This window comes from Ochotona curzoniae, unplaced genomic scaffold, assembly GCF_017591425.1.
Source record: "Ochotona curzoniae isolate NIBS_2020 unplaced genomic scaffold, NIBS_Ocur_1.0 scaffold_3208, whole genome shotgun sequence".
Taxonomy (NCBI): domain Eukaryota; kingdom Metazoa; phylum Chordata; class Mammalia; order Lagomorpha; family Ochotonidae; genus Ochotona; species Ochotona curzoniae.
Window position 1 is genome coordinate 50,881,488 of NW_024467106.1, and position 1,153,433 is coordinate 52,034,920.

Consider the following 1,153,433-nt stretch of genomic DNA (forward strand, 5'->3'; position numbering starts at 1 on the left):
AGTAAAACATATGAGTGTCTGCCCAAATTGCTGGTACAGACAATGTCAGACAGTCCAGCATCCCATTGTCCAGATATGTCCAACAGTTTCATTGGGACTCCATCTTTCATTTGGAAATAAGGATGCCTGTTGTATTGTATCTTCACATCTGAATATGATAGTCTCTATTACGCCATCACTATGCCCTTAAATGGACTCATGGCTCCTTATGTAGGATTATACTATTGTAATAATATGGGAAAAATCAGTCTGGAGATGAGAATTTTTTTTGGGGGGGAGGAATTCCAGACCCTATGAAATTATACCATAAAATTCAAAATTTAAAAAAATAAAACAGCATATAAAAATTCTTTTAAAAATCTCCTTATAATATACTAAAGAATAAAAATACTATAAAAATAATCTGGAATAAAAAATATCTCAGCTAAAACAGAAGTAACAAGTGAAAAAACATATTTTGGATAATATGGGACAAAGTAAAAATATCCAACATACATAATAATGGAGACACAAAGACAGAATTTAAGAACTTGGAAGAAGTAAAAATATAATAAATATAAAATACTTTCCAAGCTGTCAGAAGTTATCAATTAAAATTTCACTAAGATTTCCAAGCAATACAAATAAAAAGGAAACTAAAACCAGAGAAATGTTCTAATCAGAGAAAAAAGTCACATTACATTCAAATTATTAGCAACTGCAAGTGACAGTAGACTTTTCAAGGAAGCAACAGAAAGTGAAAGTAATGACGTTTTTGGTTGCTAAAACAAAATCTGCAATTTAGAATTCCATAACCAGTGAAAGTTTTTGTTTGTTTGTTTGTTTTATGTTTGTTCATTTGTTTGTTTTTGGAGATTGCTGTGTATTGCTTCACAAAAGTGAGATATTTTGAGAAATGTGTCCTGAGGTAATTTTGTCATTGTGCAAATAACTACAGTGTGATCACACAAGCTAAGATGTTTATACCTGACCAGCTGATATGCTCTTAGGAGGCCACAGTCATATCTACTAGCTGTTGTGGACAGAAAGGCCATTATGCAACACAACTACAAAAACAAGAGGTGACTTTAAAATGTTTCCAGACAAACATTCTAAGGTCATTTCTGACCAGTAAATATCTACTAAACAAAGATTATAATATAAATAAAGTATCTACTAAACAAAGTGTTAATATACATTAATACTAAACAAATGAAGATTATTAATAACAGAAAAATGGCAAGCTAAAGGGCTGAAATGTACAATGGGCCTTTATACAGAGAATTGTAAATGAGAATATAATACCTGCAATATCCTATAAGGGACAAATTGTGGCCATGTAATGCCTGCTCTGTGTCGGCAATGTGATGTCATGTGGTCTGGCCTTGGGATTCCCTACACTGATGCAGGAATTAATGAGTTTGTTAGAATGACACCAAAAAACCTAGTTACTCTAAAGGCAAAGCCATCTCCAAATTTTCTAAACCTTCAGGCAAAGTTTGCCCTTACAAGAATAGCTTAGACATCCTGTATGAATGAAAGCTCTGATTACTGACCCCAGCTGGATGCAGATGTAAATAGTGTGGAAAGAATTCCCCAACTCTGAGAATATTTTTGAGAGAGAGACCTTCCCAGGCATGGACCATTGATCATCTGGCCCACGCTACTGATCTACTCCTGCTGTATGTTTTGTGAGGACATTTCCGGGGTAAACTCATTGAATATCAGACAGCGAGTGCCCAAGACTCATCTTCAGGGCAAATCAATCTAAGAGGGAAGATCAGCCCATGGGGAACTTGGCTAACAAAGTTCACCCAAAACACCCAGCAACAGCGGACTCAATAGGATATCTTGTGAAATTTACATTATATTTAGGGTTAAACATACATGAAAACAAGGGCAGAAAAAGCCACAAGGGACAAAAGTTGCTAAATGATCCCAAGATGTTGCATAGTCTCTCTTTTTTTCTTTCACTATGACTTTACCTTTCAAATAAATACATAAGTAAATATCTGAGTCTGAAAATCACACATACACACAAATCACAGCCAGTAATAAAATTCATATGATCTCTTGCCTCAGCGCCTCGCGTCCCTCCTGTCCATACATGCAGTCATGAAGAGCCTCCCGGCTCCCAGCTTCTCCCCCGCGAGGAAAGGAGAGACCTGGACCGTACAGCCAATGATCTGACTTATTAGAAGAGCTGCTAGAGATTGCTCTCCATCTGATCTGAATCTGAGTGGTAACAGAAAGATCCCAATTGGAAGCAACTTTGAGTAAGGAATCATTATTCACACGCAATTGTATCCTTAGGCATCCTTAGGCCTCTTCCTTTCTTCATCTCACTGTAGAATGAGCAAGCAAAAGCCACTGGGGAAATCCCAACTGCTCCTTGGGGAGAGAATGAGTTGAAGCACATATCCAATGTTCCACATTTCAGGAGATGTCAGAGAGACTGGCTTGTCACTTTCATGGAACACTGATGGGACCTGGCATTCCTCATTGAGTACAAAGGTAAAGGCATTCACTCCCAGAGCTCCTCCTCCCATTCTGGTGCAAGGAGATAAGGAGAACTTGCAGCTTCCAGGTCCATCTTGAGGAAGGAAAGGAAATATTGCAGCATTTATCCAAAGTTCAGAAATTTTCGCGGGATGAGGGGGTGGCTGCCTGCAGAGCGCTTGTTATCTCACCAGTCTCAGCACTGCCAGGAGTGGCATGATGGAATAATGGGAGCAAGCCGAGACCAAGCAAAAGGAGCTGAGGGTGTGCTCTAAAGGACATGCAGTACAGCAGAAAGACAGCAGAGGGAGCAAGAGGTTATGAACTCCTGGGGGAAAAAAAAAAGTAAATACCTCTAATTCGGAATGTATGTTTTTGAGCTCAGAGAATACATACCCACAGCAAGACACGAGAGACCCCAGAATCTCTGGTTATGGTGACTAACAAATGTCTTCCTCTATCCAAGTCAATGCATAAAAGTTTAGGAGAGGTGAAAAATATCAAAAGTGCACAAACAGCGAATTAAAGTGCCTCTCAACGGTGGCAAAAGGAATCTCCAGAAGACAACCTTAAAGGAATAGAGGCATATGAATTCGGATTTGAGGCACATTAACAAATTTTCAAACGCTCCTTCATTGCACTGTGTTTTTCTTTCCAAATGTGGAACTGGATGGTGTTGTACTCAATCTGTTTCAGTGTGTATTTGTGAACTCTGCCTTCTTCAGTATGCATTTCTTCAGAACCCTATATTCAGAAAAAAAAAAGTTTTCATTTAATAAAGTATTATAGTGTCCACACTAACCCAGCAGCTCCGTACAAGAATGGTCATCTGAAACCGTCTAGTTAAGAGTTTTCTGAACAGACGAACTCACATATCTTTCAGCAGCGCAATGAGCCATGTATTTGGTGTGGGACAGTTGTTGAATGTAACAGTCTTTTTATCCTTTGATGTTACACGCCAAGTCCATCAATGTCAGACAGAAATAGCCTGACCTTGAAACGCACGATCTAAGTGCTATGGATGAACTGAGTCAGATCAATCAAAGCGCTGATTGGATTGTTAGGTGACAGTCCTCAGGTGGGCTGGAGAAAGGCAGCATGGAACAGTGAGTTCTCTGATTACAGAAAATGTAGCTATAGATCCCCGTTTTTAAAAAATCCTGAGGATCTAATTGCAATTTATCAAAAAGACTATGCTGTGTTAAAGTTTTGGAGCAATGCACATGATATCAATATTTTTAATTGTGCTACACTTTGGATCTTTACAATGGATACAAAACAGTATTAGCTACCGCAGATAGGACTAACCTCGTGAAAGCACAGACACCGAGACATCTTGTGCCTTCAGTGTTTTTATAGTTATGTAAGTTACTTCTGTGAAATATACCATATAGCGACTTGTGTGACATGTTATATTATTAGCACAAAATGTAACCAATTCAGGCACTTAGCTGATTTTTTTTGTTTCTGTAAAATTGCTTCTCATTTGTATGTTTTATAACTATACCACAGTCAATATAAGTAATTACTCTGGGATTGGGAAAAGCTTTTATTGAATTAATGTGGTAGCATACACAGACTATTCTCTTTGAATTATTGCAAAATTTAATCATACTTATGTCATGTACTTCTCTAATGGCAAAATTAATTTAGGCTGCAAAGAGTTACATATACTTTCTGTTGGTCAAATTCCAGCAAAACAGCCTTCTTTTAACGTATCTGGGGAAAAAGCAAAGTCTTTCACATTCTGCTGTTTATTAAACATCTTACTCTAAAATGGATCTAGTTTTATCTTACACTTGGTTAAATACATTTACATGCATCAGTTTTTTTCTGTCTGCTAAGCATTTGAGCCCTTACTGCAAGTATATGCTGAAGTGTCTTCTAGGCACCAGGGACTTAACAGCAGCAGCATAGCCTACATTGTGCTTGGAAAGGAAAAATAATTGAATAACAAAAATAAATATAATTATGGATTATGCTGATTTGAAAAAAGTAACTAAGAATATATTCTAGAGTAATTTGAGTCAGCATGGATAGAAGAAATGCAGGATTTCCTAATGCTCTGAGTCACCTATGAGGATTTACTCTGTTGGATAAAAGTAAGCATTTTATAGAATAGGAAACATTAACTACTAAATTCCTCTTCAAAATATTTATTGATTTGAAAGGCAGAGTGATGAATAGAGGAAGAGGGAGATGGAGATGCAGAAGGAGAGAGATGACAGAAATTCCACCTGCTACTTCACTTCCCAAATGCCTCTATCAGCCAGATCCAGACCGGGCCAGAGCCAGGAGTCAGGAACTCCATTCCAGCCCAGTGTCAGGGACCAAAATACAACAGTTTTAATGCCTTCCCAGGTTCATTAGCCAGAAAGTGAACCAGAAGAGAAGCAGGTAGACACTCCAGGATGGAATGCCAGTGTCACAGGTTGCTGCTTAATGTGCTGTGCCCGAAGACCAGCTTCTGTATTACTTCCAAAACCAACTTCTTACCTTTTGGTTTACGAAGGACTATACTGAGTCATCAAGTCACAGAAAGCTAAAGCTGGCATGACCTTCAATTCATCTAGTATCTAACTCTACATCATTAAAATGTGTGGTATCTAATATCCAGATAAGTGAGCAGTATTACAAAAATGTCTTAATGATATTTGGAAGTAGAACCATGACAAGCAATGAAGTCTCTTGGCTCTGAGCTAATGCTCATCCTAATGTCACCCTTTCTCTCACAGACCACAGCTAAAGGGATGGCATTCACTGACACAAAAGGCATCCTGTGAAATGCACAACCATTCTTATTTCACCTTTTTCCCTCTTTCGCTGTGGTCCCTTTCTCGAAAGAACCCAAAACGGTTTCTGTCAAGCGATTACATGTACACTTAAAACTCCCCAGTGAGATACACAACATTGCTTTATTTCTGTAGATTAAGTGCTTGCTGGGATGCGGAAATAAGCCACATGATGCCTATTGAAATCAAATAGAAAATTAATTATGGATAAAAGGTAGAAATCAAATAATGGGTATAAAAGCCTACATGATATTTATGCAGCAGCATGACATTTTAAATTGCTTGTGTGGTTTTCACTATTGGCAACATTCACCAACTGAAACATACATTCAGTTCTTCCTGCTGTATCAAATGGTAGACCTCCTTTTCTCAAGCATTATTAAATAGGCAGAGAGAGATGGGTGGGAGATGAATGGGTAATGCCTGCCAATTTTCTTCTGGGAACGAAGTCCAAAGTAATATAAGCAATAATTGTGACAACTGACAAGCACTGAAGAAACAATTTTGAAAAAAAAAATAGTTTCTTCTAAAGTCAGAAGATATGTAGATAAATTATTACCTGTATCACTTGTGTATCATTAACTATTTACTGATCAGTGCCCATGCAGTCTGTATCTTAGTTCTTTAATATTTTTGCATCTCTCTAAATTATGAAATGGGGGCCATAGTGTTTTTTCACATTCAAGTGCTATTTGCTATGTCTTATGGTTTGGGTTAGGAACTCTTATTTAAGTCTATGGAAAAGGGTATAAATAAATCTTTATGCTACTAAGTAAACATGGACATCAACTATTATGATATGAAATGCAGTAGATGGGCAAGGTCTGCAATGCAAGGGATTAGTGCTTGATTTTGTGTGGAAAGGGCATATTGAATAGGGGAATAAATACATTTTGTAATGCTTGGCTTATTTATATTTAAGTTGAGAGGCATCTTTTGGTTTCCTTTCCTGCACTTGATTCTTGGTGTCCATTATCCTCTAGAGCCAAGGGTTTGATGTGTTTGGTTTAAGCTTACCAGGGATTCTATTTGGAAGGGATTATCCAAGTTTGACTACTGGGAACTACCCTCCCTCTCTGCTGGAGGAGAGAGGAACTGTCTATTTGACCAGCTGAGAGGAATGTACACAGAGGCAGACTGGCTGGTGTCACTGGGTCCCCAGGCCCTGTGCAGGATGTAGAATGGCAGCTGTTTGCTGCAGTGTATAAACCAGAGGATTTTTGATTCAATAAATTGGTACTCCTCTTTTATTAAAGGTCTTAATTGAGCCTTGCTTGATCATGTCCTGCTCTGACCCGACCCACATACATTTTAGAAGTAGTAAAATTGACCAATAATCTAACCAAGTAGCCAACAGTCCTGGGCTGTGTTAGAGATATGAGCAGACCCAGGTCGCTCATGAGCCAAAAAGGAAAAGGGTGAGACACCTGGTGTTAACTGTTCTAAAGCCTCAAGGTTCTAATTAAGTTTTCTCTTTCCAGAGTTTTCATTGTCATATTTGTTGTGGCTATTAAATAAGATTCTAAAGTCTAAAATGAACTATCCCAAAATGGTTATTTATTGCAATAGGAAAAAAGAGGATAGTGCTTCAAAAGTTTGTCATGTTATTGTTGAGGGATCAGCACTCTGGCACAGCTGGCAAAACTTACTCTGCAACTCTTAATATTCCGAATGGGTGCCTGTGCAAGTCCCAGATGCTCCATGTCCAATCCAGTTCCCTAGTGATGCCAGGGCAAGCAGCAGATAATAGCTGAAGTACTCAATCGGCTTTCACCCATGTGGCAGACCTGGATAGAATCCTTTGCCTGTCCATCTCAGGCTGTTGGGGCCACTCAGGGGATGAACCCAGTGGATGGCATAGGTATCTCTGCCTCTTCTCCTTTCTTTCTCTCTCTAATTCTGCCTTTCACATAAATAAACTCTTCTTGGGCCCAGCGCGATGGCACAGTTAAGGTCCTCGCCTTGCACGCCCAGGATCCCATATGGGCGCCGGTTCTAATCCCGGCAGCCCTGCTTCCCATCCAGCTCCCTGCTTGTGGCCCGGGAAAGCAGTCAAGGACGGCCCAAAGCTTTGGGACCCTGCACCCATGTGGGAGACCCGGAAGAGGCTCCTGGCTTCGAACCGGCATAGCATGGGCCGTTGTGCTCACTTGGGGAGTGACTCATGGAACGGAAGATCTTCCTCTCTGTCTCTCCTCTCTGTATATCCGCCTTTCCAATAAAAATAAAACAAATCTTAAAAAAAAAAAAACTCCTCTTTTTAAAAAAGAAATTCATCATGTTGTGATCAGAAATTACAGTATCAGAAATTCCATTCACACATGTGGTTGATTTGTTTCTGAATTTTTTTTTTGCTATAGCATAACTTAAATACAGAGAAATACACAAAATGAATTTACAGCTAAAGGATATTCATAAGAGGCATAGCCTATCTTGTCACCATCCTAGTCACAAATAGAACAGAACAAGTAAGCAAATGGCCTTTCCATCTCCACTGTTCTATTGCATGGGTTCTCATAAGTCAAAAATCTGTAATTCAGAAATTTCTTACTAGCTTCTTTTATGTTTCACTGGTCAGATTTTCTTTTTTATTCATAAACCAATGCCAGTTTTAGCTAATGTAGCTTGACAGTAAGCTTTGAATCACAGGTTTTTGGTCTGATGCTTAAGGCGTCAGTTAAGATATCTGCATGTCACACTATCTGATTATTGAATCTGATTTTCAATCTAGCTTCTCGCTAATCTAACCCTAGGAGACAACAGGTGATGGCTTAACCAACAGACTTGTGCCACGAGGTGGGAGAGCTGTGTGGAGCTCCTTTCTAGCAGCTCAGTCCCGGCTACATCTGTGCTTACTGTAATTATTTGGTGACCATAGGAGCTCATTCCTTTGCTCTCTCTTTCTTTCTCTCCACTCCAGATATGACCAACAAATAAATAAATATCAACAATAATAAGTATCAGTCTTAAAAATAACAATTATATAACCCTCTTTTAATTTTCACCCCTCAAATACATTTAAGGATAAAAGTTTTCTTGCAAGAATGAGGTTTTATGTTCAATTTTATTTTCATTCTGTCTCTCGTTGTGGTCATTGAGAAATCTTTGCTCATGCAATATTTTCTGTTCCTTTACCTATTTGTTGTTGATTTCTAACTTAATGCACTGTGACTAAAGTTTCCCCTCTGTATCTGTATCCTCAGCATGAAATGGCCCCTGCCCTGAGGGTTCCCATTGCTTTCAATGTCTCTGAGACATTTTCTGGAGTCATTTATTCCTTATCTGCTTTGAGCTATACATATTATGGATTATTTTAATGCTACTCACATTAACAATGTGCTGTTGACTGCCTGCCTTCCCTGAGCTCTCTATAAAGCAAGCTTTCTTTTCTTTCTCACTTGGCCTAGTGGGAAATACACTGACCACATGACCACATCCATGAATTCCAAATTCAGCTGTGTCCACAGAACTACCCAGCATCCTTTCTCAACTCTCATTATAGTTCCTCCACATTGCATGATCCCAAGTCACTTTTCAAAACTGTTTTAATTCTGAGGGCTCCAGGTGTTCCTTCCTTCTTCCTGAGCCTCTGGCTTATCCTCTGTGACTGTGAAGATTACAGTTCTCTGACTGAGTCCCTTCTGATCCCCTCTGCTGTAGCTGACATGTTCTGGACACCCACCATTATTTCCACTCAAAATGTCTTCCTCATTCTTCCTCATTCTGTCTTTGATCCTTTTTAAAGGAAGCACATGGTATCTAATTTCTTTCTCTCTTTCTCTCTCTCTTTAAGAAAACCAACCTAGTGCCATCCCTGACTTGATGGCTTGATACTCATCCAATTCTGAGATGCTCTTTGCCCTTGCTTAAAGGAGCACTCCCTTATAATATTTCTATAGCCAACTCAATTCAATTCATACTCAATTCAAATTCACACCAATCTGAGTCTAAATGAAACGTTAGACTTTACACTTCTCTTGACACTATAACATTGTATAGGACACAGCTTCATTTCAACTTTGTTCTCTGAGTTGATAGGTAAATTTCTGACCCTTCCATAAACCACACTTCCAAAATGTTAGCAATAGATATAAGCTCCAGTTTTCTTTGTGCATTTCATTCTCAGTACTTGTCAGTATTTTACAACCATCACATTTCTCTTTCCAAGATAAAATAAATAATATATAGTTAAGGAGTCCCTTTAGTCTGTTCTTATTGCCACCTCATTTAAAAGTTAGCGTTATAAACATTATGGCTTTGAATTCATTCACAAAATATACAGAAATCCTATAGTAAAAGAGCATATGAATAATAGGAGGTATTTTTGCCTCAAGAATGTGCTATATGAATGTTTGTTTAAAAAATATTTAGACTCCTATTATGTCCGACTTAGGCCAGTATTAAATTCATTTCCCATTCCTGGAACACACCTTGACTAATTATGTAGAAGAGCAACTCAGAAGCATGACTGGTGGCAGTGCGAAAACATTGGAATGAAGCAATCACATCAGACACAGAAAACCCCTGGATAACAAAGGGTTAGAATGTGATTGTCTTTACATTCTCTGCAGCAGCGCTTGCCCTCACACCTTTCCAACAATATCTGATACTGATGAACCATTCTTTTATTGTGGATATGCTTTACTACAAGTTACTCTGTAGCATATCAAATATTCCCAACAATTTTTTTCTTTGCTTTTTCATTCTTCACATACCAAAAACCCCTTAGGAAATCTGAGTCTTATAATTTCAGGCTTCATTTGTGTCCTAGTAGGATCTAAGTCAATTTTAACATACAGATTTCAAAGTTAAGATTTTATGTTATGTTCACATTAAGTTTTACATTATAATAAGATGAGGGAGGGATTGAGGGCATTGAATTGGGTGTTCTCCAAGGTCCCTTTCAGCTTAAATACTTTGAGCCTGGGAGACGTGAAAAAAAAAATGCCAACAATGACATTCTCTGTAAAGAACACAGTATTTTAAGTCTGTGGCAGGGTAATCTTCGGAATGCATTTTAACTTGTTCATTGATTTACTGAGGGGAAAAATCTTTATGGTGTATGGAATCCTCTCCTTCCCATAATACATTATTATCCACAATGCAACTCTATGTGTGTAGTTTTTCAGTATTATGAAGGGATTTTCATGAGCATTTAATCATCACAAACATCCTAGGAAATAAAAAAAAATTAAAATACAGTTGCAGAAGTACAAGGGATCTAGCCAAGATCACAGAGTTTATATAATGAAGGAATCAGTGCACAAAAACTCTGAAAATGGTTATTACTGCAATCTCAATGGAAACATCACTGTGCTACATATTCTTTTAATTTCCAACACACAAGAAATCTGTTTAAAGCTCAAAATATTTTGATATAAACCTGATTTAATATGCATGTTTGTTATCAAACATTAACAGAAATAGCATTCACAACATGTATAGGTTCACACCACACATGGAAGTCTTGATAGTGGCAATAAGGAAGAATGTGTGCTATTCCATGGCTTATGATGTCATTCAGTTTAAATTATCAAAAGTACTACTGCCAAATAGAAAAGCATAATCCTTGGAAACTTTGAGCCACTTTACAATTTTTAAACAGATTCATTTATGTATTTGAAAGGCAGAGCAGCAGAGAGGGACAGAAGAAGAGAAGGGAGGAGAAAGAGAGAAGGGAGAGAGAGAAGTGGGGGAGAGAAAAAGAGAGAAATGTGTTCTATCTATTGGGCCACTCCCCCAAATCACTGCAATAATTATATCTGGGTCATCCAAGTGCTTCACCCAGGTCTCCCGTGTGGTCAATAGGGGTTTAATTTCTTGGGCTTTCCTCTTGCCTTCCCAGTTGCATTAGCAGGGAGCAAAATCTGTAGTAGTGTAGTTGTGACATGGATTGACATTGTGTTATGGGATGCCATTGTCATAAGCAGTGACTTAACCTGCTTGCTAAAATGTAACCACTTTATTCTTAAAAGGTATTTCATAGTCATGGCTTTCCCATAAAGGATAACTAGGTCCTAGGGCCCTGAGTCCATGAACCCCAGGGGTTATGGGTTCAAAGGAGTCTGGGTCGCATGACCTGGGACCATGGGCCCCCTGCACAGTAGGGCCCCCTGCACAGTAGGTACTATGTGCAAAAACCCCAGGGGTGGGAAGCCCAGTGTTACTTGGGTCACTTAGCCCAGCTTCTTGGACCCACCTGCAGGGGGAGGGGAGTGCTGTGTCTGTGAGGTTAGAGGTTGGAGGTCCACCTTAGTCCAAGTCACCTGGCCCTGATCCATGAATCCACCTATGAGAACTGGGCTTACCCAGGGTAGAGGATGAACTACTAGACAACAGACCATGGTGCACATAGAGGACATGATAGCCAATTGGGGCTTGCAGAGGACATCTAGAACCATAGCAGATAATGAAGAACAAAACATATGGACAACTACCTCAGTTGAACGATGACAGCAAATATCAGGGCAAATAGAGACTCTAGGGTCAACTGTGTAAGCCAATGGACATTGGCAAGATTCCTCACCCAAAGATCAGCAAGATTGACAGCATTTCAGAACTATTGCATCCACCTGGCAGAACCCTTGGAGCATGTACCACATTGTGACCATGGGTTGATATCAGATGGCCTTTCCCCATCCTCGGGTACTGGGATGGTTGGGAGGCTGGGTATGGCCTATCTGCATAACTCTCCCCTCCCCCCAGAAGCAAGAAGAAGAAATAGAAATTTTGGAAATAATGATCACACCCACTTCTCTCTAACCCTAGATCCTTCCCACTCTTATCAACTACATAAACATCATCTAAAATAATCATTTTTAAAGGAGTTTTAAAAGGATAACTTATCTGTGTAAAGCTGCAAGTGGAAAATAAGCATTGAGAATGATTGTGCTAAAAATGCATTTCTTTGAGCACAAGAGGAATTTGAAGTTCCAAGGTAATAATCAGCATTTAATGTCACCCTGCTAGTGTATCTGCGATGTAACTGAAGGAACTGAACTTGTAATCCAACTATCTCAGGATGTGTACAGCTCCTTTGTTTCATTCAAGGATGTGGTTTAAGATGCTTCAATATTTCACATGCTGTTGGGATGGATCACTCATAAGTTTAGTAGCCAACTTTCACCTTCTTACATATCATTACTTCTTGATCATTTTGCTGTGGTTCAGGTTAGCTCTGTGCAGCTAAAGCTGATGATTATATCATCTCTGTAGATTACTCCTATTTGGATTACTGAGGTCCATACATGCAGAGAACAATTATATCCATTTGGTCCTCTCAACAATTAATCTTTCTTTGTGATGAGCCTGGCACTACCCTGATACATTTTGCCAGGCACTGTGAAGCAAAATTGTTCACCAGAACACAAAACAAATGATACAGAGAGGCCCAGTAAAATAGACAATTGGAAGAGTATTTTTGGAATGCGGTGATGAGTACTCATTGAATGAGAAAGCATGATTTACCATACTAATTCCTTTGACATTATACATATTATGCAAACATATGCATATAAAAAAGTTTATACTATAAATATATTTATATGCAATGCATTAAACACAACTGTAGTTGAATATTAAATAAATATGCTTTAATGTACTTAAAATGTTCATTTCATATATTTTAAAATAGAATTTAAGTAGACATACAAAATATATATTTGTACTAACATAAATTTCTGGGTTTTTTAAGACTCTATTAAATCATTCCAAATTTTTAGAAGCTTTGCAATCAGCTTTTAGCATGCCTTTTAACCTTGAATTAGGAACCAAAATCATTGTAATAATTTTTCATAAACTAGTTTCCTTTCCCTACTCTTGTGATAGTGCATTTCATGTATCAAATTGGCAGGACCACACTGCCCAGATTTTTTCTGAATGTTTTTGTGAAGGAATTTGTGGAAAAGATTAACTTCTAAGTTTTGTTTATATGTATATATTTTACACTGATAGAACCAATAGAATGTTTGTATAGTATAATGACTTCTGATTTTTGACTTGATAATGCTGTGAAAGCATTAGATTTTTATTGTCAGAGTGGTTGTGAATATATTACATAAGTCATTCAACGCTTCTTTACACATAGGATTTTAAGTGTTCTCGGCACGTTCAAGGGTAGACTAGTCTATGTGGTGCCATTCCATAGGTAGGTGTGTTCAACATGTTATTATTTATGTTTTCAAATCGTTATGAGTTAATGAGGTCATAACCTTATCTTAATTGAGGAGTTTCTAAGACATACAGATTTATCATAAGGCCCTAGCTCATGTGATCACAGAAACTAGCAAGTGCAAAATTTGTAGGATTGGTCATCAGGCAGGAGAATCGGGGAAGAACTTATGCTTCAGCTCAAGTCTTAAGGTCATCTCTTGGCAGAATTCTTTCTTTCTCAGTGGAGGTCAGCCTTTTTTGTGAACTCAGGATTTCAGTTGATGGATAAACACACACTTCCATTAGGTAAGCTAATCGGCTTTACTCAAGTCCACCAATCTGAATCTCTCTTTTCATTGAGGGACACAGATTGATGCTATCTCTTGGCAGTTGTGAATAGTAATCTTTCAATAAGATCACTCATTTTGATAACTACCCAGTAACAGGATTCTGGGATCATACAGTGGTTTTATTTTCTCTTTCTTTGAAAGATTTGGCTATATTACTTGAAAGACAGAGAAACAGAGAGAGGGAGAGAGAGACACACAGAGAGAAAGAGATCTTCCATCTATTGGTTCACTCCCCAAAAGACCGAAATGGCAGAAACCAGGACCCAGGAGTTTCTTCTGCGTCTCCCATGTGAATGCAGGGACCCAAGTGCCGAGGCTGTCTTCCAGTGCTTTTCCCAGGTGCATTATCAGGGAGCTGACTCCAAAGTGGTTCTCTTTCTATGGAAGACTCTGATGCCACTCTTTAACCCTCAACTAGCCATTTATGTGATCAACTAGATATGTGAATCTACTTGCCATATTTTTCATAAACATCCCACCTAGAACTCCCCAAGATATGAAATCCAGGGCCCTTACTAACGTGTTAAAATTTCCCCCCTTAATCCGTTTTTACCCACCTTCTCACTGCTACAATGAATTATGTGTCCTCTAACACCACCAGCCTATATCACACCCCGTGTGTTTCCTAAGCACTTGGCTATCATCCCCTGATCTATTTCAATTCTTTTTCTTAATACTTCAAGCATTCTGTCTTTGGTTAACCCTATTTTTATTTTTAGTTTTTTTCATTTTGAGATACATTCTAAATATACAACAAAGGATTTTTAACTATTATACATTTATTAGTTTTCATTTTTTTAATGTTTTAATAAAGGAAATAAATAACATAAATAATATTGAAGTCTCTTGTGAATCCTAAGTTACATGATATTGCCCTTCTCCTCTCACATACCAAGCAACAATTAACATAAACATGTTTTTATATATTTTAATATTTTATATAGTATAGTGTGCAATTTTTATATATACATTCATATACATATGTAATACATCTGTACTAGTATACAATATTTATGTTTCAATTTCCTGTAAATATTCTAATACAATATCTGGATTCTGTAAACTTTTTGTCAGTGATTGTTTTTGTTATTTGTGTGTGGTAATAGTTATAGATTTCTTTACTACGGCACTCTAAATATGAGTATTGTATTCCATAGCATGGATACAAAACATTTTATTCATCCAGCTAAGGATGAATACTAATATTTTATTTAACATCAGGTTCTTTTAAATAGTGATGTGATGCATACCCTTATGCATCCATTTTTGGATATTCAGGTAAAATGTCTCTAGGTAAGCATTTAGAAAAAATTATTTTATACTTAAATTAGCACTTTTATCAGATGTTGCCGAAGTATATTAATTTCCGCTGTTACTAGCCAGATCTTATTTGTTTGAAAGGCAGAGTTATGGGAGGAGTTGGGCCTGAAGAGCAGGTGACACCCTATGCACTAGTTCATTTCCCAACAGTCAGGATTAGTCAGAGCCAGGAATTCTAGCCCAGATCTTGGACAAGGTATAGGAGGAACTGAAATGCTTCATTCATCATATGCTGCCTCCCGGATGCATTAGCAGAAAGTTTGTAGAGAAGCAGAGATGTATTAATCCCATGCCCTCTGATATGGGATACAGACATCCCATGCAAATGCTAACCCTCTACATCAGAATGCCTACCTTTGAAATAGTATTTTGAAATTATCTACTTTTCTTTACCATTGAGTTACCAAAACACACAGCAATGACAAATGTATGGATATTTCACTAACCAGTTTTTGTTGAAACATAATAGTGACTATCTTCAAACTCAGAATGGATTTGAAGTATACTCTGTGATTTTCTGAATGACAGGGTATAAGAGAACATCAAGATAGGCCATCAGATTCTTGACCTTGTTTGGTCTAGGCAACGAAACACACTTGGTGCCAAAAATAAGATATTTGACCTAGTAAGTCATAAAGGCCCAATTGTAAAAAGGAACGATGAGATCACTGGCAACAAAGTTTTGGTAATTTTACATCTGCTAGTTCAAATTTTAACTTATTCAGAAGATAATAATGCTCAAATGTTATCGTATAATTGTAAGATTGCTGAAGACAACCAATATATTTTGAAACACACTTTGGCTAAACACTTCAAAGCTGAGCAGTACTCCAGTGCCCGAGTGTGTCGGATTCCTCGCTGATTAGCTTAATGACAATGAGAAGATGATTTAACTTCTCAGGACTTTAGTACTTCACTATGTAAATTTGAGCTGATGACAGAACTGCCTGTATGGGTTTTTTTTTTGTGAGAATCAAGTGAGAAAATGCCTTGAAATATTTCACATCATGACTGGGACATTTAGAATCTGAACCAGATACCCAATTAGGATATCATTGCTTTAATTATTTTCCATTTTATTGCCATTCGAGCTGGATTTTAACAGTGAAAAGAAAACATAAATATGGCTTCTTGTTCATTTTACCAAACTGATTCTTAGTTTATGAGAAATCATTTAATAAGAAAATCAAAGAAGACATTTTCTGATCTCATAGTCTTTATAAAAGCTTTTCTAGCTATCCAGTTAGAGGTTGGCTTTGATCTGCAAGATGAGATTATATCATAAATACATTAGAATTATTTCCTAAACCTAATCTACCAGTGGGTATAACCTGCTAATTAACATTTTCAATAGTCTCCAATTTGCAATCACAACATAAATCAGGCTATATTTTTATTCAGTAATGTATATTTAAGAACTGTAGTCATTCTGTATAACTGGTGTTAAAAATAATTGGTGCCTTAAGTAGATAGATACTGAATAACTCATAGTTTTGGAGATAAAAGTCCAAAATGATGTGTCTACAGGCTGTGCTTCCTGTAACTTCTAGATAAGAATCTTCCCAAGTTAATTTTCTTTTTCAATCTCATGTTTTTATAATTAAGGTTAGGCCAGGCATTTGGTACAGTGATTAGACACCTACACCTCACATTGGAATGTCTGGTCCAAGTCTCACCTACTGGGCTTCCAAACAAGTTTCCTGTTAATACATACACTGGGAGGCAGCTGATGATATCTCCAAAACCAAGACTGAGTTCTGGGTGTCTGGATTCAACTGGACTCAGCCTTGATGTACAGACATTTAGGAAGTTAGGCAACAGATAGAAGATCTCTCTCTCTCTCTCTCTCTCTCTCTCTACTTTAAAATAACAAAAACAGAAATAAATACAATTTTGAAAGCGATGTCCATATTTAGGATATTTGAACAAAACCAATTCTCTGAACATATTGACTTAACCAGAATGAGGCAATTGTATAAACACTATTGACATCACTTTCAGCAACATCTGCCATTCCTAGCATTTCTTTGGCACCTAATGTTTGACCAACATAAGTATTTCAATTTTATATGATTATGTCTCTGTAGCCCTGTTAACATCAGGAGAAATCCCAAAAGCATTAGAATTAGACATTGAGCTCTCTACAACCCAATTCTGTGATTCAAACCTCCATTGTATTATTATGACAAACATTATGAAATATTGACACTCAAATATTTTATGAAATGTTTAGCCTAATACATATTTTTCAGGAACTAAATACCAGAGTTTTTCAAAAGTTCCTGGAAATCTGTTTGCAGTTCAAAACTGTTTTGTACCAAAATAAACTTACCTTTTAATTCCATTTTTCTTTTGTGTTCCATTTTTTTTTTTTTAAGAAACACTTAAAAAGCACAGAAAGAGAGATCTTCCACCTGTTGATTAACTCCCCAATGACTGGAGCCAAGGCAGGAGCCTGGCATTACATCCACGTTTCCCACATGAATAACAGTGGCCAGGAATTTTTTTTTAAATCTTCCATTGACTTCCCAGCCACATTTAGCAGGGAGCAGTATCAGAAGTGGAGCAACTGGGACTTGAACTGGTATGCCAACATCACAAGTAGAAGCTTTACTAACTGTGCTGTGACCTTAGCACATGACACCATAGTTACATTTTTCTACAAACTCTTTAAAGTATTCTTGTAAATTTATATTGTCTATACAGGCCTAAAATATAAAACTCATTGTTCTATAGGAAATATTTGATACCGTATTTTTTCCAGTTTGAAAATTTCATTTACTATCCAAAATTACTTCAAAGGACCTTCAGCTCATCATAAAGAATAAGTTAGCCAGATATTTCCTGTAGGTAAAATTATGTGCTATACACAGTAGAGAGATGGCAGGCATATCCAGCCAGCTGGCTGGGACAGCCCTATTCCTTTTCCATATGACTTCATTCTGCCTAATAACATTTTATACTGTGTTTCCATTGAAAAAAAATATGACTTAAGTGGAATAAGATTTATAGTGCAGTTCAAAAGGAAGTGTAAAGATACCTGTTGGGAATCATTGACCCCTTTCAGATCTGGGCGTATGTGTATGGTACAGTCCAATGAATTGGGACATCATGAATTGTTTTTGATTGCTTAGAGATTATGTAATAGACAAGAAAGAAGAAAATGCCATGGTTTGAACTTAGCCCTTATTATTTTAAGTGTGTGACTCAACATTTCTGGACTTGACTGCCTTCATTTTCCATCATTGCACTGTCATACCTGTCAGTGTTACGTTCTTATGGATTCGCAGACATATTAAACAATATTCTACATCATAGGGCTACCAAAAGGAAGAAAATTGACACACAAAGGCATGAGTTCTGATTTTATGTTCCACCTAAAATCATGGTCTGAGGCAACTCACTGAAACTCACAGGCTTGCTTTCTACATTCCTAGTCATAATATGATGTTGCAGGTTAAATTTAAGTGTTCCCCTCAGACTCATTTTGAATCCTGATGCCTAAAATGATGACATTGAGAGGCAGGAGTCTTTGAAAAGTGATTTCATCATGAGGACACAGCTCTCATGGAAAGGATTCAAACACACAGAAGTGACCCTGGAGAGCTCACTTACCCCTTTGGCCATAGCAAGGTGTCCTCTGACCCAGGAGTTTGGTCTTCATCAGACACCAAATTGCTCCTGCTTCTTAGATTCCCATATTTCTAAACTTCATTAGAATAAAAATTTTTTGTTTAGCCCATCTACTCTATGGTATTTTGTTATCACAAGGGGACTAATACAAACATATAGTTGTGTTTAATTCACAAGACAGGACAACAGAGATGATGCACTTATTTTTGATTTGTTACAATGTTTTGCAACAATGGAGGGATGAAATTGTGAATTTAGACTTTTGACCACATAGGGATGAAAGGAAGAAAAGCTGTTCTTTCTTACATTGCACACAATTTTTCCTGCAAGAATTTGACTTAAGTCAATTTAGTAGGAAGAAACTTGATCTGATGAAACAAAAACCCTTTGTCATTTCAAATTCCCATGATTGTGGTTTCTAGACGCTCTTAAACTTTCTTAATGCCCAGGCCATAACTTAAATATAAGCTTAATTTTTAGTCTTGCAGTAAGTTTTCTAAATGGTTTGAGCATATGAATTTCAAATGCTCTTCCTCTGTTTTTGCATGATTTTTAGTAAAATTACCATTGATTTCTGGATTTCTATCGTAAGAAATGAAAAAACGAATACTTCTAAATTTTGATGGCAGAAAGTTGCACCAGATAAACTAAGGTTGGAGTTTACATTTGACTTGCATTTGCATTTAGATCAATGCATTTAGAATTATGAACTATCTGCATACTTTTACTTAAACAAACATGTTGTACTGCATAATAAAACATTTCAGGCAATGAATACTGACCAGTCTGAAAGCATTTCAGTTAATAAAATGGGCAGTACATTAGATAATCTTCTTTACACTTAAAAAAAAACAACAAAAATCTCTGCTAACTGATTAGGCTGCATACTAATATTGTTTCATAACACAATTGTACCTTTAAAATTGCCATACTACACACAGCATCATTTTTTAAGATAGACCATTTATTTATTTTTTTAATGTATTTTTATTTCTATTTATGGCCCCTATGTATTTGTTAAATGCAGAATATGTCAGAGTTGCCAGTTGTGGGCTTTTATAGAGTGATTCAGCAAGTGGAAAAGACCTCTCTTCTTTTTCTATTTCAGAGTCTCTGACTTTTTACCAAAAAATACAGAAATAAATAAAAATTTAAAAATTAGATGATAGATGCATACATACATATACTCATAGATAACTAGAAGACTATGGAGTAGCATAGCACAGAAAAAATTCATACTTAGGAATCAGGATTGTATCATAAAATCAAACCTTCTTTGTTGGAAGAAAAGTAGATGTCATGTCCGCAAAGGGTAGGCATTTGATCCTGTTTAGGGAATAAAGGTTCTCATTGCTTTTGGTTGTTGTAGGGAAATGGAAAAGTGTTGGCACCATCACTTCTCTGTTACTGTGTGACTTAACATTTCTGAATTTCACTACCTTCATCTCCCTTCCTTGCATAAACCTATCTGACAGCAATGGGACCCGCTGGTGTCGTTGATACACTGAACAATACTTTAACTTCAAAGCAGTCACATAGAAGAAGGCAACACTCATATGTGGTTTACCATTTGTGTTCCCATGCATTGGCAGGGCATTTTTTTAAGTTTTTGGGAAAAAAAATTTTGGAGTGAGACAGTCAATTGGACACATACACACTGATGCTCAGTTATACAGCTAGGGCTTGAGCCACGTCTTCTGCTCCCACTTTAGTGTGACTACCTTTCCATCACAAAGCCCACATCACACACCTTGATGTTTCCTAAAATAAAAGTGGGGAGTGACTCAGGAACCACTGAGCTGTGGAAGTTTTAAAAGGTTATTTCCAATCTGCAAGTGTTGGGGACTAAATTGTTACCCAGCTCAAAGATGGAGTCTCTTCATTCTTACATGGGTTAAGGCAAAGAGAACGATTGGCAAGCATGATCTCTAACGTTAGCATCATTGGCCTAAATTAGTGTAAAGTAGAACATGGATCATCATGGATCATCATCATCATCATCATAGGTGCATTTAAAATAGGAAGGAACTGTACACTAGAGGGTTCTCGTCCCCTGTTACTCAGGGGTTAGGACCTGCAGGAAGGTGTGTGAGGCAGAGCTGTAACTCTTCACATCCTCTACATGCCCCTCACCTCCACATCACCGTGAAACCACCTACTCATCAGTTACCATACTCAAAACTCCCAGAAAATCCACACTGGGACCTTTAAATGTGCCTATCTATCTGGCAATTCCCCACATCCCTTAAGTTCCATTTAGGGGTTGTGTTTCTTACATTAATATTTCTGTTAAAATTCAGTGAGATGCAAATCTGTGAACCAGAAGTAAAAGATGTGTTTATAGTCATTTTACTCTATTTTCAAGTAGAGCGTTTGATTTTTCTAAGAGCTACTACAAATCAACATTGTGGGTTTTTCCTGCTTCGCTTTCAATAAAATACCCATTCTTTCTTGTCTTAACTAGCATGCTGTTTCATGAGAAAGTGAAACTGTAGAGTAAATGTGTTAGGTAACTCTTTGGTCAGTTCTTCTGAGGACAGTCCGGAGCTATTAGCATTTCAATGGGCAGGTAATCAGATCCCTATTCCTTAATAGTCTAGTAATAGGTTTCTGCAAAATAGTTGCTAGACCTTCATTTTGAAAGAAAAGCAGCCAAGCTATCTTGATGATAGTAACAATGACTTGTGTTGCTCTCTGGATCATCAGATCCTTGGTGTAGAGCAGCAGATGGCAAACTACAGCCTGTGGGACACCAGTCCTTGTAAGTTCTCTGAAACACTCTCTCCTGAGTGTTATCTACTGCCTTGGGCCATTTTCCCAACCGCAACAAGGAAGTCACTTGTATAGCTGCAGCAAAGAGCTCAAGTCTAGATAAATCTAACATACTTATTGTCTGTTCTTTTAGGAGAGGTTCTCTTGACTTTTATTATAAAGTAATACTAGCTATTCTGTTGATTTTCATTCCTCCCTAAAAGCTTGTCGGTAAATGAAAAGTGATAGAATTAGGTACAGGATGTTCATGATAGGTAAGAGTTAGGTTTCCAAACACATCTTCAGTTAAGTCACAAATGAAAACAGTAAATAGCCTATCTTCAGTAACAGCCATCAATTTATTTAGAAAATTTCATTAGTGATTGAACAACCTTCCCATTATCATCACATTTTCAAAGTTGACCTATTGTTAAAATCACATATTGTTTGTTATCTTCCCTTGAAGAATGGCAAGTGACTGGCATTTTAGTCCAGTAATTAGCTATCACTTATACAAATGACGTCCTTATATAACTTTTAATTATAACAACCAGCTTTCCTGTGTACTTGAGGCATGAAGTGTGCATTCAAGCAATTAGGCAGACATTATCAAGTGACTTCCATTTTCCTTTTGAAGCTGAAAGATACAGAAAATATACTTTGTGGCACTTTTTACATTAAATAAAGCGGGAGTGTTATGTGAAGATAATTATATCTTTGTTCATAATTTTAAACTTGGTGTTTATCCTTCCTCTCACACATAACAAATAACACTAGATTCATTTACCAACTGTGCAGAACCCAGACAGCTGAAAAGTATGTGGATGAAGTCATCTTCAATGAATGTTTGCTGGAGTAATGATTGATAGAAGCCTAATTATTCTTATTATTCAGGTCAAATATTTAGTACTCTAAAAAGCCTGTATATCTTAAGTATTTTTGCAGTTTTTACAGCTCTCTGATTATCTACTTTTTTTTTTTTGTATTTAACATAAAATGTTTCCAGGACTCAACAGCTGGTACTTGCTGGCTGAAGGAATGAACAGGAAGACAATGTGTTCACAGGATTATGGAACAGGCTGAGAGCAGAATTTATGCAGAGTTTTATAAGCTTAGTCAGGCAGAAAATAGATTGGGGTGCAGAGAGGAAATAATGTGTCATTCAAGTCTCAGCTTACAGACACGGCTTCCGTAACATAGAAGGGGCCATGGACTAGGTTTGCTCCTGAGCTTTTAACTATTACCTTGAGGATCGAGTGAGGCAGCAGGAAGTAGACAGTGCTGTGATCTAGCTTCTGTAATTCGCCTGTCAAAAGCAATCAAATTGGAACTTCTCGCCTCCATCTTGTCCCCCCACATCCGCTTCTCCCAACCACACACACACACACACACACACACTTACTGGTTCACAACTTAGACATGTAGAAATTAGGAAAAATACTCAAACACCATAAAAACTGCACAATGCTAAAGAGAAATGGATCATCTTTAAGAATAAAGAGCACCCTCTAATCAGTATGACTGACCTCTGAAGTCTATTTAAAAAAAAAAAAAAGCACTGATTTCCAGCAAGCTCCCTGGCCACAGATCTCCACCTTCCTTTAATGAGCTCCCATATGTCACTTGTGATTCAGCTAAGTGCTCTAATATCCCCTAGATTGTACAGTGTACTTTATGCTCCTAAGTTGGACTACAACATAGTATATTTAGTTAGTTGGTTGGAGACAACAGTCATGTTTCTTTTACATCATTTTTTAATGCTTTAGCGGAGGTTCTGTCATCAACAGTCTTCACTCATTTGTTTCTTGTTCATGTTGATTCTGTTCTCTAACCAAAATTGTTGTCCTAGCCAAATCACTGTCTTAGCCAATGGTCTGATTGACACTATTTTGGGTCATGCTTACTGACAAGCTACTGTGACAACCTATTCAAAGGGACTCTCTCACTGATATTCTCAAGGCTCAGACACACCCGTCATTCCTTTAAGGCTGATTGACTCCCAAAAATCTAACAGAGTAACACAATGAAAGAGAAAAAAACTGACAGAAAAAATTTGAAAAGTAATTATATGTGCATTCTCCCTAAGAAGGAAATGATTTTAAATTTCTAGCATTGCCAATTTGTAATGACTTGATAGGTCCTGATATATCCCAAAGTGTGTAATCTCCCTTCTCCAACATGCAGAATTTATTTAATAGTATCACTACTATTTAGTTAGACAGCTACTCTTTCTACACTTGGCTCGGCCTCAGAAAAATAGGAATGCTGAAACTAGTTAGTGCTGACAAAATGAGTGAACAACCAACATACCTACTGTAGGAGGCAGTGAGGAATCAAGTGTCACCAGCTTGCTGCATTGAAATGTCTCTTCTGCAGTACTGGGCCAAGCAGCACGCTTAGGCATGTGTGGAAGATTAACATGGGCCACTCACAGGGGTCACTGGCATTTGTCCTTAGCAACCCTGTGTATATGTATTGTTTGCCAAATAAACACAGTCTAGAAAGGAGACACATTGTAGTGAAGTTGTTGATGATCTGCTGAATAATTTCAAATGCAATCTAGTTTGAAAAGGATTTTTTCCTATTGTCCCTAATCAACTGTGCACTCAAAATTACTTTCTACCTAACTCTTCAAAACAGAATAGCTCATTTCTTCACATTAATGATCACTTTTTAATTTTCATTATTCTTTGTGAGAATTTAAGCTATACAGTTAGGTCGTTAGTTTATCAGACTTCCTAAGGGAAATACCAGTTTTTATATGAATAAAATACCAACACTGCATTAAAAGTTTGAAATTGATGTGTCAGTTTTTTCTATTTGTTCATTTTTTTCTGTTAGCCTCAGAAGCATCTGCAGTCAAATCGCCTTTCTTTTGAAGGTGGTATGACCAATTCTACCTGAGAGTTTAGTTGAACATGAACTACTTAATGGCATCATTAGTACCAGAACTGAAAGAGAAAAAGAAAAAAAAGACTGTCATAACCTTGAGGTCTCCCTGATCATGAAGTCCTAGTGAAGTAGTGAACTCACTATTGTTTAATAATGGTGATATCTGTCCACAAGTAGGATAGGCAAACTGCATACATTGGAATTTTTCTAGTGAATATTGATATAAAATCAAGGACTAAAAATAGCCTACAGGGCATATAAGGCAAGTTACTTTTCAGAATTCCTCAACAAGACGTTTAGCTCCCCAGCAACACAGGATGATGTCTGTACGATACTACATTATGTATTATGCTGTTACTGTTCCTGACTGGATACAAGAGCCATGGCTGCCTGTAAACACAAGCTTGTTATCAGTAACATCTGAGTTAGAGTCCGGGGACCAAGGAAATCCAGGTCATGTACTTGCGACCTCATTTTGGAGGACTGGAAAGCAAATTGTTTCCAGCCTCTCTAAAACGTTTTGAGAAGAAAATGGGTTATGTCTCAACAAAGCTCACAAGAGACACAATTCTATGAAGGGAGGAAGGTGGTCCAGATGTTAGGCAAGCTGAAAGAAAATGGCTAAGTGGCAAGGGTATTCCCTAGGGGCAAATCAAGGCTTCAGTGATGAACTTCTCATCTAGCACCTGCTGTTTTCTCTGTCCCACGTGTTACCACATTGTCTCTGGTGACATCATTCAGTATATTTGGGGAGGTGCATCTCTCATATCTCAAATGTAACGCAGAGGTGAGCTTCCTGTTTCGTTACTCTGCTGCCTGGTAGGACATGCCTCTGGTCAGAATTGTCCTGCTGTCGATCTCTCAAGACACAGTGGTCAAACCAGCATTCACTTGATCCAACTAGAACCCAACCACAATTTTCAATTGGTGTTCCTCAATAAAACTGAGAGAGAAAAACCATCATCCTGCTGTAGATTTCAGACATTAAAGCCCACGAACACAACCAGAACTAAGCTAACTTATACAGAACTGCAAAGATGAGAGATGTGGAAAGACTGCAGCGGTGTTTGGGTCTGAAAGCCTATTCAACCACTGCCAGAACCATGCGTAGTTTGCTCACATGAGTCAATAAACTCCCTTTCATACTCTAGGCAGAACAAATTGGATTTCTTTCATCTCAGCAGCCTTCTGAAATGTATTATCCCTTTTCTGCCAAAACTGAAGAGATCCAAACTATCTTCTTGCATTTGAGAGGCTTCTTGTTTGAAAAAAAAAAAAAAAAACTCCTAAGGAGATGTAAATTTTTATTTTTCCAAGAGAGTGTGTGGGATTGAGTTGGAGATTTACTGGGCTTCTGGAATTCATGCTTCAGCAGGGCATGATCCTGATTCCTTATTTAAGAAAACAAGTGACAGAACTGGAAAAGGAATTCATTGTGCAATAGAGCTTTTTATTGTTAATACAAAAAGAACAGATTCCATGCATTTTATACATAGAATTTTTTTTTAAAGATTTGTTTTATTTTTATTGGAAAGGCGGATATACAGACAGGAGAGACAGAGAGGAAGATCTTCCGTCCGATGATTCACTCCCCAAGTGAGCGCAATGGCCGATGCTATGCCCATCCGAAGCCAGGAGCCTCTTCCAGGTCTCCCACGTGGGTGCAGGGTCCCAAAGCCTTGGGCCATCCTCGACTGCTTTCCCAGGGCACAAGCAGGGAGCTGGAAGGGAAGCGGGGCTGCCGGGATTAGAACTGGCGCCCATATGGGATCCCGGGCGTGAAAGGCGAGGACCTTAACCACTGCGCAACCACGCCGGGCCCCATAGAATTTTTTAAAGATTTATTTATTTTTATTGGAAAGGCAGATATACAGAGAGGAAAAGACACAGAGAGGAAGATCTTGCATCCATTGATTCACTGCATAAGTGGCTGCAACAGTCGGAGTGGAGCCAAGCCTATCCGAAGCCAGGAGCCAGGAGAGTCCTCTGGGTCTACCACAAAGGGGCAGGGTCGCAAGACTTTGGGCTGTCCTCGACTGCTTTCACAGGCCACAAGCAGGGAGCTGAATGGGAAGTGGAGCAGCCAGGACACAAACTGGCACCCATATGGGAGCTGGCTCATGCAAGACTTTAGGCACTAGGTTACCATCCCGGCGCTCACAGATAGAATTCTAAGACCATAACAATGCTGCCTCCCTCCCTTCTTTCCCTCTCCTTTTTTTTCCCCTTAATTCTTGCAATAACATACATTGTTTACTTTTTAATTGCAGGCTTAATACACCACTAATCGTAATGTTTAACAATTTAAAAATAGACTAGCTAAATATTTGCCTTTATAATTAACATACTGAGTTCCCTATCTTTTAGCAGTCATTTGACCTAACATTGAAGGTGTCATTTATGACACGTACATGACATATCAAAGTACCTGGGTTTCCTTCTCAGCTCTAGCTAATATATACCCTTCCTACTAAAGAGATGATAACTCAAAAATTGAGTCTCTGCCACCCAAGTGTGAGCCTTGATTTGAATTCCTGCCTCCTGGTTCCAACCTGATCATGTCCTAGATTCATCTCAACCCCTTCAGCCAGGCTGGAGCCAGGAGCCTAAAACCCCATCTAGGTCTCATGTCCCAAGGACTTGGACTATCTTCCACCACCTTCTCAAATGTATTAACATGGAGTTGGATCAGAAGTAATGCAACAGACATTTGAACTAGTGCTCATAGTGGATGCTAGTATCACAGATGGTGGCTTAACACGCTGTGCCACAATGCCAAACTGTCTTTCTTTCTGTCTCTTTTCCTTTTTTTCACCCCTCGTCTCTCTCTCTCTCTCTTTCCTGTCTCTCTTTCTACCTCCTTCTTTTCTTCCTCTTTCTCTACCTCATTCTTCCTCTGTGTCAAATATATATATATATACACACTTCTTAACATTTCCATCTTATAGCAGTAGGATGCTAACATCTTCATAGCAGTAAAGTAAGTGTCAAGGAGGTACGTGTTGCCATCATAGAGTTTTCAATCTGGATAAGAAGATAACAAGTACACTTGGATAAAGATATTTATAAATCAAAAACCAGGGCAATGCCTAAGCTATTATGTGAATGTGAGACCAGCACTACTCCAAGAGACTGGGAAATTTCTTCTGTAGTACTGAAAGAAGTAATATAAACATTTTCAGAGGTTCTGAACTCCTGAAGAATGAGTCTCAGGAAGCAACATTAACTGCAAGTTTACAGTCTATTCTATTTTGGAATTTCTGAGTTTGGCTTAAAGGGAACATTTAATTCTTTTCAGTGTCTTATTTTAAACAGATATTATGACTGTGATTATGTTCATGTTATAGATAACCTATTCTGTTCAGCTTTTAGATATTCTTAAATATGGGCTCACTGAAATGAATTCAAAGTACAACATTTAAAATAAGTACAAAACCAGTTTTTTTAAAAGCTTTTTTCAGGAACTGGTATTTATGAACATCAGGCCCTCGTGGCACCAATTTCTTTATGCAAGTGTGGTTGGATATACAAAGTAGCTGGCTAAGATTCTATACTCCAGTTTAAGTGTCGGAATTTGTTTGAAAAGCTTGCCTCTTTAAAATCTCTAGGAGTTTCTAACTTAATCTGAGTTTAATGAAGAACAACGGTACACCTTAGTGGGAGGAAAAGACCAGGGCATATGGTGTTGCTTTCTTCAGCCTAGCACCAGAAGACTCTGCCAGGCTGTATATATCATGTGAAAATACCATGCTGCACAAGTATTAAGTTGGACACCTGCTTTGAAATTCTAGCTTTGTAATAAATCACTGTGACCTTACACTTTTTAAGTCTCCAATCCACATCAGCAAAAACATAAACCTAAGTTTTTCATCCCTTGCTTGCCAAGATTATCCACATTATTTATTCTATAAATGCAACACAGAGTGAATGCTCTTTACTATTCATTTTCTTTCATCCCATTCCTGAATTTTAGCTTCTGCACCTTTTAAGTAGGAAGTGAAGAAAATTTTTCAGGAAGCAAAGATACATTAGGAGTTCCCATGTCAGTGAAATAGGACAAGCTGACATCCCATGCAGAACCAAAGGACAGCCTTGTCCGGGTGGGAACCACAGACGTGGGCAAGCCCACCAGCTTTTGATCACAGGTATTTATACAACGTTAGTCTGTGCGAAGAATCCATCACAGCTCTCAAAAGTTGGAACTTTAATTAGACTGCTGTATTCCTATTCTACAAGTTTGTGCTCTCTCATACAAAGGAAGAAAGAAATACTGAACAAAACAGCAAATTGATGAGCATGAAATCAAGGCAAGTTGTGCAAATTACTTGTGGTCCACAAGCATTTTCTGCAAAGGTTGAGAAAGTAAATGTTTTCAGCGTTGCATATGATACCATTTCCTTCTTTCTTTAAAGATAGTTATGTATTTATTTATATTTATTTATTTAAAGTCAGAATTGAAAAGAAAGGACTGGATGGAGATATTACCATCTGCCAGTGCACTGCCCAAATGACCACAATGGTTAGGGCTGTGCCAAATTGAAGCCAAAGCCAGGAACTTTTTCCAGGTCTTCCATGAGGGTGCATAGACCCAAGGTCATGATCCATCTTCTGTTGCTGTTTCAGGGCTATTAACAGGGAATTGGATGGATAGAGGAGAAGAGGAACTCTAAATTGGTGCTCAAAAGCCAGTGCTGCGGGTGATGCCTTATCCCTATAGGCCACAGCACCAGCCAAGATCATCCCATTTCTGTCACAGCTCTGCCTACTCCAGTGTTCCAACACAAAATAGACATGGACAGTAGATAATGAAATGAAATGGCAGTGACTGTCTTCCATAAAATCTTTTGCATGCAATGCAAGATGGTAGCCTTCATTTGATCCCCCAGGATGAGGTGGTGAGATTCATCAAGCTGAGCATGCTGCGTATATGTGCCTTCATTGCAGAGACCTTCACGTAGGGTTGATGTCTGGCTCCCGAGTTAATGAACCTGTCATATAACTTCACTACTCATGTTTGTTTCCCAACATCCTGTTTCCATTGCTAGCTAGCATTTCTGGTTGATATATGCTCACCATGTATACACATAACTTCAATTATATTCCAGTTTAGGCCTTAGCCTGAGTGAAGACCATTCTGCATGTTTGAAATATAGCTTTTGAACAGCTATCATTTAAATATTTATTTCATTGAATATAATTTATATGGCTATTCTTGGATTGTTTGTATTATAATTCATCTTTTGAAAAATGGTCTTTTTTTATTTCCTATGGCCACTCAAGCTTCCTTTAGATCTCTTACTCACCTTACATTGTACCACTATTTAGAAATATATGTATTGGAAGATTTCGTATTCAGACATGAAAACAGAAGTGAGGATGTAGAAAGAAAAAGAGAATAAATGTGAATTCAGTATTAGCTATGGGCTTTCGAATTTGTATGTTTCTTATTAATGTCAATCCTCTACCAAACCTGTGATGTTACTCAAATTGGGAGGATGCTAAAACTACAGCAAAGTTAACTGATTTTTCTAAAGTTACATGGCTAAAACAGTTGTGATGCCAGATATGCCTTGCTCTGAAATCATTGCTCACACTTTGATTCAATGCTGGCTTTCACCGTGGTCACAGGGTCCCTGACATGAGACCTTTTAGGGATTTCATCAGGGTGAAAAGCTGATTTATCCCACCATTGCAGCTTATTTGAATGGCAACTCCTCTGATGATCTTCGGATTTCCATGTAGCCATTTTAAGTAGTTCATTCTCCTTCTATTAAATCTTTCAGAGGAAAAAAAAAAAAAAAAGAGAGAGAGAAGGGATTCAGCCCAAGTACATTTTTCAGTGTAAGCCTTTAATAATATAATAATATTGAAGTCTCTTAATAAAGACGTTTAGAATTCAGTTAGTAGTTACGACAGTAGTTTTTGGAGCCTGGAACATTCCTAAGAGTTCTGACATTATACCATGTAAACACGCTATATCCCCGGGAAGGCTGGCATTGCCTTTTGTTATATTTGTATTGCTCAGTGACTCTGAAAAGTTAACTTTGGAGAAAATAATTTTATAGTTTGATTACTAAAGTTGCTTACTAAATGTACTACACTTGCAAAACTTACTAAAACAAACCATTGCCTATGTTTAGTTTTGAATTTTATTTTAATCCATCCTTATATTCTTTATAAAATGAAGTGACAGATAAGTTAAGAAACTTCAGGTAGATCTGAAAAGTGGAGAAGACTAAGACCTGCTTCGACACTCTGCTGCTTGAACATGCGCTTTCATTCCATATACAAGGCCCAGGGCAGTTTCCTTCCTGCGATCAGCAGATTGATGAAGGCAGTATATCATTTTGTAGATGAGATTTTATTCTTTCCCTTGTGCAAAATTTATAGATTGCTCTGTGGATCAGCCTTTATGTATTAGTGTTCAGATCAATTGAGGCTTTCATTTTTAAGAAAAATTGCAAGCATCTCAGTTTTTTTGTTTTTTGTTTTTTGATATGAAAAAATGTCAAAGGTCTAAAGTTTTGGGATAGGCTTTTGTTTCATTGTTGTCAAATTTTGGACAAGTTCAACGAAGAGGAATGGTCGGATCTTATCAACAGAGTTGAGTACATATGCACAATGGAAAAGGGACAGGAAATAAGGACTCACAGGAATGAAATACAGTACTTAAACATAGCTTTGTTTTCAGTACAAAGTGAATGGACATGTGACAGCCCTCTGAATATATAGACAAACAATAAATGTTCAGATTTTATACCTAGATTCTTTCTCCAAGCTACTTATTCTCTCTTCCTGCCATATAACTTCCACATATCTCCCCAGCTTCTTCTACTATTAACATCTATCAATCCACCTAACAATTCCCTGTTAATACATTAGTATTAACTGAAGTCCACTCGGATCCCCTTAGTTTTCACTTACTGTCCTTTTTCTGTCCCAGAATCCCATTCAATATTCCATATCAGACTGACTAGCATGTGTGCTTAGGTATCTCTTAGTTCTAACAGTTAGATTCTTCAAAACAAAATAATCATTATCTCCATTTTGTCTCCCTACCTTCATTTGCTTCTTTTAGTTGAATTGCATCAGCTGTTTTACATTCTATTTAGAAGAGCATTACTTATTTATTCCATTGTTTAGAAAGTATCTTTGAAATCTTATTTTCCATACAAATATCCAAGAATTTTTCAATTTTCAGAAAACACAAGCAACGAGGGCAGTCCTAGCCAGAGGCCAATGATAATTTATGATTAATTTATTGGGACTTTGGCAGAAGGGAAATATATTTTTAGTAAGTCAACTAGAACTTTTAAATCTTACTCAACAGAAAAATAATCTAGTTAAGTTTAAAGAGAGATAGTCACATTGGGCGATTGTCTGTGGTTACATGGAAAAAAAAAACTTAAGAATGTTAACATTTAAACCGGCACCATTAATCTTCAAACACCCAACCTCCTTTAGTAGGGTAAGAACAAATTCACATATCCTCAGTGCTTCTTGCTTAAGCTGTTCAACAGATTTATTATTAAAATAGGTATGAAATTAGTTTTAAAAGGACCAAGAATCCCAGCATCGTCTATGTCTAATTTAATAAAACCCTGACAGATTTTGAATGAAGAATCCTAGAAAAGTGGAGCTGCTGGCTACTGCAAGCATGGGTTTGTAAGAATCCCTGCTAGCCATTGTCTCCCCAGAGCCATCCAACATCATTCAGAGTGGGAAACCAGTGCTCTGCTGTGCTTAGCAAATGTTGGGTAAATACACACACATTTTTCTCTCAACTCAGAGATCCTCTGCATAAAAGTTGTAAGGAAACATCTTTATTGTTGCATAAATATAAGGCCAAAAGGTGTTGTATATCACAGGAAATTGCTAAAGTTTGTAAACATAGAAAGAAATAGGTGTTTCCAACACAGATAGTAACCAGGCCCAAAAAGTAGATTTGACAACACTATTGGTCACATGTAGACAGGTTTCTCCAAAAAAACACATGAGAAATGAAATACAAATATGTTAGTTTTGGTGGAAGAAATCATTAGATACATGAAAGATCATACTAATTTTATCAGTTTTGAGAGACATCCATTTATGGTTTATTGTTTTTTATTTGTTTATATAAAGAGAACAGACTTCATGTACTTCATTTATAGAGATCTAAGCACTAGGAATATGGGATCCCCTGAAGTTAGTACCCTCCCATTCAAACTGAGGAGAAGTATGCTTTCTGCTTTGATATTTATATTTCAAAGAGAGGGTTCTTGGGTCTTTGAGAAAGAAATTTCTAGATAACAACATTTATAAAAGTTAATTTCATTTCTAAAAAGATGTATTTTAAAAAGAGAAAGATTTCTGAATTACATATTCAGACAAAAGGGGAGAGAAATTGCATTAAGCCTTCTGTTTTTCACTACAAATATCCTTGTGCAAGCCAAATATTTCCCTTCTTAACACACAATCACATTCACTGAGGGCCTAAACACATGCCAGACTCTGTGCTAGGCACTATGACTGTAAATATCCAATGATAATCCCAAAAGCTCCTATCCCCCACTCGAGGTCCTGTTGCCTGCATCGCCACATCAAGCCTCTCACAGGTCCTTAGAGGTTCCTCATGTAAAATATTCTGCGACTATTTCTGCTGGCTGCAGTTATCTTCTGCTAATGATAATTGTTAGCATGGATTCCATGATTTTGCTATTTCATGTCCTGCATTGCTGACTCTCACAGTAACCCTGTCATGTGGGTAGTATTTCTGTCCTGATCTTACAGATAATTCTGGAAAATTGAATAGATTTCTCTAAGACACAAAAACCAGTGGATAGTGGAGGGCAGGGCTGTGATATGAACTCAGTTTGATTTGCCTGCAGGGTCTGATCCCTGCAGCCACTGCGTATGAGTTAAGTCAGGAGAAGGCCAACTTAGGCACTGACTCAGCTCTTATAGATCCTTCTTGAGAAAGAAAAACAAACTACCTTGGATAATACCCCACATTTGTAATACACTTAAACAATCAAGTAACTTTAGTGCTTGGTTTCATTTGATCCTCACAACAACCTTGGAACACCAGTAGGACAAGTATTTAAAACCCAAATTAAATATTAGAAACCCAAGATTATAAGGGTTAACCAATGTGATCTCAGCTAGTGAGTGGAAAGGCTGGGAGTCCATTCCAAGGTTCCTAACAATTAGTTCTTTTCAACTGCAATTAAAAATGCAGATTTCTAACAGCTGTAAAAGATTCAGGATTCATTCATGGTCCATTCCTGTGTCCCAAAGGACAAGCTGCAATAAGTCAGTTCTGTCAATTCTGAGACTATATAATACATACTTAAGCATGCTGTTGTTTTCTTTCATGTGACTTGTAACTAAAATTCCGTTTGCTCAATATTCCCCGTGGCTAAAGAGTAATGTTGAAGATTTTTTCAAGCTTATTTCTATTGTGCTTTCTGGACAATTTTGTACACTACTTACTCCAAATTGGGCCCTATTTTGTAGATTTTATTCGGATAAAACTAATGGAGCATTCCCCAAAGTGAATGTAATCAATCCCATTGTTTGATTCAATGGGTTATTACAGGTTGGAGAATTGTTATAGTAGAGGCACTTTAGAAAATCAGATAGGACTGACTCTAGTCAATTTGCATACCACACACTCCAGCAAATAGTCACGGAGTTTCATGCAGAGATAGAGCAGTCGTTGAAAGAGACCACCTGGACAGCTATCCTAACCTAAGAGAGAACAGGCAGGGGAGGGGAGGGAGAAGAGATGCTTAAACAAGACTGTCTTCAGAAATAAAAGAAGGGAAAATAACCTTCTGACTATCTTTACTCTTTCAAAAGTTATTCACAATCAGAACCGTGTCATGATACATCTGTTGTATACATCTCTTGTGGTTGGCCTTGTATGTGGCGTTTGGCTTTACTATGAGTGTAAGTTCTTCCGGCAAAGCTGAATGCCTCTTTGTAGGAAGTTTGGGAATGATTCGAAAACTCTCTGAGCTGAGCAGCAGAAATTGTGATTGTAATCTGAATCCACCATTCCTTTTCCTCATATCTTGGGCAAATCAGCCAGTTCTGCATCCTCTGCATCCTTGGCTGTACAAGTTTGGGTGAGATATTGTCTATACACTGGCACATCCTTGGAAAGGGGACAATTTGTGTAAAACAATTTGTGGACTTGATTACTGCCAGATTGGGTGTAATGGCCATGGATGGACCATACCAATTGAGCCAAATGAGAGCTGAATGTCAAGAGAGAAAGAGTAAAGCTGCCCATCTCAGCATGCAGATTCATCTCCATTATTAAAGGATAAGTATGTTCGTGAATGCTGCAGATGGTGGATGATTATTGCCATCTTTTCAAGGAAAACTGCTGTGGCCCACATTCCAGTAATACCAAGTAGACCTGCTGGCCTGAAGTCTCTTCCAGCGATGTTTGCCTACTGTACATACAAAAGGGTAAGAAAAGGAGGCTGCAAAAGAAGATGGTAAACTTTGTTAACAAACCAACTAAGCTTATAGACATGATTCAGGATCTTCAGGATAACCCTTAGAAGTCATTAATATAAGCTATATTTGCAGGAATTTGAACTTGGAGTGATTCAAAAGCTTAGCATGGTAGAACTCAAAAGCTAGAACACACAAAAATAATAGCACACACATAATACTCTAGGTAACTTCCCCCTACCAGCCAAATTCGTACACGTGTAGCCAATTGTATATGCAGAAAATGTCACAGCCTTTCAATCGTAACTTATTTTTTCCTACTAGGCACTTCTCACGAAGATCCCTCCCCTTTTTTAGAGTATCACGTAGAGGTACAGAACATTACCTATGACCCTGAGGCCCAGGGACAAAGGACAGTCATTATATGCCCACTTCCTTTGTCACTGTTTTTGCTTTAAAATTTCTCTTTTCATCTACGGCAGTGCATTAAAACCTCTCTGATTTTGTATAATATTCCTCATGTTGTTGGGAAATATTCTTAGTGGGTCAAAGGCAAGCTTGTGCCACTGCTGGGAGCTGTGTCAGCAGCGAGACAGCCATGCAACCCCATGAAAAGTAACTGCCGCTTTGAGAAACTATTGCTATTTGCAAGGCTCGTTTCAAAAAGATCACTTTCAGAGTGTCGTTTTTGGTAGAAATGGATGCAGTCATCATTTTTAGGGGCTTTGCTGGACTCTGGCAGCTGGAGCTCTTTTTTTCTCATCGCCTACAACCCACAGACCCTCACGCAAAGCCGGAGGCAAAAATGTCACAGTCCCTAAAATAAAACTGGACTGAGTGGCTATATATTGTAAGGCACTTTTATGGAGGGAAGAAGCTCTTTGTAAAGGAAAAATAAGATTATAGGAGTTCAAATAAAAACTAACCAGACGTGAAGATATGGCTGTTTTTCCTTAAGGAAGGAATAAGAATTAAAACCATTTGTACAGGACCAATAAGTATGCATTCCCTTTGTAAATTGCCCTATTTAATCCTCCAGTTCTATTCTTCAGGTCTTGCTCAAAACCAGCTCTCCTTAGAGCCTTCTCCCATTTTCATCTGAGTGCTTCTTTGTCGGGAGCCTCTTTCCTTTTGTCTTCTCCACTGAGTCAATAAAATCCTTCAAGAAGGAATTCACACTTTTATTAATTTGTATGTTTATTAAACAAGGATGTGTTAACAGTCCCTTAGGAACAAAGAACCATCTAAGTATTAAGAATATAAGTATTGCTAAGGGAAGTAATTGCACATCCATTGCTGAAGTATCTTACAGTTAAATATAGAAATTAGGGCAGGCAAGTATTTATAAAAATATCAAACATAGCCATAGGTTGTATATTGGATTCACTTTTATACCCTTCTAGATAATTTGACTCTTTTTCAAATGAGAAAATATTAATTCTACTATTAAACAATAGTGAGGGCCTTGGGAAAACAGTGATTAAAATCTGGTGATTTTTTTAAATTTTTTTAAATCAGTAAATCGTTTTAATTTTTAAATCAGTGAAGAAGTATGACTTGCTAGGAGAGCTGTGACTCTCACTAGCCCAGGTCAGTTACACCTGTCAGCCTTAGCCCTGAATAAATTTTATTGGTTCTCTTTCCTCTTTTGCATGGTGCAACTTAAGCATTAAGGGCAATTCTAGAGAGACAGCCAGATGGAGTATAAAATGAATAACTTTCAAATCAGAAAATTTGATATATATAAAAATATAGTAATGTTAGTCTCTGGTAAGTGCTGCTTGAGGATACAGGTATTAAATGCTTCGGGAAACAGCAGATCTGACACTCTGCAGCATAAAGTGTGTGGAGTAGATGTACTTACGAGAGAATGAGACTAGGACAAACACACCTGACTAGCACAGCCAAAGCGATCCAAAGCAGTAAGACAGAGCATGGACCGTCTGGTGCTCCTTAGATTTCAGAGAGAGTTGTGTGCCTGCCAGGTAACATCTTGATAATAAATAATAAAATGCCATCTGCATTCTCTGGTGTGTGTCTTTAGACATTTACTCTGGCTAGTTCTTTCTCCTTCGAGTGCTTTTCTTCCAAAGGCTGCATAATTCCGCAATGTCTGTGTTCTCTTCCCATTTCCATGACTTAGTAATTTGTCATCTAGAACATCCTGACCCAGTCCTGAATGTCAGTATTCCTAAGGGTGCAATTCTTGGCTCTGCATCTAAACAACAACAAAAAAAAAATCACCACCTGAAATTGTACTGTCACCCTTGACCTCTACATTCAGTCCTATCAACATGATTATCAAATCTCCATCATCAGTTTGGCCATATCTCTCCCAGCCCTCCAAATTCCACTGCCATTTTACTGAATCTTTAAACACTCTGCAACTGGATATTTCAGCATTACATTAAACCCATCCATCTGCTTTTCCCTCACATTACTCACTCCACTGAGAGATTCAGCAGCAGCAGTCTGCCACTACAAGAGATTCCAAGGCTTATGACCCTCCTTCCACCAGGTGAGGTCCCTCACCAAATTCCATTCTCATTCTTGCTGTCTTCTAAATGTATCATATCAAACATCTTTGCTTCTTCCTTATTGCTATATCTGTACCTAGTTACTAGAGTTCTTTTATAATGCCTCTGGCAGTATGAACAATCTACAGTATATTTTATTGAGTCAAAGTAGCCAGGCACTAAAAGGGTGTATGAACACTGTCACTGCATTGCCTGTCTGCCTCATTCAGCCTTTGACATTTCAGGAGCTGTCGTTTGAATAGGTTAGTTATCCTTGGTACTAGTTCTACCATCCTCTCCTAACCAGTCAATACTTTTTAATGTGACTGTGTTGCTTTGAAATACATATTTAATAACCCTAACCCACTTACAGTTATTCGATAACATGAGGTTGTTCAATAAAAGCATAATGGAAGTGACAAATGTGAATTTACATGTAATTTAAGATTTTTTGTTCGCAACATACAGAATATAAAAAGAAATACTGAAATTAATCTTCATAGAAATATTACAGTTTTAACCAGAGTGTTCCACATGTGACCATTCTGATGTGAGTGATTAATAATTAAATTTTATAATAAAATGGTTTATATGTTGCTTTTGAAATTACTGGACTCAATTCAAAACTAGCCATATGTAGCCAGTGCTGGCTAAATTCAACAAGAAAATCTTAACTGTGTCTTGTGCTTCTCATTTCCATTTTCTATTACTGCTTTTGCCTTTATCTCTCTATTTTTCAATGTAATTAAACTTAAATATTGATTTTCCTAAGAAACATTCCCTGGTTACCACAGGGCCATGATCTCATCTCAGCAGGTACCAAGTACTATCACAATTAATACATGAGACAAACACTCAAACCAGGTTGCTAGTGTAGACAGAGTAGACACAGTAAATAGTTGTTGCTGAAGTAATGATAAAATGGTTTTATTATATTGTAGATGAATAAAAATGTTTTAAGCAACCATAATTTACCAGTTGCCTACAATAGCATATATACTTTTCTAACCTCATTGTGAGTTTAACTTTACAGAATTTTGAAAAGATTTATTTTCTAAATGTAACACTTCTTGTTTTAGAAGGAGAAACATCAGAAGAAAAGGTAGCTCACATTAAATGGAAAGACAAGTGAAAATTGTGTAATTTTTACTTTGTAATTTATCTGTATATGCAGTGATGAGAATATTGATATCTGAAATAGAGTGAGTCTAATAGTATTAAGGAAAATAAAATTTAGTGAGCTCCAACAAATATTGTCTGATTACATTATCAGTATGGAGGAATTCTCAGAAACATATTTAGAAGATTTGATTTAAAAAAAGCATATTGGAAAAAGCAATTTGATAAGTGGTCGGCAGCACGAATTTGTGGTAAGGAGGTTTTGCACAATTACTCTGTGGATGCGTTTAAAGACTGAGTAAGGACTTTGTTAGAGAATGGCAGATGCAATGCTAGGTTATATGTTTGCATACACAAGAAACCCTAGATGTAATTCCACACAAAGAATTACAGATTAAAGTAATGAGTCCTGGTGTAGGGGGAAACAGCTGAATGAAGCTAATAATTTCCTATATCACGGGGGACTGGTGTAAAAGTTACTACTACTTGATTTTAGATGGAAACAGTTAACAAGCCACATGGTGGTTAGTTTCAAGGAAGATTCCCAATACCATATTACAAAAATGTAGGTGAAGTGTAACACATCAGATATTATTAAATTGGAAAATAAGTGTCATCTGTAATCTGGTACCCCCAAATTATAAACTTCACCATCACCAAGCATATTATAGGACTATGCATTTAGTCCTACAACCTTTACCATCTCCATGATATGTCATAGTACTTTCAAGATGTATTCTAATTTTATTAACACCTCTTGAAACTTGAAAATTTCATGGTACGAATGCATAGTCGAGTAGCTGGCATTAGCAAAAACTGGTTGAAAGCCCCATATCAAACTTATATCGCATTCTTCCTGTAAGACTAACACTGGGCAAGCATCACAGCATGGACAGTTAAGCTGCTGCTTGGAAAATCCACATCTTTTATTTGCCTGCTTGGAACTGATTCCTGCCTTGCTTCTGACGCACCTGGGAGGCACACATGCTCGCCCAAATACCTGAGTTCCCACCATCTACATGGGAGTCCTGGATGGATATCCAGGCTCCCAGCCTCAGCCTAACTCAACCCTGGCCACCTCTGCCTCTCTCTCTCTTCTTCTCTCTCTCTGTATGTGTGTGTATGTCTCTTTCTCTTTCCCCCTCTTCCTTTCCACCTAGCTTTCCCCTCCTCTCCTTTCTTCCACCTCTTTCTCTGTTACTCGGCCTTATTTTAAAATAACAGACTGACACTAAAGTCCAGAATATGCAATACTTACAAGACTCATCATTAAAAAATTACTACTGTGATCAGTAGTCTTAATATGTTTGAATGATTACAAACAAAATTAAGCATCATAATGAGTATATATGCATTTTAAAGATTTGTTCCTCACATAAGAGCTACTGTCAAATGGGTAAAAACTTAACCTGAAAATATATGGGTTGAATATCTATTCATGCTACTGATAAATAAAGGTACTGTTAGTTTAAACGTAAACGAAGAACGCCATGTAGGGAAACAAATTCTTTATTGACTGAAAGTTACACTTTGGTAAATCCAACTGGAAAAGTGAAAGAGACAGGTAGTAAATGGGTTGGACAAAACTCAGGATAAGCACTAATGTTGTGCAGATAAGCTAAGGTACAGTGAAGTAATAATGCGAAGAGTTTTACAAGTGCCAGAGCCAAGGGTAGAGCCTGGAATATCCAGTCAAGGGGAAAAGCTATAAATGAGACAAAGACATAGTCGTTCAAGCCGTTTAGGCTCAAGAAGGCAAACAGAAGCTCAGGAGTCAAAATTCTGGAGGGGTAGATTCCCCCCAAGAAAGTCAATTGAAGCTTGATTTGGGAGAGCAGAGTGGGGGCTTGCTAAGACTGGATTACATGAGTAGAGGAAGCCGGCCTAAATAAAGGAATTTTGAGGCAGAGGGCAGGCTAAGACAAAAGAAAAAAAAATCTATTAAAAACATATGTTAGTTATACCTTTTGTTAAAATAAGGCAGTTTGTTCTTCACAAATTCTGTTCCCAAAGAAAGCTACTGAACCTGTAAATGTTTTTTTCAGTACTGAAATCAAAGCAGGAGACTGGAAAATGCTCAAAGATAAGCAGAAACCAAAATTATTTCTTTTTTGTTTTAGGCTGATTCTTAGCACAAATTCTTGGGAAATGTTAAAGTCATCATTAGCCTACTTAATCAAATCTTTGCATTAACAGTTTAAAACACTAAATACACATAACGTTATTACATGTAGCTCTAGAAATAATTGCTAAAGTAGATAACTAGGCAAATATCAGATATGAAAAGGATCAAGGAAAATGCCTGTTGTAAAAATAAAATTCATAAGCAAATTTCAAACATGTTTGTACTAAAACCAACTGATGCTTAAGTTGTAACATATTTGAGCAAAACCCAGTTTGAGGCACTAACAAAGATGAGATATCACTTTGGGGAAAAAAAAAAAAAAACGAAAAAGAAAAACTCATCCGTGGCCCAGTGCAGCAGCCTAGTGGCTAAAGTCCTCTCTGCATGCGCCAGAATCCCATTTGAGTGCCAATTCATATCCTGACACTCCACTTCCCTTCCAGCTCCTTGCCTGTGGCCTGGGAAAGCAATACAGGTTGGCCCAAAGCCTTGGGACCCTGCACCCATGTGTGAGACCCAGAAGAGGCTTTTGACTCCTGGCTTTGGATTGGCTCAGCTCTAGCCATTGTGGCCACTTGGAGAGTGAACCAGCAGATGCAAGAACGTTTTCTCTGTCTCTCCTTTCTTTAATTCTGCCTTTCCAATTTAAAAAAATCTGGATTAAGGCCCTGACTCCACTCTGCCACTATCATCATGTGGCAGGAAGAGTCTGGGCAGTGTTCAGCCATGGGGTTGGTGCAAAAGAAGCCTCCTGAAGTGTGGTGGCTGTCGGGGGGTGCTCCAGCCAGGCCGGACCCAATGCTGGGGATTCAGGCCAAAGTCACTGCTATGAGGCAGTGACCAAGTCTTAGGCTTTTGGCGGCCAGCGCACCAAGTGCTGCCAGGCTGTGCCTGCTGGCTGCCTGTTGGCAGGCTCTGGGGTTTTTAGGATAGGTCATTGCTGCCTAGGGACATCCATGGAGAAGGCTAGTGTGAGTGTAGGTAAGGGATGGATTCTTGGTGATTTCCAGCAATGGGGTCATGGAATTTTCTGGTAAGCATGGGGACTGAGACATGGTGGTTTGGATGGGAGAGTCCATAAGATCTATTTGGGCCAGACTGATTCACCAGCCCAATTAGGAATGCTGAGATGGGCTGTTAGCATAGAACATCACTGACTGCCACACCCAGTCCACAAGAAAGCTATGGTTGGGGCCTGTCTGGCAGGACTAGGTACCAGCACCAGAATGAGTGATGGAATGGAGGATGGGTCACACTTGGTAAGGTCAAGACACTAACCAGCATGCGAGAGAACCAGGTCTCAGGGTAGATTCTGAGGGGGAAGTGTGGGTCCAACCCTGTGAGCTGCAATGGTAATGGGCTGAGCTAGGTGTCACTTATGGATAAAGGAACTTACAACAGTCTGGACAGGTCAAGGCAGCAGCATCTGAATGTGCATCCTTAAACAGGATGTGGGAAGGGCCAAGCTGCAACTGGAACGCGGCAGACTGGGCAGGGCTGAGCAAACCTCAACTCACAAGTAAGAACAGAAATCAGAATGGAGCACATGCCAAACTAAGCTCTTACACCAACTGGTTTGCATGAGCCAGGGATACTAGGCCACAGCATCAAAGGCAAACGCTGAGACAGGTGAGGGGCTAAGCCAACTGAGTCAGAGCAACCACTGGCATGTGCCTAATCTAGGGCTGGGAATAGACTCAGTTGGAGAGCTGTGAGAGTACACCCTTGCTGGGTTGGGGTTCCCATGGGAGAGTGCAAGGGCCAGAGTGGGGGCTGTGATCTTGTCTGCATATAGCTGCAATCTCCCTTGGCACAATTGTGAACTGGGGCTGGGTACACCAAACTGGGCTAGACACCAGCACCATCTGGTGCTCTGGAGAACCTGGACAGACTAGACAGGGTCTCTGCCCCTACAGAGCCATGTGTGAGCAGTGTTTTGGTATGGACAAGCCTTGGATGGGCTGAAACATCCAACAGATAGAACTGGATTTGATTGAAGGCCGGCAAGGAGGGGCCACTGTTCCTGCCAAGACAAGAGGTGTACTAAATATGGCTGGTCCATGTACCAACCAGTATGCACAGGATCTGACCTAGGGAGAGGTTCTGATGAAGGATCTTAGGAGGCTCATCTGTCAGGACACAGCCCCTGCAGGTGAATGTAGAAACCACAGTGGGGAGCAACCCAGACAAGGCTAGAGAAAGATACCCACTGACATACATTTGGCATAGGTCAGGGGCAGACCAGGCTGAACCAGTTCACATTACCTGCTGGCGAATCCAAGCACCAGAATAGAGTGTGGGTGGGTCCAAGTTCAGTCCCAACATAATCGAGTGCACATTACAGAATGCCAAGGTGAAGTTATCCATACAAGATGTAGCTTCATTGCCCAAACAGTACATGTGCAAACCAAGGAGGGAGAGGGCAAACCCAGTAGGGGGAATGTGGGCTCCCCTGCTGGATAGTCACTCCTACTGGAGAGCGTGAGTTGGGATGGGGCAGACCAGACCAGGCAGGGCTACAACACCTGTGGACCTCATGTGAGCTAGATCAGGGAAAAGCCAAGTTGGGCTATCTGGTGCAAGCAAAAATTAGAGTGGCAGGTGGTTGGTTGGGCTTTGCCATAGCATCAGCTGGCAAAGGCTGGCACTAGGGGCTAAATCTGTCTGTCAAGTCAAACTCCAGAACCTCCTGCAGAGTGCATAACCAGAGAGTGGGGGTGGCCTAGAAGGAAAATAGTGGGCACCTCCCTCTTGAGTTACCTCTACCCTTGGATAGCATGAAAACAAGGATAGGGGCAAGGGTGGCTAGATAGAAAGGTACCCGCCAGAATGTGTGTGTGCTGGACAGTAGGGTTGGTTGGGTTGAACTAGGCTTCAATGCCCATTGACATTTATGAGAGGTAAATGGGATGTGGGACAGACTGAACAAGTCTGCGATGCATAGTGGCAAGCATGGGAACCAAGGTAGGGGGCAGGCCTGGTGGGGTTTGTTTGTTTTTTCTAAAGATTTTTATTTTATTTTTATTGGTAAGGCAGATATACAGAGAGGAGAGACAGAGAGGAAGGTCTTCCTTCCGATGATTCACTCCCCAAGTGAGCGCAACTGCCGATGCTATGCTGATCCGAAGCCAGGAGCCTCTTCCAGGTCTCCCACGCGGGTGCAGGGTCCCAAAGCTCTGGGCAGTCCTCGACTGCTTTCCTGAGCCACAGGCAGGAAGCTGGATGGGAAGCAGCGCTGCCGGGATTAGAACCGGTGCTCATATGGAAACCCCGGGCGTGCAAGGTGAGGGCCTTAGCCACTGCACCATCGCGCCGGGCCCTGGTGGGGATTTTGGGGAGTTGCCCCAACTAAGCTGCAGCTTCCACTGGTTTGTGTGAAGGCTGTGTATGAAGTGGGCAGGATCAGGCTGGACTGCAACACCCATAGACAGGGCTGGAAAGAGAACTGATCCAGTAATTGCAATGACCAGCATGTGCATGAGCCAATTGGGGCGACAGACGGTGCCTGACCCCATACCTGGCAAGCACACACAAGAATCAGGTCTGGGATCACCTCAGACGAAGTTTCTTTGGAGATCCCTCCAATTAAACTGCTGTTCTAGGAACCTCAACCATGAAGAGACTATGTCAGCCAGTGGATTCTGAAGAGATTTCATCATGCTTGGAACGGTGAGATTGGCAGCAATTCAGAACTGTTGAACTATCAAAACTGCTTGAGCAGGACCCTTGGAGCATGCCCCACATTAGGGACCTGGGATGAGTGGGAGGCTGGGTGGGGCTTTTCCCTCTGTTTCTCCCCTTACTCCAGACACAGGTGAAAAAAAAAATGATATTAGTGTGGAAACAATGGTCTTATCCACTTTTTTGTAGCCCTCGACACTTTGTACCCTAATCAACTATATAAGATTATAAAAAATAAAAATATTAAGGAGAAGAAAGAAAGAGACAAAGAGACAAAGAAACAAAGACAAATTAACAAAAACAACAAAAAAACCCTTGACCTTGCCAGCATGTTACATAATTACATAGTGGGTTAAGTAGGTGTGTCCAATGCGAGCATTCCATATGGACGTTGATTTGAGTATTAGCTGCTCCTCCTCAGACCAGCTCTCTGTAACCTAGAAAGCAACAAAGAAGGACCAAGTGCTTTGGCCCCTTTACCTCTGTGGGAGACCTGGAGAAAGCTATTGGCTCCTGATTTTGGTCTGGTCTGTCCCGAATCATTGCAACTATCTGTTAAGTGAACCAGCGGACAGAAGATCTTTATTTCTGTGTCTCTCCCTCGCTCTCTGGAACTCTGACTTTCAAGTAAATAAATCAACCTAATTTATAATGACAAAAGAAAAGAAGCATAAAAAAAGCCTGTAACAGGGAAATAAATTATGTTAACATTGAAGAAAGAGCAAAGGTAAAATTTATAATGAAGTTTGGATGAAACAATAGTGATATAGCTAATATCTTAAGAAAATTTGGGAAGGGACTGTTCTTCCTAAAAATTCACGTTTTACAGATGGATAACTCATTGTAAGTTACAAGATGATGTTAAATTTGAATCTCTCCATCACAGGCCATCCACATCACTGTGAGGAAAATATTGCTGAAGAGGACAGAGTATTAGCAACAAAACATGATATCCAATCCTATAGACAGCTGAATTGGTTCAGCTTACACAGTTCTGAATGAAAAATTAAAGTGGAGCAACCTTTCCTGCTCAGTGGATATAAAAACGATTGCAGCCATATCAGAAAAGGAGCAATTGAGATATTAATTAAAACAAATTTAAAAAACACTTTTCAACATATCTGATAACCTAAGAAATATATATTCAAACAATTTAAGGCATATACTTTAAAACGTCATCTATTTTCATTTTATTTGAAAGTCAAAGAGACCAAGAGTGATGTCCCATTCCCTAGTTTACTTCCCACATGCCCAGAATAGTTGAGACTGTGCCAGGCGGAAGCTGAGATCCTGGAACTCAATCCAGACTTGCACCATCACCTCTGCCTCCTGGGTGCACACCGGGAGGAAAGCCGAGGCAAAGTGAAGCAGCAAGATCTCAAAGCACATATCCTCATATACGGAATGTGGGCATCTGGACTGGCAACTTCACTTCTATGCCAAACACCTGCCTCACATGTAGAATTGTATTTGCCACATTGGCAACAAATCAAAAACGATAATATGTTCTGGTAGCTGCAAGGCGGGAAGTGGGGCCTCACACTTCCTTGGTAAGAGTGTTAAATGTGATAACCTTTGTGGAGTACAATTGGTCAACAGGAATTATAAATTTTGTAATTTCATACACTGGCATGCAGGTGTCTTGCGGTTCATCCTGGGGAATTAATCATTATTCACTCAAATCTATACCACCAAGAGGTTTGTTACAGAGTGACCTATACAAATGAAAAGAACCAACAGTAGCTTTCTTTGATGAATCTAACAAATTATGTTCCTTTCGTAGAATTAACATTTAAGATAACTGCGCAGCACCTAACAGTGCTGTAGGAAAATAACAAAATATTCAAACAAATTGAAAATGGGAACATTTCACCATCAACAAACTATAAAAATTATGTAAATGCATATACACATGTAGTGAGTATATACAGTGATACTATATAAGGAAAAGTCATTATAAATATCTGATAGTATCATAAGTGGCTTTCATTTCATTTTTTTCTTCAATGTGTTTTATAATTGTTCAATAGTAAATATTAGCTTACACAAATGAAATACATATTCTTTTAATTTATTTTGATGATATTTACATAATTAATCAGGGTGAGGAGTATGAAGGTTTAGGGGAAAGTGGGTGATACCACCGTGGCCAAATTTTCTTTTTCTTCTTCCTGTTTCTGGAGGAAAGGGGAGATAAAGGGGAAAAGTCACACCCAGCTTCCCAATTGCCCCAGTACCCAGGGATGGGAAATGGCCACCTGATACCAACCCAGGGTCCTCAATGTGCAAAACATGTTCTAAGGGTGCTGCTAAAGTGGTTTCAATAGTTCTGAAATGCTGTCAATCTTGCCAATTCAAGGGTGAGGAAATACTTCTAATGTCCATTGGCTGACATAGTCGACCTTAGTGTCTCCATTTGCCCAGAAACTTACCATCATTGGTTGGTTTGGGTAGTTGTTCAATCTGTTCTGCCCTCCTCCCTCTGTCCTCCTGTCCTCCGCAAGCCCCAGTGGACTGCCAGATCCTTCATGTGCACCTGGAGCAGCTATCCACTGCTCCAACTTTTCCACTAAGGAGGACCAGTTGTGATACATGTACTCTGCCATCAGACCACCAATCCTTGACATGAGCCCTCAAGTCCCCACACACCACCACCTGTGCCATTCCTCAGATACATGTAACCCAACATACCAAGCCCCAACAAGTGCACCACCACATAGCCAGTGTGCCTCCCCCAGTGCCTTCGGTGTCCCAGGCCACCCAACCAGGGCCCCACAAAACGCCAGGGGCTCATGGACCCAGCACCCACTGCACAGGCAAGCCTAAGGACGCAGGGCCAACTGGACACCTTGTCCCTAGGGTTCACCAACTCAACACCCCCTCAACAAATCTTTAGAAAAAATAATAAAATGGGCTAGGAGACTATGCTGGCATGTTATTATGGTTAACACAGATTTAACATTAACCAGGCTTAGACTGCCTGCTGGTTAGTAGTTCCTTATCTCCTAGCAGTGTAACACTTGCCTAGGTATAATGCAACTTAGGCCATTGCTCACAGCTGGCAGAAATATATATTATTTTATGAAAAGAAAAATAAAATCCATGATAAAATTGTTTTAATGGTTTAATGATAATCTAATGTGAGATCATTTAAGTGAGCAATAACAAAGACTACAAACAGTGAATTACTAGATTTAAAAAGAAACTAAGCGTGAAAGAGGAACAGGACTGATAGCTGAGACATACTTCAAAATTACTTTCCCATCCAGATAATATACTGCAGGAAAATCCCATGTTTACTCTTGTGTGTGCCAAAAAATCATATTAACGAAATAGTACAAAGTAAAAAAAAAAAGGCTTTAGAAAGGGTACATTTTATTTACTTTGTTGAACAATATATGACATGTTGATAGTATTTGTTTATATGCCTTAATGACTTGAAAAATCTCAATGAAATGAAATTCAGTACAGAAATTCACTTCAGTTAATATTCTGAGTAATAGCATGTGCTATGTTTAGCTATTATTACTGGTATTGCATGGTGTTATTTACACATTCTAAAGTACTATGTGTAGTACTGTTGTACAAGGGATTTAGTACAAGTTAATCTCACTTATTCCCACTCAAATCCTAGGAAGCTATTTCTACAACTTCTTCTTTAAAATGAAAAAACAATTTAGTTCAAACAGTTATAGTAGTCAAAATCAAAGGAAAAAAGTCAATATCCACCACTGAATTGTTCCCAAGCTGAGCACTGCCTGAAAGAACCCCGTATATCCTGATAATAAAATTACATTTTTTTCCAAATTTGATCAACAACACTCAGATTCTGCAAATAATGATTACTTTTGTGAATATGTTTTTGAAAGTGCTATACTACCTGTGTTGTTTGATGTAAAAAGGAGATATGTATTAACAAAATATGTGTATATATATATATATATAACAAAATATATATTAAATTTATTTAAGAGATGTCCTTTAGGTGGCATGGTTAATGTACTTTAAATGGGTTAAACATCTGAAGGTTTTTGAGACTGGCTTAAAAACATGATGGTCACCAGGTGGGACCACAATGTTGCAAATGGTGTCATTTCATTATTTTTAATGGCTGAGTGGTATTACACATTGTACATGTGCCACAGTTTCTTTATCCAGTTTGCTTTCGATGGGCATCTAGGTTGTTTCCATGTCTTTGCTGTTGTGGATTTAGCTGCTATAAATATAAGAATGCAGTTTGATTTCTCATATGTACGCATCACTTCTTTTAGATATAATCCTAGCATTGGGATTGTTGTGTCATATGGTTTATGAATTTTAAGTTGTCTGAACCAATCCCCAAAAGACAAATATCATATTTTCTCTGTGGCATAAGAAAATTTTCATCCAAAGTATGAAGCTATATATATGTATGTATAAGAACAAGTGTACACTCATTATCTTATAAATAGATGGTGTAATGAAGACAAGGGTGCTTGGAAAGACATAACTGCAGTAAGCATCTCTACTCCCTAATAAAAGAGATAGTCTAGACTCTGAACCATTGCTTATAACTACAACATCATGACAAATGTAAAGAGCAGAAAGCTTGAGTCAAGACTATAGCTGAAAGAGTCTATCATTGTAAAACACAGGAAACAATGGAGAGGGAGCAGGGGAGAAGGAAAAGGGAGGGAAGGGAGAAGCCACATACATAATAAATGTATAATGAGAAATAAGAATAAAACAATAAAATTATCATAAAAACAAAGGTTTTTGAAAATCATTTAAATCTTAAGCAGTAGTAAAATTAAGTGAATTGCCAAAATACCATATTTCTACTTCTAACCTACATGTTATATTGTTACACATACACGGGGTAAGTCTCTGAGGCCAGCATTGTGGGGTAGCAGGCTAAGCCCCCACCCCCTGTCATGCTGGCATCCTTTATGTGCACTGTTTCATAATCCAGCTGTTCCATTTCCAATCCGTCTCTCTGCTAATAGCCTCAGAAAAGCAATAGAAATGACCCAAGTGCTTGACCCCCTGTCATCCACATGGGAGATCCAGAAGAAGCTCCTGGTTATAGTCTGGCCTCATTCTGGCCATTGAAGCCATCTGGGAAAAAGAACTAGTGGTTAGAAGGTCTGTGTCTCTCTCTCTCTTTCAAACTCACTAGAGATATTTTTTAAGTAGTCTCTAAATAGAATGGAATCATTATAATTATTCTTCAGTTTATAAAATCCTTTTTTATTTCTGTTTTGTAATTGAGGGAATCAATAAGATATAAACATCCAAATAGATAAATCTTGTAAAGATCATATCTCAGGATTATTTTATTTCCACTCAATGACTTTTGACTCCATTTCATGTCAGCTATTTGTTCTCATGCATATGCTGACAATTTTCAAATTTATTTATGAGAACAAAACTTAAATGAATGTTACATAATCTTTATCTATCGACACTTCCAAACTTGTCTCACAGGCATGTCTCAATTCGCAACACTTCTGCCACCCTCAAACCTTGTCTTCATTCTAAACTTCACCAACACAGAGAATCAGAAGCACCACACATCCAATTAGTTGTACAAGCCAGAAACATGGCAATTCTATATTTCTTATTCTGCCTCAACTTTATATCCATCTCCTTGGCCAGCCTTTTCTTTCTAGTTACTCACCATGTCATAAATCATTTCAGCATCCTCCATTTCATCTTCACCTCTAATCACACTGTCCTTACCCTAGTCATTTTATCACAACCAGAAAATCTATTTCTTTAAGATATATTAATTTGTATTGGGAAGGCAGAAATACAGAAAGAAGGAGAGACAAAGAGAAAGCTCATCTGCTGGTTCATTCCCCAAGTGACCTCAATGGCCAGATCTGAGCCCAACCAAAGCCGGGGGCCTGGAGCCTCTTCTAGGTTTCCACATAGGTGCAGGTTCCAAAGGCTTTGCGCCATCTTCTATTGCTTTCCCAAGCCATAAGCAGGGAGCTGGAAGGAAGTGAAGCAGATAGGACCATGAACCAGAGCTGATATAGGGTCCTGGCACTTGGAAGGCAAGCATTTAGCCACTGAGCCATCACCCCAAGCCCAGCCAGATAATATTTTAAAACAAAAAGTTGCAATGATTCCAGTCTCCACTAATATTCTTACATTTCATGTGCTTCATAGAACATTCATTTCATTCTCTTTCACTTCTTTTACAGGGCTTCATTCATGTAAAACTGACATTTACAGCACATGTTAAATTAGACAATTTTCTGAATTTGGGTACATCTTTACACCTGTAAAGTCATTATCACAATCAAAAGAACAAATATGTCCATTGAACTCCAAAGTGTGTTTTGTGACCCACTTAATGCTTGCCTATGACTTCCCTCTTCCATGTCTGCAGAGGCATTCTTTATATCACTCAAGATCAATTGTCATTTTCTAGACATTTATAAGAATAGATTAATACCTCCACCTATATAAAATGTTCACAGAGTCTGAATTTCACTCTTCCCACTTCTCCAAAAAGGAGGGGAAAATGGCAAAGTGAGCACATTTAGTAAATATCATTTGGAAATTGCTTGCATGTTTTTAAAGTTTTTTGAATGTTGTAAATTGGGAAACTCTAGACATGCACTGACTTACATTTTTATCAACCTTAATAAAAACTATGATAATAAAATTTAAGGTTCTTAATTAATATCTTAACAAATCTCCCTTTCAATCAGTTAATTTCAAACTTAGCTTTGTTCTTTTTCTTTAAACTAATCGCCACACATAGGGATTCTGTGTATCTTGAATCTGTGATGTTAAATCAGTAGATTTTCAATGTGTCTACCAAGAACTAAAACCTGACAAAATTGTGCAATGCAAGTACTATTTCCCATTGTAAGAATGTTTTGTAAGCTTTTTCAATACTCATTTGTTTTTATTTGATGTTTGATGATCATTATATTAATATCTGTCATAATATGTATGATTTCAATTATGAAGGAGAATGAATATTTTTAAAACTACTATTCTTCTAGAAAAATCATAGCATGTTTTTGCCTCTTGCTTTAAAAAGAATTTTGAATTGTTCTTTACAACAGGAGGAAAGAAAATGTCAAAATATAACTAATTTTACTTCTTGTTGAAAATTGACATTTTCCACCAGCTAAATAGTATAAGCGTTCTTCTTCTAAATGAGCAGTATTTTAATAGCATCATTTCCACATTTTAATTGTTGTCACATTTTTTTCTTTTTTTAGAGAGACGTCTGTTGTGCACCGTGGGATCTAAGAACAAGTAAGATTTAAAATGTGCTGTGGATTGGATTTTTCTTGACTTTCACATAGTCTTTGTTTTATTACTTGGTAGTATTTCTTTACTACTATATACTGTAGCTTCTTTGCGAAAGTATTTGCACTTTTATTATGGAATAGGAGGCATGAAAGGGAACTTAGTATTTCCAGATGTTTTGTAGTATAAAAGACCTGCATGAAATATGTATGTGACAGGAAGGTGTAAAAGACATGTTAGATGGAATGATTTTCCAATACTCAAGTAATAGGTATATTTTTATATTCAAGAGTAAATGTGAAATAATTTTCACATGGTAAATTTTTACAACATATTAATTGCTCTCGTAATTTTCTGATCTCTTAGTCAATCAATAATTGATTTGCTTTTCCAACTCTACCATGTGCAGAAACATGACTTTATTAACCCAAGAGATACGGGACAACATGTCAGCCACCCAAGTTTGGAATCAGACCTATGGGATGTTGAGAGGAGTGCCTTCTTGGTTAACGGAGTAGGAAAAACAGTGGGTAAATGGTCTAGGAGAAAGTAATGGGAAAATTGAAATTAATAAAAAGTAATAAAGAAGTCTGGCTTTTATAACGAAGAGAATAAATAACTTGAATTAGCAACTAGACTACAGATAGTTCATTGAAAATTAGGTAGAACAAATTAAAAGGAAAAAGTGAAGATTGGAAACTAATAAGGTAGACACAAAATACACAATAAGCAGGACTCAAGAAAAAGGGAGAAAGAAAAGAGTAATTATGTATGCTAAGAGGAGAAATTTCCATTTCTATTTTTACCCATTTAGTTTGACAATTTAGTTAATTAAAATTAGAATGTGAATGGTTCAAACATATCTCACTGAGTCTTTTGTTTATTTCATTGAACAAGAAAAATTCTAGTTATCATGCAAGTAGTTGATGTTTCTGAGAGTCTTACTTTATGCCCAATTTAAGTCATGTTTAAATGAAGCAAATGATTCTTGATTTATTTTAAATCTTACTGATATTCACAAGTTCCTGTACTCATGAAATCACTTGACTTTCAAAACAGGGACAATCATGCCTTTAGGGAAGTGAAATAAGTCTTAAAAATGTATTTCTAATCCACAGAAAGCATATGTTAAACAATTCAAATTTACAGTCAGAACAGTTCAAATTACTCTCACATTCAGTAACACAAAGCTCCAGAATTACCCTGCAGTTAGCCAGTAATTGCTATGTGCTGGCAAAGGAAAGGTTAACAGCGACATTGATCTCAATCACAAGGCACAGATACACCACAAAAACTACAGACGAGACTTTTCTGTGTCAAAGCAGAAACCACGAAACTTCCATAAGACAACCTCCGTTTTATTGGCATAAAGATGCAAATAAGCAAAACTTTCTATAAGGCAGTACTTCTATATGGGGAAGTTGCCATTATCCATTGGTTTTAGTTGGTTAATACTAGCTGATACTTTATTGTCACAGCAAAAGAACTCTTACTGTTGAAGTGCCTTGAGGTAAAAACTGAAAAAGTTTTGTTACTTCTGATCCATTATGTATAAAGCTATCACTAGTACTAGTCCATCATCTATTATTTTCACAACAATAGAGCAAAGTTCAATGGCAGCAGAATAGACGGCACCTATTAACTCTTTCCAAAACACCAGTGAAATCCGTGCAACAACAATAGGAGTCACTTAATATCCCTGGGCTTCAACATTTTCATTTTTTAAATGAACAAAATGCTCACAGGATTGCTATGGCATTTGAAGTAGTTATCAAATGGGGAGGTTTGGGTTACACTTCCCAGCAAATTCCTGTCCAGTTGTCTGAGCAACACAAATGACTACAAAGTACTCTAAATGGTTGCATCTGTGGTTCAGATTCATCATTTTTTAAAAGTTTTGGAATTAGTATGTAGAGATGATCTGAGTGTCTCCATTTATCAAATGACTCTCAGGGAAAAAACTCCATGAAATGACCTTGGTGACACATGAAAAAGCAAAGAAGCTGAGAATGGATCCCAGAATTCTTTCCACAATTCATGTATTACCTTTGGTAGTAGAATGCGATATTTTCCTTTTAATTTCCTTATTTATATTTTTCAAAGGCAGAGTGAAGTGTGTGTGTGTGTGTGTGTGTGTGTGTGTGTGTGTGTGTGTGTGTGTGAGATAAGAAGGGAGGAAAAGAGAGAGACTGAAAAAATCCAACTTCCATCCACTGATTCACTCTGCAAAAGTGCAGAGTAGCTGGGGCTGAGCAAGACTGAAGCCAAGGCCTGAAACTCCATTTGAGTCCCCCACATGGGTGACAGGAGCACATGTACTTGGGCCAGTACCTGTGGCTTCCCAGGATATGCATTAGCATGAAGCTGCATCAGAAGTAGAATCAAGAATCTCAGGCACTTGCTTGTAGGATGCAGATGTCTCAAGCAGTAGCTTAACCCATCGCACCACAACAACTACCCTAATGTAATATTTTCAGTGCACATGTCTGGGCAGGAATTATCACAAGGATTTTCTCCACACTATTGTGAGAAAATATTTAATGAAAGACAAATGTTGAGGCTGTTCACACCTCTGTAACTACGGTGAGGACTGATAAACTAAGGCATTCTCAGGATTGTGTTTGGACAGTCCTGTGGGAGACACGAAGCACCCTTTGCCTCCTCGGACACTGAAAAGCTTCTTCAAGGTCTGCTCTATATGCAAGGAGAACCCAATTCTTCTGCATCGCTGTGCTACTTTGGGAAAGAGAATCCCAGCTACTGCACTTCTGTCTATTGTCATTCCTTTCCTCTGCAGCAAGCAACTGAAAATCACAGAGATTTTGTTGTTGTTCTTGCTTGTCTGTTGTTTCTCCCCCTGCCTCGCCAAGGATGGGTCATCTGAATTAATCTAAGTATACTTGCTGTTGTCAGGGTAGAAGGTAATGTTATGTCCAAATGCACATTAAGCAGTTTCTTTGAGACGGTGTCTTCAACTTCTTTTAGAAAGAAATAAGCAGCTGATAGAAAAATAATTAAAGTATGTTCTTGCATGATTTGTTGATTAATTTTGGTTCATTCTTTTTTGTTAGCATCATTAAAATAAACCCTTTTTATTCTTTCTTGACAAATTATCCCTAAATAATAACATTGTTAAACAAAAGTCAATAAATAATCCTCTTTGTATTGCTTCATAACACTTCTACTTACTCATACATACACACATTTATATATATGTATATTTAGAATCTTAAATGAGATTTTCAATGAAATAATCTGTTTTACTTTTTAGAATAAATAATACTAAAAAGTAGAAATAATTTAGCTTCAAATGACTTAAGACATGTTTACAACTTACATAATCTATGGCTATCCAGACAGGGCATTTTAGGTCATCATCTTGCTTAAGAAACAGGAGGTGAAATATGTTTAGAAATATGTTTCCATTGTGCTACCATCATAATATAGATTCCTGCTTCCTCGGATTGTCTACAATGTAAACATACCACTTGATAAAGATGACAATCAAGTTAACTAGGTTGCCACACAGCTGTTTTGTTGTTACCACAGATAAACACACTTATTTCCTCTTTGGATTATTCCAAAGAATATCTGGACAAGCAGTAATATCTTTTGGACTGATTGTGATCTTATTCATTCTAAGTAATCACATATGTATCCTTTATACTTTTATAAAACTGGACTTACTGTGTAGAAATAGTTAGAAGGGGAAGGTGGGATATTAGATGACATTTTTTAGGGCATGGCTTAAAGCAGGGATGTTTATTATTGAGACCATTTGGATTTGTAAACAAGAGAAGGAATCTGAATTGCACAACATAGGCACATTTCCAGCCTAGATTGTGAGAACCAAGCATTATCTTGGAATTATGGAGGAGTCTTATTTAAAAATATCAGTTTGATTCATGGAAGTCAAACAATAAATACTTCCAGAGAGAAATGAAGTAATAGCAATGGACCAAACAGTTGTTTGTTTTGCATTACTACTCGTTTATTTCCAAAGAGAGTTATTGTTCCTCTGGGGCTTCTACAAAGAGCTTACAATTTCTTTGCTATTGAAAAATGTTCATTATCGGTAACAGCTACTGACAAAAGTACAGCAGCCTAGAGTCCAGGAATAGAGAAGCATTCAGAATGAGTTGGATCTCAACAGCAAGAAGCACCTGGCAAAGGAATCATTCTGCCTAGAAACCCCGCTTACACATTGACAAGTTTAGGCCTTAGAGACCCTATTGTGAAGGGAATAAATGACTTCATTGCTAAGCTGCTTATGATAGAAGCACTGTTGACAAGGAGCCTTCTCCATGAGTTCCATTTAAATATACCCTGGAGAGGTGCTCCAGTGTACAATGCCTATGTTTTTGGTAATCATGCAATAATACTAAAACCTGGCAAATATATGTATATGTAATTCACCTTAAACGTCAAGCAACTATGTGATAGAAATAAATTTGACAGGAATTTTTGAGATTGCAGGCTAATCAATAGTGAATACCAAGAAATTGTAGATTTTCTTTCAGCAGTGCAGGGGTTTACAAAGTGTTGGGGACAATTATATATGACATTACAGGATGTCTCACAAGTATCTATACCCTCACATGGCAAAGAATGGTGTCGATTCCAGATTCTGGATGGAAGAATGGCAAAAATACATAATAGGGTACCAAACTTTGATAGATATTGATTTTTTTAAAAACATCTGTACCATTCTGTAAAATTTTTGGTAGAGTCTGTTTCAATTACATACTGCCTAAAGTTGACAAGTCATTAGACATTGTCTATTGCTTTGTGAAACTTCAGTGTCTTACCCATTTGACTATTGAACCACTTTTATTAGTAATTACCCACTGAAGCTTCCTTGAGTTCATGGACTTATCTCTTTTGTAGTCTTCTCCAGTAGCATAAATTGTAATTCAATCATAGTGCATAATCCATGATTATTAGCCAAGTATGTGTTGAAGAAGTGTGTTAGTTTTCTATGCTATATGAAAAATTGCTACAAATGTAACAGTTCAACACACACATTGATTGTCTTCCAATTTATGGATGGATATTGGAATGGATTTTAGTTGCATTTTCCAAATGCAAATAATGTGTACATATACATTAGAAATTAATTCTCAACTGAAGGTTTGGCTGGAAGTTGAGTTCATTTGCTTCTAGTTGTAAGACAAAAAGCTCCATCTTTTTGTTGACTCTTGGCTAGGCTGTTTTACTAATGGCATTTTGCTTTTTCCTAGTCAACAAGTGAGATGCAGAACCTCTGTCCTCAGTCTGATGGCATTATGGAGTCTTACATAAAGATGCTAATCAACAAAGAAAAATCCAATCATTGCCAAATGCTATTAGGAGCAGGTGACAGATCCTGCCCATTCTCAATGGACACAATTTTACTATGTGAAAAGTTAAGAGGAAGAAACACAGGAACCAACATAAAGTTTCTGCTAGAAAAGGTAGCATCAAGAGAACCAGTGCCAGTGGCAGACCAGGAATCCCAACTTTAAGGTAGTATTTAAAGTCAAATAAGAGGGGAAATGCATTAGGTTTGTCTTACCAAAGAAAATGTAAAATAACAGTTAAAATAGCTGTAGGGTGTAGAATTGTCACTGTAGTAGATTTATGAAAGTGCAGCATCCGCTGCATTTCCTATTGTAAAAGGCTGAATCTTCAGGGAATTAGAACACATTCTTAGCTTCTAGCAGTGAATAGCATGTGAAACACTCATTTCTAAGTGTGTCGGGGTCTTAGAACTTTGAATAGCACAGTTCATTCTAAATGCACACCTACTTGTCTGCTATTGTTTGGCCTGTAACAACCACAGAGGTGATTATGTACTACATAATTATGTGCTGTAGTTAATATGCATTTTACCATCTATTGATCCATAGGTATGTTTTCTCAAATAGCCACTTAATTCTACGATGTTTAGTCAAAAACTCCAGGCTTACTTTCTTTCCATAATGTGAGAATAATAGATGAATTATAACCCATTCACCATGAAGCTTTGTATTGGAATATGTGGACCTGTGTAGCAGAGGAGAAACCAGATGTGATGAGCGCCACCAAATCTTCAACTTTTTATATTCTTGGGATCGTACTAATACAGATATACTCCTGACTGTTCCTGAAGACCATAATTGCCAAGTGTTACTTAGCTGCTGCTATGGAAGCCATGGTGCACACCACACAGGCATTCATAAATTAGGACCGTATCACTATGAGCATATTACATGTGAAGCCTAAGGCAAAAAGATTTTTGCCATACCAAAATGATCACTATAAACTAGGACAGTTTTTAATTGTATCTATGTGTGCTGGTCCTTATTGGGGAAATACTTTATTTGTATCCATTTTTCCACAAACTTTATTAACCCTCTAACACATAACATCATTTCTTTTTCTAGTTTTCACCTTGTGTATTATTTGCCTATTCCTGTATAATTATTTCTTTAAGTAACTTTTCAAAGAATAGATACTATAGGATGTTTTTGTGGAGTGATTTCTCTTCCTTGGTGGAAATGAAACCACCATGGCTTTTAGGTTCACTTTCATGCTCACTAATTCTAAATTTGAATCCTGATATCATATGGCCAGTAACACTACACCATCTTTATTGAAACTGATCTTACATAATATGTGGTGCAAAAAACGTTTCTGCTTGGGTGGTACTCTAGCATTAGAAGTCAATTATAGTAATATATGTTTTATTAATATAAGTCTCACCAGCAGCATATATTTCAAGGTAGTTTATAGTCTTAAGCAAAACATTGGTAAGTGGGACTCAGAGTATATATATGCTATCTTTTAAAAAGACTGCTCAGAAATTACAAAAAAAAAAAAAGGAAAAAGTCATTTATAGATATAACACACTCCCTCCCCTGCCCAGTCTTTTGATCCATAATGAGGGATGGAATTAAAATTTTCTGATTTGGAGAAATTTGCTGATCCTTAGAAAAATAACCACAAAGGACAATATATAAGAGTTGATATTCCAAAGTTCATCTATCATTCCTCAATCAGTACAAACCAAAGTTTCTGAAACAAGCAGCACCTCCTCCATCACACACATCCTGACATCAGATTTTTCATGGCAATTTCTTGATCAGATGTATAAATACACTACAGTGTAACCGAACAAAATGAAAAAATTTAAATTAGTGAATAGCATTTTGAAATATTGTATTCATGAGATTAAAAACTGTGATTAAAGAAATGGGATATTAAGAGAAAAAAATTAAATACTAAATTTTATATTTTAAAATATTCCAGCACATGAGCAAAAAGTGATAGCCAGTAAGATTTTAAAAGGAAACGATTGTTTAATAAGAAAATGAATCCAAGATAACCAACATCTGAGTAAAATGACTTACATAAAAAAGTCATCATAGGGGCCCAGCACAATAGCGTAGTGGTTAAGGTCCTTGCCTTGCACACTCTGAGATCCCATATGGTTGCCGGTTCTAATCCCGGCAGCCCCACTTCCCATCCAGCTCCTTGCTTGTGGCCTGGGAAAGCAGTCAAGGATGGCCCAAAGCTTTGGGACCCTGCACCCACATGGGAGACCCAGAAGAGCTCCTGGCTCCTGGCTTCAGCTCCAGCCATTGCGGTCACTTGGGGAATGAATCATCAGACAGAAGATCTTCCTCTCTGTCTCACCTCCTCTCTGTATATCCGCATTTTCAATAAAAATAGATAAATCTTTAAAAAAAAAAAAGTCATCATAGGAAAAAATCTAAAAACAAAGATACTAAAGATATAAGAAAAGAAAATGTTCTGGAAATGAAAGCTCTGATTCCCCAAAGATAAAATATTTGCAGACTGTTTAATATAAGTATTTTTGAAATACCTGCTATGAGGCACATGATGGAGATATTAAAGAATACCCGGTACAAAGCTAATGATTTGAATACCAAGAGGTGGGCATCAAGAGGACAATGGTAACCATAGGCCATATACTAAAATGGCACTAAGAGTAACACTCTAGTTATCAGAATAGCACTGAGCACAAAACCTTTGAGCTTTTGGAGAAAAGGGATTTTCAACTCAAATCTGATATCCATCCTAAGTGCCAATAAGGCATGAAAACATAACAAAGGCAACTTCAGCGATGCAAAGGCCTTTGTTAAAAGTCCTTTCCCGTCATGAGAAAATACTGGAAGACATTTGTAAAGTGTGTTTGGAATTAAACCACATGAAATAACTAACAATGCCAAAACAGGCAACCGAACACAGCGGAGAGGTGGAGTGGATTTTCCTGGAGATATCTAAAGAGCAGGTACAGAAGGAGGCCAGAGACTGAAGACTAGAAGATCTCTGATAATAAATGGATGGATTGTGTCCCAATATTTTGAAAGAAACTAACATGAGCTTATGTTAAGATTTAGTGGAGTATCTTGGGAAATAAGATGACCAAATAGTAAAAGGCTAAGTGAATTTTTTTTAGTCAGTGAGCAACTTGTACTGAAATTATGTTTATGTAATATACCTGATTTTACTTTACATTTCATTATTTTTAGAGGCTTTTGAGGGTTATGACTAGCATATTCCTCTGTTCCTACATATCTCTTTTTCTAGAACGTTTTGTTAGTTAATATGGAATATTGTAGTATGGAAAATGAAATCAAGTGCTTTAGGGTAGAAAGTTCTACCGGAATTAAATGTTTATATTTTCCTGAAGCAATTATACAATTCTCCATATATACCTACGCTTCCTCCTCACCCACAGTTTGAGATAAAAATTAACTTTTTCCCCTGTTTTGCTCTCCTTAATGCATTTAGAGGAGTCCACACATGGTTTTTCCATCTTGCACTTTGAAATATCTGTAGTCAGGAGAGATTAATTTCAGCTGAACTTAGTTTTTTTCCTTGTTATGAAGAGGTAAATAATGTAAGGCTGCAAATAATTTCCTCTACCTTCCGTTTGGTACAGTCTTATATGGAGGAAGAAAGCCATTGGATTTCCTTCTAGATTTTCATCTTGCTGTTGTACATGCAAATTCCACCCACCAACCTTTCCAAAAAATCATGTATCTCCTTCCTCTTCTAGGTAAATACTGCTTCACTAAATACTTCCCCATTCACATACACTATTAAACTTATATGTTAAAAAGTCTAAATTTCTCTGAAATCCAATGAACTATATCCTTAATTCCATGTTATATGTAAGTGTGGATGTTTTTAAATATCAGGGAAATAAGTTTTTAAAGTCAATAATGCTCCCTAAAATTAACGATTAGACCATCAGACTCTTACATAATATCTTGTCCCAATTTCAGAGTAAAAATAACAGATTATATAAATAAATATGGTAATTGCAGTTCAATGGGAATTGCAAATTTAGAGTTCAATCTCCATTTTAACTAGAAGTCACTTATAGAGATAGAACTTTGTGGATTAATGACTCTTCAGAATAATTTCACCCCTTAAAATTAAATTCATAAATACAAAGGAAATGAATGATTGTTCCATGGTGTGTTCTCCAACAAAAGAGAGTTTTTAGAAATGCATGTATAGCTCATTCTTGAGAAGAAATACCACAGAAAAAAATACAAACAGGAGAATACAAATTAATACATTGATCAATACATTTGCTTTCATAGCATTTCTAATATAAGAGAATCTAGAATGATAGATCCTAGAATTGAAAATTATATTACATTGTCAGTTGCATACACCTCCAATCTTGCTTTTGACAGCTAAATTCATATGCTTCTGACACAAAAATGAAAGAAGTCTTCATCGAATCAGTTACACCTTTGCTTCATTCTAAATGAAGTGGCAGCTCTCTGCTAGTTCATTGATGCATTTCATTATTGGAAGATTAAGGTATCTAATATATCATGAAAGGAAAAAAAAATAAATGACCATGCTCTTGAAAAAGAGAAGCTCTAGCAGCTCATGTAAGGCAATCCAGAGCTCCACAATCCCTCAATAATCATTGCATATATGTATTTATTTTTATGGCAAGTTTACAGCTTAGTGAAGCTGGCCAACTCCTTTAGAAAAGTAAGCCAGCCACAGGACAGAGAAAGCTATGTATTTGCCTTCTAGAAATACCCCATTATGATAAGGAATCTTGACTAGCTCTTCTGAAAAGAAAAAGGATCTCTCGTTTAAGAAAGTCATGCTTATAGTCAGTGAAGTTTGCTCAAATGTATCAGGGAGTAATACAGTGAACTTTATTAAAAAGCAACCTGGAGAGCATGCCTCTAAAGCTTAGAGCAGCAGAAATCGTCACCTGATCATTTTAGTCTTCTTACATGTAACTTATTATAGAATGCCTTTCACCAAAAGGATTGGGGAAGTATAATTACAGTCACTTTTGCAAATGACCTGTGAATATTGCGGCTAATGTTTGGCGGGGCAAGGGAGGGAGCATGGGGACACAGTGTTCAGAGATGAATTTTACACTTTCTTGTTTTCTCATCTATTACTTCATGCTAATATTCCTCTCTCACCTATGAGAACCTTAAAACACCATCAATAGTAGTCATTATTCACTAAATATCTATTATGCACCATTCCCCATGCTCCATTCACGTGCACAGACTGTTTGTTCTCGTAACAGCCTGGCCAAGAGGCTTCCATTTCATCATCATTGTGTAGGGACGGATATTGTGACTCAAATCAAATCTGCTATTTCTTTTGTAGCATCTAAAATGTCTAGTAACAAACCCAGCAGATAGGAAGTGATCAAAACCTGTTGTATGTGCCTTATTATTTAAGGCCCTTTGGTTAATTAAACTTTCTGCCGTTCAAACCAATGGAAACAGAGTATAGCCACAACAAAGCTGTGTGATCATTGCCTCCTGAAGATCCACTCAAAATACATGCAATGGGGCTTAAAAAGCCTGTGGCTCATGAAGGAGTGGATTATTCCAGCAAATGATGCAATAGTCTGTAATGAGTTTAACACCTGGCAGATAATGCAAATGGCACTAAAAATTAGCTCACTTTTGGCTTCCTTGAGCCCTATGCAATGGAATAAAACTTGCATTTAAAATAAGCCCAGTGTGAGGGTTTTTGCTTTGTTTTGTTTCTTCATGCACATGTGTTTTGAATCTGAGCTGTGATTCAATGCTGTGTACTTCCTAGTTCCTCTCTTCTTGCCACACCAAAAGAGATGCGTTTTATGGGTTCCAGGGGAGGTTTGATTTTCAGTCTATCTCTTATACACACGCAGTTTTGTCCTTTGTCTTTTCATTTGCAGTGTGGTTATATGATTCAAACATAAATTTGTTTTATCCCTGACACTTTTTCACCTTTTAAAATGAGAATGATCCATATGGCTAAAGAATGTCAGGAAGGGAAACATTTGGGAAGAATTATATGGGATGCAGTCATTCCGGATCTTGATCATCTTAGCCAACAAGAGCCAAATAAGAGAACAGTCATAGAATGTTCTGTGCCAAAGGTTTAGAATTCCAGAATGTTTACAGCGGATAGGTGATTTGGAATTTCTATGTTTGTATAGTGTTAACAACACTTGTGATGAGATGACTGAAATAGAGGAAGGGATGTGAGTAAGAAGTTTTTACATCATTTGATCACTTCTTTACACTATTTCATGCATAGCTTAGAGATATTGCAAAGCTTTTCTAGCATATTCTCAGACTTTACATGGATTGGGATAAAGGGAAAGCTTCCTAAATTATAGATTACACTAATTTCATGGTATCAAGTGTTATATAACCATTTGGAGTATATTGGTTGACAAAACTGTTTCTCTTATATGCTTGTGAAGAACATTGTTGTGTAAGGAACTCAAAACAATTTATTTAAAAGAATATTATAGATACATGTATACTCTGTTGATCTTTGCAATGCAACAAATCAATTTTGGCAAATGAAACCTAGTCTGGAAGTTAGGTCTACTTAGGGAAGCAAAGACCCTGAAATCAGTGTATGGATGACTTGTTTAAAAGGCAGTAAAATCAACAGGTAGTTGACGCATTTCACAACCCTGTGCATAATAATGTGATGAGACATTCACAAACTGTGATTTTTCTGATTTTATTAACAGAGATAAATTTTTCTCAATCTTAATTAGAGGAGAAGAGTCTTTACCAGCCAGTTCAAAAACGGATTGGTCATTGCAGATATTTAGTTCAAAGCAGCAAGTCATCAAGCAACTGTCATGCTAATGGGGATATCAAAGCCCTGTCACGTACAGTTAGTTATTATCCATCATTAAATATACCCCATGCTGGAGCTGAATGAACTTAACTGTCATTAAACTAAGCTACGCCAAGTAAACACATCCAGCTGACAATTGCCATTATAAAACGGCTCATGTCTTAGCTAACTTCCTTTGAAGTGTTTCTTTCCAGTCCCATGAACAAAATGTATGTAGATGAAGGACAGTAAATATTTTTAATCTTACACCATGTCTTGGCACTTAGATGCAAAAAAAAAAAAATACACCACATCTTTGGCTGTAATACAAAAAAAGAAAATATTTTAAGTGTTGATGCCAAAAGAGGTAAGCCAACAGAGGCAAGCTGCAGGTTACCTAAGGACTAGCTCACATGTAAGACACAACACTTAGAACATTCATGGGGTTAGAGATCTAGATTTAATCATTCATGGGGCCAGAACAATGACAACCATCTAACCCTCCACCTCACTTCCCAGTGCCAGCATCTCATATGATTCCTGGCTGCTCCACTTCCAATCCGGTGCCCTGCTTGTGGCCTGGGAAAGCAGCAGAAGATAGCACAAAGCCTTGGAACCCTGCATTGGAGATACAGAAGAAGCTCCTGGCTCCAGGCTTCAGGTCTGCTCAGCTCTGGTTATTGAGCCATTTATAGAGTGAACTAACAGAGGGAATATATTCCTGTCTCTCCAGTCTACAAATCTGCTTTTCCAATAAAAACAAATAAATCTTTAAAAAAAGGAGGAGGGGTCCACTGGCACGGCAGCCTAGTGGCTTAAGTCTTGCCTTGCATGCACCACCGGGATCCCATATGGACACTGGCTTGTGTCCTGGCTACTGCACTTTCATTCCAGCTCCCTGCTTGTGGCCTGAGAAAGCAGTAGAGGACAGCCCAAAGCTTTGGGACCCTGCACCAGTATTGGACACCTGGAAAAAGTTCTTGACTCCTGGTTTCAGATTGGCTCAACTTTGGCCATTGCTACCACTTGGGGAGTGTACCAGCAGATGAAGGATCATTCTTTCTATGTGTCTTTCGGTATAAATTTGACACTTTTCAATGATAATTTTAAAAAAAAAAAAGCAAATCCAAAATCTCAAGAGTCACTGTAAAAGCCCTGTTGAGAGAGAAAACTAGAGAACTTAGCTACTCAGGTCTTAATTGTTCATAGAATGGTAGAGTAATAGCTAAAGGATCAATATCCAGAGTCAGATCTATTTTGTCTTGATGAATGTAACATTCAGGTAGAAGCCAGCAGCCAGCATTAGCTGGCTCAGGTTCTCTGAGACAAAGTTCACTAAAATACAATAAATATGTGATTGATTGCATATGGTTTGGGATGCATAGTTACCTAATAATTCTGAAAGGCGTGGTGATCCAGTAGTTTGTTGATAAATCAGTCCTTCACGGGTACAGAGCATTTCATGATTTCTTTGGTTTAAAAAAAATCCACTGTGACTAGTTTCCAGCCACATATTCACTCACAAACGTCTTGAGAATTTAACAATAGTGTCTTGCAAATCAGTAGCATCTGGGTGCAACATACAACTAAAACTAACATTAAAAATTTGAAGAGGAGAGTTGTAAAACAAATCTTGTGGATGCCGTATAAATAATGCTCTTTCCTTGATAGAGTGCAGGATACCAAGCAGGATCTACTACCACAAGTCTTAAAGTAAGAAACAAATTTCCAAAGTATAGTTTTAGATACAAAACTCGTATCTAGTTAGCTAGTCAAAAGTTCAGTAACCAGACTAAAAGCAAAAAGAAAGCTATTGAGGTTGGAAAAAAAAGTCCAGTTAAATAAGATATCAAATAACACAAATTAGACATACTGAGGAACCTTGTGGTTGCTGTGGAAAATTCCATTTGAAAAGGTGTACCTCTGAACTACAGATTTTCTGCCTCTGTCACATATAATTAATTACAGAAGGCCATGCTAGCTTCCAAAGATGGAAAAACGTGTAATACAGTAATTAGTTTTTCTTGTTCACTGTTATTGATGCAGGCTTTCTTTATATTTTGATTCCGAAAATGAGTCTTTAGTATGAGCTAATTAATGACTCAATCATTTCTTGGTTTTCATTTAATTATTTTCAATATGATAATTTGAACATATCAACTTTTAATATGCTTTAGTGCCTCATTAATATTGAAGTCCAACAATGCTACTTTTCGGGAAAAATTATTTAGTTAATAATTCTTTATACTTAATATTTTGTTTCTTTACTTTATTTTCCCAGGCCAGTTAGCGGTCATACATTCTATTTTCCATACAATAAGGTGTATGATCGATTATGACTTCATATTTTCTTTTTCATTTTATTTTTTTTATTGGAAAGGCAGATATACAGAGAGGAGGAGAGACAGAGAGGAAGATCTTCCATCCGATGATTCACTCCCCAAGTGAGCGCAATGGCCCGATGCTATGCCGATCCAAAGCCAGGAGCCTCTTCCGGGTCTTCCATGTGGGTGCAGGGTCCCAAAGCTTTGGGCCATCCTCGACTGCTTTCCCGGGCCACAGGCTGGGAGCTGGAAGGGAAGCGGGGCTGCCGGGATAGAACAGGCACCCATATGGGATCCCATGCGTGCAAGGCGAGGACCTTAACCACTGCACCGCCGAGCTGGGCCCATGACTCCATATTTTCTAATACTTCGTGTAAAAGAAGGAAAAACTTGAGATATGTGATTAATTTGTTTAGAGTTCCAGTTGGTTATGTTATAGGAGCTTAAGTTCTTCCCCTAACACACACACACACAGCATAGAATACTTGTGATAGCTGTCAACTGTCACAACTGAATAGAAACTAAACAGTGACTAGTTAGAGAAGATCAACTCCAAAAGCCATAGAAAGAATAGTGGAAGGAAAAGTCATGCTTGTTTTCCTTTTCATCCAGGGTGGTTTGAGGTAGAAACTGGCATGGATCAGTGGATTTTATAAGCCAGAGTTTTAGAATTTTTTTAAAGTTGATTGACCTTCACAACTTGATTTGTAAATCAGTCACTTAAAAATCTGGGCTTTTTCACAAATAGGAGTATAATCCAAAAGGATGGTCTAAAATTCCTGCCCAAGTCCCAAGAGAGCTGAAATTGAACTGATGGAAGACCTAAGACTTATATTTCTGTAACTTGTCTGAAATTTCTGGTTTTTGAACACTAATGAAGAAATTTACATACTGATCTTGAAGGAACTTTTATCACCTGCGTTGCTCCTGGCTTCAATCCCAGACCAAAAAAAAAAAAAAAAAACTTTATAAATAACCAAAGGCATTGATAATGGATTATCTCACCTTTTCCTCACTTTTCTTAACAAAGGGTGTGTTCTCTTATAACAGAAGGCAGGATAACCCTAGGTTTTTGGCAGATGGGTGATTTGTTAGCTAAGCATTCCTTACCATGCTGCATGTATATAAGTTGTAACTTACCTGCAATGCTGACATCTTGTGACCTTTTGGTTGTTAGTATGTTCTGCACAAGAATCCAACTTATTTCCTGTGATTTGGGTTTTTTGAATGCACCACTCTCATTGTTTTAGTGAGTAACTCTAGGTTAAACAAATAAAACATTTTCATATGTGCAAAGTACTGATGCTGCTTAGCAAGGGTTTAATTTGACGAAATGAAGGCTGAGTTGTATGTTTAGCAGTCAGACGTGCAGAACAGCCATCTAAGGTAAAATTCATCAATTATGCCGAGTTTGTTTTTAAAATGTCAGGTGTCCAGATGGTATCATGGCAATGGGTGGGGAGGTCATCAAAGATGCTTCGACACACACAGAGTCTTCATAAAGAAATATTCTCACTGGAGCACCAAGTCCTTGGCAGAGACAGGCTAAAAAAGAAGGGAGTTAGCAGGTTAAAATTTTGTAAAGTGAAGGCAAGTCAATCACCTTCAGATGAACCACATAATGATTCTAGATATACTTACTAGTTTTTTTTTCTCTTCTTATGTTTCATCCCCCCAGTCCTACCTGCCCGTCTTCAGGCAGCGTTTTCTTCTACTGCATATTAAACAGCCCTGCACGGCAGAGTTTTATTGTAATCAAGGGAAGTTGTTGGTGTTGCTGCTATTTAGGCATTACCTAAATAAAGACCTTTAAGGGGACATGGATTGTAGTTGGACTGCTGTTTCAAAACGTTGTACATAGGGACTGATTCAGAGCGCAGCTCCACATGCAGAGCCAGTCATGGAATTGGAGACATATATTTTCAATCGTGTTTGATATATTTCTTTGACAAAGCTATTTCTTGCAGACTCTGCAGTTACACACTGGAACCCCCAATTGCACTCCCATAAAAGCACCCTTTCTGCCACAATACACAATAACCATCAGTACTATGGATTATGAGAACTAATATTTCGGAGGAAGAAATAAAGCCCACTGAGATATTTACTCTGCTCCTGGATATTTCAATCCTAAGCTAGAGAAATTTCTAAAATATTGTTGGGAGGATTTGCTTTCCAAGTGTCAATACTTCACCACTTATTTTTTCAGCAAGAATTTTGAGAATTTTCTCAACATGAATTTCCATCATGAAAACTCTGCACGCTTATGAAACTTAAGACTATTATGTTGAGGATACGTAGTTCTGTCTTAACAGACTCCAGTAGGGCTTGATCATAAAGTAAAAATATCAATCACAAAGGACTATCAAAATATTCCCAGACATGCTACTACGTCTATGAAAGAAATAATGTTACAGATTATTTGTTTTTATATTCAACATTTATCTTTAAAAATGAAACGTGAAAGGAGAACTTAAATAGAACTGTTAGGCTAGTGGCCATTTTGATAGAATAGTATGCAGCCATAAAATGTCTTCATAAATAGATAAACAAGGAAAGAAAAAAGAATCAAGTGAATGAAAGTGAAATTTTTTTTAAGAGTATGCTCTTATTTTGATTGGGTTCATTGAAGTTTCTTTATTTAAACCTAATCTTCCCCTCCCAGCTGACTCTAATAAAAGATGGAGCTGTTTTGCTTTAGTACAGAGGCTTAGGAGAGCTCATCTGCCCCTTGCATCTGAGAGGATACAACTAGAGATGCCATCCATGATTAGTAGGTACTCACCAGATACCAAGTACTCTAGTATCTTGACTGTGTAATTCCCATCCTTACATTTCACTTGCCTGTGAACCACCCCATCTAAGGTATCTTATAGAGCAGCCCAGGTGGGTTCCCCCCAAACTTCCTCATTATCTCAGTACTCAGGGTCTCCCTCCGCCTCTACCTTTTTTCCGTGATGGAAGCTGCTCTATGCATGGTTTGTCTTTCCCAGAAAGCCATGACAATGTAATCCCACATTATAGAAATAATGATTCAGGCTTTTTTCACTTGACATCATTCACCTGAGATTCAGCTGTGCTGTCACGTGTATTATTAGTTTCTGTTCTTATATTTTTACAGTGAGTTGTATTCCTTGTGTGGATGTACCACAGTTCATTTATTCAACCACCAAGTGAAAGACACTCATTGTTTTTTGTTTGGTGAAATGATGAATTAAGGCTGCTATCATTATTTCAACACAAGGTTTTTCTTCTGTTTTTTTGAGAACATAGGCTTCATTTCTCTTGGTTCAACATCCTTTCCAGAAGTGTTGCAACAGCTTAAGCAACTTGGGGGTTAATTGCATGTTTAACTTTGCAAGAAATTGCCGAAATGTTTTCTAAAGTAGATGCGTATTTTGAATTCCCATGAGCCAGTTTTAATGTTATTAATACATTGCCATAGTTTGCTCTTAACTCCAATTTGAGCAGTGATTAAAGTATGATCCTTTTAAAACATATTTCAGTCATGTTAAAAATTCATCAGTAACAGATTTGGATTTTTTTAATTTAGTATAATGACAGTGTTGCAGCTAACAAAATAACGATCATTTAATGTTATCTAATTCCCCATTCAAGTCTAAATGTCTAAAATGTTACATTGAATTGTTATATCTCTTATGTTACTTAACTTTCTGATCCTTTTCTACATAATATAACCATAGCTTAATTGGCAGTGAGACATAAACAGACAAATCAATAGTATTTCAGTTGTGTGAAACATGAGATTCAAGTTCTTGAGCATGGCAGCAAAGTTCAGCACAGACCAGTACGCCCTTTCCAAATCTGTCTCTCAGGATTTCCCAACGTGAATCCATCACAGTTGCTTACCCATGCTTTTTGTCTTCCCTCCCTCCTTTGACTCTGTCATTTACATAAATAAATAATAAATTAACACATAATAAATCTTCTTCATCTTCAGTATCTTTCTACCACCACATCCTTCCCATCATTGGCAAAACCCCTTTTTGGCTCCTGGAGTAAACAATCTACTATTGCCACCCTCTACTTGCTTCATATCTAAAGAGCTCTAGTCACTTAAACACTCCGTCTTTTTAAACTCCTTCTATCCCTCCTTTGTTTGAGTAATTGTCCTATTGATCTCCATGATTTGTTGGATTAAAAAAATCATTCAATTAAATAAACCAAATAAACCTGCTTTCATTGACAGCTACTGCCTGCCAAGTGCTGGGATAGGCATTGTTGAAGGAACTATCTGCAAACAGACGTGGCAATTTCCCTAAAAGAACCGAAGAAATAGCTTCAGAGTGTAATAAGCTGACTATATTAACCCTTACAAGTGCTGCCCCACCTGGTGGAGCTTCAGGGAACTTGCAAGGTGAAATTGGATGCTGAAAGCCATAGGCGGGTTAGTTAAGAATGAAACACTGGAAGAGGGAGCTGCTCCTGTCACATAGATGCAGAAGTTCAGTAATCTCACTCCCCATCTGGCTCTACTCTGTAACCCTCTGAACACTGTGTGGTCTTCAGAGAGTTATTCAAATCATCCTTGTGAGTAGTGCATTCCATAGCCTATCAACAAATACCAACGCAGTGCTTGTTGACAAAATTATTAGAATGTAACAAAGGTAACGATGAACCTGTCTTCCAAAGGTCTAACTAACACTTACTACATGTTACACTTATTATCATTTGAATTTTTATTGTCATTTTTCTTCATATTCACTTTGTGTCTCTTCTGCTACCTTTTGGAAATAAGCTATTGTGTACCTCTTTAAGTCACCTAGTCCATTACAGATATAGTGACTTCTACTATTAAATAAAAATCAGAAGTCATTTTTTGAATGACTTCTTCCACTACATGCCACCACGCTAAACAATTAAGTGGAGTCACTGTTGCTAAAATTTCATATCACCAATCTAAAACAAAGTTCTTCAGGGAGAAATTGGGATTAGAGAGAAGACAAATAAGTTTCCAAAGGCCAATTTTAACCGACATAGTAATGAAGTTTCTTATTGCCTTTGACCTTGTTTTAAAAAGGTAACCCAAAGTAATCTGGTATCAACCAATTAGATGTTTTCCTATTTTGTCTGTCTCTACCTTACAAGGAAAATGAGTTTAAAATAATCAGATCACTTGCTACTTTTTCTGCTCCCTTTAAATTTTCTTTGCCTGTAAACTGAACCTGTTCTGCTTGTTTCATGGGAACATTCTATTTCATTTTATGGAATGAAGTGTCACCATATTCCAGAATCAAAAATAAAGCAAATGAAGACAATTAAAATAAATTCATGTACTTTCATCATTTGGCAGCACTTCACGAATATCCAGTGAATCAAGCAAATATCTGAAAGGCCTAAGAATCTTCCTTTGTCAAAAATTGTATGGAATAAAACAAAGCAGTAAACATAGCAGCATGTATTGAATGGAACTGAATTCAAATATTCTAGGCAACAGGAGATTTCCTGTTATTAATCAAGAAAAATGAAACAATCTTGGTTGATTTTTTTTCCCTTGAGACTTTTGATTCAAATAAATCATTGCATTCGGCTAATCATTTGATTATATCCTCAGTATAACTCAGATTTATGCACACATTATAGACAGTTTAAGAAATAAAAACTACTACATTTTCAATGGGATAGTTAATGGGAAAATCCTGAATAAAGCAGGGAAAGCACGAGACTGCTTTTGTTCGGTGATGAGAATAGCTAGAAGAGCTGCATACTTTATTCATTTGCATTACTAATCATTTATATTTCCAGAATGACAACATGAGGTAGATTATTGGTACTATATTATTTGTCTTTTACCTGAGGACAGTGGAACAAAATATGAAACGACCGGCCATTGCCCAGCATTACAGCACAGAGAGTCACTTGGGCAACGATTTTGACACTCGGAGCCATTTCCAAAACTAAGTGCATTGACCCCTGCTCTACCCTGTGAGATTTTGGGTAAGTCCCTTTCTGTGCTTTCCTGTAAAGGACAAAACAAAAATAAAATTGTTCCTTTTCTGATTAATGAATGAGGTAAGATTATATAAACTGTTTGATTGATGGTCATTTTTGGCAGCTAGTCTATCTGTAGCTTTCATTTTCAGAGAGACAACTCCATATTCAGCTCCCATACTATCATGGAATTTGGTAGAGTGAAACCAAGCAACATTAGCAACAAAGACTCACGGGAATGCCGGACACAATCATGTCACATCAAGCCTGTTGAAACTCCCAATGTCTGTCCTTTATGCTCTCGGATAGCAACTTGCATGTAAAGTCCATTTTGAGTATGTCATAAGTTAGCTAAATTTCTAGAATGAGAAACCATAAAATTCTCTAAACAATTAAATTCTCTAAACAATTAAACAAAGGATTAATGCAGTGTACTAAGCCCAGGGCAGTGTTCTGCAAGGCTTAGGACCTTGGATTGCTTAGATTACTAACTCTGTCCAAGTTTCAGAGTGGCCCTATTTTGTTTACAGCAAGCCCCATTATCTTAAATCTCACCCATATTATTAGCACCAAAAAGTCATGTCTAATGACCATTGTGTAAAATAGTCAAATTTCTGGTGTAAATCAAAGATACCAATAGAATGGCTTGAAAGCTTCTCTAAAATTAAGGGTTTCACACCTACCATTTTGTTAGGATATTTCCAATTAGGGGACTTCATATGGTAACAGCCATCCTGGGCCTCCAGCATCCAGACAACAGCATACAAATGAACGCTTCATAAATATTTGTCTCACTGTTTATCTCAGTATGATAATGTAAATTATAGATAACAAGTTAAGCCATAAAGAAGCTAGTGAGCAAAATTTTTTTTGCTAGAAAATTTACTTTGTCGATTTTACCTGTCATTATTATAGGCTTGGTATGTTGACATTTGACATTTTAGAATATTTCTATCTATGATCATTCTGGGTTTAAAGAGTTATTTCTACCAGCAGATTTCTTAAGCCCTGACTGTATAAATAGACATCAGATTCCCCACATGGAGAACCCAACAGAAGACTGTTCATTTGATGAAGGCAATGTGTAGCACAAGTGGACTCACAGTAACACCCCCGTCACCTTGTAACCCTTTCCAGACACTCATTTGGGCTCCATCCTACCATTTTGACTATCGTAACTCTAGATTGCTTTCAGAAATTTATTTTACAAGAGTAACCTTAAGATTTAGTATTAAGTCCAAGCTAATGATTATTTCTAGGCATTGAGTAATATATGTAATTAAGCATTTCTCTAGATTGAGATACATAGGCAGATTTTCAAAATCTGGTGAACATATAATTAGCTTTTTAAAAATACTTTTGATCGTATGGATAGGGCAAAATTATGCTCTAATTAAAATGATCATAAAGGCATATTGCACAGAACTAATGAGTTATTTCGTCTTGCAATTAGAACAAAAACAAAATCGCTTGTAAGATCAATTTTGTGGGTTAACCTAAGCTTCTTTTCACCTGTGCTTTTATCCTATGAACACATGAACTACAAGTGCTTAGGCACATCAGTGCTTCCCAGGAACCTGGAGGCATTTGTTACAAAGCAAGATGGTTTGCGTAACAGTTCAATAACCATTAGCAGATCAAAATAAAGAGAAGTTTAAATTGTTCAGATATTTACTGAGTGCCTATTATGTGCCAGGCGTTTTAATAGGCACTGTTGATAAACTCAAGGGTTCTGCTCTCACAGAGTGAAATTTTAGGGATAAATTAGCACATATCCTATAAACCCATGATGTTTCCTCTCAAACACACAGTACCTCAGCAGATCCAGTATGACTTCTGCTGAATGCTTTAACATTAGCTACTTCTGAGCTGCCATCTTGCTGCAGTGTTGCTTTGTTACACTTCCTCCCTTGACAGATTTTTTTTATAGATTTATTTATTTTTATTGCAAAGTCAGATAAACAGAGAGGAGGACAGACAGAGAGGAAGATATTTCATCCACTAATTCATTCCCCTAAGTGGCCGCAGCACCCAGAGCTGAGCCAATCCTAAGCCAAGAGCCAGGAGCCTCTTCCAGGTTTCCCACACAGGTCCAGGGACCCAAGGTTTTGGGCCATACGGAATTGTTTTCCCAGGCCACAAGCTGGGAGCTGGATGGAAAGCAGGGTGACCAGGATTAGAACCGGCGTCCATTTTGCATCCTGGCACATGCAAGGTGAGGGTGTTAGCTGCTAGGCTACTGAGCTGCACCCATTCATATAACTTTAAACACATTTTAGAAGAAAGTGTCTGTGTAAATATTACAATTTAAAATGTGGAACTCAAATCACATTCTTAACAGAATTTCACATTAAATTTAATAGTTCTTGGGCTTAGGGCAGTAGAAGATGGCCCAAAGTCTTGATACACTTCACCTGCATGGGTGACCCGGAAGAGGTTCCAAGTTTCTGGCTTCAGATTGGCTCAGCTCCATCTGTTGTAGCTGCTTGGGGAGTGAACCATCTGAAGGAAGATCCTCCTCTCTGTTTCTCCTCCTCTCTGTATATCTGACTTATCCCCCCCCCCCAAAAAAAAAGTAAAATTCTTTTTAAAAAAATTTTTATAGTTCTTTTTGACAGGATGGTTAAGGTTTCTTTTTTTTTTACTGAGCTCCATACTTTTTGATACTGAACCTCTCAGTTCCCCATAGTACTTTATCTTTGGAGAATAAAACATCAGAGATATATTATAAGTTAGAGTCACTTATTATTGTTGTTGTTATTGTTATTTTTACAAAAGAAAGTGAGTGCACATGCTCTCTTCAACCCAAGAATCACGGTATGTGATTTAGTCAAATGAAGAACCCAATATGAACAATTGACATCCAGTGTCAGCTTCATCACATGACCAACATCAATTATAAAATTCATCATACTTCCGTCAGGTCATGCTAAGTTTCTCCTGAACCCCTGCCCCTAAGGAAGAGCTCACTGCTTTGGAACAATTCGGTGTAGAAGGAAAGGTTGGTGTCTTCGTGTCTTCCACAGAAAGGCACATTACATTCCCAATTACAACACAAAAACAAACAAATGACAAGAACTCAATGCGACCAAAAAGGCACAAGCAACAAAGCTTAATTCTCTCATAAAACAATGTGTTGGAGGAGAGACTAACAGGCAATTTTTGTAATGTTAATGAAAGTGGAAGGGATTACAGTGTTAAACCATTTCTATGTAAATTAATAGGAGACCTTTCTTTTGGGAAACAAAACTCATCATGAGAGGAACTGTGAAAATTTGGTTTTATTTCAAGCAGCATAAAATTCAGGTCACAGCAACAAATAGAGTTATTAAATCAAGCATTTTATTAGCTGACCTTAAATAATGAACACTAATCAAAGATACCACCCATTGCTGTGATTTTCCAAGTCAGAATTTCTCATGGATTATATAAAGAAAAATAGCTCTAACAGATGTCACTGCATCCACCAAGAGGAGTTAAAAAGCACACTAATTGGGTTCCATGTTTCTTTATTTTAACATCTTCAATGCAACTACACAGGGCCACTGGTAGGTTAACCACTTTATTAGTCTGAATTCCTCTGCCTAGCACCAACAGCCAACTTTTCCTCGGTGCAGGAAGATCTGTGGGCAGGCTTCTATTTTTACACTATTGCTTGTGACTACTTCCTTGAAATGCTTCCTAGCATTGACATCATACATGGGCTCTGTTCTTGAGAAGTATTTACACTTCTGTTCTGTTTAATATGTCCCTTCCTCTGACCCATCCCCGCTCTCATATTGCCCCGTTAGTGGCTCAGTCTTCAGCTGCCCATCTTTCTCTGCAATATTCATTGAGTCTTGTAGTTTAACTATTGTTTTCAAACTGAAGATTCCCAAATATTGCCTCCAGTTTACATTCACATGAACTACTCAGTTCTATTAGAAGTTTTCTTGGAAGGATTCACCAGAACCATGTAAATTTAGTCTTCCTATATAAAAAACACTTTTTTCCACTTTTTTTCTTCAAGGAACCCTAAATCTTTATTTTTTTAAAATTCTTTCTTTTCATGATACAATCTTTAGCTCAGGGATTGTCCCCTTCCATCCTCAATGCCTCTCCCTCAGCGCTGTGTTCCTCTGTATTGTAGCAATAGTTTAGGCCCCCAACAACTGTCACAAGTCCACCATTCTACTATTTCATTATATCCTGACATTGTGGGTATGGAGAAATGATATTAAGGCCAGAATTCTAATATCAAGATATATTTACGGTTTCTTTGGGAGTCCGGCTTTTTTTTTTTAAAGATTTATTTTTATTATTTCTTTATTGGAAAGGTGGATATACAGACAGGAGAGACAGAGAGAAAGATCTTCTGTCCCATGATTCACTCCCCAAGTGAGCGCAATGGCCGATACTATGCTGATCCGAAGCCAGAAGCCTCTTCCAGGTCTCCCACGCGGGTGCAGGGTCCCAAAGCTTTGGGCCGTCCTCGACTGCTTTCCCGGGCCACAGGCAGGGAGCTGGAAGGGAAGCTGGGCTGCCGGGAAAGAACAGGCGCCCATATGGGATCCTGGGCGTGCAAGGTGAGGACCTTAACCACTTGCGCCACGTGCCGGGCCCGGGAGTCCGGCTTTAATTCAGAAGTAGAGATGCATACTACAAAGTATCTCCATTTCATGGTGTAATTACCTCCATTATACAAATCCTCTAGATAAATATATGTATACATACACTTACTTATATATCTGGATCTTGTATTTTGCATGAAAGTTGCCTTATATCAGAGAACATATGATATTTATCCTTTTCAGATTGACTTGTTTCACTGAGCACAACAACTCTAGTTGGGACCATTTTGTTGCAAATGATAGAATTTTATTCTTCTGAGTGGCTGAGTAGTGTTCCATGGAGTAGACATACAACAGTTTCTTTATCCACTATTCTTTCAACAGGCATCTTGGTTGTTTCCATGTCTTTGCTGTTGCAGATTGTACTGTTTTAAATATAGGATTGCAGATCCCTTTCTTGTGTGTAGATTTCATTTTCTTCAGATATATTCTCAGAAATGGGGTAACTGTGCCGTGTAGTAGATCAATTTTCAGTTCTTTTTTCACTCTCTATACCTACTTTCATAGTGGTTGTACTAGGCTACTCTTCCACCAACAATGAAATAAGATATCTTTCTCCCAACATCCATGTCAGCAGCTGTTGTTAGTAGAGCTCTGAATGTAGACAAATCTCACTGGATTTAGGTGGAATCAATGTGGTTTTTATTTTTTTGAAGTCAATGATTATTTTGAAATATCCATTTTCTTTAATATTAGTTTTTCCTCAAAATCTTGTCATTTATTCCTTTAAAATGTCTTCTTTAAAGAAAAATATTTATTTATTTGTTTTAATTGGGAAGGCAGAGTCACAAAGATGGAGAGTCAGAGAGGAAGATTTTCCATCCACTGGTTCACTCCCCAAATGGCCACAATAGCCAGAGCTAAGGTAATCAATCTGAAGCCAGGAGCCAAGAGCTTCTTCTACATCTCCCATGCAAGTGCAGGCTCCTAAGGCTTTAAGCCATCCTCTGTTGATTTCCCATGCCATGAACAGGGAGCTGGATGGGAAGTGGAAAAGCCAGGACACAAACTCAACTCCATGTGAAATCCCAGTATTTGCAGGGGGAGGATCAGACAATTGAGTCGTCAAAATCACTAGACCACAAAAAAACAAATGTATACACAAATATCTAACACACTTATGCTTTAACATTTATTATTGAATCTGGTTTGTAATATGTCATAAGATGCATAATGGCTTAACATACATGTGATGAAACAACTTTTTTCTTTTTCTGTAATGATTCTCAGCACTTAACATCTGCCTTCATGCTTCTTTCTCCCTTTGTGAAAAGGAGTGAGGGAACTCAAGATACAATTGCACCAAAGCCATAACCATTGTGTTATGGAAGTGTGCCGTTCAGCTGAGAGTCTTCAGTTAGAAGGCGTGTTAACAAAGTCGAAGTCCAGGACAACTTATATGGAACACATTTCCAGTCCTCCCTCTCGCACTCCCACAATATCAAATAGACTTGCCCACACCATCAGTCAGGGCAGAACACCTCGGGTCCGGTGAGCTGTATCAAAGAAACCTAATACTGCAATGACAAAAAAAATTCATAAAAATATATTTTCAGAATTCATCCAAGTAGAGAGTATACTTTCAGTAGATTTCTATGGGTAGATGAATTCGAATGAAACTTTATCTTTCTAGTCATAGTTACCCAAGAATTTATTAAAGTATCAGAATTTCAAAGTAAGTTATGATTTTACTGTAGAATATAAGATAAAATCCTATATTGAATAAAACATCCAATCATCCAGTTCTGCCACAAAGTAGTATTTATCAGCAAAAATTTACATATGCATGTATATGCAAAGTATATTCTTGGTATGTAGGGTAGCTACTATCCTCATAACTTCTAAATGCATATAAATGCATTCCAAACCTAACCTTTTCAAAATCAATATCCCCCTGTTTATCATTTACATTTCTGATTGCACAAGATAAAATATCTGCTATTGAGAGTTCACTGTTTGTATTTTTTAAGGAATTAAACTATAATCCAAAAACCTGAGCCCACAGGAAAGATTAAATTTTAAATGGGACAAAAGTAAATCTTATTCAACTCAATTCATTGATTTCCAAATCCCAGATTAATTGAGTCCTAAACAAATAATGTCGAAAACACAAAACCATGAAATGCGTGAATTAGTGTATGTCACAAGAGAAAAAGAATCCATGCCAAAAGAATTCAAGAATATTTATATAATAGATGGTCTCTACATCCTACCTTTTGTGAAATGAATGATTTTCAGGGGCACATTCCTATCACAGATAAATTCTCCAGATGACAGCATAAATACAGGGCCACTAGAGACCAAGGAGAAAGAGTGCAGTTAAACTTGACTCTGTCGAGGACTTTCATGACAAGAGGGAGAGGTTCACTTCCTAACTGCATTTATTTTTGGAATTAGCCTAATGTGTGTGGAAAGTCAGAAGGAAGATAGATTTTACCACTGTTACTTGTGCTTCTAAAAGTCTTCTCATCTCCCAGAATTTATTATATATTACTGAACAGCTCATAATTTAGGTTTCAATTTCTATCAGTCTGGCGCTTTATCATTTTATTTTAAACTTTAAGTAAGTTAAGTAGTTATGGGACTACAGATATATTTGCGGAGGAAGTCTTCTTTATGTTCCCTCCTGGGACACATTTTATTACTTAAATCTATATCTACACATTTTTAATTTTATATTGATCAATTTGTACTTATATCTTTGCTTTGTTTTAATGCTATTATTACAAGCCTTACTGCAAAATGGATTATTTAAAAACACAATATAAATTTTAGCAGATCTCCTATTAAGTAGAATACACATGTGCTAAATATGTGCTATAGTATAAACAACATTATTATTTCAAAGTATATTTGGACTGAAAAAGGTTCATTTTAAAACTTCAAAAATGTTGGACTTTAGATCACTGTGATAGCAAAATATACTACTCCCTAGTAATACAAGTTAATTGCATTAAAATTCTCCTTTTCATGTCCAAAGAAGCAATGATAATACTTGTTATGCAAGTGTGGTAAAATGAGATGAATAAAGCATTATAAACTAAATAACTCATTTCCTAAACACAAGGAGTCACCAAAAGAGATGGATGTGCCAAACATTATCAACATCAGTTGAGACACTTGATCTTAATAAAAAAACAAACTTCTTTGACAGTTGGGAATAGATGATAAACCAAAGAAACTTGCTGTTGGCCTTAGATAATATTTTTCCTAAATATATGAAATTATTACTAGTTACAGTTTCTATTGAAACATTTTTTGATGTCTTTCTTAAACCAAGAATAATTCAAGGCAAATTTCAGGTTGAAATAGAGTTGATTCCTTTCAGAACCCATTAAATCAATGTTGGACCCTCTAATAATTACAACATTACAAGTGTGAAAATAAACCACGAAAGTATAGAAAAATTTTATCACACTAAATACTTTTTGTTCACAGTACATTACATGGACTCACTCTAGGCGAGACACATCGCTACTCAGGGCTATCGCACTCTCTTCCGGAAACTACACAGTGAGCCAAACTTAGGATTTGCTCTTGGTGATTGGCATGTGAATTATCAAAAAGCAGCTTCTGACCATAAATAGTTCTGAATGTTGTGAAAATAATTGAGGAGAATGAAAAAGAATTTGGGGCTAAATTTGCAGGCCAAAAACATTGCAATTATCAAGCCTGAATTGGCAATCTAGAAAAAGAACATGATACCTGTAAGAATGAACTAGATTAATGAGACAAACGATATTGTAGAAACATTGTATCCCAATAAATATAAAAACAAAATTAAGGATAATGACTTTGGAGTTTTCATTGAGCTTTTTCCTCCCCATTCTTTCTCTTTAAATGATAGGTTTCTAAATGTGTGTTTCAGATATCATACCTGGAATGCAATGTATAAATTTGGGAGAACTCATTCGATTGTTAAAATGCTGATTTCAGGGTTGAATAATTTGCTTAAGATGAACAGTCATAAGCATTTGCTTAAAATGAAAAGCTATTTTGTCATGAGAACAGAAAGGAGGAGTTAATTTATAAGACTGATAGAGGGATATAAATGAAGACTGAAAATTTGTATCATTTGTGGCTTAACTCTGCATAATGCATGGCATTTGAAGCAAACTCAGTTTGCAACAGAAGGAAAATTCATTTAATGTCTATACTGAGCAGGTGTGTATTTAAACTAAACAGCATTTAATACTAGCCAATAATTACTAGTCAAATTTAATGTGTAATTTGATAAATATATAATAATATTTCTTCTTATCCTTTCGTTCCTTTCACCTTGTGAAATAAATAAAGCCACTCTAATAAAATCATCATGAAATATCTCCATTTTTCACTGTCATTCACTTACTGGTGCTTTTCTATTTTCTTAAAAGTCTCAATTTACAAGCTACCCTATTTATAAATTTATTTATATTGCAGCGTTTTGACAGCAATATACCCTGTATTCAGCTATGATTAAATGATCCTGGAGAGTCAATGAGAAATAAGTGGGCTGGGAGGGATTAATTCCAAGGGATTTTTGTGCGAATTATCAATTTAGTTTATTCTTTCTAGCAACAATATTCCATTCTTCAAAATTTGTGTAAAATCATAAAGCCAAATAAGAAACACATCATATTTTTTGAAATATTTTGTTTATTCTTATTGGAAAATCAGATGCACAGAGAGAAGGAGAGAAGGAGAGGAAAATCTTCCATCTGCTGATTCACTCCCCAAGTGGCCACAACAGCCAGAGCTGACTCAATCCTAAACCAGGAGCCAGGAGCCTCCTCTGGGTCTCCCATGCAGAAATAGGGTCCCAAGGCTTTTGACCATCCTCGACTGCTTTCCCAGGACACAAGCAGGGAGCTGGATGGGAAGTAGAGCAGCCGGGATTAGAACCCATGCCCATAGGGAATCCCGGCATGTGCAAGGGGAGGAATTTAGTCACTAGGCTATGGTTCCAGGCCTGTCACATTCTCTTGTTATATATTATTTTATTAATATAGTAGATAAAGTAAATGCTTTATCCCATTTAGTATTTTTTAATCCTGAAAGGAAATAAAAGAAACAATTAAAATGAGAAATACAATTATATTTGCCTAAAATTTTCTTCTGTTTTGATCATACAGTTTCCACCATAATTGACTATTATTTTATTAAAAGAGAAAATAAATGTTGAGTTGCCAACAATAGTTATCCCATTTTGCTACTCCAAAAAGTTACACAAGCACAGATATGCTTTATAAGCACTTCTGCAAATATTTTGAAATTACTGAAACCAAAATGCAACCCCCCTTAAAAGTTAACTATTAATGTTAACAGATGATTCCTGCTTGAAATTTTTTAACTGAAGAACCAAATCATTTAACAGCATATGCTTTAAGGCAATCCTTAACACACTAAGATAGCTTTATTTAGTATTTTGTGTGTTCCTCTAAATTAACTTCTCTTAAGAAATTATAATCTAAGTAGGGGACCTCAGTCACAATAACTTCTTAAAAACAAAAACAAAAACAAAAAAACAAACAAAAACAACCCTCCAATGCTGAGGTGTTTATTATCTAGCAAAAACTAATGTACTTCCTGAGGAACAAAATGTATTATACAAACTAATTTGGGTGACAAATAAGTGTAAAATTAGATCATCATCCTAAAATCACTAGGCTTTTGGAAATAAAAGAAGGATAGGAAATTTCATTTAGCAGGTTGCTGGGGATGAATAATGTGACACATAGAGTTCAAAGATAAGGAGGGGCTTTCCACCTTGCTCTTGGGGGACTCAGAATCACAGTGCTGAGGTGGTTATTGATATCAGTTTTATAATATCTCTGTAAAATCTAAACAGTGGAATGTTGGCCTGCAAAAAGACATGTGTTATCAGTTCACGGTCTCTTTTATTCCTGTTTGGAACCACTCTTTGCCCTGCTTAAATCATAAATCTGCACCATGAATCCCAAGAGACCAGCTTAGCGAATTAGCTGAGCACAGAATTCTTCTTTGAAAGGTTTAGCCTCTGTTACTTAGAATAGGAATTTGGGGCTACATAGGTTTAAGATCATGCTTTTCAGACTCCTTTTATGGAATATTGGAGTCAGTTTCTCTAATGGAAAGTTAATTTTTGTATTAGAATGTAAATTTCAATTTTGCATGGGGATTTAGTGAGGAATGCTTAGTGTTCTCAAGAATATTGATAAAACTTCTATACATTTAATATTACCTTTCAATAGGTGTTTATATTGTCATATTATTATGTGATCAGTTTATTCTCCTACCCTTTAGGAATGCTTAAGAGAATAGCTTCATTAGAATGGCTTCATTAGATACAAAGACTTTCAAAAATCATCTGCAGCTATTGTAGAAAATTAAAAGTTTGAAGAGGTTTAGCTTCATCTTTTATGTGCCTGGACATGGGCACCTGAACAACTTTTACCCTTTAAAAAGTACTGCACAGCACCGGAGCCTGATGTGGCAGTAGTGCTGAGTGCGCTCCTGTCCCTTTCGCTCCCCACTTTACCCAGATGCAGAAAGAAAACAGGAGATTCCTTGAGCCTCACCACCCTAATTGGTGGTCTACATTGGCATGCATCCCTCTCAACTGTGTAAACATCATCAAAAATAAAATGGATTTGTTAGGTTAAAAAAGTAGTGAATAAAAATGAATGATAACACCAGGTTCTTGCTGAAGTTTAGATTTTCAGCTTTGCAAGACTAATTTAAATTACTAACAATTCAGTGACAACATAAGAAAAGGAGAAAACATGGTTGCCTATGTGAACTCAAATCATTCCAAATCAGTTTTAAATAGCTATGTTCAAGAGCCCCTTGTGAAGTGTTGAGTATTATATGGAACATTTAGCAAAGCTGGATGCAGAAGACATCAGTAGATGTGCTTCTATAAAATCAGATCCTTCTCATTTACTGAGCAGCGTTAAGAAGATTTCCATTGGTCAATCTCTTTCTCCTTCATTTCTCCCTGCATCTTGTCACTCCCAAGGATGACATTATTCTTTTAATGTGATTCTTTTGCTTCAAAGATTGGCTTCTTTTACTGGTAAATCAGATACAAAGAAAGGGGAATGAGAGAGGTTCCATCCACTGGTTCACTCCCCAAATAGATGTGACAGCCAGGGATGGACTGATCCAAAGTTCTCATCTAGGAGCTTCTTCCAGGTCACCCTAGTGTGTGCAGGGGCCAAGGCCTTGCAGCATCCTCCATTGCTTCCCCAGGGAAGCAGGGAGCTGGTTAAGAAGTGAAGCAGCTAGAATTCAAAAACTAGTACCCATATGGGATGCCAGCCCCACACTGTCCACTTCCTCCCACTTTTCTTTTCTTTTCTTTTCTTTTCTTTTCTTTTCTTTTCTTTTCTTTTCTTTTCTTTTCTTTTCTTTTCTTTTCTTTTCTTTTCTTTTCTTTTCTCTTCTTTTCTCTTCTCTTCTCTTCTTTCCTTTCCTTTCCTTTCCTTTCCTTTTTTTAAAGATGTATTTATTTTTACTGGAAAGGCAGATTTACGGAGTGAGAGACAGAGAGACAGAACTTCCACCCACTGGTTACTCCCCAAGTAGCTGCTACAACTGGAGATAAGCCCATCTGAAGCTGAAAGCCAGGAGTTTCTTCTGGGTTTACTACATGAATGCAGGGTCCCAAAGACTTGGATCATCCTCTAACACTTTCTAAGGCCACAGTAGGGAGGTGGACGGAAAGTAGAGCATCCAGCACCAGAACCAATGCCCATATGGGTTCCTGATGAACGCAAGATGAGAATTCAGCCTCCTCCAAGCCAGCTCCTTTTAATGTGATTCTAAAGTTGGTTATATGTGGCATAAAGTATGCAATTTTTTAAAACATCAGTGTATTTATTTGAAAGTCAGGGTTAGAGAGAAAGAGGTCTTCCATCTGCTGGTTCTCTCCCAAGATGGCCTCAATGGCCAGGTCTAGGGCTCGTAAAAGTTTCATCCAGGTCTGCCGTTGGGTTACTTTCTGCTGCTTTCTGACATGCACTAACGGGGAGCTGTATACGAACTTGATCTGCCAGAGCAGTACCAGTGCACATGTGGGATGTGATCTTATCAAGCTATAGGTTAACATGCTAAACCATAATGCAGCCACCCTGCAAATGTATTTTGTTCATTAGTTTGTTCCTTGCTTATTAGTTCATTGTAACCCTTTTCTGACAATAGTAGCATTATCTGGACAATCCAGGTAATCCAAGGAACGGAAACAACTGTTTCACAACTGATGGCAACAGGTGCCATCCTGACAAATACCCCCGTTTGAATCTTGGGAAAATAGCATTTGAAAGGAGTATGTACATCCAGGAATTCACATGATAACAACAGTGGCTCCTTATTTACATATAAACAGGCAATTTCTTTGAGTCTTATTGAACTTACCCCTCAACAATAACTCTCTCCTACATAAAGTACTTTCTTCTCTCTAGGTATGGTTAAGGAAGTGTGGCATGTCTACCAATGAAAGCAAAACATAAAGTTCTACCTACTATTCTATTAAAGATCTCTAAAACATTGATCCACTCCAAAGCAAGTTAACTAGAATAGCAATGTGCTTCCTAATTGAATATTGTCACCTTTCAATTTAATGGACATATTTATTTCTTAGGACAGCATTGAACATTTAATGTTTATTTTTAATGCATTTTTATTTATTCAATGCTCTTGAGAAAAATGTATCAAATAAAATAGAAGTCTACTTGATTATGCATAATTAAGCAGTTAATTAAGCAGTTCCAACATGTCTTGGATTCAGTTTCCTTATCATACAAAGAAAATCGGATTTTTTGTAATGAATAACTGAGATAGTACATATTAACACAAGGCTACTGACTAGCAGTTAATGCCCAATCAGTGCTAGTTCACATGTCTTCCTGTGCTTTTTTTTCAGTTATTCTCTCTGTATCTCCCTCCTTTCTTGCTTGCTTCTTTCTTCCTTCATTGCTTTCCTCCAGATAATTCTTCCCAATTGTGACCATGTTTTAAGATAATTAGTACTTATGGTTTCACTGAAATTTGTTCATCCCATTACTATTTGCAGGGAAAAAGTCAGTAAGTGTTAACTACTTCAGTTATGATCTCCTCATTATCTTGTAATTATTTACTCTAATGTAGTTACTGCCTAATTTCTTTAGGAATTGTTACCAGCAGTCCTCAGATAAAATTGTAACACCCATTCAACACTCACTTATTGATCATAAAGCATGTATCAGTCTACTGAGAAAAAGAAACTGGTCAAGAGTGCCTATTATATTACAGCAAATGCTGTCATGGAAATGCACTTGAGATTAATTAGATTTTGAGTAAGGTGATGCCGCCACAACTCTCTTCTGGATTATGTTCAGCATAGGTCGTTCTAATACCTGTTGTCCTCACTCTAGCCTAAACTGTATTTACAATTCTACACTATCTTATTTCAGTTAAATAAAAGTTGTAGAAGGAAAATTGGTCTGCAATGAGATATTGTTTCACTCAAATCTTGTGTAAGATAAAATGAAGAATTAGTTTTAAAGAACTAATACTGAGCTAGGAAGCGACGATATTTAAATTTCAGCTCGACCACTTACAAACTATAGGAATTTTGGAAGTAAATTATTTCTCTGAACTTATATTTATCCATAAAATAACAGTAGCATCCAGGCTACTGCTGTCTTTTCATAATCAGTCCAGATTTATTATGATAAATGAAGCATTATATATGCATAAAATTCTTATGACATATTACATACTCCATAAAGATCTATGTCTGTCATCAAATTAGTGTTATTAGCTGGTATGATTACCGCATGCAAATTGGGCAGAGGAGAAAATTTTGTTGTCCTCTGTAACTAGAGCCCAAGATTGCTGTCACAGATCACGTTTAGGGAACCCTCACCGTGCGCCAGATCCTGTCCTGAACGCTTAGCCACATCAGCAGTGACTCTGCAATAGGCACTGTTGCTCCTTCTATCTCACCCCAGAGTAGATTAGTTACAAGGAAATCAGGAGCAATAGTGGGAACACCCATGTGCCCAATGCTAAAGACACAGAGTGTGTTCATCTCAGTATCATACTGAGTTTCATCAAGTAAAGAAAGATATTCCATTTTTAGTCAATTTCACATTTTTCTTTGTTCTAGAGTACATATCTTTCTTTATACCTTGGCCCGCAAAAGTACATCTTTGACTAATGGCTTCCAATAAAGACATACTTTTTGAGCCAACTTATATGCAATAAAATTTTCCTTTATTTTTTATGTATAAAAGCAACTTGGCTCAATATAAAATAGTTGGGTTAAAATGTTGAAAGTCATGTATTTGAAAGTGATACTATAAAAATGAAAAATGATCTGCTTTTTTATTATAAAGCAATGGTAGCAGAATATTTGTTTCTTTCTTGATAACCTGAATCTCTGCAAAGATATTTAGACTTTTTAAACTCTAGTAACTTAAAATTTTTCTAAGAGTATACCTGTGGTGGATTCTTTTTTGTTCATTTTGTTCATTATATGTGTGTGCAGATGTAATGCATACACATGTCCTTTTTATTCAGAAATATATTTCCTTCTCTTTCTATTGATTTCACTTAGCTCTACTTTCTCCAAAAAACAATTAAAATAATAAATACACTAATATGTTGAGAAAGGCATTACAGAGGTATAACATCTACTCATATTAGAATACAAGTATAGAATTCTTAATTAGTAATCCTTACCTCTTTCTTCCTTTGTTTCTAAAAATATCTATTTATTTTTTGAATGTCAGGAAATGAGAGCGATCATCCATCCACTGGTACACTCCCCAAATGGGTTAATAGTTCATTTTGAGCAAGGCTGCCTCCAGCAGATCCATTCTGGTAACCCTTGAAAACCAATGCTTCAAAGAAGCAATTAGGAAGGAAATTTTAAGCAATCATAAAGTGAATAAAAATGAGAGCAGAGTGTATGAAAACCAGAGGGTAGGAGTCAACATTGTGGAATAGTTAGCTCTCATATAAATGAATCATTAAGAAAGAATAGAAAATATTTGTGATATGACAAAATTAACAGCGAGAGGAAAGTTTAGAGCAATAAAGGCTTGCAACAACAGAAGAGGAATAGCTCAAATGAACAACAGAGAAAAGATCAGGAAACACACAGCTGGTTTTTTGAAAAGACAAAAAAAATTTTTAACAAAGCTAGATGAGATGGAAGTAGGGAGAAAGATTGAGAGCTACCACCTGCTGGTTCACATTCAAACTTCCCAAAACAATAAGAGTTGGGCTTGGGTCTGGGCCAGAACCAGGGACTACAATATCATCCACAATTCCCATGTGAGTGGCAGGAACCCAATTACTTGAGGTATCAAGCACAGTGGAATACTATTCAGCCATAAAAATGGATAAAATCTTGACACTTTGACCAACATGGATGGAATTGGAGGCCATATCAAGTGAAACGGGCCAAGCACAGAAAGACAAGTATTGCATCAAATATTTAACCTAAAAGTGCTGATCCTGTTTAGAAATTAAGAGTACAAAGGGGCTTGCCACAAACCAGGGAGGGTTGGGGAAGAACGGAGGTGGAAAAGTTGATTAATACATATTAAGTTACAATTAGATACAGTTAATAAGAACTGGTGTTCTTTTACACACTATGATAAATTTAGATGATAATACTTTACTGTATAATTCTCTTTAAATCCCAGAAGAAATGATATAAAGAAATGTTAAAATCTTGAGGAGGGCCCAGCACTGTAGTCCAGTGGGGAAAATCCTCACCTTACAAGCACTGGGATCCCATATGGGCGCTGGTTCTAATCCCGGCAGCTCCACTTCCCATCCAGCTGCCTGCTTCTGGCCTGGGAAAGCAGTCGAGGACAGCCCAAAGTCTTGGGACACTGCAGTAATGTGAGAGACCTAGAAGAAGCTCCTGGCTCCTGGTTTCAGATTGGGATAGCTCTGGCCATTGCAGCTGTTTGGGGAGTGAATTATCGGGAGGAAAATCTTCTCTGTCTCTCCTCCTCTCTGTGTATCTGACTTTCCAATAAAAATTAAATAAATAAATTTTTTTAAAAATTCTTGAATTAGATGAGCTTACCTTTATTGAATATTACATAGATTATACATATGTAAAAGCACCACGGGATATACTATAATTATATATAATTATATACAATATTTCAAAGTTAAGGATAAAAAGTTAAAAATGAAAAATAAAATATTTTCAAAATTTAGAACACAAAATTTTTGTTTGAACCTAGATATTCTGTGTGTAAGAATCAATTTGAAACAGTTACTTTTTTCTTTCCTTTTCTGCTTGCACTTGATGATGTTCATTTAATAAATTCCAAAATAATTTTTGTTTCCTTGTTGTATCTTTTTTAAGTGATTTCTTTTTAAGTCTCCATTGTGTGTGTGTTTGTGTGTATGTGTTAGACTTTGCCTTCTTGTTATACCATGAATTTTTGTATTTGGTAATGATTTTTAAAAGTAATTTTTTCCCAAATCCTTAAATAAATAAATAATTTTAAAGGGTTGATCTTTTATGGCTTCATGGATGTTGGACTTATTCTCTGGTTTTGCAATATTTTGTAAGCTTAATTCTACTTATTCTAGCTATTTATCTTTAAGCACAGAGAGATTGTCCAGAAACCATTGTTATGAAAATCTGCTATTTTCAGCTCCAGTCTTAGGGCTGTCATCGTGTTGCTGCAGATATATGAGGATACTTGAAAAAACTTGCAGACAAAAGGGATTAATGAGTAAGTTTATTTTGGTGTGAATCTTTTTAGTTCCATGCATATTTTTTATATGAACTTTTTGATGTCCCCTGTGTAGATGATTTCAGGGTTTTTTTTTTAATTCCAAAAACATCAATTTAATTTCATCATTAAATTTCCAAATAGTCTGACACAGATGTTAAGACTCACACTGCTTCATTTAATGTGAAAATCATGCTATTAAATCCATAGTACCAGCTTAAAGAATCCATGAGAATAAGCATGGTTGAATTAATTAATCATGCATACTGATTCTTTGGACGTTTATAATAGATGAGTCTATAACTTCTGGGTGAGGAGTGTGTCAATTCCATACTCTCCTTAGCTTTTTAAATGGAGGCAGGATTGACTACTTCTTTTTAATCTAATTTCTTATGTCTCATAATCTGTTATCCAGCATCTTCTTACTGATATATACTAATTTTCTATTAGGCCTTATCATACTCGTACTATATCATACTTTCATGTATTATAGAAATTACCAAAATCATAATTTCAAAAGCACTGTTGTAATTAGGAGCTGTCTCCTGATTTAGACTGTAAACTCTTCTGTATGCTAACCACTTTGGGACTTGCTTTCTTAGTGCTTTTCTCAGCTTTTCACGACCTCAAAAGCAAAGGTATGGTTTGCTTTATTTCGGTCCAGTGACACACTGACAACAATTGGTTGTTATGCATGTTATTCATTCTTTTATTTTCTCTTATATCTGGTTTCCATTACGATTACTCTCCCTCCAAGCACAGTCCTGCTAAAGATTCATTTTCGTGCCTTCTTGCAAATTATACAAGAATTTATTCTGTCCCCTACTATTTTGTTCAGTTTTGTCTTCAGAATTTCATTTCTGGTGCTTCACACGCACTGCCTGTGTCTTCTCTATAACGTGTCATATTCAGTGATGTGAAAGCATTGCGTTCAGCTAGGTGCATGACCTACCAATGAAAGTCTTTTATGTTTGAGAAAAAGTTACTCCAAAATGGATACTGAGGAGTTGCAATGGTGGTCACAGTCTGGGCACTCTCTATTTTGCCCTAGTATTATCAGACTGTTCATCAGGACAGGCATGGAGGTCTGTAATATCTACGTTAAGTTAAGAACTTAATTTCCTGTACCACTGCCAAGACCTGGCAGAAATTCAGCCTTTTGGTTTTTGTCAATAAAATGACCAAAAAATGATGTCAGCATTTTAATGTCCATTTCTGTATATGAATTTGGGCATAATTTTGCTGATGGAAACTGGGTTTTTTGAGGGGGAGAGGAGTGGTGTTCCATTCCATTTGTTGAATGTCTTGCATCTTAATTTTCAACCGAGATGCTATCTTTTTCTTGTGCATTAACAGAAATTTTTTGACAATCTATAAAACTTGTGAATGTTTATAAGATTAAATTTTGTTTTCCATTCAGGCTTAAGTAAATACAAGTCTTTAATCCTTACTTCACGAAAATTTATCATTTTTTTGCCTTAATAATTATGTTTTTGGGGTTTTCTTTTAAAATCATGCCCTGTATTCAGATCATAATAGGTTATTCCTAGCTTTATAGTTTTTCTTCTATAGTATAGCAACTGAAACCGAGGATGCTAAAACCATATTATTTGGAGATAGTGTTGGCTCTTTTACTCCTGAACTTGATAAAGTTAGACAATTTAACATCTTTTCACCAGTTACATTTTCTATAAAATAGAGATGATGGTACTAATTATTTGAATAAGATTGTAGAGAGAATTGAATGAATTAAAAAAAACACTTAGAAAAATACCTACTGTACTTACAGAATATTATAGATGAAATATCTGTGATAAATATGCTTAAATATAGGTATGCATATATATTAGCAAAGGTAAGTGTTCTTTCTCTGTATATTGTGGATTACTTTTCAAAAAAAATCATACACTAAATAACACATTATTTTTCTGTTGATCTTTGACACTGGTTTTCGAATAAATGCTTCCAAGATCAATTTGTAAGCTTTATAATTGGTTTCATTATTTGGATTTTCCTGCAGCAAATCACACTGATTTAATTAATGTGGCTTTTACTTTATTACTTGAGTAAGAGAATATGTATCCTGTTCTTATTTTCAAAGAAGAATCAGCTATTTGCTTCACTTTATTCTTTCATATAAAATTTTAAAATGATTGCAGTGTGTTAAAACTCATTGAGGTATTGTTTTTTTGAATACATTAGATTAATGTATCAATTTTCAAGTAACTGAACTTTAACAATTGTGTCATCCCAAACAAGAGCACAAAACGGTTGTTTTCTGTTCAGAACTTTTTTACTATTAATATTTTTATTTTTTATTGGAAAGTTGGTTAGAGAGGAGAGACAGAGAGGAAGACCTTCCATTAATTGATTCACTTCCCAAGTGACTGCAACAGTTGGTGCTGTGCTTTTCTGAAGCCAGGAGCCAGGAGCCAAGAGTCTCTTCCAGGTCTCCCACACGGGTACAGGGTCCCAAAGCTTTGGGCTGTCCTTGACTGCTTTCCCAGGCCACAAACAGGGAGCTGGATGGGAAGCGGGACCGTAAGGATTAGAACCTGTACCCATATGGGATCCTGGCTCATGCAAGGGGAGGACTTTAGCTGCTATGTTACTGTACTGGGACCTCTTTTTAGAACTTTTATGACCTGTATTAGGATTAGGAATTTCTCCCCATTGAAGTCTTGCATATTGATTGCTATGTCAAAATGCATATATATATACTTCATTTTTTACTATTAAAATTATAGCTGCATTTCAACTAATGTTGTAAAATGGTAATAATGTAAAAACTGCAGGTGATTTTCATAGCTTGATCATATGTCTAGCAAGTAAACAATACCCTGAACTTGATTGTGTTATCTTTTCTAGCTATAGATTAATTTAATCTGTTACCAATGACTGCTGTTATCTCCTCTTTTCCATTTCTTTTTGTCTTGTATTCTTTTACTTTCTGCATAAAGTTACATGAAACTTCCACTTTTCTTAAGCAGGTGTGATAATGTGTGTCATTTTCTTGGTGCTGCTCAGAAAAGGAAAGGATCAAGTCTCCCCAATCAGAATAAAATTTATTCCAATTTTTAAAAACATACATATATGAAATTTTCTATTTTACTGGGGGTTTTATGAATCATCATATGTAGCAGCAAAAATTAACAGAATTTTACATACCTATTGAATTAATATAATTTTTCTCTGTAATCAATTTTTGTGCTAAATTACCATGACAGATTTTCGAAATTGAGTTGTTCCTCGATTCTGAACTAAATCTATGTACATTTTATTTAATTTTGGTTCATGTATTTTTAACTGTAAAAATATAGCACAAATAGCGAATATACAGAGAGGAGAGAGAGAAGAAGAGCTTCTGTCCAATGATTCACTCCCCAAGTGACCGCAACAGCCGGTGCTGCGCCAATCCAAAGCCAGGTGCCAAGAGTCTCTTCCAGGTCTCCCATGTGGGTGCAGGGTCCCAAGGCTTTGGGGAGTCATTGAATGCTTTTCCAGGCCACAAGCAGGGAGCTGGATGGGAAGCCGGGTTGCTGGGATTAGAACTGGCACCCATATGGGTTCCTGGCACATTCAAGGCTAGGACTTTAACTGCTAGGCAATCATGCTGGACCCTGTTTTCATTTTCATTTCTTCAAAACATTTTTTCTCAAATTCTTCACTGACTCATAGGTCATACTGTAACATCATTTTCTTCAAGAAGGTTCTTGATTTTCTTTTTCATTTCTTCAGTGACATGTTAGTCATTCAATAGCAGGTTATTTAACTTCGTGGTATTATAAATTTCTATTTCTATTTTTCTTCCTGTTGTTGATTTTGTTTTATGGCTTTTCATTTAAGGGGATGTATTGCAACTGTGCAATGGAGAGTATCATATTCAGATGTGAGGATACAATGCTATTTGCATCTCTACTTCCACATCAAAATGGATTCCCAGTGAAAGTCTTGACAATAGAATGCTGCACTTTCTGCCATTGTCCATGCCTGCAATGATGGACATATGACTGAGTATGAAGAACTATACAATTGTAATAATGTAGGGGAAATCATGTGAGGGGAGGGGACTACGGGAGGGATGAAGGGAAACCCAAGAGCATATGGAGCTGTTATCATAAAATAATCATAATAAAAAAATGGGAAAGCATGGAGGCAACAGGGACATTTGATATAAAGTTCAAATGAAGTCATAGCATCTTTCTCTCTCTTTCCTGTTACAATCTGACTTTTATTATTCCCATTTCTCCTGTCTGCTCATTGTGATAATAAAGGGGATTTCCAAAATGACATCAATATTCCCAACTAGGAGCCCTTGTGGATATAGACACTTTCCTGCATTTCCAATATAATATATCTGGCTGAGTATTTCAATATGTTCATGGAGGAGTAGGCACAATGGCACGCCAGGCTAAGCTACAAGTTCGTATGTTCATATTTGCTGGTTGGAGTCTCAACATCTCTGCCTCTGAACCAGCTTTCTACTAATGCATTCTGGGAAGTCCTGGATGATGGCTCAAATCCTTGGATTCCTGCCACCCACATCAGAGGCCTAATTTAAGTTCCTGGCTCCTGACATCAATTGGCCTATCCTGGTTGTCATGGGGATTTAGATAAAAACCAGCAGATGAAGGAGTCTTTCTTCAATTGGTGTCTTTCAAGTAGATGAAAATAAATACAAAGATTTTAAAAAGAAGATACAGAAATCAAACTGTATCTGTGCTTATAAAGCTCATGAAAATTGTCCATTGTATTTTAATTCCTTTTTGCCATGAAGACTTGTTTTTAATCAATTTATTGAAAGATAATATTATATAGAGAAATGTTGCATCTTTTGGCTAACTCCCCAAGTGACTGAAAATGACCAGATAGCTAGATTGGTGTAAAGCCAGGAGCTAGGAATATCTCCCAGGTCTCCTATGTGGTTGACAAGGACCAAGCATTTGGTTCAACTTCCACTGCTCTCTCCGGTGCATTAGCAAGGAACTGGATTAAAAGCAGAGCAGCCAGAACTCCAAGCACCTCCCACCTGTAAGGCAACTGCAATTGAAGTTCTTAGCAGTCCATCTGTATCAGCCTCCTTGAGTTGTGCACTTTCTTGAATTGTGAGCATGGCTTAGAGAGAAACACCCAGACTGGACGCCTCATGAAGACAACATTGAGTGCTTCTGAACAGAAATTGACACCTTTGCATATTTAAAATACATCCTCACAGATAATCTTTTATTCATCTGCATTCTCCCTCCCTTAAAGGAATCTTTGATCTCTCCATGTGTGACGGTCGAGCAGTATGGTTAGCACATAGCAGTCGCTCAGTAAAAGTTTGTTAAGTGAATGAGAGACTGGAAATCTCTCCTGTTACACTTTTTCAATGGAAAAGATACCTAAAAAGAGCCCACTTTGGAAAAGGAGAGATGGTTTAAACTTGCATGAAATAGCATTACATTAACTAGACTTTTCCACATGTATATCATATATATATATATATACCCTATACTGTAATTTCTGCAAAATATATTTCTTATACTTTAGAAGCAGAATTTTGGGGCTGTCATGGTGAGTGAATGTGTCCCAAAGTGTTACATGGTGTACTTGGGGAAATTAGAATTGCAGCCATGGATTCTGCATGTTTCAAACAGTGCCAGATGCCATGAAGTCATAGGCAGATGTCTTACATCAACAAAATTATAGTAACAGTTGGGCTTCTTCATATGAATATTTCTGCTTAGAAGGGATAAGTAGCCTAGCAGGCAATGGAAACTAAAACCTTCTGTTGAGCTATGAGGCAGAAATGCTGCCGTCAGCCACAGTGGTTGCTCAGTTAACATCCTCAACTTGATGCATTAGGGCAGCCTTAATGCATGCAGAGGTTACGCTTGGTGGAAGTCAGTAGAGTGTGTGCTCACTGTTGACTCCTGAAGGCAGTGATATTTGCAGGTGCAAGGCCAACTCTGACCTAGTTGAAAAAATTACAGAACCAGACCAAACAGGAAGAATGTTCCAAGACCAAGGTCAGTCATTTCCCATCATATTCTGCAATCAAAATAGTTTTGATGACACTAGAAAAGAATGTATGACATCACGTGGCCTTGCCTTGGTTTAGTTGCAACTTTTTTTAAGTTAATTCACAAAGATACTGTTGTGCTTTGGATATATTTTGCCCTTTGTCCCTGAAACATTCTTTCCTCCCCTGTCCACCTGGAAAACTCCCAGACTTCTATCAAATGAAGGCTCATGTTTTATCTCCTCTGTGAAGTATTTCCTAATTTCCCTAGACAGACTTAGATGTTCCTTCTGCACGGAGTCGTACTGAACATTACACATGTCTTATGAAAGCTGGCATCTAATTATATATTAGTTATTATATATTAATTATAATTGATATTCAACTCCTTACTAGCTAGTGAATGCCTTATGATAATAGGACTTTATTTTTTCATCTGTGTTACAATCCCAGGAACAGGATAAAGATTTAATGAATATTGCTGACTGCATTTATTCATTATTTGACATAGTGCTTTGAAACATTTCAAGTGCTTTCTTATTCATTACCTAATTTAATTACTCCAATAGTGCTTTGTGGGAGACAAAGATACAATTATTCCCACTTTACCAATTGAAAAAACAAAATAATCAAAATTATATATAATTTGCTCAAAATCAATACCATATGGGTGCCAGGATTATACCAAAAAACAGGTATTCTGACTTTAGACAGTGTCCATGGTGATTGTTTGTACCACAGAATAAGATCTTTCAATTTTAACTAGGTTGCTAGAATTCCTCTATCTTATGACTGCTCTTTGCACTGTGGGTTTCAGATCTAGGTATGCATGGCAGAGTTTGCTTGGTTTCCTTTTATGGGTCTTGCTGCCTACGCAAAGGCCCATGTGCTAACATGTGTCCCTATTATTGGCACCACTTCTTTTTCTAAATTAACCTAAGATTCCCTGGTACAGCAGCCCAGGGACCCTTCCATATCATGGTTGACCCAAATGAATTAATATTTATACTTATATTATAAGTTAAAGATAATGACTGTTAAAACTACTATTATTGCCTCTGGGCTCTTGATACAGTTCAAGTATGACATAAGTATTAACTCACTTGATCATGAGAATAAACTCATAACGCAGAACCAATAATAATGCCTCCATTTTATAAAAAAGAATATTGAGCTTAGAGAAGCACTGTGGTATACCAGTTGACACAGCTGATATAATGCAATGGGAGTTTTATTTAAAAAGTGTCTACTGCTTAAAGGATTGCCTTTAACCTTGTAGCATTTGCCAGTTTATATAAAAGCAACTATTATACAGAGTTATCAAACAAGTATGTGTAGAACATGACAAGGGGGAAAGGTGGTATTATACACTTACCACTTGATGTATGAGGTACTCAGTAAAAATTGTGAATACAATGATTTTATGCTGAGACTCTGGTTGAGTTAACTTTATAAAGCTGGGAATGCTTATGTGTCTACATTACATAACCTGAAGGGAAGTATTTGTACTGAGTATTTCAAAGCACTCTGGATTTTTCAAGATCATGAAAATGTTTTCCAGCTGGGTTAGCGAAGGATTTGATAGGAAATATGGTTGCCTTCCCATGGATATACCTAATTAATTTTTATTAGCATTAATTAGGAAATTCTTGTATATAAATGCAAGCTTTAAATAATAACTATAAAATGCAAATGAACAGAAAAATGCGACTCTTTTTTTTATATGTGATATGTGTATCACATGTGACACTTTGATACTTATGTCAAGATTTTGCATGAAGCCCAAAATTCCAAACATGACTTTCAAGGCTTTTGACCTCTAAGTTGCTCTCCTTTCTTATCCTCTCTGTTTGACCTCGCATTCTCACAAATGCCACTTACCCACTTTTGTTCAGGATCTTGTATTTGTTGTTCATTCTGCCCGTAACTTTCCCATTGTCCCCCTCTATTGACACATCATATTCTGAGGTTTAAAAAATTCCAGGAATCTCTCCCCTGATTCCTTATTGCAATTTTGTTTCTTCATTTCTTGTTTCCATTGCTACCCTGCTCTCCTTCCCACTACTCACAGCCCCCCAAAAGAACAATGTTCATTTTCTGATATTTTTTAGTTTCATGTCTCATAGGTCACATAGTAGCATCATTTGCTTCAAGAAGGCTTTTGCTTTTCTTTTACATTCCTTCAGTGGCACATTGACCATTCAGTAACACGTTATTTAACTTCATGTTATTCTAAGTTTTCTATTATTTTCCTGATGTTGATTTTGTTTTGTTGCTTTATTTAACAGGATATATAGTAACTGTGTAATAGAGACGTTCATATCAAGATGTAAAGATACAATGCAGTATGCAGCTTTACTTCCAGATCAAAGATAGACTCCCAATGCAACTGTTAAATATATCTTGACAAAACTATGCTGGACTCTCTACCATTGTTCATACCTACAATGTCAGAATATACTTAAATAGCAGAAGGATGCACTTATGACTGATTATGAAGGATTAAACTGTTATAAAAATATAGGGGAATTCAGTGGGGGAAGGAGGAGATTTAGGGAGGGGATAAGAGAAATTCTAGAAGCTATGAAACTGTATCAAAAATAATGAAATAATTAAATTTTTTTAAGCATTCTGAGACCCTAATTTTAAAATGCAGGGAAATGATGCTTAGGATCATCTGAGCCTTCAGCCACTCAGAGACTTTATTGATGAAGTTCTTGGTTTAATGGCTGCTGAGTGTTCAGGGTGGTGGTTCCTGAAGAGTGGGACAGCTGTGACAAATCTTAAAATAAGGGGTTTGCCACAGTGATTGACTTCTGCTTTTCTAAAGGATCCTTTGTAACATGCAACGCTATTTGGGAGTGTTTTACTCACAGCAGGACTTCCTTCAGAATTAGAGTCAGTCATCTCAAATCCTGCTGTTGCTTTACCAAGTAAGCTTTGTGTGAAACCATAAATACTCTGTTGTCATTTCATTGATATCCCCCACACCTTCACCAGGAGGACCTTCCTCCTTGCTAGACCACTTTACTACTGTACCCGTTAATATTACTTTGAGACTGCAGCAATTCAGGTACATATATTCAGGCCCTGTTTTTAGTTCTCTTGCTGTTTCCACCACATCTGAACTCACTTGTTCTGCAAATATATTGAACCTCTTAACGTCAGCCATGAGGCTTGGAATCAGCCTCTTCCAAACCCTAGTTTGTTTGTTTTTTTTTATATTTTGATCGCTCATGCCTCATGAACTTCCTCACTGATATCCAGAATAGTGGATCCTTTCTGGAAGAGATCCATCAATCTACTGCAGCTGTACCCTCATAACATATTTTGCTTAAATAAGACTTGAAAGTTGAAATCACTTCTTGACACTGTGTTCACAGGCATAAATGCTGCATTCATCTCGTTGTACACTGGCACCAGAGCTCTTGGGTGGCCAGGTGCCTTTCAGTAAGTTTTAATGCTTTGAAAGGAATCTCTTGAGCAGTAGGCTCAACCATGGGCTGAAACCATGATTCAGTAAACCATGTTGTAAACAGATGTTCTGTCATCCCAGCTTTGTTCTTCCATTTATAATGCACAGGGTTCATCTAGCATCATTCAGAAAAAGACTTTTGCAATGTACATGAGCAACAGCTTCTGCTTATAGTCACTTGTTGTCTAGCTCTCGACTAAACAATCAATCTGATCTTTTAGACTTGGAGGACAGACATCGGCTTCTCTCCAGCTGTGAGAGGCCCACATGGCATCTTATTTTCAAACATGAAAGGCAGTTTTGTAAAAATTTAAAGTCTACTGTTTTATGAAGTCACCTTCATCACTTTTCTTAGCTAAATCTAGAAGACATGCTGTGGCTTTTACAGCATCACTTGCGGATTCACCTTACCTTTTATGTTATGAAAAATGACTCTTCCCTTAGCCCTCAGGATCCAACCTCTGTTCACTCAAACTATCTTGAGCAGGCACCTCTCTTAGCCTTCATAAAATTGGGAAGAGTTAGGGTCTGTCTTAAGATTAGCTGTTAGCTTCGGTGAATGCTGTGGCTAGTTTGTTCTTCCCTGAGACTACCAAAACTTTAACCATGGCAGCAATAAAGTTGTTTTGATTCCTTAAGGTATATGTGTTCATTAAAGTAGTACTTTTAATTTCCTTTGCATTTGCATTTGTAACTGTAGTTTTTTGTTTCCATGACCTATAATTTGGTCACTTGGTTCTCCACATACATTTCTCCGTAAGCTTAAGCATGTCTAGATACTAATTTAAAGCAAGAGCCACTAGATTCTTCCCCTTACTTTAACACTTAGAAGCCATTGTAGAATTATTAATTGGCCTCATTGCAATTTAGTTGTGTCTCAGAGAATAGGAAGGCTGGAGAAAAGAGTAACAGGGCAATTCTTGGTCAATGTAGAGAAAGAACACAGAAACAGTATTTATTTCTGTCAGCTTCTGTGGCAATGCATCATGGTACTCCAAAACAACCGCTATGGTAACATCAAATGAAAAGGACCACATGTAACTATAATTGATATCATAATATGAAAAGTTAGGAAATATGAAAATTACAAAAATGTGCCACAGGGATATAAAATGAACACATTTTGAAAAAATTGGACCTAAAATGCTGATTCAACATAGCATACCCAAAAGTCTTAATTTATAAAAGCATAGTATCTTTGAAGAACAACAAATCAAAGAGTAATAAACCGAAATGAGCATGTAAATGCTTCTGTAGTCGTGTCTAGAAGACGAGAGTAAGAGAGACTTTTTTCTTCAGTGAATATACTACTAAAACAAACAATTTTTGGTGGGTCCAATGCAATGGCCTACTTTCTAAATCCTCACCTTGCATTTACACGGGATCCATATAGGCACCAGTTTATGTCCCAGATGCCCTGCTTCCCATCCAGCTTCCTGCTGTGGTCTGGGAAAACGGTAGAGGACAGCCCAAAGCATTGGGACCCTGCACCTACATGAGCAACCCAGAGGAAGCTCCTGGCTCTGCCTTGGATTGGCTCAGCTCTGGCCATTGGGGCCACTTGGGGAGTGAACCAGCAGGTGGAAGATCTTTTGCTTTTTCTCTCCTTCTCTCTATAAGTCTGCCATTCCAATAAAAGTAAATAAATCAATTTAAAAATTTCCTAGAAATAAACTAGGCTTCCTATCATGCATCTTTCTCTTATTGTCTATCTCTTGGAAAAAACCATAATCCCTGAGTATTAAATCAATCACTGATGTTGAAAATGAACGGACTATGAATCATTTTCTGGGCCTGTTCCTGGAGTATCATGTTCCTAATTCAAAAGGGCCATTTACAAAAAAACAGAAGATCTGTAACTGTCATTTACTCAAAATTACATCAACATTGTTTCATACAGCTTGAATCTTTTTTTAATGAGTCACTTTTTAATCGGATGATCTTCTGGAAGGAAAGTAGGCATTATCCTTATGAGTAGGAAGTACAGGAGCACCCATGACTCCATGCCTTTTTATTTATTCTCAATCAAGTGAGAAACAGGACCTAGGAAAAAGAATGATATAGAGATTCACACACATGCACTTCCTCTTCTTGGGTTTACAAATTCTGGCACCACTGTTCTTTTATAAGAACACATTTAACACCAGAATAGAGGGACTGTGACTGGTCACATGGGGTGCTTGAATTTAAACAACGATTAAAGTTTCATTTGAGCTGAAATTGACCAGTGGTACATTTTATGGGACTTAAAAACTAACGGCGTTTGCTTGCTCTAGTTTTATTTTTAATCACTTCTTGGTGATCTTCTGGATATCTCAGTATACACTTAGATTCAAATGCCTTCCTTTTCTTAGAATGCTTTTACCCCCGCCCCCTTTTGGACTGTAGCATTCCTTTCTGTTTTGTCCTCCATATGTCCTCATAAATATAATTCTGGTTCTGGAATTCAGTCAGCACTTCCCAGCACTTGCATACTCAGCATTAAGCCACTCAGATATGAGATCATGTGAGCTCTGTGCCATTTAATCACTTTATTTTTCTTTAACAAAACAGTATTGAGTACCTACTACGTGTGAGCCTCTGCCAGGTGCTTAGCTATAGTTGAGATATTAGAGTACTTCAAAAAGACCCCTTGCAAACATCTTGTCTTTGAGGAGTTTATTATAGCATCATGAGTAGAACTGACTATAGATAAAGGAATAATGTGATAAATGCAAATTGTATGGTGCCAAAAAAATAAGTGCTAAAGACAGTGAATTAATCAGTAGTTGCTTGCATGGTGGAGAAAAACCTCAAGAAGAAATACTTGTGCTAAGACTGAGGGTGGACAGGGCTTGATTTTAGCTGAGCAGAGATAGTCAGCATTTTAAAAACAGAACAGAAAGAAAAAATTAGAGAAGGTGTTTAGGAAATACTGAATATAGACAGGGCTAGAAGGAGGTGAAGATCCCTGCTACAGAATGATACATTCCCAACTTGGAAACCAGATTATAAAAGGATGCTCCATTTTTTAAAAAATGAATGTTTTTCTGAAGAAATAAGGAACTACAGTAAATTTGGACTGTATTTAGGTAATAAAATGATAAATATTATGTCTAAGATCCTTGTGTATGTTAAGACCCAGCCAGGAAAGAGAATCAAGGCTAGAGGTTCCTGATCCAGTGTAGTTGTATCAATGAAAACAAATAGTTAAAACAAACAGTGGTAAAGGTAGAGACAAATCAGGGAGAACCATGATGGAAAGGACAGGCAGGACTTAAACTGGCTGTTGATACTACTGGATTAACTTCATTGCCATTAACAAGGTACAGATACATAGGAAGGTGCCAAAGTAGTTCCCAAACTTGGGATCCATGTTCGAATTATCTATAAAGTTTTCTAAAGACTAAAAATTGTTTCACCCTTAACAAAGTGAAGAGACAATGTAGAGAATAGGAAACAATACACGCAGATTGTACATCTGTCAAAAGGTTAATAACTAGAATATAGAAGGAGCTCTAACAAGTCAGTGGCAAAACACTGAATAACTCAACTTAAACATAGGCATCAGATCTAAACATATTCCTCACTGAAGACATGCAAGTGGTCAATAGACACATAAAAGAATACTCAACATGGCTAACCATCACAAAAATGTGACTCAAAACTCCTGTGAAGTACCACCACACTCCAGTTAGGTTGACTATTGTCATAAACTCAAAAGATAACAATAGCAAGGAGAATGTGGAACAATGAGAATTCCTGCACATGCTTTGCAGGAACGTAAATTAGTGCAGCCCTCGGAAATACAGGATGCAAGTGCTTCAGAAAAACTAAAAGCAGAGCTGGTGCACGACCCAGCAATCCCATTCCTAGGTAGACATCCAAGAGAAATGACATCAGATCTTTGAAAACACACCCATACTCTCAGGTTTAAGGTTTTTAAAATATCACCATTTGGGCTCCATCCAAATAACTGGGCTTGTGTAGGGGGCCTGGGCATTGGTAACTCGCAAAAGCAAACTATATCAATTTTTAAGAACCATTGAGGTAGATGACAGACGGTGGATTCAGTTTTTGTGAAAAGCATTCTCTTAGTGGAGGATATATTTTGTCAGAATTTTTTTAGAGGGACAGAATGAAAGAAATGTTCTGCTTCTGTCATGGTTGGTGGAGTTCAGGAACTTGATAGCTGCTCCCCTATTGTGAACCATGTTACACGGCACCAATCCTTGATCCTGATTTACAAAAAACAATGCAACTCAAGCAGTGTGATGTTATATTTCAAAGAAACTTGCTCACTAGTCACGTCCATCTTCTAAAATTGTAAAATACTTTATCACTTTGAAGATGGCTCATTTGCTGCTGCTTTTGAAAACAAAAGATATTTTCATTTGTTTCAAGGGAAAAAAAGTACAAAATTGTAGTCATCAGAAGCATTAAACATTTATAACTTTGAGTATCTTTCCAAAATGTAAGGATTTTCTTTTTTCTTTGTTTTTTCTCTTCAAGAAACATCATCTCCTGCTTTATTTGGGTAAATGTCAGGAGGTTATAGACTTTATTCATAGCTGTTGCGCTGCATAAATGCTTTATTCTTCAAGAACAACATTTCTAATCAAGAGCTTTATCCACATCTCTCACACTCCCCTCCTCCACTCTTTGTTCACACTAGGAGGTCAACACCTCATGTTTCTCACATTGTAATTTATTGCTGTTGGAAAGATTGAGTATTTGTATAGGATTTCCACCATAATTCAGCTTTGTCGCAAAGTCTTACCAAGTATAACTTCCTAAGACTGCTTTCTCAAGAATACTTGATGGATTTCAAAAATGGTCAGATATATTTGGACTCAGCAAATGGATATAAGTATAAATAGTATAGAGACAGATTTAATGTAAAATAAGGTGTGTGTGTGTATGCATAAAAATGCAAGTGGATGCTATATGTAGGTCTGAGGCATGAGTTTCTTTCTTTTTTTTTTTTTTTTGGTAAAGGCCAGCTACAATTGACATAATTTAATGAGTTAGCACTATATATGTTACAGAAGTTAGAAGTGTGTGAAAGACATCTTATGAAAAGGCGCATATTTCTAATTTCACGTGTTTAGAATGTCAAAGACTTTCTTGTTGCTTTGCTGGTGTTTTGAAAATAATAAAAAGCAGAAAGCCTCTCAGAGGAAGCCTGACACAGTGAAAGACTCAAGGGAAGTTTATAATCAAGAGCACACCACACAGGGACTCTGGAAAGGGCATTCCATCTCCTTGTGAGCTGAGCATTGATTCTGCTGATTGTCTTCCAAATGAGCACTCTCCCTGTCCTTTGCCAACTATCTATGGCAGCAATACTTGCATAATTGAGTCTGAGAGCTTGCACCTCCAAGCGCAAAGGGGTCCCTCTGAGTAGCACTTTATCTGCGCATCCAGGCTGGTAGATCTCAAGATCTCCAGTTAAGAAATCTTCTATCTCCTGTCTCCAAGGATCCGTGCTAACCTGTCCTTTCAAAACTGGCCCACAATGGGTTTAAATAAACCCATCCTACTTATTCTGATCTCAGTGGAGCTAAAGTGCAACTGGCCTACATTTTCCTAATAATAGCTCATCTTCGCATTTCTAAAGAGTTACTATGTCTTCCTTCAGCTGTCTCTTTGCCACCTTTATCCAGGTTCATCTCCAATAATGTATGGCTTTTTGCTTAAAAGCTGCCTAATTGGGTCCAGTGCAATAGGCTAGGTGGTTAAATCCTGGCTTTGCACGGGTTGGATTCCATATGGGCACCAGTTCATATTGTGGCTGCTGGTCCACTTCCCATCCAACTCTCTGCCTGTAGCCTGGGAAAGCAGCAGATGATGGACCAAAGCCTTGGCACCCTACAATGATGTGGAAGAACCGGAAGAAGCTCCTGGCTCCTGGCTTCACATAGGCTCAGTTCCAGCCATTTTGCCCTCTTGAGGAGTGAACCAGCAGAGAGAAATATTTTTCTGTGTTTCTCATTCTCTCTGTAAGTTTGCTTTTCCAATCAAATTAAATAAATCTTTAAAAAAATAAAAAAATAAAATAAAAACTGGGTTCAGTGTGATAGTGTAGCGGTTAAAGTCCTAGCCTTGAACATGCCCAGGATCCCATATGGGTGCTGGTTCTAATCCCGGCTGCTCCACTTCCCATCCAGCTCCCTGCTTGTGGCCCAGGAAAGCAGTCGAGGACGGCCCAAAGCTTTGAGACCCTGCACCCATGTGGGAGATCTGGAAGAAGTTCCTGGCTCCTGGCTTTAGCTCAGTGCAGCACCAGCCGTTGAGGCCACTTGGAGAGTAAATCATCGGACGGAAGATCTTCCTCTCTGTCTCTCCTTTTCTCTGTATATCTGACATTGCAATAAAAAATTAAAAATAAATCTTAAAAAAACTGCCTTGTTTTGCCATAGCCTTTAAAAACATAACACAGAGTGAACATAAGCTTTTCACCAGAATCCAGAACATGTATCTGAATTATATTGTGTACCTTTAGAGCGATCCCTTAAGATTTTCCCATAGATTACCATGTTACTTTCTATTGCTTATATATTTGTTTAATGTGATCTTTAATGCAGCTCCTTGAGTCTGTTGTTTATCTGCATTGTATAGCTAAAAACAAAGCAAAGCAAAAAACATGAACAGTTAAGCAAATGTTGAAGAAAACAAAAAGCCTCGAAAGCCTCGAAAGCGATGCTTGAAACAAGAACTTTTTTTCCACACTAGTTTATATGTTGGTTTTCAAACTCTGTTACCTCCGATTGGACCAGGTCTTCACAGCTCAGGTTTACCATGCATGCTCTTCATCTAAGCAGTTTTCACTTCTCAGTTTCCATAGCCCTTCCTCTGGCGCAGACCTTTCTGAAACGCTCACATCTGGCTCACACATTTGCACACAAGTGCCATGGGAGATGACTTAGTCACTGCTATCATCAATTCCCATAGTATTCTGCACTTCTACTCTGCTAACCAAAAGCAAACATTTTATCTTAAAAAAAAATTAAAAAGCTATCCTAAAATACCACTCATTGTGTATATTATAAAATACACTAAATGAAAGGGACCAAATACGTATTTCTGAGTTTGCAAATACTGTGCTACACAAGGTATTCATAAATGCGTGTATGTTGGAATGGAAGCCGATAAAGTTCAGTTGATTAGTTTTTGTTTTCATGTTTATTATTTATATAAATCTTGGGATTTCAGGTCATACCAGTTTGAGGACAGTTAAAATTAATGCTTTCTTCAATCCTTTCAGCTTTGCTTTCTCCAAATCTTTCTGTTCTTTTTTTTTTCTGTCATGTGATTGTTTCTACATATAATTTTCTGCAAAAATCTTAATTTTTCAACCTCTTTGATCCCCAAATGAGGAACAATGTACTACCGTTTTCTAAACATACTTTATGCCTTCAAATGGCATGGTTGCTTCCCTGCAACTGATGCATCATTCACTTGCATCTTCCTGGATCACAGAATCTCCACTGTCACCAACTACTTACTGAAACTAGGTAGGATCACATAGCACCATAACTCCATGCCCACAGGTTTGAGACAGTGCATTAATGCGTATGCTAAATATGTTAAATATGCAAAATAAGAACATATTAATACATATACATTAAATATCAACCCCAAATTTATATTTATTTTTAGTTGGTAGCTTGAAAATTAAAGATAAGAGGTCTGGTATGATAGCCTAGTGACTAGAGTCCTTACCTTGCACGCACCAGGATCCCATATGGGAGCCAGTTTGTGTCCCAGCAGCCCTATTTCCCATCCAGCTCCCTGCTTGTGGCCTGGGAAAGCAGTCGAGGATGGACCAAAGCCATGAGACCCTGCACCCACATGGGAGACTCAGAAGAAGCTCCTGGTTCCTGGCTTCAGATTGGCTCAGTTTTGGCTGTTGGAGTCATTTGGGGAGTGAATCATCAGACAGAAGATCTTCCTCTCTGTTTCTCCTTCTCTCTATATACATCTCACATTGCAATAAAAATAAATAAATAAATCTTTAAATTTTTTTAAAATATAGTTACTTAAGCACTAAAATATTTTGCTGTGTGCTCAAAATCCAAGATGTCAGAAGTATGAGAAAAACACATTATCAATTTATTTGTTCCACATGAATCTATTAGAGGTCGGTACTTAGTGTATAGTACAGTTCTTCAGGATCTGAAGGTCACCTTTTAGTAGGAGAAGCAGGAAAATTTGAAAAAGAGCATATAGATTTTGTATTTATATTTGAAAAGTTTCATATATATATATCACTTTAACATTCAATATATATTGTATGTGACATATACATAAAGTTTTTTAAATTACCTGCCCATTAAAATATGAGCTTTCTGTTTTTAGGAACTTTATTTTGTATAGATATAAAAATATACATACACATATATTTTATATGGTAACATTAAGTAAAAACAAGGTTAACACAGCTGAGCAAGTGAAGAGTACCTTTTAATGTACATGTTTTATAAATATACCTATGCTTATTTATGCAAATGTAAATACATTTATGTAGTCATGATGAGAAGGCCTTTCCTAACTCATTTGAGCAGAGACCAGAAAATGAAGTATGGAATGTGAAAGCGAGATAAAGTGCATCGTGATAGATCCTCATGATGTATTTCTAGTGGGATGAAAATTCATTTGAGAATTTGAGCAAGTATAGAGCACAAAGTGTAGGTGGCAAGTGTAGGGCAGATGAACCAAGGACTCTTGCCATTGTCCGCACAGTAGATGAGGATGACTTGAATTGTGGGTGTTGTGATGAAAGCACCTGGAAAACTATAGAACTGGGAACATTATGAAAGTAGAACAGATGGCATTCTCTCAATCACCTGAATAATGAATAAGGAAAATTAGGGTCAAGAATGATTTCATGATTTCTTGCCTTAGCAATTAGATGGTTTTATTTATTGTATTAAAGAAGCTAGAGTTAGAAAATGGTAAGTAGGAGATCAAGAATTTGATTGAAGATAGGCTGGATTTGCAACTGCTACTAAGGAACAAAGTAAGTATATATCAAATACATGGTCAGCTACATGAATCTAGGTCATAGTGAAAACTGCAGTGCTTAAAGTTAACATTGGCTCTCAAGGAGCTAACCTAAGCTAAGGAGAGGAGAAAAGGGAATAAAGGTTGAGTTCAGACACAATCCTCATTTATAGAAGAAGATCCAAGAGCAATAATGAAGAAAGAGTGGCACATATAGTGAGAAAAAACGGGGGAGTGTGGTAAACCATAAAGACCATGGAAAAGAGTTTAAAGTGGTTGTTCAACAACACTTTTCTTTCAGTAACTCTTTTCTGCTCTCTTGTTTACTTCTCTTCTCTCATACACACAAAACATATGCATGCACACAGCACACCGTTTTCCTAAACAAGGGTTTAACATAACAATAAAAATCTTTAGCCTTAAAGAATGGCTTTATCCACCTTATAGAAGACTCTTCATTTACTCACAGATCTCTAAAATACTTTCTTTAAATAATAAATTCTTCTTTCCAAAGGATTCAATTATCAACATTTTCTGAAGTAATTCTCCATGGAAAAGAAAATTGGCACTGTGAAAATGTCTTGTAGAGTATATTTGTAGTGGTCAGAAAAAGACAATAAAATCTGAGCAAGTAGAGTAAGTAGTTTTGGGTTGTAGCCTTGACTCTGACACTAACTTCAACAACTCAACTAACCTTTCTGGCCTTGCTTTTCTCATTTCTGAAAGGTTCAGCATGGGAAAAGAATAGCTCTTACATTTATTCCAGTACTAAAAAGACATCATTCTTTGGTAGCTTCAAAGGAATGCATAGGACTCTGAAAAGTTCTACCTGTGGAAAAAGCCCACTTTAGTATACATAGTGTCCCACATATATTGTGTAATATTGTAGTATATGATATCGTGACATCTGAAAATATGTTTTCATTACAAAAAGTGTTCTGTTGTGTGGGAAAGCCTAGTTGGCCCAGTGTAATGCAAACTTGTTTGATAAACTACATTGTACATTTTTTTTTCTCCAGAAGGTGACTGAATTGGTGCACATAAACAGATGGTCTTGCCCCACAGCTTTCTTCTCAACTGGACTCACACACCCTTCCCCATATGTTCCTAAATTAACATGTTGGCTGTCAATTGTAAGGAATAAGTTAGAGAATTTTAACTTTGTATTTAGAATTTTGCCCTTGCATTTTTTCCCTACTATCTTCTAACCAAGTATAATGCCTACATTAATCCAGATTTGAGAAAACAGCAGGCAATAGGTAGAGATACTTAGTAAGGCCCTTCTCCTACCCATCTAGTGAGAAGAACATGGACAATATTAGAAACTAGCACATTTAGATTTGCATCGCATTAGCAAGTTCACATAAGCCAAGTCTTTTAATTCCTGTGATCCTCCATTTTCTCACTGTAAAATGGATATTCCGACACCCAAGTTTTAGAATAGTTAGAAAGATTGACAGGTTAACATAGGCAAAGCACCTGACATAGTGTTTTCAAATGTGCTGGATAATAAATACTTGTTCCTATACTCTGTTCCATATTACCTTCTGTTCTAGAAGTCACTGAAAGCCAAACAAAAGGGAGGTGGACATAGAGAAATTCTATCTTCTGGATAACCATTTTTATTTAGTTCATGGCTCTACTCAAAAATAAGATTTAAATTGCACCAATTGTATGCTACAGTTCAAAATATCAAAACATAGTTGACAACCATCCTACAATGTTTATACTTTGTTGTGCTAAATATTTAGATAGACATAGTATTTTCAGAAGCAGTTGAATTCTTAAAGAATATTAAAGAAAAATTAAACATTTTCTGTAGGCACAATAATGTTATAATGAGTACCATGCCTCTTGCATTTGTGACCTAGTAAGTTTAAATTTGTAACCTCAACTTCATATTAGCAGGGTATTTTGCATTTGAAATCTGGTGCATGATTTTAAAACTTAGCAAGTTCCTATGGACCTTTGCAAGGGCGTTATGTAAATGAAAGTGATTATTATTTATGACTAATCCAGCAGCATTTTTGCTGTTTCTCTTACTCAGGCTTTTCATGCAGATTAAGCTGAACCAAGCAGTAGAGCTGACAGGGTCTCCATATAATTAAAAGAAAGTGATTTTTTAGGTGAAATGTTATTTTAAAAATAATAGTCTAACATTCAAGATCATAAATTTCTTTCACCAATCTTTTGTACTAATTAGATTTATTTCGTGCTTGAACTAAGTTTTAACATACCATTTTAACAACAGCGTTCAAGTTGGAATAAAAAAAAACTGGACACACTTTTCCAGGCAAATGTTATGTGGCTGGAATTGCTTTATCATATCAACTGTTTTGACCCTGATATCCCAGAATTATTTTCCCATCCTATGTTTTGTTGTTATTCCTGAATGACTCTAACAGGAATTGTAGGATTGTTAAAATTGACTCCTCAGATCCTACAAATAAGATATGCCATGTTATGTAATTTAATTTTTGTGATACTTGAGTGGTGCTGTAAAATATAAATTAAAATATATCCCAAAATTAAAATTAAGAAAACATGTATTATTTCATTCTGTAATGAAAGTGAGACACCCAATGAAAGTAAGACAACTGAAGACAAAGACTCCAGTTTTATGATTTGGGTTTAATGTCCTAGTACATAATACTGAATCACATAACATACCTAGCCAAATGGTAGTAGAAATATCAACAATTCATAACATGTCAGTGAGGATTAAATGAGTTAATGCAAGCTGAATACTCAAAATGATGTCCAGCACAGTGCTATCATTTCATAAATATGAGCAATCATTACTATTGATACTATTTTGCCAAAGATGTGTTTGTTATTGCCTGTCATAGTCCTCACCTCTTGAGATTTGTGGAAGGAATAGGGAACACTTACATCAAGCAAACTCAGACTTAATTATTTACTGAAATAATAAAACAACAAAAACACAGAACTCCAGGAGTTCCATCTGGCTCCTCAGAAGAATCTCTTTCTTATGCAAAGGCACTGTGAATGCCCTTGTACCAAAGCAAGATGAACGTCCTTGTAGATTACTTTTTCTGAAGCTAAACCCAAGATGTAGAACTTTCCATAGTGATTTCAAAAATAAAATTATGCCAGATGTAAACTAGGGATCAGCAGAAGAGAAAGCCAGAAATAGTGTAAGAGAGAACATTTAGAGAGAGACAAAGAAATGTACAGGAGTCACTAAAAGGATAGGAGAGGGAGAAAGAGAGACAAAAGAAGAGACAGAAAGTAAGGCAGAGATAGAGAGGAATAGAAACAGAGTCTTTTTTTTTTTTTAAAGATTTATTTTTATTATTTTTTCATTGGAAAGGCGGATATACAGAGAGGAGAGACAGAGAGGAAGATCTTCCATCCGATGATTCACTCCCCAAGTGAGCGCAACGGGCCGATACTATGCCAATCCGAAGCCAGGAGCCTCTTGCGGGTCTCCCACGCGGGCGCAGGTTCCCAAAGCCGTCCTCGACTGCCTTCCCAGGCCACAAGCAGGGAGCTGGAAGGGAAGCGGGGCTGCCGGGATTAGAACCGGCGCCCATATGGGATCCCGGGCGTGCAAGGCGAGGACCTTTAACCACTTGCGCCACCGCGCCGGGCCCGAAACAGAGTCTTAAAAAAAAAAAGAGAGAGATGGAGAGGCAAGGTGGAGACAAAGAAAGAGATGGGCCTTAGAAGGACCCACGTGATACAACCTTTCTCCTGGCTCCTAGAAGGAAACCGACTGGAAATCTGTTTAACATTTGACTCCCAAGAAAGACAAAAGAAAAACAAAATCACCAGTCTTGGTGGTGGGCATGTAAACCAGGCCTTGTAAATCTTGCATTGGCAATGCTCCACAAGGGAGCATGGTAAAGAGACCTTTGCACTACTGAAAGCTGTCAGCTAGAGTTAAACATAGTCTGTGTGAAATGGTAAGGGGTTTCTATGTGTTACCAGATGGACCATCCCCATAGTATCCTTATCAATAAGCTAAGGCTCATAGATGAAAAGTAGCTTTACCAAGGACACAGGACACAAAGAGGAGTCAGTCCTTCAGCGAGCGCCCTTCATCCTCTGCAAGATTGTTGTTTGCTGAAAAACATCTACTTACTGTCTTTTTTTTGATTATTTTATCTCAAAACTTGATAACGGCTATCAGTTTTCTCACAATCAACCAAAATGAAACCACAATTAAAGAAGCCATCAAAAATTGATGCAGATTTAGGAGTAGCTATTTGATAGTTTCAGCTTAGCAGCTGGGTACCTTTTTCTTAAGTATAAATATTATTGTTAATTTGTTTTGTATCAAACATGTATAAGGGTACTTCAAAAGGTTTATGGAGATGTGTATTATGAAAGAGCTATGCATTGTTTCTCCCCTGATCCCAGATACAGGGAAAAAATTATATTAGTGTGGAAACAATGGCATTACCCACTTTCCTGTAGCCCTTGACCCTTCATACGCTAATCAACTAAGTAAGATTATTTAAAAATAAATAAATTTTAAAAAGAGAGAAAAAGCTATGCATGAATTTCAAAAGAATCTGTACTGAAAGAACCATTTTTTTTGTTCATTCCTTTTTTTAAAATTAATATGTACCTGTTTACATTCTTGTTAGCAAGGGAATTCTTAGCTTTGTATGAATGAACTATTGTTTATTCTGCAAAAATTAGCACGGCTTCAAAGGAAACTCAGAAGTGCCCTAATTGAGAAGAATGTTTTACGGGAATTTGGAACCTTAATGTGAGCCTTATCAGTCTACAATAATTTATTATCATATTTGACAAAGGGATCCTGAAAAGGCTAGGTTTTTACCTGAATTTGGAGGAAGAAAGGAAGGTGTGTTCCAGCTGGCTAGAGCAGTATGCACAGAAATGGTGTGTTCTTTGTGGGGATGCCTTGCAAGTGGGATAGGGAAATCTCTCCTCCAGGTCATCAGTGCCAGCACTGGAAAGGTGGAGAGAAGTAAGCTGCTGGAAGTCTTGAATATCACAGTATCGATCATGGATCTGAAACTATCACCAATGAGGAACTGATTGTGTCTTTGTGCAAGGGAGCATCATAATGAAAACCATACCTTTGTTGGGTTGCACCGAGCAGAATGGAGTATTGTGCATGGGCAGGTGTGAAGTAATGAAGTGTTGACAGCAGTGGAAATGAAGAGGAGGGAAAGAATTTGAAATGCCTCAAGGTGAAAATGAAAGAGAAGGAAAAGTGAAAGGGGAAGCACTGGGTTTGGACACTGATTTGAGACATGCAGGGAGTCCGGGAAGGAAAGGCTTTCTTTTTTTAAACTGTCTTTGAGGAAATATTTATAATAAAAGTGAGGCCCAGCATCCGAATATACAAGCTGACTAAGGACAAGGAAAGGAAGGAAATCGGAGTAACCCAAAGTTGCTTTTACATTTTTTAATTAAAAAAAATTTTCTGTAACTTTCATATATTGTGATCCTGTTTAATCAAATTGGAGGGCCTTTAGTAACAGTGCTGGAATTTTTTGCCCTGCCTTGCTTTCTTTTGGTGTTAATCCATAACTGCTGCTTTTTTGATTTCTCTTTGAACAGAAGTTGTTTCTTGCCATGTTCAGTAAAGTGTTTGATCTCAGCACTGACAACATTCCTGGGTTGCTGATGGAGATTGTTTAATTTTTATCTCTCCTGTGTCCCGATCAAATTTTAATGGCTCTGTCACCAACCAAGTAAAACAGGAACACCTCAGCACAAAAATAGGAAGCTGAGGGAGGGGCAAGAAGGGGAAGATATGATAACATGTTCCTTCTATGCTGGATTAATGAAGCAGTTTACAACTAATCAGTGCAGAATGAAATATACTGTTAGAATAGTTAGGTAAAGTGGACAACAGACTCTCGTTATAGCAAATGATCAAAACGATGCCAGCAACTTAAGATTTTAAAAAACATTTTAAAAAGTTCTTATTTTGCTGCATGCTTGCCCAATCTGTTTCATCTAGTTTTGCCAAACATTATATTATTTTTCAAACTATACTGTTTTCAGTTTACAAGCAGGTGTGTAAACTTGCTCTTCACAGTAATGCTTTAAGGAATTATTTCCCCCATTTATCAAAAGTGATAACTTAGATAGTAAGTTATTTACACAAGGTCTCCTAGACAGAATTAGTAGCACCAAGACTTGGGTAACGCTCTTTCTCTAAGAAATATTTTTCAATAGTATATATGTATATGTGAGGCTTCAGAAAGCTCATAAAATGGAATTAAAAACAAAATCATTTTGATATATGCATTTTTTTCAAATTTGTCTATAATGTTTTCTTATCTGCATTTTGCACAATTTTTTTACAAAATGTCATGTCCATGACTCTCAGTTCTTTCCATCAAAATAAACTTGCCTTAAAACTCCATTATCTCCAAACTTTCACAAATCCATATATATGTATGTACATATATGTAAACACATACACACATAGGTATGTACATACATACACACATTATGTATAACAATGTTTATATCCTAAATCCAACTGCACATCTACTCCCATTGCACATTCAAACTTTTAAGACATTTTACTCATTTACTTGAAATACTGAAGGAAATAAATTTAACCAGTACATCATTTCACATTTCAAAGTTTACTGAAATTGCAATAATAGAGATGTGAATGAACAAAGATAAACATCTTACTTTTAATTTTTTATAAGAACATTGCGCCACTTTTTGCTTTCAACAATGAAGCAAATGAATGGCAGTCAGTTAACACGGTCAATGAGGTCACCTTCTCAAATACCTGCATCTGTTTTGAAGTGACTGGGCCTGACGCTAGCCTCTGACCATCATTTCCTCCTCGCGATGTTCATTCTAGGAAATAGTACGTGATGGCTCAAGTACTTGTATCCCTGCCGCCTCCAAGGGCAACCAGGATTGAGTATGGGGCTCTTGATTTTGGCCTTGCCCATACATAACTTTTGCAATCGCTTGGGGATGGGAATAATACATGAAATATTTTTCTTCTCTTTCTGTATGTTGAAGTGCCCAAATAAAATTTTAAATTTTTTATTGAGCATACCCTAAGTAAATTTTAGTATCAGCATTATTATCTTTGTCATACTGATCTTTGTTTTGTTTTATTTTTATTTTGTTTCTGAATAACCTGTTCAAATAATTGAGCATTTTAGAATGAGTTAAGTGCTTTAGAGTGAATGATGAAAATACTTTTAACACTATCCAAATATCTTTTGCAATAGAAATAGTTAGAAATAATCTTTTCCAGCTAACCTTTTAATTAGATTTGGAAAGATTTGTACTTTTGGGAATAAGTTGACAAGTATGCAAATGTGCTTACACAGATGTACATACATGGATTCACAGATGAAGAGAGAATGTGAAAATCTTTATTTACTCTATAAACTCTGTTTTAATAGTTCTTTGACCTACCAAGTAGTAGGCTCATGGTTAATGTTACAGAATGTCCGATCTTTCAAAATGAAGATAAATCTATATACCTCTGCTTGCTTAACTATCTATCTACTTGATACACTTATTCCCCATTTAAATTAAAAAAGACTTTGAAGTGGTCCCAGAGCTTTTAAAAGTATTCTAGGCACTTTCTTCCAAGGAAGCAATTCAGAAGCAGAAAGTTAAGTAGACTGTCCAAATAAATAACAGTAGCAGTAATTGAAAGTATCTTCATTCTATGGGAAAGGGAAAGTGTTTGAGTGGAAATGAACAACAGCCTTAAATCATTAGCATGAAGAATAGCAACATTATCATTCTCATTAAAAATTTTTGAAAGACTGCAATATTCTACATCTTTAATCACATAATATACATTCAAAATTCAATTATGTAGTCTGAAAAATAAATAAAATATGTGATGACCAGGAATCCTTAATATGCTGTAATTTTAACTGTAATTTTTACTGTAATCCTTAATATACTGTAATCCTTAATATAATGTAATTTTAGGACAGAACTATCAGCAACCTCTGATGGACAGCTTCTTCATAATGGAATTGTGTAGACAAATGTTGGGAATATAATTATTCCATAGTAATGAAGGGAAGAGAGCTTTTGAACGTAATTAATATGCTAACTAAGCTAATGATTTTGCTAAAAGCTTAAGCAAGCTTAGCTTGAATTCTCTTTGCAGAGAATTTGTCTAAAAAGATAATGTGTTGGTAGAGGCTAAGTTCTTCAGTAATAATACTGATACGTATATTTTAAGACTCAGGTAGAAGCTTTTTCTGAGAAAACTTGACCCAAAGAAGATTCATCTGTACCCTTCATTTCTGTATTTCCGTTTTTATTATTATACTTTAAGATGACATTTTAAGAGAGAGAAAGAGACAGAGAAAAACATACTCTATCTGCTGGTTCACACCCCAAATGATTTCGATGGTCAGGGCTAGGTCAAGGTGAAGTCAGGAGTCAGGAACTCCATCTGGGTCTTCCACATGAGTGACAGTGTCTCAGATAATTGGATTATCTTATTCTCCTTTCCTAGGCACATTAATAGGGAATTAGATCCAAACAGAGCAACCAGAACTTGAACCAGCATTCCAATATGAGCTGATAACACTGCATGAAGTAGTACAATGTGCTGTGCAACAAGACCTCCCCTCATTTCTGTGCATCTATTAAATGCTGTCAGATTCAAGAGCGACACTATACTAACCTGCAGTCATGAAGCTGTGTGTACTTAAGTGCTGTTTGTGCTGTGGTAGGTATTATGATATGTTTCATCTCAAGCCATAAACAAAGACAGATATTCGGACAAGAACAAGGATGCATATGAGCCAACACGGGAGTTTCTTTGACATTGAAATTGATTGGCTAGATTTGGACTGTATGATGACTAAATTTATTATATGGCTCTAATATGTATTTCACCTCCCCCTCTAGTACATATATTAGTGATATTTTCACTCAGCTGAGCAATACCAACTATATTTTAAATTCTCTTACTTTCCACCTTGTTTCTTTCTCATTCCTCTCTTCTCTTTCCCCCTCTTTCTCACCTCTGATCAGTTAGCAACTTCTGCAGAACATGAATTAAGGATTTCTCTCTTGAACTCCAAAGCACCTTACCATTTGTCTGGCCTTTCCCTCTGCACTGTTCTTGAGAACCATATTAACTCGATCTATTGTAGTGAAACTAAACTGTATTGTTTCATTGTGTCAATCATAGACATCGGCACAGGAAGAACTTGAGATATAAATAAATCAAAATAGATTGTGTGCCAATCTAATTTTCACTGAAAATATGGATTTAATCTGTGGTTGCTATTTGAATAGGGAATGGGTTAATATAGTGTGACCAGAAGATTCTTGGTCCTGTGAACTCTTCTCTGAGTTTTTCTAAGGCATGTATGAACATAAAGCCAAAAGCCAGAACAAAACATAAGAGGTGACTAGAAGGTTTTGAGAGGAGTAGGAAGAACTTCACACAATTATGTTTGCACTTTGTGTCTTGAATAATGAACAAGGGTGAAAGAGTCAGGGTTAGACTTGTAATTTTAAGGTGCAATGCAGAGTTGTAGAATTGGACTGGAACAGGTCCTCTTTGAGGGACTGAATGCTAAGAACACTACAACATGAGGAATAGGTAGGAGAGGATGGGCAGCCATGGTGAACACATTGAAACTGATCAGTGATAATGCATTGTTTCTGATGAGGTTATGAATGTAGATTATAGGTAACTTGAAACTCTCATTTAGGCTTATTTCCACCATATTCAACAGCGATTCTGCAAATATGCACTTACAGCAGAGGGAATCAGATGTGAACTGACATCAAATTAATCATTTATCTATAAGTGAATATTTGTAAACTCCACAAACATTCTGAGAATCTTGACTTTTTTATCTTTTTTTGCATGCCTCTTGCAATGCTGACAAGTAGGAACAGTATTATGGTAGTGGTCTTTTTGAGGACTTTTTGAGACAGTTTTGCAAAATAATATAAACCATCAACATTTTCTTCAGGTTATCCATAACTTGTGAATGACTTGAAAGATCGCTAATTATTTTCCCTAATATTAGCAGGAATATATCACATCAGTCATTCAAATAATTTGTTTCTCTTTTATTAACCAACAACAAATAACCAGAAAGAATACCCATCATAGTAGATTGTTGAAAAGCAATGAATCAGTGAGTAAGATCCAAACTCTTCATTAATTATTTATTTTCCATTCCATTAATCATATCAATTAAATTGAGAATCTAAAAGCACAATCTGTATAAAAATCCATTTTCAAAATGTTTAGCATTTAACCTATTATTTTTTGAGTATCTAAATTGATCATAGTTAATAACTAATAAAAACACTGAATCAGTCATTGAAAAAACAGACTTAGAAATTAAGCCAGTGTGCTGGGGAGTGTAAATATGTTACTAAAGGCACACTAAGTAAAACACATCCATTTGTATCCACTTGGTGACTGTTTCTGTTTTACATGGAGTCAGCTGGATTTTTTAAATTTCTCAAAGCAAGGTTATCTTAGGTATGAACTACTGGAACCTAACAATATGAAAATTTTCACATATACCAAGCACTAAATTGCTTCCCTTCTAAAATAATGCCTGGGTCACTCAGACATTATATGAAGTTCTCCTTAAACTTCTAACAACTGATTTGAAGAAACCCTCTAACATAATGTGTCAAAAGCAAAGGGAATAGCAAACATAACCTTAGGAATAAGTGGAGCAAAAATCTGGCCATGTAGGCAAGAAGGGTCCAACCCCCATTGACTCTGTCCAAAAATTAGAAAGAAGTTTGATATCTACATTGTATCTCATGGCTTCCACCCAGTCTTTGCAGGCATAGTGCTTATCACTATTCAAGTTGGTGACACAACCCCAAAGATCTATCACATACGCACATTTGTAAAGAGAGAAAAGTGTTTAAAAGAGTAATATGTTACTAAGAATAGGAATCGTTGTCCATTTTTTTGGAACACTTATTGAAAAGCAAGGATTTTTTAAAAAGTTTCTTTTAAGGATTTATTTGCTTTTATTTGGAAGGCAGATTTTACAGAGAAAAAAAGAGATATAGAAGTTTTGCCATCAACTGCTTAACTCCCCAAATGGACTCAACAGGCAGAACTAAGCTGATCTAAAGCTGGGAGCCAGGAGCTTCTTCCAAGTCTTCCATCTGGGTTCAGGGCCTGCGTTCCCAAGCCACAGAGAACTAGACTTTTGGTGGAGCAGCCAGGACATGAACCAGCACCAATATGGGATGCTGGTGCCACTGGATGAACCATTAGCCTCCTGTGCCACTGTACCAGCCCCCTAGTTTCTTATTTCATTTAGCATTAAGCCTCATGTTATTTCCTATTGCTAGAATTTTACCAGGTGAAGCAAACAGTAGAATTTGCTTCTGTAAAATTAGCATTCATCCATTAGGCTTCCTCAGGATCTACTCAGAATGATGTCAAAGGCATGAAAAAGAATAATAGAAACACTTTCTCTTTGAAAGATATTCTAAAAATTTGCTGTTTATGGATATTTAAGTGTCCAAAGTATATTACTTTAAAAGCAGGCACCAGTGGGGACAGAATAGTGTGACTTGACAGGCTTGATCTTCCAACCTGCTAGCACCAGCTTCCTACTTGGGTGCCAGTTCCTGTCCCATCTACTGTTCCTGTCCCAGCTGCTGTTGTACTTCTAATCTAACTCTCTGCATATGTTCTGGGAAAGCAGCCTGTGGATGGCCTTGGAACCCTGCAAGCACGTGGGAGACCCAGAGGAGGCTCCAGACTTCTAGCTTTGGATCAGCTAAGCTGTTGTCTTTGCGGCCATTTAGGGAGTGAAGCAGTGGGTGGAAGACCTTCTTTCTGTCACTTCTCATTTTGCAAAATCCACCCTTCAAACCTAAATAAATAAATAAATCATTGTAACTGTCCCCACTACAATAAAAAAGATAAGTACATGAAGTGATGGTGTATTAATTTGTCTGACTGTAGTAATCATTTCACAGGGTATACCAAAATATTACGCTGTGTATTTTAAATACATATAATATTTATTTGTCAATTACTTCTAGTCAGACTTCAGGGAGATGATTAATAGCAGCTACGGTTAGAGTCTATGATGGAATTGAATTCAGTGATTGAACCTTATTGTTTGCTATTTTAAAATAAATGCTGTAAGTACCAAATAATTTTATGTCTTTTCCTTATTATTTCTAGATTATCCAACATTCTTAATCAACCAATTTTTACATGTGGACATTTGCCTTCTATCTTTGGAGATGAAAGAAGGCTACAGTGTGCCTGATATAGAATCACTGATCAATAAGGTTGAGTCCAATCCTGCTTTTCTCCTCCCAGTCCTAAAGTGAGCTAGGCAGGTATAAATCTGAACATATATGTAGATAACTTGCTGTAAAGAATCCCATTTGGTGATTTATTATTTGAAATTCTTTGAAATATTTGACCATTAATGGGGGGGTAGATGAAGATGTAAGTTGGTATCAGTTTTTGATTGCCAATATATCTAGCCCTGAAATAGACTTGACTGAAAGATCTAGAAGCAATGCATCAAGTAAAGGCTCTGAGCCAAATATTCCTTCAGTGAGATGGATTAAAATATTTTTATTCTCTTTTAAATACACATTAAATTAAAATAACCATACCAGGTATCCATTAACTCACTGGGAATCATTTGGATTAAAGGAGCAATTCAATTCATCATTTTGACGTGAACTTGAAAAGCATGTTATTGGCATCCATGATAAAATACACTAGTATAAGCTACAGCTAACCTGAAATAATTGAGGACAAAAACTTCATTGTGGTATAACAAAAGGATAAATAATCATGTGTATGTTGCTGTAGAGTCCTTCTAACAAGATGTGTGAATGACAGATTGTTTCTTAGAAAAGAAAAGGTTTGGAGGAGAAACTTTGCTTTTACCTTAAAAAAAAAATAAGAGGATTTCTTTTATTCATTTGAATGGGAGAGTGACACAGGGAGACAGACAAAGAGATCTGTCAACTGGCCACTCCCTGAGTGGCTGTAAAATTTAGGGCTGGATCAAGACAAAAACCAGCATCCAGGAATGCCATCCATGTCTGGTTGCGGGTTTCAGGAGCCCTAAAACTTGGGCCATCCTCTGCCGATTTTGCATTGCATTAAGAGGGAGCTGGATTGGAAGCAGAGAACAGGGACTCAATTCCATGCTCTGCTAAAGAATGCAGAGTCCTAGCAGCAACCTAGCTTACTATGCCACCATGAGGGCTCCTAGCTTAATCATTAAGTCACAAGTTTGCCTTTTATCTAAGTGCTTAAACTTGACTGCTAACATGGTCTGTCATCTTGAGCAATTCATTCAGCTGTGGGTTTCAGTGTCCTCCTCCTCTGTTAAAAGAGATTGACTGGACAACATGATTCTGGAGCACCCGTTGAGCTAAAGAAATTCCACACTCAAATTTAAGTGGAATCATTATTCCCTATATCCAAATGATATTCCTTCTTTGGCTGTGTTAGTAGTTCAATTTTAAATAGCAGGTAGAGGAGATTTTAGTAGTTCTTAAAAATTGAATTCCAGGGCCCAGTGCAATGGCCTAGTAGTTAAATCTCACTTTGTATATCTGGGATCTGATAGGGACACCAGTTCTAACCCCTGCTGCTTCATTTCTCACCCAGCTCCTTGATTATGGCCTGGGAAAGTAGTAGAGGATGGCCCAACTCCTTGGGAGCCTGCACCTGTGTGGAAGACCCATAAGAATCTCGTTGTTCCTGGCTTTGAATCAGCTTAGCTCTGTCCATTGCAGCATCTTGCAGAGTGAACCAGCAAATGGAAGATCTTTCTTTCTCTCCTCTCTGAACATCTGCCTTTTCAATAAAAATGGATAAATCTTTAAAAAAAAATTGAATTCCAAGGGTTTTTGAAAGCTCCTGAGAGATCTTTTCATAAAAGATGACCAAGAGAGACAATTACTACATAGATTCTGTGCAAGACAGCTAAGTTATATACATGAATTAGCATGAGCTATGAACAAATATAAATCAAGAGAGGGTAGTGTGATACAGAAGTGACTGTTTCCCATGAAAAGAATAGGGAATTCACCATTTAGAACAGAGTCATGGTTCTTCCAACCATGATATCATTCAAGGAACATGGCACTGAGTTAGACTCTAAGAATAAAGAAACAGTTAAGACACCCAACTTTTGTTTTGAATTTGAGGTCTCATAGGAGAAACCACTAAGTTGAGAAATATTTATGAGAAAACATTAAAAACTTTGAGGCAAACTTTATAAAAATTACTGTCACTATTTGGGACTTAATATTTACCAAATAAATATTAGATTTTACTGTTCTTATATTTTTAAGATTTAGTTATTTATTTCAAAGGCAGACTTAAGGAAAAAGGAGGAGAGGAGGGGAGAGAAGGGAGAGGAAGAGAGAAGAGGAGAGGAGAGGGGAGGGGAGGGGAGGGGAGAGGAGAGGAGCTGGGAGCTGAATTCTAAGTGAAACAACAGCCAAGACTTGAATTAGCATTTGTAAGGGATGCTTCCATCTCCAACAGTTGCTTAGCTTGCTGTACCACAACACAAGCCCCTGTTCTTCATATTTTTACTGAGAAACAAATAAGATGCTATAATAAATTATGAGTATTGAAATTAAATTGGGTTTATTTAGGATGGCTTCACTCAGGAGGCAACAGCTTGAAAACAGCTTTAAATGATACATGCAAGGCAATTTGGTGATACTGAGTAGCAAGAGAGGCATTCCACTGAAAGAACGCAATTCTGCAATGGCAATGTGGCAAAAGAGGCAAGTTGTGTTACAGGACCTGTCATAAGCTTCATAGTGACTAGAAATTATGAGATAAGACAGGTCAAGAAGTGACAGTGATGTCAATGCAAGGGTTGGTCCTAAAGCACCTCAAAGGCCATTGTAAGTACTTTGGGTTTTGGCTTAAGAAGGAGAGAATTATTAAAAGCTTTTTAGCAGGAGAATTATTATTACTATAATGACAGTGTAGAAAAAGGCTTCAATAGAGACAAACATATACACAAATATTTAGAAAAGTGTTGCAACTGTCTTGTTGACAAACTGAGGAGAGCTCGGACTATATGCAGTTGATTGCTAATAGATTACGATGGCAGAGGACATGTCAAAGATTGTTAGAGATGAAAAGAACAAATTTTGGAGCCTAGGAGAGTGGAGTAACAAAAAGTTAATGGTGACTTTCAAACTACTATCTTAAACACTACGTTATCTCGAGTTAGAGGTTCAAACAGGATAACAGAAAAGGATGAGAAATATCTAGCGAGCATACATTATCTAAGCGTGGTAGTGGTAGGTAATCTTCGATTTTTTCTCTCGTTAAACTGAACTGTTTTTAAACTCTATCAGGAGTACTACAATTATGTCTTCCATTTCAGAAACTATGCCAGTAAATGTATGCAGTTTCTTCACTTTTGTCTTTCTGGTTGTTCTCTTTGTTTTGTTTTATATTGTGTTTTGTGTTTTGTTTTTTCAATCTGGGAATTATTCTGGAGAACAGAGTGTTCCTTCCCTAACCCAGTTCCTATGCTTGGAACCATCCTGTAACAACACTGCCTATGAGAACACCTTTTCATACAGGGAGATAGCCAGTGAGTGGTGTGGCTGTGCTCTCAAGCAGAATTCTTAGTCTGAAGTTGAAGACTTTGACTATATTTTCTCATAGAAAGCAATTAGAGCTAGAGAATAGATTACATTATGTGGATGAAGTGAAGTGTAAGAAGAAAATCAGACAAGACAGAAACCTGAGAAAATATCAAAACTTTTCTAGATTTTTTTAAAAAAAGACAAAGCAAAAAGGAATAATTACCTGAGATTTATTGCCTGGACTCTCAAGAATTCTTAAGATATGCAGGGAATATAGAACATGGGACCTAGCAAGACATCTTATTCATGTCCACCGTAATTAACACAGTTTTGTTTTGTTCGTTTAGTTTCGTGGATGCTGATCACTGTTACTTTTCAAAAACAATCAAAGCAGCAGTTTTAGCAGATAGATGATGTTCTATCACATCTCGGTCCCTGACTCAGACTAAGCCAGGGATTGAAGAGGGTAGCGATGCTGAGGCAGAGCAGTGAAAAGGTTTAAACAAATTCCTTCCACAGACTAGCTTAGTTCTGCAAGTAGAAGTGAGGAGCTGGTGAATTCGTTAATGATGGAGAGCTCTCAAAGGATCCATCTATGTGGGGAGGTGAGGCGACTAGAAACTAAGAGAAAGGAATTGACAAGTTCCGTGGGATTCACGAACAACATCAATTCCCTAGCTGTTATAAGTGTATCTGCCTCCCTAAATAAATCCTAACCTCCACAGATTCATGCCACTTACCAGTGACTTTGACACAACACAAGTACTCAAAAGATGGTTCCACTTCGCATTAAAGAAATGGGTTTTGTGCTTCTTTTCCTTACCTCACATTGCACAAGGAAGAGAGCTAAGCAACTACTAAAAGTTCAATGAATACTTGATTGAAGAAGTACTTAGGAGAAAGACAGTTACAGGAGTAATTTTTGAGTTGGTATTTTGGAAGGGTTGATGGATTCACAGTAGTGTAGACTTACTAAGGGAACTTCCTTCCTTACAGGCACTACATCAGAAGAGTGATATGAGAGTGCCAGATTTAATAGTAGTATAGTCTCCTGGGACTGTGCCTTATGAAGACAAATAGTAGACAGAAAACAAAATTTAAATATTTCTAATGCTTCAATTTTAGAAAATTGCTGTCTTCTTTTAAATGATAATGGCTTTAAAAAGTCATTTTTAGCATTGTAAATAGTATAAGAAGCCTTTTTAAAAATTAAAACAATTAGAAGATGCAAATGTAAACATCTCCTCCTTTTTACAATGGTTTACTCAAAATTTACACATGGTTCACTAGATTGTTTTGGTAATTGTATCACAGGTGTGTTAGCTCCATCTGGCTTACAGAGCCCTGGGTACTGGCATCCATCACTGCTCAGTAGGTACCATGTGTTTATGGACAATCAAGAAAATGATATTTTATAGAAGTTCCCTATATTACATTATTTTAAAGAGATTTAAAGACATTTAGCTATAATACTATACAACATTACTAAAAGCAACCTCTGTAACTAACATGATCCCGAAGTTGGAGAGCTAAACAGAATTGGTTCTTCTCAAGCAACCTTTGATCTTTACTAGGAGACCCCTGAGCAGGTAGGAGGCAAAGACACTAAATGAAAGCTGTCTTAACCTTGAAGGCTATTTTGCTATTGATACAAAGCAGCAATAACTTCCTGGATGACTTTACTGTTCTCATCTTCATGGAAAAATAAGTAATATGATCAAAGAATAATGGTTTGTTTCACAATATGTATATGTTTATCTGTACAAAATAGAAGCACACAGAAAAAGGAATTTTTCAATTTTAGATGATCGTGTCAGAAATAGCTGTTGATCTGCCTCTTAAAGTTTTGGCATTGATAAAAATTATCCATGGAGTAGAACCGTCCCAGAAATACTTTTATAACAATATGAATTAACACTGGATTTATAGACAAACAGATAAAACAAGATCATTATTTGAGATAGGCAAATAATATATTTGCCTTTTGAATAAAATTTAATGTGAAGAATGAAAGGAATAAACCAAATAGGAAGTTTCTACCAGTTGAGAGAATGAACCTAATGTTTGCTACTAATTCCTTCTCACTAGACTAGCAGCTTCCTGTGGTCATGAAAGGCCTGGCTTGCATCTGTAATGGTTCTTGGCCAACTTTCTCTCTTGCTTTCTGGTCCTGCCTCATCTTCTTTGCTGAGTTTTGCATCCACATCTCATTCTTGTCCTTTCCAATTCACTTTCAATTAGTTATTGAAATTAATGAAAACTAACACATTATTTTCACAAAATATTGACCCTCACTATTACATTGGATATATATCATCAGAATTCCGATACATAACTTAAAAAAACTCAATTCCTGATGCTGAGACTCAATAGATCTAGAGAGAGGTACCATAACCAACAGTTTAAATTTACTTCTCAAATTAGTCTAATAGGCTTCCCAAAATGTTCCTTGCCAATTATTCTGCTTGTTTTCAAAGATTTTATTAGTATAGGTACTTCCTGTTGTATTTCTAAAATGATGATAAATGATGAGTTTTGAAGGTTTAAAAAGGAATTCTGATCCAAGACCTTTCTTTATTATTGCATAGGCTTTGCTTAAACTATTTCAACAGTTTCTTTTTCTCAAGTTGAAAAAAAAATTCATAGTCATACATTTTTAAGGAGCTAATATATTTTGAGAACTTTATTTGAAGAATATATTTTCAAAAAGAAAACATCATGATGGTTACATGTCACTTTTAGACTGATTCCATTCTGAATCATCATTGTGCATGTGTGTGTGAGTGTGTGTGAGAGAGACAGAGGGAGAGAGAGTGGAGTATTAACAGAGCATCACTGCCTAAATTAAAATCAAGTCTCTATATTTCTGGTACAATTAGTAGCTCTGTCCTACTTGGAATCACACAACCTTCATAGAACGTGCTAATCTATGGCCTCAGATATTCCAGTGGCAGGTGGCTTATACCTTCTTGTTTTGAAAGAATAGTTTCAAGATTCAGTATTTTCTGGAAAACCCCCTTCTTTTGCTCCATGGGCAGGTGGAAGCCCCATCACATGCACATACAGGCATGTGCATATTGCACTCATTAGAACTAGGCTGTTCTACCACAGCAGCAAGAGGTTTGTAGTTAGTCTTATCTGTGGCATGAAATGATTTCTCATGCTGAAAAACATAAACTAATAGTGAATAGCAGAGTAAATTTTAGCCACAGAGCAATGGCTATTGTCGGTAATCTACGAGTGGAATAATTATGTGTGCAAAGAGCAAGCAGATAACTGGATTGCATTTTCAGATATCTCACATATCTTGGGGCATAGATTATTTGGCTCTGGTATCAAACATGCTTAATTAGATTTAGCAAAGAAAAAAGCTATTATTCTTAAAAACTTTCAAAAATGTCTCATTACAGAAAAGTGCAGCAAAGCTCTGATTTTCAATAAATAAATAAATATTTTTAAAATGCACAATTAAGCTAGGTATGCTGGGAACTTCCATTTATTTAAATAATTTGTTAATACCTGAATATTTTAGTGCAACACATGATTATAAGTACTGTACAAGTGATCACTTTAAATATTTTTATAAACATAAATAAGATTTCCTCTATTTCCCAAATACAAATCTAAGAGCCTAATCCCTCCTTTCTCCTCCTTCACTTTTTTTTTTATTTTGGCAATAACACTTTCAATTTACTTTATTACCACAGAATTAGTATCCCACTGAATGTAGTATTCAACAAGTAAAAATAAACCATGATTCTATGGGAGTATAGGCAAGAGGTGGAGGTAACATGAAAATCTGAAAATGTCAATTTTACTCATATACCCATGTATTTTCCCTGACTTGTCAGTATTAATCACTACAAGTCAAAGAAAACATGTGATGCTTGTCTTTTGGAACCTGGGTTATCCCATTTAGCATCTTGGTCTCTAGTTGCATCCATTTTGTTGCAAAAAGGCAGATTTCGTTCTGCTATGACTGAGTAGCACTCTGTACATAGATCATACCTTTTATCTAGTCACCAGTTGATTGTCATCTGGGTTGACTGCATAACCTAGCTAGTGTGAGTTCAGCTGTAATAAACATGCTTATAGAGATGATTTCTTCATATGCTGGTTTCATTTTCTTTGGTTATATTACCAGGGGTATTTTCAGATGTCTGCGGAATCTCCATGTTATGTTCCTAGTTTACATCCCCACCGACAATGATTTTGGGCACCTTTTTCTCTACATCCTTGCAGGCATTTATGATTTTGGAGGGGGCATGATATTCTGTCTGGGATGAGGTGAAAACTTATCATAGTTTCTGTTTGCATTTGCCTGATTACTAGTGCCTGTTCACGTCCTTTACCCATTTCTTCGCTGGCTTGTTTTGTTGTTGAATATTTTGAACTTTTTATATGTTCTGGATATTAATCTTTATCAAATTTGTCATCTGTAAGTATTTTCTCCCATTTTGCAAGTAGTGCATATGAGATTATACCTGAATATCTATAGATTGGAAAACTGGGGAAAGTAAGATGTGTTAAGTGGCACAGAGGGATTCTCAGTGCGCATAATGTGCTGGTTAATAAGAAGGTTTTATTAAACCGGTTTCCCAGAGGAATACCAGAATGCAGCAAGTCTATGTCTAATAGGCAAAATAAATCCAGGAACTGAGCACTTATTAGATTGAATTTGACCCAAATAATTTAGATAAATAGGCTGGTGTTTGTTCTGAAGCTGTGGTACCTAGGTAACCATTCTCATTCTTTCTTGATTTTATAGTATAAGAAAGACAATAAGGTTATAGAACTATCTTCATGTAACTACATGTATCTTCCTGTATTTAGAAGTCCTTAGAAGTAAACTTCATGTTTCTTAGAATGCATTATCTTCTCTTGATCGTGCTTCTTAGGTGTAAAATGAAATTAAAAAATTTTTTAAATGTGATTTCAACTAGCAGTATGATAATACAATTTGGCAAGTTAGGTGAAGTCTGCATTGTCAAATAATCCTTGCTTGATACCATGAAAATATCTGAAATACATGTATTATCTCCCAATGGCACCAAATTAAGTAAAATTCTGTTTTGTGGAATGAAGCTTTATATATTCAGGGAAAAGGAAGGTATAGAGCCTTTTTTTCATATAGGCCTCAAGTACTCATCCAAACAAAAAAAAAAAATGTACACACACACACAATCATCATTACTCAATATCACCCTCCATAGGTCAGGCTATTCATTGTTCTAATTTTGGTTTGTTTTTATTTATTTGAAAAATAGACATAGAGAGAGTCCCCATCTTCTAGTTTACTCCCCAAATGACCATATAACCAAGGATGGGCCTAGGCTGAAACAAGGAGCCAGGAACCCAATCCAAGGTTTCCGTGTGCATCCGACCATTTGGGTGATCACTGCCGTCTCCCATGGAATGCGTTAACAGGAAGCTGGAATCAGGATCTGTTGTTGGGAACTGAACCCAGACACTCAGATATGGCATGAGGCTAACAGCTAAGTTTATACCCCACCATAACTCTGACCCCCCTCCCCACCAGATTCAGCTAAAATCCTATTTTTCTGGAAGTGAGAAGACTGAACTCATGTTTTTAGAGGAAAAGATCCTTAAAACCCACAGTTGAAAGAACAGCAGAATCTGTGAATAAAATGTCCTGAAATTAATGCTGATTTCCTGACAATTCGTGTTGTACTTCACTCCCGGGTCTCTCTTCTTTGCTTGCTCTTGTCTCCCTTTCTAAATGAAGGGAGGATCTGCTTTCCGTCTATTTTAGGAGTTTGATTTCAGTACATTTTGTTAGAACGAGTAGGTCAGCAGGTGCACGCTAACACATTACCCAGGTGGCCACTTAATGCAGTGTGATTGAGCAGGGAGGAAATAAGCAACCTTTCACAGCACATAGTGCTGTCTGTCTGCTTGGGCAGGTGAATGTGATTACCAACTGACTTTGGATGGAGATTCCCCTGTATTCCCAACAGATGTCTGCTTAATTGAAAGCTTGTTGTGATACTGCTGATTGTGAGAGGTCCCTAATTCCCTTTAATGTCTCCTGCTTGTTTAAAATACATCATTCCCCACCCCCATCCTCAGAAAGAGAAGCTTACTTAAACTGTTACACGTAGTGGGAGAGTGTACCTGCACAAAGACAACATACAAAGCCAACATTTCACATAGAACTATAAATCTTGTCCTGCCTTTCCAAATATGACATTTAGCAATGAATCTTGAAGTCTGCATCATGCCATCTTACCACATGTTTCACTTACAGATACTCTGGAATAAAGCTGTGACACATTTATAAGTATACCTTTCTAAATTATATGGAGTAGTAAGATGGCTTATTATTTAAACTTTCTTACATTAAGAAAAATAGGTCATAGTCTGAAAGTACGTGGAACACAACACAGTGGTTTTTTTTTTTCATATTGACTAGAAAAATCAGGTGATGAAGAAATAAATGTGAGAAAAGCAGGGGGAAAAAAGGCAAGATGTGTGAGGTTGTAGACAATGTCATATTCTTGGGTACCTGCTTCTGGCTGTTAGAACTGGATCACAACTTAGTAATGTGCTTCTTTATCTCAAAAAAAAAAAAAAGAGGGAGACAGAATCAGTTTCATGATCCCCACTGCCTTGTAATAAAACAGAATCTATGCCCTGAACCAAGAAAGGGGGCATTTATCTCATAAGGTCTCATGAGAACACAGTTATATGTAGAATTTGCCAGAAGCCAGGGGTTTATAGGTACCATTTGCTTTGTACATCTGACAACATAGGTGACTTTACAAGCATAGTTCAACCAAGTGGTACATACAATGATATATATATATATATATATATATAGAGAGAGAGAGAGAGAGATACATATTTATACGTATAACTCGTCAACATATAATAGACTGCATTTTATAACCCATTATTTCCAAGTTCAAAAGAATAAAAAGACATGAGTGTGAAGGGTCTTTCAGAGCAAACAGTATCAGGCATTCAGAGGTGGATTTATTCAATCTATTTACTGAACACCCTATGAAGTATTTAGTCACTTTCTGATTTTGTTAGGAGGTTTATTGCCCTGGATTCAGTAAGAAGGATAATTTTATAACTTTTCACTGAGATTCAGTCATTGGCAGCTGTATTTTTCTGCATTCATCCATAGTCAGTCTTTCCTCATATATCTTTTGACACACTGTCTCCAGTTAGTCATTGTTCGTCGACTCTGGCACCCACTGCATATTCCAAGGGACAGTGCACCTCATCTGAGTGCGCACCAGTGAATGCCACCATCACCATAGACCCTGCTACACAATGCTCTCCCTGATTTGCCCACTGATTCTCACCACGATTCACAGGGGTTTTTTGCAACGTCATTTTTTAGATACAGCCATTCAGTGTTATAATTTTCCAAGGATTGAATCGGGCACTGCTGTCTTTGTGCTGAGCAGGTTTCTTCTTTCTTCTCTACCTGTGTAGATGGCTTCCGTTAACATACCTCATTGATGAGTTCCCCGTTATCTCCTCTGAGTGCCAAGCAATATGCACCCAGATGAAACTGACTTCAAACGCAGCATGAAGAAAAAATTTTCTGATATTTGATTTAAAACTCGGTGCTCTTCTAGAGTTCCTTAACCTGAGTGAATGCAACCATCAGCCATCAAACTGGTCAAACTAGAAACAGGAGATTTTTCTTAGGACTCTCTTCTCTCTTATGATTCTGTACAAAACAATGATTAAATTCATACATCAGCTTTACTGGGTCACAGGATGCCTGTATATTTGGTTAAATAATACTTGGAGTGTGCTGTGAATGTGTGTTTGGATAACACTAACATTTGAATTTTCAGAAAGAACAAAGCACATTGCCTTTCTTGATGACAGTGGGTTTTGTTCAGTCATTAGAGGATATGAACAGAGCAACAATGTTAAGCCTTCTTTCAACTAAGAGAATTTACTCCTAGCTAGTTGTCTTGAGCTAAAACAACAGTTTGTGTATGTGTTTGTTGCGTGCCTGCCAGTATTTAGAATTGTGTCAGATCTTTGGATACTTTGACTCTCCAGCTTCTCAAATACAGATCATGTGACCTGATGACCACCAAAATCCCATGAGATAATTCCTTACAATAAATTATACACACAAACATACACACACACAAACACACACATACTATTGGTTTTGTTTACATAGAGCATCTCAGCTAATACATTGAATGCATTACTAATCCCTGTTGATCTTAGTTTTTGTAAATGCCTGATATCATGGATCACTTTGCTTCTGATCAATTGTTACCACCAGAGACTTAGTCTGTTTTTACTTAAACATGTGTTGCAGAATCTTTGACTATCATGACATTGGTGTCAGTCCAATCTATTGTTTTTGGCTGCCTATATTGGATTGTTCAAAGTGTTGATATGATTATGATACTTCCTCATTATGCATAATAGAACCTTCAAAAGCTTCTATTGTAATTAAAGTAATGATTAAAATCCTTCATTTGATGGTTTCTGCGTAGTTTTGTGCACATATTTCTCTGGTCTGCTCTCTTATTTCTTCCTTGATATTCTAGCAGTGACTACACTGGATACTTTCCAGTTCCTCCATCGTGTTCTGTGACAGTGCTCTGGCACGGGCTCCGTGATGCAGTGTCTTTTGAATTTACATGTTTTCACAGTCTCTTTGGTGTACACAGGGCAGAAGGGCAGTAGTCTGCATGGGTGCCAGCAGTTAAGGTGTGCACTATTTGTGGAACACTTAGAAACGTTAGGAAACCCATGGTGTGCTATTGTGCTCTTCATTAGTACTTAGTATTACCCATTGTGAGCAATATCTTTTCCACATAATTTTTTGTTCATCTAAATTATAAACTTATAAACAACTGGCTTAATTACTCTGGAGTTCCAATGTTTATGTACACTTCATATTAATATTTTCTTACTATACCTTTTTATGCAATATATTCTACTTAGGAATTAATTTGGAGAACTCTGAGCCATATTGCTAGCCTTTGACAAGAACTTCGCTACGTATGTTGGTTCACAGATTAAGTTTAAGAGTTCACAACTGTTATAGCTGCTTCAAGGGCAGGGATCCTATTCACACGACAGATGTCTAAGTTTAAAAGGTAAATTCTAGGGCCCGGCGCGGTGGCGCAAGTGGTTAAAGGTCCTCGCCTTGCACGCCCGGGATCCCATATGGGCGCCGGTTCTAATCCCGGCAGCCCCGCTTCCCTTCCAGCTCCCTGCTTGTGGCCTGGGAAAGCAATCGAGGACGGCCCAAGGCTTTGGGAACCTGCACCCGCGTGGGAGACCCGGAAGAGGCTCCTGGCTTCGGATCGGCATAGTATCGGCCCGTTGCGCTCACTTGGGGAGTGAATCATCGGACGGAAGATCTTCCTCTCTGTCTCTCCTCTCTGTATATCCGCCTTTCCAATGAAAAAATAATAAAAATAAATCTTTAAAAGGTAAATTCTAGGTAAACACAGTACCTAGCACATTAATGCCAAGTAAAAGAAGCAATTTGAGTTAATTTGAGTTGTATCGGTTCTACAATGCTTCATGACCACTGGGAGTATTTGTTTTTGTTTGAAAGTCCAAATGGCAAAACAAAGTACAAACAGCAGCCTAGTATTTTTATTTGATAATGTTAACTATCAGTATACAAACTTTATACAAAAATATAGCCAAATTTGAGTTTTCTCTTCAAAAATAAATTGTGTTGATTCTTGTTTATTTTAAAATTAAAGATTAATGGGGGAGGCGGGGTGGACAGGGAGGGCTGTGGCTTTGCTGGCAAAGCTGCTGCCTGTAATGCCAGCAGTTTGAACCCCAGTTGCTCCACTTCTGATCTGGCTTCCTGTTAATGGCCTGGGAAAGGAAGTGCAAGATGGTCCAAGTGCTTTGAACCCTGCCACCATGTGGGAGACCTGTATGAAGCTCTGGCCATGATAGTCATTTGTGGAATGAAATCCGCAGACCAAAGATCTTTCTTTCTCTCTATAACTCTGACTTTAAAAATAATTAAGCTTTTGAAAAATAAAAATTAAAGAATAAATAAATTGCCAGTATTTACTAGTTATTACATATATGCCATTTTTTAAAATGCTTGTTATATGGACAATATTGGGGTTAAATAATAATGCACTCCAGATATTAGATCTCTAGGTATGGTTCTACGTGAATTATACCCCTTAAGTTATAGTTCATATTCACTAGTCTGATTAAAGAACTAATATCTGAATCTCTGATTTAACTGGCTCCTCTCTGAGAACACTAACACCGCTTGACTTTTGATTTGCCATGGCTTTTGCAGAACTAAGCATGAAACAGCATGAAGTATGTACTTCATACATGTCTGTTGAGTGAGTGAATTAAATAGCAGATAACGTTTGAAAGGGACAAGATTCAACCCAAATCTCCCAAGCTCCAAAGACAGTCATAACCACTACACCCCCCAGAATTCCTGCCTTCCCTCTTCATTGTCTATCAGTAAGTATATATCTGTCTGCAGAACACTGGTAACTTGTGCTTCTGCACCATTTCAAATCACTCTCCATTTGAATAACAAGGGAGAGAATGTGGAATGGGACAGAGAATGCATGCCTTACTGAGATTCTCATTCTTGCTAAACACATTCTTTAATTTGGGACAGAAGCTTCCCGGCATAGATCAAATCAATGGAAGGTATTCATTATAACATTTATTCATTTAAATTAAGGGAAAACATGAGCTATACCAGATGTATGCAGACTCAGAACCTCTCATGTGTAAATAATACTCTGTTTGACTTTGCGGTTCACTACAAAGAAACTGATGTTACAATGTGCCTTATTATTATTTTAATTTAGCATTTTAACTTTGATGTATTTGTGAACATCTACCAGGGAATGCCTTTGTCTGTCATATAAGGGTGGATTCTGAGCATTGCAAAGACTCAAAAGACAAAGAATACTTAAACCTTAATACATACATATATAGATGTAGCATAGATATAGATATAGGTATAGAGACAGAGACAGATATAGATATAGAGATAGAGATATATACGTATACACACACAGCATTTTCTCTTTTACCCCTTCACCAATTACCCGTAATCACATACTGGACACATGGCAAGGTGTAAGGCCACAAGAGTCTTGGGCTTAAGAACAGAACAGACTATTAAAAATGAATTGTTGGGCTAGGTGGAGAATCAAGATGGTTGAGTAGAGTAAGGACAAGTTTAAACAGAGAATCATTAGCCATATGAAGCAAAAAAGCACATTCCAGGAAATAGGAGTGGGCAGGTTAATGGCAGAGGGGTACCTGGCAACTAATGGACATGGGAAAGCAGTGGAGACAATGGTGTGATGTTGCAGTGACCTATACACCAGTGGCAGTCAGCAAGTGGCTTTCTGCACTCCGCCAGCAGCCCAGTAGGAGGGGAAGTTCACCAGGAGCTCAGGGGGTGAAGCCATGCAAAGAACTGCTTGTCCTGCTGATTTTTTGGTCCAACCAAGAGCAGAGACAAAGCAATAGATTTCAAGTAGGTAGTGCAGGAACAGGGTAGATTTAATGGCCCAGACCCCCACCAGGCTATATTAGGAACCATTTTGTGTAAGGAGGCAAAGGCTGTGGGACTGGAAGGACAACAGCAAGCTATGCATCCTCTGAGCCTAGAGCAAACTCACTTGCAGCTCAGTGCATTGCACAGGTGCCACAGGGAAAACAGACCTGACATGACATCCTAAAGACTGCATCCAAAAGGATTGTATAGCCCCCAGTCCTGTCAGGGGATCCAGAACTCTTATCAGTTCCACACCAGGCACCATTTTGTACAAAGTATCAAAGGCCATAGGACTGGAGGGACCTGTGCATGCACTAAGCTGGAAATGAACTCACTTCCAGTTCAGTATATTGCATTGGTTCCACGGGGAAAATAGTACCAACTTTGGCATCCTATGGATCTCACCCAAAATAGATTCAGGTAACCCTAAGATCTAATGGTCATCAGGTTCCAGCAAGATCCACACCAACACAGTTATTTAGGACGCCTAGTGTCTCCCTAATCCTGGAAACTGCTTGAACTAGAAGTAGGAGAAAGGTTGTACAGACAATAGTACAGTCATAGCATGAGATCACAGGAGGTAGAGAGTGGCAAATCAGGAACTGGGGCTATAGAGACTATGGGAGAAGTCTAACATAAGAGCCCAGAACAGAACTCACTGGAGGGAGTGGCACAAATGACAAACCAAAAACCATGTACCAACCACAATAAACAAAATCAAACTGTAGACCTGTGGGTGACACAGCTTAGAAACCTGACTTAAAGAGAAGAATCTGTTAACCGGAAGTACAACGACCAAGAGCAAAAGAAGAGACATAGGTACAGTGAATATTACTGAAGACTCCCCTGCAAAGGAGCTGAAGTGTTTGTCAACCTTAGAGTTAACTGAGGAAGACATTGAGGAAACAGGGGATAAAGAACTTTAAAAACTTGGTACAAAGCTTCTTATAAACAACAAGCACATACAGGAACTTAAGGAATATGTCACACAAGAAATAGCAACACTGAAACAAAATAAATCAGAATTATTAGAGATGAAAGAAAAAATGGAGCAAATTTTAAATTCCATGGAAAGTCTCCATAATAGAATGAATAAGGCAGAAGAAAGAACCACAGAATTAGAAGAAATTTTCTGCCACAATGGGAAAACAAAAAAAGCTGGAAGCAGAGCTGAGTCAAGCAAAAAAAAAAAAAAAAGAGTAGTCAAGAACTGAAAGACACTATTAAAAGACCAACTCTAAGAGTTATCAGAGTCTCAGAAGGCACAGAAAGAGATTGGGTTTAAACATGAATTGGAAATAATAAAACAAAACTTCTCTAATCTGGAGAAAGAATCGGGAAACAACATACAGGAGGGACACGGAACTCCCAATAGGGTTGACCAAAAGTGATCTTCACCAAGACACATGATTATCAAGCTCTCTTCAGTTGAACATAAGGAAAAGATCTTTAAATGTGCATGTGAAAAAAAATTGACATAGAGAGGAACCCTAGACTCACTGCTGATATCTCAGAGTGTATTTATTCTGTTTTGTTCCAGTAATTTTAAAATTTCCTTTTACTTTTCTTCTTTGTCACATGGGTTATTCAAAAGTGTTTCTTTTTTACTTTCTACATATTTGGTTCTCTCAACTCTGTTTTTATTTCTAATTTAATTTCATTATGGTAAAAGAATATTCTTTGAATGGATTCAATTTTATGGTATTTACAAATTTTAACTTTCTTGTAGGTTTCAGTGAATTCCCCTAGTATTTTTATAATGTAAATGTACCAGCAATAAGTAACAGTTTATCTTAGAACATCTTTATTTCACATTTTCAGTTAGTTAGTTACTCACTTAAATTTGATATAGCAGAAGAAAAAGCGAAGAAATAGATCACCCCAGCTAAGGCAGCAAGACAACCATCTTAGCTTCTCCTACTAGTGGTTATTTTAATTTGTTGGATCAACTGATGGCAGTTCATCAAGGTCATTCTATCTTCTAAATTTTTTTTTCTGCTCTTTTGACTCTTCATTGGACTTGCATTACACGTAGTATAGACTTTTCTCCCATGGTGCCCTAAAGTTATGGTTTGTTACTATTCAATTATTTTATTCTCTGTTCTTCAGATTGAACATTTTCTATTGATCTGCCTTTAGGATAACTGATTCTTCTTTCATTTCTCATTTTGTATTAAGTCTGTCTATTATATAATTTCAACGCAAACCTTTTCCGTTATATTATCTACATCCCCCCCTGCTGATTCAATTAGGATGTTCCCATTAATTCCCTAAATATGGCATTGTGGCTTTCATATATTTATGATGGCTGCTTTGACACCCTTCTCCACTGAATCCAATATGCAGTCCCACTAAGAGGGAATCTCTAGTGACTGTTCTTTTCACTGAATATGTCACCTACTTCTTTGGTAAATTTCTGCCGACAACTTGACATTTTAGAAAATATATTGTACAAACCCCGGACTCTGATTTTTGTTTGGTTTCTTTATAGGTGATTTTTCTGGAGTTAACCCTTGTGGATCTACCTATTGTGATGTATTATCTCCTGGCCTCTCTGCTCTGTTTTATTTTTTATTTCCTTATTCTCTGTTTAGTTTTATGAAGGCTATCTCTGTGTATGCTTGGTTTAGTAATTATTCAATGAAGTGCTTAAGTTTTTGTTGAGGTACAGCAAATCAGTGAAGCTACTGCTGGAGGAGCTCGTTCAAGTTTTCCGCAGCTTTCAGTTCTGTTCTAACCTGAGCTTTCTTGAGAGCGCTTCCAGCTCTTCCACACATTCACACAGCCTCTCAGACACCCAGGGCTTTTTGGAGACCTGGACTCTGGCGTCTCCTGCCAGGGTGGACAACTTTGATTGGTGGAGTTTAGCAAGCCCATTTATGTTTCTTATTTTTCAGGATCTCCCTGTTAAATATCTGGTTGTCAGAGAGTCTGCCACTAGGCTAGAAGCACAGGTCTCCCCCTCCTCCATTCACTTACTTCATGTTTGTTTGTTACGCACACTAACAATGATGTTAGGCTTGGATTTCGCAAGCCAAGTGAAACTGCTGATCTTTAGCCACAACCTCATTATATTATATTGACAAGCTGGTGAAGAGAAGAGAAGGAGACAGGACAAATGAGAAAAACCTGAGGTACAAATACCACAGAGTTGCACTGTTTTAACCTGAAACTCAACACTATGCATAAAAAGTTGCTTTGTAAGTGGTTTGTTTTCTTAACTTCTGTTTTTTCTGGGTTCATGGTTGCAGCTTGGGAAGATTTGTTGCTGTTTTACATTTCTGTGCTTAGATATCGCCCTGTAATTTAGATAAGGTAGTTCTTATTACCTAATCAAGATGAAGACTTGATTATTTCTTAAGTGTTTCTTACAATGCAGTAGGTTTAGTGGTGGAAAAGCATAATAATGATAAAATAATTATCATAATAAATGTTATTGCTTATTGATCACTTATTTGCTATTAACATTTCATATCATTTCCTATCAACATTTTATTTACTTCTTTGATCACGTTTTCAGGTAGATAACTTAGGAACTTTACAAAGAAAATTCTTTCCCAATATTGTCAAGCTAGAATATAATACAGTAAGAAATTGCAGTGCAGATTTTTCCTGATTTACTCGAACTATTTGTAAAAGAATAGTGGGACAATGTGGAATTGAGTTACTTTTATCTGCCAAGTGCTGAGAGCGAGTGAGAAAGCTAGTTAGTTTAGTTCTTATCATTCAAACTTCAAAACTTCCACAAGCCATGATTGTAAGTAAAAAATAGAAGATGTTTGTTTTCATGACATTTTAAAGTATGAAAATCATCATCTGTCAGGAAAATTCCCAACTCAGCTTTAGAAATAATTTATTCATCATGTTTATGTTATATTCAATGCTTTCAAGAAATGTTAGCCAGGTGTCTCTTTGAGCTTCGGACATACAGATTTAGCTACACACATGTAAACAAAATATGAATCTAAGGTATGTTCTCTTAAGATTGAAGTTAGAAAGCGTAGACTTTCACATTCCAAGTTATATTAGGCTTAAGCACTACTTATTTTTGCATTTGGTAATCTGTAGTATAGGTTAGCAACATAGCTTTGATTTTCTTTCTTGGGATCATTGTGTAAATATATCCATTAGGTTATGTAATATCCTTTGTCAAAACAGATTACCCTAGGATATCCCTGGGAGGGACAAGGATGGGATTAATCCTCTGAGTTGTGCTGACAGTCTCCCACCTTTTTTCACCTTCAAAGGAAGTGTGGTGAATTTGATGTACACAGAAAGAACAGCACTCCCGAGGGCAAGCAGAGAGCCAATGGGAAGAAGGCCAAGGGGAAAGCTAAGTTCATATAGATCCATGCACACAGCAACAGAAATGCAAATCATGGCCAAATTAAAATCACTCGGAATTCTTGACTTTGGGATACTTTGATTGTTTCAATCATAAACATTGGAATGGTTTGCATGTTGCATGAAGTTCTTAAACCTCATCTTGACTTTGGGCCATCCAATCAAAGACATGATTGCTAAGGATGATCTTAAAGGCAGGCTATGTTCTGCTTCATTTTTGCCCGTTTATAATTCTAATCATTTATGTCATTTCAGTCTTGAAGTGTTTTTCTTCTAACTCTGGCCTTATTTTCTTACCACGTTTCCAAGTTTCAAAACTGGTGTCTTAAGTCAATTTTGGTGTGTATGCACACCAAAAATGACCAAACATGCTCATTTCAGTGGAAAATGTGTTTAAAGACTTGAAATAATTCTGTTGATTTCATTTTTACTTCAGTTTAACAAAAGCATGTATTGTGAGTGTTCAATCAAACATGGAAATATCCCAACAAGTATATTTATGCTTTTAGGAAACTGCCAAATGATTATAATATCACATGGTTATATTTTTCCAAGTAATATTTAACATAATCAAACACATGTGATACATGGCCTTTGATTGAATCATTGAAAACTAAACATCTATAAAAGTCCCTTGTTAAAATTTGAATATGGATTATGTATAACATAATAGCATCTTCTCAAATAAATTGGATTTTATTACTTTACTCTCGTGAAAATTGTCCAGTTTGGGGATTCAGAGTATGCCATTGTAAGTTGAGCTGCTGATTATGATTGTGGGCATCCATATTGGAATGCCAGTTGAGGCCCCAGACTCTCTGCTTGTGGTCCAAGCTCCCTGTTTAGGCACCTGGAAAGATAGTGGAAGATGACCCAAGTCCTTAAGCCCTGGCCGTGCCAGTAGGAGATTTGAATGGAACTCCTGGCTCTTGACTTCAGCCTGCTCAGACCTGATTGTTGCAATCATTTTGGAAATGAACCACTGTTTGGAAGATCTCCGTCTTTTTCTCTTTCTACCTTTCAAATAATCATTTAAAAAAATCCTGCTCTTATGAAATACTGAATTATTAAGGGTAAAGTGTAATGATGATTACAAGAAATTTATAAGTTATTTTTGAAAAAACAAAAGTGGACATGGTACTAAAACATATGTTGCAAAATATGACCAGTGATGGGAATGTGAGTATCCATTGCAGTATTCTTGAAAGTTTTTTACATATAGCTGAAGTTTTCCAAAATAAAAATATGGAAGAAAAAGAAAACATTTGAAGCACAAATAAATGAACAAATATAGGCTTGTGTTTAAAAATGTATTGCTATAAACTACCTTGAATCATTTTTTATAGCAGGAGGGATATAAGTATATAAACAACTGGAACATAAAGCAAGATTGAGATCAAGCATAATTCCCATGAACTTGACCTGATTCACTTGGGGCATACTGCTGCATGAAGTAATCTTGTAAACAGTGACTGACTTTCCAAGAATTTTTCAAAGGTGCACAAATCATCAACGTTTTAACTTTATTGATAATAAAACAACTAAAGCCCAAAGACAATAATTACTTCCTAGAATTCATTAATATGTAATATTTGCCATCTCTTTTTTATTTGGTTTTAAAGAGTTTTCCAACACATTCTAGAATATTCATGGACATTTAATGTCAGAATGGTTATTGATTTTCATGAATAATTAATGTTGTCAGGAATTTTTTTCTTTTTTTAAGATTTATTTATTTTTATTAAAAAGGAGGGTTTACTGAAGGGAAGAGACTCAGAGAGGAAAATCTTCCATCCATTGATTCACTCCACAAGTGACCACAATGGCCAAAGCTGAACCTATTCGAAGCTAGAAGCCAGGAACTTCTTCTGGGTCTCCCACATGGGTGCAGGAACCAAAGGCTTTGGGCCGTCCTTGACTGATTTCTCAGGTCTCAAACAGGGACCTGGATAGGAAGTGGGGCTGCTGGGATTAGAACCGGTGCCCATATGGGATCCTCGTGCATTCAAGTGGAGGACTTTGCCACTAGGCCACTGCGCAGTTCCCCAGAAATTTTTTTTTTTAAACCTACTGCTTTGATGCCTTTGAAAAGAGATCAAACCTCAAGGAGAATGATCAAATCTCAAGAAAAAGAAACATCAACGTGATCTACAAAGAAAGGATAATAATGCTAACAGATGATGCAAAGCTGCCTGCACACTTTTCTTCTTACCATATTGGACCCTTTTCCTGGGACATATTCTTAATGTTATATTTGTCTACAAACCAGCTGCCCAGGACATAGACTTCGTTTGGTAATCAGATAGTCATAAATCACTTATTGATTCTGATTCTAGGCAAGCTTGTAAAAGATCTGTGTTCATTTATTTTTTTTCAAGAATCACTATTTTAGGGCCTAAAGTAATGGTTCAATGGCCCAGTCCTCACCTTGAAAGCAGCCAGATGCCATGTGGGTGCTGCTTCATGTGCTGGCTGCTCCATTTTCCACTCAGCTCCCTGTTTCTGGCCTGGGAGAGCAGTGAAGAATGGCCCAAATCCTTAGGACCCTGCATACACATGGAACATTCCTGGCTCCTGGTTTTGGATTGGCTCAACTAGGGCCATTGTGGCCTTTTTGGAGAGTAAACCAGAGGATGGAAGATCTGTCTCTCTCTCTGTAAATCTGCCTTTCCAATAAAAATAGTTTTTTTTTTTTTTTTTATAAAATGTCCACTTACTTATCAGAAAGACAGATACATATCTGCCATTTCCTGATTCACTCTCCAAATGATCACAATGGCCTGCTGGGACAAGTCAAAAAGTAAAAACCAGGAGCCTGAACTCCGTGTAGTTCTTACACATGGGTGGCAGGAGCCAAGATACTTAAAGCATCTTCTGTTGCTTCTCAGGTGCAGTAACAGGGCCTGGATCAGAAATGGATCAATCAGGCTTTGAAGCAGCCCTCACAGGGAATTTGAGTGTTGCAGGAAGCAATTTAATGTATTGTGTCACAATTCCAGCCTCTTCATTTTCATTCTAAATTCATCTTTCTCTTACTTGCTAAAGCATTTAAGAAGCCTTCACTTCTTCAAAACAACACACACACACACAAATGCAAACAATAAAATATCTAATCACTTCACTACTGTTACCTTTAAAAAAAACCTTAATAGAAATGGAAATTATGTTTACCTAAATGCTAATTTTAAAGATTCAAATTGTGAAGACATGCAATAGTGTTTTTTTCAAGGCTAAATGTATTTCTAAACCACCATATGCTGTGTGTTATATAATGCATTCACTAAACCTTGTTTCTCCTGCTTCCTACAAGCTGATGCTGTATGCTCACATTTCTCTGACTTTAAAGTATATGCAAATTCCTGGACACCTTGTTAAGAATGCAGATATTAAGGCATGCATTATTAGGCAACTGGTTAAGCTGCTGCTTGCCATGCCTGTATCCCAAATTCTCATTTTAGTTTTGTCTGTCTCTGCTTTCAATCCAGCTTCCTGTTAATGTACATGGGAGGCGATCACATAATAGCTCAAATGCTTTGATGCTGCCACTCATGTAGGAAGTCAAAATGGGGTTTCTGGATCCTGGCTTCAGTCTGGCATGGTCTAAGCTATTGTGGGGGTTTGAGGAATGAGTCAGGAGAGTTCAGATCTCTCGATTTCTCAATCTCTTTCTCTCTGTTTCATTCTGCATTGAAAATAACATTGAGATAAATCTTTAATCAAATCACAAAGATTTATTTAACTGGTCTGGGTTGAGTGATGGCATGCTGCATTTCCAAAACTGTTCTTGGACAGCCAGGATTTCCAGTGCATGACAGTTACTGATATCCACCAAACTAGAAAATCAGATAGAAGGCTGAATGAGATGAACATGAATAGTGATCAATAACTGAATGTATAGGCTTTAACGTAATAACAAACAGGTAAATGAAAAGAGTATGGGTGTATGCAGCGTGTGTGTGTGTCTAGAAAAAAATGACAAGGAACAAGAGATCTGAATCTCTTGTTTTTCATAGAAGATGTAAGTGAGCTTGAAAGAATTCCATGGATTTTCCCAGATTGTTTAGATGAAGCCATAGAGCCAGCTCTTGTGCCATGCCTCGGCAGTTTTAGAGAAGGATTTCTCAATGTGTTTCACTAAGTGAAAATGATCAGTATGACCATTTTCTTTAGAGAACAAAGAGGAGCTACAAATTCAGACCACATGGAGCAGCAAAATCTAGGAAAGTACGCTGATCTGAAATCCCGAATATTTGGACACATTAACAAAGTCATTCCAAATAGTTCATTTTCTAAGACAGGAAAGGATTAGGTGTCACAAGTCAAGACACCCAAGTTCCAGCTTCAAGTGTGCCACTGTTTTGCTGCTATAAGTTAGGAAAAGTAACTTACACTTCAGAGAGCAATTTGTGTTTTTCATCTGTAAAACGGAGATAAGAAGTGTTGCTCTACTTAACATGCTGCTGTTGTGAAGTAATAGATGTAAAACAAATGTGCAAAATTAACAGGGTTCTACAAATGTGTCACAGTTTTTACATGAACATTAATATTTATGAATAGAGTCCTTGCCACTGTCATTACTGAGGAAATGAAATTTTGCCTATAAGCTCATTTCTGTCTCTTCTGAAACTTTTTCCAGTCAGTGAGGTGCTTATCTGAGTTCAAGTTCTTACCCATCAAAGGTTAAGAAAATATGTATGCGTTGATTTTGTGTCATGTTCTATGCTGTGAGGAATGTATACAGCTATTGACATCAAGTTCATTGAAAACTTTGGTTTCTTTGGCTCTCCTACCCATCTTTCACTCTCTTATCTGTATTTACTCTAATTCCATTTGATTAGCTTCCTAATGTCCTTTTCTCTTTATCTTTTTCTTTTCTTTTGGAAAAACCCTGATGAGATTTAACACTGTTAAATCTGACTTACCTAAACCTAATGTCAGCAAAACCCCTACTGGCTTTGAAAAATAAAAATCAGTGTGGAGAACTTTTTAAAAATTATATTGATTTGGCAGAAAGAGGAAGAAAGTGGACACTCCTGTTCATTGGTCCATTCTCCCATTGCCCCTTAACAGTTGAGGTTGTTTTGAGGCCAAAAGTAGAGAGCTGGAAACTGAGAACAGGTTTAACACCTGATTGTTAGGAACGAACTCACTTAGGTCTTCACTGCTGTCTACCAGGGTCTGGATTGACGGGAAACTGGAGCAAAGCATGGAAACCTGGTGTTGAACGCAGCCATTCCTACGTGGAGCTGCCGGCATGGCATATAAACACTTAACCCAAGGAAGGAATCTTATAAAGCTGCTAGTTTCAGCTTTAATTGTAAAAAGTGGACACTAAAAAGCATCACTGCTGAAATCTTTGACTACATCAAGTGTTTCAGCTGCAACTCTACTTAATAATGATTTCCTTGAGAATATTTTCTCCATTATTTAGTATGCATTGCTAATTTGCTTTTATTACCTAAAACCAGGACTGCCTTGTCTTAGCACACTGAAGATTCCATGGAATTTACATTCTGCTATTGCTTCCACATCATTATTATCACCCCCAATCCACTTACTTATATGAATAGAGTCACAAGTGGATATTATAAAAGTACCACCTTATGGCTCAAGCTAGCCAAATTCCTGACCCAAGGTCTGGTTATACTAAAAGTAATAGTTGTAATAACTCTAAAAATTAAATAGTTCAGGCCACTTTCTTGGATTATAATGTAAAATTTGAGGTATTTTCTTTTTAACTGAAATCAACTTTTCAGAGCATATTTATTTCAGACAAGCAAATTCTCAGCAAAACTCAAAATGTTCTTTTGCTTTTCTGTTCTTTAAATGTCAGTATTTTTATTTCTATTCTTGGGTACAAACATGCTGTTTCGGAAGTTGATTCTGTTTGTCTTAAATATTTTTGTTGTTATTATTATTCATGATGAAGTTTTGTAGCTATACGGATTCTCCCCTTCCCCTACCTTCTTCCTTGCTCATTTTCCCTTCCAACTATTTCCCCCTTATGATTGCATCAATACAGTTACAAGTTTAGCATTCTGCTGTTTAAGTGTTCCCTGGCATTGTAGGTACAAGCATTTGGTAGAAAATCTAGGATCAAGATTTCAGGGTAAACTTAACAGCTTCATTAAAAGTCCTCCTTTCATTCTGTACTAGAGGTGCATACAGCAACATAGCCTCACTTCCTGCTATGTTAGTCTCCATTATACAGTCATCAATTAGAATGTATGTATATATTTGCTGCCTATTATCAATTTATTTTGCACTTTGCATGAATGTTGCCTTCTATATGATATTTATCCTTTCTGGGGTAATTTTGTTGCAAATGACAGAATTTCTCTCTGTTTATTGGTTGAGCAGTATTCCATGACAAGGAAGCATCGTAGTTTCTTTATCTACTTCTCTTTCTATGGGCATGAGTGCTGTTTCATGCCTTTGCTATTGTGGATTGTACTGCTATAAATACAAGCATGAGAGTCATTTTCTCCTATGCAGATTTCATTTCATTTGGATATATTCCCCGGAATGGGATAGCTGGGTGAAATGGTAGGTCAATTTTCAGTTGTCTGAGCACTCTCCATACTGACTTTCATAGGGAATACATTAGCCTTCACTTCCACCAATATCCATATTTTTTTTCATTTCCATACCAGAGGTATAGTTCTGAATATAAGCCATTCTCACTGAAGTTATGTGCTAAGGGGCCTGAGCATTTTTTTCATGTATTTGTTAGTCATTTGAGTCTGTTCTTTTGAAACATGCCTGTTCATTTCCTTTGCCCATTTCTTCACAGGGTTGTTTATTTTGCTGTCAGTGAGTTTCTGAAGATCTGGAATTTAGAAGTCCCAGATATAAGCCCCCATGTGTTGAGTAGTGTTCAATGATTTTTCTCCCATTCTATTGGTTGCTTATTTGCATTGTTGATAATTTCCTTTGCTATTCGTCTGATATACTCTCATTTGTTTATTTTGACTTAGATTGCCTGTGCTTTGGGTGACTTTTTTTTTCAGATTTATTTATTTTTTGTTACAAAGTCAGATATACAGAGAGAAGAGACAGAGAGGAAGATTCTCTGTCCAATGGTTCACTTCCCAAGTGACCACAACGGCTGGTGCTGCACCGATGCGAAGTCAGGAGACAGGAACTTCTTTCCGAGTCTCCCACACAGGTACAGGGTCTCAAAGTCTTGCGCCGTCCTTGACTGCTTTCCCAGGCCACAAGCAGGGAGCTGGATGGAAAGCGGGGCCACCAGGATTAGAACTGGCACCCATATGGGATCCCAGTGCATTCAAGGTGAGGACCTTAACCGCTAGGCTATCACGCCGGGCCCTTGGGTGACTTATCTAAAAAGTCAATTCCATTGCCTTTTTCATGTAGGGTGCTTCCTATGTTTTCCTCTAACAGTTTCATGGTTTTTGAGTGCAGATTAAGGTCCTGGATCCATTTAGAGCTGTTTTTCTATTTGGTGGAAGGTAAAGTCTTGCTTCTTCTGCAAGCTGATATCCAAGTGTACCAACAGCATTTGTTGAAGAGACCGACCTTTCTCACTTCAGTTATTCTTAGTTCTCTTGCTGAAGTTTGGTTAGCTGTACATGTGTGGGAACACGTCTGGAGTTTCCATTCTGTTCCATTGATCTTCTCTATTTCTGCACCAGTACCAGACGGTTTTGATGACTGCTGCCCTGTAGTATATCTTGAAATCTGGAATTGTGATTCCTACAGCTTTGTTACTCAGCTTTGGCTATTCATGATCTCTTGTGTTTCCAGATGAATTTTCCTATCATCTTTTCTATTTCTGAGAAGAATATTGTTGAGATTTATTGAGATCACTTTGAATCTATATATTACTTTTGGTAATATGGATATTTTCATGGATTCTGCCAATCCAGAAACACGATAAGTTTCTTCATCATTTAATGTCTTCTTCTTCTATTTCTTTTTTTAATGTTTTATAATTTTCATCATAGAGGTCTTTTACATCTTTTGTTAGGTATATTCTAAGGTATTTAAGGTTCTTCTTCGCTATTTTGAAAGGGATTGTTCTAACAAAAGCCTTCTCTGTATACATGCAGTTGCTTGTATATACTAGGGCCATCCTTTGATCTTTGCTGATTTTGTACCCTGTTACCTTGACAAACCCTCTTATGTGTTCCAGTAGACTCTGCATTCAATTTTATTTTTCTCCTAATTATTGAATCATGTCATCGCCTAACAGAGATAATTTGACTTCCTCCATTTCAATTTGAATTTCCTTAACATTTTTCTTGCCTAATAGCTCTAACAAGGACTTCCAATACTGTGTTGGATAGTAGTAGTGTAAATAGACATCCTTGACTAGTTTCAGATCTGGGAAGCTTCCAGTGTTTCCCCCACTCAGAATGATGCTACGGTAGGATAACTTGTTGCCATCTTTACAAATATAATTTGCATGTATTGAAAGTGATATTTCTCTGTTTGCTTCTAATAATGTTTTACCTTCCATAATAATACCTTGAACCCAAATAGTTTCCTAAAATAGCATTCTTAATAAATCATTCATGTAAGTCCACACTCGATTGAGTGGTAAAATCCAGTTACCATTAAAAAGAATAGTCCACCACTCAGCTTAAAAATATTGTTTTGATACACATCAATATTCACCAAATATATTAGTAAGCCATTTCACAGAAAAAAATTAAAATGTGTTCCAAAATAGAAATACATTTAAGCAAGTTTGAAATAACTTAATTTGTTTTTTAAGGAAGGTACATATTTCGAACTCTCTTCTTTGCTTCTGTTAAAAACAGGTTTAACAGATCATTGTTGCTCTTAAATGTATAGATTTTAACATGATGAGCTTCTTCCATTTCATTATCTAAAGCACCAAACCGACTGCCAAGTACTCACCCACAAGGACACCTAAAACTTGCACACATGAGCATCTGGGTGAAATTTAGCAATCTCCATTGTGACACATCGCAAATGCAAGCGAAAGGAGAAATGTTCACTTTTGTGGGTTCCAGGCATCAATTCCAGTCTAAACACAGGCTGTTTCCCTTAAAACCACCCTCAACAACCTTCCCACAACTGCTTCTTGCCATGGAACAGCCGCCAATCCCCAATCGCGGGATGAAGAAACCAAAATGGAAACAATCTGTTTAGCAAGCAGTTTTCCAGAGAATTTCTGCTTGGGGAATGTAATGCACCATCCCAGTGTAACAACTGCAGTTGCTGTCAATTCACACTTAAAGGTGCGGCATGTGCTGAACATTATAGGAATAATCATAATAAAAATGCGCAAACTGGATTCTGCTGCTTTGTACAACTGATTGAATGTCTAATAACACAGTCCATTTTTAAAAAAACAATAGAAACGGAGTTTATTTGCTTAGCTCATTCTCATCGAAGAGCACAGGTTACTTTCAGTTTTGAAGAATTGTAAGTTAAAGGAAGGATGCCACTCAAGCACCCCAGATTTAGAACAACAATTATAAAGGCCTTGAAACGGAGCTCATGGAGTCATGAGCCAGGTGACTCTACAAGGCACAGATAAGCGATCTTACCCAGTTTTCTGTTAGCTCTTTGGCCCCTCCTAATGAGTAGGGGCGGAGCGGGGGGAGGAGAAGAAAGAAAACGTCTTGATACAGAGATTTGTGTAGGGAGACACTTAATAGGTAGATCACTGAAGCAGAGAATGCAAAGCAATGAATGATCACAGAGTCATTTTTATTAAGGTGCTGTTTGTATTTATTCCTTATTTGCCTTGCTAGTTATATTTTGCCCGCTTCAGTGAATTGATTGGAGCATGAAAGCAGTTGTCTTGTACATAACTGGATCTAAATAAGTTTGTGGAAACTGGAATTTAAAAGTAATTCAAGAGCAGGCATTTAGCCAAGCCTACACTTCGATGCCTGTATTCCAACTCAGACCATCTGGGTTTCACATCCAGTTACTGACTAGGAATTCTGGGAGTGTGGACTCAAGGGAGAGGGATAACCCGGTGGTTGTATCCCAGTTACACACATGGGTACCTCGGATTGAAGCCCTCTTTCCCAGCTTCAGCTCTGATGCAGCGCATTGCTTTGAGCATCGGGGGAGGCAATCCTGTACGCTGTCTGTACCGGTGTTCAAAGCACACGCCAAGGAACACAGCAGTTTCCCTGAGAGTTCTCCTTGCTGCTTCAAACCTCAGCAGTGCTTTCTGATACGGTCAGCCAGCACATTTGTCTTCTTATCTAAATCCCAGTCCAGTTCAGGTTATACTTTCCTGAACATCCTAGCAAAAATTGATTGTTCATTTGTAAACCTGTCTCATCACTCGTTTACTTGTGAGTTGGTCTGCGTGTGCCGTGAGATAAGTGTCCACATCTTAAGGCTTGTTTCATATGCCCTTCAGCAAAGAACCTGTGGGCAACTAATGAGCATTCCTTGATAGGTGGACTTCTGCCTATGTTTCTGCCTCAAAATTAAACACTAGTGTGATACTATGAGAGTTAGATACTAAGAATGGTCATCCGCAACTTGATTTAAACTCAAGTATTTGACAAGATTGTATTTATATTAAAGGATTTCCTGTTAAAAATTTGTAATTCAACTTTCACCTTTAAAGTGCCGTTGCTTCATTCACTTCAGTTAACTGCATTAAATTGGAGCTAACTTAAAATTCTGTTTTTTGATCTCAAAATAGATCTCTCTCAAAACAGTTTGCTTGGGATTATCAATTTTCAAAAACATTTCTGAGAAAAAGTAATCTGAATCTATAATATAGACTGTAAAAAAAAACTAAAGGAGATGTTTTATGTGCCTGAGGGAGGCTTTTAGCCCTGTACAAATTAATTGCACCATTGTCTAATCTTTCTGGGAGTTATATATTCGCAGGCCAATTGAATCATGAAATTAAAGCTATTCAAGTCACACAGTCTATGGGATGTTATTATCTTTCGATCACCTACTCTTCATTTATCTATCGCTAAAGTAAACAGCTTTATTACCTTCTGCCCTGCATTTGTTCATGGTGATAACCAGTTCGAAAATTTTTACTAAAGTTGGATATTAGATTGTAATTCTTTTTAATGAAATTTCATTCATCACTGAGCCAGTGTTAAGTTTCTAGCATTCCATTGCTATGTTAAGCTATTTTAAGCTTGGGTAGAATTTCTACCATCTATATTAGCTTCAGCAAATGAACAAACCATGAGTCCATACTCTTCTACTATATTATTTTACGCTTAATGTTATTAGAAGCTATTGTGCTTGGAGACAATGGCAATCATGTTCCACAGCCAATTCTGAAGGCAATAGGAAATTGAGAAAGTAGTTTAATATACAAATACTTTCCTTGCCGTTTTAGAGAAAATCATATTTATTTGAGCAGCCTTTCTCTATACAACACAATCTGCATGCTTAAAAGCCAATCATTTTCCCCCAGTTTATTCACTTCGGTGAAATCACTACTGCTCAAGAGTGTTTCTCTGCCTTGCTCTGTGTCAACACTCTGATGTATGGAGCTGGACTGAGCACAGATAAGGTCTGAAATTCCACAAGTGCTTGGGGTTTAGAGGAGCAGCTGGAGCTTTAAATAGCTCTCTCGATTTTTAAAATGTTTGCAAGAGCAAACTACAGGGGGCAGCAAATAGTAAGAAGCTCTTAGAACCTGGAATTAAGCCCTGGACGGCTCAACTTCTTTCTGATGAGAAATTCCCAATTCTAGGGGGAAACTTAGTCTGTTCTCATGGCTTTAGTTTGAATATGTGTACATGACAGTTAAGTAGCAAAGGTTTTTCCCCATTATCTTTACACAAAGAGCTAAAATACAGAAAAGTCTCTTGGTCTGAAGCAGCATTAAATGCCATCTCCAAATTCTGCAATCATGTATGATGTATTGAAAAGACATGAATTAAACATCTGGTATCATCAGAACATTAACAGTGAGTGTACCAGCACAGAGGCTGCACACATATAGGATATAAGGAGTGTTATGAAGGGTGTTTGGTTCTTGCTGTAGTTTAATTCACCCAAAGCAAGTAGATTATTGTTGTTGGACTTTTCCTGAAAATTCTTTTTGGACCTTTGTGTTATCTGGGAGTACTGAATACATGGCATCCTTAAAATCAAACTCATTTATTACTAAATCTCCAAGTACAGCAGCCTCTTCCCAAAATGACAAGGATGGTGGGAATACACTACCCATTAATAGTGTTGAACTTGACTTATGTTTATTTGGACGAGTCAAAAATCAAGGAACGTGCCAGACCAATTTTATGAGCTTTCATATCATCTAAATGTGTGCTTAGTATCTTGTAGAGGCTTGCTGCAAGAAAATATCTTGTGTTGGTTAATGTATTTTTAAAAATAGGTTTATTTGGCTTGTGTTTCCAGTGGCTGTAAGGTTCAAACAATATGATGCCAGCGTCATGGAAAAAGGCATGCCAGAAGTATGCACAACATGGCAAAGAGAGAAATGGTTATATATATGTAAGGGACCAAATGTGTGTGTGGTGGTTGAGGGAGGTGGGTTACCTCCCTTTGTAACAACCTACATTTACAAGAACTAATCCAGTCGCATGAAATCTAACCCACTCCTGAGAGCATCAAACCACTGCCATGACCTAATTTTGTTCCATTAAACCACCACATCACTTAAAACTCCCACAGCCAAGGCCCAGCACTGTAGCCTAGAGGCTAAAATCCTCACCTTGCACATGCTGGGATCCCATATGGGTGCCAGTTCTAATCCCGGCAGCCCTGCTTCCCACCCAGCTCCCTGCTTGTGGCCTGGGAAAGCAGTGGAGGATGGTTCAAAGCCTTGGAACATTGCATCCGCATGGGAGACTTGGAGGAGGCTCTTGGCTCTTGGCTTCAGATTGGCTCATCAGAAGTCTTTGTGGCCACTTGAAGAGTGAATCAACAGATGGAAGATATTCCTCTCTGTCTCTCCTCCTCTGTATATCTGACTTTCCAATAAAAATGAATAAATCTTTAAAAAACTAAGTCCCAGCGAGTCAGTATCAGCACACTGGGACCCAAGCTTCTAGATCACAGATCTTTGAGAGACAGATCAACTCCAAACCCAAACACATGCTTGCCCTTTTTGGGAAATGCCTGAAAAATTAGAAAAAGAAACATTATAATTCTTTTACCTACCTCAATTCTCTGTTTCAAAATGTCAACAGATGCTAGGAGGGTTGGAAATTTCCTTAATTGGTGATTAGTATAGTTTCTAACACATAGTTTGGGGACAAGACTGAAAGGCAGAAGTTGAATCAGTCCAAAACAAGAAGTGGGAATATGAGGTTATAACAATACATCCGTCAGGAAACAGCAGAGTAAGAGCTGAGAAAACTGGATTTCTATTTTGATGCTTATCGCAGAGAACTCGTGTGCTCTCTTGGCCTCAGATTCCCCGTTCTCTATCTCCGTTGATTGGCACCATGACTTATTTATATTTCCTTATTGACGCAGGTTCCCGTGTAGCTTTTTGTATAATGAAAAATGTCTAATTACAAGATGTGGGAAACCAATCAAGTGTGAGCAAATAAATGTTAATATGCGAGTTTACCTAGATTTTTTTTTTCCTTTTTCAAAGAGGATTTTATTAAAATAGAACATACCTTCAGAGAAGTAAGCTTTCAGAAAGGATGGTGCTTTTAAACTAAAAACAACTGTGCAAACAGAAATGAAATCAAGAAACAAGACATCCTAACCAGCACCGCAGATAGATTCATCAGAATCCACTTGCAATCACTACTCACCCATGTGCCCATACCTTGACCCTGTCAGGATACAGCGGCTTTTGTTTTTATGTGAATCACTCAATAAACATGTCTGTTTGGTGTTTGATTTAATTTATTCAAACTCATGTTTTTGAGGTTCATTCATACTCTGAATGTAATTATAGATTGTTTTCTTCTCAGAACTTATCTAATAAAATGCCAGATATAAAAGGTACGGTAAATTTGAGAGACATACATCTTTTACCTTAATTTTGACTTTTTCTTCACTTGCTGGTGTATCTTTAAATGACAGAGTTTTGAGTGTTTTGAATTTCACAAAAATATGAGTATCTGACCTCCACATGGTTGCATATGTGTTTCCACTTTGTACATGTACATCTAATCCATTTTGACTTCTTGATAACAGTCCTCAGATACACCTCATTTCAAATTCCATGTCTTATTGGTGAGGGCTCGAGTTATATTCCTTGTGCATATGTATAAGAGGTCTCCCTGTGCATACGTAGAAGTGTAATTGCTAATGAGAGGGTGTTCACTTTCATCTTTACCACATGTGCCTTATTCCTGTCAAAGCAGAAAGCTCCACACTTGCCAATATAAAAATGGCAGGTGCCTGTGTGTTTGCTTACTGCATTTTGGAGTTTGCAAAATTTTTTGAGAGTTAATGACATACTGCCCATTACTGCAATGTTGAACATCATGCTCATTTCACCTTCCGTCCGTCTACAAGCCTTTTGCCTTTTCACACTCATCTCCCATCTCTATTTTCACTACAGGTTTTGCAGGTGGCAAGCCAGGTTTTTACCCACTGCTCTGTCCTGTTCATAATACAGGAGCCATAGAAAAAGTGAGGCTCATCCATCTAGTATTGATTTGACTACAGATTCTCTTTATGGTGTCTGAAAACAGTTTTGCTTGCTGCATTTGCTTTTTACTCTATTGTACCTTCTCCTCTGCTATCTCTTGCCCATTTTCAAAACAAGCAAACAATATCAAAAAAATACGAGTCTCTTTGGTCATAGGTATTTTCCTAATTGCTTTTCTAAGCTATCCTTTCCTTAGTCATAAAATTTCATAAAAAATGTAGTCTTTGTTCTCATGGCCTCATGCCTCACTACAATTACCTGTTAATGCTTACTGAAATGGATTATTGGCAACATATTAATTTCCACAACCTCTTTATTGTCCTCATCTTATTTCACTCTGCAGACGTCATTTCTGTTCTACCACCCTTCCTTCATTTGTTTTCTTTCTCTTGATCTTTGCATGTCTACTACCTGGAAATATTTCTGTTTCCTCCCAAACTGAGAACTAGTGTTTTTTGTAACTTCCATAGTAACTTGTCTGTTTATATATAATTTTCAACCTTGAATAATTATCCATGATAAAAAGGATTTCATAGGATTTGCATTTCTGCATTCCCAGTACTTAACACAAATTCTTGGCAAATCTTTGTGTAATGAATCAACAAATTTGGCAAGCATTTCTCTGGGGTACCTTCCCATTGGAATGCCATTGTAAAAATTAAGAGAAATAAGAAAGGAAGGATCAGGGAAGGTGGGAATAAAGGAAGGAGGAAAGGTGGGGTTGCAAGTATCTTCCCACTCCTGTTCTACCTCCTATGATCCACTTCCACATACAGCATCCCTGTTGGGGAAGCCATGTATTACAATCGAAGGGATGCTACTTTGATCCAAAAAAATTCCTATCACCGTCTGAGAAATGGCAGCTTGGGTTTCTGACCGTGCCCTTAAGAACCTCTCAGTGTTTGTAGGAAAGGGGTCAGTGAAAAAACAGATGAAGCCTGGAGTGGAATTTCATTTTGCCCTTCCACTTCCAAAACACATACACACACACACAAAAAAAAAAAAAGGAAAATGGGAAGTGGAAGAGGAAAGGAAAAGGTAAGTGAATTCATGAGATGAAGAAAGCAAGATCACTCAAAGAGCATTGAAGAAGGTGAGGACAATAGCAAGGGCTGTCACTCCACTCAAAAAAAGTAGGGATAAAATTCAATCTTTTGCAAGACACTCGGACTTTGATTTAAATCATCCCAATTGGCACAACTTCGAGACTGCTGGATCCCAGGGTGGGCTTCAGCTGTCAAACAAAAACTTCATCCTGCTCCAAGCAAACCCAAACTCTGGGACCATTACTAATAAATTATTTCAGAACTTCACTCATGGAAAAAAATGTTAGCACATTGCTTAGCCCAAGCTTGCCATGTAAAGTATATGAGTAGATCTTGTCTCCAATAATATGTATATATAGCTTTTGGACAGACTCAGAGTATTGTGAGATTAATAAAGTAACAAAGAGAAATTTTGAGTTCCTAGGATATTCAGTTGTTAAATTTGTGTTGAATTGTGTACTATAAACTAGTGTGTATAACAAATTGGTCTTCTATGTGCTACTGCTGTTTCTTTTTAAAGATTATTTTTACCACATGTGTTCAAGAATGCTTACCTTTAAAAAGAAATTTTGGATTGACTCAAAGCACAGAAGTACTGAGACAGGTGTATAGTATCCCATCTGTTCAAATACAAAGGCTGATTGATTTTCCCCGAAGACCTTGACTGTTATTCAAAATAATGCAATTCACTTCAATGAACCCATGACTCATTTACAATTTAAAATGATAAAGTTCATCTCACCGGTAATCTTGAAAGGCTATTGAACCTGGTCTATCACTGAAGAGGCCTCTTTGACCAGTTGCCTCATTGAGACAGGTGGCTATCAACTATGGTCCCCTCACTACTACATACGTGCTTTCACAATAAAATAGTAGATGAAAATGGACAATTATAACACCCAATGTTCCTAAAATGGTTGTAGTTTTATTGATATTGCAGATGATTCACTATCTGTTTATAATGATATAAAAGACAAGACTCTCTAAAGGAAAAGTAAGGAAAGTGGAAAGGGAGATTACTCTAGGAATAAAAATATATTAGCATTATGAAAATAGCTCCCTCATAATTTACACTAGGATAAAGATCTTTATGTGTACAGGTCCAAGATCTCTTTTAACATATACTTTATTTTTTTTAAGATATATTTATTTTTATTTGAATGGCAGATTTTGAGAGAAAGAAAGTGAGACAGAGCTCTTTCACCCTTGAGTTCATTGCCAAAATGTCTCAGTGACCGGGGCTGGGCCTATCCAAAGCCAGGACCCAGGAGTGTCTTACAGATCTTCCACCTGGGTGCAGGGTCCCAAGGTTTGGAATATCTTCCACTCCATTCCCAGGTTACAAGCAGGGAAAGTGGATAGGAAATGGAGCAGTTGCGACCTGAACCAGCACCCATATAAGATCCCAATGCTTACAAGATGAGAATATAGCAAATTGAGTCATAATGCCAAGCCCAACATCTGCTTTTCTAACCGTCCCACTGTGAAGACTTGGCCCTGATCCATGAGAAGAATTCTAGCTCCTGATCGGTTTTTCGTTACTCATGAGTCCTCAGGTACAGGCAAATGGAAATACTAACAACTTAAAAGAGTTGACAAGATCTCTATCAGAGGCAAATAACTTCTTACAACTGTGGTCATTCAAATAAAATGTGAAATACAATAAAGTAAAGCCTCCTGTTTCCCAGCATAGTAAGCCTGGAAAAAGCAGCACTGTCCTGAGCTATCTATGCAATACTTCTGCTCTGTACTTTTCCTTCTCAATCCATCTCATTTGAAAAGGTGCACAAGTCATTTGTTGTAGCCCTTTATACAGTTTAAAATTTTGAACTTATCTATAAGTATATATTTCTGATAAGAATATACTCTGAGGCATGTTTATTTGGATCATGCCTCTAATTCAAATATTGGCTGAACTGGGCTTAGCGTCTCCAGAGTAGGATTTGCTCAAGAATTTATTTATTTATTTAGATTTATTTATGTGTATTGGAAAGGCAGATCAGGTTTAGAGAGGAGAGACAAAGAGAAAAGTCTTATAGCCACTGATTCACTCCTCAAGTGATCTCAATGGCCAGAGCTGAGCTGCTCTGAAGCTGGGAGCCAGAAGCAATCTCTGGGTTTGCTATGTGGTTGCAGTGACCTAAGGATCTAGACCATTGTTCAGTGCTTTCCTAGGTCATTGTCAGGGAGTTCAAGGGAAGTGGAGCAGCCAGGACATGAACCAGCACCTCTATAGGATCATGGCATTTGCAAGGTGAGGATGTAGCCATTGAGACATTGCACAGGGCCTTCATAAATTCATTTCCTAATTGAACAAATATCTACCATGTGCCAGGCCCCTTGTTATGAGCTGAGGCTTCAAGGATGAAAAAGACAAAAGAATTATACAGTATGACCCTCGTGTCTGTCACTCATTCTATTTTCCACTCTGGCTAATGTTTCTTTTGTTTCTGGCTTTGTGAAATATCATCACCATTCTACAGATGTTCAAGTCTGTCCGGGAGCTATCCTACATCTTGCTAAAGCTTTTCTGTTTACTCCCTGGTTCACAACCCCTTGGGATTCTGCCTGGAAAAGTGCTAAGAGCAGTGAACAACAATGTGCAATGAATTTATCAATTATTTAATATCTTGAGCCCCCAATTAAATGTTTACATTCAGCATGCAGTTCATCTTCAAAGTAACCTTTTGAGGAAAAGATATTATTGCCTCTATTATAGAGATAAGAAAACAAGAGCTTATGGCGCTTATACAAGCTTCCCACAATGTTTGAATGAAGAAGTGTATCTTGGTTAGAATTTAAGAAACTTTGATGTCCATGTCTGCATTGTCTTCATTGTGCCACAAGCTTGGCATTCACCGTGGTATTCCCTAATGTGTGCCTGCTTATGGAGGTTCTCAGCAAAGACCCCTTTGCCATACATCATTGCCTTATCCCTTTGAGTTGATATTTTATGTCTAAGGTGAAGCACCATAGAAGCAACTATAAAAAAATTCAAAGTGAAGCACTTAATCTTAAAAGAAAGAGTTGTTAGGTTGTAATCAGGTACCATGGAGCATTTCTTCGACAAAAGCCCATCTTGTGAAGTTTGATTTACCAGGGGTGAGCTGTTGCTTGTGCCGTCTTGTCTTCATCTGAGGTATCTCTGTAACTATAGCCAAATTATTATATGTTGACTTTTTAATTGACACAATGGCCTCAGAATATATCTTCCTTGAATTTTCTGGTACGAAAACAGAACTGTTGCTGAGGTATAAGTTTAAAGTGTCCGAATTGTATCAGACAACTATATCATGGATATAAAAGCATTTTGAGGACCATGTATATGGCCTCATAACTGAAAGGTCAGCATACACAGTATTCCACATGGCATTTGGTGGGTGTCCTTTTAAAGGAAGCATAGGCAATCTCAGGGTGCTACTTGATTACTCTACTAAATACTGGAAAGCATCATTCCTCTTTTCAAATTTTCACAATGAAAAATGGAAGTATTTGGTGTAAAATCTCCAATTTGGTATGTAAACCGAATTCCTCAGTATGTTTCATATTAAATGCAGCAGATTCTGTTGCTTTCCAAGCATTAAAATAGTTCTTTTTAGGGCCTGGCACCATGGTTCAGTGGCTAAGTCCTCACCTTGCATATGCTGGGATCCTATATGGGTGCTGGTTAAGGTCCTGCTTGCTCCATTTCCCATCCACTTTTCCCACTTGTGGCCTGGGAAAACAGTTAAGCATGGCCCAAACCTTGGGACACTGCACCCATGTGGAAGACCCAGAAGAAACTCCTGGGTCCTGGTTTTCCAATTAGCTCAATGAAAGATCTTTCTTTCTGTCTCCCCTTTCTGTAAATCAGTCTTTCCAATAAAAATAAACAAATATTAACCAAAAAAATTCTTTTTAGAAAGATTCAGTAAGGAAGGATTTGAGATCAAAGGGTTGTTGTGTTTGCATATGTTGTTAAATTTATAGGTAGGATGACTAGAAGGTGGAGACCATTGGGCACTGTGAATTGCAAATGGCAATTGCAAAAGTGATTGAGATCAACCACTGAAAGAACTTAAAGAGGTAGTTTTGTGTTCGGCAACTGTAGATTTCATAACTACTTCCTTTGAAGTAAAAATACCCCTTTGTAACTAGAATAGGTTTTAAAGAAAGAAAGGTTCAAGAGCTTCAGATGGGTAATAAAACACACTCTAATCTCCTACAGGAGAAATGTGATTTATAAGGCAACGTATTTTTTATGACACATTGATGTTTGCAACCAACCAGACCAGTAAGTAAGAAGTTCAGATTTAAAAAGAAAGAGCAGGGACATAATTTTCCTTTACAGGTATCATTTGGCTTAAAACAACCTTTGCTGGCTCAACACCTGAATCATTTTGGATGTGTGCAAGTGAGTTTGTGTTCTGTGTGTGCTTCTGTCCACCTTGTTGTTAGCAAGATTTTCAGTGAAATGGAAATAAAATGACTTGTGTATGTATATATTTGACAGTGGTCCCAAAGTAGTCTTAGGGCCTTAGCAAAGCCACACGTCTGCCATAAGATACTTGAAGAGGAGGCAGGAGATATAACAGTGAATATCATGGGATATGGAATCACACAAATCTGCATTCAAGAACCATTTCTACCATGTGCTTGATTTATATGACCTTGCAAAAAAAAAACTTCCTTAACATTTTGCACCTAACTCATGTGTGAAATGGGGGACAAGAAAGCCACTTCAGGGGTTTGTTTTTGCATCAAGAAATAATACACGTATTAAATTATTACCTGAAGGACCAGTGCCGAGTAAAGAATCAGTGAATACTAAGTAATCAATGAAGATGTAATATTAATTTTCAGTCCTTTGAAGACATTTAGAGTATAATATGATGACCTGGATTAAAAACAAATATACTTTGCGTGTGTGTATCTTCAAGTAATGAAGTACACCCCAATGCCGCCTCTGCATTATATGAAAATGTATAATTAGAGTTTTTAAGCAGTTTCTAACCACTAGCACATTAGCAAACAACAAACAATATCGCACGGTACAGAGTTTGTTTACTTGGCAAAATGCAGATAATGCAGCTGCTTCACACAACAGTCAAACAGGGGAGGGGGTTGCTAATTGCAGAGTAAACTGAGCCCTGGGACTATATTTAGTTAAAATGTGACATCATTTTAAAACTTGAATTATCTGAATCATGCGTTTCAAACAACTTTTGTTTTTTTTAATTTAAGAAAGGCTGGAGGTGGAGCCAATGCCCAGCACTCTTCTAGACTGCATTTTACCAATCAGAACCTCAAAGCAGGGGGAGGCTTGGTAGAGCTGCTGCCTGTCCTGCTGGCATCCCAAATGAGTGCCAGTTTGAGTCCCAGCTGTCCACTCTAATGCAACTCCTTGCTAATGTCCCTGGGAAAATAGTAGAGAATGACCCAACTGCTTGGGTCCCTGCATCCATGTGGGAGACAAAGAAGCTCCGGGACCCTAGCTTCAGCCTAGCTCAGCCCTTGCGGTTGTGGCTATCTGGGGGAGTAAACAAGCTCTCTCTCTTCCATCTTTCAAATAAAATAAAGTAAATCTTAAAACAAAACTTAAAAAAAATCTATAAAATAACCGATTTCAAGATTCATAATATCTACATGAAGACATGACTATCTGTGTCAAACTATATGCTTAGGGACATAGTAACCATATGCTATGAAACACAATTAATAAACAACATAGACCAGTAAAGTGAGTCTTCATTCTGTACACAGACATTATTAGCATTATGAGAGGGTTCCCTATGGCCATTACATATTAGTGGGATATTGTTATGTATGTTTTTCCATGTAGAGTTATGGCTGAGTCTGTAAGACAATGAAGCTCTGCATGAAAATCAAAAACGTTCAACTCTGCAGATGTCCCCAAATAGCAGCAGCTTTGGCTAATGGATAAAACAGCTTGACTTGAAGTTTTTCATTTCATTTTCTTCCAGATGTTAGTCTTTGTAGACACAGTTCATTCTGAGTGCTTTCCCATTAGTCACCATATCTTTTTCTCCTGTGTTAAAGGATTCTGTATATCAAAGATCTGCTAGATCAACCATAGTCAGTTGTCAATCAGAGGCAATGGAATACTGATCAAGACAGAAAGCATGGAGGTCATTTGAGTCAATAAATAAAATCTTCATGTCTGCATTAATATAAAGTGTGTTAAGTTTCTGTTTGCTTGAAGATTGTGGTATAGTAAAAATATTTTTATATTGACATCAGGAAACCTTATGCTAAGCTCAAATTCTGCACTTTGCTTTGGTATCATGATCCTTGGTTTCTTCTGAGGTCACCAACCACTATGCTTTCCATCAGATTCTCCTAGTTTTGGTGTTAACAAAATTATATGTTCTGGGGGATCCCTGGGTCCCAGGCAAATGGATTATCAGTCACCCCAATACTCATTCATGATGTGGGGCAATAATAGCCTCCACACAGAGTTTTGCTGCAGAGTGGTAAGTAAGCATCCACCAAAGTCAAGAGCAGGGTTCCCAAATGGGAACTATTATCATCATTATAAATCTCACCCACATTTCCTGTTCTGCTTCCTCTCAGAGCACAGATTCGTCTGTTTTTCATTTTGTTCAATACAATCAGCACTTCACTTGCACCATGATAGTCTGTCTAATTGATTCCATCTCAGTCTCAAAAACACTTAGGTTCCTATTCTGTATTCTCCACCACTGACTCAGTGGTCACAAGATCTGCATTGTCTTCCTTGGAATCCAAGGATAACATCTTGATTTCCACCACACAAACCTGATCAGCCACCATTGTTCAGACATACAGCATGGAACTGCTGTCCCCATAACAAGTCTGGCTGGGCCCTCAGCAAATAGCTGTGGAATGCAAATGTGGCTCATAGCAGGGCATACACCGTATACTATACAAAACCAACAGAGTGAGGTCCTTGTCTTCTGCAAATGCATCTTTTCCATCATGGATTACACTTTACTAATTTCAGAAGTACTCTTTACCATCCTTTCAGAAATCAACCAGGTATATTTCTTTTTCAAAAGAAAACTTCCAGTGTACCTAACTCTGGTCTCTTTCCTCCCACATCCCAGACCCTAGGTCATTCTTTGGATCTCCAGTTTCTGGTTTCTTTTCTGTTGTGTGGAAGCATCCAATGGCTGTGCTGGACCTCATCAATCGATTAAGCTTCAAACTCAAGAAACAGCCTTTTGTTTCTTTCCAACTCCTTTATTTACCTCCTGTTACCTCTGAGTTGCTAGTTTTCCTGTGCTTGCCACTTCCACCAAGTGATATGTCTATTTCCAGTTTTCCCCAGGCTTAAAGTCTCAGAGGACAGGCATAGACAGCAGCTGGCAACCAAATCATATCCTTCCCTTGTTCTGTCTAAAATTCTGGCCTCATCTTCTCTAGGAAATTTTTCTTCATGGATCCCACCCAATATCTACCCTCCCAGGATAGTCTCATTATAGCCATTCTATCGGAACACCGGCTGCCAGAAGCAGCAATGGGAAATGAATAACTACTCTACCAAATAGCACGATATGACATTAAATGAATGTTTTCCCTTTTCTGAGCCTTACTTCCTCCCTTGATAAAGTGGGGAGAACTGTTCTTGTGACAAAATGGAGATGATAATGAGCATGGTAATTTTAATTAAATGAAATAACATATATAAAACACATGCATGACATTTCACTCACCCCCACTCATAATTTCTTAAGATTCCTCAGTCCTTTTCCTTAAAATTCCACAGCAGAATATTATTGTGGGAATTTTTGAACTAAAAGTATTTGGCTTTGGATTTGATGGGCTTTTAATATCCATTACTGGGTCAATCCTAGAAGCTACAGAACTCCACTGTGTTTGAAGACATGGACCAGAGCTGGGGTTGAAACCAAAGCATGTAGGTGGCACAAATTATGTTAAAAGCAAGAACGTGAGACCTACATAAAAGAAAGGCCCCAATAGCGCTTTTCCAGAACCACAGCAGAGAAAGAGGAAAGCTTACACTTCTGACCTCTCACCTTGGCATTTTTCTTCCTTCCACTTTCAAGCAGTAGAATAATCAACATGTCAGGGTTCATCTAGATCTAAATCCAATTAAGTCTGACCTTAGGGATGGTTACTCATAGCGCCCAGCAGGTGTGTGCTTGGAAGAAATCGTCATCTGTGACCTTTGTTCAGTCTTTAAATTATCCCGAGTTTATGGTCTTGACTGATTAAGTTTAGTAGCACCGCCCATTGAATGTCTTAGCAGAACAGCTGCTGGTTCAAGTGTCTAGGCATTTGTTCTGGCAAGGATTTTAAGAAAGAAACCACCTCTCTTTAACGCACGTGGAACAAATCTGAGAGGCGAATATTTCCTAAAGCTGTCTAAATACATGCTGCGGGGTAACATTACCCAGGCCTTTTGGGGTTCTCATCTGTGCAATGTCCTGTAAAATTGTTGTGAGAATTACAGTTGATAGTTGTAAACCAGGTGGTATATTACCTGACACATATTAAGTATTTAATTACTGGTACCCATTATTAATATAATTGATATATTAAAGCATTTACCAGTTACTTAAGTACTTCAAACATCAGGTTTATATTCATTGGGGAGTAGACTCTATGTGTGTGTGTGATGTGTGTGTATCACAGAACCTAGGTGTGCATGTTCTTAGCCAGGTCTCACATGAATCTTCCAATGGTAGCATGTTATTTCATATTGACTTCCAAAGTCAGGTTCTACTGTTTGACTCACAGTCTTTCACAGTGGTTACTCTTGGTAAAGGAGGAGAAGGTACTGCAAAGGTGAACACCTGTTAAGACTCTGGTACTGTAGCAAATATCTTCAGGTCATCTCTCATCTATCTGTTATGACTTTCCTATAAACTATTACCATTTCCTTTATGCAGAGGAATCAGACAAAGTCAGTATAATTAAGAGCATGTAAAATATCAGGTCTCAAAAACTCAGAAATTGAGGGTGATCAGAAGATTTGACTTCCAACCGTATTTTTCATCCTCAAAAATTAAGATTTTAAATAAATAACCTCACTATTCTGCCCTATAATCCTCTGGAAAAAAATTTTTAAAAAAATTTAATTGGAGCATTTCTTAAAATCCTGTCCAGAACAATAAGCTTTAAGATGAGATATTATAAAATAGGCCCAAAATAAATATAATCAAAGTGAAATAAAATGGAAGAGCCACCTTCTGTTTTTAGTCCACGAGTCAATAATATTTCTTGGAGTGTTCATCCTTCTTGATACTATAAAGGGAAGAAGGAAAAAATAGAAGACGCTGTTGGTTCTTGCCCTAACAAGAGCTCTTTTTCGAGACTGCTTTCGTTTGCACTCTGTTTGACCTATGAGGTATAATCCTCAGCCGGGGAGAATCCTTCTATCCCAGTCTGCACAACGCTAGTCAGCTCAATCCTCTCCAGCAGCATGTAATTTTGTTCTCAGTGAGGAAGGAAGATGGTGCCTGCCGTCTCCTTTTCTTTTCCTCTGAGTAAGAAATCAGGAAGAAGCCTGTGGAAAGCCCAGAGGAGACACCAGGGAGGATGCCTGCTATGTTGCACAAGAGGGCCTGATTGACTCCCAACTCTGGCTCCTGATGTCAGATTCCTACTTTCGCGCAACCTGGGAGAGAGTGGTGATGGCTGAAATGGGTGGGGCCTGCTACCACAAAGAAATCTGTTTGGGTTCCCAGGTTTACACTGCTCTAGGCCAAACTACTGCAGCCATCTGGAGCATGACCCTGGAGCATCACCTCCTCTCTCATCTCTCTCTCTCTCTCTCTCTTTCCCTCTTTCCCTCTTTCCCTCTCTCTCTCTCTCTCTCTCTTTCTTTCTCTCTCTCCCTCTCTCTCTCATTCTTTCTCTCTCCCTCTCTTCCAAATAAATAAGCTATTTGGGGAAAAAGAGCCCAAATGGATGTCTAAAAAAGAAACTGAGTTTTCTGTCCTGATAAGAATGAACAAACCACTTTTAAGAAAATTCTAGCTGTGTGAGTCTTTAACTCTGTAAATTTCCTTACTTTCCCTTTTCTTTCATTCTCCAGGCAAATTTATTTGTCCCTAGAACCTAGAAACTTATCTAAAATGAGGTCCCTAATGTCCCACTCTTTAACTATGTTATACTCCCCGATTTTTAGGAAACTATATACACTATAGTTAGTCATCTGTGTATCTATCCTTTACTTAAATCTACACCACTCAACAGAGCTGTGCAATACAACACAGAGTGAAAGCTCCTCCATTTGCTAGTATGGAGATAAGTGTACATCTATATCATTTACAGAAACCTTGTAGAACAAAGTCATAATGTGTTTGACAGGAATAATGTGCTTGCCTTAAATAATGTATTTGACTTAATATATGTGGCCTCACCCAATAAATACATTAGGAATCATTTCTTTTCAAAAGAAGGTATAAAGAACTTCTTTTAAGATCAAAATCTTGCCATCGAGTTCGTAATATGAATTCATAGGGCTTAATTACTATACAACTATTCAGGAATAATCTCATTAAACTTCTACTTGCATGAAAGAAAAGCATGCATTTGGTTTCTTTTCTAGTGCATCTGCATTGGCTGGCATACAGTAAGTGCTTGACAAGTATTATTGGAGGAAAGGGAAATTGGGATGAGGACTGAAGAATTGTGACTTTTCTTGAAATGAGAGAGCACAGGATGTTTCCACATCCCTGATACGTATGAGAAATTACCTTTGAAAGATGCTAACAAAAAATTAACAGGTCATTGAAGCAAAATACATCAAATATTTTCATTCTGAGTGTGGATCCATGTGGTGTTAAATGAATGATTACTTTTTGTTTGTACTCTTAGATGAGTGGCAGCAGGCAGAAGAGGGAAGAGGAGAAAAGTGCAGGATAGCTGGACTGTTTGCTTGTTTGCTTGGCTTGACCGTTAATAGCATTACTCCTGATATGAAGCCTCAGCTTCAACAGTAATAGTTAGATCTGAGCAGTCAGAATGCTGCTCAATAAAAATAATGGCATTAAATCAGCAAGCTGGGTTTGACTGTATGCTTTGCTACAGGAAAGGGGAAAGGAGAAGCAGGAGATGTGATTTCCACAGATAACACTGAACAGGGAGCAGCCAAACCCAGAATAGAAGGCTTGCTCAGAAAAAAACAACGTGAGAGAGTGTCCCAAGACCCTCCTTATCTTTCAGTTACCATTAATATGCTGTCTATTCGGTGACTATACACGTAGTTACTATCCTAGCTTATATCAAGTAGCACTGGTAATTTACTTGCAGAATATTCTATGGGGGGTTTTCAGGGCTCTAACTAGAAAAATACATGACTTAGTTTCCCCACAGTTTGAATGCTTTTCAGCCAGGAATCCACTCTCTTGCCCCCATCATTATTTGGAAGACTGCATCTCTGACCCACTGCAAACACGCAGTGGTCTTTCTCTGTAAAGTGTCATAAGCCAGAGTGTTGAAAACATTTACATTGGAAATCTGACTTAAGACTCACTCTGTCCAAAATTTGCCAATCCCTTTTCATTTGGAAGGTTCACTCCTCTTTCAGTACACTTTTTATTGTATCTAGAAAAACAAGCTAGGGGAGGGAGGTGGAGCAGTGCTTGGAGTAGTCTGAGAAAATGGATGACCAGAGACTTGATTTCCGGACTTGGTTCAGCTTCTCTCTGCTTTTGTGAATAAAGCTGAAGCGAAGTTTAATGAATTTTGATGCTGGAAGGTTGTCATGCTAAGTTAAAAGCAGTTAACAGGAACTTCCAGATCCAGGATTCTGTTTCAAATCATTAAAACTGAATAATATTCCCCCTGAAAAAAAATTTAAAATATTTTTGTAAGAATATAATTCACATCTGGGGTCAGAGGTGACTATTAATAATAAAGGGACATTCACAATTAAAATAATCACCAGGTCTGACTGTCTCTGTCTACTGAACACCATGCTGATGGCCCAGTGACCCATCTGTGGCTGTTTTTCTCTCATCAATGTGTTCCTAGTGTTTTGCAGAGTTCATGGTGCACTGAGTAGATACTTGAACAAATGAGAGAAAGGAGTGAAGAGAGGGATGAAGGGAGGCAGGGAATGAGGGAGGGGAAAAGAGGGCAGGAAGAAAGGGACAAAGGCAGGAAAGCAAGCAGAACTAAATCTACTGGGCTCCCTCACACTGTGTGTTCCCCTACTCATTACACTACCCCTCCCCCTGTACCCAGCCCTTTGTTTTCTCTGAAGCTGCGATAAAAGGAATGTCAAGAACAGCTCTGAAGGCAATGCCCCTACAGTGCCAGGCACCCTTTTCACAGCTAACTGATTTGGTGTACCAGAGCTCATAATGGATCTAAGAAGGGACAACACATGACACTTGAGACTTTCTCTGGAATACAAAAAGGTGCATTGTATTAAGGAAGTATGTAACATGTGTAACTTAAACCCCCTGTTTATCCCTGACCAGTGTAAAGTAAGTGTTCTCCATAGTGACAGAGTAAAAGTTCACAGCACTAGACTAGTAGAGCCTGGTGAACACAGAAATACAACCAGCAGTAGCTTGGACTGGTTAGAGGATTGGCATCCACCCAGAGTCACCATGGGTACAACTGTGGCCATTCTCTCTTATGCCATGCACCCCAAAGGGGATAATGAAGTGCAGAGAATTGAATTAGTAGAGCACTTTTCCTTTTTCACATATACAACCCCCTCCTTGTTTTCTTTCCTTCTTCCATCTTTGTTGTCCCCCAGCTCCCACCCTAATTCTACACACCAGCCCCGTTTCTTCCAATTTGGAGGGTAGTAGAGACAGCTGAGAACACAAAAGGTACAGTAGTCATCTTACTTCCCTCCAAGTATTGTCTGTGTGCTTGGAATGAAGAATTGCACAGAAGGACATGATGTGGACCAATTTCACTGTTTTCCAATCTCCTATAAATGAGCCAGCTTTTGGGAACACTAAGACACAGTGTTTCACAAAGTTCCTTCAGATGACTTCCTGAGAAATAACTAATATCTGGCAATGAAAGCTTACCATTATCTTCTGGAATGATTAATACATACCACTTCCAATTCTGGATTATATAAGAGTAAGGGGTATGTGTTAATAGAATTTGGATAGGAAAGGGCCAAAGGACAAAATGATGACCTCTGAAAACTTTTGTCTATTGACCTATCTCATTTGTGAATGTAAAATGTCACCCAGGGTTATCATTCTCAGAAAATGTTTTTGAAAGAGATGTCAAATTTAACTGAGATCTGAAAATTCTCTTGCATTTTTTAAACTTCTATCAGGTTGTAAAGGGGTGCAGTGAATTTTTATTGCTTGACCTGTTGTCAGGATAAAAGAATCCATCAAAAGAAAAATAACAAAAGACAATATACTCATTAAAATATGTAAATCTATTTAATTTAATAAGCTAATTTATTTTTGCACTGAAATCCCTTACAAGAGAGGAAACAAACAATTAGCTTAAAAGTCCCCTGTGGGTCGGTGTCTCATAAAATTCTAAAAACAGCTTAAAAAGAGATGTTTACCCATTCAGGTAGATTAAGTGATGTTTAATGAATCATTAATTTGACCTAGAAGTTACTCTGGGTTATTCTATTTGACTGTTTGGAATAAGGCCCAGATTATGCTTATTCTTCTAATTTGGCCAATGCAAATGATTTGAAATATGAAATGGGTGACAAAGGAAAGAGACAAGAAGGATACATGCAAAAGGATTTGTTAAAAATAATGTGCTTTGGCCTCACACATCGTGCTGTGACCTTGAACTTTGTATCTTTAAAGATGTTTGCAAACATGGCTTGGATGTTTCATTCAAATAGTGAAAGGAAGTTCATATTTGCTAAGAGTACCAGGTCACTTGATAAAGTTTCACTGAGATCCCAAAGAACCTAAAATGTGTTGAGCTGTTTTTAAAAATGACTTTCCCAGAGTTAAATGGTTAAGGTTAATTCATTTAGAATTTTCAAACAAAGAAATCCTTCTAACGAGGTTTCTAGCAGGAGAAAATAATGAAACTAACCAGAAAATAACAAAAGTTCAGATTCTTCTGAGGCTATTATACTAATGTGATTATCCTGCAATTCAAAGACTTAGAGATGTAAAGAGTTTCAGGACCTAAAATATTTTCCCATAAGAAAATTCTGAATTATTTCCAATACTTAAAGGAAAAGGCAAACCTAATGTTCCAGAGATTTGGGGCTTTTCATTGGCTCATTTGGCTCATCTACTATCCTCCAATATAAAAGTGTAATATGAATAAATCTAGTTTGGCTGTATTTTTTTCAGCTATGTCTTGTGACTCATTTAATTAACAACATGTACATGTGTGCCTCTGTGCACTCCCAGAAATCCATGTCCAGAGATGCTTTTTAGCATTAGGTTGGCATAATATTCAATATTACAGCAAAAGTAGTTGAAAACACAACATTGGGCTAGTTCTAGCCTCTTTTATGTTAATTATATAACATTCACTTTTCTAACATTTGCTTCCCTAACCACTCTAAAATCACAAAATACCTTTTAAATATTAAGCACTATCCAAAGAAGTGAAGTAATACTTATTATTAATCATAATGATTTATATGAACATCCTTATTATTAGGTTTGCTTATTTCAAAACTCTCAACTCCCTGTCCCTGCTACAAACTTTGGTAAACACACTTTGAGATGCTCACTTTATGCCTGAAGTTGAGATGTCAATGATCATGACATCTTGAAGATATTGTGACCCATTATATGAAGAAACTAGGTAAAGAATTAATAGAATCATTATTCCACTCTTGAGTTAAGTCTCTCGTGTGACTCACTATTAGAAAGAGCCAGAAAAACAATTATGCTACTTATCATGATTAATTCTAATACATTATTGATTGGCTGCCTACTGTTTCATTTAGTTATCCTCAAAACCTAAAGAGAGATCAGTTTTATCTCCATTTCCCCAATGTGTAGTCACACACTTGGTATGTCTATGGAGGACTGTGAAGGCTAAGGACTGCAGAAATGTAAATCATGGCCCTAACTCATCCACTGCCCCAACTAGCATGACATTTGTGCTCCAGCTGAGAGATTCCTTTCAATAACCCCTAGGAAAACATTCTTTATTTTTTTTTTTCCTATTCTAAAAATTGCATTAAAATCATCAACTTAGCTCAGAACAAATATCTAGACATTGCCTCCCAGGCATTCATCAAATATCTTGTGGAAACCACAGCTCTGCATGGCGGTTTCATGCCCTTATTTTCATGTAGTCTGCACAATTACCCTGTGAAATATCATTATGTTTGGCTTTTTTCTTTTTAGGTTTTATTTATTTTTATTGGAAAGACAGATCAGATTTCCTTAGAGAAAGAGAAGCAGATAGAAAGATGTTCTATTCAAAGTCGCACTTCCCTAGTGGCTGCAAAGGCCGGAGCAGAACCAATCCAAAGACAGGAGCCTGGAGCTTCTCCTGGGTCTCACATGCTGGTATAGGCTCTGAAGACTTTGGGCCATCATTCACTGTTTTCCCAGGCCACAAGCAGGGAGCTGGATGGGAGGTGGAACAGCTGGGACATGAACCAGTGCCCATATGGAATCCTGACACCTGCAAGGTGAGGACTGAGCCATCTTGCTGGGCATGTGACCTTTTTTTTTTTTTAACAGATAAATAAATGAGGAGTCTAGAGATTTTGAGTTACCTCCATGCACACAAGAGTCAGTGATTATGTTCTCTCACCTCCAGAGCAATTTCCACCATGATCAATTTGCAGAGAGAGAGAAGTTATTAGGAGAACAAGGTAACAAGGATTTACTGGCCAGAGAGCACTGAAGGGAACCGAACTCACAGTGGAGTATGTGATCCTTAGGGAAACATAAATTGTAGAGAAGTGGTATGAATAGCATGACCAATGGCAGCCCTTCCCCAGTCACTCTCCTCACCCACACCCCCAGAATCTGATGCTAGCCAGACCACTTTCCTAGTGTAGCCCTGGTTCATTTGGTGCAATCCATGTTGGGAAATAACAAAACCACGTCTGAGCAACTATCATTACACCTTATGAACTTGTATAAGGACACTGAATTCTCTGTTTTATCTTGGTTTGAAAATGAAGGAATAATATCTGATGTTACAGTCAAAGCTTTTCTATTTTGCAGGATTTGAGTAAATCATGAGTGACTTACTGAACCAGAGGCCACTGTCCTATCAACCAATAAATGTCAACGACAAAATGAAACATTCTTAATGGATTGTGAATTCTTGTTCATTCACATATGAGAACCATGTAGGAATGCCCAAGAAAACCAAGTTATTATGTTAGATTATTAAAATTTTATCTTAAGTTCAATAGTTAGGGAATCTAGATAAAATGCAAGGCTTTACCATTCTGAACCTGAAAGGAAGTGAAGGCTCTACCCTGCATGATAAGGGCTGGTTTTCTGTTTTAGTGATTGGGAGAAGTGAATATGAATATAAGTGAAATATGAATATAATTGAAATATGAAAATGATCACAGAGTGTGGCAGGTGGCAGTGGTTGCTCAGAAGGAAATGTAAACAGGGCCAGAGCATCGCATTGGAAGTGGTGGTGGTATCTTGTGCCTGGGGTCAGGGAGTTAGCTATATAATTAAAAATTCCTTCTTTCAAGAGTTGTTGACTGCTTTTGACTAACTGTGTACTGTGACAGAAGATGGACAGGATGTGGGTTCCTGCCCCCTAGGAGCCAACAGCTTAGTAGAGAGTCTCAACACCCGATCCACAAGGCAGAGAGATTAGAAGTCTCTGGCATATTGCTGCAGTAGCATTGTACACAGTGACCAAACTGAGCAGATTGTAAGTATTCCAAAACTCACAGTGGTTTCCATAAAATAATTCTCACTTCAAGTAAACATTTTCAGTTGGTGAGTAACTCTATTTTCCACTGACAGCACTCATATTTGAGGGCTTCCTTAATGCAATGATGACTTGTTTTTCTTATTGGTTGCCAAGGATTGTTTGAGTCCTTATTGAAATGTACTTGCTTAACTCCTCCAAAGCAACTTGGCTGGTTTCTTGTTGTACTGGCAACTGCTGCCTCCTGTACTGAAAAATTTGTTCTCTCTAAAAAATTTGGACAGTCCCTAGACGGTTTTCATTAACATTAAAGATAAAAAAGAAGGAATTGTATTTTCAAAAAGAAAGTAATCAGACCAGAACTTTTTATTGATAAGAATTAAATAAATATAGGTCAAATCCTGGAAGAAATATTCCTGTCTCTATAGTGTTTGGTGTGGATACCTGGCTCAACATTTTCCAATTCATCAAGAAAAATAAAATTATGGTCAAAACTTTGGCTTGTATAAACAAGCCATTTCATTGTATTTTTAATACAAACTCCATATCCTCAGTGCTATAAATGTAATAACATAGCATTGTTAACAAGAAAAGTCAACAAGCAAGAGAACAACACTGAGCAGAGAAGTCTTTGTTTTTCTGAAGACAGAGCCTTTTTGATGGGGCACAACAGATCATATCACACACAGTTGTTCCAGAATAAGGCAGGCCAACTTGCTGATCTTTCTGCTAGCACAGCCAAGGAGAATCCACTCACTCTGCCAGCTCCATGTTGGATCCTTTTTCTTTTTTCCTTTGCCACAGTCAAGAGACCCAGGAGAGGAAATTATTTTGACTAGGCGAAGACATAAGCGCAGGTGGTATCATTTGTCACAAACCTTGCAGCTTGTGATGGAGCTGACTTTCCAGTGGTCTTTGAGCAGTTTGTTCTGTTGGAGAAAGGGATGCAAGAGCTGCTGGTGCTTACTGTTGAGTGACTGTGTCACCATTGATTTCCTCGGGCTGTCGTCTTGCAGAGGACATGTTTCTTCTCAGTGGTGCCTCAAGACTGTGCTGCCAACCTGCCTCAAAGACTGGCTACTGCCAGGAGCTGCTTAATCTTTTATTGCTTCAAACAGTAGCTTTGGGTGGCTCTTTCTACTCTGGATGGGAGCAAATCTTGCATTTGGTTGAGCTGTCACTTTGCTGTGCCAAGGTAAAATCAGTATGTTGCAAAATCTGTTTTGTTCATAAATACTGGAATCCCAAGTTTTGGTGAAGTTTTCACTCTTTTCATGGCCTTTTATACAGCAGCTATGATCATGGCAGCTTTAAAGCTAAAGGACAGATGCAACTATTGTTATCAAAGTAAGTTCCAAAGGCCAAGAAAAGTCTATCACTGGATGAGATGAAGAGCGAAGTTCTAAATGTGAACTCTGTCATCACTTGAAAATATTAAATTCTATCCAGGCCTAACTCTTCCCTAAAATATCTCACAGAAACTCTGCCCCTTCCTCACTATTCTATTTTTGAAGGACATATTCAAGGTGAATAATTCACCGAGTCTCTATGGAGTCTAATTTGATAGGTGGCTTAAGTGTATGTCCTATATTTCTTTGGTGATAGATAAGACAGACACTAATGCAAAAATTTCCATTTTTTAGCTCTGTGGACTTTGAATCAGACAATGTACTGCAATTAAGTAGCTTTTGAGGGTGGCCTTCCAAAATAGGAAGGATGTTCCAGTTGTTGGTGGGTTTGGCTTAGGTTACACAGTTTATTTGTTTGGGTTGTGTGTTTTGAACATGTGCCCAGGGCTTTTAAAAAGAGTGATGTGAATGTTTGTACAAATGAAATTGAAAGCAAGAGAGCAGGCATTGCCAATGCTTTAATTATGAACCTAGCAACATGTGTACTTATTTGGAGTTTAAAGGGCATAAGATAAAATAGAGGGAAAGGATCGGGCACCCAGTGGTCTCTAAACAGAATGGCTGTTTTTTCTTTTTAGTAGGCACGAAATAAAAGGCATACAGTCTCCCATCCTTTGAATGTCCTAAGATATGGCAAACTGCCTTGTGTCCTTTTTCCACTGTGTGTTTCCATTTGGAATACGATCAGGACAGAGGGTGAAGTTCTAAGGCAGCAGGGTGGTCATTTACATCAGGTGATCCATGGACCCACTCTTCTTCCTTGTAATGCTTCCTTCAAGGCCAAAAGGCCCAGCACATCAAGGTGTTTTCCTCCCAGGAGAGTATTCCTACTGGTACCTTAGAATCCCTGCTGTTTTGTTGCCCCAGAGAAAATGCCAAACTCGTTGGAACCTCTGTTCTGACGAACAAATTTCCCAGAAACTGTAACCAGAATAGCTGGTGGGTTATTGCATATGAAGGCATTGCTAAAGTTTGGGTGGTGAACCAAAAGAATTTGGAAAAGTTTAAGAATTGGGAAGATTGGGATGGTTAACACAGATTTTCTTTTCCTTTCATTTTTGAGGGTTGTTTTTACCCTTGCAACTTTGATTCCAGTCAAGTGTATTTCATTCCAGACATAAAACCCAAATCCTCTTCTCTCAAGTCTCTGCCTGGATTAGAAGTAATTATAAGGTAAAAATAACATTGTCTCCTCCCTTGAAATGTGTAGTTGTAGTCTAAAAGTGGTTTGGAGGGGTCTGTTTGACGGAGGTGTCTGTGTGCTTCTTGTTATGCATGAAATGGTATTTCCAAGGTAGCTATTATGATGTTTGAATATAATTTGGGAAAGCTAAGGGGGCAGTGGGATTAGCTAGCTAAGGGATTATCTTTTACCTCTAAGATTTTTTTAAAATGAATGGACAAAGACACACACCAACAAAATGGTTCATAACTGACTCTCTCCCTGAGTATAGCAGCTAGCATTGGTTGCTTCGCAAAGCTGAAACCCACTGAAATGTCTCAGCAGGTCATTGGGGGCTGACACCACCATGTTTGATAAACTTTATGTAATTACAGCTGCCTCTTGTAGGAGGCCTGTGATCTCTGCAGGCTATTAGGACCTTAGTAATGGCCAGAGGGCTATAGGGCAGGATTCAAGCCCTCCCCATAGTGACAGCACCTAGAAACTTACTTCAGAGCAGGGACAACTGAGAGAATAAGCCAGCTGTGCAGAGCAGTCTTAAAAAGATTATAGATCTAGGTAAAATAATGCCACCTGTGATTTTTTTTTCTTTTAAAAAATGTGAGGCATAGAAGAAAGAGAAAGGTAAATCTCCAAAAAAGGCTAGTCTCTTAGGAAATGCCAGAATTTGCTCAGCTGTATTGGGTATTTTCCTAGGAACAATAAAATAAATCAATGAATTTGAATTATCACAGTGGTTTTCAGAATTACCTGAACGATTGCCCAAGATTCAAACTCCCAGAAACTAGCCCAGGGAGGTCCTGCCTCAGAAATTAATGAATGATTCTGGGTCGTCTGTTAAGTAGGTGTTTTGCAACTTACAAACTTATTAAGAATACTAAAAGGATGAGTCTCTTAACATAATTTGTGAATTCTTGTAGTACCACCTAAATGTTAATGTTTAACCTATATAGTCTTTCTCTTATTTGTTAGCACGGGGTAAAGATTCATGGAGGTCTACATCTGTATTCATTGTGTATTGACAGTTTTCTATTATTAGAGCTCACCAAGCATGCTCCCTTCACAAGAAAATGAGTTCCTTAAGGCAAAGGTTGAGAGCAAAATCTCAGAAACAGTAATTTTGTCGTTCCATATTTAACTTGGAAAACAATACACAGGCATCAAGGCTACTTTGAATTTGCTTCTAAGGAAGATTGTCCATATTTCTTTTTCTGGTTTTAAACACAGATTTGTTTGGGGGAAAATCTGCATGGAAGGTGGGCTAGTTTAATGGCACGGCTTCCTCTTTGAATTGGACTGCACAGAATGAAAATCGTTAGGGGATGTTTGTATTGTATTTGGAGAAAAGGGTTTCCTTAATATGCGTGCCTTGCGCACAGCACACATTCTTCAAATGACTAGATACTGCATATTTTACATACCGCACACATAGTGGAGATGAATGAATGAATGAATGAGCCGTGTGATGAATGGGTACATGGGAAAAGTCATAAGAAACACTAAAAACACAACAGCATATAATATTTGGGCTGCATTTCATTTGCAGTTACTACTTAAAAGAGAAATCCAGTCTGTCATTTACTTTTCTCCCATATAAGGGCCTATTATGAATTGCCAGCACATGAAATTCTGCAGATATACACAGGAACCAAATTAGACTTAGATTTTCTCAAACCAATTTTACAGACTTGCAATCTGGAAACATATCTGGGCAGAGGGACTAGCCTATGGGGGACTCACAGAAGCAAGAAAAATGAGTACAAATGCATCTTTAATACTTTTATTAAAGTATGTGTATAATTAAAGCATGTGTATTTATTAAAGCAGGTGTATAATTAAAGCATGTGTATTTATTAAAGCAGGTGTATAATCAATGACAGAGGCAGAACCCAACTCCTAGACTACAATAGTTTTCATATTTTTAAATTTCTACCTTGCATATATCTGATAAAACTGAATTTTGATCCATAGTTTTAGAAAAAAGCCTATTTTGTTAGGGATTCATAGGATTATGCAGGAATAAAAATAAAGTTAATATAGCTGTCCTATTCCTTCTTCCTTACATTGGGTATACAGTGTTTTGAAACTCACTAGACATTAGGTCTATCTGATGAAGGAAAAATCAGGCAGAGAGCATGCTTGACTTGTGTTCTCCTCAGCACTGCTTTTAAATGTCTGGCCCCTGGTATATCTGCCATGGGGAAGGCTAGGAGAACAGAAACCTGACTTGATTTGCTTTTGTATTTCTCCAGGCCAGAGATTGTTAATAGTCCCTAGTTCATGCAGAGCAAAACTGAGTGAGAAAAAAGAATGGAATTGTTCAGTTTCTAGCATCTGTTGCTATTCATACTGTTCTTCACTTAGAATCTTTGGTATTTCTTTGTTCTCTTTCCAGTCATCTGGCACAAGAACTTTCAAGGTGTAATTAAACAAGGAGGCCATTTCAAGATGTTATTAGACATAATTTTCATATGTTTCCACTATCTAGTACATGCCTCCAACCTTTTTGCCATATACATTAATGGGCCTTTATCCATATAGCAAATAGTAAAATATATTTTGATGGTTTATGCTTTCTATGATGTTTTAACACATTTAAGTAGAATGCTTATTTAGCATGGGAGAGATTCAAAGAATAAGATGTTTTAAAGATTGGAATATCCATATTAGAGTGAAGTAATCAGGAAAAAGATAATTGTCAATATGATCCTTAAGAGATGGGAAGATGTTCAAGTTTGAGCTAATCATAGGAAAACTTTCTGATAGTAGAAAAACTGAAATTTCACTCAGTGCTAAATATAAGGATGTAAGTTATAAAGATATATAAGTTGAGAATGGAAAATTGGGCTTAGGCAGTATTACATTTGTGGTGAGTCTTGAATGCTGATACAAATTTAAATATATTTATATTTATATGCATATCATTTACCTGAAAGTCTCGGGAGAACAAGAGAGGACAAAAAAGATCTCTCTGCTGGTTCATTCCCAAAATATTCGATCCTCAAACACTCCTTAATAGCCGGGATAGGCCAGGCAGAATTCCAAAACTCCAGGAGTCCAGAAATCCAGCTAGGATTCCCGAGTGAGTGACAGGGACCCATCATTTAGCTCATAGGATGCATTGGGAGGAATCTAGATCAGAAGTGGAGCAACTCAGACTGCCACTCTGATGTGGGATGCTGCCATTCCAAATGGTGGCTTTAGCCAGCTGCGCCACAATGGTCTCCATGATAGAAAATTTGTATTTGATTATGTATTTGATTATTTGATTTGATTATTTGTATTTGAAGTACATATGTCATCATGAATAATCAATATTTTTGAGCCTTACAGTTACATAATCAAAACCTGTGGAGTTGGGACTGAGTCCAATCAGGAAAAGATTAGGAATACAGGAATACATGAAAACTATTACCACGTGTAGGCTAGTACTACCAGTATGGAGAGTACTAAGAGAACTGAAAGTTGGTTTTCCATATGACCCAACTATCTCACTTCTGCAAATATATCCAAAAGAAATGAAATATGCAATATAGGATCTGTTCTATATTTATAGCAGCACAATCTACAATAACAAAGACAAGGAAATGACACTGATATCCCTTGAAAGAGGAGTGGATAAAGAAACTCTGGTACATCTACCCCATGGAATAGCACTCAACCATTACGAAGAAATGAAATTCTTCCATTTTCAACAAAATGGTCTCAACTAGAGGCCATTACACTCAATTAAATAAGTCAATACCAAATGGACAAATATCAAGTTCTCCTGACATAAGGCAACCCTCATGCAAAATATAAGATCAACAGTCTTTTTAATACATCTTTTCTTGCTACATCTCATGGGGTTTGATATTTTTGTTTTTATTTTCATTTCTTCAAAAAATGTTTTTTTCTTATTAATTTTTTCAGTGATTCCTAGGTCATAGAGTAGTGTCGTTTGCTTCAAGAAGGCTTTTGATTTTCTATTTCATTTCTTCAGCAACACATTGGTTGTTCAGTAGCATGTTATTTAACTTCATGTTGTAAATTTTCCATCATTCTTCATATTGTTGATTTTATTTCATGGTTTTTAATTTAACAGGCTATGTAGTAACTGTGTCATAGAGACTTTCAAATCCAGGTGTGGAAGATAAAATGCAGGTTGCTTCTCTACTTCCAAATCAAAGATGGACTCCCAATGAAACTGTTAAATACATGTTGACAATAGCATGATGAACTCTTTACCATTGTCCAAACCTGCTATGTCAGGATAAACTTAAAGAGCAGAATGATGGACTTAAGACTGTTTATGAAGCCCTATACTACTGTGAAAATATAGAGGAAATCACTGGGTGAGTGGTGTTTGGGGAGGGGGTAAGGGAAAGCCCCAAACCTTTGGAACTATATCGTAAAATACTAAAAATCTATTAAAAATCAGCTAGTGATTTTTATCATTAATAAAATCTTTTGAATCACTTATACAACAAAATAACTATTATCATAGTAGTCTGGAAAACAGTTGAGACAGTCATATTGGGAAGATAAGTCTCTGATGGTAAGAAAAGGGGACAAGGCATTTCTTTAAAGGACTGAACACAAATAAGTAAGAATGGTACTTCTACATTTATAAAACTGTTATTGACTTAGACTACTCATACATATAGGTAGAAACTTCTCCGTGTTTTGTTTTAAATAACCCAAGTTTAGTTTAGTATTTCTAGTAATTTGGAAAATGTGCATAATGGATTTTGAACATCATCAGGTTGACTTGTAGTAATCTATGATCATTTAGGAAATACCATTTATTCTTAAATGTATGATGTAAGTACCCAATAGCATGTGCATAGTGAAAGTGAAAATTTTAGTAGCCGTATGTTTCCTCCATCGAATGGAGCAATTATTTTAACATTTTGTAGAATAACATAAACTTTTGTAATTACTGTCATCAAGAATTCTTTGGGACTATGAATGTATCCCCTTCCAATCACATTCTATTATTCTTGGTGATTTTATGATGAGTGTTGTTATTGATGAGACTTATCTCTAATCAAATTTCAGGTAGCTGTGTTTTTTTAGTACAGGCCTGAAGAGAGGCAATAGTAAGTGACAACTATTCAGCCACAGTGTATCAAGGCATCTGTTGTCACGTGTTGCTTCATTCAAGTAACATTTTTTGAGACCTGCTTATAGTTGTGGTTCTTTGCTTGCTGTTTGGGGTATGAAGAGTGTGATTATCTCAGAATTTAATAAGGTGCAAATATATACAATGACATACAAAGTTATCAAGCAAATAAGAAAGAACAATGAAGGCTGAGATGCAGAATAAGTTGATTCTGGATCGAGGACAATAAAAAGCTTTATAAGCTATTGGATATTTCACATGTTGTGTTTAATTAACAACTATATCCTTTATTCTTTTGCTCATATGATCTCCATCCTTCCCTTCCTTTATTTCTTCAGGTATTGATGAAGTATGCCAGTGTTTAAAGCACTAGGACAACTGTGTTTGGTTTTAATCAGACAGGAGTCCTGCCCTCAGTCAAGAGAACCCTACACTAAATGTACATATCAAGTAGAAATTAAATGGCGCAACTTAAGTGTAACACAACTATAGCTGTATAAGATAAAGCATTCAAAGTACCTGGAAAATAGAGTCTTGATGTCTTTGCTGTATTCTTTGTTTTAAACGCTGCCCAAAGCATGGGAAAACATCCCTAGCGATGCTGAGGGTCACAGCTGCATGTACGAAGGGAGGTGAGATCTTACCCAGGATACAAGGACCAGTTTGCCACTGATTACTTCCAGTCTGGGAACAGATATACTTCCTGTTAAATGGAAATGAACCTGTAGTATTTCATTTCTAAAATAATTTTCTGAAACTCTATTAGAAAGAGCCATTACAAATAATTTCCTGGCTCTGTACTGGTGCTTCCCTGCTAACCATGTGAAACCTGAACTTGGTGGACATTAACTTTGAAAAACAGCTGTGTTTTTCTCGTGTGTGTGTGTTTCACACCTCCCTAACTATTGGATCTGAAAGCACATTCTTTCATTAAGGAGATTCAGCACTTACCATGGTAATTGATTGCAAGTCATTTACAGCTTGCAGTATGTCCATCTCTTGAAAGATAAGTCAGGCTTTGTCCCAGTGAAATTTTAAAGAAATGCCTTACTTTTCTGTCATTCTCTTAAATGTACAACTTTAGTTGGCCATGGCTCCAATAACTGAACTGTAGCTTAAAATTTAACTGTACTTTCAGATTATGTTCCAGGTATGTCCTGTGACTTGGACATTCTACAAATGTGCAAACAGCTTGCTTCTTTCAAAGAATCTTGCTGCCCTCCTCTCTGCACTCTCTGTGATTCTTGTCTGTTGTGTCTACCATTCTTACAGCACTCAGTGAGTTCCTCGGCGTTTTGGTTTCTGTAGATTCTCTCCCAATTAAGTGTTAATTTTCTATTTTCTAGTGATTTCTTGATTTTTTAAATTAATTCTTCCTTTAAAAATTGTCTAACAGAAGACATGAACACTAAATGGCACATATGAACCTGCAGGTACCTTCCTCTCCACTCAGCTTTCATATTTCTGCTGAAGACATCACTTAAAAATGAATTAAAATCATGAAAGTTTCAATCCTAAAAATAAACACTGAGCAATTGGCTTCCTCGGTTAGGACTTTAGCATTTAAAGGTTAAAGCAATAATAACATACTTATTGTTAACAATGCACTCATTTATGTTATCAATGTTTGTATTTTAAAGAGAAGCTGCAAATATATAGACAGGTGGTCTCTGAATATTTAAAATGAATAGTTTTGAAAAACAAAACCAAGACAATTTTATTGTTAGGAAACAGTGAAATCCATTGCTTCAAGCATGCATTAATAGAGCTTCTTGACAAATCACCTGTTAAATTTTAGCTGACAGCTTGTCATATATTAATTATAAATAATTGTAATATACGGCCATCATAATGCATGCAACTAAGAAAAACAGGAAAGGTAATTGGAGTATATCCTTTGTTTTCTCCCTTCACTTCTTACTCATAAGAAAAAAATGACCCAGTGTTTCACTTGGGTTGGGATGGTGCCAGTGTTTAATGGAATGCCCCACTCCACTAAAGAATTTAATGGGAATATCCATTTGTCACAGTCGCATGCTGTAATCTCCAGTAGCTGAGCCAATGGAAAATAGCATTGTACCATAACGTCCTCTACACACTGCAGGTGAGGTTGAAGTGCAGCAGTCAATGTGAGCAGTCAGGGGAAAGGGCCAGTTATTTCTTTAGAGAAGAATACGGATTTCTTTTCTTAAAGAGAACGGTGCTGCCTGATAGCAAAAAGAAAGGCTGCCCTGGGGAAAAGCACTGTGCTTCTCTCATCTAGAGACAAGTGAGAATGAGTGTGTAGCACATAACAAAATTTCTAACCATGCCTTGTGGATTTGAAGTCCACCTACTTGTGAAGAGCCCGTTGCTAGTAGAATCCAAAACACCAGGGTCAGAGTCCCAGTTCAATCATCTTCCAGTCCTAAGTTGGAATCTTCAAATCTGAAGAATGGGAATAACAATACTTAAATGTCCAAAATTACTGCAGAATCCATGGGACAGTAAGAATCAAAGCATTCTGGCATAGCACCTAGTTGTCAACGTTTGTTCACAGTTAGATGGAATTCTATTGTCTCATTACCATTTAAGTCAAAATAGGTATATAGGTCTCTGGACCCTCTTATATTACTGCATGAGTCAAATTTGAAAAATGTTCTCAAATATTTTAACCTGTATACAGGTGGATATGTGTGCTATTTGAAGATTAAAACCATTTAATTATTATTTCATTCCTACATTTAGTTGCAAATTAAAGAAGCATGCTAGACATACTGTAGCACCTGTAGGAATAGATCTCAGAGAGTAATGTCAGTGTCTTGTGAATCTGCTCATTATGTTCAGAACATGTTGCTTGGATCTGTTCTGGTTCTCTGTTCTAGCTCGATTTAATAAAACCACTACAGTCATCACCAAGAAAATATGAGCAGAGACAATTTATTCCATATCTCAGTTAATAATTTGTCATCAGTATAGGAAGAAAAACATAGGTTTTTTTCCTAGATAATTATTTTTACTTTTAATGATGTTTACATAATTGATTAGGGTACAAAGGGTCAAGGGCTACAGGAAGGTGAGTGACACCACAATTTCCACATTCTTTTCTTTTTTTCCTTCTTGTATCCGGGGGAAGAGGGAAGAGAAGGGGAGAAGCCACACCAGCCTCCCAACCACCTCTGTACCCTGAGATGGAGTACAGCCACCCAACGCCATCCCTGGGTTCCTGCTGTGGGGCATGCTCTCATGATCCTGCTCAAGAGGTTTTGATAGTTCAAAAGTTCTGAATTACTGCTGATTTCGCCACTCCAAGCACAATGAAATGTCTCCAGAAAGCACTGGTTGACATAGTTTGCCTTTGAGTGTCTGTTTGCCTAGATAGTCACTGCTAGCACTGGGCTGTTGTAAAAACATAGGATTTGAAGTCAAGTAGTGGAGGCTCAGAATTCTAGCTTGGCTACTAGCTGACTAAATCAGCTTGGACAAATTCTGTTTTCTTAGTCTGTTTCCTCACTTATACAAAGAGACAAATCATACCGAACTAACATGGCAATTGTTCGAATTGAAGTCAAGCCAGTGCCTTTGCAACATTTATTATAATCACTAGCCACAGGTTCAAAACATAAGCATTACAAAACAATATTAGTACGTATAATGTACTCTCCTTACCTTTCTTTCATCCAGAAAATTGTTTACAATCCACTAGAGTCAAGACCCACCAAAGGTTGGATGAGCCTTTTAAAATGTAGTCTGTTATAACACGCTTAGCAGGATACTTAGTACATGGTGCACGTGTAACAACGGATTACTATTACCGTCGTCATGATTATTTTTAGTCTTCTCTAAGGATGCTTCATGATAAATAAGAATAAAATCTTTCGAGTGCTTCTAGGAACTAACTCCCTTGGATGAGCTCCAACACAGACTCATACTCATCGTATGCTGAATTACGCACTAGAGGGGGTTGTGCTATACGCAGCTCCTGTGTGCTGTTCATCCCAGAATGTGAGAGTTGGAAGAGAACTAAGAAAATGTCTCGTCCTGTTGCTACATTTTCCTTCCTGTATATTGATGATTTTAAAACAGTCTCCACTGCTCACTGATGAGATCAAAAGTGGCTTCTTTGGCTCAGAGGTTGAAGGAAATACGGATTCGTTGCTCCAGACCATGGTGTCTGGATTTTTATGCTGTTTTCATCGTACAGTAGTCGAGGCCCTCATATTCTCACGCATTAAGATTCTAAGCCTGCAAAAGTGAGATGACTTTCAACAGATGATTCTTTGACTTAAATTGTCCAAATGACAAACAAGCTCTGAAGTCCTGTTAGATACTGCAGTATTAGCATTCTGCCCTGTTAGCCGCTTACTCCCTTTACTACCTGGGTGATCAGGGGGAGGTTAACTCCTCTGCTGTGTCTACCTTAACAGCATTACCCCCGTAATCCTCATTCTGTTTGCATAACAATAGCTCAGACTCTCTGGTCTCCACCTCCACCCAGCCTCTCCCTACTACTGCTCTAAGGCAGAAAGGTTGCAGTAGGGCCAAGAACAGCTAGGACCTTCTAATGTCCATGAGGCTCTGGTCCTTGGCCTTTATTTTCCTCTGTCTCCAGATTTCTGGGTCGCTTTTTTCTTTCTGCTTGCTCACCTTGATAACAATCATCACTGAGTTCTCCAGCTAGTCTAACTTGCTACCACCGGGGTAAGATGATCTCTCTTCAACTGTGCTCCCACAGAGCAGACAGGCTTGCCAGCTGGGTTCTTCTTAAAGGTCAGATCTGCAGGAAGACGGATGTGTTTCTCCTCTCTCTACTGAAGATAACAGCACAGGAATATTAGGATCTTAAGCTCTTTTATTATTTTTTTTCTCCTTCCAACATTCAGTTCTGGCTGATGAAAAGTGGGATCACCAATTTACAAGAGAGCATACGACAATGAGAAAGCCATGTTGGAATTTTCTTCTTGGGTGAGAAATCTATGGGGAGGATCAAATTTCTGGACTCATTCTTAGGGCACAGGGAGCAGGTGTCCATCACAGTTGCTCAGGCTTTTTCAGCCCCCTGTGGCATTAGCTTCTGGTTGGGAGCTTGAGCAGGAAGAGATTTCTTCCCGATTATGAAGCGAACAACAACAAAAGCCACGCCAGGTTGCTCCTCCCCAAACCCCGCTCCACACCAACTTGTTGGAGAACTAAACTTCACTTGGCAAGACTCCTTTCAAAAATAATGTGATTTCTCTTGGAAGTACACAGGGGACTGAAGGATTATTGACCAATCCTTTAGTACTTTTCAGGAGCACAGCGTGCAGAAGGTAGAAACAAACGGGCAGCCGGAGACAACAGTCAAAACGCTGGATAATTAGGCTGAATCTGAAGGGGTCAGCTTACCTCTGCCCTTTCAAAGACAGCCTGGAGTTTACAGACCTAAGTCTTGTGTACCTGGGCGTGCCTGAACAGAGGGTCAGTCATGGAGGGACTGGGAGTCCTGGCTTAACTTTATTCAGCCTTTCTGACCAAGTTTTTAATAAATTGTGCTGGGTCAATTGCCAGCAGAGGCTTCCCACAAGCCGTATGAAGATGCTCCAAGCAGTGAACAATGTTAAAATCTCTCTGCTAAGCATCCCTACAGGCCACCTTAGCCACCCTTGCCTTGTGTGGTTGAAGCATGCATAACCTGACAACTAGGTGTCCTTCTAAGCAGGCGGTTTGATGGTACCCTTCAGAGAGGCTGGAGAGCTTTGGTAATTTCCAACATCACAGAAACAACTAGCATGAAAGCAAAACATCAGTCATTACACTAAGATTCAGTCCTTCCCTGTGTTTTCCCTCTCTGCCGCCAACGTGGATCCCCCACAAACCTCCCTGAGTGAGGCTGCCAAGGTGAACTGGGACGCACACCAAACTGTCTCATCCAGGAGCACCACCACTTTGAAAGGGGCGCGACCAGCATTCCTTCCTCCAAGCTCCAAGACGCAGAGCAGGAAGAGCCCTGGCATGCATCCCTCAGGAGCCGAGTGCATCTGTTCGAGAGGGTCTTTTCTGGCCTGGTGGATGGATGATGGGGAGTGACGTCACCTCGCCCCCTCCTCTTCAAGTGTGAGTGTGCGTGTGAGTGTGTAAGTGTGGGCGCGCGGTGCGCCTCGGTGGCCCAGCTCTCCCGTCTGCCCCTCCTTCGTCCAGCTCTCGGCCCTCTCAGTGGGTCAGCGGTTCAGATGCAGAGACTCGCCCGCGGGCGCCCCGGGTCTCAAGCTGCCCGCGCCCGGGCGCACCCACAGTCACACTCACGCGCAGGCAGGGAGCACTCACAGCCCCCCAGGGCCGGGGCGCAGCGATTCCGTGGGATCCCCACCACGTTGAGGATTTTAGAGATCACCCAGACAAGGAAACAAAGACAGGAGCCTTTCCAATTACTTTCCTGAGCTTTTCTTTTTTTCTTTAATACCCCCAGCAAGCCACCTCGCCTGCCACTGTAACCAGGTTCACGCCAGGTCCAAGGACGGGGCCGGGCTGGCCACCCCACTTCCTGGCCCTGGACGTCGCCGCGCCCCCTCTGCCTCGGCGGGCCTTAGTTTCTTATTACCTCGCGCGCGCTTCACTTTTGGGGGGAAAAGAAGAGAGAAGGGGAGGGAGGCGCCGAGGAGGGCAGTCGAGTTGCTATTTGTGACCAAAGAATCCGCTTTAAAAGAAGCAGCAGCAGGAAGGAGGAAACAGGAGGGAGGAGAGGAGACGCAGCCCCGGACCCCTCAGCCGCGAGCGGCGGAGCCTCGAGGAGCGGGAGGAGGAGGAAGAGGAGGAGGAAGAGGAGGAGGAGGGAGAGCAGACATACAGCGGCGGCGGCGGCGGCCCGAGGCGCGGGCGCGGGGCGAGCGGGCGCAGGAGGAGGAGAAAAAGCCGCGGAAGCCGCGGGTTCTGAAGGGCCAGGAGGACGGCCCGAGAAGAGGAGGCGGAGGAGGAGGAGGAGAAGAGGGGGAGAAGGGGGTAGGGGTGGAGGGAGGGCGGGGGGACGCGCTCCCGTGGATGCTGGATTTCGGGGTTTTGGACTCACTCGCTGACTCTCCTCCACTTCCTCGCTCTGGACTGGGCTGGCCGCACGAGGGCTGGGCGGCGGCGGCGATTGGGGGGGCTCCCGTGGCGTCGGCCGCTGCTCCGCGGGATTAAATTGGCCGCCCGGAGGCGGCGCGGGCTAGGCGCAGGCTGCGCGGCCGTGGCGGGGCGCGAAGGAGCTGGAGGAAAGTGCTGGTGGCGGCGCGGGGAGGCGGTGGCGGTGGCTGCCCGGAGCCAACATGACCAGGTGAGTGCCCCCGCGGGCTGACCCGGTCCGCCCCTCGGGGTCCTTCCCTCTCGCGGCGCGGGGACAGCCCGGCGCTGGGCTCCGGCTGCGGGCGCCCTCCCGGCCCGAGCGACGCGCTCCCGCGTCCCAGAGCCCCCGCGACCCGGCGCCGGAGTGCAGTTTTCTCTTCGGAACCTCACCTTCGACAGAGGTTCTCTCCTGCTTCATTCACTTCCCGCCTGAACCCCAAATCGTGGAGAGGCGATTCTAGAGGATGGAGGTGCCTGGGTATGTGTGTGTGTGTGTGTGTGTGTGCGCGCGCGAGCGAGCGAGCGAGCGACCCCCGCGCTCTCTTCCAGGGCGGGCGTAGTATTGGGGGCATTGGTGGAGCGGTGGGGCAGTCGACCTTACCCAGGGCTTCTGCCTCAGCGTACGCGTTTTGGAAGCTGGGATTTCTGTTGTGAGGAGGGCTGACTATGGTGAGGGGGCTATTTCTTTTTCTTTCTTTCCTCTGAACTAGTGGGGAGAAGGGGAAATAGCAGGAATCAAAGTCTAGGCGGCTGCCGTAGAGGAGGGGGATTGTTCGGGAGACCTCTCTTCGGCAGAAACCCTGCTCGAGTTCCGCCGAGGGGACCCGGTGTGCTTGCACACACCCTCATTCAGTGCGGGGCGGGGAGGAGGGGGGGCAAGGCAACGCGTGATTCCCGGCCAGGAGCCAAAGTTGTGGAAAACAATTGGAAAAGAAAGCCACGAGCGAACCAAAGCTTTGGGCTTTCCCATAGATTGACCGTAGCTTTTCTATGGGCGTATAGGAAACTTGCAGAGCTTCCCTGAGCCTTTGGTTTTTACATTTTTGTTTGTTTGTTTAAAAGCACCAATTGCGAAGGCAGTGTTTTGTTTTTTGTTTTTAGAATGGGGGGGAGGAGTAGAATCTTGAACACTAAGTATGAAATTGGCTTTCATTAATTGGGTGTTCCAGGATTCCAAATATAGTAGTCCCATTCTCCAAATCGGGGACTGTTACCACCCACTTGTATTGTTTTCAGTTGACCTTCCAGTTAACTACTTGCCCAATGTCGCCTCTATTTTCTAAAATTGTTTAAGTGATCCCCAGCCTGATCCACAGTACACCCTGGGTACCTAAGATTGCCAGGGATTACACTTCCTATATTTTCTCTTGATGGTTTTTGTGTTTTTTTTTTTTTTTTCTTCTCTTACACGCCTAAACACAGCACCAGGATTTCAGAGAGTTGTACCCATTTTGAGCTTATCAGAAGCTGGTACCGGCTTGTGGCTGGAGACAGGCCTTGAATTGAATTTCTAGAGCTACAGAGGTGGACTTAACCCTGGGTATATATCTGTGCTGCCCATCCTCTGGTACACCTCCGGGCAGCTGGCTCAACAGTAGATTCTGAAGACCCTCTGGGCTGTTGTTTGCAAGTGTACACAGCAGCCGCTCAACTTGTGTGAAGCCAGGGTGATGTACTAAGACATGTTCTGTTTTCATGGGCTCTTCAGATGTTGCCAACATCCAGATTACACTGTGGAGGGCATGTCAGGATATCTAGGAAAATACTTGGTAGATATTGCACTCTGTCTCCAGTATAGGCTTGTATTGGAGCCCATTTTCAGTGTTCTGTATTGGATTTCTTGAAACGGGCACCCTAAATGGACAATAACATTTTCCCTACCTCCCCCCCCCCCCAATTATGTACTGTACTTTGCTTTCCAATGGAGCTAGCAGTTCTGTGACAGCTTTCTTCAATTCACCCTCATGCTATCAGCTATTATTGTACTTTCAAAGTGTGAAATTGACAAGCTGGTCAGTTTCATGAATTCAGCTGTCAGATTGTGTCCAGTTAAAAATTGCTAAAAGCTGTAAATGTGCCTGCCTAGAATTTTCTTTTGTGACTGAGAGATATCAAGAGGATGGGGGCTTTGGGGTTGTTATTCATTATAAATCTTTAGAAATATGTGCATTCCAGCGTGAGCTTTATCACTAGCTGTCGTTGGGAAATACATTTAGATTTCTACCAGTGTGAAAGTGGCATTCACTTTTTATCTAGATCTCATTTCAGTAGTGAGCACTTTATATCCAAACCATCTGTCTTGAATGCCATGGCTAGAAATACGGTGAAATAGGAATGAGACCCAAAGAGGAAACTCTCCCTCTCACATGCATTTTAACGGAGTGTACTGATATATTACTTTTGTAATGACATGCAGAAAGAGGAATGAATTAACCATTTTATTGAGGAGGTTATGTAACAGAAATTCTTCTTGGGCCAGTGCAGTTGTATAGGCCCTGGGTTAGTGAAAGACGGTCATCTGTTTTAATACATACGTATTGCAGTAAATAACTATAGAGATAACACTGCTTACGGTGTTAAATCCATGGATTTGATTTGCCTTTTAAGATTGACACTTATTTAAAACCGGAATGTCTCCCAAGTCCAGAACTAAGAATTGGAAATCCCTTCATCTGCTGCTATTTGCTGAGCCACTAGGGGCCTGTCTAACTTCTTCTATACAGGAGATACCCTGGAATGGCGAACGCAACCCTTCCTAGAGAGACGTTTAGAAAATTCTACTTGGCAGTCCCTCAAGTTTTGCACTTTTCTTTCTTTCTTTTCTTCTTCTCCTCCTCCTTCTTTTTCAAGGCATTAAGTTATACTGTGATGTGAGTTTCAGACGTTGATTGAAAAATTATTGAGATGTCATTTAGCCTTTCTCTGACACCTATGGCAGCATGAGGCTGCCTTTCCATATACAGTGTGAAATAGAACAGAGAGCAGTGTTTGTGTAAATGTGTGTGTGATCCCAGTGTATGGCAGAGATAAGCAAGAAGGGACATTTATAACTTTTCTTTATTGGACTGATAAGGATGTTATTTGCATAATGAAGGGTTAAGAGATAAATGAAGTGGAATTAGGTTAAGGGAAGGATGGTCATAGATTGATGGTGTGCTTAAGCTAGCTTTGCAAGTTGTCTGAAAGCAGGATCTGAGGTTCTGACTTGGCTTTAGCCAGCACTTGAGGGCCCTGGCCTGAAGATCCGCCATAGGTTTTGAAGTGTCAGTTTCACAAATTTGAAATTGGCCAGCTGTGGTGATCTTGATAGACATTAGGCAATAAGGTCAAGTATACTTACACTGTTCTTTTGTTGATTTTCAGTTTTTCAAACTGACATGGGCAACTATTTGTAAAAGAGCACACTATGAGTATTTGCGTATTGGATTTCCATCAGCCTGATGTGATTTATCAAGCCCTTTGAACAGCTCTGTTTTGAAAGGGGTTCTATGCACAGATGGGAATTCATTAGCACCATAGTATGTGAAGGGTGGCGTTTCAAAAAATGGATTCTTCGAGGCGATTTCTGTTTAAACATGACTGTTGTTTATAGTTTCAGTGTTTATTGTGGATGGTCTGAGAGTTGAAGGGAGTGTGCTCCAACGTGTAATGCTGCAAGCGTCAGACTTTTTGGGTCATATCTTTACCAAATCCATATGTGTGTATATATATGCATATATGTGTGTGCATTTGTGTATATATATATACAAGTATATGCCTTTATCGTGATACCTTTTTAATTCTTCAAGTTTCTGGGAATCTCATGAATGAACTAAATTCACCCTTTGATGCAGTTTACTCAAATTAGGAAATCATGAAATATACTTCAAGAATTTGTGTTAGAAACTCAGAAATATGAAGTGCCAAATATAAGAATCCAATTACACGTTTTTCTTAATGTTCCAAAGATGCTGTTTTTTTTTTCCCTTAAAGGTACAGTAGTTGAGAAGATGAGTGTGAATAAATGAGTTCTAGTTTAATCAGGCTTATTCAGACTCTCTTGTTGCCTTATAGCGTTATTTATCTTTTTGTTGTTGTTTCATCTTTATACTGTTGAGTTTCTTTTAGAAAGCTACTTACTTATGATGACACAAAGGCAACTTGCAGTCTCAAGCAAAAGGAGTGTTTAAAAACATCCTCGTTTATTTCACCAGTGATTTGCCAGGAAAAGCAAAGAGGCGAGTAGTTAGTTCTGTCTGTGGTTTACAAGGTTAAGAATTCTTGTGTAACACATCAACAGGAGAACTCTGATGGTGTGGGAGAAGATTGATTAAAGCAGATTTGTCAGTAAATTTCCGTCCAACAAGCATTGCTTGGTTAAGCTTCTGTACTCTCCTAGCACAGTCTCGTTTCTGCCAAAGGATGGATTTGTTTGGGGATATGTTTTCTATTTGGATAATCTTATTTGCTTCTAATTAGTAGTTGGTAACACTTATTAAGATGGCATGCTTGATTTCCACTTGTCTCAACGAAGGGTCCAGATTCTCCCTCCCTTAAAAAAAGTAAGTTTCAACACTACAATTAAACCCTTAAGAAAGCTAACTGAAAGAATGTGTCCTGTGCTTACTGATGGTTCATTATATGAAATTATAGCTTCAGTTGTAACAGTTCAGCATTTTCGTTGCGTCGTTAAGTCTTGGGAAGATCAAAGACAAAATGCTTGTATGTGATAGCAGTCTGTGACCTAATGTAGTTTAAATAATGATGTCTTGATAATGGTCCTAGACTGCAGCCTGAGCAGTACAGAATTCCTGACCAGACGTCATTTCACAAAATCGCACCTAAGGCCTATGGTATTCATTTCCATAAAAAAAATACCCACTGACTTTTGTGTAATCAAAAACTTGTGATTTCTCCCCTTAATGTGTTGTTTTGAAAATATGTTCTAAACATTAATTTGAGTATTATGTCCATTTCTGCTGCCATAGTCTTCAAAGTAACTCATAAAGGGAACAAATTTGAACAAAAACTATGTCTTCTATGCTTTCCCTTCCAAGCAGTTATCTCTGTGTTCGTGATTTTGTGTTTGATGCTGATATGTTTAGGACTGTATACATGCTAGTCAGTCATAGCTTTTCAAAAATCACAGAAAGCAGAAAGAGAAGGAACCAGTGCTGAGCTCCTAGGCTTTTTTCTTTTTTCTTTTCTTCTTCTTTTTTTATTTTTAATTTTTCTGTCCTCCAAACCAAGTGCTTGTATGTCATGAATCCGTACATGAAAGGAGAGAGAAGTTGAGGCAATGGATTCTTTCTATGTTTGTGGAAAAGCATGCAGATGGAAAAAAAAAAGTGTTTGGATTACAGATTTTTGGGGGGTAAGTTTATCTTTTCATTGCATTTTTCCTAAACTTTTTGAAGGACCCTCTTAGGCTGCAAGCATCCAGGATTGGCACACCAGAAGGAAGCCGGTCTTGCTGTTCTTCACCACTGCCTGGTGTCAGGTGGCAGGCTCTCCTTGGGCTGTTGGAGTGGCTTCCCGAAGGCCTGAGAACCAAAGCGGCTGTGTGGGCCCAGGCTGGCTCTCCATGCTATGGCTCCCCTCATCGGCAAGGCCACTTGACGTTGGCTCTTCTGTGACATTCAGAGAACCGTGTCACGAGCGTGGTGACCTTTACCGCACGGCTCTATACTGGACGTAGCCGTTGTAATTCTGTCAGCTTCATGAGATTAATTGAATTTATAAATTCCTAATTGTTGTTTTTCTTAAACAACAGCCCTGAGCTGTGCTCTTTAGTGTAGCAGCAGCTAACTAAATTGAGATCTGTGAATTGTACTTAGAAAATAGCAGTTCTCAGTACCATTTTGGGATTTGGAAAAATTGTTCTTTTTATATGCACACCCATGATCGTCTCTGCTCACTGGGTCAGAAGAAACTTCATGTTTAAGCTACAGTACATAGACTTTTTTTCTTAAAGAAAAGATTTGTATGAAGTATTGATTTTATAAATGATAGTAAATAAATGGATGTTTAGTCATATCTAATCCCGTGTTTCCTGTGTAAAGGCAATGCTAACGATTTGTGTACTCATAATGTTTTCTGGCTTTTGACAATACTGTAATAAAGAGCACAGTTACAGTAGGAGAAGGAGAATTTGGGCCTTATCCAACCCTTGTTGTGTGTGAGATCTTGAGGAAGAGATGTGACATTTCAGACTCTCACCATCTATAAAATGGGAAGAAGAACCAGCCATGTGAAGATACAATCAGAGGATGACAATATGTGCTGTTTGGTCATTTTACGTTTAAAAATTCTGAATTGTACGGATTAGTTAATGAACATACTTGACTTAGTCACGCCGCTTTCTACCATAAGACTGTGCCGTCTTCAGCTCTTGGTCCTCATTATGGCCACCCATCTTCAAAGTTTAGCTCCCTCGAGTCTGGGGGTTTTGTGTGCGTTTACCCAGGTGGCACTGTTTTGTGCACTTGCTGTAATTGCTACAGGGGCTGGGACTGTCTTTTCCTCTTCAGCAGTTGCATCATTTATTGAAGTGTATGTGTGTTAGCATGTCCTACCAAATGGCCTGTCTCAGGAAACTATTCAAAGAAGACTTAGAAGTGATTTTTTTTATAAAGAAAATTTTTCTTGAAAGTAAAAAACAAACAAACAAAAAAAACTAACAGCATCGTCAGGTCACTCGAGGTGGAGCAACAAGTTAGAGAGGTGGCTGATGAAGAGCCTGGCGGAGCAGCACTGCCTTTCTTCAGTGGCATTGCGTCTTAGAAAGCGGCCCAGCCCTTTGCCCAGTGCAGCTGTCTCTCCCTGAAAGATCAGGTTTCAGGAGTCCTGATGGATGGTGAGTGCCTGTAGCCAGTTGTAGGGTTTGCTCAGAGGTCAAATGTATTGATGGAGGATAGGAATTTACTGCCTTCTGTGTCTCCCTAAGATCTTCCAGTACAGTTTAACAGGAAGAAATTAGACCAGACACGTCAAATGCTGATCCAATGTTCTATTCTAGGTCAAAAAGCATTTCAATGTTTAAAATAATTGTTTCCTACTTCCTTCTTGTTAATACTCCATCTCAACTAAAGTACACACTCATGCTTTTTTTACTGCACAAGTAGTCTTTGTTATTTCTATAAAACCATGTCTCAGGGACTTGCTGGGATATCATCAAATTGAAATAGTTCATTTGAACTTCATTGGTTTAATTGAAATATTATTAAATTATTTAAAGAGAGAGAGAGAAAAAAAAACACACCTGCGAATTGACAGTTCTCTACTAAAAAGTTACATGTGATTCTTTAGATACATGGTTTTATGTTTTTTATATTTTTATTGGACAGGTAGATATACAGAGAGAAGGAAGGATAGAAGGAAAGATCTTCTATCTACTTGTTTACTCCCCCAAGTGGCCACAACGGCTGGAGCTGAGCTGATCTGAAGCCAGGAGCCAAGAGCTTCTTCTTGGTCTCCCACTCGGGTGCAGGGTCCCAAGGCTTTGGGCAGTCCTTGACTGCTTTCCGAGGCCACAGGGAGCTGGAAAGGAAGTGGAGCAGCTGGGATATGAACCAGCACCCATATGGGATCCTGGTGCGTGCAAGGCGAGCACTTTAGCCACTAGGCTAAAGCACTGGGCCTGGGCCCTTTATATCTTAAGGAATGAATGCATCAACCTTATTTGGATGACTGAGAATAATGAAAATGTATTAGAAATATCTAAATTACTCTGTACTTACTAGGCATGAAAGCTTTCTTTTACTTATTTCCTTTGGGGTTGGGGGAGGAAGTTATTGTTGCATTGTACTAGGGGAATAAAATATAAGTAGCTTCTTCCATTGGAAATAGTCCATGAATGAAAGTTATTATTTCTTTTTTTCTTTCTTTGATTCTCACTTTGTTCATCTACTTTGAGGTCCCTTCCCATTTGATGTGTGGACTCTATGTCTCCATTCTAAACTCTTCTATTGTTGTTTTACCTAAAGAGTGTTTCCTATGATGTTACTAGTTCTAGAGCTGAATTTCTGCCTGCCTGTTAGATGATTGAGAAGAAGACTGTTCTATGTCCCAAAGTTTGTGTTTTGTAAACCCCAAAATACCACATTCCATCCACAGAAATATTTCCTTTTCTGCATACGCCGTTATCTGACTCATCCATTGATTAGCCATGTTGGTGTTATCTGTCTCCATTCCTGCTTTCCTCAGTTTTGCTGAGCCTGCTCCTGTAATCTTTTTTGAAGTATCCTTGCTTGCTTTCCATTCCTGCCTTCTCCCTGCGTTGAGCAGCTCAGCACTCCTCCATGCATTGCTTCCTAAGTGGTTTTTGCGGCTTTTCTCACTCAGTTGTTTTTCAAACCCACACGGTCAGGTGTTGAATGGTCAGCACTGCACTTGGAGCCTTTGCCATCCAGCCCTAACTTGTATGTCCAGCCTCCTCCCACCTAGCCACCGGTGTTCCACCTTCCTCCAGCATCAGATGGGCTGCCTTCACGAGGCATCTGACTCTGGAAATCTTCTTTGTTTATACCAGCCCTGTTCTTGCAATCCTCTATTTTTTTTTTAACCTTATCAGCTGTTCTCACTACTACATTGCTATCTGCCTAATTGGTCTTTCATTTTCTAATGCTGAGCTCCAGTGCTATGTCCTTTTCTTTAAACTGTGACAAAATAGACAGGAATTCCAGTTAATTGAAATCCTGAATGTGAAGGCTAATTATTAGGAATGTTTGATAATGGACAGGAACCTGAGAAAGGTGAAAACCAAAATCCCTTCATGGGGACAACTTTTATTTCATTATTTTCGATATAGGCGTAGTGGTAGTTTTACATGGGTGATAGTGAAGGGGGGCAGTTGGCAAGGAACTACATTCCTGAGCATTTTCTTTTGCCACATATTCTATTCAGTACTGTATCTTCAGCATTGTGTTTCACCACTAAAATAACACCCAGTGTCAGGTCCATGCTTTGGTTGTCACTGTATTGCAAAAGAGGAAAGGAGAGTGGTGGTGAGCTTATGTAATAAATATGGGACTTAGAGACAGGACATTTTAAAGGACTTACTTTATTTATTTGAAAGACAGAATTACGTGAGATAGAAAGGGAGATGGTGGAATTGGTGGTTGAGTGTGTGTGTGTGTGTGTGTGTGTGTGTGTGTGTGTGTGTGTGTATGGGGGGGGTTGTCGTCCTTTGGCTCACTCCCGATGATGGCTGGGGTTGGTGAAGGTGAGGGCTAAGAGCCTGGGACTGTAACTGGGTCTGGACTGTAATGTGCGTGGCAGGGGTTCAAGCACTTGGGCCATCCTTGGCTGTTTCCCCTGGCACACTAACTGGGAGCTGGATCTGAACTGGGAATGGAACTGGCACTGTGATGCGGGATGCTGATGTTATGGGCAGCAACATAACCCACTGAGGTGTCGCTTTGCCAGTACCTAGAGGAAAGATTTTCAATCAAGGAATATTCACATCCTTTAGCCACCACCACTTTTGTGTATTACATGATTTTAAAGATTGTTTAATCATATATATCAGCTAAATAAACCCAGAATTGAATGATGCTTTTTCGACACAACTTAGGGAAATTCCTAAGCGCATGTAGAGGGTCCTGTTAACATTTCTGAAAAGTTTGTTCTGCTTCTGCTTCTTTCTCTGCTTGGTACTGGAGGCATTGGGAATTTTTTTTTTATACCAAAGGTGATGGGACTAGAAACGTTTATTGTGTGTTTCCTGTTATAAGATGTCATGCTAAAGTTCTGGAACAGAAGATCTTATGTGAAGTGTCTCTTTTAAGAATAGTTTTTAAAATCACAAGGGTTGATACTTTTGTATCTGCCCAACAGGTAAGAAGTCAAAAACATTTTTTATAATGAGAACTGTGGATCCAGCAGGGTCCACAGCCACTCACCAAAGAAATGAGAATGTGCCACATGACAGATAGATGTGTGCTCTATTGACTAGCAATGTACCCTGCGCAATTTTACCTGGGAAACTTGTCCAGTATAATGCCTTCCATAATACTTTTTTGTCACTGTTCACCTACTGTTTTCATTAGCAATAATGAGTGATTTCATTGAGGTTTTTTTTCCTTCCCATTTACCTTGTTTTTAAGTTTTGTTCCTCTCTCTCCCTCTCTCCCTCTCCCTCTTTCACTGTCACGCGCGCTCTCTCTCGGTAAGGCCCCAGAGGACTATTTTGATTAATTACAGTTTTATAAATAATAAGATACAGGATGTTACATTTGTTTGATGATTTGGAAAATTATTTTTTCTCTGACACGAAGGCACCCTGAAGTTTTGAATCAGACATGGTACATAAAATAAAGTCACATGGAGATGCTTTGGTCTTTTACATGGCTCCTGGGGTATCTTCAGAGTAAAGTCATCTTGTGTTTATGAATGCATCTCAAATACATGTACTGGCCGAAGTAGCCCTATGTGTTCTACAAGTCGACCTGCAGACTTAACCTAGAAGCAAGGAGCAGCAGGTACTGCCATTTTTGGGAGCTGTATAATGAGGGTTATCTCACAATTAGGTTGTTAATAAATAAATGCCCTTTAATAATGATACTTCAGATTAAGACTTACATGTTAGTAAATCCTGTTAAGCATAGCCAATGATTGTTTTAATAAATAATTGTCTGGTTTTATGTGTATTGTATTTATGCATGTGTGCTTTTTTAGTACAGTCCAAACTCAACCTGAGTTTGATTTGTTTTGACCAAAACGAAGGATTTTAGGAATTATTTAATTTAAATTTAAATTTTCAAATACAGCACTTATACCTATTTTCTCTTAAATCAACTATACTTCATTCAAATCAAATCACATACTTTGTTTTCATAGCTGGCATCTTTTAGCAAAGCCCTAAGAATGTTTTGCTGGGTTGTGACTCCCCTATGCGTAGTTTTGTTCTCACTATGCTTTGCTTCTGTGCTTTGCAGCTAGTACGAAGTTTAAAATTTTCAGTCTGATTAAGCCATTTTCCTTTGTATCATGCTCCAATGGCTTCCCATTGCTCTCTATATAATGTTTGAAATATTCCTTAGCTCAAAGCACTTGCTTTTCATTTTCTTCCTCCTGTCCTGTCTCCCACCACCTTGCCATTCTTATCCTCCCCATGCTTAACAGACATATATTAGAGCCGTGCTAACATCCTAAGTGTCTTCAAGACGTTTACAAAAATGGCTCTGAGAAAGCTGGGCATGCATTTCAAAATGTTTTGCACTCAAAGCAGCTTACCTTTTAATTCCATTTTCCACAAGCTTTCTGAGATGCTAGGGCCTTTTCTGTTTCCAAGATATAGTACCATAACTTTTTATGGTTTAATTTAGAGCATCGGCATTTTCTCCTTTTATGTGATAGACCCACTTGCCTTCTGTTTTTTTTCTGACTTTCTTCATATCTTAGATCATTGATAACTCCTCCCAAAATCTTCCCTTCTTCTAAGGCTGGGCATTTTTTTTTTCCTGTGTGGAAAGAATACTGAATAATGTTTACATATGGTCCCTCTCATAATACAATGCAGTTGCTTTTTCATGATCTCTTCTCATGAAGATAAGATGTATGTCTTGCTTCTAGGGAATCTGCAGCACCTAGTGCAGTGAGTGACTGCAGTAGTAATATTAGAATATTCTTGTTGATGATTCTGCAAATTAATCAGCTTGGTCAGAATAATCTGAGGTGAATTAATTTATGACTCACATCCTACAACCCATAGATTTAGGCTCCCCAATTCGTGATGCTATTGTGCTCATTATTATTTTCCATGTAGGTAAATGGATTGCCTGTAGGTATACGGATTGCCTCTTTTTCCTTCTCTGCCTTCCTCCTTCCCCATTTCCCCATATTATTACAGTAGCATATACAGTTATAAGTTTATTACAGTAATATAACAGATACAGGTTTAACATTCTGCCATTTAAGTGATTCATGGCATTGTAGGTATAGGCATTGCTAGTGTCAAATTGTTGAGGCATATTTAACAGTTTCATTGGGAGTACTTTTATTTGGGAGTAGAATGTACTGTAATTTCATTTCCCGGTATGCTAATCTCCATGTTAGTTCTTTCCAACAAATAATTTTATCTTATTTGAGCCAAGTTGCACTTACCTAGTTCCTTACCAAATCAAGACAAAGGCAGCTCAGAGTAGACTGTGTGCATCTATTCATATGTCACTAGACAAGACAAATCTGCCTTTACATCTGGCTGTGGTAGGAATTCCCAGATGCACTTAATTCTGACACATGGTCATTATTGAACCAAAAGCCATTGCCTGGCATGATTATAGCTCTTATTTGTTTTCGTTTTAAGGGGCCTCCTCCAGGCTGCCAAATGTACAACAGGTGCCTGAGTTTTATACTTGCCAATCTGTTTTGATTTAAATGACCGCCCTAACAGAGACTAATGGTATCTAATAAAATCGATCTGGGTTTTGGCAAGCCAGGCTCACAAGAGAAGGGACAGTAGGAACTGCACTGTGAAAATATGTTGGTGGTAAATGTGCCTGGCGAAGCTCACATTGTTTTGGAAGGTGACATATGTCTCACACATAGGCCACCTTGTTTATGTTGAGCCATGAACAATTCCTAAAACCCAGTATCCCTTGAACACTAGGAATTGTAGCATCTAATCCTATTTTAGATGGACTTGCTGGGTGGCATTGGGACAACACTACTGTGCCAGCTTATCAATGAATGGCTGTGGCCATGCCTGTAAGGCATAGCCAGGCAGTCTGTTCATGCCAAACAGCTGGCATGGAAGATGGCTTGTATTTCCTGTTGTCAGAAATTTGCCTCACTGATTTTTGCAATGCCATGCAAAGATTGAATATTACTAGAGATAGTCAGAAGAGGAATGGGTCAGTTTGCAAATGGGAGCTTATGTGTGGATACTGAATTTAAGTGGTGCCTTCAATTTTGAAGCCTTTTTCATGCCTTATTGGAGGCTGATCTAAGATATGTTTTGCTGCCAAAAGAAATAATGTCTTGAAAACTAGCCATGTAAACTTCAAAAGGATAAGTGATGGTACATTTGGAACCAAGTCTCATCTGATCATAAAATAGATTTTTTTTCTGCATGGATTTTTAGAGACTTAATTTTACTTACTCAACTGGTTTCTTGTTTATGCAATGGTGCTTTAAAGCTGTATATATTGAACAGTGCAATACTGTGAGGACGAGCCAAGCAATTCCAGGTGCAACCCTAGCTGATGATTTTTAGAGATCTTGATTCTTAAATTTTCAAAAATTTGTGCTAACATAATGTCCATTTCCAGTTGGATAGCTTTGTGTTGTCATGTAGAAAAATCTACTCAATTTCCACCATGATAGTAGAGCTTGCAGGTTTTCTCTGAATAATATTAATAATGCTAATCATTCTAAGAATACGAGAGGTTAGAGAGAGCCTAGGCTGCATGCACAGCCACACTTCACTCTGTTCCCCAGCTAATTGAGCTCATGTAATTTCCTGTGACCTGGCATAGAGAAGAGTTCTTAGGTTAGGCTTGGGTATTATTAGGCCATCTTTTTTGTATTATTTATATCCATCCTACTTGCAAAAGGATTTGCAGTAGCTATTAAATCATATGCTTCATTATCTTTAATAAATCACCTTGGTAGAGCAGACAATGCATTATTGTACAGATGGTTAGTTTCTATGAGAAATTTTTAAAAATATACATCATCTTGGCCTCAGTTTGAATGATATTTTATTTCAAGGCGTTTTACAAATGATAGAACCCTTAAGGAGTATACAGAACCACTCACTCAATGTCTGTTGTTATAGATATGCATAAAGTTAAAATAATTTAAACTTGATGACCAGTTTTTAATGAATACATTAAAAGGCCTGTTACTTTTATGATTATATAAATCTTTCAAAGTCAGCTTTGTTATCTAGTAAAAAAAGATGCATAGTAATGTGGTAAGACCTTATAGTAGTTTTTTGCTGTTAGCACTGACAAAAGTAATGAAGCAAACAGATCATAGCTTGCTTCTATAAACCTGTATGACTTTGGTGTTACTTGGAATATAGGCAGGATCATGTTGTTTCTGGAGGTATGTTAAGGTCCAAATGTTTCGAGGGGCTTCCTTTCCCCAGATGACTCCTCCATCTCGGCCTTTGGGACAGTGCCATTCCTATCTGTGCTTGACACTGCCCCTGTTACCTTGCCAGGGATCAAGTTCTGCTCAACACTTCCCTGATTCTGAGGAGGAGGAATACCTGACTGGAGTGGGAATCTGCTTCCTTTTCTCCTCAGAACACCAGGGGAAGAACAACAAATTATTTTTGCCCTAATTTTCTTTCAAAATCCTTTCTTTTCTTCTTTTCTTCCCCTCCCTCCCTCCCTCCCTCCCTCCCTCCTTTCCTTCCTTCCTTCTTTCCCTAAAATTTCTGTTTTTGAAAGGCAAAGAGAATGCCTGGAAAAATGAGGGGGTGCCTAGACCTTGAAACTCCATCTATGTCTCCCGTGTGGATGACAAGGTCCCAAGACCCAAACACTTGGGCCGTCTTCCACTGCTTTCCCATACACCTTAGAGGACCTAGAACAGAAACAGCAGCCAGGATTCTGAGACTCTGATATGGGCTGCTGGCATTGTAGATCGTGGCTTAACCTTCTATGCCACAATGCCAGCCCCTACCCCAATTTTGGAGCTTAAGAAACTTCGTCTACACTTAATAAAATGAAATCAGTTGTTCCTTTTTCCTTTTCAAGTGGTTGATAACCTCATGTAGCTAGTGGCCATCATGTAGAACAGTGCTGACCTGGAACATCTTGTCGTTGAACGAAGTTGTTTTGGATGGCACCTGTCTAATGTGATTTCATTGAAACATCATTTAGTCTTCTCAAGATTAAAAATGTAACTCAATAATGGCCCACCATTAGTATGCTTATAATGCCTATAGATATTGGTAAGGAAGAATGTAACTAGAAGATGCTGTGTTTCAGAAATACACACTCAAAGAAAGTGGATTAACTGTGTATAAGTTGCTTTTTGTCTAGAGACAAATTATATTTTCTGATTTTTCTACTGGCCCAATGTGGAGAAATACACTTCCATGGAAATCAAATAAGTAAACGGATTGATCACTCTAAGTCCCATCACATCTTCCCTCCAGATTCCTTAGGGAATCTTCCCTGTTGCTTTCTCCAGCCATTTGCATTTGTAGCTCCTTGGAAGGGATGGCGGGATGATGATGTAGTTGAAAATGGAGGCTCAGTGTACTGATTCTATAATTTTATGTCCATGTAGGACTTTGTGAGTAGGGATGCTCTAAATGGAACAACTGTAGACTGGGTTGTCCTAAAAAAAAGCCTATCTGGACAGGTTTATTGGCTAAAGCATCATGTGCAGAGCAAAGCAGAGCAGATGTCTTTGAACAAGGGTGGGTGCGTGGGCACGGGTTTATGGAGGATGTCCTGAGCATATGGAGGCCCCACTGAGCTTCTCAGGGGCATTTCCCCTGCTGCCTTTTTGCTTTATTTCAATGCTCTTGAATTGTATCTGAGATCAAGTCAATCCCTTGTCATATGTAATTAATGGTGACAAGCACACATCGGAACAACCTGCTAGAAGTCATTGGAAGCAATCTGGGGGCACATAAGTGACTTTCAGATTCCACTCCTGACAATCTGGTGGGAATGAGGGCAGAGTAGTAAAGACAGATCTGAGGCCAAGACCGTAAACCCTGCCTCCTACACAAAGGCAAATGGCTCAGTTTAAGATTTCATAGACCTAGGAAAGAGAATGTCACCCAAATGACTGTTACAACCTGGAAATACGAGTGCAGCCTCTCAGCCTCGTACCTAGTGACTTTGATCATGGAAACCGAGATAACTATTCCCAAACACATTACTCTTTGCTCTTGCATCCTAGGCCTTGGTCACCTCCCACAGGGAGGTTTTTTGTTGTTGTTGTTGTTGTTATTAGAGGTTATAGTGTGCAGGTAGCATTTTGCTTTGGGGGGAGGGAGAATTATCGTTGTGATTCCAAATGTTGTTTGTTTTAAATATGAGTTAGACTGTGTGGCAATAGTTTGGTAGTTGGGTGTGTTTTTGTTTTTAACGTAAAGATTCTATATAGGTATGCATCTTCAATTTTATGAGAATTAGCATGGTCTGAAGTAGAGTCTAAAGTCTAAGACTTTTAGAGGTGGTTGATTCAGAGTACAGTCAGTTTATTTATCAAATAATGCTTGTTGATTTTAAAGAAGATACAACGGTCTGTGTTGGGGTAGAGGATGGCATTTATGCCTTACGGGGGGCACTTTCATGCCTAAGAATCTTGTGTTTGGTCAGAACTATTGACTTCATATTCTCCCCCAACATTTCTTGATTAAAAAAAAAATAGTGTTTTTGTTTCTTTTAAAACAGAGTTTTAAATTGTCTTGCCAAAGAGGAGTCATGATAAGGATGGAAGTGTTTATGCTTGGTGACATTTACAGTACCTGTAACAAAGTGGAGAAGTAGAAGGATATATAGATGGAGCTTCCCTATGCTGCTTCATTCCTCATTTGTTGATGCCTGGCCCAGGCAGAAGCAGGTGTCCATGTGGGTGGTAGGGACCCAGTTGTTGATCCAACAGGGAATCAGCAACTAGAGCTATAGATGAAACTGAGACTCTCCAATGCGGGGACAGAGACATCATAATTTCTGCTTATATGTTGCCTCACCCCAAGCCCCCAACCTAGGAAAGTATTCTTAGAATCAGTTAACCCACAAGAGCCTGGGAGAACTTGTCTTTTGCAAAATTTGAAGTCTGGATCGTTTATTGTTGTTCCTTCTTATAATTACAGATCTAAATCTTGATGGTTACAGCAGTGTTACAATAAGGCAGAAGCTCAATAAAACAGCCATGCATTTTCAATCCAGATTACTAGCCCATTTCCTTACACCACGACTTATGACATGCCCTTTTTTACAGTGCAGAACTAGAAATTGTCATCCTTGGAAGGATACTGGGAGCTCTTAGTTCAGGAGATACAGTGATTTGTCTGTGACAGATCTATGCTGATAGAAGTCCCTCATACATATTGTTATCTTAGGAAATGCGCAATCAGATCGAGTATAGCACTGTAGCTAACTGATGGAATCAGTGCCGAAAGGGTTGCTTAATTCATTAAAAGAATGGTCATTTTCAGGTTTTTTTATGTAAAGATGAATGGTTATGATTAGTTTTCAGAAAAATGTGACATATGAGTGTGTGTGTGTATGTGTGTGTAGTATTCTTAATTTTATGTGGATAGGCCCATTGAATTACCTACTCGCATCAGTGACAGTTCACACTCTTGGTAGGAACCATAAAGGCCCAGGAATATGGAACATGTACTTGGGTTTAACAATTGACAGAGCATAAAAAGGTTGTTTGAATTAGAATGGGAGTGATTTGAAAGAAAGCATAACCTAAGAATCACTTTTCTAATATATTGCTCAAATACAGCAGCTCTTAGCTTTCTATATCTGAACTTTATTCATCTGTTTTCAAGTCATAAAAGTAGAATATCTTCTTAGAAAGTTTATAATCAGAAATAAAAAAATCATGTTACTTTTTTGTTTTGGTTTTGAATTTTTATTTTTCATGATACAGTTCTGCATATGGATTGAGGGTCTAACTTCTCTTCCCTTTGGTTACTTCGAAAATTGTCATCCTAGTATTGTTTATTTGATGGGCAAAACATAGCTCATGAATTTTCCAAAATTTTTTTAATGCGTTTTAGAGGCAGAAGGAGAAGAAAAGAGCAGCCTAGACCCAGGCAGGAAGTGAGCTCCCATCTGCTGGTTCACTCAGCACTTCCAAGCAGCTGATTGTTCAAGGGAGCGAAACGTGTGAAAATAAATCTGACCTTGACGTCATCTGCGATCAAATAGTGTGGTTAAAAAAGAGATACTAAATAGATGTTTTTAACCCCATGATTACCAGTTTCTGTGCCCGATTCTGAATAATTCAGTGAACAGCCCTTTCCTGCAGTTATTTGCAGTGCTACTTACATTTTTAGAATTTGAAATCATTGTAAGCTTTCAGATCTGATTTTGCTTCTCTTGCTCCGTGTTATTCTTCTGCAAGTCTGTGATTGAGTCTGCACTCATACCTTACAAATCAGTTATTCTAATACAATAGCAGGATGGGCTGATTTTCCTAGAGACTTTATTCTTTCTTTTAGAAATTTTACCAGTTTATACTTTGAAATGAAGTTTAGTTGGCCTTTACTGTATTTCATGTTCTCATACAGTATCATGGGACTTATTCACATGTTGAGAAGTGATCATATTATTTATAATTGGAGGGAAGATTCTTAATTACAATGGAAGATCTCTCTTCTGTTTGCAGCTTCAAGCTAAATTAGGCAGGCAAACAAAAATGTTTTTGTCGTAAATGTCATGTTTCATCATGGTTTAAGTGAAACACTAAATAATAATTTTCTAGCAAGAGGATGCCTGTTTTGACTTAAAATTCAATTTTCATGATTTTATAATCTTGTCTCATTTTCTAGTTGGAAGAAAAACACAGAATCCTCAAAAATCCTCAGTTTTCTATACCTTTTGTTTCAATCTCCCTAATTTAAAAACATATTTTTATTGGTGTTCTGAACCTAGGAATTGTATATTGAATATGAGAGATCTAAATGTGCTTCCATATTGCATGTGAGGTTCAATTTTGATTATATGCTTGATACATAATCAGTCATTCAGTAGATGTCTTAATATTAAAAAGCTCTTATTTTTAGCTAGGAATAAACAGTCCAAGAAGTGTGTTCGTTTTCACTGATTAACCAGTAACTCCAGTCTTTTAGAGATGTGCCAGAGGCTCCCGTTCTTTGTGAAATAGAGCGTATCTTGGAGTTTGCTTTGTCAGTATTCTATTCAACTATCAAAACATTCAAGCTCTGCATTTTTTGAGCAGTATTTACGCCTGGATTAATTCACAAGTTTCAAGGTCACTAAGTATGATTATATTATGTTATTATTTCCCCATCTAGCTGTCTCTTAATTTGTATAATAGAGCATGTAATAGCACATAAAACTCAAAATGTGAAGAAATGAAACATAATATTTGGGCAGAGTATTTTTGAAATTTATTCATATATTGGTCAAACAAGTTTTTATCAGGTTCGTACTGTCTCCCCAATATGGATCTGGGCAGAGGGGATACGAAGCAGGCAGCAGCAGTTGCAGTTTTTTTTTTTTACAGTTTTTACCTTCAAGGGAGGAGATCATTGATACATAGAACTATGACACCGTGTACAATAAAGAGATAGTGAAAAGTACGGTGGAAAGCTGTCATGGCAGGACATGGGGCCAGAGTGCCAGGTGTGGAACCACTGCTGCTTTAAATGCATGGTCAGCGTGGGCTCGGAGACTGTGACTGCGGAAAATGCACTCAACAGAGACCAGTGCATGCAATCCCCTGAGACAGAGTGTGGGGGTCAGATGCAGCCACTCTTTGGGAAGCTAGTTTTCTTAGCATCATTGCTGGAGTATTCCCTTCTAGACTTATCCCCTTCTCTGTGCGCACATGCCTCAACTACATGATCAAACCCGTGTGTGTGCTCTGAGCTTAGCTTGATTCTAGCTGATGTCCATGAGCCCGGTTGATGCCTCCTTGGCTGTAACGTTTACTGAGTTGAGCCTTGTTTCTGCTTTATAATCTCTTGGAGTCTGATGGTTTGAGCCCCACCTGGATGCTTAGATCCCTCTGTTTTCTCTGAGCTGAGTTTACTTGGGTCCCTAACAGGGGCCTTAAGGGGGCTTGTGAGGGGAGTGGTTACTCAACAGCGCAGCGTCACCCCCCTTCAGGTTCCAGGATGATAGGGGTGCGTCACAGGTGGGCAGAAAGGACCACATGGGTGCGGAAGGTGTGGCTTTATAGCTCACGACCCTGAACTAGCTGCCTCAGATCACAACAGTGTCCTCACCAAACCCAAAGAGGGAAGGAGGACCGCTTGGGATGTTAGAATTCATTGTCTTTGTCAGTCTGGTTCACTGCGTTGGTCTGTGGCTAGACTCTTGATTGTCCTCTGTAACCTCTGTGGACCTTAGGAGAGAGGAGCACCTGTGTGGTTGATAGTACTGCGACTGTTGTGGGCAGGTTTTTTTTCTTTCCTTTTTATGTATTTTACAGCCAGAACATTACTTGTGTGACTGATTGTTGAAATTCTCATGAACTGGATGCTGCAGCAGCTGCCTGCTTGGGTGCAGGTGTTCTTTTTTTCCCCCGGGATCCATGCCTGAATCTGTGGTTTATGGTTTTTAGCTGTCTCAGTGCTGTTTTGTCTGTCAGCCTTGGCACTCCAGTTACACTTGCTCTTGCACTTGGCAGAGTAGCTGCATGCGCCACAGGTTGACTTTTGAAGGTGGTAAGCCTTGTAGCCACGGAGGCAGCACGTTGTCAGCATCTTGTTGCTGAACTTTCCCAACAAAGACATCTGCCATGCCATTTCTGCTTGTGGCCTAGACCGCAGCACGGTTGTGGTGGTTTAAGGAGGTAGATGTTTAAAAGACAGTGTACTGACAGAGTAAATGAAACAATTTGTGTTCCTATTGATACTGCTACTATGATTGCCTTTGTTGTAACTCATTTTTTGGGGGGCGAGAGATTAGTAAACTGAATTATTGAACAACATGGTTACCAATAATGTTTACGTGGTTAATAAAAGCAAGCAAATTATAAAAGGATGCAGGCTTAGCAAACATATTCTGCATAATTTTAAAGACTTTTGTTCATAAATAATAGCTATTAGGTGAATCCCTGCATTGTATAATATATATTTAGATTTCCAAAATGCAACCAGTTCATACCTAATATCTAGGATTTTAACATCTAAATAAAAAGTAATGAGGGCCATGCCTCTATCATGGAGTGCCCGTTTCAAGTCCTGCTCCTCCGCTTCTGAGACAGCGTCCTGCCAGTGCACATCTGGGAAGGGGGCAGATGATGGTTCGGAGTGTTCAGATGCTTGCCACCCATATAGGAATTTATAAAAATGAAAGATTCTACAAAATGTCAGCTGGTTCGATGAATTTTTAAAAATATAAGATAAGGTCAGAAAAATGTCTTAGTCTTGAATATATTTTCCCATATACTGGTAAATTTTAATTGATGACGTAGAGTCTAGCCAGCATTTTTCTTTAGGGAGCAATGGAAAGTAAATCAACATCCCTGAAGCGGAGTTGCCATTCACAGACTGAGTTTAAACACATTTGTTAAGCCCATATATGTATTTATCTTCCATTAGTTTCCATTCAACATCATAGCATTATGAATGTTATTAAGAAAGCATCATTCATTGGGCACAGCTTAATTTTTTTTTTCAAAATGAAAAATGGGAATGGTGTTACCTCCTGATAATTTGTTTTGAAATTCAAAGAATAATGAGGATTTTTAAGTAACACCCGCTAAAATGATAAATGAACGCACTGACATAATTAAATGTTTGCCATTTATAATACATATCTCAAGTTACTGAACTCAGCCCTCTCTCCAACTTTCTGCCTCCCCTTTTTTGTATCTGAGGCTTTAAGATGCTCAAATCAATGTTACTCACCTCTTGGGAACCAAAGTGTGGCATGAGCCTGTCTAAAAGGTTACTTGCTTAGCCAGGTCTTCCTGCACAGTTAGTCGAAGAGAAAAGCTGTGAACTTCCATCTCAACCTCCAAACTCCATGTTTTTCTTTCTTGCTTTCAGCTGTGTTGTTCTGCTCTCTAAATGAATTAAGTTTGCTGGGGCTCGTGGACACATAGTAAGCCGATTGTGTTATTTCTTGTGTGCAAAATAGGAATAAGAAAAAAAAAGCCTTTTGTGTTATGCAGGTCTCTTGGATAATGAAAAGTGGATATTAAATTTCTGAGAGTTCCAACATGAAGTGAAAGATTACATTTCTTTTTAGTGAAGATGATTTTTTTGTGTTCTTTGGGAGAGCGCACAAATAAATAGCCGAAGGACAAGGAATCTGTGCAATCTGATGAAAAGAAGAGAGAGAGAGAGAGAGAGAGAGAGAGAGAGAAAGATAAGAGGAAAGGGAGGGGGCTGCGTGCAAGAGAGATTCCAATTTAGAGAAGTATTGAATATCCAGCCTCCTTCAGAAGTGATTAGTTTCACAGTCGACAGATTTCATATTTAAAATAATCCTCTTTGTGAAGTCTTGTGATCCTGCAGTGTGACCATAAACTTAATCAGAATTACTTTGTTAACAAAACATACATAGTGGGTGCAAACACTGGTTAATTCTCTCTCTCTCTCTGATACTGTGAAGTATATTGTGGCTTGTTCATTCGGGCATTTTTGAAATGTTGTGTGGCTGCTTTGGTAATCGCCATAATTGGCTTTCTCTGTTCTTTATAATTCATTGCCCATTTGCTCCATAATTTTCCCATTGTGGAGTGTCACTTGACAGAAAACACTGTGGTTTTAATAGCTATTGGTTTCACATATGACATCTTTTTGTTATTCAGCTTTCATGACTACGAAGTACACTGTTACTACTATTGGATTTCATTGTTTCATGTTTTTTCCAAAACAATTTTCTGTTCAATTAAATTCATAGTAGAGGTGCTTTGAGGATTACAGAATCAAAGCCCATCATTTTATCTCACATTGTGGTTTCAGGATCTTTACATTATTTAGGCACTGCCCGAGAGTGGTCATGAGATGTACATATATATGATGTATCATTCGTCTGTTTAAATCACAAACTACTATTTACACTCAGTGAACATTATAGCCCTTACAAGGTTGTAAACACTTAACCTTATTGCCTTTTATCTGTTGTTGCAATGCTTTCACTGGACACTGCTAAAATAGGAAATGGATACAAGTAAATTACAGATTGTACCCATTGCAACTGTCAGAAAAGCACTAACGAAAAAATGGAATATGCCTTTCTCACACTTTGTGATTTGGAAAGCAATTCTTGCCAAATTAGTGTATGTAAATGGTCTTCTGCTAGCAGAAACTTTCTCTGAGGTTTTGCAGTGTTTACAATGCACTTCACTTACAAAAGCAATGCAGTGCCGAAATGAATAGTCAAGCTTTTTCAGAATGATAAATATTATTCTAATGGTGGCCTGTAGGAGCTGTATCTGGCTCCAGTTCTGTTCTTTTTTCCCCTGTTTTAGAGATGGTGTGTTCAATCCTGACAACCTTTGCATTTTAAGGAATTTTGTGTTTGGAAGAGAATTTAGCAAGCTTTAATTTTTCTCATCTTATCACTTTTCTTCTGAATTGACTAGCTTTAATGAATTAGGTTGGTTCTTTATCTTAAATAATTTATTATTATTATTATTAATATTTTGATCAGTTCAACCTTTGCACATGTTTTCCTGAGATACACCAAATGCAGCTCCACAGCAGTGTGACAAATACAAGCAAGCCGATTTGATAAATTTTGCTATAGAGTAGGCAAGATGGTTTTATTTTTGAAGCAAGTCCGTGTGTAACATTGGTGTTCTGCTGGGGTCCAGTAGGTAGCCTCACACGGAGAATGTTCAGAACAGAGAATATTTGAAACAAAAGCAGGAAATCATTCTTAGAGGGAACTCTGAGAAGAGCCACTTCTGTATCTCCTATCTTATACTCCTAAGAACCAAGCAAACGGAAAACCATTTTCTTTTGAGACTGATTGATGGCGTGAGACCTCTGAGCTTATCTGACTTGTGGCGATTGCATGTTGACTGATACGCTGGGTTTTTCTACTGCTTTCCCTTCCTTCTTTCTCTGGTCCCCTGCCTCTTCCCTTGTGCTGCTCCCTGTGGTCTTTCTTACTTTATGAAAACTAGTCTGGTATTCCGTGGATACCTGTGATGGTTAGGGTGCCAGCGAGAGCTGTGGTTGGCAAGGATGAAGGCCAGCAATGAAAGAAGCTAACAGATTGGGTTGAGCCAAGGACACCAGTCCATGTGACGAAGCGGTTGAACTCTGGGATTCTCTGAGAAGCAGCTCTCTTCAGAGGAGCCAGTGTGGGTCAAGCCAGTGTGGGTATTTTGATTGTAAGGCTGTTCCGTTCTTCTTTTCTTTTTTCTTTCTTTTTTTTTTTTTTTGGTGCGGGGGAGGGAACACACAGTGTGTTGTGGATCAGCACGAAGGGCTGGTTAATACAATTGGGGATGCTGTTGACTGTAACGGAACTGTTTTCCTTTCAACCATGTAGCAAGCAGTGCATTACTCAACACAAAAGCATTTCTAAAATATGATTGTGAACTGGTAACGGATGTACCCGTTGTACACAAAACAGGTCAAATGCTTATAAAAATGTATTTCCCTCTGAAACTTAATTTAGAAGGGTGAGAAAGCTTATTTTGAACCGGTTGGCACCTTGTTGTGGGAAGTGCGTAGAGGTCTTATGGAGTATGTGATTAGATTGAAATTGATTAGGTGGGGTGTCTTTCAGTATTTTGGTTGCTATAAAAAAATCTACTTTCTTCCACAGTCTAACCTGTTGTGTACGCCTGTGGAGGCTAATCAATACGAACTTCCTTAGTGAATGAGAGTCTCTAGTGAAATGATTATCAGTGTGAGCATGGAATGATCATTGGAACATCATTGAATCTCTTTGAAATAATGGAAATGAAGAAGTCAACCACATGCAACATAGATTCAGTATCAAAGAATTGAATAATTATTTAGTATAAGTTAGTCAAATCCAGTCTAACTTTGACCCATCTGTGCCTTTGGTTGTTGCGAGATTTAACTAAGACAGCACATCCAAATTGTTTAGTCCAATGATTGGCACACTGTAGAGCATTCAGCGAATGTTATTTTTATTATTTTTATTGTCATGCACAGATGTAGGGGCTGATGTCACAATCAACAAATTATAGCGGTGGATTTTGTTGATAACAAATTTTACCTCTGAAGTATACATCAGCCTTCTACAAAAATTTTTCAAATTAAAAAAGATTAATTAAAAATGTTTAATTTTAAAATTAATTTTAAGGTATGTTTTCTGTTAAAGTCCCTGCCTTGAGTGCACCAGGATCCCATATGGGCACCAGTTTGTATCCTGGCTGCCCCGCTTCCTATCCAGCTCCCTGCCTGTGGCCTGGGAAAGCAGTCAAGGATGACTCAATGCCTTGGCCCCCTGCACCCATGTGGGAGGCCTGGAAGAGGCTCTGGGCCTTTGAATCGGCACAGCTCTGGCCATTGCATCCTCTTGGGGAGTGAGTCAGCTGATGCAAGATCTTCCTTGCTGTCTCTCTTCCTCTCTTATATCTGACTTTCCAATTAAAAAAAATAATTGCAAATCTGCCATGGCTTGAGTTATTTGAGGATAGAATGTCATAACTTTTATACAACTTATTTGATTTTATTCTGTTGCAAAGGTTAAAGCTTTTCAGTGAATCCAGATCGAACGTGGCTCATACTTTTTTTTTTTAATGTGTTTTTGAGCTGTAATGACAATAAAGAACTTGGGTACCTTCTCACCTTTTGACAACTAGGTTTACAGTTACCATATAACCAGATGTCAATTTTAGAGTGACTCTGCTTATTCTGTACTAATTTAGATGTCTGTCTGTCTGCTTTAGAGTACTACAGACAAGCATACCATCTTAGCCTGCTAGGGCCACTGTAACACAACAGTACACATGAGATGGCTTAAACAGCAGTTTCTCACTGTTCTGGGGGCTAGTCATTCATTCAAGATCAAGATGCTTAGTCACTTGGTTCTTGTGAGGGCTCCTCTTTCTGGCTTACCTTTAGAGTTTTTCCTAGGATATTCTCCCACAGCAGACAGAGCAGTTGTATGTCTTGTAGCTCTTCTTATATTATTACCATTTGTGAGGACTGCATGCCCATGACCTGATTGCTTCCCTAAGGCCCCCTCGAAATACCACCACCCTGGGGATTAGGGTTTCAGTATGTTAAGGAGGACACAAGCATTCAGTCGATGTAGCACATACCTGAGTTTGTTCAAAAGTCTTTGAGTGTCACTGGGCTCAGAGCAGTCACAGCAAAGCCCTGGAAGATAGAAATGGTTCATTGTCCTCCAGGTTTGGGTGCTAGACAGTTAGATCCTCAGCCTCTTGATCTGTGGACAGTGTTGCCAGAAGAACTTCCTGGGTCTAACTTCTGTTTCTCAGGATGGATATGCTAGCAAAATAGATCAAACGGTGCCTTTATTGAATATATTATTATCTGATTATTTTGAGAATGGTGATAAGTGTTAATTAAATGTGCTTGAGGATATTGTACTAATAATTATGGAGATTGAGATATTTGAAAGAAGATGCTCTTCTATATAATATCAGGCCTGCTATTTTAAATGGATTATATTGGAGTTCCTTTGGCTATAGCTTAATTGGATTCGATCCATGTATAGTTAAATTCAGAAATTTTAATAACCCTTGGCAAATAGGAAAGAATCATTGAGTGATGGGGTATGATAAATTGTATAGGTTAAATGCAGTCTTTGCTTTGAAATATGAATAGTGAAGTGATTTACATTGTAGAGTCTGGGGAAAAATAGGAAGTTTTTATGCCAGAAAATTAGAATTTCTTAAATAGCAATAGACTGATGGATTGAGCCATTAATTGATTCGTCATAGATTTGTTTCCCCTGTGTAAGGGATTGAAATTTAAATTGAAAAATATCCTTACTCGCAATCAACTTACTCTGCTGGTAGAGATAGAAAGAACAGATTTTCACAGAAATGTAGTGTGAGAACGTTGTAATAAAAGTGCAGTGAGCGTGCAGAAAAAGTAATAACTTTTCTTGTGTTTGTGTATGTGTGTATGTTAGGAGCAGAGGCAGAAGTTACCATCTATCTGTGATATTGTTTATATGCCATGCACTCTTCTAGGCACAGGCCATTTATTGTGATCTAAATGCCCTTAGCATGGTGGAGGTTGCCATCCAACAGGAGAGTGAAATGACAGATACATGTGCAATTGCAAACTGATTAAAAACTGTCATAGGAAATCAAATGTGATGTCTACCCACTTACAATCCTGACCTTGTCAGTCTCTGTGGAGCCAACATTTGAATACGTACCTGAAATGTGAAAAGTAATGAATGGCTGGCAATGAATGGCGGATATAGCATGTATGAAGGACAGAGATAGAAAATAGCTTTTTGATAACTGAAATAAGATCAGAAGGGTTGGAGGGTGGTGGAGTAGAAAAGTCGAAAGTGGTTAAAGCTGGACAAAGCTGGTCAGGAGGTCTGATGGCTCAGGGCCTTGTGGACCATAGTAATGAGATTGGATTTAAATCAGAATGAGAGATCGTGGGAGGAGTTGTAGGCAGAGGAGTGAGACATTGAATTTTGTTTTTAAAAGATTGCTATGACTGTGGTGTAGAGAAGAGATTGGGAGGTAACAAGAGTGAAATTAGAAAGTCCATTTTGGAAACTTTTGTAGGTAGTACTAATGAGAAGTGGTGCCAGAAATAGAGACAGGATTTCTGAATGATTGGATTTGGGCAGGTGAAAGAGAATCAAGATCAGGAAATACAGATGCTTTTGTCTTAAAAAAAGGTGCTATTTACTGAAAGTGGAAAGGATGGCAGATATGCTGAGCGAAATCATTTTGGTAATCTTTGATTTTAAGACGCCAGTAGGATATCCAGAAAGACACGAATCCTTACTGAATAATTCTGAAGCTCAAAGACATGGTTGTCATTATTATTATTATTATAATTTGAGTGTGTGAGCATTTGACCTAGCTCTTAAGGCACCCGTTCCAACGCCCATATTCCACAGTGAAATACCCAGGTTTAATATGCATATCTGGCCTCTGATTGCAGTTTCCTGACAAGCAGACCCTGGAGGATGTGGTGGTACCTCCAGCAACTGGATACTTTCCACCCACCCGAGATGCCTAGTTTTTATTCCTGTCTTCTGTCCTTTGTCCCTATGCAGTACAACCATTGTGGGCATTGAAGAGTGAACCTGTGGAAGGGGAAACCTCTCTCTAATAAATTTCATTTCTTTATAGAGAGTTTGAGTCACTAGATCATGCATGGCAGAGATGGAATAATGTGAAGAGATTGTGAAGGGAGAGTCCATGGGAAATGGAGCCATGAGACAGAGGAGGTGAGATATCCAAGGAGTCTGAGAGAAAAAGCTCCCAGCGGCAACTGCAGAGCCAGGAAAGTATGGTAGCGTTGAAGACCATGAAGCAAAGGACTTCGAGAAGGGACCTGGGAGGTAGGGAGTATGGAAAATGAAAGCTCAAAGCACTGGCTCTTAGTTCAACTGTGGAGGGGGGAGCATGAGATGACTTCATGCGCAAGACTGGCTTGACCGCAAGCATGTTTCAGAAGGAACCCAAGGCAGACCATGTGAATATTGGGATGAGTTTGAGGAGCAGAGATCTGTCAGTCTTTTCTGTTTCCTAATCTCTAACTTGCTTTAGCTTACAATAATCACTAAAATGTGTGTATGAATTTTGGGGGAAAAGGGGCTGTGGTGTTTAATAGAACTAAATTCAAGTTCTATTTCATTGTCAGCTGCAGGACCTCAGGGAAATTGCTTGACCTCGTCAGCTTTGCTCTCCTTATGTGTAATTTGGGGATAAAAACAGCCCCTACAGAGAGTTGAGAAGATTAATGCAAAGCATACATAAGTCCTTAGTAATATTAGGTGTTATTGATACTGTATTTGCAAGCATTTACAAGTGCCATTCCAAAGGATTTTGTCTCAGTAAGGCATTGCACTTGCCTTTTCCCTTGTGGCAGTATTTTAACATTAGCCTTCAAGAACCATGTTTTTAACCTTCCAACCAAGGTATAAATGCAACAATTCTACTCTCCCTGGGAGAATTTCCAAATTGTAGTGAGCGCCAGGCTGTGCACAATTTAAAGTGCACTTTCTCTGGCAGAACACATGTTTATATTGGTTTGCACTTTAGCATTTTATTCCCAGTTCTTATAGCCATTTATTTCTCTGGCTACGTAGGCTTTGATAACAGCTTAGGTACCGTAGCCCTTGCTGAGACAGACGTTACAAGGGCGTGGATAAATGTTTCAGGGGCAACAGTCAAGGTGAATCAATGGGGACCTGTGGGGGACTCAATGGTGTCTCAACTGGGTACTGGATAGGAGGCAGGAGAGAAGTGGAACCCTTGTGCCTAATAGTGTGATGGAGGCTGGAAAATGCTGAGTTAAGAGGCTCAAAACCTGAAACAACCACAAGTGAGGTATAAATTTGTCTAGTGACTTTCTGGTTTGCTAGAATGGTAGCAGTGTAATGTGCTTCTGTCTTTGATCATGCGATATTTGAAGATTTTGCTTTGTCTCCATGTTAGCATGCCTAGCGAAAGAGAGAACACAACACGGGAGAGAAGAGGTGGCCTCGTTAGGATTAGCTTCCACGCCCAGAGTTCCCTGGAGAAAAGCATTTGTAAATGCCTGTGTTCTCCCAGTTGGAATAAAAGCCCAGGCTCTCTTGGGCCCTACAAAGAGGATTTCTAAGAAAAAGGAGACTTCAAAAGAAGCTGGTCTGGATCCTTAGGGGCTGTAGAGGGAGTAAATGAGATGATGAGACAGGTGCAGTGCAGGAAGTGAGTGTAGCAGGAATTGAGTATCCATTTAGGACAGGGTATCTTAGCACTTGACACATGCAAATATGTACACACACACACACACACACACACACACACACACACACACACACACACACACAAAGAACAAGGGTTACATCCAGAGAACATGTAATCAGCTAGCAACTGCAGCCGCCCATCACTTCTAGGACTTCTCGTACTCGTTGGGTTTTGTTCTTTTAAATACTTCTGCCTCATTGTTCAGGTGTGGAAGAAGCTATCAGTTGGAAAAGTAGAGAGATAGGAGGAGCTAAAAGACCAGGAAGTCACAGGGCTAGCTACATCCTTGTTCACTTCTTATTGGCTGTAGCCAGTCCTGGTTTGGAGAGTTATCTGCTGCTTGGATGTTTCCATGTGATGTATGTTGTAGCCGACACTCTAATTTCTGAATTGGCACTGTGTTTGCTGACGAAAATGTAAAGCATCGTGTTATCTCAGACTTTGAAAGGTTCCTGACCTACTGGAGTCCCTAACAGGGTAGAAAAGGGCCTTCTCCGCTGAGTTGATTTGTAAGGGACAAGGGGAAATAATGTGTCATGTATTCCAAAATGTATACATACATACGTGGATAGGGTTGGTTTATTTCAATTTCAAGGAAGCATTTCACTGCGAAATCTGTTTCTTTGTTTAAATCCTGATTAATTTTATAACATTTGGGGATTAACCAATGCAGTTGTTTATACTTCGTTATCATTACCATTATTCATTTTGTCCTTTGGTCTTCAAATGAAAAGCTGGATCGCGATCAAGGATGCTGTATTCCTCATCTTGAATACTGAGGTGTCATAGATAGGACATAGTACTAGAATGTCCATGGTAGAATCTTAGCTCTGCTGCTCATTAGCTGAGTAACCTTTGGTTAAGTTAATTTATTTGTGCCTCACATATGTATAGTGGCATAATAATAATTTGAACTGCATTTGTGTAAAATATTCCAATATAAATATATATTTAATATTTTTGTTTTTAACAAATCAGAGAAAATTGTATCTAATTATCATTTCCAACGTAATGTATGGTGTGTGTGTGAGTGTGTGTGTATACACACAGACCTCCTAGAGTAGTTAGATATGTTTTGAAAATTTAAATATATATATAAATTATTAGTAAATACTGCCGGTCTCTTATATTATTAAATATTGATGTGGATCTTTTTCTCTGTCCTTCACAAAAAGAAAATGAAGTTTCAAAATGTCTAAGAAGGGCCTGGCGCAGTAGCCTAGTGGCCAAAGTCCATGCCTTGCACCAGCTCCGGGATCCCATATGGGTGCCGGTTCTCCCCCCCACCCCCCGGCTGCTCCACTTCCCATCCAGGTCCCTGCTTGTGGCTTGGGGAAACAGTAAAGGATGACCCAATGCCTTGGGACCCTATGCCCGCATGGGAAACCCAATGGAGGCTCCTGGCTTTGAATCAGCTCAGCTCTGGCCGATGCAGCCACTTGGGGAGTGATCCAGTAGACAGAAGATCTTTCTCTCTGTATCTCCTTCTCTCTGTATATCTGCCTTTCCAATGCCTTAAAAATGTTGTCTGCTGTGCAGTGGCTACTTTATGCACTTTGAGGCAGGGGCGCTCAATGCAGCTGTTATGGAAGTTCTGCTTTGGTAATAAGCTCGCTTCTAGAGTGCTTCATTTGGTGTGTGGACAAGGAGAACAGGCACAGAAAAGACCGAATGTGATCTTTCAGTTTGTTTTATGCTGATTATATGTCAGTTGAAAGAATTATCTGGTAATTCTAATGATCAAGAGCTTCGCATTGCCATATCATAAAGGAATCTGCTTTTTTTTTTAAAATCTTTTTATTGAAAGCCATGTGTCCAGAGGAGACAGAGAAAAAGTTCCTCCATCTGATGATTCACTCTCCAAATGGCAGCAACGACTGGAGCCGGGCCAATCCAAAGCCAGGAGCCAACAGCTTCCTCCAGGTCTCCCACGTGGGTGCAGGGTCCCAAACCTTTGGGCATCCCTCAACTGCTTTCCTAGGCCACAAGCAGGGAGCTGGATGGGAAGCGGGACTGCCGGGATCAGAACCGGTGCCCATATGGGAACCAGGGAACGTTCAAGGTGAGGACTTTAGCCATTAGGCTACCATGCTTGGCCCAAAGGAATCTGCTTTTAACTAAATATTTCCCAGGTTGTTGTATTGGTAGCGATTGAACTTACAATTAGCTGGTTAGTATGTGCCTCAAGTTTGCTCAAAACTTTTTACTGCCTAGATTATTACTATTAAATATATTAAATACGTTAATGGAACAGTCAAGACTTGGAAAGAAATGGCTTGTTTTATTCATTATTAATGCCAATGATTTCCTTTAATCCTAATAAGGTTGAGGATGAAGTCCTCACTTTGAAAGTTCAGGTCTTGTTTAAAGATTTATTTTTTATTATTTTTTTATTGGAAAGGCGGATATACAGAGAGGAGAGACAGAGAGGAAGATCTTCCGTCCGATGATTCACTCCCCAAGCCGATGCTATGCCGATCCGAAGCCAGGAGCCTCTTCCGGGTCTCCCACACAGGTGCAGGGTCCCAAAGCCTTGGGCTGTCCTCGACTGCCTTCCCGGGCCACCAGCAGGGAGCTGGAAGGGAAGCAGGGCTGCCGGGATTAGAACCGTTGCCCATATGGGACCCCGGGCGTGCTAGGAGAGGACCTTAACCACTTGCGCCACTGCGCCGGGCCCGAAAGTTCAGGTCTTGTTAAAACATCACTTTCCAGCAAAGCCCTGTTTTGGTGTGTTAATATTTTCGGACTCAGTAAACACCTCAACTAGTCCACTGTGTCCTAGTTCTAGTAGTTACAGAAAACTCTGTTCTCCCTAATGATTACAGGGAAGCCCTTCAAAAGAAACTGCTTAAATCTTATGTGAGATAAAAAAAAAAAAAATGAATGTAGAATGGCTGTAATGATCAACTGTGTCAACGAAAGGCAAATATCATAATTACCAAAATAGATTTAACATTTGTTTGTATTAATTTCATAAATGACATGTTAGGAAAAATTGAATAGGATATATACTTATATGAAAACAATATTAATCATTCAGAAAATCCTTACGGCTGGCAAATGTAATGGCAATTAGTTGATCTGATGTTGAATTCTACCAACTTGTTTTCTGGAGTACATGGCTTTTGGCAGATTGCTTAACTTCTCTGAGCCTCAGGTTTTTAAAAAAAAATTTATTATTTAATTTAAAACATATATGTATCTATATATATATAGAGAGAGAGATATAGAGAGAGAGAATGAAAGAGTTTGAGAGCGCTTTACCATAGGCTCATACCCCAAATGCTGGAAAAACCTGAGGCTAGGTCAGGGCAAAGCTGGGTACCAGGAGTACAATCTAGATTTCTTCCACATGTTCGGGAGCAAAATATTTGAGCCATCAGTGCTACCTACTCGGATATGCTTTAGCAGTAATCCGAAGTTGGCAGCCAGAGCCAGCTTTGAAACTCAGGAACCCTAATAAGGGACCTGAGTTTACTGATCAGCATCTAAACCATGAGGCTTAAACACCTGCTTCTGAGTCTCATATTTGCAATTATATCCAGTAAGAACTGAACTATATATATAATATATACACACACACACATAAATGATAGTACATTGATTTTCTATGTATGATAATAATTAATAATGAAAATTACTCAAGATAAATCATAGAACTGTTGCTTTCTAAATGGTTAACTTTGTAGTTGTTGTTATAAAAGGCAGCATTATAAATAGGTTAACAAATTTAATTTAGCTTCATTTCTTTGTCCTGTCATCTCCCTATTTGCTAAAATTGCAGATTGAATTCAAATAAGGTGAGGCAGATAATACACATTATGAGTTTTCCAGTGGCTGCACAAATATAAAATTCCATCATTATTTAGGATTAAGAGTAGAGTTTTATGCTTACAGGTAATACCAATTAAAGCAATATTTTCTAAGCTTTTAAATTGGCCTTGAGTACACTAATATCAAATACCTGGAAATTAAAAGGGATGATGTTGACTTATACAGTGCATCATATTTCCTTAATGGACATTGAAAGTTACAATTTTATTCATGTGAAATGTCCTGAAAATAGTCTAACATTTGAGTACTATCTTTCATATCCACGCAGTAGTTTGATTATGCCTAACAAAGTTTATTCTTAAAGGTGGTGATGATATTTTGCCTTTCAGAAACCTCCAAGCAACTAATTTTAGTTTTATTTGATCCAAAATTATTATAGCGGTTATTTTCAGTCTAGTCACAGTGTTTTGGAACAAAGTCTGGTTATCAGGGACCTTGAAGTTTTATCCTGTCTGGAAAGGAGACTGTAGTTATTTAAAATTTAAGATGTGTGTTACAGCCGGGTGTGCATACTTCGTCCATGCTGCTGGCTTGCTTCTCTGGTATCTATGAAATCCATCACTGTTGGTAAATCCTTGGACAATGGAATTAGTGTGAACTTACTTTGGTGCAAAGTCTTTAAAAAATTTACATACACTTTCGCATAATATCATTTTTGATGAGCTTTTTGGAGATTTGGAGTGCATTTTGTGCAAAACTTTTAAGGATCGTTAGACCACAGACCTTAGTGTTTCTTGATAAAACTAAATATGGAATATGAAACATGTTCAATACAAAGCAATGTCTTTTTAAGGTAAAATCCATGACCTCTGTCACATCACTAAAGCTCAGTAAAATAGTTTCTCAGGTTTTGTTTTGCGTGTCAGACATGGACTAACTAACAAGACAAATAGATTAGAGAACTATTATTCTTGTGTGAATTCATGTCTCTTGCAATGGTGTCTTCAGACTGAAGTCTGTAGCTGGTATTACACCTTCACCAGGCCTTGCCAAAGCTAGTTAACAAAGTAAATCCGTGATGTTTTTCCGCCTATTCTTGCCTCTGCACTTCTAGGTAGTGAATGCGATTTTTTCCCCTTGTAAGTTACACCTATACCACAAATACATTTGAAGCAAAGGTTTGCAAAGAAATGACAACAAAAGATCCAGCAAGGAGAAAGACTTTTCTTGTGTTCTTACAAGGTGTGGAGGAGAGGAGAGATTCCATTTTTGGAAAGGGCCTGTGCTGCCTGGTAATTTCCTTTTCTTCAGTCATTACTGAAGAGAAGGCTGAAAGAGGCTTTTGTTTATGTAATAAGAATCAACTTGACTCTTAAGGAAGGAATACGTGTTGCTCTAATTTTTAGAAGAATTTGTGCCTGTAGCCTATCTCTACCGGGGTAACAAACGTAGTATTAATTTAGTTGAGTTATACTTTCTATATGAGTTTGCTAACAGGACTTGATAAAAAAGCTTTTGTGAGGAAACCTGATTGGTTTGGTTTCCATAGCAACAGGGTTGAATGGAAAAATGATTTCCGTTAGGAACCTCTCCTAAACACTGTTTTATACCCTATAACAGTATCGCCAGCTTGCCAGCCCTTGTGGAGAGGTGAGAGAAGATCACTTTGAGGGTCAGCTTTGTGTCCTGTGTTTATAGATCATCTCAGCAATCAGGACTGCTTGGCTCATTATTTTGACAGCAGAAGTTCTGTTCTTCAGTGCACTGTGATAATAGGAGACTTAGTGGAGATCTTTGCGGCTTGAAATACACAAAGGGAAAAGTGGATCTAGACTCATGATCATATTCTGCGAGGGCCATCTCTGAAAGCTCGTGTCTTTCATGGATTTTTAATGTTTCGCTTATCCTTCTTTGAATTTCTACAGCTTATCAATAATTTGTCCTGGGAGGAGATGAAAATATTTAAGTAGCAAATAGATCAGCAGGGGCTTCATTTAAAGCCCTTAGTGGTGGTTTGGTATTCCCGGAATTACTGTAAACCCTAAGGCTTGCACTTGAGATTTCCTTTGTTATGAGGTAAATGTCTGCTCCATTAGCACAGCAATTGTGTACGAAAATGCATCGAATCAGTCAAGTACCACCATAGGGTGTTTTCTAGTGGATAAAATGGGCTAATGGTTATTTCACTTGTTCATTCAATAATAACAGCAGTAAGGCCTATTATAACTATTTTTTTAATCAGCCTCATGTTTGCAGTTTTTCATTTTCACGCCCCTGGTTTAAGTCCCTGGAATCAGTTGCTGCAAAATTGACTTAATGACTTTAGCTAAAGAAACATGTCAAGACTTTGGATCCCAGTAGTACAGTGACTTAAAATAATTCAGATGTTGCTTTCAGACGAAAGATAGATTCCCAATGAACCTGTTGGACATGTGTAGACAATGGGGTGCTGGAATGCCTGACATTGTCTGTATCAACAGTGTCGGGGTACACTTAAAGAGACTAATAGAATTATGATTCCTTATGAAGGACTACACTATTGTAATAAAGTGGGGAAAATCTGTCGGTGGTGGGAGTTTGGGGGAGACTCCCAGCCTATACAAAATTGTACCACATAATTCAGAATTCAAAATAAAATATATAATAAAAAATAATTACAGGTGTAACTTTGTGCAGGGGGAGGAAAAAAAAAAAACCTCAGATTGATAACAATTATTTGATGACTCTGACACATACCTTGTAACTCTTTGATCCATAATGATAACAAAGTTCATGTGCAAAACATGAGATTAGAGTTACTGAGTTTTGCTGGGTTTAGATTGTTGTGATAACTTGTGAAAGTTCATTTTTGATTTCTAAGCTAGTCCTTTTGTTTGAGTTGTTGAGATAATCCTGCCATTTAAACAAACTCTTGAGGAACATTTGTTCACATTTGAATTTGGTTCAGTTCAAATATTTATTATTGTGTATTTTGAATTTTGTGGAAAATACGTTTGAGTAATATGTCATTCCCTGCGATCAAAGGTAGCCCAGTTGACAGTTGGAGAAGCAGAGGCAAGATTTGAAGGTAGATAATCAGAGGTGTAGTTCATAACCAGTGGTCCCACACTATCTCTGCTTTCCATATTGTTCCCTTCCTGTCTGCTCCCCAATAAAGCAGAAAGGAAAATAGAAGCACAAAATTCTGCAAAGTGATGTCATGTTTGAATGTGAGATCTGACAATTACCATTCATCATCAGAATTGAAGTCCTCAAGAAAACTGATGTTTGTTATATCTATTTAATACTGTGAGGTACCCAGACAAAATACTTGTGTTCATTTTAAATTCTCACCCACTGAATAAATAATTTACTCTAAAATTATGTAGATGTAGAGTAGACAGAACTTAAGGGGCCTAGCATGATGGCTCAATGTCTAGATTCTGACCTTGCAAGTGCCAGGATCCCACAGGAGTACTGCCGTTTCATGGTCCTGGTTGCTTCATTAGAGGATGGCCCTAAGCCTTGGAACCTAAAAAAATAAAGAACTTCACGTTTAATCATAAAAATTCCTCTTCTTAGTAAAGAGCTTTCTTCTTTTTATGATTTTTTTATAGTTACAAAATATCTCTAGTTTTATATGTGTAATCTATACTTAAGATAGATTATATGTATTTATAATTAGATAATTATTTAAAGAGGGTAGGGATATCTCTAAACTCTTAGTTTACTCCCCAAATGTCCACAAGTCCAGCTAGACCAGACACAAAGGCCCAGAACTCAACCTGGGTCTGCAGTGTGGATGTCAGGGATCCAAGTGCTTGAACCATCTTCTCCTGCACACTGACAAGGGACTGAAGTTAGGAATGCGCAGGGCTGGAACCCAGACACTGTGCTCTAGAATGTTGGAGCCTCAAGTAGCATCTTAACTGTCATGCCAAATGCCCAACCCCAGCTCTATAGTTCATGTTATACGGAAGAGTACAGTGTGTCTGAATGGAAGCTCCTCTTCCAGTGAACCCTTCTTTGCTTAATCATCTTTCAAATTTACACTTATGTGCACCATTGAATGAATAGCATCACAGTTGGTTGTAAGCTGTCCAAAGCTACGGCCTTTTCTTATTTCTGTGCTTGGATGACTGCTGTGTTCACCCAGCGCCTCCACACATTTTGATGTACTTGTGTCTTTAGGAATTTCTTTGTTGCCTCTGGCCCGATGATTTTGCCCTTTCTGGGTCATCCTCTTTGCCTCAGTTTCCAGTGTTCAGTCTCCTCTGGTTTTTTTTTTTTTTGCTTTCCTGATCATTCTTTCTCTGCATCTCTGCTCTGCTCACTCTTGCTGTTTTTCTACATCGAGTGCAATTTTGCCTAAAGATGTTCTTACTTCATCTTGGCCTTTAGCTTTCCCTGTTCCATCAAGTGTGTGTATAATTACCACATGCCATAGAGTGCCCTGCTCTGTCTTTTTAACTGTTGATTTTCATTTTATTGGAAAAGTTGAGAGAGATATTCTCTTCAGTAGTTCACTTTTGAAATTACTGAAACAACTAGTGTTGGGCAAGGTCAAAGCCGGGAGCTTGGCAGTCAGTGTAGGTTTCCCACATCACGTTTAGTGGCCCAGCTATGTGAGTCACTATCTGATGCCCGCAAGAGGATGCATTTTCAGGGTTCTGGAAACAAAAGCAGACCTTAAATTCTATGCTGGTACTTCAGTATGTGTGTGTGTATGCAATCCAGTGTCTTCATAGCTGTGCACAATACCACCACAGCTCTACTTTTTTAACCTTGACTATTGGGTTTCAATGCAGCACCCTTAGGCATTGTTTGATGGTTACCGAAAGCCCATTTTGCACTTGTGGAACTTGGTTTCAATTCTAAACCAGTGCTCTGAGGGTAGGATAACCCATACTGTGTGCCCTTTTGGATTAGCAGTTTGGCATGAAGACAAACAAATTACACTTACTGTGCTCCAAAATTTTGTGACAAAGGAAGGCTAGAATAAAAGCCTTTAGAGAAGGAAGTCAGGTCAAGAGAGAGGTTGAAGCAGGAGCCAGGGTCAAGGAATGCTTCCAAGACTGTTGCCATTTCCTTCTAAATTTTTTTCTTCTAAGTACTGAGTATGTCATGGCGTAAGGAACCAAAATTATGTGGGAAACATAATAATGTCATAGCAACTCTTAGAATGAAACTCAGCACAGCACCTGTTAGATTGACCTACTGAAGTGAAGTGGTTCTCGCCTTATGATCCAAGGGACAAGGCACACAGTGAAACGCTATCCTCCATTGCATCCCTCTCTCTCATGCCTTGCTTGTAGAATCTTGTTTTTGAAACTTTCAAGGACATTTTGTATTCCGATACTGTATTCCTTAATGACTGGTGACTCCCTCTCGCCTCCTCCCCTCCCTTCCCGCGACCCTTCCTCATAGTCTGGTTTCTGGTGCAGACTTAATGATGGTGCTAATTATTCTACACTCCAGGTCATTAATGAAAAATGTGCACGGAGCACTGCCCAGAATTGACCTCAGTGGAGCCCATTTGTTATGCTCCCTCGGCGGCTGACACGTTTCCATCGATAGTTCCTCACAGGCGTGACCTTCCTGTCTTTTGATAGCTTTGCAGCGAGGATCCTATTTTCTCAGTATATTGATGATTATGTCATGAGGAACAGAATCAAAAGCTTTGTGAAGATCCAAATATAAATTGTCTCTTGCTTCTTTCTCTTGATCTAATGGGTTAGTCACTTCATCAGAGGAGATTGAATTGTTTTGACAGCACTGGGTCTGCACCAAGCTATGTTAATTACTACTCAATACTCTTTTCCTTTAGAGGTGGACAACTAGGTTTTGTATTTTTTTAAAGACTTATTTTTATGTGAAAGGCACAGGTACAGAGAGAAGGAGACAGGGAAAGGCCTTCCACTGGCTTACTCCCCAAATGGTAATTATGCCCAGAGCAAGTGAAAATTAGCAGCCAGGAACCTCTCCTAGGTCTCCTGTGTGGGTGCCAGGGCACCAGCACTTAGGAAGTTCTCCCCTACATTCTCAGACCATTAGCAGGCAGAGGCTCAGCTGGCTGTATACCCGTGGCGTTGGCCATGACAACTCTTTTTTTTTTGCTTTAACAATATTTCAGCGGTTGTTATAATTGTTGTTCTTTAAAAATGTTTTTGCGTTTTATTAGCTTTCAAACCCCAATCAAATCATCTGAAGAGACTTTCAGATCTGTGACCTCCCTGTGTTTTTGGGTAGTTTCTGGAATACAATGGGTTGAAGTCAACATGGACTAAAGATTAGAAGAGTGCAGTCAACTCATTTTATCGACTCATACACATTTTCTCCTCTCTCTACCTCTCTTGGTTTGTCTTTCTTAAATAGTTACGGAAACTATTAGTTGGAACTATTAGTTGGAAACTATTAGGAAGTTTTATCATAAGCAGAAATTGTTAATTTCTGCCAAAATAATAAAACAAGTGATAACTGATGGACACATGACTGCCAATGCAGGAGGTTCTTAATTTTTCAAAGCAGTTACATGGACGTTTTATCCAATCATTCCTAGGTATATTCATGATATTTTTGCCCCAAAATGACTGACCCATTTGCTTTCTGTAAGAACCCATTCACACAGATTCTCTTTCAGTAGTCTCACCTATAACTCACAGTTTCGCATTCTAAGATGTCAGTTACCAAGTCATGGTGTCACCATGTTCCACAGCCAGTGGTACAAGATCTAAGTGGCATGCTTACATCTTGTGCCATCTGTTTTATCCTCACTGGAACAGGAATTGTATGCTTGCTCAGCTTGCCTCCACTGTGTCTGCTGGTTGCCCATGTATTGTACATTATCCATTGCAGTTACTGGGCTGTCAGAGTACTGCACTGTTTGTGTGGAGTTGGGTCCTCTTTGGTTTCGGCTGTCCACTGGAGGATTTGGAACATGTCTTCTATGAACTATTGTATTTTCATGAATGTGTGTGCATTTCCATATAATCTATTATTGCCCCCTAAAATGTATCAGTTCTGTCACACAGGGTGCCTTTCTTCATTTCCTTAAAGAGTGGCGATCTGTTGGGCCTTATCTTGTGAATACTGGGTTTTTCTGTTTTGCTTGGACAGAGTGTAGGAGCAGAATCTGTAGAGTGTGCTGCATTTTATGCTCAGATACCCACTCTGTTGATAGAAGAGGAGCTTTGATCTTTATGGTTTTGGAGCAGTCCACGATGATCAAAGCTTCAGCTCCCCCACCTATGTTGATCTTCCACAGCTTCGCCATGCAGACATGTCACTCAAAGCTCCTGAGGCTTTGCTTGGTCCCAATCAGAGCAGAGGTCTTTCACATGGGAGATGCAGTGAGAAGTTTAGAAACTGGGACACATATCAAGACAGAGTTTGCAACGGAAAGCAGTTTCCGTTGTATGAGGAAAATTCAGTTTCAGTGGCAAGTACATGAGGAAATTGAATTACAGCTATTTCTGGGGACAAAGATAATTATCTAAATGTTGCTTAATATGAAAAAGCGTGTGTGTTGAAAAGAAATTTTTAGTAGTTGAGGCAATATAGCTTTCGAAAAACAAAGTTCATCTTTGTCAATGATTGGTATCTTTGAATCATAAGAGTTTCTAGGGCAAGAAATAAGAAGTGATTTTTATTCTTCGTGAACTCAAGACTCTTTCTCATGGCTGGGTTTGTATTATACTCACAGCCAGCAGAGCTCTATTAAAAGTTATATTCACGTATCCCATTCTGTAACAACGCTGGGCCTTTTCTCTGAAGTAATTTGTTAGTGAGCACTGATCCTGAACCAGGGAATATGGGATAATTAAGAGAAAAGAGAGTTCAGGGCCATGAATCTAAACTGGGTGCCGTGCATTGGAAGTGCTGACACTGTGATGGTGGAGGTGGTGTGGAGGCCTTCGTGATAAGGGAGTGATGGCAGGAAGCAGTCAGCAAAGCCCTGCGGAGGAGTACTGGATGGAGTCCACAGGCCTAATCAGGCCACTGCTCGTTGGCTGATTGACTTGTACCGTGGTTACCACTTCAGTAGTTGCTGCAGAGGTTGCTTGTTGTGCCTCAGGTCACTTCCCTTTAGCCAGCTTTGCTTTTTATCATAACTGTGACGCCTTGCATGCTGACTGTATCCTGTCCAAGGCACAGTAACTGCTTGTTGCTGCTCTTGTTGTTTAGGGCTTTTTGTCCAACTGTGACAGGCAGATCTTTGCCAGGTAATGGGGAGGAGGCCCTAGAAATACAGATAATGATATGCCAAAAGCTGAAGAGATGAGTATATTCCTTATATGTTGGCAGATTTGCGTATGTGCATCTGTCTGCTTTTTTTTTTTTAAAGATTTATTTTTATTATTATTATTTTTTATTGGAAAGGTGCACATACAGAGAGGAGAGACAGGAAGATCTTCCGTCCTATGATTCACTCCCTAAGTGAGCGCAACGGCCAATGCTATGCCAATCCGAAGCCAGGAGCCAAGCTTTGGGCCGTCCTCGACTGCTTTCCCGGGCCACAGGCAGGGAGCTGGAAGGGAAGCGGGGCTGCTGGGATAGAACCGGCGCCCATATGGGATCCTGGGCGTGCAAGGCAAGGACCTTAACCACTGTGCACCGCGCTGGGCCCTGTCTGCTTTTTTGATTCAAATTATTAACCTATGGTAAAAGATAAGAGTCATTCAATAGAGTTATGCAGTATTAGCTTTCTGTCACTAACAAAAAGCATGACCATCAACACTGATTACTTGGATCACTATACAAACAACCCTAGAGTAATAAATGCCCATTGTATAACAGTGAGGCGTATGTTTGTCACATCCATTAGGGGAGCACTTGGGGCTCCAGGGACTGATGGATCAGCCCACATTGTCTTAGTCCGCAGCTGTCATAGCAGCTCTGATAGCAGGTGATAGTTCTGCAAGAGCATGTCAAATTGGTGCTTATCTCTTATGACATCTGTTGATGGAAGCTCCCTTTTAGATCTAATCCAGACAATGACCTTGATATTCCTGGAGAAGAATAAAGGCTCACAATGATTGTTTTAAGAAGGAGAGACTTGTAGCTTGGGCCTCACACCCGCCATATCGCATTATCAGGATGAAATTGACAATACAGTGAACACTGGCTTTGCACAGCTCTGCTGTATCTACTGGATTTGTACACAGAGGAAACCTTCTGCCAGTTCTCTTAAGAAATCCATGGAGACGCTGTGTAGTCCACGCCAGGAGTTTCAGGAATGTGCACTGGGAATCCAGTCTCAGAGAGTAACAACTGTTTTAGAGCAAGATCGTTGAGGACTAATTGTTTAAGGAGGGGAAATAATTCAGCGGTTGATATGAGAATTTATATGATTTTCATAGAAGTGTAAATGGAAGGATAACTGAGATGTTTATTTATTAATATATAATATAGTATATATATAGCTGTTATATATATAATATATATATAGCTGTTTATTTGAAAGGCGTAGTGACAAGCAGAGGGAGAGATAGAGATAAAGAGATCTTTTATTCCCTGTTTTACTCCTGAAATGGCTGCAATGCCTGGGTCTGAGCCGGGTCAAAGTTAGGAGTCTGAAACTCCCACAGCTCTCTCTTTAGGCTGGCAGGGGTAAGCACATGAGTTGTGTCTGCTGTCTTTGCGGCTGCCTCACTAGGGACCCAGATCAGAAGCTGAGCAGTCAGAACTAGAACCAGTGTTCTGATAAAAGGATCCTGGTGTGCGCTCAGCAGCCCGAAGGGCTCTGCCACAGCGTCGGACCCAGGAACGCTGAGCTCTAAGAGAGATGATCAGTGTTCAGGTAATAAGACCTTCAAAGAACTATATATACATATGAATGGTACTCTTAGAAATTTGACTACCCAGATATTCTAGAAAGTTAAAACACTAAGTTTGGGGGCCTCAAGCAGTGGCCTAGTGGCTAAAGTCCTTGCCTTGAACACACTGGGATCCCATACGGGCACCGGTTCTAATCCCGGCAGCTCCACTTCCCTTCCAGCTCCCTGCTTGTGGCCTGGAAAAGCAGTCAAGGACGGCCCAAAGCCTTGGGACCCTGCACCTGTGTGGGAGACCCAGAAGAGGCTCCAGGCTCCTGGCTTCAGATTGGCTCAGTACCGGCCGTTGCAGTTACTTGGGGAGTGAATCAACAGGTGGAGGGTCTTCCTCTCTGTCTCTCCTCCTCTCTGTATGTCTGACTTTGTAATAAAAATAAATAAATCTTTTAAAAATATTAAGTTTGATAAGTAGTGTTTTCACACACTTATTTTGTAGTGACAGGTGGCATCTAGGACTATGGAATGGGCACCTGTGAGAGCCAGGTGATCTGGTTTCAAGTCTCAGGCCACTTGCTTACTGTCCTTGGACTTGTGACTTCTGGTCATCCTTGCACTGTGATCTCTGACTTCCTTCCCATTCCTTTGTGCTGTGGTGAAGGGTTATTTTCACATTGTATGGGCACATTGGTACCATGTTATGATGCTGCTTCAGTTCTTTGTGATCAGAAAGTGCAAATGCATTACTTACGCCTAAGTCAATCATGCTTGATTGCAAAGAACACACGTCAGAGGTATATGAAATTGCACGTCCCAAGGCTCCACATCCAGAGAATCTGATCCAGTCTGGGCCCCTTGAATCTCACTTATGTATCAGCACCTATTGAGCCTGATGCATGTGGTCATTGGAACAACACTGGTATAAATCATGCATGCATTTTATGTTTTACTTTTTTAATGCTTTAGGAAGTCAAGGACGTATTATTTTGTTTGTTATTTTGCATTTATTCTGCGGGTATTCTTCCTTTACAACAATACAGTGGGCCACCCAATTAGCGAGTATTATTAAGTGTCTCTGAGGCTTATTTAGTGTCCTTTGGGCTTGTAGATGTAGTTCTATCCTTCATGGCTTTCTGCATGAATGCAAAAAAAAAAAAAAGATAAAAAGTAGCATATGCTTTTAAAGTTCTCTGGCTCATAAATTTTGTATTTGTTGGTTCATTATAACCATTCTAGAGTGAGCAGATGTGAAACTGGTTTAGTATTTTCTCTTCCATGAGAAAAAGACTTGGTAGTTCATCATCTGCACAGAGCAGGCTGATGGTAAATGGAGCAGGTGAGTAGGGCTGTGGTTGCTTTTGTTTGGTTTCTTTTTAATTAGAGAAACACTTTTTTTTATTTGCATGGTGGTATTCTTTACCCTTTTTTTTGGTAAATTTTTATGAGAAAAGGAGACAAAGGCAGATGATGTAGTTGGGTTTTAGTGTATCTGAGATGACTGGCATCTTTCACCACCATATGCACAGTCTTTATAATTTTCAATCTGCAGAGCAAATTCAACCCCAGCTAGTGTTTAAGGTTGCTTTCTAATTTCAGTATGACTTTGTAGACAAGAATGAATTCATTAAAGTCAATTAATTTCTTTGGTAGACTCCAGATTCTGTTGAGATCCCTATATCCAGGTCTCCCCACACCACTGCTGTCACCTTCATCACATTCTTTATCTAGGGAGGTGCTCCTTGAAGATGAAGTGGAAGGACTATCTATACAAGGCAGCATTCAACAAAGGAGCAAACAAAACTTGCTGAGGTTATTTAATAAGGTCAAGTTCTTAAGGACCGTGCTTTATTTTGTATTTTTTTAAAGGGGGTTAATGAAGATATCAGGTGGGCTCAGAATAAATCTTTATTAAAAAAGCAAAATCCTTTTTGTTTTTTTTTAAAAAAACAAGCTAATCTAAGTTCATTAACCATTCACAAATAAAATTACCCATTCAGAAACCTTGCAAAACTTTCTAAATGATACTCAATTCTCTTCTAATGTGTAGTTGCTTTGTTTGTTTAATTATAGTGATTATAGTGTTCATTAGTACTGACTGGTTAGGTGCAGTGGTTCTGTCTTCAAATAAACTACAATCTGTGAAAGCGCCCAGCTTCTATTTGCATTAAAAAAAAATGTCTTTCCCACTTCTTTCAGTGTCAGCAGCTATTCCCTTAGCATAAATATTTTTGTCACTCTAATGGTGATGGAACAAAGAAAATTCGTGGATGCACCCGTATTGTAGTTGTCCCACTTACTCTTGTGACAGAATTAGGCTTTTATTTCATAGACTAAGTTGTATCAGTGCGAATCTTTCTGACTCTCCTTTTGGTAGATCTCAGTACAGCGAGTCAAATGGAGGTGTGTTTGAGTACTCAATTGGGATGAGTACTTTTTAAAATATGTTATTAATAATAATCCAAATATCGCCTCTATCAAAGACCTTTCAATCAAATGGAATCTCAGTTTGTTAGTGACAGTAGAGTAGCCATGCTGTCACTTGAGCTCGCGATTGCCTTAAACACTTGCTTGATATTGACAAGTGATCTTAGAGCCTGTACTTTTTTTATATATTTTTTTAAAGATTTATTTTATTTTTATTGGAAAGGCGGATATACAGAGAGCAGAGACAGAGAGGAAGATCTTCCGTCCGATGATTCACTCCCCAAGTGAGCCCAACGGCCGATGCTGTGTGGATCCAAAGCCAGGAGCCTCTTCTGGGTCTCCCGCGCAGGTGCAGGGTCCCAAAGCTTTGTCCCGGGCCACAGGAAGGGAGATGGATGGGAAGTGGGGCCACTGGGATTAGAACCGGCATCCATATGGGATCCCTGGCGTGCAAGGCGAGGACCTTAACCACTGTGCCACCATGCCGGGCCTGAGCCTGTACTTTTTAAACTGCATGACTTGAAATTTGACATAAACGGGAAAAGTGGTTTTGTTTGCGTGTGGCAGGTACTATTTAAATCTGTAGAAATGCTCTAAGGCCAGGAGTTGTGGATCTGTTCTTCACACATAACTATGAGTTTTGTTTTAAAAGGACATATGATTGTAGTTGGGATGTTGAAACCAATTTGCTGGTGATGTTAGCCTTTTATAAGTCCTTGAAAATGAAAATGTGGTATCAATGTGCATATAGATAGGGACCAAAGAGCTACTAAAACATCACAAAAAGTGTATGTTGGGGCCCTGTGTGGCACCCTGGTGGCTTCATCCTCGCTTTGGGTACACAGGATCCCATGTAAGTGCCAGTTCTAATCTTGGTGGCCCCGCTTTTCATCTAACTCCCTGCGTGTGGCCTAGGAAAGCAGTCAAGGATGGCCCAAAAGCCTTGAGACCCTGCACCTATGTGGGAGACCTGGAAGAAGCACCTGTCTCTTGGCTTTGGATCAGCTTAGTTCCAGCTCTTTACCGCTGCTTGGGGAGTGAGTCAGTGGAAGGAAGATCTTCCTATCTCTCCTCTGTTTATCTGACATAAATAAATAAATAAATAAATAAATAAATAAATAAATCTTTAAAAAAAGGAATATACACTGTCAAACATAGCAGTAACATTGAAAAGGTGTTTAGTTTCTGTCTCTATTTTTCAATTCTCTAGTTTTGCATTTGGGGCTTATAGTCATTTTCCAGAACACATGTACCATTGAACCTTCCTCGTTTCCTTCCTTGCTTCCTTCCTCTGTGTGTGTGTGTGTGTGTGTGTGTGTGTGTAAAAGAGAAAAGAGAGAGAGAGAGAAAACGAACATCTTTCATCCACTGGTTCACTCCCCAAATGTCTGCCATAGTCAGGACTGCCTAGGTTTTAGTTAGAAGCCAGGAATTCATTCTAAGTCTCCTATGTGGGTGGTCCCACGTACTTATGTCATTGTCTAGTGCTGTAAGCTGTATCAGATGCTGAGCAGCAGGGACTCAAACTTGAAGCAGGTTATAGGATGCAGATCTATCTGCTACATCACAATGACCAGTGGTGGGCTGAGGTTGTGGTAGTGACTTGCACAAGATTTTCATGTCTGATATTAGGCTCGGATGGCTCTGGTATTTACACAGCCTGAAGGATATGAAGTTTTTAGAGAGATCCAGCCTAACCTGAACTTTCAAGTGGGAAAAATAGGAATTCTAATTTAGCTCTAAATTTATTTTTGGACTTGAAGCACTCAATGCAGTCTTCTAGTTTCATTACTAAAGTTTGCAACATATCCACCTTATACAATTGTTAAGAAGCTAAATAGAAACAGGACTCAAAGGAGAGGGATCTTGATTTTTTCCTTATTCTTTTCAGAGGTTTCTGTAAGGCAGGGCTGTGATCTCATGACTTTGATTTGATGAATGGAGGTCTCATGAAACAAAAGTTTGGTGACCCTTTCTATCAGCTGGGTATAACTCCCTCTGAGCTTTAGGTATAACCCTTTCTAACCTTCCTTTCCATCTCTTTGGTCCCTGTCTACATGCACGTTGATACCACATTTTCATTTTCAAGGACTTATAAAAGTCTAACATCACCAGCAAATTGGTTTCAACATCCCAACTACAATCATATGTCCTTTTAAAACAAAACTCATAGTTATGTGTGAAAGGAAGTTCTTGTTCTGGTTCTGATAGAACCCAAATAACAAATTCTAAGTCATCACAATTGCATTTCATTTTTAGAAATACAGTGTATTACAAGATCTGAAAGGTGTCCTAAAAGCATCACATTACTCAACACAGACCATTTCTAATGATTTTACCCAAATCTTCTCTGCTAGACTTTGGATGTCTTGTGGCCGTGAATCTATCTGTTTCAGTCACTCCCGTTTCCCCAGCACACTAAAAGTAGAACCTCTCCAAGGTTAATGGAATTGAAAGGAAGTTAGTTTTTTTTAGAATATTTTGCTAAGAGGAAGATCATGGTACACATTTCTCCAGTTAGCATAGCTGGCACTCAAATGATTGTAGCTTATTATTGTTAATACCAGTGATGGAATTCAAACATAAGAAAAAAAGTCCAGTGAATACTAAACATTAGTTTTGGCATGTGTTTTAATATGATTTTTTTAAATTAAAAAGTGAATGTTTTTGACATCGCTCTTGGAAATTAGATTTTTTGTCCCTCCTGTTTTTAAGTCCTAAATGTTGCTATCTTGAATCAGGCTACCAAACACTATTTCATGGTTTTTATATTATGAATATGAATGTAGAAACTTCAGAACATTGTATTAGGCATCGTGATGTTTTCAGATATAATCTCTTAACAATCTGAACAGAAAAACCTATTGAGAGCTAACAGTTGATTTTGGTTTTGTTATTGGCTAAAGTATGTTGATTTTAGAATTTATTATAAGTGGTTTGTTCCGCTAGTTAATGAAATTATAAGGTAAGCCTAATAGTACTTACTATGGTTCATGTTAGGTAAAATGGGCGTATATTCAAGTCAAAGAAAAGAAGGAATTTTTTTCACACACGTTTTTAGGTGTGTGTACTCATTCATTATAAAGTAGTAGCTGACATTGGTCAAAAGTTCACTATGTGTCAGTTGCTTTGCATGTTTTTCCTTTTTTCACCTTTAGCTTATTTGGGAAGTAAATATAGACACAATTTTCATTTTTAGGATGAGAAAACTGAGGCTGAAAGAAGATAAATAATTTCCCTAGGGACACATAGCTGCTGTTACCTTACGCTGTGTTTCTGGAGTGGCTAGACCTTTACTGCATAGAAACAGATGGCCCTATATACTCCACATTTGTTTGGGAAGAAGGAAGTAATATGAAGTAATTTTGAAACTGGAAATAATTGCCTCTTTTGGGAACATCTGCAGGTAGATGTGGGGAGGTTTTTAGGCCCATCCATATTCCCCTGAGGCTCTCAAACTCCTTATAATTAATTAATCGTGTATCTCCCACTTTCTTTAGTGTTTTAGTTTTTATCTATGTTTTTTTTATTTGCCAGTGGGTCAGGGAGTGACCTTTAGGAAAATGCTTTGAGGGTATTTATGTTTGAGGACATTTAGGTTTGTGTGGATAGTTCATGGAGTCTGTTTTTGATGGGGTTTGGGTCTCTCAGGATCCGTTGAGCACACTGCTCTGATCAGTGTGGGGGTCACAAGACCTCTGCTTGAAGATCACTTCCATGAACTCAGCCATTACAGAATGTGGAGGGTTATTGGGTAAGGTTTTTGTGAACCTGGGAAGATGAGTAGCTCAAAGGGATAGATCCTTGAAAGAACCCAAATTTATAAGAAGAAAGATATCTATTGATACATTTAGGTCTAGTTATGGAATGGATTGTAAGTTTCAGAGGGGCAACAATAGATGATATTTTAGGACTTGTATAACACTCTTCTTTATCTTACTTCAGGGATGAGGTAAGCAAGAATGATCTCATTTCAAATCTCCCTATCTTCTGCATGTCTTTTGCCTCCTCTTCCTCTTCCTTTTCCTCTGCCTGTCCTCCTCCCTTCTCCATCTGCTGCTGCTTCACGTGCTTTTCACTGCATCTAAAGTACAAAGAACTTTACTGTTCCATTAAGTTATTCCACTTCCTCCCTCTTCTTTGCTATTACTTCATCACTCTCCTCTCCTTTCTTCATCTTCCTCTTCTTTTTCACTGTCTATTGTGCACAATGAACTTTGGAACTATTAATGTTGGAACAGATTCTTAGAAGTTGAGCCAACATGGTGAACAGTGAATATACAACTCTAGGAACTGTAGATAGAATTGGTGACTCATCATCAAAATGAATAATATAAATTCAGAATGGCTCACATACTTTTGAAAACATCGTGAAATAAATTTCCAAACATCGTTTTTAATTCTTGCTAGAGAATGTCCAAATGATCAATGTGAAGCAAAGGGGAGTTTATTACCTGGAGTGCGATTGGAGAACTAGTATTTACTGTGTGAGGTGGAAATAGATTTTAGTGTATTTTTTCCCTTGTGTTTACACTTTGATTTATGACTCTTTGGAAGTTTAGTGTAGAAAACTACCATCATCACCATCTGAGAACGCAGTGAGAGATTGGTAAGGGAGAGATATTAGTTTGACAGGAGAGGTTATTGTGTTTTAGATTCATCACACTTATTCTGTGCAAAACTAAGCCTAGTTGTTGTTACCTTGTTTTATGAGATCACCAAATTGTAGACAGGCAGACTTTTCTTTTATGGCTTTGCAAAGATGAGATTGAAATCCAGAACTGCGTTACCAGAATTTCTACCTCAATTATTGAAGGCATCTTTTATGCCATCTTCACTAGTAATTTCGAACAAATATTTGTGATCATTTCCAGCAATTGAATGACATGTAAGTTGTGTGGCAAGAATTGATTATAAAATGCGTGCATTCATATATTTTTAAAAATGAACTAAGAAAAAAATAGAATCAATAAAACTCTTGATATTGAGCAGTCATTAGGAATCTCCGAATCAGGGACGGTTGTGTGTGCTTGTGTGTGTGTGTGAGTGTGTGTGTGCACATGTGTGCGTTGGGAGAAACAAAGATTAAAAGAGTAATTAGGAGAAGAGGTGGATGTCTGTGTGGTTAGTCATTGTGAAGTGCATCCCAATATAAAAGAATAAAGGTTAAATGTTAATTGAAACTGGCTGATCTGCCCTGCGGTTGTATTGAGGAGGGCAGAAGTTGGGAGGACAGCTGTAAGTTTTCACTTGGTTACTGTCCTTGAACATGATGAACCTTTGAGTTTTATTCTTGAGAGAGGTGTAAGCAGGTTTTGATTTTGTGAACATTAAAGATACTTTAATATCTTTAGCTAACACAATAAAAAGGTCCCTCTCCCCTACTGCCAAATGTCTTCTTTTGCTTTCTTTTTATTGGGTTGACATCATTAATGCTCGTGTCTTCTAGTCTGGACAGTTCTGGCTTTCTCCAGCTGGGACACTTTGAGATACCTCAAGGGTCATCCTGAGGCAGTTTGAAAAAAAAAGAATTCTTAGATAGCTTTGGAGATGTTTTTCTTATGCCAACAACAACAGAACTGAGACGCATTCCAGCATACCTTACTATTGGTGAGGAAAAGACCTTAAAGAAGAACAAAAGTGTGAAGTGGTAGTTACCAGATTACTGGTGCTAATAATGTGCGCAAAGAAATAAATGCATGCCTTTTAAAACAAACAGAAAAATTGGAGGGCACACAGATAAATGTCAAATGTACTTTGACATTTAGATAATTATAATATTTCATTAGAATACATTAGTGCTGTAATTAACACTAAATAAAGCAATGCTTTTAAAATTATTATATCGTGAGTGCTATATTTTAGTACATTATCAATTTATTGGCTTTTTAAATTATATTTATAATGCTCCAGGAAGGTAAGCAGGATTGGGCTTGTTCATGTAGCTTTACATATGAAACTGAGGCTTTGAGTAAAATTGCCTGACTTCCCACAGGCACTCAAACTGTAGAAATGTGACTAGAGCTTAGACTCTCTGACTCATAGCTCATTGTAAATTTATATTGATGAGAGGTTTGTGACCAAAATAACTGTATTTATATGTGATTACTGAAACACTAGTAGGAGTCCTATTGCAAATTAAATATATTTAACTCCCTGTAAACTTCACGAACGCACAGCTTCTTAGAGTAACTGTTATGTTCAGCCCCCATGAGTCACACTTAACATAGAGTAGGTCCTTAATAAATATTTGCTAAAAAAATGAATGAGTTAAAAAGTCACAGCCTGTGGATGATTTGTTATGCTAGCTTTAGAACACACAAGGCAACTACTCTTTATTAAATATGAATCACAATGATTCAGTAGATTTAAACATGTTCTATTTAGAATGTCTTTCCTGGTAGTAAATATGAGAACTTCACCGGTGACTTACTGTGCTTAGGCCAGCAAATTCAGAATTGTTTGGTTTGGCATTTGCTAAATAATGCCTGTTTCAAAGCAGTGTTATCTGCATTCTTGGCACAAGGAATGGAGAATGGCAGTTTAGAATGCTTTGAATTTTAAAAAATGTTAGAAGTCATTATTATCTTGCATTTTCTTAAGAATTTATGGAGAACTGGATTTACTACCAGGGGGAAAAAAGAGGGAAATTCCACACACAGATATATAGTCACATGTTATAGTGTTTTATTTAATAATGCAGTGAAAAATGGTAAAGTTCTCCTCTGTAGAGTAGAAAAATAGAATTCCATGTAAATCCAGCATACTCCCACATTGGTTTCAGAGCTCTGGGCCCAAGTTTCTCTCCCCTTCAAAGATTCTGTTGAATTTATTTTCTGAGTGTCTGTACTGTTGTAGACAGCAAAGTGAATTAATGCATTTCCATATGAGAAGACACATGCTCCGTTTTCAAGGCACTCACAGCGTAGACAGGGAGTCAAAGACAAATACACCAGTATCTCTGGCACAAAACAGAGAACAAATGGTTCAGCTGCTCCTGGTGAGCTCAGCAGATGAGCTAGAACTTGAATTCTGCTTCCTGGAGACAGCAGTACCCGATGGCAAGGGCTCCCAGGGGCAAGATGCCTTTCAAAATGTGTGATGATACAGAAAGGACTTTTCCAGCTGGATTGTGCATAGCTTAAGTATCTGTTTTGCATATCTTCAAAACTCCTTTTTGACTGTCTCATTACTTAAGAGAATACTTTGGCACAAAATAAACAACCCAGAATTAAACAATCTGTTTGATAGCTTTGGAAAAATGAGTCGATAAAGAGAGTTTGAATTCACACCTAAATGAGGTTTTCACATTATTGCATATTATAGCTACAACTTGCAGAGCTGAGAATGTCTCTCTTGGCCATAACACAATCATATTAGAATTCACCTTCATTCGTAATTTGAATTTATTGTATAATATGATGAAATCTTGTGTGCTTCAACTCTCTTAAATATACAGTTATTAAGGATATCAGATTATGGCAATTTTCCTTTTTCCCAAATGATTGGTGAATGGAGCATTACAGTAAATCTAGCATTATTGTTGGTGGGAGATTACAGACATGTTTTACTTTAGTTATTCAATTCCATAAACTAGAATAAAATGAAATTTTTACATGTAAAGTGTTCTGCTCATGATATGAATTGAATTTAAGCTGCTATTATTCAAAAAGCTCTGTGAGGCTTGGCAATAAGCTCCATGTTAGTTTATCAATAGGTGTGTCTGCTACTCTTTATACTCTAGGATATAAATTTACGGCCATTTGACATTTCTGATTATTTCAGTTCTGGGTGAATTAATACTTGACTTTCTGAACCATATGAACAGAACTTGTGTTTGTAATCTTCTGAATAAATCTATGTTTGACTAAAGTAGGCATTGATCTTTTGTAAAACTGAATTATCAGCACATGAGAATTTGATAGAATTAAATTATGGATTTTTGAATTAGATCTAATCTAAAGGTTACTGCAAGAATTTTTTTGTAGATGAAATATTGCAACTGCAGAGATAGGTTAATTCCATATTTCTACCTTCCAATTGCAAGTAATCTGGTGACTAATAATTTTTCCAGGCTGTGCAATACTTGAGGCATAGATAATTTATGAATATTGTAATTTGGTAGTGCTACCTTCATATCTGCGTGTCACCATACTGAAGAACATAGTGTATTAATGTTAACAGCCGGGGTTTCACTGGCCTTCATTAGTCATATACTGTTGAGTTCATATACTCAGTTATTCCCCGAAGAAAATGTAAGTGATGACAGGCTAATAGTGTCAAGATTTTCTCATATCTTGGTAGTTGAAGCAATTTGCCCCTTTTGACCTACTCTAAGTATTTTCATAGGTCTGCCTGACAAGTCTGCACAGTGTTCTGTGGGGCTACCCATGGTCACTAATCTTTTTGTTTAAAGGTATGTTTTATTTATTTGAAAGAGTTATGGCCCAAGGTTTTGGGGCGGGGTGGGTTGTGGGGAGATATTCCATTCACTTGTTCACTTCCCGCAAAGGGCACAAAACCAGACGACAGGAGCTTTCTCCAGGTCCCCCTCATTGGTCATAGGGACCCTAGTGCCAGGGAAATGAATCAGCAATGGGGCAGCCAGGGCTAAAATCAACACCTAAATGGGATACTGGCATTTCAGATGGTTCTGAACCTACTGTGCCACTACACTGACCCTCAGTGCCCTCCAAGTGTATCTTTAAAAGGCCTGACTTGAATGCTGTTAGTGGGTATTAGAATATCGATCGTTTGGCACATTGCTTTTTCAGATAATTTTTTAAAATTACCTTAATGTTATCTTTCATTGTAAGTATAGGGGTTAAACAATGCCTTTTCCTTTTTTAAATCCACATGTAACCCAGTGAATGTTTCTACATGTTCTGTTTGTACTTATTTTACAAGCTATAGCCCTGTTTTTAGATCTTGCGTATGCCATAATGAGCAGTAGGATTGCTGTGGGTCAATTTGACATTGGGATTTCATGCATTTCTCCTTTAAGAAATACATTTTGTTACAGTTTTCTCACCCTAAACACTTTGGACTGTCCTAAAAGCATGTAACAGTTGGCTCTTACATGTGAATTTTCATACAAATAGATATAGTGACAAATAGTATATAATTAGGTATTCAAAATTTTGTCAGCCAAGTTTTTTTATTCCCCAGTGCAGTGACCCAGTGGTGTTATCAAGTGTGTTTCAAATATCCACTAAGGATATTTTATCAAATAAAGATAATATATATGTGGATGATATTGTTTTCCCAATCTGATGGTGCTCAAGAAATTCCAATGAAGTCTTTGAAGTCGCTTCTGAAAATATTGAGAGCTTCCATTCCTAGGGGCGAGAGAACACAAGTCCATACTGAGAAAAAAAGTCTGTTTCTGAGTTGGTACCAGTGTAACTCATCTGCAGTAAATACAGTTGACTTTTGTCCCCTTATATGTCAGTAATTACCCATTTATTCAAAGGCATTGGAACTATTTTTCAAGAGAGTTGTTTTATTTATATGAAAGGCAGGGTGACAGGGAAAGAGATGTTCCATGAGCCAGCTCACCCCCACGTAGTGGCAACGTCTTGATTGGTCCAGGCTGAGGTCAGGATCGAGGCGCTCCATTGGATCTAGCGCATGGAGGGAGGGGTCCAGGCATCCGGGACTTCATCCACTGCTTTAGCAGCACATTAGTTGGAAGATGGAATTGGCAGTGAAGCAGCTAGGACTCAAAACTGGCACAGTAGTATAGGGTACTGTCGTATTGAGCAGTTTAGCCTACTGGGCCATAATGTTGATTTGGCGTTTAGTGTATTTGATTATTTTTTGTGTGTAATTTCACAAGTCATTTTCCCCAGATTTTGAGCCAGTGCACTGTTCCTGGATGTTCTCTTATTTATAGAAACATATATGAAAACTTTTTTTTTATGTCCCTGTCAGGAATTACCCATGAAGTTAAAAATCTCTTTGAAACTAAGAGATAACAATATTTTTTAAAGTAAGGGAAAGTTATGTTTCCTGGTCCCAAGTTCGGCTTATGCCATATAATCTGTAAACTGTAAATGCCGTTATAGAGTTTACTGTAAGCATTTGGAATTCTTTCAGTGTAGTATGGCACAGATAAAAGACCATTTTCCACCTATCTTAGCAAACAGAATGTACCCTAATGGGCAGCGGTATGTGAAATGGGCTTAAGCATTATTTTATTTCCGTACTCCCTGGTTCCTCAATTGTGTCCCCTTTCCCCCTTGAGTTAAACATATTGCACCTCCATCTGCTGTATACTATAGATGATTCACATTTATTTTGCAGGACTATTTCTCAAATGAATTTAGGGAGCAGATGTTTTTACATTCGTACTTGCCTTCCTTTTCTGCCTGTGTCTCACCACAAATACAGGGGAAAAAAATGCATGACTGCTGTCCTTGGTGAATTTTGCGTATCTTTTTGATTCAGGCTGCTGCACTGTAATGCATGATAATGTGACAATGGCAATGAAGCAAGATGTTTTCTTAGTTTCCTAGTGCTCAATATCAGTATCACAGCTGTGCTGCAGGGAACTTGAAGAACTTCTGCTCTTGCTAATTCCCCCTAGGTTCCTTGGGTAAGAAAAACAAAAACAAAAACAAAAAACAAAAAAACCAACAACCAAAAACCCTACCCAGCCAGACCTCTCCTTTTGATTGTTCTTGTTTCAAGGCTGAGTTTAGATAAGGTGTAGGTTTACAAATGAGCTTGGAAATGCAGACCTAGACATCCACATAGTGTGTTTTAGAGCATATTGTGAATGTATGTTTTCTGTTCCCTGGTCCAGGTAAAAACACTTGCTCTATTTTAAGTTATATGCACAAATGTTGATTGCAATTTGTCTGTCTTCCTAAAACATGATGCCTAACAGAATACTGTGACTCTATGGCAACGCTTTGCTAACAGCACTGTGTTCTGAGTCCAGGTGTAGCTGGGTTGAGGAGGAGGAGCACTGAACTCAGAATGATGAGGCTTAGCTATTCACAGGTTATCTGTTGCCTCTGTAACACATTGCCTCTGGACTTTGCTTAAAGCAACACATGTTTATTACAGTTTCTGAGAGTCAGGGGACCAGTGGCAGCTCAGCTGTTGGTTCTGGCTTGGAGTTCCCCTTGAAGCTACAGTCAAGATGTTAGGTGATGTGGCTGTCATGTGAAGCTTTAACTGAGGTTGGAGGTTCTGAGTTTAACTGGATGAGTCATGTTTGTTGGCCTAGGAGTTTCTAATTCTTGTTTAAAAAAACTTTGGCTTCTCTGTAAGACTAATATGGAGGCTGGCTTCTAATGTGAGTGAACAGTCGTAAACTTTTAGCCTAGGGGTTAAGATGCCTGTGACCCATATTGAAGTGCTTGGGTTTGATTCCCAGCTGTGGCTTCAGATTCCAGCATCCCAGCAGGGCAGACTCTGGGAGGCAATAGTGATGGCTGCTGTAATTGGGTACCTGTCACCCATGTGAAAGATCTAGGTTGAATGCCCCACTCCTGGCCCTAGCTGGCCCCAGTGCTGGCCGATGCCATGCTTGTGGTAGACGTTTGCGGAGTAAAGCTGTAGATGGGAGTGCCCTGTCTCTGAAGTAAATGAAAAGCAGTGAGTGATCAGAGAGAGAGAGAGAGAAAAAGAGAAGGCAGCTAAGATAGAAGATTCAACATTTTTATAACCTAGTTGTGGATGTGGCATAGTATAGTTAAAATACGTTCTGGACAGCCTAAAACATGTGCATTCCAGGCACTGGAAATAACATGTCCAGGTTGGAGGCTGGCAGTCCACACTGTGAATAATCTCTTTGCCCTAAATGGGTGTTTGAACTCACGTGAGTCCCCAGATTCTTGAACTTCGGTTTCCTCATTGTAGCAGGGACATCGGGCTGTTGACAATCACTGAAAGAATAGAGATCTGATTGAAATGATGGGTATGAAGGTATCTTGTAAATAGGAATTTAATTTGTAATGAAGCTCAAGGAGGGACTATATTAATTTCCAGAAATAATGAAAGAAGAAAAGCAAGAGTGAGAGATGCATGGAGAAAAGGAAGGAAACAACAGGTGGAAAACATGTAAACATCTCTCTTAGCTTGAAATGGGAGATTGGGCTTGTTCTTCCCTTTTCATCAGTATATCACAAACTTTATACCTAGGTCTTCAAAAGATACTGAATTCCCTTTGTTAGGATTAAATAATCTATTATAAAACCTGTTTTCAGCCAGGGTAGAGTTGATTAAAATCATTTGAATTTTAAGCAATATCCAGAAATGGTAGCTATAAATAGTCAATACCAAGGGGTGAGCAGTTAGCCTAGAGGTTCCACATATTTTATTCAATTTTTGGGTAGTAGCCCTGGCACCACCCCCAGATCCATCTTCCTGCTAATGCAGGCACTGGGAACAGACCCTGGTAATGACTTATGTGGCTGAGTTCTTGCCAACCACGTAGCAAATCTAGGTTAAATTCTTAGCTCCCACTTCAGCGTGGTCTCATCCTGGAGATTGCAGAAACTTGGGGATTTCCCCCGTGGGTGACATTGTTTTATTCTGTGGCATCCAATCTGTGGCAACATTTTCCTACTTAGAGAATCAAGGTAACCAGCTCCTTCCATTGGCATTTGGTAGCTGGAGACCATTTACTTTGTGAAATGCTATGTAATTGAGTATCATGGATCTGAATGCACAGTGAATGAGGAGGCATCAAAAAACTTATGGAAAAATTTGCTCTAAGTTCCACATTTGCATGCACTGGAGGATGTTCTTCCATGTTATTTACCCAGATTGCCTCTTAGAAACATACATGTTACATTGATACAGTTCTCTGAAGATGCCATTTTGGTCCAACTAAGTATGAATTAATCTGATCTACTCCCCACCTCCCCTGCAATATGTGACTATTATCAGACAGCTACACACATTCAGACATAATTTTTTATGATTTATGATTTATTTAATTTTTACTGGAACTTCAGCTTTACAGAGAAGGAGCAACAGAGAGAAAGATCTTTTATCTGCTGGTTCACTCCCCAGGTGGCTGCAACAACCAGAACTCAAGCTAGGAGCTTCATTCTGAAGCTCCTTCTGGATTTCCCACATCGGTGTAGGGTCTCAAGGCTTTAGGCTTCCTTGACTGCTTTCCCAGGTAGCAGGCAGGGAGTTGGGTGCAAAGTGCAGCAACGAGAACAAGAACTGGTACCATATGGGATTCTGGTGTATGCAGGGTGGGGACCTTGGCCATTAGGCTACTGTGCTGGGTCCAGATTCTGAGAAAATTGTCACATGTTTCTTGCTTCATTACCTACTTAGTCTCTGACTCTATCTGAAATTCATGTCAAGAAAGATTTGAAGATCTTGACATTTGTTACAACAGTCTCTGACGTGAAGGCTTATTTTTTAAAAAGGGTATTTATTTATTTAAAAGACAGAATTATACACACACACACACAGAGAATTTTTCAGACAAGTGATTGTCTCTTCAAATGTACACAAATGGCTGGGGCTGGGCCAGTGTAAAGCTAGGAGTTGAGTTCTCCAGCGGGTGCAAGTTCCCAAGCACTTAGGCTGTCTTGTTTTCTCAGGCTAATTGGCTAATTTCTCAGGCTGCTGCAATGGAGGTGGAGTAGGGACTCAAACCAGTGACCATCTAGGATGCTGGCACCAAAGTCTTACCCACTATGCCATCCAATGAACCCCAAAGCTCTTTTTTTTTTTTGTAAAATTCTGACTTGATCCACTTGAATTTTCAAAACATTAGGTTTAGAATATCCAGCCTCCAGCCGTTCCAAATTGCTCCTCCTCACAGGTCATCTAAAGAGTTAGTAGACATTTCATTATTTCTTCCTTCATACTCAAGGAATCAAATCCAGTTCTGGCAATTCCTGATGATTCTGTCTCCGCAGTTCCTTTCACTCTGAGTCCTTCTCTGTATCCTACTGGTTTGTCCTTCTCTTTTGCCTGTGCATCAGTTTGGTTTCCTGAAGCATTCTGTTTTTTTTCTCTATCTTGAACCATCTTCTGTCACTTTTCTGTAGCATCCAGGATTTGAACTAGTGCTCATGTTGGAGGCTGGCGTCAGAGGCAGCACTTTAACTTGCTATGCCACAGTCTTGGCCCTACTGGCTGTTTTTTATTGTTTACACCAAAGCAGTGTTTCCTGCAAGAACTTTCTTTGATAACGGTCTTGTTGTATAAGGTGCTGTCCAACAGGAGCTGCTGATGGCATGTGACTGTTGAGCGCTTGGAATCTCCCTGGTGAAACAGAGAAGCTTACTTTTCACTTTTAAGTTACATTGAAACAGCTGCATGTGGCCAACAGCTACCATATTGGACAATGTAAAGTACAGCCTTCCCGTTTGACAGTACCCCATTCTTTCCCCCACACATTGGCCATATGTAAAGATCTAATATTCTGATGTAATAGTTTGAAAGTTATCCAACATGAACATAAAAGTACTTGTTCTTTTTTTAAAATTTTTATTTTTCATGATATGGTTCCATAAGCATAGTGATTCTCTCTCATAGTCTTCTCCGTTCCCCGCCCAACCCACACACATTCACACATTATCTCTCCTTAGATTGTTATAATAGTATAGTCCTTCAGGACCAGTCTCAGGTCAGTAATTCTGCTATGTAAGCGAAATACATGTTCTTGTATGATGAACACACGTTCAGATAGTCATATATATGCAGCAACTGCTATGTGTAAAGCATCATGAATGCATTTATAAACAAAAGAGACTATTATAGCTATATTTCTGGGACTTTCTATTGGTTAAGAAAGACAGCATACAATGAATAGTGAACATGGTGAAAGTCAATTGTGTGGCATAAAGGTGATAGAAAAAGGACAAGACGGAGCAGTAGAGGAATCTGGAGTGCTGGTGAGTGTGAGGAGAATATTTAGGCATCCGGCAGAGTAGGTCAGGGCAGGTCTCATGACAAAAGAGTTAAGATTTGGAGAAGATGTGGGAGGAGGCAGGAGGAAAGGCCCCCATGAGCATCGTACTTGGTCAGGAGAAAGCAAGGGATTGTGGAGGGCAGCATGTTGAGAAGGCCGCTGAAGGAGGGGAGAGCAGTGAGAAGGGTAGCGAGGGAGCTAGTGTGTAGCGGCTTCCGCAAGAATTCTAAACGTTTTTGGCTTTTAGGTTGACTGAAGAGGGAGGCTGGTGTCGGGTTTCAAGTTGAATAGAAACCTGGCTGCCTGATTACATTTTTAAAGAGCACTGTACTGTATGATAGTATTGCCCCTAGACAGAGAGTGGTGAGAGGCAAGGCCTGTTAGGAGATTGCCTCTTGGGCAGTTAATGATTGTGTCTCAGACTTGAGTAGTAGTAGCGGAAAGAGTGAGTCCATTTTTTTTGCAGTGTTGGAACACTTGTGGACCTACAACTACATGCATTTCAGAACTTCCTGTGCCAGTCTTCCTCATCATACTCCATCATGTCATAGTTTTCCAAGATGGGCTTGAAAATCTGTGTGAAAAATCCCTGCTTCTCTACATGAAACTTTGCCAGTCCCCTGGGCTGCCAAACATTTGCATTTTTTTTTTGATCAGTTTGGCTATTGTGTAATATTTCCTAAAGGCTTTACTTTACATCTCTCCCACTGGTAATGGAATTAAGTACCTTTCTCATGGTTTTTGTTTATTTGATCACTTTAGACACAAAGTCTTTTTTTTGCACTTTTCTATTTGGTATCACTGTTTTCCCATTGAGTTGTAGGAGTTTGTTATTTTATGCACAAACTTACCTTTGTCAGCTATGTGCATTTTGTATATGTTTTCAGCATAAGCAATTTAACTCTCCATACTGCAGTGCTGGCCCCATCTATTTCATTTTTATAAAGTAGTCTTTTGGGGGGGATAATATATTTTAAATTTTATGTAATAAAATTTATTAGTCTTCCACTTTACGATTAGTTCTCTGTGTTAGTTTTTACATTTAGATCCTCAATCCCCTGGAAATCGGTATTTATGGACAATATGAGAGGGGGGTTGAATTTCCTTTATTTTTTGTTGTTTTCATATGGAGTGCCAATTCTGTGCTGATCTATGTATACAAAAAGATTTCTGATTCTATCTCATTGAGTTGCTTTTTGCTCCATGAGTAAGCTATGTGTTCCAGAAAAGCCTCTTAAAATTGTCCAGTGGAATCATTTGCAAAATCAGAACTTACAGCAATTGAAAACAGACAAATAATAAAAAAAAGGCAGGAGTGCTTAATTTGGTTTATAGAAATGAAAGGCAGGGATGTAGCTTTAAGAACAGATTGGAATTCTCCTGCTGTCAGGACATTGATTTATCTGTATTTCTCCACCGGGTAGGTTAATGGGAATTAGGGTTGCTAACTATTCACGGGCTTTACTTCTCACGGACCAACTACTGGGGCATCTATTTCCATTTATATCCTAAATTTTTATTGACATTTTTTGGGTCAAGTGCCAGTCACCTATGGCAGCTCTGTGCCAATCTACTATATCAGCTTCTGCGGAAACATTTAGCCAGTGAGGGGAAGAAGTGACTTTACATCAAATGCTGGCTATACTGGTGCTAAGGAGAAGTGCCAGGAGTGTCCGTGCCTCTGTACCCCTTTATCCATGTACTCTCTGATGGGGATTTCTGCCCTAGAATGGAATTGTTGCTGAAGCCTACTCAGTTATTCTTCAGAAGGCTGTCATTGATGTTTCCCCTGTTAGGGGCCTAGGAAATGTGTCTTGTAGATTGTGCTGCTTAGAGACATTAAATTATGAAATTCTGTGTTTGTTTCAGTTGTACACTGTGAAACACTCATTCTTATAAAAATAGCACGGCATTGATAAGGCCAAATAAGCTTTAAATTGATAGAATATCATAATGTGTGATACATCTAATCAGCTCTGGGTTAGAATTCCCATAAACTTAAAAAAATATTCATTCTTACTGTAAAGACAGATTTACAGAGAGAAGGAGAGATAAATATTTTTCAGCCACTGTTTCATTCCCCAAATGGTCTCAACAGGTAGAGCTGAGCTGGTGTGAAGAAAGGAACCAGGAGCTTCTTCCGGGTCTGCCATGCGGGTGCAGGGTCCCACGGCTTTGGGCCATATTAGGTTGCTTTCCCAGGCACAAACAGGAGGCTGGAGGGGAAGTGGAGCAGCTGGGACATGAACCTGTGCTCATATTGGATGCTGGCACTTGGAGGTGGAGGATTAGTAATTGAACCTTCACATCGGCCCCTGATTCTCATAAACTTTTAAAGTTGTATTGCACTTTGCATCAATTCCTGGAAAATAATTGGTCGCTATATAAATTTTGTTCTGTTATTATGTATTTCAAACAATAAGATTGACTTATGTATTTCAAACAATAGATCTCTTATTTAAAATTTCTTTTTGAGTTGAGAATGCTTCTAGGTGATTTCAAAGAGAAATGTTCTTAGTGAAGATGGTTGCTCTGACTTTTCTTTCTCACAATGCTTCGCTTTTTGATCCTGTATAAATATAGTCAGGTTTAAGAAAACATATTTGAGGGTTTTTTCCCATCATAGTCATGACTACTCATAACCCTTTTGTTTTTCTAATTTGATTGTATAAATCAATTTTGAATGCAGAGTAACATGTTATGAAGCATGGAATGTTTTAATATGTTTCATTATTTAGAAAAAAAACCCCTGCCTTATTTTGACAAAATGAAGCCTTTTTACAACAAACTGGATTAATTTAGAAAATAAGAAAAAAACAGCTTATAAAGAGAAATGGCATTTTCAGATAGGGTTAATAAAGAATTAAGTATAGCAAACGTATAGCTAGGCTGTTAGGTGCTTCATTTCTAGAGGTTGGATTTACTGCTGAGATTTTACGCCATTTGGTTAACCGATCATTGAAGATTCACTCAGCATGTTTTGAGTGGCTCAGTATAACGTCATAAAGGAGTGAATTGAGCTGGCATCAGGCACTGCTGTTAGAATGCCCTTAGGGATGAGTCCTGTCTCTGCTTCTGATCCCAGTTTGCTGCTGCTGTGTAGCCTTGGAGAATCTCTAGGCCCCAGCTCAGGAACCTGGGTCCCTGCCTCACAGGTAAGAGACCTGCACCCTGAGTTCCCAGGTTCTGGCTTTGCTCAAATCCAGCGCTGGCAGTTGTGAGCATGTGATGAAACCAGTCAGTTGTGACATTTCTATCTGCTTCTCTTTCTATCAGATAAGTCAGTCCATGTTAGGGTCAATAGAGATGTTTTCAGAGTTTGTGGAAGACATGTTTGTTTCCTGTGAGTTACCTCTGTCTTCCTGTCCTGTTTCCCCTTCCCCCTCTCCCATCATCTCCACATTATTCCCCCCTTTGCCACCTCATTGTACTGCAATCTTATTTTTCTTCCTTCTTATTTTAAGTACTTAGGTATTTATACCCTTTTGTGAAGATTGGGGAATCTCCTATTAGATCTAGGCTTTACTCATCTTTTTTGTTATTAAGCATACGTTGCTGCGTATACTGTGTACACTGCTCTTCTAGACACGAATAGACCAGAAAAAAGCACATGTCAGCTGGGAAACAATGAGAAGGTGAGACTGTTATTTAAAAATAGCTCTGTTAGCTGATTTCTCAGATTTATTGGTTTATTTGAAGGACACAATTACAGAGAGAAAGGGGGATGCAAAGATGTTCCATTCACTCCCTGAATGGACTGCAAAGACCAGGGCTGGGCCAGGCTGAACAAGAGCCTGGAATTCCATCCAGGCCTCCAACAGCAGGGACCCACGCTTGTGGGCTGTCTTTCTACCCTGCTATGTGCATCAGCAGGCATCCAGATTGGAAGTGGAGCAGTCAAGACTTGAACTGGTGCCCATATAGGATGTTGATGTTTCAGGCTGTGCTTTAAAACCTACTGAGCCATAGTTCTGGTCCTGGTAAGACTTTTTAAGATGAAAGGGAAGTGTATTTTATTGATTAAGGAAATGCAGGATGTTGGGGGATTCACACCATCTCCTATTATTGTGGAAATAATTTTAATCAAAGCAGCTTTGGTATCGTAGTGCTGTTGCTTAAGTGAAGAAAACTAGAAGCTGAGGAAAGCTAGAAGCTGTGTGTGGAGTTGTTAGAACAACACTGACTGAGCAACGTGAGTGTGCAGCTTCCCACGGTAACTATGGCAGAGGGCACGGTGGCCAGAAGAATGTGTAAGTTTTGTGCTGTTTAGGACAGTTTTCTCATCATGCTTTACATCTGCTTAGTAGAATCCTTGGCATCACAGTAGTAATAAACACTTTGTTAGGTGAATATATCTTAGAGAGATAATGGGTTCAGACACTGGGAATCGTTTTCTGGTTGTTAATGCAAATACTACCATTTTTCTTTTTCTGCAGGACAGTCAGATATAAACTGTAAACTTTTTTTTTGTTGGGGGGAAAATACAAAGTAGATTCTATTTGTTACTTGTGGAAATAGTAAGGGTCATAGTATTGAACAAACATTGATAATTCTGAATAGTTTATAGGATTTAAAATATTTCTCTAATATTGACTGTGTATTCAAAGTAAGCTCTTACTTCACACAGGAGCTTGTACAATTGTTTCTGAGTCTGTAATTTATGGTCGTGCCCTGATCTTTGCTATAGTAATGGTAAAGTCTCTTCCCTCTTCGCCTTCTGGGCTAGTATCTGTGTGGGCACTGGTGGTGAACAGTACAAATGAGGCATACACCCTCTACAAATTAAGAGTCTTCTCAGGTTGTGTTTGAAAAAAGCAATTAGAAATAATTCAGTTGTACACTTGAAAGTGAATGTGATTTTGGTGATAAGAATTTAATGTTTTGTTTTATTAGTAGTAGCTATAGAAACATTGTCTTTATTATTTTTAGCTTTATCAAAGAAGAGTGTTCTACTCCTACATTTTTGCTAGTTTCTATCTGTGTTCTTATATTGGCTGTATCTTTTGTTTATACAGTTTGATGTTTTGCCATATTTAGCGAAATTAAAGGCTTTCCAGGTTTACTCAAACTTAGCATTATCTACCCTTGCCCTCCAAAACCTTATATGATTTCTGCGTGGTTTTGTTTTGTGCTTGTTGTTTAGCAAGCTCATTGACAATAGTGCTGCAATCTGGATTGGAATGGAGATGTTGCTTGTAGCAGAAGCCCAGTTGGCCAGTCTTCAGTGGCAGCATAGGGGTTCCAGGGAGCAGTGGTGGGGTGACCTGCATTCATTCCTTTTACTTTAAATGTGTATGCAAACTATTGCTTATCAGAAGGCTATGCACTGCTCTTTCTGTGATTTGGAATAATGCATTTCTAAATGAAAAGGTTTGGTTCTCTTTTATTTGTACTTAACAGTGTATAATATAACTCCGCAGCCTTATCTAGATGAAAAACAAAAGTGTGTGACTCTTTTTGAAGGGAACAAACTTGGGATACAGTTATCCCTGAAACTCTTACGTATTTTATGGCAATGTCAGGTTTCAGAGTGACAGGATTTCGTATTCATTGATTAACACTTTTTTTCTTGGTTATTTATCATCTGCATTAAATATGCTTTCTCTCTTACCAGTTTTCTTGTGCCTTTATGTGTCTGTGCAGAAAGCCCTGGTTTCTGGTGGGCTGTGGGAGGCCCAGTTGTCTGTCTTGAACAGCTTCATAAGGAGCCCAGCTGTTAGCTGTCAAGGGTTTTCTTTTTGATTAGTCTCAGAAGGCAGGACTGGCAGTGTGCAGCATGTTGGTACAAGATCCCAGCTGTTGGATTGGTGCTCCTGGAGTCCCTGATCATTGAAAGTTGAAGAAAAATTTGACCTTATTATGGCAGTTGTTTCTGTTCATTTGTTTGTTTTGTTTGTTTTGAGGGGCTTGCAGTGCGCGATAAAGAGATGCAGAAGTAAGTTAAATATGCAGCCTTAGTGGAGAGCAAAGTTCTTTTTTAATTTCCAAACTTTTTAACAGCGGACAGATTTTAATATGCAGAGTTCAAAATGTTGTGTTTGACGCAAATGTTAACTTGTGTGGATGTAGATAAATTTTGTTGGCATACTTTTTGGTAAACAGGGTTCGGAATTTTGGCAACATTTACCCATGACTTAGAAAACATTGAGATAAGAAAGCTATTTCTCAGAGGCATACACTGAGAAGTTTTGCAAAATTGAAAGGTTTTGAGGCTGTTTAATTACAAGGAAAACTGCAATAGAAGTAGATTCTACCTAAAAAGGGACTTTGCTTCTTTATGCCTCTTGTCATTCAAGTTCTCTAGGTGACTCCTCTCTGCCAGGATCCTTGAATAGTTTGATAAACTGATCAAATGATGGACTAATAAAATCAAATACTTTAAGGAGTGAAAACATCTCCTTGTACTTCCTTGTGGGAGATTTGCAGACTAGAACTCACGTACTTGCATACATTTATATTTAAGAAATGTAGCTTATTTAAAACAGGAGCGGGATGCTTGGTTGGGACTGAGTCATTACCCAGTTAAAAATAACCTTTCCAGGTCATGTCGTTTTGTTTGCCGCAGTGAAATAAGTTTATTTCAGCAGAATGAAGCCATTATTAGCTTGGCAGAGTCCACTTGTCAGAACTTTATGGAGCAGAACACCGTTTGGCTGGGAAATTCAATAAATACTGTAATGTGAGAGGAGTTTAACTCCAAGGGCTGAAGGGGTAAAGAGTGGGGGATTTGTTGCTAATTCATTGTTTTACAGCTCCAATAAGAAAGCATTAGGATATATGATGAATTATCGTTAGAGGTCAGGCGCACAAACCTTCTGTGAATTGCGAAGGCCACTGGACGTGTGAGTGAAATAAAAACTTTAAGGTGTATTAGGATGTATGGTGCTGATGGGGTAATATAAATATTGAAGTGTCTGGACTCTCAAGTCTTTTCTTTTTCTTTTCTTTCTTTTTTTTTTTTTTGGAGGGCAGTATGTCTTCTTTACCCTTTCTTATGCACTATCTGGGAATGTCTAGGGGGATAAAATACAGTTGAAAATTCTACAACAATATAATCCACTCATCAGGCCAGTCCTGCAATATTAAAATGGAATGGAGCCGTTTGTCATCTTAACAGTGGAAGGAACCAAACCAGTGGCCACTGTCAGGGGACGAGCCTTCACCTTGAGGCAGTGTGCTAGAATGACTCTGGCGTGTTGAGAATACATTCCAACTTTTATTTCCGTTCCACCTTAGCAAGCCTCAGTTTCCTTATCTGTTATACAATGCAGAGGTCTAGTACTTATGCCATATATTCACGTGGGGACAAATGAAGAGCAAACATAAAGCTTTAGCACAGCATCCAGCACATAAAAAATAAACAGTAACAAGTTATGCAATTGAGTTTTAGTCAAAAACACTGGCAAACTTTAAATATCTAGAAAAAGACTAACACTGGGAGGATTCCTTAACTTTGTGGGAAATAAATAATAATATAAAATAACCCACCTTAGTAAATACTCTGTACCATTTATGCTGTTACACATTCACTTCCAAAGATTTGTGTATTTGAAAGACAGATGTCCATTGGCTGCTCCGCTCCTCAGATGGCCGCAGAAGCCAGATATGGCACAGGCTGAAGACAAGAGGCAGCGCTTCTTCCAGGTTTCCCCCATGGTTGGTAGGCTCAAGTACTTGGGCCATCTTCCACTGCCTTCCAGGTGTGTTAGCAGGAAGCTGGAGCGAAAGCAGAATAGGCAGGATTTGAATGGATACTTCAGTATATGATCCTGGCTTCTCAAATAGTGGCTTAACATGCTTTGCCATAATGCTGGCCCTTTACCCCTTGTCACTTATGAATGATAGTTAACAAATTCACTTTATTCTTTGATATTGTGTTCTGATTTTAAGATGGACTTTTTAGGAACATCTTTTGTTAAAATTATGTACTTTATTTTCTTTAAAATTTTATGTATGTATGTATGCATATATGTTGGTATTTAAAAGGCAGGGAGAGAGCAAAAGGTTATCAGAGACAGACGTATCTTTCACCTTCTGCCTCACTCCAGAAATAACTCCATCTGGGTTTCTGCTGTGAGTGGCAGGGACTCAAGTGCCTGAACCAATGAGAGCCATACATTGGCAGGAAGGTTGAATCAAAAGTGCCACCAAATTTCAAACTCATGTTTTCTGATTTGGGCTGAATGTGTCTCACCTGGCATCTTAACTGCTCTACCAAACTTTTGCCCTCACATCTGTTATTTTTGTGGGTTGTTTAATGTGCTGGTACTGTTGGTCTGCTGTAACTTGCTTGATCCTGTGGTTGTTTGTTGGTCTTAAGACTGGAATTAGATTTTGGAGATGAATACATTTAATTAGAAGTGTGAAGGTGTACAAGGCTTGAAGAACCAACTTAGTAGGAGGTAAACTTTTACTGGTCACCTGTTTGGAATTTGTGTTTTGACTCCTCCGACTACTGAATTTTGTTAAAGAGGAAATGTAGAACACCTCTTTTCATGGGCCATTGTCTCAACACTGAGGTAGGCTGAAGATGCTCTTCATATTTATCCTTGAAAAGGGTTTATTGGATCAGTTAATAATTCAGGTTTGAGGATAGTGTCCGTTAGACAGGAGGAATACATTTAGGACATCTATTGTACAACATATGGTTATAGTAACTAACAATAGATCCTTTAAATGAAAATTACTGAAAGAGAATATTTATATGTTCTCACCATAAAAAGTCTGAGTCAGTAGATATGTTATTTTCCTTGATTTAGCAATTTAACATATATACATGTATCAAATCATACTATAAAACAATTCTTTCAGTTAAAAAGAAAAAAATTGAGGATGTTCACTGCAAATAGTATGTTTTTTAACCAACTTAGTGGAATGTCTCATGACCTGACTGATGATTGGATCCACTTTTTTGGATCTGATAGGCACAGGGTGAAGGTATAACAACTTTTGTCCTTGTCAGAAGTTGTTAGAGCACGGCACACACTAACCCTCTTTCGGACTTGGGTGCACGGCCCAGTGTGTTAGCTTGCGCCGTTTGCTCAACAGCCTGACCTTCCCACATCCCCTGCACAGTCTGATTAAGATTCGGAGAGCTTTGGAATTCATTTAATTAAGTCACTGCCCTGGAGTCCATTATTGCAAAATATTAGCATAGTGCTCTATATGACCTTTAAAAGTTTAGAAAATGATAGCAAAAATACAGAGTTTGACTATTTCTTAATTTTACTGCTTTGTATAATACCTCTTTTTTCTCTCCTGCTGTTTTCCAATGCTAATTAGTTGTACTCTGAGTTTAAAAACCTGCCTTCTGCTGATGGTAAATATTTTGACATATCTCTTCCTCAGCCAGGATGCAGAACTCCTGACCACGTCTCTCTTCTATCGCTTAATACCTTTATCTCCTACGGGTATTTTCTTTGGAGCTGATAATTTCTAAATCATATGGATTAAAAGAGACACCTCACAGCAGGCTTCAGAGACAGCCTTTAAGCTTGCTGGAGAAATCGCCAAAGTCAATTAAAGAGCAGCCCCCTTCACCCCTAAAAGTCTTTAAACAAACAGTGCATCTTGACAGCTGATTGCCAGCTGCTGGCAATAACTTGTATTTCCTGCACTGTTCTTCTATCGGAAGGTGTACTAACTCAAAGCGTCTTGCTCTGCCTTACACTCAGGGATTGCATGTGGAAATCAGAGCTCACCGACCCTCCACCCCAGCCCGATCCACAATTGAATTTTACTTGTAATTACAGGTGAACTGAAGAGAAGATTTCTTGAGACTCCAGCGGCTCCCATGGGCATTTTCTCTTTTTACAGGAGCTTCTTAATTTATACTAACAGTATCTGACAGCTGCTGATCAATAGCCCGTCTGTGATGTGCAGAAGCAAGTACTGAAGATATTGTAAAGCACACAGAGCTCAGCAAGCATCCTCCTCCCAGCTAGCTGTGGGAGCATCTGTAAACTTAGGTTACGGAGGGGAGGGTCTACTGGAGATTATTTTCTTTATCTCAGGCTCTTTGGGAATTTAGTGTTTGTTGGCCTTATGCGTCATGCACATAGGGTAGTTTGTGTTTCCTTAAGCAGACCTTGCCCAGAGAGTTCCAGTATTTCATTCTGAGGATGGAACCCATTTCAAAACCTAAGGTGCCCACCTGGTTTTGGGATTACTTTCCATACATCACGAAGAAAATGAAAGCACCTTAGAATTTCTCCAGAATTCTCCCAGTGTTGCAAAAATCAATTCTTTAAGTCCAAGCAGTGTGTTAGCTCATCTGAAACCACATCAGAAGCTACTGAATAGATTACAAATGCACATCTTGCAACACATGTTCAAATTCTTTGCTATCTTTTCTGAGTGCCTGGCATAGTACTGAGCGCAGGATTTGTATTCAGGGTGTTCATAAAGGTTGTGGAAGATGTATATTATGAGAAACTTATGCGTGGATTTCAGCTTTGCACCAAAATAGACATTTATTCAATTTTGTTTTTCTGTGCATATTTTGAAGTTGCCTTGTGCTTCAGGAATATTTTTGTATGTTTGCACCTTTCTCTTAAGGGAAGAGGAATGGCTTTGTAGCTGTCTGTAAAGTTACCAAATGAGATGCTCTTGAATAGATGGTTTAATCTTGTGTGGGAGAATAATTCTCTAGAATGTTTCCTGAATACTAGGTATTATACATTATAATTTTATATTGACAATTATGCTCTATCTGGTGAATTCAGAGCAGTTTCATTTCCATTTATTTGGATGGTGCTATTCTTAGTTTTTCCCCAGAAGGGAGATATTCTACAGATATGCACAGAACTGGAAGCTAAGGGCTTTGGAAGGCTTAACACTTTGACTTCCTCCTGTTAGGCTTTTGGTGTTCTATCGTGAAGCAGAATTTAAAGAATGTTATGGCTAATTATTATTAATATTCAGTTCAACTGATGACTACAGCTAATTGAAATCCGACAAATTTAGATAAATGGCAGCTCTTGTTGATCAAACTTGCTGTCCAAGAAGTATCCTTAAGACAAAAAAATCATCAACATAATGTGTGAGCGAGTATGCCTTCTTGGGCACTGCTGACTGTGGCAGCCACAAAACCCCATGATTCGACTGAGTCTGTGGAACGCCAGCCTGAGGCACAGGAGCTTGTTTACTGTACTGATTAAAGGGAAAGCTTGGAAAGACTGAGGAGAGAGTGGCATGTCTGGCTGTGTGTGTGTGTGTGTGTGTGTGTGTGTGTGTGTGTGTGTGTGTGAGAGAGAGAGAGAACACTCACCTGTGTTGTTGTAGATTTAATACATTTGGATTGTGAATGATAGCTTTGTATTATTCCATGCCATCTTGGGGATAAAATGGAGAAGCAAGCTGCCCTGGGTCCCTCCCTGACGCGCTCAGTTCTTTCACTCACTGCTTGTCATCATTTTATCTTTCCTGGAGACTGTGAGGTTGGACCAGCTGAGAAGTGTCTGACAGGTGTGTTAATACCCAAAGGAAGTGTTGAGAAAGACCTGCAGTTGTTTTGTTTAATAATGGGAGAAAAAAAAAGGAAGAATGAATCAAATAATCTCGTTATTTATTTTGATTAAACCTTTAAGTAGATTGTCGTGACTTAAACTATCTGTGTCTGATCTGTCTTCTATTTTTTCGTGAAATTGGGGCACTTTGCCTTTCCACCAGAGTGGAAGGGTCTGGCTCTCCTATTATCCCAAGATTTCACTAATATTCTTCTTGGCTTTTACTGTTTCAAGTGTGTGAGTTTAGAAAGAAGGTACAAGAAAGAGCCGTGCTGTTGGTTTTTAACTTACTACAGAGAAGTGGTGTTCTTGGTGGTGGTAGTAACAAAATAGGTTTTAACATGTGCCATACAGATTAGTAAGTTCCTTACATATGTTACCTGAGTTGTCAACTGAGCTAACCTGTGAATGTGTTGTCTCCTCGGTATGTGATAAACCTAAGGTTGAAGAGGATGAATGTTGTACCCCAGGACTGAGAGTGTTGGAAACCCAGGCTAGCTCAGTCTGTGTCCCATGGCCTCCCAGATGTGATATCACCAGTCTTTTTAAGAATACGCTGTCCTTCTGTTTTTAGTGGAAAGGACTCCAAAAAAAAAAAAAAAAACCCTCAAATAAACAATGGGACAAGGTGGTTTGAGGTACTAACCGAGATTTTCAGTGACAAAGCAGAGTTTGCTCTGTGGAATGGGAAATCAGGGCACAGGGATATAGTGCAATTGTGAGAGCAAGCAGTGATTACAGATATTGCAGCATGGAACTAGCTTCACTGTTGTGCAGACTTGGCTGGTGCTCCATTGTCCAAAGTGAGAACTTCTCAGAAGTCAGAAGAGACTGAACTTTCTGAAATCCAAGATAGTCATCAGGTCAGACATGGGACTTGAAGGCTAAGATCATGGAAGAAGAGAGGAATTTTGGCGTCTTATAAATATACTAAAAAGGTGAATCATCTCAAACATTAAGAAGGAAAAAGCTTTTATTAATTTTAGCATGTTATCTCTAAGATGTTGCAAATTGTACCTTAACTTGTGTTGTCTAACTACCAGCTGTCAAGCTGGCTAAACATTAAAGCATTTGCATGCATATCCATTTGTCCATATAAATGCATATCCATTTGTCCATATAAATGTATATTTGTGTATATGTATATATGTATGTATATGATGAATATAAACACACACGTATGGATATATATGTACGCACACATATATCTCTCTATATAGTAAATGTAAACAAAAGTGTCTGAACAACAGAAGGCAGCACAAACCATTCAGGGAAAAGTTCAGTGTGTTGCCATTACCACAGGGAAAGAATAGTTTTGAATGTAAGCACCCCTATCTTCATTGAGTTCCAAGGAGGCAAATAACCAAATCTGAACATTGTCTTTTACTTTGAAAGCATTGCTTGGAAAATATCTTAGGATGGGCCCCAAAATGTTGTTCTTTGATTGTACTGGAGATGTATTTTTCATGAAGATTTTTTTTTTCTCATTTTAATTGAATGGGAGAGAAGGAATGATAATCCATCTTCTGCTTTATTTCAAAAATGACTTTTAAGAGCAAGTGCTGGGCCTGGTTGAAGCCAGGGGCCCAGAATTCCACCCAGGGCCTCCCATAGATGGTGGGGACCCTTTGATCCATCGTTTAGGACTCTGGCAGGAAGATGGTTTGGAAACCAAAGGGTGAGGGTGCAGCCTAGAACTCTGCCATGGGTTCTTGGCATCCCAAGAGTGACTTTAGTGCCTTGTATGCCAAATGCCTATCCCAAGGATACGTTCCCCGGTTTATTATGGGAGCTGTTTTAATGACATAAGTTATATACCATACTTGAATCCAGTAATTAAACTTTGTTCACAAATGGGCCTGCTTTGTTGTATGGCAGGTAAAATCACCACCTGCTATGCTGAAATCCCATATGGTGTGCTCCATTGTTAATGGCCCCAATACTTGGGACCCTGCATTCATATGGGAGAGTGAAGACACTCATGGCTTTGCTCTGGCTAAGCACTGGCTGGCCATGGTATCCATCTGGGGAATGAACCAGTGAATGGAAGATTTCTCTTTCTCTTGTTCTCACTTCTCTCTCTCTCTCTCTCTCTCTCTCTCTTTCTCTCTCTGTATGTATGTGTCTGTTTCTCCCTCTCTGCTACTCTTTCAAATGAATGAATAGGTAAATAAATCTTTTTAAAAAAACTTATCTCCCAAAGGATCTTACCATCTGTAAAATAGATATGAGATGCCTAAGCCAACAATTGTAGTGAAATGTAATGTGTGACTATTTGTCTTTTATCTTCTGTCTTTACAGCACTGCTATTTATAGGTGTATCAATTAATTAAGATTGCAAAGTGTTGTGTTGACATCAATAAATTAATATGCAGCTTTTTAAACAGGGAAATGCATTTTATTCAGAACAGTTTAAGGTGTATTAAAATTACGGTTTCTGGACTCCTTCCTGAATTATGGCATTTCTTGCATCAGAAACAAAATCAAGAAAACTATTTTTCTTCACACATTTGAGGGAGGAAACATGTCAAGTATTTGCAAGGTTATGTAAACTATCTCGCTGTTAATTACTACTCATCTGCACTGAAGTCATTTCCGCTTTAATTATTGTTTCCTTCCCAGAAGAAGCTATGAAGGAGGACAAATGTGTTAATTTGTTAGCCAGCAGGGCAAATACCTCTTTTTAAATCTTGTTATTAAATATACTAATTTAACAAGCAAGTTTGCATAATAATTTACAGGATGGGATTTATTTTCTAAATATCATGCGAACAATTTAGACACATTTCTAAGTGCAAGCATTTCCTTTTATCTTTCTGCATTAAGGATCATGTATATTGTTGCTAGAATAATTTCATAGAGTAGCTTGGTTCGTCATTGCCATTGATACTTTTTTGCTAAATGCCATTTTTTTCTGTTGTATTTCCCTTGATTTTGGCACTGTCCTATTTTAGACATAGCATACTAAACTTCAATATCATATGATGTTGCATGGTTCAGTCTCACTGTTTTATTATCTTAGAGTCAACATTTGGTACTTCCTGTGTTCCATCCTGAGTCCTGCAATTCTGCTATTGAATAAAGAAAATTCTATGATGTTCTTCATGAGCATGTGCTGTAGTCTGTTTTTAAAAAACTAAAACCAAACAAAAATATCCCAACATCAGATCTTCACTTATTTTGGCTTTATGTTGTATTTTTTTTTAACATATTCAACATTTTCTAATTCATACTGCGTGCTATTTAACCTTCTCCTGGGATGTGGAAATTACCCAGCCTATAGGAAAGCCTTAATTTTTTTTTTTTAGTTTTTTTTTCACTAGTATAATCCTTAACTTCTAGAAATCACTGAATCTTAGAAATTAGTGATGTATAATTGAGATAATAAGGCATGCCCTTTTGAATGTTCCACTCTTAATGCAAAGCATTTCTGTATTTCACTCCTTTTACGTGTGGCATCCTACCTCATAGTCCTTTCCAAAGATGTGGTTCCCGGTATGTTTTGTGTAGGGGTTTTAAAATTGTTTGTGCTTCTTACTTTCACAGTCCGCAGGTGAGGACTATCTCTGTGTCCCCACTCCTACTGCCTCAGGAAGCCTGAGAGCTAAGAAAGAATTTTAATTAAACATTGCCCAAGGCCTTTATTCTTGCTGAGACTGTAAACAAACATAAACACCATAAAAAAGACTTCCCTTAAGTGTTGCTTTTAGAATTGTGCCTAAGCTTCGGCTGTTGATTTAACCAGTATTAAACACCTCTGCCCAGCTGTGTACTTAAAATACTAAGAAAATCGGTTCTTTCTCAGGGAATGTTCTATTTTCTGCTTTACTTGGGGGTCTCACAACTCCTAGCAACAAATGGAGACTTTTGGATTATCGTTTGACTATGGCTCACTATCAAAGATTGCTGTTCTCCCCACTCCTAATTCCCTCTTTTGATTCTCTGTATTTCCAATGAATAATATGCCACTGTATCATGAAATCTCTTTGCAGTCAATAGCCAGGTTATTCACCTTAAATGCGCCTTCTGTCTCTAAAACAGCTTTGCATATGCATTTGAGTGCACAAGCATTGTGTTGCATTTCTTTTAATTTATAGAAGGAACTACGTGTAGTTTCTAAGGCTTTCTGCAGTTTCTTCTGCTTTATCGTGCTGACTCTTTCCTGTTTTGTCTCGTTTTCTCGCAGTGTGAAGGCATAGTTGTTCCTTGGTTTAGCTTTTTCTATGCAGTTCTTTCATCATATGTTTGTCAGATTTTCAATAGTGGACCCGGTTGATAAAGGTATGTGCCCTAAAAAAAGCAAGCTGCAATTAGTTAAAATATATTTATTTCATATACCTCAATTTTTGACATTTTGTTATTCCCGTATTGAAAGTGATGAAACTTGTGTGTCTGGAGAGCTCATCTAAATTGTAGAAATGAATGTCTAAATAGTCCTGGTAGTCAGTAATGGACCCCTGATGGGATTGATTAATTATGCTTTGTATAGGTTTGGAGAGGCTGGAGGAGGCAGGCAGAAGCAAATATAGGAAAGCGTCACACTTTACATTGAATTTGATTGTTCACAGGTGCCTCGGACTTTCTCACCTTCCAAGACAGAGGTGTGAGGGGTATAGGTAAAGCAAACAGCATGTGCAAGAGTTATCAAAAAAAAAAAAAAAACAAAACACTGTATTTGAAATTGGGATTATTTTATTTTGAATTCTGGTTGCTGTGAGTGACAATGTCATGGGTTGGTTGGGACTGGATGTCATCAAATAATTACGTCCAGCTTCTTGTCTGGCACAGCGAAGAATTTAACGATGAGATGTAGATAAAGGCAAAGCAGAGGAACAAGATTTGTTTACCTGCAAAGGGAAAGCGCTCAGACCAGATACAGTGCATCTGGAAGGAGAGGGAGAGCTACATTCATAGGTTTGGGGGTCATTCACTAGCGTCAGCTAAAGGCTTAGGTGCTGGTGTCTAGGCTGGAGGGCAGAGTTCAGGGTGGGATTTGAGTGTCACCCATTTCCGTACCACCACCCCCCCTTTTTTTTTTTGAAATCTGGAATGCATCATGGCATCAGCTGCAAGATGAGAGTAGAGATGTCAGCTAAAGCTTATTAAAGGGATGCAGGTAGTAGCCGTGTTGGTTATTTTTTCCTCATGTCAGTTTGGAGTGGAACCATGTGGTTTTCCTGGGCCGCGAAAGGGCTGTTGGTTGGGGCAAGTGAGCCTGCTGGAGGGCACTGATGACCTCACATCCTCCTTGCTGGCCGTCTCCCTGTCTATATCAAGAGATAATTAGTGGGAGAAGTGGACAAAGTTTAAATTATGAAATCAGCTTCTAAAGTGAAAGAAAAGAGCTTGAAAATTTTAATGCTGAAAATCCAGTGATGTTTAAGCTGCGGATGGGCATGATCAGATTAAAATTGTGCAAAGATAATTCTGAATTCAACTTTGGGCCATTGAAATAAGGGGCGGATTTATCTTTCTGCCTGAAGAACAGGTTGTGTGAAACAAGCAAAATCCATGACAGAATGGTCCTTAAGACGGTGGTCGTCAAGTAATCTCAAGTGCCCTCAGAGTGGTGAAGGATCAGCGCTTTGAGTCCTTTGATTGATTTACCTGGTGAGAAAGTTTCCTTTAAGTCCTTTGATTGATCTACCCGTGAGTAAGTTTCTTAGGTGTAATGTAGTGAAAGAAAACCCAGTGGATCCTGGAAGGTGCTCTGATTTAGGAAGATGGGGCTTACATCTGGGGAGTGTAAGGAAGGAAGATTTTCCAGGACTTAGTTCCAACAATGAAGCAGTTATGGACAGACAGTGGAGGTTAACAGAAGCTCACCATCAGCCATCCATGGGGCGCATGTGCATGTGAAGACATGACCCAAGGCTGAGGGAAGAACCAATCAGAGCACTGAAGGAAACTGAACCCTGGAGAGGGCTCAGGGCTGCCGATAGTGCTGTGTCCACTACTCACAGAGGATCCAGCAGTTGCCCAGTAGTAAAAAGAGAGATTCAGCCTGAACACTGAAGCTGCCTCTATGAACAGATCTAAGGGATGAAAATGTGTTCAGGAATCTTAACCCTGACCCAGAATAAAAACCAAGAATATTTTTAATTACATTTTTAATTTGTGTCATAGTCAAAGGCTTAATGCTCCACTAAGTAAAGAGTTTAACAAGCAGAAAGACCAAGAGTATTCATAGGAATACAAAAATATCTAGTAACCTTCAATTAAAATGAACTATCTATGTCCAATAAAAAGTTGCCAAGCATAAAGAAAAGCAGAAAAGTAATGCCCTTAATGATCAGACAGAAGTCAGTCAATTGAAGCAGACTCAGAATTGGAAATGACACAATTAGTTGATAAGGGTATTAAAAGAAATATTAACCTTTCTTTTATGTTCAGGACAAAGTAAGTGGTGGCAAATTTCAAAAGAAAAAAGAAATGATTCTAGGTTGGCCCTCTTGGGATGACAACTGTAACATCTAAGATGAAACACTGGATGAAAGTAAAAGTTGACAAGAGATTACCAAAAAAAAAAAAAAAAAAGAACTGAAAACTATAAACTGAAAAGAAATTGTAGGGAAAAAGGAGTGAGAGAATTCTGTCCACAAATCTTGTATGCTATTTGTCCTAGGAAGGAATAAAAAGTAATATAAACACAGTCTGATACTTGCTTATTTTGGTAGACTGAGATCTTAATGTTCTGAATGAGGTTCTGTGGGTTAGACTGCTGTATGAGGTGGCGTTGGGAAGTGGCTGTGCCTGAACTGGCGTGTCCTAGCCATGTACAGACCCCAACGTGGCTGCTAGGTTTATCATCTAAATCAAAAGTTGACTATCTGTTACTGAAGGTGCATGCATGTGCTTACACCATTTGAGGACACTGTTCCCTTCTGGTTAGGCCCTAGGTATTCTTTTCTTCCTTTTGGATTTGGAAACTCTGTGTCACTTTCTTTCATTCATAAAGCAAACACTTCACCTGTTTCCCCAATTCACACATCTCCAGTGACAGATCAGGGATAAGATTTACAATGAAAATTTATGAAGTCTTTAGCTCTTACTGAATATGTAAAGTCTGTGCATTACTGACTTGTCATCTTTTACGTGTGGGAAAAAGATAAATTGCATGTTTCATTAAGGCAGTGAAGGCACTCCTGGTAGCTATATTACAGAATAAAATGCTGTACTTGATTCTAAATTCTAAAAAGTGTAAAAACAGAGTGATGTTAAATATAGACTTTAATATTGTATTTGTAGATTTGCATTTGTTTTTGTTCTATAGTAAGAATACAACTGTGCATATAACTAAGAAAATGTTTATGAAAGATTCTAAAAAATCAAGGTTTTAGTCAAAACAGAAGTAATTTTAAAGACTATAGAAAATTATCAAAGTATATAATGAAAATGTTAAGGTGTTCAGAATTCTATTGTGCTTCGCCTTTCAATTGAGTTTATATACACACACATACATAATAGATACATTTCCTATTAAAGATTTATTTATGTTACTTGAAAGAGTTACAGAGACAGAAGGAGAGGGAGAAACAGAATGATCTTCCATCTGTTGATTCACTACCCAAATGACTGACACACCCCATGGTGGACCAGTCCAAAGCAGGGAACCAGGAGCATTTTCCTGGTCTCCCCTGTGGGTCCAGGGGCCCAAGGAGTTCGGCCATCCTCCACTGCTTCCCAGGCCATTGGCAGGGAGCTGGATCAGGTTGGACAAGCTGGAACATGAAGCTGTAACCATATGGGACCCTGGTGTTTCAGGTAGAGAAGTAGCCTGTAATTTCATAGCCTGCTGTGTGGTGGCCCTGAGTTTACATATTTTAAGAATTTATATATTTTAAGCTTTTAATTTTCCCCACTGGATTATGAACAATCTTAAGGGAAAACTACATCAGAATAACTAGTGGAACTCTTATTATTTAAAAGGTATAATAAGAAGTGTTAGCCAGCTATCAAATTGATCTATTTTATGAATATCCTGAGTTTGGTCCAAACTGTGAAGTTTCCACTTAGGAAAGGATTGAATATACTACTGCGTAACAATAACTAAGGTTTTTATATTCTATATTTTAGAGAGATCATACCTTACTATAGGGAAATGCAGTGCTCATTCTTTTAAACATTTTCTCATATTCTTTTAATTATTTTTCTGTGGGTTGAAATACACAATTGATGTTCTTTCTCTTGGTACATTATCCTGCCAGATTGAGAGGTGTTTGGAAATACATTGATTTTATTCATATGTAGTTTAGGACATTATTATTCTGCAAGTTCTTTTTTTTTTTAATTTCAGTGTTTATTTCATAGCTCTTTGAATATTCACCAGCTTGCCATTCATGAGTCTTTGACTAGAGGTGGAAGATAGGAGTCAGATTTCTACATATTGTTTCTCACAATGAAAATGTACACATATATACACATAGATATGTATATATTGGTTTGAATAATTTGAAAGAGGAAAGCTCCCATTTTACATCAAGAAAAAGAAAACAGCGACTTTTGTAATAGGTAGGAAGTTGTTGAAGAAAATGATTCCTTCTTGTGTCAACATTCACTTTCACACCAAGTGCAACTTTGCAGAAGACAGCCTGGCTCATTACAGTGAGTGTACAGATGAGTAATGGGAGGGGGTTGAAAGACATCTTTTTTTTAACCTCACACATTAGGTATTTGGCAGTTTTCCACCACTTTTGAAAAGAAGGGAAATCCACCTACACCACTACAAGTGCCTTTATTGTTGACTGCCAAGGCCAGAGAGTGTACCCTGAGGATGTTCAATAAATATTGATTGATGATGCTCTTTATCCAAAACACTCTCAGGTTAAAACTCAAGAGTGAGTGCTTAACATTCTCATCCAGCTGTAATTACGCTTTTGCGATTTCCATTAAATTCTCAGTACTACTGTGTACAACACTGCACCATTGTGAGGAATCTTAATAAAGATATATAAATAGTGCATGAGTAAATACAGTAATTGTGAATGAGGCCAAATAAATATCACACACAGATGTTTCCCAGTACAACGGCTAGTAAACATTATAATGTAATCCATTTGTCATATTAATTTTCTTGAAGCATAAACATGTTTTGGTTGTTACATTGTGTCTTTGATTCAGAAATTATTCATGAAAATTGGTGTTAAGCTAATATCAATAATTAGACCAACCTCTCTCCTGTGCCGAGTGCTGTGTGCCCAGACACCCTTGATACAGCATTGTCCATGTTGGTAATGGCTTAAGACCCTGGTCAGTGCCTTGCACAGCCTCTCTCAGCTCATCTGTTCTGAGCATCAGTTTACTGATGATGCGAAAGAAGGACTAGATTACTTCATCTGTGGTATCCCTTCCAGAGTGTAAAGTCTATGCATATTTCAACTAGTTTTCTTTCAGTGAGTGGTTTTAGACTATATCTTCATGTCATCCTGAGCAGGGGACAATTTATTAAGAAAGCATCCGTGACACAGTTGTCTAATGTAATGTTGACTAAATAAAAAGTGCAGTTAATTATTTTTTAAACTTTTTTGACGGATTATCATCTGGTAGCTGAAGTTTCCTTTTTAGATGATTTATTTCTGTATGAGACAAAAGATGGAGTGGAGAGAGAGAGGGAGAAAGAGAATGGAAGAGAGAGAGAACAACTCTGATTTACTTGCTCACGACCCAAGTCATGGGCTAAGGCAAGCTAAAGCTGTGAACCACAGACTCAGTTTCTCACGTTGGCAGTTAAATGTGATCCATTACCTTCTGCCTCCCAGGATGAGCATTTGCAGGAAGGTGGAATCAGAACTTGAGTCAGGTATTGAGCCTGGAAAATTTGATGGTGGGATGTGGGCATTCTAACTGATGATGTCTTAACTGCTACCACAGTACATGCCTACTTCAATGTAACAAGTTTTAATGACTTTTAAATATGCAAACATTAGTAGCTATCTTTGTTTCCTCCAGTCACTAAAGCTATTTGAGAAATATGTGAAATATATTTTCTGAGTTTTAATTTGTAGTGGTAATATTAATTTATTGTAAAAATCCGTTTTAAATTATTGAGGCGTGGGCCTGGTGTGGTGGCATAGCTGCTAAAGTCTTTGCCTTGAACACGCTGGGATCCCATATGGGCACCGTTTCTAATGTCGGTGGCCCCGCTTCCCATCCAGCTCCCTGCTTGTGGCCTGGGAAAGCAGTCAAGGACGGCCCAAAGCCTTGGGAACCTGCACCCGCGTGAGAGACCTGGATAGAGGAAGTTGATGGCTTCTGGCTTCGGATTGACACAGCACCAGCCTTTGTGGTCACTTGGGGAGTGAATCATCGGACGGAAGATCTTCCTCTGTCTCTCCTCCTCTCTGTATTTTTGATTTTGCAATATAAATAAAATAAAAAAAAAATTAGAGGGAGTGAGGAGAGAGACACCATCGTTAGCTGAATGCTTATATTCCTGAAGCAGCCATGGCTAAGGAAGAAACCAGGAGTGTAGACCGAAGTACTCGAGAATTGCTTGCTACCTGCCAGGGTTTTGATTAGGAGGAGGCTGGAGTCAGGGGCAGATGGGGTAGAGAAGAGTCAGGGGAGGAATGGTGAGAGAAACCCGGAAGTCATGATTTTTATATAATTTTATTTTGGACATGTCGTTCTATCACCTCACATGTGTTTGCCAGAACAATCATTGAGTCTGGCTCACTGTCAAGGGGGTAGAAACCAGGCTCCACTGCTTTTGATTGGAGGAATAGCTTCAAAAACACCACGTGGGTGTTTAAACCCTATTTATCACTTAATATGTCAAAACTGATCATTCTAACTATGCACCCATTTTATTTTACTTACTAATCCTCTCAAGAAGCCACATATAATTTAACATAAAAACACATCTAACATGAGTTTCTAAAATGTATTTGGAAGCATAAAAACACCTGAGAGGCTGCCTGTTTTAAATAAAGCAGATGATATTTGCAGTTAAAATTTAAGCCTCCGGAACCTCATGCCCAGGTATGAGATGCGTTAAGTGGTTATGTATGGATCAGTTCATCATGTGAGCTCCATGAAAAGCTCGTTACTTGTAGGGTGCCACGATAGTCTGTATACTTAGTGTGAGACCCCTGATCCCTAAAAATCTTAATGCCTAAATCCAGATGTTTTCAATCTCTAAACTGCCAGGGTGTTACTGGGAACATAAGGTAAATGCCTTGGAGCACAACAGTAATGCGTTTTTAATGAAGAGGACTTTCTGTGTTGCTGAGATCAGAATCAAGCGTTTTGCTCTCTTGCAATCGCCTTTTCATACCACCATTTGTAATGAAGCATATGGCCCACATCACAGTGAAATATGCAGAGTAGGAAAAAGAAAGAACACACTCCCCATGTGTCATGTCAAATGCAGGGCCATGTGTATGGCAACCAACAGGACCAAGACTCAGTTAGAGCACAGGGTGTCCTTAATTTATTTTAAATAGTGCAAATGATCTCATACTCTCTTCATTTTTGTTACTTGTATTTAATTAATATGAAGCTTTCCCCCCAGTAATTTCTAATGAACCCTTGGAACTGATATTCAGAAATCATTAGCTTTCTGGAAGCAAGTCATCAGCACACAGTATTCTAGATTTGAATCGACCGCAGTCAGTGCAGAGAAGGTCTGTAGAGAGGAAAATGTGTGTTGTGGCTTTTTATGAATTGCCTTTTTGGCCGTGATCTCATTGCTCAGTGGGACATTTGATATGAGGATGGTAACTTATGAACATCTCCCTCTGGGGAAAAATGTGTGCCTGCAAGCGGTAAAATCTGAAAACAAATTGTGAACCATTTTAGGGGGAACATTTCTCTAGTTCTGCCATCCTTTCCCTGTTTCTCCTAGCAAAAGTAGCATTTATAATAATGCATTATTATGTTGTACAAGCATTGTCTTTATATATTTAATATTGATACGTAATTATTGTGTTTATTGTATATGACTGAGTTCCTACCATGTGATTACTGTACAGTCAGTTCTACGCTTTGGAACATAGCAAGGGACAATGGAAAAAGGCATTCATCTGAGCTGAAGTCTGTCTAGGGAGCCTGACGGTGGCTCCTGGAGGATGTTGGATTTATACCTGGGCCTGCACCTCTGGTCATTAGGCATGATGACCCCTCGGGTAACTTTCAGATCTGTCTGGGTTTACCTGTGTCATGCTGGAAGACACCTCAAGTGCTAGAAGGTGGGTGAGTGAGACAGAGTCTAGTAGCCTTTGCTCCCAGCGTTTTTGGTGATTTTTCTCATTCCTGGGAGGTAAGCTTTCTCCTGGGGAGGTGTGTATTGGGTCACTTATCTATATAATTGTAACTTGGGATATCATAAAAATCTTTCCCTGTCATGAAGACAGACATTTTTCCTATGGGTTAACTGGAGGAGGAGAGGATTGGAGAAAGTGCTTTTAATTTCAAGGGTCAGAAGTTAGGAGAAAAGCCATAAATATTTCCTTTCCTGAGCACTCACCATGCTGCAGCGGCCATTAATTCTGAACGAGGTGTCTGTCGAAGGAGTCTGTTCATCTGATGATAGGATCTGTTAGGCTGTGGCGTATTCTCCCTCTGTGCTGGAGCGATCCTGCAGAGCTTCAGTGTACTGACTTAGTTGTATGTTTTAGAGAAATGCTGATGATTGCATCAAATTAGAAAAATCATAAAATAGTTAGACTTAGAAGCCCCAACATAGCATCAACAACAATTTACAACATTATGGCATTAATTGACTGGGATTTGCTGGCTTTACCTTCAGACCAGAGATGATCTCACCAAGAAATCATTGAACTCACTAGGATAATAAGATGCTGGACTTTATGCTTGGCAAATACTTCCAATGAAAGAACCTCAACTGAATTTGAACTGTGGTAATGCAACAAGGTGGAGAAATCCACCTTGGGGAGAGGGTTCGGGGAGGGGTGGCGGGGAATCCCAGTGCCTATAACACTGTGTCGCATAATGCAATGCAATTAATAAAAAAAAGCCGATAAAAATGTTCTATTGTCATAGTCGACTTCGCTGCAGGTGTGACCATTTCCATGAAGGTGATACTCAGAGTCTTGACAATAATGGCACTTATTTTATGTCCTCAGCAGAAAAAAATGTCGAAAAGTCTATGTCGTTTCAGTGTTCAAGTTTGCATCTCTTCTGCTTCGGAGTAACTTAGGATATAGTTCTACTGAGTTAAAAAAATGATTGTTGAAGATTATACTTATTAGTTTAGTAGCGAAATACTTGCCTATAAACATTGTGTATGTACATACAGTTGAGTATGCATACACACATATAACCCTACATGTATGTTTACATGCTTATGTGTGTGCCATCATGTACGGGTCCCACTAAGCTTCTGTAGTCTGCTCTTGAACACATGTAGTGTTCTGTCTTATTCTCCCTCCTCACCGCATCATACTTCTCCCCACCCCCCAGTGTTTTAAATGTAGCTAGATGGGACATTTGAGTTTCTTTGGCCATCTGTGTTTTCATGTGTTAGTGGTGCCTCAAGGACTTGGCTTATTCATTTTAAGAATAAGTTTGATGAAATAGTTTGTTTGAGAAAGATAGAGTGAGAGGAGAGGAGTGAAAGCAAGAAAATCCTGTCTGATTGATTGACTACACGAATGTATACAATGACTGTGCCTGATCCGAGCCATGGCTGGGAGTAGCGAGATCGGACTAAGGCGTGGGAGCACGTGTCCAAAAACTCCAACTTTCACCTGCCATCCCCAGGATCTCACGTGTGGGAAGCTGAATTGATACGGGCATTTTGAGCTGGTGTGTTGACAATTATGTTGAACAGCCACTCCAGGACCTGGATGCACAAGTGATGGTAGGATACTTACAAATATATGCAAAACTGAAGCTTTCATCTCATCTCTATTCTGTTCTACTAGAGTGATGGAACATACTGACCTTTAAAATAAGTTTTTTCCCCCATTGGTTTCATTCCTCTTCCATTTACTTTTTGCACTCACACAAACCAGTGGGAGCTGCAGCCTAATTTGAGTGACCGGCAGTAACCCTCACCAGTCCTGATACCTGTGCTTGCCAGTATATACAGCAGACTGGTCCTGTCTGTCTCACATCCCATTCAGCCCTCACACTTGTCAAAAGGCATTGAAGCCTAGGTCAGTCCAACCAGCCCCATTATCCAGCCCATACATGTGTCGGTTGGTGCCATACTCTGTCTAGCCATGCCTACCCCAGTCCTGGTTCTAACGCTCACCAGTCAGAGTGGCAACCCAAGAAGGAGGTGCCCACTATTTCCCTATTGGACCCACTGCCACTCCCGGGTCTTGCACTTTCCAAGTGGTTTTGCAGTTTAACTTGACAGAATTATCCCCCAGTACCAGCCTCTGCCAGCTGATGCTGCGGCAAAGCCCAACCAACCCTTTGACTTAACGCTTGTGCCAGTAGAAATAGTCAACCCAGCCTCACTTTTCCCTGGTCCAGCTCACATAAGGCCAACAGGTATTGTAGCCTTGCCTGGTCTTTGCCCCCTTCCAACTCACGCTCTCCACTGGTGGGTCCATGGGCCAGCCATACTTAGTCCACCTCCTCTCCTAGCAGAAACAGTGCCCTTTCCTAACCAGCCTTCAGCCATTCTGGTTATTATTGTTGGGTGTTACGGCCCAGCCAAGACTGGCCCACACCCAGACACAGCCCATACCTAGCTTAGCAAGGGCATAAACCTAGCATAGCCTGTCCTGCAACTACCCTGGTTCTTATGAGCACCAGTGGGTGCTGGATTCTAGCCCAGTCCAGCACACTCAGTCCCTGTCCACACTTGTGCCGAGGGACAATGCAGCCATCTTAACTGGTGTGCTAACTGCTAGGCAGAATGCCTGTTTCTGGTCTCTTGTTAGAGTTACCAGGTTAGAAAGTATTTCCTGTATTTGCTTGTTGATGATCTTATCAGGATGCTGCTGCAAAACTATCTCCCTCCATGTGCAGAGAAGTGCTAGTTTATCCTTTAAATCACTTGCATTTTAGGCAAAGAAATGAAATCAGCTTCTGTCTGTTTTCATTTTCCTATCATCTTCATTCCACACTCAGCTGCACATACAAGGGAGATTTAAGAAAATTTGATGCCTTTGTTTCCTAAAATCACACACCTTTGGAGGAAAAAGAACTGAACATTAAATGAGCTATTCACAACAGTACACATAACAAAATGTGCCTAGTATGTGGAAGGACTGGAGGTCACAGCAGCTCTAGTCACAACTGCAGAATTTAAAATTCTCAGATTCTGTTTTCAAGAAAGACAAATGTAATTTCTTCCCTCTATTTACCTTCTATTTTAGCCATACCAAATGAAATCTTTTTTTTCCCTTTAAAGTAGAAAGGCAGGCCACCAAGTCATAAAAGGTCAGCATGTCTTACACTCCACAGACATCAAAGGAAGATACACATTTCCATTAAAAATCAAAGCGATGGTTCTGCTTGCCAACCCAGGCAGTTCCCTGAAACCTTCATTGGAGAGAGTGTGCATTTACTGAGCTGCGCTCAATTTCAGCACATTCGAACAGGAACATTCTAATGAAACATTTGAGGAAATAGAAAATGATTAAATAGGTTGGGATACCAGGGATTAGGAGTGAAATAGCTACTTGTGCTTTGTAAGTAGAATTCATAGTATAGAACTCAAGCAAAGAGAGTGGCAACAAAAATTAGTAAAACTAAAAATAAGCAGGCCTAGCTCTGCCTTCAGACCAGAGCCCAAGAAACCGTTGAATTTATCTGGACAATAAGATGCTGGACTCTATGCATGGTACATGCTTGCAATGAAAGAATCTTGACTGGATTTGAACTGTGATACTGCCACAAGGTGGAGGAATCCACCAAAGGGGGAGGAGGGTACAGAGAAGGGTTGGGGATATCCCAGAGCCTGTGAAACTGTGTCAAAAATGAAATGTCATTAATTAAAAAAAAAAAAGAATGTCAGAAAAAAACAAACAAAAAAATAAGCGGGCCAGCACTGTGGCATCTCATAGGCACCAGTTCAGGCTGCTCCACTTCTGATCAAACTCCCTGCCACTGTGCCTGGGAGAACAGTGGAAGGCATTCCATGTGGTAGATCAGATGAAGCTCCTGGCTTTTGCCCTGTCCTAGTTTTTACCATTGCCATCATTTGAAAAGTGAACCAGTGGGTGGCAGTTCTGTCTCTTGTCTCTGCCTCTTCTGTGTAGCTCTGCCTTTCCAGTGAATAACTAAATAAGTCTTTAAAAAAGGAACCAAAAGGGATGTGAGGGTGATTTGGCTGCAACATCTGCCACCCCACTGATCGCCAGGGTTGATGCGGCTGATCTGGCTGGCTAGGCGGGTGTCCTCTTCCTCCCTCACCACTCCATGTGCGTCCCTCCCAAAGCTGTGCGCTCGATCGAAGAGGACGACCATCCCCACTAAAGGAGGACTGGCCTTTGGTCAAGGGTATACAAGTAGCTGCGCTCCCCTGCTAGAACCTCCAAACAAGCTCTCAAAAGGAACCAAAAGAAACCCCAAACATAAACAAAATTCTCCTTACTTTCATTTTTATTTATATATGCATAACAAGATTAATGAGAAGAAATGCTAATGTGAATTAAGTGAAATTATAGATATAATGATAGTGGGCATAACATATTCTTACCAAATATTTCCTTTTTAAAATGTGTTAAGGTGGCAACTCTTGACATGGTCTGTTGCCTTTTACCATGAACATGGCCATGACCTGAATAACATGAGAGAAATACATGGATAGACAACTTTAATAGTTGAAAATATCTCTTTCAACACAACATCTGCTGAATATTCAGAGGTTAGGAAGGAAATTGGTCCCTACAAATATAGGGAACCATTCGGTTGCAGCCTGATCAGTGTCCTTTGGCAGAAAGATTCTGAGTTGGTGGAATCTGCTTAAGTAGTTGAATTTTCTACTGCCCTAGGATTTGAGACTTATTGTGTGGGGCCCTTCTATGTTTTCAGTTAGTAGTGCATCTTGGCTCCTCTAGTATTTCCTGTCTTTGCTACTTGTTTCACAAATCACACAAAAATACCTTAGGTGGGTTCTCCCAGCCATCTCCCGTGAGGCCATATCTGAGGTGTGTATTCCACTAGCATTCGTTGGGGATGGCGCACAGAGGGGTACATAGAGATGAATGTTGGCATAGGATGTTTTACAAATGTGGCATCTAGATAGGGCTTTCTGAGTTAGAGATAGTAGCTGAAAACAAGTAAGCAAACTGGTAGAGGACATTGTTTTGTGTTTACCAAATAGTTTGTAAATTGAAAAATAAACTATGTTGAATATGAATGTCAAAAAAAGAGAGAGAGATTTTGTATTCACTGGTTCACTCCCCAGATATCTCCAACAGTTGAGACTGGTTCTGACAAAGCCAGGAGCCAGAAACTGCATCTGGTCCTCCCATCTGGATGGCAGAGACGCAAGTGCTTGAGCCGTCTGCCAAGGTGTACATAAGCTGGAGGCTGAGTCAGCACTTGAATCCAGACAATCCATCTGGAATGTGGGTCTCCCAAGCAGCTCCTTGAGCACTGTACCACAATGTATGCTTCTGGTTTTTGAATTTTGAACAGTACAGTGTTATTTTCATTTTCATGCATATTTTCCTATTTACTGGTAATGATTCAACTGCGGCACCAAGTACTATCACTGATTGGCTTAAGTAACAGAAATTTATTGTGTCACAGTTGTGGGGGCAGGTCAGAGGTGCCCATGGGTTCCTTCTTATGGCCAGGAAGGAAGAATCTATGTCATTCTACATCATACTCATGGCTATGCTTTCCCTGAGCATTATTTCTCTCTTTAGGCACAGTGTCGGTAAGTAGATTTCCTCTTCTCAAGGCAGTACCAGTCCTGTTAGATAATTTCTCACCCTTATGGGTCATTTTAGTTTGATTGTCATGTGAAGACCTCATCCTTATCTAAAATCCCATTCTGAGATCCTGGTAGTAACTTTATGTATGTAATTGGGAGTTGGGGTGGGGAAACACCGTTCAAGCTACCAAAGCCATCTTAGTTTGTGTTACTTTTTTCCCAATCTTACTTTGGAAGTTTTGTAGGATTTGCAATCAGAGGGACCATGTCTGAAAATTGCTAGGTTTAAGCTCTCAGGCCAGTCATTGGCTACTCCTCTGAGCCTGTTTTCTCATTTGCTCATGAAGATAAATCCTACTTTGAGAAGCTTTTGTGAGATTAGATAGCTACAAGGCAGGCAGCTTCTGCTGTAATTAAACTGACTTGGAACTTAAGTTCTGCTTCACACAAGCTTAGATGTTAGGGAGGTTATTTTTCTTGGATCTCTGTCTCATTTCTAAAACAAGTTCATGTTTACCTTGTAGAGGCTCATTGCATAGAATTTTAAATGTGCTCCATAAATAGTATCTATGAAGTCGGAACGTCTTTTGCAAAAATGTTTTGTGAACTGTAAAGCATGACAATGCTCACTGTTTGCTTCTTTGTTGCTTCTCCCTGACATCCTTGAAATTTATGGGCCATTCATTCTGGCATCACTCTGTGCTTTTTTTTTTTTTGACTCTAATTTGTATATAAATTATAATATAAGCTCTTTCTGTCTTGAATTCACAAGGAGGTTGAGCTACCCGAGGCTACCTCATCTGTGGTATGTCGTGAATGGACTTCTATCTTCTGCTGGTAGTGGTGCTGTGGGCCTCTTCCCAATCCATTTGAGTGTGGAGAACAGTCACTCATATTATTTCCCATACAGCATAATTTTCTCAGGAGACCCCTTGTGAGAAAGTCTGACTAAATCTTATTTTGTATCTAGTGCAAATGAAAATAAAATATTTCTTCAAATTGTTTTCCCATATCTTATTTTAGTTTTTTTTCTCTGAGTTTGACAAAGTTGTGAACCCAATGTTTTTTCACGCTGTTTGTGTGGGTCAAGATATCATACTTATAAAACATGATATATATTTCATATATCTGTTGATCTCAAGGAAATCATATGTCTAAAACCATATTGGATAAAAATGGGATCAAGGGTTCATTTGGTGTGATAATGCCAGTTGATTAAGTTTTCCTGGATTGCAGTATTGTGATTTTTCATCTTGTTGACTAAAAGCTAAAAGAGAAACACTTACTGTCGGCAAATTCTTACTTGTGAGAACTGCATTCCAATTTGGTGTCCTTATGATAAACTCTGTCTGCGTGAATGCCTACCACAAGTTGGCTTTACTCATACATTAGTTCTTTGTTATATTTCAAACTATGGTATATGTACAATAATGAGCTTGCTGATGGCTGTAAATGTTTTTAACATACCGGACTTTAAATATTATGCTTATGACTGAACTTTTATTTTTCTCAATTTGAGGTCTTCAGTAATCATGTGGATTTTCATTAAATACCATAAGTTTTTCCGAATCTTAACAGTCTCCTGAGATAGTATTATTCCCCACATGTTTATATGGGTATTTGTTATTCAGACCACTTATTTTATCTGTAGCACATACAAGTGATGTCATGCTTTGTTTATCCTTCGTATTCGTTTATTTCCAAACAAGAAAATTCATTAGAGGTCTCACCCTTGTCTAATGTTATTTGTGTCTGTCATGTTTAAGTGTGGTATGGCATGTAGACTAGGCATTGAATATGGATATTAGGAAACATATATTAAACTATTGGCTTTATCATCTAATGGTTTTCTTTTTGATAGTAATATGAAAAGAAAACATACTGGGCAATAGAGATAGTAATTGGAGATTTTTATGTATACGACTTTTCATTTCTTAAGCATGAACCGAGTTTGAAGAGTTGGCAGTAATATTTTTCTATGGCTACAAATCTCAAACTCTGTGCAGCCTGTGTTCAAGTACAATATTGTACCTAGTGGGATAAACAGTGCTATTGTCTGCTAGACACAGCACTGTGGACAGTGTCACCACCGTCTCATTAGTCTTTGAACTGAAAAGATGAATTTACAGTAGGATTTGTTTAATTTATCTTGCAAAATAAGATTATTCTATGTGCTCCCAGCAACAATATGTGAGTATTCATTTGTTTCGCAACCTTGCCAATGTGTGGTGTTTCCAGTTTCTGATATTCATAATGCTGTGTGTAGTGGTTTCTCATTATGATATTGATTTGCAATTCCCCAGTGACTTAACATTGTTGAGCGCCTTTTCATGTAGTCAGTGGCCATGAAGATAATCTCTTTTGTGAATTGCCTAGTCAAGGCTTTTATTTCCACTTAGTCTCCCCAAAGAAACATACACAGTACATTAAAAATGAATAATGTCGAATCTCTGGTGGATGTATGTTTTGCAAATATCTGTCTTTTCTGTGGAATGGTCTGTTTGAATTGTTTCCTTAGATTAGCAGACACTTTTGATTTTAATCAATTTGCAGTTTACAAGTCTTTGCTGTGATTTTTTCTACTTTCAGAACTCTTTGCTTGTTCCAAGAACAGCTATTCTTATGTGTTGCTTTTCACAATATTTATTATTTATCTTTCACATTTAGGCTGCAATCCACCGAGCTGGTGTACAGTAAAAAGTAGGGAGTCGATGTATGCTTTGATTTGTGTCGATATTCATTTGGCTTAGCACCACTGATTTAGAACGATTATTCTACTGTGTATGGATGAGCTGCCTGAATACATGCAGATCTGTTTTCAGACTTTTCTGTAACGCTGTTCTGTTGCGCCAACAACACTTCATTGTTTTAATCCCTATGTTCCATTGTACTGTGTATGGGATACCTATGAAGAACAGGGGGTAATACATACACCAGTTATGGCAATGTTGAAATAAATATTAGGTCATTGAAGTATTTACAGAATTGAAAGCTTGGGACATAATGGGCTTTTGTATCTCTGTAAGTCTTGTTCACTCTCAGTGTAAATTCTCCATTTCTCTCTTCTGTAAAATTGACTCAGTTATTCTTGTATATTTACATTTCCTTCCAACCTCTAAAATCTTACTTTCTGTTTTACAAAGAAAGTGTGTTGCAATTGATACTAATTTTGTACTCATAGATCAATAGTCTTTCAAATCACAAACATATACAGTCATTAGTTATCTTTAATTTATTGTTACTGCTCTGGTACCATGTAGAAATTCTGCCAAAGAATGGTGCATGCATTTCCTTGATTGTTTACACTGTTTTCTGCTGCTTTAACAAATGTATTATAAGGTGTTTTCTGGGGGCAGGTGTTTCGTACAGTAGCTAACTTGCCTCCTAGAATGCCCATATTCCATGTTGCAGTGGCTGAGTTCTCGTTCCACCTCTGGTTTCCAGGTCTAGCTTCCTGCCAGTCTGAATGCTGGGAGGCAACAGTGACTGAGGATCCTGGCTTTGTGTACTCACATGGAGGATTTGGATTGAACTATGGGCTCCTGGTTTCAGCCTGGCCCAGCCCTGGCTAATGAAGGCATTTGGGGAGTGAATCAGTGGATGCAAGATCGCCTTCTTTCTCCCTTCACCCCTCTCTCCTTGTCCTTCTCCTTCTCCCACTCGATTCTCTCCTTCTCGCACCCCCTCCAAACACATAAACCATTTTAAATAAAAATAAATGCGCACCATGTAAACACTATAAAAATGTCTGTTTTCCAATTAATTTGGGTATATTTTATAGCTGAGTTTTCATATATACCCTGTAATCAGCAACCTTGTTAAAGTAATTTATTAATTCAATATTTGTGTATCTGTGCTTTTTCACATATTACAGTAACCACCCAAGTTCACCCATCCTTGTCTTGGGTTAGACACATCTAACAGGCTTTTCAAAACTGACCTGAGAAGCATATATTCACTGTTCAAAATCCCATCTCTAATAAAGGTGATTGAAAATTTCCCTTCCTGAGCAGAAACTGCTTAAGGAATCCAGCATCTAAAATGATGTTAACTATTAGTCAGTGCACTGGTAAGATCAACTGTGATCTCAGATACAAACATTATTTCAGTTATATATCGCTAGGAAGGCTTGTAATGCTGTAAGTTTTAGTCAATGATTAAAGATGTTTTAGAACAATTTTTTCTGTCTGAGCTATGTAGCAGGGATATTTATATCTGCGAAGCATAAATAACAAAGTTCCAATTTACTAGTTTTTCTAAGTTCCAGAGCAAGGTATTCCCCTTTCAAAAACGAAGGTCTGCCTATTTTTGAAATAACTAAAGGGAGAGACAGAACAAGAGGGTGAGTTTCCATCCATTGGCCACTCCCAGTAGATGCATCTACTACTAGATGTTTGCTCCATCTTTCCCTGCTTTTCCCAGGCCATTAGCAGATAGCTGGATTGGCAGTGGTGCAGCTGTGAGATAAGCTAGTACATGTATTAGAAGCTGCAGTGACTTTGCCTGCTACCCCACACACAGCACGAGTCATGGAGGACACTCTGTGTTAAAGGTCTGAAAGCTGATGTGGTTCTACTGCCTGATTGCTATTAAAAGAGGGTTGCTTTAACTTAGACGTTGCCGTAGGAAGCCAGATTGAGGATTTAAAATGGAGTAAACTTGCTGAAGAAAATATACACTTACTTATCTTTGCTTATCACTGTGTGAAGTAAATATTTCACATCTTGTGGTCATTAGACTTTATTGTGTCCCATCCCATCCCTAAACACAGTTGCTTAATCCAACATCCATTTATTCATCTCACAATTCTCTGAATTGGATTGGTAGTTTGAGGTGAACTCAGCTAAATGGCTCTGCTTGTTTTGACTATGTTCGACTGATGTATCCTGGTCTTGGAGCTGTGGTTAGCTGCCAAGTTTCCAGGGCATTGCCTGTGCAGGGTGGCTTAGCTGGCAGCTCTTTGCTATTCTACATGACCTATAACTCCATCATGGTAGGCAGGGCTTGTTTATGTGGTCAACAAGGAGAAGCTACAAGGGAAATATTTCTGAAGCTTCTTGGGCTTGTTGAGGTTTAGGATCAGGACACAAGGTTGCTTCTGTGTCATTGTTTTAACTAAGGCACCTGACAAGGCCAGCTAAGAGGTGAATCCTCCCTTCTTCCAACTGGGATAGAGTAAGATAGACTTTTAGGGAATTGGGAGGTGAGGACAAGAGCTTACTTTCTCCGCTTTATTTTTATTTTTTAATTTATATGTATATATATTTTAATTGGTAAGGCGGATATACAGAGAGGAGAGACAGAGAGGAAGATCTTCCACCTGATGATTCACTCCCCAAGTGAGCGCAATGGCCTATGCTGTGCTGATCCAAAGCCAGGAGCCTCTTCCAGGTCTCCCAAGCAGGTGCAGGGTCCCAAAGCTTTGGGCCATCCTCAACTGCTTTCCCGGGCCACAGGCAGGGAGCTGGATGGGAAGCTGGGCTGCCGGGATTAGAACCAGCGCCCATATGGGATCCTGGGCGTGCAAGGCGAGGAGCTTAACCACTTGCACCATCGTGCTGGGCCCTCTGCGCTTTATTTTTAACAATCTCAAGTCTCTAATGTATTATGTTTTAGAAAGACATTAGAAATTTGTCATCTCAAGTCAATATAGGTAAGTAGTAGGAAAAACTAAGGAAGTTCATGACTTCCTTTGGGAGTTTTAAAAGCCTTGCTTCAGTAATGGAGGAAATCCTGGAGTGATGAATAAGGGGTGTAGTGTAGAAGATAACTGAGGCTGGAAAGCTAATTTGAGAAGTTAGCCAGCAATTGACTCACAGCAGGGCTTGCTGCTAAATCCTGCAAGAAAGAGCTTTTTTTTTTTTTCATTATTGGAAAGGCCTTGTTTTTTAATAGGCCTCAATTCCAGTGTGCTTTTGGACATTGGTATCATTGCTAAAATTAGAAGGTGTAAAAAATTCAGAAAAATGAAAAAAAGGGTAGTCTTTGATCTCTGAAACTTAAGTGGAAGTAAAATTTTAAGTGAGTGTAGGAAGTGTTTTTGGAATCACACTTTTCAAAGTCTAACAGCTACAGAAGGCAGGAATGCACACTGTTTCTTTGTACATGAAAGCAAACTTTTTTTTTCCATTTGCGTTTTAAATGAGAACTAACATCAGGTACTCAACTTTTGAAATAAAAATGTTAAAGTGGCAAACTTATCTAGGGAAGAGCATTGTCAAAAAAAAAAAAACCTCAGTTTAGCATATTGCTGTGTAGAACAGAGGATAGGAGCTAAAAAGCTTAAAAGACAAAGTACTGTTTCTGATTGTCTTAAACAAAATTGGCAAGAGGAGACTGCCATGAGATCAATGAATAATAAAACTGGAAAGGCATTCATAAGGGGTCAAAAGATTTCACAAAGAGTTCAATGGCTGTGTCCAAATAAATGAATCGGAAGTCTTTACCCGGACTTGGGGTGGGTTTCCCCAATTGTGATGACACTTTTAAAAGCACTGGTACCCAGCCAGCGAGAAAGTCATCTAAATATAAATTAGATCAGGCCATTCCATGTATAAAGCCATTCAGTGTGTTCCGGATGCATTTCGAATGTAATCCGTTGTCTGCACAGTGGCCTGCAGGCTTCATGCAGTCCTGCTTACCAAAATACCTTCTGTCTCTACCTTTCCTGTATCTGCTGCAGACACACCAGGCTGATTCCTGCCGCCAACCCTCTGTCCTGCATAGCCTGACCCTTAGCCTGTAAGGTTCTACGCTCTCTCTTGTTATTCATTTTGGGTTATATGCGCCACTTACTGGAGTCCTTGCATTTCACACTGTCTTATGGCTTGCCTGTCCACTCTCAGAGACCACTTATTCTTCATCTCATGACTTAATTTTCTTTTTAACACCAGATAGCTATCTTAGGAAGTATTTGTGTTTTTCTGCTGTTCACGTCAGATCATATCATCATAAGGGACCTTATTTTCTACATTGTTATATGCATTTTGTCACTCTGACTGGCACGACGAAAGAATGCTCATATAACGAGATGAATGCAGGGATTCATTTTTAAAACAAAACATAGCTTATGTGCAGAAATTGTTCTAGCTTAGTGCATGATTTACAATTATAAGGACATTGTTTGAAAGTCTCAAACAGCAACAATCCCTTTTCTGTTCTGTGTGTTACATCATGTTGACATCAACTGTTGAATATAGCCTTTAAAATTTGATTATTGCTGTTAAGTGTTTCAATCCATGAAGGAGTTGTTAGATAAATCACAGCTGTGATTTTTTTCATCTGTGCTCACCTATAACATGTGTGAAAAAAGATTCGAACCACGTGGTTTTTTAGGGCAATGAGTCCCCCAATAATTTGTCTAGTCAAGAATGATTGAACTTCTCTGTTTTAGACAATTTTAAGTTTAAATGTTTCATAACAAATTTAGTTTAGCAATAGGAAAGTGTCTATATCGTGAATATATATTTGCACATGTGTTTTTCTTTCAGGGTATGAGGGAGTTTTTAAAAAATGTGTTGAAAAATGGCATTTAAAGGTAGATTTGTGGTGCCAGCATGGTGGCGTATCAGGCTAAGTCTCTATCTTCAGTGTTGGCTTCCCATTTGGATACCAGTTCAAATACCGGCAGTAGAGATACTTCCAATGCAGCTCCTTGCTTACGGACTGGGAAAGCAGTGGAGGATGGCTAAGTTCTTGGGTCTCTGCATCCATTCGGGACACCCAGGTGGAGCACCTGCCTCTTGGCTCCAGACTAACTCAACTCCTTCCGTTGCGGCTATTTCAGGAGTTAACCAACAGAGGGAAGATTTCTTTCTTTGACTCTCTTTCTCTTTCATCACCCTCCTTTCCCAATAAAAAAATAAGTCTTTAAAAAATAAAGCTACGTTTATTTTACTGTAAAATAGTTTAGAATCCATGATGGTTTTTGATGCTGTAAATTTTTGTGAACTTTTTCAAGAACCACTCCTAACTCTGCATGTTTACGTATCATTTTGCATGAGATGTGTGTACCAGTCTAGAGTGGCAAGTTTAAAAATGGTGAAGATTTAGGTGCTGTCTAGTTTTGACTCTAGTGACTCTGTGGGAAAAAGTGATTATAAGTTCAGTGTACGACATAAGATATATGATAATACACTGATAAAAACTATGGTTAAAAAATAAAGCTCTAAAGGAAAAGTGAGTCTGTTCTGTTTCTGAAGGAAACATCATGGAGTAGGCCACAGAAGGTAGAGGAAGTTCTAAAATGTGGCACTTGACCTTGGTCTTGATCCACCACTAAGTAGTGGTTAGTTTGTTTTAGTAGGTTTTTGAGGACTTGAAGTTCCTTTTTGATATCTGTACTGTGTATTTTGAGTATTTAATAAAAGTATAATAAAAGTGATAGTGTTATACAAAATCTATTTCCAGAGGTCTTGAATATGTTTTCTGAAAGAATGAATATGGGAAAAATACTTTTATCGTTGCTAGTCTGACACATCTCTGTATGGGAAAATGTACAGTGCTTTCATTGCTGCGGGAAATTTTCATCCTTTGTGATGAAATCACTGTATAATGCCAAGTGCTTTTCAAAAATAACCATTGTGTGCCTTGGTTTCTTCTTTCAATATTGCCATATTGCCCTCAGCAGTTTTATAATAAAGTGCCTGGGGCTGGCTTCTTTCCACCTGGACAAGTATCCTGGGTCATTCTGTGAATTCGTCATATAACACATTCCTGTCTCTTCTCAGTTAATGTGTGTCTTTAGTAAAATTTAAATAAAAAAATAATTCACAAAAGGAACAAAATATGTCTGTCTGAAGGTGATATGAACATATGACTGCTTGTTACTCTTTTAATTACTAACATGTGAGAATTTCTAAACAAGCCTGTTTCTGGTTAATCATTTCTCCTTCCCAAGCACATCTATAAACTCTCTGACCCTATGCCATGTGAGTGCATACTCATGGGTTACCAAGTTAAAGATTTGCCCTTTTGAATGTTTTTGACTCTGGGGTAAACTTTGATATTTGAGTTACTTAATGGGGTAGGACTGTGATTCTCAAATACTTGTGTCTCTATCCCATGAAATCTTTTCCTCATTTCTTCCTATTCTCCACTCGAAATGTTGTCTCCCTGCTTGTCTCCCTTACATTGTCTAGTTAAAGAAGAGAACTTTTCTTTGTCTTGTTTATTTTCAAATTAATCATGGCCTCACCTGATCTCTCTTTCTGTTTTAATAATTTGGAGATGACCAAAGCCATGGCAGTATTTTATTAGAAATTGGTTGTAAGCCTCCACAGGATTAGTCACATGTAAAAATATGTTGATTTTATTGTAGTTTTCCCCTCTGTTGTGAATTGAGAGGGTTGCTTAAGATGATCTGTAATTTTTCTTCTGATTTTTATCAATCTCTGGTTTCACTGAAAAAGTCAGGTGAGTGGGAAGAGGCTACTGACAGTGAAATTGAGTGGTATGTGATAGAAAAAAATCATTTTTCGCAGTGAGAGGAAGAGTGTGTATTTTGATTAATATCTGCCGTTTCTGCCATTATTTGTGTTTATTTTTGGTTTAACATTCATTTGACTAGTTTCTCCCAACAGAAAGTAACTCCTCTGCTACCCATGTTGTTTTTATGGGACTTAAGAGATAAAACGTTAGTCATGAGATAACTCTGAGAAAATAAACAAAGCACTCATATTCTCCAGACATTCCTGACTGCCACTCACAGCTCGGCCTTCAGTGTCTGTTGCTGGCAGTAATTTTATTAAAAGAACCCCCATTAGAGCAGGATATTTTTTTCCTGACATTCTGCCCTTGGATGCCCATTATGGAGGATGGGAATGGTGTCTATTCATTGTCAGGTTTTGGTAATGTCTGCTGCACTTAACAGGGTCGTTTTTTTGATTGGTGACAGTATTTGTGTTTCTTCCCACAAGACAGCTAGCTTTGCTTCTAGCTTAGGACAAAAAAGGGATTTGCCCAACCTGGAGACTCCCGAATTCTCATGCAGGAGTATCAGTACAGGCGGGCACCAAGGGTTATATCCCAACTGCCACGGAGATCACGGGGAATTGGACTGCCCTTGTAGGCCAAGAACTCTGAGGTCATCCACTCCTTTTTGGATCTCCCACATGGGATGGAAGATGCCCAGATCCTTCCTCAGAGGATCTAATGTCATCAGAACCATAGCCAGGAGCCCTAAGCAGACCTCAGAAACAGAAGAACAGTAAACTTCCTTTGGAACTTGGGAGGTGAGCTTTCTCTGGTCCTCACTTGGTTCCAACTTTGGGTCCCCACCCTCTCTGGCAATGACCATCAGGGTCGTCCCGGAAGCCCCCCCCCCAAAAAAAATTAAAATTAGATTAGATAGACAGAGACCAATAAAGAAAGCTTAGAACCAGGCAGGAACGATCAGCGGGGACTCACATATAGCTTACTAGGTAGGACACAAAGATTAGTTACTCCTCACTAAGGTAGTGAAGACTTCTCTGCACACCCCTCTTAAAACTGTTCTGCGCTTCAGTTGTTTTCATATGCCTTGTTAGAGTTATAAGCCAGTTTGGACTATCATAAATTTTGCCAAGTTCAGTAAAAATTATGCTTCAAAACTGTAAACTGCTAAATATAAAAATGAAAATAGACACGAGACAGCAGAATAGTACCCTATAGCCATTTTAAGGTGTATAGCAGCCGGTTGTATATAAACTAAAATTGAAATGTCAATGAAGCAGTCACAGGATGTGGTTAAGAATTTGCATTTTCCAATATATCAGTCACTCAATACCATGTCAGTTAACTCCATAATGTTGCAAATTGTTGTTGATGTTATGTTGTGGCTTTTCATTGGAGGGGATGATATTCTGCCAGCTCTACTTTCAGACCAGGGATGATCTCCCAAGGAAACGGTTGAATTTATCTGGACAATGAGAGGCTGGACTCTATGCATGGTCCATGCTTGCAATGAAGGTATCATGACTGGATATGAACTGTACTAATGCAACAATGTGGAGCAATCCAACATTGGGGGAGGGTATGGGGAGGTAATGGGGGAATCCCAGAGCCTATGAAACTGTCATAAAACAAAATAAAAAACAAACAAACAAACAGGGGATTTGGGACATCATCCATCATTTTATGCCCAGAAATTCAAATCTGTGTTGGGTTTATGAATGCACCCTATAAACACTTCAGATTGGTGCGTTTAGTATACATTGTTGTAGAAATTGATCTTGAAAGTTTCCACGTTAAAAAAAAATTGGATTTTTCTGTATTGTTCTTATACAGTGTTTCCTGACAGCGCTATTGGCATTTTGGGCTAAATGTTTTCTTTTGTAGAGCTGTCCCATGTTCATTTGCAGTATGCTAGGCTTCATTCCCTAAGATAATGGTAGTGCCTACCTTTTCTTATATTATGGCAGCAAAAAATATTTCAGAACAGATGTGTTCCCAGTGAAAGAGGTGAAAACATTGTCTCTTGAGAACCACTGATCTCGAGTTGTTACGCTCGGAGTGACAAGGTTTAGCTATTCCAACTTTGAGTGGGTTAAATTAATTGTTTTGTTTGAATTCAGGTTATCAAGTTTCTAAAACCTTTTAAAGGACCTTCAACACTGTTGAAAAAAAAAAGATCAGTGCTAGATTACTCCCTCTAGAAAATAGTAAATACTCCCCAAAATGATTTTTTATAAGATTTATTTTTTTTATTACAAAGTCAAATATATAGAGAGGAGGAGAGACAGAGAGGAAGATCTTCTGTCCGATGATTCACTCCCCAAGTGACCGCAACAGCCCGTGCTGAGCCAGTCTGAAGCTGGAAACCAGGAACCTCTTCTAGGTCTCCCACGCGGGTGCAGGGTCCCAAAGCTTTAGGCTGTCCTTGACTGCTTTCCCAGTTCACAGGCAGGGAGCTGGAGGGGAAGTGGAGCTGCTGGGATTAGAACCGGTGCCCACATGGGATCCTGGTACGTTCAAGGCGTGGACCCCAGATGCTAGGCCACTGCACCCATCCCCCAAAATGAATTTTTAAAGTTGCTTTTCATAGTAAGGAAAGAAAACATAGTGTCACATTTCTTTTCTCCTAAGCTTGGTGAAGCAGAAATCATAAGAACACTTCCAACTAAGATTAAAACATTATTGACCATTATATCTTTTAAAAGATGATTATGCTATTTTTTTTTGGAATTTAAAAAAATTATTTGAGAGGCAGAGATGTAGAGACAGACAGAGGATGCATGGGAGAGCAAGGCCCTCATCCGCTGATTCAGCTCTCAGAATCCTGAGCCTGCAGCTGCTTGGCCTTGGGCTGATTCACTGATTCACTCTGCCAGGTGTCATCAGTGACCAAAGATGGACCAGGCCGAAGCTAGCAGCTTGAAACTCCATCTTAGTCCCCCTTTTGGATGACAGGGTTCCATTTCTTTGGCCATCTTCTGCTGCTTTACCAGGTGCATTACAAGGGAGCTATTTGGAAAGTGGAACTACCAGGACTCAGCCTGGCATTCCCATAGAGGATGCTGCCCTGGCAGTCAGCAGCTTTAACATACACTGCCATGGCGCTGGCCCCTACAAGAGGCTAGAATTAAGAGCCAGAGTGAGGAATTTAATGTAGGCATTCCAGTACATGATACGGGCGATAGGGGTGTCTTAACCACTTGACTTAATGCTCACTCCAAGAAGTATACTTAAAAAGTTTTGGAATTTATTAAAAAAAAGATAACTTTTTCATTATTAAAGTAAAGAGAATCAGTTTAATCAGTGTGACATGATGGATTTCTTATTTATTTTAAAGTGACAAAATATTAAAATACTGGACTCTGTATTGGATTGTTTGGGTGGTAAGGGACTGGGATACATATGTTCTGTATTTTGAGAGAAATATCAATTTATTGGATTTTTTTTTTTTTTGCTCCTTTGGGAGAGGGGACAAATGGCAGAGTCACAACAGCATGTGAAATAGACTAGCATTTAAGGTCTCCACTGCTAGCTACCATAAGCATCACATAAAACTAGATCGATGATATTGCACACAATAATCACTTCATGAAATTAGGTTCTTTTTGTAAAGTTGTCTGTCTTATCAAATCAGAATTATAGTTCCATTTGTAAGGAAAAAAATACATGTACTGGGAAATGGGATTTTTTTTTTCTATTTTTTCCCTTTCTCATAGCCTATCTCACTGTGACCTCCCAAAAGAGAAACAATCTAAGTTAATAATGCCATTTTGCCATTTTTGAAAGTAACTAATATTTATGTGTGCCTATAAATGTAAAATTATTTGACCTCTTATGGAGATACATCGATAGTAATTTGGAAAGTGAATCATTGCATACACTTAGGCTGGCAGTTATTGGCTTTACTCTCTGTGCGGTGGGATTGGACGTCAAGAAGCTTCTGTGCCGTTGATGGCTTCAAGGATTCGTTGTGTGTTTACACTTTCCTGATGTCTTCATATTGTTACAGTCTATGGGAAAGGTGAGAGGATTTATTAATGCTTTATATTTACATGTGATAGCTCATAAACTCATCATTTTTTTTCCTAGTTCAATGTGGTGTAAACGTGTTTAGGGCAAAATTGAGAAAAGTATGGAATTTTGATTTGGTGTGCTCTTGTATGAAATAGTATACTTTTAGGGCATTTTAAATTTCTCTCCTAAAAATAAGTTCTTAGCTTTTTTTTTTTTAAAGGCTTAGATCTTTTATTTAGAGGTGTATCTGGTATTGTTCATTGCTCTATCTCTGGCCATATTGTAAGCAGTGTTCTTTACTTGGACATTTGTAAGTTATTCTCTTAAAAACTTCTGTGTATTTAAAGGACTGAGTAACAGCGATAGGGAGAGACAGAGAGAGAAAAGGAACGTCTTGCATCAGCTGCTTCACTCTTCAAATATCCTGAGCAAATGCCTTGAGGGATAGGGCTAGGAACCTGGCACTGAAACTCCAGTCCTGGAATCTCATGTGGATGACAGAGTCACAAATACTTGGGCCATCTATGATTGCTTTCCCAAGCATAGCAGCAGAGAACTGAATCAGAAGTGGTGCAGCCAGGTCTCCAACTGGTGCTTTGAAATGGAATTCAGATTGGTGTGCAGTGACTGAATATGCTGTGCCACAACACTGGCGCCACAGTTAGATACTTAATCAGTTTTGATCACTCTTTTGACATTATTGGCTTCAAGCAGGTTTTTTTTTTTAATTTCTTTTATAACCCTTTGTTCATTTAAGAGCATGTTGTTTAGTCCCCAAGTATTTGCATAACTTCTGGGGTATTCTTTTTTAAAGACTTATTTGTTTATTTTTTATTACTAAGTCAGATATACAGAGAGCAGGAGAGACAGAAAGGAAGATCTTCCATCTGATGATTCACTCCCCAAGAGACCACAACGGCTGGTGCTGTGCTGATCCGAAGCCTGGAACCAGGAACCTCTTCCGGGTCTCCCACGTGGGTGCGGCGTCCCAGGGCTTTGGGCCGTCCTTGACTGCTTTCACTTCTGGGGTATTTTGACTTACTGATCTCCAGTTAAACTCCAAAATGGTCTGAAATGATGCACGGTATAATTTTGATTTCTTAAAGTTTGCTGAGGCTTGTTTTGTAGCCCATAATATGATCAGTCCTGGAGAAAGTTCCATATACTGATGAAAAAAAGTGTGTTTTCTGTCTGTAGGTTGAAAGGTTCTGTAGATAGCAGTCATGTCCATTTGCTCTATTGTTTGGATGAGCTTCTTGTTTCCTTGCTGAGTTTCTGTTTTGTCGTTCTGTTCATTGAGGTTAGTGGGGTGTTATGGTCCCCCACCATTGTTGTGTTGGAGTCTGTTTCTTCTTCCAAAGCCATTAGTGTTGGTTTCACATAACTAGATGCTCTAGCAGTGATGCATATACATCTGTTATGGTGATTTCTTCTTGCTGAATGGATCCTTTGATTATTCATCATCTCTTTTAATGCTTTACATGTTGAAGTCTATAGTTTCTGATATTGGAATGGCTACACCAGGTCATTTTCCCTTTGCATTAGCTGGGAAATATCCTTTTCCATCCATTTTACTTTTGCTTTTCACATGTCTTTGTTGGTGAGATGTGTCTCCAATGGGTAACAGATAGATGGATTCTGTTTTTTGATCCAGTTCACTAATCTGTGTTGTTTGATGGACAAGTTTAAGCCATTTACATTGAGGGTTGATATTGATGGTGATGATTTGTTTCTGTCATTTTAGCACTGAGTTTCTCATTTTTCATTTAGGGTTGTTTTTGTGGTTTTATTCAGATGTTCTCCAGATTTGCCTTTGCATTTAGTAGGTGCTATTGTTTTTCTCTGTCTAGTGTACATCATTAAGCCATGTTTGCAGGGCAGGTCTGCTAGTAGCAAAATCAGCTTTAGTTTGTTTTAGAAATATTTTATTTCATTTTCAGATACAAAGAAAAGTTTTTCTGGGTATTTTATTCTGGACTGACAAATTTTCTTCTTTTATGATCTGGAATATATTACTCCATTCTCTTCTGGCCTTTAGGGTTTCCTCTGAGAGGTCAGCTGTGAGTCTGATTGGGGTTCCTCTAAAAGCTAACCATATTTTATCACATATTTTAGAATCTTTTGCTTTTATTCAACAGAAAAGAAGTTGATTATTTTGTGTCATGGCAAGGACCACTTTTGGTCAGCTTTATTCGGAAGTGTGCATTTTCTGTATTTTGTTTCCCAATTCTTTCTATATGTGTCAGGGATGGTTCAACATGTGCAAATCAATAAATGTGATACACAACATGAATAAATTTAAGGATAAAAACTCTGATCATCTCAATAGATACAGAGAAAACGTTTGAAAAAGTCCAACAACACTTCATGCTAGAAATTCTCTAAGTAAGATGGGCATAGAAGGAACATTCTACAGCACAATCAAAGGAATACACAAAAAACCCAATGTCAGCATCATACTAAATGGAGAAAGTCTGAAAGCTTTTCCACTAAGGCCTGGAACTAGACAAGGATGTCTACTTTCACCGCTGCTATTCAATTTGGTATTGGAAGTCTTCTCTAGAGCTATTAGATGAGAGAAACTAAATGAATTCAAATTGGAAATGAGGAATTAAAATTATCTCTGTTCACAGATGACACGACTCTTTAAATAGAGCCAAGAGACTGAGTTAAGAGACTGTTGGAACTCATCAGAGAGTTTGGCAGGGTAGTAGGGTAAAAAAATAATCACTGAGCATAAATCAGTGGCCATAGTATATACACAAATAATTCCATGGCAGAGGTAGAACTTGTAAGTAAGTACAGTCTTATTTAAAAGCAGGGAAGAATGTAAAATACCTTGGAATAAGCCTATGAAAGATGTAGAAGCCCTCTATGATGGGGATTACAGAACATTTTAAAGAATAATTTAAAAATGGAATATTTTCTTCTTGGGAAGAGATACAGATAGGCAAGTGGATGGTATAATGGCTTTGCTGTATGACACAATGATATTTACAAAGCCAAGGTTAGAAAGACTTAGAATCTTTACCTCACTGATGAGTCTGCAATGCCAAGAACTCTGATCTTGTTTTTAGCTGTGCAGTTTGGGGTGTTGACACATGCAGCTATGGTCACTGAGTTAATGTACACTGTCTAGTAGGGTAGTAGCTGTTAGCCTCCTTTGGCTATTCAAGTTTAAATTATACTTAAACCACACAAAGTATAGGGATAGGTCTTTGTCACAGTTGTTAAGATGGGGAGCCTACTTCCAACATTGGAGTCCCTGGGTTTGATTCTTAGATCTGCTTCTGATTTTACCTTCCTGATAGAATGCACTGTGGGGAGTGGCAGAGGATGGCTCAATTGCCTTGGGTCCCTGCCTTGCAGTTTCGAGACCCGGATTGAGATCTTGGTACTCACAAGGCTGGCTGTGGCAGGCATGTGGAGAGTGAAGCAGCAGCAGCAGCTGGGTGTGCTCTGCTTCTATCTCTGCCTTTCAAAGAAAGTGTTTTTAAAAAAGTTATTTTAAAACATTTACTCTCTCAGTTACATCAGCTGTGAAGGTACTTTTAAAAAGGTCATTGGAATTGTATGTTATAAAAAGCTATGCATACATGTATTTTTTTCGCGGGGGGGGCACCAAAATAAACTTATTTTTCCATTCCTATCTACCACAAATGCTTTTCAATCCCCTTGTTTACAGATAGAGAATATTTCTATGCTGGCAAAAGGTATATTAAATAGCGATGAAGATTCTTGATTCATGATAAAATATTTAAGGGAACTATCTGCTTTCAGGAAAGCAAATGAATAGGTAAAATGTTGAAAGTTTGTGTCTGGCTTTTTTCTTTTCTTTTTATGCCCTTATGTTGTAATCGTGGAGGGCAAAGGGATTCACAGGGCACCCTCAGAGGCCCTTGCCAGGCTTGCAATAGGGTACAGGAACCTCCTTCCTTCTAGTTTCAGCCAGAGTGTCTCTTCTTTTTTTTTTTTTATTGAAACATTTTTGTAAAAATTTGTTTTTGTTTTACTTGGAAAATCAGAGTTTACAGAGACAGAGGGATCTTTGATTGTCTGGTTTATTTCCCAAATGGTTACAATGACCAGAGCCGGGTTTGCCCAAAGTTGAGAGCCAGAAGCTTTTTCCAGGTCCCCTGCATGGGTGTAGGACCCAAGGATGTGGACCCCCCTCTTCTGCTCTCACAGACCACAGGACTGGAGCTGGGTCAGAAGGTGGAGCAGCTGAGACACAACCTGGTTCCCCCAACCCCCGAACAATTATTTATTTGAAAGACTGAATGACAAACACAGAGAGAATGACAGAGGTCTTCTCTCCATTGATTGGCTCCTCAAATGGTGCTAACAACCTGACCAGGTGGAAACCATGGAGTAGGAATTCCCTGCTGGTCTCCCACTAGGAGGCAGGGGCCCAAGTATTTGGGCCAACATTCACTACTTTCGCAGTCACATTAGCAGGGAAATGGATTGGACTCGAACCAACACTCTAAGATGGGGTGCTGGGCTTGCAAGTGTTGGCTTAATTCATGTCCCACAGCACTTGCCACAGAACAGGTTATCTTTTTGTCTCTTACAAATTGGGTCTTCCTGGAAGCCATTCTTTTGTTCAAATAGCTTCTTCTGACTAACTGGAAACCGTTTCTGGTCAATGGTCTTGTCTGGAAGGCTGATTGAAATCACCATCAGCAACGCCATATTTGGGGACACCTTCCTACCTCGTACTATTCCCCCACCCCCTTAATAATATTTGTATGGGAATATGCTTAGTTGAAATATCATTATGGTATGTGAGATGTCATGATTTGGGTTCACGGGTTCATTTAAGCGCAGAGGGAAGCAAAATTATTTTTACAAAGAGTGGCTAGTGGATGGTAGTATTGATATTTTAATTTTTGAGTTATTCCTTTTATTTTATTTGCTATTTAGCTGTGGAATCTTCATCATCTTCGATTTTTTTTTTTTTTTTTGATACAGTCAAATAGTTTTTGAAAGCTTTCTTGCTTTCTGGTGTGAAAAGATATTTTCCACCTAGTTGAAACCTGTGATCAGCCATTTCTCTTAAGGACTCGTAATATTTATAAACAAGAAACTTCGTGTTTCTCCCTTGTTTGTGTGTTAACACAGTCTGCTAAAATATATATCAATTATACAGAAAACTGGAAAAGATCCTACAAATTCTTCAGATTTCGTATTAGTTTGAATATGGATGCTTTTAGAACGCAATAGCGTTGCTGAGTTAAACTGAAGAAAAAGCCTTGATGGGTGTCAGCTTATGTGAACATCTGAATCTCTGATATGTTAAGGGTTTTAGACAAGTCTGCTCTTTATTGCTCTGTTTAAAATTATAGTACACTGTATGGCTCCTGAATTGTCTGCAACTGTGCAGGTCTGTACACACAAAAGTAAATGTTAAACTAGTCGTCATTCAACAAAATTATTGTTTCATAAGGTCTTTTCATGATGGAAGAATAAGAAGTTTGAGAGATAATTTTTAAAACTTTATGGTAAATTCATATAGATGAAGCAGTTTTATATCCAAGTCCCTATTGATGAGACACAAGACAAAGCATGTAGCAGTGAAGGCGTTGGCCTTTGCTGAAAGCTATCGGACAAAAGTAGAATTATTAGCAATATAAGCTGTAACACTTTACTTTCAGTCAGTACCAACTCCCTTAAAAGTTTTATTTATTTTATTGGAACGGCAGATTTACAGAGAGAAGCAGAGACAGATAAATCTTACATCCACCAAGGTCAGAGCCAAGATGATCTGAAGGCAGGAGCCTTCAATCAGGAACCCTCATAGGGTCTCTCATGTGGGTGCAGGGTCCTAAGGCTTTAGGCAGTCCTTCATTGCCCTCCCAGGCTACAAGCAGGGAGCTAGATGGGAAGCAGACTAGCTGGCACACGAGCTGGTGCCCTCATGGGATTCCAGTGCATGCAAGGCAAGGGTTTAGCCACTGAGCTATTGCGCTGGGCCCACAAACTCCCTTTTCTTTGTAGGTTCCTGAGCCACTCTTAAGGAATAGTAATAGAAATCACTTGCTTTATTCATCCGTGCTACTTTTTATTTAAATATTCTCTGAAAAAAAATTTTCTACTTTTTTGTCTAAGATTTAAATTCCATCTTCTCTCTAGCTAGCTTTCTCTTTTAGGCAGTGTCTATAGTCAACAAGGTAAGGTGTGTAAGTTGACTGGAGTGAGCACCCAGAGCAGGTTCTGCCTTCGTACCACTGGTTTCTGTTTTGCCATACCTTGGCCAGTAGCCTATTTAGTATAAATATGTGTGCTGGTATCTGTGCTTGAGTGTGTCAGTGCTAGAGCTTATCACTGTTCCTGTTCCAAAGCTAACTCTGGAAAGTTCATTCAAAACAAGTCGGTGTTCTCAGGCACTCTGTTGGATAGGAAGAAAAGCCACAGCGTCTCCCTCAATGAATATAGATCTTCATCACTGTGGTTTCCGAGTCATTATGTAGCAGTTGGCTCTGATACGCTTGCACAGACACAAATTGAGTCCAACAGGACTGATGTCTCCTGGACTTCGCTGTCCTTGGAAATGTTGGCGTGAGGATGGCAGCGGAGGAGCGGGGAGGAAGGGATGGGCAGAGATGCTTCCTTTAGTGCTTCTCTGATCGAGTTTGGAGATTTTTAACATTTGATAGATACTCGATTGCTTGATAAGTTGTTTTCCAGATGAAATTGATAACAACAGCTGATTAGGAACATCTGGGTGGCTTTTGGATTCAAGAAAGTGTGTTTCAGTGTATAGCATTCTTCATGTCACCCACAAACATGTTAAAAAGAGAAAAGAATGTAAGAACCTGTCTTGTAGAATGGTAATTAGAATGATTCCCCACTTTCTTTTTGCTTTGTCTTTCCTGCAAACTGCTCATGCATAGAAATGAAAAAAAGATACTGTCTTTTGAAAGCCATTTTTTGTTGTTGAGACTCAAGTTCAGTTTCAGACAAGACAAGCTGTAGTATCTACACTACAGTTCTTTTTAAAGTACAAGTTATTTTGGTAGATTAGGCTATTTCTGAGCATCTTGAATGTTTCCTGTCAAGAATTTTGTATGTGTTAAAATATTATCTAATGCACAAAAATTAAGGCTATGCTGTTTGACTTGGAGGATGTATGTTTCAAAACAATCATTCTCAAGCTTTTCTCATGAGAGTGGAGGCGATAGGATTTGATATTTCTTTCCATTTAGCCTTTGCTAAGAGGTTAGGCTAGATTTATTGTCGGTGCTATGGGAACAATTATTTATCACTAAAGAGTCGTACTTCAAATTCTTGCTTGGAGCCAGTCAGGCATCACTTCCCTGCTCTTCCATTCCCACCAGGATCACCGTCACACGTAAGTCCTGTGTTTCTTCTCACCTGGGACTCTTGCTGTGGCCTAATAGCATTCTCTAAATCAGCCCTGATTCAGCTGTCAGTTAATCTTTCCAAAGCTTAGTTCCTTGTTGTCCCTTTGCTCCAAAGCATTAAATAGCTCTTTCTATAGTTTGCTGAATAAAGACTGAGTTAGACTGGCATTCTAGTCTGTCTGTGACCTATTTTGTTTATAAGTCTGGACCCTTATGCTGTCATGTCTTCTGATTGCCTGATAGATCCATCACTCCAACCTAGTTGTTCTCAGAGAGCAAACCCTGGACCAGCGCCATCAGCACCATCCAAGCCACTTGATAGAAAATTCTTGCATTCCACTATACACTGTGGAGGTGGCGCTTACGTGTCCAGAAACCTTCTTGGTGGTCAGATGCATGCTGACATTTGGCAAGCTCTGCTCTAACCAAACCCAACTGTTTAAAAGTTTCTTTCCTGCTCTGGTCTGCCTTTGCAGAGACTTCCTGAAATGCTTTTCTCTTCTCTTGTGGAAATTCTGCACAGTGCTCCAAGGCATGGTATGAAGTGCTTCTTTTCCCATGCTACCATTCCTGATCCATTTGTGAATGATATTTATGGTTTTCTTCCATAACAGCAATTACCAGGTAACTTATGGTAGTCACCTGGTACACCTTTCTTATTTTTGAGTTCCGGAAACTCAAAAAGGGTATAATTGACTTACCTTCATATCTTGATACAGCTTGTGTTGAGTGGTTGCCTTTGATATCTTATGCACAATAAGCTATTGAAGCATGGTTTTTCTGTGTATTGGTTTTATGGGGAAGACACAGAAAATTGCACCCTTGTCCAGGAGGCCTATGAAATTCCTGCTAAATCAAAGCATCACATACTAATGAGTGTTTTAACTTACTGAAGTCAAACTTGACTTGAGCGTTGATGGGTCTTCAGGAGAGAAACCAAACGAGTCAGTGTAAAAACTTCTGTTAGTATTCAGTAGGAGAAGCTGAAATAGCTGGTAACCAATAGCCAAGAAAACAGCTCCCACTCTTCTGTCAATTATAGACTTTTATCCTGCATGGAGGGACTTCTCTTCAGTCTTTCTTATTGCCCTGTTTTGAATTTTTTTCCACTGTTGTGTTCATGTCATGTTTCATCAGAAGTGACAGTTTCTTTTCACAGTGCCCAAAAGATAGCTTGAGTGGGGAGTGAGATTCAAAGTAATGGCTTTCAGGAATGTCTGAAAGTGGGAATTCTAGGGCGCCCACATTTCATAAAAAAAAAAAAAAGCCGTTTTCTTCCTAGACAAAGGCATAGTGGTGACACTTTGCGTGTTTATAGTTAATTGTCTTTCATATTGATTGTGATGGAGCAGAGGAAAGAACGACACATCTGAACACTGCTGTGTTTCCTTGCCCTTCTCCCACAGGCTCTGAAAGCGTGCCGGCTGAAATTCCAGAGCGCACAGACTTGCTGCTGCTTCTGAGGCAGTGATCCCAAGCTGCCAGCGCATGCTGCCGCCGAGCTGCAGGATGGTGCACGTGGCCAGGCCGCTGCTGCTGCTCCTCACCTTCCTCCTCCTCGCCAATGCAGAGAGTAAGCCATGCTACCTTCTCGGGGAGGGCCATGACCAGAATGAGCAGTTGTGTTTGCACTTGGCACCAGGCGCAGGGCCTCTGAGTGCATTTTCTTTGGAAGTGAATCTTGAGACACTGTGGGATGCTCGCTGGCTATCAGCCAGCTTTTCAAAGAAATCGTTGACGTGACTTCCTTAGCATTCCGCCTCCTATGAATTGCCCGTTCGTGTGCTCATACTTGTTGTTATTTACTACATCTTACTAGATTGGTGTGAAAGATACTATATGACCAAGTTATGATTCAAACTGAGGATAGCCAGTTGGTGGAGCCAATAAGTAAATATTGTTCAGACCCGTTAGAGATGTCCTTAGTTTTACGGATGTTTCTATGTTTAGAAAAATGCACAGTGTCACATCGAGCCCAATTAAACTTCCCAACCCCTTGTGGCTGTCACAGCAGCTGTTGGAACGTACCATTTCCGACAGCTGTCACAGAGAGTAGTATTCAAACAAATCAAGCAGAACTGACAACTTCGAGGCTGAATGGAGGGTCTGCAAGTGCCAGGAGAGTTTTTGTGGATATAGACACCAAAGTTTGAATTCTGGACTCAATTTATGAAACTGCAATTGTGGTCCATTCGTTTGCCAGTTAATGAGAAGATCATATCTTCTGTGTAATTCCGAAGGCATTAGGCCCGCCTTGTTTACAAGTGTTTCTGCTTCCACCGGTCTTATGGCATTCTGGAAGATAGTACTGGAAAAAGGCTTGTCGGGGACCACGGTAGCGCTTCAGAGCTTGGAGGAGGATTGCCACTTCTCCTTGGGAGTCCTCTGACAGGATTAACATGTCTGACATCTGCAGTTGTTAACTTTTACTTCAACTGACTAGTCCAGTGAGATTCAGTTTGACTAATGTTAAGAATGTCTTGAAGACAGATTCTGTGTCATCTTGACCCTTCGTGTTTATTGCGCTTGGGCAAACATCCGCTGGAGAGCGTGTATTCCCTTCACTTTTCTAAAAGGGTCTTTCGAGGAATTGAAGAAACAGGGTTAAAAATAGACTACATATGGTACATGTTTGATTGAACCACAACATTCTCTGACTAATAATGTATATTGCTTCCCAATTAACACTTGGGAGTGTTGCTTTATGGTGAAGCCAAGGAATTTCTAGTATAATGCCAGAAAAAATCAACTTGGGAGAGACCAAAATCTAAGATTCCTTTGTCATTTTACTGACATCAATGTCAACACTTATTTGAAAGTTTAAATTTGAATTTTGTTATTAATGAGAAATTAGGCGTATGGCTTTATCTATGTGTTTGGGCTATAGCGGAAAATTGAATGAGTTCTTCATTGTTAATTTTTTGCAGAGTGTATTAAGATCTTGGGAACCCAGTCGAATGTCTGAACACAGTTATCTATTTTCCTAAGAGTAACCAGGCTAGATATACATATTACATGTCTTTGAAGTTAATGTTTCAGATAAGTAAAAACATACTCTACTGAGCAGCTATGCTTTCATTTAATTCTCTGATGGAAAATGGCAGGCAGATTTCAAGATGTTAGGAGCAAGTACTCTTACTTTTTTTTTTTTAATTCCTGGGTCCAGCGCAATAGCCTAATGGCTGAGGTCCTCACCTTACACGTGCCAGGATCCCATATGGGTACCGGTTCTTATCCCAGCTGCTCCACTTCCCTTCCTGCTCCCTGCTTGTGGGCTGGGAAAGCATTGGAGGATGGCTTGGTTCCTTGGAACACTACACCTGCGTGGGAGATCCAGGGGAGTTTCCTGGCTCCTGGCTTCATATTAGCTCAGCTTTAGCCATTGCAGTTGCTTGTGGGGGTGAGCCATCAGAGGGAGGATCTTTCTGTCTCTTCTCTCTGTGCATCTGGCTTTCCAATGGAAATGAATAAATCTTTAATCATTGCTGTTATTATTATTATTATTGCTTAGTTACTCAAAGGAGAGGGAGGGAGTGAGAGGGGAGAGGGAGAGAGCTAGAGCTCTCACATAGTCCCTTATTTCCCAAACGATCATAATACAGTGTAGGATGATGGCCATCTAACCACTTGAGGCATCACTGAATTAGCAGGAAACGAACCAGGAGCCAGAAATAGGAATCCAACCTGGCTGTTTTAGTAGTTGATATGATCATCTTAACACCTGCACCAAGCACACACAGTCCTAAGAACAAGGACTTTTAAAACCTTGCTTTAGAGAAAAGCAATTTCTATTGCAAATGGTCATCTCTGCTCTTTCTGCTCCCGCTCTCCTCCTTCTTCTTTATCTCTCTCTCTCTCTCTCTTTCACAGTGCAGCTCCACAAAAGGAATTACAGGCTCTTCTTAGCAATTTGTAATTAGATTATTTACTGTATTTACGTTTATGTGACGTCAGGTATCCAACTTCAAGATGTCACTGTCTTCACTCTCACCTTTCACATCGCAGGTCAAAAAAGAAAAAATCCAGGTTTCCAGTTTGTGCAGTTCATTTTTATTATCCACTCAGCCTTGATCGACTCTATTTTTCCTGTAACAGGCTCTTTTGGCACTATTGAATAGCATGCGTAACCTGAAAGTTTCTGGTAAAGGTAGAAAATTTAGCAATGTTTTCTTTCTTAGATATAGAAGAGAGGAAATCCATTACGCTTGAGAGTAGCTGTAGTACCTGAAAACCCGGGAGGATGGAAGTACAATTTTACACCGCAAAATTGATTAAAGAATGACGAACGAAACAGAATGCAAGCTTCAACCCATTACGTTGTGTCATTACCTTTTCTCCAAATGCTGAGGGAAGAAACCCTAAAGATATAAGCACCAAGGCAAGAGTTCTTGACCATCATAGAAATATTCTCAGATTTTCGTGACTGGCCCGCTGACCTTTCCCTGAAGTCTTCGTTAGCTCTTCTAGCCATATTTGTTGTTTATTTTTACCAAACTGTGTATTGTATTGATCCAATGTAAAAATGTAATGGCAGCTTGTCAGAGCCATTTCTAAAGTCTGAAATATTTTTACAGAATGTTTTCCTTCTTTGGGAAAAAAGGACTATGCGAAAGTGAGGACTAGAGAGAAGCGCCCCTTTTCCCTGTCATAATTTAATGTGTTAAACTCACGTCCTTCTTTAATGGTTAACTCAGAAGAGTCTGGGAGTCCCGGATTATCATCTGCCATGGTGAAGCTGGGGCAAAGTGTTGGGCGTGACTCTGCATTAAGTAGCAGAGCTCTTAGGGGCCTTGGTTCAATGCTAGGTTGAAACATTGTGATAATATCCCTTTAGAAGAAAATTACAGTCTTTGCCATTTTCAATTTAAAATGTTCTACAGATCCCTACTATTATTTTAAAAGGTTAGACGTGTGGGAATCTTATGTCTTTCCAGTCCTGTGTCTTGAATGCACCAGAAGACGTTGGCTGTTATTTTTAAAACTGTGTGTTTTTGATGTAGCCAGTGTCTCAGGGAAGAGCTAGGGCGAGGTCTGGGTGAGCGCCTTGAATAGTTTGAGTTGTGATTTGATTCAGGTCAATTCAACAGTAAAACTGCATGCCAAGTAAAGATGCATTTATATTGTATTGGTGAAGCAAGCCCTGGGGCAAATCTTTTTTCTTTTGACTGGGTTTTTCTCAACACTTCTGGTGGTTTTATTTAATATATAGCTTTAATTTTTTACGTACTTTTTTTTTTTTTTTGCCAAATAGATTCAGGCCAAGAATGCGCTCTTGGTATATTTTGTCCACTCTCTTCAACACTAGTGCAAGATCTTACTGTTAATATTCTAAACCTGAGTTTACACTTGGCTCAATAGGACTGAGCCTGTGTGTTTATGAGGTCTTTGTTAGAAACACAACTCATATTTCTTCTCCTGCCTCTCCTCCCCACTTCTAGAAATAGAACTCTTAACCTGCTCCAAGTCCTAGGTGTTCCACTTCAGATCCAGCTTCCTGCAAATATGACTGATAAAAGCAGCAAGAAATGGCTTAAGTACTTGGGCCCCTATTACCCACCTGTGAGACCAGGCGGAGCCCCGGACTCCTGGCTTCAGCCTGACCCAGCTGGGCTGTTGTACCATCTGGGCAGTGAACCAGGGGATGGAGGATCTCTCTTTGCCTCTTCCTCGCTTTGTCACTCTTCCACACTCCGTCACTCTGCCTTTCCATTAAATCTTTTAAATAAATAAATGTTAAACCTGCTCCTCTTTAATTTTCAAAGTCTCTCAGCATACACCTTTATTGAGCACACATGTGGAGCACTGAGCTTAATTCTTTATTTGACTTAAAGATGATCAGTAGTTGGTTAGTTGATAAGTCAGGTTTATTTGGAGCCTGTTAATTCCTAGCTGGCTTTTTAGTAAGTTCTGTCCGTGGGAGGTTCTTATAAACACTGGTTTTCGGCAGTGAAACTGAGATCATATGAAGCTTACGAGTAAGCTCTTCTGCTGTCATTAGCAATTTAAAATTAATTTGGCTGGGGTAGAATGAATAATGGAACATGTTTCATTTGTTTTTTCAGTTGATTTTTTTATACATATTTGCCTTAATTTAAAAAAAAAAAACTTATTTGAGAAGTAGAGAAAAAAGGGAGAGAAAGTGTCAGAGAGAGAGGGAGGGAAGGAGGGAGGGAGAGGCAGGCTCCCATGCACTGATTTACTCCTCAGTTGCCTGTGTCAGCCAGTGGCTGGGTGGCAGCCACATCAGGAGCTGGGAACTCACTCCAGGCCTCCCATGTGGGTAACCAAGAGCCCAGTGACTTTGCTCAGGGCTGCTGCATCAGCAGGAAGCTGGAATCATCAGTAGCAGAGCCAGGTAGGGTAAGTGAAGCAAGTGTCCTAAGCAGAATCTTAACCACTTTCAGGCCAAGTGCCTGCAGGTGTTGCTTCTGATAGTGTGTTTCCTCCAGCTACTCTAAGGGAGGAGTTAGAGATATTTGTTGCAGATAAATATGGTAATACACACCAGTGAATCAGAAGATGGTGAGGGTGGAGGTAAGCTTGGCCAGGAGGAGTAGCCACTGATAGTGCCAGGGTATGAAGTTTCCAGAATATAGTTAAGAATGAAAACTACCTTTTTGATTGGCTTTAAAGCACACCCTCCCACAGGGCCAGCACACCAGGGACATTAGACTCTGAATATTCTCTCTCTGTGCTTTGTCATTCAGAAAATTTATTTAACCTGTACAAAGTAAATTGTTTGGGATAATGGAAATACTCTAAAACTAGGTTGAGGTCATGTACTACTTGAGTGTAAACACACTAAGTACCTTTGGGTTGCACATTTTAATGGGTGAAATATATGTGAATTATATCTCAATAAAGCTATTATTTATACAAGGTAAGTTGCTGTTTCTGTATTTCTTTGATTAGAATTCTATTAATATCTGCAAGCTGAAAGTAAATGTGTTGGTTTCTTTTGGTCAGTTACAATAGAATGCATTCATTCGGGAGGACAGGGGAAAAGCTGTTTTGTTCTACCGTGTTTATCAAACGTCCTTTTTGCTTTGCTGCTCTCGGAATTGACAGAGATGTGGAGTAAGAAAAATGTTACTCCCCTCTCTTGACTCCCTTCATTTCAAAGTAGCTAAATTAGCAAAATCCAGCTGTCTGCAGCCAGGGAAAACTCCAGCTATTACAGTGATCCTTGCGTCCCAATGCTGGGTTTCTGTAGCTTTCTGCATTAATTGCTCCCAGTGGTGCTGCAGTTACCTTGTAAGGCTAAGAATATGTGACACAATCAACCCATGGGTACCCTTCAAAGTATTTTATTGAGTGTAATGGGAATTCTCCTTTTAAAAAATTCAAAATAGGGTATATTTGGCGTCTCTGATCTCTGTTTGTGAAGGCCTTAGCTTGAAGTATGGGATGATATTTGAAACAGTGGGGGTTAGTTATTATGTATAATAGCCTACTGGTATTTGATTCTGCTGTTGTATGATTTCCTCGTTTCTTTCCGTTCACACTTTTAGATTCTTTACTTTTCCTCACTCGGATACTATTGACCTGACACATTTGAAGTAATTTTGATTTGTTTGGGAGCTGCCTCTCCTCTTGCCTCTGTCCTTTTGTTTCATTTAATTCAGAAACTCCAGTGTCAATGCTGAAATGAAGGATCACAGAAAAATCCCAGGGACTAAGTTGAAAAGTTACTTTTAGAAACCATTCTCTGAAGCATAATTTTATATTTTCTCTTTGCCTCAGTTTACGTTGGCTTTGTTTTTTCCTTCACCAGATTCCTGTGTGTGTGCACATGTGTGTGCCTGCTGTGTAGGAAGCTCTGTGCAACACATTGGGAATATAAGCATTTTGAGATGTGGTCCTGCATCAGCTTGCAGGGCATCTTCAGAATCTGTACTTCATGTTTAGGATGCTCTTGGGCAGTATTCTGTAGTTCTGGAAAGGGTGCATCATACCAGAGGAATATGAACTCTGCGGTTGCAGTCCTTATGCTCAGATCCTGCCCTAAATGTGGGCCCGTTACACGTTTCCAGGGGCACTTCACCTGTAAAACTAGATTAACATTAGCACACACTTGAGGTCCTGCTCATAACAAATAAATGAAGAACTGTTTATAAAGCATTTTGAATAATAATAAATATTCACTAATTGTTAGTTACTGCAATGATTTCTGTTGTCATTAACTTGCATCATTTCAAAAATATGTTTGGTTCTCTGATGGCATTTATTATCCCATTAACTTCATAATTGGAGTAGAATCTTTTACAGATGTAAATATGTATATTGACACACATTTGTAATTCCAAAGGACAAAAGAGTGATGGGTTCATTTATGCATTTTATTGCTCCTTTAATAAATGTGTATTGGCTACAGTTCCTGTGCCAAGAATTGAGTGAATTTCCAGGGTTATAATAGTGAGAAAAAGAGGTTTATTCCCTGGCTCTAAAAAGCATAACTCTGGTAGAATAGAGAAATATTTAACATTAATCTTAAAATTTTGTTATTTTTTTTAAAGTTGTGACGGGTGTTATGGAAAGAAAATAGGCAGCTATTGACTTTAACTCTTCTGAGGGGTAATAAAAAACTTTGCTGAGTGACCCATTTTTAACTTTTAAAATAACTTAAACTTAGGGAAGAAAAGTGATTTAAAAATGTACTAGAATTCCCATGGAGCATTCCTTCCAGGTTTCCCAATAATATTTAATCCATTTGCAGTGTATTTCCAAAACCAAGAAGCCCAAATTGGCACAATGTTTTAAACAACAGAAGTGGGGTTTTTTTATGATTTATTTATCTTTATTGGGAAGTGAGATATACAGAGAGGAGGGGAGATTCACTCCCCAAGTGGCTACAGTGGCTGGAGCTGAGCCGATCCAAAGCCAGGAGCCAGGAGCTTCTTTGTGGGTCTCCTGCGCGGGTGCAGGGTCCCAAGGCTTTGGGCTGGCCTTGACTGCTTTCCCAGGCCACAAGCAGGGAGCTGGATGGGAAGCAGGGCTATCAGGATTAGAAACACCAGTGCCCATATGGGATTGCAGTGTGTGCAAGACAAGGACTTAAACACTAGGCTACCATGCCGGGCCCTATCACTTGGTTTTATTACAATTTACAGTGCACCCACTTTCTTTGAAGGTGTTAATTTCATTTCGTTTGATCACATGCAAGAAGTTTTGAGCTTTTATGTGATGGATGAGTAGCTAAACCATGTATGATTGAGAGGAACTGTTATATGAAAGGGAGAGCATGTTCGTATGTCACCCCCTCCCCAAATAATCTGTTATATCATCAGACACTGAAAATATGGAGGTGTATGGATTCCAAATAGGAAGGATTCCAAATAAGTGGGTTTAGAAAGGCTAATGCAAGACTTGCTAGATTTTGTTCAAGGTATTGAGTTTTATCTTAAGAATCATATAAGTCATATACATATTTTCAAGTTATAACCAGAAGAGATGTACAATTTAAAAAAATCATTGAAGCTGAAGAGCTAAAATATGCTTTGGAGGGAGGCCAGTGAAAGTGGCCTTCAGATCTAAGAAGCAAATCGGAAGTGATGCAGAAATGAAAGGCATGGGACAGGGGTGGTGCAGGTTATTAAGCAGAACATGCTGTAAAACTGATTGGAGGAATTGCTATAGAACCCCCAAAACTGGGTCTACTTCTGATGCACAGAAAGCCAATCCCCAATGATATCGAGGTGGTGCAAGAAAGGAGATATTTGGTAAGTAACACATAAGTCCTGGGCTCTCTGAGGGCTAGGGGTTAATTTTCTTTTTTATTTTTTCTGTTTTTTTTTTTTTAAGATTTATTTTTATTATTTTTTCATTGGAAAGGCGGATATACAGAGAGGAGAGACAGAGAGGAAGATCTTCCGTCCGATGATTCACTCCCCAAGTGAGCCGCAACGGGCCGATACTATGCCGATCCGAAGCCAGGAGCCTCTTCTGGGTCTCCCACGCGGGTGCAGGGTCCCAAAGCTTTGGGCCGTCCTCGACTGCTTTCCCAGGCCACAGACAGGGAGCTGGAAGGGAAGCGGGGCTGCCGGGATTAGAACCGGCTCCCATATGGGATCCCAGGCGTGCATAGGCGAGGACGTTTAACCACTTGCGCCACCGCGCCGGGCCCTAGGGGTTAATTTTCTTAACGATTGAACTTGGCATTGAGAGGAGCATGTTCAGGTCATATCCAAGCTCCTGATTTATCTTATGGTGATTGTGGTCTTCTGTGACTGGTTAGTGATACAGTGTTCCTTATGATGGAATATTGGACTTCAGTCTGTCTGGGAGCTTCATGCTGGTGGTGGTTACTTCCTGCCTTGGGTCTAGAATTCCCCTGTCCCAAAGATATCTCTTGAGTCAGTACTGACCATCATAAATGGTCTATTGGAGAAACAAATAACCTCATAAGTCAAGTGATAGCTGCACCAGTCAATTCAGAGTTAATTCTGGCAAGAAGTTGACTGGCGATCAAAAATGGCAAGGACACTGTAGTAAGGAAGGGAGTGTAGAGGCTGGAAGCTGGTGGGAAGTGAAATCTGCATTCAAGATTCCACAGAGAGACAGGCTTAGGGAGTCTGCTTTATTTGGTTTTTATGAAGATGCTCTCTCTTAAAACCAGAGCCACCATTATAATTTACATATGTAAATATATAGTACCACCAATATAATTGTTATAATTCAGAATGAAAAATCAAACCAAATTAATAAGGGATGCAGGCTATCTTCAGAAACTTGCAAGTAATCTTTTGTTTTGAACATGTTTTATTCTCCTCAAATATCTTTCAATTACTATAATCTTAGGTTTTCTTTGTCAAGTTCATATTGTTTTATTTATACTTATCAGTGTTAATATACATTAACAATGTGGAAATCAAAATGTATTAAGAATTGTGAATAAAGTTCAGTGTCTTACAACAGAAGGTATTTTTATTTAGCTTTGTTCTGTCAAGAAAAGTTTAAATTCACTTTATAATTTGCACAGGGTTTTACAAAACTCACAGTATGTTAGAGTGGCAGTCATTTAAAGTAACTAGTTATTTGACATTAAATGGTGCTGTGTACTTATTTCTTCAATTAAACAAAAGTACACAGTATATTGCTTTGAGCTAAAAGTATACGAAGTTACAATAAGATAAATATAATCCATTGGGTTTTCTTTTATGTTTCAACACTTTAAAAGAAGTAAGAGAAAAATAAAATGCTGCTGTTTATCAGCAACACATTTCAAGTTCATTCAATGAAAGTTCCTCACATTTGTATAATTGTTTAAAGATTTATTTTATTTTTATTGGAAAGTCAGATATACAGAGAGGAGAAGAGACAGAGAAGAAGATCTTCTGATGATTTACTCTGTAATTGGAGGCTATGGCCAACATGAAATTTCAAGGAAGAATGTAACTTCAGTAGGTCCGTTCTGTTATGTTTCCATTTGATCAAAATTATAGCAGTAGCATTCCTAAGTGCTTCCTGTGTTGTCTTTTCTATATAGAAGAAAGCTTTTAAATAAAACCTTTGCTGGTAACCACTTCTGTTTGGGAGGGAGGGGGAAGAAACAAACAAACAAAAAAAACCAACAAAAAAACCCCCACCCTCTATTGCTTATGTGATTTAATGCATTTGGATTACATTTTAATCCCAATGGGAATATAAGGTAATCCATAAGATGATCATTAAGCCATGATGTAAGTGTTTTTGCTAAAATAGATCATGGTATTATCAGGCAGATTTAGCTTGAAGTCTGAATCCTTTGCCTAGCTGGGGCAATTTTTTTCGATTCTGACTTTGCAGGATGCCCACTGGTTGCACAGGTGTCTGTAAAGTGTAAATGCACTCCTGAATGTGGCCTGTAAGTGCTGCACAGATGTTCAGCAAAGGCCTGTTTGCATCCCAGTCGTGTCTGTAACGTAATGCCTGGCATATGTAGAAATGTGGTGTCTAACATTTTCCCCCATTGAGTTTATTTTGTTTAAGGAATTAAACAATATTTCTTAAAGCAGCAACAAAGTAAAGAAAACCAGTCGTATCATAGATTTCCAGTTGTGACTCAGGTCCTGAACTGGCGATATCTTTCCATGTTGGGCCTAGGTCAGCAGGGCAACTAGGGTGTCTCACATTTCACCCCCTTGACACTTGGGGTTGGGACATTTTTTTTTTTTGAATGGGCTCTCTAGAGTATTGTGAGGTGTATATCACATTGTCTCCTGATTGTGGCAACCGAATTATTTCCACATGTTGCTTAATGTCATCTTGGGTGCTGAATTATCCTCATGGGAAAATGTGGATTGTGAGTGTTGGTACAGAAGTTAGCAGAGGGAGACACAGTATGGTGTTTCTAACTTCCATAGGGTTTGGAAGGAAAAAAAAAAATTTCAGAAATATGATGAACTTCTCATGAGTTTCTGAAATCATCTGTGTAAACTGGGAAAGATAAATATAGTTATATTTAATATCTGTGGAATTAGAGGCACGAAAGTACTTACGTGTTCATGTTTCAGTTTTTGTTGTCTAGAAGATTGGATGGTAATTATAGAGCGGCTGTGAGGATTAAGTTAACCGGTGTGAAATTCATAAGACTGTGCTTTCCCACAGAGTAAGTAGACTTGTATTAGCCAATATTTTTATTATTTTTAAAGATTTATTTATTTGTTTGTCTATATTGGGAAGGCAAATGCATAGAGCGAAGGCGAGACAAAGATCTCCCATCTGCTGGTTCACTCCCCAAGTGGTCACATTGGCAGGAGCTGAGCTAATCCGAAGCCTGGAGCCAGGAGCTTCTTCTGGGTCTCCCACAGGGGAACAGGTTCCCAATGCTTTGGGCCATCCTCAGCTGCTTTCCCAGGCCGCAAACAGTGATTTGGATGGGAAGCAGACAGCCAGGGTACGAATCGGTGCCCATATGGGATGCTGGGCACGAAAGGCAAGAATTTAGCCATTGAGCCATCATGCTAGGCACCATTGTTGGTATAAAACTGAGTGCTTTACAGTGTTTAATGGATTTTTAATATTTTAGTTTAGCAGTAAAACTAGTATTGTCTCATAAGTATGGTCATGGTTAATACCATCATCCCCTTGGATACTTAATTAAACCCCTTTATAGCTTTAATCTCATTTCTTTGACTCTCCTACTTTTCAAACAATAAAAACAAATGATCACAGCAGATGACCTGCCTAGAGCAAAAGGGAGAATAGTTTATTGGGATGGATGTAGATTGTGAGAATTGTTGGTTTCTAGAAAAGAGCAAAAATGAAACTTTCTTTGACGATGTATTTATTTATCTGAAAGTCTCTTGAAAAGAGAGAGAGAGAGAGAAAATGAGAATGAATAAGTCTTCCATCTGCTGGTTTATTCCACAAATGGATGCAATGGCTAGAGCGAGGCTGAGCTAAAGCCATGGCCTGGAACTCCATCTGTTTCTCTTTCCTGCACAGGAGCAATCCAGGCCCTTGCGACATGTTCACTGACTTCCAAGGAGCATTATTAGCAGGGGGCTTGATCCCACGATGGCTAGCTGGGACTCAGGGTGGCACTTACATGGGATCCTGCCTGTGACAGTTGGTCACAACATTGGCTCCCAAAACAAAGTGTTTGAGAAGGACAGACACAGGGACTCAGAATTCACAGTTGTCAGATCCATGTCCAGAGTGGCCAGCAGTGCTGCCCTAGTGTGAGGACAATTCCTCCAGAACCTTCATTGACAGTCACGGTAGAGGTTCAGCATCCTGGAAGGAAGCTCATTTCACAGGCGCAGTTTATTCACGCTGTGTGAATTAGAGGGCTGAATGACTTTGAGAGTGATTTCTGTCCAGCTTCAAATTTTAAAAAGAATCAGAATCTTTGAATTCTGTACAACCAGAATTTTATTATAACACTAAGCTCATTATTCAGATAGCTTTCTTGTCATTCTTTCTGTCAATTTGATGTTAAATTGTAGGCAAAAAATATATGCTTCCATAATTTCATGATCAAATCGGGATGTCACTTTTGCTGTCAGGGTATGATAGGCTGGAAATAAGGACCAAAATATTTTATCTTTCCTCATATTAAGATGGACTCTATTTCTCCTCCCTTGAATACACATTGGTACCTGGACCCTTTTATTAGTGATAGAATGGTGCTGATTGGAATGATCTTGGCCCTAGTTCTGGGACGAACACTTACGGCATATAGGAGATGCTGGTTTCAGCGTCTGCCATCTCAGTCACCTTCTTGAGATTCCCAGTTATCCTGCCAAAGCAAGCCCATAGAGAGAGGGCAGCACCCAGCCAGCATCCCGTCCCTGTGTCAACTGTCCCTGGGGATGAGCCAGGTATGTGAATGAAACTGTCTTGATTTTCCATCCTGAGTCTGTTCTCTTCTTAATGTAGGCAAGTGAATGACCTCAAGTGAGATGAAGATGAGAGCCCCTTAACTGAAACCTAGAATCAAATGTCAAGGCTGTTAACAAGCTTTGAGTTGGTTTGCAGCACAGCTCTAAAACATCAGAGCACCAGATAGTTATTGTCATTAAATTGAAGCACATTGCAGGTTGAGAAGCTTAGACCTGCAGTTGTTTTATCCTAACATTCCCTCTAAAATGACAACATAAAAGAAGTTCTCAACAAGCCTTTGAATGCAATGGAGCAAATGAACATGTTGATAACTTAAAAACTTAATGCCAGCATTTGAAAGCTTTATACTATTTACCTGCCTTTTTTTTTTAAAGATTTATTTTTATTATATTTTTTATTGGAAAGGCGGATATACAGAGAGGAGAGACAGAGAGGAAGATCCTCCGTCCGATGATTCACTCCCCAAGTGAGCGCAACGGGCCGATACTATGCTGATCCAAAGCCAGGAGCCTCTTCTGGGCCTCCTACGCGGGTGCAGGGTCCCAAAGCTTTGGGCCATCCTCTGCTGCCTTCCCAGGCCACAGGCAGGGAGCTGGAATTTACCTGCCTTTTATACAGAGACTAACCAGCGTTGTTTGAAAAGGCTATCATGATAAATATTTTTGGCTTTTTATGTCATATGCTCTCTGTAAGAACTGTTGTACTTTGCTGTTGTAGCATAAAGACAGGCCACAACATATAAATAAATACCTGGGCTGTGTTCTATGTTCTAGTAAAGCCTTCAAACAATAAAATGATTATGCATTTTTTGAAAGGTGGAGTTGGAAAGGTAGTAAGGAGGAATATAGAAGGGTGATGGGGAGGGCCCAGCATGGTGGCCAAGCGGCTGAAGTCCTCACCTTGTATGCACCAGGATCCTATATGAGTTCTGGTTCTAATCCCGGCAGCCCCGCTTTCCATCCAGCTCCTTGTTTGTGGCCTGGGAAAGCAGTCAAGGATGGCCCGAAGCCTTGGGATCCTGCACCCACGTGGGAGACCTGAAAGAGGGTCCTGGCTTTGGACAGGCACAGCTCTGGCCATTGCAGTCATTTGGGGAGTGAATCATCAGACGGAAGATCTTCCTCTCTGTCTCTCCTCCTGTCTGAATATCTAACTTTCAAAAAATAAATAAATCTTAAAAAAAAAAAGAGGGGGTGGGGATGGAGAGGAAGAGAAAAGCTTGCATTGGCTGAGATGTCCCCAGTAGCAGCCAGGGCAGGATGAGGAGGAAGTCAGCTAGCTCGGTGCTTCATCCAGGTCTCCTTGGTGAGTACAGGGACTCCAACACTTGGACCATCTTTGATTCTTTTCCCAGGGTATTAACAGGGTGCTGGATTGAAAGTGAGGCAACTAGGAGTTGAACCCAATACCCATATGAGATGCCAGCACCAGAAGCTATGACAGAAAACCTGCCACCCTGGTAAAGCTCTTTTAAAAAATATGTGCAGTGGGGAAAAGTTGCCTAGGGGCCATAATTTGATGAAACCCGCTTGTGATCCGACTCACCCACATCTTCTTGCCACACGGGAGCAGTAGGAGGTGTCAATCAAAAGGTTTGATTAACCAGGTGAGATCAGTCAAGGGAAAGGAGCAAGTTTGATTTCAATTCTTTCAGTACTTTGCTTTATAAATAATGTGTATTGGGAGCAGATTGATTAGAAGTAATTTCAAGGAGCACATCCCTTGATCAAGGTGTTTAATGGTGTTTAACTTTAGTATGTATGTAGGAAAGACTGCGTGTTGCTGAACTTTATGTCTTTGGGGGTATCTCAGAAATTCAACTGTTAATGCTATTTCACATTGCAAACTATTGAAAAATGAATAATATGTCAGCTGTGGGATAGTTTTTGTTGTACCATGCACCTGACATTTGAAGCTATGAACATCTGATATACAGAGGGAGAAAAATGCTAGAAAGGTTTGCATTTGCTGGGAATATTACAGAGGGCCTGTAAAGAAACAGTTTGTAATCGTGGGTATCGAAGCCTGATATTAGTTCCATAAAGGAAGGCAAAAACAGAAAAAAAAATCATCATGGTAAATTTGATCATATCATGGGCACTTCTGTGTCGATATACTCTGTACCGTTTCAGTGCTTACAAATCAAAACAAACTAAAACTAGCGAGAAAGCACCATTGATCTAGTAGCAAGTGCTCAAAAATGTCCATCATGTCAGCAAATTGAAAAGCTTTCGTGCGGGGTGGGCAGTGAAGTAGCATGCTCTCTGATGTAGTTGGAATCTTTCACTCAATTGAGGGGGCAAAAAAAAAGAAGAAAAAGAAAATGCAACAACTGCTGTCAGTCTGTCCTGGCAAGCTAGCAGAAGACACATGTTCCTGCAGATGTATGAAGGGCATAAGTGTATTTTCCTTAGAACTGCGGTTGTATGGAATTGTATGCAGATGGAAGACTAATTCAACAAAAACCTTGGCGTCTCAGGAAGGAAAATGACAAATGGTTAAGTCTATTCAGCTGTGGAGTTAAATCTCCAGGGAAGGAGGGAGGGCCCCCGCAGTGCAAATTGTTTGAAGCCAGCAGCAGAAATCATTGTGGAGGACTACTGTTTCTGCGATAATCAAACCTACATCAGCGAAGGGATAGCAAATAATCATTTAGCCATTGTAAAGCACATAATTCTTTTTTTTTTCCATTTTAATTGTTCTGATTTGGAAGGAGAGTTGGAAACAGGAGGAGTATTATGATAATTATAATGAAACAATTACTTGTATCCTGGCTTCTGTTTTCTCTAGAGAGTCTGCAGTTGAACAAATGGATCTGACACCACCATTGGACAGGGAGTAAATTGGCTCACTTCCCTTTGGTGTATTTACTCAGGATCCTTGTTCCCTCTTTGTGCCTAAAAGAAGCTTTCACAGATTACTCTTAATCACCAACTTTTTTTTTTAAGTTGAAAAAGCGTTGTTTGGTTTTCCAGCTTTGCAGACTTTCTCACTTTGCGTTCTCACTTCACAGCAGTGCTTTCCAGATTATTTTTTTCTGCTATCGCCTTCTGTGCTTGCTCAGTGTTCACTCTGTGCAAAGCCACTAAAGAGGCCACGCAGAGAAAATTTTAGTGCAGCGGGTCAAGTGTAATAATAGATATATGCACATGGTACGGCCAAGTACAGGTCCTTATTGTAATGTTAGGAAGCGTAGTAGAGACAAGGGAATTCTGGAAGGCATCAGGCAAGGCTGAGGAACTTGGGGATTTAACTGGTAGATGGATCAGTGATTCCCAACCTGATAACACATTGCTATTATTTGGAGGTAAAATATGAATACTTGAATTCTATACATTATGTGAAGATGCGGATCAAGCATAGGCAATTTTCAAAGAGCACTTTGACTCATGCTTCAGGCAGCCACATTATTAACCGCAATGGGAAGTCAGTGACAATATTTAAGCTAGGAATTGAAGAGACCCAACTTGCAATTCTAGTTGGTCACTGACAGTGTGAAGAGGATGCATTTGAAGGTAGGAGACCACTTAAGAGGCTGGCTGTTCTAAAACTAGAATAGATAAGGGTCCTAAGTGTTTTCTACATGATTACGGCATGAAGAAAGGCCACATACAGAACTGAACATCAGAAGGTGGAATATACAAGATATATGACGTATGGAAATGGATGACTCGTGGAAGGATAGTCAGAGAAGATGAGAAGTAGCTACTGAGGGAGAGATTTTTATCTTTTCTTCTGTCCTGGCCCATCCCAACACTTTAACAAATTATTATGGTTTCTGTGTCTCTCTTGGCTCTTTTCATGTGTTATTCTTGGAATTGTCTAATAGTTCTTATTGCTCATGTTCAGGGCAAGTGTGTTTACTCATCTCAGATTCTACCCCGATGCTTGGGCCTTGCATAAAGCCAGGGATGGTAAATTCAGGTGCCTACGATGACTGGACAGGTAAGATTCACTACTGAATTAGGGTGGTTCAATTCTTCACAAAAAGTTTCTGTGGAATATCATAAGAGAAGCAGCCACCAAGCCTGTTCTTCGCATTTGATAATGCAAACTCAAGCTCTTCCTATTCTTCTGGAGAAACTGGAAACCCAGACTTGCATGTGAATCAGCTCTCGTTTCTACATATTGGTTTGAAATGAAAGTCAGTAGGTTTTAATTATGTAGAGGTCAATAGAAGTGTGTCTTTGTGTGCATCTCATCTGAGACAACACATTTTCAGTCTCTCTCTCTGTAGGGCCTCTTTAGAAATTCTTGAAATTGAAATCAATAGAATTTCCCAATTCTAGCAGTTTCCAGACCTTTCTGTGGCTCGTAATAGCAGAAAATTTAACAATGCACCAGCAGCAAACATTTGGGCTGAATCTGTTTGTGGAAAATGAATTAGATAATGGATTCCATTACCTGGTATCTCAGACTTAAATATAAAGCAGAAGGACAAATTTAAAGTACTTTAACTGCAATTATATAGGTACTGCAGTTGAATATGAATTTGGGGTGATGAATTATTCATTTAAAGTCTTGTGTTCCCTCTGTAGGTTGTAACAATGTCAGGTAGAGAGCCCTTGGCCCTGAGAGCTCTAGCTGGGATAGAGGTTCCATTTCCTGGCTTCAAGTCACCTGGTGCCTGGAGGTCCTTTTTCTCTTGGGGAATGCTCTGGCTACCCAAAGGGAAGCCTCCTCCTTGTAATGAGTCCACCTAAAGGACAGCTGTTCTGGGAGAGCACTTCAAAGACCAGTGCTCAGGAGGGCACTGCCCAAATGAGGCACTGTGTGGAAGCTCCCCCATGACTGTGGTAATGTCTGGATAGTAATAAGGTTTACCTACGAACATGATACACTAGTTAACGCAAGAGTCAAGATTTGGTATGAAAGCCTTTAGCTTTGTTCATTTTGGTGAAATTCTCGCTGGAATGTTGCTTATGCTACCTCCATATCAAATAAATCAAATGGAGTGGGTTGGTTGTTTGATCATCAGAGTAACACGAAGAATATCAGATTGTGTTTCCTGTTGTTATTTTGAGATGTCCTAAGGAATTATGTGCTTGACTCCATGGCTGCGTTTGTGTAGGTTCATGCCTGTTTCATGATTTTAATTAGGAGGAATATGGGGTGGTTGAAAGAACATCAGCTTTCAATAAAAGGGTCTGAATTCAAATTGTGTGTCTGACAATTTAGCAGATGAGGAGATCTGGGAAGTCTGATAGCTGTCTCTGAACATTGTTTTAAAATGCACCTGATATTTTTTTCTCCACCCACTAACTCCTCTCATGTTGCTGAGTGTTGGGGACAGCCAGAGTTTATGTTCTCCTACCTTCCAGGCTTGTGTTACACTGCTTGTCTGTAAGATGAGTGCACGAACCTTGTCTTGTAGTTGTTTCATGAGAATTAACCATGGTAATTTGTGGCAAGGTAAATGGTGTCCGGCTAAAGCCTTCGAGATGCAGTGCTCTCTGAAATAAAAGCTTATTGAGATGCTGCAAATGCTGACCAGAAAGGGATCAGGTCCTGGGAGTGTTTGTGGCTACCAGCAGCAAGGCTAGATTGTCATACACTTGCACTGAGCGCAAAAAGCATTTTTAGAATGAAAATTTGGGGAAAGAAAGGGTAAATCATTGAAATTACATTGACTATAGGTAACAGGGGCTGGATAAGATAAAACAGGGAAACTTTGGAAATGGGACAGCCCATAAAGACAAGTACCTGTTGCTTCTGAATTGTTTGGAGTTAGCCTATAGCTGTTAAGTAATCAACTTTCCTTTTCTATTCCCACATCCACTCTCTGGCCCTTTGTGTCAATTTACAATATCTTTTGCGTCCCCTTTATCACTCTTTTAAATAAGCAAATATTTAAAAAAGAATTTGTGTTTAAACATGGCAGTGATTATGGGTTTGTGATAACTGAAGGACTTCTTTCTTGCACTGGGTTCAAGTGCCTATGTTTTCTAGAAGGTTACCTTAAGTTTGCACAGTGAAATTCTCTTCCAGAGATATTTTTGGCACTCTCATCCTAATTCACAGATGTTGTGCAGCTCTGGGAAATCTGAGCTCGCTCCCTGTCTGCTTTCCAAATAGGTTACATTCTTAGTCCGTAAGTGATTAAGAGATCTTCTCCATTCCAAGTTTGTGTGATATACATCAGTGGCCACGGCAGATACCCCACCCTCCTGATTTCTACACCATGAAGATCATGCTCTAAGGGTCTTCAAATTACGAAATTCAGTGATAACCATAACAAATAAGGTAATTCATAAGGAAGAAAGCATAGTTTGTGTTCCAAGGGGATGCCTGTTAATGGTGAGGGAAAGAGCAGAGCAGAGGAAATCAGCATCATATGTGTGAGAGGGGACTCAGATGTTATTTGACGTTGGACAATCGGGTCAGGGACTGCATCACTGAGGAGATGATGTTTCAGTTATGTTTTGAAAGAGGTAGAGAACTTGCCCATGGGAGGAGAGTAGTTCATCGACTTGAAGACCCTGTGGCAGTATGCTGCCTGACATGACCTAAGAATAGCAAGCGAGAGTGAATGAAGAGCAAAGTTAAGTGTTACAGGAAAGGGATGTGATACAGGGAGCCCGTGGTAGGCAGAATTGGCCTTATTAGGAGGTCAGTCAGGCTTCTTGGAGGCAATGTGAGTTGGGAATTCTGTGTTTGAAAGTGATGTGGGAATTTAGAAGTCTACAGGCAAAAATAGAGCTTTTGTCAAGGTTGTGAAAAGAGTCTGATTGTTGTGTAGAAAGGACTGGATAATGAGAACAAAGGACAGCAAACTGGTAAATACTTAAAGAAGTAAGGTGGAAAGGATTATATTTGTGTTATAAGATGACTGGTTAGATTATGGAAAAATCTGTCATTGCTGTAATAGCAATGGTAATGGAGACATAACTCTCCCAGGTGATGGGTTTGCACAAGTACCAAGCAAGGTGAAGGACAGTCAGTGAATTTTGTAGAACACCTCTTCAGTTTTGTGTGGCCCACTTGTTCTCTGATCCTTTGGTTGCCAACACAAGACCCAGCATTGGTCATAGCAAATTCCCCATTAGGATATGTTGGTTTCTAGCATCCTGACAGCATTAACAGATGCAAACAACTGAGTCACTGTGTTCCAGACAGTTCCCATCTCACGTTACACCATGATCCTCAAGGTTTTGTGGCAGTGTATAATGACTTAGATGGAGAATACGGGACTCAGTTCAAGAAGAATCCTCACACCAAAAATGCAATCAAAGGTTTTCGCTGCAGAAGTAATTTATGTGGAGGTGCTATCATGTCTTGTTTTGGGTATGTCTTGCTCTTAAGCCCTCTCAGATTCTTTTTAGAAATACATCCATCCATACGTACATACATAAAGCCTATACATGCATAAAGCCTATGTATGTGTATGCACACTCCCCTAGGTTTTGCAGATTCATTTGAGATTTCGGATATACTGAAAATTCGATGTTCAACTTCTATTAACATGAACATACTCAGTGTAGTAAAATATGGTATATATTATCTGGAAGAACTGTTAGTTTCTAAGTTGGTTATTTTCTGTAGGGGGTACATCTAAAATGACCAGATTTTCAATTTGTTGTTTCTCTGGCCTGTAAATGATCATTGTGGATCTATGCAGCAATTTCTAGCAACTTTTCATATTCCTAGAAGACTTTATACACCGTTACTGCCTAGATTCTCTTCAAAACAAGCAGGCAAGCAAGCAAGCCAACAAACAGGTCAAAAACACACCATGAAAGGTTTGTACAAAATGTTTCAGATAGTAACATTTTGTTCCTTATCCATTATAATCATGATACAAAACATGCATTATAAAAATGACGAACTAATCTTTTTTTGATAGTAGCATTTTTTTTTTAATTCGGAGCAAGGAAATAGGATTATTATAGCTGTCTTTGGCCTAACAGTAACCAAACACATACTGTCAACCAAAGACACAGAACAGCTCCTTTTCCATCTCCTGCAGGACAGTTATCTGAGACATTTGTAAAGCAGAGGATTGATTTGTCACAGTCTGCATTCCATCTCTCTCCTTCCCCCATTTTCTGTTAATTTCTTAAAACACACACACACACACACACCCCTTGTTAAATCCTTTTTTTGTGGGGTGGACACTTCAATGGGCCCTGACAGGTTCCCCGAGTTATTTGTGTGCCACTGCAGTGACTTGTAGCAATACTGTCACCAGAAGAAACACCCTCGTGCTGCCACAGGATCCTGCTGCCTGTGGGCCTGCCTGCTTTTGCTCTCTTCTTCTATCCTGTGCGATTGTGGCAGTGGGGCACCTGGTTCTGGCAACATGTCATGGGGCTGAAGCTTGCACGTTTTCCTGCACGTTGGGCCAAAGTAGGGCCATTGTCCTTTTCAAGGTATTTGTTTTTTTGGACCTCTCCTCTCAGAAATTTCAGCTTACAGGGGGTAAGTTATCCTGGCTCTGGTTTTGTGTATGTACATATGTGTGTGTGTGTGTGTGTGTGTGTGTATCTACATTTTTTCTGGCAACTACAATAATGCTGCAGTAAACTTTTATGGATTGTGAAGAACACATTTTGTCATTCTCTGTGGTAGTGGTTCTTCTGGGGGAAAAAGTGGAAGAAGAAATCATGATTGCCATTCAGAGCCTGCTCCCAACAAATTGTGGCAGAATCTCTACAGATGGGGTCTAATGATTTCTCTAAGAATCTCTCGTGATTTTTTTTGCAAGAGAAGCTGAGATTTATTCCATGAAAAATATGTGATCTTTGTGTTTTGGGCAAGTCAGTTCTCTGGGGTTTATTTTATTTTATTTTTTTTAACTTGGCAAGGTATAGTAATTATACTTAAGTAATGTAAGATTATGCTTCAAATTACTTGTTTCCCTTAAGGATTTAATTTCATTTCGAGAAGAGAGTAGCTCTATGCTAATTAAACTAAGGCCCTCTTAAAGCTACATTTATTGAGATTTAAGTACTTGTGATAGAAATATATTTATAATATGCCAATTATATTCCTCAAGAATATTTTAATAATTATATACTTGATTAAAAGGAGTACTTGTTAGTTATATAGTATGATTATATGTTTGAATAAACTATCACTAGAGCCAAATGAGGTTTCTTAATTACCAAGACAATTACTTTATATTGCTGATGAAATATATTTTATGTATATATATTCATAGTTGGTTCTTACAGTGTTTGTTTAAGATTGTATTTTTAAATCAATTACATTGAGTTACATGGTGAAACGTTAATGTCATGAATTGTGCATTTAAAATATTTGACATTAAAACGAAATAAGGATAGTTTCATATCAAACATAAATTATGTAAGACTGCATAGAGTGTTAAAATTTTTGTGAGCCAATTAGCAATATTAGTAGGAAGCTATATGCTTTGATGATCAAAATGCCCATTGTGATGAATTTTTACATTTTTATGTTAGCTGAGAGCCTACTTTTGTTTACTTGACAGAGATGCTGAGTATAATTCTGTCATTCCCAAGTGTCTCAATGTCCTTCACAAGTCAAGTCCTGGGAAATAAAGTTTATGTCAATAAGATTCTTCCTTGATAGTTAAATAACATTTGCTTAAATAGTCCTCATTTAAAAACACTTTGGTCATAAAAGTGTGAAGTTGTCATTGTCTATATTATCTTGATTTACCTTATACCTGTTGACTGCTACTGAGCATTAGCTTCTTATGTATTTGCCTTAAGACTTTATGGAAAACCAACATGTCTGGTTATTTATTTTCCTTATAAAATTATGACTCATTGATAGGCACACATAATGTACAACATTACCAGGAAAATCTCTTATGAGTTCTAGGAAGAATTAGCATCCATGGAACAGTTACTGAGCATGCACACTGTGCAGATGGCTGCATGTCGTCAGCCCCAGTCCTGTGTGTTAGAATCCCGTGCTTTAGAGGGGTGGAGGGACTTGTCTGTGGTTACTGTCGCTCAGTATAAGTGACCAAGCTGTGAACATACCTGTGTTGTTTGTCTTAGCAGAGGGCACTTATCTTTAATTCCTGTGAACTCAGCATCATTTCCCCATTGTGCAGAATTTAAAAGTGTCCCACCTTGTGCTTCCTTAGTGCGCTAAGCTTATCTTAACACTCTGGTTTCTTTCCTCCTTCGTCTTTTTCAATTTGGCTAAACGTGCACAGTTTCCTGAGAGGGCTGAGTTGACTTCTTTTTATTGTTAATACATTTTCTCTTTACAGTCATGCTACTGTATATATTTACTATATATGACATGATATCTTGAAGTATATATGTACTGTGACATGACTCCATCTGGTTAACATGTACTATCTCTCATAGTTATTTTTTGGTGAGACTACTTTACATTAGCTCTCATTATTCTTCAAGCACAGAATATATCATTGATTAAAATAATCATGTTGTTCCATTGACATCTTGAACTTATTACTCTATTATATCCTTTGGCCACCTTCCTTAAACATATTCTCCCCGACACTGCAATTCCTGATAATACTATTGTACCCTCCATTTCCAGGAGATTAACTTTTGAGGTTCCACATGATGAGTGCAATCTGTGGTATTTGTTTTTCTCTGTTTCCCTGGCTTTACCTGTATTGTTGCAAATGATGGGCTTTCAATTTTGTAGCTACATAATATTCCATTATGTAGGCATACTGTATTTATTATTCTTTTTTTTAAAAAAGATTTATTTATTTTTGTTGCAAATTCAGATATACAGAGAGGAGGAGAGACAGAGAGGAAGATCTTTCATCTGATGATTCACTCCCCAAGAGACCAAAATGGCCAGTGCTGTGCCGATCCGAAGCCAGGAGACAGGAACTTCCTCCAGGTCTTTCACGTGGGTTCAGGATCCCAAGGCTTTGGGCCGTCCTTGACTGCTTTCCCAGGTGACACGCAGGGAGCTGGATGGGAAGCGGGGCTGCCGGAATTAGAACCGGCGCCCATATGGGATCCTTAGCGTGTTCAAGGCGAGGACTTTAGCTGCTAGGCCACCGCACTGGGCCCGTGTATTTCTTTTTCTTTTTTGACTCACTCCTTGATGGACAAAAAGTCACTTGGAGGATTCCATGTTTTGGTATCATCGTGAATAAAGCTGCTATAAACAAGGAACCTCTGTACTAACTGTTTTTTAAAGGTTTATATATTTTTTATTTGAGAGACAGATTTACAAAGAGAAAGAAAGACAAAAAATCTTCCTTCCATTGCTTCACTCCCCTAATGGTCACAATGGCTGGAGCTGAGCTAATCCGAAGCCTGGAGCCAGGAGCTTCTTCTGGGTGTCCCACGTGGGTGCAGGATCCCAAGGCTTTGGGCTGTCCTCAACTGCTTTCCCGGGCCACAGGCAGGGAGCTGGATGGGAAGCTGGGCTGCCGGGATTAGAACTGGCGCCCATATGGGATCCTGGACATGCAAGGTGAGGACCTTAACCACTGCGCCACCGCACCGGGCCCAATTACATCAGTTTTTAATTTATATCCCCATCAGCTGTGTGAAGAAGGATCATGCTTATCTGTGTCCTTGCCAGCAGTAACCCTAACCCCTGTTTTTGTGATGTTTGTCATTCCAAATAATGTGACATTTACTGCATGAATTCTTGTATATTTTAGATGTATTTGCCCATTGCCTGACACACTGATCCAGTGATTACAGAACAGTTTTAAATATGAGAAGTGGTACCCGTCTTGTTAGATTTCGATTCGCTGTATGCTTCCACAGTCCCTCAGAAGTCTCCTGGGAACTGAATCAGTTCCTTTGCACGCTGCAGAGCTGGTTTCCTCTCTGAGGTCTGAGATGTGAGCAACTTTCACTCAGGCTTGATTTTGAACATTCATAGTAAGCATAATTCAATCTGGCTAGCATGGCACAAAGAAACTTGCGCTCTGAGAGAGAAGAACACCAAAAACAGTATAGGTAAACTACAGAAGAGACAGATGGGAGACGAGACATTTGAACACCATGTACTATGTGGTATTTTCCTGGGGGGGTGCTAAATGCATTTATGATTAGCAATAATAAGTCATAGTATAGTATAGCTCACACTTACGCACAACAATGTGAAGGGCATCCAGGAAATAGAGGACAGCAGACCATGAGACCTTGAATTGCAAAGTAGATGTAGGTGGGGTTTGAGACGACTCTCTAGGATTTTTTTTTAAAGAATTATTAATTTTTATTGGAAAGGCGGATATACAGAGAGGAGTGAGTGCAACGCTGGAGCTGAGCCAATCCAAAGCCAGGAGCCAGGAGCCGGGAGCTCTTCCAGGTTTCCCACGTGGGTGCAGGGTCCCAAGGGTTTGGGCTGTCCTCAACTGCTCTCCCAGGCCACATTCAGGGAGCTAGGTGGAAAGTGGGGCCGCTGGGATTAGAACTGGTGACCATATGGGGTCCCGGTACATGCAAGGCGAGGACTTTAACCACTAGGCTATCATGCTGGGCCCGACTCTGTAGGGTTTTGACTGCTTCCCTCCTGAGAACTGCTATCCACCTGCTCCCCTTCTAGCTTCTTGTCAATACTTCTATCTTATGAAATTTGAATTTCCTGCTCTAGGCCAAATAATTTCAGGAAAGTTTTGCTCCAAGAATCATGTGATCAAGAGGCACTGCTACATTCGAGTGCATTTTCAAAGGAACTTAATTCCCACACGCCAGCTAACCAAAGGGCCACATTTCTCTCTGTGGTGCTTTCGTTACATTAGAAAGACTTAATTCTTTTTAAAGTCTGCATTTCTGTTGGAATGTGAGCTCTTCATTACCTCTCCAGGTAACATGCTACAGCCCCATCACCGAAGAAACATTCGGGTGACCCTGTCTGTCTGATTGCGGCACAGAGTAGAATCATACATGTATTTTTTTTCTGTAAGATGCTCATGTACTCTATTGCAGCTACTAAGAGGAAAATGTAATCCTTAAAGCCTTATCTGCAAAATAGAAAGTTTGGATAAAGTTAATTGATTGTTGGCTTGCTGTTGTTCATTATCTTAATTAGCCTAGGTAATTAAATCATTAATTGATTGGAGCTGATCCCTTGCTAACAGCGGAACTCAGTGCTTTCCTGCTCGGTCCCCTAAGAACTGCCATTTCAGTTCTTCCTGCACCTCTTTGTGGCATTTTGCGATGTAGAAAGTTTGCCTTTCTTATGGGACAGTGGCGACAAAAGACTCAGCACTGACCTGTGGCCAGGGCTGCGGCCTTGGAGGCGTGCTTCAGGGCAACCTGGCTGTGGTTAATTAACGCTGGATGCTCAACTGTGCAATAGCAATCCATCACGAAGGCAATCCTGATGCTGGCAGTTCGCTCTCATTGTTTGCTGTGCTTTTTTCTAAGACTGGGAATTTCCATCAAAGGACCCCGCCCCCATTCCTGCCTGGCATATGCCCATGCTTTTCTACTTCTGAGGCCAGCAGTTTTTCTTCTTCCTCAACTTCGAGCCTTGGGATAATCTCTGTGTTTCCTAAATAGATGAAATTCTTTTGAACAGTTCTAAGCTGTTTGAAGGGCAGAGAGCAGGGAGGGACAGTGCAGAAGCAGATGGCTTCCAGTGACTTGGCTCCGAGAACACTTGTCTTCAGGTGCTGAAATCTGAGCTGGTTTCACAGGGCTATTTTGAAATGAGAAAGTTGCTTTTAAAGTGAATCACGAATCCAATAATTACAGTAACACTTGATTCAGCTAAACAAAAGCAAAGCGGTGGGAAGTTGTTTTACCTTGGAGCACCTATCAAACCTCCCCGAAATCCTATCATATCTGATTTCAGAAGAAAAGTTTGATCAGAATCTGTTGGATATGAAAAAGGTTTTGTTGTTGTTGTTGTTGTTAAATTCAGTGTTCTTTATTACTCTGTTTCTCTTGAAGAGAATTGTGGAAGTAATGAAATTCATAATTGGCTTTTCTCCTTGACTTGGACTGAGTCTGGCAGTTCCTTGGATGAGTTTGAGTCCTGGCTGGTTCTGGGAGAAGAGATAACAGAAGTAAGGCAGTGGATGAGGTTAAAATGAATGCTTGGCTTGGAAAATGAATGCATTGCATATGTGGAGAGAATGCTGCCTGGATGCTCCTCGTCACAGTTAGTTGTATTATTACTATTGACACAGCTTTAAACAACTCTCCTCATAAAAACAACACACAATATTAATCCAAGGTGTAGTTACTCCAAGAGATTCTTTTTTTTAAGATTTTTACTTAATTTTTATTGGAAAGTCAGATATGCAGAGAGGAGAAGAGATAGAATGGAGGATCTTCTATCCATTGATTCACTCCCTAAGCAGCCACAATGGCAGGAGCTGATCTTATCTGAAGCCAGGAGCCAGGAACCTCTTCTGGGTCTCCCACATGGGTGCAGGGTCCCAAGGCTTTGGGCCATCCTCGACTGCTCTGCTAGGCCACAAGCAGGGAGCTGGATGGGAATCAGGTTTGCTGGGATTAGAACCGGCACACATATGGGATCCCATTACATGCAAGGTGAGGACTTTAGCTGCTAGGCTACTGCATCAGGACAATTCCGAGAACTTCTAAGAGAATTGTATCATCTGCTGTGGAATATGGCTATATTTTTTCCAGTAAAATAAACATGTGCTATATAGTTATGAAGGTATTTTCCATGTAGACCTGTGAAGGTTTGCTTTAAAACCATATCTGAATATGAGCCACTCTTCTGTATTCTCAGTGTAATATACATTTAACTGCTAATTTGGGAAGCAGATAGATCTTGCATATCCTCTTTCGTGTTGCTTCTTATTTAATAAAGAGACAAGAAAAAGCTAGTTCAGAAATGGGAAATGATGGTCCCTGAGGATTCAAAATGTTATTTCAAATTCAAGTCTGAAAAAGCTTCCAAAATGATGCCATGACCAGTTACCCAGTAGAAAGAGTGGACTGCCTCTCTCAATGTAGTCCCATGTTCCTGAGTAACACTGGGGCTGCTGAGCAGTTACAAGCTCTGTAAGAACCACGTTTGGTTCTGGTATCATGAGCAATCGTGTGCATTTCTGAGGCACATCGCCAATTTTGTTTTAAAAAGATTTATTTATTTATTTGAAATGCAAATAAAGAGAGAGAGAGAGAGAGGACTGGGACCTCCTATGTGGGTGCAGGGGTCCAAGCATCTGAGCTGAGAGAGAGAGAGAGAGAGAGAGAGAGAGAGAGAGAGAGAAAGAGAGAAAGAGAGAAAGGAAGTGAGGACTGGGACCTCCTATGTGGGTGCAGGGGTCCAAGCATCTGAGCTGCCTTCTGCTTATTTCCCAGACACATTGGCAGGGACTGGATTGGAGGTGATGCAGCCTGAACTCAAGCCATTGCCCATATGGGATGCTGGCTGCACAGGCAGCAGTTGAACCCTTGTATGCTATAACACCAGCCCTAAAGCAACAATTCTTTTTTAGTGTTTGCAGCTAAACTGAGTTTACTTTTAAAGAAAGGTAAATTCAAAGAGAATGACCAGCTGCTGGCATGCAGACTGAGGGAACATAGCAACAGCCTCAACCTACTGCAGGCCAGGACTTTGATAGCGTAAGGATCTTGGGGAGTACAGACTTGGTGAATTTGGAGAGATAGGGGAGTAGGTGGAGCTCAGTGATTCTGCTGGCTGCAGAGTTCCTAACACAGGTGAAGGCATAGGTGGAGAAAATGTTTGCACCTCAAGTTGATCATCTGAGCTTTGTCAGTGGGAAAGATCAGAGAGAGTGCTGTGACTGTGGAGAAGCTAGATAAAGTGCAGTGGGGTAGAAGAGGCGGTGGCAGAAGTGGGCTGTGCTGGCTCTGATGGTTCACACTGGCTCAGCCGAAAATCCTTCTTTGCTGGCCTGGGGATAGGTGCAGTGATGATGCTCAATCATTTGTGCAGTTTAAAGTGACTGGATTGAGGGCCAGTGGGAGACTGAGGCGTCTCAGCTGGTAGATTGTATTACATTTAAGATGACTTCTCTTGGGTTGGATGCAAAATGCAACACAAAAAATACAGTAATTCTAGGATTGCCCTTTTGAATGTTGAACTTGAACTGCAAGTGGAGAAAGACAGTGTTGAAATTGGAGACCACAGAGTTTAGGAGTATTTTGCGATTGTTGATGCCAATTTCAATGTTAGAGAGGACACAGCATTCTGCAGCCAAAGTCCTGTTTAGACTCCCCATGGCAGCTGTGCCCACTCAAGACTTTGCCAAGAACATCCTTTCCTGTCAAAGCAGGAGAGGATGTGAAGGCCTGCACAGACCCCACCCAGGCTAGCCTGAGTGCTCTATCAGCAGATGTGCCGGGAGGCTCCGGATGCTTGTGACATACAGTTTTGGATGCTAGATGATTACTCAAGGCCAAGACTTTCAGCTTCCTCCTCCCTGGTAGCACTGGTTTCTTTATAAAGGAAACAGAGTCATCCCTGCAGAATGCCATCGTCAGAGTAAGGGAAGTAGAAACAGTTCCGTGATGGCTGGTTGTGGGGCCATTGATTGAGGCAAAGTTCTCTGAGTACCTGTGGGATTACTCAAGAACTATTCCAGGAAAATGGCAGCTGCTGATGCAGGCATATCCCAAGGCCTTGGGGATTATCCCATGCCAGCTGTGTGTCACACTTGGCTTAACTGCCATGAACATCCTCAGGAGACTGCAGGCCTGGCTTGCCCAGCGGGGCATCTGGTATGGGTGGATGGTAATTGAGCAAGCACATTGCTTACAAGATTGAAACCGCTGAGTGGAAATGGCATTAGTGCACAACAGCTTTGGAACCTACTGTATATCTTACCCATTGATGCTACCTCAGAGACCCTCTCATCCACGGTGGATATTCCTCCAGCAACAGGCTGCAACAAGGTCATGGCTATCTCCATCCATCGAAAAGTACATCATGCCCATGTGACTGGTTACAAGTTGTGCCTGTGGTCCCTGGCTTGGATAGCTAGTGACATGACAAAGTAAGAGAAGTTGGGTCTCTCTCTGCTCTCTCTAGGGACCATTTAAATAAAATGTTTGTAAAAAAAAAGATTTTTAAAAATTCAAAATGGTAACTGCTTGATACATAAGTTATGGCAAGTTATTTCTTTCAAGGCACCTTTGATTTGTGTTTATTTTAAAGTTGTAAAATTCTGAAACTGGTGTTGTGGCATGGTGCACTATGCCGCTGCCTGCAATGCCAGCATCCCATATGAATTCCCATTCAAGACCTGTCAGCTCAACTTGCAGTCCATGTCCCTACCATTGTGTCATGTAATGTAGCAGAAGATAGCCCAGTTACTTGGGTGCCTGCCTCAAGTGGGAGACCCAGTCGGAGTTCTGGGCTGCTTGCTTCCATTTGGTCCAGCCCCTACTACTGTGACCATTTGGGAAGTGAACCAAAGGATATGAGATCTCTGCCAATCTGTCTCTGTCTTATCTGTCTGTCTCTCTCTCCTCTTGTAACTGTCTTTCAAATAAATAGTTTCTGGAATTATTTGGCTGCAAAATCAGGAAAATGATTACATGTATGAGAATATATTTATTTGCAGAGAGGATGCAGATTCCATAATTTTATCATGGAGAAGAATTCAGAGACTGAATCCTTTTTCAGTTTCTTGTTGAAAATCAGCAGTGTAATGAGAGGCACCGATGGTGTTGTACCATGATGTACTTTTCCTGGATCTGATGAATTTTGTACAGTTCAAGCTTGTCAAGAGAAGAGGTCAAAGACAAGACTCTGAGCTTCCCTCTGAACACACATTTCTTTACTCTCTAAATCGCATTGTCGGCATGATAGGTTCCTGGGGTACTGTACTCGTGTCAAACTTCCATACTCTGTTTGCATAATGCTTCACAAAGCACAGATTACTCTCACACCCTACCTCACTCAGCCCTTATTACAGCACCTGTACCAGAGGCATTGTGTCCATTTTAGAATTCACGAGGTTCTGAGGAATGATCTAGAATTCCGAGTCAGAGGCTCTGATACACAAGGCAGATGTTTTGATTACCTTAAGCCACTTGCATGTGATCTTCACTCTCTTCTTTCCTCCTCTCTCCCCCTCTTTACTACTTCCCTATGTATTTTTTTTACTTGCCTCCCTGAACCATTCATTCAGAAGTGTTTGCTAAGACTCTTTGTCTGCAAGAAGCACAGTTTTGCTCAAATTGAAGGAGTGTGTCTAGGGAGAAGCAGAAGAAGGGTTAGGGTGGTGGCAGGTGGGCAGCTGACCCTGGATGGCATAGTTGCCCTTGGAGTGGAGTGTTGATTTTGGCTCTTTCCTCAAGGAGGGTGCAGTTAGGCAAATGGTGGGAGATAATAGCTTTTAATGTGAAACTGGAGAGTGTTGGATAGATTCTAGAAGTCTTTCCAGAGATTCAGATTATTTGTACAGGGAGAGAGGAAAGGATGGGCCACACGTGGTTACCAGGTCTCTATTTCTTACTCCTGGCTGGATGGTGATAGCATTTATTGAGATAGGAAACAGTTGTGGGACAGTGGGGTTGTTTGGTTTGAATGGTAAATCATGAGGTCGCTTATGGGACATTACTGTATTTGACTGGTTAATTAGCCTGTGGGCAATGCCAAATAAGAAGCTGAATGTGGACCCAGACTTCGTATGTGGGCTGGAAATAATCTCTGAAGAGCCACCGGCATATAAGAGATAACAGAGCTAAATAGACAAAACTCAACTAAGGGGAAAATAGACAGAGATTGCTGATTCGAGTCTCAGTCCTTGCACATCCTAAATGTATGGAGAATGACTATCAGAGAAGTCCTGGGTGGGAGCAGGATGGGGGCCAGTGAGAAAAATTACAGAGTAGCTGGGGAATCCAGGAGGGTTATATATAGTCTCGAGACCAAATGCATGGATGTTTTAGGGGAATAATGGATCTTACATACTGCTGAGTGGTTTAAACAATATCTGTTGCATTTGCTAGTACAGGGATGCCAATGACCTTAGAATGAGCACTTCGAGGGGTGGGCTTGAAGGAGAGATTGGAATTATCCAATATTTATTAAATAAATGAGTGTATTTCAATTGGACTATTTATGCAAATGAGAGATAAAAATGTTAGGAGAAATAAAAACTCTAAAAAAATGGAGAACACTGCCCAACTAGGAAAAACAACATTTTATTAAAATAAAGGCCCTGGGGCCCGGCGCGAGAGTCTAGCAGCTGAAGTCCTATCTTTGAACGCACCAGGATGCCATATTGGCACCGGTTCTAATCCTGGTGGCTCCACTTTCCATCCAGCTCTCTGCTTTTGGCCTGGGAAAGCAGTCAAGTATGGCACAAAGCATTGGGCCCCTGCACCCACGTGGGACACCCAAAAGAGGCTCTTGGCTCCTGGCTTCAGATGAGCTCAGCTCAACCCTGGCTGTTGGAGTAACTTGGGGAGTGAATCCTCAGACGGAAGATCTTTCTCTCTGTCTCTTCTCTCTCTCTAAAAATCTGATTTTCCAATAAAAATAAATAAATCTTAAGAAAAATAAAGGGCGTATTCCTCACTCAGAGTCTATTTTTAAAAATTTTATATACAGCACTAAACTATCTAGCATCCACATTGTCATATATAAACATAAACACCTAACTCATTTATGAATACACTAAAAAAAATTAAGTGCTTGGCAGGGAAACCAAAAGCTGTAAAAATATAGGTAAGAACAAAAGCTACACAAAATTGGCAGAGTTAACTAGGGCGATACAAAATGAATGAGAGAATTCATATATATTTTATATATATAAAACTTTATAAAATTTAAAGTGCGCCACTATATATTTCCTTTAGATCTAAAGCCACATGTATAAATGAATTTGCTAAAACACAGTAGAAATCTATTCTGATTTATCAAGGGATGACTTGACCGTGTTTTGTTGTTTTCCAAAAACAGCAAAGTCATTTAAATACATTGGGAAGGATTAATTAATTAAAATTGAGTGTCAATTCTATTGAAAAGATACTCCTTTTCTAATTGTAACGATGGTAGTGATTGAGACTGTATCTTGATAAACAGCATTTTAGTAGAGTGAAATGATGTGTGGGGAATGTGTAGCATGAGTGTTAGGCATTTCTGCATGGGAAAGGAAGAGAAGCTTGTTGGGCCAGGCTCAGTGGCTCACCTAGCTAATCCTCCCCTTGCAAAGAGCCAGGATCCCACATGGGCACTGCTATGTGTGCAGGCCAATCCACTTCCCATCCAGCCCCCTGCTTGTGGCCTGGGAAAGCAGTCAAAGATGGCCAAAAGTTATGGGACCCTGCCCCCGAGTGGAAGACCAGGAAAAGCTCCTGGCTCCTGGCATTGGATTGGCTCAGCTCTGGCTGCTGAGGTCATTTGAAGAGTGAACCAGCAGATGGAAGATCTTTCTTTCTGTCTCTCCTTTGCAATAAAAATAAATAGATCTTAAAGAAAAATAAAAGGAAGAGCAGCATGTGGCAAACAGTGGATAATCTTTGGGAAATCATCATGCCTTCATAGAGATGAGTTTATTTCTACCATGATAATAATGAAGTAGAATTAGTTTTACATTTGCATATTCTGATAATTTTTAATCCCAGGACAGTTGAGAAGATGATCAATTTTGTTTTTGTCCCTCCTGTCCCTATTTAAATTAAGGAATAAAATAAAAACTGGGTTTTCCTCATAAATTCCCAAACTTACACGTTTCTACTTTATAACTTGTTCCATGAGCAGAAGCAATGGTGTTTAGGAGACAGATATGCCTCGAAGACTTGCTAAACATCATTAGTATTTTAGCAGCTCAAACAGTGGCTAAGTTGAGAGCATACTATGTCAGAGTTGGTAGAGTTTCTGACTTTATTTTTACATGAAAATATTGTTTTTCTTTGCTGTTGCTTATCTGATTTTGCAAATTAATGAAAACACCATGACTGACATTCTTTAATAAGATGTACTGTTTTTCTCCTTAGAAATAATAAAAGCATATGATTATGCATTTGTGCTATTAACTGCTGACCTCTAGTGTGCTGGGGAACCTTGCAATTGAATAGCACTCTTTGTACAGGGAGATATTCAACAGTAGGAATGAAGTTAAATACATCATAGGAATAAAGCGGTTGTTTGACAATTGTGGAAGTTCAGAAATGGAAATGCTACCTATGATTTCTCACGGCTGATTATTTTTCTTCTTTAAGTGAAATTTGAGTGTTTTCCACAATACAGTAAATAATAATTTAGATGCACTTTTCCTGTTGGCAGCAGTTTCCTAAATGAAAGTAATGTAATAAGAAGAAAAATTATAGTTTTTCTTAATTTACATTCCAACAGATTGCTGCATTGAGTGATTTTCAAAGTTTAATGAAATATGGAAAATATAAACTATTTGTAATGTACATGAGATAATCCTGGCGTTTTAAAAAACCCATAAAATTAGTGGAAATTACATTGGTGTCTGTAAATTACTAACCTGTTATTGCATGACACGTAGCTTACTGTAGTCGTCCTAAACGTTGGAATTGGTTTTTTAGCATTTCTTACATTTGCGGAAAGTGTGCTGAGACAGGAGGAACACAGGCCTTCGCTGACAGACTTGCTAGGTCAGTCATGTCTGTGTTTATCCTCCAAACAGGGAAGCCTTGCTGTGCTCTCTGTAGAGATCAATGCAAATGTACTCCATGATCATGCACAACAAGACCACAGAGTGTGGATGTCTTGTTACTATTACATTAGCCTTTGCTCTCAGTAAGGATTATAGTGGACTGATGGAATGGTAACTGTTTCAGAAAGTTAATGTCTTGAAATTCTGTTACATAGCATATTAAAGAAGCATAAAAGAATGTGGGAGTGTGTTCATGAAATCCATTGGCTTAACCAAGTGTAGTCTCAGAAACCTTTGTTTGGTTGTTGTTTGAAAAAAGATGTTTTTATTCATTTGTTTGAGAGGCAGCATTACAGAAAAGAGAGAAGGAGAGAAAGAGAGAGAATTTCCATTCTGTGGTTCACTTCCATTCTCTGGTTCTCTTCCACACCCCTAAAGGGCTGCAGTGGCCAGAGCTGGACTGGTCTGAGGTCAGAAGTCAGGAGGTTCTTCCAGATTTCCCATGTGGAGACAAGAGCCCAGGCACTTTGGCCATCCTCTTTTATTTTCCCATCTGCATTAGCAGGGAGCTGGATGGAAGTGGAGCAGGTGGGATGAGAGCCAGCACCCATTTGTGCTACCTACACTGTAGGCTGTGGCTATACCTGCTTCACCATAGTGCCAGGTTCATTTCATTTAATTTCAGTTAGTTTACTTGAACTTGTTTTCCAAATCGCATAGCAGAATCAGTGTAGTTTTCCTTTTATGTTAAGTAAATGTGTTCTCATATGTACACACTGTAGTGAGATTTAATTCTGGTTGTTCAGGTTTATGGGGAAAAATGTTCCCAGAGGCTTATAGTGAAAACTTCATTAATTGAGAGGAACTCTGATCATCTATTTAGATTATTTCAAGAATTAATCATTTTTATTTGTAATTATATCTGGCATATTGATAGTTTTCTTGTCTCATCTTTCTGTTGGGGATATGTTGAAAGGCCCTGTAAAAAAACCAGAACTTGATTTAATAATGTGCCAGAACAACTGTTTAGCATCTGTACTGCAAGCAGAGTTGAACTGATAGGTTTCATGAAGAAAATGAAGAATCATTATACAGTTCATCTGAATCTCATTACTTGTTAGAAAACACTCAAAGGATTGTAAGTTCTGTATTTTTTCATTATTCAAAGGATTTAAGAAGGGTGTGTATTTTGTAATAGCAAAAATTCTGATAGGGTATTAGAAATTCATCTTTTAATCAAAGAAATAAAAAAGCAATTCACCACTTCAAATGGATATTACTTCCTGCTGAAGGAGCAGCCCAGTGGTGGGAAGTGGGCCTAATGTTACAGTGACAGATGTTAGTTTAGGAATGATGCTTATCAGCACTGCAGTGTTTTTGTTCTACTATCTGCTTTTAAAAGATCACTTGTGCATTAAGGAGGGCATTACCATCATACCTCAGTGCTTCTCCATCAAACGCAGGTTTTAGGCAATGTTGCCTTAAAGAAAAAAAAAACCACTTATGTTTATGGCTGCATAACTTTCACTATATCAAATAAGAAATATGATGATATCATGAAGCCCTATGACTATTAAGTTGGATTGTAGACCCTCCAATGGACTGTAAGGCTTGGTAGCTTTGGAGGAATAAAAGTCAGATCTTGGGATGATTCTTCTGCTACGTGTGTCATCACAGACGGCTTCAGTTGAGAGCTGAGTTCCATGAGCCTAATGTTCTGCAGTGTGTGTGTGTGTGTGTGTGTGTAGTGTCAACCAACCACTAAATCTCAATGCTGTGCAATCATAAATTCATTTGCATCTGGCAGTTGTGAGTTGGCTGTTGTGCTTCCATTTGTCTTCGTATTTTCAGACTCAGCCTGAAGGAACCACCCTAATCGGATGCATGCCACTTGTATGGTAATGAGGAAGAAAGAGCAAGGGGCTCTGCCAGACCACTCACTGGTGCTTTAAATTTCTCCTTTGTCCGTGCCTGTATCATGTCTGCTGAACTTCATCGGCTCAAGGAAGTCACATGGTCAAGGGCAAATCAGGCATGTGTGCTATGGCCATGGAAAGACAGCATGCATCATGTGGCTGTGAGTCGCAGGGCACACTCCTTCTATAAGAGAAGCAGAGATTTGGAAAGGGTTTTCCATATGTGGCCCCTGATCACGACGGCAGCCTTTACATTGTACATTCAGTAACTGGTTAGCAGCTTCTCTTTTTCCATCCTAATCCTTCTGGCATGCACAGTACTGTCTTCTCTAGTTTGCCTGAAGAGTGGATTTTAATTTACAACATTTAGGGATTTTGATGAATTTGCTGTGGTTATTGGGCAATGGATAATTGTTTGGCACATTTAGAATAGTAAAAAATCTATGAGAACGAAAGGTAGGACTGGATATGCACTCTTCCAAACCAGAGAGTCTAGTACCAGGACACCCACTTGGCTGCACAAAGGGCACTTCCTCATGACTCCTGAATATCTCGGCATGCCTTCCCTCGGAGATGCTTCTGGGCACTTTCCCTCTGAGGCTGCAGATGTGGAGTACTCCTGGAGTACAGCTGAACCTAAACGGTGGGTTTCCTTTTGTGGTTTTCTAGGAACCGGAATAAGCGTTGATAAAGCACAAGCATGGTTAGCAGGTTGCATTTTGGAGATGATGGCACAGCTATTTGTTAATGAATGCACACCCTGTGTGCAGCAGTGCCACAACTTATGGGATGTGTTTACTGTATTGAAATAGTTGCCAGGATCCTCTGTCAAGAAGTTAAGGTGCCCCAACAACTACCATCACTCACTCACTCTGCTTTTTTTTTTTATTCCCCTTTCTTCTTGTGGCTCTCACCTCTTAACATTTTCAGAAAGGAGCACATTCTTTGGATTTAGAGCGATTGCTCAGATTATAGCGGGAAAGCACAACCTGCACACAGTAGGTGTTATTATATTGTGGCAAATATATGGTTACTGTAGTTTTTACCACTAATTAATCAGCTTTAAGACCCATTTCTTCTGTGTCAGTTTTATTTGAAGCCTTTTGGCTTAGTGGAAAACTGTGTAGACATGTTTGTAGACAATTTTAGATAATAAACTTCCACAAATTCATGCTAAGTGCTTCCTGTGGACATGGCGATAATTTACTCACAGCAGAAACTAGCTTCGAATATGAACACTATTTTCCATGAGCTCAGAAGCTTACAGCCACCCATGGTCATTTATAATTAATTGAATATTTCATGCACTTTATGATAATGGATGGAAAATTAAATGATATGTGTTTAAGTGGTAATTTGTTTTACCAAAAGCTCTGGTGGAAAGTCTAGATGGATCGTTTCAGTTATTTATTCTTTTCTCCACTAATGCTGCTGGCAAAATTGTGTGTCTGCCACCCCATCCCAAAACAGTAATGTTTCAGAAATCCAAAAACAACAAAAATTTTATATTCTAAAAATCCTACCAGTAAATGATTCTGGTTTTTCTAGTACTTCTTCTTCTTCTTCTTCTTTTTTAAGATTTTAAAATTTTTTACTTGAAAGTTGGAATCACACGCAAAGAGAGGGAAAGACAGAGAGATCTTTCAGCCACTAGTTCCCAAATGGCTGCCATGGCCACACTGAATTAGGGATCCAGGAGCCCTTTTCAGGTCTCCCATGTGGGCATAGTGGCTGAAGGACTTGGACCATCCTCTGTTGCTTTCTCAAGCCAAAAGCAGGGAGCTGAATTGGAAGTGGAGTAGCTGGGAAGAGAGCTGATGCCAGGTGGAGGATTAGCTTGCTATGCCATTCTGCTGCCGCTTAGAATTCTTTAATTATATTGACAATTCCTCCTGCTCCATCTCATTGGACCTCCGCATGCCTTTGCTTCCTAAGGTGATGGAGGAAATACCATTCTTTCTCTTCCCTGAGCAGTGTTAGTCAGCAGAAATAATGCATCCATTTCTTTTGAACTATTTAATTTTGATGATAATCTAATGGTTATAATTTCCTTGAGAAACTTTTTATTTTTTTTTCAAAAGACCAAAGGAATATTAGAAAATAGGCCCCTATTTATTGGGTGACAATAAACTATACTCCTACTATCCTAGAAAATGTTACTTTCTCATGTTTCCAGGAATATTTTACAACAAATTGATAAGAAAGAAGAAACAAGTCATAATGAAAAAGCAGTTCTTGGAAAGTCCAAAGAAATATCTCTTTCTCCTGTATAAGCTCTGATGGTGGTAGCGATAGGTGAAAAGTGAAATAGCATTTTTACAATTATTAGAACCATTTAGCAGCATGCACACGTTATCTGAATTCACAGAAACATTAAAAGCTATGCATCGAACTTGCAATAAAATAGAAACCTTCTTACCTTGCCTATGCAGGACCTTGGAGGTCTGGCGCTTGCTTCCTATCTGGCTTTCTTCATCATACTGCACATTGTCCTTTCCTCGCTGCATTTTAATTGTGCCTTGACACTATTCATGGCCTTCCTTGTTCTTGTTATTCTCCCTCTCTTTTTCTCTCTCAAAAGTATTTATTTAGTTTTATTTGAAAGGCCTGCATGCATGTGAATACACACACACATACGCACACAGATGGGGGAAGGGAGAATAACAGAGTAAATGTAAGAGAGAGAAAGAGAGAGAGAGAACCACACATAGACTGAGTAATCTGTGGGTTCACTCCCCAGATGCCCGCAATGCTTGGAACTGTGTCAGACTGCAGTAGAAGGCAGGAACTCCACCTGAGTCTTCCATGTGGGTTGCAGGGATCCAAGCATTTGAGTTCTCACTGCTATTTGTCACTTAATGAGAAGACAGAATGAGAGTGGAGCTGTGACTCCAGCCTCAACTCATTGATTGGTGATGTGGGAATCCCAAAGGTATCTTACACATGATAATGAATGTCTGCCTGAGAATTCTCTGTGTAACAGAAATCCTTCTTAACCACATGTGTCTTCTCTGATGTGTTCCTTGACCATTCTAAAGAGATCTGTCTACCATCTTCTGTCTCAGCATCCTGTTCATTTTGATTATTTGGTTATAACTTATCTCTTGAGTTGAAAGGACTCTTGCTCTTTTGTTCCGCACCCCTAGAATTTCATGCAGTGATCGGCGCAAGTATATGCTAATAAAATAGTGGTTCATTATATGAATGAGTCAATGAATTAAAGAGAAGGAGTCACATTTCATTGTAGATATTTTCCTTCCTCATTTGTAAGATGAGGGAAAAGTGGCTTTTAAAAGAATACCCTGCTCCGGCTCAGTGTTAGGGCAACACTCTGAAACACTGAATTGGAGATTGGGTTTTGGTGTATAGCTCAGCTGAGATCTGCTCCATCTGAAAATGCCTCTTCCAGTCTGTTTCTTGGAGTGCCTCTTGCGTTGGACTTTTGCTGTTGCCTTTTGTCAAACACTGTGCTAGAACTTTTATGGGATCAAGTAGAAAACCCATATCTAGTAAGAAACCAATGACATTTGTTTTGGTCATGATTTTGTATAAATAAAAAGCATACATAATTTTATTTATCTGAGATCAGTTTATTAGTTATCATCGATCTTCCTTCTATTTTTCTGACGCTGTTAGATTCAACTGTAGTAGTTTCATTTGTGGATGAGGAGATGTAATTAAATGTTTATCACTTAGCAAAAGCTATAACTAATCATTACGAAAAGGTACCACCAATGAGAATGACTCGAGTGGAAATTGATGTGCTGTGGGGCAGTGGTGTGGAAGCAGACTATCAGACAGATATTGTTGGTTACTCAGTTTGATAGATCCTTCCATCCTACTTATTAATACCATGACCTCATCTTAATTGTCTTTATGTGCCAGAGCAGGTTATGTGTTAAATTGTGAGTATTACTGGTCCTAGAAAATATGTTAGTCCTGCTGTTCCTGCTAGCTGATGGATGGTTTAGGCATGTGGCTCAGTGGTAGAGAATGAAAATGGAGAGAAAGTCCACTACAGAGACTTTGAAAGGGTGTATTCACTCACATGCAAAGGCTCAAGGCAGGACACTCCCTTTTCTGAGTGGTTCTGCTGTATGTGGTGTTTGGAACTGGCACTGACATCTGTGGCCACGAGGTGGACCACGCTAAGAGAATAAGATAAGAAGCCAGTACAATGAGGAAGGCAGAGGGGACAGATGGAAGCAGGACTTGGAGCAATCACTACTGTCATTGAGTCCCCAGAAACCCTCAGTTTTTCTGTGAAAGAGTGATGCCGTGTTATTTAAACTTCCTTTTGGTGGTGTGGGGCATCCTGTTCCCTGTAGCATTATGTTCAACAGACAGAAGTTGTTGGGTCCACTGGTGAAGATATAGCAGAACTTGCAGTTCCAATCTGCTAGAAGGAGAAGCAAAAAGAAAAGGCTGCATATTTTAAGACTAAGCAGCTAGGCCGACTAATCATAGAACATATTAGATCCACAGCAGACTGCCAGCATCAGTGAATAATAGATATTTATTAGCTGCAGCTCCAAGAGAAATCAAGATTTGAATTTGCAAACCTGACTTCATCTTCTAAATTTGTGTAAACCGTTGAAGCAAAAGCTGCTCTCCTTGGCAGAGACAGACAATAAGTAGTTTTTAGTCCTGAAGAAAATGTATTACTCTTTGTCTTTGTTATCTTTTGCTAGTGGGCATGTTTAGGTCCACCTAAAGATATTTTTCTTCTAAATTCAACCTTTCTAGAAAAAGTACCAATTCCCTGAGCATTTTTATTTTCATGCAACTGACTATAAATCAGGTTTCCTGTTTGCTGTTCACTGTGGAAGCTGCTGCTGTCTGAACATTTTCAGTATGGATTTGCTCTGGGTTAGGGATTTCTCCAAATTGGGTATCTCACTGGGTTTTGCTTCCTTTTGATGAACTTTTCCATGTCTTTCCCATGGATGCTTTCCATTTAGATAATTTTTTTTTTGTCAAATTAGGTACTCTATGTCTGTGTCAGAAGAGTATTTAACTTGATCTTGAAAAAGATACCAGCTGTGTGTTCTAAGTGTATCTTCTTTCTGTGAGTCCATGCCCTCACTGTCGCCTCCTCATGCTTTCACACCTAGTGCTGGGATCCAGAGATTCAGCTGGTCACTGAAAATAGAACTTCAGTACAGCAGCACAAGAATTTTTTTCCCCTTTTTTTTGGTGCTTTAAAAATTTGTATGAATTTTTTTTTGATAATTTTTAGATATTTGATTAGGGTGTGATGGGTCAAGGGCTACCGGAAAGTGGGTGAGACCATTGTCTCAATATTCTCTTTTTTTTCCTTCCTGTATCTGAGGGGAGGAGAGATATGGGGAGAAGCCACACCCAGTCTCCCAACCATCCCAGGTCCCCGATGTAGGGCATGCTCTGAGGATCTTGCTCAAGTGGTTTTGATAGTTAAGCAGTTCTGTGTTGCTGCCAGTCTTGCCCCTCCAATCACAATGAAATCTTCCCAGACCCACTGGCTGACATAGTCCACCTTAGAGTCTCCATTTGCTTAGGTGTTCACTGCCAGCTCTTTGCTGAGGTAGTAGTTCTGTCCTCCATCCTCTTATAGTACCAGGTGTCCTGCATGCTCCAGGGTACTGCCATTTCTTTCATGTGCATTTTGGATATGCTGTCCACTGCTCCGTCTGAGCGACTGAGGAGGTCCCATGTGTCAGAAAAAGAATATTGTTGACACAGACTTTGTTTTTAGAATAGCATTCTGAGCGTTGTGCCTAGAAAGGCCAACTTCAACCTCTTTCTTTAAAACGCATGTACATCTTTGTTGATCCTGCTTCATGTCCTGTGTGCCTAGAGGAGAGTTTTTTTTTCTTCTTCTTCTTTAAGCTGTGGCATTCAGGAAAGTATAGATTATTAATAGGCCTATGGGGGAGGGGGGAAACACCACATTCATGCACAAATATATGTTGAATAAACACATATTGTTTTGTTGCGTGTGGCAGTATTGTTTGGTTTGGTTTTGCCTTTCCACAGGCACTTCTGTGTAAGGAGCATTGTGAGTGTGCGCGATGATCTACCTCCCCTATGTAGAAACAACTCACTCAACTGTACTAACATTCTCCATTTCCTCATGACCAGAAGCTGTTTCTCTGACTTCTGTCTTGCTCTTCATCTGGAATACAGAATTGTTCAATGGGTGCCTCTTGTAGAATGTGTGCTTCTCTGGGAAGTTTGCCCACTTCTGTTCCCTCAGTATTGGCAGTGTGCCTGTGTGGAGGAGGAATCCCAGGGAATGAAATGGCATCAGCACCTGCTTATCGTTTAAGTACCAGTGGCTGGACTGACCCTGGGTACAGGTTCTTCCTTTGTTCTCCTTGATGTCCTAGTCTCTTCTCATAGAAAAAAAGACCGATGCAGAAGAAAGGATACATTTGTCATGTGGCATTTAGTGGAGACAGCTGAGGGAAGTGACTTCTCCTGAGAGAAGCCGGTGGGTCTCTCTGAAAGATTTCTCCCAGGTTTACTTGTGAGAAGGTGGTGAGATACCCCTGCTCAGCTGAAGCAAGTTTGAGCAAATATGTAGACAGGGCTTGCAGAGACGCAGAGATAACCAACAGCAATCTTCAGTTTACTGGTTGATTCATTCCTCCCAATCCCCACATCAACCGGCAGGCAGACACTGGAAGGCTGGAATTCAGTTCCAGGTCTCCCGGCTGGCCAGCTGAAACCCAGTCACTTGAGCATCACTGCCACCTACAAGGATCCCAGCCAGCCAGAATGTAGAGTCAAGCAGGATGCAAGCATGGAACGTAGACCCTGCAGTGTGGGCTATAGGCATCCTAGCCAGCATTTTAACCTCTGGTTGCTAATATCTGTGAATATACTCTCGTTTTTGTGCTCAGACCTTTAAGCCAAATTCCCAGCTTCCCTAATAGGTAGATGTGACCGCGGGTAATAGAATGTGATTGAACATGATGTGGGAGTGAGTTGCATTACCCCAACGTTAAGGAGTTTTAAGAATGGAGGTGACTTGTACATGTTCCCTCTGTCTGTGACGGTAAGCCAAGGATGCAGTGCAAGATTCCAAGGAGTAGAGGGTGGTGGATCCATGAAGTGAAAACGAATGAATCATTCTACCGTCTACATGGAGCACAGTTCTCCTACAACTCGTTAGTGTGGGACATGAATGAAAGTGTGTGTGTGTGTAGCCAGCCACTGAGGTGTGGCTTCGCTAAGCTATCTTCTGATTCCTTGATCTCACATACTCCTACGTTCATCGCTTCATATTTACTCATCTTTGAGTGAGCGAAAACGTTTCACTCACTTGTTAGTGTGAAGAAGCGTAAGGTGATCAGACAGAGGAAGGAATGAGTCCCTCAAAACCACTCAGGCAGAGTCTTGAGTTTTCCAAAGGAAGACCAAAACTACACTGGAGAAAGCCCATGCCCCCAGCAGAACTAGAGGGCATGAATACAAAGGAGTTTTGAATGGTAAAACAGTATGATTGTGTGTTGCATGGCAGCATTTCAGGGCTTCAGTTGTTACAACACAAGCCAGTGTATTCTTGGCACTAAACAAGAAGGAGTAAAGTTACTGTTGGCATAAAGTTAGTGTTAGATTACGGGAGTATTTGATCACACCACAATGAAAATGCGAAAGAGATCATGCCAAGTTATTTTTTTCTTTTTTCATACGAAGTTATTTTAAGTGAGCTGCCAAGTACTGAGGGGAAAAATTGTTGGGCCTCATGGAATTTGGATATTATTTTACAGCCTCAAAAGATAACTCAGAAGGCTGTACCAAGAGTATATGTAGGCAGAGCACCTTCATGTACAATAATAGCTCTTATCTAGTGAAATTATCAAAAGACTTTCAAAATTTGAGTAGTTATGGAGGCTTGTTCACATTTATTTATTTTTTTAAGAGAGAGAGAGGAGACCAAGGAAAAGGGTAGTTGGGGACAGATGAATGAGGTCTGCCATTTCCTGATTCACCCCCCAGATGGCCACAACCACCAGGGCTATGGCAGGCTGGAGCCAAGAGCCAGGAACTTCGTCCCAGTCTTCCACATGGGTGCAAGTGTATCATACCTGCTTTCCTAGGCCGTTGGCAAGGAGCTAGTTTCAAAGCAGAGCAACTGTGAATTAAACGGGTGCCCATCTGGGATGCAGGTGTCATAGGAGGCAGCTTTATAACACAGTGCTGCTCTATGGCCACTTAATTCTTAAATGTGCTTATGAGATGGAAGTGTTTATATAAAAGGAAAGCTTTTACCTAAAACAGGAAGCCTGGGTACTGGACTATTCAAAGTAGTTATATGTATATTTTGGATATTGAAATGAAGTAGTGGTGTGTATATTTAAAAAATTGTTAAGAGTAGATTAAAAATATTATCACAAAATAGTGAAAAGTATGGGAGATAATGATTTTGTTAATTAGCATGAATTAATCAAAACATCATAGTGTAACCCAGAAATAGAAAAATTAACATTGGTCAGTGAAAATTAAAATTAAGAGAACTTAAGCCGTGATTCTCAATGTCTAAATTGTGTGAAAGGAAGCTTATATCAAAGTATCACTACTTAATTGCTCATACTTCTTCTGACTTTTAAAGTCTGAAAGGTCTAAGATATTTTTGCAATTTTACTGTGAATTAATATTTTTCTTCCTTTCCTATCTTTTGCATTTTCTTTATTTTTAAGATGCCTTTATTTTTTCTTGAAAGTCAGAATTAGAGAGAGATGGAACGAGGTCTTCTGTTCTCTGGTTCACTCCCCAGATGGCTGTCACAGCCAGAGTGGAACTCATCTTAAGCCGGGAGCCAGGAGATTTTTCCCGATCTCCCACATGGGTTGGATCCCAAGGACCTGGGCCATCTTCTGCTGCTTTTTAAAGCCACTAGTGAGATGCTGAATCAGAAGTAGTGGAGCAGCTGGGACGCAAACCTGCACCCATGTAGGATGCCAGCACCACAGGCAGAGGATTAGCAGGCTCTGCCACTGTGCCAATGCCTTCTTCTACTTTTCTCACTCAGTGTGTAGAGAGGTGTTAATATTCTAAAGGAAAGGTGACTGAATGAAATATTACATCTGTTTACACAGATTAGAAAGAATCAAGAAATGAACTACTTAGGGCAGAGGGAGAAAATTCCCTTCTCTATAGTCACTGATACTTTTTACTTTTTAATTTAATTTTTGTTTCTGCTTTGTGTTTAGATTTGCTGTGGTTGTTATGGGAGCGCCAATAATATCTAGAATCTCATTGTTGTTTCAAAAGGGAAATTCTCAGTCACTTGGGAGATTGCATGGCTTTGTTGTTGAACATCTCCATTGTTCAGGAGGAGTGAGATAAAAAGCATTGATGAATTTATCATGCTTCTAAATTGTAGTTTTGAAATCTCTTTTTTTAAAAAATTCATGTCTTCATATCTCGTACCTTGATATAAAATTTGAAGTATCCTTCAACTGTGTTTATGTGTGTGTTGACAGTGTTAATATATGAATATGGGCATATATGTTTATAGTAATAAAATCATGGGCCTACAAAGAACGAGAGCGATGATTTGGACAAACTCATTTATTTCTTGTGTGAGAAAAGTGAAACTGAATGTGACTCACTGCACTTTTTTGTACATCCTTCATAATCTTATTGAAATGTGGATGGATTGCTTGATATTCGGTAGGATGACGCTATCAATTGCAGAGGACATCATGGCCTAAGATATGATGTCAATTAGAAACTGAAAATATGTGGCAGTCTCTCAGCGATAAAAATGTTATCATCACCAGCAGCGTGTATATTTTGCCAAAAGCTAGTGTGTGCTGGGCTGTGCTATTGACCCATACTTAATTGAAATCCTATAATGAACCTATGAGTTATGGTTTAGTATGAGTTGTTGCTCACACTGTGTAGTACACTAGAGCTAGGGCCTAGAGAATACAGGCCACGCCGGAATGTGCTGCCTGGAGTCCAGAGGCTGTGCTGCCTGTCTTCTTCTGCTCCTCCTGAGGGCTGTTCATGACCGCAGAGCTCTGACTACGCGGTGCCCTCAGCTCCATCTGACCGGCTCTCTCCGGTTTGTGTATGCTGATTGGTTAGACACTGAGCAGGTGCCTTTGCAAGGAGCGCTTCCTGCTCATTTAACAAGAAAACAAAAGCACTCTGGATAGCTCTGTTTACTGAGTATTTGACTGTTTTCACTGTTTCAGCTTGTGTGCTGGTGTGGTGGGTTAAGCCTCTGTTCGCACCACAGACATTGCCTATCAGAGTGCTGGGTTGAGATTTGGTTGCTCCACTTCTGATCTAGCTTTTTGCTAATGTGTACCTGGCCTAAGTCTTTGAACCCCTGCCACCCACATGGGAGATCAAAATGGGCTTTCCCCCCCACCTATATACATGCCTCTCCTCTCTCTCTGCTTTCAAATGAATATTTTTGAAAACTGTTTTCATAAATTATTGCAATCCTCTTCCTTCTTTTTTTTTTCTTCTTCTTCCATCTTCATCCATTCAGAGGGCAAGAGGAATGGAGCGTAGGAAAGGAGAGTGAAATAATGGGATAGAGGGAGACAGAGGAACTGACTTACTGCTCAAATTCCTACAGTGCACAGTGGTCATGCTGCCACACGGAATGTCAGGCCCCTGAAGCAGCCATCACTGCTGTCCTCTAGGGTCCACAATGACAAAAAGTTGGAATCAGGCTAGAGCCAGGAATCAAATCCTCAGACTCTGATAGTGGACACAGGGATCCAATATTTCTTAACATGGGTCCCTATTCCTTAACTCCTAGGCCAGAAACCCCACCCATTCTTCCCATTTAAAAAATATATTTAAATGAACAAAGGCATCTGTCATTTTGTTCTGCCCATTTACTGAGAGAATAAAGGATTATAGGAATTAGAAAGATAAAAGCCTCATAAATACCCTTTGTATATGAAAACTTGACATATGTAGCATTGAGATGTGTTGGTCAAGACAAAGTTAAGTGCATTTGGATAATTACTTATTAAAATGATACATTTTGGAAAACCAAAAATGTATAATGTTGCACAATGAATTTTTTCTTAAAATAATCATTTCATCAGTATCTCGAATTTCAGGAAGCCATCAAAGTGATGTGGCCTGATTATCTCTGTGTTTTTGTTCTTTTGAACAGTTGCACACATGGTCATGGATCAAAGTTTCAAATGCAGGAGACTCCATTTTTGATCCTCTTTGAAATACAGATACTGCTGGCTTTAGGGGACATCTCTACAACATTCAAAACTTATTTGGAGAAAGGGATAGAGAGGAAAAAGTTACATTCTGTTACTCTGTTTTCTTCAGCATTTCAGATTTTCTTTTCTCCAGCTTATCTACTGGCTTTGGACAGCAGTATTGCAACACAGAATGTCAGTTTCCTTGCTTCACTTTTTTTCCAGTTTTTAATTATCATCATAATTTCCCTTACTGCCTCCCCAAATTCCCTCCCCACCGCCACTGAGTTCCCCCATATTATTACAATAGTATTTTTCTTCATAAGCAGTTCTAAGTCCATTATAGCAGGTATGGAAAGTGGCAGAGAGTCCAGCATCCTATTGTTAAGATATATTTAATAATTACATTGGGAATCCATCTCTGATTTGTAAGTAGAGATGCACACTGCCTTGTATCCTCACATCTGGAAAGGATTAGACTGGGGCTTGCAGATGCCTCCTTCCATCTGAATGTGGTGTAGTGCAAATGTTGTTGCTGGTAGATGTTGGCACCTCTGGAGAAACAAATCAAGTGCAAGGTGCCCCTGTACATGTGTTTCACATCACCTGCCTGGAACACGCAGCACTGTGTTGTCTTTGATGAACCCTCTTTAAAGAACATTCATCTTGGTTTTCATTTAAAAGTGCCATATTTATATTTCTGGATCTACTTGGAGTTTTTTTTTCCAGCCCTCATAAATTTTGGGCAAGATTTTGAAATAAGCCATGATAAATCTTAATATAAGAAATGGGGAAAACTTGAAAAAAGCTCATAAACCCATGTGCAGGTTAAGATTGGGGCTTCTGTTTTCTGTCTGGTTTTCCAGATAGTCTCTTAAACCTATGAAGGCCAAGAGATGTTTGTTCAGCCAGCAATATGAGTGGATTTTTTTTCTTAGTAGACTGTAGAATTTGTCCATAACTTTGCTGGTTCTTTGGGATACAGTGGGAATTTTTGTTCCAGACTGCAATTGACTTTTCTTTCGGTCTAGTTGAGTGAGGAAATAACATACAGAGTTTTTTTTTCCTAGAGAGGAATGGTGTCCTTTATGCAGTTTATGGAGAAGTTACAGAGTTTGTACAGTTGTCTCTGATTGATCGCTTTTTGTTTTGTTATCAGCTTTAATAGGATCTATAGTTATTCTTGACAGTTTCCATTCATATTAAAGCCATATCTTAGACAGCTATCTTTAAATGTATTATAACTTAGGTTGGTTTCCTTTTTTTATAATGTGATTTCAGCAAATCTCAGATAGCATTTTATCCTTTTCTCACGTGGGTATTAGTTGGTACTATGAAGATAGCCACTTGGTTAAGCTGAATTCCTGGATCTCTTAGCCAAAGTATCTCTGTTCTAACCATTTAGCTTTTAAGTTTTGGCTATAAGAACATGGGCTCATTTTTTTTTTTTGCTTCTTATATATTTTTTTTAAACGTATACCCATATTCAGGCTGTTACTTTGTGAAATGGTTGAAAACATCAAAACAGATAATATATATCATTATGTCTGACATATAACAGATTTTCATTAAACTGTGTGGATCCCTTCTAGTGAAAATTATGATGTAAGTTAATTCTTCATATGGTAGTTTTTTGTTGTGGATAGCAATTTGGAGAACTATTAGCCTGTGCCTACGTAGATGGATCTGATGTGTAGACTTGCATATATACATGAAACAGAAGCTCAGATTTCATGTTAGCTGTAATCAGTCATGAATTGTCTGCCTAATCTTAATGGTTGTAATAGCACAGTGCTCTCTGAACAGTAACTCGTAGATGAATACTTCAGTTATTGGTGTTGCAGCAGCTTGATGCCTTAAAGATGTTAGTGTTGCTGACTTCTTTTTTCTTTTACTATTAAGAATGAAATTGGGTCATATTGTACAGTGTACACTGAACTTGATTAAGAAGTTCAAGGACTGCAAATGTTTTGATAGAATTTGCTTGCTTTCAAAGCACTACTGATTCCCTAAGGGGTGTCCCTTAGCATTCAAATGAGGACATTTGTTTTTAAACATATCCCCAAGAGCCAGACTGGACAGATGTTTCTCCAAATGAGCTGCTGAAAACAACTGAAACTAGAGCTTAAAAGAAAAAAAAATTCTTGATTAATGCATGAAAGGGGGATGCCCAGGGTTTCTTGGGCATTTTTTCTTTCAAGGAAAAGTACTGTATGTTAAGATAGTGGATGGGGAGCAGACTTGAACCTTAAAGTGAAGATGTGATAGATTTGCTTGTTTATATTGAACTAAACTTTGTGTGCCCATGTTACTACTTGTAATTTTTTGATCAACCTCTATTTTCTTTTCTATATTGACAGCCAGCTGCAATATTTACACGTCTCCCCTTTAGTCAGTTTAAAAATAGATTACAAATAATAAATCTCAACCCAACTAATTGATTGATATTATTTGAAATCCAAATATTGGCCAACTTCTGGCTGTTCCTGATGTGTTGGCTGCTTGATATAGACATGTCACACTCACTTGGTTATAAGTGTAATGCTTGCTTAAAGTTTTTCTGGAACATCAGTAGGATGGTGACATTATAGTTATGTACATTCTAAGCTGCTAGTGGTCAGTTTTGTTCATGGAACTTTCCAAGACAATTTTCCCCCCAATTTTAACAATTTTAGTTAAAAAAAAAAAAAGACTGTTGGTCCATTGGGCCTTCCTTCATCTCTACCCTCACTCTAAACATAATGTGTGTTTTTTTCTGCTTTCTGCATTTGTGCATGTCTTTGTAGATGCCTTTTTGTTTCCTTTTAAAGATTGTTCCTTTCATCTTTGGCTTTGTTTCATTCACTGCCAAAGAAAAGCTTTCTGTTGATGGTCCCCGCATATAAGGATGATCTTTTATAAGCATAATCCATTGGAATGACAATGGAATGCTTTGCCCTTGAAAATAGCAGAACAGAAGGACATCTTGACATACAGCTCTTAATGCAAACACAGCCCAGTCCCAGAAGAGCATCTTCAGGGATACGGAAATTTACTCAAAACAACCTGGGACTGGGAAAAGCTGATCACCCCCTCTCCGTCTCTCTAGGATTGTGTAGTTTGTGAATATTGTCTGAGGATATGCATATTAATCATATGCCTACAGAGAGCAGTGAAATTTTTTGAATGAAAACGTTCATTGTGAAATAAATGAATGTAATTATAATTCATAGGAGCACTTTTATCAAAGTACAGTTTGTAACTCCTAAAATCAAAACACAGCAGGCACACTTAATATTGTTCCAAGTGTCTTCCTAGTTTCTTGTTAGTCAACTTTAATATAACACCTTTATTTTTACTTTATTTCAACGTATCTAGAAATAACCATCATTCGGAATTAGTCTGTAAATGATGTAATTTGGTGCCTTTGATTAAGGTTAGTTGAGATGTGAGAGATTAATATAGATTGCTTTGCTGAGCTCAGTGCTGTGGTTGGTCTTTGGGTGTTATGATTCCTTTTTCTGTAGAGCCTTGCAGGATCAGGTAGTAAAAGAAAGAGGAGGATTATGATCTTCAGTCAGGAAGCAGAGAGTCTCAATCTTAGTTTACTTACCAGTGCTCTGCAAACAACACGTTATTTATTTCTTCTAGCCCTGTATCCTCATCTCTAAGTAGAAATTGTTTGAAAAATGCCTGTGAATGGAGGTGATTAAGGAGAGTACTTCAATTGAAATGAAAAGATACGATTAAGCACTGCAAAAAAGTTAAAATCCATGCATATGAGAAATATTTAAATAATTCATGAACATGCATATTTTGGAAAAAGTACATGGGTTTTACACTATTATTACATCAACATAACCTTGTATTTTAATTGTTTTCATAAACTTTTAGAAGAGTCTTCTTATAGGCATGATTACAGTTCTTAGTAACAATTTCTTCTAATTTTACAAAAAATTTCGTTTACTGATGATGAATGTAACAAACAAGGAGGACTCCAGTTGCAAACAAACCAACCCTCCAAAACTTGAGGGCTCAACAGAAGACTTCTGTGAAGTTTGTGGTTTCTGTGAGATCAGTGTTAGTAATTTAAAACAGTTAAAGTTCTAGTTTTTACGTTATTATTACACGCAGCTAATTCCCACAATCAGGTTCTTTACCATGAGCTGAAAACACCAGACGCAATAAAGTATCTTAGGAGTTTTATTCCAGCGGGGCAGGAATGGGATGGAGGTGGTGGGAGATCAGCGGTGAGGGGAGAGGAGGGAAGGGGAGGAAGAGGTAGAGGAGGAAGAGTTGGGTGGGGAGGAGCCGGAAGGAGAAGAGAGAGACCAAGGTGCACCTGTGGGCCTTTTTGTCACTCAGGTGAGTCTGCAAGATGTTGGGGCGGGTTTTGGGAGGATTGAGGGCAGACCACAGGGGATTGGTGCCTGAGACTGTCGCAGGTGCCTAAGCTTGATTGGTGCCTAAGCTTGATTGATTAGTAAGCAGGCAGAGTTGGGGAAGGGGCTGGGAGAATGGGGGTGGGATTCTCAGGTGAAATGGCTGATTGGTGGACGGCTGAACTTGCGCCAATTTCATGAGCTGTGAAGAAGAGAAAATGGAACCAGGTCCAGGGTGAGATATTCGAATGATTCCTTACAATCAGTAAATCAGATATAGAACAGGTAAAGGGACTTTCTGTGCTTTAGTGTTTCAGGCTAGAACTGGATGATCCTCAGGGGTAGAACCATGAGTCACCATTTTCTTATATGTCCAGTGGTTAGTGTTGAAATTCTCAAGTAAATCTAGGAATTGGCACAATTAGGTTTCCTAGGCAATCTCTGTGTGCTGTATGTATTCCCTCTCCTTGAATTCTCACTGTCATTGCTGCTTCATTTAGAATTCTTAGATTTTGACTCAGAACTTCTAGAGATTGTCTTATGGCGGGGACTGGGGGGGAGAAGAGAGGTTGAAGACTACCAGAAGAGTGACCAGTAGTAGCAGGTTTGTGTAGTAGGATTGGAAGGTATATAGCTTCTGGTTAAGCACATTCTCTCTGACCATTGCTGCCTCACCCTCTCATTCAGAATGAAGTGAAGGTTACAGGCCTCACCCATACCCCCAGTGGTGGGAGGAGGGCTAGTGAGTTTGGTTATTTGCAATTTTGGAAAAATGGAATCACCCACAAGGTAATTGCCTGAGACCAATAGCATTTTTATTGGTTATATTATTATTTTTAAAGTACATATTTGTTATTTTAATGTAGGAGGAGTGAGAGAGGGAGAGAGATCTATCTTGCATCCATAGACTCACTCCCTAGATGCCCCCAGTAGTGGGGGCTGGACCCTTCTGAAGCTAATAGCAGGGAACTCAGTGTTTTCTCCTGTAGGTGGCAAGAACCACAGTGCTTGAGATGTGCCCACTGCTTTTCAGGATGTCTGTTAGAAGGCTGGAACTGGGGAACAGAGCAAGGACTCAATATGATACACACCAGTGTGGAATGTGGGCATCCACGTGGTGGGTTAGCCCATCGTGCCAAATGCTGTTTCTTATTTGGAATTCAGTTAAATCAGTTCTTCTTCTTCCTGTTTTTATTGTTCTTGCACCTTTTCCATCTACTCAGTCCTCCTTTTCCTTCTCCTTCACTTTTATCTTCTTTCTCCTTTTTATTTTTCATGATATATGAAGATCTGGAGACTTATTAATGCAGAAAAAGAGCTGTTTTGTGGGTATTGGGAGCCTCCAGATTTTTCTTCTTTCTCTCTCCTTCTCCCTGCTCCTCCTTCACTCTCTCCCTATCTACCTCTGTCCTTCCCTCCCTCCTTTTCCTTCTGTGCCTCACCCCCTCTTCCCCTCTCCCTCCTTCTCTGTGTCCCTCCCTCTTTCTCCCTTCCTCTCTGTGTGTACTGATAAATCCCACCCACTTTGAGAAGGAGTGACTCCATGAAAGGCATAGTTATTCATGTTACAAAGCACCATTTCTCAAGGCAGCTCACCATGGAGTGTCTCATATTCTCTCTGTTTCTGTTAATTCAGCTTTCAAACCTGCCTGTCAAATCATGAATGAAAAGTCGAATTTGAATAGAACTGAAGAGCATTCCATTAGAGAGACATCATAACATAGGCAGAAAACATAGCTTTGTGTTTGCACCCAAGAATAATGTGCCCCTTTGAATCACTTCCACCTATTCTTCCAGGCTTGCCACTCTGTCTTTATGTTCCTCTCATAAAAATTACAGCGTGGAAAGTCATATAGACTTATGAAAGCGATGACTCAAAATGCTACTATTAGAATTATGGTGAGAATTCATCTCTCCAGAATTCAGGTTTAAGAGCCACTGTTGGAAGCCTGTAAGTTATGGTCTTTAACACTTATAATACTCCAAAATGCTAAAAACTCGTTATTTAGAAAAAAACAGCTTACTCTCTCCCAATAACAAAACAAAAAACACCAGTAACAAAAACACATGATAGCCATAAAAGACAAAAGATTAAATAAATTGTGTCTGTTGTTGGCATTTGCACGCTGGAAAGGAACTGTTTCCTTAGTATTAGGAAATCTTTGACTTGTAATGAGAACATACTCAGCTAGATCTATCCCATTTTTGAACTCCTCATGTTCTGTGTAATGTTTTTAATAAGTAAGAGCTTTCTATATCAAGGGCTACTAACTGTTGACAAAGAAATCTCCACAGGTGTAAGGTAAGAGGAAAGAAATGTGCTAATTGCTGAAAACCCAGTTCAAGCTTCTTCTGAGCTCCTGGGGATGGTTTTTGCATGTCCTGCTGAGTGTGTGTGTCCTGGCAGGAGTTGGTCTGTTACTGAAGAGGCTTAATAAATACATTTACATCCTGTCCTATACCTCCACAAACAGTCTGTGTTGTTTACTTAATGCACAATGTTCTTTAAAAGATTGTTTAATTTCAGAGCAGGGAAAGGTGTGAGACTCAGAGGATGACAGACTAAAAGATCTCCTATCTGCTGATTCAGCTCCAATTCATAACAGGGTTGGGAGCTGTGTATGCAATTGAGATGTCTCATGTTGGTGTTAGAAACTCAGTCAACCAAACGTAATAGGACTGTGTCCCACTGTCTGCATTAACAGAGGGGTAGAATGGCAGTCAGGGCTGGAGATTAAACCCAGGTATGTCCACGCACAATGTGGTCATCTTACCACTAGGGTAACCACTCATTCTACATATTACATTTTTGGAGCATTTTGGTTAGTCGTATAAATTTTGCACACTTTTGTGCCCAGTTTTTGCTGAATGACAACTGTGCTCTTATTGCTAATTTGGTGATATTCTGAAGTGGTGGTACTTTTTTCTTTACAATTTTTTAAATAGTTCTGCATGTTTTAGGAGAAATATTCTCAGAGATCTTTGGAAGTCACTGTCTCATTGGCCAGTTGTTTACTGCCTTTTTGAACGCACTAGAGAGTGTTCAGGGAATATTATAGATAGATGCATATTAAGTATTTTTAATGAGGAAAGTTGATCATTGAATCACTAGTATTGCTTTTGATATTTCTATTCAACATTTTGCTGAAGACACTAATGATTAGAGAAATGAGAGTATGTATAATGGTGAGGATTTTCCAATCATATTTATAATAGGATGTCTTTCAAAAAAAAAGAAGAAACAACCTTAACGATGACCCATGCACACCCTTAAGGCTGGCAGCCTTGTACCATAATTTAACCTACTATTTGTTGAGAAGAGCTACTGTTGTATGACCCAAGCAGTCTGTATAACTGTGTGTGTACCTGGGAAGGGTACGGATTGAGGCACAAAGCCTCTCTCTCTCTCTCTTTAAAGATTTATTTATTTTTATTGGGAAGTCAGATATACAGAGAAGAGGAGAGATAACAAGGAAGAGCTTCCGTCCGATGATTCACTCCCAAGTGGCTGCAACGGCCGGAATTGAGCTGATCTGAACTCAGGAACCAGGAGCCTCCTCCCAGTCTCCCACACGGGTGCAGGGTCTGAAAGGCCTTGGGCTGTCCTCCACTGCTTTTCCAGGCCACAAGCATGGAGCTGGATGGGAAGCAGGGATGCCAGGATTAGTACCGGCTTCCCCTATGGGATCTTGGCTCGTGCAAGGCAAGGACCTTACCACTAGGCTACCTACCGCACAGGGCCCTGCACAAAGCTTCTAAAGGTACAATGTGGAAAAGATGAAACTGGTTATAACAAAATCATCTCAAGTTGATAGCTTATTGATCAGCCTGTCAAAAGTATTGGAGTTTCAAAATATGTATGACCTCACTCATGCACTCTCTTGTTTTTGTATTGCTTGCTAGCTGCAATTCTTTTACTTTGTTTTATATTGGCATTAGTAAACATAACCATTAAGAAATACTGTGTAATGGGTTTGATGTGAATATAGACCAGTTGGCTGTTACTGAAAATTATTTTCAAATATTTATGAGAGTTCATCTGCACAGAAAATGTCGTTTTGGATGATGACGGGTCGGTGCAGCTGGGCAAATGTTGGCATCAGGATTAATTGGGAATTAAGTAAGGCTGATAGAGATCAACAGGCTGGAAGTGGGAGGAACTTACAGGCATGAGCAAAGTCTGAGGGTTGGTGAAGGAAGGAAGGCGACAAATACACAAAAAATCCCTATTTCAAGGTTTTGAGTCTCAAAAATGAAGGAGAATGTACTGTTTTTCATTCTCTGAGATGTTACTCTTTTTTGCAATAGTGATTGCTTGTCTGGGGCACTGAAACCCATTTTAGTCTGATATGCCCAATAATTAAATTCCATGATAGGTTTGTAAGTTTGTAATGTGTTAGCCTGGAAACATGTGACATTGTATAAAAGTTTAATTTCTGAATAACAAAAAATACAGCGTTTGCGAACAGAATCACTTTTTTTTCAACAATCAGAAAGCTAGAGGTATGAAAGTATATATATGCATTAATGTATATTTCTGTGAAAACAAATATACTCATCTATAATGATAGATGTAGATATAGCTGTGGTTATATAATCCATATTGAATGTGTAGATGTGTGCCTTATTTATGTGCATAATCAGTATAAAGAATAGAGGTTTACCTGTAATTTTCATTTGGGTTTGGAAGTTGTGGAATTATATAGGTTTTGAATCTCATGAATACACAAGTGTAAAAAGGAGACAACTCGTGGTGTCAGGAAAGAATAAAGTCACAGGAGAAGTTACATCGGCTGCCGAGTGAGGATGGTTATCCTAGGAGTTATGAGAGTTTCTGCTTTGGGGACTAAAGGAAGGGAAGAGATGTAATTAAGGTTGTAGATGATTGTGTTTCCTAAGGTGTATTTTAATTAGCTTTTGAGGAGAAACAGGTGGTATAATTGAGAACCCTGGATTCTTTTCAACATTGGTTTACCAGCGTTAACTCTTTATCTTTCTTATAGCTTCTGAAGAAGTTTTTTTCTTTTTTAACTATAAAATTTTACATAAAAAGTAGAATTACAGAGAGGGAGGGGAAAAAGTGAGAACAGAGAGAGTAATGACTCACACTGCAGTGGTTCTCAGTGCATAGGACTGGGTCAGGCGGAGTCTGGGACTTCATCCAGTGGGTGCAGGGGCCCGAGATTTCTTGAGCTGCTGGCCCCTGAGCCCCCAAGCACCTCATCAAGGAGATGCATAGGAAAGGGAGCAGCTAGGACTGGCACCCACATACGTGGTAATGAACTATTTTGAAATCGCAGATGGGTGCTAGTTGTAGAACTCAAAATTTATTGCTTTTAGATTGCCAGAAATTTTCCAGGGAGCTTCTATGTTCTCTGCCTGGTATGACAGAATCTTCTTTACAGGCTCTCAAGGCGAGTACGTGCTGCTGCTTCTGTGCTGCCATCTGCCATTGTTGTATGTATCAATTTCCACCCCACATCTTATGTGCCTCCACTGAGGTCACAGTTTAACAGACATCTCAGAGGATGGTTTTCTGATGTGTGGTCACATGAGCTGCTCTGTACCTTAGGGGTATGTGTTGGTAGTACAGAGCTGCATTATTTGTATCCAAGTTATTTCATGTGCTAAAATTATCTTTGCTACTAGTAGACCTCAGTTTCATACAGGGTTTAGAGATCTGTTTCAGGGCTGGCACCATGGCAGGTTGAGCTACCCTCTGCAGTGCCAGCATGCCTTATCTGCGCTTGCTCAAGTCCCAGATACTCCACTGCCAATTCTGCTCTCTGCTAGTGGCCTGGGAAAGCAAAGGAAGAATGTCCAAGTGCTTGGTCCCCTGTATCCATTTGGGAGACTTGGAAAAACCTCCTGGCCTTGGTTTGGTTTACCTCTGGTCATTGTGGCCATTTGGGGAGTAAACCGGATGAAAGATCTCTCTCTTTTCCTGTTTCTCTTTCTGTCTCTCTAATTCTGCTTTTCAAATATAAATAAATGAATCCTTAAAAAATAAGATGGGTTACAACCCACGGTAGCATTTTGTTATTAGAGTGGACATAACACATAACAGAAACTATCTATCTATCTATCTATCTATCTATCTATCTATCTATCTATCGTTATGCATACAGGAATCTGTTCTATCAAACCACTGGAAAATATTCTGTGCTTTCCAGAATCTTTTGCACTTAGTGTTTTGTGGTTGATAATTACATCCCTTCTCACTTCCGGGTTCTTATTCATTTGAAAGTCAACCTGGATCAAAATACTGTATCAGTTCTATGACTGAAAAGCATTGATTAGCAACCTTAGCAGGACTTTGTTTCACCTTCCTTGACTTGGGACTGAAGAATTCTCCACTGAAGGAGGGAGGGAGAGCGAGAGAGAGAGAGACAGAGACATTTGGAAACCAATCCACTGAACTGAATTTTTTTCTTTTTTTTTTTTTAAGATTTATTTATTTATTGGAAGGTCAGATATACAGAGAGGAGGAAAGACAGAGAGGAAGATCTTCCATCTATTAATCCACTCCCCAAGTGAGCCCAATGGCCGATGCTATGCCGATCCGAAGCCAGGATCCAGGAACTTCTTCCAGGCATCCCACACGGGTGCAGGGTCCCAAAGCTTTGGGCCGTCCCCGACTGCTTTCCCAGGCCACAAGCAGGGAGCTGGATGGGAAGTGGAGCTGCCCGGATTAGAACCAGTGCCCATATGGGATCCCAGCACATTCAAGGCGAGGACTTAACCACTAGGCCACCGTGCCGGGCCTCTGAATTGAATTTTAAAGAAGCAAAAAAGTATATCTTCTCCCGTGTTCCCAGTTTTTCCACTATTTAAAGTGTGTTTTTTAAGAAATTCCTATTGAAAGAATGTTTACTTTTTTAACATTTGTTAAAAGCAAACCATATAACAAAAGATGCTTAAGTTTGATGAAATGGGTATTAACTTTTGGTATTCTCTGGCTATGCCAAGTTCGAAGTGTTGACGTGAACTTGAGTTAGGCAGTTAACAGGACTCCCAGGCTTCTTAGATACTATCAGGGCGCTATGAAAAGATCACTGAATTTGATTTGTCCTTGTTTACTCCTGCTTCCCTGTCTGGCAGCTCTACTAAAGAAGCAGGTTTCTGAATGTTTAATACATTCACGAATTTCAAAAATATAACTCCCAATTTAAATTGCTGCTTAAATCTTTGCCTGTGTTTTATTTTCACGTTTCATGCATGGTTGAGATTCCAAGCTGTCATGCAGGGAAGCTGGGCCTGCAGGCCTGTACCCAAAAACATTGTGGAGACAGGTGGAGGCTTGGAAACAAAAGGCACAGAGACTCCCAGCCGATCAAAGTAACTGTCTTTCCTTGACCTCCCTATGAATCATAGACTAAGTGGATGTGATGGTCACTTTCCCAATGCTGTCATCATGGTCTCTCGTGCTGGGATCTGTTAATAACTTAAGGAGTGTTATGGTACATCAAGGGAAATCAGACATTTTGGAGTCTAAGTTGTATCTAACATCCTGCTTTCTGCTTTACAGCTTTCTGAGAACGAAGTAGCTACCACAATTTGATTATTGGGTTTTCCATTTAGAAATATGATATTAAATCTTTGAAATAGTTCTGTGTTATGAATCTTTACTTGGTTCATTAAAAGGCAATATCATTTGGGGTGGCTCTATGTATGTATGTATGTGAGGTGTTTAAAAATAATTCGTTTTAAAACTTCAGTATGGAACCATTACATTTTCCCAATATTAATTTCATTCATATAAATATTTCTGTGTGGATGTATATTGGATAAGTATTCAGTGCTAAGAACACAATAGTTTTTGATCAGAAAAGCATAAATATGTTAAAATTTTGCAATGCCTTTAGCTGAGTAATGGGAAGAAGTTCAACTATAATAATGAAAAGATAGATTCAGTGAGTTGTGGGAAGTTAAGAAGATGGAATATCTTTCAAACCCATGGAGTTCTGAAATTGCTTTAGCCATGTGGTAATCCCTAAGGAGATCCTGAAAGTGAGCTAGACCACCAGATACATGGAGATTTATGTGCCAGACCACAGTCCATTTAATACACACAGACTTACTAGGAAGAACGTCACTTCTTCAGGAACATAGAGATACTGTACGATGGCTGATGCCAAATGGGATGTGACTGTTGTTTTTAGTCCTTGTTTATATTCCTATGGAACTGTGGTCATCCTGCTTTTTACTTGTTGAATATTTTGACTCGTGGCGAGTTAGAGAGGAAGGCAGATGGGAAACTGTTGGGGAGCAGGAGAGAGGAAACTGCAGTTGTCTTCATGTAACTGTACCTATGGAATGCATAAAATGTAGTCTCTTTGTATCAAAAAAAAAAAACTAAAAGAGAAAAAAAGACTAAATTGTAAGGTATTCACAGTGCTGCCTGTGTTAGTACTTCAAACAAAGAAGACTGACATTGACACATGCTTACAGACTGTAGAAAGGAAAACCTAAAAGGACAAAAAAGAAAAAAGGGCAATTCCTCGGTTATTTTGATTGAAGTTTACTGGGCCTTTAAAATGCACTGGAGATTAAATGCTGCTTGACAGTATCCAGATTTATCATCATGCTCAGAAGTAGGGGGACCTTGGCTGCTTGAGTGAAGGAAGCAGAGAAATCTTGGAAAATGGTGAAGTATAGTTCATTTTGAAATGGACTGTGACCTTGTGAAATGAGAAGTGTTTTTTTCATCTTTGAATGTACCTTCATCATAATGTAGCCCAAGGGAGCCAAACATTTTATATGTTTTAACAAGCTAAGTGATTTTATAAAAGTGCTGTTAGAAGGATTTATTTTAATTGGATGTTAAGACATACTGGTATTAAATCATGGCTAGTGCTTCACTTAGAGTCCTGTTCCAGGTTAGCCTTCATAAGTGAAGCCACAGAATTTTTTTTTTCTCCAGCAAATAATCCTCAGTATTGTAGTTTTACTAATTTTTCTTTGCATTACCCTCAGACTTCTTAAATGCCTGAGTTACATATTCAAAATAGTTTTAGGACGTGTGTGTGGGAGGGTACACACATGTGATATGAACGTTTCTCCCGTTGTACATGTATCAAATTTGTACTCTGCGTTAGCTCCACCTGTGTGACATACTGTAAGGCGTGATTTGTCTACATCACAGTGGATAGCCTCCAGGAGGGGGAGATTTGCCAACTCAGAAGCATTTGTGGCTGTCACAGTGAGCACTTGATTGCTAGTGGGATCCAAAGGAGAGAGTCCAGAAATGTCACTGAACATTCTCCCATGGACACAGCAGCCTAACACTTAAAAAAATATTTTCTATATACAGTTTGGTCAGTGTAGGGATTTCCTTCCTTCCCCGTTCCCCTATTTACCCCATCTCCCAACTAATTTCCCTTCATATTATTACTGAAAATTGATATACCATTTAACCCTGCTATCCCACTCCTGGCTGTATCCAAAGGAAATGAAATCTACACGTGAGAAAGTGACTTGTAATCCTGTATTTATAGCAGAATAGTCCACAGCAGTGATAACATGGGAAGAACTCAAACAATGCCCATGGAACTATGACACATCTATTCTTTGGGATTCTACTCAGAGCTTAAAAAGGATAAAATTGTATTATTTGCAACAAAATGGTTCCAACTAGAAACCATTATGCTCAGTGATATGAGCCAAATCCAAACAGTACAGATGTCACACATTCTTTCTGATATAAGGTAACATTCATGCAAAACACAAACGTGGTAAATATATAGGTAAACATATATATATACATATATTCTCATAGGTGGACTCTATAATGGAGCTTAGCACGCCAGAAAGTGAGAATCACATTGCAGTAGGGATCTCTGCTCCAGAATAGAAGGAGGCCTTCTAATTAAATTCTTCAATATACCTTGACAATATGATACCAACATCATTTTCATTATACGGTTAAATTGCAAAATGTTGGACTTGTGGCTATTGCTAAAGGCCTATACTCTTACATTGTTGTAGTAGCCCTAAATGACAGTATGCTAAGGTTGGGAACCTCTAAAGGATACTGCGTATGGTCCAGAGTGAGGTAATAGAAAGATGAGGCAAAGTTAATAGGAGAGTAAATTAGAATGTTAGAAAGGAAAAAAAATAAATACATAAAATATATGGAGTAAGTACAAATTGAAAAAGAAGGATTTAGCAAAGTGAGCTTACTAACATGTCTTAAGGTGAAGAAGAGAGAAGGGAAATTGAAGAAGTGACAGTCAGGGGACCTCATTTTCTCTTGTGTTAAGGAAAGCATATATTATTGCTGCTGTTATTATTAATAATTTATAGAGCATGAAAAATGTGTTAAGTGCAGTCCAGAATGTAAAGTCTGCCTCCACCCCGGGGGCTTTGAGTCCATCATTAGTCAGCGGGAGGACTTCAGCTTGGGATGCAGAAAGTAGGTGACAAGAAAAGGAGGTCACAGCCGATTTGTCTGATTTTGACTTCCATTCCAGTTAACCTTCAGCATGAAAAATACAACATACTTGCATTTTCTAACATTTATATTTGGGTACTGTGTGTGTGTGTGTGTGTGTGTGTGTGTGTGTGTGTGTGTGTGTGTTTGACTGCAAGCAACCACTGTAAATCATAGAGAGAAAGACATTGATAAATGAGTTGATACTATCAAAGACGAACTGCCAAAGATACAAGCTACTGTGAAGTGGTTTGAAATATTCAATAAAGGATGTATAAGGAAATGTTAAAAAGAAGTAAGAAATGAGTGTTTTATAGAATAACTGCATTTTGGATGTTAGATAAATTCATTTTTAGATGGGAAATAAATGGGAGATTTCTGTTTGTTTTCCATGGGAATTTTCAGTTACATGTATTTCTTGTATCATATTTAGTTGGCAAAATTGAGAAAGACTAAGAGGATTTGAGGTTTGTGAAAACACACACACACACACACACACATAATGACACACTACCTAAATAAAAATGTTGGAAAATGCAAGTGTGTTGTGTTTTTCATGCTGACTAGGGACACGTTTTCATGAAAGGGAATGCTGTGCCAAGGAGGAGTCTGACTTCTTGAGTTCAGAAGTAGCACTTTTCCGAGAATATTTCATAATGGAAATTTAGTTTGTTAGAAATTAATTACTCAGTTTCTGAATCTGCATATTTTAAAACATTTTAAGAAGCTTAATAACAAATTTGTGAGTAATTATATGAAGACAGAGTTAAGTTTGTATTGCTGGGCATCCACATCTGTACTTATCGTATGTGTAGGATCTTACTGAATCCTAAAAAAAAAAAAACCATGAAGGTTTTATAATAGACAAAGTTGAAGAGCTGAAGTGAAAATTTTAAGTTTGTGTGCTTTTGTAAATATGTGCAAAATAATGTTATTTAGAGGCATTAATATCTAACTCGGCTGACATTTTTATATTTGGTTTCAAATGATGGAAATCTATTTGCATAAATAACTTGACTCTAATTCTGCTTAATTAGAGAACTTGTACAGGAATAAAAATATTTTCAAATCTCAGTAGCAAAATGGATGTCAATGGAAAAGACATAATAGTAACTTGAACAAAGTAAAAAACAAAAACAAAACCACCACCAAAGATTTCATTAGTGTTATAGTGATTATACATTGTTCCAACTATGAAAGCAAAGCAGTCAGTAAGCTGATACAACATACACAGGTTATTTAACACAACTGTGAGGATATAATAACTTTAAGTGGTGATTTAATTTGGGTGAGCATTTGTGACGTTTTTGTCTCCATGAGTGTTTATGTACTTCTGAGATGGTTTGTCTCATGTTGATCAGTTAGTTCTATTTGTGTGGTGCCTATCTGCTGGTGTTTATTTAGTTCAGTGTGGCTGAGATTGTCCAAGAGAGTTCCTAATGGATTTTAGACAATTAGTGTTTGGTATAAAATTGAGCGTTTCAAATGAAACTACAAAAGCAATTTGTGTTGCGTCTTCAAAAATAGCAAGCTGCTACCTATTGTGGGCAGCCGTCTCTTCTCGCAATTTGTGTGTAAAAAAATAATTCCTCATGCATGGCTGGTATGATGGCACAGCAGGCAGTTCCTCTTGCTGTGGTGTTGGCATCCCATTTGGGCACTGGCTCTTGTTCCAGCTGCTCAGCTTCTAATCCAGCTCCTGGTTTGTGTCCTGGAAAGCAGTTGAGGATGACCCAAAGCCTTGGGGCCTGCATCCGCATGGGAGACCCGGAAGAAATTCCTGGTTCCTGCCTTTTGATCTGCTCAATTCTGGCTAGTGTGGCCACTTGCAGGGTGAGCCAGCAGTCGAAAGATCTTTGTTCTCTCTTTCATTCTGTAAAATCTGCCTTTCAAATGATAATATGTAAATCTTTTTTTTTTGCCTTTTAAAAAAATTAATTACATTGTATTATGTGACACAGTTTTATAGGTACTGGGATTCCCCCCGCCCCTCCCAAAGCCCTCCCCCCAATGGTGGGTTCCTTCACCTTGTTGCATTACCACAGTTCAAATTCGCATGAGATTCTTTCATTGCAAGCATATACCAAGTTAGAGTTCAGCATCTTATTGTCCAGATAATTTCAACGGCTTATTGGGGAGACTGTCTCTGGTCTGAAAGTAGAGCCGGCAAAGTATCATCCCGATCAATTAAAAGCCCCAACATAACAATTTATAGTGTTATGGAATTAATTGATATAGTATTGAGTAACCAGCATGTTAAAAAAAAATGCAAGTTCTTTACCACATCCTGTGACTCCTTCATTGACATTTCAATTTTAGTTTATATACAACCGGGTTCTATACACCTTAAAATGGCTATAGATTGCTATTCAGCTGTTTCGTGTCTATTTTCATGATAGTATTTAGCATTTTATAGTGTTGAAGCATAATTTTGCTGAACTTGGCTTTTTTTCGGGTAGTCCAGACTGGCTTATAACTCTAACAAGACGTATGTCAACAGTTTAGGTGCAGAAAAATTTTGAAGGTTACTTTGGTGTTGTATTTATATTTTGTAATTATTATTATTATTCATGATACAGTTCCATATGCAAGGGCACCCTCCCCCCACTTAAGTTAAATAGATCTTCCGACTGCTGGTTCACTACTCTGCAAGTGGCCACACTAGCCAGAGCTGAGCAGATCAAAAGGCAGGAGCCAGGAATTTCTTTAAGGTGATCAAAACTGAGTGCATTTCTATATGTTACCTAGGTATTTTCTAATTCCTACAGAAAAATGTTTAGCTGGATATAGTTTTAGCAAGGGGACTTGGAAACTTATTATTATAACTTTGTTAAACAGGTTGCCCAAACAGTTATGTTGTTTACTACATTCTCTGTCTTGTGGAAAATTGTATTCTCCTTGTTTATTGTTTATTTTAAAGTATATATATATACATGTCTTTATTATATATAATTTATTATTAACTTAAATATTAATAAATTATTCTATGTAATAAATTTAATTTATTATATATATTCTCCTTGCTTATTTTAAACTACATATATTTATTATATATAATAAATTTGATTTATTTTATATATATACTTACTGCCCCCTTTTCACCTTTTTGAAGACGTTTTTGCATAATTTGCTCATTTATATTTCTTTCTTCTCTTGTTCCTCTTTTTGCTATAGTGTTATAATTTGTTTTGTTTTACATTTTATTTGAGAGACAGAGGAGCGTGTACCCTTTTGCTGGATTGCTCCTCCTATGGTCTTGATAATGAGAAACTCAATACCGATCTCCTACTTGGTGGCAAAAACCTGATTATTTGACTATCATCACTGCTTTTGATGGTCTGGATATGTAAGAGCTGGGTGTCAGGAGCTGGAACTGGATGCTAAGTCCTTGTACTCTGATACGGGATATGAATGTTGTAACTGCTATCCTACCCCTAGACTAGATGGCTGAATTTTTAAATCACTCAGTGAACATTACTTCACTGATGCTCCCTCTATATGTATTTTAAAAGTTAGAAATATAACTACTTCGAAATATCATTGGAAAAAAAATTTTAAAGATGAGTTTCAGAAAGAGCATTGCAGTACAGTAGATTAAGCTGCTGTCTGCAATACCTACCACTCAGATGGGCACTGCTTCATGTCCTGGATGTTCCACTTCCAATCCAGTTCCCTGCAAATGCACATGGCAAAGCAGCAAAGGATGACCCTCTTTTTGGCCTCTGCACATATGTGAGAGATCTAGATGAAGCTCCATTTTCCTTGCTCTGATCTGGCCCAGCCTCAGCCATTGCATCCAAGGGAGTGAACCAGCAGATGGCTGCCTTCTCTTCTCTCTCTTTTTTCCTCCTCCCTTCTTCCTTCCTTGCCCATCCTTATTTAGTTTTATTCTTTATATATATATATTTATATGTACACATTTAGTTGTTTCTGTGTTTAGTTTTTCCTAATGTATATGTAGAAGGGGCATATTTAAGAGTGTCGCAGTATTAAGGAGACACCTCCCTGTACCAATATCTGCACATGTGCATGTGTGGGCTCTCTCTCTCTGTTTATCCTCACACTTCCAAGAAATTTTTGCTTAGTTCCTTACTGCCTACTTCCCTTCAATCTGTCTTCCTGCAGAGAAAGTTAGCTGAAGTTACACTCAGATTCAGCAGTGATCCTCTGAGTCCTATGACAGTGGCCTTTTCCCAGACCCTATTCTCTGTCATCCTACCTCTGCAGCATTTTGCACTGCTGTCAGTTCTTCTACCACTAATCTTAGCTTCTGCTTGCCTTGGCAGCTAGCCCCTTGCCTTCCTACGCATCAGGGCACCAAATCTGTGACCTGCTCTGATACCTTGTCCTGCTGCTCGAATTGAAGTTAGAGAAGATTGTGGATTCAGAGTGACCATTCCTTTGTTAGCCAGTTGAGTGGATTTAGAGGATTCATTTGCGCCTTTTCCTTGATAAACTGGAAACACCCACTATTGTAACCCCTCTTCTTCACATTCTAGGCTTACGTGGTACAGGTGAGAAGAGGAGAGGGAAAGGAAAATGTCATTCCGGAGGAACTTGGCAAAACTCACATGTGGTACCTGACTGCCTTGCTCTTTCTGCCCTTCTAGAACTGCTAGCTAGTACTGAACGCAGCTCTGCCTACAGCCTTCGAGCCTTTAGGCTTTAGCTGGTTTTGACTCCAGTCTACTTTGTTTCTGGCTTACCACCTGTTTATTTTATTTTTTTTTAATTTGTTGTTATATATTTGAAAGGTAAAAAGAGAGAGCGAGAGAGAGAAGGAGGGAGAGAGAATTAATCTTTCATCTGCTGCTTGACTTCACAAATGTCCCTGATAGATGGAACTGGGCCAAGTCAAACCTAGGAGCCCAGAACTCGATTGTACTAGTCTCCATCATGGTAACATCAACTGCTGCTTCCCAAGGACATCAGCAGGAAGTTAGAGTGGAAGCAAAGCAGTGTGAACTAGAACTAGCACTCCAATATAGGATATGGGCAAGCCACCTGCAGCACAGTGTCTGTCCCCCTTGCTTATCTTTCACAAAGTGTCCACTCTGCCTGTACGCTTCCAGTTTGCTGTAACCTAAAATATTCTTGTCTGCCTTTGGACCTTCCTGATTGACCGGTTTCCTGAATCGAGTTTTCCAGTTCTTGTACTGAAAGCAACACACGTTTCCACAAGCCTGTGTCTTTCTTCATTCAGGAAGTTGAAAATACCAGGAGAATTTTTCACACTGTCTGCATTCTTGCATCTATTCCCCAGGCATGCTTGTGACAGTTTATATTACTGGCGAAGAAGGCTAGCCCAGCAGGTTTCGTACCCTCTCAAGTCTCTACAGTGGAAATGAACAGCAGGTCTCCATGGTGTGGTCTGTTCTGGGGTTTGGATGTACGTTAAAAGATGTGTCTGGCTGGTAATGGAGAGAGAATAAAACGATCAAGGTATCCTATTCTTGGAGTGCCTGGAAGCTGTCCCTGAAATGTAACGCATGTTCCTCAGATAAGAGCACCGGACTGAGTCAGAGGCCAGCCCATCTACCTGCAGGCACTGCTCAGCTCTGTGTGCACTGACTTGGGAATCTTATCCCTGTGAGGGGCAAGCCCCACCCTGTGCTTTATCATGCCCACGAGCTGACCAATACTCTGTGTCTGGTGGGGGATAAGAAGGGGTAGACAGGATGAGGCGAGTGCTGATAACAGCACCTGCTCTGGTGTATTTTAATCTGAATGTGAGGTATGTTGTCTGAGTATGCTGCTGGCTTGCTCACTGCAAGATGTCTCTAACATCCGAGCCACTGCAGTTTTCAACTTTTCAATGTTGGCCACACATTTAAGACTAAATGCCACTTGCAATTCTAATATGGTGAAGTTGTGAGATCAAATGGGATGATTGTCCCCATTACCCATTTTATTCAGTTGCATCCACATTACCGATGACCATGTATTTTTCCAATTATTGTTACATTATTATTTGCTATCTGTGCTTTTCAGATGATTAAAATTTTGTAATAATCATTTTATTTTCTCTGGAACGTTTTTTAAACAAGAGAAGCCCAGAAAGCGTATTTTAGTGCAGTCACTCATTTGTTTTTAGATAAGATTGAAAATGAGAAATAACAGTATTCTATGTAAAATGATACCTTCTGGACTGTTTTACAAAACAGTTTGGCTTAATTCTGCAGTTGTCTAAAAAAGGATGTAAAAAACCGTGGCGGCCATATGTATCTCTGTGTGTTTATCTGCGTGCAACCAGAATGAAACCTGTCTACTTTGGCCAGAATTCCAAATTATATATTTTCCTAATTCTATCCACTTTTAAGTATCCAGAAAAGGCCCCTTTAATTTAGATCATAACGAAAAGCCTTCCCCATGAAAATAAGCTGTCGGTGGCTCTCAACAGACCTATTTCTTTTTCTTTTTTTTTTTCAGTTTTGCTTTTTTCTCAACTTAATTTTTTTCAGATGATATATTTTAATTTACATTATAGTCAAAGACCTACTGGGTCTCTTACGTAAAGAATTGAACAAAACAAAAAAGACGATATTAATTAGTGGACTCTGTTTTGATGTTTCTCTTGGCTGAAAATGTAGGTGCTAAAATGGCCAGTTAGCATGATATTTCTTTGTAGGATGGTGTGTTACATGTATGCATTGGTGACACAGTAGCCAATGACAATTGATGCATTTTCTTAAGCAGGAAAATAAAGTTCCCAACTTAAAACTTGTAGATTGTTTCCTAATTAGTGACTATTGTTTTTTCTTAATTTATATATTGAAATCATGCAACTGGCTGTACAATCTTACGATGCTTCGGAGTATAGTATAATGGATCATATTGAAGGAACAGCAGGGAAAAAATGATTTTTTTTGTTTTTGTTGAAAACCAGCCCTCAATGTCCCTTTTGCCTTTGTGTATAATAATATTAAATAATAACATTGTAGATCGTTTTTGTACACAAGGCACAGTGCTTGTGGTTTAAGGATCGGAAAGCTCAGTTTGGGAGTGCTGTGATCATAGATGGCAGGGAAATGAGCTGCGTGGAATCCAGGAGTGTGCCTCAGAGGAAGGATGCAGTGTATGCTGGTATCTGCTAGGTATCTCCAGAAAGCAATGCCCAGGAGTCTCCTCAGAGTGAAAACTCCTGAGAGTAGAAATGATTGAGTGTTGCACAAATATGTCTCCTTTCTTTGAAAATGAGGTGCCTGGAAATTGACAGATCTGTTGGCCATCAGAGCATCTGTGTTTTCTTTCCACCTGTCTTAGAACACACATTTATACGTATTGTGAAGTAGGCTGTTTCAGTGAAAGGAGGAGAGATTAGGAGCATTTTATGAGACGGTGACAGCTGTATGGACTTTGTGATAGGAAGCGAGCAGCGTTAACTCCATTAAGACTATGGCCTTTCTTCTGGAAATTCTTTTTGTTTCCTCTTCTCAACTAAATGTGTATGGTTTATTCAAGAGAAACAAGAAGTAAAAAGACAATAAGGAAATCTCTTGCTCATCCTTTTGAACAGATCATTTAATTTCATCATGCACTGAGTGTTGATCTAACACTTAAGAAATATTTGAAGTGAATCATAATTAGGATTTGAGTCGTAGATGCTTGTTCTAGCATGTTTAACTTGTTTGTTCAGGTGTTGACACTTTTCTGTGGCAGGGATATAAGAAACCTCACTCTAAAACACTGATATTTTAGCCAAGGTCTTTAAAAGGAAAATATAGGCAACACAGCATTTTTCTGTTACCATTTAAGAAAAGCTATAAATACTGATAATCATAGATGTAAAATGAAACTCATTCAGGAAAAAAGAAAACAGTTATAAAATGCCCAAATGATTGTGCAATAATAATTAGAAGAAAATAATTTTTCAGTTCTTCTGTTAACACACATTATTTTAATGGAACACTCTGCATTAATAAATATACTCTACTTTTTTTTCATGACAGTAATAACCACCGTGTATCGTATCAGATAATTAACTTTCACAAACATAATAGCAGGTCCAAGGGATAGCAATGACACCATTACAATGAAGCATTTCCTTGGATGCTGATGTCCTGGAAGAGGAACAACTGCTTCAATTCAAGCAGCTTGCTGTTTGTGAAGGGTCTGCTGGTGTTGGCTCTGGATGTGTAACATAGGCAGACATTTCTGTGAAGAGAAATGAAAGAAGCAGAATAGAAATACAGAGGACTCAATGGAAAAAAGCATGTTTAAAGACAGGCAGGAGCGCATAGAGCTGCCAGGAAAGGTGACACAGGACTCCCATTAGATGGGTAGTGTGATTGGCTGGCGGTTCCCTGCCCAACTTTTCACAGTTGAACTTTTGTCTTGAACCCTTAATCTTCTCAGTAGCTCTTCAAAGGTAATTGCATGGGAGAAGGGGGAAAGCAGGTGTTTTTTTCTTTCCTCTATTTTGAAGTCGTTTTCTAGAAAGCAAGCTCTAGATGATGTGGTTCTATGTGGGTATCATCAAGCCAACCATGAAATGCAGCCATATCCCTAGAGAGGAAGGGGAAACAGAGTGGTTGCTGAAACCCTGGGATGGGTCAGAGCCTGTGACGCCTTTTGGTGGAACCACAGTAGGTAGCTTAGGATGTGTTCCTATTCTGGAGAGTAGTGAGAGTATTTCAAACCAGTAAGTAATGGTCTTAGATTGGCATTAAAGCTCCTTGGAAAATAATTGACTTATGCAACAACGTCAAACAGCCCAGTTAGTTCTTAGAGATATGTCAACTGTTTTTCTTCAATTTTGCTTTCACTGCTAAAGATTGACAAAATTAAAGTATATTCCATGATAGATTTTAGTGTTCTGTTAAGAAAGCATGTATTTTGCTTCAACAATTTTATGTAATTGTTCAATTTTGTATAGTTTATGAACATTTCCAAAATTCTGCCTATTGAATTGCCTTCAGTGTTCCATTGTTAGAAACCATGCAGTTAACTTTCCTCTTTTTCGGCTGAAACATACTGCTTAATGATGTAACTATGGAATACAAGATAATTTGGTTTGAAAATTGGTGAGACATTGTGAAAAGTGTAAATATTTATGTTTGTATGTAAATATGACTGGGGAAATATTTCAGATCAGCTGTGGTTGTACTCGGAGACGGTGTAGTGTGGGTTGCATACCATGTGAGTCATGCATATGTCACTGCAAACATGCCGTTAGAGTTTATATACCAGAGCTATCCTGCAGAATATGGCATGTGGTCTCTGCCCCCTGGGGATACATGGATTGATCGGCAGCTTCAGCTTGTATATTGTCTGGGTGATTCGACAGATTTGTAGGCAATTACTGCATAAAAGTTTACTTCCTCATACTTGTTAGTGAGCAATTGCTCCATCACGTTTATATCAACAGTCCTTAGCGTAATAATGTGCCTAAACTGAAATCGGATCAAGTGCGTTGGCCAACTCTTTTTGAAGGAAAATGGCTGCATTCTGCAAGACCACTTTGAACTTTGATCATGGTGGTCACATAATTCTGAAGACTTGACGGATGTCCAGCAAACATGGGAACAATGTGGCACTTGGTCATTTTTCCAATGATTACTGAGAAAAACTTCAGATGTGGGTATGAATGTTGCTGGGGTTTATGTCTACAAACTTTCACATCTCTTAAAGATTTTGCAGAATTTGCAATGGCAGAACCGCAGCCCTGCTGATGGGGAGAAGGAAAAGGAAATGTTATTCTTGTGAAAGGTACTGGTGGGGAAGGAGGAAAGAAGACAAATAATGAGAACTTTTGATTTCTTTCAAGTTTGGACTGAGCCCTTTAAGGAGTCTGCGACTGGAGACCTTCTAAAGTCTGTGGTTGTGTGGCATCCCCTTCTTGCCACCCAGATTGTGCCAGGAGCACACTGACAGCCCGAATTAGGAAGTACTGGACTGTTAGCCACGGGGTGGTTTCAGTAAGAATAAGACCATGTCCAGTACAGTTGTGAGCTTAGTCCCAGCCACCAGGTGCTAGCAATCACATGGGTGTTGTTGAAGGACTATGTTGTTGTTATGATATAGGGGAAAACAGTGGGATAGGGGCCGGGCGATGGGAGGGTAAAAGGGAAAATCCCTGAGCCTAAGAGACTGTACCATGAATAATAATTTTTTTAAAGAGAATCACTTGGAGCCTGCCAGAAGGCTGCACATGTGTTATTTCCTTGCAGTTTATTTTCTTCTGCACTGCAGCTGTAGCTGGTCAGCCATACAGTTTAACTACAGGGTTTTTGAGTCCATGTTAATGTTCCTCCTTCAGCTTTTCCACGTTCCCCTTTCATGATTTCTGATTCTCTTTTAAACCCGCAGAACCCTTTTCTATCAGCAACGTGAGAGATTTTTCCTTTTGATTTGAGCATTTTTAACATTTTTGGTCCTACTTGATATACTGTAAACTTTGCATAATTAAATGCTCTTTTGAGAATTGTCTCTCACCTGCTTTGAAAGCATAAAATAGTTGTAAATTTGTATTCTACAACTAAAGATTTCACTTTTGTTTAATTGAAAGACAAAGTGAGAGAGAAAGAGAATGAGAGAGAGAGAGAAAGAGAGAGAGAGAGAAATAGATACCTTTCATTTCCTGATTCACTTCTGAGATGGCTACAATGGCCAGAGTTGTGCCAAGCTGGAGCTAGTAGCTAGAGACTTCATCCGGGTCTCCCAGGCACCTGGCCCTCATGTATGGCTTTCACAGGCTCATTAGCAGGAAACTGGATCAGAGCAGAGTAGTGCATTGTAGGCACTGGGTTTAACCTGCTGCACTATCAGGGGGCCGCTTTGGCTCTTTAAATGGATCTGTGTTGTAAACTAGATGAATAAATAGTAGTTATCAGTTCAAATAGTGGAAAATATACATTGCTATGAAATTTAGCCAGGAGATTTTTTCATTTTTACTTTACTATAACTAAATGGATCATAAGCCCTCAATAAGTGGTATGCTCAGAGAAGCATAACATAAACACTGAAGCGACTACATTTTTTTAAAAATCTCATTTTCATTATATCATAGGCAGTTTATTTAAAAATTTACTGAAGATAACAAGTGAGATAAGATTATAGCATTTACTCATGCTTTTGTGAAACTGTTTTTTAAGAATTATTGATTTTTATTGGAATTGAAGATACACAGAAAAGAGAGACAGAGAGGAGGATCTTCTCTCTGCTGGTTCACTCCCCCAAGTGGCCACAATGGCCAGAGTTTAGCCGATTTGAAGCCAGGAGCCAGTAGCCCGGATCCAGGAGCTTCATCCAGGTCTCCCATGTGGGTGCAGGGTCCCAAGGCTTTGGGCTGTCCTCAGCCGCTTTCTTAGGCCACAAGCAGGGAGCTGGATAGGAAGTGGGGCTCCCAAGACACGAACTGGTGCCTCTATAGGATCCTGGCACATGCAAGTTGAGTACTTTAGCCACTAAGTCCACTCTGTTAAACTTTTTAAAGTGATCCTTTTAGAGCTCTCTAGACATTTTACTTGTAACACCTAAACATTAAGGTTTCCTTTAAGAAAGAGAAGTTTTTTTTTTTTTTTTTCAGTAGGTCAGGAGGCCTGGAACACTATAGCATTTAGGCTAGATGTTTAAAAGCTTCTATTAAAAACAAAATTTTGTAATAATGAACTATAAACAATGAGACAGGCTGGTTTCAAATGAATTGACAATACAATATGGAAGAGTAGCTCAAAATCCTAGGCTGTACTGCCGATTGTCCACGAGAAGAGTGGTTTCCTCCACTGGCGTTTTTCAAAGGGTTGTGTTTGAGGTGTGATTTTCCTCCTTTTCCTCAAGTGCTTTGTGTGACTAGGCAGGTCTTTCTGTCCAGCGCATCTTTGTCTCCTGCTTGTAGAGGTCTTGTCTAACCTAAGGGACAGGAGAATCTGAACTGGACATTGTTTTATAATCACAAAACTAGGTGACATTGAAAGCAATAGCTTTATATTGTTCTGCAAAAGGGGATTAATGTTATGTCTTTGATTGCCAGCCTAAGTGCAAGAGTTTGTATGTATCAGTTGATAAATGAGATTCTTTAAACTCAAAGATACAACATGATAATTATTTTTAAGGAGCCCCTCTTGCTCACAGCTATGCTCACACAGTACAGCTATTGGTCATGGGAAGGTCCTTTAAAATGATGCAGTGGATTAGATTTCAGAAAGTAAATAAGGTAAATGTTAGGAGATCTGGTATGTAACATTCCTTTCTAGTTTTATTTTGGCACTGCATTGCCTAAAACATCAGAGGACCTAGTAGGACCAGATTCAGAGTGCATGAGGTCATTGCTAAGAAGCAACAAGTCTAAATCAGTGTATAGTCAGCAGTGTGGAATTATGGCAGTTTGCCAAGGTCAAAACCAGAAGTTGACTGCGAGGCTGGCAGCCAACTGGGGGAGGGTGCTGGAGCCATGGCTGAAAATGGGAGCCAAGGATCAGTAACCAAGAGAGCAGACTTGGTAACAGGAGACAGGAATGTGTGAAAATTTTTTAAGGAGTCCAACTAATTTGGATGGGTGTTACCTTTTTAAATGCATCTGACCCAGGCATCTGCCAGCAGTGAGCTTAACTCTCAAGAACATTGCTATTAATTGAACCACAAAGAACTCAAAGCAAAGAGATCAAATCATACATGCGAATCCTGTCACCTTTTAAATATTTTCACTAGTGAAAATAAATCCCCATTTACTTCTATGGTTTTTCTCACTTAGGTTGTTGATTCTTGTTTAGCATACACATTCTCATTTGCCTGGCTCCCCCTTGTGTAATAGAGTTGAGAGTCCACAATTCAAATGTCAAGGAAGAAAGGGATGTTGTGGTCCTAAAACATAACAGAAGTAATAGGCTGTCATTAAGATGTGACAGAAAGCTGAAAAGTAGAAACAGAAATATGCTATTTATGCCATAAACGTTCATAATTATGATCTTAAATGATAAAATATTATTTATTTCCTTTTAGTTTCTTCTTAGAGAATTATGTGTATATAACATTTTAGAAATACTTCAATCAAATGTTGTTTGGGGCAAACAGATGACTGTGTCTGCTGTTTTTGGAAGATCATTTCTGAAAAACACATCTCAATTCATAAGGAAATGATAGCAACTATGTTAGACATTTGCCTGTCTAAGGAGCTCGGGATGTCCACTAGTTTAGATGAAGTGATTTTGCACGTTTACTTATTTACACTAAGCTAAGGAATTATTACATGAGCCTGTTGCTGCTCTCTTCCCATGTCCATTTTCCACTGGTGACTATTTTCCCTCAAATTATCATAAGGGTATGCTTGCCAAAACTCGAGTGTAATCATTAAAGAGAACTGCTTCAGCATTTCCAGAGAAGATCTATATTAATTATAGATACAGAAGTTGGGTAGAAAAAAGTTACCCAAATTTGACATTCTCCTTCATTCTCAAATTCCCTTAATGAAATGGCTCTATTTCGGCCCCAAAACCTTAAGTTGCTTCAAGTTATTCTCTTCCATTAAAACAAAGAAACAAATAAACAAACAAAAAACCTTGTTTACTTACTTGAGAGTTTTTTGAGAGAGAAGGAGTGAGCAAGAGTGAGCAAGTGGGAGAGAACGGCTGGAATGGTGTTCGGGTCTCCCATGTGGGAGACTGGAACCCAGTTAAGCCATCATCCTTTGATCCCAGGGACAGTATTAACTGGATGCTGAGAACTGGAATTGAAACCAGAAATTGGTCTGGGATACAGTTGTCTCAGCACAGAGCTGAACACCTATCTCGGTGTCCCTACCCTTCTTGTTTGCCGCAACCGTTTACTTCTGTTTCTTATTCTTAGTTCATGATTCCACAGATGGGAAGTCAGTCTCCTGATGTGTAGAATTTAGCGAAGTGGCCTCTTCAGGACATTGTGTATAAACAAATAGAAGGTGACATACATCTAAGGATGAAGGATATTACAAAACTTTTCACTGTGACTAGTTCTTATTGAACAGTATTATTTTTAAATGCTGAATGTCATGGTGATGGAAAAATAGTGTACTTTGGAGTTCTCTTTTAGGGACATCTTAACATTTTGGCTCAAACTTATATGTCAATATTTTCCTATCTTAAATCACTTTGGAGCTGGAATATCTCATGAATGCTCTGTCATGGCAACCACCATCTGTCCCACATAAACTTGTAAAATTCTTGTAGCCAGAGTGTCTCAGCAACTCTTAAAGAAATTCATATTTTAATTTCCCCCAAACTACAAGGAATTGTGGCTCGTAACAATGAAGTAAGTTCATAGGCTCAGCACGAAGGCACAGTGGCTAAATCCTCCCCCTGCAAGTTCTGAGATCCCATTAGGCACCGGTTCCTGTGCTACCCTGCCCATCCCTGATTACCATTTGGGAGAGTTGTCAAGGATGGCCCTAAGCCTTGGGACTCTGCACCCATGTGGGAGGCCTGGAAGAAGCTCCTGGCTCCTAGCTTCGGATTGGCTGAGCTTTGGCCATTGTAGCTACTTGGGGAGTGGACCAGCGGACAGAAGATCTTCCTGTCTTGAAAAACATGTGAGCCATCAATTTGAGTAGATTTTGTTCCAAAAAGCCAGCATAGCCATTCACCTCCAAACAACATCTTGAGCAACAATAGGCCATGTATGTGACAATCAGTATTGTCTAGTAATGTCTTAGCCATCTTCGTCTGTTCACATATACTTTACACTATTTCAAATAATATAATCACCTAAAGACAGAATTCTGAAATGTTGTCTCCGTTGATAAATGTGACACATGTTGAGATTTGGAAATGACTGGCTCATGTAGTACCTGTTTAAGTTCTTTGCAGACTTTGTAGAAAGATGAACAATGAGAACATTAATCTCACCCTTTCTCCTTAGGCTGTCACCAATCACTACTCCACACACATATCTTTATCTCATGCTGCAACTATTCGTATTTATTTGCTATCATCCTTGAGAAACAGACCCTGATTTTTTCCATCATTGCTGTGACTGAAAGGTGCCTTCCAATATTCCTTCTTTACTTCATTCTATCTAAATTTAGTTTTACATATAAATGACACCTCATATAAGAATTTAGATGCCAATGAGTTCAGAAGAATGGTAAAGCAAATATCACCGAGGGATAATAAGAATAAAAGCATAGAGCCTTGAAATTGCATGCATGTTTTTCTTTTGAACTTTACCAGATATTATTGATTTTTAATTTGAGAATTTTAAAAACCTCTCACAATGAATTAGTTCTAAAGTATAGAGCCTACAGTATTTTTTCTTACTCAAAAGGGTCTAGTTTAAATCAATGCTATTTTATTTCAAGAAAATTATCTTAATGCTTTGCATTATTTCTTCAGAAAAAACAGATCCCTGGTAACTTTGTTTATGTCAAAACTTCTTAAGTATTGATTTTTGTGACAGTGGAGATTAGTGAAAGGAAATCTCAGAATATTTGTATTCATAAAACAGCCATTATGGAAGCAAAATAGTTTTAACTTAATCTCTATAAAGAGCTACCTCTGCTGTTACAGTCGATGCTCAGTTGTCTCTGCAGGTGTGAGAATTTCCCATGATTTGCATTGCCCCTATTCTCATGTACCTGGGAGTGTTAATATTTATCAAAGAGCCAACATTTTTTCTAATGTATTTAGTTATGTGTTTTTTTTTTTCATTGGCAGTAAGAGAAAATGTATCTGTCAGTCAGTTCCATCCTGCAGGCTCACTCTCCAAATTTCTGTAATATCATGTACTGAGCAGACTGAAGTCCGTAGCCAGGAACTTAGTCTAGGTCTTGCATGTAGGTGGCAGTGATGCAATCCTTTGGGCCATCACTTGCTGCCTCTTAGGATTTGCATGAGCAGCGGAAAAAACAAGAGTGGAGCCGGGATCCATGTCCACTCTTATGTGGGCTGTAGCATTCCAAGCAGTGATGTAGCCACTACGGTAAGTGCTTACTCCAAGACCATTGATTTCTCCAGGCTGCTCCTTGAGTGTATTTTTTTTTAATCCAAACCGTCTTGTTTCACTGGATTAAATAAATTAAGCCAGTGTAACTTCTGTGTGTGAATGGTGAAAAAGGGGCAGTCAGGCAGACTGCTGAACAGTCCATGTAGTATTTTGTATGTAGGTGAAAAACTCCACCTTTGTGTAAGGTGTTTAATCTAGTAATCGAGTCTGTGAAATTACCTGTTTGAAGGCTCTTTACTAAGGATTAGGAAAATTTGACTTTCTATTTTACGATTTTGTTGAGGACTACCACTATAAGCTGTTAGTTTTGAATAAAAACTAATTGCAGTAATAACTAGCGGGAATTAATCAAGAATGAATCTGGTGGAGAATTTGTTTTTTGTCTCAGAGTCTTTATTTTCATAGTGCTGTAGTAAGAACTGAATGAAGTTCACATCTGACACAGTGGCCTCTTAATAATGCTGTACTTCATTCCTTTCTGTGTGTATGATGCTATTCTAAGAAGTTAACATAAATATTTCCATAATATTTCTGATAGATCTTTTGTAGAGGCCTTTTCTTAATTACAATCCCAAGGACATTCTCAAAATATCTTCAAAATGAAAAAAAAAAAAAAATCACGGTTAAAGTAGCGAAACTTAAAAGCACAGAAATAGTCTGGAAGAAGGAAACCCTGAGTTGATCAACTGATTTAACATTATTGCAACATTGAGAATTACAGTTTAGAAAGAATTAAACATAACAAGCAACATAATCTGGAGTATGCCTAAGGAAAAAAAGATATTATTAAAAAAATCTAGTACTAAGTAAATCACAAGAGGGCTACAAATAAGCTAAGCAACATGATGAAACCATTATAAAATAGTTAATTTACACAAAGGTAAGTTACATTTCAATCTGCTTGTGATTAAACTGTATCTGAAGGTTTGTAAGCAAGTCTGAGAAGGCAGTCTCCTGGGCCTGAGCACATCTGGCCAGTCCATGTCCTTTCCCATGAACTCTGGTAACACTGAGGTTTGCTGTGTAACATGTTCATAGAATCCTTGTATTGGCTCATGCCTGATGGTGGGCTAAGAATTGAGCAATGAAGCATGAGGCGCAGGGATCCGGCCCATGGTGTTTGGGCAGCCACCAAAGTTGGACAAAGGGTGCAGCCATGAAGGCTGTTCTTATCCAACAACCATTAGTAACAAGCTGAAATTTCCCCAAGCCATGTTAGCTTTAAAGTTGACCAGCTTTCTGAATCAAGCTTTTATAAAAGATGACAAATGAGAATTATTCTTATCATTTTTTTAAAAATTTGTTGCCTCTTTAGAAAATGTTTTAAATGAGAATAAGTCAAGGCTTTCCCAGGATAAAAACATCCAAACACGCACAGCATAAATAATCAATTATGAATAAAAGAGCAGACACTATGTGAACTTTGGAAATAAAACTAAATTTGAGAGTATAATTAGCCTTTTAGGTCATTGTCTGGGGACGCTTTGCTATTTTATTTATTTGCTTTGGTCATTTGGGTGTTGAGCACTTTGGTGCCAAGGAAGTACTTCAGACCTCCTTGCAGGCAATAGTCTTTAGGCATGGTGATATATACCATGTCCACCTTGGGAATTGAGACAGCGTTTGCATTTAGATACAAACAAGAAGAATTTCGGACTTATCAACAACTAGGCCTTTATCCAAACACTGAAGAAATTGCAAAAGTAATGACAAGGCCAAATTCACATCATTGCACAAATCTCTGATGGTGCGTGTGAGCAAATCTAGTCCACACTAAGAAAATACTACAACCAAATTTCAGAAACAGACTTACAGTGCCTGTTGATACTAATAGAGAAATGTTTCTTGATAGCTAACTTATTCAGAACTATCAACGTTCCTAGAAGTTTTTCTCGGGAAATTATCTCAATAAGAAAGGGTAAAACAGTTTAGCAGGACCAAGGTTACTTCTTCTTGTTTTACTGTTATTTTTAATTTTGAGAAATGGAGAGAGTTTGGAGGAGAGAGGGAGGAAAGGAGAGTGGGAGAGAGAGAGAAACAGATGGATAGATCACGTGCATATGATTTATTCTGCTCCAAATCAGAATGGACAATGATGGGCCAGGTTGAAGGCAGGATCCAGGAACTTAACCCAGGTTTTCTACATGATGACAGCAGCTAAACTACTGAAGCCATTGCTTGCACTAACCAAGGGTCCCTACTTGCAGGGAGCCGAAACCCTAATGCAGATCAGGGTTTTGAACTCAGGCAATCAGACAAAGCATAGTGGGGAAAAAACAAAACTGGTATCTCAGTCATGAGGCCAAAAGGAAAGGTATCACCCTTGCTTTATATTCTTAATATAAAAATTTAGGGGAAAGAGAAAAGAATGCATCATATTCCTCATCCACAACTAAAAAGACAAAAAAAAAGTTATTTGGCCAAAAGGAAATAAATTTATTAAATTTAGAAAGAGGCTGTGATACTTAATTTGCAAAGTCTTAAGAGGATATCAGTCGGTATTATAAGAAATTACCTGCAATGGAATGGTTACATTGATAGGATCATGAAAACTAGCAGTAATGCTTTAATGGAAGCCTGCTGCGTGCCTTGTTTTTAAAAATTTCATGTACTGAATTTGGCAAGGATGTAAAACTTGATTTTAAAAAGTGTTGCTTCCCTTATGCATTATGTAATTTTGACGGAGAAATGAGAGGTGAATACATAGCAAGATTATACAGAACAGTTTAAGGACCAAGATCAAAGGCAGATCAAGAATTTGGAGGATATTACTTAGCTTGGTGAGTGCTGGTTAAAAATGGGTCTAAAGGGGCCCGGCGCGGTGGCGCAAGTGGTTAAATGTCCTCGCCTTGCACGCCCGGGATCCCATATGGGCGCCGGTTCTAATCCCGGCAGCCCCGCTTCCCTTCCAGCTCCCTGCCTGTGGCCTGGGAAAGCAGTCGAGGACGGCCCAAAGCCTTGGGAACCTGCACCCGCGTGAGAGACCTGGATAGAGGAAGTTGATGGCTTCTGGCTTCGGATTGACACAGCACCAGCCTTTGTGGTCACTTGGGGAGTGAATCATCGGACGGAAGATCTTCCTCTCTGTCTCTCCTCTCTGTATATCCGCCTTTCCAATGAAAAAATAATAAAAATAAATCTTAAAAAAAAATGGGTCTAAAATTAATAACAAGTAGTGCGGTACAACAATGAATAGTCATTTAGGAAAAAAAATAAAACTTTGAGAAAGTGCATTGATCTGTAAAACAACAAAATGGATCTTTTTTTAAGAAAACTCTACAACACACCCTTAGAATTTCTCTCCTTTTACTTTCTTCAGTGCTTCTTCACAGAACAGTTTTGTAATACTGTCTGTCACATGGAGAACAGAAGTTTAGTCTTCCCCCTAGCAATGTTGGTGGAAATTTGTGTTGTTTTAAATTGATAATTCAGAAACTTCTACTCAGCTTTATAGCTTCCAATTGGTAGTGTCATCAATTCTGTGGGACATCGCTGTGTGATTTCAGGGCATTGTCATTTTCTTCTGCAGCGATAAGCTCTGATAAACTTGAATTTATGACAAGTACTAACTAGTGTCTCTAGTATCTTCGTACAAGGAACTGGATGAGTGGATAGTAGAGTGACGAGTAGGAGAGATTTTAGCAGCCACTCCTGGTCCTGATGGACAGCAGCCATTTAACTGTGAGCCACATTAGTAGAGAACACTAAAACAAAAATAAGTGTATCTCATTTCAGCTTCCCTAGCATGACACCTGCAAAATTTCACTGGCCTCTGAAACGACATTGTGCTTGAAAGAAGGTGTGAGTGGTGTTCAAGTGGTAGAAGGTAGAATATCTTTTTTAAAAAAAGATTTGATTATTTTTATTGGAAAGTCAGATTTACAGAGAAAATAAGAGACACAGAAAAGGACAGAGAGAAAGGTTTTCCATCTGCTGGTTCACTCCCCAAGTGGCTGCAACAGCCGGAGGTGAGCTGATCCTGAACCAGGAGCCAGGGACTTCTTCTGGGTCTCCCACATGGGTGCAGGATCCTAAGGCTTTGGGTTGGCATAGACTGTTTTCCCAGGCCACAAGCAGGGAGCTGGATTGGAAGTGTAGCAGCCGGGATATGAGCTGGCGCCCATATGGGATCCTGGCGCACGGAAGGCAAGGACTTTAGCCATTGGTCCATTATGCCAGACCCAAGAGTGAAATATTTTACTGTTGAAAATCTTACAAGATAGTTCATGTAAGCACACTGAATTGGGCTCAGGATACATCACCTGGTACTGGGTATTTGAGACAGGATGCCTAAACTTTCAAGAAGCAGGTACTTTTGAAAATATTTCAGAAGGACCAAATAGCCTTGACCTACACAGAGAGGTTCTGCCGTTTTCATTTGCCCTAGTGCCTCCTGGGGGAATCATTAATGACACTGATTCTCATGCGTTCTCTGGTATTCTCACACAGGATCAGGACTCTTGAGTATCAATCATTAATTGATTCTACTGCACATGCCTGTGGTGTTTTGGAATAAATATTTTATGAAATTAGTCTTCCAGAAATGACTACGATTCTTACTTATTTATGAGTACTGAGACTTGAGCTTTTATTAGGAAAGAGCCGAAAGTATATGGGCTTCTCTGGTGGATTTCATTTATTTTTTTTTTTTTGTTTAAGATTTATTTATTTTTATGAGAGAGAGAGAGAAAGAAAGTTTATTTTGTTTCACTACCCAGATAGCTGCATCAGCCAGATAGATGGAGATTGCCAAGAGACGATCTCCATCTGAGTGTCCCACCTGGGCGGCAAGGACCTGAGTATGCTGTCCATCTTCTGCTGCTTTTCCAGGCACACTAGCAGGGAACTAGATCAGAAGTGGAGAAACCGAGACACCTACCAGCTCCCAGGGGATTCTTGTATTGTTGGTGACCGATTAATCTACTATGCCACAACTCTGATCCCAGAGTGAATTCTCACAAAAAGCTTGCTGTTCTGTACTAAAAAGACGGTGGTGGAGAGCCATTGAAGATGCTTGAGTGGGCCATGTGCAATTGCAACTGCACTTTGATTGGATAACTCTGTTAAATGGATTGGATGAGTTGAGGAAGATAGAAATGAAGACTCCATCATCCACAGATAGGCAAGCCCTGCCAAAATATGGTAATATGAAATAGGAACAGGTACTTTAAAACTATCAAATATGTAGGGATGGTTAAGTATATTATGTTTCAGGGAATATATGCAAAGATTGTTGAAAAGTCCAAGTATGCTGTGTTTCCTGACAAAATTACATTGACCACTAACTTTTTCAAGATGTTTTAATCTAGACTGTATTACTATATGTGCATCTTCCTATTTGTAGAATTGCTGCTTAAATTAGAGCTTGATGTTCAATATCTAAAGTAAGAAAAAAGCAAGGCACATTATCTGTGGATATGTAAACTTTGGGGATTGAAGGACCATCATAAACATACAGTGATGTCATTGCACCTTTGTTATTTGTTTTTGCATTATATATAATTTCTGGCCAAGAAGAAGCCATGCCAGTTTTTATTACTAAAGTAGGTATTTTTTTTTAAGATTTGTTATTTGAAAGGCAAAGTTAGGGAGGAAGAGACAAAAAGAGAATGAAATCTTCCATGTATTGGTTCTATTCCTGAAATGGCTGTGACAGCCAGTTCTGCAGTAGGCTGAAAGCTGGAGGCAGGAGCTCCAACCATGGCTTTGGTGTGCATGTAGGGTCGCAAAACTGGGGCATTCCTTCTCTGATTTCCTAGATGCATCAGCAGTGAGCTGGACTGAATGTGCAGCAGCTGGAACACAGCCTACCAATCATAGAGGATGCTGGTGTGGTGGGCAGTGGTTGGACTTGCTGTGCTGCAATGAAAGCCCTCTGGTATCCATTCTGCTTGTGCTTATAAAAAAGGTTTCTGACAGAGGCAGGAGGGGAAAGCTTAAGTTGCATTGGTCAATCATTTAGGTTCTTAGGGAAACTTTGCATGTGAGGCCTCCTCTCATGTGAAACCATCCTTCTATTTTTCGATAACCAGAGCATTGAGTAGTTTATCATCAGGCCAGATTTTGTGGGAAATGTCTTCTCATTATTACTTACTTTTTAAATTCAAACTACTAGATTTCATCATTTTCTTATTCGTATCATTTATTCATACTCATTTAGTTTCCTTGTTATTTCCATATTTTGTAATATTGGATAAATTTGAATTTTCCTCTGTGTTAATTTGTAAATTTATTTTGCTTTTTTTTTGAACGGTTGATTAAAATCCCAGGAAAGAAATGTAACAGGCAAAAAAGAACTGGTAATTGCATAGGTTAGTAGCAGCTTGAGAAACTAGTGTAGTACTGGCAAAGTTAATAGTCTTGAATACTATACTTTCCTAATGAGGAAAATTGAAAAGATGGGCTAAAAGTTTGTAGGAAAAAACCATTAACCATAAATATGTTACATGTATTTTTTCTTTTTACCAAAAATGAGGTACTGGTTCTTTATTATTGTTCTTGGTGCTCTTAATGATTTGAAAATTAATTTACATTTCTAGGACCCTTAATTCACTGTAGGAAACATAATCTTTACGTATATATGTCTTTTTTGCACTTACCGCTGCTTATGTAGTATGATTAAATAAAATCTCAGTAAAAGCGTAAGTACATTCATTATTCAGAGATATTTCTTTTGTCTGCATTTTGGACGTACAATATTTAAAGATATGTGCTTGAATTTTATGGAATGGTGGCATTTCAGTTAATTTTTGTCAGGGAAAGTCCTTAGCTAAGGTGATTACAGTGATAGGGTGTCCATTATATGGCTCACATTTTAGCAGGCAAGAGAGAACATAAGCAAACAATTTTGGACAAGGGCAAATGTGCAGCCAGGCTGTAGTTTCAGGGAACAGAATAGGAATTAACTGATTCTAATTCAAGGAGTTTTGGACTCAGCTGACTCTTGATCCCAGGATTTCTCAGGTTTTAGTCATTGTGTGTGTGTGTGTGTGTGTGTGTGTGTGTGTGTGTGTGTGTGTGTGTGTGTGTGTTTATCTATGTTAACAAGATTCTCCCAGTGGATTTTGGTAAGATTTGGTTGATGATGCCAGCCTTCCTACAGGTATACAAGACAGTTCCTACCAAAGTGAATCTTTTTAGTGGAAATGTTAGTAGTGTGCGAATCTAAGGGTTATTACGAATGGAGAGAATAAAGATGCTGTGAAGGCTGGAGCAACAGATGCATTAAACTTCCCAGGGGATTGTGAGGCAATTGAACCAGGAACACAAGTGAAACAAGTGGAGTTAAGCAGGATAACCAAAGGAAAGGAGTGGTTTCTAAGTTAGATGCCTTTTTACGGTGAATAGGATGTGGCTGCCATCAAGTTCATGTTTGATGGAATTATTTTGTCTGTTGAAGTAGTAGGCAAGAGCATCAATCTCTTGGAGGTGGGAGGTCAGTGCAGGGCATACTGCTGCGGAGTGATGAAGGGTGGGAGGTTGATTGATGGGGGACATGGGGTTTCAGCTGCTGTAGACCATGAATTCATAACGGCATTAGCCTTTCAGTGTTAGGATATTTTTCAGGCAGGATTCAAACATTCAGAATAAGAAGGAGAGAGCCATACTGTTGAAGGATTCTGGGTCTTTCAGGCAAATTGCCTGTGTGGGAGAGAGTTTAGGCACCATTGGGAGCAGTTTGATTGTTAGAAAACTTGTCTGGGTGCGATAGAAGGGTAGAGCTGATTTCTTGACTCTTTTAAAAGGATTCCACGTATTTCCAGGTGTTTTGTATTTAGCCCAAGTTTGTAACTGTTTGCAGATTCTAAATACTTATCTTCTGCTATGCAATAGACTTACTGCCCTCCTCCACCCCCGAGACAAACTTGCACATTTTTGGAGACATGAATTTGTGAATAATACCAAGCCTCCCAATAGCCTTCCCTCAGTTTCTGTGGAGGATAGGTCCCAGAAACTGTCTTCCTACTTCACCCCTGAATACTGAAGTTCAAGGATGCCCACGTCTCTTATTTAGAATCATGTATTGTTTGCACATTACTCAGGCACATCTCATATACCTTGAATCACCCCTGTGTTACTGCTAGTGCTGAACACAGGGTAGATATTATGAAAATTCTGTTAATCCTGTGGAAGAGTCATCTGTGCCTGTTTAGTACAGATGCATTTTTAAAATTTTTTGATGTGTTTTGGGTTGAATCTGTAGATATTAGAGCACTCACGGTACATGGTATGCTTCTCCCTTTACATTTGCATTTCTAATAAAGTTTAATTCATAAATCAAGCAACATTAAGAGATTGACAACCATAATTTACTTAGAAGCATTAAAATAGTATAGTCTCTCCCTATAGTTTCCTCTGAATTCACATTGTGGTGATGTTACATGTCTCTATGTGAGGTTAATGACATAGGCTTGTGCTGCAGCATTAGCTGCTCCCTGAGTGTGTGTGGCTCCCTGAGTGTGTGTGGCCTGAGTCCACAAAAGGGTAATTTGATTGCTGGGAAAGAGAGTGAAATAGTTCTAGATTTTGTCATGCTTCTCAGAATGGGGTTTAATTGTAAACCAATGAATTTGTTGTTTCTGGGATTCTCTGTTTAGTCTTTTTTGCAGCATGGTTTACCATAGGAAATTGAAGTGGAAGAAAGCTAGCCAGGGGTGTCTGTGGCTATTTTAGTTTACGTTGAGATAGGTACCTTGACTAGTTCACAGGCCATTTATTTAGTAAATTGAAGGAAATGGTGTTAATAAATTTATTAATTATAGCCTATCCCTTTCGATTCCTTTTGCTAGGATTTAGTTTTTATTTAAAAGGCAGAATTGCGGGGAGAGAGAAAGACACAGAGCTCCGTTATATGTTGGTTTGTTCCCCAAATGGTTGCAATGGTCATGAACTTCTATGTAGATGGCAGGGATCCAGTCAGTTAGGCCCTCTTCTGTTGCCTTCCGAGGCACATTAGCAGGGAGCTGGGTCAGAAACAGAGCAGCCCAGGTCAGGAATGAACCAGCTCTGATGTGAGATGCCGACACCAGCGGTAGTGTCTTAACTTACTTTACCACAGTGCTGGTCCCTAGATTACACTTTCCTGTTTCCCCCTCAAAATCAGTCTTTGAAAAGAGAAGTACTTCCCTGAAATTCACCTTGAAAAGCAACTTTTTCTCAATTTAGGTTTCCAGAAACTTTAGATGTTTAAATTTAACAGAGGTACTGTAGAGAACTTTGAAGCCACATTTTCTTTAATGGTTCTGTGATTGGGTCATCTTAAAATGTAGCAGAAGCAGAGACATACACATCACTTGACTTTGCAGTTCTGTAGGGTTTAACTTTGTATTTGTTGTTACATAAACACTCATCATGGGGTACCCTGCAGACCAGTTTTCTGGTTCTGGAAGATTAAGTTAATCTAGAATGCATGTAGGTTCCCTGGCATATTTACAAGGGTACTGTTACTCAAAGCAAGAAAATATTTTCCTCCCGGTACAGTGATCTGTGGACATTATAAATTATCCTAGTAAAAAACATTTGGTGTCTTGTGTATAAAACTTCACAAGCTTCGGGTTGCACATTGACGTTTCAGAGTAGAGCAAGCGAGTCACTGCATTGTACAACTGGAATTCTCAATGTTTAAAGCCGTATTTTTAGCATCTCATGCTCAGGCCAGCCTGGCAGGACGTCCTGAATGTGGTCAGTGGAGCTCTGTTGGACAAAAAGGGTTGCTACAGCATGCTTTGGTCTAACAAGAAGCTGTGCGTATCTGCAAATGTGTTCTAAGGATAGCAGGGGGCTGGGTCCATCAGCTGTCAGTCCCAGCTTGTTTATTCTGTGAACAATAGCCATGTGCCAGGGCAGTAATTATTGGTTGATTTTCCTTCTAAAATAAGTGTCCTAATAATTTGTCACAAAACCAACTTAAATTGCTGTAATGTTGCCTGCAACAGTTAAATGAGGAATAAAAAAGAAGGAAAGCCACAGCAAGAACTGTTTCAGTTTATTTTCATGTTCATTCTGTACTGGTAAATAGTGTAATTAAAATGTCATTTACAGGTTTTTCAAAAATGTTGTTTCTTTGTGAGAAAACCCTTTGTTTTCTGACTTAATACCCTGAGCTATAAATTAGAGACTAGGGTGGGGGAAGTTGCTTGGCAAATAGAAGTCCTCCCTGTCTGTGCCTCTTTGGACTGCCTCCCATATTCCTGGGGCTCACACAATGTGTTGCTCCAGAAAAGCATGCATAATGTGCTTTGAAATGAGCTAGGACCAGGGCCTGCACTGCCCAAGGATACAAATTAAAGACTTGATATTTGAACATTAAAGCTAGTGAAAATGGTTTCTAGTATATTCTAGCAATGTTATCCTACATCTGTAGTTTGTAAATGTTACCCATAGTCTCCTACCAAGAGATTTACAATGCATATTTACATGCATATATCTGAAGGTGTGCAAAAATACAGGAACAAAAGGACTGGTCAAAGCAAAATGGATTTCAAACAAGAAGAAATGAAATGGCCCTTTCTTCTTCTCTTGTTCTTTCTCTACGTTTGAAGTATGTGTATGTCTCAGATCACAGGGAGCGAGAATGAAACATTTTCCTCCTCAGACTTAACCTGCTGTCATGGAAATGCTGATATGGTTATTTTACCAAGATGGAGTTTTAAACTAAAGTAGAAGGAATACATTATTGCATTATGTGCTATTCCATCTAGACCTCATTTTATTAAAGCCCTTTAAAGGTTTATTTTCATGTACAGACTAGAGAATTGTACCCTAGTCTCTCTCTCTGTGCCAGGCACCAATTAATGTCAACTTGAGTTTTCTGTGTGGACAAGGCTAGTTCATGGCTCTCAATGATCATCTATTATTATCGTTGCCTGCTTGTACATGATTTCACAGTCCCAGCATAGAACCAGTTGTCAGGTTTTCCAGCCTTATGTATCCTTCAAATAGCTCTCTGGGTAGAATTTTCAAATGGTTAGGACCACTGCTTGAAAATGCCAAGATCCGTCATGGTTTGCAAGATTGATCCAAAGAGACTTTCCTTATATCAGACTTACATGGAGAAGTGCATTGCTCATTTAGTGATAATATTAACCATATACTTGTGCATAGAATGTATTTTTATGAAACTCTATTTTGTAATTATTATAGCCTTGGTAATTAAAATTAAGGCATATCATTTCCATAATACACCGAATATTTTTTGTAATGTCAGTGTGTATTGTGGAAGATGCTACTCTGTCTATATGCAAATGTTTCTGAAATATTTTCCAAATTTCTTTGTTAAATCCCTTTGAATAAAATTTTTAATATGCTTTGTGACTCACTGTAACTTACCCCTAGCCATGCACATATACACTCCTTCTTTGTTGGGGATATTTTAGCTACTTTCACTTTCCAAATTATTTACCAGCACAATCAGTGTGAAGCTGATAGATGAAAAATTATGATCATTTTATTCCTGGAAGATGATTCTATATTACGATTTTGAAATGTACTTCTTCTGCTTGTGTGGAAGGCAGAACTTAAAACAATTTATATTGGCTTGAAGGCTTTCACCTCAGTAACCCCAATCATTATTCTCTTTTGAGGGGCTGGTCTGCACTGATGCTATAGTGAAGCCAGAGGGGCACATTATTGTTCTTCCTCTTGAAACATAGTTAAATGAAATTCACAAAGTTGATACAATTGAGAATTTTAATAAGGAGTTGGATTGGTAATTTGGAATTTGCTAACAGAAAACTGGAGATAATGGCACGGTTTAGTTTTTTTTTTTTCTTTTTCTTTTTTTGCTTCTTCAGTTATATCTGTACTCATGTTCTCTGGGAAGGGTGGGGGCAATAAATTAACTTTATGTGATCTAATTTCCACGTACACGGTAAGCAGCAGGTTAAAATGAAAAATAAATGACTGCTTTTCATGATTATCAGCACATCGGATGTAATAAATTATGATTAATGAATAAATTAGCATTGACAGGTAAAACGAATGTGCTTTTAAAGTTCACCCTCCACAAAGATGGCAAAGGGTCAGTTGAGCTTCTTTGCTGTCAGATACAATGTCTATGTTAAGAAGCCTTGTGAGTACATTACCATTTAGAGGAAATAGGAAGAAGCCAGTAAATATTGTGTCGTTTGCCAGTATCTCTACTGAAAGAGCCTGAGCGATTGCATGTAACGCGTGACTTTTCATCTATTTTGGTGTAACAGCCACTATCAGTCTATTGAATAAAAGCGGATGCACGGTCTGTGTATTTTGAATGTATAAATAGATAGTAAGCAAACTTGGAAGCTTAAAGTGGAACATATTGAGTGAGTGCCCAAATGGTGCAGATGATAACATGTTTTCATTAAGAATGCATGACTCTGGCTTAAGGAATGGCAAGAATGCCTTCACAGACTGTGTCTGAGGGTGATTCTAGACCCCTAGCATGCCTTTCTTAAATTTAAGTCTCAAACCTAATGGTTACTTGAGTGTCTTAACACAAAAAGAGGCACGAGTCTTAATACGCATGCCAGGGCTTCAAGGAAGTTTTACTGTCCAGGACATGAAATATAGATGTTATTGTTTGTGCCATAACATTTCATGACTGCATGTTAAATGAAAAGTTACCGTGATGAGACCATAGTATGTTTGCTGTTGTAATACAGGAGTTTATGACCCAGTTACTTATATACCTTTAAATAAAACAAGTTGGCACAAAGCATTGAAATTCATTGCTATTTTTTTTTTCTTCCTGACCCAGGCTGTTGCCTCCACAGCACTCAAATAGTCCTCTTGTGATTACACGTGCCTGCAATGTAAATAGCAGAGTCTGTGATCCTAGGCTGTTGGCCGTTCTTATCAAGATTGGCAAATGATTCCAGGAGAGATTCAGAGAAGCAAAAGCCAGCTGCCAGGAAAGTCCCATGAGGGTGGTTGTGACTGAAGGATAGGCACCGAGATGGGATTGAGAAGTTGGTCAGCAGGTTCTGGTGGGGCATATCAATGTTTAGTGGTTGCGAAGTACATGCAGCATTACTCTTGATATCTGAAGTCCATCTCAGGCCGTAGCCACAGGCATAGAAGATAGGTACTATTAGCTTGACTTTATTTTGGGAGGATTGAGATAGAAATATTACAGATTCTGTCAACTCTTGTGCCTGTAAATACCACCCATAAGGATTTCTTTACACGTAGCACATTCTGGATTACTGTATGTTGCATTTTGCTTTAATTTGTTAATGTTTGTTAAGAATCCTAAGCTATTTCTATTGCCAATAGAATAGAAAAGTGATCTAATCCTTAAAGTTTGTTTTGCATTGGAAGGTCTATCTTTTCTCTTAGAAAGAAAATTTTTTTAAAAGGGGGTTAAAAAATGTTAATTCAAATGTTTATTTCCCAAGCTCACAGGAACCTCCTATAAAATAATAACTGAATGAAACTGAATTTCTAATGAATATTTTCAGTCTCCAGTCAGTTTAGAAAAAAACAGTAAATTCAATTTATTAAGAATAAAATTAAGTTTTATAAATTTTATTATTCTTATTTACATAATATTTCTACTGTACAGATTTATTATATAGATATTTTAAACTACAGACAAATATGATACATTTGCTGATTTTGTGTATGAGAAGAAATATCTCACACAGTCTGAGGAAACTATATAAACAGATTATTCTGCTATTCAAATAAAAAATATATTAGCTATTCCTGACAGGATGGTGTAGTGGCTAAAATCCTCAGCTTGCGTGCACCAGGATCCCATGTGGGTTCCATTTCATGTCCTGGCTGCTCTGCCTCCCATCCACCTCCCTGCTTGTGACTTAAAAAGCAGTCTAGGAGCAGCCCAAATCCTTGGTTCCATGTACCCACATGGGGGACCCAGAAGTAACTGCTGGCTCTTGGCTTTGGATCAGCTCAGTTCTGGCCATTGTGGTCACTTGAGTGAACCAACAAATGAAGGATCTTTGTCTCTCCTTGTCTCTGTAAATCTGACTTTCCAATAAAATAAATTGATCTCTTTTAAATTAAAAAGGTGTATTATCTAGTGTAAACTGAGTAATTTGTGTGAAGATTCATTTCTGTCAAAGTTTTGAAAAGCACTTGGAAATTTTAAAATAGACATGAATGCCTTAACTTTTTAAATTGAAAACCATTTCCATAGTAACTAAGTAATATTTTCAAAAGTTTTATTTTACAAACTTTTTCATCATCACTGTCTTCAAATTTCTGTTTTGTTCTTTGTCATTCAACAAGAAGTATCACCTCCCTTTGTCTCAGGGGGAATTGAAAAATGCAGAACTAATAGAATTTCTAGTTTAGTTTCCATTACAGGGTTGGTCAATTTTTTCCTCACAGTTTGTCACCTTCCATCTCTCTTTTCTGGCTAATTCTTCTAAAGTGCAGATGGACAGTGATAAAATCACAACTTCTGGGTTGAGAAATGTTCCTGGTAATTTAACTCGAATATATAACTCTTGTGAATATATGCATTCATTTAAAGAATGTAACTTGTTAAAATCTCTCAAAAGATCTAAAAAGTATGCTTTTTGATTCATTGATTTTACAGATAAGAATTCATTTTAGAATTTGGGATTTACAGGAAGGAGTGACTTCTGTGTACAGAATTACATGTTGAAGGATATAATAGCAAAAGAACTCTGAAGTCTTTAATAGTCTGTATCTAGACGATAACAAAAATTGCTGGATTCAAATATTTTTGACAGAATATATTTAAAATTGAATGCTGGTGATTAAATATTAGTATAAATTCTTTTAAAATATTGTATTAGAAATCATAGAAAATTATTCTAAAATGTGTATTATGTGGAAATGTGACAGAAAGAGTAAGAGACAGGGAGGGACCAACAAGACAAACAGGTAGTTAGTTATACAGAGAAAGAGAGATTGCCTCCAGTGGTTGACTTCGCAGATGACTACAGCAGCGGGGCCAGGCAGGAAGCGGGAAGCAGGGACTCCATCCAGACCTCATGCATGAGTTACCCGAGCGCATTTACTTGGGTCTTCCTTTTCGAACTCATGGGCTCATTAGCAGGAAGTTGGGTCAGAAGCAGAGTAGCTGAGACTCACCTGGAACTCAGATACGGGATGCTGGTGATGCAGCTAGCAGCTAAGTGTATTGTACCATAGCACTAGTCCCAGAAAATGCTTACACGTTTTTTTCTTCACAAGAAGGCAGACATCAGGTTTTGTAGATATTCATCTATCATATTTTCTAATTTATTTGTAATGAATTTATTTGTAATGTATAACCAAAGTAACATAGGCAATTTATTTAAACAATAAAAGCAGAAATTGGCAGAGAGAGTGAGGTTGTATAATTTCAATGGAATGGAGAAAGTGGGATCCACTCCATTATGTCATCCTTAGCCTCAACGCAAGTCCCATGACAGAATGCATGGATTTGTTATTTAGTTATCTTATAGCTTACTAGATTAGGACTGGGATTGAATCAATTAGTCTGTCACTATGTCAGCTGATGTTTTCTGATGGCAATATGTGCTACTACATAGAACTTATATTTCACCATGAATTTATAAAGCTACAAGCAAATGTAACTCAAAAAGGCACAAAATCACATTTATGATGTTGAGTATTCATCCTAAATCTAGAAACCTGCACAGCCAAGGGTGAGGTCAATCACCTTGAAGAGCCTTTTCTCAAGTGTGCTTATACATTGGGCGTATACATTGATAAAAGATACAGAAAATGTGATAAGGGAGTAAAAACGATGGTGGATTTCAACCAGATGGATGATCAAAGAAAGCTTTAAGAGATGTAAATGTGAATTCTGTAAATCAAAAGTAGGAGAGAAGACACTTTGTAGAAAGGAACAGCACATGGCATGGCGTGGAGATGGTAGTTTTAGTTTCTCAATGGGCAGTAGGGGAGCCATAGCATTTGGGATATGAATTTGGCAGCAACTCTGAAAAATCTTAAAGTCCAAACAAAATTTCTGGTTTTATTTTGCAGAAGTATGCTGTTAAAGCTTGTCTGTTATTATTGGGAGAGAAAAGAGCTGTAATAGAAAATTCTTTTTCAAAAAGTAACCTCAAAGACTGGAATAGGAACATGATCCCAGTAATATGGGTTGTGGAAATAAAATTCAAAAGTGAGGGTGAATAGAAAAGAGGCTACAGCTAATCGTGATGTCATTCCTGAATTCTCAATCCTAGCTGAACATTAGACTCTTTAACATATTCATTAAGTAGTCAAACGCACTGACTTGCTTTGTAAACACATACACTTTCTTTGAAAACGGATTCCAGGTGTTTGTGCAGCTTGGATATGAATTAACTCCACCATTATTAGGCATTAGGAAGGGGAGGTCAGAAATATGTGAGGTCATTTTTTTTAGGATTTAATAACTGATTGATAATGTGGACAAAGAAAAAGTCAGATATAGGAGGCTATGGCTGCAAAGGCAGGCCTTGGGGAGAAGGACCACGCCCCACAAAAATTAGCAGTTAGTAAGACAGCAAGAATGGGAAGGCACATAGCGTGGCATGTTTTCAACATTCTAGTTCTGAAATACTGTAAGACAGTCTTTAAGCACTTAGAACTAAGCAGCAGAAATTTCAAAAAAGAGATATCTTTACACTAATGCTAATCTCTTCATTCTGTATTCCTTTCCCTTTTCATTCTCTTTTTTCTCTTCCTCTCAGTGTACATTATCAGTCTTTTGTCAACTCAGATATTTGGTAGTTATCTGTCTGTCCAATGGGAGAATACCTCATTGGTCATTCTCAAAGAATCGAGGAGATGGGACTCAAATAAAATCAATCATGTAAATACACATAGAGGCATGCCACTCAAGTACCTTCAAAAGCAAGAGGGTAAATCAATGTCAGGAACCTTACTGGCATGTTTGTCTTTATCCAACAAGAGCAAATCAAACAGTTAAGTAGGATAATACTAATCTACTGAAGTTGGAACTTTGATGATTTGTGTATGAATTTTGTGGCACTGATTTATTTTTCTGTTTTCAAAGCACTAAATCAGTGAATTTATCCCCAGTTCACTTGACTCCTGGATTGCTTTGTGCTTTGTAAGTTCTGTAGGCAGCATATTCCAGGTGAGCATTCTCACTTAACTAATGAAAAATAGCTGTTGTAGGAATAGCACAAAATATTGGCCGAAGTCTCGAGAGATGCATCGGTATATATTTTACAGCTACGTAAACATATTTTCAGGCAAAAAAAAAAAAAGAGATACACTATGTTGTCCACACAGCATCTTGCAACATTTCATCTTCTAATTTGATGCAAGGAAGCTTTCAGGGTATCACAACTGGACTTTAAATGAGATTTTGAAAATCCATGGCTCAGTCTTAGCTTCAGTGAGCCAGCCGTGCTTCACTTTTACCCTTTCCCTCTTTACTTCCCTCCCTCCTTCTCTGTTCCTTCTTTCTGTTCGCTATTGTTATGCTTTCCACAAATCTATGAGACAGTATTAGAAAACATCTTTCAGAACTACTGGAAAGCATTAGATAAGAGATACAGAAATCATTTAATCTGCTGCATGAAACTCCCTGAGGAACGCTCATTTTTTATTTTATTCTGGGGTGTAATGTTCCTTAAATTAGAAATTCAGGCTGAAAGTTGTTGTGGGGGTGGTATTAAAAAGAGGAAATTTCTTAAGTAATTAAAAGATGTGTTCTTGAATTTGAAGATCCGCTTGTCCTGGGCACTGATGTCAAACTATGTCTCCTGTCAAATCAGATGTAGTGAGTTGGGTGTCCCCATAAAGCCCTGGCTTATAGAGTGCATTTGCTGTGGAAGCCATCCAGACTGCAGCTGTGCCATGACTTCCACCTCCTTAACAGTCATGTACGAACTGTGGGACGTCTCTTCTATCATGTGCACGTGCAGTTGCACTGCTCGATCACGTACGTTGCCCACAATATTACCTCGTGACAGTCAAGTTGACTATAGATATAATCCATCAACCACAAGTATTTAGGGCTGTTATTGTGACTGGGAGAGGATATAAAATCCCGAGACAGTTTTGCTGCCAGTCCTTAAGATCTGGCATCTGTTTCATGTGCTCTGTATTTCCCACTTGCTAGCAGAAGGCTCCTGGGTCTTCGTTTAGAGCCCTCATCCTGACACAGAGAAACAGAGGCCAGAGATGGTCCCCAGGCATTGCCATAAACTTTAGAGATCCTTGCTGAGGAAGGAAACAGATACTTAAACACAGGGCCGTATGCATGTTCTCATTGTCCTCGCTCTCGTTCTCCGCCTGCTGGCATTATTAACCTTCACCTTTCAAGATTTCGAGCATATTGTTATGACTAATATATTTTTAAAAACCCAGAGCTCTATTTAAGGAAATGTTAATCAGCTCAAAGACACGAAACAATTAGTAACATGCTGTTAGGTTCGTTCGCGATGCAACGTGTTTTCTTGATGTCCACAGAAGCAGCTTATTAATTAGAATTAGACAAATGACACCCTCACTTCTTACCTTAACTTTTGTATCATGTGATTCTTCTCATGGATCTATTTTAAGTGATCCACAGTTGGCCAATCAAGTTATCTCATTCTGAGTTGTCTTGTTAACCTTTAAGAATTTCTCATAAATTGTTCTACCATAGATGTTACTGGCAGACATCAGTGGTTCTGCTGCATTAATGTGCAGCTCTATTTAATGGAGTGTACTAAAGGGATGATTCTGTCCTCAGCAGAGCAGTAAGTGAAGGACAGGCAAAGGTACTTTACTGTTATTAGTTGGTTCTCTCCCCTAAATGTAATAGCCGTAAGTGCACCTTGGGCTCGTCACCTTGTCATCAGAGAACCTAACAACTTGAAACATCATTTGGCATAAAAAATATTACCACCATTACTTGCAGACGTACTGGATATTGGTTATAATCTAAGAAACGGTCTCATTTTGTAATAAGTAGAAATCAGTCTATAGCCTGTGGCTTTCTCCTTTGGAGCTGTGTAGAAAATGTCATCTCCTAAATTCCCAGGCTATTGTTTGCACCAGAATGCATCCTGAGAATACACACATCTTTGAAAACACCAAGTGAGCATGGCAGACGCATTCTAGAATATCAGCCATGCTTCTCTTCTGACTCATATGCATGTTTTAGCCTTTACTTTCCATTTTAGAAAATAGACTCCCAGAGTTGAACAGTAACTTGACCTCTGTAGGGCCTGACAGTAGTTTAATAAAAGATCATACTCTGCACTTGTCCAAATCAGCTTGGGCAGAAATGCATTTCGCAAAGTGCAGTGTTGGCAGCTTCAGGTGGCTGGAAATGGCAGTTTGCTATAAAAACAGAACAACACCTCTTTAACAACGGGTGATTGGAAATTACTAAAACCTCTCTCTTACTCTTTTCTTTTTCTTACAGCTAGTATATAGCACTCATAGTTGTATCTCCAGGAATAAAAATGAGGACTTTTATTATTCAGATTTGTGGCTGTCCTAGTTTCTGATGTTTCAGGAGATGTCTTGATTCCATGGTTTCCTTGGATTCTCTTCCCTTTTTTCTCGACTTCAGAGGATGCCTTATATTTGGGCAGTGCCCATATCCAAAAGGAGGCAATGGATTCATCTAGTGTCTTTTATTAAGCTGAGATACAGAGAAAGGCAAGTAGGTTGCTGTGTATTGTGTATTCTTGTGAGAATACAGATTTTTACTTGCTCTGAGCATTTGCTGGAGTTATTACATTTAGTTTTCTTTCTATCTCCTATCTTTCCTTTGGCTTGCTGCCCTGAGCTGACAGTATCAGCCTGAGAATTTGTCCGCCAAGATGATGATTTATGCAGCACACGTATTTAGGAAAGGGTTTTACTGTATTAACCAGAATCTTACTTTGTATCACAGAATGACACTTATCCTTTCTGTGGATTGGATTTTGTGGGCAAATGTAGAAAATTTAATGTCAGATTCCCCTAAGAAATATATATTTAAAAAATTGTTCTTGTTTGTGAAGGCCAATGTCTTTCATTCAAAAAAGGGAGAAGAAAAAAACTCTGCATATAAAAGCATCTGAAATGTCTCTTGAAATGTATAGAATGATCAATTTAATTTTTGTTTTGTTTTGCTTTCTTTCTTAAGAATACTTTGGAGGACTCCTTTCAGATTTTATTTTTTTGAGGAATACCGATTCACTACAGTGGTAGTTGGTAGAAGTTAGAAACAAAGTAGTAGGTCTTGAGACAAATTTTGCGTATTTCACTCAAATTTTCAGAGTTTAGCAGGTCAATTCCTTTACTTAGCTTGGGCTTCAAAGTAAAATCCTTCCAGTGGCATCTGGAAGTCACCTCATCGGCTGCTTATCACTCTTGTTGGCACTTCGCATGAAAACTTCAGTGCAGGTGGATCAGAAACACAATTGGGCAACATTGCCAAAAGACTCACGTTTATTTCTTCAACTTTATGAGAATTTGCCTTTGCTATTTTCCATGGAGAGCTGAAATTTTCTCTTTTATTATTTTAGTGTTGTTATCCACTGTTCATCACAAATGAGCTTTTGAAAGTAAGGTTGTTACATGGCAATAGTATGTAGGTAGCACTTGCCTCATTAGCCAGTGCCTTATGGGGGACGGTCAGATTCTCTAGTTTTCATTCATTGTTTGAGATGAGAAATTAGAGGCTGTTCCTTAATCACACACTCTAGTATGGGAAAAATAGCATCCTCTCTCTAGGTTTGTTGAATTTCATTTTAGCCATTTAATGTACTATTTCATCACCCTACGCATGCATTGAAGTAACTGTTTTAAGACAATTTAAAATAAGTTTTGTACAGGTTTGACAATTTATGAAATATGGGCAAGAAAATAAGGCACCTAAAAATGACGGCATCATAACATTTAGTACAGCAGTATAAAGCGCTTTGTTTTCTAAGGGAATTTCCTTAGGAATTTAATTACATAATTATACTTTGTTTTATTAGATGCTGACATGTGAGTTATTATTATCAATTTGCATTGTTTCCCAAACAGAAAGAGAACTTCATAAAAACTTGTAATGTGTTTTCTGTTTGTTTATACATGAATGACGTTGGTGTACCATGTTTTTTATTCCTCTTACTCTGCATCACTTTCAAAGCATTTGGAATACTTCTCAGTTTCTGGTCATCGCCTGGGTTGTCCTGCCACTCAGTGATGCCACAGGATGGGGTGTCTCAAGGCACAGGTTTTTACAGCCTATTTGATTTGCCCATATTTCTGAACATGAAAAGGTTGAGGGTTCCCATTAGTTCCATTGTAATCAACAAGTTGAATTTGTTGAGGCGGAGATGGTAAAAACTCTTTCTCCAGGACCAATATGGCAAAAACAGCCTCTCTCCTCTGTTCTAAATTTCTCTCTTTCTGGAAGTTAAAAACAGTACATTAAAGTTGGGCTGGATGTCTGCAAAAATAATTTACTTCATACATTGTTGTAGTTAGGAAACAGAAAAGCTAGGTGTTTTTCTTTTCTTTCTTTCTTTCTTTCTTTCTTTTTTTTTTTTTTCCTCCCAAGATAATCATAAAGGAGCTTGGAAAGGATCTCTACTTTCTTGACTGCAGGGGAACCAAACCAGGAGTTAGAGCTTACCATCAAGCCAGGCCGTTCAGTCAGGTGGGAGGCTGGAGCCAAGGCAGAGGAAGCTGCAGTTAGCAGCAGGCAGAGGTGGAATCTACTGTGGTTTTTCTCCTTTCTTAAAATCCTAAGATTGTTTACAAAAGAAGCGTTTACCATCAACTCTTAAAACAACTCCTCAGTTACATACTCCTGTAACCATCGACGCAGAAAAGAAAATCAGCATCAAGGATCAGAGAACTGAAAAGAAAGGAAAAAGTAAAGTATTGGGACTTTAAAAAAAATATTTAGGGCCCAGCGCGGTGGCGCAAGTGGTTAAGGTCCTCGCCTTCCACGCCCAGGATCCCATATGGGTGCCAGTTCTATTCCCGGCAGCCCTGCTTCCCTTCCAGCTCCCTGCCTGTGGCCCGGGAAAGCAGTCCAGGACAGCCCAAAGCTTTGGGACCCTGCACCCGCATGGATGACCTGGAAGAGGCACCTGGCTTCGGATCGGCATAGTATCGGCCCGTTGCGCTCACTTGGGGAGTGAGTCATCGGATGGAAGATCTTCCTCTCTGTCTCTCCTCTCTGTATATCCGCCTTTCCAATAAAAAAAACCATAATAAAAATAAATCTTTAAAAAATATATTTATTTGTTTCTGTTGGAAAGACAGATTTATGGAATGTAGGAGAGACGGAGAGAAAGATCTTCCATCCTCTAGTTCACTCCTTAAATAGCTGTAATGCCTAGAACTGAGCCGATCCAAAAGCCAGGAGCCAGGAGCTTCTTCTGGGTCTCCCAGCAGGTGCAAGTACCTAAAGCATTGGGCCATCCTGTGCTACTTTCTTAGGCACAGTCAGTGAGCTGGATGGGAATTAGAGGAACTGGGATATGAACCAGTGCCCACATGGAATTCTGGTGCATGCAAGGCAAGGACTTTAGCCATTAGGGTTAGGGTTCAGGCTTAGACAAACATATTTTAACATGTCTAATTATAACTCAAAATCTCAAGAAGTAGAAAAAAATTACAATACTATCTCAAACAATTTTAGGATACTCTACCCAGTCATGTGTGTTTCTACCTTCATTATTAGTTGATGATCTCATATAAAACTCCATGCTAGGGGCCCAATGCGGTGGCCTAGTGCCTAATTATTTGCCTTGAATGCTCTAGGAATCCCATATGGGCACCTGTTCTAATTCTAGCAGTCCTGCTTCCCATCTAGCTCCTTGCTTTTGGCCTTGGAAAGCAGTCAAGGATGGCCCAATGCCTTGGGATCCTGTACTCACGTGGGAGACTTGGATGAAATTCCTGGCTCCTGGCTTCAGAGCAGCACAGCTCCTGTCATTCTAGTTACTTGGAGAGTGCATCATTGATCGGAAGATCTTCTCCTCTGTCTCTCCTCCTCTCCATATATCTGCCTTTCAAATAAAAATAAATAAATCTTTTAAGAATTCCGTGTTATATTTCATAGCCCGTGTTATATTTCAATTCCGTGTTATATTTCATGACATATAGTCAAAATTTTTGAAATGCAACATTTACTGCTCGAATAAGGCTGTACTATCAACTACTGTGTTCACCAGTAGTTGCTGAATTATTTAATATTTAGGTCTCTTTAATTTCTTGCTAAACAATCAAGATGTTGATTGTGCATTAATTTTCATAATGTGTTTTATAATGTTGTGTTATGGACTTGTAGATTTTGAAATCTAAGCTGGGAAATAAATGTTTAAGGAGAAGGAAGGAATTTCAAGTGAATGAGGAGTATTTAAATGCTTCCAACTTCTAGCCCTTTAACCTTAGTGAACTTTAAGTCTTTGTCTTTCTTGAAATAAGTTTTTTCTATGGCTTTAGAGGCTTCTATGTTCATTTCATTTCTTTTCTTTTTTTTTCAAATTGTGGAATTAAGTTTCCAGTAAAGCAACCCACAATATTGGGGTTAGAAAGTCACTTTATCATTTTTCACTATTTCTATTTCTTGCCAAACCTTTAATTCAAGGCTGTATTTCTTGTCTCTTTTGAATTTCCTAGAATTTCTCTTAAATGTCACTAATTTGAATAGCTCAGCAGTGGCAGTGCTGCTTTCTGGCATGGTCCTGATAGTGGCATCAAAGCAAAGAGCTAAAATTTTACTCACTTTGATTGATGCATTCATTTTGTTACAGAGGACAAATTGGATTTTTTTTTAACGCTGGTAATAAAAATTAATGTGTGATGTTGCTTTCCGGAAGTTATTGGATCATTGCCTTAATACAGATTTCAGCAATAAAAGCTCTGGCAGATAACTTGACCAGAAAGTTACCTCCTTCTTTAAAACTTATCCTCAAAAGTGTCAGGTGCTTTTCTAATTTTGCAATTCCAGGATATTCCTTGTATGTCTAGTTGAAAATGGAGTTGAAGGCTGAGGGGCAGTGTTAAAGGAAGTGTCTATGTTTCTATTTCCAGTGTAACTGTGATGTTTATTTCTTTCTTTCTTTCTTTTTAATTTCAGCACCTCCCAGGTTTACACGAACTCCCGTTGATCAGACAGGGGTATCTGGCGGAGTTGCATCTTTCATTTGCCAAGCTACTGGAGACCCAAGACCTAAAATTGTCTGGAACAAAAAAGGAAAGAAAGTCAGCAACCAGAGATTTGAGGTATTAGGTCCATTGTTCTGTTTCTCTGGGGGAAGAACGCATCTGCTCTGTTGTGGTTTGTATGTTATTTCTTAGGTAGTCTCTCACAGGAGATGCTTTGCACTGCAGTATAGCATTTCTTATACTTCATGTGATGACATACTTTACTTGGCTATTTCAACAAGGGAATTTGTAGGTCTGAGTGGCTAACGTTTTTAGTTCCTGGTCTGAGCTGAATGCTCCCAGTATCCATCTTTCAGATTCATCCTCAGCCTATTTCCCTTTCAAGTTACAATACAGAGTCTTACAACTCCATCCAACCATGTCTGGGCGATGTGTGAAAACTTGATGCTCGTGGCAGTTTACTCTCCCAGCAGCTCCCACTGAGTTATATGTGTATACCTGGAGCAGTCTGTTGGGCAGGTAGATGGTACAGGCTTATTCATGTAAGCCTGTGAATGCCTATTTTGTGTGAGTATGTGTGCGCATCACGAATGCACTGTTTCATCCAATCCCATTGCTTAAAATGATGGTGCAATAGTTTCCCTGAAGGGATTCAGATTCTTGTTAGCATGAAGGGCATGGGCAATGAGCTGCAAAGCATGTTGACTGTTATGCCTTGCACTTGTGCATTACCAAGTTGTATGAGCTGGAATGAGAAATTCACTCCAGTTTTAATTTAAAATAGTGTCGTGAAAGAAGCGTGGCCAGGGTTGATAGTGTAGATAAACTTACTGGCATAATTGATTTTCTTTATTCAGGAAGCGTCATTGCAGTGAAGGTAATGAATGCAGAGACTGTACTTTGAGAGATTTGGAGGAATCTGAAAGCTCAGAAATTTACTTATTGTGGTCAGAAAAAATAGATGATAAGCCATACATACAGAGGATGTGAAGGCCGACTCACTCTCTAAATTAAGACACATAGGGGCCAGCTTGATTTTTAGGAGATCCTCTGTAAGACTCCTCGATTGTCAATAATTGTAAAACTTACTGCCTTTCCCCTGAGTTTCCAATCTATCTCATGGCCTCATTCACACTTTATTCAAGGCAATTTCTAGTTAAAAGCAGTAGAACAGAATCCAGAGCAATTTAAGTAATTTCATTTCATAAGGTACCACAGAGACATACGTGGTTCAGATGCATAAAAAGATAATTATTACAGTGAAATTTGAAATGTGAAGTGTTGTTTGCATGTGATAAGCTACAAATTATGTCTGTTTAAAGATCAAACGCTTAACAGTGATGTAAAATTAGCCTTTAGGAAATATTTCCTACACCATGTAGAAAACAATACACTGTGTATCTCTGCCCCCCTTTTTTTTAACTTTAAAATAAGTTGATTTTTTTTTCGAAGAAAATTTGATATCATGCTTGCTAGTGACAATGACTTCTAAACAAATACTGTATGAAAGATTAAATTTTACTACTAGTCATTCCAAAGTGTACGTTTTTAATTCCCCACAGGAGTTATATAAACACATCTAACAAAAAAATAATTATTTTTACACAATGCACCTACTTGCAACAGTATTGGCTCTTGGGGGAGACATCTTCGAAATCTAGCAGGACCTCTATTTTGTGCTTTCCCTCATCTGGGAGGCCCAGGAGAGCAGTAAATGAGACAGGCTTGTCTCTCTATCATAAATGCTGAATGTGGTGTCTGGTCTGTGGTCAGCACTAGAAAATATTTAGACTGGAAATTACAACAGTAGCATTTATTGTGTGGTATATTGGTTTTTGTAAGTGGATAGGCCCAAATATTGAAAAAATAGTTTTTGAAAGTAAACACATATTTTTGCCTAGCATTAAACTAATCAAAGGTAAATTGCTATAAAAGGTGTTTAAGCATTACTTTGCATTACATCTTAAGCTGCTCATAGATTTATTTCTATATTATGGAGCAATTAACTGAGATTCCAATAACTATGAAAATTTTCTCTCCTAAGATCCATAATAGGCTAATTCTTAAATATGTGAGTAGTAGAGTAAAAATATGGCACACTGGAGAGTAAAACATTTTAAAAGTTTAGTTTATAAAAAAATGAAATGTATAAAGAACTTGAGGTGGGCATATTTTAAAATACTCCTGTGTTTCCTTCTGTGTTAGCATATATACTCAGTCAAACAAAAATTCTGGGATTAAGCAATACACAGTTGTATGAATAACCAATTATAAATCTAGTCACAATTTAGGTACATGGAAGTGGTTTTCATAGGGGCATGCAAAGTGATAATAATAATAGAAAATTACAGGATTTAAGAAATAACTGAAAGAATCATGGTTGGAATAGACAAGAAGGATAAAAAAACTCTAAAGTTTACCATACGTACTTATTAATATCATTCTCTTCATCCTCAGCTTTATTTTTATAGCAGTTCTTGAAATTATTGCCAAGTACCTGAGATTGCTTATGTTGCTTGAAAGTAGAGTTCATAATGATGGTGAATTCAAGGCTTAGTATTTGGGACATTAATTTTCTGCCTGGTGAAGCAAGCCTCCATTTTACAGCAAGAATGCCCTAAAAATGCAGAAAAGGCTAAGCTAGAACAAATACTGGAATGATTTATGGCAAAATTAATGCATGCCATTAGGCTTTTGGATTGTGAAAGCATCTTGTTGGCTGCTTAAGTGCTAGATTTATGCCGTTTTTCTTCATGGTTCACTCATTTATACTCCTCAGGATGAGACACTTTAAACCAGAACTGTTGGTGGTGGTATGGATTTAAGTCTTCACTCCAACAGTCCAATTACTGAATGGATCCACATGTGCTCCCATGCTATAAAAAAAAAAAAAAAAAAAAACTAAAACAAAACAATTTAAATTCATCCGTCATGGCTGTACATCTCACATAATTAATACGATGAGTTTGCTCTAAATACACATAACAGGATATCTTCAGCTGTCAGTTGAGGCTAATGGTCTACCTATTCATACAAGTAGATTCAGGATTTGCTCAGGCTAAGGTTCATTAACGTGGGCCAAATATTCTGTCTCATCACTGAGTCACAATTCAGTTTTTGGATGATGCCTTGGTTGCTGCGAGCCTCATGGCTGCTTCCTCCCTGGGTGGAGAGGTTTAGCTGAGAGGCAGACGACTGTAACAACACCTGTGACAGCTCTTGTTTCCTCTAATAGGTAATAGAGTTTGACGATGGATCTGGATCAGTTCTCAGAATACAGCCCTTACGGACGCCACGGGATGAGGCCATTTATGAATGTGTGGCCTCAAATAACGTGGGAGAGATAAGTGTATCCACAAGACTCACAGTTTTGCGTGGTAAGTGCTCAAGTGCAAGACTGTTGCTTGAATCCTGTTGGAATTCAGTTTCTCAGGTGTTCTTTGGCAGGATTGTGGAAAAGACGAGCATGGCTGTGATGCTTGAATGGAAACTGCTTTAAGTAAGATGTTTTTAAGGGTTGAACCTGAATTGAACAGCGTGGGAAAGGCAGTTTCTCATTATCGGTGTTAATATATTAATCAGAAAAAGAAAAAAAGCAAAAGCAGTGATGTTTTGAAGGGGCAGATACTGTTTTGGTTGTTGGGATAAAATCTGTGAAGAAACAAGGTGTGTTACTCTTCTGTAGGTAAGAGTTATTTCCTCATGGATTATTCATAGCTTGTTTAGCAACTACATTGTGCAAACAGCTAAGGCTGAGCTGAAGTTTTGCAACAGTAAAAGAACAGCCTTTGTCTAAAGCTGTGTTCTTTTTCATTGGTGATCAGAATGTGAAAGAGACACCACTTCCTTTATATCAGAAAATTTATCTCTATTCTAATCTTTTATCAGTCTTGTTCTAAAACCTGTTGCATGGCAGAACCAACACAGGGAATCGCTTCTTTGACTGAATATGTTGATTAGATAGTTTGAACAAAGAATTAGGTTATTTGCCAAATCTTCAATATAGGTTGCTTATTTTCTTACCTCCTTCACAATGAGAGTGCTAGAGGATTGAGCCAAAGATTGACTGTGTGTTGTATCTCTCAGTCCTTTGTGCAGAGGTGAGAACTTCGCTTGAGAAACACTCAACCATTGACATTTGCCCATTAACCCTTGCATGCCTTTATTCCCTTCACACCTTCACACATTTTATTTATTTCCCATGCTTTGTGATCCATTTTACTTCTAGAATTTAAGGGAGTAGATTTTCTTAAAGAAATTGGACATGAAAGAGAAATTGGATGTAAATCATAGAGCAATTTGTATGGATTAAGCATATTTGTTCTCAGTTCCACAGTTTTGATCACATTGAGGAACGTATGTGTGTTGTACCTCTTGAAAAACATTTTGCTTCTGCTCTACATTGCAAATATCCTGGTTCTTCTGAAGAAAATGCTCTTTAGTGATTGTTAGAAACCTACTTATTTGAGATAGGCAGGATTTAGTAATGAAACTCAAAACTTGTCTGATGGATTTCAGATTTAAAAATAATTCACAAAAGAGAAGGCAAATTAATTAGTTGATCTATGTAGATGATGAGATTGTTTGCACATACATTTTGATGTTTTAACTAATGTAAACCTTTAGGTATTGTAGAAAAATGCTGATTAGGCATCTATCTCTTAACACATCTAATAGAATGCTGCTTAAAAACAGACAAGCCATATTTGAGCTTCATCTTTGAACATTTATCATAAGCTAAGTTGAAGCAGAAATTTGCCTATTTTCTGATAAGCATATGCAGAAATGGATAAAATATCTTAAAATATAAAGTACAATTACAAACAAGAAGAGACATTTCTTTGGCTAAAACAGGGAGGGAATTCCCAGAACATAAGGCCATTATAATCTCATAATGCAAGATAATAATCCAAAGAGCTATATGCCTTAGGGCTGAAATTTAGCTCTCCAGCTGGTACAAACATAACCTAAAGGAAGATGGCAGGGAAAGGAGGTAGCCCATCTTTGAGACTTCTTGCACTAGTCCTGCTTTGTAATCCTCGGAACCTAGCACCTTGGTGCCCCACCTGCTTGGTAACTGAATCCTGTGGAATATGGAACAGGTTGCCCTGAAAACATTCACCCCATAGAGACACTTCCACAGTCCAGGGCATTTGACCCAGAGCTCATTCATACCCAGGGAGGCCTGTGGGAACCAATCCTCAAGCATGCGAACAAGTTCCATCTCAAGAGGGAATTAGTTTTAAAATATATGAGTTTACAGTATTTGGAAAGGTAAAGGAAAGAATTAACATATACCAGGAAAGAAGATGGGGACAAATGAATAGATTATAAAAAATTCTGATTATAGAAATGCAAGGCTTCTTAGTGATTTTACATGCTCTTTGTAGTATGCAAAGAGTCCGTTTAGGTGTGCTCTGCCTATTTTTGTTCACATTAATTTAGGAAGTGTAAAACTTGAGTTTCACGTTTAGATGTTTTATAATGTAGCCAAGTAAGAATCATTTATTGAATTTCTTTCATAATTTTACTCTCAAATTCTCCACCTAGTTTAGAATTAGTGCTGTCTTGTAAAAACTTTATTACAAAGACACAATGAAATTTAGGAGATTTTTTTGTTTTGTTTTGTTTTCATTACTTTTCAAATCCCTTTAATTCCTCCAGAGGAACTATTGGCAGTAATTTGCTCTGCTTAATCTTTATTCACTTGATGGAGGCATTAACAAAATGTTACAGAAAAATATCATTTCATTTATAATTCACATGGATTTACATTTTCCTGCCACCCAGCTGGCTGGAGTTCTCCCTGGCTGTTTTATGTGCCTACTTCTCATATAGTGCAAATGCATTTGGAAATTTTAATAACACCTTGACTTTCTGTGTGAATGTTTTTTATATACAAGCACATTTGTATGATTTATTTTTATTTCAGTGAAGTACTTAAGCCTTCATATTATTAAAACGACCAGATTTGGTAATTTGGGGAAAGAATAATTGAAATAAGCCAGATGTATTTTGAGTGATGAAAAAATTGTGAGTTTGTGTGGTAAGCTGATAGTCATTGATTTGGAATAATGGAAAGGTTGAATTATTGACTTCTGAGAGGTTCATATCACAGTTGATGAGCTTCATGTCCATAGTTAATCTTCTTGTCTATTGCAGATTATATCAGCAGGCACTCGGGCACTTTGTTCTTTAGTAGCTGGAGAACATTTCACAGGATCCATCCCCTCTCCCTGATCAGAGAGGCCCATTGTGTCCACATGGGTCATTGACTTTCTCCCCACCACTTTGCTGACAAATGCCACCAATGTGCCAGCTGTCATGATTAGTTTTGTCTAAGTGGACTGTATGGAGATCACTCATTTGTTTCACACAGGCTACTGGATTGCCTAATTAATTGGAGGTTCAAGCATGTGATCTGTGCCGCTAATGCAAGAAGACATGGAGATAATACTCTAGCCTGTCACGGGCACTAAAGAGAGCATTTCAAGGAAAACTTCCCCTCAATAGCCTGTTTGAAATTATCCTAGCTCTCAAAAATAAGGGAGGATTTTCATAAAGAAGGGTTAGTTGAAGTTCAGGGTGAATAGGCCTTAGAATGAAATAGTTACACTTTAGAGTTAGGTTCATATAAGAACAAAGAGGAGTTGAATAAAGTTCCTATGTCCTCCAGGTAAATTGAATTTTTTTCATTGTCCTGGCTTTTTTGAAAGATTTTACTTTTATTGGAAAGTCAGTTATACAGAGAGGAAGAGAAAAAGAGTAAAAGATCTTCCATCTGTTGATTCACTCCGCAAGTGGCCATAATGGCTAGAGCCGTGCTGAATGAAAACTACTGGGCCGGAAGCCTCTTCTGGGTCTCTCCCATTGATGTAGGATCCCAAGGCTTTGGGTCTTCCTGGACTTCTCTCCCAGGCCACAAGCAGGGAGCTGGATGGGAAGCAGGGTTGCCGGGACACAAACTGACATCCATATGCGACTCTAGCACATGCAAGGTGTGGACTTTAGCTACAATAAGACAGTCTAGTTCTCAGAACTGATCAACGGGTTACTAGGAACTCTGCCTCATCTCATTTTGAGGCACTGTTAGCTCAGCAAATTCTTTGCCAAGCATCCAGGAAGGGCAAGGTGGAATCTGAATGCCTTAAGAAGTCCATTTGTCATTGCTATGAAATGAATTTTATATAAATTTTTACTGGCTGTAATTTATTCCTGACTGAATGTATCAGCAGGAAAATAGTTAATACAAATTTATGTATTGAATCATATATTTATAAAACAGCTGTGAAAAATGTTCTCTTTGACATGCATCTCCCTGACTCTGCTGATAGATTTTTTTTTTCGTAAAAATAGAGGACGACCTGAATGTTTTGAGCAAAGAAACACATCAGAAATTCTTTCTTCCTATTCATATAGCTCTGATCTATGCAACAGTTCTAGAAAAATGGTTATCTCAGCATCTCAGTGTCATGTATCTTAGGGAAATTGTTTTTAGGATAATAACTAGAAAAATGCATTTGTTATCCACGAGAGTATATAGTACATCTTCTTCTTATTATTATTTTATGACACAGTTTAGTAGGCGCTGGGGTCATCTTACTTCTCCCCAATTTCTTTCCCTCTCTTCCTCGCTGTTCTCCTCTCCAGTCTTACAATGAATGTCTTTTGTGAATTTTCAAAGTCTGTTATGCGGCCAGTGAGGAGTCTCCCAACAATGTAGGAGATGATCAGTCATTGAGTTATGAATCCACCCTTGTATAATGAGCGTGTAACAAAGATATCGGTGTGGTGGCACGGTGGTGAGTGTCCAGCATCTTCACATAGGAATAATTGCCAGCCTGTGTCCCGTGTGGCACTAAGGAAAATACAGTAAGGACTAGATCATTGTTGCTTGTGGGCAGTAGCGGTAGCAGTGATAAAAAGGACATTCACAATCTCAGGTGATTGCAGTCAGTCTCTTATGGATGCTTGATTAACGGATCACATCCTGTCCGTTTCCAAATAGCTTTACTCTCACACCGCGACCACCACCGTCAGAATAAAACAAGGAATGATGTATAGCGTTCCTCTTTTCCTTTTACAGGAAACGTATTTGTTCATAAACAAAGTACAGTGTATAATTGTTCCAAAATATTCATTGATCAAATAGGCACTGTTTAAAGCTTAGTGAGCTTAATATTTGTTATGTATCATTCATAGATCATTTGACAATAATGAGAGCAAAAACTTTATACAAACCACCGAAGTCTAAGTCTCAAGCAATTTGATATTGAACTCTGTCACAAAATAGCTGTTGCATTGTGACCGAATCTGCGACCTTCCTTGTTTTATTTGCAATTTAGTTTTTTTTTTCTTTTCCAATGGATGGGAGAGGGCTTGGATTGGTGATCCCATTGCTGAGATCATTCGATCTATGATTGAGTCATTTGCTAGTTCAGCAAGTCAGTTCTTGCAAGACAGAAAAAAATATGTTCCCTGAAGGTGACTGTTACTGAGATAGTAAGACACGCAGTGAGCAGTTAGGTAAGACAGAGAAGCATTGCATTGGGAAATAGAGAGAAATGTTTGCATAATATGTCTTTTTCAAAAAATGTAAGCTATTATAGCAGTTGTTAAAAGAAAAACACAACTTTTACAATGTTTCAGAGAGAAGGCAGTCAGCTATCTCTGTCTTTGTGTAGTACCCTGTGATCAGAATTAGCATGTTCATTACAGTCTCATTTTATTAATGCTTTTTTTTTTGAAGATGAACACAGTTGTCCCTGCTGTGAAAATGGTGCTGTGCCATTTATGTTATAAAGTGGTCTCGGCTGGGGATCCAGGCTAGGAACATTAAAGAACAAAGCACAGCTGCTTGACTGTCACACAAAAGGAATTTTTATGAAAAGCTGAAATAAAAGAAAGGGTGGCCAACACAGTACAAACTTGCTAGCAATTATGGTACTGAGGAATGATTCCTTGAAGAGTTGTATAAAATAGTTGAGTTCTTGGAATAAATTGAAGCAGGTGATAAGACCTGCTTGAATATTGCATCATCATGTTGAAAAGTTATGGACAACATCACCTTAACTAGACTTCTGACTTTCAGTCGGGACATACTTAGAGCTAAAATATGGCTTGAGGACCAGGTATTTGTCCTAGCTGTTTAAGATGCTCGTTAAAACACCAGGTTCCCGAAACCCAGCTCAAAGTCCTGACTGCAGCTTCCTGGCAAATACAGACGCTGGGAGGAAACCAAGAGAGCTCAACTATATGGTTTCCTATTCCCGTGTTGGGATCTCGCTACTGAAACCTCATTTCTTGGCTTTGGCCTGGAAGAGCCCTCGTCTTTGGGGGCATTTGAGGAGTATACCAGTGAGTGGGAGATTACTTTTCTCTACCTCAAAAATAAGTAAATACTCTTTTTTAAGAATCGTTGCTCATATGGACAAGAGGTCATGTGGACAGCTGAAATAAAACCTTCATCAGGTGAGACATCAAAAGTGATTGAGTGTGGGAGTGTGCATGTGTGAAAGCAGAGGGTATTTACTTATTTATTATGTATTTACTTGCTTATTTATATACTTACTTTATGGTAGAGTTCTATAGGCTCTGTGATTTCTCTCCTCCTCCTTTCCTAATTCCCTCCACCCACTGATTTCCCCTGTGTTATTCTCCTATGTTATTACAATACTATAGTCCTTCTAAAACATCATTCTGCTATTTAAGTGTATCATAACATTGTATGTATGGACAATGACAGAGTTCAGCATCCTATTGTCAAGATATATGTAACAGTTTCATTTGGAATCCATCTTTGATTTGGGATTAGAGATGCGTACTGTATTATATCTTTGTATCTTGTATCTATTTTGCAGTTTCTGTTGATGATTATGTGCCCATGCATGTTTACCTGTATATCTGTTGATCTTTTATTTTGTATGAAAATTGTCTTATATCCGAGAGAAATATGGTATTTGTCTTTTTGGGATTGGCTTATTTCACTGAGCATAATGGTCTCTAGTTGGAAGCATTTTGTTGCAAATGGTAGAATTTCATTCTTTTTAATGACTTGAGTGGTATTCCCTAAAGTAGACATACCAGTTTCTTTATCCATTCCTTTTTGGACGGGCATTTGGGTTGGTTTCATGCCTTTGCTGTTGTAGATTGTGCTGCTATGAATGTAGGACTATGGATCCCTTTTTTATATGCAGATTTACAGGAAGTAGACTAGCTGGGTCATACAGCATATCAGATTTCAGTTCTCTTAAAACTATTCATACCGATTTCTATTGTGCTTGAACTAGCCTCTATGCCACCAGCAATGAAGGAAGATATGTTTTGACCTACCTGCGTGCCAGCAGGTGTTAGTAGTGAGTTCTGATTGTAGGCCAGTCTAACTAGAGTTAAGTGGAATCTCAATGTAGTTTTTATTTGTTTTTCCCTGATGGCTAGGGAGCCTGGCATTTTTTTATATGTTTGTTAGCCATTTGAATTTATTCTTTTGAAAAATATCTGTTAAATTTTTCCACCCATTGTTTTCACATGGTTGTTTTGCTGCCCTTGAGTTTTTGAAGTTTTTTGTAAATCCTGGATATTAGTCCTCTGTTGGTTATGTAGAATGCAAAGATTTTTCTCCCACTCTGTTGGTTGCTTCTTCTCTTTGTTGCTCGTTTCCTTTGCCCCTTAGTTTGATATAGTCTCCTTTGTTTATTTTGGCTTTGGTTGTCTGTGCTTTTAGTGACTTTTCTAAGAAGTCTTTTCCAATTCCTGTATCTTGCAGAGTGTTTCCTATGTTTTTTTATGATAGTTTGATGGTTTCTAGGTGCAGATTTAGGTCTTTGATCCATTTAGAGTTGATTTTTGTATATGGTGACAAATGCGGCTCTTGCCAATTACCTCTGCAGTCCTGACAGCATTTGTTGAGGAGATCAGGCTTTTCCCCTAGGTTATTTTCAATTATTTTGTTGAAGATCAGTTGGCTGTTACATGCATGGGCTTTCTTCTGGGGTTTCTATTCTGTTCCATTGATCTGTTTCTGTGCAAACACCAGATTGTTTTGATGACCACTGCCCTGTAGTATGTCTTGAGGTCTGGAATTGTGACTCCTCCAGCTTAGTTTTTATTCTTCGGGATAGTGTTAACTATTCATGCTCTCTTCATGTTGCTTGTGATGTGTCTTCTGAGGATTGTTACGCTGGCGGGGGTGGGAGGTGCACCTTGCTTAGAACCATGACTACTTGCTTATCTATTCTAAGATAATGCTTAAAGAGTCTCAGGAGGAGTAAGTGCTCTTGTAAATCATTGTATTTTAATCAGCATTTTATTTTTTGGACCTCTTAGTAAGAAAATGTTTTTAGAGACCAGGATTGGTGCTCCAGTGGCTAAGCAAACCCATGTCCTCGTCCTGGCCATGGTGGCCATTTGGAGAATGGACTGTGGTTAGAGGGTCTCTTCTCTGTGTGTGTCTCTTATAACTTTGCCTTTTAAATGAAAAGCTAAATCTGTCCAACAAGAATCATTTTTAAATTTAATATTTAGTTTTTATTTTTAATTTTGAATGTTATGATATAATTTTGTAGAGTCTGGGATTCCCACCCCGAATGCCAACCCCCAGCTGATTTTCCCCATAGTGTTACAATAATATAGACCTTCATAAGGAGTTATATTTCCATCAATCTGTTATTTAAGTATGCCCCGATATTGTTGGTACAGTGTCAGACAATCATCGCATTGTCTAGATATATCCAAAAGTTTCATTGGGAGTCTATCCTTGATTTGGAATTAGGGATACATGTTGCATTGTGTCTTCATATCCGGATATGATAATCTTTATTACTCCATCACTATACTTCCCAATTTGCATTATGATTTCCTTATATTAGAGAGAGCATATGGTATTTGTCTTCTTGGAATAGACTTATTTCACTGAGCATGATAGTCTCTAGTTGAGACCATCTAGTAACAAGGATCATTTTTAATCACTTTGAAATGAATACAAAATTTTGTCAATGTTTGCTGCGAAGTTGCTAATGGATTTATTTTGGTGGTGTTTTTGTCAATATTCTCCAAAAGCCAGGAACTGAAAGGATATATGCTTAAATAGAGAGGTGGTTAAAGGATGTTTGTTGAAATGATTGATGAGACTGACAAATCCCAAGATGTATTAAGTGAGCAGTGAGTGGGCAGCCAAAGAGCTGATGGTGTCATCCAAGTCCAACAACCTGCTTGCTCAAGACCTAGGAAGAGTTGATGTGTCGGATTGGGCCAAAGGAAAGAAAAAGACAATACTGGAGTTCAAAACATGGTCAGGCACCAGGAATTCTCATTTACACAGGGTAGGCCAGCCTTTTTCTTCTGTCCAGAGTTTTTATTGATTGGATGACAGTACCATCACATTAGGGTTGGCAGGTTTGTTTTTACTCAGTGAACTGAAGTGAATATTTATGCCAACCAAAAATACCTTCACAATATCACCTGAAATAATATTCAATCAAATACCTGGGCACCACAGGCCTCAGGTTGACATAAAAAACTATGAATGAGTCTAAACAGTAACATTTCCGTATAAAGTAGAAGTAAAAACAAAAACAACAACAATACAAAGAACAGTTGTAGTAGAAAATGAAAAAAATATACCTCATGGAACAAGGAGATTAAAGTGCAGAAGTAAGAAGTCATGGCATTGAGTTAGCATTGATCTCAGTGTGAATTGAAATGTACAGCAGAGTTTACTGAGACAATTTTCTTAAGGCAATTTACTTAAACTGATATATTAAATAATTCATCATGTCTGATATGTAATTGAAATTTTATTCTTTAAAACTTAGCTTTCATTGATAAAATTTGAATGATTCTAAAAAAATGTAATATCCGAGCTTCCAAAATTGGTTTTATTTTAAGCTACTAATTAAGATGTAATTTTAAAAGTTGCACATGCATAATTTATTGGAATTTGGGGTGCCTCATCTTGGGTTTAATTATCAACATCCTAATTACATATCTCCTTAGAAGAGCAAGTAACTTATTTTACCTGATTAAAAAAAACAATGACTTGTGAATTAATGCCACATTAACCAAAATTGTGATGACATAACTCCAATTATTATCAGTGTATTTTATAGCAAGGATATTTTCAGACTAGCTTGTCTATGATTTTTCACAATGAGCTCATGTGCTTCTTTTTGTATCTTTAAATTTTAGCCTTTATTTTCAATTTTTTCACACATTCAATAGAAGCTATTTTAACCTTTAGTTTTTGGCTTTTTAAAAAAAAATTTAAGTATGTAACTTTCTGTGACATAAGGATTTTTCTCACATACCTAATGATGTCTATATCAGACTTTTTCCCAAAATGTTAATCTTACTTTATTTGAAAGGCAGAGGTACAGAGAGAGAGTGAGCCAGAAACAGAGCTATCTTCCACCTGCTGGTTCACTCCCACGTGGCCTCAATGGCAGGAGGTAAGCTGATTCAAAGTCAGCAGCCAGGTGCTTCCTCCACATCTCCCATGTGGAATACATGTGCTACAGGCAGAAATTTAGCTGACTGTAGTATGGTGACAGCCCACAAATTGCTGCAGTGGCCAGAGCTGAGCCAATCTGAAACCAGGAGCCAGGAACTTCTTCCAGGTCTGCTACATGAGTGCTGGGTCCCAAGGGCCATCCTTCAGTGCATTCCAAGGCTGTAAACATGGAAATGAATTCTAAGTGGAGCAGCTAAGATCATGAACTAGTACTTAACGATGAAGGATTAGGCAACTGAACCACAATGCTGGCCCCAGATTTTTTTTAACCGTTCTCACTATTGGCACACAATGTTTTCTTGTTTATTTATTTAATTCAATGAGTAGCTATTAGAAAGTTAAATATGAAAAGTATAACCTCATAAATACTTGATAGTTGTTAATAAAATTAAGCTTTATTTGCCAATATTATTGCATTGTATAGTTCAACAGAAAAACCAAAGATATATGATATCTATCTATCTGTAGTATGTCTGATCAGTTCAGTTTGCTTTATATAGCACTTTCCATTATTTTTATTTATACTGTGTTTTTAAAAAACATTTATTCTCTAGCCTCCCCTTACACCTTGGTGCTTAAGCTTTATTGAGTTTGCCAACTACAAATGTTAAGTCACAAATGTCAGTTGTGGATCTATAAATATTACTAGCACTAACATATACCCAATAAATAATTGACACATATAAGCATGGAGATAGATAGGTAAGTGGGTTTACTGCCCACACCAAAATGGTAACCTGATTTCTGTTCTATGTCTTGTTACATGTGTCAGAGCCCAAAACATATAAAAACTTATCACTGTGTTTCAATATGCATGTAAATGTGGCATTATCAGATTTATTTTTCTAGAAGAAGTAGAGATAATCCCATGCATTATTTCAACAGTCGTTTGATAACAGCAAAGTTTATTTTGTTCTGTGTTTTCAGACTTTTGCTCTTATCAAACTCAGCATAGGAAGTAATCCAAGGTAGTTCCTGAGCTTGAAGCCTGATTCCTGTCTACTCTTGCTTTGTATGTCAAGTGTAGACAGTAAGAAAACTTCTTATTTATTGTAAAGATACACTTTCAATATATAGGAAATTATTTGTATTTAACATTAATATATCTATTTGAAAATATGACTCTCGTTAGTACAGGGAGTATGTTAAGTATGGGAGCGAAAAGAAAATGCAAGAAAAGGCATGATCCCTTCATGCATTCAAGGAAGCTACAGTCCCTGATGGGAAATGGTCATTTGCATTAAAATGATAAGGCAGTCATACACACACACAGAGGCTGGAGAGAATAAAGTCTGATTTTTTTTTTTACATTTATTTATAAGAAAGAAGAAATCTCCCAATTACCCAATACCAGAGATTTGCCAGGCCAAAACTGGCAGGCAAAAAAAAACAAAAACAAACAAACAAACAAACAAACAAACAAAAAAAAACCACTCTGGCTGTCCCAGTTGGTTGGAAACCCTCCTACGCTGCCTCACAGAACCTGAACTTGCATGAAGCTGGGATCAGGAGGAGCTCCGCAACTCAAACCCACACCCTCAGATGTGGGATACAGGCATGCCACGTGTTCTCTGTACAGGCTGCATCTTTGTTTTTATTTTATTTTTTCTTTTCAATGAATTTATTTTCAAAGGCAGGCAGATAGAGACTGAGGGAGAAAGAGAGAGAGAAAGAGAGAGGGAGATTCCAGTTCCCACATCAAATGAATGCCTGCAACTACCAGAGAATTAGAGATATGCCCGAGGAAGGCAAGGTCTTGCATGTGGGTTGCAGGAACCCAGCCATCATTTGCTGCTGCTTTGGCTGTTCATTGACGGGAAGGTCGAGTCCTGAACAGTGCTCACACTCAAATCCAAGCACTTTTACATGGAATTTGGACGCCCTAAGCATCGTCTTAACCACTAGGCCAAATGCCCCACGCTTGAAAGTCTATTTTAGAAAAAAAAATGCTCTCACAAAGAATCATCTGATACCTTTTCAAGCTAGTATTTGCAGTGAGAATTAAGATCCCCTTGCGGATCATCGGAGTGATGGTAGTATTTGTTGAAATGAAAGATGTGTTTGTCGTAAGAAACCTCAGTGACAGAAAGATTAGTCACCATTTTTTGATTATGAGCAAAAAATATTCTGAGAGAAAATATCTTTTACTCATAGGAAGCGTTCGTATATACTACTGTAAGCTTTGAGAAAATATGATGTGATTTAAAAAATTGAATAATTACCTTCAAAGTAATCTGGCATTTTTCTCTCTTCACTGGTAATAGTAAAATGAGCTTTTATTACTGCAGTTAACTTTTTTATGAATATTCTATGCTCTAGTTAGAGATGACAAAGTGTACCTAAATATGAAATGATTTTAATGTGCACTGGTAAAACACCTTACAGCATCTTCTGTAGAAGGTTTTATTAAGCACAATTGATTTACATAATAAAATATGAATTTATTTAACAATAAGTGTTTAGGAATTTAACTCCTACGGAAAAGCTGTTGATACGCATTCTAAAACAGAAGTAGTCTAGACATGTTAGGTTAGAGACCTGTACCTTGAGTGTTCCTGTATACTCAGTGGCTTTTTTTTGTATGTCATTTAGGTCTTATGATGATAGATCTGAAAGTCTAGGTATTGCCAAGTTTCTTGTAAACTGACATGGAGTGCTGCAGCTGACTTAATTTGTGTCCCATTAATCTTTGTTGCAAAGATGCATTAATCAAGTTATTACTCACTGGCTCATTAGCAAACAGAATTCCCTCATCTCAGTTTATAAACAGATAAATCATTATCTGGGAAGAAGAGTTCACTCTGAAATTATTATTCTCAATGATTTCCCATAAACCCACTTCAAGAAGTACAGTAAAGGCTGCCCAAGAAAAGTTGGGTTTTGTCTAGTAGGAATAGAGTTTGGGCCAGTAATTTGTTATTGCTTTTATCAATATGGTTAAAATATGAATCTGATAAATTCGAAATAAACATATTTTAAAATAAAAATATATTATGCTGTTATGATGAAAGTATTTATATGCTATTTTAAAAGCCTTACTACATCCTAACAATATTGAATAGGCCAGGTGCTACACTTCTTAAGAGTTCTCAGTGACAATTCTTTGGTCAGAAGACCTTGGACGAACTTTTGCCTTAGTGTAGTGCCAGAAAATCCCCTTGAGGATGATGGAGAGGGAGTCGTTGGGTATGGATTTGAGGTAGGGACAGATTTGCCCTGAGCCTAAGGGAACCTTGCAGTGGAGTTCTCACTTGGCCTGTGACTTTCACTTACCCATAAGCACCTCACAGCATGTCCAACTGATAACATGCTGTTCCAGAATTTGCGAAAGTAAAATTTAATGTTTTTTTTTTTTCTATGAAGTAGGCCTGTAAATTTCTGTAAGCATTAGACTTTTTAAAATTTGGCTTTACCCTGGGGTAGGACTAAGGAACAGAAGATCTGCATTTTGTTTTACATGTTAGAAAAGATAGTGAGGGCTGTGATGCATGGATGTGACTGTCTTAGAAGGCAATGCCTTTTCTTACTCTCCATCCCTGGATTAGCACAGATTTCAAAAGGCTTTCTAGTTCATTGTGCCTAAATTGTAGGGGGACACTGTGGCCACATTTGTTTTGGGGTTTTTTAAGCATAACATAAAACACTACAAAGGCATTAAATGTGGTTGTGTTCTCAGGGGACAGTATGCTTTTACATATAGCACAAGGATCACTCATTAACTGAGCTTTACCTGGTGGCTTGAAAATTTCTCCACTCCAAAAAGACATGTTTTAATTGTTGCTTGTACATTAACAGCACCACTAATGCTGATGCATATTAATGTTTTCATCAAGATGCTGTGGACTCATGATTTTCATATAATATAGCTATAAAGATGCACTTACTAAAGCACACCTGATGGATTTCTGAGCTAATTTTCTTTCAGTGACATGTCTTGTTTGTCAAAGGACAAGCTACAGGTGGAAGGATATGAGTAGTTTGGGCTTGTCCTTTAAAAGTTTCATCATCAAATGCCACGAATTGAATACACAGCTGATTTTTCACTTTTTCCATTTAAAAGAAAAATTTTACAAATTTCTTTTTTATTTATCTGAAAGGCAAGAAAGAAAAGAAAGATCTTGCATCTATTGATTCACTTCCCAAATGCCCACAGGCTCATGGCTGATCATGTATAAGGTAGGAACTAAATCCAGGCCTCCTACTTGGGTGGCAAGAATTCAACTATTTCAGCAATTACCTGCTACCCTCCATGTTGCACTTCGTCAGCTAAAATGAAATAGACTTTAGGGCCAGCACTTGAAGCCAGCAATTCTAATATCGCATGCAGGCATTCCAAATTATATCGTAATTGGTAGACCGAAACACATATTCTGAAAACTTCTTTCTTTTCCCTTTATAAAAAAAGATGTATTTATTTTTATTGAAAAGGCAGATTCACAGAGAAAAAGATCTTCAGTCTGCTGGTTCATTCTCAAGGGGCCACATCGGCCAGAGCTAAGCCAGTCCAAAGCCAGCAACCAGAAACTTGTTGGACTTCCATGTGGTGTAGGGATCAAGGCTTTGGGCTGTCCTGGAATGCTTTCCCAGGTCACAAGCTGGGAGCTGGATGGGAAGTGGAGCAGCCAGGACGTGAACCAGCACCCATTTGGGATTCCAGTGTATGCAAGGCGAAGACTTACTAGGTCATCGCACTGGGCCCCCCAAACTCCTTTCTTAATGAGTAAACATTGTACAAATTGTTTGCTTGTACAGCTTTTTTAGAATTTTGTAAAAGCAAAAATAAAAACTAAACCAAAAATTCAAGAGAACTAAAAATCACCTGGCATGCTGTGTAATGTTAGTATATAAATATTCTTTCCTGAGATTCGAAGACCCTTCATTCTAAAGAAGTGGTCTCCTGCGTACTTTCCTGATTGCTTAAAAGAAGCCCTGTCTTCATGGTACCAATTCAGAGCAGCCAAAATTCAGAGGGGAATTGACCAAACAATTTAAATATATGTTCTTGCTACAGATTCTGTCATCTTTTTATTTTTCCACATGGCCCTCTGATGCTTTGCTGCACACACACACAAAAAAGTATAATGTGACACAGAAGAATGTAAGGATCCGATTGTGGAGAGAGTTGCCTACAAGAAGGATAAGGTCATGTGTCAGCTATCCTAGCTGCAGCAACGGGGCCCCTGAGTTGGCACTGTGAGGGGCATTTTTGCCATTACCTTGAAAATGTAACTAAGGAAAGTGGAAAAACACTATGAGAGCGTGAACTTGTGCAGGGGAGAATGAAGGTATAAATGTGTAGTTATGAGAAAGAAAATGAACTGAGCATGTCTACTCTAAATAATTAAATATCATGAAGTACTGAGTACAGGGGTGCTTTTTAAGGGCATTTGGTTGTTATGTTTCCTGTTGTGTTGCTTGGAATAACCAGGCACAGAAAGAAAACCACTACATGATGGCATTTGTAGGAAAGCGTTCAAGAAATTAACAGAAAAACTCATGTTATTGAAAAAAAAACTACAAGATTTTAAAAAATTTTTGCATAAAAAACAATTTTCAAAATTTTGTTTGCATGATTTCTTTGCATTGCCCTTTTATGTGGAATTTCAAAGTTTCAGGACTCATAGAATTACACAGAAGTAGGGCAGGTGACAGGAACTGGGGGACTGGGCAAGAGGAAATTGAAAGTGTTGAAAAGGTATACAAGTTTGGTTCAGAATAAGTGCATGCTTCTTGGACATAGTGTGGTGACCATAATTGATAGCATATTGTGTTTTTGAAACATGAGCGTGGATGTGAAAGTGTTCTTACCACAAAAACACATACCTCTAAACATGTTAACACTAGTCACTTGAATTGTTCGCCCGTTTCATCACCCATGACTTCTCTGAGAAACCTGTAGTTGAGGGAAATGACCGTTGTACCCAACCATCAGTCTGATAAACCAACAATAATTAGTTCTCTTTCATTCAGAAAATTGCCCAGATAATCTTGGATCACCATTTTTGGCTTTCTGAATAGTATATTTTAATGAAAATAAACAGTTCAGAGTTTGTTGTGCTTGTTCTTTTTGCAAATGAACACTTGTTTGGCTTGCTGAGCTAATTGAAAGGTGTCAAGCCCGTATGTATTTGCTCTTTGTTTAATCATTAGCAGTGGCCCAACAGTCTCGTGTGCCGCCCTGAATACCTTGCTATAGGGAAATATTTGAGTATGTCCCCACCAGCTGTTTTATGAAGCAAGCTTTCTTTCAGTGTAGTGGTGAACAGTGGTTGGTGGAAACTCCACAGACCTGATACTTAAAGAGGTGACATGAAGTTCTTATTTTAGACAGAAGCCTCTGCAAGATAAGGCTGTGGAAAGCAGGAGTGAGAAGATCTTTGCAGTTCCACTCAGTTGGACAATTCTTCACTACACTGACGGTTTAATTGGGTGTAAAGAGAAATGGCAATTTAAAATCAAGGTCTTTGAGGGGGACAGCCCACCAGTTTCAAAGTTAGTATTTTAAAAAGAAGTTAGCATGCCTCAACGCAGGTATGTCATTAGTTTCTCTGTAGCTATTTTCTACAGTCTGTGTTCTCTGCTTAAATTGCCGTGTGAGATATTCCTGTAATACCAACTCTTGGAAATCTGAAGATGAAAATACCAAACTTTTCTTTTGTGTGTCTATATTGATACACTTATAGAAATGCCTATTTGAGTTAATAGTTCATTCATTTAATTTTATTGTTTTAGTAATTCAAAGTCCCCAATGTTTTATTTCAAGTGTTCATACTTTCGTAATTAAAAGTGCGAGATTAAAAAGAACGTAGTTCTGTTGGTCCACAGAAGTAGCTGTGGAATACTACTCAGAGGGTAGGTCTGTGTGGAGACAGCTATTAAATACATGCCAATAATTTAAGTTGATATCGTCTAAGTGATACATCTGAGGCTAACAGTATTTATTAATTAAAAATCTAAATAAATGACCTCTATAGATCAGGTTTTACAATTTGCTTGATGAGCATTTATCAAATATTTCTCCCCAAATTATATAGCATTTTCTAGCTACTAAAAAGTATAAAAATTCTGGCTACCTCCTTAGCCATCGTATGGATTCTGCGTAGGCCAGCCTGCATTGGAGGCACTGCCTAGAAATCCTTCTCCTCTTTTTTCTTCCTCTCCATTCTTTCCACAAATATTTTAGGTAACTGCTATTAATTGGCATCAGATCCCTTTTTATCCCAAGACGCTTAAATTTCATGAACTTTAAGTATTCATTGGCTTATTACAAACGGAAATATATTTATGTCTTTTAGAAGGCCACAGAATGGGCATTTGCCCTCTAGTGTAATAGTCCTATGTCCCACATCGGAATACAGGGGTTTGATCTCTTGCACCAGTTTTGACTTCAGCTTCTTGATGGTTCAGAACCTGGAGGGCAGTACTTCACTTCCTATCAGCCTCATGGGTGACCAGGATTCAACGGCCTTTCCAGGTTTGGCCCGAGTTTGCTTACATCTTGGTGGCCATGATGGGAGGAAATGGCTGGATGGGAGCTCAACCTCTCTCTCTTTGTCTTTGAACTAAATAAGATTTAAAAAAATAATTGAACAGGGCCTGGGGCAATGCCTAGTGGCTAAAGTCCTCACCTTGCATGCAGGATCCCATAAGGGTGCTGGTTCTAATCTCGGTGGCCCTGATTCCCAGCCAGCTCACTGCTTGTGGTGTGGGAAAGCATGCAAGGACAGCCTAAAGCCTTGAGAGCCTGCATTCATGTGGGAGACCCAAAAAAGGTTCCTGGCTCCTGGCTTCAGATTGGCACAGCTCTGGCTGTTGTGGCTGCTTGGAGAGTAAATCATTGGATGGAAGATCTTTCTCTCTGTCTCTCTTCCTCTCTATATATCTGGGTTTCCAATAAAAATAAATAAATCTTTAAAAAAAAATAAGTGTATAGGGACCTAGTAGAAAACAAAAACACAACATTTTCAAATAAATATTTTGAGACCAAAGTTATCAGAGGCGGAATATGGCTGTAATTGTGTGAGTATATAAGTAAATGCTGCTTTATACATTGAAAATCCTTAGTTTGACCATTACCAAGCAAACTTCAAAATAAGAAAATGGCTGTGCCCTGTGCTGTCGATGACTTGGATGTGTTGTTGAATAGCTTGTGAAGCTAATCTCAACAACGTAGATGGTATCATGGCCCCAGCAAGATTGATAGCACAGTGAAATTGTTAGCATTTTTAACCAGAGTAATTCACAGCCCAAACAGGTAAGATTAAAATTGCCAAGACAGTCTTTCTATTAAAGCATCAATAACTGTTATATCCACTTGAAACCTGATTTATATATCTGAGTTATGTTATGAAAGTAAGGTATCTATTTGGCTTTATGAATAATATTGTGGATGTGATAAAAAAATCGCTATCTTTGGGGGATAAGAAATAGTGAGTTTCTTCTCACATTTGTCATCATCAATAATTCTTTTAACTGCAGACCTGGCTTATTATCTCATCTGTGGTTATCATTCTTTGTGCTGCCATAGAAACTGAAGTAAGGGATCACTCTGTTCAATTTTGAAAATCCCATTTTTGAAATTTAAAAACCCATAGAGATGGTGACTATCAACCTTGTCAGATGAGGTGGTAAATATTAAATGTGAAATGTGTCCTGAAGATTCCTAGAGTAGGTAAAATATATATTTTAAGTTCAATCTGTAAAAATTTGTTTTTCAAAATAGACTTAAATTCACACAACAAATGTTGTGAGGTTGTAATACAGTGTTCCCATGTACCCCTCATTCCAGTTCCCCTCTTAGCATCTCATTTTACTATAATTATCACCATTAATGATTCAAATCCAGCCTCCCCTTTTTTTAGTCCAGACATTTTTATTCCTCTAATCCCTCTCAGCTTCCGGTAATCCTTATGCCATGCCAAGATAACATTGGTTTGAGTTTAATTTTGACTTCCATGCATTAGGAATAACATGAATTAGTAGTCTCCCTTTGTGTTTCACTCACAATGATGTCATGTAGTTCTGTCCATTTTGTTACAAATGACAAGTTTGTGTTTTTTATAGCGGAATAACATTGCAGTTTGAATACTTGTATACATGTGTATGTGAGATTTAAACCCTGGTTGAGTGCATGTTGTTAGCAGTGCTGGAACAAGCCTAGTGGAACAGGTATCTCTTATACAGTGGTAAATCCTGGGTAATAGGGCTGTTCCATTTTTGACTTGCTGAAGAAATCACTGTGTTATGTTCACAGCGTCTAATATAATTTACACTTCCACCAATGGCATATGGGGGTTTCTCTTTTTTTCACATCCGCTTCAACATTTTTAATTCTTGGTCGTTTGATCATAGCCATCTGACAGGTGTTAGGTAATACTTCATCTTGGTGTTGATTTGTATTTCCCTGATATCTGGTGGTATTGATCATTTTTCATGTTTTTGTTGCACTTGTATTTCTTCTTCTTCTTCTTCCTCCTCCTCCTCTTTCTCCTCCTCCTCCTCATCTTTCTTCTTTTTCTTCCTTTTCTAATTTTTTTTTTAATGCGCAAGACAAGTATTATTTAAGCAAGTGAAAGAGAGGTCTCCTAGCGACAGGAGGCTGCTGCAAAGAAGGAATGACCAGAAGAAATGGTGGAAATGGTGTCTTATATGATCCATCTCAGGAAGGGGCTCCAAGTGAGTCACTCAAAGGGCAGAAAGAAAAAAAGACTCATTTGCAGTGGGCAGAAATGTCTGTCACTTTGTCCAGACAAAAGGACATCAGAAGGGTGTGACTGGTGGCTTCCTCCTCCCATCCTGATGGGTGGCTAAGAACTCAGTCACCCTCTCTTTGACAGTGACCCAGAAATGGCGTTAGTATGCACCCTGCCTCCTTGCTTTTGTTAAGAAAAAATAGTGAAGGCTTCACAAATTTACATGTCATCATTGCACAGGAGCCATGCTCATCTTCTCTGTATTCCAAAGTTAGTGTATATGCTACCAAAGCAAGTGCTATGTTTTTTCTGCTAAGAAATTTCTATCAAGTCCTTTGCTAATATCTTTACTGAGATAATTATTTTTGTTGTTGAATTATTTTGAGTTGCTAATGTAGTCTGGGTAGTATTCTTAGTTAGATAATTAGCTTGCAAAGATTTTCTTCCGCTCTTGTCAATTGTCTTTTCACTCTGCTCATTATATTGTTTGACTTGCAGAGGCTTGTGGATTTCATGGAGTACCATTTGTCTAGTTCTGATTTTGTTGCCTGCAGTGTATGGGACCTATCCAGAAATAAACAAAATAAACATAGTTTGCAGTGATGTCTTGAAGCACTGCTACCTTTTCTTGTAGCAAGTTTATAGTTTGAGGCTTCACGTTTAGATTTTTGATCCATCTTGAGTTGATTCTTGTACATAATGAGAATTAGGGATCTGATTTTCTTCTTTTGCTCTCTGTATATATCTGGTGCTGCCAGTGTCATGTATTGAAGAGACATCTTTTCTCTAATATATATTCTTAGTATCTTCTTTAAAAGTCATTTTTATATGTCTGTGGGTTAATGTTAGGACTCTGTAATTTCATTAATCTGTCTTCAAGGTGTCTTGCCTGTACTGAGCTGTTTTAAGTACTAAAGCTTTGTGATATGCTTGGAAATCTGGCAGTACAATGCTTTGAGTTGCTTTGACTATTCTCAAGCTTTTATGATTCCCTGTGCATTTTAGGAATGTTTTTTCTAATTTTGTAAAGAATGTCTGGAGAAACAAGGATGGAGGGCACTCCCATTAGCTGGTTTACTCCCCAAATGCCTGCAAAGGTCTTGGTTGGACTAAAGCCTGGAGCCCAAGAACTCAATTATCGTCAGCCATACATGGCAGGAATTCATACTTGAGCCATTAGCAGAAAGCTGGAATTGTGAGTAGACTCAGGTGTTAAACACAGCATGTGAAATGTGAACTTGTTTATTGAGATTAACTGCAAGGCTAAATGCTAAACAACAGTGAAACTTGAAAAGAATTTTTGCTCATCTCTTGCCGTTGGTAATTTGAAGTCTGTTACCTCAGCGTATTCACAAGCATGGTGGCATTGGTGTCTCTCTTACATGTTCATTGGCAGGTTGTATTCAATGAAGTTCAAAGAAATTGGATTGCTCTGTACTTATTGTCTGGTAACTAAGATCATCCTAATTTCTCATGCAATCAGAAACACAGACTCATGCTCCATGGTAAAGAGGATTATAATATTTGCCAATTTTAGAAGCATAATTGATTTTAATGCCTTTACAATTGCTTAAGTAAAATCCTCTATAAAACATCTTATTGTCATTTATGACTTTAAAGAGAGAGAGCATATGTAAACAAGGAACTATTCAAAACGGCGTTGAATCAGACAAGCCCATTTAATCCATGGAGGTAGGGCCAAGAGGTAGGGCTATAACTCAGACTAGGTGATATGCTCTGATATTTTTCTGAAGCTGCACTTTGCATTGATTCATTGAGTAAGGTAGATTTCTGCATTCCTAGATTTAGCCTGGACCAGTCCTGACCTTCGTGTCCATTCACAAGGTTGACCACAAAGTGGAGGATGTCTGATTCTGTGTGTCTATGTGTCCATGACTCTTTGTAACCCCCTTTGAAATAAGTAACATTTTCAAAACAAGTTGAAAGAACAAAACCATAGTCATAATCTGTTTAAAATGAAGCAAAGGAGTGGAAGTCATTACTTCCCTATAAACACAAATTAATTTTGAAGGAACAATTTCCCTTAAGGCAGGTATTTGTGCAATACTAAAGCATTGCCGCTTTAACTTTAAATTGAAGAAAAGCTATTGAATGGAAGACAGGTAAACCTATTGAATAAGCAGATGCCATGCAGGTCTTTGTAGGAAATTCACTTGGAAAGGCTTTGGTCTATTTAGATATTTTTCAGTGAGATTAGTGTATTCAGTGATGTGGATTAATGCTATGGAAACATATAACTCAATGTTTAAAACAGAGGAGTGACTTATTTTTCAGATACCGTTGAATGATGTTGCCTAGATCTAAGAGGATAAATGGAATTCAATTAGGCCAAATTTAGACAGCCCTTTCTTCATGTTTAAATAGAGCCAATAGCAAGTGTTTTCCCAAACTGAGCATACTTGATTTTGCATGAGTACTTGGTGTACTTATTTTGCCCTCCTTGAAAAATGTGGGCCATAAGGTTTAATTGCATGCTCATCAAGCAAACAGACTTGGAGGTATATTCTCTGAGCCATGGGCTCCCACAGCTCCCATTAATGCTAATGGGAGTTACACATGTGTATTGAGGAGAGAATAATATAGCCTTTGAAGTTGGAGTTGCTAATTGAGTGCTTTCTTCAGCTGTGATCAGCTTCAGTAGTTAAGCTGAGCTAGAGTGGCCTGAAATGTCATACTTGGTAAAGCCCTTAGAACATTATCAAAGCAGGCTGGCAGCGAAAGAGGCAGCTTAAAGTAGTCGTTCTTTCCTCCCAAAAGGAGAAAGAATTAGCAGTCCAAACAAAAGAAAGTGCAAATAAGTCTTAAGGATGGACACTCCTTCCCTCTATAGTGGCTTGAGCTGATTTAGTTAACAAAGTGGGAAAACATAAGGCCCTGTCATTTGGGGGCATTGCTTGCCCTTTGTTGATGTTTTTGTTAAGTATTAGGAATAATGACCTAGGGATAATTATGGGATGGACAAAGTCTTGGACTTTGTTCAACCGACAGGCTGACGAAATGCTTGACCTGGTAGGAAAATACTAGCTACATCTTACGTGTCCATGATCCCAGCTTTCCAGTTTCCTTATGTGCCTTCCTTTGTCTTGTATGAACTTTTTCTGTATCATCAGTATTTGCTAACATATGGGACATCATGGAAATTCCACACTGTAGCGTTCTGTATGAAAGGACAATAAAATTGACTGAGTCCCAAGAAAAGAATTATTATTCTCTTAATAACCAACTCTTATCCTTCACATGGATTCCGTATTTGTGAATTAACCTACTTGTTACAATGAATTTTCAACCCTCAAATCAGTATTTATGGTGATTTCACATTTGTTTCATAGAGTGACAAATTATTTTAATTATCCACTACACACATTCTCAGATTCGGCACCAAAATAGCAAGTCCATATTTTAGTACAAATAATACTTACAAACTCTGAGATGTTATCATCTTTTAAGCAGGTATACATCTTCTCAGAAAAAGAGATTTCATTGTCTCTATTCAATCTGATAAGTCACCACATAGATTAATGGAGGGTACTATTAGAAAGGCCAAAACAAAATGTGTTGGCAATCCTGTATGATGGAAGCACCTATTCATATTTGAAGAACAATTTATTAGAGATAAAGCAGTATCAGATAATAAGAATCAATTAAGACAGACTCATGTGATCTTCACTGCTCTCCAGATGTACTGAGCTAGTCACTGCTTTGATTTTACTATGTTTTAGATGGTGAAATAAAAGAATAACTGTATGCTGCTTGCAGGAGGAACTGTCTCATAGAAGCCCGTTTACTCATTTATGAAAGTTTTTACGGAAATGATTATTGTGCTGAAAATGTAGAAACATCAGTTTTTCCTTCTTTACTAACACAAATACTTATGCCAGTTATTAATCTCATAGATGCCTCTGTAGACTGCCATGTAGAGGATGATTTAGACTCATTTTTTTGTTCATTCAGACTGCCAAGTGAAAATCATAGAATGGCAGATTGTTTTCTAATTTAATTTTTAAAGTATTATTGTAAGAGTAAGAGGGTGGAGAGCTACCTATATGGTTGGAGAGGTACAGGCGTAGTGGTGGTGTGAAAGAAATATTTCCATCTTTTCTCCTGTGTCCACGGGGGTGCAGGTAACACACAGTGGATGCTTCCTTCCTGGAAATGTGGCAGATTTTTGGATATGTTCAAGGAACTAATTTCTTTATAATTTCATTCATCAGATGTAACTCCTGTTGGCATTCAATCTTTTTTGAGATCCTTCTTAGTATACTTTAGTTAGCCACCTGTGTAACAGTCATAAAAATAGGGGTTTATATAATGATTGTTTTGCTTTCAACTTTAGGTTTGTTTCCTTTTTTTTTTTTTTTTAATTGGAAAGGCAGATTTAAAGAAAGGAGAGACAGTAAGATACTCCATCCGATGATTCACTCCCCAAATAGCTCTGTGGCTGAAGCTGAGCTCATCCAAAATCAGAAGCCAGAAACTTTTTCCCATCTCCCACATGGGTACAGGAACCCAAGAGTTTGGGCCATTTTGTGCTGCTTTCCCAGGCCACATGCAGGGAGCTGGATGGGAAGTGGAGCGGCAAGAGAAGAACCAGCATTTATACAGGATGTGTTGGCACTTGCAAGGGGAGGATTAGCCAGTTAACCACTGGGCCGGGCCCTGGATTTATATCTTATGGATGGTTCAACTGTTTGACTTTATTTGTACATAGCAATAGCTTACATGTGTTTACATGTTAGATCATCTAAATTCACTACCACAAAATTATGTGGTGATCAATTAAATGGTGTACCATGATTTATTTCAGTATCCATGACTATTCCATGTATTGCTATACACAGACTGCTATAAGCAGCCTTAATAGATGTTGTTTGAATGCATATGGTCACATTGTTGTGTGATAGTAACCTAGAAGTAGATCTAGTTTTGAGTAATACAAATGAAGCTATAGTTTAATTATGTGTGTATATAATGTATGGACTGCTGTTCAAGGATTAATACTACCAAAATAATCTGAAATATAATATCTTGAAACACTGGTCACAGGAAACATTGCAAATCTATAAATTTATATATTTAAAACATTTAAGTGAATATTCAAGCCCAGTGCAACAGCCCTATATACTAATCCTCCCACTTCAACACTAGTATCCCATATGGGTGATAGTTCTTGTCCTGGCTGCTCCACTTCCCATCCAACTCCCTCCTTGTGTTGTGGAAGGACAGCTGAACATAGCCACTCCGTGGGAACCCTGCACCTACATAGGGAGACCCAAAAGAAGCTCCTGGCTCCTGGCTTCAGATCGGCTGAGCTCTTGCCATTGTGGCCACCTGGGGAGTGAATTGACAGAAGATCTTCCCTGTATCTTCTTCTCTGAGTATATCCGCCTTTCCAATAAAAATAAATACAGCTTTGAAAAAAAATTGAAGTCAATATTTTTTCATATTTACTCAAGGTTTGCCTTGGACTCTTGCCTCATGTAATTTAAAATCACAGCTTACTTTTTATTGGAGTTTCAAATCATTTAGAGTAATTTTTATGGTAGTTGTTTTTATAGACATGATGTAAATACCTGTCTGAAGCCTCAGACATAACTAGTGAAAGAAGGAAAAGACCTAACACAGAAAATTATAATCAACTACTTTAAGAATTTCTAAAGCAACAGAGGCATTGTGGATGAAGAAAACATTTTGAGTCATTACTAAATACTATATTCTAATCACCAAAGCCCAGTTGTAGAGAACTGGTTTTTTTTAACCTCTACAAAAATGCCACTGTGTAATGGGCATGGAGACTTACCCAGCTACTTAGGAAATTAAGAGATATTGAATTAGCAAATGCCAAACTTTTAAAAACTCAGTAACTTGGAGTTTAAATGCCATAGTGATATACAGTGTCAAGGCTGAAGGGTTTGGTTTAGCCAGTAGACTTAAATATATGGGGATATCTATCCTATCCATTATAACCTCCAACACTAGCCCACTGCAAAGAAGCTTTCAGGAAAGAATGCCAGCTTTCTCTCAACATAAATGCAAAGAAATACTTTCCCTCTGCAGACTTATTTGTATCCCAAGCATGGTCTTTGAAAAGGACCTGAGGTTAATACAGGTCAGCTTTACAGAACCCAGCAATTTACGCATTATTCCATGTCAGCCACACATGGAAGAACTACAGTGTTGGCTCTTGCACTGGGTGCTGTGCCAAAGAGGAGGAGCTGTAACGCTCACCAGACTTCTGTGCTTCTTACTTGAGCAGACTGGTTTTACATTGTCTGTGGTCACCTGCCCTAGGCTGATTGAAGGGTATTGCTGTGGATGCAGAAGGCGTCTTGTCATTGAAAAGTAAACTCCCTTGCTGAAGACTTGGGAGTGTGGAGCTGCATTTTATCATCATGCTAAGCTCATTTTCAGTCAGTTGCCTACATATGAGTCTTTCTGTGTTCTGCCACGTGCTGGAAAGTATGCTTTGTTTTCTGTTGCTAAACAAAGTGCCATTTTTGCATGGATGGTTCCATCATATTCAGTGTTCTGCAAGAAGTTTCTGTTCTGTCCTCACCTCAGGGAGCTGCCTTGCAAGACTACCTTCTAGTCAGTGGGCACTTGTCGCTTCATTAGAAGCTCCAGAATCTTCGTGGACTTACTCACTGCTATGCCTCTTCTGACAAACACATTCCCACATCGAAACAGACACTAGTTTTTCTGCTACGTGTCTTTTCCCGAGTCTTCCTATTTTAGCTCCAACACTTAACGGAGCCATTTATGTTCTGCATGGAATATCCTCTCAAATGCTCTGTCCACCGTTGCTCCTGAACCCCTGCACTTCATCCTGGTACAATGTGCAGGGGCGTCTTATGGTTATTGATTCAAGCCCTACAGTTAAGCATGGTTTTTAAAGAAATCTACATTTTTTTTTCAGTATTTGAAAGTCAGTGACAAGATAACAACTTGCTGAATAATGGAATATGTCTGTAAATGCATTTACTGGTTGTGTTACATACAAGGATTATTATATTTTCTTTTTAAACATTATTGTTATTTTTTTGCTTTGATTTTGTAGGTATAGTGATTCCTCCCTCCTTCAATCCTTCCTCATTCCTCATTTTCTCTCCCACCATTTTCCCCCATATTATACAAGTAGTAAGGTCTTTTTGTAAGTTACAAGTTTAGCATTCTGCTATGTAAGTGTTTGATGGCATTGTAGGTATAGGCAAAGATATAAAATCTAGTACTATCAAGTTATGTGTAACTGTTTCATTGGGAATCCTGCTTTTATTTGGGAGTGGAGAAGTGTAGTACAACATATATTCACTTCCTGGTATATTAGTCTTCACTAACAGTTCAGCTATGTATATGCTTGTTTATTCACAGATCTTTTTATTTTGTATATTGCATGCAGGTTATTTTATATCAGAAAGAATGTTTCGTATTAATGTTTCAATAAGATATTTAGATAGAAAAAGGAGTAGTCAACATGATTAAAAGCTCATCTTCCTGAAGGTTATGACATAATGCAGTCTCTGCACCATTTTTTTCCAGCTTTTATTGTCTTTTGTGTTTGGAAGTCTCCTTTAGCTGCGTTTCTGTAAAGTCCTGTTAATGCATGTGATCATTGAAAGTGGTGAGTTAGATAGTCAGGCCACTTTAACTTTGGACTGCTTGATTTTCAACTCAACAACCAGTGTTCTGCCTTCCAGCCTCATGCTGTGGGGATTATATTATCGTAGACTAAAGTTTTTCAGTTGTGAAAGTTAAGGATTTAAACATAATTCAGTTGGTAAAAAAATTATAGCCTTTAAGTAAGTCATTAGTTTCATCAGATATTTCAGTTTTCCAGTATTTAAAAATGAATAAATTATGGATTTTCATAGAAAGGCTCATAAAAGTTCAGATTTTAAAATATAAAACCATCATAAATGTTGATGTGAAAAAATCTTAATGTCATTACTGAGGTTCAGGGGAAAAAAAGCTTTCAGATGCTTATTTTTCTGGGATTAAAAAATTGTTTTTTCCCTCTCACTTAAACCACATCCTTCCCTGTTGAACAGTTAAATGTGAGATGGTTTTATCATTTTTAAAAATAAAACAACTGTAATTCTGACTGGACAACCCCTGAACATTATTTCTTTTATTGTCTTATGATACAGTTTGATAGGCACTGGGGTCTCACTCCTCCCCCAGTTCCTTCCCCTCCCTCTTGTTCCCCACTCCAGTCTCACACGTCCCTCATGCTGCCATTGAGGTGTCTCCCAATAATGTCGGAGATTATCAGCCATGTTGCTGTAGCCCATCCTTGTTCCGCATACATGGGGACGTACTTCTTTCTGTTTCCACCTATGAACATATTAATTTCCGCTACACTCCATTATGTATCCCCTTTTTATCACATTTTTTTAAAGTCAGGAAATTGAAGCTCTTATAAAAATGAAATAGAATCACATAGAAAAATGAGGCCTAATGAAATAATATCCTTGCAGTAAAATAATGAATGAAGCCACAGTGAGTGGTTCCCAAACAGTGACTTGGCATATGGCTAATAAACTGTATAATTATGAGCAAATACTTTCCTTGTGAGTCTATATGCTTACGTGTCAGGGCCTGGACTTTTCCATTTTAGATAAGAATGAAGTAGATCCTAGGAGCCATTTATTTGCTGATGACTGTCAGACATTTCATTAAGTGCTTTACAAATACTCCTCTAACTTTTACACAACAATTCTCGGAAGTTTTACCCTAATTTAATAAAGGGGTACACTGAAATACACACAACGAACAACAGTAGTCACCATTTACAAAACTGGGTAATGGGTCAAAATGCTTAAAGTGTAAAGTATTTTTAAGAGCCACATTAGTTTCTGTGTTAGCACACTTAAATCACAATTGCTAGTTTTTAGACAAAGAGTTATTTCTTCCATTTTACTAAACAATAACCCATGGCCCGGTGAATCTTAGTGCACGACGTAATTATCAGTAGTTAATATAAATCTAATATAAATCTAAGCTTTTTTTTTCATTCAGCATTTATGTGGATATCTTCTGTGTAGGAAATAGTCTACATTTCCACTTTTATACTGTAACTCTAAGGAAGGAATAGATACAGTTAAAAAGACAGAAAGTGGCAAGTGATTAAGAGAACATTTTACCAAATTCCAGGATTCCGTTTATTCCTACCCATTATTAATAAATGATTTATTTGCTAATTTGTTGGATGTTAAATTCAGTATGCAAAATTTTTTAAAAACATTATGAAATAATTAAATAGTGATGTTCTAAGTTGGATTTTGGTCTGAAATTCATTATACAGTGTTGTGTATCACGTGTTGGCTTAGTTTATTTCCTTGATACATGTACAGTGTTCCCACCATCTTTAGAAATGATCTCGTGATCTAAGCCTGACTCTTGAAGAAACCCTGAACTCGATGCCCGTGTCTGCCTCTTGCACTATAAGGTTGATCTTGCTGAACTGAAATCAGAGTTGTCCAGTCCAGACTTTCCATTTGAACATGTGCAGTGCTGGGACTTAGAAAAAGATAATTTGATAATGAGAATGGCTCATCTTAGGATATCAGCCTTGCCCAGAAATAGAGGGAGAAACAAATTATAGTTTAATAGTAAAATGAAATTGGTTTGCTGAGGAGATGTATATGGAATTCTCCCTGATTTTAAAGATGGAACAAAGCTCAGAGATGCTTTGGTGTTAATGATGGTCCCTTGCAGCTCTGCCCACTGGGGCCTCACTGTGGTGGTCCATGGGAAACATGGAGCAGCCAGGTTTTCATCTGGTTCCTTTATTGCGAATTCACGCTGGAGTCTCAGCAGTATATGAAAGTCTCAGCTTTGCGCATTTGCATTGATTCTCTCTTAAGGTCTCTTATCCTTTCCCAGTTGTGGAGATAAAGGACCTATTGTCCAAATCATGAAGAATTCTAAAGAAAAAAAACATTATCTGTAAAAGCCTCCAGCAATAAGAAAATTAAAGGAGTATTACTACTCTTTCTTTATTTTATTCTTTGGGCACATTTTCAAAATCCTATTTACATCGTCCATTTGCCACCACTAATCTAATAGGGATTGCTCGTCATTTCCTAAACCCTGTGCAGACTTTCCAGTATTGTGGCTAATTTGATAAATGTGGGAAGCTAATTCCGATTCCCAGATGCCATGCAGCAGGAGAGGGACCAAGCTGAGAGGTGATAGAGGAGAAATTCTGAGATTCTAACAATGATTCGAAGCAGCTCTCTAGGAAGATTCCAGGTGCTTAAGATGGGCAGGATGCTCTGTGTGACAGAAGAGCCCTACACGGCACTGAAGTGATGCTTTGCTCACTCCAGTTCCAGAATTCAGAAGCGTATCCTTTGCTGCATCAGCCGTTCGCTCACTTGGGGAGTGACTCATCGGACGAAAGACTTTCCTCTCTGTCTCTCCTCTTATCTGTATATATGACTTTGTAATAAAAATAATAAATCTTTAAAAAAAAAAAAAAGCAAAGCCAGGAGCCAGCAACCTCTTCCAGGTCTCCCACGTGGGTGCAGGGTCGCAAGGCTGTCTTTGACTGCTTTCCCAGGCCACAGGCAGGGAGCTGGATGGGAAGTGGGGCTGCCGGGATTAGAATCAGTGCCCATATGGGATTCTGATGCATTTAAACAAGGACTTTAGCCACCGCACTGGGCCTACTTTCCTTATTGTTAATGTCATATGTCATTCCTCTTTTGTTATGGGCAAAACAACTTGGTAATCTTTTATATTATTCAATTTCCATTTCTGGATAACAGCAGCTTAAGCAATAGAGCAGCACATTTCCCTTCAGACTTGATGTATTTAACTATTGCTATTTTCTAGGTTAATTGAGTAATAGCAAATTGTCCGTATACTTTGCAGTCACTATGCCCTACAGGAAAGTCTAGGAACACCCCCTTCAAAAAAAAAAAAAAACACTAAAACAATCCTGTGTTCTGCATGTGGAATTGAATAACATGAAAGTATATTGATAATGTGAATTGTGTTAAACGCTGACATTCTGTCATCACAGATACTTGAAGCCTGAAGGTGGCAGGAATTACACATGCAATGCTTGATGCATAAACATGTACTATATAAACAATAGTTTGTTCTTACAAAAGCCACAAAACATGAAAATGCCTCTTGATGTTGTTGTGAGTACTGTCTTAAAATCTAGTTCTTAGATACATCTCACTGTAATCAAATGAATATTCCTTTTTTCAACTTGTGAAACGGCTCTTCTGTTCTTGTCTCAGTATTCTGGCAACGTAAGTAAACGCTGCTAAATGCTGACTTTCTCCTTTGCAAAGGGTGTCAGAATCACTTTTCTCTACTTTCTGATAATCTCACCATGTTTTTATTAATCACACTGCTTCAGCTCTTGTGGGGTCTTCAGTTGAAGCAGAGCAGTTGGATAAGGGTTTGCCATTCTGCGGCTGGATTCTGCACTGAACTAAGACAGAAGTTCAACATGCCGAGGAAAATGAAGAATGGACAATGTGGGAGCTTACTTTTATAGCAGGACATTATTAACGTGAATTCAATCATAGTGTACTGATTTCATTTCCTTTGAGTAAATTCCAAGGAGTGAGATGCTGGCTCATATAATAGGTCTATTTTCAGATCTCTCTACTCAGTGATAGGTTAGATAATCAACTCTTGTCCATCCAGAGTGGATTAGACACCTTTTGAGCAGACTTTCTGAGGCTTACTTGTGGTAAATAAAAAGTTAGGGGCCCAGTGTGGTAGCCTAGTGGCTAAAGTCCTTGCCTTGCGTGTGCCATGATTCCATATTGGCACCAGTTTGAATCCTGGCAGCTCGGCTTCCCATCCAGCTCCCTTTTTGTGGCCTGGGTAAGCAGTCGAGGACGACCCAAGGCCCTGGGACCAAGCACCCGCATGGGAGACCTGAAAGAGGCTCCTGGCTCCTGGCTTTTGATCAGTGCAGCTCTGTCCATTGCAGCCATGTGGGAAGTGAATCAGTGAGTTGAAGATCTTCTTCTTTGTCTTTCTTCCTCTGTATATCTGACTTACCAATAAAAACAAAATAAATTTTAAAAAGAAGTTAGGTAGGAAAGATTATTATGTAGACACCAAAATGGTCTTTCTAGAACATGAATATGAAGTGAATGTAATAACAAAGTAAAATAAATAAAAAGAGAAATAATATTTAGTGTGGATTCCTGGAGCAGGAGCCATGGAAACTGATCTGTATGAAAAGAGTAAGGGGAAGTGGTTTTCAGAACCTTGGACTTCATGTAGCAGAGTAATAATGCTTGCCATATGAAATGGCATCTTAGTTTGCTTTTCTCCTGTGGTTACTTATTTAATCCCTGGAAATAAATGAGAAAATCATTGTACTGTCTTTTACATTTTTATGCTATGGATTCTTAATGCCTTGACATAAGGAACATATGCGTTTACATATGCTTCATATGTCTTCACTGGTTCAATTGCTTCTCAGGTAAATGATTTCCCATCTCTTAGGTTCTTTTCTCTTTGCTTTAAAATGAGGCGACTGGCTCGCAGGTCTGTACTGGCAATAACATCGTCTGATTTCAGAAACTTAATGATTTTCTGGCCTGCATTTTTCTCCAGCTGTGTAGGTGCAGCTATGTTTGTGTGATGTGTGTCTGTGAACACTCCTGCCCAGTCATTTGCCCAACTCTTCTTTTCCTGGCTTTTAAGGGCACCTTGCTCCCAATCATCCCTGCATCCCATACGCCTTCATGTAGATTTTTGCCCACATTTATGAAACTATTCATCATTTTTATAGAACACGGTTTTAAAGAAAGATCCTTACAATGTAGATGCTGAATGTGTTAAACTTGCCCCACACCCAAAAAAGGACACTGCCATGTTGTGGCTGTGCTGTATTTCTTAAGTGCTACAATTTCTCAGAAAGAAAAACCTAACAGAAGACAGCCTGTAGTCAGTGAAATATATATATGTTGCCAGGACTTGAAAATATGTAAAAGTCTCTCAAACGAGGGTAGGTCTGTTGAAACAGAAAGATATCAGAAAGGTATGACATCAGACAAAACCTGTCAGTGTACGCTAACTTCTTTTCATTTACACCCAGGCTGCTGGTCCAGGTGGAGTCTCTGTTAGTCCTTAGAAGAACCTGTGATGGTTGACATCATCACAGGGATGTGATGGATCACATCACAGGGATGTGAGGGAACCGCAGCTTCTAGAGATTTAGTAACTTGCCCATACTTTCCGAACAACATCTCCAGTAACCAGACATCTGCAACTGTTTGGCCCAAGTTTTCTGAGTCCAAACCACTGTGCCATTTTATGAAATAAATAAGACCACATTCTTGACTCATGTATTTCAGGTCAACTTTTTTTTTTTTTTTTTGCAGTGAAGCAGAAGGTGGCTCTAGTGAGCTCACGAATAGACAGAACTATGCTAATAAAGTTAACTTCACAAACCATTAAACCTAGGCCAGTAGTAAGCCCAATTATGCTTAGCACTTGCAAGTCACATAAATATTAAATTGTAAGATTTCATAAACTTCAAAATCTGCTCACCCCACAGTCTCGTAACTACATTGTCATTAGGCCTGCTGAGACCTGTTAATTTGGTAAAATATTTGCTTGCTAAAGAGGTTCATTTGTGATACTTGAGTTGTGACCAGGAATAACTATATTTAGAGAAGCCTGTGGTCAACTACAGCAATTCAAATAATCTGGGAAACAAGAAATTAAATTGCTTCTTGGAGGATCAGTTCCCAGGGTCTGTTGTGCTCTTAAAATATGTATATGTTTTTGACAAAGTTACAGGGTTGGGGGACAAAAAGATATGTTCCATCTACTGGTTCTGTCCCCAAGTGACTGCAATAGTTTCTCCGGTCTAGGGCAAAGCTAGGAGCCAGCAACCCCATCTCCATCTCTCATATGATCGGCAAGCCATCATCCACTGCTTTCTGTGACACATAGCAGATGCTGCCCCAGGGCTGTGGTTTTTTCTCCCCATTTCATGTGTGAAATCTTTTTCTCTCCTTTTTTTCTCCCTCCTCTGTGGAAAGTATAATACCTAAATGTATCACAGTAATCTTAACTCTAACATGTTAGGAATTGACTTCATTTTCTCTAGTGTTTTCTGTATTTTTCCTTCTCCTTCAGTGGTACCATATTCACAGTGAGGTAAGCTTGGAAAACTCCTTCCTCTTTCTCTTGTAGCCCTTATTTCACGAAACTAAGAAGGGTACAACTTCTATGTATCTTCATTTGGATCTGTCCTGACTTAGATTAGCTATCCAGTATTACTTCTGGCACTTTTGCAAAAGATCGAGTTTGGCCTCAGTGACATTAGATCCTTGGCATCTGTTCCTCTACTATCTGTTTTTATATCATTTTGCATTGATTGAAAGGCAAAATCCAAACTCCTTAGTATGCCCAGGCCCTTCACTGGCTTCACGTTGGAATATCCTTTTCTCACGGAATGGACTCTGTCCTGTTGTTTGAACTACTTTCCACTCTCATAAAACATCACACTGTTGTTTCATTTTCCTCTCTCTCAATACATGCTTTTTTCTTCCCCACCTTATCTGTGATTCATTCGGTGGTTATAAGAAAATCTTCTGTTCCTGAGAAGATGATCCAGCTCATGAGTTATACCCTTGGCTATTTCTCAGATCTGATGGCCCCCTCTTGTTCCTCAGTTTCAACCTTGAGCATGGAGTCTTGCTTCTTCCTGCATGTGCTTCTGGTCTCTTGGGAATCCCGATTCTGAGGCCAGAGACTGTTTCTTAAGACTGTGGCTCTTGGCACAAAACAGATTGTCAGTTAATTTTGTTAATTGATATGCCAGCCGCCAATCATGTCAGAAAGAAATTTAAATTTTGATATACTAAAGGTAAAAATAGCTACTTTATGTTTCCAGAATTTGTCATTGACTCTCTCAAAATGGAACTAATGAAACCATATTAGTGGAAAGTAATTGTTGATGAGAAATTGTTTCTAGTGTCTGATAATTCAGGGCATATGTAATTCATATAATTCTTTGAATCTGTAAAAAGTTTTTTTTTTATTGAGTCTTTTCAATGTTATTTCAATATAAATTGAGAGCTATTTATCTTTGGAAAAATCTCTCATATTTTTGTTTGCCTTAAAATTCCCAGGATGTTTCCTATCACTCTTTATTTGTTGATCACATCAATGCCTGGGAGAGTTGGGAGTTGTGTTTCTGTGTGACATATATATTTTATTTATAGTTTATATCTTTGCATGCCTATAGTATATAATATAATATGCATAGTATATATTATAATTTCCATTATAAGTAGTGGCTAATTGGATTTTTATTCAATATGAATTACTCATCCTGTTGTTTGCTGAACTTTGGAGATTATGATTGAGAACCTTTCTTCCTCAAACAAATGAATGGTTTAATTTGGGAACCATTATAAGGTTCCTTTATTAAGATCATGGAATAAAGTTATCATACATGAAAAAAAAAACATAATAAAGGGGAGGCAGCTACAGACTGAGAAATCCTGGAGCTGATGACTAGAGAACGCTGTTAATAAGGCAGTGAACTGAGGATTTCCACCCACACCAAGAGCTTAACATGTGCCCTACGTACAGTATAATATTTAAGCAGAAGCACATTTTTCTCTTTTATTTTTATTACAGTTATAATAAAAGCAACCTTTAAATCCAGTTTAATTTAATAATTATTGCTGTAGTTCTCCTGCTGGTGTTTATAATGAGTAATGAGTGATTTCACTAAGACTGAATTAGGCAATGTATAACTTGGTGCAACCTCTGAAGTCAGTACAATTTCATTAAAATTATTATTAGTTTCTGGTGTGGATTACGATACACTTTCTGTGAATACAAATCAGATTGTAGGTAGTAGAATACTATTAATATGAAAGTCCTTTGTAAAAGCTAAAAATTGACAAAGGTAGGTTCATTTGCTTGGCTTATTGCAATGATATTGACATCTCTTCATTTACCAATGGACTAAAGATTTCATCGATGTGCTTCACTAAAGTGGACTATTCTGAAGAAATATATATGGACACACAGAGTTTTAAAACTAGTTACAGATTTAAAGATGCTGCACTTCTTTACATTTTGCCTAAATAAATCCATCATGCATCTATATTTATTCATTGATTTATATAATTACATGTTTTCCGATTTTGGAAATTGTGGTAAATCAATTTATTACTACAGGTAAGTTCATCAGATTGACAATCTTTTCTGCTTAAAGTTCTCTGTAGTGTCTAGACACATGGGAGCGTTACTCTGGAAAGTTGACGGAAGCGCTGTGTTTTCAAGGTAAAATAGGCTGATGCACATGGTGCCTCTAAAAACAGATACATATTTGTATGTTATCTCCTCCAACAAGTCTAAGAACGCATCATCTCACAGAGGAAGCATCTTCTAGCATCTTTGTTCCGGTGAACTCCATGAGATGTCTGTGTCATACGGCAGCATGGATAAGCAGAAAACATTAACCAAAAAGGAGCTTGGAGTCACCTGTGTTATGTTTACTACAATTAACAATTCTTAGTCTGTTCTGTCCTCATCCGCTGATCCTCTCTGCAGAGAGATGCAGCACCACAGGCTTGTGCAGTCATGGCTTGTGTAAAGACTCGTATGTCCTGAACAATAAGAACAGTGGATGTCAGTGCTGTCTCATGAGCTTTACAGATCACTGTAATTCAGAACTCAGGGATTGCGGAAATGTGTCATTTTAGAACCTGTGAATTAGTGGAAAAATAAATGCTGAGGTCATTTTTAGAACACACTTGGACTTGCAACTTTCGTTTCATTAGCTCATTGAATATTGTGTCCCTAAATATGTGCAGATGGAATTGGGGTCACTTGCATTTTTTCCTTGTTCTGCATCTTTTGTAACGGATTGTCAGTTTACTAAATTTAGAGATGGAGGTCTGATGCTGTCCCCTTCTCTGTCCTTGCATGCAATACATTGAATCATTGTTACTGACACCTGTACTTATTCTCTCTTTGTATTGAGATCCATTGAATGTACTGATTGTTTCTAGACTTCCAGACCTAGAACAATTTGGACACAAATCATTTCTCTTTAGTGACTAAGTCAATAAGTTATGATTTTCCTAGTTTTATTTCCCAGCCTTGATAATACACAGTTTTGATTATTTAAATTCTTTGTCAATTGCATAATAATTTATTCTCTAATGACATCATCAGTCAGTAGGAATAACTATACTCATAGAGTAAAACCAATCTAATTCTTTAGGTCTAGCTTTTATAGATGAAAAGGGTAACTCCTACAGAAAATTGCATGGAGTCAGGATGAACATGTTTTATTGATCTTTTTCTTACTCATGTAAAGTGAACAAATTTTGAGTACCTTGGAGTACAGATTTAGGAGCATGCTTCATATCCTACCTTATCCTCTTGCCCTGTCCACCCTTCTCCTTCCTTTTTCCTTTTTGATTTTTTACACTGGCATATTTTTCATTTCACTTTGCAATCACAAGGTGAACATTTCATCAGGCAAAGATATCAACACAGAACAAGTAGAAATAAAACAAAGCATCGAGCATTCCTCAGAGGTATAGACACAGTAAGCAATAATCAATTAGCAGAATATTAGTCTCACTCTTGTAGAGTATCTTTTTTTCCCTCCTTGTTAGTTAGCACAAGGAAAAGTTATGATACTTACCATTTTTGAACTGATTTTCCTAAGCATAATGGCTTTCAGTCGACTCAGTTTAGTTACAAAAGACAGGATTTCATTCTATTTTTTTTTTATCTGAGTAGTGTTCTATAGTTATATATAACACATTTTCTTAATCCAATTGTCAGTTGATGGGCAGGTGAACTGATTCCTTGTCTTAACTAATGTGAATTGAAATTCCACAAATATGTAAGGTACAGATAACTTACATGCTGACTTCATTTCCTATGGATAAATACCCAGTGATGGGGTGACTGGATCACATGGTATTTTCAGATCTCTGAGGAGTCGCAATACTGTTTTTCATAATGAGCCTGTTGAATTGGAGTGATAATTGAATATATATGCTCAGGAAAATATAAATAAAACTCTTTTTTCACACATCTCAACTTTTTGTATTTTGACAATATTAAACTCAATACATATAATCTGATCTGTTTTTAGATAATCTTACTTGGTATGTTCAGTTTAACATCATAGTAGTTTATTCAAATACTACTTACAAATTCACTGAATAAATTAAACTGTTACAACTTTTGATGGTGTTTGAAAATTGAGAGAAAAATGTAAGTAATCCACTCTGCTGTGCTTTGTGAATTTTGTCCTTTGTGAATTGAACACGAAAGCCTCAGTTTTGCTGTCTTATATTTGCATCAGTTTCATACTTATCTTTAAATGCATTTTGTTCTTCTCAATTGCTTTAGTATTCTTTGTTTTTTTCAAGGAAAATGATACCTATGTCTTTTATCACTAAATGAGCAAAACCATAAAAATAGCTAGGTTTGCTGTCTGCCTGCAGGCTTTGAACAGCCTGGAGTTGGGATTTATGAGTCCAACTATGGCATAGACTGATAACCCGGCCATTTTTAACTCTTTGTAAGGTAGCTTTCCTCACAGAAATTCACGCAGTTGGCACAGTGGCTCTTTCGGTGAAACTCATTTCTTTCTTCTCTGCAGAAAGTGCTTTAAGCGCACTCTGAAGAATGAGTTGCACTGTGTATTTGTTTCTTTTCAACATCAACTGCATGCATTAAAAATGCTGGTCCAGGCTTTTGTCTATGCATTTTATGTATTTGAAGCAGTCTTTAACTACTTGGGAAATGAAAAGGCCTGTCTCAGTCTTTAGTCCCTGTGAGAGCTGCCAAAAATATGTCATTAAAATTAGTTAATACATTTGTGGTTTTTGTCCATAATGATGGATCCTTTGTGTCATTAAGCAAGTCAGCCTAAGAAACACAGGTACGGTTGTCCTTTAAATAATAAGAAATATCTAGGATAATGGATTTTCCTTGTCACAAGAACCTAATGATGAGTGAAAGGAGTTATCTCAGTGCTTCTACAGGCTCATACAGACTCATAAATGTGCCAAGCTGCAGAACTCTTTGGGAATAAAGGGCTGGGGTTGGGTTCACAGTGTCCAGAGACATATTGGCTAAAGACAGAGTTGCTTGGGAACATCAGTGAGCATGAAATTGATATTGATTTAATGCCCAACAAAAATGTTCAGAAATCTGAAATGTAGTTCTGAAATGTAAACACGCAGACTTTTCTGGGTATTTATGTGTGATTTGATTTCAGTGTCTCAATTTTTTTTGGGGGGGAGGTTGCTTTTTCAGTCTTTAAAACTTTTTAAATGATTTTTTGCAATAAGGCACAGAATACCGAAAATGAGAGAAAAGCTATTAAAAGAATAGAATAGGTACAAGTTTTTGACTTCTTAGTCCTGCTGGTGCCTTGCTTCTTTGTCTTCTCTCTGCTTCTCTCCCCATTTTTTTAGCCTCCTTCCTTTCTTCCTTCCTCCCTCCCTCTCCTTCCTTCCTTCCCTCCTTTCTTCCCCTTTTCCTTCCTCTTTTTCATTCTTAGTTCAAACTAAGCTCTCCAGAAGCCATCTAAAATATGGACTCAAAGACAATTTTCAAGTTTCAGTCTACAAAAAGCAGCTCCTTTGCCCCTACAGTTTGGAAAAAAAAAATGAAAAGAAAGAATTGATAATGACAGTCCTTTGTAATATATGATTGTAATTAAAAAATATACTTGCTTGTCACTTTTACAATTGATTTCTTTGAGGAACTCTTCTATATTGCTAGTGTAATTAATAGAAGCCATAAATCTTTGCAAGCTGTTTTGTTAAGGGCACAATAATAAAGGACATGAGGTTTTAGGATGACATTATGTTATTTAGCTAAAAACTGCTTGTACCATTTAATACATGTGTCAAATGGAGCCCAACCACAGCACACTAAAATCTAAAGCTATTACAAGTTTGCTTGGCTCTCTGTAACTAAATGTAGTTAAACTAATTTTCTAGTAGAGTTATAATTGTTTGATTTGCACTACCTACCTTAAGAAATTAAAATGTTATAGCATTGTTCAGATTTTTCAATTTAGATTTAGTAAAAGTAGTTACTTATATAAATATCTTTATGTTGTTCTATACATTGTAGGTATTTCCTTTTAAGTAATTTTAATATCTTGATTAAGACCTAGTTATTTTCTTAAGATAGATAACCAACGTTTCTGAATCAACCTCATTCTTACAAATACCTAAATTTTCTCACCATTCACTTTGTTTCTACGGTTCTAGGGAATTATGTCACGTTTTCTTTTTTATGTAGTTTTTTTATGTTGATTCTAAATTAGTAACTAGAACCAAGAATTCTATTGTGATATTTCCATGTGAAATTTTTATACTCCTTCACCTACACATTTCATTTCAGTTATTTTTATAAATAGTATTACAAGATGGGACTTAATTCTGCAAAATCAACAACCAGGGCCAAAATTTGTTTCTCCTCTGCCTAGAAGTTTGTGGTACTTATAAAAAATCCATACGTGAAGGAAGAAAGTTGAACTTTTCTTTTTTTCTGCCCCACAAGTACTTTAGACTGAAAATTTGCAGTGGGCAGTATGTATAGTGAATCTAAAAAGTACAAATATAAAGCTTGATTTAGAGTAATGACCTAGGCTTAAGCTGAAATGCTGTGATATATAACACAAATCACGTTTTTATTTATACTAATGCAGTTTGTTCCCAAGGTTCGCTCATGAAAAAAAAAAGTTTTCAGTTTTCCTTATTCTTAGACTTGTTTTAATTTTTGAAGATTGTTTCTTTATTTGAAAGGCAGGGATATATAGAGAGAGGTTGGGGGGAGAGAGAGAGAGAGAAAGAAAGAGAAAGGAAGAGAGAGAGATCTCTCATGATGTGTCTCAATCCTGAACTGGCCACGGTGGCTCTTATTGATCCAGTCCAAAGCCAGGAACTATGAGCCATTTCCTTCCCATGGGTACAGTGCCCTGCTGCTTTCCCATGCGTAGTAGCAGGGCGCTGAATTGGAAGTGGAGAATCCAGTGCCCATAGGGGATGCTGATGTTTCAGACATTGGTTGTACTTACTGCACCACAGCACTGGCCCCTAGACTTGGTGCTTTAGCCAGCAAGATTTATCCTCATGGATTTGATCTTCAGAAGTTCTTTAAATACTCTTCAGTTAAATCGCCTGGAAAAATTCCACTCCCTCTCCACATTCTCCTTTAGCTTCCATTCTCCATAAATTATTCTGTTTGATTTTGATTGCAATCAAGCAGTTATTTAAAAAAAAAATTTAATCAGACCTGCCAATAAAGAACCACCTTGAATCTGCAAATGTAAGACATTGGAATAAAAATGAACTAAAGGAGCTCTCAACTGAAAGGTGGCAGATGTCTCTTCCTTTGAAATAGGATTCAGCCATCTACAGAGAGGCAGCAAAGTATGTTACATGAAATAGACTAGATGCTACCACTAACTAAACTTCTCCCTAAATGATAACTGAGGTGTAATGCTTGGAACATGTGAACGTGTTACCGTGAAAAATCAAGGAGAATTAATGTTACAGAGGAATTACTTTTTCTACTCAGTTAACCATGCAGATAGGGAAATTATTCTCGGTAATCCCAATGAGCCCAGCATAAGCAAAAGGGAGGCAGAAGAGCCAATATCAAAAATCATACATGAAGGGGAGACTTCAGTGGCTTTTGCTGGAAGTGAAGATGGAAGGGATCAGGCCCGGCGTGATAGCATAATGGTTAAGGTGTCCTCGCCTTGAATGCGCCAGGATCCCATATAGTGACCGGTTCTGCTTCCAGCAGCTCCACTTCCCATCCAGCTCCCTGCTTGTGGCCTGGGAAAGCAGTCAAGGACAGCCCAAAGCCTTGGGACCCTGCACCCAGTGGGAGACCTGGAAGAGGATGCTGGCTCCTGGCTTTGGATCAGCTCAGCTCCGGCCATTGTGGCAAATTGGGGAGTGAATCAACGAATGGAAGATCTTTTCTGTCTCTCCTCCTCTTTGTACATCTGCCTCCCCAATAAAATAAACAAATCTTTAAAAAAATAAAGATGAAAGGGATCACAACCTAAGAAATACAGGTGACTTTTAGAATCTGGAGAATTCAAGAAAATACATTTTCCCTGGGAGTCTTTCATATGATGGTGGCCCTCCCTTTATTTAATCCAGTCAGCCTCAGGCAAAATTTCAGACCGCCAGAAATGTAAAATAAATTATTTTGTTTTGTTTTATTTTAAGGCACTGAGTTTGTGGCAGCTAATTATAGCAGCAATAGGGAGCTAATTGCTACTTTAATTTTACTTGCAATGATCTTATTTAGTGTGCATCTTATTAAGCTCCAATGCAAATCTGTGGGAGAATTTCTTTACGTATCATTCACATATCTTTGTGTCCTACTCTTACACTACAGAATTATTTTGAGTACCTTTGAGTCTTCAAATTTCTTTTGAAAAAAAAAATCCATTTATTAAAGAAAAAAAATATGTATCCATTGAATTTGCATCTACTTCCACTCAGTGATAATAATGCCTTTAATTGCTTTTGAATTCTTTGGCAGAAAAAAACAGCTATAGGACTCAGTCATTAAAAGAAATTTTTGAGGAAAGAAAGGATAAAATTTGGTAAACTTGTCAGATATCAACAGAACACACTGAGGCCTGTGGAACTTGACTGGCCACAGCTTGCTTCCCACCCTCTTTTAAATTGGCTGCGTACTTATATTTTAGGGTGCATTTACAAAAATGGGAATACACTCAAGTTAAAATGCCTTGGAGGGGACAATCAACTGAACCCAGAATAAGTCACCATTATTCTTAGAATTCCACACTTACATCACCCCTGTATGTCATTAATGTCATAATAAGAACTCTATTCCTTTTTTCTTAGCTGTTTTCCAGCCTAGTTTAAGGGAGGCTATATCTGTTTCAGACACTCTAAGCATCTGGATTCTATTATCAGCCTTAATAAAATCAATTCTAGCTCACCATCACAACCTGTTATCTATATATACTTAAATATGGCCATATTCACTTTTCAAAAATCAGTGCCCATAACCTCACTTATCTTTAATTGCTCACAGCCAGTCATTATTTGTTGGCCAGATGAAGGTGATCTCTGTAACGTCTGGTGTTATTCTCTTTCAGGAAACAGATGCATTTACATTTCGCAAATTTGTAATTGTGTATTTTAAAGCTGTAGCTTCCATGAAATGTCAGTGACATTCCTTGCAAACTAGAAAATGTTGTAACAGGTTTGTGTGAGCACAGCTCAAGAATCGGAGGAACTTGTCAATGTCAAGTTTCTCGCTCAGAAGGAAGCATGGCTTTGTTGATATCTGAGGTGGCAGACATGACAAGGCATCCACGTTCCAGGATGCCATCCGAGGCAGGCTTCTGGGGAGGAAACAAGGCTGGCGGGGAGCTTCTGTCATCTACAGAAACCGGGTTGTGTTCTGAACTTCTTGTTCTAGTTTCTAAGGAAAAATAGCTTATGCTGACAAGCAGATCCTCACTCTAAGTACCGTCTTACTCTCAACAATGTTCATTCAGATGATTCTATTTATATAGGTGGCTTTCATGTTTGTCTTCTATTTTTTTCTTGAGCTTTTATCCTGGAGGAAGGGGAATATGTTCCTAATCCAGAAACACTGAGAAAGTATTTGTAACTATACATATTTGTTTACTTAATCTCAGGATTCATGAGTCTAATCTAGAGCAATTTGGTGGTTTACATGGTAATTTTTTTATGAGGTGTGACTTTTATTGTTTGGCAGTGTAAATTCAGCCTCTTGAAATCTTGCATAGTTGGTGGGTTGGTATATTCATCTGGTGCAGCTGTTCCATATACTGTAAAGGTTAATATAAATAAATAGTTTTAAAAAATTTTTCTCAATGCTATTTTTATTACAAATTTTCATTCTGAATAATGTTGATGTCATGGACTCATGTGCCTTTCAGATTTTTCTATATGGCTTTCATATCTATATTTTAGTTTAAAGTAGTATACTAAGAATCTGTGGGGCTTTTCACAATCTTTATGTCTTACTTTATACCAATCTAGTAGGAGTAACTTGTAAAAAAAATACCAGTTCCTGGGCTCCTCAATGCAAATTCGTATTCGCTCAGTCTAAAATGTAGCCTTACAGTTTCTGTCTTAAAACTACCTAGATGATTCTTCTGAACAGGTAAACTTCCTCAAGATCACACTTTATAAGGGTTATAGTTGTTTCTGTTGTTTGATGAAAATTGTAGGCAGAAGTAAGTAACTTTCTGTATAATTTTATAAATTACTTTTAAATATCCTTTTATCTCACGGAAAACATGAGACTCAGTTTTAAATGTTAGTAGTGTACAACTGTTTAGTCACATATATACATTTGTGTACACACACACAATTTTCAAGATTACAGGCAAAAAAGAATCTGCTGTTCTAGCCTTGGCTAATGTAACTTGATGTATGTGTATTTTAGGATAAAAGTGAAAATTTCTTTTTTCCTGTATATTTGCTGAATTCTGGCTTTTTTGCTGTCGTGAACTATAAATGACCATAGCATTTGCTGAGTATGGATTGTTTAATAACTACTATTTCCTGAAGTTTATTATTTTTGTTATCAAATCAGACATAATTCTATGAACAATTTGTGTTTTTTTAAGCGAATGAATCAGTTCATATGTTTTCCTCTGGTTTTATATTGTAAGTAATGACTTCCAAAACACATGTTAGCTTTTCCAGTTGCCATGAGCTTAATATGACTGTGACACAAAGAAGTGTCAGCTGGTGAGCTTTTCTTCAAGTTATGAAGACCACAGCTGGCTTCTTATTTTTGTCCATTCTAAAGATACTGTGGCTAGCCTAATTTGTATGGGCCCACTGGATCGTGTCTAATTGAGTTAATGAAGCTCTTCTGTAACAAGAACCCTCCAAAGGAAAATAAAAACACAGAATGAAATTTTAGAATGCAAATTATCCTAGCTTTGCTGGCTTTTCCTCTCATGGGTGGAAGTCACAAAATAAAAGAAAATGCTTGAATTAAAGTCAATTACACCACATAGTCAAAGATTAGGTTTACCTAAAATTGTCACTGGGGAGCCACATGTATGTTGGAGGAAAGTATTCCAATTGCTGTTAGGTGGTTGATGGCTCTTGACCCTGCTTGGAATGCAAAGAGGTTGTATTTATTGCTTGATTCTAGTGACCAGGTTTTTCAACTATCTGTCGACATCTTTGAGAATTTATGGTTTTCATCTCTTCAGTGGAAGCATACTGAAAAATTATTGTTTACCACAGTGGAGATTTGCATTTACAAATCATTATTTAACTGTCCCATTGTGCTAAGTAATCTGGTCCTTTCTTGCAGCACATATTTCATGTTTCCTGGGTAAGGCCACATGAAGCTTCCCAGTGCTGTTGCACTCAAGCTATTTCAGAGCTAAGTGTATCTTTATTTTCCTTTTGGGATATTAGAGAAACCACAATCTACTAAACCTAGTTTTATTTTCCCCCTCTCTTAGTTCCCCCATAAATTTGTATATGGTCAGGAAATTTTAAGAAAGTTTATATTAGAATGGCGATATTTTACACTTTACTCAATTTATTTTTTAATTGTGTATTTTTAATTATACCATATGTTTAAGCACAACAGCAACAAAATGCAGTGTAAGTTTATTCGTTTTAAACATTGTTTTAAATTTTGATTTTTATGGTTCAATTCCATAGGGTCTGAGGTTTACCTACCCCTTCCCCAAATTTCCACTCCCTGACTGATTTTCTCCATTTTACTACAGTAGTATATCCTTCATAAGCAGTCATATGTCCATCATCTGTTATTTAAGTATATCCTTACATTTCTGGGACAGACAATGGCACATGGTACTGCATCCTATTGTCAACATATATCCATCAATTTCACTGGGAGTCCATCTTTGACTTGGAAATAGCGATGTATACTGCATTATGTCTTCACATCTGGATATGATAGTCTCTATTACATGGTTATTATGCATCCCCTTAAGTGAGAAGCCACGAAACAAAGTCAACAAAAGGCATGAAGTTGGTCCTAGGAAAGGCTACTGAAATTACAAAAAGCCTCACATTACTACAGAGTCTACTGATGTGTATATTATGTAAAGATAAACAGTATTAATAAAGACTAGAACAGAAATATAACTGTTCAAAGAAGATTTCATAATATGCAGCTGACCCTGTGTAGAATTTAAAAAAAAAAATTTATAGGTTGTCAAATAACCCAAAGTAAAAAAAGAAAAGGTTATGGTCATTTTTTTTTTTTTATTTTCCATGGGCTGCTATTTTGCCAGATAAATGGGGAGCTCATACTATTGACCTCTTTGACTTTGATGTCTGTGACTTTCTATTTTAAAATATTGTATTAACAAAAACTGTTGAATTATGTATTGGGTCCAGCAATAGCATCAGCAAAGGTATATGAAGCAATTTAAGCCAAGGTAAAGACTGGCTAGGTGAGGGAGGTAGCTGTTTGCCAGGAATAGAAGTAGAGATAGGGATTTGTTCCTTGTTTAGTTGCCTAGGCAGACAGAAAGCAAGCAATTTTATGTCTTGGGAATCCCCAGTGTTTGAGTGCTTGAGTCAAGAGTTCATCAAAACAGCTTGCTAAAATTTCTGGTAATTTCTTTTGATTATTTTGGTCTCAGTCTAGAGAAAGTGAGATAAACAAAACAACAGAGACTGCCAATTCAGGACTCGACTAGGAAATGTGTAGTTCACATTGGGGTCTGAAAGTGAAGAAAGGAGTAATCAGAGTCTTAGGGAGACTGTGTGAAGAACCATCAATGCTGTCTCCATAATCTATTTCCTCATAACTTGTAGAATATTGCAAATGGCTGTTTTTAATCATAAAGATGTAATTTCTTTACAAATTCAGTCGTTTAAGATGAAGTGAAAATTCTGTTTTCCCGATGAGAAACCCACTGCAGAGGGTGAGGTGTGGAGTTAGGAGAGAGCTACCTCTATCACCGGTTTTTGTTATTGAAGATGGGGTGCAGTCCATGGGTATGTTGAAGATGATGATAACGTATACAGAGTACTCAGAAGAGACTGGCATATTGCAAGCATATTTTTCAGTGCAATTCAATTTTTAAATACTAAAATTTTGTTTAATGCCAAAAAGTTCTGTGGCCAAAGGTTTTAAAACTTTACCCAAGCAACTAAAGACCATTGTGAATTGCCCTATCCACATATGCAGTGGGGGTCATGTTTCAGGATATCAGATACATGCCTATTATTATGACTCAAAGAAAATGAATTTGGCAGATAGCTTTTCTTCATACTTAGGTGTTAATATCTGAGACATTCTACAGAGAAAATCTCTACGTGGCTTAAAAGAAGAAAATATTGTGACCACATTTAGTGTAGATCAATGATTACACCTAGCTAGATGCACTTGAGCAAGGAACTGACTCAAAACACCAAGGCTTGTTTCCCGGGAATTCTCAGAATTCATTGTTCTTTTCATAAAGGTACATGGAAAAATCCTCATTACTTTTATCATCTCCTTGTTTTTGCTTTTGTCTCCTTTTGTAAATCACCAGTTATTAAAAAAAAAAAACTCAGTGTATTTTAGAAATACGTCAGGCTCATGTGTTGTGATTGCTTTTGAAAATGTGGTAATAGAATTATGTTTGAGTTCCCAAATAACTGATTGCTCCATGCTATAAAAAATAGTATGATGTTAAGTTTGCAGACAGCTTTTTAGCAAACTCTAGTAAAGGATTTGGCTCTTTCTGTGCAATAATTGGAATGGGGGAGAAGCAATGTAGATAAGATCTCTGAAGATTCACCTTGGCCAGTGGGAGAAGAACCATTTAGCCAGCTCTTGGCTGCTGGAGCTGCACCACACAGTCTCCCCTCCATGAACACTGTTTACCCAGTAGTGCCAGACATCCCACGTTTCTCCCTGTATGTATTCCACATCATGTATCTGCTACATAATTTCTGGTTTCCCTTTTCCCCACTTGCTAAATCTTTCTCACCCAGCATAATCTAACTCTGCGAGGGTTTTCTCTGTTTTCTTAGCACAAATCTGAGAAATAACTCCTCTTTGATCCAATAACACCTCTGCTTTACAGTACAGTGCTTTGATTCTCAAACTCTGTATATGATTTTTGTTTCTCTAGAATGCAAGTTATTTTATGGAAGGGACTATGTCTGTCTTGTTCTTTTATTGCTCACGGCTTATTAAAGTGCTTGACATGTGCAGGTGATCAATAAATGCCCGTTTGAATGAATGAACGTGATGTGGATATCTACCTTGTGCTGCTAAGCACGGTGCCTGAGCCTAAAGCTCCAAAACTAATAAGGAAACATGTTTACCAGAAATCCACTTTTGAAATTCCATTTATGTTCCTTTTGTTGTGTCTTTTCTAAAAAAGCATTTTTACTGAGTTTCTGTTGTATAGAAAGCAAAGTGTAGGCATAAGATCTAAGTTGAATAAAAGCTTGCATATAGTAGAGAATAAGCAAAGGAAAAGAGCAAATGGACTATTAGTGAATAACTTAAGTTAGGCAGAGCTTTCACATACAAAAGAAAATTGAAAAAAATCTATTTTTATAAGTTTTACAAAGTACTCTTAAAACATTATTATAATTATCCTTGTTTTATAATTATTAATTTAGTCCAGTTTTGAAGTTATTTCTCTCACAAATCTGGAAAGTGTAAACTCTAGATTGTGTACATCCAAACTGATCTCTTTTGAATGAAAATTCAAATCTTATGAAAACATTCTCATATCCTGTATCGTGCCAGTACGTCATATTGTATTACGGCCTAGATTTTGGTTAACTTTCCCTCTTTTGAATCCATAAAAACTCTATTTCAACATCTAGGCTCTTTACATCTTGTATACAATGTTTTGACCTTAGGCATACGTGTTCGTATTTTTCATTATATAACTATGATAAAACTGTTATACCTTCTTCAAATCTCTGAAAATATAGAAGAAACCACAGCTCCAAATTTGTGTTGTCTTGAACAGTATAACCTCTTGAAGAGCTTTTGAGAAAGAGGTGAAATTCCCACTTTAAAAATGAATCAGTTCTTCATTTTCACAAGTGAAATCACGTATGATCTGAATCCTCTCAAGTAACCAAAATTTTCAAAGAAGAAAATATAATTATGCTCTTCATTGTTTTGAATAGTTTAACCCATTTTGCAGCATCACCTTCATCATTTGAATTTCCCAACCAAAATTGGTAGAATGGTTCATTCTAATTCAGTGGAAGCTCTTAATAGCAGTCTTCCTTCTTCTTTCTTCCAAAAGCTTATATTGTTCAACTTCTGAATACTGTATCAGTGCTGAATATACAGATGTGGAAAAAGAATGTCATTGGTGCCATAAAACAACTCTGAAGTTTTTCTGTGTCAAATTTAAGAAATCTGCAAGTTGAGTCTGTGATGGAAGTATGACTTACTAGTAAGGAAGAAGGTGATGCTTGAAATGAATGGATTTTTAAAGTGCATTTCAATGACTAACTTAATGTACTTTGAAAGTCTAACTTTCATACTTTGGAATGAAATGTTAGTAACGATGAATTACGTGGAAATGCTTTTATTCACCAAGTAAGCTCTGAAATCCGTGAATAGATCTTCAAAATTACATACAAAATAACATACAGGGATTTTTAAAAAATATGTATTTGAAAGAGTTACAAACAAGGAGAGGGGTAGAGACAGGAAGAGAGAGCAAGAGTTCTTCCATCCCCTGGTTTACTCTAGGCAGGGTCTCCATCCATTGCTGAGCCAGGCTGAATCCATAAGATTCATCTAGCTCTGGAACATGGATTGCAGTGGCCCAAACATTTGGACTTCCCTTGCAGCTTTTTCTTTTAATTTTTTAAAGATTTATTTATTGATTTATTTTTATTACAAAGTCAGATATACAGGGAGGAGGAGAGACAGAGAGGAAGATCTTCCATCCAATGGCTCGCTCCCCAAGTGACCAAAACCACCAGTGCTGTGCCAGTCCGAAGCCAGGAGCCAGGAACTTTTTCCAGGTCTCCCACATGGGTGCAGGGTCCCAAGGCTTTGGGCTGTCCTCGACTGCTTTCCCAGGCCACAAACAGGGAGCTGGATGGGAAGTGGAGCTGCCAGGATTAGAAGCAGTGCCCATATGGGATCCTGGTACGTTCAAGGTGAGGACTTTAGCTGCTAAACCACGCTGCCGGGCCCCCTTGCAGCTTTTTTTTTTAGGCCACAAACAGGGAGCTGGATTAGAAGTGAAGTAGCCAGGAAATAAACAGGTGCTCGTATGTGATGTTGGCATTGCAGGCCATGGCTTTAATTTCTATGCCACAATGCTGGCTCCAAAATTAGACCATTTCATGCTAACATAAATTTATTCTTTTATTCCATATGCAATAAACTTTTGTGAAATACTCTTGTTACTAATGCTTCCAGAGTAAATACAGGATGTGGCCAGACTCCGAGATGCTAGGGGAGGCTTTTAATGAAGATAACCCTAAAGCATTGAAGAATTTTGGAATTTTTCAGGAAGGAATAAGTTAAAGCATTGTAAGTAGGAGGAATGGCACATCCACCAGAAATCTCTAGCTGAAACAAAGCAATGGATAGCTTGTACGCTGAAGTTGAATTCCTACATACCAAAGAATACAAGAAATGAGGATGGAAAGTTTAGTTAGCCTTTGAACAGGAGATCCTGGGTAAAAACTTGAAGTCTTGAAACATGGCTGCGGTGTGGAAATAGAGTGTATTGGAGAGGATCTGTTTTGAAGTAAAAATATTTAGCAAACGATAAAGATTTAGAATGCTCTCTTGATAATAGATATGAGAGACAGATTGGAAAGTTAATATCAGCATCAACTGAATGTTACCACCACAGAGCAAAGTACCAGCAGCCTTGCTATTGGTTGGTGTGCTGATTTAGTGCAGGTAGTATATTTGGAAATTGGGCCTGCAGAATATTGAGTCTGTTTGTGGAGCTTTTGGTGATGGAGAACAACTGATTTGGGTTATATTACATTTTGCTGTGTTTGTAGAACGAGTAATTTAAGATGCTCAAGAAAGAGATATGAGTATACAAACATGGTTATCATGTTGTCATGTTAGCCTCGCTATGTAACACAAAATTATGTACTTGTGTGTATGTTTGTATATGTGTCTGTAACTTAGATCACCTTATTAACTTATAATAACCTTAAGCAACAGAAATTTTGTTTGTCTGATTTTACAGTATTGCCATTTTCTAACAGTTTAGGACACATTGGGAGAAACACGAAGTTTAATACATTGGCTGTATGATGTAAATCATGATATGATATAAAACAATGATCATTTCTACCTGCAGGTATCAGTGAAACTCTGATTTTGTCTTGAAATTTTTCCTTGAATGGAGGCTTATATCAGTAATTTAGAAAAAGCAAAATAACAGAACTATCATATGTTTATATTTTTATAGTTATCAGAGGTATTGACAAAATTTTTAGTAAGTGTTATAGAATCAAAAATTGCCACAGATATTATATCACAAAAAATGTTCAGAAAAGTATTCACATCAATGTTTAAGAGAAAGGGAAAGCCCTCAATAATATTCCAACACTTCAGGGTTTGGTGTTATAAGGCTAGATTAAACAGTTTGTGCAAACATTTTTTTCAAGCTACATACATACTAAATACCATCTGCTACAACATGTAGGAATTTAAATGCTCTTTGTGATATCTCATTTGTAAATGTAAACTGACCCATCATTTCTCTGTTTGAGCAGAGCTGACTCTAGAGCTCAGCCCTAAAAGGCACTGTGCCTTGCTAGTCTTTGCATCTTTAATGTCCTGAATAGTGTTTGGTGACACATGATAGATATTTAAGAAAGCTAGTTAATACATTTTCAACTTAGAATCTGTACAACTATTTAAAACTTAAACTTACTTTGAAAAAGAAAGATTAAAAACCTGAGCAGTTTTCTAAATCATTCTTGAGGCAAAAGTGAATGTACTAGTTTTTCAGACCTTTTGTTGGAAAGAATTGTTGATTAAAGCATGCCAGTTTTTGCAGAATAAACTTGTGTGTCTCTTCTGCAGTTGTCGTTTGACAGAGATATCCGTGCAGACTGACATTATCTTCTGGTAAAAGCTGATAGAGGGAGGGAAGAGGACCTTGTAGCAAGGCTTTGCTTATTAGCCTGTAATTTAGTTAGAAGGCTTGAGAAAGAATGCAGCAGACAAAAAGACTCCATGTTGACAGTGCTGCAAGGAATGAATTTACTATATACATGGCATTAAATCACTGATTCTTCTCTGAAAATTTATGATAAGGTAATAGAAAATGAGAAATTGCAAGTATTTCAAAAACTTAAATATGTTGGTTCAGAGAACTGACTTCATTGTAGGTCCTGCCTTAATTGTATAAAATGATATCGTTTTCATCTTCTCCCCCATAAGCCCATGTAATTAGTTATTACCAGGAAAACCTAAAATTTTCTTGGTAAGAAGACATCTACTATAAGCACATCTTTAAAAACCTCATCCATTAAGTTCAAAGTCAGAAACCGTCTACTTGTTTACAGTATGAATTACTGAAGAGGCGGTCTCAGGGTGCAGTGACAGTTCTATAACCCTCATGATGTGATCCGATCTGTCTGCTTCACTTTAATTAGATGAATGACCAGAATAGCTCCATGGTTTTTGTCACAAAATTGGATTAACTTCTTTTTAATTCTCTATATAGTTTACTAGTTAATATAAACTTCATCTCCAATTCACATAATTCTTTCTGAAATTTCTTTTCAAATGTATGCCTACACATGAATCTCGGCATATCCATTCATTTGATATGTTTTCTTGGAGTTCAACAGTGAGTCATTTGAATGAGATTGACAATTAATTGAGCAATTAATTGGGTTTTAATAGCTCTGAGAAAGGAATAAAAGTCTGGCTGAAGATTGATATTGTGTTTCACCAAATGGAGAAAAATGGAGAGAACTCACAGGAAATTGAGCCTGGAGCTCTCTAAGTAATAACAACATGCACAAAAAGTTCAAGAAAACTATTTCTGTGGTGAGATATTATCCTACATTTTGCTGTATAAAACACCGAATAAACACAATGTTCCCTGTGTTTTTAAGCTAAAGAGATTATAATGGCTTAATGAGCATTTTAATACTTAATGGATTTTGCTGTTGAGTTCCGCATTCCTTTATTTAATACTGCTGTTATAATTTATAGGGCCTTCCAAATGTTGCCCTTATAAGTTTCAAAGTTTAGATATTTCCATTGGAGCACAATCTTGGCAACAGCTGTTACAATGGGTAATGTCAAAATGGAATAAACATTTAAATGATCCTTCTTGGAATGTGATGGTCTTCTTCCTGACAATGCCTTCTAGTATTCATTGCAGCTTATAATCAATTCTTATCAGAGATAGTGATAATACTTATTAAGGTTTAGTGATAATCATGATTTTGGTGATTTTAAGAAAGAGCTACTGTATTTTTCTGGCATTTTTAGGAGAATTGGGATCGACTATAATAATACTAATAAAAAATAAGTAAATGGTATATCATATTATGTGGGATATCAAAAAATATTAATGCTTCCATCAATTGTATGACAGAATCTGAAGCATGCGCAGACTGTGACATAGGGGTTTTGTATTGAGGAATGGGGAACATCGCGGAAGCTGCCGTTATTGCCAAGGGTCTGATAAGTTAGCGTGGACAATTACTATTATCACATTCAACCCTAAATGAAAGTTAAAATAGTCATCATAGAAACTTCTAATTCTTGCCGATTTCTCACACACACAGATGTTGTAAAGTTATTCTAGATTTTAAAATAAAAGATAATGCTCTTAACTATAGTTCAGCCAGACTATTGAACAGGAGCCAACATTTTCTGCAGAAATTGAAAATGCATAATTAGTAACAGTGGTCAGCAAATTTTCCCACTAATGGTTTTTACTCAAGTGGTGAAATTGTGTCACATATTTTAAGAAACAAAAAGGCCTTTAATTTTTTTTTTTTACCGTTTTTTCATACTATAGATAGAGGAAGGGGAGAAGGTATATTTATGAAAATTAGAGATACGGGTAATAGTAAATTATTAACTCCATTTTGGCTTTATTTTAAACCAAAATATATTTTGGCTTTAATCCAGTTCTAATATTAGTAAGATAGATCTGGCTGATTGTGGAACCAAGGTGAACTAACTGTGACGAGGGCCGGAGATGACTTAGGGTCTCCCTCATCCTGCAGCTGCCCAGACACTGAGCTTTCTTCCATTGAAATAGTTTGGTGTTACTGGGTTATTTCTAGGTTTGGGGGGGCATATTAAATAATAGAAACTATGCATATGTTAAATACACTTTCTTATTCATTTATAGTGTATAGTTCTATAGGCTCAAGTTTTTAAAAATTTTTTATTTCTTAAGATTAATTAAGTTAAATGAAGAAAAAATCAAAAGGAGCTCAAAATGATTAGTACATAGTTAATGATTCAATGTAAATTGGCCCGTGATTAAAAATCCTGCATTGGTAAAGGGAAAAAAAGCAAAAGGTGAAGAAAATATTAAACAGGGGCCAGTACTGTGGTGCAGTAGGTTACAGCTTCACCTGTGGAGTTAGCATCCCATATGGGCTGTGGTTGGTGTCCCGGCTTCCCCACTTCCGCTATAGCACTGTGCTTCTGAACAGGAAAAGCAGTGCAGAATGGCTCAAATCCACTGGCTCCTGCATCCATATGAGAGGTCTGGAAGAAGCTCCTGGCGTTGAATGTTCAGCTCCATCCATGATGGCCATTTTAAGAGCTCGAGCTCTCTCTCAATCTCTAACTTTGCCTTTCAAATGAAAGTAATAAAAGTAAAACTTTAAACAAATAATCTAGAATATTTTATAAGAAAATATTGTAAGTAGTATAAGACAAGGCAGTCTTGCGGCACAGGGTGGAAGCATCAGTGAGAAACCGGTATTCCAGGCAGTTTATGTGGAGCTGTTAAACTTCACAGTCTCCTTACACATGCCTGGGAAAAGCAGCAGAAGGTACCAAAATGTCTGGCTTCCTTTTACCCATGTAATAGACCTGAGTGAAGCCCCTGGCTCCTGGATTCTTTTTTAAAGATTCATTTTATTTATTTGCAAGTCAGTTACAGACACGGAGAGAGAGATTTTTCCACCCACTGAATCATTACTCAAATGGCCAGAAAGCCAGACCAAAGCCAGGGAGCCAGAGCTTCCTGGTCTCCCATACAGGTGCAAGGGCCAAGAATTTGGGCCTTAATACATTGCATCCCAGTGACGTTACTAGGGATTTGAAGTAGAGAAGTAGAGAAGCAGAACTCCAACAGGTGCCCATATGGATGGTGGCGTTGCAGGCTGTAGCTTTATCTGGGTCACCTCTGCTGGCCCCTGTCTCTGCTTTACATTGCCATGCTAAAAAAAAAAAAAATGTGGTCCTCACAAAGTTCTGAACTGCCCTGTGAGCTTAGGTTGAAAAGTCTGCCTCACTAAATTGCCAAGAGCTACATCCCTGTATCATAAATCTGAGAGCTTAGGTTGAGAGAGTATCATAGAAGGCATTGGGAGGGTTTGATGTTGCTTTTTCTTAGGTGACATAGCCATGCAGACTGTCTTCTGACTTTGCATTTTACAAAGAACCTAAAGCAGAAACGTCGAAGTTTTGATCATATTCACGCTGATTCAAGTGGCAAACTTGAGTTTCTTAGTTTCATCTGCAGCAGTTGCCTTTTTTTATTATTTATTTTTATTGCAAAATCAGATATATAGAGAGAGACAGAGAGAAATATCTTCCATCCAATGATTCACTCTCCAAGTGACCACAACAACCAGTGTTGCGCTGATCCGAAGCCAGGAGCCAAGAGCTCTTCTGGGTATCCAATGTGGGTGCAGGGTCCCAAGAGTTTGGGCCATCCTTGACTGCTTTCCCAGGCCACAAGCAAGGAGCTGCATGGGAAGCGGGGCTACTGGAATTGAAACCAGTGCCCATATGAGATCCTGGCGCATTCAAGGAGAGGACGTTGGCCACATGGCCAATGGCGCTGGGCCCCAGCAGTTACCTTTTATACTTAGTGAACAAGTCCCTTCTATTTGTATGAGTTTAAACTGATGTGAATAACATTTCTTGCATCACAGTGTGGAACTTCAGATTTGCTAAATTTTAACTTGAATCTCTATATTGTCACTGTATACTTTTACAGTTTCCATCAAAATTGATTCTTTCAGTTTTATTTCTTCCTCTCACATATAATCAGCTTGAAAGACACCATGACCAAAATTATGATGAGAAACTTTCTTCTTTTGATGTTGTGGATGAGTTTTAGTTAAACACTGGTAGACTTTTGCCGGAGTATGCTCTTGGAGATAATGGACAATTTCCACACCTTCTAGAAACAGTTTATTCCTACAGTTTCACAGAGGTGAAGGTTCTCCTCAAGGAAGGAGCTCCATTTGTTGCTATGAATTCTTATGGCAGTATGAACCAAAAAACAAAGTAACAGTTATTCACTAAATAGTTTTTTTTTCTAAATCAGGGGAAAAGATATTTTTAGGAAAAATTCCAGATTAACTTGGGTTGATTTTTCTCCTGAAATAATACTATTTCTCCTCTTAGCAATGTTTGTGAGGTGAACTATTGATCTGCAAATTGCTTAACTCTGCAAAATGTTTGTCTCCATTTCTTCATTCACAGATATTTTAGGTCTTCTTGGATTATTTTCTTGATGTGGCAATGTCAGTGTTTAGAATTATGAGTTGTCTTTTTGTGGATTTTGCGGGGGGGTTGTTTTCTGATTTTTTTTTTTAGGTCACCATTGAAATGCCTGAGAGTTAATGTTAGCAGAATGTAATTGTTAACTGTAAAGCTTTGTCTTTTATTGAACTCTGTTAGCTCTGCCTCTTGGGAGACACCTGGATGGAGTTTGAGTGAATGGTAGACAATGTGAGAGTCAGAAAGCCTGAAAAGAGAATTTTACTAGTGATGAGAAACAATAACTTGTTCAACCCTATAGTGATAAATGCTGAATGAGTAAACATCGATCGATGGTGTGTGCCATGGAGACGTGTGAGCTGGAGCACTTTGCCCATACCCGTGGGCACGCTGTGCAGCCGTGGGAGAGTTCAGTGCTTTTATGTGTTTGCCTGTGGAAATCATTTCACTTCTGAAATGCTTCAGGAGTGTTTAAGTGTAATGGACTTCATACTGCCTGCCTCGTCTGTACCCTGTAGAGCACGCTCAGCCCATTCAGCGTTAGCTCCATTTTATCTAGCTCTTTATCCATTAATTTTCTCCTGACCTTGGGCATAAAATATATGTGCTTTTTATGCCATGGCGCTCCGTGCAGACAAAGAGGAATAGCATTAGCAATCCATCACCATTATGAATGATACAGCTTAAAACAAACACAGGTCAGAGACAGATATTTTCAGAGCAGATTTGTATTGATTCCATCATAACATTGAGCTAAAAGGAAAAGAACTCTGAGACTATAAATGATGAAGCGAGTTTTGACAAATAGCCACAGCCATGCAAGTTGACTTAAGAGTGTGCCTCACGGGCAGGCATTGGTCAGAAAAGAAAATTTGTTGTTACTATTAAAATCTACCTCCCTGAATTGCATTTATTACCATACTTGACACAGCACCTTTCAGCACAGAAATCTTGTTTCCTCTCGTTCTCTGATTGACTCTTAAAAAGATTTTTACGTTAAAAGAAACAAGAACGTTTATCAGATTCTTAAGCCAATATTCATTTGTTGCAATTTTAAGCTGCCATGTAATGGTAGACAGTGGCTGCTTTGCTTTTAATTTCGTTGTGAGTACATGTTTCTAGGGTTTTTTTTTAGACGTGTGTTTTGTAAAACAGCTTCTTATGGAAGCATAATACATCATGGCTAGTATAGCTGATATCACCATGATTGTTAACAATCTCAAGTCACATACAAAGAGTCTTGCTATGCGATGTGATAGAGTCGCATTGTCAGATTATATGGTCTAAATCCATGCTGCAATCATTGTGATTCTAATGGCCTGCGTCTCAGCTACAGGATCAGTCACCTCCTTGCAAGAAGCTGTGCGAAGCCAAGGGTCCCTTCAGTCTCAGCTACAGCTTCATTAGGCAAATAGTGGTTTCTTCTCTTTAACAGTTCACTTCATTATATATCAAGATTTTTGTCATATCTGAATTAGCAGCACATAGCTAAAGAACAGATGCAGAAAGAAAATGTAGAAGGTATCACGTGCATTTTTGATAATCCTGAAAGGACAAATGCAGAAAACTTTTTTTTTCTAAAAGAAAAGTTGGAAGATAAAGTTCCTTTAACTGACAGTAAACGTGTGCCTTTTAAAATATTGTGTAGATAAATAAATTGTTATTGTGTAATGACTCATAATTTGATTTTTGCAAGTTTCTACTATCTACCACCGTCAGGATTAAGATGGGGAGAATATGTATTTTGTTGCCTACGCATGCATACTGGGAATTAATGTATACAGTGACAATGTCATCCAGGATCTGTTTTTTCAGTGCAGTCCTCAATATGAGTCACTTTGTTGGTAATTATGCTCTGGATTTGGTAATTAGGCTTTCATGATTTCACATATGACAGAATTGCAAGATTTGAGTCATCAACTTACCTTTTAGGGTTGTCTAGCTTTAATGTTGTTGGAAATAAGCTCCGTAATGAAAGCTAGAAGAGCCCTTTACTAGCACATTGAGGACTTGTTTCCGGTACGGATTCCACAATCAAGTGCAAAGGAGGCATTCTCTTTGCTACAAACTTTAGCATGTCACCAGATCATTTCCTCCTCTCCTCTCTCTATTCCTTTCTTCTCTCGTTCTCCCATGTCTCTCGGTATACAGTGTGAGGTGAACATGATAAACACTACACTACAGAAACCCCGTTTGCCTCTCGGTATATAGTGACTCATACCCAAGCTTGTGATGGAAGTAAGTACATAAAAGCATGGATTGGAGGGCGGCACTTGTGGCTGACTGCACTGGCGCAGGTGTGCAGTGGGACTGCAAAGAGGTAGATTGGGTTTGACTCCAGCCCCCGCAGGTACTCGTGAGGCCCAATTTGGGTGTAGGACTGGCCAGACTAGGTCTTAACTCATGCTGAACTACGTGAAAGCTATATCTGGGTATGGACGTGTATCCCTGGGCTGCAACAAACAATAGCAAGAACCAGAATGGGTGTGGCCAGTTCAAGAAGGCTGCTGTTCTTGTCAGTACAGGAGATGGACAAAGTCAGCCTGGGCCAATTGCCCACTGGTATGCATGAAAACTGCCACTGGGAAGAGACTCGATGGAGGAGCTTGGGAGACTCCTCTATTGGGATGCAGTTCCTGTAGGTAAGCGCAAGTAGCAAGGCAAGGAACAACCCAGACCATGCCAGGTTACAGTATCCTCTAGCATACATGTGGGTCAGGTCAGGGGACAGACCAGTCTGGGCCAGTTCACATAACAACCATTGACAGAACAGAGAAACAGGGCAGAGGGCAGGAAGAGCCATATCAGGCCGCAACACCAGCGAGTTCACATTAGTACCAGAACAGCAATCAGGCTGGGCTGGGATATGCTGTAGCATCCACAAACAGCAGCTAGAACAGGGGATAGACTAGACTTGGCCAGGCTGTGCAATAAGATTGTGGACACTCAGGTGCGGTGAGTCATGCCAGCCTGGGCCGAGCAGGAGCTGGGTATGGGAGTCCCAGGGACGGGGTATCTGACAGGGCTCAGGTAGCTTGGCTCGGGTCCTGTGACTGATCTGAGCAGTAGGGTTGGGTTCCTAAGCACTAGGTACAGAGCAACTGGTAGGGTTTGGGTCCTTTGGCCCAGAGCCTGGAGCCTGCCTTCTAGGTGGGTGTTGGTTTCAGTGGCAGAGAGCCCAGCATCCTATTGTCAGTTGCATTGGGAGTCCACCTTTGCTTTGGAAGTACTGGTGCATGCTACATTATGTCTTCACCTTAGTCTTTATTTTTTTTTAAAGATTTATTTTCAGAGAGGAAGATCTTCCGTCCGATGATTCACTCCCCAAGTGAGCGCAACGGCCGATACTATGCCTATCCAAAGCCAGGAGCCTCTTCCGGGTCTTCCACACGGGTGCAGGGTTCCAAAGCCTTGGGCCGTCCTTGACTGCTTTCCCAGGCCACAGGCAGGGAGCTGGAAGGGAAGCAGGGGCTGCCGGGATAGAACCAGCGCCCATATGGGATCCCAGGCGTGCAAGGCGAGGACCTTAACCACTTGCGCCACCGTGCTGGGCCCCACCTTAGTCTTTATTACACAGTTGTGGAATATTGTGACTGCTCAAATTAGGTTGATAAAAAAGAATGAAAAAAAAAGCACATGGGAAACTGTTTTTCTTGTAAATTTTTATTTTTTTGAAAATAAATGACTACCTGATGAAGGAAACCAGGAAGGGCATGAGAGGTTATATAATTGAAGGGCTTATAAATTTTTTGAATTTTCTGAGATCTTCTTAAAGAGAAAGCTGTTTTGAGAAAAAGGTAGGTAAAAATCATGCCCCGTGTGCCTGTACATAACAGGAGGTCGACAGGTCTTTTCATTTTACAGTTGCTCTCTCCAGACCCCATAATTTAAACTAGATTGGAGGGTAGCTACCTGCTTAGCTTGATTTGCTTTCCCAGGTGTTATTCCTGCTACTTGCAATTGCAATTGTCTGTCCTTTTCTTATAAGTTTTAGTGCTTGCTTAGATAGCAGTCCTTGGGATAGGAAGAAGTATCCGATGCCAGCTTGCCAGTACAGGATACTTAAAGTGTTTCACCTAATTGAGTTAAAATTTACTTTCCACTGTTGAAGAAACATGTTTTGGTCTGCAAGGTGAGGACTCTGGTATAAAAAAGGAAGGTTCTAGTTGAAGTGGTAAAATACTACCAACAAACCTAACGATTGTGGTTAGGAGCATGTATTATTATTTAGCGTAAACTTGAGAAGCATATTTCCATGATAGAAATGGTGCCAGTGTTTATACTGCTGCTTTTCAAGTTTTAGATTTGTGCTAATGACTACACAAAAGCTCAAGGAAATAGCTGAGTATTATCATATGAGTATTAGCAACAACTATAATTCAAATGATCATTTCTGAAATCTATTGAAAATAAAGCCCCTTAATGCTTCCAAAAGAAAGTATTTGGGGCTGGTGCCATCAGGCTAATCCTCAGCATGCAACGCTGGCATCCTGTATGAGTGCTGGTTCGTGTTGCAGCTGCTCCACATCCAGTCCAGCTGCCTGCTTATGAACCGCAAGGCAACAGAGGATGGCTCAGATCCTTGGGCCCCATGTGCCTCTCTGAAACACCTGAAGGCACCTGGCTGCGGATGAGCTCAGCTCCAGTCATTGTGGCCATTTGGGAAATGAATCAGTGAATGTAATATCAGTGAATATAAGAGAATGTTTGAAGAGAATTCAGGTTGATTTGGTGGATTGTTTTCAGTTCACTTTTGCTTCAAAATTTAGTGAAGTTAATATAAGATGTGATAGTGACACAGGAAATCGAATCTAGGACACCAAAGAACTCTCCTTTCACTCAGGCTGAGATTCTGTCTGTTCCCTTAGGTGCAGTCTACAAAAGGATAGTAACCTGCTCTTCAAAACCCTGTGGTTAAGAATCTGTAACATCGGGCCCGGCGCGGTGGCGCAAGTGGTTAAAGGTCCTCGCCTTGCACGCCCGGGATCCCATATGGGCGCCGGTTCTAATCCCGACAGCCCCGCTTCCCTTCCAGCTCCCTGCTTGTGGCCCGGGAGAGCAGTCGAGGACAGCCCAAGGCTTTGGGAACCTGCACCCGCGTGGGAGACCCGGAAGAGGCTCCTGGCTTCGGATCGGCATAGTATCGGCCCGTTGCGCTCACTTGGGGAGTGAATCATCGGACGGAAGATCTTCCTCTCTGTCTCTCCTCTCTGTACATCCGCCTTTCCAATGAAAAAATAATAAAAATAAATCTTTAAAAAAAAAAAAAGAATCTGTAACATCGGTGAGTTACAGGAATTCAGGGTTCCAGAGAAGTGAAGGACAAGTCCTTGCTGGTGCTAAGTACTGTGCAAGGTGCTACAGTCTTGCTTTGAAGTCCCTGTTACAGAGAGGGGTGAAGGAAGCAATTCCCCACAGGAATTCCTCTTCACACGCTCACATTTTTGAGATGTGCACACCAAAATACTCTCCAGGGTGCTGATAAAAGGTTTCACTCCTAATTTAGTGTCTCCACAATACATGGAAGTCTTGCAGATATAGGATTTTACTGACTTAGTATAAAGCCTCTTTAAAATTATTCTTTTTAAATTGCTTCAAATTATTAATACATTGTATTAGTTTGGATATAACAGATTACCTGTGACTGTTAAGGTTCTTGTTAGCAGAATCCATTTTAAAATGTGTTCCACAGTACGTTTTGTTAAATTTCTGTAAACAATGCAGATCTCATTTCTAAATGTTGAATATTCATCAAAAGGGATGTTGTTTATATATTAATTCTCACATGGGATTAATTCCCTCAGTTCTTTATTCACTAATGTCACATTATACAAAAATAAGTGGAGTGCTTATAATGTGAAGACTCATGATGGACCCCGAATCTATGAATAAGTATATAGAAATGAACTGTAATATCATTTATAGGAGACAAAATTGAATTAAGAATAGCTATGATTACTTCTGGCCAGCAAGTGCTAAGATTCAATCATTCAACAGTCAGGCACTGTGGCACAGTGGGATTAAACCACTGCTTAGGACATGTTCATCGCAAAGCAAAATGCCAGTTCAAGTCCTGGATTCTCTGCTTCTGATCCAGCTCCCTGCTAAGGTGCCTTGGAAATAGTGCATGCATAATGACCAAAATACTTGGTTCCTGCCAGGCATGCAGGCAGCCCTGATGGAGTTTTTTGCTCCTGGATTCAGGCTGGCCCAGCCTTGGCTATTACAGCTGTTTGGAGAGTGATTCAGGGGCTAGAAGATTCTTCCTTCCTTCCTTCCTTCCTTCCTTCCTTCCTTCCTTCCTTCCTTCCTTCCTTCCTTCCTTCCTTCCTTCCTTCCTTCTTTTCTTTCTCTCTCTCTCTCTCTCTCTCTCTCTCTCTCTCTCTCTCTCTTTTTCTTTCTCTCTTTGAAAACAGTACCAATTGCTAAGTTATTTTTAAGGTACTCAGTCTTAAAAGGCATAATGTAAAAACAACATGTGCTAAACATACTGAGTTAGAATTCTGATAGAAAACTAATTCATTTGTTTGTAAGTTGTTAAGTAAATGCTGGAGCACTAATGCCTAGCAAAGTGTTGAAGCCAATGTGATGACCTGTGGGAGCTAATGTGATGTAGTCCTGTTGCCAAGGAATGTGAGTAACAGGGAGATAGGCTTTTTCCCCCAAGTTTACTGAAGATCAGATAGATATGAGATGAACTCACGGCATTATGGAACTACATAAGCCCTATACCACTAACTCAGCTGGAAAAATATAGAAGAAAGCTGCTTCTCAGCTCTGCCTAAAAGAACATATGTGCATAGGGCAGGGTAGGATTGTAGACTAATGATGGATAATAGCTGAGGCAAAAAGCATAGAATGAATGGAAATTAAGAACAACCTTAAGCCCTGGATGGCAGTGTGTATCGTTAATTCACCATAAAATCCTTGTGCATTGTCTTGTGATTTTGCTTGTTCTGGCAGATTTTGTTACACTAATGTAAAACATTCTTTACAAACAGATAATAAAATAGTATTCAGTTTAGAAAAGAGAGAAAAATATGCCTAAGGTAAGAAAGACACATTGAAGAAGGTAGAAGGTAGTATTTGAGAAGTGTGTGGATATGGAGTTCATGTACTTGAGATGTGAAACACAGAGCTTGAATGACATGCCAAAGACCTTAAGGTAGGAGTGGTTGCTAAAGCAGGAATGGCAACCAGTGCCCGAATCACCACACTGCACCCAGGCAAATGTGGAGTGTGAAGATTTTCTGTGAACTGCAACATTAATATTTGCAGCTCGTATATATGTCTTGGAATTTCCCAAAAGTTAAAGTGGGTTTATTTCAGAATTCCTTTATCCAAAAATCTACACTCTATAAGGGACTGTTTCTTGAGTTTTTCTTCATTTGATAATCTTCCTGAATACCTGTTATGCTTCATGCTCTGAGTTCAGTGCTGAGAATCCAAAGGGCAACGTGCTCAAAGGAGCCTGGCTGGTGACAGTTACGAGTGATCTACTCAGATACTTCCTTCAAACTGATGTTAAAGGAAGAGGGGCTATCAGGAACTCTCCATTAGGGCTAACCCTGTCCCTGACAAGCTGTTTTGCAGTGAGGGTATTGTTAAAATTGTGGGATTTGATTGTCAGATTTTGGTATATTAGTCTTCAAGTTCAAATAATACAGTTTGGAACATGAGTACAAATAGACCAGTCGTTCTACTTGGAAGCATGGGCAAAAAGGGAAAAAAAAAGAAAAAGAAAAGAAAAAATAAAGAAAGAAAGGCTGTTAGCCTTACAGTGATTCTTTGTGATTCTTTAGCTGGAGAAATACACCAAGAGTTTAGGGCAAGAGTTAGCCACATATAGCCTTCCTCCCAGGTCTGTAACAGTAGTTTAAAAAACTGCCTTGCCAAGGACAGAGCATTGGTCCATAAATGTGGCTTGCTATCCACGTTTTACATTCAGTGTATTTCTTCTCAGAGGAAGTGTTTTCAATTCCTTTCCACTAGTGATTTCATTCTGTATTCGTTTTCCTGGAAGTCCTTGTTCATAACTTTCACATATTTGATCTATAATCTTTCAAAACTAGTTCCAAGGTACCTGAAGGCTCATAAAATTTCTTTTTTTTTTCCTTTTCTATATACAAACAGAGCTTGAATGGATACTTTCAACTTCAATAATATACCATGGTTTCAAGAGGTGTACTTTTGCTGTAAATTTTATTAATGAAACAGCTTTGAGTGACCCTCACGCCAGCCCTTTATGATATATATTTCATAAACCATGCCAAACAAGAAACCAGAAAGGCTAAATAATTCAGGATGTATTTAGCAGGTAAATTCATAATTAATCAGTGAAACTAAAATTTCTGTTTTCATTTGAATCTTTTTTTCTCTTTTCTTTTAGTGCTCAGAACTTTAATATACTCTTGTTTAAAGTTTTTGTGTGTGTATGTGAAACATGGAATGAATGATTTTTTAAATGTTGTATTTATTTGCATATATGTAGTTTATGTATATAGATGCATATGTATGTATATGTAAAATGTTACAGTGAAAAATAGGGAAGTATAATATTTCCTGGAACACTGCTCCTGCTTAGGAATTATGTTTCATATTTAACTCTAATGCAATGTGCTGCATTTAATATTTGATAAGAAAAGGATCCTCATTTGTTTTATGGGTAGTGATTAAGTAGCTTAGTACTTAAGCAACTGATATGGTTCTTGCATAAAAACATTCGTATATGAAATTACTATTCCAGGAAAAAGTCACATTTAAAATAGTCCTGATGATCACAAAATGGATCTTGAGGATAAATGTGTATGATGCAGAGTTGTCCTGTCTGTCAGTGTACTCTGCTCCATTTTCCCCGGATTTCTCCATGTTCAAATCACTGCGCTGTCTGGCGCTCCTTGGCAGTGTGCAGCTCAAAGCTCTAGAAGGGACAGCAGATTTCAGCACCACTTTCTGCTCTTTCTCCCTTTTGGAATTCTAGTTTCTAATGTTGCAGCAAACTTCATAATTACTTTAATCGCTTCACTGAAAAGACTGTAACCGTGTTGCAGACACATTTGGTCCAGGATGTGTATTTAGTCTGTTTCTAAATTTGGCCAACTACAAAATTTTTTTCTGAGCCTTAAGGCTTACATTGTGAATAGCGTAGAAGGAAAATTGATTTGTTAAATTCAATAATAGATATTTTATTCCACTTAGAATATTTTAATCATTTTAAAAATTCCTCAGGATCATCCTGTAATAAACAAATGCATACTGAGCAGACATGCCTCTAGTCATCTGTATAAAGAAATTTTTTTTAAAGATTTATTTTTATTATTTTTTCATTGGAAAGGTGGATATACAGAGAGGAGAGACAGAGAGGAAGATCTTCCGTCCGATGATTCACTCCCCAAGTGAGCGCAACGGGCCGATACTATGCCGATCCGAAGCCAGGAGCCTCTTCTGGGTCTCCCACGCGGGTGCAGTTCCCAAGGCTTTGGGCTGTCCTGGACTGCTTTCCCAGGCTACAGGCAGGGAGCTGGAAGGGAAGCGGGGCTGTCGGGATAGAACCTGGAGCTGGAAGGGAAGCGGGGCTGCCGGGATAGAACCGGTGCCCATATGGGATCCTGGGTGTGCAAGGCGAGGACCTTTAACCCCTTGCGCCACCGCGCTGGGCCCATAAAGAAATTTTTAAGGAGAACCTTGCCTGGTCAAGAACGCTGGGACCTGGCTGGATTGTGACAGTTAACTTTCCGTGAAGAAAGAGTCTGTTGAAACTTTCAGGCTTTTTAGTTTCGTGTGTGTGTGTGTGTGTGTGTACACGTGCGTGCGCACATATATCTCAAAATAGAATTGATGTAGAAAAACTATATATACTTAGAATCTTTAGATTTATAGGCACACATTTATATTTAAAATATAAAATGTTAAGTCAGAAAAATAAGAGAGTACAGTGTTTCTTGTAATACTACCTCTGCTTAGTAATTATATTTTAAATTATCTGTAATACAATATATTGCATTTAATATTTGATAAGAACATGAGCCCCATTCATTCTGTGGGTAGTACATAAATTGCTTATTAAGATTAGAAGATGCCTTTGGGAATGCCCACACCCCATCCTGTGGTATCTCAGGTTCAAATAGCCGTTCTCTCTGAGTGCAGCCTCCTGCTGACATGTGCCCAGGACGACAGCAGCCTGTGATCAGAGTATCTGAGTCCTTTCCCTGCGGATGAGAGCATTGGCTTGACTGAGCCTCAGCTGTTGAAGACGTTTAGAGAATGAACTCTATGTGGAAGAACTCTCTGTGTTTGTCTTTCTGCCTTTCAAATAAATACAAACCAAAGCCATTATTTTGTCAGTTCAACTATAGATATTCCCATGTACACATGCTCACATGCTCAAGCACACACACACGTGTTTAAACATGCATCCTGCTTGAATCCCTCCATTTTGCCCCCTCTGCCACAAGTTGAACTCTTCATAGAAAATATTAACCTAAGGGATTACATTTTGTGTTCTAGATTTTTTTATGGATGAAATCATATAATTCCTATACTTTCATAGTTTATCCTTAGTGTAATTATTCTTATATTCATGCGTATAGGTTTATGTATCAATAGATCATGACTTTCTGTTGTTCAGTAATATTCCATAGCTTGGATACAGCAGTTTGTTGATTAAATCCCTTGTGTACTGAACAAGCTGCACTACCAAAGATGGGTATCCATATTCAGAAATGTGGTTCCTACTTTGTATTCCAAAGAATAAAAAAATCCGCTTTGCTTTGGATTAGAAAGTATATTTTGCCTACCACCCTAAACCAGCACTTCTACAAGAAAGCATTGATAACCTGATTTCATTAAATACTTCTTTTTTTTTAAGATTCATTTTTATTGCAAAGTCAGATATACAGAGAGGAGGAGAGACAGAGAGGATGATCTTCCGTCTGGTGATTCACTCCCCAAGCGGCTGCAACGGCTGGAGCTGAGCCAATCCGAAGCCAGGAGCCTCTTCTGGGTCTCCCATGCAGGTGCAGGGTCCCAAGGCTTTGGGCTGTCCTCGACTGCTTTCCCGGGCCACAGGCAGGGAGCTGGATGGGAAGTGGAGCTGCTGGAATTAGAACAGGCGCCCATATGGGGTTCTGGACAAGTTCAAGCCGAGGACCTTAACCACTAGGCCACAGTGCCGGGCCCCATTAAATACTTCTGTTGAACAAAATATTAAAACAATAATGAAGTATCAAGCCATTCACTACAAGGAAAGTGTCAGAAACACCAGATTTTTAAAATAGGAAAATGTACACAGAAAATTTAATAATATTATGTAACTTTTCAGGGAATTGATCTAACTAAAAGTTTTGCTAAGGGAAATTAAAGAATGTGAGTTGTCAAGTAATGAGTTCTGAGTACTTTTCACTGTGAAACTATTTTTATGAAACCTATTTAATTGATTCTACAGAACACTCTTTCATTAGTCAACAGATCAGCATCTCTCAGTCATGGTTATTAGTTTGAATAGATGAGCCCACATCCATACTGAGCCTATGCTTACTTCAATTATATAAATTACCTTTGTTACCTTTACTAACATTTCCTCTTATTGAAGGTAAGTCACTATCTTGAGGCCAAACGCAGGGCTCTTTAGAAACCATTAACTTTCAGTTACTTGTTGATTTTCCAACTTTTAAATTGATTTCTTATACGGATGCAGAGAGAATGTACTCCTTCCTGACTCACTACCGAAGTGCCGAAGGCAGGTAATCCATGGACCAGGGCCAAGAACATCAAAATATGTCCCATGTGAGTGGAGGGCACCCAGTTACTTGAGCCATCACCAGCCCCTCCTAGGGCCCACATTAGCTCGAAGCTAGAATCAGGAGTAAGATGCACTACTCCATGCTGGGGCATGGACTTCCAAATGGAGATCTTAACTACAAGAATAAAGGCTGCCCTTTTAGCATTTACACTGTAGTGTGTGTATCAGCAGCATCTTGTCATTAGACGTGTATGGTGTGTGTGTGTGTGTGTGTGTGTGTGTGTGTTTCCATTACCTTTCCATTTGCAACAGTGCCAGCACTGCTACTGTGTTAGAAGAGACCAGACAGCCCTTCATCAGTTTCACAAAAGGAATAACTACTTGAAATTTGAACCCATGTGTTATTATGTCTATAATATATTAAAGGAAGGAATATTTTAACATCTTTATTTCAGCTTGGACTAAGGATTTTCAAAGAATTTGTGTATCATCTGAATTCAGCTTCATTAGCAACTGAACAGGCAGATCGATTTACAGTGCAGATTTTCTTCCAAAGCGTCAGATAACCCTCTTTTGAAGAACATTTCCTGTTTGTGCAGGCACAGCATGATAAGTGCATTCCTTCACTTGATCTTAGCCAAAAGGCCAAGAAGGGATGGATATGTGCATACCTTTGAGAAGTCAGTGCTTATCTTCACGTCTTTGAAGGGTATTGTTTAGTGGCAGGAAGGAGGACAACCACCACGAAAGTACATCTGTTGCATTGCTGTGTCTTCTGAATGCATTTGACTAAACAAATTTACTTAATTGTTTACATGATTATATACACATTCATCTGTACATATGTGTTACTTATCCACCTCAATTGTAGATTGAGTATTCTGCTATCGAAAAGAGCCACCATAGCTTTAAATGGAATATATATGTTTTAAAAATGTTATTGACAGTCTTCTGTTTGACTTGATCCAGCATGAATTATCTAGAATACACCCTTTTGCATTTGACTTTATTCTCAATGAAATGTTGTATCTTGTTTTTCAGAAGTTCATAATTTTATTCCCTAATGTTTTGTTTGGGCTATTTGTGTCTATTCGTTATAATTTATTGAAATATTTTTAAAATGTTCAAGCTATAACAAATACACAAAAAGCAAATTAATGACTATGTATTTTTATGATTATACAGTTATTGATGGAGTTGAAACAGTTCTTCCCTCACTGAAAAAAAGAGGGACAATCCGTTCTGGATTTATATCTCATTTGACTTTGCACTATCTTGTTTCCTGCACATAGAATTCCTCTCAGAAATGCCTGTTAATGGTACAGTGGAGGAAAATAGAAATGGAATCAATATACTATTACTTTGTTGGAAATACGGAAAATTTTCAATAAAGACTACACTGCAAATTAATGTTGATTGCTACAGGTAGATGTGACACTGTAGTATGCTATACATTTACATTGGGAATGTATTTTGAGAGTGGAAATAGTGTTCTTTGGAGCTGACGTTTCACAAGGCTTGTCAATACAACTGAGGTTTAGAGTGTGACGGACGCTAGCATTCAAGCACTGGTGTCAGTTTGCAATGTGATGAGGAATTTCCTGCAGACCCACTTGGTAGCACATTTCTAAAAGCTGTGACTGAAGCATAACGCCTGGAACTATTGACAGCATGGTTTTTGTGCAGAAACTGGGAGAGAATATGTTGCACTTTTTTGTCTTTGAGAATTGGAATCTGTTTTCCTATCTTCCTTTTTGGAACATCCACAAAGGATGCCATGCCTATGATTTTCACCAGTTTTTGTAATAAAAGCATTGTGAGCTCTCTCTGACGTACTCCAAGAAGTATTGGAAGTAAAAATAAATGATACACATTTTTTTATTAGGAAAAAGTTTTGCATAATACCCCACACCTGCTGATTTTGTAGATTCCAGGCATCCCAGGCTTGTCCTCAACTATTTACTAGTGCCCTTTAGAGACAACAAAATCTGATACAGTTTAAAAGCCTGTTTCTGGACTCTCCATTGTTTCAGGCATGATTGATGTTCAGGATGTTCTGGAAGGTGCTGGAGGGGAGTCTGGGGTTAGAGCATGGTGTGACTCTGAGATCTCACATGTGGGCATCACACGCTGAATGAGAATGTAAGAGGAAGAGGATAGGACTGCTGATTGCAAAGAGTCACTGGCAGGGAAATAGCAGTGCTGGGTTCACTTATGTTTATTCTCTGTTGCAAAGCTAATGGGAAAAAAAGGTAAAACGTGCAATAAGGGAATGTAAAAAGACGTCTGAGTTTTCTTCATTTGTGCAAGGAAATAACTGCATATTGGTTATGGAGGAAATGCTGAGTAGCCAACATTTAAAGTTGAAAGCAGTCAAAATTGTGCGGACATGAGTGGCCTACCTTCTGTTTTCCTTCCATCTCATTTTTAACATTGTCTTAAACACATTACAGTTCTTTTTAAGGTTAAAGAAAGGACAGTAGTTCTTTTCAAAGACAGGTTATTGTAGCTGAAATAGATTAATTAAATGACCAATGTTTTCTATTCAGAATCCACACTTAGCAAACTAGAAAGTGTTTTCAAAAAAAATTATTTTTATTGGAAAGGAATATTTTAAAGAGAGAAGGAGAGCCAGAAGGAGAGAAAGATCTTCACCGCTGGTTCATTCCCCAGTGGCTGCAGTGGCTGGAGCTGAGCTGATCCAAAGCCAGGAACCAGGTCTCCCATGTGGGTGCAGGGTCCCAAGACTCTGGCCCATGCTCTACTGCTTTCTCAGGCCATAAACAGGCAGCTGGATGGGAAGTGGAGCAGCTGGAACGTGAACTGGTGCTTTTATGGGATCCCAGCGGATTGCAAGGCAAGGATTTAGCCACTAGGTTATTGCACTGGGCCCAATTAAGTTATTTTTCTGGATTTCAGGGCTGGCACAAAAAAAATAACAAAATAGTAAGCATAAGTAAAGAGCTAATGATGTTTAATTTTAAATCTTTACTGCCGTATGCATATACACAGTAGATTTATAGATATGTGCCTATAGATTTTAAACTACAAAGTTAGGTTATGTAGAAGAGAATATAAAGATTTTTTGAGGGATATTTTTAAAATAAAACGTATTATCAGAGATGTCATTTTTATTCTAATGCTAAGCCATGCCACAAGATATTGCTGTATGTGGACCCTGAGAGTTTGATTGGAGTACACTGTTGAGCCAGGAAGTTCTCATTAGCAGTGAACATCCAAGACTAATGAGTAACTTTCAGTAAAATCAAGACACCTGAAATGCCTGGGTCATCATTACCTAGGTTCCCATGTACCCTGGTAACACAGCCAGTCCAGCTAACACTGGGAAACTGCGTTATTCTGTGTACTTTCCTCCCGGTGCTGCCCCCTCTTTGTAGCTGAGTGGCCCTTCCTTTTGCTGGCCTTTCATTCCTATGCGACAAATGACCTTCTAGTGGTCTTCAACCTCTTCCATGAGTTTTGCTGGTAAAGAACAATCAATATCAGAACATTTTCTTTCATAGGCATCTTTAACAATGTGTATGCATATTAATACAGCCGAGTTCAGCTTGGGACCTTCTGTTGATCTGTCTTCGTAATTCTGTGGTCAACTCGGTTTGTCAGTGACAGAACAATTGGGTTTGCTTCTGTCACCTGTACTGTTTATGTCAGCCTCCTTGCCAATCCAAATGCTTTAACTTCATGCTTCTGAAGTTTGCGCCATTATACATTCTGCTTAAAAGATTGATAAATGTGTACACTGTAAGCCAGAATAAGCATGTCACTAAGTGAATAGTGTGGGAGGCCAACATCATGGTGCAGTGAGTTTAGCCGCCAGCTGCAATTCTGCATCCCATATGAGTACTACTTTGAGTCCTGGTTGTTGAGCCTCAGATTCCTGCTACTGTACATAGGAAGACAGCAAACTATGGCCCATGTGCCTTGGCCTCTGCCGTCTATATGGAAGACCTTGCTGGAGTTCCAGCCTCATATCTGTATGCTGGTACAAATTTTGCAGCCATTGAATTGAACTTGTGGATGAAAGATGTCTGTCTGTCCTTCCTGTTACTCTCTCAGATCAATAAATCAGTATTGTTCTTTGGGAAGGGAAATAATGTTTAATTATTTTGATATGCATGTACATATTTATGCCAAGAAATATAAAGAATTGAAATATAAAGAATTATGAAACCACAGAGGCAAGTATGTGGCAGACGTAATAGCATTTTCTAGTCATATGCTCATAGCACAGTATGTTTTGCTGACATTGAAATATCACCAAAGGATCATCTCAAAGGATTACACAGCTCTTGACAGGTCATAGATTTTTCTTGTTAGTATACATCAGACTTTTATCCATAGACTGTTAGAAAAACACTCATGGTTAAATTATTTTGAGTGTTCTATAACCGAATTTCAACTTTGACTCATAGCCAGAGGAGGTCTACATTGCTTTGATGTATGTTCTCAACAGAGTAAAGTTGAATGAAGCCTAAAAAACTGAATATATATGGGAAAAATTCCTTTATCTGAATTGTTTTATAGGGATTTTTAAAGTACAATTTTGGCTTCCTTGGTAATAGAGTAGTGTAAGACTGACAGAAGTCGTAAGCAGGGTGAGAGCTTAAAATTCTCTACTTTTTGCTACAGACAATGTAACATCCCAGATGTTTTCCCAAAGGGTAGCCTGCTCTTTCCAGATCAGCCAAAACACATTTTTTTTTCTTTACATGCATCTGTTCTTGTTTCACATCAGAGAAGCAAAGACGTCTTTTTAGATCTGCATCTACTGTGGCCTATGCTGTATTTCCTGAGAGTAACAATAAGTGCCCAGGATGAATCCTGATCTGTGTCCAAGTGGAGTGATTTTCAGTGTTCCTATTCATTGACCAGTTGTAGTGCATCTACATTCTATGTTTAAGTGCTTTCTAAGAATGCATGATGCATGCAGGGATTCTGTCTACAGCATGCAAACAGGGCATCCTCCCCCTTAATTCAAATTTAATTGGCCTCTTACTCTCCATACCCAAGTGTAAGAAGCCATGTTCTAGGTCTAGTATAGTGACCTAGCAGCTGAGGTTCTCTCCTTACATGCACCCAGATCCCATATGGGCACTGGTTCTATTCCCGGCATTCCCGCTTCCCATCCAGCTCCCTGCTTCTGGCCTGGGAGAGCAGTCAAGAATGGCCCAGGGCCTTAGGACTCTGCACCTGCATAATAGAGCTGGAAGAAGGCTCCTGGCTCCTGGCTTCGGATTGGCTCAGCTCCAGCCATTGTGGCAACTTGTGGAGTGGATTAATGGACGGAAGATCTTCCTCTCTGTCTCTCCTTCTTTATTTATATCTGACTTTGCAATAAAAATAAATCTTACAAAAAAGGCATATTCTGATTGCATCTAGAATAAAAATGAAATCCCCTTTTGGGGTGACATCCAAAAGAAGATGGTGTAAAATCAGCTGGCAGAAATTTTTATGATATTCCTTCCAAGGGAAGCACGCATGCATTAGCATGAAAATCCCACTAAAGATGAAAGTATTAACACCTTTTGCATGGTTCCTCTTGCCAAACCTTAAGTGTGGATGACCACCATATATAGTGGTTTCATTTTCCCTCTTAAATTTGAGTGGACATGTTTCTTTATTCTGGAAATTTAATAAATTGTAAGAGGTGAAAGTATTATTTGGATATAGTAAGATGTAATTAAGCTAACGGCTAGTATTCAGAGGGATAATTTCATACCCACACATTCGTAGTTTTGTAAATGAAAGTCATAGACACACATGTAAAAAGGACTTCAATCTCAAGGTGTGGATTTGATACTTGATCAACTTTTTTCTTAACAGAAGCCTGTGAATGGGATCGAAATTCTCTTAAGTAGTCAACAATTCAGTATGTTATGAAGTTTGTTTCATCTGTTTCTTGGGTGGCTCCACAGTGCTTTCCCGTACATCAATAGGTTGCAATAAACAAAACACTTGTTGGACTGAAAATCTTTTATCCCAGGATTAGCTTTAGTATTTTTGCAGAGTTCTATCAAATTGCATGAATATTTTAGTAAATTGCTAGTAAGCATCTCAATACATCGTAATAGTAGACTAGTCTGGTGCTCTCAGCCCGTTGTTTACACTGGTAAGGATTAGATGTCGCTCAAGTCTTTTGGGATGCTTCTTCATAACTCTATTCAAGCTGAACCTATTTCTCTAGATTTGTCATGGCCCCCTCAAGCTACTTGACCCCAAAGTTACTTTTGGCTGCATTTAGAACATAACAAGGGAGTTTTCCCTACTCTCTCTCTTCCTCTAATTATTTGAAAATTGAATTATTTGAATTGATTAATAAGAAAATACATGACAATGATCTTTTTTCAGTTCCTGAAATTTTAGATGCATTCCTGTTACTCTAGTTTGTAACTCTGATTCATTCTTTGTTAATAAAGGTATTTAGTTCCTAGCCCTCCACCTTCAATGTTATAATCTGTGCTTTTTCTGCTTCCTTCTTCCTTGAACTGCAGTGTTCACGCTGTTCTTCTCACGGGGTAGACAGTACGGTCCTGTGTTATTAACATAAGCTCATTTAGGAGTGTGTGTCTGGCACAGTAGTTAGCAGAGTTGTTTAGCCACCCACGTCTCACACCAGTGTGGCTGATTTGAGTTCAAGCTCTGCTTTTGTTTCTAGTTTCCCAGAAATGCTTACCCGGGGGGCAGTGGGTGATGATCTAAGTAGTTACATCCTTACCACTCATGCTGGAGACCCAGATCAAGTTCCTAATTTGTGGCTCTGGTCTGACACAGCAGCAACTGTGTCAGGAGACAAGGAATCTCTCAATCTACCTGTCTCTGCCTTAATAAAACAAAAAGAGTCACATGCCTTTATTGAGAAAGTGGATGATCTTCTCTCTGCTGGCTTACTCACAAGATGCTAGTTACAACCGGATATGCCAAAGTCAAGACTTAGAAACTCAATGCATGTCTCTTATTGGAGGAGCAGGAACTACTCAAGTGATGGGTGGTAAATTTGCTGCCTCTCAAGTATGCATTATCTGAACACTAGAATAAAAAATAGAGGCAAGTTTGAACTAGATACTCCCAAATGGTGCCTAACCAACTAAACAAAATGCTCACACCTGCTTCTTCACAAGTATATTCTGTGATTCTCTGCTTAGTTCACCACATGATCTTCTTTTTATTAGAAAAGGATATCCAGACCGTTTTCTGTTTTCTACTATTCTAGGAGTTGATTCTGTTGGCTTGTATGTCAGTGAAATCAGTTTATATTTCTCCAGGCAAAAAGACAGCACCTTATTGCTTTGAGTGGCACCCAACACTGGCTTATTGCAGATCTTTATTATATTTGGAAACGTGAGTTATATTGGAAGTTTTTTTTAACAGTTCTCAGAGAAAGTCATTGAGCTTCCTTTTTTAGTGAAGTCATTGAAAATTACTACGTCATAATATCCTGCACAGGTTGGAATTTGAACTCAGTTGTAGTACCTAGTTCTTCAGGAGCCGAATAACAGCAAGGATTCTATGCTTCTTAATGTTTTAAAGTTAACAGCCATTGGCTTTGGTTTAATAAAAGGAAATAGATAAAAAAATACCTACCGTATTGTTTCTTGGTTACAATAATGAAGATTTTTACTTGTTAGAAACATCAAACAGATAAGGTATAGAGCAAAGCTGCAGGAAATTAGGATGCATAGTGACTGTCATTAGTGGAAAACACCCACATATAGCAGAAAAATTGTTGCTAGTATCTCTAGTCAAAATACTTTTAAAGTTACAAAAGGTGACATTGACGTTTAGCATTGCAGATAAGACTCCAGCAATATGGGTGGAACCTGCATTGAAGGACTGGGGTCAGTTACTGTAACTCCTGCTTCTCATTAGTGATGATCCACAGCAGGAACCCGGGGCATTCAAGGGGTTGCCTGCCACCCATGTAGGCGACTTGCTGGGATTCCAGGCTTCCAGCTTTAGTGTAGGCCAGTTCCATCCAAGAGTAAAACAGCAGATTGGAAATCTCTCTCTTCTCTCTTTTCTCTCATCTCTCTCTCTCTCCCCCTCCCCATCTCTCTCTCTCACTCCCTCTCTCTCTTTCTCTTTGTCTCTGTCTCTCTCTGGGTGTGTATTGTGCCTGCTTGTTATAAGATTTTTAGAAATTTTAAAATCATAAAAATGCTTTGTGAATTTTAGTACCCAAAGACCAGAAAAATTAAGATAAAGCAGTACTCACCAGTTATTAGAAATTAAATCTTTCAAAATAATTTAAAAATTAACATACCAGAAAATGTCCAGAAGGAATATAAAAAAAAGTATCTCTAGAGCCAAATTTACCACAAGATCATGACCATAGGGTCATGTTTCATTTAATATAAAAAATTTTTCTATCAGTATATCAAGGGAATGTTAAGACTATAATTTATTCAGCTACATTTTAATGGCATTATTATTTCCTGTTTGTGGCAATGAATACTTGTTACAACTATCATAGAATAAGCTTAATATCAAAGGTAGCCCTATGCTTTGCTGTCATTTTCTTATTTTTCTAAACAACTTGCGTCAAGACTTAAGTTGGTAGAATGATCAAGTACTAGATTTTTTTCAGGAATTCTTAACCAGGGCTCTGTAGATGACAGTACTCAAGGTGATACTTGAGGGAGTTTTAGTGTTTGGGTTTCATTCAATTATTTATGTATAACCTAGTTTTTGCTTGCTCAGTTAAGGATTTAGCTATAACAAAGTAATCTAAAAATATGATACTATTAAAAATATCTTATTCCTTTTACAAACTATGTTGGAAAATATTTTGCACAATATGTTTTTAAATTAATTTTGTTATTGAGTTTAATGGTACAATCCCATAGGGTCTGAGATTCCTCCCACCAAAATTATTTCTCCCAAATGATTTTTGCCATATTATTACAATAGACAATTGTGTAGTCCTTCATAAGGAATCATGATTCCATCAGGCTGTTATTTAACAGTCTCCTGACATTACTGGTACAGACAATGTCAGACAGTCCAGCATCTGTTGTCTAGATATGTCCCACAGCTTCATTGAGAGTCCATCTTTGATTTGGAAGCAGGGATACATATTGCATTGTGTCTTCACATCTGGATATGTTAGTCTCTACTATACCGTCACTCTGCATTTGCTTACATGAGAAGTCATGAAACAAAGTCAACAACAGGTATGAAGTTAAAACCACAACGACAACAGCAACAATAAAAATTACCACACCGTGGTGTTGAAAAACCATGCCATGATTAACTAACTCGTGGGTGACGAAAAGAAAACAGGAGACATCTTGGGTACAATGATGCCACCCTGCAATCCATGAATTTGTGATGAATTTGACAAGAAAAAGAAACCATTTGGAAGAAATGAAAATGAAATCAAAACATCAAAACACATGGGATGCAGCAAAAACAGTATGGAAAGGATTATTCAAGTTACAATTTGCATGATGGTTTCTTTGTGTTAGAGAGAACCTATGGTATTTGTCCTTTAGGATTGACTTATTTCACTGAGCATAACGGTCTCTAGTTGGGATCATCTAGTTGCAAATGGCATAATTTCGTTCTTTTTAATGGCTGAGTAATATTCCATGACGTACATGTACCACAATTTCTTTAAACATTCCACTTTGGATGGGCATCTGGATTTTAAATTTGATCTTCACCGAATACAGTGTACTAGTAATAATGACAGTAGTAATGATAATAAACTTATTAAGTATTTGTCATGTGACAAATGCAGTTTTGATCACCACATATGCATTTAGCTATTTAGTATTTATAGTCTTTCAAATACACAGTCTGCTGTGTATAAATTCTTACACAAACCTTGGGGACTTGAAGATCTGTACACTGAATCTTAGGCCTATTATTTTAGATGTTAGAGAGTGTGCAGGCCCCTATAGTCTGAAACACTTATTTTTGTTCATAGAAAAAATATTAACAATACAAATCTGGCTTTTAATATTTTAAATTCATAGAAATAGAGCAAAAGAGTGAATGGACCCTTTGCTCCTTTCAGCCCTGAATTAGTGTCTTTTATGTTTTTTACTTGGGACTTGGCTCAGACCAAGTTAATCAGTGATGTTTGTGTTAGTATTGTGCTCCTGCATGAACTTTGGTCTCCTTTCCGATGTTTCACACCAGGCTATCATGTGAGTGTAGATCTGAATATAAATACTCTAAATGAAAGTTCTAGAAATGGCACCTTTTTTGTGATTGCATGGCTTGAAGCAAGAATTAAGAATAGGATCCTCCCTGCCCCCCTTTTTAGCTTGATTAGACAAAAATAGTCAATATCCTAAGTGAATGTTTTGGATAATTTGTTTTTTTTCTTGGATAATTTGCTATCTGTATTATTTTAAATCATCGATTTAAATGATTTTCTCATACAGTATATTTCTTATATTCATTTTGTTTTGCTAAATCTGCGCTCTTGGAGTTTTATCATTTTCTCATCACTCCTTATACAAAAAATATTCACACATTTTATCTAAGTTTAAAACTTAAAACTTAAAAATATAATTTCTTTTCTCATCTTTTGTAATGAAGTAGTAAACTATCAAACAGGTTCAACAAAATGTCTTGATTTACAGGGTATGAAAATACATGTGCCGACCTCCTTTGTTTCTCGCTTCAGTAAATCTTTCCATGCTGTCCTTCTAACTGTGTCTTTTCTAAAGAGCACAGCCATGCAGCCAGCACAGTCATACTTCTTCCTCAATGTCTCTCTCATCTATTTCATATTTTCTGTTTTTTAAATCATACCTATTTGTATGGCTTGAAAGTCATTTACTATATTCTATCAAAATATATTCATACTCTTGGGCCTGACTTCTGTGAGCTGCAGCAAAATTCATTACCCTTCTGTGCTCCTTAAGTAGAGGATCAGTTCACACTTTTCCTTCTACTCCATGGGATAAGATAAAAGGGTATTATACTTGTGTAGAGCAAATTTGTGGTAAGGCAAGTTGGTGTTAGAATGCAATTTGCATGAACATACCTGAGGCTTGGACTCTCATGCATTGGAGAATTGGGACCACAATTTTATTATTTATTTTGTTTTGTTTTATTTGTTTTATTGTTTGGTCTTGTGTGCTTTAAGTTATCTTTATTGGAAAGGCAATTTTACAGTTTGGTTCAATCCCCAAAAGGCTGAAGTGGCTGGAGTCGAGCTAATCCAAAGCCAAAAGTCTTCTTCCAGATCTCCAACATGCTTGCAGGGTCCCAGGGTCTTGGGTCATCCTCCATTACTTTTCCAGGCTTTAAGTAAGGAGCTGGGTCAGGTCTGAAGCAGCTGGAACTGAGGATTAGCCAGTTGAGCCAATGTGCTGGCCCCAGACCACAATTTTAGATTTAAGTCTTGAAAAGAAGAAAGGAGTCTGTGGCACATATGCGTCAAAACTGTTCCTCGGACTGAAGCCTCACAGCGTTCTTCTACCAGAGAACATGCTCCATGTCATTGGTGAGACTCTCTCTGCTGCTTCACAGAGCCGTTGCTTATGAAAGTCTCTCAGATAAGCTCCTAGAATCACATTAAAACACAATTCAGTACATCCTGTCTTCCAAAAGACAAGAGGGAATATTCATGATTGCTCCATCCCTTGGCCAATCAATGGACCATTTTTATATAGGATGTGTGTGTGTGTGTGTGTGTGTGTGTGTGTGTGTGTGTGTGTGTGTGTTGGAATGGGTAGAATTGTATTGCTTTAAATTACTCTGCATAATTACTACTTCTCTGGCCAAATTGTTTTGATGATCCATTCGAATTTTCAATTCCTGAGAAGAGCATTGACCAAGAACTGACCAATAGCCCGAGCCAGAGTCGTAGTACAGCCATTTGTATCTGCCTGTTCTTCCACCGAGCTAGCTCCCTGCTGATGTGCCTGGGAAAGCAGCTAAATTTGTGTGAGGTACTTGGGTCATTCCTGACTACGTGGAGACCAGAACGAATCGGCTACTCCTTGCCTCATTCCCTCTATCTCTCTTTCTTTTAACAAACAAACAGACAGACAAACAAACATGTAAAGAAAAATAAATATAAATTCCTCTTTAAAAATATAGGTAACCAAAAGGCTGGTTAAGTAAATGCCTATCTAACATTACCAAAGAAGCAGAATTGTCTAGATTCCAAAAGCCCTGGTTATGATCTGTTAGATTCTCAGCAAATGGAAGTCTGTTAGTTTTTGAGCCCATATTCACCATTGTGGGTGTACTATTGGAGGAAAAAAAAAAAAGCAAAAAAAACCCTAAGTTGAAAATGTCTATTTCTAACTGAGTAGAGACTTTTGATTAGATTTTATATTCTTCTGAGTGATTTCCTGAAAAGTGATAAGAGTTGTCCATTTGATTACCATTTGCCTATGACACCTGTCATATGTAATTTACACAGCTGTGTTGTATACTATTTTATCTTTATAGCACTAACTCTTAGGGAGCACTGGTTATTTTAGAGATCAGTGCATGCTCTTAGTTCTTTTTGTGAATTTGCACTCATTATTTACTCAGCAGCCTCGTAGCCATTGTCACTGAGCAACAGAAAGTGCATTAATCTTGCAGTAAACATAAAAACGTAAACATAAAAACTATCCACTTGTGCTAGCAGGAGAGCGATGGGATGTGTCAGCTCTCTATGTCAATGAGGAAAAGACTGAGATAACTTTTTTGCTTGTCAAGTGACTGTCACCTTCGTAAGAATTAGAGATTGCATGCTTCCTGAATTTATAACACTATGTCAGTCTATTATAACTAAATGAAAATGAGCAACTCTGGCTGTTCGCAATAAGTAAGAGAAAAGGTTTATTGCATTGCTTCTGAATGCCTTATCATTGGCAACTTGAATCTACTAAATTGGCATGCCATGTATTATGACACCCATGAATTATCTTTAGGTAGATTCTCACTTCTGTGTCTTTTGTAGAACTAAAAGTCGAATTCTTCCTTTTATTCAAGCGTCCAACAACTGTCCTGTGCTGTTTTATTTCGTGCATTTTTGTCTGGCTGTAGGCAGCTGTACCAATATGCTCTATAGAAGGCAGAAACTGAGCTGTTCTTGGAGAACACTGCTGAAAATCCGTGGGTATCTCCAAGCCATTCTGCTTGGTGCTCAGGGAACCCCTGGTGTCTCCCGAGTGAAGCAGACCTTTCTCATTTTCTCCTGAATGAAACCACACAGTGAGTGCATGTTGAAATGCACCTGCTTCTTCTGCCCCACGCTGAAAGGAAAGGTGGCTTAGTGCTCTCCTGGCCATACTTGCCTAGTGCTTACTGTGGTGTTCCGCTGTGGTGCTGTTGCCCTAGTGACAATTCAGTCTTACGTTAGCAGAGTCTACTTTGTAAGTGCCTCAAATGTATGGCATTGTTGCCAATAGGGAGGAACTTCTGAAAATAATTTTACATAGCCAGCATATGATTTTGAAGCATAGTTCTTAAAAAAAAAAGACTGACTTTATTTTTATTGGAAACTCAATTATACAGAGAGGAGGAGAGACAGATATTCCATCCGCTGATTTACTCCCCAGACAGCCACAATGGCCGGAACTGTGCTGATCTGAAGCCAGGAGTCAGGAGCCTCTTCTGGGTCTGCCACGTGTGTGCAGGGTCCCAAGGCTTTGGGCCATCCTCACCTGTTTTCCCCGGTCACAGGCAGGAAATGGAAGGGAAGAGGGGCCACTGGGATTAGAACCGGTGCTCATGTGGGTTCCTGGCATGTGTTAGACGAGGACTTTAGCCACTATGCTACTGCACTGGGCTCAGAGCACAGTTCTTGATAATCCACCTTTTGTGCCTCATGTTCAGAGCCCTGTGGTGTTCACGTTACTCTCATCTCTTTGCAGGTAACCTCAGTCCCTTCCCTAGCTTTCCTGTTGTAACTTTAGCTTGGCACTGGGCTATCCCAATGGTGAGAATAAAAGTTATTTACACCGCTTTTTTTTTTTTAAAGAAAAGAATTAAAGTTGTTCTTTTTCCATCTTCATGAACTATATTCTGAAAAGAAATCGGTTGCTGTCTATAGGCTGATTCCATAGTACATGGTCCATAGTCAGTGACATAGTTCATAGTTCCATAGTCCATAGACAATGACTTGAAAATGCATTGCTGTTTAACAAAGTAGCAGAGGCTATAGTAGCGAACCCTCTGCCTTCCAGCCTGAAACAATGTTCTCTGTCCTGGACAGATCATGTAAACCCCATACCATAGAAGAAGTCTGAGAGGCGTCAGATCGGAAGATGGAAATGTTACTGCTGCTCATGTCTGGTTTTCTGGTCTGTTCAGTGTCTCTGGATATCTGTTGATGGCAGAAGTCCTGATGTTTTAAGACCCTTCTACATAGTTAGAAATTACAGCGGCATTAAGGAGAGAATCCTGAATTTGAGCACCATCTATTTAAACTTGTATTCATTCTTCATTCATTCATTCATTCATTCATTCATTCATTAGTACAAATGGCAGGAACCAATTCTGAATGGTGGGGAAGCCAATTGATAAGTATCAAATTGAGCTTTTTATTACAGGCTTTGAAACATTAATATCTACTCCTCTACACTTAAAAAATAAATAAAAGATGTTCAGATGTTAACAATTTTTGTTGGACCTTCCATCTTGAACTGACTCCAACAAAAAGTTGCGTAATTACCCATGATGAATATTTGAAGATAAGCAATTGACCTAAAGGAAATGGTCTGAATATATACCTAAAGGAATCTCTTTAATTTTGAACATAGATATGACCTGGAATGAGTGACTTGATTTTACGGACTCTTCATCTTACAGATTTGGAAAATGACTGTGACCCCTTTAGCAAGCATCAAAGCTCAGACTTTTGCAGAATAGAGATACTGAGCATCACAGTACACTGTAGCATTTAAAATGTTACGTTTTTCTAACATGACAAAATTCCTTTCTATCATGCCTGTGAAAGTGTTGAAAGATTGCTCTGCTTCCAGAGCCAATTAATAGACCTACGACAACTAGGATACAATGTTTCTTCACTTATAGCATTTTCCTAAAGCAGTTGTTTTCTGGGTGTGAAGAAGGATCTGGATAAAGGAAACGAAAGTCTGAGTTCTAAGCTTTTTCTTTTTCTAGTTGTTTATTTCCATAGATTTGAAATGTTATCATGTTTACCAATATGTTACATTTCACTTAGTATGTAGCCACTCTGCAGATGTACATTTGTAGAATGTTTTCTTGAAAACAGATATTATCATCACAAAATGAAGGGTTCATAACATCAGTCAAAATGGGAAAGAATATTGTCATGCAAACAGTATGATTCAAAGAAGTAATATTTATTACTATATACCAAACAATACATCACAGTTTCTTATTTTATATATTAACTTCCACAAATAAGAGAAAATGTGTGGCATTTTTGTTTTTCTCTCTGGTTTATTTCACTTAGAGTAAGGATCATTTGCACTAAGAGGGATGGAGCTGGAGATTAAGGTTTCATCTTTTTAAATTTTAGAAAATACTTACTTACATGAAAGCCATAGTTACACGAAGAGAAATTGAGAGGTATCTTCCATCACTTGTTCTCACTTCAGATAGCTGCAACAGCTGGGCTTGTTCCAGGCTGAAGCCAGGAGCCAGGGGTTTCTTCCAGATCTCCCATGGACCGTTGTGTGCTGCTTTGCCCAAGCCATCAGCAGGGACCTGAGTAGAAAATGGAGCAGCCGGGGTTTAAATTGCTGCCCCTACTTATTTACTATTTTACAACACTGTTCTTTCAAAAATCTTTTGAAAAAGCTGTATAGTTTAACAAAGAACTGTTTAGGATTCTTATCATGATCTACTCCCTTCAAAGAATCCTCATTTTTTTTCCCATGATGACTGTGTGTGTGTGTATAAAACAGTTTGGCTTACTGTTTATTTTAGAAGCAATTTAATTAATTTATTTATTTTTAGTTTATTTGAAAGGTAGAGTGACTCTGAAAGAGAGAGAGAAAACCCATCTGCTGGTTCACTCTCGAAAAGACCGCATTGGCCAAGGCTGGACCAGCTCAAAACCAGGAACCAGGAATTCCTTCTAGGTTTTCCATGTGGGTAGTATCGGTCCAACAACCTGGAATATGTTCCACCACCTTCCCAGGTACATTAACAGGGAGCTGAACTGATAACAGAGCATCAAAGATTCAAACCAGCATTCCAAATCAGGATCAGGCATCATGGGCAACAGTTGAACCTGCTGAGCCTCAATGTTGGCCCTAGTTCCAGTGTTTTAAGTCACTTATAAAAAGGCATTGCCATCCCAAGCACTTCTGTCTTTTGAAAGAAAAGGCAATTATTGGGAACTTATCATCTCACAGTGTGAATTGCCTGTATATTGTTGATTAACCAAGATGTTGTCAAGGATCCCAAAAACATGCTGAAAAGGAGAAAGGACGACATTTTCAGGCTTTGAAGAGATTACTGCCCTTTATATCCACTCACATGTCTGGACAATCCCTGCCTCTGCAGTTTTTTTTAATGCAATTATTGTTATGTATAGTCATAGAAGTACTGTACGTCTAGTCTATTTAGACATGTCACTGGAACTTGACATAGATTTGACTACACGTGTTGGAATTGTGCAAGTGCTAGAAACAGACAAATTTAATGCACTAACTCCTTCAGTCAGCCTGTCTTTCAACTGGATACTACTCTCATTCCCCCAAAATCTCATTATCCCACAGATAAAATTAAATCACAGTAGTGTGAGGACTTTGTAGATTAATTTATTCCCAGTGCTTGTCCCAGTCTGGCACACAGGAGGTCTTCAGTCAGTATTTGTAGAATGAATGATGCCATCTGTTGTAGACGATCCCATAGGTTTTTACAATTGCTTTTATACTCCTTTTCTTTACTACGTAATACATTGTATATGTAATTCCTCACTTCAATTTGGACTTTTTCTTACATGAAAAGCCCACACCCTTTATATTGTGCAGAATAGAATTATTTTTCTAACAGGAAACTTTCCTTCCCTCTCTCCTCCCACCTGTTCCTCTATATTTAAGAATATATTCAGCATATTGTGACTCTAACATTTTCCATATTTCTTATGCTAATGGAAACTTCCCAGATGCTTTAAAGAAGGGAATTTTTTTATCTGAGTACAATTCTGTCATAAATTCCTGAAGCCTTAGGATTTCCACTAAAAATTCTTTGTGTATATCAATAGAATAGCCAAGTGTATATCTCAACATACACATGTATTTTTTGTCATTGATTTGAACAACTTGAATCCTGTTACTCTATAGATAGGATAAAGGTAGACTGTAGCTACATATTCTAAGACATTCTTTTAAGTTTATTGTGTTCAAATGTGGTTTCTGTCCTTGTAAAAACTTGCAAGTACAGATGAGGGAAGGCCTCCAGAGAAGTGAGGAATGCAAGAACTAAACTGCAGTTGCTCTCATGGCAGATTAAATCAGTAAAAGAAGGATCAAAGTGCATATACCTCAACCAGTGGAAATCTTTTACTTGTCACATAAAACTAAAAGATGTAAGGCATCCTCACCATGTCGCAGTATGATTTTTTATTGGACATTGGGAAGATTACCAAGGGAACATACAAAGCTCCTGCTCTCCATGAGCTTAGGGGGTTTGCACTTCCACATGGTAACACCAGTGGGGACTTCTACAGAAGAGCCACTAAGGATTGCTTTGCATTGAGGAAAAAAAAAATTAATTCCAAAGTACGATTCTTCAAGTTTTCAATCTGCTTTTCTCTTCCCCTAGAGTCTCATTTCATTTAACTGTGCTGGCCTTGTTGCTGAAAATTTTATATTGTTGCTGGTGCAAAATGCCCAGGTGTAGTTGCCAGATCTTTTTAATATCGCATTTGGAGGAGCAAGGCATTGATTATTGAAAACATTTTTCTTCATAAACATATTTATGATAAAATTGGATGTTTGCATTTCTTATGTGGTATATGGTAAACAGTCCTACATTGTCATCTTTACAGGACTAGGATTTGACGTACTGATTAAGATACCCATATTCCTTGTCAGGGTGCCTCAGATCCTGACTCGGGCTTCCCACCAACATGAAGCCTGGAAGGCAATGACCATGGCCTTCGTGATTGAGTTACTGCTGCTTCGGTTGGAAACTTGGGTTGTGTTCTTGGATCCTGGTTGCAGCACCAGCCCAGTGCCAGCACCTTGTGGCATCTGGGGAATGAGCCAGTAGATGGGAGAGTTCTCTGCCTCTCCAACCTTCCCTGACAGCTCACCAGAAAAAAGATTTTTTTAAAGATTTATTTTATTTTTATTGGAAAGGCAGATATACAGAGAGGCAGAGACAGAGAGGAAAATCTTCCGTCCGATGATTCACTCCCCAAGTGAGCGCAATGGCTGATGCTATCAGGAACCTCTTCCAGGTCTCCCACACGGGTGCAGGGTCCCAAAGCTTTGGGCCGTCCTCGACTGCTTTCCCAGGCCACAGGCAGGGAGCTGGATGGGAAGTGTAGCTACTGGGATTAGAACCAGCACCCATATGGGATCCTGGGCGTGCAAGGCGAGGAGCTTAACCACTGCGCCACTGCGCTGTGCCCAGAAAAAAGATATTTTTTTTAAAAAGTAGTGAAAGGGCCCGGCGCGGTGGCGCAAGTGGTTAAAGGTCCTCGCCTTGCACACCCGGGATCCCATATGGGCGCCGGTTCTAATCCCGGCAGCCCTGCTTCCCTTCCAGCTCCCTGCCTGTAGCCTGGGAAAGCAGTCAAGGACTGCCCAAAGCTTTGGGAACCTGCACCCGCGTGGGAGACCCAGAAGAGGCTCCTGGCTTCGGATCGGCATAGTATCGGCCCGTTGCGCTCACTTGGGGAGTGAATCATCGGACGGAAGATCTTCCTCTCTGTCTCTCCTCTCTGTATATCCGCCTTTCCAATGAAAAAATAATAAAAATAAATCTTTAAAAAAAATTTAAAAAGTAGTGAAAGCCTCTTTCATTTGGAATCAGAGTCAGTCCAGTTAGGTTGCATTCGTTCTGCGAGAAGCTCATAAAGATTAAGAACTGCTTGAGGATACCTTATTTATATAGATACCTATATATACCTATACACGCACACACATATACATATATACGTATATATACCTATAGCTGCCGATTCAGAGTTTTGTGTTTTTCTTGCAAATATGAGAGGTTCAGTGTTTGTGGAATTGGAGTGACAATAAAACGTCATTAAAACCATTTATGGATGATCAATGAAACCCTTTTAACTGAGCAGATTATGCAAAAGTTACTGGTTGATCATTCCCAGACAGCTAAGATATGACTACAGAAATGTAGATCCCGTTCATATCCTGCATAGGTCAGCAGTTGTGAGCAAATTCTATAGCTGTGGGAAATTAACTCTGGAAAATGCTGACATTCATTTTTCTCTTTCATTAATGGAAATGGAAGTCTCATATCAGCATATTTCATTAAGACACAAACAGATCCAAAGAAAGTACTATTTTTCCAGTTCTGTTTTAACTGCCATTCCAAACAAAATACATATGACTGTACAATTCGCTAAGCACAAGGAAGTAGTTTTGTGCTCTTTAATGGCCTCTCAAAATGACAGGGCAAATGGCTTTGTGAAGGTCAAGTCTGATTTAAATGGCTGATGAATTAGTAGCTAATTCTGCATGATTGAATATTAATATAGTGCGGTGATAAGTAAGGCATTTGAAAGCTTAATGAGCACACTAATGAATAGGACAAAATGTTTTTTCTTTTCTTCCCATGTGAAAGTAAGCTCAAAGCTTCATATTGATGATTTGTTAATTTTTGATAGCTGTTTTTTGCCTGTGAAAGTTTGTTTATGTGGTTAAGGTATTAAGAATGTTGATGTGATTCCCAAGTTCCTGGTGACATATAGTTGATGAACTGTAGCAACTGACATTATCAATAGCCAAGATAGTTTCCTGTAAATCACCAATAAATGTAGATAGTGAAAAAAAAGCAATTAACATCTCCTAAACTACACCCGCTGAGATAAGCATTCCAATTAGAAATTTCATTATTTCTACAGTTCATTTTATGTTGAATACTGAGTTTTATTGCCAAATACCTGACAGTCAAATTGGAAACAAGCCACAACTGTCAACCTGTAACAGCTCTGGCTCTTTCAGTCTCTTACATTGCGATGTTTCTCATGAAATTTTAATGAAGAAAATGCATTCAAAAGAATTCTGAGCTAAGGGAGGAAGGATAGAATTTAATTACCCTTATTAAAAAAAAGAAGGGAATGCTTCTTATACTCTATTCGATTAATATGCAAGAAAGATTATCATTGTTGTGCACTTGTATATATGAAAAGGAGTCTCTGGGGTGTTTTTTATGAGCCAAAAAGGAAAAGAAAGGTCACACAAATATGGCAGGCTATTTTGGGTAGGGCACAAGTCACTTTTATCAGCTAGCCCCCAGATGAGGGGTTTATTATTTTTTTCCAAATGATTATTAAATCCAGATTCCTTTAATAGGGACCTTTACTAAGTGACTTAACAATCTTAAGCCACTGAGCAGGACTGAATATTGGCTTGGTACTTCAGAGAGATGAATGTGTGGGTGTAGTGTCATGATTAACAAGGCAATATTTGTGCATGAAAATACACCTAGTAGCAAAACACAATGCAAGCAGAATGGTGCCCTGGGAAGGACATAAACCACTCACAACTCCCAAGGTGAATGTTTTCTTCATCTATGTCACTGTTATTTTTCTTAAGAGATTAATTTTTATTAGAAAATCAGAGCTGGGACCCGGCGGCATGGCCTAGCAGCTAAAGTCCTCGCCTTGAACGTGCCGGGATCCCATATGGGTGCCGGTTCTAACCCCAGCAGCTCCACTTCCCATCCAGTTCCCTGCTCGTGGCCTGGGAAAGCAGTCAAGGACAGCCCAAAGCTTTGGGACCCTGCACCTGCGTGGGAGACCTGGAGGAGGTTCCTGGCTCCTGGCTTCGGATCGGCACAGCACCCAACGTTGCGCTCACTTGGGGAGTGAATCATCAGAGGGAAGATCTTCCTCTCTGTCTCTCCTCCTCTCTGTATATCTGACATGGCAATAAAAAAAAGAAAGAAAGAAAAAGAAAATCAGAGCTGTAGAAAGGGAGAAATACATACAAAAAAAGAGGTCTTCCATCGGCGGATTCATTCCCCCACATGAGTGGACTAGGCCAGGATGATGCCAAGAGCATGGAACTCCATCTGGGTCTCCCTCAAGGGAACTTAGGTCATTCACGATGGACTCTCCAGGAGCACTAATAAGGAGCTGTATTGGAAGTGGAACAGCATGGGCATGGATTGTCATTCTGATATGAGAGGCTGGCTTCACAGGTGACATCCTAATATGCTCTGCCACATGCTGGCCTCAAAAAGCTAGTTTCTTTTAAAACTGGAATAGAACAATAATGACATGCACCATAAAGCTTTCTCAGAAACTCAGTTTTGAAGAGAAAATTCTATAGAATTGGTTTTGGAGTATTTGAGGCAAATTATTTTCATCTTTTGCAGCATTTTTTTTGGGGGGGGGCCAATAACTGCTGAATGAAATGTTTGACAAAATGTGTGGACCAGTAGCTGTTAATGTTTGTGTTCTCCTTTTTTTTGTGATAGCAGGAACATGCCAAATATGTGAATATTATTGACAAAACTTAAAAAATGTAAACCACCCCCTGATGAAATTAAAATTGGGCTAGTATAATTTACAAGGTAGTCCTCATCCCATTTTTAAAAATTAACTTTTCTTGAAGTCTTATGGTCATGTTGAAATTCTGTTCTTAACCCTGTTCCTGATGTTTTGCCACTCTAGTTTTCTCCTTGGTTGATGATGCATTAATGTTCACATGAACAAAACAGAGTATTACTTCTTTGGAAAAAACACATCTTTCAACTTACGTTAACATTATCCTGTCCAACTCAGTAGGCTAGTGGCTAAAGTCCTTGCCTCTCACATGCCAGGATCCCATATGGGAGCTGTTTCGTGTCCAGCAGCTCTACTTCCCATCCAGCTACCTGGTTATGGCCTGGGAAAGCAGTCGAGGGAAGCCCAAAGCCTTAGGACCCTGTGTCCATGTGGGAGACCCAGAAGAGAATCCTGACGTCTGGTTTTGGATCAGCTCAGCTCCTGCCCTTATGGCCACTTGGAGAATGAGTCATTGGGTGGAAGATCTACCTCTCTGTCTCTCCTCCTCTCTGTATATCTGACTTTCTAATAAAAATAAAATAAATCTTTAAGTTAACTGTTTCTTTTTTAAATTTTTATTGCTATTTTAGTTCCTGGCCTTGTTGCCCAGGGTGAAAAGAAATTTCCTCTAACGACTCCAGGTGTCACACCCGAGTTTCCTAAACATCGGTTGGTGCTTCACATATATACATATGTATTTAGGTGTCTGGATATCTTTGGGCAATTTTTCCAAGAACTCCTCCATTCCCTGTGTATCCCCAAATTTGCAGATGCTCAAATTGCTTGTATAAAATAGTGGAGCATTTGTATATAAACTGTGCATATTCTTCTGTAGTCTTTTAAAATCTCTAACTTATTTATGGTACCTAATGCAATGTAAGTGATAGGTAAATATGAGTTATGTTAAACAAGTTCATGGAAATGTACATTACAGAAAAATAGACATTTTATTTTTCATGAAGCAGTTCCTTAGGCTCAGGGATTTCCCCTTCTAACACTACCCTTCTCCCATATCAATGTTTTCCCCTGTATTGTAACAATAGTATTCAAAAGTCCATCATTCTGCTGTTGAAGTTTATCATGTCATTGTAGGGTTAGACAATGGTAGAAAGTACAGCATCCTGTTGTCTAGATTTATGTAGCAGTTGCATTGGAAGTCCATCTTGTATTCAGAAAATACAGATACATACTGCAATGCATCTTCACTTTATGGTATACTTGCCTCGATTATACAATTCCTGTATACAACTCTATGTATGTACGTATTTACTTACACAGATTAAAAAAAAAAGTTACACTAGGGCTCGGCAAGATGGCTCGGTGGCTAAATCCTCACCTTGTAACCACCAGGATCCCGTATGGATGACAGTTCTTGTCCTTGCTGCTCCATTTCCCATCCAACTCGCTGTTTGTGAACTGGGAAAGCCACAGAGGATGGCATAAAACCTTGGGAACCTGCACCCATGTGGGAGACCTGGGAAAAACTGGCTTTGGATCAGCTCAGCTCTGGTCATTGCAGCCACTTAAGGAGTGACCCAAACACAGTAGATTTTTGTCTCCCTCTCTTCTTCTCTCTGTTAATCTGTCTTTCCAATAAAAACAATAAATGTCTTTTTTTTTTAATTGAACTAAGCATATCTTACTCCAATTTCTCCATGAACTCTGACACATACTTGTGGTTGTTCTCTGACATTGTTCCACGGGTCATGACTGTAAACAATCTGCACATGTGTACTACACATGCATTCTTTTCATGTATTTTCAGTTCACAATTGTAGTACTTTCCATCCATCAATGCAGAACCCATGGACAAGTAGAGCAGATTGCATGTGATTGCTTAAGATACGTAAGACAAATATACTAGCTCTGTATGTCAATTGTTTAGCCTGGTTTCCAGCTCCGCTGCTTGTTCACTTTCTGTGCAGTCAAGCACTACTGGGACCCCGTGCTTGTCTCACATTGGAAATGTTCTTGTGTCCATCCCAAAACTAGTAATTTCACTACATTTCTAACCTCCTTTTGTTCCTTTGCACAACTTGGTGGGCTCAGTTCAAACCTATAAGCCTACCTGAAGCCAGAGCTTCCTCCTGATGCTCAGTGGTTGTTTCTCCTTCTGTAGCATGCCAGCTAATCTGTGCAGTGGACTGTGGCCTCCTACACAGACTGCCCAGTCCTGCGATTAGCAACAACCTTGCAATTCTGTCTTATATTCCAGGGTGGGTGGTGCTTGAATTCGATTTTTAAGGAAGGCCGAATTTCTGTTGAGTCTGACCTGTTGATGTGATGTTGGTATCCCCTTTTGTCTTGCAGAGGATCAGATTCCCAGGGGCTTCCCTACCATTGACATGGGGCCACAGTTGAAGGTGGTAGAGCGTACACGCACTGCCACCATGCTTTGTGCTGCTAGTGGCAATCCGGATCCAGAAATCACCTGGTTTAAAGATTTCTTACCGGTCGACACAAGCAACAACAACGGTCGTATTAAGCAGCTACGATCAGGTAGGGTCTTGTTTCGTTTCCACTGACTTTTAGAGAATTTTATTTAATCTTTCTCTCTACTTTTTTTTTTACTTAATATTTTATTTATTTATTTATTTTAGGTATTGATTTTTCTCCCTCTTTTCTCTCTCTGTTATTTAATGTGTTGTCCCTGTCTGTGATGTCATAGTCTGTTTCCTTCCCCTCTTTGTGCGTTGCAGCTTCTGTTTAATCCACATCGCTCACTGCTGTGACTGTATTTTCAAAGAGATTTTAATTTACTGCTTTTCTGCAGTATTTGATGGATCCATTTTCTCCTCTTTCTTTCTCTTTCTCTGTTTTCTTTTGAGACAAATTTATCTCAACATTGGACTTCATTCAAAACTTGCAAGGAGTTCCAATGGTTATATCCATTTGAAAAAAAAAAACCAAAATGTTCATATTAAACACTAAAATGATTCCATTTTGTTAAAGTGTATTTTCTGCTATCTTTTCTACATTTGCGCTCATCAGAGTATGAAAGTTTAGTAAGTTTGGGCACATCTGCTTTCTTTTCACTAAAACATAAAGCACAGAAGTGTGAGTTGTGTTTTTCAAGAAGTCCTTCACAAAGTTACCAGTGAAAGGAGGGGGGTGCTTATTAACACTCTTACAATACCATGGTGAGTGAACATTTTCCACACATTAGCCACAGTAGTGTGCGCCCACACTGAAGGTTTTGAACCCTCTGATGACTGGATCCACAGAAGTCTGCTTTGGGTGTAGACTCCAGCTTTTGCTCTTCTCTTTTCCTCTGCCCTTCTCTCCCTTTCCCCCTGCCCCTTCCCAAGTTTATTCCTTTGCTCTTTTTAGATTAAAAGTAGAGATAATTCGAGATATCGTAAGTTGTAGAGTCTGTCCCTAGGTAATTTCATAGGGACATGTACTAATAAGCTGTTTGTTTTGACTTTGGTCGTAATATTGCTATAGAATTCTAAGTCGTTGAACTGCCTGTCTTCCCAGAATTCTCAGCCTTTGACCTGTCCTGTGATGTTAAAGCGTCTTGTTAACTGCCTTTTTGCTTGTTGTCAGCAGAACTGTGTAGATGAGCATTCTGTTTCTGTAAATAAAGAATTAATTATTCACATGTAACATAATTTAGTATATAAAGCTTTAACTCTGAAAAATTTGTACCAAATTATAAGGAATATAATAATATTTTTATGCTGTCTTTCTTCTCTCCGTATTTAAATCTCCAGAATCTATTGGTAAGTGCTTAGTTCTGAAGCGCACTTCACCCCCACTAATTTCCATATTCAGAATATGATTATTATTATTACTATGATTATTAATAAAATGCATGGCATGCATTTTACTAACTGTCAGTGTAGACACCAGATTTCCGTAGTGGCGCACACGTACACCTCCACAGAATGTTACCATAAGAACACTGTAATAGAAAAGTAAAATAGTACACAAATTCTAGCACACAAATGTAGCATAGAAAGTCAACAGTGTTTATTTCTAGTTATTACTTAATATTTCCTTTAACAGTATATATATATGCGTATCTATATATATACTTAAATAGATTAGCCAGTATTTTCCTAAACGATGTCTTTACAACGTACTGTATAGTTCTTATTCATGAAAGGGTGTGAGGCTTATGCTATCATGCTAACCTTATGTGACCCCAGACCTCAGAACTCAGTTGCTTCTCTGAGAAAGGCAATGCTGCCTATTGTGGTCCTTGCCCTCTGTGCTATAATGCGACTTGCTTTTATGATCTGATAATACGATCTAATATATTCCTGTTTTGCCAGTATAGTAATTCAAGTTTCTTTTAAGACCTTATTGAATTCTGTAAATCTAATTTAATTCTTCTCCCCAGCCCTAGCCTCCTTCTTCTCGTACTAATGCTTCTTCTTTCTAATCTTATTTGCATTCATATTATCCACCCAGGTGGTACACCAATAAGAGGTAAGAGTGCTGAACTAACGTTCACAGAATGATCTTACTCATTCTTTCTGTCCTTTCATCCCTCTCATCTTTGTCCCGTTTTCAAAACCATTCCAATGATGTCCATCGACTTGACTTTTTTTTTTTCCTTTGTACTGTTTGGTTATGATCAGTGACTCTCATATTGTGGACTTTCCTTTCCTTTTCCTTTTCCTCTTTGTTTTGTTCATTTCTTTCTTTACAAAAATAATTATTTCAGTTGTGATATGCTTCAAAGAAAGCATATCCAGGTCTTTGGACCCAGACCAGTCACAGCGTACCATCTGTCCCTCTTTTTTTTTTTTCTTTTCTTCTTCTTCCTTTTTCCTTTTTCTCTTTTTGTTTTTTCTTCTTTTTCCTTTTTTTTTGTCCGACCGGAGAAAAAAAAAGATCATTTTTTTTCTTCCTTAGCTGTTCTTGTTCCGGACCAAAGCCGAGGTGGTCCGGAGAACAGTGGCAGACATGCTCGGGACAGCCTGGACCAGCTGCTTTTTTTGTCTTTATCTTTCAAAAGGTTTTTGCTTTTATTCTTCAGTGCTTTTTTTCTCTTACTTGTCTTAAAAGTCAAAGAATGACTCCCCTTTCCACCTGATCCCCCTCGCCTGCGGTCTGACAGCAATGCTTTTTTCCCCACTTCTTTTTTTCTTGGATTACTCGTCTCGGGATTTGGGGATCTTCTGTCCTCCGGCTATCGAAACGAAAGGTGCTCACTATTCTTGGTGGTATGTGGTATTGCTGGTTTTTCGTCCTTTGACTCGATGTTCGTTGCTTTTGTAAATCTTCTTTTGTATTTTTCTTGGGGTTTTGTGACACCGCACTGCTAATCCCACTGGTGGATTTGGTTGGGTGTCTTAGGGGATCCGACCTGAGGTCCTCAGGCAATGGTTGCTTGACTCTTCCTGGCTGACATAGGCCATGCTTTTGAACTTTTTTTAAAGCTTCTAATTCAACTGCTCTTTGTTTTTCAGCAAACGTACCAAATGATTGTAAGTCGTGGCGAACTGTCTTTCTTTTCTTAAAAGTCTGCATGTCTTAAGGGAATTTTGCTTCTTACCGTAATATTTTGATAATTGATAATGACTAATTTTCATTTTTCCACTTTGTGCAGCCTTTTTGTACTCGCTGCGTATTTTTGGCTTTCTTCCAGAGAAGACTTTCTTGAAAACCCAGCATGGCTTTTTTTTGAATGTGATCTATCTTTTGCGCCACTTTTGATATCAAAATGGAACAAAACAAAATGAAAAAAAATTAATCTTTTGTTTTATTTAAAAGCCATACTTCCTTGAAGCAGTCTCACCCATCTTCATTTTATTAGTCTAGGAGATAAGAGTGTTAATTATGACTAAAAATATTGCTTGGGAAAAGATATTGTTTTCTTATGCTAGCATTGCTGATGTAAAAATAAATAATCTCTATATGTTTTTCTCATCGCATCATTTTCTGTCTGTGCACCTTAGCAAGAGGTTGAATCGACGTTGAGCGGACCTTCGCTTTACAGGGCTTTTCATATTGTTAAGAGGCTTTGCTTTCTGAACTGTAAAAGCCTTCTCTGACCATCTCTCTGGCAATATATTTTATATCCATACAGGAGCCCTTCAGATCGAACAGAGTGAAGAATCCGACCAAGGAAAATATGAGTGTGTTGCCACCAACAGCGCGGGCACTCGTTATTCTGCCCCTGCCAATTTATATGTCAGAGGTAGGAATGCTATAGCCCTGCCATCACTTCCTCATTCAGGCTCAGGGGGAGTTGAGATACCGCAGGCTCTATGTTATGTCAGTAATTTAAAAATAATGATTTCATGAGAGCTATGGTAGCTGAACTAGTGAATAAGAATAAAATTTACATATTTAAATACACTGTTTTAAACGAAAGAAAACACTTGACACTATAATCTAACCAGAGGCTGAAGTTTGTAAGTATATTTGCATTTTCACATTTTGGTTTCTCTTTTATTGCATTGTTTGAACTGTGTTTGCATTTGTTGGAAATTTGCCTCTTTCTTCCTTACTCTGCTGTTCTCTTCTGTTCTCTTACCAAACCCTGAAATAAGTGCTCGGTGTGCTACTAATCAATTTTCTGTACAACTCCAGGCATTGATGTGTCCGCGTCTTTATGACCACTGCTACCGAGCTGTTAGGATAAAGTCACTGTTTAAAAACAGGAGGCTAAATGCAGTTAGCACAGATGTATTTTCTCGCATCTTTTGATATTTTCTTCGTTTCATAATATACTATCATATATACGTATGTAAACACATATGCATATAGTTGTATAATTTAAATATGCATGCACATATTTGCATACATTGAAGTTATTAAATTACTGAAATGATCTTTAGATTGCCTTAGAACACAGATTGTATTTATAAAAATAATAGTAGTTGTCCTTGGATCAATGAACTATGAGGATGCATTTATGTTTTCTCTTAAAATAACAGAATTGAATACATTCTGAGTCTATGAATGGCAGCACCTTTCATTTCTACCAAAGAGAAGTGCTTCCTCCTGCTTGAAGTTTTCAAAGCCAGATGCTGTAGTGTTTTGTCCACTGGAAACAGGATAATTCCTGCTTTCCTTGTCTGTGAATAACCATAAAAGATGGAGCTCGGGGGGGGGAAAGATAAAATAACATGAGGGCTTTACGTGACAGTAGGATGGGCTTCCCTTAAGAAAATATCTAGCTTGATTTTGAAATTTTTGTTAGAAGTAACTGTTTCCCTGGGGATGATTTTTTTCCTATCCTGTCTTTTTCGATGGAGTCTGGGTGGGTGTGGGGAGACTGACCAATGTCGTTTCTTCCTTAAATTCTTTGCGAGCCCGTGGATCCCATTTCTCACAATGGTGACCTCCTCGGCTGCATGAGGCATGTGGACGTTCCTCCATGGAAAATTTCAAAATGATGCTAGCTATTGTTTCTAATACCGTTTTAGTCTCTGAGGTATTGCTAACGTTACAAGTGAGATAGGAAGATAAATGAGAGCAAATGCAATGTTCAAGTAGCAGTTGAAAGCCTTGATATGGCCTTTTTACTCTCTCTGTGTTTCCCTTGTTTTTCTCCTTTCCTCATTTCATTGTGTTCTGCATCAAACCCCCTACATCCCTCAGAGCTGCGAGAAGGTTGGTGTGTTTTTTACTTTTTACCCACCTTACAAAACTATTAATTAAACCAATAACAAAGAATACAAATGAAATGAATGTAGCTGCGTTGTGGTCTTCTTTTGGTTAATGGTATGTTTTAGCAGAGAATGCTCTGGCCGTGGCTTCCGGTGCTTGCTGGTGATGTCTAGTCGTGGTGCATGATGGGAGAGAATGTAGCCCGGTGCATGGTTAACTGGTAATACTTAACTCTCTAAGGCCCAGTGAACTTGATCAGTGTTCCTGCTTTCCTCTTGCTCTACTCTTCCCGTCTCCCACTCTACCCCTCCCCACTCCCTTAATTCCTGTCTTATAAAAGATGCCTGCTGCCCATAGAATGACTTTTTATAATTGTTCCCCTAATCCCAAGCATGAAGACTAAACTCTCCTCCATTTTTCTCAACATGTTCTTTGACACCTCAGAGTCTACACTGGCTCCTGCTTGCTTTGTGTAACCTCTGTGAATTGGCTGCAGGAGGCATGCTTAGCTCTCTCTCTCTCCTTCTCCTATAACTGTCATTCTCCCATGAGGCCATTGCAGCAAGCCCTCTCAATTCAACGGAGGTTTATCTGAATCTTCAGTGCAGCCCAAATGTTTGCAGATAGAATTAATTACTTTTCTTTTTAAGGTTATGAAGCTGTGTGACTTTAGTTTATTTATGATTTTTAAATCAGTTGATCATCTATATTGAAGGTTTGCGTCTAAAAGATGACCCAGTTGATCTGAAATTCTCATGGTTTAATGCTTTCACAATAAAAGCCAAGATGAATTCCATTGATTTTTCACCCTTTCCTTGTACCATAACCAAGACATGTGTATGTAAACACACATAAGCCTGCAGTTTTTCTGAAGCAGGAACACTGAACTGTAATCGCTTGGTAATTTCTTCTGTGTTAGTTTGTCTTAATATGATCTCTTCTCTGAATGTCATATCTACTGTGTGTTTCCGAATGGATGGCCTTCAGTTTGAATGTGGTCGTAAAGAGTCTCATATTAGATTGTTGTCGTTTATGTTGTTTTACTCTAGATGTGAACCTAATGGAATCCTGAGTGTGCAGTACCCAGCCCCCTTCCAAAATTTGCATTTTTTTCTTTCGTTAAGCTACTCCACTTAATCTAAAATCTCCCAGCTTCCAACCCTGCAATCCCCTAAACTTGTCTCAAGCACTGAACTTTACCTCCTGCCTTTGTGCTTAGTTCTATGCCCTCGTTATCCCTTTGCAGGCTGTTGTGTTAGATTCCAGCCGTGGTCCCATAATCCTTAGCACGGGCCTTGAGATTCCATCTTGCGCATGCTTCGCATGACCCAATCCAGTTTCTCTGTTGGTGTTTGGCTTGTTTCTTCCTCAATGACTGTAAATTGGTACATGTGTATGTTTCTGTATTTGTCTCACTGTTAGTGTGAGCTCATGAGGCTGCATCCACTCTGAACCTGAAAGTGAATAAATTGCACTTTCAGTACATTCTGGTCGATGCTTCTAAGGACTGGGATGCAATCAAGTGGTTATCACACATACGTTCACATCAACTGGAAGTGCACAGCACTGAAGTTGGTTTTGATACTTGACTTAAACAGGCTGATAACTTTCCATGCATATACACGCATGCATGGAATCATTGCTATAAGGATACATGTATATGTTTTTGTGTTTATCTTCTGCATGATGTTTGTGTATTGTTGGTTCGTAGATGGATTTTTTGTGTGTGGGGCCCTTGTAGGTCTGATCAACTCTTGTATGAATGTGTCTAAGATGCCAGTGACTAAACTAAACAATTTCTTCTGTGTATACACACACCATACTTGTATGGTCTGTATTATCCACAGTTTTTCTTCATGTTTTGTTTTTGGAAATTCCGCAGTATGTTTCAGTTGTTTAACTGTGTCTGTACAGTGCATGTCATGTGTTTCATAAGCTCAGTTTTCTTGGCTTGTATATATTATTATCTTTTTTGTGTTTTGTTCCAGTTCGCCGTGTTCCGCCAAGATTTTCTATCCCACCCACTAATCATGAAATCATGCCAGGTGGAAGTGTTAATATCACCTGCGTGGCTGTGGGGTCACCAATGCCTTATGTGAAGTGGATGTTGGGGGCAGAAGATCTGACACCTGAAGATGATATGCCAATAGGACGAAATGTCTTAGAACTGAATGATGTAAGACAGTCAGCAAATTACACCTGTGTTGCTATGTCGACCCTGGGTGTCATTGAAGCAATAGCACAGATCACTGTCAAAGGTATGCTCTACGGGGCTGGCTGTATTCATGCCACTTGATTAATGACCTAGCATGTTTATCCTCAGAATTCTAAAATAAATAAGTTTATCATTTAGTGTTTTAAATGAACATAGCTTAATCATATCTATGGTATTATTTTTTCTCTATCTTTTTGTTTTAACTAAGTTACAAAACAAGTAGTACATGAAGCATCTGTTTAACACAATCACTTATACGCAACAATTGTCAATATCTACTCACCCTTGGTTCATGTATCTCCATTTTGTGTCTGGGGTTCTTGAAAATCTTAAGACAAGTTTGCACTTCTGTAGGCTGCTATGAATATCTAAGAACAAAGTCATCCCAGAGAATGGGGGAGGAGTGGAGCAGATTCCCCAGGAGCAAGGCACGGTTAAGGGGGAGGTTAAGGAGAATGGGATCCTCAAGTGAGAAGGGAGGGACGGAGTGGAACACAGAAGGGGAGGATGTGATCACGAGACGACCAGGAGGGCTGTGGGGGTGGAATCATCAGGAGTGGTACAGAGGGAGGGGGAGATGGAGGGGACGCTAAAAGGGAAGGAGGAATGAAGTGGGGACAAAATGGAAAACAAAAACAATAAGGGCACCTTCTGAGTCAGAACATCATCACATCTAATAAACTAACGTTCCGGGCATCATATAACAAAGACCTGCTCACATTTTGCTTGCTGAATCACAAGTATCTTTCCCAGTTTTTCAAATCTGAGGGAGAGAAACAAAAACACGCAAACAACACATTCCTTTCCTCAAAAATAGGCAGATTTTATTTGGAAGAGAAAAAAAATAGAAATGACATCAGTGTAGATCAGTATCTCAGTATCAGGAAGATGAGGAAAAAGGCTAACGTTAAAGTTGTTTTTTTTTTTAAGTTAGAATAGATGTAAAAGCTAACTTTAGCATACACACACTCTCTATTTGTAAATAATTCCGTCTCCCTTACTTTCTTGCTGTTATCTGCACTTTGAAAACCTAAGGGTCAAATCTGTGTGGTTAAGTTTGTGAAGTGTCACAAAGTTTAAGCAGATAATCCCCTTTCTTATAGTCCAAGAGAGAAGTGCCACCTCGCTGCTCTTGTTTATAGGGAAAGCATTATATGGGCAGACCATTAACTATTAAATGCATGTCTAGGCACTGGTCTTTCCTTAAAAGCACTGGCATTCTAAGCAGGAATATTTATCAAAATATTTGACAAGAAACCAGGACTGGGCTGTAGCCAAACAGGATCAGAAATCCTTGACATGACTAATTGCTATGGAAGGACTAATGATAACTAGATTCTTTTAGTTCAAAATCTTCAGAGTAACAGGAAAAAAAATTAAATGTTTCTTTTTTAAATACATGAAATCCCTGGAAATAAAGTAAAACAAAATAAAATAGAGTTGAAAACAATTGGCTAGTAATAAAGGCCCAAAATGCAAGTATCATTCTATTCAATAGAGTTATCTTACAGTTTGCTTAGCTGAATACCTGACATGCACTGTGCTTGATAAAAATGTACTACATAACAAAATATTAAATATATTAAATGAATATTTTAAAATAAATAACCATACCAAGATGTAGGATTAACAGTATTTGTAAATATCTAGAAAACTTTGTGAATTTAATCATCCTGAAGGCATTGTAAAATTTCCTAGAAGTATTGAAAAATAAACACAAATTATCCTCTTTAATGCAGGAGGTGTGATCTTAAGAACATGCAGCACATAATATAAAACCGATAATGAGGGCTGGCACTGTGGAATAGAGAGTCAAGCTGACACCTGTAGTGCTGACCACTGCTCTCCTTTAGATCCAGCTCCTTGCTAGTGTGCCTGGGAAAACAAGAGAGGATGGCTCAACTGCTAGGGCCCCTGTACCCACATGGGAAACCTGGAAGAACTGCCTGGTTTCTGGTTTCAGCCTGGCCAGACTGGAGGCTTTGCATATCATTAGGGGTATGAATCAGCATATTCAAGACCTCTTTCTTTGTCTCCCACTAACTCTGTCTTCCAAAAAATAAAATGAAATAAAATAAAATAAAATAAATCTATTAAAGGAAAATAATGTCACCGAAGAATAAAAATACATGTTGTCCGTACTTAATTTAAAACAATGTCATATTGTATGTCCTTAAAATAATAAGCGTATTTTTATACATATACTACAGAACAAAACCTACACAGTGTTGTAATTGTGATTTATCCAAACTAACAATGTCAGCTAAATATCAGTAAACACAACTTTAATTAGCAGAATTTATATTTGCCTTGACATGCAGGGTAAATCTGGATCACCCATTGCCTTGAAAAATGTCAGGCTAGAATATTTGAACAAATGCCTTTTAATTATTTTCAGTAAATTCCCTTGGCCAAATATTATCATTGTATAGTTCTTAGAGAAATATGCAAATATTGAAATTTTTTTCATAATAACCATTTCAGTTTTAAATATTTGAAGGTTAGCTGAAGGCCCTCAAGAATTCAAAAGCAGGGATCCTGTTCACCTCCTTAGCTTTGTTTTCCTGGGGTGTGCTATTTCCTTACCCTTCCCACCTTAAAAACCAATAAAATGTAAGGATGCAGCTTAAAGGCAATAAATAAATAAAAAGAAAAAGAACAGACTGAGGAGAGTGAGGAGATTGGAGAAAGGATTCTAACTCTTTGATTTAAGTAAGAACTACACTTCTTGCTGTTGAAAAGCTGTCTTTCTGTGTTTGTAATGAGATGGAAATAGGGATAACCAAGGGGCCCACTGAGTGAGTGCTACCTACTGGATATTCTCCCTAAAGTCAGCCAGTATGCTATGATCCCTGCCTTTTGGAACTTGTCCAAAGAAGGCACTAAAACAGGAAGGTGTGAATGTAGATGGCATGTATTGTTTATTAGTAGCATTTCGAATTGTTTTCTTTGGATGTAAGGAAATCATTGATATTCTTAAACAGATCAGCTGATTGTACATGTGTGTCAGGGACTTAGAAACAGCTATTTCTGACATTGAGTGTAGGATTTTTCATATGGTTACAATAAAATACTTTATAAGTGACATATGCATGTGGTAAAATTTATGGCTAGATTATTAAACATTTTTAGCAACATTACCTTTACCACGGGAGAAGAACATAACTATTGTAGTAATTTAATTGTACCTCAGTGAGTTCCTGATTATGTTCTTATCAATGTCTATTGGTTTTTGGTTAAGTGAGTTATTTTTTGAAAGAAGCAGCTAATCTGCCAATTTTTCTGTCATAATGTTATTAGCCGCAACTAATGTTTTGGTTTTCTTGAGGATGCCCACTTATATTCTAAAAGCATGGTTAGATTAACTCATGAATCATTACAACAAACCACAATGAAATACTGTTACCCAACTATGTGATGCAACCTGAGAAAGGCCATTTTTCTGATTTTTCACCTGAGAAAATTTATAAACTGAGGTTAAGGAATCCATTGAGGTCCATTCAGTAAGTGGCAGATTTGAATATAACACTTGAAGTATATTATCAGAACTTTCTAGTGCAATGAAATTTATGTCTCCAATGTATGTTTTACTGTTGTATTTGACAACTGTCTTTGATACAGTTTCATTTAATTTAATCTCCAGTAGCAGATTATCAGTTGTAACATCAGAGGTGATGTGTGAATCTCATACTTTTTTTCTGCCGCAGCCTTACCCAAACCTCCAGGAACGCCTGTAGTGACCGAGAGCACAGCTACAAGCATCACACTGACATGGGACTCTGGGAACCCCGAGCCAGTCTCTTATTACATCATTCAGCATAAACCTAAAAATTCTGAGGAACCTTACAAGGAAATTGATGGGGTGGCCACCACACGTTACAGTGTGGCTGGGTTGAGTCCCTACTCAGATTATGAATTCAGGGTTGTTGCTGTGAATAACATTGGGCGCGGACCTCCCAGTGAGCCTGTATTAACACAAACCTCAGAGCAAGCACCGTCCAGTGCCCCGAGGGATGTCCAGGCACGCATGTTGAGTTCGACCACCATTTTGGTACAATGGAAAGAACCTGAGGAGCCAAATGGACAGATCCAAGGATACAGAGTCTATTACACCATGGATCCCACTCAACATGTCAACAACTGGATGAAACACAATGTAGCTGACAGCCAAATCACCACTATTGGCAACCTGGTGCCCCAGAAAACGTATTCTGTCAAAGTCCTGGCTTTTACCTCAATTGGAGATGGTCCTCTCTCAAGTGACATACAGGTCATCACTCAGACAGGAGGTAAGTTAGCTTCAGCATGGGAGTGTTGAACTGGAATGATGAGTTTTATTATTCAGCAGTGAAATGAGCAGATAAAAAGGATAAAGATAGTGTGGGTTTTCATTTTGAGCTGTAAGTTTTTAGAATGCAGCATTGTGTAAGATATCTATCAGAGAGGTAGCATGCAAGAACACAATGAAATGTTAACCAGTTTTCAACAGGGGAATGCATTTTTTAGACTTTTTAGTAATCTGTGCAAATGACTTCAAGACTTCATTGCTTGGGGTGGGTGTATTCCTACTTCTCACCATTTTGAGAAAAGAGAAACCATGGTTTTTGTGTGTGTGTGTGCTTATGTCTTAGCTAATCTGCTAATATTTAATTTTTATAGGATTTCACGATTTAAGAGTAAAGTTAGAAGTAACGCTCTGCCAGTCTTAAATATTTGAATGGATTTTACTTCCAAGAAAATTACTTGCTCAAAATAAATATAAATACATTGTGAATCTCTTTGATTTGTATTTCCCTTTGGTAGCCTCAGTGGACAACAAGACCATTGTTTCTGACTCATCTGTTTTCCTAGGTACTAGAGCAGAAACCAAACAGCTTTATGAAGAAAAGCTTAATCTTCTAGTGGTTTTATTTTCACAATTGTGTGTCAAACTCCTTTTGTCTTTGATCCAAAGGCATCAGTTTCACCTTAGCTGGGAATAGGAAGTAGAATTCTGTAGTTATTCTTGAGCCTCTCAACATTATTTGTTTGACTATTTGTAGTAGAAGTTCTTCAACTTGAATCAGAGTGTCAGAGCATCATATCACTGGCTTATCTTGACTCTACCTTAAACCTGTAGTATTGGCATCAGTATCTATATCCATAGATGTAACTCATGGCTAATCCCAGCAATAAATTAATGAATTTCTTTTAGTGTCAGAACTAGATGCTATATCCATTTACATTTCTATGCACCTGTTTTTCATTGCACCACTGACTGTGTGTGTGTGTGTGTGTGTGTGTGTGTGTGTGTATTATGGCTCTATGAATGCTCTCATTCTATACATTGACCTATTTGTCTTCATCGCTTGGAAAGCTCAGGGAATATTTACAGTTCACCTGGCTTTATTTCATGTTCATACTATTATTTGGTTCTCCCTGGACTGTTTGTGGATTTACTAATTCTGGTGCCGTACTCTATGAATGTTAACTATAAAAATATATATTTCAACACAGTCATACTACAAACCACACATATGTCTTTCCTATTTGGCATCTCCAGTTCTCATTACTTATTTGATTTGTTAATGTAAATAAAAAGGCTTTCAAATACTTTTGCCATGTAACTATCTCATTGGAAAATGCAGAAATCTGTAAAACATGTTCCGTTTTTTCTTGACTAAAAGCATTTTCAAATGTTAGGAGACTTTTTTGAATGATAATATCCTAGCTGCACCTCAATCATTGAAGGATGATCTGAAAGTTTGAGTTTCTTAATTTTTCACTGGTAATGCCTTTTAAAGCCTTCATCTTAGAAAAGCATGATCAGCGTCTGAATTCCAAGCTACTATTGTAACCTTAGGTTACATCTTCCCAAAACTCCATATCTCTCATCCTTAATACTAACCAAATAGCCATGTTACAGAGTTAGTTGGTCATTTTTTCCCTAGTAACAAAGTCTTGCATAAATAGTTGTTTAAATAATAGTTTATAAGTTCCAAAGGATAGAAACACATGTTACCGCTTAACAAATCTGATAAAATCACAATAGGAACTAACAAGTGTCAGATACTATACTATGAACTGTTATTAATTCTCACAATTTAAGTGGCTAAGCTGGGCCTTATTCCAGTTGCTATTTGTACATTTAGATTCAAACAGAAAAGTGGGAAGATTTAAGAATTTGTCTTGGAACGTGAAGTTAGTAAATGGAAAATCAAAATTTAAATGCAAGGGCACTGAATACTTGCAACCACTATTACCTTTCGGATTAGTTTGATATGACAGTTTAATGCTTTTGGAAAGAGAGAAAACACAAAGTGTCATTTGTTTATACATTTATTTAATGATTATTATAATTTTCTTCTGAAGTATTTAGGCTAGCTTTGGTAGTGTCCCAATATAAAACTGCATTTAAATACTTAGATATAAAAACAAATTCATCTGAAAAGTTAAAAAAAATAAATTTTTCATAATGTATTGTTATACTACACAATTTAGGGGCAGAGAATGAATAAGGGCAATGTTACTGTCTTCGTGCAATTACACCCATAGATTACATAAAATAAGTTCTTTATGTTAATAAGAATTCAAAGAAAACTCTAATCTCTCAACCTAAATATAAAAATATATGTTTTGTCTGTTTTCTGCTGATGAGAAATTTTAGCTAAGGAAATATTACCCAAATCTAAATTCAGTTAGCACATGTAAATCCCTGAAAATCAGGAGAATTTTGGGTTTTAACATACTTGTACATAAAATGCAGAATAGAATAGCCTTGAAGGGAAGGACTGTGGCCACTTGGATCTGCATTTCTAGATCTGAGCACAGCAGTTATGCAGTTGATGCTTGAGAAATATTAATGAGGAATACAAAGAAGTGGCCAAAGCAGCGCCCAGCAGCGGCAGTAGAGTACACTTGGGGGAGTAGGTTTGTATCATGACTGTAACACTTTCTGACTACAGACTTTGGTCTGGCCATAATTATGATTTGGTTCATAATTTTATCAAATATTCAGTGTTCCTTTCTGTTGTGTGTTTGTGGTATTTTAAAATGCAGGCTTTTGTAACATGTCCTCTTACTCTTGTGATAACAATAGCCAGGCACTTTGTGGATTATAAAATATTTTGTAAACAACTTATCAAACCAAATAAAATGTCCTGATTCATTTTATGGCAAAATTCTCATGCAGGTTTCAAGTATTTATGAGATTTTTGGGAATAAGGTATATTGGGAATAAGATAGATGTATGTATATAAATATTCAAATGTATGTATGCATATTTCGTTAACATGAATAATAATGTGTGAATATTAAAATATTAATGGTAGACACCAATGCCTTCAGTCACAATTTACTGAAAAATATAGAGGTAGTACTTAAATAAATAGAGCCTATTGTGACTTTCTGTACTACCAGTTGACATAATGTAACCCTGAACCTTAACTCTGGTGGTCAGGTGAATTAATATGATTCGGGACTTATGATCTACTTTAACTACAGAATGTCGGAAAGCTAGATAAATGTATCCTGAATGTATTAACATAGTTATTCTCAATTTCTGATTCTTTTTGCCTGAAGATATATCCAAGAATCTTTCATAATAGTTGCAATTTTCATGCCCATTGATTGGAAGATATGTAATGACATGATGCCTCATGCCTACCAACATCAATAGGCTAAGAAAACCCCAGAGGGATTGGGTGTATTCTATAAGCTTAATCCACAAAAGTCATTTGATTTTGGTGGACACCTGCCAAATACAATGAAGTTAGTTCTGATATAATTAATACTGGGCTGTACCTTTTTACTTATTGCTGATTCATTGCTAGTCAGAGCCTTAAGCCATTGTGAAATATTCTGTAAAGAGTTTATACGGAATTTAAGATTGTGAATTTACTGCAGTTTGACCCCCATATGTATTTAAATATCTTTCAGGTATATATACAGAGAAAGGTATATTCTTTGAGTTTGAAATGCTGATTTCATTTTGTTATCTTTAACTTCCATGACACATTCATCTTTTTGTTTAAAATAATAGTGTTTGATAATACCATGAATTCAAGAGAGAAACCATCACCTTAGTTAATATCTAAGATGATTGTCACACAGAGTGATAGTAGTAGTACTTTTATGTAAATTTATATTTCTCATGATACAGAAAGTTAAAATGTAATCTGTTCTACAGTTAATCAAAAGAGTGTTTTTCATTGACTGTGAAAGTTGGTGCCACTTCTTGTATTAAGTAAACTGTCAATAGTTTTAAATAGACAAAGAATGGTTAAGATGACCATTTCTAGAAACGTAGGTTTATTTTTCAAATTTTGCCATAACCCTTGCAAATTCTGTTATAATCACTTGCGAATAGTTTAAGTTGAAGATGGAGATATATTTGAAATGACACCTTTTAATTCTATTGTCAATGACTTTTAAAAGTACCCTCATATTTATATTGTGTTACGGATACTCCGTTGTTGGAAAACATATTTAGAAAGCAAAAAGACATATTATCATAAGTGTATTTAATTATAATAAAATATAAATTAGCTATATTTTTAAATGTGTAATTGAAACTCTGATGAAGAGATTTAACACAATATATCTGTAACATGATACAGCACAATAAATATTGCTTGACATTCATGTTAGCTAGAGTCATTCTGAAACTTAAATTCTAATTTTGTTTCTGATATTACTTTAAAAGTCTTTTGGAAGTTGCTTTAGAATGTATTTCTGTCTTCTAAATTAATGCCCTGTAATTTAGTGGATTGTTGAATAAAGTGTAATGATTTATATGAATATGCTTTTCACCATATAGGACTTTGAAAGATGAAGAATTATATGCATTTTTCAAATATATATATATGTGTGTGTGTGTAACAGAATGCTCTATGTATTACATGAAAAACTTACCATCCCATTGTCTAGTCAGCACCTATTTTGGAAATGAATAACAAATCAGGGTACCCTGAGACTTTGACTTGCTTGTTTAAATCAATAATAGGAGGAAGAAATTCTTAAAAAACCTAAGAATCATTAGAAAATCAAACAAAGCTTGTGCTGCTAAAGAAAAATGAGGCTCTGGTTTGAATGTTGCCTAGTTGTTTGCCATAGCTAAAACTAGGTCGTGCTAAAACGGGAAGCCTGGAACTTCCTGCTGGTTCCCCATGTGGGTAGCAGGGAGGCAAGCACTTGAGCTGTATCCCAATATGTTTGTTACCAGGAGTGAGAAGCAGAGCAGGACTCCTACTCAGAATTCGTAGTAACTATAATGTGGTTTGAAGTCATCCTATGTGTGTGCTGGTTCGGTTCATTTCCCTGCTGTACAATTTCCTATCCAGCTTCATGCTTACAGTCTGGGAAAGCAGCCAGCGATGGTGGCCCAAAACCTTAGGTTCCTGTACCCATGTGGGAGACTCAGAAGAGGTTTCTGGGTTCAGATCAGCTCTGGCAGTTTTGGCCACTCGGGGAGTGCAATAGTGGATGGAAGATCTCTTTGTATCTCATTCTCTGTCTGAATCTACCTTTCCAATAAAAATAGATCTTTTTAAAATAAATTCATCCTAAGTGATACCATAACTTCTATGCCAATTGTCTGGCCTAATGCTTCTACCTTTTGAACAAATTGTATAGAATTTGGATTTGACTAGATTCATCAGAAGTTAACGCAGATGTTCTTTCCCAGACTCATGTGAATTGAGAGGATGAAATGAACTATACTAGAGAAGAATAAATGACTGTGCATGGATGTGTGTGTATGTGTGTGTTTGTGTGTTATTTTTAGGCTAACAAACCCTTTCATCATGTTAATAATAGAACCCAATCTTAATTTTCCTATCTGATCATTCTCAAGTTCTACTGTAATGCCTACCAATGCTTATTTCCTTTTTCAAAAGTAATGTGTTTTTCATTTGCTTTGTGTTGTTTGTGTTCTATTTCTCTTTCTTTTGCTCCTTGATCTTTCGTATTCTTTGGTCTTTGCCTCTCCACCTAAATGAATATGCTAGTCACTCCACATGATAGGAATTGAAGGGGAAAGAGAATACATTGTTAGGAAAAAACCCTGGAGGCAACACATAAAATTTCAAGGTCTGTTATGAGAGAGAGAGGGAGAGAAGCAAGAATATATGAAGGCAAATAGAATGTGAGGCATTGATTACTTGTGGATTTAAGCATCAGTCCAGAGATGCATACTGTCATTTTATTGTCCACTCTTAACCCCCCGCCACCGAGGCCAACACACAAAGTTGACAAACCAGGCAAAAAGATGAAGTGACCAATAGGGTTATTAAAATTCATTTTAGGAAAGAGGCTTTATTTTAGTCACACTGCAGATAGATGTCTATAAAAAAAACATACTTTTTAACTCTCCAACATCCTCTTTTCCTGTGACATTGATGCTGCCACAATTACTTAAGTCAACTGAAAATTACATTTTTAGTATGTCTTTCAGATTTCTTATCACAAATTTCTAAAAAAAAAAAACGCTTTCATATGTTCTGCTCCTTGGTATAATCATTACTACTATTTTAACTTGATAAATATGACACACAATAGGGACATGCTATGCTGTCAAGGGCAGTGTTCAAATATTTAGCACCAGCAAGGCATGGACACCTGCCAATCAGATTAGACACTGGCCTGGAACAGATCAGACTAGACACTTTGAATACATCAGTCTCGTGTGAATGGATAGATGACAGCTGGTGGAGCTAGTTGTGAGTCAGTTTGGGTTATTAAAACTGATCTGCGAAACAGCATTGAGAGTAAAGTGTTTTAAAAGGGACTTTCCAGTCTTTACATTTGATAGACAACTCTTTCCTGTTTCATGGTTTATATGACTAACATGACATATTCATGTTAAGTTATTCCGTTTCTGATAATAAGAAGATTCTGTAAGCTTGTTAATTTGCATAGTGTTTTCACTCCATGCCACTAGGGACAATATTATATTTACATCAGGTCTACTGCTTTATATAATTTAAGGTAATGTAGATATTACAAGTAATTATTTGTAAATTATAGCGGCTTTCTTCCATTTGTTTCTCTTGACAAAATGAAAGCTGTTACAAAAGGAAAGATAAGTGATTTAGTTTTTGTTAATTCTAGAAGAGATTTTTATAATTTTGCATATTACATCTAGTGATAGAAGGTTCTTATTCAGTTACAAATAACACCAGTTTTTATTTATTTTGTACTTGTTACAGTTCAAACAATATTAGGAGTGTCTTACATAATTCATCACATTTACTATGAATAACAGTATTATTTATGAAATAAATAATGTTCTATCCTTAAAATTGAACCCAGAGACTAGTAAATTTTGTACTTATTTTCCAGTATATGTCATATAGATGTTTAACTACTCAAGGACAAGGGTGATGTTTAAGACATGGTTCTTGCCTCCTTGCATATGGGAAAATGGGCTGTGTGCAGAACTTAACTTGAACAAAATATAGGACTTTGTTTTTGTCTGATTTGCGTTTTCATTAAGCTGGTACACATGAGCTCATATTCACGATTGTTCCTGCTGCTGATTGGTTCATTTGTTTCCCTCTTGTTTTTAGTACCAGGGCAGCCATTAAACTTCAAGGCGGAACCTGAGTCTGAAACAAGTATTTTGCTGTCTTGGACAGCTCCACGTTCAGATACCATTGCCAGCTATGAACTTGTGTACAAAGATGGGGAGCTTGGAGAGGAGGTAAGACGACTTCTCAGTTTCAAAATCATCCTTTGCTTTACGCGGCCACTTTACTTCTACATACTTACACATTTCTGTAGAACACCTTGATAGGGAAGATCAACTCATAAAAAGGGACTTTGAACCATAAAGCTCCAAATTTCTCCTGATCTGGAAACTGGAGAAAACCAATTTTATGTCCTATTTGAATATCAGAAGCATCTTTTTTAATGTTCCCTGTTGCTTCTAGGATCAGCTTTCTAGGCTTTATAGTATTGGATATTAGAAGAATATTAGAAGAATAGATATCCCAGGAGGCTCCTTTATTTTTCTTCATTGAAATACTTAAGTTACTGGGGAAGAACAAGCTAAATCAGCTATATCTGCTGATTAAGATCCTTGGTTAGATGAGTTTGTTTAGATTTCTTTCGGAGAAAGATGTCCTGTGACAAATGTTTGGTTCTTTTTACATGCGAAAAATTATTTGATATGATTATGACTAAATATAAAGTTGAGTGTCCTTTGAAAGTGAACTACCAGTAGACTTAGAAAGCATTAAAATTACTGAGAGTACTAAAGCAAACATTAATATAACGAACACTTACGAAAGGTGTTGAAGGGAATACACATACATTTATCCTTGTCTGAGATGAGTTAGCCTCTCTTTCAAATTTACTTTACATATAAATGGGAGCACACACCAAAAAAAAAAGGCTAAATAGTTTGCCCAAGGCTTCATAATATTTATTTTGAGATCTGTGGTTTGAATTTTGGTTGGCAGATTCCAGAACCTGTATTTTTAACTGTTAGTTTCTGCTGCCTCTTGTGTGCCTTGTGAAAATGCTGTAGGAATTGATAGTAAGTAGTATCGATCATTTCAAAATGGAAATATCTCTTCGTAGTGAACATGTTTTCTTTAGAATTATAGAATCTGATTGAGAACATTAGGACCAAAGAGTTAGTGAAACTGTATTTCAAAAGTCTGTCTAAAAGTCATTTTATTGAATTTCTTTGTATCCTTGACCAAAATATTATCTCCAGAATGCACAACAGTTCCTAAGTTCTAATAGGACACGTCTTGTTCAAGAATTTTCACATGAAATGAACAATTATCAGTTACCAATATTATGTGGTTTTGACTGCTATATTAAATTAGCATGTTCTTGTAAAGTAGTGTTTTATTAGATCTGTTTGAATTGAGCAGAATTTCTGAAGATCCAAATTTCACTAGAATGCTTTTAGACAGAAGGAATGCAACCTGCATATACTAAGTATACACAAACCACATAATTGAAAAAAAGCCGTGCCATTGCGGTTCTCATGTAATAACTTGAGCTATTGCTGCTTTTCCTTAAGCATAAATCTACATTAAATTATTTTAAGTCTTCATAACAAACTATACTAAAAATGTAGAGTGGAAAGAGATGGCAGTCTATTGGGAGCGCTATGGACATGAGCAGGGTGGCCCACCCATTGGGCTTTATCGTTGCTTTCTTCGGAGACACTGTTTTTTTGATTGGTGTGTCCACAGTTTCTGAAAGTTTTTGTGTGCAAGCCAAAACACCCTACAGATGCTTACTCTAATTTTATATTGAATTTCCCTTGACTGATTTGTGGAAGTATCAAGTACTGTTTGTATTAAAATTCTTAAGTTTATGCCATTATTAAATTACATGTTTCTCTATATTTTAATATTTACTACAGATTGGTTTTCAATAGAAAGCTATATTTTGCTTAAAGTGAAAAGTCAAAAAGTGAGCACTAGAGCATTCACTTAAAGAAATTTTATTTTAGAATGCCTTTGCCTTGTTAAATGTTATAGAAAATTCATGATTTTTTAGTTGTGCATTCTGTCTTCACAAAGAAGCACTGAGAAAGATTTACAATAATTGTAAATCAGTCTTTTGTAATGATACTGTTTTGTTCATATTATCCTCCCTTCATCAGTGACTTACATTTGAGTTTTGTTCCATCTGGAATTAGCTGGCATAGCAACATCCCACATACTCTATAACTTCAGTTGTTGTTGCTACTGCTGGTAATAATTTGTCCTATGTTCTGTATGATTTCAAATAGCCATGGTAGATGAGCTACAAGTATAACCAATCAATTAGGGAAATTTGAGCATATTCCGCTACCAAGGACAGGAGTCAGTTTCTGCTGTGACCCATGTCATGGCAAAAACACATGTGTTTAAGCCTCTGTGTCTCCATGTTAGCTGAAGCTTTTGAGTAACTATATCAAAATAGAAAAGCCCCCCAGCTTGACTTACTCAGGTTATCATATCTCTTGTAGAAAATTGCCTTTCAAACTATTGTAATTTCATTATATAAATCCCTTAGTAGAGTCCTTGAAACACTCCGTAGATTCTTTTGATGACATTATACTCCTGATAACAGAAATCTAATGGTTCAGACACTGTGGTTTTAAAAAATGCTTGTATGAATCCTAACGAAGATGACCACCTTCTCTCATTACTCATAGCAACGAATTACCATTGAGCCAGGAACATCTTATAGGCTGCAAGGTCTGAAACCAAACAACTTGTACTACTTCCGTCTGTCTGCTCGTTCCCCTCAAGGCCTGGGTGCTTCTACAGCTGAAATATCAGCTAGGACCATGCAGTCAAGTAGGTGTCTCTCTTTGCTTGCTGACTTTCTGCCTCCCCCAACCTCCAACCTTCAATTACTAGGAAATGTTGCTGGCTTCTATCCCCACCAACAAACACAACTGCTCATATAATAAACAGACCTTTTTATGGTTCTTAGTATCTAAACTGGGGAATTAGAGGGCAACCATGATCTATGGTGTTTTCAAACTTAGTTCAAACAATAGACCCTAAATGGAGTCTAAGTTGAAAGGTTTCTAGAGAACTTAGTAAACATTCACAAGTGAAAAATAAGTGAAGAGGGTTAGATTGCACCCCATTTGAATGATAAGAATGCAAAGCAAAATTCGAGTTAAGCACTACAAATTACAAGCTAAAGAGGTAGGAAAAATAAAACACTGAGCTTTTTAAAAATATATGTTTTAATTTCGCTAACACCATTATTTCACCAGTTCTCCCCCAAAGAGGAGCTCTGCTGTTCTGACTGCTTTCTCACTAACCCTGCAGATAGTACCTGTGGTAATTTGGATCCTTCATCGAAAAACTTACCTGAATAATTTAGGATTAGTGGAATAGTTACCAGCACATATGCAATCATAAATATTTTTCTGTTGTCTCAGGTACAGTCTTTGCTTTTGAACTGCTACCCTTAATCAAAGTTTTATTCACCAAAGTGTGCTTCTGTTATGCCCAGGGCACCTTTTTTGGCGTAAGCTATTCTATAGAGATTTCTTGTTAGAAGTTTATGACCAGTGATTCTGCCAATTGTTCTTTATTAGCTAGTGTTTACACTTAGCCTGTAAACAAATTTAGATTGAAGAGTTTTCTACAGATTTTTAGAGGTTTTTTTTTGTGTGCGATATATTACCTCAGCTTGTTGACATAATATACAGAATAAAAATGTATAATATAAACTCAGTGTTTTTTGTTAGGAGGCTGTTATGTTAACCCCACAATTAGAGCTACCAGCAAACATAAAATTTACATTTAAAAAGTATGAATTGTCTTCCACATAAGCACTTCTTTCGTAATTTCACTTCATATAAAAATTGAAATTCTATCGTTTTTGCTGACGAAATTTATACTCTAGCATCATAATGAAAAACAGATTCTTCATATGAAAAATGTTAGTATTCTGTTATTCCATTTGTGATTATAGCTTATGCCCTAAAACTCCCTTTTCTTTAAAATGAAATTATGAAAATGAAGGCAGGCTTTATGTCTGCTTTGAATTCCAGGTAGGCTAATACATACCGTTATAGAAATTAATTTCTTAAAAGTCAGCATTTAATTAATATTATATTTCAAAGGCCTACAAATTTCAGTTTTTATTGCATTTAGACATAGATGGGAAATAGACTTTTTATGACCACATCAAAAGCTTTTCTGTACTTCAGTTCCAAAAAGTGGAAGTTTCAACTAGTGTTGCACGTGTTCTCAGAGAATAGGAGATGAAAAGGTAGCAGTTGACTGAACATGAAATCAGCATGGTAAAAAGAATTCCAAACAAGTCCTTGCTGCTACATAAACAATTCAATTTGTTATGAATAACAGTAATGCGTATAAAATCATTTTATAATTTGGGATGTAAGAACCTCTAGTCAAAATCAATAAAAATAATACTGTAGTGATTTTGCAAATCTTATTCTGAATTTACAAGGCTTCTGTAAAAGGGTTTCTTTTTTTGTCAGCTTTTCATTTTGACTTCCTTTAATGGTGAGCCCAAGGAATGTAAACTGAAAAAGATCAATATGTTCTAAACAAATGGGTACAGCTGGAAATCTATAAAATTAAAGCAAATTTTAGTGAAACCCCAAACTGCAGATTGAAATACAAAAATGAACATGGCTTTCATTCCTTTCATCCTATATAATATCTTAATTGTGCATTTGTGTATTTATGTGTTTATATTTGTTTCTTATCTCAATTGTTCTTTTTCTAGGGACATAGAATATCTTTATAAACAATATATAGCAATAACTGTGTTGGTCTCATTTATCTTTCAAATAATCATGTATTTTGTTTGATGGGGAGTAATTGCTTAGAAAGTGACCAGTTTACTTTAGAATGGGCAGTGAGAAAGTTTGCCAGTTAATGTTTATATAAAGCCTACTTTGTATGTACAGAATGAATGAAATTTTGCACATAAGTAATATCTTTTCCGAATGGGACTTGGGTTTTCTTTTAAACAGTTCTTTTTAATGGCTGTGTTATTGACATTCTGTAAGAGATAGATGATCATTATTAATTTTACCAAAATTTGCTGGTGGGATTTAATTCTTCACTAGCAATGGTGTCTCAAGAAGAGTTATAATAGAAAGCTGAAAGCTGACGTAGGGTAAGTACAAGTTACAGTCAGAATCAACAAGCCTGACATTCCCCTCGGGTAGGTAAATCTTGGACTGTGCATCTTCATCCTTTAATGATTCTGCATGCTCACCGTGCTTGGGCTGGGATCAATGTTAGCGGAACACTTTTCTTTAAAACTGGTCAGGCAGACTCATTGTTTTCTTCGTATAGACTGAACCCCTTTATGTTTGTTGGATTTTTCTTGTTTTTATTTTGATCTGGTATAAAGGCATCTAGCAAATGAGTCCTGTGGGTGAGTGGTGCTCATTGTAGAATGTAGAAGTGAAGGCTTGGAATGACATTGGTGAAGAGTCATCAGACTACCAAGTTTCAAAAAAAATAATAACTATTTGCAGCTTTTTTTTTTTTTTGAAACTACACAGTTTAGATGTAATGGGAAATACAGAGGTGTTGGTTTAGGAGAAGAATTTAAATTTGCAGGTAGGTGATTTTATTTTGAGGCTCTATTTTCTCAAGGTTTCATGTTCTGATGTTCCCCCCACCCATTATTTAACATTATGTTGGTCATTTATTCATTTTTTGTTCATTCATATTACTAAGCCAAGGTACATAAAATTGTGTCCTTAAAAATTTAAGTTTCATAGCCTTATTTTCATTTTGTTGCCCTTATTGTTCGTTTATTTATTTTTTGCCTTTTCTTTTATCATTTTTGTTTCCAACCACTCCTGTCCTTTCACTCAAATCCTCCTTAAACTCACTACCAAAATAAGAGCCGTCAGCTCCTCCGCAAGACATTAGTTGCACCAGCCCAAGTTCCACTAGTATTTTGGTAAGTTGGAAACCTCCGCCAGTGGAAAAACAGAATGGCATTATCACCGAATACACCATCAAGTACACTGCCGTGGACGGGGAAGATGACAAGCCTCATGAGATTTTGGGAATTCCTTCAGACACTACCAGATACCTTTTGGAACAGCTGGAAAAATGGACTGAGTACCGGATCACTGTGACGGCCCACACAGATGTCGGCCCTGGCCCTGAGAGCATGTCCGTGTTGGTTCGAACCGATGAAGATGGTATGTTGCCTCCGCTACGTCAGTTTGCACCCTCTGACACAACCTTGGTCTGCTGTCTTTTGATAGGCTAACAGTAATCAATTTTTCTCTGCTCATATATATTTTTTTTTTACCCAGCATTGCTCTTACTTCAGTTTTTTTTTTTTTTTTTTTTTACCAAAGACCTGTCTTTACTGCAGCGTGGACATTTTAAATTTATTTATTTATTCTCGGTGCAATAATTTGCCTGATTTAACAGAACAGTTTGCTTCTATGATCTTGCAATCCAGTCCTCCTTTGTATTCGCACCTAAAGACTTCTGTGCTTTTCTTGGATTTTTTGTACTCACTTCTTTTACATTTTTGAAGTCAATCTTATCAAACTGTCTTCTTATCTTCTTGTTGCCTTTTTTGTCTTGCATATTTCAGAGACACTGATGCTCCACGTTCAATTTTAAGCATCTGTTATATGGAATGCCTTTACTTCTGAGGGGGAAAAAAGAAGATAATCTATATAATCAAGAACCTTTTTATTCTGCTATTAAAAAGAAATCTTTAAAAAACACCCAGCGATCAACAATCCGTTTTTGTTATTATTTCAGTGTTTTACCTCTTTGTGCTTTAATGCTTTGATCCTCAAAGCATCTTCCTTGGCTTTTGTACATTTTTTACATGTTTTTCTATTTCTCTGATACTCTTTTTTTCTTCCATTTTTTTCTTTTTGCATCGATCATGTTTTTTGATCTTTTCTTAAATGGTAGAACAATTGGTTGCGCATTTTCATTGGTTGAAAATGTTTGTATTCTTCAAAGGAAACATAGAGTGGGTCTACCCATTTTTTTCAAAAAAGAAAAAAGAATGAGTAAAGAAAATGCTCTGACTGGGTGGGACAAGTGCCTATAATTTTCTTTTATCCGATGATGTTGTTCCAGTTCCTAGTGGTCCTCCTCGCAAAGTCGAGGTAGAGGCTGTCAACTCAACATCTGTTAAAGTCACATGGCGCTCACCTGTGCCCAACAAACAGCATGGCCAGATCAGAGGATACCAGGTGCATTACGTGAGGATGGAAAACGGTGAGCCCAGAGGCCAGCCCATGCTGAAGGACGTGATGCTGGCTGACGCACAGGTAAGATTCTGAAGTTCTATCTCATTGTCTCTGTATTGCCGAGCTGAAGTCTGATGCTTAAAATGAGCCCTATTTTTACTATTTTTGTAATTTTTTTTTAAAAAAAAGCATGCACAGTTCTTCAAAACACATTGATTTGTATTTTCCTTTGTAGTCAGAGTTGACATAAAGTACTGAAATGAATTGTAGCACAAGAAAAGCTGATCAAAACCAGGTTACTCTTTTCTTAAGATACAGATATCCAGCTCCCTGCAACTATATTGAATTTTCCTCCACATTTTCAAAAGATTGATTGCTTTCATCAAACCAAAGGAGGAAAACGTTTCATCAGCCGTTGGGTTTATGGGCTGTTCTGTTGGACAAAGTATCTGAAACTAAGTTGATCTAATTTCTAAATATATAACTCATTCCATTGAAATATAGACATTTTAAATCTGGTAAATATACTTGGCATGTATTTTACTCAGTATTTCTTCATCTGATTTTTCATATGAGAAATTGCCTAAAAGTTCATGAGTCTATACAACAAAATAATTACGTTTTGATTCCACTTTTCATGGAATTTTTGATGGCCCCTTGCATTGGATGAAAATAGCTGTTTTATAGCCCAGAAAATTACGATAGTGAACCTGATAATGAAAGTTGTCCAGAGAATCATTTTTATCCCTTATGTTGAGTCAAAGTTTAAAAAAAATTACTACTTTTGAGAACCTGAATATGTGAGAAATTATACTGTTTTTTTCTTTTTTTTTCTCTTGAAAGGTAATGTTAGAGAAAGAGAGACAGATGGTCCAATGACCAAGGGTAGGCCAGGTGAAGAAAAGCGTATCTTCCTGGTCTCCTTCATGCTGACAAGGGACCGGTCACCTGTACTGTCTTCCGCTTCTTTCCCTGTTGTATGAACAGGGAGCTGCATCAGAAGTGAAGCAGCTGGAACTGCAACCTGCAGCCACAGGGAATGTTGGCCTTGCAGGCCGTGGCTTAAACAGACTACTCCACAACACCAGCCCACATTATATTGATCTATTTTGCCGAGATGCAAAAATCTGATATCACAGCGAGGTCTTGTCATCTCTTGTTTAAAACAAAACATTGAAACATTCAAATTTTTTATTCAAGTTAGAGAAGACTTAAAGAGAGCTCCGTCATAAATTTATATTCTTATCCCCCTAAAATATGAAGGCATTACAGATTCCTGCAATTCTGAGTGAAGTTTTACCGTCAAAGCGTTCGTGCTGAAGTTAACTCAAAAATTGCTTATCTTTGCTGTGGTCCAGGAATTTTCTAGTTAAAGAGATGTGGATACATGGGTCTGTACCAAACCCAAATCTATTTGCACAGTTTTGATTTGAAGGCCATTTCTGAACATGTGAGAGGAGATCAGAATATTCCTTTAACAGTAAAAAATGGCCACTTACATTTACTTTGCATTGCATATAAAATAGAAAACTCTCAGTGCATAATTAATAAAGCTGTCTGGTATATCTTATTTTGAAGATCTGCTATTATGAAAAAGAAAACAGTGTGACAACCATGCCTTAAATTCTTCTTTGCTCCTTATCTATTTTATATTATAGAAATGTAGTTGTGTCTGTATTTGCTTTGTGAAATGTGCTAGTCTATGGCGTTCTAAAATACAAAAAAAAAGTAAATATCAGCTCTGTCTTTTGTTGTCATTTTCCTATTTGTACTTTCGGTTTTATTTATTAATAGCTGATTTTCATTTTTTTTCTTACTCAATTCATTTTTCCCCTGGACTATTTGTTGAAATTTCATTACATGTCATGGGACTTTATGGAGGCTACAAGATTTCAATTTAATGAGCGATATTTGTCTAAATTGTAGACTTGAATTAATTATGGACAGAAGTCCATAATTGGACAGAAGTCCATAATTATGGACAGAAGTCCATGGTTAGAACTATTTAGCTTTTAGCAAGGTATTATTGATTACTCTGGTTTTAGTGGAAACAGCAATAAAGCATAGTTAACTTCACCCTCCAATGCGGAGGAAAGTGGTAGCATAACATGTTTTTGGTCTTTGCAATTGTGTTGTACATACTACTGCAATTGTTTTTGTTTTCCCGTATTTTAATCTAAAGAGGGCTGCACTGGCTTAATAGGCTACAGATTTCTCCTGATTTCTTTTTTATTTTGCCCCCCACCTCCATCTCATTAACTTCATTCAGTGGGAATTTGATGATGCTACTGAACATGTGAGTAATTTATGACTGCTTTGTCAGAAAAAAGATTACATATGCTTGCTTTTTTCTTTTGATATCCTGCTTTCATTTATTTGTGGCTGGTTATCACAGTTTGCTTGGATGCATGAACTAACAGATTATCTTTGCCATGTGTTGTACTTTTTATTTTCGGTTGCTGTATGAAATCAGCATGCTACCATTGTTTACGTAAGAAATGTTATGCTATTTTGTTGTGATGGCTGCAACTAACTCTGCGTTGTGACACAGTCAGAGGAGTCATGCTGTAAATGGAGATGTCACAGTTTGGAGGATTATTTGATATAAACTACCATAAGATCTTTCTCTACAGCTGTGTATTTAACATGTAATGAAACATAAACTCACATTGGTTACTTAAAAGTAAGTACTCTCTGATGTGCCCCTACAAATGTGAGTGAGCGGAATTGGCTGAATCATTCCAAGATGTAAAATATATCTTACCAAAGAAGTTATGCCTTCAATAGGTTTAACTGAGGAATTTATATTACTTAATAATACTCACATTCCAGGTGTTTATTCAGTCCACATATCAAGGAACAATGCAAAATTCTGAAAAATTCCATGAAATGCAGAAAGTAAATAGGTTAAAACAACATTTAATGCATTAGTAAAAGAATTGCAGTGTCGTTAAGTGCCATGGAATTCATAAGCTGTAGCACAAGATAGTAAAGAGGTCCTGAATGTAATGTAGGAGGCTAAGGGGCCAGCCACAGTGGCTCAGTGTCTAAATCCTCACCTTGCAAGCTCTGGGATCCAATATGGGTGCCAGTTCATGTGCAGCCATACCACTTCTCATCCAGCTCCATGTTTATGTTCTGGAAAAACAGCAGAGGATAGCCTAAAATCCTGGGATCACGCACCTGTTTGGGAACCTGAAAGAAGTTTCAGGCTCCTGGTTTCGGATCGGTGTAGCCACAGCTGTTTTGGCCACTTGGCGAGTAAACCTGCAGACAGAAGTTCTTTGTCTCTCCTTCTCTCCATAAATCTGATCTACCTTTCCAATAAAAATAAATAACTCATTTTTAAGGAATTTACAAATAGCTATGCATTGAATAAATGAAAAAGTATTTGTGTGTATAATTATAAAATTATAAAGAGAGTTGGGGCTTTTAATTGATCAGGATGATACTCTGCCAGCTCTGCCTTCGGACCAGAGACAGTTTCCCCAAGAAACCGTTGAATTTATCTGGACAATAAGATGGTGGACTCTATGCTTGGTATATGCTTGCAATGAAAGAATCTATAATGAACTATAATGCTGCAACAAGGTGGAGGAATCCACCATGGGGGGAGGGTTTGTGGAGGGGTGGACGGAATCCCAGAGCCTCTGAAACTGTGTCACATAATGCAATGTAATTAATAATAAAAAAAAAGTTTAAAAAATTATAAAGAGAGAGAGAGGTTCGGCTGTTTCACTTCCCAGATGGGCACTATATACTCTTGCTGTGGCCAAAGCCAGAAATGAAACACTCCTGTGAGTGGCAGGATCACAACCACTTGAACTGTCCCCTACTTCATCCCAGGGTCTGGTTTTAATAAGCAAGAATTGGGAAAAAGGTATTGAATTCTGGCCCTCTGATGTGTGGCACAGTTATCCTAGCTGGCACTTTGACTCCTAGACACCAAAGGAATAGATATGTATACATATTTCTTTTTTTTTTAAGATTTATTTATTTTTATTGGAAGGGCAGATATACAGAGAGGAGGAGAGACAGAGAGGAAGATCTTCCATCCGATGGTTCACTCCCCAAGTGGCAGCAGTGGCTGAAACTCAGATGATCTGAAGCCAGGAGCTCTTCCGGGCCTCCCACGTGGGCGCAGTGTCCCAAGGCTTTGGGCCGTCCTCGACTGCTTTCCCAGGCCACAGGCAGGGAACTGGATGGGAAGTGGGGCTGTTGGAATTAGAACCGGCGCCCATATGGTATCCTGGTGTGTTCAAGGCGAGGACTTTAACCACTACACTATCGAGCTGGGCCCATACATATTTCTTAAAATTAAATTCAACATTGTGTGATAGTGAGTTAGTTAAACATAATGGAAGTTCTCATGATTTTAAAGTAGTAATAAATGCAGCTGATAAGGAAATTACAGTATGATGACGGGAAAATCCACAGTGTCAGCCTGATTAGCTTTGAACTCTTCATACGGGTACAAGATAAAACAATATCAAAAAGTGAGTTAAGGCAGAGTTTACAAGGGAGATGTTCTTTCATTTGGTAAGTAACTACAGCCAGAGCACAGGGCTTTTTGTTAGGAATCTAATGAGGAATGTATAGGGAACCGGTTCTCATGGGACTGACACTAAGAATGGTTGACACATAGTAAAAACTACACTGGACGTCATGATCCCGGGCACACATTTTGCCTTCAAGTCTATGCTGTTTTTTGTTTGTTTATTTTGCTTAAATGCTCGTCATCGCTAGGTTGATTTGCTAACCTATCAAACAGAACAACGGCTGTAGGTCAATAACAAGTGACTTAGTGGATAGATCCAAGTGTGTAAATAGCTTATAAGAAACAAGTAAAAAAATAAGCATTTTACTAACTTAATCATGAAATGATAATTCAACAAAGTTGACGCAGGGCAAATAAAAATGGGGCATTAGAGATAAATGTTTTCAAAAGAGATTTGGCAAAAATTGTCTAAAAACTTGAATAAGAGACATAAGGTGGAGAAGTCTCTTAGCTGTTGAATACATCTGTGTTAAATCATAGAAGGAAGAGTGGAGAATCTACCTGTGGAACTGACTGCAGTTTTAGCACATTAAACTTAGATTTAGCACATTAAACTTAGATTTAGCACGTTAAACTTAGATTCCTTAGGCAGGCCTGAGGAAATGTCCAGCAGATACTTATATGAGACCTGTTATGAAGCCAGGATCGGGAGCTAATTGATAATCATTTAAGGTTTACAAATGCAGAGTTTTTCAGGAATAGGAAGAGATCCAGTGACTATGGTAAAACCTCAGGCCTGACAGCTTTTTTTTTTTTTAATTTATTCTATTTGATTTGAAATAAAATATCTGAGACTTTCCAACCCTGAGGGGAAAGAAAGAGAAAGATCTTCATTGCACAGGTTCATGCTCCAAATGGACACTAGCTGGGGGGGATCTCCCAGGCCAAAGCAGGAACCTGGTATTTCCTGCATGTCTCCCACTTAGGTTCAAGACCCCAAACACTTCTGCCATCCCCTACCACTTTCCCAGGGCGTTGGCACAGAGCTAGATGGTAGTGTAGCAGTTAGGACTTGAGCAAATGCCCATTTGCAGGTAGCAGCTTTACTTGTATGCCATTGCACTTGCACTGTCCTGTCAGCTTTCAGTAAATAGGGCATGAGGTGGATTGGGGATTGGAAGGAGAATTGAAAGAAAATGAAGATTACTACCATAATAAAAACATATTCCAAATGTTTTATGAAAAACGACATTAAAAGATCAGTTTGGTGAAAAATAATTTTAAAATACATGCATTTGAGTGATCTTTAAAGTCCCTGAAAAATAAGTATTACGAAAAGACTGCATACTTTCGAAAAAATTTTATTGCAAAACAAGCTTATCTTTTGATTCCACTTTCCTCAACCAAGGAAGTGAACCCAGAGATTTAAAAGAGAAAAAAGGCAACCCAAATATTGATACAGTCATGGTAAATAGAACCACAGTCTGCTGAGATTATGTAACTGCAGATGGCTTTAACCAGTTTTCCAGGGTAATACCAACCTGAGCAAGGGGAAAGAAGCAGTAAACCAGCATTTTATACATGAGAAATTCATAGAAGACTCAAAGCGCATTCCTTTCTTGCCATACAATTTGGTGTTACACTAGAACCGTGCTTCTTTTTTCCTCTTAGCCTTGCTTGCATTTTAACAGCAATCCAGTGACATTTGACACCTTGGAAATAGTACTGTTGGAATTTACCCATCATAGGCTTTGAAGTAGTCTTTTTTGTCATTTGAAATACTACTTTTGGGTAGTTTCCTTGGTTTTGGTGTCTTTTGTAATGTTAGAGACATGATTCCAAGCTTTGAAAAAATAAAATGTCTCTTGCTCTAGCTTAAGAGTTCCCAACATCTTTTTAAAATTAAATCTAAAATTATTAAATTTCCACCATGATAATATTCTTGCTTTTTTGCAAAAGCACGTTGTCAAAAGCTATCATATTTGTGGTCAGCTTCAACAACTGACTTCTGTTACCTCTTCTAGACATAAATAATACAAATTAAAGAAAACAATAATAATGATTTAAGCAACGCATGTTCTGCACAACATTCCCATCCATGCACTTAACACTCACAATAGGCAGAAAACCTCCCAGCAGAGGTACAAAGGAAATCCAAAGCAAACCATAGAAATATTTTTGGAAGAATGTCAGGACCAACTCATTGCTTACCAATAATAACCTTGAATGTAAATGCACACTGGCTGAATCAGCTGAAAAACAAGACACATCTAGCTGCCTACCAGAAACACACCTCACCAACAAAGATACAGACTGAAAATGAAGGGATGAAATGGGATACTCCATGCTAACAAACAGAAAAAAAAAAAGCAGCAGCAAATACTCTGCTATCAGGCAAAATAGATTTTAATACAAAAAGTGTTAAAGGAAACCAAGAAAGATACTGTGTAATAACTAAAGAATCAGTTCAACAAGAAGATGCATATGTGCCCAATGTCAGGGCATCTATGTAAAACAAATGTTAATGGATTACAAGGGAGACAAAATATTTCAACACAATAATAATGAGGGGCTTCCACACTCCACTTTCATCAGTGGACAGGTCAACCAATCGACCTAAGAAAATCAACAAAGAAACAGCAGTTAATCTACACTAATTGAATCTACAGAACATTTCATCCTTCAGCTACAAAATATACGTCCTACCCACTAGTGCTTGGAACTTTCTCTAGGAAAGATTCAAAAGATGGTATCATAGTTGTGCCTAAAATCTGGAAGGAATTGAGTATTTCTGCGGGAGAGTTGCTTTAAAAATGTTAGTTAGTAGGTTAGTGGTAGGCACTCTATGAAGAATAGCAACAGAATAGTCTCAAGATCAGCTGGTTCTATGACCATAACAACTTCAGAAGTTGTTTGTGATTTTTCACATTCTCATTAGAATGAAGTGAACACATACTAGTGATGTGGTAGAGCTCAGTACGTTCGCAGTTTTGGGGTTTACATCCAGCTGCCTAATTTGCCAGCAAGTTCTCATAGCCTGTACTAACCAATGAAAAGGGTCTGAACTAAGTAAAATGTTTGTCAGCATGTCTAAGTGAGATCAACTAGTTGACAAAATGGTAACATGGTGATTAAAAAAAAAAAAAGGGAGAGTGCCTTGCTGTCAGCCCTGTCACTAGTCAATAGGCCAGGCTGTACATGGGTTCAAATAGAGAGCTGCTGGCTAAGAAGTATGACTGATTTATGATATTATTATGAGCCAGGCTGCAATTTCTGTAACTTGTATAACTCTCATCATTCTCCACCAAGGCTGCAAGTTTCTACTGCAATTAAAATTTTAAAATAGGAGTTGTGTGAAGAAGAGTAAAACAAGTTGCCTTGGATTACCAAGCTGTCAGTAAGGACAGGTGGATTTACCTGCCAGAATGAAAGAGACCTGACTCCAGATTTTTAACTGTTCCCTCTTGGGATGCCTGAAGCTCCTGCTTTAGTGTCAGCATGAAGCACATCTCCATGGCATGGGCTGCAGGCATGAGAACATCCAGTGCTTAGCATGGCTGCTGGGATCTTTTAAGCATGTACAGAGAATACACATGAGCTTGTTCCTTTTAGGGCATTCGCAGTGTGTTCTAAACAAGGGTTACTCTTTTGTGTCATTTCAGGACATGATCATTTCTGGGCTACAACCTGAAACTTCCTACTCCCTCACGGTCACAGCCTACACCACGAAAGGAGATGGGGCACGAAGCAAACCAAAGCTGGTTTCTACCACAGGAGCAGGTAATCCTGTCTGTGCTTACATATGCCTTAAATGATAACATGAACTTTCCAAAAGGTATGGATGACTTCCATTATTATCTCATTATGATGAAATCAGAAGAAATGAGAGGACTTCAAATGAACGTATTCTTTTTTACATCAGGGAAAAATTCTAAGTTTAATCAAACTATTCAATTTGTCATTGAGCACACACTGCTGTGCACCAACTCTGTGTCACGTTTTTCCCAGTACTGACAATGTATCAGTCATCAAAGCGGAAGCGTACTTTGTCATTTTGAAATTCATTTCTGACCAAGGCTGGATTACTAGCAAGTGAATGGAGGGTTGTATAATAAGAAATCAGGAAATGATAAGATAAAAAGTAAAGGTTTTAGATCTTAAGGATCAGAAAGTTCCTTGGAACTACAAAGATTTCCTAGATGGAGGATATTGACAGGGATATTGGAGTGATGTGGGGCACCAGGCACACGGCCATGTGGAGGGAAAGCCTGTATGCAGGGAAGCCACACACAGCTTCAACCAATCCCGAATCACAACCATTTTGATGAGCTATCATTTTGAATAAATATAAGTTATTGAACTTTCTTCCTTGAATCTTCTATAAGTATTGTAAGGAAGGGATATTGTAAAACTGGGAAACAGAAGAGAGAACAAAGGAAGGTAGTCAGCCTTGACATTGTGAAATTGCTGACTGCTGAAGAAGAGAGCTTCTTCCATCCTCCTCGGATTGAATTTGCTCCAACATGTTAGGGAAGGCTGACATCAAAGAAGACCCCATCAATGAAGTGAAAATGACATAAGGATTGTCCTCCAAGCCCACTCTTTTAGCAGCATCCGTGGAACATCAGAACGGTGCTTTGATTTACCCCCTCCAAATCACCTTTCTTTAAAAGTTATAAAGCAAAGGACAGCTGTGGTGCTGAGCCACGCTCCTGGGTGCCGTGCTCACTGCCAAATTTGTCGAAATGTCAGAAGATTTGCCTCGCTCACATCCTGCCACCTGGAACTGCCTCAAGCAGCAGGAATGCAGATGGCAAAACTCCTTCAAGGCAGAATCTTTGGGAGTTGTTTTCTTTAAAAAATAAAATATCATCGCATCAAGCTATTTCAGTGCCCTGAATGGGAGGTACAGTCAGTGAGGGACCTGATGCCATGGCGGGTATCGGGTAGTGGAACTAGGCACTATTGCCACATAGCCAGGGTAAACCTTCGAGAATGAATCCCAAATGGAAGAAAATGCAGATTCTTTGCCCATGTGCTATTTTCTTTCACCTTAATTTGCATACTTTTGTTTCAACAACAGAGACAGAGATCTTCCATCTACTGGTTTGAGCCAGGGCCCAGGGTACCATTCACTCTCCCATACAGAAATCAGAGTCCTACTACTTTGGCCATCCTATACTGTTTTCCAGAATGCATGAAGGGAAAGTTTATTTGGAATCTGACTACCAGAAATTGATATTCTATTGGGTATGGACATCCCCAGAGGCAACATAAGCTACTACACATCTGCTCACTTTGCACTGCCCTTTATAATGAGATCTTTAAAAAGCAGATTTTTTTTGTTTAGATTTCTTTTATTTATTTGACTGGCAGCATAACCAAGAGTGAGAGACAGAGAGGAAGAGATCTTCCATCAGTTAGTTTACTCTGCAAGTGTCTATGTTCATTGTGAATGTGCCAGATTGAAGCCAAGAACCAGGACCATTCATGTCCCCGATGCAGGCGTAGGGTTCCATGTGCTTGGGCCGTGTTCCACCACTTTCCAAGGCGTTTTAGCAGGGGGGCTGGATCAGAAGTGGAGCAGCCATGGCTCAAATTGCACTCAAATATGTACTATTATCTTTGTAGGCAACAGCTTAATGTCTGTTGCAAAGCCAGCCTCTACAAGGAAATTTGATAAACCTAAAGTATCCTACACAGAGTACTTGAAACTCTCGTTTTTAAGAAAAGGATCTTGTAATAAGGAATACAAAGTTGAGCATTTGCACCAAGAGTTATCAAAACTACAGAAAGGTGTACATTTGTCCGTTTTGATGTAATTAACTCCAGCTCATTATTCAATTATCATACAGGGTTTTTGGTTTTTAGAATCATGAGTTTTATTCTTCTAAAGAATTCTTGGGCATTTTCATTCAGTTTTCTGTGTTTTTAGTAGAGTTTTGAGTACTGACAAGCAAAGTGGCTGTAACTTAGATGCCTGAACATTTACTTTCTTGAGCCCATCAACAATAAGCTTAGAATAAAAGTGGGAGAATCCGGTTATAATTCTTTTAAGAAAAAAAAATTAGTTTTTCTCTGTTGTTAATTTACCAGACAAAACAGTTTCTTAGTCATGGTTTATACCTATGCAATTTGGGTACTATTCTTTTGTCTACCATCAACAACAAACTCTTACCTATTTATTTGACTGTGAAGAATTACTGGGGTTATCTCATAGATGTGAACTCTTAATAACCATACTTATAAGGATATTTGATTATATTGCCCATGGTGAATTCAGGAATTCCCATGAACTTTTATATCAGCAATTAGAGTCCCAATTATGGGGTATGTTTTCTCATGGAATATTGTTTCTAGAACCTGTATACAATCTTATCATTGAAATGCATACTTGTCATAATTTAACATAACCTATGTGGTAAGCATGTAACCTAAGGAATGATTTTTCAATAATATGTTAGCTTTTGTGTTTTAATGACTTTGCCTTAGTGTGGTTTCTTTTTTTTTTTTTTTCTGTACCACAATCATTGATCTGCTGCCTGAGATCTTGAAGTTTAAAGCAACTAAAAAATTCACTGACATGACGTTTTCTATTTCTTTTTCCATGAGTTTCAGTACTATATTGCTATGTTTAAGAGTGATCAAAAGATGTCTATGGCTTAGAGAATTTGAAAGTAGAAGAGCTTAATCGGTAAATTAGGGTTATTATTGTTTGGGTACTAGGTTGAATTAAAGAGAAATCTAGGGCCATTGGGAACAAGCGCCTTGGACAGTCTTCCATGAATTCTAGTGGTAAGTAAGGCCAGCTGCACACATGGGTCGTTTCGGAAGTTCTGTGTGATACCTAAGAGGGGAGATCATAATAAGGAGATAAGAATTGAATATTCAGAGGGGGAGTCATGTCTCTGTGTGATATAAATCAGACTTGGCTTCTTCAATTTGCACCTGGAACCTCTTGTTTCTTCCAGTGTGTGAACTAAAATATAGTTAAAATACTTCCCACTCCTTCGATCACTTATCTAGGACTTTCATCTTGCTAATCCTGAAACTCCAGTGCTAGAATACATGTAAACATCAACCTATTCTGGTACAACCCTGCAAAGTAAATCACATAATAACCATATAAATACACACTCAATGCCACATAGACACGTTGCATGTGTAGCAAGCACCCTGTGCTGCAACACTTCATTTGTCCAACTAGAATGCTCATGTATTGGAGGATGGGGGCTCTTCCATTTCCATCTTTAGTTTTCCACTTAAATCATGTTCCAGTGAACAAGTATTGCACAAACTAAATCACTCTTAGGTGTTTGATAGAATCTCTGGAAACCAGAAATCAAAAATCTTACTATTGAAATGTAGAATTTTAGAGAAGTCTTTTGAATGATATGAACAATGATGCAAAATGTCCCTCAATCCTTTTCATTTTTAATTCTAAACATTGTACCTTGGAAGAAATATCACAATCTCCCGATTCCATATCCTAGTTTATTTGATGTGCATCTGTTACTCCAGTGCTCACACATTTATGGAGATTTTAGGTATTATTTCATGTTGCCAGCCTTTCCTGACACCGTATGGGGAGTTCTTTCTCTAGCTGACAGCATTCGTTTCTTTACTGAATCTTTCATTGGTGCCTTTTGGCATTACCAGGCTGGCGGTCTACCAGTTTGTGGGCTTCACTAATCTGCTGCCCACAGAAGGAAAGACGGGTGGGTTAACTGAGAAACTCCTGGCACAGCAGAACAAGTCGACAGATCAGAGCTGACATTCTTATTTCTAGGGTGTTATTTGATACCATGCTTCTAAGCCCTCAAAGCCCACAAGCCTTCAGTTCTCAAATTAAAAAAGGGTAAATCAGCATCAGAAACAGAAGTAATTGTTCAAAAGTAAGCTTTTACTCTCATGGAAGAAAAGATATATATTTTCATATACTCAGTGCGGTTCTTACTTCAGAATTTGTCAGTACATTAGGTTTCTACAAATTTTCACCATAATAGTATTATAAAGTATAACACCAGATAGAAAAAAAAAATCTTAGAACAAGCAACCATTATTAATATGCAATCTGCATTTATGATTTAAGCCAAGACTTTTCTTTAAAAGTGTTTTTATTTATCTTAATTTTCCATGCATCTTATAAAACTAGATGCTCATAGCCCTGTATACACGCTTGATGATAGAATGCTGGACTCTCTCCTGTTGTTCATACCTGCAATGTCAGGACACACTTAAATAGCAGAGTGATGAACTCCATGACTTTTTCTAAAGGATTGTAGTATTGTAATGATGTAGGCGAAATCAGTGGAAGGGAGGGGGTTTGGGAAGGGTGTCAGAGAAAATCCAGAGCCTATGGAACTGTTATCATTAAAAAATGAGGAAAATTTGTTTGAAATACCACTGAGAGGCAAATATTATTGAGAATTATTATTTTTTTTCAAAAGGAAGCAAGATGTTCAGGGTACATGCTATTCTACAGGTCCTTTGATTGAAAACTTAGGTTAATTTAGTGCCCATATTTAATAAGATGCATTGTTCCTGGACAGAGTAAGATTTTGTAGTTGTATTTCCAGCCAGTAGTTTCAGCTGACTTGCATTTACTTGCAAATATATTCTTTACTGAAAGGCCTATTAATCCTTGGCACTACCTCTTTCCTTTTAATGGACTCGCCATATAAATGCTACACATACATAAAGGGGTAATATGTGTCTGCCAATGTCTACCTTCAAGTGCTGTTTTAAAATTAAAGTAATTGTAAATATCATGGTAAAATAAATAATTCAAGCACTCTCCTAGTTATTAATGGCTTGCTTCCTGAGAGTCTGTTAGTTGGCTGTTAAGATTTTGATGCATTTTTTCTGAGAAACAATCAGTTGAAAATGGTTTGGTTCTTGGCCAACCTTCAATACACACACATAGTATTGCCCTATGAACTGGAGGAACTCTTTTTTTTCATACACTCTAGATGAACTAAGTTATATAAACTTATTATGGATTTATTCAACATGTGAAATAAAAGCATCATCCAATTGGTTAAGTAAAGAACCATCTTAATGGCTGTTTCTCAGGGAGGACACATCTGTATATGCATCTCACATTTCTGAAACAGAAAATGAAGGAATTGATGGCATGTATTCTGAGGTTCATATTCTGTATGTTACCTCATTGTATTTCTAGGCAATCTTCTGCCTTTAGCTGTGTTCTCGTAACGTAGCTTGTTAGGTTCATGGTCTATCTCCGATTACTGTAAGCATCCCTTCCATGCTATGATCATTCGCGTAGTTTCTGTTAACTTGGTTTAGTTCTGATCCTAATGATACTCTTCCTGTCCTTGAGTCAGTGCCACAGGATGCCCTGACTTTGTGTTTTCATCATCACCTTTCTCTGTTGATTCCAGGCATAATTCCTGTCCATTAAAAAAAAAATACAGCAACAGTAATGCAATGAGTGAGTAAATTATAAATACACTGCATACTCATGGGAATTTACCTCACCCACAAAAAGATGACTCTGATTACTAATAATTACTAAATATTAATGAACTATAAGACCTCTTTAGAGACTTTTACATGCATTTCCACGATATTTGCAATTTGAAATAGAGCTTAATGTAATACCCACTTTTATACATGAACATGATAAAAATGGTTGATGTAGATAATAAAGTCCGGAAAATAGTGTAAATTACATCCATGCTAACTTAAAGCAAGTTTACTTTGTGATTCTAAAACATTAATTTTTACTTAACAAAAGAACATACCTAAATATTTGAGCAATAGAATCAGACAGAGCTGACTGTCTGGCGATTGTCTCACTTGCTGTTCACCGAACCTTGAATAGTTGCATACCCTTATAAACTTAATTTGTTTATTATAGAATGTTGAGATATTAATAACTAATAAGAGCATACATTGAGGAATGAGCAATATAAGTTCAATAAGAAACTACAATACTCTTCATCCCACACTTGGTAAATTGCATGTGACAAGTAAATGATCATTATTATTGTTATTGCCTATAGCTAACTGGCTAATCTTTATTTATATTAATTTCTCTATGGCATCAGCCTTTGAATGCGTAAGTTTAAAATGAAGAGACTTTAATTTGTTTTCTATAAAATCATATTTTCTGTTATCAAGTTTTAGTGTCTGTTTATAGGAGATGGAGGATATTTCCATGAAGCATGTGGGTCAAGCATTGTTTTTTGTTTGCTTTTTCAAAAAGTCTTCATTTGAAAAATTACAGTTATGTAGAGTATGAGGAAAGACAGAGAGGGAAAGTGAGATCTTTTGTCTACTATTTCATTCCCTAGGCTGCCTCAGTAATTAGGGCTGGGCCAGGCCATTGCCAGGAGCTTCATCCTGATCTCCGACGGAGGCAGGGGCCAGTAGCAGGGATCTAGATTGGAAGTGCAACAGCTGAGGCACATATCCACTACCTGCTGGTGTCGTACGGAGTTTTTACCTACTACCCTATCACATCAACTTCTAATGTTTATTTTGAGGTAGTACCAGTGCACTGGTGCCTCACACTGAGAGGTAGCAGAAAGGCTAATGTGCATCAGTTGAGCTTATCAGTCCATTTTATGTGCTCCAGTTCCAGGGAAACCCCGACTCGTGATTAACCACACTCAGATGAATACCGCTCTCATTCAGTGGCACCCTCCGGTGGACACATTTGGACCCCTTCAAGGCTACCGTCTCAAATTTGGCCGCAAGGATATGGAGCCACTCACGACCCTTGAGTTCTCGGAAAAAGAAGACCACTTCACAGCTACAGACATCCACAAAGGAGCATCTTATGTCTTTAGGCTCTCGGCCAGGAACAAAGTGGGCTTTGGGGAGGAGATGGTGAAGGAAATCTCTGTTCCAGAAGAAGTACCAACTGGATTCCCTCAGAACCTCCACTCAGAAGGCACCACTTCCACCTCTGTGCAGTTGTCCTGGCAGCCACCTGTCCTGGCAGAGAGAAATGGCATCATCACCAAGTATACCCTTCTGTATAGGGATATCAACATCCCCCTTCTTCCAATGGAGCAGCTCATTGTTCCAGCTGATACCACTATGACACTCACTGGCTTAAAACCAGATACCACATACGATGTAAAAGTACGTGCTCACACGAGCAAAGGGCCCGGGCCATATAGTCCCAGTGTCCAGTTCAGGACACTGCCTGTGGATCAAGGTAGGATTTGTCTGCTTACGGCCTTCCTCCTGTAGAGGAATGTCGATCTTTTGGAATTGAGTATTTTGAAGCTGTAAATAACTGCTCGGCCCATTCATATTAATAGGTTCAGCAAAAACCCAAAGGTAAAGTATTGTAAAACTTCCATATATTTTGGATGCCTTAAATTTCAGTTATAAAATGCCAAGCAAGTCTGATTGACAGCACCCCAGTTTCCTCAGGTAAGGAGAGCACAGTAGAGTGGACTGAATGGGAGAGAAAAGAAAGATCTTAATGAGAGTGGGATATTAAATTGAGTGCTCTGAACAGGTAGGCAAATCACACTTCTCTTTTTTGATCAAAGTAGGCAGCAGCTAGTGTAAGCTCTGTGGTCCATCCTGGAAAATTATGGGTCATGTCTTTAGGAATCGTTTAAATACACTGTTTTTCCTTTTCCAGCAGTGTTTGCAAAAAATTTTCATGTCAAAGCAGTAATGAAGACTTCAGTGTTGCTGTCTTGGGAGATCCCAGAGAATTATAATTCTGCCATGCCTTTCAAAGTAAGTTTTGTTGTGTTTGTTGGTTTGTTTTTTAATGTGTAGCCTATCCCGTGGAAAACTGAAAGGGCCTTTTCATCTTGGTTGGCTAGAAATTGCGCAGACTCCTTTGACTGAGCAATACGCATTTGCTGTTTTCACTTGTGACTTCCATTTTAGGAGATTTTGCTTGTTGCATGGTGGCATGACCATCCTACTAAAGAGGACAAACAGTTAAAACCACACAGCTAGCGTTTCTTTTAGAATATCTACTAATTTGAACGTGAACTTTTTACCTCTAAGCTAGGGCTTTTGTTTTCCCACTACAAAATGGAATTTACATGGTAATTTTAATTTGTTTATTGGTCTGAATTCTTGGCATTTCTAAATTCTGCCTTGCCATTGGAGACATAGCTTGCTATACTAAGAGGAAGAATGTTTTGAAATAAGGAGTAAGGGAACCGTTTCTGAAGCTAGAAACCCATTTGAGAATGGAAGTTTAAATCTTTAGCAAGGAACTAATGTGGATAATAGATTGTGAAACCAGAGAATTTCATGTACAAATTCCATTAAGATTACAGAAAGCTGCAAGTCAAGTATTAAAATGTTACGGTAAATTTCTCTGTTATTTTTTTTTTGTTAGAAACATTGTATCATTACATTGCCTAAGAACTATTAGGAAAACTGATGCAATTACAACGTCTAGATTTATGGATACTTCTCGGCTCAAAAATCATACAAAACTACAGCTAACCTTATTTGCCATTGGCAAGTGCATATTGCTTTTGAAGGCATATTTTTTTGACTCTATCAAACTTTGGTCATATCATATTTCTTAGATTCTTTATGATGATGGCAAAATGGTAGAAGAAGTGGATGGCCGAGCCACACAGAAGTTAATTGTCAACCTGAAGCCTGAGAAGTCCTATTCATTTGTGCTAACGAATCGTGGAAACAGTGCTGGCGGCCTACAGCATCGGGTAACAGCAAAGACAGCACCGGATGTCCTTCGTACCAAGCCTGCCTTCATTGGAAAGACCAATCTGGATGGCATGATTACTGTGCAACTGCCTGAAGTACCTGCAAATGAAAATATAAAGTAAGTGATTTGTTGGGATAGGGCTGGAGCAAAAAAAAATGCAAGTCAACAAAAAGTTGTATCTCAGTATATATAATGGCTTTAAAAATACAGTGGTTTAAATATTGTGTAATATGAAGTAATGGTATTATACAGTAACAACAGTACATAAATTCATAATTCTCCTGTCCAAGTTCATGGTAAAATAGCTCATTAATTTGACACTGCATTTTTCTCTGTTCCAGAAACTGTTACTTAGAGAGATAGACAAAATAGTCTGTTGCATGGTTCATCGAATAGTTGACTCTTAACACTTATGCAAACTATTATAGCTAGGTGGAACTCATACAGTACTAGCTATAAGGTTGGAAAAGAACTTGGAAAATTAGATTAATAGGACAGTGTATTATTCCAGTGTCATTTATGTGTGCTGAATAATAGGAATGTTTTCAACATGTTAGAGTTCAAAATAACATCCAAAAACTCACAAACATTGGAAAATACATGTCTTTGAGGTTAGATAGAACACAATGTAGAAGCCAGTGGACCTGAAAAGAAAAAAAATAAATTCAATCAGCTAAGTAGTTGCTCAAGTACACAGAGTGGCTTAGCTGAATAATCAAAAGGAATAACTTGATTTGTTTGTGTTTTCACTACTAAGACCTGTTACATTGTAAGTTACAAGTTGTGTAGTACACCTGAAGGAGTATAAAAAACCAAATGGTCTCCCATTAGTAGCACAAAGTCAGGATCTTGGAGAAAATGAAATCTAAACTGAGGCTTAAGAAATGACAGTCAGTAAGCCAGCCCATGGGAATTAACTGTTTAGGCAGAGAACATTATAAGGCGCTCATGGAAAAAATGAAATTACAGCTATCTTTACATTTTTGGTACCACAGTATACTTAGCTTTTAATTCTATTTTCCAAGAATTCTTTGAAGTATATTGGAATGTGTGTGTGTTGGTACAGCAGCCAGAGAAAGACTCAGAGCAGTCACGTGTCCACCTCCCGTCTGTTAAGACTCTGTATCCCACAGTTGCGCAGTCTGTCAGTGCTAGGTGTGGGAGCGGAAAGACGACTGAGATAAAGTCCTACCTGACAGTAAAGGAATAGATATGGGACATAGACTCTCAGTATAAATCCATGAGTACCGCTTGGTGCTGCAGAAATACAAAAATTTAGTTTTAACCCAACTTGTCTCTTAGGAGAGGCATCCTGAGAGACCTAACATCAAACCTGAGTCCTGGAACCTGAAATAAGATCAAAGAAAGGTGAAAAAGTTTCAAATAATGAAAGAACAAGGAAAGGATCTCTATAATAAGCTCAAAAAGTTTTAAAGAATGCATGCCTATTCGGGCTCACAGTAGTACAAAAAGGAAAATAATGCAGTCTGCGGCATTTATTATTAAATCACTTTTCAAGACTTTATGTAAAAATGGTCTTAGGTGTTCAAATTGTGTGAGTAAATTGTATAATCTCTTATTGGAAACTGACATTTTTGTTCTATTAATGACAAACTTTACTTTTATATTCTAACTTTCACATAACTTGAGAATAATGTCAAGTGTGTTCTGTACGTTAGAGATGTGCCTCTTTAGTTTTTCTCTTTTACATACTCATTACCTTCTCCTACAGTTGAAGTGGGTTTGGCAGAAAAGGAATAAAACTTTTTTTTCAGCAAATGAAAGAAGCATTCTGAACCAGAAATCGTGGGGGGGAAATACGTTTTATAGCAGTGAATGGTTCCCAGAAATATATTCTAGCCACTCTAGTGGGAAAGGGAGCAACAGTCTAAAGTAGGAATTTGCTGGAGTGGGAATGGTATCAGAATCACAAGAAATGGAAAGCCAACCTGTTAGGAAAAGAGTGTCTATTTCTTACGTACTGGACTTCTTAAAGGAATTATAGTTTACAGTTATCCTTTCTGCTTCCTAGCTTGGTCTGATCAAGTATTAACAAGAACCTCTAGAAAATGATGCACCATTTTCCATAATACCAAGCCTAGAAATTTGAAAACGTGGGAGCTTTTTGTTCGAATGTATGTGGGGGAAATGAGAAAAGGAAGTAAATCATTCTAAAATTGTGGGCAGATTACTACCTCTTTATAGATGGAAGCTGTCTGGAAAACAAAACAAAACCCTTCTGATTTTCCAGTAAAATGAAATTTTGGTGAGTGACGACTCTTTGTTTACCACCCCCAAAATAGGTGTTTACTCATTCTCGGTTAAACTATTGCCTAACTCCTTGCTGCCATAAGAAGAGTCTTGTAAGGGAGAAATAGCTCCTTTGTCTGTGTATGCTTTTGCTGTTGGTTATTGTATTTCTGTGTGCAAAATCCAGGGAGCTCTCTATGGGAAAGGATATATTTCTGCTGACCCAGCCAATGATAGCACCACAGTTTCTGGCAACCAAGAATTGTGTGATGCTCCATTGTTCTATTTGAATAGTTTTAGGGATTTTTAGGGAGCCGAGTGCCAATCGGAAAGTGTGGCAATGCCATCATACCTCTGAAGCAAGCACTGACAGAGGCAACTTTGTGACTTTATGGAACAAAATTTTACTTTCAGTAGTTTAAGAAAGGAAAAAAAGGAAGAAAGAAATGTACAAACAGATTGCACTAAAGCAATAAGCTACCAGAAGGTATTCAATGTAAATGAATTCTACAATAACCATTTTAAGTTTATAAAAAATGGAAATGAGGAATCAGAGTGTCTTATGAAACGTAAAACTTTGTTCGTCTTAACAAATTGGCTGTCGGGTTGTGTACTTTTTCTTCTTTTTTTACAAAGAAAATTTTTGTGCAAGTATGAAATTTAGTGCACAACTACTAGCTATTTAGTAAGGAAGAGTGCATCCTATGTTTGTCAATTGATATAGTGAGGTCTTCTGTCTGTGTAATGTTTTCCTTTAGCATTCACTTAGTTTATTTGAAAGGCAGAGTTACAGAAGAATACAGAGGACAGATCTTCCATCCACTGATTCAATCCCCAAAAGGTCATAGGGCCAGGGCTGGGTCAGATCAAAGTCCAGAGCCATTTGGGCCACTTCCACTGCTTTCCTAAGCTTATTATCAGAGAGCAGACCTGGAAATGGAGCAGCTGGGACTCTTCAGTGGAATCCATATGGGAAGCTGCTGGCTTCACATGCAACATCTTCACCTGCTATGCAATTTGGTCCGGGCAATTTGTCATCAGAACACTTCTTTTGAACCATTTTCAGCCCCCTGTGATCATGCATTATTGGACAAACCAGGATTTAATTTTCTAGAACAATTAGCCGATTGAGAACTCCCTGGAAAGTAAGCATGGACAGAACTACCCCAGATAACCTGAAAAGCAATATTGATCAGGCCCACGGTATAGCCAGACAATAGATACGTGTGTCAAGTGTCATATAGCAATAAACAGGTCATCATGAGAACTTAGAGGACAGGTGAATGAGGATACTTTCCATCAATCAGCATAGCCATCATGCTTTTTCACAAATGACGAAATTGAGACTTAAGACAATTAAGTAACTTGCCTGTGAACAGACAGCTCAAATGAGTCAAAACCTTAATTCAAGCATACTGACTGGAAAGATCAATCTGGTGTGGTGTTCCTATGATAAATTTATTTGAATGAAACAATATATTCAGAGACTACCATACCAAAAAGAATTTTTAAAAAAACATGCAAGGAATGACATTCAGAATTAAACTATGGGATAGATTTTGACTTCCCACTCAAATGGCAAGTTTAAGAGTACTGACACAGCCTTCTAATAAATAAAAATAAAACCTAAAGAGAAAAAAAAAATCACCCTGGCTGATTTGGAAACAGGACTGCTGAAATGACCAAAGTTTGCTTTCTCATACCATTATATGGAGCTGGGCCTCTTGATAATAACATGTTAAATGAAATTAGTAAAACTTTACTTAATGTAATTAAGAATTTGAAGGTTAGGTTTAACTTATGTAATTAAATCAAATAGACTGGGAAAACATGCTTGCTTTATGAAGAGACGTGGGCTTTCCAGATGTATTGATTCTGAAATTGCTTATTTTCCTATTAATAGCTAATCTCTTTGTTTAAAAAGATGGTGTTAGCCTAAACTTTGGGCTTGCCTCAGAGTATCAAAATAGAGTGTAGAGCTGAATTTTATCCACACATAGATTTTACATAGCTTCAAAAGTCACTTAGTTTTTGTTTTCATTCCAAGCAAGTTATTTCATATGATTTCATGGATGCAGGTGTGTAGGACACATCTTTAGCTATCCATCTCACTCCTCTGCTCTGGATACTCTTCCTTAATGTCCCAAGTGTGAGATTCAATCAAGGTCATGTATAGCCGGTAGAGAGAAGGATGTTTTCACTAAGGAGTTCTCTTTCTGATAAGTTATTGGTGAGTACCACTGCTCACTTGGAAGAAGGAGAAAAAGCTTGATGAGACTGAAAGTTGGAAACTCTGGTGGTGGAGGAAAAAGAGGCCCTTGAATATAGCTGACTCCCTTAATTTAGGGGAGAGGAAGTCGATAAGCCCTGAGTTCCACCTACTTCTCTCTTAATTGGGAAAAATATTTATTAATGAAGTAACAAAGTTACTAAAAAAAATGGACAACATGGTACCGGAAGCTTAGTGATATTTATATATATATGCATGTCTTTTTTTTTTTTTTAAAGATTTATTTTTATTATTTTTTCATTGGAAAGGCGGATATACAGAGAGGAGAGACAGAGAGGAAGATCTTCCGTCCGATGATTCACTCCCCAAGTGAGCGCAACGGGCCGATACTATGCCGATCCGAAGCCAGGAGCCTCTTCCGGGTCTCCCACACGGGTGCAGGTTCCCAAAGCTTTGGGCCGTCCTCGACTGCTTTCCCAGGCCACAAGCAGGGAGCTGGAAGGGAAGCGGGGCTGCCGGGATTAGAACCGGCGCCCATGTGGGATCCCGGGGGTGCAAGGCGAGGACCTTTAACCACTTGCGCCACCGCGCCGGGCCCTATATGCATGTCTTAAATGATATAAGAAAATTAAAAATCAAAAAATGATCCTTTGAGGTCGTATAATAGAGGTAATCGACCTAATCCTGTCAGAGAAGGTTTCACATAGGAAATAATAAATGAGAAAAGAAAAGTATTAACTTGGTGGGAGTTACCCAAAGTTGTAGGCAGGTAGAATAGAATGATCAAATGTTGAAGACACAGTGAATTTTGGTACATTTGTTACAGTGAAAACATAACAAGTTCTCAAGTTATGGAGAGATGGACTCTTAAGACTCTGCTAGGTTTTGTAAAAATCTTTTGATATTTATCATAATATAAATAATAAACCCTCAAAGTATTTTTTTAAAGTAGGAATGGTATAAGCAGCTTTACACAATAAAAGAAACTACAGTGTCAAACTTGGACTAAAAGAGAATAAGCAGATGTAGAAAGTTAGGAGGCTAAGGTGGCACTCTAGGCATAAGAAAGTTAAGTAGGGATAGTGTTTAGAAACAGTAGGATTTATTCTTACGTTGGGAGTGAGGGTCAGGGAGAATGTAAAAGCAGATTGTTGATGATAACACCTAAATTTCCAGCAGATACAGTAAAATGAGCATGCTGCAATAATGAAGGAGCATTTATTTTGAAAGGCTTATTTGTTCCTAGTTTCATGACACTCAAGTTGATGTACTTTCATGGCACAGAAATGATGCCATAAAAATTGGAATTATATCAACCTATGGAATTCAAGGAATAGCTCTGGCAAAAGATATGAATCTGCGGATCATCGATGCATGGACAATATCTGATGCGAAAGCTGGAATGAATTCTAAGGTAAAAATAGGATGCAAATGGAAGTGCTTGGCCAGAGCATTGAGGAACCATACAACCTAATACCCAAGTAATAAATACTACATTCTACTAAGAAAATAGTATTAGGTCAACATTGTGGCTAAGACACAGCTGTGACATCAGTGTCCCGTGTGGGCCATGTGGGCACAGGGTTATGTCCTGACTGATCCACTTCCATTCCAGTTCCTTTCTTATGGCCTGGGAAAGCAGGCGACAATGGCTTAAATCCTTGACCCATGAATCTGCCCGGAAGAAGCTCCTTGCTTGGCTCCTGATCCCCTTACTCCGGCCATTGGTGAACTGAACAAGTGGATAAAAGCTGTTTCCTCTTTCTCTCCTCTGTGTAACTGTGTCCTACAAATAAATAACTCTTTTAAAAAGAAGAATAATCTTTTAAAAAGAGTTGATTCCATGTCTTAGCTGTTGGGAATTGAGCTGCCTCAAGAATTGTATAGAAATAACGCTCTTGTGTACTGAATTCCATTCGTTCGGGTAAATCCTCAGGAATGGGATGGCTGGGTCCACTGGAAGATTCCTCGAATCTCTGAGGAAACTGTACTGTCCTCTCTAATGATTGTACTGGTATGCATCCCTACCTACAGTAAACGAGGGTTGATTTTTCCCCACATTGTCGCCAGCATTTAATGTTTTCTTATTTCTGTGTGATAACCATTCTAAGTGAGATAAAGTGGAATATCAGTGTGGGTTTTATTTGTATTTACTTGATGGCCAGTGATGCTGAATATTTTTCTGGTGTCTGATGGCCATTTGAGTTTTTGCCTTTGAAAGCAGCCTGTTTGTGTCTTATGTCCATTTCTGAAGTGGATTGTTGTTAAATTACTTGAGTTCTTTTAGTACCCTGATTTTTAACCCTGTATCCATTGTGTAATTTGCAAATATTTTCTCCCATTCTGTTGCTTGCCTCTTCCCTTTAGATGGTTTGCTTCGCAATACAAACACTTCATAGCTTGACATTTTCTCATTTGTTTATTTTGGTTTAGGTGACCCTGCTTCTGGGGTCTTTTGAAGAAGTCTTTGCCTATGCTTTCATCTTGCGGAGTTTCAGCAATGTTTTCCTCTAGTAACTTGTGGCATCAGGTTATAGATTGAGATCTTTAATCCATTTAGAGTTGACTTTTCTATAAGGTGGAAGGTAGAGGTCATTTTTCTGCATATGTAGATTGAATTTTCCCAGCTCCATTTGTTGAAGAGACTGTCCTTTCTCCCCATATTGATTTCAGTTTGTTTGTCAAGAATTAATTGGCTACAGATATCTGTTTGAATTTATGGGATTTCTATTCTGTTCCATTGATCTGCGTATCTACTTTTGTGCCAATACCAGGCTGCCCTGTAATAAGTCTTAAAGTCTGATATTGTGTTGCCCCCAGGTTTCTTTTTGTTGTTTAATATTCATTAGCTATTTACATCTCTTGAATTTGAGAGGATCTCACTCTCTTTCAAATGTTTTGAAGAGTTTAAGAAGAATTGAAATTTTCTTCTTAAAAAGTCTCGTGGAATTCAGCAGTGAAACCATATGTTCCAGGAATTTTCGTTGTTGAGAGTGTTTTTATCACTAGTTCAATCTCTACCTTCAGTGTTGGTGAGTGTAGGTTTTCTGTGTCTTCATGATGCAAATTAAGTACTTTTTATGTGTCCAGAAATCTATGGATTTCTTCTTGATTTTTCCAATTTGCTGGCAGATAGTTTTTTATACTAATTTGTGACAACTTTTTGTATTTTGTTGAAGATTTATAATAGCTTCCTTTTCATGTCTGATTTTGTTGAGTTTCTCTTTTCTTTCTCTTTGGTTTGGTTTGTTAGTCCAATGGTCTATCAATTTTGATTATTTTTTAAAAAGCTCTTTAACTCACTAATCCTACGTATTATATTTTGTTTCTTTTTAGTTTATTTCTTTTCTAATATTAATTCTTCCTTATTAACTTATGGTTTGGTTTGTTACTGTTTTTCTTGCTGCTTCAGATACATTGATAATCTATTTGATGCCTCTCTAATTTCTAGATGTAGGCATTAATTGCTATGAATTTCCCTTTCTCTGTAGCATTGCTTTTGCTGCGTCCCATAAGTATTTTTTTTTGAGTTGTATTTTAGAGAATGTTTCATGGAGTATATTACCCACTGTGGGAAAAAAGATAGGAATCAAAAGGTCTCCTTTAGGTAACAGCATTGAAGTTGCCAGAGGAACCCGGCAATTTTAGTGAGCTGGAGGAATGAGGCAGGAGCTAGAGCATTGTCAGCTAGGAAGCATGAGTGAAAGAGAGAGAGAGGAAGAGCAGCAAGAACACAGAGCATTTTACAGAATTCCTATCTCAAGGAAGAAGAGGGAAACAGCAATGACTGGAACAGAATGTGGATTGTTTAGTTTTTCTATTTTTCTTAATTTGTTTGGAGAGAGAGACTTGGAAATATCCTGTTTGCGCATTTACCTCCCAAATGCCAATAGCAACCATCAGTGGGCCATGCTGAAGTCAGGAGCTGAGAAGTCAAACTGTGTCTCCGATGTGGATAACAGGAGCTCCAATAATTGAGCCGTCACTTTCTGCTGCATCCCAGCTTGGCATATAAAGAAGCTGGAATGCGGAGCCAAGCCAGATTCAAACCCCCTCACTCTGATATGGGACATAGGCTTTTTAACTGATGTCTTAACCGGAAGACCAAATGACTACCCTTGTGATATATTTTTTAATGGAATATGCTAATGGTATGTGGCCCAGAGGGTGGTAACCTAAGATTTCAGAAAAAAGTAAAGGAAGCAAGGGAATCTTTAAGAAGGAATGATTGAAGAACCTGAAAATCTTGAGTGACGCGTGGGTCACCCCTAAAAAGGTTGATGACACACATTGTGATGGCTGTCTAGGAAAACGGGAAGACTTGAATGCAGAATACGTCTTCCGTAAGAGGAGGGAAATTCTTGAAACGTTAGTAGGTGGAAGAAATCATCCAGGATCATATAATCACTGACTTTAATGAACTTCTAAATGGGAGGGTGTTCTTTTTTTGTTTTTGAGTGTTGTGTGGGGTTTTTTTGTTTGTTTGCTTTGGTTTCTTGGGTTTTTGTTTGTTTGTTTGTTTGTTTGTTTTAACAAAGTATTGAGGAAAGATGTTTGTAGGAAGCAAGTGAAGAAACCCAAACCTTGAGTGTGACATTCTGGCCAGGGAAGAAGGGTTGAGTAAACAACCATATGAGAAGCCTACAAGGTAAATGATCTTCTGCGCCGAAAGCTAAGTTGAAAGTAACACAAGAACCTGTGTATTTAGAAAGCCATAGTTTCAGAGAGCACAGATATAATGTAAGGGTGTAGAGATAGTAAAACTTTCTAGAATATGGCATTCCAAATTGCCAGTACCCCATGTCTCTGACTGTACCAGAGCTTCTTTGAAGCAAGATATACCTGATGAATACTTTAGGAACCAGTCGTGAGAAAAGATTATGGATATTTGGCCACAATGTTAGTTAATTGCTATGGGGAGTCTGTTCCATTCTTGCAGCCATGAATAAATTTTGTCATTGGGGAGTGCTGCAGAAAAAGGAAAGCATTCTTTATGTCCATGTACAAAAATAGCAACCCAAAGCATGAAAGTAGAAAAAAAAATCAGTTTAGTATTGATTTACAAGATTCTGAAACGTGACATTGGTAGTTATCTGATAATGTGGAATACCATTACTTTTGTGAAGAGAAGCTCTCTTGAGCTTGTGCATTGAGTAGTGAAAAGCGAGGCATTCTCTGACAAGTGTGTTTATCAAGTACATCTGCAGTGTGATTTTGCACGCTCAGTTGCAGTCTGTCGTTTTTCTCCATGCTCATTTAACGTGATGGACTTGTTTGGGAAATCTTTCAGGTGGTGGGAGGACAAGAAGAGGAGGAAGCTTACTCAGGATCATCAAATAAGATATTGGCCTTTCACACACACTCCAACTCTTCCTTTTCCTCACCCTCCTCAATCACCATGATTATGTGCAGTAAACATAAGTGGCTGGTGTTGAAATCATATGCACCTGTTGATCAGTTGCTCAGAGCACTGTGGACAAAGAATTCTGCAGTAATTGTCTAACTGCACTTGGATTCAACATTAGGGGGAGAAAAGGTAGAGCAAGTTACTTAGCTTGTATCTCATGGAAATTCATTGGCTCCTTCTAAGTAAGAGAGTTTAGATGCATATCTTGCCATGATGGTCTGAAACAACCAAGCCGTTGGTGTCTGTTTAGTATTACCTGACACAAACTGTGTGCTAATCATGTTGTGAATTGCTTGGTTAATTTCTTCTAAAGTAACAGTCTGATACTGATTTCTTTCATTTTTTCAGAGTAAGTGACTGAGACAGACATAGTGTATGAGCAGCGTAGTATCGCACAATGCGTTAGTGGTACAGCACCTATTCTAGTCCAAGCATAACTGCAGGTGCCGCTTCACCAGAACGCACTGTCTAACGTCATCAGAGCCAGATGTAAAATTTTGTACTTCCAAATAGCTACAGTAAATGCAAATGGGAAATTATTTTTAATGATATATTTTATTTAACCCAGTATGTACCCAATATTATTTTAACATGTGATCACCATTGAAAAAAACTCTGCCGACATATTTCATGCTTCTTTCATGACTGTCATATTGACAGTGCATCTCAGTTCAAGCTGGTCATATTTTGAGTTTTCACTAGTCATAACTTGCTAGTAGCTACTGTACTCAGCTCAGCTATAGGCTCTGCTCATGGTAACTGAACTGTGGATCGCTGGGGATTTGCTGAGACTCTTAATGCTGTACCTGTGAATAAAAAGTCCTTCAAGGGAGGACTCCTGTGTGATGAGGTTTGATCCAGGATGGGTGGTAACCTTCTTTTCTAAAGTCTTGTGATTGTGCTTGGGTGTGTATATATATTTTTATTTTCACAATAAATCGTAAAATATATGGATTTGTTAGAAATCAGATCCATACAGTAATGTATACACAGGGAGGGAGGGATGGAGACTCTTGTTACCAAGATTTGACTTCTATCTGTTGTAACTTGGGCAATTATTTTCTCTAGATCTGTCTTTTTATCTGTATCTAGACTGTTTTTAAAAGATTGATTTACAGGAGGGCAAAAGTATAATACCTAAACATAGTAAGTAATTGATGCATTAGTCATTATTATATGCTTTATTTGCATAAGTAGTCCCCATGATGGATATGAGCAGAGCATGAATGCAAGAGTAATATATACTCTCTACTGAAGTGGCAAAATATCTTTATGAATAGGCTAGACTTTTCTGGGAAGGTCACTTTACATATAACGTTTAATTGCACTCACTGTGAGGACTCAGTTGCTTTTGTCATTTCCTGTTTGTAAGTATATTGTGAGGTATTTTGAAAGCCGTGCAAAGATATCTTTTCTAGGTTTCAGTACCGCTTACCTCAAGGTTAGTATTTTGATGAGTAGAAAGAGAGGGGAACTTTGGTTTCTTTATATAATTATTGTGAAATTATGAGTTATTTTATGCTTTTTAAAACCAATTACATAATATTTTAGGTTAGCAAAAATCATGCAATAAGATCTTTATGTGTGCTAAGAACTTTTTTTTATTATATATCATATCCCATTTCAAAAAATCTTCCTGGGTCAGGCATTTGGCATGTCAGTTAAGAATCCAGCTCTGGATCTACTTCCGATCCACATTCCTGCCAGCGTGTGTCTTGGGTGGTAGCTGGTCAAGGCTCAAGTAGTTGACTTCCGGCCATTCGTGTTGGAAACTCAGATTGAACTCGGGGGTGCCTAGACTTGGCCTCACTTTTCCCTGACTGTTGAAGGTGTTAGGTCAGAAGTGACTTTCACATAAATAGGTAGAAAAATAACATTTTCTTCTCTTGGAAAGTAATGTCTTAGAAAATATTGGTTCAGCTGCTTATGGCACCAGATTTCAATATACCAGCCTTGTATGTGTCCCACACCAGGGGCCTAACAAACTGTGTCTGCTGTGTTTATGCTGTCTAATAAAAAGCAGTCAACCACAGAGATATTACCATACAAAATTATTGAAGTCACACATTAAAGTCTGCCCATGTTGTTTTTAAAATTGAACAAACAGGTGGTTATTTGTCACTAACATAAAAAAATGGACAAGTCACTCCATATCTATAATTTACCTTCAGTCTCAGTCACTGCTCTGTGCAAGATTTAATGGTATACTTATTTTCTTCCCTCTCTGAACTAACGTTATCCCTGTTTATCCATCCCCCTGCAGAGGTTATTACATAATAATTGTGCCTTTGAAGAAATCTCGTGGGAAATTTATCAAGCCATGGGAGAGTCCAGATGAAATGGAGTTAGATGAGGTAACTATGTCTTTGTTGTCTACGTCTTTCATTAACTATTAGTGTATTAATTATCTCCTAGTTCCTACGGAAACCTTTCGGCATCTTGCCCTGCTGTCAACTTCTGCACAGCTAGCTGGATGGCTCAATGCTTTGGTGTAGTGACAGTAACCTATAGGGATCCTGACAAAGCTGCAGTTGCTTTAGTTAAAAGGCATCGAGTGCAGCAAAGCTTCCATCCTCTGTGAGCCTCCTCAGCCTTAATGTGTTGCCCCTTAGCACTTGTAAAGATGTTGCTGACAGGTGGAAGGTGAAATGAATTTCAGCTGTTGATAGAATTTTTGGGGTCCTTGATTAGTTTTAGTTTAATAATCGGTAAGACTTTTAGGAATGCTGCGTTGTGCATCGCACGTGAATTAATTTGATCTACTATGTGATCTTACCCGTTTACTCAAGGAATTTTGCTTAATAGGAAATATTTGACTTATTGTATATTCTTTCACTTTCCGAATAAAAAATACATTTAACTACAGAGGAAAACCAAACAAATCACATACTGTGAACACAGCAAGAAATATGGGGGAAAAGTCAGGGAACACTATATACCATGATGTTCATTTCCAAAATCTTGTAACTGTAGGTGCATTTTAATTAATACTTCTTGTAAAAAGAGTATTTGTGTTTTATTTTCAAAGTTAAAACATGATATGAAAATGAGAATGATTGCCTGTTCTCGTTGGCTGATGTTAAGCGGAATGCCTTAAAGGACACAGAGAATTAATGGCTGAGATTCACATGTGACAATACAAGAAAGACCTTATTGTTTTTAAGTGGTGCTGTTTGAAGCATTCGTAAGGCAAATAACCGGGCACCCATTCAGGAATCTCTGAGGTTTTAATTTGTTGGTTTTGTTCCTTATATAGGAAACATCTCACAACATAACATATTATTTTTTTGGTATTTCTTCCCTATCAAAATGGTATGAACAGAACAAGAAATACCTTCTCTAACTGCATTAAAGGAAGGTGATATTTATTTCTTAGATGACTGCACACAGGAAATTCAAATCTGATACCCCCTAAAAAAAAAAAACTGTTAGCTTTCTTTGACAGACATTGGTCATCTTAAGTGGGACTCTTCATCACCCGCTTTATTTATCTGAAATAAATTTGATCACATTCAGACGGGGAGATGAGTTCAAGGGTAGAATTATCCTTTTGTAACCATAAGATGACTATTGGTGAGGTTAAAAAAAAATGAGGCATCATTTCAATAATGTTGTCAAGTAATTTAGGTATGTTATCATTTTCAGGGGTTTTTTTTTTCTGTTTTTAGTAAAATAACCAAAGCATTATTCTGTAATGTAGGAAAAATAGTAATCCTTAATTTGAAGGCGTAAAATGATGAGCTGATCTCTTGTAAGCATTTTGAAGCAAGATGTAATTTTACTTGTAACTGACTAATCAGTTAATCCTATGATGCCCTTTTCTATTTTAATTCATTCTCAGCTGACTTACAAAATTGTCACCAACCCATTTTAGTTTAAATTGGATTTAAAATGCAAAGGCAACTTTCAGAAATATGAATCTACCTATTACATTTTTTTTCACAGCATTGAGATTCAAGCCAGAATGATATCAAATACTTTTAAAGAAGGAGCTTTCCTTAGAAATAAAGCCATTCAGAAGAAAGTAATAGGAAATGATTCTCTTTTACAGCCATATTTTAACCTCCAAAATGCACAGTAATGCTAATGGATTAAAGTATAGGGCTATGTGACATTGAACTTCTTTGCAATTAAATTCTACAGGTCTGTGCTACTGATTCACGTAACAAAGGGTCATTTTAATCATCCCACAAGTTGTGGTGCATTAATCTGTATAATAGTTTGATAAAGAATGTTTTATTAATTCAGAAATTTTGGGTCAGGATGGGTTGTTTCCCACTTTTCTTACTGATACAATTGAGACCGCATTGTAGAATTAATGGTGGAAGAAATAAGATATGCATTGACTGGAAAATGAAAATTATTTCTGATAAAGAAATAAAGTCCTTGATATATCTTCTAGAATTACCTCCGGCATATCTTGCAACTGTTGTGGAGGGGAACAAAAGAAAGTAGGCTATGGCCTCACATTATGGTTGGTGACCCAGCTTCTGATCCCTACAGACAAGTTCTTTCCTTAATTTTTCCTACCCTTGATAATGAAAGTATTGTATTATCTATCACTCAGTAGCTAGAATCGACAAAGAAATGTTCTTCTTCTAAGTATATTTGACCAAGTAAATTTTCAGAAAAGCCTATAATTCAAATTGTTGAAACTCTATCATCAAATAGACTGTTGGCCTAAGGGGATTTCCACATGTATGCCTCACATATAGGCCCATAAAAAATTGATAGAGGCTTTCTAAATAGAGTTACTCTCAAAATTATCCTCTGAGCTCATTTATCCTTTGTCTGGGCTAGTCTACACATGATAAATTCACAGACTGATGCACCTGTTCTCAAGGTCAAAGTGGACAGAGTGGACATGGATAGTACAAATGAATTTTGGCCACAATGACTTCAAAATTGTTAGTTATATTTAATTCAGGATGGTCTTGCCATCTATCATATGCTTTCCATTGCATTGTACCTCAACTGCTTGTGAAATCATGTAGCCATGTATGATTGTAACTTTACGATGCTGACTAAATTTGCCATCAACTAGGCTCACCTAAGCCATGTAAAGCAAGGCTAAGGAAGTGTCCTGATGGGGAGCAGCCTAACAGGGAGGCTAGTATTCCGGGTTTGACCTGAATGAGTGACTGCATCTGATACCTGAAGCACCCCAAAGAACTCAGTTATTTTACTTGGAATAGCTTCTTCTCAATTTTTCTGAAGAAATTCTAGTGAAAGGTACTCATGGGAATGACAGTGATATGGATAAATTATGACAGTTGCCTACATCTGAAATATGAATAGAATCAAGGTAGGGTTTGATCAGTGAAGCAGAAGAGGAGACATAGTCACATAAACAGCTGATGGTGAATGTTTTTGATTACTCAACTTCAAAATGTTGCTCAGTTCATCTGCAGGGCACTTCTTCAAGTAATGGACAACCAGTGTGTACTGAACATCAACAATATCTTAAATAACTTTTCATTTATGATATTGTATAAATATTAGCATGTTAAGAAATCCAGGAAATGAGATAACATATTCATCTGCGCTAATGAAGGCAAATGCACAAAAAATATATGACTATTTGCTGAGTTAAAAATAATTTAGATTATGAGAGGTTAAGCATAGCATTTATGATTTGTGGATATTGTGCAAACTCTGAGAAGATAAGAACATGCTTGGAAATCTTTTTCATGGGATTTCATTTTATACAATAGTTACATCTACTCATGTACTGTGATTTTCTGTTGTGTCTCAGTTCCACATTTATAAAACAAAGACAACATTGGCTTACCTTCTTGATATATGTTTATTATGAAGAATAAAAGAACTAATTCATATTGGTGAAACACTACTCATTGTTTGGCAACTAGTCGGTTTAGCAGCCTTGTCAGTGGTAACCTGTTATGATTATTGTTTGACAGGAAATATCAACATAGCGATAGAATTGTAAAACACTGTTGATATTCTAGCCTATTTTTTTAAATGGACCAATCCATGCATGGTTGATCAGCCTGCTGGAATTTATCTATAATTTGCCCAAATTTTATAAGCAAACAATGTCCAAGCTTTTGTAGTTTCTATAAAATGGTTTATATTGCATTTTGTTTCAATTGCATTTAAAGATGTAAATGCCACAGAAAGGTTTGAAACATTACAAATTAAGCCATATTCAAGAATAATTCATGCAGATTATATACTCAAAGTATGATTTCTTTACATTTTTAGAGCACCATTTTAAATCAGCTGAGTGTCTTTGTGGCTTCTAGTGGAGGAGAGACTGTAATAGAGCATCCATAAAAGAAGGATTCAATGTTTGTCACATATGGAGAAGGTAGCCATTATCACCACAGAAGCTAACTCAATCATGGCAGGACCACTCTTTACCGAATAGGTATCACCATTGAGATTTTTCTGTATGAGGACCGTTCAAATGGTTCGTGCAAGAATGGAACTAGAAATTAAGTGTATCTGGGTACAAAACAAACTTGGAAACCACGTCTATTTTTTTATAATATGCATTTCATGAACTTTTTGAAGATTCCTTGTTTCCATTTATAAAAATAAGTGTAGTTAATGTTTCCGTAGCACCAGCCACATATAAAAATAGCTTTTTCATGTTTCCACTTTTCCCTCACACATATAGTCTTTTCTACACAGTTTTTTTTTTTAATGTTGATGTCTTTTTGTCTACTTGAAAGACGCAATGATACACACAGAGAATGAAATCTTCCATTATAGCTTTAATTTGCTAGATGCCCACAACAGCCAGAAGTAGACCAGGTCAATGTTAGGAGCCCTAAATTTCCCACCCAATGAATGCACCCTCATCTGCAGCCTCGCAGAATGTGTGAGCACGAAACTGAGTCAGAAATGGATCAGGCACACTGGAATCTCCACTTAAATGTGCAGCGTGTGTGTCCCTAGTGCTAGTTAGATCTACTAGACTCATCATGCTTCCCAATACATATGTTAGAACCAGTAACATTTTACAAATTTGTTTAGAAACCATTAAAACAATGTTGCTTACTGTAAAAGACATCCCATGGGCCTGACATAATAGTCTAGTGGCTGAATCCTTGCCTTGCTTGCACAAGGATCTTGTGTGGAACTGAGTTGTTTCCCAGCTGCTCCTCTTCCCATCCAGCTCCCTGCTTGTGTCCTGGGAGAAGAGTGGATGATGGTGTATGGCATTGGGACCCTCACCCACATGGAAGACCTGGAGGAGGCTCCTGGCTCCTGGCTTCTGACTTTGATCAGCTTGGCTCCCTATGTGGGGGATGAACTAGCAGATGAAGGATCTTTTTCTCTGTCTCTTTTCTCTCTAAATCTGAATTTCCAATTTAAAATAAATAAATCTTTAAATACAATGGCATCCCATACTGTATTAACTAGTAAACATATAAATTAGTAAACATACTAACATTTAGTGGGAGAAGGTCAGAGTAACTTTGACATCATTTTAAAGTCAATGATCATAACACATCATCAATATAATTTTTCTACTAATATTAAATCAATTAATGCCAATAGATAATAAATTCTACCTTTAGGAAAAAAAACACAGCAAAGGGCCTGGTGCTGTTGTATAGTGTGTAGGGCCATCACCTGCAACACGGAACTCTCATATGGGCACCTGAGCAAATCTCAGCTGCTCCACTTTTTTTCAAGGATTTATTTTTTAAAGATTTTTTTTAAGATTTATTTTATTTTTATTGCAAAGTCAGATATACGGAAGAGAGACAGAGAGGAAGATCTTCTGTGCAATGATTCACTCCCCAAGTGACTGCAACAGCTGGTGCTATGCCAATCCGAAGCCAGGAGCCAGGAGCTTCTTCCAGGTCTCTCATGCTGGTGCAGGAACCCAAGGCTTTGAACCATCCTCAGCTGCTTTCCCAGGCAACAAGCAGGGAGTAGGATGGGAAGTGGAGCTGCCGGGAATAGAACCAACATCCATATGGGATCGTGATGCGTCCAAGGCGAGGACTTTAGTTGCTAGGCCATGCGCTGGGCCCAGCTGCTCTAATTTTCATCTGTATTCCTGTGCAGAGCCTTGGAAGAACAAAGGAGATGGTCCAGATGTTTGGTTCTACCTGCCAACCAAGTAGGAGACTGAGGTGAAGCTCCTCCTGGCTTTGGTTTCCTCAGTCCTGGCTGTGGCAACCATCAGGGATGTGAGCCAGTTGATGAAAGAGTCCTTTGTCTGTGGTTATCCCTCTATCTCTGCCACTCTTAGTTTTTACATAAATAAATTTTAGAAAAAAAAGAAGTACAAGAAAGATCTGTGAATACTGTTTGTGTAGTTCATGGTGTATATTAAAATTAGTTTCTAAAATACTTTTAGCCAATATCAATCACTTGCAGTATACTTAGACACAACAGGGAAGTAAAAAGTTGACTCCTTGACAGAATGTGAGCAATCAAAGCCCATTTGCCTGATGAAGGAGACAAGTCAGTCGAGAAATTTTTGAATGAAAGACAACATTTATTTAAGATGCATAAATTATAAGTTATTCATAGGACTGCTTGTGCTGATTTTAGGGAATTCACATTGTTAGATGATCTAATTACTGAAAACAATCTCAGTGATACTGACATCTCTTAAAATTCAGTTACATTTGAAGGTTTGGATGGCTTTATCTGAGATTAGTATTGGTTTCATAAATCTCTGGCAAGGCAAGACTTTTATGAATCGGCTGACTGTTTTTCCCAGACCATTATGATGTACAGTTGGCCTTTGAGAGAATTTCATTAGTTTGAACTAATTTCATTAGTATGAACTAAAAGTCCAGTGTTTTTAGCCTGAGCCTATCTTGGTTGCTTTAGTCCATGTCATGCCTTAGCAGGAAGGCAAACATTTCAAAGATAGAGACCGGAGATTTAGTGATGCTGATGCACTTCCTAAAATTTGGGCAAAATCAATGAATACTTTCCAGTACTAAGTGATTGCTTGCCGTTAAACCACCCGTAAGTTAGATTGTTGTTTACAGTTCTTTTTGTTTCCCACTCTTCCTTTAAGCTGCTTAAGGAGATATCTAGGAAACGCAGGAGCATCCGCTATGGGAGAGAAGTTGAATTAAAGCCATACATTGCAGCTCACTTTGATGTCCTGCCCACTGAGTTCACTCTGGGGGATGACAAGCATTATGGTGGATTTACCAACAAGCAACTGCAGAGTGGTCAAGAATATGTCTTCTTTGTGTTAGCAGTGATGGAACATGCAGAATCTGTAAGTGAATTTTGGTGGTATTTGTTTCCTGTGACATAAATTTTCTCCAATACATTGTGTGGTTATTTATGGATATATAGTTATGTCCGTTATAATTATTTCTTGTGAGCTGCCATTAACGGAAGTGTAATAACAGGCTGTCCATTCATCAAATATTGCTGAACATACTGCTTGATGCTGCATTTTAAATAAGACCAGGTCTGTGATAATAGGAAATGTCAGTGAGCTTCTAGTGTATGAAATGCCAGATTGACAAGACATGGATCTTGAGACCTTTCAATAGAGCACTTGTAGTATGACCTTATAATCATCCATTTAAAATTATATTCTGAAAACATTAGGAGAGATTTGTCATCTTGAACATTATCTGAAAGATCTTAGTCCAATGATTGCAATGGAAACTAACAGGTTCTGTAATTGAGCAGACAGTTCTGCAGCTTTTGAAAATACTGACTTTGGTGGTGATTGCACCTGTCTTCCTGTATGGGTTAACGCGAGCCTGTACCTTGATGCAAGGAAAGAATCTGTCAAGGAAGGGGCAAGTACAGCCAGTTTCCTTAATTAGAGCGATTTGTCTGTGACTTTATCAGTGAAAAGCCAAGAAAGTTAGAAAATAATTCAATAAAAGGAATTCCTAAGGTACTCTAAATAATGAATTGTCATCTTTCATGTAATTCATCTTGTTCTTATGTCATTTTATGCTTCAGTTGCTTTGAATGTTTTCAGAGAGAGAGAGAGAGAAATCATAGATAGGAAGGCTAGTGGGTTTTGAAGTCAGTTCACATTAATGTATAAATATGTATCTTACATTACATTTTTTCCAGTCTGGCTAAACCTGACAAGGGTGGCAACTCAACTGAGCCAGTCACCTCCTATTTATAGGAAATCCACAGTGCATTCAAGTTCCTCCAATTAGATGTTAAGTATGTACAATGGGGCATCCTCTAAAGAATTGAAGGACTTCCCCATGTGGAAAATCAAAACAGAAAGGTCTCTAAACCGTGTTTACCTTTGTGTGCAGAATGTCATTTAAAAACAAAGTGGTGGCATTCCTGGAATTTTAATGCACAGACATGCTTTCTCTTTGTAGCTAAAGGTTTTAAGCAGAACATCAAGGATTTGGGATGTAGGAAACCACTAAAAATGACTTTGATGTTTGAAAGAAATTTTCTTCAAATAGTGCTAGCAACATTTTCAAAAAACTGAGATCACTGAAGTGGATGAGAAGATTCAGAAGAATAAAGAAATAAGTCTCTTCTGATTACGTGCAGTAATTATACCATTCTCACACTCTGGCTTCTGACTTCAGTAAAGCTGAAAGGTGTGATGAAAAGTGTACCCTTTCCCATAGAATGCCATCTCATTGTTGCATTAAGTTTAAAATCAGAAATTTTTATCAAGTTATATGAATTCTTCTCATTGATAATCTTTCTCAAATTGCTTTTTAAAGCAATTCCCTTATGATCCATACATATTACAGTGTGTATAGCTATGTATATTTAGGCAACATTAAGTTCGTAGACGAGAGTTATATCCGGAAGTATAATGTCTGCAATGAGTTAATCCTGTATTAAGCCTCAAATTTCCATGAACTCTTGTTAGTACTGTGTGTAACCACTACCAGGGTTGACTGGCAATTTTCAAAGAGACAGTGTTAATCTGCTTAATCCCAAACCTCAGAAGAAAGAAAGTTTCTACAAATCCATGGCCTCATATTAAGACTTTCAGAGGATTGATTCAGAATGATCTAAAGCCCAATCTCTTCAATTTCCCCATATAGCAAGCACTACTTCTCATGAGGCTAATATAACTTTATGGTTTTGTTTTCATTTTTACATAGCCTTGCTTCCTGATATGAGTTGGGATTCTGTATGCTTTGGCAGTAAAATTGCTTAAATTTCTATCTGCATTTGCTCACATTAGTAAAAATTATAAAATCAGAGAATTTTCCTTACTGTTGTTCAACATGGTGGTAGGAAAATGTAAATCAATAACATTACACTTATATGGAAAAAATATAAAAGAATCTTTTTTTAAATGTAGAATCCTTTACCAAGTCTTTTGCCTAAAATCTTAAACCAGATATAATTACTTATTCGTTAGCTGCATCCAAGAATGTGGGAACTATGCTGAGTTTTCATGTTCTTATGATGGATGCATTAGAAAACCTGAAGGTCAATTCATTTCCTTGGCTCTGTGCAGTAAATGGGGAGAATGAGAAGCAAAAAGCATTCAATGCAACATGTGCTCTTCTGTGTGATGGTCACCCCAGAGTTCAATTCAGAATAGATGCCCAAAACTAAGTTTTTAAAGATCGAAGTTAAAAATTAACTCTATTTGCTGCTCATTAGAGATATGTACATAAACTTAGATCTTGATGATCTCAGTTGGTTGAAGAAATGAGTATTTTCTTTTATTCAGCAAAGATTTGTAGGGATATGACTAAATATGAAGTTCTGTGGTGGCTGTGTTAAGCAACTAAAACAGTTTATATGCCCCCACATTTTGCAACTTCATAGTTTCGTTAAGAGAAATGGAGCATATATTCATTTTTTTAAAATAGAGTTTGATTGGTGCTATTAAAAATGGCTAAATTACATTTGATAATTTATTACTTTTATCTTTTTCTTGAATGACAAATTATTTCCCATTAAAAAGAGGTGTCTCCAAGAGAGGAAGAGTTTAAATAGCCCTGTGAGAGTAGTTGGATCTTAGGAACTAAATATTGTGAAACTTGTGAGGTAATTACAGAGAGAGAAGAGCGCATTGGTGGAGTAACACTGCCTGTAATCGAATGTGTGGTATGTAGTAAAGACTTGTAGGATTAATTCAGAGACGCCTTTGAGATCCATTTTATGATATGTAGGTTTATTTGGGAATTGCCAGTGAACCTCTGGAAGTTTTGACAGTTACAGTTTAGGACAATCACTAAAGCAGGAGGAAGGAGGAGAAGACTTAGCATGGCCAGCAGGGCCTGAATGAGACCAGACAGATAAGTGCTACCACGAGACTTAAAAGAATGAATGCACTTGAGGGTCACTACCATGGGAAAATCAGTAGTTCCACTCCTCGACGCTGAAAGGATGAAAGCAATTACAAAAAACAGAGATGAGTGTTTCTGGGAATGAGGTGAAAAATATATAGTTCTATACTTTATGGTACATGCGTATAAGAATATCTAGAAGCAATTGGGAATAAAAATGCTGCACTAAGTAGAGTTTCTGAGTTGAAGGAACTATGTGTATTGAAACTGATATGCCTTATAGTGATCTTAACAGAGAAGCTAGTGGACTCAGGGCTCAAAGTGTTGGCCTATGGGACGGAGTTGGATTCAACGAACTTAGCAGGGCATGAGCAGTTTGGAAGTTTAGGAAAGAACCAGTGAAGCAAAAATTGGGAGAATTAGAAGGAGGAGCTTTAATGAAGTTCTTTCCCATAGCAAGTCTAGAAAAGATTTCTGGAAAGGTAAACACGGAATAGAGATAGTTGCAAACAAGAGCTTTAAAACCAGTTCAGGTAGTCTAGTGAGTGGTGGGAGAAGTTGAGGCAGTCAATGGGAATGGATTAGTCTCTATTCAAGTTGGGAAGTAAAAGAGAAACACCTCAAGAGGCAGAGCCAAGAGCATGCTTTCCTTCGGCTAAAGTAGGATAGAACAAGAGAATGCAGTGTAAAGTTGACAGATACTCATTCTGTTTCTTTACCAAGTAACTGTATTTTCTTTTTAAAAAGGATTTATTCTATTTTGAAATGCAGAGTAACAGAAAGGGAGAGCCAGAGAGAGAGAGAGGCCTTTGATCCACTGGTTCCATTTGTGGAAAATGGCAACTGCACTCAAGACTGGGCCAGGCCAAATACCAAAGCAAAGAGCTTCATCTGTGTCTCCACAAGGGTGCCCAGGACCCAAACACTTACCCCATCTTCCATTGCTCTTCTCAGACCATTATCTGGGAGATGAATTAGAAAGAGTGCAGCTCTGACTCAAAGCAGTGCCCATATGGGAGGCCAGGATTACAAGTAGTGATGTTACCTGCTATATCACAATATAGCTCCAATTAACTGAATTAATAAAAAAGTTATCAGTTATCCGTTGGAAACAACCATAGCAATCTCTCAACAGTAACTGTAGTAATGTTAAATATGAGGTGCTAAATCAGTGTTGAGTTCTAAAAGTTCTGTTTTACAAAGCTATGGCAACAATACCATTTGTGTGGCATGTGAAGTGGACAATGTAATTCTCCTTTAGCATCACGGGCTGTTTCTGTTGTTTGCCCTTTGATTCCAGCTACTATGCTGAACTAAACAGTTTTGGTGTAGTGCAACATTTTGTTAGATACCAAATTACTTATTTGACTCTCTAAGTGCTTGCTTTTTATACTCTTTGTCTGGCTGTCCTGTTACTTGAATGCTAGAGACCACCAGATATGTTTCAGAGATTCCAGACCTTTTTGTTTTAATACCTACACAGATTTTACTGATAGAGTCTGAACATTCAGAACCCAGAATACCCAAAATCTATTCGAAAGCTCTCAGACTAGTGAGAATTTTAGCTTTCAGGTATTCAGATCAGGAATGTCTGACCGCAAATGGATTGAGACTGGAACTCATAATCTTGATTTTTTTTCTCACAGATCTTAACACATTGGCACAATGTTTATATTCGTGTAATAGTTTATATTGGCTGCTTACTAAAGTATCCGACTTCATACAGTTAATTTACTATACTATAGATAGGGTATAGGTAACAATGACAGCATGTGTGAAGAAATGTATGCCACCAAAAATGACGTTTTAAAATATAACACTGCGTAAGCAAATGTCTACTGGAAAATTTCTTCCTCTTGTCATTTCTATTTCTCCTTAGTCATATATTTTAGTAACACGACTTCAAATACTTATCTAATGCACTCTATCCTGGATGTTTTCTTTTCTAATACTAGAGAAACATTCTGGCTTTTTAAAAAAGATTTATTTATTTTTATTGGAAAGACAGATATACAGAGAGGAGGAGAGACAGAGAGAAAGATCTTCCATCCAATGATTCACTCCCTAAGTGACCGCAAAGGCCAGTACTGTGCCGATCCAAAGCCGGGAGGCAGGAGCTCTTCCAGGTCTCCCACGCTGGTTGCAGGGTCACAAGGCTTTGGGCCATCCTCGACTGCCCTCCCAAGCCACAAGCAGAGAGCTGAATAGGAAGCAGGGCCACTGGGATTAGAATTGGCACCACCGGGATTAGAACCGGTGTCCATATGGGATCCTGGCATGTGCAAGGCAAGGAATTTAACCACAACACTATCGCACCAGGCCCTAGAGAAACATTCTAGAAAGCAACGCTTCTGTAACTAACGCAGACTCTGCTTTTCCTCAGAAGATGTATGCCACCAGTCCCTACTCTGACCCCGTTGTGTCAATGGATCTGGATCCACAGCCCATCACAGACGAAGAAGAAGGCCTGATCTGGGTTGTAGGTCCTGTCCTTGCAGTGGTCTTTATCATCTGCATTGTCATTGCTATTCTTCTTTATAAAAGGTAAGTTTGTCCGCTGTTTTTATTGCAGTTTTTAATGCTACTGTGTTGTTGAAATATTGATCGCTGTCTTTGATTTCAGCACAGATGTTTCAATGCAGCACCTCTAATTGCTGGAAAACATTTCCCTTTGCATAGAATCTTATTCAGTGCATGGTTCAGACTTTTGTAGTCCAGCAAATATCTATCCTCTTCTCTGTTTCCTTGACTACTTCATACAGGATGACCATTTTTCATGGCAGAGAAGCGTTGGCTTGTTCACAAGTAAATAATCCCATACCAACCTAAAGTTGATTGCTTTCGATGAGAAATTGCTGCATTTAATGGTTTTGAAATGCTGTTTCAACTTCACATATTTTATATATTTCACAAGTCTGATTTGCACATATGCTAAAATACTTCCTGAGACATTAAAAAAAAAAAACTTTGGCAAATCTGCCTAGAACTTTAAGATTAGAGAGAAAAAACAAAGAGAGATGCAAATGAATTTTCTCTCACTTTTCTTTAACCATTACATCATATATCCAGTAGTATACATCCCACAAGAAAATATAAGTAAAATCATTGTCCTTTTAAAAAATGCATATAACATAACCATTTATGCTGCTACCAATCTTTTCCTCTTTATGACACATTTGCTGCCTCTGTTAAATTTAAGCAAGAATCAAAATATTCTTGCTAAATATAAAATCAAATGAAGGACCAGCAACGTATTTTTTCTAGAATTTCTAGAATAATATTTCTTTTGAATTTGAATATTACTCATTTTTATCCTAAATATTTCTGTTTCGGAACTATCATTATGAATGTATAGCCTTAGACACTCAAGTTTACTATATTCAACATTTGCAACTGGCGAATTTTAAATTTTCTTCTTTAAGTTTTTCATTCTCTTGAAACTTTTATTTTCATAGTCTGTGTTCCGATTTTCCTTTGTGGTGCATGATGTTTTGAAAGGGATACTATGAGGATGATAGCTTCCCTCTAGTATAAAATCATGCTCTCCTGCTCCTCCTTTCCTCACTCATATACTACCTTGGCCTTCAGACAAATCAGAGTGTCTCACCTTTTATGCTTGCCGGCATGCTTGTTCCAATTATCTTGTTTTCATTGATTATTTCTTCTACCTGTGTAGCTGCCTTTCGAGCTTCGAGGGATTTATTATAAATATTTCTAACTGAATCCCTTCTTGTTTGTTCCTGGAATTTGTCCTCCTCTCTGGTAACCTCTTATCTTGATCTTCTCTCTTGAAAAAAAAAATCCTTCAGAATACTTCTCCTTTGAAAAGCTTCTCTTTATGTCCCTATTCTATTTTATTCCAATGTGAAAAGAAGGCTGAAAAAAATAAAGGACAAATGAAAGAAGTTCCTAACCATAAGCCATTGTATTCTTCAGCCTATTTTAGAGTTAAAAGAATGAAAGAAATATTCATGGTTACAGTTCCCTGATCACAGCAGTCATTCAATTACGTGGGCATGGAAAAAGATGAAAAGGCCTCACAGGTTCTGGCTCATTCTCCCCATCCAACTCCATACCTAATCAGTGCCTGTCTCAAGCCCCTTGTGCTATGTCTCCATAGTAAGTGATTAGGTAGCCAGAAGTTGGAGGAGCCCTTTTCAGCAGAAGCAGAATCTGGTGCCCTTTGCTGTCTGTGCAATCATTCAAAAGCAGAGGCAGAATTTTCGTTGTTTTCTGCAAACATTTATTCTGATAGTCACACTGCACTCTGGGGGTTAGAATAGGAAACAAGTCCTGATTGACATGTAAAGTTTTAGACTGTAACACATGACATTTTGTGATCATTCTAGATGGGCAAAATCCATGCCTCTCTTTTTAAAATTGTGGCTCTTTCAGGTGTCTCTGCAGTTATTATGCTGTTCCACTTAGCAGACTATATTTGATCTGTGTGGATAATTTATATAAATGAAAATAGGAAACCAGAACCCTGATGATTTCTTAAAAATTGATAATTATGTTTTATTTCTTCATCTGCATGTGCATGGGAGAGAATCAATTCAGTTGTTTTCTTCCTAATACTGCAAAAAGAAAATAGGTTTAATAACGCTAAAAAGAGAGTTGCATTTTAGCTTGTGCGTATATAAGCATCGTCTAATGCAATTGTTGGAAAATGCATACATCCTAGAATGCTAAGTATATTTAGCTAACCATCTGAAGGCCCATGAAACATTTCTGAAATAGAAGTGCTTGCTTCAGCAGTAAAGAACATTCCTGACTTGAAATTCAAGTAGACCCAACAATGTCCTTCTTGATTATGAGTGGTAGTTCAAGAGGAAATCTTCTGTACCAAATGAATAGTGTCTTTTATAGCTTAGAAACCGAGCAGAGTTGATTATGGACACTCCTTCTTTTTAGGGGCTTTCATTTCACACACAGATTATTAGTAATAACCATTCTTATTACTAGTATTATTAATGTGGAACTCCATCAACTCCTATATACAAACAGTGTTTGAGAAAAGAATACTACAGAATATTCATACCCATCATCTTGATGTATCCTTTATCACATACCCTTGCTTGTAGACACTCATGTTAGAAATAGGTCTGAAGTGATGAATGATTTGTCCATGTATCAAGTATATTTTATGTGGCTGTGTGAGAAAATATTGAAACTTACTTCTGCTAATTAATGTGGAAATAACCTACTCTTTTATCTGCCATCCTGCTCATGTAATTAGTAATTCACAAAGCAAAAAATACATTGATAATTAATGGCAAAAATGTGCAGAGGTTTTGTAAAATCCTGAAATGCCTTCTGAATGATCTAAATATTAAAATATTTGGTACCATGTTAGTGTTACAGATATTATACTGTGACTTTTTGTTAAATTTTTGCTCTAAATCACGTTTGTGCAATGACTGAAAATGTCATTTCAGAAATAGGATTAATAGGTTGAGAGACTCAAGACTTAAAAAAATATTGGATTGGAATTCAAGAAATTTGAGTTCAAGCTCAGTTCCCTGATGAGCTGGTTATATGGATGGGAGGTCATGGAACAGTCTAGACCTAGATTTCCTCGTTTATAAAGAAAGTTGGTGGACTAGGTAATTTAAATTGTCAAATAGTGAGTTTCCATAATCTGAAATCATTAAAATCTAGTCATATAATTAGTACTTTAATATATGGTATTTCCACCTCTTATGTGTATGTATTGTGTAATATAAATCCAGGCACCCTTCACACAACTACTCTGCAAGCAAAACAAAAACAAATCCGTAAGGCAATTGGAATTTGTCAGATAGTCACCCCCCCCCTTTGCATCTGTTACATATAGATGTTCCCATCAGTGATTTTGAGAGTTGTGTATGACCTGTTATATTAAAAAAATTCTTTAAACTCTTAATCTGATTCTATGAAGAAGACATTTGAAGATAGATTTTTTTAAAAAAAAAATAAAAGGAAAATGTGGATTGGGAGATTAGAGTAGCCTTAGAAATACATTAGACAAAGTTAACATATTTGAATGTTCATAGCCTAGCATAAATGGTCATGGTCAAGTGATGAATAATTTCCATCCCTATTGTAAGACGTAAAAGCCATAAGGTAGATGTGCCTAAAATGTAAAGATCAGCTTTTTTTAGGATTTCCCAGCTCTAACACCTGTTGCCTGTGGTCTCTGCCTCTTTTGTCTTCTATTTGTTATCAACCCCACATACATCTCCAATCTCATCAAAGAAAGACAGTTCAAAAAGAATGCTTGAAGGAAAACTATATTGTTTGGGATACCTGCATCCCACATTAGTGTGTCTGGTTTCCAGTCTTGGTCTCACTTACGATTTTAGCTTCCTGATTATGCACAACCAGGGAGGTGAAGGCTAATGCCCCGAAGTACTGGAATTCATGCTACTCATATGAAAATAGAAGATGAGTTCCAAACTCGTGGACAAGGCCTGGGCCACTGGGGTCATTTACGATGTAAAACATTCATGAAAGAGCTGTCTGTATCGCTCACTATTTCTATCTTTCAAATAAAACAAAAATAAATTATAAGGAAAGAAACTGGCTGCCACTCCCAGCCAGGATTGACCAGGATGACCAATTGTATCTTCTGTTCTTTGAGTTCGCTACATCCTAAACTGAAAGGCTTTCTTCTAGCTCCCTTGGAACTCCTTTGAACTGGAAACCTCCAGCTCATCCTTTGAAAGTAAGCTAGGATAGTCGCTGTGCCGTCAGATCCTTTCTGGGTGCATCTCTTAGCTCTGCTAGCTCAAGCTTCCTTGGGGTCTCCTTTTCTTTAGAGAAAGAAAATCTCTCCTCTTCATCTAATTATCCTTTGCTTGATGCTCTGCCCTCACTAAATGTAAGACGAGGGTTCTATTTTAGTTATCTTTGTATTCCACATGCCTAGTGAAATATTCGCAGACTTAATATTGAATAATTTATTATATAAGTCCAATAGTATTAAATAAAGTTCTCTACACTTGATTACCACAACATTTGCTGTCACATTCAACTTAACAGAGAACTATAGTAAAACCTTTGGCTTGCAATTTGAATTCATCAATTCTGGCAGGCTGTGCATTTATTTGCACCAGATATGAACCCGTATATATGATAAAGGTGGTTATGAAGAAGCAGAAGTGAATTCCACAGCAGCTCTATACTTGTTCATCTGTTCAACTTTTTAATATATTAAAATGCTAGGTCACATAGTGAGTTCTTAATAGTAGAAAATATTTTGCTGTTGATAAAAGTTAAACAAATTAGGAACACAACCTAATTTTTTAAAACTGTTTTAAATCTTTTAATCTCATACACCAGGTAAATCACTTCATAATTAAGCGTAAAGTGAATTAGCAAGTGTGTTCGATATCATTGTCAGCATTCACTCTCTATATGTGTGTTTGTACAATTTAAATGTGGCCTTTTTTTTTAAGAAAAAATAGGTTTCCTTGCAACACCAGATCCTCCAACAAGATGGTTGCATATTTAATTTGATTTGGAAATATGTAGCACCTTAGTTTTGCAACTGGGGATTCACTAAATACTCTGTGATAGTCATAAAAATGAAGATTGGGTTAATTCTTTTCAAGGAAAGATTGTAGTCTGCAAAAATAATGTGACCATTTACAACACGTTATTAGAGGTGAGCAGGAGCTAGATATGTTCGTGGATAGCAGCACTTCTTTGATGGAAAAAATATCTGTCATGTCAATGGCTGATAATAAAATGGTTTTCTGGATTAGCCCAGCTATATAGATCAGTCACGCTCCGCAGACTTATAATGACGAGTATTATATTTTCCTAAACTGAAATGTCCCTAATCCTTTATTGGAAAAAAAGATTTATGATCACCTTTCCTGTCAAGAAGTGAAGAAATCATGTGTGCCACTTTTATAACTTTGTGGTTTATCATTTAATTGTGCAAATTGTGTGTTTGAATGATGTTTATGTGTTAGATTATTAAAGAAATAGGTATTTTTTAACTGAACACTTTATTTTTAAAGAATGGCTTTCCTGGAATGACTTTGTATTTTCATTAAGTATATCAGTAGCTTTCTCATGGAATGTTTTGTAAATATCAGATTATTATATCTGTATCACCAAACTCCTCCTGGGATACAATTAATTGTTACAGGATTTTGCAAGCAGATGAATGAAAGTGAATGTGACATATTCACACACGCACACACGCGCACACACACACACACACACACACACGCACATACTTCCTTATTCAATGATGTAACCTCTTGTCCTCCATTTGCTTCATGATTGGGGGCTGTTTGTATTTTGATACATTGTCATTTTTTAATGTATGTCAGTTATGTGTCCTTGCTTGTAAGCAGTATTCCATAAATTTTGGTTGTCATGGTTACACTTGTTACCATTGGCCAACTAACATGTAGCCTTTCTTTTTTCTTTTTTTGCTGCATTAAAATGGAGCAGTAAACCTGACAGGTGAGGACTAGAGGACAAAAAAAAAAACCTATTATGCTCAGTAAGAAGAAAATAAACTGCTAAACTTTGGAGGTGTTGAAGAGTGAGGGTGGGGGCTGGATATTAAAGGTAAAATTAGCAAGTGGAAGATGGACATCTGCATAATTATTTTGATGCTGAAGTGATTCTGGGGAGTGTATGTTAAGTCTCTGTGTATGAGGACAGCAGATTATTTGTATGTGCGTAGAAGGCAGTCAGACCAGTCGCTGCATTGTGTTTGTGGTTAAGGTGAAATGCATATTTGTACGTGTCGATGCGTCTTTGCAAAACAGAAGTGTCTATAAACCTCTTTGTTTCATTTTGTTTGTTTTAAGAATAATCAGTTTGAGCACAGGAGTGCTACCATTTTTACACCCGACAAATGCTGATGGCAGTGCTTCAGGAAAACCTCCTTCCTAATGCAAAAGTATCTATGTTTCCCAACTTTCAAAAGTAGCAATAGTAACAATAAATGCTGACACATATGGTGAGATTATTCAATGACTAATCAAAACTAATCTTCTAGCTTTCTATCTGAAATATGCACATGTCTGTGTAATTCTGGTTGCAATGAAAGTAAGATTGAATCTCAGGGTTTTATGTCTTGCCCCCAGGCCCAACCTCCGGTTGTTCTCACTGAGCATCCCATGCCCAACCACAGCAGAAATAGCCTAATGTGAGACCCTAACTCTGACCTGAATCACCCACTCCGGGCCTTAGCCCAGCAGACTGTATTTTAACAAATGCTCCAAGTGTTTGTGGTACACACTAAGATTTGAGCAACACCATTGCACTATTTTCCCTGAAATAAAGCCACACACTCAATGATAGGTATCATAAACCTCTTCGTATATGTGTCTTGATCTTAGTAGTTGCAAATCAAATAGAAAAACACATACAAAATATTTTTTTTTCTTTTAGCCTCAACTAAAGACAATACTGTGAATCTGACTTAAAATGTTCAGATATCTAACTTCACTCTGACACTGCTCACATAGTGTAACATAACCTTTGCCTTTCTGTGCTGCTAATGTGACACAATTGGACTATCATTTAAACTTCATTTGAATCCTCTTGCATTTTACAAGTGAACAAATTAGAAAAAGCAGCTTTGTAATTTACAAACCAACATTGCTAGCATTAAAACTACATCATTTAATTGTTTTGCAGTGTGAAAGGTTTGAACTGATTTCCTCAGTATTAATAGTAGAGAATTCATCTAACTTTCCTTCAATAGCCTGTGCCCATTTGTCTGTGTTTCTTTGTTCAGGATCTTAAATATAATCATCCACAGAAACTCTCTTTGTTCTTGGTTCTCTCCTTTTTTGACAGACAGGAAAAAGTAGAAGCAAAAACACTTATTTTATCAGAGTAGCATTTTGTTGTACATAACCCATATTGTAAACAACCATACTTTTTACATTACAAATAATTTCTAGCAAATCTGAAATGTCATATGACCTTCCATTTTCTTTTCATTCCCTTTGAAATGCAGAAAAAATAAGCTTGCACTTGAGTTTTATTGTCCTCATAGAAATATAAATTGCTAAAATTTGGAATCTGCTTCTACTAGTTGTGTTTTATGTTATTATAATTGGAAGGCAGAAGTAAAAAGACTTCAGAAAATATATCTGGAAAATTTTATTCATGTTGGATGTGATTTGGACCATTTCATAACTCCTAATATTTCATAAGATTCATTCAGTTTTTAAAACTCTTCATCATTATAACTAATAATGACCAAATATTTTATCTTCCAATTCTATTAGAAAATTTCCTTTCTGTTTCTGAAAAGATTCATTCCAAGCAGGTGTGTGTTTAAAAATATGTAATAAGAAAATTAGAACAAGAGTTAATAATATTGTGATTATGTAAAAAAAAAAAAGTAGAACAAATATAAATAGCTGATTTTCCTAACTGCCTAAGATTTTGAGAGTAAGGCTTGGAGATTGTTTCATGTAAACAGATATACTGGGGGAAGAGTCAGTCTTTAAATTTAAGGATGTCGAATGCATTTCATTAAAATGCAAATCATGGGACAACATGATGTCTTAGCAAGCTAATTCTCCGCCTGTAGCACCAGCATCCATATGGTCACCACTTTGTGTTCTGGATGCTCCAGTTTTGCTCCAGCTCTCTAATGATTGCCTGAGAAATCAGAGGAAGGTGGCTCAAGTCATTGAGCCCCTGCACCCGCATGACAGACCAAGATATGGCACCAGGCTCCTGCCTTCAGATCAGCTCAGCTCCAGCCGTTGTGGCCAATTCAGAAGTGAACCTGTTGATGGAAGATCTTTCTGTCTCTCCTTCTCTCTGTGTAACTTTGCCTTTGAAATGAAAATAAACCTTTAAAAACATTAAGTTTAATTTAAAATATAAATTATTTATAATTTTAATACCATGCTCTAGGTTTTCTGAGACTCATATCTTGACAAAAAAAAAAAAAGATGTGTTTTCCTACTTCTCTGGTACCTGGCACTGGCCAGTTTTTAGGATGTTCTTCCCTATACCTCCAGTTCAGTGTCACTTAGTCTGACTCCTGGAGGACAGAAGAGGTGATTGTTGCACGAGACCCATGAAAGTATTCTCTTGTACAGATATTTCTGCTTCTCATTTCCACAGTCTTGCAAGAATGACAGTAGAACCTCTTAGAGAAAGAAGAAAAATTCAGGATTTAGTCATCGGTTTGGAAACATCCATAAACAAATGCAGCCATGCCAACTTAGATGAGAAGAGCAAAATCTGAGAAGGATTGCAAGTATCTAGAAGGTCAACCATACACTTTCTGTAGGTTTGGCTGACCAGCAATACACAAAGATGTTTCCTTACCACATTCCATTTCTTTGTCTTTAGGGCTGTCCAGATTCTTCAGCGTCAGATTTAGAGCATAAATAAATGCTTTGACATGTTCTGCAACAAAATTTATCATTACTCTCTTCTTTCACATGTTCTTCTGAGTCCACCTTTCTCTTAGATTTTTCTCACCAATCTGCCATATCTTCCTTTCATTTTCATTTTTCCACTCCATATACCTGGCTCTTCCACTCCTGTTCTCAAGTCTCAAAATCACTGTTCACCTACAGTTGGTGAAATTGGTATGGCTTTGGCAGTATGTTCTGTCCTATAGCTGTACTGACACCTCCAGATAGAAAAAGAAAATTCTGAGTTGAGTTAATGTCAGGGGGACTAAATGGGACTTGGCCATGTAAAAACATTTCATGGAGGCCTGTTTCCCTGAAGGCATTGAACTTAAGCAAATCAAGTGCACTTTCTCTTTGCATCAGTCTTGCTTTCATCTCTTGGTTAGTTTTATTTTAGACAGATGAACAGAGATAGAAAGAAAGGCTGTTTAACAAGAACCCTCTGGCTAAGCATAGAAGGACCAAGCTGGCCATGAGTGAGAGCCCGTTACCGCAGCAGCACTAATGAGCTGTTGCACAGTCCTGTGGAAAAGAGAAAGGACTGTTTCAAAACTCCACAGCACTTCTTTCCCAAAATAAGAATACTTTTGCTCTGAGCATGGGGGAGATGCTATGATTAAGGCCCCAGATTGAAGATTGCTAGAATAAGTATTGGACATATAGCTAAAAAAAAAAAAAAAACTGCTGCTTGTGAAATGGACTTTCAATCAAATTCATCAAACAAGATAATTAATGATTCTGCAGTTGTATAGGTTTGAGGAAAATAGATAAAGAAATCTTATAACAAATATCTCATTGTTTTGCATAGGAATTTATTGAAGTTGCATTATGTCAGCTTAGACAATGGTATTTGTATTTAATAAAGCTAGTGTATGGTTTTTAAAACTAATATGAAATGAATAGTGGGAGGAATCAGTTTTATGCAAGACACCGTTAATGTCACCTTGAGTGATAATTCACTGAATTCAAATATTGAGTAAATTTTCCTTTTTTTTTCTTTCCATGTTTGCCTATAACTAACGGAATTTTAATCACAGTTTAGCATCACCATAAACGTAAACTTACAGTTTTTTTTTCCTTTCATTTTGAAAGAAAATGCCATGTTGAATTTATGTGACTGAGATTTTCAGTATTAGTATAACTTAACATCTTAGAAGTATCTTTATTCCCCTGTCTTATGGGAAAGTTCAATACATAATTAATTTGTAGCTACCAGTTATTAATTCTTAAGCCAGGGAGGAGGAGGGCAAATTTTACTATTCTGCTGGAGTCCAGGAGCTTCGTGGTGGTAGCAATATTGGCTATACCCTCTTCCATACAAACGGAGCTAATAGATATAAAGAATTGCTGTACAAGGCTCAAAACGTATCTTACACAAATACCTGCCTCAAGCCTGCAGGCAGAATTGCTAGATTATTTGACTCTAGAACTAAAGAACTTTCACTCAAACAAAAATTGTAGACCTGATTAAACATTATAGAGCCAAAAAAAGAAGCAACCGAACAGGTCCCCAGAGCTCGCTGGTTAACAAGTGTTATGAATGCAAACATGAGGGGAAAAGTACAATTCTCTACTCTCATCTCTTTGAATTTTTCAATTCTTTTATATTTAAGTTTCTATTTTATTCTTATAGGAAGAGAGCAGAGTCTGACTCCCGAAAGAGCAGCATCCCCAACAGTAAGGAGGTCCCTTCACACCACCCAACTGATCCTGTAGAACTGAGGCGCCTTAATTTTCAAACACCAGGTAAGAGGAACGAGCCGTGGAGTCCCAATGACAGCCCCTGTTTAAAGCTCTCCATAGCTAAGTGGATTGTCTCTAGAGGTGAATTTATCACTTCTTTAGAACCATTAATTCATCCCGCTCTTATATTTTGATGTTGTTATTCATCCAAGCTTAAGTTTGAAATGAAATTTAAGTTCTTCATACAAATCTGAAGTGGGATGGGGAAGAGAAATTAAACATGTAATTCTACTTCAAAATTTTGGAAGCATTATCATGTTTAAGAATAGTTACCACTTTTATTAATAGTGTTTATTATTCTAATGGCAATGACCTAGAAATAATTAAATTTCTCACCTTACAAATGGAATATGTGAGTAGCAAGTGATTATAGATATCAGTTGTCCCATTGGGAAAGCATAGATTTGTTCTGTATTTTCCTGGTGGTTTGTGTTTGGAGAACTCTGAAGCAGAGTGGAAGGAGGGATAGAACATGAGGCAGAATGTTTTATCTTTTTAGGTGTCACTATACAAAATCTCATTGACTAATTCTGATTCCATACTGGGAAAACCTATGAAAACACAGGTTTCACTGTAAGAACATCAAGTGCTTCAACAGAGAAACTATCCCAAGAAACACTTTTATAATATTGTTCAATTGAGCCCACATATGTTTTGCTTTCTTTCATTTTAAGCTTACTTAAACCAAATGAATGAAACTAAAATGTATTGTAGAGGAAGCTAAAATGAGAATTGAGTGACACGTTCTTAAAACCTGACAATACTAAGCCAAGTAAAGAGGTGATCTAAGTTAGAGTAATTGCTGTTGGTAATATTTTGTGTTTCCGTCAAAAGGATATTCTAACTTTGAGTATGATACACTATAACTTTTTTGGTCTACACAGTCATATGGGAATTGTATAAATTGAAAACACATGGTTTATTTCATTTAGCATACTTTTCAAGTAGATGTATAGTATTAACAACTAGTTTCTTAATTGAAAGCAATATTGAGCATTTTAATCAACTTGTTAGCTTTTTTCCATTTGTTTTACAACCAGACAATACTTCATTCCATAAAACAGATTATCGTTCCATATAACAGATGAAGGAAGGAATTTTTAATATTTACAATTCAGGAAGCTAAGTCATAACTTTACCAGTATAAAAAAATTTTTAGAAAACATTTATAAGCTGGGAAATCTAGTTGATATATATTTTTATAAATATAAATGAAGACTATGAATAATGTCATCTGCCAGTATTATGCTGTCCCTTGGATGCCCCATGTTGAGTTGTCCTCACTGTGCTTCATTAAGCAGCTTGATTCAAATTAAGTAATTTTTGATAATTTTCCTTAGTTCATTGCTTTTTTTGAAATAGGAGTATATGACTGTCGCACACTACAGACAAGTTCTTAATCACGGGTCCTAGAATATTGGACCTTATCATATTGGCTTACCCAATGTATGAAGTGTCTTACAGCCACAGAAATTTCTAGCTGTATGATTCTTTGTAATGAGTTTTTCATCACCCTTTGCCAGAGGAACAATAGCAACAGATAAAATGATGGTGTTTCTCAGGACCTTGCTGTCCTACACTGCCGCACCTCCTCTGGCTGGTATGTCAGGTGCGATTTATGCTGGAACCAACCACAGTCAGCAGAGACAGAAATGCAAGGTTGAGTTGAAAATCTGATGTAGCCCCAAAGAAGAGAGCCCATGGGAGGGCTGCCTTTGCCCCTCTAGCACCAGCAAAAGAATCCTGCATAAAGGCAAAACATGAGAGGAAACTGTGTAGAAAAGATTATTAGCAGAATGCCAGTGACGGTAAGCAAAGCAGAAATGCCTTTAAGCGAGAAAGCTGTCAATAAGTAATTCACGTTTTTTTTCAGTGATTCTGCAAATATTGCCAAACCCAACAATTCTAGTAAGAATTTAATTGTTCCAATGTATATTATAATATTGGTTCCACTTAAAAAGAGAACAAGTCAAATTTTAGAAAGTTATCGCATAACTATTTCAGTTAAAGTGATAATGTATATGTCATTAATGACATTACATAATTGAAATGGCATAGGAGTATATATGAATGTATCATTTATAACCTCAAGAGATAATAGGATAAAGTTTTTAAAAAATTGATAAAGAAGAGGAGAGAAGATAAAGTAGAGAAAGAGAATAGAAAGAGGGAAAAAAAGTCCTAAGATCTAGTACAGAATCTTCAGGAAGCATTATGTTGTGCACCTTAGCTTAAATAAAAAGTTCACTTCAGCCTGATTTACTGAAATGTTCTGTTTTGCCTCTCAAGCTATGATGTGATCTGATGTCCTAAAAATTTGGCCATTTGCAAAGGAAATAGGCTCAGTTGTTAATACTAAATGCTCAGAAATGTGACCATTTGATTCAGCCAGTATGGATTCCAGCCAATCTCTGTGAATTGCTTTAATCACTTGTCAATAGAATGACAGCAGAAGGTGGCACTGTTAATCAGAACCTTTTTGTGTTTTTTCTTCTCATCTTATTCAGAGAGTCAAGGGTTTTCCTGACTGATAGAATAAAATGATCCTTCAATTATGGTTGTTGCATGACATGTATTAAAATTCTGTTTAATTTGGGTACTTAAAAATCATTATATTTCCCTGTCTGAAATATGCATTTATATATGTGGAATCTATGTTTATATAGTTACTTATCTCCAAGGATTATAATATTTGAGGCTATTTATTAGTGCTATGCATAAATAGGGAATGGGTTCACTAAAAAAAAAAAATAAAGCTTTCAATGATGTAAAGAACCTAGCACAGAGCTCATTCATGAGAGCAAAGCAATTTCCACTTCCAAAATCTCTGTTGTGAATGATTAAAACCAAAATGCACAAACATTTTTATTTGAAATTCAGTTGTACTTTCAGAAGCTGATGGGAATCACCGTGCTTAGCTTACTGATTTCATAAATTCTACTTTCCTAAAGTGTATGTGTATGATTTGGTAAATAAAAGATCTGTTTCAATTTTATATTTTAAATTTGTTTTAAACTTATATTTTAAATTGTTTATTCCTATTGAAATTTTTAGATATAAGGAGTCGATGTAATTCTTACTTCTTCCTAATATTCTAAATTAAATAATAGTACAATATTTGCCCAATTGTTAGTGTATCAAAAGAATATACCTTTAGCTTCAGTGTCACAAAAATACTTTGTTCAGGAAAAAGTCAGATTTTGAGCCAGTTATTGCTCCACTAAGTCCCAACAAAAACACAAACTTGTCATTTTTGCTGTTATTTGTGAAATCAGGTGTATGGCAAAACTATTACTTTACATACTTTGATATTTTTATAAATAGAAATCAACTCACAGTGTTAGTGAAACACTTTATCCAAACAGAAGTAGGTCAGGGAGGTTCTGGCTTTCACTCATGAAAGTAGACACCTTTTTGGAAGATATTTTTCATGTATCTGTAGATCTTTTTGTATTTCGTTTTGGCTGTTTGTAGTGAGTTGCTTTATCATTACTGGTTTACTGGTACATGCACCAGGCAGAGCCAGTATGCAACAGGCAACTGAAGTGGCACTGGTTATGTCAACTGTAACTTTATGAAGTTAGAAGGAAGAGTATGATATATACAAATATATTATTTAGTTCAAGTTAGACTTACCACAACAAATAATGGAACAAGTGAGAAAAATGAGTAAAAGCATAAATTAGAGACATTTGCTAGAATCATCAAATGCCGATTTGGCTTTTCAACTCTTTAGAAGAGGAAAGTGCAAATCCATTTATTGAAGCTTCTTCTAAAGAATTCTATATGAACGTAAATAACCGTGTATATTTTCAGATGGCTTGTTAGATGTATGACAGAATATGCTCCCTGAAAGGCCTTCAAACAAAAGTGAAACTGTAGTGTTTGTACTTGCATCTTTGAGAAATGGAGATTTCAACATGGATGATCAGATGTTGTAACAGAGGCCTCATTATCATTCTCTTGACATTAATATGTTTTGATGTAAAGCATACATGGAGGGTAGGTGACTGATGGGCTGTGGAAAACAAAAACAAACTCATAAAAAGTTAACGTATCAGAAAGAGGGACAGCATCAGCAGAAATGTCGGCACAGCCGCTGAACAGGCTGTGAGAGCTCGGGAGGCACCTCTTCTGATCCATCATTTCTGTTGATTGGAAAAATGTTAGCAAAGCACATTTTTATGCATAATTTCTTCTTATCTTCCTCTCGTGTTTTACACCATGAGACAGTGCTGTATGACATCAATTAAGAATACTGGACTGTGCCATTGTCCATACCTATAGTGTCAGGATACACGTATATAGCAGAATGATGGACTTAGGACTGTTTTTCAAGCTACACTCTTGTTATAGGGGAAATCAGTGGAAGGAGGGGAATCCCAGAGACTAGGAAACTGTATCATAAAATTAATTAATTAATTAGTTAATTAAGTTTTGTAAAAAGAAAAAATTCCAGATATGTTCCCATGAGTATAAATTGTAAATTTCTGATAGAAAGGATCAGGATTTATTCAAAATCTGCATTTTGAGAAATCATACACTTAAAAATGAATTTTAATTATTCTATCCAACACTTGGTTGAAACTTTGGAGAATCTTTCACTCAGTAGTCATCCTCATCACAGAAGCTGAATTATCAGTATCATTTTCCTAAGAAGCAATTATATGTTAAAATCAATGTTCTCGGGCCATGGTACAGTGGTTAAGGTCCTCGCCTTGCACGTCCAGGATCCCATATGGGTGCCGGTTCTATCCTGGCAGCCCCGCTTCCCATCCAGCTCCCTGCCTGTGGCCCGGGAAAGCAGTCGAGGACGGCCCAAAGCTTTGGGACCCTGCACCCGCTTGGGAGACCCAGAAGAGGCTCCTGGCTTTGGGCCAGCATAGTATATAGGCCGTTGTGCTCACTTGGGGAGTGAATCATGGGACGGAAGATCTTCCTCTCTGTCTCTCCTCTCTGTATATCTGCCTTTCCAATAAAATAATAATAATAATAAAAATCAATGTTCTCTTCATTTTTAATTGGCCCTTACTTCCTGAGATAATTTATAAAAAGAGTAAAGCATATTCATTCCACTCAGGATATTCTGAGTATTCCAAAAATTACATTGAAATATGACAAATAGTTGATGACTTTCTCACTTTGACTGTTAATTCGGTTAAATCCATTTTAGAAAAGTCTGCTACCACTGATTTGAAAAGCAGTTAATCTTATCCCTCATCCATGTTCACAGACTGTTTTCCAACCTTTGTTGAAAGTTGTTGGAGAATCATGGAGAGAGTATCACTGAGTCATTCCAAGCACACTTGTAGAGTGACTAAATAGCATCTGAATGATGGGCCACTTAGATAAGCATTTGGCCTAAAAGTTAAGGCACCTACATCCCATATCAGCCTCTTGATTCCTATACCAGGCTCAGGCTTCTGACTCCAGGTTCCTGCTAACCCAGAGCCAAGGAGTTAATGGTCAAAGTTCAGATAGGTTCTTACCACTCATCTGAGCTTTGAGTTCCCAACTTTGGCCAAATCACAGACATTATGCTCATTTGGGGAGAAAACCAGGAAACGGAAGCTTGTTTGTCTCCTTAACACACACACACTCTCTCTCTTTCACTTATCTCACTCTCAGATAAGTTCTAAAAAAAAAAAATTGACATGCAAAATGTACTACCATTATGACTAACCTCAAAAAAGTTCTACCTAGCAAAATATGTGTTATAAAATATCTACTGGAATTCAATGGTAGGTTTCAATTGTGTAGAAAGAAAATATTTGGTGAACATTTTTCTATGGCTAATAAAGTCCTTTCAAACATAATCTGGCTCAGTAAAATACTCACATTGTAAAGGATTTGAATAAAGAGCACCTTTTTTAAAAAAAGTTAGCCCTTTTTCTAAATCTCCTGTCCAATACCAGCATACCTTACATATACCATTTTGGTCCATTTTTTCTTAGAAACTTATAGTGCTTTGGCAAAAAGTGACTAGGAAGGTCAGATGTTAATATGGTATGCCTCTTACTGACCATCAAAACAGACTATAAATGAAATATTACATTCTTATCTTTTCCCAAACTTAGCACAATTTGTATGTGTGGCTTAATTTCTAGAAAGCTGAAAGCAATAAGGATTGGCTTTATGCACATTTTGCTACTCTTCGTGATAAGAGATCAAATTCCTCATGGAGCCGATTTTGGTCAAATAACTTTGGTAAAATTGTCTAATTTTCATTTTCCTAACTGGTAAAAATAATGGTGAGTTGAACTAGGGGGAAAGAATAAAGAAGACTTCACATAGATTGAACCATGCAAGAACAAAGTTCTTGTAAAAGTTTAAGAAAAACCTAATTGAAACATAAAATTTTGGGTGCCAAAAATAATTGAAATCCATGCACACTCATATATATCTTTATACCCTCATGACGAAGTTCAGTATCCATTCTGTTGCCTTGTGGATATAAGCATGCAATGTGCCACACCATTTTTTAAAATTTTAATCAACATTCACAGAAAATAAAAGTTTTGTTCTAAATGGCCAAATGTATTTTTGCCTACTCAGTAGGTTTCTGTAGACTCACAAATCAACATTTTAAACATGAAAAAAAATGTCATAATAATCTGGATTTTTTAGTTGCTATCAAAAGCCTGTAAGATGTGATACTACTGGTCCTGTATTTCCACTTAGCCGAGCCATTACTGAGCTGAATAGTGTCACCCTTCTCAGAAATCCACACATCTATACAACCTTGACTCTTAACATGGAGATGAGCATTTGCTGCTGTACTAGCAGATCTTTTTTGTTGTTGTTGTTGTTACTATAGTGACTTATTTGAGACAAGCTAACCATATATAGAGGAAAGAATAATTGCCTTATGGTTTTGGAGATTCACAGCCTCAAGTCAGACAGGCCTACTGGTTCAGCCTGGGATGATGGCCTTGTTGCTGGCAGAGTCCTGTGGCAACAAAGAGTATCACATAGCAAGAGACAGAGAATACATATACACCTGTCTCCATGTCCGTGTTGTTATAAAACCACCAGGATTTCATGCTGGTGTTTCCACCCTAAGGAGCCAGTACAATACATTCACCGCTCCAATTGCCAGAATTAGATGAAATCTGCATGAAACTTGGTCCCATGAACATAAGACCTTGTAGATGAAACCTTTAACACATGAGCCTTTGAATTTCCAAACTGTGTAAACTGTCATTTATTTCATGCTTGTTGTTACTTTCCTTATAGCAAAAAAAAAAAAAAAAAAAGAAAAAAAAATGCTTCTTTACACTGAGCCTTTGTCAAAAGCAGGGATTCTGATTTTTAAAAAGAGGTGGAATGGGTATATCCTTTGCAATTCTTCTTATAATGCAACTCTTAGCCATCCTCAGTCATTTCCTTGCCTATCAACAACCTCATCCCTGCTTTGTAAGATCATAACTGCCACTAGGAGAATAATACAGTAAAAACTGTCCAAATTGCATGGTGAAATTTTATTGCTGAAAATCTGAGCTAACAGACAAAAGCAATTTAACTTTTCTGGATTTGGGGGTAGTTTTTACCTAAAATGAAAATGCAGCACTAAGTCATTCTAAGCTACTTTTCAGCTGAAAATGCCATGATTTTGAAGCTTTGTGTTGTATAAAAAGCAACCATATTATTATCACAACTGTGTATCCTATTAAAAGTAGTGATTTTGTTTTTTCTGAAACCTAAGGCAGACTTCCATGACCGCATCTGTCATTTTTCATGTTGACAGTGTATATTGTGGAGATCATACCTTCAAAATGAATGCTCTGCTGAATTTCAACGTGTGCCTCCAAGTGCATTTATGTTGTACATCTGTAGCTTTGAACTGGTGATGTCGTGACACTGCCAAAATCTTATCGGTTGTTAGCTGTACTTTAAGTTCCTTGCTGCTAATTATAGCTAAACAACTGTAGTTGGTTAAGAGGCAGTTAGAGAAGACTCAAAGAAACCACCAGGACCAAGCTCATCTTGTTCTCATAAATCCTGAATAGATTTTTGAATGAAAATAAATTATTAAATGGAATTAGAGCTCCCCACATCCTCTTTCTTCACGAATTCCCATAACCCATAGTTAGGCTGGAGGGGCAGTGGGTAGGAGGCTAAAGATATAAATGTCTGCTCCACACCTAATATTCTGAATTAGTGTTTGTACAACCTGCGAAGAGGAATTATGAAGTACCTCACATAATTCAAAAGTGAAAACATTAGTCTTTTAGCACCATTGACCTGCTTGTCAGATAAAGAATAAAGAGATACCATGGTGAGATCAACTTAGTTTTGTTAATGTTTAATGTTTTATCCTGAATCGAACGTTCTATCCTGTAGAATCCTTCCAGTAGTGAACAGTGGAGAAATCTCTGGGATAATTCTGGAGAATTGTGGGATAGTATTTTGGAATAGAGTTGAGTGTTTTGTTTTCTGATGTGAACTAGAATTTCAGAATAAAGAAGTTTCATCTCAGGTTTATTTAGCATTATTTTTATGTTGGCATTAGTGTTTTTAGAACATCATATATGCACATATATAATATTTGACTTACTGAAGAAAATGTTTTTAAATATAGCTTGTTCCCAATACAGATACTTCTGTGTAATTTTCTGTTCTGAAAAAGAAATAAAAGCTGCCCTATTCGCAAAGAAAAGATACAGTTACTTTTGGAACTTTGTATTTGTAGCAATTCCAAGTGACTCTTCTGTATTCAGAAATGCCATTTGTAGGAGTTAGAAATGAGAATTATGAAGATGGAAGTAGTCACTACAAAATGTATCTAATTACGCCTTTTTGTCTTGTATATAAAGAAATTAAAGCAAATGAGAGTGAGTGATTTGTCTTATCAGTAGAGGGAAAAACTGAAGGTAGAGCTGATATTTCACTTTCTGTGCTTTGTGGTAAAGAATAAACCTACATTCTAGATCAGAATTGTTTTCTCCTGTATCATTGGATTCCTACAAACTCATCTTCCTTCTGTGTGAAACGCACTTCTCCATTTTTGCTTGTGCTACAAAGTTGATACAACATTGTACATGCAAATCTTTTTGAAAAGTCTTCCTTAATGCTATAGTAACTTTGCATGTGATATGTATTTTGATTTAGAATGAGTCAGTATAGGTTTATGTGGAATCAGCTGTAATTAGCTTCCAAAGTAATCTGACCAACCATATGATAGTGCATGCTGAGAAGTAATTATGCTGATCACATTTTTTCAGTTGATTGTTATGGTCTTCTACTGCTGTTATACTAATACTTTTCCCATCTCCAACTGGCTTTACTTTTTGCAGCTTTGAGCAGTAATTCAGTCCCCTACGCCTCCCTGATTGGCTCTGTGTCCTCCCTCTCTAGCCAAACCACCACTCAGTCCATATATGATAATAACTCTCTCCCACGATTCGCTCGAAAAGGTCTAAACATCTTTGTCTCTATTGTTTTCTCTGTTAAAGTACTGTAATGTTGTCCATTTTCATTTCCATGGAACCCCAAAGTCTCCTCTGCCCTGGCATTTCCATTCTTTCCCTTAGGGAGTGCCTCATCTGGATAAGATCACTTTAATTATCAAATAACTGTCACCCGCTCCCTGCTTCTATAGAATGCAAATTAGCCCAGGTCTACCATGTATGCAGAAAAGTTGCAGAAAGAGCTTCACAATTTTAACCCAAGTACATAAAAAAACCAAGTGCAAAAACAATACCCTCCAAGAGTTTCTATTTCCGTGCAATTTGTTTTTATTGGATCTCTGCTAAAATTTTGGCCAGCTGGAAACAGCCCTTCATTAATCATGAATTCTAGAATCCTATGATGTATAGTTCAGGGTTAAAGTCTTAAAGAAGCAAAGTTGTTTTTGACGTAGCATTCAAGAACTCTTGATCATTTGGCATTTTAGATAATGCAATATACTGGGTGACTTTCAATTAATGGCATGATTTCCAGGATGGCTGTGAATGAATCACGTGCCATGTTGACATGGTGGTCATCATCCCACAGCCTCACACCATCCAGAGATTCTCAGTGGCAACATGGCTTCCAGTTTGAGCTCCTCCCTTGGTTTCTGCTCTTCAGAGCTTCTATGGGGTATGTTAGTTCAGACTTGTCCAGCCAGCTGGGTTTCTGTCCATAAGATGTGAGCCAGTGATTCTTATCTCATGACACACTTACAAAACTCAAAAATATGCTCTCGTCTCTGGACTAAGGCCACAGCAAAAACAAAAACAAAAAAAAACACTCAAAATTCAATGTGAAATAAGATAAATATCATAGGAAAACTGGTAAAAATTCAGGAGAGATACAGAAACTTAACCATAGATTCTTTTTAGCAAAATCTATGAAGTTCAATAATCTTCAGCTGGCAGACTGAACTAACATGTATCAGCCCCAGTTCCTGCTTTCTTTATTTTTCCCTACCTTTTCCCTTCCTTGTATTTTCACCATTTTTCACTTTTCTGAATTCATTTTCCATTAGTGGACAAAGATGTTTACGCCTGAAGTAGATTGTAGCTTTGCTGGGGGTGGAACAACAGCAACCTGGGGCAAAACAGAACAGTGTGACCATGGAGAAATGTCGAAAAGCAGACTAGAACCCCCATTCTCTACAATCTACTACTAGTGGAAACATTTTTGAAGCTTACTGTGGTGTTGGTCTTGTCGGTGATTATTGTGAATGAAGAGTAGTGCATGTTGTTCTTTGTGTCCATGTTTGCATGTGACTGTCAGTCACCTACAGGTTTGTGAAATAGTCAAGCAATCATAATCTAGTTACAGTGTATGCTGTGCAGTGAGTCCTGCAAAAATGTGTAGCGATTTTGCTAGTTCTTTTTAAGATTATACAAGGCTATCCATTTCATTTTTTTAAAGCAAATTGGTTCTATTTTATTTTATTCACACCATCATTTCCTTTGCAGGTTCAGATGATTCCGGTTACCCCGGTAACCTTCATTCTTCAAGTTAGTTTTCCTTGAGTATGCATAAGTCACTTTGTGTTTCCTATTGAGCTACTACTCTTTCCCTTTTAGGCTGCTCTCAGTGTATGTTTTCTTAGTTCACCTTACACCATTTAATTCCACACAATTTCCATTTCACACAGTGCAGGAGAAGGAGTTTGAAATGACATAACTGTCATTACTCAAAGCAGAAGTTGACATCAAGTCTGTCAGTTTTCTCCACTAGCTAACCTCATTGATTCATGGCACAATAACGCTTTCTTTTACACTAGGAGTGTTAGTTTGGGAATTATGCTTGGTGACTTTTCTATTTGGCCACAAAATCCACCTTTCCAGAGCATGTCCTGCTTTGAGTAACCAAACTATCTGCCTGCTTCCTCACCTAAAACATCTTTACTACTCACATATTTTCAGGCCATTTCTAACTATATATATTCTTTATATTTTGGAATAGTTTACATCATTTTCATTTGATTTCAAATGTGTTTTTCTTTTCTTATTCATAGGTATGGCTAGCCATCCTCCAATACCTATTTTGGAACTTGCAGATCACATTGAAAGGTTGAAAGCAAATGACAACTTGAAGTTTTCCCAGGAGTATGAGGTAAGTCATTGTTTACACCCCACAGCCATTGCCAAGATTTGCCCCTCAACTTATTTTTGACCACATTCTTGGAAATTAACTTTGTCAGTGCCTTCTTTTTTAAATGTGACTCATTATCTGACAACGATAGGCAGCTTAAAAGGACTGCATAATCAATACCATAGTTACATGTTTTAAAGATGTTGATAGCTTTACATTTATTCAGCATTACTTGTTGGGATTAATTTATCTTCCAGGCTTAAGATAAGTTATTCTGAGTTGGTATATTTTCCAGTAAACCATAGAGGTTCTGAATATACTGACTCCTCACGAAAAACAGTGTTACAAACAATGAGTAGATTTCTCAGTGAGCTTTGGTTTATATTGTCTGAACACTTTGTAACTTTGAATACATATACATAGTTGTACCTTCAATCTAAAATAATACTGAAGCTGATATTAATATAGTAATATGTTCCCAGAAAGTTTCTGTTATGGAGGAATGATTCACTGAATGCTGTGTTAAGAATACTGGGATCCTTAAAGGTTTCCTTGTGAGTATTTTATAAGGCAGGAGAGAAAGCCAGAGACAGAGAGGAAGGGAGAGAAAGAGCTGAGACATTTAACAAGAAGGTGGTTCTAAAACTGGATATTCCAAATATTTCCAAAAAGCAGAGACTTAGAATAAAACCAGGTCATTAAATATTTATAGTCTGATTCTTTTAGGTCATGCCTTTACTCAGCACAAGACTACAATTTACAACTAAAATTTTGTACTTGACTAGGCAACCAAAAGATGTGGGGTACTCAATCAGCCAAATTGTACTGTAGAACAGTTCCTGCTGATTCACATGATGGCAGTCTTAACAATCTTTGCTATTTTCTCTTTCACTGTTTCCTGTATTAGTCGCATACAGGGTACTTGCAATGTCTCAGTTCCAACCAGCTTTAACATTCTCTCCAGACACATTTGGTGGGGTCTTCCAAAGAGAAGGCCAAACTCAAGTGGCTGGAATATGCTACTACTATAAGCTCCTTATGATTCAATGTGGAGTAGCGGGACCTGTGGCATTGCAGATATCCCCAGAACCTTCCTAAAAACTTTGGGTCTTCAATTTCTGCTTGAAATTGCTGTGGTGGATAAGCAGACATTTTCTGTGTTTCCCTCCACCTCTACCATCATGAGCTCAATAGGCCATTTTTGTATTTGCTCTAATGCCATTATCAAATATTTGATTTTTTAAAAGGAGATTTCATTTGCTTTTTTGCTTATTAGTTCAGTTATATTTTCCTTTATTCTGAAATAAACACTCATAAGAACATTTATAATTTGGAGAAATTTGTATTGTGGATTGTGCTGTGTTTTTAGATGCTATGCTTCTTATTTCTGTCTGACTCCTTTTCTTAATTATGTTGGCCCTTTTTAAATTATGAGATGTATTTTGAAGTGGTTTTTATAGTTTCTTAAATATTTAGTTATAGATGAGAAAACAAGGTAAATAATTAAATTTACATGAAGCAACAAAAAAAATTCATTGTTAGGCACCAGTTTTTAACATTCAGTCATCTTTCACCACTCCAACCTGTTTTTTATTGTGATGATTCTTTTTATTATTGTGCTGTATCATACTTTTTCCTTGGTCCCACTTTAATTCTTTATATATGATTATGAATAATGTAATGGATCACCGAAAGTCAAAATTGAAACTCAACTTGTTAGTAAATCAATAATCCCTCCATTAACCCTAAACCCTTGATGATATTTGCATCAAGTAAGATATCTTAAATGTATCCATTGAATCAAATAACTGCCTGTTTTAAATGCAGATTTTCTCAAGTAATGTTACATTTAAAGAGTCTTTAATGATCCTCATTTAGCCATTAAAGCCAATGTGAAAACAGCTAAGAATTTCATGCTGGTAGTGCTTTCATTAACAACTCCCCTACTTCCCCTGACTCCCACCCCCAGTTGCCTTAGCCATTTATGTGATAGTCCACCCTGAGTCTTAACCATTTATCATATGAATGATCTGTGATTAAAGCTCTGTGTGTATGAATTGATTCTACTGTGCCTTAAAAGCCATGAAGGAGACATTTAAGTGTTTTAGTCATCTGTGATAATAGGATTAAGGTCTCTACATAGCATTCTAGACCACCAAGAAGCACTTGGTGGTGGAGGAAGAAAGATTGAGATTTCTGCTTGTGTTTTTGTTTTGTTTTGTTGTTGCTGCTGCTTTTAATTAGTTATTACTTGTTATTGTTATATATAAAGGAAGAGGGGCATTGTTCTCTATGGCTTCTAGGAGCTGTTTTCTCTTGGCAGTGGTTGCAGCCTGGTGGAATAGGAAATGGAGGAATGCTTCTAGTCCTGCAAAAGAAACTGGTTAATGGTCTGATTAGAAAAATTTTTACATTTCAGTGGATGGGAATGGAGCGAAGGGTTATTAAGAATCCTTTTGAAAAGCTGGCTTGAGTTCATTTTCTCTTAGCCAGGCCTTCTTGTACTGGATTCTTCATTACTCCTGAACGGTCAATGCAGACAGGGGAGCTTCACCAGGAACCAGAGGCCCCGACTGCCTATCATCCTATCTAACTCCTCACATTTCCAAACAGAGGAGTGAACAGGGATAACGGGATGACGACCGCTCTAGCTTCTTCGAGCTGAAAGGGGGCGTTGAGCAACTGTAGCAGTAGGGGGTTCTAGAGGTTCCTGGTAGAAGGTAGAATTCATCAGATGTCTGAAGTACTGCCTGGCACTTGAAGGCTTCTCTTTCTTGGTCTAGATAACAAAACATATTAGAATTATAATCTTTCCCAGCAGGTTGTGAGTTCAGTTAGAAACCCAGTTGGAATACTTGGGCTTTCAAGCTTAGATATAAAAGAACTATCAGGTTTCAACCTTTGTTAGAGGAAACATTACATTAGATTAAAATGATGGACTAGATTTTTATCAGTTAAACTTAACTATTTCACATCCCAAATTTTGAAACATACCCAATGAATGCAATGGAACACATGAAACCTTTTCGGTTGTATAAAATTGTTATATGAAACAATGAAAAGATTAGTATGTGGCATCAGAATATAACTCCTCACAGTTTTGCATCTAGCTAGGGAACAGGCAAGTGTTCAATTTTTCTAAACAATTATACTTTACCAATCGTTGTAAGCCCTAAGAGTCTCAGGAAGACATCTGGCCTAGAACATAAAGCACAGCTCTTAAAACATTCTGATATAAGACCTACTGGTCACATTGTAGATGGCACAAGATTTAAACTAGTTCGTTTGCAATAACCCAGCAGTTTATAGTATTCCAACAAGATTTTACAGAACTTTATACACTTTAAGGCAGAGGCAAGCAATCTACTAACTTACAGGCTGACAAACCATGTACTGGCAATTGAAGAGCACAAGAATCTTAAGTAGATGAGCTGAGAAATCCAAAGTAACTTGGCAAATAAGGAGGACATGAAGTCTACCTTATGACAGTTCAGGGGTCCTACCTCAGTGAAGTCTAGTAAAGCTGAAGAGTGAGATGGCAAACATGTCTGTCAGGAGCCTGGTCATTGATGCAGGCTGAACAGTTACAGGTTAACTAACTTTTCCCTAGAAATGGCTTCATTTCTGAGCTTCTAGATTACTCTGTCACCTAAGCTAATTTGGGGCTCCTGAGAGACCCTGATGGTCACCGTAAGAGAGGGAAGAAGCCAAAGCGAGCTAGGACAGAGAAGGCAGTGTCCAAAGCACACACCTCTCTCATCCTGCATTGCCATGGGATCCCCTCCTGGTCTTTCAGGTAAAAGACCATAGTGACCCCTTTAAGAGGATATCAGGGTACTTTCAGGTCCCATTTGTAAGTTTCTAAAGTTCTGTCCTAACGTCCAGGGTAGTTAAGAATCTAGCATCTATTCTGCACCTATTCTTTTCTATATAGGATCTAATGGAATATACTCAGTCATTCCTCAAGCATTCTAAGAAGTTGGAGGATTTCTCTGTGGCCCTAATCTCAAGGAATTATTTAAATCAAAATTAAGAGATTTAACTTAGCAATTTTCATCTATAAGTCAATTAGAACAGGCTACATAGCTTGCCACGTAAACATGTTCCTGTATATCACTATGACCAAACAAACATATAAGCAATCGGCAAGCACTTCAAAACAGAGACATAATCATGCATAATGTAAAACTCTCAAACCCTTCGTAATTTCCCACACCATCTTCGACATACTTAACCTGGAAATGTTTTGTAAAACAAGCACATGGGTTCATCTTATGCTTTGGAGTAATTTAACAGGGTTAGTTAGAACAATTTTATACCAGAGTATTTTATATAACTGTTTCTATTACATTAAGTTACAGAACAAGTTGCATTTTTCTTTTCCTCTCTTTTTTTTTTTAAGAAAGTCTAAATCGCTTATCTCTTACTCCACCCCTCTCTGCTAAGGGGTGGGAGGGAAAGCTACAGAAATGTAGGCCCCTTAGGGTGTTTGGATGTGGTCAAGACAAAAGAAACTGGGAGAGCAAGTTAGGCTAAGGGCTAAAACAGAAAAAAGTTTTAAACAGGAAATCTTTGCTACCCCGTGGGAGCAAATGGAGACCTTCAGACAGAGGGGGATGCAGGAAGAGAAAAGGCAAGATGGCGGACAGAGGGAAAGGGTAGGGGTTGACTGCAGATGGAGGATAAGACAGAGGTTGCACGTGGTGCCAGGGCCCTGGAAGAGGGCACTGGGGTTTCCTACTTCATGGCTAGAAAACTATGGAAAAGACAGACAGAAAGCTGAGAGTGAAGAGGGAATGAGACTTCCCCCGATTTTTCCGAATGCATGCAGCAATGAGCTAGGTTCCGAAAGATGTCCGGATCCAAAATGCCATTAACTGGCCACTTGGAGGAGTTAGCTAGGGAATACTGGGGAATCCACATGATAGAGGCGTAAAGTTTTACGTAACAAGCCAATCCAAGGATGTCTAAATTTGCTAGAAGTCAGCCAAAGGAGGTGTAGGGAGGAGCTGGCGATGAAGATATAGCTCCAATGATCGACTCAGGACTGACTACCACAGTGGACCCAGTGGTCCATGGTGACCCAGTGGTCAGAAAAATCGGCTCTCATAGAAGGTTGTCACCCCCTATGTAAGGGACGAGCCAGGTCCCAAAACACCGCCTATATCTGAAGTCGTTAACAGCCCAGCAGCCCGACTCAGAGGTACGGGGTGTCCCCACAGTGACCCAGTAGTCGGGGGACTTCACCCAGTGGCTAAGAGACATGGCACCCGGCTGGGGTTTACAGAACCGGTCTCCCAAAAGCTCCCAAAAGTGGAAAATCAGGCCTATTCAGAGGAGCGCAAATGTGCCAAGCCGCACCCAACACTCCAAGGGCTGAGAAAGGGAACCCTACCTACAACAGTGTATGCATGCAACAACTTAGCTTTCCGGAAGATGGGGAATACCTCATGTGCTCCACCTGGAGGTGGAGTACCAGGAGCATGCATCTGGGCTATGTTGTTGCTGGATGGAGGCAGATGCTAGCACAGTCGAGTTAGATGAACCCAGGAACGGCCACGTGGAGGTAGAGAATTCTGGAACTGGCAGGCAAAATCAGGAACAGGCGAAAGAAGGGAAAATCAGGAACAGGCCATTGGAGATGAATTCACGAACCAGCGGGCAGATGGAGACAGATTCTAACGGCTGCTGACGAGTCTCGGTGGCGCAGATGAAGACAGTTAACACAGATCACAGTTCTCACGGTTCGGGTCCCGGTAGTGGCCAAAGGCCCGAAGGCCACACGGTCAAGTGCCTGGGGAAACCCACCGGTCACGGCACCAAATGTTAGTTATTTAAAACAGTTTCGGCACCAAATGTTAGTTATTTAAAAAGAGTGGAAGAGTTCTAGTTCTTGGTCATAGGATATTATGATACTTTATGTGCAGCTAATTCCCGCAACCTGGTTCTTTACCGTGAGCTGAAAACACCAGACGCAACGACATATCTTGGGAAATTTATCCCAGCGGGGCAGGAACAGGGGAAGGGAAAGGGGAAGGGTAGAGGGGGAAGGGAGGCCAGAAGGAGGAGAGAGGGGAAGAGCAAGGAAGAGGAGGCCAAAAAGAAGAAGAGAGAGAGAGAACCGCACCTGGGGGCCTTTTTTGTCTGCCAGGTGTTGGGGGCGGGGATTCGGAGGGATTGAGGTCAAGGCCCCAGGGGATTGGTGCCTGCAGGTGAATGCCTGGGGATGATTGGTGAGTGGGCGGGTTTGGGGAAGGGGCTGGGAGATTGGGGGTGGGATTCTCAGGTAGAATGTCAGGTTACATCTGATTGGTGGATGGCTGGACTGGCGCGAATTTCGTGAGCTGTGAGGAAAAAGAAATGGCGCAGGATCCAGGGTGGGATATTGGAATAAGTCCTTACAGTTATCACCCATGAAAATTTGAATAGCTTTCTACTAGTTTTCAGTGGAGGAAATGGAGGAAAGAAAATTTACATGACTTTCAAACACCAAATTATTTTGGTATAATCACTATGAATTAATTTCTGCTGAGACCCCTTAAGATGCATGAAGCTAAATTTGTAACTGTGATTCTAAGATGAAAACAGAGGTTAAAAGCATGAAAGCTGTATGTACTGACCTTGAGGTCAGAATAGGACAAAACAGGTTGAATTGTACTAGTGTTATTATCTCCTATGAGAAACCTCCTTTGCTGTGAAGGCAATTGGATTCTGGGACAGCAAAACAAAGGAAACTGGGACCCTCTCTCCGGGTTTTCATAAGCATTAAAGGTTTTAACTTTCTGACATGAGGCTGAAAAGACCTATTAGAATTTAAGTAGGTACAATTTGAGGATGACATTCAGAATTAAGGAAATAACCCTCTTATCAAAGTTTCCCTGGCTGTCAAAGCGAAAACCTTAGGCTAATGAAACTTCAGTTATCTCACCAAGTGAAACCTTACACTAGTAACTGTCACCTGGAAATCTGCCTAAAACTTACATTTTCCATCCCAAACCCAAAAATTCTGGCTCAGTCAATCCAGCATGATCTCCAGTAATTTACATTCTGAAAGAGCACATCTACTGTCTCTGCTCGCATACTCTGACCTCTCCAGACCTCTTGCCTGCCTCTCTGTCCTTTGTGCCTCTCTAGGTGGGCTTCATCCTTCCACCTCTGCAGTCTGGCTTCTCCTGTTCTCCCACCCACACAGAGAAAGCAGTCATTAATGGTATTGTCTCTTTAAAGAAAAACAGTTCTCAATACTGCCAGCCAAATTCTGAATGCTAGAGAACAAATTCTGGACTCTAATTACCTTAGATGTTGTAGTGGTACAGACTTACACAACTGAGGCCAACTCTAAATTCATGTAGATCTGGTTTCTCCTTTGGTTTGGCGAAAACATCTTTCTAAGGATGGGGGTTTCTGATCTTGGAAGACGAATCAATAATTTTCTCGGTGTGGCACTACTATAGGAAATTGCTATATCAGGTGCTGGGAGGCATAAGGAACTCAGTAAAAATGCTCTACCTCTGGGATGTCCAATTAGCAAAGAGAAACATAATGTGTTTTCATAAAGTCTGGGAAAATGCATACCATGAAAAAATCATATGCCTGAATTTCAGAAAGTTTTGCACCAAAATAGACATCTTTAATTCCTTTCTCGAAGAACTCTTTGACAATCTGTTGTATACATTGAAAAATAATAAGGAAACCAAGGAACCACTCGTGTGAGAATGCTATTCGTATTTAGTAGGGGTCAAAATGAGATGAAGAATTGGGAGGCATATCAATGAAAAGGTGGCACTAGATGCAACTAGAAGAAGTTGAGTAAGAATGTTTTGTCAAAGAAAGGATATAAGTTGCATAAAAACAGATACTCTAGTCTTTTGCTGTGCAAAGTATAGATGGCAGACATTATTTAATATTGGCATCATCTGAGAACTTGGTGTGATTGCAGAATTTCAAGCTGTATTTCAAAACCACTAAATTAGAAACTGAAGTTTGCCACGATAATCCTGATGATGTCTTTACATAGTACTAGCTGGATTGATGACAGTGGAACAAATTGTATATGATGGAAAGTTGGGTATGATAAAGTTAAGCAGGGAAGGAGGATTAAGACCTGGAACAAGCTTCCATGGCCAGGCTCACTAGTGTCACCAGTAAGGGGATTTAATGGTGGAAAGGGCAAAGCACTTAGACCAGGTTTACATTTTGACTTGAACAATTATGTTCATAGTCTTGCAAAATCATATAAATCTGTAAGCATCTCACCTTTAAAATGTTTTACTATGAGAATTAGATAATAAGTATACATATATGTATAGATTTCAGTATTCACATTGTATAAATATATGTGTGTGTGTTTACATATGTATCTGTATGCGTATGTATCAGATAAAGGGATCAAGAACTGGTAGATAAATGGCTTGACTCTTTTTATATGGGGAACAGATGAGAAGTTTTTCTAAAGAAATGAAATCATTTATTTTAAAAGTGTGAAATATTTATAATATGATACTACTTAGTTTTATTAAACACCTACCATGCCAGCCCCCAAGTAAATCACTCTCTAATGGAAGAGACATGGCCATGAAAAAAAATGAGATTTAATCAAATAAGAAGACATTTTCAGGGTACTTTGAGAATACTTGCAAGTTGATTTCTTGGAAAACTTAACAATTGATGTGTGTGTGTGAAGGAAAAATGAAACACATCCTGGGTATAAGCAGAACCATCAGGGGATTATAAAGCAGTTCTCAGGAATATTTTCAGATGACATAAGCATAAAAAAGCACTGATGCCCTGACTTCGGTGTGTCAATATAAATGTCCTTTGCAATAATGTGAGATGTGAATGACATGCACACACCTTTTCTCTTGTATTGGCAAGTTCTATCTTTTCTAGAAATAGATTGATTAAACTTTTGACTAGATAAATTTATTCTATCCCCACTGATGCATCCCAGTTGTCACCATCAGGAAAAGCTACAAGAGAAGATGTGAAACTGGCTCCCAGTTTGCTTCTTAAGATGTGGTATCCTAAATTTAGAAACAGTGTCCTAGATCACATATTCGACTACTGAGACAGTCTAGATGTTATATATTTAGTGTTCGAAGTTAGATAAACCCTGCCTCTAAACTATAGTTTCGACTGAATTTCTACCAAGTTCCCAGCAACTCTTTTAACATGGACTTCACTCCATCCTATTCTGGTGGTTACACAGGTATAATAGTTATCAAAGATGTGGTTTCAGAGCAGTCAGTGACAGTCCTCTAGATAGCATTATCATAAGACCATCTATTAAACATGCCTTGAATGCTTTTTCTTGTAAAAGGAGAAGGACAAGAAGTGCAACTCACAGAGTTCTGATTTAAGAATGTCTATCTGATTTGCTTCCTTCACAAAGTTAGTTCTGCCATGCTTGCTTCCTCTGTGGATGTAGATTATCTCAATTCTCAGTGATCAGATGTCTTCCACCATTTTAGCATACAAATGGGTAAAGAATTTCTTCTAGAACTCATTGCCGTATTCTCCCATGTCCTAACTATGCTGCCGGTAATAAACCTCTTATAGGAACCGTGCCGGACATCAGGGCCCTCTTGTTTTTGTAACAACATTTATGTTGTAAGTTTGTTGAAAGTTTAGATCTTCATAAAACCCTAGTGAAACAGCTAAGGGAAGAGTATATGTTGTGTCTTTGATCAATAATGAAATGCATCAAAGCAGATCTGACATTAAAATACAAAACTATAGAAACTGTGAAAATAGCATTGATAGTTCATATCATTGAATGCTAGGTAAACATCAGGGATAATTTAACTTGAATCTTTCATCTTTTATGTAAGCAGTATAATATCGGGAAAAGGATGACTTACTCAAGATGGCCCCACATCTGCCAATTGGCCTGTTCATGTTCTATTCTTTTTCACTACAACTCTGCTTACCTGCTCCGGAGACCTAGGTTTTTGCTGTCTGTTTCTTACTTTTCCCTGATTGTAATGTTTAGAAATGTAAGTCCCCACCTAGATCAAAATATTTATATGGAAATTTCTGTGCAAATGCCATATTCTCTAATTTGCATTTCATGATTATCTCTAAGAAACCTTTGTAGTTTCCCTATGATGTGCTAAGGTTACATTTCCTTCCTCCATAGACAGTCTGCCCATTCCCAATTGTAAGCATTGCACTTCTTTTTAGAGGAGACAAAAATTGTCTTTCACAAAAACAGTGTCCACGAAAGAAGATATTTATGTTTCCTATAGAAGAAGACTCTTGGAACAGTCTGTGTGTGTGTCAGAGTCCATTTACAGGCTCAAAGCCATCATTAGTAACGTTTCTAACTTTCGTGCATTCATAATGCAAAACCACTTGCCATGTCTGCTTTCAGTGAGTTTGTAATTCATGTGTGAATTCATGACCTTGGGCATGTATTAGTGCATTATACAGGCACTAATAAGAAACCATACACACAGAGAGAGAATTGTTTCATTGGAAGTTTTTTTGTTTGTTTGTGTCTATTTATTTGTTTGTTTTATTTTTGCCAGCTTTGTCTTAGCTGCACTATGCTGGAAAATAACTGCCCCACTTTTGGAAATCAGGATATACTAGCAAACAGATCTATTTTCATCTTTTGTGCAAATTTGAAGAAAGGTAGAAAGACTAGGGAAAATGATGTTAAGGGGTTTTGGCAAGTGTAGTTTTTTGTTTGTTTTTTAATTTGAGGACAAATTATTGTGGTTTATGTAATGGAATGAGAAAAAATGAATGGCTATATGAAATAAACCAGTAACAATTTTTGTGCCCATGGCCCAACTAAGCCAAGTAGAGGGAGCTGAATGGTTGAATTTACCGTTCTAAATCAAACTTAAGACTAAATCTAACCTAAATCTTAATACTGTAAGTTTGGAACTGGGAGTGGAAGAGCCTGTCATTACTGACTTTCTTAAGAACAGAGCTGATTTCCTGCTATTAGGACTAGTTTCAGACTACCCTGCCACCCAGGGTCTTGTGCTCATTGAGCCAAAAGCAGGAATAGTGCAAGAGAATAGCTAAGGAACCAAGGCCTGGACCAAGGCTGGTTGACATTGTCTTCTGTCTCACGCTGTGTGATATTAGGCAAGCAACTGAACCTGTCTGTATTTCAGTGTCTTCATCTCTACATGAGGCCTTTAAAATAATATGGTACACATAAAATGCTCATTACGGTCCCTAGTACAATTTCTCCATATGGTTTGTAACTGTACCTTATTCTATCAAATCTAGCTACTGAAGATTTTAAGTTGCCTTATCACTCTATGAACCAACAAGAAGGAAAAGACATTACCAATCAATTTTTAAAAAAGATTTATTTTATTTTATTTTTATCGGAAAGGCGGATACACAGAGAGGAGAACAGAGAGGAAGATCTTCCGTCCCATGATTCACTCCCTAAGTGAGTGCAACCGCTGATGCTATGCTGGTCCAAAGCCAGGAGCTTCTTCCGGGTCTCCCACATGGGTGCATGGTCCCAAAGCTTTCGGCCATCCTGGACTGCTTTCCCGGGCCACAGGCAGGGAGATGGATGGGAAGCGGGGCCGCCGGGATTAGAACCTGTGCCCATATGGGATTTTGGGCGTGCAAGGCGAGGACCTTAACCACAGCGCCACTGCACCAGGCCCGCCAATCAATTTTTAAGATGCATATTGATCTAGAGATGTTAGAATGTAGGAAAAAATGTGTGTTTCAGAATCAATGAAACTTTTTTCCATCACTGTTGAACACTGCAAAAGGGGGGGGAAAAAAAAAGGGAAACCGTCTCATTTAAGCCCATGCAGTTAGCACTTACTGTGTTGTCTACTCATCCATTCTAGCCCTATGGTGTGTTCATGCTATTTGTGGTCAGGAGTTATTGCTCCTCTCTGTGCTATTGGCCACGTACAACGAGCTCTCCACAGAGCACACAGCAGATGATTAACCCAAGTGTGTGTCCGGATCAATTTCTAACTAAATTTGCAGTTCACAGAAACCCTTTGTTGTGATCAAAATTGCCAGTACCCACAACAGGAGCAAACAGAACAAAAAGTGTCTTTCTGTCAAAAGAGCTGCTTTACCTGGCTGCGGTCCCTGCCTGATCTATCTGCAGTGAGGCCTTCTGTACAGCCCCTTTTCTCTCGGAGAATAGACTGTTATTATCTTCCAGCAGTACAGAAGTGAATACATTGTAATGCAGACCCATCAGCTTAAACTCAAAAGTACCTACTGATTAAATCCCCAGTGCAGCTTTTTTAGTAGAAACCAATCTGCCAGTTAGCAGTGTGAGAAGATGGAGAAGAAGACGCTCTGTTTGTTCTGTAGTTAAGAATCAACCTGAGCAAGTCAGAAACGTGCAGAGAAGCCTTGCCCAGCTGCCTGCCTTTCTGCACGTTGTAAACAAATCCCCTAGGACACAGACACAGCAACTCACCTTAGAGGAATAGTTGCATCCAAAATCAGACTGTCTTGTGCTTATAGTGTTGTGTGCCTTCTGAACTTCTGATATTGTTAGGATCCACGGTATAGCTAGTTTTTCAAGTTTCAAAGCTTACTTTTGGTTGGAGTTTTAAAAACATATTTGTTCTTTCCCTTACTTAAAAAAAAAATCTCAGATTTTCCCCCATGGTTAAACTCTTTGTTTTTGACTTGATCTTAGCCCAAAGGCTGAGAAGCAATGAACTGCGTGTCTTTTGTATTTGAGCCTTTTAGTTAGTTTGCTTGTGGGAGTTCTGATTATCCTGGAGGAAACTCACATAACTCCAGTTTTGGTTTCTGAAGCCTCTGCTCATACAAGCCCACCGTAACTAACTGTCCCTAGACCACTTTTGGATGCTGTCCAGAACGTCTTTCTACCTGCTCCCATGTGGATCTTAAAACTCTCAGGAAACAGCTAATCCTACTGTCTTTCTAGTTATAAAGCAGGCTTTCAACTTCAAAAGCAACTATGGCAAGAACTAGAAAGACACTACTTCAGGGGATTTCATTTCAAGATGAAGCTGGGATTTTAGGGACAAAGTGATAATGTACGCCTAGGTAGACAAAACTGGAGATTCTGGTGAAGGCTTTAGAGTCTACTAAATAAGATTCATGTTTGGACTCTGCCACTTACTAGTGTGTTGTTTGACCTTGAGCCACTTCCTTCCCCTCTCATAGCCTTGATTGATTCTCTTTTATGGAATATGAGAATATTAGTATCTACTTGGGAGGCTATGATGGAGATGGATACATGTGAGGCCCCTGGCCCCTTGTCCTCTACACGCAAGAGGAAGAAGGCCCCCTTGTCTTTGTGCTTTTCAGGACACGTGACCCAACTGTTAGTCATGTAATAACATGGCTTTTTAACAAATCATTTCATGTTTTTTAAAACATTCATCTCTCATTCTTTCATAAAGGCATTCTACGAAAGTAATTAAATGAATGTATTGTGTGTGCGTGTGTGTGTGTGATGTTTCCGAGAGCACCTTTGAGGGAGGATTTCATCAATGCTGCCACAAATGGATAGTCTTTGCACCATCCCTAGTCCTAGAAAAGTCATCACCTGCTTATGTATGTGTTTTTACAGTAAAATAGTAGTAACATTGCTATCTGTCATTTTTTCTACTATAGCTAAACAGTTCATCCTTTGTTTTTTAAAACAATGGTTGGTCATACTACCACACTAAGACATCCCACAAATTTACAGATTTGGGTATGCCCTAAAAACATGTCTTGAAATCATCAGATGCAGCAACAGGTATATTTAGCCTGAACTGGAAAGCTCATGCATGATGCATAATCGAACTGCATTATTTCTCACTTGCTGAGTTTCCTTCATAGCAGGTATCCATCAGTCCTCCAACTCCAGCGCTTACTCATAGATATTCAATGCAATTCGTTCTTTTTCTCTCTCTTGCTCCTGCTTTTCTCTTTCCTTTCTCTTCTCCATCTCACCCTTCCTCCCCACTTTCTTCACTTAGCCATTTCTTTCTTTTCCTGGCACTTTAAAAACTGCTGTTTTCATTATTTTCTTCTTTAATGTTAAAATCTGTATCAAGTTCATTAACTTGAAAATAGTACTTAGTCTTTTTTAAAGGTTTTTAAAACTGATCTGAAAGAGTCACAAAAAATAAGGACACACACACACACACAGAGACAAATAATGAGATTTTCTTCTGCTGATTCACAACCCAAATGGTCAGGGCTGAGTCAGGCTTCATTGAGGTCTCCAGCACAGGAGGCAGACAGGCCCCACTACTTGGACCATCTTTCATCTTCTGCTGTTTTTCTCAATCAGCAGAAAACTGCATTGAAACTGGAGCAGCCAGGACATGAACTGGCACCCATCTGAGAGGCCAGTATTGCAAGTGCTGGAGTTACCCACAAAGCCATAATGCCACTCCCAGTGCCTAGCCTTTCTATAAGGTTTCATTGTCCTGATAGTGCCTTGCAAGTATAAAACTGACTGCAGATAGTAAAAACACATGTGCCAGGCACATTTGAAGCACATGCATCCATGTTATCTGGCCTAGTCCTTCAAAGTGGACACTATTTGTGTCTCCAAGTTAGACAGAAGATGGTACTGAACTACTGGAATTTTATATATATAGGTATCTGACAAAAGAACCTAGAAATCATCGAATCACGAGTGATTGTCCCTGACTTCTAATGTGGGCTTTATTTTTGTCAACAGTCACATGTGATTGAAGGCACTGAAAGACATAAAGATCCAGTGTTAGCTCTAATAGAGCACAGTGGAGATTGACTTGTCTCCTGTCTTGCCTTTTTAAACTGTAGGCCAGAGTCTGCCTACCTCATAAAAGTTAAGAGAATAGGCAGGGTGCCTTCTTCCTTGTATATCACAAGTCAAATTCCGACTTCATTTAGATTTCATTTCTCCACGCCGAAGGAGTAGCTTGTTCCCTGAACTAGAACAAGCCTCATGAATCTATTGTGTAAAATAAGATGGGCACTTGGCCCAGTGGTAAGACGCTTGCTTTGGACATTAGATACAGTAGCTGCATTCAGTCCCAGCAGTGTCCACTGGCCCTGTGTTCCCCCTGACACATGAGCTGGCAAGGGGCGGGTGATGGTCACGTGAACAGCGTGTCAGGTGCTGTGTGATCACGGTAAGCTGGGTGTGGGACAGAGGCTCAGTGGTTAAGTGAGTGATTTGCCTGGGAGACCTGTGTTGATTCTCTCACACCCTGCTGTTCTGTTTCTTTGACTATAACAAGACATGATTTAAAATAAATGTTATCAAGATGGGACTCTGAGGATGAGGGTTTTTTTTTCTTTTCTAATCATTTTAATGTCCCTTCCCATTCCTATAAGCTTAGGGTTCATATCCTCTCTTAGTGTGTAATTCAGGTTTGCACACGTGGCTGCAATGATTGAAAAACTGTAATTAGAATAGTTAATGAGCAGTGAAATGATGCCTACTTTTGCATAAGTAGCAGTCAGGGTGCCGCATTAGAAAAGATATGAGAACTTGGTCCCCATTTCCTACCCACTGATTAATTGACCTTTTTTGTCATCAGTGAAACTTGAGGAAAATAACTTTTTTTTTTTTTGGCTTAAAATGTTGACCCTGGTGGGTGTTGCTGTGAAACTAAGCATTGACTTGCATTTTCTGCCTTTTATATTAATCTTTGTTGTCATAGCTCAAGGAATTCTCTTATTACATTTAGAAAAGAAATCCATCATAGAATTCTAGAGGCTTGAATCAAGTTTTACAAAGTTCCCATCGTGGGGCTGTAGTTGTGGATTCCTGGAATCCTGGAGCTCAGTCTTGCTCTGTGATTGTGGTAGAGAAGGCATTTTTCAGGGCCATGACAGCTAAAGTCATTCAGTAAGTTTCACATTTCACGTTATGCAACAAATATCATTTTCTGAGGAGATTCCCTGGATAAAAGAAAAATAATGAATGTAGGAAAATATTTTCTGAAAACTGAACTATTGTCATGTATCTTGTAGTCATGCTAATGTGAACATTAAAAACGTATCGCTTTTCTGTGCGAAAACACAACATACTAGTCCTATAAATTAGAATAACTATGTAGAAATTTGCTAAAATTTAATTAATGTAGATAATGCATTCACCCAATTGAACTGAGAAAATCAGTGGGAAGGATTCATATTCAGACACTGAATACATACAATCCAGCAAATTCCTTAGTTTTTTTCCTACCTTTCACGAGTATTCATATTTCCTGTGTTTGTATTCCTTTAAGTACGTGATGGCAAGAGCTAAGGTGATCATGAGTTGTTTGAAAATCCCCTGTCAGGGTCTGAGGTAAACCAGCGTAAGCCGTTAGTACAAGGACAAGAATAAGGCGGTGAAGGGCACATGTCGCTGTGTTAGTGATAGATTTGGTCAGCTCATGGCTGCCTTGCATGACAGAGAGCAGACACTCTTCATTGTTTTAATTGTGTGCTTTCTCCCAGCATCAAAACTGCCTTAGGACAGTGAGTGCATATGGTTTATTGAGATATCCCTGTTATTACCATAGCAAATATTTTGAAATGAATGTGTATTTGAGTTAAAAACAAGCAGAAAAAAAAAAAGTTTTAGTGGACTATCGCTTCTCTCACTTCTCAAATATTCACCTGATACTAAGCTGGATATCATGTTATCATTTATCAAGTCATGAATAAGAAAAGTTGGTTAGATTATGTCCATAGCACTGTGTTGCTGTGCAGGACCTGTAGAAATGAGGAACGTTGGACCCTATGGAAAATGGTCCTTTCTCAAAATGTGGAAAATCTGCTTTGCTTTTCCCAGGTGCCCCTTCTTTCAGCGACATATTGTCGAATAGTGCAAGAGACCACGTTCCCTGAGAGTGATTCTGTATGTAAATCAGGAAGCCATCCCCCACCTGAAATAAAGCAGCGGAAGAATGCTGATCACAGGGCACATACTTCCTGTTGGAGTGTTAATTATGTCTAAGCCAACCCTGAGGGGTGAAGGGGCAAGGCAACGTTCTCCAAAGCTAGAAATCCAGAAGCAAATTTCACAAACACTAGCAGCCTCGGTCCTTATTTCTCTTCAGACTTCATGTACAGATATTTGCATGAAAAGAACATCATTGTTTCCTTAAGACCTCCTCTGCTCTTGGTTCCTCATTTGCTCTTGAAAGAGGATATAATCTTTTTTGTGCTTGATCTGTAATCATTCTCACAGCAACCAATTGTGACGCCACAGACCAAGGATTGTAATTTTCCTTAGACAATACACAAATGAACTCTGTGAAACAAAGCTGCTTATTTTTTCCCAAATATTTCTGAGAACAATGAACACCAAATCTAAAAATGTTAGCTACCTCTGTGATAATGTTTAAGGACAATAATACCAACTTGTATGGTGACATGATTGGTGCTTTTCCATCTTTGCATTCAGTTTTGCTATGAGCAAAGTTTTTTTTGCTTCACTCTCGAGAGACAAAGGTGAATATTGCGTAATCTTTGCCCTTGAATTTAGAATGTACAAGTTTCTTTACCTTTTAATCCAAACTTTAATGCAGAGGCACAAAAAATAGATTTTGTCAGAATTCCAATCTCATGCAGGTGTAAGACGTACTCCCTAAATAGGACTTGGGTTTTTGTCTTATTATAGCCACCATATTAGGAGTGATGGGATTTTAAAAATTTTCTGACATTTAATAAATCTTAGGATTTAGAATCCCAGTAGATCAGTACAGTGAGAGTGCTCACAAGCATTTAAAATTTTAAAAACCTGCTCTTTTTTTTCCATTTCTTGAGCAAAAATTTTTCTTCTCCACATCCTTTTACTTGAAGGTATGCAGAATATGATTAAGGAGTAGAGTTGGTTGTTTGTTATGTGTCCCTCTCAGGACTCTTTAATGTCTGTCTAAACTATGAAACTACTTACCAAGCTAGTATTATATTTCTTAATTTTTATCAAAATTCTCCACTTTTTGTGACATGTATTTCTCCAGAAAGAAACATGGGAATTTGAACTTCAAGTTCAGGTAGCCTTTTCATATCTTCATTTGTAAGGAAATGTTGTTAGAGCCTGCCCCTTGTCCATTTTTCTATTTATAAGATTGTTTAGCTTGTTTGTATTCTGTTTACTGCCTTGTTACGTTATCAGAGAATAATCTCAAGTTGAAGTAAATATATAGTATTTGACAGCTGCATTTATGAATTGACTCCCATTATGTCTGTAACATGAAGCTGGGAACTGGATATTCAGTCCGTGTCTCTGATATGGGTGATAGGAACCCAACCCTTGGCACCATCTCCACTGTCTTCCAGGGTACATTGGTAGGAAGCTGGGACAGAGAGCTGAAGTCAGGGACCCAACACCAGCACCCTGATGTGAGACTCAGGTCCTCTAGCCAGCAGCTGAACCCTAAGCAAGATGCCCAACCATAACAGGAGTTTTAAATGAACTCAAATATTATTATTTGCCTTTTGCTTTTACCAGCACTTGATTTGCCATACTTTTAATGTAGAAAAATAGAGTCATGTTTCAGTAACGTTATCTTTAGGTAGATGCTCAAAGAACTTCTTGAAAGGGTGCGTCTATTCAAATTTTTCTGATTGAAACTGAGAAGGTGATTTTTTCTTACTCCTCACAATACCAAGAACGTGATCAATGAACTAATGGCCTAGAGCATATCCAAAAGATTATTTCAAGTTGTCTCAGGTATCACTATAAACTACTTTAAAGTGAATTCTGCCAACATTGACAGGGAAGATAATCTGAATAATGCATCAGTATGTGACTTCCATCTTGGTAATCTTGGTGTACATTTTGAAAAATGAAGACATTAAAAATGAAATTGAATAAGAAATGTTCCCCAATTTTAAAAGATTTGATGGAACTGAGAAAAAAAAATCTGAAATTGTTGAAGTTAAGACAAATATATTGTGCATTCACCTGCACTTTGCCAGCCGTTTTGCAGACTACAAAATTATACCATTCTCTATTACCATTCAACAACTTTGAGCTGAAGAAATAATGGATTGTCATATTAATCAAGAGGATTATAATAGTGAAGCTAAAAAGCTTTAGAAAGAGAAATACTGCAAAACTAAATATAGCTACTGTCCAATTGGATGGTGCAAAATGGAAGTGTTTGATGGAGGGCAATATAGATGCATGTGGGAAAGATCTCTACAATGGGATTTGGGCAGAATCTGGAAAGCCAAATACAACTTAGTAAGACAGAAAGTACAAGAAATTGCTCAGCAAGCCAGAAGAAGACCAGTGTAAGTCAGGATTGAGAGTCCCTAGTATGAACAGAAAACCACGGAGCTAAAAGCTAAAATTTACAATTATTCACTAGAACTGAGTTTAATCAATGCAACATTTATACCAAGGGTGCTGTGTGCCCTGAAGAGCACAGTATGATAATTCCTGACTTTAAAGAACTTCATGTCAGTTCAGGGAAAAAAAAGACAGTTGAAAACAAGTGTGACACAAATGTGGAAACAGAGTGCTACCGGCGTTCCACCGTAAATCATGCAAGAGAATTTAATGAGCTGTTTCAGAAAACAGAAAACTGTGGTTTGGTCTTTCAGGTATCACATACCTAATCATTGGATTAACATTAATTTCTGTTTCTATCTTTGTACCACATGACAGTTGTGAGATTTTTGTGTGCTTTGTCAGCTTTTACTGTGTCCCCTTAGTCTAAATAGATAGCTTTCACTGGCAACCTGCGTTTGAGCATGTAGCTGTATCACGAGTTAACAGCGTAGTAGGAGATGACACCTGCCATGAGCTTGTGTGTTCTGATTTAGCAAGCTATGGTGATTCCTTAACACAATCCTGGTCTTTGCTAATGGCAAATTTATGGAAGACGATCTTTCAGAAATATTCCGTGAGAATTCGTAGTAGCGGCACCCATTCGACCGTTAGCGTCATCCTTAAAACTGTGCAGATTTGTCATTTCTGAGTTTTTGTACTTTTCACCAGCCTCAGTGTTTTCTACCAGTAGTCCTCTGCCCTTCACTCCGTTGTCACTTACCAGTGCCATGGAGTGAATCTGCATGTGTTTGCTGTCATCAGTAGAATTTCTTCTGGGAGAGGAATCGAGAGAGGGATGCCCTGTTGATCGGTACAAACTGGAGAGATTGAGAACATATTTTTTTCTTGTTCTGTGTAAGTTAGGAATAAAAGTATAGAATGAATAAAGATTGTACCTAAGATTCCGCTCGTTGAAAGTGCATGAGATTTGTGCTGATGACTGTTCAAATAAAAAGCTATTGCTTGTCCTTCGTTACTAGAAAATTTGTACATAAACATTTGCAAATGTGGCATAAATGCATCTCTCAGCCAAAGCTGGCAGAGGTATCCGGCATTTAATCTATGTTCCTTATTATGCAATTTTGCAATAAGGAATGAAGCTTTGTGATAGTGAATTTATAATTTACATATATAGTAGAATGGAAAATTAAGAGCTCAGACTTCAAATTCAGGAATTTCAAATTTGCTTCCTAGTTGGCCTAGTTCTTCTGGACTACAAGTTTGACTTGTGGAAAATGCCTTAACTCTTCTAAGGCTCAATTATTTTACCTGGAAGGGGAGCTAATTTTCTGATATGAACCAATGTACATTTTACATGAAACAGGATAATATTTGAAAGGTACTTTTTACTAAAAAATGTTTTATTTGTTTACTTGAAAGATTTAGCAAGGGAGAGACCAATAGAGAGCTTCCACCACTGATTCATTCCTCTAAATAGCTGCGAGGGCCACAGTGGGCTGATCCGAAGCTGGGAGCCAGGAGCTTCTTCCAAGTCTCTCACATGGGTGCAGGGGCACAAATAATCGCGTTCAACCTCTGCTGCTTTCCAAGGCTAATAGCTGGGGGCTGGGTTGGAAATGGCATAGCCGGGATATGAACCAGCAGCCTTATGGGATACCAGTTCCTAAGGTGGAGGATTAGCATGATTCACCACTGTGCTGGCCCCAAAAATAATCTTTTAGTTTAGAAACAAAATCTAAAATTACAGTAAGTATTAAGTTGGGCCAGCCTTACATTTTCTTATTGCAGGTAAGAACAAAATTCACATGGTACTTTAGACTGTAAATATTTTATGAATCTCAGAGTCAGTGCTGTGGTGTAATACTAGCTGAAAAAACTTTTGTATCCTCTTTAGTTGGAGATCTGTATTTGATATGGTACATTATTACTTAACCTGAAAGGAGCAATTATAGCATCAACATAGGATCAACTTAGTGGATGTGCTATGCCTAAAAGACACGTGCAGAATCTCAGATATTGTTGGATCTAGTTGCATTTCAGTATTTGGGATGAAATGAGTAAGGAATTTTTAAAATGACTGTTTTGGATTTTGTGTCCTCTGTCACTGTCTTATAAAACATGTCACCTTTTCTCATTTTGTTTTGGATGTGGAAGTTTTATTTTTCTGCACCACAAAATGAGATTTGAAAGGCATTGACTGACGTTAACAAAAGTTTATTCATACATTTAAAATCCTCCCTCCACTTCTCCTACCCCACCAATTCCTGCTTCAAATCTCAAAGTAACAAGGGAAGAAGCACACTTAACAGAGAAACTTTTACAAAGTCCAGCACATAATACTAAAACTCTTATGTGTATGTTTATAAGTTAAAATTATTTGTAAAATCAGGTTAGGAATATATTTGTTAAAGAATAATTAATATTTTAACATAAAAATAGCAACCAGCATTTAAAAAAATAAAAGGACAGATATATTTACGTATTTGAAAATCCAAGCAATAAGATGCAAGAGAGAGAGAGAATAACATTCACACACACACACACACACACACACACACACACACACACACACACACACAGAAAGTATAAAAGCCACATCTGGGCCCGAAAGAAACCAAAAGCCTGGAATTCCAAGCTGGCCTTCCACATTGGTAGCACAAGCCAAAGCAACTTCTATTACCTTAGCAGTGGCTTGGATCTACAAAATAGCTCAAACTCCATATAGGAACCTGGTCTCAAGTCATGGCTTCATCCGCTGTGTGACAAGCTGGCCCACTGAAGTGACTTTTTTTAAACTGAGGTGACATTTGTCTCTGTTACTTTCCTTAGAGTATCACTTCCTAAATGCAGTTACATGTCACAACAGTGATGAAAAGCAAGCTATTCAATAATGTGTGGGTTTGTCTCTTGAAATTTCCTTTGTGCTATTTTCTGGATGGTCTCCATTATCAAGTGAAATGGACAAAGTAAGAAATGTGACTATCTTTGCTGGGCATTTTAGAAATTCAGAAATGAATTTTTTTCCATGCATTACCTGGGCTTCTGCCATAGTTTTGGGCTTCCATGCAAAATCAAATGTATTAGCCTTAGAGACAGGATGGACATGCCTGGTCACTAAGATCGTCTTCATTAAGGGATAATCTCACATAGGTCAGTAGGTAGAAGCAGGGAAAGTGAAACACCTCACATTCTGTGAGTAATGTTTGTATTAGGTAGTTTGTGCTTCATTTATTTGGGTCTGTACATATGTGTTCACACTCAAAGAGCCATGGGCGACTGCTACATTATTCTTATTGATTTGATGCCAAAAACTACAGCTCTTTTATTCATGGAAATGACAGAATATAACTCTGGCATGTTTAGCTTAAATTTACGCATCAGAAGATCTATCTAAAAGATAATTACATTAGTCTTTTGTGTATACACAAGTGTCATTCTCTCCTCTTCCTAGGAATATTCAACGCATTTCAATTACTAAGTATTCTAGTCTCTGAATGATAGCTGATAAAGTAACTTCTTGTTATAAATCTATTGTAGTTATTTTTCTTTTAAAAATATGTCTGAAGGGTAGAGTAACAGAAGGGGAGCAAGAGGAGGAAATAGAGAAAAATCTTATATATATTGATGTATTCATCAAATGGCTGCAACAACCAGGGCTGCGCCAGGCTGAAACCGAGAATCTAAGACTCCATCTGTGCCATCCGTGTAGGTGGCAGGGGCTCAACTGCTAGGGCCATCTTCTGCTTCTTTTCCAGTAGAGCAGCTGGAAATCTAACTGGCACTCATGTGCGATGCCAGCCTCAAGAGCAGTAGTGCAGCGTCTTGAGCCCTAATGCAGACTTCTATTAATTGCTTTCTACACATTTAACAAACAGGAGGCAGTGAGTTGGGCTCAATTGGCTAATTCTCCACCTTCGGTCACTATGTACCATTTTGGCTGTGTTTCATGTCCTGGCTGCTCCACTTCCCGTCTAGCTCCCTGTTTATGGCCCGGTAGAGCAGAGGAAGACAAGCCAAAGTCGTGGGACTCAGCACCCAGCTGAGAGATCTGAAAGAAGCTTCTTGCTTTTGGTTTGGGATCAGCTTAGCTCCAGCCATTGCAGTCTTTGGGGAGTTAACCAGTGGATGGAAGAGATGGAAGATTTCTTTCTCTCCATCTTTCTATAAAGTTTCCTTTCCAGTAAAAAATAGTGATGGAAATACTTCACACTTCATCCTCCAGGTAAACATCATGTTGTTTTGCTCTACTGTTGAGTTAAAGAGTTCCGTAGTTTTCTTTGTTTTTGTTCACCTTTTGAACCCATGGTAAATAAGGTAATTTTAATGCATTTGTAGGAATAAATGATACCCTTTGTGAAAGAAACTATGAATGCTAAGAAAAACCACACATAGATTACCAAGCTTTTGAACTATGATTAACTTAACACTTTTTATGATATTTATTTATTTTTATTGGAAAGAAAGATTTATAGAGAGGCAGAGAAAGAAATTTCATCAGCTGGCTCACTCCCCTAATGGCCACAACAGCCAGAGGTGAGCTGATCCAAAGCCAGAGGCCAGGAGCATCTTGCAGGTCTCCCATATAGGTGAAGGGAACCAACGACATGAGCATCCAGCACTGCTTTCCTAGGCCATAACCAGAGAACTAGATTGGAAATGGAGCAACCAGAGGACAAACCAATGCCTATATGGTAGAGGATTAGCATGTTAAACACCATATCAGCCTCTAAACTTATCTTTTAATCCAATTTCTCAGAAGCTCTTGGAAGGCAGCATTTTAATTGTATACAAAAAGTATTTGATCGAAACATTTATTAATACCTTTGAGTGTGATGCATTCATAAATGCTCATGGTTTTCTGCTATGAAAGGAGAATTACTCCCACATCTATTCATTGCATAACACAGAGTCTTGAAAGATTACTAATTCAATCCTTCACACCCTAGTGCGGCCTAGATCAGAGTCACTATGATAGTAACAGAGAAGGTAAGATTTGATAACTAATTAGATAGAGAGAAATAGGAGGAAATTGAGTGCATAAACCTGAAATCAGGGTCACATCAGTATTAAATGGAAGATAGAGCAAAATAGACCCTTCAACACTGACCAGTGACCACCAGAAAGCTAAAACCCTGGGCTTTGATTTATGAACTTTGTGCTCACCTGGTCTTCCACTCCTTCCTCACATTCTAATTTATCATTGGATTTAACTGAGCTGAGGTTCTCTTTGAAGAAAACACCCATTATGCCAATTGTACGCCTTTGGCAATTGTGCAAAAGACAACCATTTCCAACTGTGCAAACATGAATCTTTTACATGTGGCTATATGTTAATTTACATGTGGCTATATGTTAATTTACTGTTTCTCAAATGTAGGTAAGAGAAAATGCGTTAGAATTAAAACTTGGCTTCATTGCAGAAATACGCAGTCAATAGCAGATTGCTCTTTTAAACTTCAGAACATCTCAGGACAAACAACAAAAGAGCCAACCGATGGGGAACCTTGTGGAAAGATAGTGTTTCTCTGAAAGTTAAGGTCACTGAAAGTTTAATTTCCTGTAAAAAAAAGACAGCGGTTGGTCTGACCTAGACTTTGCCTAGTGAAGTGGTTTGCCTGTTCCTTCTATATAATTAAATTATTGTCAGTTGTTTAAAGAAATGCACATTTACACAAAAGCAGTATGAATCTTTCTTTGTGTTTTCTCTTTGATGAGTGTCTAAAGGAATATTTTGTGGTTTCTCTCTTGGTGGGTAGATGGGTGGAAAAACACAGAGCCACTGCTGTTGTGTGGGGATTTGCATATACATATTATGTTTTTCTTCAAGATAACAAGGTCAGATTTCCCAGAATTGTTAAAGGATTTTAAATGATGACCTCAGCTTCATTTGAAAAGGTCACTCTCATAATGGGTTGTAATTTTATTGACTATAATCTGATGTCTGTAAAATCTACACTGTGACTATAAAATTGACGATCCCCTCTTTGTTGTATGTTTTGAATTTCAGCTGTAGAAAAGCAACTCTGTGTAGATATTTAGTTTCCAGCCTTCCTTGTATTGTGTTTCAATTGTGAAGGAAAAATGTAACACAATCATGGGATCCTCTCCAGCTAGGCTATGAAAGAAGCATAGCATGGAGACCAGGCAGTCGGATCCTGAGGTCAAAATGCCTAAGGCCCAAATGTGGCTTCCTTCTCTCGGTACTGGCAGCAAGACTCTAAGAAAGTTATTTGACTTCTATGTGCCTAGGTTTCCTCATCTAGAGAATTACAGTCATAATGACAACTATGGCCTCTAGTCTTTAAGAAGATAAAATGAGTTTATTGATATAAACGACAAAGAAAACAGTAAATAGTAACTGTTGCAACTATTGAATTCTATCAAGAATAGAGTGAAAAATTATAAACCTATGTGTTATATATGTAATTTATTTTCCACTTTCCTATTTTAAGACAAAGTTGCAATTGCTTCATCACTGAGAAAATGATAAATGTTTGAGGAAATAGATATGTTTATCTTGATTTGAACATCACACAGTGTATCCCAAATCATCACATAGTATTCCATAAATATGTATAGCTGTATGCATTCATTAAAATAATGGTAAATCCGAATTAACCCCCCAAAAAAGGAGGAATTTGAGCTGTCAAGTTACGGGTTCATACAGAGTACTTGGTGGAATTAGCAAGTCTCTACTTGAAACATTTCTTTTTTCAAAATTTAATGTACAAGGAGGAGTTCCCATCTATTTGATCCACTTTGACCTCAACAGATTAATTGAGTTACAAACTCATTGCCCATAGGGAATGCTGCTGTTATATTCATAGGTTTTTTTATATACTGTGCTACAACACAGCCCCCAAATGTAGTATAAGTGAAAATCTAGGAGTCAACTGATGACTACAAAAAACTAACATTTCATTTCTAAGTTGTAAAACACTCCTCAGAGAAATTGAATAAAACTTGTAAAGGATGCCAGTTTGGCACTTGGACCTTTGCCTGGGTGTTGGGAAGAGTCTCATACAGAAGGATGTTTTGGTAGACAAAGCTGGAAGCATGAGTAGAGACAAGGGAGAGTCAAGTTCAGATACAAATACAGCAAGCTCAAAAAAAAGGAATTGTGTGCATCAGGATACAGGGTGCTTATTTCAAATTGTTATGACTTGTGTTGGGATGTGACCTCTGCTTAACTTCCTAGCGGGACTATGTATGGTCAGCCAAAGAATGAGGTTGACTTCTCTGTCCTTCCAGATCCACCATTACCTATTATCCATGTAGTCATTGCATTGTTGCTTTTGAGGACAGCAGTAGTAGTAGCCAGATAGCAAAAAGGCAAAGTAACTCACCAACACAACATCGTGGGGTTTGAGAAATAGAGTCACGGTTATCCCAGCATCTTGACCTCGTACAATTATACAGTGATTTCAAAAAGTTCATGGATAATGGAATTTAAAGGTTAATTCATTGTGGTGCAAAAAGAATTTGAAATCTGCATTTTCCTTTCATGAATACCATTTATTTGCTTGGATTTCAAAAAAAAAAAAAGGAGTACAATAAGCTTATCTTTTAATTCCATTTCTCCATACTTTTTGAAACCCCATCCTATGTATAATTGCAATTTGATTTTCCTTAGCCAGTTTTACTTTTATGAAAACACAGTGGTAAAAGATCTCAGTATAGTTCACCTGCTTTCATTATTCTTTTCTGAGTTTACTCCTCTCAGCATTCTGACAAGCTCCAAAAATAATGACCTATGCTGTGTGTTGTTAAATGTTCAGTCAGACAGATAGATACAGATGGATGAGTGCTGTGTTGCACAAAGACAAGTCAGCATTATTTAATCAATGTTTGTTTGATCCTTGCAGAATGAGTATAAATGTAAGCTGTATCCCATCTGTTTTATCATCCATGTGAAGCCAACCTCATTTTTAAAAATTGAGTTCTTATGTAATTGCCCCAAAGTAGCACAGGATGGAGTTGGGAAGAAATATCATTCACATTGGTAAGAAAAAGGATAGCCATGTTTAGGTGTATTTCACCAGTTGGGCCACTTGTTTTTGCACTGGTATTTTGGAGTATTGAATAGCCTTGTTGAAGGTTAGTAATTATTGAATGGTACTTCTCAGCTAAGCTTTGAAATACTCAGACCTGGGTTTGAGGGTAACTATATGAGTCTACCTGTGTGTAATTAACCTAATTATTTACTCAGCAAATAACACACAATGCCTGTCACAAAAAAATCTCAGACTTCATGAACTGATCTTTCTTTTCTTCAATTCCTTCATCTTCCAAGTGAAAAATCAACAATGTCTATCCCATATCAGTTGTGAAAATTAAGCATGATATTGCATGTTAAACCTAATAGCCTGGCAGCTATTAGCATATTGTAATAAGTGGATCTGTTACTTACAGCGTGTCTTCTCTGGGACTCTTTGAGTATAAGCAAATTAACGTATGTGACACATAACTCATCTTTCCTTTACCAGTCTTTAAACTCTTCAGTACAGATACCAAACAAACCATGCATAAGGCAGATGAGGAAAGATAAGGAAAGGACATGGCTTAAAAATATCTTTGAGTTGACAGATGAAATTTCATCACAATAATTAGAGCATATCATTTTATGCACCTTTGAGTGATCTTCATTAAGGTTATCAAAGGGAGATCCACAGTAACATTAGCAGCTGCTTGAGGTATTTCCGAGATTGGGGTGTAAGTCGTTTTTGTCCCCAGTAATGTTCATCAGATTAAAGTAGAATGTCAGTATTGGCCGTAATTTCAGGATCATGTACTTTAATTACTCAGCCATATGATAATAGGTATTAAAATTTAAATTGTGAGGTTTTCCTAGTCTGCTCTGTAATCTTGTTCTGAGTTGATAGTGAGTTATTTCTTTAACATGATTCAAAACATTTCTTTATCAGCTCTATTTATTTGAAACTCACGTGCTGAACCATTTACTGAGCAAGCTATGCCACAAATGGAAAAAACTGCTGCTGTATAGGTAGAACCAAAAGCTAAAGAATTTTGAATTTAAGCTGTACTTCACTACAAACCAGCAGAAGCCTTAAGTAGGGACTTAAACTGTCCCTATTAGAAAGGTTGCTTAGCAGCGGAATGAACAATGGATTGGGATATGAGATTAGAGGACCAGGATCACTCAGGACCACAGGCAGTGAAGATCTGGGCTTAAGGAGTGCCTGTTGGATTATAGACTTACAACCCATTTGAGAGAATTTCAAAGATAGGTCTTGGTCATTGAATGGAGTGGTTCTGTGAGGACAAGGTTCAAGACTGATGAAAAGGCTCCCAATGAGACATCTGCATACTTCAGATACTTTTACTCTTGGAATATTTGGAAGGAATTATATTCTGCAGAAGACATGATAAATTTCCCTGGAGAAACAAATTGAAATGTCCTTTAATTACATTATTTAGATTCGCAGGCAAGGATAATTAATTTCCCTAACGCTATTCCACGATTGACAATTTTATGTGAAGATTAACCTGAGAAAGGGAAAAGGTTTTTGTGTTCCTTAGTAAATAGGAGGTTTCGGTCTGAACTGCTGAGGATTTTAGTGTATTGGAGGCCACACCAGACTATTAATAGGCTTGACTCATGATACTCCATGCGTTTTGCTATAGCACTGGATTCTGTCTTTTAACAGAAAGCAAATGTCTTTTAGTATTGTGGTGTACTTTACTTCCAACTTCTATATGCATATATAAATGCAGGGAAAAGACTCAGAAACAAAAATAAGTGTGAGAAGTCCATTAGCATAATAAACTGACCTTACTTTAAAAAAAACTTTTGTGTCTGTAGTACCTTATTTTATCATTGTTTTTGAAACCCAATTTGGACCATTTAAAGATCATGTTTCTGCTGTTGCTAAACTGTCTCCATATACTGTGAAGTTATAAATCTTAAAAAGGTGCCAATCTTACTGTGTTGAAAGCGATTTTGATTTCTGTAGCAGTGCTAGAAATTTTTAAATCCCCTTGAGTTTTTATAACCAAGTCTGAATTTGATCTTGAATTAATAATCCTGCTTAAATGGGAAAAATATTTTAGACTTTTATAATATTTATGTTGTACCTATATAAATACTTTATGCCTATATAATATTTAAAATTGTTGATTTTCAAATTCAAAAAGTAACATAATTAAAAAGCAACAAGCTTTATAAAATAATGATAACACAAAATGATAGGGGATAATTAGATTCTGTGCTGGGTTATAAATTGATATCCTATCTCAAATGAGCATATGGTTTATCATAAGCTCCCTTTGTTACCATTGTGCTGTTTGTAAAAATTGCTTTTTGTCACTGGCAATAGCATGTGATGGAGAAACTGTCCAAGTCTTAAATTGCTATTAAGATGTGAGCATGTAGCTCAAAAACAAACAGGAAAGTCCGTGCCAGCAAAGCCAGGGGAATACCAATCAGCTTAAAGATTAAGATGGCCTAGATAGGAAAGAAGAAGGAGGAGTCATCAGTAAAATAATGTCCATGGAACTGGAAAGAATACTACAGTGGTGGAGTTAAGTGGAAAAGTATAAAGCAAATGCTTGCCTTTCAGTATTAACAGGATGTCTGTATTGACTTTGTTTTCATTGGAGTCCATGTTGGTGACAATCATTGTTTCTTACTATGATTAATCATTTCATGTTATACTGGTTAAAATAGCATTCCGTTTCACAGTTTAGAGCATTTTGATGAAGGCTAGGTTCAGAATTTTCTTTTTAGATCCTTTGTTGTTTGTGATAAATGCCTATAATCTGATGTTATTCAGTATTGATTTTGTGTATGTGTGCTGTTTTTCCATTAAAGTCAATTGACCCTGGCCAGCAGTTCACATGGGAACATTCAAACTTGGAAGTAAACAAACCAAAGAACAGATATGCAAATGTAATCGCATATGATCATTCCCGGGTGCTGCTATCAGCAATAGAAGGTAAGGATTAATACTGTTATTGTCATGAATTTAAGTTTCTGGATAAGAATAATTTTGTGAGGAACACCAGATTCAGGTACCATTTGTTCCAGCTGTTTCTTCCTCACACGAATACTCTAACACAGCACACATTAAAGACGTAATTAATATTTCATCTCGGGAGGAAGTTGTTCTTACCCACTGTACTGATGGTTGTTGATGTTTATGAATGAACAGGTAATTGTCAAGAGGCCTGTCAACTAACTGGTTACTATAAAGGGTTTGAGGAGATTGTACACTAACAAATAGACCTGAATTTTCCTTGGGGACAGTCTAAAGGTTAAGAGTCGATGGTGTGGTAATTAATCTAAATTAAACACAATGCAAATGTCTGATATATCTAATTTGTGGATTGCTTGGTAATCTGTCTTTTGAAACTGCAGGAAGTGTATTTAAGAGGGAAAGACTGATGAGGATTACTCCTCAAATATATGCAGCTTCCCTGAAGAATCTAGAAAAAAGAGTAGTTTTTTTTTTTTAAGATTAATTTTTATTGGTAAGTTAGAATTAGAGAAGGAGGATAGAGAGAAAGATCTTCCATTCACTAGTAGTAACAGTGGCAGGATTAGAGCTGATCCAAAGCCAGGAACCAGGAGCCTCTTCCAGGGCTTCCACATGGGTGCAGGATCCCAAGGCTTTGAGCCATCGTCTACTGCCTTTCCAAGCCATAAGCAGAGAGCTAGAAGGAACATGGACAGCCAGGATTTGAACCAGCACTCATATCAGATCCTAGGCATGCAAGGTGAGGACTTTAGTCACAAGGCTACCATGCCAGACCCAAAAGGGTAGTTTCTATTTACTTCTTTCCATCACTAAATCTTTTCTATATACCATATTAAAACAATTATGGGTTCATGTTCAGCAAGCATATTGTGTTTAATTTGGCTAAAGCAGCTCCTTAGATGAAAAAGTCTTTAGGAAAGTTTATGTGCCCACTTGACTCCTTCCCTGTGTCTTAGCATCTAACTAGAGCCACCAACTCTCACACACTGTGTTGGTGTTCAGTGGTACACAACATTTGTGGCCTCTTCAGCCTTGAAAGCTCACTTTTTATCCTCTTGATAAAACAATAGCTAGTACTCACTTCAGGTCTGATCTTTCTTAAGGTTCACACAGTTCCACCTACTGTTGTTCAAGGATCAGCCCTTGTTTATGCTTCAAAATCTGAGGAACATCTATTGATCTCATAAAGTTCCACTCAACTCACCTCATTAGTGCCTCTAAGGAGTCGGAAAGTGAGACACTGCTTACACTGTTTAAAAGCTTTCCTAGTGAACATCAAATACAACCAGAAAATATATTTCCATTGGAAGAACAAAAACTGTCTCCTAGTATCTGAGCAAGCACATACATACAATTCCACCTGCCTTAAGATAGGATGTGTAATGTTGTTGGGTTTTTTTTTTTTTTTTTTTTTTGCAAAATTGTCACAGCAATTATTTTTGATGATAGAAAGTGTTAGAATCTTGTATTTTTATGTGACCAGAGACTGAAGTATTCAAGAGATAACCCTTTTCCATGCTGGAAAAAAGAAATGATTGACTTCACCAAGGTCTCACCAGTACTAATGCAGGCTCGGTATTTTCAAGTAGTTGCTGTTTTCTTTCAGGTCCTTTTTAGAACTTGCAACTAATATAAGTAGAAGATTAACATAGAAAGTTGACATTTTATCTTTTCATTTCCAGTTTTTAAGTGTAATATCAATTTATTTCCTAGTGTTTCTTAAATCATTGCTGTAATAAATCAGAAACGAACCAAGTGAGAAGTAGGGATTTTTTCAAAACATAATAAATCAAGGTAAATTATAAAATTAAAAATAAAAGAATACAATATGAGTGTGCTTGACAACATCTTGCCCAGAGAACTTACCAATCAACCTTTGCTACATTAAAGCACTGTTTCCACTCAGAATTGTGAGGTCATTCAGTATTGCCATTCCCTGTATTTCACTCACTTTGTTTTCATTGTCCTTAACCTGTCATTTAACAGCAAAATTTTTCAAGGAGCCAAAAAATATACCTTTATTCTTGTACCTTTATTGTGATAGCTAAAAGCTTACACATGTTTTATTCCTAGACTATTTTTACAGTATGAAAGTAAAAGCACTTGAATCCAACCAAAGCCTGCCTTTTTATAGCTGTGTGCCCACATATACATCCTAAATCTAGAGCTGACCTAAAAACCAAAAGTCTTCCCATTTTAAGTGTTATGCAAAAGCTTAGAAGCTTTTAATTGAGTGTATGATCTATACAAAGAGCCTTAATCTAGATTAGAGCTGTGAGCAGGGTTTTATTTTAGACTAAGCCTTAATGAGCAGGTACTTAAGGGGGCAATCCTATAAGCACCAAAGAGAAAATTCTAGCAACTGGAACAACAAAACAGGCCTCTCCTACGAAGACAGCTTTGATAACACAGGAATAGAATTTCCCAGTATGCTGGAATTTTAAATGACTTCATGTGCAATGTATAAAACTGTTTGCTTATTTGGAGCCCCACCTGAGTCACTAAATGACAAAGATTTTAATTCCAGCTTTTTTTTTTCTCTCTCAATGGTGCTAACCACTCTCATTATTTTTTCTGTATGATTTGACAGAGGAAAAAAAACTGGGCACAGGCACATTGATTAATATTGTCTTTATCTCTGTTGGGAAGAGAAAATTTCCCACTGAAAGGATAATAGGGCTAAACAGAAAGAATTGCGAATTGGGTCTGAGCACACATGCGTGCAGAAGAGTGACGTTTTGTTACATGTCAATCATAGATATTTGATTCATGCTATGAAACACGCAGTATGAATTGAAAGAGCCTTAAATACAAACTGCTATCTGTAATTGATTTTTAAAGTTAGTAGTAATAAAGCACAAATGGATATTTTTTAACACTTACTTATTTGAAAAGAATGACAGAGAGGGAGAGGTGAGGTTTAACGGGAGGTATTGTCCATCTTCAGGTTCACTCCCCCACAAGGTCTGAACCAGGCTGAAGCCAGCAGCCAGGAACTCCACCTAATCTGGCCTCAAGCACATTAAAGGGAGCTGGATCACAGGTGGAGCAGCCACAACTTAAACCAGCACCTTGATGTGGGGTGCCAGCAGGGCAACCAATAGTTTAATTTGCGGAGCCACAACAAATGCCACTATTGAATTTTTGGTAAACTCAATTACCTGTGAATCCTGGCCATACTGTTTGGATTTTAACTATGAATAGTGATTCCTGGAAAAGAGGGTTAATAGGGTTATTTTTAATGACTTTAGATTCAAGTTTTCAAATCAAGTAAAAACCAGTACTAGTTCTGTCTGCAGGTACAGGCTGTGACGTAGCCTAAATCACTTAGCAAGCATCCAAATACCCAGTCTTGTCCTTACTGTCTAATAATCAATTCTGTCATTCGTATTAACATAAGATAATCTGAATATTATACTTTAGAAATTTGTATCCTCTATAATGGTCTAATTCACATGAGACAGTAACAAAATATGGCAATCAAGGATTTCAAGGCATAGTTGTAATACTATAGAAATGGGGTCTAACCTATATATTCCTGATGCCATAGGTTATCTGGTTACCGCAAATTTTTTTATGTATGTTTAATTTCTTAGTAGAGGTAACAATTTCTGATGGGTTATGTAATATGCTTTATAATATCAAAAATTAATTATTGCAGTCCTGGACAAAAAGGAGTTTCTTTTATAATTATTTCACTGCTGCTGTTTTAATATCTCCATTAGTTGGCTTATAGTTAGTTTAATCAGAGTATTAAATAGTATAGCAAGTAATGTGTTATTACTTAATTAATATAAAGTACTAATTGTAGTTATAATTAATTTAGTTGAGACATTTGCACATCAATTTCTAATTAATTTAAGCGATATGAGCATAGAGTTTTTTAGTGTTGACCATGACAAGCATAAGGTAAAATTAAAATGGTGCTTTTCAACTCAATAACAAATTACAATGGATGGCCGTTTTCTAGGTAGCTATTATACGTTGGACACCATGTCATGAATTTTATTTGTATCATTTGTTGTCTTTGGAAAAACTTCAAAAGATAAGGAAGCTGAAACATTAAAAAAGTCAGCAATGAATTTATGATTAATAACCAGTAATAGACTGAACTATAATGCTAATGTATTTCAGCAAGACTCAAAGCTGTTGATCTTCTTAATAGACCACTTGAGTTTACAGCTGATTTTTATGACCTAAGCGCTATACCTGTATACATGACGATTAATTCAGTAACAGTGTCTTTGGGCTGGGAAGACTGGCTAAGAATTTTGAAATAAACATTTTCAAACACAATAAAAATTTTCATATTTGAAGGTCTTCAGATGTATTCTTAGAATAAAATCAAGGTAAATTTTTCAAAAAACAATAAGCAACACAGCACTTTCAATTGTTTTCATGTGTGTAGCACTACTTTTTAAATTTATTTATTTATGAGACAGAGAAAGAGACTATTAAAGAGCTCCAATTCATTGTTTCACTTTCCAAATGCCTATCTTCAGATAGAACCAAAGCCATAGCCAAGACCTCAACCCAGGGTTCCCATCTAGAACCAAAGCTGGAGCCAAGAGCTCAATCCAGAACTTCCATTTGGGTCTTGGGAGCCCAATCACTTGAACTATCTCCATTGCCTATGCATCCGCTTGAGCCCTGAGTCAGAACAGCCGCATATCCAACCCAGACTCTGTGATAGAAAATGGAGGTGTCTTAACCATCTTCTTAACCACTTGGTCAAATGTCTGCCCCACATTTAAAATTACTATTTTAGGTATATATTTGGGAAAGCATTAAGACAAGAGACTGGACACTAAATCATGGTTGAAGTCTATGATGTTCAGACACTTAACTGCAATTCACAATAACCCTTGGGAAAAGCTGGATCTTCCTAAGCATTTTGAGCTATACTTGAAAACAAAGGGCAGTTATTCAGTGTATTTACACACTCACTTAGGAGAGTTCATGAACACAGAATCCTTTTCAAGTCCGTTCTCCAATACCTGACGTACTGTCTTTTGTTCTGTTCTCATAAAACGTGAATGCATAGATCCTTTCAGTGGTTCCTAAATTCTGAGTGTTGATTCTAAATTCTGAGAGCAAAATATAATGCAATAAGCAAATAAGTATTAAGGCTTGCACATTAAGTGATTAGCTTCTTCAAGAAAACACTCTCACACACACACACAATTGAATTTAAATAATGGCTGTTGACTAGTGTGTGAATCTATTGCTAAATTGGTTTAAAAAAAAAGCCTCATCTATCAAGCAGCTAGAAATATCAAAAGATATACCATAGTGTGTTATATGAATTCTTAACAGTAGTCTACTACTGCGATACTTAAAAGCTTAATAAAGTATAGTCTGTGTCTTTTTCTATTTGTAATGCTAGAGTAAAATATCACAGACCGGGGGATTTATTTCTCACTGTTACAGAGGCTAGAAAGTCCACATTTAAGGTGCTGGCAGGTTCAGTGTCTGGGAGGATCCTGGTCTCTCTGCTGTTTCCAGTATGGTGCCTTTTGCTGTTGCATCAAAAGTAGGGAGCAGCTGTTCCCTCACATGGTGGAAAGGTCAGAGACTGGAGAACCTCATCCCTCATGCTGCTTTAGGAGGCCCTTGGTGCTGGGGCCCCCACCTCTTGATACTATTCACAATTGGTGATGAAGTTTCAACATCTGAGTTTTCACGGACACATTCAGACCATAGCAGTCTATTTTATTTTTTCTTATGAGAGGGGCATATATTTCAAATTTTCAAATACTAATAAATTTGGTCATTAATTTCCTCAATGAGTACCTTCTTAAGTACTCATATGCTGCTGTTATATCAAAGCTTCCTAGGCCCTTTTTGCTTCTGAGGAATTTGCTTGGGTGAGTCACTGTGCCTCTGCTTTCCTCCTCTGTATAATAGGATTATTAATACCTGCATCCTAGAGTCACTGGAAGGATTGAGTGAATTATTACAGGTACAGCCATTGTGAGGGCTGGCACCAAGAAAATGCCTAACAAGTCTTAGGAACTGTTAAAAGTATCATTAGTCTTACGAATTTTACAAGAACTACCACGACAGAGAGGCTCTTTTATCCTCTGATGGAATTTCTTTTGCCTATGGGCTATGAAAAAAACGAATAATATCCAAATGAGAAACAGCCTACATGCAGAGCTCTGTGAGGCATACGAAAATATCAGTGCCTGATAAATGGAATTCAGACCATAATATCATTACAAATTTCAACGTGGGAAATATATGTTCTGTTTCATAAAAATTCAAAATATGTCATCTGTTGGATTTGCATAATACCAACAGTTCAAAAAAATCTGAATGTAAATACTCTAGATGATGCTGTAACAACTTGATTATTTGTAAGATGGGCAATTTAATACCTTCCAAATGAGAAAACAGCTCACAGAGAATCACTTCCCCTAAGATAAATCTAATTAAAGAATAAATCAAGACAAGAAGCCACTGATGTTTTCACGTAGTGTTGATTCACCATTTGTCTCTACACACCAGTGGCCTGTATTAAGTAATATCTTAGCCTCTCTATTGTTGAGTTCAGTGGGTAAACTCTATACCTATTCATTAAAAACAGCTGTCAGCGCATGGTAAAATAGTCTCCAATTTCACACAGCACTCTTGATTGTAAAATACCTTTTTCTTCTTTTTCAAGCTATGTGCAGCAACTTGATAGATTTGCATTAAGTAAAAACAATGCCAAAGCAAAAAACCCAAATAAGTTAATGCAATACCCAACATTTTCTAATAGAAATATAATTATAATGAATGTTAAGTATCCCATATCAAGTTCTAACATCAAAGTATTTGATTTATTGTCTCCAATTAAGAATTCCTTTGGTAGTTGCAGTTTTTTCCCCCACCTAAGCAAAAGCAATCTCTTTTTCCCCCTTCGATTTTCTGTTACCACCCCCCCTCCTTCCTAATCACTAGAGAATGGTTTGTGGCCATTTAGTGAGCTAGAAATTTCTAGGCCAGAAAGTCTGCTAGATTTATATATAATTATCTATGTTTGAATCAATCCCAAGCTTTGGTTGAGTTCATTTTTTTTCACATTGTTCAGAGCATCAGTCATTGATTTTGACTGGTAGCATACCTAGTTCCTTTAGCCTGTCCACTGATTCACTTTAAATTCTGTTGTCCGAAATGTAATTAATTTGTTTTCGTGTTTTTCATGGGATAAGCATTACTATTTTTGAGGACCAGTATGTGGATAAAAGTTTTCATTTTTTAAAATGTTATTGTATTTAAAAGAAAACGCACACACATATAAAGAGGGATTGTCCATCTGCTGTTTCGCTCTCCAAATGTCAACTAAGAGCCAGGCTATTGCCAGGAACCTGGGGTTCAGCGCTGCTGAAGTGGGCAGTAGGGCCCAAGGACTGGAGCCATTAGTTGCTAACTACCAGAGTACATGTTAACAAGAAGCCAGATTGGAAACAGAGTACGCAGCGCTTGAGCTAACTACACACGTATGAGATGAAGTTCTCCAACTATTCCACCAAGCACTCACACTAGACAATTTTTAATAGGTTAATTTCTCTTACATAATAACCTAGATGGTCTTAACCATGGAAATTTGAAATAATTTTACAGGGGTCAAAGCTCTTTGTAAACACTATCTCATTAGAGCTATTGACGTAGCATCTGCTTTCTAAATGCAGTTAGACAAGTATGGAGGGGATCTGCTATTCCCCAGCTCTATCTTAATCTAAACCTGCTAATGTTTTTGCCCAAGAAAAAAAAAGAAAAATCATTTTAAAGTGGTAGCTGTATTGGTTTTCTTTTTCTTTACTCTTGTACTGAGGAAACTAATCAAAGAATAAATCAGAAAGCTCAGGGAATGAGTTTATTTTTATCTCTAACAGCTTTAGTTCAATTATTAGGAATTTTTTTTCATTTTCATTGTACATCTCTACAGATTACTCTAATGAATCTACGCTCCATTGCTCTAGGCTATCACGAAGTCTGTGTCATTTGTGATATGGCTTGCCTAGCATATAAAGCACAGGTTGTAGATGACTGGAAAATAGTAAAGCAATTAATTTTGTCTACCCTGCTATTTATTTTTAAATACAAAGGAAAGTGGGAAGACATTTTCAAGGTTTGGAATTATTTTCATCAATAGAGTAGTTAAGAATGTGGTGTGGACTTACTTCATTTCTGCTTATCATATCAGTCACAGTAACAGCTGACAGTCGTATGGCATATGTTGGCTCAAGGATACTATGATGATGGCGTGCATCTAGCAGTGTTGAGAAGACTGAAGCTTTGCGTGTTCCTGCAGGCACAGTTCCTATAGTCATAGTCCATGTTTGATTTGACTACTGTACACCTCTAACTCCTACGAATAATCTTGCAGCGTACTCGAGACAGTTCGATCTCCCAAATTCCTTACAGAGGCCATTCTGCAAAGCCAGGCTCCTCAGCAGAACAGAGGTGTACAAAATAAAACAGATGACATAGAAACAGAAGCTGGTATAGGTTGAGTTCACACACTCTATCAGCCATTCTCCCCTTAGTTCATAATAGTGAGTTACAATGCCCACCGAAAAATGCATGCTTAAAAAAATAAAACACAGTATGCCTCTTATAGGAACATTTGCCGAACTATGTCTGCATGTGGTGATTACATGGCAAAGCATACACTGCAGCTTTGCAAGGAAAAAAGTTTATTTTTCCCCCTCTGGTGTGTTACAAAAAAAAAAAAATGATTCGTTTTGCCACTTCTGATATAACCACGGGCAGCTGCTTTGGTATGCAGTGAAGGACGAAGAAGGCCTGTGTCCTTTGGAATTAAACAAGTTATTTCATCATAGATTCGTGTTAAATGTGGTCTTCCTGTTTTTTTGGTTGTTAGGTATTGTTCTATGCTAGCATCGAGGAGAGGATATTACTTACTCAATAATAGGTGGCTTTTATGTTCTTTTGGGTTCTGAGCACTTCTGTCATACAACAGGGAATAAACTGTTTCACCAACAAGCAGATTTCTTATTTTTGCAAGTGTCACTTAATTAAGGATTTGGATGCTAAAGGAAATTTAAGTACCTGCGTTTTTAAGCCACATTATGAGTCAGAGCAGCAGGGTAAGCCATTCAGCCAAATGCCCATCTCCATCTGTAAAGCAGAAGTACTTGGCTGTGGGAGCCGTGGGGAGAATTCTGCCCTCTTCCAAGGCTTCTCTGACTCATTCTCATCCAGCACTGAACAGATCACTCCCTAGCCCATTACCGCTAAGTCCTCATGTTTTCATTTTGTTTACGTTTTACTCCACCAGGTGCCACTCATTGTTACTGAAAAAAATCAAAATTATCAAAGATGGAATGATAGGAAGTTACTAGAAAAAGTGTCAGAGACTTTTTCCCACCTACTCTGATACGAAACATCCTTCTGAAAAAAGCCACCACAGAGACTTCCCAATCCAAGAGGAAAAGATACTTTATTGTAGAACTGCAAAGTACTCAAAGGAGTCTGTTTGTCTTAGCAGAAAAGCAATCAGACCTGGACGAGTTGAACAACTTGCAAAATGTCAGGCAGCCATTGGTCTACTAGCAGCCCATGACTGGGGTCCTGCAACCTGATGAATTTATGTACATTTTGAGTAAATGATATTGGTATTCATTCATCTAAGACTATAAAATTGCATACATGATTCCCACAGTTTTATGAGACACCAAAGTGCAAATGTTTTCTTTAGATTACTTAGTATCATATTGACAAAAGCATTCACTTGTTGTTTTGGACCCTGCCCTTCCACTGGACATCAGACTTTGATAATTACAAATTCACCATACCCAATAAGAGGAGTTTTTTAAAAATCACATTAACATCTGACGAGAAATCTAATCCATGACATCTTGAGCATTGTCTTTTTTGTTTTTGTTGTTACTTCTCAGAGAGCCACACTTCCATTAGTTCTCTAATAATCAAGGGATTAAAAAAAACTCATTTAGCCCTGTTAAGACAAAATGGTTCAGACAGTAAATTCTGTGACATGGCAACACCAGTTTCAAGATCGAAATGAGTTATTCATCATGAATATTCTTTCAAAGAAAGCCACGCTACCTTTCTCAGGATCCCTTCTGCTGTTTATACTCAGGCATCGAAGCAGCGAGAAGTAGCCTGGTCCCTTCAGTCTCATGTTTATAACTCATGATAAAATTAACTTTGTACAGTTTTATGGATGATTGGTCCAAATCCATGCCCAGGGTAATTTATCTGCTGAAAACTGGAACTAAAACTTTGCTGACTTTGTTCCAGTGGCTGCTTGCTAGAGCTTGTTATACATAAAAAGAGCAAATTCTCCCCTTTCTCTGGCCTCACATTATCACCATCTCTGTTTGAAAGGCTTGAGTTTAAGCTCCATGTTTAGTGAACCCAAAACCCAGAAACCTCATATGAAACATGGAACGCGTATGTTTAACTGCCACAAGAAAGAGCCGACCATGAAATGATGCAATATACTATGATACAGGAATGGATATCATTGGTATAATATGAGAAGTCAGTGGGTTTAACTACAGGTTTCTCATGTGAAAGATGATGTGCTAATTATTTGGGGGGTTGGGTCTGTTTGCATTACTATTATTAATTGGAGAATGCACATGAAACAATCCGTAAGAAATCAGGAAAGCCTGCTCATGCTTATAAATGTAGTGAACCTATGTGCTGCTCGGAAAGCAGATGTCACATCATCCTACTCTTTTGGTCAATAAGAGCAACTCATTTCAGGAGATACCTTACAGAAAGGCCCATTCCACAATTTTGCCCCTGGGGAGAAGAAGGCAATCATCTTAGTTATTCTCCCCATTAATTATTCTTTCCCCTGCCACAAACAGAAAATCCACAGCAACAACTTCTTTTATAAAACTTCTTTGTGCTCACTTTGCTAGCACATATACAACAAATAGGACGATACAGAGATTATCATGGTCTCTGCGCAAGGATGATCGCAAATTCGTGAAGCATTCCATATTTTAAAAATTCTTTGCAAAAAATAAAAGTAATGAGCTAGTTTATAGGAATTCTATTCCTTCATTACTGCATGTGAAGTTAGATTTGTATCCATCATGGCCCTAGAGGAATTCGATTAATTCTCCCACACTTCGTTTGGATCAGTAGTGCACTCTGGTTAGTGTTGTTGCCTTAGCAGATGGAAATCATTTTCTGGATAAAGCATTAAATTAAAATTAAATGATCAAATGTGGGTAAGTTGCAGGAGGTAATTCCTACAGTGTAGAAGCATTTTGTAGGTATAGCCTTCCTGCAGAAACCTCCTAATCAAGAGTTACTGAAGAAATATTCCATGGCGCTGAAGCATTCTGCACACCAGCATGTTGTGTCTTTCACAGAGTTGATTGGAAGCTCTATCTTGAAGAGAGTGGTTCTCTTCTCCTTGAGACTGCTGGTTGACTTTCGCCTCCAGTCTGGGGTTAACGTTTTTCAAAAGGACAAACGACCTTCTCCTTCCGCTCTCTGCAAAGCTTGTTATGTTATGTCAGTCGATCTCAGACCTCACGGAGAGCTTGGCCAGCTGTCATATCTCCGCATGGCAGAGGATGTGCATGTGAGAGAGAAGTTGCTGGTGTGTGTTTCTGCCAGGATGGGTAGAAGGGCTTGCCACAAGGAGACTTTCATTCTGGAAAGCCACTTGTCTGTATCTCCCTACACCCAAGTATCAAGATGGAAGTGGAACCTCAGCTTTATGTTCATGATATAAACATTATCCTAACAGTTGCTCTAGGAGACAACAGGGTTCCATTTTCAGTTGATATATGTTCCAAATATCAGGATATATGTGTGTATGTATACGTATGTGTATATATGTATATATTCCTATATCTGTGTATATAATATCATATATATTGGATGATACAGTAGTGATCCTGGTGCCCAGTGGACTTCAGACAGATTTTTTTCTGTGCTTAGAAGCCCATCCCCAACTCAAACCTCAGTTGTGCCCATTTGAACAGTACATTAAAAAAAATACCCTGTTACATTATAACTGAAATATTTGCACAAGCAAGCTTGGAAGGCTCTGATTCCCTTCCTTCAGTGATGACGTGCATGCGGTCCTTAGACGTGTAGTTGAGCTGTGGGTTACCCTTATTAAGGGCAGGGAGGATGACACAAGGTCCAGGTGATACACTTTCTGAATCAGCTACTCCAGATTTCTCCATTCTAAATTCTGCTGGAAGAAAGGATTCCTGTACGTTGACAAGCGATTGAGGCTCTTAGCCAGAATCTGTTCTATCAGTTCTTGACTGTTCTTAGCTGCTAAATTAAAAATGTGAAAGTAGGCTTCTCTTACATTGTACTATGGATTCCGACTTGTCCCAGCACCAGATCCTGTGGACAGGTGCGATGTATGTACCTCCCAGTGGCTGTAACCTAAGGATTTCATTTAAAATGTCCTTTGAATTTCTCTGTAATTTGGTATCAGGATAGAGTAGGATCTTTATCAACAAAGGGCTGCCAGAATCTCAGCTGCTTCCTGAGTAGCTGTAATAGATGAATAATGTTACAACCAACCGTGCATTTCAGTTTTTGCTCAAAAGGCTTTTCAGCTGACGCTGGTGGTATTCCATATCCGTGTGTTCATCTCAGAGCAGATTAGTTTCCATCTGACTTTCATTACGTTCCTTGAGAGGATCAGTTTTATAACTCAAATGAGGAAAGCAGTCAAAGTAATTGCAAGTGGCAATCAGTGAAATATAACAATTTTAGCTTGGGAACATATGTTCCATTACAAAGAAAAAATGTTTTCACATAATACCGGGACTTGTAGTTTCCCAAGGCTAGAAGAAACCCTGTACAGGTTCTACCCCTACCTCCTATAACACACAGATACCTTTGTGAAATGCTTGTTCCCCTCCAGGGCCAGGCAACTCATTACCCCCCAAAGAAATCTATGCTCTTTTTGGCTCTATTTGAAAGTTCTGTATTGTATTGAAGGTGAAATTCATCTCTCTGTGGAATTGAAAAACTTTGATCTCAACAGAATAAATCTAATCTTCTTTTCAGATACTCGCATCCCATATCCCCAATTGCTGCCTTACCTTTACTGCGTGTTAAAATGCATTCCTTTCTCTTAGGGAATTGCTTTTATTTATTTAATCATTTTGGCCACATTCCTTGCAAGTTCAGATTTGCTTATATCCCTCTAAAAATGCATTGTTCTAAAAGAAAAATAAGACTTTAAATCAAAGTATATCCATTAGATTTCAGCTCTGACACTTAAACATTAGAATTGGGGCAAATTATTTCTTTTTTTTCTTCACTAATGGTAATAAATTTGAATAAAGAGACATGTTACAGAAGTAGTAACGGGTCATGAGGAACTTAACGTGTACATGATTACTACTGGTAATAAGCAGAATACAGTCCTACTTAACGATGGCCCTTCTACAGGGTTGACATATTGTTTTATTAAGGGAGAAAGAGTGTGTGTTCTGGGAAGTGGATGCTATTCAAGTTGGACAGCAGTGTCATCTATGAGCTAAAGCAGATCAATGTCAAAGGCAAGGAGTTGAGTGGAATGGGATGAGTCTAGAAAAGTACACAGCATTGGGCTATGAAGAGTTCACTGGTTTTTTGTTTCGTTTTTTGTTTGTTTTTGAAACCGCTGTTTGAAAACTGTATGTTTAAATTACTCTTATGCTATACACAGACTCCAAGGGACACATCTGGATGTGAAACCATTAATTAGGAGGCAGTAGTCATACTCCAGAATTTCCTGTGCAACTTTCAGCAGCCCTCGAGGGTTTAATGAGAATACAAAGAGGCTGAGACACAGACATAGCAGAGAGACCTGCCTGTGATTAAACATGACTATGCTAACTGGACGACTAGGTCAAATTCTAGATGGATAAATAGGTATCATTGGTTACTTGAACAGGAAATTTAGAGAGAAAGAGAGAGGTAGGCAGATCTTCCACCCACTGGTTCACTCCCCCAAATGGTTGTACTGGCCAGTGCTAAGCTAGCCCAAAAGTATGATCCTAAAACTTCATCCAGGTTTCCTATTGGGTTGCAGAGGCCCTGGTACTTGGCTCATCTTCTGCTGCTTTCCCAGGCCCATTTGCAGGAATGAAGTTGGAAACTGAGCAGCCGGATATGGAAGGCTGGTATTCCACAATGCCAGCCCACCAAGCCAAGTGTTTTAAATACCCATGTACCTCGGTTTTCTCTTCAGTGAAAAAAATGCTCCTAGGGATTTTATGAGGAGTCAGTGTCTCTATAGGAATAGTCTGTTCACTAAACCTGCAAAACAAGTTTTCACTATTATGACAAAGTCTACCCATCATGCATTTTCCGACTCACGCATTTTCTGTTGTCTAGTTTTTGTCTGAGAATGGGGAAGAACATAAGGGAATAATGCAACCCTATTGTTTATCATCATTTGTGAATGATTTTTTTGCTGATACAACAGAGAAAGTAGACAACCTTTAAGAGAAAAAGTGCTCTGTGGACCAACTAATGTATTTTTTTTCTTTAGTCATCTATTCATCATAAATATTTTTTTGAATATTGTGTTCCTTCAAACATGATATTATTTTTAATCATTCAGATCCTGAAATTTAGTGCGTTTTCAGTCCTCAAGTGTCAGACGATAATGTAATATTGGCAGTTAGATCATGTGCTAAGCTGTTTCCTCTGATGGCATATTCATGTAATTGATAACACTGCTTATTTTACAGGCATCCCAGGAAGTGACTATGTGAATGCCAACTACATAGATGGCTATAGGAAACAAAATGCCTATATTGCAACACAGGGCTCTCTCCCCGAAACATTTGGGGACTTTTGGAGAATGATATGGGAGCAACGCAGTGCCACTGTTGTTATGATGACAAAATTAGAAGAAAGATCCAGGGTAAGATTACACACGTACCCTTTAAAAAAATCATCCATTTTGGAGTCCCTGTGTCGTGTTTTTATTCTGTTCAAAATGCAACCTTTGCTGAGTTCTGACTTTCTAAGAGACAGTAATTTTGAATGGGCATCAGCAATTCTGGTCAAATCATTCTTTAAAACTTTAGGGGGATCTTTTCAAGAATAAAATTCATCCAGGGTGGAAATGTGTGTGATTGCTGAGAGGAATCAAAAGGATATTCAAAGAAATAAACAATTGGGTTAGAAAAAAAAAATCAGGTGTAACTTTTTTCCCGAAAACTCTGAGTTTTCACAGAGAACTCAGAGGCGTTGGTGTTGAACTTAGTATATGCTTCCCAATTTCTCAGTATTTTTCTTTTCTTTTTGATGATGTGCAGTGTAAGATGTAAACTGATATGAAATGGGTCATTATTTAAATGATTCAAAGTAGTATAAATTAAGTCAGGGAATCCAGAAAAATGATGTGGTTCCTACATGGCTGAGAAAACATAAATATGCAGAAGGTATTTTGCTCATTCAGACCTTTCTAAAGTGAATACATTTTAATAAAAGGGCCATTGCTTGTTAAGATCCGAGAAAGAGGTTTTGTTCATCATATAGGCCCAATATTATGCTTCATGGTACATTTGTTAAATACTGTTGATTTAAAAAGCACATAGCTGAGTGCGTGTGCAACTATTACAGACATCTAAGGAAGATCAGTCTTTAGCCTTAATGACTTCTTGATGGGACTCTGCAAAATCACGAAGGACACAGCGGCGCTCACTGAAGGGTGGGGACATGCAAAGTGGAGTCTGAAATCACAGGTGAAGAGTCTGTTTCATTTGGGCACTATGAATTCGAAAAGCATGTTCAGCAGAAAGCCAGAGTAAATTCTCCATTTATCATGATAGTTGGAGATCCTTGAAATATTCTTTGAAGGTGAACAGATGACACTATGCCTTAGTCCAGCTGTGTATAGGAGAAACAGTTAAAAGCTACCAAGGAAGCTAAGGGAAGAGCTCAGATGAAATCAAATATTTTTTTTTTAATTCCACTGTCAAAGGCAACAGGTTGGGAAATTAAAAGGTATGCTACATAGCTGAGTTAGCAAACCTAAAAAGCAACCATATCATTTTCAAATACTTGAATATTATACAAATATTCAACCATTGGCTGAAATACATGTACATAAAAATGTCAGTGTTCCTGAAGACGAATATGTGTGCCATACGGTACAGATAAAGCGCCTTCAAAGGCTGTAAATGAGTCTATTATTGATTTGTACTGTGGTGTAGCCCCTATATAAAACCTCTCTGTTTCACAGCAATCCCCCATGTGAAGGATCTCTGGAATGTATCAGTGATTTTTAACTTCTAACACATTAGTAAGTGCACTGATATTTTCCAGAAACCTCATCATGTAAACACTGTTATGATCTCCACCCTACAAGTGGATAAACTAAAAACCAGAAAACGGCCACACAAGGCCATTCAGATACCAAGGTCAAAGATAGGAACTGAAGACGGTCTAGCTCCAGAACATACAGGCTTCACCGTCAGGCCATACTGTCTAGTAACACTTATGTAAAGCTGAGACAGCTGAACTATTATATTGTGGCATGCACGTAAATCCGGCCTGTCTGCTCTGCCTGGAGATACCAGCTGGTAACAAGCAGTCATTTGCAAAAGCTGTTTTCAGTAAAACACACATTTTATCTTGACACTGCAGGCCTTCATTAAACTGTGCACAGAAACTTGTTTTGAAATAACCAAATGAAATGCTGCCCCTTTTCTCCCTAATTGGTTCTAATAATAAAGTTAGTTCTAACTGGCCCCACTGCCACTGAAACATCTGATGGTAATGAGCAGTTCTTGGCGGAAGGCATTGTGACTTAAATACCTACACAGTTTATCTTTCTGTTGCAGGCTACCTTATTCCCATCCCTTAGACAGAAGAACTTATTGGGAAGTTACTAAATGAATCTTTGTTTGCTCCTTCATTAATTACTCTTTGCTCTTGCAAGTTAGCTTCTTCCTTTGTTAAATGGCCTAAGGAGGCCAATTAAAAGGCTATCTTGTGATTTTTATTCTGCACTAATTCAGTCTATACCCAGACTTGTGATGACCTGCATATAATCCAATAAGCAGTTGAAGGATCTCAGTCATCATCAGTATAAAAACACAAATTAATTCCATCTTGAATGCCCCAAAACTCTTTGAGCTTCAGTGTAGAACACTTGGGAATAAATCGCCAAATGCCATACAAAGATTCAAGGATGCACCGGGAGCCTCACATTGTCTCATCAACACTTCCATCTTCTTTTTCACATCCTTCCACCTCATCCTTTCCATATCTGGTTGCACTTTCATTTGGAGTAATAGGAAGAAAGGCAAAGGCATTCTTGGATTCTCAAAATTTGGATTGGATTTCACTATAAAAACGATGTTATAAATAGTGGTAACTTGTTACTGAAATATATAGCTCTATAGTTTAGGAGTTATGTGGGTTCTGTGGGCTGATCTGGCACTCAGTGAATCCTCAATTCCCAGCAGGCAACTTCAAAGTAGGCAGCTGATCCAGCCTAGTTCTATTCAGGAACAGCCTGTACTCTCCCTCATCAAGGGAGGGATCTGAGTAGTTTAAACAAATCACCTCTCTGTCACTTTGCCAACTGGTAAAGCCTCAAATTTGACTGTTTAGATTAAGGCTCAGGTTCTTGAAATAATATTCATCCGTATTGTATGGGGGTAACACTGTGTATGTGTGTGTGTGTGTGTATTAACACTCCTGTGAATGAAGAAGTAAGTGAGAACATTGAGAACACCTGTCAATTATAATTAAGGAAAGGGAAGATGCTGTGATGGTACACCAGTTTTCAGAGGAATACAACCTTTACAGAGGTGCACCTGGAATTAGGAGTGCTCTTCTATGATGTTAGGAGCCACTCCCAAATCTAGCCCCTTTCAAACAACTTGGCCTGTCATCACCTCTGCTTTTGGAATTACCTGGAAGGGTTGTTGTACATGTTAGCTCAGTCAAGAGACATAGCAAGGTGACGCAGTGTTTCTCCATTTAAAGATTGACAAGAAGAAGGAGTCTTTGCCACTGTAACTTCAGTCTCTCATTAAGCTGTCCACCAAATCATTCAACTTCCTAAATGAAAGGAATTCGCTTCTCTGTGGTTGACAGTGACATCTAACCAACCTCACAGTGTCTCTTCATGTGGTTAATTCTGCTCGCTGTTCCCAGCGTAGTACATCCAAGTTTTTTGTTTTATTTTGTTTTGGTTTGTTTGGTTTGTTTGTTTGTATGGTTGGTTGGTTGGTTGGTTGGTTGGTTGGTTGGTTGGTTTTGGTCAAAAGGAAAATAGAACTTAGACTATGAATTTTTCACATTCATTTCCCCTCGGACAGAATATCCAGAATGAAATTCCTGGTGCAGGGACCTTGTTAATCAGCCACAAATAGACCAAAGGAATGTTCTGAATGCTGCTTTCATCATAACCATAGTTTAAAGCAATGCGTTATAAAAATCATGAATCATATGGACATGAGGTATATGTAATATACTCACTTCTGATTCAGTTTTACATCTCCTTCCTCTTTCATATGGATTTTATGATGATAGGGGATTCCTGTTTGAAGCCATGTTTTGCTTTCAAGCTTGCTGCTTTGCCTGCATGATTCACCCTCAAATCATCACTCAGGCCCAAGGGTTAGCAGCAATGCTCTCAACTTGTGCATGGAGACTGGAGACACAAAGTTTCTGGGTTCCTTAGCACATGTTGCAAGTTTCACTAGACTCTTCTTAGAGAACTGACCTTCAGCATTTGAGTGGCTAAAGGTGAGTTAAGACTCAGTGTGCTCAGGGCACCCCAAATGTTCCCTTGAAAGAATCCCAAACTTAACAGACAAGACTGTTTTTATGGTGTGTACATTCAGTTAACAAACCCAAAGAGAAATTGTAAGTATTTGATGTGTATCTCATTAGAGTAATAAAGAGATGAAAATGAAAGCTGAGACCCAGAGATTCTGAAGGCAGTGTGTAATAGCTGCCTGAAACACACAGATCATTTCTAAACTGTTATGGAATGTGCTGTGTGATATGAGATACTGTCTGTGGGTTTTAGTTCACAGTTTCCATCTTTATTGCCAAATCCTCTCAAGTTCTGCGTAGTTCATTGATTCTGCAGTGAGTTCGTCATGTGCCCTAGAATGTGGTCTAAAATTATTTCCACGTTTCATAACATGCCCACGAGCACAGGGATTGGTCTGGACAGCCGCATGGAAGGAAGAAAGAACCTGGAAAAAATGAAGCACTCTTAGGACAGTAAAATGTGTACGGATGGGATTTCCACTCCAAGGATGTTATTTGTGGGCAGCAGATCCATAGCGGGCAGCCTGGCTCAAAGCATGCAGTCTCGGAGATAGAATTTAACGAAGGTGATTGCTGGATTAGAAGCAATCTTCTCTTGTACTTTGTTTCTCTTCTACTTTGTCTCCCACCTTGAAGCACATAAGAGAGAGGCAAGATGTAAACAAACATGAAACTTAGCAAATTCTCAACTTTGATTCTTGTTAGAAGAGGAAATTGCTTAACTGAGTTAGGAGGAGGTCTGATTTCCACTTGCTTTTACTAGCATACGTACCTTCATTAGCTGCCCAGAGTTAAGATTACTGCTCCTGCGTTGTCTTGCTAGCTGTGTCTTGCTATGCTTATTCATTAAAGAAGCTATTTCTGGTGGCTATACTTAATGCTGTAAATACCAAGGATCTGATATTTGATTTGATTTCTTGTTCAGAGGGGCCATGGGGATTAGTTGTCAAAAGGCAGGGCCAGAATGAAGAATTCTGTTGTTTCCAAATTGATGTCCACTTTCTTTTCCTAGACAATCATGCAAAACAGTTGATGACATCCATTTCTGAACTGATCAGCTATTTTGTGTGTCATGTCTAGTCATATTTTGTGCCAATGAATTGAAAATCTCTACTTTGTAATTTTGTTGTTTGTACTAATTCTGTGAGTTAAATTTTGTCAAGGTCAAAAGGACTAGGCTGGTGTTACCACTATCATGTTAACAGTTCAGAGGACTGAAACAGAGTCTTCACAATTGGCCCATGGAACACTGCCAAACTTAGGACTGTTCAGTCCCTCTCTCCTTGAATGTCACTTATGTAAAATGCCCCCAAGCATAGATTTAAGATGAAGTGGAAGCATTATCAAATTTTGTTCTGAGAGTTAAGAGGACAGTTCTGACCATGGAGTAGGAAAAAGAATTCTGGTCAAATATTTCCTTATAGAACACAAATCTTGAAATTCTTTTCAGATTGTGAAATCCTTTTGGGTTAACACTTGACAGAATCCATTGAAGATTAGAAATGGCAATGTTGTTGTTTTCACTGTCCTTTTCGGCTTCGGAAAGCCCAACGTAGGCCAATGGCAGACTAATTCTTGGCCCCTCTGGTTTGTCAAGGTTCGGTAACTTTAATGGAGAGCAAATACTTTCCAAATGCCAGGTCCGCGTCCTTTTCCAATGGAACGGGAAATGCCAGAGGCCTTGAACGTTTAATTTACCAAACTGCAGCCTAAAGCACTGCCTATCTAGGGCGACAGAAACTGCTTTTCCCTTAAGCAACTTTAGAAACAACAGCATAAACATTGCCTTTGGAGTCTGTGTGATGCATGGGGTTGTTTTCGAAGATGGTGGATGCTTAATGTAAATAGGACACTGGCAAGGAAAAGAATGATGCTCATGTTGGCATCCTAAAGGATGTTTGGGTGCTTATCTAGCAAGTTCCACATTCTCAGGGCTTTTTTCTTGTCAGCAGGCACAATGTCAGATAAAAGAAAGAACCCCGCCAAGTTCTCACTTGTTTGTTAGCTTCCTGGGTTTTCTACCTTCTTTCCCCTCCTCTCCCTGCTACTGAGAATGGCAGCCTGCAGATTCTGTCTCAGAGCAGGTGTATCAGCCAGTTAGAAGACATCATGGTGGAAGTGAAGAATGTGATGGGGAACAGGAGATGAACCTTCGCTCTTTGGGACTGAGCAGAGCTTCCTCATCCGCTGCCTACACGTGCGCAGTACTCTCGTGATGGTGTAGGTATTTCTACGTTTGAGAGGACTGAATTAATCTACCTGCATTCCAGGGTTTAGAATACAGTCCATGATTTCTCTGTGTCCTTTACCAGAAGGGTATCAGACAAGACAGAAGTTCATTCATATTGTGTGTAACTGCATGGAGTTGCAGTGGTGTGACATCCACAAACACGTTTCTTTTCGCTGAAGCTCAATATCGCTTAATATTCCTGATTAATGTTGCTGATACTGAGATTCACAGGGCCAAAAACAAGCCACTTGTGATGGTCAAGGCAGAAGAAGTGGCTGTAGGGTGATGTGGGGCAACCAGCTACTCCTTGAGACTAATGAGGGCTGAGGTGAATAATGTTCAGTTCCTGATCCCTGTGGGAAGAGCTGGGATCCAGATTCTGCCTAGTTATGACAGAGGGACACCTCACAAAATTATCTTCTGGTAAGAACAAACTGCTAAACACCTAAGCCTACTAACTGTCAATTTAACGGGAGAAATCAGTGAGCAGTGCTGGACAACTACCTGTGTAAATATCTGACAGGTACATCACATCACAAGGAATACCTCTCTTGTTATTGTTGTAACTGATAAATGGTTAATACAGTGTTTGAATGTGTTCATGAACTTATTAGAAGTTTCATGGGCATATGGTTTGCTTTATTTAGGCAATAATGTTTTTCAGCTGTGTGGTTATATGCATGGTCTATGATGGTATGTGGCTATTGTTGCACTTGTGGTCAAATGATTTAATATCATTCGTCACATGTTCCATTGTCCCTTGATTCTTCACCAAATGGTCATCAACAAAGATAATATGAAGAGGATAAATACATAAACCAGACTGTTTTGCCATTTGGAAATAACTATGGCTAAAAATTAGCTGAATGTAAAAGAATGACATTTTCACTGTAAAAAATAGAGCCATTGAGATGGTTTCTGTCCTTGTTGTAGAAAACCATATATTAATTCTGGTCATTAAAAAAAAAGGCCAGAACAGTTATTGTTACATGCAGAAAAAAAGAATTCAGTGTATAAGAATTCACTTCTTTGTTGTTCAGTAAAAAATATGCTGTTATTCATTCAAGAATATCTTTGTTGCAATTCCTTTTATTAAATGTATATTGATGAATGGGGATCAACTATTCCCTACTCCCCTAAATAATTTTGATGTGTGCTATCTAATATATGCCATCCACTTTTAAAAGAAGCATCCTGACTGTTGAGAAGCTGCTCTGTGCAAGCTTGGTAGTGAGGGATTTAGAGTCAGGTTTAGTAAGTTGTGGAGCCCCACATTTCATACACTGCATAGCCTTTTTTAGCTAACTAATCTGGCACTAACTACCCAGACTTTGTGAAGTGCCAAGCAGCACATTTTCTTTGTGTCAGTGATACTAGAGCTTTATTTTGTTACACTTGAAATTTTCACATTGGCCATGCTGTCGTGCTCAATTTATAAAATTGGGAAGAGGACATTTTATTTTTATAAAGTTGTAGAAAGTTTAAAAATAAGCCAACCTAGACCACAGCATAATTGATTATGAAGTTGGCCACCACATCTCAAGTATCTACAATGTGCCAAGCATTCCAAGATAAGATATTTGATGGTAAGAATGGCCTAGAGCAATAACATTTTTTTTTTCCTGAGCACAGTCAAGAAACCTATTGGATTAACTCCTACAAAATACTCCCAATGACAAGATTTTATGTACGGTCTGGGATCCACCCACAAAATTCCCTCCCCCTGACTGATTTTCCCCATATTGTTACAATAGTATAATCCTTCATAACAAATTATAATTCCATCAGTCTGTAGTATCTGTTCTTATCAGTTTAATAACTGTGCTTTTGAATGCCAGTTGGTGTTTGCCATTGAGTGAGGTAGGTGGTTCATTTCCCATCCTTACAAACCTTGCAGCGCAGCGCAGGAAATGGGTTCCCATTTTGCAGTTAGGCAGCAAGGCTCTGGTCTTGGAAATGCAGAAACAAGCAGCTTTCTGCTCAGCTGTGAGACTGCCTGGCCTGCCATGAATCATGCTTAAAGGCCCCTGAAAGCCGATTCAGGATTGATCAGGAATAAGTATCAGCATTTGTGTTCCATAGCTCCTGCCTTCTAATTCTTACATACTCAAGGAAAGTGGCCTTCATTTCTCATTTTGCAAATCCAGCTTTGTGTGTAAATCCTAACGAACAGTAACTGGAACTACATTATGAGATTTGCCTTCTGGTGGCAGGTGGGGGGGTAGGAAGATCGAAGAAAGACTATCGTGAAAGTAAAACATTTCAAGAGAGGAAAATAGAGCTAGTTCATTTGCATTTGCTAATTAGCAAAAAAACATTTGTCTTGTTCTGTGTTTCCTTTTTCTCACTGCATTCTGATTGTACAATGTTGAAATGGATTTTTTTTTCTTAGTGTATGACTGCAAAATTAAAACAATGCTAGTCAGTAAATCAAGTGAAACCTGTGCAGGTTACTCAGAGAAGGAGCTCAAGAAAGGAACCTTAGAGCTCCTTGCCAGTAAAAGAAGGCCCTTGTTGCTGTAGCTCTTCAGATAAGTTCAGGAAATCCTGGCTAGTAGGACCACCTCTGCTCAGGTCTAGAGTGCTATGCCTTTGTATTTCCCCTAAGCTCCCTTTCAGAAATGTTTCCAAGAGAAAATGGCAGTATTTAAGTATGTTTGCTAAAAATTGCTCCCAATTCTTATAATTTAGCTTGAAACATGTTAAAAACATTTCTTTATGATACAGAATAAGATTAAAGTGCATTATTTAAATTGAGTGCAAAAGCAATTTTTTTCACATGTTTTGCTGGAAATTTTCACGTAGTGATGTTTAGAGATTTTTTTTTTTCCCAGTCGGATCAGAGGCTTAACCAGTAAGTAATAGCTGCAGTTCCAAACTTGTTACTAAAAGGGTGGGAATAACTAGAATAATTTTGGGAATTTTTTGTGTGTGTTTCAAAAATGCAGAGTTGTAGACAAGAGTTGTTAAATAATGGAATGTTTGGGTTCTTTTTTTTTTTCCAAAACTAGAACTTCCTTTATTTCCTTTGTCTTATTTCACTAAAAGGATACAACCAGTTCGTAATTTTGAAATTATGCTGGATTTGGTTCAGCGGGTTGGACTGACCCGCTGACTCTGACTGGATTCCATGCTGTCATTGTGCACACTATGTTGGTATTCGTCCTCATGGAATTTGATCAGTTGGTTTGAATCTGAAAGAGTTGCTGCCCCGATGAAAACCTTGAATAATAAATTTAAGCTTGCCTCTTGATTCCTTAATTGAATGCAGTGCCGGTGTCCCCTCTATTGCCGCAGTATGAAACTTCCAAAGTTGCTTTTGTCCTCTACAGCAAGACATCAGTTTGACATATATTTCATGGTTTAAAACAGAACCTTTGGTCTAATTGTTGTGATCTTTCTTTCAGCACAGTCATGGCCACTTAAGTAGTGTTGGTTCCATTCATGTGTTAATGTTTGCTAAATATGCCTGGTATGGCCTGGGTTTTTACAAAAGGGCAGAAAACATATGGAGATGCCCTCCACCCTAGTGGGGCTTTGTCCGTATTCTCCTTAAGGGAATATGTCTTTCCTTTGTGTTGTTTACTCTGTGAGTTAGAGTGTGTGATATAAATAACAACACAAGACTATTCAGTGCATCTGGTTAACATACAACATTTTTTTTAAAATCCCATTAAGACACACGTTTTCTATCTGACTATAAATTGCTTTGTTTGTTAATTTGTCAAAAATATGATGTTTTATGGCCTTCTAGTTGAAATAGTTCCAAGCATCATACTCTGCAAATTCTGTTTCTGACTTATTGTACAAAAATATGGGACTTTTGCTCCCTAGAAAATTATGTGGAAGCTAAAACTGCACTTTTAGAAGATCCATTGTCAACAAGGAAGGACCCAGAACCCTCAGAGTAAACAAGGTTATCAGTGTGCAAAAGAAGATTACAATATTGTTTGCAGAATGCTACTAATATTTGTATGAAACATAAAAGCAATAATTATCTAATAATCCTATTCACTGGACCAAAAACTCTAGTGTATGAAAATAACGCCTTATTGCTTTGCTTAAATGCAAAGATTATGGCCTTCAGTTATTTGTTTTTCAAATAGAAGGTGTGCATTCTGATATAAAATGGTTCCTTGGACCCTCCTCATTCTAGTGAAATGTAGTTAAGTCAGTTTCTGGTAAGAATTAGTTATATGTTTCTTAGAACCTATGATAAAAAGAATATGTTTATTCTGATCCATGACCTTACCACAAGACGTGGTGTTGTGTTTCTCATTTTGTATTATTCACCCCCCCCCCTTTTTTTTTTTAGATTTGCTTATTGTTATTGGAAAGTCAAATTTACAGAGAGGAGAGACAGAAAGATCTTCTACCCACTGGTTCACTCCCCAAAAGCCAAAAGCTTGGAGCTGCTTCAGGACCTGCACAAGGATGCAGGGCCCAAAGCCATTGGGCCATGCTCCGCTACTTTATCAGGCCACAAGCATGAAACTGGGGAAATAGAGCAGCTGGGACACAAGCAAGTGCCCATTTGGAATCCTGGCAGTGGCAACAAGAGGATTACCCAATTGAGCCATTGCACTGAGCCCTTTATTATGCTTTTTAATGCCTAAAGGATATATTCAGTGAATCTGAGACTTAGTGCAGACTTGAAATTGTTCTTTGTTGCACATGAAATTAATTGGGCTGAGTACTTTTTATTTGCCTTTGTTCGACTCCACATAAAAACTGTGGATTATTCATCTCAAACTGAATGAGTTTTAAATTATTTAAACTTTGCCTGCCTGGTATATGATCCTCTGAGACTCATCTTAAAGGACAGCTGTTTTCTCACCCCCTATATTACAGGATTAATTTGTTTGGGATATAGATACTATACATCTTATAATTTTTAAAAATATGTTGTTTATTATATTTTGATATATCTTCAAAGTATTTATACTTTTCTATATAGAGGCATATTTGGAATTTGTGATAGCTCGAGATGAAAGAGTGCATGCCTTTTAAATCTTGATGGATGACTGCTAGCTTACCATGCAGTTTAAATGCCAAGCTATAACCTTCCTGATTGTAATTCATAATGTCCACCCCAGAACAAATTTGTATTTTCTTTTCAAGTACTCTGAGGCTTCAAATACATCTCTCGTTATTTTACTAAGAAACAATCTGCAACTGATTTTTCCCCAGGAAAATTGAATCTGTTACTGCTTAATATTCCAACCAGTTTGAAAAATGTGGTTTATATTGGCATCAGAACAGTAATTTACATATATTGGGATAACAAGTATGCATGCCAGGAAAAGATCAACATAAAATGTAATGCAGAAAAGCTGTTTCCCTTCAACAGTAACTTAAAAAGTAAAACTAATAGAGAATTGGATGAGCATCTACCCTGAATGTGTCACTTGTTTCTTGTAGGTGAAGTGTGACCAATATTGGCCCAGCAGAGGGACAGAGACCCATGGACTAGTCCAAGTGACCCTGCTTGATACTGTAGAGTTGGCTACATACTGTGTTCGGACATTTGCACTTTATAAGGTTTGCTTTTTGTCTTGTTTCCCCATCATTTTCTGTCTCCTTTGTTCACGAAAAGACCTCTTTTGAGAAATCGAGTCTGTTAAGTCTTTACCTAAATCTTGCTTCCACGGGTAACAGTGAAGAATGAAATAATCCTTCCATTATCACATAGCAATTTTTCTCCATGTCTGGCAATTTATCAATAAGTATGAAACTTGCCCTGAATGAAAGTTCCAACAAATGGAGAATAGATGAAGAAGAAATGCTTCTTCCTGTGAAATATAAGAGAATCACTTCCTGTAAGGTAATATGACAGAACTGCTGGGAGTAAAACCTCAACAATGCAGTGCTTCCCACCTAAAACTTTGATCTTCCTGTGCAAATATCTGTCATTGATGAAAAAGAAGCGGTTTCTATTTCCAAAGAATGTGTCTCCTTAACATCTATTATACGTTAAAAAGAAATTACGATAGTGTATGTTAGTGCCACTGCTTGTTATTCCCTATTAATACCCGAGCCTGTGTTCCTATTTTGCAGAATGGGTCCAGTGAGAAAAGAGAAGTGAGACAGTTCCAGTTCACCGCCTGGCCTGATCACGGTGTCCCAGAACACCCTACCCCTTTTCTAGCTTTCTTACGAAGAGTCAAAACTTGTAACCCTCCAGATGCAGGACCCATGGTTGTGCACTGCAGGTAAGGAACACCAGAAGTGTGTGTGTTTTGTGTTTTGGTTTTTTTTTATGGCCAGAAGGTTTTTGGGGAAACAGAAAGCACACTTGTTCTTTCCTGGATATGCTCCTTGCAACTTCCTGATACTCTGGGATGGTAAACACTTTCATAAAGTGCACAGGTTTCTCTTGGGCAAGCTTGGAAGGCCTTGATACAGATACTCTCTCAATGGAACTGCTTGGCAGGTATGACCCATTTCTTACTTGTCTTGTGATGAAAGTAAGTAGTACATCAACACAAAACAAAGTATGCATCTGACTGTAAGAGTATAAAACAGAAAGCAATAACCAATCTTGTAATTAAGATTGTTTCCTATATGGAGGAATGTTCTTAAAACTTTTATATGAATTATATTGCAGAGTCTTAGGAGCCAGGCTATTCTGTCTGGTCACTTATAGAGATAATTTCATAAAATTATATTGTAATGATTCAGTCTCTAATGAACAAGATGTTTCTGAAAGTTAGATGCCTGTTTTATCTCATCACCGTATAACAAACATACCAATTTGGTTTTTCAATGTATTTAATAATGTATGTACAAAGATATAATTTAGAAGTTATGTACTTGGAACAGATGATCTTGTGCTTCTCTTGAATTGTATAATGTATACATCTTATTTAATTTTGAATAACCCTACATCACTACTCAAGCTGTGCCATATATGCGCTCTTGGATTTTTCACAGGACACTGAGTTCCTATTGCATGAGTTCTTCTCAAATACTGTTACTAACAGACTGCTCAAAAGAGCTGATCAGATTCTACATATTACTACATAAGATAAAATACAGATAACTTCATAAGAGTCCATGGTAACCTAGGGGATTCAAGTGTGAAAAAATATGGCTTCTTGAGCAGATAAGCTAAACTGAATTGTGAAATACATCAACAGACAACGAAGGGTCTATTGTACATTATTTTCTGTCATGACTTTTATATCCCATAATATAATAGAATAATACAATTTGCCTAACAAGCAAGGCTTTAAAAAAAAAGATGGGAACTATTGATAAATCAAAATAAAAGTAATAAAATTGATCCGGCCAAACCCATGGTAATCTGTTGGTTTTTAAACAAATTCCACAAAAGGTATTTCCATTTTCCAGAAAATGTTTTCCCACATAAAAAACAATATCATTAACATGTATTCTATCCACATTACTCCCCAAGCTTTATTTTGTTCGATGTTTATTTTAATGATGCTTGATGTAAGTTGATGAATTAGATAATAAAGGAGACACCGTGGAGTTTGGTTCAAGCACTGGTTGCTAAAAAGGTGGTGTTCCATTAGCCTACTGCTTTATTATATGGTTCTTACTCCCCTACATGAGTTCAGGACTCTTTTTAGACTTGCCACTACCTGTAGTTTCCTGCTTGATTGTAAAATACCAGAAATTCATTTTGACTGAGCAAATAATTTTGCATTATAAAAGTTGGTTTTTCCTTCCTCTGTTTTTAGTTTAACCAGTCCGTGTTCTCATCTACACACTGGTTTGCAGGTCTCAAATTCAAAGTACCTTATATGATACCCCTGATTAACACATGTAATACATGTGAAGCATGTGAAAATTTTTCAGATGGAGTTTAGGCAAAAGCTATAGAAGCAAGAAATTTGGGCTCCCAGAAGAAATGGTGCCGTCTAATGGTAAAGATGCTCTACCTACACACATACAGAAATACACATATATGTACACATAGGACTTATAATGTACTGGGAATAAGAGAGAAACCCAACTTGGACATTTTCACTGAAAGCAGTGTTAATGATATTTGTATTGTGTTTTGAATGCAGCATTCTATAATGCTCAGCATTAGCCTCTCATTGCTATACATTAAAATGAAGCACAAGGAAACTTGTGCATGGATGGATGAACAGGCACAAGGATGGACAAACAACAGGGCACACAAGTGGATGAATTGATAATGTTAAAATGCAATTGTCCTTGTGTTTCTCATAAGCAAGTAGTAGGCTTTTTGCTGCGCACTGTAAGGTATCCCAAAAATCTTGAAAGTAAGCCCAAGATATAAGACAGGTAGCTAGAATGTCTTACTTGGAAACCATGCATCACATACACATACATACTCGTTTATGTTAAATCATGTGGCCTCATCTCAGAGAGGCTGACTTCTCGGGAGAAATAAGGAAACCAAGATGAATGTGCAGAGTTAATAGCTGCTGACATGTAGGAGTGCCGTGCCAGAGGCTCTGGAGAAGCTCTACATTGAAACAAACAACAGAACAGTAGGTGTATTTGGTAAAAGGAATTTGTTAACAACTTCAAAGCAATAACTCCTGCCCATGCCGAGCTCCATGCACTAATCTCTGTGCAGCCACAGATCATTTCACATGTCTGAGAAGAAGTGTTAGCCTCTTTGTGAAGGAGCAGTTGTGTTAACATAATCAATATCCAAGCCATCAAGAATCCTTGACTTGGATGCGCTGAATCTAAACTTGAGGGCATAATTGTTCTGATAGGGTGGCAGATGAATAGATGAATGTCATTCTGGGTAACGGTTACTTGTGTAGTGTCCCAGATATGGTAATATAAAAAAGCAACTCTGGGAAGGAACTGTGCAAACACCATTACAGCCCAATCATAAAGGGGTCATTATCACAGTTACCATGTTCCCATTACCAAATAATCATAAGAAAAAAATCACCATGGGATATAAAGAATGCAATTCATGTTGTCATTTCTTTTATAATATGCTTTGCTTTTTCTCTGTGATGAAGAAGTATTGACAGATAGAGGTTGTAAGCAAACCTGTTAAATAGAACCTATGAGAATAAAGGAGCATTTATGAGAACTCTGTTAATAGCTCCAACCCAAGAGAGAAAGGGAGAAAGGGAGAAAGAAAAATTAAGAAAGATGAAGGTAAAACAGTAAAACAATTCATATTTCTTCAGTTTTTATGTATAGTATTAAATATGCTAGGTTAAAACGAGCCATCAAATAAAACAAAATCTAGCAATGAATAAGAAAAAAAAAAGCTATATGGTAAGCCTAATGTAAGAAGCATAGACCAGTCTTGCAAGGATAGATTTGTACTCCATTCATTAAAAAGAGAATGTGTGGTTCAACAGGCAAAGAGGGAAAGGACAGCTGATGTTTTCTTTCAGTCTCTCAATCGTGATGAAGAGATAGACTACCTAAGTGTGTTGGTTTGTCTCCTGGCAGTGTGCCTTTGGAAGAAAGTATTCCAGATCTTTTAGCTTCTGTTTCTTGACTTTTAAAATAGGATGCCACTATTTATACCAGTAACATTTTTGTGAAGATGAAATGAAATGATACACATAAAAGATTAGACCAGTAACAATTATATAGACCTACACTATAATGTCATGTTGTTAATGGATGAGTAGTAGTCCATGAAAGTAGATGTACCACAGATTCCTTATCCATTCCTCTTTTGATGGGCATCTGAATTGTTTCCAAGTCTTGGCTATTGTGGATTGTTGATTGTACTGCTATAAATATACAGTTTCAGATCACTTTCACATGTGCAGATTTCATTCCCTTTGGGATAGCTGGGTCATACAACAGATCAATTCTCAGTTTTCATCTTTTCTGGCTCTAAGAAGAATGCTGTTCTGAGTTTGACTGGGTTTGCTTTCAATCTGTGTGTTACTTTCAGTAGTATGGATCTAGGAATGTGGTAAATTCCTTCATTTTTAATGTTTTCTTCTATTTATTTTTTAATATTTTGTCATTTTCATCACAGAAGTCTTGTTTTTTGTTGACTAGGATTATTATAAGGTATTTAAGATACTCTGCTATTTTAAAGGAGACTGTACATGTAAGTTCTGTTTCAGCTATAGAGTTGTTTGAGTGTACTAAGGCCTCTGATTTCTGTCCATTACTTTGTAACCTGCTACCCTGCCAATATCTCTTAGGAGTTCCAAGTTTCTCGTAATTGAGTCTTTTGATTCTCCTATATATAGAACCGTGTCATCTGTAAACAGGGATACTTTTAATTCCTTGTTTCCAATTTGAATTTCTTTAATTTCATTTTCTTTCCTAACAGCTGTAGTGAGGATTTCTAATATTATGTTGAATAACAGTGGTGAAAATGGACATTCCTGTCTAGTTCCAGATCTTAGTGGGAAAGTTTCCAGTCTGTCCCCATTCAGTATGATGCTGGCATTGGGTTTTTTATATATGCTTTAATTATGTTGCAAAATGTTCCTTCCTCATATGCCTTACTTGTTTAGGATTTTTCGCATAAAGTAGAAGATTTTTAAGAGTCATATGTGTTTTTTAAAATTTTGGCATAAGAGATCGAACATGGATTTCTTTTTTTTTAAGGTTTATTTATTTTTATTACAAAGTCAGATATACAGAGAGGAGGAGAGATAGAGAGGAAGATCTTTCATCTGATGATTCACTCCCCAAATGACCACAACGGCCGGTACTGCACCGATCCAAAGCCGGGAACCAAGAACCTCTTCTGGGTCTACCACACAGGTGCAGGGTCCCAGAGCATTGGGCCGTCCTCAACTGCTTTCCCAGGCCACAAGCAGGGAGCTGGATGGGAAGTGGAGCTGCCTGGATTAGAACCGGTACCCATATGGTATCCTGGCGTGTTCAAGGCGAGGACTTTAGCCGCTAGGCCATGCCGAACATGAATTGCAAAGTCACCTGTACTTGTATGACCTAAGCCTTCTGTGTTACTGAGTGTTAAAATATTTATAAATCTCCAAATAGTGGTTTGAATTAACTTTTAAAATATTCTATATTTTCCATCATGCTTATTCCATTAATTTTTATCAGTACCAGAAAGAAAACACTGACATGAATTAAAAAGAAGCATTTATGATAAGTCTATTTTTATTGAGTTCTGGAATCCATTGAATCCCAAGAATTATACCCTTAAGGATATATGGGCTTTAATTCTGTGGTTCTTGAAGCCCTCAAGATAACATCTGTACTTATTTATTCATAGCGCCTTATAACTTAGCATCAACTCTTCCTCACTCTTATCCACTTAATGCTGGCCCCACATTCCAGATACTTTTATCTCTGGCTGTCAACAAAAGATACTTATCTCACCTACAATTGCAGCTGTTCTTTTCTACGTAACCATGTTAAACCCCAGTTCATAATCCAACTTAAATAACACTATGTATTTGTGTTGGAATGATTCAAACTTGAATAATTCCAGATAGTTTTGTTGATATACATGGTAACTTTTTTAAACTATTTTGTTAAATTATTAACACATGCATGAAAATGTTCATATTTATGACATATCAGGTGATGTTTCAGTAAATGCATATGATGTATAATATCCAGTTAGTGGTGAATATATATAGTTCCTCGAACATTTAATATTTATTTATGGTGAAAATGTTCCAAAGTTTATCTTATAATTTAAAGGAGAAATATGACAATGTATTAATATTATCAGTATAGTCCTCCCACTGTGTCGGGAAACTCCAGAACTTCTTATTCTTCTGTAGATATAACTTAACAATTATTAGACAGCCTTTGGTAGCACGATTATGCATGTGAGGTTCCCCTCCCCCCTCTTTTTCAGACTCCATCTACAAGCAGTATCATGTGATTCTCTTATTTTCTATAGTAGGCTTATTTTACTATTATCCCCACTTCCATCGCACTGCTGAACATGGTGGATTTAGTCCTCTAGAAAGGCTCAACAATATTCCATTGTGTATTTGTACCCATGTATCCATGGATGGACACATACTGTACTTACATTATCTCAGCTAGTCTGACCAGTCCTGCAAAAAATATTGGACCACAGGTGTCTCATTGGGCGACTGAATTCATTTCCTTTGGATAAATACTCAGAAGTAGGATTGCTGGATCATATGGGAGTTCTATTTTTAGTGTTTTGTGAGCACCCATACTGTTTCAATAATGCCAGTACTAAATTACATTCCTACCAGCAGTACAAAATGTTCTCTCTTCTCCACATTCTTGCCAGCACTTGTTTTTATAATTTACACAATTGTTTTTACTGTAAGCTTTTTACATTGCAGTTCATTGTATGGCTTTACAAACAGCCAGATCCCTGTTCTTTTACCCACTTTTCAATTCATCTGTTTTTGAGGTTCTTCAGTCTGTGATATTCAGGTTATAACTGTAGAGAACTCTGTGTAAGCTCGTACCTGTTCCTCTTCCTACGGGAAGAATTCAACATTATGCTCCCCTAACTCTAATCAAGTAGTTTCGCACGTAGTGTGTTGAATTATGTGTGAACAGTTCACACAAAACTTGAGATCTTACAGGATGTGGTCTGTGGCTTATGCACAATTTTACATCTTAGTATGTACCCAATAGTTGTTGGCTCCAGTTAGTTGATTTCTGTGTGGCCTCTTAGTAGTTTTGCAGAAATAAGAAAGTGGTTTTAAGGTTGGACTTTAAAAAAAAAAAAACATTTAATAGGAGAGAACATGTATTATCTGTTTACATTGCAATATTTATTTCTTAGGTGTCCTTTGCCTTAGTCAAACTTACTTCTAAGTCATTTTTTCTGCTGTTCTTTTATGCTTTCTCCATGATAATATCCATTCCATGATTAAAGTATGCATGTAAATGTCTGGGTTTTAGCTATTATAATAATTAAGCATGGCTGAGCCCTGACAGCAGATGATCTTTCCTGTCAAGGGGAGAGCCCCTGAAGGCCACGCGAGTTCTGATGTTTCCACATCGGTCAGTGAGTCTCACCTCCTACTGCTGCCGCTTCCCCGGGGTGCAGTTCATTCCTGGTTAGAAGGTGCCATTTCTTTTTTTTTTAATTTCACATTATCCTGCCACTTTTTGTCTAGCATTGGAATCTCTTCCACCCTGTAATCATTTTAACAAATAATCCTAATAATGTTTACCAATTATTCAATCATTACTGTTTTCCAAGTATTATTAAGCACTTAAGATATAGTTTTTTACTCCAGAAAGTGAGATATGTTTTTCTGCCAAAGACATTGGCACGGACTCTCACAGGTGATTTTTCAAGACATGAACTCACTAATGTAGACCTAATCGAAGAGTCCGTGGTCTGCTCACCCACCACTCTTGTCAAGTTCTGACCCTTTGTTGTTGTATGTGCCATCTAGTTCCTTCCATTATCTCCTCACTCAGTGTTTTGGTAAATGGTTTCCAAATAGTTATTTGTCATTACATCTTCACAGTGCATGAATTGGGATATGAGATATTTTTTTCTTCTTACTTACAAAATTTGATTTTAGAAGTGACTAGGGAGACCTTTCAAGCCATTCATTAAGTTTAGATTTTCTTAGAATTCATGCATTTAATTTTCAATGTTACTAATTTAGGCTTCCACTTTTAAATATATGGTTAGACCTGTTCTTTATTTATGACATCTATTCTTTATGCTTTTCTATAAAGAAGTTTTTGTATTATATTCCAAATCATATTTTATAAATTCTGTGTCCTGCTACCAAAAATTTTTGCTGCTAGATTTACCGTATTTACTTTTTGCCAGGAATGTATCAATTTGGATGAAGCTATTAATTTCTTTGAGTCAATCACAAAACCTTAACCATTAGTAATGCATGAATCACATTTATCTAAGACCAAGCAATGGTTTGTACTCATAGGACAGATCTGCTTATTTATAAATAAATATGAAAGGGAGATAGATCAAGACCTCAAATCTCTTGTAAATTAAACAATCTCAAGGAGAGAGATCCCCTGAAGTTTTCACATCATCGAATGAAATCAGTTTTGAAAACATGAAGGAATAAAAATTGAAGGCCAGAAACAGATCAGAAAGAGTCTGTAAGAATCAGTGGGTCACTGGGTGTGAGCAAACTAAAAATTGAAGGACAATTTAGGCGGGTTAAGAAGAGTCTCCAAACGCAATCGTCATAATATTCTGGACTTTGCGTGTATAATTATTACAAGCAAGAACCTACTTAGGTCCTTTTTAGTCAGAAGATGTTTGAAAGCACTGAACATGAGCACAGGTGAGAGAAGAGTGCTGTGGAAAGTGGTCTCACATGTTTGTTAACCATTCATTCCCAGTTCACGTCTTTGTTTGATGCTCCATTCAAACACCTTTTATGATCTGAGATCGCAAGTGTTGCCTTAGCATGTAACGGTTTTGGTACAAGTATGTACCATACAGCCAAATTCTCTGTTAACCTTGAATTCATTGCTATGTGTAAGTGAAGATATAATAGAAACTGGCTTTTTGTATGTGAAAGATGAATTTGATAAAAGTGCTAGCATCTCTGAATAAAAAAGATGTGTAAGTTATAAAGGTTAGGTCATATCTTCCACTCCTGATTTTGTTTTTATATACCACTAATTCTGAATACAGTACCGAAGGTTGATTTGTGAAACAGCACAATGATCCAAACCAGAAGGCCTAGTCTTTGATTTTTTAAAAATATGTATTTATCTGAAAAGCCGAATCAAACACACACTCACACGCAAGGAAGGGAAAAAAGGAGACAGAGAGAGAAGAGATCTTCTATCCTCTGGTTTACTCCCTAAAAGGCTGCAATGACTAGGGTGATGCCAGGCTGATGTGAGGAAATCAGAGCTCTTGAGTCTCCCACATGTGTACAGGCTTCCAAGCACTTGGTTCATCTTCTTTTGGTTTTCTAGACTGATAGGCAGGGAGCTGAAACAGAAGAGAAGGAGCTGGGACCTGAAACAACAGCCATATAGGATGCCAACATCATGGGCATTGACTTAAGCTGCTAATCCGCAGTGCTGGCCCTTAGTCACTAATATTTCGTAGACATAACTGTATAAAGGAATAGCAGCACAAAGTACTGCAAACTGCTTTGGAATTCATTCTACTAGAGTTCATTTCACAGTTACACCTTTTACTATGTGAATCTCAGTAAATTATTTAATATTTCAATGCTTACTGTTTGATCAGTGAAGTTGTAGTAATAACAGTCCATAGTGTTGTTTGTAATAGTATATGTAAAGGGATTAATTATCCAGGTACCTGTAATGTAGAAAGAAGTAAATAGGTGTTTGCAGCTATTAACGTTTTTTTCTTTTATTTTACTCCATATAAAGTAGCTGGCTGTTTACATTAGTTCTATTAATAAAACAAAAGGATACTGCAGTTCTAAAATGTGAGGTGGAGTTGCATGTGATTCACGATTCAGAAGAGTAGAAAATCTCTGTGTGTGATAATATGGGTTGCGAGAATATTTAATTAATTGATTATAAATGTATAAGGACGGACATTGGCCCAGTAGTGAAGATGCAGCTGGCAACCGAGTGCCTGGATTTCCGTCTGGGCTCCACTTGTCGGTTCCAGCTTTCCATTAACAGTCTTTCTGGGAGGTAGCAGGTGATGGCTAAGTGGTTAGGTTGCTTCATTCCCCTGGGAGAGCTAGATTGAGTTTCCAGCCTCAGCTGGGACAGGAATGTGGGGACTGGATGAACAGGTGAGAGATCTCTTCAGTCTGTATTATTTTTTTCTCTCAGTGTCTCTGCCTCTCACAGTAACAAAAAAAAATGATAAAAAAAGGATTTATTTTTTTAAAAGGAGAAGTACTATAATGATTGTTTTATTACATTTAAAAGTAATTTACTTCTCGATGTGGAATTTTTCCATAAAGCAAGATTTCTCAGCCTTGGTGCCATTGCCATTTTTGGTCACATCATTTTTACTGTGGGAGCTATCCCAAACGTAACCACATCCCAGAGCTTCGCCCACCAGATGCCATTAGCATTCCCTTCTCCCAAGATGTGAAAGTCCAAATGTTTTTAGACCTTGCAAACTGTACAATGAGGAGACAGCCGCTCCTAGCTGAGAAGACTGCCATGTGATAATGCAAGTGAATTTTAATTATGGCAAAATTATTGCTTATAAAATGATAATCTATACCTCAAGGTTTTTGTCCCCTCAAAGCGTTTTCCAATGACCTTAAATTTTTTAGACTTATTTTATTTTTTATTGCAAAGTTATATAAACAGAGAGGAGAAGAGATAGAGAGGAAGACCTTCCAAGCAATGATTCACCCCCCAAATGAGCGCAACAGCTAGTGCTGTGCTGATCCAAAGCCAGGAACCAGCAACTTCTGGATTTCCTACGCAGGTGCAGGGTCCCAAAGCTTTGGGCCATCCTCAACTGCTTTCCCAGGCCACAAGCAGGGAACTGGATGGGAAGCAGGACTGCCAGGATTAGAACCGGTGCCCATATGGGATCCTGGTGTGTTCAAAGAGAGGACTTTACCCTCTAGGCCACGGCTCAGGGCCCATGCTTTTAGTATTTAAAATGTTTGAAGAACTTGTCTATAAATCTTACCTTAATAATGACAATTTAAAGCATGAGGAAAATTAGGCTCATTGTTTTAAAAATCATCCATCATCATTCCCTGTGTTGATTGTTGATCATACAAACTAAATTTACGGTTTTAGAAGACTGATGGATAGATAGATGGACATAAAGAGGAAGAGAGAGGAGAAGATGTGAACAGAGGAAGGAAAAATGAGAAAGGGAGGGAAGAGGAGAAAAACTGAGAAAAAAAAATCTGTCTTCAGGAAATAGAGTATGCCAACCCCTAATGAATGGAAATGAAAAGGCCACAGACCCTGGATTGCCAAAAATGGGTTCCAGTGAGGCTTGTGGACCGTTGCTGCCATAAATCTTGAAGCTCTCAAGCTAGCTGCTTCGAAGGGCAACACTCCTTGGAGGTAACAATTGCTGTTCTGTTTCCTGAGGTATCCAACACATTGTTTCATATTCACGCCTGGTATGACGTCCAGCTTTTTGGCAGTTCAAAATACTAAGCCACAGGAATGGCCTTCAGTGGCAAACAGAGGTAGTGACTGTCCTCTTTTACCGTTTAGCAAAAGTCAAAGAGAAAAGATGAGATGAAGAGCCGAGAGTGAGTTTTAATGTCATTCGCTGCCCACGCTTGCAGACTCCTACAATGCTCTGCCCTTTGACTCTCTTTTTGGTTGGGTGTATATAACTGGGACAGCATACTCTACTTCTAACCACAGAATTTTACTGAGGGTAAATGTGCTCCATTTATACTCTCAGCTTCTTCAAGGAGCTGGGACAGCCTCCCTGTTTCTCTTCCTTTCCCATCTCTCACAGTTGTGCTGCTTGCCTCCATATTGTTTTTCAGCATTTCCATCCCATCACGGTAGAGTTTGGAAATCCTTCATCGATGCATGGTGCAGCCTGTAGAGCCCATGGATTATTGCATAGAAACAGGAAAGAGAATATGACTCAGTGACATGGGGCAGGACTAACTGTGGTGGTAGAATTCTGATGATAAAAGTTAGACAGCTATTGGTGCAAATTGCTTGTAGTCTTTAAATGAAGATAATTATGAAATTGTGATTATTTCCAGAAGCTATGCTTTTCCCCCCCCTGGTTTGGATTGGCTTTGTTCATGGAATCATATTTTTAAAAATTGTAACAAATTTTGTTTTCTATTGTATCTGTGTATACCTTGAGTTTTGGCAAATATTCTGACAGTAAGGGTTTACCTACTAGCCATGTTGTCCAAAAATCCCACCCCAAATTTTATTTTCTCAAAAGCTCAACTATCTGTTACTTCAGACTTCCAGTTTGACTCCTGTCGGATCTTCGAAGTGTGCTAGAAGAGATAGAAAAGTTAGGAGGGGCCTCCTTCTTGCAAAAGCCTTTCACCTTGGTTCATTGACCTCAGGGGTCTGAAAGTATCAAAGAGAAGCCACGAGGCTTTATGAAGCCAGAACTTCTACTGCACTCTCCCCAAAGGTTGAAAAAGAGATCCCATCTATGGACACGGAAGCAATGCATCTTTTGTGCCCTAATGTATTCTGCTTCCAAGGGCTATACTGTGAAGTCTCATTAACCTAGTGAAGTGCTATGTGAATTTTCCTGGGTAAGAAGAGAGTCATCCTCTAGCTCATGCCAAAAAAATTAAGGTGTATTGGTTGATACATGAAATGGGTACAAAGATAGAACAAATATTGCATTTGTTTCATAAGTGCCACCAGATTATTTTTGAGAACGTATCAACTTAACGGATGGAAGCAATTTGTACTCTTGTCTTTCATCATGTTTCAAAATATTTCCTGTAAATTTTCCTGAGATAAATGAGCTTTATATGTATATAAATTTTTATCATCATTCTATGATACAGTTCCATTGGCCTTGTGGTTTCCCCTGCTCCCTTCCCAAGTTGCCTCCCCCCCCCAGAATTCCCTCATATTATTAATATAGCATAACTCTTCATAAACAGTCACATGTTCCTCATTGCAGGCATGGACAATGGCAGAGTCCAGCATCCTATTGTCAAGATATCCAATAGTTTCATTAGTAGTCCATCTTTGAACTGGAAGTAGAGATGCACACTGCACTGCATCTTCACATCTGGACATGGAACTCTCCATTACACAGCCACCACACATCCCTCTTAAATGAAAAGCCACAATGCAAAATCAACAACCATAAGAAAAATAGAAACTTACAACAGCATGAATTTCTCAAGAGGTTTTGATAGTTCAACAGTCCTGAATTGCTGGCGATCCTGCCCCTCCAATCCAATCCTGATGAAATCTCTCCCAAATCCACTGGCTGCTATAGTCCACGTTAGTGTCTGCCCAGATCTTCACTGCCAATGATTGGCTGGAGGAGTTGATCAATCATAGTGACTCACAAATCTGGAAGAGATAGTTCAAGTCTTCCAGATATCTTTCTATCTATTTATCTTTCTCTCTGGTACTTTCTTGTTTTTTTATATAAATTTTACAAATGAAAAAACAAAAAGAGACCCAGTGAAATTGACAATTGCTCCCTACACTCCTGCTAGACTCAAGCCCACATCTGCTTCAGAATGCTTCCCACCCCATTATTATCCTTTGAATTTTCTTCAAATTAATTTGATTAAAGAGTCCCTTAATTCTTTTCTAGATAATGTTAGGAAAATAACCAGAGAGCACCTGTGTCATGAGAGGACGTGTTACGTTGGACAGTAAGATGGTTGAAGTGTGCAATTTTGATGCATTAGGGCCAATTAACTAAAGAGAACTCATGTAGCCAGGGAGCAGCCTAGATACAATCAGTACCCAGGTGATCAGTAAGGTGGGAACAGTAGGAAAGAGAGGAGGAGAAGCCAGCAGGAGATGGAAAGAATATCAGAGATAAACTCATCTGCTTTGCAGTAGCGTTTGAAGCTGGGAGAGGGAAAACCACTTTAGGCTGCTAAAAATTACTTGACATGCTGTCTTGGCAGCCCTGCTCTGGTTCACAGTGCCTGCCCTGTGTATCTGCTGCTCCCATCGGAGTGCTAGCCTGGCTTGGCCATTGCTGTGTATGAACATTTTAGTGTCCATATGCCTAGGAGGCTCATCAGCCACAATTTCCTCATCCTAAGCTCCAGCCAAGTGCAGCAGATGCTATTGTTACCTCCTCTATTGAATCAAGTAAGAAACAGAGAGAGAAAGAAATTTGTCAATACTGTTTTGCTGCTGGAACCAAAATAAAGCCTGTGTGTGGTATATTGTCCAACAGTAAACCATGTGCCAGATATCTATTTTGTATAACACAGTTCCATAAGACAAGAATCTGCTCCTGTATTTCCTAACATAATGTAAATGACCTCCTTCATTCGCTTGTAGATGTGTTACAATTAGAGCCATTCATCCTTCTCAGTTTAAGATTTGTTTCTGGTGCTTGCAAATCCTTTGCTTCTGACCGTGCCATCTGCTAGTATTACTTCTGTTTCTTTCACACACTCACTGTGTTTGTTATGTGCCTAAATCTTGCTGTGCAAAACCCTGAAGTCTTTCATGTAAATAAACAAATGTTTAGCAAGTATTTTTTTAAACCTGATGCCTAGCATTAATAAGGTACATTTGCCTTTTCTAAAGTGAGTAGAGCTGCTGGGAGATGTTGTTGCGGAAATGAATAAAATCCCACCAAAACTGAGAAGAGAATCCTTTTTGATATAAATCCTAAGTGCTTAAGCAGTCTCTGTGCTGAAGACAAACTGAGTGATGCTAAACTAAGCACGTGAAAAGGCTTTTCTGAGACCCAGCATACCCTGGGCAAGGTGGAGTCACTAGACCCCACTCACTCAAGTTTTGTCAGATCTGCTTGTGTCTAAGTGTGACATGAATTAAACACTAAGTGTCACCGCATTCTGTTTTTCCTCTCTGCTATCTTCTTATCAGCCTGATTATGTGCAATGTGAATTTCCCATAGAGGGTTAGACAGGAGGGACAGAATCACAAGTATAACTCAAAATACTGATTCTGTTGTTAATCTGTGACATAGACAGAGCTAAGACAGTGGAGGGAAAAATCTAATTTCATTTGGAACTGATTCCTGATTTTGGTTTTTATTGTTGCTTTTCCTCTTTGATCAGTAACTATCTCCAGATTCGTATTTAAGAGATTATAATTGCTGTGTTATTTCCATGCTGGGTTTTTTTCCACCTCACTATGGTAGTTTCTAGCCGTAAAGAGGAGTTAAGAGGGCAGAGTCTTCGTCTTCACTTAAGGCAAACCTTACATTGAAACTGGATTTAATTTTCTCTGAGTAGATGCTGGAAACTAGTATGATGTGTTTTAAATGGTACAGCAAAGCCCAGACTGAATACTATTAACATTCATTTATACAGGGGATAAATATGCATAACATGCCATTACCATTAATCACAATGGCAGACCAGTAAACTTTATCAAGGCGGTATTACAGGTGATTTCCAAATATCTGCTACTTCATACGTGTCATAAAATTCTGACAAAGATGTAGCCTTTCCTAAAGCAGTTCATATTTAGTAGGTGATTTGAAAGCATGACGTGATCGGTGAAGTTACTGGCTTGCAAGGCCTTCATTTGTAGTTTGTTTCATTGAAAACCCGTCTGAGTTTCATAACCTCACCATGTGTTTGGCTTCCAGGAAGAAAAATGAGTGTTGCATATGTAGAAAAAAAAAAAAAAGAGGGATGCTGGACTGCTGGACTACTCTAAAATTATGTGATCTGGTACAAATCATTCACCTCAGTTTCTGTTTTTCTAAGAAGGTAGTTATCTTCCCAATGATGCAAAACAGGGGGGATAAAATTTAGTAGATTACATGGTTGCTTACTTTAATTATACTGATATGTGGAATTTTGGTTTTACAGAAGCCATAATAAAAAAATTTCCTCTATATAAACAAACTGAATCCAAACTTGGGTTCACAAGTCTTTGGTCATGCTACATATATTCAAAAGCTCCCTTTGTCAAACTTAACCAAACTCTAGTTCTAACCAATTAGACAAAGTGTCTTGCTCAGTCTAAACTCAAGACCACTATGTACATTGAATAAACCATAATTCGTCATCTCATAAACAACAAAAATCCCTTATAACTGTGTTAACGTTTCTTTCCTCTTTTAACTGTCTGAAAATGATTGACCTACTTTGAGACTGCTTTCTCTTATATTCTGCATCCTGAAATTCACTTATGTTGCCTTAATTAAATTCAGATTTACAAGTTTCTTCAATGCAATAGTATAGCTGCAATATTAGCAAAAGACTTCTAAGTTTCGTAGGAAGTTGCCAGTGTAGTCTTTTACAAGAGATAGCGATGGGTGCATTTGTGGTTGTGACTATATTTGCAGTGATCTTAGGAATCAGCACATTTTTAAAAGTATGAGATAATTCTGAATGCAAGTAGTTTTTGGAGTGAATCTGTGGCTGAGGAGGGGAGTCCTTAGATTTTGCATTGAACTCTCTGCCTCACCTTACTGTTCGACTATGATGCAAGAAACTTGATCTAACCCTAGCTTTTGGGAGGAGGTCAGAAGCCCTGAATGAGATCCTCATCATTGCTTCTTCTCGGTCAAGACACTGTGTTTATAAAGAGTATTATCTTAATAGAGAGGATGAGACTTTGCTTTCTAAATTTGTTTAGTTTGGACATTTTCAAAAAGAACCAAGGTAGAGAGTCAGGATAATGAATCCCCAGCATGCATCACCTAGCTCCAATTATCAACATTTCAGGCAATGTTTGTTAAATGGCAATTTGTTTTCTATTTTTTAAAGAAACTCATTACATAACTGCCATTCAATATTTGAGATTTTAAGTCCAGGAGGCCTTATCTCGGCTACATGTTTGATTCCCATGGGCATATTTGATGTAAAGGCCACTCATTACCGGTTCCTAGCCCCAGGTTGAGTGCTCCTGGACTGTATTTTTATGCGTCTGTAATCTGTTATTTGCACTGATTTTCTGTGTCTGAAATTTTAGGACATCAGGTTTTAAAATAATTTCCAAGTGTTGAAACCACTTCCATCTCTGGAAAGCTTGCACCCAGAAATGTCCTCGTTGACATTTGCCTTGCAGACAGATTCTTTTTTAAAATTGACTCTTTTATTTTTAAATTAAATGTTAATTTTTTAGGCTCAGTTCATTATAGACTCCATCACACCCTGCTATTTAACATCCTGTGCGTCACACTCTCCAGCTCAATCTTCCTTCTTTTAATTTGTGAGAGTACAGTTAGATAAGAAATGTTTTTGCTACCTTTTTTAGGAAAAAGGGAAAAAATAATTTCTTAAATCCAAGTTTTGCAAACCTAAAAATCTGCCATTCACCACACAGTGACTGGCCTACCTGATGTGACAAATTATTTTCATGTTCATATTGAGTTCTTACAGCACTGTTAGAATTCTGTAAAAACAGAATAATGGCTTGAACTTTTAAAAACTTATTTATTTCTATTGGAAAAGTAGATCAGATTTACAGAGTGAAGTATAGACAGACAGAAAGATCCTCCATCCACTGGTTCACCCCAAGTAGCCGTAATAGCCCGAGATAAGCAGATATGAAACCAAGAACCAGGAGCTTCTTCTGGGTCTCCCACACAGATGTAGGGCCCCAAGACTTTAGGCCTTCCTCCATTGCTTTCTCAGGTCACAAACAGGAAACTGGAAGGGAAGTAGAGCAGATGGGACACAAAACAGCATCCATGTGGGATTCCAGCACTTACAAAGTAAGGATTAACCATTGAGACATTGCACCAGGCCCAACAATTTGAATTTACAAAGGCTCACTATTTGGAACACCTCATCAATGTATTTATACACTGATAGATGTTTGGATATAAAGGATAGTTCTGTAGTGAAACAGATATGAGAAAAGTATATTAAACTGCTTTTTCCAATAATAGAACTCATCAACCTAATAGAATACCAGTGTCCACTGTGAAGCTTCAAGAGGGAATTTTGACACCATATTTAAACACAGAACTGTCTTTCTTCTCCTTGAAATGTCTTTAAGACGTATGAAGGAATATTTCCTGTAGGCTGAGTGGTTTGACTCATGGTGATAAAACAAAATCATGAACCATTAAGTATAATTGGCAAATCAGTCAGCAACAATCACCTAAACATGAATGTTAATATAGTCAGTATTTCTTCAGAGTAAACTACACAGAAGTCTAATCTCTATCTTATGGAGATGAAACTGAACGGCATTTCCCTCAAAGAGTTATAATGTCATTGGATGAGTTGGCCAGGAACAATGCAGGCCATTCAGGAAAATGTCCTTTAGTTAACACCGGGTCAAAGAACACTCAGAAGTATTTTTTTAAAGATTTATTTTTATTGTTTTTTTATTGGAAAGGCAGATATACAGAGAGGAGAACAGAGAGGAAGATCTTCCGTCCCATGATTCACTCCCCAAGTGAGCGCAACTGGCCGATACTATGCCAATCCGAAGCCAGGAGCCTCTTCTGGGTCTCCCACGCGGGTGCAGGTTCCCAAAGCTTTGGGCCGTCTTCGACTGCTTTCCCAGGCCACAGGCAGGGAGCTGGAAGGGAAGCGGGGCTGCCAGGATTAGAACCGGCGCCCATATGGGATCCCGGGTGTGCAAGGCGAGGACCTTTAACCACTTGCGCCACTGCGCCGGGCCCCACTCAGAAGTATTGTATATAGACATAACATTAGCTTGAAATATATAAGTGTATGTTAGACTGATCAGATTTTAGAAAATGTAAAATAAGGACTCTTTCCTAAATATCTCTTTTGAGATAGCAAATTTAGAGTGTAGGAAGCAGTGGAGCGACAATCTTTGAAGTAATCAAAGTTTAGAATCCTTCCTGATTACTATAAATACATTTTCTATTTATTTATACTTATCTCATTCTTATTTCTCTTGTACTTTTAGCAGTGGCAGGAAAAGGGGATAAAAAATTATTTTCATTGTCTTTCCAAGGCAATTATTTTAGTTTTTGATGGAAACTAGTCTTATTTTCTAGTTATAACGCATCAATGTGTGGCATACGTAATGGAACTATTTAACTAAAGTAACTGATCATTTTTGGAGTAAACATGGAGCACCAACCACAAAGTGACAAATACATCCTAGAAAGAGTAGCCTCCTATTCTTGAGCTGACCTGCTGCAGTGCGGGGTGACAAGGGCTTGTGGGGGGAAAAGTGTGGGCTCTTGTAACGTCGGTTCAGTGGGTGTCAGTTACAAACATGTAGATTACCCTTTACATAGGGAAAAGGAAAAATGTTGCAACAAAGAGCGAGTGCTGCCTGAAATAATGGAAATGGAATCTTTTTTTTTCTTTCTTTCTTTTTTTATTGATTACCTTGCATTATGTGATACAGTTTTATAGGCACTGGGATTCTCCCCTCCCCTCCCCAAAACCCAACCCCTCCCCCCGTGGTGGATTCTTCCATCTTGTTGCATTACCACAGTTCAAATTCAGTTGAGATTCTTTCCTTGCAAGCATTTACAAAGCATAGAGTCCAGCATCTTATTGTCCAGATAAGTCGACAGTTTCTTGGGGAGACCGTCTCTGGTCTGAAGGTAGAGCCGACAGAGTATCATCCCAATCAATTAAAAGCCCCGACATTATATCAGTAACAATTTATAACGTAATGGAATTAGTTGACATGGTATTGTGTAACCAGCATGTTAAAAGACAGAGAGAGAGAGAGAGAGAGAGAGAGAGAAGAGTGCAAGTTCTGAACCACATCCTATGACTTCTACATTGACGTTACAATTATTAGTTTATATACAACTGGGTTCTATACACCTTAAAACAACTATAGATTACTATTCAGCTGTCTCATGTCTATTTTAATTTTAGTATTTAGCAGTTTATAGCGTTGAAGCATGATTTTGCAGAACCTGGCTGTTTTTTGGGTAGTCTAACTCTAGTTAGTTTGTTTTGAGGGGTTTCTGGAGCAATCCTGATGGTCATTACGAGAGAGGGTGGGGACCCAAAGTCGGAACCAGGCAAGAACCAGGGAAAGCTCCTCTCCCTAGTCCTGAAGGAAGTTTACTGTTTTGTTTCTGCGGACCGCTCAGTGCTCCTGGTTGTCATTTTGATGACCTTGGATCCTGCAAGGCAGGGTATGGGCTTCTTCCATCATGTGGGAGATCCAAATGGAGGTGGGTGACCTCAGAGTTCTCGGCCTCCGAAGGCACTCCAGTTCCCCGTGGTCTTCTTGGCAGTTGGGATGTAGTCCTCAGAGCTCGTACTGATAGTCCTTGGTGAGGATCTAGGAGTTTTCAGGGTTGGGATACAAGCCTCCTCCTGTCTGCCTGCTCAACTCTGGGGTCCCCTCTTGCTCTGTTCATATGACCTCCTGTTAAGAGGTTGTTGGGATTGCTCCTGATTCCCCCCATATGCCTTTGTAGTTTTGCTATTGTCTAATGCTGATTTGAGTCTGTTGTCTATGAGTTACCAGTTATGATCCTGATAGGTTATACTTCCCATATTCCTCACACCTTCTCGGGTGATGTAAGATTTCTCTCCTCTCCCTCCCTGGAAATGGAATCTTAACACGAGCACAGCGGCCCTCAAGTGGAGAGATTTTAGTTTGAGTCTGAACAATTCTCCTTTCCCCACTCTTCCATCAATAAAAAGGTTACATAATGGCAACATGAGTGATCATGAAACTTCAACATGTCAGGGACACCTGGAGGCCCTGCCAAGTAATGGATTGTAAGGACTCGAGTGGGTCCCTAGAAACTGCATTTTAACGAACTCACAGGTGATGCTGCTGGTTATGGGACCACACTTTGGGAACTAACAAATTACATCATCTAGCCCTAAAATTTGGTTCAGTTGTATAATATGGGTTTTTGTTGCTGTTTTTGTTGTTTTGTTTTGTTCCTGAGAAGAAAGCAATCAAGAAATAAAATAGTATATTGATTTCATAAAATTAATTAGCATCTCTTTAGTGAAAACTCAACAAGAATTGAAGACATTCATTTCTCTTCTGCCATTAGACCAATTAAATTAGAATCTTCAGTGTTTGGTTTTCAATTGTTAGGGAAAGAAGAATAAGGAAATTAACAGTTTTCAGGGATGTATTATTACAAAGTCATTTTTCAGTAGTCCCCTTGAAGCAATCATAAGAAATCTCTACACTTTACAGATGAGGGAGCAGATCAGAGAGAAGTAAGCTTGCAGGAGGTTAAGCTACATTTGGAATTTCTGAAGGTCATGTGCCTTCCATTTACCAATTGACTGTCACCAAATGGGCATATCCTGTCAAAGACCATTTACTCTGTCATGATGTGTGTGTGTAAACTAAATAATAGCTTCTGTCAGCTCAGTACCTTAATTATTTTTAAACTACTTTAAGCAGTATTAAGTGAGCATTCAAGACAAAACCATGGGTTTTATTTATTTTTAAAATATGGCAAGCTTTCCATGGGCAAAATTTGGATTTCCGGTGCTAGTGTTTGGTGCAGCAGTTCGAGCACTGCTTGTGATGCCGGCAGCACAGATCAGTTTCCCTGATTATGGTCCCAGCAACTCCGCTTTTGGGCCAGCTGCCTGCCCTTGGACATCTTGGATGAGAGCAGATGATGCCACCCACCTGGGAGCCCCAGCCTCAGTTTCGCATTCCTGGGTTTAGCTTGATCCTGCTTGGATATTGTGGGGATCCATGAAAAAGAGACACAGTAAATATGTAATAGCTTAGTGAACCTGCAGTGGAGTTCCAATACTAGGAGACAAGTATCGAAGAATTATAAAGCACAGAAATATCCATGTATTATTGTTTTTAAAAAGTAGAAAGAAGATAATAGCATTTTTCTTACCTGCCTAATGAAATAGTATCCATTGTTCCTTGTGAAGGAAAGACCTTAAACTGTTGACCAGATTTGGTGGGTAGCAAGTCCCTTAGGATACTTTACGTTCATTATATCAGGTTTTGCAAATGTTGAGTCATGGGCTTGCATTCTAAATTGCATTATGTCTGATGGTAGTAGAACTGTATGCTGCATCTCTGAGAATTATCGGGATAATAGGCATCCCATTAGCTTCCTCCCTATGTGAGGTAGATTAAATCCACACAGAAGAGCATTTCATGCCTCCTAGGAAGGGAAGCACCATGTAGTGTCCCTGGTGTTAGGAAAAAAGTTCATTTTCTTTGAATGGGTTCCTTCCGAAGGAGCAGTTGCTCATGCCTGATCACCACATTCTTTCCATTGCTACAACAAATGGAGAGCAAATAAAAGGAGCTGTTTTCCGTCTCCGATGTGGTATATTGCTGCTTCTATGGTCTCCAGTGAATCCAGCCATCGGTTTACCCCTCTTCAGGGGGTTCCAGTCCACTAAGGAAGGCAGCCTGCGGTCCCCAAATTGGCCCACTCTCCATGAACAAGGCTTTGTAGGCATTTGCAAGAATGAACATTGCCAGCTGTTTGCCACATCTCAAGGGGAGCTACTAAAATGAGACATTGTTGTGAAAAGAGTCTTCCAGAGGCTTTTACTTAAAAAAAAAAAAAAAAAACTGCGTTCCTTTCCAGTAGAGTTGGGGAAGGCAGCTCAAGCACAGCTGCAATTTAGAGAACAAGGAGAGAATTTTTTGGATCTCTAGAAACTCTTGACCTCCAGGTGATTACCTGCAACAGAGTGATCCCATGTCATGCTGGGTTCCTCTGGGCTTGGGCCTATTGTGCAAGTTGTCTTAGGTTCTTCATAGAACACAGTTTAGGTGAAATGGTTAAACTTTATTTAATCCATTGACAGATTAAATGTCCTTCCTATTACTCAAATATCACATGTTACAGGTTTCTTTAATGAAAGGGAAATTTTTCATGTGCTGGCATTCGTTATCTGTTTATTTCAGTGTTTGTGAATATTTATGCATAATTATATTTAGTGCTGTAAACTATAAATGCTGCAATTTCATTGGATCTGTGTTGCAGTGACACACATTATTCGATCAGAACTATCAATGAATCATTTTTTGCACACATATTCAGTTAATGGGTGATTTTTTTCCTGCCTGTGTTTATATGCAGTGCATTCTGTAAGGGAAGGAAATCAGCCGTCATGCAGCTGACTCTGGTGAAAGAGCAGTTAGGTCCCATCAGAACAAACAGCTGTCAATAATAAGTTCTGAATTAAGATTACTACCAAAAAATTGCAATCTGGGCATCTGTAGGAAAAGTGAAAATATTTTAATAACCTGAGAAGTGAGATCTGGACGTGAGTTCATTTAATTTTCCCAGCTGTACCTGCAGTGTATTTTCAAATGTTCGGGTTTAAAAAAAATGAAATTCATTGCATAAACATAAACTTGATGGCATTAAAAAAAAGCTTGGCTGCCTTTGAACAGTGTGTATTTTGATTTCAGGTAATCAGCATGAAAATTTTCTATTTCAACATTTTACTGTGCCCCCTGGTCATAAAATGTAGCTTCACAATAGTTTTGTTATCTTTGTTTTTTGTCTTTCCAATCAGGGTTCTGTTGCTGTGGCTTTTTTCTGTATTTGGAAAAATACTTTTGGATCTTATTACACGGTATCTGATTTGCTCACATCTGGGGCTGTTTCTTGCGAAGAAAACATGCAAGGTGGACTTCTGGCTTTGTAGTTTTCGTACAAGATGATTCCATATATTAAAGTTATTGGAGATAGAGTATTCAGTCTTTAGGGGGAAAAAAGCAAACTTTACATTTCTTAAAACAGCCTTTGCAGTCTTCTTTTTTCCATTAAACTGTTAACTTCACTAAGAATAAAACTTGTATATGTATGAAAGCTTAAAATTTTCTTAAAAATTATGCCCATCGCTGTGAGTATAAATGAGGTATGGATATGTGCTCCCATTTTTTTGAAAACCAATTGGGGAAAAAAGGTCTCTGAAACCTTGTTACCTAAATGTGGCCCATGGATCAGTGAGAGAAGTGGCATTTAGTGCCTTTAAAAAATGCGTAATGTTGCCCCCTCCTCAGAACACTGAATCATAACCCTGGATGAAAGACCAAGAAACCATGTTTGAGTAGTGCTTGGGAATATGTGTAGGCCCCTTCAACATTTAATGTGTAAATATTTGACAGTGCGTTGGGTGGTGCCTGAAGCGTAGCAGAGGAATCTTTTGTTCTATATTTCACAATGATGGTGGTTGCCATCTTCTGCTATCACGCAGTATGAGAGGCAAGCCATATCTTCTCCTATCGTCAGTTATGACCTGTAGAGGATTCAGATACAGTTATTATTTCTTTATTTATTTTTATCAGCACCTCAAATGTGTGCCACAATTACTGAAAGTCACCATAGACCAAAACATTCTAACAGAGATGGTGTGGCAAGCATTGGGTTTAGGAGGAAGGCTCCTGCTAGGAAGCACACAATAACCCGTATTCCAGTGGCTTTGCTGACTACAGTTTCTAATTCCAACTTCCTACAAATCACACCCTACAAGAAAGCAGAGATGACTCAAGTAACTGGGTTCCTTCCATTCGCATGGGAGACCCAGATTGATTTCCCAGTTCTGACTTTTCCCACCTCGTTCACTGCCTAGCATCCCTCTGCCTTCCTCTGGCCTCACCTGATGCATGGACCGATGTGGCTGGCCTGTGTTGCACTATGAACCTCCAAACTATAAGCTGAAATAAACTTTATTCCTCCCTAAGTAGTTCTTGTAGAATAGATTGGTGAGAAAAATGACAACCTGACTGCTACAAACACTGACCTAAGTCTTGGTTCCCTTGAAATAGCCACATGATTTTGGTCACATTTCTAACACAGCTGGGATCTACGTTTCCTTCATCACAAATATGAATCGAAATGGACAAAGGGATAGTTGAGGTGATATGAACAAGATTAAACATAGGGGTTTAAGAAAGCAATTAAACAGTTGGACCAAGTATTGGTAAGATAATAAGTAAACTGGTTGTGAGACTAAAATCTTCATACTTTAAAAAAAAGGGGGGAGACTATCAATTTATAACTGTTGAATTAGAGTCCATAGAACAATTGGACTGTTTTTACCTAAATGAAGATAACAGCATTTTCACAAACCAAGAACAGAAATAAACCATTCTAATCTCGCCTTTGTAGGAAAACATTGATATTGTTTGCAGTATGATCAAAATAAACTTACTAGAGTTTGAATGTTTTCAGGTACTAGTTTCCAATGGTTCTTCTGTTGGACTCTAAGACAGCAGCCTAGCACTTAGGTTCCTCAGGGAGAGCCTGCTATGTGAACTGAGTGGATCATGGCACATTGTAGTCTGTGGTGATGTTGCCCTTCAGCTTGAACAGTACTGAATGGCCATACTTGGCCAGTGTCGTAGATTATTGTGTCCTCTTTCAAAACGTGAATAATTTTGTTTCATTATACATAGAATATTGACTCAACTGCTAGAACCTTTGACCAGGAATCTGTATAAATGTTTGTCGCCTGCAGGTCCATATTTTGCACACCATTGATGTCTATTAAGGTTCAAGTCAGGGCTGACTATCAGAGACAACTGAGTGTTTCATCCTTCGATGCCCTCCCCTGTACGATGAGGCCTGTTATGCCATATCCACATGTTCTTTATACACACATACTACATTTGTAATTTATCATGAACATTCCTTTTATGAATAATAGGGAATGCTTTTGACAGATAATGCTGGGATGGGGCCAAGATCTTGCCAAAATCTTTGGAGGATTTCTGTTTGAATCTACATATTTATAAAAAAGAGATTAGGATCGTGTGTATTTTAATTTTTATAGGCTTATTCCTTTTAATAAATGCCCTTCACTCAACATAGAAAAATAAAAATAGCACTCAGAGATACCACGCTTCTAGCTGAACTACAATATCCAATCAAATTATGAACTGATGCATGTACAAAATGTCCACCATGACCTATCTTTTCATTTCTGCACCCGACTATATGATCTGTGAAGCTTCTGCTTTCTGTTGTCTTTCTTTCTTTGCCAGACCATTGAAGTCTCAGTGAAGGGTTGGCATTAAAACTCCTCCAAATTAATCAGAAAAATCAACTTTTAAGTACATTCTAGGATGCTTTTATCACAAAATATCCCCCTTATGGCTCCTAATTTTTTTTTTCTTTTTGCACATTACTACTGTGTCGCATCACGGGACATTAAGCATATTTCAACTCGTGGGACTAATTCAATCACGTTTTTAGACATTGAAAACAAATGTTGTAACTGGATGAATGATAATATTGAAGTAATAACAATTTCCTAGTAGGCGTACTTAGTTAATGGATTGCATAGTCTTTCAGTGTGTAAACACTGCACTGCCTATCACTCACTGGCAATTTTTTAAGGCTGCAGTTTAAAAATAATTTGATTTGCTACAGAAGTCGCAGCAATTAGAGCTCAGTTGTGTTCCGATTCTCATTAGTAGAATCACTGTCTTCATTTGATGATATATTTAAAAAGTTGATTTTTCTTTGAAGATAACAGGACCAGCTTACTGCTAGACTTGATTTAAAAGCATGGTCCTCTTCCCTTTTTGCTGGAATCTTCTGTAACATAATAAATTGTATTGAATTCAGTGCCGGTCTCAGCCTGAAGCACAGTAAGGTTGCTCACTCCTTTTATTTTATAAGATATTTAGAAAAATCTGTCTCCATGCTTGGCAACTACTCCAACAGAAACCAGATAAAAATAAGGATAGTTTATCAGTTTTGCTGTTCTTATGTTTCAGGTTGAAGGCTGTTGAAATGATGAAAAACAAACAGTACTAAATAGGGTTTCATCATTATCACTGCTACAGGGAGCTGAGTTTCTCAGGATCAAAGAGAAATGCATTTGCTTTTAGAACCACAATCCTTCATTTTGAGAGGTACACTGCACTTAGATAGTGATGGGTAAAGAAGAAAAAAGAGAGAATTCCAGGAGGAAGTAAAATATGTTCAGCTACAGGGACTTAGAAATTTGAACAAAAGTAGGCTGGCTTACTTGTAAAAACCTCTGAATTCTCAATTTTCGATTTGTGAAGAAGAACAGTTGTGCCTGAGATTTATTAACGGTGAGTAACTGGAGTGAAGCTTAAGCACAGTGGGTGTCTCCAGGCTTCTGATGGTAAGAACTTTCTTGATGTGACCCTTTGCTCGGCACTTTGGAGCACATTTCCTGAATGTGTCGTTGATCCAAAAGAGGGCTTAATATATATATATATTTAAAATTTTATTATTGATTTTTGCTTGGAAAATTGACCTAGTGAATGATGAAACACAGTCATCGCAAGCAAGTCGCTCTTTCCCTCAAGCAGTTACCAGCTGGCATAACCAGGAATCAAAAACAATATCCTATTGATTGTTTATGTGAAAGTCATAGTGTCAGAGAAAGAAATCGAGAGAAGAAACATTGAGAGAAAGAGCTTCCGATCAGATCACAAATTCACTCCTTAATTGGCCACAACAGTCAGGCAGATGCCAGGATCCGGGAACTCCATCTGGGCCTCCCACATAGGTGAGCAAGACCCAACCGCTTGGCACATTAGCAGGAAGTTGGATCACAAGTGAACTATCTGGGACTTGCACTAGTACACTGATACAGTACTTGATTGTTGAACGATAGTGGCTTAATATACCTTGCCACAACACCAGCCCCAAAAAGGAAGACTCCCTTTCAAAGAACACATCCCAGGAGGTCAGTATTGAAGAATTGTTACGTTCAACAGGTAGAAATGCTGAAAAGAAGTAAATGTGAAAGTTGGGGTTTGTAGTTGGTTAGCTGTTCATGTGGTTATTTGATATCTAAATGAGGCATTAATGTGGTCTCCAGGAGCCAGGGATTCTGTCTAGCTTTACTGCATGTTACACAGCATATGTCACAGACAATCAGTAATTATTTGTGGGATAAGAATCCAGAGACCAATGAAATGTGCACCAAAGGGCAAAAATTGAGAAATTTCTCATCTGTGCATGAATTTGGAAAATGGAGAACTTAGGAGAAGATGGAGAATTGATGCTGTAGCACATCAGTAGGTAGCATTTTCATCAGATGAGTGTAAATTGTAATGTAAAACAACTCAGAAGCAATGTGTTTTGAATGCAATCTTTCTTTTCATAGTTTTATTTAAGTAATAATCTTGAAAATTTCACACTTGATTTTTTCCAGCTCCAGCGTATCACTGATGTATAGTAGCATATAACTGTAGAAGCTGAGTAGCATAGAAATTTGTAATTTATTGTTAGTGCAGAGCAAGAGGCAAACATAGTCCATGGTGATTCTTCATCTTTAGACCTGAATGTCAAGAGAGAGGGAGCAAGCCTGGGAGGAGGTGATGTGAGAGCAGGAGGTGCTGATTAAGCTTTAAGTCTGTTTATTTTTGAGAAACTTGGAAGGTTGCTTGAAATATAGGTATCTGCTGATAGCCAGTGAAGGGGCCATCGTTTTAGCAATCATTTCTTTGAAGACTATTACTGAAGCATGAAGGGTAATGAGAGAAGGAAGGATACAACTTTGGAGACATTATCCGCACTTTAAGGGCTGGCAGAGGTATATAAATCAAAGAAAGAGACGCAGATGGAACAGTTCAGAAAAGTAAGTGGAGAAACAGCAGGGGATTAAATCAGAGGGAGGGGGCATATGGATAGACTCTGTGTGTGTGTGTGTGTGTGTGTGTGTGTGTGTGTGTGTGTGTGTGTGTGTGTGTTATAGAGGAGTGGGCTAAGACAAAAACATACTTGGCCATTGTGCTTGATTCAAGTGGCAGGAAAGCAATGGTTGAGCAATAGGGGTCCCACATGAAAAGTGCTAGGTTTCAGTTTCTCAGAATCTGTTTCTCTGTCCCTGTTCTGTCTCCTACCGTGAACTGAGTGAGTGTAGGGCAGTTTCCAAATGTTAAGTCAGAGATGAGACAAGCAAATGAGCTTTTACTGAACTCTGCCTCCTCCATGCTTAGCTCTGTGAGAAGGCTTTGGCCTGCCATCTCATTTGCCATTGCAGTGTAGGTGAAAGCAGAAAGTTTGTCAGATGTAAGGGAGGAAATGGAAAGAAATTTGGAGGGATGAAAATAGCCTTTAAAAGCTAAATCTCAAATGATCCTGTAGTGATTTTCTTCTAAGTCTCCCAGCATTGCATTGCCTGTTCCCTTTTGTCGAGTTTAGAACAAATATAGGATCCCCTTTGCTGATTGCTGAAGAATCTGCTTCCGAAGTAAGCCTACCGTACCTGCATGGACTGGTCATTTACACTGGGCCTCTCAGGTCAATCATTCATTCATTACCCTTTGTGCAAACATAATTGAATGCTTACTCCAGTCTTGGAGCAGGGCTTGGTTATAGGTGGCTGCTATACTGGACAAGTTAATACTGTGCCATGTCCGGCACTGTAAGAGGGGAGTTTTTAAGGCACCAAGTAATTTGAGACAGAGAGGAATTTGAGACAGTAGAACAGTGGGCATTCACAATGGTGGGAAAACTTGGCATCTAGCAGATTTATTTAGTAGGACAGCCTAAATGCAATGGGGTTTTTGCGAACTTTTGCTGTAGTGGAACCACCACGCTGATGGAACTCTGCTAACACTTGGCATTAAATTTCTGATGGATTCTTTGCAATGGCTATGCTGCATTTCTAATTTCTTGTATCCTGGAAGGCTTCTGCATGATATCTTAGTGTCATGTCATTTTGTCCTCTTAAACCATGAACAGAACCTTAGAATAAGTAATCGGGATCCCTCCAACATAAGACATAAAATGGTAAGCAATTTTAAAATATGTTGTATCAGATTCTCACTTATCCTAGTCTGTAGACCACAGGGCATCTGTGTGAAATCAGGATTTGATCTATATTGTTTAGTAATTAAATTATTATTAATTATTTCATTAAACTCGCCTTCTTGCGTCTTACAGCGAATTAGTACAAAAGATAAATTGCTTTCAGTTGAGGCAGGCATGTCGGCCCTCAATAAACTTACTCACATTAGAGTTCCAGCATACAGAAAGTTTTACAGGTCACTCTTGAAACAGTCAGTCAGCTGACTTATGAAAGATATTCTTTCTCCTTTGCGGTTCCAGCATTCTCAAGTCTTCATCTGTCCTATCCTACAAGTCACATTTCAAGTGCCACCACATTTATTATGCCAGTTATCTTTTTTGTGTTGTAATTATGTAAAGCAGTATGTCCCTAGTTAGACTTTGAGATGTAGTAAAGTAGGATCGAAGTCATACTTGTTGTATCCCCAGTTTTCTTACCAGATTACTTTATTATTTGTTGTACATTGGATAAAAAGGTTGTTGACTAAAAAGATTCATGATGGGATGGACAAACAATTGAACACGTTGATACAGAGATGACAGGAAACAACAGCATGTAGCAGATACGGGAGACTGTTACTTGAAGTGTTGGTGGATACGTATGCCAATTCCAGTTGATTGCATGCTTATCATCAGAGAAACAGGTATAAGCAGAGACAAGAAACACTCTTGGATTGAACCACACTTGCCACATACATGTATGGACCTCAGAGGTCTGATTAAATAGAAAGCATACACAAAGAGGGGGAGCAAGAAAACACCTTTGACTGGTTCACTCCCCAGATGGCTGCAATGACCAGAGCTGGACCAAGCTAAAGCTAGGACAAGGCCTTGGAATTCCATCTGTAACTCCCAGTAAGCACTTGGTCCATGTTCTGCTGCCTTCCCAGAAACAATAGGAAGGAACTGGATTGGAATCATCTGTCACCAATTTGGGATGATGACATCATAGGCCACAGCTTAACCTGCTGTACCAAAATGAAGCTCCCCTGTCTCCCCATATTAGTATTACATTTGCATATTTCCCAGTGAGTTGTTTTAAAAAATATATTAATTAAGTTATAGAAAGCAAAATGCTTCAAGTTGAATGACATAATAGAAGTTTGTTTACTTATTTTTTGCTTTCTCTTTTTTTTTTGTTTTTGTAAATTGACCTCATCTAGACTGGACACTTAGAAAATACTCCAGTTATATCATAAACAATATTTTAAATGTAAAGAGATCAAGCATTTTCATTTTTTCATAATGGTTTCACAATCATGTCCACCTTACAGGATGAATGATGTGGTGATTAGGTGGAAATTATGGATGTAGTATGGATATTTGGTGATGGAGCTGATGCTACTTGGTATTTTATTATTCAGTGCTCTGGTTATGACATCTTGATAGTGCTTTGGATTTTAGAATGTTTGAAAACCATCTCAATGGCTGCTTGAGTTAAAACCAAGTTTGTAATACTAGAAAATATGTTTAGTATACTTGTATCCTGATGGGTTTATTTGGCTTTTCTTCTCTATTTTCCTTGCAGTGCGGGAGTCGGCCGGACTGGTTGCTTCATCGTAATAGATGCCATGTTAGAAAGAATAAAGCATGAAAAAACTGTAGATATTTATGGCCATGTAACTTTAATGAGAGCCCAGAGGAATTATATGGTTCAAACAGAAGACCAGTACATTTTTATCCATGATGCACTTTTAGAAGCAGTGACTTGTGGAAATACCGAAGTGCCAGCTAGAAACTTGTATGCCTACATTCAGAAGCTGACACAAATAGAAGCAGGAGAGAATGTCACAGGAATGGAGCTGGAGTTTAAGGTATGGCATTAGAAGCAGCATGGTTATTCAGAAGGAGTTCATTCTGGGATTGTCATTGTGTACTGGGTTTATTTTTCTAACCTTTTCAATTTGTGCAATACAAAACTCATTTGACCTTCCCTCGAAGTGTCTGACTATAAGAAACTTTCTTCCTCTTTTTCTCTTCTATTTTTTCCTTCCTAACAATACCCTGAACCTTTTGTGTCTTACTTTACATTGAGAGCTCGTATACTCAGAACACAATATTTAAAAATTCAAGAGGCTCTACGGATTCATTAGGTTGAGGCAGAAAGCAGTGCTTTTTGAGTAGCCATTTACTTTAAAGCAAATAAAAGATGAATAAATAAAAAGGAAACTCTTTGGTACATTACATTTAATACATTCAAACCATAGGCTAAAATTATCTTGGTTGAATTTTTCCTTTTTGTTTTTCTCCCATTCAATAGCGTCTAGCCAGCTCAAAAGCTCACACCTCAAGGTTCATCAGTGCCAATCTTCCATGTAATAAATTCAAAAACCGCCTTGTTAATATTATGCCATATGAATCCACAAGAGTATGCCTGCAGCCTATCCGAGGCGTGGAAGGATCTGATTACATCAATGCCAGCTTTATTGATGGATACAGGTAGATGCTCTTGCTCCCATGACAGTCCAACGTCTTGATATTTACATGTGTCCCAGTGTCATAACCAGAATGGATTTCATCTCAGTCCAAAACCATTTACTTTCTGCATAGGTCAGCACCCAGTCTCTTGGTATTTCTGTTGTATTATTTGAGATTGGAACAGGAAGCAGTAGCTACGGAGTTCTGAATCTGGCGTTCTGCATGCACTCTTAGAAGCCATTAGGATTTTGAAGGAGTTAAAAAAAGACTCCATTTTGCATCGTATTTCATAAATTTAATAGATTGCATAAAAATCATTTCTAACAATGAAGCCGTACAACTAAGTGTTTCTTAAGTGATTTGTGTGACACATGAAATTGAGCTATTAACATACCACTAAAATTTAAACAATAGTGATACAAACGTACATCATAATATTAACAAAGCAGTGCAATTTCCAGTCTTCAAAATACATGGTTTGATGAAACAATGTTAACGGAAATGTACTACAATTGCATTAATAATATGTTTTCATTTCCCAGTGCCATGTTTGATATTTACATAAGAAGTGTGGACTTCTATTTGTCCTCTTCATACTTGAGCATGCTCTTTTAATACTCTATAATTTAGACAGCAGAAAGCCTACATTGCTACCCAGGGGCCCTTGGCAGAGACCACTGAAGACTTCTGGCGGATGCTCTGGGAACACAATTCCACCATCGTTGTGATGCTCACCAAGCTGCGAGAAATGGGCAGAGTAAGTGCCCATTGAATTAATTTTAAAAGTTACATAATTGTTCTAAGGATATGCTCTGGTAAAGCTGCTGTCCTTTTTCAATGAGAAAAACATGCAGTTGAAGTTGCTTTGAATTTTGAAATTTTATTAATGAAAAAAAAAATAAAGGAATTAGATAGATGGCAGCCAAAACCTTATATAAACCTTGTGTACCTTAATGTTAATTTTATCTCCTCTTAGGAGAAATGTCATCAATACTGGCCCGCGGAACGATCTGCAAGATATCAGTACTTTGTTGTAGATCCCATGGCTGAGTACAACATGCCACAGTATATCCTAAGGGAATTCAAGGTCACAGATGCCAGGGTAAGTTGTCAGAGTGTTTGACTCGTAACCATGGGCAAAAACACAGTCTAAAACATGCCTCCATGGGAGAAACATTTGCCAAGTGACCATAATGCCAAAGAGAAAAGAAACCTCCCACCCTGGAGGACTTATTTTTTAAAAGAATTCCTCTGTCTGGCATGTGTTCTCACACTGCCAGGTTTGGCTTCCATTCAGGCATAACATCTGGCAGCCCAACTTTGGGAATGCACTTGGTGAGCGTTTGTGTTAGGAAACATTTACTAATTGGTTGACTGTGCTTGCGTTCACCTTCTCAGCTCATTCTCTTTGGAACTTTTTTGACTTCTTCATTACTCGGGGTTGTAAATATGTTGTTTTGCAAAGCCCTTTAGGTCATGTGGGCTTGGAGGTTAATTTGCTATGATTTTAAAACTGCAAAGCAAATGGCATTCTTAGAAGAATGTGACAAGCTTTGCACATTTTAATTGGAGTCCTGGCATGGTTTATTCCTCCGTGTACTAATGTGTCTGTCTGTGAGAGGAGTGGAGCCGGGACCTTTGTGGGCTGAATAGCCTTCTGCATTTCTTCTCTCGATTAGAGTCCGTGACTCAGCCCTGATGTAAGGTGTTCTGTGCATTGAGTCTAATATGTTTGCCTTTTGGCCACTCTCAAACCATGATTACAAACACATCTTGGGGGAAAAAGGGGTCAGTTCAGAGCCCTGATATGTTTTGAAACTGTCACTGTGAGTGGGTTGAATGAATCTCCAGGATAGAGCTATTACTTGATCCACTGTTTTGGTTTTTTTCTTGGTGTTGTTGTTCTGGAAGAAGTTTTCTCCAGCCTCATGTTCAGAGATTGTCTGCTAATCCGCAAAGCTTGGCCCTGGCTGTTGACCTAAAGGGAAAAAAGAAAGTGGTGAACAGGAAAGTTGGCCCAGGTGACAGACCTGCTAATCCTAGAAAGTCTAAAGCATTAACAATTTGGAGGTTATTGTTCTCAAGGCAGCAGTTAAGTGCCTGGGTCTTGTCTTGGAGTTGCAGGCTAGAATGCCTTGTTGACCCACTGTATTAAGTGAATGAATGAGTGAACGAATGAAGTCATGGCCTTCCAGAATGTGAAAGTCGGTATGTTAGAGAGAATATACAAGTAAGCCTAGCAGCTACTTCAGTTAGAAGCAGGAAGCAATCTAGTTTTAAGTGGAGACACTTACCTCTCTTTGTGTCCCTAAATTAAATACAGCTCACTACAAGTGAAACAGAATTTGAAACAGGAATACTCTCTTGTCTCCCTGAGATTATGTAATTTTTTAAGCTATCAAAACCCCGGCTATTTGTGCTTCTGGAGTGTTGCTAATGTCAACTTTCCAGTTTAGAGAGTAGTTGCAGCTTTGAAATACCGAATTGTTAAACAGGTAACCTCTAAATGCAATAAGGTAGTCTCTCTTCCTATTAGTAGAGGTTGCTGCACATGACCTCTTTTTGCTATTACAAGCAACCGTGGTCAGAAACGAAATCTCAAGGACGTTTAGAGGACAACAAACTGCATGGCGTGCCCTCTGCTTTGCTTGTGCTTTTCCAGAAGTAGTAGGAGGTATGATTCTGCTTCTGCGATAGCACTCAGCAAGTCACTTATAGGACCCCGGAGAGTCCTAGAAGTCCTGCTCGGCTTCCCCAGGGCCCCCCAAAGTTGGTGTGATCTTATTTTGCCTCCATTTCCAAAAGATGCTTGTGAAGCATTGGCCGTGTTTCTGTGGGAGCCACCAAGCTCGCTGACACACGCCCACCTCAAGCATCTTGGGAATATGTACGCCCATATTCAAAACATTGCTGCGGGAAAATAAGTATTAATAAAAAAGGAAAGGGAGAGCAAGTTAAAACTTCTTTTCAGTGAAAGGGCCTTTTGGGAGGAGAGCCCCTTCAAATAGGATCAGTCCCTCTTAGTCTGGAGTTTGGATGATTCCTTCTCAGATACATTAAGGGAGACAGTGGATGGGCAATAATTGTTCATTCTGCTTCTAGAAAGGGAACGTTCCTGCAGCTGTTAGTGTACTTCCAAAAATATCATCACATCCAGAAGGATTCAGAAGTGTGTTAGTGTTCTCTCCTCAAACCATTTATGATTTGTGAATCAGAACAATTTTGCCTAATCACTTCGGAAAATAAAGACCTTTCTTGCAGCTGGTTTGTGGTTTTTCTGCCTTTTGGTGTGACTGTGGAAAGCCCCGTGGTCCACAAAGAAGAGGCCTTTTTAGATAAGGACATTTATTTGCTGATCGTCTTGTTGGTATCCTTGGGGGATGCATCGCTTCATGCTTAACAGCATCGTCGCATGGGGCAGAACGTGTCCTCTGCCATGGCTAGGAATTGCATGCCTCTGAGACAGCAGGGCATCCAGGTTAACAACAACCACCCAGTTCATGTCAGATCCACTAAATGTCACCATTTGTCATTTGACAGTGCTAGAAATAAGCAGGCAGGGTTGATAAGAGATTGTCAAGACAATAGCTAAAGTTCTGGTCTGCATGGCCAGCCTAGATACTCCTTTCAAAATTAAGAATTTATCGACATCTGCAATATATAATTCCTTTTTGGGAAGATGGTGAGCATGGACTTGTTTTTGATCTCAGATTTTGAGTCTAGGGTCTCTTGCTACTGGAAAAAACTATACTGACTATACACTGTCTGAAGGGTAGGTTTTCACTTAGGCATTTTGATTTAGACAAGGTGAATGCAAACAGGGTAAGTAGCAGATAATGTGCTTGCAGTTAAACATATTCCTAATTTTTTCTGTCCTTTTTGATTTTAAAAATGTTACTGTTCTTATGGTCCATATGCCTATTGCATCCTCCTGGCGTCTCCTTTGTGACTTTCCACGGAAAGGACGGCCAGTCCCGAACAGTGAGGCAGTTCCAGTTCACTGACTGGCCAGAGCAAGGAGTGCCAAAGTCTGGAGAAGGATTTATTGACTTCATCGGTCAAGTTCATAAAACAAAAGAGCAGTTTGGCCAAGATGGGCCCATCTCAGTCCATTGCAGGTAAGTTCAAGATCAAGCATGTTAAGTGTTCATTTGTGGGAAATGCAATGATAACACCAAAAGTCTGTGTTGTTGTCTGGTCATTGTCTACATAAGCTTACTGTATTGAGTCTGCATGGAATTCGCTTTACTAACAATGTAGATAATCAGAGGGAAACTTTAATTCCACAAGTCTACATAGTCTAAGAAAAAAAGAGAAGCTTTTCTTGCCAGTGGTACCTTACTAGGGGTTGTTGATACACTCCTTACTGATAGTTTGTTCTGTTAGTCATTTCTGATCTCCCTTGCTTTCACCACATTGTCCTGATAATCTTCCTGCAAATCTCCCGTGTTTGTCTTCTTGAGGAAACCATAAATAGCTATCAAGACTTAATGACAGTACTAATTCTTGCCAGCCAATAAGTGATTAGAAGGATACCTCAGCTAAAATGCAGTTTGCTTGAAAATTGTTAATGTATCAGAAAATGAAGCACCTTCAACTTAATTATTTTCAATCGTTTTTACAGCATTTTATGATTCAAGTCATTGAAGTTAATAACAAGTAAATGGTTTAGAGATTCACCGTAAATTTAGTGCTTTTGAAACTTAGCAATGCGAAAACCTCAGAGCAAAAGGAATTCACCTAATTCTATTCAAGGTGAACATTGTATGATGCTAACAGTTTCAAATTTCAGTTTCTAATCATACAAGCAAAATCATCAGACAATTTTCTTAAACTTTTAATTTGCCTTAATCTTTTAAAAAGAGAAAGAAACACATAGTTACTGGTGAGGCCACAACATGGTAGTTATGTGGTCAAAAATGGACCTGACTGAATATGCTTTTGCCCTAGTTCTACTGTATGAAGCTTTGGGACAATAGCAAGATTTCTCTGGACCCCAATTTTCTCAGTATTCTAGCATCCTTGGTTTCTCATGCATACTATGAAATAGGTATCATGTATGTGCATTTTCTTTGCTTTGATTTGCTCGCTACAACCAGAGGACATGTAACAAATAACCCAGAGTCTCAGATAATCTGAGTGGATAGAATATATTAGACCTGAAGTACGTGTATGTTTAATTGTCCATGTTATTGGTCTGAATATTAACTTAAACATTTTCTAATATTCTCCTTAAAGGAAAAGACTAGTGTGCATTCTGAGCTGAAGCCATTCCCATAAGAATAAAAATATAAGTGTTTCTGTGTATGTTAAACCTTATCACTTTCATCCTTACAACACTGTTTAAACATTCCCTTTCAAATAGATGCTATGGCATGTTATTTCACATTATGGAAGTTATTCACTTTCTTTTGCCTAGAAATGTCCTGAAAATAGTACTGCCTTTATTTATATATTAATAACCTCATAGGATAAAGTAAAAAAATTCGCAAGTTATAAGGCCGGTGTCTGCTCTTTTCTTTGAAAGTTCTTAGTAGATAGCCAGAGACATTTTGTTGCCTGTGACCAGTCGAATCAAGATGATAGACTCTGAAGCACCTGGACCATTCAACAAAAGAATCATAAATCACGGTCCTTCGGGACCAAGAAAGACTTTGCAGTTTGAGAAGGGACCTTCAAGGTCGCCATCAGCTGCGTCTTAACAAAAACCGAGACTGCGGCTGGCCAGATCATCAGTCGTTTTGTAAAGACTGCCCATGGATTTTGAAGACTTGCTTCCCATTTTCTGTTTTAGACTTTTCAGAAATTGCAGTTTAAAAAGGGACACACTATTTATATATGCCTGTCAGCTACATCCCCAAGTAAATGAATCCATCCATTTTCTACAGCCTTTGCTCAAGCGTTACACATGCCTTTTAATTAGGATCCAAAATTGTAGGGATTTTTCAGATTATATTCACTGTTTTTCTCATTACCTAAACCTCCAGATGCTCTCCTCCTTCTTAAGTGCACAAGAGCTATGAATTAATTTTCTTTCTTGCTGCTGTGAAAATTCTGAAATTATCTTTAAAAAGTAAAAATAACAGAGCGACTCAAAATCTTGCTAACATGGTAAAAAAAAAAAAAAAGAGTCCTGGAGTTTTAGCTACTAATCATCTAAATGCAGTAGATGAATGTAGAGACCAGTGGCTCTCAACTTTTTTTTTCAAAGATTAGAGATAACTTTGACAATCTGTTGAAAGTTACATTTCAGTAAACAGGGGAAAAAATGCATATGTGATATGTATATTTAGAGGTAGTCACGAACCCTCCCAAAGTCTTAAGCCTAAAATCTCATATCCAAAAACCTTGTTGTAGTGCGGGCGTTGGAAGAACCGGAGTCTTCATAACACTCAGCATTGTCTTGGAAAGGATGAGATATGAAGGAGTTGTAGACATCTTCCAGACCGTCAAAATGCTAAGAACACAACGGCCAGCCATGGTACAGACTGAGGTGAGAAAAATCTGTATGAGGGCTTGACGTGTCAAGATCCTAGATTTTATAAGCAGAACCTCTCACTGCAGTAACTCCCAAAGTCTCATGGAAAGCACAGCAAGACAGAATAGGAAAGTATCAAATTCCTTAGTGCTTTTGAGCCTTATGTCCCGTTTCAATTATGTGACGTCATCAACATCTTACTGTTGTGAAAAATACATCAAATATATGTTAGGACAAACCATGATACGTTGTCACTATTAAACCATGTATATCTTATAAAATGGCAATGTTTTTTATTCCTTTCTATCCAAATTAACATAATATGTAGTACATATATAAACATTACTGGAGATTATGTATTCACATTACATTGTCACTATTTATTAGTGTCCTATAAAATAACAAATTTATACCATTCATTATATCCATATAAACATAATATATAATGCCTCTTTATATATAAATATATAAAAACGGAATGTTCACCACATGATGCACCCTAAGTCCATTTTACTTCATTGTCTTTCAGTCGAGTACATTATATGATCATTTAAATATTTGTGCTCTGCATAAACCTGAGGAATTTTCAATCCCTATGTTTGTTAAGGAAACTTTCTTAGGATATTTCTCAGGATAATAGGAGGTAGTGATTTATCTGGTCTGGCCTACTGGCTGTTCATTTGTAAGAATAAGGGGAGTGATAGTGTTTATATTCTTCAAACAGCCACCAAATCATATAATTTATATGTGTTGCTAAATACATCATTCACAATATCTTCCAGACTTTTGATTTCAAAATAGTACAAGCATTTGGCTTGCAGTGCTCAAAACATTATGTCAGCTTGACATACTTAATGGGTGTTGGGGGTGACAGAGGGAAATTGGACGTTTAAAAAGCCTTAACACTTAGCCAAGCAACTTACTCTGACAAGATAGGAAAGCAAACTCCATTTATTTTGCATTACCATTTTTATGGTAGAGAATTGCACATGTAAGCAAAATAGAAACTATCTACTTTCAGCCCCATTGGCTACTGAAAATAAGTTTCTTTTATGGGGAGAATCCTTCTTTTGCTCATCCCTATAGCTATCTGTAGATTGTAATTTTGCCATCTTTCTGACAATGCCCCGGTTTATTCCAAAACGACAGAGTTCTTCCTTGGCTGAAAAAGACATTCTTTATACCGTTTTATCTTAGTGTGAGCATTTGAAGAACTAACAATCGCCCTAAATTTGACCAAATGGCACAGGAATTTTTGGGTGTGGGCAACCGATCTTGTGGTGCCACTTTCAGACATTCGAAAGTGGGAGATTGCTTACCTGCTGGCAGTGATTGTGTTAACACTGCTTCTCAGCAGCCGGCTGTGACACACAAACATTGGGAATGATGCTAACTCCCACTAGAGCCAGGGCACAAGGATGTAATGTCCAGGCACACTTTTTGAGATTGAAATCTGGTTATTCGCAGCCCAGAAGATGAGTAAATCAAAATTGCCCTCAAGGTGGCTTTGCGTCTACCTTTACTAAGTACACAAGCTAAGAGTGAGTTATCACAAGCAGATAATTGTAAACAATGGCTATGGCAAATTCATTTGGTAGTCATTATTTGATATGACTTAGAAAAGAGTTTGTTCTTGTCTGGACGATGATGTTTGCAGGTGGCATCAGTGGACTTAGACGGGAATCACGTTGATGAGTGAAGTTGATAAACACTCGGTATGGCTGACTCTTCCTTGTTTGCCATAACCCATTGATGCTTAGACTGAGTGACACGAGGTAGTAACTTGGTCCCCCTCGATGTCCTTTTGTTTCCAGTATTAACTTGGATGTCTTGTTATGTTTTGTTAGGAGATGCTCATGGTCCCTTCTCTTCTCTCCCAATGCCTTGTTGCTTGCAGGATCAGTATCAGTTTTGCTATCGAGCCGCACTGGAGTACCTGGGCAGCTTTGATCACTATGCAACGTAGAAACCCCCGACCCATTGTGGATTTTTACTGCAGGCCCGTCAGTATCCATGGAGTCTCTTCTGAGCCATACAGGGCACTTGAGAAGTCCTTCTTAACTTCTAGCTAACAACCACATAGTGGGACTACTACACACAAAACACATTAAAAACAAACTATTCCAGGTGGACCAAGAATTCAGCTTAATAATCTAAAAATATTACAGAGAATCCTGACTTACGGGGCATCTGAAGGATTTTATCTACAGATCCCTCCAGGATTCATCACAAAGGGAAGAAGAAATTACAGCAAAGAACCGCCATCTTGTTCAGGATCGCTTGAAAGATGCACGGAGAAACTGCCAGCACGCAAGACGTTGGCTGGTGCGGCTTCTCACAGTCAGACGGACTCGCTTTGGCATCGCCCCTTCCCACCATATGCTCATAATAACATTGTAGGGGGAGACAGGGTGGGGGGAGGGAATGTTTCAAAAGAAAGTCCTTAATTTAGTTTTTTAGTATTGTAAAGATACTGCTGACCTGTGCTTCATTTCTAACTGTGTACACTTTTTTTTTTAACAAAAATGTATCATTCGATAAAGTGAATTTTTAAAAAGTTACATAACTCTTCATTTTTTTTTAAATTTCCAAATTGTAGGTTTTTTTTAAGCTGTAGAACTGTTATCTGTAATTTCTTGCTGTAGAAATATCAAATAATTTGAAACTTTGCACATTTTTGTGCAATACACCTGATCTACGTTACTGATCTCGTCAGATATTACTTTTACACTTACGTTCGGTTTTGATTAGTGAGACAATACCCGTTCTCGCCCAAGAAAATTTTGTTTTGGTTTGTTTTTAGAATCAACAGGGAGGCGCAAAGTATAAAGTTGCTGCTAACATATATACATATATATCCATATTTTAATAAGGGTGTCTATGTATATATGGACAGTGTGTCTACTCCAAAAGATAGATACAGCTATCATTTCACTTCTCCCATAACTTAGTTTTTTTATTTTTTAGATAGAAAAGCTATTATAATCATGGTTTTCAATTTATTCTTACATTTATTACATATTGACATTTCTTAATATCATAATACTTTTTTTTAAAGGGAAATGAGGAATGCACATCAGTGATTGTCAAACCTCACCCCCTGATTTCCCACCCCATGGCCCTCTAGCGACCCAAGGCATAGTCTTACATACTGTTTTGTTCACTAGGCTTCCAACGAAATTCAGTATTTCTAACACTCTAGTGCAATAAAAAAGTATTAAATATCTAAGAGGTGTGCATGTGGGAAAGGTCAGTGCATATCCCTTCAGGAGGGGAGAATGTTGTAATATATCAACTATCAAGTCTTTTTAAAAAGTATATCCAATCGTATATTGTCTATAGTATGTGTTATGAAATTTGCATTTATGATATGTAACAGGGGCAAAGCCAAACTCATGTCACTCTGTTAAGTCTGAAACATTTTGTGGTGTGCAGCATTTCTGGGAACTGCTGTACTATACTCTGTTTTGATTTGGTTTTAGTTTTGCATTTAGAGTGCCTTATAATTGATGCCTATTTTAATAATGTTTCTTTTTAGCTTGTGGTTCATATTTCCATTAGTTGTTCATTTTCTGTTACTCTTTCAATTAAAGCATTATCTGTTTACCACATGTATAAAACTCTTTGACTAATATGCATTCCTAGTTTTCAGCCAAGTTGAAGATGTTAGTGTTTTACCAGCCCAAAGCACTTGGATTAATCAGGGCCCTTCTTCCTTTCGTAACTGTCAACATTAGGAAAAGCTACTTGTTTTATTTCTAATCCCTTCCAGATCTGTTTGGGAACATGCAGTAGCTGCACCAAACTTATTTTAGTAACAAACAGCATTGGCAGTTTTGGAATATATGTGATATTCCATTAGGACTTTTCTAAAAGGACAATAAACGTATTTATTAGACAAATAAACAAATATATGTATATATATATTTATCTCCAACATAAGTTCTTTAGGAAGCCATGAATGAAGGCATGAGCTTGCCACATCCCACATGATTTTAAAGAACCTTCAAAAAATGCCATGGAACTCAAAAAGCATTTTGTAAAGATGTGATACTTTGATGTCAATCTAACTTCATGGATGTTCTGCATGAAAGAATTTCTGTTTTCATGTTTTTCCCATCACTAGCAGAATGACATCTAAGAGACCAAACACTTGCAAGCGTCACATTTGAGCACTTTTATAAAAAAAAAAAAAGAAAAAAGAAAATAAAAAAAGAAAAATAAATAATTAAAAAAAAAGTATCTAGAAGGCTACCTCAGAACGAGATTCTCTAAACTACATCAGAACCAGAGAAGAATGTGCACTATGTGGGTCTGTTCTTCTTTTCTTTCATTTTGTATCTTGTGGAGATATATCCAAGTGCCAGATCACTCAGTGCTGTAATTTTCTTTAATGAAACAAAGGGGGTCAGATAGGCATTGCATCATGCAGACACGCCGTGTCGGACACATAGACTCTGATGGAGTATTGCAGAGCGGAATTAGCCAAGGAGCAGTTTGTCTCCCTGAAACAAAAACTGCTCATTTGGCAAAAGGGAAGATGACAGTAATGACCAGGAAAAAGAGAATGGGATGCGTACCATAGGCGAACGAGGCAGAGACTATTCCAGAAATCTTACTGTGCAGGAGCTGTTCCTACAACTCACTCCCTTACTGTCATTGATGTGCATTCCACTCTGTACTTTTCTGTACAACTATTCAATCTTCAATTTCCCAGGTAAACATCTTTATCTGCCATTACCATAAAGTTTCCAATTATTTTCATCATCATAACCAGTACGGTGCTATTATTTACCTATGTATGTGTAGTTATGTATAATTTTGTAATTAGTTACAATGGTAAAAAAAAATCAAAATATATAAAAAGTGATTTGTACAGAACTTTATTTTAGCTCTTTTTTAAAAATGATTTGCATGGTTAGACAACGGCGAGGACAGCCAGGGGAGGGAAGGGCCTCTAGGGAACTTTGCACTTTCTATATCTTTGTACTATGCACTGCCCTATTGATTCTACACCCAATAATGTTATTACTTGAACCCATCTGTAAGAAACTGCTTCAGATATTCATTTGTGTGTATGTAAATAACACGATTCAGAAACAGGAAAGTGGAAAATTGTGTAGTAATGCACATTTTTCTCTTTCCTGTTCACTTTTTTATTTTTGTTTTAGTCCCTCATTTTATTTTGAAATTTCCTGTTGACTTTCCTTGTGGGCTTCGATTTCTTTTTGGTTCATGAGTGCCCTGATACTCCAGCAGAGTTCAGAAGGCTACAGATTCATCCTATTCATCCGTTATGTGGCTTTGCCATTCAAGCTTGGAGTGTCTTTACAAAGATAAAGTTGTGTTCTTTGCTCTCGTTTTGGATGCATAGACTGAAAAACTTAAAAACATAACTTGTAAAATGGCTTGTTAAAAAAAAATACAATTACCTCTAATTAGTAGTACGCGTAAATGTTTTACAGAATGAAAGGCGTGCTTTTTATTTTCTTACTTCGTTACATTGGTGGCGAAAGAAGTCTGTATGAAAATCAGTTCTTTGCTGACACAAGTTCCATTTGTTACAAATGAATTCTAATAAAAACGTCAGTGTTATGCAGCCCCAGCCTTTGCTTTTGTCCACTCAAGCACCTGGTTTTGAACGGGCCATCTGTTCTCTTCTGTTGTGCTTCTCGAACTTAGTTCCCCAGTGCAGCCAGCAGTTCTTCCTCCGGAGATGATTTACAGGTGCCTAGCTGGAGGTGAGCGTCCGCATCACTAAGCAAACCAAAACACATACATTTGTTTGTCCAAGCTTGCATATCAAAGAGTCACTGTTTCCATTCACATGAAAGGTCTTAGACAATGTTTAGTATCTGTGAAGGAAGACCATAGTATAATTACAGTATTTACAAATAGCACGATCCACTTGAGATAATTGAAAGCTATCATGCATATAAAATAGATCTCTGCAGTGTTGATTTCTTGAACCCTTTCTGAGTGTGTCTAAGGAAACCCTTGATTTGGAGTCCTTGAGTATGAATGAGTATTGACAATAGTTAGGAATTGTTTTCAGTATGACGGGACACTTTGAGAATAGTTAAAGTACCACTGTTATTTACATAGAGGTTACACTCCAATTGGAGAGGCTGTTATTGGAGTCACAAAATTATGTTTCAACAAGTATAGTGAAAACTTCAGAACCCACAGTTGAGGATTTTAATCATGAAAGACAAAAGGTCTGACACAAATTGGCCGGTTTGAAAATAAAAGTGTTTATTGGCTCAACCTCTGACATACTTGAAAGACTTTCTAAAAGAGTAGGGATGGAGAATCTTTCTACATAGCTGGATTTAGAGCTCTGGTAATGTTTCAGGATATATGCCTCCCCATAAATTACTAAATGGTCTCTACTTTAAGAATTTACATCTCAAAGGGCAAAAATAGAAGTCTTAGAATGAAGTTGATTCCTCTGAGACTAGCTGGCCTGACTCTGCGTGTTCGTCTTAGGAGCACAACTATGAAACGTCCTGAGTGGGCAGAAAGGATTTAAACTGGCCAATGACTTGCCAAGTCACAGTGAATATTCTGAGACCAACAACTTAGTTGCAGGCCAACCTCTTTTGTTATGATATGGTAAAACATAGGTATGTTTCAGTAATGTAATTGTCAACATTAGGAAAATTTGCTGCCATGGAACTCTTGACAGAAGAAATTCATTGTCCAAATGCTATTTTAGAAATTGAGACCAAACGGATATTCTTGTCTCCCCTGTTTCATCCTGACTTTTGCAGATTTTATCACTTTGTTAATTGACTATCAGCAGAGATTAAAAGTTTTGTGAATGATAATGAAATTAATAAGCACTAGCAAAGTGATCTATATAAAAAGCAATAAATCATTAGTATCAGCAATGAAAAGGAACATCATTCTTCACAACTTAACAAACTCACTACTCTGACTGTGATTCCATGTTTACATAAGCCAGTAAGAAAAGGCCCAATATGAATTAGACACCAAAAAAAGGTTCTTTACAGGGGAAAAACAGCTAATTGCTGAAAACCACATGAAAAGCATGCAATCTGATAAATTCATTGCAAGAATCTTCTCATTGTCACATGAAGCAGAGATCAAAATTACATAAAGCAAATGCATCAGAATGTATACAGAAGTTGTGGTATAATGCCATAATGGAAAATTTTAGCGCTGTACATTCAAGCAGTACTGAGCAGAAACTACAGGGAAATTACATCCTGTCGAGGTCCAGTAGTTCTTGAAAACAGAAAGATCATTAGAAGAGCAAAAACTCAACTTCTGAGTGACTAGCGGTGTTTTGAACTTGCAGGTGATTCTGCAAGTGCTCACATATTGGTAAATCCCTGACCTTTACCTTCACTTTGGGGTTCTTTTCTCATTTTATGTCAAATTATTATTAATAACTTATCAGTGTGCATATGTACTCATGAATAATAAAATTGTCTTCAGTATTCTGAGCAAGGAAAAGAACTATTCTTAAAATTTGACTTAAAAATCTAAAAGTTATTGAAATATGGAAATATGTTCAACTAATGTTAACTATTATTGCAATGAGCTACTGTAAGATTGTAGGCACCTAACGCTTTGGGGGCACCTGACAAGGACGTAATTACAGGGTAAGAGAAATCAATGAGAAATGCCCATAAAAGCGGCCAGTTGTTCAGCTCTGCTTCTCTATGGATGAAAGCCAGCCCACTGTAGACCACAGGAAACCCTGATAATGTGCAATTATATGTGATGACTGAGTACATGTTGAAAACCTGTTAAACTACTCAGTGTAACTTAGACTGCTGCATAAGCTAAGATTGTTATATAATTTGTTGTTGTGACATTATGGCACAAATGAAATTATTCTGGTCTCTTCAGTGCCTTATTATGAACTCTCTCTAATCTAAGAATGTGAAATTAGAGGTATAAATGTGACATGGGAAATTCTACCCACTGTGGAACCATGAATGCTTATAACGTCTTGTAAACTCTTGGGTTTGTAATGTATGTAAGTTGAAAGGATTTCTATTGTTCTACTGACCAATGCAATAAGTTAAAAAGTATGGACTATTGGCTACAAAAACAAGCACTCAACAAGCTGGATTTATAGCATATTGGGCAAATTGATGGAAAGTACAAAGTCTATGAGCTATGACAATATTATTTAGGGAAAAAATAAACCACAAAAACCTTTAGGCAGATATGGGTACATGATGAAGTAGGAAGCCCCAGAAATCTATTTCCACACCCAGAAAAAATTGCACTGACAAAAACTTGTGTAACAGCACTGGAGGTCATTAATGGCTCACGACAACTTACCAAAAAAAGCTTGGACAGCACATTGTAGTTACTTTCACCTATTTACACAGTAGCAGCTGCCCATCACCCACGCTTTAGCTACATGACAATCTATTATCAGTACAGATGTTTCTAGAGCAGCATGCGCACTTCTTGTAGCAGTCAAGATGGGCAAATAAAGACCCATTTCTCCAGATACCATGGGTCTAAGTAAGTGCTGACTGCTGCAGATGAACGCAGAGGTACAAAGAGAAAAGCGGACAGCGTTGCAGCACCTTCTCCCCTGTCCAGCTGAAGTGAACTCAAGGTTTTGTTTTTTGTTTGTTCTTTAAGTAGATTCCGTTATTAAAGGTGGACCTTGTGCATAGCAAGTAAAGCCTCTGCTTACAACACCAGGAACACATATGGCGAGGTATATGTCTTAGCTGCCCCGCTTCCAATCCAGATTACTAATTATGGCCTGAGAAAACAAGGGAAGAGAGTCCAAGCAGTAGAGCCCTTTCCAGCCACATGGGAGACCGGGTGAAGCTCCTCGCTCTTGGCTTCTCCCTGACTGTTACACCTGGCTGTTACACCTATCTGGGGAAGGAATCGGCACTGGAAAAATCTCTCTTTCTCTCCTGTCTCTCTTGCTCCCTTTCCTAAGCATGCTTTTCAAATAAATAAGCAAATGAATAAATACTTACAAGGCTCTTCAACAGACTTTTAAGGAACATTATTTTTTCCCTTTTGGGGGTGATTAAATAAAGACTGAAATATTCAAGAGTAACTGGCATGTACACTTTTTCTTAATATTGTGTATAACCAGAGTAAAGCACAGTATGAGAATACAATGTAAAAAGACATGAAATTTATGGCTAGGCCGATTGCTGGCACAGACGGCTTACAATAACAATAATAAATCGGGAGGTGGGAGAATTGATATTCAGAGTCAGAACATTATTAGATAAAAACAAAATACAAGTCATACAAAATAAACAGGAAAATATGACCCCCTCAAAGGAAAAATATAAATCAACAAAAGTTGCCCCATATGTGCAAGACAAAGACTTTAAACTGTCTTAGATACTCTAATAGCAGAAGAAATATGTGTAAAAAGTGAAGAAGAGCAAAATATGAACCAAATAGAAAAGTTAATTAAAAAAAAATAACATAAAAAGAAACTCTTTTATAACCCCCCCCCCAAATTGGAGTTGAGAAAAACTATTTAAATAAAGTTTCCCTAGAGAAATTCAAAAACATATTGTAGCATACCACCAAAGAAACTTTTATGGGTGTTTTAAGAGAAAAAGCTGTCTGTAAGAAAGGAACTAATTAAAAGTAAAAGAATGGAAAGAGACTTTCCACACAAACAATAGCCAAAAGAAAGCAGAGGAGACTATGCTAATATTAGACAAAATAATCCTTAAATTTAAAAATGACAAGAGACCAGGTCATTAAATATTACTAAAAAGTTGGATTCAACTCTTATAAACACATGACTCTAATAACAAACCATAAAAAGAATGAAAAAATGTAAAGGAGAAATATAGTTCTACAATACTTTTTTGGAAATTTCAAATGCCTCTCCCAATTATAAATAGAATAACCAGAAAAAAACGTATGTAATAATATGAGTGGTTAGGCAACACAACAAATCAAGAATGTCTAACAAGCATAGGCTTGTGATACCCAACACTATACCCAACAGCATGGCAAAAACATCTAACGTACAATGGGACATTGTCCAGGATAGATCATAATTTAAACCACTGATTAATTAATGTTGGTTTTTTAATTCTATCATATTTCCCCTCCGCCAACAGGATAAAGTTAGAAATCAACAGAATTGAAGCAGGTTATTTTGAAAACTTCACATAATTCTGGAAATTAACACACTCAATTACCAATGTATCAAAGGAAAAAAAAATCACAAAAACAATTATAAAATATTTAAGCATGAATGAAAATAACGGCATAATATACTAAAGTACACAGGTAACCAAAAAAAGCAATGCTAAGGGGAAAAATTGTACCTGTAATCACTAAAAACAAAGTGAGTAGCTTAATTCATATATATATATATAAAATCAACAACCTGATTGACAAGAAGCTAGAAAGGGTCCAGCACGGTGGCCTAGTGGCTAAAGCCCTCACCTTGAATGCACCAGGATCCCATATGGGCACCAGTTCTGTTCCCGGTAGCTCCACTTCCCACCCAGCTCCCCGCTTGTGGCCTGGGACAGCAGCTGAGGATGGCCCAAAGCTTTGGGACCCTGGACCCGCATGGAAACCCTGAGGAGGATCTGGGCTCCTGGTTTCAGATTGGCGCAGCTCTGGCCTTTGCGGTCGCTTAAGGAGTGAATTGTCAGATGGAGGATATTTTTCTCTGTCTTTACTCCTCTTTGTATAAATCTGTCTTTGCAATACAAATAAATAAAAATCTGAAATAAGGGACCCGGCGGCATGGCCTAGCGGCTAAAGTCCTCGCCTTGAATGTGCCAGGATACCATATGGGTGCCGGTTCTAATCCCAGCAGCTCCACTTCCCATCCAGCTCCCTGCTTGTGGCCTGGGAAAGCCCAAAGCTTTGGGACCCTGCACCTGTGGGATACCCGGGAGAAGTTCCTGGTTCCTGGCTTCAGATCGGCATAGCATCGGCTGTTGTGCTCACTTGGGGAGTGAATCATCGGATAAAAGATCTTCCTCTCTGACTCTCCTCCTCTCTGTGCATCTGACTTTCCAATAAATAAATAAATCTTTTTTAAAAATCTAAAATAAAAAATGGGAGAGAAGCTAGAAAAAGAACAAGCTAACCTCAAAGCTATCAATGAAGGAAATATTGAAGAGTAGAGGTAAATCAAATAAAAAATAAAACAATTATAGAGAAAATCAATGTACCAAAATTACTTTTTCTAAGACTAGAAAAAAAGGGAAGTTTTCCTCTTTTTTTTTTTGCCAAATCTATCCGAATTATTATTGGGACACCTAAACAGACCAAACAGGAAAGAAAACATCTTTATTTTGATTACTTTGAATCAAAACTTGGAAGAAGCAAAAAGTCACATATAAATTAATCCAAATAGAAGGATTCAAAATCAACACACATACACACTGGACTTCTCTAGAATAAAAACGAAAAATATGGAAAATAAATTAGAAAAATAATTTAATTTACAGTAGCATTAAGAAGAATAAAACATTTAGAATTTAACTTAAGGTAGTGAAAGACTGATAAGATTTAAACTATAAAACATTGTACAAAATGTTAAAAAGACATAAATGGCAACACATACAATCATCCATGGACTTGCTTCAATGAAAGACTTTGTGTTTTTAGTATGTGAATCTTCCTCAAAGAAATGTATGGATTCAATCAAATCTATATCATAATTCCAAGTACTTATTTTGCAAAACTGGAAAACAACACACTTAAAATTCAGTTGAATCATAAAGGACTCCAAGTAACCAAAGCAATTGCAATGAAGAAAAACATATCCGGCGATCAAATTCTTCTTCATTTTACAGCTTAGGATCAAGCTAAGGCAAATGGAACAGTGTGTAAGTGACTTGTACAGAGATTTCTAGGCCATCAAAGTAGAATGGAGAACTCAGAAATATATCTTTGTATATCTCAGCAAACAATTTTTTTAAAAGGGTTTCCAAAACCATTCAGAAAGAAAATGCCAATTTTCCCAACAAATTCTAGAGAATTGGAAAGTCATGTAGAAAGAAATTAAGTTAGATCCTTACCTAACTTTGTCTACAAAAATTATGTCAAAATTTGCCCAAGACCTGTATGTAAGACCTTTACCTGTAAAACTTTCAGAGGAAAACATTGGACAAATATTGATGACATTAGGTTTTACTATGATTTCATGGAAAAGACATCAACAGTACTGTGGGCGGGAACAGGAACTAGACAAATTGGACTTCATGAAAATGCAAAAATATTATACATTTACAAACGATCAGTAAAAGACAACCTATGAAATAACATATCTTTGAAAACCATGTCTTCGATAAAGTGTAAATATCTAGCCTATAGAAAACTGCTAGTACTCAATTACCAAAGCAAACAAATAACCTGAGGCAAGAATGCGCAAGATCCTGAGGATAATATACAAAAAATGGTGGCTTAAAAAGTTTATGAGTAAGAAGAATTTTAAAATAATGTACATTTTCTGTGATCCTTTCAAAGATACTTTGTACAAGCATCCATTTACGCCATTAAAAGATATACAGGGGCAAGAGGTTCAACTCCTTATTAATTTTCACCCATTAGGATAACCACACCTGTAAAACAGCCTGTTGGGTCCTTGTGGAATTGAGCTTAATGCACAAACTTTCTAGTACCACACACAGTGGGAGGTAGCAGGTGTGTGTGTGTGTGTGTGTGTGTGTGTGTGTGTCTAAAAATATGTACATCACCATTATTAGGAAACCAGGGAAATGTAAAATATAGCTTCAATAAGATACCACCACACCTCATTAAGATGAGTACTATCAAAATAACAAACTGCTGAAGAGGTTGTGGAGAAATTGGAAGCCCTGTGCACTGTTGAAAGAAAAGTACAATATGATACAGGTGATTTGAAGAACACTGTACCAGCTTCACAAAAGCTGAAATTGAAATTGGAATTACCGTACAACCTAGCAACTGCTTTACTGGGTACACTACAAAATTAAAACAAAAACAAGCTTTTGAAGAGGTATTTCTACATCCAAATTAATAACAATATCGTTCACAACAACTAAGCTAGAAATAACTAATGTGTCCATCAGTAGGTAACTGGGTAACCAGAATGTGGCATATCTATACACCAGGGAATATTTTCATCCTTAAGACAAAGAACAAAATTCTTGCATGCTATAACATGGATCAGTCTTGAAACAGTGTAATAAACAGTTGAAACAGCGTAATAGCAGAAACTTGAATGCTGCGTGATATCATGTCTGTGAGATACACAGATTAATCAAAAGTCATGGCAGACAGAAAAATGGAATGGTCCCCGCGGATGGAGGAGGTGGAGAGGGGAAGTTATTGTTTCTACGGAAGCTCCAATTTTATAGATGAAGAGAGTGTTGCACATGAGTATTAGTGATGGTTGCACAATATTATGTGTCTTTAATACCACTGAACTATATACTTTAAAATCGTTAAAACGGCAAATTTTACGTGTACTTTTTTTTAAATAAAGAAAAACTGGAAGGGAAAAATAATGCTAGGATCACATAGTCACTGAATCATAATATACTTTCAACATTTGTTAGCTTAATTGATCCTAATCAAATTACTTAATCTTCTGAGGCTTGATTTTCTCATCTATAAAATAGTAATGAAGGGTCCGAAGCAGTAGCCTTGTGCCTAAATCCTCACTTTGTAGCCATTGGGATCCCTTATGAAATCCTATTCTTGTCCAGGATGCTCGACTCCCCATCCAGCTCCCTGCTTGTGGCCGGGAAAAGCAGTAGAGGATGGCCCAAAGTCTTGGGACCCTGCCACTCAAAGAGAGACCAGGAAGAATCTTATGGTTCCTGGCTTTAGTTCTGCTCAACTCTGGTCATTGCAGCCACTTGGGGAATAAACCAGCAGATAGAAGATCTCTACTTCTGTAAACTTGCCCTTCCAATAAAAATAAATAAGTCTTTTTAAAAATAGTGATGTATTACCTACCCTATGGACTTATTATAAGAATTATTATTCACACAGGACACATGCTCAAGGTTTCTACTTTCCAAGCAATGTGCACAGGCTGATGTGACACAGTGAGATAAGCTTTCAGTGCTGCTGGAATCTCTTCTTAAGGAATTTGAATTCTGGCTGCTCTGCTTCCTACTCAGCTACCTGCTAATGCACCTGGGGAAAGCAGCAGAAAATGGCCCATGGGCTTGGACCCCTGCTACCAACTTAAAAGACTGGATGGGATTCCTGTCTCCTGTCGTTGAATGAAACATCTCTCTCTTTCTTCTCTCTGTCTTCTCTTCTTTCTCCTCAATCTCTCTCTCATCTTCAGATGAATAAATAAAATATCTTAAAACAAAAGACTCCATTCATCTACAAAATATCTTGTGATAAATTCACATGCATGATTTGGTTCTCTTTTCAGCTGTGGCACTCTTATTAAGTGACAGAGGATGTCGTCATTTCTGCAAAGTCATAAAGGAATTGCTCTACTGATTTCTCTCATTGCATACCAAGTTAATTACTCCAAGATAGACCTGGTTGCGTCATATAGGTGTTTGTACAGTGGTATGTGTTACAGAATGTTTTATAGCTATTAATTATTTTCCTCATAATATCCATGAGAATTGGACCACTGCAAGCTTTTGGAACACTAATTAGAACTCTGATGTAGAAAGATCATATAACTTATTTTCCAAATCACCTGGGCAGAACCCTCAGCGCATACACCATACCAGGACCAAGGGTCAATACTGGGTGTCTGTTCCCTATCCCTGGGTACTGGGGCAGTTGGGAGGCTGGGGGTGACTTTTCCCTTGATCTTCTTCCTCCCCCCAGATACAGTAAAAAGAAATGGAAAACTTGGAAACAAAAATCACATCCACTTTTCCCTGACTCTCCATCCTTCCACACCGAGCAATTATGCAAGCATCATCTAAAACAATTTTAAAAAAAAATCATAAAAGTTGTTGAAAGACATTCACTGGGGAAAGAAGGGAAAATGTTGGGTAATAGGGAACCCATTCTGCTGACATGGAAATAACTGCATGATGGAAAACTAGAAGTCAGGGTCTTAGCTCTGTCGCTCTGTGACATGGGCAAGTCACATAATTGCCGAGTCTTACTTCCTCTTAATGACAAGCAAAAAGCCCATAGGACTCACATATAGCCTTGCATTTAGATACTGGGATTATGAGAGCCTCAAGTTTCCTGAATGGGAGCATAAATCATAGCTTTAATCATTTTTTTAAAAAATGTGTATTTTCACTGAAAGAGTGAAAGAATATCACCTGAAACCTGTTGGACTCACCTCAACTAGTGGGAAAAATACTTCAAAGCTGAATGCAAACAGGCTGGGTGCACCTGTGGAACTTTAGCTTTCTAGGGAACATAGGATCTAATGCTGGTCAACCAAGTTGTGTATTTGGGCTCCTTGACTTAAAAACTACGTGACATGGCCAAGTGACTTCACTGAAGACTGTTCAAATTATAGGCATTATCACATGCACATACTCAGATCTGTAACGTGCTATATAAAGCAACCTTGGGGAATACAGCCTGTGATACCGGTATTCCATAAGGGCACTGGTTTCAGTCCCAGCTGCTTCAGATTTGATGCAATTTCCTGCTCATGCGTTTGGAAAGCAGTGGAGACATGGGCATCCATGTGGGAGACCCGGATGAGGCTCCTGGTTCCTGACGTTAGCCCAGCACAGCCCTGGTTGTTGTGGTCTTGGAAGAGTGAAGCCATAGATGGAGCATATTCTCTATTCTTCCCTCACTCTATAGCTCTGTCTTCCAAGTAAATAAAAAAATAAACCTCAAATGCACCTCAAAAAAACCAAATGAACACACTAATTGGTATCATCTAAGTAGGATCCATTATTCTAGCTCTGCTGGTGTGACTAAGGATGAACACCTGAGCATGTACAGGTTCTTGCTTTAAAGGAACCCGGTGGGTAATAAAGGAGCTGTGATGGATACAGGACTGAAGAGAGCTACATCTGGAATATGATACAGTATTGGAGATATGTGAGGTAAGAGTAGAAACGTTCACTTTGGGTCCGGCACAATAATCTAGTGGCTAAAATTCTTGCCTTTCATACACTGCTGGGATCCCATATGGGTGCCAGTTAATGTCTCAGCTGCTCCACTTCCATCCAGCTCCCTGCTAGTGGAAGAGCAGTCGAGGATGAACCAAAGCCTTGGGATTCTGCACCTTTGTGGGAGACCTGGAAGAAGCTCCTGCTCCTGGCTTTGCATGAGCTCAGCTCTAGTTGTTGAGGCCCCTTGGAGAGTGAACCATTGGACAGAAGATCTTTTTCTCTCTTTCTCCTTCTCTTTCTATATTTAGCTTTCTAATAAAAATAAATTAATCTTTACCAAGAGGAAACAACGTTAATTTCTGCTTAACAAGTATCCAAATCAACATTTGGGGCTCGCATTTGGAAATGTTTGTGTGCACAAACAGCCCACATTAGAGATTACTGTGGACCTTGAGAACTTGAAAACATTTCAAATAAAATCCAGGGAGAGGGAATTCTAGTTAAGAAAGGCAAGCACTTAGCCTGTATCTCACACCTCATGGGTGCCCAATAAAACCTGATGATAAAAAAAAAAAGAAAAGAAAGAAAGGCAAGATAAATTGTTTGAAGGCAGAAACATGCCAAACCCTCACAAAAACACTTTTCTGCTGCCTGCCTTTCCACCCTTCCTTATTCTTGAATTTCCCAGTGTCTGCTAATTCCATCACTGTTTGCCGCAGGCCAGTATTTCCCCACACTTTTTCCAGTGTGAATGCAGCTGATACTTCATAAATTGCCTTTGTTTTTCATCTCCTTGTTTTCAACAGTGGGCTTATATCAATACTGCATAAGTGTTTCTAAGGGTATGTTTCTCACTCACCCTCGTTCTAAGTAGATCACTGGGAGGGGTACAAATGAACGGCTCCTGCAAATATGAACTTCATATGCCCTTCCAGGATAATGTCTCTTTGGAAAAAAATGAGGGCAATTCATGGAAATAACAAATCATGGGTTATTCTAAAGTGCACTTTATTTAAAAGCTCACCTGTCTGGGATATCAAGTTCTTATGCTAAGGTAGGTTCTGTAATAAAGCCAGGAGCCTTTGACCTGTGAAAGCTCCTCTGGCTCGACCTACACTTCATCTGATATCTGTGTTTCGATTCAACATCAGCTCCATTCTTTATGCAGTAAAATGAACTTTTGTTTAGACTCCCAGAATATTTTCCAACGTATTCTCAAGATTTCCCTTCCCTGCCTCAGCCGGAAAGGGTCCATGCATACAGCTGTGCCTGGCTTCAGACACAGAATGAGAACCTGCAAATCCAACCTGAGAGTGAATAGAGATCATTTGGAAATGGAGCTATAAATAGGGTTCTTTAGAATCCAAGGGGTATTCAGCTTGCTTCTGTCAACGGAGACTACGAAAGGAGGCTTTATTATCAAAGCAGGAGCTGGGAAGCCGGCTTGTGTGTTAGTGAAGCAGCAGCTAATATACCAACATGCCTATTGGAGCAGAAGAATAAATTGCACCATGAGTTCTGAAGAACAGGGAAAGGGTTTCCCTTTATCAAAAATATCAATGCTAACAAGCACAGATGGGCAACTCACCATTAGGAAAAAGAAATCATTTGGACTCATCTGTCCTGGTGTTCTCAGTTATTGGGCAAGTTGAATGCAGGCAGCCTTTATAGTCTGCAGTTTATATTTATGGGAAAATAGGAGGATGCTTAGAGAGCAGATAAGACACAGGGAGATAAAAGGATATAAGAATGAGGTACCAAGTGCTTCTAGGAAGCCCCAGTGTACAGAACCCGGAGCTCAGCTTAGAGTGGATTTTCCACACAGCTCACAGCTGATTTGTCCAAAGAACAAACTTTTACTGGTAAATATTTGAGCAGAAGATAATTGGTTATGTGACCAAGAAAATTAGGTAGATAAAGGATGCTAAAAGTGGAATTAAGATAAGAATGGGTGGGCTAAGTTCATTAAAAGATCTTTCTATCTCCACGTGTCCTAAAAAAATCAACTTTACAAAGGACATGCTAAATCACGATTTACACAATTTTCCTGAATAAATAAGAAAATACACATTTTCTCCACAGTTTCAAAGCGGTCTCATCTATCTAACAGGCCAAGCCAAACATTTAAACTATTGTCAAACAAAGGATATTTTTATCCTTTTTATCATTAGGTAATCTATTTTATTCTTAAGATTTATTTTATTTGAAATGAAAAGTTACAGGGAGAGAGGTGACTCTATCCAATAATTCACACAAAATACAGATAAAATACACAATTAATAAAATGTAATACTCAGCACAGTACATTGAAGGTGGAGCACCCATCTTTCTGCATACTTACCCCTATAAGCTAGAATAAGGAAATGAGTTATTAGAGACAGGAAGGAGGAACTCAGAAGGGAATGTAATTCTTTGAACTCAAAGTTATCTCTGCGCCCACTTTCCCTAAAGGATAATTTCCATAAAGGCTGTTAGAATGGTGAAACATGATTTTAACATAGGATGCTCATTAAATCAAACAATTTTGAAAACTCCACCGGAATTGTAGAGAGCCACTTTTTCAAATGGCAGTTTTAAAATCCATTTAGTCATGTGTTGTGGGGGATGGATCTAGATTTAGCTCAGGAGTTACAATCAATGGCACGCTTACAGACCACGAAAGTATTAAAAGGTTTACTACTTATCTAATTGAGGTCTGTGGGAAAGTAAAGTATCACTCACACACAGGGTTGAAATGGCTTAAGTGAGCAAATCGAAGAGACTGCCTGGTGTTTAGCATAGTCACGGGGAAGGGCTGGAGAGCGAATTCTTTCACAACATAGGATTACTGTTTTCATCAAAGAAAGGCATACAACGCCTTCCCAGGGTTTCTTACCTTCTAGACTAAATGTGGAGTATAAAAGAGAAAACAGAGGGGTGAAAATTAAAAGTGTTGATAGCCCAAAGTCAACAAAATAGAGCCAGCCTTTTTATTATGATCCATTAGAGTGGCCATTGATGCCTTGATTTGCTTTAATTTATACTGAAACTTCTCTTTGGGTTTCAAGTACACACTATCATGTTAATCTTGTACAAAAAGAAGTACTCAGCACAGGCGAGACCTGGAGGAAGCGACAGAGTGAAGCTGGTAGAGGGGCTGCGTGAGGCTCCCGTGCTGGACCACCACTCCCACTGGTGAGCATGAGAGTTGGAATGAGGCCTACCAGGCTGGGCAGGGCTTCAACACCTGTGGGCCTTATTGAGCTGGATCAGGAGAAAACCAGGTTGGGTTGACTAATCTTACTGGTGTATGCACAAACCAGAGTGGATTGGGTTGCGTGGGCTTTGCCACAGCATCAGCTGGCAGATGCTAGCACTAGGGGCTATCTCTGTCAGGTTAAACTACAGAACTACCCATAAAGTACAGGATGGATGAGTGGGGGGAGGCCCAGTAGAGAAACAGTGAGCACCTCCCTCTTGGGTTGCCACCCCAACTGGTAAGTATCAAAACCAGGACTGGGGCAGACATGGCTATAGAGAGAGTAGCACCCACCAGCACGTGTGTGGGCTAGATAGTGGGACTGGTTGGTTTGAACTGGGCTTCAAGGTCCATTGACACATATGAGTGCTGAATGGGATGAGGGATTGTCTGGACCAGTTAGTTGCACATACTGGCAAGCATGGGAACCAGGGCAAAGGGGTGGGCCTGGTGGGGGTTATTGCGGGTTGCTCTGACTAGGCTGCAGCTCCCACTGGTGTACTTGAAGACTGAGTGTGTGGTGGGCAGGATTGAGCTATGCTGAAACATTCATTGGTTTGTGCAGGAGATAGGGTAGGAGGCAGAACTGATCCAGCAGTTGCAAACACCAGCATATGCATAAACTGATTGGGGCGATGGACTGTGCTGGACCCTCTATTGGCAAGCACATGCAAGAATCATGTCTGGGATCATCTCAGATGAAGTTTCTTTGGGGATTCCTCCAGTTGAATTGCTGGACTCAGAACTCCAATCATGGAGAAAATTGCAGGTTCCATGGTCACAGTGGAGTGCATGTGTCAGAGCTTGGCCTCCTCAGTGGTTTAGACGGAGCAGTGGACACCATGTCTGGGTACACATGGAGGATATTGCAGAAGACACTTGGTTTGCAGAAGACACCTGGTATCACAACGAGGACAGAGAGCAGAATGAATTGATCAACTACCCCAGCCACGTGTTGGCAGTTAATATCTGGGCAAACAGAGACTCTAAGGTAGACTGTGTCAACCAGTGGATTCTGGAAAGATTTCATTGTGTTTGGAATAGCAAGATCAGCAGTAATTCAGAACTGTTGAACTATCAAAACCTCTTGAGCAGGACACTTAGAGTTGTGCCCCACATCGGGGACCCTGAGACGGCTGGGAGGCTAAGCGTGGCTTCTCTCCTTAACTTTCTCCTTTCCCCAGATACAGGAAAGAAAAAGAGAATGTGGAAATGGTGATCTTACCCAACTTCCTATAGCCCTTGACCCTTACCACCCTAATCAACTATGTAAAAATTATCAAAAATAAAAATTATTTTTTAAAAAGTACACTTATATTCTAGCATCTGAGAGCTGTTAAGCCAAGACACTTGCTCTCTGAATCCCTGAAACATGACTGTAACTACAAAATCTGAACAAAATTGAGGAGGAAACAGAGCTAATTCCTTGTACCTCAGAGGTGGCATTTTAATATCCAGTGATGGAAGATGCAGAAATATTTCTCATGGCTACTTGCAATAGTGGCTGTAGTGCCTTAAGCAAATTCCTGGGGTACAATTTTGACTTTCATACTATGAAACTACCTTCCATGCCTTTTTGCCTCTTGTTAGCTTGGTTCCCTAAGCTTTCCTTTGCTCTATGAACCAGATGACGTCTCTCCATAAGTTTACTTTCTGCTCAAGTTACTCAGCCAATTTTTATTATTTGCAATGAAGAATCTTAATGGTTAACTAATATATACACACTTACAACCGGGTCCATACATGTACAAGTAAAAATAAAGATGGATGAAGGGAAGAAATAGCTTAAATTTTATTTTTAAATGAAAATCTGAAACTTTAATTTTGAAGCAAGTCTTATAGTTCAGTAATTAGAATAGCTATATTTTAGTGAAATGTACATTCTTTTCTAAAAAAGAAGTATAGTGACACAAAAATGTTAAGTTCCTAATTTTATAGTGTGCCATTACAAAACCATTTGTATTGAATCTATTGATCACAAGTCATAATTTTAGTTAGTGAGAAATGTTAGAGTACATAAGTATCTTTTACAATGTGGCTCACAGGACGGTTGAATATCCCAATAACGGTACATCCAGGCATAATCACTATCTTCTCAGTATGAGATTGAATGTATAGGTAGTTTGGTGACTATGAAAGACCACTGTAACATGGTGTTCTGTTGTTAATTCTTATAGAACATAACCCTTAACCTTGAGTTTCCAATTATTGAAAAAATGCTTTGTATATTTGCTACTGAATATTAGATTTACTCTGTGTATGTTGTTGTAAGAAATTTTGTTTGTTAGAATGTTTGCTATAGCAAATTAAATTCAGTCATCCAAGTTAAAATGTAGATATCATGCCTGTAATAATTTTCTTGTTATAAATGATTGCACTAACTTTATGTTCTATGTGCACATAAATGCTTGAAGGTCACTCTATAGTCAGAGTGTTATGACCCTTGTCTCAGATTATTTTCTGCATCCAAGTTTCAGAAAATTCTTCTAGCTCTTTAAAATATGTTTAGAAGTTCTCATTAGAAACTTCTTTCCTGTATGGAAGAAAACAGAAATCACTGCCCTCCAAGCACAAGAAGCGAAAAGTGAAGTCTATTCATGTAATAGATATGGGTGCAATGATGCTATTTGAGCCTATGCATTAACATTTCTGAAAGTGGACAGTGTTCTTTTATGCCAAACGCAAGAAAAACTTCACCGAGGGCTGCAGATTTTCTTGAAATTGATATTCTCTCGGATTTTCAGATTATCAAATGTAAAAACAAGCCCCTATCTGGAATGGATAATGCATGTAATTAGTTATTCTTAACATACAGAGGATTGTTACTTCTGTAAATTATTGCATCATCTAACAGCAGACTGCCTACTCAAGTTAAGATAGACTTGTGCCTGTGAAACTGGTTATTAACCAAGTCTACTTACTCTTCCTCATGGACCTATACTTCAGCTACGTTTCCAAATTCCCTGCAGGTAAATATGGTCATGTGACTTAATTCTAGACCATTAATGAAAATAATGAGTCAGGCTTGATCTATAAAGAATGTCCAGATCTGACCATTTACACTCGTTGCCATCCTTTACACCTCTGGTTTGATGCAGAGGTACACAGTCTCTTTGGAAATCATTGTAAAAAGGTGACAAAGTCTCAATATAGAAAACTGAATACTTGAATGGCAGCTTGAAGAAGACCAACTATCCAATTATAAAAAAGTTGCTTTGAGGTTTATATGATTGGGAATAAGCATGCTTTGTGTTTGAGCCATTATACTTTCCTGACTCAGCTGACTTCACAATGCAGTGCGTGACTGCTAGTGGAGAGACACAAGACTGATGATGTCCAGGTGCATTGATGTGTGGTATCCTATTTAAAAAATGATATTTCATGCTTTCAAATTTCTTTCTACCTGATAAAATATTATTACCTGGGTTTAGATGTGTCTTCAATAAATTAGAAAGAAAACTGTTTCCACTTCGTCTCAGTGGTTGAAGTAGATTGGAGAAGGAAACTCTAGGACAATAGAATTATTCTAATAGGTTGTCATCAAAGAAATTTTAAAAAATGGTCAAAAATGGAAAAATTATCTGAATATATATGGGGTTCCAATACATGGGGTTGGAAATATAATACCAGCTGTGACTACCTGATTTGATCACCTGTTATTTTTAATGAAAAATGGCTCCAGAGTGCTGGAGAAATATCAGGATCTAAGAGTTACATTGCTTTTATGGGGCAAAAAGAGTATTTCAAAACACAGACTGCCATGCTACTTTGCCCTAACTCAGCACAGCTGCAGACTTCTGCCCACTGGACACACAGCAAAAGAGCACTTTTCAGCCAGGACAGTCCCCATAGAGAATCAGTAGTCTCCAAGTTCAAAGGACACTAACAGGATATGAGACAGAAGCAAATGCTTAAAGATATGGACATGGACACATCATTTTCCTACTGTCCTCTAGGAGCTAACAGAAGAGGTCATAAAAGACTATGTCTTGCTCACAATACCTCTCCATACAGAGAAAATTCACGGTTCATTCTTAAGATGGGGTGTGTGTTTAGTACAGACACAGGCATCCTGCTTCATCATGAAATAGTTGAATGTTTTAAGAGGCAAAGTTTACAAAATGTTCCACATTACTGTCTTGATGATGGACATCAATGAGGATGGTCAGAGGCACAGCTTGGAATCAGATGGACTTAGGGCTACCATCTTGCATTTATTTTCTGTTCACTAAAAGACACCTAGAGGTCTAGAAGAAAGAGATTTTGTTAATAGAGAGATTGAGAATAGGAATGGCATTAGTTGGGCCATGGAGAAGTCCATATGAGAACAGATGGCCGGGTAGACTACTACCTGAGCTAGGGCCAGGAGAGGATATGGCTCTGCCTTAGGAGAGTTTGTCAATTCCACAAACTTGAGTGAGTCCTGAGTGAACATCTTCAGGCAGTCACTCTCTTCTAGAGAAAGAGCTGGCTATTCACAGCTTCTGCCCCAAGACATCATCAGTAACAGAGGATCAAGACCAATAACCGGACTCATCCCCTCCACATGCACTTTAGTAGTCCACTGAAGGTTGGAGGCAAGAATGAGGTTAGGAGAGATTGATCCAAACCAGATCCTAATTGGAAATGACTAAGTTGTCACTGAGTCAACTTTTTAAAGAAAATCCTAAAAGAGATAATGCCCCCCTCTTTTTTTTCATTATTGACTTGAAAGGTAGCACTTTAGAGAAAGAAGGAGAGACAGAGATTTCTTCCATCTGCTGCCTCAGTCCCCAAATGGCCACAAAGCAGATAGATGAGCTGGGACTTGAACTGGGGCCTTCATGGGGTGCTGGCACCACAAGCAGTGGCTTTACTTGTTGCTCTGGCCCCAAATATTTTCTGTTCTTAAAGAAACAAGAATTGGTCGCAGGCTGTTTCTTTTGGCATCCTGGCTTTATGATACAAGGGTCAGATCTTCCATTTCAACGCAGCAAGTGAACTTACATGATAAAACTTATTTCTAAAGTAAGAGAATTTTCTATAATCTCAGGTGAAAGATTATAAATGAGGGGTGTGTGTAGGACTTAGAGGGAAGACCTGCAAAAGTAAAGGATGGAGAAGACAGATATCTCAGAATGAGGCAGTAAAAACTGCTCAATCTAAAATAGGTAGGAAGATAAGAAAGTCAATTTTTACTGCTTTCCCTTTTTCTCTTCCTCTGTATTCTTTCCCTCCCTTTCTCTCTTTTGCTTTCCTTTTATTTTTAAGAATTCCAATAGGAAATATAACGCATGACCTGCATTCCAATGGTTGAGCTAGTTGACTTGTACTATCTCATGCCTTCTTATCTACCTGACCTTCAGCCTCTGAAATTGTTTGCAATCAGCTTTGTGGTTTCATCTTCAAAACACTCCTGACAATCTCACTGATGTCGCAGTGAACCGGACGAAGCCATAACAGCTCCACTAAATGGATTTCATCATCCAGGAACCCCAGCAGTAGAAAACGAACCAGGCCTCAGTGCAGGTGAGCTCTCACTTTACTTCTGCACGTAATTTGTCATGACAAAAGACATGTTAACGTTCTCAGGAATTTGCTCCCAGTGTGGTGGGAAATTTGACACAAAGGACGGAATTTCACATGAAGCAAAATTTTCATGTCGACAATCTCAGTGAACAAACTAAGATTTCTTAAAGACGGAAGCCTCCTGCTGCAGAACCCGGCCTTCGCTCCAGGACAGGAAAAATGCAAGAAAATGGCAGAAGCAGTGTCTTTAAAACACAGTCTCTGTGAGATAAAAAACAGCTGTCTATACGAAGGGCACACAAAACTCTAAGGACCAGAATTCTAATCCTGTCTAACTAACTGAAAACAAAACGCTACCAGAAGGGTGTGATTGGTGACTTCTGGTTTCCATTCTTATAATAAGCTAAAATCTCCAGAGCGTGAAGTCACCGACCCCTTGCCATTCTCCTGACAAAACTAGAAACTTAGGAGTGGGATGATTCCTATTCTAATTGGAGCCCCACCTAACTGCCCTATTTTTTCATAAAGTTTTACTTGTAACATCGTTTACGTAGTTGGGAAGGAGACACAGCCATATCGGTCTCCAACTAGATTGGGAAAGGTTGAGGTGTGGAGGAAGGTGGGTGGTTACAAATGTTTACTTTTTTTTTTCTCCTGTGTCCCCAGGCATGGAAAGAGAGGGGGGTTGCTCTTTGGCTATCAAACCACATCAGTACCCAGAGATGGGGGATGGTATTTGCCGATATCTTAGAGACTCTGATGTGGGAAAGAATATTCCGAGAGTGTTACTTGAGTGATTCTGATGGATCTGAGACATCTTTGGTTTTCTTGAAGAAAGGCTGACAACAATCTTTCCAAGTTCTATTGGCTGACCAAGTCCTCTTTAGTGCAACCATAGGCCCAGGAACATGCTGAAAAGCTTGGCCAAGAGAATTGTCCAACCTGTTCTGCCTTTTATCTTTTGATGAGGCTCTCCATATCCTCTGCTGACCTAGATAAACTTGCTGTTGTGTACCTTGTGCACATTTGGGCATGCTGACTGCTGCGCAGGCATCAGCAACTGAGGAAGCCTAGTCCTGAATATACACTGCAAGGTGAGACCACATATAGTGTAATTTTCCTTGTGGTCAGCCATCTGGTTAGGGAGTTCCCCAAGAAACCTCATCTGCGGTGACAAGACTTGACTCTTGTGTGTTCCAGACAGTGCAGGGACAGGTTTGGTCTGTTACTTGTACCACTCAATGCATACATTGGTGGATGCAGCTGCCTGGTTAGTTCTGCCCCCAGCTCCATCTCTCATACTAACTGATGGCTGCTGTGAGCCAAGTCTGCCACAGGGCCAGTCTTCAGGCAGACTAACCAGTGTTGCAGCCTGCTTGGGGAAACCTCCAATAATCTGCACCAGGTACAACCCCAACCCTGGGTTTGTTTCTGCGGCATGTAGTGCACCCTAGCCCTATCCATCCTACAATCCCATCTGGTTCTCATGTATACTCATGGGTGTTACCTCCTTGCCCAGTCTGATTTACCACCAGCCCTGGCTCTTATGCTCACCTGCAGGAGCTGAAGCCTAGTAGAGGAGGCCTACAGTTACACTACTAAGCCTTCTCCCAACCCAGGTCTTATGCTTGCCAAGATGTGCTGAGGCCCAATGTAGATGACCCACCCTCAGTCTCAGCATTCACCAGCAGGTGTGGAAGTCTGGCTCAAATCGCCTTTTTCCCAAATCCTTACATGAATTGGTAGGCATTGCATTCCAACCCTACCAGGTTTGTGCCCCATTCTGGCTTTCACTCATGGCACTATATACAGTGTGTAATTATGCCCAGCCCAACTATCCTCCAAACCCAGTCCACACACAGGCAGATGGGTACCATAGCCTTGCCCAACCTGGTCTGCCCCCAAGCCCTGGCTTTTGTTCTCCCCAGTGGGAGCTACAATGTAACAAGAGAGCCCCAGCAGTTCTCCTACCAGTGCCATGCCTAGATCTTCTGTGTGGTGGCGGGTGCTTCAACCCAGTATGATATGGCCCACTTGCAGTGTCAGTTCTTGCTGGCAGGCATTACAGTCCAACCCAACTGAGTACGGCCTACACTCTGTCCTGGTTTTCATACATGCCAGCAGGGGCTGCAGATTGGCACAGCCCAGCCTCCTTCCAGCCCCAGGTCCTGTGAATGCCAGCTAGGTTCCTGTTAGGTGAGCTCTGTGTTCAGCCTGGCTCAACCCATTACCACATCCAGCTCTCCACACAAACTGATGGATGCTGGAGTCCAACAAAAGCAAGCCTACAAGACCCATACAGAATCTGTGTTCCCAGATCCTGTTCTCTCGTGTCATAGGGGGTGTTGTGGACAACCTCATGTGGTCCACCCCCTGCTCACACATCCGTGAGCACGTGGCCTAGCCCAACCAGGTATGTCCCCCAGCTCCCCCAGTCCCAGCTTTTGCATGCGCCAGTGGGGTGGCAGGTGATGGGCTTCATGTGGGTGCGTGCCATGGCTTTATCAGACATGCTCCCAGCTTCTGCCTCTCCTACCTGTGAGTGCAGTGGCTGACCCAGAATTCATTCCTCTCCTGTCAAACCTACCCACAGCCACTCCCACTCCAGTATATCCCCAGACTCCTTCCAGGCAATCTGCCTGGGGTCAGGGGTGGCATGTTCTAGTTCCGTGTTCCCTGCTTTCCCCAAAAATCTAAATAAAAAAAAAAAGAAAGAAAGAAAGAAAGAAAAATAGAATAGAACAGATAACTACATAGGCACACTAGTATAGTTAACAACAAATTTAGCATTAACGAGGCCCAGAATGTCTGCCAGCCTTGGCTGCTTTTCTCTCAGTAGTGGAACACTTACCTAGGTACAGGCAAGTTATGTGGGCAACTAGGCAGTTACCCAAAGCTGAGGCCAAAAATTTCTTTTCTTAAGATAAAGTCAGAAATCAAGAGAGACTTGGTCTTTTTCCTTTCCAAAGAGCAAAATCAGGGAGAAGCAAGATCCATTTTCATAAGTCCCCATTTTCAAAGAGAGCTCCCCGTTTTTTCTCATTTCACCAGGGACCTGAGTCTAACTACCCATTAGGCCACCTAACTTCTTACACCAGAACTTGGGGATCATTTCTTGGAGATTTGGTAATGTAGCTGCATAGCAGAGTTGAGGTGCAAGGAAAGGGGGTTCTCCCTCTCCAGGATCTTCACCCAAGGAAGTGAGGAGAAAAGATTTAGAGGCAGGTCAGTTGCAGAATTAACAAGTGGCCAGATACAATGATGGGCAAAGAAACTGAGCCACCAAGAAGTCATTTCATTAAATATTTCTTCACCATAAATGTTTTCTGCTACACATGTTAGACTCTTAAACACATGACTTAGTTACCTCTCAAAATCTTTGAAAAAATGCTTAAAATGAACTGAAACCTGCTGGTGAGGGAAATAAATACACATTTATAAAAATATTTTAAATTTATTTAACTTGGAGTTTTCCTAAAACTCCAATTGAATTAGCTTAGAAGCCCATTGCTTCACATTATACAACTAGGAAACTATTAATAAAGCCAAATCTTTCAACACAAAGAATAACATCAATAACTTTATTGTAGCAGCCCCCAAATTGCTCTGGACATTAACTAATGCCTAGCATTTCTTTGCAATGACCCCTAACTTCCCGTAGGCTCAGATAAAACTGTTCATAGAAATTGTTTGTCTTTAAGATTTTTTAAATTGGAAAATCATATCTACAGAGAGAAGGAGATACAGAGAAAAAGATCTCCCATTCACTGGTTCACTGCCCATGAGGCAGCAATGGCCAGCGTTGAGCTAATCTGTTCCAATCTGAATCCAGAGGCTAGAAGCCAGGAGCTTCTTCCCGGTCTCCCACACAGGGGTAGTTTCCCAAGGTTTCATCTTCTTTTGCTTTCCCAGGGCACAAGGGAGGGGGGCGCTTCAGGGGAAGTGGAGCAATCTGGACATTTGGAATCCTGGTGCATGTAAGGCAAGGATTTAGCCACAAGGCTATCATGCTGAGCCCTGATCTGAATCTTTTTATCTTGTCACCTTACTTGTACATTGTCATCCTTTTATTTCTTTTAGAATCCAGAAGAGATTTTCCCACATGATTCTTCCGTTTAGCAAGACTCCCTCAGTAATACCTGGAGCAGAGTTGATGCTCAACAACATTTGTTGAGTTAAACACTGAAGAATAACAGGAGCCATTCAGTTGCAATTATAGTGAATAAAGAGAGGTTGCACACTGTTACATCTCTGCCGGCCAATGCATAGCAGTGAACAGAGTCCTTTCATTCACCACTGGGTCTATACCCTTATGAGCCACAATCTACTATGCCACTTATTCTGAGGTGTGGATTCTACATATACCTGGATAGAAGAAAAGCAAAACCCATTGAAAAAGAGTAAATGATGTCCAGAGGCAACAACCAAGCTCCTGGGATCCTGTCCAAGCCTGGCCCAGCATGCAGCTTTTGCCTTAAGGACTGGCAGCCCTATCTCCTCTGTGGAGATATTGATCCTTAGCCCAGTAAGCAGATGTTGCTAGAAGGATGATGTGTGTAGAATACGAGTGCCTCAGGCTCTGGAAAGTTTCTGTGCTGGTTTCAATGGGAAGCTGGCACCAGTGGGTAGCCAGGACCTGCTTGTCTGTATCACCCTTGTGCTGAGAGAGCCCAGTTGATGTGAAACTTTTAAAAGTAAAACTCCATTGTCTTACCTTGTTGGAATATGTCATTCCACTGTTTGCATCATGACTGTGCAGGGAGTCAAGAACAGTGAACTTGAAAGGTGATTACGTTGTTTAGTGATCAAAAGTTTCAAGGAAGTGCTGATTCACGGCATTTATAACAAGTTATTGGGAACAGAGCGTAAGGATTCATTCATAAGTGCATGTAATTGTGTGGCAACATTTACTGAATGTCTAGTAGATAAAATCACCACCTGCTACTCCAGCATCCCCAGAGCTTTATCTAATTCAGCTACCTGTTAAAAGCCTAGCAAGAGCCAAGAAAGATGGCCCAAGCGTTTGGACCCCTACTACTCATGTGGAAGACTATGTAAGGCTCCTGGCCCCAGGCACTGGCCCAGCTCAGCCCTGACCACTGGGCAGGACGATTAGACTTTCCAATCTGGAATAGAGGAGGAGCAAATGCAGTAGTGGTCAGGGAGAAGATGGGAAAAACAGTTACAGAGAGAACTGGGGAGAGAGAAAAGAGAGATCTTCCACCTGCTTGTTCACTCCCCAAATGGTGGATGGAAGACATCTCTTTTCGTCTCTGTCAGAGCTGAGCTGGTGCAAAGCTAGGAGCCCAGACCTTCTTCCAGGTCTCCCACATCAGCATAATGGCTCACAGCCTTGGATCATTTTTAACTGCTTTCCCAGGCTGTTAGAGGGAAGCCGGATCAGAAATAGAGCAACTGGAACTGCAACTGGCACCCATATGGGATACCAGCACCACAGGTGGAAATTTAGCTCGCTTGCCACCAGAATGGCCCCATTTGTATTTATTCTTAAGAAATAAATGTTTTCCATGATGCGAACTGGCACTCACATGAGATCCTGGTGCATTCACAGTGAGGACTTTTTTACTAGACTACCGTAGCCTGGCCCAGCTTGCTCTATTTCACATGTGCCCAGACTGCCAACACTTCCCAAACTATTCCTTAGTTCCCACCAATGGAGAAATATAGACACATTTCATTTAATTTTGGCAAGCTGATCCAGTGAAAGAATTTCAATGGACCAGGTTTATACAGTGCTATAACACCTGGTTTATGGTTATGCTCGGATATGTAGTATCACAGGCAGTCCGAGAACCATGGCTAGATATGTCTAAAAATATATTTTGGGGGGACCCTTCAGAGAAAGGGGACCCATTATAGGCTAGGTAGGCATTTTCACTGAGAAGTAGAAGAATAAGTGTGTACAGCTGGATAACTCCCACTCCCACTAACTGTGTTTTGGGGCCTCAGGTACTGCTACAAGACTCTGGGGGCCCAACTTTAGTCTATGAGCTTCCATTCATAACAGACCTTGAATTCTTCCTAGGTCTTTACTTTTGAATAAACCGTTTCTCCCCTACTTGAGCAGAGAGAATTCCCTTTATTCCAACACACTTTATATGAGGATTAAATGGAGCTTTACAAAGGTCTGGACTTGAGATAAGTAAGTGCTCAATGAAAATTGGCTATGATAATTATTGTTATTATGGATGTTGGCGGTATGTATATCTGGAGCCTCCACTAGATTGTATTTTCCTTATAGTCGGAGACTTGCCTGGAGACAGCAGCATGCTGCTGAGTTAGTCTCACACGAAACACCTGGGCAATGAAACACATGTCTATCTTGCGAGGTTGCCATGAGGATTAAACGTCTGAGACGCTGGAGTGCCTCCATCCTCCCACTGCCACAGCGGGAGAGCTTTTGTTGTTCAGTGTATCCTAGGTATCCATGTGGAGAGGATCCACGTCTTGAATTAGCCATAGAGCATGTTTAATTCCCTGTCACCCACATGCTTCTAGGACTCCGCCTCAAATTGGTTTCAGTTGGGAAAGGAAAAGTTAACTCTTATAATTTGCCCAGGTGGAACATGATCAAAAAGGTTAATTTTCTGCTCCAGAAATCATACAATGCGGACAGAAATTATGTTAGATTTTCTACACTTTTCTCTTCCTTGCATTCATATGAACGATTCATAGTTTCCCATAAAATCCATTATCACTGGGACTGGTGTGTAGGGGACGCTTCAAGCTAATCCTCTGCCTGTGGTGCTGTCATCCCATATATGTGTAGTTTACTCTCTTGGCTGCTCCACTTCTGACCCAGCTCTCTGCTTGGTAAGGCAGTGGAGGATGGTCCTTGCACTCCTGCATCCATGTGGGAGATCCAGAAGAGGCTCCTTACTAACAGCTTTGCATCAGCTCAGCTCTGGACATTATGTCCATTTGAGCAATAAAGAAGCTGATGGAAGACCTTATATCTATTTCTCATTCTCTCTCTGTAGAATCTGCTTTTCAAAGAAATATAAATGAACCTTTTAAAATGTCAATTGTAATTTAATCAAGGAAGATGCTGAAATGATGATCTTTAGGCATTAGGATTAGAGATAATTCTTACTTTTTAAATTTTATTTATACATATTTTCCTTTTCTTATAAAGAGAAGGTCCCATTTATAAAATAAGAAAATTCCCTTCTTCCCTCTACCTGATCACCTTTGAATTGTGTCATAAAAAGTAGAATAAATTAATTATAATTAAATAAAAGCTGCTTAATTTATTCAGCTTCTGAGAATCACAATTTCCTTTTCTGTAAAGTGGAAATAAAAAAAATCAACTTAAAAGACTGATGTTAGCATTAAATTGCACATTGCCCAACATACAGTGAATTCTCTTTAAATATTTAATTTCTTTTTTTTTAAAAAAATGGAGGTTCTTGTGAAGAACATATATCTCTACCAAAAAAAATTAAAGTTGGCTATGAAATTAATCACAAAGTCATCAAAATACGTATGTAATTGCATCCATCTCTTTGTTTGTAATCATAGTGTCTCTACCATGTGCTATATGAGACCCAGGGTGATAGTTAACATTGATTCTTTATCCAAATAAAGAACATTTTATTTAGGTGTTTGCTAGAAAGGAAAAAAGAGGAAAGAAAAAGAAAAAGCTTATTCCATACCCACTTCACTCAATCTGATGCTTTTTCAAGAGAGGAAAGTGGCCCCTCTAAGCTTTATAGGTTTGAGTGTTGTAAAGAACCGCAATTTTACCTGTATGGAACCTAATGACAAAATAGAGACTGGTGAGAAAATATCCCAGATCAGAGAAATTGCTTTATGTTTTGCAAGAGTGCTGAGACAGTCAACAAAGGCAAATCAGGAAATTTCAGAAGAGGGCAACTGCAGTTTCTAACAATAACAATAATGATGATGATCAACTCCCCACCTGAACATTCGCTGAGTGATTACTATGTCGCATGCACTGGCTGCGGCAAGCATTTCACACACATTTTACAAGAGAGGCGGCAATGGACTGAATTATTCTGCCTTCCACAAGTTCCTATGTGGGAATCCGAAGCCTAATGCTGTAACAGAATGATACGGAGTCTTTGGGAGGTAATTAGGCATGAGGGAGAGCTCTCACGAAAGGAACTAGTACTCCTCTGGGAAGAGGTCGGAGAAATCGTCTCTCCACCATGTAGGACACAGCAAGGAGAGGGCAGACTGGAACGTGGAAATCAACCCTGCCCAGCACTGACCACACTGCCCTCTGACCTCAGACTTGAGCGTCCAGTACGGGGACAAGTAAATTCCTGTTCTTTGTGAATCATTCAGTGTCTGGTACTTTTGCTATGGCAACCTGAAACGAGTAGGACAAGTACCGTGCTTTTTGTAAAACTAAAAATTTAAGTATGGAAAGGACTGATGACATTTCTAAACGCACACAACTCGTAAAGTCAATGCAAATGTGCCTGGTTTGGCAAATGTAGATATGTGCCACTAGTACATATCTCTACTAGTATATATCTCTACAAAAGAAAAACACAACGCTATGAAATTAATCACAAAGCCATCAAAATGCGTATGTAATTGCATCCATCTTTTTGTGTTTGTAGTCATAGTATCTCTACCATGTGATATATTGAGACCCAGGGTGATAGTTAACATTGATTCTTTATCCAAATAAAGAACATTTTATTTAGGTAGTAGAGAAATTGTGTAAAACATGGTTATCTAGTAAATGGCCCTAGCCTAGATAATGAGAATGATTGTATAGTAAAGGTAGAGAGTTGCAAGGTGACAAAGGGAGACAGCTTTGGTAGCAAGTCATGCAAAGCAAGCTCGCTAACTCTACACGGTCTGGGTAACTATTTCAAAAGCTGCTGTTGTAGGTTAGCCGGCTGCCTTCTGCAATGTTTTGAGTCATGCTCCTCCAACTTTTATCCAGCTCCCTTCCAAAGTGCAGCCAAGGGACAGCCCAAGCACTTGAGCACCTGCCACCCATCTGGAGATTTATAGGTTCCTAGCTTCCATTTTTCCCAAAGCCCAATTTGTGAAGTAAACTAGCAGCTGTCACATCTCTATCTCCCCCTGTCTTTCTGTAACTGCCTTATGTATAAATTGCATCTGTATTGGAGGATAGCAGCTTACCCCATTGCTTAAGACAACCGTATCCCATGAGAGCACCAGTTTGAATACTGGCGGTTTGTTTCCTGTCTAACTCCCCGCTAACGTGTTTGAGAAAATAGTGGACGACGGCTCCAATCCTTTGACCCCTGTCACCCATGTGAGAGTCTGGAATGGAGTTCTAGAGGCCTGGCTTTGGCTGGCCCAGCCCTGGCCATTGAAGTCATTTAGGGAGTGAGTCAGTAGGTAAAGACCTCTCTCTCTGTTTATCTTCCCCACTCTCTCTACAACTCTGCCTTTCTAATGCATACAGTAAATGTTTAAAATAAAATAATCAAACAAGCAAGTAAATAATTCTTAGAAAAAAACCTACCTGTGGTTATACATCTTAGGGTCGGACTGCTGTGTACATCTTAGGGTAGGACCTGCATTTTAAAGCTGGGTTTTCAAAATCTGTTTATGCTTAGGTTATTTATGAGGAGTGACTTGAAGTGGCCTATGTTAGTTTACTACAGCTGGAATGACAAAGCAGCAAAATTGAAATGATTTATTTCCTGACAGTTTTAAAGTCCCAAACCAGCATGCTGACAGAACTGCTTTCCTTTGTAGGCCGCTGTGGAGGCACCAACTCCAGACCTGTTGACTTGCCTTGCACAGGCAGCCTGCAGACTGCCTTGTCCTCATGCAGTCATGTGTCTGTGGGCATGGGTTCCCGGTATTTCTTCCCTTGCTTAGGAGGACACCAGCTGTATGATATGAGGATTCTACAAGGTCCTTATCTCAATTCAGTAATATATTTAATGACCCTAACTCTAGATACAATTAATCTGAAATACTGAGGGTTAGAATATCAACATATGGATTTTGAGTAACCAAAATTCAGCCCATAACATTGTCTAACAGAAATAATTGGGGGAGGGGACACCAAATGCATAGAAGCTGTGCTCTTTGCAATTGCAGTTAGAGCATGCAGCAACCATCAGGGAACAACACCATTCACCGAGCTGCCCCCACTTGCTTCTCTGCCTTATGTCCCATGTGTGCATTACCAACCTACTGGGACAATAAATGTATTAGAAGCTTTTTTTCCCTACAATCCCAGAGAGAGCCATCATCATCATAAAAAAAGAAGGTATTTTGACTCAATAACTGATGACCAGTGTTCTGAATACTACAGAATGTAGACTTGCCCCTCTACCATCATTGGAGCATACCTCTATGCTCACGCTACAGAGAAGCTAATTGTGTGCAGTCTAGCAGTATTACCATAGTGAACTCTTGAATACCAAGTGAGTCTGCCTGACAGAGATTGACCAAGAAATTGCAGTTCCTCTCCAGACTGCTTCTGTGTTGTATGAATAGGCAGCCAGGATCTACACTGACAGATCCCACCTAAACCTGGCAAAGCAAACACATAAGTGGTTGTAACCCAAAGCCACGTACCCAGAGAGAAGCCTTGTGGTAAAGATGGAGCCAGGTGGGGATCTGATTGCCCTGGGATGCTTCCTAAGGAATCATTATGTTCAGGCTTCAAGGTGTGAGATTTACATAATAACATCTCTCAACAACCGCTGGTGGAGCCTGGGCTCTTAGGTAACAGAGCAATGCCTCTTCCTACTTTCTGTCATCAAGGTGTTCTCTGGGAGAAAATGTTGCACCCTTCATAAGCTGATCTTGTATCTAGTCAAAAATAAATTCTATTTTTATTGTTAATGTGTAGTGAATTCAACTTAGGTGATTAGAACAAGTTATCACAAATCAGAACCTTGGCAAAGTGCAGACAGATTCCTCAGCTGGAGCACTGGGCCCTGTGGTGAGCTCCTAAGAAACCAATAAAGGAAAAAGTAAAGAACTATGGTGCAACACAGAAGAGCTGAGCAAGTACTTGGGCCAAGACAACTACAGCATGAATGTTACTTCTTCTCATGTTAAGATGCCAGTACCCATCTGTTCATCCTACTTTTCCAACTACCACTGGACTTCAACACTTTGGATTTCACCAGGAATCCCCAAAATATCAAACCAAAGCTGTGATCTTCTACAATTGTAGCTTCCATGTGCTGTTGGTGATGCTAACGGAATTTGAATCCAGAAAGTCCGATGCTGAACCCACATGCATCGTCATTGTCCTACACTGACTGTCCAGACGAATTTGCTTCCTTATGTGCAGGCCTGTCTGCCTTGCTCCAACCCATTTTCTATTTTCCCTGAGCGTAGGGATGGCAGTGCTCTCCACCCTCCTGGAGTTTAGCCAGCACAAAGGAGAATATATTAAGTGGCAAACAAATGGTTCCCACAGGTTCCTTGGAGACGGAGGAAATGTGTTTTTTAAGGCCATGGTTTTGTTCTGTTTTGTTTCCTGCAGGGATTCAAAAATGAGCTCTCAGTTCCTCAGGACTTCAAGAATTTTCTTTTTCATTTCTGAACTTTCCATAGGTTTCTGAGTTATTGTGTGTGTGTGTGTGTGTGTGTGTGTGTGTGTGTGTATGTTTCAGAATGTCACAGAACAAGAAACTTGCCTAACCAAACGCAGCAGAGGCACCCAGCCTGTGCTGGCATTATTGGGGAGCAGCAGCTTGCCCGCCACGGGTGTGAACAGTCATCCAGAAAGAACAAAACAGCATGAAGGGGGGGGGGTGGGTTACATACTCCAAAGGGAGGAGGAAAGTATCTTTAACAGCAAGTCTAAGAAATTCTTCCTCCCAGAGCTTATCTGTGCTCTGGTTGGTATGTTGCAGGGCCAAGAAGATAAGAAGTGAATATCTGTACCATTTTAGAAGCAAACAGAATTGAATTTCAGCTCTGTGTTTTTAATTAATTCATTTTGCATTTGAGCAAAACGATGAACTCTCTTAAAGAATCAATTCCCTTGGGGCTAGTGCTATGGCTCAACAGGCTAATCTTCAAACATCAAGCTCCAGCATCCCATGTGGATGCTGGTTTATGTTCCAGCTGCTCATCTTCCCATCCAGCTCCCTTTTTATAGCCTGGGAAAGCAGTAGAGGATGGCCCAAAGTCTTGGGATCCTCAAAGAAGCTCCTGGCTCCTGGCTTCAGTTTGGCTCAGCTCTGGATATTGTGGCCCTTTGGGGAATGAACCAAAAGATGGAAGATCTTTTTCTGTCTCTCCTCCTCTGTGTAACTCTACCTGTTTAATAAAAATTAAAAATAAATCCTACAAAGAAAAAAAATAATTATTTCATCTGTCCTATGGACACAGCAATATCTGTTTTGAAGATCGAAACAGAAACATGTAAAGGAGTTTTAATTCATTCATGAATTCCATGTGTGCTGAGCTCTGAAAATGAATCCATCTCTGTAATGTATGATTGAAAGGGGAGACCTACATTCCAGCACCTGGGAATTCACTGACTCTTGCTTCTTTACTTTGTCCATGTCTGAAACACATTCAAATAGAGTCATTTCTCTGATACCCATCATGGAAGTACTTTCAATTTAAGGAAAGAAAGTGCAAAAACAAGTTTCATGGGGGCATTGGAGTTGATAATGCATCTATGTTAGCATGTGTTTGAAGCCACTTCTGAAGACTGTAATGTGTTGACACTGGAGAGGTCACTGTCAAATCCTACTGCACTGTGCTCTGGAGCCATGAACATTACTCAACCTTCCTAATCTTCCTTCCCCTACATCTCTTCGAAAGGAGAATACACGTAATTCTGTATCAGAGTTGTCAAAAGAATCTCACAAATATGCCAACATTGACTATAGAAGAGGAAAGAAATGAAGCAATTTTCAAAATCCAAAATGCAATATAAACTAGAAATCTGTAATATAGATTCTTACCATAATTCTAGCTAAATGCCTAAAGATCATGTATATGTAGTATATTCCTCTTTTAAAAAACACACCTCAATTCCACAATTACATCATTCATGTGATAAAGAAACTAAAGCGTGCTGAGTGTCCTCCAAATTAATCTTAACTGTAATGTAGATACCGTGACAGTACCAGTGACAACGTAACTATAATACTTGTAGCATTATGGATTAGGTGCTGAGCTAAGTACTTTCAAATATCAGTACTATTACCAATTTATAGATGAAGAAATTAAGGTATGAAGAATATAAATACCTTTCCCAAAGGCTTACAAGTGGCAGATAGTAGAGTTAGCATTGAGCCCATGGGGTTATATCATAGTTCATGAATTCTTCATAATTGTGCAAGCTAAAAAATGTTCTCCTTATGATCTTTCTTCACCTTGTGGCCTGGCATACCTCACATCTTTCAAGCCAGATGGTCTCACTTGATCAGTTCATGGGGCAGCGGTTGACAGATTTCTAAGCCAAGTATCTTATGCTAGACTTGGGCCATTGCCAAAGAAGCACAAAACTTTGTTTCAAATGTCCTTCCTTGGACCGGAAGAAAAGCAGGAATAGGGGTCACAGGGGTGGGGCGAGGAGTGGTGTGGAGGGAGGCAGTGGTGGCATAGCTTCAATTTGGAATGAGTTCTTAGAATAAAGTGTGGTGAGGTCATGGTTGAATTAATTATTCAACAGTGCAGCTGAGTCTTTAAGAACAGAGGATTCCTTTTGGCTTGGTCTTCACAGAAGTCCTTCAAATATTGGACGATCAAGGTTGTGCAATTGTTAATGGTAATTATTCTTTAGGAGAAATGACTGATTGTTTCAAGCGGAGACAGAGCAAGATAGACTTGAAGTAAGTAAGTATGAGTGAGTTAAAAGGCAGAAAGTCAATAGGCAACTAATTAAGGCAAAAAAAAACAACAACAAAACTGGGAACCAAGATTATCAGAGTTGTGATTAGTGAAAAGGAGATTTGAAATACAGTGAGAGAAAGTCTTGGGGCAGGGAGGAAGAAGGGGTCCTTGAGGAGCTGAGGGTTTTCTGACTTGCCCACTTGCTCAGACTGCACGCTCCTGGCCCAGGGGCAAGAAGGCCAGCAGGCATGACCCATGTTTGTCCTGACTTAGCCTCTGCGGGTGTCTTTTTGATTTCCCTGAGAACAAAGAGAGTATCTTTTCACCCTCAACATGCATTCCCCATCTCAGCAAGTGCATACTGTCCAGAGAAATTGCCTCTGACCACGCCAGCATCCAGCTAAATGTGGTATTTACTGTTCTCCTCTCCTCACCAACATCTGGAGTTTTTTTTTTTTATGATGAAATAGATATTTGACCTTAATAATATCATTTGATGGTAAGATGATATAACTCATTGTCTAAATCATAATGCTTTCAATAATGGAAATCATGCCACAGGCATGAACCAAGACATACTTAGACAAATACAGGACATGGGAACTTATATTTACTGCCTACTTAATGTGTACTAGATCCTGGCTAAAGGCTTTAACTGCTTTGTCTCAGTTATTCCTTTCAACAACCCTGTGAGCAACGTTTTATAATCCTTGTTTTCTTGCTGAGGAAACTAAGAGTTGTAAATTTAGGCAAAGCTCTCGTTCAAACTCAGGCAAAATTTGGGATCCTTGCTGGGAAAGCCACCAGCCTGGGGGCTGACATGGCTCAGTAGAGACTCCAGATCAGTCAGCCTTGTTGTGAGGCTCCCTATCCCTTTTCCACGTTTAGCTGGATTCCTGCCATTCCCACCAGGAGTTTATCACCAATGTCTACCGTCAATATCAAGTTTATGAGAAACCACAAGGAAGAACATGGTGAACCGCAAGAGAGCAGGAACTTTCCAATTAGGAATCCATGTTATTCTCTGAATTGACTGGAAACTCTCGAAATAGTTTCCTCTGTCTCCTTCATAGTGTGGAAAAACTTTTTAGAATTATTTATGCCATATCCCAAGAGATAGCAAATAGATGGGAATGAGAGGAGTGGTTCAGAAGAGAGTCATATCCCCTGTTGGAAAACTGTAAACAGGAATTAATTTTCAAAGAAGGCTTTCATCTGTTGAATAAATGACACCTCTCTGGAAACTGCAGAAAGCAGAATAGGGAAGGGGCTGTCAAGGTAGTGAAAACGGGAGAATGCTAAAATCCCTTTTCTTGTTTCACACAGTAGAGGAGAGCACACTGTTTAGCCAGTTAGTGCTTCGAGTATATGAGTATATTAGTCTAATTCTAGGAAATTGAATTTCCTCTTTCCTATAAAGGGGGAAATAATATCTACTGTATAGTTCTTTAGACATTATTATCTTCTTTAATAAGGTTCAAGGACATAATCTAGATATAGTACCTGACTCAATAGACTGTAGGCAAAAGTATTTCTGTTATGAGACGATGAGGCTCTAGCCTTGTATTTTGGTGTGCCTGCCTGTGGTATTCCAGGACCCAGATGTTACAAAACCAGCTAATTTTCTATGAGCTGATAAATGAATGTTTCCATCCACAATGAAAGGCATTCCTTATGACTACTGAGTGTGGAACTCTAGACACATCTTTGCATGACTGAAAAGCACAGACACCCAAGAAGATGGCAGTGGAAAATTTAGTAATTCATGGGTGGAGATAACACTGCATTCTTAAAGACATTTTCTATTCAAATAGTTGTGAGTTTTTGAGTACAACCAAGTTCATCTACTCAGTTATGCTTCCCTGAGCAAAGTCTCTAGAATTTACTTTTTCTTTAGTAAAAGATGAAAACACACACACATACACACATGCGCACACACACGCTTGCGTACAATAGGAGAACTTTAAAGGTTAGAACCAGCAGCCAATGTTTTAACAGTTAAAGTCTGAGATAGTGGTATTCCATATAGATGCTGTTCTGTGTCCTGGCTGCTCTGTTTCCCATCCAGCTCCCTGCTATTGGACTAGGAAACTCAGTGGAAGATGGCTTAAGTTGTTGGGCTGCTGTACCTGTGTGGGAGATCTGGAGGTTGCTCTCAGTTTCTGGATATGAACTGGGCCAGACAAGTCATTGGGATCATTTAGGGAGTGAACATTTGGATGGAAGATCTTTTTTCTTGACTCTCCATCTCTCTTTATAGCTCTTTCTTTCAAATAAATAAACAAATGAACCTATCTTGAAAAAGATTAGAAAATTAAATTATTCAATTACTTATGAGAGTATATCACTTAACCTTGCACACAGGGGAAATATTATACTTGGGGCAATTTGAATATTTTCTTAAAAGAACAAGAGATTAGTCCACTACCACTGCTAAGTTAAATACGAAAGGACCGAAATATTTGTTTAAAAATGTGAGATTCACCCAACAGCAGAATGGCAAATATGTAAAGCAGAACCAATAGAAATGCAAAAGAAACAGATGAATCCACTATGGTATTTGGAGACGTTAGTAGCTCTCTATCAGAGGTGGACAGATGCAGCAGTCAGAAATCAGTTAAGTCACAGCTGAGCTAAATAAAACCATCAGTCAATTGAATGCAGTGTACAACTGTACTCCATCCAAAAGAGGAGAGCAGGAATTCTTCTCAAGTCCACAGGGGGTATTCACCAGTAAACGCTCTTTGGGGTCATAAAACACATAACAGCATATTTAAAGCTTTAGAAATTATCCAATTTCTACTCAGGCTACAGTGAAATTGAGCTAGAAATATGTAAGATAAAAATAATAAAAACTCTCAAATTTTTGAAAATTGAACACACTCTAAAATAAAAATGGATTAAAAAAAGAAATCTCAACAGAAGTTGAAATTCATTTTTAACTAAATTAGATTGAAAGCATACCTTGTTAAAAATGTGTGGAATACACGGAAAGCAGTCCTTAGAGTTAAAAGCAAGGCCTTGAATACATGCACTGTAAAAGAAGCTCTAAAATCCTTAGAAAACAAGGAAAAGGAGAACCAAGTCAATTCAAAGTAAGCAAACTTTAGCAAATAATAAAATGAGAGCAAAAATTAGGAAAATCGTGACAGGAAATTAATGGCAAAAATAAGTGAAACACAGCTTGTTATTTGAAACAATAGATAAAATTGATAAGTTGTACTAAGAAAAAAGAGATATGGTAAGATTCACTATCAGAATAGGAAGTAATGGTACATATTTCAAAGACATTTAAGAATAAGGAAGGAATATTATGAAAAATCTCCCCCCATTTGAAAATCTAAATAATATAGTTCAATTCATTGAAAGAAGTGTTTGTCCAAACCCACGAGAAGAATTCGACTATCTGAACAGGCCTATTTTTTACCTTTAGTAAAATAAGTTTAATCAAAAGTATATAACTTTTTAAAACAGCAAGAATCAGGCCCAAATGGGTTTACCAGTGAATTCTACCAAATGTTCAAGAAATTAAATCATTATTCCGTAAATTCCTTCAGAAACAGAAGCAAGGAAAAACATTCCCTAACCCATTCTGAAACTATGTTACTCTAATAGTGAAACCAAAGAAAGACATTAAAGAAAAATACGGATTAATAACTCATAAACATAGCTACAAACATTCTCAACAATTGTGTTGGCAATGTGGTCTAGTATGTTAAGCCTCTGCCTGCAATACTGGTATTTCATATGAATGCCAATTCAAGTCTGGAATGTTCCACTTCCAATCTACCTCTCTGCTAATTTCACCCAGTGGGGAGACCCAAATAAAGTTTCGGCAGGGACTCAACTACTCGAGCCAACACTTGGTGCCTCCTGGGACATGCATTGATCAGAGAGATGGAGTAGGAAGCTAGAACTGGGACTCCCACATGAAACGTGAGTGTTCCTAGAGGTTTCTTAACTGCTAACCAAACATGCACTCCACAAGTTATCTTTTAACCTGTTTAGTACAGTGAGCAATGTATGGAGATGGTAAACAGTGGTCTGGATGACCAACATAAAAAACTTAAATATCCATTAGTAAAAAGCAGCTGAGGCATAGATAATGCAAAATAAGAGGAAGATAAAAAGGCAAGTAGTAGTGACATGGTTTCTTCTCCTCCTCTTCCTCCTTCTTCTAAATTTATCTATTTTTATTGGAAAGGGAAATCTGACACAAAGAGAAAGATCTTCTATCTACTGGTTTATTCCCCAAATGGCCCCAGCAGCCAGAGCCAAACTGATATGAAGCCAGGATCTTCTTCTAGGTCTTCCATGTGGGTGCAGGGTGCAGCAGGTAGGACATGAAGTGGTGCCCATATGGGATCCCAGTAACAACTAATAAGTAATAAGGTGAGGATTTAGCCATTGTGCTGGGACCTACATCCTCCACTTTTGAGCAGGCTTTCTGCTAATATGTACTCCACAAGTTACCAGATGATTTCTGACACCCATATGGGATTCTAAGATAGAGTTTCTGGATTTTGCAGCCAAAAGGAAGTGAATCAGGGGATAAAAGATCTCTTTCTGTCTTTCTCTCTGTCTCTGTACTTCAAATAAAACAGAGATAAATTTTAAAAAGTGAAAAAAAGAGCTTTGGCTAGTCTTGTGGCATACTAGGTTAAGCTGCCATTTGTGTGGCCAATATCCCATATTTGAATATTCAAGGTCCAGTCATCCTGTTTCTGCTCCTACTCCTTGCTAAATGCACATGTGAAGGATGTAGAAAACAGCTCAAGTACTTGCAACCTCTGCCTCTTCATGAGAGACCAGAATGAGTTTTTGGCTCTTGATTTTGGCCTGGTCCAGCCCTGGCTAGTGAGAATATTTGGAGAGTGAACTAGCAAATGGAATCTCTCTCTGCCTCTCCTTCTCTTACTGGTACTCTACCTATCTATACACATTTACATGCATTAAAAAAAACAAGATAAATAATTGTTCTTTTGGCAGCATTAAATTATTGAATTTGTTAGATTTAAGCAACATCTAATGACTGTTTCCTACGCGTAGCCAGAAGTCAGGAGCTTCTTCTAGGTCTTCCATGTGGGTGCAGAATCCCAAAGCTTTTGGGACATCTTCTATTGTTTTCCCAGGCCACCAGCAGGGAGCTGGATAGCAAAATGGAGCAGCCAGGAAGTGAACTGCCCTTTCCTATGGGATCCTGGTGTTTGCCAGAGAAGGATTAGCTGTTGTGTTTGGCCCTGTTTTTTTCCCCCATCTTTTAAGTTAAAAACCATTGTAAGTGAGTCATCAAAATTTCTTGAACCTTTAGAACGCCTTTGAGGGAACAGGCATATAACTTACCAGGTAAGGCATCCATACCTCCTGTCAGCATGCCTGAATTCAGTACCTGATACCTCTCCTGCTTCTAAGGACTCGCTGATACAGACTCTGGGAGATAGTGATGGAGACTCAAGGAGCTATGTCCCTCCACCCTACACTGTTGACCTGGATTGTGCTCTTGGAGCCTGGGTTTGGCCTGGTCTGGGGCCAGGTGATGCACATGAGAAGACCATGTGGCTAATTCATTAGCCTGTAATCCAAAGTGAAGCCAAGGGTTAGATGCTGGATAAACAAGCCTATTGCAGGAACTAATTCTTTTCTAAAAACCTCCCATGCTCTGTGACAACTGATTTTTTTTTTCCTTTCAATTGCTAAATGCAAAATTTTTCTATCATTCTCCTGGTAGATCCTATCAATGCTTTGTTTCAGTTGGGAAACTTTCAGAATTGAAAATGTGGCCAATGTGCCAAATGGATTGTTCTGCCCCTAGGCCTTCCAGAATGATGAATTGCAGTGGTTAAGGCCTTTTAAGTCTACCACATTTTTGAACTTCATCCTGAAATGGATGTCTGAGGATTTCACAGCATTGCAGACTTTTGATTCCACAAGTACTTTTACTTATTCATTTTTTAGCATCAGGGAATATGAATTCAAATATTCACTAAACAAAGAGGCAGTTAACAATCTATTAATTATTTCCTCCTATATGCTTACTCAGCTATTGAATTCAGTACTTGAATCAATGAAAAAACCCAGTGACCTCACTGGTTGTGGGTTTACTTGAGCTTTTAGCTTTAGCTCAGCTGTTAGTTTTTTCTGTCTGGCTTTGCACTGTAATCTCAGTGTAAGGCATAGTGGCTTGCAGTTCACAGACAATAAGTGGGGGGTGGGATGAATGAACGCTTCGAGTAATATTTTGGACATGGCATTAGAACACATGCTATGTCCCAAAGGCTTATGTCATGAAATTCACTTGAGGCATAGAGGTACATAAAACCTTTACCCACAGCCGCCTCTAGAAGGATGGAATGCATCAATAATCAATCTTTCAGGCTAAATCTGAGCCTTTCTCAGAATCCTCTTCTACACAGGACTTCAGAGAATCATTTACCCGTCAGTTGTCATGTGAACAAAAGCTTGTTTTCTTTTGCTCAATTGTTTCCACCGCTGTCTAAAAAGACTCAGAAGGCTTTGCAACGGAGAGCTTTAAGTTTTGGCTAACTAAGACTAAGTTGTGCCTATTTTATCCTTCTGCTCCACTCCTGCCCACCCGCCCTGGGTGTATGTACACTTGCACCCACATGCACACAGACATCCACACAGGACATATGGTCAAAAATCCCGTGCACTTTCCTACTGAAGGGTGCTGTGAGACAGGCGAGGTCAGGCCTGTGGGAAGTCAACAGCTGCATTGGCTGGCGTGGCCCGACTTTGCTAAGCCAGATCATCATGGGTGATTATGTTCTCATTTCCACCCTCAGACTGCAAGAAGAGAAAGGTCAGCTGGTCTGGGATCCCTTAGACAGCTGTTGCAGATGTTTATGGAAGAATCTGATACACCAAATATTTCCCAAAAGTTGGAGTAAAAAAAAAAAAAAAGAGGGGGCATGTGAATATTGAAAGCTCTAAATTAATGGCAGCAAGAGAACAGATTTCTTTGTTAACTGACCCAGAACATTAAATTGATTATGTAATTTAACATCACTGTTCTATTTGATTGCTGCCTATTAATACTGCACCCTCCTACCTAACAGTCAATTGCAAACTCTAGAAATGGAAGAACATATTTATTTTGCTCGGAATTTGCAATTTTCTGCCATATGAACTATTAGTAATTTGTAATTTCTTTCTCCCAGGGGAGCCTATTACACCAGGAGAAACGATGATCACCTATATTTGAAATGTGCAATCTTTAGCTCTTTTCCTCTTTTTTTCCCTCAGATTCTTTGTGGCAAATGAATATGGGCTTTAAAGAGCTTTAAGATTTACTCACCTTGGGAGATGAGCTTTCTTAACTTGGGAATGATTGTGCCCTACCCAGAAATCCCTGCGCTTTGTCTCAGGGAAAGACAGAGAAGAGAAACACAGTGGAACCAGCACCAGGGGCCAAGTAGAGAGCAACTTGCACGTGAGGGTACTGATGGACCTGGGGTGTTTATTTAAAAATGCAGATTCTTGACCCTCAGATTATCTAAAGTTTGGCCTGAACTTGTATGTACACTAAACTTGAGACTGACCCTTGTCTAAAGATGTGATGCCTATTGGTGGATAAGACACTTAAGATGCTGCTTGACATGTCAGTTTCCTGTCTCACAGAGTCTAGGTCCAGTCTCGAATCCACTTCCATTTCTTCCTCCTGCTAATGTGCATCCTGGGGATACAACAGGTGATGCCTCTAGCCCTTGGACCCCTGACTTTACAGTTGGCTGACCTGGTTGCATTTTGGGCTGCTAGTTTCATCCTGACCTGACCTTGGCAGTTGCGAGAATTTGGGGAGTGAAGCAGTGGATGGAAGAATTTCTCTCTCCTTGTCCCCCCCTCCTCCCTCTCTCTCTCTCCCTCTCTCTCTCTCTCTCTCTCTGTGCTTGTCTGCCTGCATAACCCTGGCTTTAAATAAATAAATAAATAGATAAAACTTGAAAAATAAAGATGAAACACATAAAGACACAAAACCAGGGAATGAGAATGATTATATCCAACAAGGGGAGTTTTAAGGTAAACCAATCCTTTTATATAGCACGTAATTTTTAATGGACTCCTATTACATGTAACCCATACTTCAAAGCCGCGGGATGACATGTGGTTTTGTTTCCAGACATACCTGAGCTCCTTTAAGACCCCTAACACCCACAACTCAGATGGCTAACTTTCTAAGACTTGCGTTTCTGTATGTGCTATACAGGGTGAGCCCATGATGATTTTGCATTTTTTTTCTTATTCTTTAGGAGGAAAAAAGGCTTAAAACAGGAACATTCCTGCTGGTATTTTCCACTGTGAGTATTATCTTTCCACATTCCATTTTAGCCAGTGATGACGGCTGGGACCTGACCCCAGGCAGAGCACTCCAACAAACATATCAGAGCCAAATTATGCTTCCAAAATTCCCAGTGACAGTTGAAAAGAGCCAAGGAGGCCAGGTGCTGGGCAGGAGGATATTTTCAGCTTGGCTGATGGTCCAAATTGGGCACTTCCTCTGCCTACCAGAAGGAACCATTAAGGAAGTCTTGCTTCTTTCTCTCTGCCCTTTAAGCCCCCTTTCTCATACGTCACACTCTGTACCCTCTCCCATTTCTACGTCAGTTGTGTGCAATTAGTTTTGTGCCACATAAAGCACTACACATATAAAACTTTTAGCTGTTAATGTGAAGAATGCAAGTGTCAGGCACCAGACACTGGTGGCTTGTTCCTCTGATGCTGCTTTCTTTTTCCCCCTGGCAGAGACTGTGAACACTGAAGACAAGAGGCATTGATGGATTACACACGGATCTAAGAACTAAAAGTAGTCCTGCTTATCAATCTCAGATGTTAAGAATAGAGCATTTGAATACAGTTATTAATAAGAGGGACCCAGTATTTCTCCATTCTCGTGAAGATGAGGGTTTTTCTTAAGAGTGTATTCTATAGTACCTCTGAATCTCTTTCATTTACTTTAACAACACACTGTTAGTTGTCCCTTTTATCATTATTCTTTCACTATTTCAACTCAGATTCTAATGAACTCTCATACATTACATTTCTTACTGATGGCATGAAATAGCCTCCGCACTGATCTCTCTGCACCTGATGCTACTCCATCCAGCCCTTCCACTGTCAGTGTGATTTTTGGTGGCATAGCTCCTGCCGTGTTCATCCAAATAGCTTGGGTGACTCTACCATAGCTCAAAAGCAAAACTTCTTGGACCTCTATCAAGCTCCAAAATACCTTTTAAACCCATTTCCAAAGATTCTTCTGCATAGTCTATGTTTTTTTTTTTTTTTCTGCTGCTGGACTATAAGCTTCTGTAGGCCAGGAATGGCCTTATTCTTCTTTGTAAGAACAACGTTGAGCATAGTACTCATCCACAAAACAACTTCACATATATTTGTTTGTTATAAATAAGTGATTCATATACAAAGTTGACAGTTACTCTCTACTATCTGTATAATTGCGTTGTAATTTTAACTGTTTTGAAAGTCTGGAGGAAAGAAAATGCAAAGCAAACCCAGGGTAGAAGGAAGTTGAAGGCATTGAAAGACACCTGCCCTTCAAGGCTGACTTCATTACTGCCTACAAGAATTGCACAAATACCCCTTTTCTGCTGTCCTTCTTACCTCCTTCCAGCTTCTGGATGCCTTTCATATTCTTATCTCGGTTGCACATGGCTTCTTGGAAGCAGTTTTATTAAAATGTATTAGAGGCAGTTGCTGGGCCATTAGCACATGCTTGCATACAGCTGCTTTAGATAAGCACCCAGAGACTTTTATTTTTCTCAATTAAGAAAAGTTGTAGCTTCAGAGTCAACAGAGAGGCTTCTGGGCCAACTCAGGATGCAGGACCGCCACAGGAAGAATGATATAGTTGCTCTACCTAAGTGAGCAGTGTTCATGTTCATCCAAGACCCTGCATTCACAAATTCCCTGGCATCCCACAGCAGATGCAGGTGCTGAGCACTCGTGGGAAGGTTCATCTTCAAAGCTGAAGTAAAAGGTTAAGTGGGGCAGATACCTAGCACAGCAGTGAAGATACGGCTCGGGATGCGGACATGACCTGTCAATGCATTTTAGTTTGAGTCTTGGCTCAGCTTGCAGTTCCAGTTCCCCGCTAAGGTATATGCTGGGAAGCAGCAGGTGAGGACTGAAGGAGTTAGTTCCCTGCTCCCCACAAAAAAGAATTAGATTCAGTTCCTGGCCCCTGTATTCATCTGGATCCAGCACCGGCTGTTGAGTACGTTTGAGGAGTGGACCAACAGATGAAAAATGTCTGCATATCTTTCTCTGTTGCCCTGTCTATCTTTCAAATAAATACAGATATATTTTTAAAATACAAAGAGAAAGACATTGACTGTTCCAGGACCAAAACTGTAATAGGCAAATTTTGGTTATAACTATGAATGCTTCCTAGAAGGGCAGGTAAAATAAGGATAGGATTTCTGTTTCTGCTGTGGATGTTTAAACAGTGGATACTAGATTTGGGGGTAAAAACTGGGAAGTCCCAATGCTTAGCATTGTATAAAGGGAAAATTAAAAGTGTCAGAAGTCTATATAGACCTAGAAAAAGGAGAGAGAAACAATAGAAAGGAGGTTGAAGACTGTGACTTCTGTCACCTGAAAATATTATTAATACAGGTTATAGGCTTAACTTCTACTGCAGGTTGAAAATGGGAGAATCATGTTAACATTGCACAGATACCAGAGCCAAAGACAGAGAACCAAAGGCCTGGGATGAATCTTGCCTCAAAGGCCTTATAACAAGTGAAGAGAACAAAGCATTGAATCTCATAGGAGGTTGTGTTGTACTCTTCTTCTGTCCCAAAATACAGTGAGTGTTGATTATTTTGTAACAGGTCTTTGAAAAAGTATGTGGTCTATGTTTCAGAACTGGCTGCCACTTTGGCAAATAATCCTCACCTTCAAGGAAAAATTTATCTTATTCATTTAAAAGGAAGAAAGAGAGAGAAAGAGAGAGAGAGAGAGAGAGCATCTTCCATCTACTGGTTCACTGTTTGAGTGTGTACAATAACCAAAGCTGGGCTGATCCAAAACCAGGAGCTTCTGTGTCTTCCAAGTCCCCTGCAATAATACAAGGGCTCAAACAATTGGACCGTCTTCGGTTGCTTTCCTAGGCACATTAGCAATGAATTGGGTCACATTTAGTAGTTGAGACTTGAATCACTGCCATAGTGTGTGCACACTAGTATTCAACATGCTATACAGGTCATGAGCCCTTGGGACTCAACAGATATTGTCAAGAGAACTTTGCATCCTGTTATGGGATGGGATTGAATCAAGAGAGTCTGAAAATCTAGGGAGAAAAGGGCCCCAGATGGCAAATAGGTTGTGTGAGAAAAAAAAAAAAAGATTAAAGGGACATGAAGAAGAGGTCACCGTGGAAGAAGAGAAAATGGGACAAATTGTAAGCTTTAGCGGCAAAACAGACAATTTAATGTAATATGAGAATGTGATAGATAAGAGGGAGTTTCAGAAATAGAATATAATAAGATTTGGGATGAGATTTGAAGGTCAAGCAAAAGATTTGGCATGTATCCCTTGCTTCTCCAGACCTCTCTGGCCTTTGGGAACTTTAGTAATTGTATGCCAAGTCCCTTCCCAGTTGGCTTGTTGGTGCAGCAAAGCCCTACGCCATCTCTTCTTCTTGAGTCTTACATCCTCAGGCCTCTGGAGTGTGCATTCAGCTGTGCTCCAGAGCTGCTAAGGAAAGTTTCTACCTGTTACCATGAGGTTTGGACTGGAAAGGCATGCAGGAAGTGTAACTCTCTATGTCTCATTCACATCTGTGCACTTGAGAATACGGATCCTGGGGATGTGGTCACTAACTTAGCCCCAGGCTTCTCTGTCTTTGGCTCTGCCATGGATTGCAGCATGATTCCTTTCTCATGGCTGTCACAGTTCTGAATGGCTTGAGCTTGTCATTTGAGGTGTCCTTGCTTAAAGGTCCACTGAAGATGAGTAATGTTCATCTGAGACATGAACCTGGGCACAGCGTTGTGTGTGTGCACCACGACTAATGAGAATTCCATGGTCTGTGTACAGTTATTACATATTTCCTCTTCCTGTGCTCTCCACATGTGGTTCTGTGCTCACGTCTAGCAGAGTCAGTTCCTTTATCTACCCATCATAAACACCTTCTTTTTCCACTTTCCTTTGTTCTCCTGCACTTGATGACTGCTTCGGCTACTAGTTATGATTCCTCAACACTCCAAGGACACATCTGAGCTTCTGGCTTTTCATACTACTGGTCACCCAGACAAATATCCTGTCCAAACCTCAATACAGACAAGTTGGCAAGATTTCCCACTAAGACTCAAAATCAAATATATGGTTAGGGCCCTGGAGGGTATTAGGTGACTTGTTACAAAATGTTGTACTTGGAAGCATGGTATAACCACTGTAGATTGAAATGATACCCTCAAAAACATTCATAAAAGACAAATGTCAACATGGGGGAAACGTTAACGCCATCATATTGTCAATAGCAGATTTCAAGGACTCTTGTATCGGTTGTGATGAAACTCAGAAAATGTTTTGTAATCTTTTTTAAGGCAACACTTGAAGCCTTTGAATTCCTTCTTTGAAATGTTGAATACCACTTCAAAACTGCTTCAGGAACCACTGAGTATGTGAGTCTGTGTATGCACATGGTGGAGGAGGGAGACAGGGTTCAGCAGGGGCTAAACACTGCGGAGATATTGACAATCAATAAGCTTTATACAATGGCAAAATTTCTTGACCTCAGAAAACTCATCATTCATAAGAGCCAGTGGTTGGAGCTTGGACAGAGCTTGGTTCAGGAGTGAGGCTGTCTGTTTTAGGTTCCAGACGTGTCACTAACTGGCTTTGTGAGCCATCATGTTTATTAGTGCCCTCTGTCCCAGGGTTCTAACCTGCAAACTGGGCCTGATAATGATAAGTCTCCATGTTAGCTCTGAGATAGGCTCAGGCGAAGTGACATTGATTGTTTGTGTTAAAACACACACACACACACACACACACACACACACACACAGAGCAAGAAGTTGAATAATTCAGGTGCAAAATCACTGCAACAGGCAAAGGTGTTAGGAAAGTCAGATAAAACAAGGTTGTTGTGTGGGGACGGGAGCTGAGACCCTGCAGAAATGACTGGAAAAAGAAACACAAGGAGCTGCAGGACCTCAAGGCTTCAATTTCTTCTTTCGCTCCTTAACTTTCTCCTCTACAGTGTCAACTACTGCCACCACCACCACTGCTCTCCCTTTAAAGGCTATCACCAGAGACAGGTTTAAGCAAATTCCAGGTCTAATGTGGAGACTCCAAGAAATATGTCTTATCTCCCAAAACACCTGCTGCTATTCTGTCCTGTGCTTAGAGGAGCCATCTGTAATTATGCTGAATTAGAGAATGCCTTGTCTTCCAGAAACAGAAGCCATAAACAAATTCTCAGAAAGCATAAACTGCCTGGTATGGTAGCATCAAATGGGGTAGCTGAGCAACTGACTCTGATAATTTTAGGGAGTCAGAAGAGGTGCTGAAGTAGAACAGAATAAAGTTGCAAAATTCTACTCAAGATAGCTTTCCCTGGAAATGGAGAGCCAGCATCCACACAAGCCACACTGTACAGTGGTAATTTCCCAATTGTCCATGCCAGCCCAACCTGCGGTGAAACTCATGCTTTACTGCTTGTGTGTAACCTGAGAGAAGTTCCCTTGTATGTGCTGGGATCTTATAAGGGTGTCGTTTGTGTCCTGGCTGCTCCACTTCCCTTGCAGCTCCCTGCTTGTGACCTGGAAAAGTGAAATATGGCCCAAAGCCTTGGGATCCTCCACCCTCATGGGGGGCCTGGAAGAAGCTACTGGCTCCTGGATTTGGACTGACTCAGCTCTGGCCACTTGGGAAGTGAACTAGCAGAAGGAAAATCTTTCTCTCCATCTCTCCTTCTCTCTGTAAATCTGTGTTTCCAATAAAAATAAATAAGTCTTTAAAAATTCCCTCTTTTTACATATGGCATTTGTTTCTGTCATTTCCTTCATCCCCAAACGTAGCAGTGCTTCCCATCCTCCATCCCATCTTAGCTGCTGACACAGCCTATCCTTTCCATTTCTGGTTAAGATTTCAAACTCCAGCTCTTTGCTGGCACTGCTGAGAGCACCAGCATAAAATGAACTTGACTGTTGAAAGTCAGTTCCACAAAGTTATCCAATGAGAATTGGTTGAGCTTAGGCTCAATGCAAAATTGAGATTTTAACAGACTGTTTATATCACTCAGTCAGTGTTGTTGTAGTAAAATTGTCACTAGAGCCCTCCTGCTGCAGGGTTTGTGGTAGTCATTTGCACGGTGAAGTGGGCCCATTTCTTTTTTCTGTATTAAATACCCACAGGCAATAATCCTCATTATGGGCCAATGGCTTGGAAAATGTTATTATTAAATCAAAGCCATTTGCAATAAGGGGAAAAATTCATCTACAACTATAAACTCTGTTGCTTATAGCTGGGCATTAAGAAAACAAATGGTATCCAAGTCTCTTCAAAATCAACACTCCCAAGCTTAACTATGTGACAGGCCCTCATGGGCCATGCTTGGAGCCAGGGGAGAGTGGCCAAAGGTGGAAAACTCCAAGATGGAATGGTTTCTCCCAGAGGAGCTGACTTGACTCTGTGTCAGGGGCTACAGAAACAGTATGAATGCATTACGGTCTAGGCATGAATTTTTACCCTGTTTGATTTCTCAACAGATATTAAAAATGTTTAACTCATATAGAGTTCTAGTTACCATTGCAAATGACTGAGCACAGCCTTTGCAATAAGACATACCAGGGTGGTGATTTTAGCCTTCTCATGCAATTGAATGAAGTTGGACCAATGATTGAAATCTCTAATTCTAGCTCTCAGACCTGCAATGAAGTTACAGAATTCATTGGATAGGAAGATATTTTGCTAGAGCTAGAGTCCCATCTTGAGCTGTAGATCTTGGGTCTTAGAGGGAGGCAGTGTCTTTTCTTTGACCAAGCTATTACTTGTGTGTATTTCTAAAGTCCACTGTGGTAGAGGCTGAGATACACTTGAGATGTATATCCTTCCTCTGCTTAGCAGTGGCCCAGACAACTGGCCTGGCTTTCTAGCTGTGGGGGTTATACCACCATTGGCCCAATGGACTCTCAGACTGTCATACAGAATCTGACTCTTGACAGAGGACTGCTGGGTTTCACTGTAACTCACCTGATTCTGGACTATGTAAATGGTTGTGTCAGATAAACAGCCATCAAAGCATGAATGCTGGTTCAGTCGGAATATTTAAGGATGAGGAAAACACAGCTTGGTTAGATTAAGATCTTTCCAGAACATATTCACCAAAGATCAGTATGATATCCAAATCATTCCCAGGTTGCCGAGGTGCACTCTTGGCGGGGCTTGTCCCAGGTGGGGGCGTGTGGGGATACGAGGGATCACATCCAGGGCTGGTGATCTGACCATATAGTGCATGTGTCAGAACTTTACTCCTCAGTGGAATAAATAGAGCAGTGGATGGCTGGCCCACATGCATACAGAGTATATGGCAACCCCCTGGGGCCTGCAGAGTACCTCTGGTACCATAGCAAAGGCAGGATGACAGAACAAATTGAAAGCAATGACAGAAGTATTTGAGCAAAAGGAGACTCTATGGTTGACTATGTCAACCAATGGATGTTGGAAGGATTTCCTCATCCTTGTATCAGTGAGATTGACAGCATATTAGAACTATTGAAACCACTTGAGCAAAACCTTTGGACTGTGTTCCACATCAAGGACGCTGGATTGATATCGGGTGGCCATTCTCTAGGGTACTGGAGCAGCAGGGAGGCTGGGTATGGCTTTTTCCCCTTATCTTTCCCTTCCCCCAGATACAGAAAGAAGAAAAAGAAAAGTTGGCAACAATGACCTCACCAACTTTCCCCCAACCCTCAATCCTTCACACTCTGATCAATTATGTGAACATCATCAAAAATAAAAATGTTAAGAGAAAATATAGGGCCTGGCGTGATAGTGTAGCAGGTAAAGTCCTTGTCTTGAATGTGCCACCAGGATCCCATATGGGCACTGGTTCTAATCCAGGCAGCCCTGCTTCCCATCCAGCTCCCTACCTGTGGCCTGGGAAAAAAGTCGAGGAGGACTCAAAGCTTTGGGACCCTGTACTCACGTGGGAGACCCAGAAGATGCTCCTGGCTCCTGGCTTCATATTGGCTCAGCTGCAGCTGTTGCAGCTACTTGGGGAGTGAACCATCAGATGGAAGATGTTCCTCTCTGCATCTACTCTTCTCTGTATGTCTGCCTTTCCAATAAAATAAATTAAGCAAGAGAGAAAACATTAAAAATTGTTTTAAACATGTATAAACTTTGGTTGTCAATATTCCCTAAGTAATATGGTAGGACAATCATTTGCATTGCATTAATGGTCTAGGTAATCTAGACCTTACTTAAATTCTAAGATGATGATGTGGCCTCTATGCAAATACCATACCATTTTGTATGTTGGGTCCATGAGGACTGTAAAAGCTACCCTTGGCAGATAATGACAAGGGTACTTCGATAGGTTTATGAAAATAACTCGAGAAGACAATGCACACTTTCAACTTGTAATGTATGAAAAGTTGTGGCAGCTTTCCAAGTGAGCAATTTCCCAACCTCTCGCCATAGACCTGACCTGATTTCTTCATTAAGATTTTTTTGTGGCTTCTGAAACAGCCCTGCCTCCTCACCCAGTTTCTCAAAGATGGCATCCCTAGCTTCTGTTCTTACCTCACTCATTTCAATGCTCACCCTTCTGTTCAACAAAGAGATGTTCAGCTCCCCATCAGGAAGGTATTTAAAAAGATGTTTGTGGCAAGTTTCCGAGCTTTGTCCTGGTGAGTTCATTTCCCATGGACATGTGGACCGAGCATGTTGCTATCCACCCCAAGAAGGCAACGGGGCAAACTCAGCTACTTTTGACTGCCTTTAGGAATATTTTACAATCTGTTTTCTGATTTTAGCTGAAATGGGGTTTTCAGGGTTTGTCTTGTTGTTGCTATTGGATAGTTTCCATAGGAAAGGAAAGGTACTAAAGCCTTTCTTTACTCTTAAAGGACAAAGCTCTGAGGATCACCTGTGACATGCAGCAAATGTCTGCCACTAAAGAGAGCGAAAATGAGAAGACACACAGCGAGCTGAAGGTGTCGGGGTCACAGTAGAAGGAAACTTCAAAAATTCTTTACAGAAATAATACAAAATGTATTGATGAAATCAGATCAAGCTGTCTACATGGAAATAACCAGAGAACCATGAACAGAGATCAAAAATTAAGAGATAATTTTAGAAATGTTCAAAATCAAACAGAAAAAGAGAACCTAGTGCAAAAATCTTCCACTTTTGTTGTAAAAATCAAACATTCTTTTCCATGAAGATGGGAATGGGTCACCCTGTGTGAACACCAGTTCAGATTCTGGGTGCTCTGCTTGCAAGCCACATTGCAGTTGGACGGCATTCCTAGTTCCTGGCTCGGACCTTCGATAGCCCTGGCCATTATTATTTTGAGGTGAACCAGAGGATGAAAGAGCTTTTTCTCTCTGTCTCCCCTTCTCTCTATCATTCTTTCAAATAATAAAAGTACATAATTTTCAAATTTTCAACTAGAATGTCTCAATATCATGGTGAACCGTGGGGTAAGTGAGAGACAAAGAGTGATAGGGAGGATAATGCAATGGAGATGTTTCCTATATATTACAATCTTTGGGAGAAATATCTTACATCTGGAAGAGGCTCTGCCAATGTTTATTTGTAGTGGAGAACCAAATCAACACCGCACCCAACTGTCTTGCCAAAACAATGATTAATTCCAGGAAAACAGAAACTTTATAGGAAACAAAATGTAATCATAATACATATGGCTCAGTGTAAAACAAATCCACAGTCAGCATAATGTAAACTTTGAATCCTGATTTAAACGAAATGATCTAATCTAAACCAGCATTCGTTATCCATCATTCTCTCTTCCTGCTTTTTTCTTTTCTTAAAGCATACTGATAGTATACATCTATACATATTCATTTTCATCTCTTTAATTAAAACAGAAGCTCCAGGAGGGCAAGGTCTTAGTCTATTTTAGATCACTGCTACATTCTCAAATTACCTAAAACAGAACATCTTCATGAGTTTTCCTAAAATAATGTCTAAATGTAGGGTAATTAAAATATGCATGCGTTGTTAGAAACTTGAATGTCCACTTACATCATGCTCAATAGGTATTGTGTATAAATTAAAAAGTCAAACCAGAACAGAAAAGCCTACTACCTACAATATGAAGATGAGAAGCAGAAAAGCCTTAAGATACAGGAGTGCCTTTTCTCCATGTTTGGGATAGGCATTGCTATTTTGTTGAAGAATTATTGAATTTTTACAGACGGCACATGACCTTGATCAAAATGCAGGTTAGAAGGCCTAGCAAGCTAATCCAAAATTTCAATTCTAGTACTGGATGCTCCACTTCTAATCCAGCTCCATGCATATGATCTGGGAATGCAGCAGAGGGTTGCCCAGATTCTTGGGCCTCTGCATCCATGGAAGAATCTCCTGGATCCCAGCTTCAGATCAGTGTAGCTCTGGTTGCTGCTGCTACTTGGGGGAATTAACCATTGGATGGAGTATTTCTCTTCTCTCCCTCTCTCTGTGTAATTCTGATTTTAATAAAAAAATAAATCTTAAAAAATGGAAAATAGAAGCAAACTAGGGAATATTTGCTAACTTGATTTCTAATGTGTATCATTGGTTAAGGCCTTTTATTTGCAATTATTTTATTTTGATAATCTTTACATAGTTGATTAGGGCACAAAGGATCAAGGGCTATAGGAAAGTGAGTAAGACCATTGTTTCCACATTCTCTCTCTCTCTCTCTTGTCTGTATCTCAGGTAAAAGGTGAGATAAAAGGGATATGCCCCACCCAGCCTCCTACCCATCCCAGGTCCCCGACATGGGGCATGCTCCAAGGGTCCTGCTCAAGTGGTTTTGATAGTTCAACAGTTCTGAATAACTGCCAATCTTACCATTCCATGCACAATGAAATCTCCCCAGAATCCCCTGGATGACATAGTTCACCTTAGAGTCTCTGTCTGCCCAGATTTTCACTGGCAACACAAGGCTGGGTGAGGTGATTGATTAGTTTTGTCCTCTGTCCTCTGTTATGGTGCCAGGTAAAGAAACTTTGTTTTATAAGAGAAAATTCTAACAGATTTCATGTTTGTTTGATAAAGTAGGATTAATTTCTAGGTATATCAAGTGAAATGTACAATACTGTGAACCTTTGTTTTTTCTAAAGAAATACATACCTTCACTTATATTAAATACTATTCCTAGTTAACTTCTTTTGAATATCATGTTGGAGAACAGTGGGAGGACAAGACAGTGGATATGTGTGATATCCCACATTCTAGGATATGAACTGCAACCTCCGGTTGCCTTCGCTGCACTTTCTCAATTCCTTCATTTACAAAATGGAGATAAGACTGAATACTCATTGGATTGTAGAGATTATCGAATAAGACTCTCTGTAGAATTCCAGCACAAGAGAGATATTTGGTATGACCTAGTTTTCTTCTTTCTTTTCCATGATAGATTAGAAATATAGCTTAATTTACTAATTAGAAACAGATTTTAATTTGACATACTAGTGCCAGAACTTTAATTTAGAAAGTCCATAAAGAATTTGGAGGAAGTTCATATTTCTTTCCAAGCTATTGGATGTTTTCATAGGAACTGAAGTTCATCTTTTCAGTGCCTGAGAAGGCATATTTGATTCATAGAAATCACCGGTATTTAATTTATCATGAAGGATGTCTTAGTAAATCAAAGAGTCACCTACTGAGCATCCTTGTTCCTCTTTGCATCCCCTAGGGCACTGAGTGGTTTACCTAGGTCATTATCTGTGAACTTAATTGGTATGTTGACACAAGTCAACATGGACCAGTTTGAAGACCCTCTGGTATTCCTGACCAGGTGTCAATTAGGACTGGGACAGATTTGATTAAACTACAAGCATGAGAAGAAATGCTAACACCTCAAATATTGAATTAGCTACTTGTTTGCCAAAGAGATTAAACACATTCCTTCTCTAGTCCATCCCTGAATAATGAATTCTCTAATAGACTGTGTGAGCACCTTTAGAAAAGTTTGATTTCATTCCCCAAAGCCTTATAAATGGTCCCCAGGGCTGATCTTGGTCAAGGAAGAGAAGGCCTTGTTAAGTATTGATGATCTCAGTAGTAGGTTCACAATTTCAACTCCCCCTGTGCAGGAACAGATCGCTCTCTTGACATTTTTCCAGGGATTTTCAATGGTGAGAAAGAACATAGGCAAAATTACTTTCCAGTATGAGAACAGATGAAAACATGCTACTATCCTTTGTGAAACTTCATGCAATTTAAATACTCAGAAACAGTGATGTTCCAAATATGTCACAGGGATGGCAGGAAGAGAAAAGTCAGAATTTGAATTTAAAGAAGAATTCTTCTGTTTCTACTCTTATAATTTAAGAAAAAATATTTGATAATATGGCTTGAGCTTGTAACTTTTCCTTATTTCCTGTATCTTGTTATAGAAAAAATGTTTATGGAATCCTAGAGAGTTTAATAGTCAATTTCATGTCAAGTCAACATTTCCCAACCTAGATAAATAGATCATTGAGTCTCTTCCACATAAGGTACTGGTTAAGAGACATTTTTTGAAAGAATGTAGTGAAATAAACTGAGGACTACAGGAGTACCAAAAAAAAGTTCATGGAAAACCCACATTGTGAGAAAAATAAGCCCGAACTGTATTTTTTCTCCAAGGTAAAGCTATCTTTTAAAATGTTTTCAAAGAACACTTTGAACTTCCAACATATTCCTCTTTCTGCTTTTCCATGTCAGAAGATACTTGAAGTTCTCCAAGAACTTACCAGGACTAATTTGATGTGACTTTTTATTAGTAAGAAATTTGCCCCCGTCAAATAATGAGAGGTATTCTTTTTGACCACATGAGAGATCTTCCTTTAGATTCATAACATCAGCTGCCTACACGCTCTCCTCACCTTCGCTGCTCCCTTACCCAAACTACTACCAAAGAAACCGGGAGGTGGACTGACTTTGGAGTAAGCGCTTCCTCTTCTTTCCTTATGTCACTTGGGTGGCAAGACCTGCCACCATTTCTCCAAGTGTGTCCTTTACTCACCACCACACACAGGCAAGGCAGAGGCTACTATTATATGGAAATGAAATGGTACCAACATTAGAGTAGAAACGTTTGCAAAAGGCTATTAGCTTAACAAGTTTGTACAATAATGAGGTCTGGACTTGGTGGAGCCAGTGAATTGGTAAAATAAATTTCAGTTCTAGGCATCAGTTGATGGTAAAACCGACAGGGGATGTTTGAGTATTGAATATAGGGTATGATAAAGCAGATTTGGGAAAGTAAGTAGTTATTTGAATTTTCTAAGATGTAGAAAGAGTATTGATAGAAAATAGGAAATGAGTTATTTTTGATCATGTACACTTCTACTTCTAAGGTATCATTAGAACTTTTAAAAAATATATAAAGGTATTTATATATATATGCGTTCATATATATATATTTGTGTGTGTGTGTGTATAGGTATATATGTGTTTGTGGTATTCAGAGGAAGAAAACTCTGGAGTTATAAAGTTGGAATTGTTATTGTGCTTATTGTGTCTTTATAAAGTCGGCCTGCAACATAAGGAGTTCTTGGAAACTCCAATAGTTAGGCATTACAGTTTTCAAAAGAAAAGGCAAAAAAAAAAAAAAAATGTGAACCATGAGATGGGGGAAAATAACAACAACAAAGAAAATAGGAGAGTGTGACCTCAAAGCCAAATTATCATGCTGTTTGAGGAGGAGGGAGTAATCTGTTGCATACTTTTGGTAGTTTAAATATAACCAAATTGGGAACTGGCCATCTGTTGGATTTAGCAATGGGAAATCATTAATGAACAAGACAAGAATAATTTCTATAGCGCAGTGGAGGCACAAACAGAGTGAATGAAAGAGTGAATAAAAGAGATAAATGAGTCTATTTTGGAGTTTGTGTCAGAGAGGGACAGGAACTTGGGGGGATAGTCCAAGTTTTGAGAACTTGAAATAAGATAAGCATAGCATAGAAAGAACAGAATTTGCCTTAAATAAAAATATGAAGTTTCTTCCTTGTTTGAATGCATTAAATGGTCGATATAACTGCATTTTAAATGAAACTGTTATCCTATTTAACTAAAAGACCATGACATGCACATCAGATTGCTTTTCTGGTGGTCATTTATTACATTTTCCTGTTTGCAGAGTAGTTCGAGTCGTGCCTCTTCCCAACAGTGTCATTTCCAGTGTGCGCCCGTGCCCGCCGCTGTTAGATGCACCATTGTGGCTATGGGCCTCCAGTGAGACAACTCACTATAAGACTTAAACAGCATGGTGGGCAGTGTCCACTTACTGGGCAAGATGTAGTTATCTATGTCTGTGTTGGTTATAAACTAGACACCTTAACCGCAGTTTTGGTATTGGCATAGCAGACACTGGCAAGTTGAAACAGAGTTGAATTTTGGTTCTCAAGAGGCAAAGAGCTGCAAACTGTAGCATTTTAAACTTGATGTAGAAAGTTTTTCAGACTAATTCTGTCATATGATTTAGGGTCTTATTCCTACAAACATAAGGTGAACCCGATCTCCTAGCCTTCGCAATATGTCTGGAAGTAGTTACCTGTGTTTTAATAAGAGTTTATGAGCTTTTAATCCTTAATCGATCAAACTTGGCTTCTGTTACTGTTAAGAAGTTCACCTTACACATTGTTTTAAGGAATCCAGCAAAAACGATAAACTGCTCTACTAGTCTCTGAATGTTACTTTTGAATAGAGGTTTACTTTGTTATTTAAAGTGATGCCCTTAAAATTGTAATGCTGAATGGTGGATTTTCAGTCTCAGCAATCATCTGTTATTGTGAAACCTAATCATGAAGATAGAAACTATCTGGAATATTCCTTTCATGAAAGATAGGAAATCCTGACTGCTGAAGAGAAAACAGTGATAAATAAATAACATGACAATGACAAAACAAAAAAAGTGAAAATTGAGAGTGTTGGAAGTGGGCATTTTGCTAGCGTATTACTTTAGGAGGAGTTCATTGCGCTAGCGTGCGTGAGCCTGCATATGTAGATGCCGCACACCATGTGCGCATGCATCGTCTAAAAACAAAGATAACTGGTAAACAACTACCCCCTACCCTAGCTGTAACCATGGCAACTGGAGCTATTCATTTTCTGTCTCAAATAATGTGTGCAGGTCTATCTCACTAACAATTCAGAAGGGGACATTGACAAATGGTCGCTATATTCACCCAGTCTTTTTAAATAGGATGGCATTTGGCTGAATTCTAATTTGATCAATGAATATTTAACTGATAAAGCTGCCAGATAAGATACTGTCCAAAAGAGAAAGAAGAAAATGAAGCTACAGTTGCTGTCATGCAAAAATGCTTTAATGAAGAACATGAAAAGATTTGAAATCTAGGCTGAAAATCTGCCTAGGATTAGCAGATAGAAAAACAGCTGGTCGGTCACACATGAACTTGCAGGTTCTGTGACCTCTACAATGTCTAAGGCATGAATGGTGCTTTCTCCCTGTGGTTAGCATGCTATAATTTTTGAAAGAGTAAGTCAAAATGCCTTAAAATATTTAAACTTCAAAGTAAGAGAAGCAAACACAAACAAATAAATAAGTAAATGAATAAATAAACAAGGAATGGAGCAGCAGAAAGTTCAAAGATTCGGCATAACTGCTGTTTGTCAAAACTTGCCTTCTTCCTACTTTGCACGACAACAGACATTGCAGATCAGCTTTTCAGTTATTCTGAACCTTCTTTGTAATGTTGCTTAATGTTAAAGTTCAAGAGGATTCAAATTAGTGTCAACTTGTCAAGCAGATTTTGTCATAGTAATGAATATTTGTTGAGTATTTATTATTTGTTAGGCCCTGTCCATGGTAAGTTAGACTCTTTAATTTTCATAGGAATTTCTTCTTCTTTCTTTCTTTCTACTTATTTATTTATTTATTGGAAGTCAGATATAGAGAGGATGAGAGACAGAAGGGAAGATCTTCTGTCCATTGATTCACTCCCCAAGGAACTGCAAAGGCTGGAGCTGAGCCGATCTGAAGCCAGGAGTCAGGAACCTCTTCCAGGTCTCCCACATGGGAGTAGGGTTCCAAGGCTTTGGGTTGTCCTCAACTGCCTTCCCAGGCCACAATCAGGGAGCTGAATGGGTAGCGGAGCCTCCGGGATTAGAACCGGTGTCCACATGGGATCCTGGTGGCGCGTGTAAGGCAAGAACTTCAGCCACTAGGCTACCTTGCCAGGCCCTAATTTCATGAAATAGGTGCAGTTTTTAGTTATATTTTCTGGATGATGAAATCAAAGTCCAAAAAATGTTAAGTGAGTTGCCCAAGGTTGTGCTTCCAAGTAGAAGAGAATCTGATAGGGGAATCCTGGAATCGCTCCAGAAACCCATTGCTGAGCCATTGCACTCTATTTTCTCTTACTTTTCTCATTCCCGAAGATTTTCTCTAATCTTGCCTCTTTCCCCCGCTCAATGGATTGTTGTCTTTTTTCCCTTAAGATTTACTTATTTTATTCAAAAGGCAGAATTAAATAAAGGGAGAGGCTAACATCACCAGCTCGGAGCCTCATCTGTTTCCTATGTGAGTGCAAGGGCCTGAGGACCAGACCTCCTTCAGCCATTTTCCCAAGTGCATGAACAGGAAAGTGGATCAGAAGCGGAACAACTATAATTCAAATCAGCACATTTCTGTCCTGCTGATGCTATGGCCAAATCCCTATGCCACAGCACAGTCCTGTGGTTTCTTTCTCAAAGCACAAAGATATAAAGAGGGAAATACAGCATTTATGGTTGTGCACGGCATTGAATTGACATTCAGTAAATTTTATAGGTAGTTAACGATTTATATGCACCTGCATTTATTGTGTACAATATTGGATTTGATTGCTTGGCACATTTTCTGAAAGTTCTTGGATGACAAATTACAAGCAGAAGTTTGGAAAGTGGAAGGCATTAAATAAAAAGGAGTAAAACTATTAAACAGAAAATGATAATGGCTAGGGTCAATGGCTGGCTATGAGAAACCAGCACATCCACGCAGACCTATCCTACCAATTCCATCCAACAGACAGTGCCTAGTGGCTGAATCTGTTCAAGTGCTTACTGAAATGCTTAAATCCATGAAATATTTAATCCAAATACAGAACAAAATTTAAAAAGAAAATTCTTAATTGTTTGCTTCACAGGTCTACAAAAAATCATCTTGGTGTCACTCATTACTGCATTTTGTTACTATAGAAACAATGTATACACGTCACTTGGGAAAATATGATGACTTATAAAGAATTATAGCAAGTGGTAAATTAAATGAGTGACTTGTAGCCACACATTCTTCAAAACAAAGTTATTGATAAATTTCTGTTGAAAACCTTTACTCTAAATGTGTGTATGTACATGTATGTATGTGTGTGTTTGTATATATGTATGTATATATACACACATTGAGAATACATATGTATATACATACACACACACATTGAGAATATGGATGTGTTTAAATACATTCAATATGATGGAAGTGCAGGATCCAGAAAGTTGGAAAATGGCTGTGGGCCCGGCACGGTGGCGCAGTGGTTAAGGTCCTCACCTTGCACGCCCGGGATCCCATATGGGCGCCGGTTCTAATCCCGGCAGCCCCGCTTCCCATCCGTCTCCTTGCCTGTGGCCTGGGAAAGCAGTCGAGGATGGCCCAGGGCTTTGGCTTTGGAACCCTGCACCCGCGTGGGAGACCCGGAAGAGGCTCCTGGCTTCGGATCGGCATAGCATCGGCCGTTGTGCTCACTTGGGGAGCGAATCATCGGATGGAAGATCATCCTCTCTGTCTCTCCTCTCTGTATATCCGCCTTTCCAATAAAAAATAAAATAAATCTTTAAAAAAAGAAAAGAAAAAGAAAATGGCTGTGTGTGCATTCATCCTCCTTGTAGTGATATTTCTGTTGCCACAGAAAAAAGAATTCTGGAATCAACAGAGTAGGAATCTCTTTTCCTTATATAGTTAGGGAAGCATGCTGACCATATAATATTTTGAAAAAGAGTTAGTTCCCTTGCATGATTTGTGAGTAACTACTGATGCTTGAATGCTGCATTCTTTTCCTCCAAAGTCTACCTCTCACCATTCATCTTTCCACGGTCCATGATGAGTTTAAGGTTGGTTAGTTGCCAAATAGATGGGTGGTTGCTTCACTCCAGCAAATAATATCAATTGCTCTACAGAATGAAGTTCCCACAGACCTCAGCATTCTGTAAAGTCCCCTCACTACTAATTGAGGCTATATAAACATAGCAATAAGAGGCTGCATTGTCGGTTCATTTTTAGAGGCGAATTTCTCTATACAAATTTTCTATAGGCAGACTGACTGTAGGAGACCCAGGTAAAAATTGGCCAGTCTAGTTCACTAGAAAGCAATTCATGGTTAACCAGGATTGTTATTTTCAAAAGCAGTGATCAGAAAAGGACTTTTGTTTCATTTTGTTTCCTTCAGTTTTTTAGTGCTCTCCGCATATGTGATCTGCTCTTGTGCCCTAAATCTCCTTAAAAAACAATTGCTGAGCAGTTTCCAGCGCTCTGGATTCAGACACACATGCTATTGGCCACCCAACAAGGTGGTTCCCTGGGGAACACACATTGCCCCTTGAAGATGGAGAAGATGGAGTCAGGGTCATCCCAGCTCTGACAAATATGCGCTGAAAGAGACTTGCCAATGAGAGGAGTATAGACTTGAAAATCCTAGGTGAGAGGCCTACAGAGATAGGAAAGTAGGCCAGGCGTCAAAGATAAAGACTCACAAAAGGAATTGGTCTTGTTGTAGAAAAGAAGGAAGGAAGCAGAAGCAATGGAGTTCTTACTGTGGATTTGAAGTAGCTGGTGGGTTTATTAGACACCTCCAGGCACCACTGTTAGGTCTGAATTGGGCGCCATGACTGTCAAGAAACATATCAACAGTCATCTCCCCTCTCTCCCTGTGTCACTGGACATGGAGGTCTCATGATCTTCAGCACGGATTGTCTGGTCTAAAAGACACTTACCCTAGAAATCAGTTATATGAAAAATGGAATATGAAGTGCATTTTTACAGGATGATGGTAGGATGCGGGATATGAAGCGCCAGCAAAGAACCGGGGTCTTATAAAATGCCCAGTAATGGACTGGTGGGGTAATCAGTGAATGAAGATAAAACAAGCATAAATATACTTTAAAAAGAAACAAAAGCCATGTATTTACTGTTCTCTGAATTCAATAGCCCTTTTTAGAATATTTTATTGCTGAAAGACAAGTTTTACTTATGTAGGTGCTTTTTACTTAAGAGACTTGGCAAGTGCTAGTTATTATGCTCCTACTGTATCCAAGGCACTATTTTAACCTACCCATAGTCTAAGAGGTGTTGACCTAAACATAGATCAAGGATATAAACCCTTTACCTAACTTGAATGGATACCAAGAAGAGTAAGGCTACAGACATGGACATTGATGTCCTAAAAGCCTGAAAAATTCCACCATCTAGGCTGTTTGAGTACCTCTGTTTGCACCTACTGCTGTGTGAAGCCTAACCTGTTTGTTGTATCTGGGTGACTCACAGAAACCATGAGTGGTGATGAATCACACCAGGGACGAAGTCAAGTACCTACCTCTACCAGTGTCTTCTCCCCATCAATGTGAAACTGTTGACCCATCTTTCGCCTCCAGGTCCTTCTTTGAACACTAATTACAGCTATATTATTATGTGCTTTGGTGCGTCATTCAGTAATAAATTATCTTTTTGATTAATAGTATGTGCCATCATCCACAGTGAGTTGTCAATCTCCTGAAAGTAAAACATACTTCACACATTCAGTATTTGCAATCGGTAGCAGGTGAAACAGCATGCAGAGGCAAATAGGAAGGCCAAATAACACAACTCTCACGGATGGGATTACACGTGGCTACACTCCAAGAACCACATGTATCTGTTTTGTAAGCACACTTTTTGGTTGAGTTTTGTATGATTGTTTTGTATGATTATTTGACCAGCATATTTCTCCAGTTGGATTATAAGGTCCATGAAGACATGGGTCAGATATAGTTTTGCTTACTGTTTGTATTCCCTACTAAAATTCATTTCCATGCAGAACCTCAGAGGGAGATATTATTTAGAAATGGGATCTTTGCTTTCTGAAGTGTTGTTCAATGTCCTGTTAATTTAACTTGGGGACATCGAAAGGCACCAATATCTAGCAATGAATATGAAGTTTCAAAGTATTCATTTACCTCTCAGCCTAAAATCATGCACAAAACAAATGGAAAGAAAACAAATAGCGGATTTGCAGATGTGCTTTAGGTAAAGATTGACTTGAAATCATACTGGGTGAGGGTGGGCTCTATATACAATGAGAACAGAATACAGTGAGAACATAATACAATGAGAACATATTTTAAGGAACAAAAGGACACAAAAGCAAAGAATGTCATGTGAAGAGAGCGGTAGAGATGGGCAGAATTCATCAGTGATCTGTGAACACCGAGGAGTCCCACGTAACTCTAACAGTCAAGAAAGGGTCATGAGACAGCTGCCTCAGAGCCTGCAGAGAGCATGAGGCCCTCTCACACCTTGACTTGGACTCCTGATTTCTGAGAAAATAAATTTCTCTAAGCCATCTAATTTGTACTCAGTTCATGCACGAATCCTTGAAAGTGAATGCACCATTGTATCCTTGTTATATAACAAATCCCTTGGCATATTGTACATGGAGGCACTACGTGAGGGAAGAAGGAAGGTAGGTTACATCTACATTGCATTTTTTCCTAATTCTTGGAGATTGCATTTTCAGGATTATGTGGATGCATCTTGAAAATACGGATTCTCGGGTACACCACAAACGCACTGAGCCATCAATCTCAGGCAGGGGTTGACAGGTTTATTCAATACATTGTCACGATGTGTTTTAGGCTCATGACAATTTTCTGAAATTCTTTTTTTAATTATAATTCTGTAGATCTTTGAATGTTATCAAAGATGATTCTCTAGCCTGTGTGGACAATGCACCTGATGGGAGGAAGCCTGCCTCCTTGCAGCAGGTGTGAGGCTGACCTCCTCATTAACGCTGTTGGGAGTTTCTGAAGCAGAATGCTCCAGCTGTCAGCTCCCTTTTTCCTTGAGGATACACCTGGATGCTTGACATGACCCCAAATCCCGTCGAGCAATGAGGTTTGCATTTTCATGGCAGGTTTCTCAAGGAGCAGAATAAAATAAATGTAAAACCCCCTCCAGTCTCCAAAAAGGAATGTTCCCATAGCAGGACATGAATACTTTTGCAAATCTGTGGCTTCCAGTTTCTGCCACGTTTTGCCTCTTATAAAACATGTCACTCAAACGATAGGTGATAGTTGGTTACAATAAAATGGTTTGCATTCCATATTCATCACCTATTTTTTTTACCTTCTCATCCAATTTACTGAGTCCCTAAATCAAAATACAAATCAGACTGCAAGCTCAAATTGGCATCTGCAAATCAAGCTGTGAGGATGCTGCTGTGCATCTCCCCGCAGGGGCTCTCAGAGACCCATAGTTGTCATTGACATGGGTGTGAACAGCTCTGCAGACCCTGTGGCAAGGCCAGCTCCCCTTCCAGGCATCTGTCTCTGTGATTTTAATCCTGTTACTCAAGAGACTGGCTTTCTGCACACCTGAAAGAACAACACAAAATTCAAAACAAGAATTGGAGAGGTTAGTTCAGCTCCATGGCATTGCACTACGTCTGGGAGGATTTGTGAGCTTGTCAGGAGGGATTTGTTGCAAAACCCAAGTGAATCATGGAGTGGAGGTGGATATTAAGTCAAAGAGGCAGAGGAGGATGAAAGGGAAGTGTTATGGAACATGTAGGAGCACATTGAGCTAGCCAGGATGTCTTGACTTTGAATAATTAACTGTGTGCAATACTAAACCTCTGGCTTTGAATCGTAAACCATAGTGTAAATTTCTTTCAAAAGAAAATAAGCCAGAGTGCACCAGAATTTGAAATAGATTTGAAGTAATGGTCGTACTACTAGCGCAATAGAATTTCCTCCACTTTTACTTTTTCCCCTATACATCAAACAACAACTGTTGTGTCACAATAACAATCTCCCCATTCCCATGCCTTATTATAAGAACACCTTGAGCTCCTTCAATGCCTTTACTATTCTTCTCTGGATTCTTAAGTTGAACCCTTTTGCTAAGAGTGATTATAATGATGATACGACAACAGCAAACTTCCATTGAGAGTTTACCCTGTCCCAGACATCGCATAGTTGCTTCCCAGTTTTTTTTTTTTATGTCATTCAACTTCAACAACACTATTCGGAGATGAGTGCTGTTGTAAACCTCATTTTATATATTAAGTAAACTAAAGAACATGATTTTTAAACAGAAGTTTCAGATTATCAGAATTAAGTGTGAGAGCAGTCATGAATTCTGGCAATCTAATTCCAGAGATAGCCTCCTTATCATGGAATTGCTTCAGCTAGTTTATACATCAAAATTGATCATTTCCCCAAATGTATTCTCCAGCATACTAGTTTTATGGAACATAAAATGGCATTATATAGGGAATGTATTTAAATCTTACATGTAAAGGAGTCATGATGCTAAGTTGAACCAGATTTTGAAAGCCTTGTAATTTCTAGATGTCTGTAGGATTTGCTTGATTCTTTTACATCTCTACCATTAATTTACTTTTATTCTCATTTTTTTCTTTTGGCCCCAAGTTTCCCCCTGACATCTATTCATTTGCATCTGGCCTATAAATTAATTATCTTCTTTAGTCTACTGTTGATTTGAAAGTCAACATTCTAGGATGACTTTTTGTTTTGGTGGCTTCTTCTGTTTGGGGTGAAAATTCTCCAAGACAACTTCTGCCTCACAAGTTAAGGTCTTTTTGTTACACAGCCCACCCATGGATGTACAGGTAGATACCTAACACAGTGTAAGTTTTTTCCAATCTTCCTTGCAATTATTTTTGTTTATGTATTCTCAGAAGCTTCTCTTATTGCCATTCTTTCCATGGTCCAAATGAGATCAGAATTTCCAAGTTTTAATCACTTCCTTCTCCAACTCCATTTGAAACTCTCTAAAATGTGTCAGCTAGTCTTTAACCAAGTATGTTGAACCTCTATTAGTAAGTTATAGGTATTTAAAATTTTGATAGTAGCAGTAGAAGTTTTAGGAATGAGCTTTATATAGTCTGCTGTCTTTCAGTAATTTTCCAGTAAGATGGGTTAAAATTTTCATAGAGAAAATCTTTGGAAAAAACCAATATTGCCTGTAGTGAAACGAGGACGAGATTTGTGATAGTTTCAGGAGGAAATGTAACTTTTAACATCTTGAGTGTAGGACTCAGAGGCTAAAAGGGCATCTGATTATTAAAGAAATCCATAGCCAAGTCTAAGAGTTTGTGGAACAGTTATTAAAAGTTTTTGCGTAACATGGAGAAGTGAGTAAACACTAATGAATCTTTCTCCATGGAACTAACCTTATCCAGGTCAAATGCAGCTCCTCTCAGCCTGCTGTGGTCTATTCTCTGGTTCCTCGGGTGTTTTAATGAATGTAAAGATCATGAGTACACAGCCCTCTGAATATAGTGAACTGAGGCCAGACTATTCCTCACTGTACTCAAAGGGACTAACAAAATCCTGTGCTGTTTCCATTCTCTGTGTGGTAATCAGCATGTTTCTACTCACATTGAGCAGTTGGAAAGAATGTTTCAAGTTTATTTTATTCTTATTAATAAAAAAAGTAATTTAACAACTATGTGGCAGGAGTGGTTTTGTGATTGTGAAGCAAGGACTAAACTAATCTGAAATATTAAAAACAACCCTTGTTTTTTCCTTCACTTTGAAATCTTGTTCCTTATAAACACTATCAAAAGAGAATATATTTGGGTTAAATGTAGATATCACAATGCTTTGCTAGTGTTGCAATTTGTAATAGCCACTTTTCTTCCATTGAAAATCACTGATTATTCACAGTTAGTTATAGAGTGCAAAATATCTTTGTGATTGCGTGGTTTTGAAGGCTGTCATTATAATACTACATACAAGGACTAATTACCTTCCATTTTTGCTAAAACTTTTTGTTGAAACTGTGTTAATAAGATACTGCATATGGGTATTCTCCTTGTCACATGAAATTGCCCACAAAAATACAATGTAATAATTAAAATTATTTTATTGTTACAGAAAGAATTAGCCTGTTGTGCCATCTTAGTAGTAGCTGGAAATATCTTATCATTAATGTATTTATTGATTAAAGTGATCTCTTTATATAAAGCAAATCTTAGATTCTTTTATATAATGCTTGCTTCGGTGAGACTTCTCTCCAGCAACACAAGGCTGCCTTCATCTTGAGGCTCAGAGACTGAAAGTCATCATTTTCTGTCTGTGTATATTACCAAAGGTAATAAATCTGAGCTATCTTAATTTAAGAGTAGCTTTGTAAGTAGCATGAGTTATTTTAGGTAGCTTTTGGGAGATTACTGATGTCATCATTTAAAAACTCAAACTTTTTTTAATGAGATTTCAACAGGAAAAAAGGAGCAAAGAGTAAGAGACATAATTGGCATTTATGTTTCTTAACGGATAGAGAAGCAAGGGATTGGCCTACGAAACTAAGGGTGAAGTTTTCATTTAGAATTCTGACTTCATTAAGTTTCTATCTTGAGCCAGGTCACAAATCCCTTTACATGAAGGAAGGATTATGTCTGGTGACCATCAAATTTCACCATTGTATGACATTCTTTAGACAAGCAAGATCCACAGCATGGAAAATATGAAGAAATGGGAGAGAACAAAGAGACTATTTTCATGTTTGGTAACTCACTGAGATGACAGAAATAAGACCATTACAAAGTGTTAGTGTTTTAGAATGTTATATTTATTTATTAGAAGGAAGAGTGGCAAGGAGGAGAGAGAGAGAGAGAAGAGAGAAAAAAAAGCGAGATCATCTATCTGCTGGTTCATTTCCCCACATGTCTGCAACACTAAGGTGGGCCCAATGTTAGCTAGAAGCCTGCAACTCCATCCATGTCTCTTATGGGTCAGGGAACCACACACTTGGACTATCACACATGTATCCCCAGGTACATTCTCAGAAATCCAGATCAGAAACAGAGACGCTATCACTTCACTCTCCAGTCATTAGTCCACTCTGGGGAGCAGGCATCCTGAACCATGACTTAATTCTCTGTGCCACTGTACCTGCCACAGAGGTAATGACTGAGGAATATCCTTCAACCACGTGTGTGAGGCAAATGCTGTGGAGCGATTGAGTTTAGTAAAAGGAAGAAGAGTGCGTTTATTTTGAAGATGTTGCTTCTTTTGATTTGACTTGTGAAATTGCCATTGTTCTAGGAGGCAAATAAAATCTTCTGTACAGTTTAGAATGTTGTGGGAGTTATAACTGGATCAATATGATCTGCTAATTCTGCTTCGCGGCTGGTGCTTAGCTGCAGGCACCCATACAGCACAATTGCTAACCTGGGGGCAGCTAGCTGTAGCGCTGGTCTTGTTAAAGATTTCTTGTGGTGCATTTACCATCAACTGTTTAGTCCCACAATAATGAACTGTGGACCTATTGAGTAATGTCTTGGTGTTATGAAAGAAATGTCATCTTTCACTACAAAACCTGTTCTAAGGTGTGTACTCAAGTGACACAGGATGCATTTTCTATTCCTACATCATGTTTCTGAGGGCCGAGAAACCCAAAAATTGGAAATCTCTGTGTTGCTTTTCTAAACCATGTGAGAAGCAAAAGATGGAGAAAAGGGCGGTTTTTGACTTGAATGAAAATGAATGAAGGCACTATTAAATCAGCAAAGGCGTGTAGTTTTTTTTTTTTCACAAATACTTATTTAATCCATCTGTATCTTTAAAAACATGTGAACCAATCACTCCATAATTCTAGGTGCATAAAGCCCCAGACAGTAACCTGAAACAACAAAGAAATTATCATTTAGGTGACCTTGGTATCATTATTTACATAGCAAAATGCTAGAAAGAATGTCATGACAAGTCAAAGGATAAGTTAGGAATTGTACATATTTGATGCCCTATTATACACGACTCCAAAATATGAAATACAGTGCTAAATAATGGAAAAAATGTGAGCCAGATGAAATTTGGTTGAAACAACTGAATTGTAAGCTTGCAGTAACAGCACCATGTGTAAGTTAATAGCAGGTGTAAGGTAAATCCCAGCATGAAAGAGCAATGGAAATCCCACAGCATAATGTTGGCATTGGGCATCGTTGGGAGTAGAGATGGCAGGGGAGCAGGTGGCAGAGATTATTGTTTTCTTCTCATTTGTTGCATTTGTCACATTTTCTGTACTAAGCATTCATGCCAATTAGGTTCAAGAATGCAAACATTCCATTTAGACTTTGAGCTGATGCCCTTCAGTTCTCAGGTAGTGAGGGAAGCCAGTTTTAAGCTCCAACCCTCTACAGAGGTCCCCTCCCGGGGTCCAAATCCTCCCTAACATCCAGGATAAGCAGCTTAGCCCTGAAGCTGCCTGCCTCTGAGAGCTCGGCTCCCATCCCCAGCCACTCTGCTCAGCAGAGCCTGCCTCTCTTTCATCTCCATTAGCAGTCCGTCTCCCCGAGGCTGTGCTCTGCTCTCCGGAGCCCCAGCAGTGTCTTTCTTCTCTCCATTCTTGATTTCCCTTCTGAATCTTCCTGGCCTTCTCATTCCAAGGCCAGATGGCTCGTTCTATGAAGCATTAACACGTCGCCTCTGCTGACTTAGACCCATCTAAAACCCATCACCCATACCTCCTTGGTAGCCAGGTTTCTACCAGGGCAGGCTGCCTGGTGGGATCTGGCAGGCATAGGGAGGGTGGAAAATCGAGAAAACACCCAAAAGGAAATGAGCTACACGCTGCTAGTTGGGTTTTACTTCCTTCATTTGGAATATGTGGGAAATTAGGAGAATGCTAAATGAAGCCCCATTACTGGGAAATCCGAGTTGCTTTTAACGAGTTATATGTTGCATGCCATCTTGTTCAGTAATTCAACAATTGAAAACTACAGTTTGAATTTTGTTTTCCTCTTCAAAAAATTGACATTGTCATTGCTTATGTGAAAATAACCTGCAGGTGAAAGATTTCACTGACGTTTATTTTGCATGGGTTCAGGCAGGGCTGTAGCTGCTAATCTGTTCTGACTACTAGTGAACTTGGAAAATGCAAAGAGCATGAAGTCTTTCAAAATATTGGGGAAAAGAAAATAGACATCACATTTTGATTTGGCTTTGGAAAATGCATTGATTATTGAGCCTGCACAGGGCAAGTCAGTATGTAAAAAATAGGGGTGACAAAATCTGGATAAATTCAGAATGCAAGTACTCAAGAAAGTTATTGTGAGTTCCACCACCTGTGCCAAACCCCAAATTGGAAATAGCACAGAAATACCAGAACAAGGCTAAGTACCAGCAGCAGAGTCTGGTGAAGGTGGATAACTCAGAGGTTCAGCTGCACCGTGAGAAGCCAATGTCTGTCTTTCCTCTCTGCCACCTTCTCCAGCTCTGCCCCTTACACTGATTTCTTCAACACTTTATGCAGGCTGCATGTTGAAGACAGCATTGAAAAATGTCTCCCCAATGTGCTTTTAACTTTCCAAATAAACTGTTGTGCAGTTTGAGGAAATAAACCACGCCATGTTGATGGAGTCTTGTATTTCCCCTCTTGTTCAGGGACAGTTTGTCCACTCCTTTTGCTACAACATTACATGAAATGTTCTCTGTCCTCAAAAAAAATATTTCATTTTATTAATTTTAAAGCCAGAGTGACAGAGAAAATAAGGGAGAGACAGAGCTGTTTCAATCAATGGTTTACCCTCCAAATAGCTGCAAAGGCAGGGGCTGGGGCAGGCTGAGAATTTAGAACTCCATCCTGGTCTCCTGTGTGGGTTTCAGAGGCCCAAGCACTTAGGTCATTCTCTGCCATCTTCCCAGACACATAAGCAGGCGGCTAGCTGTGTTGGAAATGGGATAGCCAAACCTGGAACTGCGCTGTATATACAAAATACTAATGCCCAAATCAACAGCTTAACCCACGATACTGTAGCACCTGCCCTACAGCTGAGATGTTTTCTGATGGCAGTATGGCTTCTCCTCCATATGTGGACATTCAGCCTCTTCAGCAGCCATTTGCTTTGCAGTACATCCTTATCACTAGATCCTTGGCTCTGGGTTCCCATTCCCTCTGTACAGAGATGACAGTAGCTTTGCTGAGCTCAATACAGTGTTGAACTCACCCTGTAGCCATTAAACGAACAGCACGTACCTCTCTTGACCTGGGTGGTACAGTGTACCCTATAGGCTGATATCTCTGGAAAATAGGAGGGCCTCAGTTTTTCTATTTGTCAGATGAGAATTTGTACAAACTCTTCAGGAATCTTCCATGTGAAGATCCTGGAGTTAGGAGGGCCCTAAGGAGGGCTGTAGGAATACCAGTTTACTACTAGCACAACCCTGTAACCCTCTTATACTCCCTTCTCCAGAATTCAGGGAAATGAATATCAGTTCCAATTTTGCTGCTGTTTCTTAGTTAACCTCTGTTCTCCAGTCCTGAAGGAAATATGTGATAGATCCAGTTTGCACTTTTCCATCAATTATCGGTGGGAGAGGAGTCTAGAACCAAAGCTTTGTTTATCCCTGGAGCCTCTTAGATTACCTCTGTCCATTAGCTAGAAATGTTCCTTCATTGTCATTCTTTTAAAGAGTGCTATAAATTCCCAGCCAATTTGCTCTCCCATGTCTTGGGCCAGATAACATAAACTTTCTTAAACAAATTACTGGCATGGATTGAAAAATGAATCCTGTAATTATCTAATGAATAGCAATTGTATAGAGTTATATTATCTTGTGGAAAAAAAATAATGAATGTCAACTTCTAAAACACAGTACAGCATTTTGTAATCTGGCTTTTGTTTCTTCCATGTTGGTTGCCATACGTTAGGATTATGCAAGTTCTGTGGGTAGTCAGACTAGCCCAGACTTCACAGAAAAGCAGGACAATGGGGAATCTTCCAAGCTTCTTTGGCTGATATGGTTTAATCCATAAGAAACAGAATTAAAACAACAGAGAAGCCCAACCAAGCCCAGAGTGTTTGGACATTGCAAAATGCCTTTAATGGTTTGGTGCCTCACACAGGGTTCCAGCGTCATCTTGGCAAAATGAATAGGAAGGAACCACATGGAGTTATTTCATGCCAGCAACAAGCATAGTGGAAACTGACTTCTTTCCATTCCAGCTGTAGCTGCAGGAGGAGGTTTTGCTGCCAACAAAAAAAAACTTTATTACAGGTTAGAGTTGAAACACTGGTCAAATCTAAGGGAAAGGGCAATGTTTGGTTTAGGCAGCAAGTGTCCAGTTGCCAGTCTTTTGTCTAAAATTATCTTCCTGTGCCACCAACATCTACTTTGAGATTGCTTATCCCCTGCTAAACTTTTGACTAATGAACTTCCATCATTAGCACTCATTGGTAACATGAACAATTATCCTTGGCACAGTTATTTGTAAAGCATTTTTTCCTTTGACATCATAGTCTCTAATTCCTAGAACCATTCAGTGAGCAAGCAATCATTATCTCCTTTTTACCCAGGTACAAATCAAGTTCAGATATGTGACTGAGGTAGCTTGCCCTAAGAAACACATAAAATATGGGAAAATGAGAACTGAGCTGCTTAAAACCCAGCATTGGGTGGAATTGAGTAAGACAGCACTGGAGCCTGGAGAGAAATTGTTTTTGTGCTAGAAAGATGAGGAAAGCACATTGAGGAGAACGTCCAGCAGGCTTTTAAGATGTGCTGGGTGAGGATTCTACACAGAAGCTGCAAAGCCGCTGGCAGGCAAAAGTCCTTTTTTTTTTTTTTTTGAAGTGATGCAAGCTATATATTTGTTTCTTTCCAGGGCGGATGGGAATTAAATAACATTTTAGATCTCTTTTAGTGTTTTCCTATGAGATTGTGATATGCACTCAGCCTCTGGGAGACATCGCATGGCCTTCCTCTACGGTCTCTGCTCAAGGGCACAGCAGAGAGACAGGCTCAACTTTCCATTTCAGATATCTGAATAAATACCCTGGCCTAAGATAAGCCTTCCCTCATATGATAATTAAATTCAGATATTTCCTCCAGTGATTGTCAAGAACGAGAAATAGGGAAAGCCATAATAAGATAGTAACTTAAAGGAAAATCACAGTCAGGAAGCAATAGGAACGCAGAGTCTGGCTCCACCTTTCAGAATCCTTTTGTTTTTGAATTGGAGTGGCCTTGTTTCTCATGCTTGTCACATCCTGTGGTGGGTATTTCTACTTATACAAACTGACGGTTTTGATAAATGTAAAAGTCTTTTACAGAATGTTTCCCACTTCTACTAATTTCAATTTCTAACTAAAAGTATTAGACTTTCTTTTGTTAAATCAGTACACATGCTGTCTCCCTTCTGGCATCAAATCCCCAATGCGTGGTTTTATTTCTTGAAATTCTACGTAGAATTCATTATCAAACTGATTATTCAACACTGTTTTGGTTCATACAAATTGGGTATTGTGCAGACATGAGTCCTTCATTTTAGAAAAATATGACATAGCCAAATCCAAAAGTTCTTGGGATATGAAAAAAGATGGAATTTTGGTATCTCTCTGAAGTACTGATTACAGAGACCCAATTTTTTGTTTCAACTCAGCAATTCATTTTTGAAAGCAAAGCCTTGTTTCCTGAAGTGTATTTTCTTAAAAACATTCTTTATCTATGGTGCAACCAAGACCCTTTCCATTGCATATTCTTGTGTTTTGAAGGCACTGATCTGCAGCTCTGAGAGCACACACAAATCAGACTTTACCAGCAATATCTATTGATTAGCTCTGTGATCAAACATATTTAAGTAAAAAAGCTTTGCCTCATCCAGAATAGTCACAGCCTTGGCTACAAAGCTTCAACTGAAAGAACTTCAGCTGAGATCTTATGAGCAGAACTTGTAGGTATTTTTCCAAGACAGTATAGTTCTATTAGAGTTTTGATTTCAGGATTAGTGGTAATGTATGACGATACTTTCAACTTTATGCCAATACTACGTTTGTACTTTGAAAATAGCAAATTGAGGAATGATAGAAGGAAAACCAAATGATTGCTAAGGTAATGTATTTTTTCTTCGCATAGATTCAAAGTCAAGTAATCAAATAAAAGATTCAAATTTAAATTCAACTTGAGCTACATTAATCCCAGGGTATTTCTGTCAAGGGACTTAATGAATCAGACTTTTCTCTGGATACTCAGATATGTAAAGTTTGAGCCCTTTTCATTCTCAGTGCCCTGAAGTTAAGGGCAACAGATGGCCTGTGACTTATTTAAAAGTCTTCTGTACTAACGAAAGCAAAACAGAAAATGTGCAGAACAACTGCATCAGCCTGTAGCATATATTTGATGCTGCCTGCACGTACTTAAGTAATTCTTACCATTTGAATTTATTTCAAGGGTAAGAGGGAGGAGACAGGTGGGACTACCTGTAGAGTATCCCAAATTCACAAGTGCTAAGTCAGGGAAAGCTGAGAATTCTCTCTCTAACATCGGCCAGTCGTCCATTTCCCACACAAAACCAAGTAGATGGAAGGCAAGGAACAGATGCGTAGGAAAACAAGACCAGGACAGAAGCAGGTTCTCAGGGTCATCGTGACTTTCATCTCTTCTGTTTTTGCGCAGAAGCTACAGTTTCCAGAAATGAACAAAATTTGTGGGTTTGAAACTCACAGTGATAATCAGTAACTACAGCAACAGTCATGTCTTCCTTATACACTAAAAATGGCTGGAATCAGTGGCATTTGAAATCAATGTGGTACAAGAAATCACTATCAATATTTGAATACTTTCACTAGACCTTGTTGTAGTTTTCATTCCTTTTTTTTTTTTTTAACAAATGTCTTTCTGGAACCCAGAAAAAGACACAGAGAGACTGACAGAAGCTCAGACTTAGCCTTGTTGCAATAAAATAATAATCACTAAGTACACTGACTTCAGCATTTTAAAAATGTAAATTATTATAAAGAGTTGTTGAGTATTTTCAGGGTATCAAATAAAATGTTGATGAGACATCTTTTGTAACAAAAGATAACATGAAAGAAATTTTAAGACAAACCGCCACTAAACATGATGTGGGAAATTTAAGACATAATAATGTTACAATTCGAAATCATACAAAAACTCCACATTCAGTTGTTGATGGGACATTTAAGTCATTCCTTTTGCTGTTTTACATTAAGAAAGGCTATTTCATTTTAGCAAGATGAAAGTAGAGACAAGTCTGAGATTTCACCTGCTTTCTTGTACTTGTCCTTTTATTGGTTCCTTTTTTTTTTTTTTTGCTAGATACTTTGCTATTCCAAAAATCTGAATTTTCAACACATCCTGGACAATGGTATTAATGAAGGGCTGGTCAATCTTCACAAAGTGTGTTTTCATTTAGATCATGATATACTTTAGTTCTTGTGTTTAAGATCTCACTCCAGTCTTCATGTCTTCAGAAAAACATTCCCTAACTCCACAATCTAGGTCAAAGCCATTGTAGTGTCCATATTATATTCCATTTTTTATGTAACTTTTCACAGTTGTAGCTTTACATTAATTTGGAGTGTTTGATGACAGACTTCCTAACAAGCCCAACACTCAAAGTGTGGACTTTTCTATTTTTGTTCTGTACTGTGTGGCTGGCATCCAGCACACAGATGGTGCTTAACCAATACCTTTGTAGTGAACAAATAAAGCAGCATTGCATTTGCTGTTGAAATAGCATCTTCAGCATAATCATTTTGAAGCTCAGCTCTCAGCTTTCCTTCTAACCTCTCCTGTCTTTTCATTTTCTCTGTTGTGGCAAAGGAAGATTTAATGTTTCCTATTTATTAGTCATTTTTCTCTCACCCAGTATGAGTATTTCATAAGCAAAGACAATTGACTCTATCCTTAAAACTGTACTTAGAATTAGACTACAGAATTAGAAGAAATATGCCTTCTAATTGAATCTACTATTCTGTTGGCTGGATGGGAACAATGGTATTCTGATTTCCTTTTTGCACCCTCACCTGACTATATTTATTTTTTTTACATGGTAGACTATACTTTTGTAAGTGCAAATTGAGCCATGTGACTACTCTCTCAACTGACCAGAGGTTGTTCATCCCATTCGTGGTAAAATTTCCTGTGATGACTTATAAAGTCCTGTGCGGTCTGCCTCATGACGATAGGGATTTTGTTGTGTAATGGTCTCTGCTATAACCTTGCACTGCATGGAAAAGCCCTTACCATAAAGTATATACGCAATAAATATTTGCTCAATGAATTTGTGCATCTACTATTCGGAGACTATTTTATTTTAGAAAGTATTTTCTGACTTTAAAGCAAAAAGACCTCTTCTAATAGGTTCTATTGGCTATAATTACCCTTTAGTTAACTTATGCCAAGAGTGTTCAATAAATGGCTTGACACTGTGAACCTTTGTTCCAAGTTCTGCTCCTAAAAAACATACATAACAATACTTGTTTTGTGAAGTCAATTTTGACTTGTTAGGAAAATCATTACTGCAGTCAATATTAGCTCAAAGAATCATTCAAGGGCACACTATATCACAGGCTGACTGTTGTGGTTGATTGAAATTAAAATTAGAAAGAAAAGCTCCACTTGTTAATTTAGTCTGCTTTAATGCCTTAGTACAACTGCTCAGGTTGGTGGTCGTTTTGTGACATTTTTCAGTCAGTGTAAATCATAATCCTTGAATATTTATGATGAACATTTTTATTTGCATTTGATTTTTATTTGTATTTGATAGTGAAAGATCATGAAAGTCACAGTTTTTAACAAAATCATGCATTTTATTAATATTTACTTGCCAAATCTGAGTCTGATATAAAAAAAAATCTAGGACTGATTATTTTAAAATATTGAAGGAAAAACAGGGTCTGGGAAATGTAGGTCACAACAAATCTATGAAAGCATTAATAGAGTTTTAGTTTCCTGCATTTTCTTAGATATACAAGTAAGATGAATGTACTAACCTGAATGAACAGTGGTTGTATCTTGCCTAGTTAAAATGAAAAGTAACTGCTAACATACAATTATTTTTCACTTGTCTTTGATCCTGAGATGACTTTCTGAGCTGAAAATGACAGTAAAATGGAAATTAGGATAATAAAAGAGATAAGGGGGAAAAGGTGATTAACAGGTCTTTATTAAAAGTTAGCCTTCTGAAATGTTCTTTTTTTCTCAAATCCATTAGTTCTTATACTTCCAAACTTGCCTAAGTATGTCTTGGAAATTTCAGCTTTATTCCTGTAGCCATAACAACTTCATAACTTTGTTAATTGCATCTAATTTATTCAACAAATGCTTACTGAGCACTAACCAGTGTCAGACTGTGCTCTGGGTAGTTGAACGCTGTTGCCAATGGTTTGGTCTGGAGATATTCCAAGCTGTTAATAATATATGTGGGGGAGAATAACCTCTTAAAGACAGTTAACAAAGGTTGGAGCAAGAATAAGAATTTCTTGTTTGGATAAAGATAGTTCATAGCTAACAAGTAACTTTGCTAGAATGCCATTTTTATTTTCTCCAGAAACTGGGAGACAGATAGCAAAGAAATTGATGCCAATTCTGCTTTAAATGTATTTTCCCACTCCTCAATAAAATAAGAATCTTACAGTGATGGTTCAAGTTCTGGCTCATCCATATCTGATAGGCATCTTGATAATGCATCCTTGGAGGTGTAAGATGATGGCTCAAGCACTGAGGTCCCTACCACCCACAGGAGCTATCTGAATGGAATTCTCACTTCCTGACATTTTGGGAATTTGTAGAGTAAACCAGAGGATGGGAGACCACCCTCTCTTTCTGCATTTCCTGCTGTCACTCTACCTTTCAAGTAGATGTAAATAATCAGTTAGCATTTAAAAATGTTCTTGACTCAAATAAATCAAGATGTATTAAAAATCAAAACACTACTTACATAAGTCATCTTAAAGGTTGATTTCTTCATATATTATTATTTTGATTTTCTATGTATAAAACAGATCTACTGTTGGCATTAAGTCTGGAAAGATATAAACAAAATGAAAAGAAAAATACTCATTGTTTTGCTTTATTAAGTGTTTTTTACCAGGTGAATATGGGAATTGTGACACAATAGATTGTTAGACATAGGTTCTGCCATTTACCCTCAAATTCAATCCAAGAAAACAAATGCAAAACCCGTCTTGCCTTTTCTAATCTTTTAGTTAAACAATGTTGCAGCAGACACTTTGGAGATGATGATACTCATCTAACAGTATGGGAGGAAGGCACTCAATAGCAACAACAAAAAACAACGCAAAAAGGAAACAAAAAAAAAAGATAGAATTCCATCAAGCTATGCAACTACTGACAGAAAGAAACATGAACTCTCTGAAAATGAGGGCTCATAGAATCATGCCATATCCATATTCAACATCCAGATAATCACATTAGTTCCTCAGGCATTCTTTAAAGACCCATATGTTAGCTGCAATTTCACTAAACTAAGATAAATTTCCAAGGCCTGAGCATGCTTTCTTTTATCCAAAGAAAGAAGCTACTTATGCAATAAGATCCTCTTCAGAAATCCTCTTCCAATTAAGAGTGGCCTGGAGCTCATGTTGCTCACCCATAGCAAATACCTTACACATGAACAGAAATTATTGTGCATAGAAGACTTATTCTAACCTAATAAAAAAATCAGAAAAAGCAGAAAAGTCATCAAAAATAAAATTCTGTACATTTGCATGCAGTCATCTATCTGTGCAAATAACAGTAACAGAAATGCAAACCATGACCCAACATCTTAGGAATTATATTCTCAGCCACAGTGTTGCAGAGGGAACCACTTATGGTATGCCCCCCAACCCCTTCTTGACTATGCTTGCCTAAAAGTTATCACAAAGGAGCAAACAGCTCCCTAGGAGAATGGTTGTTGTTTTCTTTTGGCAAAACAAAATCATGAGGTATAGATGACATGTTAGATTTAGTTTTATGCTTTCTTCCCTCTTCAAGCTATTTAGCTAAGCAAGCAACACAATGTTCCCTGCATCAACTTTTTAACTAAAAGAGTTCAGTGAAATGACACCGTGAATCTTCAAAGTAAAACCATTCATTTGTGAACTTGAAAGAAGAGGTCTGAGAAACACTGGAGGTCAGTTGCAGCCCACTTTCTTGGTCTATGGGTTAATAATCACAGCCAGGGTAATTTCAATTAACCTGAACAAGATTCAAGCTTCAAATGCCTTTGTTGTTGGGTTGGTGACTCCTGCGTTCCTGTGCCTGAGAGATTTCATCTGAAGAATGGACAGGGGAACACTTGGAGAAAATGCAGAAGCCCTGTGTGGGGCATTTTCCCCTTCAGTCCTTGTGAGTCTGCTGTGGAATTTGCTTTTTATGTGTTTTCCTGAGGGAGCAAGATCTCAACAAAACTCAAGATGTCCTCTTGATGAGGAAGCCCACCAGGCCCAGTTGGACGGCACCTGGATAGTTACTTCCCACGCGTAGAAGAGGAACACAGTGAGCCTAGGGATCCAAGGACCAGTGCCTTCTTATTGCTTCCCTTTCTTAGGGTGTAAGGAAAATGTGACCATTCCATTTGGTAGCTGCCTGAAGTACTGAAGGCCTTTGCCTGTCATTTCAAGACCCCACTAGCAAAAGCACTACCTCAGCCATTAATGAAAGGGCAGGAGTTGACCCATCCCAGATACATGCCTTTCATGCCCATGGCTTCACCCTAGACTCTTGGCTGCCAGTCGCAGGACACCATGACTCAAGCATCAGTCTTTTCACAGGCTGGCAGAAGAGAAAACTGTGCTGGGTTTCCTTGCCTCCAAAATTTCTCCTAGTATGGATTGAAGTTTCCATGATTTATTTCCCATATGCTTTGTGTGGTTAACCACTGTTTTATTTATTTATTTTTTTATTAGGAGCAAAGAGACACTCATCATGACCTTTCTTGAGGCTCATCACTCTTTCACTCAGACCTATAATTTATTAGCAACATCCTCTGTGGGCAGAAATGGCTCAACTATGTGGTAATAGAATATGGAGCTTTTACACACTGTGAGTTGTGTCAGATGACAGTCTGGGAAGTGAGTGAAGGGAATGAGAATATCCTCTTTCTGGGCACACTAGGCCAGGTTGGTCCCTAGATACTCTAAGAAAGGGCCACATCTTCCCTCTTTGCATCCTGTAGTTCTGTTTGGGGCGCCTCATCATAATGACATAGATGTCTGAAATAGTGTACTTACAATTGATTTTAGGTCCATGACTTTATTGCTGTGATTCTCAACCAAGGTCTCCCCCTGGAGATATTTGACAAAGTCCACAACCATTTCTGATTGTTGTGACTGGCAAGGTGCTACAGAGAGGAATCCAAGAAGAGTGTTAAGCATCCTACAACATTCAAGAGAGCCCTTTCTACCTTCTTTTGTAATAAAGAACAATCCAGTTCAGAAGGTAAGTATGCTGAGGTTGAGTAATCTCACTTTTCTGGTTTAACCTCTTTTAAGTTGACAGAGACATATTGGTCCTCGAGGGTCGTGACAAAAATTAAAGTGAAAAAAAAAATGGCTGAAAGTAACTGTACTAGATATAGGACAGACAGTCCCTTTCTCTTTCATAGTTTATTACTTACAAGTTTCTACATATTTTCCCTTTACCCTCACCTTCTATTCCCTGGTATAATGTATCTTAGGCTAAGTTATGATGTGTTATTCTAATTCTAACTTACTTAGAATTAACCAACTACCTCTAAATCTCAGGGCTCTATGACAAGCAGTGTTGCCACTTCTGGTTTTTTGTGTGTGTCACTTCTGTTTTTATGTGTGTGTGTGTTTTAAGATTCATTTACTTGTTGAAGGGTAGACTGCCAGAAATAAAAATGAGAGAGAAAAACTGAAAATTTCTTTTTGTGGTTTACTTCCCAAATAGCTGTACAGACAGGTTTGGGCCAGGTAGAAGGCAGGGCTTTCATCCTGGTGGCACAGACTAAATGGTAGACCCACCTTCTGCTGCCTTCCAGGGAGCTGTAGCTGAAGCAGAGTAGTCACCACTGGATGCTGGCATCACAAGCACTGGTTTATTCATCTGTGCCACAACACTGGTCCCTTGCTTGTTTTTCATCATCACCTGTCAACGATGACTGCTGTTCTTCAATCAAGCCCAGGATGAAAGAACAACCTTGGCATGGGATGCCATGGTGATAGATGAAAAAAAGAAAGAGAAAAGCCACAAACTTATCTTTAAAACCCCCTTTTTTCCCTTTCTATTTTCTTTTTAACTTTTTGATACAATTCCATAGGCTCTGGGATTTCCTTTACCCTCTCCCCGAATTTCCTCCCTCCAAATGATTTCCCCCATATTCTTAAAATGGTATAATCCTACATAAGTAGTTCATAAGTCCATCATTCTGCTATTTAAGTGTATCCTGCCATTGTGTGTATGGGCAACGGCAGACAATCCAGCATCCTTTTGTTAAGATATATTCAAAAGTTTCATTGGAAGCCCATCTTTGATTTGGAAGGAGAGATGCATATTGCAATGAATCTTCAATTCTGGATGTGATAGTCTATTACACTATACATGCTCATAAAACAAAATCAACAACAGGAATACAGTTAAGAAAATTTATAACATCATGGAATTAAATAACATGCTACTGAGTAACCAATGTGTTGATGAAGAAATGAAAAAGAAAGTAAAATACCTTCTTGGAGAAAATGATGTTACTGTATAAACTATGAGTCAATGAAGAATTTGATAAGAGAAAAGAAATGATTTTGAAGAAATGAAAATAAAAGACAAAAATAAAAAAACTCATGAGCTGCACCAAACAGTATTGAAAGGGCTACTGATTTATAATTTGCATGAAGGTGTCTTGTACCTGAGAAAACATATGGTATTTGTCCTTTTGTAATTGGCTTATTTCACTAAGCATAATGGTTTCTAGTTGGAACCATTTGGTTGCAAATGATAGAATTTAATTTTTTTCATGGTTGAGATGCACAAAGTATTTTATTCACTCCTCTTTTGACAAGCGTCTGGGTTGTTTCCATGTCTTTGCCACTGCAGATTGTGCCGCTGTAAATATAGCATTACAGTTTCCTAGGAACAGGGTAGCTGGGTCATATGGCAGGTTTATTTGCAATTCTCTAAGCACTTTCCATACTGACTTCTACAGTGGTTATAGTAGCCTACACTCCCACCAACAGTGAAGGAGGGTACTTTCCTCCCCACATCCGCATCAGCAGGTGTTGTTAATAGAGTGTTAGGTGGAACCTCAATGTGGTTTTCATTTGTATTTCCATTATGGCTAGGGAGCCTGAGCATCTTTTCATACGTCTGTTGGCCATTTGAATTTGTTCTTTTGAAAATGTCTGTTCATTTCCTTCACTCATTTCTTCACAGGGTTGTTTGCTTTGCTGTCACTGGGTTTCTGAAGCTCTTTGTAGATCCTGGATGTTAGTTCCATGTCGTTGTGTAGTGTGCAAAGATTTTGTCACATTCTGTTGGTTGCTTCTTCATTTTGTCAATCATTTCCTTTGCTGCACAGAAGCGTTTTAATTTGATGTAATCCTATTGGCTTATTTTGGCTTTGACTTCTGCTTTTGGTAACTTTTCTAAGTCTTTCCCAATTCCTATATCTTGAAGAGTGCTTCCTATGTTTTTCTCTAATAATTTGATTGTTTCTGGGTGCAGATTAAATCCTTGATCCATTTAGAGCTGATTTTTACATGAGGTGACAAGGAGGGGTTTTGGTACTTATGTCTGTAGGCTGCAATGTAATTGTCCCAATAGCATTTGTTGAAGAGACCAGACTTAATCTCTGGATTGTTTTTCTGTTTTCTTGTCAAAGATTAGTTGGCTATTCATGTGTGGGCTCCCTTTTGGGGTTTTTATTCTGTTCCTCTGATGTTCTCCCTTTCTATATCAGTATCAGACTATTTTGATGACCATTGCTCTGTAGTATGTCTTGAGATCTGAAACTGTGATTCCTCCAGCTTGATTTTTATTCTCTAGGATAGCTTTGGCTGCTCATGGTCTTTTGTGTTACCAGATGAACTTTTGTATCTTAATTTCTATTTCTAAGAATGTTGTTGAAATTTGGATTGGGATTGCGGTGAATATGTATATTACTTTTGATAATATGGACATTTTGACGATGCTGATCCTGCCATTCCAGATACAAGGCAAGTTTCTCTTTTGATGTTTTCTTCAATTTCTTTTTAAAAAATGTTTTATAGTTTTCATCATAAAGGTCTTCCACATGTTTGGTTATATTAATTCCTAGGTATTTAAATTTTTTCTCCAATATTTAAAGCAGACACTGCACTTATAATTTCTTTTTCAATCATGGAGTTATTTTTGTATGTTATCATTAATTTTATATTCTGCTAACCTGCCAAAGTCTCTTATGAATCTCAGTTGTGTCTTGACAGTAGAGTCTTTTGGTTTTTCTGAGAGTGTCATTTGCAAACATTTCAATTCCTCATTTCTAATTTGAATTTTTTCAATTTGTTTTTCTTGTCAAATAGCTCTGGCAGACTTTCAATACTATATTGAATAGCAGTGGTGAGAGTGGGCATCCTGTCCAGCTCCAGATCTTGGAGCAAAGGCTTCCAGTCTTTCCCCATTCAGTATTATGCTGACATTGGACTTTTCATATATTGTTTGGATTGTGTCATAGAATATTCTTTCTGTGCCCATGTTACTTAAGGTTTTCAGCATGAATTGTGTTGAATTTTATCAAATGACTTCTCTAATAAGAAAATCATATGACTTTATTTTATAATTGGTTGGTGTGGTGTATCACATTTGTTGATTTGCAAATATCAAAGCATCCCTGCATGCCAGGGATGAATCCTACCTGGTCTGGGTGAATGATCTGCCTGATGTGTTGTTGGATCTTGTTGACTAGTATTTTGTTGAGGGTCTTTGTATCTATGTTCATCAGGGTTATTGGTCTGTAGTTCTCTTTTTCTGTTATGTCTATATCTGGCTTTGTCATTAAGGTGGTGTTGACTTCATAGAAAGAGGTTCAAAGGATTACCTCCATTTCTATTGTTTAGAAAAGCTTGTGAGAAATGTGTTAAGTTCTTCTTGAAATGTTTGGTAGAAGTCAGCAGTGAAGCCATCTGGTCCAGGTTCAGAGGTTTTAATTACTGATTCAATTTTAGTCTATGTTATAGGTCTATTTGGCTTATTAATTGACTCATAATTCAATTTTGGTAGATTATATGTGTGCAAAAATCTATCCATTTCTTCTATACCTTCTGATTTGTTGGCATATAGTTGCTTGTAATAGTTCCTAATAATTCTCCATATGGCTATTGTTATATTTCCTTTTTTCCTCTCTGAGGCAGTTGATGTGTATATTCACCTTCCTTTTCTTAATTAGTTGGACTAGTGAAAAATCTGTTTTGTTGATTTTCTGAAAGAACCAGTTCTCTGATTCATTGATCTTATATATTGTTTGTTTGGTCTCGATTTGGTTTATTTACTCCCTTAATTTGGTTTTTTCTTTCTTTCTCTCTCTTTTTTTCCTGCTGCTAATCTTGCCATTGCCTTGATGTTGCTTTTGCAGCTTCTTCAACTGTAAGATTAACTCATTTACTTGGTGCTTTTCTAACTTAACATAGGCACTGATTGAGATGAACTCTCCTCTTAACATTGCCTTGATCATATTCATTTTTATATGTTGTGTTGATGCTTTCACTTGTTTCAAGCAATTTGTTTTTATTTCCCCTTTGATTTCCTCTCAAACTCATTGGTCATCTGGTAGTATGTTATAAAGTCTCCAATACTTGCATGTCTGCCTGGGTGTTTTGACTTATTGGTCTCTAGTTTCATTCCATAGTAGTCTAAGAAGATGCATGGTGTAATTTTGATTTTTAAAACTTTTCTGTGGGCTTGTTTAATGACCTATAACTTTATCAACATTTGTTTCACACAGCAAGGTGCCTGAGCATTTGGTGCATATACATTTATCGTGGTGGTCTCTTCTTGCTCGATCAATCCTTTGATCATTATATGGTATCCTTCTTCATCTGATTTTACTTTTTCATGTCAAGTCTATATTATCTGATATAACAATAGTTACATCAGCTCTTTTTTCCTTTCCATTAGCCTGGAATATCTTTTTCCATCCTTTTATTTTTGGTTTCTGTTGATCTTTCTTGATGAGCTATGTCTCTTGTTGTAACAGATAGATGGATTTTGTGTTTGGATCCAGTCCCCTAATCTGTGACGTTTGGTTGATGAGTTTAAGTCATTTATGTTGAGGATTAATATGGATAGGTGGCAGTTTGATCCTGTCATTTTAGCGATGGATTGTTCTTTGATTTAATCGTCTGTTGCCCTTTAACTGGGAAGCTCTCCACATTTGATTTTGGTTTTGGTAAGTGCTATTCCTTTTCTCTGTCAAGAGAACATTTTTAAGTATCATTTGTAGGGCAGGTCTGGAAGAAGTGTATTCTTTGAGCTTTTCTTTATTGTGGAAGAATTTTATTTCATTTCCAAAGACAAAGACAAAAGAAAGCTTTGCTGGGTATATTATTCTGGGCTGTCATTTATTTTTTCTTTTAGAATCTGGAATATTTCATTCCATTCTCTATTAATTCTATTATGGAGAATTTCCACTGAATTTAAAGATTGCTATATTGTGTCCTTCTTTTCCAATAATTTGGCTCAATTTTGTTTCAGTGTTGCTATTTCCTATGTGACATATTCCGTAAATTCCTTAAATTCCTTAAACTCCTGTATGTGCTTCTCATTGTTGATAAGAAGCTTTATAATGAGTTTTCTGAATTCTGTATCCTCCATTTCTTTGATGTGTTCCTCAGTTCATTCCGAGGTAGGCAGAGGCTTTGCTCCTTTTCAAAAGAGTCTCCAGTAATAATTACTGTTCCTGTGTCTGTTCTTTTGCTCTTGGTCATTGCACTTTGGTTCGTAAATTTTTCTCTGTAGGACTGGTTTGTAAGCTGTGTTACCCACAGGTCTACAGTTCAATTTTATTGATTGAATTCGGTATGTGGTTCTTTATTTAAAGTCACTTGTGCCACACCCTCTAGCAAATTTCAGGTCTGGGCTCCTGTGTTGGGTTTTCACCATAGACTCCGACCATAGTTCCAGCTTCCAGCTTACCACACTCCATATCCTGCAGTCCTGTGCTGTGGCCACACTGATGTCTATATAACCTTTCTCCCAGTTTCAGTTCAGAAAGTTCCCAGGATTAAGGAGTGACAAGTTGTTGGTGGTGTTGATCTTGCCCAAACCTGCTGCCTGTTAGCTGCATACATCATTTGGACCTGCAGGGTATTACGTCACTATTATGTTCCCTGGGGGACAGTGTAATGCACTGAGCCTGAAATGATTTTGCTTTCATCTTAGTGCATGCACAGTTCAATGTTATCCCTCTACTACTGCAGTCCTTGTCACACTATACAAAATGGTTCCTGACATGGCAGAGTTCTGGGTCTGTTGACCACTAAGTCTAGGTGCCACTTGGATCTGTTTTGAGTAGAACCTTAGAATGCCACCTCACAACTATTTTCTTTGGGGGAACAGTGCAACGCACTGATTTGGAAGTGATTTTGCTTCTAGTCTAGCTCATGTGAAACTTACTGTTGTTCCTCCAGTCCTGCAGCCTTTGCTACACTACCCAGAATGGCACGTGATGTGACACTGGTGGAGTTCTGGGTCTGCTGGCTGCTAGATATGAGAACCACAAGAACCCACTTTGTGTGGACTTTGCAGGATTCAAAGTTGGCACTGGTTTCCCTGTGGGATCAGTGCAATGCACTGAGCCAGAAATGAGCCTGCTCCTGGCCATCCCTCCAGTCTTACAGTTTTTGCCCCACTGTACAGGATGGCACCTGATGAGGCATTGATGGAGGTTTGGGCTGTAGTATCCACTCTGTTCCTGCACTGCCCTTTGGAGTCCGCTGCTTTGTCTCAAACAAATCAAATAAATCAGCAGGATGGGCAGTTCTTTGCCTGTGTTCATCACCTGAGCTCCCAGTGTACTTCCTTTACCACCATACTGCCGCTGAAGTTCTGGCTTTCTGTGGAGTTCAGATCACTGTTCACTGCTTGCTGACTGCTGCTGTTATCTGATCACTGTAACATTGTTCTACTGTTGCCACAGACTCTCCCATTCAAGGGTCTCCACGTAACATGCTGTCTTTGGCCTGTCCTCTATTTTTTCCTGCAACCTGCCCTCTGTGCTTCACCATGGCTACTGATTCTCCATCAATTAAAACCTGTCTACAGCTTATACCACCATCTGCCTTATTCTGCCTTTAAAACTTGTACAAAGATCTATCCTACCCCCACTGTTTCATATGAGTTAGGAAGGGAATCCATCTCTAGGATCATAGAGATGGCTGAACACATGGAAGCTGACATAGGACAGATGAGATGGCTCACAGTTTATGAGTCACATATGCTCACGTCCTGGGGGAGAACAACACTGATGTGATAGAGGACCTCGGGGTTTGCATTCATGAGCAGGGTGGACAAACAGAGACTGCAGGGAGGCACGCAGTGTAGTGTCAAGTGAATGAGGTGCCCCTGGTTCACGCAGCAGTATGGAATTGATTTGTTTGAATAATTCACAAGCTGCCAGCAATTGAAAGTCACTTTTTTTTTTTAAGGAGAAGCAGAGCCATCCCTGTTCCCTTTGATAAGGAACATTTTTTTGGCTAAAGGACCTTATTTAAGGGAGTGGATTGGGAAGAGGAATCTGGCATCAGGCCTTTAGAAGTGTTACTGATTTTTCCTGATGTCAACACAGTACCTAACCTTGAGACTTAAGTTTGGACCCTAATCCTCTTTTATTTCTGCTCACAGTTCCGTGGGCCACAAAAGGCATACAGAAAGCTGAATTCACAGAGAGAAAGTAACATAAAGATCATTTATCATTTTGAGCCAAGTAGTCTCCAAACTTCCATTTCTACTCATGGACACGCTTATTCAGTAGAATCTTATCAGAACATCACCATGTACAACAAAGATAAGAATATCAGCAGACTCAAGTCTGATGCTCTTAAAACAGGGTAAGTGTACAAGTACCCCCATTGTCTTCCCACACTCTGAAATGTATTAAAACTTTAGGATGCCAACAGGTTTTGATACATACTATATATACTGTGCCTTAGAAACCTTTACTTATTTATTTGTTGCTTTAACAGCCAGAGACACACGGAGAGAGAGAGAGATGTATTTTCCAACCACTGATTGACACTCCAAATGGCCACAACAGGGAAGGACCTGGCTGATGCCAGGCACCTGGAACTTCATCTCGTGCTCCAATGTGAGTGTCAGGAGCCCAAGTCCTTCTTCTCCTACTGTCTTCCAAGGTTCATCAGTAGGGAGCCACGTCGGAAGCAGAGGGGACACAACTGTGATGTCAGATGTCAACATTGCAAATGGCGGCTTACTTTACTGTGTTAAAATCCGGGACCCCACATATTCAAGAACTTTTCCAACATTCCTTGTAATCATGGGTTTTAACTTTTTGGCACCAAATAAGCTTACTTAGCTTTCAAAATTTTATTAAGTATCCTCATGTCCACAGAACCTGTGTAACCTCCACCCTCTCCTGAAACACTAGCAACTCCTCTTGTCTGGTCTCTGTTTTCACTTTTAGATTCCATGATTGTACTTTCCTCAAAGCAATCTGAGTGATTTTCATAGAATATAACAAAAATCATACAATTCATCTGCTTCAAATTTTGTGGTAAGTTTCCATTAGTACTTAGAACAAAGTCTAAGTTTTTCCCAAGGCCTACAGGTTCTTCATTGCACTCCAACCCCGTTTTCCTAGCTGATTTCTCATCATTGGACTCATCCTCACTGTGTCCATGCCTCTCCAATCACATTGACATTTTCACTGATCCTTCTATGGGGGGATGTTTATTTGTTTATTTGAAAGAGAATGATAGAGACAAAAGGAAGGAGAGGTACGGAGGTATCTCATTTAGTTCTCAGTGCAAATAGCTGCAACCATGGACCATGGAATAAACCAGATAAGCAAGGATACCGGAACTCCATCTAGATGGCAGGATTCAACATACTGGAACTATCTTCTGCTGCTCTTCCCAGGTGCCTTTTCAGGGAGTTGGATCAGAAGTCAAGCAGCCAAGGCTGGAACTAGTGTTCCAAGGCTGGTTGTCAATATTGCAAGTGGTGGTTCAATGTACTATGTCACAACACCAGCACCTTTCACCTTTTAAACCTTTTAAAAAAAAGATTTATTAACTCTTTTTATTTGGAAGTGAGATTTACAGAGAGAAGGAGAGACAAAGATCTTCTAACCCATTGTTTACCTTCCAAATGGCTGCAATGTCTGGAGCTGAGCTGATCTAAAGCCAGGAGCCAGGAGCTTCTTCCAAATTTCCCATGTGGATACAGTAACCCAAGCACTTGAGCCATCGTTCACTGCTTTTTTTCAGATCATAAACAGGGAGCAGGATCAGAAGTAGAGCAACTGGGACTCAAATCAGAGCCCATATGGGATATGAATGCAAGGACTCAGTCTACTATATCACTGCATCAGCCACAAGATTATATTGTTTTGCCGGCTCATTACACAGACCCTCATGGGATCATATTCAGCTTTTCATATTCTAAGTACAGAGACGGCACTAGCTTCAGCACTGGGATTTTTTTTTTTTGTCTCCTCCTCAGGAAGACCTTGGAAATTTGCCATCACTTCTATCAGTTTCATCATCTTATGTTACTCTTTAAAAGGTATTATTATTGAATTTGCTACTATATCGATTTATATTTCATTTAAAAAAAGTGTTCTGGCCCTATGTGATGGCCTAATAGCTGAAGTTCTTGCCTTGAACGTGCTGCGATCATGTATGGACAGCACAGCCTCCCATCCAGCTCCCTGCTTGTGGCCTGGGAAAGCAGTCGAGGATGGCCCAAAGCCTTGGGACCCTGTATCCACATGGAATACCAAAAGGAGGCTCCTGGCTCTTTGCACCAACTCAGCTCCAGCCATTGTGGTCACTTGGGGAGTGAATAATCTGATGGAAAATCTTCCTCTCTATCTCTCCTCTTCTATGTGTATCTTACTTTGCAATAAAAATAAATAACTCTTTTTTCAAAAGTGTTCTTTTTTTGTCATTAGATTATGAATTCTTTTAACTATAAAATAAGCTCCAGCAGCATAACATAGTCCAACTTCAGGTGCCTCTCTATTGGGAAAGAGAAATTTCACTATATTAATTAAATTCAAATATGTTACCACATGTAGACAAAAAACATGCTTTAGAGATGTCAGAAAATGATGACGGTGTTGTGGATTATTAGGAAGTGGACAATAGGAATTAATTTAGTAAGTTAGGTAATTTATGATTACATCTACTTCCTGCATGGACACATAAGAATGATCTAATGACAATGTAAGGAAATACAACATTATGGTATTATCTCAGTGGAGCAGTATATGAAGAATGATGGTTTTGATTGACACTCGCAGTTAGCTGGAAATAGGAACCTTCTTACTTTTTAAAGTGCAGATCCACTGGCTACATTCCTGGCAATTATGTTTCTCTAAGGTTGTCACAGAACCTGGTAAACTGTGTGTTTTTATAAAACAAAACAAAACAAAACAAAACAAAACTTTCTCAAGGCACTCTGATAGTCAGTGTCACTTGGAAACCACTGGGCAAGTGACTTCTCCAATCTAAGTCTTCATTAGATTAATGAAGTGATTGACTAAATCAACCAAAATGGATTTCCTTGTGTTTAGGTTTAGACACTGTTGGTATGTAAGTTCAATTTGCTTTTCCCATGGTTATGCATAAAACCTCAAGTTCAGTATGACAAAGAATCCCTCAGCTATTTAGATTCATGAAAGTAAAGAAAAAAATCATAGTTATTTCTACACTGTGAACTATTTCCAAAATCACTTTAAAACCCTCCACTCCCAGCAACCACCAAGAATAGCAACTTCTTACCTTTAAGCAGCTGCAAGTTTAAATAATGAAATGCAGGAAGGTGGACACTGACAGCCTGCTCGCCTACTGCGACAGAAAGCTGATCCTTTAGGTCCAGTATGTCTCTGGAAGTTAATTCCTATTAACTCTGGAATGCCAAGTCATTTCATTATATTCTGACTTCTGCCAACTTTAAAAGCCACAATTAAATGCTTCTAATGAAGATAATAAGCATCCCATAAGGATTGAAATAGGATGAAATTCTCACACTGATCTTTATATCTGTGGATTTATCCTCCATTTAAAGAGGATATAAATTTAACATAAATTTCTGCCTGCTAGTTTTTGTTGCCCTGGACTCTTTTATGCCCCACTGGTACTTGCTGCTTATAATTACAGGACACAGTGATTTTTGAACTCACAGTACACTGGGGAAATAAACCTAATGGGCATGCAAGCTGCCAATTGTGGTGTCAGGAAAACTAGCTCAGTACATCCCCAATGTTTAAAGCTCAAGTTTTCTTAACTTTTTATTGAGACAGCAGTACAAAGATTAAAGTTTTATAAGGTGGATGAAAACTTTATATTACTATACAATGGGAAGAAATAAAGGTTTTTCTCAAATTATCTACAGATTATTTCCAGTTCTAAAGGTTCAGCTTTAAGTCCAGAACATGAACATGAGAGTAAGTGTGGTGAGTTAGGAATTTAACGGCAATCAACCCTCCTAGGTAATATCGATGTCTTAATGCTGCCAACAATAGTTGCCCAACTGAAGGGTTTATGCAGGGTTTCTCATTAATCTGAAACGTAAATGTGAGCACTAAACAGTGGGCCTTTCTATTAATTCATTTTAATTGTTAAAAAGCGCTGTTAGAAGTTGGAATGCTGCTGCTTCTGTTTAATGTATGCAAATACTTTAAACTCATTCTTCAGTTCAGAAGGCAGGAAATGAAAACCATCCCTGAGATTCCTTACTCTATTCTCAGCAATGGGAAAAGGGGAAATGCCTTTCCTCTATCGTCGTACATTCCTGTTTGATATTCCATCACTCACCTCAAAGTAACCTCTGCAGAATTCCTGGAGACAAAATTAACAGCTTCCCAAAGAAAATCCCACTTTCTCCATCCCAATTCTATTGATAAATTAAAGCATGAGAGTCATTTCCATACTATTGCAAGTTAATAAAAGATACAACAGAACAACTGATAGCAAATATAAATAAATGCATAAAATGGCATTCGAGTTATTCATTAAAAAACGCAAATGAACGATTCATAGTGGACATAAGAAGTAATAGTGTTAGCCAAAATTAAGCCTAGTGGCTACTATTTCAAATGTTGTGTGCCAGAGGAAGAGATGGGATACGATAAACTACAACCAAGTATAATGTAAGATGAAGATGCCATAGATGGATAGTCATATAAGTGGGAAGCATTCAGATATAAGGAAGTCCCTCCCCCTACACACACTCCTTTAGAAAGTTCTTGAAAGAAGCAGTTTTTAACATGAAGTTTGAGGTATATGTAAGACTTGACTATACAGAGTCAAGGATCGGTATGGCGTTTCAAGCAAACAGACATAACCAAAGCCATTAGCCAGAGGGGAGTGATTGTGTGAAGTAGACCTAAATCAAAAGGCTTCATAATACTGAAGAATTTGAATAATACTCCAAGAACTCAGGAGGTCATAGAGCCATTGAAAAAATGTTCGTGCCACAAAAATGACATAATTCTAATTTGTTTTGGGAATATCATCTAGCAAATAATGGACTGTGATTAATTTTTCAGGATATTTGAACTTTCTCCTTCAAAAATGTCTAAACATTTCAGAGTATGTAAGCACTCAAGGACTCTACTTTTTTGAGAATTTTGGAGAAAATCTAAAGCATGAACTGTAAATGCTAACAAACAGGTGGTTCTTACTGGTAACTACATCATACACCATTAAGTTATATGTGACTTTATTATGTATTTTGAAATGTGATAACAGATTTAGAATACGGAGGCCAAGGCACCACAGAGAATAACTGATTCTCTGCCAAGTAGCATTTCTGCCTATTCTTTCTGCTATGTAGGTTGCAGGAATGTCTACTGCTATGGTTTGTATTTGAGTATGTCTCCCAAAAGCTCATGTACTGGAAACTTAATTTCCAGTTTACTAATGGGAAATATACTGGAATTCTTAAGCAATTAGGCGAGAGGGACAATTATTTGATTATTGGGGTCACTGCCTTTGGCAGAAATTAATGGGGTTCACATGGGATCGTCATTGCTTCTTGAGAAAGAGTTATAAGAAAGCAAGACTGGTTCCTCCATTCTCTCTGGCTGCTTACTCAGGTGCTCTCTTGCTCTTGCGTGTAGTCCTTGCAAGATGCCTCACCAAAAGCCAAGTAAATGGAAACACGCAGAACTTACAGCTTCTGAAATAGTGAGATAAGTAAACCACATGTTTATGCATTACCTAGACTCAAGCAAATTGTTAAAAAAAAAAAAAATAGAAAATGGACTAGCACACTCCCTAAGTATTTGGAGCAGACCTGTTTCAAATAAACCTGCTATACTTTGTTTTGCCATGGTTTTCCTAAATTTGTTTGACCATAAGGCTCACTTCTATATATCATCCATGTTGCAAACATCTAATGTCCCTCAACTTATACTTTGCATAGAGTGCAATAGATTTCTCTGAGCTTAATGCTGAAAAGATTTCTGTTCATAGTGGTTGAGATTGGTTGTTGGAATTGTCCAAGTGACAGAGCAAAGAGCCACGAATAGAAATGAGGCTTTATCATTCCTAGTTTATATTCTTGTTTGTGTCCTCACTCTTATGTGGCACTACTTAGAAATATGCTGAGTTTCAGCTTTATTACTCCTAAATTTGAAACCTTTCTAAATGAACCCGTATGCCAAGACCATGCAGTGGAACACCATTCTGCAGCAGGCCAGAAATTTGAGTGCACCCTCTGCCCACGGGCTGGGATTTCTGTCAGACCCAACACTAACTTGTCCTTTGTGCCTAACCTGTCACAGCACAAATTGCGCATGGAGAGCACCGCCACAGTCCTGGCTGCCTTCTGTCATTTTAATTTTTCTTGAAATGCAAATGTAGCATATATAATGAATATTTCATAATTTTCATTTTTATTTCCAATGAATGATGACCATTTACTCATGTGATTATAGATATTTTATATCTTCTTTAGAGATATGTCCATTAATATTCTCTGTACTTGTCAACTGAGTTATTTGCCTTTTATTATTATTATTTTACCATTTATAATTATATTTTATTTTATTACTGTATTTAAAATTTCTTTACATGTTTGGCATGTAAATAGCATAGAAGCTATGTGATTTTTAAACACTTCATCCTACATTGTGTGTTGTATTTTTCATTCAGTGGTGTCATGTAAAGCTCAAGCATTTTTAATTCTGAAGAAGTCTGATTTACCAATTTTTTTCCTTCTCTTATATGTTTAATGCTTTGTTTACGAATAACTTGCCTAATCTACCAGCATGAGCTGGAACTGGGGACAGGTTGGGCTGGTCCATGCTATAGCACCCCCTTGCAAATGCTTAGGTGAGGTCGGCCATGCCAGACTGGGCCACAGCACCTACCAGTGCATGTGAGTCCTGGGGGTGAGGTGAGCCTGATCAGGGGCTGTGGAGGGCTCCCTTGCTGGACCACTACCCCCACTGATGTGTGTGAGAGCTGGGACTTGGGGCAAATCAGGCTGGGCTAGTTCACAACACCCGTTGACTGACTGTACCTGCTGTTGCATGCATGAGTCAGAGTAAGTACAGGTTGTTGGACTTTGTTACATCATAAGTTGGCAAGTGATGGGACTGGTGGCAAATTCTGTCAAGCTAAACTATAGAACCACCTGATGAGTGCCAGAGATAGGAGTGGCCTGTTAGGAAAACTGTGGGCACCTCATTGATAGTCTAAAACGTCTACTGCAACTTCCACTAGTGAGCATGAGAATTAGAGCTGGAACTGGGTCGGGTAGATACGCAGCAGCGCCTACCAGCATGAGTCTGGGTTGGATAGTGGGCTCAATTTAGTCGAGCTTGGTTTCAATGCCCATTGATGTATACGAGATCTGAATAGGATGCCAGATAGACTGGGCCATCTGTTGCACATATTAGCTAGCAAAGGAACCAGGACTTGGAGCAGGACCGGTAAGATTACTGGGAATCACCCAAGTGAACTACTGGACTCAGAACTCCAACCATAGGGAGAATCATAGGATCTGTGGTCTGACTGTAGGGTGCATGTGTCAGCACTGGATCTCCTCAGTGGCTAAGAAGGAACAGTGGATGGCATGCCCAGATGCACATGGAAGATATGGCACTGGGACCTGCAATAGATATAGATATAGATATAGATATAGATATAGATATAGATATAGATATAGATATAGATATAGATATAGATATATAGATATAGACCAGATATAGATCTGGTACCATAGAAGAGGAAGGAGAGCAAAACAAATTGTTCAGCTATCACAGCTAAGCATTGATAGCAGATATCTAGGTGAATGAAGACTCTGGGGTGAACTGTGCCAGGAGATGGAACTTGGAAGGATTTCCTCATCCTTGGATTGTTGAGATCAACAGCATTTCAGAACTATAAAACCATTCTAATGGAACCCTGAGAGTAGGCCCCACATCAGGGATTCTGGAATGGTTTTGGATAGCTATTCCCCATTCCTGGGTACTGGGGTGGCAGGGGCTGGGTGCAAGGTCTTCCCTAATTCCCCTTTCCCCCAGAAATAGGAGGAAGTGGGGGAAGATTTGGAAACAATGGTCTCACTCACTTTCCCTTAATCCTTGATCCTTCCCACCCTGGTCAACTATGTAAAAAACATCATCAAAATAAATAAATAAATAAAGAAGAAAGAAAGAATGAAAGAATGAAAGAATGAAAGAAAGAAAGAAAGAAAGAAAGAAAGAAAGAAAGAAAGAAAGAAAGTAAATGAGAAAGAAAATGAGAAAGGAAGAAAAGGAAAGAAAGAAAGCCTCGTCTAGTTCAAGTTCATGAAGATTTATTTAACTCTGCAATCCATTTTGTTTTTGGTAGATTCCAACTGCATTCTTTTACATATAGATATTTAACTTTTCTACTAATGTTTGTTGAAAATGCTTTTTAAACGCATTGAACTTTCTTGACCACCTGAAGAAAATCAACTGATGACCCTAGTTTTATATCCATATTTTCTGTTTTTAAAAAAATTGTTTATGTATTTATTTATTTGAAAGGTAGAAACAGAAAGAGAGAGAGAGAGAGAGATAAAAAGAGAACAGAAAGGGAGGGAGTGAGAGAGAGAGCAGTCTTCCATTTATTGGTTCACTCCCCAGATGACTGTGAAACCTGGGGCCTGGCCAGGCATAAGCTAGGGACCTGGATTTCTTTTCAGGTCTCCAGTGAGTGGTGGGGACTTGACCCCTTGGGCCACTCTCTGCTGCTTTTCACAGGGAGATGGATTAGAAATAGAGCAGTAGGACCTATACAGATACCCATATGTGACACCAGCATTGTGGCAGAAGCCCAATACACCGTGATTCAATGCTGACTCTATATATCTAGATTTTCATTTGGATCCTTTGATGCACAGATCTATTCATAGGTCAGAACAGTGGTGTCTTAATTACTGTAGCATTGCAATAAGTACTGAAATTAATAAGTATGCGATCTTGTATTTTGTTCTTTTTTATCAAGAATTTTTAAAAATTTTTCTTTCTCCCTGTAATTCAATATCAATTTAGGATCAGTTTCTAAATTTATGTGAGAAACCCAGATTACATTTGATAGTACTTGTACTGAGTCAGTAAAAATTTATTATCTTTACAGTTAGTCTTCTAACCCATAAACATGACGTGTTTCAGCTTACTTGGAATGTCTTCTCCTCTTAGTGCTCTTTTACTGCTGTCAACAATGGTGTTTTGTTCTCAGATTTTTCATTTTATGTTTCTTTTACTAAGCATATGTAAAATTATTCTCTTCCATATTTTTGAAGGCAGTTGTCTTAAATTTCAATTCCAGAATATTATGGCTAGTGTATAGGAATGCCCCGATCTCATTTATTTTGTGTTCTGTAATTTGTTGAGTTTATTTATTACTCCAATAGCTTTTTGGTGGATTCTCCAGGTTTACCCATGTACGGGATCATGTTACATTATCTGTGAAAATATACAATTTTATCTCTTTGTTTCTAATCTGGATTTAAATAAAATGCTTTTTATTGAAAAGGCAGATACACAGTAAGGAGGAAAGATAGAGAGGAAGATTTTCCTTCTGCTGATTCACTCCCCAGGTGACTGCAAAGCTTGCTTTTCCAAACCACATGCAGGGAGACGGATGGGAAGTGGGGCCACCATGATACAAACCAGTGCCTGTATGGGATCCCATCATGAGAAAGGCAAGGAGTTTAGCTCCTTAGGCTAGTGCACTGGGCCCTCTAATCTGGGTTCTTTTCCATGCATCATAATCCTTGGTAGAATCTACCATACAATGTTTAGTAAGTTGGCCATAGTGTCTTGTTTCCTATAGTTGGGGAAGAAAATATTGTCTTTCACAATTGCAAGTGTAAGGTTGGCTATGGAAGCTCTCCCCCTGTATATATGGATTATTAGGTTGAAAATTTTCAGCATCTATGAATTTCATAAGAGGATTATATAAAACACAAATGATTTATTGCTCATTTACAAAGCTATTCAGATATCAGCCTTTATCTGAAACAGGAATCAACTAAAATCGGATAGTTTGGGGAAAGTAAATTTTGCCTTTTATTTTACCTGATTTCACATGATTCATTCTGATCTGACCAACCTTATTACCTTTTTCATTCAGCTGTTAACAGATTTTCATTTGGGTTATGTTAATATGAATGATACACCTCCTGTCTCTAGTGATACCCAGCAGTTTCTTTTATTTTAGCTTTTATTGAATTTTGATAAGCTCCAGGTGATGACTATTCGGGAAAGTTTCTTTGGAAAGCAGAAGTAATATCCATGAATGAGGCTTAACAGTTTCAGGAAATGATGAAAACTTCATCAAATGGAAACTTCAATGGGTATCTCCCAGTTGTTACTTATAGCCTCCATTAATAACGAGAATTCAATTAACAGAAAAGCTGAAATTACAAATAATATTAAGACATTGCATTTCTTATTTTAAATTTTTAAAACTCCTAAAATGTATCTATTTTTTAAATTAATTACATTGCATTATGTGACACAGTTTCATAGGCTCTGGGATTCCCCCAACCCCTTCCCATGCCCTCTCCTCAGGGTGGATTCCTCCAGCTTGTTGCAGTATTATAGTTCGTGGAGATTTTTTGAACATGACTGTGCCAGATATGCAATGACAGCAAACTGATATGGCAGCACAGTTATGGATTTTGTGTGATAGATACAGACACAATCAGCAAAGCAAAAAAAAAAATTAAAAAATAAGATGCTTGGAATTCTTTCTTTATTTATTTTGTCTTTTGTTTTATGGTACGAGTAAGGATTGCTAAGCAAGTCATCCTTGGATAGAATTCTGGCAGCTTATGAAATTGGATAGTAAAGTCATTGTATTATCATTTCACTAATTATAACTGAAATTGCTTTTCTAAATTATAAGCTCAAGACAATAACACACAAAAGTATTAGCAAAGACTATTGCCGTGACCAACGGAACCAAAGAATTTTGTCATATCATGCTATATTTGCTAATATCTTAAAATATTTTATTTTACTGCTTTGAAATTCTGGTAGCTTATGAAATATGAGATAAGATTTTTTTGAGTGAAATGAATATGAAAAAAGTACATGAAACTTACAGTACAAATTTTGTTTTAGGCATAGCTTTATAACTGTTGCAATAATTTTTTCTGATTTTATGTGTTTACTTTCATTAATTTGAAAATATTTATTTGAGAAGACTTCTCTTAATATGACCAGGTTGCCAAGGGGCCCTTCAACTGAACATAAGAAAAGTAAAGGAAGTTGGTTGTGAGCTGCGTGTATCTGGACAAAGGGAACTTGCCCTCTATTCTACCTATAGTTCATTGCCATGCACTCACCCTGCCTTGTTCTCTTTTTGCATGTCTCTTTGAATATCTCCAGGAGATGGTAATAAGGGATTATAAAGCTAATTGAGGATCAGACTGAAGATCCTGATTCTGTTTTTATCAGAGGAGATGCTTTAAAATTGCACTGGATAGCATTGACTCTGGCTTACACAGAGGGGAAAAGAACAGCTAATGAAACAGGCCAAGAAACAGGGAAGCTTTGATTCTGCTCCTCCAGTATTCCGGGCCCCTCCCTTTTACCTGTGTGACTTACAGACTCAGACTGACAGAGGCCACCAGAGACTCTTGCCCCATGCACAGATACTCCAGTGTTTAAGGGAGGGCAAAGGATAGTTTGCCCAGGCTTATCACTTAGGTGCAAGAAAATGTCTCTGTGATCTCCCTTGAATGATTGTTTATACCTACTTGTTTAAAACTAGATCATATTTCTATTTATAAACGATTGACAAAAATTGTCTGATTACTATGATTATTATTACTAATCCTTTGAGGTCATACACCTAACACAAAAGCCTTAGGAGATACCCATCTTGCTCAGTCACATTCTATTAGAGACACAGCCATAAAAGTTTCAACTTCAAAAGAATATACTAGTACTTCTGCTGCTAAGGTGACAATATAAAAATTTAGCAAATGCAGGATATTTCAAATAAACACCAGTTCCAGTTCTCTTCCATTGCATTAGATATACTTATCTGTGTGTAATTCTATCGCTTTTATGATTCAAACTTGTGATCACATTCACAGCTTTTTTTTTCTTTCTTTTTTTTTTCTTTCTTTTTTTTTTTTCTTTTTTTTTTTTATTGTTGCTGGAAATCAGTCTGGAAAACACTCAAACAACTCAAAATCTGCATACCATATGACCCAGCAGTAGCACTCCTAGGAATATATCCAAAACACCTGTTTTACAACAAACCAACATGCATCCCTATGTTCATTGCAGCACAATCAGTAATTGCAAAAACATGGAAGCAACCAAAATGCCCATCAGCAGAGGATTGGATAAGAAAGCTTTGGTTCATCTACTCCATGGAATACTACTCAGCTATTAAAAAAAACAAAATGCAGTTCTTTGTGGCTAAATGGGCACAACTGGAAACTATAATGCTAAGGGAAATGAGCGAATCCCAAAAGTTTAGATACCACATGTTTGCATTGCTTTAACCTGTAATTTTTTGTTTGGTTGTTTGTTATTTTTTGAACCTGTCATTGATACTATCTCAACCCAGATGTTTCAAAGAATGGAACTTGCATTATTTTTAACATTCACAGCTTTATACAAATGCTTTAAATGTGAATGCCTTGCTCTGACAGCAAGCTGAATTCTCTTGCCATGATTTTCTCATTGTTTTCATAGACAGACAAATCTTGTTGATGGGCAGCTGCCAGTTCAAATTCATTAGGTAACGGTGAGTTGGCCTTCCTAGGTTTTCAACATGTTAAAGTATCTTCCGTTTTCTCCATAAATACCAGAAAATTCTATGGAGTGAGCGGGATCTTCAAACACCGTATACATTGTATACCTTGAAATGGCATCCTGCAGAAGTTCCCCTGAAGGAGCGATGATATGTTACAGTGATTCATCTGGAGCTGTAGTGTGGACGCACAGGTAGGTGAGAGGAAGATTTCTGTTTTGACTATGGGAGGGGTAGAAGGTGTTTTTTTGGAAAAGCAGACTTTGCTGTCTCTTTCCTGAATCTTTATGGTAATGCTGAGTCCAAGTTATTTGCCCTGCCTTGGCCACAACTATTTCTATTAAGCTGATCCTGAAACTGGGCACATCTCATAGGTCTAGTTCAATTTTTGTTTCAGTCATATTATCTATATTTGGCCAACAGTGGAACCGAAGGAAAGGAATCTATGTTTGGGAGAATAATGGTGAGGTTTTGGTTCTGGAAACTTAATATTCTTCCCTCTGCTTCATTCGCTAATAAGCTCCACTTTGCTCACTTTTTTCCCCAGAAAAAAAAAAAAATCTCCCTCTGTCCCTATGTCCCTATGTCCCATGCTGCTTTTCTGGGTGACATAACCATGTAACTTTGACAGGGATCATGTGGCCTCGCTCAAAACTTAGTATTTGTGTTTCTCTCAGGAAGAATGTAAGCTTTCACAGGACAAGCATCATGGCTAATTCATCTTTGTATCCAGCTTCTAGAAGAGTTCTCTGCATGTAGCATGTGTCCACACAATGCATTGTGTTATTGGACAGTCATTGTTAAAACAAGAGAATGATATGATTTCATTTCCCTGTGAATCTCCACAGTTCCCTTTCAACCTGTCCTCTTGCTCTGTGCGAAGAACATCAATCATGATGTTTTGAAGATTTGGCTCAATGGATGGCCACAGGCATTTTTTTCAGATGAGTCTAAAAAAACGGAAAGGAAAATTTTCAATGTTTTAGTTCAAAAGACATCGTCAAACCCATCAGGTTATTAGTATGCAGTTAGCATGATGATCAGGCTTTGGTATTAAATATCATTATGATTTTTATTCTTTCTAAGGTCACCAGTATAAATCTCTTAATAAATCATGTCAAATTTAATATATATCAAAAAGCATGATTAATAGTAAGGAGATACTATCAACTAATAAAGTCTCCAAATGTGAGTTTAAGATATTCTGAGACTGAGAAAATCCAATGAGTAGAAAATCATTTGAAAGATATTTTTAACCTGATAGAAAAAAAAGAAGCAGACTAAAATTACACCCTCTATTATGATATTTCAAACTCAAACATCTGAGTTCCTTTTGAAAGAAGGGAACTAAAAATGTATCCATTCCTTTATCAGAGTGTAAGGCATAAGATACTCCATTCCTTCCTTGCCAAGCTTGATTAAAAGGCAGAACATGGAGTCATGAAGAGCTAGCTGTCATGGTGCTTTTAGGAAGGTGAGGGTAGAGGGTTCTGATGTCAGGCAAACCTTGAAGAGTAATTGGCTAGTTTCTATAAAGAGCCTCTAGCATGCAGGAAAATCATGGTAGTTAGACTGAGGGGAAAGGACAAGATGTTTGATGTTCTTCGACACGTGGGCTTTCCATGCTCATTCACTTATACCCTCTTGTCTGAGAGTAACGAAGTAAAATCCAAGCAGTCTTCCCAGACAATAATCAAATCTTCAGACCTTTATTTTTTGTGATATTTCTTAATCCATATTTCTGGGATGGATCTACCTTGGTTAGAGTGCCACTTTTGTTGTGGAAATAAATTCATGAAGATGGTAGAAAGGCTTAATCTTTTTCTTATTCCAAGGGTTATATTTACATAGCAACACAGATCTCAATATCTTCTTTTAAAGAGGGATTTATTTATTTTTAATTGAAATAATTACAGAGAGAAGAGCAGACAGAAAGATCTTCCATCCTTTGATTCACTCCCTACATGGCTGCAACAGCTAGAGCTGAGCTGAGCTGATCTGAGGCCAAGTGCTTGGAACTTCTCCCAGGTTTCCCATAGAGTTGCAGAGTTAGGACCAACCTCGGCTACTTTGCCAGGCCGTAATCAGGGAGCTGGATAAGAAGTGGAATAGCTGATGGCTACTGTTCTGGTCTCTCAATACCTTCTTAGCATAGTGATGTGGTTAAGGTGGAACCAATTATAAAGATAGGTGGAAAACTGTATTTGAGCAGAAATGGATGCTTTACCTGAGGTGCAACAAGCTAAGGTACAATTATCCAAGGAGTTGCCCGGTATGCTTCTTTGGAAAGAAAATGTAAGTATTTTGACTTGTACTCTTATGTACAATATATCTTTAAATTTTCTTGATAGAACATATTGATTGGGACAACAGGGCACCATTAAGACTTAGAGATAAATGTATGTGTGTATATATTTCACACCGCAAATTGCTTACTGCACTTTGCCCTTCCCCCCATAACAGGGTGTCTTGTTTCATTCAAATTTGGCCAGCTTGATGGCTACCTTCAGTATCTAAGGTTGACTAAAAGCATCCTGTTGTGCTTCACCTTCACTAAAGATTTTAGCCCTGACTGGTTCTGTTCCACTCTAGAGAATGTATCAGCCATAAGAGCTTTATACTTTTCTTGTATGAATAGTATTTATGGCTGATTGAGCTGGGATGCCTCCATCTTCTGAGTCATCAGTCCAGCAGTATTGATCTGCATAGAAATTCTGCACCAAAGAACAGATGGAGCAATGCTGAAGTGGGTATGCTTTTAAGATACATTGCCTCGAGCTCTTGGTGCATTTCCTTCTTCATGATTATTACGACTGCCTTCCAGCTTCTTTAAGGCCATCAGTCTAATATTTCTTCTCCTAGTAAAGAATTCCTATCCCAACCAGTCAGCTAAAGGAATACAATTAAAACTGTTCTGGACAATATTTTATCATAAAAACACATTTAAAGCTTCTTAAACAACAACGTCAGAATCCATTCACAAAATGTACAGCCTTGAGATGAATGTCATCCAGTTTCTCAAGACTCAGACTCCTCAGGCTGTTTTTCCAAGCATAGCCTCACAGCGTAATTCCATCAGGTGTGTGAGGATCTTCCCATTCACCAAACCAGGAACAGTGCTGTGGCTGACGATAGATTCAGTCCTCCAACTCAGCAGCATCAGCTCTGACAGCCTGAGGAGAGTCCCATAAGAGCACAACTCCTGCCCCATTTTAGGCACCAGTCACAAGTCTTAGCTTCTGGAAGGCCTTTCTGCTACAAATTGGGGGTCCCATGATCATGAACTTGGGCCTAATTGGGACAGTTAAAAAAAAACACATAAACACTTGTTTGCTGGTTTATTGAGAAGGATGTTACAAAGAGTACAGAAGAAGAGATGCAGGGACTGAGGTATGGATTGGGGCAAGGAGTTTCTGTGCCTACTCCAGACAGCTTCCCTCCAGGATCCGCCACGTGTTCAGCTCTCCAAGCTCTGCCTTCTGTGTTTTTGTAAACACCCATCACAGAAGTGTATCTGACAAAACTTTTAGCCACCGGCCATCAGTTCCGCTTTCAGCCTCTCTTCCTTCTACAGAGGTCAGGAAGTGAGGCTGAAAATTCCAATCCATCATGTTCACAGCTGGTGGCAGGAGTGCATCTTGAAAAAAGCAAGGGGGAAAATTCACTGATTATTCAAAATAGAACAGACCAGGAGGTTAAAATAGAACTTAATTTCAAATCCTGTATTGACAATATTTTAGAATATTTTCTATGAAGTATGCTAGCAGCTACGCGTATCATTTCTGATGAGAGGGCTCAGATGAACTTAAAAAGTAAAAGAAAAACAAAACAAAACAAAAACAAAAGCCACAAAAATAAACAGCTGATTGTGAAAATAACAAGGATATGAATTAGGCATCATGACTTCGGTTAAGAGAGATGGAGGGGAAAAACAAGAAAGCCAGGCTGTCCTTTGTATTCCTTTCAGTGCCAAAGAGTGGAGCAAATGCTGCATGGTCAGGAAATGTGAGAGATCAGATATCAGCCTGCCATGTTGCCTTTCATTTTATTTAGAGATGGCAGAGAGCATAGTATTTGGGCTGCCATCACCTGCTGGCTTTAGACTACATTCACAGGAAGCTGAGCCATACATGAATGCAGACACCCCCATTTGGGATGCAGGCATCACAAACACTGCCTAAACTGCTGCTCCATCCAGCCACCCCACCCCTAAGCAGCTTCAGCTACTGACCACGTTTTCCAAACTTCTTTGGTTACTGATGATTGCATATAAAGGAGAAAAAAAAAAAACAAAGAAAGAAAAGGTGGGAGGACATCTGATGTGTGGCTTCCTGGTTTTCCAAATGTACAATAAATCTGCTCTTTCTTTCCTTCCTGTCAGGCCCCACGCTTGAGATAACAAACTCTGCTCTTGGTTCATTTGAATGAAGAGTAAACAAAATTATTCTTTAATCTCTGCAGTGAACCAAACCATTTCAAACCCAAATTGGTTGCAACTATTAGAAGGAGACGAATGAAACAGGAGAAGCAGAAAAGCAAAGACTTAAGGGTCATCTAATGCGAGTCCTTAGGGATGAAGAAGCTTCTGGAAACCAGAAGAGCGTTCCATCAAAACCCAAGACCAAAATATTAATGCTGCTGCATAAAAACCCCTTTTAGTGCAGTATGAGACATCCATTTATATCACATTTTCTGAATGTAGGGCATACAGGCCTGGGTGGGAAATGGGGCTGGACACAAGATGCAGCCTGTGGTATTTACAAGGGTATCCTGCTCACTCAAGTCATTTCAACCATTGAGTCAATCTAGAATAAGATTAATTATGGGTCACTTCACAGTCAGTTTTTCACACTGGTACAATTTTGTATCTGTGCTGTCTGTCTAGACATATTTTTAAAATCTCTAAGCCTGCAATATATGAGGTGTCATCTTAATTAATGACTTAAAGCTTTACTTATTATCTTCATTTTAGAGACAGAGAGACACAAAAAGAAAGACAGGTAGAGAAAAAGAGAGATGGAGAGAGAGAGAGTGAGAGAGGGAAGGAGAGAGAATTTCTATCTGCTGATTTATTTTTTAATTGCCCACAATGACTAGGGTTGGGCCAAACAGGAACCAGGACCCAAGAACTCAATATAGGTCCCCCATGTGGATAGCAGGGACCCAACTCTCTGAGCCTTCAGTGTGGTCACCAAAGACCTTCACTGCCAGGAAGCTATAATCAGAAGTAGAAGATTGAATTAAAGCCAGCTACTGCAATGTGGGATATTGGCATATTAGCAAGATCTTAAACATTATACAAGATTCTGGTCCCATTTCTGTTTATATTTATTTGTTTTTTAAGGATTTTAAAAAAAGCTATTTGTTTTTTTTAAAGGCAGGGTTGCAGACAGAAGGAAAGACAGACACACACGAGACACAGACACACACACAAACACACACACAGATCTCCGTTTTGTTGGTTCATATCGCAATTGAGTACAGTGTCAGAACTGGGCCTATCTGAAGACAGGAGCTTATTTCAGTTCTCCCACATGGGTGCAGGGGTACAAACACTTGGGTTACCCTCTTTTGCTTTTCCAGACCATAAGCAGGGATGGAAGTGGAGCAGCCAGGATTCGAACCAGTGCCTACATGGGATACTGGTGTCAGAGATGGAATCTTAGCCTACTACACCATGGTGCTGGCTGCCCTCTTTAGATTTAAATTAGAACTTCAAAAAATGTGTTCCTCGAATTTTTTAGAATTGTTGATTTGGAAAATAGTTTTGAACAGATTTAATTGCTACTAAAAACAATCAGGGAATCTTTGCTAACTCCATATTGCATCTCATGCAATTACAACATACACTAGAATCTATCCGCATATCTCAATAATTTTCCTTGTCTTTGAAACAGAAATCCAAAATTGAGTAGACTCCTGTCAGTGAAGGTTTATTACAGGAAGAAATGACTAAGGAATATAGAAAAGGAAATAAAGCCATGGGGCCAAAATAAATAAACTTCTATTTCTCTGGACCTAAAATAACTAGGCACATGGATTAATTTAGTCAAGCATTACTTGAAATCAATAAGAAAATCAGCATCTAGCCATCAGCATCAGCACACAGCCATTTGCTGTGTGATTGATCGAGGTGATGTCACCGAAAGGATTGCATACAGAAGGCTTTTGTGGATATCTCACCTGAATCATTCCTGCCTGTCATTTCTGTCCAGTTTGTTCTTTCGTGTGTGTTTTCTTGGATCTGAAAACTGTAAAGTTAAACAAGCTCTTATAAGGTGATTTACACAATAAAAGAATATGTAAAGTGGAAGATGAATCCCAATCTGTCTGACTCAGTTTACTCCTTAGAGAAAGCCATAATATTTTTTTTATCATACCATAAAAAAGTTCTCCAATCTTGTTCTTCCTTATTTACCGTAGCTTCCATGGGTGTGACATTTTCCAACGCACTCTAGCAAAAACCAATAACTGGAAAATTTCCTTCTCTTGTTTGACAGAGGTGTGCTGAGGCATTCATTCCAAGGGTTTCTCCGTCAAAGGCCAGTGGGACTATCTCTGACAAGTGTGTGTCCTCAGGTGCTTAAGAACTAGAAGTTTCCAGTGACCCCGCAACCATTCTTCAAAGTGGTTAAATGGTGAATGAGAAAAGTTGCACCGGGTAATGTGATTTTAGCCATCACACATTTTTTGTGGTCTAAGCAGTATTTCTGTGTACTTGATCATTTTTGGAAACATCTCAAAATTCTGTTAGATTTACTATATATTGTCTTTAGCTTTCACAGTGTTGCAGTTCATGATCTGGCTCCAGTCCAGTCTTCATACTCACTCTTTCCCTGCATACTTTCCAAGCCACACTCATTCAAACTACTGGCTGCTAAGCAGAGAGGCCATACTTCATTCTACCTTCATTCTGGCTACATGTGCTGTGGTCTGTGCTGCAAATCCTATGTTGCCTTAGGCTTTGCAGTAAAATAGTTAACCCGCAACATCCACAATGGGGGCTGACTTCAGCAACCCCTGGGCTACCAAGATCCCAGTGTGTTCAAGGCTCTGACATGACACGGCACAGTATTTACCTAGACATAACCTTGTACATACTTCAAATCACCTCTAGATTTGTTACAATACCTAATACCATGCCAAATGCTCTGCAACTAGCTGTTATACTCTATTGTTTATGAAATATTGACAGGAAATGTCTGTACATTTTCAGTACAGATATGATTTTTCTTCTGAATATTCCCAGTCAGTAGTTGAATGGATCCCTAAGTTGTACTCCATGAATATAGAGGTTTACTTGATTACTGCTTTCTCCATAAACATTTTCCTCTTTCTCCTCTCATTTCATGAACCTAAACTATGTTTCTTCCCCATTTCCATTGCACTATGTCCATTTCTCAGATAAAATATTTTTTGTACATTTCTGTCCTTTTATAATAATGTGTTTAAAGTCTTGTTTCCTCTGTAGAGAAGGGTTATTTAAAGGGCAGGGACTGCATTGTGAAAGCTTTAGGGCCATGGAAGTGTTTGGATATGAGGTGACCATATGACTTAAATTGGTGCGCATCTGAAAATATCGTTTTCATTTAGCATAGGCTCTAGGTGAATGAAGCTGATGAGCACTACTATCATCTGGAACGGAATGCGGACAGCTTTATATGAAGGTTATTTCCAAAGTTGTCTTTTCTGTCTAAGCTGCTATCACATCACGAATTATGTCATCCATTCTTTACCACAGACTTTTTCCATTGCTAAGTAACACTCAACAACGTACTGTAGAATTGAGTACAACAGCCAATTCCATATGGCTCCCCACGCATTTACTTTGACATTCATCTGCAATTTAGAATGGCATTGTTCATTATATATCAGATGTCAGCCTGGCTGGAGCCTTTCCAAGGATGTGTACTTAAACTGTCAGAAAACGAAAGGCTGACATTGGGCATGACTCATTACCGTGCAATAGATGTGAGAGAGCGTTTCAGGGGGAGAATCAGCTTTAATCAGTGTCAGTAGATGTCGTGTGATTTTTCCCCAGCTCTGATAATGATGCAGCAGTTGAGGAATGACAGCTGCTGGACATGAGCCTTGTGAATTTCAACTTCCCCATACTACCATGCTGCAGACTCCAGGTGTTGATCTCATTTGCTTCTGTTTTGGAGGATTAACATCAATAGTAACAAAGACATAAGCCTGTATTCCTTCTTGAAAATGCAGACATGTAACCAGATTGTTCATCCTTACCTCAACTGAATATTGACCTTTGCACTGACAAGGAGGGCTCTTTGCTTAGCATACACTGCTTGCGTGGAAAAAGTCAGGTTTCAAGAGATATTCCTAAGGGCAATAAGTTACTTACTTTCTAAGAGCATATATTATTTATGTTTTGCTCAAATCATGTAAGATAGACCATTGTCATGGAGACCTTTGCAAGTTAATTAAACATGATGCTTGTGTTAGTCCATTTTTCATTAAAACAATAGAATAGCTGAGGCAGGTGACTTTAAAAAGAAAAGAACTTTATTTTACTCACAGCTTTGGAATCTGAAAGTCCAAACAGCATGCTAGAGGCTCTGATGAGATGTCAGCTTCAGCAACAGCACATTGTGGTGGTGACCTTGTTGCTGCTGGAATCCCCAGACCACATGGCAAGACACGAGAGTGGATGTATTTTCTACATCTGATGTCCTTCCTTCTTATAGAAGGATTAGAATTCAGTCATGGAGGCTCTCCCCCAACAATCACTTTCCAGAGATCACACTCTTGAATACCATAGTCAGGTTGCATTTTCTTTGGAAGAGTTAACTCATGAGTGGAGAAGTCAAACCATGTACAAACCCGTATCCCGCTGGGAATCAATGCAAGAAGAGGAGTGCTTGCACCAAGGGATTTTGCTGTACCATTGTCCAAAGATGTATTCATACCAGAAAAATCTTGCTTGAAAACATTGTGAAATCTAAATTGGCAAAGACTACGAAGAGATCCAGAAAAAAATAGCCAAAAAATTTCTAAGCTAAAGGAAGACACTTCCCTCAAGTGTTTTCTTTGTTCTTGTTATTGGACCTATACCTCTGGAGCAATAAATGATTCCAGAAAATATAATGTGATTTCCCAGATAGAGTAGTAAAGAAATAAATGCCTTTCTATGATTTCTTTATCTTCCAAAATTGAATAAATATAAGCCTGAAGAAGCCTCGGTGTTGCTATTATTGAAGCTCTAAGTCAGATAGGATCTGGGTCCTTGGATCACGAGGTAAAGAATTGCTGCTTGACTCGGAGTCATTGCCAAACTAGTGTCGGTGATCCTTCTGTTGTATCGGGATATTGAAACCTTGTTTTGATCTGTCTTTAACAGAGTTAGCACTACTCTAAGTACTGTAGATCAAAGTTCTGTAGAAGTGACAGCTTTGCCCAATGAATTCTAGATTTGGTGGTTAGTCTATTGGTGGCAGATTTTGACTGGTGGCAATTCTAAGGGCAAGCCAGCAGAACAACTCCCTCTTTTTCTGTTACTTAAAAAGTATGACTATTAGTTGAATAAATAGAATTCACATTCTGCCTTTTTACTAAAATATCTTCTTCATTGATATAGAGAGTCTGGACCTAAGGATGGTAAACCCTGAAATTATAAAGTGATTGAATATCAATTTGTACCATTTGCAAGAGCCTTGAAGTAGCACAAACATAAATTGAGATTTCACAATAGTATTTGGAATGAGATAGAGTATATTTAAACACTTTCCAGGGAAAGAGAACTAACAGAATACACAATTGTGTGTGTGTGTGTGTATAGTAGTTTCTCTGCATGTCATTATTTGGCAATTAATTATAGGATTTGATTCACTTGGCTATAGAGGCTGAAATGTCTAACAGCGTGCTGTTTGTAAACTGGAGGAACAGGAACGTCAGTGACATCACAGTGGTTGTTTGTCTGATGGGGAACCAGAGGAGTTACTGATATAACTCAGCCTGAAACCAAAGTCCTGAGGACTGAAGGTGCTGCTGAAGTCCTGGAGCCTCACCTGAAGGTTTGAGAATTTGGAACTTTAAAAAAATTTATTTTTATTGGAAAGGCAGATATATAGAGAGGAGAGAGAGAGAGGAAGATCTTCCTTCTGATGATTCACTCCCCAAGTGACCACAATGGCCAGTGCTGTGCCAATACGAAGCCAGGAGCCAGGAACTTTCTCCAGTTCTCCCATGCAGGTGCAGGGTCCCGAGGCCTTAGGCCATTCTTGACTGCTTTTCCAGGCCTCAAGCAGGGAGCTGGATGGGAAACAGGGGTGCCGAGATTAGAACCAGTGCCCATATGGGATCCTGGCACATTCAAGGTGAGGACTTTAGCTGCTAGGCCACCACATCAGGCCCTAGAATTTGGGATTTTTGAAGTCTGGGCAGGTTGGAATGGATTTCTCTGTTCCAGATAACAATGGATTCATCTTTTGCATTTCTGTTCTCTTCAGGCCCTCAGTGAATTGAATAATTCCCACTCACATTGGTAAAGGTAGATCTTCCTCATAGAATTTACCAATTCAAATGCTAATGTCTCCTGGTAATAGTTACAGAAATATATCCAGAAATGATATTTTTTGCCAGTTAAGTGGACATCTAAAATCTTCCATTGTATGCTACATATTTTCCCAAGTTGTCAAAGACACAAAGTTAAAAGGGTTGTTTGAGATACAGATGATGAGAGTATGTTCTTTGCTCTCATGCTCCCAAGCTGTAGCCTTTGTCATTTATCTGGACTAAAATTCTCTTGATTTTTAAAAATCTAATTCTGACACATCTTTGAAAATCTGTTTCAACCCTCACCTCCTCCAGAACATTTCTCAGTTCTTTTTTGAACATGACTGTCTCTATTTGCACTCACATACAACTCCATATTCTGATTATTTTATTATTCTTTTCCTGATCTTGTAGTTTATGTTTTATAAAAATATACTTATTTACTCTGAAAACAGAGTTACAGAGAGAAGGAGAAATGAAGCAAATGAGAGGGAGAAGTAGAGAAAGAAAAAAGAGAGAAGAGAAGAGAAGAGAAGAGAAGAGAAGAGAAGAGAAGAGGAGAAGAGGGAATGAGAATCTTCTACCTGCCAGCTTAGTCTCCAGATGACTGCAAAAGGTCAGGTCAAAGTCATGAGCCAGGAGCTTTTATCAGGTCTCCCACATGGATGGCAAGGGTCACACATTTGGACCATCTTCTGCTATTTATTGCTAGATCCTTAGGAAGGAGCTGGGACATAAACCAGTACCCATGTGGGATGCTGGTATTGCAGGTAGCAACTTTACCTGATATGTCACAATGCTGACATATATATATATATATTTGAACAGCTACAAAATGAGAGTGGATAGAGATAGATAGAGAGATCTATCCTCTACTTCACTGCTCAAATGGTTGTAATGGCTGGGGTTGGTCCAGGGTGAAGCCAAATCCTCGAGCCTCTTCTGACTCTTTCCCGTGGGCTGTTTCGTACGCCACTCCTTCTCAGGGACATTTTTAAGTAGGTGGCGTGGAAGTTGAACAGACAGGTCTCCAAATGGCATCCACGTGGAATACTGGCACCACAGATCGTAGTTCAACATGGTCCCCAAGTAACTTATAATTTTTACTGTGATGGATACTTCATTCAGTTATTCAATGTCTAACACAGAGTTCAGAATTTTCATTATTTTATTTCCAACCTGTTTTGATGTAAGACTAATTTGTGCTGCTTGGCATTCTCATTGAATGAAAGATCTGATCAGTGCATTAAAAAATAATAATTACAAATTTAAAGCTCAAATAACAAAAGGAAAATTAAATTGTTATCAGAGCAAAATACCAAATTATAAAAATATAAATGAAGCCAAAACAAACAAAAAAATCTTCTATTGCAAAAATATCAAGCAGGATTTATGACTTCACAAAATTTAATCCTAAAAATATAGTCTTGAAGCTTTAAAGAGCTGGAAGCTCAGAAGAAACCAAAGAAGAAATGAAATAAAAGTAGAGGGTTCTGATCATCACAGATGTGATGCTATCTAATTTTTAGGTAGAAACACATTTCTAATAGTCTTTGCAAAAACATATGTAATACTCGGGGAAAAGTAGAATGTATGCAAAATGACAAGACAGCTAAACAGAGAGGGCTTGGAAGAATTTTCAAATGTCTGAATCCTCTCATGTTTAAAAGGGAGTTAAATTATTCTTTTTGCATGCTAGAGATAGAAGCAGGGACAAATGACTAAATGTAGTTTTGGAGAAACGTGTCTATAATTAGAACTTTTCAAAAATATGAAGGGCTATCTTGGGCAAGTTGTGAAGCTTGATGAGATGCTCAATGACCTCTCATCAGAATTGTGATAGAAAAGTTTCATGAATTAAGAAGAAAATAAATGCTATGGATCAAATGTGTATTTTAATATAAAATTTAAATCGTGACATTGAATCACCATTCTGTTGTATTTGGAGCCAGGCCCTCTGGAGAGTGGTGAGGAAACACATCTGGAACCCTCACAAGGGATAATAGTGACCTTAATAACATGTATGCCAGCAAGCTCCCTCTTGCCTTACATGATGTGAGAACAACAGTGGAATGATGGCCTCTGGATCTAGAACAGCCCCACCACCTTCATCTTGGACATCCCAAAATTGTGAGAAATAAACTTTAGTTGTTTGTAACCAGCAGTCTAATACATTCTGTTACAGCAGCCTAAATAAGGCAATATAATAAAGCAGATAAATTTCTTACCCTTTACAACCTGACTATTCTAGATTGTCTACAGTGCATCAGACATAATTCCTAGCCAAAATTAATAACTTCATCTAAGGGGATTATGTTTGTTGAAGTGGAAAAAGCAGAAGGGAAGCATTCAATAATCTGGATTGTAATTCTGGAGTGATACCATACTACATTATCAATCCATCAGACCACATACATAAAAATATTTGCCTCTTTCTTTTCTTACTCCTTTTATTTCTCTTAAATCTTATTACTTTTTTCTTAATTTTGTCATTTTAAATTGCCCATCATGCTAATACTCATGTAGAAACTACTGGAGTTATGCAATGTAGTAGATACTGTGAGTTCCAGGAGCAAGATGGCATATTTTGTCGTTATTACAAGGTACTTGCAAGTAAAGGGGTCAATACATTTGCATATTAAACCAGAGCAGGATGGGCATTTGGAGAATTTCCTGGGAGAACTGTTAAGCTTATTAACTCAGCTGCAGAGTGTGTAAGGAAAGACAAGTCTTCTGACCCATGGAAGCTGGCTCAGCACTGGAGGTACTGGCGGTAGCGATGGAGCATACCCGGCAGAAGCTGCACTCACCTGCTTCTGTGTGCCCAAGATACTCCAAGCACTTTCAAAAATGAGCATTAAATCACAAAATGGTCCTAGAAGAGTGATCCATTTTTTATCCTTGTGTCTATCTGATAATGGTTTGTTCTTAAAGAGCAACTTTGGGGGATGAGTAAGAGATTGAGAGAAGAGAATTACCTAAGTCTTCTAGGAGACGATACCTCTTATAATGTGACAGATTTTCATTTCAGGGCTGGGCGTACACTAGCCTTGAGTTTGTAATGGCTAACATAATTGCCTACAGAGCCACTGTCAATCCAAATTTGAAACTCATTACTATAAATTGCTTTGGGATACCTTGAACATAAAAAAAATCCAAAATTTTGCAAAGAAGATAATAAAATGGTAAGAATATTTTTAGTGGTCTTCTCGAGAAGTGATGAACCAAAGAAAACATAAGGGGCCCTAACTCTACTAATAGGGAACAATGGTATGTGTCATAAAGATGAAGCAAAGCAGAATTAAAATAGTCTACTTTGGTCCCTGAGACACAATAAGAAACTAATTAAATGAACTGGTCTCAATACACTAACTTTCATTATTTGTTGTCTATTAAGATATTTCCACCAGAAACCACTGGTGACACATGCTAATTGCCTCCTGTTTGTGTTGACTATCATGCCCTCTTATAATGATCATTTGTTTCTACAAAATTGCCACTTGTCAACACTTCAACCAAAGAGTCCAGTTAAACCACATGTGACCTCTCCTAGGCATAATATGAGTTGGTTTTCTTTCTTTGTCATTCTGTCAAGGAAAAGCAAGGGAGCTGGCCAGCACAACTGGAAATGACATTAATTTATTTCTAAAACTATATTACAGATGTTACCCACCTCCCAAATTAACCTCTCCTTTGCTACTACAAATTATGCTATTCCAGCTACATGGCATTGCTATCTTACTGCAAATAGACTATAAGTGAAATCACTGTTTTTAAAACATTTATTTTAATTAGTCATGACAGACGAATATTGTATTTTCTGAGAATTAAAAATCTTTAATAAGAACTATGATTCACTAAAGATCATTCCTAGCCAAAATGAATAACTTCAACTAAGGGGATTATGTTTGTTGAAATGGAGAAAGCAGAAGGGAAGAATTCAATAATCTGGATTGTAATTCTGGAGTGATACCATCCTAGATTAGTCAATCCAGTGACAGAGTGTTTCTTCACCTGCAGAATGTGTGATAAGCTTACAGACTTCACATTTTCTTCAGCTACACTTTTGGAGGCTCTGTGTACTTCTTTATCACATTTTCATGGCTGGATTTTACCATTATTGTGGTGAACCTTGGATTAGTGTTTTTATTCTCTGCTGATACTTTATGAGAGCAGAAATCACACCTGATTTTGTTTAAGATTTTACCTCTACCTCATTGTACAAGGTCTGACACAGGCTAGATACTCAGTAAATATTTCATGATAAGTGAATAGATAAACAGCATTTTGAGGTTGTTCTAATATTTTGTGTGTCTTTGAAATATTTCTGGCTCAAGAAGACTTGCAGAATAACCCAATCTGTACCTGAATTGTCTCCATTTCCAAGGCAACCTTTATGTCCATCCTTAGCAAGCTTATACCACCTATCTTGAGTTATAATTATTGAAGCAAACACATGTCATCCTACCTAGGATTCCAAAAGGTGTTTTGAATGACTGCATGCTGCCTTATACTTAATAAGAACTCAATAAATAGGTGTTGAGTATGACGTAGTGTCTGTGCCATAGATATTTTTGTAACCAAAGCAAATAGAAGCTTCGTAGTGTTTACAGAATTGATGTTGGTGACATTTCACCAGATTGTCAGTGATATTTAGGCTGTTAAGTGACAGAAAGCTTCACTCAAACAGGCTTAATCAATGAAGTCATAATTTATGACTCACGTAGCTGAAAACTAGGGGTAGGAGACTTCACAAAGATTAATGTAATCATTGAGGTCCTAATCTTTATTTTTCTCATCTACCTTTCATAACCTATTTTCTGTCTTAAGAGAGGTGGCCCTTAGACTGACTACCATTGGCTTTCAAGCACTACATTTTCTTAGGTGCTGGATATTGTTTTCCATAATTACACAGATTTTGTTCACCTATTCCTTAAAGCAAATACCAGCAATAGAAGTTTAATATCCACATTTTACATAAGAGAAAACGAAGGGGGAGGGAAATTAAGTAACTTTCCCAAGGTCACATATATTAGAAAATTCTTGAATGAAAGACAGGTAAATTGTTCTTTAGACTTTTTGTTCCTAACCTCCAAATATACTCATTCAGTCCAACAAAAAAGAAAACTTCTCTTGTATTAGACCCTGGGGAATAAAATAGAAATACTGTCATAGGAACTGACCAAATATTTTTTTATATATCATTGGTCTGATGGGATTATTGACTAGATTAATTACTCATTCCAGTTACACTTTGTAACCAGTCTTAGGAATGTGAAGATTGGCTTAAATCTATTAAAACAAAGTGCTGCAGCTGAATTTCCTGAATATCGTATGATTTGTGTATAATAGGATATATTTCCAAAGAAATTCATTGGTATGCATACATGGGCTTTAGCGAAGACGTTTTGATTTGGCAAGATGGAGCAAATGTTCACTGTGACTGGTAATATGAAAATGCAGTGTTGAAAGTTAGATGTCCTTTTATTTCATGTCTTCAAAGAATAAATGGAACCCCAGGCAAGTTCATGGAGAAATATGAATTTTAGTTTGTACAGAACAGCTCCATAACTCTGATCGGAAGAAGTCTACTAGATTTTATAAGGGAATTATTTGATAAAACTTTATATTTGAAATTTCTTAATAGTTGTGCTCTAAACAGCTGTTTCCAGGCTTAAGAAAACTCAAAAAACATATTTACTAAGTTTTTATCTGCAATAGTGTGGTGGGTAATCATTTGGACAACAACATCAGGTACCTTGCTGTAGTTTGGGAAAACTGAAATGGGGCATATAACAATAACAAAATGAACACAATTTACCTATGAAACACAAAACAGATCATTCAATCAATTGATGGATTTATGTTACCAACGTGGATCCTGTGCACAAAATCAAGAATGTATATGAATTTCCAAATGCTCAGCTGAAAAAATAAGGGAGATGAATAGGAAAATAGCTGACCAGAGCTGAAAAACAGATGCTTGCAACTCAGCTGAAATTGGGGGGTAGGGATGAGGGTGCTAGGCAAATGATAGACAAAAACATTTTAGAATCTCTGGTGTCAGTGAGCTAATGGACAGCTCCAGACAAAGACAGGAGAAGAGTGGCATTGTTAATTGAGGATGGTAATAGAAGTAATTATCTTTGTGCCAGGAAAAAAATAGCACTAAAAGACCATGATGAGTCTATAGAATCAGTCAACAAAAGAGATTTTCTAGAATTATATGACCTAATTACAAGAGAGAATTTGCTGGCTGTTTTGTAAATGTCTTAAGGATGTAGCACTCCGCACAAAATGAGCTAGCATCATTATTAGGTCAAAGAATATGAAAACCAGAGCCAAAAACAGCCTAAAGACTCTGGGTAGTGAGCAAATGAAGCCAGTAGTAAAATAAGCAAAAACAGGGAATTAAGACATATTGACATATAAAATTAAGGCATCAAAAATACAGAGGAAATATAAGGCTCTGATTTTGCAAAAGCTAAAAATACAATAAAATGAATGCAGAGTAATGGATGAATAATAAAGGGGCCTTCTAATTCTAAACTCTGTGTAGCTATCATCTTCATCATCTAATTACCCCTGTCTTATTTTACATCCATACTGAATGGAAGAGGAATAAAATCTATTGCTGAAGAGTAATTAGCAAAAGATACTATCTCTCAGTCTCAAGGATTATGTTAAATTAACCAACAATCATTTATTAAGAGTCTAGCTACTTGGAAATATACAATGACTTCCAAAACATCACATGTGTTGGGGATAATCACATCACACATATTTTAACCAGTTTTTTTTTTAACCACAATCTTATTCTGGTATTAAAATTTTCCAGAAAATAACCTAGTTTTTTCTTTGTTTGGTTGCTTTTTAATAATCTAGTCACCTTTCTATGGTTACTTCTACAGAAGTCGCCCTGCATTCCAACTACTCAAAGACTTCTTTCTATGGCTGATCATGGTATGCAATCTCCTGACTTTCTATCTTTGCTTTGGCTGTTTCCTCGATCAGGAAGGCTACTGCAGTATATCCAGTGGACTGATTTCCTCCTGCGTTCTAACAGTTTTCTAATCTGGCATCTTAGTAGTTAGTCTAGAGGATTTTTCCAACTCCCTTTTAGTTGGGGCCTGGAAAAGATTTACGGCTAGACAAACAAAAGCTCAGGCACGGGGTGAACAAAATGTTTTCTTTAAGGCTGTTCTGCTACTTCTGATCCTCTTGAGGTAAGTACTCTCATGAGAATTAATTTCTGTAATGAACCTGATGTTTTAGGGCCCGGTATCAGATTGACATGTAGAACAAAGTTTAAGCAATTGTCACAGGTCTTTTGTAGTAGAGATAGAATGGTCTCAGAGGAGATGGAAATTTCATACCTTATGAGTTCTGGATCATTCTCTAGACTTTTAATGATGGCTGAAATATTTATTCAGCCAATAACATATTATTGCTTTGGAATTTGATTTCGGAAAATCATCCTTAAACCCAATTCGTCAGGTGTATAAGGTTTCTGTGATTACCTAATTTCTTGTATAAAATGACTTTCTGTTTAAACTAGCTGGAGCATTTAAATCACTTGACACTGATTGCTGATCAAAATTTTTTCCTTTTATGCATTTTCCCCGATTTTATTTTTTCCTGCTTTCCCAAATTTTTTATAGTACATATTTTCACAAATATGCAACATTTTTACATGCACTATTTAAAAATATTGACATATATATAAAGATACATATAAACATGCAGGTACATATGATATTCACATAGGCATATTCAAACAACAACAAAATGCCCATGCAGGAGAAATTAAAAAACCTTACAACGAAAAAGGACAAATGCCTATTTCTCTTACATCTTACACCAAAATTGCCGTTTGTTTTTGGATCTTGGCTGCAACTCTGTTTTGAAGCTCTGGTTATTTTAAATCCATAATTCATTGAGTCAGTGGGTAGCCTGTTATCTTCTGCATGCTATGATAGTGTTGCTTATGAACTTTCTTCATCTCTAAAAAGAAAGCATCAGTGTAAGAAAACCAAACCCCAAACCACATGAGAGCTTCTGTCTCTTTTCCAAGCCTCTCCCCACATTAAACAGGAGCCCTTACTGCTACAGTGAGTTTATATTTGCATCCAAAGTGAACTGAGAGCAAATTTCTCTCTTGTCACACTGTGCTGTTCATTATAAAGTCTTTAAAGGGGAATTTTCTCATTTATACACATTGGATTTTTTCAGTACAGCTCCAGCAGGTTCGGGCTCTTTGAGCTCTTCCTCTTTCTTGATGATTTAATTCACTGCTAGCAGAGCTATGTTTCTTAGCAGTATTCAGGTTGAAAGCCTGACCTCACCCTGCGTACTGCTGCTAATCAGACATCCTGGTTTGCTTTGGCATTTTAATTAAATTCAATTATTTATTTATATGTGTGTTTGTGTTTTATCCTGCTTAGAAGTAAGCTGTAACTGTTTCTACCTATCCCCACAGCCTAGGGAGTGAAAATTCAAGGAATCCAAAATCTCTCTAATCACATACAATATGTGCCTCTTTTAACTATATTCTGCCATTGTTTAAGATTCATTTAGCACCCTATTACTCTAAGACAAATACATTGCAATATTTATACCTAACATTAATGGAGGAATTATAAAGCTCTAATGAAATTCATGCAAAGTAATCATTTAATTCTCATAAAAATCATTTAATTCAGGCCCTCATTTTGTACTGGAAGAAACTGAAGTGCAGGAAAGCTAAATATGGTTTCAAAGATTTATTAAGGATTTCCAGATGCATGTCTGTGAACAACACAGGCATGAAGCTTAGAAAACCTATGGATCTCTTCTTTTGGCTGTATGTTCAAGTTGCTGATTCTTCAAACTCAAATGAAGTACCAACCGTTTAGTAATGTTATGAGATATTCTCGTGGTCATTGTAGTGGTCCAGTTCCTCCTTCTCTTACTCTTTCTAGTCAGTTTCTGTAGCTCTTCTGCTTAACATGTTTGCTGCCATTTCTTTTTGGTGTGCATTCCATGAGTGTGAGTATTGAGTATGAAAATATGCATCCCATTGACAATAATTATTTCAGAACTGGGAAACCAAGAAGAGACGTGACTGAACTGGAGTCAGAACCAGCAGTATAAAGCAGGTGAAAGCCAGATGAAAGATATCATTAAAGACTGAAAGAATTCACATTGGTTTGTAATTGGCAAAACTTCAACCACTGAGAAGCTTGCTGGAGGAGGCAGAGTGAAGGGTCCTGGACTCACTGAAGAGACCCTTAATGCGCTTTCAAGATCCTCATTTCCTCACACGTTGTGTCTCAGTGTTGATTCAAAGAAGATCTTCACAGACAACCCATGTAAAACAGGATAAACGTTATTTTTTGTTTCTTCTTCTGATATGTTTGTGCCTGTCACATAGTTGACACTCAATAAAAATTGGTGGGAAGGGGGTGTACCCATGCCAGGGTAGAAATGCTTATCATTGAAAATCAAGAATTGCTAAGTCAGAATCAGGGAATGTGGATTGCCTAGAATAGGCTGTCTTGATTTTCAACCCTTCTGAGTTTGGAGTCGCTTCTATCTTTTGGCACTTCAGAGCTATTTATGGCTGACTGCAAAGGATTTATTAGTTCAGAAGGCAAAGACATGGTTACTTCCGCAGAGAGAAACATGCAAGTTTTCCCCAGACATCAAATAACTTTAATGATGGTTTGATGAGTTAAGGGCAATGAATAAGAAATTTATTGATTCAGTTTCCTCTGCAATACACAAGGGTTTGAAAATTCAAGGGAAGAGCTCAATTTGAAGATAGCAAGTTTTAAAAATAGAAAGTAAAACTTTTTAAACCATAAAATGATTTCCTTCCAATTCAAGCTGGGAATGCCTTTAAGATGAATGTTCAATACATGTATTTTAATATAAAGATAGTTGGATCTGAGTTATTAACCCTGGGTCAAAATCACTGCTTCCATAAAATGAAATGATGTAATGTAGTCCTTAGGACCTAGCATGGGTCAGGTATTGTTCCAGGTACTTTACACAAATTATCACTAATTTTTTTAAACAGAATGGACTACTGAGACACCAGGAAATTACAAAATTAGTCTCAGGTCAAATCGTTAATAGCTGAAAATACCTAGGATTCAGACTCAGTGTGGCTCCAGAACCAAAATACATCCCTGTAAGTGCCCACCTTGCTGGATAGCCATTGGATAATAGTCTAGTTCCCCGTGATACTGTTAGAGACACATGAACAGTATGTCTCCACCCTTGAAGGACTTAAGAGAGGAAGACAAGACACTTCAATAAATTTAGCTGTTTTTGCAAGTATCCACAGAACCAAAACGGAGTATCCAAGGATTCATGGGACACATGGCATTTGAGAAGATGGATCTGGGGAGTCTGAACTAAAATTTGAGCTGTATCTTCCATGTCTTCTCAGAATCTCAAGGGTTCCAGCATTGCTTGTTGATGTTTGCCCACTGGTCTTTCAAGAGACATGTAGGCTTTCTATTCACTTGACCTACTATGTCCAGGATGTATTACGTCCTATACCGCAACATTCTGACCTTTAAAGAGTACCAATCTGTTCTCATGACTTCAGGTTGGAATTTTGCTACTCTGACACACAAGTTTAAGCAAAGCAATATATAAAGAAATTTAATTTCTGTCTTTTCTGGGGAAGTGATCCAGTGTTAATAGGAATATTAACAGAAATGAAATAATAAAGGAATAATAAAATATGAAAATGATATGAAAATTGACAAAATAAGGGGTTATTTAAAATTTTGTTATAATCATAACATAAAATATTATTTTCTTAAAGATTTATTTATTTATTTATTTGAGAGGTAGAGCAAGAGAGAGAATTGATCTTCTATTCTCTGGTTCACTTCCTTGATGGCCACGGTGGCCTGGGTGTTCCGGGTCAGGAACCTGAAGCTCCATTTGGACTTGTCATTGGTAGGTGGCGCTCAAGTCCTCAGGCTATTTTCTGTCTTCTCAAGTGCATTAACAGTTTGCTGGGACAGGACTGGTCTATCCAGCAACTTGAACTGTTTCTTTGATATGAAGATCTATGACACTATTGCACAAAGTGTCTTATGTCTTAACCTGCTCTGCCACAACAAGGCCCCAGATAGAGTCTTGCACATTAATAATATTAATAATGCTTTGTTTTTCAAATTGGAATACTTGTGACAAAATATGCAAAGGGAAGAAGAAACTATTGAACACAAGTATGACCTAAATAATCAAGTAAATTAATATAGAGAAAAAGATGGAAAGAAAGGAGTTTCTGTTGTGAGGCAGTAAACTTATTCTTTAGTTTTTCTTTCTTGTAAAGACGTTCATCTCCTAAATTTCTTACAACAAGCATGTGCTTTATTATCATGATAGAAATCCAGCTGAAACATATGTAAATATTTTTAAAAGTCTCTCTGAATGTTTACCAAAATCTCTATGAACACATACAATTCTTTTGAACGCCTTACTGATGGTGTGGCACACAGAAGCAGAAATATAAAAGTGGCAGTCTGAGAAAGAAGCATATGGAAAGTATAGTACATACAATCAGATGATGTGGTTTCTTGGATTTGCTATTCACTGCTTCTGTACCCTTGAAAAATCATTTAACCTCCATGAGCCTCAATTTCCTCATCAGCATAGAAGAGATAATAATATTTGCCCTGTGTACCACTGAGAGCTGTCAAGAAGATGAAATGTGTACAGAAATGCTTTGGAAAATTTAAAGTGGCATACAATAGACTGGATTCTTATTAAAGAGTGATAGATAGCTATTCCAATCACTGAGAATAATTTGGGAATTTCTAAGTGACATGCTCCTTAACGTTGGTTATTTACTTTTCTAATTGCCTCGACTGTTAGTGGCTGGTTTAATCTTCAAGTGCAATAAATGCAGTCTATGAGGTTTTAATAGAATTGGGACTATATCGGGATGGAGTCCGTATGATAAATGGTGCGGGGAACTTGAACATTGCTGAGAAAAACAGACACAGGAGATCCTCAGTGGAAGAACGTGCTTATCTGAGCCAGCGGGTCAGGAAGATGAAATCTTGAGAGAGCTGATGCAAAAAATCACCAGACATGCATGGCAAGTCCAAAGAGCTTTAGCAACCTGGAGAAGGATGTGGCTGGCCATGTCTGTGGAGGCTAAAGGCTTCCCAGAGCAAGCCATGAGGAAGCTGGGTTATACAAAATGTTATGTGGGGAAGGGAAAACACGAAACACCTGGCTTGTTCATGAAATTATCAAAGATTCTGTGTTTGGAGCACATAGTTAATAGGGGAAGAAGTAGAAGAGAAGCCCTTATGAAGAGGCTTTTTAGATATTATTTTTATAATATTTTATGCGCCTATTTTACTTATTCAAAAGGCAGGGGGACGGAAGTCGTTCATCAGTCCACTCTCAGCCCCCTGACCAAAATGAGGAGCTGGGACCTCAACATGGTAGGTCTCCTCGGTGGGCTGAATGACCTAACTACTTGTGCTCATAGGGCACACTAGCAGAAAGCTCAAATCAGGACTGGGCTGGAGTTGGGACTCGAACCCAGGCACTCTGATTTTGGATACAGGGATCTCATTCAGAGTCCCCACCACCAGGCTGAATGCCTGACCCCAAAGTTTGTAGTCATGGTAATACAGCTAATGTTTTAAAGCAATGAATGTATAAGATTGTAAGAGAGATAACACTGGGTGCAAAGCAGTTAATGCTGAAATTTTGTTGAGGGAAAAGAAGGGCAGAGATCAAATATGAAACTACCTACTGGTAAGGAATAATATAAGGTAAAATAAGGAGCAATATAAGAGCAGAAACTTCAATGAGGTAGACAAAATATTTAAAAGACTACTGACTGGTGTTGCAATGCAGCAAATTAAGCTGCAGTGTGTTTCAGAGCAATGGTTTGAGTTCTGGGTCTACTCATGATTCAGCTATCTGCTAATAAACTTGGAAAAGCAGAATGATGGCCCACATGTTGAGTTCCTGCCACTCATGTGGGAGACTGGGATGGAGTGACAGGTTTCCGGCTTCCCTGGCCACCGTGGGTCATTTGGGGAAATAGCCAATGGATCGATCTCTCTCTCTCTCTCTCTCTCTCTCTCTCTCTCTCTCTCTCTTTCTTTCTCTCTGTTTCCCTCACTATTTCCCCCGTCTCTCTCTCTGTCTGCCTTTCTGTATATGTGTGTTACTTTGCCTTTTAAAAAATAAATATTCAAAAAACAGTTGTAAGAAAATAGAATTGGTAACAAATGAATGCTACTTGCAAGGTACTGGGTTATGCACTTTCCATGAAGTATTTTCTTCTACTGCTGAAGCACTGTGAGAGACCTAGTATGAGGTAAGTATTATTACAAAAACCAATTCACAGTGGGGAAGAGCAGGGTTAAGGGTTTCATGTTACCTGACCAAAGTCAGAGTGGTGGGTGTGGAATACGAACTTAGGCTGCTCATGTTACGTGTCTGGCATGGAGAAAGGCTGCTTGAGAAAGGGTGTGAGAAAATGAGAGCAGCCTAGATGAGTTTCCCCAACTCCGGACTAGGGCTACAGGTGGACAGAAAATAGGTCACAAAGAATAAGAGGGATGTATTTGAGGGGACTGATAATATAGCTGGTCAGAACTGTTCAATATAACATAGCTGGGTAGAGATTCCAACAGGAAAGTAGAAAGAGTAATTTATCTTCAAGGAGAGAGATTTGGGTCAGAAGTGGGTTTTTAGTTAATCAGTTTGGAATATAAACTATTACTTAAAAAATACTCATACAAAGCATTTGTATTAATTGAAAGAAAAAAAATTGTAGAGGAATTATGAGAGAAGTAAGTAAGGAAAAAAAGAATAAAAGAAGCAAATGATTCTATAAAAGGGCGCCATGCCACCCTCAGAGAATTAGAACCCCAGGCTTAAATGCTCTTGTTAAGCTACATTGAATACTACTGGGCCTGAGGGACACATTCCCTTTTCTTGAGTCAGAAAAGAGACCTAATAACATTCAGGCTCCATTGTAAGTATGGCAGTGTGATCTGAGGTTGACAATGAAAATGTCTTGCTTACTTCTATGCTCAGGATGGTTTCCAAAGCCCTGCAATATTTGTAGCCACCCATTATTTTATCCTACACAAAAGAACACTGCAGCTCCATTTGAACTCTGTATTTGATCAGTTAATGAAGAAATCCAGTGTTTACGCTGAGACGCATTGCAAGCCACATCTTGACTTATTGACTGTTGTGGTGTTGACAGAGCAAAGTACACACCGTTTTGGTGCAGTCAGAATATGCTACTCTGGAATCACTTAGTGCCCCACTCCCAAGTTCCTCTCTATTGATTTTTTCTTGTAATCATGATACTTAAAACAATGAAATCAGTCCTCATTTACATGGGCAGAGTCTTTTGAACTCTGTGCACTCTTTCTGTCTAATATTCTCTAACATGAAAGCTATTAATCCTTTTTGAATTGTAGCAAACCTAGACAGCCTCTCCATCAATTTCATGTGAGAAGGGCTGGTGAGGGGCGCTTTCCACAAACTTTAATTTTATAATAGAGCTCTTCAGTTCAAATGGGTTCTTGACCTAGCTAATTTAATTGTCTTTGTTATTGATAGCTGCAAGAGCAGTAAATAAACTTAATCAAGAATGTGCTTCTGAAGTTTACTTTCCAAACAGTATTTTGAATGACCCTTCAAGTGGCAAAATTTCCCTTTGTTTCTATAAGGGTGTATTGCTTTCATCAGAACTTACGTAAGAATTATGTAAAGGTTTATTCTGGCACAAAATGAGATACTAAAGTGCTTTCCAGGCCTAGAACCATGCTTTCTCCAGGAAAGGAGAAAACACAGAGTTTGGCAAATCAAAATATCCAGCTTGGAGGAAGGCATTGTGGCACTTGATATGCCAGCATCCTATATGAGAACACTGGTCCAATCTCTGTATGCACCGTTTCTGATCCACCTTCTTGCTAATGCACCTGGAAAAACAACTGAAAATATCTCAAGTGATCTGGGATCTACCATCCATGGGGGAGACTTGGGCAAAGTTCTAGGCTCCTGGTGGCAACCATTTGGATAGCGAATCAGCAAATGGAAGATCTCTCTTCTCTTGCTGTTGCTTTCTCTTTCAAATAAATTATCAATGTATCTCTCCAACATCAAGTTTGCTGACCCTTTTGCTCCATCTGGCTCATTCCCTCTTGAACTAAAGGAGGTAATGATAGAAAAAATAAGTGGCTGATCTTGGGGTTTAGAGCCCTGCCACCAGGCCCTGAGGTCACTGAGGGTGAGGCAACAGTCATAAGAACTACTGGGACAAGCTGGTGAGGAATGTCCATTTATTCAGCCCATGTTCCAGGTTTATAAAGGTTTAAGAAAAGGGAGGGTAACAGGGTGTTTTCAGGTAGTTCTTTCTCCTAGTGTTGACACTGTAATTGGATCCTGTTGACCTTCCAATCATGTCAGAGGTCCTGTTCCATATACAAGGTTGGAGGTTACACCTGAGGCCAGGGCAGATAAGCTCTAGGTCAGCAGGCAGAGATTTGGGGGCAGGGGCATAGGCTGAGAGGGCAATGTTCTTTGCAAAGGTAGGCTTCTTGCAGAGCATCTGTGCGTAATGGCTTCCCTTTTCCCTTTGTCCCTCTGAAGGTTGGCTGAGCCACTGGAGATTCTGAAGTATGGCCAAAACTAGGGGAAATATGGCTAAGTGGACAGACCGAAGGATTGAAAAATGACCGGTACCTAAGATCTTTGCATTCCTTGATGTGTTTTAACTTTTGCTAGTGGGAGTTGAAGAAATGCTAACACGCTGCCATCCTGGTCTATAGAAGGTCTTCACTTGTAGTCTCTGCCATCCCTCTTCCTTTCCTATCTGCTTTCCTTTCTTCATTTCCTCCTAATTTGCTATCCTCAATTTTGGCTCCTATTTCACAGCTCACCAACAGACAGCCACTCAAGCATTATCTCTATATTCTTAAATATATGAATTATGCAAATTTTAATGGATAGAAATAATGTTATAGTGTAAATATTGTGTGGGTTACTTGAAAGGCTCTCTATATGTTGCTGTGTATAGATTACTTGGTTTTGTCTAAGTGTCCCATAGTGTTCTAACAGATGATTCTATCATGTTGTACTTGCCAATCTTACCAAGTGGCTAACCTGATTGCCTAAAACTATCTTCCATATTAAAAATAAAATCCGTAGTCCAACATCCTTGCATGTATTGGTTTTTCCCCTTGATATCTGTCCAGCAGGTAGGTTGCTAGTCCATAAGATACATTGTATAGTGTTTGCTTTATTTTATTCAGAGTAATTTCCAGAAGGCCTTCACCATGGCTTAAATACCCACATAGTTTCATCAATGTTAACATTGTTTAGAAAGCTAAGTCCAATGCATTATATCACTAATTTGATTATCTTGTTGTTCGTTTGCTAGCGTTTTGAGCTTTCTCTTTCATGAATGATCTTTTTTATACCTTTGTCTTTTGGGTTCTTAACTTTCCTCCTGTTAATTTTTAAGTTCTTTGAATATAGTACATGTTAGTTCCTTGTGAACTTTTGACATTACAAATCTGCGACTTGCATGTTAATTGTGTTCTTGATGTACTTCATTGAACAGAGATCTTTTCATTTTGATGTGATATGATCAATCATTCCTTTTGCTTTTCAAATCATCTTACTTTGTCTTCTGTGATACTTATTATCTTTCACATTGACAGGCATGTGTATGGGATGGTGTATACCTGGCAGACCATGTTTTCTGAGTAGTTTATTTATTGTCATGTCATTGTGACCTTATTCCATCATGGATCATGTAATATATATGGAACTTGATCACTGGGCTCTTTGCTATTTGTTTAACCATAAGTCTGTTTGCTTGTCCTTGAACTTGTGCATGAACAATTTCTTGCTAGTAATGCTGATAAAATATTTTCGCAGTTGATATGTCATTTCCCCCTTTGTGTTACATTTACAAAGACGACTATTTCCTCTTTTCACTCACATTTAGAATGACTGTTAAGCCACTCACACATATCAAGTTGAAATGTGCTTGGAATGACATGCAGTTCAAAGATTCATTGAAAATCTCATGTTAAGTTGTCTTATTCAGGAGTACGGAATATCTCTTTTGAATCAGTTCTTTTATTTATATATATTTTTCTACAAATAACTTTTGTTCTCTTTGTTAATTCCTAGCTCTTTGTTATGGAGTTGGGTTGTATTTTGAATGATATCCTATATTTAGCTTTATTTTCCATTAGTCTTAATCCAGTTGCTGATCCTCCCTCTTAGATATAGATTTATGGCTGAAAAAATCAGATATCAGCATTATACCTTCATAGGAAAGCTAGTTTTTTGTTTGTTTGGTGGATCTGGATACAATAAAATTCCAAATCTGTTCGAAGTTGAAATTTTTATGCTTGCGCCTGGTCTGGCATTTATAAGAACAATGTTTTGCTTCTGGAGAGTCTTTTACTTTGTTATAAAGAGCTTAAAGTATTTTCAGACATTACCCTCTTCAAATTCCAACATCATTTCTGAGATGAGGATGTGGTTAAGGTAGTCTCAACTTAATGATCAAAAGCCATGTTTGATGTGATTTGATGTATCAATAGCTAGAGTATTGGGTGAGTCTTTCTTTTATCAACAATGATAACTTGTATCCAGCACAAATAACCCGTGTGTATGCTTCATGATGGGCAAGAACAATACCCTATGGGAAAGTGCATTATGATATTTATATTACTTCAACTTTTGCTCCTGCTGATTTTCCAGATGATTCCTTCTACTTTTATCTTCTCCTTTCTTATCCAGATACAAAGGCAGGTAAAGTTCTTCCATAGCAATTTAACCATTATATTTTATAAGTATACCATTTAAAATGTCTATTAAATACCAAATAGAGTACATTCTAAAGGGTAGTGAAAACAGGTGGAATGTTTCTTCCTACAACTTGGGAAAAATTAAAATGGACTTGTCATCTTTGTCATTCTGCTACTCCTCTTCTTTCTCTTTTTCATCTCCTTCCTCCTGCCCTATTCCATGACAGTGCTCACCAGTAAAATCTTGTACTTCATTGTTGCCTTTTATTTCTTGCTTGAATACCTGTGGTTGGTGGGAAGAAAGCGTCTGCAGAATCCAAACTATAAGGCAATTGTGCAATAAGGCAAAATTCAAAGAGATTGACTATTTATAAAGATTTATAAAATCTTGAAATGATATTCAGTATTATGCGTGCATACATATGATTATGTATCAGCAATCAATCAGTGATTTTTTTGTGCATCTCATTTAAACTTCTATAATGGTAAGACCTGTAAAGGTAGAAAATTAGCTGCAGTTTCAATTTGTATTAAACTTTATATGTGTGAAATATTACTATGCCATTTCTATTTTATGTGCATTGTTTTAATCCAGGTTAAATATCCTCAAAGACACTTATCATCTCACTCACAACCTCAGTCTTCTTTAGCTCTTTTTTTCTTATAAACTCCTATTTCTCACCTCCAATTCCCAGGTCATGAGTTTTCAGAAGTTAGAAAGAACACATTCAATAGCATTATTCTTATTAACATGTGCACATTTTTACTAGTCTAGGAAGACAAGGTCTTATAGTCTACACTCTCATGGTTCCTTTTTTTTTATCCTCTCTCACTTGACACTTTTCTCCAGATAAGTCAATATTATCAGATTTGCTTTGAAATGAATAATGAAGGCCAAGTTTTCCTTTAAAAAGACACATACCACCCACTCTAGAATTAAACATCAATGCTGGAGAGCCTGCGCTGGAGCATGTGAGGGAGCCCAGTGGAATCTGGCCCAGTGGCTATAATAATGGGACATTTGGAGATGAGCAAGGTTGAACTTGTCCATGCACAAAAAACTGATTGGAAACTGGAACAAAACATATAAACTACATTCATATTTGTACAACTTCTCACCATTTCAGCACATCCTGTGCATCATCCGTACCGGAAATTTTGTGGTGGCTCAGGTGAGCAAGAAACCCTTCTGTGCCATCAATTCCATGTATGCTCCATGCAAACAGTTCATTTGGATGTGGGTATATCCAAATGTGCAACTTAACTTCTTCAAAATATGCATTCAGTATACTACCTCTCATCTTCAGTGTCCTTTGTTAAGTTCTCAGACACTGCAAAGTAATAGCAGTGGCATACGCAAAATATAATTAGAGAAGTAATCTATTGGAAAAAAGAAATGAGAGTGCTTTCCAAAATGAAGTACTGTATTATGTAAAAAATTGGGTTCCATCCATTTTTTGAGAGGATCCATGCCATGGTTCCTCACCATTAGCCTTGATATTGAACTCCTTATTCTGGATGCCAATTGTATATCATAAACATATTTTGCAAATATTTTACCGAGTTCTGTTGGTTAAAACTTCTCTTTGTTTGGGCCACTGTGCTGATTCAACTGGCTAATCCTCCATCTCTAAGCACCACATCCCATATGGGCAATGGTTGGTATCCCAGCTGCTCCACTTTTTTTCCATCAACCTTCTTATGGCCTGCGAAAAGAGAATGATTCAGGTGCATGGACTGCGTATTCATATGGGAGACCCAGAGGAAGCTCCTAGCCTCCAGGTTTGTGTTGGTTTAGCTCTGGCTGCTGCAGCCATATAGGGAGTGAACCAGCAGACAGAAGATCTTTCTCTCTTTCCTCCTTCTCCCTGTAAATCTGCCTTTACAAATAAATAAATAAATAAATCTTTAAAAGCTGTAGAATAAAACTTTAGTTTGTTAATTACTTCATCTGTTGTGCAGAAGTTTCTTGGCTTGAAGTGGTCCTGTTTGTTTATTTTCATTTGGATTGTCAATGTTTTGGTGTCTTCGGCAGGCCAATAGTGTGAAGTATTTCCTCTTTGTATTTTTCTAGTAATTTGATGATTTCTAGTCTTATGTGTAGATTCAGAATCCATTATGAATTTATTGTATGTATAAGATATAAATTAGGGGCATTTTTCTTAGGAGAAAAAAAGTAAAGAGCCAACAAACACATTAAAAAATGTTCAGGATTTCTAGTTATCAGTTCAATGCAAATAAAAATCGCAATGAGTTTTCACCTCACTCTATTTTGAATGCCTACCATCCAAAAATAAATAAATAAATAAATAAAACTGTGGTGAGGCTGTAGGAATCAAGATATTTTAATACAATTTTGATGGGATGTAAGCTATCATTATGGAAGACAGCGTGAAGATTTCTCAGAAAATAAAATCTACCATCTGACCTGGCTATCCCACACCTGTGAACATATCCAAGGGATATGAAAGTAATATGTGACTCACCTGTACTGCCTTACAAGCAGCTCAGTTCACAACATCTAAGATATGCAAGTGGCCAAGATTTCCATCTACTGATGACTGGATATTCCTTCTGTGGTGTATACACACATGGTATAATAGTACTCTGCCATTAAATGAATAAATCTTGACAATTATGACAAGATGAATGCAACTGGAGGGCATCATGCTAAGTGAAATAAGCCAAACACAAAAAGAAAAATATGCTTTCTCTTATTTATGGTGGTTAATATGAAGATGTATACTACCATAATTTTAATGGCCTGTGACTCTTTTAAAATTTGCCGTGTATGATTAAAAGGAACATCCTTTTATTCGATTATTATTTATGGCCTTTCCTTATGTTCCTGCTGAACTACACTTTTCACTTGTTAGGTTCTTTATTTAGTGGAGCATTAATTAAGCCTTAGTTGCAATGTGAATTAAAATCTATCATCTCAAAGTTAGAAAGATGGAATTTAGTCAAAAGGTTGGTTCTGGTTGCAGTTGATTGAATTAAGTACATTGACTTATTAAAAGGAAGGTAAGTTTTAAGTTGTGAATTCATCTTGTTGACTAGGAATATCCCGAAGTCATGTTATCATAACAAAACAAATTTTTAGAAAAGCAGAAGTGTCAAAACAATGGCTGATTTAGCCAGTTCAATTAAATTACCAATGATACTCTATGTTTAAAACCAGGAAAACATGCAGCCAACGTAGGTTAGGTTACTTGATGTCGTGATATCAGATCACAATTATATTTTCCTTTTGAAGTTTTCAGATAGTAGCATTGGCATAGTGTTAGGACTTAAACTGTGGACATTTATAGTTCTTTGTCAGTATTGCTCATGAAAGTATATACCAATTATTAGTACATATTTAAACCATACATGAGTTATAAACCCTGCTTTTACTACTCGATCTTTTGTGTGAGAAGATTAATTTGGATAATATATTTGCTATTCATTTGTTTGTTTATACATTTATTCCATGCTAGATGATTACTGGAATGAAAATTTAATGGCATTTCTGCATGACAGAGAATTGGAAACTATGGAACTATATTTGAGTGGAGACTGTTGGTGTTTCTAGCCCTGGGAAAATGTTTTCAGTGAACCCAAGAAAGAATATGGAAAGAAAATATCATTGGACATGATCATGAGAAAAGATTTATGGTTGAATAAGGAGATATTTTATTATAGATAAGGTATTGGGATCTGAATGATGGCAATAACCTAAATGTTGTACTATGAGTTAAAAAATTAGCATACTATTTTAAATCCATGCAATGGAATAGTACTTGGTGTTAAACAAAACAAACCAAGCAGCCAACAAACAAACAAACAAAAGCAAGAATATGTTATCCCTACAACAATATAGGTGAGTCTGGTTGGATGTACCAAAGGAAACAAGCCAGCTACAAAGGCTATGTGCTCTATAATTTCATTTATATGGCACTTTGGACACATGAAATTCATAAACAAAGAGGACAGAGTAGAGGATCAAGTGAACAGGGAGCAGGAAAGAGCAGCTGACAACAAAGGGGCATGAGAAACTTGTGGAGACAATGAAACTGTGTGGATAATGATGGTTATATATGGTTCTGGGACCATGCCAGTTCTGAATCTTATAATATAGAACTTATGCTATATCATAAGCTTCACCAAAAAAAAAAAAAAAGATATCAGGCTCTTGTCTTGAATTTGATTGATTAGACTCAAAACAAATTCTTATTATTTCTTATTTTGTGTATTTTGAGAAAACTTTTGTTTACATTTATTTTCCAGTCATTGTTTATAATGGAAATGTAACAATATTTACCTCATTCACTTTTGAGGATGAAGTAAGACAATCTGTGTGAATTGCATCATATAGTGCCTTATATGGGCTTACTTTTAGCCAAGTGAAACCCATGACTTTGTGCTAAGAAAATGGGCTCTGTGCTGCTAGCCATCTTTCTAGCATTTTCTCATATCTTTACAAATTCCTTCTGGTACCATGATTCATGTTCTGGATTTCTCCACTTGCCATCCAGGACCAGCATGGCAATTGCACAAGCAATGTTATTCTAGCCTTTACTTTCTCATTCACTGGTGCTGAGTATAGCTGGTTATGATATAGTTACTCCTAATGGCAGCCACACACTGTGCTTGTCAAGGCCAGGAAGAAAGAGATGACAGCACACAATTCAATCACTGCTTGTTGCTGATTTATTCATGATATCTGACTTATTCTATTTTTTTCCTCAACAAAAATATCAGAATGTCGTTTGCAAACAAAAATAAGGAATGCATGTAATAATACATGCAACTCCCTCCTTGTAATTCATTTCAAGGCACCACATTATTAAGTCTTGAAAACCCTTCTAGTCTACATTATTTGTTAGTGCAATAGAGTTCAGTTAGTTTGGAGGTCAAAATAAAAACTGAAATTACTTTCTTCCAATATCAAGGCTAATGGTGAGGAACCATGGCATGGATCCTCTCAAAAAATGGATGGAGCCCAACTCTCTACATAATACAGTGCTTCAATTTGGAAAGCACTCTCATTTCTTTTTTCCAATAGATTACTTCTCTAATTATATTTTGCTTATGTCATTGCTATTACTTTGCAGTGTCTGAGAACTTAACAAAGGACACTGAAGATGAGAGGTAGTAAAATGACCCAGAAGTGTACTGAATGCATCTTTGGAAGAGAGGAATATTCAAATGTACATTTTTTTTCTTAAACTTTTTAAATTATACTACAACCCAAAAGAAGTACATTGATATGATACGCTTTGATCGTATGTCAAAATGCTAATGATTCCAGAGCATAACATATTCAACATCAGTAGGTATTTATACTGCAGTGAGAATAGGCTTATAAGATAAATGTTGATCAGTTGGGGAAAAGGCATAAATGAGAACTTTGAACAATTACACGGAATGGAACAGGTTTACTTCTAAGCACTGTTATGATGCAGAAAGAAAATGCTTGATTTTCTAAAGTTCAAAGTTTACTACTTAGAGTTGTCAATATTGTTAAACCTTAGATCATTAGGTGGCTTGCTTTGTGTTATTCATGTATTCATCATTTATATGAAACGCAGAGACAAACTGAAGGAGAGAGAACATTTTAAACACGGGTTTACATACAGGATCTAACATTCATGTTGATTTTTAGTAGGTAACAAAAGAGGTAAACTTATAGATAGTAACATTGGTTAACAAACACCTATCTTTTCTTCAATTATGCATGAAAGTCCTTTATAATTGGAAGAAGGCATTTTTTATGACAAAAATATTTTTATAGATTACTGAAGTAATGCCATTGTACATGTCTGGGAACACATCTATGTGCAAGAATAATGTAGTACACTTTCTGTGGTAGCTTCCAAAGACAGCGAACAATCAGTGTTTCTTCCCTGTGTATGGAGTTCATTTAATTCACCAAGAAGCAGAGTGTATTGCCCTTCATGTAAAATCTGAATGGAAATGTTGACTTCCGGTGATTAGAGAAGTGTGACAGTGATATGAGGGATTTCTGAAGCCGGCTTTGATGATTAACAGATCCTGTTTCTACCTCTTTGGAAGCCAATCATGAAAAAGATCTGGGCCACCATATGGGGAACATGTGGCATGTGGTGAATAGTTGGCCATGTGGCAAGAAAGGATGGAAGTGTAACAAAGATCATGTGTGCAAACAATATGCCCTAATGACCCTACTGGGTCCCACATGGAATAGAAGAGCCACCCACCCGAACCTGTTTGACTTACCAAATCAATAATTCATTACGGCTTTAAGCTACTGTGCTTTTGCTTATTAAGCAGCAATAGGCAACTGAAATATTTCTCTTCCCTAATCATTTAACATGTCACCTTCTTAAAATGAAGATAAAATAAATGGATATCTATAATTGAGAATACACGCACATTCATAAGTAATATATTTTTCTGTCATGGCTTTAGTAACAAACTTTTCTTTCACACTTAGCCACTCATTTAGATGAACTGATCATGATCAATAACTTTTAAGTTAAGAAGTCAGCCTCCACATTTATTAGGTTTGCAAGAACCCCTTTCTATGTGGTTTCTCATTCTTCTAATATAAGCTGAAGGCAGCAATAAAACCAGAAATGCATGTAATTGAAAAGTACATCCATCTATTCATTCATGTTGTTTTTTCTGATCCACATTTAAAAAAATTTATGAGCTCATTTGGAAAATGTGGAAGAGAAAAAAAATCAATAGAGTAACCATGATTTATAAAGGTGAAACCTTCATGACATGAATATTTCATCAGGGAAATGTGGAAGCCATAGTCCTCAATCTGATGTGATTAATTCATAAGTGAGCCAACATTCATTATTAATGGAAATGATCACTGGATACATAGGAACATCATAAGGGCTGCAAAGCAAACATAGTTGGAGACTCCCACGGGTTTCAGAAACAGTCTGAGGCAAAGGTAACAAAAGGCCACAGCTGAGGAGAAGACACCTAGGGGTGGTCTAAATTTTCTGCATGTCTTGTGGAAGAACATGGAAGGCAGTCATATACCAAAGCCATCAGGAGAATTTGGCCAAACCTCAATCTTTTTCCCAGGGATAGATCAGATGTCTTGTCAGGAGCCATTTCAACATGGAAAGCAATCACCAAAATTTGTCAAGATGGTAGTACTAGTGTCTCAAAATATTCGATTGTCTTTTAGCTCTTTCACTCAGTTCTGAAGGCCCCAGAGAGATAAACACATGAAATTGAGAAGGCAGAAAACATCTTACAGAGAAGAAATAAACTGACAACATTCAAAAGACTCATAGTCAAGCAATTAGTGATACAACCGGTAGCACAATAAACACCCATCGATCCCTGGTAGCACGGGAGGCAACACAAAGAACAAGGTAAATTAGAAGGAGATCAAAAGAGAAGCATTTTCAATAAACAACTCAGGCATAAATGCTGCCAAGGCCAGTTCAGCACCGAGATTTCAAATAGTAAAGTCAGAGGCAGCCACGTTGCCCATGCTGTGCACCATCCTCAAGCAATATTCAAAGGTGGCCTACGGTGATGCCACTTCACTTACAAGCTTTGGATTTCATAGAATAAATCTGAAACTTTCAAGAGTCATGGGGATGGACGGAATAAGGATCAGAAGTTAATTTAGCATCAGGCATACTCAGTGAGTTTAACATGTTTTCTTGCAGAGGAAATTAATCTTGGGCTTGAATGTGGTGTTTTTTTTTCAGGGCTCTGAAAAACAAAATCCACACAGGTGCTGCATTAGTTCTTGCATTAGTGAATTCCATAACTGGGAGCTGGAATCAGTCTGTTTGCACTGATGTCAGGTGAGCAAACAGCTACTACGAGGGTGGGGGAATAGAGATGATAGTGAGCACGTGTGTCAGTGAGGAGGAGGCATATTTTTTACTGTTTCACTACATATTTTACTAATGCTTCTACTTTGCTGAAAGGGAGAGAATTGGGGATCTGTGGATGGCAGAGACATGAAAAAACTTCAAACATGCAAACGTGCACTAGTTTTCCCTCACTAATCATGAGGCCATATAATAATCAATACATATATGAATTTACTTATAAACACAAGCATTTATTTGCTTATACATACAGAGAAAATGGAGTCTGTTTTATCTATGTACCCATCCATTCTTAAAACCTAGCAAGTTGGAGATCAACACATTTTTACAAGTTATTTATTTTTATTTGTTTAAAAAGCAGAGTCAGAGAGACAGAAATCTACTACTTCAGTCTAAAAGTGCTTGCCGCAGTTGCCCCCGAGTCAGGAGGAAGCCAGGGACGGGGGACACAGTCTGGGGCTCCCACATGGGTGGCAGTGACCCACCTGCTTCAGGCAATCTGATGCTCCCTGAGTTACCCAAGAGCAGTAAGCTGAGATATGATGGAGCTGGAACTCAGAGTTAGGAACTCCGATATGGGAGGTGGGCATGCCCAGTGACTGCTTAATAGCTACAACAAATGTCTATTCTAGGCAATAACTGTATTTTTACAAAATAGATAGGGTATGAATAAATGAATGAATAATGCTCCTTCTTTCATTCAGAAATAGAGACACATACTGCATTATATCATGGTACAATGAAACTGTTAAATATAACTTGAAAATAGAATGCTGGATTTTCTACCATCGTCTATACATACAATTCTATGATACACTCAAATAGAAGAATGATGGATTTGTGATTGTTGTTGAAGGATCAATGCGATTGTTATAATATAGAAGAAAACATTGGGAGGATGGGGGATATGGAGGGTGAAATGAAAATCCCAGAGCCTAAGGAATAAGGAACTGTATCATGAAAAATAAAAAATAAAACGAAAAATGTGATAGTGACAAAAGAAAAGAAAAAAATAATATTGGACAAATTAATAAGGAATCTTATAATGTGAACACTATAAAAGAAGTATAAATGCATAAAATGTATACAAATTTGTTTGAAAAGCAAATAAATGAGAAAAAAATTACACTGAGAGAAATGTATCATCCGATCTGTGATTCACTCAGCAAATTCAGCCGAGGTGAACTGGACAAAACTTCAGGCAAATCTCCACGTCATTGTACTACACAGGTGGCAGAGATTCAAACCTACACTTACCACCTGCCATGGTTTCAGGGGCAGAAAGGTGGCAGTCAGACAAGGCACTCTGATCTAAGATGAGAGTGCCACAGTGGTGAATGAATCACTCAGTCACAAGGTTTGCTACAGCCCTCTGGATCTTAGTCTCTTATACAAAGTCTCTCATACGCAAAAGTAGGAAGGTATGAGGGATGCTACTGTGTTTACATTGCGTTCGATAGACAAAATGCTATATGCATCCAGACAGTGTGTTTTGAAAACAAGACAAAGGCATTATTAGTGACTTTGTAAAAGGAAAGAAGCATCACAAGTGAAATCTAAGGAATAATTTCAATTCAAGAAATGGGACAGAACAAACATCCTAAAGCATCTATTACAACACCATATCTTTTGGAAGATAAATCACTAAAACATAACATCAGTAGTGATCAATGTCATCAATATTGCCAGTTCAGCCCAGAAGCTGATCTGGACTTGTTTAACTTAGTGATGTGAATGTGAAAGCTCCAGTGATACCTGTTCTTTATCTCTCTGTCTATATGTATGCTGTTCTTTCTGTGTCTGGTTTTTTGTTTGTTTCATATAGATAGATGCTAGCTAGATAGATGATAGATAGATAGATAGATAGATAGATAGATAGATAGATAGGTAGATAGATAGATAGATAGATAGATAGGCCACAACCAGGAAACCCTACAGACCACCATTGAACCAATCAAACAGTGCTAAGGATACAGCCTGTGAGTATCTTTTCCATCCTGTTACCAATCAGCATGGCTTTGGGAGTAGCATTTTCCTTTCTCTCCGTACCCATTCCTGCAGCAGAGATCATTCTGGTTTTATTTCAATGTTCAAGAAATTTGGAAATGCAGTCATTGTTATGTCCATTAAGAGTTTCATAGTTTTAGACATGTGCTACTTTATAATCTTCCCTACAGAGATCTGCTAATTGGAAGTTGAGTTGAAGCTAACACTGTGAATGAAGTTAGAATGGAGTCACCAGAAGTAAAGCCGAATTTCTTTGGTTTGATTTATTTTCTTACCATGACGCTTCCATTATTAATTGGCTGTTAAAATGACTCAGCTTGTAAACCTTGATGAGAAGCGTGGAGAATGTCCTCTGATATGAGATGTTGGTAGTTTAGAATATATCACTTTAGACTTATGATCTGTTATCACATTTGATTCACCTATCCGAAAGGGAGCATTCATGCTATTTTCCCCACTCATTAGTAAAACTCGTTTTAAGGTCTCCAGGAGGTAAATTATTTTTAGAATTAGTGTTTATTTTATTAGTCAGGTTGCATTGTCAAATTGCATTGAAGCCAGTGATACTTCATTGAGCTTATTAATATTGACATGATCACTCAGTGCTCTTTGCTGAGTGACACCATTTGGGAATGGTGAGGACTCGTTCTAAAGAGATCAAACATTAAATATATATATATACACACAATATAAAGGTTGAGTCTTCTTCAGGTGCCTGTGTAAAGGGCAAATATAATGTCAGTTTTCTTCAATTCAGTTCATTCAACCAACATATCTTAGGCATCCCTTTTGGACTAACATGATGCTAAGTGCTGAAGCTATACAGGAGTTCTAGGGAACCAACATCATGACATGGCAGGTTAAGCTACCATCTGCAAACTGGAATCACAAATGGTTCAAATCCTAGCTGGTTAGGATCCCAGTTACTCCACTCTAATCCATCTCCCTGCAGCTGTGCCTGGGAAAGAAGATGGCCCAGGTATTTGGGCCTTTCTCTTCACATGGGAGACCTGGAAGAAGTTCCTGTGTCTGGTGTCAGCCTAGTCTAACCCAAACTTCTGTGTGAGTAAAATATTTAGGAAGTGATTGAGCAAGTGGAATATATTTTTGTTTCTTTCTGTTTTCCTATTTCTCTATGTACAAATATTCCTTAAAATGGATTAAAAAATAAAGCAAGGAAACATCAAAACGAGCCTCTCTAGTTTAATGAGCTTTGTTTGATCAGTACAGATTTTTCTAGCTCAGGCACTATGCTGGGAGCTGCACGAGATTTTGGAAAGCTACAGTTATATCTCCCTGGTTAAGGAATTTACCAAGGAGTAAAGAGAAAGAAAATCATCCAATTGCAACAAGCCCCAAAAGAACAGTGAAGTTCCAGATCATGTTCATATGAGGTAAGTTTCTGAGGACAAATGATATTTGGACTGGGCCTGGAAGGATGGATGGAACTGAGTTGGATAGTAGGTATGTAGGAAGCAATGAAGAAATGAGAAGTTCGGGAAGTTTCTCAGAGCAAACAAAGATACATATAACGGAAATACAGAGTGGAAAGTACACTGATGTGAATAGAAGTATTTGGGGATATAATCAGTGAAGGGAAGCTGCATGTGTCTACATTGGCATTGCTGAATCTGGAATGAGCATGGAGTAGTCTGAACTGAATGTCCACAGAATGAATTTCTAGTATAAGTGTCCAAGCAAAGAATCAAACTCATTATTTGTAACAACATTTTAAATTTATTTTAGTTTTTTTAAAAAAGTATTTTATCTATTTGAATCAAAGAAAGATGTGGACATCTCCAGTCATCAACTTAAGCCACTGTGTATAGATTCTTTTGTTGTGATCTCCAAATCCTGTTGATATTTTGCTGTATACCTGCAACTAAGTATTCAGAAAGAAGATTCAGAAAGCTTCATTCGAAAGATTGGAGAAGAAAGTCTGGGGTCACCCTGTCTTGAGTTTCTCGAGAATTTTTTTGGACTTAGAAGAAACTTGAGAAAACTAGTATTCAATTACGTTTTTCCAGGTACTTGCAAACTGTAACTCCTGGTACTTTTGATTATAACATGTATGGAATGGATAAGTTCATCTTTCACTTGTTTTTCCAAATCTCTATAAAATCAAAGCATTTTAAAGATTCAGAAAAGAGGTTATCAGATTTCAGTGAACTGATCCCAATCTAACAAGCCAATATTAGAAACTAAATTCCCTCACCTTTACAATTTGTAAAAGATGAGATGTAGATGGTTGACTCAGTTCCCATTCTCTCTTAAATACTGGGTGGTATTTAAGATGGACAAAATTGACATCAAATTTGCTAATGACTGCACCTGTCAGCCAAGGACATGTATAGAAAACTATTCTTATTTTCATTTTCTTTACTTGGATCATTGCTTAAAACAACAGAAGGAAAAGGATGGCTAGGATGGTGTCAGGGAACTGAGAAGAAAGGATAGACAAGATAATGTTCTAACCTACCAGGAAGAACCTGTGTCTACCTCGAGAACTGGACCTGTCCTCAAGGTTTCCTTCCTACCTCCAATCCTTACTTCTCATTAAAAGACTATTTTTGAAGGACTATGGCATTGCAATAGTTTAGGGGACATCAGTGGAGAAGGGGAGGGAAGAATTTCCTGAACCTGTGGGATTGCATCATAAAAAAATAAAAATAAAGAGTTAATTAAAGAAAATACTTAACAGACTACCAAAGAATACACTTGATTCTATTTGGTGCACAGCTTATTTATCACTGGTAGAAAAAAAATATCGTTTTCACAGAATGTAAAAGATGCCCAATGGGGAGTGACACTGGAATGGGAAATAGTTCCAATCCTGACAAAGGCATACACATAAGTGTATATATACAATATAGTTATAATATATATCATAGAGTCCCATCTTTGTCAGAATGATAGCATTATACTGTGAAGTAATTTTTTCCTATTTTCTTTCTTTGTTTCTTTCTTTTCTTTTCTTCTTTTTTTTTGCCTACAAAGGCAATTTTTTTCCAAGTCAACACAGAAACATAAATAAATAAATAATAAAGATATATCCGTAGGCACAGATGTTTTCTTTGAGGCATACTTACAGGTCAAAACTTCACTTTGTGGAAGTGAAAGCAGAGAAAACAGATCTATAGGAAGAAAAGGGATATGACCAAAAACTAAAGGCAGAGTAATGTAAGGGTGGGCTCCTGGGGCAATTACTGAAGAACAAGCAAAGAAGTTCAGAATGTTTTCCAGTGGGTAATCTTCCTTTTCCTCCTCAACAATGTTCACCAGCCTTTCACAGTGGTGGGCCCTCCAAGTTGTCATCACAAACGGTTTTGAGTAGGCAGCCAGGGTCATAAAATTTGCCCTAGGATTTATGCAGGAGACAATCCTAGGTGGGATTGAATTGAATTCATGCGGAAAATTTCTTGGGAGCCAAGTGAATTCACTGTGGCTGTCATAACATGCCCTCTTCCAAAGGGGTTAAGTGGAAAGGAACTGGGAAAAGAACCAAGTGTGTAGCTAAGAATACTTTTAGGGGGTGGGTGTTTGGCTTAATTGTTTAGATGCCTGTAATGCATACAACATTCTTAGTTGCTATTTCCAGCCCCAGGTCTTAATTCCAGCTGTATGCCAGTGCAGAATCTGGGGGGCAATAAACAAGTGGTTGTGTACTTGGCACCTACAGGGGAGATCTGAAATGAGTTCCTGGCTCCTAACTTTAACCCAACCCAGTTCTAGCCATTGTCTCACTCATGGAGTGCACCAGCAAATGGAAGCACTATATATCTGTTTCTACTCCTTAAACAAGCAAGCAACAAACGCATGTATTTTTTCAAAACTATTTTTTGTTTAAAATATATTGAGCACATAAATGTGTTCATACCAATGAGTAAGAGAAGTTACATATAGAAGATGGAGAAATTCTCAATTTAGATAATTAGTACATTTGTGTAATATTATAATTCAAAGTAATTAACATTAATTCTTTCTGAAAATGCAAAATGGAGTGAGCATATCTTTTTAGTATTTATTTATTTGCTTATTTATATATCTAATATAGCCTTACATGTAATTTTTAAATTATTTTATGATACAATTCCATAAGCTCTGGGAATTTCTTCCCCCCTCCTCAAGTCCCCTCCTCAACACTGATTCTCCTCACATTATTTTGGCTTTGAAAACCTGTGTATGCGGTCACCTTTCTAAGAAGTCTTTCCCAATTCCTACATCCTGAAGAGTGCTTCCTATGTTTTCCTGTAATAATTTGATCGTTCCTGGGTGCAGATTTAGGTCCTTGATCCATGTAGAGATGATTTTTGTATAAGAAGACAAGTGGGGTCTTGTTTCTTACCTCTGCAGGCTGCTATCCAATTATCCCAACAACATTTGTTGAAGAGATTGAATTGTTTTCAGTTCTCTTGTTGAAGATTAAAACATGAACTGGTTCCCTTACAAGCTCCCATTCTTGCAAGGGTAGAATTAGCTATTGAGACATTGTTTTGAGTCAGACCCTATCTTTTCTAAAGTGTTGTCATCCATATCTAACTTTCAGTTTTCCCTCACTAGAATGTTTTGTGATCGGTCAAACATCTTCAAGCATTCCCTGCAAAATCTTTTCTGTGGACAGACTATGTGGTTCATTCACAATAGCCAGTAGCCAAGTGAAATGTATTGATCAGTGAAATTTGGGGAGAAAAGACATTGCCTCCAATTTATGCTTTACCATGCCCTGTTTCCTTCTCTCTCCAAGAGCACAGATTAAGGTTGCTCTCCTGGTGCAGATCCTGTGTTGACCTGGACTGCCCATGAGGACTGAATGAGAAATAACACATGCTATTAAACATGCCAGGGACTTGGCATTTCTTGCTGCTGCAATTTAATTTGTCTGTCTTGACCGGCACGTTTCTCTTCTACTCTCCTTTACTAGCTCATGTGCTGACATGTTCCAGATCTTTGTCTTACACCTGAATCTTCTCTTATTGTGCTCTCTCTCTCTCTCCCTGTCGTACTAAAACTTGGATAAGCACAAGTTTAAGCCTTCTGAAGAAATAAAGCTGAAGGATGCAAGTTTATAAAGTTTCAGCCATAAAATTTGATTAATCACATTAATAATATATTCAACAAAGACAGAGAAGACACTGTGTGTCAATCATCCAGTGAGTCTCTGGAAATGGGTGGAAGGGTGAATCAAATTTACTGCTTTGGGACCTGTGTTATGGTTCACATGTAAAATCACTGCCTGGGATGCTGGCATCCAGATGGGAACTGGCTCATGTTCTGGCTGTTCCACTTCTGATTCAATTCCCTGCTATTGCACCTAGGAAAGCAACAGAATGTGATGTTGTTGGGTCCATGCCCCCAAGTCAAAGACTCAAATGAAACTCTGTCTGCTCTTTTGTCCTGGCCCAGCCCTGGCCTTTGTGGTCACATTGAGAGACAACCAACAGGTGGAAGACTCTGCCTCTTTCTGCCTTTCCTTCTCTCTCTGCCTTACAAATAAATTAAAAAATAAATATAGAAAAAAAAATTTACTCCCTTACTGGACTCACGCTAACCTGCTGAAACTGCAGCACACTAGACTGAGCGACTTCAAGAAGGCATTTAGTGTCTCTGGGTTCTGGAGTTGGAAATCTACGATCAAATAGTAGGATTGGTTTCTTTTGATGTATGTCTGATTGACTTGCAGATCATTACCTCTCTATGTCCTCAAATCCTTTTCCTGTGCTTGCTTGTCCATGTCCTAATCTCTTCTTACAAAAATAGAAGTCACCATAGATTAAGGCTCGCATAAATGATCTCATTTAACCTAAAGAACTCCACGTAATCTTAATGACTTCTTTCAGGGCAGCATTTCCAAATAGAGTCATGTCCTGAGGCACAAGGTGTCAGGTCTTCCATCATATACATCTGAAGTATGAGTAGTGCATAAACAAGCTCAACTACTGACCTAATGCTTCTCCTAGTCTATTTGAAAAGACAGATGTGCAAAGAAATAATTATAACACAGTTAAGTGCTATTGGAGACATGTATAAGGCAAGATAAAGAACTGATTTGTTGCCCATTTGACTGATGGAATAGTGGATTTTCTCCTGGGTGATTCATTAAGAAAAATCAATTAAAACAATCCTAATTGTTTTCAGCATGATGCTAAAGTCATGGGATCAAAGCCAATATTCTCAAGCCTTATTTGAACAAGGAAAGCCTTCTGGTTTCCTGGTACTAGAAGCTCTCCTTTTTTGCTGCGCAGGAAATATGATAACCTCTAACTCTTGGTGGGTGTTTTTCTTGAGTACCATCAGAAGTAAGACCTTACATTGAGTCTCCACATGAGCATGTCAACACAGTGACACCACACAAACATAACTTTAATATACTATCCTTGAAAGAGCTAGATATGCAAAACAAACAAAAACAGGTACTAATATTTATAAAATCTAGAGATTGTATCTGGCCAAGCCTAAGAGGAAAGGATTGAACACATGCAGTCCCAGAGCAAGGTTCAGGTCAGCCAAGGACAAGCTCATCATGCTTTTCCATACCTTATCCAACTTCAACACTTAAAAGAAGAAGAAGGGTGGAGAGGGTGGAGAAGCAAGCGAATGTGTTTCACACACATGAGTTTCCATTCACTTGAATTCACCTTAGTCTCCCTAATCATTCTTTTTCTGATTACATTCTCCAGATCAATGCTATGTGCCACAAATCAGAAAATAGTTACATCACACACACACACACACACACACACACACACACACACACACACACACACTCCTCAATTATCTTATCCTTAAAGTGAAATGAGAAATGACTTGATCATTCCAGCACGTGAAAGGCTTGATTTTTCCAGACAGTTTCCATTCCCTCTGAGCGAAGTTCAGAGAAGGATGTTGTCCTGTAGGGCTAATTGATTATAATAGCAGGTAAGTGATGAGCAATAAAATATGGCTATAAAGTAAAATGGCATAGTAGAGAATTCCCCTTTCTCTGACAAACATTGAATTATTTCAGATTTTTCCTAATTAAGAAAGTAGTGTGTTTGTCCCTAATTTGATGGAAAGGAACAAGCATTAATAATGTAACAGATGCTAAATAGAGTAGATTGAAAAGGTCTGACATGAACTCATATAATGTAGATCTTATTTTTATGATGTGATTGCGAATTATATACTTTATTCATGGGTACTTAGCGAGCTGAACAGATGGAGAAGGTTCAGCTTAAAGTGATATGTCCATTACAATAACCTACACTGCCAAGTGTCTATTCATGTTCATGAGTATAGCAAATTTGTTCTATTAAAATATGATTGGAAGATAAGGGCTTATTGTCATTGGGTTGGAATCATCCATCTAATGATGAGAGGAAAATCCTCTGTAAATGTCAGATGCACCTATTATCCTGTTTTGCTTTGCAGAGAGTCCTAACTGGACATTTTTGGCTGCTGTGAAAATTCTGATGTTGGCATCTCTATTTGTTTTCCCATTATTTAGACATTACAATAAAGAAAATCAAAATAGCTATCTAAAGAAAATAGCAATTTTGACTATTACTTTAAGAGCATACCATTTAGTTTATTGTTGAAAGGACAGATGGCACCTAATTTTTTTTTTAATGTGAATGTTGTAGTTTTGTATTTTCGTTAAACAGGCTTGCCTCTAACCTTCATATATTTTTCAAAAGAGTTTTAAATGGTATCTAGGACTACTTCTCAACTCAGCTTTAATTTTCTTTTACTGGGATGAGAACATGGAATATCTCAGATTTGCTATGTGCTCTCTTGGAGATAATATCATATTTTAGGCACCACAACTGAGGACAGAGTGAGGCAGTCCCTCTTATGCATTGCTGGTTCTCCTCTTATGCATTGGGCTCTCCTTTGGGGAAAAAAAAATTGTCAACATATATCAGAAATCTTATCAATTCATGGCTTGAAATTCCAATTATTTGAATGTATCCTATAGAACTAACAGTAATTTAAAACACAGACAAATACACATAGTCACAAATTCAGCCAAAATACAAGCTAACCCTGAATCCTAATTTCTTACTTAAAAATGATCACTGTATGTAGTAAATAATAACCATTAATATGAATAAAGCTAAACCTATTAAAGAGGTTAAGAAAATTCTGTCACAGCCACATAAAGGAAAGCTGAATAGAAATTTAAACTATTAATTATCACTGTGAAGAACTTGCAATCCCAGGGGGAAACATATTATAATGTGAAATAGAAGGCTAAAACTTTGAATATATAGATAAGTAAAATTGGCTCATAATTTGCAGAGTAACTTTTGTATATTAGGTGTTCTTGTAAGCACCTGATAAGAAAGGTAATATAAAAAATACATATCTCACCCAGGAAAGCAGCAGTGAGGTCGCGGAGCTGGGAGGAGCTGGGGATTGAACCCATATGCTCAGATTTCTGCAACACATTTTTTAATCTTGATGCAGTGTTTTTAGTAAGATGATGGCCAGGCAAAAATAGTATTAAACATATATTCATCTAAAGGAACTCTATAGTGGAGACTATCATATCAAGAAATGAAAATATATTGCAGTATGCAACCCTATCTCTGAATAAAAGATGGGATCCCAATGAAATTGTTAAACATGTCTTAACAATAGGCTGTTTGATTTTCTACCATTGTCTATAACTACAATGTCAGGATATCTTTAAATAACAGGATGATGGACTTGGGACTGTTGTTGAAGGACTATGTTATTATATTAATATAAAGGAAATTCGTTGGGAGAAGGGAAATCCCTGAGCCTATTAAACTGTATCACAAAAAAACAAAGAAACATATACACAAAGTATAGAAAAATATGCAGTTTTTTTTCCAATCAGAAAAATAAAATTTATTTTCCTACCATTAATTAAAGATGGTGTTGTGATTTGTTTTGAAAATAAATTCAGTAGGAAGAATTTCTTGTGGCTTTGGAGGTCAGTATTTTTTCTTTTTAGAAGGTTTAATTAATTTAAGAGACAGAGGTAGAGGGAGAGAGTGGGTGATATACAGACATTCGCACATGAGAGAGAGAAAAAAAAAGATAATATTCTCTATTGGCTCATTCCTGAAATGGCTGCCAAGGCTGAAGCCAGGAACCAGGAATTTCATCCAGTCTCCCATGAGGCTGTGGGGTCCAAACCTTTGGGTCATGTTCTGTTTCTTTCTTGGGTGCATTAACTGAGAACAGGATTGAAAGTGGTGTAGCTGAGATCTGAACTGATGATCATAGGGAATGTTGGCATTGCAGACAGCAGCCTAATGCACTACGCCACAATGCCACACTGGAAGTTAATTCTTATGAGTTCTTGCAGCTTTCACTTCCGTCTTCTTGATATTCTATTCTGAGACAGCCATATAAAAATAATGATCATCCTTATTGGAGGGTGAAAGAGCATGTTGAGGAAAATCAAGGTGCCCAAAATTTAGTACCAACTGTTGAGGTCAGAAGCTGATTGCAGTTTCATGAGTAACTCCAAGTGGACACAGAAAACACTGAATTAACCTAAAGCTGTAATTGATTATTGTTTTAATCCACCATATTTTAAGGTGATTTGTCACACTGAAATCCAAATTATTATGTAGATATTTCTGACGGCAATTATGAAAATATGTATATTTTTCTACTGAATTCTTATCACAAAAAGTGTTTCAACATTTTTGAGAATTTAACACTTAACATTTGTCTTCGGTTTCAGCAGATTTCTCAGAATAAGATGGACATCTTTCTATAAGAATTGGCCTTTTTTTGAGCCATTATTGGTATGCCATTTCGTGATGACTCACAATGAACTTTTTTGTGTTGGGCATGGTATGAATGACACAGAAACGTGTGAGCAGCTGTTAGACTGCTATCTGTCAAGATGAGGAATATGCCATCTGGGTGACTGAAACACATACTGGGAATACTTCTCCCCATCAGCCATGTAATGATTCAAGTCTCAGGAAAAAACACTAAGAACCATTAGATGGTTCCCATTAGATCTAACTTCCCATTAGATGATGTCTGCTCTGCTGACTCTAATATCACCATTGGCATTCTTTAGACACAAAAAGGAAGCTGCAATTCAGCCAGAATATGCTTATGGTTGGGGAATTGCCTCCTACATTGAGTCACAGACAATATAAAATTATAATCAAGATGGAACAACTTTTGGCAATACATTTAGTAACTAGATATTTCAGACGCAGGCTCCTATGCACCTGGAAAGGAAGCAGAAGATTGTCCAAGAGTTTGGGCCAAAGACTCCTGGCTCTTGTCTTCAGTCTGTCCCAGCTCTGGCCAGTTTGGCTCTTTGGAGAGTGTACCAGCCGGGGAAAGATATCTATCTTCCCTCCCCTCCCTGTAAGTCTACTTTTGGAAAAAATGATACTCTTTTCTTTAAAAAAAGTCACTTGCCAAGGGCATTTGTTACTACTGATCACCTCCATCTGTTAGAGAACTCTTCCTTGGCTTTCATGACTTTTCTCCTTATGCTCATTGTGCCCCTCTGGCCACCCTTTCTCTAAGTATTAATCAGACTTCAAATGCTCATCCAACAATCTTAGTCCGTATTCTGAATACTCTTTGAGTGAAATAATCCATTTCTGTGATTTAAAGTTTATTTATTTATTTGCATTTATTCAGAAGACAGCGAGAGAGAGAGAGAGAGAAAGAGAGAGAAAGAGAGTCTTCCATCTGCTCATGCATTCATAAAACAATATGGCCAGGTCAGGTTGAAGCCAGGAGGCAGGAACATCACTAAGGCTTCCTGGAGATTGGAGCAGCCCAAGTACCTACTATCGTGCTAGGTACATTGGCAGGCAGCTGTATAAATGGTGAGGCAATTGAAACTTGAACTAGTATTCCCATTCGGGAAGGTGGTGTCCTAAGTGGCATATGAATCTGCTGTATCATAATGCCACCATTCTGTGGTTTTAATAACTGCTAATTATACTTTCTATTGCATCTGCCTTCTAAGATAAATCCAATGTTCCACAAGGCATTTCTATCTGTACCTTTTATAAACTCCGCAATTTTAGTGTGATCAAATAAATTTAGTGATTTTTTTTCCTTATTTTTCTTCCTTAACTTCTAGGCAGCTTCTTCCTAGACTTTTAGCTTCATAATAATCATATTTTGATAAAGTACTCTCCTTAATATTATTGGATCTATATGAGTCAATTTTTCACAGCATGGCCGGTGTACAGGGCTGCTAATGGGCTAGTTCCTGTAAGTTTCATCCGCTGGTTATGCCAAGAGTCATGGTTATGGCCAATGAATTTCAGATATTAGTATGCCCTATATCATCTTGCATTAGTATTTATAGCACTCTTATGAAAAATATTTTCCCCATGGCTTACTCCAGCTAACACTTCCTCATTGTGCAAAACTCAGATCAGAACGTACTTGTTGGAAAAGGCCCCTTGTACGGCTCTTCCCTGCAGATGGTTCCCTTCTCATAGTGCCTTATGTATAGCATTATCATTGAACTTCATTACATTGTGTGTAGTTGACTCTTTGTCTGCCTTGTGCCAAAGATCTTTCCTTTTCCTGAGACCAGGAATGTATGCTTTATCTAAATAACTGTTATTTCATTTGACAGTGCTCCTAGTAGGTGTACACGGCAGGCATCACTCTGGAAATGATCCATAGGGAGACTTATTGGCTTAGTGTGCTGCATACAGCATGTAGTAGAGACATTCTACAGTGTTTGAATATGAGACTGAGTGATACTCACATATAGAGCCAGCCACATCTCAGCAAATATTAAACAATAGTGTGTCTTCAATCCAGGAGCTTGGTCAAATCAAGGTATGACAAAGAGAACCTATTTTAACCCTTGGTTAGGGGTCAAGTGCTTTTCTCTTTGAAACTGGCTTATATTGCAGTCATTGTGACAGTAATTATCACTTGTCAAAATAGATGGTAGTGGGTAGAAGGCACAAATATAAGTACCTAAGACACATGATCCTGAAGGACCTTAGAATCTATGCAATCATCACAATCATATTCAATGTGTAGTAAGTAAGAAGTTAGAGATAACAAGCTCTTGGGTTTGTTGGTCATGTCTTTATTGACAATACTTTAATTTTCACAAGCACACTAGAAGCACAGATTAGGAAATCAAAAATAAGTTGGAAATAACCTTCCCAACACCACGCAACCTAGTTCTTAGCTGAAACTTACACTATGGCATCATTTAATCAGTGTTGTACTTCTTCCGGAGCCATGGGAGGTGGAAGAAGATGCAATCATTCTACACTGGATGCTCCACACACATCTTCCAAAGGAAGCAAAATGGAATTGAGGCCTAAGAGGGTTGCTGGGACTTTGAAAAATGGAATTTAATTTAAGGATTTGGTGGTAGTCAATATCCTTAATATCTCCTGTTTAGAAAATGAAGGCTGACAATGAAGCTAGGGCTTCCTTGGTTGTATGGTGAGCTCTAAGAAATCCATTTTTGGTCTACAGCCATGCCACCCTGAACGTGCCTGATCTCATCTGATCTCGGACGCTAAGCAGGGTTGGGCCTGGTTGGTACTTGATGGGAGAAATCCATTTTTGCCCGAAACAATAAAACAAAATCCTTTAAAGCTGACACTGGGGTTTAGTGAGTAAATTTGCCATCTGCAGTGGTAGTATCCCACACCTGCATTGTTTCAGTCCCAGTTGCTCCACTTCCAATTCAGCTCCTTTCTAATGCACCTGAGAAAATGGCCCAAGAAAGCACAAGTGGTTGGTCCTCTGAATCCACATGGGAGACTAAAAAGAAGCTCCTGGTTCTTCATTTTGTTCTGGCCTGATCCTTGCTGCTGTGGCCATTGGGGAAGTGAGCCAGTGAATCAAAGATCTCTCTCTCTTTCCTTCTTTTTCTCACTTTCTCTCTCTCTCTCTATTCCACACCCTCTACCACCTCATAACCCTGCCTTTCAGATTAATAAGATACATCTTTAAAGAATTCCTTTAACCTGTAGTCCAACCATCTCACGTGTGCATTCGTTTCTCCATGGTAACACCAGGGTCACCTCGAAGTTCTGAAGACCATAAACTAAAGAGATATTTCAAACTCTGCTGCGATAACTTTGCTTGCTCTATAAGCCTGTCAGTTTGATTATTCCGACTAACATGGAATAGGATTTAAAGGGAGTGTGTTGGAGAGCTACTGCATGCAGTTTAAGCAGTATAAAATAACATCATCATTAAGTAAACTCAGAAACTTCTTTCCTAATCAATAAGCATGAGTTCTGTGAGATCTTTGCTGGTGTGAAAAAAATGTTGGCTGATTGGAAAAATCCCCCCTGTTTAGCTTTTGGGACCTTTCTGTATCACTGAGGAGCCCCAGAAGAGTCACAGTGGTATCTGAGCTGTAGTTTCGAGTCAATGGCAATGTGTCTTTGTGCACAACTTGACAGTGAATCTGCTTTTTCTCCTGGTAGCGCATATGTCCAAACATGATTGTCTTTTCAGAGTTCACTCCACCATAATAATCTTTTTTATCTGCATAACAGGATAAAATATTGATCAAGTGGCTTGAGAACCAAAAGATCAGAGAGCTGTGCTAGTTCAGTTCTTTGCCTTACAGGGACTGAGAATTGCTCTGTAAGAAGATTGTTTTATAGCTGTCTTTATTTAAAAAAAAATGCTAAATTTCCTATATTTATTCAATGCTTAGACCAACAAAGGTGGGCATCATTTGTTTCCAGCTCATTGATGAGATATTCAATGTCCTAATTCTTTAAGACTTCAGCACTGACCCAGGTCATTTGGAGTCTAGGCTTCCATATATAACCTCAGCTCTCACTATAGGACTTACTTTTTATGTGTTTGTTTGCCTGTTTTTATTTATTTAACTCTGCATGGGTAGAGCCACCCAGATGCAGAACACAGGATATTTGTTCTCTCAACCTTCTCTATTGACCTGGACCATGGTTCCGGGAGGCATTTGGTTCAGCACTTGGGACTCTCGAAGTTCATGTTGGAGCATCTGAGTTTGGATTCTAGCTCTGTGTCCGTTTCTGGATTTCTGATAGTGTACATGCTGGGATGCAGCAGGAGATGGGTAAAGTTGTTGGATTCCTGCCACTCATGAGGGAAACTTTGTGGATGGAATACTTTGACTGAGTCCTGGCCTGGTGCTTTTCACTTGCCTCTGCTCTGGCCATGGTGAGCATTTGGATAGTAAACTAGTAGGTGCAACATTCTCTCTCTCTCTCTCTCTCTCTCTCTCTCTCTCTCTCTCTCATTCTGCCTTTCAAAGCATGAAAATAAATTAATAAATTAAGAGAAAACAATTATAGTAGCAAATAAAGTTCTCCCCAACCCCAATCTATGTTATCTTGGCTTTCAGCTCAGTTTTTGAGGTAAAACAGACAAATGCCAGCTGTGTAAATCATCATTGTTAGCAGCTCCCTATAAAAGGACAAGTGATGACAGATTCCATAAAGACAGGACCAATAAGGACACATGAAATAAGTTACATCAAACATTTAGTGCTCTGCCTAATGTTTAGATTCTACTTAAGAGTGACAGAGACTTACTGGAGCTTCCTGGAGAAACAACAGACAATCCTAATACTGAATGCAAAGTTGCATTTGCACCTACCTATAGCCTATTATACTTGCCTATCCCATCATCTATTATTTACCTTAAGGCTATAGGTTTTTGTGAAGTTGCTAGTCTCTTGATAGAGGCTTCCCTTCCAAAAGGGCAACACAACAGCTAGAATTAAACCATCTGAACATTCTTCTAAAGAGCAACAGTGTATCAAACTCAATTTACATGATACTTGTATCTTAAAGCAAATTTAAAATCCAAGGGTCAGTCTCCTTATAAATTTGCTAAGATCTTCACATTCATATATTGGCTTTCACTGTAATTGGTATATTCTATATTCTTGAGATGTCAAGAAGACTGAAAGTCATAATGGTCTAGCATTGTTCCATTTCACAGGCACTACCACATCTATTACTGTAAACTACTAACTGAAAATAGTTCTTCAAAAAATACTTGGTGATGAACACAGTAGGTGAAAGTCAAGTATTATTGATTTTGACATCTTTTCTTTCATGCAAAAACCTTAACTTGAAACTCCTCTTTCCTTTCCCTCTAACTGCTCAACTTTGCTATAGATTTGAGTGGGGGGAGGGTGGGCAGTCTAGGTGTGTTGTGGGGTTGAAGAGAGGAGAGATATGGGTTTTGGTGATTAAATTGAGAATGCTGTTGTCTCTTCCTATCTGAGATATTTGTGTAGTGTGAACAGAGGTGAGACAGAGTTATATTAGTCAGTATCATTAAGGCAGGATAGAAGCTGTCGGAGGAGGGAGAGGTGATAGGCATGCCTGCTGCTTTTGTCCTACCAGTTGCCATGCACTGAATCTTTGTTCTGTGATTTTGGCCAATTCACCACTTGTTATCTTATCTGTAAAACAGGATTAGTGATACTTACTTGAATTTTGAGTATTAAATTACAGGCCGTCTAGGAAGACAATTAGTAGGTTCTTGGTAGATATCAAGTGTTCAACAAATATTAGCTGCTTATTCTCCAAAGCTCTAGACGAAAGTGTGTGAGTATGGTCTGTTGACCTGAAGGTGACTTAAGGGTGTATACTGAATTTTACTTCTTCCAGCACAATGTCAGCATGTTGGTAGATGTGCTGTATCTGTGCAAGGAGAATGAATTAAAATGGTTCATGCAAATTCTATTGGGATTTAAAAAGAAATCAAAACTGCAGGCAGGATACACAAAGAAAATGATTTTCTTTAGATCTGAAGCCTGGTTGTCTTTCAACACTCTGTTTTCTTTTAAGCCCTGGGCAACCCAGGCATATGCCTATGTTCTGACTGCTTGGAAACATAATTGCTTTCTCTGGTAAATTGGCATCATTCTTTCCCCAGATTTCTCCTTTTCTTCTCATCTCACACAATCATTGCCATGCTCCTTTCAAGTGATGGGTGCTTGATATATATTCCCTAACTGTGATCTGTGGGTTGGCGGCTGGCTTTGCCTCCTTTTAGCACCCATGGTTAGAATGTGCTCTTTTTATGATACATGAACTTGAGATTGTAGATTTTTTTTTATCTGATCTGATTTCTCCCTGGCTTTTCTGGGGAACAGGTGAAAAGTTTATGGGAATAAGTAATAGGAACCTATTCTGTAACCCCATGGGAAAATTTGATTGAGAATATTTCCCTCGAGTCCTATGTGGAGAGTACTACTGTAATTATAGATTGTTTTGATAAAGCCTTTCTTTAAAATGCACTAAAGTGAAATAGGAACCCATTTTTTTCCCCTGAAAAAGTATTTAATCATTTACTGATTAAAAGGCCTTGGCAAGATTTCAATAAAATAATTCAGAGAGGATCAAAATCTAGTTTAATTAAGAGATACGTGCTTAGAACTGTATTTTACTTTACATATCATTGATAATTGGCACAATCATTTGCAAATAGCTGGAAATCCATTGAGCATTCACATTCTAATAATTTAAATATTTCTTCAAACTTTTCTGTTAATAATAATAATAAAGTATAAGTTTGCCAAATCATTGTGTCAAGTCGGCTCCACAAACATTATATAACCTTATTAAATACTCCTACAAATGCTTTGGTGATGATATGGTTCCCATTCACATTTTACAGATGAGTTATTAAGGCATTAGAAGATAAGACATTTCCCCAAGATCACACTTAATTTTAGAGCTACAAATTAAATAAAGCAATGTAGGCCCAAGGTAACTTCCTTTATTCGTTAGCTGCACACTCAGAGAGATAAGCTACAAAGCTGTTAATACTAATTATAACGTATACAGACTTAGTCAGATGCATTCATTAAATTTTTGGTAGTTTTCGCATTAGACTTTTTTCCTCCAAGACTTCTCTGTATTTACAACCCTTGTTGAAGGCTTTACAGCTACTTCCATAGAATGTCTTTATTCCTCACCCTGCTTCTGGGCCTACAATTTGTAAAACGTGACACAGAGTGGGACCAGCGATGTGACAGAGTGGGTTAAGCCCCAAGTGTGATGTCTGCTGGTTTGCATTTTGGGAAGCTTCACTTCTTGTCCAGCTTCCTGTTGATGTGCTGGCAGGACTGCGGATAATGGCTCAAGTACTTGGACTCTTTCCAGTAATGTGGGACACCTTGAAGGAGTTCGAAGTCCCTGGTTTAACTTGATGCAGATGGGGCTTTTGTGACCATTTATGGGAATGAATCAGTAGATGAAAAATCTTTCTGTCTGTTATCCTCTCTTTTTGGCAAATAAATAAGCAAATCCTTTAAGATATGTAACAGAAATGTTCGTGGACCAGTTCTTAGTCCACAATTTAGAATATGTAGAGACTTCCACTCTAGTTTTCCCTCAGAAGCTTTTTGTCACCATGAGACCATAAGACAGCCTGATGGGAGATAGAGAAATCCTGTGTGTTAAGGGTAAGTCAGGGGCATGCTAAGAAATTACTTGACACCCAGGCTGCAGTTGACCACCTGTCTGCAGATTTTGATGAGCCCAGTGGAGATGAGCTGAGCCCAACCCAGCCCAGTTTAGCAACACATCCTCCTCAGCTTCTATAATCACCAGTAATAATAAAGGGATTTTATTTGAAGTGACAGGGATGTTCTGTGATACAGAACTAGCATTTCAATACATTGCTGATGTACAGTGGGGGTGTTTTTGGTTAAGATACTTACGCTCTTGAATAGAGTCTTAGCATGTTCAAGATTATATTAACTTTTCCTCGTTAAAAAATAAAATCTAAGCAAGATATAAAAATAATCTAGAAAAATGAGTAAATCTGACTTTTAATTCCTATTCTTTGTCCTTTCTATTGTTGCATAGGTTCTATCAGGATTTATGAAAGGCTATTTCATAACTGCAGGTTAGAAACAGTCTAAATTTCTAGGCACAGAGAGATCATGCTAAATGGATTCACCAGAAGTAATAGTTTAGCACATTTCTTAATGCTGAGCATGTATACACAACCTCTGCTCTGTTTCTCTGGTGACTGTCCAGACACATGACAGTGTTTTTTATTCTCCTATAGGGATCTTATGAATGGTTTTGAAATATGATTGCCAACTAGAATTAGCAGCCCTTATAAAAGAAAAGCATTGTGGGACTTATCCATCAACTTAACACTCCTATCCCCTTTAAATCATAGAAATTCCAGCACTAGTATTTATTAGCTTGTTCATTCTGCACATCAATTACCTTAGGCCCTATATGCTGCAGCTCCATCAAAAGCATTAAATAGTTCCCAGTGGCAAATTCCTGGTTATCTTTAGCTCACGCTGTTAAGTAAGTTTCCACAGTCTTTATAGCTCCAGCTTTTATTGTATTTTTAAAATTACTTGGTTTCAGCTGTTCAAGCTCAGGAGGCTGACTTAGAGGGAAAATATTCACCAGCATGTCACTACAGAATTTGACTTTTCAGTCTGGCCTAGGCCAGTGAGTTGGGGCACCTCAGATATATTGTAGCCCTTTTCCAAAACCGCTTTACTGAGCTTTCTGATATTAATGTATGAGACCTTTGTTTTAAATGCAATGATTGAGTGTATCACCTGAGACCTTTCTTTGTCTGAAAGGTCTTATATGTGACAGACTTTCTACCTCTTTAGAGTTTACCATTTTCTGTATCATGATCGTCTATTTTTAGCTCCCTTTGTCCATGGTCTCTCCACTATGTCCCTGGATCTCTTCATTCTCTGGACTCTTTTTGTTTTAAATATTTATTTTATTTTTATTACAAAGTCAGATATACAGAGAGGAGGAGAGATAGAGAGGAAGATCTGTCCAATGATTCGCTCCCCAAGTGAGCACAATGGCCAGTGCTGTGCCAATCCGGAGACAGGAGCCAGGAACTTCCTCTGGGTCTCCCACACGGGTGCAGGGTACCAAAGCATTGGGCTGTCCTCGACTGCTTTCCTAGGCCACAAGCAGGGAGCTGGATGGGAAGTGGAGCTGCCAGGATTAGAACCAGCGCCCCTATGGGATCCCGGGCAAGTTCAAGGAGAGAACTTTAGCTGCTAGGCCACACTGCCAGGCTCCATTCTCTGGACTCTTAACAGGTCCAAAGCAATACCCCTACTAAATTAGGTTGCTGTTGTAGAGTGCTGCTTTGTTCTGTACTTTTCAAAACCACATGAAACTTGCTTGTTTTTAGAGAAAGTTCTCTTTAAGGAAAGATTGGCAGGAGCAATTAAACTCAACCACAATTATAGGCTGTGCTACTAATGTATACCAAGTTCTGCCTGAAGTTTTAAAATTAGTTCTGATGTCTATATTGATTTGTCAGTCAATATAATAAAGCAGAAACAATTCACTAGGTGTATTATAACTTATGTTTGAAGAATCTTGTAACCTTTTTCTTAAAATTCCATTTGCTTTAGGTAAGGGATTTTAAACTGCTCCAAATAGAAAAATAGGCCAGTCAGTTAACTTAATGATTCCCTTGTCTGCATTTAAAAATTTCTATTAGTATTGCAATTTGCCATTTCCTTCATTTAGCTATTTTGGGAAAACCTCTGCCTTGCATTGATACAGCTTTTCTTCCAGGTGATGAATTGGCTTTATTTCCCAAATAATTTTTCTTCCTATTTAGAGCCTAGATTGACTTAACTGCCTCCCCCTCCCTTTTCCGTGAATGTTTTATTTTCTTAAAAATTAGTTTATAAAACCTGATCACTTTACAAATGTGCCTGAAATATATTTTGTTTATTTTAAAAAAACATATAAATATATATGTATACAAATGAGTAGTTCATGAACACTTTAAACACTAGGGAAATGGAAATTGAGCAATACAGATGCAGACTGCTTTTTTAGAATATATTCAACTGGAACATCTCGCGTACTCTGGCTTAGTGACATTGTCAATTGTCAAAAAATCTAAACCTGTCTGTACTGAAATGCTGATAGGTAAGAATTTAGTTAGAGACAGCATCGTGGCTCAATAGGCTAATCCGCACCTTGCAGGTTCTGGGATCCCCTTTGGGCACTGGCTCATGTCCTGGCTGCTTCATTTCTGATCCAGATTCCTGCTTATGGCCTGGGAAAGTAGCGGAGGATGTTCAGTGACCCCCACACCCACATGAAAGAACTGGAAGAGGTGTCTGGCTGCTGGCTTCAGAACAGCTCAGCTCTGACCGTTGTGGCCATTTGAGGAGTGAACCAGCACATGAAAGGTCTTTCTCTTTTTCTCTGTGAAACTGCTTTTCTTGTAAGAATTGTAAAAAATAGAAGCTTTGAAAAACATAATTTGGTTGCATTTGGAAGTTGATTTACTCTGCTTAGGTTAGATAAAAATACTATACAAAAGCAACCTGTCTTCATCAGCTGATAGTTGTGGTTACTCAACAAGGCACTTTCTAGATAGAATTCTGTTGTACTCTGAAATTCCTTGTACTAGATGGCAGAGGCTTTTTTTTTTGTCATAGTGAATTAAGAATTTCATGCCCTCCTAAAAGACATTAGTTGAGTACACTTTGAAAACCTTTTGGAATTGTAAGCCAAGTTCATTTTGGCAATGGGTATATAGAGACCACTGAATAGTTTTATAAAGGGAATTAGCAAGTACTTTTATGTACTATGTGTGTACATACATATATATACAAATACTGTGTGTATAAGTGTGTATGTCTGTGTATGTCTGTGTATGTATGTTCACTACGCGCACATGGGACCCTGCACCCTGTTGGGCAACCTGGAAGAAGCTCTTGCCTTTGCCTCAGCCGAGCTCCAGCCACTGTGGCCAGCAATTTTAGAGTGATCCAGGGGATGGAAGATATGCTTCTCCTCCTCTCTGGAAATCTGCCTTTCCAATGAAAATAAAGAAACCTTAAAAAGGACAAGTAGGTATATGAAAATGTGTTTTACATTAGTAACCCTGAGAAAAATACAAATTAAAAATCCAGATAATCATTTTTAGGACAGCTGCTCTTATACAAATGAAAGATAACAATATTATTTAGGCTGTGGAGAAAAGGACTTCTTCCATTCTTTTGATGGGAATGTAAATTAGTGAATTATTTTGGAAAATAGTATAAGCTCTTCAAAATTTGAAGCGAACTTACTATGTGATGAAGAAATCCTATTGTTAAGTATATATCCAAAGGAGACTAAATCAGTTGCACATTGAATCTATCTAATCTATTTATATCATATCTATATTTATATCTCTATCTCTATATCTATACTTCCTCTCTGTCTCTCCTCCTTTCTGTATATCTGAGTTTCCAATAAAAAGAAATTAATCTTTTTTAAAAAAAGTTGTCATTGAAGAAAAGTGAGAAATGATGGGATGTATATGTTAACTGCCATGTTAAAATCATTTCATAATGTATACACATATGTCATACATGTTGTACACCATAAACGTGTACTTTCCAATCATATCATAATCAAGCTGAGAAATAAACCAGAGGGGGAAAGTGAGAAAGTGAAATAAGAATGAAAACAGGAACAAAGCAGATATAAGAAAGTTTTTTTCTCCTTAATTTTGTTTTCTTTTTGCTTCATGGCGAGTCCTTGCCACATAAGCTCCATATTAAACATTGCAGATTACTCTACACACCCATGGAGTGAGCTTAGTACAACACCTGTTGCTTATTTCCCTTCTCAAAACCTAACCTGTTACAGAAATTCTGACAGTTCATCCCTCAAAGTTCTCTCCATGCAGACTAAAAGGGTTGATAAGGAGGAAGTGGAGGAAAAATATGGAAGCGGGGCGAATGAGTTTAGGTCACTATTTTTTTCTACTTTAAACAGGCCAAAATTATAACAATATTCCAAAGTTTGTTTTAACATGGGTACTATATTAGTTCAAATATTGTTTCATTTATGTCAATGTCTAATGTGTTATGTTTATTTTCTATCATGAAAATATCTTTAGGAAGAACCATCATATTTACAGATATTTTCAGTTGTTCACAATGGTCAGTATCAGGTAAGGAAAGAGATAAAGTACTGATATAATTCCTGGCAGACAACGCTCAAATATGTGCATGGAATTTTTCTTATTGAACACAATGCTGAATCTTTCGATGTAAGCCATCAGCACAATCACCTTATGTTGAGAAAACACAATTCTGGTAACATAAATTGCTTACTAGCGTTTTTTTCTGCTGAATGGATTTCTAGTCTAATATCTACACTTGTAGGTGGGACTGCCTTTATGTTCTTACAAGCTTTAACTGCTGTAACATTTGCAGAAGCACCTGAATCAATCTTTTTTTTCTGGTTTATTGTCATTTAACAATGGATGTGAATTCTTTTCCCATGTGAAATTCCATGGCTGGCTCGGTAATTCTGGTCTCTGGGCCTATCATTTGTCACTCTGCTTTGCTATGCTCAGTCACAATGTTGGAAAATTTCTCTATATGCCAGCAACATGGATCTGATAATCAGATCTTAGGCATATTTAGATATAAAGGGTACAACAAGGAATAGGAAGATTTAATTTGCATCAATATTTAGTAGAAACTTTGGTACATTGTCTACTTCAACCTTCGCTTTGACTCATGAAGTGAACTGTATTTTTGCCTGTGCTAATCTTTCTCATTCAAATCAAGGGTTGTTTTTAAAACTGTGTGCTCATAGGGATAAGTGCTCATGAAATAAACAGAGATAGTCAAAACTCAACTGGCTTAAGTGATCTTTCCCTGCAGGATACAGCGTTTGCCTGTTTCACATTTTTATTTGTTTCTAGAATCTTTCTAACCAGAACATCATTGATACATATTCTTCTGCTTCCGTTAGGTAATCTATAGATGAACTATTCTCTATCTCTAAGGAGGTATATTTAATTTGAAGAGCACCTTAGGGTGGAGAAAGCACCTTTGAATCATCAGCTACAATGGAGCACAACCTTGGCCCTTGCCTTGCCTTTTGGTTTAGGAAAACAGTCATCTAGATTTGTGTTCATCAAGCATGGAGATGGACTCACTTAGCTTTTCCATTTAAAATATGGCTTTATTTAAGAAGAGACATCTTTCTCATTTTGTGTATCAAAGAAGAGATCATGAGGTTCATTTCTGAGTGACACAGCGTAAGAAGAAGGAGAAAAAAAGTATAAAAAGAGTTTAGCTAGTGAAAGACATCCAACACACACTTTTTAAGGTTCTAGAACAATATGCCTTCATACAGAGCACAAATTAGAGCATTGTAATATGGCCACATTTTATATTATTCCATTCATAATTGGATTCCCAGGTAGAAGGGAGTATTTTTTTTTCTTTTATAACTGCAATGTGCCATGTACACCAGAGGATATAATGTGTTAGACAGAATATTGTGTTCCATTATAAGAGTTATGATGAAAGAATGGCATATGAAGACCAAACATTTTTCTTATTAATTATGGTATAACACTGGATGTGCACCAGTAGGGTGGAAGCCAACCTTGGAATTTCAGGGTCCAGGTGACTCGCCTAGGGCAGCACTTGCAAAGGAAAGGGATGTGCATCTTCATGTGTTATCAGCTCTCATTCTGGAGAGGAGTAAAAGCAGACCTGAGCTTGTTAGGCATGGGATGCCTCCCAACAGTATCAATTTGGAAAACCGTGTGTACTTTCAGACATTAGCTAAGTAAATGGGGCAGAGAGAGCCCAAGATGGATTTAGGGAAACTTGGAAATCAGAAGTGAGGAAGGCATTGCCCTTCTAATAGTGAGGCAAGTCCTTTTACTGATCCATTCTTCCCAAGGTCCTATGCACTGCTTTTGGGGTGAATTGAAGCATTTTCATGCATCCAATCAAAAGCCATTTAGAGAAAACCCATTCTCAGGCTCCTTATTAAAGTTTGGGGCTCAAATGATTCAATGGACCCAGTTGCTCCACTCATGGACTATAGACTGGAGAATATGAAGCTCAGACTAGACAGCATGTTGGTAAAAATGTTGTTGGCTAATGTTTCCTTATTTGGGCTATATTTTGAAATCAATCATGGAACTATGAAAGATACTCATGCTAAGTCTCTCCCCCTTAATTCTGATTCTGATTTAGCTGCCCAGATGTTTAGTCTGGAAACGAGTGTTTTTTTTAAGAGTCCTCAGGTAATTGTAACACATGATCAAATTTGAGAATCCCTCTAGTTAAGGGAGTTCAAGAGCTAGGCAAAGTGTATGTGTGCTCCTGTTCCATTATATTGAGATTCCTAGTGCTGACTCAGATTACAGGCTTGCTGAAGAATGGCTGCTAGGGATGATGGTTAAACCATGGCTTGGGAGCCTGCCTGTTTTTGAGTCTACACTCTGCATCTATCTCCAGCATCTTGGTAATGGGCACCTGGCAAGCAGCAAGTGCCAGCTCAAGCCATGGTACCTACAAACCATGTGGGAGACTCAGCTGTATCTGTTGCCGACATTCCAGGAGAGAATCAGAGGCCTGAAGTTCTGTGTCCTGATGTTCAAATAATTTAATTAAAAATAAGCGACTTTTCTTGTCAAAAAAAAATCTTGCAAATGAATGGACATATTGCTGGCAATGATTCTCAATTGCTTTTGGTCCCTTAAAGTAATTATTATTCTCTTTCATGTTTTTTCTTCTTGATAAAGCTAATGTATCAGAAATGTTTTCTCCTTCATTCACTAACATTTTATTTCACTGTCCTTTAGCCAGGCTTTTTTTGCTGTGCGACTATCAATATGTGATTCTCTAGAATAGCTTCAAATTGACTTTCTGAGAAAGATTTTAAATTAGGCAGACTAGCCGCTATGGAATAGTATATGTTGGAATTCTTTCTATTCTGCTTATATTAACTCTATTCTCTTATGCATTGGTTCATCTTTCATTTATTCAGCGTAAGTCCTTTTGCTTGTCTTGCTGCTTTTTATTTGACAATCTGGTTTGTTCCAAAATTCTATCATTTAGAAAGATGTTAAAGAAGACAGAATTAAGAGAGGTCATCATAGTTCATGAGTTAAGTCACTGATTGTGACATCAATATCACATATTTCAGGGCTAATTCAAGTCCTGGTTGGCTTGTTTCTAATCCAGCTCCCTGCTAAAGTACCTGGGAAGACAGCAGAAGATGGCTTAAGTGCCAAGTCCCCTAACAACAATGCAGGAGGTCAGGCCTGAATTTCCTGCCTGGGCAAGCCTTTGCTGTTGTGGTCACATGGGGAGTGAACCAGAAAGTGGGAGATCTATCTTTCTGTTTCTCCTTCTTTCTGTCTTTAAAATAATAAATACATCTTTATCAAAGAGGACAAGCACAGAATTAAGCACAAAATCATTCATGAATCAATCACGATATTTGTTGGAAGATTTCTCTATGTTCAGTCCGATTCCAGATATATATCATCATAAATCAGATGGACAAGGATCTTAAAGATCTCACATTATGAAAAGTGGAAATTACATTATACAAGTACACAGAACTGAAAAAATCGTTACAAATAGAGAAATTAATTATAAAAATAATAAAGTAAAATGATGGGATAGGAAATGTCTGGGGATTCCTCATTAATAGACTACATGGTAGGGATCTCTGTGAAGAAAACATTTGAAATGAGATTTATACAATGAAATCAAGAAAGCATTGGGGAAACAGTGTTGCAATTAAAGAGAACAGCAAGGGGAGGTACTTGATATATCTGAGACGTGTGGAAGGCCTATGGCTATTGCTGAGTGAATGAAAGGCATGGAATAGCAAACATGATCTTATTAAGAATCACAAAGTAGATCACTGAATTGAAAAAGTCTACTGGGATGGTTATATCTTGGACAATCTGAAAGACTAAAAATAAAGATCAAATACCATTTAAAAAAAGCATACTTTTAAATTTGAAGATACACTTACCAGACAGTAAAGAAATTTCTTAGAGGCCAAAAATGAACAAAGAACTGGAAATCACACATATAAATGAAAGATGAATTTTCCATGTCCCTGTATGTGGAGAAAGGAAGGCAAGAGCAGGGTGTGTGAGTAACTATGGATCTTAGGTTTTAAGGTGCCGTCTATCCCAGGAGTCAAGGCAGGCTTTCAGCTTATGCATGGTGAAGAGTTGGAATTGATAACCAATTATAAAGCCAGCCTCCATGAATGGTTACACTGTCATTCAAGTGGGCAACAGACCCTGCACATCAGTAGCTGTCACTCTGCTTTCTGACACTGGATCAGTTGGGAATTGCTGATGTGAGCCTAAGGGTCATGACCTTGCTCCCAAGCTGAGTGAAAGTGGAGCTGCAGTCCAGGAGAGAGCAACAACAGGTAGAGCCATCCAAAGAACACTGAGTAAACAAGGGATGTGTGAAGCCCCACTGGGCATGCATCAGCACTCTCTCACTGCAAGACCAGTAAGGCTGTTTAGCATTTATATGGAGCTTTTTGATCATTAATTAGTTAATCCACATCACTCCCTCATGAAGAGAGTATTTTTAGTTCTGTTTTGGTTTGCAGATGAGGAACCAAAGGAATAGTAGCTAAGACACTTTCTCAAGGCTAAACATGAAGTTAACAATAGTAGAAGAGTGGTTGGAATACAGAGCTTTTGGTTTCCTATTTTGGGTAGTTAATGGATGCCATTATGTTCTTTGAGAAAAATTGGTCAGGTTGATCTTAAGAGAGGACAGCTATTTGACTACAGCAACATTGGTCCATTATGGAGCTGCTAAGAGGAACATGGGGAGAGTATCTGCTTCAGAAGCTGATGGATTTTGTACCCTCTGAAATAATGAAGCTGAAATGGCATTCCATGAAAGAGAGCATTTATTTGATGAGCTAGGGTGCAGGGCTTGCAAGTGTGTTGAACCTTTGTGGAGTGTGAATCTATCAGTTGTGTAAGGAGACTTTGGACATGATACTTTGTAAAGAAGTGATGGATTTGGGGAAAGGAAACACTAAAAAGAGAAGAAAATTTGCAAAGATTGAGGTCACTTCATATCCAGCCATTTGGAGAAAAATGTGCTTTGTAGCTTCAAAGCCAAGGATCAGAGACTAACAGAAGAATTCTAGAGAATTTGCAAAAATCTGGCACAAAGATTATTGCCTCTATGTCCTACTGACCATGGTGGTTCAGAAAAAGAAGGATGCCCTCTGTTCATTTTGCAAAGACTGAGAGCATAAAGAGCAACTGGATTCAGGAGTCAGTGTGTGATGCAATCAAAAGGCAGGGACAAAGCTTCTCCAAGCTACTTCGAGAGGGAACAAGAACAATGAAGAAGAAACTAGACAGAGGCCTTTACTGATTTTGTCTGATGGACTAATTTGTAAGGCAGCCATGATTTTTTCAGTGTTGAGTGTAATGCTTTCAGTGTTAAAAATAAACGAGTTAATCCTAACAAGTTAATGATGATTTTGCTTAATGTTAAACGTGGACAGCTCCATAAGATTGATGGTGCTACTACATAATTACATTTGGGAGGATTAGGAAAAATTCAATCAGATTGCTGTCTGCTAAGGATAATATTTCAATGTAATGGAACATGAGAAGATCAAAGAATATGGTTTTAGGCTCAAGAGGCATGGATACAACCTCAAATACGTTATTTAAAAATATATTGACACTTAATTATATGTATTTATGTGACCCAATGTGATGTTTCAACACATGCATATGGTGTGTAATGATTGACTGCAAGCTATAATCTTGGACAAGTCACTTGACTCCATTAGCTTCAATTTCCTTAACAATTACATGGGAAGCTATCACTAACTTCCTGTTACTCACATGCTGAGGGCCAAATGAGATGAAGTATCCAAAACTTCATGGCAGAACACAGCTTTTAATTGCTAGTTTTAAATTATTATTTTCTGTCATGCATATTCTAGAGTCCTTCAGTCAAGTGCTGCAGGTGGTAGGTAAAATTGCTGTATAGATTTGTGTCTACCAGGATCCTGGCAGTAAACGATCAGTACATTCTGCTGCTGACCCTCTGAAAAGAGCTTTGCCAAGGAGCCAGTTACATAGTTGCAAGCATGGCAGGGACAAACCACAAGTGATAGAGCAGTACCCTGGGGCTGCTAACAGAAGGCATAATTAGCAGCTCCAGGCCTGAAATCCTGAAGGATGGAAACTCGTTATTGGGTTTTGGTGAGAACCCTTACAGAGATCTTATGACCCACGATTGATGAACTTAGCCAGCTTCTGGCGATAACACAAGCAGGAAGCCACAGAAGTCAGCAGTCTGTCCTCCTCCTCTTCTCTCTTGCAATCTCTTGCCAGCTATTCAGAAGCCAGGGGGCAAATGAGACCGCAGACTGTCCATGTAATGGATGACCACACTTTCAGGTTTGATTGAAACAGTACTGGTTTATATCTTCTATCTGATATTAGTAGCCCCTTCCTTTATATACCCTAGTGTCCCAATTGACCAATCTATGTGTGATGTTTTGCTTTTACAGCTGATAAAAAGATCGAGTGGGGTGGTTACTGAATCTAGAGGGATAAACAAAAGAATTCCTTTGCAGGATTTTCTGAGGAAAAAAATCAAATGGTTAAACAGCCTGCCCAAGGTCACACAACTCATGAGGGGCACTGTGGTGTTGAATACAAATGATATAAAGGCAGTTTAATAGCATAATCTAAGCTCTTGACCAAGGCTGCAGGAGATGCTTAATGGCAGAGAATCCTCACCTAGAGAAGAATGAAAAACTTAGCTCTGGGAATCATGATTACAAACTAGTTAATATTATGGGGGAAAACTATGGTTGTATTAGTTAGACGTTATTTTGTTTTTCTTTTTGCTATTGCATCAGCTGTCACATGAAACCAACTGCTTGTGAGAATAGAGGGCAAATCCGCAGTTTTCAAGCCCGGAGGATTTCTTGCAAACCCTGGCTAAGGTGTGTATCACATGTGCTCATGTCTATAGACCTCTCAGGTAGACAAATTCAACACTTGTATAAATAGAAAGCCTTCAGTTCACCCTATAATTTTGCTCCATTTCAGTCCATTTTCCATGGTCTTTTGGTGGAGTGAATCTTTCTAATGACTTACACTTAATGGCAATAACTGGAAATGAAGGCAATAAAACAAGCCCAAGGTTGTTTAATGGCTTTGGTTGTTTTAAAATCCCCTGGAGTTAAAAAAGAAGTTGTGTCTTACCAGGTGTTCTAAGAGTCTCCCAACACTTTTAAGTGTCTCTGTTTCTGGCCATTTACATGGAGACTGGGTACTGGCTATATACATCAATACAGCTCTCAACAGTTAGTTGTCCTGATTTGAGAACTTGTTTATTCAAACCGAACAGTGTAAAAGGCAAAAGATTTATCCTATCTGAAGAGAAACAGACTGAGCCTGTATTAATATTAACTAGACAGCAGCAGTCATGAAAAAAAGGTATTTAGTAGTCTTTCATTGGAGAGAACCACACAAACACACAAAATTTAACCTTTGCAAGCTTATACTATTTTGGTTGTATATGAAAGGGATACAAACATAAAAATAATCTATTGAAGATGTGGATATAAACAAAATTAATACATACCTGCCTAGCTACATACACACATATAAAAAACACATGCTAAATAAACATTGTGGAAAAATAAAATGAAGAGACAAGTTTAGTTTTAATTTAAAATTTATAGTAAAAAAAGTGGCAGACACAAAGAAAGTTATGGGGAGTGGAAAGGCAAAGAGACAGAAGGGGACGGAATGTCATGATCCTCTGAATCAGATACCATATCCCCAACTGCTGGGATTTGGCTAGGCAGGTCTCCCATATGGCTGATAGGAATACAATTACTTGAGTCATTAATATTTCTTCTAAGATCTACATTAGCAGATACTCTGATGTGAAATGCAGGCATGTTAAATTACACCTTAACCAGTAGCCAAATGCTCATCCCAAATAAGTTTATTTTCTTGTAAAGAATTTTGAAATTCTTCAAAGAGTTCATGAGAATGAATGTCATGAAAATAGGACCCATGGCTTAAAAAAACTGTATTTGTACTTATCTTCTATTACAGTTTCCTGTTAACTTTGTGTAGTTCATCATTTATATTTGAAAGGTAAAATGGCAGAAACAGGCAACCAAGAGAGCAATCATTGACTGGTTCACTCCCCAGATGCCGGCTCAAAGTCAGAAGCCATAAACTCAATTGGCACCATCTGTGTGAGTTGCGCGGTGCCAAGAACTTTACGCATTTTCTGATGCCTCTAGGGTGTGCACTTGCAGGAAGCTGGATTTGAGAACAGAGTTGAGATTTGAATTGTGGAATTCTTAATACTGGGATATAAGTTTCCCAACCACAGTTGTAAACTAATAGACTGAAATCTGCCCCTCAACAAACTTTTTGAAGTGGTGTGTGTGTGTGTGTGTGTGTGTGTGTGTGTGTGTGTGTGTGTAGAGCAAGAGATCAAATCCAAATCATACATATGTGAATCTGAATCTATATACATATATATGTATATGTGAATTTACTTAACAAGTAGATAATACAGCCCATTTTTTTTAACAAGCCAGAAAATGGAGACATCTTATCTGGGCAGTAAATCCATCTTTCTTACTTCCAAAAGATCATTTGTTCTTGGACGTTATATGATCACATCAATTTTAATAAGCCTAGAAACAAGGTTTCTATTTTCATCAGAGCTCTTCCTCCCAAAGAATGATCACATTTCAGAGTTGAGGTTTTTGATCAAAAGTCATTATTCCTGAACTCTTCAGATATCAACACTTCAATGTTGATTCAGGCTCTACAATCTTTTGGACCAGCTGGGCCCAGGAGCTGTTCGTGGACATGTTGGCTCTACAGAGGGAAGGATGTCTCTGGCAGTAAGAAGACTATAAAGTTCAATGTTAACACAGAGGTGGTTCTTACTTATTCTCATAAGCCTGAAAGCTCAGTATGTAGTCCAATAATTGTCCAACAATTTACTATTTGGTAGGGAAGGTTCATGTCAGAGGCACTGGGATCAATGTGTGATATACAAACTGGATTGAGTGGGTTAAGATTGTGGGTCACAAGCAGCATGTAGCTAAGCCATTGCCAGTCTTAAACACAGTTTATGAAGTTTGAGATAAGGGCCCAGGAGCCTTGTTAAAAACTAAATTAGGTTAGTTCAACAGTATCATAATGCTTTGAACTTGCTTTGTGAGTAATTTTTTTAAATTGATTTGTGTTTGAAAGAGTTAGCAAGTGAAAGAGGAGAGAGAGAGAGAGAGAAAGAGCAACAGAAAGAGAGAGATATCTTCCATCTGCTGGTTCATTCCCCAGATGGTCTTAATAGATGGAGTTGAGCCAATCAAAAACCAGGAATCAGGAGCTTCTTCCATCTCTCACATGTGGGTGAAAGGGCCCAAGGATGTGAGCCATCCTTTGCTGCCTTCTCAGGCCACAAGCAGGAAGCTGAATTGGAAATTGCAGCAGCCAGGACATGAACTGGTGCCCATATGGGATAGTGGTGATGCAGGCAAAGGCTTAGTCTATTACACTGTGGTGCCAGACCCTTGGCAGTAATCTTACCTATGTCTCTTAATTCTATTATTTCCACATTTCTTCCGTATCTTCAATTCTTTTTTCTTTTTTTCCCAAATTCATATTATATTTCCTCCAAGTTATTTTCAGTTCTGTTGCCCCAGAAGTTGTGTGTGTTTCCCTCTCTTTTTTTCAACAATCCATGAAAAGAATAGTTGTTCTTGAAAAGGCTTGCCTGCTTTGCTCTCTGTTTCTTTCTCTCCTTCTCTCCATCCTTCTATCCTTTTAACATTTGTTCTTTATATGATTCTATGCAATGTCCGATCAATTGCTCACTCGGATGCAGAGTCCCAAGGCTTTAGGCCTTGTCACTCTGGAGTAAGTTAATTAAATGCCAAAGCTTCAATACCAACACCTATCTGTGGATAAAGCCCAATGTCCTCTGGATTAAAGGAAATATTTCATTTTCCTTCATAATTCCTGTAAGAGTTCCATCAGCATCGCAAGTCAGTATGTTCACTAGTGAATTCTTGTTATACTTCCAAATCTACCTTAATGTGTATTTTTTGAGTCAGTTCAAAATATTTCTACCAATTCACTACAGAAACAAAAGTTTCTAGTTATATGGATGCCAACTTCTTGGTACTAAATCATAACTAGTGTTTTAAAATTTTAGCTCTGCAGACAGAAATTATTTTCTCCAATGTGACTTTTTCTACAGTTTTCAGTGAGTTACTTCAAGCTGAAATTCTCATCACCAATCTCCTCTCTTTCCTGAAATTTTTCTTGAGTGGAAGGCCAGGGTTGTCATTATCATAGAGATTTGATCAATTATTACTTTATTTCAAACATCTTTTTATTTTCATTTTTAATAGTCTTAACTTTCTCCTTCAGATCCAGATCCTTTGTGATTTTGTATATTCCATGCATATAGTCTTATTTATGTACCACATTCTCCTCCCTGAATCAATCTTATGTCCTAAATACCAGTTCCACATCTATCACCAAGTATGTACATGCTGATGATAATTCTATATTTTTCTTTGTAATTCTAGCACAGTTTCATGAAATCCCATATGCTTATTTTGGGTAATATACATACTTTTTTCTTCCTTTCAATGTTCATACTTTTTAAAAATATGTATGTATTTTTATTGGAAATGCAGATTTATAGAGGAGAGACAGAAATATTTTCTGTCCACTGGTTCACTCCCCAAACAGCCACAATGATCAGAGCTTAGCTGATCTGAAGCCATGAGCTAGGAGACTTTTCTGGATCTCCCACATGGGTGAAGAGTCCTAAGGTTTTAGGCCACCCTCTATTGCTTTCCTAGGACATGAGCTGGATGGAAAGTGGAACAGCTAGAACAGGAACCATCACCCATATGGGAATCTGGCACGGACAAGGTAAGGATTTACTCACTGGGCCATCATACCAGTCTCCACATTTTTTTTTAAAAAAAAAGAAATATTGACCTTTCTTGCTTAGGGCTGGCTTAGGTATGTATCTCTTATTCCAGACTTTACATTAATAAAATATGTAATTGTAAGTCTCCCTGCAACCATTATCATATGTCTGTTTTTTAAAAGACTTATTTATTTTTATTTGAAAGACAGATTCACAGAAAGAAGGAGAGACAGAGAAGATCTTTCATCCACTGATTCACTCCCCAAGTGGACTCAATAGCCAGAATTGAGCTGATTCAAACATAGGAGACAGGAGCTTCTTTCAGGTTTCTTGTCTGTGTGCAAGGGGCCAAAGACTTGAATGACCTCCATTGCTTTTCCAGGCCACAAGCAGGGAGCTGGATGGGAAATGGAGCAGTTGGGACATGAACTGTTTCTCATATGGGATCTCAACACAAATAAGTTAAGAATTTTAGCCATTGAACAATTGCTGGGCCTCATGGTGTCTTATATAAATATACATTCAATAGGGCCCAAAAGAATGATTCAGTTAGCTAATCCTCTACCTCCAAGCACCACAATTCCATATAGGGGCCAGTTTTTGTCCCAGTTGCTCTACTTCTCATCCAGTTCTATGCCTGTGATCTGGGAAAACAGTAGAGGATGGCTCAATAACTTGAGACTCCATAAACATGTGGAAGACCTTAAAGAGGCTTCCGGCTCCTGGCTTCAGATTGGCTAAACCAGCTCCAGCCTTTGCAGCCAATTACGGAGTGAATCAACAGATGGAAGTCCTTTTTTTCTGTCTCTCCTTCTGTAAAATTTGCCTTTCCAATAAAATCTTTCTGTAAATCTGCCTTTCCAATAAAAATAAGTAAACATTTTTAAAAGATGTGTTCAATAAATGTCTACTATATTCAGTTACAGCATTATTGTTATTTCTATTATTTGATTCCATTTTTTAAATCTCAGAAATATTATGCCCAAGAAAATCCCTAATGACTGTGCATTTTGTTTATAACCTTATTATCTTTATGAACTTTCTGTCTCAACTTATCTCACATGTATCATCACTTCTATCATATTGGTTGGATTCTGTGCAAAACCCTGACTCTTTTGCACATCTCTCAATTTGTGTCTTGGGTATCCATTCTCTCTCTCTGAAAGCAGAAGTTATTTCCTCCTGCTGCATGATACATTATTTACATTACTCAGCACTCAGACCTTATTCCTCTTTAAGTGTTGTATGTGTTGTACTGTTTATACCTTCTTATCTTTGTTTATTTTGTTTCCTCTAGTGCAATATTCAGCACTCAAATCTCATGAAGTCTAGGTGTATGAGAAACTTCCTAACTAATATCCTGTGAACTTTTGTTATGTTGATATTTTTTTCTGCTTGGCTCTGATAAATCCCATGTGAACATCCAATTGTTTTCTCAATGTTGTACATTGATTAGTTTTTCCCTGCTACTAGATTATAAGCCTGGGAGGCCAGGCACTACCATATACATAATTACGTGTTCCCATTAGGACTTTTGAGCACACAGCTGGTCTCATAATGCTTAATTAAGAATAATTAAGAATAGTTGAGTTCAGGATGTGGTTCCATCACTGAATAGCTCATAAGCTATTCTAGTAAACTGCACATGGAGAATGACTTTTTAAAAAACTTTTTATTATTTTATTTATTTTTATTTTTTTAAACTTTTTTTTTATAATTGTACATGGTTGATTAGGGTACAAAGAGTCAAGAGCTACAGGAAAGTGGGTAAGACCATTGTTTCCACACTAATATCTTCCTTTTCCCCCTGTATCTGGAGTCAGGGGAGAAACAAAGGGAGAAGCCCCACCCAGCCTAGAATCCCTGATGTGGGGCACGCTCCGAGGGTCCTGCTCAAGCAGTTTTGACAGTTCAGCAGTTCTGAATTGCTGCCACTCTCGCTGTTCCAAGCATGATGAAATTTATTCAGAATCCACTGGCTGACGTAGTCTCTTCACAGTTGGGATTCTGAGAGAATGACTTTTAGAAGGCTTGCCATGTTCTGTTTTGGAATGTCCAGAATATGTCTCAGGTGGACACACTGTAGAAACATATAAGTGCCTAGCAGAATTTTTATAACAAAATATTTTATTATGCTAGCCTCCTTTGCTGATCCTAACAAAGTTAATTATAACCAATTAATTATATTAGTTTCTTAAACCTATTTCAAGTGAGAGTACATTATACTGAGCAACCACCATTAAGTAATAGAGTCATATTCATTCTTCATCTGACTCCATTCTAGCCAAGCAAGCAAAAAGAACATTTTGCTTTAATGTTCTCATAGAAATGTACAGCTTTCACTTCTTAAAGCTGTTTATCTCATCAGTTATTTTGGTCTGTAAATGTCCACAACAGGTATGATGTTTATCGGATAATTTTAAGAGGAAGCAGAACCACATAAAATGAGAACATGTTATTTCAAATTGTCAGGAAAGAAACAACCTTGATTGTCCAAAGCTTATTAACTGGAGATATTAGAGAAGGAAAGGTGTTGGAAAGCTGTAGTTGATTCCTTTATGCAGTTTTTCACAACATTTTACCTCAAGGTTATTTAAAACATGGTTTTCTGGTCCTGAAAAACACTATTTCCAACCTAGACCTCTGAAGTGTGTCAATGTGAAACATACTATGACTAGTAAGGCTAGATTAGGCAGCAGAAATCAGAAAGGCAACTGTTACGTCAATTTATCTATACCTCTGCAGGCAATGCCCATGACAGAAGGAAGTCCCGTAAGTGATTCCTTACTTCACAAACTAGAAGAGAATATGAAAGGATCATTTTCAGAAAAAGTTAAAGACATCATATAGATATATCATAAACATATACAGAAGACTCCATTCAACTCCTTAATGAGGGAACTGGTCAGATGTTACAAAGAGTTCAATGGAAATCCATAAAGACACATTTGTGGATTTTGTGGATTGAGAAGAAGGAGTAAAATGGGCAGGACTGACTCCCATCAAGGGGGGGACTGACTCCCATCAAGGGAGAGACTAATCAGTTGAACCTCCAAGGGACAGAATTTCCTTATCCTAGTGAAAATGACTTTGTATTTCCTTCAATCACCTGCAATTTAGAGAGTTATAGCTACCCCAGTAGAAGAATCACATCACCCAAGAGATGTCATGTGAATAATGCAGCTTATCAATAGAAGCATTGAATTTTTCTTACAAGAGACTTCTAGAGTAATATATGAATTACAATGTGCTCTTTCTGAACTGGAAAGTGAAAATTTCTCTAAGAAGATTAAGAGAGGAAGAGACACTAGAAAAAAATCCCATGTAAATATTTGATGTATACCTCAATGTCCATATTCTAGCTTGAAATTCATTCCAAAGAGTGAATCTTGACTGTGAGATATAAGAGAAAGTCCTCAAAAGATGAGCATGACTTTCTATGCTCCACGCTTTACTACTTGATCCCTTTTTATACTAATGTGTTTCTTTTGGGGGAGTAATTGTTATCTTTCTCATCCTACTTTTTTTTTAAAAGATTTATTCTTCTTCTTTTTTTTTTTTTTTATTGGAAAGGCGGATATACAGAGAGGAGAGACAGAGAGGAAGATCTTCCGTCCGATGATTCACTCCCCAAGTGAACGCAAGGGCCAATACTATGCCAATCCGAAGCCAGGAGCTTCTTCCAGGTCTCCCACGTGGGTGCAGGGTCCCAAAGCTTTGGGCCGTCCTCGACTGCTTTCCCGGGCCACAAGCAGGAAGTTGGAAGGGAAGCGGGGCTCCTGGGATAGAACCGGCGCCCAAATGGGATCCCGGGCGTGTAAGGCGAGGACCTTAACCACTGTGCCACCGCGCCGGGCCCCTCATCCTACTTTTAAAAGAAGATATGTTGTCTTGGACATGACAATGGTTACAATTATTAGTTGCCCGTGGGTTGTTGAAGAGTGAGGAGGCGAGAAACTGGAACTACAAGCCGAGCATTCTTAACTGGGTAGTACAGACTGGGCTCTAGCTGCAGAATTAGAGCTTCTCCACCTAGACTAGCTGTTGCTGTGGAGAAACTCCACTGACATGATTTTTCAACATTTACTACAATATCAGAAAAAGGAGGAAGTTTTATGACATTGGAAAAAATGTGGAATTTATGAGTTTTTTGAGAACAATGTCTCTCTATGTAGTATATGAACTCAACATTAACACTTTAAAATCCTGGAACAAGGACTTCATAAATATCCACTTAATGGTCAGGGAAATATTTATGTTTGAGAGCACATTGATAAAAATAAGCAATGGATGCCCAGACTTTTCTACCTGTCATTATTGTATTGCTGATATACTGCTCACACAGGCCTAAAAGCTATCTACTCCTCTCATTTATCCCTTTCATCCCCTGAAACATAAGTTTAGGTTGAATTGTATTGCTTATCTTAGCTGGCAGAACGTCTACATCAAAAAACTGCAAACAACTTAAATGACTTTTCAAACATTTATTTCTTTAGTTCCTCACCATATTCTTTCAAAAATGGTGGTTGTTTCTTGCTGCTTTTCTCCTTGAGTTCTATTCCTCTCTCAAAAATGCACAATCTTTTTGCTCTGTTTCCTTCCTGTTAATCTCAAAGGTTGTGTTCTGCACCTATTATATCTGTCAGGACTGGAACAAACCCCATTTAAAAAAAAAAAAAACAAAGGATAGGGTAGGCATTTAGTCCAGCAGTGAAGATGCGGTTAAGATGCGTGCATTTCATGTTGAATGGTTGAATTGGATTCTGCTTTCTGGCTCCTTACTCCAGCCTCCTGCTGATGCAGTGCTCAGTAAGCCATGGGAATGGTCCAAGGCACTGAATTCCTGCCACCCACATGGGAGACGGGAAAGATGTTCCCAGCTGCTGCCTTCATTGTGTCCCAGTCTTGGCCCTTGCAGCGTTGTCCTTTCTCTTTTTATTTTTCTATTTGTATTCTGTTTTTATGTGATACATGAACTGATGGGTGTGGCGGGGGTGGGTCAAAAGAGAGACTATCTCAAAATGTGTAAGAATATGTGAAATGCCAACTTCAGTGTTTAAAAGGTTTTTTTTCTTTTCATTGTAAAGACAGTTTTTCTTTCCTTACCTATCCTTCCTTCCTTTTTTCCATTCTTCCTTTATTTATTTAATAATATACTTCCATAGGCTCTGGGATTTTCCTTGCCCCTTCTCCAGTCCCCTCCCTGCAATGATTTCCTCTATATTGTCACAATAGTACATTCTTTCAAAAACAGTCATAAGTTCATCATTCTGCTATTTAAGTGTTTCCTGACATTGTAGGTTGCAGAGAGTCCAGCATTATATTGTCAAGGTATATTTAGCAGTTTCATTGAGAGTTTATCTTTGATTTGGGAGTAGAGATGCATACTACATTGTCTCTTCACATCTCAAAATTGTAGTCTCTATTATACAGTTCCTCCGGATGACTGTATGTACATGCATGTTTACCTATATAGCTATTGATCTTGTACTTTGCATAAAGGTTGCCTTATATTGGAGAGTGCAATGATATTTGTCCTTTAGGTATTGACTTATTTCACTGAGCATAATGGTCTCCAGTGGGGACCCATGTGTAGCAAATGGTAGAATTTCATTCTTTTTAAAGGTTCAGTACTATTCCATAGAGTAGATGTGAAGACTTAGAAACAGCCCAGATGCCTGTTGAAAGGGGAGTAGATAAAGAAACTCTGATACATCTACTCTATGAAATAGTGCTGAGCCATTAAAATAAAGATTTTCTGGAATAAGTTCAGTTTTTTTCTTATATATGTTGATGGATATTTCATCATTATAAGGGTAAAAATGAGTATTCACATCATAGAGTGCCAGGCCTGCAAAGTCTAAACACTTGCTATTTGTTTTTTGTTACATTTTGTTTTGCAGAGAAAGTTTTCTAATCCTGGTTTAGAATCTTGTTTCTAATGCTTTATCATAAGTAACGGCTTTGGAAAATTCATTTAGCCTTCTTTTGTCTTTTATTCACTTGCAAAATGGTGAAAACCACCCTAGAAACCTTTATGTGTTGATCAGGACTAAAGAGTAAAAATTCAGTTTGGAATATAGCTAATACTCTATATGGCCATCAACTATTTTTATGATTTTCACTGTTGCTGCCACTTCTGTAACTGTGGTGATTTCCATGTATGGGTTATCTTTAGTTTGCTGGTTTCTGAGCTGACAGTTTCACATGGGATACTTAACCTCTCATTTTTAAAAATGAGAAAGTAAAAGCTTGGTGAGACTAAAAGACTTAGTAAAATCACTCAGTAATTAAATAGGCTCAAATTCATGTCTGATGTCAAACCCAAGTTCTTTCTATCAGCCTTTTAGCTGCTTTGTTTGGGTGGGTGGGGGATAATGTGATGGAATCCTTATTTCACCCCCAAATACCCAGAACTCTGATTTAATCTCATTCTTAATGTATCTTCTATTTGAATCTGCTTCTTTTAATGCAGTCTGTTCTGCAATTGGCTCCTGAATCAGCTGCAAGGAATTGTGTGTCTCCTTGCAGGTAGTCTGCAATAACTGTTTGGACTACCATGGAGAATCTTCTCCAATCACACCAAAATATCTCACACATTCTTCTAAGAACATTGCTTGAGGGTGATAAAGAATTGTAAGAAAAGGCCAATTTCAATGCTCATAGTACTTAAACTCAAGTGTTAGGATTGGATCATACCATGAAGACACAGGTTTGAGCCAGAGCACCTGTGTTTAGATTGTAACTTTTTCTCTTACTTTCGTGCTCTGAATCGTTAGATAAATCATTCAACTACATTTGGAGGCCATACATACATATGTCTATATAAGGGCCTTAAGCTAACCTAGTATACATTCAAGGGCAAAAAAAAATTACATCTAGAATGAATAGAATAATAGTCTAAAACTTGCTGACTGCAGGAAAGCTCATGAGCCTTTCCCACTTTCACACTCATCTTTTGCAAATGGGAAGTTCAAGTGCACTTGCTTATACCACCTTGTTCAAGTTCCTTTTGTCTCTGCTGCATGCAGCAGCCATATCTTTATTCTTTGCTCATCTCTCTAGCTGCATTTTGGCATGTCCGTTTGATCCTGTACATTCGTCCCCATCTAAGGTAACAGGCACAAATAGGGAAGAATTTTGCTGCATCCAAAATAGGGTGCAATGAAGCACAGGGTTCAGAGTAGAAGTTCCTCTTTCCCTGTCTTCTGAATGGTTCTATTTGTCAACATATTGAAAATGATAATGGAATGTCCACCATTGTGGACTCTTAACAATCATTGTAACCTCACTATTAGTGACTAGAAATCTATTTTTACAAATTGCTAATAAAGAATGTGATTGATCAGAGACAGACATAGGGTAATATACTGATTTTAAGGGAAGCCACATAAAGCAGAATGAACTTACAAAACTTTCATGCAGAATCTTGGCCAACTCTTCATAAAAACTAACACAAACAAATAAGCAAGCACAGAAATATATGGAGATGCTGTAGAGAACAGTGTTCAAATTTACTGCTTTGACAGTACTAGCTCTGGAGTTTAATCTCAGAGGATCAGAGTAGCAATGAGGATTAACTGATATACAAAGCATACCTCTCAACCAAGTAACTGCAAACTGCAGCATCTTGTAGTATTCCCCCTGAAGAGAGATAATTTCTAGGTCTCTTAAATATGTGCCAGCATAAAGCCTGGGGAGGTAGCCTAGAGGCTCATGTCCTAGCGTTGCATGCACCGGGATCGCACGTGGGTGCTGGCTCTAATCCCAGCAACCCTGCTTCCTGTTCAGCTTGCTACTTATGGTCTGGGAGGGTGGTAGAACACAGCCCATGGCTTTGGGACCCTGCACCCATGTGGGAAACCCAGCTGGGAGGGGTGCTCCGTGCGCCTGGCTTCGAATTGGCACAGTGCAGCCACTGCAGTTGCTTGGCAGGGGAGTGAATAAGTGAATGGAGGATCTTCCTTTTTGTCTCTCCTCCTCTCTGTGTAACTGACTTTCCAATAAAAATAAAATAAATCTTTAAAAAAATATACTATAGCATGTGTAAAAACAAAGTGTTAGTTCTTTGGAATTAATCATAAAACAAGTGACTGAAGAAATCTGCATTGTGAATACCAAAACTTAATATAATCAATATAGTCTTTTAGAAGTTAAATAATAGAAACAGCAATTCACTTATTAAGTGATATGTATATCTATGAATTAGTAGCATTTTTGTTATTATTGTCATATCACAGATAAGGAACTAGCTTGTAAGGGTTAACTGATTCCTCCAAAAGCAACAATTTGTGAGTAGCAGAGATGATATTTGAACCCAGAGATATTTTTCATACTATCTCTTTTGACCCCAAACACAGTCTCTTCATTCACAATCTATCTGAAGAGACTGTATGGCTATGTGCACTGTGGAGTCCAAGGACTACCAACAATGCAATGAAATCTGTGCCAGAGTAAAGTTTCATCCAGCCTTCAGTGTTTCTCCAGATATAGTTGTTTCTATTTTGGTTAAGCTCCTGCCTTGTCAAAATCTTCACTAATACATCCATCATGGCCCCAGGGTTTAAGTAGTTCTAAGCTTTCTTACCAGTGCCACAAAAGATCTCCATTGAGAAGCATAAAAAAAAAAAAAAAACATAAAATCATGGTAGAAACCACATTGCTGACTGTATACATTCTGTAGGGGTTTTTCTTTGCCACAATCCTGGCAGGCAAACATGATTCTTTTATTTCAATTCCGGGAACGGATGGCCAGCATCATCCTTTAGACTTGATGCTCTTCATACAGAACCTTTTCTCCTCTGCAAAGCTGTGTCCTCTTTGATCTGCAGTGTCCCTGCCACCTGGCTGGCTACAAAAAAGGAACAGATTCTAGAACATCACTTCCCAAGGTGAAGTATATCCATTTCAGTCTCTAAATGAGGAAACTGCTGGTGCAGAAAATCACTAAACAAAAAAGCATCCCCTTCAAATGCTCTCAGGAAGGGACAAATTCCCTGGCAGTGAAGTGAGGACATGAGTAACCATTAGAAAGGACACCAACACAAGGAAAGTCTGGAATTCCAAGGTTCTGTAGCAGTCTCCCAGATCTGTTAGGCACTGGGTGGTATGCCATGCCAGCTGGGAAATGCTGGTGGCAAGAGAGATTCCTGGCTTTATTGCAGAGTCTCAGAAGTGGTACCAAAAAACACCCTTGCTGCCAGGAACCAGAGTTTTTGAAGTTCAGTCATGAGAACTTACCCTTGACCAAGGTCACCTCAACTGTTTCACAACCACAACCCAGTCTAGCCTAGAATGGTCTTCCATGTATGCTTTTGTTTTTTACCAGTAAAGAGCTCCATTTTCCTGGAGGAATTTATGTTATAAAGGCAAGAATATTCTAACTTGATAAAGCATTTGTAAATTTAGAATGTTGCTTCTTACTGTTTTAAGAAACTACTAAATTCTGTAAGTTTGCTTCCTCTCTGACACATGGAATAACAGCAACTAATTCTTTGTATGTCATGTGAGACACATGAGATAGAGCATATGGAATCTCTTAGTAAAACTAATAACATTACCCATGATTCGCTGGCACAGTCTAGTTACTTCTCTCTTTTATAAATTTTCTTCACATTAAATTGGAGTTTAGAAAGGGAACAACTACCAAGAGTCTGTGGAAAAGCAGGAGGTCCAGACCTGTCTCCTTTTGTAATGCTTAATCTTTTAGAAGCATTTTGCCTGAAAAGGCAGTCACCTTTCTTAGCAGAGATGCTCACATGCAGAGGGGTTGTTTTAGGAGAACATGAGACAAGAATAGGATTCTTTAAAGGAAAGGGGTATACACTTTTACATCTGGTCCTGTGATCACAATTACTCGTTGGCTTGCCTCATCTGGTTTGTCAAGGAATTTCTGCGCCATCCTTCCTCTTATTGCTCTAGCTCCTTGCTGGCAGCACCATCACCCAAGAACAGGCAAATCTGACTACTGAGGCTGCTGTATGATTGACATTCTTAAAGATGAAGGCTTTGATTTCACTGCTGACAGTTAGGAAGTATGTGCTGTGTCAAAAAGCAAATGAGAATCTGCATCTGCTGAAACAAAACAAAACAAAGCACCTTGGACTCCTCAGAAAGGGAAAGTTTGGAATTGAGCTTAACCTCCACAGTTTCCTTTCCAAATCTACCTCCCTGATTTTCCTCTTCCTTTTAATTCTTTTTTAGAGATGTCCCCCTTTGCCTTTTCCTTTCCATTCTAGTCTCATTCTTGCTCCATCATAAAAGACACAACACACCATCAGCACATAACCTTCTAACTAGCTTACATTTAAAATGACTCCTGTGACTATAAAGTAAATTGAAAGTATGCTAGTGCAAAAATTAAGGGAAAAAAGGAGAGGGGATTGAGGGAGCAGTCAGGGAGGAAAGAATGGTAATCCTTGAGTTTTATCTATGGAGGTGGCATAGAGGTAAAGCTGCTATCTGCAATGCTAACATTCCCATGGGCACTTGTCCATGACTCAGCTGTTCTACCACTAACGTAGCTCCTTGCTAACAACCTGGGAAAGACAGAGGAAGATGGTCCAAATACATGAACCCCTGCCACCCATGTGGGAGGCCCAGATGAACCTCTTGGCTCTTGGCTTTGCTATGGTGTACCTCCAGCCATTGTGGCCATTTACAAGGTACTGTACTATATGCAAAATCTCTCTCTCTCGTCCCCTCCCCACCCCATAACTGATTTGAAAATAAATAATTTTTAAATGCACATATCATTTTTAAAAAATTTATTTATTTTTATTACACAGTCAGATTTACAGAGAGGAGGAGAGACAGAGAGGAAGATCTTCCATCCGATGATTCATTCCCCAAGTGAGTGCAATGGCCAGTGTTGTGCTGATCAGAAGCCGGGAGCCAGGAATTTCCTTCCGGGTCTTCCACACAGGTGCAGGGTCCCAAAGCATTAGGCCATCCTCGACTGCTTTTCCAGGCCACAAGCAGGGAGCTGGATGGGAAGTGGAGCTGCCAGGATTAGAACCGGCGCCCATATAGGATCCTGGCACTAGGCCACGCTGCCAGGTCTGAGATGCATACATCCCTTTAAAAAGAGAATTATGCTATCATGTACATGAAATATGTTTTTATATAAATATATAGTTTTTAGAAATAGAGTCCTAAAAGGAGTTAGAATATTTAAGCCTCAGCTCTGTCTATATGGTCCTGTACCACATAATGATATATTTGTCGATGGACAACCTCTATGATCATTATCCCATAAGATTAAAATGGATTGGAAAATTTTAGATTGCTTTGCGACATCATAGAGTATAAAATATAACTTGGCATTTTACATAATAATGGTAAATGTAAATGTTACTGGTTTATATATGTATGGTCTCCATTTTTTGTCATTTTCCAATGTATTTCTTTTACTTATTAAGTGGTTTGTTGTAAGGCCATGTTACACCAACAGTAGCCACATACATCTCATATTTACAAAATTTCTTGCTGGTATCATTTTCTCTGATACTTGAGTTTATCTTGTAATTGTGCAAATTCAATATGATGTTCACTCAATGATGAAGTTGTCTAGTGGCATACGTCCTAAAATGTTTCCTAGTCAGTGAGTGGTACAGACTGTAGTTATATGACCTTGAAAATATTTACTTTACCATTCTCTGATGTGAAATTGGCAGCACTGTAGGCCTCCCCTGCCCCCATCCTCATGCACACATACACTGCACTGGGGGGAAAACCTAGGAAATATCAAATTAAAAATTGGTTACTAAGAATGGAACTAAAAATCTTATGTCTTCCAAATGAATAGAAAATAGTTGATCAAATCTAATTAGCTTCCAGCTCAACAAAAGCAATGTAGCAACACAGGCAAGATCAGGGATGAATGATTTTGAAGATGAAAAGAAAATAGCTTGAATCAAGAAACTACTTTGCTATTATTTGCTTATTTTCAAATTGCTGATTTTGCAAACACTGAGCATAACTTATTCCAGGTATATCCTCCCTTATTTAAATTCATTGACATTTATACATAGTAAACTGGATCATCAAAAAATTTTGCCATAGATTTTCATAAAATATATATCATATTTTATAATTATATATAATATATATATATATAATAAAATATATAAAATAAGTTATAAAGGGCTTCAGAAACGATCAAGTCCAATCTTCTTCACAGATGAGTAAACTAAAGATTAAAGATAAAAATTCACTTGCAAAAGCTCACATGGGCCATGGCAGAAACTGTGGTATTCTATCCATCGTTTTCACACTAAGGCTGCTAGGTATGCCTCGTACATATAAGTCAGATACTTTGGTGGAAATCAGTGCTATATCTGTCCCCATTCCCCCAGCAAAGAATGAACAGAACATGGCCTGTCAGTAGAAAATTGCTGAAACTTAGCTTTCTTAAATTTCTGTGAAATCCTATAACATAAAGAATTCCCCACCTGTCCCAGGAGACCTGTAATATAATCAAAGGATAGGTAAGTGGCTAATTAATTGAAGCAACACTGAGAGAAAGAAGCTTGGGAGAGTGTGACCCCAAATGTCCCTATGAATCTCATGCAGAAAACAGTCTTCCAGGAAGGGCCAGCTGAGTTCCAGTGGTGACCTAAGAGCTTGCATAAAATTCACAGCTTGCAGTCTCCAGTTGAGCCTTTGAATTTTAAATTCTGTGTTGTGACAATGACATAAAGCAAGTTTGTTTGTTTCCTTTTTCTTAAAAGCCTAATAAAGTTGTTGTGCAGAATTCATTAGTAAGTCTTTGATCTGTGCTCTGATACCCTAAGAGTACAAATTCCGACTCCAGCTGGTAAACTGACCTTATGGCAAGTCACAGAGCTGGTAATGCTGGTGAAATAGCAATAGCTGTGATGCTTGCATGAACACAAATATACACACTTGGATACTGTATAATGTGTCTCTGTGTGTAGACCTTCGAAAGCCCCTTCCGTTCTCTTTAATAAGACACATTTACACTCTGAAGAGCTGCAGAAGTCTGAACTACTACTGTAACCCTGTTAACAGCCAACTCTGTGACAAGGGCCTACTCAGCTGAGAGGAAAGTCAATAAAAGTAAAGTGTAAGTGTACTGTTAATGACAGGTTCTTGCAGGCACTTTCCCCCAAATTATACCATTCCTATTCAAATACCATCTCAAGAGTCTCAGACAGTGTCAAGTGCAATCATTGTTATTGCAGTTGCCAAGGTAATCAATTGAAATCATAATGAAGGGAACAGAAGGAAATCAATAGAGTCTGAAATTACAAATAAAGAGAAGCTATCGTTTAAGAGCATTTGGCTGAAATCTTCCATATTAATGGAGTCAGAAATGGCTGTGTCATTCAGAAGCAGTGTGGTGCATAATTCAGCCGAGTGCATTAGAACACCTAAAAACGATTGCAACAATTAGGACTGCCTACCAAGACTCTGTCTACCTTAGAAGGCACATCGCTGAGTTGTTTATTACAGTTCCAATGTGTTTTCATATCTTAAAAATTTCAATCATCTCCCAAAATACCCTCAGGCAGGAGGCAGGATCGGTTTGCTTGGAGACATCAACACAAGGTTTTTACTCCTGTTTGATTCTGCGACTCAGAGGTAATAGATGACAATTCTGGATTTTACTTCAAAAATTTCTTCTTTTCCAAATTTCTATTTGGTTATATTGATACAGATAGAAAGGAAAGCAAAAGATAGGTGTGAAAATAGATTCTGGATTATTGCACAACCTTTAATCACACAAACTAAAACATTTCACTGGGCTGTTTTAGACTAACATGTATTTTTTGGATTCACTATGATTTGTAAATATGAAATAAATATTCCAGAATCACATAATACTCATAATTGACAAATCTCCCCAAGGAAGGGACAAAAGTCAAATGACAACGAAGCTATCTTGTTTTTCTAATTTTAAAAAAAATGTCTATTAAAGGAATTAGAGATTATGAAAAATTATGCATTGTTATATTGACTTTTCAGATCAGAAAATGACAGGTTTATATATTTCAACAGAAATCTGTTTATTATATCACTCAATGTTCTATGACAGTTTCCCATATTACACTGCACAGATTTGCAGGCCTTGACTGAGAGGCTGTCGTTTGAGAAATTCTGAACTTCTAATCTCAATCTACAAAAGGCAAGAATGAATAGAATCCTTCCATGTGTTTGGCATTGAAATTATGAGAACAAGGGAAATACTTATGTACATGCGTGTATATGTATATGTTTGTAATTTCATATGTTTGACTACACACATTTGATCAAACAGGCAAATATAAAATAGAAAATATAGGAATATGAGAATAATGAACATAGTAGGAGTTCTGCTTAACAGTCTTCTCAGTGAATCTCCTCACGAGAATGGGATGAGATGAAAATGAAAGAGGTATTTTTCCCTTAGCGGTCTTGGTTCTCATATGCCTCCCAGTGTGAAAACACTGTCATGCTAACATTTAACCATATGAATCTGGGGGTGAAGTTGTGGAGCAGCATATTAAGCGGCTGCTTGTGTAGCTATAATCCCATAGCAGAGTGCTGTTCAAGTATCAGATGCTCTTGCTTCCAATCCAGCTTTACACTGATGTGCTTAGGAGAACAACAGAAGACTGCCACACACTTGGAGCCTTGTCACTCAAATGGGTGGAGTTCCAGGCTTGTTACTTTAAGCTGGGTCCAGCCTTGGCTATTGCAGGCCTGTGAGGCATATTGGGAATATAATTCAATACGTGGAAAATCTTTCTCTCTCTGTATCTTTGTCATTCTACCTTTTAAGTTAAAAAAAATCTTTAAAAATATTTTTACCAACTTTTTAATTTTAAATATTTTTGGAAGGAAGAATAGAAGGGAAAGAGAGAGAGAATCTTCATCCACTGGTTCCATAAATGCTCACAATAACCAGAGTAGGACCGGACTAGAGGGAGCAGACAGAAATTCCACCCATGCCACCTACGTGGACGGCAGGAACCCAATACTTGTAACACTCTCAGGCACAATAACAGGAAGCTGGATCAGAAATTTGGGCTAGCTGGGACTAGAACCAGGCCTTTTTGTAGGTGGGTAACCTAAGCAGTGACTTAATCCACTGTGTCAACAATGCCTGTCATTGTTTACCCACTTTTAAAGAAATAATTTATTTTCTTTGTAAAAAGTTTATGTTTTAATTTACTTGAAAGAGAGAGAGAGCGCGAGGGAGAGAGGCAGAAGACAGGGAGGGAGGAAGAGAGAGTGCGCATGTGAAAGAGATGGATAAAGAGAAGGAGATCTTCCCTTTTCTGGTTGACTCAGATGGTTGCTACAGCTGGAAACGGGCCAGTCTGAACTCAGGCTTCACAAACTCCATCTGGGTCTTTCATGATGTGGCCGGAATCCACGTACTTCCTTCCTCCTTGTACATTAGCAAGAAGCTGAAATAGAGCTGGAATTCAAACACAGACACTCTAATGTGAGATTTAACTAACCTAACTAGTGACTGTTTCAAAGATTCTTTTTAAAAATTATTGGAAAGGCAGATTTGCATAGTGAAGGAGAGACAGAGAGAAAGATCTTTGATCCACTGGTTCACTCCCCAAGTGGGGAGTGCTGAGTTGACAGGATCCAAAGCCAGGAGCCTCTTCCGGGTCTCCCACGCGGGTGCAGAGACTCAAGGCCATGGGCCATCCTCGACTGCTTTCCCAGGCCACAAGCAGGGAGCTGGAAGGGAAGTGGAGCAGCTGGGACATAAATCAGTGCCCATATGGGATCCCTGCATGTGCAAGGTAAGGATTTAGCTACTAAGATTTGTGCTGGAACCCCTTCATAGTGAGACAACTCACTCCATAATGCTCTCTCCTATTTGTTTTTTTCTTTTTTTCTTTGCTTTAAAAGATTTATCTATTTATGGAAATACTGACTTATGGAGATAAAGAGAAACAGAGAGAAAACTATTCCATCTGCTGCTTCACTCCCCAAATGGCTGCAGCAGCTGTAATTGTGCCGATCAGAAGGATCTGAAGCCGGGAGCCTTCTCCGGGTTTCCCGTGTGGGTGCGGGTTCCAAGGCTTTGGGCCGTCCTCAACTGCTTTCCCAGGCCACAAGCAGGGAGCTGGATGGGAAGTGAAGCAAGTGGGACACAAAGGGTCCCCAAATGGAATGCCAGCACTTGGAGATGGCGAATTAGCCAGTTGAGCAAGCTTCTGGCCCATCCTGTTTACTTTCAATGTAGTTTCTATATATATAGTCTTTGATTTGACAATAATAACAAAACTCTTCAATTAAAACATTTAAAAAGCTTACCTCATTATCTGGTATTAAAAGAAATCCTATTCTTCTCTACTGTGACGTCTTTCTGTAATACTCACCATGCAATACTGACTTCTTCTAGCATCCAAATTGCACCTGAGATACAATTTTTTCATACACGAATTTCCTGTCAGATTGTAGTTTTATTCACGTTCATAGCAATGGAAAGATATTTTCCAGAGCCTACACATCACTAGTATGGGCTTCTCTTGGGAACTTGTTAGAAATATAAAATCTTAGGATCATCCTAGTTTTTCTACAACAGAATCTGAACTTTTTTTTTCAAAATATCCAGCAGGTATATATTGATACTGACAGTTGAGATGCATCATGTTAAGACAAGGCATTGGCACAGTGTTAGAGGCCTCATAAGAGGTAAAGACAGATTATATTGACATTTTGGAGTTGCTGAAAACTTGGGAGTTCCTTGAAGCTATCTATGGTGAGGAAGCTCTGAAAATTTCCCTTATTTTAGCATAGGTGGCGGAGGTAGTGATGGACAGGGAGAAATAAAATTGAAAAGGTGGAGTTGAATGGAAGGAGCTGGACTCAGGCCTGAGAAGCCCAAGACATCTGTGTAAGACCTAAACCTATCACAGAGTGAAATCTAATGCTGATACAATATGGTCAGTTTTTTTGACATTTTTATCAAATCAATAAAAATGCACTCATATTAATATTATATGTCTGAAAAGCAATGGGTGCCCAATCTTTACAAAAAAACAGATTTTCAGAGTATAAACAGGTATTTGATATTCACATGTTTTACAGAAAGAATATGTGTTAATCAGAACCTGGTACCCATCATATGTCCCTTAACTTTCCTATGTCAGTGGGTTTTCTATTCTGTTTTCAAGAACATACATATTGTTGGCCTTAACATTACTCACCACCACCAATTTTAAAGTCTAGGATAATCAAATTTCTCCCAAATAATACATATACTATATGGAGGATCTTGTCTGCATATCCTTCTTTGAGTCTTTTGCATCTTCATTTGTTACCTAGGTATTGTACCATGCGAATCTAGGCAAGAAACTCAGTTCCTCCATCAGTTCTCACAAAAATAATTTGCTAGGCATAGCTGAATGTTTGAAGGCTCAATAGATAGGAATCTCACATATTACATTGGTTTCCTCTTCCCATGAATCCCCTTCTATCACCCCTCTCCTCATTACTCCCCTTTCCAGAGTCTTAAGAACTGTGTACTTTCTTTTGTCTTTATCACAGAAGGCAGATTCCTCCCCCACAGGGACTCACTCTACATCCAAGCACTTACTTTAGCAGTTCTCTAAACTAAGAATTATCCTTTCCTTTAAGGCATTATTATGCCAGCTATGAAGAGAGAAATTGTTTATTTTGTGAAACAATGTACATAGTTTGGGACAATAAATGTATATACACAGACACTAACAACTGCTATAACTACCTAATGGGGATGATGGGAAATATTTACTTCCTCACTTTTTGTATTATGTATGTATGTGTGTGTGTGTATATATATATATATATATATATATATTACACACACACATATATATATACATACATTTGTATATGAACAAATAAAAGCATGTAGCTTCCTAAATGGTTATTCAAAGGAAATATGTCCAGTGGATAATTTCATTTGGGGCAGCAATTTCTGTTGAACAGTGAACAAAAGATAGAACGTAAGGGTTTACAGATCAAATAGGTGTTTCAGTATTTGCTAGCATTTGAAAATATATTGCACTACAGACCTAATCTTTTCCAAACTTTATTTCTTGAAAGACTGGTGCACCATGGAACACATCTAGAGAAATTCTGCTTTAAAGAATAATGGAGCAGAGACCTGAGTGTGTTTGTGGACATATGGTAGGAGAAACAGGAGAGGAAGAGATCGAAGCTGTGAGAGATAAGAATAGTTTCTCTGACCAGTTTCCAGAGAAAGAGGGCATAAAGTTATGAAATGTAAGATCTTCCAACTCAGAACTATGGTTTCTAATCCAGCAACTTCAGAATTATTTGCTGAAATTTCATTTTAACAAAGTACCAGGAGATAATGTTTATACATTAAACTTCAAGAAAGATTGCTCTAAGGAGTGATATCAGAGATTTCAAAGTACAGGAGGATATCTGACAGAGTTGCTCTAGGGAATGTGACAGGGGGTCGGTAAGGGTTCATCTACTACCAATTCCAAACAGTATTTTAATTTGATTGTTAGATAAGTTTCAGCAGTAAAGCTCAGATCCCAGATGTAGAGTAGCAAAACTGTAGATTGTAGTTTTAGCATTGGAGAATGCCAGAGGAGCATGATTAAAGAGCAAAGATGAAGGCATGCTAAACCAATCGAAAGCATAGAATCAGATTAACTGAATTCATTCAAGGATCCACTAAAGTCGGAATGAAACAGCTACATAGGAGGAAACCCTTCAATGGATGTGTGCCTGAGCAAAGTGACAGAGAAGTATATGGGTTGGGAGGCATGAAGTTCTGGGGTGTAGAACAGGAAAGAAAATTGGGGCCTGCCGAGGACATTTGGCACCAGAGTAGAGGAATGTGGACTGAACAAATTGGACAACTACCCCAGCTAAACCATGACAGCAAAAATCTGTTCGAATGGAGACTCTAAGTCAAATTATGTCAGCCAATGGATATTAGAAAGGATATTCCTCATCCTTGGAACAGCAAGATCGAGAGTATTTCAGAACTATCAAAACTACCTGAGCAGAACCCTTGGAGTATGTACCCATTAGGACCCTGGGTTGATATTGGGTGGCTATTCCCCATCATGGGTATTGTGGCGGTTGGGAGGCTGGGCATGGCTCCTCCCCATATCTACTCCCTTCCTTCAGAAACAGGAAAAAGAAATAGAAAATTGAGAAACAATGATTACACCCACTTTTCTCTAACCCTCAATCCTTCTCACATTGATCAACTATGTAAACATCATCAAAAATTAAATTTAAATAATAATGATAATAACAAAGAACCAGAAGGTAAGTAAAACTCTGATGATTCTATCCAACTTTAGGTAGCTGAAATGGATGAAAATACAAATCTCATGAATTGAAAGTTGCAAAATTCAGGAACTTATGAGTTCTAGCTGTAATTTGCTCAACAACCACTTTTTGAGTTAATCAAGTGTAAAGGTAGAAAAATTGTGTTAAAATTGGAGTCCAGGGCCCGGCGCGGTGGCGCAAGTGGTTAAAGGTCCTCACCTTGCCGCCCGGGATCCCATATGGGCGCCGGTTCTAATCCCGGCAGCCCCGCTTCCCTTCCAGCTCCCTGCCTGTGGCCTGGGAAAGCAGCAGAGGACGGCCCAAAGCTTTGGGAACCTGCACCCGCGTGGGAGACCCGGAAGAGGCTCCTGGCTTCGGATCGGCATAGTATCGGCCCGTTGCGCTCACTTGGGGAGTGAATCATCGGACGGAAGATCTTCCTCTCTGTCTCTCCTCTCTGTATATCCGCCTTTCCAATGGAAAAATAATAAAAATAAATCTTAAAAAAAAAAAAAATTGGAGTCCAAAGAAAATCCCATGTAGAAGTACAATCAGAAAAAAAAATGATTTTGCTTTGCTGTTTATGGCTATCAGGTGAATGGGCTTAAGTAAAGAAGAAGAAGAGGGCAATAACAGGTGCAAGAGAAAAAGGGATGGACAAAGTCCAAAAGGAACTTTTCCTACCATCATTAGCATTGTTGTGCAGAGTGCTGAATCTCCCCTGCAGTTCGAAATCTGCCAGTGTCACTCAAAATAAAGAACTGCTGATTTGATTTTAGATTTTGTTTGGGGCTCTAACTAGCTTAGAGTAGTTATGTGGGTTATGCTACATTGATTTCAGGAGTCAATATGTAACATGGACTTACGTAGGTCAAAGCAGGTGTATTTTTAGGAAAAGTGACACAGGACATGAAAAGGATAGCTCCAGCACAAAGAGGAATTTGATCACAGCAGAGGGAAAAAAAAGTCAATGGAATATGTATGACTATATCAAGATATTACTGCTGCTGCTGTTACTACTACTGAAACTATTAAAACTACTATTAAAACTATTTATTTATTGGCTTTAAGGGCAGAGTTAGAGAGAGAAAAACACACATATACACACACACAGAGGGAGAGAGATTTTCTTTAGTCTGCTAATTCACTCCCCAGATGGCTGCAATAGCCTCGACTGGGCTCAACTGTGGGCAAGATCTTTTCTCCAATTCTCCCCCATGAGAACTGGAGGGACCCAAGAACTCTGCTGCTTTTCTAAGTACATTGAGGCTGGATCATATGTGGAGCAGCAAGAACATGATCCAGCACCCATCTGAAATGTCAGAAGTGCAGGTGGTAGTTCCAACTCTATACCAAAATGCAGGCTGCTTAGAACACTTAAGAGTTGCTGTTCTTCCATAAGCACCTTTCATTTGTGTTGCCAGAATTAGTCTATAAGATCAGTAACATTAACATTACATAACATCCCATTAACAATGCATATGTAAGCATGCAGGTAGTAGAGGAATATCCAAGATTTGGATTTATATAGCTAATTCTAAAGCCCAGACTCTTAACCACTTCACTTTCTGTGTGACCTATCTGCACATAGTAGTCATGTTCATCATAAACATCATTGTAATCACCATCATCATCCATAGCTTTTATGTCTTACTTACAATGTGCCACCTTCAAGTGATGAGAAGGTTCCTAGAAATTAAGTCAATGCATACCATTTTAATATCTAGTTCCTTGGTTCCTACTCTGTTCAGTTACTAAAAGTGTGCTCTGTATGAGGCAACCACAATACCAATTGAGAACTAGTTACTAATTCGGAGTCTGGATTTTAATAAGTCTCCCACCTGAGTCTCCATTAATGTTTGAGAAATTCTGACCCACATGACTCTATGTATCGATGTATTCCTGGATAGGGATAATTCTTGGAGAAATTGATGAGTTTTTGTCAGAGATTTTCTAGTCTTTCAGACCTCAACTCTGCTTTCCCCTCCTGGGAACTTATGTCAGTTTGGAAACTTCTGGCAGCTAATATCAAAAAACCTTACATGTAATGGGAATCCACCATGAGGCAATGAGTTACCTCAAACAAGAATTCAACTCAGAGTTGAAGGCTTATTGGTTCAACCGTGACATTCATGTGTCAAAAAACAATAGTATTTCACAAGCCTTGACCTCAGGCTGATTCCCCTTTGCTGTAGTTCTGGGTTTCACCTTTCTTCATGGAGCTGTGCAGAAGAGTAAGCAGACGCTCCCTCGTGTTGGAGTACAAACTGAAGGAGAGACATCTGTTAGAATGCTTACAGAAGAGGCTCCCTCATGTCTTTCTCACTAAAACTGGCCTACTTGTCATGTCCTAAATAAATTACAACACAGAGGAAAAGGATTTCTTAGATGACTCTGTATCAGTTTTGGAGGGTAGGCTGGATACTGGGGAATCCAGACACTAGTGCTCACAGCAGCTGCTGGGAGATTTCTGCACAGATCTCCCTGCCCCACTCCCCTCCCCGGTGTCATGACTGTATGCCCTACTTCCCCTGCTGCCAAGAAACTCTTATAAAGTAATTTATATGTTGCTAATGATCAGTCAGATTCTGCCAGCTGCTTTGGTTTGAACAGATTTGGCTCCAGAACTCAAGCAAGACCTTAAAGCCCAAAGTATAAATCAGTGCTTCTAGGAGGGCAGATGCTTAATCCAACAATGGTAATTTGGAGAAGAGGCTGCTGAGAAGTCCCGAGTCACTGGGGGCATGCCGGTCTTTTGCCTACTAACTCATCATGTGCACATGTGCCACCAGACTCCTCGGTTGCCTGATCTTAAACTGTGATCCTTCAAAACAGTTTTTTTTTTTTTATCTTTATGAAGTTTGCTTCATTTAGGCATTTGGTTGTTACAACAACAGCAAAATGACTAACAAACACACCAGCACCCACCAGCTGAAGGAATACTCCTATTCCACTTGACTAGCCTCAGTTGTTTAGACATACTAACCTGTAAAAGGAAAAGCTGAGTTCATGAGACAATCATAGGTAGGTGGGGACAAATCAAACAGATTAATGAGGAAGACTTTTATTGTTTTCATAAAGGCTGGAGTTCTAAAATGCTACACCAGGGGCTAGGAATATGTCTGCAGATTATAGAGAGTGCTGGTACCATGCGGCTGTGTATCTGGCAGCTCTACTAAGCTTCAGTTCGCTCATTTGAAAAGTGACTCATGAGGATTGAAAATGCAAGTCAGGGGAGCCAATGTGGACTGGTATTATTATTAACGCCCTGGATCTCCTCTTCAGTTCCACAACGAGGAGTGCCTTGCTCTAGATGTTGAGTATATTATTGTTGAAGTAGTGATTGACTGTGCTGTCATCTTCCCAGGGACAGGCATTAGAATTCTACTTAACACAGAATATTTTATAATGACTGCCACGTTTGGGTTCTAAGAGTCTAGGGGTTTCTTCAATAACTCTACATTCACCCTAAGCATCCATGAAAATTTATCTCTGCTCTGATTATTGCTGGAAAAAAACTGGATTGATTCTATATTTGAATATGATAAAATGCATAAAAACTCACAAAATTAAAGCTGTTTCTTCTTTAAAAAATGAAATACAATTACTGTTTTGCTTTTAGAGACTATTATTCAGGTCTAGTGTGATGGCCCTATGTGTGAACCAGAAGATGAAATCTTTCTCTGTCTCTCCCTCTCTCTATAAACCTGCCTGTCCTATTAAAAAATGAATCACTTTTTTAAAAAACCTACTACTTATTATGAAAACAAAGCCAGGAGAAGTATAAAGACACAATTTAAAAATCCCATAAACCTGTCATTCAACTATAAGCACTAATAAAATCCTAGTACTTTCAAACTTGTTGACTTTGAATATGCATTAAACTAAGAATCTACTGTACTCAAATACATTTAACACACAGTTAAAACAATCATACTACATCTCAATGAGTGTATAAACTATACACAAATATCAAAAAAATAAATATAATTCTACATTGTCATATTCTTATGGTAACTTGCTGGTCCTTTAGGAAGATTTAGGATGATTAATTCGGGCAGATTTCAGCAAATGGAATAGCACCGTTTTTTAACACGCTGTCTCCGCCATCCTTCTCCAGCTAGGCAGTATATATAGCCATTTAGACAAGTTCATTTTGGAAAAGCATGAGCTTCAGAGATCCTGGTTCTTTCCCCCTGCGTGACAGTATATATTGCTGCGAAGGTGTTTGTGTGATAGAGCGATGAGAGGCATCTGGCCAGACAACATCTGTGTAAGGACGATTATGCAGGGCCCATTATTTGAAGTGCTTTGCGGGATCTGAAGAGCAGTGGAGAAACAGACATGCAGCCGGCCATCAGACCATCCAGCAAAGCATGCTCAATTAGAACACTACAGAACTAAGTCATCTCAGATAAGAAAACAAACAAACAAACACACAAAACAAAACAAAAAACCCAAAAAACACTTTTCCCCACTTTTGGCATTTCTCCCTAATCACAAAAAGCATAGCAGACAGTCTTTGACATTCTTTCTTAAGAAAAAAAAAATTCCACATCAACAATATTTAACTATAAAACAGGAAGTTGAACACAGAAATTTATTATCCTATTCTTTTTGCCCCTGAACTTGGGTTGTGAATTAAGAAATGCAGAGGTTATGACATCGAATTTGCCTTTATCATGCAATGGTTCTGGCATTGCAAATAATTTCCAGATCAGAAGAGATTTGTCTTTGGTCTTCAAGGGTCGGCAGGAAGTCATACAAGCACCAGTTGAGCCAACAGACCAATCGGCTCTAATCCACTGCTTTCCAGACACCCAACATGCAAGTTTTCACACATTGAACCCTCTTCTACTTTTGCCTACACTATCCACAATGTATGATTTTTCCTTCTTATTCCCTACCAGGACTCAGCCAACAACCTATTTTTTTTTTCTTCTCCTACATACCAACATTGTAATTTAATAAGAAACCCATGAGTTTGTTCAAAACATTCTGTTTAACTTCTACAATAATTTAATCAAAATCATTTATTCTGGGACTATGAATCAACTCATCTAGATGAGGTATGAGGTAGGCTTAGGTCTATACATTGCTCTCATCTTTGCCCCAGCAGATGCCTACATTTGCACAGTGGGGGCTCACCAGGGTACGAGTCATCCATGGCTTTCATGGTCTTAGCTATGAACTGCCATACCATCCTAATTCTTCATTCCATAACCCAGGGAAGTCATTGGCCAAACTTGACATTGAAGCTCCAAGCAGCAGACTTTCAAGGTCTCATGACAAAGGCATGCCTGTATAATCCTAATATTGGGAGGCCATTAAAAGTAGATAAATAGTGATCTAATTCATTATATACCCTGAGGCTGCAAACAAATTGTTTTTTTCTTGTCATTTTTTAAAAAAGAAGTGGAACAGGCTTTAAGCCAAATTCTAACAAGATTTTAATTCTGAAGTTTCAACAGCAGTATACTCAAAATGAGAACATTCCAGAATTCCTTTGATGAGCTACATGGACATCTGCTTATCTATTTGCAAAAATAGAATCAAAACAGTAGAGTCCACAGACACATGAAAAAAACAGAAACATTCCATCAGGAATCTAAAAAAACTCTCGGGATAAATATTGAGTTTGGAAGTATGAATGGAGAGTTAGCTTTAAATCTCAGGCGTGCTAACTGTATAGCAATATATACAGATCTTAGCCACATCACATGTTAAAGGAGAAGTTAACGATAACTTCCTTTAATTGTCAGAAAAGAGGACATTGGAAAAATGATATATAAATGCTGTTGTCTCCAACCAGGTATTTGGCACACAGCAGGCCTGTCTAATACTTTCACTTCATCCATAGGACATTTTTTATGAAAGAATTGCTGTGTTTATGTGGCAAGCTAAATTTGTCATAGAACCGACCTGGAAGCATGCAGAAGGCTTTGATCCACTCCATTTGTCTGCGTTCTGTTGGTTTTAACATCCTCTTGGAGTGGACTTCAACGCCCTACTGTCACTGACATAAATGTGCTTGCTGGTAGATGGCCTTGGGTACACATCAGGTCTTGGGGACTAGAGAGAACGGAATGCAAATGCAATGACACTATTTTATTCCTAGAGACGAAGCTGTGAGTCATTCTCTGTACCATTTTTTCTATTTCACATCACAACCTGCCATCACTAAAACAGTTGCCTCCTCAAAAGCCACTCTCATTTCCACTTACCCAAATCCTCATAAATTATTCCACATTAAGTATTTCTTCTGGATGTAAAATTCATTGTGACTCCTATGGGTTGAACAATAGTTTCCAAGTGAAATCATTTGGTATAATGTTGGACATGAATTAGAATATCAATAAAATTGTGTAAAACATATAAGGGAAAGCTGGGGAGGGAAAAAAAGGAGGGTACAAGGGGAAATCCCTGAGCCTGTGGAACTGTCTCTTGAACAACAAAGTTGAAAAGTTAAAAAATGAAATTGTCTAGAATCATGAAGGTACATATACATATAAGTATAATAACTTTTAGCGTAGGAATCCAAACTGAGAATCTTTGTTTAGAATCATGCTTTTTAAATTGAGTTATCAGACGCAGCACAGGTTACCTACTTTCCCAATATCACACTGTTACAGAGTGGGGGACTCAAGACTTACATACAAATGCTCTCATTCTGAATCCATTAAGCCAGGAGACAAAGTTTGATAGGTCACAAATTCTACAATGGCATAGAATGGTTAATACTCTACTAGGATCTGTTTTAGGAAGAATCAGCCTTTTTAAAAAAGCAACACATTTTTTAAAAACTTATCAGCACAGCTCATTGAACAGCTAGGGGAGTGTGATACCAATAGGGAAAGGCAAGCTTGACAGTTTGCTGAATTTGATAAAAATTGTTTCTGATAATTTTGCAGGTTTGGGGTTCTGGGAGATAGAAGCTATGATTTGCTGAGCAAGTTTCTATCATGGTTTTAAAATACATGTACTTTGAGGGAAATTTGATTCTGATATAAGTGTGCAAGTATGTTGTGCAATGCATAGAAGCTGAAAAATCATGTAAAATAATTGCATGAGATGAATAATGGGGTGCAAGTCTGTGTGTTTGTGCATGAGTGTGTGTATACTTAAATACTTCTTCAGGACATCAGTGAATCTTAGATAAAACGAAAGTCCTGAGAATTTTATCCAAGGCCTCATTTGATAGAATACTTAGACCCAGAAAAGCTATCAAAATGTCCCAGATGCAGATAATGATAGATTACAGCCCCGAGTTTCTGAATTCCAATTAGATACTTTTTCTGCAGTGCTATAGAGTAACAAACAAAACAAAACAATAAATGAAAGTATTGGATGAATAAATAAAAGAAGAAAAATGCTTATGGTAAGTTATTTTTTTTTACAAAAATACTCTGTGGTACATACCCATGCTCAATATCAAAATGTATTGAATTATTTAAAAATATAATGCACATGCATGTATACAAAAATGCACCTGCCCGTACTTACTTTGGTTTCCATAGTAGCTATTTGCTTCAAATGTTTATGTCTTCTGCTGCATGTACTTATTTTTTTTAAATCCTCACAGTTCCCAATGTATTTATGCTATTGCTATATGCATACTGGGTCCTTGATAAATATTTGTGGTTGCTGATGAAACTGCCCCTGCTGATAAACTATTGTTGGAAAAGCCTGAGGTCTAGATTAGAGAGAAGCTTTTCTCTTTTAAATTATCAACTGACTCTTGCATGACATTTAATAAAACCTTTCCATTACCAGTTGCATAACAGCAATTAAAACCCTCATCAAATCTATCTTAACTGCTTAGAGTCTTTCACTGGGGAGCATTTTCCTTGGCAAACATCTGCAATAAAGGGCTATTTAATCTTCATAACTGAAACAGTCAGTTATGCTAATTTGTCTCTTTTATTGTCAGTTTACATTGGAGTCGCACACAGCCCTAGTCCTCTGGAGCAGTACAGAAAAGAGCACAGCTCCTACAGCAAAAACACCTACCAGTTAGGTCCTTATCACGGACAGAAGTCACATCGGGTCTAAGTGGTGCTCAGTAGTAAGTTTCTCATGAGAATGAGGTGGGACTAATGAAGATCTGTCATGCCTTCCACCAGAGATATGACTAAATTAATAAATATTTTACCTGCAATGCCAGCATCCTATATGGGCACCCATTCATGTCCCGGGCAATCCACTTCTCAACCAGCTCCCTAACAAATAAAGTTTGCCAAGCAAGTTCATGGCTGAGTCAGTGATAGATTATGTATAATAGCATGCCAATTGTTGAGCATATTTCCATTTTACAAAGAAGGAAATTGAGGCTAAAGAAGATCAGCAAATTGTCCAATAGTTATTGCTAGCAGGTTTCAAGGAATACTTACTCTATTTCAAATTCCATGGGAACATCAACATAAACATTTGTAAGATAGCATATTAAACTAGTGGTGATAATTTCCCTATATTTTTTGCCTTTATACTTTGTATTTTGTGTATTCTTCCCTAATACATCTACAAAGAGCAACTGCAACTTCTTAAATCAGAAAAACAAAGTAAGCACTACTTATGAAAACTTATGAAAGTTGGTGTTGTGATATATAGTGGGTAACACTATAGCCTGCAATACTGGCATCCCAACTGGGCAACGGTTGATTTGCTGGATACTCCACTTCTGATCTGGCTCCCTGATAAGGCCTGGTAAATGCCCCCAGAAGATAGCTCAAGTATTTGGGCCATTTCCACTGTCATTGAGAGCTGGATGAAATTAGGGATTCCTGGCTTTGGCTTGGCTTGGTCCTAACAGCTGAGACCACTGAGGAAGTGAGCAAGAAAATGAAAGTTCTGTCTGTCTCCCTCTCTCTATAAGTCTGATTTCAAATATATAAATGAATCTTTAAAAAAAGAAACCTAAGTAATTAATATCTTGAAACTAACGATTAAAAACTATAATGACAATATTGCTGTTCCATGATTTATACATTATGGTTAAATGCATTGTTACCATTGAAACTTTATCATGTCTTCTTCTTTGTATAAAGTTACCTTTATTTTTCTATGCTAATCTATTGTATATTTGATATACTTTTCTAGTTGTGTTGCAAGGCTTGATCATTCTTGATGGAACTGTGCCTTATATTAATATTATTATTCATGAAGTTTTAATTTTGCTGTACATTTGAGTTTTTGGAATTTTTTCCTACATTTTGGCAAGAATATACAGTAGACTAAAAATATTTCCATATATTATTGGGCTCTTAAAGTAATCCTGAAGGGTCCTGGCCTGAATGCCTAGTGGTTAAAATCCTTGCCTTGCATGTGCTGGGATCCCATGTGGTTGCTAATTCGCGTCCCGGCTCCTCCACTACCCATGCAACTCCCTCCTTGTGGCTTGGGAGGGCAATAGAGGACAGTCCAAAGCCTTGGGACTTGTGCCCATGTGGGAAACACTGAGGAGGCTCCTGGCTTTGGATTATCTCATCTCTGGCCATTGTGTCCCTTTGGAGAGTAAACCAGTGAATGGAAGTTCTTTCTCTTTGTCTCTCCTTCTCTTCGAATATCTTACTTTCCAATTAAAAAAAATAGTCTTGGGAATATATTTTGAAATATAATAATACCATTTTGAGAATATTTTCCCTTCTCCCTATATATTGGTACATCACATTACAGAAATACTAAATCAGTTGAGGAGCAGTAAATATGATTTCTTAAGCCTATACTTCAGTTATCCTTATGACTCCTCTAATCTCTACTTGGTTATTCATTTATCTTATATTTATTGAGTCTTAGATTAGCATAGTATTAGTTTGTGAAAATATAGAATAAGGTATGCATAATCATAACCACACGGAATTTACTGTCAAGTGGGGGTGCAAACAAAAACAAGTACAATTTTAGTGTCAAGGTATTGTGATGAGAAAGTAGACAATGCAATATAGGTACTGAGAATGTTCTGTGCCTTCATGCTCAGTGTTGGAAAATTTTCTATGTCCAGGAAACTATTTCTTTTATATTTTTCCAAATTTTAGCTACCATTCGTTGTAGTAATTCCAGATGATTCTTTTTATTTTTGTGATAACCATAGTAAAATCCACAGTTTCATCTCTGATCTTAAAGACCTGTGTTTTTCCCTTCACATACTTTTTTGTGCCAGTGACTTATTAATTTTTAAGATTTTTTTTCAAAAATAGGTCTTTGGGCGTGCATGAAATAACCAGTGGATAAATCCTCACCTTGCACATACGGGATCCCATATGGGCTCCAGCTCATGTCCCCATTGTTTCATATCCCATCCACTTCCTGTCTATGGCCTGGGAAAGCAGTAGAGGTTGGCTCCAAGCTTTGGAACCATGGCTCCTGGCTTTGGTTCAGCTCAGCTTTGCTGTTGTGGCCACTTAGGAGTGATCAAACAAATGGGAGAATTTTCTCTTTGTATCTATTTCTCTCTATAAATTTGCCTTTCAAAAAAAAAAACACAAACCCTTTAAACAAACAAATAAACAAACATCAGCTCTTCATGGGCCCAACTAAATCCCCACCTTGTATCCACAGGGATCCCATATGGACAGTAGTTTGTATCTCTGGGAAAGTGGTTGAGTATGGCCCAAAGCCTTGAGAACCTGCACCTTCATGGTGACCCAGAGGAAGCTCCTGGCTCCTGGTTTTGGACCAGCTCAGCTCTGGCCAATGTGGCTACTTGGGGAGGTGAACCAGCAGATGGAATATTTCTGTCTCCTTCTCTCTATAGATATGAGTTTCCAATAAAAAAAAAGTTCTTCATTTCATTGATGTTTTGTATTTTTAAAAATTTTTTTAAATTCGTTTATTTTTTCTAATTTTTATTATTTCCTTCCTTCTAATTTTGCTCAGTAGAAGTCTATGAAAGTAGTATTTTGAGAATGTAGAGCAATAGTGAGGTGTTCATAAAATTGCTAGTTGATTACACTGTTTTAAATTTAAAAAGAGCATTTAACAAAATAGAAAAGTATATTGGGTATACAGCCAGAAAATTCTTGGTGAAAGATCTATAAATGATTAGTAAATGTATTTTAAAATTACATGAGCCCGGCGCAGTGACGCAAGTGGTTAAGGTCCTCACCTTGCACGCCTGGGATCCCAAATGGGCGCTGGTTCTAATCCCGGCCAGCCCTGCTTCCCATCCAGCTCCCTTCCTGTGGCCCGGGAAAGCCCTCAAGGACGGCCCAAGGCTTTGGGACCCTGCACCCGCATGGGAGACCCGAAAGAGGCTCCTGGCTTCAGATCAGCATAGCATCGGCTGTTGCGCTCACTTGGGGAGTGAATCATCGGACGGAAGATCTTCCTCTCTGTCTCTCCTCTCTGTATATCCGCCTTTCCAATAAAAATAAAATAAATCTTTAAAAAAAATTATATCCCACTACTAATGAGGAAAGCTCAAATTAAAATAGCAATCAGAGTTTTGTTATTCTGATGGGGATTTTTTTTTTTAATTGCTGCTATCCTGTCCTGGTAAGAATGGTAGAAACTGCACTGATATTATGGTAGTACAAAATTCTAAAGATCAATTGGAGATATTTAACATGCTTTACTAAAAGTCAGCAATACATGAGTCCCATTCCTAAGACTCTCATGTAGAAGTAACCTCATGTATTAGGGCCAGTGCCATGGCTCAACAGGTAATCCCCTGCCTGTGTGACTGGTATCCTGTATGGGTGCTGGTTCTAGTTCTGGCTGCTCCACTTACTGTCCAAGTCTCTGAAGATAGCCTGGGAAAGCAGCCTTGGACCTTGGCTCCTGGCTTTGTATTGACTCAGTTCTGGCTGTTGCCATCATTTGGGCAATGAACCAATGAATAGAGAATCAGTGCAAATTTGCTTTTCAAATTAAAAAAAAAAATCTTAAAAATAAAGCAATCTCATCTAAAAATAGAACATCTATGCCAAAAAATGCTAGTTGAATAATTGCTTTTCATAGAAAAGGATATTGAAAATAACTTATGCACTAATCAAAATGGCAATTTGAAATTAGTTCTTATGAACACTGTGTAATCACAAGTAATATCCTGGAAAAATTTCCAAGATGAGCAACAATAAGTAAATTGTAAAGAAACGTAAAATGTGGCCATGTATGTTCAAACAGAATTTGCTTATGAATATATATATGTATATATACACACACACACATATATATGACCACACACGCCATATGGAATATGCATGCCATATACCATATAGAATATATATGCCATATGGAATATGTACATACATACATGCATGTAGTTTACCTCTAATAAGGGGACTTAGAAAGATACTCATTCTTCATTCTTTGTTTCATAGTAAAATAATTTACCTTTCCTGTGACTTGAGAAATGAGAAATGTGGGCTCGATGTTCCCACTGAAAATATGAGTTCATGCAGTAGTCATTCCTCTTTTGTCTGAGTGAGAATATGGAACCTGCATTCTACTTTATTTCCTACTGATTCGACAAAGTAGACGGACAAGAGTCTCCTTCCACATCAAGCCTTCCCAGGTTCACCAACGTGACTCCCTTGTTTATAAAATCAGTATTTATTCACACTCTTATATTGGGAAGTATTAACTCTTTTTTTCTTCATCAGTTGAAGTTTTAGCAAGCAGAGATAATGAACTCTTACATCCATGTGACACATGTGATGTTTCTCTCTGAAGATTCCCCATATTTGAGAGGAGACTTATTTCTAGTGGAGTGGAGGGAAAGGAGAGAAGAGAGGTAGGAAGTCCCTGGCTTTGTTTCTTGGCATCAGCTTTCAAGAACAAGTTCCTCTTTACTCTGCAAGACTTATCATAAATTTAGGTGTGTGTATGTTGGCCTTCCCCTCCCTTTTTTCCTGCATATCAATTTGGCCTTTGCACATGAAACTTAACAACTTCCTAGACTAAATCCGGGTACTGCTTGTGGCAAAACATAAAATGAAGGAGGGTTAAAAAGCCAAAGAAAACAGTGAAATTGAGTTACAACTGTTTGGATAAAGGCCAAAAATAAATCAGATAAGTATTTATATTTTAAATCATGTGCTGAATGCCTGCACTGTAAACCCTTCATAGCTGATCAATGTCATTTACAACATTCAGTGGAAGTAAGTAGTACTTTCATTCACCTGTTTCCAGCCATTCAACATTGTTGAGAAGATGGCTTGTAACATCAACTGTGGTGATTTCTTCTCAGTTAGTCTTATTAATATTCACTGTATACAAACAGAAAGCAAAAAGGGAAAGGAGGAGGTAAAATCACTCAGTGAATGGCATTAGTTTGCTATGTTCATGAAAGTTAAGTTTGATTCCGGGGGTTCAGTAAGACAAATTGGAAAAGCAGGGACCACTTTTGTTCGTGGATTTTATTATTTGTTTGGTACATACGTGCTATGTTATAGTTTAAACACTGGTTATACTATAAATGTATCAGTTGAACAGTAACTCCGAACTTTCAGCTACAGACATTATTCATGTCAAATTTCCAGAGAAGCAGTGAAAATGGGTGATCAATGCCATTTAAAAAGGGACAGATATTCATTATTAATAAACATGGCAAGACTAAAATGAGGTAATTAAGTAGAAATAAATTAAGTTTTACTGAATTCCAAAGGGAAAACCTGTCAGGATTGATTTTTGCATTCATTTAATTAATGTTTTTAGTGGAACTCAGAAAGAGTAGAAAAATTGAGGAGTGGCACAGGGAATTAAAAATTTCAAAAATGAACAAAGGTATTTTAGGATAATAATAAAAAAGTTTCTTTGTGAATTCTTGTATTTCCTATATTAATTGCTTGGTTCTTAAAAAGTGATGCTCATTTGAATAGGTTTTTACTTGATCAGGCCCCAAACTCATTTCTGCTGTATAAGCTGGCTGAAGGAAGTTCAGCAATTGAAAGTTCAAAAGTTGGGCCCAACGTGGTGGCGCAGTGGTTAAGGTCCTCTCCTTGCATGCCCGGGATCCCATATGGGCGCTGGTTCTATCCCTGCAGCCCTGCTTCCCATCCAGCTCCCTGCCTGTGGCCCGGGAAAGCATTCGGGGACTGCCCAAGGCTTTGGGACCCTGCGCCCCCGTGGGAGGCTCCTGGCTTCGGATCGGCATAGCATTGGCCATTGCGCTCACTTGGGGAGTGAATCATTGGACGGAAAATCTTCCTCTCTGTCTCTACTCTCTGTATATCCACCTTTCCAATAAAAAAAATAATAAAAATAAATCTTTAAAAAAAAAAAAAGAAAGTTCAACAGTTGACCCTGGTAACTTATTTCAGTGACTCCTCTTCTAGTTTGTAAATATGTTCAGCTTTTTAGACTCAATGTGAAATACTCTGAGTAGTCTCTTGGTGACTTGCCATCACTCCCAGCTCCTCTTTCTCCAGTGCTTTGCAATGAAGAAGCTTAAAGCATTTTTCAAAATTCTTTCCATTGTTCAGGTTAAAGTTGACTAATAAGAGGTTCTTACATGAAGATGGAAGGTAACAGAAAAGGAGGCCAGAGGTGGGCACTTGACCTAGTGGTTGAGACAATCATGTCCCTTATCATAGTACTGGGTTCAAGTCCCAAGTTCACTCTTCATCCAACTTTCTGCTAATGTGGACACTGGGAGGCAGGAAGACATGGATGAAGTGACTGGGATCCTGACATTCATCTGCAAGACTTTGAGTTCTTGCCTCCAGTTTTGAGCTAGGTCAACCCTGATTCTTTTACGTATTTTAGGGAGAGAATGAATATGGACACACTCCCCCTCTTTCTCTCTCTCTGTTTTTATTTTCTTCTCTCTGTTCCCTTCAAAGTGCACTCTTAGTTACAAACAGCAGAGCTATCTCAACTTAGTTTTAAAGAAAGAAGAAGGCAACTACCAGCCATATATTGTGTTGTAACCTTGCTTTTCTATAGACAGATGATGAGATGCCATTGGTAGAAAATTTGTTAGGGATTGCACCTATAGAAACAAGGAAGTGGGAAAAGAAAGGACCATATAAAGTGAATTGTGATTGCTATCCGCTGAATACTTAAGCTCTGGAAAGCATGACACATATGTAGTCTATTGGCATTTTCTGTAGTAGGCCTTCATATTACTCTACCAACAGCTCATTAACTGGGATCAGAAATGGTAAAGGCAAGTTTTGAATCAGCAACTTTTTGCAGTCAAGGCAAATCTGATGGGACTGGTAGCCTGCTTATCAGTTATGGTGATATGTTTATTCTGTAAGGACAATAAATCCTGTTTACTACCCCAAATTATCTTATATGGCTCTACAAGGAGACAAGAAGAATGGAAACACAGAAACCTCAATGCACAATGGGAATATTTTGTGGTCATTGTTTCTACATCACTACTTTTAACTTTATTTAAATATTTAAATATTTAAATATTTAAATATTCGATATTTAAATCTTTTAGCTTGCAACTCTGGTACATAAAAAAGAGTCTATGACTGAGTCCAATTTGACAGTTGTTTACCCCAATCCAATCATTTGTAGCCAAAGCCAAGCTCATGAAGCTTGAATATGGCTCTGAAAGCACCAAAAAGGAAGATAGCCAAAAGGTCATGTAAGCAGCACGTACTGCAGGTGTTTTTTGAGTGTCATCAGAACTACCTGTTTGGGGTCTACCATCAAATACGGCCCTAGGATGCAGTCTCAGGATATGGACAGTCTCCAGGAAACAAGAGCAAGGTCCATGACGAAGATATACGGAAACAAGATTGGAGAGAGAGGGAATGATGTGTTAGATTATCATGTTCTTTCATTATTGCTTTTGATATTCACCACAGAAACGTAAGAAGTGAGTAGTGTAAAAACAAAGGATGAATCACAAGCGTTTTTGGGGACCATTCAGTTTCTTTCTTTCTTTTTTCATGTACATGTACAATTACTGGCATACAAGATAAAAGTGAGAGACTTCTCATTAGAAGTAGAGGATGGTGAAGGTGAAGTAGTCCTTGAAATCGGAGTCCGTGCTAATACATGACAATGAATAGAAATTGCTCTCATGGCCCTCTCTTTAAACCATTGATACTTTATAGCACTGAAGCTATACTTCACCAGAAAATGCCAGATGTCAGAGATAGACCAATTGTTTACTCCTCAAAAACAATGTCATTTATAACATGAGAATACTCAAGAGGCTCATCAATCAAAAACTGTCGCCTCCAGGCAGCGATGTAGTTGAATACTCTAAAGATCTTTCCATTATAAAACAGCTACATTTGAGAAAATAGAATTATTAATGAATTACCATGGCTAAATGAGAAAAACTCTCAAAGCAACCATAACCAGTGAGATGAAACAGAGATAGGGTTAACCTTTTGAGGACATTGAGTTTATTCTAAATGAGGCCTTGTGGGACCAGCCAGGAGACAAAGAATGAGTAAGACTAATGCTTGGGTCGGCCAAAGATGGGGTGTGTGCCTCAGGTTCCTTTCCTATGCCAAGATTCAAAGAGGCTAAAGAGGTTTCACAGAATGAATGGCCGTCAGAAGTTACTGTTCACATACTCTTTTCATAGATATCTTGCAGGAATGGGAACCTTTTTTTCTGTCGTAGGACATTTGCATATGTATAACATTACTGTAAGCTACACAAAATTTTCAGTTTAGAAATTAGCCTATTGCAGTTACTGAGTTTGAAGTCCTGTCTATGGTTGCCTTGGCAGGCCCTGATCACACTTATTTGCAGGCCTTGAATGGCCCACAGGCTGATGTTCTGTACCTACACAGACCGATGATTCCTGCAGGAAGGCCTGAAACATAAGGATAAACTGAGCAAAGAAGTGTGTTATACACAGTGAAGATAGTATTGCTCGTCTGAGTAAAATGGAAGAAGAATGAGTCATAATGTGTCATTTTGAAAATTCATTAAGATAAATAAAATGTCGAATACTGCTAGCATATGAGTTGGCAAAGTGGAGAACTGCAGTTTTTGTGATGGATACAGAGATTAACTTTGGCCTCTAACTATGCTTGATACAACAAAAGAATGTTTGATACAACAAAAAATATGAAAAGCATAAATGGAGGACAGATGTTCTAGTTTAAATAAATGGCACTGAAAACCAGACTAAAAAGCAAATTAAAGGTGAAAACACAAACATGAATTGAAAAGTAGGACAGGTAGAAAGTTCCAAGTAAAAAGTGAAAATAAACTCGAATGTACCAAAATTCAATGTATGCTGAAAATACACAGTTAAATTACAAAATATGAAGGCTAATGAAAACTGAAATCTGCTCAGCTGTCCTTGTTCCTGCCACTTGGGATGTGGGCCAGCAGAGGAGGTCTCTACAAAGCTACATCTAACAATTAGAAATAGTAGAATCATTGAAATCATGAGTCACATAAAGCAATGTTTTAAAATTCAAAAACATTTATTTAAATTACATCTGCTGCTAAAAGACATATAAATTAAAACTTAACTACAAAAAGATAAATGTAAAATAAGCAAATATTACTTCCAAATAATTTACAGATAAAAAAACTATAATGGAAAACAAATACATGTAATTGGAAAAAAATTACATATCAAAATTTCATAGACCTGTAAAAGCAATGATTAAAGGGAAATTCATACCCCAAAATAGTTTTTTATATAAAAAGAATGAAAAAATGATCAAGAATCAAAACTGAAGTCTCCAGCAAAAGAAATTAATAGAAGCAAAGCCTAAAAAAATGCAGTAAATGAAATGCAGAAATTAATGACAGTGAACATATAAAAAGAAAAATTACGAAAATGTTGGGTCTTTTATTAAGCACTCTCAAATAGAACTTTGTGCAGATATTACAACAAAGAAGGAGGACCACATTAAAAGGGTCCAAAAAAAGGACCTTTATTAGAGATTCAGCCAATAGGAAAATACTATAAATGATTTTGAACCACCAGATTTGAAATTCCACACAAAATTTGAAAATCCAGGAAAAAAATTTAAGTTTTATTTTATTTTATTTATATTAAAAAGGTAGATTCATAGAAAGAGGGATTGACAGAAAGATCTTCCTCTGCTGCTTCACTCCCCAAATGGCTGCAACAGCTAGAACTCAGCCAATCCGAAAACAGGAGCCAGGAGCTTCCTCCTGTCTCCCATGCAGGTAGAGGTCCCAAGGCTTTGGTCCACCTTCCACTGATTTCCCAGGCCATAATCAAAGAGCTGGAAGGGAAGGAGAGCACCAGCAACACAAATCGGTGCCGCTATGGAATCGTGGTGCTTGCAACGTGAGGGTTAGCCATGGAGGTAGTGTACCGGGCTCAGGAAAACAATTTTTAAAAATTTAAAACAAATCATGCGACTTGTCCTTCTATCATTAGAGAAACTGATTTTTTTTTTAAAAAGATTTCTTTTATTTTTATCACAAAGTCAGATATACAGAGAGGAGGAGAGACAGAGAGGAAGATCTTCCGTCAGATGATTCACTCCCCAAGTGGCTGCAAAGGCCAGTGCTGAGCCAATCCAAAGCCAGGAGCCGGGAGCTCTTGCAGGTCTTCCACACAGGTGCAGGGTTCCAAGGCTTTGGGCCTTCTTCCACTGCTTTCTCAGGTCGGAACTAGGGAGCTGAATGGGAAGTGGGGCTGTTGGTATTAGAACAAGCAGTCATATGGGATCCTGGTGTGTGCAAAGTGAGGACTTTAGTCATTATGCTACTGCACTGGGCCCAGAATTTTTAACTTAAAATTACTTACTGGGTTCAAAACAGTAGACATACACCACAAAGACCAAAAATAAAATCAATTTGGGAGAGAAGTGATGGGGCTAGAAGCAGAAAAGGGTTGTACTAGACTTTTCTGCTATTTGGACTGTGGGATTGAAGAAAGAATTTACTGCTTATTTCAGCTGCTGTCCTACCAAAAACCTGAAATAACAACTGGGATCTTGATTTTAATGATCTCCCCACTAAAAACCAATCAGCAATTGAGGTCTAATGTGGGGACTGCAAAAAATAATACAGGCCATTAGCACTCACTATAAAAATACAGCCACCTTTGGAACTAATGTTCCCATTTTCCAACTATTTTAAAATGAGACTGCAGTGAGCAGGGAGCAACTGCTTTAAGTGTCATGCACCTAGATGAGCGTTTGATATAAAGGGAAATTAGCTTGAAAGAATCTTTTTCTCTGTGTTGAGTGTGAGGGTTTCATTCCGTACTGCCTGCTAAGGTCAGCACACACGAAGAACGGCAGGACAGAGGCAAACACTGCTCTGTTCCCAGGCCCCTTGCCGGAGGAAGCCACTTCCTCCTGTGCTGCAGAAAACACCAACGATGTGCTAATACAGAGGAACGGTAGGGGAGTGCTGTCAGTCCAGGCTCTGACAGTTCTGAGGAATTGGACTAGTCTTTGAGCAGTAGCCTTCAAGCACCCTTGGGAGCAGACACAGATAGGAGGTTACAAGGATGTCTGACATATTTTAGGGACTAATTGGTGGCATAGCAAATCATGACTCTAAGTCTTGTGTTGAAGTGGGCTTTCAAAGTTGGGCAAAAACATGTATGTGTTTGTGTATGGGAGTGGGGGTGTCCTTGACTAATTGGATTATTTTATTGACACAAGTTTCTTTATTCTAGTTTTTGGATTCACCTTCTCAAAACTGACAAATTAAACTAAGCAGGCATCATACTTGGTAATACAAAATGAATTTCAGTTTAGAGATTAAATTGAATACTGAAAAATAACAGTTATTCTAATAATAAGAAAAATAATTATAGGTTGCTATGGATTCATTGAGACTCTGGGAAATATGAGTTGAATAAAATGTGTCTTTGAGCCCATGTAAAAGATGCAGAAAATGCAAATGTTAGGGCATCATTCAGTGTAGTTGCCTTTTAAATCATTTTAGGTGGGCATTCATGCTGTTCCGTGTCTCTATTGCCTTCTATCCCATCACTACGTAAATACAGTAATGGTCCTGCCTCTTATTGTGACAACAATGACACAGCTCTTGATGAAACCACTTGCAACCAAACGTGCAAACACAATTGTCTTCCAACATAGTGACTTAAAGTTATTCACCTCTGAGAAAAAGATCAGATTTGCTACAGTGAATGAAAGACTTTAAAAAAAAAGATTACCTGATAAACATTTTAGGAACTTTGTACATCTAAAATGGTCCATTGTTTTATGATGATCTGTCAAGTTTTCTTAATTTGAATTTTTAAAAAAGATTTCTTTTAATTGGAAAAATCAGATTTACAGAGAGAAGGAGACACAGAAAGAAAGGTCTTCCTTCCACTGGTTCACTCCCTAGTTGGTCACAATGGCTGGAGCTGAGCTGATCCAAAGCCAGGAGCCAATACCCAGGAGCTTCTTCCGGGTTTCCCCACACAGGTGCAGGTTCTCAAGGTTTTGGCCCATCCTCAACTACTTTCCCAGGCCACAAGCCGGGAGCTGGATGGGAAGTAGAACAGGCAGGACATGAACCAGCACAGATATGGGTTCCTGGCAAATGAAAGGGAAGGATTTAGCCTCTAGGCTATTACTTCAGGTCCTGAATACTTTTGACAGCATTTTATGTAAAGTTGTTGGGCATGTTATTTGTGATATTAGAAAGTAATTAAAGTAAGCATAAAACATCAAGGTCTTTTATGATTTGGGAGTTACAGGTGAAGGCACTCATATGATGCTTCTGTGTTAGGTCATTAATCTGCCATTAATCTCTAGACACACATTGAGTACCTACTATATTCTAGACTAAGGTAGTACTAGCCTTACGGAAGTAAAAGCTTCTTTTTAGAGTGGGGAGGAAATTTAAAAGAAGCAATGAATTCAGATTTAATATGATGAAAGAAGTCTGATATTTGAGCCTGAGAACAGACTTGTGGGTGAGGGGATAAAAGAATTCCTTGGATGACAGGGAGAAGACACGTGAACCAAATGGAAGGCAAAGACAGACAAGACAGAGGTGAGTAAGCAGCAAGTAATATCAAGAAGTAGTGTCAGCCTCAGGCTTAGACCTGGAACTAGCCATTGGTTGGAACATAAGCTAACCATGGAAGATTCTCCAATTCTCTTTTGCTTTCTTTTCTGTGACCCTGTCTTTCAAATAATAAGTTTTTAAAAAAGAAGTCACCAAACAGGCTTATAACTCAAACATGCCATATGTTAACAATTGAGGAGCAGAACAGTTGTAGGAGGGGTCGCAAGAGAAATCTTTAATACCTTAGTGAGGAGTAACTAATCTTTGTGTCCTACCTAGTAAGGTGTATGGGAATCCAAGCTGACTGTTTCCTGTCTGTTCTAAACTTTCCTTATTGGTCTCTATCTGACATAATTTTGGGGAGGAAAAATTATGCTTGAATACTATAAGCTGCTAAATATAAAAATGAAAGTAGACATGAGACAGCTGAATAGTACCCTATAATCATTTTAAGGTGTATAGCAGCTGGTTGTGTATAAACTAAAATTGAAATGTCAATAAAGTAGTCACAGGATGTGGTTAAGAACTTGCATTTTCTAAAATATTGGCCCCTCAATACCATGTCAATTAACTTCATGATGTTGTAAATTGTTGTTGAAGTTGTGTAGTGGCTTTTCACTGGAGGGAATGATATTCTGCCAGCTCTACTTTCAGATCAGAGATGGTCTCCCAATGAAACTGTTGAATTTATCAGGACAATAAGATGCTGGAGTCTCTGCATGATCCATGCCCGCAATGATGAATCATGACTGGATATGAACTGTACTACTGTAACAATATGGAAGAACTCAATAGGGGAAGAGGACTTTTGGAACAGTTGAGGGACTCCCAGAGACTGTAAAACTGTGTCATAAAATGAAATAAAAAAAAGACTGAAATGTGGGCACATCTCAATTGCTCAATTGCTCAATGGCTACATCCTCACCTTGGGAGCCTTGGGATCCCATATGGGTTCCAGTTCATATCCTGGCTGCTCCACTTCTATCCAGCTCCCTGCTTATGGCCCAGGAAAGCAGCAGAGGATGGCCCAAATCCTTAGGACCCTGCACCTATTAGAGAGACCCAGAAGAAGCTCCTGAGACCTGGCTTTGAATGGGCTCAGCTCTGGTCATAGTGGCCACTTGGGGAGTGAATCAGCAAATGGAAAATCTCTCTGTCTCTTTTCTCCATAAATGATTTGCCTTTCCAATAAAAGTAAATAAATCTTTAAAAAACTAAAGGAAAAAAATAAGTCACTCTTGCACTCCTTGCTGCAGCTGACACAGTTCGCTGTTCTTTCCCTTCCTGCTGCCAGGGTTGTTCCCCCTGAGCTGACACCCGAACATGCACAATCACTGGCAGCATCTTGCACAGCTGATGTCTGCCAGACAGGTAAACATCTTCAATGGCACAAGGCTGCATGATACTTGTAGGAGTAATTCACAGCAAAATATAATCCAGAAATTTTCTTGAGATTTTTTTTTAAGAAAAGATGTGTTAGGGAGAAACATGTCCTTAGATATGTCTTCACTTCTATGAATATATTCAATGTAGATCATAATACTTAAATACACACACACACACCATTCACAGAACACTGTAGACAAAAAGTCTTCTAAAAATTCATGAAATGAATTTTATAAGAAACTGTGTATAAATTTCAAAGCTGTTTTTGCACAAAAAAATGATCTTATATTTTAATCTCAGATTTTCCCTCACATTTTTGAGGACCCCCAGATGTGGTTATAGCTGCTCTGGTTCTTTGCATGATCTTTCCTTCTGAGCAGATTCATCCTATTTCAGGAGGATTCTTTGTTTTTAGTGACATAATCTGGACAATGAAGAAATTGATGGAATGAGAAATAAAAGGCAAATGAGTTACATCAGAGGTAATTTTGATAATTTCCATACAAAATAGAAACTACACATGTGTACACATGTACACTTATGGACATTTAAGTATCTATTCAAATATACTTATGCAATTTTATAGTAAATTATAATTTTGTAACTTTAATAAACCCAATAAATCTTTTTAAGGAAAAGCACAGATTTGCAGTACTGGAAAAATGTTTGTGGCATATGTTCTGCCTATACACACACACATACCACACACACACAAAATCATAGATGCCTAAATCTGAGAGAGAACCCAAGAGACCACCCGGCCCAGACAGGGCTATGTCTAACCCATCCAGCAGATGGTTGCAAATTCTTTTCTTTGTGTTCTCCTGGAATGGATAGATTCCCATGGTAGTCTATTCTTGGGTTCAATTATCCTTCCTCTCCTGAAATTTCTGCTTCTGAAGAAATCGATTCCCAAAGCTAAGAGACATTGTTAGTAAAGGATTATTTTTAGTTATTATTCTGAAGCATATGGGTTGAATGATGAGGGATGAAAAATTCAAATATCTGATACATGTGCCAAGGAGAAATGATCTCTTGAAGGACTTCCAAGTGACCCAGTGTAAGTCTTAGCATCTGAGACATTAGCAAGTCCTGGAGGGAAGAATCTGACAGTGAACTGCACAGCTTTCTGGATATGACTAAAACCAGAAGTCTCCAGAGTCCTGCCTCCATTCTGTCACAGTGTGCATACCTGCACATTCTAGCCTTTATCATCTCACAATGGGGCGAAAGGCAGCCAGCAATTCTAACCTAAGAGACAATCATAAATTAATTAATTAATTAATTTAAAGTTCTTAAAATAAAGGAAAGAAATAAGACCCCTGACCAGATTTTGACAATATGTTCCTAAAGATAAACTTCCAAGGTTGTCTCATCTATATCTAAGAAATATTCTTTAGACGTTTTATGGCCAGAACAAATATACTACAAGAAATCCATTTCTATTAAATTTGGCGTTGTGTTCAAGAAATGGTTCAAAAATAAGAAGAGACCCCATACCATTCAAATGAAGGAGTTACCCACTCAGATGAAATTCCTCTTTCTGGTTATTCTCATAAAAGTTGTAGCAGAAATGTTTGTTGAACTATTCATTTACAGTGAGTAAAAACACTCTATATTACATGACCTTAGCAGACAAGATTCACACCTTCTTAAAGCATTTTTATTCATTAACCCTGTGTAAAGTTTGTGATGAGTTTTGTAGGGATTACTACTGATATTTGTTGTTGCTAATGCTTTCTGACCCCTGAAATCTAACTTAAACTCTGTGTTCAACAAATATTTCAAACCCAAACTGTGTGTAACCTTGCAGCATCAAAGGTACAAAAATGACTTGTTTTCAATCCAGTTATAAGAAACAACAAATGCCATGATCTCTGAATGAAGTGCATCAATTACCCAATTTTATGAGTTTGAAAAAACACTTTTGCTTTCATTCAGAACACTTAACCTGATGTAATTATACTCTACTTCTCCATATTTCGCTAGGCAAAGTTAAAACCCATAATGCTACTTCAGATTGCCAATAGAGGCATAAATATACAAGGCTTGAGGCTTAGAAAGAGACAGCTCAGGTATGACCTATAAAGTTGAATAATTCTGCTCAGGAGCTAAACAGGAGTCCAAACTACTTGCCCAAAAAAATTTCAGGTGAACTGCTTAGGAAGAAAGTCAAGCTCCTTCTCTCTTTCTCTCTCTCTCTCTCTCTCTCTCTCTCTCTCTCTGTCTCTCTCTCTCTGTCTCTCTCTCTTTCTCTCTCTCTCTCTCTCACACACACACACACACACACACACACACTAGCTCAGTGGTTCTCAATAGAAGGTATTGTGGGGCAGAATGTTGTCCTGAAAAATCAAACATTTAGCAATATCTGGAGACATATTTTCTTTTGTCACAACTTGGGGAATATCTGGTGGTAGAACCCAAGGACAATTCTGAAAACCTTCCAATGCACAGAATGAAATCAATTATCCCCACCCAAGAGAAGTTTTTAATCAGCCTAAAACATCAGTGCAGCTCAGCTTAAAAAGCCTTATAACATCACATTCATTTCTTTTATGCCTTGAGAACACCAAAAAAGCATATTTTATTTACATGCATATTTGTATTCATTCACACTTACAAATAAGTTAGTACAGTATTTCTGTAGGGTAGTACTTTTGATTCACATATATTATGTACTTGCTTTAGTATATATGCTCTTCCATGAATGTGACATGAATCATCCCACTTGATCCCAACAACCCAGGGAGGTAAGCTCTATCACAATTTCAAATGTAGCTGATGAGGAAACTGAAAGTGACATAAATTACCAAGGTCGAATGATGAGAGTTTGAATAACAAGCTTCCATACTGGCAGTCTTTATTGTTAGCTAGGAAGACTATCCAAGCTCTTTCAATGTGAAATATTCGTTGAACTTTGTTTAAGAGACACATCCACAGGAGTAGTCAATGCCACAGTTAATGGATCATATTCGATTAATTTCAGTTCAAGAAAACATTCTATCTTCTAATTACCAGTGCTGTATTTGGTGCCACTTAGCATGCAAAGATAAAGGATTCCTTTTGGAAATGAATAGACAGGTTCCAGTAATTCTTTTGCCAAATAATAATCTGTCATACTGGGTGGTCTCAGAGTGCTCTCACAATATAAAATGGTGACCAAACATTCCCTGTTCACTCATTTTGTCTTAAATGCCATTAACATACACACAACGTGCATGTTGTGTATGGCTTGGTCAAACAGTTTATATATAATGGAGCAATCTAAAGTGTTGAAAGAGCAGAGTTTGGACGGAAAATTGCTGCCTATGTATTGAGTCCTAGACATATTTTTTAAATTAAGAAACTTCTCTCTCTCAGCCTCTTATAAATACAGTTCACAATTATATTGAATAAAGTCACAGGCTGTTATTTGGAAACATAAAACAGGCACACGAACAAATTCACAGCAGGGTAACAATTTTCTTTTTCTTTTAACCTCTTGCAAATGCCAACTCGCCATTCCCTAAATTGCTCTTTGGAGAAAATAAAGGCGATACAGTTGAAACACACTGTCTCTGCAAGCCTAAGTGTGCTGTCAGGAGTAAAGCCTTGAAATACACGCAGCCATCCTGGCTTTCCAGCTTGTTTTCTTTTCCCATTACAGAACAGAACTGCTTCAAGGGTCTTTGCCTTCACCCAGAAATTCCTGTTGTGCAAGAAAGATCAAGCTGTTTTTCAGACCACATGGGAAGTCTTTTAACATGCACATGACCACCACATCCTATATAACTTTGTCTTCCAGTTACAAAGCAGGTATCTGAACCAAGTACTGCCAAGTGTTTTTACATTTAAAACTGAATAAATAACTAATTTTGAACAAATAGAAATAGATCTAGCAACCACAATATCCTGCTATTGGATATTCTTTGTCAGATTGTCTATTCCTTGCTCCTCCTTCAAAGGAAAAACCACGCCATGTATGCCTGTTGTCTTAATATTCTCCAGTGCAATACTGTGCTGCTGCTCCCAGGCCCTAGCACTGAACACTTACTAATAGAAAGTTGATTCTTTTGTAAAGATGCAGTTCTTTTTCTGCTCTTTGATGTGGTTTCTTTGTCTGGAAAAGAGGAGCAGTACGCAGTCTCGCTCAGTGTTGCACTGTCAGTTAATAGCAGCTGACGTTGTCTCAGTGCTTTGGTGGTTTACTGAGGATTTTCCACATGCGTTGTCTTATTGGTTAATCCAAACATCTCATTTAGACATGAGAAGAGTGAAAGTCACAGAGGAAGGGGTTATGTGGCTAAATCAGGGCAACGGGAACTCAAATTCAGTTATGCTATGGCTTTGTCTTGGGAAAAACAATACAAAACTGTCTTAATTGGTTTAATAGTATGATATCATTTTGTCATTCCCTGATGTGCCTTTTGGAATTTTGCCAAATACTCCATATTTCTTATCCTGCGCTTCTCTGAGGATGCTAAGTAATGAATTCTCTCCCTGAAGCAGGTGTGTTTTTTGGGGGTGTGGGTAGTAGTTACCTACCAGTACATTAGTCGCTTAAAAAGACATCTGGTAGCACTATTCTGTGTTCTGCTCCTTTTCAGTCCTGTAACTTTGGCAAAGGATCTCACTTTTGGAATCCCAGGTCCTCTGCTGAGAAGTACAGACTGTGACTAGCTGAGGGGAAATAGCTGATTTGGAGATCATGTGAGCCAGTTTTTGTGTCTGATTTTCAGTGAATAAAAAACTCACACACACAAAAAAAAAACATTGGCATTTACATTGTGCATCTTAGGAAACAGAACCGTGGAAAAACGGGGAAACTTGACCACATCATACAGCAAGAAATCTGCAGATAAGCTCACTTAAGCAGCAAGTTAAGCCACAAGTTGTGATGCCAGCATCCTATGTCGGAAGGATAGTTCAGGTCTCAACCCTGCTTCTGATCCAGCCCCCTGTTAACACCTGGGAGAGCACTAGATAATGGCCCGCCTTCTTGGGTCCCTGACTCTAGACAGGATATCTGAGTGAAGTTTCCATACATCTGGCCACTGTCAGATAGTGGCTATTTGGGAGTAAATCAGTAAGTGAAGGACTCTCCCTTTCTTTATTTATCCCCTCTCATCTTTCTCTCTTCCTCTCTCTCTTTCACTAACTCTGCCTTTCAAGCAAATAAAAAAATAAGTGTTTTAAAAAATAAGACTGCAGGGTTCTGGCTCCAGATTCCTGCTTTATAGTCTGTGCTCACATTATCTAATCTCTAAGAACATTGCTCCATTAAATCAAAACAAAACAAAACAACCCTGTAACTATTAATTGCTTTTCTTTCTAGCTATCCATTCTCTAAATTGTATTCTGCTGATTATTCTCTCTTTAGATGTCTTGCCCATTACTTGTCTAATGATTTCTCTAATAATTACTTAGATTGCAGCTTTATATTCTTTCATTTTTCTTATTTTCTAGGTGATAACCATTTGTTGCTATTTATAACTGATAGAAAATCTGACCGACCTCTGCTTCTCCAGGGATCAAACGTATCTTAAAATAAAATATGATACTTTAGAAATTCATTGTGAGAAGGAACTTAACAAAACAGTAATGAGAGTAGAATTATTAAAGGTTCTTGTACAGCCAAAAATCAATGAACAGCAAATGGGTATCTTTTTCATTTTGCTTACTTGTTCAGTCATTCTTTATTCAACAATACAGTGTAGTTAGTTAGATCAGTTCACTTTCCTTCAACTTAACCCTGGGAAAATTATTTACAAAAACTAAGCATCAATTTTCAAATATGTAAGATGAGTAAAATTAGTAATACCTATTCAAGCGCTAGGTTGTAAGGAAAACCAAAAATAATGCACTTCTATGCTTTTAGCTGAATATTATTTACTCACGAGAAAAGCAAAGGGGTTAGATTATGTGGGATACTTTCTTTTTCACTAACAAGCCTAAATTAGATGTCATAATCTCCTCAACCACTCCTAGATATTGTCAAAGGCAGAATTATGTGGGCACACATTTTACAATGCCCTGATTCCTATCTCTTTTTCGGATGAGGTTAAGTGCCTCAACCTTATGTTCCACCCATGTCTTCAATATATTTCATTATGCTACAATTGAGTTTTCATTCACGGCCAAGCTACATGGAGATGAAAACAGGAATTTCTTATTTCTCATTGCGTCCATGTGTCCGATTCAGAGAAGGTGCCCAATAAATAAACATGGAGTAAAGTTATCAATGATTGCTGAAAGCAAGCTATTGATTTAAAAGGCAGGTTCAGAACCTTAACAATGACTTCTTTTCTTCTTAGGAAGTATGTGTATTTTTCCATTGCTGTAAAATCAGCAGGAATGTACTGAATTGAGATAATAGGCTCAAGAAGTCTCATTCCCCTTTTCATTAGAGTGAAAAACTACACTTTCTGGAGTTAGTAATATATATGATCAGATTCTGCTTTGCCATATAATCTGCTTTGTCATATGATTAATTACTGTGAGATCCATTTTTCTCATTCATGGTATGCAGGCAGTGATTATACACAAGAATGATAAAATAATGACATTATGTCATATAATTTAATATGTAGTTGGATGGCATTTATAGAATCTCTGTTAGTATTACATACTCTTTAATGGCTTCTAGTAAGATAAGAAAGTTGAAGGACGTCAGGGGCAGGCATTTGTGCCGTGTTTCCAGTGCTGCTGACAATGCTGAGATCCCAATTTTGAGTGCCTGGGTTCTTGCACTAGCTCTGACTCCAATTCCAACTTTCTGCTGATGTTCAACCTAGGTGTTTGTAGATGAAGACTCAAGTGTTTGGGTGCCTACTAGTCACATGGAACATCTAAATGAAATTCCTAATTCCCACTTTGGCCCGACCTAATGCCTGTCTGTGTGAGCATTTGGGGTTGTGAACCAATGAATGACAGAGCTGTCTCTTTCTGTGTCATAGCCTTTCAAATACCACGAAAATAAAGAATACAAAATTTAAAAAGAATATTAAGAAGCCACAATTGATGATGGTATTTTTCAGTAATGCAATAATCCTATTAATAAGCTGAAATATTTTCATAAAAGAACACAGTCATTTTTTTAATGTCTCAAAATTGTTTCTTGCATTCACTTAGCAAGTCAAATAATTAGGAAAAATGCAAATCAAATAATTAGAAAAAAATGCAGACCCTTCTATTCAAGGCACTGACCATCTGAACCTGACATACTGGAAATATTCTAAATAAAATCCCACAGGTGAGAAAGTAAAGCTTGAGAAGGTGATAAATGAGTGTGTAACAGCCAGAATCTGGATTGAATTTAATATTTAATATGTAGAAGTTGTAATATTAGTTCCACTGACTGAAAAGAAACATAAAACAACAAAGGGAACCTGGGTTCAACAATACTCTTTAATGGTGGGAATTCATTAATCACATCAACATGACTGAATATTTGAAATATCACAGAGAATTTATTCAGTTGGTAGGAAATGCTAGATAGGCGACTGAAATTGCTGATTCCTCTCGTAACTAGGAAGCTCTTAGATGCTTCTGTTTGAATCCTAGGCTTCCCCAATGTGTCGTAAGTACCTACTGAAAGATTCAGCAAACTTTGAAAATTTAGCATTGCATAGACTTCAGTACATGCTAATCAAGGAGGCTTTTGTCAGGTAATCTGGAGGAGGGTAGAATGGTAATTACATCCTTCAAGCACATTTCCTTTCTTGAACTACCCTCAGTCTGCATTGTACTATATTTAATTTTTTATGATCTGTCTCATATAGTGCCATATATTGTGTGTTAGCATTGTATACAATACATATTAATTAATTGTATACGATGTATATTGTATATACAATGCATATTAGTTATATACAATTATATGCAATACAATTTAATTAAAATTGTATGCAATATTGTATACACAACATCTACACAATATTGTATATTTATAATGTATATACTGTATATATTGAATATATTCATGTATATATTGAATACATGCATGTATATATTGCATGTATAATGCATATATTGTATATGGATATGCATATATGCAGGTATGTATTATATATAATATATTGTATATACATGTATGTGTATGTATGTGTGTGTATATATATCTCATATATACTCATAGTTTGAAAGTTCATGGAAAATGCCTATGATGAAAATATTCTGCATGCATTTTAAACTTGGCATCAAAAACCCTTATCTTTCAGTGTCCGTTTCCCATAAATTTTTAAGCACTCTCTTATATTTCATTCTTTTATATTTAATAATATATTTTAAAGGCATATATAATTAGCTAGGTAGAAAGATTTTAGTGGCTATTAACTGTATCTTTCATTTCTCTTATGTATCTAACAGCTTTTGGTAAAATGTGGGAATACATATCTCAGTTGATTGGCCAGTTAGCCTTTTAATATTGTTAAAGATTTTACTGGTATTTTAGAATATCTTGAGAATAAAGGCATTCTAAATGAAGTTTTGGATCAAGAAAGGAAGGACATATTCCTAAGCCGTAGCTGAGCTTTCAGATGTAGGAAAGAGTCACTGAAGGGTGAGGGGCACTGGATACACGTGGCTTGCAGTTTCTCTATCCTCGCTGCTGACAGCTGCCAAATTAGTCTCCCTTCAGTAATGAGCCCCAAGTTGGCTTCAGTTAATGAACTGAGAGTTGCTGCAGGTACCCCTGGCCATTAACTGCCTTTCTTTGTAGATCTGTGAGTTTGCAAGCTTCCTCTCTTCCCAGAATCTGATGGCAGCCATCTAAGGGGCCTGCTGTGAGGCAGATTGCACTAAGACAAATTTGTGTGCTGCAGGTTCTCAACTGAGAGCCCTTGCCAGAGCCAAGAAGCTCCTGTTTTAAGTTTTAATTAAAGACAAACTGAACCATTGGTGGTGGGGAGGGGGGAAGTTTGGGCATTCTTGGCCAGGAAGACAGCCATACATTCCATGTAGCTGCAGTTACTATGGGCTCATAGGAACTGAAATGTCACTCTGCTCTCCAAAGAAATGTAGTCGTTCAAAATGCACAATGACGAAGAGAACATACAGGGAAGTAGGGATGTATTACCCACACTGATAGATGAATACACATTTTAAAATCTTTAGAAAGGAGGAAAAGATGCCATAAAATGTCAAGTTTCCCTTTTCTTTGAAAGTCACAGTTACAAAGAGAAAGGAAGAGACAAATAGAGAGGCCTTCATCATGCTGGTTTATTACCCAGGTGACCACAGGGGTGGGGCTGAGCCAGGCCATAGGGAAGAACTAGAAGCTCCACCAGGTCTCCCACAGGGGAGGAGTGACAGAGGCCCGAACACTTGGGTCATGTTCAATAGTGATGAGTTTAGTTACCCGGAATGCCAAAGGCTGTCTCCTTGCTGGATCATTTTGTCTCCTGGAAGAGTAACATCTCAGCTCCTGCCTTCTTCCCTTTTTGCAAATAAATTCATAGAGCTATCCCTGTCTCCTATGTGCTTCCTGGAACCCAAAGAAGATTTGGACAACTTCTCTCTAGGGAGCTATGTCCCTTGGCTAAAACATGCAAAATCTGCCATACAAGCACAGGTTTAGGTCAGAAAATTTTGATCGTAGCCTGACTGCATACTTACTGTATATCTTGACTAGGAACATGGTATTTCCCCCTCAAATTGTTACTCTGTTTCTCTTGCTCTTAAAGTTAGACTATGGTGATTTTCAAGTTAGTTATGGTTATCTGACTGCATTCAAATGCAAGCATTTGGTGAGTCAACTAGCAGATGGAATATCTCTCTCTGACTTTCCTTCTATTCCTCTCTGTAATTAAATAAATAAATAAATAAATCTTTAAAAGGTTAACATAACAATGAGTGTTAAATGCATCTAGTTCAGTGCTTGCTCCAGAATATGTTTTTAAAAAATCGAAACAGTCTTGATTCAGAATTTTTCTTTTTTCAGGTGAAGGTGTGCATTATAAAGGGATGACAGGACATAGAGTTGCTGATTATTTTTGAGAATGTGCATAATACTTAAGATTCATATGCCTTTGGAGCCCGGCATGATAGCGTAGTGGTTAAAGTCCTTTCCTTGCATGTGCCAGGATCCCATATGGGCACTGGTTTTAATCCCGGTGGCCCCGCTTCCCATCCAGCTCCCTGCTTGTGGCCTGTTAAAACAGTCAAGGACGGCCCGAAGCCTTGGGCCCCTGCACCTGCATGGGAGAGCTGGAAGAGCTCCTGATTCCTGGCTTTGGATTGGCTCAGCTCCAGCCATTGCAGCCGCTTGGAGAGTGAACCATCGGATGGAAGATCTTCCTCTCTGTCTCTCCTCCTCTCTGTATAACTGGTTTTCCAATAAAAATAAACTTTTTAAAAAAAAGATTCATATGCCTTTGAGTTATGTTATTAGTCTCTTGATAGAACAAAGTAAAGGGAGAAATAGAATCTGAGTTTTGTTTTAGGGGTCAGACTGTCCAGAGAGAGCCCATTTGGACATAACGGTTTGAGTGTTCATACATGTTAAGAAAAGATATAGAAGACATGTTCACAGTTGGATTTTTGGAAGCTAAAATAGTTCAAAATTACTGCTTAGTACCTAGCTCCTAAAAGCTATAAAAGCATTGGGATGGAGATAATGAGATTTCCCTAAATTATAAGGTCTGTGGGATATGTTTGCTCACGTTTAGGCTGTGTGACTCACTAAACTCTAGCGCGTCAGGAGGGCTGTCTTGGAGATAGGTGTCTATACTGTAACCAAGGTCTAACTTCCAAGCACAAGCCTGCTTTCCCCTCCAGCCCCCACTTCTACAGTTATTTCTAGTGCTTGCTATATGATAACACTTCAAGGTATGGTAGATAAATAAGTGAATTTGTGAATGAATGTGTAAAAGCAGGATTGCTTCTGCGGATTACAGTAGAGAATGCTCACCAGTTCTCCCAAGAAAATGGAAAATGGAGACTACAATCAACTATGTGTTCTGGCCTCATGAAGGGGTGACAGCATGATTGGATACATTAAATTGCATAAAATCACTTATTTTAAAATTTGGTGCTTATTTCCAGGCAATTCTGCTTGGAGGCCATCCTGGATATGTAGTTTTCTACAATATTTGAAATATTTTCTAGGAAGAGGATTCAATGAACTCCCGCAATAAACGACGGCAATATCTGACTAAGTTATCTGATTACCCACTTTCCCTTGAAGCTATTTCTCCTTGTTCTGTCCTTTGTGGTAATAGGAAATAGCTAATAACCACCATCTACACATCCAAAGATCTTTCAAGGTAAATTACAGAAGGCACAATTCCCACTTCCAGAGAGCATGCAATCTACAAAAGGAAAAGAACAAATGTTATTAGCTATGCTTGAGTGAGAGAAAGTTATTTGGGGTAAAGCAGATTAAATGACTCTTAATATATGGGAGCAGATTATGGAGCATTGTGAAGAGTTCCTTGTTTGTCAGCAAACCAACACCCACTTCTCAGGCTCAGGAGAGTGGCCATCCTTGCATCCTAGTTTATAACTGCAAAGGACAGGAAATCTGTATAACTTTAAAGATCTAGATTTTTGAAAAAGTAAAATTTCTAACTCATTGAAACACAGGAAAAATGTCTGCTTCATTAGACACTTATTGAAAATTTCTGTTATTATTTGCCTTCTATCATAACAGCTAAAACTGTAGTCGAGCTAATTCATATATAGCATATGTCTGAGGACACACATGTGTTTGTATATTTATTCATATACATGTACATAAAAACACAAATTTAACCAAGGGAAGCAGTAGTTTGAATCAGGGAATATAAATATGAGTATTAATGTAAAAACCTCTAGGAGAATACTTTGCACCTAATACTCAATGTATTAAACTTTTCTCTCCCTTTCCAGTTTATGTTGATATATATAAAGGCATGGTAGTTCCTATAGCCTAGCACACATCAGCTTTCCATTTCAACTTACAAAATTGTAGGTGGCTAGATGGAGCTGCTGGTTTTACTCCTAAACCTATATCTACCAGTTAGGGCTACTAGTCTTCATTTGCTAACATCACCAAATTTCTCATTGGGTTCTAGCATGGATGGTGAGTGGTAATGCACTAGGATGAGGAAGCACTGCTGGGTCCCAAAGGCCATTCTCTGATGAGTAAAACAGGTCCTTTCCAGAAAACAAACTGAGAAACTTGATGATGGAGACAGGGTTGTAACAAGTGGCCAAAACACACATTTTACAATACTTCAACAGAAGACCATTATGCATCAAAATCCAGCAGGGGCATCCAAGCAGCAAGGATTCTGCAAACGTGAAAAAAATCTGGATAAGACAGAACTAAGGTGGGTTCTGTTGCCACAAAAATATCTCAATCTAAACAAGACTGAGTTTGACATTGGATTCATTCTTCATTTCGGGTAGGAGAAGAGTCCGGTTAATGTGAGGTGAGTGGAAACAATTGGCTTTGGAGAGGGAAGTATTGGAGCAAAACAGAAATAGGGCTGCAGCACTCCCAGCACAGCCAGACTTACATCCTGTGTTGCCATCTTCATTAGTTCCCATCTTTCTTCCTCCAGATAAGATCTAATAAGGGATTTGCATTTTCCATCTTCTTTTCCCTTTACTGGACCTCTGATCAAGCTATTAATGAGGATGAAATAGCCACAGGGCAGACTGCCTTAGAGAAGAATAGATGAACAGATGGCAAGAGTAATCCACAAACTGGATGAGGCCATTAAGAATCCACTCATCATCACTATTAAACATTCAAAAAGTGGTTTTTCAACACATTAACTTGACAGTGCAATATGACTCACAAGCTTTGTGGGACTCAGTTTCAATAAATGTCGCATGTGGATCTTATAGTAGCGCAGCAGTTATTAGCACTGTTCCAAGGAGTCCTAGGATTCTTACAGTCTTATAAGTCATCTCAAGAAACAAGAGAAGTCTCAGTTCTCTGATTCAGTGAACCCCTGCTTGGTTTTATGCATTGATGCTAAATTCAAGTATTTTTCTGGGGAGGAAACCAAAGGGCCCACTGTGTGGCAAATATGTGTGAATCAATTGGCAAGGCAAATCCTAAGGAGATCCCTGACTCCAAAAATCTTGTACTTTGCACTAAATAAACACTGCACCTTTATCCTCCATTTCTTGCCAATCCAGATGACTCTGACAAGGTTAGGCAAAGAGAAAAAATAATTTCTAATCCATGAAAAGGTGATATTGTTTCATATGGAATGAATTCATGACATGTGAATCCACTACCTAAATTACTAATTTCCAAGAGACTTAAGGTACAGAGTAAATTAGTGATTTTAGGGCCTGGCATGAGGACTCAGCGGCTAAAATTCTAGCCTTGCAGGCACTCGTATCTCATATGGGCACTGATTTGTGTCCTGGCTGCTCTACTTCCCATCCAGTTCCCTGCTTGTGGCCTGGGAAAGGTTTGGTTGGGACCCGGCACACATATGGGAGACCAGGAGGAAGCTTCTGTATGCTGGCTTCAGATAGGCTCAGCTCTGGCCATTAAGCCCATTTGATGAGTAAAGCAGCAAACAGAACATCTTTCTTTCTCTTTGCTCTGTAAATCTGACTTTGCAGTAAAAATAGGCAAAATAAACAGAATTCTTAAAAATACATTATAAAATTATGCACAAGCCAACCATTTTTACATCTTTCCCTGGTCCTCAACCAATACAAATACTGAAGACAAAATAGTTACAAACCTATGTTACAGGGAAAGAATTACCCTAATACCAAGGGTAGATAAGAATATTACTAAAAAATGAAAAAAAAAAAAAAAAAAAAGAAAACCACGGCCCAATTTTCCAGAAACACATAGGAAAAAACATTTTCAACAAAATGGTAACAAACTGAATTTAACATTTTTTGTTTGTTTGTTTTATTTTTTCATTGGAAGAGGCAATTAAAATACCCAGATTAGACTCCCTGGGTTCAAGTTCATTTCTGATGTCTTACTCCAGCTTCCTGCTAATATAGACCATAATCACCTTAGGGTCTACCTCAATGACTGTAAGTGACAAGTTCAAGTGATTTGGTTCCTGCCTCCAATAAAAGACACACAGGTTGAATTCAGGGAATTGGCTTTGGCTATTGCTGATATTTTGGGAGTAAACTAACAGACGTGAGAATGAATTCATTCTTTTTTGAAAGATTCATTTATTTTATTTGAAATGTAGATTTTACAAAGAGAGACAGAGACCCTCTACTTCACTCTGCCAAGGGCCACAATGGTCAGAGTGGGTTGATTCTAAGCTGGGAGCAAGATCTTTCTCTGGGGCTTTTAAGGGGATGCAATAGTCCAAGAATTTGGACCATCCTTTGCTGCTTTCCCAGTTCACAAATAGAGAGCAGGATTGCAAGTAGAGCAGCTGGGACACAATCCAGCACACACATGGATTGTAGTTGCAACAGGACAGAGGATTAGATGCTTGTACCACCACATCAGCCCCACACTCTCTCAGTCTCTCTCTCTCTCTCTCTCTCTTTCACACACATTACACACACTCTCTCATTTTCTCCTCTCTGCAAATACATTTTTAAAATAAAAAACAATCATTCAACATGATGTAGTATACTTTGTCTTGGGATGACTCAATACATGTAAGCTGATACACGAAGGACAAACCAAGCATGTGTGTCAATGCATGCAATAACAAAGAATAAGTTGAGGGTGTAACTGATCATGATTTCAACTATCAACAAAGTAGATAAAGAATGAACCTCCATGTGAAGACCATTCGCACAAAACCTACAACTGATACATATACAACCTACAACATGAAAAAGAGATTTTCTTCTGATATCTGGAAACAGAACACAATGTGTACTCATCACTCATATTCAACATAATGCTTGCATTGCAAGTGCAAGTAGGAATACATAAGACAAAAAGTAGAAAACATCCAAGCCCCCCCAAAAAAAGTCCCTCCTGGCAGTAGACAACATCTCATAAATAGAAAACCTTAAAGTTCAACTAGAAAATTGCATAAAGTGATAAAGTTGCAGGGCACAAAATGAACACACAAAAATCAGAAGTGTTTCTATACCTACTAATGAGCTATTTGAAAATCAATAAAATAATTCCATTTACGTCAAGCTCTCCATCATAGTTAGGAATGAATGCAATCATGGAAAAAAATCTTGAAGCTGAAAACAATAAAACATTAATGAAAGAAATTGGAGAAGTTGCAAATAAAATATATTTTGTGTTCATGGGTTGGAAAAATAAATGTTTAAATGTCCACAGTGAAATTGGATTTATATGTGTAAGAATATGAAACAAGACTCCAACCTTAAAGCTGTCCAAACAAGCAAACAAACAAACAAACAAAATGGATCAAGGATCTGTATTTATTTCCCAATACTATCAACACTTGATCTTAGCCAAAAGGCCAAGGAGCAAAGACTTGATATCATCAAATCACTTTAGGAAAATATGAGAGACAGACTACAAGACATAGGCATGGGCAAAGACACTAGACCCTGCATCCATATGGTGGACCTGGAAGAAACTCCTGGCTTCTGGCTTCAGATGGACTCAATTCAAGCCACTGTGGTCACTTGGCGAGTGAACCACCGGAAGAATGATCTTTCGGGCCCAGCGGCGTGGCCTAGTGGCTAAAGTCCTTACTTTGAATGCGCCAGAATCCCAAAATGACTGCCGATTCTAATCCCAGCAGCTCCACTTCCCATCCACTCCCTGCTTGTGCCCTGGGAAAGCAGTCGAGGATGGCCCAAAGCTTTGGGACCCTGAACCCACGTGGGAGACCCGGAAGAGGTTCCTGGCTCCTGGCTTCAGATCGGCACAAGCACTGGCCCGTTGTGGTCACTTGGGGAGTGAATCATCGGATGGAAGATCTTCCTCTCTGTCTCTTCTCTCTGTAAATCTGACTTTCCAATAAAAATAAATAATTCTTTAAAAAAAAAAAAGAAGAAAAAGAAGAATGATCTTTCTCTGTCTCTCCTTCTCTTCATAAAATCAAATTTGAATTTCCAGTAAAAAGAAATAAATCTTTAACAAAGCATGTGGAAATAAATATTACAATATGAAAAAACTTACACACTGTACAAGTAAATTATAGATTTAATGTAACCCCTATCAAATTTTAGGGATGTTAAATACAGAAATGAAAAATAGATCCACAATATTTGTATTATACCAAAATGCAAACTAAATAGCAATCTTTTTAACTTATTTTTAACATTATCATTTTATGATACAGTTCCTTAGGCCCTGGGACTTCCCCTATCCCCTCCCCAACTCTCTCCCACCTCACTGAGTTCCCCTATATCATTACTACTGCATAGTTCTTCATACACAGTCATACGTCCATCATTGTGGGCATGGACAATGGCAGAGAGTCCAGCATCCTATTGTCAAGATATAGTACGCAGTTTCATTGTAAGCCCATCTTTGTCTGGAAGTAGAGATGCATACTGCATTGTATCCTCACATCTGGATAAGTTAGTCTCCACTACATAGTCACTATTCATTCCCTTAAATACAAAGCCGCAATACAAAATCAACAAAAAGAAGAGAAATTTACAATGCCATGAAGTTAAATAGCATACTGCTGGATATGATAGCTTCCATTATACAGTTACTATACAACACCTCAAATGAAAAGTCATGAAACATAATCAACGACAGGAAGAAAGAAAAAGAATATTAACAACATTATGAAGTTAAATAACATGCTACTGAATGGCTAATGTGTCGCTGAAGAAATGAAAATCAACAACCTTTGTGAGGAAAATGATGCTACTGTATGATCTATGAGTCATTGAAGCATTTAATCAGATGAAAGTGTTTTGAAGAGATGAAACCAACAAAAATAATCAAAATCTATGAGATATAGTTTCTCTGATCTTTGTTGGTGAGATATGTCTCCTGTAGAAAATGAATAGATGGGCCCGGCACCGTGGCCTAGCAGCTAAAGTCCTCAACTTGAATGTGCCAGGATCCCATATGGACTGCCGATTCTAATCCCAGTAGCTCCACTTCCCATCCAGCTCCCTGCTTGTGCCCTGGGAAAGCAGTCGAGGGCGGCCCAAAGCTTTGGGACCCTGCACCCATGTGGGAGACCCAGAAGTTCCTGGTTCCTGGCTTCGGATCAGCACAGTACCAGCCGTCACGGTCACTTGGGGAGTGAATCATCAGCCGGAAGATCTTCCTCTCTGTCTCTCCTCCTCTCTGTATATCTGACTTTATAATAAATATAAATAAATCTTAAAAAAAAGAAAACGAATAGATGGGTTTTGTTTTATAATCCAGTCTCCGAATCTATGACATTTGATGTGTTTAAGCCATTTACATTCAGAGTTTCATAAGTATGGGTGGTACTTTGGTCTTGTCATTTTAGGAATGGGTTGTTCATTGATTTACCTTTCTGTTGCTATTTTACCAGGATGTTCTTGACATTTGCCTTTGGTTTTTGTGGGCACTATTCCTTTTCTCTGTCAAAAGAACATCTTGAAGTATCAATTGCAGGGCAGATTTGGAAGAGGCAAATTCTTTCAACTTCACTTTACTGTGGAAGAATTTTATTTTATTTTCAAAGACAAAGAAAAGTTCTGCTGGGTATGTTATCTGGGGCTGATAATTTTTGCTTTTAGAATTTGAAATATGTCGTGCCATTCTCTTTGGGCCTGTAGAGTTCCTGTGAGTTTAACTGCCATTCCTTTATATGTCAGTTGATTTTTTTCACGTGCACATTGAAGGATCTTTTCCTTATGTTTGATTGAAAAGAACTTGATTATCATGTGTTGTGGTAAAGATCACTTTTGGTCAACCCTGCTGGGAGTTCTGTGCTTCTCCTGGATGTTGTTTTCCAATTCTTTCTCCAGATTAGGGAAATTTTCCTTTATTAGCTCATTGAATACATTTTTAAAGATTTATTTTTTTATTATTTTTGTATTGGAAAGGCGGATATACAGATAGGAGAGACAGAGAGGAAGATCTTCCGTCCGATGATTCACTCCCCAAGTGAGCGCAACGGGCCGATGCTATGCCGATCCGAAGCCAGGAGCCTCTTCCGGGTCTCCCACGTGGGTGCAGGGTCCCAAAGCTTTGGGCCGTCCTCGACTGCTTTCCCAGGCCACAGGCAGGGAGCTGGAAGGGAAGCGGGGCTGCTGGGATTAGAACCGGCGCCCATATGGGATCCCGGGCGTGCAAGGCGAGGACCTTTAACCACTTGCGCCACCGCGCCGGGCCCTGAATACATTTTTAAATCCAGCTTCTCTTTCTGTACGAAGGAAAAAAAAAGGGGGGGGGGGGAAGAGGAGAGGGGGGAAGGAGGGTAGAAATGTTAGAGGTGTGGGGAAGGGTTGTGGGAGGGATTGGAGGTTTTAGGGGGGGGGGGGGGAAGGTGAATAAGAGGAATGAGGGGGGGGGGGGGAAAAAGGTATTTGTGAGGAGTTGGGGTGTGGAGGAGTAGGGAGGATGGAGTGGGTTAGAGAATAGTGAGGTTAGGGGGAGAGGGGAGGGGAGGGGTAGGGGGAGATAGGGTGGAGGATGGGAGTTTGTGATAGGGGGGGTGGATGGGAATGGGTTATGTGGAAGGGTTGGAGGTTATAAGGAGGTATAGGAGGGGGGGGTTTTTGGGGGTATTATTGGGGGGTTGGAGGTGAATAGGGGAGATGGGAGAAGATGTGTAGAGTGAGATTTGGGGGGGAAAGGGGGGAGTTGGGAAGGATGTTGTGGATGGGTAGGGGAGAGGAGGGGAGAGGGGATGGGGTAGGAGGGTGATGTGGAGGAGAAGGGGGATGGGGGAGTTGAGGGGATAAATATGGAGTATTGGATGGGGTAGGTGTGCCAAATAAAATTTTTTTATTGCAGTTGGTACACAGCTCCTTGTTTGCAGTCAGTTGTGCCACTCCCTCCAGTGAGTTTCAGGTCTGGGTTCTTATGTTAAATTTCCAGTACTGTCTCCATAGCCCCAGCTCCCAGCTCACCACTCTCCACCTCCTGTGATCCCATGCTAAGGCTGGACCAACGTCTGTACATCCTTTCTCCCACTTGTGGTTTGAGTAGGTCCCAGGATTAGAGAGACACCAGTTATCCTATATAGCTAGGTTGTTGGTGGTGCTGATCTTGCCAGAACCTGTTGGCCATTAGGTCTGAGGGCCACACAGATCTATTTTGATCTGAACGATGCCATATTTGATATTATTTTCCTGTGGGACCAGTGCAATACAATGAGCTCTGAGTTCTCACCAAGCATGCACAGCTCACTGTTACTCCTGCGGTCTTAAATTCTTTGCCACATTGTAAGAAATGGTGCCTGACGTTCCACTACTAGAGTTCTTGATCTGCTGGCCATCAGGGCTGCCTGGACCTGCATTGGGTAGAACCTGTAGGATGCCATTTGTTGCAGTTCACTGAGTCAGAAATTAGTTCATTCTCAGGTTCGTGTATGCGCAGTCCTGCCCCATAGCCCTTGACTTCTTAAATGAAATGATGCCCACTATGGCTCTAGGAGGCCGACTGGGCTATGAAAACCACCCTGTTCCCAACTGCCAATCTGGAACCTGCCGCTCTGTCTCTGCTCCTGTTCACATCAAATAGACAAGCAGAATGAGCAGTTCTTTGTCTGGGTTCACCTCTGGAGCTCCCAGTAAATGTCCCTTCCCATTTGGTTACTGGTGAAGTTCCAGCCACCAGTGGAGTTCAGATCGCAGTTTGCTGAATGCCGCTGGGGTATCAATCACTGCAACACCACACCGTTGTGTCTGCTGCTTTCCTGTGTCTCAGTCTCCAGGTGCCGCTCTGCTGTTGTTCTGTCCTATTTCCTGGAATATGCTCTCTCTGCTTCACACTAGCTAATATTTCTCCGTCTGTTTAAAAGTGTCCTTACCCTATTCTGCCATCTTGATTCTCCCTAAATAGCAATTTTGATTAAGACAAACCAAAAAGTATCATGCCAACAGATTTCCAAAAGAGATCAATGGAACAGAATAAAGAGCTCAGAAGTAAATCCATCCATCTTTAGCCAATTAATTTTTGAAAAGGACTCCAAGAACTCACAATAAGAAGAGGCATTCTCACCAATGAACTGTACCAAGACAGCTGGATAGTCACATGCAAAATAATGAAATCTGACTTCTTCTTGCATTATGCACAGAAATCAAATCAAAATAAGTTTTGAAAAAGTTAAATGGAAGTACCAAAACTATGAAACTGAAAATTCTTGGGAAAAGTTCCCTGGCATTTATTTAGGCAGAGATTTCTTTTGAATGTGACCTGAGCACACAGGCCAGAAAATAAACATAGACGCATGTGATTATATCAAGCCAAAGACATCCTGCACAGCAAAGCGGGAAAAGCACAGTGACAAGACAACCTATGAAATGAGAGCGAACAACTGCAAGGAACTCGACTCAATGGCAAGAAAACAAGTACCTGAATTTTAAAATGGATAGAAAACCTGAAGAGACTTTCCTCAAAGAAGATATAGAAATGAACCGGCATGTGAATAATGTTTGACATCACTAAGCATCAGAGAAATGTAACTGAATAGAGACTGTTAAAAAGAGAAAAGGTAACAAGGATATAGAGAAAAAGAAAATTGTGTCTAAGGCTGGTGGACCTGTAAATGAATAAAACCATTTTGGAAAACATTATGAACTACCGTTCCCCCATATTAAAATAAAAACTGTTAGAAACTCCACTATTGGGTATACAATGTATGTGGGAAAAAATGTAGAAAAATGGGATTAAAAGTTCAGTTTATTTTGAAGTGAAATATACCTCCTATAAACAAGGACAGTTAAATTAGTGTATCAAGGAGAAATGTGCCCCTTCTATGTGATGTCGTTATTCGCAAGAGCCGAGATATGGAATCAAACTACGTGTGGCATGTCTGACAACCAATGCAAGGCTTGTAACGTATGTGCTGTATAGACACAGTGGAATACTGTTCAGCTGTACAAAGAAGAAAAGAGTCATTTGTGGCAAAGTGGCAGTACCTAAGAACTTTGTCAAGGCAATATATGGAATCTGAAGTTGACCTTACAGCAGCACGGAGGAGGCAGGTTACAGAGCTTGGGCAGTTTGAGAAGGAAGTTGGAGAGATATTGGTGAGTGAATACAAAATTGCAGTTACCTGAGAAGAATAAGTTCGAGCTACCAATTGTCCAATACAGGTAATATTGATGTAGTGCACACTGCACAATTAGTAAAAGTAAAATTTAAAAAAATAATAAAAATTAAAAAAAATAAAAAATAATAAAAATTTAAAAAATAATAAAAAAAAGTAAAATTAAATCATGAAACATTTGTGTGTACATATGTCAGAAGTGAAATGTATGTCATTTGGCTAGATTTGGTTGCCCTGAATGTGCATATACTTCAAATCATAATATAGTTTTATCTGTAAAATTGTAGAAAGAAAAATAAATAAATAAACAGAAAAGGATGGAAACATGAAAAAAAGGAAAACAAATTTAGACTATAATAACTAACTAGATTGCTATCACTCAAAGAGGTCATAGGTGAGCAGTGTGTGTTGATAGTAATTAGCTGAAACTGTAGGGCAGTGGTTTCCCAGACTCTGGTGCATGTTACAGTCACTTGAGGAGAATTCAAAAGTTTTAAAACTAATTAAATCAGGATGTCTAGGAGTGGGAGCCAGGAATGTTTAAAAATGCCCAGGTGACTGCAGCGTTTAGCACAATCTAGGAATCACTTCATGCCTGGGGTTCATGTTTTTCTCAGCCTGAAAAAAATCTGCTCTTTCCTTTTAAACATCCATGTGACTGAATGGTTCAAGTTCCACAAGTAATTCATTCCATGTCAGGTATTTATTACATAAGTGTTGAATGATGCTGAAAAGCAGTTACTTTCTCTTCATGGGGCATGTGCTGTTTCCCATTGACCACTTCTTTCCTTTAAGTTTTCTGCCTAACTCCGTAATGAATCTGTGACCCAAGGTTTAACTATTACCCTTACTTTCAAGTAGAAATCAAAGTTGTAGGAAATAGTCAGCTAAACTGGGACTGTTGGTTTCAAATAACATTCTAGAACGTGGAGTGAAAAAATACGTGAATCAACTTTCACAGTCATGATGTATTTGAGTGCTTTATTTTATTTTTTAATTCCTAAGTTACAAAGTTGAGTTAGAATATTACCAGTCTTTGGAATCTGAACTCTGACGCTTGACATACAACAAATGTGGCGTGATGCATTTAGTAAATTTTTCTTTTCTCAGTAAGGGTCTGAACAAGTTGTTCTATAGCAGAGCCCTGAAAAAAAGTGGCAAATGTCATTATCCTTGGCAGATTTCCAGGAATTCTGCAATTAACAGTAACACGAATGAAACTATTTTATGGACTTTAAAGTAAATCTGATTTGATGAAGGGAAAACATAGTCATCTTTCCACAAATTAGCCTAAAGTTAGAACTGTTCTCATTGAATGCATTTTAAGGTTATGGAGAACAGCCGTGGAAAGGAAAGCAAATTGAAAAATGAAATAAAGTAAAGCTTTACTGTGGCATGAGTTCCACTTCTGTGACTTCACCATCAGATTGTATTTATTCAATATTTTCATGCACAGAACCCTGAAATAGATGCTCAGGAGCTTAAGAATAAAGGCAGAAAGAATATTCTCTCTCTCTCTCTTTTTTTTTTTTTGGCACTTACATTAATTCGGGGAGAGTCCATGTGTCAACTTGGGCTATGAGAAGTAGGTAGATAAGGATTGGATTAAATTATGAAGAAGATAAAATATTTATCTACTAATTGATCAAATGAAGATCACAAAATCCACAGAGATTCTTGCATAAAATACTTTGAACTTTGGATCCCCTTTGTACATTTGTGTAATAGATAAAAGAAAGAGATATGAATATTGTTTTTTATACTTGCATTGCCAGATTTGGAAGTATCTGGAACAAAAGAGCATATATTCTTTACCTGATGCCGCATAAATACTGTAAGTCTGTTTTTATGATTGTAACATGTTACTTTACCTAAGGGAAAAATAAACACATAGCTATGTTACAGTTATCCCTTCACTCCCAAATATACACCTTCAGGTGTCCATAGCTCCACATTGAAATATGATGATTCCTACAAATAAAATTCCCAAGGTTCTCCCCACAACTAGCTTTCAGCCAACTTCAGAAACTATTAGTAAAAGAGAAGTTAGGGAGAAAAAAATGTCTATATGGGATGTTTCTTCTTCCTTCTCTGGCAGCCTTATCAGTAGTTGTTTCATGTTCTCACTTGTTCCGGCTCCATGTGTAATCCAACCCTTCACGAGGTATCACCCTATGGTAGTCTAATCCTGAGTAGGCAAAACGAGCCCTTCACCTTGCTTGTTAAGCCTTCTGGGTACCAGTGATGTTCTGCTAATGATATTTGGCTTTCCCATCCAAGTCTTATGTAATGCATTCCTTGGTTTAGAGTCCCTTTACTGATCAACTCAAGTTTCTGGGTGTTTTTCTCCACTTTGACCACAGTACGGTGAACATGTATGCCTTTTTATAAATAAGCCTAGCATCACCAAAGCCAGGAGGTAGTGGAGATAAAGAATTAACCAGTTTTTCTCTTTAGAAGGAAGTAGGCATACTATACCAGGAGATAGAATTCAAGACGATACAGTGAAGTGAAATCGAACAAAAGCCATCTTGGCTAAAAAAATATATACTTACTTTTATTTATCCAAGAGAGCTATTGTATGATTTCATGTGTGTGTGAAATACATATATAGGTGTAGATGTGTGTGTGGGTGTGTGTTACAGATATGTGTAACATATGTGTGTTTATCTATTATTTAAGTTTAAAAAGATGAATTGTTCTAAGGTTTCCATCAAGCTTTCCTCACCATCTGACATAATCTTGAGTTATATTTATTCAATCTTTGAAATGTTTCTTGTGTTTATGCCTTTATTTCCTTTGACTTCATTGGTTCATGCATGTATCTTCCTAAATTGACTTCTTCAATCTTTCCTCTACAAGGCTGCCAGGGAGTGCATTCTAATAGGAAGTCTAATTAGCAACAAGACAATCATTCTCTCCTTCTCACTACTTGAATTCACAGATATTTGCCCAAGTAAGACTGGGAATCTTAGCCCTAACCCTAGCTATGGGACACTTAGCCAAAACAAATATGACACATAAACCAGGAAAGAAGTTATTTGGACTTAGGGCTCAAGCTGGCTGAAGTGAGAGTCCCTGCCCTTGTCCCTGCTGGCAGAAGAACCATTTTTAGGAATCTGAGAGAGAAATTGAGTAGGGAACTGTCAAGAACTGTAAACAGCAAAGAGACTGAAAAACATCAGAGAGAGGGGAATAAAACAAGAATAATGGAAGAGCTAAGACTCTACCATTATCAATGGACAGATAATCCAGACAGAAAATCAATGAAGATACATCAGTGCTGAACCATATTACAGAGCCAGTGGACCTAACAGGCATTTACAGGACATTTCACCCAATAGCTATTGAATATACATTCTTCTCATCAATACATGGACCATTTTTCTTGGATAGATTATATGTTAGTCCCACTGAATTTTATGTCCTATTTTATTTTATTTAAAAGCTATAGCCATTTATTTAAAAGGAAGGGTTTGAGAGAGGAAGAGACAGAGAGGTTTTCCATTGACTGCTTGACTTTCCAGTTTCCTGCAGCTAACACTAAGACAGGTCAAACCATGAGCCAAGAGTTTCATCCAGCTCTCCCTCATGAGAACAGTGGCCCAAACACTTGGGCCATCTATGACTGCTTCCCCAAATTCATCAGCAGGGAACTGGATTGAAAGTGGAGTAGTTTAGAAATCAATCAGTTGGTCATCGGCATGCTTGCCCCTCAGCAAATTTCAAAAATGACGTCATATTATGCATCCGTTCAGATCACAGAGAAATACAGCTGGAAATCATCAATAAGAATGGAACATTTACAAATGCAGGGGAAATTGAACAACACCTTCCTGAATGACCAGTAGATCATCCAATAAAATGGGAATTTATAAATGTTTTGAAACAAATGAAAATGAGCACACACACACAATATCAGTAACTGGGATACAGAAAAAAAAAAAACCAGCAGTAAGAGGGAAAGTTGTAACTGAAAGGGCATATATTCAAAAATACAGAGGCCAGTGTTGTGATGCCGTGGTTTCAACCCCCACTGGTGATGCTGGCATCCCAAAGTGCTGTAATGTTTGAATCCCATAGCTTCACCTCTTGCCAATGTCCCTAAAAAGGCAGTAGAGGAGCTGATGTACTTGAGTCCCTGGCACCCACGTGGAAGTGTAGGCCCACTTAGATTTGTCTATTGCAGCTGTGTGGAGAATTGAGACAACGGATAGAAGATATCTGTCTCTCATATTGATTTCTCTGGAATGGTCTTTCCCTTATTTTTTAATTCACTCCTCCATCATTTTGTTGAGTCTTTCCAATCATGCAAAAGAATGCACAGCATTTCCTTTCCCCTCTCTACAACCGGCAGCCGCTGTCTCTATTTGGCTCTTAGTTTGGTACATTTTGTAAGTAAATATTAGATTCCTTCGAATGCCTTTTCTCATTGCGATTGTGATTGTCATGCAGGCAGGGCAACTGTCTTCCTTATCTTATCTCACCAAAAGTTATTATGTGGAATGGAACATAGATCATATTCAAGAAATATTTGTAGAATTGAATCAAGTTGAAATAAATGAATTAATCCAATAAATCATTTCCAGATTACTTTTCAACAGACAAATATTCAAGGTTATATAAAGTTGCTAAGAAGATGGATTGGCTGTCAGCTATTTGTGAGGCGCCAAGCTTTGATCATGTTACCTTCACATTTCTGTTTATACTTTTTCATACACAGCCATATATGAAAGTGATATGTCTCGCTCTCAGAGCTTTGCTGAGGCGCTTTGTGGTACAGTCTCCCCAATAAGACTTGCATTTCTATTGGACATTTACCAGAAAATATTCAAAGAAAAAAACAATGATGAAACTTCAGACACATTTATGATGGCGAGGACAGAATTGTGAATCCAGGGTGAGTTTTCAAAATGCCAGCAAAGCACAAAATGTCCCTAATCACAGCCTTGCCTCTTTAAAAATGATTGTATTTGGAATTGACTGTGAATAAAACAAATTTCTAAAAACAAAAATTTTAAATGACTACAAAATAGTTAAATGTCACCCCCTGTCAAAAACGATCCCTGGCATTTCATCAGACCAGAAAGAAATCCTTACAACACTGTAGGCATTTCAAAGTAAGCTCTGACTATTTTAATCCTGCACAATTGATGAGGACAAAAATGGAAGCCAGAAGGTCCCCTGCACATGGAGAAAGCTCTCAGGTGAACAATATTAGTTTCCACCTGACTTTGGACCATTACACAGCTGCATTGTTAGTGTCCCAAAAGAGCACTAAAACAGAAAGTGTGAGTGGGGAATTACTGATATTTATTGGGAAGAAGCAAGTTAAAAGGAAATGAAGGCAAAGTCGAAGAAGTAAAACATGCCGAGCTTTCACCAGACATTTTTCTTCCAGGGAATAAAATGGAGCAGACTTGAAAAACTTATCTCATCGATCTCTACAATATCAGTTTTTGATGGTTTTTCCAAATATCGGTAGTTTTAAGTAGACATGAATGTCAGAATGTATTAGTGACCTAATTGGACAATTAGTGCCAAAGAATTGATTCCTTAGTACTCATCTTAGGTAATAGCCAATGGCTATAAGTCAAGACTGAGAGAAGATTATGGAAAGCAGAAAGGGAGAGTGGATGAACCTAGCAGGGGACAGGTTCAATTATTCTGCCTCTATGGGTTGTCAGGTAAGATTAAATTCGCTGGCCGTTTATGTTCAGCAAGCAGTTTCTTCTTCGACATCTGCTTTGTAAATGTCTAATCAGATTTTTTTTTCTCCTCTGTATTCCGTTGGATGAGACAGAACAACAAAACAGTAGTATTCTAATTATCATCTGATTTTGTCTAAATAATGAAAACATTTTAAAAATTACTTTGGTGCAATTCAAATTCAATGCTTCCCTTTGGGGCATTTATTGTGGGTCTGCAAGTTAAGCTGTCATCTAAAGTGTCAGCATCCCATATGGGCTATGGTTCTATTCCTGGCTGATAAACTTCTGATCAACTCCTTGATAATGTACCTGGGAAAATAACAGAATATGGTCCAAGTGCTTGGGACCCTGCACCTACGTGTGAGCCTCAGATGAAGCTCCGAGCTTCTGGCCATGCCCTAGCTGTTGTAGCCATGTAGGGAGCAAGGCAGTACATTAAATATTAATTCTCCCTCGCTCTCTTTCTTTCTCTACTTCCCTTTCAAACAGGTAAACAAATAAGCAAGTCTTTAAGTTTTTTTCCCTAATAGTGATGATCTTTAAAACATGTAAAGTTCTTTCAAGAAGGATGAGGTGTGCTTTCCTAACAACATATATGACATAAAGAAGAGTGTGGAAACACTGAGATTATACTTGTTTGTTCTTAAACAGTCTGAAGGAAAGACATTAACAAACTAAGGATCGCACACAGCAAACATGGGTGGCAAACACACAAGTGGCCACACAATAGGCACCCAACACTTTAGTGAGTGAAAAGGCCCAGCTGCTAGGAACAGATTGAACAAAACACAAATCTGGCAAATCACATGACTCACAAACCACAGTGCATGTGTAGAACACCCAAAGCCACTCTGTCATTAGTTTTGTTGTCAGTAAACCTCGGGAATTGTTCCTTTGATGTATTTGTCACCAAAACTTGAATAAAAGTAGAACTCCCACAAATCTGTAGGCTCTATGAGAAAAACAGGGAGAGAAAGAAAAGGAAAAAAATGAACAATTTATCAAGTATTTACATTATCACTAGGATAACTGATAGAAAATATTATCCTTCATATGATTATAGTATCAAACACAGCAAATCTGAATATGAGACAACATGTATCATTGTCTTCTAAGCAAAGACATGAATGTCAGACAAGATTCAGATTTTTATGTCCAGTAGTTGCGTTACATGATGGAGAAAAGAAAGTTTTTCTAAACTCCACAAAATTTTTTGGATTCATTTTTACTTATTTTTATTTTGTTTCAAAGATGAAGACACTGAGAGACAGACAGGAGTAAGACCGAAGGCAAGACACTGGAGCTCCAACTGAGGCCCCTATCCTGGTGTCAGAGACCTGAGGACCTGAGCTCTCACCCACTGCCTCCCACGGTATGCACTGGCAGGAAGCTGGACCAGCAGCAGAGCAAGCAGGACTCAAACCAAGCACTCTAATATGAGATAAAAGCATCCAAGCGGTGACTAAAACAGTGCACAAAACCTGCACCCTGAGTGTTCTTATTTCTTATGGACAACATTAAACATATTCATATCGATTATTAAAATTGCTGGAGGTTATTGTTGCGTTTTTAAAACATTCAACATTCAGTAGGTAGAGGCCCGGCGTGATAGTCTTGTAGCTAAAATCCTCACCTTGCACATGCCAGGGTCCCACATGGTTGCCGGTTCTAATTCCGGCAGTCCTGCTGCCCATCCAGCTCCCTGCTTGTGGGCTCAGAAAGCAGTCAAGGACAGCCCAAAGTGTTGTGACTCTGTACCCGCGTGGGAGACCAGGAAGAAGATCCTTGCTTTGGATCAGCTCAGCAATGGCTGTTGTAGCTATTTGGGGAGCAAAACAGGGGATGAAGGATCTTCCTCTCTGTATATCTGACTTTCCAATAAAAAATAAATCTTTAAAACAAAACAGAAAACATTCCATAAGTTATAATCTTCGGAGCAGGGGTAAGCTTTCATACAATGTGTTGCCCAGACACGATAACATAAGAGGTTTAACAGATGGGAAAAAGTGTATTACAAGTTGGTGAGGTAGTGAAAGCACTCAATTTCAATCTTATCTAACGCCACCCATACGTCTTTATAAATATTTTTTTCTGATGTTTTGCTCCCATCTGAATTCCTGTGATTGCTGTTTGACTCTTTTATGAGTGAAAAGTTTGACTGGTGTAAGTTGGAGGATCTTGCAAACATTAGCAAGCCTTCAAAAGAAGCATGCTTTTCAGTCTATGCAAGAGTTTCACGGAGGCTGTGTGTGTGTGTGTGTGTGTGTGTGGCGTGTGTGTAGGTTGAAGCCTATTGAGAAAGAACCAAATACTTAAAAAAAGAAAGAACTGTAAAAAGGAAAAATATCAAGGAAATACTTAAAATACTTGGACAGTCCCCTCTGCTTAATGGATCATGGAATACATTCTTTAGATACCTAAAAAACAACCTTGCTATTGAGGCTGCAGCAAACTTATGACTGTAGACTTTTCATAGCAGACTATAGCAGGGAGTGTTTTAATGGAGTCCCACATTGTCTGGTTGTAATACAGCTGGCAAAAGCAGGACAACAGACTCAGCTGGCCAATCCTCTCTATATAAAGTATGAAGCCTATGGTGTGAAATCAAATTTCAAGCCATTTCAATAAAAAGAGATAATTTTTATATTTAAATTCTCATTTTGACATAAGAAAAACAGAGTACAATATGTGTAGAGTTGAAGGGGAAGTAGAGAAGAACTGGAATCCATAAAAACACGTATTATACAATAGATACTTTTGACGGATTAAGGACTGTAAGAACTGGTGATTAAGACACGACAGAAAACAGACACAAGATGTGTCGTAAACGTGGTGAACATCTATCTCTTGGCCTTCATGACATGGTATGGTGACAGATGCAAGTTCAGCCACTTCTACCCTGACATCATTTCACTCTAGCAAGTACAGGAAGAGAACTGAAAGAAGGGCGTAGAGGGACCCTTCCTTGTAGGGTAGGGAGTAGGTAGAAAAATGTCTATTAAGAAAGATATTCTTTCTTCTGTGTGTGTGTGTGTGTGTGTGTGTGTGTGTGTGTGTAGTAGGGGGAGAATTGCAAAGGGCAAAATCCATGAGACTCGCTCCCACCAAAGTAGAGTCATTTGAATCAAGTGACTCTTGAGAGTTTGTTGACTCTCCTATATCTATTTAGTCCCCACAGCTCAAGTGTGGCTTGCTTGCATCAGAGATGTGGAAAAATGCTGTGGACTGGATAGGGAAGATGAGATTTACCAATGATGACTGCTCTATAACTGAAGTTGCCACGGGTGCATAGGAATGGAGCAAATAGCACACAGAATGGAGAGCAGAGGGAAGAAGGCACAGTGCTGCCAGCTTGAGATTAACATGCAGAAGCAGACATACCTCCCAAGACACTACCAATAGCAGGGGCACTGTGAAGAAAAACAGCCATTAACTGCAGCTTACAATGGCAATGTCACTGCTACGTTTACTATACAGAGCCCATGAATGACAGGTAGGTCAGGCTTATGGCCAATCAAGGAGACAACTAAAACATCCAGGGCGGTGCGGGGGGATGGAGAAGAGGGATAATATATCAGTTAGAATGCCTTTGGCAGCAACTAATAAAAAGCATACTTTACAGCGGCCTTAACAAATAAGGATTAATGGTCTCATATAACAAGATGCCAGGTGGGAAGTCACTGCTGGCCTTGATTCTGTATCCCAGTGGTTCTGAAATTCTCTCAGCAATTTTTTTTTTCCTTTCTGATGGCTGAAGGAAAGGTTGTTGTCACAACGCAAGGCATCAGGTGCACATTTAAGGAAGTAAGAAGCTTGGAAAAGAGATGAAATGGCAAGTCTGTTACTTTTATCTGAAAAAGGAGCAGTACTCTCAGAAGCTACATAGAAAACTTATGCTTATTTCTTGCTAGCTGGAATTGGGTCACTTGAACCATAAGTTTGCAAGACATTCAGGGATGTTTACTTTCTTCTGACTGTACCAAAATGTTTTATTACCTTGAAAGGGAGTGGGGGAGAGGAGAGACAGAGCAAGAAAGAAATGATCTTTCATCTTCTGGTTCACTCTCCAAATGCCTGCAGGTGCCAGGTCTGGATCAGGTGAAAGCCAGGAATATAGGCGCTGCTGGGATTCCCCACAGTGGGGATCTTGACTATTAATTTCTCTTAAGAGCATTAGCAGGAAACTGAATCAGAAGCATGGATTAACCAGGGCATGAAAACTTTTTTCATCTTTTACTGGTGAAGAACAGCTTTTCAGTGGCATCTGAAACAGGGATTTATGTGAAAGGGGCCATGCCTGCTTACTGCTTTGTTCTGTACTTGTCTCCCAAACAAAGGGAGAGAAGGTGAAAGTGAATAAAGAGAAGTGAGAGGAGGGAGCCCAGCAGCGTACTCACCTACTAAGTCCTCAGAGGCACACATTTAAGCAGAATTTAAGCAGGCTATTGAACTGGGGGCAGAAGGAAGTGGAAAGGAAAAGAAAGATCTCTAACTGCCATATTTTTAAAACAAATTATTAAAATGAACAGGGCAGAGTCATCCAGAACCAAAATGAAATAGTTCTAGTAATTAAAGGACACAAAAAGTTAGTATTTGAGGAGAAGTCGTTAAGGAATCTTTTGTCAGCTGGAAAGAAAGTATTAATTAAATACAGGTAGTTGGCAGTTATATGCCGAATAAAATCATTTTATTCCCAAGCAACTAATAAATTCAGACTTCTCACTAAATTAGTTACACTCAACTTAACTGTTTATTAAATAGAAGATCATGGGGGGGCGGGCAGGGATCTTGCTACCTAAACTCTTTTTATTTTATTAAGTCCTGAATTGAAAGAAATGCTTAAAAAGGCATAACTTTATTAAAAGGTATAAGACTGATTTGTATGAGGTCCTCAGACGAGGATCTGCTAAACTGTCAAGTACAAGTGCATGCATCTGAAAAATGTCAGGTTCGACTTGGGACTTCTGTGTGTTCTGATGTGGTCAACACTGCCAATCCATCTGCTTCTCCAAACCAACCTTGGGGGAGTTGCTCCCACCCAGTCCACTTGACACTCAAGAAACGCAAAATGTTGTTTAACCATATCGTAATCGGTCACTTCCAACTATTCCAAACATAACTCCATAATCTTTCTTAAAAAAGTGGAGATAGCATCATAAAATGATAATTTAAAAAAAATGTGGGGAAAAAAGGAAGTAGAGACGCCTTTGAATCTAAATTCCTGCATTATAGGAAATCATTTTCCAGCTTCTGGTTCTGCTCCAGTTATTTAAGGATAGACACTGGAGCACTGTGCTTTTCTTGTTGCCCACAGAAAATGCAGATATTTCTGAAGGAGAAATCAACTGATGTAATCTATAAGAGTGAAGATCTCTAGCATTAGACTCCACAAGTACTTGGTCAGCTGTGTGCAGACACTGTGCCCTGGGCTGGGGATACAGAAACGGAGGATACCCTGTCTTTGAGGACCTCAAAACCCATTTTGGATATACTAGTACAAATAATATCCACCAGATGCTGCAATAAATTCCACGACAATAATTACAAAGGGCTAACAGAAACACAACTCAAGGAATACTCACACCTGTATAATATGTATTTTGTATTAATAAAGAACAAAATCATTGAATGAAGGCTTCGAATTGCCAAAGTCAGTGAAATTCTTCTGTGTTGGAAAGAGTGGTATGCTCTTCAAGGTAGGAAGGGAAGAAAGCAAAGCAAAGACTCAGCACCTCAGAGCTGGCTGCCTCTGCAGAAACCTGCAGAGCTGACTTTTTTTACTGCATCAGCTGTGGTAGAAGGAAACAGCTGGAAGCTGGGGGACACTCAGCAGCAGCTCCTCTGTGCTCAAAAGGAATTGCCAGGGGCTGAGGGGTATACCTCTCCTCGTCCCAGCAGTCTCTTTTCATGACTTAATTCTAAGTCATAGACAGGAAATGATCTTAGTTATCATTTACTGAAGGTTCATGTGTCAGCAGTATATTTCTGGCACTGTTCAATGAAATTGACCTATATTATTTCCAAGGTTCACAACAATCCGACTATTGTGGTAGGGAATTCACAGGTGAGGACGTCATAGAATACAAAGAGAACGACATGCAAGAAGAGGATTTAGGAGTTGAACTGAGCTTTGTTTTTGTTTTTTTATTACTATTATTTCATTTTGAATTCAGTGACTTTCTTTTTTCCACTGTGTCAGGGAGACTAGAATATTATCAATGCCTCAATGGACAAGGAGAGGCACTTTATGCTTCTTGCAACTGCTCATCAGAATTTTTTTAAACAATGAAACCTCCCCTGTTGTAGTGTGTGTCTGGATGTCCTAGTCCAAGGGTAAAAGCCAGTTTAAGAAGAAAATGTTCCAGATTAGCAAATGTTCTTCTTCCTTTCGCTGCCAATTGATTTTACCCTCTTAAATGGGTTTTGCTAGTAAATATTGTTTCTATCTCCATCCTCATCAGCAAACACAGCTGGTTTTGGCTGTCAAAGATTCAAAGAACCCTCTGCAAAAATGTAAGCTACATGAAAACAATTAGAGTAAAAAGAGGGAAAGATGTTTAAATAGCAACTAGCATCTTAAAATGGAAGTATATTGGCTTGCAGTTTTTGAAATACAATGAGAGTTGATGAAGAATTCGTATTTTTCCTGTAGTTCTTATGTAAATTCCAAGTGAATGGTAAACTCCTATGTTTCCCAACACCTTAAACCAAAAACTTCTGTCACCAAGTCATTACACTGGCACCAGTTGACCTCAGCCAGGTCCTTTGCTCTCTCTAGATTTCTTTGGGTATAATCTAAAAGGCCAGACTCCAATGATTTCTAGTTCCAATATTTCCTCTCCACATTTATGAATCATTGAGCCCCAATTTCTGTAGGGCAATGATTCTTGTTTCCACTAAATCTATGGTTCTTAAAGCTTTTATGTGCCTCTAGGGAACGGAAGCTTTGTATCAGTGAATACATGTAGCCTTGGTCAGCCATGAGAGATTTTTGGAAAGAGCTATTGAACTCATCAGGTTTGAGGGCAAAAAAAAATTTAAGACATCTTTTTTATGGTAAAGTAACATACAATAAATCGCATATTTAGCAAGTACACAATTTCTTTTGTTTTGAGAAATAAATGCATTCATAAAACCATCACAACAAGATACAGAAGAGATCCATTAGGGATTGTTTTCATTCCCCATGCAGTCCTTTCATCATCTGCACCACTCCATTTCCTATGGTTGTATGTATATAGGATCATAAAGTATGTGTTTATTTATTGCCAAATTTGTTTCTCTAAGACCTGTTATTTTGAGGCCCTTTCATATTGCTAAATTATCGGAGAGTAGTATTTCACTGGGTAGATGCATCACCCTGTGTCTATCTATTGATCGTTGCCCTTTATGGAGGTTTTGAATCTTGGTGTTCCAGCGCGTCTCCCCAAGCGCATTCGTCTCTTCAAGCGAGAAAGTTTTCCGTTTCTGCCTAGTTGCCATCCTGGCAGAACTGTCATTGCTCTATGGTTGCTGGTGATGGCAGTTGGGGAGTGAAACTATCGTAACAGGTCCTACTGTTCTTATCAGAGATTCAGTAACTTGTTTTGAATAAGTGCATCTCAATTTTATGTTTGCTCTAAGTCCTCAATCAGGACTTAAGATTTAATAATCTTATCGATTTTATCACTACCTCATTGTGAAAATTCTTTGATTTTTTAAAATGCAATTTTTCTGACAGATTATTTGTAAAGCAGGATAATCCTGTTTTTTAGAAAAGTTTCATCTAATAAGAGAAAAGTAGTACATATAAAGCAACCACTGAATTTTACAGGTGTTTAGAAGGAGGGAATTCTCCTTCTAGAGAGGTTTAGGAAAAGCATGAAGGGCAAGTATCACATCTGAGAGAGAGAGAGAGAGAGAGAGAGAGAGAGAGAGAGAGAGAGACAGAGCTGATGGTTGGCGAGGATTTCCACAGTTACTGAAAAACGACTGAAGGAGGATTATTCTCATGGGGGATTTCTTTCTTCTACTTCTCTTGTTTTTAAATTTAAAAACTAGCACATGATTATATTTTCACCACAAAAAATAATATACTTGGCTATGAATGTTAAAACTTTAACGCATTACTAATTTCCTCCCCGCTCATCTACTCCTTGTGCCCCATCCCAATCTTTTCTCCCCTGTCAGTCCCAGACCTTTTCCCATGTATTAACCAAGGCAAAGGTGTTAACAGCAGCTGTCTTAAAACGTAGAATACAGTGAGTTCATCTGCATTAAGATCAGGAGGTAAGACTACATCTAGGAGTGGAGCTGTGCTGATGCTAAAAAGTAATTATTAATATCCCTTACTTTACTTGGGATGAATGGCTAGTGTCACCTAAGTAGCTGTGGGGCTGCCAAAGTCCACCTAAACAGCCGACTGTGTCAAGTAACTTCACACTCACCACTTCATTTCCTGTGGTTGTATTTAAGTAGGCTCAAAGAGTATGTATGTGTATTTATTTATTGCTAAATAATTCTGGTGTACTGGCAAATTAGTCCTCATGTGCTCCAACGAAAGACATAAAATGTGTTAGAGAATTCATAACAAGTGTCTTTATATGTGAATACATCCTACCCTATTCTATTCTTGCATGAATGTTGATTCAGGGAGAGGATTTGATCTCACTTAGGTATTCAGGAGGATTAAGTTTATTTTTTAACTTTAGTTATCTGTGATATCTTTCATCTACTTGTCACTATGCTGACAATATTGAATCATACTTTTAAAAAAATTCTTTCAAAATTTTATAAAGTAATGGAAAGTATAGAAGACAAACACATTTGCTAACTTCTGGGCAATGTGATGTTATTCAAAGCCAAGATTTTGGAATTTGAATCCCAAATCTGTTACAGATGATAGGTAAGCCTGGGCAAATCATTTAGTCTTTCCAGTCTCTACTTATTCATTTAATAGAAATGATGATTTTGACCCAACACTGAGGTTTTATGAAGATGCATGTTCTTTTAGGGACTCTAAAAAGATCTGGATAAAACAGAAAATGTAAAATACATAAGGAGAGAAAGTATGAGCATAAAAGGTAAATAAGCAAGGGAGTACGGGGAGATAGAGCCACAAGACTTAAGTGAAACTCATGAGAAATTCATAATTGCAAACGGACTTGAAGTGTGGCATGAGACTCCACAGCAATCCCAAATGGAAAGCACATGAAACTGGAAGTCTAGAGAAAGAGGAAGAAGAAACTGGAAAGGGAGGTGTTATGGGTGGGAAGCAGGAGGAGACGAGAAGAGGAGATGATGGGATGTGTGTGAGTAAAAGAAAGGGGTTAAGAAAAATATTTTAGCAACAATTTTCATTTTGGAGCAATTTTGCATATATTGAAAGGTCAAAAGACAGCACAAATAATTCTTGTACAACACCCCTGAGTCAGGCATGGTTTCTCTCACTCATAACATCGTACATAATCAGAGTGCAGTCCATGCACAACTGCATGTTCCTAATAACCCAAGGACAGATTTTATTGGAAACCCTAATCCTTGGGTAACTGTCAATTCAGTTCATGTAGGCAGGTGAAAGATGCTTGAACTGTGACCCCCTGTCCCTGTGTATTCCTGCTTCTTCAATTAATTTTGTGTCACAAACTCCATCTTTGAAATATGTTATCAGCAGTCAGCATAGACTTTCCTGGACCCTACAACATCACAGAGCTATGTCCTGAAGAACCAACATTCTGGAACAATATATATATTTTTTTAAGATTTATTTTATCTTTTTTTGGTAAGTCTCATGTACAGTGATGAGGAGAGACAGAGAGGAAGATCTTCCACCCGCTGATTGACTCCCTAAGTGGCCGCAACATCTGAAGCTGAGCTGATCCGAAGCCATGCACCCAGAGGTCTCCCACATTGGTGCAGAGTCCCAAGACTTCATACAGTACTCAAGCAGGGAGTTGGATGTGAAGTGAGCCTGCTGGGATTAGAACTATCACCCTTATGGGTTCCTGGTGCATGCAAGGTGAAGAATTTAGCTGCTCAGCTACTGCGCTGGGCCCTGAAAAATTATTTTAATGCTGCTCTTTCTGGGGAAGTTTTTTGGAGCTAGCACAGTAAAGAGATTCAACCAATGGGTGCGTGAAGACTATGCGTTGAAACCATAAGGCAAAGATCAGTGATTTTTTTTTTAAATTGGAATTATTTTAATGTTACCTAATTCTCTTAAAACTTTTCAAAAAATATTCTTCCTAGTACAGTTTTGTAGATTTAGCGGTTTATTACCGCCCCCCTTCCCTAACTCCTCCCCTCTTGTCATTCCCCACCATATTATCACATTAGTGTAGTCCCTTAGTAACAGTTAACAGTTAAATTCTCTGCTGTTGAAATGTATCATGGCATGGTGGTTAAAGAAAAGCTAGCATCTTGCTGTCTCCTTGGGAGTTCTACTTGTATATGGGAGTATTTGCTCTTAACAATGTAAGGCAGATCACAGAAGGCCCTAGGGAGATGAGGCCATTTGATTTTCTACAATCTGCAAAATTGATAGAGACATCATAAGAAAAAGGCTGATATCTTTCCCTGTGAACCTAAAGGTCATTCTGGGGCTTACATGGAAGTCAATAGGAACAGTTCTGAAATGGAATGTGATGATGGGTAGTCACAGTGACTCTAGGCATTAATGGACCAAGGGAAGAGGTGCTAGAAAAACACCCTAAAATGGCCAGCATAACCCCACCGACAAAAAACTTTCCTGCCTCATTACCAAGCTAACATTTACAAATATTGCCAAGAAAAAGCTGTATGTTTGGGCTATCTGCAGGCAGATGTTAAGAATTCATTAACAACTTTGCCAGGAACCAGTATATCCTATTTAGAGCGAGCTCCTCAGGGGATTCCACTGCTAGAAATGCAATGCCATTTGTGTACACTTTCTTCTTGAGTATGGAGTGGGGAAGTAAACTTTTGGAAACATAAATCGCAATATCGTCAGTAAGAGACGCCATGGATGGGCAAACGCAAACTTTGAATCTGTGAATGTGTACCAGGGCTGTGGGTAGCAGAAAGAGTCATACTCTGATACTTGCCAAGTTTCATAATACAGCAACAGTTGCAAGTCATTCTCTCAAATTAATAGAATTTTGAGGGGCAATTTTCACTAAGTATCATGGAAATGCTTCTCATTATCTTACACCGTTTCTGCTTGCCCCTGTGTTTCTCCAAAGGGCCCTGATTGTTTCACCAGGGGCAGGAGCTCAGCACTTCAAAAGGTATGCTGTTAAAATGTTGGAAATGCGTCAATTAATTTGCCAATGAAACTACATAATCACAACCTGATATATTCTGCTAGAGCTCAGCTAATCTGTGGCTTTTTTCTTTCTTTTTGTAATAGGCAAAAGTACCTACATGATTCCAATAGGAATCTTACTTAGATGTAGGGCTTGATTAAGGTGGAAATCTCAGTCCTTACTGGCATAGGTTCATAGCAGGTATGCTTATAAAGCTAGGCAGCAATGATCACTAAATACATAAATCTATTTTCTTTTCTAAGACTGCTTTTTCAGACGCAACCCTCCTTCCAGCTTTTAAACCTCCCTATTTTTTTTAGCTACTCTATCTTTCAGAGTTGGACTGAATTTGTTTCCTTATAACAAAGCAAACTGATGATATCAATCCTTTTTCCACTCAAACCTTAATGGACTTAATTTTGGCTCTGATATGCGTTAGCACTGCACAGGGATGGAGAGCCCCATGAACACATGCTGACTGTGCTGTGGGAGACAGATCAGCTCAAAGCCTTCACAGGATGTCAACAGGGAAAGAACTTTGCGCTATGAAACAGCCTCTGTTGAAGTCACTGCACATTCTCAGCATGATTTTATACATAGTTAATATACTGATAAATATTCCATATACAGAATAACTTGAATTTTAATTTAGGATATCAAGCACCACTGAAACGGGAGCAACTTTTGGTTGAGCTTATGGATGCTGATACATTTCCTTGATTGCTAATTACATCAAAGATAGATTCTGTATTTACTTCTGACAAACAATAAATCCCAATACCAAGGTCTACTTTGCTTCAAAAGGTACTCTTTTTCAAACATTATTTTTAAAATCTTATTTCCTTTCTTAAAAACAAAAAAACTATTCCTTAGGCTTGAGGATTTTCCTTCCCCATCTCTTCTCCTTTCCGCCCTCTGCTTACCCCCATAATATAATAGTATAATTTTGCAAGAACAGTCACAAGTCCATCATTTTGCTAGTTAAATGTAGATTTAGACAACATTGTAGATTTAGACAACAGTAGAATGTTCAGCATCATATTGTGAAGACATATTTTAGTTTCTTTGGCTGTACATTTTATATTCAAAAGTAGAAATGCATACTGTGGTGTATTTCAACATCACATTATGTGTACATCCATTATGGAGTTCCTCTAGATAAATATATGCTTACACAGCTTTACCCATGTATCTATTAATCTTGTATTTTGTAAGAAGTTTGCCTCATATCACAGAAAACTTATGATAGTTTTGTTTGGGAATGACATTTCATTGAGCATAATGGTCTGTAGTTGGAACCATTTTGCTGCAAATGGTTGAACTTCATTCTTTTTAATTGTTGAGTAGTATTCTATGGCTTAGATAGACTCACTTTCTCCAACCATTCCTCTTTCAATGGGCTTTTGGGTTATTTCCATGTCTTCACTATTGTAGAATGTGCTGCTGTCAATATGGGATTACACATCACCTTCTGATTTGCAGATTTCATTTCCTTTGAATATATTCCCAGAAGTAGGATAGCTGGATTGTAATGCAGCTCAATTTTCAGTTCTCTTAACAGTCTCCTTACTAACTTCCATATTGCCTGTACTAGCCTACATTCCTACACTAGTGAAGAATGTACTTTTCTCCCCACCTCCACGCCAGCAGATGTTGTTAGGTCAATATCACTGAAGTTAGGTGGAACCTAAATGTGGTTTTTATTCATATTTCATTGATAGCTAGGAAGCCTGAGCATTTTTTCATATATCCATTAGCCATTTGAATTTGTTCTTTTGAAAAGTCAGTTCATTTGCTTGGCCCATTTCTTTACAGGGTTATTTGCTTTGCTCTCCATTTAATTTCTGTAGCTCTTGGTAAATTCTAAATAGTAGTTACCTATCTGTTCCTGGATTTGTAGAATTAACATAATCAAAATGCTCATATGCAATCCCAATCAAAATCCCAACAACTTCCCTTTCTGAAATAGAAAAGATGGTACAAAAGTTCATCTGGAAATACAAGAGAACATGAATAGCCAGAGCTCTCCTGAAGAATGAAAATAAACCTCTAGAAATCACAATTCCAGATCTCAAGACCTACCACAGGGTAGTGGTGATCAAAACAGTCTTGTACTTGTACAGAAGCACAGAATATCAATGGAACAGAATAGAATTTCCAGGAGTGAGTTCACATACATACAGCTAACCAATCCATGTCAACAGAACTGAAAACAATCCAAGGGAAAGTTTTGGTCTCCTCAACAAATGTTGTTGGGACAATTGGATAGCAACTTGCAGAAGAAACAGACCCAACATGATAGTCTAGTGGCTACATCCTCACCTTGCATGCACCGGGATCCCGTATAGGCACCCGGCTGTTTATTCTACTTCCAACCCATCTCCCTGCTTGTTGTCTGGGAAAGCAGTGGAGGATGACCCAAGGTTTTTGGATCCTGCACTCAAGTGTGAGACCCAAAAGAAGGTCATGGGTCTTGGCTTCAGATCAACTCAGTTCCAGCTGTTGTGGACAGTTAGGGAGTGAGCAAGCAGATGGAAGATATCTCTGTAAGTGTACCTTTCTTATAAAAATAAAATAAATGTTTAAAAAAAGTAAGACCCCTATCTTTCACTTTATGCAAAAATCAGCTTTAACTGGATCAATGACCTAAATCTGCACCAAGAGACCATCAAACTATTAGAGGAAGACATAACAAGCACTCTACAAGACATAGGCATTGGTAAAGGTTTTTTACAGTCACCAAAAACACACGCAGTCAAAGCCAATATAGACAAATGGGACTACATCAAACTAAGATGCTTCTATACATCAAAGGAAATGATCAACAAAATGAAGAACCAACCAACAGAATGGGAGAAAATCTTTGCACAATAAGAGCTTACTTACTTACTATCACAAAAGTATCAATTTATAGTTATCAATAACAATAATATAGGTCGTTAAATGTGCACTTTCAGAGACAATGCTTTAAGCCACAGAGGATGAAACAGTAGTGCTATTTCAATATCTTAGCCATGTTTATCATTTTCTTTGTAAAACAGCACCTTGTTGCAACTGAAAACACCTTGTAATAAAAAATTTTCAGTGTTTTAAAGAAACTCAGAGGCCAGTTGGGACTTTCCTTTGAATTTTAAATCTGGAAATTGAGGTCCAATGAGGTAAAGTGGCGTAAGGAAGATATTAAAAGTGTGGGCCAATGATGTGCTTCTATACCAATCCATTGTTCTCCATGTCAGCATACCATATGTGAGCACTGCTTCGAGTCCCATTTGCTCTGCTTCTGATCCAGCTTCTTGAGTATAAGCCTGGAAAAGCACTGGAAGATGACCCAAGAGCTTGGAGCCCTACTTCTTATGTAGGAAGGCTTTAGGCTAGTCCAATCCTGGCTGTTGCAGTCATTGAAGGGAGAGCCAGGGGATGGAAAACTTTGTCTCTGCTTTTCTCTGACATTCTGCCTTTCAAATAAAACAAACAAACAAACAAACAAACAAAAAGGGCTATTTGAAATGATAGAAAGTCTTAATCACAAAATTTCTACTTGAAGAAAAAGAAATGACCTTTCTCTTTTCTTTTGGGAAGAGGAAAAAATTAAGAACACCTCGACAAGAACAGTCATGGTATTTATTACCAACCAAGGAAAAGTTCTCTGTTGTTGGATTTTGGTATGCATTCTTAAAATAAGAAGGAGAATGAATTTTAACCACTTTATTCCTACTATATGTGTAGCAAATAAACTGAGTTTGTTAGCTTCATATGGGAAACAATAAATATTCTCATACTGCTACTAGATTCCATGAATTTTTCTCCACTTTCAGAGGTTCATATGTTCCAAAGTCTTAAACTTCCAGGAAAAAAGATCTAAGAGATCTCTTCCTGACTATAAATTAGTCTTTCCAATCAAATATTTCTTTATATTTTCCCATCTATCACATATCGTAAGGAAGCAATGTCATATTTACACGATATTAAACAGTAGTGAAATTCTTTGCTTTCCCACAATTCACTATATCATGAAAACATAATGACATGCTATTTGTTGCTTGACAAACAGGATAGAATTTTGTGTGATCAGGTATCTCATTTAGTATCTATCATATACTTGTTACAGTTTACACATTAAGAGTTCATGTTTCCAGGTCTTAAGACGGTGACTAGCAACATAAGCAAATCAATTGTAGGAAGAAGACTATTTTCAAAATGTAGTTATTTTTAACTCTCTTTAATGGGAAGATAGTTATTATCCTGAAGTGGGCCAGAGATAAGAATCTTTTCCAGTAGCAGCCCAATGGGACTTAATGCCTTTTTTGACCTTAACCATCTATATGATGGCTCTTAGCCATCTCCTCTGCTTTGGTCTGAGTGCACAGGTGGTAATATGACCAATAAAACAGTCGGGGAACAGGATAAAACATCAGTGGCAGTATTTGAGCCACTCTAACCTACAGAGTTGAGTAATCACAACAGTATCCCAGCATCTGAATTCAGAGCCACAGTGCCTTCCAAAAAGTAAGAACTCAACTGCCTGTTCCAGAAAGCCTTTCCCTTCTGGATTCTTGACTTACAATTGAGGTCCAAGCAAGTGGATGCACCAATTGTGTGGCAATGACTAGCAGAAGCTAGGAGTCACACATGCTGAGGTGAGTTGACCTAACAAAGTTATGCAAGTAAAACTGCTTTTTTTATACCATAACAATGAACCATAACTTCAGTAATGTTGGCGTTTTTTGTCAGTCTACTGTGAAACAAACAGTATTTCTGAAGGTCATGTACAATAACCATAATGCTTCAATTAAAAAATCAGTTGGACATAATTCTAGCACAACTAAACTTACTGTAGGAATACATCACTAAAATATGTCTCACCATTGGAAAGCTTGCAAACATTACTATGGCCCCACCATTTGTAGAATGATTTTCTTAACCTTCAGAGTTTTGTGTTACTAAGCCATGAAAGAACTCTTTGTACCACAATTTTAAAATAATGCAATTATTAGTATATATGTAAAATACAGAAGCTCCTATGTTCTCTTTGCTTTGAATTGCAACTGAGTATGCTGCCACAGGCCCAGGGAAGAAACACTGCCACAGAGTGCTGATTTTGCTCTGCTCCTTTGGTTTGCTTCACATTGAAATGTTTTCAAACCTGAATATCTACTGTGCCATTTCCACGAGTTATTTAAATTTCCCCTCCTTCATTCCTAAGAACATGAAGCTTTGAGGGTGCCAAGAATAGCTTAGGTTGATTGGGAGTGAATTCTTGTTTTGTAATCCCCATGGCTTCCTACCCATATCAAACTTTCTTGAAGAATGCTAAAAAATTGTGTAGACTTTAGAGACTTTTTCTCATTGCCTTTTACTTTCCTGAAGATGGCTCTTGGTTTTGTTTTCTTTTCATTTTGGGAAATTGATACTTATTAAAAAGGTCCCTGTTTTCATAGTCCCTGAGGTTGATGAATTCCTTCTCTTTTTCTCACCTGCTCTTTCTCCTTCCACCCTGTCCAACCCCTGATCTTTTTGGTAGTTACTATGACAATACAGAATGTAAGATTTCAAGCCAGGAAACTTGGACTTTGGTGTTTGTAATCAAAATTAGCAAGTACCTGTAGCCAGATATATTCATTTGGGAAAACCTCTATGTTTGCACTTCCCTCCCCCTGGTCTCGCTTAACATGTTGCCTTTACCTGTGTGCTTAACAATTGTTTGTGTAAGGCTGTCCTTCTGTTTACATGTTATCCTTTGCTGCCAAGCATTTTTATCTATTAGCAGGTGTCTACGTACTTGCAAGGAATAAGGCTCTTAGGAGCTTCTGCAAAGTCCCTCACTGGGATGGAAAAAGACTGTGACATCGTTAGCCCTGAACGTCTAGTTACTCTCTGCACTTTTGCTGAGCATCATCACCTCACATGTTTTTTTATCCATCTGTTCATGCATTCAAAGAGGGGTTTATGGGACACATTGATGAGGAATGAGGGTTTTTCTCTTCTCTTTTATTGTAACATCAGCATCCATCTTTTAATTTGTGGGAAGATGCAGCTATAATTATTGTAAGTACATATTTTCTAAGTATGCATCTGTGATGCGGTCAGTTATGTTTGGCTCATGTCTTTGTTTTCCCTCGAGCAGCTCAAAAACATCAATTGTCTTACTGAGAGTGCTTTCTAAAGCACAGTCACAATAAAAGATGGTGGAGATGACAATGCTGTGTTTGGTATTTTTTTTTCTTATCACACATTGAGCTTCATATCAAAACTGCTAAGTTGAGAAGACAAAGGAGGGGTCCCTAGTGCTGGCAACAAAGTTCCCCCTTTGTGTTCTGACTCCCCTCTTTCTGTTACATCAACATCAATAAGTATGTTGGGGGAGAGACTGAAACATCAGTCTTTCCGTGCAGCAATCAAGTCCAGTTTATTCTATGCTCTGTAATTAAAGTCTGTTTCAGTGAAAAAAGTAGACCAATACCCCAGCAGCCAGCGATAAACTGTGGCGCTATTTTTAATCTACAGCAATCCTTTCAACAGAAAGAACCCTTTGAGACTTGCTACAGTTTTACATTCTTGAGCCAAAATAGAAAGATTCACCACAATAGCGAGTAGTCCACCCATATTAAAATTGGGTGTCTTCATTTAAAGGCTTGCTTTTAAACAAACAACATGACAAAGCAGCTGGATGAAAGTAAAGGCTGTGATGAATGGGCTGCAAACCCATAAAATGTGTCTGCTGTGCTTCCTTTCATGTCCCAAGGAGATGCCAATATCAGTCCCAATGACGGAGTGAGCTAGAGACTTGAAAATGTAATAAAAAAAGTAATGAGGCAGAAAGAGAAAAGAAATTTGTATTAATTACCTCCTCTGCAAGGTCCACCAGTGGAAGTCCTCTAGAGCCCTGGACTTCAGTGAGCTGTCCACCACGCTGCTGGGCTCTCCTCATCCTCGGACCTACAGACTCCATGCCTAGGTGCGCCTCCCCTCAATCGCAGGTTCCTCTAGTCATTAGTGTCTTCCTCTAGAAAAGTCTTTTTGAAAACACCTATTTATTTATTTGATGTGAGAGAATCAATCTTTTGATTCATTCCCCAAACATCTGCAAAAACCAGGGTTGGGCCAGGACAAAGTCTGGACCCAGAAATTCCTTGTAAGTTTTCCTACTGAGGGACAGGAGCCCAAGTATCTGTGTCAGCAAATGCTGTCTCCCCAGGCACTCCAGCAGGGAGCAGGATCAGAAGTGGAAGAGCCAGGACTTCAATTTCTTGGACTTGATTTCTCCATTCAATGGCTTTCCTTCATTATTTGATTACTTATACAAGGAAAAGGTTCATTCAGTGCTTTTGAATACCAACAGAATTTTTCATTTCAGTTAAGCTATATGTCTAACAATCAGTAGTGGCTACTGTTTGGAGCAGTATGTAGTTCTGCAATTTACTGACAAAGTATATTTTCCTTATATTAGGGCATGTCAAACATTCTTAGAAAATGGAATCATATTTGTGAAAACATCACATTATACCCCATAGATACATATTAAGTGCTAATAACATTTAAAAAAAATTCAAGAAGATGGAAAAGATAACCAACTTTGATCATTACCCATTGGATACATGTATCCATTAATTACCCTGTACCTCATAAATATATATATTAAAATGAATTTTTAAAACAGATTTTAATTTTGGTGCAAAAGACTTTGCAATCTGCATATGAAGGGGTCTTTTGAAAGTTGATAGAAAATGCATGTTATGAAAACAACTTTGCATGGGTTTTAAAAATAGAACAAAATAAACTTCTTTTAACCCTCTTTTTCTGTGGACATTTTGAAACACGCCAGACTGAGAGACTGCACAAATGGACAGCTTTGACAATAAACTCTGATCCACATCAACAGCCCAGGAAGACAACCCACAGTGCCAGCAAGGGTTGGTTCAGAATGATGAGGACCTGGTCAGTTACTGTCCATTTTGCTGTCCCTGTTGCACCTTTCCTTTTATCTGAGAACCAAACAGGAAAAGTTAAAGATGTTCCCCAGGCATTCAAAGGCACCTGCTTTTAATTAGCTGCCTCAAGCTCCTTATGCTAATAAGCTCTAATCAAGATCATAACTGGAGGCTTTCCCCTTGCTTCCCCCCACCCCCACTTTGAAGCTTCCTACCTTCTGCCCACTTTTCAGTCTTGGTCAAGCAGAAGTGGCAGCAAAGGATTACATGCTATAGTGGGCTCTCAACAAATAGCCTCTGTTTGTTGTCATTAGAGTGATCTTAGGCTATTTTCACATGAATCAAATTTCACTTTATGTAGAACGCTTCCTTAGTTTTCAAAACCCAAGTATGTGAAGATGTCAAACACCAGGAGCAGTTGGTTCAAGGCAGTATGGGAATACTGCAGCTGAGCTTGCTTCAAAGCACATACACTGGAACTTGAAACAAATATCTGCATTCAGATAGTGACAGACAAAATGTTCAGCAAGATGAAGGGAAGGTATGGCCTGATGCTGGTAAGGACCAAGAACAGGGCCTATCCTCTTCTGTGTTCAGAGAACAAATGCTTTCCAGCAAGGAAGAGGAAAGCAGGAATTGATATTTCTGGATTGCTTTATAATCCATTTCTCTCTTTGTAGTTTGCACTTGAAAAGACATTTTAAAACTCTTTCACAATTCTGGCTGGTGGTTGAGGTTTGTAGGAGCAGGCAACAGGTTTGACCAAAATGCAAGATTAGCACTTCATTTTTGGCTAAACTAAAGTGGGAAGGAAAACTTAAAAGAAAAGCCGCTTCTGTGGTTGTACAAACAACAGAATAACATGAGTAACTGTTACAATGAAAGTCTAGAGAATTTTGCAACCTTAAGTGTAAACATTATTTTCAAGACTCTAATTAAAGGAAAATTTGATGAAGGCAGCCAGAAAAAAAAATGCCTTTCAGAGATAAGTAAAAACATGTACATTGCTTGTTAAACAAATTTTGAGGCAATTTTTTCCCATGTAATGACTCAATTCAGAATTTTGTCCTATAAAAATCGGTTTAAAAGAACAATGAAGTGGCCAAAAAGAAAACCTACTCATTTTAAAATTAAACAGGATGACCTTATTTTAGGATAAGAGAAATGAAATCCATTTTCTGTGCTAAGTTAAAGAAATTATGATACCATTCAGAGAAAGCACTTACAGTTCTTCACAACATATTTATGATCTGAGATTCAAGGATTGTCTGTTATTGAATTTGCGACATTATAGCCATGTCTTGACGTTAGGAACCCTGAGGGTTTGAAAGGGCCTAAATCCCTCCCAGAGTTCATCATTTCTGACTCCTCCAAGTAACATGTTATCTGGTAGGCTCTGACCCAATCTGTCTCAGAGTTTTATGTGAAATGCACTATTCTCCAGACTCCATTAAAAAAAAAAAAAACTCCCTTTCCTGCATTACTGTTTTGAGATAGTATTATATGACAAGGAAGTCCTGCAATAATATCCTGCAAACAGCATCCAAAGATAAAACGAACTCACCTCACTTATAAAGATGAGCTTTCGTTCATCAATCACTAATTGAGAAACTTAGCCAAATATTCATATAAACATCATATCTCTTGTGGACAGGACACAGACTGGCGGTTTTGACTTGGTCGTAACTTACATCATTATGTGCCTTGATGTCTGCTATCTTAGCAGTGCAGCAAGGGTCTTATCAGGGATGTGAATTTCGTTGGAAAACTGGCTGTCTTGAGAAAAAGAAGTGCAGGGATGAGAAAGCAAGCTAAACTCAAAAGACTGACAGCATTCACATTAGTGAGCAGTTCAGATTAACTCATGAACAGCAGAAACATTTTCATGATTAGGCAAATTGCTGCTTCTGATCCTTTGGACGTAGCCTGCCCAGCCACGGTGACCTGTTACCACAGTGGTGTGAGTACCCAGTTGATTCTAGGGCATACCGTTCGTCCTTACACAGTGCTGCCGGGTGTTAGATAATCAGTGCAGAAGTGAACAACAATTCATTCTTTTCTGCTTCAGATGTTTGGTATTTGCTGCTATTCGTTGCAATGGAAAATAACAAAGAGAGTAAGGGAAGGCCCTCCTTACTCTCAGTTACACATGTAATGAATGGGACTCACTCTTTTATATGGAATCAGGAGTTACCGTCAGCTTTCTCACACTCCACTCTCCTCACTCTTTTCTCTGACCAGAATTGTTCTTGGAAGGTGAACAAGCTCAGATCCTCCAAGTCACACCATGTGTGATGCAAATGACTGCAAAGATGGCATTGTCTCCACAGTGTGTTTCATCACAGCATCCACAGCCATTGCTGCTAATCGTGGTCCTACCTGATCATCTCTCACACCTCAGAGAATTGCCTTCAGTCCCCTCACATTCATGACTTCTGTTGGTTGCAACTGGCCTAGAAACTAAGATGCCAATATCTGATACCAGAGTGCTTCTGGGCTCTGGCTCCTGATTCCAACTGTTGCGGTAATTTTAGATGTGGGGAGACAGTGATGATGACTCAATAATTGGATCCCCAACAACCATGTGCAAGACCTGGATTGAGCTCCCAATTGCTGGGTTTAACCTGATGCAATCACATTCACTGAAAAACCTGGAAGCTTTCTCTCTCTCCAAGTAGTATATTTACATGTCTCTCTGTCTCTCTCTCCTGTGTATGTCTGTTTCTCAAACCAATTAATGAATTATTTTTCAATTATTTAAAGCCCTCTGGTAAGATAACCCTTTGTCTTACTATATTATAGATACCTACGAATAGCTGTATTCTTATTAAAAGAATTGCTTTTATATTGCTGGCTTTCTATTCTAAACCTGTCTCATGTGCTAACCTAATACTCATATTTTGTTTATTTGCAGTGAGTACTACGATTATTGCATCTTAAAAAATGAGAAAACTGACGGCCAAAGGGGTTAAATCTCTTGCTTCAGATTTCCCGTCAACCCAAGTTCCAAACCAAGAAATTTGGCCCCAGACTCTAAGCTCTTAATCTCTTACATACAGTACAGCCTCCTGAGGGCCAAGTCTGTGATTTTCTTATCTCTTTGTTCCCAGCACCTAGCATGAGGAGTGGAATGCAAAAATTTTGAACACATGCTTGTTGAATTGGTGGCGACATCAAAGGCAGAGTCTCTATGGGGTATCCATCATGTAGAGTGTAGATGCTCAGCTGACATTATCCTGGAAGCTTACTAAGTGCTGCTTTCTTTCAGAGGCTGACCCTGGCATCATCTCTATTACCGCAACCTGGGCTCCTCTTTCTTTCCAGTCTAGTTCTTCCTGGGGTTATCAGTGAAGCAAAAATGGTAACAGCACTATGATAATATCATTCCCTTCTAATCTGTTTCCTACTCTGATATTAACTTATCTCTTATGGTTCTTCTGTTTCTCAATGAGATATGAAAGCTCCACACACAATGCAAAATATATACTTAGCTACACTTAGTTTGCGGCAAAAGGGCTGCTTTAAAAACCCTTGTGTCATTCAATTTAAACTCTACTTAACCATACTTTCCAGGAATGTCTTTCGTTAAAGAAATTACTATGATCCCATTGCCATCTTAACCAGAGACTGAGTTCTCATGCAATGGAAGGCATGAATTCCTCTTGCCTCATGTCACTCTTACTTCATCTAGCCAACTAAAACTTTTCCTACTTCCTTCAGTAAAATTACTTTGGAAACCAATCACAGCAGAAGAAATCAGTACGAGTCTTTCATCTTGTTTCTAGAATATGATTAAGTGCTAATAGCTTCAACATTGGGAATACGTTCCTGAAGCAGACATCCAGATCGCCTACAGGGCAAGAACTTTGCCCTCATCAAGACTGTGAACAGAAGGGGGAACATTGCTGAAGGCTTGGCATTCAACCAGCCATTCAATCATGGGAAGATACTGCAATGAACAAGACAAATCTCAGGCTTCAAGGAACCGATAATATGAAAGCTTGAACTGTTCCTCAGAGTGTTGCTTACTTCAGCAGAATCTACCCAGCACGTTACAGACAGACAGACTCTGGACTAGGTAAAAAATTGGCAATTACCACGGAGGAAAAAAGAGTGGCTTCAGTTTTGATCAAGGTTGTGTGTGTGTGTGTGTGTGTGTGCAAGCATCTCAGATGAGTTTGAGGAAAAATGTATTAAACTACACATTTGAGTGTAAACAATCAAAATCCATGTATATGAGCAGTCTTCAAAAGGGAATTAAATAATTTGAAAAAAAATACATGGATTCCAAATTTCACTTTTCCCTAAAAGCCCATGCTGTCTATCTTGTTTTTACTTTCACCATGGGCAATGAAGAAGGAATAAGAGTTGGATCTTGTTCTTAAAGAAACACCCATGATTAGAAGAGACAGTACTGCACCCCGTGCAATAGCTCAATTGGCTAATTCTCCACCTCCAGGCACTATGATCCCATAAAGGTGTGGGTCCATGTTTTGGCTGCTCTACTTCCCACCCAGCTCCTTGTTTATGGCCTGGGAAAGCAGAGGAGGATAGCCCAAAGTCTTGGGTCCTTGCACACATGTGGGACATCAGTTGGCTCAGCTTCAACTATTGCAGTAGATGGAAGAACTTTCTTTCTCTGCTTCTCCTTTCTGTAAATCTGCCTTTTCAATAAAAATAAACAAATCTTTAAAAAAAATAAATAAGAGAGATATGAATGAAAGACATATGAATGAAACAATGAGTTTTCCTCCTTCCTCCTTTCCTCACCATGAGCCAAGTTTGTTCCCTAGGAAATGGGATAATTGGATTGGATTCAACTTTCTCTTGGAAAGTTTAGAAACTTGAGTTGGCATTCAGGAAGTGGGAAGAGATTACAAGGTGACATTTATATGAAGTCACTGATTAAAGGATAAGATTCACTTGCATGGGGACAAAGGCCTAAGAATTATATGAGGCCCATAGTTAGTTAGGGCCACAACAGAACTAATTAGACTAATTAGCAAATTAACTTATGAACATATTCTGTTCAGACAGCTAAGCATTTTTGGAAGTAGGGATAGAAATGTAAGTACAGCCATTTATTACTATCTATGCTGCAGTAATAACTAAAATGCATAACATAAGATAAAGACTTCTAACAATCTTGACATACCCACATTGTTGATGAGGGTTCCATTGATTTTTATGCAGATTACTGGTTTATGGTGTAACGAGTATGTGAGAGTTTTCTTAGAATTAGTTCACATTGTCCTTAATCATAAATATGCTACACAACAGCTTCTTCTTCCAAAGATATATTTTTATTTAGTGACATACAGTGTATGCCATTAGGCTTCAAACTATAAGAATATAAAACAATGAACATTTTTCCTTTCTACTGTTTCTATTTGGCTGTGCCTCCATTCGGAGAAGGGAAAATATTTCAGGTCTCAGGGAATCATTTAAGTAATGTCAGCATTCTAACAATTTGGAATCATTATCTTCCTTAAACTATGCAACTGAGTACTGAACAATGTGGGAGAGAATGCCTTTTCACTTACATTTTTCCCAATATAGAAACTGTGATGAAAGTGAGATAGTAGAGATTTATGTCTGCTGGGTTGGCAGTCGTTTTATATTTACTTGGACAGAGAGATTGAAATCAAATAGGAAGTTCCCTCTCCTGGAATGTGCTAGTTGTAATCTAAATAACTATATGTGAACAAGTAAGATGTGGATAAGATGTCACCACTATCATTATGCCAGCTCTGATTCATGAGATCTTAGCTTTACCCACACAATTTTCACCAAAGCTTCTCCTCTTTAGTGCGTTTGTTATGGTTGGACAGGAGCTTCAACTCTTGCTAACTCCTCAACTAAAATAAACAAAGAAAAACGAGATAAAAGCAACTAAGTAATTATATTTTTGGTATGGTTTCAGTTAATGGAAAAACTTCTAGCTAAGTAAGAACTTTTGGAGGAAAAGCACAAGTTCCAAGAAGCAGGAGATTGTTTTGTTCTGATTGTCACTTTATCAAAGCTCCAAATTCCCAAATGTCAAACTGAAAACTGTTTTTATTTCCATTCTTTTGGGGGTCTGATATAAACTTACTGTTAACAATCTTAATGCTAACAAGTAGAAAGAAGGCATTTAATATGCAGCAATTCTATCTGATCTTAATTTTACAAATAGGAATATATCTGCCAAAACTTAAAATAGCAATTGGGGTCTTTGTTGGGAGCATAAAACAGATTTTTGTATTTAAAAAAAAATTAAGGAAATTTTTTAGAAAGAATACAGCAAATACAAGGATCTTTTGATCAAAACAGTATGTTGGTCAAGGCACACCTATTACTGTTGCAGAACCATAGAGTACAGGTAATTCTCACAATTATTATAAATAAATGCTGCACTTTGGCTGGGGGCTTGCTGGATTGGTTTAAGCTGCAGTGCCTGCCAGTGAGAGCTAGAACTGAAAGTGCAATGGGCCCGGTCAGGCTGCAGCATCCATTTGGTGAGTGCTAAGACTCTGGTTGGGTTATACCTGGGTGGGCCATAGCACAGCATGGCAGCACCTTAAGCGCCAGTACTGGAAGCAGGCTTGATTGGGAAAATTATGGAACTCCTTGATAGATTGCAGCACCCACTAGTGAGCATGAGAGCTAGGGCTGGGGACGGGGTAGGCTGGGCAAGGCTGCAGCATCCATTGCCGTGTGTGGGCTGAGTCTGAAAATGGGCTAGGTTGGACAACTGTGGCCATTGGTACACAAGAAAGTCACAACAAGGTGTGGACTATGCTGGTCTAGGCCACAACATCACCTGACACTCAAGAGAGTCAGAGCTGGATCTACAGTGTGGGCTGGATTTGCTATAGCGGCCACTAATTCACATGAGAGCTGGGACTATGGGTGGGTCTAGCTGGGCTAGGTTGCAACATCCACTGGCACATACCAAAACCAGGCATGGAGTGGGCATGGTGGTGGTTATTCATGGTAACTCACACTAAGCCATAGTGCCCACAGGTGTGCTTGAGAACCCTGCCTGCAGTTGTGCATTCTGTAGAGTGGAATGATTTGCTTAAAGAGAAGGCTATGGCCCAAAGTGATACAGTGTTCTTTTTCATAGCAATGCCTAGCAGGGACTCTTGTCTCAACAGAGACACCAACTGCCTATATTCTGCCAAAGTGCCAATACTCTCAACTGTGAAAACCAAAAATAATATCCAGAGACCTTCTGCCATGAAGTGGGTGGACAAAACACCCTGTCCTCATCAAGAACTGGTCAAGACGACTTGTACAAAGTCACTGAGAAAGTGTGACAAATCAAAAGGAAGCCCTACACAGCCCCATTTCCTGTTTCAGACTGTTTTCCTTGGAGAACTTGGACATAGGGAATAAGATGACTTAATTACCAAAATTACTTTAATTCAGATAGAACTGCCAAGGGATCATTCAAAGCATGCATTTTCCAAATGTAACATCAAGTCATCAAGTATTAAATAGATAGCAAACATATAAAGAGGATAACATGCAGAGCACTGGGAGAAACTGAAGTAAAAGGGCACCTATTTGGGACTGCTATTATTCATATTCCTTATAATGTCTGCAGTTGGGCCACAATCCCCAGCTTGCAGGGCCAAGCTTACTCCCAATAGGAGACATTTAAACAACCATTATGTATGTAGAGCATAGTCACAATATTATTTTAGTTTTTGCTGATGCCATACTCCAGTTCAGGGCCATTTGTGTGTGTGTGTGTGAAGAGCCAGAGAGTAAATATTTTAGATACTGTGGTACAATGTGGCCTTTTTCACAACCACTCAAATCTGCCTTTTAGTTGAAAAGCCACTGTACAGAATATGTAAATGAATGAATATAACTGTTTCAACCAAACCTTACAAAAACTGTTTTGACTTGGTCATAGGCCTTAGTTTGCCAACATCTGCTCTTGTTCAATGAACTGTGCAATTTCTTTATCCGAGCTTTGTTCTATCCATGCTACTCTTCAAACTATAGTCCACAAACTCATAAGTATTGGAAGCAGAAACTGGTTATTTGCTTTCATGTGTCCACTGGTCTGAATATTGCTATGGTTTTCGTTAAGTGAAATATTATATGCTCTATATTTAGTATAGATTGTATTATACCTCTATTAATTTTAGTATTTGGGTATTTCAAACTAATACATTGGTAGAAGATTGGCATTTAAATGCATATGTTTCCAGAGTTGGGGCACATTGTTCATGGAGGGCCACATGGGAAGGCTGATTGGATGGCAGAGGTAGACCTAGACCGGAAATTCTGGGCAAGAGAATTTGTTGTGGCCTCATGAAAAGAAACAGGCAATTAAGCAGGGTTATGGTTGGGTAGTTTAACTGATCTCAGCTAGCTCTAGTGTGTAACGGGTTGCTCTTGGTTACCTGGTATCTGCTCCTTGGGAACTTATGTCAAGTGGATAGTCGCTCAGAGCAAAAAAAGCCAAAAAAGAAGGTGGTTGTGAATGTGAGTTCTCAGTTGGCTGGTTTGTAACTGAAACACCAACTAGTTGTTGACAGGTAAGTTGTTTACTGTCTTTTAAAAGCAGTCAATTCAATATTGGACTAGTCCATCTGAGAAGAGCAAAGTCCCAAGATGTTGAAGCATTAGAAACCAGGAAGAAAGGAATTGGTTAGTCCACTTTGCTCTTCAGACAGCAAGATCATCTATGCACTCAGACTGTGGTAAACGTGCTGAACAGGCTAGGACCCAAAACCTCATCAGCATATTTGATTCTAAGCATTTTTCTCATCTCTGTGAGACACAGAGCTGACAGCCGAGGCTAGCTTCTTTTTCAGTTTGATCAGCAAATCAGGAAATATCGTCTCTTCCACCAAACCTCCAAGATGGCTCTTGGTCCTGAAGTCTCAGTTCCTGAGATTGAAAATCACAGGCATGGGATCCCTTTCATGAACATTTCATGAGTGCAAAATCTTGTCTCTTGCTCTACTCTTTCCTCCAGAAGAAACAAGTCTAGCAGGTTAAGGAGGTTTAGGATTGCATAGTTTGAATAGTTTCACAGGTTCTTTTGTGTACAAGACATCCCTAAATATCTGGTATGTGTTTCTGGGGCAATGGTGGCTCAGATGTGAGAATCTAATAAAGGAGATGGTGGTGAGAGTAGATTTCTGGGTTTGTGAAGTCTCAGCTCACGGTCTCTGCCAGAAGAAAAGACACGGGCACAGAATCCCTGTCATGAACATTTCAGGAGTTTAACATTTTAATTTCCCTCTTGCTCAACTCTATCATTTAGCCTAGAAAAATTTAACTGCTGTGAGTGAAAGGTCAGGTAAACAAAACTAGCTTTTCCCGACTTTGTGTTCCTTCCTATTAATCACTTATTATATACACTGTATGTCCTCTTCTCTTTGCAGACCATGAACAAGAGAATCCCACGGTTAAGTAAATTATGAGGATTTATGTATTTGAAAGTTATAATGACTGGAAGAGGGCAAGAGAGAGGTACTGACTGGCCCATTGAAATGATTAACCGATTTTACATTCACTGGTTCGGTCTCCAAATGACCACAATGGCCATGTCTGGTCCAGGCCGACGTTAGGAGCATGGAGATTCTTCCAGGTCTATCACAAAGGTGCAGGGACCCAAGCACTTGAGCCTTCTTACTGTGCCTTCCCAGACCGTTAGCAGGGAGCTGGATCGGAAGTGTAGCTGCTGAATCTCTAATCAATGTCCCTAAAAGATCTCAGCAGCACAGAAGGCAATTTAATATGTTATATCACAGCACCAGACTCTGTGGTGTTTTTTTTTTCTTTTAAAATAATATCCCAGATATCAGAACATCCAGATGAACAGGGAAAGTGATTTTTCAATGTTTTATCATATACATATTGAAGAGCTTCTAAAGTAAAAATTTGACAGCAGATGAAAAACAAAACTAACCAAGCTTAGTTAGTATCTTTTTTGTGCAGCCAAATGTGCTTTAAATATAGACTCTGGTTGCTGCACGCCAAAAGGATTGCTTTTTCATGAACTTTTCTTCTTTCATTCACAAGCTGAGGCAATACTTACTGTGCACTTGTTATCTGCCAGTTTCTGTGCTTGTTGGGATACATTAGTGAACAAAAAAGGCAAAATCCACCACCCTCATGTAGAATATATGTTCTAATGACATGAGATAATTGCTTGATTGCTATGCTAACACAGCGCCTATTATGTGCCAAGCATTGATCTAATCTCCACATTTGCTTGATGAGATAGTTACTACTATTACTATTTCTATTTTGCAAATAATGTTAGTGATTTGCCTAAGGTTTTAGAGCTTGTCAGAGACAGACCTGACACCTAAACCTATCCAGACTGACTCCAGAATTCATTTCATAAACATTGACAGTTCTGCAACCAACTTATAGATAATCTATAGAACATGTCAAAAGGCCATGGGAAAGGGGAAAGAGAGCATGCTAAGAGGGTCTGCAGTCTTTTTTTTTTTTTACAAATATACTGTTTGTTTATTTATTCGAAAGTCAGAATAACAGAGAGCTAGAGAATACCATCTGCTGGTTCATGCTTCTAATGCTTGCAGTAACCAGGGCTGAATCAAGTGGCAGGGAGAGTCTGGAACTCCACTCAGGTCTCCAGCTTGAATGGCAGGAGACTTGGACCCTCTTGGACCGTCTTCGGCTGCCTTCTCAAGCAGATAGCAAGTGCAGAATAGCAAGTGCATTAGCAGGGAGTTGGATTACACCCAGAGTAGCTGGTACTCCAACTGGCACTCTGATGTGGATGAGCACATCACAAGCTGTGGTTTAATTGCTGAGCCAGGCTTGAAATCTTGAACAAGGTAGTTGGGAAAGTCTTGACTTAGACATGTCATTTGAGTAAAGGCTTGAAGGAGGTGGGAGAACTGTTGAGATAGGATCTATGAAACAGCTGTTCAGGCAGAGGGAACAACTGCCAATTGCCTGAGGCTGGACCATGCTTGGGAATCACAGGAGCAATTTTCCATGCTATTTTATCAAAGTAGTCCACATCTGTTAACCACCTATCTTGGGTAAAATGAAAAACTTTCAAGAATGAAGATGTATTATAAAGAATGGTATAAAACATATTAAGAATAATAAGAAGAAATTATGTAAATATGTGGGGATGGCATTGTGGCATACCAAGTTAATCTGTTGCCTGCAGTATCAGCATCTCAAATGGGTGCTGGTTTGTATCCTGGCAGCTCCACTTCCCATGCAGTTCCCTGTTAGTAACCTTAGACAAGCAGCAGGAAAGGATCTGAATTCTTAGGCCCCTGGACACCCAAATGGAAGACCCAGATGAGATTCCTGGTTCCTGGTTTTGGCCTGGTCCAGGGCTGCCCATTCCATCCCATACAGTAGATGGAAAATGTCTCTTGCTCTCTGCTCTCTTTCTCTGTAACTCTGACTTTAAAACAAATCAGTATCTTTTAAAAATGTTGGAATATCATTGCTCGAATTGCATGAGTATATACCTTGGATATATAGCCATTTAGTAGTAGTAAAACTGAAGGATTCGACCTGTATCCAAAGACAAAGAATTTGCAGAATTGGTCTTAGTGGAAGCTAGGCTAATGTACATTGTTGAATTTATGTTGTCTTAAACATTTCCAGACTCTTCACCAGCCAGTTGATATTGTTCCTGATTTACAGGAATTGGAGATTAAACAGCTTGCAGTAGAGACTGCCCAGCCGGATCCTGGCAGAACTGATGTGAGGCTCATGAATGCCTGGCTGTTTTGCTCTGCTCAGTAACAGATGGCTTGTTTCTAAGGACAAACTTCTTCATTTTCTTTCAAGTTCTCCTTGGGTTGCATAAAGAATGGGTGGCTGGCAGCTCGGATCCACACGCCTCAGTCATAAAAAGCATTCATCAAAGTCTAATAAGAACTCATTTTAGACTCAGAATCGAGTATCACAGGACACGGATCCCAGCTTTTCTGATTCCTGGTATTGAACTTTACTAAAAAAAAGTGTTTTTAAGCTCTCCTCAAACATCCTCATGTAAAAAATAGGACAAATATTGTTGCTCCTATAGTGTTCATAGCATGTTATTATACTGAAATATGTTAAAAATTAAAGTCCTTAGCAATAATTTGGTTTGCTATTATCCTTGGTCTAATTTCTAATTCATTATTAAATCTTTGGATCTCCCAAATCTGTTTAATCTCTTCCTTAATTCTTAAATTTCTCTAGCCTCCTCTGTTTTCCTCACCTGCGCTACTTATGCTGATTTCCTTAAAGAATTGGTTAACTTATTTGGAAACAGTTCACTCACCTATGGGACCAACATTGTGGTGCAATGCATTAAATCACCACTTGTGATGCTGGCATCTCTTATTAGAGAACCCGTTCCAGTCCCAGCTGCTCTGCTTCCAATCTAGCTCATTGCTATCGCACATGGGAAGGCAGCAGAAGACAGTCCAGTGCTTGGGTCCCTGCTAACTATGTGGGAGACCTGAATGGAGTTCCAGGATCCTGAGTTCAACCTGGAACAGCTCCTAAAAAATAATAACTGAGGGAAAACAGGTATTATTCTAAAAGTTTTAAATGGCGTTATTTTAAAAAAAATACATTTTCATTGGAAAGGCACATCTATGTAGAGAGAAGGAGATACAGAGAAAGATCTTCCATACACTTGTTTGCTTCCCAAGTGACTGCGATGGTTGCAGCTGAGCCGACCCAAAGTCAGAAGCCTGGAGCTTCATCCAGGTCTCCCACACAGGTGCAGAGTCGCAAGCCTTTCAGCCACCCTCGACTGCTTTCTTAGGCCACAAGCAGGGAGCTGCATGGAAAATGGAGAAGCAGAGACAGGAACTGGTACCCATATGGGATTCTGGTGCATGCAAGGCAAAGATTTAGCCACTAGGCTATTGTTCCAAATTTATTGAAAAGCCAACTAAAAGACTTTAAGGAAATTGAAGTCTTCTTTTCGGATTTTTATTATTTTCTGTGGTTTATTTGTAATATATAAATTTTTGTGTTTATTTTGAATTTTACTTTATTATTGTTATTATCATTTTATAATGCAGTTCTGTAGGCTCCTGGGACTTCCCTTCTCCCCTCCCCAATTGCTTCCCCCATACCTACTTCCTCTATATCATTACTATAGCATAGCTCTTCATACACAGTCATATGTCCATCATTGCGGGCATGGACAATGGCAGAGAGTCCAGCATCCTATTGTCAAGATATAGTACACAGTTTCGTTGGGAGTCCATCTTTAGTCTGGAAGTAGAAATGCAAACTACATTGTATCCTCTCATCTGGATATGATAGTCTCCATTTCACAGTTACTATATATCCCCTGAAATGAAAAGCCACAAAACAACTACTTTTGAGCAGTGTTGTCTAGTATTGTCATCTTAGAATCCTTTGTGAAGAACGAGTTAAGAGGAAAATTTTTCCTTTAATGAATTTCTTGTGTCTTTGATATTAAGCTGATATTATTTTTCCCCTTTCATCTCTGCCCTTGGTTCTCCTATATGTTTCCCTGTTTTTACACTATTTACCCTATCTCCTACAATATTGGAAGTGAACACTGCTCGATTGAGATGCCTCAAATGTGGATAGAAGGGTCAGGTCTTCATATTCTCCCATGCTGCGGTGCTAAGGTGTGGGCTGTGACCTTGGATGTAGGGACTGCTTGGAGGTGTGCTGCATGCCAAGCAGGCTCACAGCTGGAGGCTAGCATTGACCACACTCTCCACAAGTGCAACTTTCTTTTTGGAGAGAATTCTGTGCAACATAACTCCTAAGACTACTTAACTTGTAAAATCTGTAATTGGTGATTGTATATACAGATTAAAATGCAGAAAAAAATGAAAAAAGGGAAAAAAAGAAAGAAAATGTATATATTTTTAAGCTAGAAATTATTCCACACTGAAAAAAAAATCGAATCTGTTAGAAAGATGACGTTTGTGGTCATTTCTTTGAGAGTGTACCCTTCCTCCTTCCCATAGCTCATTTATGCTTTTCTTAGAATATGCTGCAAACAAAAGTCCTAAAATTCAAATCCATTGTTCTTGTCAATTGCTCATAGCAACTGATTGATTTGATCTGTTGCTTCGGCAATGAGGGCTGATCTTATATCACACAATACAATTACTAGCAACACAAAACACTCAGTGTCAATGTCTTCATGTATCATATACCAACAAAGCAGCAGGGGTCACATGCTAGGCAGGCTTTGCTATGTAAATATCATGGCTATATTAATGAGACATGAGTAAGAATGACAAGAATTAAAGTGACTACACATGCTGAAGCACTTAGGGAAAATCAGTTACAAACTATTGAAATATGGTTTCTCTTTGCACTGTCTCTGTCTGATTCTTGCTCTCTTTGCTTCCTCTCTATATTCCATTTCTTGTTTAGACAATTTTTGCAAGCTGATTTCTCACTTGGGGAATATAGAGGGGACAGTGAGAATTGGCTGAAATTGATCAAATAAACTACACAGACGGTCACTCTTGTAAAGCAGTTGCATCTGTCAAAAACCAAAGCTTGTCCCAGAGTTCCATGAGGATTGCATGGTTTCCTGAGAACGCCGGATGAGGCTTCAGTGGTATCTGAAGCTCCTTTGCTTCTGGGTTTTCACATCTGTACCGACCGGCTTGAGCAAAAATGATGAAAACTTGACTTCAATAGTTTGTCAGAGCATTTGAGTACAGAATTTGAGAACCTTTTATTCCTATTTTGTATGACAGATTACGACATGGCTGGCATTTGGGAATCGCTGTGAAGGTGTTCAAATGGCATCTATATTGACCCTTGTTTTTCCTGGAATAGGACTAGGTGCTTTCTTCAGCAGTAGAAGCTAGGAGAGGGAGGTACTGTGCTTTACTCTGGGTTAGAGCTGTGAAACAGCATTGATTTACTCTCAGTTCAATTACTGAAATCAGAGACAGATATTTTGGTACAGAGGATTAAACTGCCAATGATCACACCAGCATCCTGTATCAGATGCTGGTGCAAGGCCCAGCAAATTTGCTACCATTCCAGTTTCCTAGTACTTATCCAGTGGAGGCAACAGAAGAGCCATGTGGAAGACAACATGGATGGAGGTCTTATCTCCATGTTTTGGCCTGGCCCAGTCCAAGCCATGGCAACCATGTGGGGAGTGATGGAGTGTCTCTGTCTCCTTTTAATTCTCTCTCTCTGTCTTCTTTCCTTCCTTCCTTTCTTTCTTTCTCTGTCATTCTGTCCTTCAAATAAATAAATAAATAAGTCTTAAAACAACAACCATGACATCACCCCCTTGTTCTGTTTTTAGTATATCTAACCTTGCACCTGCATCTCTGCCTTAAAGGCACAAATTTGTTTTATAGAGTTCATGTGCTTCTGTGTACTTTGGAGCACACGCTTCCCTGGCCCTGGCACAGTAACCACTCAGCATCACTCATAACAAACACTGTACTTGGTGACAAACTTTCTCTTCAGGCATACATACATTGATAATTTCACAAAATGAGTCTTAAAATTTTGTGTTTACTAAGCATTTTCTATATTCTTCTCAATCCCAAATGTTCTGTAAGTACACAGCCATTATTTAATAAATTCCTTATTACATCAGCATTAACATTGCTACTGTCTTCTCCCTTTTACACATCAAGAAGCTAACTAAGAAACTTCAGCATCTTACCTGGAGGGACTCAACTATCAAGTGGTGCAGACAAGACTAGAATCATTTATATTTCCCAAACTAACAGTCTTCCAGTTAGTAAAAGGCAGAACTGGGATTTGAACTCAAATCTTATGATTCCAAGTGTTAGGATTTTAACAGTTGCTGAACTTCGAACCAAGTACACACATACCCCCAAAACAAAGTAAAGACAAAAGACAATTACGTGTCCTAATTCATGGTTATTTCCAAGGCTTTCTCTCCTTTTCCCTGCATTAGCTCAAGGGGACATTTGCTTAGGTTTTGAGCCTTCTGGGGAGACTTAGGCACATGTTTTGTTTCCAGAATAACTGAAGTGTTCCCCCACTTCCTGTACAGTCTTAGTTCTGATCTCAAATATTCCAAAGCCAACAAAGGGAGAAAAGGATGGAGGAAGAATCTTCCTCCTCATCTTTGCAATGTGTCACTGTGTTCTTCCTTTCCTCAAAGAGAACATTGATTAGAAAAACCAAATCTAGCTATCTTGTCTAAAAATCCCCCCAAATTCTAGCTCCCTAATTTGACAAACAAGCTTGCTGGCAGCAGAGTCAGGGAAACCTCCTGAGCTGCTCTGAGTTGCACAGGGGAAATACAGGCAAGGAATCTTCTCTTCTGCAATATCAGCCTACAGAAAGAAAAAGGACAAAGAATTGGGCAAAAGGTCAAGTCACTAGAATTAAGAACCTGGCCCTTCTTGCTGAATCTATACTAAGACTGCCATTATACAGACCTATGAAATACATAGCAATTTTATGGCCATCTGATAACTAACAGCTCATGGTAATGCTTAAGATTCCCTACTTTGCTCTGTGTGTGGGAGAGTAGGGTGGAGGAATCATTTAACAGGCACAGACGAGAACTAAATAGTTGTTGTTACTGTTCTTTTTTCCTCAAGATGACTCTTCCCTCCAGAATAACAATGTGCTGTGATCTTTGGCTATTGAGACTCTACATCATCCACATCACGTGGTGGCAGGAACAGATTGATGTCTGCTTCCACTGCCTCCCCAGGGTTACCCTCTAATCCTTCATCCGCTGTTTCAGCACAATTGCACAGAGGCAATAGCAGGGATAGTCAGAGTGCATACAACTGATTCCAATCTAGCCATCACTTAAACTGTAGTATAGGACATTAGGAGGTCAAAAAAGAAAAACAAAAACTAAAGCAGCAACAACAAAACAACAAAACACAATCCAAACCTTTCAAAATGTTTTGTCAGGTCTTGCCCTGTGGTATAACGTGAACACTATATCTGCGTGGCTTGCATCTCAGGTATGTGCTCCCATATGTCTTAGCTACTTCAATTTTGATTTAGCTTTCTCTGTCCCTAATTATGTGCCCAGGAAAGCAGTGGAAGGTCACCAACTGCTTGGTCCCTTGCATTCACATTGAAGACCTGGGCAGAACTGCAGGTTTTCTGACTTTGAGCAGACTGCCCTATCCAAGGTACCCACAGGGGAATGAACAGATAGAAAATGTCTTTTATCTGTACTCAGTGTCTCTAACTCTACCTTTCAAATAAAACAAGTCGTTTTTTAAAGATTTATTTATTTATTTTTGCAAAGTCACATATACTGAGAGGAGGAGAAACAGAGAGGAAGATCCTCCATCCGATGATTCATTCCCCAAGTAGCTACAATGGCTGGAGCTATGCCGATCTGAAGCCAGGAGCCAGGAGTTTCCTCTAGGTCTCCCACATGGGTGCAGGGTCCCAAGGCTTTGTCCTCGGCTGTCCTCGACTGCCTTCCCAGATCACAAGCAGGGAGCTGGATGGGAAGTGGGGCCACTGGGATTAGAATCGGTGCCTATATGGGATCCTGGTATGTTCAAGGTAAAGACTTCAGCCTCTAGGCCACCGCACCAGGCCCATAAAATAACTCTTTAAAAGTAATGTGTTGTCCATTCAAAAACGTATGATGAAATTTGGCTTGTTTGGGTTGAATTTAAAGCATCCTCACTTTTCATTCAGGAAAGTTTAATGTTCTTTTATGAACATTCAGTTACGGATCAATAATGGTAAGTGTCAACAATGGTAAGTATTTTAAATCTGTACTTGCAGAAGAGCAGCGTCTATTTAGCTTGATCTTTAGATTCTAACAAAAGCTCTTCTGCTTGGAGCACTGCGGAGTTGTAAGTGGGAAAGATTCTTAGGAACTCAGATAATACTGAAGCAATATAGAAAGCTCTGTTGTCAGAAGGACTGGTTGATTCTGAGGAGACAAGAAGCAAAAGAAACACAGACACCCTACAGTGATTAGAATCTGATGAGGATTCCATCCCCCTCTCAAATAAGGAGCCACTGGAGATGCTGTTACTCAGCATCTTTGGAGTGTCATACAATATGTCACTTGATCAGAAAAAATTGAAACTCGATGCAAGGTTACTGAATTTTTTGTAGCATTTCACAGTCTAGAATTCATAAATGGGGCCCATTTAGATCATACTGAAGCCATGGAGTCTAATCTTACTTTCCAAAGCTCTAGTTCCACACCTTTGGCTAGTAGAGTCAAAATGGTCAATGCTAGCAACAGAACGGTCATTAAACGTTGGAATTATAGGAAGAAGAAGGAGACAGCCAGGGACACTCCAGGCAGACAGAATGAACTGGGGACAACAAAATGACTACAGATGCCATGAAAAGTGTTCACCTGGTGTTAGGTTTGTGGCTTCTTCAATACTGCCTTGGGGTTCAAATCAACCTAAGTGGAACAATCAAAAAGAAAAGGAGAAAGCATCTCCATAAAAGAATAAGGCTCTGTAAAAATCTTGTGTATTCCTGCCTTATATTTCTAAGGAACAAATCTTTGCAGTCACAATTTGATTTTAACTTTGTGAATGCGAAAAGAAATTCCATATGTGTATATATTTTCTTCAGCTTGTGTGATTTACCAAAAAAAAAAAAAAGAACACAGGCAAATCATACTTATATTAGAAATGCCAGATGCATAACCACAATTTAGGTTTGATTTTTTTCAACTCAAACAATAGTGTTCCCTCAGGCAAAATTGGCTTGACTTTGAGAGTGAATGCTAAAACTTAATGTTTTGAGATCTTGCAGAATAATTTGTTGGCAGCTTAAGATCTTGTTTTGCCAAGTTTTACTCCAAAATAATTTCCTTCCTCCGAGCAGATACAGGGAGTGGTAATTTTCACTCGTTTATATGGCAGTTACACAATGGAACCAATTAGCTGTATGAGGGGAGAGGCATCTTGGATTCTTAGAAGGAGACCCCTTATTTTAGTGATGACTCTGAAGCCCAATGATACAAAGGGTTAATTCAGACTTGCACTTGTTACTTGGTAGATAAGTCAGGACCTCTCTTAAAGTCACAAACTTTGAAGAATGTTGCCCTTGTTGTTTGTGTGACCAGCATCCCACATGGGCAATTGTTCATGTCCTGGCTGCTCCACTACCAACCCAGCTCTCTGCTGGTGGTGTGACAAAGGTGATGGAAGATGGCTTGGCTTGAATGTTTGTGTCCCTGCCATTCATGTGTGAGAGCCAGATTAACTCTGTGGCCTTCGCCTGGACTCATGTATGGCCATCTAGGAAGGGAATGTGATAAAATAATCCCTTTCTCTGGCCTATTGAGGGGTCACTAGGCAAGACGGGCCAAGATCTGTTTCTATTCTTTGCTCTAGTTGAATCAGAATGCCAAGGTTTAGTATAAATGTCCAAATCAAAGACCTGAAAATCGTTTTTTATGGATAAAGTCAGCTTTGGCTCTTCTAAATTTGAGTCTCCATGACCATATCAATCTGTATAAGAGATGAACGGCTGTCTTTACTCATCTTTACCTGTAAGATGTAGACAACACAAGAACTCATAGAACAAAGAATTTCTGCATTTGTGCCCTGAGACAGAGGAATAGATGATTGCATCTACAACGAGTTCCATAAAAGATCTGGCCACGTCTCCTAAGATTTTCAGAAGGGTTCCTGAGCCAGCATTTTGTCACAACAGATAAAGCCACAGCCTGCAATGTGGGCATTCCATGTGAGTGCTGTTTTGAACACTGGTTGTTCTACTTCCTATCCAGCTCCCCACCAATGTGTCTGGGAAAGCAGCGGGAGATGAACTAAGTGCTTGGGCTGCTGCCTCCAGGTGGGTACCTGCAAGAAGCTCCTGGCTTCAGCATGGCACAGCCATGGCTGTAACTGCTATTTGGAGATTGAACCAGCAGATGGAAGATTCTCTCTTTCCTTCTCTTTCTCTTCCTCTCTGCTTCTTACTTTCTCTCTGTAACTGTCTTTTAAATAAATAAAACCTTCAAAGGGGGCTTTGCATTGTAAGGTGTCACAGCGAGTAAATATTGGAGGATGACATCATATTGAAGGGCTCCATCAGTCAGTAGGACAGACATTTTTTTTTCTTTTTATCTTTTTTGAACAGATTATGGAGAATCATGGAGAAGGAGTTAAATCCACAGTCCATGAAGTTAAAATAACATGATGCTTTGTTTAACAACTGCATAAACGGATTGAAAGAGAGGGTTAGCACTCTGGATTCTTAAACTAGTAGTTCGAAAAAATCAGGAGGAAGAACAAGTTAAGTCTAGAATAAGAAAAACTATACAGATGTATTAGGAAAATATATGCATTTTGAAAGCCATATTTATGTGAACCGAACACAAGAGTTTCAGAACAAGCAAAAGTTACAGTTGTAAGAGGAACAATAATTAAACATGCAATTGAGAAAAACATCCTTGCATTAAAGAATGTCTAAGAACATTTAAATAGCCCATGAAGCGCTACGGAAGGCTGTTGAGTATACATATGCCTTGATTTCTGAATACCAATGCTAGAGGCAAACAAGTACTTAATACGACCGACAAAAACAATTATTTTACGAAGTGAAAAACACACTGGTACTGAAGTTTTCTATCCTAAATTTATAAAATGATAGGACAATATCCACAAATGCTTCAGAATAATGAGCTGCATCTGTAACACATTGTTCACTGACAGTTTATGAAGTTGTTGTTCACAGCAATTATGTCACTCACATCTCCAATGATAAAAATTCATCAGAAAGAATAAATCAGTGGAGGAGAAGAAGAGGTAAACCTGGTCATCCAAAAACTTGGTAAGAGATGCACAATTAAATAAAATTGAATCCAGCTATCTGGGGGATTTATAAATCTAGTATTTAAAAAGTCTTTAAAATAAAAGACTATTCCTAAGGAAAATTCTAAGACTTGAAACTAAATGTACTAAATGTATGAGACTGACTTTGGATAGGGTAAACAAGAATGAACGAAAAACACTCCTTCAGTGTCACACTGAGAGAAGATTGGGCAAGGGGAAATTAGTGGGCAAAACGAAGTGTATAATTCTGACCTGGTTATGAGAAAGCAACACATGAAGGAACAAAGGGCCTCACAAGGAAAGAGTTAGGATCTTACTTTCACACAATATTAAATGCTTATGCATGTGATGATCAGCATGAGGAAAGGGAATGTAACCAAATAAATATGAAATTTTATGAGAAAACACAAGGTATTCACAACTAAATCATGCATAAATAAATTATAGGCACAAAATAAGAAATAAAAGAGTATTATAATGTAAAATATGAAAAACTGAGCTCCCCTAAGAAAAATTGAGAATGTTAGACTGGCATGAAATTAAAGGATGGCAAATATACCATTTATGAGAAACAGTGAAAAAGCTAAAGCATAAAAATAAAAGGCCAAAAGCAGATTAGGTAAATACAAATTAAAATCAGAAGGGACGGGCCCGGCGTGGTGGCGCAGTGGTTAAGGTCCTCGCCTTGCACGCCCGGGATCCCATATGGGTGCCGGTTCTATCCCGGCAGCCCCGCTTCCCATCCAGCTCCCCGCTTGTGGCCTGGGAAAGCAGTTGAGGACAGCCCAAAGCTTTGGGACCCTGCACCCGCGTGGGAGACTGCTGGCTTCGGATCGGCATAGTAGGGCCGTTGAACTCACTTGGGGAGTGAATCGGACAGAAGATCTTCCTCTCTGTCTCTCCTCTGTATATCTGCCTTTCCAATAAAAAAATAATAATAAAAATAAATCTTTAAAAAAATCAGAAGGGACAATACAAGTATCACAGTAAAACATAAAATTAAAATCCTTAAATGCAGAAAAAAAAATGTAATGCCATGTATTTTATTAAACCGGACATACGTTCATTACTGTAGATAACTAAACATTCCATAATTTAAATAAGAAAATAAGAAGTCACTAATAATTCAAAGGGAATTAAGTAAAAAATAATTTCATATTTTCAACTGGAATTCTGAATTAGGAAAACTAGTAAGTAAAATATTGACAAGCACAAAGAGAAATTTAACAATACAGTCAATTTAATTAACAGATGTGTTGAGTCGCACATTTTGCAACTGGAAAATAAGTCTGTTATATCCCATGAAAATTTAAAGAAATCAGTAATTTTTTTGGATAGCAAAAAGACTTCCACTTAAACAATCTTTGCCATAAAGCCCATGCTCTAAAAATAATTAAGTAGAAAAAGAAAAAATATAGAGAGAACGTCTTATCCTCTGAAATTATGAATCACTTTTCTATATAATCTTTGCCTTTCAGAGAATCTAAAAATAAAATTACATCCTATCTGGAAGGAATGAAAATAAAAATCACCTTATATTAACACAAAAAAGCAAAAATATTATTCATGGCTAAAGCTATAACCCTAAATGACTTCATATCAAACCAAAAGAACAAAATTAAAGGACATTAATTCTTATTTTTGAAAATGCAAAGCAAAAACCTTACAAAGCAGGCTAGAAAAGGAGAATTAATTTAATGCAATCTGAAAGTAATGGACTAGAAAGTAAAACAAAATGGAAATAGTAGAAGAGCTAAATTCAAAACCTACCTCTTTGACGTCCCAAGGGTGAGACAAACAGAATTTAAATTGAGGGGAAATATTAAGGGAAAGTACAAAAATCTATAAAGTTACAGATAAGACTGGAAGCATCAAAACATTTGGACAAAAAGTTCAAATAACACAAGAGAAGTTTATATGCAACTCTATGGCAACAAATTTAAAAGCCTAAAGAAAGCATCTAACAAATATGTGATAAAGAAGTATGGCAGAATTTGAACAGGATAGATAATAAAGGCAAAGTTAAAACTAAATATATTTACTGAAACTCTATCATGGATTTTTTTTTTTTTGAAGTTTCATCTATTTTTTTGTTAGAAAAGCTGATTTACAGAGAGAAGGAGAGACAGCAAGAAAAATCTACACACTGGTTCACTCTCCACATGGCCGCAACAGCCAGAACTGAAATGAAGCCAAGAGCCAGGAACCAGGTGCTTCTTTCTGGTCTCTCACATGGGTGCTGAATCCCAAGAACTCGGGCGATCCTCCACTGCTTTCCTGAGCCATGAGCTGGTAGCTGGACTGGAAATGAGCAGTCAGGACATGAACAGGCCCCACATGGAATGCTGGCGCTTGAAATTGGAGAATCAGCTTGTTGAGCTGTGGTGCTGCCCCTTGATTTTCAAAACACCTTTAAAAAAAATCACATATTCCAATTTCCCCTCTTGCTCTTCAACTTTCCCTCCCTCCCTTCCTCTCTCTCTTTTTCCCTCCCTCCCTCCCTTTCAACCTCCTTCCCTTCTTTTTTTCTTTCCTTTCCTTCTTCCTTCATTCTATTCATTCCTCCCCCCTTTCTTCTTATCTTACACAATTATTTATAAAGTTCTTACTATACGTCAGAGTCTTAGTATATATCACTTAGAGTGTAGGATGTAACATTAAGTATAATAAAACCCTTGTCTAAAAAAGCCTACCTCTATTTTATATCTCTAAAATACAATGTTTGTAGGTTGCCCGACTCATTTTATGACATCATAATTTTATGAGCAAAACTCAGGAATGGCATGTAGCATGGCAGGTAAGCTACTGCTTGCAACTGTGGCATCTCATGTAAGCGTTGGTTCAGTTCTGCCTCCTCTGGTTCTGATCCAGTCCCTGGTAATGCACTCAGGAAGACACTAGAAGACCGCAGAAGCACTTGTATCCCTGTCGCCCATGTGGGCACCGGGATAGAGTTCAAGGCTCTTGGTTTCAGTCTGGCCCCGCCACAACCATTACTGGCATCGAGCGTGAGAATCACCAGACAGAAAATCTCTCTTCAACTTTGTCTCTCAAAAAAAAAATAATAAATTGAGCTTTAAAAACTTATTTAAAATAAAACTCATTCAAAATAACATTATACAATAAGTTCATAAATATCTCTTTTTTTTAAAGATTTATTTTTATTATTTTTTTATTGGAAAGGCAGATATACAGAGAGGAGAGACAGAGAGGAAGGAAGATCTTCCGTCCGATGATTCACTCCCCAAGTGAGCACAACGGCCAATGCTATGCCGGTCCGGAGCCAGGAGCCTCTTCCGGGTCTCCCACGTGGGTGCAGGGTCCCAAAGCTTTGGGCTGTCCTCGACTGCTTTCCCGGGCCACAGGCAGGGAGCTGGAAGGGAAGCGGGGCCACCGGGATTAGAACCAGCGCCCATATGGGATCCCGGGCGTGCAAGGCGAGGACCTTAACCACTGCGCCACCGCACCGGGCCCAAGTTCATAAATATCTTAACACATATGGACACCAAAATGATATCATAAATAAATATAATCAAATGGAATGCTACTGGTACCAAATAATACATTAAATAACTAAAACTGTTTGTTCCATGATATTAAGCATGAATAAATCAAGATATTTGTCAATATAATTCACTGTTAAATAACTTAGTGAGTTCTTGATCACAAACACTATTTTTGTCATACAAATCAGTTACTCCTCTTTCTGATCTCTGTGTCACGGGAGGAAGCTAGCTCTCCTACGAGGTAAAGTGCAGCTCAAAGCCCATTTTGAGAAGCCAGTGTCATTCTCTGAAACTTCCCAGTCTACAGAACCATATGTCAAACAAGTTTGTAGTTCGTTAGTAAACTTAATCAGTCTGAGGTTGTTGTTACAGCATCAGAAGGTGGACAAGCACAGACACTAAAGATATTTCTGGTATTTGAGAATAAAATTCAATAATTTCTCAAATAAGATGCACAGAAGTAAGAATAGAAGGCAAAGTATCATCTACAGAAGCAGTTAAAGTTTATTATCGACACAAAGTTTGCCTAAAATACAGCCTCCATCTTTCTTCATTTGTAACTATACAGAGTTAAATATTTCACCGTTAATTTTAAATAGAATCAGGATAATTCCAACCATAGCAGACACAAAGTAAATCAGCAAAGTAGACATGACCATCACTTCGGCAACCACTGCAAAATCAAAGCCAGAAAGCCCACAAGCTTCCTAAGGGAACTGTTAGTGCTGAAGCCTTGCCCACGGAAAGTGCTAAAATAAATAGTTGTTCAAGCTGAGGAAGTCATTTACCCTCCATGAGCCCTTGTTTTCTCATACCATACCAAGAAGTCATGCCCTATCTGTCTCGCCAAGTAGTTAAAACAATCTAATTATTAATATATGTAAAGTTTCACCAAACTGAATATCCCTTTTAAATTAATTTTTAAAATGTGTTTTAAATGAATAGGAAGATTTTTCCTAGAGGCGTTTTCATGAGGTCATCCTAGGCATGGATCCTGGAGAAACACTTCTCAAATGACATCACACACTTGTCAAAAAAGAGAGAGAAAGATACTTCTGCTTATCTCCGTGATATGTCTCCTTATCTGTGGGGTGTGAGTCTACTCTGTTTCCTATCATAATTATGCATGTATAATAGTTTTTCATTATACCATGGTCTGTCTGGAACTTGTCCAGTCAACAAATAATTACATTTTTTAAAGATTGATGTGTCTTTTTAAAAATTGATTAATTTGTTTGATGATACAGTTCTAAAAGCTCTGGGATTGTCCCTGTCCCCTCCCCAGGTCCTCACCTCCTTCTGATGTCCCCTATTTTATTGCAACAGTGTAATCTATTTGAAGGGCAAGCTGACAAAAACAGCAAGGGTGAGAAAGAGAAGTCATCCAATTGCTTCTCCACTCTCCAAGTCCCCGACAGACAGCTGCATCCTAACCAGGACAAAGCCAAGAACCAGGAACTCCATGAGGTCTGCGACCGCTGGCAGAATATGACCTAAAACATAATCCACTGCCTCCTTGGTACCTTCATGACAAGCTGGGTTGGAACCATGAAGCTGCACTTCAACAGAGCAATCAGTTACCCCAAAGAGTAGTCTAGTGTGCTATGCCACAATACCCATCCCTTATACATCCATGTGTTTTGATGCTCTAACAAAATGACAAGCATGAAGTAGCTTATGAATAATAGAAATTCATTTCATACAGTTCTGATGCTGAGACGTCCAAGATCAAGGCACTAGAAAAAATTTAGCCAGGTGCTTTATTCTTTGCAGTTCATAGGCAGCAACTTCACACCGCAGCCTCAGAGGATGAAAAAGGTTAGCTAGCTCAATGACATCGCTTGGATAAGGACACTAACACTCAGGAGACTAGACTGAACCCTCCAGACCTAATGACTTCGCCAGTGCCTTCTTTTCTAAGAACACCTCAGCATCTGAATCCCCAGGGACATAAACACTCCCATAATGGTATCATTAGCTTTGATGAATATTCAAATCACAGTTGCATGAACATTGAAGTAGCAATAGCATTTCAAAAATCACTTATTTGACATGCCAATTTTACATTTTCCAAAATAGGTTAAGAATACAATAAAAAATTTAAGTGAAACTGTGTACCAAGAAAACAATCTCATGAGCCACCTTGGTTTTGGACTAGTAAATAGTAAATTAAGACTTGTACACTGTCAAGGGTTAGGTTAATTTTAAGGCAGGTTTTGTGCTAGGACAAGATTTTGTGAGTAATAGATGGCTACTCTTCTGTTTCTTGCAATCCTTTTATTACAAATTTCACTTGTTCTCATCAGAAGAAAGGTGAGGTTTCCATTGGAACATCTGAAACCAGAAACTACACTTGTTGCTTGCTCAAGACAGGGCCAAATGCATAAGAAGTAGACTATCAAAACAAACTTCAGATTAAAAGTGAGCAGCACAGGATTGCTGAGGTTTTGAAGAATTTTCATCATGGTTTGTTGGCTTTAAGTTTGTCAGGCCACTGAGGCAAAAGTAGATGTTGCAGATTGGCTGGTGCGCCAAGATACGGCTATTCCTGATTGGCTGATTCTCAGAAGAAAGCATGGCACGCAAGAGTATTTATTCATTTGGTAAAGGCTTCTTACCACAGCTCATGTTGTAATGGGCATATTTGATTCACACCTACACAATGAGAAGAGAAGACAAGTCGCAAAATAACTTCTAAGTGGACAATAAATTGATAAAACTTCAGATCCAAAATTGTTTTTGTTGAAGCATTTGTTATTATTCCTTTTTATTCTTATTTGTTTATTAGTGGTAGTTCTTTTGACTACTCAGCAAAGATTAGACAAAAAGTGCCTGTTGATAAGTAAATAAATCTGTTTTTGTCTCTGCTACTACGACTGCCTCCATAGAGATGCTTCCTAGAATGAAGGCTCTAGGAGGCAACATGGTGACTTAATGCCAATGGGCCGTTGGTCATCCATAGAAGGAATGCACAGGCCTGTTTGGAGGTGCTTCTCAAATGAATTTTGCATGTGTCACAGAGCCTCTGTCTTATCACCAGGTTTAAACATTCACTAACTAACTTTTCATGACACAGTAACCGACATGCACAGTGTGCCTGTGGCCTCAGGAAGCCTCAGGCGTGTATAAGGGTTTCTACTCAGTGACTTTTGTGAATACTTTACATGTAAAAGTTATGCTTACCTGTCTCCTTACCCACTCCCCTACTTTGAATTCTACGGATTGAATCTAGGCAATAGAGTTATCACACACACACACTCACACACACACACAAGCTGTGTATGTGTTCATGTGTATGTTTGTGTTTCTACTAATTGCCCTGTGCTTTGAGTAATCATTTCCTTTAAAACATACTAGAAATCTGGTTTTTTAAACAATACCTAAATTTAGTGTCATGGCATACGTCTCAGGACTTATTACTCATCATTACTTGTTACTTCCGGTTCAAAATTCATATGGTAAACTCTAACATGGAGTAAAATGTAACTATGTGAAATTGCCACGGTGGCCATTTGGTAGAGATTATTGTCTCAAATAATATGGACTGACCAAGGTTAAAACATTAAGGCGCATTGAGACTTCTCCGTTGGAAAATCCAGTAACATATTGTAGCATATTGCTTCTATTGTATCTCCATGTAGACTTTCATTTTGCTGTTTCTCTTTATTTTGGAGAAAATAATGTGATATAGCTAATCAATATTCTCTAGTTTTCTGTATCTTGAGATATAATTCACCATAGTTGTAATCTAGTTTTTATGGCATTATTAATAAACACATAATGAAAATAACAATAACTTACTTTCTTATCTATTCTTTCATTTGTATTTATGAATTACAAAATAAAACTTGTTGAGTTTCTCCCACATACCAATATTCTGCAAGATTCCTCAGGAGATACAAAGATGAATAGCATGCAAGTAGTGGGAGGCTTATATTGTTACAAATGCAATCCTGATAATTTATAACGTGAACATGAGTTATAAATGTAGATAAAGTGGCCTTAACTCAACTACTTACTAGCAGAGTGGTTTGTATCAAGTTACTCAGATGCTCTAAAGTTTAATTCCTTTATCTGCAAACCAGAGACAGTAAAAATAATATGCTCATAGAGATCTTGAGAAGACTTACTGAGAGTATTTGAGCAAAATGCTTAGAATAAACAGTGGTGTTAATTTTTGAAACTGGATATCTATATCTACACAGACAGATATAGATATGGACATAGATATTGCCAGTACAGTAGGAATTAGTATTATCTACTATGCAGAGAAGTATAGAAAAAGTCAACGACTTGTTCAGGGTTACAGAGCAAAGCTTCAATAAATCAGTGTCGGAAGTATCGTTAAGAGAAGACGTGTCCAAAGATGGCTGACTTCAGTCTTCCTGGGCTTTCTCTGCAGTTAGAATGAAATCCCTCAGGTAAAACCTTCAGGTGGAGCAACTCACACCTGCTTTGGCTAAGCAAAGGGCATGTTTAACAGTCAATCCACATACTTGCTTGTAACCCACTTAAGGGCAAGCTCTTGCTTGAAAAGGTCTGACAATGAAGTACGGAAGAATGCATCATGGAAGAATCTGTTTTTGCTTTGCTAACTCCAGCCTCGTCTCTGATCATGCTGCCTCTCTCATCCTTCAGGCCTGGGACTGGCCAAAGAAAAATAGCCATCACTTGAAATTGTCCCCTTGAGGATGTCTGAGTATTATATTATTTGAGACCCTTATTAATTCATTCTTTTACTGCAGATTGCATTTGGCAAATACATAGAAATAAAATTGTTTCATACAAAAACTAAAATATAAGCATGGAAAATGGAAAAGAAATTTATCTCGTGTAGTATTTCCAATGCACCACTTAGGCAAGTTTGGGTTGTCCCTTCGGTGAGGTAAGGCTGACAAAGGCATGCGCTTTGTCTTTTCCAGCTGAAGTATTGTGTATCAAGAAAATAAATCAGCAAAAGAGAAAAGCGAACAAATCTTTATCTCCTGTGTCTACTTTGCTCTGGTCTGAGTTTTTTTTTTTTTTTTTTTTTTTTGGTTTTTCGTTTGTTTGTTTTCTCCTGTGACTCAGGCCTCCCAGTGATGTCTCCAAACTGGTACTGGTATTTATGCTCTCCTGAGGCTTACGAAGCCAACGTGGGGGCCTCTTTTATAGCACTGAGAGCAGGCAATCGCAGTGATGTTTCTATGCTCCAGCTTCCTTGCTAGCTTCAGTGTGGTTCATACGTGTGTTCCTTCCATGACTCATTTCACACAGTGCCCAGCAAAAACAAAGGCTGCCGTTAGGGCAGAGAAATTATTATATCTGGAGTCATTCAGTTAAGAGCTCAGATTGTGTCCTTGTTCCTTGCTGATAGCGCTAGATTATATAGATCTGCTATGTTATTGGAGCTTCACTTTCTAAATTTGTAAAACAGGCATAATGATACTTACTTTGCAAAAGTTCTCTCAAGGATTTGAAACAGCAAATGCAAAAAAGCCTGTTATGGAGTAGGAACTTTTTAATAAAGCAGGCTCCTATTCAGTGTTTGTTGAATAAGAAAGATTGCGTGCTGTTAGATCATACTTTCTGCTAGCCTCAGACCTCCATATCTACTAAAAGAATACAGCCTATCAGACCTGTGTGGTAGCCTAATAGCTACTGGAATCCCATAGGGTTGCCATTTTTTGTCCTAGCAGCCCCGCTTCCCTTCCAGCTACCTGCTTGTGGCCTGGGAAAGCAGTTGAAGATGGCCCAAAGCTTGGAACTTTGCACCCTCGTGGGCTACCTGGAGGAGGCTCCTGGCTCCTGGCTTTGGATTGACTCAGTTTGAACCTTTGAGGCCAGTTGAGGAGTAAATCATCGAACAGAAGATATCCTGCTTTGTCTCTCCTCTTCTCTGTATATCTGACTTTCCAATATAAGTTGAAAAAAAAAAGAATATACCATCTCCCCTCTTCCTTTTCACTTCAGAATTGCTTCTCCCCATTCATAATTATAGAATTGGTATTGGATGATGGATCTTTTTTATTTAAGGTAATTGTAAATCTTTATTTGTAAATATATAGAAGTGTATATATAAATAAACATACACATATATATGTTTCTGATAACAATCTAATACATAGTAAAGTCAATACTCTCACGTGATGGGAGCAGAAGTACAAAACATCCCCTCATCTGTTCCTTTGCAAGAGCAGTGCTTTAATGGCAATGTGCAGAGGATGGGCAGCAGTAAACAGCCACCATCTGGTCAGTTGCTAGAAGAAACATCTCCAGGTAGGAGGGAAAAACTGTTTCAAGGACAGGATAAAGTAAAATTCACAAAGATGCCCTGGATGCTTAAACCAGGGAGGTGATGAAGGCCAATCCCCGACTGAAGCAGCCGCTATCTGACGGGGAATACTCATTTATTCACAGTTTGTTACTGTGTAATTTTTTAAAGATTTATTTTTCATTAGGAAGTCAGATATGCAGATAGGAGGAAAAACATTAAAGAAAATCTCCTGCCCATACTACGTAATTTTAAAAGTGAAATAGTTGATATCTTTATTTTTATTTATTTGAGAGACAGCCATATGCACACATACACAGAGAGAACTGAGGTTTATTACAGCCAGAACCAGGAGCTAAGGACATAACCCAAGTTTTGCTTATGCGTGGCAAGAACAAGCTACTGGAGCCATGAGCACTGCTTCCCAGCCTCTACGTTAGTGGGAAGCTGGAGTTAGGAGCCAAACTCAGGAAACAAACCCAGACACTTCAGTGAGGGTCACGGGCTTCCTAATCACTAAGATAAGGGCTCGCTCCAGTTATCATAATTTTAATTTTAATTTTAATTTTAATTTTAATTTTAAAAGTGATAGTTTCTTTTAATATTAATTAAATATTAGAATCCACACCAGTTGGAGTTTAAAATCATATGATCATTTATAATACAAATTTTATTGGTTTCTTCTCACCTATTTGTGAAATTCAAGACATAGACATGGTCTATCAACTGGTTCAAAACTAAGCCCTAACTTGGTAGCTTTAGAGAAGCACACTGGAAAACCAAGATCAAAAGATGTTAAATTTGATACACATTTTTGTGAAATTCATGCATAGGTTTTTTTTTTTTTAATAGTATTGAGTCTCCATGAGCTGTTTGAAGGCATAGATACATATGGATGCATCTCACACATGGGTTTGCCAACAGAGCATCAGCTGGTTTAGCTTGCCTTTTGTTTGGGGGTTTTATCATATAAATAAACCACACAGGGTTTCCCAAAACCCTATCAGTCTTTTCCCTTTTTCTTGATTCATGTCCCATTTATTACCCAAGATTTAAACACAAGCCAAGGCCTGGAAAGATTATTTTAAGAATTTTGTTATTGACCCAGATGTAAAAACAAACTCTTCCATTTTGACTAAAATAAACAACTCTCATCTACAAAAGATCATTCCAGTGAGTGCTTCATTGGCAGAAGGATTTACGGACATGACTGTAAACATTAGCACAGGGACTTACATTCGTAAGCGTAAACATTTAAAATTAAACGCTGCGCATACACATTTTATTGTTTTTGTATCTCATTAGCTGTACTGGTCTTCAGGCTATCTCCATGGTTCTTAGTCATTTTCTTCTTTTCCTCCCAATTCTGGTCTCCTCTACTCTGCTTTCTACATATCTCCCTCGGAATTTCCCTTTATTGAGATGACTGAGCTATCTTTTTTTTACTTAGTTCTTCAATACCTGTGCCTACGTATTAATGTTCTTCTTCTATCTCCAAGAGGCTGACCAAGTCGTTTTCCTCAAATGAAGACATTTTCTTTCCGAATAAGAATGTTACTTGGTGGAAGATAAACTTTTGAACACTCAGGGAGCAACTTTCCCTTCACAGTTATCTTTACCCCTGCAGAGGTGGGATTTACCTTGTTTTGCATATGAAAAAGTCTATTCAGAACAGGGAGAGTGCATCCTGTAGCTGGAGAACGAGTTATCTGACTGGGTCTCTTCTGCTGAACAGGAGTGTGAAAACACAGCAGAGAGACACTACTGGCAAGCATCTTGTGACATAGTGAGGCGAGGCTTGGAAAATGGAGTAGAAAATAGGCCTGTTGAATGATACCAATATTTTCAAGATTTATTTATTTTTATTGGAAAGGCGGATATGAGAGGAGAGGGGGAGAGACCGAGAGGAAAATCTTCCGTTTGATGATTCACTCCCCAATTGGCTGCAACAACTGGAGCTGGGCAGATCTGAAGCCAGGAGCCAGGAGCCAGGAGCCAGGAGCCTCTTCTGGTCTCCCATGTGAGTGCAGAGTTCCAAGGCTTTGGGCTGTCCTCAACTGCTGTCCCAGGCCACAAGCAGGGAGCTGGATGGGAAGCAGGGCCGCTGGGATTACAACCTGTGACCACATGGGATCCCAGCACGCACAAGGTGAGAATTTTAACCACTATACTATCGTGCCAATATTTTCTAGTAAGTTTACTACTGAGATGAATAAGATTATGAACGTTCTCCCTTTGTTTTGCTTTTTCAAGATTTTCTTATCCATTTTAGACCCTATACATTTCCCTATGAGTTTTAGCTTAACTATCCATTTCTGGGGAAAAAAAAATGCTACTGTGGGAACGTTGTTTGATTTAACAGTTAAGATACTAGTTAGAATACTCACAGCACACTTTGAAGTGTCTGGGGTTAGTCCCTGGCTCTGGATCCTAATCCCAGCTTCCCACTAATACATATATTGACAAATAACAATGAGAGATTAAGTGATTGTGAAATGCCACCCACTGGAGAGAATCAGCGTTATTTCAGGCTTTTGGGGAATGAACCATTGCATATTCACATTCTCTCATTTTCTTTTTCTCCCTTTTTGTCTGTCTGTATCCTGACCTGCCTCCTAAACTAACTACCTCTCTCTCCTCCTATACCCATCTAAAATATATCTTTAAAAGGCTCCTTGTTTTTTCATGGGTTAATACTGATTATCCATCACTTTGATAGTATCATTATCTTACCAATACTAAGGTTTAGAACCCACGTGGGTTGTTAATTTTTTTAAATTTATTTTAGCATTTTTATAGAGTATATAAGTCTTTTATTTACTTTGTTTAATTTAATCATAAATATTTTCATTGGTTTTGATAAATGTAAATATTTAGTGTGCACACAGTAGTACCTAGAAATCCAACAATTTTGAATATGTTGGTTTGTGGTAAGTAGACTTGAAGGAGCCTGAAATAAGAAAATAATGAGAGACTCAGATGGATTTGTGGCAATAGGTACCCTCTCTTTGGTCAGGGAAAAAATTTAGCTTATAAAGCCTAAGCCTAACCTTAAGTTACTGCCTCTCAGCGTCAAGCACAACTTTTTGTACCAGGATTTGCAATTCTTGCAAACATTATTTCAGTTTTGCCACCTGCTCCCGGTTAGTTTTGCCATTAGCATTTGAGTCTGCAAAGCTGGAAGCTGCAAGGGCGATTGGCTGCTTCCCACTTGTCCCTGAAGGTCTTGTCTCATGACAGCTTTTTGTGAGCAACACCTCAGATATGCTTTCTCACCATGGCTGCAGCAGTTCCTTCCAGCAGCGACAGCTGAACACAACCGGCAGGTTGTCCAAAACTTGGAAGAGACAGAAACCCCAAAGGAACAAAAACTCTCGCTCAGAGATGTGGGTTTTTAGAAACGTGGGACTCTTCCTCTGAGGTTCTGATATTTAATAACTGATGCCTGCCATAATCCTCTCGGTTTCAGGAATATAAACTAAGTCCTGTAGTTGCTATCTCCATGGTATCTTCATTCTTCAGTTTACAAAGTTGCATCTCATTAACAATTCTTTATATGAAACTCTGCTCCAAACTGATATAGATTCTGTATCCTAATGAGGCCCTGATGCATACAGGAACCAATCCTTCCTAAGCACCTACAATGTACCTCACGAAGCCTGGGTCCTTCACATTTCCCTTCCCAGGCATACAAGAGATGATGTGCAGGGTATGACATGCAGTTAGCAGCAGAAAACTACAGGTGTTTCCTTGTTTTACCTGCATTTTCTGCACTGCCAGAGCAATGGGTGTATAAGAAGGTCCTGAACCCTAAAAGAATAATTTCCATTCTGATCTATACATTTCCAAGGAGGAATATGCATTCAATAGTCTCCTATTCAAGCCCATGTAAAATCATCTCATCAGTTACTGCATAGCATCCTAACGCTGACTAACAGGACTTTCTAAAATGATGGACGTGTTCTGTGCGTTTTCAATATGTTAGCCACTAGTCCCATGTGTTTCATGGCCACTTGAAATAGAATGAACCTAGGAAACAGATTAAAATTTAAGTATACACATGTACTCAGTGACATATTGGGAAACTGAGCTAGATTTTTCAGGGCAGCAATAGACTCGGCATGGCTGAGGAAAAACCCTTGTCGTCTGGATGTATAATTTCACAGTGCATACAAATACCGGTTGGAGTTGTTCAATTGTGTGCCTAGGTGACTTGTCAATGAGCTTTCATGTATGAAAAGATTGCCAAAAACAGATCATTCATGCTGGGGCTCACCTCCACAGGTGCCAAGGAGTGTCCTGCCTTGGGGAAGAAAGCAAATCTATACTCCATGATTAGTGTGTGATTATATTTTACAGACAGACATCAATGCCTGGTGATTTTGATGCACTCGGCTTTTATCTTGTGAGATTTATTTAAAGAAGCACACACATGGCTTAGAGCCTCAGGGAAAGATGACATACAAAAATAGGGAAGCATAACAGGAAGCAAAAGAAACCTTCGTTTGTAAAAATGCTTGCTCTCCTTTCAGGTACATTCAAATCCTACCACCTGCACCTCCTCTCTTTTCAAATCCCTTCTCTAATGCAACTCTTTCAGAACGAGTTTTGTTCCTAAACCTGCCAGAAAAGCCTTCCCATCATACCATTCCCTTCTTCATATCCCATCCTCATATTTCCCAGCTCTAGAAGTAGCTGCCTAAAAGAAGGGCAGGAGAGTAATAATACTGACTGAGAGCTGGAGGATGAGAAGGGAAAAGCACAATGGATTTATGAAGTTTCATTGCATTTGTAGTGCTTATTTTATTTTAAAATTCTGGGATCAAGTATAAATGAAAAAATAACCTATTTCTAGATTATGGCCAATTTATATTCTTTTTCCTCTTGTTTTTCTATGATTTAATATTTAAGAGATATTTAAAAATTAAAATAGTCAATGGTGGAAAAACTAGTAATTCCATGTAACATACTGCCTCATTTTTCTTGTTGATATTTTTAAGGCTTATTTGCTTTTGAAACCAAAGTGAGGAGAGAAAGAGGTCTTGCATCTGCTGGTTCACTCCCCAGAGACTGCATCAGCTGGTTAGGATCAGGCTGAAACTAGGAACCTGGAAAACCACCTGAATCTCCTAGCATGACTAACAAGCTTAAGTATTTTGGAATTTTTGGTTACCTTCTAAGATGCATTGACTGGAAACTTAATCGGAAGCAGATGAATTGGGAATCAAATCAGTACTCAGTATGGGGTGCTGATGCTGCAGGCAGTGGCCTCAGCCACTGTGTCACAACATGAATGACCTATGTGAGTAGTTATATTTTTAGTTGCTATCATTCTGGAATAGATAGATCTTTATAGAGTTTATATTGTTGCATTCATGTCATCCAGGAACTATTAAACTTTTTTTTTCAAGTTCATTGGATAATTTTTCAGAAATGTCCCTTAACAAGACTATTCCAACCAGGAGGAGTGAAAGAGCATATAGATTATACTGTACAACTTCCCTCAGATTCTTATCAGTACATGTACACATTTCCTTATGTAAGTTCGCACCGTGCTTTTTAGGTGGCTGAAAGTGACACGGATCACTAAAATACTCATCATTTAAATTAAGAATGAGTAGGTCAAAACCTTGGAACAAACACAATAAAAGAACTAGAAGTCAATAAAGCTATACTTTAACCAGAGTTCATAAAGTTATACACTGTCCAGAGTATTTAAAGGTACTGCCTTCTTGAGGTTGGTTGTTAGCTTCAAATATTTTCCATATGAGCCCTTGAGTTCATCTGTATTCATCAGACTATGAATGCCAAGCTTGCTTGCTTTGGAAATGGTGGCTGTTGATATCTAAATATCAAATAAAGCATGCCTCCTCTTTTCTGAGTGACTTTGTTTCTATGGCTGGAGCCTTCTGGAGGTTGGACTACTTCCAAAGGTGAGAAGTGTAAAGGCTCTTTTCCAAGAACATCTCAAAACTGAAACATGTTACTGGTGGTAATAACTTTTCTTGCTTGTCTCATGGTTTGCTGGCACTTGCTGTATGATGGCCACACTGAATGCGATAGAATTGTGTTTCAAACAGAGTAATAATATCATTCTGCTTTTAACAGTTTCATATATAAATAAATATACAATGATTATCATGGATAATCATGGGTAACCACATGAACGTCTTTTGTAAAAATCGTGGAAGCAAATGGGGCATTGGAAACTCCTGAGGTAGAAACAAAAATATAAAACCAAACATCATTCCTAAGTGGGGTTTCTATAGAAACAAAAGGGAATTGCAGCATTTTGTATAAATCATTCCCAGTTTCTCCCTCATCAGTATGCACTTTTCCATCAGACATCCTTCTCCACTATGTTTCAATAAGTGGTACATTGCATCTTAGTAAGTCACTTACTGTTTGTGACCCATTTATGCCTTTGATTAATACCATGTAGATTTTAAGTGTCAATTTAATAATGCGTTTATGTCAGGTAACTGTGCACTTTGGTGTAGTATTAGCGATAACCTTTTTAGCATTATTGTACTTTCCATTATACACAGTACCTCTTTGCTTCATTGAGAGCTATGATCTGCAATCAATATATTTTGTTCCTAATAAATGCATAATCTCATAGTTTTTTTATTAGAAATGCTAATAATTTGTTAATATTATGGGGTAAAAGTGATGAAACAAATATAATTCGGAAACTTTCCTTCTTTATCCCAATATTAAGACTATTTTCCTATAAATCATGAGTGAGCTTTCCTATAAATAATACAATGCTAAATTACCAAATTCTTCTCATTCTAAATTATTGCAATCAATATTTTTGAAAAGATACGTGAGTTTAACAATAGCATTCCTCAACATTTTATAATGCAATTCTGCAGAAATAAGGACTATATTCTCTGACCTGTTTCTTGAATTGTCAAAATTGCATTTATTCACCCTACCTTTTTTAAGCCCAGTGAAATATGACAGCTTAGCCAAATCATGTAACTTCTTGGAGTCTACAGTAAGTTTCCACATTTACAAAAGAACTTTATAAACCTTATGAAAATGGGATGGAAAGATAAGTTAATGTTGGTGTAAAATTTTGGAACCCACACGCAGTTTTTTTCATAACATGCTTTTCATAGACTTTTCAAATTCTTGCATATAAAATAATTTAGGCAAGATAAGGCCTTTCCAAAATTTCTATAGAATCATGCACCCTTAAAATGGATCTTAAAGCAATGTTTTAAATCATTAGACATGCTTGGAAAATATTATACTTGAAGCTTTCTTTTGGTAATTCACATAAAACACTGACATACTAGTTTATTAATTTAAACTCAAAGTTAAAACATGCATTAGCTAGTAACAACTTATAGTATTCATAGACAGCATACTGACTACGGTAAGTGGCATCAAAACACGTTGAATATAGCTGAAGAAAGATTTGGCAAGACTAATGGAGAAATACAGAACCATGAGCAAATAATTCTAGGATTGAAAAAAAGAGAGACATAGCTGCAGCTACAATAGAGATGAAAAACAGAGCACTATAGCACTTAAAGAACATAGACCTGAAGTCCAAGAAGAATTTTGTATAATTTTCTGAAATTACTTTCTGGAAACATGAATAAATGACACAAGAAAACATGTTAGTGTACAATAACCATTATTGAAATTGGAATCAGTAAGCAAAAATCTTATTCCAACAGCTGATTATATATTCTTTGCATGAGGGATTTTAGAAATGCCTTACCGAATCTCCTTTCAACAGAAAATGTCAACCCTATGAAAACTGTCTTAGCTGAAAAATGTCAAAGGTTACTTGATTTTTTATAGCAAAATCAGAAAGATACGGACTCAGAACAATCAGACTAAGTTTAAAATTAAGGAAAGAATCAAAAACGATAGAGCAATCACAATTATAAACAAGATTCAAATATGAGGAAATAGAACTCATCAGCTCTATATGTAAATACTAGAAATACCAATGGGTTTTCCTATTTATGAAAATACAACACAACTTCAAAATCTGTAAATATTTAAAAAAAACTTTTCAGGGAAATAGTAGATGAAAAATGGCACTCAATTCAAAACACATGCTGCATTTTTTTTTTAACTAAGAAAATTAAACATAGGAGAGCCTTTTTAGTTTTTGACTTCACAAACACTTTTTGCCTGGCCTCCAACAGTGCACACAACATTGAAATTCTAGAGACTATTCACTAACAATTATACAGTTTGCCCTGAGAAATTCAGTAAGACAAGGTAACTAACATGAAAGCTGGAAACAAAAGGCTAATTCTTATGTTCATGTGACCTTACCTTAATATGGAATATAAAATAATTGAAAAAAAAAAAAACCCAAGTTTTAGAGACAAGGCTCAACTACTGTTGTGCCTGGAATGAGCACTTCAGGGATGAGGACAAGGTGATCTTGGAGAATGAGTAAGTAGACAGTGAGTCAGAGGACGAAGGAGAGAGCCGTGACAGAGCTGTTCCTACAGGACAATCTGTAGGACAAAGACCGCTTCACAGATGGGAGAGTGGCAGACACTGTGAAACTCTCTACATGAACAAATAAATAAAATGACCCCATCTCATACAGAAAAGTGAGTTCTGAGTGAATTAAAGAATTAAAGAATTCAAACTTAAAAAAAAGGAGCATCTCTTTTCAGATCTCAGTACAGAGAAAAATCCCTTAAGCAAGTTACTTAAAACAAAATCATGATTTAAAAAGAAAAGACTGGTAAGGTTGATAATCTTGAAATCTCTGTCCAAAATCTCTGTAATAGAATAAAAGGCAAGGAACAGAGAAAAAAGAAACATTTAGCAATTCTTACGTTTGAGATACACTAATGTTCAAATTTCAGAGTGCCTTTTAATAATTATGAAAATATCAAATAGCCTGTGGGGGGAAAAAAAAGAAAAACAATATGGTAGGGATTTTACGACCAAGGAATTAGAACTAAAAGTAAACTTAAGAAACATGTTGAGTCCAGCAGTATACTGGGAAATGTTAGTAAACCAAAATGAGGTGCCATTTCACCTCAATCATACCAGTAAAGATTTAAAATTTGAAGCTTAAAAAAAAATACACTAGTGACAATGTAGAGTGATACAAATACTCCAAAGAACAATTTAGTATTATCAAATGATTATTACAACCGCTCAATGTTCACAGTAGGCATATGCAAGAATGTGAATTACAACGTTTTAAATTCAGGATACAAAGGTCCTAAAAACAACAGGAGTGTATATCACAAGGAAAATGAATAGAGTGGCATATTCCTGCAATAGAATATTATGCAATAGTTAAGATATATGAATCGTGACTACATAGGTGGCCTGACCTCTCTGTATTTTAGTACTTGAGAAGATCTGATAAAAACAAGTCAACATTTTATCATTTGATCAGGTTACTTGCAGCCTGCATGGGTGTTGGTTATGCTGTTTTAACTCTATGTCATATTTTATAATCACATATTGAAAAAAATCACAAAGGAACAGTAAGTTTTGTGACACTGAAAATATAAATAAAAACAAAAATGAATCAGTGTGCCAGTTAGTGACAATTTGCCTGGACTGCAAGGCTAAGAAACCACTGTCTCTACTCTTCTTTGCCCAGCGTTATGTGGTTCTTCAGACCCCTACCTGTCTGGCATGCTGCCTGGGCTCCTCCTGTAATTGCCTCCTCACTCCCACAGTAATATTTCTTTACAAAGTTTCAAACTTCAGGGGTAAGTAGGTAAGTTTTAAATGCTGTTATCATGTCCCACTGGTATTCATCTCTGTCCTTTGCTCAGACCCTTCCCTACAACAAGGTAACTAGAGCCTGCTGATACTGTGGACTATTTCACGTGACATGATTGAGCTCTAGCTACATTTCTCAGCACGCATGCATGAAAACATAATAGACAATAGAAAAGCCAAGTGTTTTCCTCCAAGAACCATTTGTGTGACCCTTTGGGGATGAGGATATGGTCCACAACAGGGCCTCAACTGTGAATGAACGAAGTCATTCCACTGCAGCGGATGAAGATTTTAAAACAACATAGTAAAAGCATCTACACTAATGTTTATTGAAAGAATGTAAATAGAATACAAAATTGCATCTCTGCTAGGTTTTAACATTGTAAAAATTATATATACAGAGCAGGGCTGGAAGGGAGCAGAGGGAAATGAAAATAGATTTTTACTAAATGTGGCAAGATCATGGGTAATTTTCCTCCTTTTATTTTACATCCCATCGATATTGTTATGTGTTTGTGTAACAAGTTATTTTAAAATGTTTAAAAAAATGAAGTTTGGAGGACAGACAGAATCAATTTGTAATCTTTCTGTAATGAACAGTGAGTTTTCTCCAAGCAGATAATAGGATTCAATTCTGCTGTCAGAATCACAGTTTATCTACAATTTGAGGACAATCATTTCCCACTGTCCACATGCTCTGCAGTGAGGTGACTTAGAGCAGAACTCTATTATTACGTAGCTATCAGAAATTTTAATTACAACATGGTTTACAGAACCTTTTACACATTAATTACTTCATTTGCATTACAGGGATGATAAACAGAAATTACAAATATTTTGAAAGCAGTTAGGGGAGTTTATGGGAATAAACTTAACATTCGAAGGAATGACCAAAGGCCAGTAAAAGATGCAAAGGCCCGGGGATGAAGCAATGTGCTGGTAGACACGTGACGCCTGGCTGTGATGGGCTTTGCAAGTTTCAGGTTTGGTTCCTGCCCTGTCTGTGCCAACTGGTCTTCTTGAACATGATATTCGATGCATCAAAGTTTCATTTTTCACTTTGTTTATACACAAATGAGGAAGTTCACTGGGTGGAAGACACTTGGACGTGCGCTAAGATAATGCATGTAAAGGGTCTAAGAACTGGGCTCAGAGCTTTGTTTTCTCTCAGATCTATTTCCTGAACTCTATGCATGGTTCTTCACAGAGCTGGGCCCATTTCCAAGCAAGCTGGAAGGTAAAGTAGGAATGAACATGACATGTAATTTCCAGGGGTGCAGTAGCTTTGATAAACTCATTGCATGAAAATTAATTGCAACAGTAGATTTAAACTACAGTCCAACACTCTCTTCTGAGATTTTTTCCCAGTTAGGGCAAGTCTGTAGATGTGTACCCATAAAACACAGGTCTGGTCTGAGAACAAACCTATGGGCACTTCTCTCAAACAGAACCATGCAGTCCTGTATATCTGTACCACCACATGGAGATGATGTGTAAGTGGGCAGTTTGCGAAATACATTGTGAAATTACTAGTGAAATAAAGCAAATAACAAGTCAGGGAGAGGATTCTATTACCAGGAGTATATGAGTCTGGTCGAACACCACAGAATGAAGCATGAAGGAACTGGCAAGTGGGGAAGGATTTCTGCCGCCTCTGCCTCAAGCATCAGGTAACTGCTGGTTTGTCACCCTTGTTCTCTTTCTCCAGAGTCTGGATGTTTTTAAACACAGGTGCTGCTTGCTGATTCAGGAAGGAGGGCCCAGAATGGACCATGAAGGACAAGACTCTGTTGCTATTGCTTCTTCCTTCATGTCTTTCCCATTAGATCCCAGAGAGGCTGCCCATTATCCTTGAGATTATCTCCCACTGTCTCCTACGGCCTGCTTCTCCTGACCAGCCCAGGTGTTCAACTTTCCTGTTGCTGTCTGAACTTTGCTCATTTTTTTTTTAAACTTAGAAATATATACAATGAATTTCACACTAAAAGTTTTTTTTTTTTATCTTCCTCCGGGGTATTTTTCTTCCATTTGCTTGAGGAACGGTGCCCAGAAAATATTTTGAGAATGAAATTATACCAAGAGTGAAATAACTTACAGAGCCTCAGCCTTCTGGGGCATGATTTCATATCACTCATCTTAAATAATCGCCAGTGTCTGGGATTGCTATAGATATTTGTCCTGTTGCGTCATTGTGGGACATCTGAAAAATATTTTGCCAGCAGCTTGCAGAAGGAAAGACAAAGGAAAGAGACAAGGCTGTGGAACTTGGAGAGCTGATCGCTGTGGCGATTCGGCTCCTTTGTGCATGTAGGCTTGCTCGAGGCAAGTCATTTTACACATACTCTCTCACCCCGTAAGATTCCTTGCCTGGCTAGGGATAATAACATTTTTTTCCAATTTACCTCTCGTGATTGTCATGAGAACATTTTTAACAAATCTACGGGAAGGTGTTTTAAGAGAAAGCATAAATGTACACATAATTCATTACTACTTTCAACCTTCAAGCTTCATTTGGCAACTTACCCTATTAAGATTGCATTCCAACTTCCTTCAGTGGCATTTACCACATGCCTCTGCAAAGGCAAATAATGTAGACAGGGTAACGGACTGAACTGTGTCTCCCTGCAAATTCTTAGATGTAAGCTCTAATCCCCCCATGTGACTCCATCTGGACAACACACTTTTAAGGTCATTAATGTAGGACCATAATCCAATAGAACTGGTCTTGTTAAAATAACAAAGCTTCAGAGATTTCTTAAATAAGGGAAACGCTATGTATGGGCGTAATGAGAAGGTAGCCCTCTGCAAGCCAGGCACACAGCTCTCGCCAGAAACCAAACCTGCTGGCACCTTGATCCTCAACTTCCATCTTCCAGATCTGTGAGAAAACAAATGTCTTGCTGAACCCACTCAGTCTGTGGAATCTTATTTTGATGTCTTTATTGACTAGTGTATTTATTGTCCAGTCCAAGTCCGAATTGCAAGAATCCACTTAGAATGAAGGTTTGACTCAAAGTGCGCTTTATTGGGAGTGCTCCCATGTGAGGGTCACTGGTCCAGCATGGACACACGGCCAGGGAAGTTGCACCCGGGGATTATGAACTGGGGCTTTTTATACTTAGGTCAAAGCAGGAAGTGAGGTGGGATCTAGCAGGAGAAATAACTTTTCCGTATAAGGTAATCTGAATGCTGATAGGTTCACTTGGACCTGGTAGGACCCATACATCACTTCCGGTCCAGGCAGAGACTTCTGGATACTGTAGTCCCCTGGCCCGTATCAGCCAATCCACCCTCCCACCTGCCTCTCTGCTGCAGGCCAGCCTTCTCCCACCTGGCTGAGCTTTACAGAATAGAAAGAGAACAAGAAATGAGGGGTTCCTGCTGGGACTGACTTAGCACTTGGAATGTCACACTCCCATTGTCAGGCCACCCCTACTCTGAAGCTGTAAAGGTCACCAGAGAAGGCTATCCAAACATCAGATCTTTTTCAGGCATTGTTACATCTACTCTCCACCCTCCTGGTCACCCAACAGCAGCCCTAGATATGGCCACGGTCTGCAGTTGTGAACCAAAGAAAATACAGACCTTAAGAATACCTTGCTTCTACATCCCTGCCTCCTTACTGCAGATTCCCAACTTGAAAAGAGTCTTCACAGGCCTTACTGCAAACGTCCTCATCTGCCACGTGTTCACCCAAGGCTCCAGGGCGGGCATTGCTAAGTACTGAGGCGAACTGTAAGGACACTCTACTTGCAACATGCAAGAACTTCTTCAACAACATGGGAACTTATCAGATTTGCACTTTGGTTGAGAATTAAAGTCACATCAATGTCTGATAATAGAAATCCCAGTGCTCAATTTTGTATCTCTGATTTTATTCTTATGTATTTCTTAATGTGTGGTACCTTGTGCAGCTGTATCCAGTTATATAAAAATAACATTGATTTTCCAAACAATGTAAGCACATCTTGGATCAGCAAAGTAAAATTATATTTTTAATATCCTATTGCACACTCTATTGGGAGTGGAGTATTGACATAAACCTCCATCATACTCCACTCCTAAAAGGTGATTTTATAGGTCTCAGAAAGTAGCCCACACAGCAACCAGGCTCCAGAAAACACCCGGTCTTCTTGGCCTCTTTAAGTCAACATTACTGAGTGCTTCAAATTAGCAAGGCAGAAAGAATGCCATTATTTGACAGCAGAACCCTGTTCTTTTCCCCTTTTCTGCTGTGCTTTTCCACCTGCAGAAAAATCCATCTACTTCCTTACCAGAGGGGCAGTATATTTGGAGTCATAGCTTTACTAGCAGGAAGGGTCCGAAAATAGCTCTTTAGCCATAAATCCAGAATCTGGTAGGCCTGGTGTGAGTGCTGGGCACCTGGGGCCTGACCAAATGGTAGTTCTTTCCTTCTCCCCATATTCTGAGCCCGGTCCACATTGCTTGGCCTTCTGCCTTCACATCCTGCTGCGACTTAAGCCCTTTGCCGAGTCATAGCATTTTGGACAAAAGCCCTACACATTGCCTGGCTCCTCAGAGACCTTTTCCCCGGGGAGAAGAAACATGCTCCTGTGTTCTTTTCTCTCTTCCTCCTGGCTCGCTGATGACAAGCACTGCCTTTCCAACAACTGGCTAGGCTAGGCTCCTGTCTGAACACAGACACCCAGGGGAATGTCATTGCACGAGGAGGATCGTGTGGATGGTGCCAGGTCGAGCACATCCTGGTGGGGGCAGGAGGGTGAGGAGGCTCAGGCAATCAGCCTCTTTCCATCTGTCAACATGTGGGACAGAAGTAAAGTATGTTCTCATTTCCCAAGGCTTTCTATAATTCTTATCTGGAACGAATCCCACACAGATGAGGAATGTAAGTAAAAAAGGCTGAGGCAAGGCTCAATGATTCATTCACTATTGGTTCATTGAATAAATACTTAGAGAAGACCCCGTAAGGGGGAGACAGGGGACACTGCAGCGCTACTTTCATCTGAGAGATTTTCAAGTCCCCCTTAAATCTCACCATTCCTTTATACCAATCTTAGTGTAGCAAAACCAGGTGGTCACAACACCGATTCCTCCTTCTTGCAAACCACAGGCTGTATGTATAAAGACAGGGATAGGGTGGGGCGGGGGTGGGGTCAGGAGACAAGTGTAACCCATTTGTTCTCTGCACTCCGTTGGAACCACTTTCTTACATGATTGGAGAAACCAGTCCTTTCCCAAACCTTCTTCCAAACAGCATTTACATTCTACGGGTTATGGATTTGTGCAAAGGCAGTAGGGAAGGACCAACTTATAACTGAAATAATGGGACAGAAAACATCCCTGAAGGATAATTATTAGCCATCACAAAGGAGAGCATTCCTTGAATGTCAGCTAGTGAAATCTTTGACAGCAGTATTTTGAGAGCTCTGGGATCATCTAAGCTCCTAGTGAATGGCCTGCTAGCAGGTCTTTAATCTAGAGGATCCTTGTTAATCTGCGTGCCAAAGACACAGTGCAAAATTCCACAGAGGTGGAAAATAATAACCTTCAAACACTGCTGTGAAAAACTTCTCTGTCATAGAAGTGGGGTCTGGCAAAGTGCAGGTTACTTGAAAAGGCTTACACTTGACTGCAATAAAACTCCACATTCTTTAGTGTCTGTCCAGCTCTCACACTGCAGGTCCTCTGAGGCTACTTGTATTTCGTAATTGATTGCTACAAAGCAGGGCAAGCATCCTGAGGCCTCACTGGGTTTCTTCTGTGATGCCCAGAACCATTTTCTTCTTCACATCTGATGTCAGTGTGGACAGCATGTAAGTTACTTTCCATGTATTATTTGAATTTCTATGTAATGACTGCTTAACAGAAACATCGCTAAAGATATTCGTACTTAAATAATCACACACACACACACACACACACACACACACACATATATATATATATGTGCATATATGTGTATGAGAGTACTCCAGGAAAAGTTCAATTAATCTATAAAATTATTTTGGCATGAAAATCTTTGAAACCATAGCTTTTTCATAGTACATATTTTTCAGGCACTTAAAAAATCTCTCATATCTATTTTTCTATATCTATCTATCTATCTTTCTTTCTTTCTAATTATACATATTAATATACATCATCAAAGAAATGTTTTCCATTTCTGTTTGCATTAATTCATATTCAGTCTATAAAAAACTTTAATAGTAACAGCAAACATTTTTTGAGCGGGTCAATGTAAGTTACCTTACCTTGTTTGATCATAATAATATCCCAAGGCAGGTATTATTATCATTATTATTCTAATTTTAAATCCTAGGGCAGTAACAGAAAACTAAAGTATCATATGCAGGGTGAGGCAGTTAGTGAACTGAAATGCAGTTACAGCATGACTTTGTGTTAGAGGGGTTTAGCCAATCTGTGTTTAGGAATGTAGCACAGTATTCATAGATGCTTTTATATTGGTCCTCTCACCAGGTTGGGGAAGAGAGCAATACTTGACTCTGTTTTTATATGTTCCATACAAAATAAGATAAATTTTAGCACATACTTCAATATTACTGTGATGATGAGTACATCAAGGTGGAGAAAAACATTTTCTATGCTCAGCAAATGCATTCTTGTATTCTATAAAATTGACATGAAAATGGCAATGGAAAAACTCAAATCTTATTACACTACAAACAGAAGATTCCTAACAAAACATTATGTATGTATTACTTACTCTAAATTTTTTAAAAATCATTTATTTTAAAGTCAGAGTTACAGAGAGAAAGGCAGAGACAAATCAACATCTTCTATCTGCTGGTTTACGTACCAGATGGCTGTAATGGCCAGGCTATAGCCACGTCAAACCCAGAAAGGCACACATTGGACTGGAACATTGGCCTCTGCTCTGGGTGTGATGCTTAATTTTAGTTTCTTCTTCTAAATGAGAACTTAACCTTCCTTGTTTAATCAAATTTCACTAAGAGTGAAAATATTTATATTTCTCTTTGGTGGATCCCATTTTAAGTGGATGAGAAAAGCGCTCAGTCTCAGGTGCTTTTAATTAAATAATAAGCAGATCCAGGTACCATATTTTAGGGCAATTTTTTTTGATTCCCCAATATAGCAATGTAGAAGAGAAGACATGCATTGGAAACTTGCTGCTGCTAATACTCTAAGCAATTACAAACAAATAGACCTATGAATAACTAAGTTTGGTTTTCAAAGTAAGCATTTTTCCCACATAAAATAAAAAAAAAAAAACAGGGCAAAAATTGATTTCCAGAACTTAGAGCGATGGCCTTGCAAACAAGTCCTGCCCTTGGGTTTACCCCATTCTTTTGAGGCCATAAGTTCTCAGACTTTACAGTTTTTTAAAAAGCATGAATTCCTATTGAAAGATTAGTCTAAATAAGAAAATTCTGGAATAGATAAAGTAGGGGTCTTAAACCATCATTCCTTATGAAACTTAAAATTTTCCCCTGGATAGTTTTTAAATTGTATTTCAAAAAAGATGAGAAAAATGAAACATCTGCTTAGCAAAAGTTCAGGCAGAAAAAAATGTTCTCTTAGATTAAGCCAATTGTCTATAGGCGATTTCTCTTGGCTTTCTTTAACGATTCAGAAATAATGTTTCCTTCTCCTCATCAAATGATTTTGGCATCTTTGATCTGCATTACTTTTGAAAAGAGCAAAATTAGTTAATTAAATCATAAGCCTAGATGAGTTGGGTTAGGATTCTGTTCTTTTAATAGCATTGAAATCTCACTGAATTTTAGCCTCTCTAATAGTGAGAAGTTACTATATTATCATTGGAATTGTCTCAATCACTTTATTCTGAGGGGTTCCAGCTAAACACTTTTATGGTTTGGTTTTGCTCTGCATTGAAAAAAAGAAAAAATAATAATAAATGGAAATGTTCATGCCAGTAAAAAAATGTAATCATGAGTTTCTGGATACATAAACATAAAATCTACAAAACAAATGTTTTGGTAAAATATGTATTTTTGGCACTTATTTATCTGGCAACAAGAAGTGTTCTCTGGGAGAAACAGAATGTTTTTGGGAGAAATCTTCTGTTTTCATAAGCTTATTGATTACAGAAACCAAGTAGTTTCAAGAGCCAAGAGCCAAGAGCCATATTTATTTAGACAAAGCAAGAGATGTTGAGACTTACATACTTATTGAAATTATCTGTATGGAGTTCCATCATTCACCATGTCTACTTTTGGCCAATGTCTCACACTCATAAATCACCTCAAATTCTACTGGATCTAGAATATCGGTGCTTTGGCTGAGATAAAAAAAAATATGATCAAACCATTTTGAAGGTGCTTAACTCCTTGTGTCTACAGATTTTAAAGATTTTGATGGATCAAACCCCCCAAAATATATGTAAGTTCTTGTAGAACACATTTTTCTAAACTCAAAGTAGCAGCAAAAGAGGGAAAAAATTCATGAGAACAATAATAACGCAGACTTCCATAAATCCTTTTTCTGTTCATTCAGTCTCAAAGGGAGGAAGCTCCATGACTGATGATATATAGATTACAAAGCAGTACAGGGTGGGGAATTGTAAGATCCATCGCTGTAGACAGTGAGTGCAGTAAAGATGTTCCAGGGTTTCTGCACTGGCATTCAAGCTCTGTCATTTAACTGTGAGGTGGTTCTATTCAACCACACAGTCTGAAAATAGCTCTTTTGCCATTTGACATGTGACATTTGCCTTGAAAGTTTGTTATATCATGTGAGTTGCTTTCGGAAAAAATATTCTAGGGCCTGGTGCAATAGCGTAGTGGTTTAAGTCCTCACCTTGCACACCCGGGATCCCATATGGGCACCAGTTCTAATCCCGGAGGCACCGCTTCCCATCCAGCTCCCTGCTGGTGGCCTGGGAAAGCAGTTGAGGATGGCCCAAAGTCCGTGGGACCATGCACCTGCGTGGGAGACCTGGAAGAAGTTCCTGGCTCCTGGCTTTGGATTGACTCAGCTCCAGCCATTGTGGTCACTTGGGGAGTGAACCATCGGACGGAAGATCTTCCTCTCTCTCCTCCTATCTGTATATCTGCCTTTCCAATAAAAATAAATAAATCTTTAAAAAATATATTCTATAAACATACCAGTGCCACAAGTCATTTTATTACTGTTATCATTGTTAAGGTTATTTCTGTTTGTTTTGGATGGTGACAGTTAATACTTTGTTATTATTTAGAATGAAAATCTCTCAGGAGAATTATTATTCATTTTCATTGGGATTCCAAAGACAATAATCAGTAGTATTTAAATAACCTTTGTGTCAGGCCAGCAAATCCCTATACAGAATATGAGGAATTAACAATTCATAATAAACTGAATAAATAGATCATAACAAACTGGATGATCAAAGCACTAAAAACAATCAATGCATCTGACTCTCTTAAATAATATCAAACATTGTACGAGTTCTTGTGTGGAAAAACTGCACAAGCAAAGGAAGGAAACCCAACAAAGTTAAGAGTGTTCCCATGTTCCATCATTATGAAACAGAAGTGTCATACTTCTAGGCTCTTGCAACTGCACTTTTGAAAAATTATATATTTTGTATTTATTCATATTTATTGTAACAATTTAGGAAAGTAAAATGATAGGATTTTGATCAGGGGAAGCTAGCAGAAGGCAAAGACAGTGCATTCCTACAGGAGAATTGGAGAGGTTTGCAGGGGAATTCTAGAGAGGAAGGAGAGATGTGGTGGAGTGACCTGCGCAGCACAAAAATGCAATATCAGCAAATGCACCCATGACTCCCGTAGTCAGGAGGTAGGAGAGATGCCAGCTTCTGAGAGCGAGGTGAGAACAGGAACTAGCAGCCTCTGTCGTTGGAGATACTGCCTGAGGGAGAAACTTTGGAATCACATCAATTTTGAATCTGGTCCAGAACCCCAGCTGAGGTCAAGGTATTCACCTAATTCCATGAAGGAAAAGCACACTTTCCACCCATTTTCCCAGCAGCCAACTGGGAAATGACACCGTCTTGATGCCTGCAGAGACTGGTGGTTCTGATGCCTCTGTGCATGGCCAGGGGATTTTATCAGCAAGCATCTTCCCACTGATTCTGGCTCTGGCCTGGAGGGTTGGCATAGGGTTGGCACCCCTCTGGGACTCTGAGGCATTCTTAACCCCAAGATCATAGGCTTTAGGTCTGAAACTGCCATGGTGAAGCATCCATGGGGAACTGGCTCCGGGAAGATTTCTGTTCTCTCCTTGGACAAGGTGGGTTCACAGGGCTGAATGAGTCCTACGTACCCATGACTGTGGGAACCTTGTTCATTATGACTGGGAATTCTGTGAATACATGATAGAGTGGAGAGCATAGCTGGGTTTCTGGGCAATCATCATGTCTGGTTTCAGATGCAACTATCTCCCTAACCACATAGGGTGGGTCATGCAGAGGGTTCCGTACTTACACTAAAGATGCACACATACTTTTTATAGTTCGTGTGTCTACATAGGGCAGAGCTGTACCCACTGTGGGTTTACCCAAGGCATTGATAACCTCAGAAGGAAGAAAATGAAGCTGTATTTACATTAATAAGCACGTTTATAACCTCCCCATGCTGACAATAGAGGTCCACCTCTGCCAAATTGGATGTCACCCAGACAACTTGCCCACCCTTTAGCACTGACCAGAACTCCCTGATTATCATACCACATATTAGCAGTTCCTAAAAGCATGAAAAGAGAAAAGGAAATAGAAGGCTTAATCTGTAAAACAGTAGCAGAGAACTGACCTAATTTGAAGAGACATGCAAGTACAGAAAGTACATGAAACTCCTAACAGACATGATCAGAAAAACTTCCTCAACATGCCACATTATAGTTACATACTCACCAACAATCAAAAAGGAAAATTCTAAAATGTTCACAAGAGAGTTACCAGACCATTTTCAGGGATCCCCAATAAGACCAACAGCTGATTTCTCCTTAGAAACCCTGTAGGCTAGAAGAGAATGGAAAGACCTAGTCTAAGTCGTAAAAGAAACTGTCAACTCAGAACACTGCACCCAGAAAAGCTCTCATTTTAAAATGAGGGTATTAAAGATTTTCTGAAACAAACAGAAATCGAAAGAATTTGTCACTACTGGTCAAGCCTTACAAGAAATGTGTAAGGCTGTGCTACAGACAGAAACAGAGAATGATAGTCACAATTATGAAAGAACATGAAAGCAGAAAATCTAGTAAAGTACAGGGGAAACACAAAGCAAATAACTTGGACAATTATGAAAAAATGGTGGGACCAAGTTGTTAACCTTTCAGTAATAACCCTCCATGTAAATAGTCTAAATTATTCAATTCGAAGATGCATACTGGTAGAATGGATTAAAAGTAAGACATAGCTATTTGCTGCCTACAAGAACCACATCTCACCAATGAAGACAGAGTGGATATAAAAAAATGGAAAAAGATACTCCATCCCAATGGAAAGAAATAAGCAGGTGCAATACGCCATCCTAATATCAGATAAAATAGACTGTAACATAAAAACTATTAAAGGAGTCAAATAAGAACATTGTTTAATGGTTGGGATAACAATTCAACAGGAAGATGTGGGCTGTAGTAAATGTATTACACACAAGGCCAGGGCATCCAGCTATTTAAAACAAATGCTAATGGAATTAAAGGGAGAACTGGACTCCAATATAATAGTAATGGGGGACTTCAACATTGTGCTTTCATAATGGACAGATCAACTAAAAAGAAATTCAACAAAGAAACAACAAAGCTAATCTGAAGTATGGTACAAAGACCTAACTGTATCAATAGGTTGTTTTATTACACAGCTCTGGAGCACACATTCCTTTGGTCAGTGCATTGAATTTTCTCTAAGATAGATGCATGATAGGTCATAAAATAAGTCTCAGCAAAAAACAATAAAATCATGTTATGTATTTAACTCACACCATCTAACCACAGTGCAATGAAGCTGGAAATTAACAACCTAAGTAATTCTAAAAAATGTCAAACTCATGGAGACTTGAAAAATATGCTCCTGAAAGAACAATGGGGCATAGAAAAAAATCAAAAAGGAAATCAGTAATTTCCTGGAAATGAACGAAGATGACAACACAACATGACAAAACAGTGAAATCCATGTTAAGAGAAAAGTTTTAGCAATTGGTGTTACATGGAAAAATAAGAATGAATCAAGTAAATGACCTATAGGACTTGGAAAAACAATAGCAAACCAAACCCCAGATAAATAGGAGAGATGAAAGCACCAGACAAAAAATAAACCGAATTTAATCCAAAATACAAAAAACAGTGAAAGAAAAGTTTGTTCTTTGAAAAAATAAAGTCAGTACATCATTAGCCCAACTAATACAAAAAATGGAGGAAGAATACCAAATTCAGTAAAAAGATGAAAACAGGGGTATTATAACAGATATCAGAGAACTAAAAAGAATCATTGAGAATTATTATAATCAGCTGTAATCCAATAAATTGAAAACTATGAAAAAATGGATTGATTTCTGGACACATAAAATCTGCCAAAATTGAACCATGAAGACATAGAAAAACCTGAATAGAACAAAAAGTAAGACAGACATTGAATCAGTAAAAAAGGACTTTCCCAACAAAGAAAAACCCAGGAAGACCAGATGGCTTCACTGCTCGGTTCTACCAGGAATTTAAAGAGAAACTAATTCCAATTCTTCTCAAACTATTCAAAGCAACCGAAAGGGAGAGAATCCTCCACAACTTTTTTAAAATGAAGTCAGTGTTACTTTTATTCTAAAACCAGAAAAAGATACAACAAAGAACCATACACCAATATCCCTGATGAACACACATGCAAAAATTGTCAAAAATACATAGTTGATCTAGAATATAAAAACACAGCAATAAGTTCATTCACCTAGACCAACTGGGTTTTACTCCTGGTATACAGCAATGATTCAACATATACAAATCAATACACATGATATAACACGTTACCAAACTGAAGAAAATAGAAAACCATATGATCATCCCAATAGACGTTGAGAAAGCATTTGAGAAAGCAGTTTTTCATGGGAAAAAGTTAAGCCAAGCTATAAATAGATGGAACATTCCTCAACAAACTCAAGGAAATGCACAAGAAACCCAGAGCCAGGAACATATTGAAAGGAAAACTTGGAAGTATCCCCACTGAGCCCCAGAACTGAGGTCTTCCTGCTTTTCACTTGTTGAACATTGTAATTATACAAACCAACTGTCCTAGGAAAACACATATGCTGGTGCCTGGATTTTTAAGTTCTTAGCCTTTAGAACTGTAGAAAGCAGAGTTTTGTTTTATAAACCACAAAATCTATGCTATTTTGTTATAGTAGCCTGAATGGACTAAGGCAACATATGAAATTTTTTAATGTATAGAAATTACTTGTACAAATTGATGATTGTTTAAAAAATAAAAACATGTTATTACACTGTCATGGTATCTATGAAGATGTAGAAATTTAGGTTATGTCAAAATGATCATTTTAGTGAATATACTATTAATCTAAATTGCAGGCCACCACCTTGCCATTTATTATTGTCATTGCTTTTTTTAACCTACTCTAGAAATTCATGCATGCCACAGAGAATGTAATTTTTTAATGTTTATCTTTTTCATACTTAGTATCATTTGAAAACTTATTCTTTCATCAGTTTATCCTTTCTTATTGCAGAGTAGTATTCTGTCATATGTGCTAACCACAATTTGTGTACCTATTTATATTCTAACGATTGCATCCATCACTGCAGCTTTCTGGTGCTAAGAGCAAAGCGATTATGAACATTCCTACAGTAAACAGGAAAGTTCTGAGTCATTTTATTAGTATAAAGTAGAAGCACCAATTTTTTTAAGTCATCTTTTTAAATATCTGCTTTATTTTTCATTCACTGGATACACCACAATTTAGCTAAACATGTTCCATATTTATACAGCTAAGTTGTTTCTAATTGTTTCCTTCTCTAAGTAATAACACAAGGAACTTCTGCTTATTTCTACCTTTCTACTTTGGGTGCCAACAAAGTTTTCCAGAGTAGTATAAACACAAGGTGACACACGCACACAAAACATTAAAGTAAATGCTTCAATAAGGTTCTTTTCAGTCTTTGATCTGTAATTCACATGAAAACATTGAACATTTTACCAGGATGATTTAAAATGTATTTAAATGATTTCTGAAAAGTTCCTTTTTTCCTTCTTTCCCCTTAGAGCTACTGAAATGTCTTAGCTTCCTTTGTTATTCTCCCCACTTTTGAATTGACAATCACCTTGATGAATAGAGGAAGCAACACATCTCGATTCTCTTTGGATTAATTGTCAGGAAAGACAGTGTTCACTGAGGCCAAATGTGTAGGTGTTGAGCATTGTGTGTGTGTGTTTTAAGCTTGGGAAATGTGCTTTTGCAACACAGCACTCAAGACTCACATCAAAGAAGCAAAATATAGAATAGCAGAACAAAAAAGGAAATCCTTTCTGGAGCCAACAAATGATCAAAACAAAGCTTCAAAGGTAGGGCCTATAGTAATAGAACTGTTGGGGACTGAAGCATTTAAAATGCACGTGTGTTTGTGCTAATTAAAAAAACTCATATTCACAGCCTCAGCAGCCCTTGAACAAGCAACATACTTGATGCCTGTTTGTGTTCTACATGCTGTCCCCAGGAACATTTTTCTGAGGAAGCGAGCACTGGGTCCATTTCCTTACTCTGGAGAACAATGTCATGCTTCAGATATTTAAAAATTTAATTTATGCAGGTGGGTAATGTTCTGCAAGTTATCTCTGTTTGAGCACCATGACTAGATAACTTAAATATCTCATTTTCTCCAATTCTTCTTTGCAATAGTTGTGTATTTAAATATGTGTATACACAGACACAGACACATATCATCTTTCTCTTGTGGATTGTAAGAACATCACTGATTTTTGTCTATCCAATTCACTTTTTTTTTCTTCTAGACTTTCAGAGGACTTAGCCATGTGGGTCTTGCATAATCGTCATCTAAGTGCTCACCCCACTAACACAAGGTGGAACATAACTTCTAAGATAGATAGTTGCAATTATATTATATTTTTGCCCATAGTGACTGATCTAAAAAGATACCAAATCACTCAAATCAAACCATAGCCTTTTAGAGTGTGTACGTGTGTCTGAGACTGAGTTCACACATGCCAGAAAAGTTATTTACAGTATTTAAGCAAATCACCAGACTCCTAATATAGTTGCAGAGTCCACAGGAAAAAAAAAAATCAGGAAAAATCAGGAAACATCCAAGCACTAAGCTACTAGTACCTTGAGTCATCTTTATTGGGAACAAATAGACACAAATCTTTATTAAGGAGCAAAATTTGGAAAGTTTTACATTGGATGTTTTTTCTTAAAGTTTTGTTTTTAATTTCAGAGCAATAGTTTAGAAATATTTATATGTTTATATATATGCTGTGAGGACTAACAAAGCCCTTCAGACTCATAGCATATCGCTTTAATCATGATGACGGTATCATCATGAGATGTTGTGTCAGGGTGGGAGATGGTACATTAGAAGCTGAAGTTCTCCCCTTTTTATACAGCTTTGAATGCACCAGCTTTACAATCAGAGTGACTTGTGTTCAAATCCTTTCTCTGGCTTTCACAGCCATGTATTGGGTGTTGAGGATGGTTGTGTGATAGCTGTATTTGGTAGATCATGGGATCTTTCCCACAAATGAAATTTCCTTTCCACTTTTCTACATGTGCTTCCTGGAATCCACTGAGTCCTGTACATATATTTATTTCATCCCTAAATTATTGGCCATGATGTTTAGACCATCCATTATCTACTAATCAATACCTTGCATTTGTATAGTGCTTTTACTTTTGAAGTGACTTTCCTAATCATTATTGTACTTGGTCACATTCTAGAAATGCACCCTGCGTGTGAGATGGCATTTATCTCAAAGCAGCTGATTGGTGACATCTCACTAACATTTCAACATCTTTTGTTGACAAAGTGCTGTATAAAGTTTTCACAAATTATGAATCTACCAATACTTATGTTATTATACAATCTAGTAAAGTAATTAAATTCAACTTACCTGTCAATTATAGATAAATAGGCATACTTGTACTTGTCTATCCATGGAACATGGAATTAAAAGTAAAAAAGCAAATTTTCTATGAACTTTCTGAACCACTTGATAAACATAAAGACCCAGATCCAGAAGAAAGTTTGTGCCTTGAACAAATTCACAGACAACCAGACATGGCAATTGTGGTTATTGAACTTAGCTACAGACAAGAAGACAACCAGCTTTAGGACTCAGTTTAATTTGTATAAGGAAGTCTCACATAGCTGGCAAGGTATCATGACCTCGTTATGTCTAAGCAGTGAGTTAATAGGCTGAGTAAGATCCACTGTGACCTGATGTGAGGGTCTAGGTAGAACAACAACAACAAAACCACAGGAAAGGAGAACTCTATTTCCCTCTGTGTCTATTGCTTTGTCTCTCTTTCTCCCGCTGCCTTTCAAATAAATAAATAAATCCCTCAAAAAAGAAGAATTTAAGTCTGGTGTAACAGCCTAATGACTAAACTCTCAGCTTGCATGTGCCAGAATTCCATATAGGTGCCGGTTCATGCCCCAGTTGCTCAATTTTCCATCCAGCTCTCTGCTTGTGGCCTGGGAAACCGATTGAGGATGGCCCAAAGCCTTGGGACTCTGCACCTTTGTAGGAGACCCAGAGGAGCCTCCTGGCTTCTGCCTTCAGATCTGCTGATCTCTGGCTGTTGTAGACACATGGGGAGTAAACCAGTACATGGGAGATCTTTCTCTGTATCTCCTTCTCTCTGCAAATCTGCCTTTCCAATAAAGATTTAAAAATCTTTAAAAAATAAATTAAAAAGAATTCAGTCTAACAATGCTGCTATGGTATGAATCTTTGTATTCCCCTCAATTCTTAAATTGAAAAATGTACCCTAATCTGTTGTTGGTTGGAGCATGAACTAATTATGTGGAGGACATTTTGGAGATTCTGCTCTTTCATCTAGCAATCCCTGAAAACTCAACCAAACAAAATGAAATCAGCATATGAAAGAGCGATTTGTACGTATATGTTTATTGAAATTCACAATAGTTATGACACAGAACAACCTAGATGTCCATCAATAAATGAATAGATAAAGAAAATCTGATATATATGGAGTATATATGTATGGAGTATTTATATCTATGGAGTACATATATAGGGAGTATATATATATATGGGATGTATATATATAGGGAGCATATATATATGGAATATATATAAATGGAGTATGTATATATATGGAATATCATATATGTATATATATATATATATATATATATATATATATACACTATGGAATACTACTCAGCCATAAAAATAAATGAATCTTGTCTTTTATAACAAAATGGATGCAACTGGAAACCATTATGCTCAATGAAATAAGCCAGTCCCCAAGACAAATACCATATGTTGTTCCTTTATCTGCGGTAACTAACACAGAGAGCTGAAAGAAAAAGTAACCTCTTTGAGGCTGATATTTCAAGATTTGATTATTGTTTACATCTTTTGTCTGTACTCTTGAGGAATAGTAGCCTTTTTCCTACTTGCTGCTTTGCACTGAAATCTTTCCTCAATGGAATTTAAACCTGTGATTACGAAGTGAAATGAATCTATGCTGTTGTGAAAGCTGTATAAAAGAAGGATTCCTGGCATTGTAGGCTAGAGAGAAGGTAGGGTGGACATTTTCGCTACGCTCCTAAATTTGTAACGTGAAATTTGTGAAATTTGCTCCCTTTATATAAATAAAATAAGTCAAAAGTAAGTCTAATGCTCATTATGGTGCTATAAGTAGACTGGGACTTTGGAGGGAATCAGGTTCACTTACAAAGGAGACTCCAGAGCTGGCCAACGTTTTCTATTCTGTGCACATGTAGTTACAAGTTGTCATCTCTGAAACACCGATTCAGACTCTGCATGTTAACTGTGGACTTTGCCATCTGCAGAACAATGAGCAATACATTGTTGTTGACTATAAGCCATCTAGTCCCTGATATTTTATTATAGCAACCCAGAAAGAAAAAGACATCCACTTACTGCCAAAGTCCTAGAAGTGATCAGTGCAAACCTCTCCAACGTGGAATCCATCTATACTGTCAATATGAATGTCAGGATTGGAGGGAGAAAAAAACAAAACAAAACAAAACATAACGCTTAAAGACAAAAAGATAGGGCATATTTGTGAACTTCCACAAGGGTAAAAATAAAAATCAGGGTTTAAACTTCAAATGTTAGTATTGTCTTACCACCAAGCTAAATAGGCGGAATCACTAGAGCTTTGGCAAAGAGTTAGCCTTTGGTGAAATAGGAGAGACTAAGTGAAGAGATTCCAGAGTTGCACTTGTTTCCAGGCAGTCTCTTGAGCGGGGAAGGGTTCTGCTTCATCAGACTTTCCTGTGAAGCCCAAGTAAATGAAGCTTAAGAAACAGAAAAATAATGATGCTCTTAGCTCATGTGATTTACAAGTTTAAAAATCCAAGGTAAAATTGGACATAGCATGCAATACTGGATCCTAGGCTTTCCACACTCGTTGGTTCTGAGAATTTTGACATCATTTCAATTCATTTCTAACCCTACAGGGACCTCAGGCAGCACTCCTTTCAGTCATGATGGCCAGGGAAAACAAAGTTCTGAGTGGTTAGGATTGTTTATGTCCCTAAGCCAGGAGCCAAAGTGTAGGATCCATTCCACCTGCAGCACGTACCTCATCAGTAGTTTTGTCCCCAAGAAAGAAAGTAACCGATGTTAGGATGTTGGTTCTTTGTGTCTAAGTTACTGTCTGCAGTCCTGAGCACCTAGCAGGCATTGGACATTCAACCCTCAGAGACAAACAAGCCTCTCTACTCACTCATCTGGTGGCTCTGCCAGCCCCTAGCTGGGGGACCTGGGGCAAACTGTTTAATCTCTTGTTGTGTATCTACAATTGTACCTAGTACATGGATTTCCTATGAGAATTATATACGATCACTTGAGTGGCAAACAGCAATCTGGTGCCTAATAAATATCTAAAGAGGCAACGTGAATGAGCAGAACAGACAATTCAGAAACAAAAATGGGTTTTATCCCTCTATAGTCACAGATGCCTTTTTCAATAATTGAGAAGAAAATAAAGGTAAAACCCAAACTAAATCTTGTCATAAATTTACTAAGATATTTTCCAGATCTTTCATAAGGATTCTTAGTACTACAAAGATTTTCTGAAGGATTTCAGGTACACAAACAGTACTTAACTTCTGTACCTTTATTACAAGTAAATGTATGATGTAGCACAAACATTTTCAAATTTCAGGATCATTTTATGGCCCTCAATTAGTTCTTTGTGGTTATGTGCAAACTCATAATATCTGCTTACTTATTTTAATAGGGAAGAAGAAGGGACATTCAAAACTATATAAAACACTGAAGCAAAGCATTGGGATTGCCAACATAGTTCAGAGATGCCAAACTGCACGGATAAGTGATTCTAAAAGCCATCAAACAGACATTTCACAAGGTCAACCAAACTGCAGTGTGTCTGAGAGTAATGAGTGATTTTAGTCCAATAGTTATTACAATTCCCCACAGTGTTTCTCCTCTGCTGACTTCCTTCAATTACAGCATACCATTTTATATACACATTTATTCTTGTCTTTAATTGCCTGGTTTAACTATTGACACCTCTTAACTTTTCAATGTTTTTATTTTTTAAAAGTCTTTGGAACACCAAAGGAGAATTTTGGCTTGGGATTACAGCCATTTGAGGTCAATTACAAGACAAAAGTAATCAAATAAACTCATAAAAAGAAATAGGAAACTCCAACCCAAACAGCTGCACTAACTTTTCTTCACTTTCACCTTCTCTCTTCCTCTTCTCATCCCCCTTCTTTAGTCTATCCTTTAAATACAAGAAACACATGGGTATTGCGGCAGTGTTAATATTTTCACAAACAAAAGTGCCAAATCTAGTAACATCCTGAAGTCACATGCCATACAATGGCACAATTTTCAGTGTTTGTGGCTAAATATATATTATGCATGGAATGATTTTCTGTGTCATCGAAGTGAAAATCCAGTTGATTCTTTCAGTAGTAATACAACCCAACAGCCATGTAGTTGCAGGAGCAACTACAGCTTTATATTTCACGGACATAACGTAGATATTGCCCATATTAATTTCCTTTCTCAAAAAAAAAAAAAAACAAACTTGAAAGCCAGAGAGAAAGTATGAACAATTCCTTGCAATGGCCAAGAGTAAAGCTAAAACTATAAGAATGCAATCTAGGTTTCCCACATTTGTCCCAGAAACTCAGTAAGTCACTTGAGCCATCACCATTGGCAAGAAATTGGAGATAGGAGGTAGAGTTTGCATTTGAACCCAGGTACTCCTATGTGGCATGCAGAGCTAATTCCACCTCTGTGAATTTATGGTTAAATTTATATAAATAATATATAAATGGTTATATATTGAGTTATATATTTATGTATACATATATGAGCACTTCTCCCTAGTATTAGACCTTTGATGAATTATAAAAAGAAAACAAAATACTATTTACTGTAATATAAATTTTGACATATTTTATCTCAGATTCTTTCTGATGACTATGAGATTTTTAAAGCACCTGAGCTTAATCATTGAACAGCATAGGGAGGGCCTTGAAATTGTCTTTTTTGTCTTTTTTTTTTTAAGATTTATTTATTTATTGGAAAGTCAGATATACAGATAGGAGGAGAGACAGAGAGGAAGATCTTCCATCCGATGGTTCACTCCCCAAGTGAGCGCAACGGCCAATGCTATGTGATCCAAAGCCAGGATCCAGAAACTTCTTCCAGGTCTCCCACGTGGGTGCATGGTCCCAAAGCTTTGGGCTGTCCTCGACTGCATTCCCAGGCCATAAGCAGGGAGCTGGATGGGAAGTGGAGGTGCCGGGATTAGAACTGGCGCCTGTATAGGATCCAAGCGCGTTCAAGGCAGGACCTTAGCCGCTAGGCCATGCCTGCCGAGCCCGGAGTTGTCATTTGATAGTCATGATTTGGGGGCGTGAGCTAGAGTTTGGTGCAACAATAACGGCACCATTCAGGACCCTGGTTTAAGTCCTGGCTCTGCTTCTGATTCTAGATTCCTGTACTGTGCACCCTGCAGGCAGTTTCCTGGTTGTCTATGTCACATTACACTGTGAACAATGTGAACACATCTTGTCAGTCAAGCTCACCTCTTTAGTATCAGCCTTGACTGTAACAGGCATCAGCTAAATGTTTATTTATTTATTTTTTTTATGTATGTCACTGTAGGATAAGTCTGATTCCCTAATTGTGGGTAGTAGGTATCTAATTATGAGTATGCTCTATATCTAGGGAGCATGTGTGTGTGTATGTGTGTGTTCCCATGTGTGAATGTGTGTGTTGGAAAGAATGCGTATGTGTTGGAGAAGCAGTTATTAGCTTCCCTGTAAGATGATTGAAGTATCATTTAGCATGTTTATTTTTCAAAGGCTTGATCCAATCCTGCGGTGCTTTAAGTAAGCATGGAAGTTATCAAGTCCAATTCCAGATGCTGAATCAGAAAGATCGTAGAGTTTGATCAAAGGAACACAATTTTTGGCAATAATGACAAGAAAAAGACTAGTTCTGGGGGGAGAATAAAAGAAGAATTCAGCCAACTAATTCTCATTAGATTCAGACAGAGTCCTTTCAGGTATTCAGTTTGATACTTTATTTTGCTTCCTTCATCCGCATTGTCAGTCTGCTTCTTTTCTTGCATTTTTATTCTTAACAGCCCTTGCAGTCCTCTCTCGCCCTGTGGCCAATTCCCCAGATGCTATTCCTTACTTTCCTCCCGTGTTTACTTTCTTCACCTGCTAACTTGATTTATCTTTCTTGCCCAGTATCAGTTTCTAACCTTTTCCCTCATTTCCCTCTGACTTCTTCTTATCCCCCAGCTAATCTTTTGACCTTTCTGTAATCTCTTTGCTTTCCACATTATCTTGTTTTCTGAGTTGTCCTTATCTGCTTAGCCCACAGTCAAGTTCAGGGGAACGTTCAATCTGAGAAGTCTTTAGCCTATAAATGGATTACCAGTTGTCTCAAAGCGCCTGGCTCACTGTGATACCTGGAAAAGCACCTTTTCCTTTTCAGGGCCTTTCTACCCTAGATGGAGCCTGCCAGGTCTCCTTTCTGGTCCTCTCCCTCTCCCACCTGCTCACTGTTTTAAGTTCCTCAGGCAGAATCTCTCTAAGTAGAAGAGGCACATAGGTTAACTTAGGTTTTATCCAATCATTTGTCATTTTCTCTCTCTTTCTCCTCTATCCTGTGTTTTAGGACTTTTAAAGGTAGGAAGGCAACTTGGCCCTAGTTTGCCTGCATTTTTTCAGATTTAAATTGATACTCTAAAAAGCCTAGCCACCTCCAAGGCAAATGTTTCCCAAGTTTCAATTTAGCTTTCATTAGGAATTGGCCAGCCCGGTGCCAGTCTGATGCCCATTTAAACAAGGCCTCTCTCGAGGGATTATTCAGTAGCAAACTGAAGCATCTATATGCAAATCAACCTTTCTGTATTTGCTATCAGCTACCACAGAAATTTTCCATTCTTTCAAAGGTGTTATTTTAAAAAAAGAAAAAAACCCACAAAATAAAAAAGCAGAAAAACAGAAGAAAAAAGGAAAAGACAACAACAGCCCCTTAGTATAGTCAGAACGCTGGAGAAATAAGGCGCTCCGGCTTACACCCCGTTCTCTTACTCTCCTGCCCCAACTAAGCCATCAAACAGCTGCAAGAGATAGAACCACTCCCCACCTCCTGTGGAGCATAAGCACATCCTAAGGCAAGGTTATGCTACAATTTCAATTTATCCAAAATAAATAGCTGAGGCAAAGCAGAAGCATTTCTGCAGTGGAAAACATAATACGGTAGCTCAAAACAGTTCTAAAATTTGTGAATAAAATAACACTTGATGTTTTTAAATTATGGAATTAATCATATGTTATTTGCATAAAGGGAAATTGTGGATGAAAGGGAGCATTGTGGATGTGATAGCTTATGTAGTATAGAAAATATTTTATATTTCATTATAAGATGCATTTGTGTGAATTTGCACCTTGTAAGACCCAGTCCAACAGGCTGTTAATACTTGATCAATTCCTTGGGTATTACATATTCTTATATCTGACAGGCTGAGGTATATGAATGGTTCATTCATTATTAGCAGATCTTAACTTTGTCCAAGCTTAGAGATTTAAGAATGATACAAACAAAAAAGCACTCAATACCCTTTAGCCAGATCTACCTAGATTTGAATCTTTCTCATGTCAGAAACATCATTATTTCTAACCATCTAGTTGTCTATCTCATCTTGTCAATCTAACTTTTTCCTCAAGTATTTTAAGGTACATCCATAATATCTCTTTACTCCTAAACATTTCAATTATTTGGGCTTTCCAAGTGATTTGCAAATATTCCACTGTATGAAAGCCTAGTATCCTTAATCACAATTCCAAGGAAGCAAAGACTTTGGCCTCTGTAAAGAATCATAGAAAACTGTTATTGTCTGGTGACCAAGACTAAAGTGACGTAATACTTAGTCACTGATTCACTTTTTAAATCAAATATCTGTATATGCTCTTATTTTGCATCAAGCAATTATAAATGTTACTACAGTTAGTCCTACAACAAGTGTTCAAAGCAGATTCTCTCTTAAAATTTTTTTTTTACATTTTATTATTATTATTATCATTTTATGATACAGTTCTGTAGGCCCCTGGGATTTCCCTTATCCCCTCCCCAATTCCCTCCCCCATACCTAATTCCTCTATATCGTTACTAAAATATAGTTCTTCACACACAGTCATATGTCCATCATTGTGGGCATGGACAATGGCAGAGAGTCCAGAATCCTATTGTCAAGATATAGTAAACAGTTTCATTGTAAGTCCATCTGTCTGGAAGTAGAAATGCATACTACATTGTATCCTCACATCTGGATATGTTAGTCTCCATTTCACAGCTACTGTACATCCCCTTAAATGAAAATTCATAATACAAAATCAACAATAGAAAGAAAAATAGAAATTTACAATGCCATGAAGTTAAATGACATGTTACTAGATATGACAGTCTCCATTACACAGCTACTATACATTCCCTTAAATGAAGAGCCACGAAACAAAATCAACATAGGGGAAAAAAAAGAAATTAATAACACCATGAAGTTAAATGACATGCTATCAAATGTGTAGCTGAAGAAATGAAAATCAAAAACCTTCTTGAAGAAAATGATGCTGCTGTATGATCTATGAGTTACTGAATGATTTAATCAGAAGAAAGTGTTTTGAAGAGATCAAACTAACAGAAATCCACAAAACTCATGCGATACAGTTTCTGCTGATTTTTGTTGGTGAAGTGTGTCTCTTTTAGACAATAAACAAATGGATTTTGTTTTTTAATCCAGTCTACTAATCTTTGAAGTTTGATTGAGCTTAATCCATTTACATTCAGAGTTTAATATGTATGGGTGGTACTTTGGTGCTGTCACTTTAGGAATGGTTAGTTCATTGGTTTAGTCTTCTGGATTCTCTATCTTTTTTTTTAAGATTTATTTATTTTTATTGGAAAGATGGATACACAGAGAGGAGGAGAGACAGAGAGGAACATCCACATCTTCCATCCTATGATTCACTCCCCAAGGGGCCACAATGGTTGGAGCTGACCCAATCCGAAGCCAGGAGCTCTTCCAAGTCTCCCACGCAGGTGCAGTTTCCCAAGACCTTGCGCCATTCTTGACTGCTTTCCAGGTCACCAGCAGGGAGCTGGATGGGAAGCAGGACCACCAGGATTAGAACTGGCTTCTATATGGGATCCTGGGGCTCCCATATGGGATCCTGGCGCATGCAAGGTGAGGACATTAACCACTACACTATTGTGCTGGGCCCTCAAAGCAGATAAGCTTGAATGGACATATGAAGAAAGAGAATGGAGAATGATGAAGAACATGGTCTGGATGAGCCACTCATCAGATATCTGTAAAACACTTTCCTGACAAGGTGACATGTCAAGGGAGAGTTTTGGCCCTGCCAAAAAAAGCAGCCCTTATTGCCACAGAAACTATCTGTGAGGAACTATATTCAGTTGTTACTCAACCTCAGAAATCTGAACAAATAGTTCCCCCAGTCATACATGCAAAAAGCTAGAGATATGCAGGTAAGGACTATTATAATTATCTTGGGCCCCGCGCGGTGACACAGTGGTTAAGGTCCTCGCCTTGCACGCCTGGGATCCCATATGGGCGCCGGTTCTATCCCGGCGGCCCCGCTTCCCTTCCAGCTCCCTGCCTGTGGCCCAGGAAAGCAGTCGAGGACGGCCCAAAGCCTTGGGACCCTGCACCTGCGTGGGAGACCCGGAAGAGGCTCCTGGCTTCGGATTGGGTCAGCTCCATCCATTGTGGCCCCTTGGGGAGTGAATCATGGGATGGAAGATCTTCCTCTCTGTCTCTCCTCTCTGTATATCTGCCTTTCCAATAAAAAATAATAATAATAATAAAAATAAAAAAATAATAATAATCTTGCAGTTATTTGGAACTTTATCATATTTTTATTATATACCCTTAATAAATACTTTCAACAAGAAAATCAGCATTATGTCTAAGATGGATGCTGGAGTGACAGCCGTAACAATTACCTTCTCAACAAGAAGGAAGAGGACAGAAAAAGAGCATCCCTCCTGAAGGAGCTCCCTGAGTCAACTAGCTACTTTTAACATTTGTCTAAAGACTTTATGGCCGAGAGAGAGAGAGAGACAGAGAGAGAGAGAGAGAGAGAGAGAGAGAGAGAGAGAGAACCCTGCTATCCAGAATAAAATCAAGATAATATAAGTGAGAAGGAAAGAATTGATACTGTGTGAAAAAGTATCTTTGTTTCAGGCACACAAAAGAAATTGGGTTCTGTCTTAATTTTAATTCTCTCAGAAACAGTAGCGCAAGACTATTTTATGTGGGGAAATGCCTTCTGGAAGGAAGGAAAGTGAAAAAAGAAAATGAAAACATATTTGATAGATTTAGTAAATAAAAAGAATGCCCCATTAATTTGAAGTTCAGCTAAAAAAAAAAAACACTTTTTGTTTTGGTATAAATAGATGCCATATATTGCATAGGAAATGTTACACTAAAGAATAAACTTCTTGGTGCTTTTGAGTTGCTTTTAGTTGTAGTAGAGAAGCCTTTGGGAAACAGACCCTCCAGCAGTGAAGCAGCAAGAAGCAGGAATTCAAAGTGGGCAGTTGTGGTGCCCCTGCAAGGGTCACTATCAGAAGTGCAGGGTAAGTCAGCCTGAGCCCCAAGGACATGCAGCCAAGTATCAACTGAGCCAGATAGTCATTTCCACCATTTCTATTGCTTTGTTGCCATGCCCAGAAAGCAACATGGTGATTATCATATGGCTTCCAAAATGTTAGAAGGAAAGAGTGATGCGGGCCAGAAGTCTCTGGCCCTGCCTGCCATCCATGACTTTCGGAAGCCAACAGGTTTCCTGCCTTTTTCTGTATTGGCCAGGGAGACTGTGTTGATATATCTCTTTCTGCGATATGTATTCAATTTACGTATAGGTGATAAAAACACTGCAGCAAGATGCCAAGATGCTGTGATGAAGAATGGCATCACTGGAGAAGTCCTGAGAGGAAAGCTGGCTCCCCCCTCACAGGCATGCAGTCTTATAAAACTATGTCAGTAGTCGTGAATCACACTTCCTCTATTTTGAAGATCCACATCCTTGACTTTCCAGAGGGACAAGTTGAATTTTTTGGTGTGTACATTGCTCCTTCTGTCAAAAGTTCAGCTTGTGTGAACCTCAATTTGTTCTTGGAGCAATTAAAAGTTTCTCATGACTATCTTGTCCACCCTATTTACAAAGGGAAGTCTTGGATGAACTTGGAAGAAGCTCACATTTCATGACAGAACATGATTATTTCTTTCAGGGTCAAATTGGAGTAGCTGTTAAAAAGTTTCATCTATAGGTTATGATGTGATATTAGAGGGCTGTATATTCCTCTTAGAATGGATAGCCAAGAAACTATAGAAAGCATTGCTTTAATCATAGTTAGCTTATGGCTGGTGTTGCGGTGCAGAGGTTTAAGCTATTCCTCCATCCCATATGAGCATCAACTGGAGTCCTGTTGCTGCACTTCAGATCTAGCTCCTTGCTCGTGCACCTGAGAAGGCAACAGAAGTGCCAAGATCTTGGACCTCTGCCACCCACGTAGGAAACCCAGACAAAGTTTCTGCTCCTGGCTTAGGCTTGGCTTGGCTCACCTCTCACTGTTGCAACCATGAGGGGAATGAACCACTCTATAGATCTCTGTCAAGCTCCCTGTAACTCTTCTTTTCAAAGACATTTAAAAAAATATATTAAAAAGCACAGTTACCATTTGTGTCCTTTAAAAATATCTTGTTTAGAATAAGTAATGGCCCCAGCTGTTTAGAAGCAGAGTTGCTTTTCATGCCTGATTTACCTTGCTTCCTCTGCTATGGACTTCTGTCAAGAGCATAGTGTCTGTAACTCACATGGCAAGAATCCCTGAGCAGTCTTTCATTAGTGATGCCTAAGATAGAGTTGATGGCAGATAAGCCTGGAAGGCTCTGGTTTAGTGAAAGTGAAGGGAAAGGAGGTAAAATAAAAGAATAAATAGATTATTTCCACGAGATAACCAGGATTAAAATAAAGAATTCACTATGTACAACATATTGGTATTCTTGTCTCTTTAAACTCTGAATGTTATAAACAGCGGCATGCCTTTGGTTTAGCTTGAGAGCTTCAAACTTTACTCAAGGAATCAAAAGGCTAATACACCAGTAGCTGATTCTTTTCTGTGGCTGTCGCATTCAAGTGAATCTCTAATAGCTTGTCTTTCTTCTTGCTGTGATTTGCTGGCAAGCAGATCTCACAGTCTAATTTTAATTAGAATCTTAGAATTTTATAGCTGGAACAAACCATAGGGATCATCTAGTCCAAGTCTCTTAAGTCATGTACAAAAGGATGTTTAAAAACCCAATTATTGTCTAGGGTCACTCAGCTACCCAATGGGATAAATTGGGATGATAATTCGTTTTGAGGCACAAATCTCTTCCCATTTTTTCCCCCAAATCACAGCATTTTGTCTTCACCAAACTACACATATTTCAATTGATGTAGTAAAAGAATTTCCCAAATTTCTTATCTATTATTCATTGTATTATATCACTGAGCTTACAAATAAGTTGCATTAGTATTTGCTTTAGTCTAATAGTGAATTTGTAATGCTAAATCATAAATTCATCCTCTTTCCTTACTTTGTATGCCATTTACTTATTTGAAATACAGCAAACAGGTCACTATTCCACCAATAAGAAGAGCTTACAGGCAGAAATATGGAATATTGTATTGTTTTAGTCCAGTATAACTGGAATTCACCTGCTCTATACTAAGTAAACTCGTTCCTAATACAGCTTTGGTGATTTCTGAATTACAACTGTAAAATATGACCACATTTTTTTGTCCTATGTGTTGAGATCTACGGTTACATGGAATAGAAAGAAACCTTGCAGAATCTATCCCCTTCCATGAATCTAACAAAATCACTCCTTATTCTTCATTAGTTATATCTGAGCAAAGTGACCTTTTCCCCCATTAGTTTGGTCCTCAAACACAAGCAGACCTGCCAGCCTTGAAAGATTACATGCCCCGAAGTCGCTGGACATTTGCTCCTTATTGAATTTCTTTTTCTTCAGTTACAAGAAAAGTAAGATGTCCTCAAGGAAGCATTTCTGCTGTAAGTCATATCATTTGGCTGCTGGGAATTTACATTAGGTTGCCTTCCATAATGAACATTTCTATATAAAAAAAGAAAGAACATCCTCCCTTGTGAGTCCATGGCTAATAATATCATAATCTCATCCCTTCTCAGTGATTGACATTTACTGTTGTTCATAGTACTTTTTAAAAAGCCAATACTTAGCTTAACTTTAACGGAGCAAGTGACGGGAGACAGGAAAGGAGGAACAATTGAGAAAGGCCCTTTGACTTTTTAAGCTACAGAACACAATCTCCATGATTTTTTTTTTCTTGCTATTATTTTGGCAGTGCCGCTACTGAAGAAATTCAACCCTATATTAGAGTGAAGATGGTTTCTCTTTACTTACAGACTTCCCAAATAATATTTGAATGATATCAAATTAAATGGTGATAGTTATGTCTTTGAATTTTATGTGCCTGACAATTTCGTAAGATCTAGGTAAACTTGCAAAGATCGCAGTATTTGATGTAATTATTCCATATAAACAGTGATGCAAGTCTTTTCTATCAACTTGCTCATTTTGCAAATACTCAAGAGAGTATTGATTTCCTTGACTGTAAGAATACATACTGAGCCTTACTATAGATCAATGCATCATACTTAACTGGCAGGGAAGATATCATGACCATGAAGGTCGTTTTCCCAGAGCGAGGTTTACCCATTGCCCTCCAAGTGTGCTGACCACTGCAATCCCCTCCCATCCCCCCAAAATATCAATATGTTTGCTGGCTTGATGTTAAACATATGTCTAGGAATGTCATGTAAGTATATATTTGTATTTATTTTGCTTTTATTTTTCTTCAATTAATATGTGTGTTTGAATCAGTAATAGATATAAAATATATTTCTGAACATTTAAAAGAATATACAGAGAAAAGCAGATCTTCCAACTTCCTCTTCTTTTTCCTTATCTCTTGATGCAATTGTATTTACCAGGATATTTTGCAGCTTCCCTAAGACACACTGTTTCTAATTATACATTTGTTTTTTGTATTTATTGCACCACTGATTTCTGCAGTTCTGTAATAGAGAGACATCACAGTGGCTTAACTATCAAACATTTATTTCTCACAATACTGGAAACTTTGACCCCCAAACCACGTGCAGCATGCTGGGATTCTAGTTAAGACTCTTCCATTGTAGACTACCGTCTGTGCAAACCTCCATGAGTAGGAAATGGAGAAAGAAAGCTCTCTAGAGTCATTGAACAATTCCATCCCATTAGGACTACTTCACACTAATGAACTTATTGCTACCCAAAGCCCACCTCCAACACTCATCACATTGGAAACAAGGATCTGGAGATAAGAATCTAAGGAACATTAGCCCTCCATAAAATCATACAATGTATATCCCTTAGACCATGAGTGGAATTAGTATTATCAGTCTTTGCAATACATTATTTAACTTTATATTAATAATTTGATAGGTGAAATTATTATATCTAACTGGCTTCTTAATTTGTATTTGAGAAATATTTAAATTATACTTGTTTTCATTCATGGTCTATGAGCTTTTCATCACTTTCCTATTTATTTACTTGAGCACTTTCCACATTCATTAAGGTAATCCAGCAGCATATGTATTGCAAGTCTATTTTTGTATAGACTGTTTTAACCTCTACAAGACCAAAAATTGACTCTTTTTTTCCCATAACAGACTAGGTTTTAGAGGAACTCAACTGAGTCTTTATCAATGGTCATTGTCATATAATAAAATGTATCTTAAGCATGAATTATTTATATTTATTCTTCTATTGTCAAAACAGCTTCTTCCCCAAAATCTACTCAATGGAATAATAAGTGACTATAATTTAAGAATAGGAAGAGGATGAATAAATGACAAGAAGAAAATCACTAAACAGAATACTCAGTCTTTAAGGCTTTATCAAATTCATAATGTGCTAAATCTCTGTGAATTGAGAAAAATGTAAGTGGTATCTTACATTATCTGCATGATTATCTCTTGGGTCTCATATTCTGCTGAAAAGAGTTTGGGAACTAGCCCTTTTAAGACTTCTACTTTATTATGACTATTAAACTATTAGCTTTGCAAAAGGCCTTGGATTTCAGAAGTATAGTTAAGCTGTTAATTCTGGTAATTAAATTGTACCCTCTGACAAGGAATAGCTACACAGCAAAAATATTCAATCGTGCTTTGGTTTGAATGTATGTGCCCCTGCAAAATTCATATGTTGATGGAAGAGATGGGTAGGAAGAGCAGCTATTTAGCCTAATCATTAGGATACTGGCTGAGGCACTGGTTTGATTCCTGTTCAAGCTCCTGACTCCAACTTCTTGCCAATGTAGACCCTGGGAGACAGTGGTGATAAGTGAAGCAACTGGGTTTATCCACTGCTGTAGTAGATCAGCATTATGTTTTAGGATCGCCCCATTTTAGGCATTTGGGGAGTGAACAAAAAGATTCTCTCTCTCACACCCCACACACAAACACACACACTTCACACACATCCCTCTCCTATCATGAACAAAAATGCAAAAAATTCCATGTTGAGTGACAGTTTCCTAGAACCCTAGTTATAGCTCCTTTTGGAACAACTTCAATTCCTATTGCAGTGCCTGTTTCCAGTCCCATCCTATTTCTGCTTCAGTTTCCTGCTAAGGTATAGCCTTATAGATGGCAGCTAATGGGTCCAGTGCAGTGGGTCTCTGCTACTCACATTGGAACCCAAGATGGAGTTGCTGGCTCCTAGGTTTCGCCAAGTCCAGCCCTGGCTCTTTGGAGTATTTGGGGAGTGAGCCAGCAGATGTATGCAGCCTCTGTCTTTGCCTTTGACACAAAATGAAAATTATTTTTTTAGAAATAATCATATGTTGGAACTTCATCTCCAAAGTAGTAGTTTTCAGAAGTGGATTCATGGGAAGTGACTAGACTATAAGAATTCTAACTCCACCCTCAGGGTTGGGATTCATGTTCACATTAACTATAACATCCACCTGGGCAGAACCTTCAGAACATGTGCCATTGTGACCCTGGGTTGATATCAGGTGACCTTTTCCTCTCCTCAAGTATTGGGATGGTAGGGGGGCTGGGTATGGCCCATCCCCTTATCTCTACCCTCCCCAGAAAACAATTATCACACCCACTTCTCCCTAACTCTAGATCCTTCCCACCCTGATTGACTATGCAAACATTATCTAAAACAAAAATTTTTTAAAGCGTTGAGAAAACTACTTGCTCTTGTTTTTAATGCTCTGGCCTCTGCCATACAGTGGTGTAGCCACAAGGCACTTCCTTTAAAGCAAGGTCTTCACTGACGCTAAGTTCACCAACCTCTTAACTTTTAGCTCCCCTTTTAGCTCCATTACTGTTAGCAATATATTTTAAAAAAATTCTAATATATATCATTTTGTTAGAGCAGCCTAGACAGATTCTTCCATATTGATATGAAATCCACCAAGCCATATACATGCTGCCTATTGGATTGTATTATTACCCCCTGGCAGATTTCAGTATCTTAATTGGTTTCTGAGCTGTTCCCTCAAGCTCTCAGGAACTGTAGAGACAAACCTCAGACAAGTATTTTACCTCCAAGGAACTCATTGTTGTTAAATTAACAGAAAAAATACCTCCATTGAATGCCCCGCATAAGTGTTTTAATGTGTTATCAATGTCACCTTCAGAGCTCCAGCCAAGTATTTCTGAGATTAATTATGTGACTTGATCTTCATCACAACCCTACCACATCTGACAGTCAATGCCACAGACACAGGAATGCCCACATGCCCACAATCTCAGCACTGGATGGGGAGGAGCTGGAACTGATATCCAGGCACTCTGACCTTGCCCAACTACCCGCAGCCTGAAGATGCTTAGAACCTTTGTGAAGCTGATGTCAGTGTTACAAGACTACTTAGAAGAGTCATAATCTCTCCTACTGACTCTTAACAGATGCCTGGCACTTCCCAGTCACTAGGAAATATTAAAAATATAGAAAATATTCATTTTTCCTTATGAACCTCTTTCGGGGATAAATAAGACTCCCCTTGAATGGGCAGGGCAGATGCCTCTGAAATAGCTCCATGTGTCTGTCGGTAAGCTCGGATTGGTAGGGCTAGTCCAGGCTTTGAAATCTGTAAGCCTGGCCTCAAGTCCTAGGCTGTACATCCTCAGGCCGTGTGGCCTCTGGCAGGTTATCGGCCCTCTCTGCTTCCGAGCTTCTTTTTCTGTGCCGTAAAGAAGAGTTTTTGCAGGATTGGAGTGAGGAACCAACAGAGACTGCTCACAGTGAGGGACTTTTACAGGAGGACACGTTGCATACTGCATTTGCTCCTAGCAGGCACAGACTTGACAGACACGAAAAGACATCTGGTCAGGCCGCCTGAAGGCTCCCGGTGTCTCTTTCACATGTGTGCTAGGTCAGAGCACTAGAACGATGCTTTTAAATCTGTACCTCTGAAGACCAGCAGCTGTGGGTCCCCGTCTCTAATCCCCAAGTGCACATTCAATTGTTTTAGAGCCTAAGTTTTTAAATATTTTCCTGACAAATTGCACAAAATTTTGCCTCTTATAGGAGAGCACCCAAGAATTCCCAGAAACCTCTCAAGTGGAGTTTAGGGACTGCCGCAGAAAAGGGAAAATCCTATCAACACCAATGGTGAAATAGGTCACTTCACTCTTTCTCATGAAAATGTGCATTTTTTGCTTTCCCTCTTTGTGTGTTTTAAAATTTCCCCTAAGGGGAAACACTTTAGAGAGAGCCAGGTGACTTGGGGCGCTTTGGTCACTGACAGCTTGAGGGCATCTGCCTTTCCCTGTTCTGACACAGTCCCCTGTCAGCTGGCGTGAGTGGATCAAGGCTGTCAGCCACTGCCAACGGCCCGCAAGCTGCTGAGATGCACGGCACACTTTGATAACTTTTCACCTGTGTTGTTCCCTGTGTCCTGCACCAGACTGTCAGGAGAAGGTGGAGCTTTCCTTGTTGTATTTTGCGATAACTGCTGTGTGGGAGACACATCCGACAATGATTTCATTGGGAATCTTCTCACAAACAGAATCTGATCGAACCAAATGCCAATCTGTGGAACAACACTAGGCAAACTTTCACTTACTCATTTGGGTCTATGAGGCCAGTATCCAAACTGAGGACTTGATTTTATAATAGAATGGAATACTTCACAGTTTTTTATTGTTTGTTTTTTCTCTTAACTGTTTAATTCCAGTTTAGCTTCTTCTTTCATTGGAAAAGCCTTGTTTCCGAAGATTTCGCCCTCTGAGTTAGAGGGTAGAAAACTCCCAGGGAGTTATAAAAGATATGGAGAGAATACCAAGTTCAAGGTAATGTGGCTCTCTTGACATCTATGTGGTCCATTCAAAGGAATGCTAGTCACAGACCTACACCAAAGGCTTCTGTGGTCTGGAATCTCTGTATATAACCCTATTTTGGATGTCCCTGGCAATACTATCCTAGGCTTGTTCTCCTCAGGTGGAAAAAAGTTGTGCAGAGAACATACTTTCTGAGTTCCTAGTGTGTTTGCCACAGGAAATATACAAAACAAGACTTCTTGCTATAACTTCTTTTTATGTCACTTAGCGGGTTGACTGATATCCATATGGCATCTCTCAGGACTTCTGGAAATTGTCCTCAAGTCCCTTGGACCACTCCTATTACTGGGAAGATGAAAGATCGAGAGTCTGTTTATCAAGGAATGCATCAGATGCATTTTGTTTCTGAAGTGATATAGGAGTGTTTGCAGTCATTTGATATTTGGTAGATTCACTCTATTATTCTTACTATGTCTATTCATGTAGCATTCTGTTTGACTACATGAAGATGCCCATATGTAGTAAGATTGTTTACAATAATATTTGAAGTGGTTGGTAATTTGCTTTTATGTTTCTTATTTCATGCAGGCCACTGATGCATAGAAAATAACTTTACTGTTAAATAAATGCTCTTTGGAAATGACAAGTCTCTCATTTTCTCTGAAAAAAAAAAATGCTGTGTTAAGGCAAGGATGATGACTACTGTGATTATTACGGTGTCTTATATTATACCCATAATATTTCAACTTTTCATTTGACAGCTGAGCACAAGAGGGGAAAAGAGTGATATATGTTGTATCTCAAGCAGAAACTACACAATCTTGTGGATTGAAAATTAGGAGCCAGCAGGCCTTGGTTTTAATGACAGTTTTCACTTGACAATAGCCCCATATCACACTTTCTCCAGCTTGGGAAGATGAATGGCAGAGCAGCTTGGACATGTCATGAGGGCAAGTTTGAAATATCTGTGGTCCTTCTTTCCTTAATATGCCTCCTCCCATTTCCTTCCAGTTTCCATTGACTGACCACCAAGGAAGGAGCCCAGGGGCAGGGAGGGAGGCCTGGGGAGTATGGGAGATGGGCATTGTTTTGTCTTCTTTCACAGCCCGACTGCTGCTTTCCCTTCTCATGTTTTGCCAGCCTGTTATCACCATTTCTTTGTTCTCCCAGCACATGTTGCAATTACTTCCTCACTTGTATCACCACTCATATCCTTCTGGTGTCCTCTCCCTGACTTCTGCCTGAACCAGGCTTCCAGCTGTCATCTAATTTTATTTTCAGATGAGAGGGCTTGGAATATGCTGGTGTTAATAAGAATGAGAGAGTGCTTATTTAACATTTATACTTACTAGTAAGTGAGTATTCATCTTCTAGGGCTGCCATAACAAATTACATAAACCAGTGACTTAATGCTGTAGAAATCTTAACTTTCACATAGTTCTAAAAGCTGGAGCTCTGCTATTCAGGCATTGGAAGTACTAGAAAACAATATTCTTCACTGAATCTTCCATTATTTTTCCTCTGTAGCTCTCTCACTCTAATAGCTGCCTGCATCTTCTCATGGTCTTTTCCTCTTCTCTTTCTGTGTATGCACTGCAAGGATGCTTGTCATTGGATTCCAGTCCATCCCACATAAACCAGGATAATTTTTATCACCTGTAAGACAGTTTTTCTAAAGAATGCACTTTGCCAAATATCAAAATATGGATGGTGTTTTGTTGAACTCTCACTCAACATAAAGTCTTATAGGGAGATAATAGATAGCCTAATTTGCAAATGAAAACAACTAAGTTCTAAAATATGAAACTAATTCAGGAGGAAGTAGTGGACCCAGGAATCAAGCTGAGTCGGCGTAACATCAAAGCGTAGCAAGCTGCGCCTGACATATATGCCAGTTCTTACTCTGTGGCCTTTCTGTGGCGCACAAAGATGAACACAGGATCATTTCACCCAAAAGGACTTAATATCTCTAATATACATAATGTATTTTTTAACCTCCGCTACCAAAGATTTTTTCAGATATAGCTTAGTGTATTAAAAGGAAAAAGCTGCTTTTTTTTAATTTAACAAACAATATGTCTTAAAAGTAAAAATGGAATGAAGTAGATATTAAATGTCTGACATACAGACAGGATGAAGATGAAAAGGTAACCATATCTCTTCATTCTTCATTTTTGTACTTTTTTTCCAAAAATAAAAATATTGGGTCCATGACCTCCACTCTGTTCTCTGCCAAATGGAATTTGGAAAATAAAAATTTTAGCCAACCAGCTCAATTTTTCTATATTAGAAGAGGACACACCGGCAGTGTTTTCAGCAAACAACCCAATATTTCTACTGACCTTGTGAACATCTCCACATGGAGATCCGAGCATCACAAGAAATCAACTCCAAGATCATTTTTCTTCCATCACTGCTACTTTTCCCAGTTCTTGTCATCATGTTTCCCTTTACCAAGCTAAAAAAAAACTTTGACACAGGATTTTACTATTCATACCTTAGTGCATTTTGTATATATATTCATTATTCCCAGAATATTTTGGAGTTTTTCTCTGGGTCAACTACATTTGTCATTAGAATTGTAAAATGGCAGATACAATTGTGCCCTTGCAGGGAGCTTATAGAGTAGTAAAAGAACTGACCCTGAGCACATAATCACAAATTTGACTGCTAACTATGAAACCACCCTCTTTCTACTTTCTCTATCTGCTGTGATCTGATACTTTCATGTCTGGCTGCTTGTGACAGACAGCCTGTTTGCATTTGCTCTGATCTCCCCTGATCTACCTTGTAAGCTGTCCTTCATTAAACTTCCTGACCCTTCAATAATCATAGGTTACATTCCTCTTGGGAGTTTCCAGGAACACATAGGTTCTTACACACTCTACTTTTTTGAATGGTATTTAAGACTTTTCTCCACATGAACTAAAGTCCATTCAAACCTTCATAGGCATCTGGGGTATGGTGGGCTTAGCTTTCCCCTAATATTGGAACCTTGGTGTAACTCTACAACAAAATTCTGTGACCCACTCCTGAAACTCTTGCAAGGACCATTCTACCTACTCACGAAGTCTATGCTAACATTCCAGACTCATTCTAACCTTGGGACATTTGTCCAAGCTATTTTTTTTCCCCCATCGCATGCCCCTGATTTACTCCATGTTTCAAAATTCTATTCCTGCTTCAAATAATTCCATTCTGAGATGCTTCTGGTTCCACAGATATTCTCTTCATGCTTTCATATTGAAGCATGTACTGTCATGTCTTTGGGTGAGAGTTCAGGCAGTTTTTAGAATATTGCCTTTCTGTATTTATATCTCTGCCTTATCTCCCTATTGGGAAGACTATGGACTTCTTAAAGGACTAATACCACAATCAACGTTTGTTCAGCTGTACTTTATGCTATGTAGTCAATACTGCACATAATCATGAAGCCGTAGCGCTAGTCCTAAGCATAAGGAGGCCCAGAGAAGTGAAGGAGAGACAGTTACTTAGTAGAATGAATGAGAGCAGAGTCTAATTACTTGCTAGTGAATAATCTGTTATCTATCAACTAATGAATGCACTAAATTAATAAATATAAAAGAATTTTCTTACTTAAGCTTAAAATTACACCTCCCTCCCCTGAGAGGGAGGGAGAGAGAGAGAGAAAGAGAGAGCTATCTTTAATGTGCTGGTCTACTCAACAGGTGCAATAGCCAACAATAGTCAAGGTGAACCAGACTAAATCCAGGATCCGTTATCTCTCTCATGTGGGTGACAGGGACCCACATACTTGAGCCATCACCAGATGCCCTCCAGTGGACACAAATGCAGGGCTCTGGACAGAACAGGGAACTCAAACCCACACACCCTGATTTGGGAAGAGAGAGGAGAGAGACCCAAATGACACAAAATCTGCCTGAAAGTTTCACTTTTACTGTTTTGGTTCAGTCAGTGCTGAACTTTTTCCAGCCAGAAGTCATTCTATCAATTTGTGGGTATTGAGATTCTTATGCATTGTTACAACCTCACAAGTTCAGTGTAAATTCTGTTACTCATCTTAACATTCCTGCTTCAGCTGTTGACTCTTCCTACCAACTAACTTCCTCCAATACACACTCTGATTTATTCTTGGCTACAACGAATGGCGGGTGGTCCTTAAAATCTTGAATTCAAAGTCGTCAATTATATATACATAGTTTTCCCCCACCCCTGCCTAAAATGTGTGATGTAGCAACTTGGGGAGACACAAGCGCCCATTTTGTCTATGAGTGGGCTGTTGTGTGAGCCAGACAAGGAAGAAGGATGATCATCTCGGGCTATCTCCTGTGCTCGAAACAGCTGAGACTGTTTCCAACATTTTTCTAGGCATCTGAGCTGTCAATCAGGAAGCCAGAGGCGGGACGGAGCACCCCAGGAAATCAAAGCAAACTCGATTATTATCTATCTGCTGACAATGATAAAACCATTTCATTTCTAAGCTCTTCACAGACTGGGGTGGGGTGGGGGTTGTGAAGAAATTAAAAGCGTGAACACTTATAATGAGTGCAATTATTGAACCATCAGTCACACAGTCCATCTGCTTCAGAGCATTCCAGTGGCTAGTGAAACTCTAAAAGATTGCACTGCATTTGCACATTCATGTAATCACATAAATGTTCTTTAAGGAATAGCTAATGAGAACCATGTATCATGCCCATCATTTCTATATTCCTTTAGTCTGTTTCATTTTATTTATCACTAATTCCACACCCTAACATCAACATGGTGGGAATTTTGCTGGCAACTACACAGGCAGGAGGTAGTCCAATGGTATTAAATACTATGTTGTGGAATATTCATTCATAGAGATAAACTAATGTAAAATTTATCTCACAGGTCCTATTTGAACTGCATAGCCTGGAGTTTTGAGAGCAAAATGAACTTGGTATCAGGGTAAAAAGCAGAACTCATTTTTAAAGTTGTTTCCCAGAGATGATTAATTTATTGAAGAGAGATCTGAAGCAGTGGTACTGGGTCAGCAAGAAGATTGGGTCTCTGGTGATAGCTCAAAATTTTTGCAAATTGCACTAATAGAGAAGAGAGGAAGAGACAACTATGACCAAGGTGGGAGAACAATATAGGGAGTGGGTGATTAGAGTTATGGGGACCCAATCATGTTGTCCCAAAAGAAATGTGGAAATCCTGATCTCCTTTGCTTTTGCACATAGTTTAGCAGTTAGCTGAATCAGCTGCACTGGCATATAAGATGCCACTATTGCAATCAGAGGTTTAACCCACAGTGTCACAATGCTGACCACTAAATGCTGAGATCTTAAAGGACACGGAGTTTCAGTAAAATAGACGAATAAGCTTCTATGATCTATCACAGATAATCGTGACTATACCCAATAATGATATGTATTTCAAATTCAGTAAGAGACATTATATGTGCTCACCACAAAGAAAGTACTATGTGGGGGGATGGATATGTTAGTAAGCCTGACGTAACCATTCCACAATGAAAATGTCACATTTCGAAACACCATGTACCTATACAATTATTGATCAGTTAAAAAAGAAACATACAAGGATAATTATTTGGCCTCAAGTAAAGACTGTACTTGGAATATCCACATCTTGTAATAGAGAGCCAGACTTTGAGTTTGAGCTCTAGTTTTCCTCCATCTGCCTGCTTGTGTGCACCCTGGGAAGTGGGAGGGGATGGTGACAATGTAAATCACCAGGTCTTTCACTTGCATGGGAAACCCTGATGGAGCTCCCGGCTCCTTGCTTCAGCCGGCTAGGACTGTTGTGGGCAGTTAGGGAATATTGCGCTCCCTCTCGCTCCCTCACTCTCCCTCATTCTCCTTCCTTTTACTTCTCCTTGTCTGTGTATACATAAATCTCCATCTTTCAAGTAGGGTCAAATAAAGACCAAGAAGTAATCCTCCTAGACAAGATCCTTCAAAGAGCTCACAGCGCTGCATGCCATCAACTTCATTTCAGACTTCTGGCCTCCAGAAGAGGGAGAGACTAGCCCATTGCTGTTTAAAGTCACACTGTTTGTGGTACTGTATTGCCACATAAAGACATTTGCTGTGAATTAGATCCCCAAATATCGCACATTTATCAAGCACTTGCACATCTGGGCTTCACACTGGGCTCAGCACTGCAAAACTGGTTAAGGAGTTATAGTGCCTTTGCTTTGCTCTAAAGGAAGGTTAATGACATACCGGTGTCACTTGTATCAGCCAATTCAGGCCCATGAGTGTCTTCAGCTTCTTTGTGGATAGCTGCATTACTTTTGAGGAAAATTTACTACTCTCTTGGCTGCTAGCATCACTTGGACACACCTTTCCAGTTGAGATAGTTAAGTTTCGAAATCGCAGAGAAAAAGAGAGTCAGAAAGAATGCAACACTCAGGGTATCTAGCCGCTGGGTTCTCAGGTGTCTAGGGCAGGTTTCTCAGAGGGTACTTAGAAATAAAGTGAATATGTCCTGTCTGCTTAGTTAGAAATATTTGTTCTGGTCAAATATTGAGATAAAGGAGCCACATTCTTGGGTTACCACTCTCATTTCCTTTCTGCGCCACTTAGCTATGTTACTTATCCCTTGTGATTCAGTTTGCTCAACTGAATTTACCTCAAACATTTGTGGAAAAATTAAATCATCCAGAACCATTCTTATCTAGAGTAAGAACTCCACAAATTTTAAAGTTGTTTGGTGTTTCTTTGAAAGGCAGAAGGACACATGGATGAAGATCTCCCATCTGCTGATTCACTGACCAGATGCCCACAGCAAACAGGGCTGGCTCATGGCCAAAGCCAGGAGCCAGGAAATCATTCTGGGTCTCCCACATGGCTGGCAGAGACTCAAGGACATGAACCATCACCTGATGCTTCCGCCACCACGAGTGGATATTAATAGGAAGATGGAATGAGGGGCAGAGTGAGGACTTGAGTTCAGGTACTCCAATATGGGATGCAGGCACCCCAAGTGGCCTGCACCAGCTCCGTAATTATTAACTGCTGTTTCGCATGAAAGTACTTCTGAAATTTTAGAAATACATTTCTATAATAGAGTTGGTAAAATACTTTTCTAGGAAAAGGTGACATTTTGAGGCTGGGATTTTTTTTTTTTTTAAATAGGCTGATTCATGTTTCTGTTCACCAAATATTTTATGGGAAAATAGGAAAGCAAAACAATTGAAAAAGAGACTACCTTTTTAATGAAATATCTTGCTACATCTAGTAAACTAGCAGATCTGTAAAGAAAAAAAAAACAGTGAGAAAAGAGAAGGAAAAGCAAATGTGTTTAGTGGAGAACTGGGTGTGTCTGTGTTTGGGGTGTGGCAGCGATGAGAAAAGACTGTGACAAAGAACCCCATGCATTTTGAGGATGATCTCTCTCTCTCTAGAACTCAGCTGATTCCATTTCTCTGTGCACAATATGTTAAAAAAAATAGATTGTGCCTACTTCTCAAACTCATAGTATTACATAAATGGGACAAATTATACAAAGCTGAAGTGTAGAGCTCAATGGTTTTTTTCCTAAAGTGTATCTGAACAATCAATTTTCAGATCAAGAAATATAACGTTTCGATCACTGCAGAATGTTTTATTGTGCTTTGCTTCAGTCAATAGCAGGTTGGAAAAAGATGCATAAACATGTAATTAGCCCTGTAGAAATGAAATCACAGTGTGGACTCTTTTGTGTATGGCTCCTTGTGCTCAACATAATGCTCTGGAGATCCAGCCATATTGCGGCTTGTATAAATAGTTCACTTCTTTTCAATGCTGAATAATATTAGAAGACTTTACTATAAATTGCTTATCCATTCTCCTATTCACAGATATTTGGGTTGCTGTCTATTTTCACAGTTCTAAATTGAAATGAGTGAGATGAATGCATGGCTTTCAGTTCTTGCCTTTATAATAAATAGAATTATTTGTTCAGTTGGAATCTTATATAGGAAGTGCAGTTCATACAAAATACATAAAAGCAAGTCTATTCTGGCAGAGAGACTGGTGTTTGGAATGCAGATTCCCAGTTGAATTTCTCCCCCTCTTACCTTTACACTCTCTTTGGAATCTGTGAAAGAATTTCTCGGGAAAGCATTTCTGTGGGTATATTGGATTAAAATACACCTTAAAACACATTAAAACAACTTTCATGGATTTTTGTTTTGTTTTTATTAATTTCTATTGGAATAGCAGATTTACAGACAAGCAAAAAGATCTTCCATCTGCTGGTGCATGCCCCAAGTGGCTGCAACAGCCAGATCTGAGCTGATCCAAAACTAGGAGCCAGGATTCTCTTCCAGGTGTCCCACACTGGTGCAGGGTCCGAGGCTTTGGGACATCCTCCAGTGCTTTCTTAGGTCATAACCAGGGAGCTAGATGGGAAGTAGAGCAGCTGGGACTTGAACCAGTGACCATATGGGATCCTGGCACTTACAAGTTAGGGATTAGCCAATTGAGTCATCATGCTGGGCCTGGCCACTTTTTTATTTATTCATTTATTTTTAGAATAAAAGTTAATACACATTGTGACACACAGCATTCCAACGTCAACATCTCCGCCAGTAGGGTGCGGGTAGAATATCTGTGTCCCATATCCAAGTACCTTGGGTTAGTATCCAGCTCTGGCTCCTGACTCCAGCTCCCAGCCAAGATGGGTCCAGAGAGGTCACGGTTAATAGCTGTAGGAATTGGTTCTCCTGGACTGAGTTCTCAGCTGCTGGCTTCTGCCTCAGTCCTTCACTGGCCAATGCAAATATTCAGTGAACGAACCAGTGGGAATTTGTTCTCTCTCCCTCCAACTTCCCCTTTCCACCCCTCCCCTCTTCTTCTGTTGTATCCTTCTCTTTGTTTCTCTGATTCTCCCTCTCTCATTCCCATGCTTGCCCTATCCTATCTATCCTCCTTTAATATATCACTCAAAACTATTTAGAAATTAAACAAAATACAAATCTCTGAGAAAGTGTTGCCTGACAAAAGTGACTTATTTGCATATGAGGACAATTGCACAGCTACAAGTGTCACCTCAGTGACACAGTTAGGGTTACTTAAGCACATCACCTAATATAACAGAGTGGAGGAGACTCAGAATCCAGCTAACTTGAAATAAGCTAAATATCCTCTCCTTTCTCTGTTTCAGGTGTATCGACTCCAATGTGTGTTACACAGCTTGGTGGACATGCAAATAGTTCCTGATATACTTAGGTATGTGTGTGTTACTGTCCGTTTGTTTCTTTGATCGTTTGAGTTTTACTCGTTAATTATGCAAAAAACATTTACTCAGTGTCTACTTGTTTATAATATTCCACAGGTCTGCTAAGGCATTTGAGAACATAAACCAGATTGATACTTTTTGGAATCTAATCATGTCAGCCACTTAAACACACCTTAATCATGGTATTCATTGCAATTTAACTTTGGGCATTCTCATTCACATATTAAATTTGAAAACAATGGTGTTTCCACCATCCTGTTTTATCCTCCTTCAAGTTCCAACCATAAAACGTAATGTGGAATAGTTTAGCAAATAGTGATTGTCTAGAAAAGTAGATTTGTCTTTCACATCGAAAAATATTTTAAGTATAATAATATTAAAAAATAGACTTCTATATAAAAGTCCGTATTCTTTTTTGATCAAGTGAGGGTCATTGTCCCAGAGGAGAAACCATGGCACTTAGCATCTGAGGATTCACAAAGAATCACAACATCTCCTGCTTCAACTCACAATGAGACCTGACACCGAGGTACCGTCTTTGCTTCATGGCTGGCATAATCGTGAAATGTTCAAATCCTCTGGTTTTGTGCATTGAGTACACATCAGAGGCCCTTCTGAGATCATCCTCAAGCAGAAAGCTGGCCTCCACTTGGTGGTCAGTGAGCCCTTGATTCTTTTCCCTCCTCTCTTTCTTTCTTTCTTTCTTTTTTTTTTTTTTTTAAGATTTATTTATTTTTACTAAAAAGGCAGATGTACAGACAGGAGGAGAAACAGAGAGGAAGCTCTTCCCTCTCACTCCCCAAGCGGCTGCAACAGCTGGAGCTGAGCTGATCTGAAGCCAGGAGCCAGGAGCTCTTCTGGGTCTCCGACACGGGTACAGAATCCCAAGGCTTTGGGCTGTCCTCAACTGCTTTCCCAGGCCACAAGCGGGGAGCTGGATGGGAAGCAGGGCCACTGGGATTATAACTGGTGGCCATATAGGATGCTGATGTGCTCCAGGTGAGGACATTAGCCACTATGCCATCATGCTGGGCCCTCCTCTCTTACCTTCAGTGTTTGTCTTTGACCTATGAGGTGGCTTCCATAAGCGAGGTTAGCAATGCCAAAACATCTTCAGATGTTCCCAAGCTATGTCCCCAAGGTCATGTTTCAGGGTGGAGAAATGAGAATCGGTGGGGTGTTATTTTCTTTCCCATAATTTTGCAATGAATGGCTTAGGAAGTGTTGCATTCCCATAAAGAAAGAGCTGAGAATAAGTTCATTAAAAAGTTTTTGCCTTTAAAAGGACAGGGAGAAAAAAAAAAAAAGACTAATGTATTAGAAGAAGAGAATGTAAAAGTCCCTTGGGTTACCAATGACTATAGAACCAGTACTGCAAATGAGCCCTGAAATCTAAATTGGTTTAGAAATAGAGGAAACGGCAGTATTCAGTGCTATTCTACAATAAGTGCCATCGCTTAGTGCTCTACTTGTTTTTTTATGTATTTATGCAAGTACATTGGGTGTCCATCTGGATCTTTTAATTTATCCCTTTATATGCTTGGGCGTGTTTTCTGCATAATATCCTTCCTTCCAGGCCTGTGGAAATGCGTGAACAGATATTGTCTTGGGGGAAAAGAAGTTTTGCTGATCAGAGAAGAAAGCAAGAATGGTGAACCCGGCAGAGAATTTCCCCTTGCCTGTCACAGAAGGGCTGAATATACGTTTCTGAAGCACTGGGGCCTACCTAGCCCTGGGACTCTGATCTGCTGAACTCCCACAATAGAATCAAAAGCCACAGAAGGTCAAGCACTGAGCACTAAATTCTGAAGCCTTGTAGTACTGTAAGAAAGCCTATCTTCCATTTGCAAATTTGAGTTCCACCTTCTCACATATATCTGTGCAGGGTTCTGGAATGTACTCCAGCATCAATGTCACCACATAGGAGAATTATCAGAGAAAAATGAAGTAGATAAAACAGTAGTGAACATAGATTTGCAATTCCTCTAGGAAGATTTAAGGAACTGGTAGCGTGGAACTCCATGCAAGCCTAGAGTAGCTGAGAACATGAATCCTGGGGTTGTCTTTTTGTGTCCTTCGCAGCCCTGCCACTCACCAGCCTTGGATGAAACACGGAGGAATAACTTCAGTGCCTTAATTTCCGTATCTGTTAGGTTTGCCTAATGACAATCATGGCTATTGTGCAGTGTTGCCTGTACTAGCTAGTTAAAACATGAAGCATAACAAACTCAATAAGACAGGAAGAATGATTATGTTGAATTTGATAAACAGCTACTTAGGTCTTCTCTCGATTAAAACAAAAGGAAGAATGAAAGTGTCTTCTGTTTTTCTCCCCAACGGCAGAATCTATCTGTAAGTGATGCATTCACTTAAGTCAGTCATACATTTGTCTTCTTCATATAGTGAAGTAAATGAAAGAAAATGTTCATTTCAATATCAGAACATCTGCTATCACTTCCTACAGTACTGACCTCTTCTGTGATTTGTTTTTCCTTTTATTGTGCTGCATCCACCAACAAGCTTTACAACCTGCCGTGTGGCATCCCATCTGTCTTATTCCTTTCTTTGACCCCAGATTAAGCATAGCACAAGGAAGTTACTTCATATATATTTTACTGAATAAATAGATTCATATTCTTCCATGTATTTCCATGAAAATGTCCTCAGTTCATCCTTTCTTACAGAAATGTCCCTCCCTTCGGGCCCGGCGCGGTGGCGCAAGTGGTTAAAGGTCCTCGCCTTGCACGCCCGGGATCCCATATGGGTGCCGGTTCTAATCCCGGCAGCCCCGCTTCCCTTCCAGCTCCCTGCCTGTGGCCTGGGAAAGCAGTCGAGGACGGCCCAACGCTTTGGGAACCTGCACCCGCGTGGGAGACCCGGAAGAGGCTCCTGGCTTCGGATCGGCATAGTATCGGCCCGTTGCGCTCACTTGGGGAGTGAATCATCGGACGGAAGATCTTCCTCTCTGTCTCTCCTCTCTGTATATCCGCCTTTCCAATGAAAAAATAATAAAAATAAAATCTTTAAAAAAAAAAAAAGAAATGTCCCTCCCACATAGCACGCACCCATACCTCCCTCTATTCCCAGTGTGTCAGAGGAAATGCTGGTTCATCCTCTAAAACTTAAAACAGCACTTCCATACTTTTCCTTAATTCCTGGCTAAACCATGCTATGTTGTTGAATTCACATATGATTTTTTGTGCTACTCTTAACATGCTTTTCATTTTCCGCCTTCATTACAATTATGCATGGAAATGACACATTGCCACACAACAGAGTCTACGAGATTTTCTGCTGGTTTGTATCTTACACAATGACTACAACTCAAAATAATTTATTTTTACAAATTTCTAACCAATTCTACTTGTATATAATCTTCATCCCTCTTCAGGTTCCAATGATTTCATTTGGAAATAGCACCTATTACGCTTAAACTCATTCTCAGCTATGCGTTGACTAGTAACTTACTTACTTAAATATTTACCTTTCCAAGCCTTGTTAATACTTGTTTATTATAAAATTTAACAAAATATGGAGTGTGTTAAGAGCAATCTTCAAGATTTTTCTTCAGATATCTTTCCTGAGTTGAGTAGGGTTTTTTTGTTTTGTTTTGTTTTGTTTTTAATCAATTATGAGTCCTTCCAAACATGTCTTATGCCATGTCTCGGCTACTTTGGATTCATTCTGAATTTTGAGAATAAAGACAGTTTTTCTCAGCAGATTTTTGTCAACATACTCTCCAGATGCTCTATAGGAAAACACTACAAATGGTGAATGGTGAAAGTGAATCCACGAATTTACTCCAGGAGCATGCAGCACACTCAGCCATAGCTTCTGCTGAGTCTAGGATTTGCCATCAGATAACAGGCCTGCTCCTCTCCCTCGCAGGATGGCATCTTATTAGCAGTGGTGTTCAACATGCTGACACAGGTGCCTTCTTCAGATATTAAATTTGATTAAGTCACTTCCAATTCTTGCTCAAAGCAGGCAAGATTTAAATTATAAATAAATAGATTAATGCAGTCAAATTGGTTTATCAAGTACAGATTACAACCATGCATTTAAAAAGGCATTTAAGGAGAACAATGAAAGTTGATAGAAGAAACTCCACAATATGATTTGAACACATACATTGAATCTTGACTATCATTAAGTGGTTGACTATTTCACTCCAGTTACCCTCTTCTTTGGCCTGAGCACTTCCATCTGTAAAATGCAGATAGAAAACATAGCTCCCACTCATAAGGCATCTCACTGAACAGCAGGTGCCCTGGCAGGTAGCCTTTCCATCAACTCCCACAAAAGAATAACAGTATTATCATTGTACTACTAACAATGCACAGCTCAGAAATGCTTAATCATAAATCTTACAGCCATTTGCATGGACAAAACCAGAACTTGAATTGGGTCTGTTAACCCCTAAGCCTTTGCCTCTTTCACTTTTCCACAGTATGTAGACACTCCTTACCCAGATGATCTAAAAAAATAAGAATAAAATATGGAAGTGGAAGAGACAATACATTGTATTTGACAAAGTTTATTATCATAACCTGTTTTATTCAGGAATACTTAATCACCTGTTAAGCCAAAACTATTAAGCTCCTCCCCCCGTACTACTCAAAGGCAAATCTTAGACTTGATCAGCAATGTCTACATGCGGTTACCATCCTCTCTACCATGAAGCAGTACTAGTCCATGTTCAGTTTCAGTAGATTTCCTGAATCCTTCCTACATGACCACACTCTGGGCTCTTCTATTAGCTCCCTATTACTGCTGTAAATTAATAGTTTATAACACCACAAATTGTTTAACTTTACTGTTCTGGAAGTCAGAAGTCCCAAATGAGTGTCACTAAGCTTTAATCCAGATGATGGCGAGGCTATGTTCCTTTGTAGCAGGCTTTGGCTGAAATCTTTCTTTCCTTTTCCAGGTTCTAGAAATGGCTACTCTTGGACCAACAGCTGGCCCCTCTTCCTCCTTCAAAGCCAGAGGGGTCCTAGTGTGCCTTTGTCACCTCTTACCATTCTGATATTTACTATTCTTCCATTTCCACATTGAGATACTTGTGTAACTGGCTAATGAAGGCCAATGTGCTTTAAATTATCTATCTGTAGATATTTCAAAGACTTATTTTGAAGACAGAGTTACAGAGAAAGAGGGAGGGGCACTCGGAGAGAAAGATTGAGATCTTCCACCCACTGGTTCACTCCTCAAATGGCCTTAAGCCAGGAGCTTCATCTGGGTTTTTCACGTGGATGTAGCAGTCCAAGGGCTTAAGCTGTCTTCCATTGATTTCCCAGGTGCATTAGCAAGGAACTGGATCATAACTGGACAGCCTAGATTTGAATCCATGTATATATGGGATGCTGGTATTACAGCTTAGCGTGCTGTACCACAGTACCATATACCTGAATTTATTTTTTAGTGGAGTGATAAAGGAGGAAGAGATACACAGCGATAGAGTGCCTATTATTGATTCCCTCCTCAAATATCCACAATGGCTAAGGAGGGGTCAGCTAAATCCAGGATCCTGAAACTTAATCAAATTCTCCCAGATGAGTGGCAGGGAATCGAGCATCTGAGCTACAGTCTGCTGCTTTCCACTGTTACACAAGAACAGGAAGTTGGAAATGGCAGCCCCAGGACTTGAACCAGACACTCCAAAATGGGATGTAGATGTCTAAATCCAGCATGTTCACTGCCAGGCTGAATAAATATCTGCCCCAATATCCTTGTTGTAGAGCCAATGGATCAGCAGTCACAATTTTATCCACAAGCTTCATTTTACTCTGTCCTGTAACTGCTTATGCACAGATTCCATGGATTAGAATGTCAACATTTTTGCAGATCACTGTTCTTTCACAGCTCTGAAAATGAAGATCACGGGTCTTAGATGGCGCTGATAAAGTCTTGTTTAAACACTGTTCTGTGTGCTGCGGCAGTGTGGAATGGAGGAAATCACCATGACGCAGACCGTGTTTCCGAATCCTTACGCATGGGCTCAAGGTCTTGCACTCAAACTTGCTAGCGGTGTCAGTTTGAGCTGATTACATTTCTACATTTCTATTTCCTTATTATGTGAAGGGAAACTATGAGAGTGGTAACAGAAAATATTTCTATAATGCTCACCATGGGAAAGGCATTATCTTAAGTCCTCTTATACATATTTATCAATTTATTGCTCAAAATAGTCTTCTGAGGTAATTTCTATTGCTATTTCCATTTTACAGATGTGAACATCAAGCAACTGAGATGATCTACAACTTGTCCAAGGTCGTAAAGCTAGTAGAAGCAGAATTAGGACTCATACCCAGCAATACTACTTCATATACCTACCTATAACCACCACAGCAAACATTTTTCCAAAGTGTGGTTAAAGATGTTAAATGTGGGGGGGGGAGACAGAGAGAGAGAGAAACCTGAGATGGTAGCTGTTACTATGACAAGCAGCATTTTACTTTTTTTTAAGATTTATTTTATTTTTATTGTAAAGTCAAATATACAGAGAGGAGGAGAAACAGAGAGGAAGATCTTTCACCCATTGATTCACTCCCCCAAGCAGCCACAGTGGCTGGAACTGAGCCAATCTAAAGTCAGGAGTCCAGAGATCTCTAGGGGTCTCCCACACGGGTGCAAGGGCCCAAGGCTTTGGACCGTCCTTGACTGCTTTCCCAGGCCACAAGCAGGGAACTGGATGGAAAGTGGGGACGCTGAGGAAGTTAGGGTTAGATTATCTTGCATTTGTCTTTTTCCACACATGCATCATTCTGCTTGTATTTGAGTTGAACTACAGCCTCCTCAGTTAAGCCTCTAAGCCATTTCTTTACATTTCCCACCCCAGTAACTCACAAGTGATGTTGAAATTTCTTTCATAAGTCTAAAAGCTTTAAAAAAAAAACTACAAGCTTTTTTGCCTGTTTCAGTCTTCACTTATGTTAAGCTCTACACGAACTCTCACCTCCAAGGCAGGGTTATCTTTACTTCACACAGGAAATCACAGCACTTTGACAATCTCGCATACTTGTAAAGGCTTCCTTCATAACAGATCCCTCTCCAGGTCTGGATAATAATCCTTCTTCTCTCCTCATTTTGGCAAAATCACGTGTCATATAATGCAAAAGTGAAACATTGAATTTACAATCCTTAAGCTTTTGTCCAAGGTCTGACACCATCATCAGCCGCTCACATATACTGAGTTCAGGATAAACATCTTCATTTGCAAAATGAGAGTAAGATTGTTTGTTAATTTTTAAAATCCTTGCGTATTTTTTTTATTTTTGGTTGGCAGGCAGAAACACAGACACACACACACACATACACACACACACACACACACACACACACACACACACACACACACACAGAGTAGCAGCAGCACAAGCAGCAGCAAAAGCACTGATTCAGTCCCCTAATTTTTACGTAGAAGCCAGGGATCAATTCAGTCTTCCCAAATGAATGACAAGGACCATAACCTGAGTCATCAAATGCCACATTCCAGAAGGAACATTAGCAGGAAGCTGGAATCCAAAGCAGAGCTGAGACATAAACCCAAACACTAACATGAAATATGAATTTCCCAAGATGAAGCTTTTTAAACATTTTTTAAAAATTTTAAATAATGATTACATGGTTGGTCAAGGTGGGAAGGATCAAGGTTTAGGGAAAATTAGGTGAACTCATTGCTTCCAATTTGCTATTTCTTCTTGTTTTTTTTCGGGGAAGAGGAGAGACAAAGGGAGGACCACTCATGACTTTTCATGCATCCCGCGCATTTGGTGCTGCAGGAGAAAGAGAACAGAACAAACTGGACAACTAACCCCAAATGATGACAGCAAAAAACCTCGGTGAACGGAACAAATGGATATTGGGAGAGTGACATCATCCTTGGATTGGTGGCATTGGCAGCATTTCAGAACTATCCAAATCACTTGGACAGAACCCTTGGGATGCGTACACACTGAGAGCCTGGGTTGATACGAGGTGGTGGTTCCTAACCCCATGGTGAAGCTTAACCACTGTACCAAATGGCCACTGATAGGATATGACTGTAACAGAAAACCGTTTAAATATCAGATGAGACAGTGCAAGACCTATTTGTAATTACAATGAACTTGTACATACATAACAGGTACTGACAATATTTGAACCAAAATATAGTAAACTACAGTTCGAGGTACAATAAAAGCAGCAATGACTGAAAATGGCACTATTATCATCTCCTTTCTCTCACTCTTCAATGTCAGGTGACAGAAATAGGATAAAAATCTGGATACAAGAGTTAATCTCTCCTGAGCGTTATTTCCTGACTCTTAACAATTATAACATGTGGTATAGAATAGTCACAATCTCAGTAAGACCAAGTACATAAAAATAGCCACCAGGCTGATCTGTGGCTTAAAGTGTTCAGTGAATGCCAGTTTTCGTCATCATCATTGTCGTCATCAACTTTAGTATGATGAAGAGGGATGTAAGGATGAAAAAAGCAAAGCCTTGGTTACATCTTACACCCGTACCACTCTCATCCTCAGTCCTACTGGGATTTGCTTTTTTCTTGTTAAAATGTTCTTTTGTTTACATAAGGGGAACCAATCTTATGTTTTCATACATATCGATGAAAGGGCATAATGATCCTTCCCACTTTACCAGCTTTTTATTTTTTTCCTTTAATTTTTTCCAGTACCATTCGTTCAGTTTACTTCATAATCACAAGCCTAACCTTCTAACACATAAGGAATTCAACAAGTAGAAGATACAAAACCCACTGTTCCTCAAAAGTCTAGACAAGGATTATAAACAATAATCAAATCTCAAAATATTGATTTAGCTCAGATACTTTTTTGTTCTCTGTGTATCAGTTACCACAAATTGGGGAAAACATGATATGTGTCTTTTTTGGTACTAGGTTATTCCACTAAGAATATTTTATCCGTTTTGCTGAGAAAGACAGGATTTCATTCTGTTTATGGCTGGGAAATAATTCATCATGTTTAAACACAATTTCTTTTTTTTTTTTTTAAGATTTATTTACTTTTTTTATTACAAAGTCAGATATACAGAGAGGAAGAGAGACAGAGAGGAAGATCTTCCGTCCAATGATTCCCTCCCCAAGTGACCACAATGGCTGGAACTGCGCCAATCCAAAGCTGGAAACCAGGAAACTCTTCCAGGTCTCCCACGCGGGTGCAGAATCCCAAGGATGTGGGCCATCCTCGACTGCTTCCCCAGGCCACAAACAGGGAGCTGGATGGGAAATGGGGCTGCTGGGATTAGAACTGGCGCCCTTATGGGATCCTGGGAGCCTTCAAGGTAAGGACTTTAGCCACTAGGCCACGGTATCAGGTCCTAAACACAATTTCAATTGACATTCTAAGCCTATAGAAGGGACTTGATAAAATTTGCATTGCTCAAGCTGTAAGGAGCGACTGGAACAGTGCCCCAAGACCGACTCTGCCATCCTGGACCCAGCACCACCGCGAATACCTTTTTACCCAGCGCAACAGTAAATCCCCTAGATCTTGGTCCCCTTAAGCCCCACTTGCCTAAGTAAGCTTTCTGACCTTTAGGTTTAAACAGTGCTCTTTGGCGCCAGTCCCTGAACTTTATAATCCCATACCTGACATGCTCTGCTCCACTAATCCTCTGAGACGTTTATCCCTGGTGTCCACCTATAGACGCAACTGCCACACATCGAGGCTATAAAGGTGTTTTTCCTCTTTGTTCTTTGCTCTAACTGCCGTGCTATGTCTCTCTCTGCACCCTCTGCTTTCTGCTGTCCCACATCTTTTGTCCCCTCTCTCTCTTCTGTCTCTCTCTCTTCTTTCTCTTCCCCTGTCATGCACTCTCTGTTCCCACTTTCCCTTTGCCCTGTACACACCCTTTTTGTCAGAACAAAGGACCTCTGATATGCCTCCTGGTGTCCGGTGTCCTGGGTTTGTGATGACAAAAGCTAACGCAGTAAATCAAGTCTATCAAGTACTTCAAAACTCTGTCAGAAGCAGATTTGTAATGCTTCCCCAAGTTTAACAGCTTTTTCAGTCTTTTTCAATCAGTCTTTTCTTACCTTAAATCCTACTTTTCAGGAGCAACAATGATATAGGAATAATAAGGAAAAGCATACAGATGCAGAGACAGCTGATCAATGTGGAAAAAACCTGAGCAAACTTTAATGCACAAAAATTCAGTCTGTCTTCATAGAATTTGTACAGAGTTTTCATTCACGCAATGATCCATGAATTTGTTAGCTCATTTATATAATCATTTAGTTATCTCAAATAATCTACTGAGGCCCCTGCAAAAATACAATTATATTTATGCAGAGTGTTTGTCAAGAGGTCCCAGCATAGTTGCCATACAAAATGGCCCTGATGCTATACCGAAAGAGTAACATTTTTATATTTATGGCATAGAATTATACATCGAGAAGACACAATCCCACCAGCTCTCTTCCAGATTTTTCCACAGAGTGATCCGCTTATTATGTGTTTTTCCATTCAATGGTGAAGCAAATATTTATTGGAGATGCATAGCATGCTGGCATTGTGAAGATGCTCTTTAGAGATGTAGACCAGATTTGATCTGACCAGATCACTTCCACCTCTCATGTAGCAACCATTCTGATAGGAGATGACTGCTAATGAAATGAATATGCAAATTTACAACTGAAGTCACAGGAAGGGGCAAGTAATTGTAGTCAAGACAGAGAAATTGAATATGAAAACATGTTACCAAAAAAAAAAAAAAGAAGAATGAATGGTCCAGTGCATTGGCTCAATGGCTAAATCCTCACCTTGCAAGTGCCAGATCCTAGATGGGTGCAGGTCCATTTTGTGGCTGCTTACTTTCCATCCAGCCTGAAAAAGGCAGTGGAGGATGGCCCAAAGTCTTGGGACCCTGAATGGGAAATCTGGAAGAAACTCCTGGCTTCAGATTGGCTCTGCTCTAACTGTTGTAACCATTTGGGGAGTGAATAAGCTAATGGGAGATTTTTGTTTCTCCTTTGCTCTGTAAACCTGATCTGCCTTTCCAATAAAAATAGATAAATATTTGCCAAAAAGAAAACTTAAAAAAAAAAAGGACACTGAGTGAAATAAGAATAGGTTGCAATGTGTGATTGGAGGATGTAGGTGAGACACGATGCAGCAATCTATTAGCAATCTAGTTTTCATGTTAAGAGCAATGAGATAGTTTAAGGAATGCAGAGGCGTGGGAGCTCTGATTGGATTTGAATTTAAAAACTCGTGTAGACTGTGGGATGTAAGTCAGTCAGGGATGGTGGGGAAGTGTTGCAGTAATTTACTTGAGGGGTGGTAAAAATCTGGACTAATGGGGTGCTGATGGAGATGGAACCAGAGAGACACCTGAAAGGCAAAGCCTACAGGAGTTTTAGCTGATTAAAGGAATGAGAGAAGATGAGCGGCAACCAATCTTCCTGGTTAGTTTAACTGATAAGGAACTGAGAAAGATCTGGCCAGGGAATCTTCCTCTCTGTATCTCAGTCATCCTTTTCTCTTCTTCTTCCTGGTCAGTGCCACTTTTCCTTCCGTGGCGTTTAGTTTCTGACTTCAGGAATCCTCAGACCTTTCCAGATACACATGCAGAACTCACACATACACATGCATGCAAGCCTTTTTTCTTTATAATTCAATAGACTTTTACCCTCACAAATAAGATACTGTGGTAATAGTCAATGCATTACCTTTGGGGATACTGTTGTTTTTCATAGACAAATGAGTCTGTTAGTGTGGGTGCATATCACAAGGCTCCCAAAGATTCCGCAGACTGGTGCTTTCAAACCAGGGATGATTGGTCACCTCAGGGGTATTTGAAAGTCTTGGGACATTTTTAATCATCCCAACTGGGGGCGGGGGGCGGTGGTTTGTTTCTGGCATCTAGCACATGGCACACTGGCAAGCATTTTGCTTTGTAGAAGACAGTCTTCCACATCATAGAATTACCTGGCCCGAATGTCAGTAGTGACAGGGTTGGTAACTTTATCTCTAGATATTAACTCATCATAAAGCTAGCCAAGCACAATAATATTGAAGAAACTACTTCTCATGTCTTATGAGTCCTTACTGTATTTTCTTAATAAATTAAAAAAAAATCCAAAATGGGAACATGGCATACCATGATACTTGTAGCTTTCTAAAACTAATAAAAATGAGTCCAGATAGTGGAAGGTGGAAATCAACAGCATTTCTGAATTGGAACCAGGAGCAAAGCCAGGCATAGAAAAACATCATTTAATACCTAAACAGTTCACAGACTGGATTTTCCATAAATTAGGTTTGAGGCCCAGTGGATTATAGTGATGTACCTGGGCACAGGTTGGAGAACCAGTTAGTAATATAGAAGGCTGGGGTAGTATGGGAGCATGGGGAATGCCAAGTGTTTGAAACCATCTGTAATTAATTTAATGATTTACAACAATAAGTAAAATATACACAATTTTTTAACACAAGGGAATTCTAAGGAAAATCTGGCAGATAATGCCCATTGCCTCCTGTTGTGCCTGTGGATTTAAGCACCAATGATCATGCACCAGGGGTTGTAGAACAGTGAAAGATTTTCACGCCATATATGTGCAGATCTTGTACCTTGCAGAGAGTGAAGGGACTAGCAAAGCATGCCCTTGAATTCTGAACTTTTAAGACCATTTTTTCACCTGGCTCAACATCAATTTTGTCCATACCATATGACATTTTTAAAGTATTTTGTCTTTACTATAATCTTTTTGGAGATTTTTAAAGTTGCTTATTTCCAATACTAATTTCCATCCTTGTGAATACAGAGAAAGTAGATTTATTTCCCTTTCGATAATACAAAAACAAAACAGTTATGAGAACTACTCAGCATGACCAGAATTTAGTTTTCCAATGAAAGATCTGCTTGTTGTCAAATACAGGCACCTCAATGCATATGCATATCGTCAAGATTATGTGTTTAGATTTCTGGGAATTCACTGGAAGGAAAAGTACTAACCAAAGTGAATCTGCTATTGTTGTTCCATAATTTTGGAACGAACAACTTTCCGTCATTAGCAAAACTATAATTAGTCTTCCCTTTCACATTAAGCTGAGATAGTTATAGATCCTTTGATCAACTAGTAGAATTTGAAGAGGAAATAACATAAATAAGTTTTGAAAGATTTTCCTATAATGCCACTGTAAGGTGAAAAAGCAAACCCACAACTGAAGAATTAGATTTATTTATTTTTATTGCAAAGTCAGATATATATAGAGAGAAGAAGACAGAGAAATATTTTCCATCCAATGACTCACTTCCCAAGTGACTGCAACAGCTGGAGCTGTGCCGATCTAAAGCTAAGAGCCAGGAGCCAGGAGGTCTTCAAGGTCTCCCCCGCGGGTGCAGGGTCCCAAGGCTTATGGCAGTCCTTGACTGCTTTCCCAGGCCACAAGCAGGAAGCTGGATGGGAAGTGGGGCTGCCAGGTTAGAACCGGTGCCCATATGGGATCCTGGCACATTCAAGGAGAACACTTTAGCTAGGCCACGGTACCGCACCCTGAAGAATTAAAGTGGTTGTTTGATCAAACCACTTCCTTAACAATATCAACTTTATCGGCCTTTCTTTCTGAAAGCCCAGCCTGTAAAACATCATCCAAAAGTAGCTAATGAGACTGTCTAAAATCTTTGCCTCTAAGTTAAGCTGTGACCCTTGGCACATTCTTCCTTTTTTAATGTCATCCTAAACCTTAAGAAGTTGCACCCAAACCACACTAACCTCCAGCCCACTTATCCCCTGATGATAAACTCAGCTTTTATTTCATTGAAGAAACTGTGCCCGCCCACATACAACTGTTTGATTTTTGGGTTTCCAAAGTACACATGCACTTTGTTTTGTCAATGACTCTTGAGGTGATCTTTCCCATTTCCCCTTAATCCACTGTGTTCCATAAATGATCTCTTCCTTCTACAATTTTATAGATCCTTCAGGCTAACTCCTGCTGATAAGTTATAAAAATGCTCAAGTTTTTCCCTTACAAAAATTAAATTTTTTATACTAACCTGATTCTTCTGAATCCCCTGATTCCCTTCTCAACCATATTTTGTTTTCAGAGGATTAGTATAGTTGTCAATTCCATCAACCTACAGCCATCTTTTCTCTTCAGCACTCTATTCTTGCTGTTGCCTATTATCTCAGAGATGCTCAATGGTTGCCTTTTCTTAAACCTTTATTGTTTCGATGTCATGGACCCTTTTTTTTTTCTTTGGTTTCTTCTCTTGCCTGGATATCAATGATGCTTTCTGCCCTGTTTCCTTTTCTTTCTACTTTTCGGCTTGTTCTTCCCAACACTCTCCTCAGTTCCTCTTCCTCTGTGCAACTCTTTGCAATTTTCCTTTTTAGGCTATATGTAGTAAGATGCACTCTGTAGGTTGTTTAGTCCCACATTTTGGTCTTAGGTTCCCAACCCTCCTTAGAAACTAAGGCTTCTCAGAAACGTGTGCAAATCTCCTGTGGAAGTTCCACAAGATTTTCAGCCCCCCCCCTTTCAAATATGAATTCATTGTACGAGTTAAATCTCCTCACTCCCTCTTTGCAGCAAAGTTACTCCTCCCCCCCATTCTGGTTCCAGATATTAGAAAATAAATCTGCTTTTGCACTCAAGCTAAGATTCTGGAAATTAATGTATCTCCTTCTTTATCATTGCAACCACCATCATAATTTGCCCCTATTATGACATTAGTAGAAAAAAAAAACTGACTTTGGAAGTGGAAATTCTGTTGGTAGGTTGCCTTTGAACTTTAGATCCAAATTGCAACCATTGCTGGGTCTTCATCCTACTATCTTAACTGCACGTTTTGGATTCGCCAGCCGCCAAAGTCAAGCAAGCCTTTATGTTTAAATCATAAACATACAAATAGATTGCATAAACACATATACTTTCAAATCCATATATTTTCATCTTCTGTGGATTCTCATCTTCCAGAGAACTCTAATTAATATAGTTCTCATATATTCTAGGAATGCTAGAATATAGGAAACCAGAATGACTCCTCAAGGTCTGTTCTTTCTTGGCCTCAGCATCCTACATAAATTCTTCATTTTATTGCAATTTTACTTTGTAAAAATCTCCTGAAAGTCTATCTAAGCTATTCATCCTGTCATAAAACTGCTATGACTATCACAAATAAATAGCTTCTTAAAGATGGAAACTAACTGGAAAATGTTCTTTTGTTATTCTATGGAAAATCTTTTTCTTTGCACTATTTTCTAGGATCAACATCTTCCTTCATAGTGTAGAATTGCAAGTGGGTAAGACTTTTGTCACATCTGGACTAAATATGTGTGGCAGCATTTCAGCCTTAATCATAAACAATACAAATGATCAAATATTCAGTGTGCATTTTCTTCACAAGGCCAGCTCCTAATCATTAGATACGTTCCTGCTAAAATTCAACTTCTTCAAAGAATCTTTCTTTGGATTTTAAAAACTGATTATACTTGGATTTTCCTTGTACATTTTTATTTCAATGGCTTAATATATTTGTACTATGGAGCATATCATTCAGAAACAAATGAATTCATTTTCTCCATCTAAATCTTGATTTGTTTTCCCCATGGATTGTGAGGTCTATGAAACCAGGGCCCCTTTTCGTTATTGAAACTCAAATAGTAAGCATCAAAACCCATTTTGGAAAACTGCATTTTGTGTTTGTATTCAAGAACAAATGGTTAAGTGCTGCTAGAGAATAATCACAAATACTTGATTCTCTATAAACATGTTTAAAGTTACCTAGACCGTAGTTGTTAATGCTGATGAAATTTTCAAGAAAGAAGATGAGTTCATCAAAATGGGTTATATGCTGTATGTGGTTTATCAGAGCTGAGGGATGCAGTGGGAAAAAAATCTATTAAGACCAGTAACATTAAATAGTAACTAGGATCTTATATTGACACTGCTTTATGGGTAGAATTAGATAAGCTAAAAAAGAGTGAACAAAAACAAGGGAACAAACATAAGTGACAAATTATGACTGAAAAGATAATAATAATTATTCCTTTTGATATCAATGGCAGACAGAAAGCAACAAGAAAATGATACTGGCTAGGGAAGGTGAGATAAAGTAATAAAACCCTTGACTTTTGGTCAATCTTTCTCTTGAAAAGAAAAAAAAATTTAGAAAAAAATGAAAGTTTAGTTAGGAAAAAAAATGGTTAGTTCATTATAAGTTAGCCTAATGGTGCAAGACAGCCTAGGTTGAATGGTAACATATTTGGAATAAGGAAAAACCATCCTGCCATCTTGAAGTCTTCCGCTGCATCAGTTCACAGCTACCTCCTTCCTCACAGCTCAAAGTTTTGTACCGTTCCCACAGTTCGTTCAACCAGACATGAGCTCAAAAGTCTGGTGCAGCCAGCGGTGGTCTAGGAACCTCATATTGATCCTATGATGATATGGAGTTCAGTCCCAAATCTCTCACCACTTCTTTGTTATGGCTCGTGGAGGTGTCAGGATTCAATTTGCACCCTACTCCCAATGCTGACATCAACTCACAATTAAAACAACTTAACTCATTTGCTTATATAATAATGTATTTGCTTATATCCAGGTCAAGAGAATTCCAAGACAGTAACACAGAAGATGATGCTGAAGTAGGCTTTTTCCAGAGTAGCTCTGTCCATATAATCCAAATCATCTGAGTCTCACCTTCTTATTTATGGCTTCTTGGGTCTAGCAACTAGGGTTTTCCAATAAATGGTTTAAAATATTTAACACTATCACAACAGAGTTCTAAATGTTGAAGGGATTGCTTCAACTATTTTGTTGTTAACTAGACTATACACAGACCAGTACAATAATTAAATTATCAAAACATATAACATACATTGAAAATCAAAACTAATTTCCAATAGTGTCATCAAGCTGCAACACAAAGGAACTAGCTAGAAATATTTTCTCTTTTTAAAATAAGTTTCCAGTAGCTTTCTGGTTTAATAGAGTTTGATTTCTGTTCCAATTCAACTTACTTGAACTAGTTTGATTTTATCTAATTAAATTTGAACAGGCAAGAACTAGTTTTAGCCAGTTAAATTTTATTTGGAGCATAAAATTGTACTCTTTATACGCATCTTTGAAGCTCCAGAATCTAATCCCAAGCTTAATGCAAAGGAGGAATTTAATAAAGTTCCTTAATAAATTAAAACTATCCAAAAATAAAATTGAGCAACCATACATTATTACAGTAGACAAAGACTTCGTAGATCCCAAGAAGAGGATATTTATACTAATTTTTTTGACAAAAGTATAGAATTGCTCTTTCAAATATTCTAGTCACTAGTCACATTTGCCTATTTACAACTTAAAAGGTGGCTTAGTTTTATTTGAAGTATAAAATACATACTAGATTTCAAAAAGTTAAAAACAAACACCAAATGTAAAATAACTCATTATTAATGTTTTTTATTATCTGTTCAAATAATATTTGTATGTATGGGTTTCAATGAAATGAATTAATAAAAGATTTGATCTTTCTCCTTTTACCTCTCATAATGAAAGCACCAGAAAAGTTTAAATTACACCTGTTTCTGTCTGGAAGTGTTGGTACAGAATCTGTAAGTCCTGAACTTTTCACTCGTTAGATGTGTCCATCACTCTCCATTCAACACCTGCACTCACCACTCAGGACACTCTTCCATCAGGAATTTGTACTTAAGTGATTGCTGTTCTTGGCATTCAAGGACAACTGCCTTAGCTGGTCCTCTTTAAAGAGAACAAAACTCCGTGTATCACGAATTCTGATTTTTCTTTAAACAGTTTCCAAGTATTCACTTTTATTTCTTTCACTAGACTCAAACACTCTATGCCTCCTCAAATTTCATTATAATATTTATCATATACTCTTGTTTGATAAATTTGAGTCAGAAAATAGAACAATAAACACATATCAAACTTAAAATTACAGGCAGTTTGTAACTGCCAAGTCACTCTGCCCAAGCCTTTATCACACCCATCATCTTTGGCCCCCCATCCAATTTTATTGAGCCAATATGATAATTGTTACAAGCCAGGAGCCAAACACTTTGAGATTTATTTTTGTTTATTATTTTTTCATTGGAAAGGCGGATATACAGAGAGGAGAGACAGAGAGGAAGATCATCCGTCCGATGATTCACTCCCCAAGTGAGCGCAACGGGCCGATACTATGCCGATCCGAAGCCAGGAGCCTCTTCCGGGTCTCCCACGCGGGTGCAGGGTCCCAAAGGGAGCCAAACACTTTGTACCATCAACCCAGTTGGGCCCATTGGGCTACCACATGATGAACATTCCATTAGTGTTTTCATTTCAAAGATGATAAAAACCTAGGAATGATTGCCACTTGTCCAGTATCATCCAGGCCATGTGTGGCGCAACCATCACTAGACCTGGGCAATCTGTCCCAAGGGCCTGTGCTGTATCTATGGGACAGGTGGTTCTCCTCCCTGAAGGACTCTGTCATCCCCAGAATATTCTGTACCAGGTATGCTGAAGAAACAACATATCTCAGTCTTTCTCAAGCTTTCCCTTGATTTCTATTTCCTATGCGGTCATGACATCTCTCTTCTGGTCCATTGTGCCAGGGTCTTTTCTTTTAACTGCCAAGGCTCCCAGTGAAATTGTACGGTGCTTGACATTCTAGCATTGTCTATGCCTGCAATGACATGATACACTGAAATAGAAGGATGATGGATTTGTGACTGTTGCTGAAGGACTGTGCTATTGTAATAATACAGGGGAAAGCTGTATGTCAGGGGGAATATACATGGAAAAGGTGGAAAAGAAAACCTGAGCCTATATAATTATATCATGGAAAGTAAATAAAAATAATTATCTAGTCCAGATCAATCCAAGTTATGGCACTAATAATCTAAGGAGTTTGTAAAAGAATTTCAGTTTATTAACAATTGGAGGGTACAAAAATAAGAAAATGTGCTTTTTTGAGGTCTGATTTTTGGGGATTGAGAGGGTTTATTCATTCAGAAAAATACTTCTTGCAGTGGGATTTTAAATATCATAATAGATCATGGTGAAGGAGAGCCTTGGCACTGCTGGGAATAGGAGATTGGATTTTCATTGTGGTCCTGTATTATCTCATTCATGTTCTCTGTGACCAGGATACCAATCCCTATTTTAGTTGCCTATCCCCACCAAGAGGGTCCCCCTTGAGGAATGCAGGCACAAGCGACCTGATGAGCAGAGTTAGAGCCGAGGTAGATCACTAGTAACCCTGACTTCTTTCAAACATTAGTCTATAAGTCATCAACATCACTAATTTGGTTCTGAGGTTGCTGCCAATCAAAGGAAACAGAGGATCACAATCCTTTGTCAGAGTCAAAATATTCACATTATAAAATCAACACAGTAACCCAGAAAAAAACATGAGATTTCCTGGAACTGAGACCAATAAAAATGTGTCTCAAAACAACATTAAGGGACCCAGTGTGAGACAATGCACAGTGTTCTCAATTACACATCCTTATGAAGTGTCCTGAAACACATCACCCACACTGTGGCAATCAGCAAGAATAAATCCGGAAGGGATCTTCTGGCAGGGTATAGTACAGTCCGTGAGTGCTTCCTTAACTGAAGTTACTAATAAATGAAGCGTAAGCTTAATACAGATAATTTAGGGGCCCTTTCCCTGGTCCTTTAGCCACATTTGGAGTTTCTCTTTGCAAGTGTCAATGGGACCTTATCCTTATGATTTGTCTATGATCAAAACGAAGTTCAGCCCCTAACCCAAGGGAAACCTGTTGGGCTGAGCTGAGATGGTTCTTTCCACTGAGAAAGTGAGAAATACAAATCCTGCTATAGTGACTAAGGTACAAGAATCAGAGTGGATGTTAGAGCCAAACCACAGACACACAGCTACACACATAGAAGTAAGGGAAAATAGAAACCCTGACCATCAGGATGTCAACTGCTTTCTTGCTGCGTTGCTTTCTGTGTCCCTTGTTAGAAGGAAGTAGAAGGACACACTTTCGCTCTTCTTAAGCGCTCCAACTTCTCACTTTCCCTAGCCTCCATACTTTCAGACAGATGTCTTGATGCATACTTGATGATGGTAGGGAATCCCAGAGGCCATTTCCCCAAAGAGGGAAAGCCCTACGGTAGAGAAGCAACTGGTGGACTGAGCAACAATCAAATTAGTGGTAACATCTGCTGGCATCTCAAAGTCAAATGTTCAAAGTCTGCACTTAAAAGAGCAACTGGAGCACTTGGAGATGATGTTTTTTGGACAACCACACACACCGTCACAAACAATGCCCCAAGTTTCTAAAGGAGAAAATTGATACTCAGCTTTTCAGGAAACAGGATGTTAAGTACTCACCTGAGTTGTTGCAGATCAAGTTGGCAATTTGCTCCAGCGGGAGACCTGGAAAAATCAATACTGCATCAATTATCTCTGCAGCGGAACAGCCCTGGCCAGAATAAGGACTTTTGAGATCCCATTTCATGCTACAGACCAGCAGCCCCATTTGCTAGTGGATGAACACTTCAGTTCCTATTGCTTATGAATCCAAAACACAAGAAATTGGCAGGACCTTATTATACTGCTAGATGGCTATGAAACAGCATGCTCTAGGAAAGGTTCTCTGGCCAGTGGAGCATAAAATCAAGTGCAGGTGAGGAGGTTGATTGCTTCCTAATCATCATCCATCTGAGGGTCAGATCTCTTCCCTACAAAGGACTAAAGTATGCCAAGTGCCTCTCCAAACTGGAGAGTTGTAAGGATAAAGGGAGACTGCCTGCAACTAAGCTGAAGAATCCTCAGTGCCCACAGATCCACATGCTTCCGGTGCTCTTTTAGTCACCTAACTGAGCAAACACAGACACAGCCAAGATGGGTTTCTGCTTCATCCAGGGTGAACATGCCTGGAGGACCATTTAGAGAACGTGCCTGGAGGACCATTCCAGCACTATTGGCAATTTTAAATCTTAGGTAAGACTGGTGGTACATTTCTGTCACTGAAGTGACACCCTAAATATTTCAGCGTGCTTTTCTTACATCTGGCTTGTTTTTGATCTTTACAAATTTGTCTGATCAGTTAGAATTGAACACAAGTACCTGTGGATCATGGTACCCTTTAAGGAGTTGAATAGGGGAAGCTTTAGTACCTGGAAAGCTGAAGAGTTAGGAAAGTGTTTGCAACAGTTTGGAGGGCTTGATGGAAATTGTCTGTCTCCTGATATGAAAATACACTTTCTTTCCATTCTCTGTAATGAAAAAATAAAAAAGAAACATTTAGGAATGATAGTTCTGGCATGTGACGCTAATGCTGTCATTTACTGAAGATGCCATGGGATAGTGAAGAAACTCTCCCTTAACGAGCCAGGGCACTGGCTGGACTTGAACTACCAGTTGTTTAATGAAAGAAGAGGTGGTGATTAGAAAAAGGAAGCTACTCACAGAGAAGATCATTAAAGAAATGTATAGGAGAGGTGTGCAGGACAGAGAGATTACACAATCCCAGCAAAAGGCAGAAGCTGCTGCTGCAAATCCCTTCATTCCACATTCAGGAAAGTTTGCTCTATCCTTAAAACAGCTCCCTATTTATTTAAACTAACTTTTTGGACTTCTTGTGTTTGACACACAGCCCAAACTGTATCAACAAGTAAAAGGGCAGATATTAATAATGGAAGAAAAAGGAAACAAGAAAGTTCACACAATCTTTGAAGACGGCATTCTCATCTTGACAAATGGACAATGGAGGAGCTTAAATACAATGTTGTAATAGAGTGAAGTATTAGCCAAATTGCATATGTCTTGTGGAGAAGAGTAATTTGATTCCAGCTATAATGGATTCTGGCTTTTAAGGTAGTCTATATTCAAACATAGATTCCAAAAGATTTGCTTTGGTTTGAGCAAAATTGAAGCAGTAAAATGCCTTGAAATGTTTTCCATCTTTTCTGGAATCTGAACTTCAAGAACTAGTTCAAAGGGGAGTTACAAGACAGGCAAGTGCAATTTGAGGCTGGGAGTTAGTCTCATTTTGCAAGACACATTGAGAACAATAGATTCACAATACAATGAAAAACCCGTAAGAAAATAAAACATAGAAATAAACGGGCCCTTCCTCCAAACACAAACACTCAACTTTCATGGTGCAGTCATTCAGGTACTGCTTGGAATGCTTGTATCCTGTGTTGGTGGAGTGCCTGCTGCCTGTCCAGCTCTATCAATTCGCATCCGGCTTCCAGCTGATGTGCACACTGGGAGGGAGCAAGTTCTGTGATATCTAGGGAGGATCTGCATTGAGTTCCTGCTGCCTGGCTCCAGCCTGACATAGATTTGGCTTTTGTAGGAATTTACTTCTTTTCTAGCTACCTCTCAAATAGAGAAAAAAAATGAAAGAACAAAAAAAAAATGTTCAGAGCAAACTGGATCCTCTAATTGTGATGAAAGGATGTAGAAACCTGTGATGTGCAAAGTCCGCAGTGGTGAGCTTGTCCGGCAGCAACGTTCCCCTTGCAGCTCAACAGCCAGGAAAGCTGTGCACATTGCTGTTGCCATGGCTACCAGCTGCATATATTTAAATAAGGACAGTAAGAGGGTCTATCTAAGACCATTGTATAGATTAAATAAGATCAAAGATATAAGATTTTTGTCTGTAAATGGCATGTTATATCCCCCATTTCATTGAATGTATGTTTATTTTGATTGATGTTGGTTTGATGATGCTATGAAGCATGCTATGAAGCACTGTAGATCCCTGAATTAAAAAGGAATATTCCAGACTTCATTAGAGAAACCAGCCCCAAGGAGGTAGTCCTTCCCCATATGCAGTGAGAGAACAAGCTCCTTCAACGAGCACTGAAAAGGGAAATCCTCAACCTGTGTGGAACACCACAGCGTGGCCACAGGGTTGTGACAAGGGCACGGTCACACGTTGTCATTCACTGGGACTTCTTCAAGTGATATTTCTATGATAGTTTTAACTCATATGGATTTTATTTATCTGAAATTTTCTTCTTCCTGAGATTGATTCTGTTTAACAGTGAGACATCTAAGTTAAAGGTGTTTATACCCAATAAAGGCTCTGATGCCTTAATATTTAGCAAAACAAAAACTTTCTTCTTTTTGAAAGTGATACACATGCCCCACACATGCACACTACTACATATTTGATTTAAATATCTCATTAGTTTTATGTGTAACTTTTTAAAAAAATTAGGAGAATTTGAAATGTATTTTGGCTATGACACATTAGCATTCCTTTTTTTTTTGATCTATTAACATGCTGTCATTTGCAGTTAAAAACCCCATGATTTCTTCTGTCAATAAATACTACCTAAGGCAGGTGGGCAGGCAGAGTTTGTGCTTTGAGTCAGGTGTTGCTTTGTCTCCCAGATGTGTAATTGCTTCCATGTTGTCAAGTACAAACTCATTTAATATCATTTTCTAGGTCCACATTCAAGAAAAAAACATTCTATGAAGAATAGACTTATAGAACTTCTAGAATTGAATCCAATGGGAGAAAGGAATAGCTTTACAAAACTCTGAAGTCACCAAGCTTCCAGGAAAAAAAACTGACCCAAGGCCTTGAGCTAATTAAAAAGCTGATTTTGGAATAAACAAGTGAAAAAAATGTCATATTAACCCAATGGAATATAATCCAGCCATAAAAAGATCTTGATTTTCAGCAACATGGATAGAATGTCAGAGTAGTATGTGAAGTGAAATATGTTGAACACATAAAGGCAAATACTGTGCATTTTCACTTATATGAGAAAGTCAAAACTTTGATAGAATTTTAGAATAGAATAGTGATTACTAGAACCTGAATGGATGTGTTCGGAGAATTAAAGAGGATGGTTAATGAGTGCAGAGGTGTACCCAGAGAGAAGGAATAAGTTGTAATGTTTGTAGCAGTGTAGGTTTAGTGTAGTTGACACCAATTAAGTAAATACCCCAAAAGAGCTTTAGGAGAGAATATTCTCAATGCAAAGAAATAATAAAGGAAATAAAATTACCCTGATGTATTCATTACACATGGGGCAAAATGGCACACTATACCCTATAAACATGTACAAATGGTGTATGTCAACTAAGAGAGATGCATTTGTTCCTAAAATGTGGAAACTCAGAATGTAAATATTTAATTCACATATTTCATATATTTAGAGATCTTGATAAGATTACCTTTTAAGCAGACTTATCTATTTAAAAGACAGAGAGACAAAGGAGGGGGAATTACAAAGAAGGACAGAGATTTTCTGTTTGTTGGTTAATTAAACAGAAGGAATACAAGTACTTAAGCCATATCTGCTCTTTCCCAAGCACATTTGCAACGAGTGGTATCCTAAGAGGAGTAACCAGATCCGAAACTACGACTCCAAATATGGATTATGGGCAACTCAACTAGCTGGCTTAACACTGCCACAACACCGAACTCTAAATTTACTTTTATTTTTGAGGGATCTTTTATGTATACCTCCAAATTATTAATGAATGGCAAAGCCAAATTCTTGTTTCATTGACTATCCTAGAACATCCAGGATATCATTAAATAGTATCTGTGGTAAAATGTATCCCTGTTTTCTGTTCTTTAGGAGAATTTAAAAAAATTTTTACCATTAAATAATAATAATAATAAGCTTCTACAGGCTTTATAACACATTATCGAAATTGATCTCTCATTTGTTGAGCTTTGAGAACTGTGAATGGGGGCCCTGCACAATGGCTCAATGACTAAATCCTCTACCTTCAACAGCTGGGATCCCATCTGAGCCCTGGCTCATGGCCCAGGTATTCTACTTCCCATCCAGCTCCATGTTTCTGACCTAATAAAACAGTAAATTTAAATAAATTTTCTAGGAGTACACAATTTGTAAATTGAGGAAATGTATATAGAATTTCTATGTAATATTGTCACTCTCACAATCATTTTCCATACTATTGATAAAGGAAATGGATCAAGCTCTGAACGTAGAAGCAGATGTAAAGAACATAAACGTAAAGAACTTCATAAATGTCAGCTGTCCAACTCATGCAGCATTCTCTGAATAATCAAAACAAGGTCATACATTTCAATTTGTAAGGTTTAGTTTGAGTTGACTCTACGTATTTTTTTCTCTCTTGGGTTATGAAGAAGGAGGACATAATCATAAATTCATTTATATTCTGAATTCTCAAAAATTTTGACTCAGAGGAAGCAAGAAATCCTGACCACACAATTCTGGTTCTCGATTTTCTATAGTCTCCTGAGTGTAAACGGCATTACAACACAGGACATCTGAGACTCTGGCCATTATACTGAAGATTATTTCATCTTCAGGAATCATTTTCCAGTCATATATAGAATGATAGTAAGAATGATATTTAAACAGTACTATATTAAGCAAGACTCCAATATTACATTAAAATTTGCCGGAAAGTCATATAAGTTTTCCCTTAAGCATCCTTAAAGACTTAGCTTTCTTTTTTTGTTATGTACACAATTTAATGTAAAGGTTTCTCCACTTCTTTTTCTAACATTCTCTGTCTATATTTACATACAACATTGTGCAAACATTTAGCTTTACTTTAATTTCTGCCTTTTCCATAGGAATATGTGCACCTTGATGGAAAACACTGTGTCAAGTTCACCTTTGTATCTCCACCACTACTGGCACAGGGTGTGGCTCAAGTTATCACTAAATAAATGTTAGTGGAGGATGCATGGAAGGGTAGATGTGACCAAGAGTGACGACTCATTTCCATTCTGAGTCTTCCATTAAAATCCTTCAAATCTGTCACCCCGAGTTACTGATGCTCTTATAAATACCTGTTCTCTGTGCTTGGCACGGTAGCATAGAGGCTAAAGTTTTCACCTGGCACTTCCGGGATCCCAAATCGTCACCGGTTCGTATCCCATTGACCCTGCTTCCCATACTATTCCCTGCTTGTGGCCTGGGAAAGCAGTCAAGGATGTCCAAAGCCTTGGGACCCTGCATTTGCATGGAAGACCCAGAAGAAACCCCAGGTTCCTGGCTTTGTATTGGCTCTGTTCCAGCCAATGTAGCCACGTGGGGATTGAATCAATGGATAGATGTTTCTCTCTGTCTCTCCTCCTCTCTGTGTATCTGTCTTTCCAATAAAAATAAGTAAATCTTTACAAAACAATACCTGTTCTCCTTTCAGCCTCTGAAATACTGCTCATTTACTTTCAAACTGCTGCATTGAAAGGGCTTTCCAGATGATGAGCAGGCTGTTTGTCTTCTTTAGTAATACTAGTTTATCTAGCATGCCCCTCTGCAGCCTTCTAGATATATTGCCAATCTCTTTCCTGTCCTGTCCTGTTCTTTTTCCCCCTTTTCCTTTCTGACGTGCATTTAGAAAGCAGGTGAAATCGAGGAACTGGCACAAAGCTATTAAAACATTAATGCATTGTTCATGGAGCCACTGAAAATTATGTACTGTGCACACTGGAGCCCTCTCCAGATTAGCATCTAAGTGCTGCAGAAGTCCATGCTTACATAGTGTTTAGGCTTAAATCTGAACAACAAGGAATAGATGCTGTTTCAGCTACCTATTCCATTCTAAAGAAAAAGTATGAGGTTGGATGGTAGCTGCTTGATCATTTAGGCTCAAGGTCTACAGTCATGACTTTGAGGCCTAGGAAGGCATAGAGAGTGTACTCAGAATGAAAACCTATGTGCTGAACTTCCAACATAAGAATAGCCCTTTATGATGAGGGGATTTGTGCATGCAGCCAGCCATTGAGTGTGTGTTTGTGTGTATGTGTGTGTATGCATGCACTCAGTTGAAATATAGATGTTTTCTTTCACTCAGCTTGAATGTAAAAGCAGTTCCCTGAATTGCCTCGGGCTACTTTTCAAATTCCCTGTGATAATACTCAGTTGGAATTATGCACACTCGTTTTCTAAATTCTGCAAAATTGTTGAATTCTCTGTGACATTCACCATAACTCTGTAAATGTATGCTACTTTTCCCCTTTCTCCCACTATATCCTCCTTTCAAAAGCATACTTCTCCTGAATCCATCTTCTTGATGTTAAATGCTTTAGAAATCATTCATTTTTATTATCAGCCATCTTGCTGTTTTATTTGCCATAGAATTTATTCATAATCTAGGCTGACTCTTAGCTTTAAAAAAGAGAACGCTAATATTTGAGCTGGGATTTTTTTTCCTACTACGTGTTAAGTTTAGCCCAACAATATGAAGACCCTAACCAAAAGGATAAAATACACTCTAAAGTCCTAAAGTAAGAGAAACCCTGTGTGGGTGGTCTTATAGTCTCGCAGTGATTATCTCACTTCAGCTCTTTCATCGGTTCCCTACTGTCTTAACACAGGTTGTCACATGGTCACGGGCTTGAGTCTCATGGTAGGTACTATGGATTGCTCTTTGGTCCTCCCTCAGGGATTCGGATTCAGGAAGGCTGCAGTGGGACTCTAGAATCTGCTTTCTCTAAGAATCTGCTTCTAGTGCATTGCTTGCAGGAAGTACAGAGACCATATTTTGTAATGCCCTGGCTTGATTACTGTGTGAAAATTCAAATGTTTGATCATTGAACACACCTTTTATCACCTATCCCCTACTGTCACCATCATCCCCTTGCCTGACACTACCCTTAAAGGTCCTCTGTGCATCTTTGCTGATCTTCTTGCCACTCCTCAAGACGTTCCCATGCCCTTCGAATTTCATCAGTTTTGTATGTGTTATTAAAATCCCAAGGCAAGCCTACTCATTCTTCAAAATATATTTCCCATATCCCTAGGATCCAAATAGCCCAGGTTGAGTCAGACAGTATATATTTTATATGTGAATAAATAAATGAATTTACCAGCAAGTTCCTTTCAAGTACCTACTAAGATGCTACATGTAGAAACACATGTAATTTCATTTACTTTTTCCAAATCTGATAAGGACCATTTATTCCTCCTCATTTACAAATCAGGACACTAAATTTTAGAGATGTTAAGTGACTTTTCCAAATTTATAGAATTCTTGGGCCATAGAGCAGAGAATCAAATTTAGCTTCAGCAATTTCTCTCCCCATTCCGCTTCTCATTATGCTTATTCATTGAGTTTTGAAATAACTTTAGTCATAACCCACTGTGATCTTAAACAAACTGTGTTGTATTTATTCCTTAATATGCTTCTCTTACCCATCTTATGGAATGTCTTTAAGAAGGGCTAGACTCTTTACCCAATATTACAACACAGCAGACTTGAAGGATGTTAATCTACTAACTGAATGAATGATATACTGAATATATGAAATTTTGTTTTTACAAGTACTTACTGTGATTGACATTTGCACCTTTGTCATTCAATATACGCCCCTCTGTAGCTGGACCCTTAATTTATTCTTGGTATATTGCCTTTCCCATTGAGTGTCATTTTGTAAGGAGGGTAGTGCTAGAAAATTTTTCTCCCTTGCACAGAAGAATCTGAAAAAGAAGGGAAACACTTAAGTGTGTGAATCAAGAATTGACGAAATTTGGCAAATGTGTTTATCTTAATAATGGCAACAAGGATGTCTTGACCAATTCAGTGCATGAGTAGCTACAGGCCTCCCTGTCCCCTGACTTTTTGAGCTTTGCTTATTCCCATTAGTCTTTGCTCAGTGTTCATTTCACAGCATCTTATTTTCCGTGAGCCTCCAAATTTTCAGGTAGTAAACAACATTTATTGGACAAAGGCCATTTTTACTTCTTTCAGTTGGGAGTTATAAATATCTCTCTTATTCAGAGTAGCTTTTATAGTTTTCTTTGCTGCACAATGTGAACAAAAATGCTCCAACCACGATATATGGAATAGAAAAAGTGGGTAAAAGTTGTGCATTTCTTTTCAGACTTTGCTGTGATGAGGACCTTTAACATCAGAATACTTTTAAAAGTTTCTTTTGATTATTCATGCTGACCCTTGTTACAGAATAGGAAACTAACTCTTTACTCACATTTCATGAGACAGGGCATTTATGATGTCCAGGAGCAATGTAAACTTGTGCCTTGTATTTAAAAATGGCAGCAGTGACCCCCAAATTTGATATTCTCCCAGAGGGAGTAATACAATTTTATGAGTTTTTACCAATACTTGCTTATTTACAGATACGACTAGGCAGAATAAGCACTTTGTTACTATATAGACTATTTTGGAAGAAATGAAACACTGAAGATTATAGCATATTAATAATAAAATGATAATACAGAGATTGTGGAGAATAATGTACTTTGAAAGGTAGTATTTAAATCCCTGGTGTTGAAAAGCTCAGATTTGAAAGATGTTCCACTGCTGCAAGGACTAAGAGATAATACTATTTTCAAGAAATCGAGTGCTTATAAAAGCTCTTAAAGCAGAGTATATTCATTCATTTCTCTGTGGTTTCAAACATTTACTTAAAACGCACTATGTGTTAGATGGTGGAAGTGAAAAGAGAACCCAAGCAGAATTATGTGACGGAAGAAACGTCAGCATTTAGAGAGAGGAGTTAGACTGTTTCAGCCCAGCTGGCTTGGTGCACTGCAATCATGAATTTTATTTTCTGTAATCAATAAACCGCCAAAAGTATATATAGTTAACTCCTTCTGTGAGCCTATTACTGTGTTAGGTCTTCTGACACTGCACGACAGGCACATCAAAGAAGTATGCATTGTGGTTCCTTCCCTAGAAACTTTGCAGTTCTTTCAGAAACGTGAGACTGAGAACCCAAATCTCAGTAACAGAATTTTTAAAAGCAAAGGAAGTGTGCATTGGTGTGATTTGGGAGGGCATGAAGAACTCAAGACATAGCATAAAGAAACTCACAGCCAGAAAGGTACTTAGCAATATGTCATGTACACATCTATACAAATAGATGTACAGATGCAAGCAGTTAGTGAGTGGCAGGCATTTGACAGGGGCTTCAGTCTTAAAGGACTTTGATACAATTGCTTTGGAAAAGTAGGTGTAGGTTTGCTGTCAATTGTAATAAAGTGTAAGTCACTTAAAAGCAAAGGAAACCTGTCTATCTTTAACAACAAAAAGACTATATTTAATAAACATATATTTCTACATTTTATTGAATAAAGATGGCATTTACTAGAGAAGTTACCAACACTTAGTCTAGCATTAAAGAAAGAAGAATCACTACCAATCAAAATATGGCATGGTACTGAGTGAGATGATTTTGATTAAAAATTCCATGCCAATTTTAGAAATATTGCAATTTATAAAAAAGTGATTGCTGGGATCAATAAAATTCCATTAATTTCTAGCATCAATTAAACCAAAGCCAATTAGTTTGCGTGTTTCTCTTAGTAACCTCTATGTTATAAAACAGCCTGGTGTAGGGGAACAAGGTATGGTTCACCTGGGCAAGACATAAGAATAATAATAATCAATTCCACCAATATTCCTTAATCAGTGATTTTGAATAAAGTTAGTTAATTCAGCTGAATTTTAATTTCAACATGGATAAAATAGTGCTTGATAACTACTATATATAATCTTTTATAAGGAGAGAAATCATATTAAATTAATTAGTATCATTATTAGTATACTGTAAACTGTGCTCACAAGTTATCAGGTAAGTTGCTAATTTTTCTCACATTCTAAAATACTTAGGATTTAGGACAAAATTTTTAAATAATTAGTTAACTTTCAAATTGCAAATTTCTGCTGAAATCAGAGCCCTGACTATGCGTGTGCACACACACACGCACACACACACACACACACACACACACACACACACACCCAGCACAAGAGTAAATGAAAGCTCATTTTTCATTTTTATGTTGTATTTGAAATGCTAGAAGGCACTGAAGCTCGTAATTAATGGCCTTTCTATATGATGTTAGAGATTTTTTTAGATATCAGATACATTATAATTAATTTTGTAATATTCCTTCATATGTTGGCCATTATGGTTACCTGTCCACTGTTTGATCATTTCTTCTTCCCTTGTCCCATGACTATTTTCTAACTTAACTGTAGAGAGCAGCGGGCTGGAAGAGACATTGCCTTTACGATACCTACTGCATTGGGCTGGAATGACTGCTTATGTACACCAGAAGATAATCAAGGAGCCAGATTTCCCTGTGATAGGGTCCACTTAATATAATTTTTCAACGTTACTCTAAGTTCCATAGCCATCCTACTTCGGAAATGTTTCCAGCAAAGAAACAAAAGACAAAATTCTTACATGATCATTGCTGCTTGGTTTGATCAATAATGATTCACATGCATAGATAGATGATGAATGGATGTGACAGATTGTTTTCTTCTCACCAGCCTTCTCAAAGCTCTCATGCCCTGATGCCTCCTCTTTACTCTTGTAGAATTCAGTTGGAGCAAAAATACTACCATCATTGATGTCAATTCATCTTTCTACTTCTTGATATCTTACCACTCTAGTCTGCCTTTAGGAAGAATTCTGCTGAATTAGTCTAACACGAAGCTTTATCATCTTTGGTCACTTTAAATTTTATTATTTTTTTAATTTTTAATTAAAGAAATTTCATTTTTTCTGAACAAATTCCTATCCAATGCTTCATTCTGGTTACAAATATACACCCAGCCCTGTAGAAGCTCAGCCTCTTTCCTGTATCATAAGAATCTATTGAGGTATTATCTTTCAATATTATACTTAGTGAAATATCTCTCCTTGAATAAAGTCTTTTTGGTACCTTTAAGAAACGTTTATTTTGTTTTTTATTGGAAAGGCAACTTACAGAGAGGAGAGATGGAAAGAACTTTCATCTGCTTGTTCACTCCCCAAGTGGCTGCAAAGGCAGGAGCTGAGCTAATCTGAAGCCATGGGCCAGGAGCTACTTTTGGGTCTCCCATGTGAGTTCGAGGTCCCAAGGTTTTGGGCCATGGCCCATTGCTTCCCCAGGCCACAAGCAGGGAGCTGGATGGGAAATGGAGCAGCTGGGACTTGAACCAGGGCCTATAAGGGAATCCCAGATTTGCAACGTGAATATTTAACCACTATGTCACCACACCAGGCTTGAATAACTGCCATGAATATTTTTAACAGATGAAAAACTAAATATGAATGGATAGTCATAACAAAATCTAATGCTTAGGCAAATAATCCCATAGTTATACCTTACTATGAGTGGCAAATTTTACATTGGTCCTCAAATTTAGACACTTTTTCAAAACTGCATTTGCTTTTCAAGTGGCTCCACAAAAGAATGGGAAAAATGACTTTCATTTGAGATTAACTTGTATTGTCTTGATGGCATTCTTCTAGTAAGAGACACTGGAGGAAGAATAAATCATCTGATTGTGTGGCTCAAAAGCATCATGTTTGAAGTAAAGCAACAGTGCTCTAAAGACATATTTTAACCAAAGTAAGTGAAAGACTTGTTGAAAAATATTTTACAATGGATTGCAGTGGAGAATATTGGGTATAGCGTGTTAAGTTGCCTTTGATGCTGGCAGCCAATACAGATGCCTTTTCAAGTCTCTGCGGCTCCCCTTCCAAACCAGCTCTCTGATCATGTACATGGAAAAGGAGCAGAAAATAGCTCCAGTATTTGGAGCTCCTGCCACCCCTGTGGGTTGTTTGGATGGAGTTTACTCTCCTGGTTTCAGCCTTGTCCAACCTAGTCTGTTGTGAACATTTGGGTTGTGAATTGGACAATGACAAATCTTTCTTTTTCTCATTCATTCTATCTGAAATTATATCTTTCAAATAAAAGTATTACATATTTTGAGAGAGAGAAATGAAGACCAATAGGCACATTGCAAAATATACTAAAGGCTTTGTGGAATTTTTCTTCTAAATATTCTCTGTTCCACAGAAAGAATCAAGAGTAAAGTGCTAGTAAACTTGGTGAAGTTTAAACATTTGTGCTACTGGCAAAATAGACATATGATAAAAGTAGGTACCAAGAAGGCAGTGTTAATGTCTTAATATATATGACTTGTTCCCCATAAACAGTTAGCTTGTGGAGCCACATTAAATAACCATAAAATGTAATTACATAGTAGTTACTAATGTCATCTTGAGTTTATTTCAAATCATGCCAGATTTACTCTAGGCTACAAAGATACTAAATCACAATACAGCTCTTAGAATAATCAATATTTAATTAAGTTATAATTACTCAGAGTAGCTGCCTTGTAAATGTAAATTAAATGCTACCATGTGACATTATAAGAAACTGTCTCTTTCCTATTAGGTCACTGTATCATGTATTTCTTGCTAAAATTTATCCTTATTGCTGGTGAGGGTATTCACAGTCCCAGAAGATGCATAAATTTGCAGAACATTAGGAAAAACAAGGCACTAACAACTATAGCGCCTTGTTTTTCTAAAACCACAGTGTAGAAGGATATATATTTTAAATTCAGCCACTATGACCTTGTTCACAGGACAGATTGATTATTTACCTCTTAAACTTCCCACCAGTTTCATGAAACCTGTCCTCCTGTATTTACAATAGCCAGAGTCCAGGTGATTACATAAACCCAGTTCCAACTCTGCTCTACTGACATGTCCCACACCTGTGAGACCTAGAGAAACTGTCAGACCTCTGGATGCCACTGAACAGGTAGCTGTCTCACTATGTTGATGGTACTCTGATTTGACTGGTTAGAAGACATTAAGTGTCCAGAGCAGTAGCACTTCAGCTGAGAGGTAGCTTCAGTTAGTGCCTTGGCAATCCCTTCTAATTTGATTGTTCATTTTTGCAAGGGAGGCTAATCTGTCTTATATGTTTGCTACTCTGCATGGTATCCAGATCTACAGCTGACCTACCATTAAAAATGGTCCCCAAACCATTAAAAATGTGAATTTTTACGAGAATAGCTACTGGCTGTAAGTTTAAGAGAGGCTGCTTGGGTAGAACTACTCTCAATTGACACCAATACAGAACAATTTGTGACTACTGACATCATGATCTAGGGTTGTACACACAAGAGAAAGAGCTTTGGACTATGGTGGCCAGGCCTCGTATAGCAGAAACAGTGTTTCCAACTGTAACCTACTGTGTGCATATTTTCTTCTAACTATTCACAAACAAAAGGAAATCAAATGTTTTATGATAAATTTGATCATGTAATAATCTGAAATTTTAAAATATTCTATGAGCTAATACTGTGCACACTCTAGATTCCATTTGGTTTGTGGATAGCCAGTTAGTAACTTCTGTCTGTCCTAACCTGTGCTTCATTCCAACCCAAGACACTTCCAATAGGTCTCCAAGTCTTGCTATTGCTCCATATTCATCATTTCTCTTCATTCTCTTCACTTCTCTTCAATCACATCACTCACTGGTTTATATCCTACCAACGTGCCCCTATTGTGTATAGTAAAAGTGCTTTTTTGTAAACTCCATTAGGTATTATCTACACTCCTCTCACAACTCCAGGGCTCAAAGATATCAGATTAAAAATATGTCAAACAATTTGAAGCTTCCTAAATATGCTATGCTGTTTTTCACACATATATGATGACAAAAGCTGTTATATAGGTTAAATGTCACCTTATTCCTGCTTCTTCCACTTGACAATATTGTATTTGGCCTCCAAGGTCTACATCCTGTGACTCCTCCACTGTAAATACTTCCCTGCTTGTTTCATTAATTTACCATTTCTCTGTTTCTGCAGCCTCTTTGAAATTCACTACATTATACTATAAATATGGGTGCAGATATCTCTTCCTATTAGACTGAGAACTGTTTGAGAGCAAACTTTTCCTCTTCATCTTTATATCTTCAGTGTCTAACAGAGTGTCTGGCTTTTTAATCATCAATTTATTAATAAGTCAATAAAACTAGTATTGACCTGCTGATATTTCATTAACAAAATGCAAATCGTAGGAAATGTGAACTTTATATTAAAAATAAGCACTGGAAATGTATTGTGTTCATGGAAGAAATGAATTAACAACAATTATGGGAAGAAATATACCAGCCAAAAGACAGCAGATGGGTTACAAGCAGTACATGCCAAGGGACTGGATGTCCCAGAGATCTTGAAACAGACATGAAATAGAGCTGAAGATGGCTAGGAAGTCAGCATGACTTAAAGGCATAGTCAACATCCACACGAGAAGCTCAGATTAAAAGAAATTCGGAGCAAATAGTAACTTGTGCCAGAGTGAAATGTCAGGCAGCATCCAAGTTTTGATTAATCTAAGCATTCCACATCCTGTAATCTAGTAGGAGAAATGCCTCTGGAGTTGTGACTCCGACCCTCAGGCCCAAGCATGAAAAAGAAATATAGATGAATGGTGGGACAGTTGGTGAGGGGAGCAGACACATTGGGAGAGCCGTGCAGTGAAAAGGCCTCAAGACCATGCTGTGGCAGCAGTGTTGAATCTGGAGTTTGGTCTAGAGCAGTTTGATGTGGAATTGAGCAAATCACTTTACTTTCCTTGACCTTTATTTTTCTTTTTTTAAAATAAAGGATTTTAGTCAAATGTTTGCTAACAGTAATTTTATTTAACAGGTCTCTGGTTCTATTTACGCTATAATGTATAAAACACATTTGAAGAAAATGTCCTCAGTTCTAGAACCAGTCAACCCTAGGTTCTAAAGACAAAACACATTACAATGGCATTGGAAAGTGAATTATTTTTATATTTTTTTCAAAGATTTATTTTCATTATTTTTTATTGGAAAGGCGGATATACAGAGGAAAGACAGAGAGGAGTGGTTACTATAGGGCAGTGGTTATCAAAACAGCCTGGAACTGGCACAAAGATAGAGAGGAGGATCAATGGAGCAGAATTGAAACAATAGAAGGGAACCCACGCAGATACAGCCAAATAATCTTTGACAAAAAAAAACGACAATCCAGGCAAAAGGGACGGTCTCTTCAATAAATGCTGTTGGGACAACTGGTTGATAGTGTGCAGAAACAAAAAGATAGACCCACATCCATGACTATACACTAAGATCAAATCTAAATGGTTAAAAGACCTAAACCTACATCCAGAAACCTTCAAACTTTTGGAAGAAAATGTTGGAAACACCCTGCAAGATTTAGGTGTAGGCAGACCAGGCTGAACCTGTTCACATTACCCACTGGCGAATCCGAGCACCCCAAACAGCACATGTGATAATCAAGGGGAGGAGGCAAAGCCAGCAGGGGACTATGGGCTCACCTGCTGGACAACTACTTCCATTGGAAAGCGTGAGTGGGGATGGGAGCAGAGCAGACTAGGAGGTGAATAATACCTGTGGGCTTCCTGTGAGCTACATAAGGGAAGGGCCACGGTGGGCTGACTGTTCTGACTGGTGCAAGTAAAAATTAATGAGTGAGGGTTGATTTGGCTTAGCCGCAGCATTAGCTGGCAGAGGCTGGCACTGGGAGCTAATTCTGTCAAATCAAATGCCAGAACCACCTGGAGAGTGCATAATCTGGGAGTGGGTGTGGCCTAGAAGGGAAATAGTGGGTACCTCCCTCGGGGGTGGAGGGTTACCACTCTCACTGAACAGCATGAAAACCAGGATAGGGGCAGGGGTAGCTAGACAGAAAGGCACCTGCCAGTAGGTGTTTGGGCTGGATAGTAGGTTGGTTGGGTTGAACTAAGCTTCAATGCCCATTGACCTGTGCGAGAGCTAAATCGGATGTGGGACAGACTGGACAACCCTGCGGTACATACTAGCAAGCATGGGAACCAGGCTAGGGGGCAGAACTGGTGGAAGATATGGAGAGTCACCCCAACTAGGCTGCAGCTCCAACTGGTTTGCATGAGGACCGAGTATGAAGTGGGTAGGATTGAGCTGGACTACAACACCTGTTGGTTCACGAGAAAGACTGGGTTGGAAGCAGAACGGATCCAGCAATAGCAACAGCCAGCATGTGCATAAGCTGATTGGTGTGACGGATGGTGTTGGAGTCTGTACTAGCAAACTCATGCAAGAATCAGGTCTGGGATCATCTCAGATGAAGTTTCTTTGGCGATCCCTCCAACTGAACTGCTGATGTTAGAACCCCAACCATGAAGAGACTATGCCAGCCAGTGGACTCTGAATAGGTTTCATTGTGATCAAAACTGCGAGACTGGCAGCAATCCAGAACTGCTGAACTATCAAAACTGTTAGAGCAGGACCCTCAGAGTGCGCCTCTTGTTGGGGATCTGGGGTGGGTGGGAGGTTGGGTGGGGCTGTACCCTTTGTTTCTCCCCTGACCCCAGATACAGGGGAAAAATGATAATATTAGTGTGGAAACAATGGTATTACCCACTTTCACCCTGTAGCCCTTGACCCTTTGTACCCTAATCAACTAAGTTAAAAAAAAATAATCTAAAAAAAAAGTTTAAAAAAACTTAGGTGTAGGCCCTGGCTTCCTAAAAAGAACACCAAAAGCAATAGCAATGAAGATCAAGGCAAACAAATGGAACTACATCAAACTAAAATGCTTCTGTACAGCTAGGGAAACAACACAGCAAAAAAGCAACCCACAGAATGGGGTTGCAAACTACATAGGCGATAGGATGAGTGTTGGACGGTGAATATCAACAGGCATCCAAGAATAGGAGCTGGACTCCAAAATCAGCAGAGAAAACCATGTGTTCTGCTAAGAGGAAGGGGTACCTCCAAGTGGCTTGGTGAAGGAAGCAGAGGAGTCTTGGAGTCCCCAGTCCTTGCCTGTGGGGGCTGCAACCTGTGCCTGTGATCCTTGGGCAATGACCTTCTCCTCTCTGCACCTCCTGGGTCTCAGACTGGTGTCTGGAGACTCAGCCCCTCTTTGGCCCTGTGACAGTCAGCCTTAAATCAGTTCAGTTAGCTGCAAAGCCTGTCTCTGTGCACCTGCTCTCCTTAAAATTCTGAAGTGCCTCATCGATAGGGGGCTAATCTCTAGAATATACAAAGATCTCCAGAACAACCAAAACACCAAACCAAAAAACCACTCAAGAAATGGGCATGGAAAATGGGCAGACACTTCACAAACGAACAAACCCAAATGGCAAACAAACATATGAAAAAGTGCTCAAGTTCCCTGGCAATAAGGGAAATCCAAATGAAGACATCAATGAGGTACCACCTAACACCAGTAAGAATGGCCCACATACAAAACACCACCAACAACACTTGGTGGTGAAGATGTGGGGAAAAGAGAACCCTACTCCACCACTGGTGGGAATGCAGACTTGTACAGCCTATACGGAAATCAGTATGGAGAACACTCAAACAATTGAAAATCTGCATACCATATGATCCAGCAATAGCACTTCTAGGAATATATCCAAAACACCTGCTACACGAGAAACCAGCATGCACCCCTACGTTCATAGCAGCACAATCAATAATTACAAAAATTTGCAAGCACCCAAAATGCCCTTCAACAGAAGACTGCATAAGAAAGATATGGTTCATCTACTCCATGAAATACTACTCAGCTTTAAAAACTAACTAACTAACTAACTAACTAACTAAATGCAGTTATTTGTGACCAAAAGGGCCCAACTGGAAATCTTTATGCTAAGGGAAATGAGTCAAGCCCAAAAGGTTAGATACCACATGTTGCCTTAATTTAAGATGAAATGATGTCAATCTGAAAAATAGTACCTGTAAATTGTAATATTATTTCAAGCTCAAATAGCTTGTATCACAAGCAATAAGCTGTTGTGATGTAACCAATGAATGAACAATCAATGTGAATCAGACTGCTTATGATTTACATCAAAGAATTGCAAAATCTAATATACTTTGAAGACCCTAGGCTACTCGGTAATGGAGAAATCTTCCATCTTCTTAGAATGTATGAGGATGACATGAAACATAACCTATTAAGAATATAACAGGCAGCTTATAGACAACAGACTCGAATCATCATTAGACAATAACAAAACTATAAAGATGTACATACAGGGGGAATCAAGAGCGAGCGAGCATCACATTTTGAACCCCAAAATGTTTTTATCTTATATTTAAATTGGCACACCTTTTTTTTTAACTTTTGTGGTTTGTGTTTTTGGATTTTTTACATTAATATAATATTAACACAAACAGAACAGATTCAGCAGAGCTCACAGGAAAAGTTCTTAGAACATAGTGAAAATAAAGGATGAGTGGATAGGGCTTTGGGTAACATAACACTTTGTCAACTGGTGAGTAGCCAAATTGTGTCCCCATGAAATTTTAAATCTTGAGAAAGAATTCACTGTTTAAAATGTTTGAAAACCATAGGCCTAGACCTCAAATGCTCTATTCAAACTGTCAACATTCCTACAAATAGCAGTGTAGTAACAGCACGAATGAGTACTTTTTAGTCAATGTTCTAAGAAATTTACATGTATTCATATGTTAAATTCTCATACTAAACTTTTGTGTTCAAATCATTCTTTCTTTTTCAGATGTGGCTATTGAGACATAAAGAGGTTAGAAACTTCACTAAAATATAGAGACAACTCGTTGAGAAAAATCAACATAGTTCCAGAAACTATATTCTTATCCTTTCTATTATTCTAACCAAAAAGCATTAAAGGTTAAGCATTACCTGTTGGCTTCAGAGTACATCTGGCTTCGGAAAACTTCTCCAGTAATTTACAAGATTTTCTTTGATAGAATAATTTATAATTAAAAACACAAAGCTGTATTTGTGAGCTCAACTCCGTTGATTAGTGGCTAGAGTCCTTGCTTTGGATTCCCCAGGGATCCCATATAGGTGTTGGTTCTAATCCTGGCTACTCAACTTCCCTTCTAGCTCCCTGACTATGGCCTGGGAAAGCAATGGAGGATTGCTCAAAGCCTTATATGCTGCACCTGCATGGGAGACCCTGAAGGGATTCCTGGCTCCTGGCTCCTGATTCCTGGCTTCAGATTGGCTCAGCTCCTGCTGTTGCAGCCACTTGAGGAGTGAATCATTGGACAGAAGATCTTTCTGCCTGTTTCACTCTGTATATCTGCCTTTCCAATACAAATAAATACATCTTTTAAAAATATTATGTTTGTGCAGAAATTGAAAACTTGAATGTCATTTCATTTGTCGTAGATTAAATCCCTTGGAATACCACATTATTATGTCTGTTTAAATTCATAATCAGGCCATTCAGACTTAAAGGATTAGCCAACGTGTAGACCACCTCTCGTACATTGATCTGGTTATGGTCCTTTAAAGTTACTCAGGTCGTCACTGTCTCACAGTTCTCAGTAATGGTGATGAAGCAGAGATAACAAGTCACTCACAGCAATGCCTTCTGTCCTGCTTGCTTCTCTGTCTCCTATCAACTCTGGGTGCTAAAACTCCTATTCTATTTTGTACAGCTGCCTGCATAAGCTTTGCTTTTTAAATTTCCAGAAGTCAATGGGCACAGATTTTGCCTGCCTCTCAGCCAAGTCAATCTCATGTTGGAATCCAACTTTAGTTTACATCTTTTGAAATGCAATGGACATTTTCCAGAATCTTGGACCAGGATAACCCTCACCTCCAAGGCTGTATTTGTTTGCCGTTCTCATTATTTTAGTCCATGATGTAGCCTGCCACAGTGCATTTGCAGGAGCTCTTAGTATTTTCCATAGTCAGAATACCATCATTTGTGAAAGAATGGAGGATCTCAGGGATGAAAAATGAGACTAATGGAGCCTTAGAAATCATTTTTTAAAAATTAGTAAGCAAGGCCTGACACGGCAGCCTAGTGGTTAAAATCCTCTCCTTGAATGAACCAGGATCCCATATGAGTGCCAGTTCTAATCCCAGCAGCCCCTCTTCCCATCCAGCTCCCTGCTTGTGGCCTGGGAAAGCAGTCAAGGATGGCCCAAAGCCTTAGGACCCTGTACCTAAGGCTTTGAGCCATCACCCACGTGGGAAACCTGGAGGAAGTAAATGGCTCCTGGCTTTGAATTGGCCCAGCACTGGCTGTTTTGGCCATTTGGGGAGTAATCATCAGACAGAAGATTTTCGTCTCTGTACATCTGACTTTGCAATAAAAATTAATCTTAGAAAAATTTTAGTAAGCACACTATAATGAGAATTAAGAAAGGTGCTTGAATCACCTCATATCCAACCTGGCACAAGTATAACTTTTTAAAAAAAAAAATAGACTTTCAAAGCTGAAAATCATGGATAACTAAAAACCGAAAGTGTATGGTAAGGAAGTCTCTTAACATTGCTAGAGTTAAGATATTAAGGCAATTATATCATACCAACCTAGTGCTTTATTGTCTTGAGAAGTCAATGTTTTGGTTTCTTAATTTTTTAATTAATCAATTAATTAATTCATTGGAAATCAAATGCTTTCCAAAACCTTTGGCAATAAAATCATACCTGCTGTCCCTGGTGAATACATATAAAGAATAATAGTGGAGCCTTTTTTGTCTGTCATGTTCCCTGATGGTCACTGAATCAGAACACATTATCTGTAACATCTTTTCCAAAGAATAGCAGGTCACATTTTCATCCTTCCTTTAGGATATCTCATAATTTTTTTCTGAAATTTTATTTGAATTACATTTAAAAACTCAAATAGTACACTTCAACTAGTTCCTTTCCCCTTCAGACAGCGGAGAGAAAGAATGACTAAAAGTGCCCTGGATGAATCTTGCTGAATGTGAAATTCCAAGAATTTCCAACCATCCTCCTAACCCATCAAAGTAACTTTCAACTTATTGCATAGCTGTGTACTCCAGAGTCTAAAAAGATAAATTGGGATTAGGGCATGTGAAAACTATTCTACATTAGAATAATAGAGTAGGAGTCATCTATGCTCTCTGTTAAACTACACCAATTTTAGTTCCGTTGTAATATTTCTTGACAATTGCGCATTAATGGCAGCACCTGAGTGACATTTGCAACAGATGATGACCTGCATAGCTTGTGCCTGTTGGGCCCGGGAAGCTTACTTTTCTTTATTGGACTGCACTACTTATGAGAGGTGACTGCTGCAGGATACCCCAGGATGCACTCATAATCAGAACAACACACAGGAGTACGCAAAGTTTTGCAGAAGCTTGTTTTTCTTACAGAATAGATTCGGTGGAAGTGACACGAGTGTTTATCAAAACCGTATTTATTCCAGATGCTGCCCTGGGCATTCGTCATGGTCATGAGAATGTGTCTCTTGGATATCTGACTGTGGAGAGCATGATGGATCTAGGACTCAGCTGCTGTGCTCTGACATCCATCACTGCCTTTCCATGCAGGCCAAGTTCCCAGGGGCTTCTCCAACCAGGGACTGAACACAACTGGACATGAAGGTGTGCCCATTAATGGGAGATGGAGAAATTTCTGGTGGGTGACTTTAGCTTTAGGACCTTTCCTAGAAGCTCTGCTAGAGTCTGAAATTCCTCTCTACAATCTCCCTTACTCCCGTTTCTTTTTAAAAAGTAGTGTGCTTCAGGATGTGGTTAAGAACCTGCATTTTCTTATTAATATATTGGTTAATCAATACCATGTCAATTAATGCCATAATGTTGTAAATTGTTGTTGATGTTATGTTGGGGCTTTTAAGTATTGGGATGATACTTTGTTGGCTTTACCTTCAGACCAGAGATGGTCTCACCAAGAAATCGAACTCACTAGGATAATAAGATGCTGGACTTTATGCTTAGTAAATACTTCCAATGAAAGAATCACAATTGAATTTGAACTGCGGTAATGCAACAAGGTGGAGAAATCCACCATGAGGGGAGGGTTCGGGGAGGGGTAGGGGGGTAACCCAGTGCCTATAACATTGTGTCACATAATGCAATGCAATTAATAATAATAATAAAAAAGAAAAAAAGTAACCATATAAACATAAGAAAAAGTAGTGTGGTATAGATTTGAGCTATAGTGTAAATCTAATGTCTCTCTCTTCCCTTGAATTCCTACCCATTGCCCTACAAATCATTTCTGGTAGTGTGTCTTTTGCACACGCAGTCCTATGTGCAATGTCTGCTTCTCAGAGGTCCCAAATTAACACAATGTTTGTGTGTGTGTGTGTGTGTGTGTGAATACGAATTCATTTTACTACTTACATGCTTCTCATGAGGTAGTTTATTAATCAGGAATCATCCTTAATAATAGAGAACGTATTGGTTAACAAAAATGTGTAGATGGGGGTACAAAGAAGTGAAATATTTGAATTAGCTATAAATTTTGCAGCACACTTTAAGTCGTTGGTCTAAGGATTTAGTTAACGTCAACAGAACCTGGCTACTGCTCGTTTTTTGATGCTTAGGTTCTCTGTTTTAGTTCTATTCTAAGTGCCTATAAATATATATGTATGTATTCCTCTTAACAGTCCTAAGAGTGTGTATATATATATGTATATATGTGAGTATGTGTGTGTATATACATGTTCCTCTTAACAAGTTCAAAGATAAAGAGCCTCCAACTTTACAATAAAAACTCCTGGACATGGCTCTCATTGCTTTCAGTCTGATCATAGGTTCACCCCTCAGTTTGTGTGTTGGTCAACGGCAGATACCAATTGACTTAACTTAACCCCAGATCCCTCTCCAAAGTTAGGGGTAGGATTAGTTCCATCTCAGCATATGGAACTGAGAAATGGAAAGAGGTGGTTTACATAGTAAAAAATTAAGGTACTTTTTTTCAGAAGAGGAAGAATTGTTTCTGACCATGTATGTTGATCATAAAAATGTATTATTCATTAGAAAATGAAAATTCAGAAATGCTAAGCCATTTGCAAAAGCCATATGTTCTGAAATTTTAGAAAGATTCAAAATTTCTTGGAAGGCGTATTAGAATACACATTACTAATTGCCATCCTGCCTCTGGCTGAATCAATCTGAAGAATTCACAAATAAGACTTGCATCTCTAGCAGGTTCTAAGGGGACACTGTATCCAGCCTAAAGATCACACTGTGAGAACCAGTGTTTGGATGTCAGGAAAGGGAGAATGACTTTGAAGCAATTACTAGATCCTAAGTGCCTTCATAAGGTTTACACTCATTATCTCATTTAATCTACATGATAATGTAGTTAGTACTATTAGGTCAGTTTCAAAGGTTTGGAAAGCCAAGATTCAAAAAAAGTATGATTTTACCAGAAACATGCATAAAAATGGCAAACCTAAAATCAAAATTCAAGTGACTCTGAAAATAATGTTTCCTAAGACAGACATCTTATTGTTCCTCCCTATGGAGCTACGCGTGGCCTATGTGATTTGAAGATTAAAAATCAATTCACTGTCACCTTCCTAACATCTCTGTGTTAATTGTAGCCGAAGCCTATACAGGCACATAAAGTGGTCCTAAAAATGATAATGGTCTCATACCAATTTATAATTCAGGCCAGAAATCAGTTCTTAGAAATACCTAGAAAGCGTATAGTTCTCTCAAGTACTTTTTCCCCTTGAGCTCTGGTTGCAGTGTGCAATTTTAATATCTCATCAAATATATAGCAGTCATAAACCATTGTCCCTTTTTATCTAGTTGCTAGTGCAAAATGAAGCACATACTTAATTATGACCTAAGCCTGTTCCATGAAATAATGCTCAAGAAAAATGTACTCTAAATTATGAGTGAATATTTTTAAATTAAGAGCAACTTTCTTGAGTGTTTTTTCTATCTGCTTAATTTCCCCCCAAAAATCACTGTCATTGTCACCCATAATACAAGCAATTCATTTAGAGAAAGAAATCCCTGGTTTCCTTAAAGGTTTATTGGGTTTTAAAGACAGAATTATCATGCCAGATCATGACACATCCTTGCTGCAAGCACACCCTTAAATGATAATAGCTGAATCATAAAATCATTATTAATTCTAGCCTCCAAACAGCCTATAGTTGAGGAAGAGAAATCACAAAGGTCAGACCTGAAAGAGAAAAAAAGATCATATATTACAACTGGGACTTCAGTCTCTGAATATTATCAACTCTGATTTAATTCCAGGAGCTGCATTCACTCAAAAATTGCTTCAATTTTTGTGCAGTAAACTCTATGTTAAACAGTGTGGAGGATAAAAGATTATGAGAGTACGAATACTTCCTCAAAGAGAGATTAGTCTCGTAAGGATATATATACACACATATATATTATATATACTATATAATACATATTATATATATGTATATATATACTATATAATACATATTATATAGTATATGTAATATATAATAGCATATATATTATATATTATGTTATATGTAATACATATGGCTTTTGTATACCTGTAACTAGCTAAGTCTCATACCATACATCTAGTTATGATAAAGGTATGATGTTCTAATAAGGATGCTCAAAAATGCAATATATGAGAGGAAGTTAATCTTTTCATGAAAATATTCAGGGTGAGTCACTGCCTGTGCTCCAAGAAACCAACAAGAGGTGGGAGAATTCAGACTTACATCTTCCAGGATTCTAGTGTAAAAGACAATGCTATCTTCATGAACAGAACACAGAGGAATCCCAAGATGCTGCTACAGCACCTGGAAAATGATAGGAAACATGGAAGCAGCAGATATACGGGCTTAATGGCCACATCCCAGAAATAGAATGAATTATTTCTGTTCACGTTCCATTTGAAAGACTTTAGTTTCATGATCCCACTTCACCCCAAGGGAGAACGCAATGAGGCCTACGATTGGATTTTGGTTTTGAAACTGGATTTTCATAGATAACTAATATTTACACTATGTATGTTTAGTTCATTTATTTAAATATTATATATAATAAATGATTCAAAAAGGCTAATTAACTTGTTGAAACTCATGTTGAGTCATTGAATTACTGAGCCGGAACTCAAATCGAGACATAGCTGACTTCAGTGCTGTGTATGCGACCACCATCACAGGGAGCTATAAAGACAATCTACTTTCTCAATTTTAATAATTTTGAAGGTGGTAATATTTCATCACAGGAGAAAAGGAATTTTTCCTTTTTAAAATTAGATAAATAATAGTAATGGTGTATAGTAAAGCTCATAAAAGTTGTGAATCCTGTCAGGAAGCTAAAGCAGCTGCAGCTCATGACCCTTCCCTTGAGGACAGAAGGCAATTTATTTTACTGCGGCTTCTCTTTTGCAAATATTTTCACACATTTTTTATATTATGGGGGGTGGACTAGGGCAATCTAACTATAATTAAGTAGTTTCTAAATAGATGTTGTGATTTGGATATTTTTGAAGAGGAATTGCAATCAACCCACAAATGGCTGTGAACATTAAACGGAAAACTAGAGCTGGGTTGCATGACATTTGAAAGATTAGGGAACTGTTTTTATTGTCATTTAGTTTCACAAGTGCAATTTGATGTCTACAACCTTTTTATTCTCCATATTTCAAATGTCTACCACCACACACTACAGCAGTCAAATATGTGCTGCCTGCAAAGGCGATCTTGGGCTACCTGCTACTCAGCATGTGGAAATGACCAAGTAGTTCTTTACTCCCAGAGAATATTGGCCACACCTGAACTCCTGAATTATTAGAAATCCAAAAGGGGAAAGAAAGGAAAAGATTGGGAAAGGGCCGCTTGTAGGAGCACAAACGGGAGGAAAACTTGACAAATCATACTGTTATAAAATGCCAAGGTGAATATTAAGAGACTCAAGCGCCATCTTGATTTCTCATCTTTATTTTTTAATCTTTAAGATGAAAAAAAAATTCAGCATTTTATGATTTTTATTAAGCATCTCACCACTTTATGTTTAAGAGTGACACCTGCTAGGCATCTTGCATTTGGGACTGGGAAGAACTATTACCTTGGGCACACGACATAATCACGTAGCCTGCCCACACCTGGCAAAACACCTATCATGGGAGCAGCAGCGGTCGCAGCAGCTCCATCACCCAGCTCAGGAAGAGGGGTTGATTTTGACTGATAAGTGACAGAAAGCTTAACATCTGGCCATGTATCATTTGAAAAAATGTGGCAAATAATTGGAATTGCAGCATATATACAATCTTGGGATTATCCAGGCAAAATAATCCTTCAACCCTTCAACCCTTTCTCCACTATATTCCGTAAGGATATTCGGAGCAACTGGTCAGACACCATACTGCACTTTGGTCTGCTTTGCGGTTATGAATCCCTTTCACTACGTCATGGCAGGTTTACGTGTGAAGCCTGAATTGTTCATTTCCTTATGTCCTCTCTAGGGTCAATGCATTTCTTAGGGAGTTGGGAACTATTAGGTGGGAGGGGGGGTAGCTTTACTTAGAGAAGACGGGTGCTGTCAGTACAAAGGAATGTATATGGTCATTCAGAATAGATGGATGGGATTTCTGCCTACTCACATGTATTCACACAGAATACAAACACCTTTCCTCACTACTTACATTGTATATAATTATTTTCCAGTAAGATTTTACAGCAGCAGATTTTATTTCTATATGTTTATAACCCCATCCCTACCCACATCTGGAAAGTTCTACATAACGTAACTACATAGTTTATAAATTCCAGAAGATTCTTCCTTTCTTTCATGTAACATCCTATGTTCATTCATTCATTCATTGTGGTTCACATTTTAAGTAGATGGCATTGCGACAGGTGCATATCTTCTCTTTTTGCAGCTAAAAATCCCATGAGAAAAAAATGATTAGATGATGACATTTTTAAAACTCTAAATAAACTATTTAACATTCTGAGTTAATTTCGATACAAAAAGTTTCATTCAAAGCATGTGTGTGTATGTATCTGCCATGTGCAGGTAAGAAAAATCTGCACCACAATTTTTAAATCACTAATAAATTCATGCCTTTCATTTCCTGTTCCATGAACTTTTTCAAGGTCCTTAGGATAAAATGCTAATAAAGTGTATTTTTGGGTAATGTGGAGGGTTGCAATAAAACGAAGCAAGCAAGATAGTGGTAGAGTACTGTGGAACGAAATGGTGTCATGTTCTAGATAGGATAGTTGGGAAAGGTGGAAAGGTTTTAGAAGACTGACACCTGAATACAGAAATGGAGTAAAGGGCAGAAACACGCACAACTTCTATGGGGAAGAGAAAGCCAAAGGGAGGGAACCATTGTTGAGGTGAATATATGCAGATGGTGTTACAAACAGTGAGGTGGCCAGGAAGGACAGAATAGAGTGAATGAAGAAAAAGCAATGTGGGAGATGATTAAAGAGTTCAAGGGCATTCTGCATCACTATTAAGACTTTGGTTTTATGGGCACCGGTTCTAATCCCGGCAGCCCCGCTTCCCTTCCAGCTCCCTGCCTGTGGCCCGGGAAAGCAGTCGAGGACGGCCCAAAGCTTTGGGACCCTGCACCCGCGTGGGAGACCCGGAAGAGGCTCCTGGCTTCGGATCAGCATAGTATTGGCCTGTTGCGCTCACTTGGTGAGTGAATCATCGGACGGAAGATCTTCCTCTCTGTCTCTCCTCTCTGTATATCCGCCTTTCCAATGAAAAAATAATAAAAATAAATCTTTAAAAAAAAAAGACTTTGGTTTTAAATTGGTAAAGACAGATGTTTCTTAGTGCTCTCATGATTAAAGAGATACTATACATTACTGGATATTAGAGGTAGTCATGCCTTCTAGGATCATTCCACTTGGATATTTATATTGGTTAAACACAAATCGGAATCCACTGAGTATGAACACAAACCAAGCAGTTGGCTTTCCATCAACTTGTAAGATTATTTTATCAGGAACCTCATCTCCAGAAGGACTATGTTGAGCTCAAGTTTCAGTAGCTGATGGATTTGCAACAGAGCCACCGGTGAAAGGAGGCAATCTCCAATCAAATGAACAACTGGAACTCATCATCTCCCTCACATGGAAGAGTGCAGAACTGCTATTAATTTGCTTCAGGTCTTGCTGAAATTAGATTCCCTAAACCTTGTGATTCTCTGGCCTGATATTCCCAGTAGAGGATGGAATATTTGTAACTCAAAATCAACAATTCGGGAATGATTCAGTTAGTTCACTTATCCAAAACAAACATTATATTCAGTGTTAAAACTGGTTAAGGACTGACTCCAGTGACCCCTTCATGTGAAAAAGAAAAAGCCATGCCATTGGAAAAAAGACTGTCTTTCACTCTGCCACTTGAGCAAAAGTCATGGGTTCACAATGTCTCAATTCACAAAGATTGCTCAACATGCTTGTTCTTAGAGAACTAAGACATCTTGAAACTACAGAGTATCCACTGGGCAACTGTTCAATCTCAGCATTAGCTATACAAAATTAAAAATGACCAAAATGACTCAACTCAGGTGGCTGCCTTTTGGATCATCTCATGTCACTGACCATTTTCATCTTGATTATATAGTTTATTCATTTTTTAAAAGATTTGTTTATTTGAAAGGCAGGAACATAGAAAAAGAGGAAATACAGAGAAACAGGAAGAGAGATTAAAAGAGAGGTCTCCCATTCGCCAGTCTATTCCCCAAATGGCCACAAGGACAAAGCCAGGACCCAGGGACTTCCTCTGGTCTAGCACATGGGTGTGCAGGGGCCTGAACACATGGACCGTCCTCTGCTGCTTTTCCAGAAGCAGAGAAGCAGGCACTCCAACTAGCACCCGAAGGAATGCCAAAACCAAAAGCAGTGGCTTAATGTGCTATACCACCCACCCCCAATTAGGTTATGTTTCTACTCATTGGTGGGCTGTTACTGGTGCATTTAATCTTTCATCTATCATCCTGGAAATTACCATATAGGATTGAACATTTGGCACACAATGGCAAGTAGACAAGTCTTCACTTTAGGCACAGGCATTCCAAGTCATAGTGCCTGGCTCAAGTCCTAGCTACTTCACTTTCAATTCATATTCCTATTAGTGCAAATTCTGGAGTCAGAAGGTAATTGCTCAAGTCCTTTGGTTCCTGTCATCCACGGGGATTACTCAGATTGAATTTCTGATTCCTGGCTTAAGTCTAGTCTAGCTCTTGCTCTTGTAGCCATATGGGAAGTTAAACAGAGGATTGAACATTTATCTCTGTCTAGGGCTCAGCATTTTGGCTCAGTGACTAAATGTTTGCCTTGCATGCATGCAGATGCGGAACCTAAAAGAAATTCCTGGCTCCTGACTTTGGATACCCTTGGTTCCAGCCATTGTGCTCACTTGGGAAGTGAATCTGCAGGCAGAAAGTCTTTCTATCTCTCCTTCTTTCTGTAAATCTGCCTTTCCAATAAAAATAGATATTTATCTATGTCTCTCCATTTTTCAAAATAAATAAATAAATAAACATATTTTTAAGTAATACTACATATTACCAGATTAAAGAGATCATTTCTTGGTGTTGGAGTTAGCAGGCAATGCTTCCCTCTGTAACACTGGCATCACTATAGGTGGGTGCTGATTTGTGTCCTGGCTGTGTTCCACTCCTGATCCAGGTCCCAGCTAATGGCTTGAAAAAAATATCATAAGATGGCCCAAGTATTTGTGCCTGTGACATCCATGTGAGAGACTCAGACAAGGCTCCTAGCTCCTGGTTTGACCTGGTCCTGCACTATGTATTGCGGTCATCTGGGATTGAACCACCAGATGGAAGATCTTTCTCTGTCTCCCCCTTTCTCTGTGTAGTCCTGAACTTAAGAACAAACAAACAAAATCCCCTCTTTTAACATGAAGATATCGCTGATTGTGGGTTGAAATATGAAAGTGAATCATGCCTTCTAATTATACCATTTGGTTCTTTCATGTGGATTCCTATCATTTTCTTATGAGAACAATGGGAAATAAAATGCTGAAACAGCCCACACTGACCACATTGCCATCATTTCTATTGGGATGAATCACTGCACTGAATATGCTATCACAGACTGAATACAAAGTGGAAGATTCTATGTCACTGATGCAGAAATTGCTACTGCATGCAGACTTGATTGCTGGCAAAAATTGACATAATTTTCTTAGGTGAGAGAGGCTACTTTTCCTTTTTTTTTAAGATTTATTTTTTGATGGTGTTTACACAGTTGACAAGAATGTATGCCCATATGGAATACTGATTAGGGTGGAAAGGGTCAAGGACTGGTGGGAAATGAAGGAGACCATTGTTTCCAATCCTCCTATATCTAGGGGTTGAAGGAGAGAAGCTGCACCCACCATCCTAACTACATCTATAACTGGGCACACAGAACAACCACCTGATGTCATCCCAAGGTCCCTGATGTGAGTCATGCATCAACGGTTCTGCTCAGGTGGTGTCAATAGTTCTGAAATGTTGATGATTTCTTTGCTCCAAGGATGAGGAAATCTTTCCAAAGTCCACTGGCTGACACAGTCCATCTCAGTCTCTGTTTGCCCAGATGCTCGCTATCCATGCTTGGCTGTGAGAATTGTTCAATTTGTTCTGTCCTCCATCCTCTGCTATGGTACTAATTGTACTCTGCAGGCTTCAATGGACTGTCATATTCCCTATGTGCATCTGGGTATGCCATTCACTACACTGTGGTAGCAACTGAGGAGGCCCAGTTCTGAAACATACACTCCACAGTCAGACAACAGATCCTAGGACTCTCCCCATAGTTGGAATCCAGTGGTTCAGTTGAGTGGCCCCCACACAAACATCATCTAAGGTGACCTCAGACTTGAATCTTGTGTTGCTAGATGGTGCAGGGTCTGTCTTCGTCTGTCACATCAACCTACCCAAACTGGTGGTTGTAGTTGCTCGGTCAGTTCTGTCTGTAGCCCCATGTTACACAAACCAATAGATATTGCAGCCCAGTTCAGCCTTACCCACCGCATACTCAGGCCTCACATACACCAGTGGAAACTGCAGCCCAGTTGGAGCAACCCCAAATTACCCTTACCAGGACCACCCCATGCCTGGTTCCTGGGCCTGCTGGCATGTGTAGCAGACTGCTCTGGTCTGTTTCACATGCCAGTCAGCTTTTGTACATACCAGTGGGTACTTCAGCCTAGCTCAGCCCATCCAACCCCAACATCCAGCCCACACTAATGCTGGCGAATGTTATCACTTATCTAGCCAGATCCATCTCAGCCCTGGTGTTCATACTCAGCAGTGGGAGATGCAGCCCATCAGATTGGTGCCCACTATTCCCCAAATAAGCCCCACTCTCAGCCCCAGAGGTTGTACTTTCCAAATGGTTCTAGTCTAGCTTGGTAGGACCTGCCCTGTAGTCCCAACACTTGCCAACTGATGCTGCAGCAGTGCCTGACCAGCCTGCACTTACTCTCCTCATGCACGCACTAGTGGATACAGTCAGTTAGCCCAGCCTGACTGCACCCCTAAACCAACTCACATGCAGGCCAATAGGTGTTGTAACCTTGTCCATCCTGGTCTTTCCCTGGTCGCATCCCTCAGGCTCACTAGAGGAAGACATAGCCCAGCAAGGGATCCCCCATAGCACCCCTACCTGGCTTGTCTCTTCCCCCACCAGGTTTTCATGTGTTGGTGGGAGCTGCGACCCAGTCTGGCAAGGCTTTCCTCACCTTGGCATGCACCGGCAGGTTCCCCAGCCTTACCTGATTCCTGTTCCATCTCTTGCTGGTAGGTGCTTGAGCCTACTCAGCCCTGCCAGCTCCCAGCCCCACCACTAATGAGAACTAACTGGCATTGCAGTCCAATCCAGCATCTCCTGCACCCTGTCTGATTTCTCAGATCTGGCAGTGGGTGTTGTGGACTGGCTAAGCCTGGCCCGCCTCTAGACCTGACACACAGGTATGCTAATGGGTAGTTTAACCTGGCATGTCTGGGTTGCTCCCAGCCTTGATTCTTGTGCTCACCTGCAGGGTGAGCCCACAGAATCTTTCCCTAGACTTGGTTCTCTCATGTGCTACTTAGTGTTATGGTCCAGTCTAATGTGATCTGTCCCCTGTTTCAACATTCACTACTGGATATTGTGATCTAGCCCTGCCAAGAGGTCCCCAGTCCTAGCTTTAGTGTATACCATTGGGTGGTGGTTGGCAATAGTCAATGATAACCAGCCCAGTTCAAATCTCCCCATGGGCAGGTGCATTGATCTGACCCAGAAAGGTCCTCCAGCTTTCCACGTCCAAAGTATTCTGTCTCTGTCCCCTCGCTTACTTGCAAGTACAGTGGCCTTGTTGGTGAAGTCCCCGAGAAGGCATTGCTCACCTGCAACATACTCTGTTAACACTCTTCCCTCCTACACATCCCCATACCTCCTTTCCTGAGCAATCCACAGTTCCTGTGCCTGGGAGCACATGGGTTTCCCAGCCCAGTCATGCTAAGCAGAGTCTTCTGGTGATGTGGTGTGCTGGCCTGGAGCTCTGCCTGCCCACTAGGGACCCAAGATTCTGGCTTGTGTGCTGGCCTGGAACCCTAACACTCCTACTTGCTCAAGATACAAACACATTCACAGTTGCCTAAGCCCTGTCCACCAGCACACCACACCACAGCAGCAGGCTAACCTAGGGCTTCCCCACCACCACCACCACCACTACCCCTCTGCCACTGAGACTTAAGCACATGAGGAAATCCCCATGCTTGTTTCCCATGCCTTGGTGCAAGTCCCCATGTCTCTGTATGCCCCTGCCAGCATCATCCCTATCCCCCAGGTTCCCTATAAAGCCCCAGACCCCTATGAGCCCAGCTTGCTTCTGCCACCCACACTAGCAGAAGAAGCAGTCAGCATGAGATGTTAACATTTCATGAGACGTTTTCCCCACCTATTCCTCTAAGATTTTTATACTGGATCTTTCACTCTTTTTCCAGGTAGGTAATCCTTCTATCCTACTATTGCTAATATGTTTAAGAGTTTTTCCAGCCTAATGAAATTATTTCAGTGACACCACTGTGGTTTTCAAACTGACTTAACTTGGATCACTTGATCATCTGAAATCTGGTAATGGGACATTTTTCATTGAGACATCTATTCAGTGGGTTAATAGTCAAAAGCCTTTCATGCTCCTTACCATTCACCAACACCTGATAAATCATGGCTATTTGGAATAACCTCAAAATGTAACCCAATAGGATTTCTTAGACCAAATTTCCCCCATTTGTCCCTAACCACTAAACCTCTGGCTTCCTCCAGATCAATGTGACTTCATAAGGAAATTTTATGACTGACTATGGTTACTGTAAGAAAAAGATAATGAGTTTTGGCTGATTTCTGGATTATCATTAGGAAGAAAAGAGTTCCTGCACTTAAACTTATTTTGAAGATTCTGGGCTTTTACTGACATTCCTAGCTATGATATACCTTTCATTACCCTGATATCAACTCAACCCAGAGCAGCCAAAAGTGTCTTCTACCAGTTTCCTTTGAAGGCTATAAGAAACTGTCACAAAGTTAGTGGTTTAAAACTGCACCAAATTAACATTTTGCATTGCTGAGTATTAAACCTGTGTTTCACAGGTTTAAAATTAAGATCATAGTTGGGTTACTTCTTTATGAAAGTATCTCCAGGAGAAATTATTTTTCTTGACTTTTCCAGTTTTTGGAAACCAGTTGAATCTTTTGTTTTTGTTTGTTTGTTTTTAGTTACTGGCCCTTCTTCCATCTTCAGTACCAGAAATCCAGTATCTGCGTATCTCAATTTCCAACATTGAATCAAGTCCCCTATGATTTTGACCCTCTTGCTTCTTTCTAAAAATGTTCTTTGTCACCATATTTAGGTTGCCTTTGCAACTGAGGGTAGTCTCCACAACTCAAGATCCTTAAACTGTGCTTTTGATGTTTTTTCTAGAAAGTCTTTGTCTACATCTATGTTTTGTGAAGTGTTTCCTACATTTTGTTTTAATAGTTTGATGGTTTCTGGTTATAGGTTTAGATCTTTTATCCATTTAGATTTGGTCTTTCTGTATGGTGAAAGGTGGGGCCTTTTTCTTACTTCTGCAGGCTGCCACTTAATTGTCCCAACAACAGCATTTGTGAAAGAAAGATGGCCATACATGTGTGGACTCTCTTATAGTGTTTCTATTTTACCCCATTGATCTTCCTCTCTATTTCTGTACTCAAAATAAACATACAGGACTGTATCAAACTAAGAAGTTGCTACATAGCAAAGGAAACAATCAACAGAGTAGAAAGCAACCAACAGAGTGGGAGAAAATCTTTGTACATCATGCAACAGATAGAGGACTAATATCTAGCAGATACAAAGAACTCCAGAAACACAGTAACAGCAAAACAAACCAACCAGTGAAGAAATGGGAAAAGGAAATGAGCAGACATTTTCCAAAGGAACAAATTCAAATCGCTAGCAGACATACAAACAATGTTCAGGCTCCCTAGAAATAAAGCAAATTCAAATAAAACCACACTGAGGTTCCACTTAACTCCAGTGAGAATGGCCTACATACAGAAAACTACCAACAACACCTGCTGGCAAGGGTGCAGGGGAAAGATACTCTATTCTACTGCTGGTGAGGCTATAGGCTGGTGCAACCACTATGGAAGTTGGTAAAGAGATGTGCTTAGAAGAGAATTTTTAAAAAGATTTATTTTAATGGAAGGCAGATTGACAGAGAGGAGGATATTTAGAGAGATCTTCCATCCATTCATTTACTCCCCAGATGGCCACAGAAGCTGGAGCTGAGCCAATCTGCATCCTGAAGCCAGGAGCTTCCTCCAGGTCTCCGACATAGGTGCAGGATCTCTAGGCTTTGGGGTCTCCTCTGCTGCTTTCCCAGGTACTTGCAGGAAGCTGGCTAGGAGGTGGAGCAGCTGAAACACGAACCAGCAGCCATATAGGATCATGGTGAATGCAAAGAAAGGATTTAGCCATTGGACATGGTGCCAGGCCCATATTTTTTTCTAAGATTATGTGTACATAATGGTATTTTTGGTCAATATTGGACCACACACATAGAAACCATACTATAAGTTCATGATGGAGCTGAAAAATTCTTGTTACCTCATAGTATTATGATCACATTGATGTCGAAAGATAATAACACAATAAAATACTTACACATTTCTGTTGATGCTGTTATAAACAAATCTGCTTTGGAACCATTCATGTACAAGTATAGCACTATTATTCAGTATAGTGTACAATACTTGATAAGTATAATAAATGTCATTGTTACTAGTTTATGCATTCATTCCACTGCATTATCTACTGATACTTTAGAGTATATTTCAACTTAAATAAGAACTTTTTTGTGAAACAGTATACTGTAATTTACCACCAGCAAACTGTATCCATCTTTCTTTTCTTTCCTTATGACTGCATCAAGAGGGCATCTGGAGTGACGAACTTAAGCCATCTAATACTGTGCAACTACTTTCCACATCACAATGACAAAATCACCTAACAGCCTATTTCTCAGAAGGTGTGTTGTAGTTACATGAGGCGTGACAGTACTTCAGCCCTGAAAGTCATTCAGGCCATCCTCTAATCTTGAACAAAGAATATTATGGATGACAAAATTGTTCCAGACGTTTTACTTTCAAGATAAGGTTGAGACAATGCAATCATGAATACATTCTTTTGTGCCTGCATATATGCCTTATGCCAAATGGAGAGACCAGTATGAAATTTTTTTGGAAAAATAAATCTTGATTTCTAAGACAGGTTGAGATTTAGTTATTTCCTTAAGTCACAGGGTATGAGCCAGTCCAGAGCCAGGTCAAGAACAGCTGTGAAGGTCACCCTCATTCAACCATCTGTAGTCTAATTGTTTTGTTATATGGTTTATGAGAAAAATTAAAAATTTTTTGTCTCATATCCTATAGGTCAGATCAATCACAATGATTATACAGACTGGAAAACACATGAGAAACCATGTCATGAAAAAATGAGTAGATACTTTGGAAAATGATTTTCCCATTGATTTCTCAAATTTCCATACATCTTAGAGAAGATACATTAACGCTTTCAGATCATTTTCATGAATATCTGTAGAGCAGAGAGTGTTAGAAGAAATCACTTCTCCTTTCAAAGCAAATTATAGATTGATTTATTGTCTAGGATAATTTTAAATAATGTCTCCCTTGGGCAGAGGTTGAATAATTCTGTTATATCTTATTATGGAAGATTGGTATTACTAAGCTTTGAGTTGCCGCTGCTATGACACAAATCCGCTGTATGCACAATAACACATAGACTTAGTGTGACACTTTAACAGCATGAAGCTCATATTGCATGCAGTGTCATGCACAATGAACCTCTTTGTTTCTATTCAGGAGTCTTATGTTTTCTGCTTGCATTTATGAAATAATTGTGGGATAACATTTTAAAGTTGCCAGTAGAGTAAAACTGCAACTCCTTCAGAGTCCCAGCAACCACATGTTCATAGTTTTGTCTACTATTTTAATCCCATCTCCTCAGCAAGATTTTTCTCTGCCATTTGTGATCGCTGATGTCTATCCAGATAATATAAGATTTTGAAAATCATTATCCAAGAAAGTAAATGTTTCTATGTTAGTAAGCTTTGTACCTTGACTGCATGATGCACTCATTTTTGAGGTCTCAGCTACTAGCATGAATGTAGATACTGAAGCAAGAATTTTGATATTACAAACAGCCAGACTGAGACCTTCAGCTATGACTTGTGCCTTTGGCATGGGAAATTTTCTATAAGGTTCTTATTTGGGGATTATATAAGGCATTTTTCTTCCATCATAGATTTAACCAGCAGGACACTGTTAACACAAGACTCTACCAGTTGTTCCTTCTGGTAGTGCATCATTGCAGGAATGATTTACCACTGGGAGACAGAAGGAGGCTGTTGCAGTGATCCTAATGGCTGGGAAATCTCAGCCGAAAGTCTTGCTTTGCTATATTTGAAGGTATCCCTCCAAATATAACTGACTATATTCTAGAGAAAACACAATCTTGGAGTAAACTTTTCTGAAATATGGCAACTTTTCCAAGACATAGAAAGTCATAGAGAAGAGAAACATAGGTTCCAAGACAAATTATGGTTTCTCCACAACTTTGCCAAAAAAGACAATCTTGTTTGTCTCCTCAATGCTCTTTCCCTACCCCTACTAATGGATAGATCTGAATGTTAGATGTTTGAGGAGACCACATTGGTTCCTAGTGTTTCCACTGACAAAATTGTGGTGACATTTTCCCCAAGAAAGGGCACTAAGTGAGAACAAATTTCTGTGGCAAGAAATTTTTAGTTGGAGTAAAATAGGAAGCTTTGTCTTTACGGAAAATAAAAATTCTTATATGCAAGCATAGTTGGGTCATAACCACTGTATTTGGCATACTATAAAACTCCTTTTGAAACACCTACCCCATTTCTGTTAGTCTCACACCCAGGAGAAATGGCATACAATTTTGTAAATTCCACAATGTCCTTATTGAAAATAAACTATGAATGTGAGCAAAGATTTATACAGACATACAAATAAACTGTGCTGAAATTGAATCAATGATTCTATATTCTGTAAAAGGTACTGAGAATTAATAACAAAAGATACTATCTTTACTTCCACCTGTGAAAAAAGATTATATTTGATCATATTTTAAAATCAACTCCACTCAGATTACTCTTTTAAGAATGAATTATTCACCTTTATTGCTTTGATTCTTTATTTTCTCTTTGCTAATTCTCTGTATAAAATAATTTGGGACCCATTGTTTCCAATACACAAAAATTTGGAAGCAAACAGACAGTATAGCATAACATAAGAGCCAAACCTTGGCTCTCAGTTGGACAAGTTACTACCACTTTGGGATAAGTTTAAATTAATGAGTCTCAGTTTCCTCTTCTGTGAAATGTCAAGTATAATGCCAAGTTTTTGAAAAGATCAAATCAGATAGTATTGAATTTCTGTAATATATATTATGTGGTAACCATTCAAAGAGTAACAGTAGTTACCGTTTTGTGAGCACTACTACATGTCAGACACAATTTAATTGTATTAATAACCCTTAACAAGTATTGTTTAAAGTCTTATTTTGTTAATGATGACACTGGGACTTGGAGGTCTTTATAAGGTCTTGCCTGCTTCCATACAACCAATAGGTAATGATACAGAGATGTAAGCATAACAAAGTTTTCTCACTGTAAGTCTGCTCCTCCGACTAGTACAAACTGGTTCCAGACCTTTCACTTACTAGCGTAGACATCCTTGCAGTTCCACCTACTTTCCCACAAATAAATCTCACACAACTCTATAAATTTCATGAATAAATTTGATCATGAATCATTTCTAATTCAGGATCTGGAATTTATTGGTTTCTGCAGTGACTTTTGCTTTCTGGGGACATAAGTGAGATCAAAGTCACCTGTGGTAACAAAAAGCAAAAACTGTCATTATACCTAGGATCAATTAAGCATCAAAATCTCCAAGGAAACCTTTGTCCTCGGTCATCTACCCCTATGTTTTTGGAACTGTGCAGTGAGGACCTGTTTCTTCCAGTCCCAAATACATGTTGAAAGCATTTCCCAGTGCAGACACATTCCTCTGAACATGTTTCATGCTTCTTCAACTGAAGCGGCCTGTTGGTGACTGTCTCATGTATGGTGCAGGTGCCCCTCCTACCTCCATTTTCTTACTCTGGGATCTCTTCTTTCATTGACGTTTGTGTCAAGGTCTAACTTGTACACCCAGGACAAAGCACATAACTTCCTTTTAATACTTTTAAATTGACTAAAAGTGTTTTTGTTTTGTTTTGTTTTTGCTTTGTTTCATTTTTTGTTTTCAGTGAAACTGAACATGAATGGGATAGTTGCTCTTCCCTTGTTCATATTACATTACTACATGATAGAAACGATTATCAATCCTGTGGTTATTTTCTATTAAATACATTGCTATCATAGTAAACTAGAGAGAGAAAACTTCTGTTAGCGTTTAAGGGGCTAGCTTAAATTTAAATTTAAATTATTTAAATTTAATATTTTTAATAAAATTTAATTTTAGTTTATCATAAGAAATAAATAATTGGTATTTCAGATTTTTCAAAAAACTGAATACTGGTAAGAGCCTACATACATATCAAAATTAATTTGCTTCAACATAATTTTGAACAACAAAATTGAGAATTCTAAAGTCAATACAGTAATCACCAACTATCTCTTACAATGGAGCAAATAAAACATCAATCTTTATAAATAATTTTCCTATAAAACTTCCTAATTAAACGTTAAGTAAGCATATACATTTCTGAATATAAAGGGTTTTTTTTTTCATATCAATGAAAATCCTGTTCAATTTCTTACTCATTTTTTCTATTGGCAATGGAAATTTCTTGTTTTTTTTTTAATACTCTTCCACATTCCACTAAATGTGCTCTTTCAATCCTCCTTTCTTTGTTTTTTTTTTTTTGAAGCCAACCCTTCCATTTTTCAGCAAATTCACTTAAATAGAATTTCATTGATACTGAAACACCCACTGCCTGCTGTTATCTACAGAAAACCTCCTTGCCACCCATGGGAAATGAATAAATTTCTACTCTATATTATGTGTCAGGTAAACCCAAACTCAACTTTGCTTAATCAATTGCTTTTTCTTGCCTAATAGCTCTGGCAAAGACTTCCAATACTACATTCAAGAGTAGTGGTAAGAGTGGACATCCCTGTCTAGGTCCAGATTTTAACAGGAAGGCTTCCAATATTGCCCCATTTAGTATGATGCTGGCATTGGGTTTTTCATAAATTGCTTTGATTGTGTTGTAGAATGTTCCTTCTAGCCTATCTTGTTTAGGGTTTTCAGCATGAAGTGGTGTTGGATTTTATCAACTCCCTTCTCTGCATCTATTGAGAGGATCATATGGTTTTTATTTTTCAATTTGTTAATGTGATGTATCACATTTATTGTTTTGCGAATGTTAAACCGTACCTGCATCCTGGGATAAATCCTACCTGGTCCAGGTGAATGATCTGCCCAATGTGTTGTTGGGTCCTGTTGGCTAGTATTTTATTGAGGATCTTTGCATCTTTGTTCATCAAGGATATTGGTCTGTAGTTCTCTTTTTCTGTTGTTTCTTTATCTGGCTTTGGTATTATGGTGATATTAGCTTCATAGAAAGAGCTTGGAAGGGTTGCCTCTGCTTCTATTGTTTGAAAAACCTTGTGTAGGATTAGGGTGAGTTCCTCTTGAAACATTTGGTAGAATTCAGCAGCGAAGCCATCTGGTCCAGGACTTTTCTTGGTTGAGAGGGCTTTAATTATTGATTCAATCTCAGTGCATGTTATTGGGCTGTTTAGATTGTTAATTGCTTCTTGATTCAATTTTGGTGGATTGTATGTGCCCAAAAATCTATCCATCTCCTCTAGGTTTTCTGATTTGTTTGCTTTTAGTTGCTTGTAATAGTTCCTGATGATTCTTTGTATTTCTGAGGTATCTGTTGTTATATCTCCTTTCTCATCTCTGATACTATTGATGCATATTTTCTTTCTTCTTCTTCTTTTTTTTTTTCGATTGGTTGGGCTAGTGGAGAGTCAATTTTGTTGATTTTCTCAAAGAACCAGCTTTTTGATTGATCTTACGTATAGTTTTCTTGGTCTCTATTTGGTTTATTTCCTCCCTTATTTTGATGATTTCTTTTTTCCTACTAATCCTGGGATTGTTTTGTTATTGCTTTTCTAGTTCCTTCAGCTGTAAGGTTAGCTGATTGACTTGGTGCTTTTCTGTTTCTTGACATAAGCACTGATTGAGATGAACGTTCCTCTTAGCACTGCCTTGATTTTGTCCCATAAGTTTTGATATGTTGTGTTGATGCCTTCATTTGTTTCAAGCATTTTTTTAAATTTTCTCCTTTGATATTCTCTCTAACCCATTGCTCATTTAGTAACGTATTATTCAGTCTCCATGTGTTTGTAAGTCTTCCTTGGTGTTTGGACTTCTTGGTCTCTAGCTTCACTCCATGATGGTCTGAGAAGATGCATAGCATGATCTCAACTTTTTAAATTTGCTGAGGCTTGTTTTGTGTCCTATAACGTGATCAATTCGGGAGACAGTTCCATGTACTGATGAAAAAAAAGTGTATTCTTTGTATGAATGGTTCGATAGATGTCAACTAAGTCCATTTGCTCTAGAGTTTGGGCCAGTTCTGTTGTGTCTTTGCTGAGTTTCTGGCGTTTTGTCTGTTTATTGATGTTAATGGGGTATTAAGGTCTCCCACTATGATCGTATTAGAGTCTATTTCTCCCTTTACACCTGTTAATATTTGTTTCACATAGCTAGATGCTTTGGCATTTGGTGTGTATACATTTATTATACTGATCTCTTCTTGCTGCATGCATCCTTTGATCAACATATGGTATCCTTCTTCATCTCTTTTGATGCTCTTTACATAAAAGTTTATGTCATCTGATATAAGAATGGCTACACCTGCTCGTCTTTCCTTACCATTTGCTTGGAATATCTTTTTCCATCCTTTCATTTTCAATTTTCTCTGATCTTTGTTGGTGAGATGTGTCTGATGTAAGCAGCAGATAGCTGGGTTTTGTTTTTTTGATCCAGTGCTCTAATCTATGGTGCTTGACTGATGAATTTAAGCCATTTACATTCAGCATTATTATGGATGAGGGGCAGTTTGGTCCTATCATTTTAGCAATATGTTGTTCTATGATTGAGTCTTCTGTTAGCTTTATAGTGAGATGCTCTCCACATTTGACTTTGATGTGGTGGTTGCTATTTATTTTCTCTCGTGGGAATAGCTTTGAGTATCATTTGTAGGGCAGGTTTAGAAGAGACAAAGTCTTAAAGTTTTTCTTTATTGTAGAAGAATTTTATTTTATTTTCAAAGACAAAGGAGAGCTTTGCAGGGTAAGTTATTCTGGGCTGAAAATTTTTCTCTTTTAGAATCTGGAATATGTCACTCCATTCTCTTCTGGCCTGTAGTGTTTCCTCTGAAAGGTCAGCTCTGAGTTTGATTGGGATTCCTTTATATTTTACTTGATTTTTTTTCATGTGCACATTTAAGGATTTTTTTTCTTTTTGTTCCACTGAGGAGAGCTTGATTATCATGTGTCATGGTGAAGTTCATTACTGATCAACTCTGTTGGGAGTTCTGTAGCCCTCTTGTATATTGTTTTCCAATTCTTTGCCCAGATTAGGGAAGTGTTCCTCTATTATTTCATTGAATACACCTTTAATCCCAACTTCTCCTTCTGCACCTTCTGGAACTCCAATAACTCATATATTGGACCTTTTAATCATATCTTTTAATTCTTGGATACTTTTTTTTAGCTTGACCCAGCTCTGCTTGCAGCTTTTAGTTTGTTTCTTCATTGTGACAGGAAATATATTCTAATTCTGCAATTCTTTCTTCTGCCTCATTCATTCTATTGTTGAGACTCTCCACCCTATTTTATATTTGCTCTACTGTTTTCTTAATTTCTGATATATTAGCCTTGATTTGATTTATTGTTGCTATTTCTTCTCTGAACTCTTGTCTGTACTACAAATTGTTGATCCGCAGTTTTATAACAAGTTTTCTGAGTTCTTTGTCCCCCATTTTCTCAATGTCTTCCTCAGTTAACTCTGAGAGAGGGCAAAGCTTTTGCTGCTTTGCTGGAGCAGCTTCAGTAACATTCATAGTGCCTTTGTCTTTTCTTTTACCTTTTGTATTTGCCATTTTGGCTGACAAAATCCTCTCCAAGGTCTATTACTTACAGGTCTACAAGTTGATTTTTTTATGTTCAATCAGTGCTCTGGATTTGGAAAACACAATTGTCCTGAATAATTGCTTTGTTGGCAGCACTGATTTTGTAGGCAGCACTGATCTTGTTGGCCAATAAGTCTGAATACCTCTGGAGTTATTTTGCATGGAGTTGGTGGCATGCCTTGTAGGGACTCTTTTTTCTGTGGAGCCTGTGCTGTGGTCTAAGATGGTGGTGATTTTGTTCCTATCTTAGTTCTTGGGCAACTTAGCTGTCCTCCCTTCAGTATAACAGTGCCCGGTCCCATGACACTGATATCTGAGAGCTACTGAATTAGCGCATGCACAGTTTACAACTCCTCCTCTTTCAGTTTGTCAGTGTTCAGAGCACTTGCCCCAGTGTCCAACATGGAGGTTGTAGGGACACCAACAAAGATCAGAGCCATCAGCTCCAGGGACCACACAGACCCTGCAGGCTGCAGGGTTGGTGCTGTGGGTTCAGCTCATTGCAATTAGTAACAAGCCCACTCTGGACCTTTGCTTGGGGTCCACACTTGCTGCTCTGCTACCTGAGACAGTGCCAGATGGGACACTGCTGGAGAGTTGCGGTTGCTGGCTTTCAATTCCAGTGACCACACTGATCCTGCAGGGAGCAAAGCCAGTGCTACCTTCCCCACTTGGATCAGTTTCATGTGATCAGGCAGAAAGGAGCTTCCTCTGTGATGCTCTGTCAACTCCGCATTCTGCCTCTCCACACAAGATGACACACTGAATTTCCTACTCTTTCTCTGACTCGTCCCAGTCACCCAGCGCAATTGGCAGGTCCCAGACTGCACTCGCCTCCCAAGCTCTCCAAATGGACCCAGGCTCCCACCTGGCGTTCACAAGAGCTATGTGGAGGCCACTGCTGGATATCTGGCTGGAGCTGGAAACAGATCACCAGAGCCTGCATCACTGGAGCCTGGATCACCAGGATCTGAGTTGCTGCTTGCAGACCACTGGTAGGTTTTTCAGTCCACTGCAACATTGTTGTCCCATGGCTGCAGCTTCCCTGTGTCCAGGGGGTCTCCAGGTACCCCTTGCTTACTGCCTGAATGCTATTTTTTCTCTGTAAACTGCTAATTGTACTTCAACCTGTCTAAAGATTCTCCATCTTATCAAATGTGTCTGTACCCTATGCTGCCATCTTGCCGATCTCTGGTTTCTGATATATTTTCAACGATTTACAATCATCACAATACATTTTATGACATGTTTATCATAAACAAAAGCTGTGTGCTCTTCAGCCATTACCTCACATTTCTGCTGCTCTGTTTAACCTAAGTACCTCTATTCTGATTTCTATTTCTATAGGATTGCCTATTCTGGATAATCCATATGAATTAAATAAGAGAATACATGCTTTCTTGTCTAGTTTCCTTCATCTGGCATTGTCATGGCTCATCCTTCCTGCAGTATGTATCAATATTTTATTTATTTCATTATTTAATATTTCATTGTATGAACTCACCACATTTTGTTGATACATTCATTAGTTGCTGTGTATTTGTGTTAATTTTGCTATTTTGCAGTTATTAAAAATGTTGCTTATAACTTCTGTGTTTTGAGTGGACATATTGGCTTCATTTATCTTGTGTACATACCAAAGGAGTAATTACTGGATCAAATGGTTTTTCTATGCTTCCAGAACGGAAGCACTTCTCGATAGCTTTGAAAGTAACTGCACCAATTTATATTCTTGCAAGCTCTGTATGAGATGCTTGTTTCTCCACATTATTGTCGTCATTTGTTATCACCTGAGGTTTTATTACAAATATTTAAAGATGCAAAATTATATATAATTGCAATTTTCCACTTACATTTCCCTGATTACTAATGATATTGCACATCATTCATGTGCTCACTGGTTAGACATACTCTTTGACTATTAAAAAATATATGATTGTATGTCTTTTTACAAGTGAATTGTAAAAATATTTTATATACTGTAGATACAATTTCCTTATCAGATAAATCACATTTTTTCCATTCTGTGCACTGTTCTACATTCTGATCGCAGTCCACAGTTTCAGCTTCATTTCTTGTGCCTTACCATCATGAATTCTAGTAGTACAGCCATGACTAACTTCCTAGCCATTATCTGAAATCCCTAGCTGAAATACCCTTCTTTCCTGGTAAACTATTAACTCCATGGACAAAAAAGCATTCCCCAAAAGACCTAAAAAAAACATGAAAATATAACTAGATCTCAGGCATGCATTATCTGTAATATATCATTCTGCCTGCACACTGTTGACACAAGTAGAATTTAGCCCTGTAATTAATTATTGCATAATTCAATTACTAGTCATTCTAAGAGTAATACTCATTAGAAGTTCAAAAAAGGTAAAATAAATTTCATCTATCAAAGTCAGAAAAAAATGTCTTTCTGGAAAATGTACAACATGAGTAAGAATCCTATATAAAAAGAAGGTTGTATCATTTTAAATATATTTAGATAATTACATATTCCAATGGTAGCTAATACTCATTCTTCTAACAGTCTCATTCAAGCTTTAAATCACTTCCTAAGGTACAGCCTTAAGAACGATAATTGAAAATCAGGAATAGTCTCTTTCTGTATGTGAAGAATCTTATTAAATTTCTTGTAGGCAATGATTTTACCTGAGGCTAGGCTCAGCCCACATCTCCAATTTTCACTCACTTTCTTAAAGCGTTCTATAGGCTATTCTCCAGTCTGATTTAGTTCATTTAACTTAGAAAGGTTGGAATTTACCACATTTGTTTGAAAACTCAAAATGACAACTTAATTAATTTTGTCACTTTTAATAGACCTTTAACTATACTATATACCTTACTTGTGGCAATGCATATCATGACAGTTCTTCATGCATATTATCAGATCTATCAAATTTTCAAGTATCTTCTTAAAATAACTTCTATTCATTAAAATGTATCCAAGATTTTAATTCGGTCTTCATGTACATAAGATCTCTTAGGATCGTGATATATAATCATTATGACTGAAGAAATATGCTAATTTAGAGCACCCAGGTGCTCCTGCACATGCAATGCTGCTTCAGTTCCAAATTCCCTTTACTATACTCATTAGCCTCTATAATTTGAAATAGATTTTTAGAGTAAAAACAAACAAGCAAAATAGCTGAAAAGAAGAGACACTTGAGACTTAAAAAAAGAGGTTTACTTTCTCTTTAGTTGAGGCCATCACACAGTGTGTGCAGCTTCAGGTAATACTCACTAATGACATTAATCTGTGAACTTTGGCTTTGACTACCTGTGCTTTTGGTGACATTTCTAAGATATCTTTCCAAGGGCAATAATCTTGTAGAGTGCTTTTCCCTCATCATTGGACAGATTCTGGATTCAGATTTAGCTCCTGAAACATTCAGAGCTGATTTTTGTATAGCCAACAGGTGGGGGTCTTCCTCTTACTGCTATCCAACTGTCTCAAGAGCACTTGTGGAAGAGACCAAAACTTCACCCTGGGTTATGTTCAGTTCTGTTGTCAGGAACTAATTGGTGTATACATGTGAACTCACTTCTGGATATTCTGTATCATTGGTCTTCTGTGTTTCTGTACCAGTACAAGACTATTTTGATTATCACTGTTTTGTAGTATATCCTGAGATCTGGAATTGTGATTCCTCCAGCTTTATTTTTATTGTTGAGTGTAGCATTGGCTATTCATGGTCTCATGTGTTTCTAGATGAAATTGAATCATATGAGAACAATGATGTTGGAATTTTGATTCAGATCACATTGTATTCATAGGTTACTTTTAGTACTATGGACATTTTAATTATGTTATTCTACAGATTCATGAGTATGGTACAGTATCCCATCTTTTAATCTTTGTTTATTCCTTTTCAATTATTTTGTAATCTTCACCATAGAGATCTTCTAAGAAGCATCTGTACAACAAATAAAATGATCAAGAAAGAGAAGGGGAGAGAATCTTTACACATTACACAGCAACTACAGGACGAATATCTAAGATTAACAAAGAGCTCCAGAAACTCAACAATAGCAAAACAAACAACCCATGCAGAAACAGGCAAAGGACTTGAGCAGGCATTTTAAAAGAATAAATTATTTTTTTAAAAAAATTACATTTGATTGTATAACACAGTTTCATAGGCTCTGGGATTCCCCAAACCCTTCCCAGTGCCCTCTCCCATGGTGGATTTCCTCCACCTAGTTTGCAGTATTACAGTTCAAATTCAATCCTCATTCTTTCATTGCAAGTATATACTTTGCATAATGTCCAGCATCTTATTGTTCAGATAAGTTCAACAGTTTTTTGGGGAGACCATCTCTGGCCTGAAGGCAGAGCTGGCAGAATATCATCCCGACCAATTAAAAGCCACGACATATCATCAACTACTGTTCACAACCTTATGGAGTTAAATGACATGGTATTGAGTGACCAATATGTTAGAAAATGCAAGTTCTTAACCACATCCTGTGATTACACACAGAACGGGCTGCTATACACCTTAAAGTGGCTGTAGGGTGCAATTCAGTACTGCCCATACTGATGATTGGTTTGATTTGGCCAGGAGCAGAGACAGAGCAGCAGATCCCAAATAGGTGGTGCAGGAATAGGGTGGAATTCATAGCCAAGACTTCCACTAGTTCTGAACCGGGTGACATTTTCTGGAGGAAGGCAAAAGCTATGGGAAAAGACTTCACATGCACTAAGCTAGAAGCAAACTCATTGTTGACTCAATTGCAATGATGTGGCATCCTACAGGTTCCACCCAAAATAGGTCTAAGTAGCCCCCAGACCTAATGGCCAGCAGATCAAGAATTCCACTAGTGGCACATATGGTGCCATTTTGTACTGGATGGCGAAGGCTTTGAGACTTTAGGGACAACAGCATGGGATCTCAGGAGATGGAAAGTGGTGAGCCAGGAGCTGGGGCTACAGAGACGGTATTGAAAGTCTAACATGAGAGCCCAGATCTGAAACTCACTGGAGGGAGTGGCAAAAGTGACTGCAAATAAAGAATCGTGTACCAACCACAATAAGTAAAATAAAACTTTAGACCCATGAGTGACACAGCTTAGAAACCTGACCTAAGGAGAAGAATCTGATAACCAGAATTACAATGACCAAGAGGAAAAGAAGGTACAGAGGCACAATGAATATTACTGAAGACTCCACTCAAGAAAACAAAAGCCCTTGCCAACCTCAGAGTTAATTGGGGAATACATTGAGAAAATGGGGGATACAGAATTCAGAAACTCCATTATAAAGCTTCTTATCAACAATGAGAAATATATGCAGGAGTTCAAGGAATTTAAGGAGTATGCCACACAAGAAATAGCAGCCCTGAAACAAAATCAAGCTGAATTATTGAAAATGAAGGACACAATAGAGTAAATTAAAAACTCAGTGGAAAGTCTCAATAATAGAATGAAGAAGGCAAAAGAAAGAATCTCAGAATTGGAATATATTTTCTATCACCAGGGCGAAACAATCAAAAAGATGAAAGTAGAATTAGGTCAAGATAAAAAAGTATTCAAAAATTAAGAGACACTTTGAAAAGACCAGCTATAAGAATTATGGAAGTTCCAGAAAGCAAGAAAGATAAATGGTGTTTAAAAATATATTTAATGAAATAATAAGCAAAGGAAAACGCCCCTAATCTGGAGAACGAATTGGGAAAGAACATTTAGGAAGGACACAGAACTCCCAAAAAATTTGACTGAAAGTGATCTTCACTATGACACATGATAATCAAGTTCTCTTCAGTTGAAATAAGGAAAAGATCCTTACATCTGCCTGTGAAAAAAAATCAATAGACATATAAAGGAATGGCAATTAAATTCACAGCTGATCTCTCAGAAGAAACTTTGGTCCAGAATAACATAACCAGCAAAGCTTTCCTCTGTCTTTGAAAATGAAAAAAAAAATTCTTCCACAGTAAAGAAAAGTTAAAAGAATATGCCTCTTCCAAACCTGTCGTACAAATGATACATCTGGTCAATGAATAATAATTTTCATATAAAACTTTAGTGTGAATGGTTTATTAAAACAAATCTTAAGCAAGTTCTAGCATGGAATTGATTTAACCTAGAAATTGCCACTGTGCACTATCAACATATAGAAAAGCTTAAAAAAAACTAAAACCTCAACAACTTCTCTGATCCATAACAGAAGTAAAGTCACAGGACAAATTTCTAGAGCTAAAACAGACCATGATATACAGAGAATCTCAACTTTCCTGGGAAGAAATGCATAAATAGGAGCCTCTACGAGGCTCCTGGACAAGGGCAAGACTACCAAACCTAACCTATATTTGTCAAATAGCTGAGAGCTTAGTGTCAACAAATTTGAGAATTAAAAACTCTAGAACGTTGTTCTTTTCTTTCCTTTTCTTTTTCTTTCTTCTTCTTCTTCCTCTTCATCTTCTTCTTTTGTGTTTCTTCTTGTTTTTTTGAATGTCAGAATTACAGAGTAGGAGAGACAAAGAGAGAGATCGCTCCACTCCCCAAGTGGCCTCAGTGCCTGGGGCTGATGTAAAGCCTGGAGCCAGGGGTTTCTTCCACATGGGTGCAGGTTCCCAAGGCTTTGGATAATCCTTCATTGCCTTCCTAGCCACAAGCAGGGAGCTGGAAGGAATGTGGAGTGACTAGGATATGAATCTGTGCCCACATGCGATTCCAGTGTATGCTAACAGAGGACTTTAGCCACTAGGTTACCATGTCAGGCCCCAGGAAAACCTTTTATTTCTGGGAGCATGGCAGTAGAGTGGAAAGATCCACATCTTTGTATATTTTTCCTCTTGAAGCTCTACTAGGCTATCACAGCGAAGATCAGAGGAAAATCATGTATTGTGCTCCAAGTTTCATGGTTCCAGTAGGAGAAATAAATAATAATAATAATCAATATTTTGAAATAGCCAGAGTATGTTTCTCTAAATAAGAAAGGGAAAACTAATTTATCAGTGCGTAATCTGCTAAAGATTAACCAGACCTTAACTGACAAAAGGAAAGGAAAACACAACCATTCCAGCCTTCTCAAGCCCTGTTGTCTCACCTAGGGTGTATGTGGAGAAGGGAGGGATAGGAGTAGCATTTATGAGGTTCACCGACCACACAGTCATGCTCTAATTCCAAACCTTACAATCATCTTAACTAAATTTTCCCCCCAGTATATGTGCAGCACTTACAAAAAAACATATAGGTATGTACACAAAAGGTAAAAACAGAGGCCAGTGAGATAGAGCAAGCCTCAGAAACAGACTCATAAATGGCAAGCATGTTGGGATGATCAAGCCAGAAATTTAAAAAATTGTGATGGATTAGTTGACTGTTCTAATGGGTAAATCACACAGCAAGCAAGGGCAGAGAAATGGCAATTATAAAGAACTAAAAGGTAAGGTAGGTAAAAAATCATAGTAATAGACACAAACAATGCCTTTGACAGGCTTGTAAATAAACTGGACACAGTGAAAAGAAGAAAAGCTTGGATGCAACAAAGATATTCTTGAACACAACAAGATAGCTAAGTAGAGAAATGAATTTTGGTACATCCAGACAAGAGAATGTTACTCAGTGCTAGAACGAAATTAGCTATTAAGCTGTAGGACTTATTAAAAAAAAAAACAAATTTATTTTAGTAGGTAGAAAAAAAAAACCAACCATTCTGAAAAGGCTAAATGTTATGTTTCCATCTATAATGACATTCTTTTTTTTTTTTTTTTTAATCTTAAAGACAATTAGAAGGATCAGCAGTTGCCAAAGGGTAGAGAGAGACAGGGATAAATGAGTTGACCACTGAGAATTTTTAAGGCAGTGAAACCACTTTGTATTTCCCTGTATCTGTGGATACACATCATTATACATCTGTCCAAACTCACCAAATGCACAGCATCCTGAGTGACCCCTAAGGAAACTATGTACTTCGGCTGACAATGATGTAGCATTGCAGGTTTCTCACTGATGACAGATCTAACTCTTTGGTGGGGCATGTTGATAATGAGGAAGTTATGCCTGGGGTATATGGAAAATCTCTGTACCTCTCATTCGATTTTGTATAACATTCATGAAAAAGTAAAGTCTAATTTAAAAGTTTACAGAAGAACGTTGGCAATGTGAAAAACGCAAAATAGCTTTCCCCTGTATGTTCCAGCAGTCCAAGCAACAGTTGGTACTCCTCACAGTGGCAGGCTGCTCAGCAAGCAAGAAGACTGCTCTTATCTGTGGACCTTATAAGTTAACAAAAGTAAGTAAGCTAAAAAAACAAACAAACAAACAAACAAACAAAAAAACCTCCTCTTAACACATCCTTCACCCCAGCCCTACATGCAAACCACAGCGTGACTGGGTCAGAAGTACCAAATGCAAGAATCTCTAAAATCACATGCCTCAGCGCTAGAGCATTTCCTTCCCTTTGTAAATGGCTGACTTCAATTTTTAAACAGCCTTGTTGAAATATACCTGACCGGCCCGGCGGCGTAGCCTAACTGCTAGTCCTTGCCTTGAACACACCAGGATCCCATATGGGCGCCGGTTCTAATCCTGGCGACCCCATTTCCCTTCCAGCTCCCTGCTTGTGGCCTGGGAAAGCTGTCGAAGACAGCCCAAGGCTTTGGGACCCTGCACCCACGTGGGAGACCCTGAAGAAGTTCCTGGATCCTGGCTTCGGATCAGTATAGCATTGGCCATTGCAGTCACTTGGGGAGTGAATCATTGGATGGAAGATCTTCCTCTCTGTCTCTCCTCCTCTCTGTATATCTGACTTTCCAATAAATAAATACATCTTTAAAAAAAAGAAATATACCTGACATAATAAGCTGAACATAGTTAAAATTTGCAATTTGATAATTCCCCTCAGATAAGGAGCATCACTATCATCTCCAGAAGAGATTTTCTCGTAATACTTAGCTTGCTTGACTTTCTCATGCATATCACTCCTCAGGCAACCAGGGACATGTCTGAGATTTTTAATCCAAAGTTTTATTTTATGTAGTAGAGTCAATATGGTGCCTGTTAGGCTATTTTTGTAGAAGGGGATGTTCAAGGCTCAATCAATTAATGAGAGAAATCTGGTTTACAAGCCTTTAAGTATAAAATTCTCATCTCACTGCATTTACCCTGAATATCTGAGCTTCTACTTATGTATGTTGTCTTCAGTGATGTGTCCTCTTCTCTTTTGTCCATATCCTGCAAATATCTGAAATCCTCAGAGATCTTGTGTAGCTTTACTGGTCTCTATTGATGACTCTTCTGTTTTGTTTTATCTTTTCCCAATTATCCAGTCAGAATGCCATCCTTTAGAATAGCAACAAGGTGAATATGGAGTTTAGCACATAGACTGAAATCGGTTGTGGACCTTACCTAACCAACATGTCCTTTAACTGTCTAATTGGCCTGTGTTTCCTTAGTGACAGTCTGCTTTAATAAGAATCTCTCTTTTGTTAACGATTAGAATATACCTCACACAGAATGAAGTCTTCAAGTATTTCCATGATGTGAAATTTTCAAAAGTGTGTCATGTGCATTTTCAGGTGATAGAAATCATTTAATAGAGCTGAACAATTAATTTAGAAAGTTACTTTCTGAAAAATTTTGTTTTGTTTTGCATATAAAATTATAAGTTATTTTAATTTTATTGAAGATATTCAGTAATCCAGTCCCAGTGGAGATAGTCCAAATGGGATCATAGCTAGAACATCAAATACATCACAAACAGCAAATGATTCATACTACCAATACTAACGTTACTGACATGTTATGCTTTTTCCTTAAACTATTTCTAGAGAAAATCCCACAAAAGTCTGGGATTTCAAAAGTCCACTATTATTTACTAGGAAAGCAATTCTGAAATCCCAGTTTGATAATGAATGTTTAAAGTTTTTATTATGTTGGAAACACAATAAAATTTAGTAAAAATTTTAAAAAAAATCCTTCCATTTCTGGTAGAAGAGAATTATTATTTTACTCTTGAGTAAAGAAAACATTGTGAGACATTGGCTATAAAATAAAAATAGCCTTATGGTAAATAATACTTCCTTTCATTGTTATATAAAAATCATTGCTCTAAGAGTAACCTAGGAGGCATTGTGAGTGTTTTCTGTGAAAAGAAATAAAACAAAAGGAATTAATGCAGAGATAAACTGTTAACTAGACTGAGGAATGAGCACAAAATGTTATGACCAGACATCCAAGAATGTACTTGATTTTCGAGCAGAAATAGTTCAGGGCTGACAAGAAATGCAACCTGGGCCAGTGCAGTAGCCTAGTGGCTAAAGTCCTTACCTTACATGCACACATGGATATTGATTCTAATCCTGGCAGCCCCGCTTCCCATCCAGCTCCCTGCTTGTGGCCTGGAAAAGCAGTTGAGGATGGCCCAAAGTCTTGGGACTCTGCACCCATGTGGGAGACCTGGAAGAGGCTCCTGGTTCCTGGCTTCAGATCAGCTCAGCTCTGGTTGTTGCAGCCACTTGGGAGTGAATCATCAGACAGAAGATATTACTCTGTGTATATCTGACTTTACAATAAAAAGTCAATAAATCTTTTTTAAAAACATGTACTGTGTTTGAAAATGTTGATGACCGCATGTCTCAGGCTTCCTCTGGCTTTTGGAGACAGTTCTTAGTACACTGGAAGATTAACATCTCCTGCCTCAAATTAGGAACTGATTATTATTTTTCATAATTTTTTATTGAGGAGAGTTATCAAGAGTTTCATAGTAGCCCCACCAAATTTCTTCTTGTTCATGCATTTCATAAGCTACTCATTATGGTACTTTATTGACCTTCAATTTTTATATTCCTTTGGTTCATAACTAACAAAGGAGCAGAAATTTTAACAATAAAAATTAAGGCAGTAATGTGCATTGAGGAAACGAGATACTGAGGTTCAAATCACGTAATCTGCTCTGGACTTTGCTCCCCATGCCTATTTTCACAGTTGAATGAATTAGATTACTAGGCAACTTCCGGTTTGGGTGAGTACTAACTAGCTTTTTGTTCATCAATAACAAATATCTAAAAGAGTTGCTTGAGATGAGAATAGTTCCTATGGTCTCTTAATTTTCTAGGTTTACAGTCCAAGATGGGGTGGTTCTCTTCTGTCCAAGATCTACAAAGAGCTTGAGAATCTCAACAACAGCAAATCAAACAACCCTGTAAAAGAATGGATAAGCACATAAGCAGATTTTAAAAATAAATAAATAAAATGGTTAAAAGAAACATTTAAAACACACTGGATGCCGAGCTATTATGCAAATGCAAATAAAAACCACATCACGGTCCTACCTAACCTACATATGGAAATCAATGAGCAGCTGTGGACAAGGAAGTGGGAAAAGGGTATCCTACTGCACTGTTGGTGAGAGTATAAACTCATGTAGTCACTGCAGAGATCGGTATAAAGATGCTCAGGTTACTGAGAACTGATCTACCATGTGACCCAGCTATCCTACTCTTGGTAACATATCCAATTGGAATGATATCTGCAAATGAGAACGTGATATGCATCCCTATATAGCAGCATAATTCACAATAGTAAGATAAGGAAACAACCCATCCATTCATGAAAAGAAACTGTGCTATTCCAATTTTATGGAATATTATTCATCCATAAAAAAAGAATGAAATACCATTGTTTGCAACAAAGTGGTTCCAACTGGATATTATTCTGCTTAATAAAATTAGCCATTCCCAAAAGGACAAACTTCACATATTCTTTATTATGCTATACAACCTTTGTACAACTAAAAATAAATAGACACAGGTAATCAAGTGTTACATATCTTCTCAGAAATGAACTGTATGACCGAGATCAGCATACCACAGAGCACAGATATGTTATAGGATGTGTCTCTACTCCCGAATAAAAGTAAGGCTTTCAATGAAACATGCAACTATACCTGTATGCTATGAGATCAGACTTTCTACCTCTGCCTAAACCTGCCATAGCATGATATACAGCAAAAAGTAAAACCTGTAACATTCTACATGCATACTACTATAATGATTTGGAGGAAATGAAAGGGGAAGGAGAGGAAGAACACCTATTCCTACAAAATTGTATCATGGAAAATAAAATATATGTATTTCATTCATGAAAAATTCCTTTGAGGGTCAAATTTTCAAATATGCATGCAGCTTATGCAGAATTTGTGGCTCAATGTTAGATTTTCTCCAGTACTTTCTACTAAGAAGTTACTTTGAACAAACTGCCTGACACTTCCAGACTTCAATTTCTTTAGTGGTAAAAATGGGAATAATGCCTGTTGCTGCTGTCTTGCAAATATTAAATCAGATAATCTGTGAATTGTAACTACAATTTCACTTTCTCTTGAACTTTATGCTTCATGCTAACTTCAATATGCTATCGACTTGCTCTGGAAGGAAATTCTAGAATAAATTATAATTCTAGGAAAGCTACATTTCTATAACCAAAAGCAGTTATTTCCCTGGCATCTCTAACTTCAGATGAGCAGTAGCCTCGTGGCCATCCAACACGACACTACCATGCTGGGTAGATTAGTGTTAGCCATCCTTAGGGTGCAGTGGGCAGCGAGACACTTGAGATCTGTCTCCTGTTCTACTGACTTACAGCATTCGCAGATACTCATCTAGGAAATACTCATCAGGCTTGAAACAGATTGCAAAAAGGATCAAGATGGACTCCCTCTGCATGACAGTAATAAGGATCAAGGGAGTAGAAAGGCACCCTGTCGGTGGGAATAAATGTTAGGAGAAAACTGAAATATTTTAGCTTTTTGGTTCAGGGTTTTGGTCAGCACATAGTGTCTTGAACCTGACTGCTTATTGTCCTTGTTAACTGTGTGAATAAAAGATATACCTTCTAAGGTAAGAAGATTCCAAGTATTATGAAGCAGCACTTGTTGGAGCAAAGCCCATAGATGTATTCTTCAGCAAATCAATAGGAGTACTTACATCACAGAAAATAATCTACATAGTAGCCCACATAACAACTCCTTGAACTCCACAACTCCTTGAAATAATGATTTGAACTCAATTATTAGTAATAGGATTGAAGAGCATTTGATCCTATAAAGTAGAATTGACTTATTTTATATATATATTATATATATATATATATATATATATATATATATATATATGAAAGGCAGAGTTACAGAGAAAGGATGTGAGACAGAGAAAGACCTTCAGTCCACTGATTCATTCCTCAAATGGCTACAATGGCCGGGCATGGACCAGGAAGAAGCCAGGAACCCAGAACTTGTTCCAGATCTTCTATATGAGTACAAGGGCAAAAACATCTCAGGTGCATTAGCAGAGCAACAAACTGGAAGAGAAGCAGCTCAAATTGGTACTGACATCTCACATTGTTGCAGCTGGAGGCTTGACTAGCTGTGCTACAATGCCAGCTCCATTAAATAAGATTTGAAATGTTGCTTTTATCTTTGCTTCTGCTTGCAAGAATATACAAAAAGGAGTCAGTGACTAGGTTGATACAATCAAGACACTGAGGAAGTACACCAGCTACCCTTTGCAGGATTCAGGCATTGTAGACATACATATACTCTCAACATAAGTGAGAAACGTAGGTGCAACAATTGTTAGTATATCCCTGCTTTTAGACTAGATCGGGCGCGTTCAGGATGGTATGGCTGTAGACATATTCCTGTTTTTAAAGCTTTTAACTTTCACTACCTTTCAGAGGCCGGTGACATAATTACATATAAGAAAGGTGTACATTGTAGAAGTTAAAGCCACCACCTGTGTGCCCAGCATCTCATTCAGATGCCAGTATGCATCCAGCCTTCTCACTTCTGATCTGGTTCCCTGCTATACACACACACACACACACACACACACACACACATCTGTCTCCATCTCCCTTGTAAGTCCTTTCCTCTGTAACTGTAATTTTCAAAATAAATACATATTTGTAAAAAACAACAGTGTAGCATTTAACTGCAAAGCATTTGCCAATATCAGTTATTCTATCGCCTACCTCTGCTCTAAGGACAAAGAAATCAGTGATATTTCCATATTTTTCACTGGTCTACACACGATGCTTCTAGCTTCCAATCATTTGTCTCCATCCGGATAGAACCAGTCTCTAAATTTTACATATTCACTAATTTTTCTGTCTGCCTTTGTTTAAGCATTTTGCAGTCTAGAGATTCTAAAGTTATTTATGGTTGTGCTTAGCTTACAGATAAGACTCCCAGTGCCTAAAAGACAGACTTCATCCTGCTCATCTTCATGTCTGCCCTTAGTATTTTATCAGCAATTTTTTTAAAAACCATTATTAGTCGCCCTTAGTTATATTTTAATTATTGTACTATGTATTTTTCAATCTTTAAGAATAATATAATCAGATTTCCCCCGGAATCCATTGTAAACACACGTGGTTATCTACTTACTAGCAGCCTGATTTATTTGTGTCTTTTCTTAGACACACAGGGTATTCCCTTCTGCAGTTCTAAGGGTGATGTTTTCTCTCTGTGCTGTCTGCCTTAAGTGGCAAGCACTGCTTTTCCCTGGCGAGAAGAAGTCAATAGGCTGTATTTTACTGTGACAGCTGGGCCATTTGACTTGAACTTTATTACACTTGATGGTTACCTTTAGGGAATGTCTTTTTCAATTGTTTATTTTTCAAGTCTTTTGTCAGTTCAAACTACAGAAAACAAAAGGGGAACCCTGAATGTACTAATGCACACCCAGGGTTCAAATATTACCTTACCAAACGTGACCCCAAGAAGATATTTGGGTCCAGATATTAACTGAGTGCCAATTAGGTACTAAGTACTATGTGTCCCAATGCAGGAAAGTGTCAAAAATGAATAAAATAACAACAATTTGCACATGGATATTACATTTAGGATATAATAAACACATATATGAAAATCTGAAACTGATCCCAGCGTGATGGCCCAGTGGCTAAATGCTCATCTTGCAAGCACTAAGATCCCATATGGGTACCAGTTTGTGTCCCAGCAGCTCCACTTCCCATCCAGTTTATTGCTTGTGGCCTGGAAAAGCAAGCAGAGGATAGCCTAAAGCCTTGGAATCTTTCATTTACATGGGACCCAGAAGATTCTCTTGGCTCCTGGCTGTAGGCCAGCTCAACTCCAACCATAGCAGCCATCTGGAGAGTGAGGCAGTGTATGAAAGATTTTTCTCTTCTGTCTCTCCTTCTATCCATAAATCTTAGCTGCCTTTCCAATAAAAATAAATAAATATTAAAAAGAAATTTGAAATTTCCTGAATTACTTAAAAAAAAGTTTAGGTATTTTAAAAAGTTTGTGGAAAATGGAACAAAACCATAACTTTTTGGTTCAAGCTTATGAAGCAAGAATTGGAAGCACAGATGAAAGAATGTTGCAACATAATTATTGAACAGCAAGGGAAGAAAAAAACATGAGTTATCAGACCTCAATGAATGTAGCAGAAAAAAAATGAAATCATCACACTTCTAAAGATTAAAGAGTTGGCATATAAAGGAAAGCAGACACTTCTACAAGCATTTTAAGGAGTAAAAATGACATTTTAAAAACTGGATGAAAAACATTAATGAGTAAAATGAAAGAACATAAAATAAAGTACGTAATTGGAAACCTTGAGGACACAGAAAAACACAGAACCCATGTTTCAAGAGCATGCTTTGTTGGTACAAAAGAGTCTTAAACCTTGTGGATGAGGATGTTGAAATATTTCATTAACTCCAAAGGCACTAATCTGGGCAGGAATCCAAGAGTGCGGGGCAGTCGCACAGCTGCTTGGATGGACATCCAGGAGGACATGGTCTTTGCTGTCTCTGTGCCCTGGAAGCCTCGCGTGGACTCGGAAGTGTATTACTGCCATATTATGCTCTCCTGTTCTACCACTGCCAAAATGGGCTTACTCTTAAAACCCAAGACACAACTCCAGAAATTCAGAAGGGTGTGGTTTTACAGGGGTGTATTGCTCATTTCAGAAACAGAATAAACAGGAGAACCAGGTATTGGAAGCAGATGTCCAAAAGAGGACCAAACACAAATGAACTGACCACCAAAACTGTACATCAATGGAAGTCTATGGAGATACTTGAGGCTCAATATAAATCCCCAAAGGCTCAAAAGGCCAATCTGAAAAATACATGCTTAAAAGAGGGCCACAGTGAGATGCTGGTCTTTGAAACACACAACAAAAATCATACTACATTAAGACTCTTCAGTAAATTCGTCAATCTGCCCAGGGTTTACAGAGAAATAAAAGGGAAAGTCAAGGGAAATCCAATACCCACTTTTCCGATCCTCACATTTCCATTTCCAAAGCTATTTCTCTTAGAGAAATTCTTGGAGGAATATTCTTGAAGATATCTGGAAGGTCTTGTAGTTGAGTAAAAGGGAAGGGCATAGAAGATGAAAGATAGGGAAATAATACAGATCATACTCAGTAACAACATGTGGAAAACTGCCACAGCAGGGACACACCCAGAAATGCTAACCTGTCAGGATTTCAGGAGAAAACACAGATTTGTGAGTTAAGAAACAGTCACTGGGGTGGTAGCAGTGGCATAGCAATCTAATTTAATTCTCTGCTTGTGGTATTGGTACCCACAAAATGGGTGCTGCTTTGGGTTCTGACTAGACTTCTAATCTTTCTCCCTGCTAATGGATTGTGAAAACAGAGAAGGATGGTCCAAGGCCATGGACTCTTGGATCTCTGTAGGAAACCTAAAAGAAGCTCTATGTGAACTGGGTTAAGGGGAGAGCCAGGCTGGGCTAAGGCACCATATCCACTGGTGGATGCAGGAGCCCAAGTAAATGCAGGCTGGTTGGGCTTTGCTGCAGCATTGACTAGTAGGTGCTGGGACTGGAGGCAAATCTTTTCAAGACAGACTGTAGAACCACCTGGAGAGTGTAAGATTCAGGGCTAGGCAGAGCTCAATGGGAAAATCATGGGTACCCTTTTGACGGGCTGCAGATCCTGGGAACCAGGGCTATAAGAGGGCCTGGCTGGACAGGTGGTGACACCTACCAGCATGAGTTTGGACTGGACAGTGGGGTTAGTCGCATTGATGTGCACAAGATCTCAGTGGAATGTGGAACAGACAGGACCAGTCTGTGGCACACACTGGCATGTGCAGGAAGCTGGGCTGGGTGTTGGCCTGGTATAGATTGTTGGGAGTCATTCCAACTAGTTGGTGTGTGTAAGAGCTGAGTGTGTGGTGGGCAGGGTTAGACTGGGCCACAGCATTAATTTGTTTGCATGGGCCTGGGGGCAGAACTGACCAGGTGACTGCACCAATTAGTAGGCTGATATGGGTGATAGGCTGAGCAAGCACTGGCTGGCACACACAGGAGTCAGGTTGGGATCACTGCTGGAGAGGGTTCCTTAAGGATGCCCTGATCCTAATTGGATGAGTGAACTCAAAACTCCAACCACACCGAGAATGTCAGGGTCTGTGGTCCGACAATAGAGTGTATGTATCAGAGCTGGATCTCCATGGATGTTGAAGCTTGTGCAGTGGACAGCATGCCCAGATGCTCATGAGGGACATGACAGCTCATTGATGTCTTCAGAGAACGTCTAGCACTAGAGGAAAGAACAAATTGGGCAGCTGTCCCAGACAAGCTTTGACAGTGAGTATATGGGCAAATTGAGACTCCAAGGCGGATTACATCAGCCAACGAACATTGGAAGGATTTCCTCAACCTTGGAGCAATGAAATTGACAGCATTTCAGAACTATCAGAACCACTTAAGCAGTATCCTCAAAATGTGCTCCACATCAGGAACCCTGGGATGACATTGGGTAGCCATCCCTCATTCCCAGGTACTGATGCAGTTAGGTTGCTGGGAGTGGTGGTCTCCCCACTTTCCCCAGATACAGCAAGAACAAAGGAGATTGTAAGCAGTTGTCTCATCACTTTCCCCCACCCATCTACCCTTCCCATGCTATTCAGTGGTCCACATGGGCATGCATCCCTCTCAACTATGTAAACATCAAAAATAAAATGAGTTCATCATTATAGAAAAAGAAGCCTGCATCCTATCCAGGAGTGCCTGGGTTCAGTAACTAAATGTGACTTCTGTTTCCAGCTTTCTGCAGGTGTACAGGTTCAGACAGCAGTGATGGCCCCACTGACTGGAATATGAACTTTCATGTGGGAAACTTGGAGTGAGCTGAAGGCTCTAGGATGGGCCCATTCCTGGGGGTGTGCAGCCTTTGAGTAATGGGCCAGTGCATGGCAGTGCTATCTCTTTCTCTCTCTCTCTCTCAAAAACTAAATAAAATTAAGAGGAGGAGGGAACTAACTAATTAGTTCATCTTTTGTTCTTAACTACTGGTCTACATAATTAAATTTTTTGCTTGTTAAATAGTACATTATTTTAAAATAATGAATTAGCCGTTGCCTTTAATAATGATTGAGGCAAATGATGCTATTTGGTTGTTGAAAAAGGTATAACTCAGATACACATTGCCAAAGTAAAAGATGAGGAATTATTTTTGTAAGAAAGTTACCAGAGAAAACTGAAATTGAATTGTGAAAAGAGGAAACAAACAACAATAGAAAAATTTACCTTGAGAACAAATAAGGTGTGGTTTGGGACACTCACATCCATATTGGATTCCTGGCTTCCAGTCTTAGTTCCACTTCAAATATCAGCTTTCTGCTGCTACCTCGGGGAGGTATTGGGTGCTCAGGCACTTAGTTCCCTGATACCCATACATGAGACCCAGGGTTAGTGAGTTCTTGGTTCCTAGCATCATCCCAGCCTTGGCTGTTGCAGACATTTGGGGAGTGAACTAATGAGCAGAAAAACTCCCCTGTTCCTATCTCTACCTTTGTAATACAATATAAATAAATATTTTTAAAAATATTTTATTCAGTGTCAACAATTTTATGAAGGCGTGGACAAAGAAGAAATAGAGGGAGGTGAAAAGCATTGAGCATTTTGGAAAAGAAAAACATCATAGTAAAAACCTGGCATGGTGTCCAAATTTTCCACAGAAATACTGCATTTCAGAAAATAGTGGAGTTGAACACTAAGTCATTAATAAGAAGTAGACTCCTGTTCTAGCTGTCTTAGCCTATGTTCCGCAGAGAGCAGAGTCCGAGAAAAAAGTTTAATCAAGTGCAAGTTAAGCTTCCCATAGCTATTGTATATTTAAACGAAATCCCCAATGTTGATGGTTTAAAACAATTGATATTTGTTCTCTCATTATTATGGAGACTGGAGTCTAAAATAAATACTGCTGGTGCTGGTGATGGGAAGGGTGGTTTATTCATAGTGGTTATGCTACTGTTAGGACTCAAGCATCCTCCATCACAGCACCTGGACTTGACACTAGCCTCTGGCTCATGAATCCAACTTCCTGCTGGACAGACCCTGGGAGGCCATTAGTGGCGGCACAGGTAACTGAATCCTACAGCAATGTGGGAGACCTGGACTGAATTCCTGGTTCCCAACGTTACTCTTACTCAGTCCCAGATTTCATGAGCTTTTGGAGAATTAACAGTGCCTGGAGGTCCTCTTTCCTCTCTACCTATCTGTCTTGCTCTGTTTCTCAAATTAATAAAAATAATTTTTGCTGAGCTGAATCAAGGTACTGCAGGTCAAGCATCCTTTGGAGGTTGTCACAAAGAATTTGTCCCTTGTTTCAGCTTGTGCTGGCTGCCAGCACATTTCATTTCATTCTACTTCTCCGATACAGTCCCTTCTCTTCGATGTGTAACTTCTTCCTGCATGCCTCATATAGGAATGTGAGATTACATTTAGGGCCTGATCAGATACTTCAGTACAATGAATCCATATCCATCTCCTCAACCGAATCACATCTACAAAGATCTTTTGTTTGTACTAGGCAGAATTTACAGGCCTCAGGTAAATGAAGTTAATCACATGAAATGAAGACACGGAAAAGATAAGGAATTGCTCTTCAACATTAGGATAGAATACAAAAATTTCATCCAGAAAAAAATATGAGCAAAATTTATCAAGACTATTTACAGCAGCTAATTTAAACATATTTACAGAATACAGAGAAAAATATCAATCTTTCTCCTCTCTTTGATGCCAATAAAAACAAATACATTTAGAAGATAGCTAGCTAGATAGATAGATAGATAAATAATGAAGTGTATGGAGTAGACAGTTGCCATGAAAATTCTGAAAAAAAGAAAATTCTGCAGAAACTTTTTAAAGATTTATTTTATTTTTCTGGAAAGGCGGATATACATAGAGGAGAGACAGAGAGGAAGATCTTCCGTCCAATGATTCACTCCCCAAGTGAGCGCAAAGGCCGATACTATGCCAACCCGAAGCCAGGAGCCTCTTCCAGGTCTCCCACGCGGGTGCAGGGTCCCAAAGCTTTGGGCCGTCCTTGACTGCTTTCCTGGGCCACAGGCAGGGAGCTGGAAGGGAAGTGGAGCCACTGAGATTAGAACCGGCACCCAAATGGGATCCCGGGCGTGCAAGGCGAGGACCTTAACCGCTGTGCCATCTCGCCAAGCCCGTGCAGAAACTTTTAAAAAATATTTATTTGTTTGTTTGAAAAGCAGGGTTACAGACAGAAATGGAGACAGATATCTTCCAGTCACTGCTTCACTCCCCAAATGGCTGCAAAAACCAGAGCTGGGCTAGGCCAGAGACTGGCACTCTATTCTGGTTGCCTACATGAGTAAGAGGTGCTGAAGCACTTGGGCCACGCTTTGCTTTCTCTTTCACACTAAGCAGAAAGCTGGATGAAAGTGGAAGAGCCAGCACCTGGATGGGTGTTCATATGAAATGGCAGTGTCTTATGTGGTGACTTGATCTGCTGCTGGCCTCCATCAAAACTCGTTAAAAGCAGATAATTTCAATTGCATTTTTGCATTTACTTTTCTAGAGTGCAGAAAAATAAGGAAAGCTTCCAAATTCCTTTTTATGAAGGAGGCACACTGCTCATTCACAAGGCAACAGGATTATACAAAAAGAAAACTACCAACCACATTCCCATTATTAAAGTATATTAATAATTCAATATTAGAATCTATGAAAATAAAAAGGCTTTCTTATATTTAACCAACAATCAAAGGATATAATAGAAGGTAAAAATCCCTTATTTTGAGTAGCAACACAAAAGATAAAACGCCTGAAAGGAAATGTATAAAATCACAATGAAAAGATTTCAAAATGCTACAGAGGAACACAAAAGAAGATAGCAACAAAAGAAACACTCCATGTCCTCAGAGGAGATGACTCAACATCATAAAGATGTCAGTTCTCCCTAAATAAACACACAATGTTAATAGAAGTCTAATAAAGATGTCAACATCATTTTGTCAGAAAAATCAAGCTGAGTCAAAAGTTCGTGCAGACAAATAAACAAGTAAAAATAGCCAAAAAGAATCAGTCTTCAAATATTATAGACATTCAGCACTGAAAATAGTGCAAGAGTGGCTTGTGGGTGGACAGAAGAAGGAACAGCATGTGAAGTCCATGGAGGGATGCATATCTGTATGTATATTTGTGTATGTACATATACACACACTATATGATATGCATACATACACGTATATATGTATGTCACATTTTATATAGATGGCAGAAAGGTAGATTAGTCAGTTAATGGTACTGAGACAACTGGGTAGTTTCCAGGGGGAAAGGGGGGAGAAAATCTGACTCCCATAATGGGATCTAGTAGCAGAACACATTCCAATTTTATTCAAGTTTTAAGTATTGAAAAAAGATCAAATGTGAGGAAAAAATTATAGGTGAAAGGCCTTTCTGATTATAACGTGCTACGCAGAACCTACATAAGGGTTAATTACATGTTTTCAAAAACACACACAGGTCAAAGGAAAGCAAGGAAAGTCGGAAGGCAAATATAAAACTGGAACATAATCATGTTAATTCATATCACAAAAAAGGTTAATATCACTAACATACAGAGTTCTGTAGAAATAGATGAAAACAAGGTAATTCAATGGGAAAATGGCCTAAGAAGGCTCACAGAGAAGAAAATATGAACTGTTTCTAAGCATACAATAAAAAGTTCACTCACATTAAAAACAACAATGTGGTGACACAGTGGCATAGCAAACTAATCCTTTGTTATTTATTGACAGATTCCTAATCAATAATAGGAATTTCAAGTTAGAAAAGAAGTTAGAGATTCTCTAGTCCAAAACTCATTTTAAACTTGGCGCAATAAGTGCTATTGAGGGGGAATAATATCCTTTCCATCAGATGGCTGACTGATATTCATGCAGTTTAATACAGTAGTCAAATTCCCCCAATTTTTGCCTTTTTACCATATATGGAAATATGTACTATCAAAATAGAGAAGGCTTCAAAATTAAATAACAGGTCAGTCCAGCATGTTCAGATTCGTATTTTTTTCTGTTTATTCATATTTTTATTTTTGGCCTTCCCCAAATTGCAGTCTATTTTAGAAAGCAGACAAGCAAATTTATTTTTACTGTATCATTTCTAGGCCAATCTAAAGAGGAACAATTTAAAGTTATTCTCATATTCAGCCACGTCCTCTAAGAGAAACAGCATCTGAACTCCAAGGACCTTTTTTTCTCACCAGTAGTCTGGGAACTCAGCACCTAGAACAGTCCCCCAGTGCACCCAAGGAAAGTGGAAGCAGAAATGGTGGCTCAGTGGAAAATATAGAAATGGACGTGCAAAAACACATCAAGCTTACAAGGTTATGTGTGACAAAAGGAACATAAATCTATGGAAAGATTCTTTATTAGGTTTTCAAATCTATTAGCATCATTTGGGGTCAAAATCTGTATTCAGCTCTGAAAGAAAAAACAAGATTGCAGCATAGACATACTTCAGAGATATTGCAGATAAAGTTATTGACCTTCCCAATAAAATAAATAACAGAATAAAGGGAGTTGCATCAATATTTTTGTTTTCCAGCCTCTATAAAACTACTCTGTAATCTAGCATGTTTGAACAGCATAGATGTGTAAAAAAATTATGCATCTTAATTTAAAGTGCTTATTGCTTTAAAAAGTGTGGGCTACCATCTAAGTCTTCAACAAATCAATCTTTCTGTTCGTGGAGGTTCTTATCCTGATGTTAATGACTGCAGAATAAAGGGCAGAATGTGTATGGAAGGCTGAGGTGACTGTTGCAACTTTTTTTTTAAAAGTTTTTAGTTTTTAACTAATTTTCATATATTTGAAAGGCAGAGAGCAGCCTTCCATCCACTAATTCACTGCCCAGATGCTCACCAGAGCAAGGTCACAGCAAAGCCTGGGGCTGGAGCTCCATCAGGGATTCCCCCCTGTGGGTGGTGGGCACACCGACACTTAGTCCTCATCCACCAGATCCCAGTGAGTGTCAGAACAAAAGGAGCTGGAACTCAAGCCACCGCAGTGCTCACCCCAGCGATTCTGCAGGTGAGGCAGTGAAGAATTCAGCTGCATCGATTGACTTGCTTTGGGGAAGGATTCCCCCATGGTCTGTCATACTGTTTGACAGCAGTTTACCCACAGCAGAACTTCAAAATCGGAGGAGTCAGTCCTCTCCAACTCTGCTGCTGTTTTATCAACCATGTTGACGTAGTATTTTAAATCCTTTGCTGTCATTTTAGCGATCTTCCCAGCATGTTCACCTCAAGTGGATTTCATGTTCAGAAATCATTTTCTCTGCTCATCCAGAAGAAACTCCTCCTCCATTAAAGTTTTATCACAAGACTGCAGCAATTCAATCACACCCTCAGACTTCTCTTAGTTCCCTTACTAGTGCTATCGCATGTATAGTTACTTCCTTTACTGACATTTTAAATCGCTCAAAGACAGCTCCTGGAGTTGTGAATTAACGTCTTGTAAATTCCTGTTCATGTGGCTTGTATGACCTCCTGCGTGAATCATAAATGTTCCTGTGGTCAGCTAGCACAATGACTCCTTGACAGAAGTTTTGCAATTTACTTTGCCCAGCTCTCAGAGGAAGCACCACTGATTACAGTTATTACTTTAAGACATGTATTTCCTAATACCATGAAAGCCAAGGTTATTCCTCCAACCACCAGCTGCAGAAGAGGTTGGCAGGCATCAAACACCCTTCATTTCATTGTACCTCCCCAACTGAAGCCCAGGCTGACAAGGTGCACTGTCAATCAGCAGTGATACTGTGAGGAGGAATATACTTTACTGATCAGCAGGTCTCAACAGTAATATTCAGTAAACCATGTTGTAAATATGTGTTGTCGCCCAGGCTTTGCAATTCCATTTACATAGCACACACAGGGTGGAGGAGGGTAGCAGGAGCCGGGAGCTTCTTCTTGCCTTTGGATTGGCTCAGCTCTACGTTTGCAGCCATTTGGGGAGGGAACCAGCAGATGGAAAATCTTTCTGTAAATCTTTCAAATAAAAATAAATAAATTTTTAAAAACTTTAAAAAACAAAAAATTCAAATTAAAAAAAATAATAATTTTTTAAAAAGAACAAGTAAAGAAGAAGCAAAGTATCCACCAAGCTCATTGAAACCAGTTTACAATATCTTGATCAAGTTTGGGCAATTGTTCTATGATTTACAAGTGATATTTAGAATATTTGAATCCAAATCCACAGACACTTGTTTGAAATATGGTTGTACTGCTTATTCGGTTTTGTCATACACAGGATTAAGTTGCTAAGATCAAAGAATACAATTCATGCAACTAGTATCATTGCTACGCAGATACAAACTTAAACCTAATTTACACACCCCAAGACAGCTGAAATAACATCTTAAGGTCTCGCAATTTGTGCGAAGAAAGGAATTTACACACTAGAAAGCAGAGACCCTCAGACGGACGCCTGACTAGTAACACCTACAACAAAGGGGCCTCTAGCAGCGCCAAGGCAGCAACCTCAGAAACAGGGCTGTTCCGCCTCCGCCCCTTTCCCCCCGGGTGACGTGGAACTACATTTCCCAGCATGCCGCATTGCCGGCGCGTTGTTTTCCGTCCGTTCCTTTTACGTCATCTGAACCGCCGGCTCCTAAGGCCAAGGGCGCGTTGCAGAGCATGGGTGCTACTCTCTCCGAGTACCAGGAGCGCTTCGTGGTGGCTTCGCCGCCCGGGGCTGCCTCCCCCGCCACGCCTGCACCCCCAGCCGCACCCGGGGAGCCGAGTGCTCCGGCGCCGATGTTCAAAAACTGTTGGAGCTGCCGTGTGCTCTCCGGGTCGGGGCTGATAGGGGCGGGCGCGTACGTGTACTGGGCGGCGCGGAAGCCCATGAAGCTGGGCTACGCCCCGGGTCCGGGGACGATCACGCAGATGGTCGTCGGCATCAGTGAGAGCCGGGCACAGCCCTGGGGGGAACGGGCTGCGGGGTGTGCAACAGGGCAGACGGAGGCCAGCCACGCGAGGGGGGAATCCACCGCAGGGCTGCTCACCCGTGGGGACAGAACTTGTGGGAACGCCTTGAAAAAAGAAATCATACTTGTTAAGAACGCCTTAGGACCATTTTTGTTTTTCTCATTTGTTGCTTTTTACCCCCTTGCAATGGCTGCTAGTAGGTAAGGTACCTGTACTCCCATGTAACTGCACATCAAAATGTTCCGTTCAAGGTCAAACAGGTGGTGGTGACAACTGGCTGCTTATCACAGGTCTCCCTGATCCCAAGGCGCTTGCTCGCTCTCCAGATTATGGAGAAATAAGCCCGAGTGACCACCAAGACACCACGTGTTAGTAGGATGGGTCCCCAGAGCCTCTCTGTAACAATGCCCAGGGAAGGTCAGGGTGCCAGTCAGTTGTGTGAGAGAATAGTTCCAGGTTTTCAGACTTCTTAGCTGCTGAGTCAGGCTGTGTGGGCCAGTTCCCTTTATTGGGTCCCTTTTTGTTTCTGGGGGAGTGTTTCCTGCCTCCCTTTTCTCTCTCTTTTGCTCTTCTCTCCTGTAAGCAACACAGTAGTCGTGTCCTGATCAAATGTTGTGTTAGTGGCATAGACTGGGTATGCGGTGAAAGCGACATACGAGTAAAAGTATTGCTGTATCTTTCCCCCGCTCCTAGGCATTGCTTGTTGGGGTGTAGTGGTCCTGACAGACCCCAAAGGAAAGGCCTATCGCGTTGCCTGAAAGTACCACGAGTGAACTTGTCATCTGGCCCTGTTCCCACGGCCCAAGGAGCAAGCAGGGGGTTTGTGGATGCCTGGACAGACACGTGGACACGGACAGATGTCAGGACTGTGGGTACCGCACGCTGGAGCAGCCCACGCGGGACGGCTTTGCGCTGGCAGCTTATATCATCACACAAGCCCTGGGAACCAATAAATGCCTCACAGAAGAAAACGGTGTGCGTCTTTGCTGGGGAAGGGAGCTATAATTTAAATAATATTTAGCTTGAAATTATCGTGTTTAATGATAGAACATAAGTTTAAATTACAATTCTTTAAAAATTCAAAAAACGATGAAAAAGGTAAACCCTATAGGAAGATGAGCAGTTGTGTGGTTTGGATAATTCCGTTTATTTTTTCCATAATTGTGCCAACTCCTGTTCACCTGAGCCTGGGTAGGCCCGGGGGATGCTGGCAGTGGGTCCTGCTCAGACTTTGCAAGGCGTTTGTGAATCAGTCACTTTGTGGTTGCCTCATGGATAGTCTGGCTTGTCTTTTTGGGGTAGTAACCCTTCAGACACAAGGCCAGGTGATTTCCACAGTGTCTTGTGGCAGCTAAGTAGTAGAACTAGGACTTACTGTTGTCTAGTTCCAATATTTGAGTGTATGCGCTGCCGAAGTGAACACACTAATCTTTCAGTCTAGCAGGGTTGTAAGAGGGTCTAAGTTACCTTCATAAACAAGGAGATGGCCAGACTGTCGACTTCTGGTGGAAGACATCAGTGCCAAAATACTGGGAGTTAGTCATCATGGAATTGAGATGAGGTCTTGGAATTAGTTCATTTCTAAGGGAAATCACTTCCAGCTGCCAGCTCTTTTTGGTGGTGTTTTTTGTTGTTATTTGTTTGTTTGCTTGTTTGTTTTCCCTCTGAGAATCCATGACTTCTCAGGTAGCCATTTCTCAAAGTTCAGCTGTTGTAAAATGGTTTGACGTTCCTTCTAGAAGCCTAGAAGGACCTAAACATATTAAGCCTCAAAGGAACTGTAGACCCTGATATTGTATACATTAGGTTTATGCTATCGATGGTGATATGCTTGTATGTATCTATGCAGTTAAGAAGACTTTGCAAACCTGAATAGACTAATAGATCCACAGGTGTTATTTATGTGAAATGTGTAATCCAGTTATATGTTGCTAACAATTATAGAAGTTTTAATTGTAAAGCATCATAGATGACCCAATGCAGGTTTCTCATAGTGGTTCATTTCCTAAAGTATATATGCAGATAAATTGTTCCTGATATAAAATACAAGTCGTTGCATTGGTGACAGTTAAGCCAGAAAGGCATAAATCTCACTCCTTTTGTCTTGATGTAGTGGATAAACAGAACACGTTGAAATTCTATATAGACATACCTCAGAGGTAATTATGAGTTTGACTCTAGACCACTGCAATAAAGCAGTTCACATTAACTTTTTTTAGTTTCCCAGTGCACACAGAGCTCTTTATTATGGTCTAGAATTGCAAAAGCATTGCTTTGTAAAAAGCTCTTTTCTCGATGAGAACTGCTGCTGACAGTGTGGGGTACCGTCTCAGCCTTCTCTGTGCTGATGAACTCAGCAGTCGCTGTTGCCTGGTCATGGGTGTGGTCACTGCGTGTTGGGATGATTCTGCACAAGAGGCCCAGCATGCAGCCTGTTGTAGCTTTCCGTGTTGGTGTTTTGTTTTGCCCATGCTGGTCTGCCTTATCTAGGTTCTGATATTAGCTGAGAGATCTGCAACTTTTGCTGCTGCCCAAATACTTGGTAGTCATCATAGCGTTCTTACTTTCAATATCGCTGTGCCCCAAGAAAAGAAGACACTCTCCAAGAGGGAATAGGGTGCAGGAACCCCCCGTCAGTGGGTCAGTCAGAACAGGCACGGCATTCGTGAATTCAGGTCACTGCGTTAAGTGGACAGAGTTCTGAATTGCCCCAGATAGTTAAAATGGTAATCCCAAAGTCCACTGCTGACATATCACTGTAACAGTAATGGTGAAATTCAAGCTGTTTGGAAAGTTAAAAATGTGGAACAGTCTCATTCCACCAGTACATTTATTTGAGGTAGAATTACAACAATCTTTAAAAAAAAAGTGAAGTACAATAAAATGAAGTTTTCTTGCTTTATAATGTCATTTACACATTTTTGCTAAACTTTTATAAGTGAATTTACTTAAAAAGAAATGAAAGCTTTCTTCCAAGCATGTCTGACACACTTGGCCCAATGCGATGGCTCAGTGACTAAATCCCTGCCTTGCATGTGCTGGGATCTCATATGAATGATGGTTTATGTCCTGGATGCTCCACTTCCCAGCCAGCTCCCTGCTTCTGGCCCAAGAAAATAATAGACAATGGCCCAAAGCCTTGGGACCCTGTGCCTGCATGAGAGACCTGGAAGAAGCTCCTGGCTTTGGATCAGCTCAGCTCCAGCATTGCAGCCACTTGGGAAGTGAATCTTTGGACCAAGATACTTTTGTCTCTCAATCTTATTTCCAATACAAACAAATAAATCCTTAAAAAAAAAAATCTGACCCAATTGTCTCTAAATCAAAACAGCATTAAGTGCACTTGAACTAAGTATTACAGTAGAGTATTATCCTCCATGTGTACAGTCAATTTAATAGGAAGGAGCAAAAAAAAAGTATGCTCCCCAACTAGATTTATGTGAGTGCATAGCTATGTTTTAGGGATGAGTCTGATCTTCACAGAAATTTCAGAGAAAAGAGACTTCACCATTTGTTCTGCAGTGCAAGAAATTTTCTTTGTTCCCGCATTGTTAGCAGGTCAAGAATCAATAGGTTATTATTCAATAATATTAATATTTATCCAGCTTAATTTGTGGGGTTTAGAACTGCTTTACAGCATAGAACTTAGTTTATAAAGGTTCATAATTACCTTTAGCAAAAAAGGAAGGAGGGAAAGTACAGAAATTAAATACTTAAAATGCATAGACATTTTCCTTGGTACCCATAAGTGAGCATAGATAAAAACACATTGTCATTAGTGTTCAAGATACCTAGCAGCTAAATCTTTCCTTGTGGAGATTAACTATGTTAATGAAGAACATGTCACCTTTGGTTCCAACTATGTGTTGTATTGTTATTGGACTATTGGGTGAAAAGCTAGCAACATGGAAACATTAAAGGACCCTCATGGATCTTTGGTAAGGCAAGGGTATAGGATGAGGGAGTTGTTTTTTTTTTCCCCTAATCCGAGAAATCATCCAGTTGCCAGTACTGACGTTTCCCAAAAGCAGATAAGTCTCAAAATCTCGAGTTTCACTTGACCAAGATCAGTTGCAGAGATGGCATTTCGGATAGTCATGGAGGCTAAGCGTCTAAACTGTGGTTTGTACTTCCCCCACAGCCCTCATCCTAACATCTACTCCTTGCTCTGTTTTAGTATTCGTTTCCAGCCAGGATGTATCTCAAGCAGACTCCTGAATGAAGCTAGCTGATTTGACAACATAAAATATACTGCTGTTAAGTATGTGCTTCGGACAAGCATATATTCAAGTGAACCTTGTACCAGGTTTAGCCTCAACTGATTTCTTGCCAGGAGTACAGTGATGAAGTTGACACTTCACAAATCTTGTAGAAAGGGCTAGTAAGCAAGTCAGAGTAGAAAAGCTGCCTATTTTTTTTTCTTTAAATGACAGATAAATCCTTACTGTGACCCAATAATTATATAGGTGTTAGGGGCATGAAGTTGGAGGTGAGAGATCCATAATTACTCATCATTTAGAGGTATTTTAAGAGCAAGGGGCAAACTATGTCACTCTTCTAAAATACATGTCTATCGGCCCTTGAGATATTCAACAACTTGTCATTCAAATGTAAATGGAGAGTAGAAAAATGACCAAAAGGGCAAATGTTAAATACAGCAGTGCCACTAAAAGAAATCGCTGCTCAGTCTGTGACTGCACCCCCACGAGCTTAAGGAGTTGGTATAGCATCTAATGGCCTCTTGGTCTAGGCTCTCAGCCTGTAGGCTCTCAGCCTCTAGGGAGCCTCTAGCTCCCTGTCCTCTGATCAGGCACCATTCTGGGTGCTGCTGTCAAGGAATTCTGCAGGTGTAATTGAGCTGCCAGATTAGTGGACATGAAAATCAGGACTATCCAGATGTGTTCATTGTGGGATTCGGTACTCCAGAAGTTCTTTTCCAGTGTGGAAGAAAGCATGTAGTCCTATCATGAACTGACTGTAGTGGGAAGGGAACAAGGAAGTACAGTCTGAAGTTAATAAAGCAGGTCCCCAAAAGACAGGTGGAAGCTGAATGGGAACCTTGTTTCCATGTCAAGCAGATGAATTTCTATTGACAACCTGTGAACTTAGAAGCCTAGAGCCTAGAACCAAGAGCTACAACCGTTACCCCATAAATCAACAGCTTGAGTCCAACCTGGGGAGACCCTTAAGAGCAGCCAGACACCATATGCAACTGTGAGATTTCAACTTGTGTTGCAAATAGCTTGCTTTGTGGCAACTTGAATATAGTACTAGAAAAATGAATGTGAAGAATCCTAACTTTTCTCTGATCCCACGGTTATAGTGATATGGCAGACTAAATACTGAGCTTTTAGGGAGTAGTAAAATGTAGCCACCAGTTGAAATAGCATTTGTGTTTGCAATTACTGTTTTCATTCTGTGTTTTACCAGTAGGTTTTTCTCTCTCTCCTTCCCTCCCTTCCTTCTTTCTTTCCTTCCTTTCTCACCCTTAGACCATTTTTCTGAACCTTATTTCCTGATCACAGAAGGAAATCTGTACCTGATCCCAGATACCACGAGCATCAACATGTCCTGAAGAAAAATTATTCTCTCTCCCCCAATTATTTTTCTTCCTCTATTTCCTGTCACTGTAGCATTTCCATCTCATTGGCGGGCCAAGCCAGGATCCATGGAATGGTCATAACTTGCTCCTTATTCTTTTTCCTTGATGACCTTTTCATAAGTTCTCGTTTTTTTAATCCCTTAATTCTCTTTCCTGTCCATTACTGTTGCTAATGCTTTGGGGCAGTTATCATTGCTTATGTAGATTGCTATAATTAGATTCTTATTTTCCTCTTGCTTCCAAAAAAACCCCTCTCACATCTACCTTTCACTATAGGTGGAATTTAAAATATGTCCTTGCATAAAACCCTTCAGCATCCTAGATGTGTATACGCAATGATGCCCTGAAACTTTGGCAGAGTCTAAAATGCCTTTTCATTGGTTTATTTTCCTTATTTTTCTGCCTTCATCTTCCTCTGTTTGCTGACTTCTGATTCACACACCCCATGTTCCTGCCATTCTCACTTAGCTAATTTCCCCTAAGATGCCATTCTCCATGCTTTTACATATGGTGTTCCTTCAGGCTAGAAAACCCTTTAGTCCCTACACCATCTGGAGAAATCCCACTCAGCCCTCAAGGTCCCCACCTGGGGCCATCTTTGTTGTAAAGTCTATCTTGAAAAGTCTTCATTGTGATCACTTTTAGGACTGTGCACCCAAAGCTTGTTGTAAACTCCTGGCACTGCAGTTAAACAGATTGCCTGGTGATGACTTATTTATGCATCAACCCTTTCCCACTGATTATGTACTGCTCAAAAAGAGGATTTCGCTTTTGCCATCTTCATGTTTTGTAGCCCAGCATCAAACACGCCAGGCACTGACTTGGTGTTAGGAAATATTTGATGGATGAGTGAATAAAGGACTAAGACCTAAAAGACCTAAGACCAAAAGAGCTAAAAAAATCATTTGTCCCATTTGATCATCTGAGTGCATCTCTGTGTTTGTTACAGCAAGGTGCCTGGGCCAGCAACAGTGATACTACCCAGAATACATATGAAAGTATATACATGTGAAATCGCCAGACTTACTACTGAATCAAATGGCCTTGGAAATGGGGCCCACCAATTTCTATTTCAACAAGTCCTCCAGGGATGATACTGAAGTTTGATGAATCACAGGTATAGCTGAACTTGACCTTTGTACAGTGGGTCTCAACTCTAAGGTAGTGGAAAAACATCCCAATCCCAGTTCTTTCAACAGTACCTAATAAAACCCTTGGGCAAGTCATGTAGCATTTTGGAACACAGATGTTACCTTCTGTCAAATTAGAAGAATAGACAAAATATTTTCTAAATTCTTTTTCAATATTACAGTCCTCTCTTTCTCTAATCTTTGCTTAAAGGAGGAGAGGAGCTCTCTGATTTCCAAGGACAGAGATACCAACAACAAGCAGAACATGGAATTAGCACTCTGTGCTGTAATCCTGCAAAGCTGCTGCAGATCCCATCCTCGCCATGTCGGGCCCATTCCCTAATATCTTACAGCTGTACAAGCCTGATGCTTCAAAGGAATTCAGCACACTTTTACCACAATTAGTGCACCTGGCCAACTAACCCATTCTGCAGGGTAGGAAAGGGGCCCTTTCCAACACTCTGAGCAGATCACGCCCTGAAGCATGAAATGAGATTATCCTCTCCTAGCCCAGGCATTCAAAAGAAATAAGGGAAACCATCAAAAGAAAGATTGAAATTGGTAGTAGTGGTGGTACTGGTGGGCTGTGTACATGTGGGAGGAAATTCCTGTCTATTTCTAAAGAACTCAAACAGGAATAATCCTTCAGTTTCACTCTGCATAATACTGGTTTAGTGATGTGAATTAACCACTTTATGTTATGCAGGCTGTGTCTAGAATATTAACAAAGTTCAGAAAAGGAAACATGCTATCAGTGTAGGTCAAACAGACAGCAAATACACACATGCTGTCCTGTGCCTCAGAGCTTTTTTAAAATAACAATACATTTTAAATGGCATGCGCCTATATGTGAAGATGTACCTATACAGAAAAGCTCCACACGAGATGATTTGTTTTCGTAATAGCCAACTACCACAGATCCCCTAAGTGTGGGATCTAAAGCCAGTCATAATGGAAGCACTAGATTGTGGTGATGTTATAAATAAAAATGTTTCAACAATAAAGAAATCAGGCCTCATTTCCTTCAAGGAAACTACCACTTCAAGGAATACAGTGTATTAAGTTTAGTCTAGTATTTATTTATTAGCCCTTGTTACATGTCTGTTGCACTAATTAATTAGAAAGCTATTAGGTTGCGACTGCTCTAGCTCCTTAGATTTCTGCATAAGCCAATGAAACTCGAATCAACATGCAAGGTTGCATCCAGCAAAGTGTAAGATCCAAGGCAGAGGATTAGCCAATTGAGCCATCTTGCCATGCCCAGGACTAATTTGTGACCTGTGTAGCCACCCATCAGGAGGATGGATGGAATGGACACTTGTCATAAGGAAGGCATACCAGCATTCACACTGCAGGCTTGTCATCAAACAGAAACTCTCAAAGTTCTTTGATTTGGAAATTGCTTTAAGCAGCATGCTGTGCAGCCATGCTTAGAACTGTGTGACAGAGAACTGCAAAATGCTTGTCAAAACCCTCGACAACTGAAAGACAGTCAAATTGGGGAGAGAGCGCTCTCTCCATCTTCACCAGCCTGTGAACACCTGTTACTGATGGAGCAAGCTGAGAGACAGATTTGGCACATGTTGGCACCACCAGCAGATTCAGCCCCTTTGTGATTCAGTAAAAGCATAATCCTTTCTCTGTGGCTTGTGCTGCACATTCCTGTTTGTGTATCATTTCAGAAGTGAGGGAGGTATGTAAACTTCTTGAACAAATTACACCATGACTGAATAAGAGATTGCCAACAATTAGGGCAACATTTTAAGTGAGGACAATCATAACAACCCCATCTTTAGCAAGTTTTTCAGTCAGCCAGATAGTTCACGCATGTATCTATTTTACTTTGGAGTAACCCAGGAGAGTGAGCAGAACAGCGTCATTTTATGGGTGAGCAGACAGAAGCCATATCAGATGGTTTGGTCATAGTGCGGGTCACACAGAAAACCATAGATTTCATCACACAAGCTTAGATACTTGGTACCACCGAAAGGTGCACTTTCTTTTCACGCTGATTCTCAACAAACCAAAGGAGATGGATCTGTTCTAACAGAGCTTTCTGGCTAGGAAGGACTGTAGGTTGCTCCTTTCTTAAAGCACCAGAGATTCATTTTGTGTTCCTTGGAAGGAAGCACATTGACTTTGGGAATCTGGAGGATCAAAGCAATGCAAACAATAAGAGTGCTGCTGGAATCAGCATGTGGAAAGTTGTCTGTGGCCTTTTGGGAAGTTCCGGCTTTGAATTTGTAAAACATTGAGTTGTCCCATCCGTCAGATTTTGTGGTAACTGAGTATGCAGTGGCTGTGATGTATTGGATAATCAATAGATGACCATCAATAACATTATTGTAAGAGTAGAAATAGGAGACTCAGCCTCTGCTTGTATGGAGAGACAAAATTACTAGTGTGGTGGGATCACATATTTTTGGTCTCATCATGCGTCATAGGCATATGCCATGAAGGCACAATTTTTTTTAAATGTAAAGACTGCACATTTTCAAGTCATGTTTTTCTTAGTAATTTGGCTCAGTCCATGATTTTTTTAATATTCAAATCTTTTGCTTACTTAGAAATATAACTCTAGCATCAACAGCAAATGAAAAGATTTTAAAGGAATGACAAACTCTATCTAGAAAAGTTTGCTTGCGAGGAGGCTTCAGAGTTGGCTCTTGGGAAGCGCCAGCTGCCAGTTTGTTTTATTATTACTTGGTTAAATATATCCACGGCTGAGGGGGAGGAGGGCAGTTGACAGCAGCCTTGGCTTCCTGTGAGGCTTGATGCTTCTTTCACTAGTTGATTGTGTGACTGACATGCTTTTCCTTAGCCTGAGCTCTAAATAAAATCTGTGTTGAATACCGACTCTATCATTCATGGTGTGCCTGGTTCCTCCTCGGTAAAACAGGAATGATCTTACCTGTCTTGTCATTTCAGGGCACTGAATATGTGGATCAAATAAGTCCTTGAGTTTATACATAACACCCTAAAAGTGTTAGCTACTTCTAACCCAGCTGTACTTATTCACAAGTTTGCAGTAGCACATCATAAAATCCAATGATCATCTAGGGGAGTTTCAGGCATTCCAAATCCAGATTCAAATGTACCTTGTTAGATATTCTTTCTACTTTGAAATCATTTTAGCCCTTCTGAAATACTACTTCAAAACTAATCTTTGAATAGATACTACAGTTTCTTGGAACTTGCTTTTTAATAAACAATCTTGTTAAGTAAGACTTTGAGCTTCAAATCCCTTTAATTGGCAGATAAACCATCAGGGGTGCTGCTGCTTCAGGTCAGCAGTTTCCATAATGTCCTCTGACTCCTCTTCCCTTTTGTTTGATCTTTAATTCCAAATGTGGCAGCGTTTTGTATAAGGATTCCATCCAAACAGCATTTTAAACATCAAATAAAAAGCAAGCACTAAAACTGAACTTCAGGGTTATCTCACACTTTCCCAAATATACTTTTTCTTTTTCCCCTCTTGAGCTCTCTGTCTGTCTCTCAGATGCTCGGGCCAAAATGTTTGTGATCATCTTTGATTCTTTTCTTTCTCCCACACTTCAAAACCCATCGTCAGCAAATCCCATCAGCTCTATCTTGAGTGTTGAGACTATCCCTGAAACCTGACCCCATAACTCTGCCAATCCTTTACTTCAAATCACAGCCAACTGTTGCCTGGACTGCTGCAATTATTCTCTGACTCATCTTTCTGTTTCCTACAGTTTCAGTCCACCTAGCATCTAGAATGATTAATTTCAATGTAAACTTGATCTTTTTTTTTTTTTCTAAAATCCCCCAACCCCCAAATCTTTTCTATCACATTTAGAATAGATTACAGTCTTCTCCTTTTGGTCTTGGATGTCAGTCACAATTTGAATATTGAGTGTTCTTCTGATCCCACATCGCAGCCTTGCCCCATGATACACGTGTCAATGATGCTCAAGTCCCAATGGGTCTTCTCAATAAGGCTCTGTACTTACCGTCTCCTCTTCCTGAGACTCTAATCCTGGAGTAGTCATGGTGTCTGCCCTTCTTGTGAGTCAGGTGTCTGCTCACACACCCTGCAAAGCTTTCTATCATCTCCAGAAGAGCTCCCCTTTCCAATCCTCTTACCCAGTTTTTGTTCTTTTTTTTGTATTTTGATTCTATTCCTAGCACCTGTCACTGCCTGGCATTCTGCTCAAACACATACATCTTCTTTTCTCCTCTCAATTAAATGTCACGAGAACAGAAACAATACATTTGGCTTCCAACTTTAGCCACAGCACCTAGAACAGTGACATGCACTCAGCAGGAGCTCAAAGAGTAATCGTCAATGCGTTAGTTGAAGCACGCAGCATCTGTGCTTGTTTCTTTTCTGTAAGATAAGATTTGGATTGTGTTTTCTTTGAGGTCACCACTAGCTTAAAGACCTATGATTCCGTGCTTTATCTGGGAGTTTATCATCTTCCTATTATTCTGACAGAAAATAGTAGCATAAGAGGCAACAAGCTGGACTAAGTAGCAAATTTGCCATAACCTTTAAGGACTTGATCAAATTTGCTTTCTGATTAAAATCTCTAAAGTTTATAGAAAGTGGAGTAGTCAAGCTAATGCTGTGGGTGAGAAGGGTTTGCATACTTGAGCAAACCAAGGCTGGGTGAGACCTGAAGGCTTTAGACAGGCTATCCCATCTCCAGAAAGCTTTCTCTAAAGATTTATTTTGTTTATTTGAATGACAGAGAAAGAAAGATAAAGAAGGAGAGAGGGGAGGAAAGAGAGAGAGAAAGAGAGAGAGATTGTTGGGGCTGGGACTGGGCTAGGCTCAAGTCAGGAATGCAAGTGCCCAAAAGGTTGGGCCATTCTCCAGTGCTTCCCGAGGTACAGTGATAAACAGCTGGATTAGAAGTGGAGCAGCCAGACATAAACCGGAGCTCATATGGGCTGCTAGTATCACAGGTGGCAGCTTAAACTACTATGTCATAGCATCAGCCCCTTCAGGAAGTTCTGAGATCACGAAATTGCTTCATTCAAAAATTGATCTGTGTGTTTAAAATTGAGAGACGGAGGAAGCATTAGGGGGGGACGCAGGGGAAAGAGAGAGAGACAGTTCTTTCGTTTATGTTCATTGTAGCAAGCCTGTTTTCGGTACTTCTCATCATGAAGAAATTTGGAGTCAAATTAGAGGAACTTTAACAGTATTTAATAACGGAGAAGAGGGAGGTACAGTTCACTGTTACACAGTACTTTTTTTCAAACACAAATGGAATATAGAAGATATACAACTCTTCTTTATTTCAAGACAAGGCTTCTATCCAATAAATGTCCAAGGCAGCTACAGCGTTAGGGCTTCTTTCACCTCCCATGATTGTCCCCCAATTCCATTCTGTGACTCACTGTGTTGACAAATCCTTGTCTATATGGCCACAATCTATTTGAACCCTCAGCATTTCTTTCCCAGCAGCCTTGCACATTTTCTCAAGTCTCTCACATTGGCTAACTTCATTTTGGGATGTGTTTGGGAGAATGGAGTGTTAGGACACCGCGTTGGAGGATTGTTGAGGCAGATCAATTCCTGCTGTTAAAGTATCCTTAAAGCATATCTAGAATTACTGTTATTCCTGCTGTTTTAGTCTGTTACCAAAGCCTTCCTTTTGTCATCATAATTTTAATGTGTATGAACTACAGAAAAAGAGACAAATGGGACAGAAAAATAAATTTTCCTTGCCATAACGATCAAATTAGGATGGAGGAAAGTATAGAGGGCCCTAGTTCATGACAGGGTTTTCAGGTAAAAGCAAGGCAAATAACAAAGAGGAAAGTAACAGAGAGGAGCTAAGAGGAGAGGAGAGGAGGGGAGGGGAGGGAAGGGGAGCAGACGGGAGGGGAGGGGAGGGGAGGGGAGGGAAGGGGAGCAGACGGGAGGGGAGAAGCAAAATTAAGAAAGAAATAGTGCAACACTATAATGGAATCAACTGCTATAACCTGCATCCTATGATCTACAGTACATGTGCTGATTTGGAATCTATACATTAGTTCTGAGTCCTATATGATGATGCCTGGCATAGCTTGTTCTAATTTGGAAACTTCTAGGTGAGAAAGACACAGCAAATGAAGGTTTACATCAGACCTTGACTGGTAGCTCTGTTGCTAACATTGCAAACAAGTCTAACTGTAGGTACTTGAAGCACATTGCTGTAAACTGAAGAGAAAACAAACCCATCCACACTTCTGAGCACCTGCTATTAGAGTGTACAAACCAGTGTGCTCAGCATCCCAAGTGGTTTCCTGAAATACAATGTCAGGCTGGGTGGAAAGCCATGAAATGTGCAGTCAGAGGCTGACAGAGTTGTCAATGAAAGGTTCATTACTAACTCTGATGTGCTCCTTGGCATTTACCCAGGCAATCTGAGGCTATGACATTAACATGTGGTTCTTTATGGGAATCTGAGCCTTGCAGCTTCCCCAGAAAGAAACAAGGAGAAAAAAAAAAACCTAGAAGTTTTAATGTCTCCTGCATTTGCACTGAAAGTTCAGGGATCATTTTAAATCTACAGGAAGGACACTTCCAAAAAAGTCAAAGTGTAGGGATTTCTTTTAGGTGGCGTTGTTTCATTCATACGTTTGTCATGATAAATACCACCAAAGTTTATTACATTTAAAGAAAAATAGAGAGAAAAATGACCATTCTACTTTTTATAACCCAACAATCATTAGGGCTTTTCCAGGCGAAAAGAGCAACTTCTAAACATATATTGTAATGTGTATATCTGTATCCAACATTTGGACTGCTTTTTCACAACACACAATATAAAGCCTGCCTAGGGAATAATTGCTTGGAATAGTGCCAAGTTACCAGGTCATTCAAATCGATGCTGTGTGCTATTGCACACTTAAAATTATTTACACTGCTCTTATCCTAGCTACAATCTGTTCCGTTTCACTAATGCAATGGAGAGCAATTTACTCACCAGAATACCAAAGTCCTTCTGATTTCATTTTTGCTCCCCCATCTGCTGAGTGAACACAAGTCCTAGAAATAAAACTAAATAAAGACCACATGGAAGCTTTAGGGAAACAGGGTTTTGGAGTAAACATTAAGGACATTTCCAAGTTTCTGTTTCTGACACTTTGTACTAATTAACTTTAATGGTTGATTGCAGTTGTTCTTTTGAGATATTTGACTAAGGCGTAGAGGGTTCCTTTGACATGATACTCTTGGTAGAAGGCTGTGGTTTGTGGCTCATGTTGCTAACACCATGGAAGTCTTTTTTGTTTACCCAAGATAAGAAGAGAGTTTCAACTGGCAGAACTCTAAGGACGTACAAACTCTTGAAGACAGCAAATATCAACATGTTGTCTAAGTTTCAATTGATTTATTATTTACCTTTCATGCTATATAAATCTACCTGAAAATCTTTTGAAAGTTCTTAGGAGGGAGGGAGATGGAGAGAGGGAGGGAGAAAGAGAGTGAGAGATGGAGGGAGAGGGAGAAGGAAAGAGAGATTGATTGGCTGATTTCCTTTTCCACCCCTCATTCTCCAATACGTGGGACTGGTTGGAGCTGAAATACAGAGCCTGGAATATAGTTCAGGTCTTCCATGTGGGGGACCAAAACCTGACTGCTTGAGCAATCATCCCTGCCTTTCTTGGTCCATATTTGAAAAAATATGCAATTAGGATTTGATGCAGGTGTTGAAGCCAAGTATCAAACCCAAATCTCTAATAAGGCATACAAATATCTTAACTAGCTTGCTAACACTAGGCGAAATACCTCCCCCTCTAATTTAAAAATTGTATTATCCTCCTCCCCTCCCCAATTATTGGAACTAGGGAAAACAACAATCTCTGTTGTCAAACGTATAGTTTATTGTACTTAGGCAGAGTAAAATACTGGAACATGGATAGGATTCCTTAATAATTAACAACAAAAATGTGACTTGATGTTGGTATACGAGTTAGTTTTCATTTTTTTAAAAAATGAAACACATTAACGTCACCTACGCATAATACAATAACTCTGATTATGTAGTGAAGTTCTAATGCAAGGTACTTTATTCAGTTTGTGAAAAATGAAAAGAAATGACTATTTTTATGTAGAAATGTTTTTGAAATTCATGCTCAGTATTGTGGTAATACACGATTTCCACAAACTTACTGAAGATCGCTCATCCTACAATTTGTATTTCTCAAAATTTGTTTCTAAAACATTGTGTGTTCAAGATTCACCCAGGCCCATTAAAATTGCCGGATTCTGCCAGTGAGATTGGCCTACCTTTGGAAATCTACTAATAAAACCTGCTGCCATGAATGTAGGGAGAAAGATACATTATTGGTGGGAGTGTAGGCTAGTGCAACCACTACAGAAATCAGTTTGGAGTATGTTAAGATAACTGAAAGTTGATCTACCAAATGATCCAACTATCCCACTCCTGGGCATATGTCTAAAGGAAGTAAAATCTGCATATTGAAAAATGAACTGCAACCCCATATTCAAAGCAGCACAGTTCACAATGGTGAAGACATGGCAACAACCCCAATGCCAATGAAGAGAGGAATGAATAAAGATACTGTACATTTACTCTATGGAATAACACACAGCCATAAAAAGAGTGAAATCCTACTGTTGGCAACAAAACTGCGGAACATTATGCTCAGTGAAATAAGCCAATCGCAAAAGACAAATATTATATTATATTATATCTCTGATTTAAGGCAACCCTCATGCAAACTACAAAACAAATAGATATGTATATGTATTTATATATAAATTCATATATAATTTATAATCTATCATAAATATATAAATATATGGATTATAAATGCACATATATTTATATAAATACATGTATAGTATATTTATGCATAAGTACATATATACTGTATGTATGTACAATGTATACTATATTTATTATATTTATATATGTTATACTATAAATAAATATACTATAATATACTATATTTATTATGTTTATATATTATATATACTATAATTACTATATACAATACATTTACTATACATATTATATATATTATATATATATACATACTAGAATTTCCACCATTGCCAATATAAAAAATGCCATGGTAAACTTGAATAGTGGAATGTTGGATTTGTGACTTGCTAAAGGGCTATACTATTATAATAACACAGGGAAAAATGGTTGGGGGACAGATAATGGGGATGGAAAAGCAGAAACTGGAGGGTGGAATCCCTATACCTACAAGAATGTATCATGGAAAATAATAATAATAAAAATATTGAGAAGTAATATGTGAATATGCACAACTACAAAAATGATAGGAATATTCAAGTATAATTACATTTTCATGTACTAAATTTAGTAATTGTATTTTTGCAAAAATGGCCATGTCATACAGATTTTCAAATGTGTGCCTACATTTTCAAAAATAAATTGAATGAGTAACATTATGAAATTTTTTAAAAATATGCTTGAATTTGTAATTTGCTATTGAAGAAACTGGGACCCAGAATCTGCATTCTTAACAAAGTTCCAAGGTGAACTTTAATATAGGTGATTCATGGACCACCATTTTACAAAATCTGCTCTAAAGATTCTATACTGAAGTACAGATGTTATAAATAAAACCATGTAGCTTTCCTCTCCAAGAAGGCTTTGCATTTGAAATATTGTTCAACTGCTAGGAATGAGGTTGATAGTGAATAGTTCCCTTGGGACCTACAAATAGTCCATGAGTTGTGATTTAGCCACCTAAGAGCTATTGTATCGCTGTCATTTTTCTTCCTAGGTCTCCTTAAACCTTTATGGGAAGAATTTTTTGGTTGTTGTTCAGGGAGGAGGAGATAACAAAAATACAGAAGACAGCCCTCACTTTATATGTCTTTCCTCCATCAGAGGAGGTCAGAAGTCCACATTCTTGAGATCATGAAGCAAAAGACTGATTGGTGATATTTTTGAGAGCAGAAATTGTTATTTACCTTTGCTTTTTCCAGTTCCCACCTACGGTGTTACTTTATAATATCCTGCATGTAATAGGCTGTTGGAAAATAGCTGTTAAATATTAGTGGAATGGGGTCATTTCTGGTCTGAATTTATGATAGTCTCAAGACAGCAGCAGACACATTCTAAATCATTAGCTCCCAGAGGAGAGTTTTATTCATTTGTGTGTTTTCCCACCATTGTGTACATTAGGCACTAAACAAATATCTGCCAAATGGTTGATTTTGTAGATACGCAGGGGATTTCAAAATGTTTGCAGAAATTTGAATAGTTAAGTTATTTTGGTGCAAAAATATGTTGAAAATCCATGCATACAAATGTCTTCAAAAAAAAAGGCATTGAAAATACATATTATGAAAAGTAACAAGGATTTCAAATTCTTTTTTGTGCAACAATAACTTACCTTTTAACTCCGTGTCCCATGAACTTAATAGAACACTCTCAAAAGCAGATCATCATATGACACCAGCCTTCCAAAGTAGGTTTTTAGCAGCAGAATTTTCCCTGAAAAGAAGGTCTCTAGACCTACATAAATGTACACATGTCTTGGTTTTCCTCTGTATGAACCAATGCCTGCCACACATAATCTACCACCCAGCGCTGGAGTGAGACTGTGTATCTGTATACGTGTGTGTGTATGTGTGTGCATGCCATCATGTCCTGTGACTTGACATGTCTCATCCACTTGGAATTTTGGGACAGCCTCAGTCAATCCTGCAACTCATCACTCCCGGTCCCACTCCCTAATACAATCATTTAAAAATCATTTATTCATTTTAATTCCAAAATGTTGAAGGCAAAACAATACTGGATAGATAAGAAACATATGAACTATACAAAATATAAAGGTCAAATTAAAATAGAACCATTAGAAAAAGCAACAGTGGGAAAAGAAATTACTGTTTATATGGACAAATTCCAGAAAGCCTCAAAAGTCTCAGAAGTTCCAGTGAGAAAGCAAAATCTTCAGAAAGCAAATATCCAAAGAATAGCTGAATTTCACATTTTCTTAGTTCTTCTAACCACTGTAGTTCTAAGATAAAAGGAGATGAGTAAAGAGGAAATATCACTGAACTATTTGATTTTGGTAAAAATTCTCCTGATAGCAAGTCATAAAATCTTGGCAAACGTCTTCATTTCTCTTAGACATATCCTTCTTTAAAACAAAGTGATTATTTGTACCTTGTGTAATAAGACCTTGTGATGTGAGCCATTAATCCATCATCCATAAGAGACTGATTGCTTGTAATCGATTGTCAATGTCCCTTTTATCACTGTTATTGCCACTGCCCCTGAGTAAGAAGGATCTTATCCTTATCGTATTCTCAACAGTGTCACATGCGACACCCTGGCATTTATTCCTCTGTGAAGATGCTGGGCACTCTTTTTCACCACCACAGTGTCAATTTGATACCTTTGCTATATGTCCATCAGCCTCATGTGGGTGCAAGTTCACTATTTTATATATGTTCTTTTTTTTCCCCTTCCCATGGTAGACTGTATTCAAGGGGATGTACAATGGAAGTGTAGCAGAAATTAATATGTTCATAAGTGGAAACAGAGAGAAGTATGTTCTCATGCATGCGGTACAAGGATGGACTCACAGTGATATGGCTAATAATCTACTGTGGTGGGAGACACCTCAGTAGCAGCACAGCGGACTTGTGAAAATTCATGAAACACACTCATTGTAAGACCGGAGGGGAGAACAGTGGGGATGGAGGGAACTTGGAGAAGGGGAGGGAGACCCCAGTGCCTATTACACGGTGTCATAAAACAAAACAAAACAAAAATTAAAAATATAGAAAAGAATAGCATATACAAATTATATTGAATCTGTTGAAAAGTATTAAAAATTAAAAATGTTCAAAGGCAATGCTAATGATCACTCTTGCCCAAGTGTATAATAATGCATTCCTTTACCAGTAAGGAATATAAAAAGTCTTTGTAATCCTGTCCAGTTAATGGATAAAAATGCTAATTCATTTTTAAAAGATAGTGATTTGATATAAATTTACTGAAATCATTCTCCGCTTCCACATATTTTTGGTTTGAAAAATGTGAGGTCTTTGAGAAGGCAGCCAAAACTGAATAAAAATCACAGAAAACAGGTTCACTGAGGGGAAAGTAAATGTAATTAGATTATAAAAATGAGTAAAAGTGGCCAATGAATGGCCTTCATTTTCACAGTGGAATTTTTCCAGAGATGAAAATCAGTGTGGTTTAACCTTCACCATGGTCATGGTTGAAAAGAAATGAGCTTTATTTGCTGCTGTTACTTCTAAGGGTACTTCCCTGGCTGCACTGGGTGCCGAAAGTACAACAGGCACTGGAAAGGACAAGGTGGAACCTCAATGAAAGCCATTTTCAAGCAGTATATCTAACTATATCTTCAACATGACTATTCCAAGCAGAAAAAAACCAAACAGATGACTCCTTGATCTTTTGACTTCATGTGTTTTGCAGAGTGTTTGATACAAGGGATTAAAATCCTTATTTCTGCTTTTATTTCCATCTTTTTTTTTTTTTTGCACTTGCATGCACTGCCTGTCTCCTATACTGAAACTTACAGTGCTTGACAGCAGACATCAGTGATCAAGACAAGAACAACATAGGATGCTATGTCCCAAGGCCTCAATATGCTGACAAACGTTAGCAGCTGGCTCAGAAGAGGGTGGGATTCTTTGACTTGTAGTGCTTGCCAATTGTCTTGGTGTAAATATTTCACTGTGACTGATTTCAGCAAACCAAGATAGCATCAGCTGGCTGGAAAAAAATGCTGAATATTCATGAAAATCACCTTCCATGATGTAGTATAATCCAGTTATAACACGCCTGTAACTAGGTATTGGTAAAGTGATTTAGAAGCCCATAAATAACTGTCAGAATCAGCTAACTTTCTAGAGTTGGGATAGTAAGTGGCAGAAGGGACTATGGAGGATTATGCACTCAAATAGTTCTTTTTTTCATGCTAGTGTACTGGGTGTGTGGTAGGAAATCGCAACAGAAGACCGAGTTAAGAAAGATTATAAAGGGCCTACTAAGCTTGGTAAGTTGTACCTAGAGTTGGGCTTTCATTCATATAGCAAGAAGACATCTGTTCCCAATTGATCCTACATTTATGGAAGAAAAATCTGGTTTAACTGCCTCTAATAAGCTATCTGGTTCTTATGCTGCCATCTGTGGCAATGGAATTGGTGCCTTATTAATGTTGTGTTGTTATAATAAAACATTTGAGGCTGGGCACTTTATTATGAAAGAATAGACTTATTTAGCTCACAGTTATGGAGATATAAGAGTATGGTGCCTGCAGTTTCTAGAGAGAGCAACATGGAGACAGCATCACATAGCAAATATGCAAGGGAAAAGGACATCACATGTCAAGGACGATGCAAGAAACTAGGCCAGAGGCCCAGCTCATTCTTTTATATAAGTAAGTAAGTAAATAAATAAAATCCGATAATAACAAATTCACAAACTGGCTTCACAACAGTGTCTTTAACCTATTTATAAGAGCAGTCATGATTCAGCCTTCTCCCATTAGACCCTACCTATTTAAGATATCACCACCTTTCAGTGTCATTGTAATGGGGACAAACCTATCAGCACAGGGATCTGTGGAGAAGAAACCATATCCAAACCATTAGTACAGGTCATGTGGACGAAGAAAGTCAGATGCAAACCACAGCTTTACGGAGTCAGGAGAGTGAGCATACAGAAGTACTACTCAAAAAAAAAAAAATCCTGAAAGCTATCTACTACACATTGAAGGGGAGAAGAGAGATGGAAGGTCTAAATTCTGGAATACCTTTTCAAATTACATTGCTTCAAGTTTAGTTTCCTCGTGAATAACCTGGAAGTACCTATACCAGCAAACTTGTTTGATTGTAAAAATTAACTGAGCCATTGTATTCTTCAGGTTCTCTGCAAGGGTACCATGAGCAAAGTTTCAACAACCCAGTAGTTGGGTTTGCCTAAATGCAGTTGAACTTTTGTGATGCAAGTTCAAAGCATGCAACAAACAATGGCAAGGCAGAACCACCAGAAATATACACCTGATTTTCATGCCAAATACGGTAATATTATATTAGCTGGTGGAGCCACGTTCTGTATTGCTGTATGGACATGTAGAGCAACGCAGATTGGAATAGAATAGAACCTGTCCCCTGTCACCAGAATCACCTCAAAGCAATGGAATAATCAGAAATCATCCCAACTCATGTAATACTGAATTGATTCATACCAACTCATAAATGATGCCAAGTAAAGGCACTGTATTAGTTAACATATTGCATCATTGAATAAATAAAATTTCAAACCTTCAAAAAATAACTGAGCTCTGAGCTCATGAAAGAATTTAGCACAGAGCCTGGTACCTACCATAAACATATTATTAGCAATTCTCATTAATAAAGTAAGTGTTGGAAACAGAAAAATAGACAAAAAGCACAAATCTAACCATCCAAATAAATAAAAAGCCCAGCATCTCCAATATTCAGAATAAGGCACGATTAACATTTTAGTCAAGTGTCTTGTAACGGAGGATATCTATTTGCATCCTGAGCCTTTGCAACCATTAGAAGGTAGATAATAAAGACATGGAAAACCCCAAAGATTTAGGATCATAAATAATTAAGTACATTGTTACTTGAAATGAAAAGGGACAAAAACAATAAAAAACATATTTGAAGAGAGTAGAAGATACATTTTATCAGAGACTTATTTTAATAGTCATGAAATATTCTTGCTTACCATCTTAGTGTGTTTGAGCTACCATACATAATGTCATATACTAAGTAATTTATAAACAACAGAAACTAATGTCTGGAAGCCGGAAGTCCCAGATGCAGGCAATGAAAGATTCACGGCCCGTGAGGGTGCCAGTCTTCTCTCTGGTAACACATTCAGCACTGCCCATCCAAGCTGCCTGGGGGAACTATGAATGGGAGCCCTTCACTGGAAAATCCTATCTTCACTCTCACAGGTAAGAAATGAATTTTTCTTTGCACAGCGTTTGTTAATTCACTTACTAACTGCTTCCTAGGCAAGAGTCCTAGGCAGACAGTAGGTAAGGGCAGCATCCTTTAGGTCCTGTGTTGGATCAGCCATCGGTGGGTCTGCCATTAGATCAGCTTGGTTCATATTCTGATTCCACTAGTTCCTAGTCATGTGATCTTTGCAAAAACAATGAGCCTTTCCAAGTCTTGGATTCTTCTTCTTGGAAGCAGAGGTTACTAAGAATATATGAGATGATTAAATTTTTAATGTAAAACCTTTGAAAAGTAAGCTATGGTAACTATAATGCTATTTGGTTTGCTTAACCACAACCATATTTATAATGAATATGAATTTTTTATTGTGTATATTTGTCTTATGACAGAAAAGCAAAAACTTTTTCTTTGATTTTATGACCACTAATTTTATATGCAATAGATACATGATTTTATATAAAATATAATGTTTTAAATATAACATTATATATTATATATAAATATATAATTACACAATGTATTTAATATATTATCTATATTTCATATATATTATATATTTTTACATTGTATAATATATCTTATAGATTATATTTAGTATTTTAAACATAATGTTAGTCATTGAAGGGCTTGTATTTTCGATGGTGATTCTTTTTCTGGAATGGACATGCGTAGTAGACTTGCAGCCAAGCAGTGGGATGTTTGTGAGAGACAGAATTATTAAAGTAGCCATTTCAGAGGCTAGTCATTAGCAATCAGCATTTTTGTACTCTCTTGATAGGACATCCCCTTTCCATTAGGATATCTGAGTTGTCCAAATTTTATCTGAGGAATCGTTTGCTTTAAGTACGCTTCAGAAAATGAAATACTGCTATATGCATGTGACCCCTCCAAAATAAATGCTGAATCTTAATCCCCACTATCGTAATATTAAGATTTTACAGCACCGAATCTTTGTATCTTTCTGTTTACATCTCCGCACTTCCTCCTCTGGCTGCTAGTAACTATTTACTATTTGTATATTCCTTATGCAAGTTGTAGGAAACGATGTTTGTCCTCCTGTTTGGCTAGAATAATATCCTCTGGGTTCAGCTATATTGTGGCAAGTGGCAGGTCTCTTTTTAAGACAGGTCTCTTTTTACACATACCTGTAAGTGTATAGACCACATCTTTATCTTCCCTTCATCCAAATGTGTACGTTTAAGCTGCACGAAATCTTAGCTAGTGAGTAACACTGAAGCAATCATGAAAGCTCAGCTCTTCTCAAGATCCTGATTTTTATTTCTTGGGCTATTTACGCAGAAATAGAACTCTTAAGAATATATGCTAGTTGTAGTTTTAGTATTTTGAGGAATTTCCATAGTTATAGTAATAGCATAGGAATAACCGTATCAATTCACAGTTCCACCAATGGTGTAGAAGTTTCCATTTTCTCCAAGCCCCAATTAGCACTTTCATCTTTTTGGCAATAGTAATCTTAGCAGTGTATGGGGTATCTTGCTAATAACTTTTATTTGCATTTAATGAACTCATTAAGTTGTGAACAATAAGTAAGTACAGCTTTTCATAAGTCAATGATACCCTAGGTAAGTAGGCTTTTTGAAAAAAATACAATTTATGTTGTATGTAGTGGCATATACAAATAAAGACACGCAGAGCTAAATGCCTAACAAGTAAACAAAACAAACAAATACTTTGTCATTCTGTATGTGATACATGCCAATTTTCCAATTCTATTTTGTTCCATACTGTTTTATTACTGGTTGTGATTTACCAAATGGATTTTCTGACTGCAGTGTTGATCGATGCTACTCTATGCTAGTTGGTATGTCCCACCTCTTCCCCACCCGCCTCATCACCACTTTCTTGCATCTTAATTTATTGAAATACAGTCATTTTATTCTGGAAAAGATACATATTTTAGAATTATCCTGATAAATATGTGTTTCATGAAAAAGGAGCATTAATTATTTGGCTATGATGTTTAGCTCATTATGTTATAATGCCAGATAAATACATTTGTATAAACAAAACATGAATATCAAAGTGATGATATAAAATTATATAAACATCATTGATAACAATTAAATGTACCAATTCCCCATGTATATATACATTCAAGCATGCAAATGAATTCATACCCACTAAAAACACTTACACTTTCAGTAAGTTAAAAGAGCAAATTCTGCATTATTTTGTCCAAAAATATGGACAATGTGACTCGTGTAAAGTTCAGAATGAAGGACCCTGGAGGACATACGAATGAGCAAGCAATTCTCCTCCAAACGAGGCACTGTCCCTTGGAGACAGAACTTCCCTTCTTCGAATGTGGTGGACAAATGCGAGTGGAAAGCACACAGTGACGTCTAAGGAACCCATGCAGCCTCCACAGGGTGGTCCTCTATTTGCAGCTGCTTTTTAAACGGACCGCTTTCAAAACAGGTGTTTTGACCAAAATGGCAATAGGAGGGCCCAGAGCGGTGGCGAAAGTGGTTAAGGTCCTCGCCTTGCATGCCCGGGATCCCATATGGGCGCCGGTTCTATCCCAGCAGCCCCGCTTCCCTTCCAGCTCCCTGCCTGTGGCCCGGGAAAGCAGTCGAGGACGGCCCAAAGCCTTGGGAACCTGCACCCGCGTGGGAGACCCGGAAGAGGCTCCTGGCTTCGGATCGGCATAGCATCGGGCCATTGCGCTCACTTAGGCAATAGGAATTTAATTGGCCATTCTGAATGAACAGGAAAAGAGATAATACGGTTTTGGAGATGCTGGGATGTTATTCCTTGTTTCTCTAGAGAAGAATAAAGACATTGAGAAAATGAGGGATGAGTGATCAGGACAGAGGTTAGTCAAATGGAGGAACCCTAAAACCTTGTTGCATATAAACGGCCCTGCAAATTTGTGAAAAGAGTGCCTCCTGTCTAATTTTTTTTTTATTATGTTTGTATTTAGAAATTTAAACCCCTCCTTTCTGCTACATTTTCTTCCATACTCGTAGAGTCCTTACAATAAATGCTTTTAGAATTATTTTGTTCTTTTCTGATTTTTGCACATCAGGTAAACAAGTGAACCAAATCCCATGTCTGATGCAGTGATGGAGAACACATTTTGACCGTCAGGAAAACGTATGACTAGAGCTGAACTGTCAGCTGAAGCATGATTTGATGCTGCAGGTGGTATAGAAGGTGAACTCGGCTGGGGATTCAAAAAAGATATTACCGACACAGCTGAATTTTCCATATTTGAAGTCTAAATCTAAATCTCATTTAGATTTTAAGGAGCAAAGACAACAGCTGATATCAATGGCTATTTATTTAAAATACATAAAAACAGCTGATATCAATGGCTATTTAGTTAAAATACATAAACATAAATGTGATTTAAACATCTTCAAATCCAGCATATCCCCATATTACTTTGCCCAAACAAAGGGTTATCTGCCAAAGAATAAGACACTGTTTGCAATATACAGTGTAAATATTGGGAACCTAGGTTATTCAAGGTACTAATAAGCACATCTGCTATAAAATGCTTAACCTGAAGTGAATGAAACTTCACGAGGGAGCCTCTGTGTTCGTATTCTTATATGTGCTGTAAGATTTTATTCAATGAAAAAATTTGTATTTTAAAAACTTTGTATTTATAAACCAAGATATTTACTATGGCTGGAAACACGATTGAAACAATATATCCAGGGACCGGCAGCATGGCCTAGAGGTTGAAGTCCTTGCCCTGAACTTGCCCGGGATCCCATATGGGCGCCGGTTCTAATCCCGGCAGCTCCACTTCCTATCCAGCTCCCTGCTTGTGCCCTGCGAAAGCAGTCGAGGACGGTCCAAAGCCTTGGGACCCTGCACCCACGTGGGAGACCTGGAAGAGGTTCCTGGTTCCTGGCTTCGGATCGGCACAGTACTGGCCGTTGTGCTCACTTGGGGAGTGAATCATCGGCCGGAAGATCTTCCTCTGTCTCTCCTCCTCTCTGTATATCTGACTTTCCAATAAATAAATAAATCTTTAAAAAACAAAACAAAACAATATATGCAAAGGTGATGCACATTTTTAGCATAGTTTCATTTTCAGTACTTCCCCACCCCGCGGTTCTTCATATTTTAACCTTATTGGAAATGTGTGCTGTTATCAGGAAGAAGTACCCCCCCTTTCCTCGTATGAGTAGTTACATTTTTAAGTACCACGTCTCCCTGCTGTAGATCAGATCCTTTGCTGAGATCTGGCCTTGTTACAGAGGAGCACAGAAGAGGAGGAGACAGTAACTGGATGGAATTGGATGGAACTAACAGGCTAGATTCTCCTCCATGCTCTTTCATCATGGAACTGCTTCACCTATTATTTCTAATAACTAAGTTTGCTCTCAACAGGGAGAAAATAATGTTTAGCTCATTATGTTATAATGTCCAATAAATACATTTGTATAAACAAAACATGACTATGAAAGTGATGATATAAAATTATATGAACAAGAGTTAGGTACATCTGTTACCATACCACAATTTTTTAGAAATGCCCAGGGGTGCCAATTACATATGTCTCCATCAGAGGAAAAAGGGTTCATTTACACAGACATGATAAATGTCGGGCTGAACATATCAAAAAACTTCTTGTCTATAGTGCTCCTTAAGTCATTTCTTTGATGATGTTGGTTGTGATTTTCCAAAATAATACTGGAACAGAAGCTTCTATTAATTTTTTTAAAAGATTTATTTTTATTATTTATTTTTCTGGAAAGGCAGATATAAAGAGAGGAGAGACAGAGAGGAAGATCTTCCGTCCGATGATTCACTGCCCAAGTGAGCACAACGGCCGATGCTATGTCGATCCGAAGCCAGGAGCCTCTTCCGGGTCTCCCACGTGGGTGCAGGGTCCCAAAGCTTTGGGCCATCCTCCACTGCTTTCCCAGGCTACAAGCAGGGAGCTGGATGGGAAGCGGGGCTGCCGGGGATAGAACCGGCGCCCATATGGGATCCTGGGCGTGCAAGGCGAGGACCTTAACCACTGCGCCACCGCTCTGGGCCCAGGCTTCTATTAATTTTTAAAGAGCACCTCCTGAAATTATTATCCAGTGAATTCACATTGGTCAGGAAGCGGGGCGGGGGGGGGGGGTTGGGGGGAGGTAACTGCACCAAACTATGACACCTCCAAAAAGAAGCGATTTGATTGGTCTGAAACCAGTGCGATGACATAATCCCAATCTGCCAGAATACAGTTCAGGCCAGGTAGTGAGTAACACATCAAACATGCTCAGCCATTCTGAATACATGAAGGAGTCTTTATTGATTTAATCCGATGGCTTGACAGCCCAAGCCCAGGGCCACAAATCCCATCAGCTCCACAGGAATTACATGACGGAATGTGTGTGCCTCTCTGCCACACTGATATGGCTGAACCCTGCTTGGATAGAGACACTGATTATAACTTTAGATAACAGGCTGTTGTGATTTCTAAATTCTGACTTAAAAATATAAAATGGTCCCGGTGAGAACTGAAAACAGCAAAAATCAATGAAATTATCTGTTTTCTCTAATAAACAATTATCTTTTTGTTTGAAATCATTCTGCAAAGTTTGTAGTTTTTTATGTCATAATTACTTTATTCTAAAATAAACTTTCATTGCATTACTATTTTATTCATAATTCTGCAAAGGTTTCAATAATATAAAAGATTATGGAACTTTGCACAGGGAGGCCCAAGTGCGAAAAATTAACATTCAGTGGATTTTGCTGATGTTTTCATGATTTCATAAATGAAGACATTTCTCGTCTGAATTATTCCATCTCAACTGGAACAACAAGCCTGAATGACTGGATAAAGAATACATTCTTTTTACAAACACACCGTAGAGAACCCAATCATTCAGTAACACTGTGATCTCATTGTCTGATCTTGAGTGTTGATACTCAGGGAAATGCAGTATTGACTGATGCACTAGGTCGGGCATCCCGCGCTGTCCAATGCAGTAGCCAAATGCCACATGTCGTTAGGCTCAACTAAAACATGCTCAAGTTGAGCAACTCTAATCTGAAAACCCCAAATCTGAGATGCTCAAAACTCTGAAATCCTTCAAGCATTGCGTGATGCCACTGAGGAAGATTCTAGGCTATGAGACAGTGGTTCCTGCACAATCTTATTTAAGATGCTGTATTTATTTTTTCAAGGCTAACGTCTATGGTTGTAAATTAAATAAAAATGAGTTTTAAATTGGAAAGCCAGATTTACCGAGAGAAGGAGAAGCAGACAGAACAATTTTCCACCTGCTGGTTTACTCCCCGATTGAGGTGAGCCAATCCAAAGCCAGGAGCCAGGAACTTCTTCTGAATCTCTCACGTAGAGGCAGGGTCCCAAGGCTTTGGACTGTCCTCCACTGCTTTTCCAGGCCACAAGCAGGGAGTCAGGTGGCAAGTAGAGCCGCTGGGATGTGAACAGACACCCATAAAGGATCCCGGCACAAGCAACAATGACTTTAACCACTAGGCTATGGCACCAGGCACCATAAATGAATTTTACGCTTAGACTTGATTCTTACCCATAAGCTATCTCATTGTGCACATATAAACATTAAAATCCAAAAATATAGTTAATTAGAAGCATTCTTTCACTCAAACATCTTGAATAATGGATACCCTGCCTGTATAAATGTAAAATATATTGAATTATGAAAACTTAGAATAAAAAAATACCAAATATTTCACTAATGTTTATATAAGTTACACACTGAAATGATGTTTTAGATATATGGAGTTAAATAAAATATTAAAATTAATTTCCAATTTTCTTTACATATGATTACTTGAAAACTAAGAATAACATGTCAGTTCATGTTGTATTTTCATTCACCAGCTTGCTTTTGAAGACAGAAAATGTAAGCACACACTTCAAGTATCATTTGTTTGTTGGCTTTCTTATAGCTATGGGACACCTTTTAAATTCTTCAGGTTTCAATATGCCTGCTAGCAGTGAATTCCCCTGGTTTGCATCTGAAGATGAGCACCAAGTCTCAGAAGCCATGCTGTGCAGCAGAAAAAGGACCAGAGCTTGTAGTTAAGTCTACATTCCACTGCTGACCATAGGCATGCTTAGCTTCTCACTTGTAAATTAAAAATTATGCTCTTGCCTAGAGTTGCTGTATCAAATGAGAAAGCAGATAATTATCGATGGAACAGATGCATTTTTAGAAGAATTTTAATATTACTGGTGGAAAAAAATGTTCCTTATCCTTCTTTTAAGACACTTTTGCCCTATCTTATAAATGGATAAACTGAGTTGGGGTTTAATAAGTTGGTTAACAGTAGGTTTAAGTTTATAAACAAGACTTGATTGGCTCAGTTGTTTAGTGAGAACCTAAATAGGCCCCAATGGATTTATGTGTTTAGTTCACAAATACACATATTTTTACTGGATCAGGACTATGAAAAATGCTAATGATAGTTACCATTTATGGATAGCATACTAACTACTGACTATACTTTGTAATCCAACTTGCTTAATCTAGTAACTCTAGAAGTCAGTCTTGTAAGAGCCGGAGCTCTAAAACCTAGGCTCTAAGAAGATATCGGCTCAAGATCACAGAGCTAAGAAGTGACCACTGTTCTGTTCAACTGAAAGGTCCACAGTCGCAATCCTCGTGTGTTTTACCCAAAGGGGCTTAACGGCTGTGGGGTAGGTAGTCAAGTAGACAATAAGACCAAGTGCAGCATGGTGCATTCTGTAAGAAGATTTTTAAGGATTCAAGAGAAAAGGTCAGGCTGTGCCTATGCTTCTCCCCAGTCATTATCTCCACAGTAAATGGTACCAACACCCATCACCATATGTAAGCCTGAGAGTTCTCCTTTATATTTCTCTTTAGACAACTTCATGTCAACTCAATTCTACCTCTACTGGGTATCACTCATTGCTGTGCTTCTCTTCACCTGTACTGTCACTGCTATCATCATTTTCCTGTCTCCTGCTACTATCATCAGTCTACACCTGGAATATTAGCATGCCTTCTAATTAGCTACAGAGCAACTTTGCTTGTCCAACACTAAGCAATCAGAGTTATCTTCAGAAATTATAAATTCGATGATGCTTTTACTGAGGCAAACCTATAGGTTCAATTTTAACCTTTGAATAAATCCCTTGTCCTATACATGAGTAACTGGTCCCTGCCTTTGCAAGATTCCCACTCATTCCACTTTCCCTTGATTACTTTGCTTGAGCCTTCATCTCCAAAAGCAAAACCTTTGCTTTGCTTTCGTTAGTTCCCCAGGAACATCAAGCTTTTTCCATTTCTGAGTCTTTGATGTGCTTCTGCCTGGGGTGTGCTCATCTTGACCTTTTCAATTGACTCATTCCTACTCACTTTGTAAGCTTGGCCTAACTTTTAAATATTTAACTTACTTGAAATTCAGAGGCAGACAGAGAGTGAGAGAGAGAGCAAGTGAGAAAGTGAGAATGAGAGAGAAAGTGGGAGAGGAACAAGGATATTCTATCTTCTGGTAAGCGTCCCAAATGCTGCAGTGCTAAGGGCTGGGCCATGCTGAAGTTGAGAGCAGGAAATCAGTCAAGGTCTTCATTATGGATGGTAAAACTCGACTGCTTGAGTCATCACCTATTGCTTTATAAGGCGCATATTATTAGGAAACTGCAATCAGAAGTGGAGCTGGGACTTGGAACTCAGACACCGGGACAGGGATATGGGCTCCCAAGTAGCTACTAGACCCTTGGCCAAATGCTCACCCCCAAAGTTCAGATTGAATGTAAGCTTTACTGAGAGTTTTTCTCACACCTATAAGCAAGAACCCATTGTTTTCTTTCCTCACAGCATTTTCATTAAGTGCAAAATGCACATTTTTTGCATGTTTATTGAATTTATTATCTGAACACTCTGTGACATCAAGTATCATGGGACTTTAATTGCCCTCTCGATAGCTAGTGCTCAGCCTTATGTGTAGAACGCAGTAGACACGCAGCCAATGTGTGTGTAATAACTGAATGATAACTGTCTTCGTATTGGAAGGGTAATACAGATGTCTCTAAAACACACATCAGTCATTCCCACTTCCCCATGATTGTTCAAATAGCTCTATTTCTTTTCTTCCATGCTCCAGCTAGAAAAAATTATAGGTAGCTCATCATGTAGTTTCCCAGAATTGGAAAAGGCAATGTGAAATGCTTGTAACACTCACAGTTTGGTGGTTTGCCTTCTATGCAGTCCTGCAGCCATGCATTATGGATGGCTCCCTTAAGTAAAAACTGCTGGAGAAATGAATCAGCAAGAGCTGGAAGCATGCTGCCTCTATCCAGACACAGCTGTTTTCCTGGGTGTATTCAATTCTTACTCCCTGGCCACCGCATTCAACCAATCATTTTCTGGAGAGAATAGCACAGTAGTTGGTATTTAATAAGACATACAATTCTCTCCCAGAAACAAATAGGACCTGAGTAAGTTAGATTTTTACTTCACTGTAGTTGTTTATTCCAATCTAGAAGTTATATACTAACTGCACTGCCAAAGCTGTAACACAGTAAAAATCTAATGCTCTTGATTATTAATGGTGAACAATACCTAACTTGATAAATTTTAAAGTCTGTCCCCTACTTCCTAGACTCAACAGCAGAATTAGTGGACCGGGTCAAAAGGAATAGAAAGGAAGCTAACATTTCAGTACTAATTGGTGGTAATAAGTCTACTAAATAATTTACACATTGCTTTATCATCTACAGAAAGAAACCTTGTCAAGTAAATATGACAAATACCAAGTTATCAAATCAGATAACTTAATTACTTTGCCCAAAATCACACAACTGGACAACAACTGATCTGAAATTTGAAACTATGTTTATCTTCCTCTGAAACCTATTCTCTGGGTGAAATTCAAATTTATTTAGCATTTTTTGATTAGGCTACTCAGTTAAAGTTTCGGTCAAGGAACAATTGGAAATATAGCTGAGTGGAATTTTTAGAACATCTGAATTGCAGCTGTGGAACTCCATGCCTTTTATAGTCTAAGAATGAAAGATAAATCAGGTAAATTTTAATATGAAAACCAATTTGAAAGAAATATGACATATTCTGCCCATTTTATGCAGTACCTCTTATCCCTTTGGGTTTTGCAAAGTAATGATTTGGGAGAGAACAATATGTAACAGATGACTGGAAAAGGAAAGAGAGGGCCACAGGTAGGGAAAATCAGTGTTGGAGAAACAGTGGTAATAGGTTGTTACACACTGCCCAGACCTGATGCAGGTTCCCCAACCTACTAAGAAAGCCTCTCTGTCTTTGGACATGTGCCTGACCTACTATTCTGTATGCTGATGAAGATGCTGCCATTCCACATTTGGTTTCATACCTGGCTCTTACTCCTGAATGCAACTTCCTGTTGATGCAGACCCTGCGAGATTCAAGCCACAGGGCTCCTGTCACTCTAGGAGAGTCAGATTGAATTCCTGGTTCCTGGTTTCAGCCTCCAAGCAGGAATGCTTCTGAGCATTTGGGGATTGAACCAGAGGATGAGAGTTCTCACGGTCCGTTCACTTCTCCACCTCTAAACAAATAAAGAAATAGTAAGTTAGAAAGCTAACCTATGACAAATTGTCAATATCTGCTCATATGCTGATATGCTTTTAAATATTATTTCCTATAAAACTATATTGAAAGTTCATCCTTATTATAAGACACTGAGAGATTCCAGTAGGTGAGATTTTTTTAAAGATAAGACTCTGCCCTCATAAACTGGATTAACATATTCATGTGATTAATGAATGGTAAGTTAATGAGTTAGCTCAAGATGAGTCTGCAATAAAAGTCAGTTTGGCTAGGTTTCTTGATATGTAGCTGATGCTGTGTACTGCCAGTAAGAAGGGCATCACCTGGGCCTGGTGCCATGGCTCAGTGGCTTAAGTCCTCGCTTTGCACACACCAGGACCCCATATAGGCACCGATTCATGTCCCAGCTGCTCCACTTCCCATCTAGTTCCCTGCTTGTGTCCTGGGAAAGCAGTTAAGAATAGCCCACAGCCTTGGGGACCCGACATCCACATAAGATACCCGGAGGAAGCTCCTGGCTACTGACTTCAGATAGGCTCAGCTCTGGCCATTGTGGCCACTTGGGGAGTGAAGCAGTGGATAGAAGATCTTTGTCTCTGTCTCTCCTTCTCTCTGTAAACCTGCCTTTCCAAGAAGAATAAATCTTTTTTTTAAAGGCATCACCAGATGAGGCCCCATAATCCTAAAATAAGACCATGAATCAAAACTATATTCATTTATTTATAACATTCCTAGACTGTGGTATTGTGTTGTGAACAACAGAAAACAGATTAGGCAGACATTGTATATGGGATTCTAATTCGGTTACTTAATTTTTTTCAAAAGGCAAATTTCTCCTAGAATGTACCCTCCTACACCTGCTTTCGATCCCCAAACCACATATAGTGGCATCTCTTACAGATAAACTATATTCAAACACTAGACACATACTCTATATTACTTGCCTTATTTCTACTTTCTTTCCTTTCTTTCATTCTTTTACCCAACTTTTTTGTGTGAATCTTTTTTTTTTTTGGCTGAAAATGAAAATAGAGAACTGGGCAATCTGTAAGTACTGAATATCAAAAGGTTTTTAGAAAAAAAAAATGTGTTGAAAAGGATTTAAAGGAGAGTCAGGTGCTGAGTGGGTAAAAGATCAAGAGGAGAGAGTTCATCCCAGCTTAAGGATAGCAGTGAAAGAGGGAACAAAAGTAAGACCTAGATAAGAAGATTAAGGAATAGCTAAAATTGGATAAAGGGAAGGAAATTAAATAAAAAATACAGGAAATCAGAAGATTTGTTGGTAACTCAGAATGTCAGAGAGGCCTAAATTTGAGTCCAAAAAGCTGCCTCTTGAAACAAGTAAAATGCAGTTATAATAGTACAGGGTATGAGAACTGTAAGGGTTTTGAAGATTATCCAGCCAAATCTTTCCACTTTAGAAGCAAACATACTGAGTTGCAGGGCAGAAACACACATTGCTCCCCCAAGGCCACATCACTCACCAGCTGTCAATCTTTTCAGAAACTCAAGATTTCTGACTTTTGATTTAATGATTGGTTCTACTCTATTATTTCTGATCAAAGATCTTCTGAGAAGTTATCTGATCTGACAAATGAGGCATATGATTAACAAATTAGATCATCTAATTAGCAAATTAGAGCACTTAAAAGGATAACCACTAATAAATCTTATTATAGCAAAAAGACTCACTTGGAATTGTTTATAATCACACAAAAAATAGAAACAATCTAATTGTCTAATCATGAAAGTTGTGTTCTCAAGTGATAGTGTTGCAAATTAAAAAAAAAAAAAGCTCCTTTAAAAGTAGTTAAAAGTAGCTCCTGGGACCGGATTGGGTGGGGGATGATTAATTTAATTTTCCATCTGCAGCACTGGCATTCTATAGGAATGCTAGCTCGGGTCCCAGTTACTGAACTCTCCACTTCCGATCCAGCTCGCTGCTCATGGCCTGGGAAAGCAGCAGAGGATGATCAAATGTCTCGAGACCCTGCACCAATGTGAGAGACCAAGCAGGAACTCTTGGCTCCTGGCTTTGGATCAGCTTAGCTCTGACCATTGTAGCCATTTGGGGAGTGAACCACCGGTTGGAAGAACTCTGTCTCTCTGTTTCTGTCAATCTGACTTTCAAGTAAAACTAAATATCTTTAAGAAATGGCTCCTGCAGGGTTTTGATAATGTCAAAAACTTCACAAGAGATTAAGGGCAAATGCTGTATTCAAAATTACAGTGATGGCATAATCTCATTTAGAGAGAATATGTAAAGAGAAATATTGAAAATGGATTCACCTGAATAAGCTGACAGTGGTCACCATTCCAGGTGTTTTAGTAATGGATGGATTTTATGTTCTTATTTATGCTTTTTAGATTGTTCACATTTTCCTCAATAAGCATCTGTAAGTCGACTATAGAACATTTAATGCTTTTTCTTTGAAAATCTTGCTTGGACATTAGCACACACCCAATACTAGAATTTTGAAAATATTTCCAAGATCATATTCTATTTCTATTGTCTGAATGAGGATGAGATTTTAGTGTTTCTTTATTCCCCCAAAAGGAACGTAGTTTTTCTTTTTATAAAACGTCCCCTCACTCTGTCAAGTAAACATTGGAAATGCTAATGACTATAGCCAGTGACATAGGGTTTATGTGATGGAACTGAGTCTTTCATTAGCACATTTGTTTATGAACTACTAACTGTTCATTGTTTCCAGGCGGTCAATGCTTTTGCTCTCTTTTAGAGGAGAAGGAGGCTAAAGAACAAATCAAAAAATTAACCTTAAAAGGCTTAGTTTAAAAAAGTCGAAATAAAAAATACAGAGCTGCGATAAGTGCAGGACACGAGGTAGTTTGCTGCCGGATGCTCCTTTGCCTTGCCCTGCACTCCTTTTGGGACTCAAGGTTTGCATTCTCCCAGCTGTGGGACACTAGCTGCCGTGGACTCACCGTTCGCTCTGGAATCTGTCCCCAGTTGCAAGGGCGGCTTTGCACATGGGTTCCTTTTCCCGGGTGGCAGCCAGCTATCCAATGACTGACAGTGCACTGGAGCAAGACAGAGAAGTTTTTAAGAGCCACCCAACTCCAGAGCATCTCAGGAGCTTGGCAGCGACCTCCAGTCTGAGTGCATCCCAGCTCAACTTGCTCCTGTCCAAGTGTGCTGTCCTCATTCTCACAGAAACTTCCTTCCCAACCTACTTCCTGCATGCAAGACTCTGACCCAAAGCACATGACTAAAAACAGCCTTTCCTGCAAGATAGAATATTGAAGTCTGAAGGATGAGAAGGAGCCATCCCAAGGTACGATCCTTGAAGAAGGAGGGGACTGGAAATGTTAAGCCAAAAGCCACTTCCGACGGCCCAGGAGCGGTGGGGATCAGGACTGACACCGAAGTCCATGATTTGCTGACACATTATGAACATCTCCCAGATACTGAGGGCTTTTATTGTGTGAAATGTGAGTTAGTCTATTTTAATCAGGCAGCATTAGCTCTCTCAATATAATTTGGCTGAGCTGTAAGTTCTTCAAATCCGCTCCTTAGATACAAACCTTTGAGACTCTGGTTATGAAGTATCATTAGTTTAGGTATCTTGGCAGCTTACAGATATCCAATTAAATGTTCTTTCATATTATCTGTATGTATCAGTAGGAAGCATTTGCAACTCATGAGCACATCATTAATTCTACCAGGATATTGTGTGAATATATTTAAATAGATAACTATATGAGGTTCTTGCTTCAGTCATGTTATTCGTTTAAAAATTAAACTGAGTTTTATTTTGATATTCTAGAAAACACATTTCATAAATGTTTTCATGGTTCACCTGAGATAAACAAGTGTGCTGGTGGTGCTCATCAAAAAGTCTACTTATCTGGATTTAGCAAAATAATACAATAAAGGCTGCTGCATCTTTTCTCTCTCTCTCTTTTTTTTAGTCTAAAATCTGTCTTCAAATGACCTAGCATATTTCATCTGAATTTACTAATCCATTTATTCTCCTACTTATCAAATATTTCATTGATTCCATAATGTTAATTTGGCATATTACAAATGCTAATTACTTGGAATATCCAGCTCTGTGAAATCCCTTTTTCCTGAGAAATTAACATTTAATGGCTGGGGGAGAAGAAAAAATTTCATCAATGAATTCAGAGTTACCTAGCTAGAAAGGATAAAACATTGTTCTGTCTTTCCTAGACCAGACATGGACAAAGGTGCAACCTAATAGGTGTTGTATGTTCTGCACTATTACACAAGGTTTGCCCCAAAAGTGAAATTCTACCTGCAATTTTAGGTGTTGGGAACCTGGAAGTCAAAACTTCTCTGCATGTGAAATCAACCCCATGAACAAAATGTGACTCTGTCCATAGATTCAAGATAAATGACTTTTTACGTATGTGTTCCCTTAGGTAGAATCATCTAGTTACTGTCCAAAAACAGCTGCCTTTTTCCTCCTTGGTGCTCCAGGTAACTGCACTTCCCAAGCATGCTTATGCACAGATCCGACCATTTAGTGATCTGGCTTATACAAGAGGTCAGGCCATGCACTCACTTCCTTCTGTTGATCAAACACCAAAGTTCTATGTATAGTAAATCTGTTCGGTGAGAAACTCCAGTTGTTAAAAGTCTTCTTGGAAGGATGTCTTTCATTGATAACCCAAATTGTACTGGGGCTTGTAGAAATTCGTGGAGGATTTTGCAGCAGCTACCAGCTATTTGCCTTTATCACCAGGTTCTGGAGGGACTACAAAATCTTAATGTGCCTTCTGACTAGCAGAATGCATAGCAAATAATGGGCATTCAGTGAGTGAGGACTCAGAGTATCTTGCCTTAGTTTATGAATTATGTTTCTTCTAAGAAAGACTGTCAAGCATAGTCCTTTCAACTGGTAACTGCACTGACAGCATTTTAATTAACTAACCCAAAACTTTATTTTTGCAACAAAGTCTCTTACTCTATGATACAGCTTGTTTTTAAATAGTACACTGAATTGGAACCATAGAATAGGGCCCTAGA

At 38.4% G+C, this 1,153,433-nt stretch overlaps 2 protein-coding genes, 1 non-coding gene and 1 pseudogene across 11 annotated transcripts; 3 read left to right on the forward strand and 1 right to left on the reverse strand.

Moving 5' to 3' along the window:
- Window positions 1-186,277: 186,277 nt before the first annotated feature.
- Window positions 186,278-687,061, forward strand: PTPRD (protein tyrosine phosphatase receptor type D). 8 transcript variants are annotated; one of them, XM_040962877.1, is made up of 38 exons: window positions 186,278-186,525; window positions 298,198-298,364; window positions 400,394-400,539; window positions 403,658-403,799; window positions 496,068-496,256; window positions 497,474-497,482; window positions 498,177-498,194; window positions 499,801-499,911; window positions 501,321-501,332; window positions 503,318-503,587; window positions 507,252-507,833; window positions 515,091-515,224; window positions 517,688-517,832; window positions 520,892-521,197; window positions 522,108-522,301; window positions 524,490-524,516; window positions 530,381-530,498; window positions 537,322-537,909; window positions 538,348-538,448; window positions 539,264-539,523; window positions 551,557-551,647; window positions 558,310-558,519; window positions 563,886-564,046; window positions 569,951-569,965; window positions 574,538-574,650; window positions 585,558-585,599; window positions 586,103-586,200; window positions 616,221-616,344; window positions 631,098-631,273; window positions 642,803-642,922; window positions 643,439-643,593; window positions 674,095-674,380; window positions 674,827-675,005; window positions 675,615-675,741; window positions 675,961-676,086; window positions 678,948-679,102; window positions 681,342-681,477; window positions 683,360-687,061. In XM_040962877.1, exons 2-38 carry the CDS (start codon window positions 298,280-298,282, stop codon window positions 683,426-683,428), a joined length of 5,820 nt encoding a protein of 1,939 aa, XP_040818811.1. In that variant the 5' UTR covers window positions 186,278-186,525; window positions 298,198-298,279; the 3' UTR covers window positions 683,429-687,061. The 8 variants fall into 8 exon arrangements, with proteins under 8 accessions (XP_040818811.1, XP_040818812.1, XP_040818814.1 ...); XM_040962878.1 differs by lacking the exon at window positions 585,558-585,599 and having other exon boundaries at window positions 538,351-538,448; XM_040962879.1 differs by lacking the exons at window positions 186,278-186,525; window positions 298,198-298,364; window positions 569,951-569,965; window positions 585,558-585,599 and having other exon boundaries at window positions 538,351-538,448.
- Window positions 423,817-423,916, reverse strand: LOC121145209 (annotated as a pseudogene).
- LOC121145144 lies at window positions 627,275-627,377 on the forward strand. The gene has a single exon (XR_005881943.1). It is a non-coding gene; the product is annotated as a U6 spliceosomal RNA (small nuclear RNA).
- A 428,807-nt stretch (window positions 687,062-1,115,868) lies between the features above and the next one.
- On the forward strand, window positions 1,115,869-1,117,179 carry DMAC1 (distal membrane arm assembly component 1). Of its 2 annotated transcripts, XM_040962890.1 has the most exons (3): window positions 1,115,869-1,116,188; window positions 1,116,626-1,116,631; window positions 1,116,902-1,117,179. In XM_040962890.1, the coding sequence occupies exons 1-3, from the start codon at window positions 1,115,915-1,115,917 to the stop codon at window positions 1,116,964-1,116,966; spliced, it is 345 nt and encodes a 114-aa protein (XP_040818824.1). In that variant the 5' UTR covers window positions 1,115,869-1,115,914; the 3' UTR covers window positions 1,116,967-1,117,179. The 2 variants fall into 2 exon arrangements, with proteins under 2 accessions (XP_040818824.1, XP_040818823.1); XM_040962889.1 differs by lacking the exon at window positions 1,116,626-1,116,631 and having other exon boundaries at window positions 1,115,869-1,116,182.
- Window positions 1,117,180-1,153,433: the final 36,254 nt, after the last annotated feature.

Excerpts from the sequence above, each read along its gene's own strand:
- PTPRD (XM_040962877.1), top strand. The coding sequence starts at position 298,280 with ATGCTGCCGCCGAGCTGCAGGATGGTGCACGTGGCCAGGCCGCTGCTG. Across the intron at positions 675,742-675,960 it reads AGCTGCGAGAAATGGGCAGA|GAGAAATGTCATCAATACTG; the intron begins GTAAGTGCCCAT and ends ATCTCCTCTTAG. Across the intron at positions 676,087-678,947 it reads TCAAGGTCACAGATGCCAGG|GACGGCCAGTCCCGAACAGT; the intron begins GTAAGTTGTCAG and ends TTCCACGGAAAG.
- DMAC1 (XM_040962890.1), top strand. The coding sequence starts at position 1,115,915 with ATGGGTGCTACTCTCTCCGAGTACCAGGAGCGCTTCGTGGTGGCTTCG.